Source organism: Giraffa tippelskirchi, chromosome 11 (genome assembly GCF_054371585.1).
Source record: "Giraffa tippelskirchi isolate mGirTip1 chromosome 11, T2T-mGirTip1v1.2.pri, whole genome shotgun sequence".
In the NCBI taxonomy this organism is placed as follows: domain Eukaryota; kingdom Metazoa; phylum Chordata; class Mammalia; order Artiodactyla; family Giraffidae; genus Giraffa; species Giraffa tippelskirchi.
The window spans coordinates 58913257-60066689 of NC_137285.1; the positions used below are offsets into that span (position 1 = coordinate 58913257).

Sequence of the window (1153433 nt, forward strand, 5' to 3'; positions counted from 1 at the left end):
TGTGGGGCTCCCGGGCATGGAAGCCTTTCGTGTCCTCTGTTTCTTTGTAGGATGTAGATTTCATTCAGCCTCCATGGCCTTCCCTGAGTTCCAAGAGCAGGTGGAAACTGTTGCTAATCAGGGACAGGAGGGGCCACAGAGAGGAAGGAGAAGCAGCCAAGAAAGAATAGTGCAGCCTGGCCTAGGATCCTCGTTTTGCCCCAAGGGATACACATAACAATGTCGTTGACCTCTCCTGCAGAACTGAAACCCTCAACAAATGGAAGATGTTAACTACTTGAAGCATTCTTCATTCCAGAGAAAAGGTCATGGCGTAACCTCAAGAACCACAGAAACTCATCAGAAGGCCACCGGAGGCCAGGTTAAAGGAGTGTAGACCCTTGTTCAGGCACTAAGTTGTCTCTGACTCTTTGCGACCCCATGAACTGCAGCACACCAGGGTTCCTCTTCCTTCCTGGACTCAACCTGATCCTTATCAGCAACACTGCCCTTGAACCATCGTTATAAAACTTCTCACTAAATCTCCCCCAGGTTGGGATGTGCAGTTTTTGAGCTGATGCACTTTCTGTGTCCCTCTTTGCCTGGCAAAGCTATAATGCTTTTCTTCTCTCATTCACCCAAAACTCTGCTTCCAAGATTTGATTCAGCCCCAGTGCACAGAGGCTGTATTTCGGCATCATAACTGAAGTTCTACAGTCAGAAGTCTGACTTAGAAAACAAACTGCCAGCTGCTGTGTTTCTGCTCCTTTTCTCTCATCATCACACAACCATATTCTCCATTATTACTGTTGATGATATCTAGAATCTATATTAAATTAAAACATAATGACAGTGAGCAGTTATAATATACAATCAATCATGGAGTCACACAGTTTTGACCTTAGTAATTGCCACATAAAAATAATTTCCTTTTTAGTCCTGTCCTTTCTATCAAATAATTAAGAACTTCATACCTGTTAAATAATAATAGATTCCAGCTATTAGGGCTCTGCTAGCTAAAAATCAATTACCTACATATTGTTTTCCTTATTCTTCAGGTAATAAAACTGAGACTTAGTTTAACTCTGTTTAAAATGTCTTGACCAAAATAATAATAATAAAAAACCCGGCAAATAGTAAAAGGTGATGCCAGGATTAAACTCTTGGTCTGACAAGCACAAAGGAAGTAGCCTCAACCATATCACATGACCATGTAGCATGCAAACCTGCTAAGGAAGCATTTTCAGTCAGTCATTAGAGGAAAAGCTATTTCCCAAAACGAACAATACCAAACTGGTTTATATGGTATTTCTTTCCTTTCTCCATGCATAATTCACAGGATTGTTGACCCACAGGGGCTACACCTGTTACTCCACAGACAGACTATAAATTTTACACTATAAATAATAGATTCTCGTGAATTTACACACCCTGCCAACTTTCCAACAACTAGCTCAGCCAGTTCCTGTGTTAGTTGACACCGGGCAGAATATTTACATGGCAGATTTCTAGAAGCAGTCAAAAGTACTGTGTAGCAATAAAGGGTCATTGAGCTGCTTTAGTGGTTAAACTTTATATTTTTAAAAAAAAATGTCGTCTAGATGCATTCTTAACAACTAATCTTTAAATCACTTGAGTTGCACTTAATCTATGAAGAAGCCATGGGAGAAAGTATTGATATACGTTCTGGTGACTGCAGATGTTGCTGGGGGTGTTTTTTGCACGTGTGTACAAAGCTCCGGAGCAAAGGCAGTTTATCTTCCAAAAATGACATTACACAGCTTTATAAAAATTTGGTCCTTAGCAAGAACTAAGACATCTTTTGTGCTTCATGTTAAGTATTTAAGTAGAGAAATTAATCATGAAGGATATAATGTATTTATTTATAAATGACTGGTTTGCTAAAATAGCTTGTTTTGCACCCAGGAATCACTGTAGTTTCTAAATTTTGTCATGTTTTTGCTGTCTTTGGAGTAAGTTTCAGTGGCTTATCTACACACACATACACAGATACACACACACCAGCATCCTTGATTAGGAAGTAGAGGCTAGTGGCTTGGCTCTTCTGCAATAGAATTTCTTGGCTGATCGCCTCAGGTCCTAGTCTTGGGTGTGCCATGCTTGGAATTCCTTCTCAGAGCAGTTCAATCTTCTTGACCTGGTGCTAGTTGGCATGACTTCTGAGGGAATGTGCCTTACTTGGTGAGACAACTAAAATGAGATAGTCCAAACTTGATATTGTCAGTTACTGAAAATAGCATCAAGGAGAGTCTTTATCCAGAACTCTGCAATTTTTACTTGATGTATCAAAATGACTTCACAGAATTGTGATAAACTTTTCTCTATTACTTTATTAAATAATAGTCACATGCTATGTTTGTATTTTAAAGATTTGTTCCTGAACTTTACATGAATGTATCTACTTACATCAGAAAAACATCAATGGTCTTTCCCACTTAGATCTGCCGATAAAAAAGCCCCATCCAAAATCATCCCTTTCCATTACCCTCTATCTCAACTTCTTTTTTTGTTTCTTCGTAGCATATGCTCATCACTAGTTGTAATTACCTTTATTTGCTTATATCACCTCCACAGAGCATGAACTTTGCCTATTTTATTCACCAGTCGATTAAGAATTCTTAGTGGCAAAGTAAAAGTTCTTGATAAATATTTGTTCAGTGGATGAGTGATGGGATGAACCAAAAGGTATCAATAGCTTAAGTAATCGCCTTTCTTAGTTCTACAAACACTATTTGAGAAGGCAAATGTGAAGCACTCTCTAGAATATTTTAAAGTATTTTAAATATTCAACCAAGCTGAGGATGGTTGCCTTAGGTAGAAGTATTGGGGAAAGGAAGTAAGAGAGTGTGTGTAAGTATGGAAATTACAATTGCTTCAATCTAGCCCACATATAGTAAGTTCAAATTCCATACTGAGTTGGAGACTGATAACCTTAATATCTTTAAAAAATCAGTTTTGCCATCTTCAGATCATACTCTAGAACAAGTGGGCAATAGCAAAATCCTTGATCCAGAAGTTAGCCTCAAGGAATTTGAGTCCAGTCCTCTCATAGAAAACATTTTCAGGTTCCAAGCAGGTCTCAGTTGTCTACATAAATACTAATGTTTGAATCAAAATGGTTTCTGCTGATTGCCAAGTCTATGCTATTGAATTCAGAGTCAATAATTAATTTTAAAAAAATGAAAATAAAGCTACTGAACAAAGTGAACTACACTTATCTTCCGGGGGGCAAATGTGAACTTGTTCATTGTGTAAGTAAATATCCATCTTAAGCATACTTATGCGAAAGGACAATTAGGTTTGTTTCTGTTCTTATTGTTGCTGCATTTTTACAAATATAGATCTATAAATAGATGGAATGATAGGTAGATAGATACATAGTTAATACATAGATCAATAGAGACAAATAAAAAATGCTTGAAAATTACAAATTTATATTAATATTATTTATGCTAAAAACTAGGCACACTGATTTTCCAAGAATCTAAACGTGGCTCAGTGCCTTATGATATATCCTTATGATTGAATATTATTGTAGAGGGAAATCCATTTCCCTCAATCTCCAAACTCCCACTCTTATCTCCACAAAAGACAACTCTCCATCATTTCTACCTTTTTGCTCATAAGGAACCTCTGCCCTCCTCTCTGCGTATTATTCCTCAAGGATAAAGTATTTGCTAAACCTATAGGCAAGAGACTGATCTCAATTGCTGACATTGTCACTGGGGGTGGAATTACTTTACCTTACAAGTGGGGACACAGTATGGGACCTTTATTTCATTTTTTCTCTTTCCTTGGGCTGCCTGCTTTGGAAAACTGAAAGAAAGTTAATGGAATTCTTACCTGGGTCTTTTCCTATGTATACCCAGTTCAGGATCCAGCACCTGCCTTTTAGAATATGTCTTAAAAACTGGTGTGGTAAGTTCTCCCTGTTTATTTGTCGTTTGTAAGGCTGTTGATGTTTGTGGTCTTCTATTTGCCAAATAAATTTTTGAATAGTTTTATTGAATTCCTCAATGACCTAAACAGATATTGAGTTTGCATTAAATTTGTAGAAGAATATAGAAAGGATGGATGGATTGATTGAATTCACATGTCAACTGTCAGGTGCAGTGTGAGTCCTCCGAGCTCTCTACTGTTATTGTTCAGTCATTCAGTTGTCCCCGACTCTTCATGACCCCATGGACTGTAGCCCACCAGGGTCCTCTGTCCATGGGGTTCTCCAGGCATGAACACTGCAGTGGGTTGCCATTCTCTTTTTCCAGGGGATCTTCTCAACCTGGGGATTGAACCTGTCTCCTACTTTGGCAGGCAGATTCTTTACCACTGAGCTACCTAGGAAGCCTCCCAATAGCAAGTATTATCTTCTGTAAAATATAAGGAACTTCTAGCCAGGACACTCAGATGTCTCTCCATTTGTCTTTTATTGAACAATTAAAGCTCCCCTCCCCCCGAGTATTAAATAAGTGTAGTAAACTGGTAGAAATGTAGCAAGGCATGTTTGTTACATTCTTCTTGGAATCCCTTTGTCTTTGGACATAAGGACACTTCTTTTCTCAGGTTTAGCAGGGGTAGCTCTCACATGGAGGATTTCTTGCCTGTTTTAAGAGAGAAGGGTGGAGTAAAGATGAAAGTGCTCTTTCTGCTTCAGCTGTTTTGTCAAACTCCTTCAGCTTAAAAGTATTCAGTATGCTAAGGTGTCATATTTTGTGTTAGCAGGTCCTGTACCTCATCAGATAGAAAAGAAAATTCTCAAAGGTTAACTAAATATAAGCTTGAAGAATTCTATAAGTCAAGGCACTTCCCTGGTGGTCCAGTGGCCAAGACTCTGTGCTCCCAATACAGGAGTCCCTGGTTCAAACCCTGGTCAGGGAAATGTTAGGGGAAGCAAGCTGATTGAAACCTCCCACCCTGGCCAGGCACCATAGTAACCATTTGCATGAGTTGTTTTACAACAGGAGGTCCTGGTAAGGAACACGGAATTAATAAGCTTCCACCAACCGGAAGAGTTCGGGAAAGGTCAAAAGGAGACACCACCTGTCCGACCACTTCCCAGAATCCTTCTCTCTGGCATCCATCTTGGCTGAACAAGGCATGCACCCCCAGGAAGGGCTCTGAGTCAGAATGATTGGCTAAAGACAACCTGCAAGCCATGTGACAGAGCTGTTCTCCTGGGTTCCCTTACCCTACTGCTCTCCACCTGGGTGCCCTTTCCCAATAAAGTTTCTTGCTTTGTCAGCACATGTGTCTTCTGGGACAATTCATTTCTGAGTGTTAGACAAGAACCCAGTTTCGGGCCCTGGAAAGGGTCCCCCTTCCTGCAACAGAACTAGATTCCTCCTGCCACAACTAAAGATCCTGTGTGCTGCAACTAAGACCCACAGAAGAAAACAAATAAGTTCTTTTTTAAAAGAGGAATGGTACAGGTCAGTTCTGAAAGCTTTTTAAAATGAAGAGAAATATAGTAATCTCTGCAAATAATTTCTATTTTGTGGTTCATATCTAATGACTTTTTAAAAAAATCATTTTGTTAGCGTTGTAGCACTAGAAAATCGAATAAAAATGAAGTATTGATAATGACAAAAATTTATTAGTATAATTTAATTGACCTGTAAAATGACTATTTCTAAGGAAAAGAAAGCAATCTATTTCAGACTAATTACAAAGAGTAAATCCCAATGTTTCATGCTTAATTGCTTAATTTAGGACCTAAATTTTATTATGGAAGAATCTTATAGAAAAGTTATTTGATGAGAGAGACACACAGAGAGAGATTTTCCTATTCACTATCTTTCCAAATATTACGTGATAGCTAAGGCTTGCCAATGTAATTCTACTTAATCATTTTTATGAGAATTAAGTTGCCAAACTTTTCATCAAATTTTAACTAAAAATTGGAAAAATACAGACTTTGTGGTCACATTTAATTTAATGTTATATAAAAAAACACAAAGGTTATGTAAAGACTGCATTTACACATGCAAAGCAAATAGAAGAAATGAGACTATTTTCCTGGTAGTCTGTGCTGACATCAAACTTAACCTTGTGATACCTGGAATGAAATGTATTATGACAGAAAGTAGTTAAGAAATTAGCCCAATTTCTCACTTCATTCAGAGTAAATACATATTTGATTTACATTTCAATGAAAATTATTTGTTTTGGTCTTGTGCAACCTTACAGAAGGGAAAAGTTAAATGCATGAAGAGTTAAGGAACCTATTCATTGTTATATTTAGAGAGGATTTGCTGGAAATCACTTATAAATTTCTTCTTCCCTGGTGGTCCATTGGTAAGGCTCCCTGCTTCCACTGCGGGGTACATGAGTTCAATCCCTCGTTAAAGTTCTGCGTGTCATGTCACAGAGTGTAGCCAATGGAAAAAAAAAGGGCCCAAATTTGGATCACAAGTTTTGTTGAGCAACATATTTCTGCAGCTAGATTATTTTTCTCTGTGATTCTAATCTAGGATAATCTGGCAGTTTGTGGCTAAGAGATCTCTTTTGTTGAATAAATGATGTTTTGCTAACCGGCTGCCTTTTTGAGGTAGGAAATGGAATTTTTAATATGAATAACACACTGGGAAGATATGAACAGTCAAAACAGTGTAAAAGGCCTCAATCTAATTCTTATCCTCCTGTCATCCTGGGTGGTTTCCCCAAGAAACAATAATGAAGACTTGCAGAGGGAAACCTCTCCCAGGATGTTTTACTCTTACAATCTACAGTAAATTGTTTTCTTGACAGCTAGCTTAGGGCTCTGCCCCTCCTCTTCTCTGGAATCATACAAAGAATGTATGAGCCTAAGAAGATAAGGCAGTACTTTCCTTTAAAAGATAATGAACACAGAGCCACAAAGGAAACCCAAGGTCACAGATAATGGAAAATACACCATAGACACTTTCATTGCCTTCATATTTTTAATGATGTCTTCATTGTCTTTCACTGAGTTTTTGTTTTGTTTTCTTTTTAGAGTTGCTTATGTTTCCAGCTCTTTGCCACTGGCTTTTAGGCTGGCAGGAGCACTTTCATAAAATATCTTAATGGCCCCCTGCAGGGCTTCTGTAGTGAAGGGTCTGCTAATGTTTCTATTATGACCCTGGTCTCAGAGATCTTTATATCACACTGATCTTAATTTGCATTAGACCTTGGGGAACATGTCACATAGGTCAGTCTTGAGAGCAATATTTTTTTGATACATTTGAAAAAAATTATAGCTTAAACTCCTTAGCAGCTGTGTAGCTCTATAGCACTGAATCTAGTTCCAGTAGCATGTGCTGAGGTTTTACCTGAGTACTTTCCATAAAAGTTAATTGAAATTACCTGAATAAAGCCTCAGGTGATAATTTGAAAATACAGACTAACCTTGTAATTGCCTGGTTCTCCTTTCACCTGCTTCTCTTGTAGATTTGCTGGAATGTCATCTTATAGATGAAGGTAGAAGGACAGAATAATTAAAAACAAATTGTACCTTAGTTTAATAAAGGATCCCAATATAAATACAAGACAAAGCATTTGTTTTGAAATATCAAGGTGACCAAGGGTAGTGAACATTACAGATGCAAATGTCCCTAGGAAAAGAAACTGTGCCAGCATGGTAGTCTTACACTGGACTTGGAATCCAAGGAAATTCGACACTACTTTGAAAAATGTTTGCAATCTATCTCCTTTTTGTAAAGTGTGATCTCCGTATTTCAAAGGCTTTATTTAAATATTGAACTATCAAGAAATGACTAGAGAAATATAAGGAAAAGATCCCAGTAATACTGAATATATAGATTTAAAAAAAATAAAATTTTAAAATAAATTAAAAAAATATTTTGCAATCAATTATTGTAAATCTTATAAGATACTTGGCATTTTAAATTTTAAAAAATATTTAGCATTCAATTATTCTTTGAGTCTTCCCAGCAATATTTTGAATCATGGAAAAAAGTTCCATTTTCTTTCATTTTTTAAATTGCAGATAATTGTTTTACAATGTTGTGTTAGCTTCTGTTCTACAATGAAAAGGATCAGCTATATGTATATATTTATCCCCCCACTCTTGAACTTCCTTTTCACCACCCCCCTCCCACCCCCAGATCATCACAGAGCACTGAACTAAGGAGCAACTCGTACTTTATAAAAGCTTCCCACTAGCTATCTATTTTACATATGGTATTATATATATCCCCTTCATGGGTCACAGCCTTTTTGTGGTGAAGAGCCTTGCATAATTCAATGAAGCTATGAGCTATGCCATGCAGGGCCACCCAAGATGGACTGGTCATAGTGAAGAGTATTGACAAAACACAGTCCACAGGAAGAAGAGATGGCAGCCACCTCCAGTATTCTTGCCACGAGAACCCTATGAACTTTATGAAGGCAAAAACATATGACACTGGTAGATGAGCCCCCCAGATGAGAAGGCGTCCAATATGCTACTGGAGAAAAGCAGAGAGCAATTACTAATAGCTCCAGAAAGAATGAAGAGTCTGGGCCACAGCAGAAACAATGCTCAGCTGTGGATGTGTCTGGTGGTGAAGGTATAGTCCAATGCATAGGAACCTGGAATGTTAGATCCATTTGTTGTTGTTCAGTCACTAAGTCATGTCTGACTCTTTGCAACCCCATGGATTGCAAATTGCCAGACTTCCCTGTCCTTCACTATCTCCCTGAGTTTGCTCAAATTCATGTCCATTGAATTGGTGATGCCATCTGATCATCTCATTCTCTGTCATCCCCTTCTCCTCTTGCCCTCAAAATTTCCCAGCATCATATCTTTTCCAATGAGTTGGCTCTTTGTATTAGGTGGCCAAAGTATAGGAGCGTCAGCTTCAGCATCAGTCCTTCCAATGGATATTCAAAGTTGATTTCCTTTAAGATTTGACTGCTTTGATATCCTTAGGTCCATGAATCAAGGTAAACTGGATGGGGTCAAGCAGGAGATGGTAAGATTGAACATCAACATCCTAGGAATTAGTGAACTAAAATGGATGAGAATGGGTATATTTAATTCAGATGACATTTATATCTACTACTGTGGACAAGAATCCCATAGAAGAAATGGAGTAGCCTTCACAGTCAACAAAAGATTCTGAAATGCAGTACTTGGATGCAGCCTCAAAAATGACAGAATGATCTTGGTTCATTTCCAAGGAAAACCATTCAGCATCACAGTAATCCAAGTCTTTGCCACAACCACTGATGCCAAAGAAGCTGAGGTTGACTGGTTCTATGAAGACCTACAACACCTTCTAGAACTAACCCCCCAAAAAAGATGTCCTTTTCATCATAGGGGATTGGAATGAAAAAGTAGGAAGTCAAGACATACCTGGAGTAACAGGCAAGCTTGGCCTTGGAGTACAAAATGAATCAGGGCAAAGGCTAACAGTCTCGTCAAGAGAATATGCTGGTCCTAGCAAACACTCTCTTCCAGCAACACAAGAGATAACTCTACACAAGGACACAACCAGATGGTGAATACCAAATTCAGATTGATTATATTCTTTCTGTATCCAAAGACAGAGAAGCTCTATTCAGTCAGCAAAAATAAGACCTGGAACTGACTGGCCCAAATCATGGGCTCCTTATTGCAAAATTCAGGCTTAAATTGAACAAAGTGGGGAAAACCACTAGGCCATTCAGATACGACCTAAATCAAATCCCTTATGATTATACAGCAGAGGTGAGAAATAGATTCAAGGGTTTAAATCTGGTAGACAGAGTGCCTGAAGAACTATGGACAGAAGTTCATAACATTGTACAAGAGGCAGTGACCAAAACCATCTCAAAGAAAAAGAAATGCAAGAAGGCAAAGTGGTTGTCTGAGGATGCTTTACAAATAGATAAGAAAAGAAGAGAAGTGACAGGCAAGGGGGAAAGGGAAAGATATATCCAACTGAATACAGAGTTCCAGAGAACAACAAGGAAAGATAAGAAGACCTTCTTAAATAAACAACGCAAAGAAACAGAGGAAAATGATAGAATGAGAAAGGCTAGAGATCTCTTCAAGAAAATTGGGGATACCAAGGGAACATTTCATGGAAGGATGGGCACGATAAAGGAGAGAAGTGTTAAGGACATAACAGAAGCAGAAGAAATTAAGAGGTGACAAGAATACACACAAGAAGGATACGAAAAAGGTCATAATGACCCAGATAAACACGATAGTGTGGTCACTCACCTAGAGCCAGACATCCTGGAATGTGAAGTCAAGTGGGCCTTAGGAAGCATCACTATGAACAAAGCTAGTGGAAGTGGCAGAATTCCAGCTGAGCTATTTCAAATCCTAAAAGATGATGCTGTGAAAGTGCTGCACTCAATATGTCAGCAAAATTGGAAAACTCAGCAGTGGCCACAGGACTGGAAAAGGTCAGTTTTCATTCCAGTCCCGAAAAAAGGCAATGCCAAAGAATGCTCAAACTACCAACAGTTGCACTCATTTCACGTGCTAACAAGGTTATACTCAAAATCCTTCAAGCTATGTTTCACAGTAAACCAAGAACTTCCAGATGTACATGCTGGATTTAGAAAAGGCAAAGGAACCAGAAATCAAATTGCCAACATCTGTTGTATTATAGAGAAAGCAAGAGAATTCCAGAAAAACATCTACTTCTGCTTCATTGACTATGCAAAAGCCTTTGACTGTGTGGATCACAGAAAACTGTGAAAAATTCTTCAAGAGATGGGACTACCAGACCACCTGACCTGCCGCCTGAGAAACTTGTATGCAGATCAGGAAGCAACAGTTAGAACTGGACATGGAACAACAAACTGCTTCAAAATTGGAAAAGGAGTACGCCAGGCTATATATTGTCACCATGCTTACTTAAATTATATGCAGAGTTCAGTTCAGTTCAGTAGCTCAGTCGTGTACGACTTTTTGCGACCTCATGAATCGCAGCACGCCAGGCCTCCCTGTCCATCACCAACTCCCGGAATTTACCCAAACCCACGTCCATCGAGTTGGTGATGCCATCCAACCATCTCATCCTCTGTCGTCCCCTTCTCCTCCTGCCCCCAATCCTTCCCAGCATTAGGGTCTTTTCCAATAAGTCAACGCTTCGCACGAGGTGGCCAAAGTATTGGAGTTACAGCTTCAACATCAGTCCTTCCAATGAACACCGAGGACTGATCTCCTTTAGGATGGACTGGTTGGATCTTCTTGCAGTCCAAGGGACTCTCAAGAGTCTTCTCCAACACCACAGTTCAAAAGCATCAATTCTTCGGCGCTCAGCTTTCTTTATGGTCCAACTCTCACATCCATACATGACCACTGGAGAAACCATAGCCTTGACTAGATGGACCTTTGTTGGCAAAGTATTGTCTCTGCTTTTAAAAATGCTATCTAGGTTGGTCATAACCTTCCTTTCAAGGAGTAAGCGTCTTTCAATTTCATGGCTACAATCACCATCTGCAGTGATTTTGAAGCCCAAAAAAATAAAGTCTGACACTGTTTCCCCATCTATTTGCTATGAAGTGATGGGACCAGATGCCATGATCTTAGTGTTCTGAACGTTGAGCTTTAAGCCAACTTTTTCACTCTCCTCTTTCACTTTCATCAAGAAGCTCTTTAGTTCTTCTTCACTTTCTGCCATAAGGGTGGTGTCATCTGCATATCTGAGGTTATTGATATTTCTCCCAGCAATCTTGATTCCAGCTTGTGCTTCTTCCAGCCCAGCATGTCTCATGATGTACTCTGCATATAAGTTAAATAAGCAGGGTGACAATATACAGCCTTGACGTATGCCTTTTCCTATTTGGAACCAGTCTGTTTTGGTCTTAGAACAAAGCATTATGTGAGGAGTAGAACAATATATGATCTCAGGAAAGGCAATCTCTTTCCTTCCAAATGAATTTGGAAAATATAAGGAAAATTTGAAAAATTAGTACTAATACCAGAAGTCATGGGACAAAATTTGTAGAGTCTACCCACAAAGTTTCATAGAAAACGATGATCTAGAATGTGAAGACTAGAATGTAAATTGAAGACTGAATTATCTTACATAGGCAATAACACACTGTCATCTTTCATTCTTGATATGGAAATCACTCTCTGGTGACTTCGTTATTTGACATTATTACTCTTTTTATATACAGAGCATCTAACAGGATGGGTTCTGAGGAAATGCTCAAATTAGAGTGTAACTATAAGTCTCTGTATGCCTGTAGATGGAAAACCAGGCTAAAATATTGGTTGAGATTTGAGATGAGGTGAGAAAAAAGTTACTAGAGATGCTGATTGTGAATTGAGGTTCAGCAAGTGAGGACCTAATAACATCTTTTCATGGTAATGATCTCACTTCACTCATCAAGTTTAGACACGAAGGGGGAATTCCTTGGTTTGGTGACAATGAAAGGTAAGAATTACCACCAAGACTCCTCCTCTCAAATAATTCTGGGCTTTCTATGTAAGTGAAAACAGTGCAATTGAGTGTGGGATAGCTTTCTTTTAAAAAAAAAAGAAAAAAAAATGTAGAGTTTAAAATCTAATTACTATAAACATATGGAGACCATTTTACAATTTCTTGTAGTGTACTGGATTTTGTTGTAAGGAGAACATGATGTGTAAAGCTCATTCCCCATGTGCAAACAAATAAACTGAGCTCATTTCAGCTTTAAAAAAAAAAAAAAAGTCTCTGTATGCCTGAGATAATCTCTTTTTAGGTTTGTTATATGACACCATCCTAATGGCAGAAAGCAAAGAAGAATGAAAGAGGCTCTTGATGATGGTAAAAGAGGACAGTGAAACAGCTGGCTTAAAGCTCAACACTCAAAACTAAGATCATGGCATCCCATCCATCATTTCGTAGCAAATAGATGGGGGAAAAATGGAAACAGTGACAAGTGTTATTTTCTTGGGCTTCAAAACCACTGTAGACAGTGACTGCAGCCATGAAATTAAAAGACACATGATCCTTGGAAGAAAAGCTATAACAAAACTAGACAGCATACTAAAAAGCAGAGACATCACTTTGCCTAAAAAGTCCATATAGTCAAAGGTATAGTTTTTCCAGTAGTCATGTACAGATGTAAGAGGTGGAGTATAGAGAAAGCTAAGTACCAAAAAATTGATGCTTTAGAACTGTGGTGCTGGAGAAGACTCTTGAGAGTCCCTTGGACTGCAAGGAGATCAAACCAGTCAATCCTAAAAGAAATCAACCCTGGATATTTCATTGGAAAATTGATGCTGAAGCTGAAACTCCAGTACTTTTGGCCACCTGATGCAAAGAGCTGACTCATTAGCAAAGACCCTGATGCTGGGAAAGATTGAAGGCAGGAGGAGAAAGGCACAACAGAAGATAACATGGTTGGATGGCATCACCTACTCAATGGACATGAGTTTGAGCAAGCTCTTGGAGAAAATGAAGGACAGGGAAGCCTGGCGTGCTACAGTCCACAGGTCACAAAGAGTCAGACACTGCTGAGGAACTGAACAACAACAAAGCCTAGTGTGATTATTAATAGCTCATCTTTCACTCTCAAAAACTATCTGTTTTGGATGATAAATTATATGGTTACCTACGAGAGTAGGGAAGGCTTTTCCATAGTTCTTAACCCAATGCCAGGCATCAGAATCACTTCAATCATCTAAGTTCTTTACTCTTTAACACAGTTCAACCCCCGGAGGTTAGGGCTGTTTGTGAAAGAGAGTATGAAACTAAGAATGAATATCAGTTTGTTGGGGGGGGGTGCGGGGCAGGGGGAGTTGTCTGTAGGAGCAGAAGGAGTAGAACCACAGTTGGATTCATCCACTAAATCAAATCTAAAGCATGTACCTTTTAAGCCATTTTTAGAAAAGAAAGATAAATAGTGGGAAGCAAAACATCTAGATGCTGGAAATCAATTTCTAGTGTTGGACCCAGTTACATACTCAAAGCCCCAGATCTGGAGTTGTCTATGCAGCATGTGTTCATGGGGCCCTTTGATTATGATTCCAAAGAAGGTTTTCTGTTAGATTGTTCCTGAGATAACTTACCATATGTTGTGTTAGTTCAATGTAATCAGTTTTGGTCTTAAACTCTTGGATCGAATAGATTAACTCCTGTATACTAGTTGAATTGTTAGACTGAACAATTTGAAATCATTGCTTTCCAACCATTTTGACCTAAAACCTGGATTCCTTCTGGTTTAATCTAATGGAGTCCTAATAAGATAGGAAAAGGGAGATAAGGAGCTTAATTTAGCCTGGTAATGACCCTGAAGTATCACAGAGTGACAGTGAGAGACAGGAGGAAACAGGGAGAATTCACTTAAATATTTTCTTTATTTACTTATTTATTTTTAATTGAAATATAGTTGATTTACAGTGTCAGTTTTCAACAAACAGTACTGGGCACCTGTGTCTTCTACATGTCAAGGAATGGTGCCAGGCATTTGGGGTCACACTGGGACTAAAACATTTACTCTCCCCTCATGGTATGGTCTATGGGGAACATAGGGTTTCCCAGGTGGCACTAGTGGTAAAGAACTTGCCTGCCAATGTAGGAGACATAGAGATGAGGGTTCAATCCCTGGGTCAGGAAGATCCCTGGAGGAGGAAATGGCAACCTACTCCAGTATTCTTGCCTGGAGAATCCCATGGACAGAGGAGCCTGGCAGCTACAGTCCATGTGGTTGCAAAGAGTCAGATAAGACTTAGCTACTAAATCACCACCACCACCACAGGACAAGTCTGTGTGATCTCTGCTTCTTGGATTTTTAGTTTGACAAAAGGGCTGAACCTGTCCGTGGGATTCTCCAAGAATAACAAACTGAGTTCTAGTAATAAGTTCTTTTTTGGCTTCTGGAAAACATTATAAACGGATCTTTATTTAGAGCATCAATAGTGTAATTCTAAAGGGATTTCTCTCCTCCCGCTCATAGAGGCAGAGACAGCAATGGCACCCCACTCCAGTACTCTTGCCTGGAAAATCCCATGGACGGAGGAGCCTGGTAGGCTACAGTCCATGGGGTCGCTAAGAGTCGGACACGACTGAGAGACTTCACTTTCACTTTTCCCTTTCATGCACTGGAGAAGGAAATGGCAACCCACTCCAGTATTCTTGCCTGGAGAATCCTAGGGACGGCGGAGCCTGGTGGGCTGCCGTCTATGGGGTCGCACAGAGTCGGACATGACTGAAGCGACTTAGCAGCAGCCGCAGCAACTCATAGAGGTCAGCAGAACCTGTGTGTGTCTTATCTGCTTTGTGTCTCTGGGCACCAGGCCAGGACATGGCCCAAAGTGTGTTACTAGTGATTGTTTGTGAGTTTAATTTACCTCCATGTGGAAAACAAGTCAATCTTAATTTTCATTATAATCTTGAATTAGCTTTCCATCTCCCTGAAGGAGAGAAAGATGATAAATGGAGTGACAGAAGAGTAATGTGAGAGGAAATAAGATGATTAGGTTTATAATTATTTCAGTCTGGTCTAATAATTACTAAGTGTTTACTAATAGTCCAGACAATTTCCAAGACAGGTAGGTACCTTATTTATCCCATTTGACAGATGAGGAAACTGAGGCACAGAAAGCTTAAGTGATTTGCCTCAAGTCACAATGCTAGAAAGTCGGGATTTGATTCAGGGAATCTAATCACAGAGGGCTTCCCCTGTGGCTCAATGGTAAAGAATCCACCTGCAACGCAAGAGATGCCGGTTTGATCCCTGGGTAGGGAAGATGGCCTGGAGAAGGGCATGGCAACCCACTCCATTATCTTGCCTGCAGAATCCCATGGACAGGGGATCCTGGTGGACTACAGTCCATAAGGTCTCAAAGAGTCAGACGCACCTGAAGTGAGTGAGCACGCACACATGCAATCTAATTGCAGAAACTGCACTCAGCCCAAGACTCAGCTCCCTTCGGAATATTGTTATCAAACTAAGTTGTCAAAGTCACTAAGAGAAAGGGGGAAATTTCCAAACAATATTCACAAATTTTGCAAATGTGTATAATACTGAAAACAAAACAAAAATAGCCTAGGATTTGATGATAGCAACTCTGTTTAAATGCTTTATACTGGAGTTAATCAAGTATAACAAATTTAGTACTATAGTGAACTACATATCAGCTAGCACTTAATATGAGCACAGGAGTGTATTCATTCAACAAATATTGAACAGTAGCTCTGTACAAGGCAACATGCTGGTGATGTGGGCAGGGCACACTGTGGCAATCAAATCACTAACAGACCTGCAGGGCAGGGAGAGCTGAATGAATGGCTGCCTCATAACTGACCAACACAGACTGTGTGATGTGACTTGGGAAAAGGACAGAGTTGTTTGGATAGAGCTTGGGGGACAACTGGCACCAAGAATGCAAGGCAACTGGAAGGGAACCAAGAGGAGCCTGGTTCCACTGGTGCATGCAATGCATGAAACCAAAGCGGATTTACAAGATACTGGCCCTGTGCCTGAAGGCCTTGAATACCAAGATAAGCAAAGAAGGTGTGTATGTTTATGTGCATGTGTGTGTATGAAAGAGAGAAAGAGAGACACCACCTTATATCCTATGCTTTATCCTTCCATTATCCAGTCTTCTATTTATTGTGGTTTAGTTGCTAGGTCGGAGAAGGCAATGGCACCCCCCCACTCCAGTACTCTTGCCTGGAAAATCCCATGGACGGAGGAGCCTGGTAGGCTACAGTCCATGGAGTCGCTAAGAGTCGGATACGACTGAGTGACTTCCCTTTCACTTTTCCCTTTCATGTACTGGAGAAGGAAATGGCAACCCACTCCAGTGTTCTTGCCTGGAGAATCCCAGGGACGGCGAAGCCTGGTGGGCTGCCGTCTATGGGGTCGCACAGAGTCGGACACGACTGAAGCGACTTAGCAGCAGCAGCAACAGCAGCAGTTGCTAGGTCATGTCTGACTCTTGCGACACCATGGGCTGTAGCCTGCCAGGCTCCTCTGTCCATTGGATTTCCCAGGCAGGAATACTGGAGTGGGTCACCATGGTGTGTGTGTAAAGACAAACACAACTGTTTGTGATAGAAAGTACAAAGAATCTGGCATGAGTTGGACCTCAGTATCGAACCAGGCTCCATCTCTCTCTATCTCTGAAATCTCAGGAAAATCATCGATATCTCTGGGTCTAGATTTTTTAGGATGAACTAACCTGCAGAATGATTATGAAAACTGCATAAGTTCCAACCTCAGTGCTTTGATCCATAAATATTAATCAATATATATTATTTATCTAAGAGTATCGACATCATCTTTCAAGCAATGCAAAGCTACTGCAGATTTCTAGGTAAGGGAGAAGCAGAGTTCATACTATATCTTGGTTCTGATTTCTGTAAAGAACAGAATAGAGACTTGGATTTTTTTTTACTTAACTAAAGAATTCATCAGTAGCTAGTGATATATATTATTTAGTGTTCTATTTCTATGCTGCTGCTCAAACTTGAGAAACATAGGCCACTCTCAGCTCACAGTCTATGCATTAGGGTTTAAGAAGATCTGGTTTGATCCATTCCTTCCCCTGGACACAGGGCCAGCTGGACTTCAGAGAGTTTCAGCGGATTGAGGGCTTGCTAAAAAATTTTGCCCTGTTACTCAAGCAGTCTCTTCTACTTGTTTTCCCTGCTGTTTCTTATTAACAAAGATGCCCATAGATACTGTGGGAAATGTTAAGAGTGAAATACCCTCAGGCCACCTTGGTGGAGCCTCACACACAAACACACACATATATTCAGGATGGATGGATGTTCACTATCTATCCTGAATAACACTCTCCAAAATATCTAAGGAAAAAACTAGGGGCAGTCTCATCACTAGGAATTGATTGCAGGTTAGGGGGTCAAAGGAGAAAAAGTGTGGCAGGGATGAAAAATTAGGACATATGACTACTATGGCAGAAGCAGAATTTTCTGTGATGCTGCTATAATTTCCATACACTGAATGCCTACTTTTCTTTTCCCTCCCTATATTTTTACTTCTAAGCAAAGCTTGAAAGATTTACCTCAATGTATTTCTTTCAGAGCTTAATCCTCAGGAGATTTTTGGGAGTATATATTCCTTTTTTTTTTTTTTTTATGGCTTTAAGTTCCTGGAATTTTTCCTTCAGAATTGAGTTGAGTAAGCCACTTATCACTCCATGCTTTTAGCCTGTCCAAGTCAGTCTAAGCACTCTTTTGTGACTGCCCCTTCAACACCCCAACTATCCCTATGTCAGCAGATTTTATACTCTTAATGCATATGCCCTCTTTCAGGTCACTGATGTATAAAGTGAGCAAAACTCTATTCTAATATTTATCCCTGTAGCAGCAGTCCATTAGTTAGCCCTGACCAGTTACCACTCTCAATTACCTTCCATCTTAGTTATTCAAGCTGTCTCTTCCCTTCATTCAAATATCTCATTGCCTCACACCATAATTGCTGACCTTATGAGTCTGTTTTTCTGTACTCTATTATATTAAGAAATGTCTGAAATTTTCAAGAAAGTATCTGTTATTGCTCTTATTCCCCCTAAGACATTATACTCCTTGTTCAAAACATTTTTATCAGTCTTATAATGCATTGCCTCTTTTAGCTAATCAATCTTATCTCTCCATTTTAATTTGCCAATTTTGTATATACTTTTAGTCTCTCCACTCTCATTTCCCTTTTATAAAAATGTACTGATTTTTTATTTTATTGTATCTGATTTGTTATACATAAACTTTGTAATTTAAAATCTAAGCATATATTTTCAATATTTTCAATATTTATTGATTTCTTATTTAAAATGAAAATTAATTTTACATTAATGATACTTGTTTGAATTGGCTAACAGATTATGGAAATTAAACTGCTTCCTGAGAATCAAAACTCATGGACCATTTGAGTGCTTTTATCAGTGAGCTTTTGCCAAAAGTCAATGTATAATTTTATATTTTCAAATTGTTTGAATAGCTAAGAAACATTTTAGAAATTTTATTAGTGACAAGTTTGAAGTGTTAACTTAGTTTTAAAAGATTATACTTCACCGAGTGACTGATCCAAGACTAGAAATTTGTGGTCAATTTTTTTTTTTGAAAATTTGAATATGACCGACTGCCACCAGTTGCAGTTCTCTTAAATCACAGGACCCAGTATCGGCATCTTGAGGATCAAAATAACAGATCTATGCCACAAAATTTGGGGCTTACCAGGTGGCTCAGTGGCAAAAAATCCAATTACAATGCAGGAGATGTGGGTTCAATCCCTGGGTCAGGAATAGCACCTGGAAAAGGAAATGGAAATCCACTCCAAATATTCTTGCTTGGAAAATCCTATGGATAGAGGAGCCAGTCCACAGAGTCACAAGAGTCGGACATGACTTGGCGACTAAGCAACAACATGTCACTAAACTTACTTTTGACCATTAATTACAATTAATAAAAACTCTGCAATGATTGCTTGTATGCATTATATGAGATGATGCTATCATTATCATGTAATTACCACAATGAATTAAATTGAATTTAATCACAATGATTCTTGTTGTAAGGAAATACAAATTGCAGCCACTGCTAGAAGACAATTATATTTAAATTTTAGGTGATAATCAGTGAATGTCTACTGCTGGAAACTCATAATAATATTGAGAGAGGGGTGAGTTTTTAAATTATTATTGGATTTTTAAAAAATAATGAGAATAAGTTAATTCATTTTCAGTGTACAACTGTCATTTTAAAACTTTAGGATTAGATCCCCAGAAAGCCTGAAACCTTGGGCTGCTAGGGATAGTGTGAAAATGGCCTTTCAGTCACTCATTATGCAGGAGACAGTATCTCACGGATAGGCAGGTCCACAATCAGATTTTCCAATGTGGGTGAAAGGGCCTAGCAATGGATTTAAATTAAAACACCAAGAAGAATCTTGAAGAACTGACTGGGATCCCATTCCTGATGAGAGAGGGCTATTAGCCTAAAGACTTACACACCAGGGAAACATAAATCTAGGTCAGGAGTGCTGCTAGTGTTTCTTGCATTGTAGAGCTAACTTCAATGTGATGAAGTCTGTGTACCCTTATAGATTGCTGTTCTTGTTCAGTCACTCAGTCGTGCCTGACACTTTGCTTTTCCATGGACTGCAGGACACCAGGCCTCTCTGTCCTTCACTATCTCCTGGAATTTGCTCAAACTCATGGCCATTGGTAGGTGATGCCATCCAACCATCTCATCCTCTGTTGCCCCCTTCTCCTCCTGCCCTCAATCCTTCCCAGCATTTGAGCCTTTTCCAATGACTCAGATCTTTGTATCAGGTGGACAAAGAATTGGAGCTTCAACTTCAGCCTTAGTCCTTCCAATGAATATTCAGGGTTGATTTCCTTTAGGACTGACTGGTTTGATCTCCTTGTTGTCCAAGGGACTCTCAAGAGTTTTCTTCAAAGCCACAGTTTGAAAGCATCAATTCTTTGGTGCGCAGCCTTCTTTATGGTCCAACTCTCACATCCATACATGACTACTGGAAAAACCATACCTTCGACTATATAGACCTTTGTCGACAAAGTGATGTCTCTGCTCTTTAATATGCTGTCTAGGTTTGTCATAGGTTTTCTTCTAAGAATCAAGTGTCTTTAAATTTCATGGCTGCAGTCACCACCCACAGTGATTTTAGAACCCAAGAAAATAAAATCTGTCACTGTTTTCATTTTTTTCCCCTATCTATTGGCCAGGAAATGATGGGACTGGATGCCACAATCTTATTTTTTTGAACGTTGTGTTTTAAGTCAGCTTTTTCACTCTCCTCTTTCACCTTCATCAGGGGGCTCTTTAGTTCTTTTTTGTTTTCTTCCATAAGGGTGGTGTCATTGCATATCTGAGGTTATTGATATTTCTCCTGGTAGAAAGAGATGGGAATACCAGACCACCTGACCTGCCTCTTGAGAAACATGTATGCAGGTCAGGAAGCAACAGTTAGAACTGGACATGGAACAACAGACTGGTTCCAAATAGAAAAAGGAGTACGTCAAGGCTGTATATTGTCACCCTGCTTATTTAACTTATATGCAGAGTACATCATGAGAAACGCTGGGCTGGAGGAAGCACAAGCTGGAATCAAGATTGCTGGGAGAAATATCAATAACCTCAGATATGCAGATGACACCACCCTTATGGTAGAAAGCGAAGAAGAACTAAAGAGCCTCTTGATGAAAGTGAAAGAGGAGAGTGAAAAAGTTGGTTTAAAGCTCAACGTTCAGAAAACTAAGATCATGGCATCCAGTCCCATCACTTCACAGCGATGGGGAAACAGTGGCTGACTTTATTTTTGGGGTCTCCAAAATCACTGCAGATGGTGATTGCAGCCATGAAATTAAAAGATGCTTGCTCCTTGGATGGAAAGTTATGACCAACCTAGACAGCATATTAAAAAGCAAAGACATTACTTTGTCAACAAAGGTCCGTCTAGTCAAGTCTATGGTTTTTCCAGTGGTCATGTATGGATGTGAGAGTTGGACCATAAAGAAAGCTAAGCACCAAAGAATTGATGCTTTTGAACTGTGGTGTTGGAGAAGACTCTTGAGAGTCCCTTGGACTGCAAGGAGATCCAACCAGTCCATCCTAAAGGAGATCAGTCCTGAGTATTCATTGGAAGGACTGATGCTGAAGCTGAAACTCCAATACTTTGGCTACCTAATGCAAAGAACTGACTCATTTCAAAAGACCCTGATGCTGGGAAAGATTGAAGGCAAGAGGAGAAGGGGATGACAGACGATGAGATGGTTGGATGGCATCACTGACTCGATGGAGATGGGTTTGAGTCAACTGTGGGAGTTGGTGATGGACAGGGAGGCCTGGCGTGCTGCGATTCATGGGGTCGCAAAGAGTCGGATACGACTGAGCAACTGAACTGAACTGGCTGAGAATAAGTTATATATTATTATCTATTCCCACTGACTTCTTTCTGTCAATCCCATTGCTACTTCCTTCAAGACAAACTTGCAAATAGTTTTCCTCCTTTTCAGCAAAGTCATGGAGGTATGGGTGTCTTTGGCATCATATTGAAACCAAAATTATTTGTGACCAGTGAAGACAACTAGCCATTCTCCATGCCATGCCTTAGGAAATATCCTAATCTAGAGCTTCCTACATAGTCCACTTGTTCTTGAACAGTATCCTTAGTAAATCCTAGAGCTAAATAGATACTAAATGGCTAAACTTGATTCTATCTTAACTTGATGGCATATAATCTTTTTCCCCTCAATGGCTGCAAAAGTCTATAACTGCTGAATAATTCATTTGTGCTTGAAATCAGCCATTCTCCATCAGCTACACCCTATTTATTTACCATCTATACCTTTCCCTTCCTTTAGATACCATTCCTAAGACAGAAACTCATAAATATCACAATGATGGATATTTAACAGTGGCTGATTCACCTTTTGATATAAATGTTAATCTATTATATAAATTTGTACATTTTTGATGCTAGAGAATTAAATTTTTCACTATAATAAAATTTTATACTATTCTAATACTCTGTAAATGTGGTATACAATTATAATTAGAATATCAATTGTAATAGAAATGATCTCACTGTAATATTAGCCTTTGTATTAAACAGACCTATGGAATCATAAGCGGTTTCCCTGGTAGCTCAGTAGTAAAGAATCTGTCTGCCAACACAGGAGCCGTGGGTTCTATGCCTGGGTCAGGAAGATGCCCTGAATAAGGAAATGGCAACTCACTCCAATATTTTTGCCTAGGAAACCCCATGGACAGTGGAGCCTGGCAGGCTATAGTCCATGGGGTCGCAAAGAGTTGGATATGACTTAGCAAGCAAGCATGCACACGTAGAATCACAAACCTTATGTCACAGTGCCACTGGAACTAAAGATTTGTTTAAAATCTTTTCTTTTCATTCATTAAACAAATATTGGGAGGACTAGTCCAGTAAGTACTACCGACGGAAATCATTGCTCTAACTTTTCTTAGTCAGTAAAGTTGACCTCACCATATTTTATTTACACCACTCCCCTTTCTCTGTGAGAGTGGAAAATTTCTTATTTCAGGACCAAAAGGGAAAGTTATAATTATTTGACTTATGAGATCTTTGCTTCTAACCCATATGAATACTGGGGATATGGGGAGTATTTATTAATTTTCTTTTTTCTGCCAGTCATTGTGATTAATTCTTTCAAATACTTTTTAAACCTCACTACAAATGTATGAAGCTGGAACTATTAAAAGTTGGTGAAATTGAGCAATAGAGAGAGTATGCCCTCTTTCTTGTAATGTAGCCAATAAACAGTGAGCTGAATTCAAACTCATGACTTCGTAACTCCTAACCCCATGCTTTTAATACAAGAGAAGGTTAAAATTGATCCTCTGCTTATTCTGATTCATTAAGATACAAATGTTCAGTTTAAAAATTTCATAGCCATTTACTAATTTCCCTAATACCTAGAACTATAGAGTCTACAGTTTGTCCTTTTATGATATGCAAATTGAACATATATTAACCCTTTTTCACTATATAGATATTAAAGATAAATGTTCTAAAAAGTTATAAGTTCTATGGAAGCATGAGGATATGAATAGTTTCTCCAATAGCATCCCCTTCCCTAGATGGTCACCACCCAGCCCTCCTAGGCCCTGTTTGTGTTTCAATCTCTCATATTGCTTTGGAAATAGTATGCTTTCAACAAATATTTGTTAAATGAGTGAATTCATATTTCCAGAAGTACCTCAGTTCAGTTCAGTCGCTCAGTCGTGTCCGACTCTCTGCGACCCCATGAATTGCAGCACGCCAGGCCTCTCTGTCCATCACCAACTCCCAGAGTCTACCCAAACCCATGTCCATCGAGTCGGTGATGCCATCCAACCATCTCATCCTCTGTTGTCCCCTTCTCCTCCCGCCCCCAATCCTACCCAGCATTAGAGTCTTTTCCAATGAGTCAACCCTTCGCATGAGGTGGCCAGAGTACTGGAGTTTCAGCTTCAACATCAGACCTTCCAATGAACACCCAGAATTGATCTCTTTTAGGATGGATAGATTGGATCTCCTTGCAGTCCAAGGGACTCTCAAGAGTCTTCTCCAACACCACAGTTCAAAAGCATCAATTCTGCAGCGCTCAGCTTTCTTCACCATCCAACTCTCACATCCATACATGACCACTGGAAAAACCATAGCCTTGACTAGATGGACCTTTGTTGGCAAAGTAATGTCTCTGCTTTTAAATATGCTATCTAGGTTGGCCGTAACCTTCCTTCCAAGGAGTGAGCGTCTTTTAATTTCATGGCTGCAGTCACCATCAGCAGTGATTCTGGAGCCCAAAAAAAATAAAGTCTGACACTGTTTCCACTGTTTCCCCATCTATTTCCCATGGAGTGATGGGACCAGATGCCATGATCTTAGTTTTCTGAACGTTGAGCTTTAAGCCAACTTTTTCACTCTCCTCCTTCACCTTCATCAAGAGGCTCTTTAGTTCTTCTTCACTCTCTGCCATACCTACATGGCTGAAAATATATGGAGGAACAGCAAATATTGATCTTTTTTGAAATTATAACATAATGTGTGCTTTTGTTTGTATTGAGAGCAATTTTTGTTTCTGTTTCTTGTTACATATAATGCATGACAGTTATGTTACTGAAGTGGTCAACCAGACCTGCACTGGGGTCCTATCCTGGACCCTTTATTTTTCCAATCAGATTCAAGCTGTCAAGAGAAACTGAGACTGGAACAGCACCAGCTTTATTCAATGGCCAAAGAATGAAATGGGAAACTAGTTTACGAAACAATTTCTCAAACAAATTCAGGCAGAGACATCAAATATATAGGAGGATCAAGGTAAAAGGGTCTTCCCCAGTGGCTCAGACAGTAGAGTCTGACTGCAATGCAGGAGACTCAGGTTTGAGACCTGGATCAGGAAGATTCCCTGGAGAAGGAAATGACAACCTATTCCAGTATTCTTGCCTGGAGAATTCTATGGACCGAGGAGCCTGGCAGGCTACAGTCATGGGGTTGCAAAGAGTTGGACAAGACTGAGCTTTCCAAGATTTTCACTTTCAAGGTAAAAGGGAAGGAATTGAAAAGAGTGGGAGGAATATTCATGACTTATCTGAGAAAAGGCCTGTAGCTTGAACCCAGAACCCAATGCCACTTTCTTTTCAATCCTTGCATGGGCTTTTCCAGCTGTTGTCATGGCAATTGGCAACTGTCATGGTGTTGATGGGTGTGTCATTTAGCATGCTAATGTATTACAATGAGCATATAATGAGGCTAAAGATCTATTAGGGAATCCCTGGTGGCTCAGCCGTAAAGAATCTGCCTTCAATGCAGGAACCTTGGGTTCAATCCCTGGGTTGGGAGGATCCCCTGGAGAAGGAAATGGCAAAACAGTCCAGTATTCTTGCCTGGGAAATCCCATGCACAGAGGAACTTGGCAGGCTACAGTCCATGGGGTGGCAAGAGATCTATTGAAAGTCAAATCTTCTGCCATCTTGGGTCTCTTAGGTTTTAATCAGTTCTTGTTTTCCTTTCTGCAGCTTCCTCCTGAAACTGGCACAAAAGCACCTGGTTTCCATTTGAGGGAGAGGCAGGGGTGTGAAAGAGCAACAGCTTCGTTAACAGCTATAGAATAGAAAGACAATACTGATATGTTCTGTATAGAATATATATGTATATATGTGTAAAATGGGCTTATGCTGGTACACTATTGTTTAACTTTTTGAATTTTTCATTTGGTGACATGTCAGCTACTGTTCAACTAAGAAAACTTTCCAGGGCTTCCCAAGGGGCTCAGTGGTGAAGAATCCACCTGCCAATGCTGGAGAGAAGGGTTTGATCCCCAGTCCAGGAAGGTCCCACATGCTGTGGAGCAACTAAGACTGTGTGCCACAACCACTGAGCTTGTGCTCTGGAGCACAGGAGCTGCAACTTCTGAGCCCACGTGCTGCAACTACCAAAGTTCAAGTACCCGAGAGCCTGTGCTCTGGGATAGAAACCACTGCAATGAGAAGCCCATCTGGCATGACTCAAGAGAAGCCCCTGCTCGCCACAACCAAAGAAAAGCCCATGCAGTAATGAAGAACCAGCACAGTCAACAATAAATAAATAACATTATTTTTACGAACTTTTTAACCCATGTTGAATATTGTATGACTAATCTGTAAACTTTTCATAGCCTTTTCTTGCTGCAGTTTGCTGGAGAGGAATATGTGACACTAGGTCTAATAGCATAATAAATTTTACTGTTGTGCCAGTAAAATATTCTTGCCTCAGAAATCAACAAGGCAGCTCAAAAGTGAGATTCTTTCTTCACATGTAATATGCACATAGTAGATTTATGCACGGAGAAGGCAATGGCACCCCACTCCAGTATTCTTGCCTGGAAAATCCTAGGGACGGCGGAGCCTGGTTAGCTGCCGTCTATGGGGTCGCACAGAGTCGGACACGACTGAAGCAACTTAGCATAGCATAGCATAGCATAGATTTATGCAAAAATTGTATTGGTAAATAGCCAAACAAAACCAGGTCCCATCATTATGAATGCAGAAAAAACTAAGAAAAATAATTAAACAATCATTTAAAACCCATAAACACGGTGCTCGTGCACATGCGCGTGCGCGCACGCGCACACGCACACACACACACACACACACACACACAGAGAACAGTCTCATTAACTTCAAACCATAAGAAATTAATTACAGATTCACTGCTAATGAACATATGGGCTAAGTGCTGACACTCAACTGGTTTCAGTTGTGATCACAGACGGATGGCGGGGGAACGGCAGGGAGTGGGGGCCAGGAAGCGAGGTTCCTTCTGAACTATGGAGAGCAGTTCCAAAATACTCAGACAGAGAGAAACGGGCTCCAAAATTCATCCCATGCTGAAGAGGAACAGACCTTCTCCCTCACTACCACCTGCCGTCTCTACCTCTAGAGAAGCTGGAAGGTCTGATGGGGAGAGGTTAGAGCAGAGGGGAGAGTCAAGGCAAAGAGGCACTGGCAATAAAGGAGGTGCAGGTCTGAACGCTAAGTTGCTTCAGTCATATCAGACCCTTTGCCCCCCTATATACTGCAGCCCACCAGGCTCCTCTGTCTGTGGGATTCTCCAGGCAAGAATACTGGAGTGGATTGCCATTTCCTCCTCCAGGGGATCTTGCTGACCCAGGGATTGAACCCGCATCTCCTGCATTGGTTGGTGGGTTCTTTAACACTAGTACCCCTTGGGAAGCCCCCCAAAAGAGATACCTACTCCCCTAAAATATATAAAAAGGAAATGAAGAAAAAAAGAAGAGAAGACCATGTCTAAAGAGTGGTAAGTCAGAATTAGACAGCTATCTATTCCAACAGGTCATGAGTTAAACCAGAGAGTAAATCACTCAGTGATTGCAGAGAAGTTAAGATGGTGACACTGTGTCCTTTAGCATTTAAATATGCTGACGATTTGAAACACCATCCTTAGAGAGGCAGATCATGAAGCCATTTGCCTTTTAATACACAGAGTTACAAAGTGGAGCTCAAAAGAAACCACAGTAACAGAATTTGCATGGCTTTATGGTCAGGATTCTTACCTCACTGAAAACAGAAGTCAGCTATGTGGGGCTTTGTCCCCATTAGCAGGATGTAAGAGCAAGTGGTACCGCCTGGAGTTATAAAATGGTGATCGCCACCTCATTCCTGGGGATGAACAAATTTCTCCATTTCTATTCGTGTCCAGAGTCATCAGTTCATTATTCATCACCTGTGATGTGTGCATTATTCATGATTAAGTAGTTACCAATTCACGTTGGTATTTCTTCCTGTTGAATCACTTATTCTTACTCATCTGTGTTTAGATCCATTGAAAATGTCTTAATTTGTCTATGAGATGGGACAATCCTAAACATTCTGTGTCTTTGTGCATTACCTATCTTCTTCCTTAAAATTATTTTAAGAAATTATTCTTCAGATGTTTTAACTTCTTTTGGAGTTAGGTCACTTAAATATTCTTCTTCTTAGTTCTAGGATCAAAACCATCAGTTTGTGTGATCTCCAACTATCCAGTGTAATGTGGATACAAATGAATTCATTTAGCTTCTAGTTAGGAATTTTTCCTTCCTATCTGTAGAAACTGTACCAATATTGAAAAACAAATCAGTTATAAAGTTAGGCAATAATAATAGAGAATATAATTTATCAAAAAATTCTATAATTTTTGCTAGAATTTATTAATACACAAAAGCAAGCCTAGCAAACCATAATCTCTATAATGTAAATGGATAGTAAATGAGACAGCATGATAAATTCCACACTACCCTTTAATGGGCAGTTTGAAGCTTTTGTTTATTTTTCTGGCTGTAGAAAAGAAATCCATCTCTAGCTAATGCACTTCCCCAGTAAATTTCCAGCCCATGAAAGAGTATAATCTACACAGATAACTATTATACTAAATAGATACCTTTTTTATAAATATCAGTGACTAGTTCTGATTGAAAGGGTGTTTAATCATTACTTTGAGGACACTGAGAAATTGTGGTGAGTTGAGAAAGGGCATAGTCTTTAAAGTTAAACTGCTTGAACCTGTCGATCCTTTCTGTAGTTGTAGCTTTAACATCTGAAGAACTTGCCAAGGCCATCAGGGCCTGGTTTTGTTTCTAGGGCCCGGGCCATGCCAGGCCATGAGAGGGATCCTGAAACCTCCAAGGTCGCTGGTGCAGTCTCCCTCTGACCCATTTAAGCATCACTTGCGTGTCTCTCCTCTCTGGACCTTCACATCGCAGCCTGATACTGGGTTCAACTTGCCCTTATTTTTTATGATAAACACTTGGAGAAACTATGACAAATCTATCGACTCTAATATTTTTTTTTTATTGGAGTCTTGTTGATACTCTATGAATAATTTCCATTTGGCTATACTGTGTAGAGTTAATACCTACTAGTAATATGTTAATAAAACTATAAATCCCTAGTGTAATGTAGAATAGCAAGATTTTTTGTGAGCAATGTATATAGAAAAGTAAGTTGTTTTTTTTTTAAGTATTAGGCACATTTCTTTTAGGAACTTAAAATGCTATGAGTTTTTTAAACATTCAATATTTTTAATTGTAAGAAACATTTGTTACTACGGCCAATTATTTCAGGTAATATTCTAATTGGAATATAGATTGTATTACCTCATATACCTCTAGATGGAGAAGGCAATGGCACCCCACTCCAGTACTCTTGCCTGGAAAATCCCATGGACGGAGGAGCCTGGTAGGCTACAGTCCATGGGGTCGCTAGAAGTCGGACACGACTGAGTGACTTCACTTTCACTTTTTCCTTTCATGCACTGGAGAAGGAAATGGCAACCCACTCCAGTATTCTTGCCTGGAGAATCCCAGGGACAGCGGAGCTTGGTGGGCTGCCATCTATGGGGTCGTACAGAGTCGGACACGACTGAAGCGACTTAGCAGCATACCTCTAGATTGCCATGTTCCGTTGGAGGTAAAATTGCACAATAAGTGCTGTCTCTCTTAAGTGTCAAAAATAAAAAAATAAAGTTGAGCTGCTTGCATTCAAATCCCAGCTTCTCCACTTGTCAACTGCATAAACATGTCTGGTGCTGTGTGCTCAGATGTTCAGTTGTGTCCGACTCTGCGACCCCATGGGCTGTAGCCCACCAGACTCCTCTGTCCATGCAGATTCTCCAGGCAAGAACACTAGAGTGGGTGGCCATGCCCTCCTCCAGGGGATCTTCTTAACCCAGGGATCGAACCCATGTCTCCCACATTGATGGCAGATTCTTTACCATCCGAGCCACCAGGGAAGCTCAACCATGTCTTGGTTTCCTTTTATGTAGAATGGGGAATAAATATACCAGTATCTATGATGCTCTATCTACAGGTATGATATAGAGGTATTTCAGATTTTTGAAAGCTCTTGTTACACCATTTGGCTATTATGAAAGACGTACTTTAGTACCTGTTTTTGCTAACTGAAGGAAATCAGAATTGGACTTTAGTTTTTACCAAAAAAAAGTCTTAAATCAAGAACACAGTTCTGTGTTTGTTTCACAAGGAATCTTGATAGGGGCAGCTGACATTCCTTGGCATCACCAAGCTTCCTTCCCAGGAACTACACTCAGCCTCTCAGCATCAAGCTACTAAAACTTTTGAACAGTGTCTGTGAGCATCTGCACTTTACCTTGATTGATTTTTTGTGTATGTCCGCAGAATGGGTCCTAAGATAACTACCTCTTAGCTTGACACTACTTAGGCTTAGGAAAGGTTTCATAGGAACACTCTCATTTTGGAGAGTGAGGGAAATCTGTATCTACAGATGTATCCATTTTGTGATACAAATATTCATGCATGTATTATACATACATGAACAGATATGTACATATACATGTATATTACAGACATAAGACCATCAATACTGCTAAAGATATATATCTATGATGTATTGTATATATATGGACAGATATGTACACATACACATATGCTATAGACATATAAAACCATCAACACTGCAAAAGATTTCAATTACAATTTGGAAAAGCATTAAAAGTATTCTCACCTTATTTGCATATTCATTCACTCATCCATTCAGCACCTATTCCTTTAGTGTCTCTTCAATGCCTTCATGATAAAGTTCAAGCTCATTAGTATTGTCTACAAGTGCCTTCCTGAACTTATCTCTGCCTCTCTCTATAGCTATATTTTCTGCTACTCATTCACATATCTTCTATATTCCAGTCACAAGTTTTGCATGCACTATAATCTTGTCTCCTACTTGAAATCTGGTTTTTCTCTCCTTGCTACCAGGAATATCCTTTCCTGCCCTACTTGGGGAAACTGGAACTCACTTATTCAGAGTAACTTGTCTTGACCCACCTGACCTTTCAGATTGTTAGAGATCCCCCCATCTCACACAAATCTGTACCATCAGCTGTCCAGCTGTATGATAATTGCTTCTTTTCTGATCTCCATGGGGAACTCCCTAACACATCACCTTCGTAGCCAGTTTCTTACACGGTGGCTGGTACATAGTAGCAATTCATAAATGTCTTTTGAGTGAGCAAATGGCAGAACGAATAAGTAAACCACCCCACAAACACTTGGGTCACATGCTGCAGGAATACTCAGGACTTTGTTAACCAAAATACTTTTATGTCTTCCTTTTTTCTAGAGAGTTCTGGAATGGCAGCTTAAAGAGACTATGAAAGCTTTCCTAAATTGAGATTCAGTTTAGCAGCAAAACCACCTAAATTCCAACCAAATCTCAATCTCTAGGTGTATCTAAAGATCTACATGACAACAAAAAATACCAAAAACAGTTGGAGATAACCAAGTATTTTTCTTAGACTTTTTGAGCTCAACTTTTTGTTGTAAATAATGACACCTACACCGTTTGAAATCTCTTCAACTTACTCCAAGGGCAGTGTGACTCAAGAAATTCACCTTTATTTCATCTGCCCGCATGAAACTTGACAGTTTTGAAAAATAATAAAATCTCTTTATGCATCCTTTATCTCACTCATTTCTTTAAAATGGGAGGATCCTGAAATCACCAAACACTGACAACAGGTGTAGCTATCGAGACTAATCTCCTCTGTCCATTCATTGTGAAAACAGTGAATGATACAATCAGGGTGCACATGGTACAACATTAACCTCTGCCTGGTTACTGTGCTGGAGCCTCAGGTCCTACCAGCTTCAGCTTTGAAAACTTCCCAAGGCTCTTTCTATAAATAGAATACACCCAGCTTGCTTTCTTTGACAATTTTTCCAAAAATCTAACTTAAAAAATTGGGATTCTTCAAATAAAGGATCATTGAGCATCATCAGCTTCTCAAAGCCTGATTCTATTGCAAATTACAAATAAAGCCAAGCACAACGAATGTGCTTGAAAAAGACGCTTTGTCGTAAGTCAATAAATACATGAATCTTAAAATAAAAATTATAGCTTCATGCAGGAAATAGAAGATTTTGTTCATGCATTCATATATAATTTTATGTGTAAGATATTTTATATGTATCTATTTAAAGCCAGATGACCAAGTAGCATAAATAATGTATGGATTAAAATTCAATTTGACTTTAAACAATTATGCAATGTTCTGAAATCTTCTGAAGCTGTAGGGAAGTTAAATTTCCATTAGCAAGGCTATTCTACAATATTGCATTGTTCATTAATTGTTGCTTGAAGACTGAGTATGAAGTAATGGAGTCTATGGCACTTACATAATATTTTATATTTGCAAAGTGCTTTGCAATTGTGTGCCAGTTAAATGTTAACTGGCCTTATATCCATTATGAACGAGAATTAAAAAATCCTATATGCAGAAGGACAGATTATTGGAACTTCAAAAATGAGACCAGAAACCTTTTCATTAACTACATATGTCCTGTAAATTATTGACCTGTCTGCATCTTTCATTTTATGAAGAATATTTGAAGTTAAAAGTTTAAAATACAACCAGTCATACCTCAATAATTTTCATCCAGATTTTGGAACAGAAACTGCACTAATTCCAACAGCCACATATTTCTCTCTAATCAATATCCATCCTAAATTGTCAATCTACCCTGAATTTTGGTGCATTTTGGCATGAATATTTCTTTTCTTCAACTCTCTATACTATAGAAAATCTTTATCAGTTAGAAGAAATATAACAAATTTCTCCTATTTTATTGATATTTGTATTTTTTATGTCAAAGTCTTTCAGGCTCCTGCTTATTATTTAAATGTGTTCATCCTTCAATAGTTCTAACCAATATTTTAAAAAGTATATTTTATCTTCTACCTTCATATAATATCTTATAAAAATAAGGTCTTTTCACAAATTGCATTATTTGTTCTTATTAGAGATAATGTTTCTTAAAATCTTACATTAGAATGATTTTTTTATTGGGTTTAGTTTTGCTTTAAATGAAATTAGTAAACTGAAATGAAAGTGAAAGTGAAGGTTGCTCAATTGTGTCTGACTCCTTGCGACCCCATGGACTATAGAGTACATGGAATTCTCCAGGCCAGAATACTGGAGTGGATAGCCAGTCCCTTCTCCAGGGGATCTCCCCAACCCAGGTATAGGGCATGCCAAATTTACCAAGTGGAAGAAACTCTTTAAGAACCAACATAAATCACACCTCAAAACTTCCTAATTCATAGTAGTTATTTGTTGATAAATAACTGTAAATAGAATCTATGCTGAGCAACTATACGCCAATAAAAATTAATTTCAGAAAATCTATGCTGGCATCTGCTTAAACAATAGTGATTCTAAAATGCACATACAGTTCAGTTACATAGTAATGTGCCTGATTCTTTAATCAGACAAACCAGAACGTTCACATCCCTCATCTGCGTCAGGAAGATTGAATAGGATGCACTGGGATCGTTCAAGAGACATGTCACAAGGCCCTGAAATGGGGGTGGGGGTGATGTGGCTGAGAAAGTGCAGGGAAGATAAGGGGGAGGTTGCTGCAGAACTCCCACAGTGAGACGATACACAGTGTAGAAGTAGCAGAGGAGAGGGATAAAGCATTGCAGCAAAAGCAGGCAACAGAGGAAAGATGTGAGCTTAATTTGAGACATTTCAGAATCAGGAAGAAATGTCTGAGGGGGTATATGGAAGAACAGAACTAGACTTGGAGGGAGTGACATGGTGGTGTGGCTGAGGCAGGGCATATGGATTTTGCAGTCATCTGGACAGTCATTTCTGTGGGGTTGGTTTTAAACAGAGATTTGAGTTTGCAGACTCAAGGTGCAAATTCTGCATATTTCTTTCTGCATGCTTTACTAAGCTTAGGTAAAGATAACCTATCAACTATATTATATGATTGTATTTCTAATAGAGAAAGGTTGAAAGAAAGAAAATCAAGTACAGCAGAGCTGTTTTCATTAATCCTTGACTGTCATCACCTGTTATATATGTAACTTAAAACTTTCCACATAAAATATCTCAAACACAATCATTTTTAGCTGTCAAACCCCTCTCTCTGGGGCGGGGTTGGGGGGAGGAGGAAGGAATTTAGGGTTGAGGTTAGCCTCAGAGTCCAGAGTATCCTGGCTCTGGAAGAGTGAGTTTTAAAATTTCTTCTTTTTTCTCATTAAGCCCTATCTATAAGGCTTCATCTGGTGCCTCAGATGATAAAGAATCTGCCTGCCATGAAGGAGCCCCGGTGCAATCCCTGGGTCAGGAAGATTCCCTGGAGACAGAAATGTCAACCCACTCCAATATTCTTGCCTGGAAAATTCCATGGGCAGAGGAGCCTGGCAGGCTACAGTTCATGGAGTCACAAAGAGCCGGACACAACTGAGCAACTAACACCTTCACTTTCCTAAAAAATAAGGTCTTTTTAGATTGTGTGCCTGCTCAGCTGTGCCCAACTTTTTGCAACCCCGTGGACTGTATAGCCTGCCAAGCTCCTCTGTCCATGGAATTTTCAAGGCAAGAATACTGGGATGGGTTGACATTTCCTCTTCCAGGGGATCACCCTACCCAGGGATCGAAGCCACTGCTCTTCTGTCTCCTGCATTGGCAGGCAGATTCCTTACCAACTGCACCACCTGGAAAGTTCCGAGGTCGTTTTAACTACCCATCTAAACCCACTTAAAGAGAAGCATTGTTTTGTTTTATTTTATTATTAGTATTCTCTCTCTCTGCTCCAAGGGTTCTGGCTTAGGTTCACTTCCTAGAGCCTGTTTTAGACTTGGGGTAAAGAAGAAATACAAAAATAAAAAGTTAAAACTCAATACATGATCTACATTTTTGTGACCATAAGACCATAGAACTCCTCCTAATCAGACAAAATTATTGTTTCAACTTCTACTTTTTAACCTTGCAGTCATATCTAGGTACCCCTGATGGTTCAGTGGTAAAGAATCTTCCTGCCTGCCACTGCAGGAGACCTGGGTTCATTTCTCCGGTCCAGAAGATCGTCTAGAGAAGGGAATAGCTACCTCCTCCAGTATTCTTGCTTGAGAAATCCCACAGACAGAGGAGCCTGGCGGGCTACAGTCCATGGGGTCACAAACAGTCTGACACAGCTTAGTGACTAAATGCCACACCAGCCGTATCTAACTATTGCTCATTTGCATTGGATAGTTCATCCTCAGCCAACTATGACAGGTATGATTTAGCTATGATTTCAGGTATGAAATAGCTTTCTGAATATTAATATTTATCAATTTTCCTAAAGTATTTTACGTATTTAAATTACATTTAAACAGAGACTTAAATTTAAAATGTAAAACTCAAGACAAAAAGAAGTTTAACACAGGTAATAAATAAGGTATGCTTAATGTCCATTGGTAGCATACATATTTTTCTAAGTAAAATACTTAGAAATGAGAGTTTCAAAGTAAATAGCTTGATTCTTTTCTGTTAGCAGACAAGTGAAAAAGGTTCCAACTTAATTTGTAGGGATGAACTCTAATGAGAAATGCCAGTCTTAGGTGAAAAATCTGAGAAAACAAAAGTAGTTACTGATACATTTGGGGCAGCCTGACAAATAAGAAATGAATAAATTCACATAAAATTAAAAGATCACTTAAAATTAGATAAAATTGTATCTGAACATTAAAGAGATCCATAGAGGCTATATTCCAAGCCCTAGTAAATAACTAAATATATATGCATTTTTCACTGTAAAATAACTAGTCTCTCTTTGAATGTATTTAGAAAGAAAGTTTATTGGCAGATTTACTAGCAGACTTGTGATATATTTGTCTCACCACTTGGAAGACATTGCTTCCAACCTACAAAGTAATGTTTCTTATTTTTCTAGGATGTGCGAAGTTTCAATATCTGTCTTATAGTTTGTATTTCTAGGTGTGTTCTGTGTTCCATGTATGATCTGTGGAGTCAGGATGAAAATGTAACTCTTGATGTGTGAGCAAGAACTTCTGCATTTCATGCAAGTTATTTATATAATTCACTGAGTCTAAAACAGATAGGATATATTGCCAATTGAAATCTTTACATAAGAAAGAAAATATGTGCAATGTGTAAGATAGTGCTTGAAAGCTGTTACATCTGACACATTTCCATGGCTTCATCAATCAATTGTGGATTCTCTGGTGCAAGAGCTTTCTGTTTTACACTTTCTCAATGAGTACACAGCAATACATAAGGCTTAATATCTTTTTCCTTCTTATAGTTCTCTCATTAAACCAGTTTATTTGAAAACATTTTTTTCCACAGTGAATATGTGAGAGCAGCAACACAGTAATGTTTTCCTCTTTATCCCAAGAATCTACTTAATATCCCAAGCATTCATATGCAAACATTTGTGAGCCAAAGCAAGTGGCTGATTTAACAGGAGTATTTACCAAAGGTTCTACTGGAGAACAAAAAGCCTGGAGGCTGAACCTAACAACCTCTGCCACCAAGCAGAAGTGTCCCCCGTGGATGGTGAGGGGCCCTCACCTGGGACAGTTCTCCAGTAAACCATTTTCCCACTTCATCCAGCATTTAACCCAAATCATTAACTTAAGGGGAAATCCATTGGTGCTGGAGCAAGGGGCCAGGGTTGGGATGAATAAAAAGCACTGAACAGAAAGGCACGTGACAACTATTTCATCAGTGAAAAGAGCCTGTAAATAGTCAGAGGTACCAAGGCCAACCCTTTCATTTGGCCATATTTTCCTTGGCCACTACTATTAATTACAATCCTTTTCTCTGTTCTCTGCCGTTAGATTCCAGTGGGATGGACTGGATGGAACACAGATAGGGATGCCAGGCTAAGTTAGTAAAAGTGCAGGGTGCTCGGTTAAATTTGAATCTCAAATATACAATGTATGTATTTTTTCCATGAATTTTAAGAAACAAAAATAGACTATTTATTATTTGTTGTGTATCTGAAATACAAATTTAGTTGGCCACTCTGTATTTGATGAGGCAACTGTAGATCTGGGGAGAAATCATGGGAGGAAACACGCATAAGAAAAACAAGGGAAGAGGGGGTGCAGGAGAGCCCGGGTCATATTAGAACAGCCTCTCATTAATCCTAATCCTCTGGGGTCCTCTCTCTGTCTCTACTAGAGGCCCATGCTGAGCTTTCCTTGTGAGTTCTCTTCTACTCTCTTAGAAATTTGAAAGCTTGCTTTGAGATAAGAGCCACAAATACATTTTACTACATTTGTTTTCCAGGCTACTTCTTTGTGAGCCTCTGCCTTGTTAAAACCTCCTCCTGAAGACCACACATTTGAATTCTTCATTTGACTCTTGGAAGCGTACAGTTTGTCTCCTAAAAACCTAGAAATAATTGGAGCCAATGAGAATGGAAGCCTCCAAAGCACCTTGGGATCCATGATTTCACATTTCCAAATGCTTTTATAAAAAATCTCAAGGAAATTTTACCTCTCCTCCTAAACCAACACCTCAATTCAACTCTCACCTAAAACTTTCTTGTCACTATCATGTACAATAAACATATTTGGGACAACTCACTCAAGGCAGATGCTATGTACGAGGCAGGACCTTGTGATTCTATGACATTCTAAAACAGGTGGAGGGCAGCCAAACTATAAAACTGGAAAGCTTCAGTCATAGTGGCTGATAAGGTGATGGTGCTAAAAAGAAAAATAAAACGTTGTCTGTCATTTCAGTTCTACAGGGATCAGGTTCTGCATGAGCCATTGCAGTGTGTCCTAAGAGGAATGTAGAATAGAGAAAAATAGGAAACATTCTGTGTTTTGGATATTCTGGTCCCTAGATAATTAAGTTGCATAGCTAAGGGAAATTTTCAACGACTCTGAGTTCTTACATCTTTCCCTACATAGAAAAGCACTAAAATCATTAACTTGAGATAGCTATTCTTTGTGATTAGCTGTAATCTTCAGATGTTCAACTACATGTTTTTTCCCCAGCAAAAAAAAAAAAATTATTTATACATATATATCCTGGTTCTCCCTTCTTCAATGCAGTTTCTCAGAGCTATCTGAAGGCTGTTCCCATCTATAGTCCTCAATAAGTTCCCTGGATAAAATTTAACACATATTTTAAGTGTGCATTTTCCTTTCAGCCAATAGTGCACTCAGGAAGTTTAGTCCAATCCCTAACCCAAGTTTGATCTGTACTGTATTCTCCACGTGTCTGGTTTACTGTCAATCATTACTATGAAATGCAGTGTGCTACCCAGGGGTATCTGAGGTGGAATCCATGGTCATTTGGATCTGGTTGAACCTTTGGAAGCTAGAGGGTTAAGGAGAAGCACTTCACCATTCCTTCAATGAACTCATGCCTTGGCTCTCCCCCATGCATATAGAATGAAGCTCACACAGAGAATGAGCGCATGATGCTGTGATCTCATCCTGTAGAGGGACATTACTTTGCTGGCTCCCACACTTGAAGCAATTTGAATTTCTCAGCAGCCATACATCACCCATTTTGACAGAATTTGCAGGTTTATTCTTTATTCCAAGCCTAATGGATGAAATGAAACTTGGTGAGCTCCCAGAGTTGGACAACCTTCAGGATGCTGAGACAGACCTAATGGAAGAAGAAAGTCCTTGTTTGTGTTCTCCTAAACACAGCACTCCCAGAACCTGTGGTGGGATCCTACTGTTTCAGTGAAAACCCAAGAAAGTGGTAAACCAGCAAGTGGTCTCTATAATGACAAAAGTTCTGAGATTCCAGAAACTTTGGTTCAGCCTTCTTGTTCCTCTGGCCAAAGAAAATGGCATTTAAAGTACGAACAATATCTGACCCTCACCATCTAGCAAAATGACTTGCACATGCAAAGTAGATTCTCAATACAATTGGTTCATGCCTGACTATCTCTAAGAGAAAAGATGCATTATAAACTCACTTCAAATTGTTACGGTTAGGTTTCTTTGTTTTGGGTTTTGTTTTCTACTTGTTTAATTTAAAAATGATCTCAATTTTCTTTGATTAAGATTGTGTTTAGGATTGATAACCCTAAATCTAGTCCTGTTGTACTTGTTTGTTTAGAATAACATCAAATAACAGTTTTTAATGAATGAATCTTCAGATGCATCTATTAAATGTACCATTTCAGGTTCATTCTTTTCTAAACCTGCCTGATATATATGAATTTCTTATGTAAAGTTATAAGCATATTCTATTTCTTAGCAGGCCACAAATAGGATGAAAACATCTCGTATTTGTTTTACACATTATAATTCTGACATTGCTTCTGATGATGATTGATGTGTGAAAATAGATAAAAGTCTTTGACCTAGATAAAACAACTTTTTAAAGGCTGAGTTAGATTTTTAGATCAGATTCTATCTTTCACTTCCTCAAATAAAAATCATATTCAATAGGAAATCTCATAAACATCTGAATGAGGTGAAGACATTGTTTCTCATAACTGAACTTTGCTTTCTTTACTTATTAGTTAATCCCAGCAAGGATGGAGGGCAGGACTGGCGTGGAATTGATGTGTATTGATGTATTATGAAACATTACAGCTGAGCTCTATGGCCCCTGGGTTGAGGTCAAGTGAAGGTGGAAGAGATGACTTCATTCAAGTTCCTGCCAGGAGCTTGATATCCGATGTCGACTGCTGACAATAAGCCAAGTGAATTCACTAACATTTGGACACGGTACAATAAGTTTGGTGCCTCATGTGGCTGCCTAATTGTTCTATACACTCCAGATTAAACTACTTATGAAAGCTGAGGAGCTGTCAGGAGGATTCAAATTTTACTACAAAGGAAAAGAAGTGCTTAGTTTTATTCACAGACAACCTGTTGACCTGACTCAGGTATATGTCTGAATACTAACAAATATAATGGACCCACACACTTCACGTGAAGATAAACTTTAGAGCTAGAGTTCTTTTAGATAAAATGATCAGTTCTGTCCACATAATTTGCTCGTTTATTTGAATGTTGCCTACCCCCTCCCATATCTGAATAAAAGGTCCCCAAGCACAGGAATGGTTGTTTTGTTTACAGCTGTGTGTATTCCTTATATGTAGAAGAATCCAAGGCTCATAAGGGGCACTTAATAAATATTTACTAAATGAATTATAAATGATGAAAATAAGAAACATTGAACTCAGGTTCCTGGGTACCACTAGGTAGAAGAAGGTTAAGAATAAACTGTGAAGAGTTACAGAATGGTATCACCTGTAAGTGGAATATCACCTTCAGAAAAGATCTGATATAAATATGCCAAAATGCCCAGCTCTAAAAACAAACAACAATTTTTAAAAAACCAAAACAGAAAAGAGCCTTCAACCACAGTTAGACAGTTGTGGGATATGATATAATAAATATTGTACTTGTTAGAGTACACACCATGCAATTAAAAATTATAAATGACTTTGGTTCACATAGAGAAACATATAAAAATGTTTTCTTCTTTGTTTTGTCTTTTAGGTTAGTTCTTTTAAAGCTAACTCTTTGCTGTCTTATCAACTAAGTCTATGTCTCATTTTAATCAGAAATGGTTCTAAGAACCACTTTTTGTTACTGTTGCTTAATTCATATTGCATTGAAAGCTATAAACGACAGTTTCAGATTATACAATGCACATAGGAAAAGGTTTAATATTTAATGATATATTTGACTAATTTATTCAAGCCCATCGTGATTTTAGAGAGAGTCCAAATTATTTAGACGAAAACCCTTTATTAAATTGACCAAATAATTCTAATTCTTTATTTTTATAGACTACATCCTTTGCAGATTATAGAAGGTGTCCTGATACATATTATATTCTAGATCTTACTCACTGACAAAAATAGTTTCTGTTTCTTGTACTATAAATTAAAAATTCAAAAGTTGAACTTCCATTGATTTTTCTGAATACATAAATGCCAATGCCAAGCAAACGATAAACAGACAAACCCTTAATCTCACACTTTGACACTGACACCTTTAGAGCTAAATTATTTCATTGGAAACTATTTGGCAGTTGGAGATATTTTTTTTTGTTGATCTCTATCCTAGACTCAACATACTTCAAGCTTCTACTGAATCCACAGCCTCTATAGGAAGTAGTATAACAGAACAATGAATCCCCAAAAGCATTTTTTAGTTTTTATTTTATAATGGAGTATAGTTCAGATGGTAGAGAATCTGCCTTCAAGTCAGGAGATATGGGTTTGATCCCAGGGTCAGGAATATCCCCTGGAAAAGGGAATGGCAGCCCACTCCTATATTCTTACCTAAGAATTCCACGGAGAGAGGAGCCTCGCAGGCTACAGTCCATGGGGTCACAAAGAGTTGGACATGACTGAGCACAGCTACACACAAGCACACATAGTTGATTTATAATTGAGTGTTAGTTGCAAGTCTACAGCAAAGTATTTAGTTATACATGAACATTCTTCTTCAGATTCTTTTCCCATATATGTTATTACAGAGTACTGAGGAGTGTTCTTGAAGAGATTTCACAGTCTAAGAAGCTAGAACATTTTATCACCCATTTCTAAAATCTTTTCCCTAAACTTCCCTTACATCATAAACAAGGTCTGTTGGTCTCCTCTCCATTCACTTATTAGTTCACTTATTACACATAATTATGTGGACGTTGTCCTTGGACAGAACATTCTTCTCTCTACATAAAGTCATATGGCAAGTCTTAATGTAACTCTTTGGAGCTCTGAGGGTCCTGTTTTCCTCCAGTGGGATGATAAGTGAGGAGAAAGAGGTCTCCCAAAAATCATACAGAAAAAGAGTATGAAGATTTTTAGAAGGCTGTCCAACTCAGATGTTATTTGAAATACATAGGGAATTTATAAAAGAAAAAAAAAATCCTATCTAAGGCTTTTCTCTAATGTTTTTGGATAAAACTATTCTTCCCCAAACAGGCTTGGCATACTTTCTCATTCCATGCTTTTGTCCTAAAGTATCCTCTCTCTAGACTGCCCTTGTATCCTCTGCCTTATGGAATAAGGTCCCTCATTGTCCAAAGCTCGGTGCAAAAGGAACCGAACTCTCTCTCCAAAGCTTTCTCTAATTCTTCTGATTCGAGTCATTTCTCCCTCCTCTGGATTTCCTCGGCATCTTTATTTGGAGATCTAATGACCTTTAAACATTTCCAACATATTTAACAGCTTTCTATGTACTTTAGACAATAAACATTTGGAACATTGTGGGTATTATCTATCTTTGTATCCTCCATCTTAGCCAGATGAATGTTTTGTATGCAATAGGCTGTCAATACATGCATGGTGAATACAAACTGAGTACTATCATTCTCTTTTCCAAGGAGGAAAGAGCTAAAAACTTACAGTTTAACAGAGTATCTTTTTTCATATCTAGCCAGTCTGTCTCCTTTATAAAATAAAAGTCTGGAGATTCAGCCTATCTATAACTGAAAAACAGAGAAACAACTGAGAAAAAAAAAAAAAAACACCTGATAATGGCAGCTATAAACCAGCTGTTATATACCTTTTAAGCTCCAGGAATTCAACATAATCTGACTTCCCAGGAATCTCAGAGCTGTTGAATGTGTGATTCCACAATAAAATTCTGAACATCAGCATTGAGGCTGGTTAGTTAACTGATCATTCAGGCTCTACTTCTCTCCATGTTCTGCTTGGCTCTTAGCTAAGAAACAGCCACAAAAAAGCTGAAACTAAAGCTCTGGCCAAAGAAAATAGAGGAAAGGGGAATTTAAAGATGAGATTATCACTTGAAATTATTTGTATCTTCCAATTATAAAGCCATATGACAAGTATCCTAATCAGATCTTTCCCTTAAGTAATCTGAATTTCCCTGAAAGTTCTTATTTTCTTGTTTCTCTGGTCATCTTTATCTGAGCCTGGTATAATTCACCTGTCTAATATACTTCACCAGCCATTACACGGGCTTCCCCAGGTGGAGCGAGCGCTAAAGAACTCGTCTGCCAGTAGGAGGCGTAAGAGATGCTGGTTTGATCCCTAGATTGGGAAGATCCCCTGCAGGAGGGCATGGCAACCCACTCCAGTGTTCTTGCCTGGAGAATCCCAGGGACAGAGGAGCCTGGCGGGCTATGTATGGTCCACAGGGTCGCACAGACTCCGACTTGACTGAAGTGACTTGGCACGCACTGCAGGCAGCCGCTCGATATTGCTCTGCTGCTGCCGCTGCTGCTGAGTCGCTTCAGTCGTGACCGACTCTGTGCGACCCCACAGACGGCAGCCCACCAGGCTCCCCCGTCCCTGGGAGCCTCCAGGCAAGAACACTGGAGTGGGCTGCCATTTCCTTCTCCAAACCATGGAAGCGAAAAGTGAAAGTGAAGTCGCTCAGTCGTGTCCAACTCTTTAGTGACCCCATGGACTGCAGCCCACCAGGCTCCTCCGTCCATGGGATTCTCTAGGCAGGAGTACTGGAGTGGGGTGCCATTGCCTTCTCCGACATATTATGCTAGATAATGTGTTTTAAGGGAAAGTTCCTTCCTTCTTACGGGTTAATAGTCATATCCAGCTCACAATGAGCTAATGTTAAAGCTCAGCTTTGGAATCCAGGTTTTCTGCTTCTTAATTTAGAATTTTGTGTAAGTGAAAGTGTTAGCCACTCGTCATGTCCAACTCTTTGTGACCCCATGGACAGCAGCCCACCAGGCTCCTCTGTCCACGGAATTTTCTAGGCAATGATACTGGAGTGGGTTGCCATGCTGTAAGTGTTAAAAATCCACATACCATTAAATATCAAGCTTCCTTTATAAAACCTGATTCCATTAACAAATAATTCAACCTAAATGGAATTTTTCCAGGAAACATCTATCAGCCAAAGCAAGAGATAGAGTAATAAGACAAATGTAATAAAATTTAAAATAAAGCTAAGGAAAATAGTTTGGCAATTCATCAAAAGGTTGAAAATAGAGTTACCATATGACAATTCTAAGTTAAGTGTTGCTCAGTCTTGTCTGACTCTTTGCTACCACATGAACTGTAGCCTCTCAGGCCCCTCTTTCCATGGACTTCTCCAGGCAAGAATACTGGAGTGGGTAGCCATTCCCTTCTCCAGGGGATCTTCCCAACCCAGGGATTGAACCCTTGGCTCCTGCACTGCAGGTGGATTATTTGCCATCTAAACCACCATGGATTCTCCCAATATATTTGACAGAGAAGAAGACATATTTTCACACAAAAATTTGCTCACAAATGTTCATTGCAGCATTATTTAAATTGCAAAGAAAGTGGGAATAACTCAATGTTCATCAATTGATAGACACATAAAGTACAGTATATCCATACAACTTGATAGTATTCAGCTGTAAAGAGAAATGAAGTATTGATACCTCTCCCAGCATGGATGAATCTTGGAAACACTCTATCAAGAAAGAAGTCACTCACTGAAGATCAATGTTGTGTGGTTGCAATTACATGATGTATCCAGAATTCTACAAATTTAGAAAGCAGTTAGTGCCTGCGTGTGGCTATTGGGGGTGGCATAAACAAGTTCCAGGGAAATGTGGAGTGACTGCTAATAGGGATGCATTTCTTTTGGGAGTGTCAAAAATGTTCGAAAATTGATTGTGGTGAAGGTTGTCCAACTCCATGAATACATTAAAAGCCCTTAAATCACACACTTTAAATAGATAAATTGTATGGCATATAAATTCTTTATCAATAAAGCTATTATATATGTACATAAATATATATTATATATCTATAAAAGATTAGCCTTAGGGGCTTAAAACCCGATTGATTCATTTATCATCACTATTCTTTCATTCGTGTATATTATATTCACTTCCCTAGACTAGCCTTTCCCGACATAGCTACCTCTCTACTTTCCTGTCAATGTCTAGACTGACAATGTCTTCATAGCACTCCTTAATTTTCCTTCAGGGCACAATTCACATTTGTAATCATCTTGCAGTCTTTGTTTTCAAGTTTATTTATATTTAGTTAGAGGATAATTGCTTTACAATATTGCATTAGTTTCTGTCATAGATGAACTGGAATCAGCCATAGGTATACATATGTCCCCTTCCTCTTGAACCTGCCTCCCACCTCCCACCTCATCCCACTCTAGTTGGTCACAGAGCACCGAGTCTGAGCTCCCTGATTCATACAGCACATTCCCACTGGATATCTATTTTGCATATGGTAATGTATACATTTCCATGCTACTCTTTCCATTCCTCCCACCCTCTCCTTCTCCCACTGTGTCCACAAGTCTCTTCTCTATGTCTGCGTCTCCATTGCCACCTGGCAAATAGGTTTATCAGTAACATCTTTCTAGATTCCATATATATGTGTTCATATACAGTGTTTATTTTTCTCTTTCTGACTTACTTCACTCTGTATAATAGACTCTAGGTTCATCCACCTCACTAGAACTGACTCAAATGTATTCTTTTTATGGCTGAGTAATATCCCATTGTGTATACGTACCACAGCTTCTTCATCCATACACCTGTCAATGGCCATCTAGGTTACTTCCATGTCCTAGCTATTGTAAATAGTGCTGTAATGAACATTGGGGTACATGATCGTTTTCAATGATGGTTTATTCAAGTTATATGCCCAGTATGCTCAACATTGCTCATTATTAGAGAAATGCAAATCAAAACTATGATGAAGTATTACCTCACACCAATCAGAATGGCCACTGTCAAAAAACCTACAAATAAATGCTGGAGAGAGTGTGTAGAAAAGGAAATTCTCTTGTACTGTTGGTAGGAATGTAAATTGATACAGCCACTATGGAGAATAGTATGGAGAGTCCTTGAAAAACTAGGAATAAAACTACCATGTGTGTGACTAGTTGTTCAGTTGTGTCTGACTCCTTGTGACCCCATAGACTCTAGCCTGCCAGGCTCCTCTGTCCATGGAATTCTTCAGGCAAGAATACTGGAGTGGATAGCCATTCCTTTTTCCAGGGAGTCTTTCCAACCCAGGGATCGAACCTGGGTCTTCTACATTGCAGGTGGATTCTTTACCATCTGAGACACCAGGGAAGCCAAAAACTACACTGTGACCCAACAATCATGCAGTCTTTATGACTAAGGCATGACGCCTGTTTTGGTTATAGATGGTTTTCAGGAGGACCATGATATTCCTGACGTTACATGCAAAGTTTCTTTGTGTCCATATACATTTTCTGGGAGATTATCTATAGCTGTTATCATAATATTTTAAGGCAGCCAATGAGCCTCCAAATGACCGATATTAGCCTTTGATCATAAAGCCCCCAAATGCTAGTGAAATTTAAAACAGGGACAGTTTTCTTTTTCACTGTCCCCATCTAACCCAACATCAACTCCTATTGATAATAATCCTTAAATATTAACTGAATGTGCCATCACGTCTCTAATTCCATTTCTATTGCTTTGGATATTGCATTTGTAATATACTACCTATACCAATATAATAGCAGACAAACTACTCTTCCCACCACCAGCAGAGAGGTGCTTACAATCTTGCTCAGTAAATTAGTCATTTGTAGATGTTATGCAAATAACCCTGGGTTGACTATCATTTGCATATCTGCAGTTATTAGTTTTACTTTCTTCCTTTTCAGTTAGTACAGGCAAAAGAAGCAATCAGGTTCCTATGAACAAAGACCATGATCAATCATCTCTATACCCAAGTCTGGAATATTTTAGATGTTAACAGTTTTTGTTTAACTGAATGAAACTGTAACCCTAAAATATCAAATATGTGCTTTGCATATGAGAGAGGTTTAATAATGTAGAACAAATACATAGCATATTTCTGTATGCTGTGTATTCATGTATATTCTATGTGTTCATTTTTTAGGCTTTCTTCAAAGCTCTCCTCGGGGGGAAAGTCAAAAGCCTTGAAAACAGCAGGGATTTACTTCTACATATGTTGCTTTAAGAAACTGATGTGTCTTAAAACCAAAGCCAGTTCTCTTAGCACAGAACAACCCCAACATACACACAGTGCAGAGTGGATGAAATTTAATGTAGTGCTGGAAGTAACTACCCTGAAATTGCCATCTTGTTCCATGGAGATTTCTAAATTATTTTAATATTTTATGTAAATTTATAATATCTTGAATTTTAAAAGTAGTTTTAACAAGAATTTTTCCACCATGTAGAATTAGCCCATTGAGTTTATTCCATTTGCTTTTTGTTTAAAATCTTTAATGTATATTTAGTTATGACCTAATAAAGACCTTGTACAACAGAACCATGGACGCTCAGCAGCTGCTCTACCGTGGTGCCACAAGGAGCATGAAGGGCTTATTTTGTTTTTGCTTCAGGTTTCACGTTGACTAATTTCCAGAGTTGTTTAGCTCAGATAGCTAGATTTACTGTGTATCCTTTGGTACGTAATACATTTTCAAGCCAGGAGGTAAATGCTTAGATTTGAAAAAGTGAAACATATTATGTTAACTGAATATGGGAATAAAAAGACATTTTATAACTTTAAGGAGCCAACCAGTGTTAGATGATCAGTGTCCAGTCACTTTGTATTATATAAATATTATGCACAATAAACCATGGTGCAGCTCCAAGTTCCCAAACCACGTTTTGCAACATGAATCCCAATCCACCCATCATCCCTGGAAGTGTGCTCAGAGTGTTTTCCAGATGGAACTTTCCTTCCTGACACCTGGTACTTTCCATTCAACCTTTCACTAGCTATTGGTTTGGAGCAAATCTTTGAGGCTTGATTATATTATCTGTGAAGAGCTTAATGCCTTAACTAGTATCAAATCATGGAGGCTGAAGTAGATCAAGAATTGAGGCTCTTTGAGGTTTCAGGGTTCAGAAATCCAGAATTTATTCAACATTCTCAGGTTTAGTACAATAAAGCTAGTTTCACAAAGATAAAAAAAAAATGGAAAAATTAGTGGAAGGAGCTGGTGACCACTGGGAACTGAACATCTTCCAAACAAAATCTAAAGTCTGTTCCTTTCCCTCCAATGCAACCGCCATTGATTTAGTTGTCCTAAAGTTGCTGGGGGAAAATATCACTAAACTCTGGTTGACATCCCCCCAAAAGATTACCTGGCTTCTCAGCTTGTTCCTGGTAATCACTTGGATGTATTCCACTCATCTGCCATTTTTGACCCTCGATACTCACACAGATCTCTAAATTACTCCTAAGTTTCTCAAAGATAATATTCTCTCCCAGGGGGACTCCCACTATTCACCTGCCATCATCATCAACACATATTTTATGAAAATTCAACCACTTTCACTGTCTTTTCTCAACGCTTGGAGGAAGAGGAAGACAACTTCTTTTCTCATTTCAAAGATTGTAACCACTGCTTAGTTATGAACCTATTTTGATCTGCCTCCTTTAAATATATGCCTTTCTATGGATAAAGATGATGTGGTATATATGTATATATACACATACACAATGGAATACTACTCAACCATGAAAAAGAATGAAATAATGCCACATGTAGCAACATGGATGGACTTAGAGATTATCATACTAAATGAAGTCAGACAGAGAAATGCAAATACCATATAATATCACTTACATGTGGATTCTAAAATAGAACGCAAATGAACTTATTTACAAAACAGAAACAGCGCTGTGTGTGCTAAGTCACTTCAACTGTGTCTAACTCTTTGTGACCCTATGGACTGTAGCCCGCCAGGCTCCTCTGTCCATGGGATTCTCCAGGCAAGAATACTGGAGTGGGTTGCCATTTCCTTCTCCAGGTGATCTTCCTGACCGAGGGGTTGAACCCGGGTCTCCTGCATTGCAGGCGGATTCTTTATTAACAGTCCATGGGGTAGAAAAAAGTAGGACAAGACTGAGCAACTAACACTTTCACTTTCACTTAGTTACTATTCTAGTGTTCTCATCCTCTCTCAGTAGGCTCCTGGGAGGAAGAGTCTATGAAGTGTTCTCTCTGCTTTATTTTGCACTCATGTTCATGACTTACTTTTAAAATTTCACCAGAAGCAATTCGGGTAAGGTCACCAAGAGTCTCGTTTCTTAAAGTCTAGTGGAAATTATCTGTGTTTAATTAACCTCCAATTGTTTTTGAATTTCTGAATATTCGAGCTTGTTTTACACTTCTTTCTCAGGATTCCAGGATATTTCGCATTTCTGGTTTTCTTCCTTTACTTCAACCTCTCATTTTAAGCCTTGTTGTTTGTTACTGTCCCTCCTTCTGATATTTGTGTAGCAAAGGTATCAAACCAGTCAATTCTAAAAGAAGTCAACCCTGAATATTCTTTGGGAGGACTGATGCTGAAATTCAAATACTCTGACCACCCACTTGATGTGAAGAGCTGGCTCACTGGAAAAGACACTGATGCTGGGAAAGATTGAATGCAGGAGGGGAAGCAGGCAACAGAAGCTGAGATGGTTGGATGGCATAAGCAACTCAATGGACTTGAATTTGAGCAAACTCCCTGGGAGATAGTGAAGGAAAGGGGAGCCTGGCGTGCTGTAATCCACAGGATCACAAAGAGTCAGACATGACTTAGCGACTGAACGACAATAATGAACAACCGGACCAGGACCTTGGCTTTTTCTCTCCTCATTTCAGATATGATTCCTTTGGGATGATATTCATTTCCATAATTGACTTGAATTACCCTGAATCAGTATTGCATAGATAGTTTCAAGTCAACATGTACAAAATTCGATGAATCCTTTCTCTCATACATGGACCTATTAAGAGGGAGAGTGTTTAGAATAAGTTAAAAGAAAAGGTCTTTTTTGTACTCCATTATTTAAAACGTAACATAGATAAACAATTTTGAAAAATTGGAAGGGATTTACAAATAAAAGAGCTAAAAATAGCTGCTTTCAGAAATTTGAGTCTACCTAAGCTGATATTGACTATGCCAAAGTCTTTGACTGTGTGGATCACAATAAACTGTGGAAAAATCTGAAAGAGATGAGAATACCAGACCACCTGACCTGCCTCTTGAGAAACCTGTATGCAGGTCAGGAAGCAACAGTTAGAACTGGACATGGAACAACAGACTGGTTCCAAATAGGAAAAGGAGTACGTCAAGGCTGTACATGGTTACCCTGCTTATTTAACTTATATGCAGAGTACATCATGAGAAACGCTGGGCTGGAAGAAACACAAGCTGGAATCAAGATTGCCAGGAGAAATATCAATAATCTCAGATATGCAGATGACACTACCCTTATGGCAGAAAGTGAAGAGGAACTAAAGAGCCTCTTGATGAAAGTGAAAGAGGAGAGTGAAAAAGTTGGCTTAAAGCTCAACATTCAGAGGCGGGGCTAAGATGGCGGAGGAATAGGACGGGGAGACCACTCTCTCCTCCACAAATTTATCGAAAGAACATCTGAACGCTGACCAAACTTCACAAAACTACTTCTGAAGGCTGGCAGAGGACGTCAGGCTTCCACAAAGACAGCGCATTATCTTCAAAAGCAGGTAGGAGAAATTATAAAAGATAAAAAGAGAGACAAAAGAGCTAGGGACGGAGACCCGTCCTGGGGAGGGAGTCGTAAAAGAGGAGGAATTTCCAAGCACCAGGAAACCCTCCCACCGGCGGGTGTGGGGGAAGATTTCTTACCTCGGAGGGCAACGTAACTGGGAGGAAAAAATAAATAAAATCCACAGATTACGTGCCTAAAGCAACTCCCAGCAAAGAACCCCAGACGCTCGCATCATCCGCCACCAGCAAGTGGGGGCTGAACGGAGAGGAGCGGGCGGCACTGCCTAGGGTAAGGACCGGGCCCGAGTGCCCCGAGGGCAATCTGAGGGAGCTAACGTGAGATAGTAACCTAAACTGTGGGACAGCGAGAGAGAGAGAACTATCCCGCGAAAAGCCCAACTCTAAGGCACTGCCGGCCCGCTCACAGAACAAAGGACTGAGCGATACCAGAGGAGAGCTAGCCGGCTGCGGACCGCCCCATCCCCCGCCGGACACAGCGGGCAGGCGGGGCCCGCCAGAGCCGGAAAGGGGAAAACTCGGCTCCAGAGAGGGCACCCCCTACCAAACTGAAAACAGGCTCCCAGTTTTTAAGCAAAGACTGCCTGAGATCCCGGAGGGTCGACAGCCGCCGGGAGGGTCGCAGCCAGAGACCAGCTCCCCAGAACCGACACAAAGCACACCGGAGCCGGGCGCGCCCCTAAACCGAGGCGGGGACCAAGGAGGTGATAAGCTGCACCGCCCCAACAGGGGAGAGCGCGCTCGCCAAACTCCTGGCCGCCGGGGCAGCTCCGACCGGGAACGGCACAAGCCGCGGGCGAAACCGAGTCTGCGCCTTTGTGGAGTAACCGGGAGCCTGAACCTGAGCGGCTTAGACCTGGGAAGTGCACGCAGCTCAGGGCCCGCTCCCCGGCCGAGTAACCTGAAGCCTGAGCAGGGTAGACGGGGAAAGCACACACGCCGTGAACGGGGGCGAACCCAGTGCGGCCGAGACACTGCGAGCTTACCACACACACGCCAGATTTGCAGTGTTCCTTCCTCCCCACAGCTCGATTGAACAAGCGAACCTAAAGAGATCACCTCCACCGCTTTGTTGCAGGGCGGAAATTAGATACTGAAGAGATCTCCAAACAGAAGCCAAATAAACAGAGGGAAGCGCTTTGGAAGGGACAGGCAAACAGATTAAAATCCCTGTAGTTAATACCGACTGCATTGAAAAGGACCTATAGATCTTGAAAAGTATAAGCAGGAATAAGGATCTATCTGAAACTGAGCAGATCCCACACTGCTCACAACAGCTCCAGAGAAAGTCCGGGATATATATATTTTTTTACTATTATTATTATTTTTTTTTTTTATTTTTTTTTTTAATTTAAAAAAAAATTTTTTTTCCTCTTCTTTCCTTTTTCTTCAAGTCCTCTATTACACCTTTAACTTTCATTTTCATAACCCACTATTAACTTGCAAAAAAAAAAAAACCCTATTTTTGAAGCAAACTACATACATATATCTTATACCTTTTGTGTTTTCTTTTTTTAATGTTTTTTTTCCTGTTTTACTTTTTTTTACTGTTTCTTTTTTTACTGTTTTACTGGTTTTTTTTCTTTTTACACTGTTTCCTTTTTTCTTTTTTTTTTATATTGTAAGTTTTATAAGAGTCTAATCTCTACTCTAGATTTTTAATCTTTGTTTTACATATTTGATATCAATTTTGTACATTTAAGAACCCAATCTTTAGGACCCATTTTTACTCAGGAGTGTGATCACTGGCCTGATCACTCTCTCCCCCTATTGATGCTCTTTCTTCTCCCCCAGGGAACCTCTATCTCCCACCCTCCTCCTTCTCTTCTCAACCCAATTCTGTGAATCTCTGAGGGTGTTCTGGGTACCGGAGAACACTTCAGGAACAGGATACTGCCCAGATCTCTCTCTCCCCTCTTGATTCCTCCCTTTCTACTCATGCTCACCTCTATTACCTTCCTCCCCCCTCTCTATGTATCTCTGTGAACCACTCTGAGGGTTCCAAACTGTAGAAAGCACAGAGGGAAATGCTTACTGGCTAGATTGCTCTCTCCACATTTGAATTCCCCTCTTCCCCTCCTGGTCACCCCAAACCCCCCCCACCTCATCTCTCCATGTAACTCAGTGAACCTTTCTGGGTATCCCTCACTGTGGAGAATCTTTTCACCATTAACCTAAAAGTTTTACTATTGAGGCTGTATGGAAGGAGAAGTCTAGAGGCTACTACAAGAATAAGACTGAAAGCCAGGGGAAACATTAATTAATAAGAGACCATCCAATAGCCTCCATATATACACTGAAACCAAGCTCCACCCAAGAGCCAATAAGTTCCAGAGCAAGACATACCACGCAAATTCTCCAGCAACGCAGGAACATAGACCTGAGCATCAATATACAGGCTGCCCAGAGGCACACCAAATCCATAGACATCTCAAAAATTAATACTGGTCACTCCATTGCACTCTAAAGAGCAGAAATCCAGCTCCACCCACCAGAACACCGACACAAGCTCCCCCAACCAGGAAGCCTTGACAAGCCACCTGTCCAACCCCAACCGCAGTGAGAAACCTCCACAATAAAGAGGAACTTCATACTACCAGAATACAGAAGGGCCACGCCTAACACAGCAATCTAAACAAGATGAAAAGGCAGAGATATACTCAGCAAGTAAAGGAAAATGAGAAATGCCCACAAAGCCAAACAAAAGAGGAGGAGATAGGGAATCTATCTGAAAAAGAATTTAGAATAATGATAATAAAAATGATCCAAAATCTTGAAAGCAAAATGGAGTTACAGATAAATAGCCTGGAGACAAAGATTGAGAAGATGCAAGAAATGTTTATCAAGGACTTAGAAGAAATAAAAAGGAATCAATATAGAATGAATAATGAAATAAAGGAGATAAAAGACACTCTGGAGGGAACCAACAGTAGAATAACGGAGGCAGAAGATAGGATAAGTGAGGTAGAAGATAGAATGATGGAAATAAACGAAGCAGAGAGGAAAAAAGAAAAAAGAATCAAAAAAAATGAGGAAAACCTCTGGGACCTCTGGGACAATATGAAACGCCCCAACATTCGAATCATAGGAGTCCCAGAAGAAGAAGATAAAAGGAAAGGCCATGAAAAAATACTCGAGGAGATAATAGTTGAAAATTTCCCTAAAATGAGGAAAGAAATTGTCACAGAAGTCCAAGAAACCCAGAGAGTTCCAAACAGGATAAACCCAAGGCGAAACACCCCAAGACACATATTAATCAAATTAACAAAGATCAAACACAAAGAACAAATATTAAAAGCAGCAAGGGAAAAACAACAAATAACACACAAGGGGATCCCCATAAGGATAACAGCTGATCTTTCAATAGAAACCCTTCAGGCTAGAAGGGAATGGCAGGACATACTTAAAGTAATGAAAGAGAATAATCTACAACCCAGATTACTGTACCCAGCAAGGATCTCATTCAGATATGAAGGAGAATTCAAAAGCTTTACAGACAAGCAAGAGCTGAGGGAATTCAGCACCACCAAACCAGCTCTCCAGCAAATGCTAAAGGATCTTCTCTAAACAGGAAACACAGAAAGGATGTTTCAACACGAACTCAAAACAACAAAGTAAATGGCAACGGGATCATACTTATCAATAATTACCTTAAATGTAAATGGGTTGAATGCCCCAACCAAAAGACAAAGGCTTGCTGAATGGATACAAAAACAAGACCCCTATATATGCTGTCTACAAGAGACCCACCTCAAAACTAGGGACACACACAGGCTGAAAGTGAAGGGATGGAAAAACATATTTCATGCAAACGGAGACCAAAAGAAAGCAGGAGTCGCAATACTCATTTCAGATAAAATAGACTTTAAAATAAAGGATGTGAAAAGGGACAAAGAAGGACACTACATAAAGATCAAAGGTTCAATCCAAGAAGAAGACGTAACAATCATAAATATATATGCACCCAACATAGGAGCACCACAATATATAAGGCAAATACTAACAAGTATGAAAGGGGAAATTAACAATAACACAATAATAGTGGGAGACTTTAATACTCCACTCACGCATATGGATAGATCAACTAAACAGAAAATTAACAAGGAAACACAAACTTTAAATGATACAATAGACAAATTAGATTTAATTGATATTTACAGGACTTTCCACCCCAAAACAATCAATTTTACCTTTTTCTCAAGTGCACATGGAACTTTCTCCAGGATAGATCACATCCTGGGCCATAAATCTAGCCTTGGTAAATTCAAAAAAATTGAAATCATCCCAGCCATCTTCTCTGACCACAATGCAGTAAGATTAGACCTCAATTACAGGAAAAAAACTATTAAAAATTCCAACATATGGAGGCTAAACAACACGCTTCTGAATAACCAACAAATCACAGAAGAAATCAAAAAAGAAATCAAATTATGCATAGAAACGAATGAAAATGAAAACACAACAACCCAAAACCTATGGGACACTGTAAAAGCAATACTAAGGGGAAGGTTCATAGCAATACAGGCGTACCTCAAGAAACAAGAAAAAAATCAAATAAATCAACTAACTCTACACCTAAAGCAACTAGAGAAGGAAGAAATGAAAAACCCCAGGGTCAGTAGAAGGAAAGAAATCTTAAAAATTAGGGCAGAAATAAATGCAAAAGAAACAAAAGAGACCATAGCAAAAATCAACAAAACTAAAAGCTGGTTTTTCGAGAAGATAAACAAAATTGACAAGCCATTAGCCAGACTCATCAAAAAACAACGGGAAAAGAATCAGATCAACAAAATTAGAAATGAAAATGGAGAGATCACAACAGACTCCACAGAAATACAAAGGATCATAAGAGACTACTACCAACAGCTATATGCCAATAAAATGGACAACTTGGAAGAAATGGACAAATTCTTAGAAAAGTATAACTTTCCAAAACTGAACCAGGAAGAAATAGAAGATCTTAACAGACCCATCACAAGCACGGAAATCGAAACTGTAATCAGAAATCTTCCAGCAAACAAAAGCCCAGGACCAGATGGCTTCACAGCGGAATTCTACCAAAAATTTAGAGAAGAGCTAACACCTATCCTACTCAAACTCTTCCAGAAAATTGCAGAAGATGGTAAACTTCCAAACTCATTCTATGAGGCCACCATCACCCTAATTCCAAAACCAGACAAAGATGTCACAAAAAAGGAAAACTACAGGCCAATATCACTGATGAACATAGATGCAAAAATCCTTAATAAAATTCTAGCAAACAGAATCCAACATCATATTAAAAAGATCATACATCATGACCAAGTGGGCTTTATCCCAGGAATGCAAGGTTTTTTTAACATCCGCAAATCAATCAATGTAATACACCACATTAACAAATTGAAAGAAAAAAACCATATGGTTATCTCAATAGATGCAGAAAAAGCCTTTGACAAAATTCAGCATCCATTTATGATAAAAACCCTCCAGAAAGCAGGAATAGAAGGAACATATCTCAACATAATAAAAGCTATATATGACAAACCCACAGCAAACATTATCCTCAATGGTGAAAAATTGAAAGCATTTCCCCTAAAGTCAGGAACAAGGCAAGGATGCCCACTCTCACCACTACTATTCAACATAGTTTTGGAAGTTTTGGCCACAGCATTCAGAGCTGAAAAAGAAATAAAAGGAATACAGATAGGAAAAGAAGAAGTAAAACTCTCACTGTTTGCAGATGACATGATCCTCTACATAGAAAACCCTAAAGACTCTACTAGAAAATTACTAGAGTTGATCAATGAATATAGTAAAGTTGCAGGATATAAAATTAACACACAGAAATCCCTTGCATTCCTATACTCCAATAATGAGAAAACAGAAAGAGAAATTAGGGAAACAATACCATTCACCATTGCAACAAAAAGAATAAAATACTTAGGAATATATCTACCTAAAGAAACAAAAGACTTATATATAGAAAACTATAAAACACTGATGAAAGAAATCAAAGAGGACACAAACAGATGGAGAAATATACCGTGTTCATGGATTGGAAGAATTAATATAGTGAAAATGAGTATACTACCCAAAGCAATCTATAGATTCAATGCAATCCCTATCAAGCTACCAATGGTATTTTTCACAGAACTAGAACAAATCATCTCACAATTTGTATGGAAATATAAGAAACCTCGAATAGCCAAAGCAATCTTGAGGAAGAAGAATGGAACTGGAGGAATCAACCTGCCTGACTTCAGGCTCTACTACAAAGCCACAGTCATCAAGACAGTATGGTACTGGCACAAAGATAGAAATATAGATCAATGGAACAAAATAGAAAGCCCAGAGATAAACCCACGCACATATGGACACCTTATCTTCGACAAAGGAGGCAAGAATATACAATGGAGAAAAGACAATCTCTTTAACAAGTGGTGCTGGGAAAACTGGTCAACCACTTGTAAAAGAATGAAACTAGAACACTTCCTAACACCGTACACAAAAATAAACTCAAAATGGGTTAAAGATCTAAACGTAAGACCAGAAACTATAAAACTCCTAGAGGAAAACATAGGCAAAACACTTTCCGACATAAATCACAGCAGGATCCTCCATGACCCACCTCCCAGAATATTGGAAATAAAAGCAAAAATAAACAAGTGGGACCTAATTAAAATTAAAAGCTTTTGCACAACAAAGGAAACTATAAGCAAGGTGAAAAGACAGCCTTCAGAATGGGAGAAAATAATAGCAAATGAAGCAACAGACAAACAATTAATCTCAAAAATATACAAGCAACTTCTGCAGCTGAATTCCAGAAAAATAAACGACCCAATCAAAAAATGGGCCAAAGAACTAAACAGACATTTCTCCAAAGAAGACATACAGATGGCTAACAAACACATGAAAAGATGCTCAACATCACTCATTATTAGAGAAATGCAAATCAAAACCTCAATGAGGTATCATTTCACACCAGTCAGAATGGCTGCTATCCAAAAGTCTACAAGCAATAAATGCTGGAGAGGGTGTGGAGAAAAGGGAACCCTCTTACACTGTTGGTGGGAATGCAAACTAGTACAGCCACTATGGAGAACAGTGTGGAGATTCCTTAAAAAACTGGGACTAGAACTGCCATATGACCCAGCAATCCCACTGCTGGGCATATACACCGAGGAAACCAGAATTGAAAGAGACACGTGTACCCCAATGTTCATCGCAGCACTGTTTACAATAGCCAGGACATGGAAGCAACCTAGATGTCCATCAGCTGATGAATGGATAAGGAAGCTGTGGTACATATACACAATGGAATATTACTCAGCCATTAAAAAAAATACATTTGAATCGGTTCTACTGAGATGGATGAAACTGGAGCCCATTATACAGAGTGAAGTAAGCCAGAAAGAAAAACAACAATACAGTATACTAATGCATATATATGGAATTTGAAAGATGGTAACGATAACCCTATATGCGAGTCAGAATAAGAGACACAGATGCATGGAACAATTTTATGGACTCTGAGGGAGAAGGTGAGGGTGGGACATTCTGGGAGAATAGCATTGAAACATGTATATTATCGTATGTGAAACAGAACACCATTCCATGTTCGATGCATGAGACAAGGGCTCAGGGCCGGGGCAATGGGATGACCCAGAGGGATGGGATGGGGAGGGAGGTGGGTGGGGGGTCCAGGAAGGGGAACACATGTAAACCCATGGCTGATTCATGTCAATGTATGGCAAAAACTATTACAATATTGTAAAGTAATTAGCCCCCAACTAAAATAAATAAATTTATTAAAAAAAAAAAAAAAAAAGCTCAACATTCAGAAAACTAAGATCATGTCATCTGGTCCCATCACGTCATGGGAAATAGATGGGGAAACAGTGGAAACAGTGTCAGATTTTATTTTGGGGGGCTCCAAAATCACTGCAGATGGTGATTGCAGCCATGAAATTAAAAGACGCTTACTCTTTGGAAGGAAAGTTATGACCAACCTAGACAACATATTAAAAAGCAGAGACATTACTTTGCCAACAAAGGTCCATCTAGTCAAGGCTATGGTTTTTCCAGTGGTCATGTATGGATGTGAGAGTTGGACTTTGAAGAAAGCTGAGTGTCAAAGAATTGATGCTTTTGAACTGTGGTGTTGGGGAAGACTCTTGAGAGTCCCTTGGCCTGCAAGGAGAAGACTCTTGAGAGTCCCTTGGACTGCAAGGAGATCCAACCAGTCCATCCTAAATGAGATCACTCCTGGGTGTTCATTGGAAGGACTGATGCTGAAGCTGAAACTCCAACACTTTGGCCACCTCATGCTAAGTGTCGACTCATTGGGAAAGACCTTGATGCTGGGAAGGATTGGGGGCAGGAGAAGAAGGAGATGAAGAGGATGAGATGGCTGGATGGCATTACCGACTCGATGGACATGAGTTTGAGTAAACTCTGGGGATTGGTGATGGACAGGGAGGCCTGACATGCTGCGATTCATGTGGTCGCAAATAGTCAGACATGACTGAGCGACTGAACTGAAGCTGATATTGAGAGAAACCATGTTATTATCCTCCAATGGGACAATCTTAAAACCACTGTTTCCAGAACACTAGATGGGTGAATCTTTTAGGTTTGATTCAAGGTTGAAATTCTTGGACTCACAAAAATGGGAAGAAAAATATTTTAAGTAGTATGGAGTAGTGAGGGCTTCCCTGGTGGCTTAGACAGTAAAGAATCTGCCTGCCATGCAGGAGACCCTGGTTTGATCCCTGGGTAGGGAAGATCCTCTGCAGGAGGAAACAGCAACCCACTCCAGTATTCTTGCTTGGGAAATCCCATCAAAAAGGGAGTCTGGTGGGCTACTGCCAATGGGGTTGCAAAGAGTTAGACATGGCTGAGTGACCAACATGCACGTGCATGTGAACACACACACGCATGTACGGAGCTGTTGAATTTCCAACCCAGGATCCTGGGAAATATACCATTTCTAGATACAACATACTAGATTCTTGCAGCTGGAATAGGAATAAAGAGGGAAGCACTTGGGTCTCTGGCTCTAGCTTGAAAAAATGCTTCAAATATTATAATCATATATTATCAATGAAAAACAAATATATTTATTTTGCAATTTCAAATAACATTAAATGAATACTTCAGATTTTGTATTTAACAAACTGGGCATGGATTTCAAAAGTTTGAGAAATATCTATCTTTTCTAACATGTAGACACATTTTCAAAAAGGAATCTCATGGTTAAACCAATTTTTATTGCTATACCAATAAATAGGAAATTTTTGAAAATTGGTTTAACCCAAGATTATTTATTTAAAAAGAGAAATATAAGTATTTTTAGTTATTCAATGAAGCAGCATTAATTCCTATTAGAATTTGAGATTGGAAAGCAATCTCATATAGAACTGACTTCCATAATATTATTTGTTAAAACAAAATTCCTTCATAAAGGGATCTTGACAAGAGACTTTCAGGTTCACATGGAACCTGAAAAACCTGTTATAATCCCTGACCTAGAATATTCATGGAGTTCTCATGATGTCATTTCTCAGGAAACTCTGCAATTGTATCTAATCTTCTGTTTTCATACCTGGTGTCCACAGGCGATAGCATATTTTAATAGCATATTTTAATCACAAGATTGTTGTGATTGAAAGTGTTTTACTTTTAAGCAGTACTAACATGACCTTAATTTAGATAATTTTTAAAGCAACTACAATAAAAGTATTCCAACAAGACATTTTGGTGAGCAGATAAGGAAGAAGGTTAAAGTAAAGAACACAAGTGCAGAAAAGTGTAAGCATATATGGAAAATATTTATAATGTATTTTTAATTGGGTTAAAAATTTATAGTGGGCAGCAGTGTAACTCAGATCCTAAATGTTACAATATTATTTCCCAAGATGACTCAATCTGCATTTTTGTTCTTAAAGGTATTGTGCTTGAATTTAATTTTTTTGGCATTGAACCTGCTTTCTTGAAAGCTTCCTTAATCAGCAGGATTTCAAAATAGAATTAATTCTCAATTATCTGTACCAATAAAGAGAATAAGAATAGAAAACAAAAATTATACCTGCAAAAGTAAGTAGCATTATATAAGAAGGAGTTAGTAATTAAAAATGGATTACAGTGAACCTAAATGCAAGAGCTAAAACCATAAAACTTCGAGAAAGAAACATAAGTGTAAATCTTCATGACTTTGAATTAGGCAATGATTTTGTAAATATGATGCCAAAAGAACAGGAAACAAAAGTAAATATAGATTAACTGGACTTTAATCAAAACAAAAAATTTAGGCATCAGAGGACACTATCAACAAGGTGAAAAGACAACTGATAAAATGGGAGAAAACATTTGCAAATCATTTATCTGATAAGAAATTAAGTGCTTGGAATATAAAAAGTACTTGGCATATATAAAGAATTCTTATGATTCAGTTAAAAACAATCCAACTGAAAAATGGGGCAAGTATTTGAATAAACATTTCTCTAAAGATGATATACAAATGGCCAATAAGTACATGAAAATATGCTTAGTATTGTTAGTTATTAGGGCAATGCAAATCAAAACCATAATGAGATACCACTTAACACTTGCTATGATAGCTGTGTATTTTTTACAAAGGAAAAGAGCAAGCATTGGTGAGGATGTGGAGAAATTGGAACTCTCACACATTGCTGGTGGGATTATAAAATGGTGCAACTACAGTGGAAAACAGTTTGACAATTTCTCCAAGAGTTAAGTGTAAATTTACCAGATGACCTAGTAGTTTCACTCCCAGATCTATACCCAAGAGAACCAAAAACATATGTACATGTAAAAATTTGTACACAAATATTCACAGCAGTATTATTTAGGGTAGCCAAAATGTGGAGACGATCCAAATGTCCATCAAATGATGAGTGGATAAACAGAATGTGTTATAGCCATATGATGGAATATGATTCACCCATAAAAGGAATGAAGCTCTGATACATGCTACAATATAGATGAATCTTGAAAACATTATGCTAATGAAAGAAGCCAGTCATGAAAGGCCACATATGGTATGCTTTCATTTATAGAAACTGTCCAGAATTGGCAAATCCACAGAGAAACAAATTAGATTAGAGACTGCCAAGGGATAGTGGGGTATGGGGGAGTGGAATATGTGTGGGGTTTTTTGGGGGTGGTGATGAAAATATTCTGGAATTGGATAGTGGTGATAGTTGTAAAACATTGTGAATATACTAAGAGTCATTGCATGCCTTAAAAAGGTTAAACTGGTGAATTTAGGGTATGTGTTTTATATCAATAAAATTTTTTAAAAGTGATTAGAATATTGTCTTGATTCATCTTTATGAAGGCAAGAAGAAACATACCTTTAAATGGTTATTACTTTGTAATTAGCACTCTGATATTCCTAGTTAGGCCTCTGATAAAATGATTCATTTAAGGCTTTGCCCTCCAGCATACGGGATATAGGTTTGATCTCTGGTCAGAGAGCTAAGATCCCACATGCCTCACAGCCAAAAAAAAAAGAACATAAAACAGAAGTGATATTGTTTAAAAAAAAAAAATTGAATGAAGACATTAAAAACGGTCCACATCAAAAAAAAAATCTTTTTAAAAAGTCATTGTTGATAGATCAAAATGTACTCAAGTCATAAGGACTACTTTCTAGTCAAGAGTTCCATCAGGAAAATAAACACATTTTAGACAGTAGGAGTAGAGAAGGCATTAATATAAAGAACTTCATGAGTTTAAAAAGATTAAATATTGAAAAGACTAGGATGAGGATACAGGAAAGCCATAATGGTGTCTCTAGAATGCCACTGGTTTCTATTGGATCAGGATTTCCCTGGTGGCTCAGACAGTAGAAGAACCTGCCAGCAATGCAGGAGACCTAGGTTAGATCCCTGGGTTGAGAAGGTCCCCTGGAGAAAGGAATAGCAAGCCACTCCAGTATTCTTGCCTGGAGAATTCCATGGACAGAATAGCCTGGTGGACTACAGTCCATGGGGTCGCAAAGAATCAGACATGACTGAGTGACTTTAACTTTCTATTGAATCTGGGAGTTACTTGGGACACCGGGGTCAGGAACTGTGGCAAATTTCAACCACATGTCCCAGTTTTCTGGAGTCCTTGGGCAAGCAATGTCTGGGGGGCTGCTACAAACCTCCTGGTTCCCATGGCCCAAGCTTCTGCCCAGAGCTGAGCATCTTTCTTTAGCAGAATGTAAATTGCAACTAGAATCCTGGCGGCAAGAGAATCTGAGAGATATAGTTTATAACTTGCAGGTCTTGTAAATAGGGAGAAGAAGAAAAAAATAGGGTCATATTGTAATCTCAAAAAAAAAAAAATCTAGAACATTTTCCTAGAGTTAACTGTAGTTAAAATATTTAAATCCTCATAAATGTGATTACTGAATTGTCAGATATTAACCTCAATCAATCTGGATGCTAATTTCTCACAAGAGCTACGGAATTAATGTAACCATTTAAGTCTATTTGGGAGCAAGTTTTCTTTTCACCAGTTCTTTATTCTTTTAAAGGAAATTCCATTTTCCCCATAGCAGTGGACCACCAAGTCATCAAGCAGGTAGATGTTTCTAGAAGAAAAAAACTGAAATGAAAGCTAGATTTCTTTAGCTCATTTCAAGCTTACTATGCAAAGTCTTTATTTTGTTCTGTTCTTTTGTCTTGATGATGATTGCTCTCAGTCTAAATTTTTGGAACAACCTGACTAATCTGAATTATGTAGGAACCTGATATCTGAAAGAAAAACAAATATATATGGAAGAGATAGGGCTTGAGTCAATATTCAAATATAGTAATTGTTAGATCAATTCCCTAAAATGATTTTGATTTGGAAAGATTCACTTCCAGATTAGCTTAAGAGTTACTATTGTCATGATTTTCTTGAGATACATGTTAAATGAAATCAATTAACAACATCTGCTTTACTGATTATGCCAAAGCCTTTGACTGTGTGGATCACAATAAACTGTGGAAAATTCTGAAAGAAATGGGAATACCAGACCATCTGACCTGTCTCTTGAGGAACCTGTATGCAAGTCAGGAAGCAACAGTTAGAACTGGACATGGAACAACAGACTGGTTCCAAATAGGAAAAGGAGTACATCAAGGCTGTACATGGTTACCCTGCTTATTTAACTTATATGCAGAGTACATCATGAGAAACGCTGGGCTGGAAGAAACACAAGCTAGAATCAAGAATGCCGGGAGAAATATCAATAACCTCAGATATGCAGATGACATCACCCTTATGGCAGAAAGTGAAGAAGAACTAAAGAGCCTCTTGATGACAGTGAAAGAGGAGAGTGAAAAAGTTGGCTTAAAGCTCAACATTCAGAAAACTAAGATCATGTCATCTGGTCCCATCACTTCATGGGAAATAGATGGGGAAACAGTGGAAACAGTGTCAGACTTTATTTTTTTGGGCTCCAAAATCACTGCTGATGGTGATTGCAGCCATGAAATTAAAAGATGCTTACTCCTTGGAAGGAAAGTTATGACCAACCTAGACAACATATTAAAAAGCAGAGACATTACTTTACCAACAAAGGTCCGTCTAGTCAAGGCTATGGTTTTTCCAGTAGTCATGTATGGATGTGAGAGTTGGATGGTGAAGAAGGCTGAGCGCCGAAGAATTGATGCTTTTGAACTGTGGTGTTGGAGAAGACTCTTGAGAGTCCCTTGGCCTGCAAGAAGATACAACCAGCCATCCTAAAGGAGATCAGTCCTGAGTGTTCATTGGAAGGATTGATGTTGAAGCTGAAACTCCAATACTTTGGCCACCTCATGCTAAGAGTTGACTCATTGGAAATGACCCTAATGCTGGGAAGGATTGGGGGCAGGAGGAGAAGGGGACGACAGAGGATGAGATGGCTGGATAGCATCACCGACTCGATGGACATGGGTTTGGGTAGACTCCGGGAGTTGGTGATGGATAGGGAGGGCTGGCGTGCTGCAATTCATGGGGTCGCAAAGAGTTGGACATGACTGAGCAACTGAACTGAACTGAAATTAAAAACTAAAAAAATCAATCTCTTCACAACAGATATTGGGAGGCAGAATTATACTATTAATAGATATTAGACAAAATGGGGACTTATTCTTTTAAGTTACAAACTGTAATGATAATATAATTTCTGCATGGGTTCTCTTGACAATTTAACCTAGTTAGAATTGTAGGATTTCCCTTATGTTTGGAATAGAATATTTCTAAATTATGTTGGACAAACTTTTAAAGGATGAGTTGGTTCCAGTTTACTTAGGCTATAAATAATAGAATCAAGAAAACTTATCTGCTTTGAAACATGGATCCTTAAATCAGCATGAGTGCTAGCTAATATTTAGAATTTTATTTTAGTCTCTTTGAAGAACCTAGGATAATATTTTGGCTTTTTTCCTCTACAGAATGACCTCATTGTTGGCTCATAAAAGAGGTGAAATAATGTTAATAATTCATTGAAGCTATTTTAATATAAATTTATTTGAATTGGAAAATATTTCAGGTAGATGAATTTCTTTCACTAAACATTTAAAGAGAAATTTTGTGACATAGAGCATTGTTACTGACGTAGTATTTGTTTTTATCTTATACTCTCAAGACTTGCTACCACAGAGTAAATTTTCAAAAAAAGATCAAAAGAAAAGAACAATTTAAAAAAAATATATCAAGTGAAAGTTACCTCAAAATGAATCATTAATTAATTAGAACATTTCACAAATAATTATCCATCTTGAAAATAAAAGCACTTTAAAGTCTATATCAAAGTTGAAAACTTAGATTATTTATTTAGATTTAGATTAATTATTTATATAATTAAAGAGTGTCTAAAGACTGTCATAGGAATTTCTACAGGGCAAGGATCTGAAACATTTGTTCACTATATTCCAATACTAGGCTAGGATATTCAATAGGAAATGTGTTAACCAATTGTAAAGTATAAATATTGTTAATGGGTGGAGAGTCGATGAAAATATATCACTCAAGATCAAAATGATGTTTCTTATAAAAATTTAAATATCTAGAAAATTATCATATGTCAGCCTTCCAATAAATGATAATCTTGCTTACTTTTACTTTACATTTAACATAACATTTCTTCCTAAAACATAGACTCTGTCTTAATAAGGATTATGGGTTATTACATCTTTGGATAATATGTACTACTTTCTCTTCCATGGCATTTATTATTATTTCTTTATGTGGTCTTTATTATGGGGAGAAACAGCTTAGTGCACAAGCAAAGACACATATAACAAGTGTGAGAAAGAAGGAGAACTTCTGTATCCTCTTTCAGCATGAATGAATCACTAAGATTCGTTATTAGTACCAATTCTTTTCAAAGTTCTCGCTCAAAAGCTCAGAAGCTACTTGAGGATTGTGTGAGGCTCTGCCCTGCTGGTAAGGAATCTCTTCCAGGAAAATTCCTATCTTTTGTCAACCCCTACTGTTAAAAGGAAACAACTTTAAAATGGGAATTCTTGAGAATTTAGTCAAACGCATTCCTGACAATTTAGAAACTGTCATTAAATTTGACTACCTAGCTAGCACACAAACAAAACTAATGTGACAAGACAGGAATAGACAATGGAATTATTAAATATCAATCTGTCTTTTAGAAGATGACTTGGAAATAATGTTTTGTCAGGTTTTAGAGCTAAGTGAAATAAATCTTTTTCTACTTGAAATTGTCACTACTGCCCCTGCATACCTCACGGGACTTTGATGAGACTCAGTCATGAACCAGACTCAAAATTGAGAAAAAGAGCGTGACTCTTCAATTTAGAAAAGAATATAGAGAGAATGGGGGTCACAGAAATATTAGAGAGAAGTTTTAAATAAAAAATTCAACAGTGTCAGTAGCTGCTGAGATGCCAAAGAAAGAAAGAACAAGCTGAAGATGCCCTTTTGATTTGATGACATGAGGACTGCTGATGACGAGAGAAAGAGTGGTTTTCATTGCAACTGAGGATTAACGGAAACCAGATTTTTGAATGAAAGAGTAAGGAAGTGACGAAGGAATGGAGAAAGCAAAAGTCAAAAATGTTTTGTGAATGTTTGACAAATGAGAGGAAGATAGATAGGAACATAATTCTAGCCCCTAAATCCTTTGACTTTTCTCCATTGAGAGCTGGGGTCTATGTCCCATCCCTGTAAGTGTTCATTCTAAGAATGCTTGACAAAAAATATGCTGTGCCAGTTTCTGGAACTGAGCACAATTCTGTGAGAAAACCAAAACCATCCTGTCAGTTGGTATAGTGAGAGATGATATCTTTACTGAGCCCTGCCCAAGTGGCAGATGTGTGAACAAGATAAATGACTATGGTTCAAGCCATTAAGTCTGGGGATGGGTTGTTATGCAGTGATACATAGCAGGTGTTTGTGTTGGAAGTGAAATGCTGCAGTAACAAAGGCCCCTCCTCCCCCAAGACCATTGAGTTTAGAACTGGATGGTTATCAGAAGCTGGGAGGACCTTGAGAAGCCTGTTTGGAGAAGCCTGGAAAGTTCAAGAAGATCAAAAAGCAGTAGTTTCTTAAAGGTTAGTTGTAATATGGAATCTGTAACTATACTGATAACTTTTGTACACCATTACATTAAAATTTACTGATTTGGGAAATTTCCTGGTGGCCTATTGGTTAGAATCCACCTTCCAGTGCAAGGGATGCAGGTTCAATCCCTGGTTGGGGAACTAAGATCTCAAATACCCTAGGGCAACCAAGCTCATGCAGTGTAATTATAGAGCCTGCACATATCACAGCTATTGAGTCTATGTGCCACAACTATGGAGCTGGTGCACTCTGAAGCCTGTACACCACAACGAGAGAGGAGCGCATGAACCACAAGAAAGAGGCCAAGTGCTGCAACTAAGACCCTATGCAGCCAAGAAAATAAATAAATGTTTAAAAAAAAATAAAATTTACTTATTTATCTTTAAAAAAAGAAAAGAAAATTCAAGGAGAATGCTAATGCAAACCTCAAAGGATAAGGAGAATGTTAGTGGAAGTCTTAAGGGCTTCACAATACTGTTGGTGATGTTTTAAAATAAGTAAAATATTGAAAACTAAAAGGAAAAGGATTCTTGTATAGTGGCAGAAATTTGGTAACTGTCATGTGCAGAAATGTGTAAATAGGAACACACTCACTGGATTCAATTACATACTAGCTCAGGGGATTTTCCAGTGTTGATAGTCCAGCCTGGCTGCCTCACATTATTTTTTATAAAAATTAAAGAGGAGAAAGATGAGCTAAAAAGGGAACTGCTAGATTTTGGAGAAAATTTGGAGGAAATATAAATGATTCAGGATATGCTAGTCTCAGAAATAAAAGTGTCTTATTTCAGGGTCATCAGATGACAAAATATTCTCAAATTAAAATATGGCTTCCAAAAAAGGTCAGATCCTTGAAGAGCCGCTAAACCCCTTCATTAAGGTATTATTAAGATTTAAGGCAATGCCTTACAGAAACTTTACAACAGACAAAAAATTTTCTAAAAATGTTAAAGGCATGATTCACAAACCCTCCCTATTGAACAATAGGGCCTCTAAGAATATTAAATATATGGCTCATCAGTAGTGCATGATAGAGCAGGGTTTATCTCAAATACATTTTGGTTTGAATTTTTTTTTCTGGTGGAGTGAGCTGCAGTAATGTTTATAGAAAATCTGGAATGTGAAGCCAAGTGGGCCTTAGGAAGCATCACTATGAACAAAGCTAGTGGAGGTGATAGAATTCCAGTTGAGCTATTTCAAATCCTAAAAGATTATGCTGGGAAAGTGCTGCACTCAATATGACAGCAAATTTGGGAAACTCAGCAGTGGCCACAGGACTGGAAAAGATTAGTTTTCATTCCAATCCCAAAGAAAGGCAATGCCAAAGAAAGCTCAGACTACCACACAATTGCACTTATCTCATACGCTAAGAAAGTATTGCTCAAAATTCTACAACCCAGGCTTCAACAGTATGTGAACCATGAACTTCCAGATATTCAAGGTGGATTTAGAAAAGGCGGAGGAACTGGAGATCAAATTGCTGACATCTGTGATATCATCAAAAAAGCAAGAGAGTTCCAGAAAAACATTTATTTCTGTTTATTGACTCTGCCAAAGCCTTTGACTGTGTGGATCACAAAAAACTCTGGAAAATTCTTCAAGACATGGGAATATCAGACCACCTGACCTGCTTCCTGAGAAATCTGTATGCAGATCAGGAAGCAACAGTTAGAACTGGACATGGAACAACAGACTGGTTCCAAATAGGAAAAGGAGTCCGTCAAGGCTGTATATTGTCACCCTGCTTATTTAACTTATATGCAGAGTACATCATGAGAAATGCTGGGCTGAAAGAAACACAAGCTGGAATCAAGATTGCTGGGGGAAATATCAATAACCTCAGATATGCAGATGACAGCCCCCTTATGGCAGAAAGTGAAGAAGAACTAAAGAGCCTCTTGATGAAAGTGAAAGAGGAGAGAGAAAAAGTTGGCTTAAAGCTCAACATTCAGAAAACTAAGATCATGGTATCCGGTCCCATCATTTCATGGCAAATAAATGGGGAAATAATGGAAACAGTGCCAGACTTTATTTTGGGGGGCTCCAAAATCACTGCAGATGGTGATTGAAGCCATGAAATTAAAAGACGCTTACTCCTTGGAAGGAAAGTTATGACCAACCTAGACAACATATTAAAAAGCAAAGACAGTACTTTGCCAACAAAGGTCTGACTAGTCAAAGCTATGGTTTTTCCATTAGTCATGTATGGATGTGAGAGTTGGACCATAAAGAAAGCTGAGCACCAAAGAATTGATTCTTTTGAACTGTGGTGTTGGAGAAGACTCTTGAGAATCCCTTGGACTGCAAAGAGATCAAACCAGTCAATCTTTAAGGAAACAGCCCTGAATATTCATTGAAAGAACTGATGCTGAAGCTGAAACTCCAATACTTTGGCAAAGAACTGACTCATTTGAATAGACTCTGATGCTGGGAAAGATTGAAGGCGGGAATAGAAGGGGACGAAAGAGGATGAGATGGTTGGATGGCATCGCCGACTCAATGGACATGATTCCTAAGGCCCACTTGACTTTGCATTCCAAGATGTCTGGCTCTAGGTGAGTGATCACACCATCATGATTATCTGGGTTGTGAAGATCTTTTTTGTACAGTTCTTCTGTGTATTCTTGCCATCTCTTCTTAATATCTTCTGCTTCTGTTAGGTCCATACCATTTCTGTCCTTTATTGAGCCCATCTTTGCATGAAATGTTCCCTTGGTATCTCTAATTTTCTTGAAGAGATCTCTAGTCTTTTCCATTTTATTGGTTTCCTCTATTTCTTTGCACTGATCACTGAGGAAGGCTTTCTTATCTCTCCTTGCTATTGTTTGGAACTCTGCATTCACATGTTTATATCTTTCCTTTTCTTCGTTGCTTTTCGCTTCTCTTCTTTTCTCAGCTGTTTGTAAGGCCTCCTCAGACAGCCATTTTACCTTTTTATTAAAAATATTATTTATTGCCTATAATATGTGAGTAATAAATAATAATTTATAAATAAATAAAGATAATTAATTATTAAATTAAATAATAAATATTTATTATTATTAAACAATAGAATGGGAGAGATAAGAAATCTCTTCAAGAAAATTAGAGATTAAATGGAACATTTCATTCAAAGTTGGACTCAATAAAAGATAGGAATGGTATGAACCTAACAGAAGCAGGAGATATTAAGAGGAGGTGGCAAGAATACAGAGAACTATACCAAAAAGATCTTCATGACCCACATAACCATGATGGTGTGATCACTCACCCAGAGCCAGACATCTGGAATGCAAAGTGAAGTGGGCCTTAGGAAACATCACTACGTACAAAGATAGTGGAGGTGATGGAATTTCAGTTGAGCTATTTCAAACCTAAAAGATGATGCTGGGAAAGTGCTGCACTAAATATGCCAGCAAATTTGGAAAACTCAGCAGTGGCCACAGGAGTGGAAAAAGTCAGTTTTCATTCCAATCCCAAGGAAAGGCAATGCCAAAGAATGTTTAGACTACCACACAATTGCACTCATCTCACACACTAGCAAAGTAATGCTCAAAATTCTGCAACCCAGGCTTCAACAGTACATGAATCATGAACTTCCAGATGTCCAAGCTGGATTTAGAAAAGGCAGAGGAACCAGAGATAACATATAATATATATAATATATTATATATAATGTATAATAAACATTAATATTTATTAATTAATATTATTGAATTAATATAATATATATTATAATATGTATAATATTATATATTATATATAATATGTATATTATAAAAAGAATTCCCATGACTCAATAAAAAGACAATATACAGATAGGAAAAGAAGTGAATAAAAGATATTAAAAGACTGTTAAGAGACATTTTCCTTGAAGGGAGACCAGAATGGTCCAGAAGTTGCTCGGTCTCCTTAGTAACCAAGAATTCTACATTAAAAACCACAACAGTGTTTCCTAAAATTTTATCACACCCTTTTGCAATACCAAAAGCTTAAAAAATCTGACATTGAGGAGGAGGAGGAAAAGAAACATTGACTCTAATTTGCTATTTAATAAAAACATAATTTGGTGCCATTTCAAAAACTATGAGGCTTATTTAGTAAAATTAAACATGCCCCTGTTCTCTCACTCACTGTCTGTCCTCCCAAAAGCACATCAAGAGAACATGCATAAGAACCCTATACTAGTTTGAAACTGTAAAAACAGGAACAGCCCAAAAGCCCATCAATAGTAGAATAAATGAATTTTGACATCACTATACCAGGTTAACAAAAGAGGATGAGATGGTTGGACGGGATGACCAACTCAATGGATATGAGTTTGGGCAAACTCTGGGAGATGGTGCAGGACAGGGAAGCCTGGTGTGGTGCAGTCCATGGGGTCCCAAAGAGTTGGACATGACTGAGTGACGAAAAAATGATACCGGGTAACAACTGGTTATGAAATATTGAAATGAACTATTTGTTAATAGTTAATAAAATTATTAATAGTTCATGAAAATATGAACTCTTTTTGAGTAAATTGTATAAAACATACTAATATCTGCAATAATCATGAAGAAATAAATTGATCTATATAATCCAGATAATATTAGTTTATAGAAAAATTCTGCTGTAATCTCTTTAAGAGATGCACACATAAAACAATGAGAATAATTAAACAAAGATATAACACATATATGCTAAATAAATTAATCAGATCAGTTGCTCAGTCATGTTGGAAGCTAACATATAATATAATATATATATAATTATATATATATTGATAATTATGATTATATATATAATTATATAATGATATATGTAACAATATATAAATATATAATATAAAATATATATAATATATATTATACTATAAAATATATGTGTGATTATATTATACTATATAATATAGACAGTTAATATTAATTATATTAATATTAAATATATATTATATGATATACAATTAATATTACTATATTATTAATATATAATATATAATACATAATATAATATAATCATATTAATTGTTATATAATATATTATATATAATTATATATTATATAGTAATACAATATATTATATTATTTGAATATATATTATACAATATATTTTATATAATTAAAATTATATAACTAGTATTTTATAATTAAAATTATATAACTAGTTATATATAACATATATTACATATAATTATATGTTATTGTATTTTATATTATATATTATATAATATTATAATATATTATATATGTATATTCTATATTATTTATTATATTTATAATATATTATATTATTTATTATTTATTACATTTTATATTATATATAATGTATTACAATAATATATTTATCTATAATATATATCATATATATTATTACATATATAATATATATCATATATATTATTACATATATAATATATATCATATATATTATATATCTCTATATTATGTATATAAAATATGCATGTATAATATATTATATATTTGATATATATGATTTATATATTATAATAATATATATGATATATAATATAGATAAATATATTATTGTAATGCATTATATATTATATTTTATAATATTATTATAATATATATTATAAATATATATATTATATGTATAGTATATTACAATTATATTATAATATATAATATAAAATATGATAATTATTTATGTATAATCATAATATATAATGTTATAATATATAAAATATATGATATATGATATATGTGATATATGTAACATATTTATTATGTATAAATATATTATTGTAATGTATTATGTATAATATATAATATGTATAGTATATATTTTTGTATATATTGTATATTTATATATAATATGTTATTGTAATACATTATGTATATAATATATAATATATAATTTATAATGTTTATAATATATAATATATATTATACATATTACAATATAATTATATTATTATATTATTATTATGTTATATTATTATATGATATATAATTATATAATATATATTATATATAATATATATATTGTCTTTTATTGAACCATGGGAATTCTTTATATAATATATATATTACATTTAATATATATATAATATATAAATATAGCCAATTTGTTCCTAGTTTTGTAGGTTTTTCTATTTTTATTAAAATATATAACTATAAATATTATTATATTATCTATTATACATGATTATATATTATGTATATGATAATATAATTATATATTATTATATTTTATATAGATGTTATGTATTATATAGATATCATATATTATATATTAATATATTATATCATATATTAATATATAATATTGTATAATATATAGTATATAATAATATATATATTGTCTTTTTATTGAGTCATGGGAATTCTTTATATAATATATATATCATATATTATATATATATATATATAGCCAATTTGTTCTTAGTAATATAAGTTTATCTTCCAGCTTTTCTTTTTATTTAATTTTCAAATTTTAAATAAAATTTATTTTTACTTGGAGGATAATCAGTTTATAATATTGTGTTGCTTTCTGCTATACCTCAACGTGAGTCAACCATAGGTATGCATATATGTCTCCTCTGTCTTGCATCTCCCTGCCACCTCCCACACCATCCTGCTCCCTTGGTTGTCACAGAGCACTGGATTTGAGGTGCCTGCATCATACCACAAATTCCCACCTGCTCTCCATTGTACATATGATAATGCGTTTGCATATGTTTCCATGGTACTCTTTCAAGTCATACCACCCTTGCCTTCCCACTCTGTGTCCACAAGTCTGTTCTCAATATTTGCTCTTGAAATCGATTCATTAGTACCATCTTTTTAGATTTTACGTATATGTGTTAATATACAATATTTGTTTTTCTATTTCTGACATATTTCTCTCTGTATAATAGGCTCAAGGTACATCCATTCATCAGAACTGACTCAAATGACTTCCTTTTTATGGCTGAGTAATATTCCACTGTACATATGTACCACAGTTTCTTAATCCATTCATTGGTCAGCAGACATCTAGGTTGCTTCCATGTCCTAGATACTGTAAATAGTGTTGAAGTGAACATTGGAGTTCATGTGTCTTTTTCAATTATGGTTTCTTCAGAGTATATGCCCAGTAGAGGGACTGTTGGGTCATGGAATTTTTGGCCATGCCACATAGCATCCAGGATCTCAGTTCCCCAACCAGGGATCAAACCCTCACCCTCTGTATTGGAAGCACAGAGACTTAAACACTGGACTACTAGGGAATTCCCTTCCAAGTTTATTCTTATATTTTTATTCTCATATAGTGTCTTATAATGATCTAAAGTACTTACATTAATGTATTATAATGTTTCTTTTAATATCTTTTGCATTTTGTTTAAGAAATCTTATATCACTCTAAAAATATAAAGAAAGTCTTCTCTATTTTAAGAACTTATATAAATCGGTTTTATATAATGGGCTTCATGGTCTCAGAATTTATTTTTGTATAGTGTAATATAACATGAGAATTCATTTTTCCAATGGGCATAATTAATGTTCTATTACCATTTATTTAGTATTCCAAATCTTCCACATGGATACTCAATTCATCCTTTCATTGAAAGATCTTTACGTCAACTTTATTACAAATTAGATTTCCACAGGTGCATGAATGTCATCCTGGATTTTAATTTTGCTTCATTGCTCAGTTGACTGTGTACTATTATCAAACTGTCTTAATTAATAGAACTCTATGAAATCTTCTTATTTTATAGAGAAAGCCTCAGGCCCAACACTACCTTGTTCAAAAATGCCTTGGTTATTATTGGCCCATTGTCCTTCAATGTATGTTTTGGAAATGTCTCATACAGAATATGGAAAATAATATTGTTGACATTTTTTTTGAAAGCTTAATTAATATATAGAAACTTTGGGTAGAATTTATATATTTCTACATATATGAAAGCCACATGTCTTGATCTATTTAGATAGTCTCTCTTATCTTTTAATAATATTTTCTACAAAAAGCTTACCCTTTTTTGTGTGCTAGTTTTAAAGTATTGCATGTATTTATTGATATTGTAAATGTTACCTTTCTTATTTATGAAATTTCAACTGAGGACTAACATAAATACACAAAATTCACAACCATGTACATAAAACAATGAATTGTGGAATTGAGGACACATCCATTTAACTAACAAACAGATATAAAAATTGAACATTATCAGAACCCTAGAAAATTCATTCAAGATGCATCTCAAAACTTTCCCTTTGTAGAAGTACCACTACCCTCTCTGATTCATACACTTATTTACTTTTTTTTAACTTTAATTCAATAAAAATCATATAATATATGTCTAGTTCCTCTAGCTCCACGTTGTATTTGTGAGATCCATCTACATCAAAATGTAGCATTTAGCTGGTTAGTTTTCGTTGCCATTTGGTAGAACATTGTAGTGATGTTCCACCATTTAATTTTCTATTCTAACACTGATGTGTAGTTTTGGGCTATTAGTAACAGTATGGTTATGAACTTTTTGGTATACATCCTAGTCAACATATGTTTACATTTCTAATTGGTATAGATTTAGATTTATAGATTCGATTTATAATTTTATTTATAATTTTATAATTCTATTCGACCCCACTTAAAACCTAGTAAGTTAGCCTATGACTCTTTACTGGATGCTAGCAGAAAACCAATAACTGAATCGGAGGCAAATACTTTATTTCTCATGACACAGCAAGCAACATCCATGTTACTATGTCTGCGTCACTTTCCTTTCCACCCCAGTAACGCTTGTCCCCAAATCTCATGGGAATGAAGCAGAAGTCCAAGTTGGATGTCTGCACACATGAGTGTATGTTAAGTAGGAGTGGTAAGAGCAAGCATCTTTTTCTTCTAGATCAGTAGCAAGCTTTCAAAACTTGATCATTAAATACAATGTCTGCTCTATGTTATTATCGTGTCTAATATTATTATTGTTAGAAAGTGAAAGTGAAGTGGCTCAGTCATGTCCAACTCTTTGGGACCCCATGGACCGTATGTAGCCTACCAGGCTCCTCAGTCCATGGGATTTTCCTGGGAAGAGTACTGGAGTGGGTTGCCATTTCCTTCTCCAGGGGATCTTGCTGACCCAGGGAGTGAACCCGGGTCTCCTGCATTGCAGGCAGACACTTGACCGTCTGAGCCACCAGGGAAGCCACCATTATTATCATTATTATTGTTATTGAAGCATAATTTAAATATAATATAGATGTTTTCACAAATGTACACAGACCTCAGTAAGTCCCTGTGGTAGACACAATTCCAAGGTCACACCCAAGTTTTCCATTCTCTAGGACACACACCTTCTATTATTCCCTCCCTCTGAGACAGAGTGAGTCCTATGAATATATTAGGATATTGCTCCCTGATTATGTTATATTTCTACAGCCAAAGAGATTTCACAGATATAATTAATGTCCCTTACCAGCTTGCTCCCATCATAAGGGAGATTATCCTGAGACAGCTTTACCTAGTCAGATAACCATAAAAGAAAGAAGCAGCAGCAGTAGACATTCTTGTTCTGGTCCATAAAAAGGTAGTTAGTCATATTGTGAACGGCCTATTGAGGGAGTCAGGAAGCTAGAACCTGAGGCTGACCTTTAGATATTAATGATGATTCCTGGCTGAACGTCGGTGAGACACAGGAACCTTAGTTCTATGGGTGCAAAGAACTGAACTCTTTGAACATCCCAAGAACTTAGAAAAGGGTTTGGGACTTCAGATGAGATGTCAGCTCCAGCTTACATCTTGACTTCAGCCTCCTGTGACCCCGAGTAGAGGGCCCGTGATGCCAAGCCCACACATCTGACTTACAGAAACTGTGAGATAATAGATGGATATTGCTCAAGCCACAAACTTTATGTTAACTTGGTATGCAGCACTAGACAACTACTACATTCCCTTCTGCTGTTTTTCCACGTATTTTTCATATCCTAGAGTGATTTCAATCACTATATCTTAGTCTTATCTTTTCTAGAATTTCATAAAATTGCTATGTATGTATAGTGTATATATATATATATAATATTATGTGTCTTTTTGCTTCATATTTTAGTATATATCAGTAGTTTGTTCTTTCTACTGCTAAATATTTTATTATGTGAATATACTGCAATTTGGTGATTTATTCACCTAATTTTTATGTTTGGATTGTTTTCAGCTTGGGGATAATATGAATAAAGCTGCTATTTTGATCATTCTTGCCCATAAATCTGGATATATGCTTCATTTCTCTGAACTAATTACCTACAGTAAAATTGTTGAGTCATACGGCAGGTGGATGTGTATATGATATTGCCAAACTGTTTTCCAAAGGATTATATTATTTTTCACTCCCACCAGCAAAGTACAATCATGCCAATTCCTCTACATCTTACCAACACTTATTATTGGCAGTCTTTTTAATCGACTCTGGAGTAAGACTACCAGAATTTGACCCCTGGTGTCAAACACTTAGTGTATGACTTTGAACAGGTTATTTTCTGTACCTCAGTCTTCTTTTTTTTTTTTTTAAGTAATTTTTAATTAGAGGATAATTGCTTTACAATATTGCATTAGTTTCTGTCATAAATGAACTGGAATCAACCATAGGTGTACATATGTCCCCTCCCTCTTGAATCTCCCTCCCACCTCCTACCCCATCCCATCCCTCTAGATTGTCACAGAGCACTGGGTTTGAGCTCCCTGTGTCCTATAGCAAGTTTCCACTGGCTGTTTTATATAAGGTGATGTATATGTTTCCATGCTATTCTCTTGGTTCATCCCACCCTTTCCTTTCTTCACTGTGTCCACAAGTCTGTTCTCTAAGTCTGTGTCTCCATTACTGTCCTGCAAATAAGTTCATCAGTATAATGTTTCTAGATTCCATATACATGCATTAATAAACAACTTTTGTTTTTCTCTTTCTGACATACTTCATTCTGTGTCATAGGCTCTAGGTTCATCCACCTCATATTAGAACTGATTCAACTGTGTTCATTTTTATGGCTGAGTAATATTCCATTGTATATATGTACCACAACTTCTTTATCCATTCATCTGTTGTGGACATCTAGGTTGCTCCCATGTCCTGGCTGTTGTAAATAGTACTGCAATGAACATTGGGGTACACGTGTCTTTTTCAATTATGGTTTACTTAGGGCATATGCCCAGTAGTGGGATTGTTGGGTCATATGATATTAGATGTCAAGCTCTAGGTTTCATTCATAGTTTTTATAAGAAATCTCCATACTGCCCTCCATAGTGGCTCTATCAATTTACATTCCTACCAGTAAGGCAAGAGGATTCCCTTTTCTCCACACCCTCTCCAGTATTTATTGTTTGTAGATTTTTTTTGATGATGGCCATTCTAACTGGTATGAGTAATACCTCATTGTAGTTTTGATTTACATTTATCTAATCATGAGTGATGTTGATCATCTTTTCTTGTGTGTATTAGCCATCTGTATGTCTGCTTTGAAGAAATGCCTGTTTAGGTCTTCTATCCATTTTTTAATTGGATGTTTGTTTTTTCTGATGTTGACCTGCATGAGCTGCTTGTATATTTTGGAGATTAATCCTTTGTCAGTTGTTCTGTTTGCTATCATTTTCTCCCATTCTGAGGGAGAATGTATTTTCAACCTTGTTTATAGTTTCCTCTGCTTTGCAAAAGCTTTTAAGTATAACCAGGTCCCATCTGTTTATTTTTGGTTCTATTTCCCTTAGTCTAGGAGGAGGGTCATAGAGAATCTCACTGTGATTTGTGTCAAAGAGGGTTCTGCCTATGTTTTCCTCTAACAGTTGAATAGTTTCTGGTCTGACATTTAGGTCATTAATCCATTTTGAGTTTATTTTTGTGTATGATGTTAAGAAGCATTCTAATTTCATTCTTTTACATGTAGCTGTCCAGTTTTCCCAAACTTGGAATAATGTCAGTATCTGATCCATAATCCAGGAGCACCTGATTCCCTTGGGTTTTGCTGGTGGCTCAGTGGTAAAGAATCTGCCTGGGAGACCCAGGTTTGATCCCTGAGTCAGGAAGATCCCTTGGAGAAGGGAATGGCAAACCATTCCATATTCTTGCATGGAGAATTCCATGGACAGAGGAACCTGGCAGGCTATAGTCCATGCAGTTGCAAAGAGACATGACTGGATGACTAACACACACACACACACACACACACACACACACACACAGAGTCACACAGTAATAAAGAATCCACCGTAATGCAGAAGACACAGGAGACACAGGTTCAGTCTCTGGGTCAGGAAGATCCCCTGGAGCGGGGCATGCAACCCACACCAGTATTCTTGCCTGGAGAATCCCATGGATGGGGGAGCCTGGCAGGCTACAGTCTATAGGGTTGCAAAGAGTTCAACAGTAGTGAAACAAATAAGCATGCACTGATCCACAAAGTTGTTTTAATGACTAAAAGAGTTTATATATGCAACATCCTGAGAATCGCGCTTCACATCTAATATCATATAAATTAAAATTATTGTTATTTATAATTTTGCACTTGTATTCATAATGAAGATTGTTCTATAATTTTCCTTTATTGTACTCACCTTTTAAGAGCTTTGCTGACAATAAATTAGCACTAACATTATGTTCTTATTTTTTCTATTCTCTGGTAAATTTTATAAAAATATTAGAGCTATCTAAATTTTATTTGGTAAAGCTCAGCCATAGAGTTGTGTGAGACCTGTGTTTCATTTTGAGAAGAATTTTAACTCCTGATTCTATTTCTTTAATTGAAAATTCCAATTTTCCATTTCTGTTGGTATAAGATTGATAAATTATATTTTTTCCAGAAATCTATCAATTGTATCTAATTATTCATATTCATTGGTTAATTTTTTCAATGGTCTTTTAAATTTTCATTGCACTTATAAGTGTGAACTCAATTGTTTCCTAATATTTCTTGCTTTTCTTTTTTTAATTTTTTGGTCTTGCCATCATTTTGTCTGTTCTTTCAAACTCAGCTGTTAACTGTGTTGATCTGCCCCACTGTATCTTTATTTTCCTTGCCATTCATTTATGCTTTTATCATTTGTTTTTTCCTATTCTTAGCAGGAATAGGAAATTCTTTTCTTTTTTTAGCTTCTTAATTTTGATGTTTGATTCTTTAATTCTCAGCCTTTCTTTTAAGTGTGTCAGCATTTAAATCTAAATTAACATTCCCTCTATGCACACTTGGAGAAGGAAATGGCAACCCACGCCAGAATTCTTGCCTGGAGAATTCCATGGACAGAGGAACGATGGGGCTGCAAAGAGTTGGGCACAACTGAGTGACTAACACACAATGCACGCTGGGTTGCCCTTGTAGCTCAGCTGGTAAAGAATCCACCTGCAAAACAGGAGACCCTGGTTTGATTGCTGGGTTGGGAAGATCTGATGGGGAAGGGACAGGCTACCCACTCCAGTATTTTGGAGTTTCCCTAATGGCTCAACCAGTAAAGAATCTACCTGCAAGGCATGAGACGTAGGCTCAATCCCTGGGTGGGGAAGATCCCCTGGAGAACAGAATGGCTATCCACCTCAATATTCTGGCCTGGAGATTTCCATGGACTGTATAGTTCATGGGGTCGCAAAGAGTCAGACATGACTGATCGACTTTCACTTCACTGTGCACACTATTAGCTAGCTGCACACCAAAAGGTTTGGTATGAATTGTTTTCATTAAAACTTAATGCTAAATTTTGACCAATTTCCATTATTATTTATTTTTTAATATGTGGTACACATACATTTGTTTTTCTAAATTCCAATGTGACATCTTTTCTCATCATCATTTTTGTTATTGAATTTTAGCAAATGATTTTCTGCATTTTTGAGAATATATGATAAAAAGAAAATAGTATTATGTATCTCTATTTTGACAATAAGGTGAATTTTATAGTTGTTTGTCACATGGTGGAACATTTATTGAAACAGACTTATTACCTAGGTTATGGTTGTTTCCTAAGTATGTTTCTACATATGTTTGAAAAAGTATATTTTTATTTGTGGAATATAGTATTTTATATATGTATTGATTGATTTTGCTAATAAAACTCTTCAAAATCATGATTTTACTGACTCTTTCCTGTCTCCTTGATCTATTAATTATCAAACATTAATTCTTTTATTCACTTGTGAATGTGCGAGTGTTAGTCTCTCAGCCATTTCCAACTCTTTGTGACCCCATGGATTGTAGCCTCTGTCCATGGAATAATTGACCTGTGGTCAATTATAATTTGAATTCAGTAATAAACAATTATTATGGAAATTGTAGCTTTGTAAAATTGAAATTCTGATTTGTAATTTTTTTAACCTGTTTTGAGACTATATCACTATAGTCTCATACAATTGCATCTTTATTGTATTGAACTTATCAATATATGTTAATCTTTTCTGTCATTCATAAACTTTTTATACTTGTTTCTTTTTTCTGTTATTTATAAAACTACATTAGCTTCTTTTGGTTTATCTCTTGTATCTTTTTTATATTTCATCTTCAACAATTGCATATTTCTATTTTGTAGGAGTACTTAACTAAAGAGTCTAATCTGACAGCCTTTGTCCTTAAAAGTTAAGAATTTAGTCCATTTATGTTATTGTTAATCCTTTTCAATGTGTTTATTTTTACCCTGTTATTTTATGCTTTTCATTTTGTTTTTCTGTAACTGAGGAAGATTTTCTTTGAATAATATAATTTTCCTCTTCTCGCTACTATTTATAGACAATAAATCTTTCTAGGCTACTTTTTGAATAATTTCTTCTAACTTCTCACCCAATTTTTTAATTCCCTTTTTAACTGAGTTTAATATATAACTTAACCTATCCATAAGTTTAAAATTATAATTGCTGCTCTTGTGAATAGAAGCTCTTTCTGATTGTTTTTCAAATTTCCTCAAAAAGTTTCATATGCCCTTTTTCTTTGTTTATATACCTAATCTCTTTTATTATTTCAAATTTATTAATGCTATTTAATTTTTTTTCTGTCTTGCAATTTAAAATTATCATGGATATGATGGTACCTTCTTTTATTTTGCTGACTCTTTTATGATTGTTTGTTTGTTTCCATGACTTTTAACTCTGAACTTATGTTCCTTGAAACATTTTGTTTATAAAATTCTTTGAGGCCTAGTCTGAGGTACATTTTCTAGAGAGGAATTGAGTTTGTTTCTGCTTATTCCTAGGAGCACCACTAATCTGGATTCACTTTGCATGAGTTGGCATGAATTTGTGCTATAGACTCACAGGATAGGAGTATTGTGTTGTGATATCTCCAAGGAGAATTTTTCATGTTCTTCTGATAACATAATCAATAGAAGAATGATTCTCATATCCACTTCTGCTAGGTAACCTGTCACTGCCCACATAACCTTTGGGACCTAGGTTTCTGTGAGGGAGGTGTATTAGACCCCACATTAGTGTGAGGCCATAGCCTGCATGTTGGGTTTCTCCCACATGCTGTACCCAATGAAATTAAAACTCAAGGTCACCAGGGTTTGGCAAGCATCATCATCAAAGTGGCACTGACTTACCTCCCAGAGTCCTATCTTTCACTTCATTTTTTGACCTCTGTTGATTCAACCTTTTTTTTTTTCTACCTCTGTTGTGTACTAAAATTTTATATTTAAAAAAATTTTAATTTTTCCCAGATTATTAGTAATTTTCTGCAGTCTGTTTTTTTTTTCAGAGTATCCAGTCTACCTTACTAGTAGAAATAGAAAATAGCTATATCTTTTAATAGTTATAGAATTTGCCCCTTTTCCCTCTCCCACCTACAGTATCTTAAGTTCAGCCCTCAGCTGGGTTCTTACCTAGGTCTTAGTTTCACTCTCTTTCACAGTGTGGTACTGTCAAATTTTCATGGAGTATTTTTTGGGCTTGGTATAAGATCCAAATTCCTTGGAGAAAACAGAGAAGGAATGGTAAATAAGATGTGAGTTAAACTGAAGAGTGTGCTTTTAGAAAACAGAGCCAGTTAAAAACTGGGTTAATCAGTAGTGTATCTTGCAGGATATAAGGCCACAAAGTTATTTCACCTTACTTTTTAGTCTAAAATCATAGATGTCTACTTTGCAATGAAGAAAATAATCAGAGTTCCCAAGTTCATCACTTGTATTTCAAAGCACATAAAATTATTGGCTTAATCTAAAAAGCTCTTTGACAGCAAGTTTCAAGTACTTAAGAATGCATGGAGCTTCTTGGCCATGAACAGAATGAACAGAGACATGGATATATGCTTCAATATGGATGTCTTCCAGAATGAATATTTCTATTGCAGATGGATAATGATATGTTGTCTCTCTTTGTTGTTATTGAGCATTAGAATGTTATTAATACTTTGTTTCTTTTTCTGTTACCTACAAAGTAGAGATGGAGGGAGAGCAGGTTTTTTTCAAAATGAATTTTCACAGCTTATTTTTATTAGAGTCTAAGATATTGTGATTTTTAAATCATGTGATCCATTCCTCCACTCAGTTAATTTAATACTAATTTTAAAGCTGGAAATCTTTAATGACAAAAGAGTTCAAGGAAACACTGAATCAGATAATGCTCTATTTTATTTTTCATTCTCCTGTGCAGTATACAAGGCACACCCTCTGTTTCTCACATACACACACATACACACACTTTATCAGTAAGCCAATGAAAAAGTTCCTGGCACTTTAAGTTCTTGGACAGAAGGGGGAAGTTTTGTTGATAATATATCAATACATCTAATATATTGGCAAAATGTCATTTAGTAAAAATCTTTAGATAGTGAAAAGCAAATTTCATGAAGAATATTACCATGGTTATAAACAGAATGAGAAACACAGCTGTTAAAGTAACAGTGTTGATGTAGATGTTTCAGAGAAACAATATGCAATCAGTAATTCCTTGCCAAAGACCTGGAATTGATAGCACACACTTAGCTATGTAAGCACTAGACTTGAGTCTGATAAAAACTATTTTCAAGGTAAGGGGTGTGCTGAGATGGATAACTGACTTCATAAAACTTAATCCTTTTGGCCTTAGTGTCATCATATCTTTTGCCTGTTCTTCCCTTATAACTGATGTACAGTTAAAACTGGGCCACTCTGTCTCAAAATATCAGGGTCTTGCTGATTTCTTTGTCTTCCTAATAATCATTCCCTGTGCCACAGTAATCAAATGCAACAGAAACCTGACAATTCTGTTCCCTGCAGCCCAGCACTGGCCAACAGAAATATAAGACAAGCCAAAAGTGTAACATAAAATTTTTTCTACCATATTTATAACAAAGGAGAAAAAACAGAGGAAATATTTTAATAATCTATTTTATTTAATCCAATGTCCAAAATAGTATCATTTCAAATACTTTAAAATTATTAATAAGATATTACACACTCTTTTTCTTTTTCAAACTAAGCCTCCAAAGTCCTTTATGTATTTTAGACTTCCTGCACATTTCAATTTGGACTAGCCACATTTCAATATTCAGTATCCAAATGTGACTAGTGGCTACTGCATTGACAGTGTGTGTGAGCTCAGTCGCTTCGGTCGTGTCCGACTCTTTGCAACCCCATGGATTGTAGCCTACCAGGCTGCTCTGTCCACAGAATTCTCCAGACAAGAATACTAGAGTGGGTTGCCATGCCCTCCTCCAGCGGATCTTCTCAACCCAGGGATAAAGCCTGTATCTCCGGCGTTGCAGGCGGATTCTTTACTGCTGAGCTGCCCATACAGTAATAGAAAAAAATTTTTAAAGAAGCACAAAAAACAGGTTTTATGAGCTTGAACTCAGCTATCTTTACTCCACCTCAGAGATAATGGAAGTTTGAGAATACACTTAACTTTCATTTTTAATTCCCTAAGATTGAAATACGCATCTGTTTATTTAACAAATATGTTTTCTTTGTTGACTGCATTTTATGATAGACTTAGTGGTAGCGTTGTAATTGTAAATCATCCCCACTTCTGTGGATCTTACATTATCATAAGAAGGGACTGACAAACAATTATTGAATATATATTTTGTGCCCCCAAATCCTGTAAGTGTTCTTTATTTATTTTCTCTGGCATGTTATCAGGAAGGTACTATCATTCTTTCCAGTTTACAGATGAGAAAATTATAGTCATTTAGCTCCTTGCAATAATGTCCTGTCTCTGTAGTATTGAAATTCCCCAAATGAAGTAACTTATTCCCACCTAGAGAGTCCTAGGGCAGTTGTGTTCAACCTTGACAGCACATTGGAACCAATTGGTAAGCTTCTTAAAATTACTAAAGCCTGAGAACCTCCCTCAGAAATTCTGATTTAGTTGGTTTGGGCTTCAAAAAAAAAAGACCCAAGTGATTCTAATATGCTGCCCAGGTTGTTTAGGGAAATTCAAGGAGATTTAATCCCACAGTCATGGGAAATTGCTGCTAGTGACCAATAATAGTGGTCCATTTCTGATTTTTGCTCAGCACAATAGAATTAAGCCTTGGCTTTGTCATTGATACCAAGTTTCAAAGCTTTTACCCAAGTTCCTTTTGTTAATAACATCTTCTGCTCACCTAAGAGACAACAAATATTTGGCTCTTGCTAAACTTTCTGTTGAGTCTGGAGTCCCTCTCTAAACCCCTACCCCAAGGCAGGACTAAGTGTGCATTTCTAACAATACCCAAAAGTCTCTGATGGTATTATTCCACAAGGTACACTTGGAGATTGCAGAAATTAAAAGACACTTACTCCTTGGAAGGAAAGTTATGACCAACCTAGACAGCATATTGAAAAGCAGAGACATTACTTTACCAACAAAGGTCCATCTAGTCAAGGCTATAGTTTTTCCAGTGGTCATGTATGGATGTGAGAGTTGGACGGTGAAGAAAGCTGAGCGCTGAAGGAAGAATTGATGCTTTTGAACTGTGGTGTTGGAGAAGACTCTTGAGAATCCCTTGGACTGCAAGGAGATCCAACCAGTTCATCCTTAAGGAGATCAGTCCTGGGTGTTCATTGGAAGGACTGATGTTGAAGCTGAAACTCCAATACTTTGGCCACCTGATGAGAAGAGCTGACTCATTGGAAAAGACCCTGATGCTGGGAAAGATTGAGGGCAGGAGGAGAAGGGGACGACAGAGGATGAGATGGTTAGATGGCATCACCGACTCGATGGACATGGGTTTGGGTAGATTCCGGGAGTTGATGATAGACAGGGAGGCCTGGTGTGCTGTGGTTCATGGGGTCGCAAAGAGTCGGACATGACTGCGCGACTGGACTGACTGAACTGACACTTGGAGAACTGCTGCTCTATGGAATGCTGAACTGGATCCTGCAAATTGCTTGTAACTGAATCTGTCTCTTCCCACAAACAGCATGGTACTTGCCCCTCTCTAGTGAACATGCCCACTAATTTCCAGTATCTGCTGTCCTACTCTGTCTTATGTGCTTTGTATTTCTGTATCTAGCTCTGGGATGAGATATACTTATACCCTTACAAGTATAATATAGTCTCAGCTTTGATCAATGATGCCTTTGTAGATTTCCAGACAAACCTGGTTCATCTATGAGTGCTGCATGTGAATCATGTTGAAATCTGAACTTACTGTACTAGAAATTTTGTAATCCTTCACAGAGAACTCAAGGTATGATCCTATGTATTTAGGATGGCATATGATTATAAGAACAGCAGAGAACAAACAGAAATAATTTAGCAAGGGGAGACTGTATCTAAATTACAAAAAGAAAATATGAATTGAGACCTTCTTAGGTCACTTTCATATATACTGCTACAGATTATTATTATGGTACAATATGTATGTTTCATGAAGTAGCTGCTTTAAGTAAATTGAGATCATTATGTCTTCTTAGGATTAACCAGTTTCTATTTTGTCTTACTTGGTCCCCTTTTCATTACAGGTGGCTTTTGATGCTCTATGCTTGATAGTCTCAGTTTGGCCTCTCCCTCTGTATTTTGTGGCCAGCTCATTTAGCAATCATTGCAACCCTTTAATCTTTCATCTTCCTCTATAATATATGTGATAGATATTTACTAAATACTTGAATTCTCAGCTTTCCTTCCCAACAGAGGTGGCATAATTCTGTGAAATAATCCCTATCAGGGAGGTAGAAGCATAAGTCCCTAAGAAGGGCTTTCATTCTCAAACACAAATGCAGAACTTCACAAAAAGAAGACTTTCATCTTTTATTCTTTTGCGTTTGTCTATCCTCCTCCTTCCTGCTGGGACAAAAATACAATGTCTCATAAGTTCAATAGCCATCTTGCAACCAAAAAGAAATAGGAAGTTAGAAGGAGCCCAGGTCTTTGATAAGAACTTTGAACAATCAAACCAGCCCTGAAATGCCTAACACTGAACTTTCTGTTACATGAAAATGATAGTCGGCTATTTTATTCATCCCATTGCTCAGCAAGCTTTTATAACAGCTAAATTCAAACATGCATGATACATATGTTGAACTCAACATACCCTTTAAATTGTTAAACCATTTCTTTAAACAACACCTTGTTGTTACTGAGTCCAAGATCCCTCTGCTCATTGCAGGACAGACCAATGAATCAGAGAACTAGTGTTGAGGCAAGGGATACTTTGTTGGGAAAGCTGGTGACTGAGAAGATGCAGAATAATGTCTCAAAATAACCATCTTATCGGGATCTGCATGCCAGGTTCTTTTATTGAAGAAAGATAGGGTAGAGGTGAGGAAGCAAAGCAAAAAGCCCATTACTCTTGCAAATATCTTCTAGAATGGCAAGCCTTGGGGAGGGGATGTGTTAAATTCTTCCTTCCTGTAGCCATCCACAGGTGATCAGTGCACGCGTGCATGCTAAGTCACTTCAGTCATGTCTGACTCTGTGAGACCCTAAGGACTGTAGCCCACCAGGATCCTCTGTTCATGGAATTTTCCAGGAAAGAATGCTTGAGTGGGTGCCCATGCCCTCCTGCAGAGGATCTTCCCAACCCAGGAGTCAAACCTGTACCTCTTATGTCTCCTGCATTGGCAGGCGGGTTTTTTTTTGTTTTTTGTTTTTTACCAGTAGTGCCACCTAGAAGGCGAATAGGGTCCTGAACAAAGGCACTTGGGTTTAAAATTAGGCAGAAGGGCAAGTTTCCCCGAGACAGACAATTATGTATAAACAGTATTCTTTCAGTGAACAAAAGCAATGGGAAGTAAAGGTGAAGGTAAAAGAAAGATCCAACATGGATTCAGAATTGGCTCTTCCCTGCAACATTGTTACTGGTGGTTTTGAACTCTCACCTGTTGATATCACCGACTATCCCTTGCCACTGGAGTAAAGGGCTACTGGGATATTTGCATGTAGGAGCTGAGGGAAAGCATGTTTTCCTTCCCCTCCACGGTCCCAACAAGTAACATCTGCACCATGAGGAAGTAGCCACGGCAGCTCAGGATACTGGGAGCCTATAGTTTTCTTGCTAGTCATGAGCTGCATTGGCCAACTCAAGTCTTCTCTCTCTCCTCACCCCTGTGCTGTCCTATTTTTGGTGTGTGGAGAAAGGGTCTGCTTCATTTCCAGCAGATCACTAGAGGTGAGTGCTTCATCCAATTGGTCATCTGTGTACATCGATAGAAGCTATTCCTTGACTTCTAAAGTGAAAAAGATGCATGCCCTACTCTATCTCTGGTACAGGAACCAACGTGGTCTAGCTCAGAGTTCTCAGCTTGAGCACTGCCCAATATCCCACTCTGGTCCTTCCAGGGGGCTCTGTGCCAATGTGACAGTCATTTGGAAGAGATCGCCAGAAAGAAAAGAAGACAACACCACTTCATCCCACAGCAATTTGCAAGCCATTTTCTGATAATCCTTTCTAAAGTACTTCTTGAGTCACAAAGGAACAAATACTGCCCCTGGCCACTGAATATGCAGAGACTAGGTCTTTCTAGATCTACCAACATCACAAAAGTAAAGACATGCAGGCATGCATGCGAACTCGGTCATGACTCATTGTTTGTGACCCTATGGATCATAGCCCTCCAGGTTCCTCTGTCCAGGGGATTCTCCAGGCAAGAAAACTGGAGTGGGTTGCCATTTCCTTCTTCAGGGGATCTTCCCAACCCAGGGACCATACCTGGATCTCCTACATTGGCAGGTGGATTATTTACCACTGTGCCACCACGGAAGCCCACAGAAATGCATGTACGCTATGCTAAGTCACTTCAGTAGTGTCTGACTCTGCAACGCCATGGGCTGTAGCCTGTCAGGCTCCTCTGTCCATGGGATTCTCCAGGCAAGTATACTGGAGTGGGTAGCCATTCCCTTCTCCAGGGAATCTTCCAGACACAGGGACAGAACCCATGTCTCTTATGTCTCCTGTATTGGCAGGCCAGTTCTTGACCACTAGCACCCCCTGGGAAGCCCAAAGATTTGCATGGAACCACATAAACTTGCTGGCTAAGTTTTTGTTAACTAAAAAGAACTTAATGTACTAGGGAGGAAAGTGCTGCCTCCAACAGTTTAAACCCTTTTTGTCTCTGTCATAGCGGGTTGTATAGTGTTTTGGGTTGAGATAAGTTGCTCAGAAAGTTGTCAAGATAAAGAACCTTTGCCCAAAGTCTGTTTCTCAGCTGCTTTATGATTAGCAATACAACAGCTAGAGAACCACATCCTGTGGTCTCCTACCTGCTAAACAGCTTCACAACACCAGCTTTTTACATTAAATGAAAAAGGCTATTAAAATGGATTTTAGTTGCTGGTGACTGAGGCTTTTGCAGTCTGACATGCCGAGCAACTCTGAAATATCTGATGACTTATTCTTTTTATAATTTTGTTATGGTATGTTAGCATTCTGAGCTTGAAAACACAAACTTTAGCTTTCATAGTATCCCTTTCTTAACAAAGAGAAATGCATTTCTTCTAAAAGGAAAAAAGTATTACAAAATTACCTAGACACAAATATATTTCAAGTGGTTATCCAGGCCCTATACAAAAACATTCCAATGGAAGCAAATCACTCTTGGTAGCATTCTTTGCATTTTTAATTCCTTGCATTATTCCTGCAACTTCAATGGTTTCATTATTAAGTCAAAATGAAGGTCTTGGCAGCAATGTCCTTTGAATGGTGAACAAAGCAGGTTAATTAGAAGCATTCTAATTTTTCTTATGTTACAAATTGTCATGAGTAAAAGAAATGGATTAGAAGTCTCATAAGGCAAGAAGAAAAATGACATTGTATGCTTCCTGTTGAATAAGCTACTCTAAGAAAAAATATTGTTTATGGAAAGTCTGTAACAATAGTGGGATTTTTTTCTTTTAAAGAACATTGGCCCCTTGCCATCTTTTTCATAAGCGTCTATTCCCTGTGGTGACCACACCATCAGCATTTTATGTAATAATCTATTCTCCCTTCTTTTCCCCTATAGTCATGAACTCCTGTCTTCTAGTTCTTCTTGCGCTGAGTTTGAACAGAAAGAGGATCTTTTTGTGATCACAGTGATCTATAGTTGCCTTTCAATTATCATCGCAGGCATTTTCCATTTCCCATATTCCCTGGGGCACCCTGAGCCAGCTTCTCCCACTGTGCATCACACTCCCAGGATAAATTCCCTGCCATCAGTTGCTGTGTGGGCAGGAAATGCAAACTAATTCTAACCTTAGCTTCACCAAACCATTATTAGAATCTTTAAACTAGAGAAAATAAATCCTACTGTATAGGCAAAAGGCAAGCAAGAACGATATTTGGAGACAATCTGGGGCTATCTGGCATTGGGGCTTATTGTAATCTCTGATTCTCTCCATGAATACCAATCCTTGCAAGCAGAGTCTATAGATTTGCATATTTATTATTCTCAAGCACATGTCAGACAGACAATATTTATCTGGGTCAGTGAGCTCAGTTGGTGTGGAGCTAATAAGGCCAAAAGCATGGACTCTTTCCCCTTAGAAACCAGGAAAATGGACTCAGAGAAAAACCAACCTACTCTACATTCACGAGTTGTATCTCTAAACCTGGCCAGACATCCTGAGAGCGCATGCTGTGGGTATCAAGCAGCATGGGTTAGGAAAAATGTGCGGACTCGGAATGAGTCCAATGTAAGCATTCTAGAGTTGACTCAAAGTTGAGGTCCTTCAGGAAGCAAAGCCGGATGGTGACCAGTTAGGAGGATTGGAATTCATATGCTAGACAAAATAGACACATAGAGGCAGGTCACTAATCCTTTCTATAGAAAACTCTTTGGAAGACAGTGTTATCTCTGCTGATGTGCACATTGTTTGTTCTGAAATACTGATCATGAGTTTTTGATGGCTTCCACTATTTTCAGTGTTCATCTTTTTCATGTGACTCTGCCTCTTGGCCACATAGGAAGACACTGTGCGGAAGTATCATCTACTTTGGAGTCAAAGACCTGACATCACTTGCATCATTTGCATCACTTACTTCTTGCATAGTGCAAAGATACTTGCACTCTCTAAACAGTTTCCTCATATGCAAGAGAGCTGTTGGGAGGATTCAGAAAGATAAGGTATGTAAAGCCATTAACTTGGTGCCTGGGACGTAGTAAACTCTCCACTAATGATGATGTGGGTTATTAGTATATCAGCAGATGGCATTTGAACAGTAAGTGGCATAGGATCAGGTTTATGATAAGAAATCACTAAAAATTAGTTCCCATCCTTCTTACCCAGTTTCTGTTGTTTTTGGTAGGTCTCTCCCTTTCTTCACTGTGTTGCATTTCTTTTATCTTTGTGGGGCAATCTCTCTCCCTGGCCAGAGCCTTCCTGCTCCATGAGTTCACAGAAGACGTACTAAAGGGTCCTGCTGCGACTCTCTCAGGAGTGCTGCATCCTGCGTCTCTTCATCTCCTCAGTGATTGTCTCAAAGTCCTCCTTAGAGCAGCCATCTTTCTGTTTAATATTCTCTAAGGCTTACTCATGGGGCTTCCCTGGTGGCTCAGATGGTAAAGCGTCAGCCTGCAACGCAGAAGACCCGGGTTCGATCCCTGGGTCGGGAAGACCTCCTGGAAAAGGAAATGGTAACCCACTCCAGTACTCTTGCCTGGAAAATACTATGGACAGAGGAGCCTGGTAGGCTACAGTCCATGGGGTGGCAGAGAGTCGAACATGACCGAGTGACTTCACTTCTTCACTTTAAGGCTTAACCATGAGAAGATTTCTTGATGCATCCAAAAAATGTATCTAAGTGATATTATTTAGGAAACCAGGTGTGATGTATTTGGAAGGTATAGGCCACTTCATTTCCAGAAGGTTAAAAAACTTGCCTCTCTAAAGACCATTTCTTTGCCCAAAAGTTGGAGTCTGTTTGGTAGGTGCAAAAGTAATTGTGGTTTAGCATATTGAAATTTGCCATTTGATATTGGAACACATTCTTAAATAAATGTGGTAAAGTTATACATCATTTTAATCCACATTTATTGGTTTATGTTATTTTGGTTAATGACATTACTTGCTGTTTATTTTATATTTGTTTTAGACTATGGAAATGATGTTAGATAAAAAGCAAATTCAAGAGATTTTCTTATTTGAGTTCAAAATGGGTCATAAAGCAGTGGAGACAACTTGGAACATCAACAATGCATTTGGCTCAGGAACTGCTAACTGCTAAATGTAGAGTGCAGTGGTGGTTCAAGAAGTTTTGTAAAGGAGATAAGAGCCTTGAAGATGAGGAGTGTAGTGGCTGGCCATCGGAAGTTGACAGAGACCAATTGAGAGGATCATCGAAGCTGGATCCTCTTACGACTACATGAGAAGTTGCTGAAGAACTCAGTGTTGCCCATTCAATGGTCATTCAGCATTTGAATAAAATTGAAAAGATGGAAAAGGTTGATAAGTAGGTAACTCATGAGCTGACCAAGAATAAAAAAATCGTTTTGAAGTCATCTTCTCTTATTCTGCACAACAACAGCAGTCAATTTCTCAGTCAGATTGTCATGTGAAACAAAGAGTGGGTTTTATACAAATGGCAATGATCAGCTCAAAGGTTGGGCTGAGAAAAAGCTCCAAAGCACGTCCCAAAGCCAAACTTGTACCAAAGAAAGGTGATGATCATTATCTGGTGGTCTGCGGCCTGTCTGGTCCACTAGAGCTTCTTGAATCCCTATGAAATCATTATACTTGAGAAGTATGCTCAACAAATTAGTGAGAAGCATCAAAAATTGCAATGCCTGAAAACAGCATTGGTTAACAGATTGGGCCCAGTTCTTCTCCATGACAAGGCCCGACTTCACTTTGCACAGCCAATGCTTCAAAAGTTGACCGAATTGGGCCACTAAGTTTTGCCTCATCCATCATATTCACCTGACCTCTCACCAGCCAGCTACCACTTCAAGCATCTCAACAACATTTTGAAGGAAAATGCTTCCACAACCAGCAGGAGATAAAAAATGCTTTCCAAAAGTTTGATTCCCAAAGCATAAACAAAAATAAGTTTGTTTATCAGACTTATTTCTCATTGGCAAAAATGTGTTGATTGTAAAGTTTCCTATTTTGATTAATAAAGATGTGTTTGAGCCTACTTATAATGATTTAAAATTCACAGTCCAAAACTGCAATTACATTTGCACCAACCTAATATATTGGCATCATGTTCAACTTACTTGAATTAAGCTTTTTTTCCCCCCCTCTCAATGATACAGAGAGCGAATGTAATCAAAATAAATTGGTAGGCATGAAAGAAATTTATAACAAACCTTAACTCTAGCCTTACATGCTATGGATTCTCAAATTTTAACTTTTGTGTAGGGACTCTAATGTTGGTCCTATATTTCAGTGATAAAAGTGGTAGAAATAACTGCACTTAATTTTTTCATGTACTTCTGAGTGAGTGCTTTAGTCTACCTTATTGCTTACATTGATACTGTGATATAGAGGGTGCCAGAGATCACTTCAACTCTGCCATAAGAAACAGATTCCTTTTTAATATTCAAGAAAGTGCATCTGTGGGAGAAAAAATTCCATCAGAGCGACCATGATTCAAGGAATCTTGCCTGGTTTTCCTTGTTCACAGCCAGCTGGCTCTGAGGCCAGAGCTACCCTCACTCTCTTTGTTCCCCCCTTTTTTCATGATGTGTCATGATCACGTTTGGTGTCTTCTACTATTAAAGTATGATCTCAGTTTGTCCTCAATTGTGACTTATCTACACTTTCTGGACTTTGATGGCCCATGCATAATCTTGTAGATACATTTGACCTACATTTGTGTTTTGTGTTAGTTTTGAAAACTACTGGCAGGAGTCACAAAGAGACAAGATATTGGATGCAAGGATCTCTGTATAGAGGCCCAGTCAAATGAACAAAGACCCATAAATTACGTTCTTCTAAAGCAGAATTCCTGCAGATGTGTATATTTCTTTGAACTCAATTAATACATTATCTAGTTGGGTCTAAAACAGATTATTCCTCCTTCGTTTCTTCATAATGTTGTCCTCCAATGCAAGAACAACTCTTGACGGTTTTTTTCTCAGATACTTTCCAAAGAATCCTTCTGAAAACCGAAAGAGGCCCCTTGGAAGACGACTGTCTTTAGTGTGGGCTGGGAGGCTGATGGTTTGTTTATGACTTGAGAAGCCACACTCCAGTGTTTTCTCAGTACTCCATGCAAAGGGCAGAAGTTAACTCATTCTTTAAACTAACACATATTAAGCACTTACAGATAAACACTCAAAACATAAAGATGAAGAAGACATGGTCCCTGTCCCCCATCTCATAGGGAAAGATAGATAACGTAAATCCTAAAACAAAAAGATTTATTTATGGATAATGGGCATGATTATGATTCATTACCTTATAGGCAATAGATGTGCTTTTCAATACTATTGAAATATTGTAACGTTTGGGAGTAGAGTTAGCAACACAAGTCTCCTATAGCTTCACCATATTTTCTATCCGTATCTATTTCTCCTACCCCCTTTCTGTTTTTAATTTCCTGTCCTTCCCCAAGATCTCAGGACCTCAATCCATCAGTTTCATCTAGTGCCCCTTTGATAAACTGCAGGGCAGTGTTATAAGTTTTGGTCTGTCTGCCAGCCCCCAGATCACTGACTGAATGGGCTAAGATTTAAAATCACTTGGCAAAGCTGTTGGTTGAATCTCCAATAAAATTATGCACTGAAATGTACTTGAATTGAAGACAAGCCTGGAATATTTTTGTCTGTGTTTATTCTTTTTAAAATTTGCTTACTTTTTATTGAAGTGTAGTTGATTTAAGCATGGTGTTAGTTTCAGGTGTACAGAGCTGTACAGAATATATATACATATATATATTCTTTTTCAGATTTGTATATATTATTAAAAAATATTAAGTAGAGTTCCTTGTGCTATATAGTAGGTTATTGTTGGTTATCTATTTTATATACAATAGTGTGCATGTGTTACTCCCAAACTCCTAATTTCTCCTTTCCCCTACTTCCCTTTCCCCTTTGGTAATCATAAATTTGCTTTCAATTGACAGTTTTTATTGATACACCCCCTTGAATCAAGGACTCAAATTTTAAAACCAAATATACCTACAAGGAGGGTCATTTACAGTGTATTCATTACTTCAAATTGCTTTCACTTTTTTTTTTCCCCCAAAACCCATAGGACCCAGAGTATTATGTATATTCTTTAAAAGGGTATATTTTAACCCATTTCAGAATGTAAAGAATCTCAATTAGTCAAACTCAACTCATGAATATTCATAAAGCTTTACATGTCTTTCCTCCCATAGACTACCAGGAACCCACAATTCATTTTCTCTTCCCTTTCTCTTTAGAAAAATGAACTTATGAACAGTAATTACAGTGAACTGAAGTGAAATGTTTAACAGAGCTGACATTTAGGTGCTCATAATTAGATTTGAAAGTAACCATATTACTGAGGTGGGTAGAAGTGATTGTGTCACTTTCTTTTGTTCTAGTGGGCACCATTCCACTGGCAATCATATGTCACCATAGGGAGGTTAAGAAGTCCATAAAGTTTAAAATAGAAGCCAGAAGAAGCCGTGCAGAGGACCATCAATTTTCAAATCATAGACTGAGGGCACTGCAATTTGTGTTGTTTCTGTATAATCTGGGGATTATTCTTTGCCCGTAAACCAACTAAACGTGTTCGTATGTCTACCTATTTTTCCTTTTACTCCCTTTTGTTGCAATTGTATCTGTATTTGCATCTATGTTTTTACTTTTCCTTTAGCCTTAAGAAGAGACTGATTCTTGCTAAGGTGCTAAACAGTGGAAACAGTGAAAGACTTTATTTTGGGGGGCTCCAAAATCACTGCAGATGGTAATTGCAGCCATGAAATAAAAAGACGCTTACCCCTTGGAAGGAAACTTATGAGCAACCTAGACAGCATACATATTAAAAAGCAGAGACATTACTTTGCCGACAAAGGTCCATCTAGTCAAGGCTATGATTTTTCTAGTAGTCACGTATGGATTTGAGAGCTGGACTATCAAGGAAGCTGAGCATCGAAGAATTGATGCTTTTGAACTGTGGTATTGGAGAAGACTCTTGAGAGTCCCTTGGACTGCAAGGAGATCCAACCAGCCCATCCTAAAGGAGATCAGTCCTGGGTGTTCATTGGAAGGATTGATGTTGAAGCTGAAACTCCAATACTTTGGCCACCTGATACGGAGAGTTGACTCATTGAAAAGACCCTGATGCTGGGAAAGATTGAAGGCGGGAGGAGAAGGGGACGACAGAGGATGAGATGGTTGGATGGCATCACCAACTCGATGGACATGAGTTTGGGTGAACTCTGGGAGTTGGTGATGGACAGGGAGGCCTGGCGTGCTGTGGTTCATGGGGTCACAAAGAGTCAGACACAACTGAGTGACTGAACTGAACTGAACTGAAGGTGCTATAATGTAAGGAGTGCTTCTAATCTAATGCGTTCATTCTGTGTACCAGAATCCTAAGAGAAATTTTCAGTTGTCCCATTATTTAAGTACTGATTTGTAAAAATAATAGAATGAATCTTTACTAAATATTAAATCACTGAGAGATAACCTTGGAAGGGCTTCCCCCATGGTTCAGCAGGTAAAGAATCCACCTGCAATGCAGGAGACACAGGAGAGGCTGGTTTGATCCCTGGATCAGGAAGATCCCCTGCAGAAGGGAATGGCAACCCACTCCAGTATTCTTGCCTAAAAAAATCCCATGGACAGAGGAGCCTGGCGGGTTACAGTCCATAGGATCACAAAGAGTCAGACATGACAGAGCGATTAAGCACTTACTTTGTTAAGGTTAAGTTACAAATAAAGCCTGGTTCTAATTTCAGCATCCAACCCGATCCTTTCTTAAACTGGCTACAGTCTTAGAAAATTTGACTAAAGAGATTGACTTTAGCTTCCGTAAGTTTAGATCCTCTTCTTTAATTTTTCTTGCACTGCTTCGCTCCCTCACAAAGACATTAGTTCTATGAGTTGGGGCTTCTATTTTGTTTACTTCTGGACTTCCTGTTCCTGGATGGAGTTAGATGTTATTACTGTGTTCTATCTATTTTATATGATGGTAGTAACTCTGAGTTTTCTGTTCAATTGTCACAGTTTGGCTTTTTTTTTTTTCTATTTTAGCTTTTTCTTTTTTTTAAATGTGGACCATTGTTTTAAAATCTTTATTGAATTTTGTTATAATACTGTTTTTGTTTTTATGTCTTGGTTTTTTGGCTGCAAGGCATATGGGATCTTAGCCCCCCCACCAGAGATCAAACCTTCACCCCCTGCATTGGAAGGTGGAGTTCTTAACCACTGGCCCATCAGGGAAGTCCTATGTGTTTGCTTTTATGTAGCTGACAAATAAATATGTATAAATAAATTAAATACATATAAACACACGTACACTTAGCATTTCATCTTTTCTCTTTTTTTGTACTAGTATTCCATCATTGTGTTTATTCCAACTTTAAGAAGGAATTTTGTTTTGTATAGTAGAAAACATTTTAACTTAAAAATATTTCCCACAACTTAGCAGAAGATAGCATAGGGCAAGATAATTAACCTCTCTAAGCTTAAATTTCCTTACTTGTAAAATTTTTCAATTAGTTGATTATCTTTTATTGAGGTATAGTTGATTTACAAAGTTGTGCTAGTTTCAAATATACAGCAAAGTGATTCAGTTATACATACATATATATCTATGCTTTTCAGATTTTTTTCCCTTATAGGTTATTAAATTATAATGTTTATCTCACAAGTTGTGAGATTTAAAAATGATAATATACATGAAGTGTACAGTACAATGTTTGGCATCTAGTATATGCTCAATAAATATTATCAAAATAATGGAGGTGATCTTATTCTCTCTTTGAGACTGAGGTGCATGGAACAAGACAATTACAAGGTTATGGAATAGCTTGGTGGCAAATGGAGAATGCCTGGCCAGAGTTACTGACTGTGAGATCATGTATGAATGACAAAGCCTAATCAGCCACAGTGTAACTGAATTGCTTGTTTTGGCTTTATTTAACAATCAGTTCTGCACAATTACTATCAATCTAGTCAAAATTAATGGAGCTCCTTCTAGCGAAAGATTATTATGCAAGCTACACCTTTATTATTTAAAATTCTGTAGTGTAGTTTAATGTAGTTTCTAAATCAAAGTGCCTTCCCCCAAATCCAAAATAAAAATATTGGTTTAAAAAAATTGATTGTATTAAAGCAAGCAATGTGTCACTGCATGTCAATACCCTGGTTTCACTGAGTTTTAGGTTTTAAACATTAATTAAGTGTCGCTTAACCCTAAGTTATTTTCTCATGACTACATGGGCATATGGGAAACAGTTCTAGAATTATCTTTTTCCCACACAGTTGCTTCGAAGTTTCAAAACACATTGGTGTCAAGTCTACAATTCTCCAAAAATCCAATGAAAAAATAAGGCTGGAAATCCTCAGTTGCTTGCTTTATGCACTATGAAGTTGTGTCCCACAAGTTCTCTAGGCCCTAGGGAGAAGACCTGGATTCGGAGTCCATATCACCCATGTTACTAGGGGCTGGAGCTCAGTGGTGGCCCCTTCCAACGGGCAAGCCTTTTCAGTTCCCATGGTCTACCCTGTCCCTACTTCTGCCACTTCTGGTGAGCTTCTTTGCCCCTGAGACACTAGCTTTGGAGATTCTACATTTACTTACAAAGAGTGGGACAAAATGACCTTACACAGGAGAGGAAGTGCAATTTATTCAGAGTGAGCTGTTGAGTGAAGAAAAAGGGACATTCATCAAGGCAAGGTGGATGATACAGCAGGTAGACACCTAGATGGAGGAGAAGGAGTGGGGGAGAAATGAACCAAGGACTGTGGTGACTTTAAGAGAAGTTCCAATGCCAGTAGCAGTCATAGGTTTGAGAGATTGATCCTTAGGATATTGTTTCTACATAAATCATGTCCTTGCCATTTGTTAAGGGTGAAATGCAGTAACTGAAGTAGACCAACACCTTATTTTTTTCTATCTGTTGCTTATATCTAGTGCATCTCTATGCCTTATTTTTATCATTTACTTTTGCAATGTTTCTATCAGTTTATTAGTAGCTTTATTTGACAAATATCTGTGTAGCAATTACTGTATATGGCGTACCACTCTAAAAATTTTACAAATGGTAAAAGTGATTCTCAACCAAGGACAACATGTGGAAATAATTTCAATTGTCTTAATTTGAGAGGGGATAGCTTCCCAGGTGGCTCATTGGTAAAAAATCCACCTGAGATGCAAGAGACATGGGTTCAATCCCTGGGTTGGGAAGATCCCCTGGAGGAGGGCATGGCAACCCACTCCAGTATTCTTGCCTGGGAAACCCAGTGGATAGAGTAGCCTGGTAGGCTATGGTACATGGGATTGCAAAAGAGTCTGACACGACTTAGTGACTAAACAACAACAATTATCGCATCATTTAGTGGGTAAAAGACAGAGATGATGCTCAATATTCTGTAATGCACAGGACTGCCCCTCTCCCTGAACTAAAAATTAATCTAGCCAAAAATATCAATAGCATGAGTTTTGAAAAATCCCCTGTTAATTCCTTAACCTTTATAATAACCCTAGAGAGTAGGTACCATTCTTATCCTCATTTTACAGATAAGAAAAATGAAGCACAGAGAGGTTAATGAAATAGCTCAAGGTCACACAGCTGATGAGTGGCAAGGTTGATGTGTAAGACTAAGAGGTCTGTGTCTAAAATCCATGCTCCACCAACACACCAGGCTACCTCTGGGTTGTATGAAAAGTATTTTTACTCTTTTGAAATCTCACCAAGAAAGGCCATATTTCATCTTGTCCCATTTCCCGACCTCAAGACCACAGAGTTAGACAATACTAGCTTTGTTCCTGTTACCCATACCTTCAATGGATGTCTTGTTATTCCACTGGAGTGGATACGTCAGATACAGAGAGTTTCCCCTCCCCTCCTCCTGGTCTCAAGTCACAGAGCATCCTTAACCCTTCAAAAGTGAAGTGAAAAAGTGTTGGTTGCTCAGTCGTGTCCAACTCTTTGCAGCCCTATGGACTGTAGCCCGCCAGCCCCCTCTGTCCATGGGATTCTCCAGGCAAGAATACTGCAGTGGGCAGCCATTCTCTACTCCAAGGGATTTTTCTGAGCCAGGGATCAAACCCAGGTCTCCTGTGTCACAGGCAGATTCTCTCCCATTTGAGCCCCCAGGGAAGCTCTAACCCTGTTCAGGGATATTCTGTCTTGTGGTCTCTTTATCCTCTTCTTCATGACTTCAAGCCTTCTGACTATTTTAGAGCTAAGTTATGTAGGCTTCAGAAGGTGGGTAATGGATAATGAAATTCTAATGACTCTATTTTGCTACAAGTGAGCATCACTGAAGAAGGTGTGAATACACAGTTTGGAAAATTATGACTAAAATTAAAATCAGCTCACTACCTGTTCATTCTATATAATAAGAGTTCTTAGGTCCTTATATTTCTTTTGATACTCATTAAGTATAAATGTGGTATTTAATAATTGCAAAAATGGATGTGAAATTGCATGATAAATCCACCCTTACCTGAAAAAATAAAGTAGAACTGGGTACTCATATTCTCTCTTTGCTGTATTGTGTGTATATTCGCTGATGGAACACAGGATTTCTAAGCAATATGTGAATCCTAGTACATAAAAAGATCTGAAGGAAAATATATCAAAGTGTATGTTTCTGAAAAGCTACTCTTAAGTTTGTAAAACACTTGGCGTCCATCGAACAAAGTGTGGGTGGACAGTCTTGCTGTCAGTAAGTCAGAAATAGTGGGTAATAATTAGAGTTCTCATTTTCCTCAACGATGTTGGTTCAGTATGTATGTTAGGAAATCGTGATACTTGAACTGCCTGGATCTTCAGATGCCATGTCACAGCTGGCCTGTGCCCTGGAGTCACCCAGTGTGACATGCTGAAACTGAATAAAACTCTCTTTTCTTTAAACTTCTCATTTCTGTACAAGTGTCATTACCAACCCGGGCTGTGTACACAGATGCTAAAGGACCAGGGGAATACACAGGGGAGCAGCAAAGGGAAGAAAGGAAGAAAATCAGTGAAGGGAAATTGGTCAAGGCTTGAATCCCCCAGCATCAAAGAAAAAGGGAAGCAGTCAAGAAGAAAAAGAAGTAGGATAGAAGAAAAAATTGGCAAGTGCCCACCAGACTCCTTTGTCCATGGAATTTTCCAGGCAAGAATACTGGAGTGGGTTGCCATTCACTTCTTCTGGGGATCTTCCCAACCCAGGGATCAAACTCCTGTCTCTTACACCTCTCACATTGCAGGAGGATTATTTACCACTGTGCCACAATCCCTCTCAAAGTTTTTGGTCCTTTTTTTTTTTAATCACCTCTCTCTCTCATCTCTTCACAAACGCAGCAGTGATCTGTATCCCACCATAGCGATCACTCCTATGGGGGTGAAACATACTGGTTAAGAGTCAAAACTCTAGACCTGTAGGTAGTCAGTGCCCTTTCCACTTACCTTGCTCATCTATAAAATGAGGAAAACAACAGCAACCACCTTTCAGGATTGGAGGATCAAATGAAAGTCTTTTTTTTAATTAACTTTCATTGGAGTATGGTTGCTTTACAATGCTGTGTTAGCTTCTGCTGTCCAGCAAAATGAATCAGCCATATAATCTCCCCCCTTCTGGACTTTCTTCCCATTCACATCATCAGAGTGCATAAAGCAGAGTGCCTTTTGGTATACAGTAGGTTCTCATTGGTTTTCCATTTTATACATAATATCAATAGTGTATATGTGTTCATCTCAGTCTCTGGATTCCTCCCACCACCTCCCCTTTTCCTCTTGGTAATCCTTAAAGATGGTTACGGTGGTGCCTGGCACACAGTGAGTGTCGGCTGCTGACTCCAGTGTCACTCCTGCCCTTCCACCAACAATGGGGAAGAAGACGCATTCGCCTCCTATTTGCCTCCGTTTGAGGGGGCGTTCTCCTCCATACAGGCACCTCCATAGACTTGTTCCAAGCATCAAGCAGCAGCATGAAGGGAAAAGCTTTATAAGTTCTTTACAAATACAAGGCATTGTTATTATTCGAATTCAGCACACCCCCAAGGAAGAAAAACAACTTTAATGATGTACATTCAACTAAATAATGCAGAATTTAATTAGTTTAAACTGTGAGATTTGGTATGAAAGAGTTTTTAGGTGGGTTGTAGCATTGCTTTTAGAAAATAATTAGTCCATTTTAGGGTATGAAATGAGCTTCTAAGGCCTTCAAAAACGAATGCACTCCTTGAAGAGCCCTTCATAAGACTGGCTGGCATTAGGGCAAAGAGAACTCCTTGTTATACAGACAAATATTCACCCTTCCCATAAACTACCTTGGGTTGTGTAGGAATAGCCAGTCATTGAGTGAATTCGTCTTGTTATTAATTTCCATTTTACTTTTTAAGAAGTTTAAACCTTTCAACATTTTATTTATGTGAAGTGTTTGAGTATTGTCAGTGTACTTTTCCTGTAAAGTTTAAGTTATCTAGACTGGCACAAGAAATTATTTTTTTAAATGTAAATTTGATTCAAATGTTGGTACACTCTAGGTCCATTGTTGGCTTCACAGCTGAACTCTTGAATCTCTTGACAGTTTAAATATTAATGTAGACTTTCAATAGCATCACAGATGTTTTATCCAATACAATCAAAACGGAAATTGATGCCCTTCAAGAAGCTGGCATTTGATAATGTGGACTTTCTGAAGTGCCTGACAGAGGTGCTCCCAAGGGAAAGAGACATCCAAAATATTTGCCATAACTTTTTGTCTGCCACAGAATTTCTTTTTCACTCCTAGAAAAGGTGAGTCTAATTTTATAGAAGTTCCTAGGCACCTGGCTGCTCCTAGATGTAGGCAATTTGGAGATTCATGGGTGGAGCTTGAATTAAGCAGCATTTTTCTTTGAAATAAAATCTTTAGCACTTCAAGAATGATCCACATTCAGAAAATTATGGCCCCCAAGTTTCATCCTGTCATCATGAAAAGTAATCTTGGAAGGGAGTTGTTAAATCAATATTACATTTTTGATAGATATTAAATGACCAGATAGTCTTCAAAGTAAAATATATTATAAAACACAAATGAAAGCTAATTGTTGTCTATGTTTAAAATCAAGTAGCATTGACATATACACACTACCATATATCTATTGACAAATGTACACGAGCTATCTTCAAACAGATAGCTAGTGGGAAGCTGCGGTAACACGGGGAGCTCATCTCGGTGCTCTGTGATGACGGCTAAGTGGGGTCTTGGGTAGTGGGAGGGAGACTCAAGAGGCAAGGGATATAGGTATACTTATAGCTGATTCACGTTGTTGTACAGCAGAAACCAGCACAACACTGTAAAGCAATTATCCTTCACTTATAAATCAAGAAAAAAAATAAAAACAGAATGCACATATATGTATAACTAATCACTGTGCTGTATAGCAAAAGTTAACATACTGCAAATGAACTATACTTAAAGAAAATAAATGTAAAAAATAAAATCACAAGCATTAGGTAACATTCATTAAATTTTACATTCTACATTTTTTAATGAGGGATAAGTAGTGATAGGATAAAACTGAAGAATTTGCATAGACAATTAAATGGATAAAATGTGAAACAGGATAGTGATAAAGAATCAATTTAGAGTAGAAAAGCCAGGAATTATCTAATAATATCAAGTGTGCCATAGCTTATCTTTATACAAAATGATGGATCAAGAAAGTTTTTCAAGAGAGTTTTAAGAATAAATTTGCAGGGTCATGCTCTGGAGTTAGTTGCATCTGGGATTGAATCCTGCTTCTAGTACTTATTGGTGCAACCATGGACAACTAACAACACTCTGTGTTTGCCCTGGAGAAGGTGTATGCCTGCCTTTTAGAATTTAGAGGGAAGAATGCAATATTGTGTTTATGAAAATATCTGGTTAACAGAAAATACATATAGTACATACTTATATGTGAATCTGATCATTTTGTGTGTACGAATGTGTATTTCTGTGGATGTGAATATACATACTTTTCTCCCTACATATATATAAATTGAGACCCTGACTCAAGAATTTACTTTTCAAGGAAGACATACCTCTCAATAGCTTAATAAGATTTAAATCTAAGACAAATATTTTAATGTTGCTTCTAGTTAATGTGATCCTCATAATCCTCAATTCTGAAAACAATCAAGTTGTTCTAATTGATTAAGTCTATATCTGATTAAGTATTATGGTGAGAACATATACATATAACATATGTGTGTGTGTGTGCTTCCCTGGTGGCTCAGCTGGTAAAGAATTCGCCTATAGTACAGGAGACCCCAGTTCGATTCCTGGGTCAGGAAGACACCCTGGAGGAGGGCATGGTAACCCACTCCAGTATTCTTGGGCTTCCCTGGTGGCTGAGATGGTAAAGAATCTGCCTGCAATGTGGGAGACCTGGGTTCAATCCCTGGGTTGGGGAGATCCCCTGGAGGAGGGCATGGCAACCCACTCCAGTATTCTTGCCTGGAGAATTCCCATGGACAGAGGAGCCTGAAGGGCTGCATTGCATGGGGTTGCAAAGAATCAGACATGATTGAGTGACTAAACACAGCACACTATATATATAATTGCTCTTTCTTAACTACACACATATATATGTATATACACACACATACACACACCCACACATATGTATGTGTGTGTGTGTTAGCATTTAAGTGAAATAAACCTCAAAAGAACATGACAGAAAACTGAGGAAGTATTCAAGATGGTAAAACTGGAAGAAAACCAGTTAACTTGGGTAGCAGGTTAAACGTAAGCCCAACAGACAACCTGCTGGGTCTTTCTTTAGTACTGGTGAGTGGGGGAGAAATGTCTACTCCATTCAGAGTGTAAGCCAAACCTTGTAATAGACATCAAAATATTAGCATATCCAAAACTTTATCCATCACTCTAAGTTTTACTTTCCTTTCACCCATTTTTGCTAAGTTTACATGTTTTTCTAGGCAGTAATAATGATCATTAATAATACCTCTTTCTGAAATTCTTCAAACCTTGGAAGAATTTATAAGAATTCCCTTATAAATTGGTAAAAGTGCAAAAGGTAACAGTGTCGCTAATATTAACACAAGCACACACACTTTCTTTTCTTGTGCGCAGGAGAGATATAAATAATGATAAGCTACAATCTTTGATTTGAAGATGTTTATTATGCAGTTTGGGAAAAGGTTGTTTAGAATTAGATTACTTTATGAATGACAGAAAACTCAAAATATAGCACCGTAAACAAGGGTATGTATTTCCTAGCACTGCTGCACAAAATTGTCACAGAGTTCATGACTTAAAAAAAAACAGAATTTTATTCTCTCTCAGTTCTGGAGGCCAGAGGTCCAAAATCAAGATGTTGGCAGGGCCATGCTCCCTCTAGAGGCTCTAATAGAGATTTCTTTCCGACTTCTTCCAACTTCTGGCGGCTTCCAGCCTTCCTTGCAACTGGATCATTCCAGCGTCTGCGCCTGTCTTCACTGCCCTTCCCTTCTGCGTGTCTGAGCCTTCTCTTCCTCTGTCTGTGTGTCTCTCCTCTGTGTCTGCAACGAAAACACTGAAAACTGAATTTAGGGCCCACCCAGGCCATTCAAGATGATCTCATCTGTGATCCTTAACCTAAATATATTTGCAAAGACTATTTCTCCTAATAAGCTTCCATTCACAGGTTACACAGATTAGGATGTGGACATGAGGGCCAGAATTCAAGCCACTACAACTGGATTGAAGTTCATTTCTCTCTTACAAAATCTAGACAGAGAGTCAAAGGCAGATAGGATTCTCCACCATGTCTGGAACCCAGGCTCCTATTATTTGCTTTCCCTGCTTGAAATAGCTGATTTTCTGAAGACCACCTTATAATCCAAGATAGTGGCTCAAGCCACCACATCTGCTGTTGAGCCAGTAGAATAAGAAGTAGGGTTCATGAAAGAGTTTTCCAAGTGAATTGCTGAACTGCTGCCCCTGGGGACCTTATTTTATAAGAACTCTATATTTTAGTACTTGATAAATTACGCTAGCTTTTCTGAAACATATGCATATTAAAGGATATTGAATCTTGCAGAATAGCATTTAATAGAGTCCAGAAGAAGGGGGATCTCTGCAGCTTAGGTGGTCCAGAAAGAGTTGACTCCTGATCACTATAACGATTGGTGAGATTCATCAGTGTGGGAAAAATGCACTTCCAGATGACTTCAAGACTTAATTGATCTGTCTTAACCATAACATTCACCACTTGGATTTTTTTTTTTTTTTAACCACTTGGATTTTTATAAGTACTTGTTACCTGTAACTACATGGACTGCTTATTAGGGACAAAAATACATCATTGTTAGAAGAATCCAAGACTACACTACCTCTTAGGTTCTGCAATGCTGATGGAGTTTAGCTAGGAAAGGAGAACCAGAAAAGACCTAAGATTTACCTAAGAAACAGGGCACAATCCAAGGAACAACAGCAGCAAATGAAAGAGATTTGAAAGGTAAGAAAGAAGGGACAGGGTCAAAATTTTGAGGTGGACAGAAAAGAATCTGGGGCAGCTGTTTTTAGTTTTTAAAAATGCTGTCCACCTCCTGTTGGCACCACATTTGCTGCCGCTTAAAGAGAATTCAGAAGAGACATAATATTACTGAAGGCTTTGGAAGAGCACTGTAAATGCAAGCCTTAAAGCAGGCATGGGGGAAGTATTTGCACCGCTAAGCTGAAAACAACAACAAAAGTCAACAAACACTATGTAGTACAGATCTCCATTATAACCACTCAAGATTATCGTGGTTGTAGATAATTACTTCTACTCAAGGCAGACACCCTTGAGAAGCTGGGCACTGATCTAGCCACAGAAATATTCACTCCCCTAAAGTCACAGAAAGATGGATAAGACACACATACAGCATTAGATATCGGTTGTTTACATGGTATTATCAACAGCCTACTTATATTGCTTTAAAAATATCGTGCACATTTGCAAGTAACCATCAGGAGTACTTTTCCATAAATTATTTTACCCTGTGCTGGAAGGAGCACAGGCAACTCCTTACTGGAGACAGTGGCACTGTTTACTTGCTACACAGCGCCATCTGGTGGCAAATACTACAAATCTCAGACACAGGGTCCCTGGGTTCCAGAGAGACTCCCAAGGTCATACAACATGAGGTATCCACCCAACGGAGAGTGAGTAAGTACACTATCTTTAGGAATACTTGTCAAAGTTGAAGATCAAGTTCTTTGTTTATTATTCTTATTGATATTCCTACTATCTATAGTTAATAGTTTCCCAACAAAAATGAACTGCTTTATGTACAAACTGATTCTGAATAGTAAAATTCTCAATGGACATAACACTGTCATTTACAAAGTTTGATTCTAAAGAGGGTTGTGGATACTACGCCTTCCTCCAAATATAAGATGAAGCTCATGTAGGTAATAGAAATTGCTCAAGTTCAAAAAGTTGGGAAAAATAACGGTGCTGCTGAAGCTCCAGTAAAGAGTCTTACTAATCTATGTGTTGTCTTCAAAATGATCCTGTTTCTTTCTGCTTAAAATGAGGTGAGGCAGTTTCAGTTGAAGCTAGATTGAAACTTTAGCTTCAGCAGGAAGTGGTCTTTTGAATTAGGTGGCACTCGGTGGCTTTCCTGGTGGCTCAGATGATAAAGAATCTTCCTGCAATGCAGAAGACCTGGGTTTAATTCCTGGGTCAGGAAGATCCCCCTGAGAAGGAAATGGCAGCCCCCTCCAGTATTCTTGCCTGGAGAATCCCATGGACAGAGGAGCCTGGTGGGCTACAGCCCACAGCATCGCAAAGAGTTGGACACAGCTGACCGACGAACTCTTTCACTTTCTTATAAAACCATAGTTTCTCTTGGTAGAATCTAGAGGAAGGCTTGGAAACTTTTGTGGAAATGGCAGTGCATTCTTAAAGTCTGGCAATTTTTTTTTTCTTGTTTTCTCCCCAGACCTTGTATTTACTTATATACAATACCATCTCTGTTTTGCTTTGCTGCCCTATCTTGAGATTTACTCTTTATAATTTTTCATCAAAGGCACCACCTACTTCTCCATAGACCTTCGGATAGCCCTTCACTGCTTCCTATTAGATGTATTTCTTTCAGAGTTAATCAAAGGATGATATTTAAGGTGGCATCTCTCCCTGGGCATCTAGATGACTTATGCCATTCATATCAATGAGACCTTTTCAACCCTAATATCTATTCCAGTGAGCTATGGAGTACAGCCTTGAAATTTAATTATGAGGATGTTTCAGAGGCTGATGGACAGCATTACGCATCTTGCTTTAACATCATTAGACAGTCCCAAGTTTCAGTGCTATAAAAGATTAAAGACCAGTCTACTGCATGTCCTACCTGCATTATGATCTGTAGGTATAAGCTTACATTTCTCAGACCCTGTCAGAAGGTTTTTATCTTATGGCTGTGATATTCCACCTTGTGAAAAACGATTCAAATTTAATGCTATTTTTTTAAGAAGCCTATTTAAGTCTTTTGATTTCATCCCAATTCTGGCAGTAAGTATTTTGGTCATTGCTATACAGTTGCTTACATTCTTAGACTTGGGCAAGGAGTTCTGGAACCATCCCAGGAGCAAAACTGAGACTTATTAATGTTGCATTAATCTAAAATAACCTCTTGGGGAAAATGGTAAATGTGCATTTTTATAAAGCCTAATTTTTATTGGTTCATTGAAATCACTAAAAAATTTATTCTAGAATGTATCTCCAAATGCAGAATGTTTTCTTTCCTACAGTTATCAGACCACTGAAAACCTCAAATTTCCTTTTTCCTTTAAGCCATTTATCTTCAGCAGCAATAAAGATTGTGGAATTAGAACTTAGGTAGCAATTTTGGGATGATATATTAGCCCTTCTTCAGCTATGTTTGCTTTAGAGAGCTGATTAATATAAATGTCAGTTTATTTGTAAACTAGGAGTATGTAACACAGAAAAGAAGACAGAGGAAATAACAGATAATGCCATTTCCAGAGCTTCCTTTTAGGTCCTACACGAACTTTAGTTGGGCTAATAAACACTAGAAGTAATATTGCCTAAAATGATAGAAAACACAGAGGCATCCATCTCTTTTCAAGGTTAAGAATTTGCTTATTCTGTTTCAAGAGCTCAGCATATAAATATAGTTTACAAGGAATTTTAAATTGATTAGTAAAACCTATGTATCTTCAACTGTTATATTAAAAAGGAGCCTGTGGTGTTGATCAAGCCCAATAATCACTCTTTAATATCACTGGAGGAGATAGCAGCATGATGAAAAGGATAAGGACAGTATAAATCAACTGAAGAAATTCTGAGCCAAAGACCTTCATTTTTAAAAGGCAGAGATTAAAATCACCAAGCTAATAAGATCTGCTCAGGGACCTAGAAATGTCAGCCAAAAATATGGAAAATGTATCCCCCAAGAGTAAGCTTGACTCAGGTCGGTTTATAAATAATAGTTATCTGCTGAAAACAGACCATTAAGCTTGCTGTTTAACTTAAAAGTTGTATTTTGCTATAATTCTATATACAGAATATCTTATTCATATGTTAATGTTCACATTTTAATGGACAGGAAAAGAAATAAACATTACAAATAGATTTTGCATGAGTCTCCTAGCTGTTCCCTGACATCTGGCATTCATTTCTCTGCTCTCAATAATGTTGCTTTGCAAACATCTTCCCCGACCCAAGACCCTCAAAAGGTCCTCTTTGTCAATAGGTTACCCCCTTCTTACTAAGATATTGATACCTTAGATATTGATACCACCTAAGATGATATCAGTTCCTAAGATATCGATATTATCTATTGCCTGGGCAGCCATTCCCAACAGATTTGAGGTTAGTATATTAGTTATGTTTCTTTCTCCAGGGGCTAGCGCTATTCCTGACAAAAAAACAGGTGCTCAATACAAAGCGTCGATCTTTGTTTAATTCTCATTGTAAACATCTCAGCATAAACATATCTTGAACCCAGATGATCAACCGACATCCCAGCCACTGAAAATCCCCTCCTCTGTGCTTTGGCTTCTACCTGTCTCCTTCTAGGAGGTTCTGATACTTCTCTACTTTTTCCCTTTTCTTTTTTTAAATAAAATACAGTCTGTAAGACATTGTTTTCCAGAAAATATAAACTTTTCTCTCCTTTCCTTCCCTTCCCTTCCTAGGGGATTTACTGTTTTCCCCAATTCTCTGAGTTCTTATTAGGACATTATTTTGTGTCTTTAGTTACATTTTTAACTCACAATCAAAATTCCTAATCAAGGTAATGTTTTTTGAAGAACAGGAGTCATATATGGATTTTGTCACATAGCAGTTACCCAGAGCACTGTGTTAACACACCCAGGTATTCAGTAAATTTGTATTTAAAGAACGCTGGTTCAAAGCTAGTCTAATGATATGATATTGTAATAAAAATGAAGCCCAGTGCCAACAACACAAGTATAAACTATGAACAGAGCCAGTGATAAGTGAAAGTTCAGGCTGAAACATGTAATGCACCAGAATTTGAAAAAATTAATTTTTAAAGATGATTTGAACCATTAAGGTGAAAAAGTTGTGTACAACTCCCACTCATCATTCAAGAGGCAAGGGAAAATGCCACTTTCTCTAGGAAAATTTTCCTTATCCTGTCCCCTTCCCTCCCTAGTCAGTTTTGAAGCAATGACTTTCTGAGATAAATACCCAAAACATAGTATTTTTTTCTCAAGCTTTTTTTTTTTTTTTCTCAACCACAATTGGGTACTTATCATCCCCACTTTGGGACTGAACATAATATATATTGTCTGTTTCTAAACCATAAGGTATATGAGGAAAGGAGATCAAGTTTAATTTATTTTTGAATCACTCTGAATGGTTAGAGTGTGGCTTGCCTACAGAAATGCCTCAGTGTATGCATGCACGCCTACGTGAGTGAATAAGGATCCATGTCATGAATATAGGGGCATTCTCATTGAAATTCTAGAGATTAACAAGAAGCACACTTTTATTTTTCGGGCTATGTAACTTTCTTTTTATATGTATATAATTTTTTTAAATATAGTATAATTGCTTTACAATGTTGTGTTAGATTTTCCTGTGCAATGAAGTGAATCACCCATCTGTATGCATATATCCCTTCTTTCTGAGCCTCCTTCCCACCCACCTCCACCCAATTCCACCTCTTTAGGTCATCACTGAGCTGAGCTCCCTATTGTATGTAGCAGCTTCCCACTAGCTATCTATTTTATACATGGTAGAGAAGCACATTTTTTAATTATAAGGTTTCTGAAGTCAGAATACCTCTTACATTATGTTGATTACTTCTTACATTATTGATACTTCCTGCATTGGGTTACTTCTGGATTGTGTTGGGGAAAAGGCAGTTATTCATCAGTATTCATTGATGAATAATATTCATCTTAGAACAAAGAGCATCTTTGAATTGAGAAACTAGTATACAGGCCCAAACTTCTAAATCCAGGCTAGAGGGTTCAGATGTGTACATGAGAGAATACATGGTTAAACGTGAGAAAAAGACATTTCCATCCCCCCCAGAGAACTATAGAGATTTTCTCCATGCTTGCCTGCCTGGAGTGAAACTAACATTTGCTTTCACTAGATGATATTCTGATCTCTGAAAAACTCCAAGTAACTGTTTAAAGAGTGCTAGCCACCTGTTCCCTGCACTTCCTGCATTATTTTGTTCTCAGATGTGAATCTGTTAGCCTCCCAGTGCCCTAGTCTCACTGGATTCATGTCCACCTTTAGGTGTAGTTGCGCCCCTTAATAATCCCCGTCATTCCTCTGTTTTCATTCATCCTTTGCCTGAAGCTTCTCATTCACAAAAAGGCTAGTTACTTCAGATGTGTATAAAATCATGGGTCCACAACCAAACAACAGTTGACCAGCTTGAAAATTACATCCTTGGGTACAAAGAGGTGCAGGAAAAAACAAGACATACACACCACTAAGTGTACCCAGAATTCCACTTCTAGAAACACATGCCCTGGCACTCGATGTGCTGACAGTGTGAGGTAGCTCAGGCAGGAGGCTGAGCTACCCGCTCGGCAGGGCAGAAAATCATCAAGAATTGAGAACCCTCTCTGATCCCCTCTTGCCTGCTTTGAGATTATCCTTAAGGCTTATAAAAGTGAATAGACATCACATATTGCATTAATTTTGGATAATGGCCAGGGTAGCCACTTAAGTATATATGTTCAGTGAATCTCTGACAGAACAAGAAGACATTATTATTTCTTAGGAATATATGTGGAAAATGCTGTTTATTTTTCCTTTTTCACAGCAGAGCAGTCCTGCATGTGTGTGTTCATGCATCTGAGTAGGGATGAGTAGGCAAATGATCAAGAGCATGTATTCAGTGGAATTGTATTTTGAAATGTAATCATTGCTATGAAAGACTGTAATTGTCTCTACGAGCCTAAAGAGTTAATATTATTTTCCTAGCATCATTTCATGTTACATCCCAAAGAATCAGATTACTCCCAGAAAAATGCCACTTAAACAGGAAAAATAAAAGCAGGCAAGAAAGGGATTGACAAAAAGCAGGCTTTGAATGCATAATGAATGCTTTGCAGCTCATTGATAGACAACCCTTAAAACAAAGCATTGTTGTGTGAAATGTTCTAAAGAAAAGAACTCAAGAGTTTATCAAATGAGTTATTGGAAAAGAATTTTTTTAAAAATCTGCCAGAAAAGTACCAGGCCATTATTGCATCTTATAAATTATTTATTATTCTTAGATATGTCATAAAGTCCAACACAAATAAAGGGAAAATGCTGACAAGACAGAAATATCATTGTGAATATAGAGATAGCTGCCTGAAACCTTGCAAAAAAGTTCTAAGAATTTTTGCCCCCTGCCCACCACATTTTCACCACTTAGATATTTTGTTTTTCTGTATTTTGAGGGTGTCAGCAGTTTCTTTTTCCAACCAGGCCACCCATTCCCATCTTTCTTTGCATGACTAAGCTAACAGGCTATAAACCCTTTTTGCTCTGTATGTGTGTGTGAGAGAGAGACAGCAAGAGAGAAAGAAAATTAACCATGAAAAATTAAGTAAAATATGATGGTGAAGAGAAATCCAATTTTAAAAGCATCTATTCATATGATCACCTAGTTTATATGCATCTCTGCAAGATTCTGCTGGGGACTGCCTTAGCTATTCTGAAGTCTTACTTAATAACACAGTCAAGTTTATTAAGAATGACCTTAGTCTTTCATTCTTATGAAGCAGGCTAATGAAATATCATAGAAATGGTTTCATTTTAACACTGAGAAGATATTGCATATCTGACTGTAAAATATTTTTCTTCTTATTCACTTTTAAGAGTCTTATGAGAATGCCTGGTTTAAAGTAAAAGCAGAAATTTCAAAGTTGCCTGGTCATATAAAGACACACCATCACTCACCTTTTTTGCTTTTTGCCCATTAATCATTTCAGAATCTGGAAGCACATATTTATCTCTCATGGTTTTTCCAGTGAATCACAGGATCCTCCAAGGCACTTCACCAAATGTTTTACAGATTGCTGGGTTCCAAAAATGTTCGTTGATTTGAACAAGTATGCATGTGGAGTGAGGTGCATGGAATCTTTCACCTCCCACTGCTGGGTGCTTAGAAGATTCTAGAACACTGAGAGTCACAGGACTTTATCTGACCTTCTTCACCATGGCAGGTGGTTGGGGGGGTCACAGCTCTATTCTTTTGTATCTGCTGAGAACTCCACTAAATGCTGTGGGTTTTTTCCACTTAACTCCTTGTCATAAGCTCAACACATCTAAGAAGACTACTTGCCTACTGTTCACTTCTAGCCAAGTTGGCTCAGTATTTTCCTACTTTCATGTTCTTAATCTTATATCTCAATTAAATTCACTTTTTTAATTTTTATTTTTAATCAGAGGATAATTACTTTACAATTCTGTGATGGTTTCTGCCATACAGGAACATGAATCAGCCATAGGTACACATATGTCCCCTCCCTCTTGAACCCCACTCCCACCTCCCTCCCCATCCCACCCGTCTAGGTTGTTACACAGTTCCGGCTTTGGGTTGCCACACTACTTACAATAGCTAGGACATGGAAGCAATCTGCTAAGTCACTTCAGTCGTGTCCGACTCTGTGCGACCCCACAGACGGCAGCCCATCAGGCTCCGCCGTCCCTGGGATTCTCCAGGCAAGAATACTGGAGTGGGTTGCCATTTCCTTCTCCAGTGCATGAATGGGAAAAGTGAAAGTGAAGTCGCTCAGTCGTGTCCGACTCTTGGCGACCCCATGGACTGTAGCCTACCAGGCTCCTCCATCCATGGGATTTTCCAGGCAACAGTACCAGAGTGGGGTGCCATTGCCTTCTCCGGAAACAATCTAGATGTCCATTAACAGATGAATGGATAAGGAAGACGTGGTACATATACAATACACAATGGAATATTACTCAGCTATAAAAAGGAACCTATTTGAGTCAGTTCTGATGAGGTGGATGAGCCTAAATGCACTTTTAATACTTACATATTTTTCAGAAACATTCCTATGTACTTTGTAAAGTATTGCTTTTACAATCCTTTTACAATTGCTTTACCTTTACTTTGTAAAGGTATTCAAATGATACCAACTAAACTATAGATGGTCTAACAGAAAAACGTAGAAAAGTTGAAGTATTGTGGTAAAAACTGTCATAACAATTAAGGAATAGTGAAGGAATATCAAAGAACACTGAAATTGTCTGTGAAAGATGTTGAAAGAAAGGGAATTGTTTCAAATTTATACTCTCCTTCTTACCACATCCAAGATCTTATAAAAACTAGATTGGTCACTGATTGGGCCTGAAGATCTCTATGACTTTAACATGAATATGGAGTGGGAACATGGCTGGTGCTGAGGAGGCCTTCCTACTAAGAGACTGGAAGATTCCATATATTTCTCTTCTCAGCTACAGCTTATGCCATTGTAAAGTGAGGACATTGGACTGGTTTATTTAGTTTCTCTACCATTCCTTATAGTCCATGTAGTCAATCTTGGATTCCTGCTTTCTCCAGGGCTCAATAATCAGTCACTTCCCAAGGACTCCTGATATTATCTATCCTCCTATTCTGGCCAGTCTCTTGGTTCAGACCCTCTCCAATGCAAAGTCTCCTTAAACATTTTCCCTACTTTTATCGTTAATGACTAATCCATCTTGTACATTTGGTCTCTTCTAATTATGATTAAATTACATCTGCTCCAGCTCCAGCAACTTCAAAGATGCCCCTTGATCACAGAAGACAGTTCACCCATCTGAGTTCAGAGTCTCATCTGTTTTTCATCTGTTCTTTACTGAGAAGTTAGTTATTAGCAGACTTCCTATCTCTTCTTTCTAATTTATATGTCCAAACATTTCTCATGTCTTGATTCCAAACATAACACCTGCTGATGCAAGGTTAGGCCCCGTTACTTCCCTTAGGTCACTCTACTGCACAGTGAGCTGTATGTGTGTGTTAGTCACTCAGTCGTGTCTGACTCTTTGCGACCCCATGGACTGTAGCCCGCCAGGCCCCTCTGTCTATGGGATTCTCCAGGCAAGAATACTGGAGTGGGTTGCCATGTCCTTCTCCAGGGGATCTTGTCTCTGGCACTGCAGGCAGATTCTTTACCATTTGAGCTACTTGCGAAGCCCCACTGCACAGAGAGCTCCTTCCTTCTAAATCTCTATGGCACTGCTGTTTACACTCTTTTCTTCCTGGCCATTTGTTGCTTCAATATCAATAATGTCATCTCCCAGTTATTAGGTTGGTACCAAAGTAATTGTGGTTTCAGACCATGAATTTTAAATCCTTATAACTAGTCTCCAACACAGCCTTTTAATCAAAATAGGAACCTTTACAATCAACACAATTTTGGCAATGAGAAACAAGTTTGTGTATTCCTGTAGTGTAAAAATTCTGGGCCTTGGGATTCGATGAACTCTTGGAAAGCTTTTTCTGCCTCCTGCTGGTTTTGGAAGTGTTTTCCCTGCAAAAAGTTGTCAAGATGCTTGGTAATCAGGTGAATATGGTGGATGAGGCAAAACTTCTTAGCCCAATTCATTCAACTTTTGAAGCATTGATTATGCATGTGCAGTCAGACATTGTTGTGAAGAATTGGGCCCTTTCTGTTGACCAATACCAGCTGCAGGCATTGCAGTTTCAGTTCATGTCATTGATTTGCTGAGCATACTTCTCAGATGTAATGATTTCACTAGGATTCAGAAAGTTGTAGTGTATCAGATGGGCAGCAGACCACCAAACAGTGACCATGACATTTTTTTGGTGCAAGTTTGGCTTTGGGAAGTGCTTTGGAGCTTCTTCTCAGTCCAAACACTGAACTGGTTGTCCCTGGTTGTTGCATAAAATCCACTTTTCATCGCACGTCAAAATTCAACTGGGAAATGGATCATTTTTGGTGCACAGAATAAGAGAAGACGACATTTCAAAACGATTTTTTTTTCAGTCAGCTCATGAAGCACCCACATATTGAGCTTCTTTGCCTTTCCAATGTTGAATGACCATAGAATGGTAGACATTGAGTACTATGCAACTTCTCATGTAGTTGTAAGAGGATCAGCTTTGATGATCCTCTCAACTGGTCTTTGTCAACTTCCAATGGCTGGCTACCACACTTCAACTTCAAGGCTCTCATCTCCTTTGCAAAACTTCTTGATTCATCACTGCACTGTACGTTTGTTAGCAGTTCCCAGGCCAAATGCACTGCTGATATCGTGAGTTGTCTCTGCTGCTTTAAGGCCCATTTTGAGCTTGAATTTTTAAAAAATCGCTCAAATTGGTGTTTTGTCCAACATCATTTCTATAGTCTAAAATAAATATAAGATAAACAGCAAGTAATGTCATTAACAAAAAGCATAAATTGAGAAAGGCATATTAAAATGAAGCACATTTATTTAAGAATGTATTCCAGAGAAAACAAGATGGCGGAGAAGTAGGTGGACGTGGAGTACATCTCTCTCCACGGATACATCAGGAATACACCTTCAGACAGAGAAATGCACGCAAAACACCTGCTGAGAGCCGACAGGAGGACCTGACCGGTGGAAAAGGATGTATAGAACCACACAAAACTTGGTAGGATGAAGGAACTAGAGGGAAAAACAGGAGTGTAAGCAGGACTGGACCTGCCCTCAGTGGTTGGGGGAACTGAAGCAGGGGTCGATCCCCACAGCGGGGTAACTGTCTGAGTCAGAGGAGAAACATTTAAGGCTGAGAGTGAAACAGCTGATATGTGGCAGCCTAAATGGAATGAGAATCAGACAGTCTTTGCTGCAGCCATACATACCCTGGACAGGAATGCTGGTTCCCTGGAACGCTCAGCGGCTGGGAGCTGGAGTTTAGGGATTGTGGAGCAATCCCAGGGCGAGGGCTGCTGTTGACTGAGAAGAGACGGATCGAGGGACTGTGAGGGAGGAGATCGTGGTGAGAAATGCTGGTGGAGGAAAGCCAGGCAGCCATGCAAGCAAGGCCATACTGCTGAGTCAGGCGTAGGGGGTGGAGCCATCACCGTAGCCTCTCTCTCCCCACACACCAGCATCGGCAACTGAACACTAGAGGCTGGCCCATCAAACGCCTGAGCACTGAACTACAGAGTAGGACCGCACCCAGGGTGCCCCTTTCAGTGCCTGACGTGCCTGTCTCCAGAGTAGGACCCCAGGCAGGGGGGCCCCTCTATGTACCTGACGTGCAGAACAACAGAGAAGGACCCCAGGCAAGGGAGCCTCTAAGTGCCTGAGCGGGCGGAGCTACTAGGAAGACTGGCCAAGAGGCCTTCTGATCGCCAGCTACAAGAGGCTAGAAAAAAGACTCTCATAGGGCTGTAACTCCTGCGGCGGAGGCAGTCCATGTCCCTGCACACTTGATGCTGCCAGGGTCCCCAAAAGCCAAGCAGCTGCGCCACCTTCACGGTCGATTCTCACTGGGGCAGAGCTGCCACAGGCAAAAAATATCTCGCGTCTATGTGCGCAGGGTTGCTTCGGTGGTGTCAGACTATGCGACCCTGTAGACTGCTGCCTGCCAGGCTTCTCTGTCAGGGAATGGGGGGGTTCTCCAGGCAAGAATACTGGAGTGTATTGGCCAATACTGGTCGCCATCCCCTTCTAGAGCACTGTATTTCCTGCTGCCCTAGCCACCAACCTCCCCCCCCCCCCCGAGTGCCTGGTGCTGCCAGAACCCCTGCGATCCAAGCAGCTGCACCACCTCCACACCTGCCCTCACAGGGGCAAACCCAAGTCCTCCAGGGCAGCCTCAGGAGCAAACCCCAGTGGACAACCCACAGGTAGAGGTGGAAATAAAACCACAATTGAAACCCAGGGGCAGTGTGGCTAAGGAAGAAGACCCAAAACCTTCCCACCAGCTGTACAAGTTGCAAATTAAATCCACACAATCAGCTAGGCAAACTCTGTGTCTATGGAATATACAAAAGGCCACTGAGAGTTCCCACAAAAGAAAATGCACTAGTTTTGATAGCTGTGGACATGGGAGGTAAGAACACACAGGAGTAGGACCAGATTAGAATCTGAGCTGCCCCCACAGCAGGTCCAAAGGTCAGCACAATGTTGGAGGGCATCCTAGGGAGATAAGGTGGACTGTGACTCCCAGCGAGGGAAAGGACTCTCACAGCAGTGACTCAAGAAAAACATTTATTATTCATATTTTTTGACTTGTTCTGTTTGGATTTTCTTTTCTTTTTTTCCCTTTCCCCTGCCCCTGTTGTAGTTGTTGATTTCATTGGCACTAAGAAATCCAACCAAGTTTTTGAGCTTTTTTTTCTTTTCTCACTCACATTTCTTATTGTTGTTATAAACCTCTGCCACTATGTTGGGCTTTTGCAGTTCTGTAGAGTTTTGGATTTTTTTTCCTTTTTCCATTTTTTCTTTTCTCATTTTTATAATTTTAAGTTTTAATTTTTTTAAACCTATTATATTTTTATACATTTATTCCTTTGTTTGCCTTTCCTACTGTTCTTTCCCCCTTGCAGTTAATCTTTAATGTATATAAATCTTCTTCATCTACCTCTATTTAATTTTGCATATCTATTTTTCTTTCCTTTCTTCTCAACATATTTGTTAGTTTCGTTTTCATTGCTTTATTCCCACCTTGGCACCTTGCTTTAGTTTTGTTTTCCAGTTTGTGCTTTAGTTAGTTTTGTTTTTAACTGGTAAATATAATTTTTGATTTCCTTTATTCACCAGGTGAATCTACTACATTTTTGTTGGACTGTTTTGACTTTGCTCATGGGTGTATATGCATATATGTATATTCCATTATTTTAATTATTATTTGCCTGACTTTGTAGCTGCCATTTGCCTGGGGTTCATCTTTGGTTTCTCATTTTTTGATATTTGTTTTAATCTCACTTAATGCCATAACAAACAACTTGTGGAGCCTTTGTTCCTGACCAGAGATCAAGCCCTGAGCCTTTGGAGTCAGAGCACTGTATCCAATACCCTAGACTACCAGAGAACTAACCCTAGGGAGTATCAAATAGTGAGAACTCACACAAATGAAACCACTTGAACGCAAGACACGGCATCACCCAACCACCAGTAGCACCCTGTGCAGGATGCCTTGTCTAAACAACAAACAAAACAAAAATACAAACCCAGTCATCAGCAGACAGGCTTACACCTCACTCAGCCCTCTGTTTTTCACTCAGAGGAAAAACAAAGAAAAATTCAGCACAAATACCACCCTACACGAAGCTTATACAAACCACTGGACCAAGCTTAGGAGTGCAGAAACCAGAAGGAAGAAATAATTCAACCTTCTTCAAGGGAAGAGTTCAACTTTCCTTGAAACCTGGGAAAGGGAGACCTCAAACACACTAAGTTAAAAAAAAATAATGAAAAGGCAGAGAAATACTACACAAATGAAGGAACGAACTAGAAACACAGAGGTCCAAATAAATGAAGAGGAAATAGGTAAACTACCTGAAAAAGAATTCAGAATAATGATAGTAAAGATGATCAAAAACCTTGAAAACAAAACGGAGAAAATGCAAAAACCAATTAACAAAGACCTAGAAGAACTAAAGAATAAACATACATAGACAAACAACACAATTACTGAGATTAAAAATATTCTAGAAGGAATCAATAGCAGAAAATCTGAAGCAGAAGAACAAATCTGTTAGCTGGAAGATAAAATGGTGGAAATAACTTCTGTAGAGCAGAACAAAGTAAAATGAATGAAAAGAACTGAGGACAGTCTCAGACACCTCTGGGACAATATCAAATGCACCAACATTCAAATTATAGGGGTCCCAGAAGAAGAAGAGAAAAAGAACGGGTATGAGAAAGTTTTTGAAGAGATTATAGTTGAAAATTTCCCTAACATGGAAAAGGAAATAATCAGTCAAGTCCAAGGGGCACAAAAAGTCCCATACAAAATAAACCCAAAGAAAAACACACCAAGACACATACGAATCAAACTAACAAAGCCTAAACACAAAGAACATTAAAAGCAACAAGGGAAAAGCAACAAATAGCATACAAGGGAAACCCCATACACTTAACAGCTGATCTTTCAGCAGAAACTCTGCAAGCCAGAAGGGAATGGTAGGAAACATTCAAAGAAAGGGAAAAATCCACAATCAAGATTACTGTACCTGGCAAAGATCTCATTCAAAATTGATGGAGAAATAAAAAGCTTTTCAGACAAGCAAAAGTTAAGAGAATTCAGTACCACCAAATCAGCTTTACAACAAATGTTAAAGGGACTTATATAGTCAAGAAATACAACAGAAGAAAAATGATCTACAAAACAACCCCAAACAATTAAAAAATTGGCAATAGGAACATATATATCAATAATTACTTTAAATGTAAACGGATTAAATGCCCCAACCAAAAGACACAGACTGGCTGAATGGATACAAAAACAAGACCCATATATATGCTGTCTACAAGAAACCCACTTCAGACCTAAAGACACATATAGACTGAAAGTGAGAAGATGGAAAATATATTCCATGCAAATGGGAAGTAAAAGAAAGCTGGAGTAGCAGTCCTCATATCAGACAAAATAGACCTTAAAATAAAGAATATTACAAGAGATAAGGAAGGACACTACATAATGATCAAGGGATCAATACAGAGGAAGACATAACAATTGTAAATACCTATGCACCCAACATAGGAGCACATCAATACATAAGACAAGCACTAACAGACATAAAAGGAGAAATTGACAGCAACACAATAATAGTAGGAGACTTTAACAGCCCACTCATACCAATGGACAGATCATCAAAACAGAAAATTAATAATGAAACATAAGTCTTAAATGATATATTAGATGAGATGGATCTCACTGATATCTTCAGGACATTCCACCCAAATGCAGAAGAATACACCTTCTTTTCACATGCATATGGAACATTCTTGAGGGTAGACCACATCTTGGGTCACAAATCAAACCTCAGTATATTTAAGAAAATTGAAAGTGTATCAGGCATCTTTTCTGACCACAATCCTATGAGGCTAGACATCAATTACAAGAAAAAACTGTAAGAAACATAAACATATGGAGATTAAACAACATGTTTCTAAATAACCAACAGTTTACTGAAATCAAAAGGGAAATTGAAAATGTCTAGAAACAAATGACAATTAAAACACGACAACTCAAAACCTATGGAAGGCATCAAAAGCTGCATCTAAGAGAGAAGTTTATAGCAATACAATCCTACATCAAGAAACAAGAAAAACATCGAATAGGCAACCTAACTTTACACCTAAAACATCTGGAAAAAGAAGAACAAAAAAAAAAACCCCAAAATTAGTACAAGGAAGGAAATCATAAAGATCCGAGCAGAAATAAGTGAAAAAGAGATGAAAGAAACAATAGGAAAGATTAATAAAACTAAAAGCTGATTCTTTGAGAAGATAGATAAAATTGACAAATCTTTAGCCAGATTCATCAAGAAAAAAAGAGAGAAGAATCAAATCAGGTTCATCCATCTCAATAGAACTGGAGCCCATTATACAGAGTGAAGTAAGCCAGAAAGAAAAACACCAATACAGTATCCTAATGCATATATATGGAATTTGAAAGATGGCAACGATAACCCTATATGCGAGACAGAATAAGAGACACAGATGCATAGAACAGTCTTACAGACTCTGAGGGAGAAGGTGAGGGTGGGACATTCTGAGAGAATAGCATTGAAACATGTATATTATCATATGTGAAACAGAACACCATTCCAGGTTCAATGCATGAGACAAATGCTCAGGGCTGGGGCAATGGGATGACCCAGAGGGATGGGATGGGGAGGGAGGTGGGAGGGGGGTTCAGGATGGGGAACACATGTAAACCCATGGATGATTCATGTCAATGTATGGCAAAAACCACTACAATATTGCAAAGTAATTAGCCCCCAACTAAAATAAATAAATTTATTAAAAAAAAGAATCAAATCAACAAAATTAGAAATGAAATAGGAGAGGTTGCAGCAGACAATGCAGAAATACAAAAGATAATAAGAAACTATTATGAATAACTATATGGCAATAAAATAGATAATCTGGAAGAAATGGACAGATTCTTAGAAAAGTTCAATCTTCCAAGACTGAACCAAGAAGAAATAGAAATTATGAGCAACCCAATTACAAGCACTGAAATTGAAGCTGTGATCAAAAATCTCCCCAGAAAACAAAAGCCCAGGACCAGATGGCTTCACAGGAGAATTCTATCAAACGTATAAAGAAGAGCTAATGCCTATCATTTGAAAACACTTTCTAAAACATTGCACAAGAAAGAACACTTCCAAATTCATTCTACGAGGCTACTATTACCCTGATACCAAAACCAGACAAAGACAACACAAAAAAAGCAACACACAGGCCAATATTACTGATGAACATAGATGCAAAAATCCTCGACAAAATTTTAGCAAACAGAATTCAGCAACACATCAAAAAGCTCATACACCATGATCAAGTTGGGTTTATTCCAGGGATGCAAAGATTCTTCAATATATGTAAATCAATCTATGTGATACACCATATTAACAAACTGAAAGATAAAAACCACATGATAATTTCAATAGATGCAGAAAAAGCCTTTGACAAAATTCAGTACCCATTTATAATTAAAATTCTTCAAAGAACAGGCATAGAAGGAACCTACCTCAACATAATACAGGCCGTATATGATAAGCCTACAGCAAACATTATTCTCAATGGTGGAAAACTGAAAGCATTCCCCCTAAGATCAGGAATAAGATAAGGGTGTCCACTTTCACCACTATTATTCAACATAGTTCTGGAACTCCAATGCAATCCCAATACAGATTCAATGCAATCCCTATCAAATTACTAATGGCATTTTTCACAGAACTAGAACAAAAATTTCACAATTCATATGGAAACACAAAAGACCCCAAGAAAGAAGAGTGGAGCTGGAGGAATCAATCTTCCTGACTTCAGATTATACTACAAAGCTACAGTCATCAAGACAGTATGGTACTGTAACAAAGACAGAAATATAAACCAGTGGAACAAGATAGAAAGCCCAAAAGTAAACCCATGCACCTATGGGTACCTTAGTTTTGACAAAGGAGGCAAGAATACACAATGGGGCAAGGACAGCCTCTTCAATAAATGGTGCTGGGAAAACTGGACAGCTGGAAGTAAAACAATGAAATTAGAACACTTCCTAACACCATACACAAAGATAAACTCTAAATGGATTAAAGACCTAAATGTAAGACCAGAAACTATAAAACTCTTAGAGGAAAACATAGGCAGAACACTCAATGACATAAATCAAAGCAAGATCCTCTATGACCCACCTCCTAGAGTAACAGAAATAAAAACAAAAGTAAACAAGTGGGACCTAATTAAACTTAAAAGCTTTTGCAGAGCAAATGAAACTATAAGTAAGGTGAAAACACAACCCTCAGAATGGGAGAAAATAATAGCAAATGAAACAACTGACAAAGGAGTAATTTCCAAAATACACAAGCAGCTCATACAGCTCAATACCAGAAAAACAAACAACCCAATCAAAAAGTGGGAAAATGACCTAAACAGACAATTCTCCAAAGAAGACATACACATGGCTATCAAACACATGAAAAGATGCTCAACATCGCTCATTATTAGAGAAATGCAACTCAAAACTACAATGAGATATCACCTCACACCAGTCAGAATGGCCATCATAAAAAAGTCTATAAACAATAAATGCTGGAGAGAGTGTGGAGAAAAGGGAATGCTTTTGCACTGTTGGTGGGAATATAAATTGATACAGTCACTATGGAAGACACTATGGAGATTCCTTAAAAAACTAGGAATAAAACCACCATATGACCCAGCAATCTCACTTCTAGGCATATACCCTGAGGAAACCAAAATTTAAAGAGACACATGTATCCCATTGTTCACTGCAGCACTATTTACAACAGCTAGAACATGGAAGCAACCTAGATGCCCATCGACAGATGAATGGATAAAGAAGTGTGGTACATATACACAATGGACTATTACTCAGCCATAAAAAGGAACACATTTGAGTCAGTTCTAATGAGATTCATGAACCTAGGACCTATTATACAGAGTGAAGTAAGTCAGAAAGAGAAAGATAGATATTGTATTCTAACGCATATATACAGAATCTAGAAAAATGGTACTGAAGTATTTATTTACAGGGAAACAATGGAGAAACAGATAACCATTATCACCTAGAAAATATGTATATTGTCCTTTTTTGTTATAAGAAGTTTAATCTTTTAAAAAATTTTATTTTTTTGAAGTATAGTTGATTTCCAGTGTTGCATTAATATCTGGTATGCAGCCAAAGTGATTCAGTTATACATAACTATCTATCTATATTCTTTTCATATTCTTTTCCATTATGGTTTATCACAGGATATTGAATACAGTTCTCTGTTCTATATAGTAGGACCTTGTTGTCTATCTGTTCTATATAAAATAGTTTGCATCTGCTAACCCCAAACCCTTAACCCAACCTTCCCCATTCCCCTCTCCCTTGGCAACCACAAGTCTGTTCTCTGTCTGGGAGCCTATTTCTGCTTCATAGATAAGTTCATTTGTGTCATATATTAGATTTCACATATAAGTAATATCATATTATATTTGTTTTTCTCTTTCTGACTTACTTCACTTAGTAACTCTAGGTCCACCCATGTTGCTGCAAATGGCTTTATTTCATTCTTTTTTATGGCTGAGGCATATTCCATTGTACATATACCATATCTTTATCCATTCATCTGTTCATGAATATTTAGGTTGGTTCCGTGTCTTGGTTATTGTGAATAATACTGCTATGAATATAAGGGGTGCATGTTTAAGAAATTTACTCTAAACCACAACAGGATATAATACAAGGAAAAATAAAAGTAACCTATATCTGGGTAGAATGCTTATGTATACAAACATATAACTGCTCTTCCAATCAAGAAGAAAATGACCAAAAGTACATAAAAATGGAGGGTACGAGGCATCTGTTGCAAAAAAAAAAAAAAAGGCTTGAGAAAGATATCATACTCATTGAAGTTTCAAGATTTAGTAGAATAACAGCAAGAAAATCTTATTGGCAAAAGATGCTCAGAGGTATATGGCAAGTAATTTCCCCATGTAACAGAGGTGGCCTCATGGGATGCAAGAATAGCTCAGGGATATAGCCCATCAGCTTAATAGCTGAATAGCCCATTAGCACCATCTATTTCGGAGAGCAGAGGATTGGAAGTGAAGGTGAGCTATAGGGCAAAAGGCATTTCTTATGGCAGATGTGGACTGAAAACATTTGAAGGACAGTAAGGGGGAATGCCCAGGGCTACGGGCATTTATACACAGCAGGAAGACTGTGATGGGCTTTTCCTTGAAGCAGCAGGTCTTTTGTTGAAGAGGCAGTTGATGAGCCATGAGCAGCCTCTCCCAGGCCACACTGGTGCCATCGACCATGATGAAAAGATAGTATCAATAAGATTATCTATTGTAAAACAGAAATAGAGACTTAGACATAGAGAACAAACATACAGACACTAATTGGGCAAGAGTAAGGTGGAATGAATTGGGAGACTGAGATTGACATATATACACTACTGATGTTATGTATAAAAATAGATAACTAATGCAAATCAACTGTATAGCACTGGGAACTCTATTCAGTTCTCTACAGTGATTTAAATGGTAAGAAAATCCAAAAAAGAGGGGATATATGTATACGTATAGCTGACTCACCTTGCTGTACAGAAGAAACTAACACAACATTGTAAAGCAACTATACTCCAATAAAAATCAATTTAAAAACAAAGATAATGCTGAGACCACACTCCTCTTTAGGAGACTCTCTGTTACTTATACAAGAAAACATAGAAAGTAAATGACCGATGAGTCACGATTTAAACTCAACACTGTTTGGCTAACAAATGCTAAAATAATAGGTTTAAGAAATAGGAAAGTTGTGTATAACTGACTAAAGGTGTACATCAAATCCATTTTGAGATGTTTGAATAATTATTATACCTGTGATTACTAAAGTGGCAACTTTAATTTTGAAAATAAAATATGTAATACTGTGGGGATTTTAAAAACCATAACTAAAAACTTAGATAATATAAAAATAAAACCAGGATGTGAGAAGATAAATTGTGGTAATGTTTTCATCTTGCATCACAGGAAGCCAATGAATACCACTTTGTTCTTGATATTGATGAAACACTGGAAAATTAAATATTTTTCCAGATAAACTGTGGGTTATAACATACATCAAAACTGAAATTATCAAATGCATCAGGAATGATAATGACAACACTGCATATTAAAACCCATGGAACCTGGCCAAAGCTGAAATTAAAAGCAAATTTACATCATAAAATACTATGATTTAAATAAGAAGGAATGAAGATATGCAATAAACAATAACAAAATAGTTCTAAAGAAAGGAGATATAGAAAGGATTAATGAAAATACAAACAGAAGTGAATGTAAGCAAAAATGGTAAGAATATAAATAAAATAAATTCCCCCTATTATATCACTCAGAATGATCTTAGAGATGTTAATAAAAAATATAGAATTATGTTTGAGATTGCCTGATTTAAAATATTGAATATGTGGCAACCTCAAACTTAATTTTAGAGATTTCTGAGCAGCTCAAAGAAATATGCTTCATATTTCAATATAGCTAAAACTTAAATGAAGTTTTCACCTAATCTTGAGAATACCTGAGATAGTCTCCTGCTAAATAAAGTTCATGAGAGATACATGAACTTCACTTTGGGAGCCCATCCCATGAAAGTGAAAGTGAAAGTCACTCAGCCATCTCCAACTCTTTGCGACCTCATGAACTGTAGCCTACCAGGCTCCCCTGTCCACGGAATTCCCCAGGTCAGAATACTGGAGTGGATAGCCGTTCCCTTCTCTAGGGGATCTTCTCGACCCAGGGATCGAACCCAGGTCTCTGGCATTGCAGGCGGATTCTTTATCATCTGAGTCACCAGGGAAGCCCCTTGGGAGCACATGGGCACAACTAAAAGAGGAGGTTATAATCTTAGAAACAACTGGGGCTGCAGCACAATGAATGATTCTCAAACTTCAAGCTAAAAGACATATTGCCACATGTCTTAAGACATAAGAAAGAAAGAAATAGGCATTTCATTATCAGTTCAGAAAAATCAGCATCAAGAACTATGAAGGAGGGGAAATTTTATTTATTCTACTTTCAGATTCATAACTTTGCCTACCACAATTGCATAGATGCTGACAGAAGATACAAAACCTATGGGTCAGAGACAAAAGACTGTGAATATCATGTCTACAGCAGTTCTTCTTGGACCTCAAGTCCTACCCTAGGTGGGTCATGTGGAGTAGCCCAGGTAGGTGCTGTGCACACTGTGGATTCAAATATGAGGAATCCTGAATAAGGATACAAACCTGTTGTAATGGACTACATGCAAACCTGCCTGACCTTTGTGCCACAGTGAGATGTTATCTTTATTACTCTAGACAGGAAATGCATCTGCCCTCTGCTCTAGAGGGAGTTATCATCTCTGTCTTCCTGGGCTATTTGCTCTGCAACATCCTTGAAAAGATAATCCAGGACAAAGGCTGCCTGTACCTTTGCTCACAGTATATACAGAAGTGAGGGAGACCCATGGAGAACTGTCTCCAAACATAAGTATATGCTCTAAATTATAAGTGTTGACTTATAATTGCTTTGCATCTTACCTGAAAAATGATGTAGCAGGCTACAAAGTAGAAGTCAGCATTTATTTAAAAACATTTACTGATCCTTTCAAGTGACTCAGAAGAGTTCAGCCAGTAAGTCCAAGGGTTGATTATTTGAAATAATTTTTTAAGGAAAAATTATAACTGGACAACCTGTATCAAAAATGTAAATATGCAGAAGATTAGAAATTAAGAAAGGTATAAAACACAGATAAAGAATTCACAAAAAAATATAAGAAAATACTATATTTAGCTAAATTATAACATTGAGGCACCATATGATTTTCTAAGAAAACAAAGATTACCTAAATTTTTGGCATTTAACTCCTTAATATTTATGGAATAAACTTTAATACATGATATGATAGAGACATTGAATTTTTATTTTTAAATAGCAATACTCAAAATTTTTATAAATACTAATATAAATGTATTATAATTATTGATATTTTTCACTATTTTTTAAACCTTTTACTTTGTATTGAATGAATGAATGAGTGTGTGCTCAGTCATGTCCAACTCTGCAATCTCATGAACTATAGCCCTCCAGGCTTCTTTGTCCATGGAATTTTCCAGGCAAGAATACTGGAGTGGGTTGCCATTTCCTACTCCAGGGGATCTTCCCAAGCCAGGGATTGAACCTGTGTCTCTGTGTCTCCTGCATCGCCTGCACTGGCAGGCAGATTCTTTTACCACTGAATCACCTGGAAAGCCCCTTACTTTGTATTGTGTGTTAGTCGCTCAGTCGTGTTTGACTCTTTGCGACCCCATGGATTGTAGCACACCAGGCTCCTCTGTCCATGGGATTCTCCAGGCAAGAATACTAGAGTGGGTTGCCATTCCCTTCTCCATACTTTGTATTGGAGTATAGCCAATTAACAATATTGTGATAGCTTCAGGTGAACAGCAAAGGGGCTCAGACATACATATATAGATATCCATTCTCCCCCAAACTCCCCTCCCATCCAGGCTGCCACAAAATATTGGGTAGATTTCCAATGTGCTATCCAGTAGGTTCGTATTGCTTATCCACTTGAAATATAGCAATGTGTACATGTCTATCCCAAACTCCCTAACTATCCCTTTTTCTATCATTTCTTTTTAGCATAATTTCTTTTCATATTCCACATATAAAGGATGTCACAGTATATTTCTTCTCTGTCTGACTTATTTCACTTAGCATGACATTCTCTAGGTCCATCCATGTTGCTACAAATAGCATTATTTCATTCTTTTTGAGTTGAGTTGAGGAATATTCCATTAAAATATGTTTTTCTAATATGTATTAGTATTAATATTTTAAATATTGTAAAAATATTCTTTTATAAAATATTTCTAATATCTGATATTATAAGCATCACCTACTTATAAAGCTCTTTAACCTATTTATTTGAATAATAAAACCTTAAAATAAATGAAAATAACATAACATGAGAGATAGTAAATGGAGAAGGCAATGGCACCCCACTCCAGTACTCTTGCCTGGAAAATCCCATGGATGGAGGAGCCTGGTAGGCTGCAGTCCATGGGGTCGCGAAGAGTCAGACACGACTGAGCGACTTCCCTTTCACTTTTCACTTTCATGCATTGGAGAAGGAAACGGCAACCCACTCCAGTATTCTTGCCTGGAGAATCCCAGGGACGGGGGAGCCTGGTGGGCTGCCGTCTATGGGTCGCACAGAGTCAGACACGACTGAAGCGACTTAGCAGCAGCAGCACTTTACCTCTAAACATGTTTGTACCTCAGTTTCATCCACTATAAAATACAGATAATAACTGTTCACATCTCTTATTAGGATTAAGTGAGTTAATAAACTTAAAGGATTAAAACAGTGTTTGGGACAAAGCAAATACTTGAAAGTATAAACTATTATTATTGTTTTACTATTTTTTATTTAGCACACCAAAACACAAATAAATGTAGATGAGAAAAAAGGCAACCTATCTGAGAGGCTGAGTATATGGCTTTAATTTATGAGACACTTAGAAGCCTTTTAAGAAAAAACAAAGACCCTAGTGGAAAAAATTCTGAGAGACATAGCAGGTGATACACCTACAGAAAAATGCAACAAAAAATAAAGTATTAAAATATTTAATATGACTAAACAGTGAAAATATAAATGATCAGATTTTTTTTTATCATACTGCAAAGATTAAAATAGGTAGAAAAAAATATGTATGAAAACTCTCAAATACATACCGCTAAAAAAAAAGATAAGCATAGAGGCATATCAACTTCCTGGTGGAAATATGTCAATCTGGATAAAATCCTTAAGCCTTTTAAGAAAATATTCAACTACTCTAAATGTATTCCAATGATAAAATCAAATATGTTTGTGTTACATGTACATGTTCATCAGAATGTTATTTAAACAGGTAAACGTTAAAAACAGCCTAAATGTCCAACAATGAAGCACTGATTACCTATATTATGGCACATCTATGGTAAGCCAGGTGCAAGACTGTGATGAGGGGAAGCTCAGGGCACCTGATTTAAGGAGTCACTCGCTCTCAGGGTTGTGTCAATGCCTATACTGCTCCTGCGGACCTCTGAGAGTGAGAGCTTCCTTAAATTTTGCTACCAAGGTGCTTCTTTTGCCTCAACCTAGGCCAGAATCTAAAGATAGAGGTCATTTAAAATCATGCTATTAAAAACCAATTGATAAATTAGTTCAGATACTTATACATTTCTAATTCAAAATCCAGGCTAAACATAGGTGCAGAAATATTGTACAAGGATAACCATGCTCTAATTCTTGACCTACTAATTATTTTACATCTAACTTCTTGCTTTTTATTTTATTTTATTTTTTTAATATTTTGAACAGTGTTCTCATGATCCTCCTTATATATAATTCTTTCTGTCTTTTGTCCATTATTTATTTTTGTTTGGTTTTTGGAATTGTGACTATTGATCAAAGAGTATGAACATTTTAAGACCCCTGATAAAAAGTGATGATTACTTTCCAGAAAGACTCCCCATCTTTACACCCTTAAGTGGGCAATGCAATTCTCTAAGATCTCCAGACATGTGTCACTTCCTCTACTGAAGCTCAAATATCTGATGAATTTGAATTAATTTTCCAATTCACCAACTATAGAGTCTTCCACAAGGGCAAAGACTTGATCACATTTTGGTTTTTCCTTATGTGCTTTGCATGTGTGGTCCAAGTTAGAATATTACTAGGCATTAATTGATCATTCCTTGGTTCAGTTCAGTTCAGTTCAGTCGCTCAGTCATGTCCAACTCTTTGTGACCTCATGGACTGTAGCACGCCAGGCCTCCCTGTCATCACCAACTCACAAAGCCTACTCAAACTCATGTCCATCATGTCAGTGATGCCATCCAACCATCTGATCCTCTGTCATCTCCTTCTCCTCCTGCCTTCAATCTTTCCCAGCACCAGGGTCTTTTCCAGTGAGTCAGTTCTTTGCATCAGGTGGCCAAAGTATTGGAGTTTCAGCTTCAGCATCAGTACTTCCAATGAGTATTCAGGACTGATTTCCTTTTGGATTGACTGGTTGGATCTCCTTGCAGTCCAAGGGACTCTCAAGAGTCTTCTCCAACACCACAGTTCAAAAGCATCAATTCTGCAGCGCTCAGCTTTCTTTATGGTCCAACTCTCACATCCATACATGACTACTGAAAAAACCATAGCTTTGACTAGATGGACTTTGTTGGCAAAGTAATGTCTCTGCTTTTTAATATGCTGTCTAGGTTGACCATGACTTTTATTTAAAAGAGCAAGCGTCATTAAATTTTATGGTTGCAGTCACCATCTGCTGTGATTTTGGAGCCCAAGAAAATAAAGTCTCTTACTGTTTCCATTATTTCCCCATCTATTTGCCACGAAGTAATCAGACAGCAACTAAGATGCCATGATCTTAGTTTTCTGAATGTTGAGTTTTAAGCCAACTTTCTCACTCTCCTCTTTCACATTCATCAAGAGGCTCTTTAGTTCTTCTTCACTTTCTGCCATAAGGATGGTGTCATCTGCATATCTGAGGTTATTGACATTTCTCCCGGTAATCTTGATTCCAGCTTGTGCTTCACCCAGCCCAGTATTTCTCATGATGTACTCTGCATATAAGTTAAATAAGCAGGGTGACAATATACAGCCTTGACGTACTCCTTTCCCAATTTGGAACCAGTCTATTGTTCCATGTCCATTTCTAATTGTTGCTTCTTGACCTGCATACAGATTTCTCAGGAGGCAGGTCAGGTGGTCTGGTATTCCCGACTCTTTCAGAATTTTCCACAGTTTGCTGCGATCCACACAGTCAAAGATTTTGGCATAGTCAATAAAGCAGAAGTAGATGCTTTTCTGCAACTCTCTTGCTTTTTTGATGATCCCACGGATGTTGGCAATTTGATCTCTGGTTCCTTTGTCTTTTCTAAATCTAGCCTGAACATCTGGAAGTTCATGTTTCATGTACTGTTGAAGCCAGGCTTGGGAATTTTCGGCATAACTTTGCTAGCACGTGAGATGAGTGCAACTGTGCTGTAGTTTGAGCATTCTTTGGCATTGTTTTCTTTGGGATTGGAAGGAAAACTGACCTTTTCCAGTCCTCTGGCCACTGCTGAGTTTTCCAAATTTGCTGGCATATTGAGTGCAGCACTTTCACAGCATCATCTTTTAGGATTTGAAATAGCTCAACTGGAATTCCATCACCTCCACTAGCTTTGTTTGTAGTGATGCTTCCTAAGGCCCACTTGACTTCACATTCCAGGGTGTCTGCCTCTAGGTAAGTGATCACACCATCGTGGTTATCTGGGTCATGAATACCTTTTTTTTTTTTTGTATAGTTCTTCTGAGTATTCTTGCCACCTCTTCTTAGTGTCTTCTGCTTCTGTTAGTTCCATACTGTTTCTGTCCTTTATTTTGCCCATCTTTGCATGAAATGTTCCCTTGGTATCTCTAATTTTCTTGAAAAGATCTCTAGTCTTTCCCATTCTACTATTTTCCTCTATTTCTTTGCATTGATCACTGAGGAAGGCTTTCTTATCTCTCCATGCTATTCTCTGGGACTCTGCATTCAGATGGGTATATCTTTCCTTTTCTCCCTTGCCTTTCGCTTCTGTTCTTTTCACAGCTATTTGTAAGGCCTCTTCAATCATTTTGCCTTTTTGCATTTCTTTTTCTTGGGGATGGTCTTGATCACTCCCTCCTGTCCAATCTCACAAACCTCCATCCATTTTTCTTCAGGCACTCTGTCTATCAGATCTAATTCCTTGAATCTATTTGTCAGTTCTACTGTATAATTGTAAGAAATCATTCCTAAAATGTATTTATTTCTCCCACAACTGCATAGACTTTTTAATCTAATGAGTTCTTTTATTTTTTAATCTCTCTTTCTCTTTTAATCTTCTGATAGCAGTAATATGAATGGAAGCTGGCCAGAAGTCAAGGGAAGACAAAGGGTCCCGCTGACTTTTTAGCAGCTTCTGTCTTTCTGGACCAGTCACAGTGTGGAGGATGCTGAGAAATGGTGAGTTTTGTAGAAGGTCTTTGGGAGAAGGTCTCCTCCCTCCACTGACTGCTGTCCTTGACTCTCATGTCCTGGGATTACAAGCAAAGTTTATTTCACTGCTGATATTGGGAATTTGCTAAACTAAAATTAGAGAAACAGGACATTAAAACTTAGTTGAAGAAGAAGAGAAACGGAATAGTCTTATTTCCCATTGTCAAGGTATATTAGAAAAAGAGGCATCTCTCTGCAATGTTTTCAGGGGAATGGCCTCGTGTCCACGCAGCTATGTGGGTGATCTCAGGCCCTGTCTCCTGAGACCAGGGACCCTCTCTTCCCTTTTTTATTTTCCTCCTCTGTTACTGGGAATTTCCACCTAACTGGTCCCATCAGTAGTTCAAGTCTGTTGTTTAGGGCAGGTGAGAACACAGAATCCATAGTGTAAAAGCCAAGATTTTCTTAGTCACAAGGACATGCCTGGAAACCTGCATGAAGTACCTTGGTCTTCCTGTGCATGATGATTTAGAAGCTGCTGCTGCTGCTGCTAAGTCGCTTCAGTCGTGTCCGACTCTGTGCGACCCCAGAGACGGCCGCCCACCAGGCTCCCCCGTCCCTGGGATTCTCCAGGCAAGAGTACAGGAGTGGGTTGCCATTTCCTTCTCCAATGCATGAAAGTGAAAAGTGAAAGTGAAATCGCTCAGTCGTGTCCGACTCCCAGCGACCCCATGGACTGCAGCCTACCAGGCTCCTCCATCCATGGGATTTTCCAGGCAAGAGGACTGGAGTGGGTTTTAGAAGCAGATGACAATAAACTCTGCAGGAATTGGAAGTGAGGGGCAAAGTGATACACAAAAGGAAAGGCGTCTTATTGGCACCTCAAATTCCTAGAGAATTTGTCTTTAAGCCTTTGCTATTTATTTCTCTGTCCCTTCCTCAACCTCTTTTTCTGTCTCTTATATTTATATTTATGAGTTGATAAGGGAAATTTCAATTAATCCAAGATATCTGCCTGTGCTTTTAAAACAATAGACGGTCACCAACCTTATTCTGAAAGGAACACTAATTTGCAATGAGCCTCACGTTTTACTGATGGACACTGTGAAATATTTTAAAAATCCCGACGTCTATTTGGGCAACTGACCCAGAGATAGCAACTTATGTTCTGCCTCTCAGCTAACATGAAATTATACTTACAGTTATCAGTTTTGAAATTTAAGCTACCAGCTATGAACATGTTAGAACGTTCAACCCTCCTTCAGCAGTTATGATATTGAAAATAATGATGCATATGAAACAGGAACAGATGCCCAGACACAGAGAATAGACTTGTGGTTGCCAAGGGGAGATGGATGTGAGAGAGAAGGATTGGGAGTCTGGGATTAGCAGATGCAAACTATTATATATGGAATGGATAAACCACAGGGTCTTACCGTGTAGCACAGGGAACGATATTCAATAATCTGTGATGAACCATGATGGAAAAGAATATGAAAAAGAATGTACATAAGTGAATCACTTTACTGTACAACAGCAATTAACACAACATTGTAAATCAACTATATTTCAATAAAATAAATTAAACAAAAATAAGTTGGGACTTCTCTGGTGGTCCAGTGGTTAAGACTTTGCCTTCCTATTTGGGGGGTGTGGGTTTGATCCCTGGTCAGGGAACTAAGATCCCACATGCCTCTTGGCCAAAGAAACCAAAACATAAAACAGAAGCAATATTGTCACAAATTCAATAAAGACCTAAAAAATCATAATAGACTTTAAAAATCTGAAAATGACTTCTGATAACAGAAAGAAAAGGAAGCAATCATAAGGGATTTCTCTCTTGGGTTCCTGAACATGTGATGGGCCAGACTTTCTTGGCACCTGCTGTGCCCAGCTGTGGGGACCACAGTCTTGTACATCATCTGCTGTTCCAGGTCCCATTCTGATTCCCATTGACCCAAATGGTAGCAGGGCCAGTGCTCTGAGCATGCATTATGAATGGCATGCCCTGCTCATCCATCATCTGGATTCTGCAGGCCACCTCTATGGGTCAAAAGTAAGCAGCTTGCCACTTGTAGAAAATAAGTGCCCCCATCCCCGTAGAGGCTGGCATTCCCTGGAATTATTTTGTTCAGTGCAGTTATGGGCCTTCCACTTGCCTCATCTTGTCAAATGCAGCTTCCCTTCTTTCCAGCCAGCAAGGAAGTTCTGTAGTTGGAAATCTTCTAATAAACATAACATGCAGCAAGAGAGAAAGAGTCAGAAGTCTTGATTCAGAGTTCTACTTGAGGATGTGAGCACATTTCTGCAATCTGGACCTGCATATTCATCTAATGAATTCAGTTGGAAAATTTGGCTCCCATTGCTACTTCCTAAAAGAGATGGAGTGCCAAGAGGGTGGCAGCTGACAGGGGAGGGACAGAAGGCTGGAGAGTGGGCGAGACTAATTGGTCTTGTCACATACACAGATTAGATTATGTCTGCTGAAAAGTCGGAGGGGGCAGGGGCATCAAATCACTGTTTATACAGAAAAGATATACAGCCAAGTGTCCTAGAACCAGAAGCAGGGGTAGAAGCACAAGAAAAGAGGGGAAACTAAGGGTAAGGCAATTTAAAAAAAGATACAATATTTTGCTTGTCAACTACATAAGGGAATTGAGACCCAGAATAGCAAAATACAATCTGATTAGAATTCCGATAATTTTTGCTAATTCACAAAGGTCAGGTTAGAACTTGACTTTGCTGAACAAGTCAATAGATTTTTAAAAAGAGGGCAAAAATTGCTGGAGTTGTGAGGGGTATTCTTTTAAGAAAGATCAACTTTTCAAGAAATTAGGAGTCAATTTTTAACTGTAAATAGCTAACATGATTAACTGTTTATGATTCTTATCTGTCAAAGAGTAAGGGAACTTAGAATCTCTAATATAAAATTACTGTTGTAATTCAAATTACTGTATGTTCTACAATGTAAAACTGCATTGTTAAGACAGTACTCTGCAAATCAAACTTACAGAGCCCAGGCCTAAGTGACCACTGTGTGCTGGTTAGTGACCAAAGTTCCTAAAATGAAGAAAACCAGTGCCTTTTTTTTTTAACCTATTTTATTTTTTTTAATTTATTTTACTTATTTTATTTATTTTTTACCTTCCTTTTTTTTAACCTTTCTTCTTACCTATTTGTTCTCCTGCTCCATTCCTTCCCTTGTATCTTTCGTTTTTTAATTAATTTATTTTTTACTGGAGTTTAGTTGCTTTACAATTTGTTAGTTTCTGCTGTACAGCAAAGTGAATCAGCTATACGTATACATATACCTGTCTTTCTTCTTTCCCTAAGATATTTGGTCCCCTTCAGCATATTCCAATTCTTTCAATAAGAAAAGCCATGAGGAAGAAGTAGAAAGTGTTGATGTGTGACTAAAAGATTCCCTTAGATTAGTGTAGTTTCTATAACGTAGCTTTTTCCCTAGGCTCTGGAACTCAAAGGAAATACATATTTCCCCCAAGTCTTTATCTGTTGCCTCTGGCCGTGGATGACAGTGAAATTAGCCTTCCTGGGTTTGTCTTAACATTCTACATCGGATATCCCAAACTCCCTCATTATTAAACCCAGCTGTGAGCTAACTAATGGTCGCAAAATAGAGTTTACTCTCTTTCTCACTGTTAAGAAAACATACAGAAGAGCCACAGCTTCCTGTAAATAGCCGAGCCTGTTCTGCAGCGTTAGTAAATAATCTGTGGATTTGTGATGGGAACTTCTGATTTAACACCTGGGCCTATTTGTCATATTGCATGGCATCAGAGAACTTAAAACTTCTCCTCTATTCTTTTTAAAGAAGGTTTCTGAGGGTTTTCTCTGCTCAGTGAATCTTTCCAATTTTTTTTTTCCACTCTCAGTCTCTAGATATTCATTTTCTGTGAAATTGTAATTAGTGATATTCCTAGAAAGAATACTATTGAGTTTTGGATTACACCTCTCACACTCAAGTTCTCCACAGATGTTTCTAGAATGATGAATGCTAAGGTTACACAATGACCGTGAAGGTAAAATAGCACCAATAATTGAATGTTGAGAAATGGCTCACCTGTGAGCTCAAATGGGAACATTTCTTTCTGAAAGGATGTTGGCCAGGAATCTTTAGCAGGGAAGATGCTTACATTTGTTTTTAATGTGAGAGAGTAACTCCAGCTTCTAACCTTACATTTACAGGATCAGAGATGTTAAGGAGAGGATGGGAAAGAGTGTGCAGAGAAAGGTAGGGACGCTCAGGGTGACAGGGAAGGGTCTTTAAATGGCTATACAGCCATGCCAAAAAGCAACAATTACAGGAACCAGATAATTTTGAAATAAAGCAGGTAATTCTGAACTCATAGTTACAGAAAACTCTTGGGCATAATACAATAAAAACTAGTCCTTTGGGGGTTTTTTTTTTGTAAATTATTGGAATTATTTTTTTGCAGACACTGTTGCCAGACACTGTTTGATTTTAAAGGCATCAGAGCTCTCTCAGAGACCTGAGTTCAGGAGAAGTTAGTCTCCCTGTCTTGTGGTCTGGTTGTCTACTAAACTGGGGACAGTACTCTAATCAATTGTTCTGAAAGTCCCAGCTGAGCACAAAGTGGACAGCCCATGACCTGTGTGGTCCCTTGATCTGTAAAACTCCCCTGTGTTCATCCTGGTCATTATTCATATGGACTCATTTGTTTGTACCCCAAAATAACATCTTTAGATTCCACTAGAAAAACAGTTTATGCTTTTTGTATTTACAAACAGTGATGATTGCTGCTAATGCTATTGACCACTTATTACTACGATAGTCCAATATATATCTATCACCTCACTTGATTCTCATAACAATTTTATGAAGGTAGGTATTGTTATTATCTCTATAGTATAGTATGAGAAAACTTACTTTCAAGGGCTGGAAAGTCTCCAGGGTCATAAGACAAGTAAGAGACAGACCAAGATTTGAACCGTCATCATTTTGACTATAAAGTCGTACAACCACCTTGCTAACCTACTATTTTAGTTTGCTTTCAAGGTTATTACATTGCCATTATTTATGTCTAATACACAAAAAGGTAGAAGTTATAAAAATATTGGAATAAAATGAGTTATTCTTTGTTTTACTATTATTCACTTGCAAATTTTTCCCTTCCTGGTTACTTGTTGATGAATAGGTTCTTACCCAGGTAATGAAATCAGATAAGATACCAATAAGGTCATAGGATTTTGCTTTGGTGCTTTACTGTTTGTGCTGGCATTTGTGTTATTCTCCAAGATATTCTGTAAGTATTCTGAGGTCATCCTTCAGAGCTGTATTTTGTACTAAATTCCTACTGTTGTCTGTCTGAAGAAAGGCAACTTTAGTCTTGATAAAACTCATAGCTAGGAGTAGTTGTCAAAGTAACAACTTAAATGGTCGATCTCATGGCCTCTGCATCCTGTTCTTGCGATGACACTGCACTGTATACTTTTTCAACATTGAATTATTTTTGACTTATCCTTTACAAAATGATTTAAGTCAACTCAGAGGAAAGGCACAACAGCAAGCATAATAATATGATGGGAAAAGAATCAGGAAATAAGATCTAAGGAAAAGAGAAGAATGCAGGTAGCCAAATGGCAAGATTAACTTCATTGTACAGTTAAACTATAAGTTTGCCTGTGAACTTCACTGACACCAAAAGGAAGCATGATGAATTGTACTGTTATTATCTCTGGAAAGCATATGGTTTAGGAAATACAATTGATGTTTAGGAAATACAGCTGTATTATGAACTCTTCTTTATGTTCACATTTTTATTACGTCCATTCCTCCCTATTCACTTTTCTAATTTGGGGGTGGGGGTGAGAAAATTGTTAGATAGGACTCCTACTTTTGCAATCCCATATATTGCTGGAATTTCACTGACAGAAGAGTTGTTATAACATAAGTGTTGTTGTAAAAATAAGTGAGTTAAAATATGAAGCTACATAATTCTGATTAATTCTCTTGGACTATCAGTAGTAAAATCCACTAGATAACCGGTTGACAATCATGAAAAAAGAAATAGTTATCTGTATACAGTGCAAATGATATGATGAGTAAAATTTGACAAAACAAAAATATTCGAAGCAATTTATACAATTCTCATCTCTCAAAATCTGACAGTGTTTAGCTCTGTCACTGGTTACATAGGGCGCAAAATAGAACACGGAATGGTGCTGAGAATTCTTGAAGAAGTCTCAAGATCAAAATATTGAAGAAACCTAACATCATGCGTTTTGTTTTCTTTAAAATATTGACCAAATTTTTACTTCCTCTTGAAGCGATAGGCCACAAAATCAAACTGCAAAGATGTTAAAAAAAAATACTTAAGTTCTGAAAATGCAGCTACCTAGAACGAGAGAGCTCATCAGCCACTACAGACAGCACAGCATGTATTTAGAGATGCCACATTTCAGTTGTCTCCTACAATATATTTTTGATCAAAATTTTACTTAACACTGAGTTTTTATCATTCCAGATTATAGTCAGCATTTTTGTAAACTTTGAATCATTAAATAAATCATAGTCTTACTTATCTAGACTCCAACACTCCAACAAAATGATTTCCAGACTTCCTATGCATTATCCTTAATAAGTTTCTATTTATATCCCTTTGTAAAACATTTGAAATTAAAATGTACTTTAATTTGTTTCAGATTTGTATTATGGATATTGTCTACAGAGAAAATACCATCATGTTATGTTAGAGAAGTAAATGACAATAAGAGAAGTCTAGGAAATATCCAGAAAACATTCACCATAGTTCATGGAATCAGATAAATCAGTTAGTTGAAAAAATTTAACTCAGTGATTTTGCTACTCGACAGTTTTGATACACTTATCCCCTAATTTTGGAATAACTGATTTTAAATTTTTTATAATTTTACTTCACATCTACTTCTTTTTAAGAACAATCATGTTTATTCTCTATGAAGCAAATGGAAATGCTACCATTTGTATTGAGAAACGTCTCTCAAGTTCTGAAACTAGTACTTTTTTTTATTCATTATCAGGGATAATGTTCTATATCTGTTCTAAGCAAATATACCAGCAAATTACATGTATTAATACCTTCTGGACAGCATGTGTAGATAATGCAAAAATGATACATCAAGCACCCATACTGGTGACGTGACTTGCATTTTTAGAATCATTTCTTGATCACTAATGAAGAAGGCAAAATGTTAGCTGGAAAAAGAAGATTCTAAAAAAGCGTGAATAATGTTTTCTGATCAGACATGTTACAATGTAGAGGAGGTGCTAGATTTGATCTATGCTGCCCAATCAAATAAAAGGTTGTTGGAAAGAGACTGCTTTCCACTATCTACCAAAACTGGATTCCATTTGCAACTTCATGAAGGCAGGAACAACATCTGTCTTTTTTAGCATGTATCCAAGCATGGGCACAATGCCTGAAAAATAGTAGTTATCCTATCAGTAATATTTATAAAAGAATAAAATTCAGATTTTGAATGGAAGGACATTCCATTACTCTGGAGGATTTTCTCTGCAGAAAATATTCTTCTGTTGAGAGATGGGAGGTCAGGGAATCCCAAGATAACCATGATGATCTATACCTTATGGTTTAGATCATCTAGTTCAAGCTTTTTCTGTAAAGGTCAGATAATAAATATTTTAGGCATTGAAGGCCAGTCTTCCTTACAACTACTCCACTCTGCTGTTATAGTATAAAAACAACCATAGACAATAAACGAAAAAATTGGTATGGCTGGATTTGGCTCATTGGTGGGCCATAGTTTCCCAACTCACGATCTAATTATGTATCACTTTCTACCTACTACCTTTGTTTACCAATACACTTTTTAAAATTTAAACAGTTTTCATATTTTATTTTTGATTGTGGTATACATAACAAAAATTTACCTTTTAAACCATTTTTTAATTCAGCATTTCCAATGCAACTTTTTTAAAGTTTTATTTATTTATTTTAATTGGAGGATAATTACTTTACAATATTGTGATGGTTTTTGCCATACATCAACATGGATCAACCACTGTTAAGTACACAATTCAGCAACATTAAATGCATTAGCATTTGTGTGTAAGGACCATCCTTATTCATTTCCAGAGCCTTTTCATCATCCCATACTGATGTTCTTTACCAGTTAAACAATAATTCCCCATACACATCTCCCTCCAGCCCCAAGTGACCACTGTTTTACTTCTGTCTTTATGAATTTACTATCTGTACTTCACATACATGGACTCAAACAATATTTGCCCTTTTGTATCTAGCTTATTTCACTTAGTATAATATCTTTAAGATTCACCCATTTTGTAGCACACATTAGAATTTAATTTTTTCTGTAAGATTTATTTTTCAGAGAAGTTTTAGGTTCACACCAAACGTGAGAGAAAAGTATAGCAATTTCTTATATACCTCTGACCCTGCACAGGCACAGCCTCCTCCGTTATCAACATCCCCTATTCAGTTCAGTTCAGTTCAGTCGCGCAGTCGTGTCTGACTTTTTGCGACCCCATGAATCACAGCATGCCAGGCCTCCCTGTCCATCACCAACTCCTGGAGTTTACCCAAACTCATATTAGAGGGGTACATTTGTTACAATTGATGAACCTACACTGATACATCATAGTCATCCAAGAGAGAAATAACGATTTCTCTCTTGACCTTACATGTTCTATGGGTTTAACAAAGTTTGGATAATATGTGTCCAATACTTTTACTGCCCTAAAAATCTCCCTACTCTGCCTATTCATCCTTCCCTGTCTCATTCCCTAGTGACCACTGATGCTTTTACTGCATCCTTAATTTTGCCTTTTCCAGAATGTTATAGGGCTTCCCTGGTGGCTCAGAGAGTAAAGCATCTGCCTGCAATGTGGGAGACCTGAGTTCAATTCCTAGGTCAGGAAGATCCCCTGGAGAAGGAAATGGCAACCCACTCCAGTACTCTTGCCTGGAAAATACCATAGGTGGAGGAGTCTGGTGGGCTATAGGCTGTGGGGTTGCAAAGAGTCAGACACAAATGAGTGACTTCACTTTCAGAATGTTATATGGTTGGATTCATAAAATATGTGGCCTTTTCAGACTGGCTTCTTTTATTTAGTAATGAGCATTTAAGATTCCTCCACATCTTTTCATGACTTGATAGCTCACTTCTTTTAGTGCTGAATAATATTCCATTGTCTGAAGATACCAGTTTATTTATCCTTTCACCTACTAAAGGACATTTTGCTTGCTTTCAAGTTCTAGCAATTATAAATAAAGCTGTTACAAACACCTCATCTCACACACTAGTAAAGTAATGCTCAAAATTTTCCAAGTCAGGCTTCAGCAATACATGAACCATGAACTTCCAGATGTTCAAGCTGGTTTTAGAAAAGCAGAGGAACCAGAGATCAAATTGCCAACATCCACTGAATCATCAAAAAAGCAAGAGAGCTCCAGAAAAAAACATTTATTTCTGCTTTATTGACTATGCCACAGCCTTTGACTGCGTGGATCACAATAAACTGTGGAAAATTCTTCAAGAGATGGGAATACCAGACCGCCTGACCTGTCTCTTGAGAAACCTGCCTGCAGGTCAGGAAGCAACAGTTAGAACTGGACATGGAACAAGAGATTGGTTCCAAATAGGAAAAGGAGTACATCAAGGCTGTATATTATCACCCTGCTTACTTAACTTATATGCAGAGTACACCATGAGAAATGCTGGGCTGGAAGAAGCACAAGCTGGAATCCAGATTGCCAGGAGAAATATCAATAACCTCAGATATGCAGATGACACCACCCTTATGGTAGAAAGTGAAGAAGAACTGAAGAGCTTCTTGATGAAAGTGAAAGAGGAGAGTGAAAAAGTTGGCTTAAAGCTCAACATTCAGAAAACTAAGATCATGGCATCCAGTCCCATCACTTCATGGCAAATAGATGGGGAAACAGTGGAAATAGTGTCTGACTTTATTTTTGGGACTCCAAAATCACTGCAGATGGTGATTGCAGCCATGAAATTAAAAGACGCTTACTTCTTGGGAGGAAAGTTATGAGCAACCTAGACAGCATATTAAAAAGCAGAGACATTACTTTGCCAACAATGGTCTGCCTAGTCAAGGCTATGGTTTTTCCAGTAATCATGTATGGATGTGAGAGTTGGACTATAAAGAAAGCTGAGCGCCGAAGAATTGATGCTTTTGAACTGTGGTGTTGGAGAAGACTCTTGAGAGTTCCTTGGACTGCAAGGAGATCCAACCAGTCCCTCCTAAAGGAGATCAGTCCTGAGTGTTCATTGGAAGGGCTGATGTTGAAGCTGAAACGCCAATACTTTGGCTACTTGATGTGAAAAGCTGACTCTTTTGAAAAGATCCTGATGCTAGGAAAAATTGAAGGCAGGAGGAGAAGGGGACAGCAGAGGATGAGATGGTTGGATGGCATCACAGACTCAATGGACATGAGTTTGAGTAAACTCCAAGAGTTGGTGATGGACAGGGAAGCCTGATGTGCTACAGTCTATGGGGTCTCAAAGAGTCGGACACAACAGAGCAGCTGAACTGAACTGATAAATACCTATGTTCAGGGTTTTGTGCAGACATAAGTTTTCAGCTCCTTTGCTGGATCACATGGAAGAGATATGTATAATTTTGTAAGATACTGCTAAACTGTCTTCCAAAATGGCTGTACCATTTTGCATTCCCTTTAGGTATAAGAGGGTTCGCCTTGCTCCACATCCTCACTATTATTTCATGTCTCCAGTGCTTTGGATTTTAGCCATTCTAATAAACATGTAATAGTATCTCACTGTTGTTTTAAGTTTTATTTCCCTGACAACACATGATGTGGATTCTCTTTTCATATGCTTTTTTTTCCATCTGTATGTATTCTTTGGTTAGGTGTCTGTAAAGTTTTGAGTCCATTTTTTAATTGAATTTTTTCTTATTGTTGATGTTTAAGAGTTATTTGCATATTCTGAATATGCAAAGATATATCTTTTGCAAATATGTTCTTTAAATCTGTAGTTCATCTTCCCATTTTCTCGACCCTGGACTTTTCATACAATTTTACATAAACATTCCAAATATGCTTCAAGTGTCCCATGAAAAATTCTGGGGAAACGCACTTTTGGTGAAGGGTAGGACACTATTTCAGAGCCAGCACAGAGAGATCAGTAATAACAAGTGAAAGATCACATATGAAAACAGAAGTCACAAGAGTAAACTCAGGTAGCAGTGTCCAACTGTCACATTTTGCTAATACCAGTTTGAAGATTTTCCTTGGGCATATCAGCACTCTGATGTGATTGCAGGAAAGTTTATTAGGGTTCTTGGGTCTGGTGAAATTGAAAAAGCACATTTTTCCACTGAATGCAGCTATAAAACATAGACAGGATGCATGAGCAGCTATTTGGGAAATCTGAAAAGTAAACAGTAGCAGGCAAATTAGAAAGATCAGAATTCTAAGAGCCACTAAACCACTGATAACTTATTATTTTCTGTCTCTGATATTTCCAAACCCAGTCTCAATGCAGCCTGCAAGATAGAAGTAGGAATTCTTGCAGGCTGATAGAGTTTCAGAAGAAGCTCTCAGATTTTGACTTACAAGATGAGAAAGGGATCTTCTAATGGTCAGAGGGAATGGGATTAAAAAAAAAAAAAAACTCATGTGTTGTTTTCCTTTTACCTTTCCTTCTTCTCCTAGTCCTTAAGTGATCTAGTACCAGTGATGATGACAATGGAAACAACAGCTACAATGATGGTATTTGTGCGTGCATGCTAAGGCACTGCAGTCGTGTCTGACTCTTTGCAACCCCATGGACTGTAACCCACCAGGCTCCTCTGTCCATGGGATTCTCCAGGCAAGAATACTGGTGTGGGTTGCCATGCCCTCCTCTTGGGGATCTTCCCAACCTAGGGATCGAATCCGAGTCTCTTGTGTCTAACCTGCATTGGCAGGCAGGTTCTTTACCACTAGCGCCATCTGGGAAGCCCACAGAGATGGTTTAGGGACACACAGTGGGGGATTTGAAGCTTCCTTGCAAATCAGAAGAGCTGAGGACCTAAGAGTGTGGGGGCAGCGCCTATTGCTTTTCCCCTCTCTTTTTTCCTGCTGCATCTAGACTCAGGAAATGACTACAGTTGCAAGCTGTACATGATCAAACCGGTAAAATAAAGTCCAAGCTTTCTGGCTAAGCTAAAAAGAGGAGTCACAGAGAAACAGAAACATTCCAGGGATGTCAAAGAGAAGGAAGAGTTGGAGAGTAACCAGCAAAAAAAAAAAAAAAAAAAAAAAATTGGTCTATTAACTATTGGGTATACTCCCAGTATGCCCATGTAGAGCTTTGACCGAAAATAGCATTCCATCAACTTTGAGAACTGAACTACAAGATAGATCACTACTCAGAAGTAAGAATGGCCACATGGTGGCACACACATAGTGAAGTGAAAGTGTTAGTCACTCAGTCCTGTCTGACTCTTTTCAATCCCCTGGATTGTAGCCCACCAGCCTCTTCTGTCTTTGGAATTCTCCAGGCAAGAATACTGGAGTGGGTAGCCATGCCCTTCTCCAACCCAGGGATCAAACCCAGGTCTCCTGCATTGCAGGCAGATTCTTTACCATCTGAGCCATCAGGGAAGCCCACATACATAGGGCAAATACAAATAATATTACAAAGGAATTGATGAAGGAAGTGACATTGGGACCATAATTTCCATAAGGCTTGTCAGAACTTGCAATCTGAAAAGTCAGTTCGATTGCCTGCTAAAACAAAAAATAGCAACAGTCTCCAGAGAGTTAAACAAGACCCAGAGAATCCTAGCATGATATTCAAAACGTCCAGGATGCAATCCAAAATTACATGGCATATGAAGAACCAGGAAATGTCAATTTGTGTGAAAAGGCAACAAAGGGATGCCAACACTGAGATGACACAGATGTTTGGGATTATCTAAGAAAGACTTTAAAGCAACTATTTAAAAAATTCTACAGGAAGTAAGGTCAATGACTATTAAAATGAATGGAAAAAGATACATCTCATCAAAGAAATAAAAAATAAATAAATAAAAACCAGGGAATTCTAGAATTGAAAAAAGGTATTTAATGTTTGAAACTTAATGGACAGACTCAATACTGAAAGGAAATAACAAAACAAGAAGTGAACTTGAAGACGAGTAATAAAAATTATCTAATCTGAATGATAAAGTGGGAAATGATTGCAAATTATGACCACGACCTCAAGAATTTGTGGTGCATTGCCAAAAGCTTTAAATTTTGTATCATTAGAAACACAAAAGGAGAGGGAAGACAGCATTATCTGGGAAATATCTGAAGAAATAGCGGCAGAAAACTCCCCAAATTTAGAGAAAGACATACTCTTACAGACTCAAGAAATGCAACCATCCTTAAACAGAATAGACCCAAAGAAATTCCCACACAGATATATCATACTTAAATTCTTCAAAATTAAAACAAAGAAAAAAATCTTGTCTTTTTATAGAAAATATTGCATTATTTATAGGGCAACAATGATCTGAATGATCATATTTCTGATAAGAAAAAAAATGGAATCTGGAAGGAAGTAGAATAGCACTTTCAAAGTGCTGGGAGGAAATAAAACACCTAAAATTCTATATCATGCAAAAATATTATCCATAATTGAAAGTGAAACAGAGACATTAATAGATAAAGGAAAACTGAAAGAATGCAGTGTCAACAGATCTGGTATAAAGGATCTGCTAAAGGAAGTTCAACAGAGTAAAGGAAGTGATATCAGAGGGGAAGTTGGATGGTAAGGAGTAAATTAATCACGATAGAAGGAAAATAGTTTGGTAAGCATAACATGCTGTTCTTCTCTTGAATTTTTTTTAAACATGTTTGATAGCAGAAAGCAAAAACTATAACACTGACTTATATGTTTTTCAGTGTATGCAGAATGTAATACATAAGATATTATATCGTAAGTGGGAGGGGAGCATAGGGCCCTAAATGGCTGTTAAGTTTCTACATTCTACTTGAAGTAATAAACTACTGATTTTAAGTTGACTGAGAAAAGTTAAGCATGCACATTATAATCTCTAGAGCAACCACTAAGATCCTGTACAAAGAAATAGGTTGAAAAAGAAAGTAAAACAGAATACTAGAAATATTCATCAAATAACTTCAAAGAAGCTGGAAATGGAGAAACAGAGGAACAAATAATAGAAGAAATAAATATAAATCTAGTAATAAAATGGTAGACCCAATTCCAAGCATACCAAGAATTTTACCCAACAAAAATGGCCTTAAAATGCTAACTAAAAGAAGTTAGGGTTGCAGTGCTGAAGAAGACTCTCAAGAGTCCCTCGGACAGCAAGCAAATCAAACCAGTCAATCCTAAAGAAAATCAACCCTAAATATTTATTGCAAGGACTGATGCTGAAGTTGAAGCTCCAGTAATACTTTGGCCACCTGATGAGAAGAGCCGACTCATTGGAAAACACCCTGCTGCTAGGAAACACTGAAGTCAAAAGGAGAAGGGGGCAGCAGAAGATAGATGGTTAGATGGTATCACTGACTCAATGGACATGAGTTTGAGCAAACTCTGGGAGATAGTGAAGGACAGGGGAGCCTGGTGTGCTGCAGTGCTTGGGGTCACAAAGAGTCAGACATGACTTAGCAACTAAACAACAACAACAACAAAAAAAGAGATTAGAATTTATTTTTTATTGAAGGATAATTTGCTTTACAGAATTTTGCTGTTTTCTGTCAAACCTCAATGTTAATCAGTCATAGGTATACATATATCCCCTCCCTTTTGAAACTCCCTCCCATCTCTCTCCCCATCCCACCCTCTAGGTTGATACAGAGCCCCTGTTTGAGTTTTCTGAGCCTACAGTAAATTCTCCCTGGCTATCTATTTTACATATGGTAATGTAAGTTTCCATGTTACTCTTTCCATACACCTCACCCTCTCCTCTCCTTGCCCCATGTCCATAAGTTTATTCTCTATGTCTGTTTCTCCATTGTTGCCCTGTAAATAAATTCTTCAGTATCATTTTTCTAGATTCTGTATATATGTGTTAGAATACAGTCTGACTCATTTCACTCTGTATAATAGGTTCTAGGTTCATTTTTTTAAAAAAGGAAGAAAAACATGACCCAACTTTATGCTGCTTATAAAAACTTACTTTAAATATAATTATAGAGATTGATTAAAAGTAAAAGGATATGAAAAGATACACAATACAAGTATAAATGTAAAGGAAGTTGGAATGCCTATACTGATATCAGACAAAATAGACTTCAGAGCAAATAAACTCACCAGACACAAAAAGGAACATTACATAACAGTGAAGTAAATTTACCAAGAACACATAACAATCTTAAATATTTATGTGCCAAAGCACAGCCTCAAAATGCATGAAACAAAAAGGAGAGAACTGAATGGATGAGAAGACAAATTGAGAATTGTAGTTTGAGATTTCAACACTCCTGTCTCAATAATTATTAGAATGAGTAGATGGAAAATTAGCAAGGATACAGAAAAACTGAAAAGCATCATCAACCACTGGATCCATTTGACTTTTACAAAACTGATGATCATACATTTTTTTTTCAAGTTCACTTGGAATATTGACCAAGATAAGCCATGTATCCCAGGGATTAAACAAGTGTTAACAAATACAAAATAATTAAGACCAGATAGAGTATGTTCTCATAATCTGCCTGTAATGCAGAACTGGGTTCTATCCCTGGGTCAAGAAGATCCCCTGGAAGAGGAAATTGTAACCCACTCTAATATTCTTGCCTAGAAAATCCCATGGACAGAGGAGCCTGGTGGGCTACACTCCATGAGGTCACAAAGAGTTGGACACAACTGAGCAACTAACAGTTTCAGTTTTTCAGAGTATGTTCTCTAATCAAAATGGAATTAGATTGGAAATGGATAACAGAAAGCTAACAAAAATTTCAAAAGACTTGAATATCCAGTAAGACATTCCTAAATAATCCATGCTTCAAAGAAGAATTCCCAAGAAAAAAAAGATAATATTTGAACATATCAAAATTTGTGAGAGAGAGAAACTAGTACTCAGCTGTACATTTATAGCATTCAGTGCTTGATTTGAAAAAGAAGGAATGTTTAAAATTAATAACAAACTTCTACTTTAATGAAAAGAGCAAAATAAACTCATATCAAGAAGAAAGAATAAAATAAGAAAGAGAAAAAAATCAAAGAAAAAACAAGAAATTTCTTTGGGAAAAAAAAAAATCAGTTAACTTGATGTACCTCTGCTAAGACTAACAGAGAAAGCACAAAGACCCAAATTACTAATAAGGGTGCAAAGATGTTATATCACCATTGACTGTGAAGACATTAAGAGAAAACTGTAACAAGTCTATATATATAACTTTGAGAACTTATATGAAATTATACAAATTCTTGAAAAACTAACTCCCAAGAATTATCAAGTGGAAATAGATAAGCTGAGTCATTCTAGAACTATTGAAGAAATTAAATTCATATTTTAAAACCTCCCAGAAAGGAAATTTTGGGGCCCAGATGGTCTCCCTGGAGTGTCTGACCAAACATTTAAGGAAAAAGTAAAACCAATTCTGCACAATCTCTAAAATAAAATAGAAGAGGATAGAATACTTCATAACCTATTTATGAAAGCCAGAACCTCCCTGATGAAATTAGATGAAGAATAGCAAGAAAAGAAAATTACAGAAAAATATCCTTCATTAAAATAGATTTAAAATCCTCAACAAATTATAATACAAAATCCAGCCCAGCAATGTATAACACCACACCACAACCTTGTGGGAGATCAGGGCTGTTTCTATATTTAAAAAGTGATTGGTATAATCCATGTTACAGTCTAAGGAGAAAACCAATATGATTATTCATGATTATTAATTATTGAATAAAAAACCTTTGACAAAACTCCATGATAAGAACTCTCAGTGAACTGGGAGTAAATGAGAACTTTTTGCAACTTGATAAAAAACATCTACAAAAAAACCTTTGGCTAATTTCATATTTGGCAAAAGACTGCTTTTCCACTAAGACTGAAAAGAAAAGAATTTCTATTCTCTCTAATGACATTCAGTATTAAACTACAAGTCCTGGTTAGCTCAATAAGAAAAGAAAAAACTTAAAGCCACACAAATAAGGAAAAGAAAGAAAGAAAATTGCCCCTATACTCAGATAATATGATTGCACATGTAGAAAATCCCAAGGAGTAAATTTTTTAAATTTCCTAAAAATAATGTTTTTAGCAAAGTCACAAGCTAGAAGGCAGCACAGAGAACAATTGTATTTCTATATCTAGGCTGCAGTCCATGGGGTCACAAAGAGTCGGACATGACGGAGCGATTGAACTGAACTGATGTAATAAACAGTTTGTTGTTGTTGCTGTTGTTTAGTTGCTCAGTCATGCCCAACTCTTTTTCGACCCTGTAGACTGTAGCCCACCAGGCTCCATGGGCCATGGATTTTCCCAGGCAAGAATACTGGAGTGAGTTGCCATGCCCTCTTTCAAGTGATCGTCCCAACTCAGGGATCGAACTCACATCTCCTGAATTGGCAGGCAGATTCTTTACCACTGAGCCACCGAGGAAGCCCAATAAACAGTTAAAAATCATAATTTAAGAATTAAAACATGAACTCCAACTCCAATAAATGAAATGCCTTAATGTGGGTTTCCCCAGTGGACATCTCACCCTATGTCCACATATCCATTCTCTACATCTGTGTTTCTATTCTTGTGCTGCGAATAGGCTCATTTGTGCTGCCTTTCTAGATTCCATACATGTACAATGCTTGTTTCTCTCTTTCTGATTTACTTCACTCTGTATGACAGACTCTAGGTCTATCCACATCTCTACAAATGACCCAATTCCATTCCCTTTTATGGCTGATTAATGTTCCATTGTATATATATACCACATCTTCTTATCCATTCATCTATCTGTTGATGGACATTTAGGTTGCTTCCATGTCCTATGTTTAGAGTCCTTTTTTTCCATAATGGTTCCAAACTGGACTGGAAGCAACCAAAATGTCCTTCAACAGGTGAAGGTGAATGAATAAACAAGTGGAGGAACATTGAGAATTTACTATTATCAATAAAGAGGAATGAACTCTCAACAAAGGCAACATACATATACATATACATATACATATATATATACATATATATATATATATATATTCCAAAGGAATTATGCTGAGGAAAAGCAGTCTCAAAAGTTTCTATGTAGTGTGATTCTGTTTATATGGCATTCTCAAAAAGACAAACTAGAGTCTTTGAAGAGGTTTGATTTTAGAGGGATAGGATCATGGTATGTTTTAATGCTCAAAATCCTTCAAGCTAGGCTTCAATAGTACGTGAACTGAGGACTTCCAGATGTATAAGCTGGATTTAGAAAAGGCAGAGGAACCAGAGATCAAATTGCCATCATTCATTGGATCATAGAAAAAACAAGGGGATTACAAAAAAAAAAAATCTACTTCTGCTTCATTGACTACACTAAAGCCTTTGACTGTGTGCATCAAAACAAACTGTTGAAAATTCTTAAAGAGTTGGGAACACCTTACTTGCCTTCTGAGAAACCTGTAGGCAGGTCAAGAAGCAATAGTTAAAACTGGACATGGAATAATGGACTGGTTCAAACTTGGAAAAGGCGTACATGAAGGCTATATATTGTCACTCTGCTTATTTAACTTACATGCAAAGTGAAAGTGAAAGTGAAAGTGAAGTCGCTCAGTCGTGTCCGACTCTTCATGACCCCATGGACTGTAGCCTTCCAGGCTCCTCCATCGATGGGATTTTCCTGGCAAGAGTACTGGAGTGGGTTGCCATTTCCTTCTCCAGGAGATCTTCCTGACCCAGGGATTGAACCCAGATCTCCCGCATTGTAGGCAGACGCTTTACCATCTGAGCCACCAGGGAAGTCTATCATGTGAAATGCTGACCTGGATGACTTAAGCTGGAATCAAAATTTCTGGAAGAAATATCAATAACCTCAGATATGCAGATGATACCACTTAATGGCAAAATGTGCAGAAGAACTAAAGAGCCTCTTGATGAGGGTGAAAGAGGAGAATGAAAAAGCTGGCTTAAAACTCAGCATTCAGAAATGAAGATTATGGCATCCAATCCCATCATTTCATGGTAAGTAGATGGGGAAACAAGGGAAACAGAGACAGAATTTATTTTCTTGGGCTCCAAAATCACTGCTGATGGTGATTGCAGCCATGAAATTAAAAGACACTTACTCCTTGGAAGAAAAGTTATGGCCAACCTACACAGCATATTAAAAAGCAGAGACATTACTTTGCCAACAAAGGTCCGTCTAGTCAAAGCTATGGCTTTTCCAGTAGTCATGTATGGATGTGAGAGTTGGACGGTGAAGAAAGCTGAGTGCCGAAGAATTGATGCTTTTGAACTGTGGTGTTGGAGAAGACTCTTGAGAGTTCCTTGGACTGCAAGGGGATCAAACCAGTCAATCCTAAAGGAAATCTACACTGAATATTCATTGGAAGGACCAATGCTGAAGCTGAAACTCCGAGACTTTGGCCACCTGATGTGAAGGGCTGACATACTGGAAAAGTCATTATACTGGGAAAGATTGAAGGCAGGAAGAGAAGGGGTCAGCAGAGGATGAGATGGTTGGATGACATCAACAACTCAATGGACATGAGTTTGAGCAATCTCTGGGGGATAGCAAAGGACAGGGAAGCCTGTCATTCTGCAGTCCATGGGGTCACAAAGAGTACGACACACTTAGCATCTGAACAAAAAAGACAGGTTAACAAGAGAACAACAAACAGAAGTTTATCAACATGTACACAGTGTATGTACACATAGGAACATCCGATGATGAGTAACCAAAGGGGTGCTTAGATCTTGGGTTAATATATCATAATGAGTTAAATAATGGAAAGGGGGCTTTGCATTCTGGGTGGGGTGGGGAAGGCAAGCTGAGGAATGTGTGGGGAAGAAACATGGTCCACAGGGGCCTTCTCTGTTAGTAAGAATTGCTGAGTCCTCCCCTTCCCGCATTAGGAGAAAGAAACATATTTTACAAAGAGAAGTATCCTTTAAAAAAGGAAATCTTGTACCCTGTTTTTAGAGCTTTCCTTGCATCTGCTGGTTCTCAATGGCCTTTAGCTCAAAATAATTTATATGTCAGAGGACTACTTGGGGATGGCATATTCTGCTGGCCTTCAGGGTTGATGTTTTATATGAATGTGTCTGTGTGTGTGTCAGCCACTTGGTCAAGTCCAACTCTTTGTGATCCCATGGATGTTGCTTGCCAGGCTCCTCTGTCCATGGGATCCTCCAGGCAAGAATACTGGAGTGGGTTGCCATTCCCTTCTCCAGGGGATCTTCCCAACCCAGGGATCGAACCCACGTCTCCCACATTGCAGGCAGATTCTTTACCATCTGAGCCACAGAGAAGCCCCACTGTGGTCAAACTGAGAGGACTGTACACTATTAAAGTATATTTTTATTATATTTTAACTTGAGCAATACAACTTTTATAAATACGAAAACTCATTGAGAGAAAGCAAAACATGTGCAAGGAACTTTGACTTAGAAATGCATTCTATATCATCATCTATTAATAATGAGCTATTTCCATCAGGTGAATTCATTTCTAATTCTTCTCAACCCATTAAATGGATACAGTACCTGACACAACTTTCCAGACAGTAGTCATTCTCAATGTTCTATTCTCTCCATTTTTAAGTTCTTAAAAATATTAAAAATGTCAAAGAATTTTTATTTACATGTGTTTATCAGTACTTACAATATTGATAAGTATTGTAATATTATTTACAATAATATTGTAAATACTTATCAGTATTCACATTTAGATATTTAGAAACATTTACAGTATTTAGAAACTAAAACAGAACAAATGCAAGTATTTATTAACTCCTTTTAAAAGAGTAATAACAAACCTATCACATATTAACACAAGTAACATTCTTATAAAAACTATTTTCCAAATAAACAAAATAGTGAGAATAGCAAAGTTGTTTAAAATATTTTCAAATGTCCTAACGTACAGCTTAATGGAAGACAGCTGGATCTTTTATAGTTGTTTCTGGTCACTGGGACCCCTGGATCTCAGACCAGACTTTAAGAACTACTGCTTTATAGACGGAATAGGAGGAATGAGAAATAAATATTTGATATGAAAATTTCCCTATCAATGAATCTGTATGTATTACTAATATGTTTTAAAATGGTGTGTGTTATAGATTCAAAAACACAGTTGAGAGATATATATTTCTCTATACGTGAGAATACAGGAAAATTATTGTCTTAGCCAAAACTAGAATCAACTTCCCTTGATTCCAAATCTTATATTTTTTCATTGTCATTTCCTTCCCAAATCCAACTTCAGTTCAGTTCGTCATTCAGTCATGTCCAACCCCGTGGACTGCAGCATCCCAGGCTTCCCTGTCCATCACCAACTCCCACAGCTTGCTCAAACTCATGTCCATAGAGTCGGTGATGCCATCCAACCATCTCATCCTCTGTCATCCTCTTCTCCTGTCTTCAATTTTTCCCAGCATCACGGTCTTCAAATGAGTCAGTTCTTCGTATCAGGTGGCCAAAGTATTGGAGTTTCAGCTTCAGCATCAGTCCTTCCAATGAATATTTGGGACTGATTTCCTTTAGGATTGACTGGTTGGATCTCCTTGCAGTCCAAGGGACTCTCAAGAGTCTTCTCCAACACCATAGTTCAAAAGCATCAATTCTTTGGCACTCAGCTTTCTTCACCGTCAAACTCTCACATCCATATATGACTATTGGAAAAACCATAGCCTTGACTATACAGATCTTTGTTGGCAAAGTAATGTCTCTGCTTTTTAATATGCTTTCTAGGTTGCTCATAGCTTTTCTTCCAAGAAGCAAGCATCTTTTAATTTCAGGGGTCAACTGGAGAAGGGAATGGCAAACCCCTTCAGTATTCTTGCCTTGAGAACCCCATGAACAGTATGAGAAATGCCTAGCGAGGGACAGTACAAATCCTGCATCTCCCATCCTCCCCACCCCAAATCTGTTGGAAGGTATATTAATTCTTCTGGAACCATTAGATATTTGTAAAGTCTAAAAGTGCTATTCTGACTTATCTTACTTTCTTTCCCATTTTTCCTTCAAATTTTTCCCCTGAATTATATCTTCCCAAATATTGTCTGAATTTTTCTGAATAAGAACATCTGTTCATTCCCAGGTTGGCTATGACCCCAAAGCAGCAATGGCACCAAGCCAATGTCCTCTTCTTGTCAGCATCAAGAAAATTAACATTTTCTGGATTCTGTTCACTTTGAGATCCTCTTCAAACTTGAACTCACAAGAGACCTTGGGAAGAATGAAGTTAAATGAAAACAGTACACCTTCTTGACTTTTTGTTTTGGCATAATTTTCAAACATAAATTTCAAAACATAATTTGAAACATGGGATGTTTCAAACATCATTAAAAAGAATAGATATGTATCTTAAATTATCAAAAAATTTAAAGAAGTTGATATGCCCTGGAGAGCATTTTTATTTTGCATCCTTTATTCAGTAGCACACTGATGTAAGAATTACATCAAAGTGCTACACATCTCTCTCATAGTAGCCCATTTTAACAGTTTTTGCTACATAAGAAACCACTTCAAAATGCACTATTTAGCTTGTGAGTTTGTAGGCCAGCATTTTGAGCTAAACTCGACTGGCTGGTTCTTCTGGGTTCAGCTGCCTTATGTATCTACAGTCAGCTGGGATGACTCACTTCTACAACACACGTTCTTATCTTCTAGGAAGCCAGCCCACATATTCACTGGTCATAGTTTTGCAACAGAGCAGATAATCAAAACTCTCTTGAGACTTGGACTTGAATTTGCACACTGTCACTTCTGCCACATCCTGTTGGCATGGCCACCTCTGATGGAATGGGTAGGAGAGTAGAATTCACCCCTTGATAAGAAGGACCTCCAAGTAACATGCTAAGAGTATGTTTATAGAAAGGAGAATAACATAGCCGGTTTTACACAATCTACTACACCCATTTGAGGAGATCCAGAAAGGTACTCTATGTCAATTTTCAGTTCAAGAAGGAGATTATACAAGTTTGTAAGAAGAAGTAAGAAAATGTATGGGAAAATACCTAAATACACAAAGAGGGATACTTTTGTCTATGGTGACAGGGAGCAGTGGAAAATGCTGAGTACTAAAATTTATAAAGAGCACTTCAGTCTCCACTGTGTAGTTATATAGGGTTTAACTAGGAGTAATGAAGAGTGAAATTAAGAAGAAGAAAACTTGGGCAGAATTCCATGAAAGTTCTCAGAGTAAAGATTATTATTCTATAGAATAATCTTGCAGATAGAGCAATTTATTCTGCATTGCATAAGCATTTGAAAAAAGCTTGTTAGAAATGTACTTTTTCATTCTATAAAGAAGAAACTTGTCTTATACATCACAGGACTGACCAGTTTGTTTGGCATTCTTCCTGTCTTTACTTATCTGCTGATGTCACCAATTTTCAAAGTCTGTCATCATTTTCTGCTCCACGTCCCCCATATTTGGACTAGCTGTATTTGCCTCACGCCTGGTGTGCTGTAACAACGTCACTGGCAGGCACCCTGTCACGTTCACGTCTCTTTCCTGTGCAATACCGAGAATTGAATTCCGAAAGTATCATCTTGGAATTACAGTCTCCTTAAAAATGTTGTGTTTTGTTTAGATGATCATTTTTAGCCAATGAGCAATTTATTTGGCTCTGATCATATGCTAGATGTTAGATTAAAAAGCAGTTTGTTTATATAAAATATTACATTCCAACTGGATAATTTCTTTTTAACCATTTCAAAGAACTTTCTCACCTATTTTTTCATTGAATCTCTGTGAATCAACTAAGCAGATGCTTTCTTCCTTCTATACATGTAGAAACTAGGGTACTATGAACTATGTGGGGGCCACGAAGTGGTTAATTATAGAGTAGTAGAGAAAACAAAAAGATTAAGATTGAAAGCCCTGAGAAAGAGAGAGTAAGTGTATTTGTCACTATTTGGTCTGTTTGAGTTGTCCAGTCCATTAACTACCTCTTTTATTTACCCCTTCCTCAAAAAATACTTACCTTATATAAGGATATAAGGTAATACTTACCTTATATAAGGATATAATACCTTATATAAGGATACTTACCTTATATAAGGATATAAGGTAATACTTACCTTATATCCTCCCATGGAAAATGCACTGTTCCTTCTGCCAGTTCCTTCTGCCAGCTTTTTCCTCTCCTCCAAATGTTCCTCAACACCTACCTCCACCAAGGTATTGCCTCAGAGACTCCTCAATTATAAAATAAAAAGTCTTTACAGTTACAGCTTTCATTTTTAAAAAAAAAAACACCTAGAGATTTGATGGTTCAGTAACAATTTTTATCCTACATCACACAGAACGATCTGGTGTGACTTCAAGAGGCTAAGGGGTTTCCAGGGTCATAGTTAGTAGAAGAGCCAATATTGTGATTGAATCAACCAGGGAGTTTCCTTCTACAAGTCACTGACTCTAATCAGTCATCACAGGTTCTCCTTAGTGCCTGTGAACATTGCAGAACCTTCTATATTCATATGTACCTTTCCAAGGGACGTATTTTTTCCCCAGTTATGAGCTGAATAGTTTCTCCCCATTCCTATGTTGAAGTCCCAACTCTCGGTACCTCAATGTGACCATATTTAGAGATAAGGTCCTTCAAGAGGTGGTTAAGTTAAAATGGGGCCCTTAGGGTGGAGCCCTCATCCAATATGACTGGTGTCCTTATAAGAACACGGCACCAGGGAAGAGCGTGTGAAGTCACAGCAAGAAAGCAGTCATCTTCATGCCACAGAGAGAAATCAAACCTGCCAACGCCTTGATCTTGGACTTCTGACCTCTAGAACGGTGAGGAAATAAATTTCTGTTCTTTAAGCCACCTAGTCAATGGTATTTTGTAACGGCAGCCCAAGCAGACAATTGTTTCTATTGCTGTTGTTCAGTTGCTAAGTCATGTCTGACTCTGAGACCCCATGGACTGCAGCACACCAGGCTTCCCTGTCCTTCACCATCTCCTGGAGTTTGCTCAAACTCATGTCTATCGAGTCAGTGATGCCATCCCACCATCTCATCCTCTGTCACCCCTCTCTCTTGCCCTCAATCTTTCCCAGCATCAGGGCCTTTTCCAATGAGTTGGCTCTTTGCATCAGGTGGCCAAAGTCTTGGAGCTTCAGCGTCAGTCCTTCCAATGAATATTCAGTGTTGATTTCCTTTAGGATTGACTGGTTTGATCTCCTTGCTGTCCAAGAGACCCTCAAGAATCTTTTCCTAGACCACAGTGCGGTCATGCTTCCTATTCATTCAATATTATTATGCTACTCGTCTCAACCCAGACATTTCACAGTTGGAGTGTTTTCCAAGAAATCATAAAGAAAACATATAAGCTTTTGCCATGTTATTTCTCCAAGATAAATCCATCAAATGATCTCTGCGCTAAAACAACTGTTAAGGGTTTCAGGTAGGAAAATGGAAAAAAAAAAAAAGGAAATTTGATAGGAAAGTGTTTTATATTACCACTCTGAAGCTTATGGCTCTCAGGTCATCAAAGATAAAATCTTAGGCATCTCTGCACTATTTAAATACTTATCAGGAGCTAGAAAATTGGTGTGTAGAACATGGCATCTGCTGTGTGACCACAATAACAAAGTGTGTTGCTAAAATAGAATTTGTTCCTTCCTGCCTATGTGTCTTTTCTCTTTCATCCTGGAAGCACACAATTCCACCAGCAGGTTAGTTGCCAAAACTAAAAACAGGCAGAATATGCATGGCAAACGCTAAGCGAGGCTTGGTAAACTCTCTTCGGTTCTCCTTTTCTGGGCCAGTGGCTTTATTGCTGCCTGGTCATATTTGAAGTGCAGGATTGACTTTGTCCCCAGCCTTGGAAGGCCTTGGTCATTCTAGAAGCCTGAGTTTTTGAAATACAGGAAGCCGATGAGACATGGTGCAATGATTCTTACAGTATCAGAGCTCTGGCAAAGGATGAGAGGGGGAATAACTCAAACCAGTGCCATTCACACCTGCTGGATTTTTGGTCAATCAATGTGCCAAATATTTGACAGAATAGTGATGAATGAAAAACGAAAATCTTCAGAAAACACTAAAAGCTGTTTGATTCTTAGATCCACTCAGCACATGGACAAAACATAACTCCATAAATGACAGTCACAGTCTAGAAAATAGACAGTCACAGAGCTACTGGTCCTCAGTAGCACAGAGGATGCAAGTACAGGCACATTAGTTTTTAGGAAACTATGAGATTCTGGGTGTGGCCTAGGCTTCGCCTCTGGTCTTTTGTACTGCTCACTGGTCAGGAGAACTGATTCACTCCAGGGGACTGGATCCCTATGAGTGCTGTTTGGAGCTAACTCCACGAGAACTAGCCAAAATAAATCCTGTACTCCTTTCTCACAACAAACAAATTTCTTGGGTTACAAGAGAAACCAAATGGACCTCTTGACCTAGCAGGAACTAGTCCAGAGACAGTCCTCTTAAAGACTTAGAATCAAATCCCAAATTTCCCCAAGGACCAAACCAGCCTGTTAAGGCTAGTGGGTGGAGGCAGGTTGCAGGTGAAGCATATCCTGGAATTGCCACCAAAGCAGGAAAAAATCTTCAATGTATCAATATCTGTAAATGTACTTTGCTTTGCTCTGCCCCTATGAAGTCCCGGAATGGCTAAACATTTGTGAGCTAAATGCAGTCCTGCTGCCCTTCATGATTATCGTGTGGAAGGTAGCCAGTAAGAGGGCAGGGCACGCCCTCCACCTGAAGTGGAACATTCTTTCTGCTCTCTGCACCTCATCATTATGTAGAAGACTGTGGTAGCCGAGGGAGGATTATGATCTGAAAGGGAGGAAAATATGGAGCTGCCCTCTCTGCCTTAAAGCATCAAACTGCATATAAATAATTCAGAACTTAGATTATTAACTTGTTCATAAAGTTCACTTTTGCTAGGAATTGAGCGTGCCCATATAAATAAAAGAACTTTCTCTCAAAGAGAACTGGAAAACATGGAAAACACAGAGGGCTATTTTCAGATTTATTTTCCGTGAAGAACTTTTAGATCTTTGTAGATATTTTATCTTATAAAAGTAATGTATGCTCCCTATAAAAGAAATTTGAGACAATGCAGAAGGATATAAAGGAGAACATATGATACTCTCCCTACTCTGCTTTTTAATTCTGAATCTAATTCTCTAGGGACTAACTGGTAACCATCTGATGTATAGCCTTATGCAAATGTCCCTGTGGATTTACAAATATATATCCATCCAACTGAATTACTGTAGTTAGATCACATAGTACAGAACATATTATTACCTTTTCATTTAGTAATTGACCATGGACCTTTTCCAAAACAGAATGTGTAGATATACTTCAATATTTTTAACCACTGCATAATACTCTAATATACGCATTGTAATGAAACTTATTTAACTAGTTCCTAAAGATGAAAATGGGTTGCTCCAATTTCCACATTTAACGAACACAAATACCGTGTTTACACATCTAAATAGGCAGTACTTCCTCTTTTCTCTTATAGACTTATTCCTAACATTACAATTTATAGCTGAAAGGGCATTAGCAGTTAAGCTATTGATTTATGTTGACAAATTGTTCCCCAAAATGTTATATTGAGGGAATTCCCTGGTGGTCTGGTGGACAGCACTCTGGGCTGTCACTGCCAAGGACCTGGGTTGGATCCCTGAATGGGGAACTAAGTTCCCACAAGTCTCGCAGTGGATTAAAGAAAAAAGAAAGAAAGGTTAGACTGAACTCATTAACAGTCCAAGCATTATTCCGAGTGCTCAGTTCCTCTACTCTCACCCAAGTTACAATGTACATTTCTTTGCCGTTTTAACTTTTATTTGTCCAGTGAAATTGACTTTATTTTATTTGATGTTGAGTATTTATACCTCTTATTCCATGCATATAACTTTTCCCATTTAAAAAAGTTTTTTATTATATGAATATATAAAAGCTTCTTTTATCTGAAGGACATTAAGCTTATTTAAAGCAGTATGTGTTGTAGAATACATTTTGCTATTAAGATTTAGGGAGTTTCTTGATTCATGTGGAAGTTTTAAATTGGGATGTACTAAAAAAGAATCAGTTTTCTTCTTTATGATTTCTGGATTTTATGCCAAACTTGGGAAATTCTTCCCTAACCCAAGATTATCATGATATTTGATTGCATCTCATCTCAATACTTCTACTGGTTTTTAAAGAACATTTAAACCTATAACTTATCTGGAATTCATTCTGGTGTTAACTTTAAGGCAGAGATCCAGTTGCATCATTATTATTTTTAAGTGGCTATGTTACTATACAAAGCATCAGAGAATGAGAAATCATTTTCCCAGTGGTCTGCAATGCCATCTTCATCACATCGTGAATTCCAATAAAGGTTTTCATCTGTTTGTTGATTATTCTGCACCATTGGATTGTCTGTTCTCTTACTATTACCATACTATTTTAATTAATGTAGCTTTATGAAAAAAATTTACAATCTGACATGAATAGTTCCTTTGGATTATTCTTTCTTTCCAGCATTTCTCATCCAAGTCTTAGATATTTATACTTCTAGATGAAATTCATGAAGTTTTAAAAACGCTATGTTGTGATTCACATTAGGATTTTATTTACTTTAGGGATGAATTTAAAAAGAATTTTTATGCTGACAGTATTGAAACTTACTGTACAAGAACAGGAGTTGTCTCCTGTTTTAAAAGGCATTATTTCTCACACTTGAAGTTTATCGTTTTCTTAAAAGAGGAGCTAAGTATTTTTTTTCTGTATTCCTAGATATTTCTGTTGTTTCTTTATTGGAACAAATGACTAGAATACTTTTATTTAATTATCATTGCTAATTGCCTATTGACACACGTATGGTAATTTTTAACTGGAATTCAACTGAATTTTTACAAGGCAGTTGACAGGAATTCCATGGTGATCCAGTGGTTAGGAGCCTGTGGTGTCACTGCAGGAGGCCCAAATTCAATTCCCCCTGGTCAGGAAGCTAAAAACCCATAAGCCATGTGGTACAGCGCTTCCCCACCCCACCCCACCCCCGCAAAAAAAACTTGCAGTTGATACTCTTTTATTCCTTCCAAGCATGCAGTTATAATATAATCTGCAAATAATATACATCAGTTGAATATAAACTCCAAGAATGCAATCATTCCTTCTTTACATGGTAGTACAGTCATCCCTCAGTATCCACAGATGATTGATCTCAGGACTCCCATGGGTACCAAAACCCACAGATGGTCTTCATATAAAATTGATAGTATTATTTGCACATAACAAACCTGCACCCTCCCATATACGTGTATACTTTAAATCATTACTAGATTACTTATAATACATAATACAATGTAAAAGCTTTACAAATAGTTGTAAATACAATGTAAATGCTATATAGATAATTGTTGGCATGTAGCAAATTCATGTTTTGCTTTGGGAAACTTTCTGCAATTTTTTCCAAATATTTCTGATTGAAGTTTGGCTGAATTTGCAGATGTACAACTCTTGGATATGGAGGACCAACTGTATATCCAAACAGCCTTATTATATGGCCAACATTTAGTGGGCTGTCAATCAGTATTTGTGGAATAAATGGATGAGATAACATTTTCTCCCTTGTGCCAAACTTTCCTGTTTCTTTGCTAGTTTTAAACACCACCAGTAATAATAGGTATCACTTATATTTCTGACTTTAATTGTAATACTTCAAGTGTTTCATTGTTGTTCATCATGACCCTTTTAGTTGGCATCTACATTTTTTTTTTTTAATGTGAAGGAAATTTTTCTCTATTCCTATTTCTCTAAGACTCTTTCTTCTTGAATCAGGAGTGAGTAATGGAACTTTTCAAATGTCATATCAGCATATGTTGAAGCCATCCTTTGCTTTCTTTCTCTTTTAACTCATTAATATGCTGAATATTATTAAAGCATTTTAAAACATTGAATCAGTTTCAATTTCTGGGTTGAATCCCAATTGGCCATGGCTAATTATTCTTTTAATGTACTGCTGGATTCTATTTGCTAATATTTTACTTAGAGTTTACATCAATATTCCCAAGTAAGATGGGTCTTTAGTTTTCTTTTTGGTACAGTTTTTAGATGTCAGCATGATGGGTTTCAGACAGAGACGTAGGAAGTTGACTTTCTTTGTGTTACAAACATTTTAAACAGCAGCCAATCATTTTGGTCTTGGAGCTCTCCTTCTTCTAACTCTGCTAATCTGAAGAAAAAGTCAATTTCAATTCTTTTGGGGGAAATCCTTGCTTTCCCAGGTTTGTGTTATAGTCCAGGAATCTGGCCCTTTCAGGTTTGGCAGAGTTTGGGGTCTTCTGCCTGCCCTCCCACCTCCAGACAAGAGAGCTTTTAAAATGACTATGCCTGTAGATACACTTGGGTACTTGAGAACCTTACCCTTCCTGCTGCTGCTGCTTCTAAGTCGCTTCAGTCATGTTCGACTCTGTGCGACCCCATAGACGGCAGCCCACTAGGCTCCGCCGTCCCTGGGATTCTCCAGGCAAGAACACTGGAGTGGGTTGCCATTTCCTTCTCCAGAGCATGAAAGTGAAAAGTGAAAGTAAAGTCGCTCAGTCGTGTCCGACTCTTCGCGACCCCATGGACTGCAGCCTACCAGGCTCCTCCGTCCATGTGGTTTTCCAGGCAAGAGGACTGGAGTGGGGTGCCACTGCCTTCTCCCTTTCCCTTCCTAGATCATATTAAATTTGAGTTTTATCTGTGGATTCTCCTTTTGGAGTACCACGTGTTTACTTTTATAGCTCTGACTAGTATAAACACATGTTGAATTTTATTAAAGATCTTGATTAAACACTATATTTTGCTATTCCTAAACATTTAAAGAGCTATATACTAGAGAAGACTGTGTCTCATTCAACTTCGGTACATTCATTGCAATAATTTTGAAACACTATTGCTTATCATTTGAGAAGTGCAAGGCAAAATCAGAGTGGAATGGCCAAAAAGATGCTGGTACTATGATGCTTCAAATTCTGATACTGTGACAAGATCTACAGGCACTGTTAAACAGACCAGACTGTTTAAATCTATGTTTTGAGATAAATTCTACTCTATTCTTCCCTGCTAACAGTGCCAGTAGGTGGGGTGGTGCTGGGTTCCAGTATTCTGTGATGCCAGAATATTGAGATGTTATTAAATATCAAAATGCTTTGTTGCTGTAATATCATTACTCTGTTTTTAAAAATGTGAAATCTAGATCATTTCTGCCTTAAAACGATTCAATAGCATTATATACATTTTCAACTAGAACAAAAGTATATTCCTCCAAAAGCATCTTTCAGTGTTTAGAATCTATCCAATGCATCTTATTATTTTTATTCCAAGTACTTATGTTACCAGTGAAGCTGAGAAAATTATACTTATTGTCTATTCATATTTTTTGTGGAGCCAGTTTGCATTTCTTTTACATTTGGAGGATTGAAAAGCCATTTAAAGAAGTTGGGAGAAGCCCATGGAAGAATTAGGGAGGATAGTTGCAGGCAAGGGCTGATAGGAAGTCCCCAGGTCCCGGTTCAAGCCTTTGTCCTGTAGCTTGACCACCCTTGTTCCCCAAGACTGAATTCCTGCTACTCTCATTTTTTCCTAATAGGATTAGGTCTAATATCTAAGTTCTTCCCTTACTATGATTTATTTTTACATTATAGGCATACATCTCTAATCATCCAACTGAATGAGACTCAGGTATACAGGACAAAGAAATTCAGCCCTGAATCCCAAGTTTTTCTTAAAGGGAATAACTTACGAGAACAGAGTATAGAAGACTGTGGCAGTGGTATCTCACTATTTAAAATAAGCATCTAAGGAGTAATACGTTTTGTTCTCATTCTGAAATCACGAAATACTTTGATGGACAAGGTCAAATACTAAGTCTTTGAACTTCTCTTGCTTGCGTTTTCTAAATAGTATATATTAATGGGTAAAATCTTACAGTGATTCCAGTGAGTCTGGGAGCACTTTAGGTGCTAAGATACTGCTGGCAAATGCAAGCACAAGAGGATAGTCAAGGGGCGAAGCATTAATACCAGACAAATATATTTAGCAAGGGAAATATGTAACTCTCCTGCAACTTTGTGCATAAATGATGTGATCTAAATGGAAGATGTGACTGTTATGTGACTTCAATAAATTCTTAAACTTAAAGAGAAGAAAAGGACATTTAAGATACAAGAAAAAGTGTTATCAGAGCCAAGGGCTATGATAGAAAAAAAGACATGTGAAGAAAGAGAGATTAAAATGATTGAATGAGAGGCCACAGGGTCAATGGACTGGAAATCTCACTAGTTTGACGACCGCCTGGTGGGATATTGGAAACAATTATAATTCTAGCTGAATTCTATTTGGAGAAGAATGCAACTGGTGGCCCGTATGTACAATGAAAGAGGATGACTTAACCTGAGTATGAAAGGCAGAAAGATGGAAGAGGAAAGAGTCACATGTAAATGTTAGAGTGTAGGGTAGTGGTTGGAAGTGTCATAGGAGAGCAATAATAGAAGTGATGAGGGAATAAAGTGTGGGTGGGAGAGACCACCCACAAAGGCTGGGTCCTCGGGGCACAGGCAGGTTTAAAGCAGATGAAGAAGGAAGCGCTTGGAGAAACATTTGAATTATGAAGTCAGGTTGATAACTATGGAAGGATAGTTCCAGGAAACACAGAAGAGCCCACTGAGAGCTGGGGGAGAACTGAAGACTTGAACATAAAGCCTTGTGGGCAACAGAGTGGGACGCCTAATATCACAGGTGTCCACTGACAAAATCACAGTTAGGAACGTGGTCAATTTAGTCTCATTGTGAGGGAGGTGGAAACTGCTGGATGCCCGGGAAAAGTGAAAAAAAGTGAAAGTGTTAGTTGCTCAGTCATGTCTGACTTTTTTGTGATACTACGGACTATAGCCCAACAGGCTTCTCTATCCATGGGATTTCCTGGGCAAGAACAATGAAGTGTGCTGTCATTACCTTCTGTAGGGGATCTTCTCAACCCAGGGATCGAACCCAGGTTTCCTGCATTGCAGACAGATTCTTTACTGTTTAAGCCTAGTGGCCTTAGCAATTAAGATGCTCAAGCGTCTGCCATATACAAATCAGTATTCAACATTAGTGACTTATAAGCAACAATCGTGTAGAAGACTAAATGTAATTTCAATTAATTCTATTTTACTTATAATTTACCCATTTGATTTATAATAGGTATTCTGATATCACAGAAATTTACATGGTCTTTGACCTTGATTCCTTCTTACCAGCTCCTAAAACCCTTTGAATTTCTTGACTGATAAGGGTAATAGAATTGTCTGATGTCCTAATGAGGTGGGCCCTTGATGGCTTCAAGATGAGGGCTAATTATCAGAAAGACCAATGCTTGATTAGAAATTTTCAACTTACCATCCCATAGTCTCCAACCTCTGGAGAGGGGAGAGGGGCTGGAAATTGAGTTAATCATCAGGCTAATGATAGAATCGGGCTTCCCTCGTAGCTCAGTTGGTAAAGAATCTGCCTGCAGTGCAGGAGATCCTGGTTTGATTTCTGGGTTGGGAAGATCTGCTGGATCTTCCACTCCACTCCAGTATTCTTGGGCTTCCCTGGTAGCTTGGCTGGTAAAGAATCTGCCTGCAGTGTGAGAGACCTGGGTTCGATCCCTAGGTTGGGAAGATCTTAGCATATTAAAAAGCATATTAAAATCCTAAACAGCATATTAAAAAACAGAGACATTACTTCACCGACAAATGTCCATCTAGTCAAAACTATGGTTTTTCCAGTAGTCATGTATGGATGTAAGAGTTGGACTATAAAGAAAGCTGAGCGCCGAAGAATTGACGCTTTTGAACTGTGGTGTTGGAGAAGACACTCTTGAGAGTCCCTTGGACTGCAAGGAGATCCAACCAGTCAATCCTAAAGGAGATCAGTCCTGAATGTTCATTGGAAGGACTGATGCTGAAGCTGAAGCTACAATACTTTGGCCACCTGATGCGAAGAACTGACTCATTGGAAAAGACCCTGATGCTGGGAAAGATTGAAGGCAGGAGAAGGGGACGACAGAGGATGAGATGCTTGGATGGCATCACTGACTCAATGGACAAGAGAGTAAGCAAGCTCTGGGAGTTGGTGATTGACAGGGAAGCTTGGCATGCTGCAGTCCATGGGGTCGCAAAGAGTCGGACATGACTGAGCGACTGAACTGAACTGAACTGAATGATGGAATCAATCATGCCTACCTAATGAAACCTCCATTAAAAATCCCTCTGCATCAAGGTTTGGAGGACTTTGGGGTGGGTGAATGTATCCATGTGCTCAGAGAGTGACACATTCCAGTTCTATGAGATCCTGGAGACCCCTCTGGACATCACCCTACGTACCTCTTTTCCTGGTTCATTTGTATTCTTTATAATAAACTAGTTAGTGTAAGTAAAGTGTCTTCATGAGTTCTGTAGCCATTTTGACAGATTATTGAACCTGAGCTTGGGGTTGCAGGAACCCCTGGTGGGTGTTGCAGGAACCCCAGTCAGTCAGAAGTACAGGTGGCCCAAACTTCCCATTGGATTTTGAAGTGAGAACAGTCTTATGAGACTGAGCCTTTCAATTATGGGGTCCGCATTAGTTTCAGGTAGTGTCTGAATTGAGTTAAATTGTTGGACATCTAAACAGTGTCAAAAAGTTAGAGAAATCATAGTGGGAAAGCACCATGTATCTAGTGCCAGGAGGAAAGAAAAAAATCTCTCTCAGGTACTGTTTTATTACTAGCCTGAACAATAACAGAACAAAGTAAAATTGAATAGAATACCAATTATAGTGCGATGAACTTTCTGGTTCTCCCTATATTGAAATTCAGCCATTGACTCTATTAATAGTTCCAAGTTAAACAGCAATAATTGTGAGCACAACTAAAACTGGACCTTATGTGTGCCCAGCATTTTCTAAGAAATTGCAATCTTCCTTCCTCTGCTTCATCCCTATAGCTTTGGTTCTATTCCTAAGATTAGAATATAATTATTTTATTTAGCTTATAAATTTCAGGACCACTCTGAGGTCAAGCTTGTTAGATGTTTCTACTGAAATGGATAAAATTCCTAGACTGTGCTGTAATCCCCCAACATACTGTGTGAGGGAGGAGACTCAGGATACACGCCAACCATATAAGCCCCACGTGAAATGAATGTGTCATTGGTTTTTATTGCAATTATGGTGTGAATTTCAACTGATCAACAAAGATAGCTGCTTGAGATCCTGAACATCTTTCTGAGATGAAATTTAAAGTAATGAATCACCCCCTTGGAGTCAAAAAGTACGACAATTCAGAAATTGAAGTACTTCCTCATACAAAATCCTTCTTTGTAAATTACACTGTAAGTTTTCATTGCCATTGCAGTATACATATGCTGTAGAAGTAAATAAGCATCTCATCTTTGTTCTCTCTCAATTCAAATAAATATTCTGAAGCAAATCTTATTCTCAGGTACTTTAATAAAGGGTTCCTGATATATTCATGGGTTATCCTGTGTCCCTGGAAAGTAAAGAGCATGACAGTTTCAGTCTATAATGCTAATGTGAGATAATATTTTCCTCAATAATTTTCCTATGCGGTAAATTTGGACTAAAAGGGGAAAATTTAAACTCAGTATTTTTCAATTGACAATGAATTATGAAATATAACACACAAATGCCAGTGTGAATCTCCTGTGTTCATTAGATGATTTTAGAGAACATTTTAAAAAGTTAAAATTAAATCTGTTGCAATTTTATCCAATCAATGCACTGATAAAAAATTTCCATATGGCAAGTTAATTATATATTTGAAGATAGAAATCTTTAGCATGTATACTTTTAAGTATGAAGACTATTTCTACTCATGTTATCAGCCAATAACATACTGAATTGTCTAAGCATTGGTCAGAATTAGTGGATATATCTCAAAAGAAAAATATTGTGCTCATTAGCAGTGGTTTTACATTGAAGAAAGCTGAAGTGCTGGTATAACTTTCTTAATAAATTATGATATCTCTCCAATTTCTGTCACCTATTTCTCCTCCTCTATTCTCTACTGAATTTCAATCTGTAACATATGCACTTTAAATGGGATGCCAGAGATATGTGAATATGTGAACAGGTGTTGCTGTTAAAATTAGAACAAGAAAATGAAAAAAAATAAAGAGGGATTTATCATATCTCAACTCACATTAGCATAAAAACACAATAAAATTTATTTTTTGTTTGAAGTGGAAGGGTCATATGGAAATTTGACCTATGACTACATCGCTCACATCTATATAAATTAATAGAGTTTAAAACTTTAATGTGTATCTGTAGGCATATATCTTCTCTACGAAAAAAGAAAAGATACTGGTAGTTTGAAAGGTACATACTAAATACACACAAACAAACAAACAAAAAAAACCCAATAACAGCAACAAAAAAAGCTAACACCTAAACACTGCTTAAAATAGTAATTATCTCTCATTAGCAGTTTGTGTTGTATTAGACTAAGAAGTGAGTTAGTTGCTCTGGAGCTCTCTGTAGATACTAACTTACCAAATACAAGGTAATCCACAAAGCATGGAATACACACCCAGGTAATTTTAGAGGGCTATAGAACTCTGAATATAAGAAATAGCAATGCAATCAATGGCAATATAAAACTTTGCAGGTTATAAGAATTTAAAATGAAATACAAATTTAAAATCAAACTAAAATTTTCTTAAAAACACCACAATATAAAACCTTTTTTGTCTTCCTGCATATTGACACATTTTTTTCATATACAATTGTTGTTATTTCTGAGCTTTAAATAAGGTTACACTCATTTAAAAATGTCCTGTGTGAATCCTAGAGGAACTCTATGCTTTTGTTAGTTTTCAGAGAAAATTAATACACTAATTTTAATATACAAAGGGAAACTGTTTAGTTTTTCTCAGAACATCTGATGCAACTGAACAAAAAATAAATATCAGGGTACTAGGGATGGTCCCATCTCAGGGGATGATGGCTGTGTTTCCTTTAATATATAGTACTTCCATCGATACTGGATCTGGCTGCTTTTCAGAAATGCATGGACAATTCAACAAACGTGAATTGGGTTTTCTCGTAGATCTCCCTCAAGCTTGGACCACCTCCAGGCTTCACGCTAAGGTTAATGGAAGTACTATACTCTATCTGACAGCAGACACTCTTGCTCAGTCAAGCTTGCTGAATTTTTGCCTTATGCAAAATGGCAGAAACACGTCCCCCTCCCACCTCCACCTTATTGAATGACTAGTTCAACAGCACTGACTCCTCTTAACCTGTTCCAATCACTCAACAGTCAAGTCTTAGAGCTTTATCAATCATGTTGAAATGTTTTTGTTCAGTACTATTTTAGAACTTTTCCAAAGAGACATTTGTTTTCTTTTTTTGGTGGGGAGAGAGGAAGGGGTGACTGTAGCATGGTGAAGAATAGAAAAGTGTACCTCTATAACTGTATTCCCCTTCTCATCAAGTTTTATGAATATCTTCATGACAAGACAGTGAATGACAGATATTTTCAAAAAGTGGTATTTCCCACCAGATAACCCCAGTTTAGGACAGGATATCCTGGTCTCGCAACTGCCTGACAGAAACTCTTTTTGAATGAAACAGACCATCTGTTTTCCAGGATGGAAACAAAGACATAAAGTATAGTGGGAAGTTACTGGACATTCCTTCAAAGGACGAAGGAAAGCAAAGGAAGCATTTTGGAGCTGCCCTCTGAAGGAGCATGTCGTAACAGATTTAGAAAATGTTCATACAAGCCACAGAGAAATGCTTAGCTAGTGGAAGGGAGAATTCATTTGCTAACCATGAAGATATTTAACATTTAGTTCTGTGGAGCGAAGAGTTTATAGGGGAAATTCTTTCACTTTCCTGCTAGGATAATTCCCTGAGGAGGTTTCTCTTCAACTCTTATCTTTAAACACATCACTGAATCTTGTAATGGTAATGATTTTCATCTCTTTTCTGGAGATTTGTCAACTTTTTTTCAAGTCTGAATGTGTGAATTATTTATTTCCTCAAAACAACTAGGGAAATATTCACAGATACTATTTAACAAGTATTCTTTCATCCTGAATTCATTTAGAAATAATATTTGCTTGGTACCACTGCATATGTAATTATAAACGGGAAAGACATTAAAACACTAAAAATGGCTTATCTACCCTGAGCACAAACATGATGGTATAGTGATTCTCATTAGAAATCTTGGTCTAGTATCAATGTAGTGTGCTTGACACCATTACTAATTGATATCATAAGATCTTTATTTCTTAAGTTAACTATTAGTAACATTTATCAAGTGCCTTCTACATATTCACCACTGTACTAGGCACTGAAGATCAAGAAAAATATCCATAAAATGTGGCATATTGTATAAACTAACTTTGTTAAAGAGCTAAAGAATAAATAACCTTTTGATAAGCAGATATCTAAGTATAGAGTATGTTCCAGAAACTATGGCTAGTTGCTGAAAATTTTAAAGTGAATTGTTCAGTCTCTTAGTCATGTCTGTCTGTTTGTGACCCCATGGACTGCAGCATGCCAGGTTTCCCTGTCCTTCAATATCTCTTGGAGTTTGCTCAAATTCATGTCCATTGAGTCAGTGGTGTCATCCAACCATCTCATCCTCTGTCGCACCCTTCTCCTCCTGCCCTCAATCTTTTCCAGCATCAGGGTCTTTTCCAATGAGTCAGCTCTTCGCATCAGGTGGCCAAAGTATTGGAGCTTCAGCTTCAGCATCAGTCCTTCCAATGAATATTCAGGGTTGATTTCCTGTAGGATTGACTGGTTTGATCTCCTTGCTGTCCAAGGGACTCTCAAGAGACTTCTCTAGCACCACAATTCAAAAGCAGTAATTCTTTAGCACTCAGCCTTCTTTATGGTCCAACTCTCACATCCACGCATGACTAGTGGAGAAACCATCGCTTTGACTATCCGCAGAAGGATGTGCACTTAAAGTGAATAAGAAAGTCAAGAATTCTACCCCCACCCATCATACAGTGTAGTATAAGAGGAAGTCAGTTAAAAATAATTGCATTGAAATATGATAAAGACTGACAGGGAAGTAAAGATTGCTAATAGGAGTAAACAACAGCCCACCAAACCACTTAAGATAAAAGTGAAAACTTCTGGGAAGAAACGTCTATGTTGGTACCTAAAGAATTATTAGCAGTTACAAGGGTTTCCCACCTGGCTCAGTGGTAAGGAATCTTCCTGCCAATACAGGAGACGATGGAGACGAAGGTTCAACCCCTGGGTCGAGAGGATCCCCTGGAGGAGAAAATGGCAACCCACTCCAGTATTCTTGCCTGGAAAATCCAATGGACAGAAGAGCCTTGGAGGCTACAGTACATGGGGTTGCAAAATGTCAGACACGACTAAACACGCACACAAGGTCAAGGCAGAGTGGGGAGGGGAAAGGGAGTTTTACAGGCAGAGAAAACGTGCGGAGATGCTGAATCCCAGTCTTGAGGAGCGGAAGTGATGAGGAATGAGGATCGAGGATCGGGAGAAGCAGGAGTTAGGTTATAAAGCACCTTGATCACTACCTTCATGGGACTGGTCTTCATCTGAAGATCAGTAAGCAACCATTTCAGGTTTTAAGTGCAGGAACAGTTTGTCAAACTTACCCTTGGGAATATTGCAGTGGCTGCACTGGGGGAAATGGATGGAGTAGAAAGCAGGCTTTTGTAACAGTAACTCAGGTAAGAATCATGATGGTCTGCACTAGGGCAGTGAGGGTAGAGGGAAAAAGAGGAATTTAGTAGATATATAGGGACTTCCCTGGTAGTCCAGTGGCTAAAACTCCATGGTCCCAATGCAGGGGGCCTGGGTTTGATTGCTGAACAAGAAATTAGACCCAACAAGCCACAACTAAGACCCAACACAGCCAAATAAATATTAAATAAATATTTTAAAAAGATATTGAGAAAACACCTCAGCAGTTCCAAGTGACTGGTAAATGAGCAAAGGGAGTAAAAGAGACAAGGCTAGAATAACCTTGATTTTTCTGATTTAAGTAACTAGGCTGAAGGTGCCCCTCATACATTCAGGGAATACAGAGGAAGAATCATTTTAAAAGGTGGGAAGGTGGGGGTTGGGGTTTGGATGTGCTGAATTTCAGCTGCATCTGAGCTCTCTAATAGCAAGCAGGCCAATGGCCTAAGCAGCATGAAAGAAGACTGAATTTGAAGAATAAATACAGGAGTCAGTGCTCCCAAACCAGTAAAGTGTGCTATCATAGAAGCCAAGGGAAGAAAGTGCTTCAATAATAGTCATTATTAGAGAGTTTCTAGTCCTCAGCCACAAGCTAGGAGTGGGCAGTGGGTCTATATGCAGAGCAACTCTAGAAGTATCTAGGAAGTAACACCCACCAAAAAATCCATTATCCACTGATATATAGGAAACTAGCGGAATAAATGCACTGGCTCATTAGTGCCTCTTAGTTTTTTTCTACAGAGCTACCCCTGCAGAGGTGGTAGTACCTGGGGGCCCATGGACACATTGGGTAGCCAGGCAAGGGGTGGAGATCTCTGCAGGGGGTCAGGAAGTGGAAAATGGGGATTGTCTTCTGAGTACATAAGGGATAACACTGAAAAATTCTGTGAGACAGAGAACAGGTGACTTGAGGAGGCAGAATTCTTCTCCAGATAGGGAAAGGCTTAAGATTATCTTATTTCTGATATTTGTAGAAATCTAACTATTCTGTCAGATCTTCCCAGGTGGCTCAGATGGTTAAGAAATGCGGGAGACTCGGGTTCAGTCCTTGGGTCAGAAAGATTCCCTGGAGGAGGAAATGGCTACTCACTTCAGTATTCTTGTCTGGGAAATCCCGTGGACAGAGGAGCCTGGCAGACTACAGTCCCTGGGGTCACAGAGAGTGAGACATGACTGAGCAACTAACACAACCATTCTGTAGTCCAAGCTTTTGAGGCCAGGGCTATTTGAGTTTTTAAATTAAAAGTATTTAGAATGCAAGAGTTATGATAAAGAGAAAAAAATATTCAAATTGTACCATAAAAAATTAATTTTAGATGTTTTGAGAAAAATACTGACAGTAACTTAAATTTATCAAAGATTTATAATATCTCTCCTTAAAGATTTTTTGTTTTTGAAGCAATGCATTCTGTAGTCAAGAAAATGAGCTAGTTGGTATTTTCATTTGTCTTAAAGTTTGTTTATTAATATATGTGAGCATAGGTTTCAATATATTACACATATAAACTCTGCTCACATACATGTAAAGATTTTGAATGATTTATTTGACAACATATAAGACATGTGTCCATTTCCACATTGATGGGAAACTACATTATGCTTTCAACCTAGACAAAATAAGAACCTGTCACTGATATAAATCACATACTTTAAAAATTTTTATAAGCCATTTGAAAGATTAACTTGGCATATAAACCTAAATCAGCTTTCACAGATAAACACAAAGATAATAAGAGGTATTTTTACATTTTACTGTAGAACACATGAAAATTTTCTTAAAGTTATCTATTACTCTTAATGCCCTATTTGAAAACATTTATTGAAATAAATCATCAAAATATATACTATATTTTACTTATACAAGTTTAAAATTTTTAAATATCAGAAAAGTTTTCTTAAGCAATGTGACACATATTTTGCTAAATAGATACCCATGTATATGGGTACACACATAAACCCACACACCAGGGCATATACAGTGTTTATACATGTGTTACTCAAGGTAACAAAGAATTCTTATGTGTTTTTCTTGGACAGAGGGATTCAAAACGTTTTGAAGTGATGCTAAAGAATGTGACTCTAATGTACATTTTATATATCTGTGTGTGTGTGCGCGCTTAGTCACATCCAACTCTTTGTGACCCATGGATTGTAGCGCATCAGGATCCTCTGTCCATGGGGATTCTCCAGGCCAGAATACTGGAGTTGACATGCCCTCCTCCAGATGATCTTCCCAACCCAGGGATCAAACCCAGGTCTCTCACATTGCAGGTGAATTCTTTACTGTCTGAGCCACCAGGGAAGCCCAAGGATACTGGAGTGGGTAGCCTATCCCTTTTCCAGCGTATCTTCCCGACCCAGGAATCTAACTGGGGTCTCCTGCATTGCAGGAAAATTATTTACCAGCTGAGCTACCAGGGAAAAGCAAAAGTGAAAGTCGCTCAGTTGTCAGACTCTTTGCGACCCCATGAACTATACAGTCCATGGAATTCTCTAGGCCAGAACACTGGAGTGGGTAGCCTTTCCCTTCTTCAAGGGATCTTCCCAACCCAGGGATCGAAGCCAGGTCTCCCACATTGAGGGCAGATTCTTTACCAGCTGAGCCACAATGGAAGCCCAAGAAAACTGGAGTGGGTAGCCTATCCCTTCTCCAGGGGATCTTCCCAACCCAGGGATAGAAGCCAGGTCATGGAATTCTCTAGGCCAGAACACTGGAGTGGGTAACCTATCCCTTCTCCAGCGGATCTTCCTGACCCAGGAATCGAACTGGGGTCTCCTGCATTGTAGGCAGATTCTTTACCAATTGAGCTATCAGAGAAGCCCAAGCTACCAGGGAAGAGAAGCCATATATATATATACACGTGTATATATGTATATATATGTATATATATATACATATATACACACACACACATATATACATATATGGCCATATGTGGCTATATATGGCTATATATGTATACATACATATATATACAATAAACATGTGCATATATACACATATATATACACATGCATCTATGCATATATATACACATGCTTATTAAATTACTGGCTAGGCTAAACACTTTTTCTTTAGTATATGCCCAGTTACAAAGTCCCTAGAACTCAAGAGTCTACAAACTCTAATTTCACACATTGGAAAATTTTGAATACACAAATTAGAAAATGTATCAATATTATCAATCAAAAGATATTTACTTTATCCATATTAATTAAAAACAATATTGCACATACAAGTGAAACATTTATGGGCTTTTTAAGAATGAAATTTGAAAAGTATCAGGAAAAGACAAAAATGATGATTTTCTACAAGTAGTCTTCTTTTATGTAAAATAAAAACAATGAAATGTGTGAGAAATCTAATTTTGGAAATGGAAAGAATAGAGGAATTTTTAACATCTTATGAAGTTGTAAGAATACAAATTTCTTTAGTTCCTTTGTCAAAGAGCTCCAGGAGGTTTGCTTATGAGAGAACAAAAAAGTGTCAATAAATGTTATTACATATGTTAGCATTATATATTAACAGAAATGGACCTGAGAGGGGATATAGCCACATGTGAAACACGTAAACTTCTTCCATCGTTACCAATAAATATTTTACCATCTGATGCATATTTTATTTAGCATATTTAGAAAAATGATACAGAGCAGTTATATAATTACAAAATAATGCAAAACCCTTTACTATAATCATATGTTAAATCTGGAGGTAATGACTATATATCTCTCAAAAGTAAGTTGTGAAAACAACTTTAAATTTAAAAATTTCCATGCAGTTTTACTAGATTAGTGGGTAGTATGCATATTTTCATGAAAGACTAAAGTTATGAAAATAGTCTGAGATCAATATACAATCTAATTTTTTAAAAAATCTCCATGATTTTCATATGTATACAAAATCAAATCTGAAATCTGTGCATGCATGACTCTTTGGAACCATACCAAAGTTAATGACATTGACATGATATAATACATTGGAAAAATACCAAAACTTTATACAATACTAAGATGCTACTTTTATATAACCATATAATTATAGTAATCTGGAGAGTTGCTAAAAATCACTTAGATGACTTCTGCATGAAAATGTCCTTTTTAAGTGCTCTTGTTCTTGAAATTTACATTGTATTTATCGATTTTTAATGAAAACTGTAAGATTTGTGTCCTACTCAAAAACAATGATCAATAAATAAGTTCTGCCTATATCAATCGGATTATTTAGTTTTGGGGTATTTTTTTGGTTATTGAGTTGCTTGCATTATGTATTTTGGATAATAAGCCCTTAACTGATAATAATTCATAAGGATCTAATGTACACTAAGATGAATATAGAAAATAATACTGTGCAATAACTATATTAGGCAATAAATATCACTACAGTATCAATCATAGTAAGATATATAAATGTATTATTGTAAAATGTTGTACCTTAAACTTACACAATGTTACATGCCAAATTCACTCAATAATAAGTAAACATCATGTGAATTAATTTAGACCACATGTCATGAAACATTTAAAATAGAAGATGTCTTAGAGGTCAACTGAGCTAAACTCCTTATTTTACGTGAAGAGAAAATGAGGCTCAAAGAGGTTAAATAATTTGCCCCAAGTCACTCCATCAGTTAATGGTAGAAATGGGGCTTGAACCCAGCAGACATAACATATTTGTTCATTTACCACCCAACTTATCACACAACACATCCCCCCAAAACGAAGGCTATTTCATGCATTGTCATTAGCAATATGGTACCTTAAAAAATTATTTCATGTGAATAGCTTTTGTTTTCACAAAATTATAAGCTTTTGCTCTACTGACCCTCATAAGGGAATGCAATGCTCATTAATAAGTCTGTTAGGCTTTGATGACTTTGACTGATTGATGTTACTGCTTCAACCTCATCACTGAGTTTTAGTGGGGCCTCCTAACTTGTCTTACAAACTCTGCCCTTGTGTCCCCATGGTCCACACTCTCCTCTGCACCCACAGTGATACCCTTGAACTAGGAGTCAGGCTACATCACTCTTGTGCTCACTATCCTGTCATGGTTCCTGTTTCACTAGGGGTAAAGGGTCAAATGCTCATGATGGTCCCTCCATGATGCTGCCACCATTTGCAGCACACACCTCCAACTCCTCACCTACTGTCATCCCACTCGATTGCTGCCTTCCTCCCCACTGTACACATCCATGACAGCATCTTTCTGCCTTCTGGCCTCTACCCAGAATACTCTCATCAAATGTCTTCAGAAATATTGTCTTAGCATTTTAAAAAATGCTGAATATCACCTTCTAAATAAGGTATATCTGATGACACAAAGATCTACTGCCGTTTCACCCAAATACTATTTAACTAATGATAAAACCTTACAAATAGCTGAGAAAAGAAGAGAAGCTAAAGGCAAAGGAGGAAAGGAAATATATACCCATCTGAGTGCAGAGTTCCAAAGAAGAGCAAGCAGAGATAAGACAGCCTTCCTCAGTAACCAATGCAAAGACATAGAGGAAAATAATAGAATGGGAAAGACTAGAGATCTCTTCAAGAAAATTAGAGATGCCAAAGGAACATTTCATGCAAAGATGGGCACAGTAAAGGACAGAAATGGTCTACAGAAGCAGAAGATATAAAGAGAGGTGGCAAGAATATACAGAAGGGCTATACAAAAAAAGATCTTCATGACCCAGACAACCACGACGGTGTGCTCACTCACCTAAAGTCAGACATCCTGGAATGCAGTCAAGTGGGCCTAAGGAAGCATCACTATGAACAAAGCTAGTGGAGGTGATGGAATTCCAGTTGAGCTATTTCAGATTTTAAACGATGATGCTGTGAAAGTGTTGCACTCAATATGCCAGCAAATTTGGAAAACTCAGCAATGGCCACAGGACTTGAAAAGGTCAGTTTTCATTCCAATCCCAAAGAAAGGCAATGCCAAAGAATGTTCAAACTACTGCACAATTGCACTCATCTCACACGTTAGTAAAGTAATGCTCAAAATTCTCCAAGCCAAGCTTCAACAGTACATGAACGATGAACTTCCAGATATTCAAGCTGGATTTAGAAAAGGCAGAGGAACCAGATATCAAACTGACAACATCTGTTGGATCATCAAAAGAGCAAGAGCATTCCAGAAAAACATCAACTTCTGCTTTATTGACTACGCCAAAGCCTTTGACTGTGTGGATCACAACAAACTGTAGAAAATTCTGAAAGAGATGGGAATACCAGACCACCTGACCTGCCTCCTGAGAAATCTGTATGCAGGTCAAGAAGCAACATCATGAGAAACTCTGGGCTGGATGAAGCAGAAGCCGGAATCAAGATTTCTGGGATAAATATCAATAACCTCAGATATGCAGATGACACCACCCTTATGGCAGAAAGTGAAGAAGAACTAAAGAGCCTCTTGATGAAAGTGAAAGAGGAGAGTGAAGAAGTTGGCTTGAAACTCAGCATTCAAAAAACTAAGATCATGGCATGTGGTCCCATCACTTCATGGCAAACAGATGGGGAAACAATGGAAACAGTGATAAACTTTATTTTGGGGGGCTCCAAAATCTCTGCAGATTGTGACTTCAGCCATGAAATTAAAAGATACTTGCTCCTTGGAAGAAAAGCTATGACCAACTTAGACAGCATATTAAAAAGTAGAGACAAAAGAGACACAGATGTAAAGAACAGACTTTTGGACTCTGTGGGAGAAGGCGAGGGTGGGATGATTTGAGAGAATAGCATTGAAACATGTGTATTACCATATGTGAAATAGATCAGCAGTCCAAGTTCAATGCATGAAACAGGGCACTCAAAGCCAGTGCACTGGGACAACCCTGATGGATGGGATGGGGAGGGAGGTGGGGGGTGGTTCAGGATGGGGGTCACATGTACACCCATGGCCGATTGATGTCAATGCATGGCAAAAACCACCACAATATTGTAAAGTAATTAGCCTCTAATTAAAATAAATAAAAAAAAAAGCAGAGACATTACTTTGCCGACAAAGGTCCATCTAGTCAAAGCTATGGTTTTTCCAGTAGTCATGTATGGATGTTACAGTTGCACGGTGAAGAAAGCTGAGCACCAAAGAACTGATGCTTTTGAACCGTGGTGTTGGAGAAGACTCTTGAGAGTCCCTTGGACTGCAAGGAGATCCAGCCAGTCCATCCTAAAGGAAATCCGTCCTGAATATTCATTGGAAGGACTGATGCTGAAGCTGAAACTCCAGTACTTTGGCCACCTGATGCAAAGAACTGACTCATTATAGGAAAAGACCCTGACGCTGGGAATGTTTGAAGGCAGGAGGAGAAGGGGACTACAGAGGAGAAGATGGATGGATGGCATCACCGACTCGATGGACATGCAATTGAGCAAGCTCTGGGAGTTGGTGATGGACAGGGAAGCTTGGCGTGCTGCAGTCCATGGGGCTGCAAAGAGTCAGACACAACTGAGCGACTGAACTGACTGACTGATAGCATATATTTGGGCTACAGTCCATGGGGTCACAAAGAGTCAGAGATGACCGAGCGACTGAGCACACTCATATAGCATGTACGGGCTTCCCAGGTGATGTTCACTCAGACACACCTGAGCACACACATACCTGCATAGCATGTGTTATACTTTGAATGTTCTAAAATTCACTTTTTTGTAGATTTTTGACTTGACTATCTCCTCCTACTTTACTGTAAGCTCCACAATAATAAAGATCAGTGTCTTTTGTTACTTGTGTATTCCCTGTGCCAAGAACTGTGGGTGGCAAATAGTAGATGCTTAATATGCTATGCTATGCTCAGATGCTGCAGTTGTGTCTGACTCTTTGCGATGCTGTGGACTGTAGCCCGCCAGACTCTTCTGTCCATGGAATTCTGGAGTGGGCTGCCATGCCCTCCTCCAGGGGATCTTCTCAACCCAGGGACTGAACCTGCAACTCTTAAGTTACTCACACTGGCAGGCAGGTTCTTTACCACTAGCAACACCTGGGAAGCCCAATAAACATCTGTTAAATCGAAGTCAAAGAACCACACTTTCCAATAAAGGATTACTCAATTCCTTTACAGCATAGCATGTTTTTAAAACGTCTCAAATATTTGCATTCACATTAATGACTATGACAAAGCTGTCATAATTTCAGATTGGGCAAAGTGCCTATCGAAAAACAATAAATCAGGTGGACTATAAAGATGGACTATAAAGATTTTGCATCTAATTCTGAATTTTACATTTTCAGTATATAACCTTTTCCTGAATATGAGTTAATCATCTTTGAAAGCTATGTTAATACTTTCAGGTGACTAAAGCACTATTTAAAACACAACAGAAAAATGAGAGTTTACAAAGCAGTCAATACAAGTCTACCTTAATCTATTATCTTTGTAACTTAAAAATCATATAAGCCCAGCTTTGTTTTATCATTCAGTAATTCTTATTTTGTTGGCATCTGAAAACCTCATCGCAAGATCTGATCTCTTTTTGTCAGATGGAAACATATTTGACCAAATATATAAGCAGACACATATAGATGGTGATAATAGTCATTTCATCCTAGTTGAATTTTCTTTAGTCTAATTATAAATGCATTTTTTTCTTTCATGTTATTTACTACGATGCCTTCTGATAATTAAGTTCTTCCCATGGGAAGAGATAGTACATTAGGAAATATTTATAGAGTAAAAAGCCTTGCTTTGAAAAATCTACCAATAGCTTTATGTCCTTCCAGCAAGAGTTAATTGTAAGATGAAATTTTCCAAACATTTTCTTTTTTATAAAAATAAAATTTGCTAATTGAAGCAGAGAATCTGTTGAACTTTTGTTATCCCCTGTAGAGAAGCTAAAAATGCATGAGTTAATACACTGTGACTATGGAGCTTAGATACTATTAACAAGGGGAAAAATAAATATGATTCTAGGCCACCAACCACTTTTAGTAACTATATTTCTAGCTATTATTTTCCCTATTGAAAAGGTACATTAGGATTTGATGTGCTTGGCATGCTGTACAGAATGCTAATACTTGCTAATTACAGACTGCTTTCAAAAAAATCAGGTAGATCTACAAATAATGTCCAATTTATCTGCACTTGCAGGAAAGATAATTCAATATTGCTGAGAAAGTAAGTGGCCAGTGGAAGATGCCATGCACCATGACAATTTTATCTTGGCTTTGATTCTCTTTTCATATTTTAAAATCGGAGTAGAGTTGCTTCACAGTGCTGTGTCCTCTGTTGTACAGCGAAGTGAATCAGCCATAAGTATCCATATATCCCCTCCTGCTGGGGCCTCCCTCCCACCCACCTCTCCACATCCCACCCCTCTAGGTGGTCACAGAGCACTGAGTGAGCTCCCTGTGCTACACAGCAGCTTCCCACCTAGCTATCTGCTTTAATCCTGGCGGTGTATCTACATCAACCCCGTCTCCCAACTGATGCTACCTCCTATTCCCTTCCACATGTCCAGCATCCATTCTCTGTCTGTGTCTCTATTCCTTCCCTGAAAATACTAATAGGTTCCTCTGTGCCATTTTTGTAGATTCCACATATATGTGATAATACATGATATTTGTTTTTCTCTTTTTTGACTCACTTCACTCTGCATGACAGTCTCTAGGTCCATCCACGTCTCTACAAACGACCCAATTCTGTTCCTTTTTATGTCTTTTCAATGTATTCCTCTGGCTGAAACTTTTCAACCATCTTTCTCTCAAACTTAGGTTTAAAGAGCTCTTAAAAATTTAAAGTAGGGTCTTTCCTGTGGTCTAGTGGTTAAGAACCCACCTTGCAATGCAGACAAACTAAGATCCCACCTGTTGCATAGCAACTAAGCCTGCACCCTGCAGCTACCGAGCCCATGCACCACAACTAGAGAGTCTGTGCGTTGCAGGCAAAGATCCCGCACACTGAGACCATGAAGATAAATAATTTTTTTTTTAAATGTCTTAGACTATGTCTCCTTGAATACAACCATCTCAGCGGCTATTCACGAGAAATAATAGTAAGCAAGTAAAATTGAATTAGGTGAAACAGTGGGTAGGCAGATGATCATGGCAGGGAGGCAATGCACATACTGGAAAAAGCACTAGGCTTTGGGGGCCAGCTCAATCCCAATTCTAATCCTGCTTTGGGTACTTTAAGTTACAATTGCCTCTTTTCTTGTAATGCAGTAATAATGGCCTAACCCATAAGATTTTTAAGGGAAATGACATAGCTTAAAGCTTCTAGTGTAATTTTTGCACATGTTTAATTTTCAGGGAACAGCAGTAATTGAATGAATTATTTTCTTGAGTTTACTTATGTTTTTATTTTAGATGACTAGATCATCCTAAAATCAATATTCCAGTAGGAAAAGAATATCATACAATTACCCAAAGTCAACTTACTATGGTGTTGACAGAGGTTTATCTTGGTTAAATGAAACAAAACAGTGAATTTCTGTTGAAATTTTTACTACAAAAAGTTTCAAGTGAGGTTTTGCAAGATGTTGCAAGTGCCTTATGGCTAAGAGTGGAAAAATAACCCTGAAATTTTAGCCTCAAGGTAAAGCTGGACTGAGACTGCTAAAGGAAATGGGAGGCAGATGGTGTCACAAGAGGCTTCGTGGGGAGACATTAACAACCCCTGACTCTCCAGGGTGCAAGGGACAATAGACTGATTTTCATACTCACACACACGCTCATGAGGGTTAAAATGTTTGAGAGTCGCAATTACTGAGATACAACCATGGTAAGCAGAAAGTTTTCCTGTTTTTTTTCAGAAGTTGTTTTTATAGCATCACAGAACAAGTAGGACTGACCTAATGCTGTGTGCTGTGTGCAACTGACTTACTGTCCTTTGAAAATTCAGTAGAGTTCTGAGTGAGCTCTGCAAAATTAGATAGCTCCCCTCCTTGTCCCCAAATTGGATATGACAGAAACATTTCATTCTTTTCTTAAGTGTAGAATCATATTTTAGCATGAAACTGAAATGTCAATTCATTGATTTACGGTGAATAATCTCTGTGATGCTTCTGAACTGTGGTGTTGGAGAAGACTCTTGAGAGCCCCTTGGACTGCAAGGAGATCCAGTCAGTCCATCCTAAAGGAGATCAGTCCTGGGTGATCATTGGAAGGACTGATGTTGAAGCTGAAACTCTAATACTTTGGCCACCTCATGCGAAGAGATGACTCATTTGAAAAGACCCAGATGCTGGAAAAGATTGAAGGCAGGAGGAGAAGGGGAAGACAGAGGCTGAGATGGCTGGATGGCATCACCGACTCGATGGACATGGGTTTGGGTGGACTCAGGGAGTTGGTGATGGACAGGGAGGCCTGACGTGCTGCGGTTCATGGGGTTGCAAAGAGTCGGACACGACTAAACGACTGAACTGAATTGAATCTCTGTAATGAAACCAAAGTAGTCAAAGCCTGACATGTAGGTCTACATGGAAGGCAAATAAAAATTAAAAGTTTCCTTTGGAAAGCAGAAATCAGACCAAGAGTCGTTCTGTGGAAATAGATGAGTGGAAATATACCGTTTTAATCCAGTGTTTAACAATAGGTTTCCTTGACTATGCATATTCCCTCCTCCCATTATCCCATGGCTCTGCTCTCAATCCCTAATAAACTCCTCAGAAATGTTTCCTGTAATTGCTGTATCTGCTTGTTCTCTCCCATATTTCCATTCCTTCTTTTTCTTATTTATAGGGGGTATAGTTGCTTCACAACATTGTGCTAGTTCTGCTGTACAGCCAAAGTGAATCAGCCACATGTATACACGAATTCCCCCCTCCCTTCTGGTTTCCTTCCATCTAGGTCACCATAGAAAATGGAGAGTAGAGTTCCCCCTTCTATACAGTAAACCCTCATGTAATCTATTCCATGCATAGCAGTGTGGTGGTGGAGGTTTAGTTCCTAAGTCGTGTCTGAGTCTTACAACCCTATGCACTGTAGCCTTCCAGGCTCCTCTGTCCATGGGATTCTCCAGGCAAGAATACTGGAGTGGGTTGCCATTTCCTTCTCCAAGGGATCTTCCTAACCCAGAAATCGAACCCAGGTCTCCTGCACTGCAGGCAGATTGTTTACCAACTGAGCTATGAGGTAAGCCTGATGCACAGCAGTGTATACATGTCAATTCCAATCTCCCAACTTATCCCACCCCACCCCCTTTGGTGTCCCTATGTTTGTTCTCTATATCTGTGCCTCTGTTTCTGCTTTGCAAATAGGTTCAGCTATACCATTTTTCTATATTCCACATATATGTGTTAATATAAAGTATTTGTTTTTCTCTTTCTGACTTACTTCACTCTGTATGACAGCCTCTATTTCCATCCATGTCTCTACAAATGACCCAATTGTGTTCCTTTTAATGACTGAGTAATATTCCATTGTGCATATGTACCACATCTTCTATATCAATTCCCCTGTAAATGGATATTTAGGCTGCTTCTATGTCCTGACTATCGTAAGAGTGTTGCAGTGAGCATTTGGGTGGATGTGTCTTTTTTAATTATGGTTTTCTCAAGGTATATACCCAGTAGTGGGATTGCTGGGTAATATGGTAGTTCTATTTTTAGTTTTTTAAGGAACTTCCATTCTCTTTTCCACAGTGGCTGTATCAATTTACAGTCCCACCAACAGTGCAAAGGGCCCTGGTGGCTCAGCAGTAAAGTGAAATGTAGGAGAAGTGAGTTTGATTCCTGGGTCAGGATGATCCCCTGGAGAAAGAAATGGTAACCCACTCCAGTATTCTTGCCTGGAAAATCCCATGGACAGAGGAGCCTGGTGAGCTACAGTCCGCAGCACCACAAAAGAGTTGGGCATGATTGAGTGAGTAAACAACACCAACAGTGCAAGGGGGCCCCCTTTCTCCACATCCTCTCCAGCGTGTATTTAGTTGTAGATCGTCTGATGGTGGCCATTCTGTTTGGGGCTTCCCTGATAGCTCAGCTGGTAAAGAATCCGCCAGCAATGCAGGAGACCCCAGTTCGATTCGTGGGTCAGGAAAATCCCCTGGAGAAGGGAAAGGCTACCCAGTTGAGCTATTTCAAATCCTAAAAGATGATGCTGTGAAAGTGCTGCATTCAATATGCCAGCAAATTTGGAAAACTCAGCAGTGGCCACAGGACTGGAAAAGGTCAGTTTTCCTTCCAATCCCAAAGAAAGGCAATGCCAAAGAATGTTCAAACTACTGCACAATTGCACTCATCTCACACGTGAGCAATGTTCAAAATTCTCCAAGTCAGACGTCAACAGTACGTGAACCATGAACTTCCAGATGTTCAAGCTGGATTTAGAAAAGGCAGAGAAAACAGAGATCAAACTGACAACATCTGCTGGATCGTCAAAAAAGCAAGAGAGTTCCAGAAAAACATCTATTTTTGCTTTATTGACTATGCCAAAGCCTTTGACTGTGTGGATCACAACAAACTGTGGAAAATTCTTCAAGAGATGGGAATACAAGACCACCTTACCTGCCTCCTGAGAAATCTGTATGCAGGTCAAGAAACAACAGTTAGAATTGAACATGGAACAACAGACTGGTTCCAAATTGGGAAAGGAGTACCTCAAGGCTGTGTTTTGTCACCCTACTTATTTAACTTACATGCAGAGTACAACATGAGAAATGCCGGCCTGGATGAAGCGGAAGCTGGAATCAAGATTACTGGGAGAAATATTAATAACCTCAGATATACAGATGACACCACCCTTATGGCAGAAAGTGAAGAAGAACTAAAGAGCCTCTTGATGAAAGTGAAAGAGAAGAGTGAAAAAGTTGGCTTAAAGCTCAACATTCAGAAAACTAAGATAATGGCATCTGATCCCATCACTTCATGGCAAATAGATGGGAAAATAATGGAAACAGTTTTGGGGGGCTCCAGAATCATTGCGGATGGTGACTGTATCCATGAAATTAAAAGATGCTTGTTCCTTGGAAGAAAAACTATGACCAACTTAGACAGCATATTTAAAAGCAGAGACATTATTTTACCAACAAAGGTCCATCTAGTCAGAGCTATGGTTTTTCCAGTGATCATGTATGGATATGAGAGTTGGACTATAAAGAAAGCTGAGCACTAAAGAGTTAATGCTTTTGAACTGTGGTGTTGGGGAAGACTCTTGAAAGTCCCTTGGACTGCCAGGAGATCCAAGCAGTCAATCTTAAAGGAAATCAATCCTGAATATTCATTGGAAGGACTGATGCTGAAGCTGATGCTCCAGTACTTTGGCCACCTGATGCAAAGAACTGACTCCCTTGGGAAGACCCTGATGCTGGGAATGATTGAAGGCGGGAGGAGAAGGGAACGACAGAGGATGAGATGGTTGGATGGCATCACCGATGCAATGGACAAGAGTTTGAGTAGGATCCAGGAGTTGGTGATGGACAGGGAAGCCTGGCGTGCTGCAGTCCATGGAGTCGCAAAGAGTCAGACATAACTGAGCAACTGAACTGACTGATTCTATCTGTGTGAGGTGATAGCTCATTGTAGTTTTGATTTGCATTTCTATAATAATTAGTGCTTGAGTGGACTCCAATTAACCTTCCACATGGCCAAATCCAATGGTCATTTCTCAGTCCACACTAACTTGATCTTTGAGCAGTGTAAAACCATGTAAAATATCATTGATGACTTCCTCCTCTTTGAAACATTTCGTCACTTGTTTCCCAGTCATAATTCACCCTGTACCATATTCCCTTGGTTTTCTGACACCACACTGGTTCTTAAAGATTTTTTTTTTAACTTTTATTTTGAAATAACTTTATACTTAGAGAAAAGTTGCAGGAATAGTGCAAAGCACTTCCATAGACCCTTCACCCAGATTCAACTACTGCTAACATTTTGCCACAGTGTATCATTTTCTGTCTCAGTCATTTAACTTTTCCCCTGAACCTTCTAAGAGTAGATTAGAGATGTCAGGCTCCTTGACCCATTCACTGCTCTGTGTATTTCTTCAGAAGTAGGACATAATTTAATATAATTACAGAACAATAATCAAAATTGGAAAATGTTACACTGATATTATATTATCAATATTCTCCATTATTAGAATTAATCGCATTTGACCAATTGTCCCAATAATATCCTTCTTAGGATATTCTTCTTAGGATCCTTCTTACTAAACTTCCTAGGATATTAGAAAAGAATATCCTGTTTCCCTAGTCTGGGATCAAATCCAGAATCATGACTGCTTTTAGCGATTATGGCACCTTTAATCGAAAGTTCCTCAGACTGTATTTGTCTTCCATGACATGGCTTTTGAAAGAATAACAGACAATTATTTTGAAGAATGAGGCTTCCTCATGATTACATTCAAGTTTACATGTTTGGTAGGAGTACAACATTAGTGCATTTTCATCAGGAGGCCCACAATGTTGGTCTGGCTTGTCCCACTACTGGTAACATTATCTTTGATCATTTGGTTACAGTGATGCCCTCTGGGTTTCTCCCTGAAAATTACAACTTTTCCATTTACAATTAACATGTAATTAATGAGGTGATATGTTTGAGGCTCTGTATATATTCTGCTTCCCCTTAACTTACAACTGCTAGTCTAGGCACATGCTGATGATTCTTGCCTTAATTATTATGATCATGGCTTCAAAATGGTGACTTTCTAGCTTCAGCTATATTTGTTGGCATCCTACTCACAGTAAGGCAAAGTTTCCTCACTCCCCCCATTTATTTGGAGAATGACTTTTCATTCAGTATGAAGTCATTGATTCATATTATATTCCATAGTTTGATTCAATGGGTTTATTCAATCTATCGCATTCATCATACTTGTTGATGCTGAAATTGCTCCATTTTTCAGTCCCTTTTGCTTTTTTTCTAATTTGTTGTCCTGCGAACATGGAATAATCGAGGGTTTGCCCACACTTCTGGTTTCTTTTCTATGCACTCATTCTGGGTCATCTCATCCAATCCAGTAGTTTAACTATTGTCTTTATACTGAAGACTCTAAACTTATATTTTTAGTCTACACCTTCCCCATGAACTAGATCTGCATTTCCAGTAGCCTGGTTTACCCTGTGAAGTCGACTACACATCCCAAATTTAAACTACTCTCTATATATACGTACCTCCCCTTCACATATCCCATCCCAATTAAATAAAATTCACCTGAGCCAGTGATCAAGCAAAAATTCTTGGAGTCCTGCTTGACTCCTCTCTTTTTTCTCACACCCCTCATGTAATCTGCCAGCAAGTTCTACAGCTTCCAGTTTCATAAATAATCTGGTATCTGACTGCTTCACATCACTTTCACTGTTACCATGTAAATCCAAGGTTGTTATTCTTCACCTGGATTATTGCAATAGACTTCTACTCCTATTTGCTCTCCAAGATCTACACTCCAATCGCCAACCAGACTGTGTCTTAAAAGCATATATTATATCATGGCATTCTTCTGTTCAAAATCTTCTGATGCTTTCTTATCCTTTTAAACTAAAATTAAAGAATCTAATTATGGCCTGAAAGGTTCGGCATAGTCTGGCTGCTAATATATCTGCCTGACTTCATCTCTAGTCCTCCATTCATTTCATCCTATCTTGACCCCTTGCTCTTCCTCTGGCTTCTTCGGCCTGTTCCTGCCTCAGGACATAATTCTGGGCAGATTTAACTTTTACCTACTCCTGCTCCTGTTTGTGATGGATTGACTTGGGCAGTGATTCTCAACTGGGGGCAGTTTTACTCCCCAAGATTATTTAGCAATGTTTTAAGTCATTTGGTTTTCATGACTGTGGAAGTACTACTGGTATCTATTAGGCAGAAGACAACGATGATGCTGAATGTCCTACAATGCACGAAACAGCTCTCTACAACAAAAACATTATCTGGCCCCATATCCTGAGGTTGAGAAGCACTGATCTAGGGCAAACATGATAATTCAAGAAGCTCAGATATTAATGATAGACAGATTTGAGGTCCATACCCTTTCATCTACTAGCCTCCCTAACTATCAATTATATATCTACAAAATGGGAATAGTAATATATAGCTCACAGAAAGTATTGTTAGGTTTAAATGAGATAGTGTTATATAAACAACACCCACCCTTAGGGTAGATGGTAAAGTTCCATAACTGCTACTCCAATGACCTCTAAATTAAGGTTAGGATTAAAGTAATTAAAAGAAACGGAGCCTTTGGGTCTCACCATTCCCTTTGGATTCTCTTTTTGTTTGGTTTTCATGAAACTCTAAATATCCCGAGAACACTGCTTCACACATGGCCAACACTCTATACATATTCGCTATTGCTATTATTAGTACTGTTGTATTTTTTTACCTCTATGCTGAACAAGTAAGTATTTCTTAGTTGTTGTTGTTGTTTTGTCATGAGAGATATACCCTAGTCTTTCCTCCACCAAAGAAATGCTTCTTCAGTCTAGAGAAATACTGAATTTTGATGGGTGGGATGCATACTCCTTCTTTTACACCACACCATGTCTGCTCTGAAAATTGAGCATCTGTGATCACTTTACACTTTCTCTGATCCTTTCTGTGAACTAGCAGATTGATTTTTAAGCTTATCCTGTTGACATTTTCAGTTCCTAGGAAGTAAGACGTTTGTTTTGCTCTAAGCTTTGTCCCTGTGGATAACTCTACCCTGATGGCACCCATCTTTTCGGGATTTCAACAATCCCCCAAATAAACCCAAGTCCATCTGCTGAAGGACCTAAAAAGAGTCTGAAGTGTGATTAAAGGAAATTGAGGCTTTTGGTCTCACCATCCCCTCTAGCTTTTCTTTCTGTTTGGTTTTCATGAAACATTAAATTTGCCAGGGAGTAAATACTGCTTCCCACAGGTTAATGCACATGTTCTCAGTAACATGAGAAATAAGGGAGGAAGGTGTTGGATGAAGAAAGTTATGCTGGGGAATGTGGGAGGATTAGCTACAGTGAAGGAGAAAAGATATTTCAGCCTAATGGATTTTTAAAAGTTTATGCTTTTGTATGTGGGGAATCACATTTCTATGTAGGAAGACAATTTGGTAGAAATGTAGGCACAGGTTAGGCTCCGGTTTAGGCACTCCTAAATGTCTCCACTGGTTCAGCCCGGACTAACTGCATGCTCTGAGCCCCATTAGTTTCTTCATCTATATTGTGAAGACAATAATATATCCACAGGGTACTTTGAGAATTAAGGTCATCTGCCTGCAAGGACCTGATGCATAGTGAGCACTCAACATTACTAGTATTTTATTTTCCTAACACCCTTCCTTATGTTTCAGTCTCTGACCCGCTTTGGGAAGAGGAATGCCTGATCTGTTTCAACATGGAGGTTTTATCAAAATGTTCTAATCACCTAAAATCTGATTTCTTGAGTTCTTTTTTGCTTGCTGGTTTTTCTTCCTTCTTTTCTCACAGTTCTCTGATATAGAGCAAGATTCAGTTGTTACTTTTTAAACTAATTCTTCTTATACGCAAATATCTTTAAATGTGTCACTCTATGATCTACTCTCGAAACAAGTCTTAAATATTCATTCATGTGTTGGAGTTCAGATAGTGCTACAAGTTCAAGTTGTAAACTACCCTCTCTAGTCAAAGCACACAGAAGTGATAGAATATGTGTGTTTATATGATGTATATAAATATAACAATATATATTAGTTTATATATATATATATATATTAGTCACACTTTGAAAAACAGATCAACATCTAAATGCACAGAAACTCAGAAAAATCAAGGGCTACAGTTCTGCTGGTTTCCAAGACCCCAAATATTCAGGTATAGCTACGAACTGACATTTGAAGGGTAATAGAAGCTGAAGTAGTGTCATTTGCAATGGGAGATTACAAACTTCAGGAGCGTCCTGAGGCGGTAGGTTGTAGAAAGTTGCATAGTGTGTGTAGACTGGAGCTAAGCCTCTACTTAGGTGAGTGACTAGACCTGTGATAGCTCCAAGATCCTTTATATTCTCCTGCCACTATTAGCTCAGATGCTACACTGGATGAAGTGGCAGTCAAGGGAGGCAATCACAAAACCACAAAGTAGGAATGATTTAAAACAAGGAAGAAAAAGAGAAAGAAACAATATGCAATTTGAAACAATTCCTACTAAGAAGAGTCTATATTCTGCAGAGATGGGTAGAAAACTAATATTTTGGAACAAATCAACAAGATCAGTAAAAGACATGGATTTATTAATAAAATTCTTTAAAATGATTGTAAATGAGGTAAAGGGAAAGAGAGCAAACATATTTTTAAAAATATACTATGAAACAAAATCAGGCAGGTATGAATCAAGAATAAATGAATATATAAAAGAACCAGTTGGATACATTTTGCAATGAAAATATGTCAATTTTTTTTAATTCCATGCACAAAATAATACTCTAGAAAGACAATCAAAAAGAGGATTACTGAATTGAAATATAGCTTTGAGGAATTCTTTTAGAACATGGCTTTAAGAGGTAAAGAAAGAAAAAAGTACAACAGAGAAATTAAGAGACATGAAGGGTAGAATGAGGCACCAATAAACTTGGTTTCCCAAGTTGAAAATAGAGGCATTGACAGGAAATGTTTATTCAATATGGTGGAGAATTTCTCACACTTGAAGAAAATTTAAAATGCACATATAAAACCCAGCTAGATAAATGAAAACAAACTACTCCATGGACACACATTCTAGTGACATTTCAGAATACAAAGAAAAAATAAAGAATCTTATAAGTCTTTGGGAAGAATATTAAAAAGTACCTACAAAGGATGACATTGACATGTACAGCAGTGAGCTCACCAGCAAGAATGACAGAAAAGGATGGAATAAAATCTAAGTATTGGAGGAAAATAGCTTGCAATTTCAAATTCTAGATCTAGCCAAATAAAGGATCACTTTAAAGTGTGAGAAGTAAAGATATTGTCAGCTGTTTAAACAAATAAGAGAATTTCTTACCCACAGAACCTTATTGGAAGAATTACTAAAGCACACAATTTAATAAGAATAAAAGTTAACCCAGAAATAAAAATACCACAAACATTAAAATGTGTACCATAAGTTACTATTTTTTAATCAAAATATGTACAAACCTAAAATTCTGAAAGTAAATTGTTCAATGAAGAGTTCACTTGCTAAGTTTTGTTTCTCATTCAAAAGAATAATGAAAACATTAGACTCAGATAGAAAAATATATTTGAGTCTGTATGTTAAGATTTGAAAAGGTAATAAATCAGTAGAGGTGAAAGAGCAAACAAAACAAATTTATCAATCCAACAGAAGGCAGATAAGGAGAAACACAAGCAAAGGAAAAGCATATAAAACAGAAAACACAAAATGTTCACAATAATTCCAAATTCAACAGTCTAAAATGTGAAGTGAGAAATTGTTTAGATGGAAGTTTTAGACAAATGCATTTTTTAAAAATAAAACAAGAGACATTATAAATAAATTGACTATAGAAGCTATTGAAAGAGAAACAGTGTATCTTAAAAAGGTAGAAATAAGGAAACAAAAGAGACAAGAGCTTACAATAACAGGATAGAAAAAACACATAAGCTCAAAAGCAAGAGAATGTTTCTTTAAAAGACTAATAAAATAAATGATCCTCTAGCAAGGCACTGATGTGAGTACTTTACATTGCATTAATTTGTTTAATCCTCACAGGAACCCTGTATGGTAGGTATGATTAAGAGTCAGTACAAAGAAACGTTAACATAGAGAAAAGGAGAACATGGCTATTAATACAACAGAGATTTTACAAATAGCAGTGAGTTCTGAAGACAGTTTTTGCCACTACATTGAAAATTTGTCCATGTCAATTACCCAACGTAACTTAAGAAGAAAAAAAGCTAAATAACTCTGTATCTATTTTAAAAAATGGAACTGGCAGTCTAAAACCATTCCCTCTAAAAAGCTATTAGTAAGCTCAGGCAATTTTATAGAATTATTTTATTAATTTCAAATCTTACAAAAAGTTTTATATAACCCAATTAGGGAGTAGGTTAACAAATTAACGTTAGGAAGTTAATATAATTTTGAAAAATAAGACCTGACAGGGAATTCAAGAAAATCTAAAATTATAGATAATCTCATGTGGTAACATAGATGAGAAAGTCTTAAACATATTTTTCTATAAATCAAATCTAGCAGTGTTAATGTATACCTTGTAGCTAAGGAAGATTTATCACAGGAACTCAAGTGATTCAACAGATTGAAAGCAGGAGAAGGGAACCGCAGAGGATGAGATGGTTGGATGGCATCACTGACTCAGGGCACAAGAGTTTGAGCAAGCTCTGGGGGACGGTGAAGGACAGTGCTGGCGTGCTGCAGTCCATGGGGTCGCAAAGAGTCAGACACAACTTCGCAACTAAACGGCAACAACAAGGGCATTGCTCTGCATTTGGCTTCGGATTAAAGCAACATTGTGGCTGCTCTGATCTTTTATCCAGGCCATGAAGTCTTTCTCCATATCAGTAATAGGGCTGTTTTATTTTCTTATCATTTGTGATTTCTTATTTGTTTTGGTCACTGGAGTAGTACTTTAAATTTCCTTCAAGAACTTTTACTTTGCATCACAACTTGGCTATTTGGTATAAGAGGCCTAGTTTTCAGCCTACCTTAGATTTTGACATGTCTTTCTCACTAAACTTGATTATTTCTAGCTTTCATTTTCAGGTAAAAGACATGCGACTTTTCCTTTAACTTGAACACTTAGAGGCAATTGTAGGATCATTAATTGGCCTAATTTCAATTTTCCTGTGTCTCAGGCAATAGGGAGGCCTCAGAAAAGGGAAAGGGACAGGGGAGCAGCCAGTTGGTGGAGCAGTTAGAACACACACAACGTTGTATCAGTTAAGTTTGTCATCTTATATGGTGCAGCTTGTGGCTCCCCAAAACAATTACACTAGTAACATCGAAGACCCCGATCAAAATTCACCATCACAAGTGTAATAGATGAAAGAGTTTGAAATAGAAGAAGAGTTGTAAGAATGTGAAACTGACCCAAAATGAGCAAACGCTGTTGAAAAGTGGTGTCTATAGACACTTGCTCGATGCAGGGTTGCCACAAACATTCACTTTGTAAGAAATGCAGTGTCTGAGAAGTGAAATAATGTGAGACGTGTCTGTACATACACATGATGAAAAGATTCCCACAGTCAAGCAGGAGATGTATTTGATGTGCTCTCCGGGCCGGCCACATGATGTACGAGACAGCTGTGCCGTTGTTCCTCCCGAGGTTCACCCGATGCGGGGAACTTTCAGGGTTTGAGTTGATGGGGTATGTGGGAAACACAGCAGATTACAGGTTAGATGTGTGTGGAACATGTGGAGGAAATGGAGGCTGAGCAGTCTTGCAAACATACATACAAACATCAAACTTCAGGTGCAATCTAAATGGTCCTGCACGGTGGGTCTATAATTCACACTTGCTTTGACAACATTTTCTCTCTTTTCCCCTTTTACTTTTTCAATCCCTTGTTTGCATGATTATGGGGTCATAGTTTTTTTATGTTTGCTTTGTTTTCATCTCTTTTGATTTTGGGGGTTAAAATCCAAGAGTATTATTAGAATTTAGTCTAGCACTTAGAAACTTTTATTCTAGAAAACATTACATTTCGATTATTTGTAACTTCTCAGAAAGTGAGAATCTTAGGTCTCATTATCTAAAACAAATTCACTTCTTTATCCAAGCCTAGTTTAAGCGTAAAGTAGTTTTAGAATCGTTAGCCCATATCTTGTGTGCTTACACTTTAATTTTGCAACCAACACTTTCTAGTAGCCATGAACTCAAGAAAACAAGGTCTATGTTCAATTAAAAATTAAGAACTAAATTTATTTCTTGAAAAAAATTAGTACTGAAATTTTCCAGTAGTTATTTTAATAAGACTATGTCCAAAGATTGATGACTTAAAATGTACAGATTCAGAATATGCCTTTTTTTATTAGTTTATTTTCTATTTTTTAACTTTACAATATTGTATTTGTTTTGCTATACACTGACATGAATCCACCATGGGTGTACATGTTTTCCCCCTCCAGAATATGCCTTTAAATATAACTCTAAAGTATGACACTGTTTTAATAACTAAAAAGGTTTTTTTGCTTATTTTCAATTTCAAGCTTTCTTTTATTAATCTCCAAGTTAAGTGGTTGTTGTTAATGTACTTACTCTATTAGCAGAGAAAGATAATTACACAAACCATATTATATTAATGTCATCAAATTCTACAAAAGTAAATATAAATTAAGCTAAGACTAATAATAATATGTTTTTTTTTCATATACTTCATGGCATTCAAATAAAGGCTTGGATTTTCATTCTTTGAAAGATGAGAAATCTGATATTTTTGTAAGTGCTTAATTCAGATAGTCACTTAAAAAATTCAACATTGAAAATATAATTTTTGTTTTTTGCAGTAGTAATGTCATTATAAATTTTATTAAGAATGAGATTATGGTAAAAGTGATGTTCTTACAAAATTAAAAATTCTTTGGGGCAGAAATATCCTTGGAGTTAGTTGTAGTACACACAGAATTCATAACTGCATACAAACAAGCTGTAGAATTCTGAACTAGAAACTGCAGTTGCCAAACACCATACACACACACACAATGCATATTCACAGACACACACAAAAACACATACACACACATCTGTAACCAGACTTAGAATAACTTTATCATTGATACAAAGTTCATGGGATGAAGATGTCACTGAAAATAAAGCAATACTTCCACAAAGCAGTGTTCACTTTCTCTTTCTGCTGTCCATTGCAGAAATGTTTTTTCTTTACACTATTTTACAAATAAACATTTTGTGAGTCCTCTGGATTTGGGGCTTATTTTCTTCAGAATCAATATGAAATTTTTAGTAAACATCAATGATGGGGGTTCTCAAAATGCCATTTTTTTTAAGTTTTTATTGCATTGCCATTATTGAAAAACAATACTAGTGAACATGATGACAGGTTTTTATCTATATCTGGTATTTATCCATATAAAAGCAAGAGAGGGAGTGAGCAAATTAAACAATAGTTGCTTAAATAGCATATAAGATTTAATTCTAAAATTCTATAGTTTCACGTTGGAGTATCTTGACTAGCAGGAACACAATGTTACTGGAGTTTTAATATTTAATTGGATAAGTTATGTTATGGAATGCAATGAAATTAACATTGTGTGTAATTTTGTACCATCTAAAGTTAATAAAACATTCAAAAATCATATTGAGAACATACGTAGATGATATATTTTTTTCATGTAAAAATAATAAAGAATGGCTTCTAACTGGAGGCTAAATGTGATTATCTGTTGTTGACCTGAAATAAAATGACTGCCAGATATTTTTCCAACAAAGAAGGATTTATTTGGATGGAATGAGCAGAAAATTGTAACCATATGATTGAGGTCTGCAATCACGGTGAACCACATGCAAGGTCTCACAAGAAAAGAATATCTCTTTAATAGAAAGGGGAAAATGAGTTGAGCGGGCTATCATAAACACAGAGTCCATGGCTTTTCCTTGACTGAGTCCTTGACAGTAAAGAAGAGGAATCTTTTTTCTTCCTCTTGGGCTCTGCTATTGTCATGGGGAGTGAGTACTCCCAGTGTGGTCTCTTGACTCTGAGATTTCTGTTTATTAACTAAGATTTCTGCTCATTAATTTTTTCTACTGTGAAAATATTTGAGTTGAAATATTTATATACATCAATACAAAAATTTTACAATTGAGAATATTCTCCATTTGGCAGAATTTGCTCTGAGTTCTGAGCACATATAAAATGTGTTCTCTCAATTCCAAATAATATAACCTATGGAAAACATTCAATGGAAAGTGTCAGTTTTAAATCTGTTAAACATAAAATGCAGTTTAGAAGATTACTGCAGGCAATTTTATGAAAGAATAAGAATGATACCATATTTGAGAAAAATGCCAATGGCATTTAATTCAAGAGCTATATCTAAGTAATTCACTAAAGTATGTGATTTTAAGATGTGAATTAATACCAAGAACAAATATTCTGCTTATCTTATTTCTAATCAATAAATCAATAATCAAAAAGATAGTTTGGTATGTTACATTAAGGGATATAGATGTACGTTGCTTTCATTTTTTTAAAAAGAATTTCATTTCTGAAGAGTTCAATAGACATTTCACAGATAGACCATTGAAAACAGTTAATAATTTTAGGTATTTTTAGTACCATTCTTTACTCAGAATTATTTTGGTTTGGATGATACATTTCTTTGTAACCTGCTTCTGTCTACACTTTTTCCACCATTTGCTGTAGAATTAGAGTCTGATGCCTTTCATTTCTTGGTAAAAATCTTGCTAGCCTCTTCTGCTTGATTGAGCAGTTTACTTTAAAACTCTCTTAATAAAATGAGCATGACTCAAAAATGTCTGATAGGTTTAGACATAATGGCATAATCCTTGCTCTCAGGGATTTTTTTTTCTCTTTTTCTGGTGAGTTAGAAGTTATGCACATGAAACCCCTGATAGAGACCAATATAAATTGGTGCAAAATAACATTGTCAAGAAGATAAAAAATGGTGCAAGTTCACTCTGGCAGAAGCGTAAAAAGGGACTAAAGGATGACTGAGTTTTCTGGGAAAGGTTTTAAGGTAACTCTAGGACCAGTTGCTAAGAAGATTGGCTAAACTCTGAGTGGACAGGAAGAAAATGAAAGTGCCATGAACTAGGGCAGGAAGATGGTTTTCTTTGGGTGGTCAGTAGATTGGGCAATAAAGTGAAAGTATACTGCAAGCAGCGTAGAATGCAAGGGTGAAGACTGAATTTCATCTGAGGGTTTGGAAATTCATGGATGAGGGACTTGAGTGGGAGATCCGTACACTGTCACATGGATTTGGCAAATGGAATATTAATATCTGAGAAAATTCTGAGACATATTAAGACGTCTAGATCAGAATGGGTAAGGTTCTGGACCAGCAGAATGAATGAGAGTGAAAAAGCAAGGGACAAATTCAAGAAGCATTTTGGAAAAAAGGAGAATTGGTAAAGTATCTTACATAAGAAACTTTAAAAAAAATGTAACTCTTTGGTTCTTTACCTCAAAGACTTTGCATTGGCTACTCCGGAAAGAAGGATCCAACAGGGACTTTTTCTATTCATACAGCACTGAGAATATAGCCAATATTTTATAATAACTTTAAATGAGATATGATCTATAAAAATTTGAATCACTGTTGTACACCTAAACTAATATAATATCATAAATCAACTATACCCCAATAAAAAGGAATACATTTGATAATTCAACATGTAATTATGAACACTCTGTACTGATTTTTTTCTTTTTTATAAGAATTGCGTGAGATTGAATTGATCAGAATTCCTGTACTTGTGAGGTACAATCCACAAGAAGCACTATAGATAATCAATGGCAGTGTGTACATGCTGGATTCACTCAATTATCAATAGTAAAATACAAATTCTGATCAGTCATGCTAGGAAAAACCTGACAACTTTCTATATTCTCTACACAAATATTGCAAGATCATTGATAAATTAAAAAGCAATTAAAGTATGGAGCCAAAAAATGGAGAAAAAACAGAAATATGTCAAATAGTTACTTACTAAAAAATATTATGCTATTTCTGGGGGAAAAAAAACAAACAAACCCTGAAATAATACACTGTATTGATATAATCATCTAGTTATAGATGTATAACTAGGAAGCTCAGTTAATAAAAGTCATAACAAACATCCAAGATAAAATTTCTAGAAAGGAATGTTTCTGTGTTTCAGTTCCTGTCAATGGTGACAGGAATGTTACTAAGATGCTTCTCCAATGGTTTGCAGAAGGTCTAAAGCTCCCAGCATTAGTCACTCAGAGTTGACAGCCCTTGTTAAAATGCCAACAAGGTAATACATGAAGCCATTAGGATCCATTAACACCTTAAACCAATCTAATTGATCAAATTAGCTGACCTATTGTAAAGGGAGAGGTGGAGCAAAGATAGCAGGGGAATGTTTTGTGTGGGAAGAGAATCCCAGGAGTCACCAGGAAGTTACCATCAAGTGGGGTAGGTGTAGCTTCTTCAATGTTGCCTAGTTTGGGCCAGCATTTGTGAATCCTTCTTTCTAGGTTTTTAATATCCACTCATTTTGTCTTCTGGGGAGGTGACACGGACACAGGATAAGAAAGACTGGACTGGGGATCACAAGATCCTCAGCCGATCCCAATTCAGGGACTAAATTGCCAGATGGCTCCATGAACCATCCACTTCAGCTTTTATTTTTGTAAAATGAGGGCGTTACAGACTACACAAATGATGCTTGCTCCAGCTACTCAAGTCTATAAAGTAGTTGTTGTTGTCATTTTAGTTTTTCAGTTGCTTAGTCATGTCTGACTCTTTTGCGACCAAATGGACTGTAACCCGCCAGGCCCCTCTGTCCATGGGATTTCCCAGGCAAGAATACAAGGTGGGTTGTCATGTCTTTATCCAGGGGATCTTCCCTCACATTTTAATTTTTACAGGTTTTTTTTAGTTGATATTTTTCTTTTAGTGTAAAGGAGTTTTAGAAATAAGCTCACACTTTTATCAAGAAAATCACCTATTTGAGATTCTGAAGCATCAATGATGTTTCAAAGAAGACATACAGATGGCTAACAAACACATGAAAGGATGCTCAACATCACTCATTATTAGAGAAATGCAAATCAAAACCACAATGAGGTATCATTTCACACCAGTCAGAATGGCTGCTATCCAAAAGTCTACAAGCAATAAATGCTGGAGAGGGTGTGGAGAAAAGGGAACCCTCTTACACTGTTGGTGGGAATGCAAACTAGTACAGCCACTATGGAGAACAGTGTGGAGATTCCTTAAAAAACTGGGAATAGAACTGCCATATGACCCAGCAATCCCACTGCTGGGCATATACACCGAGGAAACCAGAATTGAAAGAGACGCATGTACCCCAATGTTCATCGCAGCACTGTTTACAATAGCCAGGACATGGAAGCAACCTAGATGTCCATCAGCAGATGAATGGATAAGGATGCTGTGGTACATATACACAATGGAATATTACTCAGCCATTAAAAAAAATACATTTGAATCGGTTCTACTGAGATGGATGAAACTGGAGCCCATTATACAGAGTGAAGTAAGCCAGAAAGAAAAACAACAATACAGTATACTAATGCATATATATGGAATTTGAAAGATGGTAACGATAACCCTATATGCGAGACAGAATAAGAGACACAGATGCATGGAACAATTTTATGGACTCTGAGGGAGAAGGTGAGGGTGGGACATTCTGGGAGAATAGCATTGAAACATGTATATTATCATATGTGAAACAGAACACCATTCCATGTTCGATGCATGAGACAAGGGCTCAGGGCCGGGGCAATGGGATGATCCAGAAGGATGGGATGGGGAGGGAGGTGGGTGGGGAGTCCAGGAAGGGGAACACATGTAAACCCATGGCTGATTCATGTCAATGTATGGCAAAAACTATTACAATATTGTAAAGTAATTAGCCCCCAACTAAAATAAATAAATTTATAAAAAAAAAAAAAAGACATATATCTTTGACTCTTTTTACAGGTAGCTTGGCTTATAATGAAAATCTGTAAGTCCTACATTTATTGCCATAAGGCAACATCAGTTTCTTATAATCATATTTCATTCACTACAATGTTCCAATATATACGTTCCATTAGTCATTTAACTATATGAGAAATTTCACTTCTACTAACCATGACATCATCACTGAAACTGTACCATATTTACAAACGGTTTAGTCTTTATACACATGTTGTCAAAATGCTGAAAGATTAAACTGATAAATCTCTTCCTATTACATCTCTTTCATTTCTGTGGATTATAAACAACTGTCAAGCCTCTGGAGTTTCATGAAATTATCATCCTGCCATCAAAAATACAGTTACTTTTCTGATATCCTTGGCTTTTCTTCTCTACAGAATTACTTATAGCAATATTATTTAGGATATCTAATATGCTTTCAACCAAGATGAAGCTGCAGTTATACACAGAGGAAAAGTGAAACTAGGATTATTTCGGACAATGTGACCTGCCGGCAGAGCTGATATTTGGGATTTATGCCATGGAGTACATCCAAAATCTCCATTTTGAAAAAAAAAAAAATGCACCTTAACTGTTCAATACCTTTATATTGCTAGAGTCTTTATTGGGAAGAATAATTTAGTTAAGACAGAGAGAAGGGAAAGAAGGAAGGAAAGAGAGAAAGGCAGGAAAGGAGAGAGAGAGAAAGCAAAGAAGGAAATGTATGGGTCAGGTTTCTCAGTTGAAGATGACAGGGGAGTATCAGCTGTATTAACCAAAAAGAGACTTATTTTTTTATTGATTTTTAAAATTGTTTGACTGTGGTGGGCCTTTGTTGCTGCCCACGAGCGCTCTCTAGTTGGGGTGAGAGGGGCTCTTCCCTGGCTGCGGGGAGCAGGCTCCGCACTGCAGTGGCCTCTCTCCTTGCAAAGCACAGGTTCCAGGTGCCTGGGCTTCAGTGCTGGCGGCGCAGGGACTCAGGAGTCCTGGCGCACAGGTTTAGTTGCTCTGCAGCATATAGGATCTTCCCAGACCAGGGATCAAACCTGTGTCCCCTGCAAGGCGGATTCTTAACCACTGGACCACCAAGTAAGCCCAAAGAGAGACTTTTTAAGAGATATAGACAACTGAAAAAACTGTTGTGATGTCAGAAAAGAACAGCTTGCAAGAATTCCATGAGTCAGTCTTTTTCATTATATCACCTCAGGAACCGGCTTAACAAGATTAGGAAACTCTGAATCAGAAGGCTGCTGCATCCCTGCGGACCCTGGCCAAGACACTGCCATGAAGTATTCGAGTAGGTTTAATGCCTTGTCCTCACCTTTTATCCCTGTGTAACTCATTTCCTGAGCAAAATTTTGTTTGGAGGAGGCGGAAATTTTGCATTATTATTATGATGGTTAAATTGTTACAATGTGGAAAACTAGTAAAATGTAAAGAGACTTTTAAAAATAACTGGAGGAAACATAAATAGAAGTTCAAAGTAGAATTTGTTTAACAATCCCCAAACTTGAACATTTTAAGCATTTATTCCAGAAAGAAAGTGCAGTCTTGAAATGAATGTACCCAAGTCAGCACATATGCTCAAAACTTTCAGCAAATTTAGAATTTTGTTTCTCCCAGTTTTCTTTTCCTTTTCCCTCAGTTTTTAAATAAAGGCTTTGAAAATAAGGCTTTTTAACCCCTCAATATTCTTGCTATTAAAATAAAAACAATTACTTCTGAGATGGTGAGTCAGTCTTGCTTTAGTAACATTTTATTATCCTTTCTTTTCTTGATTATTTATATAGAAAAGCATTCCTCCATGGCTCTGCAAGCATTCATTTTTGATAGACTGCTTCCAATTGGAAATAGGTGTTTATTTTTAAATATAAAAAGAATGATTCTTATCAACATGTTACTGAAGATTATTTACTTGACATATTTATTTGAATAACAGAACTAAAACAAAAATAAAATGCAAAGTTCTTCAATTTTTAGAAGAAAAGCATACATGTAAGACATAGAAAAATGGTTTCCCTTTATATTAGTGTGAAATGTTTCAAGATTCTTGATGAACTGTACAAAGGATTAGCATCAAAACGCTAGAAAATGAAAAAAGAACTGGATTATTTGAAAACTTTTCCAATAAATTATTTTTGCTGGTACTTTTCTATTGAGGTATACAATTGACTTACAATATTATATTAGTTTTGAGTAAACCACAGAGTGCTTTGACATTTATATACTTTATGAAATAATCACCACAATGAGTCTAGTAACCATCTGTCACTTTACAAAGTTACTGCAGTTTTGTTGACTGTATTCTCCATGCTGTACCCTACAGCCCCATGACTGATTTATTTTATGACTGGAAGTTTCTATTTCTTAATCCCTTTTACCATTTGTCCATTCCTCCACCTCCCTCGCCTCCAGCAACCACCAGTTTGTTCTCTGTATCTACGAGTCTGTTTCTGTTTGGGGTTTATTGTTGTTATTCATTTGTTTTGGTTTTTAGATCCCACATATAAGTGAAGTCATATGGTATTTGCCTTTCTCTGACTTAGCTTTGCTTTTCATAATATCCTCTAGATCTATTCATGTCATTGCAAAAGGCAAGATTTCATTCTTTTTTATGCCTGAGTAATACGGAATATTACTTTATTTATTCACCTATCAATGGAAATTTAGATTGCTTCAGTGTTTTGGTTATTGTGAATAATGCCACAGTACAAATAGGGGTGCATATATATTTTTTTAAATTAGTATTTTCATTTCTTTCGATGCATACCTAGATGTGGAATTGTAGAGACATATAGTAGTTGTATTTTAAATTTTTTGAGGAGCCTCCGTACTGTTTTCCATAGTGGCTACACCAATTTACATTCCCACCAATGGTGTACAAGGGTTCCTTTTTCTCTACATCCTTACCAATTCTTGCTATTTTGATAATATAAAACATTGTCTTTTGATAATAGCCATTCTGATGGGTGTGACTTGATATTTCATAGTGGTTTCAATTTGCATTTCTCTGATAATTCGTTATATTGAGTGATTTTCATGGTCATCTGACTATCTTCCTCAGAAAAATATTTGAGTCCTCTTTGTTCTTCTTTCTCAAGATTCTTTGGCACTTCAAGGTTTTTTGTGGTTCCCAGGTGGTGCAGTGGTAGAGAATATGCCTGCCAATGCAGGAGATGCAGGAGACAAGTGTTCAATCCCTGGGTCAGGAAGATACTCTGGAGAAGGGAATGGCAATCCATTCCAGTACTCTTGCCTGGAGAATCCCATTGACAGAGGGACCTGGGGGGCTATGGTCCTTGGAGTCACAAAAGAGCCAGACATGACTCAACTACTAAGCACATACAAATTTTAAGTTTCTTTGTTTTAGTTATGTAAAAAATGTCATTGGTGTTTTGACAGGATTGCATTGAATCTGTAGGTCTCCTTTAGTAGTATAGACATTTTAACATTTTGAAGTTTTCCAGTTCCTAAGCACAGTATTTATTTCTATTTATTTGTATTATCTGAAATTTTACTTCATCAATATCTTATAGTTTTCAGAGAACAGGTCTTTCACTTCCTCGGTTATTCCTAGGTTTTTTATTCCTTTTGATGTAATTGTAAATGGGATTGTTTTCTTAATTTCACTTTCTGATCGTCTATTAATAGTGTGTAAAAAAGCACCATATTTCTGTAATTAATTCTGTACCATGCAACTTTCCTGAATTCATTGATTAACTCCATTTTTGAGTGTGTGTGTGTGTGACATCTTTATGACTTTCTATATGTAGTAGTATCATGTCATCTGCAAATGGTGACAGGTTTACATATTCCTTTCCAACTTGGATGCCTTTTATCTCTTTATCTGTGTGGCTAGGACTTCCAATGCTATATTAAAAAAAAATAGCAATCAATGTGTGGGCAGAATGGCATCCTTGTCTTATTCCTGACCTTAGAGGAAATGCTTTCTTCTTTTAACTGTTGGGGATGTTGTTGGCTGACTACTACTAGCTTTTTTGGTCCCAGGGTGGAGTCCCAGCTACTTCCTGCCTCTGCAGGAAGCTCTCCAAGATCATGAGTGAGTCTGATCCAGGCACCTTTCAAACTACTGCCTCTTCACTGGCTCTTGAAGCAAGTGAGATTTTGTGTGCATCCTTTAAGAGTAGAGTCTTGGTTTCCTAAAGCCCTCACTCCAGTATTCTTGCCTGGGAAATCCCATGGACAGAGAAGCCTGGCAGGCTACAGTCCATGAGGTTGCAAATTGTCAAACACGATGAACTACTAATACTCTGCTCTCCTGAGCCCAAGCCCCGCTGCCTTTCAAAGCCAGACTTTTAAAGGCTTGTCTCCCGGTGCAGGACCCTGGGAGGGGGAAACTGATGTGGGGCTTAGATCCTTGCCATGTTCCTTGGAGAGGAACTCCTCAGTTATATTATCTCTCCAGCAGTAGGTCTTCATGCTAAGGGTCTGGTCCCAAGTAGACCATGTCTACACCCCTTATACCCATTTCATTGTGGCCCCCTCTTTATAGCTTTAGATGTGGAAAATCTTTTCTACTATTCTTCAGATCATTCTCAGAGATGGCTGCTCTATATTTAGCTGGAATTATAGAGCTATTAGAGAAACTGAGCTCAAGATCTTCCAAAGCTGCCATCTTGATCCAGACTCCTTATAATATTTTAAACTAGAATGATGACCATTCAAGTGAAAGCATTTTAAATTTTTCCTCTTCCCTAAAATAATGAGGAATGCAATTTACTCCCATGTCCCAAAATGGCATATTCTCTTTTTTGATAAAACTAAACTGCATTTCCTAGGATGCCACTGCATTTAGATGGAACCAGGTAACAAATTCTCTCCAATAGAGATAAGTAATATGTTCCAAGCTCAGATTGAAGTAGTTAAAAAGAGGGTATGCTTTCTCCACACTCTCTTTTTTATCTGCTGCCTGGCTGTGAAGATTGCAGGTGAAGCCCTAAAAAATGTCAAAGCTATTAAGATGGAAAAAACCTGAATGTTTAAAAGAATGCATGGAGCAGTATCTGCTGGCTTATATTGAATTATGAAGTGAGCAAAAAAGAAGTTATTATCTTAAGCTAATGGGATTAGGAGGATTGTTTTTCAAAGTTATTAACCTACCAGAATTATATACTTCTCTCAACATAATATGGGCTTCTCTGGTGGCTCAGTGGTACAGAATTTGCCTGCTAAGCAGGAGACTCCAGTTCAATCCCTAGGTCAGGAAGGTCCCCTGGAGGAGCAAATGTCAACCCAGTATTCTTGCCTGGAGAATCCCATGGACAGAGGAATCTCACGGGCTACAGTCCATGGAGTTGCAGAGTCAGACACGACTGAGCATGTACGCATGTGCACACATTCCAAAATTCACTTTTGTGTGAAAGTATGCTGCAAATTCTAAAGCATTTTGCAAATTTAATATATCCTTGTTATTAACAACATTAATAAAAGTTACACAGAATTCAGTATTTGAATTGTGTGTTCTAGAATGGAAGCTGAGAAGAGGAATGAATCAACAAGGAATAATTCCCTTAAATCTGAATTTTCTGAAAGGTAGTCCATGTTTCAGGGTCATAGAAGTTTGGCTTTCAACTATTCTGATAGCTGCATTTATTTAGAAAAATATAGATTTATAAGAAAATGTAAGACATAAGACAAAGATCATTTAAGAGATGTAAGAAACCTAAATCTTGACCTTCTGTTGTTTCTGCTTTCTTTTTCTTAATGCACTTTTATTTAATTTGGCTTAGCTATTTTAAAGATTGTATTACTCTAGTCAGAAGCAGTGTTTTAGAACTCAGCTGGGTCACAGGAACTTTCTCACCACTCCATTCTAATTTGCAGTTTTGCTATAATAAAAGCCCTAAATATATTGCTACTGTCTAGACATTTTATCTGAAACAAGTGTCCTTTGTGGTCTCAGAGGACTTTTCTATTTTATTTCCAGTAAATCAAAGTCTGTGAAGAGCTTCAGTTCTTATTAAGACATACCCTTCACAGTCCAGTAATCGCCAACTGTGGCAAGCCATTGACAGTTCATTTACATATAAGTGATGACTTCCATCAGGTAGTTGGCTCAAAAACACAATGGACATTTAGAGCATATCCTATATTTCTTGTTCTTTGATGAGCACCAAATGCCAATTTTTGTATAGAAATTGACTATTGAAAAGTGAAGGCTCCTTTTCACTGACCTTACACTGTCTTCTAAACTCTGGAGTGACAGGTCAACGAACTTAATGTAGGATCACACCTCTACAAGGTATTTAGGAGCCCTACTCCAGTTTGCTAAAAATCAAGAAGAGTCAAATGTAGAAAATCACACTTTTTTAAAGGAAAAATAAATTTCTTCAGCATCTTGCTCCCAATTGTCATAATCATAGCTTCGTTTTCATATTTTATGTTAATAGGTAGTTGTGATATTGTTTTTGGATTAATTGTTTTCTCCTGTAAATATATTTGTCATTTGAAATAGTGGCGTTCATTACACAGCACTCATTAGGATATCTTATGTTTTAGTTTGTAAGTGCCTTTCATTATATTCTGTCTTTTGCTCTCAGTTTTTTTGGAATACTGGAGGCAGAAATCTAGCCAATTTTTACCTTAATAAAGCTATAAAAAGGAGTAAGCTGATGATCTGTTACCATGCTGGGACTCAACTCATGTGATTATTTAACTGTATATTTTCCAGCTATTTTTCAGTATTGAAGTAAAATGTTTCTCTTTAAAATGAAGCTTTCTCAATTATTAGCAGGGATAATACAGATCATTTAATTTCACAGGGAAGCTAACCTCTCTATTTTAGCTCCAGCAATCATTTCCCCCCATCAGATGTTTTACTGTTAACATTTTCTAATTAGAGTATCAGCATGTGTTTTAGTCCATCTTGGTTCTGGTTTTAGTGGGGCCCTGACTTTGCATGATTCTTGTAATTAGCTTTTCTAAAGATTTCATTCTAGTAATCTCCATATTTACAGCGAACTCCGTTGCATGAAGTAGTCTGAGGGATTTTAAAAAAAAACCCTAAGTGTCTATTACAGAGGTAACAGATTAGGATAAGGACTGAGAAAATGGAACACCTGTCACGTAGTCCCTGCCTCTTTATTTGTACCAAGTCACTGTGCTGTGCATGGACTGTGTTCCCTTTAGGTTCACGTCTTCACTTATTTCTCCAATCTCATTCACAGATGAAAGAAGAGACAGAGGGACAAGGGAAGGAAAGATGGATAGATGGATGGATGATGGATAGATTGATAAATTTAAATTCAAGATTCTTAAGGGACTGGTGTTAGCCACTGTGCTTCAGATCTTTTCCAAATTAAGGCAGGTAACTCAGGAATACTATACGTTAACTCTCAGTTTTTCACTTTCAAGTGAGCAATAAGATAGGGGAAACATAATAACTACACTAATAAAATAATATATTTTAAAGCACACTTAGAGAAATCATTTCCAAAAATGGAAACAAATGTTTAAAAATAAGAATTTTAACTTTTTTTTACAGCATTTATTGGTACTGGAATAAACCAAATTTGAGTCCAATGAAAGGAATACTTGATACTATGTGATTTCAACTCCATTATGATCAAACAGATGTTATTTATAAAAAAGATCCCATGAATGGTTCATCTGAAGACATTTAGTAATTATAGACCGTCTTGTTGAAGTTGTTCTTTGGATATTCAAAGATGCTTGTCGTTTTTTTCCAGTTGATACAGAATTAATCCATGGCCAATGCTAATCTATGTCTTTGGGGAGATAGGTTCAACTCTTAAGGTAACAAAGTTGTTTTGAAAACACTATCTTACGTCTCATGATGAATACCGTTGTCTCATTTTCCTTTCTCTTATAGATGTGGCCACCAGCTTTCCAACAATCCGGATGTTAGCTCTTTTGAGTACTGGATGCCCACTTACTGTCAGACAAAATATATAATTATATTAATGAATTTTAAATTATATAATGAAATGTATCGTGCTTTTGAAATCATCAAATATTATAGGAAATCAGTTATGGCGGTGCTGAAACAGATTTGACTTTGGCACATTTCCTTCAGGTGCATTCATTACATTATATATCATGATATGAGATTCAGCAAGAATTACCATTGAACGAAAAAGCTGAGAGAAAGGATGGCAGAATCTGGATTCCACCAATATACAGCATACATGAAGGAAGTTAGATGCAGCATATGTTTGACCATAAGAACAACACTGAAAACTTTTGCTTTACAGTGAAATCAGTTGTGATACTGATATTCAAATCAATACAAAGCATTCTTTGTAGAGATGGCTTGTACTTGATTCATCTTTATGAATGAAATGAGTTTAAATAAGAAACAAAAGGGGCTACCTTGGTGGTCCAGTAGTTAAGAATATACCTCCCAATGCAGGGGACACGGGTTCCATCCCTGGTCAGGGAACTAAGATTCCACATGCCGTGGGGCAACTAAACCCACACACTGCAACTACTGAGCCCATGGACCTCAATTAGAGAACCCTGAACGCTGCAACAAAGACCCGGTGCAAAGATTTTTCTTTTAGAAAAAGAAATAAAGCCATAGATGTACTGCAGACACCATTACCCACAGGACTAATTTACAGACGTGGTAGTCTGTTTTGCCCTGTAAGAACTATTGTTGTTCTTAAATGAAAACATAAACAACTACCCGAAAGAATATTTAAAGTTATGAGAAGAATACTCATTACTAAAAGAAAATGAACAACGACGTGTTGTTAAACAAAAAGCACAGCATTGCTGTTTTCATGTTTATCTCTGTTGCCATTAGATAAGGAGCAAGGCCTATAATAACAAAGCTAAATTAGACTACAGAGTATTCATGAAACAATTAGTAACAGTAATTTCCATTGCAGGTGTGATCACAGGAAAAGGCCATCACCAGTTGGCTTCCTAATATAGTAGTTGGGCTTCCCTGATGGCTCAGAAGGTAAAGAATACACCTGCAGTGCAGGAGACCTGGGTTCAACCCCTGGGTTGGGAAGATCCCCTGGAGGAGGGCATGGCAACCCACTCCAGTATTCTTGCCTGGAGAATCCCCGTGGACGGAGGAGCCTGGTGGGCTACAGTCCGTGGGGTCACAAAGAGTCAGATACAACTGAGAGACTAAGCACAGCACAGTATAGTAGTTATACAAGACAGGTATGTTAGTTCTAAAGATGAGATCTCAAAATACAATGATTTCCTATGGAAATGTTTTAATAATATGCAATACCAAGCATACATTTCAATAAGCAGAAAATAGCTGAGATACAGGGTTACTCAAAGCAGGTATAATAGAAGAGAAAGTAAATATAATGGTCAAAGCTCTTGTTCTTATACATTTGTGAGTGAATCAAAATTTTTCAACCGGAGAAGCCAGGATATGTGTATTTGTATAGCTGATTCACTTTGCCATGTTTACAATGCTGCTAAAACAACATTGTAAAGCAACTACACTCCAACAGGAGAAGGCAATGGCACCCCACTCCAGTACTCTTGCCTGGAAAATCCCATGGACGGAGGAGCCTGGTAGGCTACAGTCCATGGGGTCGCTAAGAGTCGGACACGACTGAGCGACTTCACTTTCACTTTACCCTCTCATGCACTGGAGAAGGAAATGGCAACCCACTCCAGTATTCTTGCCTGGAGAATCCCAGGGACAGTGGAGCCCGGTGGGCTGCCGTCTATGGGGTCGCACAGAGTCGGACACGACTGAAGCGACTTAGCAGCAGCAGCAGCAACACTCCAATAATTATTTTTTTAGAAAAGAGATATATTTGCAACAATAATGTATTAATATTGACTCATCAGTTATAACAAATATACCATACTAATGCAAGGTGTTAATAACAGGGACCATGAGGAGGGAGTTGCAAGTGAGAAAGTATAAGGGAACACTCTGTACTTTCCACTAATGGTTCCATAAACCTAAAATCCCTCAAACCCATAAAGCCTATTAGTTAAAAATGTGTCTGACAATTCATAAGTATTCAAAATATAGTTGCTGAATTATTTATACTGAAATTATAATATATGTAGGCTTTATAAAGAAATTCCACTAACAATTGCATGAGATAATAAAAAATGTGTATAGATTGGTCTCTGCCCCCAGTTCCTGGCACAAAGCTCCTAAAACACAATTTCCTAAGTGATAGCAGCAGTAGCAGCATTGGGAGCACCTTTGGTTCTAACGAGGTGACTGGGTGGGCTCCTGGAAGGGCACTGGTCACCAGCCGTGATTAGAAGCTTAGAACTTTTAGTCCCACCACCAACACTTCTTCACGGAGAGACAAGGGCTGGAAAGGGAATTAATGGTCCATCACGCCTGTGTGATGTTCTTGCTCGGTGGCTCATAGGGTAAAGAATCTGCTAGCAATGCAGGAGACCTGGGTTCAATCCCTGGGTCAGGGAGATCCACTGGAGAAGGGAATGGCACCCACTCCAGTATTCTTGCCTGGAGAATTCCATGGACAGAGGAGCCTGGCGGATTACAGTCCATGCGCACAGCAAAGTGTCCCACAAGACTGAGCGACTAACACTTTCACACCTATGTGATAAAGCCTCTGTAAAAATCCCAATAGTGTGGGGTTCAGAAAACTTCCAGGCGGATGAAAACATCCTCAGACTGGGAGGGTGATGCCACAAGGACAGAAGTAGGGGGCTCTCCCAGATCTCACCCTCCTGATCTCGCCCACTGGCTGTTCTTTGGTACCTTTTATCTCATCCTTCAATAAACTAGTAAATGTAAGGAAATGTTTCCCTGAGTTCTGTGAGCTGCTTTAGCAAATTAATAAAACCCAAGGAGGGGGTCATGAGAATCTCTGATTTGTAGCCAAGTTGAGCACAAGTTGTGGGTACCTTGACGATCTACTACTTTTTAAAGAAATTTCTTTATTCGGCTGTCCCAGGTATGAGTTGCAGCATGCAAGATCTTCATTGTTGCACATGTGATCTTTAGTTGCAGGATGCAGACTCTTAGGTGTGGCATGCGGGATTTAACACCTTGCCCATAGAATCCAGCCCCTTTGCATTAGCACCAGTGAAGTCCTGATGACTTACTATCGATTGGCATCTAAAATGGGAGACTGTCTCCAGGGATGGAGCCCTGAGCCTAGGGGATCTGACTGGGAGCTGACGCTCTCTCCAGGTAGACTCTACCAGAATTGAATAAGACTGTAGGACACCCAGCTGGTGGCAGAGAATTGCTTGTTGATGTGGGGAAAAAATCCCACACATTGAAATTGTCTACCAGAATCTTAGTTGGTGACCTGAAGTGGGACTGGGAACAGAATCCTAAATTGCATAATTTGTTATTTCATAAATATTTCAATTAAATAAAGGATCATTCATATTAGGGAGGATAAAAATGTTGGTATACATGATATATTTTTAATCATTCAAAGTAAATATTCTTGACCTTCATTTTTCTTATATGGTGAGATAGATTCAGAAAACAATTGTTTTGATTAAAAATACTCAAATCTTGACTAAAATATTAAATGTATTTTAAGCTGTATTGCTGAATTGGCAGAGAAGGAAGAAAATAAAGGCCCATAAAAAAGTAAAATCAGTAACCTTAGTGGATTTTGGGGCTTCCGAGGTGGTGCCAGTAAACCTAGCTAAAGAACCTGCCAATGCAGGTAGACGTAAAAGACTCTAGTTTGATCCCTGGGTTAGGATGATCCCCTGGAGGAGGACACAACAACCCACACCAGTCTTCTTGCCTGGAGAATTTCACGGACAGAGGAGTCTGGTGGGCGAAGAGTTGGACACGATTGAAGTAACTTAGCAAGCACACACAGTGGATATTGTCAAAGTACTAAAGCCAGTTTACTTTTGGTGGTGTTCTGAGGTTTTCTGCTGAGCCCTGGATGTCTGAAAAGGAAATTAAAAGAAGAAATAAAGAAAGCTGAGCACTGAAGAATTGACGTTTTTGAACTGTGGTGTAGAAGAAGATTCTTGAGAGTCTCTTGGACTGCAAGAAGATCAAACCAGTCCATCCTAAAGGAAATCAGTCCTGAATATTCATTGGAAGGACTGATGCTGAAGCTGAAACTCCAATACTTTGGCTACCTGATGCAAAGAACCGATTCATTGGAAAAGACCCTGATGCTGGGGAAGATTGAAGGCAGGAGGAGAAGGGGATGACAGAGAATGAGATGGTTGGGTGGCATCACCAATTTGATGGACATGAGTTTGAGCAATCTCTGGGAGTTGGTGAAGGACAGGGAAGCCTGGAGTGCTACAGTCCAAGGGGTAGCAAAAAGTCAGGCATTACGGAGTGACTGAACTGAACTGGATGTCTGAGCTTCAGCTTTGTGAAGGGAAAAGCATCAAGAGGCAAAGCATAGAGTTCACTCAAAATGGGGAGCCCAGCAGGAGACCACAATGGAAGGCATGGGCCCAGAGGTTACACCATCAGATAATAATACCAAAAATTAAAGAGAGAGAGACAGTGAGGGAGAGAGAGAGAGAGAAAGAGAGGAGGGAAGAAAATGGAAGGGAAGAAAAGAGAAGAGAAAATTTCAAAGAAGGGGAGCAAGGAAACTTTCCCTTTTTCACGAGGCAGGGAAGATGGAGCAGAGCCTCAAAAGTGCCATTGGTTTGATGCCCCAGTTCATGTCACCTGTGTGGTCCAAAATACCTTAAATAAATTTAGAGTCTGCTGGGTCCCAAGGACAAATGAAAAAACTTCTCTAGATGAAAACAACTTCAACCAAGTCCTTTAAACTATGTCATAGAACCTTCAAGCAAATGACTCAAATCTCTGGGCCTGGATTTCCTCATATACAAACAGAGATGGTAATTGTATCTACTCTATAGGATAATAGTGAGAATAAGTGAGATGCCAGAAGGAAAACAGCTGGCCCACAGGAGGTGCTCAGTAATTAGGCCATCCTGATTCTTTTTTTGGCTCTGAAGTCTTCTACAGAGATGTTCACATATTGTATGACAAGAACCCATTTCAGGAACATTTGTAATATTTTTATACCTTCTGGAAATCTCTTTTATTAACACTTAAACTTGGTCTTCAATAAAAGCGCTGATCAATCTTGTCCAAGAAAAATAATATGTCATAGAAACATTTTATAAACCCCTATATACTATAATTCATTTTAAATAGAAAAGCGGGTTACAAAGCAATATCATGTACATCCCAGGTTTCTGTGTTTTGTTTTTTTTTTAAGTTATACACATAGGAAACACATGTATGGTATTAAATACCAAAATATTCACAGTGGATGGAATTATAATTTAGCTTTAGTCTTTTTGCTTATCTATATTTTCAACAGAATATATTATTTATATAAATAACAATATTAGACATTGTCAAGTTTCTAGATTGGAATATGGAGAAGGAAAGGGCAACCCACTCCAGTATTCTTGCCTAGAGAATCCCATGGACAGAGGAGCCTGGTGGGCTGCTGTCCATAGGGTCGCACAGAGTCGGACACGACTGAAGCAACTTAGCATGCATGCATGCATCGAAGAGGGAAATGGCAACCCACTCCAGTGTACTTGACTGGAGAATCCCAGGGATGGAGGAGCCTGGTGGGCTGCTGTCTATGGCGTCACAGAGAGTCAGATAGGACTGAAGCAATTTAGCAGCAGCAGCAGCGGCAGATTGGAATATACGGTAAAAGTCACTTTTATTGTAAATAATGAATAAGTGATCAGAAGTTAGATCTTTGCTGATATTCAATAATTTGAATAAATGACTTCAACTTGAGAAAATAATCCAATAAAAACAGACAACATGCTTAATACTCATTTAATACGCTGTCTTTTCAGAAAACAGAAACTGGATTTTCCCCAAAGGCTCAAAGTAAGCTTTTGCCCTCTGTTATCTTTTAAACCACCTCCATATTTTTATGTTCACAACTCTGTTTTATGATTTTTCATGCCATTTCTCTGACCCTGTCAAGGTTATATATTATTCTACATTATTGGCTGCTTTTGTCAGTGTTTCAAAATGAATGTTTGTAGAGCAACTTGGAAAGAAAACAAACATAGATTTTGTTAAAAAAAAAAATAAAACACACATTTAGGATACTGAGGATCTATTTAGTCCTATTTGTTTGGGTTCATGCTAAGTGTTAGGAGGTGGTGTAAAAGGCATGAGCTGAACCCTTTGTGGGCCTTCATTTCCTAATCCAGAAAGAAAACAAAAAAATTGCTATTATTATGGTATTCATAGACATTTAGTTTAAAAAATGAAAGTATCTACCTAACATAGTATAATGGCCCTGCCTACCAGAAAATTATCATAGTCAATATAAAGCAAAAATAGAGTCTGGGGGTATAATTGCTTTATAACGTTGTGTTTCTGCTGTTCAATGAAGGGAATCAGCCATACACACACACACATCCCCTCCCTCTCGAGCTTCCCTTCCTCCTCCCCACCCCACTCCTGTAGATCCTCATAGAGCAGGAGCTGAGCCCCCTGTGCTATACAGAAGCTTCCCACTAGCTTTCTATTTTACACATATATAGTGTATATATTTCAACGCTGTTCTCGCAATTTATCTCGCCCTCCCCTTTCCCCTACTTTGTTTACAAGCCCATTCTCCATGTCTTAAATGAATAACCGACAAGGGCCTACTGCATAGCACAGGGAACTTGGCTCAATATTATGTAACAACCTAAATGGGCAAAGAATTTGAAACACAATAGATACAGCAACATGTGTAACTGAATCACTCTGCTATACACCTGAAATTATCACAATACTGTTAATCAAACATGTGTGTGTGTTTCAGTCACATCTGATTCTGTGCAATCCTGTGGACTGTAGCCAACAGACTCTCCTGTCCATGAGATTCTCTAGGCAAGAACGCTGGAGTGGGTTGCCATTTCTTCCTCCAGGGTAATCAACCATACTCCAATATAACACAAAAGTTAAAAAAGGGGAACACATGTAAACCCATGGCTGATCCATGTCAATGTATGGCAAAAACTACTACAATAGTGTAAAGTAATTAGCCCCCAACTAAAATAAAAAAATATATATATATAGCCCTGGATGAGAAACAATTAAGGACATAGTTATATTTCATACTTGCATATCAGAGATCCAAATTTGAACCTAGGTTTTGTGCATCTTAGAATTTCAAACAGAAATATATCCAAGAAGATTGGCAGAATAAATTCTCTAGGCATATCTGCAATGAGAGACCAAGATATCTTCCTGGGGAAAAATTCTTAATATGAGAAGAGTGAGCTGAATATTTTCATCTTGGTCCAATAAGACAGTGGCCGTGGCAGGGATGATGGGTGGTTTTACATGCTCTGAGCTGCCTCTTGCTAAGAAGATTTTGCCTTGTGTCCCTGACTCCCTTCTTCCTCACCTTCCCACCACCCCAGGGAGAGTCTGGTTTATAGCCTCGTGAAAGGAAGACGCAAATGAGAGCTATTGTTTGCTACACCATGCTCTCAGAGCACTGAGCGTAAGGGCATCACTGCTCTGAGATTGAGGGAACTGGGGTACAAAAGCCAGGAGCGGGGCTTTTCTCTTCAGCAGGTTGGCTTAGGCCCATGTGGAACCAGCACAGCATGGCCCGGACAGGCAGTGGTGGCCACAGCAGCAGCAGGACACCTCCATCAGGCTTCCTGAGCTTCAGAGTGCCAGCAGCACATGGCACTGCCAGGGGCTGGGGCAGGGACATGGGAGGATTCCATGTTGTGGTCTAGAGTAGAGCGCAAATGAGATATCTTAGGAGAACTGCTAGAAATAACTTCTGTCCTGGGGACTGCTTTCAAAGAGGCCAGAAGCTGGCCTCAAAGCAGGTAGAAAATTCTACATGCCACTATTTGGGGACTATATATATGTATCTGCATGCATGCTGTGTGCTAAGTCGCTTCAGCCGTGTCCAACTCTTTGCAACCCTATGGATTGTAGCCCGCCAGGCTCCTCTGTCCATGGGATTCTCCAGGCAAGAATACTGGAGTGGGTTGCCATGCCCTCCTCATGTATGTATCTACATATACATATATGTGTATGTCATATATACACATATATCTGGCCGTCTGACTGAAGGATGCCTAAGGTCCACTGCATACTTGTGTATATGTAGTTGGATATTGTTTTGAAATATCCAAGTTGGACAGAGGAGCCTGGCAGGTACAGCCCACAGGGTCGCAAAGAGTCAGACACAAATGAGAGACTAGCACACAAGCGCACACCAATGGCTTCCTTGAGGGTGACTAAAAATAATCACCTCATTGCTAATGAGTGTCAATCTTGAAATAGTGAAGAAATTATAAAAACCGACAAATATTCTATTCTTGAGTTTTTAAGTAATCAGCTCTCTCATTAGTTATCTGTAAATAGAAATGGAAAACATATAGCTATTTAATAAACATAGCCATTTTAAAATGAGGTGAATAATTTTGTGACATTCCAGATATGTATTACCCTCAGGCAGAAAAATCCCAGAACAAAAAGCACCACTGCATTTCAAGAAGGAGGTCTTAAGCAATAGCAATATTTTCTAAAGGAGGACTTCTACTTGGAAGAGTATGACTTTGCTCAGAATGTGCAGCATTTGCGGGATTCAAGAAACCGGAATCTGAAGAACTTGCCACATGGAGCCATGCGGTAAGGAAAAATGTGTGATTACATGAGAACGCTTTCCAACTTAGAGACCTGAACTAACAGACTGGTCGGGGAATGAGAGAGGAAATATCCATGAACTCTTGAGAAAGGGCCAGACACCCTACACTCTTGTATCTTGCCCTAGGGGAAGAGAAAATGGGAATCCTCAATGGTAGAAAACATGAATAGGGGTGGGAAAATCTGGGAGTAAAGGGTTTTTTTTGAAGGGGGCAGCAGATCACTTAGGAAATGTCATGGGGCCAATACGGCGCCAGAGCAGTGGTTGTGGGCAGTGCCCAGGTGATGGCTCTGCAGCCTTACAGAACGAATTGCAGCCTGACGTGCTGTGAAGAGAGCTACTGAGATCTGGAGCACCCCAAGGGGACATGGGAATTCTGAGCAGGCTGTCTGACTGAAGGATACCTAAGGTCAGGATAGGGAGCAAACAGAATATATGAACTTCACTGCTGAGGCTGTGGCAGATATGAATACTTGGGGCCAGTGTATGGTTCCTAAGGTCAGGGTGGTGTGATTCACACCACAAGTGGCCAGCAACGAGGAAAGATCACATTGAGGATGTCTCTCAAGATGAAAGCAAATGAGAGAGCAGACTTGTTAAATGGGCTCCTGACACAAAGTAAGAATAAATGATACAATTAGATGGCATAATATAAACAATGAATAGCATAAAAACACAAAAGATAGAAAAAGAGCTTACAGAACATTGACATGAAAGGAATCAATCTGGGAAATATTTTTAATTTTAATCAGACTGATTAATTTTAATCAGTCTGGGAAATATTTAGCAGGGAAATATTTCCCATGTGAAAGACTTGACTCTGCATACTATGCGATCAGGAAATACAGGTTTCACCAAAAGTCATGTCAACTCCCCTGAAAGGGGTGGGGGGAGGGGAAGGAGCTTCCCTATGTAACTTTGGAAAACAATGCTTTGACCAGATTTCTGGAGGCTAAAGACAAAATGCAGATGGACTGACACAGAGGAGAGACACAGACATGATTATAACTATGTGCACAAACAGGGGTTTGGTTTCGTATGTATGTTTCCTAGAACTGTCCCCTGAGAGAGCCTGGAAACAGTGATACCTCAGGAGCAATGAGCACATCCGGTGCCCAGATTTTGGTTTCTAAAGAGTCTTCTCCAATGAAGGGAACCGAGACTCCTGGAAAAATGGTTGGTTCTAGGACTAGGGCAGGTAATACAAGATGAGTCTGCAGAATCTTGTGTGGCCTAAGGAAGCATTAAAAAAACTGGGAGGCTAACCTGAAGATACTCCCAGTGTCTAATGCTGGAACAATCTGAACAATAACAACAGAATAATATAGTTTCAGATTACAACTCATATTAGGAAATAAATATACATAAGTAAATATTGATGAAAATGTCTAGTAATTCTTAACAATTTATGTAGAACTCCCATCTCCAGGCAAAAAGCTTTATTCTTCCCTTCCTCCCCACTCCCTCTCCTCCACCCCCAGTGTCAGCTGGACTTAGTTACATGCTTTCAATAAATAGACTGCAGAAGGTGGATGGGAAGAAAGGTACTAGAGTATTTCTATATATGTCTCCCTATTTCCATAAATAGTGAGTAGAGAAACCTGACAAACAATCCCTTGGCCAGGTGATTAAGGATAACATCACTGGGGATAAGTCATATTGACAACATGTTCCTGCTGATATGATGCGATGAGAAAAGCACGTCACCTCTGTGAAATTCTTTCAAAAAATGTATAATTTCAGCATTTAAAAAAGAATAACAAGAACAAGGATAACAGATTTCATTTTAGTGTACATCTATTCTTTGCCAGGCAATGTGCTGAGTGCTTTACTTATATTATCTTACTTTCTCTTTGTACCAATACCTAATGCTATCATTATTACTATTATATGTAAGTAAGACTCATGTCAATGACATGTTTTATCAGGCTATAAGTAATTCTTGATCCACATATGGATTGCAGAACATCTGATAACAACTCATTGGAAACCATAGTTGTTTAAAAAATTTCAACCCATAAATTATTTTCTTGTTATACATATGTATTGTGAAATGCTTATCACAATCAAGTTAATTAACACACATATATCCTCTCCCAATTAAGCATCCCTCTCACACCCCCATCCCACCCCTCTGAGTCATCACAGAACTCAGCACAGAGCTGAGCTCCCTGCACTATACAATAGCGCCCCACTGGCTATCTATCTTACACACGGTAGTACATACACGGGACTTCCCTGATGGCTCAGTGGTAAAGAATCCACCTGCAATGCAGGAGCCACAGGAGCCGCAGGTTTGATCCCTGGGTGGGGAGGTCCCCCTGGAAGAGGGACTGAAGTGACTTAGCAATTTTTATATCTAACTGAGGTTATTTTTCCTCTGTATTTTTTTTTTTGAGTACTATCTTGCCTGCTTCTACCTTAAATATGTAGTTTCCTAGATTTCCTCTCAGATTTATTTATTTGCTCATTTATTTACTTACTTAGTTACTTAGGTGGTGCTAGTGGTAAAGAATCCACCTGCCAATGCAGGAGATACAAGAGATGCAGTTTCGATCCATTGGTCGGAATGATCCCCTGGAGTACGAAATGGCACCCTGCTCCAGTATTTTTGCCTGGAAAATTCCATGGGCAGGGAAGCCTGGCAGGCTATAGATCATGGGGCTGCAAATAGTTGGACACAACTGAGCACATAGTTAGCTACTTATTTACCTACTTACTTACATATCTATCTATTTATTTAGATGCTTGTTCAGTTTTCTACTTACATATCTATCTACTTATTTAGATGCTTGTTCAGTTTTCTCAATTGACTCTTTTTGTATCTATTGATATTATATGATTTTTCTGCCTAAAAGTGTTGATGTGATAAACTAAGCAAATAAAATTCTTAACTCCTATTACGGTGTCATCCTTCTTTTTGGAACAGAATGTTTAATGGACAGCTAGAACAACTTAGTTGTCTCTAAGTACTCTGTACTCATGACTAAGTACATGTCAAAATGGCAAAGAATGCCAACCTCTTCCACCTTGTCTGAAACTTTTTTGGATCTTTCAGACCCAATTACAAGATATCCACTCTCAGTAAGAGCCTTTCAGCCAGGTTTATATAAAAATGGCCAGGATGGCTTCCATGACCTGGCTTTCATTTTCTGACCAGTGGTTTAGGAGTGAGGCTTTGAACAAAGACATTATAGGTGAAAACACAAGAGCAATTTTAGAGTTTTCAAATGGAAATTCATCATCGTATTTCTTTAAGGGGATGATAGAAAAAGACAAGGTAATATAAGCAGAAGACTTTAGAATCTATATAAAACATATAAGTAAGAAATTCCTCTGAACTGATGTAGATCCTAACAGTCCAAACAAATATGTGAGATGAACACAAGAAGGAGGTCCATCTAAAGAAAACATATTTTGAATCCTAGGAAAAAAATGTATACAAATGCATTTTATCCCATGTTCTCCTTAACTTAGCATATCCCTCGACCTTGGTTTTCTATCTCCTTGTCATCAAATGAAAGTGGTATGGTATTACTACTTACAATAATAATAATAATTATAATAATAATCTACTTAGAAATAAACATGTACATCATTATTAATTTTAGTTTACGTTAGGACAACACCAGAGTGAAGACTCAGACTGCTGATTGTCCTCTGAGAAAAAACAATCACAAGAAAATTAAAATGTTTCAATATATGTGCACACTGGAAAAAAACTCTCAAACCATTTGTGTTATATAATCTATTGAGCCCTAACTGAAATCCAGTCAAACTTAATGGGATTTAGATAGGGACAGACTTTTCAAAGCAGGATGGTCTATATCTCACCAGGAAGTGATTAACATTCCTGTGATATTCTTGTTGTTCAGTTGCTAAGTCCATAGCTTTAACTATACAGACCTTTGTTGGCAAAGTGATGTCTCTGCTTTTTAATATGATGTCTAGATCTGTGACAGCTTTCTTTCCTTGGTGGCTCAGATGGTAAAGAAACTGCCTGCAATGCAGGAGACCGGGTTCAATATCTGGGTCAGGAAGATCCCCTAGAGAAGGGAATGGCTTCCCATTCCAGTATTCTTGCTGGGGAGAATTCCATGGACAGAGGAGCTTGGTGGGCTACAGTCCGTGGGGGACACAAGAGTTGGACATGACTGAGCAACTAACCCAACATTTTTGGCACAAAGCAATTTGGGGAATCAGAAAGACCAGAATTCAGATACTGGCACTACTAACTTAGCATTTCTGTGTTCTTAGGAAAGATGAGTTTGTTTTTCTTTAACTGAAAAATGAAGATAATAACAGTACCTACCTAAAAGGATTAGTACAGGAATTTAATGAGAAAATACATATAAAGTACTTGATTTAGATTTGAATGCACCATAACTTCTTGATAAATTATAGCTGTTATCATTGCCATTCTCTCTCTCTTTTTTTTTTTGGTCATCCTTCACTGAGCTAGAGATTAGTTTATCATCATCTGCCTTAGTATATATTTATTTATTTATTGGGTATATATATATATATATATATATATATATATTTTAAAGTAGTATGCTTGCTATATGAATGTAACTTTCAGATAAGCAAATGACCTCCTCTAATGGATTAGCAAATTGTTTCCTCTAACCTTTTCTAAATAGTCTGTATTTACCATAGATGTGTCTACATTCTGACGTAAAGATCATGAAATGTATAATTTTCCTCCATTCTGATTGGTTTTCAACACACAACACTAGCTCCCCTGCCCACACACATACCCCAGGCTAAATTCTGAGGAATAGAAATTCTTCATTTTGTTCAATCTTCTTTGATCGATCAGATAGATACCTCTCTCTGGTGTACTCTAGAGATCTATCCGTGCTGCCTTAACTTCCTGCCATCTCACCTCTCCCTTCCATTATGAGCAAAACTCTGGAAATATTGAAAGACTCAGGCTGGTAGAGTTCCACTAGTTTCCTTCACCCAGATCTTGAATCTAGACAATGACAATTTCTCAGCAACCATATTTATTAAGGTATTTAATCCCTTTCCATCCTGGATCCACGTCCGTGGAAAGTCTTAGAGCAGGATGTTCATAGGGTAAGTACCCTCACAGTCATACTTTACCACTAGATGGCACTCCCTGTCACATCAAAGTAAATATGGGGCCACTTCCTGGTACCAAAATGCTCAGGCACTTTTTCTGCACCTGAGAAACATCTAATAGTAACAATGACTTTGTCACACTGGAAGCGAATAATAATTTCCAGTGTAAGACCAAGTCTAGGCTAGATACGGATAAGAAAAACCCATTTATCTCCACCAACAAGGACCTTATTTGGTGGGAACCCATCTCCAGTGTGCTGAAGCTACCTGCAGTTTTTCTGTTTCCAAGGGTATCTAGTTCTCCAAACTTCATTGTTCTAGAGGTATATAACATCACCGTTTACCTTTACAGTCTGTGTTGTCACTGTGTGTCAGACTGGTGTGACTAGCAAGAACTCAGATGGGCTTCCAAAATTTTGTGATGAAAATCAAGGTTAGTCAATACATCTTTACCATGCAAAACTCCTACGTAAACACAGTCAGATTGTTCCTGAGTCTGCAAGATTCATTCTACTATTGCTGACAATTCATGGAAATTAATTTTCAAGCTGAATATCCAGCATTTTCCTTTCTCAAAGATGCACAGGAACTGAATAGATAAATTCAAGTGATCCACCTCAGAAACATTTTTGTGGAGCTGAATTCATAGAAAAACCCCAGTTCTAAGCAATCGAGGTCATATTAGCATTTCATGCTTCCAAAGACACCCATCCCTAGAGATTGAGTGACATGTGCTCATCATGACCAAGTCCTTTTTCTCTATTTGATGCTTCTTATGAACTTCTCAAGTATCTTTTAATTATTATAATTATTCTGAATTAAGAAAAATATTATCTTGCTGTGCAGGTTCCACAGCACTGGGCACTTTCTCACATTCTCAGAGGTCCACATTTGTCTGACATGAACATTCTCTGAACAGAAGAATTTTAAACCTTTCAAAAATTAGGTTTCCACTGAGGCTTGGTTAAAACTCATATCCAGTTGAAAACTTTAAAAAGTACTTCTTTAGGCTTCCTTATTATGGTAAATTTAAGTGATGCTGAATAGGTGTGCTTTCTTTCTGGTATTTCGTGTCTTAAGTAGGTCATCCTAAACACAACTGTAATTAGCACAAGTTCAGTTTCCTTGATGTCTTTCTCCTTTATAGCATCCTTTGAAAAACAAAAAAAGTGAAATGTACTCTTGGCTCAATTGCAGAGTAATTTTATTGATTTATTTTTGGCTGCACTGGGTCTTCATTCCTTGTGCGGATTTTCTCTAGGTGCAGCAAGCAAGGGCTACTCCTTGTTGCTGTGTGCGGCTTCTCGCTGAGCTGGCTTCTGGTTGCAGAGCACAGGCTCTGGGCAAGCGGGCTTCCATGCTTGCAGCATCTGGGCTCAGTAGTTGTGGCGTGTGGGCTCTAGGGCGCATGGGCTTCACCGGTTATAGGTCACAGGCTTACTTGCTCCACAGCTTGTGGAATCTTCCTGGACCAGGGATCGAACCCATGTCCCCTGCCTTGGCAGGTGAATTCTGATCCACTGTGCCACCAGGAAAGTCCTCTACAGAGTAATTTTAATGCCGAGTATAGCAATTTGGTTTTAAAATTGTAGATTACCGATCCCACAGTATACCCAGATATAATTCAGGGGTTCATGTGATCCCATTTCTGACATAATCTAAGGTAATGATAAAGAATTCTAATTTTTACTCACCGTAAGAAAATGCCCATATACACACTATTGTATAAAATAGGTAACCCACAAAGACCTATTGTATAGCACAGGGAACTCTGTTCAATATTCTGTAATAACCTAAATGGGAAAAGAATTTGGGAAAGAATAGATATATGTATACATACATAACTGAATCACTTTGCTTAGCAAACCTGAAGCCAACACATTTTAAATCAACTATGTGTTTAATCGCTCAGTCATGTCCGACTGGACAGTAGCCCACCAGGCTCCTCTATCCATGAAACTCTTCAGGCAACAATACTAGAGTGGTTTGCCATGCCCTCTGCTAGGGGATCCTTCCAACCCAGGGATGGAACCCAGGTCTCCCGCATTGCAGGCAGATAGATTCTTTACCATCTGAGCCATCAGGGAAGCCCAATTATAGTCCATTATAAAACAAAAATTAAAAACCCCAAAATAAAAAGAAAATGCCCCAAATGTAACTTCTTAAAAATTATTTAAAAGTAATATTTAGACATCTTTTCAACAGCCACTAATATGGGCTTCCCTGGTAGCTCAGCTGGTAAAGAATCCACCTGCAATGCAGGAAACTCTGGTTTGATTCCTGGGTTGGGAAGATCCCCTGGAGAAGGGAACAGCTATCCACTCCAGCATTCTGGCCTGGAGAATTCTATGGACTTTACAGTCCATGGGGTCACAAAGAGTCGGACACAACTGACCAACTTTCACTTTCAACAGCCACTATTTTTACATATCATCTGAAGCTCGCTTTAAAAATATTAACTCTGTTTCTCTGCTCATCAATGCTCTTCAACATCAGTCCTATGAATCATTTTGGCTACTATCCTAAAAATTTAACCATTCATGGCAGTTGCTAAAAAAATAAATTAAAAAAACTTTTCTCTCTCTTTCTTCCAAACATCAAGAAGTGTCTCCAGTCATCCCTATCTTCTCCTTTTATTCCTGTGCGGTTCATATGCATGTGCTCCTGAAATCTGTCCTTACCCTACATCTCTGCTTCTATAATACATCTAGAATCAAACATAGTAGAAAAAAAATGGTCATATCTCTGGAAAGACAATTTTTTTCTACTATGATTGATTCTGGAGTGAGAATCAATCTATTTCTACCCCCTTGAATTCTAAGGAATAAAATTCCCTGTTGTTCTAGCTTACTAAAGTTATAATGGTTGAATAGATGAGGAAACTCAAGATTGGAGGAGCTAAGTAACTGGTCGTAGTAAGCGGTGAACTAAGAATGAAAAACCAGGTCTCTGCATTACTGCAGAGTTTGAGTCAGCCAGGTAGCACTAAATAGCTGGTTATGAACAACAATTCTGGGCCATGCAACCTGGGTTCAGACCATCACTCTGCTGCTTCCCATCTGTGTAAACTTGAAACAATCTCTCTAGGCTTCAGTTTCCATATTTGCAAAATGTGGAGAATGACTGTATTGCTACCTACAGTTGTGGTGACTAAATGAGTTAATACATTAGCAAAATACACATGGCAAAACTGTTTTAATGATTTATCATTAATTTTTACACTGTATGGGTCAGGAAGATGCTGTAGAGGAGGGCACGGCAACCCACCCCAGTATTCTTGCCTGGAGAAACTCATGGACAGAGGAGCCTGGTGAGCTACACTTTATGGAGTTGCAAAGAGTCGGATAAGACTGAAGTGACTTAGCACATGCACACGCACGTTGCCTTTCAAATTGAAAAATCATTTTTTTTAAATGCAAATTTATTAGTGAAAATAATACAGATTACTAGTCTCCAATTCAAGTTATAAATATGGAGATAACTTGCCTTCTCTAACAAAGGAATAATTCAGTGACTTGACTATTCATGTCAGATACTTTGTTAGTTGAACCCTCAATCAGAGTATGAAATACATAGCAAGTACTTAATGATGATGAGGAGGAGATGATAATAATTGCTAATATTTATTGATATGGGGCAATATGTGCTCACTGGAGGCTGTGACAAGTACTTTAATTATCCCTATTTACAAATGGATGTATGAGGAGGCCTTACAAATAGCTGTGAAAAGAAGGGAAGCGAAAAGCAAAGGAGAAAAGGAAAGATATACCCATTTGAATGCATAATTACAAAGAATAGCAAAGAGAGATAAGAAAGCCTTCCTCAGCGATCAATGCAAAAAACTAGAGGAAAATAATAGAATGAGAAAGACTAGAGATCTCTTCAAGAAAACTAGAGATACCAAGGGAACATTTCATGCAAAGATGGACTCAATAAAGGACAGAAATGGTATGGATCTAACAGAAGCAGAAGATATTAAGAAGAGGTGGCAAGAATACACAGAAGAACTGTACAAAAAAAATCCTCACGACCCAGATAATCACAATGGTGTGATCACTCACCTAGAGCCAGACATCCTGGAATGTGAAGTCAAGTGGGCCTTAGAAAGCATCACTATGAACAAAACTAGTGGAGGTGATTGAATTCCAGTTGAGCTATTTCAAATCCTGAAAGATGATGCAATGAAAGTGCTGCACTCAATATGCCAGCAAATTTGGAAAACTCAGCAGTGTCCACAGGACTGGAAAAGGTCAGTTTTCATTCCAATCCCAAAGAAAGGCAATGCCAAAGAATGCTCAAACTACCACAGAATTGCACTCATCTCACAAGCTAGCAAAGTAATGCTCAAAATTCTCCAAGCCAGGCTTTAGTAATACGTGAACTGTGAACTTCCAGATGTTCTAGCTGGATTTAGAAAAGGCAAAGGAACCAGAGATCAAATTGCCAACATTTGTTTGATCATTGAAAAAGCAAGAGAGTTCCAGAAAAACATCTATTTCTGCTTTATTGAATATACCAAAGCCTTTGACTGTGTGTATCACAATAAAATGTGGAAAATTCTTCAAGAGATGGGAATACCAGACCACCTGTCCTGCCTCTTGAGAAACCTGTATGCAGGTCAGGAGGCAACAGAACTTGACATGGAACAATAGACTGGTTCCAAATAGGAAAAGGAGTACGTCAAGGCTGTATATTGTCACCTTGCTTATTTAACTTATATGCAGAGTACATCATGAGAAGCACTGGGCTGGAATAAGCACAAGCTGGAATCAGGATTGCCGGGAGAAATATCAATAACCACAGATATGCAGATGATACCACCCTTATGGCAAAAAGCAAAGAAGAACTAAAGAGCCTCTTGATGAAAGTGAAAGAGGAGAGTGAAAAAGTTGGCTTAAAGCTCAACATTCAGAAAACTAAGATCATGGCAAATCCCATCACTTCAGGGCAAATAGATGGAGAAACAGTGGAAACAGTGGCTGACTTTGTTTTGGGGGCTCCAAAATCACTGCAGATGGTGATTGCAGCCATGAAATTAAAAGACACTTACTCCTTGGATGGAAAGTTATGACCAACCTAGACAGCATATTAAAAAGCAGAGACATTCCTTTGCCAACAAAGGTCCGTCTAGTCAAGGCTATGGTTTTTCCAGTGGTCATGTATGGATGCAAGAATTGGACTATAAAGAAAGCTGAACCCTGAAGAATTGATGCTTTTGAATTGTGGTGTTGGAGAAGACTCTTGAGAGTCCCTTGGACTGCAAGGAGATCCAACCAGTCCATCCTAAAGGAGATCAGTCCTGGGTGTCCACTGGAAGGACTGATGTTGAAGCTGAAACTCCAATACTTTGGCCACCTCATGAGAAGAGTTGACTCATTTGAAAAGACCCTGATGCTGGGAAGGATTGGGGGCAGGAGGAGAAGTGGACGACAGAGGATGAGATGGTTGGATGGCATCAGCGACTCGATGGACATGAGTTTGAGTAAACTCTGGGAGCTGGTTATGGACAGGGAGGCCTCGCATGCTGCAGTCCATGGGGTTGCAAAGAGTCAGGCATGACTGAGTGACTGAACTGAACTGACAAATGAGGAACCTGATGCTAACAGGTTAAATAATTTTCTCAAGATCAAGAAGGCAGTAAATGCCAAAGCTTGAGTTTCAACCCTCTGGAGTAACTGCAGAGCATACAGAACCTACAGCTGACAATCAAGACATATTTTACTACATTTTCACATAAACGTTTCAATTTTTCATAGTATAGTTGTATTTCTCCACTTTATCCTTTCATCGCCTTTACATTTTGTATAATCTAAAGTTGTACTCTGGTCATAGACTCATAGAATCTGCTAGTGATAATAAGTTTTAGGTACAAAAAAATTATCATTTAGTATAAAATGTTCACTGAGTCTTAGAATAAAAAGAACTCCAGAAGATGTACCTATCAAACCAACGGGCATGAAGATGAATAAACTTTAAATGTAATTTCCCCAAGGACCCTGTAAGGTAGCTCAGTATGGAAATAGAGTGCAGAGAGGTTAGGAGCAAGTCTAAATCTACAGGGACAGTAAGTGTGAATGGGGATTTGCCACAGGTTAGTTTTCCTGAGCTCAAAGTAATTTCCACTAAACTGAGCAAAAAATGAGTATTATTTCTTAAGTTTGTCAGATAGGACTTAAAATTTTTTTTCTTGCAAACAAACCTAACTTTATAAAATCAATCTGTAATCATACTCTCAAAAGCATTCTCTTCAAAATTCCACCATCATTATTCACTGGTTTTGAGAGACAAACTTAGTGGTGTTACACTCTAGAATTTGTATCATTTCGCATCTACTGTATTACTAGTAAAGATTTTACATAGAACATCCATCATATCATATCTAGATAGCACATGAATATTGTGTACCAGTCTAGACTGCTTCAGGCCTGAGACAGTTTATAATGCAATCAGTGTCTTTAAGATATAATAAACAGAATAGGTTTATTCTGTTTATCTTTAGAAGAACTGCAAAAACAAAGACCTTGTGTTAAATCTTCAGAAAGAAAATGTTCACTGGAGGATGTTGTTATGGTAAATTCAATAACTAAATGTAAGATGTTTTTAAAAATAACCTGGATCTTATTTTGTATCAGATACTCTTCAAAGCACTTTATATGTAGTATTTCATTTATTTCTTATTACAACCCTGTGACAGGTACCATTATAATCTCAATTTTATACATGAGGATACTGAGGCACAGACATTTAAATAAATTTCCCATAGTCACAACATTAGTAAATCTTATAACGGGACTTCAAACCCAACCCAAGTAAGTGAGGTGTCTTGAGGCCAGCATACAACAATAGTAAAACCAGTGCAATAATAGCAGTGACTCAGACACTACATAAGTACTTTACATGTGTTTTCTCATTTATTGTTGATACGACCCTATGATATACAACTACTGTAATTCTTATTTTATTGATGAGACAACCACAGTTCACAGAAGTTAAAGAACTTGCACATATCACATAATTAATGAATGGTATGATCAGGATTTGAATCCAGCCAGTCAACAGACTTTGCACTCTGCCTTCTGTCTGAATATTAATTACCTGCATACGTATTTAAATGAGATATATATTTATGCATGTGTGATAAGTCACTTCAGTCGTGTCTCTTTGCGACTGTTTGGAATGTAGCCTGCCAGGTTCTTCTGCCCATGGGACTCTCCAGGAAAGAATATTGGAGTGGGTTGCCATGCCCTCCTTCAGGGACTCTTACCAAACCAGGGATTAAACACTCATCTCTTATGTTTCCTGCATTGGCAGGCAGGTTCTTTACCACTATTGCCACCTGGGAAGCCTGAGATATATATTTATACATTACACAATTATCTTATCCACATTATGATCTTGGAAATAGGAACTTAAATGTAAAATAATTATACAAGCATTTGTGAACATTTTCTATTCTCAGATATTGATTCTGCAGTGGATATTGTGAACTGACTCCTCCCTTCAACCTAGATTTAGAGTAACTGGAAATGCAAAAACTGTATTTCTGAGATGCCCTTGAAACTGATGCTGGATGTCAATTACTTCTATCAACTAGTTACTCTTTCCTAAGATTTGGAAGGTAAATGCGATATGAAAGTTTTTTTCCTACCCCTCTTTTTTTCTTTATGCTAGCAGATAAGAAAGAAAGGCAAGCTTGTTCTGCTTAAGTATTTCAATGACTCTTATCTAAACTCCTAGATGACTTGAAGTATTTGCAACAGCATCAACAATAACATGTTTGTGACTTCACATCCTGATTTCTGGGTCAGCTATTGGGGTGTGTTTTTGCATTCACGGCTCCAGTGGCAGCCATCAAGATGGTAGCTTCTTCCCTAGTGTGTCAGACCTTCATTGATCTGAGAGTCATTCTTCAAAGTCCAAACTAGAAACCACCCCTTCACCACTCGACATTTTTTTAGGTATTAATTTATTGTATCAAATTTATTTATTCTTAACATTTCTAGTGTGCTCTTCATTTCCTGAGCTGGGTCTTGACTGATAAAAGTATTCATTGTTTGAACTGTATTACTGCTGTCTGGTAGAAGTTCTTGGAGCTGATGCCTTTTGGAGACTGTGGAGATGCTGCATCTTGCAATTTTGTCTCTTTGTACATTCTGGTCCACCTTCCTGACCTAGTCCTCCTTTCCTTACTAACCCTCTCCACTCACTACTTCAAAACCATTGATGAAAACCATCTTGTCCATCAAGCCAAACGAATTCTTTGGTTCCAGTTTAGGAATGTTAATATCATTTTGAAAGATAAAGAAAATTCAGAAAATAGAATGTTTTAAGGCATTTAAAATGAAGATGTTCCTAATGAAGGGAAGGAAGATCCCCTGAAGAAGAGAATGGCTACTTACTCCAGTATTCTTACCTGGAGAATCCCATGGACAGAGGAACCTGGTGGGCTATAGTCCATGCGGTCACAGAGTTGGACACAACTGAGTGACTAACACACTTTCACTTTGCCTGTATTCTCTTCTCTGGTATATTTAAATTAGGAAATAGGTCGTGGTCCCTAGTTCCCAGCTCCCTGACACTTTTATCACTGATGCTACATACTTTGCTCCTGCTACCATTGCTGCCTAACCCTGTTTCAAAAAGGAGTATAACTGCCATGTTTGACACATTGCATTTGCCACAAAATAGAAATATTTTCAAGATCTGTGGGTGTATCATTAGTGGTCAAGATCATGCCTCGTTCCTTGCCTCTGCCACAGGTTTGCACAAAACCCTTCATGCAAAAAACCAAGTTTTGAGAACATTTTTTTTAGGATATTTTAAAGGAACAGCCATTATGGAAGTCTCAAATCCATTCAGTTAAAAGGCTCAGTAAGTTCATATCAAACAATAAATATTGGTACCAGAGCACCTTGCTGAATTTGTTCTCAGCTTCAGACTAAAATAAATACCATATATATTTATATGTGATGGTTGTTGAGAAGAATATCAGAAGGGTAAACAACATTTGGGGAAACCAACAGCCATTTGTTTCTTTGTACCTGACCAGAAATATGATCAGCTGGTATTTGTGCTACTACATAGATGGGCGCCTACAGCCCATCTGATACTTCTGCTTTCATCCTCTTCTCTGTGGAAGGGAGGGAAAAGACAGAAAGACCTAAAACTATGCCCAAGTCCCAGAATGCCATGGGCAATCCAGAGAAGTATCCTGACAAAGGAGAAAGTCCTTGTCACCAGGAGCTAAGTTAGCTCCTACCTTTTGGTTTCTGGATGGCAAGGATTTTGTATAAAAAGCAAATATTAAGTAAAATACAATTTCTACTCTCAAATTAGTTTAAACTTAAGTTTGAAAGTTAATCAGGTTAATGCACTTCTGTCGAAATAAGTGGGACTTTTTGCACTCTGATTTCTTTCCAGATCTTTTACAAAACATAAATACAATTTCCCATTTCCATTTTCTTGTGAGAAATTTCCCATCTCCATATTCAGTTGTGTTTTTCCTAAATATTATAATTCATTGATCCTTCCTCGCAGTTTATATTTCTTTAAATTCATATTGGAAGTATGGAATTTCCTTAGCAAAGAGCATTAGATGCTGCAAGATTTATTTTAATTTAAATTTACTATAAATAATCATTTAATGAAACAAACCAATGTCTATTCCATGTTCACTGACAGAGCCAAAGGGGAATATTTGAGTGTTTTGTTTCCAACAATTTATTATGAACATTTTCAAGCATACTAAAAATGAGAATAAACTGTACAATGAAAACCACTTAGATTCTACAATTACTATTTTACTGTACTTTCTTTATCATATGATTTCTTTATCTTCACCTTTCTGTCCTATTTAAGGATTCTATAATCAAATAATAGGAAGAATCAGCTGAAAAACATGGGCATGACTGAATAGAAATCTCCCCACCGTTAACATTTTCAATATTTTGGCTTTGCTTTTTTCCTACCTAAACATTACTACAAACATTTTTTGATGATTGAAATGAACACTGGGATTATGACTCATATCTCAGTTTTCAGCAGGTTTTCCCATGTTTTCCAATAAAGTAGGGTTTGTTGGGTGGTAGAGGAGAAAGGGTTATCACTGAGCATCAGACTAATATATAAAGCTTCTTACATCCCATCACTCTGCCCTCTATTTTTAAATAATGGGATTTTATAAAAAGCTCGAATAAAGGACTCTAAAGCGATAAACTACAGAGAGATACAAGATGCTATTGCCAAAAGCAGATAGCACTCAATTAGTTTTTTAAAAGGCATTCTTATCACATCTCTTCCTAATATTAGCTTTCTCAATAAACAATAGCCTGCTGCAATATTGCCAGGGTGGCCCAGCTGAGATGACAATGTGCAGTGACAGATGATCAGAACCATCCAAAACTGTTGATGTGATTCACAAATGACACCCACTAGCCACTCAGTCTTTAAGATCATTCTGATTCTAACAAGACACCAGATTAATATTTATGTGGTAAGAGAGATAAGAAATGCATTTTTCTGCAATAAAAAAGGAACTAAAAATATTTTGTGGGTCTATTTTCACTTACTTTTATTTAATTGAATCTAATGTGTACATAAAAAGCAATAATCACCAATCTTTCTGCTTTTTAAAAAAGGCTTTAAATATGGTGTGTCTATTCAAGACCTTGGTTAAGATTTTCATATTATGCTTGCTATAAATTAAGAAAAAATAGGTAGGGAAAAATATCTCTACAATTTAACATAATAAGGCCACCATTCACACTAGCTTATGTCAGTTTCTGTTTTTTAAACTTATGAATGAGCACATTAAACTACTGGGCCAAGTTAAAGCTTAGAATAATATTTTATAATCTGTTCTTTATTCCAGAACATAGACATTTTTAAATATAGAAAAAATTCATTATTTTAAATCATCTAACTAAAAGTTACATTTTCATGATATTTGGCACTTTGGCCAATTTGAAAGAATTTGAACATTTGACCTTTTGAAAAGAAATATTTAGATATTAGAACTAAAGTAAGACATATTGAAATCTTTGTAACATAATATTTCAAATTCAAGACATAAAGCAATTGCTGGTTTATATTAAACAAAAACTGCCTTAACATTATCTGTGAGGCTCTGACAGGTCTGGCCCCTTCCTATCTTTCCAGTCTCATCTGGGATAATGTTCACAGGGTTTCTAGGAAGTCAGCTCTATAGTTTTCTCTCACCTTGATGAGCTGCTGTTTCTCAGTCTTTTAAGGATTCTTCCTCCTTCACTCTGACTTGGTATCAAATTCTGTGCCCTGAACGCTCCTCTATATTCACCCTCCTTCTGTCTTTATCCAATACCACACACTTAAATATCATAAATTTATTAATGGCTATCAAATATATGTCTTCAGCTTCAATAGCTCTCTAAGCTTCAGATTTGATGTGAAAAAGGGCCCCCAAATCCACTGCATAGAGGGGCAAAAAATGAACCCTTTCAACAACAATCCTGGATTGAGCAGCGCCAATTTTACACATCTCTTCCCAATTCTGTGTTTAGTGACATTACATTGGTAGCTTGAATGGCCATATTGGGAATATTTAGTCCATGAAAATCAGCAAATGCTACAAATTCCTGACCCCACTCAGAGCTACTTCAGCAGCACACAATGACCTGTAACATCCTGAAGAGGCCCAAGAAAACCAGGGCCAAGGAGACCCTGAGTAATTAACATGCTCTTTTTGCATGTGGGAAAAAAGTTATTGTTTTTGTTAATCCTGAAAATCATTTTAAAAATATATTGCTTCAGTTTCTTTGACGAATTTCTGAACACACAAAGCTCCAAATCCTGATCAGTAGCTAGATTTGGAATAACAAGATTAGAGCAATATGTAAAGTTAGAGGAAACAAATTTAATTAATTTAGGAAAATCTTCCTAATAATTATTATCTAGTATTGGAGCTTATGATACTGACATCTCTAACCCCTTCCCAATCCAGATTATCTGGGAGGTGAGAGTTAACACATACTACCTAATCAGAATTTTTCTTCTAGAATTTGTATGTCAGTTAGCTACTGAAAAGTTGGAAAGTCAGAGGTATATAGTCTGTCTGACATTACTGCTGTGAAGAGGAATGTGTTATAGAACAGAGGAAGTAAGACAGCAATGGGCAGAACAAAGCAAATATGCAAAGAGTAACAGTGGTAAGAGATCTTGTGATTCAGAAAAAAAGAGAGGGTGAGAAGGCGAATTGTTATTCTATAACCCATAAGCCTGAGGCTTCTCAGGTGGCGCTAGTGGTAAAGAACCCACCTGCCAATGCAAGAGACAGACGTAAGAGATGTGGGTTTGATCCCTGGGTTGGGAAGATTCCCTGGAGGAGGGCATGACAACCCACTCCAGTGTTCTTGCCTGGAGAATCCCATGGGCAGAGGAGCCTGGCAGGCCACAGTCCATAGGGTTTCAATGAGTTGGACACGACTGAAGCAAATTAACACATACACACAACACAGCATGGCCCTACTGCTGCAGTTGAGTTCCACGTGCTTCCATTCTGTTCTTAAATAAACATTCTTTTTGCTTAAAAGTTCTTATTAAAAATTGCCATTAAGGCATACTTGAGAAAAAAATAGTATCTCATTTACATCCAGATATTGACATACGGATTGACATATTGCCATCACCACTTAGATGTGTAATAGTCATATCAAAATTCATATATAAACTGAATTCCTGAATTTCCCCCAAAGCTGTCTCATTCACATTTCATATTCCTCCTCAGTTCAGTAAATCCATTTGTTTTTTGTTGTTGTTGGTAGGTGCCCAATACACTACTGGAGATCAGTGGAGAAATAACTCCAGAAAGAATGAAGGGATGGAGCCAAAGCAAAAACAACACCCAGGTGTGGATGGGACTGGTGATAGAAGCAAAATCCGATGCTGTAAAGAGCAATATTGCATAGGAACCTGGAATGTTAGGTCCATGAATCAAGGCAAATTGGAAGGGGTCAAACAGGGGATGACAAGAGTGAACATCGACATTCTAGAAATCAGTGAACTAAGATGGACTAGAATAGGTGAATTTAACTCAGATGACCATTATATCTACTACTGTGGGCAGGAATCCCTTAGAAGAAATAAAGTATGCACCATAGTCAACAAAAGAGTCTGAAATGCAGTACTTGGATGCAATCTCAAAAATGACAGAATGATCTCTGTTCGTTTCCAAGGCAAACCATTCAATATCACGGTAATCCAAGTCTATGCCCCAACCAGTAATGCTGAAGAAGCTGAAGTTGAACAGTTCTATGAAGAGCTACAAGACCTTCTAGAATTAACATCCAAAAAAGGTGTCCTTTTCATTATAGGGGAGTGGAATGCAAAAGTAGGAAGTCAAGAAACACCTGGAATAACAGGCAAATTTGGCCTTGGAGTACAAAACAAAGCAGGGCAAAGTCTAATAGAGTTCTGTCAAGAGAATGCATGGTCATAGCAAACACCTTCTTCCAACAACACAAGAGAAGACTCTACACATGGACATCACCTGATGGTCGACACCGAAATCAGATTGATTATATTCTTTGCAGCCAAAGATGGAGAAGCTCTATACAGTCAGCCAAAACAAGACCAAGAGCTGACTATGACTCAGATCATGAACTCCTTATTCCCAAATTCAGAGTGAAATTGAAGAAAGTGGGGAAAGCCACTAGACCATTCAGGTATGAACTAAATCAAATCCCTTATGACTATACAGTGGAAGTGAGAAATAGATTTAAGGAACTAGATCTGACAAGCAGAGTGCCTGATGAACTATGGATGGAAGTTAGTGACATTGTACAGGAGACAGGAATCAAGACAATCCCCAAGAAAAAGAAATGAAAAAAAGCAAAATGGCTGTCTGAGGAGGCCTTACAAATAGCTGTGAAAAGAAAGGAAGGGAAAAGCAAAGGAGAAAAAGAAAGATATACCCATTTGAATGCAGAGTTCCAAAGAAAAGCAAGGAGAGATAAGAAAGCCTTCCTCAGTGATCAATGCAAAGAAATAGAGGAAAACAACAGAATGGGAAAGACTAGAGATCTCTTCAAGAAAATTAGAGCTCCCAAGAGAACATTTCATGCAAAGATGGGCTCAATAAAGGAGAGCAATGGTATGGACCTAACAGAAGCAGAAGATATTAAGAAGAGGTGGCAAGAATACACAGAAGAACTGTATAAAAAAGATCTTCATGACCCAGGTAATCACGAAGTTGTGATCACTCACCTAGAGCCAGACATCCTGGAATGTGAAGGCTAGTGGGCCTTAGAAAGCATCACTACGAACAAAGCTAGTGGAGGTGATGGAATTCCAGTTGAGCTATTTCAAATCCTGAAAGATGATGCAATGAAAGTGCTGCACTCAATATGCCAGCAAATTTGGAAAACTCAGCAGTGTCCACAGGACTGGAAAAGGTCAGTTTTCATTCCAATCCCAAAGAAAGGCAATGCCAAAGAATGCTCAAACTACCGCACAGTTGCACTCATCTCACACGCTAGTAAAGTAATGCTCAAAATTCTCCAAGCCAGGCTTTAGCAATACATGAACCGTGAATTTCCAGATGTTCAAGCTGGTTTTAGAAAAGGCAGAGGAACCAGAGATCAAACTGCCAACATCCGCTGGATCATCGAAAAAGCAAGAGAGTTCCAGAAAAACATCTATTTCTGCTTTATTGACTATGCCAAAGCCTTTGACTGTGTGGATCACAATAAACTGTGGAAAATTCTTCAAGAGATAGGAATACCAGACTGCCTGACCTGTCTCTTGAGAAACCTGTATGCAGGTCAGGAAGCAACAGTTAGAACTGGACATGGAACAACAGACTGGTTCCAAATAGGAAAAGGAGTACGTCAAGGCTGTATATTGTCACCTTGCTTATTTAACTTATATGCAGAGTACATCATGAGAAACACTGGGCTGGATGAAGCATAAGCTGGAATCAAGATTGCCGGGAGAAATATCAGTAACCTCAGATATGCCGATGACACCACCCTATGGCAGAAAGTGAAGAAGAACTAAAGAGCCTCTTGATGAAAGTGAGAGAGGAGAGTGAAAAACTTGGCTTAAAGCTCAACATTCAGAAAACTAAGATCATGGCATCTGGTCCCATCACTTCAAGGCAAATAGATGGGGAAACAGTGGATGACTTTATTTTTATGGGCTCCAAAATCACTGCTGTTGGTGATTGCACCCATGAAATTAAAAGACGCTTACTCCTTGGAAGCAAGGTTATGACCAACTTAGATAGCATATTGAAGAGATATTACTTTGTCAACAAAGGTCCGTCTAGTCAAGGCTATGGCTTCTCCACTAGTCATGCATGGATGTGAGAGTTGGACTATAAAGAAAGATAAATGCCGAAGAATTGATGCTTTTGAACTGTGGTGTTGGAGAAGACTCTTGAGAGTCCCTTGGACTGCAAGGAGATCCAACCACTCCATCCTAAAGGAGATCAGTCCTGGGTGTTCACTGGAAGGAATGATGTTGAAGCTGAAACTCCAATACTTTGGCCCCCTCATGCGAAGAGCTGACTCATTTGAAAAGATCCTGATGCTAGGAAACATTGAGGGCAGGAGGAGAAGGGGATGACAGAGGATGTGATGGTTGGATGGCATCACCAAATCCATGGACATGGGTTTGGGTGGACTCTGGGAGTTGGTGATGGATAGGGCGGCCTGCCATGCGGCGGTTCATGGGGTCGCAAAGAGTCAGACACGACTAAGTGACTGAACTGAACTGAGGCTAAAATCATTGGACTTTGAGTCCTCTTCTCTGATATAACTATATTCACTCCCATAGCATGTTCTGCTAGCACCATCTTCTGAATATATTCAGAATCTGAGTATTTATTATCATCATCATCTCTGTTGTTACCACCCTCTTCCAAGCTCTTATTCTCTCCTACCTGGTTGATTGCAATAGCTCTTAATAGTCCCTGCCTCAGTCTCTCTCCACCTCCCTGACCTACCTCCAAGTATATTTTCTACCCAGCAGCTAGAGTAAATCATGTCACTCTACTGATCAAAACTCCATTAAGTTCCCCATTTCCCTCAGGCTAAAAGCTAAAAACCTTATAATGACTCCTTCTCTTTAGCTCTGTAAACTCACCCCTAACTAGGCACCTCCTCATTTATTTCTTGCCAACTACACAGTCTCCCCTGCTGTCCAGAAACACACCAGACACTCCTCTCAGGATCTTGGCTGTTTTTTTGCTTCTCAGAATTTCTCCTCGATAATCCCTTTGGCTCAACTCCTCACCACTTTCGGTTATTTGCTCAAAGAGCACCTTCTAAATGCAGATTTTCCTGCTCATTCCATTTAAATTGAAGCACCACCTACCCCTAGGACATCCAACTCACTTCTAACCCCTTTCTGCCATACAGTTTATGAGCATTTATATATATACATACATACATATATATATATATGTATGTATATATATAGTGTATTTTATTCATTTTGTTTATTTTCTATCTCTCTGCACTAGAATATAAACTCTTGGCTGGCAGATTGTTGACTATTTAAGTCACAGCTGCATCCTCATGTGCCTAGAATGATGCCTATCATATAGTAGATGCTCAATAAACCCTTGAATAAATGAATGAATTCAGATAACAAATAAATACTTGTGGGGGTGAGGTTGGAAAAATGGCTGAATTACACAATCTGTTTGCCTCCACTGCCCTGATTCAATGGAATATTGCCAACTCTTTGTTTTGTTCTATTTTGATTCTGCATCTGTGTAGAGTTTGTTTCCAAAATTTTGGGATGTATAGTAATTTAGTCAGGGAAAAAGTTGTTTCCATGGATGCCTGGTAAACTGATTACAATGAAATTGGCAGTGGGTCCTAGTTTTAATATGACACCATGGCATATTATAATTCTAATTTCCACTGTAAAGTTTTTCTAGTGGCAGAATGGGTACTTTCCCAGGTCCTTTTTATTTTTATTTTATTTTTTTTTACAGAACTTAGATAAAAAGCTCATGTTGTATTTGGCATCCGATTGTTCACAGCAATCATCTCAGATAAAAACACAATGTCAGTGAGAAGAAAAGAAAAAAATCTCCTGCAGACTAAAAGGGAATAATCCCTTGTGATACTGTCTCTGGATGCTAATGAACCAACAATAAAGGCCCTATTATGGCATTGTTTTGAATGAAATTGTTCACATTAAGTTTCAGTGATGCAAAGGCAGAATCATCCTGAGGCTTGGATACATCAGTTAGGACAATGACACATACTTGAACTCATCAATATTAACAATGGCTGCTGTATCTAGTTTAGATCAAAATGTAAAAATGGAAACTTGAGTTTTCTTTTTAGTCTTATTTAGACATTTTGATCATATTCTTGTACACGCACAAAAAAGTAAAATTATATTGAGGTATCAGTATCCTGAAATACACACCAACATTTACCATAATGGGACAACAACAGCATTAAAAGTATGCTGAGTCCCCTTGCCTCTCCCCAGGTTGAAATAGTAACACTAAATATTTCTAGAATTTCTTTTGTCCTCAGACTCCAAGATTTTAAAGCCTGGTTAGATTGATAATTGCTTCCATTGCTATATGTAGACACTTTAAACAATGATGTAGGTGATAGAAACTGGAGACAAATGCATTGTCTATATATTTTGACTGACTCATAAATCTAGGAAATTTAGAGGATCTCTAGTCATTAAGTTATGTTTGAAATCATATGTGGATAATGAATATCTCTATGGCCCTCCAAGGATAGTAAAGATTCAAAATTAGACACTAGAATTTTTTACCACATGAATGTGATACTGAGATCAGATGGTCAGCATTTTGGCATATTTAATAAAACACATTTGACACAATTGTGTTTTTTAGTATACAATTAAAGTTATGTCACAAACTTCATAAGTAGTTGATTTTAGAAAGTTTTAAATATTTTGGTATAAAGTTGACTATTAAATCTGAAGAGATGGATCTTTTTGGCTAACTGTCTACTGAAAGAATGGGCTAAGTCCTCCATTATCAATCCTCACATTCTCTGTATAAATTCTGTAGCATGTACATTAGAATTTCTTATGAAGTTAGTTTCTATGAATGTGAAGATCATGTAAGACAGATGATGGAAAGTATGTCTTCTAATGAAATTTGAGACCTTAGAAGAACACTGGAGATCACCTCAGTTCATTTCTTTTTTTTTTTTTTTCATATGAAAAGCTTTGATCCAGTAAGCAAAGTGATATGGAATCAATTAATAGTTATAACTGCATTATGTGACTGAAGGGGATCCACATATGCCATCCCCAAAATACATCCCTTTAGTAAAAGAATTATTTTGAATTGAAGGTAAATGAGAAGCAGCAGATGCAGGAAGAACTCTCTGCTCTTCCACTTTCTGCCTAAAAGCAGCACATACACTTTGTGAAGGTGTTCCTCTTCCCTCTCATTTAACAGGAAGAGGAAAATTACTTTTAATATTGTTAGACAGTTAGAATAGGAAAAAGGAGTCCAGAATGCTGGTGGCTAAAAGACAAAGAGGGGAAAAGCCCATGAAAATGGAACAAAGGAAGGTCTGAGGACCAGAGTAAGAACCTCAGGTAAAACAAGCAGCCCTCCTGGTTAGCCCAATTTACATAGGGCAGACCCAGGAGAGGAGAAAAAAACATATAAAAAGAGGAGCCAGGGACTTCCCTGGTGGCCCAGTGGATAAGACTCTGTGTTCATAATGCAGGGAGCACAGGTTTGAGCCCTGATCAGGGAATTAGATCCCACATGCCACAACTGAGAGCTGGCTTAGCCTAAATAAATAAAGTTTAAAAAAAAAAAAAAAAAAAAGAGGAGCCAAAATTGGGCTGGGGAAATCTCTTCTGTTCCTGTCTTTTGGGTCGACATTCTCTCACACCTGGAGGATGTTTTCCTTTGCTTTCTAAATAAACTGAGCTGTAACACTGGTCCGCTCATGGAAATTGCTGCTAAGTCGCTTCAGTCGTGTCTGACTCTGTGCAACCCCATAGACGGCAGCCCACCAGGCTCCGCCGTCCCTGGGATTCTCCAGGCAAGAATACTGGAGTGGGTTGCCATTTCCTTCTCCAGTGCGTGAAGGGGAAAATGAAAGTGAAGTCACTCAGTCGTGTCCGACTCTTAGCGACCCCATGGACTGTAGCCTACCAGGCTCCTCCGTCCATGGGATTTTCCAGGCAAGAGTACTGGAGTGGGGTGCCACTGCCTTCTCTGTCATGGAAATTACTTGGGGCTGTAACACTGGTCCATCAGAGGAAATTACATGGGGCTATAACACTAGTCTGTCCATTGCTTCAAATTGTTGTTGCAACGAGACAGAACTAAGGACATTACAAACTCCCCGGACAATATCACTGCAGAGTCATAGACTTGAGCCTGCATAACAAACCTTACTAAACAACCCATGTGTTTCACTAGTTTCCCCATATATTCACCTTCCCCAAATTCCCTACATCTAGAAGCCCAGACCCCCTTTCCTTTGTCTAGTTAATTCTTCACAATCTATTTCCCACTTGTTAAAATGGTAGATAAGCCCCAGGTCTAAATGACTCTTTGGGGCTTTTACTTCTTTTTTGTGAACCCCTCCCCACAAACGGCATGTAGAAGTATTAAAACCAATAAAATATGCATGCCTTTTCTCTTGTTGATCTGTCTTTTGTCAGCTTAATTTGCAAGTCTCATTTATAAACTTAAAAGGGTAGAGGAAAAGGTTTTCCTCCCCTACATGATGAACGATTATTTGCCATTTGGTTAAATAGCTAGCATTAAGAATTTACTCAGAAGCAGCTACTTCCATAGTGTGTTTATAATCCAGCTGTGGGTGATTTAGCTTTATTACTTAAAAAACTGTACATCCTACACTATCCACTTCAGAACTCCATCCCTCTGTTTTCTCCTTGTGTTGTAGGAGAGGGGGGAGATGAGGCAAGCAGGCACTACTGCCATTCATTCTAAAAGATCATTCTAGAGAAATAGGAGAGGGAGCCTACTGTTTTAAAGTTGTCGCACTAGCTATATTCCAGGATTTAAGTTTTAAATAGTCTTAATTTGCCTCCTCATTGATACCTTTAACACAACTAAGTGCTTACAAAACATTGGAAACTTGTTAAAAGTGAGTAAGCCATGATACCTATCCTTAAAGGTCTTACACTCAAACATGAGGAGACAGTTAAAACATAAGGTGTAAAATGAAGAGATCATAGGCACCATGACAACAGCCTGTGTCAGAATAACAAACAGTGTGAGAGCAGATAATTGTAACACAGCATGGGTGACAGCCATGAATAGAGAATACGGCCCTCGAGCTCATGAAAAGTTGCTTGTTAAGAGAACAACGCCAACGCAGGGGACACGGGTTTGATCCCTGGGTTGGGAAGATCCCCTGGAGAGGGAAATGGCAATCCACTACAGTATTCTTGCCTGGAAAATCTCATGGACAGAGAAGCCTGGTGGGCCACAGTCCAAGCCTAGGGGTCGCAGAGAGTTGGACACAACTGAACACCAGAGCTCACACGCCACATTTATATTGATGTGTCATTCACAAATCCATCTCAAAGATTTCTAGAAAGCCAAGATATTCCCCCCAGAATACAGGCCCAAATGTCCAACTGACTTGACAAACCCATCAAATTCAACGTGTTTTATACACAACTTAGGATCTTTCCTTACAAACCTGGTCTTCTTCATTATAGAAATCCTACCTGTTCCTCAAGAGAGAAATCTGAGTCCAACTTGACTCCTATTATCAAACCATTCATTGTCAAGTCCTTTCCTATTGATTTTTACCCTCTGAATGCCTTTCAAAGTCCCTGATACTGGGAGAGACTGAGGGAAGAAAGAGAAGAGGGCGTCAGAGGATGTTGATGGCTGGGTGGCATCACCAATGCAATGAACATGAACTTGGGCAAACTCAGGGAGATGATGGGGGACAGGGAGGCCTGGCATGCTGCAGTACACGTGGTCACAGAGAGCTGGGCATAACTGGGCAACTGAACAACAACAACAACCTTTCAAATAAGTTCAAGTTTTTCAATTTTCTCCATCACTACTACTACTTCACCACATCACTACTATAATGATCATCAACCACTTCTACTGTTGCATTGCTTGAGAACTTTTAACCTCAAAGAGGCTCTGTCAAGCCCAGTGAAGTAAAAACAGAGAACTATGGCTTGAAACCACCCTTCCTGTGCTTCAAGTCCCAAGAAACCCATGGTAGGGCATGTGCATTTTTGAGAATAATAAAGATGGGAAGAGGGAGCATGTTTATTAAGCATAAATTTTATGCCAGGCTCATACTCAGCTTTATATATATGTGTTAGCTCTTGTATCTTAATGCTAACACTTTGAATTCTAAAAAAAAAAAGAGACTCAAAGTAGTTCAACATTAAAGGTCTTTTTTTTTTTCCCTAGTAAATGATGCAGCAGGGTTCAAACCCAAGCCTAGGTGACTCTTAATTCCTGAGCTTTTTGCATAACCCAATCTTCCTCCACATGAGTTGTTTGGTTGGGTCTAAAAAGCAAGGAGGCTTAAATGGCATTGTTTTGATGCTTGAATTTGACTCCCTGGAATTGGAAGCTGATTGTGGGAGATGGCATTGGAACAGACCTCCAGATGTTGCAGAGAAATCACCAACAAGCTGAAGTGCAATTGAGAGGCTGACAAATATGAACTAGACAGTGGTTTGGCAGCACCACGTAAAGTTCTCTATTGTGACCTCTCTGGACCATAATGGTTGGTGAACATCCAATTGGAGTTGAGTCAATGCTTAGAGATAAGTATGGGTAATTGGAGTCTATCTAGAATTACCTTCTAAGTTGACTTTGACCTTCCTGGTACTGTGATGTTGGACTGTCTGGACTTCTTACATAGAAACTACCCTGGAACTGCAACCCATTGAGGGGGTTTGTTATATGGATGCTTACTTAGCATTAATGTTATTTGCATAACATTTAAAACAGTATTAATAAAAATTTTCTGTGTGAATCATTAAAAAATAATAAAAAACAACACACTGGCAATATCCTTCCAAGAGACACAGATGTAGAGAACAAATGTATGGACATCAAGGAGGGGAAAGAGGGGTGGGGTGAATTGGGAGATTGGGATTGACATGTACAGACTACTATGTATAAAACAGAAAGCCAATGAGAACCTACTGTATAGCACAGGGAACTCCACTCAGTGCTCTCTGGTGACAAAGAAGGAATACAGTTATACGTGTAGCCGATTCAGTCTTCCGGTACAGCAGAAACTAACACAATATTGTAAAGCAACCATACTCCATTGCAAAAATTTTTAAAAACATATAGGCTTTCCATTGCTTCTAAAGAAAAAATTAATAAGCCTTAAAACATCCTGCATGAATGTGTTGGTTAATGTTCGATCTTGTACAAAACAAGGTGAGAAATGTGTAACTGTGCACTTGTAATTTATTACCCCTGTAAGGATTTGCACTGTGATGTCAACCTCCACCTTGAATAATTGGAAACTCTCAGTTTCCCATATCTCAATGGATACAAGAGGAGGGAAAAGATTGGGGAGAAGATGGTGATTCTACATGGCACACACTTCTTCAAACAAAATTATTGATTATAAATATTTTCAAATACAAAGTGGAAAGAATATACAACAAAAAATGCCATCACCAATTGGTGCCCTAATATAGTAGTTGGGCTCCCCTGATGGCCCAGAAGGTAAAGAATCCACCTACAATGTAGGAGACCTGGGTTCAGTCCCTGGGTTGGGAAGATCCTCTGGAGGACGGCATGGCAACCCACTCCAGTATTCTTGCCTGGAGAATTCCCATGGAAAGAGGAGCCTGGTGGGTTATAGTCGATGGGGTCACAAAGAGTAAGACACAACTAAGCGACTACACTTTCACTATTAAAGATCCTATCTCCAGATACAATCACATTGGGGATTAGGACTTCAACATATGAATTTGGGAGAAACATAATATGATCCAGAACAATCACATTGTTTTGATTACTGTTGTCTTATAATATAGTTTTAAAATCATGAATCTTGCAACTTTAGTGACTTCCCCAGCATTTTTCCATTCTTTATTTCATTAGTCCATCTCTAAATTTTATTTTATTTATGTTTTCCCTTCTTTTACTAGGATAGACAGGTTGTTGATTGGAGAGCATTCTTTTTTTTGTAATACAGGCATTTGCAGCTACAACGTCTCCTATAAACACTACTTTAGTTGCATCCCCTAAGTTTCAGTATGTTGTGTCTTTATTTTCATTCATTTCTAAGTATTTTCTAAAATATCACTGGTGTTTCTTCTTTGATCTAGTGGTTATTTATGCAGTGGTGTTTATTTTCCATATATTATGAATTTCCCAAATTTTCTTAAATACAGTGCAGTCAAATAACATACTTTGTATAAATGTTAACACCTATTAATTTATTGAGTCTTGTTTTATGGCCTAGCATTTTCTCTATCCTGGAGAATGTTCTAAATGTGCTTGAGAAGAATGTGTATTCTGCTGCTGTTGAGTCCTGTGTTCTACAGACATCCATAAAGTCTGATTGGTTTTCAGTCTTCTATGTTTTCTATTTCTTTGTTGACCTTCTGCCTAGTTTTTCTATCCATTATAGAAAGTGGGGAATTGAAGGATCCAACTATTAAATATTATTGTTGAATTTTCTATTTCTCCCTTTAATTCTGTCACTTTTTGCTTCATGCAGTTTAGAGCTCTGTTAGTAGGCAAATAATGTCTTATACATGTTTGGCACATATTCTTGGCAATATCTTATCAGCTAGTAGCTTGTTTTGCTAAAATCAATGACCTTGTATTTCCTATTAGATTCTATTAATATTTCTTGTTGACTTTGACCACTTTCTTCTGAATTAAAAAAAATTAGTGAGATTTTGTTATATATCTAAAATTTATATACTCAAATGAAATAAATTTCATTAGGATTTATAAAACAAGCTAATTTCTGACAAATATGATACCACAGTTCCACTGAGCCTTTCTCTTTCAAAATAGATTCTTTAAAATAATCAAACTAACATGTAAGTATAAAATACCACTATCATATAAATGTTTTAGGAATAAGGCAGTATAATGAATGGTTACAGCTTATCATGTATAAAGATTAATCTGGATAAAATCACGCAAAAATTAAATGTGGTCAACAAGTGACCACAAATAAAGGATAGACTAACTTTAAGAGGAATCCATCCATACCTGATAATTGATGCAAACATGGCTCTAAGAAGACTATGCAAGTGTGTTATATTAAAACATTGGAATTAATATATGGAGACTAGGAGATGCTGGGTAGAAAACTCATATCCCTTACAAACTGAAGAGTCTGTGACCTCCTATTAAAATAATTAGAATGTACATGGGGCAACAATTAATAGGAACATATAAATAGGGAAATAAAAGGCTGAAGACATAGTACAGCTTTATAGGGGTCACTTGTTACGCTCTGTCATCTATAAACAATATCCATAGCTGTGAACAAAAGCCAGGAGACAAGCTTTGAGCTTGCGTAAAATGAAGAATTGGAGTTACTATTTCCACATAATTTTCTATATATTATCTCCATATACAGTTCAACCTCAGTGAAAGAATAGGCTAGACAAAACTCTGCCCATGGGGAAAAGAACCACGTCTGACACAACCCGGACACTGGGCAGGAAAAAAAGAAAAGAAAAAACCCTTCATTGAGAATTTATTACTACAGTTTTCTCATGGGTTTAGGACTAAATTTACATTAACCATATTGTTCCAAAACCTCCAAACTCACAAATTAATTTATTGTTGTTCCATGGTAGGGATGTCCCAGAAACCTGGAAAGAAACCACAACAAACCATTTCTAAGATATTTATAGACTCATAATCCAAAATTTACATAATGGCCCAGAAAATAGGCAGCCATCAGTGAAAGTAGAAGAGCATACGGCAAATTTTGACTGCTGAGAACTTTGAATTTTAAAAATGAAAAAAAAAAGAGGTAAAATTAAAGATTAGATCAAAAAGATGAACAAGTAATAAAATACTATTAAAACATCAAGTGAAGTGGAAAATAACAAAAAGATTTCTAGAGATTGGAAATACAATAACTGAAATTATGAACTTCAATATTGGTTAAACAGCAAAATAGGCAATGTTGAAGAAGGATGAATAAATCAAAAGAAGGGTTGAAAACTTAGCAAGAAGGTAGAGTATATCAAAAACATGAAAGATAAGTTTTGAGATATGAAGAAAAGAATGAGAGTTTCCATTATAAACCTGATGGGAGCTTTATAAGAAACAAGTATAACGGAAAAGATGAAATCTTCTAAAGAATAGTAGGTGAGAATTTTAAGAACATAATGAAATATAGAAATTCAAGATTCTGGAACCTGAAATAAGATAAATAAAAATTTATTTTTTTTAGAAATTAAAAAAATATAGTTTCCACATCTAAACACCTCTTACTCAAGTTGTGTGAATCAAAGACCAAGACAATATTTTAAAAGAATCAAGGGAGGGCAATATACTTACATAAAAATGAGTGCCAATAAAAACGGCAGCAAGAATAGACCAAACTGACATCATTGAAGCACTGAGAAAAAATTACTATAGATGAAGAATTAAATGCCCAGCTTAACTATCATTCATAACCAAAATAGAAATAAAGACAATTTCTGAGAAATAAAAATGAGAATGTTTACCATCAACTAAAACATTTCTAAAGGATATATATCTGGAAAAAGAAGGATCCCAGAAGGAAGTTGAAGATGCAAGAAAAACTGAAGAATAAAGAAACTGGTAAAAACACACAAAAACACTAAACAAATGTTGAATAAATTATTAGTAGGTAGGTGAAGACCTAAAATATACTGAATAATAGTTTCCAAGTCAGGAGGCCCAATCTCAAATGCATTTATCCATTGTCTTTACATAGTCAATGCTGTTCTTGGCAAGTTTTACGCCATTTTTGTTCAGATTGATTTGAATATGAATCTTTTTGCCTGTTTTCTTTTCTCATTGTAAGCTTTTGAATCATTTAAAGTAACTTATTTTGATGGTTGTCTTACTGTAGTTATTTTCATGGTTACTTTGAGGGCTCTTATCTTAAATGTTTAGAAAGTTTTCTTCCATTAATTCTTTGATAATATTCTTCCTTCATTTTTTCTACTTTATTTTTTTAAATTCTAATATTTAAGAGTTGGACCTTACAGATTAATCCTCTAATTTTTCTTACACATTGTTCTCATTTTTCATTTGTTTTTTTGTTATGTACTTCATCCTTTTCTTTTGAGATTTTTCTTTATCTTTCAGGTTCTTTTTTTTTTAATGTTTATTATATTATTGGTTTCTAAGCTATGTTTCATTTCTCTGTTATTTGAGGTTTGCTTAATCTGCATACCTCCCTAAGTTTGCTAAATCACATATTCCTCTGGGGGCTTGACTATTTACTTTATAAAAAGCCCTGCTGGTTCAACTCACTTTCTTTCCTAGCACAACCAGTTGTCTCGGCCTCCCTTGGAGGGAAATCAGGTTTCATGATCTTCAGGCTGAATGCCAAGGTGGGAGTACATATAGTTCTGATGCCTGGGTCCTGCTCAACTAAATTCAATCCCACTACTTGCAAACTAACCTGAAGCTCATAGTACCTGGCTTCTGCAGCAGCAATTACACACTTGGAAGACTTAATATGAAAGATCTAAATAGTTTTTTACATCTAATCTCTTCATCATGACTAAAGACTAATTTGAATATTTTTACCTAGTTGCCCATTAACTTAAGTCAGAGAAAGAGCCTTGTAGCAAATTTTAGAGAATTTGCTTGATTAAACAATTACACTGTCTTGAGCTCCATATCATTACCTCCAAACATTATTTTGCTTTTATTGGCCTATAATTTAACTGACATGGAAAATATCTTGAAAACCCCACCAAATAAAACCTAGCTAAGGGAATAGGAAGAGCACATGTCCACAAATAGGTATCTAAAGCTGTCCCAGTGAAATCTAAGAATTTAAAAGAGGCCAATTCAAATGGGAAAGATGTCGCAAAGCAAAACATATAAACATATCTATAGCTAACATTTGTTTTGATCACACGTTCCTCTGGGAAACACATGGCAACTAGGAAGAAAATCTTATTTTCATTGCCAGCAGTTAAAGGGCTAACCTGCCTTGGAATCCAAAGTATTAGGGGTGTTGCATGTGTTTTAAAACTCAGCAAGTACCACTTTAAACGAATGGTAGAGATTCACTTTTGCAATAATGATAACTATTTCCAGTATAGAAATATCATTTGCTAAATATATATATATAGCTTTCAGGCAAAAAAAAATCAGTATGTGAATAAATAGACCTCAGGTCTAATTAAATGCTGCTCTTTGGAGAATGGTTTACATATGCTTACCTTGGATTTAATGTTTTATTTAAGCATAGTTTGTTTTATATAACAAAGGATGGAAAATATAAAAGCATAAAGGGAAAAGGATCCCAAGGCGTTGTACATTGCTTTTCTTTAGCCACTGGAGAATTGTACAACCCACCTGTCATGGGGTTGTCTGTTTTCTGCCCCAGAATGAGGCAGAAAAGAATGAGGGTGAATCATAAATTATTCTAAATAGCTAATTCGGTTTCCTACCACCATCAGGAGACAGGAAAGTATTTTTGGAATAATAAAGTGCTATGCAAATGCAAGTTTTTATAATTAGTATTAAGACCTGTTCTCTATTCCCAGAAGGTGAAAATGAATAGACATTTTGCATCTAATAAAAATCCTTGTAACCCTGAAAACACTAAGGTTATTCTTTGGATTCTTCTATATAAATAAAACTCACATTTTACTTTTTCTTCATTAGTCTTATTTCTCAGTCTGATTTAGTAATCTTATTTATTGGGCAATTGCCAAACTTACTATGCCATGAATTTAAAGCAAGTAGTAAATTAGCAAAAGCTGGTGTGACTTTTATTAAAATTTTTATATTCTTGAATAAAAGTCAATATCCAGTTCAAGTCAATCATGTATAATAATTACATTTTACTTTTTATCAATACTACTTTTAATTATAATTATTTTTAACATGAAAATACAAAGAATACTACAAGGAACAAAGGAACGCTTGCATTACCAGGTAATCAACTTGATTTAGCATGATCAACTTTTTCTCATAGGTGATGATCTACCACACACCCACAGGCACACATACATAAGTTACCAAATTGTTCAAAAGCTGCAGATGCTACCTAACAATGATACCATTATCCCCAACAAAAACAACAATTTCCTGATCTTATGCAATGTCCAGTCCATGATCAAACTGCCACAATTGCTCCCCAAATGTCGTGCACTATTTATAGATAATTCTTTTAATTAGATTCTGGTTTAGCTCTCCAATTTTTACTGAAAAATAATACATATATTCTTATGAGAAAGGAAGCATGTTGTAGGCAGTTTTGCTCATTTAAAGTTGTAAGACAAGTGATCTTTGTATATCAGTATACGTTGGGCATCTCCATTTCTCTTACCTCATGGGTTACTCTGAATATGAGTGGATACATGTAAAGTGCTTATTAGCACAATGCCTATAAAACCGAAAGCTATCCATAAATGCTAATTGTTGTCCTTTTAGAGAGGTTATATAAGAAGCCTGTATATGGAGAAAAACACCCTGTTGATTTTCAGGAAAGGTACTAAACACACCTATGTGTAAATTGATTCCCAGATATTTATTAATTTGATGAAATAAGATTATAAATTCTGGATTGGCTACCAAAATGCAGTAGTAACACTTTGTTGCATATCTACTAAATTTTAGAGGCTGAAAGACTGTTACTAAACTCTCTACTCTCTACTGCAGCTTGTGATGCCCTGAAATGTTATCACAGTCAATAAGAGTAGGTGAGCATCCCCTACCTTCTCATCCTATAAAGAGGCCAAGCGTCACTGGGACACAGGGAATAGGGTTTTTTGTTTGTTTTTTCCTCCTTCTTCCCTCTTTCTATCTCGAACTCAGACCTATGGTCTAATGGTACATGAGCTCTTTTCAGACCTTAAAACAAGAAGCTTGGAGACAAAGTCTTTCAGGTTAGGGGTAGAAGACTAAAACGTAGAAAAACCCTGAGCTCCCTATGGCACCATGAAACTGCTGCACTCTCTAGATTGTTTTTTGTTGTCGTCGTTTTGTTTGAATTTTTATTTATTTATTTTTCACTGTGCTGAGTCATTGCTGCAAGCAGACTTTCTTAAGTTGCAGTGAGTGGGGGCTACTCTTGTTGCAGAGGACAGGCTCTAGGAGCATGGGCTGTAGAAGGGCTTCAGTAGTTGCAGCAACTGGGGCCAGATTTTACGGCTTGCGGGCTCTTGATCATGGGCTCAGTAGTTGTGGCGCACAGGCCTGGTTGTTCCGTGGCATGGGGAATCTTCCTGGAATAAGGATCTAACCCAGTCCAAAGCATTGGCAGGCAGACTCTTATTCTCTGTGCTACCAGGGAAATCCTTTAGATTGTTATAATGAGAATGATTTTTATTTTTTGGAAAGCCACTTTTTGTCTGATTTCTTCTCTTTTTAACTAAATGCATCCCTAACTGATAGAGACAGAAATCAAAATATTACAAGATTTTTTTCCCTGAAAACAAGATGCTTTTACTTTAAATTCCACTCATGATAATTTGTTGTTGATTATATGAAAGAATATTCAGAAAAAGAATGAGGAGGAATACTAATACTATGAGCCCTTCTGTATATTAAAATACATTTAAAGCAAAATTAGCTAAATTAGTATATCACTAGGTGACAAATATTGATAGATCAAGGGAGGAGTACTAAAGTGTAATAAATATCTCAAACTATAATACTTGATAAATCAGGCATGACCAAATGATGAAGACAGAATTCAATAATGTTTAAGAATTAATAATGTTCAATTTGAAAAAAATGAGACTTGTCCACACATTTTCATGGGTAAAGCTTTAAGATTAACCCTGTGGTGGACCATGTCAGCGAAGGGAACCCAGGGATCCTATTCTGTGTTGGGCCATACAGTTTTCTCTGGCACTTTTCACATACATTAGAAATATTGATCCGGTCCTATCACTTCATGGCAAAGAGATGGGGAAACAGTGGAAACAGTGGATGACTTTGTTTTTATGGGCTCCAAAATCACTGCAGATTGTGATTGCAGCAATGAAATTAAAAGACGCTTACTCCTTGAAAGGAAAGTTATGACCAACCTAGACAGCATATTAAAAAGCAGAGACATTACTTTGCCAACAAAGGTCCATCTAGTCAAGGCTATGGTTTTTCCAGTGGTCATGTATGAATGTGAGAGTTGGACTATAAAGGAAGCTGAGCACAGAAGAATTGATGCCTTTGAACTGTGGTTTTGGAGAAGACTCTTGAGAGTCCCTTGGACTGCAAGAAGATCCAACCAGTCCATCCTAAAGGAGATCAGTCCTGAGTGTTCATTGGAAGGGCTGATGTTGAAGCTGAAACTCCAATACTTTGGCCACCTAATGCGAAGGGCTGACTCATTTGAAAAGACCCTGATGCTGGGAAAGATTGAGGGCAGAAGAAGGGGACGACAGAGGATGAGATGGTTGGATGGCATCACCGACTCAATGGACATGGGTTTGGGTGGACTCTGGGAGTTGGTGATGAACAGGGAGGCCTGGCGTGCTGCAGTCCATGGGGTCGCAAAGAGTCGGACACGACTGAGTGACTGAACTGAACTGAACTGAACACCAACTCCTACAATAGTAGCTGTGGGCTCAGTAAATATACAATGCACAATTGAATACATATCCCTTTAGGTATTCTTGGATGTACAAAATGTATGTTAACAGACAGACCCACTCTCTGAAACCTCACAACCTGAAAAGAGCATATGAGAACTTAACTTCTGAAAAAAATAATATGAGCAGAAAGCTGTGAATATCTTAAGACAAATGAAAAACAGAACATTCTGGAAATTCACAGTATTCAAATGAAATCGGGAAGACAGAGGAAAATAATTATGCTTTTGTCAAATATATGAATAAGTATAATTTTAAAATTCATATATTATTTAGAACAGTGTTTTTATCTTTCAGTGGGTGATGGACCACATTGGGCATCCAATTCTTACCAATAAATACTCCTATGTCCTGAGTTGTTTCAGGTGTATATTCCAACTTAAAGTGACTGATGTTGATTTTTCTTGAGACTTTTTCTAATTTTATTTCCTATCCCCTCCTTCAGTGACTGAAGGTCAGCTCTTACTTATTCTTCTCAGTTTACTTATCTTCATCTCTAATCACTTGGGGGCTAGTAAATTGGATGGCAATGCTGGAAAAATGTCTAAAATAAAGCTAAATGGTTGTAGAATAAGGACCCAGGAAGTTCCTTTTGAACTAATTCACATACATGTGATTGATAACAGTCTCGTACACAATTTCAGGAGATTCAAGGACGCCCCTGAAGTTTGGCCACAAACACTTGGTGAAGAACCCTTGGTCCATATATTTGTAGCTAAGCTTTTACCAGTATTTACACAATAATTAACCTGACTGTGTCCCCATATAGACTAGCAAACAAACTATTTTTAATAAGACAGGAACAATGCTGCAAATCATGATACAATGAATGCATGTTTTAAAATGCAGGTTTAAACATTCCATTTTCAATGGCAACTTTAGAGTAATGAAAGTTTCTAAATAATCACAACACCACTAATGAAAACCACAACCTTTCAAAGATTGTCATAAAAACCTAGCACAAGTTAGAAGATTCTTTTACAAGTGTTGATAGTTTCCAGGATATTGAAAGCATCTTATATATTCAATTTTGATTGAACATTAATTTTATTTTAGTGCAAAACTATAAATGCTCAGCTGGATTATGAAGGAGCTTTATGTCCAGATATATTCAACTTAAAATGTGTCTCAGAAATTAGCACTTGCATGTCTTCAGATCATTTTGGTGGACATTTATTGGTTCTGAAAATGCTTTCAAAGCACATTACCAAGATTAAACTCTAGGCCATCATTGATTCCTTTGTCCATGAAGGCAAAGTGAGGAGAAGCTTGGCTCACAGAGGACTGAGGCAGAACAATGTCACTTACTCATGTTCAGTAAGAAAGGTTTCTTTTTTTCATGAAATACCCATATGAGGATGAGTACACCATAAATAAAATCTAAAAAGTTGTCTAACAATGCTTTAATCAACAGGTAGAACTATGTGGTTATAATATATTTCTTAAATACTTATTAGAAACTTTCTCTATTTGGAAAATCCCAGGTCATACAATTATTTTAAATAATCATGCCTTTGTTAGTATGCTGTAACATAATTTACAAAACATTTTAATAAACATGGTTTTATTTAAACTTCTTAATTTTTGAGTAGTTCCTTTTACTTATAAATGAGGAAACCTACGGTTTTTCAACGGCTTATGCCTTAAATGGCCAAACCAGGAGCTAATAAAGGTCTTTCAACTCTATCTCATGTTATTTCCATGGTTACTTGCATTTCATGATACATAACATGTACTGGTTTTTACATTTTTCATTATAATATAATTTATCATAATCCTCATATCATTCTTCTTTAAAAATTCATCAAAAATACATACAGTATAAGCACTTGTAAGTGAATGGAATATTTTGATCTTAAGCATTTTATTTCTTGAGACTGAATTTAGTTGGTGTTCAAATTTCCTTAAGAGAGATATTTATAGATCAAAACTACCTTTACAGACTGCTGGTTTCTTTCCAAACAAAATTTCTTTTTACTTTTTTTCCCCTCTGGCACAAGTTTCTGCATGTAACAGCAGGAATACAAATTATGTCCAAAGCACTTACGTAGTTGGCAGAAGTATTTTCTCTTCTGCTATAAATTTATCAAACACTTTTCAAAACAGTAAATCCCTGAAAACAAGGGCTGAATTCCAAATACAATCATCACAGTTATGCCATTTACAATGTTGTAGTTAAGAGACTCTTCAATTATCTATTGTAAAGATCCTAAGTTTGAGAGCAATAACCATTTACTATGGGTCTAAACTGGCAGACTAATTTTCAGCTTCAGCAACTCTATTTTTTTTCTTGAAACTTTAGGCCAATTTTTCACTATGGGAAATGCATTGCTAATTAGTGATGAGTTCCTGCATGAGTCTTTTCACTCAGCCTACAAATATGCATGCCTCTCCAGACAGTAGCATCATCATCAAATCGGAGCATAATGGGACAGATGGAGGAGAAAGGAAGAGCTTTCAGGAGTCAGAAGACAAAATTGAGTGCATGCGACATCATTTATAATGTACTCAGCATGCACATTCAATTAGAGGTAAAATATTGATTAGGTAGCTGATGTCACAGATAATACATTATGGAAAAGTAATTAAACATTTTCAATTTTTCATCTTTTAAATATTCACACACTAGAGCCGAATTAAAGATGAGTTAGTTAGGAAGTAAATGGTGCTGATGAAGGAGAGAAATCAGTCAGGTATGGACAACCAAGTGAGCATTTTTTTCCATCAGCAGGGTTCAGCAAGCAGTTATTAAGAGCCCAATATCTGTTGGGCACTCAGTCACACAAAATAGATACAGAAGTGGACACAACGGGTAAGACACAGCTTCTTCCATCAAAGGGCTCTCACATCTTGAGGGCACGGAACAGACACCTGTTCTGTGGATCATCTCACACCACTGCTTCAATTAACTCTGGAGTTACAGCAATCAGTTGAATACACTGAGGCAACTCCAGCTGCCACTGGTTAATAAATGCAAAACACTTATTAATATAGTAGTGCAAATGACCACCATCAAAGCAAGGATTTATTAAGACCTTTCCAGATTCTGAATAGTTGATTTTATCCACTATTTATAAACTGTGCTTGGAAATATTAATCTGATGGGCCCTCAGAGAAGAGTTTCTGAGCTCTTGACTGTTTATCAACTGAAAAGGTGACCTAAGACAGTTTGAATAAACATTGCTAAAAAATACTGAAATACACAGGTCTTGGAGGTGTTATGAAAAGTTTCAGTTTACGAATACAGAGGTAAAGAGAATATAGGAAATGCACAGAGAAAAGGTAGTGCTTATTCCTTGGGGTACAAAATCAAATCCAGGAGCTGGTGAAAGTTCAAGCAAAAAAATTCAACTCAGATGTGGAACAAAAATCAGTACAGTTAAGAAAGATAGATAGGAAAGTGTTTGAAGAGTATAAAAGAAATAAAATAATATAGGTGCCAAGGGTAAGGACAAAAACAGTACTATGGACACAAATATAAGGTTTTTTAGAGTTTATGGGAAAAGATGAATTAACCTGTTAACAGCAACATGTGTTTCTGTAGAGAAAGCTGAGAAATATATTTGAGTGGTACAGACCTCACTCTACATTTTCTGTAGAAGGATATTCTGAATAATCTAACAAATAGACTTTTTTTTTTTTTGCTAATGCTTCCCATAATGAGGAAGCAGTAATTCAGGTAACATATAAAAAAATGTGTTTTGGAATAAAACACATCATTTAGGGATCTCTGTGTGGCAAACTGGCATGTTCAGAAGAGAAAGAATATTAAGTCATAAAAGAAAAGAAAAAGGAGAAGGAAGAACAAGAGGAAGGAGGCGGGGAGGGGGAAGAGACATCAAAAGATAGTCAAAATGATGTCTAAGAGACGTCTTAGAGATGTATAAGACGTCAAAAGATATTGCAGGATTGTATACAGTCACTGCATACTCAGTAAAGTCTTCCTAGCTGTGCTTGACACATTGATCAGTGAAGTAGTTCAAAAGGAACTTCCTGGGTCCTTATTCTACAACCATTTAGCTTTATTTTAGACATTTTTCCAGCATTGCCATCCAATTTACTAGCCCCCAAGTGATTAGAGATGAAGATAAGTAAACTGAGAAGAATAAGTAAGAGCTGACCTTCAGTCACTGAAGGAGGGGATAGGAAATAAAATTAGAAAAAGTCTCAAGAAAAATCAACATCAGTCACTTTAAGTTGGAATATACACCTGAAACAACTCAGGAAAATGATATGCAGGTTAGAAATCACTGTTTACAAACACTAGATTGCTTTAGTCATCCTTTCTTTCAATAGATATCACTTATCTTCAATGTTTCTCAACCCATCTTTTCATTTTCCCCTTAAAAAAACTTTTTAGACATTTAGTTTTTCTGAGCAACCATTCACAATCTTTGCCATGAAAATGTAATACATAAAAATACATAATACATAAAATGTATAAAATACATAAAAATACATAATACATAAAATACATACATAATAAATACATATAAATAAAATACATAAAAATACATAATACATAAAATGTATAAAATACATAAAATACATAAAAATGTAATAGCAGACGAATGGATAAGGAAGCTGTGGTACATAGACACAATGGAATATTACTCAGCCATTAAAAAAAATACATTTGAATCGGTTCTACTGAGATGGATGAAACTGGAGCCCATTATACAGAGTGAAGTAAGCCAGAAAGAAAAACAACAATACAGTATACTAATGCATATATATGGAATTTGAAAGATGGTAACGATAACCCTATATGCGAGACAGAATAAGAGACACAGATGCATAGAACAATTTTATGGACTCTGAGGGAGAAGGTGAGGGTGGGACATTCTGGGAGAATAGCATTGAAACATGTATATTATCATATGTGAAACAGAACACCATTCCATGTTCGATGCATGAGACAAGGGCTCAGGGCCGGGGCAATGGGATGACCCAGAGGGATGGGATGGGGAGGGAGGTGGGTGGGGGGTCCAGGAAGGAACACATGTAAACCCATGGCTGATTCATGTCAATGTATGGCAAAAACTATTACAATATTGTAAAGTAATTAGCCCCCAACTAAAATAAATAAATTTATAAAAAAAAAAAAAAAAAGAAAATGTAATACCTCAAATATACTATTTATACTTTTAAGTACTGTGGACCTTTGGAGGATGTCAAATCATTGTAATAGCTAGGATTTTTTTTCACCCTTAGAGAACCAAGCTTTGCTCCTTTGAATGTAACATCACACCCAGTGAAAATGCATGCTCTAATCTGAGCCAGGCACTGAAGTGGTTGATGGTGAGTAAAACAGATGGTCTCTGACCTTATGGAACTCATTGTTTAGAGATAATTAATATAGGCTCAGTATAGTGATAAATGCTAGGGGATATTTCTGAGTTCATATTAATGGTCATGGAAATAAGAAAAGCCTTCTTTGAGAAAGTGGCATTTGAACTGTGATCTGAAGGATGGAGAGGATGATCTAGGAAAGAAAGGAAGGAAAAACTTCAAGACGGTGATGACAGCATGTACAAAGGTCCTGTGGCAGGAGGGACTATGGCACAAGATTTAAGAAGACCAACATGTGTAGAGCATGCAGAATATCGGAAAGCATAAGGTACAGTGAGGCAGAGAAGGAGGCAAGGGGGTTACAGGTCATACTAGAGACTTTAGTCTCTATTCTAAGAGCAAGGTGAAAAAAATAAATGGTGTTTTAAAAACAGAAAGCGAGTCTGTGACATGATCAGATTCACAATAATCACACCTGCGTACAGAAAAACTGAGTTACGTTCAAGGCATTCCGCTTATGAATGCTTGGAATTATGGAAGGTGTACACATTTTCAATGTTTCCGTTAAAACAACTGTGTTTGTTTTAAAAATGAATGCATCCGTGGTAGATTTTAGTTACTTAAAAAATCAGAATGCACAAAACAGTTAATTCTCAACTATGCCAAGAAAAGCAGGTATTTTTCTGTTTAAAATTGGACTAACTCATTGTGACATATGGAGTAATAAAGAAAATGAATAATGAATGTATGCAACAGATGATTATTCTGTTCAAAGTATGACAAGTAGACTGGTTACAAAATAATTGATGAAGAGTAAATGCTGATGAGATATGCCACCCTAAAAGCTGCAAGAGCTTCGCCTGGACTGATACACTGTGCCATCCGTACTCAAGTAAACAACAGAACTGCTTCTTTGCCTTTGAACACAATTGTTTCCCATCATCTAAGAAATTCCCACTAGAAACCAGGCAATTTTAAGAAATGACTTTAGCAGTCACTCAGTTCCTGCTCTTTGCTACTATAACAACAGGAGGTGAGTCTTAAAGAACTTCATTTAAATTCATTTAGATTTAAGGTTCCATTTAGTTCCAAATACATCTCTGATTACTAGCAGCAGTATATCTGTGCTTGTACAAGTGTGTGTGCAGATAACATTGCTTTTAAAAAATCCTTAAAGGCCTTTTCTACATTTCAATTTTATTTTTTCAGATAATACCAACTCTTGTTCTTTAAGAGGAGCCTGTGCTACCAGTTGATACTCTCAGGCTAACTGGGAAGAACATACTATGATAGAAGGGCAGGGAGGTCTAGAAGTTTGTTTTCATGCCATCCCAGAAAAATCTAACCTTGCTCCAACCTAGCTATCCAACCCTTTGGTCAGATATGCTCACACAACACCACCTTTGACAAAATTCCTTCCTGCAGTTACTTTTATTTTCCAAATGAGGCAGAAAGTGATCAACAACTTTCTGCAACCCTTAGGAAGATGGCATACCTGGTCATCCTGGAAAAGAAGGGTGGGTTCTCACACCAACAGGGGCTCTGAGCCAGTTCCAGGGCCCTCACCCCTATCCAGTGGGTGAGAAGCCAGATCGGAAAACATTTACCAAGAAGATTCACAAAAGATCAGTCAAGACGGGGCCTCTGAGGACATTACAGATGATTCTAGGATGGGTCCAAGGAGGCATTTGTGAATTGAAGCATTGAAAGATCTGGCAAGGGTCAGACCATCATTCATGCCAGTCAACCCCAAGCCCAGAAATTCATGGCTCACACCAGAATGGTCTCCACTCAGACATTCTGGCAGTCTCAACGGCTGCACGCTGAGTCATAGGATGTGGCAAATCGTCCAGCAATTATCATTCTGGCATTTCACAAAGTAAAACTCATGGGGTTGCTTCTGTTCAGTTTTGTGAGGGCCAAGCTGACAACGGGACAGGAGATGGCAGGAAACTATTTTTAAGTTTCTTCACCAAATCCCTTTTTGAAGTCAATTAGAAATTTGTATGTTGGCATAGAGTAGAACTTTTTTTTAATTATGAAAAAACAGGGGTAGTGTGTTAAAGGGCTTATGGTCAGCCCTGAGTGTTGTTTCATAATTCTGGGATCCTGAAAATGGCCCTGTTCTTTCCTGGGGAATGGCCTCCCTCTGCTTATAAAGACCCTCTGCTCTTTTTCTAAAAGATTATGCACCTCTGTAGTGCAGCAGTAACGTAGAGAGGCTATGAAGGCAGTAGCAAGAGTCTTTCATTGGGTTATACCTTCTCTGCAGGCCGGCAGTACCCACACTGCCCCGGAAGCACACCAGTACTGTAAGAGAACCAGTTCTACAGTGAAAGACACCAAAATGCTCACATGTGCACCCTAGCGCTCCTTGAAATCACAGTTTAAGATAGCTTAGTTTATAGTATTACATTTTTTAAAGATTTTTTTGATGTGGACAATTTTTAAAGTCTTTAAAGCATTTGTTGCAATACTGTTTCTATTTTATGTTTTGTTTTTTTGGCCACGAGACATACGGGAGCTTAGTTCCCAGATCAGGGATCGAACCCACACATCCTGCTTTGGAAGGCGAAGTCTCAACCACTGGACCGCCAGGGAGGTCCGCCATAGTACTGTATTTATATAGCATAAAATGGAGCCCTAAATTATTAAAATATGCTTGCCCTCCTGTGGTAAAGTTGTTCTACAAATACATAGGTGGTTGCTAGATACTTTCAAATATAATATTTCCATGTTATATATCAGCACATATTATATTTGTCAATATATAAAAATAAAATTTATGTAATATTTTCCTTTTGTAATTTACAAACAAGTGGTTGGTGATGGGAGATTTATGTTTTCATAGACTGATTCAAGACCTATCATATTAACAGTAGTATTTACATTGTCTACAATTTTTTTTTTAAGGCAAGCACATTGCTTATGTTTTTCTGCCTTAAAAAGAGCTATTTTCAATTACATGTAGGCTAAAATTAGCCAGAGTCAGATTTCTATCTCTGTCTAGTGATATCTGATAAAGGGGAAATTTTGTAGCTGTCACTGAAAGTATTAAGAAAGATATCTTCCAGCTGTCTGGTAGTTTCTATGGAACAAGGACCTATTCCCCAACCTTCAACAGAGTGAAGTTTATTGATTTATTTTACCTCACTAGATTTTACTTTTTATATTGGAACTGTGTATAATATCCTGGTGAACAAATGAGCAAAACTCTCCATTGTTGTTTTTAAACTATGGAGGAAAAAAGAAATAAAGAAAACTTAATTATCTTAGTATGTCTTGAAAAGCTAAGAGGCATCCTCCAAGTTACCATGGATATAAGTATCCTATTTATAATAACAGTCTTCTCAAAGAAACCGAAACTCATTAAAATCGCCAATTACAAAGCAGTACTTCTATTGCAATGTCCTGTTAAATTTATAAAATTATGCATCCTCAATATTTCACTTTCAATAGTGTCTTTAGTAGCAGTTTTTTCATACAATATGTTTTTCAAATGTCATTTTAAAATGATTATATTTTAACGTATTTTAAACAAAATATGGATTCTGTTCATTGCAGTTCTGTTGGATAAAACAATTATTTAACAGTTCAAAATATGTTTGTAGTTTTACACATATTGTGGCCATGAAAAATAGGTTAATAATCTGTCAGTAAAAAAGTCAACTGTAGCTAACATTTTTTGAGTGGTTACCATGTGTCAAGGTTTCTTTCAGGTAATTTGTATGTATTAACTAGTTTGTATTTTGGAATGAAAATTTATTTGGCAGTTTTAGCTGAGGCTGAAGTGAGTAAATCACATTTTGACTCTATAGCAAAAAGGAATCCGTTGTTTAAATATCCCACCCAGAGAAAGAGGAATGAAAGGAATTCCTGAGATGTTTTTCACTAGGTTAGTATGTTTCTAGTTCACCTTAAAATCCATTTTATCATGTTAAAAAAAAATCAATTATGCTTACTAGGAAGTAGAATAATGAAGGTGGCTAAAAATTACCAGGTGTTTTTTTAATCAGGCACTATGAAGAATTGATGCTTTTGAACTGCAGTGCTGGAAAAGACTCTTGAGAGTCCCCTGGACAGCAAAGAGATCCAACCAATCAATCCTACAGAAAATCAACCCAGAATATACATTGGAAGGACTGATGCCGAAGCTGAAGCTCCAAAATTTTGGCCACCTGATACAAAGATCTGACTTATTGGGAAAAAAACCCTGATGCTGGGAAAGATTGAGGACAAGAGAAGAAGGGGGTAACAGAGGATAAGATGGTTAGATGGCATCACTGACTCAATGGACATGAGTTTGAGCAAACTTCAGGAAGTGAAGTCCTTCGATAGTAAGGACAGGGAAGCCTGGTCTGCTGCAGTTCATGGGGCTGCAAAGTGTCTGACACAACTTAGCAACTGAGCAACGACAATGATTTTATGTTACTTAAACACCTTACATTACTCAATCCACATAATACTCTTTGCAGACTTTTTTTTACGGATATAAAAACTGGTGCTGAGCGAAGTAAAGAATTTGTCCCAACATACATACTTGATAGTGATAAAGGCAAGACTGGGTCTGAGTTGATCTATTGTTTTACTCAAGAAACCAAGGTCTCTACTACACTATTTATTTTTATTATTATAAATATAATTAAACTATATAGTCTTATTTTATAGGTAACTTTATACTGTATATACCTTCATATATATCGTATATATAAAATTTAGTTAGATGGCTTCCCAGGTGATCAGTGGTAAAGAATCTGCCTGCAACGCAGGAGACCTGGGTTTGATCCCTGGGTTGGGAAGATCTCCTGGAGAAGGAAATGGCTACCCACTCCAATATTCTTGCCTGGGAAATCCTATGAACAGAGGAATTTTGTGGGCTATCGTCCATGGGGTTGCAAAGAGTTGGACACAACTGAGCTACTAAACAAGAATAACTATATTTTTTGTAAGATCTTTTTTTGAAGTGGACCATTTTTTAAAAGTCTTCATTGAATTTGTTACAATATTGTTCTGCTCTATGGTTTGGTTTTCTGGCCAGGAGGCATGTGGGGTCTTAGCTCCCAGACCAGGTGTCCAACGCATACCCTAGGGAAGCCCTCTATTTGTTATTTGTTTTGTCTTTAGCCTCTCACTCTGCAACCAAACCTAGAGAATAGAATGGGAAAACAATAAAGGTGACCACAGTGGATATGATAGTCTAAAAGTTCTGTCGGGATCCATGGCAAGAAAGAAAACCTAAGCCCAGGTCACCCTAAGCCTAAGAAATTCCTCAAGATTAAAAATAACAGGGCTAGTCATAAATTATCATGTGTTTATTTTTTGACCCTTGAAAATACAGCTGTGGATACCTGGAGCCTTCCCAAAGAGATTGCTTACATTTGCATTCTAACATCTTCCTGGAGTCAGTGAACACTGACTAAATTTACAGCCATATATTGCCTTGCCTTAGTGTTGATTATAAGCAGTAACCTATCTGTAATGCATGCCCACGGTTCTACACGCTCATTCAAAAGTATTTATTGAGCACCTGTGATGTACCAGACGGCCTGCAAGGCACTATAGATGCAAAGATGAATAAGAAATGACTCCCATCTGATGGAGTGCAGAGTAGAATTTGGGAGACGGATACACATAGATTTAAATTATTGTGCTAGGTATTTTCAACATATCTGAAAAAATGGCTACGGGCAGTCAGGGGGCAGTGACTGCAGAACTACTAAGGGTTCATGCCATGGTAGCACTGACTGAGTTAAGGTTTGTCAGGGGGATTTTCTGTACAAGGGAATCTGTGCTGAAGCAGGGTAGGGGGAAAGGTGAAAAGTTAAAAGTGCCCAGAAGGTAAGCAGATAGCAGGTGACCCAGTGGAGAGGGCAATATCAGGGCCAGACTGTGAAGGAGCTTGAATTTTGTTCTCCAACAGAGTGGTCTCTAAAATCATTTACTGTACATCTCTATCAGTATGAATCCCCTGGTATTCATATATAATCTACATATGTGTATATTTATCTATGTGTAGAACTCATATACCTTCTAAAACACACATTAAGGGCAAATCCCAAAAATACTGCGTAAAAAATAAAATCAGATAGAGGTCCTCTGATATTCACCTCCCAACCCTGTAGATACCCCTGTGTCTGCACTCCACTTTAGAAGCAACATTTTTAGGCAATGGACATTTGAAAGAGAATTGAAAACCATCAGTTTTGCTTTTTTTAAATTTATTTTTTATTATTATTTTTTCATTGGAGGAAAATTGCTTTACAATGCTGTGTTGGTTTCTGCTGTGGCATAAAATAGATAGCTGGTGAGAAGCTGCTCTATAACCCAGGGAGCTCAGCCTGGTGCTCTGTGATGACCTAGAGGGCTGGGATGGGAGCGGGGTAAGGGAGGCTTAAGAGTGAGACGATATAAGTGTAATTACGGCTGATTTGCATTGCCATAGGGCAGCTTTGACTTAAAAGAGACTAACTCAGGGAGATGCACGGAGAACGGCTGAAAGAGATGAGTGGAGCCTAGAGCGAAGGAGCAGGGTCGCAGATGGGAACCTAGGTTCAACCTGAAGCAGGAGCAAAGGTAATGACTGCTAAGGTCCTTGCAAGGGATGGTGTGGGGGAGGGGTGAGTGGGATGGTGGGGAGCATGCTGTGGGTCTAGGGACCCGTCTGTCAGGGCTACTCAGAACCATCTACACATAGTTCTTAGGAGAGCTCTTCTGCGTGTTTTATATCAAGACCTCATTAAAGAAAGATAAAGAAATGAAATAGAAATAAAAATACAGAGAACTATATAAACAAAGTTTTAAGAGTTCTTTGTGGGTAATGAATAGGTGAGTACTCATTACATTAGCTGGTGTATTTCTTTATGTTTGGAAAATATTTTAAAATAAAAATAGGTTTACATTGCTTACATGCTTAAATCAACTTCATTAGCTAACAGAATTTTGAAACCGATGATTATTAAACACTACATTCTCCTTACAGAGACAAAGCAGTTTTGCCAAATTCAGTGAAATGTTGACATACGAGAATTTCTTACCTTAAAATGACTAAACATTTCATACATCTGCAGATAGGTGCAAAACTGCTATCAACTCCCCTCTTCTGATACAAAATTAATGAGTATTCAGTGAAGTCATAACAAAGAATTTTCCTCCAGGCACGTTATAAAAACACTTCTGGTTCTGGTATGAATGCAAAGTCTTGTCTGAAATCCAGTGATTTAAAATATGCACATTTGTGAAGCTGATGAATGCCACACAGAGTAATTCTTTTGATGTTTCTCATATTTAAAATCCCTGTCCTACCTTATCAAGTCCTATCTTACAATGAATGTTTTCCTAAGGAGACTTGAAGAACAATTGATGATTAAATTCAGAGCATTTTCATTTCATCCAACTACTTAAGGATATGAAGTCCTAATAAATTCTGAATATCACTAAAGTACTCAATCGATACTACTGTTTCTTTTTCATAAAGGATGATACTGTCCAAAATAGATACCTCGAACTATCTCAGGAGTAAGGGAATTGCTTTCACAAAGATAGCTTTTCTCTGCTATGTAATAATACTGGCATCTGAATTTCAGTCTCTGATTCATGGTACATTCATTTAGTCCCAATACATGGGAAAAACAGTGTTGGAAAGTGAGGTATGAACCTACCTGAAGTGCATCGAGTCACAGATTCATGAAGTAAATAATCACTGATGCACTTAAGAGTCAGTCCATTATGACCCTTATGATAAAAATGTAATACTTCCATTTTATCTTTTCCCTCTCCCCTTTTAAAAGGCCTCATGAGAATAGTCTATATTTGTAGATATTTCTCAATAATAAAAGCAAAAGTAATAATCCAAAGTATTAACAAACTGATGACTTCTCATATCAACAGTCCTATGTAAGAATTTTATTCTCACATTTATGAAATAATAATCTGAGGTTTTAAATGTAAAATTTAACAAAATAGAAAATGCTCCTATAGGACAATAAATCTCATAGGGAAAAAACTGCAAATATCAGAAATATTAAAACAAATCTTTTATTTTGTAGATTTATGGAGAAAATTATTTGCATCAAATCTAATAAAATATATTTTATAACATAGATTCAACTATGTTTTGTTTTATAATTCTTATTTTCCACTTATATTCTATAATATTTGTATCTAGTTGAAAAGAAATTGATTTACACTACTAAAAATGTCAATTATGTTGGAAAAAGAAATGGATACTTCAATCTTCAATTAAAGTGCCATCATGCCACATTTTCATCCTACTTAAAAATGCATTGGAAAAGGACAGCCTTGAACACTTGAAGTTTTGAGGTTACCTAGAAAAATTATATTGCAAGCATTGGTTTGTGAAGAAAGTTCAGTCACCATTTCCTGTTCATCATTCTTTGTAATTGATGATACAACCATATGAAAAAGAGCCTACCATAAACTGACTGTGGCTACCTGGGCAAGATATGATTTCCTTAAAGCTCAGTTTTCTACCCTGCTAGATGGAAAAAGGTCTATCTATCTATGTCTATCTCTGTCTGTCTACCTATCTAATACTTGCCTCAATATTATTGAAAAGATCAGTGACGGTGGTCAGTGAGTTTTATAATTTTTTTTGTGAACCACATAACAACTGCAAATGTTCAGAAGGAAGAGGCAGGGAGTTTGAGGCCTGTCCTTGCTGAATGACTGTTACTCTGTCTTGTGGTTCCTAATTTATTAGAACAGCCAGAATACTTTTCTAAATTTCCCAACTTAACAGCAACGTTCATCCTACAACTATTCACAGATTGCAAATAAGCCAGGAAGAAAAAAAAAGTCAGGGAAAGGATTAATGCTAGCATCTTCCATTCTTGGATGCGTAAGACTTTAATAGTACCTTCTGAAAGGCAGTTTTTCCCAAACTTACCTATTCAAAGAGCTGGGCATTAAGACCGGGGCTGGGGAAAAGCCTGCTAGTCGAGTTAGTTTGAAAGTGAAAGTGTTAGCCAACTCTTTGCAACCCCGTGGACTGTAAATAACCCACCAGGCTCCTCTGTCCATGGGATTCTCCAGGCAAGAATACTGGAGTGGGTTGCCATTCCCTTCTCCAGGGGATCTTCCTGACCCAGGGATTGAACCTGGGTCTTCTACATTGCAGGCAGATTCTTTACCATCTGAGCCACCAAGAAAGCCCCTGGTTAGTTCAGAAGCCTCCTAATCAGCTGGCTGAGTGCTTATGACCCATGAACAGGTGGTTAACACTAGCACAAGAAAAACTTTTCTTCACTCAGGGATGAAAACATAGGAAACACATCAATCTCTCTCTCTCCCTCTCTCTCCCTCCCTCCCTCTCTCTCTCTCCCCGTCTCTCCCTCTCTCTCTCTCTCCCTGTCTCTCCCTCTCTCTCTCCCTCCCCTGCAGCAACCCGGGCTTCCCTCACCCTCATTCACACTTTCCCTGTCTCTCTTTGCCTCTCTCTCCCAATATGGACTTAAAAATACATGCTGCAGAACCAAAGTGATTCTGAAGACTCAAAGGAATAACATATTCCTGGCAAATTATCTACTGCTGTGTTTAAAATATAATTTAGGTCGGAGTCAAGCCCTCATCCATTTAATTAAAAAGTTACTGAGTACCTTGTATGTGCCAAGCATTTTCATAAGGCAGTGTTTCTTAGTTCCTGGCAGGCACCCGAATCACCTGGGGCGGAGGAGGGCCTGAAAAAACAGTGTCTGGGTCCCACCCCAGACTGTATTATTCAGTGCTGCCCAGGTGCTTGTAATGTGCCCACAGGGCTGAGAACCACTCGGCCAGAGGTGGAGGATAAAGCTGTGAACCCATGGACAAGATTCCAGCTGTCCTGGAGACAGAGTTCTCCAGCTGTGAGTTGGGGCATCAGTGGAGAAATAGTAGAATTTTAGATAGTGATAAAAACCATGATGAAAATAGAACAGCTTGTTTTACTAGGAGAGGGACAAGGAATGGGACAAGACGTTTTTGATGGGGTGGTTAGGGAGGAAATGGCAACCCACTCCAGTATTCTTGCCTGGAGAATCCCATGGACGGAGGAGCCTAGCAGGCTACAGTCCATGGGGTCGCAAAGAGTCAGACACGACTGAGTGACTTCACTTTCTTTTTCTTTCTTAGGGACACTTCAACTGAGATCAGAAAGCTCTCCAGGCCATGAGGAGTGTTTGGGATCTTTAAAATTTAATGAGAAGGCATAAGAGATTTTAGGCACGGGAGTGGTGAGATCTGATTTACTTTTTGACTTTGTGTGAAAATAGACTGGAAGGTGAGCAAGGAGAAGATTATTAAGAGATTTAACTGGTCCAGACCAGAAATAATGTGATTTGAACAAGGGTGAAGAAAGTGAAGAGAGCAAGGAATGTTCTGAATGTTGAGAAAATGCTGATAGTTGAGGAAGCTGGGTGGCGAGGTTCACTGGGCTTTTCTGGCTGTATCTGTATATGTTGAAACATGTAAGATAAATGAAGAACTGTTCTACACTTTCGAGGGAGAAGATTTTGACCAGAGACTTCATATGCTTTCCAGCTTCATGAAGGGTATAGACTTTCACAGGTAGATGAGGATTTAAATAATTTTCAAAATCTTTTAGATGGACTTTAACAGAAGGAGTAATGAAGACTAAATTTAAGGATGGAAATGTCATGAATTAGGGTTTTTCCTTATTCAGCTTGGAGCCCAAACTCAGGGGTCCTGTTGAATCCGTGTTGTCAGGACCCAGGCGCAGCCTGATTTGATTCTGTCCTTCGCAGTGCTCCTGCGTTTGTTGCTTTCCCTGTCTCAGGAATCATGTTTCTTGTGCCACGACCTTTAACCCATTACTTAGATGGGGTTTTTTATTGCCAGGTTGATGTCTGCTGAGATCTTTTAGAATTCTCTCTAAAACGTGCATTTCAGTGCTTCTCTCCTTGCAAGTGGGTTTTTATTACCTCATGTCAGATCAGAACTGCAACGCAGTTACATTCCCGTGGAGCTCAGCGATCTGCAGCCAGTTGTTCTGGGGCACTTTGGTTACACTGGAATTGATCTTATCTGAAGATATTTCTGACTGTTGCCTCATTCTGTCAGCTTAAGTCCCCTGGAATCTAATTTAGCAGTTTTCTAGTGTGACTAATAGGGAACATAATTCACTATACATTACAGTGGATACTTTCGATGGATGTGTCATTGTTTCGTACCCAAAACTTGCTAGACTCAAAATCCGTAATCTAATATTCAAAGCTCTACAACGGAGTCATGCCCTCTCCGCTCTACAGGAGAGAGACACACTTGCTGTCCCCTCTATGGTGATTTGCCCTTTGCTAGGCTCTTCCAAGCTACTGGGTGTATATATGTTCAGGTGCCAAGTGCTAGACAAGAATTCCCTCTTTCCTTTTTCACTTTGTTTCTCATTGAAGGCACTTTAAATGTGCAAAAACACAAACTTGAAGATTGTAGGAGTATACGAATAGTGACTTGGGGTTGTAGGATGAGTGAAGGTCATTACCTACATATACTTGAGCCTAGCAAAAGCAGTGATGGGTTCTGTTATCTTCTAGAACTTCTTTATCGGTTAAACTATTTACACAGGTGGATACTGTGATGGGAGTAGTGCTAACTTTTTCCATTTAACATTAGCAGAGGAGCATAGAGAAAGAGATTGGCCATTTTCTTTATGGAGAATTGTGATCGATGCTCTTCTGTGTCTTTTAGACTAATGTTGAATGGCCCAGATCACTCAATTACTCAATCAAGAAAGATGACTAAACTTTCCCAAGCTAACAGTATTTTTCCATCATTCTCTTCATTATCATTTTTCATTCAGACATATGAATATTCTTGAATTCACTGTGATAAAAATCAATACATGTAGATGTGTTTAATTTTATTAACCTATACAGTAAGTGAAATGTCTTATAATTCATTGTGCAATTCATGAAATATATATAAATAGTGACAGATTATTTTGAGGAGATGAATATTCTAAGGACTTAAAAAATTACTTTTTCTTGCTTTCTCTAAATTTTCATAATGCACATATATTATTTTTATAATCAGAAAAATTGATTTAGAAGTTCATGTATATATGTGTAACTTTTATATTCCCTGTCATCACAATTATATATTTTAAAAAGCTGAACATTAGAAAATACAGCAACAAGTTAATGGTAGTTATCTCTTGGGGTCTATTTTATGGGTGATTGTAATCACTCTGTAAATATCTGTTGAGTAAATGAATAAATTTTCTTCTTCATCTTTTCTAAATGTAAGTAGCTTTTGGTAATAAACAAATGGCTTCCCTGGTAGCTCAGACAGTAAAGAATCTGCCTGCAAGGCAGGAGACCCAGGTTTGATCCCTGGGTTGAAAAGATCCCTTGGAGAAGAGAATGCGACCCACTCCAGTATTCTTGCCTTTATAATCCCATGGACAGAGGAGCTTCGTGGGCTACAGTCCATGAGGTTGCAAAGAATCAGACACCACTGAGCGACTAACACTACTACTACTACTACTAGCATCCTTTTTAGGAAAAAAGCAATAAAATGCAACATTGGTCATTGGTGTAAATCCATAAGAACTAATATTGTCCTCCTTCCCCCCAAAAGAATTTACTGACTCTTACCTAAAATTACCAATAAAAAATTATATCTATTTACAATATTAAATAGTTACCATCCAAACAATTATGTGTAAGTGTTGGGCCTTGTTTTTGAATTATTGTTTGAAGCTTTTGTTCTGATTTACAACTTTTACAGGGTATGTGTTGGAGATCCTACAATTTCTTGAAATATTTTGGAACCAAGGGCTGAAAAATCAGAACACTGTGGTTTCATGCCACAACTCAACCACTTTCTAGCTACGCCTCTTAGACATATTGCTTCTTTGTGATTTAGTGGCCTTATGGTAGATATGGCCTACGGGGTTTCTACGAGGATTAAATAAGATTATTTAAACAAGTCATTTTGTACAATCCTTTGCATATAGAAAGCATTCAATATATGTGAAGTGTAATTATTATTATTTTTATTTATTTCCAAATAATACAGTATCTGGAGACAGTTCTAGTTCATTAAACAGATGTTGATTTGTTTTGACTTTAAAGAATTCTGATTAACCTCAGACTTAAAGCCAGAAACCCAAATCATGATACCAGATTATTCTTAAACAGTGAACATATTGAAGAGCACACTGGCTGTGGTCTACAGTGTGGAAAAGCTGTTTTACTACATTATGTAAGCACTTCTTTAAAAAGACAGAAATAATTCTCCTGACTTCTTCCCATACCTGTCACAGTGTATAGTGGTATAGTGATGCTTTGGGAAATAACTAGAGGGAAAAAAATGAGGGATTTCCCTATGGCTCAGATGGTAAGGAATCTGCCTGCAATGCAGGAGACCTAGGTTCAGCCTGGGTCAGGAGGATCCCCTGAGAAGGAAATGGCAACCCACTCCAGTATTCTTGCCTGGAGAATTCCATAGACAGAGGAGCCTGGCAGGTGACAGTCCATAGGGTCACAAAGAGTCAGATACAACTAAGCAACTAACACACACACACACACAGGAAAAAAAAAATGAAAATAACGAGGCAGCAGTATCTATTATAAAATTCATCTCCTTCTCATGTCTTCTATACCTTTCCCTCTTCTGCCTTTAAATTTTATTCTTAAAATGTCAGATAAGAGCACACTAGACAGTCAGGTGGAGGTTAATATACACAATTATGAAAAGCGCAAATGTTTGTTTGATGGTGCCAAACCACCATCAATTTTTTAGCTGAAAGGTCCTGAGAATCTACTGTTGACTCTCAGGAGTCAACTATATTGACTAGAAAGAAATCGACTCAATGTTCAGCCTGCTCCATGATCCTTTTATGTCTCTACCTTGTGACAGGTTCCTGGTATGTAATACCACAGCATGAACTTCAGACTATTTACTCAATGCATGAATATATAAATAGATGAAGTTTTGAACGTTTCTTTTAAATAAGGTGAGTTGAAATCATTCATCTTTCAATAGATATCTGTCAAACTTACTCTGAAAAAAGCAGGCCATATCATCATAAAATGGACAGTACATAATTGCGATGTGCAAGTTTAGAAAGCTATGTCTGGTGGTCATGGTCACTGATTCCTTCCCATTCATGGATAAAAGAATTACAGTTAAAATCATTGGAAGACCTATATTATTTGCAACATGACACAGGAATTAGTTTTCAAAATAAAGTTAACAAATAGCTGTCAATGTAGATGTTTGCATACTAAATAAAATCTGGGAGCGTCTAAATTTTTTAAACTTGATCATTCACTTTTTTCCCACAATATGCAAAGAATTAAAAGCTAAATAATCTTGTTCATTGGTTGATTTTAAGTTTTAAAAAAATGTATATTTATATAGAAATATCTATTCTCAAAATTGTGAAGGCTTTGAAGAGGAAACACAACTGTAGTTTTAGTAGCACATGATTTATATACTTGTTTAAATTGAGGTTAACTTTAAAGACATTTAAAATGTGCTGTGCCCTCTAGGGTAATCTTATTTAACAGGTTAATTTATTCTAATGTTATATAATCAAAATAAAATTCGGGCAAACTATATTTGAACCAAGATTAACATAATGACATACCTTTAACAGAAAGTCTTATCAGCTCCCTACAATTATCATACGTTCTAATTTAACTGACAGTCAAACAATACAGAGGACAATTATAAAAATTCCAAAGTATTGTGAAAACATTTTTACATCATTGTATTGCAGTCTTAGGGAGAAAAGTCATCATTGTCTCCTAGGGATATGAAATGATTTTCAGCTTAAACAAAATCTACACCTAAAAAGGATCAGTTTTTGTTTTACGTGAAGTTTCATGATGAAATACTATTTCCTACACTTTAATATGTGTGGTTGGAAAAGGAAAGGAATTAAGCTTAAAATAGTCATGCAGAGCGACATATGAAGGAGCCAAAAATGCAGAGTCAGAGCTTTCCAAAGAGGTTGGAATCCAACCTGTCCACAGGCAATGTGAGTTTTTGCAGGACCAGACTGCCTTGACTCCAAGGCCTTTCCTCATCTCCGCTCCCAAGATAGAACAAAAGGAGGAGTGAGTATATTTCTTTCAGTTTTTGATTCAGAGAATACTAGAAGGACAAAAGTAGCAGCCAGTTGTAAAGCTTGAGGAAAACAAAGAAGAAAACAAGACTAGTACAAAGGTAGATAGGATGGTACTTATTGGGTTGGCTAAAACGATCCTTGGGGTTTTTCAATAAGATGTTACTTTGTCCAGAAAAATTACTTTTCTGGACAAAGAAAAGAAGCCAGGGTGGTTTGGGAAGCATGTGTGTATGGTGGTGGGGGCGGGGGGTGATGTGCCTGATGCAACTCTGAACTTGAATCATCATCATTGTCACAGTAACAGTCAAGTTCGTGACCTTGAGCAGGTTGTTTAGCCTCTGCACCCTCAGATCCTCAATTCAAATGATACGTTTTTAAAACCTCCTAAACGACTCCTCATAACAATGGAAAGGGAATTGGGCAACATGACACACAGTGTTACTTCCAGGGCTTAATTATTGTCCTTACAAGTGGTGGTGGTGGGTGCGAGCTCAGCGTGTTTGACTCTGAGACTCCGGAGACTGTAGCCCACAAGGCTCCTCTGTCCATGGAATTGTCCAGGCAAGAACACTGGAGTGGGTTGACATTTCCTACTCCAGGGGATCTTCCCCACCCAGGGATCGAAACTACATTGCTGGCATCTTCTGCATCAGCAGGGGGATTCTTTACCTCTAGAGCCACCTAGGATGGCAAAAATATTCTAGTTATAAGTAGTTTTATTCAGTTCAGTTCAGTCGCTCAGTCGTGTCCGACTCTCTGAGACCCCATGAATTGCAGCACACCAGGCCTCTCTGTCCATCACCAACTCCCGGAGTCTACCCAAACCCATGTTCATCGAGTCGGTGATGCCATCCAACCATCTCATCCTATGTCGTCCCCTTCTCCTCCCGCCCCCAATCCTACTCGGCATTAGGGTCTTTTCCAATGAGTCAACCCTTCGCATGAGGTGGCCAAAGTATTGCAGTTTCAGATTCAACATCAGACCTTCCAGTGAACACCCAGGATTGATCTCTTTTAGGATGGATTGATTGGATCTCCTTGCAGTCCAAGGGACTCTCAAGAGTCTTCTCCAACACCACAGTTCAAAAGCATCAGTTCTGCGGCACTCAGCTTTCTTCACAGTCCAACTCTCACATCCATACATGACCACAGGAAAAACCATAGCCTTGACTAGACGGACTTTTGTTGGCAAAGTAATGTCTCTGCTTTTAAATATGCTATCTAGGTTGGCCATAACCTTCCTTCCAAGGAGTAAGCGTCTTTTAATTTCATGGCTGCAGTCACCATCAGCAGTGATTCTGGAGCCCAAAAAAATAAAGTCTGACACTGTTTCCACTGTTTCCCCATCTATTTCCCATGAAGTGATGGGACCAGCCATGATCTTAGTTTTCTGAACATTGAGCTTTAACCCAACTTTTTCACTCTCCTCCTTCACCTTCATCAAGAGGCTCTTTAGTTCTTCACTCTCTGCCATAAGGGTGGAGTCATCTGCATATCTGAGGTTATTGATATTTCTCCCGGCAATCTTGATTCCAGCTTGTGTTTCTTCCAGCCCAGCGTTTCTCATGATGTACTCTGCATAGAAGTTAAATAAGCAGGGTGACAATATACAGCCTTGACGGACTCCTTTTCCTATTTGGAACCAGTCTGTTGTTCCATGTCCAGTTCTAACTGTTGCTTCCTGACCTGCATACAGGTTTCTCAAGAGACAGGTCAGATGGTCTGGTATTCCCATCTCTTTCAGAATTTTCCACAGTTTATTGTGATCCACACAGTCAAAGGCTTTGGCATAGTCAATAAAGCAGAAATAGATGTTTTTCTGGAACTCTCTTGCTTTTTCGATGATTCAGTGGATATTGGCAATTTGATCTCTGGTTCCTCTGCCTTTTCTAAAACCAGCTTGAACATCTGGAAGTTCATAGTTCACGTATTGCTGAAGCCTGGCTTGGAGAATTTTGAGCATTACTTTACTATTGCTGTAAAAAAATATGCCAAGGTAACAAAAATTGCTATATTAAAGAAACTGAGCTCTTAGTAATATTTTCCTGTTTTGTAACTTTAGATTTTCTAAAAATCTTTATGTCCAGATTATACATAAAAATATCATATAGTACACTGAAGTTGATCACTATATAATGAAGTAGTGCACACTTCTTAGTAAACGAGGGTAATGTTTTATTTTTTAGTTATACATACATATATACTCTTTTTCAGATTCTTTTCCATTATAGGTTATTACAAAATATTGAACATAGTTCCCTGTGCTATGCAGTAGGTCTTTGTTATTTATCTATTTTATATATAATAGTGTGTATATGTTAACTCCTACCTCCTAATTTACCCCCTCCCCCCACCCCCTTCGGGCTTCCCTGGTGGCTCAGAGGGTAAAGCGTCTGCCTGCAATGCGGGAGACCTGGGTTCGATCCCTGGGTGGGGAGGATCCCCTGGAGAAGGAAATGGCAACCCACTCCAGTATTCTTGCTTGGAAAACCCCATGGATGGAGAAACCTGGTGGGCTACAGTCCATGGAGTTGCAAAGAGCTGGACACGACTGAGCGCCTTCACTTTCACTTTCCCTTCCCCTACGGTAACTGTAAGTGTGTTTTCTATGTTTGTGAGTCTATTCTGGTTTTGTAAGTAAGTTCATTTGTATCTTTTTTTTTTTTTTTAGATTCCACATATAAATGATGTCACATGATATCTTTCTCTGACCTCAACAAGTGTACTGTTTTTAATTATTGTTATTTTAGAAGGACTGGTCATATGTATCGTGAATGTGAGCATGTCATAACTTTAGAGGCAGCCTCACAGTTCTCAAAAGATATCAGGAGTGTCTGCACTTCAGACACTCACAGGAGCTCAGGCTCCTCTCACGTGAAAAGCCCCCTCTACGCCCTCCTCTCAAGGCTGCTTAGCAGAGCAACTGAGAACTCAGCATGTGCTTGTTTTACACCACTCACCGCTTTATATCTTCTATTGCAGTTACTTATGTATATGGATCATTTCCCCTGCCTAAGTCATAAACACACAAGCGGGAAGATAGTCTATTTACTTTTGAAACGTCCTCAAATTTATCACAGAGTACTGAACACAAGGTACTCAATAAAGATTTGTGGAGGGACTGAATAGGCTCTTATTATCTTGGATTTCTGCCTCCATTCTGGTTAGATTATATTTAATTAATTAAAAATGTTAAATATTAAAGAACAGTGCCATACTATATTACATGCATGTCACATTAATCTCTGAATGAATCCAGAGAGAGTAAACAAAAGGTATTTTGATACGTAAAAGATGAAAAAATGACCCAACTGCTATAGTAATATGTTGCACATACATTTATAAAACAAATAGTTATGCATAAATGCTTACTATGTGATAAAAAATTTTAGTGTGGAAATAAGGAATATGCTCTCAACAGCTAATAGCACTACCAGAGAAAAAAATGAAGGTTCCTGAAAAAATTAAAAATAGAATCAACATCTAGAAATTCCACAGCTTGGTATTTATCTGAGGGAAAAAAAATACAAACTCAAAAATATGGGTATCCCCATATTCACTGCAGTACTATTTGCAATAGCTAAGACATTGAAATACCTATACGCCCATCAATGGACATAGGGATAAAAAATCCCATACAAGAGAATACTGTGTGTATGCTCAGTCATATCTGACTCTTTGTGACCCCATGGACTGTAGCTCACCAGGCTCCTCTGTCCATGGAATTCTCTAGGCAAGAATATTGGAGTGAGTAACCATTCCCTTCTTCAGGGTATCTTTCCAACCCAGGAATCGAACTCAGGTCTCCTGCATTGCAGGCGGATTCTTTACCATCTGAGCCAATATTATTCAGCCATAAAGCAAAGGAAATTTTGCCATTTGCAACAATATGGTTGTACCATGAGGTCATAATACTGAGAGGGAGTGACATAAATCAGACAGAAAATGACAAATATCATAGGATTACATTAATAGGTGGAATAAAACAAATACAAAAAACACTGAATTCATAGATAAAGAGAATAGATTGGTGTTTGCCAGCGGTAGGGAGGTGGGTAAATGGGAGAAGGTAATCAAAGGTACAAACTTCTAGTTATAAAATAAATCATGGGGATTTAATGTAGAGTTTGGCGATTATTGTTAATAATACTATAATATATATTTGACACTTATTAAGAAGGTAGATCTTAAAAGTTCTTGTCACAAGAAAAAGAATTTGTAACTATGTTATCATGATAACTAGATTTATTGTGTCAATATTTTCACAATATATATAATAAAAATATCAAATCATTATATTGTACTCCTGAGACTAATAATATTATATGCCAATTATATCCCAGTAAGAAAAAAATAGTCTTGTGTATAAAGTTGTGCAGAAGAATTCAGTAAAAAAGAACTTAAAGTTAGTTCCAACATCTGGACTCCTTCATGCTCTCCCTGTTGCCTTATACTTTCTTCTATTCTGTATTTAGAAACTGTAACCTATCCTGTAAGAATAAACTGATATATCACCATCTTTATAAAATCACCTCTAACACTGCCAGATACACTCATTCTCTTTTCCTAGGTTCACGTTCTTGTTGCTGTTGTTCAGTTGCTCAGTCGTGTTGGAATTTTGTGACCCCATGGACTGCAGCACACCAGGCTTACCTGTCCTTCACCATCACCAGGAGCTTCCTAAAACTCATGTCCAGTGAGTCAGTGATGTCATCCAACCGTCTCATCCTTTCTCATCCCCTTCTCCTTCTGCCTTCTATCTTTCCCAACATCAGGGTCTTTTCTGATAGAGTCAGCTCTTCACATCAGTTCAGTTCAGTTCAGTCGCTCAGTCGTTTCCGACTCATTTCGACCCCATGAATCGCAGCAAGCCAGGCCTCCCTGTCCATCACCAACTCCCGGAGTTTACCCAAACCCATGTCCATAAAGTCAGTGATGCCATCCAACCATCTCATCCTCTGTCGTCCCCTTCTCGTCCTGCCCCCAATCCTTCCCAGCATTAGGGTCTTTTCCAATGAGACAACTCTTCGAGTGAGGTGGCCAAAATATTGGAGCTTCAGTCAGCGTCAGTCCCTCCAGTGAATATTCAGGACTAATTTCCTTTAGGATTGACTGGTTTGATATTATTGCAGTCCAATGGACTCTTAAGAGTCTTCTCCAACAAAACAGTTCAAAAGCATCAATTTTTCGGCACTCAGCTTTCTTTATGGTCCAACTCTCACATCCATACACGATTACTGGAAAAACCATAACTTTGACTATATGGATCTTTGTTGGCAAAGTAATGTCTCTGCTCTTTAATATGTTGTCTAGATTTGTCATAGATTTTCTTCCAAGGAAATGATAAAATACAAAATGGCAATAGTGAACATCGACATATTAGGAATCAGTGAACTAAAATGGACAGGAATGAGTAAATTTAATTTGGATGATCATTATATCTACTAGTGTGGGAAAGAATCCCTTAGAAGAAATGGAGTGGCCCTCATAGTCAACAAAAGAGCCTGAAATGCATTACTTGGGTGCAATCTAAAAAACGACAGAATGATCTCTGTTTATTTCCAAGGCAAAGCATTCAAAATCATAGTAATCCAAGTCTATGCCCCAACCACTAATGCCAAAAAAGCTGAAGTTGAACAGTTCTATGAAGACCTACAAGACATTCTACAACTAACACCAAAAAAATATGTCCTTTTCACCACATGGGACTGGAATGCAAAAGTAGGGAGTCAAGAGATTCTTGGAGTAACAGGTAAGTTTGGCCTTGGAGTACAAAATGAAGCAGAGCAAAGGCTAACAGAGTTTTGCCAAGAGAATGCACTGGTCACAGCAAACACCCTCTTCCAACAATACAAGAGACAACTCTACATATGGACATCACCAAATGGTCAATATCAAAATCAGATTGATTATATTCTTTGCAGCTGAAGATGGAGAAGCTCTATACAGTCAGCAAAAACAAACATTACTTTACCAATAAAGGTCTGTATAGTCAAAGCTATGGTTTTTCCAGTAGTCTTGTATGGATGTGAATGCTAGACCATAAAGAAAGCTGAGCCCCAAAGAACTGATGCTTTTGAACTGTGGTTTTGGAGAAGACTCTTGAGAGTCCTTTGAACTGCAAGGAGATCAAATCAGTCCATCCTAAAGGAAATCAGTCCTGAATATTCACTGGAGGGACTGATGCTAAAGCTGAAGCTCCAATACTTTGGCCACCTGATATGAAGAGCTGACTCATTGGGAAAGACCCTGAGGCTGGGAAAGATTGAAGGCAGGAGGAGAAGGGGATAACGGAAGATGAGATGGTTGGATGGCATCACCGACTTGATAGACACGAGTTTGAGCAAGCTCCGGGAATTGGTGATGGACAGGGCAGCCTGGCGTGCTGCAGTCCGTGGGGTTGCAAAGAGTCAGACACAACTGAGCAACTGAACTGAACTTCTTCCAAAGAGCAAGAGTCTTTTAGTTTCAGGACTGCAGTCACCATCTGCAGTGATTTTGGAGATCAAGAAAATAAAGTCTGTCTCTGTTTCCATTGTTTCCCCATCTATTTACCATGAAGTGATGCGATCGGATGCCATGATGTTAGTTTTCTGAATGTTGAGTTTTAAGCCAGCTTTTTCACTCTCTTCTTTCACTTTCATCAAGAGGCTGTTTAGTTCCTCTTCACTTACTACCATAAGGGTGGTGTCATCTGCATATTTTAGGTTGTTGATATTTCTCCCTGCAATCTTGATTCCAGCTTATGCTTCATCCAGCCTGGCATTTCACATGATGTACTCTGCATATAAGTTAAATAAGCAGGGTGACAATATATATCCTAGGTTCACAATTATGCTTAATTGCTTCCAGTAAGTCAACTACCATGTACCTTTGTTTCTTTCTGCGCCTATGCTGAGAATAATTTTCCCCACAATATTGCTTCCCTGGTGACTCAGATGGTAAAGAATCTGCCTGCAATGCAGGAGACCCAGGTTCAATCCTTGGGTTGGGAAGATTCCCATGGAGAAGGGAATGGCTAACCACTGCAATATTCTTGCCTGGAGAATTCTATGGACAGAGGAGCCTGGTGGGCTACAGTCCATGGGGTTGCAAAGAGTTGGATGTGATTGAGCAGCTAACACTTTTACTTTCAACAGTTCTACAGCTATGTAACAGGTTAATACTAGAACTTTTTATACCTCTTTAACAAAGTGATTACAGTTCTATAGTCATGCTGATGGCTCAGCAGATAAAGAATCTGCCTGCAATGCAGGAGACACAGGAGATGCGGGTTCAATCCCTGGGTAGGGAAGATACCCTGGAGGAGGAAATGGCAACCCACTTCAGTATTCTTGCTGAAAGAGCCCATGGACAGAGAAATCTGGTGGACTACAGTCCAAAGGGTTGCAATGGAGTGTATAGGACTGAGTGACTAAGCACGCAGGCATGCTGACAAGCAACCCCTAGAACCAATATTAAACCTGTTTTATCAGCCAGTGGAAACTCACCTCAGTAAACACACTTCTGAAAGCCAACCAATCAGTGAGAGGTTCTACTTTTGATAGTTAACCAAAGAACAAAAGTTTCACTCTAGTAATACATTCTCTGAAGGCCAGTCAGTCAGCAACCCAATCTTTCCTGAGCAACCACACTCAATTCTATGTCATTTTACTTCCACAGCTAAAAACTACTAATCACTGACTTGTATGCTCTGTAACAAATTTCCCCAAAACTAGAAGCTTAAAGCAACAGACTCACATAGTGAGTCAGGAATCTGGAGTGGACCTTCTGGGTAGGTCAGGCCAGGGTTTCTCATGAAGTTACAGTCAAGCTATCACTGGAGCTGCAGTCAACATTGCAGAAGTTATAATGGTGCTGGAGGTTTCACCTCCGTGCTACTTTACTCACATAGGCCTCAATTCCTCACTGGCTACAGCACATGGCCTCATGTCATCAGCACATAGACCTCTCAACAGGGCTGCTGGAGTGTCTCCATGATATAGTAGCTAGCTTTCCTGGGTAGCTTATCCAAACAAGAGCAAGGGAGAAGCTACAAAATCTTCTATGATGACCTAGCCTCAGAAGTAACATACCATCACTTTGCTGTATCCTGTTGGCAAGAAATACCAACTCTGATATAATGTATATATTTCCACAAGGGCATGAATACCAAGAGGCACAGATCATTAGGGTCATCTTAGGGGGTGGATACCACTCTTCTCAAAAAACTTTAATAACATCAAGTTTGCTTTGCTCAGAGACTGTTTGACCAGCATGACTATTCCTTACTTAGATGGACAATGAACTCAGCTTTGAGCTTTTATTTCATATATTGAGTATTACTGTCACCCTTTGTCATTTATAGATGTTCTTCCAAGATTTTTTTTGAAGATCCTCATTTGATAGCATTCTGTTTGACTCATGGACCAATAGGGGTGCTCACTGGGACTGACTGAACCAAAATCTGATAACATTTTAGATCTGCTAGAGTGTGAATACTTCTAGGGAAGGGATTCATCCTTAACTGTTTCTCACCTTTGTTGCCAAGCATATCGTAGACACCCAATTAATTCTTGTTAGATAAATAGATGGAGAAGTCAAATAATGAAACCATGATCCTACAATTTTTATTTTACAAACTAAACAGTTAAGTATTGAGTGATAGGTTGTTTTAAATGTGCAACTCACATTTCCTTTAACGTATGGATCTGATGACTTATCTTAATGTCTTCCTCCTCAATGCTTCCAACCTGCTTGGTGAAATTGGGGCTGAGGGAATGGGAAACACATCTCTAATTTTATCACTGAAGTTCACAGAAAAAAATCGAATTCACATCGGACACACCCAGTCCCTTAAATGAGGAAGATCTAATTCATCATTCTAAAGAATTTTTAGTAATTTGACAAAAGCTTTAACCAGATACAATATAGCATTCATTTTTACCTTTCTGTTGGATTATTCTTTTGAGTATACTAAATGTTGAAAATTTTAACCAACTGAACCATATAAAAATGACATTTTTCTTAGCATCAGTTATCACATTCACATCACTTGCCCTTAATGTAGAAAATCAAAGAAACATTAAAAAATACGAATGTAGAGGTTGCTGGAAGTTTATAGCTGGTAAGGGGAGATCCATGGGGATATATCCAATCAATTTTTCAAGTTCAGGTGACTTGAAAAATTTCAAGTGACTACATGATTCTCCTCAAGAAAGAAGATATTCTATAGGTAAATCACAACATTGAACTAACCATAGCACATTTAAAATTATCCAAACAATAATAGACTATTTCCTATACTTGAACAGATAAAAATAATAGAAAGTATATGGAGTGCCTTTCAAATCAGGTTTATTTGGGTTTTCAATTATATAATAACCTTAGAGAATACCTCAAAGAATGGGTTCAACACTCAACTGAGTTTTCACAAGAGCAGTAAATGTCCATATTCTAAATAAGTTAAGCGAAATCAGGACAAGTCAGGGTACAAAATTTAAGAAGGCAAAATAAATTACGTATGTCTAATAGTTACAAGAAAACATGCCATAAAAAGGAGATTAAAAATGATTGTTAGAAATCCAAGTAAATGCTGAGATATGTATTTTAAAAGTCTGAAAAATGAAAAGATATAAGCAGAACACATAGTAGCTAGGATTATATCCACAATAAATCAGATTTATTGGATTATTAAATCTTAGTCTGAGTTCCATCACTTAAAACAAATGGGAAAATGTGGGAAATGTTTAGAGAGAAGTGCCAAAAGACATTACGGATTAGAAGGAGAGCTTCTGAGGAACAATATTTTAAAAGGAATATTTTTTAGGACAAAGAAAGAGTCTTAATCATCCAGGCATAGCATCTATTTTGTGGAGAGTGAAATAGTTACAACTGCAATAAGGGATGTAAGAAAAGAAAGTCTTATGTTGCAACATAGACAATTCTGAGAGAAGATCATCAAAAACCAGACTTGACTGTCAAGGACAGCTGAGTAATTGCCACAGTCTTTAAACGATAGGAAAGATTCTCATTTGGCTAATGTACATTAGATCTTGCCTGAAGGCAGTGGAATAAACTGAAGGACATAAAAAGATATCTTGTCCTCATAATAGGATAACAATAGCGATTTAGCCAGGAAGTCAGGTTCCAGTAGTACTTATAAAACTTAAATAACCATACGTTATCAAGGTAAGTAAAATTTACACCATGAAGGGGTCAAAATGATGTGTGAAAAAGTAGTAGAAATAGAGGTCTTTGCTCATTACTTGGAATCTGAATTAATTAGAAATCTTACATTAATATAACAATATGATTTCAGTTAAGAATGGACCATTGGCTTGAGAAAGTAGCTTAATCATTCATTTGTATTCCCTAAATTATTTCCTTGAAAGACAATGGCTAACCTACCCCTTTCAAGGTATTCCCACTAGAATTCCACAAGCTCTTTAATGTAACCTACGGCTTCCAAGTAGAACATTCACCAAAGTCACAGAAACTTAATGAAGGAGAGGAACAAGTTCAGTATACCTGTGACAGGCCAGAAGGTCAGGTGAGCTCAAGGACAGACAGCTCATAAGGAAAGACAGACAAAGCATGTTAAAAGACTAGCCTTCCAAAATAAGCTTTGTGAAAACAAGTTTGACAAGACATATGCTCCTGAAAAAAATTTAGACTTTTTTTTTTACTTCATTGATGTTGTAAGACTACAAAATTATGATTCAGAAGAAATAATTTGTGCATATTAAGCAATTTGAAATTATGACTTATGCAGCATTCCCGTTACATTCAAGCTACTGTGCTAGGAATTCTGGGATGTAAAATATGAAAATATCAAATATTTTTAGACTATGTGTGACCTTAATATTACATAATTTGTTAGCAGCCCATGCCATTTATAGAGCATTCAGTGACTCTGTTAACTACTCCTCAGTTCTTGCTGATGATACATCTATAAATCTACAGAGTGAAAACGATAAGCAGGAGTGCTACATTGTGGAGTATTAATGTTGAAAAATGTAATAAATCCCCAGAGTTATCTTCCCTAAAATGTTTATAGTCAAGGAGTTACTGAGTTTTAGAAGGCACTTCTATAATAGACTAATCTTTTTCAAGGCAAATGCTGCAAACTCTACTGTCTATCAATTTAATAACAACTGTACTTTAAAAAGATGCAAGGCCCTGGCCACTTACTAAAAGGGAGAAAGAAAGCATAAAACCTCAGAAGATGGAGTCTTCAACTTATAAGGCCACTTGTGTATCTTCTTTCTGTTTGTTTTATTTGGACCCAATGTTCACAAATGGACTCCAAACAATGAACAGAAATCTTTTAGAATGATAGGCTAGCTCTAAACAATGATGCAAATTTTTTAGAATGATAGGCTAATTTTCAAGGGGGGAAATTGCCAAGAGAAAATAAATTGCAATCAAGGTCTTAGTTCATTTCATAGAACCTAAAGCCTCAATTTTCTTTTTCATAATTTTCTTTCATTTCCTCTTCTTTCTCCAGGCTATCTTTTAGAACTGAGCACTTAAATACACCTTTATATGCACAAGCCAAATGAGACTGCATTTAATTTGTGACTCTCTGTAGATATCTCTAACATACTAGTTTTAAAACTTAAAAGAGAATCACCTTTCAAAAAAATTCCCAAAATACCAATTTCACTATTTTAGTTCTTTAAATTTATGTTTTCAACTTTATTTTTATAGCTTCATTGACATGTAAATGAAAAACTACACATACTTAAAGTGTATGATAAATTTTGACCAATGTTTACATCCATGGGTCCATCACCCATAACCACAATCAAGTTAATAAACATTTCTATTATCTATTGTAATCCATCAGGTCTCATTTCATTTCCCACACCCATTCTAGGTAACCACAGATCTGATTCTGTCATGTGCCTAGTTTATTTGCAACTTCTAGACTTTTATATAAACAGAATCATATGCTTGTACTCTTTTCTGTCTGACTTTTTTCAGCATAACTCACTTGAGATTCAGACATGTTGCTTGTTAAATGTATTATACACCATCAATGGGCTTCCCAGGTGATGCTAGAGGTAAAGAACCCGCCTGCCAAGGCAGGAGACCTAAGAGACATGGGCTGGATCCCTGGGTCGACAAGATTCCCAGGAGGAGGCCATGGCAACCCACTCTAGTATTCTTGCCTAGAGAATACCACGGATGGAGGAACCTGGCAAGCTGTGGTGTATAGTGTCACAAAGAGTCAGACACAACTGAAGCGACTCAGCACACGTGCACGCGTATAGCCTTTGAGTCCGGCTTCTTTCACTTAACATGATGCATTTAAAATTCATCCATGTTATTGTATCAATAGCTCATTCCTTTTTATTGCTTGATAGTACTTCATTGTATAAATGTTAACAAATTTTGATTATTCATTCACTAGCTGAAGAACACTTGTGTTGTTCCAGCTCTTGGCGATTATGATTAATCAGCTACATATATTCATTACAGGTTTTCATGTGAACAAATACTTTCATTCCTCTTGCATAATTAACTTTCTGTAGGACAGCTAGGTTTTATGGTTAGAGCATATTAATGTGTAAGAAAGTATCAAAATCTTTAGAAACTGGTTGTACAATTTAGCATTTCCACTAGCAATGTGTGAATGTGCCAGTTATTCCACATTCTTGCCAGATTTGGAATTATCAGATTTTTAAATTTTATTTTAGGCATTCTAATAGATGAGTGGTAGTATGACATTTTGGCTTTTATATGTATTTTCCTATTGATTAATGATTCTGGTCATCTTTTAATGTGCTTATTTGCATCTATATATTTTCTTTGGTTTATTTGGTTTCCCAAAATACAAAGTTAATTCACAGAAGGATAGTCTTTTCAACAAGCAGTGCTGGCACATTTGAATATCAATATGTTAGATACCTTGAGTCATGTATAAAATATAATTCAAAAAATCATACATTGAAATACAAAATTTAAAACAATAAAATTTCTAGAAGAAAATCTTTTGACCAAAGGTCTAACTAATATTTCTTGGATATGACAGTAAAAGCATCAGCCATAATTGTGATAAACTTGACTTTATCAAAATTAAAATCCTCTGCTGTTCAGAAGAAAGGGAAAGAAAAAACAAATCACAGACTGGGAGAAAATATTACAAAGCATATGTATGTTAAAGAGTTTATATTCAGAATATTGAAATGTCTCTCAACAATTAAGAACAATAGCAAAAATATAAATATGTCAAAAAGTTTTAACAAGCACTTCACCAAGAAAGATACAAAAATGACAAATACATGAAAATATGCTGTATATCACTGTCTACTTGTTGTTCAGTTGCTAAGTCGTGCCTGACTCTTTGGGATCCCATGGACTACAGTACACCAGGCTTCCCGGTCCTTCATCATCTCCTGGGGTTTGCTCAAACTCATGTCCATTGAATCAGTGATGCCATCCAGCCATCTCGTCCTCTGTTGCCCCCTTCTCCTCCTGTCTTTAATATTTCCCAGCATCAGGGTCTTTTCCAATGAGTCAGCTCTTCACATCATGCAGCCAAAGTATTGGAGCTTCAGCATCAGTCCTTCCAGTGAATATTCAGGGTTGATTTCCTTTATGATTGGCTGATTTGATCTTGCAGTCCAAAGGAATCTCAAGAGTTTTCTTCAGCACCTCAATTTGAAGACATCAATTCTTTGGTGCTCAGCCTTCTTTATAGTCAAACTCTCACATCCATACATGACTATTGGAAAAACCATAGCTTTGACTATAAGGGCCTTTGATGGCAAAGTGATGTCTTTGCTTTTTAATACACTGTGTAGGTGTGTCATAACCTTCCTTCCAAGGAGCAAGTGTCTTTTAATTTCATGGCTGCAGTCACTGTCTGCAGTGATTTTGGAGCCCAAGAAAATAAAATCTGTCACTGCTGTCACTTTTTGCCTATCTATTTGCCATGAAGTGATGGGACTGGATGCCATGATCTTAGTTTTTTGAATATTGAGTTTTAAACCCATTCCCTTCCATTTTAGTTCACTGTTTCCTAAGATGCCAATGCTCATTCTTGCCATCTCCTGCTTGACCATAGCCAATTTACCTTGATTCATGGGCCAATTAATGTTCCAGGTTCCTATGCAATATTGTTCTTTACAGCATCAGCCTTTACCTTCCCCACCAGACACATCCACAGATGAGCGCTGTTTCCGCTTTGGCCCAGCCATTTCATTGTTTCTGGAGCTATTAGTAATTGCCCTCTGCTCTTCCCCAGTATTGTATTGGACTCCAACCTGGGGGACTTGTCTTCCTAAATGATGAGTGTCATATCCTTTTGCCTTATCATGCTGTTCACGGGACTCTGGTGGCAAGAATACTGGAGTGGTTTGCCACTGCCTCTGCCAATGGACCATGTTTGGTCCGAACTCTCCACTATGACCTGTCCTAGGTAGCCCTGCATGGCATGGCTCATAGTTTCATTGAGCTATGCAAGCCCCTTGGCCATGACATTGAATCATTGTCCCTTAGAGAAATGCAAATTAAAACTACAATGGAATACCAATTCATATCACTTAGAATGGCTAAAATTAAAGTAACTGATTACAGTGAGTAGTGATACAGCTATGGAACAAAAGCCACTCTCATATTTCTACAGATAGGAAATATGAAATGGCATAACCACTTTGGAAATAAGTTTAGACAAGAAATGCAAACATAAGTCTATACACAGCCCTATATATGAATGTGTATAGCAGTTTTCCATGTAGGATCACATTAAAAAAAACAAACAAATATCCATCATCTGGTGAATGGATTAACACAGTATTTCCACTATTCTAATGGAGTCACCAAATTATAAAACAGCCACTTTTTAAACTGCAAGTATAATACTTAAAAACAAAAGGGAATATTCTATAAGGCCAATGTATCATCCCATATCATCTAAATGATGAATAAGAGTTATATAAAGTATAAGTTCCTTCCTTATTTATAAAAAGAAATAATAAGGTTCAGAATCTTACCTATATACTTATATCCTTCTTCCCCATTTACTATGGGTCTCAGCCAAGTTGACCTAAGCCTCAAATTAGTAGACATGTGGGCACCTTGGGGAGGGTAGAGTGTAAATAACATTTCAATTGCATTGTGCTTCTTGATGACATCAGAGTATTTTTCACGGTCTTCTGTAAAAAGAATAAAACACAACATTCTTTTTTAACTTTAGACCTTTTACAAAATTTCATATCCCTTTCTTTTAAGGGATGAAAATTAAAAACTATTGAAACATTTGAATGCTAATGGTTATGCAACATAGTTAGACAGCATAGTTCTCTTTAGCCAAAAATATTTCACCAAAAATCTGGTCTTTCAGATAGATCCTAGCAAAAATTAAGGAGTAAAGGTTTACAGGTAGAATCCTCAAACACTAACAGTCTAAAGCAGTGCTGTTAATAGCTGTGAAAAAAAGTAAGATAACCAACTAACAGCATTCATATTATATATACTATAACATAATCATATTTTTAATTGCCATTAAATAATAATCTGACAAAAATAATGAGTAAATATAGAGTTTCATAAACTAGAACTAATGAATCAATATTCTTAGGCTATGGTCTTTAAGAAAATGTAACATCACCTATACAAATATTTATATAGCACTTACTGTATGCAAGAAACAGCCCCAAGTGCTTTTGAACATTAATACATTTAATTTTCACAGCACACCTGTAAGGTCAATACTGTTATTATCTTCATTTTACATGAGGAATTTGAGCCTCAAAGAAATTAAATAACTTGCCTAAATCTTAGAGTCTGCAACTGACGCAATTAGGATTTGGATTATCTGAGTGGATGCTTTGGCCATACTTTGGCCACCTGATGCAAAGAACTGACCTATTTGAAAAGACCCTGATGCTGGGAAAGATTGAAGACAGGAGGAAAAGGGGATGACAGAAGATGAGATGGTTGGATGGCATCACCGATGTAATGGACATGAGTTTGAGTAAGCTCCAGGAGTTGATGATGGACAGGGAAGCCTGGTGTTCTGCAGTTCATGGTGTCGCAAAGAATCGGTCACAACTGAGCAACTGAACTGAACTGAACTGAGGAGAAGCTCTCATTTTCAAACAAATGTTTGTCAAGTGAATATGACCTGCATTAACTAGCTTTCAAATTGTGGTCTGGAGAAGATGCTTGAGAGTCCCCTGGACTGCAAGGTGATCCAACCAGTCAATCCTAAAGGAAATCAACCCTGAATATTCATTGGAAGGACTGATGCTGAAGCTGAAGCTCCCGTACTTTTGCCACCTGATCCAAAGAGCTGACTAGTTGGAAAAGACCAGGATGCTTAGAAAGATTGAAGGCAGGAGGAGAAGGGCATGGCAGCGGATGAGATGGTCAGAGAGCCATCACTGACTTAATGGACATGAGTTTGAGCAAACTTCAGGAGATAGTGAAGGACAGGAAAGCCTGGTATGCTGCAGTTCATAGGGTCAAAAAGAGCTGGACACAACTTAGAGTTGTGATTAATAAATAATTTGAATTGTGGAGTGAAAATTCACTGGTTACGGCCCTAGGGCCTCCAGTTTGCATTTTCAGTTTTTGGTTGATAAGCCAATGTCCTGAAATTCAATGAGGCCGTCTACTGAGCAATTAATTCAAAGCAATTCTACCTAGAAACATTTCAAAGAAAAGAGAGATACTAATATAAAACTTCACTTATAATCCTGTTACATTTTTTTTCTTTTTTTCCCAACTACCTTCCTTCCTTTTTCCCCCTTCATTTTTTTTTAAATATCATATTTTGTAGTACAGTAAGTACAACATAATGAGTAAATGAATAAGATTTGTCAGTTGATAGTGTGCCAGGTATCCATCTTTTACATGCTAAGTCGCTTCAGCCATGCCCAACTCTTTGCAATCCTATGGATTTTGTATAGGTCCCTCTGTCCATGGGATTCTCCAGTCGAGAATACTGGAGTGGGTTGTCATTTCCTTCTCGAGGGGAAGGACTCTCCAAGAGCTTTCCACAGTTTGTCATGATCCACACAGTCAAAGGCTCTAGTGTAGTTGATGAAACAGAGGTAGATGTTTTTCTGGAATTCCCTTTCTTTCTCTATGATCCAGTAGATGTTGGCAATTTGAACTCTAGTTCCTCTTCCTTTTCTAAAGCCAGCTTGGACATCTGGAAGTTCCTGGTTCACATAATGCTGAAACCTAGCATGCAAAGTTTTAAGCATAACCTTACTAGCATGGGAGATGAACACAATTATCCAATGGTTAATTCTTTAGTACTCTTCTTACCACCCATATTGGGAATTGTGATGAGGATTCATTATAAAACAGGAGTGATAAAAAAAGAAAAACCATCTATTATCACAACTGTTCCCTTTCTAGGATTATTATTAAAAGATATTTTAACACTAAAAATGCATGAGGGACACAATCTCAGTTGTGTTGCACACAAAGTATGTTTTATATTCAATAATGAGAACCTGGAGGTTCTAGGATTTTTGAAAGTGTTAACTTCTTCCTAATGGGCCAGTCCTCAACACAAATTCCAGCAGAGACTCAATATTTGAAAAGGGCTCATATATTAAGTTTAGGATCAATCCTAAGTGTATCAATCCTTTACGACTGACCCTCACTTATTAAACCAGAATAGAAGACCTCATTATGGAAGTCAATTATTAAGAAGTATTTGCAACTATGGGGCTTCCCAGGTAGCTCTGTGGTAAAGAATTCTCCTGCCAGTGCAGGAGATGCAAGGGCCTAGGGTTTGATCTCTGTGTTGGGAATATCCCCTGGAGTAGGAAATGGCAACCTGCTTCAGTATTCTTGTCTGGAGAATCTCATGGACAGAGGAGCCTGGCAAGCTACATCCATGGGATCGCAGAGTTGGACACGACTGAGCACAGTGCACAGTACACTTAAAACTATGGGTAAAAATAGTCTAATCAAATGTGAGTTCAAACTGGTGGTCAAATTATCTATAACCCAGAGTAAATGACCAATTTCTAAATGTTGTACTTTTAATATAAGGCCACTGTTAAAGCACTTTATACTTTTATGTTGCATTCATTTTCTTTTATTTGAATTAGATGAATGTCATACTTTTTTATCATGCTGCTTTTATCTAAGCTTTCTCTATTAATTAGTAAATTTAAGAGAATATCAATTTATCAGTATAAAAAATTACATGTCGTGAACAAGGGAAAGTGAATTTAAAGCATTCCCATTCTGAAATTAATGAAACTCTCCTACATTCAATTTATCTTAAGCTGATATATGAAATCTTAAAGATCACTGATGGAGGAGCAAAACATTAAGGATCAAAGCCGCAGGGCAAAATGGTTAAGAAGGCAGTTAAATAATATGCCCTTGAATGATATAATCAGCAAAAATAAATTCAAGGAACATATATCTCTTGTACTATAATTAAATACCAACATTGTTTTAACTTAAAGGAGAGCAAAAATGTTCATAACAGTTGACTCAGAGTAAATAATCTAAAATAAGGACATGAATTAATTAAAAATTTGTTAAAGTGCAGCAATATTAATTTAAAAAATTTTTAAATATAGTAAGTATTACTACTTTTAAGCCCTCTCATTTCCTGGCAATCATGCATGTTATAAATTTCTCCAGAACATTCTTGCTGTATTATTCAAAGATTAAATGTGGGAACACTGTGTCATTAATACATATACATCTTTATAAATCCAATCAAATTTCTAATACAAAATAGAAAATTAGGGGATTGCAGTCATTTGATTGTTGAATAATCAAAGTAAAGTTATTGCAAAAGGTTTACTTCTTCAGTGGAATAAGTAAACAGAATTCATAAATATGCTACATTTATTTTTATTTCCATGTTGTTAATTTTTAGACTTATAAGCAAATTAAACACATTCACAAGCACTGGATTGTTGTTCAGTCACTCAGTCATGTATGACCCTTTGTGACCCCATGGATGCAGCCCACCAGCCTTCCCTGTCCCCTTCACTGTCTCCTGGAGTTTATTCTAACTCATGTCATTGAGTCAGTGATACCATCCAACCTTCTCATCCTCTATTGCCCCCTTCTCCTGCCCTCAATCTTTCTCAGCATGAGGGTCTTTTCCAATGACTTCACTCTTCGCCTCAGGTGGCCAAAGTATTGGAGCTTCAGCATTAGTCCTTCCAGTGGATATTCAGGGTTGATTTCCATTATGATTGACTAGTTGGATCTCCTTGCAGTCAAAAGGACTCTCAAGAGTGTTCTCCAGCATCATAGTTCGGAAGCATTAATTCTTTGGCACTCAGCCTTCTTTATGGTCCAACTCTCACATCCACACATGACTACTGAAAAACCATAGCTTTGACTATACAGATCTTTGTTGGCAAAATGATGTCTTTGCTTTTTAATACACTGTCTCAGTTTGTCATAGCTTTTCTTCCAAGGAGCATCTTTTAATTTCATGGCTGCAGTCACTATCTGCAGTGATTTTGGAGCTCAAGAAAATAAAGTCTGTGACTGTTTCCATTGTTTCCCCTTCTATTTGCCATGAAGTGATGGGACTAGATGCCGTGGTCTTAGCTTTTTGAAGAAAGTAGGGAAAAGCACTAGACCATTCAGGTATGACATAAATCAAATCCCTTATGATTATACAGTGGAAGTGAAAAACAGATTCAAGGGATTAGATCTGATAGAGTGTTTGAAGAACTATGGACTGAGGTTCACAACATTGTACAGGAGGCAGTGATCAAAACTATCCCCAAGAAAAAGAAATGCAAAAAGGCAAAATGGTTTCCTGAGGAGGTCTTACAAATAGCTGAGAAAAGAGAAGCAAAAGGCAAAGGAGAGAAGGAAAGATATACCCATCTGAATACAGAGTTTCAAAGTGTAGCAAGGAGAGATAAGAAAGCTTTCTTAAGTGAACAAGGCAAAGAAATAGAGGAAAACAATAGAATGGGAAAGACTAGAGAGCTCTTCAAGAAAATTAGAGATACCATGGGAACATTTCATGCAAAGATGGGCACAATAAAGGACAGAAACGGTATGGACCTAACAGAAGCAGAAGTATTGGATAAAGAAACCTAAAAGACCTTCTCCTTTTTCAGTCTTCATGGAAATTTAACAAAAATACAGAACATATTACTGTACATAAATAAGTCATATAGCTACATAAAACACAAATAACTTTGGTTAATACTTCTTATAAAATTATGAGAATTCCTTATGAGGGTCATTTTCTTTTATTCTAAAAGCCTATGTTTAAAAAAGTATGTTAAAACCTAGAGTAAACTGCTTAAGAAAAGCTTAATGATATATCTGCATTTTTAAAAAGCATCTTTGTTTTTAAACAACAAAGATTAAAAGAACTTTACATCTAAAAATCCTAAAATAATAATAGCATGAAAAATCCAAGAGCATAATTAAATAATAACACATAATGAGGAACAAAGATTTAAGCTGGGAATGCAACAGGTCAAATAAGATTTAAACTGTCTCCATAGATATTAAAAGATATTTAATAAGTCTGAAAAAACAATCTCTTCATAAAGACATCTAATAAATAGGAAGAGAAGGATACAACTTAAAATAAGTATCAACATTATATAACAACATTAAAATTAGTGAGAAAATTATAATGTCCATCATTGACATTATAATCTAATGTCATAAATGTTCCAGCTAATGCAAAAGTCAAGAAAAAGATATCTTAAGTTGTATTGTACACAATAAAAGAAGAATTGTAAAAATTTCATGTCATTTTCAGGTGATACAATTGAATACTTATGAAACTCTAGAGAAGATGAAAATTATTATAATTTAGGAGGGCAAAATACAACTACTGATTATAAAATAAGCATATAAAAATTAGGGCTTCTCATATACAAGAAGAATTTGCTAGAATACATACTAGAAAAAGACTAAGATTAAAAAATCTTTAAATCACAAACAAGACAGCTGGAAAGAAAAAATAGCCTAGGTGTGTGTTTGTATGTGAGTGTGTCTGTATGCTGGAAGGAAAGCAAACATTTTCTCATAAATGATTAGAGCTTTATGATTAATTTTAAGTACTCTGTTTTAAAAGTATGCCTTTCATTTTTCGCTGAAGGTCTAAGTCTTGGGATAGCCAGATTAAACCCATTAACATGACTTTACTCTGACAGGCTAAAGACAAATGCCCCTCTCGCCTTAGTTAAAATGCTCTCACTTTGAGAGAAATACAATAGCACAAAAAGTTCTGAAAATCTAAGAGCGCAGTGGCAGTTGTTACTGGGATCACCATACATGACCCAAAAGATATTTCTTTTCTCTTGGTTTGGAAGAGTATCTGATAATGAAAATTACGTCTTCATAAGAAGCATAAAATCACAAATAAGTACTGCTATTCTAAACTTAAATTTAAATTACGCAAGTGTCTTATATTTCTTGCCATGTATTTCCTTCTACTTTTTTTTTAATTTTCCTGTATGTATACATATCTTTAAGGGTTGAGAGAAATTCAACCAATCTTTAGGTTATTTCTCAGTAATATGAGTTTTAAAAGATATACTGAGGGGAAATTTGGAGTTAATCATGCAATTCAATATTGTAAGTATTATTGTCCCAGATTATCTCAACTGCTTAGCAAAAAAATTACAGTAATTGGCAGTTGACTACAAAAGGCTTAGCTCTGTACCTTTACTCAACAATTATGTCAGCCTGCATGCAAAAAATATTCTCAAAAAACCCAGAAAATTTACCTTCCCTTTTATGTGGTTAGGATTTTCTCTAAATTCTAGAGACAAAGCTAATAATATCATGCTATTTCATAAAGCAAAAAATGAACTCCAAATCAAGGAGCATCTTCCCTGATGCATTTTGCAAGTGAATATCAAACACCAAATGGTGTTCACCTGGAAAATTATTTGGTACTAGTTTTTTAAACAATAAATGCTGTCTTTTAGAACTAAACCATTCTCCAGCTTTTTGGAGTTCATTCACCAAACTAATTTAGATTTCTCAATACCAGCCTGAGACCTGTTGACTGATTATAGAAAAGTTAAGATTAATTGTAGTGCGGAGAAGACTCTTTAAAGTTCCTTGGACAGCGAGGAGATCAAACCAGTAAATCCTAAAAGAAATCAACCCTGAATGTTCATTGGAAGGACTGATGCTGAAGCTAAAGCTCCAATACTTTGGCCACCTGATGCAAAGAGCCAACTCATTGGAAAAGATCCTGATGCTGGGAAAGACTGAAGGCAGGAGGAGAAGGGGATGATAGAAGATGAGACAGTTGGATGGCATCACTGACTCAATGGACATGAGTTTGAACAAATTCTGGGAGATCATGAAGGACAGGAAAGCCTGGCATGCTGCAGTTCAAGGGGTCACAAAGAGTCAGACACAGTCTAGAGACTGAACAACAACAGGATTAATCTGAATTCTTTATGGAACAAGGTTGCATACAAGCTAATCATTAAAAGGAAAAATTTACTTATTTAACAAATGTCCAATTTCCCAGCTCAATTTATTTCCTGGTATCATTGGGCTTCCCAGGTGGTGCTAGTGGTAAAGAACCCATCTGCCAATGCAGGAGACATAAGAGACGTGGTTCATTGCCTGGGTTGGGAAGATCCCCTGGAGGAAGGCATGGCAATCCACTTCAGTATTCTTGCCTGGAAAATCCCTATGGTCAGCAGAGGCTGGTGGGCTACAGTCCATAAGGTCGCAAAGTCGGACATGACTGATGCAACTTAGCATGCACACATTAATAGGTAATAATATCCCTGGTTAAAGATAGCATAGTAAAATCAATTTTTTCCCTCCTCTCTCCCATGATATCCCAAAGAAACATTTAATGTATCAAAATACAAATATATTTACATATTTAATGAAACAAAGATTCCCACAACTTTCAATAACTTTGAAGAATATGTGACAGAAACAATAAAATTCAGACCAAATGAGAGAATGCCTAAAGCCGACACAAACTCCCTCAGCTCTGAGACAAAGATACAGATATGTTTGAAAGGAAGAATCATAGTCCTGAAAGACCTCTCCAGGGAGCTTGGAAGGGAGTGACAAGACTTATGTGTGTGGATGACACAAAGGAGAGGCAAAAAAAAGTAAGTGAGAAACCCAGTTCGTACCACACCTCAGAACTGCGGTTGAGGTAGAGGTGAGGGAAGGAAGGTTCCTGTCCGTCTCACGTGCTGACTTCATCCACCTTGTCCCAACGTCCCCAAAAGTCTCCATCACTGCTAGCATCAAATCATTCCAAAACTCCCCTCAGCTCTAATGTTGCTAAATCATCTAAATTTGGTTAGAGATGAAGCTCTCTGTATAATCTATCTTGGGGAACAATTCCTCTAACAATTCCTCTTTAACCAACAATTCCTCTCTAACAATTCCTCTAAACTGAAGAACAAGTTGTCTGCTCCTTTAACCTTTGTATTTTGGGAGCAGACAACTTGTTCTTAAGTTTCAGAGGTCCACAGGTAGAGAGGAATTGATAAGCATAAGATAACAAGTTAACACGTTTCCATTCCAAAGGGAGAAAAAGGAAAGAAAAAAAACACACAAAAAACGGTGTTTTTGAAATCCAGCTGGATAAACTCCATTCGATTCTAGGGCTGGAAATAATCCTCTGGGGTTTGCAGCTCCAGCCTCTGAACCATCTTTCCTTTTTCATGAAGGGTACCATGGGTTTGTAGCTGAATAGTTTGATCAGTCTCTCCTGCCTATAAACATCTGGGTGCCCAGCAGCCTTCTTTCATTCCATACTGTCTCTGTTCCTCTTTAGTGCAAGCTGGCAGTGCTCTCCTGGTATAAAATTCTCAAGAATCTGACAATTCTCTCATGTAGGTTATGGAGACTCACTCCATTAAACAAGAAGCTTCTCCACACATCTTTTCCTGGAAAATCTCATAACCAAGATGACTAAAAGCTTCACATATTTTTTTCTCTTCAGAAAACCTTTGTGTGACTGAACTCTCTTTTTTCATCTTTTTGATGTATTAGCAAAAGATGGTCCAGTTACATTTTCAGCTTTTCCTCGAGAGCATGTTTTCCTGACAGTGAACCTTGTTAATCTGAGTATCTTTAAAAATTGAGATGAATTTAGAATTCCCCAAATCATCTAGTCTTGTTTCTTTTTCTTTCTTTCTTTTTTTTTTTTTTTTTTTTACCAGTTTCCCCCTCAATTTATAAGCAGCAAATACTAACCAGGTTGCACTTTCAACTCTGCTTGGAAATCTCCTCAGCTCAAGGTCATAGTTAAAACATTCTTCTTTCCATATAAGATACAATTCCACTGAACTTTCCACCAGTGTGGAACAAAGATCTCCTTTCTCCTAGTTTCCAATAACATGTTCATTGCCTTCCGAGCCCTCAGTAGCAGCAACTTTAACATTCACATTCTTACTAGTAATAGTCTGTGATTTTGGGAGCCTCCAAAGTGACTTGGGATTTCTCTGTTCTTCATTGCCCTCTGAGTTCTTATTAGCAGAATCATTAGCATTCATAATTCTACTAACAGTCTGTTGAAGGCTTTCCAGCCTTTTCCTATCAAAGTCCTCAGTGTTCTAACCTCCACTTGCCCAATTCTACATTTTCAGACCATCTTTATCAGTTGATGTTCAACTAGAGAAGCAGATCTGCTAAGATATATATATATATATATATATATATAAAAGTTTGGAATCCATGGAATTCTCCAGGCAAGAATACTGGAGTGGGTCACCATTTCCTTCTCCAGTGGATCTTCCCGACCCAGGGATTCAACCCGGGTCTCCTACATTGCAGGCAGATTCTTTTACCACTGGGCCATCAGGGAAGCCCCCTATATATACATATATATCTTGTGTGTGTGTGTGTGTGTGTGTGTGTGTGCGCTCTGCTCAGTCATGTCTGACTCCTTGCAATCCCAGGGAATGTAGCCCATCAGGCTCCTCTGTCCATGGGATTCTCCAGGCAAGAATCCTGGAGTGGGTTGTCATTTCCTCCTCCAGGGGACCTTCCTGACCCAGGGATCGAGCCCACATCTCTTGTGTCTCCTGCATTGGCAAGTGGATTCTTTACTACTGTGCCACCTGGGAAGCCTATATATATATATATATATATATTTAAGAGATTTCTTGTAAAGAAAGTTAAGTCGCTCAGTCGTGTTGACTCTTTGCGACCCCATGGACTGTAGCCTACCAAGCTCCTCCATCCACCAAGAGTACTGGAGTGGGTTGCCATTTCCTTCTCCAGGGGATCTTCCTGACCCAGGGATCAAACCAGCCTCTCCTGTGTCTCCTGCATTGCAGGCAGACGCTTTACCATCTGAGCCACCAGGGAAGCTATTGTAAAGAATTAGCTATATAATTGTGAGGAGTGGTTAGGCAAGTCCTAATCTACCGAGCAGGCCATCAGGAAGGGCAGGCTGAAATTCCTGGGTACAGGATGAAGTTACTATTCACACTCTGCATTTCTACTTCAGAGAAGCCCCAGGTCTTTTGTATTAATAAAGGCTTGTCATCTGATAGTATCAGGTCTGCCCAGATACAGATAATCTACCTTGCTTAAAATCAGCCAATGATGTACTTCATCATATCTATAAAATATCTTTGTAGCAACATCTCAATTAGTGTTTGACTGAATTAGTAGGAAACCTTGAAAGCAGTTTCAAAATCATAAGATATAATTTTAAATTTGGGAAAGGTTTGAAAGAAGTAAAGGGAAGTTTAAATGTGAGAATTTTCTCTTTATACTGGTAATGTGTCATAGAGAATTTTGACCAATTGGCAAAATCTTTAAGTGTTATGTTTAAATTTCCTTTTGTAAAATTAAGGTATAGTTGACATATAACAATATTTTAGTTTCAGGTGTACAACATAGTATTCAATATCTGTATACACTGTAGATTTGGATGCTGGGAAAGACTGAAGGCAGGAGAAGCGGACGTCAGAGGAAGAAATGGTTGCATCACCGACTTGATGAACATGAGTTTGAGCAAGCTCTGGAAGATGAAGGCCAGGGAAGCCTGGCGTGCTGCAGTCCATGGCTCGCAAAGAGTTGGACATAACTGAGTGACTAAACAACAACACACTGTAGAAATGATCATCACAAAAGGTCTAGTTATTCTCCGTCACCATATAAAGTTACAAAAATGTGCAATACAGACTGTTATCCATGCTGTACATTGTATCCCCATGACATTTATTTTACAACTGGAAGCTTGTACCTCCTGATCCCCTTCACCCATTTTTCCCAAACTCTCTCCCTTCTAGCAACCATCATTCTACTGTCTATATTCATACAGAATTGCTTTTGTTGTGTTTTGTTTGTTCATTTGTTTCAGTTGTTAGATTCCACATATATGTATATTCATATTTCTCTGGCTGATTAATTTCACTTAGCATATTTTCATACTCAAGGTCCATCCATGTTATCTCAAATGGCAAAATTTCATTCTAAAATATGGCTGGGTAGTATTTCATTGTGTGTATGTATAGATACATAATCTATCTTCCTTATTCATACATCTATTAGTGGACATTCAGGTTATTTCCATAGTTTGGCTATTATGAATAATGCTGCAGTGAACACAGGGGTGCACATGCAAATCAGTGTTTTCATTTTTCAGATAAATACCCAGAGTGTAATTGTTGGATTACACAGGCCGCCATGCTAAGTCGCTTTAGCTGAGTCCGACTCTGGATCTCCCTGACCCAGGGATTGAACTGTATCTCTTATGTCTCCTGCTTTGGCAGGTGGGGTCTTACAACTAGTGCCACCTGGAAAGCCTGGATTATACGGAAGTTCTATGTTTAGTTTTGTGAGGAACCTCTAAACTGTTTTCCATAGTGGCTGCACCAATTTATATTTTTATCAGTTTCAGTCTGTGTGTGTCCTTACATCTGAAGTGAACCTCTTGTAGACACCATATAGATGGGTGTTATATTTTTATACATTCAAAGTCTATCTTTTGATTGGAGAATTTAGGTCACTTGCATTAAAAGTAATCACAGGCATGTATGTATTACTGCCATTGTAAAATTATTTTTGGCTACTTCGCATTCCTTTCTTCTTCTCTTGCTCTCTTCCCTTTGTGGTTTGACAGTTTTTTTCAGTGCTATATTCAGATTCCATCCCCATCTTTTCTGTATCTACTCTAAGATTTTGTTTTGTGGTTACCTTGCATGCATGCTCAGTCATGCAGTCATGCCCGACTCTTTGCAAATGTATGGACTGTAGCTGTCTAGGCCCCTCTGTCCATGGAATTTTTCAGGCAAGAATATTGGAATGAATGGGTTGCCATTTCCTCCTCCAGGGTATTTGAGGTCCACATATAACAACCTACATATTTAGCAGTCTATTTTAAGTTGATACTAAGTTTGGACACATTTTAAAACTATAATTCTACCCACACAGCATTTTATGTTTTTGATGTCACATTGTACATTTTATTGAAATTATACTTGTGTTTTTTTTACTACTTTTGTCTTTTAACCATCATAGTAGCTTTATGAGTGATTTGTTCAGTAACTTTACTATATATTTACCTTTACCAGTGAGATTTTTATATCCATATGCTTTCTTGTTAGATTAATTAATGCTTTTTCTTTCACCTTAAAGTTCTTTCAACATTTCTTATAAGACTGGTTAGTAGTGGTGAACTTTAACTTTTGCTTGTCTGGAAAACTCCTTTTTTTATATCTGAACAATAACCTTGCCATATAGAGTTTTCTTGGTGGAATTTTTTTTTTTGCTTTTAGCACATTCCTCCCTTCTGTCTTACAGAGTTCTCGCTAAAAAGATTGCTGATAGTCTTACACAGTTTTCCTAGCATGTAACACATTGTTTTTCTCTTGCTGCTTTTAAGATTCTCTCTTTAAGTTTTAATATTTTAATTATGTGCCTTGGTATGAATCTCTTTGAATTCATCTTATTGGGAACTGCCTGGACTTTTTGGATCTGGATGTCCGCTTCCAGGGTAGGAAAGTTTTCAGCTATTATTTCTTCACATAAATTTGTTGTCCCTTTTTCTATGTTTTCTCTTTCTGAGATTCCTATAATGCAATGGTTCTGTTTGATTTTGTCCCATAGGTCCGTTAAACTATCTTCACTTTTTAAATCTTCTTTTTTCTTTTTGCTGCTCTGTTTGGGCAAGTTGCACTGCCCTGTTCTTCAGATTACTGATCCCTTTTTTTGCTTCATCTAATCTGCTCTTAAAACCTTCCAGTGTCTTTTTTCAGTTCAGTTATAGTCATCTTCAGCTCTGTGACTTCTCTTTGGAACTTATATTTTCTAACTCTTTCTAGAAGTTCTTTCTGTGTTCATCCATTCTCTCCCAAGACTAATGAGCATCCTTATGACCATCACTTTCAACTCCTTTTTTCTCATTATCCTTTTTAAAAAAACATTTATTTTATATAGGAGTATAGTTGATTAACAATGTTGTGTTAGTTTCAGGTGTAAAGTAGAGCAATTAAGTTACGCATATACATGTATCTATTACTTTTCAACTTCTTTTCCCATTTAGGTTATTATGGAATATTTAGTAGAGATTCCTGTGCTATATTTGTTGGCTTTCTATTTTAAATATAGCAGTATGTACATATCAATTCCAAACCCAAACTCCCAATCTATCCCTCACCCTCCCTCTTCCCCTCTGGTAACCATAAATTCATTCTCTAAGTTTGTGAGTCTGTTTCTGTTTTGTAAATAAATTCATTTGTGTCAATTTTTTTATATTATCCATATAAGCAATATCATATGATATTTGTCTTTCTTGGCCTGATTTATTTCACTTAATAGGACAAACTCTAGGTCCATCCATGTCGCTGCAAATGGCATTATTTTATTCTTTTTAATTGATGAGTAATATTCCAAAAGCTTTTGCACAGCAAAGGAAATCATAAACAAAGTGAAAAGACAATCCACAGAATGGGAGAAAATATTTACAAATGATGCAACCAACAGAGGATTAGTCTCTGTTAGGGAAATTAAGTGACTAGTCTTGTTTAGGCTTCAGAGATGAAGCAGAGCAGGCCTCTGACCTTGCTTCTAACCTACCTGGACACTACCTTGACTGGGAGGAAATAGGAGGGGCTGGGAGGGGCTGGGAGGGACTGCCTGCTGTGAGTGCAAGACTTGCAGCACCTTAGAGAAGATGGAGGAGAAATCTTGAGATTGCTGAGCCCTTGGAGGGGGCCTGGTCAACCAAGCCCCAGGCTTAACTGCATTCCAAGTTTTGCATACCCCCTTGGCTTTAGCCAGGCCACAGGGAAGTGCCAGGCCAGGGCAAACCAACCTGTTGGCTTTCACAGGGCTTTTGGTAGGGTGGTCCAGGGCCAGGGAAAACCTGCCTGTTGGCTTTGGTGAGGCTGTAGGAGGCACCAGGAAACAGAGGGCCTGCTGGCACCGGCAAAATAAAAGGAGAGTGTAACACATCACTCACCAGAGCCTCTGTCCTTGGAGAGAGTCCCAACAAACCCCTGCCTCTGTGGAGATGCTCTAAGATTAGCAGATTAATCTCTTATGCATATGACCTAGGCACTTTTCAAACTACTGATTTTGCTCTGGGTCCCAGAGCAAGTGAGTCTGTACACTAGTCATTTAATAGCAGAATCTCCATTTCCCATAGCCCTTTTGGTTTCTTGGATGTAAGCCTCATTGGTTTTCAAAGCCAAACATTTGAGGGCTTCTCTCTGATACAGGTCTCCAGGTTTAAGGGCGTGTGATGTGGAGGTCAAATCACTTGATCCACAGGGAGAAGCTTCATATTTGTGAGATCCTTCCTGATTATGGTTTGCTGCACCTGGGGTGTGGAATGAGGGTAGCCTGCATCTCTGCCTCTCCTACCCACCTCATTGTGACTGTGGCCCTTTTATCCTCTATGTGGAAGGAGATTTTCAGCTACTTTTCAAGTATTTTTCAGAGGGAATTGTTTAATATATAGCTGTATATTTGGTGTGTCCATGGGAGAAGGTGAGTTCAGGAACTTCCTACACTGCCATCTTGAATTGTTCCTCCTAAATTTCTTAAGTGAAAGTGTCAGTTGCTCAGTTGTGTCTGACTCTTTGCAATGCCATGGACTGTAGCTCACCAGGCTCCTCTGTCCATGGGATTCTCCAGGCAAGAATAATGAGTGGGGATAATCCCCTTCTCTAGGGGATCTTCTCGACCCAAGGATGTAACCCAGATCTCCCCCACTGCAAGCTGATTTCCTAAAGTGTTCTTTGTGCTGTGCTGTGCTTAGTGGCTCAGTCATGTCCAACTCTGTGTGAACCAATGGACTGTAGCCCACCAGGCTCCTCCATCCATGGGGATTCTCTAGGCAAGAATACTGGAGTGGGTTGCCATGCCCTCCTCCAGGGGGTCTTCCCAACCCAGGGATCAAACCCGTCTCCTGCATTGACAGGTGGATTCTTTACCACCTGAGCCACCAGGGAAGCACAAAGTATTCTTTAAAAAAACCCAAAACATTGCAGGATAATTCCTAATAAAGCTAAATTCCCATTAACTAGCATACATAGTTTTTAGTCAGACATGTTGCTTCCTCTAACAATTTAAAGGTTCGGTTACCAATGAAAAGGGGAACGATCACATGTACATATACATTTATGGTGTCTTCACCCCATTCTCTAAATGAATTAATGGCATTTGGGGAAAAAAACTCTCATGATATACTTTTTACAAATACATAAATATCACTTTTTCTCTCATATATATCATTTTATGCCATTTCCTAAATCTAAGTAAACATTTAACAATCAGGTTATCTTGTAATTGAATTTGGGAGAAAAGTGATGTTTAATGATATATTTCTTATATTTGAGGAGAAGGCAATGGCAACCCACTTCAGTACTCTTGTATTTGAAGTTGGGTAAGCAGCAAATATTCAGTGTTTTATGTATGTTGTTTCTTAGAAATATAAGACAACTTGGGTTGTTTCCCCTTGGGTTTTTCCCAAAAGAGCAAGATTAATTGCTGGAATCAAGATAGGCTTACATAATTTATAAATGTGTATGTGGTCCACTGTGCTGTATTTAATTTCTTTCATGGGATAATAAGCTTAAAGGATAAAGTAAATTAGGGACCTGCTCCTGCTATCTCTCTATTTTAATGGAGCTTTAAAGAAGATTTTATTTAAAAAATTAAATGGAAATTAAAGAAAAACACATTAGCAGGGACGAAGAGCAAATGGATTGGCAGAAATAATAAACAGATTGTTTTTAGTGTTCCATGGCAAATTGACAGCAGATATTAGTTAAATTGATAACAAATATGAGCCTAACATATTGTATCGTCTTGAGGGAAAGGAGGAAATGTTAATTTAATGTAGTTCAGAAAACGCATTGAGATAATCTTCAGAAAGAGTACAAAGTAAAGAAGATAGATGAATATGACTAAATTAAAATTAAGAACTACTGTTTACCGAAAGACCACTTCCCCCTTAATCTCCACTTCCTTTTGGATTGAAATACACTTTATAAGCACAATCTGAAAACATGACATGTAATACACTGTGATTGTATCAGAGTCACAAAGTGCATTTTTTACCTTTTACCTTGAAACACAGTTATGAGATTTTGGTGGCAATCAGCTCCTCCTTACGGAAAATATAACGTGTTCACAGGCCTTTAGGAGCACTTCTGTTCTGCAGTTCAGCGCAGTCTTCTTCCTGGCTTAAAAACCAGCACCCACTAGATATAAGTCACTGAGAGAATGGTAGCTAAGAGGTCAACACGGCTGTCAAAGTAGGGTAATCTCGATTCTTGCAAAAGTTCATGTAAACGTGTGTATGTCTGTTAGTAATGTGTATTTATACAGATGCCTCAGTTCAGTTCAGTTCAGTTGCTCAGCTGTGTCCAACTCTTTGCAATCCCATGGACTGCAGCACACCAGGCTTCTCTGTCCATCATCAACTTCCAGAGCTTTTTCAAACTCATGTCCATCAAGTTGGTGATGTCATCTAACCATCTCATCCTCTGTCGTCCCCTTCTCCTCCTGTCTTGAATCATTCCCAGCATCAGGCTCTTTTCAAATGAGTCAGCTCTTCGCATCAGGTGGCCAAGTATTGGAGTTTCAGCTTCAGCATCAGTCCTTCCAATGAATATTCAAGACTGATTTCCTTTAATATTGACTGGTTTGATCTCCTTGCAGTCCAAGGGACTCTCAAGAGTCTTCTCCAACACCACAAATGCCTCAGTTTCAGACTATTTAACAGAGGACATAGAATATATATAGTTATACCTTTTTATCAATTTTATTTTTTATTGACGTATAGTTGATTTACAATATCATGTTAGTTTCAAAGTGAAAGACAGTGTTAGTCATTCAGTCATGTCTGACTCTTTGAGACACCATGGGCTGTAGCCCACCAGGCTCCTCTGACCATGGAATTCTTCAGGCAAGAATACTGAAGTGGATAGCCATTCCCTTCTCCAGGGGATCTTCCTGATCCAGGGATAGAACCCAGGTCTCCTGCATTGTAGGTAGATTCTTTACTGTCTGAGCCATCAGAGAAGCCCCATGTTAGTTTCAAGTGTCCAGGAAAGTGACTCAGTTATTACAGATTCTTTTCCCTTATAGTTTCCTATGAGTATAGTTTCCTATGCTATAAAGTATGGCCTATGCTTATCTATTTTATATGTAGTAATGTGCACATGTTTTAATCCCATAACTCCTAATTTATCCTTCCCCTATCCTTTATCTTCAGTAACCATAGTTTGTTTTCTATGTCTCTGAGTCTATTTCTATTTTGTAAACAAATTCCATTGCATGGTTTTTTTTTGATTCCACATAAGCAATATCATACGATATTTGTCTTTCTCTGTCTGGCTTACCTCACTTAGTGTGATAATCTCTAGGTCTATACACATTGCTGCAAAAGGCATTATGTCATTCTTTTTAAAGACTGAGAAATATTCATATATATACATATGCATATATATATATACACACACACACACATATATATACCATATCTTATTTATCCATTCATTTGTTGATAGACATTTAGGTTGCTTCCATGTCTTGGCTATTGTAAGTAGTGCTGCAATAAACATTAGGGTCCATGTATCTTTTTGAATGATGGCTTTCTCCAGATATATGCCCAGGAGCGGGATTGATGGATCATATTTGTTGTTGTTCAGTCACTCAGTCATATCAGACTCTTTGCGACCCCATGGACTGCAGCATGCTAGGCTTCCCTGTCCTTCACCATCTCCTTCCCAGAGCTTGCTCAAACTCACGTCCGTCAAGTCTGTGATGTCATCCAACAATTTTGTCCTCTGTCATCCCTTTCTCCTTCTGCCTTTAATCTTTCCTAGCATCAGCTTCTTTTCTAATAAGTCAGCTCTTCGCATCAGTTGCCCAAAGTATTGGAGCTTCAGCATCAGTACTTACAATGAATATTCAGGATTGATTTCCTTTAGGATTGATTTGTTTGCAGTCCAAGGGGCTCTCAAGAGTCTTCTCCAGAACCACAGTTCAATAGCATCAATTCTTCAGTGCTCAGCCTTCTTTATGGTCCAACTCTCACATCAATACATGACTACTGAAAAAACCATAGCTCGGGCTATACGGACCTTTGTCAGCAAAGTAATGTCTCTGCTTTTTATATACACTATCAAACTTTTTCATTTGCACATTTGATATACCAGATATCTAATTTCAAAACTGTGAAAGTGTGTTCGTCACTCAGTCATGTCAAACAATTTGCGACCCCATGGACTTGCAGCTCACTAGGCTTCTTTGTCCACAGAATTCTCCAGGCAAGAATACTGGAGTGGGGAGCCATTTCCTTCTCCAGGGGATCTTCTTGATCCAAGGATAGAACTTGGGTCTCTCTTTATCAACTGAACCACCATTGATAACCAAAATTAATACATCAAACAAGCCAAATGGTGGTTAAAAATATGATTATAATAAAAGAGAATAATATAAATTATACCGCCTAAATTTGGGGTAAAAATGGTAAGTTACAGGGTCCTGATTTAATGGTTCTGTTAACTATTGCCTGTGTTTAGAGTAACTTATTACCATTTGGTAGTGACACAAAAACTTTCATGAGTTCAGAATTTTTAGCTGTATTGTTACTCTCTACAACCCTTCATAACAGGCTAACGCTGATTCTCTGATGATTTATCCTCAAATCTGGAATCTTGATTCAAATATTTAAAGGAAAAATTTATGTTTCAAGTAGCATCAATATGTTTTACTTAGGATATCAGTTGGAACTAAAAAAGGGAATATCTCCTTTTTTTTTTCCCCTAAGAAATACAGCTGCCCATTAATTTGGGCTGTCATATGATCTGTTACTGATATGGTTTTAAAAAATATTTCCCCCATACTCCTATGAGATTTAGATCATTGTTACAAACTAAAGAATATTTTCTATTCTCCATATTATTGGCATGAGTGTGTTTCTCTTGACCATCCAAAATTTTTGACACTTTATCTAACTTCCAGAGAAATAACCAAGGACTAAAAAATGATAAAATTATAAAAATTATTATATTCTGACAAGTAATATTTTGGATAAAATTATTGTTATTGAATTAAAATACTAAAAGTGCCGTTTAAAGACTGCTTTTCTTTATTAGCTGTCATGAGAAATCTCGAATGGGCCATTCCTGCCCTCTTATTTGGTGACTCTTGTAATTCCTGAGATATACTTATGAGAAAGCTGTCTTTATTTTTTTTATTTTTTTTTTATAAATTTATTTATTAGAAAGCTGTCTTTAAAGAGGATTTAATTCTTGTGCAGTTAAACACAATGGATTCTTCATGTCAAGCTGACTGGCCCATGAATCTGTATTGCTAATATGCGCCATTCAAAGGAGCTAGCTGGCTAAATGTAAATAATACTAAACTTTTGTCAATAACAAAGATACGTGTCAAAGATATATTTGCTTATTTAAAAAGTGATTGGATGCAATGTGTCATTTTGCTGCTGCTGCTGCTGCTGCTAAGTCGCTTCAGTCGTGTCCGACTCTGTGCGACCCCATGGACGGCAGCCCACCAGGCTCCGCCGTCCCTGGGATTCTCCAGGCAAGAACACTGGAGTGGGTTGCCATTTCCTTCTCCAGGGCATGAAAGGGAAAAGTGAAAGTGAAGTTGCTCAGTCGTGTCCGACTCTTAGCGACCCCATGGACTGTAGCCTACCAGGCTCCTCCGTCCATGGGATTTTCTAGGCAAGAGTACTGGAGTGGGGTGCGATTGCCTTCTCCGTGTGTCATTTTACTGGACAGCAAATTGCACAAGGCATGGGGGAAAACTTGAGAAATGATTATAGCAAACTGAAATAGAATTTTTTACACAGCACCAAAACCTTAATTTTAATACTCTCTGGAAGTAGCTGAAGACAATAATGGGTCTTACATTATTCTTTATTAACTTCACAGTTACAGATTTCATGTTAAAAATTCAAATTAAAGAGACATACATTCTTCTAAATTATACATATAAATGTATTTCCATGAGGTATTTATTTTAGTAAACATTTCATTAGAGAAATTCAGGGCAAAATACACTGTTTTAAATTCTTTTAAAATAAAGTCAGGATAATGAGCAATAATTCCTTAGAATCAAAATTACGAAGCCTGAGAACGGTTTATATTTTACACTTACTAAGTGAAATTCACATGTTGCCAAAATGTTAAGTCCCCCAACCCAAACATTAATCTATGGCATTAACATAGCAGAAATCAAAGATCATTCATTTATTTATTGAGCAATTATCATATGTTAGACACTGTTAGATATTAGGGATAAAAAGAAAACAAAGTGGCACTTTCCTTCATAGACCTGATGTTCTATTGGAATATGAGAGTGACAATAATAAAGTAAATGAACAAATATTAATACATACAAATTACTACTCATGTAACAAAGGAAAAAGATATATGAAAGAAAATGACATGGTGAGTGGTAGGAGGGATGGAATCACTTCACCTAGGTTTTAAAGAAATTTCTTTATAAAGATCGAAAGTACATTGATATTTGTAGAAATTGAATTATCAAATACCAATAAAGTAAAATGCAAAATGTCTGTCATCCAATAAAAATTATGAGGCATGCAAAGAAACAACCCATACTGAGAAGAAAATCAATCTGTGTAAACAGACTCACAAATAACTTGAATAACAGAAATAATAGTTCCATGAACTGGCAACTCTTTATGTAGCATTTACATTGTATTCATAACTATTCACAAAGGATTTGTAATTTGGGGCTTCCCTTTTGGTTCAGCTTGTAAAGAATCCACCTGCAATGCGGGAGACTTAGGTTCGCTCCCTGGGTTGGGAAGATAGATGCCCTGGAGAAGGGAACGGGCTACCCACTCCGGTATTCTGGCCTGGAGAATCCCATGGACTGTATAGTCCACGGGATCCCAAAGACTCGGACACGACTGAGCTACTTGCACTTTCACTTTTCTTCCAGGTATTAGTAGTAATCTGGAGATGATTGAAAGCCCATAGGAAGATGTGCATTGGCTGTATAGAAATACTACGCCATTTTATGTGAGAAACATGGAGCATCCTCGGATTTTGGTATCTGCAGAGGGCTTTGGAATATCGAAGGCTGACTGTACTCTCCTCTTCAGTTAAGAAGAAAGAAAGGATAAACATTCTCGACACTTCTTTTTAACACGCTTGTGGTTCCAGTTAGTGTCATAAGACCTTAGGGATAAGTAAACGAAAGGCATCCATTTTTAGAAGAAAGCAGTAAAACTGCCTTTATTCATGGGCTACATGTTTGTCTATGTTAAAAGTTCTATAGACTCTACAAGCACTACTGGAACTAGTAAAGGGACTTTAGCCAGCTTGAAGATTACTAGACCAATACAGAAAAATCAGTTCTTTTTTATGTGCATGCACATACAACAAGACATCTGATTTGATATTAAAAACTGTATCATAATATAAAAGCATGTAAAGATAAATTAGATATGTGTAAGACTTGAAACTGAAAGCTATGAACACTGCTGAGAGAAATTAAACAAAATCTAAATAAATGGAGAGATACATCATACTTAGAGATCAGAAAACTCAATATTGTTAAGATGTCAATTCTTCCCAAATTGATCTATTGATTCAATGCAATATCAAAGTCCTAATAGGTTTTTTTTTTTAACAGAAATTGACAAGGTGATTCTAAAATTCATATGGAAATACAAAATATCTAGAATAGCCAAAATAATGTTGGAAAAAGAGAAAGTTGAAAGGTTTATAGCATCCAATTTAAGGCTTATTATAAAGTTACAGCAATCAATACAGTGTGGTATTTACATAAAGATACACATATATGATCAATAGAACAGAGTAGAGAGTCCAGAAATAGACCCGTATATATATGGTCAAGCTGATATTTGACAAAGATACAAATCATTTGGGAAAGACAGTCTTTTCAATAAATGTTAAAACACCAAACTTTAAGACTATTTAAATATGTACTGTTTATTGAATGTCAATTAGGTTTCAACAAACCTGTTTAACTTACATGAAATGCATTATTTTCTATAAAAGTTTAATTTGAGAAAAAATTAGAAACCAAGTTATAAAAGAGAAAGGCTGGTTAGAAAAGCTTGAAATAAACAGGAAATAGGATGCACTGAACTGGAAGTAGAAGACCCAGGTGGCTAAATCATAGATTGTGGGCAGAGATTTGTGATGAGACTGGAAAGACAAGCAAGGCCTAGAAAATATCTAGCCAATCACTGGTTAAACATATAATGGAAGGCCATAATAGGGTTTATTCTGGCTATTGCTATGATTGAATTACATATTTAATAGACCACTCTGATTCCTATGTGCTGAAAAGCAATAGTAGAAGGATAGAGGTTGGCTAAGAGGTTTCTTGCAGGCAGAAGACCCCGGTTCAATTCCTGGGTCAGAAAGATCCCCTGGAGAAGGGACAGACTACCCACTCCAATATTCATGGGCTTCCATGGTGGCTCAGATGGTAAAGAATCTGCCTGCAATGCAAGAGAACCTGGTTCAGTCTCCGGGTTGGGAAAATCCCCTGGAGGAGGGCATGGCAACCCACTCCAGTATTTTGCCTGGAGAATCCCATGAACAGGGGAGCCTGGTGGGCTACAGTCTATGGGGTTGCAAAGGGACAGACACGATGGAGCAACTAAGCACAGCACAGCAAGAGGCTACTTGCAGTAATTCAAGCACCAAACAATGAGTTTTGTAAAAGGGGGGCAGAGATGGACAATCCAAAAATGACTTTTAAGAAAACAATCCCATTTACAATAGCACAAAAAAGAAAAAAATAATTAAAAATAAAGCTAACCAAAGAAATTCAAGATGTGCATACTAAACACTGCAAAAGAAAGAATTTGGATGCCTACCTCCCATCATACACAAAAACCAACTCAAAATGGATCATAGATCTAAATATAAACTAAACAGTAAAACGTCTAGGAGGGAAACATAATAATTCGTAACGTGGATTAGGCAATGGTTTCTGAGAAAACAAAATAAAAAATGAGGAACAAAAGGAAAAAAAGATAAATTGGACTTCAGAAAAATTAAAAACTTTGGCTTCCAAGGACATTATCAAGGAAATGAAAAGACAATCCACAGACTAAGAGGAAATATCTGCAAATCTCATTTGTGATAATGGACTTGTATCTAAAATATGTAAGGAATTCTTACAACGCAATGATAAAAAGACAAATAACCCAATTCTTAAAGTGGGCAAATGATCTGAATAGATTTTTCTCCAAAGAAGATATACAATGAGCCAACAGCAGCACACAGATAGATGCTCACATCATTAGTCATCAGGTAAATCAAAGTTACAGGGAGATACCACTGCATACCTACTAGAATGACAAAAATCAAAAAGACAGACAGAAAGATGTGTCAACAAGGATTATGGGGAAATTAGAAAACTCATACATTATGGGGTTGCAAAGAGTTGGACACGACTGAGCAACTGAACTGAACTGAACTCATACATGATTGATGAGATTGTAAACTGACACAGCCACTTTAGAAAAGAGTTGCTCAAAATGCTAAAGATAGAATTATCATATGATTCAGAAATTTTACTCCTAGGTATTTACCTGTGAGAAATGAAAACATATGTCCATACAAGCACTTGTACATAACTGTTCATCACAGCATTAGTAAGAATAGCCACAAAGAGGAAACAACCTAAATGCCCACCAACTGATTAATGAATAAACAAAATGCTGCTTATCCATACAATGGTAATTTTAAAAAGTATCAAGTACTTACACGTGGGTGAACTTCTAAAACCTATGCTCAGTGAAGAGAGTCACTTACAAAAGACTACATATTGTATGGCTCCATTTTTGCAAAATATCTAATATGTGTGGGTGTGTTAGTCACTCAGTTGTGTCCAACTCTTTGCAACCCCATGGACTATAGCCAGCCAGCTCCTCTGTCCATGGGATTCTCCAGGCAAGAGTACTAGAGTGGGTAGCCATTCCCTCTTGCAGGGGATCTTCCCAACCCAGGGGTCGAACTCTGGTCTCCTGCATTGTAGACAGATTCTTTACTGTCTGAGCCACCAGGAAAGCCCAAAATATCTAATATAGGTACATCCATAAAGGCAGAAAATACTAATAGATTAGTAGTTGCCTAAGGCTTGGGATTGAGGGTAGACAGCAGTCAGATAGGGCATGGGGAGTGACTGCTATGGGTACAAGGTTTCTTTTGGAGATCATTAAAACACTCTGAAATTAGATTATGATGATAGTAGCACAACTCTGTGAATACACTAGAAACCACTGAATTATACACTTTAAAAGGATGAACTTTCTAATATGCAAATTATATTTCATAAAATATTTAATGAAAAGTAGGAAATAGAAAAATTATTTCAGATATAATACACATATTATAGAGCTTCCAGATGGTTCAGTGGTAAAGAATCTGCCTGCCAATACAGGAGATGCAGGAGACCAGGTTCGATTCCTGGGTCAGAAGGATTCCCTGGAGGAGGCAATGGCAATCCACTCCAGTATTCTTACCTGGCAAATCCCATGGACAGAAGAGCCTGGTGGGCTACAGTCTACGGGGTCACAAAGAGTCAGACTTGACTGAGCATGCATGCACACACACATATATTATAAGTAAAAATAAGATCTGGTGATGGATTACATGTGGGGCTGAGAAAGAGAGAGGAACCAAGTATAACTAACTCCTGGCAAAATTATTAACTCATCAGTGAAACTGTCAAGTAGTAAGTAAGATGTCCCAGGCTGTTCTTATAAATATGACCTGGCATTCTCTCTCTCTCTCCATCTCTCTCTATAAATGTGTGTATATATATATACATATATATATATATGTATATATATATATATAAATAAAAATATAAAGTAATATATAATTATATAAATATGTAACATAATTAGGTAATAAATATATAACATATGTATGTAAAATATGTAAATAAAGTAATTGTTCATGAAATTAGCAGTTTATTTAGGCTGAGAGAAGTGTAGTTCCCTTGGTCTGGAATCCTCTTTCCCACTATCTTCAAGTTATAGGGCCCACCTGACCGGAAATAGAGACCATGCTTATCTTGCTCCACTTTATATCTTCAATGCCAAGTTCACGCATGCCTGGGTTTAATGAACTTTTGTTGAATGCCTTAATGAATAAATGACTCTAGTTCTATTAAGTGAAGTGAAATCGCTCAGTCATGTCCGATTCTTTGCGACCCCATGGACTGTAGCCTACCAGGCTTCTCCGTCCATGGGATTTTCCAGGCAAGAGTACCAGAGTGGGTTGCCATTTCCTTCTCCAGGTGATCTTCCTGACCCAGGGATCGAACCCAGGCCTCCCACATGGCAGGCAGACACGTTACTCTCTGAGCCACCAGGGAAGCTCCCCCTAGTTCTATTAAAGCTATCAGTAAAGAAAAGCAAATGACCTTCCCAAGTAGCACAGTGGTAAAGAATCTGCCTGCCAATGCAGGAGACATGGGTTCCATCTCAGGTTTGGGAAGATCCCCTGGCGTAGGAAATGGTAACACACTCCAGCATTCTTGCCTATAAGCCCACCAGTGTAGTAGGCATTACTACACATGAGATCTCATGGATCACAGAGATTTTACGTTTTTGTTGTAAGTCTCATTTAAAGATTTTTTTTTTTAAGGCACAGAGAGGTTATATTTGCCTAATGTTCCACAACTGTAAATGAGATCACTGTGATTGCAAACTCAGATTTGTCTGATTTCAATTCTTTTCCTCATTCCACAATGAAATGAATAGCAATCTTTTTTTTTTCCTTAAAATTGGCAGTTCTTCCGTATCTCACTTGGTTATAACTCGATTTGTGGGAAAACACTGAGAAACATGTTCTGCTCTAGGATTGCACTATAATTAGGACTTGCTGGAAAAGTAGTGCTCTATTTGTCCACAGAGAGATATGCATTGGCCCTGGAAATCTCCTCTTTATCTTGTCTAGCCTCCTGTGAGTTCCTCTAGTCATTAGCATTAGAAAAACAAAGGCAGGTGATATAAATGTGCCCTGTAATAGAAAGGATAAACAGAACAGTGTGTTCTCTTTAAATACACATTTCCAGAACAGGCTTTAGCAAAGTCTCACTCATGCTGGCATCCTTGATTTTTCAAATTTATAATAAATCTGAATTATAGATTTTTGGAGGAAATCCAAAACAAGGCCATGGAAAAATGTTACTTGACAAATGAGAAAAGGCATATCAGAGGTTGGCTGAGTGAAAAAAAGAAAAAAGACAGGAAAGTGTGATCGAAATTGTGCAACAATAAAATGAAAAAGAGATTTGGAAACAGTGTACCATGATGCCAACGCTGTGTTTCAGAGACAGAGTTAGGGATACGTTAAAAATTCTACTTTTTTTAATAAGTTTTCTATTGCAACTGCTTCTTTTTAAAAATGAGGATAAAGGTTTGTATGGATATAAAGAGGAAGAGTGAAAAACCAAAAATGTATTTTGACTTGTTACTTTATTTCCTTTTGCCTGCCTGTCTGAGTTACAATGAGTTCCGGAAGTGTAAATTAAGCAGTGCTATATGCACTTCACCATAGGTGATCCCAGAGAAAAGAGGAGAAGGAATAAAAAAATGGACATGCCATGAAAAAGCATAAACTAGAATAGCGGTAAATGTCACACAAACAACTAACACAAAAGTTAAAATCCACAAGAGAAGACTTACAAAATTTAACTGAGAAAGCAAAAGTGGAAGTTTAGGAAAATGTTTAATTTTGTGCTTGAAAGTACTTAATAAGTCAAGCTCTGTGCTAATCACTTTACTTAAATTATCCTGGCCATCTGAGAAATAATATGATTTCACCACATTAAAATAAGATCAACAAAGTGTGTTATGTTTAGTAAATAATTTTGAATACATGAATAAAACAATTACCAGAAAAATAATGGCAAAACCTCTTATCTAAAATTTATAAATAAATGCATATAAATTTACAAATAATATATATAAATGTATAATACAATATATATCATTAAATATATATACATGTACATTAAAAATATATATATATACACATATATATATGTGTGTGTATATATATATATATCTCTCTCCTGTAAGTAAATTTAGGGGTCAAGATTAATGAAAAGCAATTAAAAAATGAATGAAAATATTGAGAGCATTTAAATTCTAAAGTGTAAGATTATTCTATAATCCTCTTAGTATTTTCTGTTTTATTTTGTTTGTTTGTTTTACTTTTTAAAATTCCATCAGTCCTGCTGTGTTAATTTCATAACATCTAGTTTGAAAAACAGGAAACCAATTTAAGAGTTAAATTTCTTATAGAAAAGATAGATACAAATTATTTTATGCAAGGTTCTTCTTCCTGGTAGCTCAGCTGGTAAAGAATCTACCTGCAATCCAGGAGACCCTGGTTCGTTTCCTGGGTTGGGGGGATCCCCTGGAGAAGGGATAGGCTACCCACTCCAGTATTCTTGGGCTTCCCTCGTGGCTCAACTGGTAAAGAATCTGCTTGCAATTCAGGAGACGTGGGTTCAATCCCTGGGTTGGGACAATTCCCTGGAGAAGGGAACGGCTACACATTCCAGTATTCTGGCCTGGAGAATTCCATGGACTATAAGACTGGACAGGACTGGGCGACTCTCACTTTTCTTCTTAGAGACAAATTAGTTTGGTGTCAAATATTTTCAGTGTTAATTCAGAATCCAATATTCTAGGTACAAAATCTCAAGTAGCAAAAAGGAGAGAAATTTAATAGTTATAGGTGGCAAACAAACAAATCAAACCTCTAAACACTATTTATTTTCCATGATCCTCTACAAAGTACTAGAATTGGGGATTATGCTTTACCACAGATTAAGTGGTTTTATCCTTTTGGTGCCCTAGGCAGCCATCCAGTGTAGTAAATGTCTAACATAAGTCATAACAATAAAGCTAGATAGATAGTGTCTGTTATTGTTATTTTGCTTTCAGCACCACCAGATTATAGTGCAGTGGGAGTGTGAATCCCTGAATGATGCCTTGAAAATGTTCCCATATGTTTCATAGAGTGGTTTCACTACACTGAAAGAAACAAAAAGGTCTAAATAGCACAAGAAGCATGTTACTCCTTATCTTAACATGCCCTAGCATGATCATATAGTCAAGACGAATGTAAAATAATTATTGCTTCTCTGTTTTCAATGGGAACAAACAAGACTTCAGCATGAAAGTAAAACATGCTCTGTGTTAAGGCATTTATCACACTTTCTCCCCCTACAGTCAGATATAGCATTTTTGCTCATTCATCCCTGTCTTGTCAATGATTGGCACTTAGCTACAAAATAAGTGTAGACTATTGGATTAACTGAGAAGAAAACCATGAAGTAATTGCAAAAACAAAGTGAGAAATACTTCCCCATAATCTTTTCTCAAGTAACTTGGTTTCAAGTTTTAGAAATGGGTGGGTACATGCGTAAAATTTTTTTGTTTTTCACTGCATAAAAAATCCACTCTAGAGCTACCAAAACAAATGTTTGAATTAGCTTGAGTAATATAATTATATTGCCTCAGGTTAAAAAAATCTCTGAGATCAAGGATGGAATTCTTCTGGTACCACACAGAGTTTCAGCTAAGAGGATCAATACCAATACACTGAAAAAAATGGGGGAAAAAGAGAGGCAAAGGAAGGAAGGAAGGATCAAATGGCTGACACTATAAATTAACCCAGGTCCACAGAAAGGTGTAATGCTTTTTAATACTCACCACAGCCGTGCAGAATAAAAGGCACTGGAAAAGTCACTGGAAAATATTTCAAATGGAATAAAGGTGTCTGTTTTAAAAAAAATTCAAGTATTGATTTCCAAATTTCCTCCTGGATCCCTTATTATACTACTTTGCAATTTTTCTCTGTTAAATCATTGTCAAAAGATGTCATTAAAGTAAAGTAAAGGAGTATATGGACGGCTACTCTTCATGGTCAGGTGACATCTAAAGACGATTTTTACCATGTTATAATACCAGGAATCATTTCTCCATGATAAGAATTTAAAAATATCCATTATGCTTATGAGCCTCTAGCTTTATTTATATTAGACTAGATTCAGTTCAGTTGCTCAGTAATGTCCGACTCTTTGCGACCCATGGACTGCAGCAAGCCAGGCTTCCATGTCCATCACCAACTCCTGGAGCTTGCTCAAACTCATGTCCATCAAGTCGGTGATGCCATCCAACCATTTCATCCTCTGTTGTCCCCTTCTCTTCCTGCCTTCAATCTTTCCCAGCATCAGGGTCTTTTCTAAGGAGTCAGTTCTTCGCATCAGGTGGCCAAAGTATTGGAGATTCAGCTTCAGCATCAGTCCTTCCAATGAATATTCAGAACAGATTTCCCTTAGGATTGACTGGTTGGATCTCCTTGCAGTCCAAGGGACTCTCAAGGGTCTTCTCCAACACCACAGTTCAAAAGCATCAATTCTTCGGTGCTCAGTTTTCTTTATGGTCCAACTCTCACATCCATACATGACTACTGGAAAAACCATAACCTTGACTAGACAGACCTTTGTCAGCAAAGTAATGTCTCTGCTTTTTAATGTGCTGTCTAGATAAGTGTTGCCAGTGTTAGTCATTTCAGTCGTGTCCGTATGGAGGATAGTGAAAGTCACTCAGTCATGTCTGACTCTTTGCAACCCCATGGACTATATAGTCCATGGAATTCTCCAGGCCAGAATTCTGGAGTGGGTAGCCATTCCCTTCACCAGGGGTCTGGCATGGGTACTGATTCCCTTCTCCAGGGGATCTTCCCAAGCCAGGGATCAAACCCAGGTCTCCTGCATTGCAGGAGGACTTTTTGTTAGCTGAGCCACCATGGAAGCCCATTGGTAACATGGGGCCAATAAAACTAAAGGAATAACTGATGTACATCCATCCTGAGGCTAAATGTGACATTTTGGCTCATTTTCAAGAGAGGAAATTTCCATAGAAATGACTAAATTTATCAAAAGTTGGATTAGTCTCATTAGGGATATGTTGAATCATCCTATACTGTTTAGAAAAAGAAGTGATAAATAACTAAACAGTGAAGAGATTTTGAACAAAACATATGCTCAGAATATAAGTGGTCAAAATGACTGTGACTTGGATAGAAGATAAACGTCAATTTCCTTAGAACTACTTGAAGAAATACCAAATCTAAGCTAGAGGGAAGGTCTAGAAGCCTGAGAACTAAAGCAAATTCTATTCCAAAATGAGTGCAACTGTGTAGTAGTTTGAACATCTTTAGCACTGCCTTTGGGATTGGAATGAAATTCTTTTCCAGTCCTGTGGCCACTGCTGAGTTTTCCAAATTTGCTGGCATATTGAGTGCAGCACTTTCACAGCATCATCTTTCAGGATTTGAAATAGCTCAGCTAGAATTCCATCACCTTCACTAGCTTTGTTCACAGTGACACTTCCTAAGGCCCACTTGACTTCACACTTCAATATGTCTGACACTAGGTTAGTGATCACACCATCATGGTTATGTGGGTCATGAAGATCTTTTTTGTACAGTTCTGTGTATTCTTGCCACCTCTTCTTAATATCTTCCGCTTCTGTTAGGTCCATACCATTTCTGTCCTTTATTGTGCCCATCTTTGCGTGAAATGTTCCCTTGGTATCTCTAATTTTCTTGAAGACATCTCTAGTCTTTCCCATTCTATTGTTTTCCTCTATTTCTTTGCATTGATTACTGAGGAAGTCTTTCTTATCTCTCCTTGCTATTCTTTGGAACACTGCATTCAGATGAGTATATCTTTCCTTTTCTCCTTTGCTTTCAGCTTCTTTTCTTTTCTCAGCATTTGTAAGGCCTTCTCAGACAACCATTTTTCCTTTTTGCATTTCTTTTTCTTGTGGATGGTTTTGATCACCACCTCCTATACCGTGTTATGAACCTATCCGTTGTTTTCAGGCACTCTATCAGACCTAATCCCTTGAATCTATTTGTCACTTCCACTGTATAATCATAAGGGATTTGATTTGTGTCAAACCCAAATGGTCCAGTGGTTTTCGCTACTTTCTTCCATTTAAGTCTGAATTTGGCAATAAGGAGTTCATGATCTGAGCCACAGTCAGCTCCCGGTCTTGTTTTTGCTTACTGTATAAAGCTTCTCCATCTTCACCTGCAAAGAATATAATCAATTTGATTTTGGTATTGACCATCTGATGAGGTCCATATGTAGAGTCTTCTCTTGTGTTGTTGGAAGAGGGTGTTTGCTATGACCAGTGCATTCTCTTAGCAAAGCTCTGTTAGCCTTTGCTCTGCTTCATTTTGTATTCTAAGGCCAAACTTGCCTGTTACTCCAGGAATCTCTTGACTTCCTACTTTTGCATTCCACTCCCCTATGATGAAAAGCACATCTATTTTTGGTGTTAGTTCTAGAAGGTCCTGTAGGTCTTCATAGAACCATTCAACTTCAGCTTCTTTGGCTTTAGTGGTTGGGGCAGAGACTTGGATTACTGTGATAGTGAATGCTTTACCTTGGAAATGAACAGAGATCATTCTGTCATTTTTGAGATTGCACCCAAGTACTGTATTTCAGACTCTTTTGTTGACTATGAGGGCTACTCCACTTCTTCTAAGAAATTCTTGCCCACAGTAGTAGATAAAATGGTCATTTGAATTAAATCCGCCCATTCAGGTCCATTTTAGTTCACTGATTCCTAAAATGTCGATGTTCACTCTTACCATCTCCTGTTTTACCACTTCCAATTTACCTTGATTCATGGACCTAACATTCCAGGTTCCTATGCAATATTGTTCTTTATAGCATTGGACTTTACTTCTACCACCAGAACATCCATAACTGGGTGCTGTTTTCATTTTGGCTCAGCCTCTTCATTCCTTCTGGAGCTATTTCTCAGCTCTTCTTCAGAAGCATATTAGACACCTACTGACCTTGGGGGTTCATCTTCTGTTGTAATATCTTTTTGTCTTTTCATACTGTTCATGAGGTTCTCGAAGCAAGAATACTGAAGTGGTTTGCCATTCCCTTCTTTAGTGGACCACATTTTGTCAGAACTCTCCACCATGACCCATCTGTCTTGGGTGGCCCTACACAGCATGGCTCATAGTTTCACTGAGATAGACAAGCCTGTGATCTGTGTGATCAGTGTGGTGAGTTTTCTGTGATTGTGGTTTTTATTGAGCAGTCAAGATGGTGGAGGAGAAGGATGTGTGCTCATCTCCTCCTGTGAGTGTTCCAGAGTCTCCACCAAAGAAGATATATACACATGTATATGGTTATAAGTGGAATATCACTTTACATAAAAAATAAATAAATAATGTTATATGCAGCAACATGGATGGACCTAGAGATTATTATATTAAGTGAAATAAGTCATGCATGCATGCTAAGTCGCTTCAGACGTGTCCAACTCTGTGCGACCCTATGGACGATAGCCTGCCAGGCTCCTTGGTCCATGGGATTCTCCAGGCAAGAATAGTGGAGTGGGTTTCCATGCCCTCCTCTGAAGTAAGTCATACAAAGACAAATATCATCTGATATTGCTTATATGTGGAATCTAAAAAAAAAAAAAGATTCAAAGGAACTTATTTACAAAATAGAAATAGACTCATACACATAGAAAACAAACTTGGTTACCAAAGGGGAAAGGGGGCATAAATTAATGATTTGGGATTAGCAGATGTAAACTGTTGTTGTAATTTATGTTAAATAGATAAACAACAAGGACCCACTGTATAGCACAGGAAACTATTTTCAATATCTTGTAATAACCAATAAAGGAAAATAATCTGAGAAAGAATAGAACTGAATCACTTTGCTATATACCTGAAACACTGTAATTCAACTAAATAAAGCATTAGTAATTGAGAAAGAGATTCTTCCCACCCCATAAAAATCAAATGCTTTTATAGGATTTATTGCATATATATTATGTGCTTCCCTTCCCTTGTCACTCAGCCGGTAAAGATTTGCCTGCAATGCAGGAGACCTGGGTTCAATTCCTGGGTCGGGAAGATCCCCTGGAGAAGGAAATGGCAACCCACTTCAGTATCCTTGCCTGGAGAATCCCATGGAGAGAGTGGCCTGGGGCTACAGTCTACAGGGTCACAAGAGTCAGACATGACTGAGAGACTAAGCACAGTGCATGCACACACACATGCACGCACACACACACACACATGTGTGTGTATATATATATATATATAACACATACCTCTCTAGATACAGACACACACACACGTACACATATATGTGTATGTATATATATATATATAAAATTTATGTGTGTATACATATATATATATAAAATGTACCTCTCTAGATACAAACACACACACGTGTGTGTGTGTGTGTGTGTGTGTATATATATATATATATATATATACACATAATATACCTCTCTAGATATTTAGTACCTAAAAGGGTTTATGTGCTCAGTTGCAACTGACTCTTTTTGGCTCCATGGACTGTAGCCCACCAGGCTCTTCTGCCCATGGAATCCAGGCAAGAATACCAGAATCGGGTGCTATTTCCTACTCTAGGGTATCTTCCTGTCTCAAGGATCAAACATGCGTCTCTTGCATCACTTGCATTGGCAGACAGATTCTTTACCACTATTGCCACCTGGGAAGCCCAAAGGGTTAATATGTAATATCTACTAAGTCACCTACGAATACTTTGGAGATTGTATCGAGTGATGTTCTATATCTGTGCTACCCAAATGTGCATCATGATTTGGCGGATCCGAACTCGAGCTTGAGGTCATGCATTTCAAACATAAGCCCAAATGACATCAGGTTGCTGATGTCAATGAACATTGAGTGGAAAGGTCCTTGTAGGCTAACTAGACAACACAAGGGAATGGTCTTTTTCAGGGACAGACCAAAATCGGAAGGACACTTCTTCAGAAAATGACTCAGTCAAAATAGTGACAAACAACAGTAGAGAGGGGTAGGCCAGCCGCATCATCTCACTGCGCATGTGTTTCCTGGATCATTATAAACACATGGGGGAGAGAAGTAGTATTAAACAGATGAACATAAATGAAAAACCACTCATCTTTTTCCCATCTCTCAACCGCACCTACCACCTACATACAGCACACTGAAGTTCATCTTCAATAAAGCAATAGCACTATTTCCTACTGTTTGAACTTCTATCTTTTCTTGTTTACCTTACACGTTTCTTTTTCTCCATTCTTCACTTAGATCCCATTAGTTATCATGGAAACAATGATCCTGGTGTGCATGAGGAATAGAGACATTAAGCATTTTCAACTGAGGCAAAATGCCACAAGTTACATACAATTCTCAGAGCTGGCTTTACACCACAGTTGGACAGCAGCAAAATTAAATCAGAAATTAGACTGCTGAATTATTCTAGATTCAACTTTAGAAGGCAGACTGCTAGTCTCTGCAGGAGAACATATGAATCTGAGCTGCAGAGAATGATTAGGCAATGAACAACACACTGGGAGAAAATGGGTTTGTAGGAGGAAGGGATAAATAAAAGTTCTCCATCTCTTTTCTACAAATTTCAAAATACCCCTTTGGTGTGAGCTGTTGGAATTACTGCATTAAACAAAAAAAAATGTTAGAAAGAACTTAGGGAAATAGCATGATTTCCATCACTGAAGGGAAGAGCCTCCGGTTAGGAAATACAGAAACGACAGCCACATTATATAAGAATTCTGTTTATATACACAGGCAAGGTGAAGACTACTAAACTGGAGGTGTCCAGTGAAAATCTAAATCTGATTCATCAAGTCATGAAGACAAACGACAATCAAACAGAACACTTTAAAATGAACTGCCGTAAACAACAGGAGTACAGCTTACTGCTGCTATTAGCCATAATTGGGTTTTGGAAGGAAACAGAAGCTGAATGCAATATAGGTAATTAAAGAACAAGCTTTTGTTAACACTGGCAATCAAGGGGTTGTGATTTTACAGACGTGGAACCTATTATGGTATCCTGAAACTAGTCTATTTTTAAACAGTAGTGTATTTCTCCTTCTTGCAACACTAAAGTATAACTCTGGATAACAGACAGGTCATTTTCTATTCAAACTATTTACTATCCATTTAGGGAAAAGACGAGCATTTTTAGAATCCAGAATTACCATGGAAACCATATTCTTAATCCCTGAGGAATGGGGAACAATTGGTTATGAAATCATGATGGCTAAATTACAAGTCCCTAAATAGTGCATTATTATAACTGCTATCACAGTACTAAGCATATGGATTTTTATTTTACTTCCCTTTAAAATGAACTCATTGTTCTCTTATAAGATACCTATAAGATTTTGACTAGGTAAGTTAAAGCAACTATGGTATTTCAAAATATGATGACTGAGAATCAAAATTAAAATCATAATGAAATAAAAGAATGATTACAATTGTCATGCCAGATGTTCAGCATTTCTGAAGAAATAACACACACTAAGCGTTTAAAATAAGTTCAGGAGTAAAACATGAAAATAACACCAGCAGACCTGATAAGTAGGAATCTTTTTCAAAAGTTTCTAATCACAGTACTTGGAAAGGAGATTTGAATCTCTAAGTAGCTCACCAGATAAGAAATTAGTATAAACTGTGTATTTCTTTCTAGATTCAGCAAAAGGTAAAATTATAAAGTTTGGTGATATTCATCATTTTCCTCTTTTATTGAAGATGTAATATTGCCCCTCAGCTAATTAAAGTGAACTTTCAATGTTAGACTATCCATACCTACCAACCCACAAAAAGGACACTTAACCCTACCTCAGGGTTCGACTTTACACCATATTCTTAATCAGGGCATTGAATTGCTCTCAAATCAGCCCTATTCTGAGATTATAATCTATTGTAATCTAATTTTACTAATTGATTTCCAGACTAGGTCCTCACAAATAAACCACAATCTTCCCCTTAAAATTATTCCAAATCCAGCACCCAGGGGATTCTTCCTATCCCCCTAACTAAATTCTTAACACATATCTTGTGTGCATCCAGTCCCATCTAAGATTAGACCCGATCCTGCTTTGATTTTGTAGAGCTCTCTGGATTAGGTATCCAGCCCCTAAAGCCACTCTCTTGCTAGACAGGTCTGCTTTCCTTGAGTCAACCTCTGACTATTGCCTTCTATGCCTCAGAGAGCATACCTTTCTTACCTACAGCAAACCACTAAGGCTTTCTTGTGCGGACTTAACTTGGCTAATTGTACCTCCAATTATTGTTTTTGTTGGGACCTTTTGAGATTGCCTCGCCTGACACAGGAAATCCTCATCATCTCCGGGTTCTAGTTCTATGTGATCAGTGCTATTAATAAAACTTCCTGGGATAATGGAAATGTTCTATATCTATGTTGCCCCAAATGGTGGTCACAAGGAACTTGTGACTCCTGAGTATTATAATGTGGTTAGTGTGACTAAGGAACTGAATTTTTAATTTTTTAATTAGTTGAACATATTGGATACCTCAGGTCCTCCCCTAAACTCTCAGTTAGTTTACAAACAAAAATCATAATATAAAGTTAGATAGGAATAGTTATGAAGTCTAGATGTAGGGTGTGCATGTAGAGAAAAAGAGAGAAGGAAACCATGTTTTATTATTTTGTTTTTGTCCTTCCTCCATTTTCATTACATCTATAGTATTCACCAATGTATGCAAGGACACAAATCATTAATTTAAGAACTGACAATGTATTCAAGATGATAATGAAGAAAAAGAAGAAATGACATTTAAATGCTAATCTTTGTGTACCGTTTAAGCTATTGGATATAAATGAGGAGAAAACTTCAATGACGAGAAAGACAATTTTATATTTTCATTTTTAAATCAATTACCTAACAGAAAATGGGGCTTAAAAATCACAGTTTGTATAAATAATGCACAAGTTTTATCATTAAAAACATAATGTTTCTATGTATAATGGAATGATATTAGGAGCCAAAGAACAAAATATGTAAGTAAGATCCCGGATGAGTATGAGAAGCTGAGACACTACATTTTAAGTGTGAAATGAAAGTAAAAGTGTTAGTCACTTAGTCATGTCCTATTCTTTGCGAACGCACAGACTATATAGCCTGGCAGGCTTCTCTGTCCATGGAATTCTCCAAACAAGAATACCGGAGTGGGTAGCTATTTCCTTCTCCAGGGGATCTTTCCAACCAAGGGATCGAACCCAGGTCTTCTGCACTGCAGGCAGATTCTTTACTGTCTGAGCCACGAGGAAAGTCCCACATTTTAAGTTTAGAAAACTACAAACTATTGAGGCACAATCTTCCTTGAAGGTGTGTTGAGTCATGCATACTACAGAACCAGTTCTAACTCCCTTAAGACTCACCTCACTGCACAACCACCACCACACTGGGAGAAATAAAGGCACCTCTGAAGGAAGACCACTGTAGGAAAGTCGTCCCTTCTCCTCACCTCCTTGTGGAAACTTTACCAAAGTCAAACGAGAAAGATTCCAAAGAGTTTGTTTTAAATAATGGTGGTCTCTTCAAGAAGGGAAAATTGGCTTTTTGGTTTATAGCTGGCTTTCTATCAGGCATTATACTTACAGACCTGTTCAGTATTATGGAGCAGGGAAAAAGAATATGGGGGGGAATAATAAAAAACTAGAAGATAGAGAATATGAAGGTGGCAAAAGAAGGGCTGCTTTTTCATGTCCCCATTTTCTGCAAGATCAAGGAGCACAGATAGATTGGGAGGGAGGAAGAAGAGAAATGTTTTGCCAAGTTTTGCCTCAGACATTGAAAGAAACATGCAAACACCTCTGAGGAATGTATCAAGACATCAACAACAGAAGATATAGGGCATCCTAGAAAAGGACCATCAGTGCATATGGGGGCTTCTTGGGTATGAGCCCTTCTCCAGGAAGTCTTTGTGAAACTCTCACCACAGATACACAGTCTATATACAATAAATCAGAACAACAGATAACTCCAACTTTGGCACAGGTAGGTAAATAAGGCATGTAAATTATCTTTCCTAACCCACTCTTGCCCCAAATTGGGATATTAATTGCCCAGGAGAAGGTATGGAAGAGTAAAAGTACAAACCAAACATCTTTACCGATTTTCATTATAAGCGATTATAAGCTCACAGGTCAACCTTGTGTGAGAAAGGAGGGGGGCTTACTTTCTAAGATTGTGAATATAAAATTAGTTTTTGAAATACATAAAATATAAATATATTTATAAATATATATGTATATATATTTATGTATATTCACTAAATATAAAATTAGTCTTACCAAATGAAAATGAGGGTGGTTAATTAACTGGGAGTGACAGAAAAGTTCTTGAATTATACATGAGATATAATTAACATAAACATATTTCCAGCTAGAAAGGGGCAGTGGAGGTTGAAACAAGATAACTGGAGGTTGTTATTACAATAAATTATTTCACTTTATTCCCAAATGAGATGACATCCTTATGTAAATCACTACATTGAATCAAAAAAAAATATGTTTGTATAGGTGTGAGTGTATGTGTGTGTATGTGTGTGTGTGTGTTTGCATTATAGAAAATATGTATATAGTTAGCAAGATGAACAAAAAAAACCTAAACTCACAGAAAAAAAAAGTATAGGAATATTTGGGAAAAATGCAAAAGTGTAATACATACGTAATGAAATCTCAGAAGTAAAGAAGAGAAAGAATGAGAAACTCAAAACAATCTTTAAGACTAAATTTCTTTAAGCCCAGCACTAATGACTACACAACAAAACAACTCATCTTGCTCAAGGATATGTTTTTCCTTAAGCTTTGTACTAATAATTATATAAAAATCTTTATATAATTTGATATACAAAAGCTCGCTTAAAACTCAACATTCAAAAAACTAAGATCATGATATCTGGTCCCATTACTTCATGGCAAATAGATAGAGAAACAATGGAAATGGTGACAGAATTTATTTTCTTGGGCTCAAAAATCACTGCAGATGGTGACTGCAGTCATGAAATTAAAAGACGCTTGCTCCTTGGAAGAAAAGTTATGACCAACCTAGACAGTATATTGAAAAGCAGAGACATTACTGTGCCAACAAAGGTCTGTCCAATCAAAGCTATGGTTTTTCCAGTAGTCATGTATGGATCTGAGAGGTGGATTATAAAAAAAGCTGAGTGCCGAATAATTGGTGCTTTTGAACTGTGGTGTTGGAGAAGACTCTTGAGAGTCCCTTGGACTGCAAGGAGATCAAACCAGTCAATTCTAAAGGAAATAAGTCCTGGATATTCATTGGAAGGACTGATGTTGAAGCTGAAACTCCAATACTTTCACTACCTGATGCAAAGAACTGACTCATTGGAAAACAGCCTGATGCTGGAAAAGATTGAAGGCAGGAGAAGGGGACAACAGAGGATGAGATGGTTGGATGGCTTCACAGATTCGATGGACATGCATTTGAGCAAGCTCTAGGAGTTGGTGATGGACAGGGACGCCTGGGATGGTACAGTCCATAGGGTGGCAAAGAGTTGGACATGACTGAGCAACTGAACTGAATGATTATATAACAACAATGTATCTTGCTCCAGGACATGTTTCTCCTTCTTAACAGGAACCTTCTGACTAATTCCATTATCTTAAGATGTATGTTGTAGAGTAGGTCTGGTAAGACATTTCTATTACTAGTTCTAATCCTGTTATCTTAAGACGTATGTGGTGGGGAGTGGGCCTGGTTAAAGTATATAAGGCCTTCATAAGACTAGCTAGTGGGGCACTCTCTCCCCCCTCCTGATGTCTGTGTCAGAAGCTTTCTCTACCCCTTTTTCACTGTAATAAAACTTTTCCCACATGAAGCTCTGAGTGCCTGAAGCCTCATCTCTGGTCATGAATCCGACACCGTTGACTGTAAGCTATCAAAGCTACAGTTATCAAGACAGTATCGTACTGGCACAGAAATATAGACCAATTGAACAAGATAGAAAGCACAGAGATAAACCCACAGACATATGGGCACCTTATCTTTGACAAAGGAGGTAAGAATATACAATGGGGAAAAGATAGTCTCTGTAATAAGTGGTGCTGGGAGAACTGGACAGCTATGTGTAAAAGAAGAAAGTTGGAACACTTCCTAAAACCACACATAAAGATGAACTTAAAATGGACTAAGACCTAAATGTAAGACAAGAAACTATAAAACAGAGGAAAACATAAGCAAAACAGTCTTTGACATAAATCACAGCAAGATCCTATATGACCCACCTCCTAGAATAATGGAAATAAAAACAAAAATTAAAAAAAAATAGGACCTAATTAAACTTAAAAGCTTTTTTCATAGCACAGGAAACTATAAACAAGGTTAAAAGACAACCCTCAGAATGGGAGAAAATAGCAAATGAATAATTGACAAAGAATTAATCTCTAAAATATATAAGCAGCCCATGAAGTTCAATATCAGAAAAACAAACAACCCACTCAAAATGTAGGCAAAAGACCTAAAGAGACACTTCTCCAAAGAAAGAATACAGATGGCTAATAAATACATGAAAAGATGCTCAACATCGCTCATTATTAGAGAAATGAAAATCAAATGTACAATGAGGTATCACCTTACACCAGTGAGAATGGCCAACATCAAAAAATTTACAAACAACAAATGCTGGAGAGGGTGTGGAGAAAAGGGAACGCTCTTGCACTGTTGGTGGGAATATAAATTGATACAGCCACTATGGAGAACAGTATCAAGATTCGTTAAAAAACTAGGAATATAACTACCATATGATCCAACAATTCCACTACTAGGCATATACCTTGAGGAAACCAGCACTGAAAAAGACATACATACCCCAGTGTTCACTGTAGCACTGTTTACAATAGCTAGGACATGGAACCAACCTAGCAGTTCATTGACAGACAGATGGATAAAGAAGTTGTGGTACAAATATATAATGGAATATTATTCAGCCATAAAAAGGGATACATTTGAGTCAGTTCTAGTGAAGCTGATAAACCTAGAGCCTATTGTATAGAGTAAAGTCAGAATGAGAAAAACCAGTATCATATATTAATGCATATACATGGCATCTAGAAAGATGGTACTGATGAACCCATTTGCAGGGCAGCAATAGAGATGCAGACACAGAGAACAGACGTATGGACACCGTGGGGCAAGGAAAGGATGGGACAAATTGAGAGAGCAGCATTGAAACATACACCTTACCATATGCACAATAAATAGCCAGTGGGAATTTGCTGTATGACACAGGGAATTCTAACCTGGTGCTGACAACCTCCTACTCCTGGGATGTGGTGGAAGGTTTCAAGGAGGTTCAAGAGGGAGGGGACATATGTATACCTGTGGCTGATTCACGCTGATGTATAGCAGAAACCAACACAATATTGTAAAGCAATTAACCTCCAATTAAAAAATTAGTTAATTAATTAATCAAAAGAAACGTGAATAACCAGGAGGTAGGTATTGATTGAGCACTTACTTTGTACCATACACTGTGCTGGGAAACTGGGGTATGTAAGGAAGTGAACATGGACATGGCTCTTGACTTCAAAGTGTTTACTGTAGCAGTAGGGGCTAGGAGGAGACATATCAAATCAAATAGAAGACACAGAAAATCAAATAGTCCCACAGATCAAATATCAAACAGAAATGGAGTAGTTAAGATAGAAGGTAAGAGTTGTGATTTTGGGGGGCTATAGTGGCAAAAAAATATTGTGTGTGCTGGGTGGTGTGAGTGGTATGATCAAGTGTTAGAGACCTTTTAAAACGAAATCTTTCACAAGAAGGATTTATCCACAACTGGAGCCTGTGCTCCACAACAAAAAAAGCCACTGTTATGTGAAGCCCGTGGACCACAATGAAGAGTAGCCCCTACTCACCACATGCATTTGGGCAGAAATGAAGACCCAGTGCAACCAAAAACTAAATAAATAATTTTTAAAACAGTAAAGAGAAATTAATTTTTAAAAAGTATGTAGAATCAAAGAAGTGGGACTTTGTTATCAGGGTGGTGAGCTTGAGGACCAATGATGGGAAGTGACTCACCAGAGGTCACATGGCTATTAGCTATGAATCTTTCAGTTTCAAGCAATAGAAGACAGTTTTGATGACCTTATGAAAACGTAGAGGATCAAGTGATGTTGCTCTTGGAATCCATTAAAGAGTTCTAGGTGTTGTATATTGACTTCTCACTAAGGAGGGTGAGAACTGACTGCCACCTTCTTCTCCCTGACCTCTCAATTAACCCAACGGTATAGTTTCCTTTTACTGCACAATTCTATTATCCTCAGAGTTACTAAATACCTTGTTTTTCCAAAAAAAAAGAGAGAAGGACAAGACAAAGAAAAAGAGAGAAGGACAAGACAAAGCGGGATGTCAGAAGCATTTCAATTCCAGATCTTATCCTAAGGGTTCTGGATAGAAAACAGAGTCAAGACTTGAAAACAAAAGCAAACTTCTATCTTCAGGGGAGAAGCACATTTACAGTAAGGCCGGGAGCCAAAGAAACTACATGTAAGAGTAAGGACAACGCAGGATTCAATGACTGGGGAGCAGCAGCTCCAAGGGCACAGTGGAGTAATCTAAGCTATTATGAAGTGAGAGGGAATAATCTAAGCTATTATGAAGGGAAAGAAAAGCAAAATATTATTATTATAAGAGTTAGGGCTTACACTTCGGCTATTGACTGATGAAAAGGTAGCTTAATTCATTTACTTAGCAGTTTAACAAATATTAAGCATCGCCATGGGTTCCAGGGCTGATGAGGCCGTGAGACCTTAAAGTAGCAGCTCCCTCCCTTCAGTGGGAAGCAGTAGATGTTGAATGGTTAACAGCACGGACTCTGGAGCCAGGCTGCATGGGTTTAAATTCTGGCTACAACAGCTATTAGCCATGTGACCTTGGAAAAGATACTTCACATTTCTAAGCTTTGACTGTCACGTCTGTAAGATATAATACACCTCTCTAATACACTTGAGGCTTATATGAATTTGGTCCCCATAACTCATCTAGAATATTTTCTGGAACTTAGTACTATATTCATGTTAGTTATTAGACAACTTTTATTCTTAAGCAACAAAAAAGTGGCAAACAATATCATTCCAGATACCGTGTTGATGTGAAGGGAATAGAGAGAGTCTCGGCCATGCAAAAATCATAGGCAGCTTAAAATGTGGAATGGAAGAGAGCAGGCCTCTGGCTTCTCACCACCTGGCTTCAGATCTGCACTCTACACATTCTAACGTGTGACCTTTCTTAAACTATGTGTCTTTGTTTACTAATCTCTAAATGGTTAGTAACATTCATTTCATGCAGTTATTTTGAGGAATTAGACAAGTAAACACCTGTAAGTTACTTAGAATAGTGCCAGGAATAGAGTTAGTGTGCAAAAGTATTGGCTATTAGTATTATAATTATTTATTTTAGATAGTGTAAGAAGCATGTGAAAAACTTCCACGGCCCCTGCAAAGAACAGAAAGAAAACCGCTGTGACTGGAAGTTAGTGAGCAAGAGTTTGAACAGTCTTTGATATGAGATGGGCAGCAATCTTAGCCATCACAGGACTTGTCTTTCTTATCTGGGTAATGGCAGGTGGGAGATTATAACCACTCGGGAGGATGCTTCCCTGATGGCTCAGCAGGTAAAGAACCCATCTGCAATGCAAAAGATACAGGAGACACAGGCTTGATCCCTAGGTTGAGAAGAACCCCTGAAGGAGGAAATGGCAACTCACTCCAGTATTCTTGCCTGAAAAATCCCATGGATATAAGAGCCTGGTGGGCTACAGTCCAAAGGGTCACAAGCAGTCGGACATGACTGAGCAAGCAAGCACACACACAGAGGATGTAGACCTCACAGACCCCTATATTCTGGCAGCTGGGATCAGTTGGTGGACCTGAATATAGACCTGAAAGGGACACAGGGCTTTCTGACACATGGGTTACAATCTCAGCAGCCTCGGTACCAAGACACAAGGATGTGACAATACATAATTTGCCAGAGAGACAGTCTTCCTATTAAGACACCAAAGCCACAAAGTTCTGGTTCAGTGAGGCATAGAAGGAACATAGCATGTTTGGTTCCTCTAGAGTTCTGCAGCTTTGGACCACCAGGAGACACACTCATGAACAATTTCATGGAGAATACAGCAACAGAAAATAGCATAATGGCCTGAGCCTCCCTCAAGGGATCTGAGGACAAAAAGAGCGCACAAGTTCTCTTATGCATGAGAATCTATGAGTCCTTCTAGGGTCTTCTAGGAATATATGGGGTGAGATTTCCTGATAGGTATAGAATTCCCTGTAATTAGTTCAGGTTATGTTGTTCTGTAGTTGCTCCATCGTTTCTGATTCTTTTGCGACCCCATGGACTGTAGCCTGCCAGGCTCCTCTGTGCATGGGATTTCGAGGCAAGAATACTAGAGCAGATTGTCATTTCCTCCTTCAGGGGACCTTCCTGATCCAGGGATCAAACCTGCATCTCCTGCACTGCAGGCAGATTCTTTACTGCTGAGCCATCAAGGAAGCCCAGTTCAGGTTATAAGTAGGTGAAATTTGAGTATTAACACTAATTTGATTTCATTTGTACCTATAGCTTGATGATGACTGGGGAAGCTTGGAATATATAATGCTTGCTATTTTTCCAAGATTACACCCTGTGTCTCCTAAACTCCTAATAAAATATCCAATTAACAAATAATTGATGATGGTAATAAAGGTGAGTCTTAGTTTCAATAGAATTAAAGGAGGCAAGAATTCCAGATCTTAGAAGTGAAGAATCATTCAGTTTCTCTTTGCCTCAGAATATGAACAAGTGTTGCTGGAGAGAAAATATAGCAGGAATAGAAAACGCTTTAAAGTATAATAGGAACAATTCATATTTGAGTCACTTAATGCCAATAACTGATCATATTGACACTATTAGCTTAAGTATGGGGTAGAAATTCAGTAAGATAAACTACATATTTTTCAAGTGTTCAGCTCAAACGGCCTGGTGTATAGAGGGGAAAACCTTGTTCTAGGAGTAGATGTCCTAGGTCCTGGCTCTGCTACATGACCTAAGTTATGATATTTGGGGCATGTCACAAATTTTAAAATAATAATGGTGATAATAATTATAAACCTCTATCTTTTGGGGGTATTTACAATTTGCCAGTCACTATTCTTTTTTTTTTCTCCTATCACTATTCTAAGGGTTTGACACCTAGCAATGCATGTGATCCTCCTTGAAACATTCACAGGTTACACCCATTTTAAGTGGCATAGTCAAGTTAAGAATTCATGGAATCCCAGAAGGACAAGGGCTCATCTCCTTTTTCAAGAGCACCAAAATCACAACTACCTGTTGAGCAACCATCCACAGAAGGATGCTGGAATCTACGAAGAAAAGATACCCCATGTCCAAAGACAAAGAAGAAGCTGCAGCAAGATGGTAGGAGGGGCACAATCACGATAAGATCAAATCCCATACCCAATGGTGGGTGAACCACAGACTGGAGAACAATACCGCCAAAGAAGTTCTCACATTGTTGTGAAGGTTTGGAATCCCAGGTTTCCTAGCCTGGGGACCCAACAAAGGGACTGGGAATCCCCAGGGAATGTGACCTTGAAGACCAGTAGGATTTGATAGCAAGACTTCCACAGGACTGGGGGAAACAGAGACTCCAGTCTTGGAGGGTACAAACAAAACCTTGCATTCACCAAGACTCAGAGGAAAGGAGCAGTGACTCCACAAGAAACTGAACCAAAACTACCTACTAGTGTCAGAGGGTCTCCTGTGGAGGCATAGGTCGGCAGGGGCTCAACACAGGAATGGGGGTGCTGGCAGCAGCTGTCTGGGAAGGTCCCCTTTGGCATTAACCCTCTTGGAGTTCACCACTAACCTTATCATAGAGTCCATAGACCTGAGGGCTGAGGCACCTCAGGCAAACAACTACCAGGGAGGAGCATAGCCCTACTCATCAGCAGATAATTAGATTAAAGCTTTATTGAGCATGGCCCTGCCCACCAGAGCAAGACCTAGTTTTTCCCACCACCAGTCCCTTCCATCAGGAAACTTATACAAACCACTTAGCCTCCTCCATCATAGGGCAGACAGAAGAAGGAAGAACCACAATCCCACAGGGACAAAAACAAAACCACGTTACAGAAAGTTAATCAGCATGAAAAAGCAGAAAGCTATGTCCCAGATGAAGGGACAAGATAAAATCCCAGAAAAACAACCAAATGAAGTGGAAATAGGCAGCCTTCCAGAGAAAGAATTCAGAATAATGATAGTGAAGGTGATTTATGATTGCAGAAAAAGAATGGAGGCACAGATTGAGAAGAGGCAGAAAGTTTACCAAAGAACTAGAACTAAAGAACAAACAAACAGAGGTGAATAATACACTAGAGGGAATCCACTGCAGAACAGCTGAGGCAGACGCACAGATAGATGACCTGGAGGACAGAATGGTGGAAATCACTGCCACAGAACAGAATATAGAAAAGAGAATGAAAAGAAATGAAGGGAGCCTAAGAGACCTCTGAGACAACATGAAATGCACAAACATTCACATCTTAGGGGTCCCAGAAGAAGAGGAAGAGAGAGAAATGACCTCAGGAAATATTTGAAGAGATAATAGCTGAAAATTTCTGGAACATGGAAAACAAAATAATCAACTAAGTCCAGGAAGCACAGAGAGTCCCAGGCAGGATAAACCCAAGGAGGAACAGACTGAGACACATAGTAATCAAACTGACAAAAAGAGATAAAATATAAAAAGCAACAAGGGAAAAACAAAAATAACATACAAGGGAACTCTCATCAGGCTATCAGCTGATTTCTCAAGAGAAACTCTATAAGTCAGAAGGGAATGGCATGATATATTTAAAATTATGAAAGGGAAGAAGCTACAACAAAGAATACTCTACTCCAGCAAGACTCTCCTTCAGATTTGATGGAGAAATAAAAAGTTTTCCAGATAAGCAAAAGTTAAGAAAATTCAGCATCATCAAATCAGATTTATAACAAATGCTAAAGGAACATCTCTAGGTAGAAAACAATAGAAGGAAAAGCCCTACATATAGAAAATAAACCAAAAACAATTAAGAAAATGGTTATAGGATCATTTGTGTTGTTGTTTAGTCACTCAGTCATGTCTGATTCTTTGCGAACGCATGGAATACAGCATGCCAGGTTTCCCTGTCCTTCACCATCTCCTGGAACTTGCTCAAACTCATGTCCATTGAGTTGATGATGCCATTCAGCCATCTCATCCTCTGTCTTCCCCTCCCCCTGCCTTCAATCTTTCCCAGCATCAGGGTGTTTTCCAATGAGTCAGTTCTTTGCATCAGGTGGCCAAAGTATTGGAGTTTCAGCTTCAGCATCAGTCCTTCCAATGAATATTCAGGACTGATTTCCTTTAGGATGGACTGATTCGATATCCTTGCAGTCCAAGGGAATCTCAAGAGTCTTCTCCAACACCAAAATTCAAAAGCATCAGTTCTTCAGTGCTCAGCCTTCTTTATAGTCCAACTCTCACATCCATACATTACTACTGAAAAAAACCATAGCTTTGTATATATGGACCTTCGTCAGCAAAGTAATGTCTGTGCTTTTTAATATGCTATCTCGGTTTGGCATAGCCTTTCTTTCAAGGAGCAAGTGTCTTTTAATTTCATGACTGCAGTCACTATCTGCAGTGATTTTGGAGCCCAGGAAAATGAAGTCTGTCACTGTTTCCATTGTTTCCGCATCCATTTGCCATGAAGTGATGGGACCAGATGCCATGATCTTAGTTTTTAATGTTGAGTTTTAAGCCAGCTTTTTCACTCTCCTCTTTCACTTTCATCAAGAGGCTCTTTAGTTCCTCTTCACTTTCTCACATAAGGGTGGTGTCATCTGCATATCTGAGGTTGTTGATATTTCTCCCAGCAATCTTGATTCCAGCTTGTGCTTCATCCGTCCCATCATTTCTCATGATGTACTCTGCATAAAAGTTAAATAAGCTGGGTTGCAATATACAGCCTTGATGTATCATTTTTCCAATTTGGAACCAGTCCATTGTTCCATGTCTGGTTCTAATTGTTGCTTCTTGAGCTGCATACAGGTTGCTCAAGAGGCAAGTCAGGTGGTCTGGTATTCCCATCTTTTTAAGAATTTTCCACAGTTTGTTGTGATCCACACAGTCAAAGGCTTTAGCATAGTCAATGAAGCTGAAGTAGATGTTTTTCTGAAATTCTCTTGCTTTTTCTATCATACAGTAGATGTTGGCAATTTGATCTTTGGTTCCTCTGCCGTTTCTAAATCCAGCTTGAACAACTGGAAGTTCTCAGTTCACACACTGTTGAAGCCTAGCTTGGAAAATTTTGAGCATTACTTTGCTAGCATTTGAAATGAGTGCAATTGTGTGTTAGTGTGAACATCTTTGGCACTGTTTTTATTTGGTACTGGAATGACAACTGACCTTTTCTAGTCCTGTGGCCACTGCTGAGCTTTCCAAATTACCTTCAATGTAAATGGATTAAATGCACCAACCAACCAAAAGACATAGACCGGCTGAGCAGATGGAAACATGTACATATATGCACTTCCACTTACCACATCACTCTGCTTGACACCCCCCCCCCCCCCCCCCGCAAACTGTAAGTAACTATTTTGTATTGTTAGGTTAATCATGTTCCCACTATGGCTTGCAATTGTAATTATCTTTTATTTTTAGTCTGGCTATTGATTGTGTAAACTGATAAACATCTTTTACTGTTGTGATTATGTAACTGTTACTCACTTAATACCATTCTATCATGATTGGTCAACAGAAAAACTATAGAATTCTATATCACCAAAACTAACATTTAAGAGAAAAACCTGTAATAACTTTTTAAAATCCAGATGCATATCAGAATTACCTTGCAATTTTTTGAAAAATTCAGATGCCCCGGTATTGCTTTTTTTCTTTCCAGAGCTCCAGATGTGTTTGTAATGAGCAGCCATGTTTAAAAACAACTGGATTATATGGGGATTTTTTTTTACTAGTTTGTTTCACTTTTTCTATTTTATATTCAGTGATCCTATTTCACTTAGTTTATGTTTTCAAATTTCTCCATCTCTTCTTTTTTTTTGATGTTCTTTCTCAAAACTTTATCAAACATAGTAGAAGTTTTAGTATACATATGTATAAATAATACACATAATATATATATATATATATATATATATATTTGGTAAACATATGAATTTTTGCCTAGCTAAAATATTTATGATATGTTGATTCTACTTGTTTGACTTATTATGAATAGAATGCTAAATTTCTAATTTAAAAAATAGATATGCAACAAGCAACAAGGTTTATTGAATAGCATAGGGAACTATAGTCAATATCTTATAGTAACCTATAAAGGAAAATAATTTTAAAAATAATATATGTGTATATGCATAATTGAATCACACACAAAAAATAATTCTACTTTTTGAAATTTAGTAATGTTTATCTTTTTGCTAATTTTTCCAAATGTCCTTTGGACATTAATAACCATGTATGAGAAACAAAATTTTAAATATATTTGTGTAGGATATGATTAATATAAACTAGTTAAATATAAATCTATTACATTTAAATTATTAATGACATCATTCAAGATGCTCCTACTCTCATTTTGTCTGTACTTCATAAAATATTCTCAATGAAATGTTAATATGTCTCACTATGATTATATATTTTTTCCCTTATATTTCTTCTAATTTTTGCTTTATGTATCTTTGCTTCTTTGTTGTTAAGGTGTCTAATGGTTTATGATGTCTATCTTCTTTGTGAATTGTACCTTTTATCTTTAAAAATATTCAGCTTTGTTTCATTTAAAATAAATAAATAATTTTTTTAAAAGGATTAAAAAAACAATAAAATGTGATTAGTTGACCAAGGAATTTAAAAAAACTTAAAAAAGAAAAGAATTCACAGATTCCCATCTTCTTTATCTTCCTTTCCTTTCCTGAATAAGGCAGTCCTAAAGTCACTGGATGAGACTGAGCATGGTAGGCATTCACACCAGGCAGGGAGGGGCCCTAGTCCTCTGGCCTGGCAGAGTGGCAGAGTGAAGGACTGGGCAGAACAAGGAGGGGTGTCCCTGAAGAGGAACAGCGTGGCACAGGGCACTGGATCCCAAGTGGAGTGAGGAAGACAGCCAGATGCAAAGAGTTCCAGATGAAACCCAAGAGATTGTCCCAAAGCTTGAAATCAAATAGTGTGCTGCCATAAAAAGATACTCAACTTCACTAATTATTAGAGAAAAGCAAATCGAAGTTACAATGCTGTACCACCTCACACAAGTCAGAATTTGTTGCTGTTCAGTTAAGTCATCTCTGACTCTTCGCGACCCCATGGACTTCAGTGGCTCAGGCTTCCCTGTGCTTTACTATCTCCTAGAGTTTGCTCAGACTCACATCCACTGAGTCAGTGATGGTGTCCAACTATCTCATCCTCTGTTGCCCCCATCTCCTGTCCTCAATCTTTCCTAGCATCAGGGTCTTTTCCAATGAATCAGCTCATCACATCAGAATGGTCATCATTAAAAAGTCTACAAATGTGTGTACCGCATCTTTATCCATTCATCTGTTGAAGGACATTTAGGTTGTTTCCATGTCTTGACTACTGTAAATAGTGCTACCATAAACACTGTCATGCCTCTATCTTTTTGAATTATAGCTTTGTCCAGATATATGCCTGGGAGTAAGATTTCCAGTCTATTTTTAGTTTTTGGAGGAAACACTATATTGTGTCCCATAGTTGCTATACCAACTTACAATCCCACCAACAGTGCAGGAGGGTTCCTTTTTCTCTAGACCCTCTCCAGCATGTGTTATTTGTAGATTTTAATGATGGACATTCTGACCAGTGTGAGGTGGTACCTCATTGTAGTTCTGATTTGCATTTCTCTAATACTTAGTGTTGCTGAGCACCTTTTCATGTGCTTGTTGGCCATCTGTATGTCTTCTTTAGAGAAATGTCTACTTAGGTTTTCTGCCCATTTTTGATTGAGTTATGTTGTTGTTGAATTGTATGAGTTGTTTGTATATTTTGGAATTTAAGCCCTTGTTGGTCACATCATTTGCAAATATTTTTGCATAGCCCATACATAGGTTGTCTTTTCATTTTGTTTATGGTTTCCTTTGCTCCACAAAACCTTGTTAGTTTGATCAGATCCCACTTGTAGCAACATGGATGGACTTAGAGATTATCAGAATAAGTGAAGTAAATCAGAAAGAAAAAGATAAATACCATATGATATCACTTATAACTGAAATCTAAAATATGACACAAATGAACCTTCTACAAAACAGAAACAGCCTTACAGACATAGAGGATATATAGACTTGTGGTTGCCAGGAATTGGGGAGGGATGGATTGGGCATTTTGAGTTAGCAGATATAAGCCACTTTACAGAATGGATAAACAATGTTCTGCTGTATAGCATGGATAACTATATTCAGTATCGATAATGGAAAAGAACAAAAAAGGTGTATGTATATGTACAATGGAAAATTTTTGCTGTATAGCAGAAATTAACACAACACTGTATATCAACTATACTTTAATAAAAAAAATAGTTTATAAATAACAAATCCTGTTGTTGTTCAGTCACTCAGTCATGTCCAACTCTTCTGCAACTCCATGGACTGTAGCCCACCAGACTTCTCTGTCCCTAGGATTTTCCAGGCAAGAATACTGGAGTGGGTTACCATTTCCTTCTCCAGGGGATCTTCCAGACCCAGAGATCGAACCTGCATCTCCTGCCTTGGCAGAATTCTTTACCACTGAGCCACCAGGGAAGCCCCAACAAATGCTGTAGAGGGTGTGAATAAAAGGGAACTCTCTTATACTGTTGATGGGACTGTAAATTGGTGTGGCCACTATGGAAAAAAGTATGGAAGTTCCTCAGAAAACTAAAGATAGAGTTGCTATATGATCCAGGAATCCTTTCTCTTGGGCATAGATCCAGAGAAAACTCAAACTCAAATAATAATGCACTCCAATGTTCATGAGCTTCCCAGGTGGCACCAGTGGTAAAGAACCTGCCTGCCAGTGCAGGAAATGCTAATAGACTAGGGTTTGATCCCGAGGTTGGGAAGATCCCCTGGAGGAGGACATGGCAACCCACTCCAGTATTCTTCCCTGGAGAGTCTCCATGGATGGAATCTCCATGGACTACAGTCTATGCAGTCACAAAGAGTCAGACAATGTTCATAGCAGTACTCTTTACAAAAACCCAAGATACGGAAACAACCTAAATGTCCATTGACAGAAAAATAGATAAAGAAGATGCAGTACATATATACAATGAAATACCACCCAGTCATAAAAAGAAGTAAATAATGCCATTTGCAGCTACATGGATAGACCTAGAGATTATTGTGCTAAGAGAAGGGAGTCAGAAAGAAATACAAATGCCATATGATATTACCTACATGCAGAATCATGTAACAATTAACATATATGCAAAACAGAAACAGACTCACAGACATAGACAATAGATTTGTGGTTGCCAAGTGGGGCACTTGGTGGGGAAGAGTTGAATTGCAAGTTTGGGATTAGCAGATGCAAACTATTATATATAGAATAGATAAACAAGGTCCTACTATATAGCACAGAGAACTATATTCAATATCCTATAATAAACCATAACAGAAAAGAATATGAGAATCACTTTGCTGTACACCAGAAGAAACTAACACAACATTGTAAATCAAGTATACGTCAATTTTAAAAAATTTTAAACAATAGTGGGCTGCATGTCTGGACCATTTGGAACAATGACTATCACAGAGAGAATAAGATGATACACAGAGAAAAAAGTATGCAGAAATATTAGATAATGTATAAAGGACAAAGAGCAACAAACAGACCTGCAATTTAAGGCAACTGTCAGATATTAAAGGATGGTGTTAATATGATCACTAACATGTAAAAGTCTTCTGTTCAAACAGCACAAGCATAGTTAATATGCCATCTGTAGATTCACACTAATCATGGTTATTTTTAAAATAGTGTTCTTAAAAGATAATTAGAGACATAAATAAATGGGTATAATATATTTTATAGGTTTTCTCCTTCATAGTTTATTTAACACATAAAACTCTTTGTACGATTTTATTGATATTGCTATACTAGTAAGGATTTCAATGTCTGTACTGACATGTGAGAACTATACAGTTACCATGCAATATTTATTGACTCAAAAAAGGCACCCAGAAATAAATATTTTAATTTCACCTTACAAATATTTACCAATAACCCAGTACCATAAGAAATATCCTAGTTTTAAAACGGGCATTTAAAAAAGCAGTTATGCTAAAATTATTAAACTAATTTCAAGATGGTAAAAATGCTCCCCATGAAAACACCATTCAGTTTTCAAAAATATATTTGAGATAGACTAGTAATTGGAACAGAGAAGGCAATGGCCCCCCCACTCCAGTACTCTTGCCTGGAAAATCCCATGGATGGAGGAGCCTGGTAGGCTACAGTCCATGGGGTCGCTAAGAGTCAGACATGACTGAGCGACTTCACTTTCACTTTTCCCTTTCATGCACTGGAGAAGGAAATGGCAACCCACTCCTGTGTTCTTGCCTGGAGAATCCCAGGGACGGCGGAGCCTGGTGGGCTGCCGTCTGTGGGGTCACACAGACTTGGACACGACTGAAGCGACTTAGCAGCAGCAGCAATAATTGGAAACAAACACATTTTTAAACTTCTAAATTTATTTTCATATGCATTTCACTTCAGGTCCAGAACATAAATACATTATGAAAAGTTGTTAATAGAATCTCACCAAATATATTACTGCCACGATAAAAAAACTCCATGCTGCTATTGTTGAGGTTGTCCTTAATATATAGACTCCAGATTGCATTCAAAAGTGTAAAGAGAAATGTGATAAATCTCTTCCTAGGTACTGAAAGGGGGCAAATATGACCCCAAAGGACTTCATTTCATACTTTAATTTACAGTGCTTTATGAATTAAGTATAAACTCTAGAAAAGAAAATAGATGAGGCTGAGTAGGAAGATTAATTTCCAAGAATAGAAAAGGTAATCGCAGGCACTTCATCTCAAAAGGTAACCTCAGCTGATAATGAATGTGGAACCTTGAAAACTTGTGTGGGCTTTCTATAGGACAGTGAAAAGTTGGACTTTTTGATGGCATGAATGGCGATGTAAAAAGCAAAGTGTTAATTTAAAATATTTTTACTAAAACTATAGATCAAAGAAAGTCTAATGATTTATAATGAATGGCTAGGGATCTCATCCAGCTAAAAGACTTCAATGATCTAGCCCTCTCCAAATACATTTGGAATGGAGACCTAATTGGTTGTTCTATTTAGAGTCTGTGCTATTGAAAAAGGCTTTTATCAACATCAAATGGGCATAGTAACATAATTCAACAAGCAAGCAAGTAATGGAATGGAATTAAACAAAGGAAAACATACACCCACAAAGGTGAACTTAGCGTTGGAAGGCTTCAACAGTACTTGTTTTAAAAATTCTGAATTAAAGACAAAATGCCTAACATGGTTTTCCCAGCAAGCATATTATATGCTGGAAGCCAGAATACTGCTTCAATGTATTCTGATTCCTTATTTTGTTACATAATAATATGCTTAAAAAGCAACACATTGTGAGCTTGGGAGTTGTTAGGCATTTATTTACCATGGTGGGTTAATCTCATTCAGTGAGGTATAGAAACTCAATAATGAGTGCTACAGTATATAAGCTAATTGCTAGGATAAAACCAAATGAATAATTACTTAACTCCAGAATGAGGCCTGCGGGAATTTTTCTTTAATAAAGGTTTAATTCACCAGTGATAATGAATGCAATCTCACATACTACTGAATAACACCATTAGCATAATGGCTGTGATACAAAAACTATAATTAGAACTAAACAGAAACGTTAATTACAACCACCAAGGTACTGAATGAAATACTGTTGTTTAAGAAATTGACCTGCTTCGCTGTCATGTTTTATGGGCTCAAGGATATCTCTGTAATTAAATATATATGTATATAAATACATATGCATATATATAAACATAGAATAGGGTTTTTTTATCAGTCTACCAGAAACCTCTTAAGTATAACAAATATATTAATGAGAAATTGCCTAGAATTTAAAATACAAGTTAAATATGAAAATGATTAGAATTTTTGTTTTTTATTTGGTTAAATGCAAACATCAATATTTGTGCTAAAAATTATCCAATATTAGAGAGAGTAGGCATATTCAATTTTACATTTTATTGGTGTTAGGTCTGTGATCACCAGAAAAACAGTTACTTAAAATGAACAGATTAATAAAGTATGAAATATTACTATAATAAGTTGGAAAAATAAATTGCATAGCCCATGAAAAATGTCAAAGATACTAAACTAATGGTTCTAAAGGACTCAGCTGTGATTCTTAAAATTCTTTGAATTCCACTTACTCACTATATAAATATATACATAATATTTAATGACATTCATAATAGGAGATTTATGTATCTAAAAGACATGTGTTGATAAGCATTTTGAAGCCAAGTGTCACACTCTATTAAATATCAAAAACAATAATAATAACCATAATAGCCCACTATTATTGCACAGACACTTTCCATTTATCAAAAAGATAAGCCATGCACTTCAAACTGTTTTATTGCCAACTCTAATGGTATTAAGTTTTCATAATAAAAGATTCTTCCTTTTTAAGATAGAACTTCAAGAGAAAATAAAAACATCCTATGAGTCAAATCAGTAAGACTGGCTTATTATCAATGTATCTCTGGCTACTTCTTATCCTTTTAATCCATTATTCTGTTTTAATAGAATAAATATATTTCCCACTATTTTTCTATGAATCCCTTCCCTCTATTACAATGCATTTTTCAATAGCTGAGGAAACAGTGGCTGACTTTATTTTTTTGGGCTCCAAAATCACTGCAGATGGTGATTGCAGCCATGAAATTAAGAGACGCTCACTCGTTGGAAGGAAAGTTATGACCAAACTAGACAGCATAGTAAAAAGCAGAGACATTACTTTGTCAACAAAGGTCTGTCTAGGCAAGGCTATGGTTTTTCCAGTAGTCATATATGGATGTGAGAGTTGGACTATAAGGAAAGCTGAATGCCAAAGAATTGATGCTTTTGAACTGTGGTGCTGGAGAAGATTCTTGGGAGTTCCTTGGCCTGCGAGGAGATCCAACCAGTCCATCCTAAAGGAGATCAGTCCTGGGTGTTCATTGGAAGGACTGATATTGAAGCTGAAACTCCAATACTTTGGCCACCTCTTGCGAAGAGTTGACTCATTGGAAAAGACCCTGATGCTGGGAAAGATTGAAGGCAGGAGAAGAAGGGGACGACAGAGGATGAGATGGTTGGATGGCATCACTGACTTAATGGACATGAGTTTGGGTAAACTCTGGGAGTTGGTGATGGACAGGGAGGCCTGGCGTCCTGCAGTCCATGGGGAGCAAAGAGTTGGACACGACTAAGCAACTGAACTGAACTGAAGTCATCTTTCACTTACATTCTCTCCTTCAGTTAATACTATACTGTCAGCTCAAGTAGGAAAATCACCCAAGCAGGGAAACAGAAAATTTTCTCTACATTCTTATATTCCATTAGTTAACAACTATTAAGTACCTTAAAGTTTTTATTCTTCTCATCACCATAATAATTCTCTTACTTTTTTCTCATTGAGAAAGGGGACATAGAAAAGAAAATAATTTTCCTACAACAAAAACCTGAATGAGCTTTAATATACCTTGAATTAAAAGAAGTATTTTCAGGCTCATTAAAAGAAGCCACTAGGATTTTTAAAATAATATTGAGTTGGCCGAAAAAAATAAACTTTTTGGCCAATGTAGTACTTTAACATGGACAGTATAATGTTACCATTTTTGGAAAATGTGTCACCAACTAATGATCATAAATGTGGATCTAAGTAGGTCTAGAATTGTCTGTTATCATGTACCAACTCTTCATAATATATACACATATATGGGCTTCCCTGATGGCTCAGCAAGAATCAAAAAATCCTCCTTCAATGCAGGAGACACAGGAGATGAGGGTTTGATCTCCGGGGTCAGAAAGATCCCTAGGAGAAGGAAATGGTAACCCACTCCAGTATTCTTGCCTGGAGAATTCCATGGACAGAAGAGCCTGGTGGGCTACAGTCCATGGCGTCCCAAAGAGTCAGACATGACTGAGCATGTGGCACACATTATATTACACATAATGCATATGTCAAAATTGCCTGTAATCATGTGGGTTAGAGAAAGAGCTCATGGTTCAGACACTAAGCAACACTTTTTCTAAAGGGAGCAAAGGAGGAGGATCCCAATGGCTTGCAGGAATTGGTACCTTTGTCCTTGGGTGATCTCTGCAGTTAGAGAATGCATGCACAGTCTGAGAAAAATTCACCTTACTATGGACCTTGAACCATTCTGCAAACACACAGAAAAATAAATTAATTCAAGTGCTCTTGATGCTGCTAACATTGTCCTTCACTGAGGGAAAAAAAAAAATAGGTGGGTGCAGATAGTGGGGAGGACTATAGAGAAAGAAATTTGGAAATGACACAAAAATCTACATTTTGCCTAGTGCTTCCTGGAGTATACATTTATGAAAAGGAGACATAGTCAAACATCTATTCTGTTGTGTAATAATTAGCAACCCTGGTCCAAGCATGTGGCCCTATTCAGATATAAGGCTTTTCTTCTTCTTTTTTATTTTCTACTTCATAACATATAAAACCTCCTGTCCAAACAGAGCCTGATGCTACACCCACAATAAGATTCAGCCTCCTCTGTAGTTTTAATTAACTCAGGCCCAGCAGTTGTTTTTAACAGCTAACAGTTTGCGTGAGTTACAGTATACACACTGCTGAGACATAAATGCAAAGTAATCACTCTAATAAGTAGATACAAACATTTACAACAATTGCAACAAGTCTCTGCAACAAATAAGGGATATAAAGAAAAACATCCAGCAGCATGCCAGGAAACAACTCTCAATACAACAGCATGAGTATGAATATCATTCAAAGCTCTGATCTTTTGTTGCCTTTAGTAATTTCAATAACCCAAAGTCACTAATGAGCTTGTGCTTTCAAGGCCAAAAAATGAGAACTCTGATTAAGAAACAAAAACAAAATCCAAGACTTTAATTTTCATGTTTGCGCCAAGGACACCAGGAGAGAACTCAAGGCACTTGACTGACTACATCAATTCCACAACAGAAAGAAATTTGAATGCCTCAGTTGAAAACAAACAGAGCAAACCTTCAGCACTCTACTCACAAAAAACAATATGCCCTAAGGTGAAAAGAAGCAAAATGCATATGAAGAGTAGGGAAAATGCCACAGGAGCAAGAAGAGGCTGGAAAAGCAAGCCATGTAAAGCTTGGTAGGTCAGGGTAAGAGGAATGGACATTGTTCTAAGTACAATGAGGATATGAGAAGGTTTTAAACAAGGGAACACCATGATCTTACTCATGTGTCTTGAAGATTACTTGAGCAGCCAGTTTGAGAATAGATTGTATCGAGGTCAAGGATGAAACGAAGGAAACCACCTATGGACTAAGGTAGTGGCTGGTTGTTATTGAGAGATGGGATGATAGATAGAGACAGAAAGAAGACAGATCAAGAGCAGGTATTAGAGAAGTAAGGAAGAGGAAGAGATAAAGAATGAGTCCCGGGGGGGACTCCAGCACAGGGGAGAATGAGGATGCCACTCACAGAGACAGGAGACACAGGGAATGGGAAAAGCCCATACAGAGTGGAAGTTCATAGAGAATTTAGGTCAACGACGTTCATGTTTCTGATCTGTTCAGGTCAGTTCAGTCACTCAGTCGTGTCCAGCTCTGTGTGACCCTGTGGAATGCACCACCCGAGGCCTCCCTGTCCATCACCAACTCCCGGAGCTTACTCAAACTCATGTTCATCGAGTCAGTGATGCCATCCAGCCATCTCATCCTCTGTCATGCCCTTCTCCTCCCATCTTCAATCTTTCCCAGCATCAGGGTCTTTTCCAATGAGTCAGCTCTTCGCATCAGGTGGCCAAAGTATTGGAGCTTCAGATTCAGCATCAGGCCTTCCAATGAACACCCAGGACTGACTTCCTTTAGGATGCACTGGTTGGATCTCCTTGCAGTCCAAGGGACTCTCAAGAATCTTCTCCAACACCACAGTTCAAAAGCATCAATTCTTTGGCACTCAGCTTTTTTTATAGTCAACTCTCTCACATCCATACATGACTACTGGAAAAACCATATCTTTGACTAGATGGACCTTTGTTGGCAAAGTAATGTCTCTGCTTTCTAGTATGCTGTTTGGTAAGTCATAGCTTTCTTCCAAGGAATAAGCATGTTTTAATTTTATGGCTGCAATAACCATCTGCAGTGATTTTGGAGCCCAAAAATATAAAGTCTCTCACTGTTTTCATTGTTTCCCCACCTATTTGCCATGAAGTGATGGGACTGGATGCAATGATCTTAGTTTTCTGAATGTTGAGTTTTAAGCCAACGTTTTCATTCTCCTCTTTTACTTTCATCAAGAGGCTCTTTAGTTCTTCTTCACTTTCTTCCATAAGGGTGATGTCATCTGCATACCTGAGATTGTTATTTCTCCCAGCAATCTTGATTCCAGCTTGTGCTTCATCCAGCCCAGCATTTTGCATGATGTACTCTGCATGTAAGTTAAATAAACAGGGTGACAATATACAGCCTTGATGTATTCCTTTCCCTATTTGGAACCATTCTATTCTTCCATGTCTAGTTCTAACTATTGCTTCTCGATCTGCATCCTTTCTCAGGAGGCAGGTCAGGTGGTCTGGTATTTCCATCTCTTGAAGAATTTTCCACAGTTTGTTGTGATCTACACAGTCAAAGGCTTTGGCGTAGTCCATAAAACAGAAGTAGATGCTTTCCTGGAATTCTCTTGCTTTATCGATGATCCAGTGCATGTTGGCAATTTGATCTCTGGTTCTTCTGCCTTTTCTAAATCCAGCTTGAACATATGGAAGTTCACAGTTCATGTACTATTGAAGCGTGGCTTGGAGAATTTTGACTACTACTTTGCTAGAGTGTGAGATGAGTGCAATTGTGCAGTAGTTTGAACATTCTTTGGCATTGCCTTTCTTTGGGATTGGAATGAAAACTGACCTTTTCCAGTCCTGTGGCCACTGCTGAATTTTCCAAACTTACTGGCATATTGAATGCAGCACTTTCACAGTATCATCTTTCAGGATTTGAAATAGCTCGACTGGAATTCCATCCCCTCCACTAGCTTTGTTCGTCGTGATGTTTCTTAAGGCCTGCTTGACTTCACATTCCAGGATGTCTGGCTCTAGGTGAGTGATCACACCATCATGGTTATCTGGGTCATTAAGGTTTTTTTTTGTACAGTTCTGTGTATTCTTGCCATCTTTTCTTAATATCTTCTGCTTCTTTTGGATCCATAACGTTTCTGTCCTTTATTGTGCCCATTATTGCATGAAATATTCCCTCGGTATCTCTAATTTTCTTGAAGTGATCTCTAGTCTTTCCCATTCTATTGTTTTCCTCTATTTCTTTGCATTGATCACTGAGGAAGGCTTTCATATCTTTCCTCGCTCTTCTTTGGAACTCTGCATTCAGATGGGTATATCTTTCCTTTTCTCCTTTGCCTTTAGCTTCTCTTCTTTTCTCAGCTATTTGTAAGACCTCCTCAGACAACCATTTTGTCTTTTTGCATTTCTTTTTCTTGGGATGGTCTTGATCACTGCACCCTGTACAATGTCATGAACCTCCGTCCATAGTTCTTCAGGCACTCTGTCTATCAGATCTAATCCCTTGAATCTATTTGTCACTTCCGCTGTGGATTATCTACTATAATACAGAGAGACAAATATAAGTAATCATTGGAAAAGAATAGCTAACACACAAAATGTGAGCTAAGGACTAGTCTAAGAGCTTTACTCGTTTAAACCTCACACAGACTCATGTTGTAGGTGAGAAAATTGGAATCCAGAGAATTAAAGTGACAAGTCCAAGGTCATCCAGTGCTAAATACTAGAGGTATAATTTAAAACTTAACCAGTCTGCCTCCAAAGTGCATGTTCTTAACCTTTCATAACATACAATTTTCAAAACACATGTGTGTGCACATGCATACACACACACATTGAAAGTTCTATGGTAAAGGTACAACAGAACAAAGATTGATGCCATCTCTAAGCATCTGGGACTCTGGAAAAGCCACTGAGGAGGGCTGTGCAAAACAACCTTGATGGCTAGGTAGATTTTTGACAGTATGCTTGCTAACACCACAAAAGGCAAAATGATTAGTATAAGTATAAAATGGGTAAGATGAAGACACCTTAGTTAAAGAAACAAAGGAAAGCTTGAAAAATTACTTCTCTGATATAATTTTGTCTTGAGTCATGATTTGTCAAGAACTGTCAACATGAAGCATGTGACTATAATAGGCTGGTAGAGTGGTTTGTTTAATTCATTTCAATAATGGTGAGAATCTGATGGTTCGTTACTTACATAAGCCTTGAGCACTGAGTGTTCTACCATCTCAAGAGGAGGAGATATTTAGCTGCATGAGATTAAGCAAATAAAACAGGTTTCTGATAACCTGGGACCTGGCAGTCCAGGCCCAAATCTATAGACCCCTGTATGGGGAAGAAAAATGATCTCTGAGGAGAGGCCAGCAAGATCTTCTCTGAAGGGAGAGTCAGACTGCAGGGGAGAGTGGTGGGGGTAAGCAAGAAAGAGAGCAGAGAGCAGAGTATTCTCACCCTAAGAATAGCAATACCTAGACCAATCCAACATGGTTCTTATTTATCCTTAGTGGGGTCAGGCATTATGAATGCTAAGAACCTTGCAATTCTATGTAATTTAGGTAGAATAATGATTCCTCGAAGATGTCCATAATTTATCTCCAAAATCAGTAGATATGTTACCTTACGTGGCAAAAAGAGATCTTACAGATGTAAGATAAGGCTTTTTACATTAAGGCTTTTGATATGGGGAAATTATCCTGGATTACCTGGGTGGGCCCAATGTAATCATGGGTTCTTTATAAGAGGGAGGAAGGAAAGTGAGAGTCAGAGGAGGAGATGTAAAGATGAAAGCAGAGAGGAGAGACACAAAGACTTAAAGTTGGCTCTGAAGAAGAGAGAAGGGGTCACCAGCCAAGAACTGCAGGCTGCATGAAGAAGGTAGAAAAGGCAAGAAAATAGATTTTTCCTCTAGAAGCTTCAGAAATGATGTAGCCTCACTGATATCTTGATTTTAGAAATCATGGCCTTCAGAACTGCAAGACAATAAATCTGTCCATCCATTAAAGGGCACTTAGTTTGCTGCCACATCTTGGCTACTGTGAATAATGCTACAGCAAATGTGAAGGTATAGAAGTCTCTTTGAGATATTAATTTCCTTTCCTTCAGACATATACCCAGGAGTGAAACTGCTGGATCTTACAGTAGTTCTACTTTTAATTTTTCAGGACCCTCCATACTGTTTTCCATAGTGGCTACACAAATTTACATTCCCACCAATAGTGTATTAGAGTTTTTTTCTCTCTGTACTTTTGCCAACATTTGTAATCTCTGACCCTTTTGATAATAGCCATTCAGTGGTGTAAAGTGATATCTCATTGCAGTTTTGATTTGCATTTCCCTGATGATTAGTGATGTTGAACACCTTTTCATGTACTTATTAGTCATCTGTATGTCTTTGGGAAAATGTCTATTTGCGTCCTTTATCCATTTATAAATCAGGTTATTTTCTTGCCACTGAATTCTTTGAGTTCTTCATATATTTTGGCTATTAAGCCCTTCTTAAATGTATAGTTCAGAAATACTTTCTTCCATTTGATAGGTTGTCGTTTTGTCAATTGTCCTTTGCTGTGCAAAAGCCTTTTAGTTTGATGCAACCCTTTGTCTGTGTTTGCTTTTGTTGCCTTGTTTTCAGGATCATATCCAAAAAAATAATTGCCCAGACCAATGTCAAGAAACTTTTCCCTTGTGTTTTCTTTTAGAATATTTCAGCTTCAGGTCTTATATTTAAGTCTTTAACCCATTTTGAGTCAATTTTTATATTGGGTTGGCCAAAAATTTGTTTGGGTTTTTCTGCAGCATCTTATGGAAAACACAAATAAGCTTTGGCAAACCCAATATAAGTTCAGTCTCATTCACATGGACATGGAAATTTTCTCAACATTTTTTATTGAAGAGACTATCTTCTCTCCATTATATGTTCTTGACACCTTTGTTGAAAATCCACTGAATGTAAATGTGTGAATTTATTATATTCCTTATATCTCTCCTCTGCTCCATTGATCTATATGTCTATTTGTATGCCAATATCATACTTTTTGATCACTTAGCTTTGTAATGTAGTTTGAAATTAGTTTATGTGATGCCTTCAGGTTTGTTTCTCTTAATCAAGATTGCTTTGGCTATTTAGTGTCTTTTGTGGTTCCATATAAATTTTGGAATTTTTTTCTATTATAGTGAAAAATGTCACTAGAATTTTGCTAGGAATTGCACTGAATCTCTAGGTTTCTTTGGATAGGATGTATATTTTTAACAATACTGATTCTTCCAATTCATGAGCACATAATATCTTTTCATTTCTTTATGTCTTCTTCAATTTCTTTCATCACTGTCTTATAGTTTTCAGTACAGATCTTTCACCTCCTTGATTAAATATTTTCCTAATTATTTTTTGATGCTATTGGAATGGGATTGTTTTCTTAATTTCTTTTTTGGATAGTTCATTGTTCATGTACCAAAATGCAACTGATTTTTGTATACTGATTTTTGCAACCTGCAAGATTACTAAATTCATTCATTAGTTTTAACAGAATTTTGATGAAGACTTTAGGGTTTCCTATATATAAGATTATGTCTTTTGCAAACAGGGACAATTTTACATCTTCTATTCCAATTTGGATGTGTTTGCTTCATCCTGCCTAATTGCTATTACTAGGACTTCCAGTAATACATTGAATAGAAGTGGTGAGAATGGGTATCTTTGTCTTTTTCCTGATCTTAGAGAAAAGACTTCAAATTTTTCACCATAGAACATGATGTTGTGTGGATTTGTCATAGATGGTCTTTATTACCTTTCTTTAATACCTAATTTCTTGAGAGTTTTTATCATTAAAAATATAGAATTTTGTCAAATGTTTTGTCTGCATCTGTTGAAGTGACCTTCAGGTCTCTGCCCACCCTGCTAATGTGCTGTGCTGCACAGACTGATTTGCAGGTGTTGACTGATGTGCTTGGTGTATGATTCCTCTAATGTGCTCTTGAATTCAGTTTTCCAGCATTTTGTTGAGGACTTTTGCATCTATGTTTAGGAAAAAAAATAGATAATTTCCTAGAAAAATACAAAATACCAAGACTGAATCATCAAGCAATGGAATATATGAAGAGACCAATAACAAAGGAGGAGATTGAATCAGTAATCAAAGATCTCCCAACGAATAAAAGCCAAGACAAGATGGCTTCATGGATGAATTCTACAAACCATTTAAAATGAATTAATACCAATCATTCTCAAGTGTTTTCAAAATTGAAGAGGAAGAAACACTTCCAAGTTCATTTTATGAGGCCACCATTGCCCTAAAAACAAACCCATCAGAGTTGGGTATTTAGAGAAGAGCTTTCACAAGTGATAGCTGGCTAGAAATAAAGCTTGGGACTTGACTTATTCCTTTCAAATGAGTGAAGAAAAACACATATTCAACTTTCTCAGTCTCTAAAATATAAATACAATTCTGGCTCCTGAGAAACAGGACAGGGGAAGGTAGAATGTTATAGAGAGAATGGGAAATGTTATTTTAAGTGCTCATCTATCATATATTGCTCTGTAAGTTAAAACTACAGAAACATGTGCATATATCTGCTACTTTTTCTAGAAAAACATCATACAATCTCCATAGCTTTATTTAACTTCTTTAATTTTCACAAGGAGACAATATTTTTTCATCAAAATATTAGGAAAAAAGTAATTTGCCTTAGTAAAGGAGAACACAAACATAGTAACTCTAATTTGGAAAGATACTGAACCTATATTTATTGGCTAATCAAATATATTGTAAAAGTAGAAAGGCACAGCAATATTTAAAATCTAACTGATTACCCTTTGGAGGCAGATGACTAACAGCTTACCTCAGCAAGCAAAAACTGCTACCAGAGACTTAGAAATAGTCCTTATTTAATATCTAAGTAACAGCTGTATACCCCATACACAAGAAATGAAAGCTCTTAAAGGCATGCATGGTTTTTGTTAAAATTTAAACTTTATGTTACAGTAATGTGATACTAATTAAAGTGGTGGCTTGGAAATAAATTCAAGATTATCTACTCCATCATCCATTGTAATGAAAAAAGAAAATGTAGACTGATCAAAACAGTGAACAGAGATTCAGTAGCACTTACTTTGGGATGTAATTTTTATTTGAGCCAGGAGGATTAAAAAAAATGTGGCAGAAATTGCCTTAAAGACTATGTAAGTTCTTCTGTCTGAACCTTCCTTGCTCAACCACTTCTTGAAACTCATTCCATCCTAAGAACAGGCTGCTTTCTTTTCAATTGACCTAGGGCAATAGCCTCAATGTAGCTGACCTTCCAAACCCTCTCTGGGAAAAGGTGGTTTAAATGAACAACCAATTAATAAGCTCTTGCCTTATCCAAACATAGCTGTACTAATGCAATTTCCTTAAGAAATTTTGTTTTAATGACCTTTCTTTTCATTTGAAAGGTAAAGAATCCAAGATAACAATAAAGAATGATTAAATGAGAGAGGTCTCAACTATCAATAAAGGGAGATATCCCTGCAGAGGAAACACATTTCCTCTTGCCCTTGTAGAAGTCTGCATGAATATTTATGACTTAAGCCAGGGAAGTGTCAAATGTAGGCTTGAATCAGTATCTTTTAGATAATATAAACCTTCTGTCTATATTCATCGAGGAAGGAGTAAAAACAATTTTCTGTTAGATACAGTAAATTGAAGCTTAAGATAACTGAGAAGAAATTGAAACATTTAAGTACATAAAAATAGTTCAAATACTCAGGTCCAGATGACTGAATCAGAGATGGCTAAAAGCATCATCAGATATGAATACATACTATCTTGAATTAACATTTAGAAGCCATACAAACTTGAAAAGGAAGAAAAAGACTAAGGTAGGCAAAAGGTGCCTTGTTCCTGTGTTTTAAGGATGAATTTCAAAAACCACAGAAATGTTGACATTAATCTCAAGATAAAATTATGGGACAGGTTTTTGTGCAGATGGCTTGTATATATTTAAGAAAAAAAGGTGAGAAATGAAAGGAGTCCAGCCAGGGTCAGTGTGTGTGTTAGTCACTCAGTCGTGTCCAACTCTTTGCAACCCCATGGACTGTAGCTCACCAGGCTCCTTTGTCCATGGGATTCTCCAGGCAAGAATACTGAAGTGGGTTACCATAAGACAATTCAAATCAAATCAATATTAATTCCTTCTTTTGATACTATTTCTCAGAGGAACCTGGCAGGCTACAGTCCATGGGATCACAAATAGTCTGACATGACTGAAGCGACTGAGCACACAGCACAGCATACCTCTATTAAAAGAGTAGAAGAATATCTCAGACATACACGCCCTGAATTAAAACAAATATTCAACAAAACTACATGATATCATGGGACATGGCATAGAAAGACACAGAACGAGGAAATAACAACCCAGAGTGTTATACTGTTCTAAGCCACTGAGTTTTTTTCCTATGGTGATTCTATTTCATAGTTATCCACATTTAGAAGATAAAAATCTATCTAGATTTATTTTGCATGAGATCCTTGAAGTTCTCTCACTTTCATACTTGGGGCTTCTGCATTGGCTATTACTTCTGTTGGCAATGACTTTCTCCTGTCCTCTCTGGACTGTCCGAAAGAAAAGCCTCCACATTTCCATCAAATCTGTTCGATTAACACTTCCATCCTCTAGCATGCCCTCACAAGGAGGTGCTTAAATATTTTTCGTATTACCTGAGTGACTGAACTAATCTCATTACATTGTTGTTGTTGTTCAGTCACCAAGTCGTGTTTGACTCTCTGCGACTCAATGAACTGCAGGCTTCCCTGTCCTTCACTATCTCCCTGAGTTTGTTTAAACTCATGTCCATAGAGTCAGTGATGCCATCTAACCATCTCATCCTCTGTCGTCCCCATTTCCTACCACCTTCAATCTTTCCCTGGTGGCTCAGACGGTAAAAGCATCTGCCTATAACTCAGGAGACCTGGGTTTGATCCCTGGGTTGGGAAGATCCTCTGGAGAAGGAAATGGCAACCCGCTCCAGTACTCTTGCCGTGAAAATCCCATGGACAGAGGAGCCTGGTAGGCTACAGTCTATGGGGTCGCAGAGTCGGACACGACTGAGCGACCTCACTTTCACTTTTGATCTTTCCCAGCATCAGGGTCCTTTCTAATGAGCTGGCTCTTTGCATCACATGGCCAAAGTACTGGAGCTTAAGCTTCAGCATCAGTCCTTTCAATGAATTTTCAGCATTGATATTATTTAGGATTGACTGATTGGATCTCCTTGCAGCCCAAGGGACCCCTAAGAGTCTTCTCCAGCACCACGGTTCGAAAGCATAAATTCTTCAGCACTCAGTTGTCTTTATGGTCCAACTCTCACATCCATACATGACTACTGGAAAAACCATGGCTTTGACTATACAGACCTTTGTGGGCAAAGTGATGTCTCTGCTTTTTATTATGCTGTCTAGGTTTGTCATAGCTTTTCTTCCAAGGAGCAAGTGTCTTTTAATTTCTTGGCTGCAGTCACCATCCACATTGATTTTGGAGCCCAAGAATATGAAATCCGAGAGTTTCCACTTTTCCCCCATCTATTTGCCATGAAGTGATAGGACTGGATGCCATGATCTTAGTGTTTTGATATTTTGAGTTTTAAGCCAGCTGTTTCACTCTCCTCTTTCACTTTCATGAAGAGGCTCTTTAGTTCTTCTATACTTGCTCCCTAAAGATGGTGTCATCTGCATATATGAGGTTGTTGATATTTCTCCCCACAATCTTGATTCCAGCTTGTGATTCATACAGCATTTAGCATGATGTATTCTGTATGTAAGTTAAATAAGCAGGGTGAAAATATACAGCCTTGACACACTCCTTTCCCAATTTTAAACCAGTCCATTGATTCATGTCCAGTACTACCTGTTGCTTCTTGACCTGCACACAGGTTTCTCAAGAGGCAGGTAAGGTAGTCAGCATTCCGTTCTCTTTAAGAATCTTCTACGGTTTGTCATAATTCACACAGTCAAAGGCTTTAGCATAGTCAATGAAGCAGAAGTAGATGTTTTGGGGAAATTTCCTTGCTTTTTCTATGATCCAGTGGATGTTGGCAATTTAATCTCTGGTTCCTCTACCTTTTCTAAATCCAGTTTGTACATCTGAAGTTCTCAGTTCACTCACTGTTGAAGCTTAGCTTGGAGGATTTTGAGCACTACCTTGCTAGCATGTGCTGCTGCTGCTGCTAAGTCGCTTCAGTTGTGTCTGACTCTGTGCGACCCCATAGACGCAGCCCACCAGGCTCCCCCATCCCTGGGATTCTCCAGGCAAGAGTACTGGAGTGGGGTGCCATTGCCTTCTCTGGCTAGTATGTGAAATGAGTGCAATCGTATGGTCGTTTGAACATTCTTTGGCATTGCCCTTCTTTGGGATAGCAAAGAAAACTGACCTTTTTCAGTCCTGTGGTCACTGCTGAGTTTTTCAAATTTGCTTGGATATTGATGCAACACTTTAACAGCATCATCTTTTAGAATTTGAAATAGGTCAGCTGGAATTCCACCACCTCCACGAGCTTTGTTTTAGTACTGCTTCCTAAGGCCCACTTGACTTCACACTCCAGGATGTCTGGCTCTAGGTAAGTGATCATACCATCGTGGTTGGCCAAGTCACTAAGAACTTCTTTGTACAGTCCTTCTGTGTATTCTCGCCACCTCTTCTTAATCTCTTCCACTTCTGGTGTAGCTCCTTGTCGATTCTGTCCTTTATTGTTCCCAACTTTGAATGAAAGTTCCCTTGGTATCTCTAATTCTCTTGAAGAGATCTGTAGTCTTTCCCATTCTATTGTTTTCCTCTATTTCTTTGCATTGTTCACTTAAGAAGGCTTTCTTATGTCTCCTTGCTATTCTCTGGAACTTTGCATTCAGATGGGTATATCTTTCCCTTTCTCCTCTGCCTTTCACTTCTCTTCCTTTCTCAGCTATATATAAGGCCTCCTCAGACAACCACTTTGCCTTCTTGCATTTCTTTTTCTTGGGGATGGTTTTGGTCACTGCTTCCTGTGCATTAGTATAAACTCCATCAATAGTTCTTCAGGTACTCTATCAGATTTAATCCCTTGAATCTATTCATCACCTCCACTGTATAATCATAAGGGATTTGATTTAGATCATACCTGAATGGCCTAATGCTTTTCCCTACTTTATTCAATTTGAGCCTGAATTTTGCAATAAGGAGCCAATGATCTGTGCCACAGGTCATTTTTTTGCTGACTGTATACAGTTTCTCCATCTTTGGCTGCAAAGAATATAATAAATCTGATTTCAGTATTGACCATCTGGTGATGTCCATGTGCAGAATCATCTCTTGTGTTGTTGGAAGAGAGTGTTTGTTATAAGCAGTGCAGTGTATTGGCAAAACTCTGTTAGTCTTTGCCCTGCTTCATTTTGTACTCTAAGGCTAAACTTTCCTGTTACTCCAGGTATCTCTTGACATTCTACTTTTGCATTCTAGTCCTCTATGATGAAAAGGATGTCATATTTTTATTGATAGTTTATGTTATAAACTATTAATAGCTGTTTACTTGCTTTTCAGCATCTAGACAGTGACTATCTTGAAAAAAGGACATTTATCTAAATTCCTGTTGGTATCCTGTTGGTCTGAAACATAATAAATATTCAGTATTTGATGAATAAAGCCAACTTGCATGATTCTAGAAGTTAATCAGGATGGTGAAAAACTCTTAGAAATTGGAGAAGAAGCTGCAGTTATCTCGCTGTTAAAAAACAGAATTCCTGGTAACATGAATAGTATTTACCCATTCATTACTCCAGATTCCTACTGAAAGTATCAAGCGACTGCAAAAACAAAATAAAAACAGCTGGAAAACCAGGAAATAATGTGAAGGCCCACCAACATGACAACAGTTTTTAGTACAATATACAGTATAGATGGGATATTAAAGATGGGAATTGAGAGATGATGCCCAAATTCTCCTGTTGTAAAAGCTCAGAATCAGCAGGAAGGAAGAAAATCCACGCAGAAACCCACTAACACCACTCAACTTTGAAGAGGAAATACTGGATTCATGGACAAGGCATGACTGATATGGAGCACCCGTTTAGACTCCTGTCTGCCACTAGGAATTCAGTGGCCCTTGGAGACTGCCCTTGAGCTGCACCATCAGCAGGTGAGTGAAGCAGTGGTGGTACTAGGAAGGCTGATGTGGGTATAAGGCTGGGAGCCAATAGAAAAAAAAAACAAATGTCATCTGGAAGCCAGTTCCCAACAGAGCAGATTCATTATGAAGCGGAAAATGCTTTATAAGGAAGTTCCTTTGTTAGTCACAGGCAAAAATCCTTATAATAAAGTTGTTGAGCTTCCTATCATTTTAATTCCCTCTCAGTTCAGTTTAGCCTGTTAGATCACTGGTTAAGTATAGTCCACCAGTCAAAAATAGCAAGATATGATAAAGTATTTTAATGGTACAGTTTAGACAGTGAGAACCCATTAAACTCTTTATGAGCAATTATTATCCATGAATAGCCTTATGGATAATTTTTAAGATGTATAAATAGATAAAGAAATAAATATATGTGAATATATAGAGAGAGACAGACAGGGACTTTTGCCAAAATAACTTACTATTGAAAACAAAAGTCAAATTTGTAAAGGTATAAACTTTGTGATCACAATAAAAATCAAGGAAAAAATGGATTCTGAAACCAGAGATGAAAAATGAAATGATAAAGCAATAGGCTGAAAAAAAGGAAGAAAAAAGATCCCAGTGAGTTAAGAGAAACTGAAAAAATTAACTCACAGAATTGAAATATGCATCAAGAGCAATGTACAGTAAAACCAGCACTATAGAAAATTTGAATTCATCATGTAGAAGACTAAAGGCAGAAAATTTCTGAATAAGCAGAAAGACTCAAAATATTGGTATTCAGTAGACATCTATGTAGTCTTTCCCGGTGGCACTAGTAGTAAAGAACTCATGTGCCAATGCAGGAGACATAAGAGATGCGGGTTTGATCCCTGGTTTCGGAAAATCCCCTGGAGGAGGGCATGGCAACCCATTCCAGTATTTTTGCCTGGACAGAGGAGACTGGCGGGCTACAGTCCATACAGTCACACAGAGTTGGACACAATTGAAGCGACTTAGCACAGAGGCACACAGATGTCTATGTGTTCCTAAAGAATATACTAGGGAAAATCTGAATAAAAATGAATAATTAAATTAAAAATAACTTTCCTGATCTATAGAAATGCTTGAATCTCTAAATATTTAAGGCTTACTAACCCAAAATTAATGCAGAAAAAAACATACATGCTATTTCAATGAAATTTTTAAATTTCAGAGACAAATAAAGACTCACTAACCATCCCAGTTGAAATAGTTTGACGGGAGAAGGGAATCAAAGTGACTTCAGAATTTTTCTACTAAATATTAAATGCTAAAATGAAATGACACAGCATCTGCAGAGTTTTTAGAGAAAATAACTGTAACCCAAGATTTTGATGTGCAGCCAAATTATAGGTCATATGTAAACACAAAAGAAACATTCTCTCAATGCTACAGCTCAGAATCTTGAATATTAGATATTTTTTCTATAAATATTATTTGAAGGCCTACACCAGCCAACCAAGAGGTGAACCACAGGAAAAAAAATAAATAAAAAACTGAAGTAATCACCAAAATATAAAAAAAGAATCTGTATCAGGCTAGAAACACCAAAGTACTATAAAGTATAGACTGGAAGGAACTGAGAGATATGCTTACTTCAAAACACCTACACCATCTAAATTTTAAAATAAACATCAAATTTGAGGAAAATGCACCTGGAATTCTGACAGAAAAAGAGCTATTATTCTTAGTATATAAAAACATAGCCAAATTATCAAGAAAAAAGACAATCACATCAATTAAGCAAATTAGCAAATGACTCAAATGGACCATTTAAAAAGGAAGAAATTCAAATAGTGTATACACCTATGAGAAAAGATTCACTCTTACTAGTAACTGAATAAGACAATTCAAAAGAGTGCAGTGAAATTATTTTTAATCTATCATATTAGAAATAATAAAAAAAGTATGAAACTACCCTAAGATGGCCAGAATGTGAAGAAATGAATATTCTTGTACACAATGGGTAGTAATGCATGAATTGTTAGTCTTTCTGGAGAGACATTTGACAACAAGAGTCAAAACCCTAAAAATGACTCACTCAGTGACCAAACAATTCCACACTAAAATTGTAAAACAAAATGAACACAAAACAGAATGTAAGAATAATATAGAAAAATCATCCATTTATTCATTGAACAAACATTTATTGATTACCTATTGTGTCAGGTCAGGTACTATTCTAACTGGGGCCCTATTCTAATAATTATGTCAATCAAGATTCCTAATCTCATGGAGTTTACACCATAATTAGAGAAAAAGGGGACAATAGGCACATCACTGAAATTTCTGCACATATTACCTAAAAGATATGTAACAAAACAGAAATTCCTAAATTTATAGAACCCAATGACTTAGATATAATTTCAAAATAACCTTTCTTTGACACATCTATTGACAAAGCATTTCTTAAAGACTGGTCATACTGAAAAGGGGAAATTCTATAGCCCCTAGCAAATACTCCTGTGCGTGTGTTAAGTCACTTCAGTCATGTCCGATTCTGTGTAACTCTATGGACTGTTGCCCGCCAGGCTCCTCTGTCCATGGGATTCTCCAGGCAAGAATAGTGGAGTGGATTGCCATGCCCTCCTCCAAGGGGTCTTCCTGGCCCAGGGATCAAACCTGCAACTCTTATGTCTCCTGCATTGGCAGGCAAATTCTTTATCACTACTTCCACCTGGGGATTCCCAATTAATATATTATTACCCAGCTCTGAAAAGTTCTAAAAGTAAGATATCTGTTTCATTTTCTTTAAGCTTTCCAAAACGTGCATGTTGCAAAAATGCAGCTCTATAGTTTTTACCAGATTGTATAATAGTATTTCAACTACTATCACAAAGAACAACATAGAGAAGCAAATACAAATCATCTGAAATCACACCATCCTGCGATAACCACTATAAACATTTTGCTTCTGGCCTTCCTTTCTTTCATCTCTCCCCATTTATATAACAGTCAAAATGTGTACTTAGAGATTATTGTAAAACTATGTCTTCATTGTATATCAACCTGTTTTCTTTTTTTCTTTTCTCTCACCTCTCCATCTTCCATCCTGGAAATCAATATTAATGATTTGGTTGTTATTTTTTTCTACATTCGTATTATCACGCACACATTTTTGTGTAATAGGATGTTAAATGGGATAGTTTTGTACTCAGAGTGGGCTGAAATTCTTTACAGATGATGAATGGTAAGTGTCAAAACACTGTAAACATTTTTAAGAAGAGGTCACTTATTAAAAAGTGAACAAAATTGGGCCTATGAACCTTAGTCACCCCCTCCAACTTGAACCTATGTGTGAATCTTTATACGAATGTTGGCCTGAGAGTGAGCCAGCATTTTCTCTTCCTAATAGAGGAAGGGATGCTATCTTCCCAGGTACCAATCCAAGTGCAAGAGTGGGGAGTGCAAGAGGAGGGCAGCAATCAAATCCTTGGGAAGATTAAAGGAGGCTGCACAAGAAGATTCTGCCATGTTACTTTCTGATTGAATGCTTGTTGACCCAAGGAAACTCATCAGCCCGACCAGTACCACATCTACTTCTATTACAAAAGAATTTTGAGAATATGACATAGTCCTATAAGTTTGGGAGAATGCACCCTAAAAACAGAAGCCCCTAGAATTCCCCTGAGATGGGGAGAAAGGAGAGAAGACTGCAACAGGAGTAAAGTACATTTCCATGGATATGGGGGCAAGAGGGCGAGTTTCCATAAGTCAAGTGATACCATAAATGTAAGTAGACTAAATCTGAAAGGATTTCCCTTTCAGGGTGTCTGGCAGAAGGTAAGAACCCAAAGTATCAATTCCTTGGAAAATAGCTAAGAGAAAATACTCTCCCATGTGGCGCTAGTGGTAAAGAATCCATCTGCCAATGCAAGAGACAAGAGATGTAGGTTTGATCCCTGGGCTGGAAAGATCCCCTAGAGGAGGAAATGGCAACCCACTCCAGTATTCTTGCCTGGAGAATTCCATGGGCAGAGGAGTCTGGTGGGCTACTGTCCATGGGGTTAAAAAGTTGGACACGATTGAGCATACACACATACACACACAGACCAAAAGCATATCACTCAAATTAGGAGAAGGTGGAATATGAAAAGCTGCAGCACCAAGGTGCTTGGGGTAGGGGTGCCACTGGAGAGTCTACAGTGCATTCTCAAGAGCAGATGTCTGTTGTAACAAACAGCATATAAGAGCCAAGAAAGAACTCCAGAGAGCAAAGATTTTGCCTGGTTGCCTCTCATCTCTCCTCCCTGCTCTGACACTAGAAGAATCAGAGGCAGCAAAAAAGTGAGGAAGACAGGCGAGAACAAGACCAAAGAAGAGTGTGAAAGAATAGATGACATCACAGCATCACTACATACGTGCTCCCTTCTCATCTTCCTCACTGTTGCTTTGCAGAAGCAAGAATCCAGCCTGAGCTAGAGGTGAGGGAGAAGATTTAAACTGGTTTAAAGATTGAAGTTGTGGTATTACGTTAGACTGCATTTTTTTATTATCTTAGAAAATGGCTAGAACAGCCAAGAGATCTGGGATCAATATGTAATCCAGGGACAATAAATATCCAAGAAAGTCTGTCTGTCCTTTAGTGGAGAAAAATAAAAGGTATTTCTCTTTTTTTTTGCATTCCTTTGAGATTATCAGAATAAATAAATAATATATAGATATCTTGTGTGAATATATAGGTTGTGTGTATCACTATTAAATTTATAAATGCAATCACATTTTGCATATATTATATATTTTTTCATATATTCCTCTTGTTATTGAATAACACACTCTGGAAAGCCTTCCAAATTTATTTCTAATTCACTCATGGTCATTTGTGAAACCATGATGTTGATGTACCTCAGCTTTTTCATCATTCCTATGTTAGAGATTTTCATTTCATTTGAGTATTTTTTGCTGCTGCTGCTGCTGCTGCTGCTGCTAAGTCACTTCAGTCGTGTCCAACTCTGTGCGACCCCATAGACAGCAGCCCACCAGACTCGGCCATCCCTGGGATTCTCAAGGCAAGAATACTGGAGTGGGTTGCCATTTTTTGCTACGCCCCTGAAATATGCATTTTTACTTTATAATAACTCCTATTTTTATGGAATCATTTTCCAGGAGTCCGCTTGCTAGGAAAATGTATGCATATTATATTCTAATATATTGCCAAAAGGAATTCCACAAAGAATATAACAACATTTCCAGCAGCAATATAGAAGAATGCCATGTTCTTGGAATTCCCACATGGCACCAGATATTACCATTTTTTAGTTTTTAACAACCTAATAAGTGAAAGAGATATCTCATTATTATTTTAATTTACATGTCTCTGACTACCAGTGAGGTTGAGCATGTTTAACTGGTCATCTGAACTAGCTCTTCTAGGAAATTCCTTATACATAATATTATTTGCCTATGTTTCTACTCAGTTACTTGTCTTTTTCATATCAATTTAAAAGACTTTTTGTATAGTATAGAATTTAAATTTATTTCCCAAGTATTATTTGCAAATCAATCAAAACTTAGCCATAAGTTATTTTTCATTCTTTAAAAATAACCTTTTCAAAATAAAGTTTTAAATTTTGGAATAATTTTAGATTTATAGAAAAGTTACAAAGAAAGTACAGAAAGTTCCTGAATTCCCCTCACCTGGTTTCAGTTTCCCCTGCTGTTATCACCTTCCATCATCATGGAATACTTGTCAAATTTAAGAAACCAATATTGGTCTGTTAATACTAACAAAACTTTAGACTTTATTTGCATTTCACTAGTTTTTCCATTAATGTTCTCTTTCTGCTCCTGAAACTAATCTAGGATAACATGTTGCATTTATTTGTTGTCTCCTTCAGATCTCAATCTTTTGTTTTTTTATGACCATCAGAGCTTTGAGCAGTACTGTCAAGTATTTTATAGCATTTCCCTCAATTTGGATCTGTCTGATGATTGTCTCATGATTAAACTAGGGTGAGGAGTGTTTTGCAAATAGTACCATAAAGGTGCTGTTCTCATCACACGTTATCAAGCAGTATCTGGTGCCATGTGACGTCACTGATGACGGTAAGCTTCATCTCTTGAGTACCACAATGTTTGCCACTGTAGTTACCATTTTTCCCTTCCCATCTCTAGTCTTTGGAAGCAAGTCATTAAAGCTATACAGTTTTTTAAAATAATCAAATACTATAGCTTAAGCCCTGACAGTTTTTTTTCTTTTTTGTAATGTAAGTGCCTGATTTAAACTTGATTGACAAGAGATTCACTTTGATGAAGCATCCAATAAGGCTATTTTGAACAAACACATCAGCAACCATCAGTTCAGTTCAGTTCAATGGCTCAGTCCTGTCCGACTCTTTGCGACTCCATGGGCTGCAGCACACCAGGCCTCCCTGTCCATCACCAACTCCTGGAGTTTACTCACACTCATGTCCATCAGGTTGGTGATGCCATCCAACCATCTCATCCTCTATCGTCCCCTTCTCCTCCTGCCTTCAATCTTTCCCAGCTTCAGGGTCTTTTCCAATGAGTCAGTTCTTCGCATCAGGTGGCCAAAGTATTGGAGTTTCAGCTTCAGCATCAGTCCTTCCAATGAATAGTCAGGACTGATTTCCTTTAGGATAGACTGGTTGGATCGCCTTGCAGTCCAAGGGACTCTCAAGAGTCTTCTCCAACACCACAGTTCAAAAGCATCAATTCTTTGGCGCTCAGCTTTCTTTATAGTCGAACTCTCACGTCCATACATGACTACTGGAAAAACAATAGCCTAGAATCTATGGGGTCGCACAGAGTTGGACACGCCTGAAGCGACTTAGCAGCAGCAGCAGCAGACTAGATGGACCTTTGTTGGCAAGGTATTGTCTCTGCTTTTTACTATGCTGTCTAGGTTGGTCATAACTTGCCTTCCAAGGAGTAAGAGTCTTTTAATTTCATGGCTGCAATCACCATCTGCAGTGATTTTGGAGCCCCCAAAAATAATGTCTGTCACTGTTTCCACTTTTTCCCCATCTATTTGCCACGAAGTGATGGGACCAGATGCCATGATCTTAGTTTTTTGAATATTGAGTTTTAAGCCAACTTTTTCACTCTCCTCTTTCACTTTCATCAAGAGGCTCTTTAGTTCTTCTTCACTTTCTGCCTTAAGGGTGGTGTCATCTGCATATCTGAGAGTATTGATATTTCTCCTGGCAATCTTGATTCCAGCTTGTGCTTCATCCAGCCCGGGATTTTGCATGATGTACTCTGCACATAAGTTAAATAAGCAAGGTGACAACATACAGCCTTGATGTACTCCTTTCCCAATTTGGAACCAGTCTGTGTCCCATGTTCATTTCTAACTGTTGCTTCTTGACCTGCATACAGTTTTCTCAGGAGGCAGGGTCAGATGGTCTGGTATTTCCATCTCTTGAAGAATTTTCCACAGTTTGTTGTGATCAACACAGTCAAAGGCTTTGGCATAGCCATACAACTAGACAAAGCAGCCATACAATGACATAAAGAGCGAGGCTACCATCACCACTGAGGCTCCTTTGGTTTAGAGATATTGATTGATTTTGCTATTTAACCATTTGGGCTATTATATTTTTCTTTACTCACACTTTAAATTCTGGCTTGTACGTTTCAGATTCACCAATATTGAGTGACCCCACAAAACTTCAGGCCTGCATCCTCTACCCCAGTAAAAGCTGAACCCCAGACCCACACACACTGTCTCTACCAGCAGTCTCGCTCTGTGGTCCCAGGTGTGCTATATAATCCTCCAGTTCCATAAGTAATAAAGCCTTATTTTTCCAAAGTTTCCTTGTGGTGATGCTGAAAGGCATCTTACAATTATAATAAGAACCACAAGGGCTGGTCTATCCACAAACACTGGTTGTTGATAGGCTGATAGCAGCACAAAACAAAGACATAATTTGCATTAAACCTTCTGGGTTTCCTACCTAGAACATTACCTCAAAGCCCATGGGATAAGCCCAGCCTTTTCAACATGAATCACAAGTCCACAGAGAATGTGACCCTCACTGTCTTCCTTGGTCATATCGGACATGCCTAGTCTTTTTTTCTCTCCCACACATCTGGTTTCACTGAGGTTAATCCCATTCTTCCCTCAGACATCAACTTATATCACATCTTTACAAATATATTTCATGACATTTCCAGTTTGGGTCTGATGACACATCTCTGGGCTCCCAGGGCATGCTGTCCTCCCCTGCCGCAAATATTATTTTGTGCTAGGAGCTTCCCCAGTGGCTCAGATGCAAAAGAATCTGCCGGCAATGTGGAAGACCCAGGTTCAATCCCTAGGCTGGGAAAATCCCCTGGAGGGAATGGCTACCCACTCCAGTATTCTTGCCTGGAGAATCCTATGGACAGAGGAGCCTGCTGGGCTACAGTCCATAGGGGTCACAGAGTTGGATGCAACTGTAGCGACTCAGCAAGCACACATAATCCTCTGTGTCCTGCCCTGGATTATATTTATAGTACAACAGGGCAGCAATAGTATCTTTCCTCTTTCCTTTATGTCTCTAGGGCCTAACATAGTGCCTGATATGAAACAGCTACTCAATAAATACTTGATGATCAATAAATAAATCCTGTTTACAAATACCATGGTCTTGACCATGTGTATGTGTGTGTTAGTCACTCATTTCTGTCCAACCCTATGGACTGTAGCCCACCAGGCTCCTCTGTCCCTGGAATTCTCTACGCAAGAATACTGGAGTGGGTAGGAATCCCCTTCTCCAGGGGATCTTTCCAACCCAGGACTAGAACCTGGGCAGGCAGATTCTGTATTGTCTGAACCACAAGAGAAACCTGGTCTTGATTATGGTGGCTCTCAGTAATAACTATTTACTGCTCTTAATTTTCATTCATTTATCCATGTATGCATTCATTCATTCAACCAATATTCATCACACACTTTCTTTGTGCCAGATACATGCTGGGTGCTAGATGCCTAGTGCACAAGTATACATAACCTCTACTCTTATGACTTTATAATTATACACCACAAGAAATTATACAGTTTTGGGGGATACTGCCCCCATGGTCCACTGGCTAAGACTCTACACTCCCAATGCAGGGGACCCTGGTAGGGAACTAGATCCCACATGCCACAACTAAGAGTTTGCATGCCTGTCTGACTCTTTGCGACCCCGTGGACTACACAGTCCATGCAATTCCCCAGGCCAGAATACTGGAGTGGGTTGCCGTTTCCTTCTCCAGGGGATCTTCCCAACCCGGGAATTGAACCCAAGTCTCCTGCATTGTAGATGGATTCTTTACCAGCTGAGCCACCAGGGAAGCCCTGCAAAGCACAAGTAAGTAGCTATAGGGGTTGGGAAGGTGGGGTGGGACTGAGGGATAGAAATGTGAAAGGAAGGAGGGGAAATGGCTCAGAAGTTGGAGATTTCCACAATATTCTGCAGTGATATTATGCAAAACCTAGACCTGCACATTTTATTAATATTTCAAATGCTAAACTAAGAAATTTGACAATAGAAATGACAGTGGCATTTTAAAACACTTTATTATAGATATTTATTTAGCTTAACTTTAGAGGATTCACACATACGAATTTTAATGGAGTGCTTTTGACCTTTCATATTAGGTTTAATTTATTTCTCTTTTAAATTGTTTGAGTATTTTGATTTGATTCTGTGTTGCCAGTTGAATTATTCTACTATGTCAGAGGTAAAGCTTACAATTATGGAATCCAAGCATACTTCTGACTTATGACCCAGCCACCTTACATTACTGCTGACTGGGTGAACCCCAGACCTCCTAAAATATTAATTGTGTAATTTCTGCTGAGGCCTTTTCTATGTCTCATAAATAGGTTTCAAAAAAACAACAAAAAAAATGAAGTCCCTATGGTCATCCAGTGTTCTGAATAGCTTTTATTTCAGAAAGTTGAAGTGTTTTTGATAAAGATACCCGTACCACGTTCTATGGTAAGAAGTTGCTTGGATTGCTATATGCAAACAATGAGAGGGATTTAATCTAAGTTTGAAATATCTTGTTTAGATTTTTTTTCCAGCTTATAAAATACTTCCAATTTTTGCACTACACAAATAACCCAGCCACATCCTAGGTGTCCTGCTTAATTACAGAGCTGGCGGTGGCGGTGCTTCAGACGCTCAGCTGTGTCCAACTCTTGCAACCACCAGGCTCCTCTGTCCATGGGATTCTCCAGGCAAGAACCCTGGAGTGGGTTGCCATTTCCTTCTCCAGGGGATCTTCCTGACCCAGGTTTCAAACCCAGGTCTCCTGCATTGCTGGAAGTTTCTTAACCAACTGAGCCACCAGAGAAGAGCTAATATTGACAAATGAACTCTGTGAGTATATTATATATAGGCTGTTGTACAAGGAATTTCTTTCGACAATGATAAAGATCAGAAAATCAAACTCACAGCAACCGTAATCAAAGGAACAAGGAATCAACAATGGTCACAAGGTCAGAAGACAATCTATATCTCAAGAAAGAGGGTCATGACTAAGCAGTTTTGTCGTAAGAAGAACGTTTCCTGAAGGGAATCCATCCATGTGTTTTTATCTCATGACCTCAGTCCTGGGAGCAGTGTGCCACTCCGCTCGTTCCTGTCACCAGGGGCTGATAAGGAACAGAGGATCTAGGAGAAACAGAAACCAGCATGCAGGAATCCTCCTGTTAAACATTCCCTGACAGAGCTCCACGATCCCAAACCCAACTGAGTTAGTAGAGAAAATAAATCTATTCTCTTTTTGCCAAAGAGAATCTTTGAAAGATTTCCAATTTCCCATGTTATATTTTGCTTCTAAAGGGTATAGAATAATTTAAAACTTGGACAACATACTTAGGAGAGCAGGCTGAATATTTCTTTGTATAATGAGCCAATTCCTAAAGGTGAATGACTTCCACTGTTAGTGTATTCACTGTTAGCGCCCAAGTCATCCTTAAGTTTTTGTCAATATACCTTTAAGAGCTATTACTCACTCCCTTAAAAAAACACAAATATACAAAACAAATATTCTCTCTGAAAGAATAAGTATAAAATGAAAAGATAGAGAGAGGGGTCACATGTATCCATTTAGTTGTAATAAGTAATGCAAGCTTTCCAAATGGAAGTACTAGAATAATGAAACTAATTTTCCAAAATTATTGTAGTGTATTCAATTATGGATTTTAATTATTTTAGAGAAGAAACTAAGAGTGTTAATGAAAGAGACAGTAGTAAAAATCATGATGGAGTTAGGTTTCATGTTTCTGCATTCTATAAGCTTTATTAGATGATGTTAATCAAATATTTGATGAATACTAAGAGCCTTTTGGGATAGTACAATGAATATTACCATCATAACTCCGAGAACCAGGTTGAAGTATAAACATAGTCAGTTAAGGTAAGTAGAGTTTGCTGCCAAAAGGAACATTGGTTGTTGAAAAGAGGCCTCTGGAGAACTGTTTGGTATCAATTATAAATAATAGTAAAATAAAAATTAAAGCATACTGAACTTATGATGTAAACTATAGGAAATCAAAAATAACAGGACAATCTTCAACTCATAATGAATAAACAGATTCAGGAGGATATAAGAGAATAGAATAGATCAGTATTATGGACTCCATGGGAGAGGGCGAGGGTGGGATGATATGGGAGAATGGCATTGAAGCATGTAAATTATCATATGTGAAACGAATCGCCAGTCCAGGTGCAACACATGATACAGGGTGCTCGGGGCTGGTGCACCAGGATGACCCAGAGGGATGGGATGGGGAGGGAGGTGGAAGCGGGTTCTGGAAGGGGAAAACATGTACATCCATGGTGGATTCATGTCAATGTATGGCAAAACAAATACAATATTGTAAAGTTAAAAAATAGAAAATAAAATAAACTAATTTAAACAAAAAAGAATAGATGCCTTATCATTTTATTTTCTTTCTAATACTTGTTTCATGAGTCACCCAACTACATCTTATACTTTGACCTATAGGGAACTTTTTTAAAAAAAAGAAGAAAATGAAAACAATATAAGAAAACAAAATAAATGTATCAATGTTTCTTAGACTATCTAGGAGTGATAGCTAAAGATACAAAACCCTGGTAGCTACCCCAAATCTAATGAATTAATCGCTAATCTTAGAGTCAGGGATTTATTTCTTAAATAACCTACCCAAGTGATTTTTCGTCACATTAAGTTTGAAGACCCACTGAATTAGACTGTTGAGTGAAAGGACATGCTGAATATTTGACTATTAGGATTCCTGTCTTTTCCTCCAGCATTATATGAATTTATTTTATCTCTCTTAATGAGTGTCACATACTAAAATATTTTGCTTACTTGAAGTTAAATTTCTTTTCTGGAAACATGTCAGGGAATTATCGCTATGAAACAAACAGCAGAGAATATTAGTGGCATATATGGATAAGAACCTATGTGGCTAATTATCAATGATAAACATTTCACTAGCTCAGAGGAGTCAGCTGAACGAAGCTAGGCTTATCTAGCTATTAGCTGCATGTGGCTTGTTCAGCCTCCAGGTCTCTTATTCTCCTTGAACTAGAGGGCTAGTTGCGGCATGTCATTCTCATGCAATGAGACAGACACAAAAAGGCTAGCACACGTCAAGTGTCCTTGGGTGTCACATTCACTGGTATCCAGCTGGCCAAAGCAAACCACCTGGCCAACCCAAAGCCAAAGTGTGAGGAAGCACATTCCATCCATTGTGAGGCTAAAGCTAGTTACATGACCAAGTCCAACATCAGGAATGCAGGAAAGTACGTATACTCCTACCACGGAAGTGGTAGGGAGGAAATGGCTATTTAACAAGCCTAAAAGTCATACTTTACCTTAATAAAATTACAGCAGATCACGGCTAAAGCTTCCCAGGTGGCGCCAGTGGTAAAGAACCCTCCTGCCAATGCAGGAGATGTAAAGAGACGCGAGTTTGATCCCTAGGTCAGGAAAATCCCCTGGAGAAGAAAATGGCAACCCACTCCAGTATTCTTGCCTGGAGAAGTCCTTGGACAGAGGAGCCTGGTGGGCTACAGTACACGGGGTCGCAGAGAGTCAGACACGACTGAAGCAACTTAGCACACACGCCTGCCCAGGTAGATGAGAAAGACCTGAGAAGGAGTTTCACCCTACTCACCAGCACCTACCTAGAATGTCACTCAAGTTTACTCTTTCCAGAAACGTCTCTGCGATATACAGGACTCCTGAAAGAAGCAGTATATTTTGAACAAAATAATACATTTTATGTCTTTTCTTCTAGATAAGAGAACATTTAGGGGAGTCTCTCAGTAACATATTCATAAGTTAAATGGGTCAGATATAGAGTAGCAGCCAAAAAAATTGGAAGGAGAAAGTAACAGATACCAGGACAAAAGAATCAAGGGAAACTGACAACTAATTGGATGATGTGAAACTAGTGGAAAGAATCACAATGAATTTTAGGTTCCAGTGGGTATCACGATGGAAATGACCTACAAGTCCACATTGAAGGTGTGACAAGAGAATTCAGCCAAGAACACGTGGATGCATGAGAGAGAGAGACAGAGAGAGAGACAGAGAGAGATGTGGAAGTCTTGGACATAGAGATGACAATGAAAGGGGCTTCGCCAGCGGTCCAGTGGTTAAGACTTCACCTTCTAATACTGGAGATGCACGTTTGATCCCTGGTTGGGGAGCTAAGATCTCACCTGCCTCCTGGCCAAAAAACCAAAATGTAAAGCAGAAGCAATATTGTAACAAATTCAATAAGGACTTTCAAAATGGTCCACATCAAAAAAAAATCTTTTAAAAATAATTTTAAAAAAGAAATGACAATGAAAGTTGAGAAAGGTGATGAGGTTACCTAAGAAAGCTCTGAGGAAAAGTACAGAACTCACTCTTGGGGAGGGGACGCTCTTGGGGAGTTCCTGAGTTTAGGGAGGAGCTTGAAAAGGAAAGAGAGAGAGAGAACATCTGAATTAAGCTTCCTTGTCCAAGACAAGTCAACTATGCAATAAGCAATAACAGTTCCCATCGTTTGATCTAGAGAAGATAGCAGAGAAATGAGATTAAATCCCTCTACAGCGGTTTCTTGCCAAACAATGAAAAAGACCACTTACCAGGCATTGCTGCTGTTTTGCTACACAGAAAGCATCTGCCTGAATCCAGTAAATAAATATATAAGAGCAATTTGACACTATTTGTAACACAGACAATGCATTATATAAATGTGATTACTTTTCCACTAGTATTTGGTGACCATTTGATTCTGTACCATTTTGGAAAATTGAAATATCAATTCTAATTACTTAACATGCAAAGAGAATGATATTTCCTCTTCCTTGAATCAGACAGTATACCTGAATTTGCTTTCTTAAAATGTGCCATTTCATATATGTGTCTTGTTTTAAAAATGCTGTCATGCTTGATGTCTGTTAAGCAGTATTTAGCAGACTTGGCTGAAACATTCCCACCAAATGGTTCAGTTTAGTTCAGTCGCTCAGTCGTGTCCGACTCTCTGCGACCCCATGAATTGCAGCACGCCAGGCCTCTCTGTCCATCACCAACTCCCGGAGTCTACCCAAACCCATGTTCATCGAGTCGGTGATGCCATCCAACCATCTCATCCTCTGTCGTCCCCTTCTCCTCCCGCCCCCAATCCTACTCAGCATTAGGGTCTTTTCCAATGAGTCAACCCTTCGCATGAGGTGGCCAAAGTATTGGAGCTTCAGCTTCAACATCAGACCTTCCAATGAACACCCAGGATTGATCTCTTTTAGGATGGATTGATTGGATCTCCTTGCAGTCCAAGGGACTCTCAAGAGTCTTCTCCAACACCACAGTTCAAAAGCATCAATTCTGTGGCGCTCAGCTTTCTTCACCGTCCAACTCTCACATCCATACATGACCACTGGAAAAACCATAGCCTTGACTAGACGGACTTTTGTTGGCAAAGTAATGTCTCTGCTTTTAAACATGTTATCTAGGTTGGCCATAACCTTCCTTCCAAGGAGTAAGCGTCTTTTAATTTCATGGCTGCAGTCACCATCAGCAGTGATTCTGGAGCCCAAAAAAGTAAAGTCTGACACTGTTTCCACTGTTTCCCCATCTATTTCCCATGGAGTGATGGGACCAGATGCCATAATCTTAGTTTTCTGAACGTTGAGCTTTAAGCCAACTTTTTCACTCTCCTCCTTCACCTTCATCAAGAGGCTCTTTAGTTCTTCTTCACTTTCTGCCATAAGGGTGGTGTCATCTGCATATCTGAGGTTATTGATATTTCTCCCAGCAATCTTGATTCCAGCTTGTGTTTCTTCCAGCCCAGCGTTTCTCATGATGTACTCTGCATATAAGTTAAATAAGCAGGGTGACAATATACAGCCTTGACGGACTCCTTTTCCTATTTGGAACCAGTCTGTTGTTCCATGTCCAGTTCTAACTGTTGCTTCCTGACCTGCATACAGGTTTCTCAAGAGACAGGTCAGATGGTCTGGTACTCCCATCTCTTTCAGAATTTTCCACAGTTTATTGTGATCCACACAGTCAAAGGCTTTGGCATAGTCAATAAAGCAGAAATAGATGTTTTTCTGGAACTCTCTTGCTTTTTCGATGATCCAGCGGATATTGGCAATTGGATCTCTGGTTCCTCTGCCTTTTCTAAAACCAGCTTGAATATCTGGAAGTTCACGGTTCACGTATTGCTGAAGCCTGGCTTGGAGAATTTTGAGCATTACTTTACTAGCATGTGAGATGAGTGCAATTGTGCGGTAGTTTGAGCATTCTTTGGCATTGCCTTTCTTTGGGATTGGAACGAAAACTGACCTTTTCCAGTCCTGTGGACACTGCTGAGTTTTCCAAATTTGCTGGCATATCGAGTGCAGCACTTTCACAGCATCACCTTTGAGGATTTGAAATAGCTCAACTGGAATTCCATCACCTCCACTAGCTTTGTTCATAGTGATGCTTTCTAAGGCCCACTTGACTTCACATTCCAGGATGTCTGGCTCTAGGTGAGTGATCACACCATCGTGATTATCTGGGTCGTGAAGATCTTTTTTGTACAGTTCTTCTGTGTATTCTTGCCACCTCTTCTTAATATCTTCTGCTTCTGTTAGGCCCATAACATTTCTGTCCTTTATCGAGCCTATCTTTGCATGAAATGTTCCTTTGGTATCTCTAATTTTCTTGAAGAGGTCTCTAGTCTTTCCCAATCTGTTGTTTTCCTCTATTTGTTTGCACTGATCGCTGAGGAAGGCTTTCTTATCTCTCCTTGCTCTTCTTTGGAACTCTGCATTCAGATGAGAATATCTTTTCTTTTCTCCTTTGCTTTTCGCTTCTCTTCTCTTCCCAGCTATCTGTAAGGCCTCCTCAGACAGCCATTTTGCTTTTTTGCATTTCTTTTCCATGGGGATTTTCTTGATCCCTGTCTCTTGTACAATGTCACGAACCTCTGTCCATAGTTCATCAGGCACTCTGTCTATCAGGTCTAGTCCCTTAAATCTATTTGTCACTTTCACTGTATACTCATAAGGGATTTGATCTAGGTCATACCTGAATGGTCTAGTGGTTTTCCCTACTTTCTTCAATTTAAGTCTGAATTTGGCAATAAGCAGTTCATGATCTGAGCCACAGTCTGCTCCTGGTCTTGTTTTTGCTGACTGTATAGAGCTTCTCCATCTTTGGCAAATGGTGAAGCTATGGTAATGAGGGATAACCCTTGGAAAGCCCACAACTATACTCCAGGCACTGTTCAGAATGCTTTCTGTATATTAACCTGTTTGTTCCACACAATATCCCAATAAGCTGAGTTACCTTTATCATCTTCTTTTGTAGGTAAAAAATAAGAGCAAAAGGAGTTTGAGTAGTGAGCTCAGGCTCTCACAGCACACGCAGAACTCAAACCCACACAGTCTAGCTCCAAAGCTCAGCTGACAACATGTCCTTCTCTACTCAAAAGATTCATGGTTTTTCCTATTGTCCCAGTGGCATTATTAATTATATGTCCTCTAATTCTCAAAGTGTCCCATTTAGGATGATAAATTATATGGCTAGCCTACTCAGAGCCCAAACCCTTATCAACTACACAATGCTGCCTCTCTGGCAGAAAGCAAGCAGTGCTGAGGAAGGAAAAAGGGAAAATAAAGAAAGTGCTTCTAAGAGTAGTAGATGGATTAGTTCAAATGTACCATCCCAAAGGGCTATAGAGTACATAAAGTATTCCTCTCCTCACTATAGAAATGTAATGTGAATGCACTAGCTGTCACTAACCTGTCAGCATAAACATAGTTCCATTAGCTTTAGTGTATAAATCCTAGTTGCTCTTAACATCATCTGAATGATTCTAAAACACCATGCTTTCCTGGAAGTCTTCCTCAGCTATATTAGGGTCTCCAGAATATTTACTACATACCTGTAGACACAATGCGCTTATGCTCTCCCACCTTGCATCGTTGGTGGCAGTCTGCCCTACCTACTCTTAATAGAGACATCTTTCCTATCCAATATGCCCCATAAGAACATCACTCTCTCAGGAACCCCAAATTCTCCTGTTGCTCTGTTGGGCCCATCAACTTTCTGCTGGTGGGTACTATGATGAAATGGGGTCCCACGCTGCCCTGAGCTCTGTGATGAAGCAGAGCTAAGGGTAGAATGGCTCCCTAACTCACTGTGGGTTGGGGCTTTTCCTTACTTGGGTCCATAAGAGTCAGCTTTTACCCAAATCTCCTGAGTTCTTCATGAACAGTTCTGTCGGTTCACGGGCATAAATCCTCATTACACAAGGCCTCAAATTCATCTACTAGTTGGAAAATAAGGGAATAGTCTGTCACCTCAGTTTTCCTCTTTGCTATATTTCATTTTTAACTTTTTATTTTATGTTGGAGTATAGTTGATTAAGATTGTTCTGTTAGTTTTGGGTGTAGAGCAAAGTGATCTATTCTTTTCCTAATTTCTTTTCCATTTAGATTGTTACATAGTATTGAGCAGAGTTCCCTGTGCTACACAGTAGGTCCTTGTTGGTTATCCATTTTAAATACGGCAGTGTGTACATGTCAGCCCCAAACTCCCTAACTGTCCCTTCCTCCCACCTTTCCCCATTGATAACCATGAGTTCATTCTCTAATTCTGAGTCTGTTGCATTTTACAAATAAGTTCATTTGTACCATTTCCTTTTAGATTCCACATACAGGTGATATCATATCATACGACGTTTGTCTTTCTCTCCCTGATTCACTTCTTTCAGCATGACAATCGGTAGGTTCATCCATGTTGCTGCAAACCTCTTTACCATATTTCTTAGTATCTTTGTGTTCAAAAGAAGAGGAGAATAAAAAGAAAAAGGAGAACAAGAAAAGGAAGGAAGGAGGAAGGGAGCATGGAAGGAGAGAGAAGGAAAAAAGAAAAAGAATTTTAAAAAACTTTTCCCCTTATTTTTCTCACCATGTAAATAATTACCGCATGAGGTTCACAATTCCCATAAAGAATAGGTCAGTTTCAGTGTCAGAGATAGAAAGAAAAATTTTCCTAATTTTCATAATTGCTTAATTCTATTTAAATATGTGAATCTTTCAAGCTCCCTCAGAAAGAGTCAGAGGTTTTAGGTTAAAATACATTCAATTGAATTGAATTAAACTGCAGAGTCTCTAAGTCAGTTGACCCTTTAGGCAATAATTTGACTGGGTTTTTTCCAAAGATAAGCTATTATTTAACTATCTTTAACAACAACATAAAAGGCTTCACCAGATTAACTAGGTATGACTGACACAAACACCAAATTTCTTTGCCTCCATTCTTCCAATTCTGGAGACAAGATAACAGTTGCTGAATTAATCAATCAGGCTATGTTGGCCCTTTGGACTCTCACCGGCTGCCCTCCTCTCCACTACAGTTCTACTGGTAGGAGTAATTTGTTCTCCAGACTGGATGAGCTTAGAGGGTCTGAGATGCTGGCATTCTGCCAGAGATCAGTACATCTGAGCTCTTCTTGGCTATAAAAAAAATATTGTAGGCTGAGGTTGAGGGTCCTTGGGCAAGAATCAGTTCTGAGAGAGTTGGGACCAAGAGTGATAAGAAACTTGGAAGCGAAGGGCTGCCTATCCTAAAAAGCACATGCTAGTCTCCTTTTCACTGCAAGTGTTACAGGGGAGCGAAGAGGGGAGCCTAGAGCTTCTGAGAGAGCCGCTGCTGTTGAAACCACTTGGGAGCAGACAGGATTCTTTCCAGGCTTTTTGGTACCTCACCAGCTACTGCCAACTTGTTGGTCAGTCCTTAAAAAGCCATACAGTCACAACTTCAGGTTGGTTAGCCCCAGACATCAAGATATAATGAATCATACAAATCAAAGAAAAATTACTTTACTCTCTAGGAACCCAAAAACCAGGCAGAAGAAGGAGAAATAAAACACCAAGACAGATGGCTCCTAATGGAACAGAATTGCTGATGTAAACAGAAAACCACTCAAACAAGATAAGAAAATATAAGTGTTGTTAAAAACACTAAAAATACTTTTTATAACAAGAAAATTTTGTTTGTAACAAAGCAAAATCTATGAGAATTATAGAATAACTAACTAAAATTGACAAAAATTAACAAATTTGATCATTGATAACCAAATCTACCAGATAATCTAATAGACAGAAATAACTACTTTAATGATTCAGTGGGTTAAATGAAAAAGAGGATAATCACTTTTAAAGTCTGATTTAGTAGCTAAGAAGAGTCATGGAATAATTTAAGACATAGGGAGGAGAAAAGACATGACAATAGACCCAATAAGTACAACATGAAAACACAAAATCCAGTTATATCTAATTTACAAAAAACAGAAATTCAAATGTTATAGAGGAATACTGAAAATAAAGTTTTGGACAAATAGATCCCAGGCCAAAAATAAAAAATTTGGACTCATGAAAGTAATTTTAGAGATGGTGACACTTAAGGGTAAACTCATTAAACAGAATAAAGAGCTAGAATAAAATGATGAAAAAACTTTATGGATAAAATATAATAATCATAAATACATACTGGCCAAACAACACAGCAGAATCTATTATAATGTCTTACAGAATAACTAACTAAAGTTGACAAAAATTAACAAATTTGATCATGGATGACCAAATCTACCAGATAATCTAATAGACAGAAGTAACTGACAAAGACATAACAAAATTTTGTGTTAAAAAATAAAACAACTTGGACATAGATTTTGCCCTATATTCAAAAAAAACCTCTTAAAAAGCTTATATTTTACATATCCTCTGATCACAATCCAATTACATCAGAAATTTAAAATATACAGATGAATTAAAATACTTAACTACTTGGAAATTTTAATTCAATCTAGTTATTCTAGTTATTCCATTCCTTCAAATATACCCTAAAGAAATGTATATCTTTATCCACAAATACCCACAAAAAGATTTGCACAAGAATGCTTATAACAGCTTTGTGTATAATAACCTTAAACAGAAGTAAACCAAATTTCTGTCAATGGGAGAATGAATAAATAAATAATGATAAATTCATATAAGGAAATTCCAAACAATTTAAAAAGAACTATACTGCTAACACAGGATATACAAATGTTACACACCCTACAAATGTTAAAAATGATGGAGTGAATGTATTAGTCACTCAGTCGTGTGTTTGTGACCCCATGGACTGTAGCCCACCAGGCTCCTCTGTCCATGGAATTTTCCAGGCAAAAACATTGTTGTAAGAAGCCATTCCCTTCTCCAGGGGATCTTTCCAAACCAGGGGTCAAACCTAGGTCTCCTGCATTGCAGGTGGATTCTTTACCATCTGAGCCACCAGGTACATGCTGTATGATACTATTTATATAAGACCGAACAACAGACACAAATATGTTGATCTATCTGTAGTTACACAAATGTGTAAGTTGCAAAATTCATCTAGCTGTATGCTTAGCATGTGTTCACTTTAAAGTTATTCAAGCTATACCTTATTAAATAAATCTCTAAAATAAAAAAATTGAAATTACCTCTGTTGAGAAAGGAGTGAAAAGGAAACAGCGTTAGAACAATTAGGACATCTAAAGCTATAATTAGATCAAATTTATAGGCTTGTAGTCCTTCATTATTAAGGGAGAACAACAATAAATAAAGGAACTTATACTCATTTTAAAATATCTTTAAAAAATAATAAAAATGTATTAAAGGTAAAAGCTAGTATTAATAAAACAAACCTAAAAGTAATGTTCTAAATCCAAACTTCAGAGCTTCGCAGTGACAACACAGAAACCCTTACAATTTCAAAGACAAAGGTGAGCGGATGTATAAAATATAGTCATTTGTAGAGAAACTATTTTTTTTAATTATTGGCAAACATTTTAAAAATTAGATTGCAATATGCTTATAAATCTAAAATAAATCAATAATTTCCTAAAGCGAATATAAATTACCACCATTAATCCAAAATATGGGAAATTTGAACAAAGTAATTCCTTTAGAGTAGATTGAAATGTGATCAATAATCATTTTTTCAAAAAGGAACCTGGACCAAGTATCCTATACTTAGGTTTTACCTAACCTTTAAAAAAGAAATCATTCCAATATTTTAATTAAACTTTCCATAACCATAGAACATGACCAAAAAAATCTTTATTTTGTAAAACCAACATGATCTTAACCATAAAACCTGATGAAGCTATTCTAAAATATTACAGATCACTCTTATTATGAAAATATCTGAACTATTCTAAATAAAATACTACCAAATAGAAACATCATGATTCCCACTGTTAAAATGTATGGTTATTCTAGAAAAGTCATTACAATGCCAATTAATTTATCAATAAAATATATTGAATCAAAATAATAAAACAGAGAAAGAGGTCAAGATAAATACATTAAAACTACAACTACATTACAGAGCAACTTTTGCTGAAATCAACTTGAGGACTTAGCAGAATAGCTCTTTCACAACCAAGGTTGTAAAGAAAGATCCACTTGAAGTTGGGAAGGAAGGGAGAAGTAATATGGTTAGGGGGAGGGACGGACCAACAGCCCTGGGTGGGGATAATGAAGTGGAGGGGAGTATGACTGGCCAGGAGATCCTCTCTGAGGAACAAAAGGGTTGGGCCACGTGTTAGTCACCCTAACCCTGGGAGAGCACAAATCTATGAAGAACACCTAAATGTCACCGATAAAGAAATGCATGTTAAGTTTAAATCATGTCTCACTCACCATACTGACAATTCAAATAAAAATTATACTCAACCTTTGCTGGTGGGAAGGTTGAGGGGGGGGATTTGAATTTGCTTTTTTGAAAATAATCATTTTTGAAAATTTAAGAAATTTATGTCTGTGTTTTAATAATCTCACTCTTGGAAATCTATCCCATAGAAATAAAAGCACCAATGTAAACTGATGTTTGTAATCGTTCCAAACTATAAACAAAGCAAATTCTGATCAACAGGAAAATCACTAAATAAAGTGGAAGGAAGGAAGGAAAGTCGCTCAGTCGTGTCCGACTCTTTGCGACCCCGTGGACTGTAGCCTGCCAGGCTCCTCCGTCCGTGGGATTCTCCAGGCAAGAACACTGGAGTGGTTTGCCATTTCCTTCTCCAGGGGATCTTCCCGACCCAGGGATCGAACCCAGGTCTCCCGCATTGGAGGCAGACGCTTTAACCTCTGAGCCACCAGGGAAGTCCTAAAATAAAGTGGAGTGGGTATATATTGTGGAATGTTATCAAAGCATTAAGAAGAAAAACAAATATCATATACTAACACACATATATGGAATCTAGAAAAAATAGTACTGATGAACCTATTTGCAGGGACAGAATGGAGATGGAGATGTAGAAAATGGACCTGTGGATGCAGTGGAGGCAGGAAAGGCTAGCACAAATTGAGATATAGCACTGACATATATGCACTATCATGTGTGAAATAGATAACCAGCAGAAGAATGCTGTCTAACAGAGGGAGCCCCGCCTGGCACTCCATCATGACCTAGAGACGTAGAGTGAGCGGAGAGGGAGAGGCTCAAAAGGGAGAGTATATATGTATTTATATATGTTATATATATCTATAATTATAACTGATTTGCATTAATGCATGGCAGAGAACATCACAATATTGTAAAGCAATTATTCTCCAATTAAAAAATTTTTTTTCAAAAACGAGAGTGTTCTCATGATATACTTCTAAGTGAAAAAAAGATTTAGAGAAGGGTATGAAATATGATTCTAGTCTACAAAAGAATAATAATCATAAACATGTACTTTCATGTGCATATATAAGCAAGAAGAGTATAGAAAAAATTTTAATTTTATGATACCATGTTATTTACATCATCAAAGTTTTTTACTGTGAAAAATTTCAGAGTTACACAATGTGAAAAAAATATGGCTTCTCCTCAAGTATTTTGCAGTCTGCTTACACTACAGAAATGAAAATTTGATCTACACAGAATGAAAGCTACTTCTCTGTGTAATCACGAGACACTAATCCAAGTTTAATTTATAAATAAATGATTAATAGTGTAATGACAAAATACTCTAAATAGAAATTTAACAGTTTGATGTTTTTTTGTCAATTTAACATATCTATGAACTCTGGAACTATTCCATGAAAAAATATTTTATGCCAGTATTTGAAATATATAAGCTTCATGTGAAGGATTAACATTCAAAAACACACTCTAAACATACTGGCATATTTTTTTGTTATTTCCTACACATTTTGCTTATTGTGAAATGTTATATTCTATTTTAAGGAAATCATTTATTATAAAAATTTACAAATAATTCTATTATTTTGTCATGCTCCTCACACTCAGTTGCTCAGTCATGTCCAACTCTTTGCAACCCCATACACTGTAGCCCCACAGGCTCCTCTGTCCATAGAATTTTCCAGTCATGAATACTGGAGTGGTTGCCATTTCCTATTCCAGGGGACCTTCCCAACCCAAGGATCAAAGCCACCTCTCTTGTGTCTCCCGCCTTGTCAGGCAGATTCCTTACAACTGCACCACTTAACCTTTCATAAAAGTGCTTACACATATGTTAAGTTATAGGACATTTACAGATGAGTACAGCAAGGGGAATTCTAGTTATCTGCCAAAGTACTTTCCTATCTGACTCCTGGAATTATAATCTCAGCAATAAATAAATTATAACAGTGATACCGAAGTGAGAAGGGAATCACCAGTTCAGTTCAGTTCAGTTGAGTCGCTCAGTCGTGTCCGACTCTTTGTGACCCCATGAATCGTAGCACGCCAGGCCTCCCTGTCCATCACCAACTCTCGGAGTTTACCCAAACCCATGTCCATCGAGTTAGTGATGCCATCCAACCATCTCATCCTCTGTCGTCCCCTTCTCCTCCTGCCCCCATTCCTTCCCAGCATTAGGGTCTTTTCCAATGAGTCAACTCTTAGCATGAGGTGGCCAAAGTATTGGAGTTTCAGCTTCAACATCAGTCCTTCCAATGAACACCCAGGACTGATCTCCTTTAGGATGGACTGGTTGGATCTCCTTGCAGTCCAAGAGACTCTCAAGAGTCTTCTCCAACACCACAGTTCAAAAGCATCAATTCTTCGGCGCTCAGCTTTCTTCATCGTCCAACTCTCACATCCATACATGACCACTGGAAAAACCATCAGCTTACTTTAAATAGATCATGATAATCACTTGCCTCAAGTAGGCAGCCCTAAACTAAGCATGAGTTGGCCGCACCAACCAAAGCATATTTAATAGTTGACCCCTTTCTCCAGAACAGGAAGAAGGAAGAACATGAAGTGACTGACATATATGAACCTGCAGATGTGTTGCTTTATGTAAAATATGCATCCCTCTGTTGTTATGGATTGAATGTTTGTGTCTTTCCCAAATTTCATATGCTGAAGCCCTAAACTCCAATGTTATGATATTAGGGGGAGGACTTCGGGAGGTATTAATAATTAGGCTGAGATGATGGCATGAAGGTGGCGTTTCCATGATGGAATTAATGTCCTTATTTGAAAAGAAACTGACATGAGAGCTAACTCGCACCCCAAGATGAGGGTTCAGTGAGGGGACTGTCACCAAGCATCAAATCTACCAGCACTTTGATTTATGACTTCCAGCCTCTAGAACTGTGAGGAAAAAATATCTGTTGCTTAAATATCCAGTATATGGTAGCCCAAGCTGACAAAGACACTAGGTTTGTTGGTGAAATAAATCTGTATTTTTAATTTCAATGCATTTCTCTGCAGAAACTATTATAAACAATAATTTCTTGAATGTAAGCTGGTAGCTACCAGTTTTTAAAATTCATTACATGCAGCACTAACAGAACCAGTTCCACAGAGGAAACTGCATACTAGTTACCATTCTTATTTTTCTTTTAACAGTAACAATAATGCCTTTAATATTAAACATTTGTCCTGATGACACACTCCATTCCTGTTGACTCATAACAGACACTGGCCTGGTACTGTTTATTAAACTTCCTATGATCACAGTGTTTACAGCAGGTGTCTGATTAACATAACTGGTCACTCAAGCCCCATGGTTGGCCACATAAGAAAGTAGCTTTGCCTGGCAGCAAGGTCAGCTCCTTTATCACCTCATGCATTTGAATCCTAATCAGATGTAATCCTCTTCTAACTTTCCCTTTTGTTGGGTGACTCACACTTGGCTAGCTATGAACGCATGTCCTTAACTTCACCAGATCAGTGCAGAAAACTATTTGAATATGCTTTATTAGATATGGCCTCAGGATATATTACAGCTGTTTTCACCTTAAAAACCTTAAAAACACCATAAAAACTAAATAAATATAACAGGAACAAAATGTCCTTTTGAAACCTGGTAGACAAAGGTGACGCTGGTGTGATTCCAGGAGCCAGACCATCCTCAATCCCTATGAAGTGACACACACAATAGATCTAAAAGAGATGCCCCATGCTTAAAATCGTATCTTTCAACAGACCAAACAGATTACTCCCAGAGAAGAAACTATAATCTGTGTATTACTCTAGGATCGCCACAGACTTGCCTGGAGAAGAGATTTGCAAAGTTCTGAGAGGAGCAGACTTTTCCTGAAGGGTAACTAACAAAGTATGTCAACTAAAGCATCTACTTTCTATCATCTCTAGGACTATATGGATATAGGGTACCTTTTTCATTTTTTCCTAATCCACTAATTTTAGAGGAAATTTGGGAAGACTTTCTTTTCACCTTAGTACTGGCATAGGTCCTGCATCCTGCTGTGGCTGGTGATACCATCTCTCCCCTCCTTTCTGTATACAAGGTTCTAGTCAGTGAACTGGGTCATCACAGTGAACAAGATAGATAAGAATCCTGTCAAGTTGAAATCAACAGCATGTTGGAGGAGACAGACCATAAACAACAAAAAAAAAAAACGTGTGTAATATAATACCAGACAGTGATAAATAGAACAAGAAAAATAAATATTAAACAGATGGAAGCCACTAATACCTGAGAACCTTGTATGCAGGTCAAGAATGTGTAAGTAGAACTGGATGTGGAACAATGGACCGGTTCAAAATGGGGAAAGGAGTACATCAAGGCTGTGTATTGTCGCCCTGCTTATCTAACTTATATACAGAATATATCATGCAAAATGGCAAGCTGGATGAATCACAAGCTGAAATCAAGATTGCAGGGAGAAACATTAACAACCTCAGATATGCAGATGATACCACTTTAATGGAAGAAAGCAAAGAAGAACTAAAGAGCCTCTTGATGAAGGTGAAAAGGAGAGTGGAAAAGCTGGCTTAAAACTCAACATTCAAAAACCTAAGATCACGGCATCTGGTCTCATCACTCCACGGCAAACAGATAGGAAAAAAATGGAAACAGTTAAAGACTATTTTCTTGGGCTCCAAAATCACTGCAGATGGTGACTGCAGCCATGAAATTAAAAGACACTTTCTCCTTGGAAGAAAAGCTATGACCAACTTAGCATATTAAAAAGCAGAGACATTACTTTGCTGACAAAGGTCAGCCTAGTCAAAGCTATAGTTTTTCCAGTAGTCAAGTATGAATGTGAGAGTTGGACCATAAAGAAGGCTGAGTGCTGAAGAATTGATTATTTGAATTGTGGTGTTGGAGAAGACTCTTGAGAGTCCCTTGGACTGCAAGAAGATCAAACCACTCAATCCTAAAGGAAATCAGTCCTGAATATTCATTGGAAGGACTGATGCTGAAGCTGAAGCCCAAGTACTTTGGCCACCTGATGCAAAGAGCCAACATTGGAAAAAGACTCTGATGCTGGAAAGGATTGAGGGCAGGAGGAGAAGGGGGTGACAGAGGATGAGATGGTTGGATGGCATCATCGACTCAATGGACATGAGTTTAAGCAAACTATAGGAGATAGTGAAGGACAGAGAAGCCTAGGGTGGTGTAGTCCATGGGGTTACAAAGAGTCAGACACTACTTAGGGACTGAACAATAACACCAACAAAGAAATGAAGGACAGATGGCAGAGGACAGTGGGAGGAGAGTGGGACATTTCAGAGAAAAAAATCAGAAAAGGCCTTTCTGAGCAAATGATATTTGAGTGGGATGTGAGTTAAAATTCTAGAAGAGTTATCCATGAGGAAAGAAAATTCTAAATAGTAGAAATAGCAAATGCAAGAATTTTCTGTATTCAAAAAAGTAAATGTCATTAGCCTGACTGGAGTAGAGCAAGCCAGAGGGGGTAGGACCTGAGGTCGGAAAGGTAGAAAATATATCGTTTCTTGGATGTTTGGAGTTCATTCTACATGTGATATGAAGGAACTGGAGATTTTTTTAATTTTATTTTTAATTATTTCAGACAAATAGAAAAGAAATCAAGGGGAAAAATGAGCTCTGTATACCCAGCACCCAAATTAGGAAACATTACAAGACTTGAATCTCCTTCACACCTGAACAGCAACAAAAGAAAGTCCTAAGCAAGATAAGTACACTGCAGAGATCCAACATAGTACTTTATACCTATATTTAATAGCACTGTTGTTTAGTCACTAGTCATGTCTGACTCTTTGCAACCCCATGGACTGTAGCCTGCCAGGCTTCTCTGTCCATGGGATTTCCCAGTCAAGAATACTGGAGTGGGTTGCCATTATATTGTGCACTTAAAAATTTGTTAGTAGGACAGATCTCATGGGGATATATTCCTACCACAACATAAAATAAAAAAGGAAATAATTCAAACAATAATTTATAAGATCTTTAGAAAGAAAACCACTGAAAAACATAAAACACATAAATGCAAAATATGTGATGTAAAAATACATAACTATATAATTCTCATACAATTTATAAAACATAAAGTCTTAACCTATTAGCAGAAAAAATTAATATTAAAAAGAAGTCCATGGTCTACAAATTATCTCAACATTAACTGAATTTTTAGTGGAAAGAAAAAATTAATTCTCATCTTTCTATATATAAAAGTAAAAAAATTCAAGAAAGTCCAAAGCAAAAAAAAAAAGAAAGTGGTAAACTCTCCTTGCCATGTATGGCTCATTATAAAACTATACCAGTTTGGGTGTTGGTGTAGGGACATACCAGCTTCCCAGGTGGTGCTAGTGGTAAAAACCTGCCTGCCAAAGCAGGAAATGCAAGACACAGGGGTTCCATCCCTGGGTCAGGAAGATTCCCCTGGAGGAGAGCATGGCAACCCACCCCAGTATTATTGCCTAAAGAATTCCATGGACAGAGGAGCCTGGCGGGCTACGGTCCACAGGGTCACAAAGGGTTAGACACAACTGAAGTGACTTAGCACACACACATATGAGGATATACAGGGATAAAAGAATTAGAAATATTTCTAATAGAAATGAACCCAGAAACAGGTCCAGATTTAAGTGGAAATTTGACATTTGGTAGAAGTAGCATATCATTCCCCTTATCTTTCCCTCTATTTGTTTCTCTCCCAGACCCACAACCTAATGTGGAGCTCAGATTTACCTGTGCCAGAGAGCTCTCCCTTTATGCAGAAACCTCATTATTTCACCAGCAGCTTCCAGAGAAGTTTCATCTGGGCTAAATTCACAGCATATCTGACTATTAGGTTATTAAGATGGAGGTTTTAGTTTCACACTTGATATTTTGAATGCTACATTCTTACTCTGTACCAATGCTACCCTCTCTTCTCTGGAACTGACTGGGTTCCCTGACATGCCTAGACTCCTTACAAAGCTGTTTCTTCTTTGGTGTGAAACAGAAAAACAGAAGTAATCGTTATTCTGAATTTGCTATCTTCCTTTACCATTCATGTCTTTATGATTTTACTACATATACATGTATTCTCAAGCAATATGAAATATAATCTTGAATATCTACAACTTGTCGATATAATAAATTCTGTGTCTCTTTGAAACTTTTTCTTCACTTATAACTTTTCCTTTTATGATTATTTATCTAGTTGATGTATGTAGCATTAGCCCACTACTTAAGTGGTGTTTATTATATATTTCACAGATTCTTTTTATACATCCAAAGTACTTTCATGTGTGCGTGCTAATTCACTTCAGTCATATCCAACTCTGTGACACTATGGACGGTAACCCACCAGGCTCCCTGTCCATGGTACCCAGGCAAGAATACTAGAGTGGGTTGCCATGCCCTTCTCCAGAGGATCTTCCTGACCCAAGTATCAAAGCCATGTCTCCTGCATTGCAAGCAGATTCTTTACCATCTGAGCCACCAGGGAAGCCTAAAGTATTTCATAATATGTCTTAAAAAGAAGAAAGGTATGGGAAGTAAAGAAGAAAATAGACATGGCAAATAGACTCAAGAGTTTGAGGAATTTCTTACAAAAGAGAGCAAAGAAATGGAATGGTAATTAAAGAATGAGGAAACAGTAAGTTACATAGCATCCAGGGAGGGTATTTGTAAGATGGAAAATTTCTTAGCATATTTGTATGCTCTTAAGATACAGTTCACAGAGAGAATAATTGATAGAGGTGAGACAGGAAATAATCTGGAGCAAGAACGTAAAGTGAAAGTGTTAGTTACTCATTCATACCCAACTCTTTGCGACCCTATGGACTGTAGCCCACCAGGCTCCTCTGTCCGTGGAACTCTCCAAGCAAGAATACTGGAGTGGGTAGCCATATCCTTCTCCAGGAGATCTTCCCAACCCAGGAATCAAACTCAGATCTTCAGTGCAGGCAGATTCTTTACCTTCTCAGCCACCAGTGAAGCCTAAGAAAGTAAAGACGGGAGTAAAATCCTTGAGTAAGTCAGAGATAACAGAATACTGTGATCAAGAAAGGATGAAAGGGAAAGTTCATCCATTTGCAAGAGGGATAAAAGCAGGCTCTGAGGCTGAAAATGCTGGAAGCCTGATGGATTGGATGTAGAAAGATAAGACTATCCTTTCTAATTTGTCTGCTTTATCAGTTTCATTAGAGATAAGGTCATGAATAGAAACGAGGAAGATGAGATGTTTAAAGTTTGAGGGCCAAGATCATGTGGAATATTAATCAGGGAGAGGAGAAGTCTGAATTAACTTGAAAAGTGGAATAAAACTGTTTGGCAGTTCTGAGGGTCCACTTGACATTTGTGATCAGAAATTAAAGGTGAAATAAATCAGCATAGTTATATTCTTCTCCAGCCATGCCATGTTTATCTGTATGAACTAGGCAGAAAGTTGGTTCTACCAGATCCAGCCTCTTGGAAAATAAATCTGAGGAGGGTAAGGAGGTTAAAAAAGGATGCATGGGTACCATGAAATGAATCTAAGATGAGTAAGGAGAAAGGTAAAAACAAAAATCTCTGGGGTTATGAACATTGTATAAACAGCCTCTTGATGAGGGTGAAAGAGAAGAGTGAAAATGCTGGCTTAAAACTCAACATTAAAAAAACTAAGATCATGGCATCTGGTTCTATCACTTCATAGGATATAGAAGGGGAAAAACTGGAAACAGATTTTATTTTCTTGGGCTCTGAAATCACTAAGGATGGTGACTGCATCCATGAAATTAAATGCTTGTTCCTTGGAAGGAAAGCTATAACAAACCTAGACAGATTATTAAAGAACAGAGACATCACTTTACGCACAAAGAGCTGCATAGTCAAAGCTGTGGTTTTCCAGTAGCCATGTACAAGGTTGTGAGCCTTGGATGCCAAAGAAGGCTGAGTGCCAAAGATGCTTTTGAATTGTGCTGGAGAAAACTCTTGATAGATCCTTGGGCTTCAAGGAGATCAAACCAGTCAATCTTAAAGGAATTCAACTGAATATTCATTGGAAGGACTAATGCTGAAGCTCCAACCCTTTGGCCACCTGATGCAAAGAGCCGACTCACTGGAAAAGACCCTGATGCTGGGAAAGATTGACAGCAAAAGGAGAACAAGGTGGAAGAGGATGAGATGGTTAGATAGCACCACCTACTCAATGGACATGAATTTGAGCAAACTCTAGGAGATAGTGGAGGACAGAGGAGCCTGCAATCCATGGGTCACAAAGAGTCAAGCACAACTTAGGGACAGAACAACAACAAAAATCAATACTGTAAATATAGGAAAGTTAACAGGTTGAACATCCCCATGGGGATGCAGATATATTGAAAGGATCTAAGAGCCAAAAAGATATCAAGAGGTGATTAGAGAGTAAGAGGCTAAAAAGAAAGATGAAAGATGTTACTGCTGCTGCTGCTACTAAGTCGCTTCAGTCGTGTCAGACTCTGTGCGACCCCACAGACGGCAGCCCACCAGGCTCCCCCGTCCCTGGGATTCTCCAGGCAAGAACACTGGAGTGGGTTGCCATTTCCTTCTCCAAAAGATGTTACTAGGAACAAGAAAACCTAGTTACAACCTAAGAAGTAATTAAATAGCTATCAGAATGCAATCATTAGATATGAAGACTCTAGAAAATGAGAGATCAAGATCATGAAAACTGTTTTCTGCAAGTACCTTCAGAAGACGGAGAACATAAAACCACGGGAGGTAAACAGAAAAAAAAATCTTCAAGCTATTTCAAACGCCACGTCCTGCGAATACATATGAAGGAGATGGTTAAGGTCTGCAGACTAACCATTAGAACATGGTAGTTATAGTAACGGGCCTCTTTGTCTTTTACTCTAACTGGAACATCATGGAGAACCATGGTATCAGGAGTATTCCAAACAATGACTGGTTCTGGGCATCCTCCAAAAATACAAAAGTATGCCATCAGCAAGAGGTATGCAGTAGTTATACTAACAATCATCTCATTCCTGAGAAGCTGCAATACTCCTTATTCTGTACAATAATTAGAACTGTTTTTCCAAGGGCAGATTAAGATGTACCTGCTAGAAATTAGTTAGCTGATATGGGACATTCATGCAACACAAGTGTTCTCATTCTCCATCTGGCTCCAGTTACCCAAGGGTGAGGCTCACCTGCATGGCACAGGCATCTTAGTGCAGGCCCAGCATACCAGTCATAGTTCTATCCTCTCTCTCATCAACAAATTCTTTGGAATTCCAGAAAGCAAAAGTTATAAGGATTATCATTTAATCAATTCAAATTTATTTCTTTTATTTTTCCTTTTTTTTAAAAATATTTATTTATTTTTTTACTTTACAATATTGTATTGGTTTTGCCATACATTGACATGAATCTGCCATGGGTGTACAGGTGTTCCCCTTCCAGAATCCCCCTCCCACCTCCCTCCCCATCCCATCCCTCTGAGTCATCCCGGTGCACCAGCCCTGAGCACCCTGTATCATGCAGCAAACCTGGACTGGTGATTCATTTCACATATGATAATTTACATGCTTCAATGCCATTCTCCCATATTATCCCACCCTCGACCTCTCCCACAGAGTCCATAATACTGTTCTATATATCTGTGTCTCTTTTGCTGTCTCGCATACAGGGTTATTTTATCAAATTACTAAATTTCATATACATGCGTTACTATGCTGTATTGGTGTTTTTCTTTCTGGATTACTTCACTCTGTATAATAGGCTCCAGTTTCATCCACCTCATTAGAACTGATTCAAATGCATTCTTTTTAATGGCTGAGTAGTATTCCATTGTGTATATGTACCACAGCCTTCTTATCCATTCGTCTGCTGATGGACGTCCAGCTTGCTTCCATGTCCTGGCTATTATAAACAGTGCTGCGATGAACATTGGGGTACACATGTCTCTTTCAATTCTGGTCTCCTCGGTGTGTATGCCCAGCAGTGGGATTGCTGGGTCATATGGCAGTTCTATTTCCAGTTTTTTGAGGAATCTCCACACTGTTCTCCATAGTGGCTGTACTAGATTGCATTCCCACCAACAGTGTAAGAGGGTTCCCTTTTCTCCACACCCTCTCCAGCATTTATTGCTTGTAGACTTTTGGATAGCAGCCATTCTGATGGGCGTGAAATGGTACCTCGTTGTGGTTTTGATTTGCATTTCTCTGATAATGAGTGATGTTGAGCATCTTTCCATGTGTTTGTTAGCCATCTGTATGTCTTCTTTGGAGAAATGTCTGTTAAGTTCTTTGGCCCACTTTTTGATTGGGTCGTTTATTTTTCTGGAATTAAGCTGCAGGAGTTGCTTGTATATTTTTGAGATTAATTCTTTGTCTGTTGCTTCGTTTGCTATGATTTTCTCCCATTCTGTAGGCTGTCTTTTCACCTTGCTTATAGTTTCCTTTGTTGTGCAGAAGCTTTTAATTTTAATTAGGTCCCATCTGTTTATTTTTGCTTTTATATCCAATATTTTGAGAGGTGGGTCATAGAGGATCCTGCTGTGGTTTATATCAGAGAGTGTTTTGCCTATGTTTTCCTCTAGGAGTTTTATAGTTTCTGGTCTTACATTTAGATCTTTAATCCATTTTGAGTTTATTTTTGTGTATGGTATTAGAAATTGTTCTAGTTTCATTCTTTTACAAGTGGTTGCCCAGTTTTCCCAGCACCATTTGTTAAAGAGATTGTCTTTTCTGCATTGTATATTCTTGCCTCCTTTGTCAAAGATAAGGTGTCCATAGGTGCGTGGATTTATCTCTGGGCTTTCTATTTTGTTCCATTGATCTATATTTCTGTCTTTGTGCCAGTACCATACTGTCTTGATGACTGTGGCTTTGTAGTAGAGCCTGAAGTCAGGCAGGTTGATTTCTCCAGTTCCATTCTTCTTTCTCAAAATTACTTTGGCTATTTGAAGTTTTCTGTATTTCCATACAAATTGTGAAATTATTTATTTTAGTTCTCTGAAAAATACCGTTGGTAGCTTGATAGGGATTGCACTGAATCTATAGATGGCTTTCGGTAGTATACTCATTTTCACTATATTGATTCTTCCGATCCATGAAGACGGTATATTTCTCCATCTATTTGTGTCCTCTTTGATAATGAAAACACAACAACCCAAAACCTATGGGACACTGTAAAAGCAGTGCTAAGGGGAAGGTTCATATCAATACAGGCTTACCTCAAGAAACAAGAAAAAAGTCAAATAAATAACCTAACTCTACACCTAAAGCAACTAGAAAAGGAAGAAATGAAGAACCCCAGGGTTAGTAGAAGGAAAGAAATCTTAAAAATTAGGGCAGAAATAATTGAAAAAGAAACAAAAGAGACCATAGCAAAAATCAACAAAGCCAAAAGCTGGTTCTTTGAGAAGAAAAATAAAACTGACAAACTATTAGCCAGACTCATCAAGAAACAAAGGGAAAAGAATCGAATCAACAAAATTAGAAATGAAAATGGAGAGATCACAACAGACAACACAGAAATACAAAGGATCATAAGAGACTATTATCAGCAACTATGTGCAAATAAAATGGACAACTTGGAAGAAATGGACAAATTCTTAGAAAGTACAACTTTCCAAAACTGAACCAGGAAGAAATAGAAAATCTTAACAGACCCATCACAAGCACGGAAATTGAAACTGTAATCAGAAATCTTCCAACAAACAAAAGCCCAGGACCAGATGGCTTCACAGATGAATTCCACCAAAAATTTAGAGAAGAGCTAACACCTATCCTACTCAAACTCTTCCAGAAAATTGCAGAGGAAGGTAAACTTCCAAACTCATTCTATGAGGCCACCATCACCCTAATACCAAAACCTGACAAAGATGCCACAAAAAAAGAAAACTATAGGTCAATATCACTGATGAACATAGATGCAAAAATCCTTAACAAAATCCTAGCAAACAGAATCCAACAACATATTAAAAAGATCATACATCATGACCAAGTAGGCTTTATCCCAGGGATGCAAGGATTCTTCAATATCCACAAATCAATCAATGTAATACACCATATTAACAAATCAAAAAATAAAAACCATATGATTATTTCAATAGATACAGAGAAAGCCTTTGACAAAATTCAACATCCATTTATGATAAAAACTCTCCAAAAAGCAGGAATAGAAGGAACATACCTCAACATAATAAAAGCTATATATGACAAACCTACAGCAAACATTATCCTAAATGGTGAAAAATTGAAAGCATTTCCCCAAAAGTCAGGAACAAGACAAGGGTGCCCACTCTCACCACTACTATTCAACATAGTTTTGGAAGTTTTGGCCACAGCAATCAGAGAAGAAAAAGAAATCCAGAATGGAAAAGAAGAAGTAAAACTCTCACTGTTTGCAGATGACATGATCCTCTACATAGAATACCCTAAAGACTCCACCAGAAAATTACTAGAGCTAATCAATGAATATAGTAAAGTTGCAGGACATAAAATCAACACACAGAAATCCCTTGCATTCCTATACACTAACAATGAGAAAACAGAAAGAGAAATGAAGGAAACAATTCCATTCACCATTGCAACGAAAAGAATAAAATACTTAGGAATATATCTACCTAAAGAAACAAAAGACTTATATATAGAAAACTACAAAACACTGGTGAAAGAAATCATAGAGGACTCAAATTTATGTCTTACTTTGAAAGTCCAGGTACATTAACTTCCTTACAATCAAAAGATTTGGAGTTCACTTTACTACTCATTTAAATACATGAATATGTTATGAAACCTTGGCAAAGAGCCATGAGTTTAAGTGATTGTTTAGTATTAAATGCAAAGCTCAATTGCTAGAAAATATGCACAATAAACTGTAGGTGTATAATCAAATTTATGTTTTCTCCGATTGGTACTATGAATAAGAGAAGACTATGGTATCTGCCTTTCTTATAGGCAGTTATTAGTGCTGGTGGGAGTTACTAACTATAATACACATGTCATACAAATGTGCTTATATGTGTGTTCTTATTTTTACCACAAAGGATTATAAGTGTATTCAAGGACATATGTGAAAATCAAGTCCTCTCTATCCAAACCACTAAGCAACATCATCTAAAAGGATGCTTGGTCCTTCATCATACTAAAAAATATATAAGCATTGGGAGATAAAGAATCATTGGCAGAAATACTTCAAAAGAATAGAAACATGAGATATTTACAATAAAATTCCTGGAAAGCTACGCTGTAAAAGAAGCTTGCTCTATAAACATTTTGCATAACAGGCCAACATGACTGTGAATAAGAAAGTAATAATAACACTTCCACACAACAGTATTGGCATGTTGATTTCAACGTGGCAACAGTCACAGAAGGTTAAATTTTGGAAACATAAATACCAAAGTGAAACTCTGATGAGCTTATACCTAAAGAAGTAAATCTTAAGGAAACAATCCTTTAGCATTAACTTTTGGCCTCTAAGCTGCCAAACTCACAGCATTCTGCAAGAAGCTTGGTTTTATGAACCTGAATCATATGCTTTCATTTCAATAATACTTATAACTTAGATCAGCGTGATAGACTTCACATCATAGCAGTATCATGGTGCCTTACTGAGCCGAGCTTAATTCTTTTTGAAAGCCTGATTCAGGAATGCTAGAAAACATTCATTCCTAAAGGAGACTTAAGAAGTAAACAGAACTGTAAAACTTACTTGACTGTAAAGGTCTGAGAACCATTTTAAGTCCTTTCGAACTTTTCACTTCACTGTGGGAAATCACAGTATTCTGGATCAAGTGAAATGCCAGAAAAAAAAAGTTCTTGAATGCCATGTTTATGATGTGGAATAATTACACTAGATCATAAAATTTTGCATTTCATAAGAATTTCTGATGAAATATTTATATTAATGTTTCATTTATCAGAGCCTTGCAGAGCAAAGTTGCTCTCGCCAGGGAATCTATATTCCTGATATTATAGTAATTCAATCATATAAAACAAAGGCTTGTTGGTGGATTTCTGCGTGTTAGGAAGACTGGGTGTGTAATCTTAATAAACAGTGATCTAACAAAAGAAACCTAAAGCCTTGCTCTCGAACAGACTTATGAAAGTAATTATACCTTTATTGAAGATATTCCATTCTCCAACCCCTGCTGTTCCTGTTGTTTCTTAAAGATGGTTATTTTCTACTTAAAGAAAACAGACAGGATTTAGAAGAATAGCTGGTGTTAAGTACTATCACACGATTTAATCAGATTCTCTGTGTAGCTTATAGAACAATAGTACAAATATTTCAACCTAAATAATAAAAGACTCAAAGAAACCCAGAATGGTTAATTAGGGTAACCTAATAATTGGAGTAACAACTCACATGATCGTAGGATAAGAATGAAGGGAAAACGAGTCTTCCAAAGGCGATGACCATTCTCAGGGCATATCATTAGCACAGGATTTCATAGGCTTTGCACAGCCATGGATGAAGTGATAGAAGGCATTAGCAGTGTTAAATAATGTAAGATGAGACAAAATGTCAAGAGCCATCTTTTTAAAAGTTTTAGAGGAGAAAGCAGGAGTAATTTTAGGAGCAGCTGCTTGGATTAGGTAGCTGAAGCAAGGTGATGACAGATGTTTCAGGATTGCTCTCTGCCCCTAGGGTTTGGTCTCTGTCTTATTCAGGGGGTATTTGAGCTCTAGGGAAGAGTGCTTAAACGGCTCCTACTGTCACACAACTGATTCATAACCAAAATCCAATTTGCCTTGTGCATTTGGAAACAACCATTTCCCATAGGCAGATGACAGGTGAATAAGGGACTTAAAACAAGAAGAATCCTATAGGGAAAAGCAACCACAGTCCAACCAGCTCTCAGGGAATGATCTGGCATCTTTTAGCCAGCAGTTTTAGTAACATCGTGCCTTCTCCAGGTACCCACCCAGCAGACACATGTCTCCTCTATTCAGAGTTACCAGCAGCCCTGTAAATTCTAATTTGCTTTGCACACAATCCTTTATGCATTAAACCTTTGTCTTTTATTTTTTTTACCACCTTGTTAACACATCCTACAGTGATTGACTCAAGTCTTAAGTACACTCTATAACTTTCCCTGATTTCCAAACTTTAGCCATAATTAATATCTGTATCATCTTAGCACTTGATATATATGTGAATGTACAAGCATTTACAACACTGTATTTATCTAGTTAAACATGTGCATGTCCTTCCAGTTATTATGGAGACTGAGACCTCTGAACCATATTACATTTCACAGCCCATATTAAGAACTCAAAAGATGTTTGTTATATTGTTATATTTGCAATGATTTTATAAAAAAAAATTCTGGATTGTCTCAACTAAGGAAGGCATCCATATAATATGCTCCAATGTATTTCCTTTCACTTTATGGCTTGTACCTGAAATTATCCATTGAATAAGAGAATGTGCTTTTACTTTTCACATGGCTGAAAGCATTAGAGAGTATCTACTAAAATACCAGGAACAAAAATGGCATCTTGCTACACAAGGGTTATAGACACCACTGACAAAACCTTTATAACTTTGTAGTGCACAGAGTCTGTAGATTCATGAGCTTTTAGCAGTAAACCCATCAGAGCAGGTGGGATAAACATCAAACACTTCTCAAGTTATCCAGTGTTGCATAACAAAATACTTAATCCTGCTAAAAAATGTCACAGCAGTACCATTGCGGGAACTCATTGGTGAGGGGGGGTGATATGAGAAAGTCTCTTCCTGTTGTTCAGTCATCAGCATAGCTGCCAGGCTTTCCAAATAGTGACCACATGCCTAAATCATCTTTATTGCTTCATTTCTGATAATGGCATTTTGTGCTCGGAATTATACTTATTTACCTGCCTCTGCATTTTTTGAGCATTTTGTCCTCTTCTGGTGAACAAACGTAGACCTATATAGGTCATAGGCTCTACTCAACTAGACGATGACAAGGATCTGAAGACTGGACCAATATCAATATGCTCAAAATGAGAATTATTTTCTCCATATAACAAGCCGTCAAAGGAAGTTCAATTGATTTGAAGAGGTGAGAAAAAAATCAACACCCATGGGCATTAACAATGTACATAACACACTTCATAGGAGATACAAGAAATAAATGTGCAGATACTGCAGATTAGTTGATCAGAACACCCCACATGCTATGTCACTACATAGCGCTCAGTTGTTATGTGGTCACAATCTCATAAGAAGAAATTCAAAAGCCAAATAGATTGAAATTGAAGTTTGACGTATGGAGGTTAGAAATAAAACTTAACTCCTTGTGAGAAGCAATGAGCTCATGGCCTGAGATTTGTTCTAGCAACATATAGTGTATTTATTTTTATTATATAAAATTACATTAAAAAGGATTATTTTTATTATATAAAAAGAAGAAGACAGATTTTCCCTGATCTTTACAGTGCACTGAGAGATCTTTGTAAGACCTGGCGACCCTCCAGGCAGTAGCCACATGTCATTCTGAAACAAAACTGCTAGGATTTTTCATTTCGTCTTTTGTTTTTAGTATGTATTTTTTTTAAATGGTTTATGCTAAGAATGTGTTAAATTTCTTTTTTAGAACTTATTTAAAATAAGGTTTTTGTAACGTGTTACCTCTGATACTTCTGCATTCTTTTATCATTAGAATTTCTTTGGCCCTAGAATATTCTTACTATCTATTATCTTTTTAAAATCCTCTTTAATTCCTTTTCTGCATAATCAAAATCTTATTGTTAAAGACCTTGCTCATATGAAAAAATAATAGGGGAAAATCATTATATTATCCCCAGTTTATAAATAAAGTCATATCTTGAAAATATAACAGGGAATCCAGTGTTGTCTGCTTTTAGTGAACAAAACTGTGCCCTAAGGAGCAGGAGGGCCAGGACACAGTTACAATTTGACACCAACTTGGGAGCCTGAAATAATTCACATCCTACCTCAGATCATTGCTTCTTCAGATGCAGAGAACGTCTTAGGGTTTAAGACTTTTCATCTAGGGCTCCACAGTACAAGTGGACTTGTCTTCATTACTGAGGTAATTTTAACTGCTGAAAACAAACTAAAGTTTATTCTCGTGTTGAGAAAATGCTGGAAAATTTTCCAAGTTCAAACTTCTAAAAATTAGGCAGATGTGAGAATATAATATAGAATGAAATGTATTATTTTCTTTAATATATGTCATTCTATTGTTATTAGTTTCACCTGTTGAGATGTAAATGAACATCAAATAAAGGTTCTCATGTCTGCATAGTCTTCAGCTTTCAAGATCGGCCTCTACATTCAGTCTGAAGTTGCTTCATTCTCCCAAAGAAAGATTTTCAGACAAAAATCATATCCTCAGTTACAATTTTTGTTACCATAGTGATGAGAAGGAAAAAAAATGGAAAAAAAAAAAGCTAAAAATACCTGAACACAAAGACAGTTTTGAAACTTTGACCTACTTGGTGTCATACACTGAAAAAGTCAATCAATTGAATTAAGTACTCATGAGTTAGGTGAAATATGCTACTGGATGAAAAAATGTGTAGGTTGCACCTCTAGAGCTATTATCCATAATCAAAGAAGTCAGTATGAATGAAGATGATTGACAATCCAAAATGCATAAAATCAGATTCCCTTACCAGAAGCAAGCAGAAAACACTGGATCCATTTCCCACAAATTTTTGGTTTTCTTTCCATTATTTTAGAATATCTCTATTTTAAATTAATGCTTCTTATGAACTAGAATTGTTTAACTGGATGTAGCAACGTCATTGGACATATATTTTAAATTATGTTAGAGTGGGTTCTTCCATAAAGGAAAGTTTCCCAATTTTAGGCATTATAATAAAAACAGTATGTTTTTAAGTTAATTGTTCTTTTGAAAATTCTAGTTTTAATAAGAAATTTAATACATGAAACATTTACAGAAAACCTACTATATCACAAGGCATTATCTAGTCTGTGAAAGATCAATAAAAGGCAATACTTGCTGTCAAGAACATTTTAATCATCCATCTAACTATGTTTTTGTAATACTGAACTTTTAAATTTTACTCCACATAGTAAAGAGCATTGAACTTGATTTTAAGAAACCAGGGTTAAAGTTCAGCTCTCCTAATGAGCTTTAAAAACTCCCTAAGTCTCAGTTCTCTCATCTGTAAAATGAGCATAAATGAGCATATCTCCTGAAGTACACAGGTCATTATGATAATCAAGAGATGATATGGGTAGAAAGCAATGGATGACATTCAATACAAAAATATCTATAGAAATAAGTCACTCAACAATTAGGTTCAATATTTTAACACCTTAAAAATAAAAAAAATTATGAAAATTAATTTTCATAACTATTTCAGTATACTAAAGAATTGTTTAGGAATAATAATAAAAGACATTTATTAGCACTTAAAATGATCCACAAGTTTTAGATGAATTATTTCATTTAAAAGTCACAACAGCCCAACTATTTTGATAGTATTATCTTGCTTTAAACAAATATTAATAAAATAAAGCATAGCAGAGATAATAACTTGTCCAAAGACATACAGTAATAACCGATGAAGTCAGGAATTAAATCCAGGCAATCTAAAACTAAGCCATGCTTTTTTTTTTTTTTTTTGAATTGAACATTAATTTTAATGTAATGATAACTTCATTAATATTAAAATAACATGAAAGTAAAAATTGAACATAAAACAGCAAGTAGCTCATATTCACAATCTAAAACTAAGCCATGCTTTAAACCTAAGCCTCTATGATACACTCTAGAATAATCAGTGAAGGAAAATACCACTAAGAAATTTAATTTGAAGAAAAACTTATATTTTAAATTACTAACACTAATCAGAGTAAGTTTCTGAAGTCTCTAATTGATTCTACTTTGCTGCATTCAACTTTTTGAATTTTATTATTTATTATAAAGAAAAATGGTAAGAATTTAAATGTACAATAGTAAATGCTTTACAGAATATCTTTATGATAGAGTTACCACGTACTCATAAATAATGTTGTAAGAGATATTTATGGCTTGGGAGTATTGTTAAGCAAAAAATGTAGATTTTGCAACATGTGTGTGCTCAGTTACTAAGTCATGTCAGACTCTTTGTGACCCTATGGACTGTAGCTCACCAGGCTCCAAGGGATTTTCTAGGTAAAAATACTGGCATGGGTTGCCATTTCCTTCTCCAGGGGATCTTCCCAACCCAGGGATCAAACCCATGTCTCCTGCATTGGCAGGCAGATTCTTTACCAATGACCCCAACATGTAGAAAATTCCAATTTTCATAAAAGTGTTCTATGTGAAGGAAAAAAACTGGGAATGATAAACATCAAATGTTAATTGCTCTTTGTTAGTAACTTTATATATTTCTATATTCTCAAATTTTCTATAACAAATGCTCAATGTTTTTGTCAGTGGGAAAAAGTTGCTTAAACATTCAAAGTGACATGGATGCTTCTTCAGTCTGTGAAACAAATTTACCAAGAGCCTAGAAAATTTTTCTGGGTACTAAGAATGCAACAGTGGCAAAACAAAGCCCATACATAGGTAAAGTATTAGGTCATTTTACACTAAGAACTAGCAAAGAGAATTTCAACCCATAATGAAGCTTCAACCTTGACACTCCAACATTAATCATACCTTCCTACTGGCATGTGGGCCCTTCTCCTCTATTAGAAAAAAAGATCTTGAAATATTTTGATTTGTTTGTTCACCTTTTCCTCTCAATTAAATTTTGGGTACCTCATTCATCATCTCTAAACATGGTAGAAAGCCATAGTATTAGGGTGGACATAGAAAGAATGTGGAGAAGAATTTTAAGGAGTTAAGAAAAATTCATTGAGACTTCCCACACTTTGGTGACAATTTCTATCCCCTTACCAGTATAGAGAAAGGAGAAATGTTGCTCCATTTAACTTATTAAATATTCCTATATAATGCATGCTATCCTTTCACTTATTTACTGTTAAGAAAAGAAATGATTTTATTGTGTTGGAGGTAATTTATAATGTTTAAACGTTCACACTTGACTATATTTTTTGTACCAAATATATTCAGGAGAAATCATTGTAGCATCAGTATTTAAAATATGGTGGTTTTAAATGTATTCAGATACAACATACTGTATCAAAAATACATTAAAAGCTTTTTAAAAGCTAAAATCATCTCCTCCACTCCTTTAAAGGTAACTTTTTAAAAATTTATTTATTTTTTATTGAAGGATAATTGCTTTACAGAATTTTGCTGTTTTCTGTCAAACCTCAACATGAATCAGCTATAGGTATACATATATCCCCTCCCTTTTGAAACTCCATCCCGTCTCCCTCCCCATCCCACCCCTCTAGATTGATACTGATTTAACTCTTAACCTGTTATTTAAATCTTCTTTCATATGTATATTAAAATTAGGTTTTAACAATTTTGAAAAAAGGGATTTATAGGACAAATTTAAAGACAGTAAGAGAAGAAAGGTAGGAAAGATCAAGGGAGGAAAATAGGAAAGAAAGAAAGAAGGAAGGAGAAGCCAAAAGAAAAAAAAGAAATGAAAACTACTTACCTCTGTGGACCAGGTCCCAAACCTCATCAATTTGCTGGTGTGTTGGGAAATGACCACAGTCGTTGAAGTACTTAAGGAGTTCACTTCTTTCTAATCCTTGCCAATCTTCTCTTTTAGCAAACATCGTTTCATAGACTACAAAGGAAAAAGATATTAGAAAATATTTTCTTTGTAAATAATATATCAAGTATATTCCCCACCTGCCTGAAAGTATCATTGGGATTTAAAAATACTTTCAGTCCAGTTTTATTCTGATGTCTGGTGAGAAGCTTCCACACTGAGAACAGCACCAGATCGGCCTCCTGGGGGGACGGGGGGGTAGTGGGCATGCTTTCCCCTCCCCAAATCCACAGGAGGGAATCTGGACTTGCTTCCCCACAGAGAACACAGGCATCCTTTGGTTAGGTTTACAGGACAGTCGTCCATAGACTCTGCAGACATCACTGATCAAGCCTCATCATAAGACATATAGTTCAGGGTTTCTGGGGACCTGACTTTTGTTGACGTATTTCATCATTTCTTTTTTTTATTATTATTACTTTTGATTAGATTCCCTAATTTTTTCATCTCTTTTTGACTTCTACCCACATTTTAACTACTTGGTGATTCCACTTTGGACTGTTTATGTTACTGCTGATTTTGCCCTTACGGTGTCTACTTTTTGCTGACTTCATGCACTTCTACTTCCTATTTTAATGTCTTTTGTGACTCCTGGCTCAAGATTTCCCCAAAAACCATTCAGTTGATCCATCCCTCACCTACTTCCCATACTTCGTGTTAGACAGGGTTTAGATAATGCCCAAGAGAACTGACACACATGATTTTTAAGTGTAGTTCTCCATTTTATTTTTTCTTTTCAAAAAGGTGAAATTGAGTCTCCATTCTGAAGTATATGGATTAACCCCACGAAACTGATTGTTAATCAACATTTACAAGATGAAAATGTTTGTGCTCAGTATAGGTTTAGCTCTGAAATATGGGCTCCAAATGACAAAGGGCACCAGAGTGGTTTCTAAGTGAATGCATCATCCTGGCAATCAACAATATGGACTTCAATTTTCAATCCATTCATGTGTCCACTCAGCTGAGGTGGACAGTCATGAGATATCAACAAGGTCAAGAAATGTCTAGTGATTGTAAAGGCAAAGTTCTTCTGTCCTGTCCGTCTCTGCAACCCTATGGACCATAACCCACCAGGCTCCTCTGTCCATGGGATTCTCCAGGCAAGCATACTGGAGTGGGTAGCCATTCCCTTCTCCTGGGGATCTTCCCCACCCAGGGATAGAACCTGCATCTAGCTTAGGTCTCCTGCATGGAGCAGGCAGATTCTTTACCACTAGCACTGCTTGGGAAGCCCAATTGCCTGAATACAAGTAGCTATTCCAGATCCTGAGACACAGCTGAAAATAAACATAAATGTCTATTAAATATCTCTATGACTTTCTTTCTATATACAAACAAGGAAACTGGAGCAGTTGCTATTGTTTTCTCCATTCATATTGCCTTGTTCCTTACAGGTCTGTGCAAACTAACCTGACTTTTTCTAGTGCCAGCATCCAGGTTTCATTGCCTAAGGGCTCCCCCTGCCTGCAGGACTCTACTCTGCCCACCTGTGCAGCGAGTCAGACGTGCCAGGGAATCAAGGCTCCTCTTGGCGTGGCCCTTAATCTCTGACTGGGGGAGTTGGACAGCCCTTGCGGCGAGATGGCTCCGTTGTTCCCTAGAGGAATTAAGCTCTGGTTGCCCACGTGGTCATCCGGGGGAGAATGCACTTACGTTCTTCCTTCATTCTCTTCTCTGTCTTCTCTTCTCATTTCTCCATTCTACTAACAGTATTTCCTGGGATCAACTCCCAGATAAGATTGCAGTACTCCCTCTCACTTTTTAAAGGATTTTTTAAGTGAAAGGAGTCCCAGGAGTTTCTTTTTATTTCATTAATTAATTTGGCTGCACCCAGACTTAGTTGCAGCATGAGATTGTTGATCTATGTTGTGGCATGCAAGATCTTTAGCTGAGGCGTGCGAACTCTCAGTTGCAGCATATGGGATCCAGTTCCCTGATCAGGATGGAACCCATCTCCCCTGCACTGGGACCACATAGTCTTAGCCCCTGGACCAGCAGGGAAGTCCTGCTGTAGCTCCTCAGTGAGCAAAGAGTTTTCTCTTTCTCTGTCTCTCTTGTTTTCTCTTTCTTCCTTCTTCTTTCTGCCTTTTCATATCTCAAACACTTTGCTCCTTCACACTTTTTTCCCTGAAAATCAAGCTGCTGGATGGGGGAAACTGATCAGAGTCCCATGGCTTACACAGAATCTCTCTCTTTTAGCATAATTAATAAAGTTAATGAAAACTATTCTTTCAATAATATTTTTAGCCCTTTTGATAAACTGGTATTTGTTAATAGTGAGTGTGTACTATTGAACAAAACAATCACAGTCCTTGTCTTCATGGAACTTATAGTCCACTGTAAAATAAACACTTATGACTAGCTAAAAGTAACAAAAATGTAGCATCTTTATAAGGCAATAAGTTGCTGATTCTGATTAAATATTATTTAATCACATAATTTTGTTGTTACTGTTTCAAATTTTTTAAAGAAAAGTTACAAAAGGAGTTTTAAATTGAAAACAAAATTGAGAAGGAGGTACAGAAATTTCTCTTAAGTCCTTTATCTCCACTCAAGCATAATTCACCCACCTCTATTATCAATTGTCAATGAATACATCAAGTGGTGCCTCTGTTGCCAAGGATAAACCTACACTGACCTGACACATCATAATCACTAAGGTCAACCTTATGGCTCACTCTTGGTGTTGTGTACATTCTTTGGGTTTGTGTATCCATCATGGCAATAATGTGCCAAATAGTCCCATGGTCCTAAAACTCTGTGCTTGCTAATCCATCCTTCTTCCCACCCCAACCCACCCCTAGCAACCATCGATCTTTTCATTTTCTGCAGTTTTGCCTTTTCCAAAGTATCTGATAGTTGGAATCATATAGTATGTAGCCTTTTCAAATTGGCCTCTTACACTTAATAATATGCAGTCAAATTTACTCCATATCTTTTCATGACTGCTTCATTTCTCCTTAAAATGAAATATTTCATTTTCTGGATGCACCAGTTTATTTACACATTTACTTACTTCTGTAGGTGACAGCTTGGAAGGCTGCTTCCAAGTTTTGGCAATTACAAAAAAGCTGCCATAGATATCCATGTGAAGGTTCTGTGTGGATATAAACCTCTTGTGGCTAAATACCAAGGAGAATGATTGCTGGATTGCATGGTAAAAGCATGTTTAGGGCTTCCCAGGTAGCACTAGTGCTAAAGAACCTGCCTGCCAATGCAGGAGACATAAGAGATGTGAGTTTGATCCCTGGATCAGAAAGGCCCCTGGAGGAGGGCATGGCAACCCACTGCAGTATTCTTGCCTGGAGAATTCCATGGACACAGGAGCCTGGCAGGCTACAGTTCACTTGCAAAGAGTTGGACACGACTGAAGCAATTTAGCACGCACGCACCGAACTGTCTTTCCTAATGACTGTATTGTTTTGATTTTACACCAACAGTGTAAAAGGATACTCCACATTCTTATCAGCATTTTGGTGTTAGTGTTCTGGATTTTGGCCATTCTAATAGATGTGCAGTGGTATCTCTTTGTTGTTTTAATTTTCATTTCCCTGAAGACAAATGATGTGGAGAATCATTCCATGCATTTAATTGTTATCTGTATATCTTCTTTCCTGACGTCTCTGTTGAGACCTTTGGCCCATATTTTAATCAAGTTGTTAACTTTATTGTTGAGTTTTAAGAGCTCATTGTATAGTCGAGATAACAGTTCTTGGTTAGACTTCTTTTTCAAATATTTTCTTTCATTAAATGGCTTGGCTTCCCATTCTCTTGATATTGTTTTTCACAGACACAAGTTTATTTTAATGTAGTCCAGATTATCAATTATTTCTTTAATGAATCAAGTATTTAGTGTTGTCTATAAAAAGGCACCATATCCAAGATCAACTATGTTTTCTCCTATTCCAGGAGTCACATATAGATGTGAGAGTTGGACCATAAAGAAGGTTGAGCACCGAGGAATTGATGCTTTTGAACTGTGGTGCTGGAGAAGACTCTTGAGAGTCCCTTGGACAACAAAGAGATCAAACTAGTCAATCATAAAGGAAATCAACCTTGAATAATCATTGGAAGGGCTGATGCTGAAGCTGAAGCTCCAATACTTTGGCCACTTGATGTGAAGAGCCGACTCATTGGAAAAGACCCTGATGCTAGGAGAGATTGATGGCAGGAGGAGAAGGGGATGACAGAGGATGAGATAGTTGGATGGCATTACTGATTTAATGGACATAAGTTTGAGCAAACTCTGGGAGACTGTGAAGGACAGGGAAGCCTGGTGTGCTGCAGTCCATGGGGTTGCAAAGAGTCGGACACAACTGAGCGACTGAACAACAACAAGGAGGTTTATAGTTTTGCATTCTACACTTATGTCTACGATCCATTATAAGCTAATTTTTGTGAAGTGTATCAAGTCTGAGTTTAGATTTATTTTTCTACATGTAGATGCCCAATTATTCCAGCACCATTTGTTGAAAATACTATCTTTGCCCTATTGTATTGCCTTTGCTCTTTTGTCAAAGACCGGCAATGGCATCCCACTCCAGTACTCTTGCCTGGAAAATCCCATGGATGGAGGAGCCTGGTAGGCTGTAGTCCATGGGGTCGCTAAGAGTCGGACACGACTGAGCGACTTCACTTTCACTTTTCACTTTCATGCATTGGAGAAGGAAATGGCAACCCACTCCAGTGTTCTTGCCTGGAGAATCCCAGGGACGAGCGAGCCTGGTGGGCTGCCGTCTATGGGGTCGCACAGAGTCGGACACGACTGAAGCGACAGCAGCAGCAGCAGCAAAGACCAGTTGACTATATTTATAGGTGTCTGTTTCTAGGTTCTCTATTCTGTTCCATTGATCTGTCTATTCTTTTGCCAATACCACGCTTGAAACTGTAGTTTTATAATAAGTCTTAAAGTTAACTAGAATCAGTCCTACAACTTTGTTCTTCTTCAATATTGTGTTGGCTATTCCGGTCTTTTGACTCTCCATATAAACTTTATTCAATTATTTTTTTGATATCCACAAAACAGCCCTTTGAGATTTTTTTTTTATATATATATATTTATTTTTATTTACTTGTCTTTGATGGGTCTCAGACATTGCATACAGAATCTTTAGTTGCTGCATGTGGGATCTAGTTCCCTGACCAGGGATTGAACCCGGGCACCCTGCATTGAGAGTGCAGAGTCTTAGCCACTGGACTACAAGGGAAGTCCCCCTTTGAGATTTTGAATGTGATTATGTCGAATCTATAGATCACATAAAGAGGAACTGACATCTTTATTATATTGAGTCTACCTATCCATTAACATGGAATATATATCCATCTGTTTAGCTCTTTGCTTATGTTCATTAGAGTCATGTAGTTTTCCTCATAGAGATCTTATATATATTTTGTTTCCTTATACCTAGGTATTTCATGTTGGGGAGCACTAATATAAATGGTGGGTTTCCCAGGTGGCTCAGTAGTAAAGAACCCATTTGCCAATGCAGGAGATGCAGGAGATGAGGGCTCAATCCTTGGGTCAGGAGGAAACCCTGTAGAGGGAAATGGCCACCAATTTCGGGATTTTTCCTGGAAAATCCCATGAACAGAGAAGCCTGGCAGGTGATATTCCAGGGGGCCACAAAGATTTGGACACAGCATGCCCATGTGCAATATAAACAGTAATGTGTTTTTTAATTTCAAAGTTCACTTGCTCATTATACTATAAAGAAAAGCAATTAACTTTTGTACAGTAACTCTGAATCCTGCAACCTTGATATAAATGGCTTATTAGTTTCAGAGAGGTTTGTTAATTCTTTCAGATTTTTTACATAGACCATCATGTGATTTGTAAACAAAGATAGTTTTATTTCTTTCTTCCCAGTCTGTCTGCCCTTATTTCCTTTTCTTGCATTACTGTATTAGCAAGAACTTCCAGAATGATGTTGAGAAGGAGTGTTGAGAGAGGACATCACTGCCTTGTACCTAATCTTAGTGGTAAAATTTTGAGTTATTCACATTAAGTATGATGTTACATGGAGGTTTTTTTGTAGATAGTCTATCAAGATGAGAAAGTTTCTCTTTATTTCCTGTTTATTGATAGGTTTTTTTTTTAATGAATGTCAAATGTTTTTTCTGCATATATTAATATGATCATGTGAATTTTCATTTTTAGCCTATTGATGTGATGGATTATATTCATTGATTTTTAAATATTGAAACAACCTTGCAAACCTGGCATGAGTACCATTTGGTCATGATGTATAATTCTTTTTATACTTTTTGGATATGATCTGTTGCTATTTTATTGAATATTTTCACTTTGATATTCATAAGAGATACTGATTTCTAGTTTCCCTAAAATGTCTTTGCTTAGTTTTGGGACTAGGGTAATGATAGCCACATAGAGTTAGGAAATATTTCCTCTGTTTCTGTACAATGGATAAGATAGTAGAGAACTGCTATCATTTCTCCCTTAATCATCAGGCAGAATTCACCAGTGAACCCATCTGGGCCTTGTGCTTTCTGCTTTTGATGGTTATTAATTTTGGATTTAATTTAATTAATAGATATAGGCCTATTCAGAGTGTCTATTTCTTCTCGTGTGAGTTTACAAGATTTTGCTTTCCAAGGAATTGATTCATTGTACCTAGTTATTGAATTTGTAAGCATACAGTTGTTCACAGTATTTTTTATTGTCCTTCTAATGTCCCTGGAATCTGTAGCAATAGCCCCTTTTCATTTCTGATATTAGTAATTTGTGGCCTCTATTTTTTCTTCTTAGTCAGTCTGGCTGAGGCTTATCAATATTATTGATCTTTTCAAAAGACCAATGTGAGATTCACTGATTTTTCTCTATTGATTTCCTATTTATAATTTCACTGATTTCTGCTCTAATTCTTATTATTTCTTTTCTTCTGCTTATCTTAGATTTAATTTGCTCTTCTTTTTCAAGTTTCTTATAGTGGAAACTTAGACTATTGGTGCTAGTGGTAAAGAATCAGCCTGCCAATGCAGGAGACACAAGAGACATGGGTGCTATCCCTGAGTCAGGAAGATCCACTGGAGGAAGAAATTTCAACCTGCTCAGTATTATTGCCTGGAAAATTCCATGGGCAGAGGACCCTGGCAGGCTACAGTCCATTGGGCCACAAATAGTCGGACACAACTGAGCACACTATTCTTCCTTTCTAATATATGCATTCAATGCTATAAATTTCTCTCTAAGCACTGCTTTTTCTGCATCACACAGATTTTGAGAAGCAATGTTTTCATTTAGTTTAGAATATTTTTACTTTTCCTTTAGATTTCTTCTTTTATCCATGTGTTATTTAGAAATCTGTTGTTTAATCTCCACATATTTGGGGATTTTCCAGGTATCTTTTTGTTGCTGATTTCTTATTCAATTTCACTGTGGTCTGACAGTGGATGTCGTACGGTTTCCATTCACTTATGGCAAAAAGTGAAGAGAACTAAAGAGCCTATTGATGAAAGTGAAAGAGGAGAGTGAAAAAGCTGGCTTAAAACTTAACATTCAAAAAACGAAGATCATGGCATCTGGTCCCATCTCTTTATGCAAAATCGATGGGGAAACAATGGAAACAGTGAGAGACTTTATTTTGGGGGGCTCCAAAATCACTGCAAATGGTGACTGCAGCCATGAAATTAAAAGACGCTTGCTCCTTGGAAGAAAAGATATGACCAACCTAGACAGTATATTAAAAAGCAGTGACAGTACTTTGCCAACAAAGGTCTGTCTAGTCAAATCTATGGTTTTCCCAGTAGTCATGTATGGATGTGAGAGTTGGACCATGAGGAAAGCTGAGCGCCGAATAATTGATGCTTTTGAGCTGTCGTGTTGGAGAAGACTCTTGAGAGTCCCTTGGACTGCAAGGAGATCAAACCAGTAAATTGCAAAGGAAATCAGTCCTGAATGTTCATTGGAAGGACTGATGCCAAAGCTGAAGCTCCAATACTTTGGCCACCTAATGCGAAGAATTGACTCATTGGAAAAGACCCTGAGGCTGGGAAAAATTGAAGGCAGGTGGAGAAGGGGACAACAGAGGATGAGATGGTGGGATGGCATCACCGACTCAATGGTCATGAGTTTGAGCAAGCTCCAGGAGTTGGTTATAGACAGGGAAGCCTGACATGCTGCAGTCCATGGGGTAGCAAAGAATCGGACATGACTGAATGACTGAACTGAACTGGTGAATGTTCCATGTGGCACCTTGAAAAAAAAAAGTTATTTTGATGTTGTTGAATGAAGTAGTTTGGAGATGTTAATTATATCCAGTTGTCTGATGCCATTATTGAGGTCAACTATGTCTTTATTACTATGCTTGCTTTCTCTGTCTATTTCTTATTATGGAGCACTGAAGAGTCTAAATGTGATAGTGAATTCATCTATTTTTTCTTGTAGTTCTGTCAGTTTTGCCTCACATAGTTAGATGCTATGCTGTTAGGCACACACACAATTACGATTGTTAATGTCCTCTTGGAGAATTGACCTTTCTATCATTATGTAATGCCTTTCTTCATCTTTGATAACTTTCCTTAATTTGCAGTCTGCTCTAAAATTAATACAGCTACCCTGGCTTTCTTTTGATTATTGGCATGGTGTGTTTTTCTCCATCCATTTACTTTTAATCTACATATATCATTATATTTAAAGTGGGTTTCTTGTAGGTAACATAACAGATAAGTTGTATTTTTTGATCCACTCTGACAAAGTCTCTCTTTAATTAGTGGATTTAGATAATTTAACATTCAAAGTCATAATTGATATAGTTGAATTCATATCTATTATATCCAATAGGTTTTCTATTTATTGCCCTTGTTCTTCTTTGTTCTTATTTTTATCTTCTGTTTTTTCTCTGCCTTTTGTAGTATTGAGGATTTTATCAGATTTCACTTTATCTCATTTCACAGAATATTGATTTTACTTCTTTTTTTTTTTTACTTTTTTAAAGGGTTGCCCTAGTCCACAATAGTCATTAAACACGTACACAGCTAATCCAAGTCCACTGTCAAACAACACTATCCTACTTCATGGGTATCACAAACATCTTACAATAACAAAATAACCCTAATTTCTTCCTCCCATTCTTTGTATAATTGCCATCATTCACTTCACTTATATATGTATACATAAATTAGCATATAAAATTATACCTAAGCTGTACATGTATATTATGTTGTTAGTATTTTTAAAAAATAACTGTCATCTGTTAAAACACTTTGGAATAAGAAAAATAAATGTTTAATTTTACCTTCTTATTTCTTTTGCAGTGCTCTTGTTTTTGTAGTCTGAGTTTCTGACCTATATTATTTTCCTTCTCTCTAAAAAAAAATTTTTAAATACGTTTTGCAAGGCAGATATGCCAGCAACAAATTCCATCAATTTTTGCTCTTCTGAGAAAGTTCTTCATTTTTTTTAACGTTAATTTTGCAGGGCTTAAAATTCTAGGTTGTTGGTCTGTTTCTCCCAACTATCTCATGCCATTCTTCTTGCTTGAATGGTTTTGGAGAAGTCACATGTAGTCCTTTTTTTTTTTTTCTCCAGAGGCAAGGTATTTTCTCTATCTGACTTCCTTCAGAATTTTTTCCGTATCTTTAACTTTGTAGTTTGGAGATAATATACCTCAGTATAGCTTTCTGGAGCTTATTCTTCTTGGTATTCTCTGCGCTTCTTCTGTGGTTTGGTTTCTGACATTAACTTAGGGAAGTTTTCAGCCATTATTGTTATAAATATTTCCTCAGTTTCTCTTTCTTCTCCCTTTGGTATCCCCATAAGTAACTCCTTTTCTAGTTGCCCCAGAATCCCTACTTTATTTTGTTTTTTATTTAAGCATTTTTTCTCTTTGCTTTTCAGTGCTCAAGGGTTCTAGTGATATAATTTCTAGCACAGGGAAACTCCCCTCAGCCATCTTTCCAAGAAGCCTATCGAAGGTATTTTTCATTTCTGTTACAGTATTTTTTTTTTAATTGTCATCATTTCTTTGGGGTTCTTTCCTGGGATTTCCTTCTCTCTGCCTACATTGGCCATCTTGCATGCTATTTATTTTATTCATAATTAACATATTCATTGTACTTGTTTTAAATCGTCATCTAATAATTCCAACATCCCTGCCATGTCTGGTTCTGATGTTTGCTTTTTCTTTACAAATTGTGTTTTTGCATTTTTGTATAGCTTGAAACTTTTTCTAGATAGCTAGACATGACTAGGGTATTTGGTAAAAGGAATCGCTATAAAAAGGCCGTTGGTAATGTGGTGATAAGGTGTTGGGAGAGGGGAAGTGTTCTAACAATTAGGTCTCAGTCTCTTATTGCGCGTATGTCTCTGGACTGTGAATTTCATGAATGTTTCCCTGTCTTTCTCTTCCCACTTAGTTGGGACAGGATAGTCAGAGTGGATGAGAATTGGGTATTTCCCTTCCACAGCTTAATTAGGCTCTGATAATACCCAACAGGTTAGGTTCTGGTTAGTTTCCCCTGAAGGCAGGCCTTATTAAGAAGAATGGAGTGTTCTGGCATATTTCAAAATAGTTCATTTTTTCATCATTATTCTGGGAACCTGATTGAGCTTGTGTAGGTAAATATCACAGTACTGTGGAGGTCCCTTTATGACTGAATCCTCCTGGAATTTTTAACTCAGTGTTGTCCACATGGAGCCTGCAGCCACTTGTCAATTACAGTTCATTTTTCTTACCCAAGCGCCAATCCCCACATCAGATTCTGCTCACGGGTCTCTGCTCTAGTAGCCTGGGACTGCCTGTATTTGCAAGCCTGTCCCTCCAGTTTGCCCTGTATCCTCCTCTCCTCTATTACAGGTCCAAGAAGAGTTGTTGATGTTTTAGTCTGTTCAGATTTTTTATTTGTTGTTAAGATGGAGTGATGACCTCCAAGCTCCTTACATGCGAAAGCAAAAACCAGAAGTCTTCATTTATTTTTAAATCAAGAAACAAACTGTAATATTCATCCTAATTCTAAGCAATACTAAATATAATAAAAATCAGGATCACTGAAAATTAAAATAGAAATTGGAAAACTTGTCCATTGCATGGAATTTCAACACTAAAAAGCAACATATAATGGATATCTGTTGTTTCGTCTCCTCAGTGTCCATGAACTGCTATTCTGTTATAAAAACATAGTTTTCCTTTGGGGAGCTCCTCCCTCCCTCCAATGAATATAGCCCCTATGCAACTCCCAACCAAATTTCTTTGTCCTACACCAAGGCAAGGTGTTGAAGATATAACTCAAGCTAAACCAACCAGGAGTTTTCTCCCTAGAATTTAAATTTAAAGCTGAAGAATAAAATGTCATAAAGTGATAGCATCTTTTGTATCCCCCCAGAGGCAAATAAGAGATTGCCCCTTATTTTTTGCTCCCTAGATCTCTGGAGCTACTCTGGTTCATGTTCCATCTGAAATCTGATTCTTTAGCTATCTTTCTTTTAAATCTCCTTTTTTTTTTTTTAGCCAAAATGGAATCCTAAAAATTAATCCTCATATGTCACCTTAAAATGCAAATAGCTTGCAACAATAAATATATTGTCTACTTGTGTTTTCTATGGGTAATTATATGTAAATTATATGTAAGTTTTTAATGGTTAAATTAATTCCAAATCTAAAATCAAATCATAAAGGACAGCATCACTCACACTTTTTTCTGTCCATCCATTCCTCCAGCTCTGTAAGGTTTATAATTTGTCTTGTCCTCCAAAGACCAAGTCGATATTTAACACGATGGATTTGTCTGCAGTACATATTTATAACTGTCCTCAAATCTGGTCCATGATACAAAGCCTATAAAATAGCAATATAAACAGTTGAACTCCTTATATATCTCTGTTATTTATACTGAATCTGATTGTGTCCTATTCATTTCATCTATCTCACCCAGTTTCTTAGAGCATTTATTTATGTTTCTAAATAAGGTTAGCAAAGTACATGCATCATAGAGTGGTATAATCTCCCCAAAGTTCAGAGAACATCATTTTGAGTTGCTTTGGCATCACATACTTATGCTTGCCATAAAATAGAAGTTTCAGTAATGAATAATTTCATAGAAGCTTCTTAGGTTGGTGTAGAGATTTCTATAAGATGTAGCCCACTTAGAAAAAAGAAATAAAAGTTTTATTAAGGCATTACTCTGTAATGGATAATTCTATCCACTCTGGGTGCTCAAATCCTTGTATTTTCTTTCTTTCAGAAACTGTTTATTTATGTGCTGTATCTATTTTTCATTGGATTTTTTTCAGGTTTTATCATATGTACATACCTGTTCTATCAGCTTATATTTTATTTGTGACTGTCTTTTTCTATATGCACATTTTCTACATTCTACTCAAATAAACTTTTAAAAAAGTATAAAAATTCATCTATTTCATTTTTTTCTAAATAACCAGTTCCATCTTATTTATCAATTCAATTATTTTTACATTTTATATTTTCTAGCTCATTACTTTCTCTACTTATCTTTATTAATTCCTTTTTTAAGGTTTCTTTTCTCCTTCTTGACTTCTTGAATTAAAAACTTTATTCACTGATTTTCATTATATTTTTAGGAATGTATTTAAGTTCATGAAATTTCTTCTGAGTCTGCTTTCCTTTGATTTGCTTTGCATGCTATTACACAAGTAAAAACCCTAAAGCATAAAATCTTTAGCTTTGCCAAGGTCCTATAGTTAGTAAATTACAGAATTGGTTCTAAATTCAAAACAATGATACTTCACAGTCCACACTTTTAATTATATACTATATTCCTCTTAATTTACTTGAATTTCATACTTTCGCCCATTCTGTAAATTTTTGTTCTCGTTCTTTCCTAGTTTATTTATTATTACACTTATGATCGATTATTCTTGCTCTTGTCATTTATTTTCTGTTCTGTGTGATTCTTTAAAGGTTGTTTTTATTATTTTATTTTTCTTCACCTTTGTTTAGTTTTATGGTTCTTCTCTGGCATTTTTAGATACTATGTTTAAGCCTATATTTCTTAATTTGTCAAAATTTTCAATGAAATAATATTTCTTGATTTACCTGAATAAAAAATAAATTAGCATAATTTCACCACTTTCCTTTTCTCCTTCCACCTGAATTCCATCAGAATCAGGCAGATTCTTAATGTCTGCTAATGTCTTTCAACATTTAATTACATTTTCCAGTGTGTACTTTTAACCTCCCTTTTGTTCAATAAAGCTTTGTCACTTTGTTTGTTATTGTTGCTTTGTTTTGTTTTAAATAATAAATGGGTCACACTTTAGGAGCACTCCCCACCATGTGAATCTTAGTAGAAGGCAGAGCTCATGTCCTTCAGTTTGAAGCCACAAATCAGATGCTCACGACCTAAGCCTCCTCTGTTGCTAGGATGCAGACATGTGACAAAGCCTCATCCATTATCTACACAAGCCATAATGCTTTTAAAAGGGAAACAGTGGGAAATCTATTTGTGTGGAAGAGCAACCTTGGCACAATATCCATTTTCCAAGGGTGGCATTTGTGGAGGGAGTACAGGATTCAGCGGTTGCATCGGAATGTGTGCAGGATTTGACTGCAGTCCAGGGAGCTAGCCTTCATCATTCCTCCATGTTTCTGAGCTTCTTCAGACCTCTGCCCAATATTTTACTCAACACCTTTCTGCTTAAACCTGTCAGTAGGTTCCTCTTGCTGATTAAGAATCAAGCACTGTTTTAATTGCATTCTTAGAATATAAACCAAAAGGTCCCTGCTTAGAGTGCTGCTTAGTTGAATGGTGACATTTGCTAAGGGAGAAGGAAAGTTTGGGCAGTCACCAAACCCAAACTGAGTGCTTTTTCCTCCAAATTTAATAAATACTCTTTTGTGGACACAACCCATCTTATGAAGAAACCCTTCTCAGATCTGAGGCATTTGGAAGGCTACCTAGGAGGTTTTCATGGCTAAGAAGTTGGGTCAGAGAAAATGGCAGTCATCCATCTGTGTGCTTCCTATTATAGCATGCCTCTCTGCCAGCCTTCTGTACAGAAATATTCTTTAGTTATGATGCCATGTCATCTCAGTATGCAAATCGTTCACTGTATTTCTAAATTTTTCTGAAGATAGAATTAGTCAGAAAAATGTACAAATTGATACAACAGCAATATTGAAATAAAAGACAATGCAAATTACTGATTATAATTTTCCAAACCATGTTGACTTAAACTGTAAATGTATCATGCTTATCAAACATCAGGATTAAAAAATTTTTACAAATGAAACTCTGCTTTGTATTTGATATGATCATGTCTTTTGTTTCCAAGTAATTAATTGATTTCTTGTTTGGCTAATTCCACTACTATATGATACTTAGTGGTACTCAATTTCTTTGATTACTAGCAAGAGTAGCCTTTTCTCATGTTTATTAACAGTTTATGTTTATTCTACTGTGAAGCACTAGTTCATGTTTTCTACCCATTTTTGCCTAGGCCTTCATTCCTAGAAGCATTGGGAATCACTGAACTGACCCTCTTTATCACACCGTGTCTGAACTTTCTTGATCTAACATGTTTCAGTTTTCTTCATACTTCTCTAGCTATTGCTTCATTGTTTGTGAAATCCTCACCTCTGGCTTCCCCCTTGAGCACTGGTCTTTCTCACTCTTATCTTTATATGCCTCTATCCTTACTTTATATACTCTCTGGACAATGACATCAATTCCAATGGCTCTAGACAGTATCACTAATAATGATTTTCAAATCTATGGATGAGGGCAGAGTACAGGAGGGCATCCTTGGTTGGGGAGCTGAATAAAATTTTACATCCTCTCATCCCTCCTCCATTGTGTTGAAAATAATTTATTCAAAAACACAAACCATGAATATTCTAGACCTTGTGAATAGATTAGTGAACAGAAAAAATTCCTGATAGAAGGAACGATAATCCAGTGAACAAATATGTATTATATGGTAGTAAGTAGTGTAAAGAACAATAGTGTTTTTAATAGAAAAGGGAATGATCAGAGTAAGTGTTTAGTTTTGTTTTTTAGTAGGGTAGTATTGGGCAGGGTTTTTGATAATGTCACAGGGAGCAGAGACATGAATGAAGTAAGAAAGCCACACAGTCATCTGGAGAAAGAGCTTTCTCAGAGATAAAGTCATAATCATTGCCAGATTGAGCCACTTTAATGTGTGGGAGGGTTTTGTATTCTTCAAGTGTGTTAAGGTAGAAAAAGTTTTAGAACTTCTCATGAATCCCAAATGCTTCCCTATGGCCCAGTCATCTTTCTGAGCTTTAGACTCCTGTACCCAATTGCTTCCCAGACATCTCAAGGATGTTGCACAGGCACTTCAAGCTTAGTGTTGAAAAATGGACTCTACCTCCATTCTTTTCCCTCCACCTCTCCTACTCACTCCTCCTAAGTTCTATATTTCACAACCATCCATCATGTTGCTCAAGACAAAAAGCCTCAGAACCATTATTGACTCCTCCTACTTCCTCATCTCCAAATCCAATCAATTTCAATATCCTATCTACTGTCCATTTCTCCAACCTGACCCCAAGTCAACACCATCATATACTGGATTACTGAATAAACATACTAGTGGTTCTCTCTCTAATTTTGTTATCCTCTTTACTCAATTCATTGTCCAGAGTCAGTAATTTTTCTAAAATAACAAATCTCTTCATGTCACTCACCTCCTCTAAAGTCATCCATTCTGATACACTAAGTATAAACTCCTTAGCATGGTTTTTAAGAACATTGTTAATCTGCTCCTACCTTCATGTCCCTCTATTGCCATTGTCCTCCCAGCCAGCCCCCCAAATATTCTGTCTCACTTAAGGCCACTGAGATTTTCTTTCCCTGGGCCTACAACTCTCTCAACTTCCCAGTCTACACAGACAAAACACAATTACTCTTCATCCTCCAGATCTCAGTTTTGTGGGACTACTCCCATACCAGACAGAGGCCTTTGGGTTAAACGGTCTTTCTAAGTTCTCATTATTAAATACCTGAGACTTCCTCCATTTCTGTCTGGACTATTTGCTCTATGCCCCAGGCAAGAAATCAGATCCAGTAAATAGCAACTATGATCAACTTTTTTAAGTATCCTAGAATATATTAATATAGTTCAACCTGTTTGTGCATACGTGCTTGGTCACTCAGTCATGTCCAGCTCTTTGTGACCCTTTGAACTGTAGCCTACCAGGCCCCTTTCTCTGTGAAATTTTTCAGGCAAGGATATTGGAGTGGGTGGCCAATTTTTCCTCCAGAAGATCCTCCCAACCTAGGGATCTAACCCTTGTCTCCTGGATTGCCTGCACTGCAGATGGATTCTTTACCACTGTACCACCTAGGAAGCGTGGAAATAAATAATGCTGAAAAAATAAAAAAATAAAAAAATAAATAAATAATGCTGATAGTCAAACGCAGCAATCTCTGTATTCTCCTTATGGTTGATATAATAAAATGCCACTTCATCATTTCTAAATAAATCCAAACTGGAGTATTTCACAGAAAATATAGAAATTGCACAGTCTCTTGAGATACCTTAAAGTGACATTCTAGCAGATACTGTCAACAGTCATAAGCTCTGAAGTGCCAGACAAACAATATGACTATGGAAGGTTCCCAGTGGAGAGCTTGCCACAGACCTGACAATTATCCATTGATATGCTGTGTGGCCTCTAGACCAGAAAGTCTATCAAGAATTCCTCCAACAGCAACCCTGCACACAGGCTCAGTCCTGGAACCGGACTATGCATTCATGACAGGCCTGCCACACAAGCATTTCAACAGTGAGCAAAACAACATTAACTATGTCAACAGAACAGCCATCCAACATACAAAGCAGCATACCAATGGTGGAATAAAAAAGAAAATCAATGATCGTAACAAATTTTATAACCAAATGGAAGTCAACAATCTAGTTTATATTTGTTGGGATCCTTGAAAAGGGCTTCTCACTCTTTTCATTTCAAATTTCACCTCCATATAGAAATTAAAATTTTTCTTTGTCAATCTCTCCTTTTCATTATCATCTTGGGCCCATTCCTGCTCTCTAAGTTTTCTAGATCTATTTTTGTCCCAGATGTAATGGATGACGCTACAATTCTCTCCAACATCAGGAACTGCTATAATTGAGTTAAATGATGATATAACTGGGCTTCCCTGGTAACTCAGCTGGTAAAGAATCCGCCTGCAATCTGGGAGATCTGGGTTCAATCCCTGGGTTGGGAAAAGCCTCTGGAGAAGGGAATGGCAATTCACGCCAGTATTCTGGCCTGGAGAATTCCATGTACTGTGTAGTCCATCAGGTCGCAAAGAGTAGGACACGAATTACATTATCATATGTATAATGTCATGCATATGACATGCTATATTTATTTATATATGTTTATATATACATGTTATATATATATATATGAATCTTTAGTGCCCTGACAGGAGAAGGCAATGGCAACCCACTCCAGTACTCTTGCCTGGAAACTCCCATGGATGGAGGAGCCTAGTAGGCTGCAGTCCATGGGGTTGCGAAGAGTCGGACACAACTAAGTGATTTCACTTTCACTTTTCACTTTCATGCACTGGAGAAGGAAATGGCAACCCACTCCTGTGTTCTTGCCTGGAGAATCCCAGGGATGGGGGAGCCTGGTGGGCTGCCGTCTATGGGGTCGCACAGAGTCGGACACAACTGAAGCGACTTAGCAGCAGCAGCAGCAGCAGTGCCCTGACAAACTTCTATAAATATATTTTGTTGTATTAATTCATCCATTCAACAAGTCATTTGTTGAGTACCTGTCACATGCTAAGCACTGTTCTAGGTATTGAACACAGTAGCAAACATGACAGAAAACATAAACAAACATACACAAGCAAGTAAACATATATACATATATGTCATACATATGTTTATACATCTAAAATATGTACATAAACATATACAAACAAGTAAATAAACATGAAAAACAGCAAATAAGTGAACATAGTTAAAATGAGAGAGACTATATGTGTCAAAACAATATGTGGTGTTATAAATAAAAATAGTGTGTACTCCCAAACAGGTCATATAGATTGTAGTGTCCATGACTGACATGTAAACAAAAGGTCAAAATGTAGAATGACTAGCACAATAATGACCAGAAATGGAGAAATCAGCTCTGCTTGATGGACCAGAGAAGGTGTTTCAGTTCAGTTTAGTTCAGTCGCTCAGTTGTGTCTGACTCTTTGCAACCCCATGGACTGCAACATGCCAGGCTTTCCTGTCCATCACCAACTCCCAGAGCTTACTCACATTCATGTCCATTGAGTTGGTGATGCCATCCAACCATCTCATCCTTCTCCTCCCGCCTTCAATCATTTCCAGCATCAGGGTCTTTTCCAATGAGTCAGTTCTTCGCATCAGGTGGCCAAAGTATTGGAATTTCAGCTTCAGCATCAGTCCTTCCAATGAATATTCAGAACTGATTTCCTTTAGGATGGACTGGTTGGATCTCCTTGCAGTCCAAGGGACTCTCAGAGTTCTCCAATGCCACAGTTTCAAAAGCATCAATTCTTAGGCACTCAGGTTTCTTTATAGTCCAACTCTCACATCCATACATGACTACTGAAAAACCATAGTTTTGACTAGACAGACCTTTGTTGGCAAAGTAATGTCTCTGCTTTTTAATATGCTGTTTGTGTTGGTCATAGCTTTTCTTCTAGATGTGGACATTTAAGTTCTTAAAGAAAGAATTGGAGTTTATTAGAAAATTAGGGAGGAAGAGTAATCCAGTCTGAAAGGTCAGCATTAACACATAAGATAATAGTAATCAAACAGGGAATTAAATGATTTGGGCTTTTCTAGAGCACAGGGTATTAATGAGAAAGTGTCATGTGATGAGCCTGGACAGTGGGAAAAAGCCAGACCAGGGAGCTCATGTATGCTGTGTATTAGAGATTTCATCTGATAAGCAATATGGAGCCATCAAAAGACTGTAAGAAGTAGAATAAGGTCATCAGAGTGGAATTTCCTCAACTGCACATGACAGATTAGATGGGAGTAGGTCTACAGGCAGGGAGACCAATTAGGAGACTACTGCAGTTCTCTATGCAAGGGGGTGATGAATAGGAGCTCTGGCAAGAGCCCAGAGAGGAAGAGCCGCATAAGAAATATTAAGAAAGTGGTAACCAATTGAATATGGGGGTGAGAAAGATGAACGAGACTAAGAAAACTCCAGGTATATAGCTTGGAGAATGGGTGTTGGGAGAGTTCACCAAAATAGGTAGTACAGGAAAGGAAGAGCTTTGTGGAATAAGAAAATGAGTTCATTTAAGGCTCTGTGGAGTCTGATTTAACTATGGACCTTGCAAACAAGCAATTAAATGCCTCAATCTGGAGCTAGAGAGACAAGTCTGGAATACGGCTTTAGATTAGATTAGGGAGCAATTAGCCATAAAGTAGGCCAATGAAATAATATGTAGAATAAACATGAGCTTTGGGGTCAGACAAAGGTTTGAATTCTAGCTCAGTCACTTACCAGCAGGGCAACTTTGGTCAAATGACTTAATTTCTCTGAGCATGAGTTTCTTCACATATAAAATGAATATAGCAGCTATTTCACAGAATGAGTGAAAGATTAGCTAGCTATATGAAATGTTTTATTTCAGAGTTTTACATGCTTTATCCTATATAATCATCACAACTACAAATGTGTGTTATATGTATATATTTGCTCAAACTCCAGGAGATAATGAAGGACAGAGAGCTGTTGTGCTACAGTCCATGGGGTCACAAAGAGTCAGACACAACTTAGCGACTGAATGATAAAATGTACACATTAATGCATGTATAAATATACATACAGAGACAGGCAAATGGATTATGTTCTAACAGCATCTCTATGTTCTCGGAGAAATGTATTCAGGATGTATAGTGCAAGGCCATTTGAGAGAGCTCCTCCCAGAAAATCAAGCAATTCAGGCGGGCACTCCTGACCTATTCTTCCATTTCTACTTGGTTTGCTAAATTTCTTAATTGGTAGACTTCAGGTGAGAATATGTTTGGATTTCTCTCAAAGGTTCACCAAAATCCATCCATTCAGATTCTCTTGCATTTGCCCAGCCAAAATAGGTCCTTATGATGTATTTTGAATGTTGGGACTGTTGTTTGTAAAAGCTGCTAGGTGGATATATGTGGTTTCTTTTTAAGGTAAAGGTTTATGCTCTGCAAGAGTACCCAGGAGTAAGAGAAGTGGAAAGTTGCTTTAAACAGAGAATTAGCATATAGCATAGGAGAAACAAAACCAACGTAAAGATGGGTGCTCTGAGCCTTCGGGTAAAAGTAGTCCCAGGACTACTGGGTTAAGGATAAGCCAGGCATTTGTTCACAGTCTCCAGCTTGACACAATCTGCAACTGTCACAAGAGAAGATTATTCATAACAAATTTTTAAACCAAAAGACTTTATTTTGGGAAAATCATAGGTATATTGACCAGGTTACTATTCAAAAGTCTGTTAATTGAATGTAAATGTACACTGATGAATGAATGGATAAAGAAGATATGGTATATACATAATGTATGTGCTCAGTCACTCAGTCATGTCTGACTCTTTTCAGCCCATGGACTATAGCCTGCCAGGCACCTCTGTCCATGGGATTTTTCCAAGCAAGAATACTGGAGTGGGTTGCCATTTATTCCTCCAGGGGATCTTCCCGACCGAGGGATTGAACCCACGTCTCCTGCATCTCTGGCATTGGCAGGCGGACACTTTACTACTGAGCCATGTGGGAAGCCCCATATATATAATGTTTTATATTATATATATAAAGTATATATAATATATATTTATGTTTATATATTATATACTATAATTATATATCATATATTTATATATAATTATATATTTCATATAATTATAATTAATCATATATGTATAATTACCTGAACATACACATAATTATATATATTATGTTTATATAATATATACTATATTATATATATTAAGCATATATAATATATATTATATATAATGAGGCATTAGTGAAAGAAAAAGAATGAAATCTTGCCATTTCTGACAACCTAGTTGATATCAGGATGGAACTGGAGGATATTTTTTTCCTTTTTGTTTTTTTTTGACCTAGAGGATCTTATGCCAAGTGAAATAAGTCAGACAGAGAAAGACAAATACTGCATGATTTCACTAATGAACAAACAGAACAGAAACAAAGTCATATATACAAACAAGTTTTTGCCAGAGGAGAGGGGATCCAAAGGAGAAGAGAAACAGATAACAGAGATTAAGAGGTATAAGCTTACAGTTGTATATTATATGAGTCATGGGTATGAAATGTACAGTACAGGGAATATACTCAATAATTACATGATACCTTTGTATGGTGACAAATGATAACTTGACTTGTTGTGGTGATCAGTTTGAAATGTATAGAAGAATCAAATCCTCTGTTATATAACAGGAATTAATGCAGTGTTATAGGCCAATTACCCCTCAAAAACAAATAAAAAGGCAAATAAACAAACGCATAGTAAAAGACATCAGATTTGTGGTTACCAGAGGCAGGAGGTAGGGGGAGGGGAAATCAGCTGAAGGCAGGGAAAAGGTACAAACTTCCAGTTTTAAGACAAATGAGTACTAGGGGTGTAATGTACACCAGGATAAATATAACCAACACTGCTATATGTTATATATGAAAGATGTTAAGAGAGGAGAACCTAAGAGCTCTCATCATGAGGACATTTTTTTTCTATTTCTTAATTTTGTATCTATAGGAGATGATGAACGTTCTTTAAACTCATCATGGTAAATCATTCTATGATGCATGTAAGTTGAATCATTGTTCTGTATACTTTAAACTAGTACAGTGCTACATGTCAGTTATATCTCAGTAAAACTGGGAGAACAAAGAATTTTTAAACACATTATAATATTCAATATATGCTTTACCTTGGTCATTATTCTTTGGAATCTTTTGCGTTCGAGCCACCCTCTGACAAATGCCTGCACGACGGTGACCATTTTAATTATGTTTTTGGTTACTGAAAACTTTTTTCTTCCCCGGAACACTTGGAAGATCTCTATGTGTGGTCCAATTCTTTTAACTTTATTGTCAATTTTATCACTTTTACTAAGAATGGATTTGGGGCTAAAAATAAAATATAAAATTTCTTATTATAGTTAATAAGAAAAACAAACTTCTAAAAAGTCTTAAATTCAATTTCATAATGAATATAATGAAATATAAAATACACTGTAATTAGCACATAGAATTCATGTATATATGTGTGTGTATATATATATATATATATACGTATATGTGTCTATCATCTGAACATCCCAATAGGGTTCTCCAAAGAAGGTTGAATATGTCAAAATCAATATAACATACATAAATCGACCTTCTGAAGAAATGAAACCTAAAAGAAAGTGAATCTGTCAAAGCTTATCCACAAATATTCAAAAGAGACATACAGTATCTAAGGAACAAAATATTTTCATATGACAAGGCACATTAGTAAAAATAACTTTCCTGTCCCAGAAGCTATTTTAAACTAAAGACTGCTGCAAAATTATTCAGCACTGATACTCTGCTTACCAAACTCCTCTGAAAAGTAATTTTATTTTCCAAATGCTCTCAACTGAGAGGCAGGGTACATATTGATAGAGCCATGGACTACAGGATCACAGAAGTGAGTGATCATACTGGAAAATATGACAAGCCCCGTAACACTGATACAGACAGCCCTTGCAGCTATGATGACCACGTGAGAAGACTGTGTATACAGACGGCCCTTGCAGCTATGATGACCACGTGAGAAGACTACAGACTTTCTGCATGAAAGTCTGTGACCTCGGTAATCTTCTGTCTGCTTTTTTCCCTCGTATATCTTTTGTATTTTTTACATGGCAGTCAGGTTTTTCAAAGTCTTCCAAAGTTCAAAGTGTAGTTTCCTTCCAATTTTTAGCATACAAACACCTTTTTTTCCTCTTAATTGCTTTTGCTTCCGCATCTTTCACAGCTGGAGTTCCAATGAGATAGCCAGGTCATTTCACACACCAGACCTGAGTCTTGCCCTACAAAGTACACTGTGTATAGACTTCTAAATCCCAGACCCAACTTTCTTGATTCCCGGGGTGAATATCATGGGCTGTTTCTACAATTTTCTTCTCTGGATCTGTTTTGATATTTGCATTAAGCTGGTTCTTACAGACTCCTGTTCTAGTTTGCACATGATCATTATTTTTCTTCCCCTGGTGACTAAAATGTTGGAAGTCCGATTTTGATGATTGAATCCAGCCATCTAGTCTCTGTTGGGTGGTAGATGGGAGATAACAGGGGATCTTTTTTCCATTTATTTCTTCTGTTAGTTTGTCTTGAAACTTGTGGTATCTTCTAATATGCCTTGTATTATCAGTATATACCTAAAATCAAGTTTTCCCTGTTGCTCAGCGGTAAAGAATCTACCTGTAATGCAGGAGATGCATTCCTGGGTCAGAAAGATCCCCTGGAGAAGGAAATGGCAACTCACTTCACTATTTTTGCCTGGAGAACCCCATGGACAGAGAAGCCTGGCGGGCTACAGTCCATGGGGTCAAAAAGAATCTGACACAACTTAGTAACTAAACAACTACAACAAAACCTAAAAGCATTTGAGATACTTTTGTCCCCACTAGATTGGAGATCAGCTCCAGATCAGGAAATTCATAACAAGTATTCCTTGGAGATCCTTTTTGACCCTTGGACCTTCCTACACCCAAGTAGCCACTACTGACCAGTGAGATTTGCTCAAGCACAGAAAACTGTCCTCTGGATTTACTTTTGATCTAAAGCTAGAGACACAGAACTGAGGCTAGCATTTCTCTGTGTGTATACAAATAAACATTGTCCTGTCTTTGCAAAAGAAAGGAAGTTAGCCTTGTATGATGTTCATGTAACAGTAGTTCTTTTGTATCTTTGGTTGGTTCTTTCATTATCTCTCTTGAGAAAACTTCCCTAGATTGAGTCAAAAATATAACATGTTGTGCTGGAGAGAAATATTTAAATAGACAAAGCTACCAGAAAAGGCATAGAAAATAAAGCAAAGTTTTCTTTTTGGTTGTTTAAATTAAGATTGATTTTGAATAGCTCATAAAAGAGGGAGCTCTGGCTTCTAAGAGTATTTTTGCTCTGTTACATCAATTTTTATGAATAGGCCTCCATGTACGAGATAAACTGGGAATGAAAATAAAATAGAAATGGTTACTTCTGACTTGTCCAGAGTTTTAAGATCTACTGTGAAATCAAAAGGATTTTGAGTTCATGACTTTTTTTCCTTTTTCTCAGAAGAAATAAGAGAAGTTTTCTAGAAACACATAAATGAGCCAACTTTATGGTCAAACGTATATGTTCTAACAATAATGCGTAAATAAATCTCAAAGGGACATATGCACCTGACCATCAGGTGATGTGAGATGTGTATTGTTAAAGTACCAGCAGTGGTCACTGGAGCTCTGCTATTCTCCTAAGTTGCCTAGAATGGCACAGAATTCTTTGTCACGTACTGAAAATTGTCTGTGATGTGGAAGTGTTAGGGGAAGCACATTGATTGAAACCACCTACCCTGGCCAGGCACCATAGTAACCATTTGCATGAGTTGCTTTATGACAGGAGGTCTTGGTAAGGAACACAGAACTAATAAACCTCCACAAACCGGAAGAGTTCGGGAAAGGTCAAAAGGAGACACCACGTGTCCAACCACCTCCCAGAATCCTTCTCTCTGGCGTCCATCTCAGCTGAACAAGGCGTGCACCCCCAGGAAGGGCTCTGAGTCAGAATGATTGGCTAAGGGCAACCTGGAAACTAATCCCATCACCATAAAACCCGAGACTGCAAGCCATGTGACAGAGCTGTTCTCCTGGGTCCCCTTACCCTACTGCTTTCTACCCGGTGCCCTTTCCCAATAAAATCTCTTGCTTTGTCAGCACATGTATCTCTTCAGACAATTCATTTGCAAGTGTTAGACGAGAGCCCGGTTTCAGGCCCTGGAAGGGGTCCCCCTTCCTGCAACAGAAGAGGGTTCGGGAGACGGAGGGGGAGAATTGAAGTTAGTTATTTTGGTTAAAGGCTATAGTTAGCATGAATGATTAGAATGAGTGATTAAAAGCTATAGTTAACATGAGTGATTAGAATGACATTAATTATAAGAATAAGGAAATGTAAAAATGTTTACAAAATGATGGATTTGTTTTGTCTGCTTTTTAATCAATTGAAAAAGAAAAGGATTTATCTTAGGCCCTAGCCATATGGACTTTGATCAACAACATATCACTAAACAATTGGAATGTTAAAAGAAAGAAAAATTTGAAGCTGAAGAATAATTTATAGAAGACTTGATGGAAAGTGAATTATATTTACAAATAATGGGCTTGAAAAGAAGCTATGAAATATGCCAAATTTTGATGGTAGTTATGTCAATTTTGATAAGCTTAATCCTCAAATAGAGAAATGCTTGTGAATCCTTGACTATGAAATGTTGCATAGGTGGTACACACAAAAAAGTAAAATCAGAATTTGATTTTCTTTCTGTTACACTGAAAAAACTGATTTTTGAATAACAGTCTGCTCCTAATAGGAGAGAGGAAAAATCATTCAGGGCCTTTATTACAGTTTTCTTAGGAAGCAAAAATTCCTTACATCACAAAAAAATATTTCTTATAAATACTTACACATTTTTTCTCTTCTTTGTGATCTACTTCTTACAAAATCTTGTATTCCTAATATTTAACGTGATTTGTGACTATGTTACTTTTTTTTTCACTAAAAGGGCACCTATGACTTTTGTTGATACTTTGCAGCCTCTCAAAATTCTTTGCAATTCAAATTCAAATCCCATATTTAGAAACAAAAGCCTGCTAGTTCCAAACTCAAAATTCTTAAAGATCCAACTGTTTTAAATATGGCCTGAATAACATATTTTTTGGCCATTTAGAACCTGCCTGCTTTGCCTTTCCTATAAAACTATAACCAACATTTACTAGCCAAAGATAAGACAAACTTTGAGGCTATGAAAGACTTCAAGCCACTGCTGCCCATCAGAGTTCACTGACCCAGAGACTCCCCTTCTTGCTGTGAGTGAAATCACCTAGACATGTAAGCTCCCCTGCCTCCACTCCCACAGGAGGTCCCTTACTCTTTTCCCCTTCTGAATGGTGACTCTATGTCATGGTCTCTAGGTCTTCTGCTGTGAGGGACGTCCTCTCTCACAGCTGTCCATGTGAGCCAAATAAAGTGTGTTATGTGCCACTGTCATCCATGACCGTATCTTTTCCTTGATTATTCCCATGATATAATGTCCACAGTTTTACTTAACTCAGCACCACTATATTGAAAGTTGTCCGATTTATCCAAGTCCAAACCATGAAAAGATACTAAAGAAAAATCTCCTTCTTAAGTTAAATATATAACAACTAAAATATTATTAATATAAATATATTAGGAGCATGCTTTGTGGTAAACTGATTGCATTGATGGCTAACTCACGCCCCCTTATGTCCCTGTCTTTTCAATGTGATTTTACAGCCCCACCCATCAGGTGGGGAATCAAGTTACCCACCCAAGAATCTAGGTTAGCCCTGTGAATTGCTTTGCTCAAAAGAATTCAATGGAAATGATGCCAAGCCAGTTCTTAGCATGTGCCCCTAGAGGCCTTACACAGTTCCATTCTCTTGGAGCTCTTCATCTACATGAGAACAAGCCAACAAGCCTCTAAAGAATGAGAGGCCACATGAGAACAGACAAGAGGAACCCATTTGAGTGACCCCAGATGATACCAGCTGAGTGTGGACCAGGTCATCAGAACTGCCTCATGAGAAATGACAGTGGCTGTTTTCAGTTACTACATTCTGTGATGTTATTGTAGCAATGAATCACTGATGCACATACTCATGTTTATACACACACGGTAATACAGTAACTGTCAAGTCGATATTTTTTTAAAATTTCATTTCAGAGGTAAATTATCTCTGTCAAGTAGCAACATTCATGACAAAGATTTTATGGGATGACTTTTTTCAAAAAAAACTTGAGGTTTGCCAGTGTGAATAGTATGTTCCTATTTTAAGATGTGTGCGTGTGTGTGTTAGAGAAATGAAATAGAAGTAGTCTTGTTCAGGCTTCAGAGACGAAGGAGCAAAGCAGGCCCCTTGCCTTGCTTCTGACCTACCTAGACCCTGCCCAGACTGCTGCCCTGGGCGTCAGCCACATCGGTGAGGATTGGAAGAGAAACACAATAGATAGGAAGCAGATCTTGGAATCTGTTAAGTCCCTAGAGGAGGTCTGGCCAACCACTCCCTGGATTTAGCAACATTCCAAGATCTGCAAAACAAAGCAAACCGCATTGTAAAAAAAGTACCATAATAGCAGAGCTGCTGGTTTTTTTGTTTTTGTTTTTTTTTTTGCTCCTAAACTAATAATTGGTTTGTGGCCTGGGGATTATAAGTGGGGCCAAGAAACAGCAGTCTGAAGACTCACCCATGGAGTTGACACTGCCTGGGACCTCTTCCCAATTGCAACTCCCGACTGCTGTCATACAGAACTTCCCAGGGCTAAGTCTGGATGTCTGCAAATCCAGTATGGTGATGTATATACAACTGCCCTCCTCTGCTGTTTCTATTTCTTGTTTTCTTTTAAGATTAGTATATTGAAAGTAGACTAGATAGCTCTCTAATAAATATTTGTATTGTTTATTTGTATATAATGAGTGGCTTATTTTGTTAACAGGAACCTGAGAAGAAAGTGAAAACTTTCGACAAAACAGCATGCTAACTCACTTCAGTCTGACTCTTTGTGACCCCACAGACTGTAATCAGCCAGGCTCCTCTGTCCATGGGATTCTTAAGGCAAGTATACTGGGGTGGGTTTCTGGGCCCTCCTGCAAGGGATCTTCCCAACCCAAGGATCAAACCAGTGTCTGTTACGTCTCCTGCATTGGTAGGTGGGTTCTTTACCACTAGGGCCACCTTTAGTGAAGGTCATTCAGTCGTGTCCGACCCTTTGTGACCCCATGAACTATACAGTCCATGGAATTCTCTAGGCCAGAATACTGGAGTGGGTAGCCTTTCCCTTCTTCCCAACCCAGGATCGAACTCAGGTCTCCCGCATTGTGGGCAGATTCTTTACCAGCTAAGCCGCAAGGGAAGCCCAAGAGTATTGGAGTGGGTAGCCTATCCTTTCTCCAGTGGATCTTCCTGACCCAGGAATTGAACCAGGGTCTCCTGCATTATAGGCAGATTCTTTACCAACTGAGCTATCAATGAAGTGGCCACCTGGGAAGCCCTATTTCAAGGTGATAAGTGACTAAATCCTTATGCAATGAATGTGTATGTCTTCAATAGAGGATTCCATTTCTCTCCACTCTGATATTTCTGTTTATTATATCAAATACACACTAAACATATATTATTCCACTCAGACATAACTTCAACAGGTGGCTTCGACTTTTCTCTCACACTTGCCCAAAGTCGCTAACACAACTTATATGGGACTTATGTCCCCTGAAAGAAACATCAAAAGAATGATAGCCTTACACAGAATATATTTTCTTAATAATTTATAGTAGAAGGAGAAGACTTAGAGTACAGGCTTCTCAATTTATGATATGTATCATATGTATGATACTACAGCGCTCCTCAACGTTTTTTGGCACCAGGGACTGGTTTTATGGCAAACAACTTTTCCACAGACCATGGTAGGGGATGGTTAGGACAAGCAAATTACACTTACTGTGCACTTTATTTCTATTATTATTACATCAGCTCCACTTCAGATCATCAGGCATTAGATCCCAGATGTTGGGAACCCCAGTATAAAACCAAGAGAGTACAAAATTATGTCATGACTTCAGAAAGGTTGGCATTGGCAATCTCCAGTCCTCAATGGTTTGGATAATTTGGGTGACTGACTTCAGGGTTTTTTTTTCTTTCTTTGATTCAGGGGTACTAAAAGACAGGCATACCACATGAACTGACTCTACTACATGAATGTTCAACTTCATGAAAAGTACAAGCATCAGCAGTAAGTAGATGAGATGGGGAAATGCATTATGACTGTCAGATAGATGGAGGCTCAGTAACCACCTCTGAATTAGAGAATCAGTAGGAACTATCCTTTGCTTACTTCTTCAAATGTTAATTTTTAAATTTATTAGCCTTCATAAGGTCTTAAAACAGTTCTGATATGGAGAGAGTTATCATTTTATAGATTTCACAGTTCTGATATAGAAAGAATTATCATTCTACAGATTCTCAGTCACTAAAGAGTATCTGTAAAACTCAAGGGCCAAAAGATATACATTCTAGTTATAAAATAAGTAAGTTCTACAGAAGTAATGTCCAGCACAGTTAGTAAATATAGTTAATAATATCATACTGTATATTTGAAAGTTGTTAAGACAGTAGGTCTTAAAAGTACTCATCACAGGAAAAAAATTGTGACTATATGAGATGATGGACATTAACTAGACTTTCTGTGATCATTTTGCTATAGAAACAAATATCGAATCATGATGTTGTACACATGAGACTCTAATGTGTCATTACACGTCAACTATACCTCAATTTTGAAAATTCTGTTAGAAACTATCTATAAACATAAACATAAGTCATTGGAAACTAGGTATAAAACTAGTTATCACCATAGAAGAAATTACCCTCTTTGTCCCCAAGCCACCTCTTTTGAAAGTCACCCTATAAAGGTTGAGAGAAAGACCAGAGCTGAATAGCTGAATTGTAAATAAACGACCCAATCAAAAAATGGGCCAAAGAACTAAACAGACATTTCTCCAAAGAAGAAATACAGATGGCTAACAAACACATGAAAAGATGCTCAACATCACTCATTATTAGAGAAATGCAAATCAAAACCACAATGAGGTATCATTTCACACCAGTCAGAATGGCTGCTATCCAAAAGTCTACAAGCAATAAATGCTGGAGAGGGTGTGGAGAAAAGGGAACCCTCTTACATTGTTGGTGGGAATGCAAACTAGTACAGCCACTATGGAGAACAGTGTGGAGATTCCTGAAAAAACTGGGAATAGAACTGCCATATGACCCAGCAATCCCACTGCTGGGCATATACACCGAGGAAACCAGAATTGAAAGAGACGCATGTACCCCAATGTTCATCGCAGCACTGTTTACAATAGCCAGGACATGGAAGCAACCTAGATGTCCATCAGCAGACGAATGGATAAGGAAGCTGTGGTACATATACACAATGGAATATTACTCAGCCATTAAAAAAAATACATTTGAATCGGTTCTACTGAGATGGATGAAACTGGAGCCCATTATACAGAGTGAAGTAAGCCAGAAAGAAAAACAACAATACAGTATACTAATGCATATATATGGAATTTGAAAGATGGTAACGATAACCCTATATGCGAGACAGAATAAGAGACACAGATGCATAGAACAATTTTATGGACTCTGAGGGAGAAGGTGAGGGTGGGACGTTCTGGGAGAATAGCATTGAAACATGTATATTATCATAAGCGAAACAGAACACCATTCCATGTTCGATGCATGAGACAAGGGCTCAGGGCCGGGCAATGGGATGACCCAGAGGGATGGGATGGGGAGGGAGGTGGGAGGGGGGTCCAGGAAGGGGAACACATGTAAACCCATGGCTGATTCATGTCAATGTATGGCAAAAACTATTACAATATTGTAAAGTAATTAGCCCCCAACTAAAATAAATAAATTTATAAAAAAAAATAAAATAAAAAAAAAGAAAAAGAAAAAGAAAAAAAAAAAGAAATCTTTCACTTGAGGTTTGTTTGACAAATCTATGATCAAGGTATCAGATCAAAGAGTTTTCAGTGAGAGAAGAAATTAAGCAAGATTACATGTGAGAAAAGATACAATAAGTTAATTAGTAAGTTAATCATGTCTGAATATTAGACACTGAGCTTGGCAAACATTTGAACAGGGAATTTCCTTTCAACTGCTAATGCTTATACGTTAATATATATTAAACACTAAATCAGTTTTAGAGTTTGGTTCAGATATTGCTACTAATTAGTTTTGGCTGATATTGAAGTATTTTGTATGCTCCATTTATAAAAGCACTCTTCGCCCATCTGTTCATGGGTTGAAAGTGATTAAAGGATACTTACTTTGGCTGCTGTAAAAGTCAAATACTTTTTAAGCTGCAAATATGTGGCAAAACCAGTTCAGGTTGCCAAGTTCAGAAATACATCAAAAGAGATTTGTGATGCCTCCCTGCCCCCAATTCCTCTTCCAACCTGCATTATCAAAAAGTAAATATCACCGCTTTCCTGATTAGACTAGCATGCCTGCTTTGTCCAAATGCTTTGCAATTTAGTTATAATTTACACAATTTACTCTGATTTGGATCCTCTGCTACCAAGCTGCGTTGAGGGCTTTCGTTTCCTGTACATGCAGCCTTGAAGCAGAAGCATGTGATGCGTTCGTGCTTTGAATGCTGGATCTGAAAGCAACTTGGCTAACAAGTGAAACAAGTTTCTGGCCTACTTTAATACCCTATATGAGGTCTGTTCAGTTTAAAAACAATGCATTATATTCAGCATGGGTGATAGAGATTTTTAAGAACAGGAAGGTAATACATTTCCATAAATAATATTGTCTCAGTATTATTTAGTACTCCACTGGCAAATCTTCCAAAGGGGTTAGGACTTCATGCTAGCAAAACCTGCTCACTTCAAACATCAGAACAGAATTCCTGGCACTTTTTAAAAAGGTGCAATCCTTCTGAAGTGGAAGATAACATCACTTTAATTGAGGCAAAATTTTTAAATAGTTTAACTACCTGAATGAGACGTGCTTCCTTCTGAGCTCTCCACACTCTTGTGTTCTGATCATTCCTCATGAAGCCAGCCTGCCCTGACACAAGAAAATGAAGAGCCCTCTTTTTTGGTTGTCATTGTTGTTCAGTCGCTAAGTCGTGTCCAACTCTTCACAACCCCATGGGCTGCAGCACATCAGGCTTCCCTGTCCTTCACTATTTCCTGGAGTTTGCTCAAACTCATGTCCATTGAGTCAGTGATGCCATCTCATTCTCTGTCGTCCCCTTCTCCTCTTGCCCTCAATCTTTCCCAGCGTCAGCGTCTTTTCCAATGTCAGCTCTTCGCATCAGGTGGCCAAAGTACTGGAGCTTCAGCTTCCGTATCAGTCATTCCAATGAATATTCAGGGTTGATTTCCTTTCTGGTTTTATCTCCTTGCTGTCCAAAGGAATCTCAAGAGTCTACTCCAGCACTACAGTTCAAAAAAATCAATTTTTCAGTGCTCAGCCTTCTTTATGGTCCAACTCTCACATCTATACATGACTACTGAAAAAAACCATAGCTTTGACTAGATAGACATTTATCAGCAAAGTGATGCCTCTGCTTTTTAATATGCTGTCTAGGTTGGTCATAGCTTTTCTTCCAAGGAGCAAGTGTCTTTTAATTTCATGGCTGTACGCCATCTGCAGTAATTTTGGAGCCCAAGAAAATAGTCACTGTTTCCATTGTTTCCCCATCTATTTGCCATATGGGACCAGATGCCATGATCTTAGTTCTTTAAATGTTGAGTTTTAAGCCACAGCAACCTCTAACTAGATCATATTAAATGGTGGAGGCTGATATTCTATTTAGAGCCTCTGAGGATACTTGTCTTCAACAGTTAATTACCTAAAGTGCTCTAACCAGCACCTATCCAGAAATGCAAATGACACAGTGATCTGGGAGGGTTTCGTCTCCCTACCCCACATCTGATTTTCCTAGGAAGACATTCTCCCAGCCCATCAGGCCATATCTCTGGAAAGATGAGTTTTATTTTTTGCTATTGCTGCTTAGTTTCAATTTTCCAACAGCTCTTTCTCAAAAAAAGAATTTTTTAAATCCAAAATTCAGTTCAAAAAATGCAATTATTCTTTCCTGCATGTATTAACTTTTTGGAGGAGCACTATTTATTATGAATTAAACCAAAATTATCATTTCACATCACAGACTGCCAAAAGGAAAAACTGGATTTGTTCAAATTTAATTCATTCTGCCTATATGGGTGAGATAATCATGACACACTCCCAGGGAATTCTCTCTAATACAAGCATTTAAAACACTGTTTTAATGTACATACATGTTTTTATCTGTAGGGCACTTAAAAAAATTACCCTGGAAGATGTCATAATGACTAGGGTGTTTATGCCAAAGGTGTAATGGGAGTTGATTTTTCTGTAACAGAGTGACCAGAGTTGTCCATTTTTCATGAGCTTATCTATGCAATAGGGAACATAATGAGTTGTCTGGTCCTTCTCTCAAAATATTCATTTATTCCTCTTGGGGTAGCCCTTTGCTCTCAATCCAAACTTAAGTCAGTTATGGAGGAGATCTGAATCTACCCACTGCCATCTGTCTCTCTCCTCTCTGATCAGAAAGAACAATGAAGATCAGTGCCTGTCCACAGATTATTTGTCCCTAGAATCGAGTTTTAGATAATGAAATAAATCCCCAAAACAATTCAGGAGATTTTAAAAACAACTTACGATGTTATACTCGACCTGTTATTCCCAGACACCTATGTCTTTTAGGGACTGTCATTTCCAGGAACTGGGGAGGCGCTCGAGCAAGCACACTCAGAGTGAGGGTCAGAAAGCAGGTCAGATTTTACTGGAAAAGCAGGAAATGTACACAGTCTTCAGAGCAGCCTGGAGAGGGAGGGGACTTGTAATCCCTCTCCCAAGCGCCTGCTTCCCTATTCTCCCTCTGGATCAGTTCTTCCATGAAAAAAGTAATTGAAACTCTGAATTTCCCTGTGAAACAAGACATCCGTTTGTCCTCATGTCACTTTTGTGGGTAAGACGGCTGTGATTTAGAGATGAGAACTTATGTGATCCCCCTCTCATTGTTCTTTTTGCTGTTTCTCGGGTGTTTTCTTTCTGACTCCACACAGGAATGTTACCAATAAAGTCTGCTTCTTTCCCTGCCAGGTTGTCAATGGCGTCAACAAGGTGAAATTACTTTTTATGGCAGTAGACGGAAAAAGTATTCATTGACAAAAGAATGGAGAAGCAGGAGGTCTTGCTCTAAAAGCACCTTCTCCCATAGACAAGGACAAGCTTTTCATAGGAAAACGGGCAAAGGGATAGAATGGGGCAGAGGTCATGTTCACGTAGGTGCATGGAAATGGGTGGTGGTTTCCTGGATCAGGGTCAGTGCCTCTTTTCTGCCCTTTCACGGTCCTTTGGAGTTTGGGTCAGGAGCAGATGGAACCAACATGGTGACCTTGGGCAAGGATTATAGCATCAAAAGGAGGTGATACAGAGTGGTAGAGAGTGGTACTCAGCTGTTTTGGCACCAGGGACCAATCTCACGGAAGATAATTTTTCCACGGACCAGGGGCCTGGGGGAGCGGAGTGGTGGTTTGGGGATGATTCTCATAAGGAGCATGCAACCTAGATGCCTCACGAGCCCAGTTCCAAGTACTGATTTACTCCTGAGAATTGAATGCTGCTACTAATCTGCCAGGAAGGGAAGCACAGGCAGCAATGCAAGTAATGGGGAGCAGCTGTAAATACAGATGATGCTTCGCCCACTGCTCATTGCCTGCTGCGTAGCACGGTTCTTAACAGGCCATGGACTGCTAGTGGTCCATGGCTCAGGGGTAGGAGATTCCTGTTACAGAAAGATCTTTGTCCCAATTTTGAAGTTCAGACAGCTTATACCACTTTCTTGTGGTTAAACTTCTTGTTCATGTCATGTAAACACAGCTAGAAAATATAGGCAGTTTGGTTTTCTGCAAGTTTTCTTAGAAATGAGTTGGGGGTGGCTGTTTTCTTGCTTCCTTGATGAAAGCAGGTGTTCTTGTGTTATTTAATATCAGACTGTATCAGTTATCAATGGGATAGTATGTGAAGAACTGAAGAAAGTAGTAGTGGTGTCAAGAGCCAGAATGTGTACAAAATGAATGTCATACCATTCTGAATTCACTTCCTTTATTTTAATTTAATTTTATGATTATTTTTGTTTTCACTAGATTGCTATACCATGGAATGATTTATAATGTTTCTGAATTTCAGGAGGCTAAATTTCAAGCTTTTCATAAAATCTTTGCAAACAAGGTGGAGAAATACAGGCTGGGTGATCTTGGGTGGTCCAGTGAATAGTGTCATTACTAGCTGAGATGGTGAATATATGACAGAAGACACGGGAAAGGGAATACACAGTAATTTCAGTTTTGAGAGATGGTTATTATGGGATAATACAGTGAAGATATTCAGGAAGGAGTAGAAAGTCTGAGATAGGAATTATAAATGCCTGAAAAGGGAAAAAAACTCATTAAAAGGCAGAGAAAAGATCCAAAATTTTAATTCATGCATTGAACATATATATATTCATTTACTCACTCATTCATTCATTCAGTGTAAGTTGCTCTTTTAACATTGGGGATACACTAATAAATAAAATAGAACTTTCCCTTTCCTCATTAAGTTTATGTTTTAGTAGGAGAGACAGTAATCAGAGTAAACAAGTTAATTATATAGCAATGTATGCTATCATAAAAAATAAGGTGGGGTAAGGTGATTGGGAAGTGCTAGCAGGGGTAGAAATTGCAATGTTAGTGTATGTTTTGCAAATAAGGTCATCTATAAGTGTATGGACACCAAGGGGGTAAAAAGTGAGTGGGATGAAGTGGGAGATTGGGATTGATATGTATATACTATTGATACTATGTATAAAATAAACAACTAAAGAGAACCTAGTATATATCTCAGGAAATCCTACACTCAGTGCTCTGAGGTGACCCAAATGAGAAAGAAATCTAAAAATGAGGCGATATAGGTATCCATGTATGTATGGCTGATCACTTTGCTATACAACAGAAACTAACACTATAAAGCATGAACTAATTATCTCAGGCAAAGGTGATACGGAGCTAAATTCAACGATGAAATGTGATAGCTTTACTTGTAAAGCTCCGTAGTTGGTTAATGTATATGATTGTACAAATAATTCCTCAGACTCATGAGGATGGTTAGGTACATTTCCTGCATCACTGTAGTTACCACATAACAATTCTCTGGGTCATCACACCTCTATACTCTGAATTCCTTGAAAGAGATTACTTTTCCTTGTGTGCCTGGCAATATATAATAGATGAAGGGAAGAAAAAGGGGGTAGAGACAGGAAAGAAAGGAGGGATGGCAAAAGAACAGAATGGGGACATATCAGAATCTAAGAACACTTGAGGGTTTGATTGTTTGGGTTTTAATTTTTCAGAATTGCAGTCAGTATGACTATTTGCCTTAAGAAACTGAATCATAAAGTTGAAAAATGATAGGCCTCATGAATTGATCTAGGGTATTACAGTTTGGTTCCACTGAACACTGTATTCATAAAATTACGTTTGAAATGCTGTATTCTTCCCCAAGCATCTCACTTCAAGAGGGATATTTTCAGTATTGTGAGCACCCATTCCTTTCCTCTGTTTTTATCTCCTTTCCCCTTATGAAACTGCACTTCTTTTTCTCCAATCATGTGACTCCTCTATGATTTGCCTGGTCATGTCATCCAAGCTGGAAGGTCAGCCAGAATATTTCTACATGAAGTGTGACTGTGTCTCCGTGTATGTGTGTGTGTGTGTGTAATAAGAGACTTTTCTTTTTGGTAAGACCAGGAAGTAACTCAATTACAAACAGCTGGAAGCCAGTCATTTTCCTTACCACATGGAGAACAAGTCTGTAGGAAGAGGTTTTAATTGTTCCAAACAGGGACAAGCAGAGATTTAAAATGAATGAAAGGAGAGCATATCCTAAGACATGACTTGAGTCTATTGAATCATCTGAGTCTAAGATGCTAACAGATCCCCACCATACTCTACGCTCTTGGAATTTCCACTTACATGAGAAAACAGCTAATACCATTTTGCTTGAGCTAATTTGAATTAGTATCCTAATAAAGGTATAGATAGATAAAGAGAGAGAGAGAGAATCTAAAAAGAGAAAATTGGTAACTAGAGTGGTTTCAAAAAGACTGACTCAGGAGCAGTGGTTACCACTGCAAGGTAGATAGGTGCCGAGCCTCACACAGAGAACTGTCGAGATCAGAGCCCTACTTAGAATGAAATGGGATTCCATTTGACCGAATCATTACTAGTCCCTGGAGTCTGCAGGAAGAGGCTGTGTAGAAGATTCACCCTTTGGATAGCTTCCATAGGAAATCTCTAAGGTTTCTTAAACTCTGATATTGTATAATTTCCCAAAGACAAAACACACTAAAGGAAACATCACTGGAGAAATACCATCCACTATAAATTTATTTTCAAAAAACACTTAGCCTCTACTGACCCAGAAGAAAGTTGTTCACAGAAGATACTTTGAACAAATATTACAGATACTATGAACTAATATTACATTGCGTGCATGTGTGCTAAGTCACATCAGTCATGTCAGACTCTGAGACCCCATGGACTGATGCCCGCCAGGCTCCTGTGTCCATGGGATTCTCCAGGCAAGAATACCAGAGTGGGTTGCCATGACCTCCTCCAGGGGATCTTTCTGACCCAGGGATCAAACCTATGTCTCTTAAGTCTCCTGCATTAGAAGGTAGGTTCTTTACCACTAGTGCCACTATTAGTAGATAACAAATTTCAGAGGAGATCAAAGGAAAGTCATTAGGTGGTAAACTGTAAAAGTGTTTTGAGATAAAATAGGTGGACTTGACCCATTTCAGGAAAAATGATGATGGACAAGTATAATAATTTTAGAGACATAAAGGAAAAATTTTAATGGCTAAATTTCCAGAGTTTGAAATGTGAATTTCATACTTAGATATGCCAGGAAATGTACAGTATTCTATAATATCAAAAAAAAGGAAATTTAGAATTCATAGCACAATTTTGCCTTTTAGTAACATATTAGTGCATCATATCCAGCAACTACTACCCTTTTAGTTCAAGCATGCTACAAAACAGAAAGGGAAAGTATATAATTATTCCTCATCTACATATTTACGTGAACTATCTGGATTCTTGGGATCCTAAAGAATGAAAAAAAAAGAGAAACTTAAGATTTATAAAATGGTACACTTCATTGATGGCATATGTAAACAATGTTTATATCATCCAGAATTAATAGTAAAAAGGTGGGAAGGCTGATGACCACCTTTTGAACTTCTTACAACTTGAACATTATGAGTCAACAACAGAATGTTTTTCCTCTATGAATTAAAAACTCATCAATTGTTCTATTCGATGCTTAGAAATCAGTCAGTCATTTTCAAAAGCAATTATGTACTTTAGAAATTCACCAAAAGGAAAATTCATCACTAAAGTCAGATGAATAGCTCACTGCAGAAAGACATCAAAAGAGAATAAATGTTTTGTTTATGGAATACAATAGTATATCTAAATGAAGGTGATACTATTTGCAATACAGTTAGAGTAGTCAAGGAAATCCAAGTGGACCTCAAGAAAGATATATGAAGAACACCTTTCTCACAGAAAATAAAAGTACAATGTCACTGTAATACTAGAATAGATTACAATCCTGGTTCACAATTTTTGCTTAGATATTGAAACCAGTTCTATTTGCCAACTGTAGAGGGTTCCCCCAAAGCTTGTGGCTATGGGTAGAAGAATTCCATCATGTTTTTCTTTCCTATAACTAAGAAGAGGGGGAAAAACAAATTCATATTTATTGTAGCCTGGAAGTGATAATATATGTATGATGTATTTTTACCCTTGAAATGCAAAATTACTTTAGAAATTGGACAGTACCCTACTGAAATTGATTGATGATTGATGAATGTAGACTCTAAGGAAAACTCTAGCTGAAAATATATGAGAAATTTCTCTCTAACAAGAAAAAAATTTAAATACGAGCTTAAATGATTCCAACATTTGGATTCTAAGGGCTTCCCAGATAGCTTAGCTGATAAAGAATCTACTCGCAATGCAGGAGACCCCAGTTTGATTCCTGGGTCAGGCAGTTGCCCTGGAAAAGGGATAGGTTACCAATTCCACTATTCTTGGGGTTCCCTGGTGGCTCAGATGGTAAAGAATCTGTCTGCAATGCAGGAAACACTTGGGTTTGATCCCTGGGTTGGGAAGATTCTCCTGGAGGAGGGCATGGCAACCCACTCCAGTATTCTTGCCTGGAGAATCCCCATGGACAGAGGAACCGTGGAATTTCTGATAGAAATGGTAAAGGATTTCAAATAAACAAGAAAATCTTAATAGTATTTCACTTAAATATTTTCAGTGAAATATGTCAGCATATGAAATATTTACAGTTTTATATCATTCACTTGTGTTTGTTGTTGTTCAGTCGCTAAGCCATGTCCAACTTTTTGCCACCCGATGGACTATAGCCCGCCAGGCTCCTCTGTCCATGGGATTTCCCAGGCAAGAATACTGGAGTGGGTTGCCATTTCCTTCTCCAGGGGGTCTTCCTGACCCAGGGATCGAACCTGTGTCTCCTACACTGGCAGGCGGATTCTATACCACTGAGTCACCAGGGAAGCCCATAGTGTTCACTACTTCACTTTATTTTCACGTTGCTTCACTGTTATCTCTCTCTTTTTCTCCAGAAGCACTCTTATACATGCTAATTCATTAGTTTCAGTCTACTTCTCTTAAGTAATCATCAGAAAGGCTGTTAAAATTTAAGATGCAAACAACATGAAAGCAGCATGACTGAGTAAGAGCACTATAAAATGAGGGTTGGAGTCTAGTAACAGTTTTTCTTTCTTTTTTTGTGTCCTTTTGTGACCTTAAAGAAGTCACTTTAATCTTTTTAAATCTTTGTTTTCTCAACTGAAAATTAAAGAAGGATTGAATAAAGTGCTCTCTAAACTTCCCTTCAGCCATCATCCTCTAAAACATTTATGATATCCCTGCAAAAATTAGCTAGATGTCCCTACAAAACTTTGCCAGAGCTCTTTATGTGGCAACAGATGGCAGACGGTACAGGAAAATGTTTCACATTCAGAATAGCTGCTTGGCTTCAAGAAAATAAAGACAATAAGCACTCACCTTTCAGACTGTACAATTTTTATCATTGAAAAACTGGACTAAATTTTAATTTAGCAATACCTATGAGGAGAAGAAAAAGACTTCCCAATCAAACTAACCAGGTCAAGGATATTTATAGGAAAAAGACTTACACAAGAAAATAAGGTAACACTATCAACTGGTTTAAAACATGTACACCCATGGTGGATTCATGTCAATGTATGGCAAAACAAATACAATATTGTAAAGTTAAAAAATAGAAAATAAACTAATTTAATAAAAAAAATGTACATATAGTATTTTTTTCTTTAAAGCTAATCTTTGTGTGAAAAGGCTTGTGATGACAGATTCAATTTAATAGATATGAATTATTCAGATTTTTGATTTGCTCTATGTAACTTTTGGTATGCTGTCTTTTTCAAGAATTTTTCCATTTCATCCTAGTCTTTGAATGTGATAGGCAAGAAGTTGCTCATATAATCTTTTATCTTTTCACTGTCTGCAGAATATATAGTTATTCCACTTTTTTCATTCTTAATATTGCTAATTTGTCTTTTATCTCTTAGTTTTGTTAGGAGTTTACAAATTCTATATTCTTAAAATATAATATTTTCAAAGAACCAACTTTTGATGTTGTTATTTTGGTTTATTGTTTCTGATTTCGATTTCATTGCTTTCTGTTTTTATCTCTATAATGAATGTTACACATGCATCTAAAAAAATGTATACTCTACAGTGGTTGGCTATAGTCATCTATAAATGTCAATTATGTCAAATAAGTTGAAGGTTTGTTAAAATATGCTATATTGTTATTTATTCTTTTCTTTATTTTACTAATTTTCCTATCAATTACTAATAAAGGAATGTAAAAAAATTTCCAGTCATAATTACAGAGTTGTCCATTTTATTCTTCAATCTTGTCAGTTTCTACTTTATCTATTTATGTTGTTCTGTCACTAATTCATCTCTGACTCTTTGTGACCCCATGGACTGCAGCATGCCAGGCTTTCCTGTCCTTCACTATCTCCTGGAGCTTTCTCAAACTCATGTCCATTGAGTCGGTGATACCATCCAACCATCTCATCCTCTGTTGTTCCCTTCTCCTCCTGCCCTCAATCTTTCCCAGAATCAGAGTCTTTTCCTATGAGTCGGCTCTTTGCATCAGGTGGCCAAAGTATTGGAGTTTCAGCTTCAGCATCAGTCCTTCCAGTGAATATTCAGGACTGATCTCCTTTAGGATGGACTGGTTGGATCTCCTGGCAGTCCAAGGGACTCTCAAGAGTCTTCTCCAACATCACAGTTCAAAAGCATCAATTCTTTGGTGCTCAGCTTTCTTTATAGTCCAACTCTCACATCCATACATGACTACTGGAAAAACCATAACTTTGACTAGATGAACCTTTGTTGGCAAAGTAACGTCTCTGCTTTTTAATATGCTCTCTAGGTTGGTCAGACCTTTTTTTTTTCCCAAGGAGCAAGTGTCTTTTAATTTCATGGCTGCAGTCACCATCTGCAGTGATTTTGGAGCCCCAAAAAATAAAGTCTGTCACTGTTTCCTTTCTTTCCCCATGTATTTGCCATGAAGTGATGGGACCAAATGCCATGATCTTCGTTGTCTGAATGTTGAGTTTTAAGCCAGCTTTTTCACTCTCCTCTTTCACTTTCATCAAGAGCTCTTTAGTTTTTCGCTTTCTGCCATAAGGGTGGTGTCACCTGCATATCTGAGGTTATTGATATTTCTCCCAGTAATCTTGATTCCAGCTTGCACTTCATCCAGCCCAGCGTTTCTCATGATGTACTCTACATATAAGTTAAATAAGCAGTGTGACAATATACAGCCTTGACGTACTCCTTTCCCAATTTTGAACCAGTCTGTTGTTCCATGTCCAGTTCTGACTGTTGCTTCTTGACCTGCATACAGATTCCTCAGGAGGCAGGTCAGGTAGTCTGGCATTCCCATCTCTTGAAGAAATTTCCACAGTTTGTTGTGATCCACATAGTCAAAGGCTTTGGGGTAGTCAATAAAGCCGTAGTAGATGTTTTCCTGGAACGCTCTTGCTTTTTCAATGATCCAGCAGATGTTGGCAATTTGATCTCTGGTTCCTCTGCCTTTTCTAAATCCAGCTTGAACATCTGGAATTTCATGGTTCACGTACTGTTGAAGGCTGGCTTGAAGAATTTTGGGCAATATTTCCTGGCGTGTGAGATGAGTGCAATTGTGCAATAGTTTGAACATTCTTTGGCACTGGAAAGAAAACTGACCTTTTCCAGTCCTGTGGCCACTGCTGAGTTTTCCAAATTTGCTGGCATATTGAGTGTATCACTTTGACAGCATCATCTTTTAGGATTTGAAATAGCTCAGCTGGAATTCCATCACATCCACTTGCTTTGTTCATAGTGATGCCAAGGCCGACTTGACTTCGCATTCACGTACTGTTGCAGCCTGGCTTGGATAATTTTGAGCGTCACTTTGCTAGCGCGTGAGATGCAGGCGGATTCTTTACCAGCTGAGCCACAAGGGAAGCCCTCTCCACTCCTTAGGTGCTGGCGTTCTAAGATTTCTTGGAAATCTGAGGTGTTTACTAAGTCCTTGTCATTTGGCAGGACTTGAATTCCAATTTCTGCCCCTCTCCATGATGAAGAGCAACTGAAAATTCTCCCTAGACTTTACATTCCACAAATGTTAGAGGTGTCTGTCTCATTCACCCTGTCCTTAGCATCTAAAATAGCAGGTTCTTAATGTGTGTTGTCAAATTAATAAACTATGAAAGACTGAAAGAAAATTTTCTCAACAAGACAAGATACAAATCTGTTTTTCCTTTTCCTCTGAAAATTGTTCATGAATTCAATTATATTTTCTGAGTATCCACTACATTCCATAGATTGTGCCATGAACTGTAAATTGAAGCATTAATAGAATCAACCATCTCTGCCCTTGCAGAACTTGAAACTTTAGCCAGGTATCATTCTGACATAATTTAGCTTATAGTAGATAGCCATGACTCTTCAATTAAAGGACCTACATTTGAATCCAGCTCCCTCACTGACTAGCTGAATGGCCCTAAGTGAAATATTCAACATATTTACCCATCAGTAACATAGTGAAAATAAAAATACATCATTTTGTATTTTTTGCATCATTACATATATGGGGGACTTCCCTGGTGGCTCAGAGGTTAAAGCGTCTGCCTCCAATGCGGGAGACCTGGGTTCGATCCCTGGGTCGGGAAGATCCCCTGGAGAAGGAAATGGCAAACCACTCCAGTATTCTTGCCTGGAGAATCCCATGGACGGAGGAGCCTGGCAGGCTACAGTCCACGGGGTCGCAAAGAGTCGGACACGACTGAGCGACTTTCCTTTACATATATGGGGGTTATATGCAAGTACCTTGTACAAGATAAACACAGAATGATTGCTATTACTAAATTCATTATGAGACTAGCTTTCAGAAAATATGTAATCTTAAATTGGATATTTATTTATTGGATATTTAAATAATTGCACTGCATTATTTCACAGTCATATTTGGCTTAGATTCACCATATAGTGCAATTCTATAGTGCTTGAACTTTAGATTCAGATGTATTTTGAAATTCAGATTTTGTTTCAAAGTCTAGGAAATTAATATAGCATTTTATGCCATATAACATTGAAGTACAGTCTGTGGCATGTCCTATCATTAAATATATTATTAATTAATACAATTAATGTTCATATGTATCCAACACTGGAATATTCACATGAAGTGGGAAAAGTGTAGACTGTGAGTAGTCATAATCACTTGTTATTTCGGTCAGGTTTTGACACTAAAGTTTTGGCACCATCTTAGGTGACATCGGCTTTCAGTTTCTGGAGCTTTCCAGATTGGGAATTATGAATGAGGGATTATGGACATTGTATAGGCACACCTTAAGAATAATTGAGAGAAGGAATTAAGCAGGATGTCTGGTAAGAGAAAGTAGCCTGAAAAATATATTTGAATAAACATGTATTTACTAGGGGGTTAGATTTCCAAACTGGTTGCTTCTGGCAAACTTTAGTCTCCAAGGTTTACCCTTTTACCATCTGCATCTATGTGGTTTGACACAGAGCTCTGCAGAGGGTGGTACAGAAACAGTATCAGGTGAATTAATAAATGAATGTATTACCAATGCAAAAGAAAGCACCAGCTTGAAACCTCTCCTTTTCAGAAACTTCACTATTAGCTTTCAACAATCCCTTCTTTCCACTTCACTCTCCAATCTATCTCACAAAATCAGTTAGTTTTTCACAAAAGTCTGTCAACAAATTTGCTACCCAGAGAAGCAGAGCAACCTTAAGAATCTCTCATAGAGTGACTGAAGAGCATGCTGCACCATAGTGGATTGTAGTACGTAGTTTCTAATAAACCAAACTACTGAAACATCATGCAGCACTGTTTATAGGGTGCTTTTACCAGCCACTGGAAACTATAGCCTGGTCTACTGAATGAGCAATAGACGCTCAAAAAAAAAAAAAAAGTTTTTTTCCCTTGCTTCAGTCAAATTGAATGGGAACTTTGAAAAAGATATGTTCATACTGTGAGCATTCAACAACCTGCACTTCTTTAAACCAGATACTTAAGTCAGGAAAAAAACCAAAGCAAGCACATTAATTTAAACATTCATGCTATCATATAAAAGGTGTACCTGGGTTGTGGCTTTGATTCTGGCTTTACAGATTGTTGTTCTTTTTTCATAAAGTTTTTCTAGAAGAAAAGAAAGAATTGACACAATTAGGAAAACAACTTCATCGTCAGTAAAACTTTAATTCCATTGATGTTCTATTATATTAATCAAAGGGAGAAAGAACTGTTCCATTATACTAAATATTAAAAGCCTGACTATGCTATATATTAAAAGCCTGAACAATGATACACATACATATGTCTAATGTGCTCATGTTAAGTTGCTTCAGTCATGTCCGACTCTTTGCGACCTTGTGGACTATAGCCCACCATACATTCTGCCTGTAGAATTTCCCTGGCAAGAATACTGCAGTGGGTTGCCATGCCCTCCTCCAGAGGATCTTCTTGACCCAGGGATCGAACCTCCATCTTCTGAGTCTCCTGCATTGCAGGTGGAGTCTTTACCACTGAGCCACTGGGGAAGACCCAATTATGAGCCTAAAAACTTATATAAATAAGCGTACGCAGCAGAATATGATCATAGAACCTCCTCCAGCATCTTTTGGCCCCCAGGAATACAATTCCTACTGATTATTTCAGTGAACAAATATCCATAAAGATCTACTACAGATAAGAATTTATGTACTTAGTTATTTGTCGTCCATCTTATAAAAATATTAAAGTAGCTTCCAAAAATGTAGTATGTATTAAAAAGAAAAAAAAGAATATCAAGTTTAAAGAAAATATGAATAGAAAAATAATGTCAAGTGTTTCTGATTTTGCTTAATGTGTTACACAGATTTGTCTCTCAAATTTCCAGCTATCAAAATATTGTGGCCTAAACTGTGTTCCCGTAAAATTCATATGCTAAAGCCCTAATCCCCAGATGTGATTATATTTGGAGATAAGGCCTTTTAGGAGGTAATTAGGATTAAATGAGATCATAAGGGTGAGGCCCTAATCCAATAGGACTGGTGACCTTATAACAGGAAGAGGGGCCACATGTGTGCACAAAGAAAAGGCCATGTGGGGACACAGCAAGAAGAAGACATCTATAAGTCAAGAAGAGAAGTCTCAGGAAAAACTAACTCTGTCCCAGAACTAAAAGAAAATTAATTTCCACTGTGTGAGCCACTCAGTCTATAGTGTTTTATTATGGCAGGCGTGGCAAACCAAAACACAAAGTAACAAAGAAACCACAATAGTTCTAACACTCACAATGTCTATAAGAGAAGCATACTTATTTTCTGTAATTTTTTTTTCCATTAGATTAACTTTTCCATTAGACTAACTTTGAAGATTAACTTTTCTTCTAAAATTTCTTCCATGAGTACTTTAAAGGAAGCCTGGGATAATGTCATGGTCAGCTTTAAGAGCATCTCTTCAATAATGACACTTAATATGGAGCGCTTAATATGGATCTTTTAGACAATCCTTCAATACCAGTCAACAGTTGAAAGAACAACTCAGAAAGATAATTTTTCAAGACCTCAAAATAACTGGGCCATTCCCTTTCTGGTCGTTAGGTGTGATCCAAAGCTTACACTGATACCTAGAGGCATTGCATACCCAGTTTATAATCTGCTATGACAATTATTTTGCCCAAAATAGCTTTTGAATAGATGACCCTGAATGAGAGGAATTTGAGGCAATCTTGTTAATGAGTGAAGTTTAATGGATTCTGTATTGTTGGCGTTGTCTTCCCTCTCAGACTCTAGAAGAAGTCAGTACCAGGAAGTGTCTCGGCTATGGATGTGTTTCTGATACTACAAGGAAAATACTTATTTTAGTTTTGCTTTTAAAGTTTCAAGTATATATATTTCACCACTGTTTGGCAACTGGAGTCAGAAGAAGTCTCTTCTATAAAACCTCAGGATACATAAAGAATAAATGTAAACATGAAATATGGAAGAAATTTGTATTTGTATTGCAATAGCACTCAGTTTTAAGACACAGACTGATTATTTTAAATATATTAAAGAAATCATAAACCTCTCCTTTGGAGTCAAGCTTCACTCTATCCTATAGTGAGTATTCTTCTGAATGCAGTCTGACTTGTATGTGTAAATTTTTATTTCATGCCATTCATTTTTTTAAGGTTGAAGATTAACTTTTCTTCTATAGTTATGTTAGAATACAATAATAACCTTGAGAAGCACGTTGTATCATCTCTTGACTACTTGTTATTTTTAGAACTCCCTGATCATGTTTTCTATTTCAAAGCAAAAAATCATCCTCAAAAGTAATATTGTACTTTTAAAAATGTATGTGCACATATAGGTGATAATAAAACATGAAATAGGACCTATATTTTAAATATCACCCTCAAGATATTCCTTGACACATATTCATGGCTAGAAAAATACTCATGGCTATCAAATTATTTTTTAACCTATATATTCCATACATTCACACAAAACAAAGTGCTTGGCTTGAAACACACTGTCCTTATAAGATACTACTATTTACACTTGCCAACTTGATTTTTTTAACGGCCTCCTTCTCTGGCCACATGACATACTCTCCATTATGAAGGGTGTCAGATATGAAGGTCATTCAGCAAAGCAGCCTGACAACCATTCTTTTTTTAAAATGGTGGTTGTAAGACACAGACTAAAAGGCAGCTATTCCAACTTCAGGATTTTTTAAATTTATTTATTTGTCTGTCCTGGGTCTTAGTTATGGTATGCAGGATCTTTATTAGTGGCAGGCACATTCTTAGTTGCAGCATGTGGGCTCTAGTTCCCTGACCAGGGATCAAATCTGGGCCCCCCGCACGGGAGTGTGGAGTCTTGGCCACTGGACCACCAGGGAAGTCCCTCAGACAAACAGTCTTGAGGATTTTTCTCACTAAAATGTTCTCTGATTTTTTTTCCAGTCACATCTGTTGTTTCTTTTTCTTCCTACTTAACATAATTAGAACCTGAGGGGTTTGGGGTCCTCTTTCTGCAAAGTCGATAACAGTCCTTTATTTAAGGGTTCTTGGTTTTTTACCTAAGTCTTAGTTTTCTCCATACCTACATATTAAAACTGCAAGTCCATTTTGCCTTGATGTTTCTATTCCATTCTCTCTCAAAAGTTTTCTTCTTACCACAGCTGCCACCTGCTTCTCAAGCCCTCTTCAAGGTCCTAGTCTCTTCATGACAATGCATGTCAAGTGACACATTCTAAATACTCGATTGAAGATGTAAGTCATTTATTAAATACTCATGTCAAATTTCCAATGTTTTTTAACAATCTGTGTGGGTTTATTTCAAACCTTTTTTTCAGACTCCTTTCCCCACATATTTTCTCAAATCTCACAATTTAACTGGCACCAACTTGTGATAATTCACATAATATTATTACATCTCAAACTTCCTTTCAGAAGCAGCTGTCTAATCTACCAATTTCCCCTTCTTTCCAAATCTCATCTGGAATTTATGTTTTCCTTTCGACAATGCTGCTAATTTCTCTCACACTTTAATGATTAAATTTTTGCACTGATTAACCAGAGATCAAATATGGAAAGAAGCCTTTCATTTTGCACCTTCACACTAACCATGTTGCTATATTACTACTATTAGTGTCAAATTCTACAACGTTTGCAGTATAAAGGTAATCTATAATTGGCACATTACACCTCCAATACTTTACCCTAAAATGTAGTTAAAGGGTATTTTCTAAGTAGCAAGAAATTTTCATAGTTTTAAATAGCTTTGTGACCCTACCAGAAGCATACATAAACACACATTTAAGGTAAATGATACGTTTGTTTAAAAATAGGTAACTGTGAACAGAAAGTCACTAATAGCATATACATGCAAAATTACAAATTACACATTAAAATATGTGAAGTAAACTGAAAAGCTTTTTCTGCCAAGCTTGAATATAAACATTCTTGTTTCCCCAGCAGAAGTCAGTCATGTCACCAGCACATCCTGTGAAGTAGCAGTGAGTTGCATTCCTTACACTGCTACTGCTTCTTGATAAGAAATATTTTTAAGAGAAAACTGTCAATAAGTTGCACACATGCAGAACCAGAAGGCACAAAACACATGATTTTGGAATTTTTCACAAGTCGTTTTCTTTACATTGTTGTATTTTAGAGTTTCTAAGAACACACAGAAAGAACAGGAAGGTTTTCAAGCCATAGAAACACCCCCAGGAAGGTGCGATAGGCCTAGGTAACCCCTAGTTTCTCCAGATCTTCCCATGGAGCCATAGAAGCCTCCATTTTGAAGGTGTTCTCAACTGTGGTGTTTCCTTTACTTTTCTTATGAGAAGTCAGGGGAATGCCACAAGGAATGCTGGTCACTTGGTAATAGCCACGGCCTCAGAGAGTCATTCAACTTTCAGATGAGGAAAGACTGAAGAAGGCGGCCCAACACAACATAGGTTGGTCCTTTAATTTCTTTAATCTCCAAGAGAAATCAAGACTCTTTGATATGTAGGACTTTAAGGATATCACAGTAGCAATACAAAGATGGGTAAGAAAGACAGAGAAGTTTACATCCCAATATAAGTCCCTCTGAGGGTTGAAACTTATTCGTAAAAGATATAACAAGGCTGTTATTTCTGGAAGCATGTTAATAGCAACAAATCAGAGAATAATACTATAATACATTCTAAAATTAAAAATCAAAGATATTTTAAATGCATAGCTGAGATGAAGGGAAAGTAATTGAATTCCTCTCTGGTCAAAAACAAGAACAAATGTTGAATTTACTGTTGTATGAGTCCTGAGACCTGTCTCTGCCTTAGGGATTGTGTGGAAATTTTAGACAATCTAGACCCTGGTTTTAATGAGCCCTGTGCCTCCTGAGAAATCTGTATGTAGGTCAAGAAGCAACAGTTAGAACTGGACGTGGAGCAACAGACTGGCTCCAAATCGGGAAAGGAGTACGTCAAGGCTGTATACTGTCACCCTGCTTATTTAACTTATATGCAGAGTACATCATGAGAAATGCTGGGTTGGAGGAAGCACAAGCTGGAAACAAGATTGCCGGGAGAAATATCAATAACCTCAGTTACACAGATGACTCCACCTTTACGGCAGAAAGCAAAGAACTAAAGAGCCTCTTGATAAAGTGAAAGAGGAGAGTGAAAAAGCTGGCTTAAAACTCAACATTCAAAAAGCGAAGATCATGGCATCCGGTCCCATCAGTTCATGGCAAATAGATGGGGAAACAATCAGAACAGTGACAGACTTCATTTTCTTGGGCTCAAAAATCACTGCAGATGGTGACTGCAGCCATGAAATTAAAAGATGCTTACTCCTTGGAAGAAAAAGTATGACAAGCCTAGATAGTGTATTAAAAGGTAGATATATCACTTTGCCAACAAAGGTCAATCTAGTCAAAGCTATGGTTTTTCCAGTAGTCATGTATGGATGTGAGAGTTGGACTTTAAAGAAATCTGAGCGCCGAAGAATTGATGCTTTTGAACTGTGGTGTTGGAGAAGACTCTTGAGAGTCCCTTGGACTGCAAGGAGATGCAGTCAGTCCATCCTAAAGGAAATCAGTCCTGAATATTCATTAGAAGGACTGATGTTGAAGCTGAAACTCCAATACTTTGGCCACCTGATGCGAAGAACTGCCTTATTGGAAAAGACCCTGATGCTGGGAAAGATTGAAGGCGGGAGGAGAAGGGGAAAACAGAGGATGAGATGGTTGGATGGCATCACTGACTCAATGGATATGAGTTTGAGTAAACTCCAGGAGTTGGTGATGGACAGGGAGGCCTGGCATGCTGCAGTCCATGGAGTCACAAAGAGTTGGATATGACTGAGTGACTGAACTGAACCGAACTGAACCGACTCAATGGACATGAGTTTGAGCAAGCTCCCGGAGTTGGTGATGGACAGGGAAGCCTGGTGTGCTGCAGTCCTTGCGGTCGCAGAAGTTGGACATGACTGAGCGACTGAACTGAACTGAACTGTGCCCTCTAGTTGAAAGCACTGGAACCCAGAGCATGAAGAAATGTTAGAGTTGAAAACACCCTGTAAAAGGCTAGGGAGTGGAAGTGCAATATCATTAGCATATAACCAGGATTTTTAAATGTCCATGGAGTGAGAAAGAAAGAAAAAACAGAAAGAGAAGGAGATATCATGAGTCTACTTGTCTGTCATGGCCTTGGCTCTGGGTAAAGAGGGGGCAAAATCCCCTCCTAGGAATTTCTCAGGGCAACACCTCAAGCATAAGGATTTGGTGCCTCACTTCACATTATCTGAAATTCCCTAAACTCTTCCCCCACCCCACACAAACAGGCAGCAAATTTAGAGTAAAGGGGTCCCAGGTTGGTGGTGGTGGTTGTTCTGTCCAGCCGCTGTCATGTCCGAATCTTTGCGACCCCATGCACTGCAGCAAGCCAGGCTTCAGTAGCTGGCAGTTCTCTAAAAATGTACTGGGTAAAAGCAAATATCGATCATAAAGAAGAGTGTAGCTTAAATTAAAGTTTCAAAGAATTTTCATAATAAAATACCAAGAAAAATGAGCTCCCAGTCAGAAAATCATAAAATATAAGAAATTCAGCAATCAAGGTATCAGAAAAAAAAAGAAACTACACATTTAGAAATTTGAGAACTGAAACACCGTAATTAAGGTAAACAGAATACAAAATAAGCATGAGTTTCCTTTTCTATATATTCATGGGTATATTAAAGGACCCCAAATTATCAAAGTTGACCAAGCTAATTTGGAAAATAACAACTAGACATTGTAAAAATGAAACATATGATTGAAATAACTGAGAGCTAAACCAATAGCAAAAGACAAGAATGGATACACAAAAATAGAAAAACTAATCTAAAAATAGAAATCAGGAAGGAAAAAAAAAGACCCAGGATGCAGCAGTGAGAGACAAAGAGATGGCAAATACGAAAAAGAGGGCAAACAAGAATGACAACTGAATGGAAGACAACATATGTGTAACTAGAGTTTCATAAAAAGTTTTAATTAGAGTTTATACAGAAAAAAAAATGGAAGAAAAGTACCATTTAAAGAGATAGTGACAGAGATTTTTTTCCCATACCACAGAAAGATACTGATTTTCATATTTAGGAAGCCAAACAAAAACCAAGCAGAATAAACAGAAAGCCACACTTACACATCGCATAATAAAACAGCAGAACAACAATGAAAAGAAGTCCTTAGAAGCAGAGAACAGAGACACATCACTCACAGAAGAAAGACAACTGGATAAACATCTGATTTTTCAATAGAACAGTGGCAGTCAGAAAACATGGAAATGATAACCTCAATGTTTGGAGACTGTATTATTGAGGATAAAGTAAATATAATATGAACAGACACTTTCTGCCAACTGACCCTTACCTAAAGTGAGTGAAAGTCACTCAGTTGTGTTTGACTCTTTGTGACCCCGTGGACCGTAGCCTGCCAGACTCCTCTGTTCATGGCATTTTCCAGGCCAGAATACCAGAGTGGGTAGCCTTTCCCTTCTCCAGGGAATCTTCTCAACCCAGGGATCAAACCCAGGTCTCCCGCGTTGCAGGCAGATTCTTTATCAGCTGAGCTACCAGGGAAGCCCTTACTAAAGGTACTTCTAAAGAACATAGTTCAAGAAGGAAAACCATCCGATAGGCCTGTGATGCTAGATATAAAAGTGAAAGTGTTAGTTGCCCAGTCGTCTCCGACTCTTTGCGACCCCATGAACTGTAATCCACCAGACTCTTCTCTCCATGGAAATCTCCAGGCGAGAATACTGGAGTGGGTAGCCGTTCCCTTTCCCAGTGGATCTTCCCAGGGATCAAACCTTGGTCTCCTGCATTGAAGACAGATTCTTTACTGCCTGACAGGGCAGGTAAAAAATTGGTAAGCATGTATGTAAACCTAAACAGGTAGGGAAGTATAAAACAATATAACTGTTTCTAAATAATTTGTGAAGTTAAATATAATAAAAACAATAAGAGAGAACTAAACAATAGTAGTTAAGGCAATCTAAGATTTCTGTATGAGGTGGGAAGAGGATAAATATATTTTAAGTTAAAAGTATGTATTAAAATTCATAATTTAACCACTTGAAAAAAAATAAAAACAAGAACATAAATGTCAACTGAGTACAAGGAAAACTAGTACAATGTCAACCTTGTACTAGGGACAGAGGAGCAAGAGGGGAAAACATGCCAATTTACCAAAAAAAAAGGATAAAATGGAAAGACAAATGGAGAACACAAAATAGAAAGGGTGTAAATGCACCTAAATACATTTTTCAAAATACAACTCTACGGTGTTCACAAAGAAGAAATAATAGTGGCCTAGAAATGTATGAAAAAAAATTTCTCAGCCTGATTTGTCATTAGGGAAATGCAAATTAAAATTGCAAAGAAATATTTCACACCTTCCAAATTGGCAAAGGTTAAAATTTTGACATATTAAGTGTTGCCAAGCATATGAAGCAATGCGGATTCTGATAAACTGCTGCTGAAAGTGGGAAACTGTTCACTGTATTGCCTGGTAACAGTGAACATACATACGCCCTCTGACCAGCACAGCCAGTCTACTCCAGGCTGCTTGTGGCTACAGGCAGTAATTATTCAGGTAGTTAATAATCAGTTACTGAGTCCCTATTCCCCAGGCCCTATCCGCCTGCCTCCCAGGCTAAAGGGATCAATATTCTAGCATCTACACAACCCATTCTCAGTGCAACAGGGTGCAGGTTCATATTGATGCTGGAAATTCTTACCATAGAGAAACTCTTGCACCTAACACTTGTTATAAAATGTAGTGGAATTGTTCACAATAGGACATAACCCTTTGAAAAGACAAATATCTCCCAGCAATGGAGAGGATAATTAAATTTCAATTGATTATTCAATGGGATGTTGTGCATCCATGAAAATGAATGAACTACGGGGGCAGAGGTCAACATTTATGAAGATTGACAGTTCTCAAAAATACATTGTTGGACAAAAAGAGAATACATTATAATTTCATACACATAAAGTCAAACACAAGTAAAATTAAGCAAAATACTAATTGGAGATGTGCCTAGATGTGCTAAAATTATAAAGAAAACAGGGGAATAATTAACATAAAATTAAGAAGATTGGTTTCTTCAAGTTATGAAGGGAGTGAAAAGACACAAACAGTTCCGTTTCCTAAGTTTTATAAGTATTTCTTTCAGTTTTATTCTTTAAGATATATATATATAGCTACATATAGATATGTATATGAATAATACATTGTTTCGCACTATTGACACATAAAACATAGAAATTTTTTAAGTGTGATAGAGAAGTTCCCTAAATTTAAGGTGAATGTCAGTCCCCCAAGAAAGAAAAGAATGAAAAGATCTTGGAAACCTATGTGTTTTCCAAGTTTATCAAACCCCGCTAGGAGCATACGTGGTTCCAGATCTCCCCTGTATGTTCTTGGAAATTTCAAAATTCAAGAATGCCAAGCAATGGAACAGCTGCTGCCAGGAATGAGCTATCTTATTCTGAAGTTTTAACTGTATGAACCTACAAATACATATGACTTCCCTGGTGGCTCAGATGGTAAAGAACCTGCCTGCAATGTGGGAGACCAGGGCTCAATCCCTGGGTCGAGAAGATCCCATAGAGAAGAAAATGAAGGCAACCCACTTCAGCATTCTTGCCTGGGAAATCCCAGGCACAGAGGAGCCTGGCAAGCTACATACAATCCATGGGGTCACAAAAGAGCTGCACACAATTTAGTGACTAAACAACAACAAATTGAATGCATGGGGGGCTGTTAAAAGCTGCCCTAGCCACTAACTAAAACTTGGCTAACTACCCTTGTTTGAAGCACTTTTATGGGGAATTACCTAAAAGTATGCTTCTCAAACTTTATGTGTTTATAAATCACTAAGATCTCATTCTTCGAGAGAAAGGATACACTTGGATATATTGGCTTATTGAAATTGTACAGATTACTTTATTGGGGTGAAAGGTCTATTACCTGGCATATTTTCCCAGGCGAATTTTGATATTCACTATTTTTATTTCATTATTTGAAAACGTGTTTCTCATATCTTTGATTGGTTATAATCTTACTCGTCAACATTCACAAGAAAATGCATTCCTATCCTGCCACGACTCTAAATTAAGCAGCGAATAGTTGTTATTCAGGTGGCTAAGTCATGCCTGACTGTCTGCGACCCCATGGAATACATCAAGCCAGATTTCTCTCTCCTTCACTATCTCCCATGGTTTGCTCAAACTCATGTCCATTGAGGTGGTGATGCCCTCCAACGAACTCATCCTCCGCCTCCCCCTTCTCCTCCTGCCCTCAATCTTTCCCAGCATCACAATCTTTTCCAATGAGTCGGCTCTTTGCATCAGGAGACCAAAGTATTGGAGCTTCTGCATCAGTCCTTCCAATGGCTCTTCAGGGTTGATTTCCTTCAGAATTGACTGGTTTGATCTCCTTTCTGTCCAAGGGACTCTCAAGAGTCTTCTCCAGAACCACAGTTCAAAAGCATTAGTTCTTCAGTGCACAGCCTTCTTTATGGTTCAAGGCTCACATTCTTGTACGACTACTGGAAAAACCATAGCTATGACTAGACAGATCTTTGTCGGCAAAGTGATGTCTTGACTTTTTAATAGGTTGTCTAGGTTCGTCATAGCTTTTCTCCCAAGGAGCAGATGTCTTTTAATTTCATAGCTGCAGTTACTGTCCACAGTGATTTTGGAGCCCAAGTAAATAAAATCTGTCACTGCTTCCACATTTTCCCCTTCTATTTGCCATGAAGTGATGGGACTGGATGCCATGATCCTAGTTTTTTGAACGCTGAGTTTTTTTCTATTGTTGAGTTTTAAGTCAGCTTTTTGACTCTCCTCTTTCACTCCCAATAAAGAGGCTTATATATATATATATATATATATATATATATATATATATATACACACACACTATATATATAAAAGGGCTTATATATATATATATATATACACACACACACTATATATAAAAGAGACCTACTGTACAGCACAGGGAACTGTGTTCAATATTCTGTAATAACCTGTAATGGAAAAGAATCTGAAAAAGTGTGTGTGTGTGTGTGTGTGTGTGTGTGTATATAGATACACATATATAATTGAAAAATAAAACAGTACACTTGTACTAAGGAATAAGCACTACTTCATTATATAGTGATCAATCGTATATTGATCACTATATTGATCATATATTATACATCGGTATTTTTATGAATAAACTTAATATGAAGAGGTGGCAAGAAAACTGACCTTTTCTGTGGCCATTGCTGTGTTTTCCAAAGTTTTTGGCATATTGAATGCAGGACTTTAACAGCATCATCTTATTAGGATTTGAAATAGCTCAGCTGGAACTCCATCACTTCCACTAGCTTTATTTGTAGTAATGTTTCCTAAGGCCCACTTGACTTCACACTTGAGGGTATCTGGCTCTAGATGACTGACCACACCATCGTGGTTATTTGGGTCATTAAGATCTTTTTTTGTACAGTTCTTCTGTGTATTCTTGCCACCTCTTCTTAATCTCTTCTGCTTCTGTTAGGTCCTTGCCATTTCTGTCCTTTATTGTGCCCATCTTTGCATCAAATGTTCCTGTAGCATCTCCAATTTCCTTGAAGAGATCTCTAGTCTTTCATACTCTTGTTTTCCTCTATTTCTTTGCATTGTGCACTTAAGAATACATTCTTATCTCTCCTTGCTATTCTCTGGAACCCTACATTCAGTTGGGTACATCCTTCCCTTTCTCTTTTGCCTTTCACTTCTTTTCTCAGCTAGTTGTAAGGCTTCCTCAGACAACTGCTTTGCCTTCTTGCAATCTTTTTCTTTGGGATGGTTTGCATCACCACCTCCTATACAATGTTACAAACCTCCATCCATAGTTCTTCAGGCACTCTGTCTACCAGATCTAGTCCCTGGAATCTATTCATCACCTACACTGTATAATCATAAGGGATTTGATTAAGGTCATACCTGAATGGTCTAGGGGTTTTCCCTCATTTCTTCAAGGTAATCTTGAATTTTGCAATAAGGAGCTGATGATTTGAGCCACAGTCAGGTCCAGGTCTTGTTTTTGCTGACTGTATACAGCTTCTCCATCTTTGGCTGCAAAGAATATAATCAATCTGATTTCAGTATTGACCATCTGGTGATGTCCATGTGTAGAGTCGTCTCTTGTGTTGTTGGAAGAGGGTGTTTGCGATGACCAGTGTGTTCTCTTGCCTTTGCCCTGGTTTCATTTTCATTTCCAAGGCCAAACTTATCTGTTACTCCAGGTATCTCTTGACTTCTACTTTTGCATTTCAATCCCCTCTGATGAAAAGGACATTTTTTGGAGGGGTGAAGGTCTTGTAGGTCTTCATATCTGTACTTCTGGTATTTGTCAGGAAAAATTACATTGAATAGACTGTCACTACTTATCAAAAGTCCACTTAAAAGGTAAAATGTTATGGGGAATTGCCTAAACAGTATTTCTCAAACATTTATATACTTATAAATCACTACTGATCTTATTCATACAATAGATTTTGATTCAGTAGATTTGGGGTGGGTCCTAAAAGCCTACACTTTTAACCAGTTCCCAGATGATAATAATTCTGTTGACCCACGGAGTGGCAAAGGACTAGAGGATATTTCCCCACTCCACAAAACATCCTAAAATTTAACTCTGATTTAAACTAAACCTGCAGAAATTATCTAATTTTAGTTAATCATTTTTTTTTTTCTTTGCATACTTTTGTTTCTGAGGAAGAAGCAGCAGTGGAAATCTATGTGAAAACTGAAAACCAACACTTCTTTGGAAGACAAATTATCAATATATAATAAAAAACAAACAAGAAACAAAACAACTTCACTACAAGGAATTTATTCTAAGGAAATTAAGAATATGCACAAACATTTAACTACAAATATAGTGCACTGAATCCCATTAAAGCACTGTCAATTGCCAAAATAACCAAAAATGAGCTGTGTCCTTAGAGTTACATTCAACAGAATAGTGCTGTCATTGATTTAATGTTACAGAATATATGTTAATCAATAAGAATAGATGTTCAGAATATATTTTTGAATGAAAAAAATAAGATTATAAAGCATTGTTTTTGTAATAAGTGTGGTTGATTTTTTAATTTTTGGCTCATTGGGGTTTCCTTCAAAATATAGGTATTGCAAGCATATTTGTCATTGCAGTTTAGTCTAACATCTCATCAAGCTAAAAGTGTGTAACTGAGGAGGGAATTTTGCACCTAATCCATCTATTGTTTAATGAATACACTTGACTTTTTAGACGTTTTTCTGTTCATTTAAAAAAGCAAATCTAAATCAATGCAGTATTAACAGCCACAGCAAGATCCAAAGCCTGTGGCCATAACCCTGGATACCAGCACTTTCTACTTCCCCTGGCACTTTCTGTGTCTACTTATTATTACTATTGAAGTTTTCATTCATATTCAACATCCATGTCTGGTGCATTTTGTTTGATGAAAACAAGCTGATTAGTGCTGAACCTTTCCTAGTTCATAAATTTATTCCTAAGAACATTAAAAGGAAGTCAAGTAAGACATGTTCAGTAACAGATGTTTGCCTTTTTTGGCTGCCTTTTTACAGTTTGTTCTCTTTCATTACTTTTTAAGAAATTTAGTTAATGTTCCCTTTCCTAGAGAACAAGCATAGCTAGCTTCCCAGGAGGGTTGTGGGGGGCGGGGGGATTCCCCAGGGCAGGCACAGTCTGTTCACTCCCTTAACCTAATAGTTGTTTCAATGTTCTCTGCAGCCAGCTTTTTATTTTTTCATCCAGGTTTTGGTAACAATCACACTCCAGCTTATTTCAGAAAGGATGAATACGTAGACTAGGAGATTATTATAAAACTGGAACTGTGGTGAGCACTGTTATTAAGGCCCAGGGTCCTAGAGTCTCTCAAATACCTTTCCCACAAGAGGATATCTGAGAATAAAGGGTCAGCATGATTGACAGAATTTGATTGAATCCTTTGGCTTCTATGGTAAAGAAAGACTGTGAATTCTGAAACTAAAACGCTAATGGTCTCCTATAATCAAAGAAATGAGAAGTGTAGATCAAGATTCTTCTCTATAAAATTATATCAGTCCCAAAATACAAATGTAAATTATTTCTATTTACCTAACCTTCCATTTTTGAATATTTCTTAGTGTGAGTGGTATTGTGATGTAGTTTAAATTGTGGTACACTGGTAAACCTAAGTAACATTATAATCCAAAGCATGCATTCATCAAGAGTGCTTTCTTTTAAAACATTGTTAGAATAGTTTTAAATATATATGCCGACCAATTTATTGTGACTGGACATCTTAAACTATTGCCAGAGGAATTCTACATGAAGTACCTCCTTTATTTTTCCCCAAAAGTACTTTGACTAAGGCAACAGCAGAAATTTTTATCTAGAAAGAAAAATTCAAAAAAATAAATAATGATCATAAAAATACCTAAGACCATATAAAATATATGATATAAAAATATCAGGTTCAGATAATACTGCTGCAAGGCAATATAACTACTGAAAATGTAGAGTTTTAGCTACAAGTACATACATTAAAATAATAATTATATATATAGGAGTATATCAAAATAAATATCTGTGTCATTCTATCACAAAGATTCAAAATTTCATATTTCATAAGAAAATAAATGTGCATTTCAAAATTACAATGTGAAATTTGAAGATAATGTACAGTATTCAACATCATTACTCCTTGTAACAGGACCATAACAAATAAATTAAAAAATTAGAAAAGAGGAAACTGTTGGAATGTTGTTCAACATGTCAAATCAGTCATGTAGTCAACTCAAGGCTTAAAGTAGTCCCAAGCCTACTACAGGATTTTCAACATATCATTTCATTAGTATCCAAAATGATCTTTTAAATAGAAATTGTAAACTTAATAGTCACAATGATTTATTGTTAATCCTTTGAAATATCAGAAAATCAAATCAGATGACCTTTTTATCAAATGCCGCCCACAAGATGATACTATCATGAACATGAAAATAATTAAAATATCCCTCAAATATGTGGCAGAGGGAAGGAAAACAGCAGAGAGAAGAGATTATGATGGAGGAGGAAAAAAAGAGGAAAGATGTTTTACATATTAAAAGTTAATTGACTACTTTTTATTATGTCATAACATCTTTCAAGTGAATGCCCACAGTCTTCTGACAGCACAATTTGGTAAAGAATCACATAAAAATGTCTAAGTTTCAAAGAAGAATATCCCCTTAGAGTCTTACAGTTTTCTTTCACCAAAATTGTGCAAGAAAATTCTCCAGAGAAAACTGATAAGAAATTTCATTAAAATCCAGTCAACCCATTTCACGGTCAAAATTAATATAAAGATTAATGTTATATTTGACATGTTTTCATTTCTAAAAAATGTTTTTTATAAAACTTATTTTAGTTGGGTTTATGTGATGACTCTATACGTATGTTTAAAAATAGGACAGTGACTCCTGGTTTCTCTCATATAGGACTGTTCTCTTTGGGAGCTGCTTCAGTTGTACAACTCTTTATGACCCTATGGACTGTAGTCCACCAGGCTCCTCTGTCCATGGAGTTTTCTAGGCAAGAATACTGGAGTGGGTTTCCACGCCCTCTTCCAGAGCATCTTCATGACCCAGAGATCGAACCTGCATCTCCTGCATTGCAGGCGGATTCACCACTGAGCCACAAGGGGAAATTCAAAGTGAAGAATCTAAAAGTAAGTTTAAAAATATGACAGTGACTCCTGGTTTCTCTCACACAGGACTTGCTCTCTTTGGGAGGCGGGAGGCCCAAATGCCAAGAGGACTCAGTGTGGTCTTTGAAACACAAAACAGCACCGTGGAATGCAGCCAGTTACTAAACCAAGTTCTATTTGCTTGTATTCCCTTACTTCCTAGCGTCATGGTTAGGCTAATTCTTTTCATCTTTTAAGAAAATAAAGGGATCAAACGATATCCTTTGGAAGGCACTAAGGAAGGCACTTCAGGATGATGGGACTTTTCCTAAATCTTCATTTTCTTGTCACCTTCTCGCTTGAATGTTATGCTTTTACCACACTCAGTTTCTTTTGCTTCCTGAAATGCACCCTGCTCTTCCATCCAGACAACCACAACTGTTCTTTCCCCTCTGCTCCTCCATCCCTGAACCTTGTCACCACCACAGTAAGTGCACAGCCCACACGCCCGGGCATTCCCTTGCTGATCTCCCTCATTCTAGAGTGTCATCAGATGGCAGAGTTCCCATCCGAGAACCTCCTGATCCCAGAGCCACAGTAACAAAATTGTAAATTAGCCACTCACTGAGGAGAATTCTGCCTTGTCATTTGTAAGAGACATGGATGGACCTAGAGACTGTCATAAAGAGTGAAGTGAGTCAAAAAGAGAAAAGCAAATGTTGTCTATTAACACATGTATGTGGAATCTAGAAAAATGGTACAGATGAACCTACTGTCGGGGCAGGAATAGAGAGACACAAAGAGAACAGACCTATTGACACAGTGGGGGGCAGGGCAGTGGGGTGACCTGGGAGACTGTGATTGACATATATATACTCTACCATGTGTAAAATAGAGAGCTAGTGGGAAGCTGCTGTATCGCCCAGGGAGCTCAGCCCCATGGCCTGTGGTGACCCAGAGGGGTGGGATTTGGGGGTGAGGGGTGGTGAGAAGGAGGCTCAAGAGGCAGGGCATATATGTATACATATAGCTGATTCACTTCACTGTACAGCTGAAACTAACAACATTGTAAAGCAACTATACTCCAATAAAAAAATTTCAAGTTCTTCACTCTCCTATGTTTCTCAATATTAACTAGAAATTAACTTCTTATGCAAGTTTTTGTCAATATTTGTTTTTATTCTAGATTTTTTAAGAGCACTATTGATATTAATTTTTCATCTCAGAATTTTGATAAATATCAGGGTTGTTTTCCACACTTACCTTCCTTCAGATTGTGGGTTTCCAGATTGCTTCATACATTATCATAAAGTTAGCAAACTTTGTAAAGAAGAGCTATGAAATGAAATTGCAGCAACAAAGTTGGAGATGATGGTCTCTCCTATATTATTGCAGTGTAATACTACATTTTTATGTTATGCAAGGGATCTTATTGACAGGTGCTCACTTATTTGGATAAATATTATCTTTCAAGATAATTAAGAGTATAAATATCTCAGGACTGCAGACAGCATCTTTAACTTAGTGCAAAGAAGTTTGGGAGCCTATATGCCATTGTTGAAAGTAACTGGAAATTCTGATACAATTCTAATACAATAAATCTGCAGTTGCAGAAATGAAACATTACAGCTAAAGACATATAACATTATTGTATTATCATCTAATTAGAACTAAAAACATATAAGATACAAAATACTTAAAAAAGAAAATAAAAACTTCAGGCTTAAAGGGGATATGTTCTTTTAGCCTAAAGTAAGTGGATCCACATTAACTTTCTTATTTGAGAGAATTAAAATTTTGAGAGGAACTAACCTATACAGAGTGTTTTGAAAGCAAATGTGTTATATTTTTCTCTCCTCCCACAAATTCAAATACAGGATTTTCTGTACCCTGTCATCACTCCTCCTAACAATGTAAGCTTCTTTCTACATTTTCAAATTTTCTAGTTCCTTTTTGTCTTCTGGACCTGATTGAACAAACTCACATCAAGATCACGAAACACTTCACACCCATTAGGATGTATTAGGAAAACATAAAATATAATAAGTGCTGGTGAAAATGTGGAGAAACTACAACACAGGTACATTACTAACGGGAATGTAAAATGGTGTAGCCAATGTACTAAATATAGTATAGTGATTCCTCAAAATATTAAACATAGGGATACAATGCTGCTGCCGCTGCTGCTGCTGCTGCTGCTGCTGCTGCTGCTTAGTCGCTTCAGTTGTGTCCAACTCTATGTGACCCTATGAACTGTAGCCCATCAGGCTCCTCCATCCATGGAATTCTCCAAGCAAAAATACTGGAGTGGTTTGCCATTCCCTCCTTCAAGGGATCTTCCCAACCCAGGGGTCAAACCCCGATCTCCTGTACTGCTGGCAAATTCTTTACCACTGAGCTACCAGGGAAGTCCATATGGTTCAGCAATTCCACTACTGGATATATACCCAAAAGATGCGAAACAAAGGACTCAAACAATATTTGTACATCCATGTTCATAGTGACATTATTTGCAAGATTCAAATGGTAGAAACAACCCAAGTGTCTACCATCAGATGAATGGATAAACAAAATATGGCACATATGTAACAGAATATTATTCAGCCTTTTGAAAAAGGAAATTCTGACACATGATACAACACGGATGAACCTTGAAGACATTATAAGTGAGACAAGCCAATCACAAGAAAGTAGAATATTTGTTGCCAGGAGATGGGGGAAAGGAAGAACAAAGAATTAGTGTTCAATGGGTACAGAGTTTTAGTTTGGAAAGATAAAAATGTTCAGGAAATGGATGGTGGTGATAGTCACACAGTAATGTGGGTATACTTGCGGTATGTACACCTGAAACTGTTAAAATGGTAAATTTTATGTTATGAATAGTTTACCACAGTAAAAACAAAAGGGAAAAAAAGCTTAACTTAGAACTTGGTGTTTAACCCCTTTTAGAATTGTTATTATTTTAACGAATAAATGACAGGTGAAACCTTACTTAAAAAAAAACAAAAAAGTTAGACTTTCGATGGTGAAAATTAAAGGTGCAGTGAGCCGAAGGAAAATAATTTGAAGATTTCAATCTTACTCTCTCTTAATCATTCCCACCCCATGCCCAATATAACAAGTTTGCAAGGGTAAGATAACTGGACTGATGTGACAGGCCTCTTAATGCTCACCCAGCCTCCACTCTAGTCTACCCTAAATTCTTTAGGCAGGTACACATATCCAAAGCACCATCTATCATTCAAAGCCACGGTTTGTAGCCCTTTGCACTCCTAATTTCCCAGTCAGCAAGGAGTGAACATTCCCAATCTTGCATTTGGGAGCTCTACAGTCATGCCTACTCTTGCCAGATTTACTCCCCAAAGTGATATATTTAAATATACTTCCTCACATAGCTAGGAGCCATCTCTAAATTATTAATGTGAAATAGCATAGAACTGGCAGGCATAGAAACAATAGTTCATTTATTCCCCTTTACTGGAAAATAATGAAAACAACCATCTATGGATGATACTTTTGCTAAGGACATGTATGAATTAGAAATCTCATTAGCTGGAAGTAATCATTTTTTCTATATTTAATTAATATATTCTGAAAATAGTATTAATAGATTACAACAAATTTGAGTTTCAGGAAACAATATTCATATAATTTCCTCATCTAAATTCATATAATTTTCCTTAATAACATTCATATTATGTCCTTATCTAAAACAAGGATGTAATGATTGACTTTTAGTGTATTTACTTACAAAAAATTTAGTAGTAGAAGTTAAGTATTACATAATTGAAAAGTTTTGGTTTTCAGGAAAAATAAAAAAACTCAAGATTTTTTAAAACTACTAGGTAACAAGCTATTCAACAGATAAGAAAAATAATTCCTATCAGCTATCTAATGGTGTTATGGACTGAACTGTGTCTCCCCACAATTCATATGAATCCTTAAGCCCCAATGTGACTGTATTTGGAGATACTATCCGTGGAGAGGTAATTAGGTTAAATGAGCTCATAAGGGTAGGGCATTAATCTAATATGACTAGCACGCTTATAAGAAGAGAGAGAGAAACACTAGACACACACACTGGAAAGGCCCTGTGAGGATACAGCAAGAAGGCAGCTCTCTGCAAGTTAAAGAGAGAGAAGCTGCAGGAGAAAACCACCCTGCTGGTACCTTGATCCTGGACTTCCAGCCTTCAGGAGTTTGCAAAATAAATTTCTGTTGTTTAAACCACCTGGTCTGTGGCATTTTGTTATGGCAACCCAAGAACACTAATACAAATGATGAATCAAAAAGAAAAAGAATTAATGATATGAAAAAATGAAAAAAAGGCAAAGAAAGGATGAGACAGACACATTCACATACAAAGCAGAACATACAGGAAGGAGATGTAAGAAACTCAGACACCTATACAGACACTATGGGACACAAGTGTTATTAAATGGCATTTTGCAGTCTTTTAAGGAATCATTGCTAAAGATTTTAGAACATAAGAGTTGCTTTCACTATGTACATAGAGACATCACAGGACTTGCCCTGATGAGCATGTGAACTTCATGTGAAATCTGGATTCCATCTTCAAGTCACGATTCCAATGTCTCAGTTTAGAGAAACCTCACTCATAAACCATCAGTACATGGTCATGACAGTGTGCTTGGATTTTTAAAACTTCTTAGTGCCACACTGCTTACAAACATCTTTATTCTCCTCTGGCCTCCACTGTATTTTTGTGATAATTTAGTTACCATTACAAAAATTGTTGCTATCACATTTGGGGAAAACCACTGTGATGAGCACTTTGGCTATTAGCACTCTTCAAACAAAAACTAATCCACATATTTAGGAGTTAAGGTGATCAGCAAGATTGACACAAAATAACAAAAGCATTACTTCAGAAAAAAAAAAATGAATTTCAACGGGGAATCACTTTAGGAATGAATTATGCTCATAGTAACATCGTACATTTTATATCAAAATTAACTCAATCATTTGCCAGAAAAAAATGGTAATTCAACTCTATTTCAGGTTTTACAGATACTTACACTACAATAATCCTGAAATGCTAATGATGATGCAGAGAAACTAGGCCAACTGGAATCATGAGTCAAACGGGAGAACCTTTTTGACACAGTTCCTCTCCAATCATAGAATGTTCTGCCTGTTGAAAATATCAATGCAGGTTAAAAGAATATTTATTCAGGAAAAATACACAGTGATCATACTCCTTAGTGTTACAAAGATGAAAGTAAATCATCTTTATAGCCCCACTATTCTGTATTAAAATTGCATCTTGTCATCTAATCATAGCAAGATGAAGAAGTGATAGCAATGCATAGAGAGAGGCTTCAATTAATAGGCTTCCTTATACCATAAAGCGCTCGTGTTTTTATCACATACAGTGTGCCCATCAGAAAACTAATAGGTTCATTCATTTGACTCTTCAAGAACATTGACTTCTTTTGTAAGGGAGGCTTAAAGCAAAATCATATTTGTGAATAGCACTCAACAAAAACAAAAGAAAACCTCCTCTCCCTGTTACATAAGCCCTTTAAAAGAGAATTTAGAATTATCTGAAGGCAGAACTTTTGATATTGCGTAGTAAATAAAATTATTGAAAGTATTTAAGGTAAATAGGTTGGAAGAGCAAAAGGTGAACCAGCATATACCCGCATATTTCTTCTGTTTCCTAGTAGTTATTACGCAGGATTTCTGCACACAATTTTTAATACAGAGGCGGAGATTCAAGATTTATTTGTTCACTTATTTCTCAGAAATACAATTTAATCCTGCCATCCAAATGAATCAAACTAACTTTACATTTCCAATTTTCTTTCTAATAGTTCTTCATATACATATACTCTTTACTGAAACTTTCAATTTAAGAGAATCCTCCATGGACCGGTGAGTTCCATATAAATTTAGAGAAAAATCAGAAGTAATGTAGTCTCTCATTTCATTGCTTCAATTTATTTACAGGACCATAAATTAAGAGCCCTATATATGGGGAGGTAAAATAGTAATATAAAATAATAAAATGTGATATTATCTCAGAGACATTCTAATCAGTATACACATACACACACACACACATCCTAGCGCATCTTAATTTTGCATGTATTTCCTCCATTTCAGTCAGTCTCTGCCCTCTATCAAAAAGGAACACTCTCTAGAAGAGGCAACATATAAATGATATTTTCATTCACAACACAATATTAAGAAATGAATTTCTTTAATGGAAGCAATGTCAATAATGAGTAGACCATAGAGAATCTGAAAATATTATCTGAGAAGAGGATAGCAAAGAAAGGCCATACACATCATACTTTACTTGGGAACTTTTATCAATTCAGAGGGACATAAAAGACAGCATAAGAGTTATTGAGATGTGTAAGCCCCCACATTTCTTATGAAGCTTTGTTGACTAATTTGAAGCATTCTTTAATTCATTAGCAGTATTCCTATTCCACCCACTTGCTTCATTGCACTTCGACAGCAAATGTTCTCACTATTTTAGATAACAAAGTGTCTCTTTCCAATCTCCTTTTAAAATGTATAAACTCTTCAGGGGCAAGGACAATATCTTACTTGGAATTGCTCTATGATTCTGGTTCATTAGTAATATGATTAAAGTCACTTATGTAAACACTGATAAACTAGAATTAGCCTCATGAGGTTAAATCTCACAGGGAAAAGAGAATCTTCCTGATTACTGAGGTGCACAGCTAAATATGAAACTCAATGCTGTATGACTTATTTTTCCAAGAGATTCCAGAGCATTTCAAATATTTTACCTTGTCTACTCACAAAACAGATCCATGTAATCGAGAAATCATACATTATTTTCTTCAGTACACAGGTATCACACTGGAAAATATAGCTATAACTTTTCCACTTCAGGAAGCAGTAAAGCCTCCACTAAAATCCTCAAGGTGATCATTCACACACTGATCTATGCTAATGACTCCTTCTAAGAAGCCAGGCACAGAAGGTGACATGCAACAAATTTCAGTTTATTCCACAAAGTCAGTTGAAAGTTATACGCTGATAGTTTGAAGAAGACCAAAGTCATACATCAGACTAAGTCTTCACAAACCCTTCACAGAGCCAATAAGCTTCAAAGGTAATGCCACAGGGAAGTGAAGATTCTGAATTTTAGGGTGTGTGTGTTTGAAAGAGAGACAGCGTAAGAGTAGGCTGTACATTAATATGTGAAAAAAAAATAAATTTTGTCAGCACCATGAGCCAGCAGGATAGAATGAAATACTCTGAAATTAAACAAAAACAAATAGAGGCTAAATGCAATAGCGATATATGCAAAGAAGCCAAAATTGTCCCCTCAAGTTGTGTGTGTGTGCTTTGTCATACAGTGATGTCCAACTCCTTGCAACCCATGGACTGCAGCCTGCCAGGCTCCTCTGTCCATGGGTTCTCCAGGCAAGAATACTGTAGTGAGTTGCCATGCCCTCCTCCAGGAGACATTCCCAACCGAGGGACAGAACCCAGGTCTCCCATGTTGCAGGCAGACTCTTTACTGGCTGAGCTACCAGGGAAGTCCCCCATCAGGCTAACAAGGAACTATTAGCTAAGTGTTAGTTGCTTAGTCGCATCAAACTGTTTGTGACCCCAGTGACTATAGCCCTCCAGGCTCCTCTGTCCATGGAGTTCTCCAGGCAAGAATATTGGAGTGGGTAGTCATTCCCTTCTTTAAGGGATCTTCCCAACTCAGGGATCAAACCCTGATCTCCTGCATTGCAGGCAGATTCTTTACTGTCTGAGCCACCAGGGAAGCCCGTTATTAGCTAAATAGCAGTTAAATCTGAACATTAAAAAAAAAAAACTGTCAAATATCCATACCAATGTCTTCCTGTCCTTACATTTCCTCAATAGTTATTTAGGCCTTTGAAAAATGTTTATACCACTAGTTCATGTTATTTTGTTGATTTCTTCATATCTCATCTCCCTATCTAGACTTGAGAGTCTTTCACTTGGTTTGTATTCTCCATAACACTGATTACAATACTGTGCCCCAAGAATAAGTTCAGTATGCGCTCCTGGGCTGACGTGGAATTGGCTGAAAGGCCCATCAGAAAATTGCTAAGAGTGAAAGGTCCCATCTGATATAAACGTCTGATTCAATGGAAGAGTCTTTAAAAGGAGATTTTTAAAATTCTATTTTTTTTCAGGACCAAGTATTTTTCACCAGATCATCTTCTCTCTCTTGATATTTATCTTGATGTTTATAATGATAATAGATTTCAAATATGTATCAGTTGGGGATAGCTTTTTATTTCATTTCCCACTTTCATTCAAATTCATGTAGTTAACAATAAGCCAATTATTTACACAGGTGAGAGATACTATTAAAATCTAATAAGTATAATTATTTTGGAAATCTAAATTACCTAGATGACTCACAAAAAACATAAGATTGCATCCAGTGATATAACCAAGAGAATGAGGAAATAAAACAGGAAATAGAGAGGAAGGAAGAAAAAATCTCTAGCTAGTTAAAACATTTATCATTTTTTATGATCTTTGCAGTGACAAGCATTTCCTCCACATTGCAAATGGACAGATTTGTCCCAGGGGCTTGCCTGGTGGCTCATTGGTAAAGAATCTGCCTGCAATGCAGTAGACATGAGCTCGATCCCTGGTTTGGGAAGATCCCCTGGAGGAGGTTGTGGCAACCCACTCCAGTATTCTTCCCTAGTGAATTCCATGGACAAAGGAGCCTGGTGGGCTACAGTCCATAGGGTTGCACAGAGTCAGAAATAACTAAGCCACTAAGCAGCAGACTTGTCTAAACTGTCCGAATATCAGTACAAAACCCAAAGACAATAGAGCTTAAACTTTTCAATTATACTGTTTCAGTCAACCAAGAAACGAAATGTCCATAAGAAATAATCAATGCGACTGCCTCCAACAGAGCCAGAGTCCAGATGCAAGGGCGATGTATCTTTATGAGGATGTGACAGAGCCCAAGACACTAGTGGGATCAGTGGTCCTGTGCCCTTAGAGCCTTTTTTATGCCAAACTCGTTCTGTTTCCCTTTTATCAATTCCTTTCTATCAATTAATTCTTTGAGTTAATTGCACATGCAGTTTTAATCTGTAGGTAATTATAATCAATTAATAGTTAGGAGACAGAATTAGCAGTTCTTAGTTTGATTATCTATATAATTAAAAGGGGTGGTAAACTAGAGTTGACAAATAGCATCTTAATCAGTTGAATAATCAAACCCCAGAAGCTTGCTTGGGCAGCTGAATTTCATCTTTTGCATTAGTTCAAATTTTAGAATCAATGACCGAAATGTCCATTTAAATCAATTAATATTGTCAATTTATAGTCAAAAATGAATATATTCTAAAATTACTTAAATTATTTACCTTCTTTTATTTATAATGAACTGCTTCCAAAAGAATTTAGTAAAAATAAAGATCCAACAAACTAACTTATTTATAATCTACTGAATATCCATGGCTCCCAAGTTGTATGTTATAAAACATCTAAGAAACATGACTAATTCCTTTTGTACTAGGTTCTACTTAACAGTTCTATTTAAGTGTGCTGAGAGATAGCAAATATAACATAGCTTTCATCTTTTTTTTTTTTTTGGCTATCTAATGGAAATAGCTGTTTGTAGATACAGAGGAAATAACAAGATGCAAGATAAGCTTCAGGTAATTTAGAAAAATATATGAGAACTTCATTGTGATTAGGATATAATATAATGGAACAGTATCATCACTGTTGCATAATATCTTTCTGAATTATCAAGTATTTGAACAAGATTGGCAGATACTTCCAAATTCACAGTAAATAAAAAATGTTCAAAAAGAATCATGATTTCTGGTTCAATATGGTTTGTTACCTTTGACTAAGGCAGCCCCTTTTATAGTCCAAAATAAAATAGTATAATAAAAAAGACAAAAATTTCAAGGTTACACAAGGTCATTCAACTAGTGTCAGCTGAGAAAAATTTTTTTCATAATTAGGATAATGGAAGGGAATTGAGGAAAGCAATCAGTGATCTTTACATAATAATAAACCCCTAGCCCATCTGAAAGCCATTAGAAAGAGGCTTAAGACCACCTAAAAAAAATGAACAGAACAAACAACCATTTCTCTAAAACGTGGGTGCAGCTATTGAGGACCACTTTCCTCTCCACACCCCATCCATCACAATCCACTTGACACCACAACTGCAAGAAAACAATTAGGAATGAAGTAATCCTGATGTTAGGATTTGATACAGTCCCATTTTAAGGAAAGAACTCTGTGCAGAGGGTGAGACAGGCAGGTCTCAATAACAACGTACAGTGAGGATTGTAATTCTCATGTGCTGAACAGCTAAAAAGAATAAAGGCCAAAGGAGTGGAGTAGGATGGGCCCCACACTGGCAGAGCCAAACTATATTCCAGATGGGTGAGTGGGCACTGACTCCTGCTCATCAAGTGCAGAACTAAAAATGGCGACCAACACACCCAAGTGAGCATGGAGCAGAGCGGAGATAAATCCACCGTGGTCTCCACTTGTAATCACTCACTTCGCATAGATCTGTTTCTCCTTATTCACGGTGGAGTAAACACACCGGGCCTACAACAACCATGGCAATGATAGTTAACATTTCCTGAGGGCCTAGTTTGCTAAACACTTAAGGTATATTGTAGATGTGTGTGCTCAGTCACTCAGTTGTGTCCGACTCTTTGTGACCCCAGGGACTGTAGCCCGCCAAGCTCCTCTTTCCATGGAATTTGTCAGGCAGGAATACTGGAGTGGGTTGCCATTTCCTCCTTCAGGGGATCTTCCTGACCCAGGGATTGAACCCATGTCTCCTACAGCTCCTGCATCGGCAGGAGAGTTCTTTACCACTGGGCCACCTGGGTAGCCCTGAACATACATTACTTGATCTATCCACAAAATTAATCTACAAGCTCAGTGGTGAGTTTATCCCAGCTTAACAGCAAAGAAAATTAATTAAGTCACTTGTCCAAGTTCAGACAATTGCTAAGTGGTTGTGTGAAGCCAGGCCATTCCAAATTTGAAGCCCACGTGGCTGTGATACAAGGGGAAAGTTCCCTGTAGTAGACTGAACAATGGCCCCAAAGATAGCATATCCTTATCCTTAGCTCATATGATTCGAAGGGTTTTACAGGTAACATTAAATTAAGAATCCTAAGAAGGGAAGATTATCCTGGATTATCCAGACAGACTACATGCTAGTATCCTTTCAAGGGGGCTTGGGGGCGGATGTGACTAGAAGGGGAAAGGAAATATGATGACAGAGGCAAGAAACCAGAGTGATCTGAGAAAGAGGTCATGAGCCAGGAAACGCAAGCAGCCTTCAGAAAGGCAAAGAAGCAGATTCTTCCCTAGGGTCCTCAAAGTCTTGATGGAGTCCAGACTCTTGATACCTGGACTTAGTCCAATGCAATTAATTTTGGATTTCTGCTCTCTAGAACTACTGGAGAATAAATTTGTACTGGTTTAAGCTAGCAAGTTTTGGTAAATTGTTAGAGGAGCCATGGAAAACTAATATAGTCTACAATTCAGAAAATCTAGTAAAATATTTCACAAGACTGAGAAGAAAATTTTAGAAAAGTGTTGGCATTCCTACTATATTGTAGCAACCAACCCTTCAAAATAGAGGCCAAAATATGGAGGTGCATGTTATCTTTCTGAATTAGTGTTTTATACACCAATTGGATAAACACCAAGGAGTAGAACTGCTGAGTAATGAGATTGTTCTATTTCTAGTGTTTTGAGGAACTTCTATACTGTTTCCATAGTGGCTGCACCGATTTACATTCCTATCAACAGAGTACAATGGTTCCCTTGTCTCAACAGTCTCACCAACATTGTTATTTGTAGACTTTTTGATGATAGTCATTCTAACAGGTGTGAGGTGATACCTCACTGTGATTTTGATCTGCATATCTCTGATGATTAGCAATGCTGAATATATTTTCATGGGCCTGTTGGCCAACTGCATATCTTCTTTGGAAAAATGCTTATTCATACCCTGTGTCCATTTTTAATCTGGTTCTTTGGGGGTTTTTTGAATATTGATTTGTATCTGTTGTTTATATATCTTAGATATTAACCCCTTACCAGTCATTTGCAAACATTTTCTCCCATTCATTAGGTTGTCTTGTCTTTTTCATTTGTCCATGGTTTCTTTTGCTGTGCAAAAGCTTTTAAGTTTAATTAGGCCCCTTTTTTTAAATTTCACTTTCATTTCCTTTACCTTAGGAGACAGATGCAAAAAAATATTGCTAAGATTTATATCAAAGAATGGTCTGCCTATGTTTTCTTCTAGGAGTTTTATGGTTTCCAGTCTTACATTTAAGTCTTTAATTCATTGAGTTTACTTTTGTATATCATATGAGAGAATATATCTGAAGAAAATTAAAACACTAATTTGAAAAGAAACATGTATCCCAATATTCATAGCAGCATTACTTAACAATAGCATTACTTATAAACACTTGAAATAACCAGGAGCAACCTAAGTGTCCATCAAATATGAATGGATAAAGAAGATGTGGTATACATATACAATTCAATATTACTCATCCATATAAAAGGATGAAATTCTTCCATTTGCAATAATGTGGATGGAACTAGAGAGTATTGTAGTATTATGCTTAGTGGAAATAGTCAGACAGAGAAAGACAAATATGCTATTTTATCACTTACATGTAATACCTGAAAAATAAAACAAATGAATGAATATAGAAAAACAGAAACAGGCTCACAGATACCAAGATTAAACTAGTGGTTACCAGTTGGGAGAGGGAAGTAGGGAGAGGCAGGGTAGGGGTAAAGGAATAAGAGGCACAAACTACTATGTATAAAGTAAACAGGCTACAAAGATGTACTGTACAACACAAAGAATATAGCCAATATTTTACAACAACTTTCAATGTAGTAAGATTTATAAAATATTGAATCACTATGTTGTGCACCTGCAATTAATATACTATTATAAATCAACTAAACTCCAATTAAAAATAGAAGTCAAAAGCAACAAGGATAAATTAAAGACTTAAAAATAATACTCGTAAGGTAAATGAAAATGGAAATAAGTGTTTTTAAAAAGACAAGAAATACAAGGAAACCAAAAATGTAATGGCAGAATTATAATGTACTTCAGACATGAATGTGAATGTGAAGTCGCTCAGTCGTGTCTGACTCTTTGTGACCCCATGGACTGTAGCCTAGATAGTGGGGTGTAAAAGATAGTGCAGAATATCAAATGACTGGATTTGGCAAGCACTTCTAGAATGCAGACGAAAAGTATCCAAAGACAAAAATTATGAGAGAGAAGATTACAGATTAAAGAGGACAAAAGATAAATATACATGAAAGAAATCATATACTTTACCAAAGATGAAAACAGAACAATCAGGAATGAAAAAAATAACACTATTGAATTATAATTTTCTGAGCTGAAAACAAAATTTGCATCTTCTGAGTATTGGGGCTCACTGTGTTTTAGGAAAAGTTAATTAAAAGGGATTTGTATGCAAGTACATTCTGCAAAAGTAAAGGAATAAAGAAAATTTAAATTATAAGATTAAAGAACAATTCATATATATTTAGAAAGAAGAAAAACCTCAAAGTTGCAAACTCAGGCTCTTTCCAGATTTCTTCTGTGAAACAGCAAAAGAACCCATACATAATAGAATACCATCAACAGAATTTCCAGAGAAAAGAAAAGGTGTGAAATAGAAATTTTGTGACAAAATTGTTTTCAACGTATGAAGGTCAGCAAAAAAAAAAAAAATCATTCTCAAATATACCAATGCCCTGAAAAGCTGCTCAGAAAAACACATGTTTTTGTTTAAGTAAATAAACACTTATCTAAAGACCAAGACATAAATCAAAATCAAGGATGAAAGGATTTAGAAATCATGGTGTAAGAGTTCCAGAAGTTTTTCCTGTAATCGGTATTCAATTCTAGAAGGATCATTTGTGGTATGTGGATGCTGTGACTCTGATGTAAAGATTGGTCCTGCCAGGCTTTACCTCATAGTTTCTTTTGCTATTCTACTTTCCCAGGAACCAAATGATTAGTTTCCTAGGATATACACTTGAACTCACTCATAGTTGCAATGAAATGTTCTTTTAAATGGAATCTTGCTCTATAAGCAATAACCAGTGTTGTTCTGTCAGGCACTTACAATGGCTAAACGTTTGGAACATGTACCCAGAGACCCAGTAAACCAGACAAGAATAACACCAACATAATGACTATTTTCAGGTTCACAGAACTTAAATATGACTTTTCTCCTTTTAAAAGTTCAAACTGAATTGCCTGAGTCAGGGCATCACCCTTCACAAAGATCCTCTTTATATCATAGAAACACTCTCTGAGTTTTCTTATGGAGCTCTGCTGTTTAACTAAGGATAAAAATGTACCTGAAAACAGGTTCGAGAAAATACACCAGAATTTAGCAGTGAGTATCTCTGGGTGGTGGAATACTAGAGGACTTTTTTTTTTTTTTCCTGATAGTGGTCTGTATTTTCCAAATTTTCTGAAATTTATTACAACTAATAGTACATTTGGGGAAAAACATATTTTAAATGAAGCCAAAAAAGTTAGGTAAAAATAAGTGAAATTATGTAAAAAGCTATGAACAAAAGCCAAGTATCACAGAACTTTAGGAATGGTTTACCTTTCAGGAGGCAACACACTGAGACTAAACTTTAATTCTTTTTCCCTAACAAGGACATGTTGTATTTATAAAGGAGAAAATACAATTAGTTTGAGCTTCTTTTAACAAAACATGCATACAAAAATAAGTGTTTCCTTTAAATTGCCCTCAATGATCAACACATGTTTTGAGAGCAGGAGCATCACAACATCTTGAGAGTCGAAACTCTTGTTCCCCTCCCAGGAAGTAAAAGAGAATCTGCTATGTCCTACAGCTTTGGAAAACATTGGTCTCAGGTTTAGAACCTAAAGACTCTTGATTAACTAAAGGAGGTGTCAAGGTACCAGGTCTGTCACAAATTCATTCCTGCAAAGCAGGGGCAGCTATCCGAATACGTGATTTGAAAATGCCACTTGGACCAGCAAGTGGGGGCTGAACGGAGAGGAGCGGGCGGCATTGCCTAGGGTAAGGACCGGGCCCGAGTGCCCCGAGGGCAATCTGAGGGAGCTAACGTGAGATAGTAACCTAAACTGTGGGACAGCGAGAGAGAGAGAACTATCCCGCGAAAAGCCCAACTCTAAGGCACTGCCGGCCCGCTCACAGAACAAAGGACTGAGCGATACCAGAGGAGAGCTAGCCGGCTGCAGACCGCCCCATCCCCCGCCGGACACAGCGGGCAGGCGGGGCCCGCCAGAGCCGGAAAGGGGCAAACTCGGCTCCAGAGAGGGCACCCCCTACCAAACTGCAAACAGGCTCCCAGTTTCTAAGCAAAGACTGCCTGAGATCCCGGAGGGTCGACAGCCGCCGGGAGGGTCGCAGCCAGAGACCAGCTCCCCAGAACCGACACAAAGCACACCGGAGCCGGGCGCGCCCGTAAACCGAGGCGGGGACCAGGGAGGTGATAAGCCGCACCGCCCCAACAGGGGAGAGCGCCCTCGCCAAACTCCTGGCCGCCTGGGCAGCTCCGACCGGGAACGGCACAAGCCGCGGGCGAAACCGAGTCTGCGCCTTTGTGGAGTAACCGGGAGCCTGAACCTGAGCGGCTTAGACCTGGGAAGTGCACGCAGCTCAGGGCCCGCTCCCCGGCCGAGTAACCTGAAGCCTGAGCAGGGTAGACGGGGAAAGCACACACGCCGTGAGCGGGGGCGAACCCAGTGCGGCCGAGACACTGCGAGCTTACCACACACACGCCAGAATTGCAGTGTTCCTTCCTCCCCACAGCACGACTGAACAAGCGAACCTAAAGAGATCACCTCCACCGCTTTGTTGCAGGGCGGAAATTAGATACTGAAGAGATCTCCAAACAGAAGCCAAATAAACAGAGGGAAGCGCTTTGGAAGGGACAGGCCAACAGATTAAGATCCCCGTAGTTAATACCGACTGCATTAAAAAGGACCTATAGATCTTGAAAAGTATAAGCAGGAATAAGGATCTATCTAAAACTGAGCAGATCCCACACTGCTCACAACAGCTCCAGAGAAAGTCCGGGATATATATATTTTTTACTATTATTATTATTTTTTTTTTAATTTTTTTTAATTAAAAAAAAATTTTTTTTTCTCTTCTTTCCTTTTTCTTCAAGTCCTCTATTACACCTTTAACTTTCATTTTCATAACCCACTATTAACTTGCAAAAAAAAAAAAAACCCTATTTTTGAAGCAAACTACATACATATATCTTATACCTTTTGTGTTTTTTTTTTTAATGTTTTTTTCCTGTTCTACATTTTTTTACTGTTTCTTTTTTTACTGTTTTACTGTTTTTTTTCTTTTTACACTGTTTCCTTTTTTCTTTTTTTTTTTTTTTTTTAGATTGTAAGTTTTATAAGAGTCTAACCTCTACTCTAGATTTTTTATCTTTGTTTTACATATTTGATATCAACTTTGTACATTTAAGAACCCAATCTTTAGGACTCATTTTTACTCAGGAGTGTGATCACTGACCTGATCACTCTCTCCCCCTATTGATGCTCTTTCTTCTCCCTCAGGGAACCTCTATCTCCCACCCTCCTCCTTCTCTTCTCAACCCAATTCTGTGAATCTCTGAGGTTGTTCTGGGTACCGGAGAACACTTCAGGAACAGGATACTGCCCAGATCTCTCTCTCCCCTCTTGATTCCTCCCTTTCTACTCATGCTCACCTCTATTACCATCCTCCCCCCTCTCTATGTATCTCTGTGAACCACTCTGAGGGTTCCAAACTGTGGAAAGCACAGAGGGAAGTGCTTACTGGCTAGATTGCTCTCTCCACATTTGAATTCCCCTCTTCCCCTCCTGGTCACCTCAACCCACCCCCCCCACCTCATCTCTCCATGTAACTCAGTGAACCTTTCTGGGTATCCCTCACTGTGGAGAATCTTTTCACCATTAACCTAAAAGTTTTATTATTGAGGCTGTATGGAAGGAGAAGTCTTGAGGCTACTGCAAGAATAAGACTGAAAGCCAGGGGAAACATTAATTAATAAGAGACCATCCAATAGCCTCCATAAATTCACTGAAACCAAGCTCCACCCAAGAGACAATAAGTTCCAGAGCAAGACATACCACGCAAATTCTCCAGCAACGCAGGAACATAGACCTGAGCATCAATATACAGGCTGCCCAGAGGCACACCAAATCCATAGACATCTCAAAAATTAATACTGGTCACTCCATTACACTCTAGAGAGCAGAAATCCAGCTCCACCCACCAGAACACCGACACAAGCTCCCCCAACCAGGAAACCTTGACAAGCCACCTGTCCAACCCCAACCGCAGTGAGGAACCTCCACAACAAAGAGGAACTTCATACTACCAGAATACAGAAGGGCCACGCCTAACACAGCAATCTAAACAAGATGAAAAGGCAGAGAAATACTCAGCAAGTAAAGGAAAATGAGAAATGCCCACAAAGCCAAACAAAAGAGGAGGAGATAGGGAATCTATCTGAAAAAGAATTTAGAATAAGGATAATGAAAATGATCCAAAATCTTGAAAGCAAAATGGAGTTACAGATAAATAGCCTGGAGACAAAGATTGAGAAGATGCAAGAAATGTTTATCAAGGACTTAGAAGAAATAAAAAGGAATCAATATAGAATGAATAATGAAATAAAGGAGATAAAAGACACTCTGGAGGGAACCAACAGTAGAATAACGGAGGCAGAAGATAGGATAAGTGAGGTAGAAGATAGAATGATGGAAATAAACGAAGCAGAGAGGAAAAAAGAAAAAAGAATCAAAAGAAATGAGGAAAACCTCCGGGACCTCTGGGACAATATGAAACGCCCCAACATTCGAATCATAGGAGTCCCAGAAGAAGAAGATAAAAGGAAAGGCCATGAAAAAATACTCGAGGAGATAGTAGTTGAGAATTTCCCTAAATTGAGGAAAGAAATAGTCACAGAAGTCCAAGAAACCCAGAGAGTTCCAAACAGGATAAACCCAAGGCGAAACACCCCAAGACACATATTAATCAAATTAACAAAGATCAAACACAAAGAACAAATATTAAAAGCAGCAAGGGAAAAACAACAAATAACACACAAGGGGATCCCCATAAGGATAACAGCTGATCTTTCAATAGAAACCCTTCAGGCTAGAAGGGAATGGCAGGACATACTTAAAGTAATGAAAGAGAATAATCTACAACCCAGATTACTGTACCCAGCAAGGATCTCATTCAGATATGAAGGAGAATTCAAAAGCTTTACAGACAAGCAAGAGCTGAGGGAATTCAGCACCACCAAACCAGCTCTCCAGCAAATGCTAAAGGATCTTCTCTAAACAGGAAACACAGAAAGGATGTTTCAACACGAACTCAAAACAACAAAGTAAATGGCAACGGGATCATACTTATCAATAATTACCTTAAATGTAAATGGGTTGAATGCCCCAACCAAAAGACAAAGGCTTGCTGAATGGATACAAAAACAAGACCCCTATATATGCTGTCTACAAGAGACCCACCTCAAAACTAGAGACACACACAGGCTGAAAGTGAAAGGATGGAAAAACATATTCCATGCAAACGGAGACCAAAAGAAAGCAGGAGTCGCAATACTCATTTCAGATAAAATAGACTTTAAAATAAAGGATGTGAAAAGGGACAAAGAAGGACACTACATAAAGATCAAAGGATCAATTCAAGAAGAAGACGTAACAATCATAAATATATATGCACCCAACATAGGAGCACCACAATATATAAGGCAAATACTAACAAGTATGAAAGGGGAAATTAACAATAACACAATAATAGTGGGAGACTTTAATACTCCACTCACACATATGGATAGATCAACTAAACAGAAAATTAACAAGGAAACACAAACTTTAAATGATACAATAGACAAATTAGATTTAATTGATATTTACAGGAGTTTCCACCCCAAAACAATCAATTTTACCTTTTTCTCAAGTGCACATGGAACTTTCTCCAGGATAGATCACATCCTGGGTCATAAATCTAGCCTTGGTAAATTCAAAAAAATTGAAATCATCCCAGCCATCTTCTCTGACCACAATGCAGTAAGATTAGACCTCAATTACAGGAAAAAAACTATTAAAAGTTCCAACATATGGAGGCTAAACAACACGCTTCTGAATAACCAACAAATCACAGAAGAAATCAAAAAAGAAATAAAATTATGCATAGAAACGAATGAAAATGAAAACACAACAACCCAAAACCTATGGGACACTGTAAAAGCAATACTAAGGGGAAGGTTCATAGCAATACAGGCGTACCTCAAGAAACAAGAAAAAAATCAAATAAATCAACTAACTCTACACCTAAAGCAACTAGAGAAGGAAGAAATGAAAAACCCCAGGGTCAGTAGAAGGAAAGAAATCTTAAAAATTAGGGCAGAAATAAATGCAAAAGAAACAAAAGAGACCATAGCAAAAATCAACAAAACTAAAAGCTGGTTTTTCGAGAAGATAAACAAAATTGATAAGCCATTAGCCAGACTCATCAAGAAACAAAGGGAGAAGAATCAGATCAACAAAATTAGAAATGAAAATGGAGAGATCACAACAGACTCCACAGAAATACAAAGGATCATAAGAGACTACTACCAACAGCTATATGCCAATAAAATGGACAACTTGGAAGAAATGGACAAATTCTTAGAAAAGTATAACTTTCCAAAACTGAACCATGAAGAAATAGAAGATCTTAACAGACCCATCACAAGCACGGAAATCGAAACTGTAATCAGAAATCTTCCAGCAAACAAAAGCCCAGGACCAGACGGCTTCACAGCGGAATTCTACCAAAAATTTAGAGAAGAGCTAACACCTATCCTACTCAAACTCTTCCAGAAAATTGCAGAAGATGGTGAACTTCCAAACTCATTCTATGAGGCCACCATCACCCTAATTCCAAAACCAGACAAAGATGTCACAAAAAAGGAAAACTACAGGCCAATATCACTGATGAACATAGATGCAAAAATCCTTAATAAAATTCTAGCAAACAGAATCCAACATCATATTAAAAAGATCATACATCATGACCAAGTGGGCTTTATCCCAGGAATGCAAGGTTTTTTTAACATCCGCAAATCAATCAATGTAATACACCACATTAACAAATTGAAAGAAAAAAACCATATGGTTATCTCAATAGATGCAGAAAAAGCCTTTGACAAAATTCAGCATCCATTTATGATTAAAACCCTCCAGAAAGCAGGAATAGAAGGAACATATCTCAACATAATAAAAGCCATATATGACAAACCCACAGCAAACATTATCCTCAATGGTGAAAAATTGAAAGCATTTCCCCTAAAGTCAGGAACAAGGCAAGGATGCCCACTTTCACCACTACTATTCAACATAGTTTTGGAAGTTTTGGCCACAGCAATCAGAGCTGAAAAAGAAATAAAAGGAATACAGATAGGAAAAGAAGAAGTAAAACTCTCACTGTTTGCAGATGACATGATCCTCTACATAGAAAACCCTAAAGACTCTACTAGAAAATTACTAGAGTTGATCAATGAATATAGTAAAGTTGCAGGATATAAAATTAACACACAGAAATCCCTTGCATTCCTATACTCCAATATTGAGAAAACAGAAAGAGAAATTAAGGAAACAATACCATTCACCATTGCATCAAAAAGAATAAAATACTTAGGAATATATCTACCTAAAGAAACAAAAGACTTATATATAGAAAACTATAAAACACTGATGAAAGAAATCAAAGAGGACACAAACAGATGGAGAAATATACCGTGTTCATGGATTGGAAGAATTAATATAGTGAAAATGAGTATACTACCCAAAGCAATCTATAGATTCAATGCAATCCCTATCAAGCTACCAATGGTATTTTTCACAGAACTAGAACAAATCATCTCACAATTTGTATGGAAATATAAGAAACCTCGAATAGCCAAAGCAATCTTGAGGAAGAAGAACGGAACTGGAGGAATCAACCTGCCTGACTTCAGGCTCTACTACAAAGCCACAGTCATCAAGACAGTATGGTACTGGCACAAAGATAGAAATATAGATCAATGGAACAAAATAGAAAGCCCAGACATAAACCCACGCACATATGGACACCTTATCTTCGACAAAGGAGGCAAGAATATACAATGGAGAAAAGACAATCTCTTTAACAAGTGGTGCTGGGAAAACTGGTCAACCACTTGTAAAAGAATGAAACTAGAACACTTCCTAACACCGTACACAAAAATAAACTCAAAATGGATTAAAGATCTAAACGTAAGACCAGAAACTATAAAACTCCTAGAGGAAAACATAGGCAAAACACTCTCCGACATAAATCACAGCAGGATCCTCCATGACCCACCTCCCAGAATATTGGAAATAAAAGCAAAAATAAACAAATGGGACCTAATTAAAATTAAAAGCTTTTGCACAACAAAGGAAACTATAAACAAGGTGAAAAGACAGCCTTCAGAATGGGAGAAAATAATAGCAAATGAAGCAACAGACAAACAATTAATCTCAAAAATATACAAGCAACTTCTGCAGCTGAATTCCCGAAAAATAAACGACCCAATCAAAAAATGGGCCAAAGAACTAAACAGACATTTCTCCAAAGAAGACATACAGATGGCTAACAAACACATGAAAAGATGCTCAACATCACTCATTATTAGAGAAATGCAAATCAAAACCACAATGAGGTATCATTTCACACCAGTCAGAATGGCTGCTATCCAAAAGTCTACAAGCAATAAATGCTGGAGAGGGTGTGGAGAAAAGGGAACCCTCTTACACTGTTGGTGGGAATGCAAACTAGTACAGCCACTATGGAGAACAGTGTGGAGATTCCTTAAAAAACTGGGAATAGAACTGCCATATGACCCAGCAATCCCACTGCTGGGCATATACACCGAGGAAACCAGAATTGAAAGAGACGCGTGTACCCCAATGTTCATCGCAGCACTGTTTACAATAGCCAGGACATGGAAGCAACCTAGATGTCCATCAGCAGACGAATGGATAAGGAAGCTGTGGTACATATACACAATGGAATATTACTCAGCCATTAAAAAAAATACATTTGAATCGGTTCTACTGAGATGGATGAAACTGGAGCCCATTATACAGAGTGAAGTAAGCCAGAAAGAAAAACAACAATACAGTATACTAATGCATATATATGGAATTTGAAAGATGGTAACGATAAACCTATAGGCGAGACAGAATAAGAGACACAGCATGGAACAATTTTATGGACTCTGAGGGAGAAGGTGAGGGTGGGACGTTCTGGGAGAATAGCATTGAAACATGTATATTATCATATGTGAAACAGAACACCATTCCATGTTCGATGCATGTGACAAGGGCTCAGGGCCGGGGCAATGGGATGATCCAGAAGGATGGGATGGGGAGGGAGGTGGGTGGGGGGTCCAGGAAGGGGAACACATGTAAACCCATGGCTGATTCATGTCAATGTATGGCAAAAACTATTACAATATTGTAAAGTAATTAGCCCCCAACTAAAATAAATAAATTTATAAAAAAAAATAATAATAAATATAAGTATCCCCAAATGAGTAATAGAAAAAAAAAAAAAAAAGAAAATGCCACTTGTTTTTAAAGGTTTTATTTTGTTTTTAATTTGGACTGCTTTTAAAGTCTTTATTGAATTTGTTACACTATTGCTTCTGATTTTTTATGTTTTGGTTTTCTGGCCATGAGGCATGTAGGATCTTTGCCCCCCAGGGATGGAACTGGCACCCCCTGCATTGGAAGGACAAGTCCCAACCACTGGCCCCCCAGGGAAGTCCCTGAAAATGCCTCTTGATTGCAGTTCACCTGCAATCTTCTCCAAGAAGCAATGTGACAAATACAAGCTCATGTTGGTAGCAGCCTGCAACAGCAGGAGGGCAGGGACTGTGCCCAGTGGTACTGTTCTAGCCTCCACACGACTGAAATGCCTGGTACAGAATATGTGCTAATTGTTTATAACAAACGAATGTTAAAATTAACTGGATACAGTGTGGTTTACAGATGACAATGATGTCATAGGTCTCTAGACAAAAAAATGACAAAGGTCTAGGAGAACACTGCATATTGGGTGATAACTTAATGGGAGTGTTCTTAGTGTCTCTGCCTCCTGCAAATGGAAGCAATGACTAACTAATCTTCCAATCATCTCATACAACTCTAACTTTTTTTAAATAAATTCTTTCAAGTTTATTGTGTACTGCTGTTTGGGCCATATGGATTTTACCTATTTTGGTGTCCACACTCATACCTGTTTGGTGAAAATGAAAATTTGAAGAGACTTCTGGGAAAGTAATTATCGGTAAGAAGAATCTTTAAAAGCTCATATTTTTGATGTAATATTAATTTCTAGGAATCTTTCATAAGGAAATAATCTGGAATGTGCCAAAAGATTTATTAACAAAGATGCTTATTACAGCATTATTTATAACTGTGCAGAAATCAAGTTAGTTTCTGAGTTAGCATAACACTGCTATTCTTAGAAAAATATGCTTGGAAGGTTGAGCCTCAGCTGGCATCTAAGTACTTAGAGGGTAAACAGTTCCCTAGCCCCTGATGTAAACTTCTCCCTGAAAGATAAGGGCATCTCACTATGCCTAAATTGTACAAACAATATGATTTAGGCAGAATATCAGCTTCCTTTCTGAAAGTCTGGAATATTGGTACATGCTAAGCAGATGGGGCCAACGTGAGCATGTCTCAGTAAAAATCTTGGGTGCTGAGTCTCTAATGAGTTTCCCCAATATATAACCCTTCACATGTGTCATGACTCATTGCTGGAGGAATCAAGTACCTCCATGTGATTTCACTGGAAGAGGACTCCTGTGAGCTTGCTCCTGGTTTCCTCTGGACTTCACCCCATGTGCCTTTTCCCTTTGCTGATTTTGCTTTGTATCCTTTCACTACAATAAACCTGAGCTGTTGATAGGACTGTATACTGAGTCCTATGAGTCCTCCTAGCAAATTACTGAGTAGCTTTGGGGTGGTCTCAGGATCCACAACACAATAATCAAATTAGAAATAAGATAAAATTCCAGTAATGGGAGATTGGTCAAGAAAATTATAATATATACATATACTGTATTATGTTTTGATAAAAATTTTGCCTATGAATTTTTTTACATTACACAAAAAATTAAGATATCATATATCAAATATCAAATATCTTTAATTATGAACAAAAATAATCTGTAAGTCAAAGGACTGGACAGAAATATGTCAAACTGCTGAAAGTGGTTTGATCATATTTCTGTCTGTATTTTGTTCTTTTCTTTTGTTCTGAATAGGCTCAATGTGAGGTTCATACCTCACTCATCACCTTTTGAGGAAAGCTATCCTAACTGTGTTTTCCTCATACTCACATGTTATGCATGAGTTAGAATTATTGTGCAAATTCTGGAATGAGAATTAAAAATTCTGGAATGGAATTAGGAAATAAAACTAAGAATCAAATCCCCTAGGAAAGACTGTTAATTTTTTTATATTTGCATCTGTGTTTGATGATCAGCTTGTCAGAACATTGAAGTTCATTAATACATCATTATCTTTACTGAAAGCTCATTAAACCAACACATTCAATGTAAGAAAAAAAGACTCTGGTGACAAAAACCAAAGGATAATCATGGAACAAAATCTTAGCCCTGCTTATGCTTGTATGTTTATTCCAAATGTTTCACTCTATTCTTTTCTACTCTCCTAATCATAGTAGTGAGTGAGATCGTCACTACAAGGTATAGACCATTTATGATTAGTGAAAATTTAAAACCGAACTGCAGGCAGAGAACTGTAGAAAACTATATTAAAACTTTGTGTAAGTACAAAGTGATTTGCAAAGCCCAAGTCTATAAAGCTACAGCAAATATCATACATAAATATAACAAACAAAACTTTGTGAAACAAGCTAACGATGAAGACTTTCCATTGTTATGATTAACATTTGCTGCTGCTACTGCTAAGTCACTTCAGTCGTGTCCGACTCTGTGCGACCCCATAGACGGCAGCCCACCAGGCTCCACCATCCCTAGGATTCCCAAGGCAAGAACACTGGAGTGGGGTGCCATTTCCTTCTCCAGTGCATGAAAGGGAAAAGTGAAAGTGAAGTCGCTCAGTCGTGTCGGACTCTTAGCGACCCCATGGACTGTAGCCTACCAGGCTCCTCCGTCCAGGGGATTGTCCAGGCGAGAGTGCTGGAGTGGGGTGCCATTGCCTTCTCTGGATCAACATTTACAGTCTAGTTTTAAGGATTAGTCAGTTTCAACCTGTCCTATTCAGTCCTTTCAACCATCACCAGAAAAGAAGCAAAGATAAAACACAAATCAAGGTTTCTACTTGTTATGACTACTAAAGTCTAAGTTCTGATAAAAATTCTGAATATTAATATATTAAATGTTATCTATGAAGTTCAGTAGCCATGTGGACCCTGTTTCCATTATTACTAATAAATTAAAATTGACTGTACTAATAAAATATTTCACAGATGCTCTGTCTTCTTACTCCTACACATCCAAATATCAAATTCAACAAAATTTGGTTCTTTCGAGAAACATATTATGTATCATTTTAGCAGCAACTTTAAGAATAATTAACAAAATTATGGACATTTCTTAGTGATTTTACTAACTACTATGCCCATATATGAATTTTTCCTCTAGTTAAAGTGCTCTACTTGCCTTAATCTAATAGAGCATTGAATTCCATCTCCACTCACTTGCTTATGCCATGGTGCCAACTTGTGACAGTTAATTTTAATGTATCAACTTGTCTAGGACACAGTGCCCACATATTTAGTCAAACATAGATGCTTCAGTGAAGGTATTTGTAAATTATTGATATTTAAATCTGCTTTGTGTAAAGCACATTGCTTTCCAAAAGGTGGGTGAATCTCATCCAATCAGTTGAAGGCCTTAAGAAAAAGACTAATCTCCCCTGAGGAAAATTCTGCCAGCAGACTGCCTTCAGACTTGAGACACAATATCAAGTCTTCCATGGTTCTCCAGTCTGGAGCCCACACTACAGATTTTAGGCTTGCTAGTCTCTGCAACTGCGTGAACTAATTCCTTAAAATAAATCTCTCCATATATGAGGAGGAGGGGTGAGAGAAAGATTTATTTTTAAAAGTCACTTATGGAGAAAGAGAAACCTATCTATCTACCTGTCTACCTATCCTCCATTTATCTAGATGTCTATGTAAATATCATATGTTCTATATCATATGATCTATGTAAAGATCAATAGATATCTATATCTGTATCTATATCTATAGAGAGAGATCCTACTGATTCTGTTTTGGAGAAGGAAATGGAAACCCACTCCAGTGTTCTTGCCTGGAGAATCCCAGGTACAGCGGAGCCTGGTGGGCTGCCGTCTATGGGGTCGCACAGAGTCGGACACGACTGAAACGACTTAGCAGCAGCGGCAGCAAGAACACTGGCTACGATCCCTGACCAGTTTTGACCTCCCCAAAGCACATCCAGCTTTCCAGGCCAACTTGTAATTCCATCCTTTTTCTCATCCCTCATAAGAACATATTGGAATTCAAAGGAATGTAGCTGGCATGATCACAAAAATAACCCTGAATCCATTCTAATTATTAAAAAGTTAATTTTCAAAGTTTTGTCTTCTCAGTATTAAGAAAAATATGCCTTACGATCACCTCACCCATATGATATACCAATGTGAACAGTCACGGAGGCTGAAAACCATCTATCTCCATCACTGGGACAGAACATAACTTGTATTGTAGGTTACTTTTTATTTTTTAACTCAGTCACAATATTATAAACTTTTTATAAGACATAGCTGATGTCTCGGAGAAGGCAATGGCACCCCACTCCAGTACTCTTGCCTGGAAAATCCCATGGGCAGAGGAGCCTGGTAGGCTACAGTCCATGGGGTCGCTAAGAGTCGGACGACTGAGCGACTTCCCTTTCACTTTTCACTTTCATGCATTGGAGAAGGAAATGGCAACCCACTCCAGTGTTCTTGCCTGGAGAATCCCAGGGACGGGGGAGCCTGGTGGGCTGCCGTCTATGGGGTCACACAGAGTCGGACACGACTGAAGCGACTTAGCAGCAGCAGCAGCAGCAGCTGATGTCTAAAAGCTTTTTGTATTCATTATATACCTAGCATGCTATCGTGTATAGTCAATTTTTAAAAAATTAAAAAAATTATTCAATTTAATTGCCTTCTTTACTTCTTTGATGGATACTTATACCAAATGTCTTTATCCTTATAAAAAAAATGGAAGCAAAAATAATATAATAATTATATCTCTACTTGAATGTAGTTTTATAAAAATAATATGAAAAAATGTGGAATTTGAACAACTACTGGTAATAATATAATTTTTAGATGAGACCATGATATTTTGGTATGCTTTAAGAAGATACTTTGGATTTTATAATAAAACTGAAAAATATTTGTGGGTGGATGGCAAGGAATTTGCTTCAAGTAATCCAAGCTGAGAAGGAAATTGAGTTGGTGCATGGATCAGACAGTACTGACCATGAGTTCATAATTACTAAAGCCAGGTGATGAGTACATATGGATCTATTATCCTACTCTCTTTATTTTTGTATATATGTAGATTTTCCATAATAAAATGGCTTTTCATCTATTTATTCAAAAATATATAAACTTTCTCAATGCCGAGAAAAGCAGGAAAAGAGAGCAGACAACAGAGCAACGCATAAAGAATGATACTTTTCTGTCTGGCAAAATCTGGTTTAGAAAAGAAGGAATAAAACTGAACAATAAGGTATAAGGAACTCAGCTAAGTAATAAAATCCCCAAGTCCTCATATGGTGACTTTGCTAAAAATATTCTAAACTCCTATGTCAGAAACTCTCTATCTGAGAGAGTTTCTGAGAATCTCTATCTGAATCTCTAAACAGCATCAAAAATTTGTTTATTGTCTATCTTTTCCACTAGAATATAAGCACTACAAGGTCAGTAGTTTTTATCATGTTTACCAGTGTCTCTCCAGCAATGAGGAGAGCACAGAAAGTAGATGCTCAATAAATATTTGTCAATTATTCCTGTATATAAAATATGCTGTTTTCTGATTACCATCATAAGACAATATAGCATTAACTAAAGGTTTTAAACCATTAGCATAAAAATTCACTTCAACGATTCAAGCTTTATCTATGTATGATTCTTTCTGAAAATTATTCATTAGTAATTCACATCTACTTATTATGTTAAAAATAATTTCTATATATACCATCTCATTTTAGCCTTATATCCAATGAGAGATAGAAGAAACAAGGATAATCTTTCCACTTTAGAAAATAAAAAACTGAAGTTCATAACATTGATCTGCTGAGGTTTTAGCTCTGGTTTTTTACTCATGATCATTCTTTCAATTGGAGAACTATCCATATATTTTTTTAATTTAAGATATCTCTAATTAATCAAGCATTTTTACACAATACTATTCATTCTAGTAAGGAATGAAACTGTGTCTAAGAAGAAGTTGGGCCCACGGCCAAAGGATGAAACAGAGAAAATCATACCCATTATGTGAGTTTTAGATTCAATATTAAGGAATATAATTTCAAAATCTTAAAAGATATGCAGAGTTCATTTTTTACTTTAAATAAAGAAAGTCAGAAAAAGTCTTTCCAACTCTAACAATGAGAACAACTCAGACAGTTGATAAAACAATAATTTTTTGAGCTGATTTGAGAGCTGAGGTCACAAGGCAACCTGATGAACTGCAATACGAGGTTGCCAAACTCTAGCAGTGAGAGTCAATACAAATCACCTTGGGCAGAACATGAAGAGATGAAAACAGAAGCAGGCAAGAAGAAAGCAAATGGAATTTTAATAAATCTTTTAAAGGCCAAATGTGGACTTACTTGATACTATAGTTTTCTCAGAAGCCCAGACACCTGGGGCATCTGCATCCACTCCCCTAGTCTTTTCTAAAGGCTTCCACTGACCACTGAGATAGATTGGAATAGGGTAGTGATCTGAGAGAGAGAGCTCTTCTGTGATACAGGCACATAGGACCAGAAGAACCCAAAGAAGCCTGTTTCCAAACCAGACACTGCATGAGTACAAGGTGGTGCCTGGCTGCTGCTGGGGAAGGAGCAGGAAACTTACGAAGTCATTGTAACACTGATAGAAAAGTCAGACAAAGGTATTCGAAGAAAGAAGAATTTTAGCCCAACATCATTAAACATAGATGTAAAAATCTTTAATAAAATATTAGCAAATAAATTCATCAATATATGAAAAGCATAATATATCATGGTCAGTTAGGAGTTGCTCAAGAATATAAAGTTGGTTTTATATGTGAAAATTAATCAGTGAAATTTATCATAGTAATACACTAAGGGAAATCAAATAATAGTTAAGGACATGCATAAAAAACATTTTACAAAATTCAACAATTAGGAATAAAAAAATTGTTCTACAGCCAACTACCAAAAAGGAAACTTCCAAATCCAGACAATAAGAACCTACAAAAAGTGTAGCTAATGTTAAACATGATGGTGAGATATCGAGTGCCTTCTGCTTAAGATTTGAAATAAGACAGGATATCTATAATCAGCATCATGCTAGAATTCCTAACCAGTGCAATAAAACACAAGACAGAGATTTAAAAAAAGACAAACAATTAAACAAAAGAAGTAAAAATACCTTTATTCAGAATGCCATGACTGTGTATGTAGTAAATTCTAAAGAATCAAAAAGAAAACCAGTAGAACTAGTAATGAATTTCAGTACTCTTGCAAAGTACAAAGTCAATTAAAATATCAACTGTATTCTATAGAGTATCACAAACAATTAGAAAAAGGAGTTAAAAATCAGTATCATTTAAAGAGCTTAAAAAATCAAAGCATTAAGGATAAATTTAACCAATAGCATGTAAATATAAATATAAAATGCATATTTTACAAAAAGAAAATATTGATGAGATATGAAAGATTTAAATAAATGAAGTAATACACTATGTTCAGGGATTGAAGACATAATGTTAAGATTGTTGTTCTAAATCCCACAATTGATCTCTAGATTCAAAGCAATGTTAATTAATACCACAGCCATCTTTTCTCCTGTAAATCGAAAACATAACTTAAGATTTACTTTGGAAAAGAAAAGTAATAAGAATAGTAGAAACAATCTTGAAGAGAAAAAATGGGAGGGTATACACCACTTAAGATTTACAATAAAGCTATAAGAATAAGCTAATCAGGTAATGAAACAGAAGAGAGTCCCAAAATAGCTGTATACCAATAAAATCAGTGTTCGACAAAAGTACCAAAGCAATCCAATGGAGGAGGAAATCTCTTCAATAAATGATACTACCATAAACTATACACAAAATTTAATTTGAAATGGATCATAGGGTAAAACATAAAAGCTACAACAACAAAGCTGCTAGAAAAAAAATATAGAAGATCTTCACAATCTTGGGATCAACAAAGATTTTTGAAGAAAAGACAGAAAGCACAAGTCACAAACAGAAAACAATTTTAAAAAACTGGACTTCATCAAAAATAAAATCTTCTGCTCATAAGAAAATGAAGGGAAAAAAAAGAAAACTACATACTGTGAGTAAATATTCATAACACGTGACAAAGGATGTAAATCCCAGAATACATACAGATTCTTGCAGTTCAACAATAAAAAGACAAATCACTCCATTTTTAAAAGACAAGCTGCTTCACAAAAGGAGATCTACACATGTAAAACATGCATATGACAAAGTGTTCAGCATCATTAGTCATCAGGCAGAGGAATGCAAATTGAAGCCCCAATGAGCTATCCCCACTGAAATGACTGAAATGAAAGAGACAGACAAAAACAAATGTTGGAGGAAGTGGAGCAACTGGAAGGCCAATGGAAATGCAAAATGGTATCACGAATTTAGAAAATTATCTTGTTTCTTTGCTAAACATACATCTACTTTGTGATCCATCAATTCTGCATCGAGATATTAACGCAACTAGCCCACAGGCTCCTCTGTCCATGGAATTCTCCTGGCACGCATACTGGAGTGGGTTGCCATTCCCTTCTCTTCAGGTGAATCTTCCTAACCCAGGGATGGAACCCAGGTGGCCTGCATTGTAGGCAGATTCTTTACCATTTGAGGCACCAAGTTCCCATGTATCTTAAAGGTATTTTCTAATTTGAAGTTCATCTTGAGAAGAAATAATTCACAAAACAAATCAGAGTATTTCAAAATCTAAACAGCCAAGTAGTTTTCCTTGGACTAAGCTCCTGTTTTTCTCACTGACAAATGAATTAAATTTAAAAACAATTTTCTAAATGTTGCACTGAGGTGGTTTTCTGTTGAGGAGAATCAGAATTCCTGTGGATATTTAAAACTTATTAGTATAAGATTTTTTTTAACTTTAGATCTTTTATAATATTATTTATTGATTCAAGTATTAATATTCCATTCTAAAAATAGTAATCAAAGTCCAGTACTTCATAATTTATAGCTAACTTCTACATAAACAATCTCATCTGATTTTTATATCCACCAAGAGAAATAGATAAGCAGGGATTTCCCTTGCTCAATATAAGTAAGACAAAACTACATTTTTTTTCTTATTTTACTCTTCTTCTTTATCATACTTGAAAGTCCTATTTGTTTAACTATTTTCCTCTTTGATTTCTTAAATTCTAACCACATTTTCAACTCCATTTAAAGCTTTTCTTCTAGTTAAGATCCTCACTTTTCCTAAATAAATTATCCTTTCTATCCAACTTCTTTTTTATTTTAAGGTCAATCTTGGAATAAAAAAGCAGTTTTTAATAGAGCTAAGAATATAGGAAAAGTTTTTTTAACAGATAGATATCATCTTTCATGTATCCTTCAGAAAATATTTGCTTTCATTTTCATTGATTATTAAGAACCTAACTGGCACAAGAAGAAAAAAGAATTATACTATGAAGAATAATATAAAACAACTATGATTTTACTTAGCCATTTTGCTTATTATTTTCTTCTACAATAATTTACTAATTCTAATGAAAATTATTTTTAAAAGACCCATGGTATTAGAATCACACAAAACATCTATTTTTAATTATGTATTATTTCAGAAACACTAAAAAATGAAAAAAAATTGCCAATACTATTTAAAAAATTCATCTTCTACAGACTAATTGCAGAAAAGCATTTTTATTCACATACAATCAGATGAAATTGTGGCAATTAAGATCATAAAAACAAGAATTCTTTGTAAAAGTGTGTTTTTCTTTCTTGTAATGAATTAAATCCTTTTTTAAATACAATAAGAGAGAATGCATCAGCCATTTAAATATTTTTTCAATATATTTCCAATCCAAATTTTGCCCCAGAGAAATTTAATCCAAAAATTAGAAACCCAGAAAAAAAAAGTTTCAATTTTCTTTATTCCCATGCTTCCCTTATTCCCTGCATTAATATTTCTTAAGTCAGATAAGGTTGCAAAATAAACAATGACAAACATGTAATTTACTTTGGTCATAAATTATTAATTCCAATTTTTAAAACTTATGCCAGAGAAGACTATTTTAGGTATAAAAAAGATATTATAAATCTAGTTGGAAAATTGCCTTTAAAAGCAGGGGGAGGAGAAACTTTAAAAGAATAAGATCTTGCTTTTTGTATTCTAAAAATTCACAGTCACTGTAAGGAAATGAACCAACATTAAGATTTTGGTTGTTTATGGACAAAGTTTAGTTTACGGTGTATATATTCAAGAAGAAATATCCCAAACAGAAAATAAGAGGAAGAAAAATACTTTCAGAAAACACTCTCGCAAATATTTATTTTATGGGACTGATGGTACAAGTAATTACTCTGACATTTAATAAATGGCACTTTGAAGAACTGCTAGGCCTCAGTAAACCTTCAAGTCGAACCACTTTGGCTTTTATTTGTTTTTAAGCGATAGAATTGTAGCATATTTTGCAAGCATAGTTTTAATACCTCATGTTTAAAAGATACATCTGCATGAAATGCTTCAAAGACACATCCCTTATATACACTATATTTCCCAGTGGACACAGCTTAGCACAAACTGATAAAAATGAAGGGCCATAAAATAGGAAATCCATTTTCATACCCATCGGTGTGTAATTGAAAGGAATCTATGAATACTTTCTATAAATTAGTTCCAACTTAAAAGCAATGAAACATTTTACCTTTTGCAAAGCAGTCAGGAATGACAAAAAGTATTCTTTTCCCCCTTTAGCAAAGAAGGGATGTTCTGTGATCTCAACAGTTATTGCCTTCATCTATCTCAACTATAAACCCATCTCATGGACTGCACAGGAAAATTTGGAACTCCTTCAAAATTCAATCATCCAAATATTAATACAACAGAGATTCTCATTGGTTTAAAATACATTTTAGAACACTAGAATATTGTTCCAGGATATTAAATTTGAAGAACGACTGACTTTGGTTTCCCTGTGAGTTAGGACACAGTGATAAATAGTATTCCTCAGACTTAGGGTAGATTCAAAAATGTATTAAAGGATACAAACATGTTTTCTGGTCCATAAAATCTGTATCACCCTCTGCCATATTATTAGAGAAAACATATCGAGTATTTTTCTTAATTAGGAATAATAAATTTGTCAGTTACCTAACAGAACTCACACATAACATAGTACCTTCTCTAGAGGGGTATATGTTAGAAGACATTACTCAATAGGAATTAGTAGCCTATAGATAAGTGCTTGTTTCACTTTTCACTTTCATGCATTGGAGAAGGAAATGGCAACCCACTCCAGTGTTCTTGCCTGGAGAATCCCAGGGACGGGGGAGCCTGGTGGGCTGCCATCTATGGGGTCGCACAGAGTCGGACACGACTGAAGCAACTTAGCAGTAGCAGCAGTACCAGCAGATAAGTGCTTGCCTTTTCTTTTTACTTTCTTTTATAATTACAAGGGCTTTCCAGGTGGCACTAGTGGTAAAGAACCCGCCTGCCAATGCAGGTAGATATTAAAGACATCAGATATTCAATCCCTGCACAAGGAGTATTCTTGTCTGGCGAAGAGACTAGTAGAACTCAGTGAAACTATGAGCCCTGCCATGTAGGGATACTGAAGTCAAATGGGTCATAGTGAAGAGTTCTGACAAACTGTGGTCCACTGGAGGAGGAAATGTCAACCTACTTCAGTATTCTTGCCAAGAGAACCCAATGAACAGTATGAAAAGGCAAAAAGATATGACACCAGAAGATGAGCTCCCCAGGTCAGAAGGTTTCCAAAATGCTACTGGGAAGAGTGGAGGGCAATCACTAACAGTTCCAGAAAGAATGAAACGGCTGGGCCAAAGCAGAAACGGTGCTCGTTTGCAGATGTGTCTGGTGGTGACAGTAAGTCAAAAAAACAATATTGCATAGGAACTTTAAATGTTAGGTCCATGAATCAAGGTAAATTGGATGTAGTCAAGCAGGATATGGCAAAATTGAACATCAGCATCTTACAAATCAATAAACTAAAATGGATCGGAATGGGCCATTTTAATTCAGATGACCCTTATATCTGCTACTGTGGGCAAGAATCCATTAGAAGAAACGGAGTAGCCCTCATAGTCAACAAGAGCCAGGTACAACTTTATAAATGTCAGAATGACCATTTCCAAGGCAAATCATTCAACCAAACAGTAATCCAAGTCTATGCCCCAACCACTAATGCCAAGCAAGCTAAAGTTGACCAGTTCTATTAAGACCTACATACCTTTTAGAAGGAATATCAAAACAAGATGTCCTTTTCATCATAGAGGATTGGAATGCAAAAGTAGGAAGTCAAGAGATACCTGGAAAAATAGGCAAGTTTGGCCTTAGAATACAAAATGAAGCTCGGCAAAGGCTAAGATAATTTTTTTAACAGAAAACACAGGTAAAAGCAAACACCCTTTTCTAACAACCCAAGATGTGACTGTCTATGTGGACATAACCAGATAGTCAATACAAAAATCAGATTATGTTCTTTGCATTCAAAGATGGAAAAGCTCTATACAGTCAGAAAACACAAGACCTAGAGCTGACTGTGGCTCAGATCATAAACTCCTTATTACAAAATTCAGGCTTAACTTGAGGAAAGCAGAGAAAATCACTAGGCCATTCAGGTATCACCTAAATCAAATCCTTTGTGACTATACAGTAGAGGTGACAAATTGATTCAAGAGATTAGACCTGGTAGACAGAGTGCTTGAAGAACTATAGATGGAAGTTCATAACATTGTACAGGAGGCATTGACAAAAACCATTCCAAAGGAAAAGAAATGCAAGAAGGCAAAGTGGTTGTCTGAGGAGGCTTTACAAATTGCTGAGGAAAGAAGAGACGTGACACGCAAGGGAAAAAAGGAAAAATATACTCAACTGAATGCAGAGTTCTAGAGACTAGCTAGGAGAGATAAGAAGATCTTCTTAAATGAACAATGCAATGAAATAAAGGAAAACAATACAATGGGAAAGACTAGAGATATCTTAAAAAACTTGAAGATATCAAGGGAATATTTCATGCAAGGATGGGCAGGATAAAGGATAGAAATGGTATGGACCTAACAGAAGAGAATAAGAAGAGGTGGCAAGAATATACAAAAGAACTATATTTAAAAAAAGATCTTAGTGACATGGATAACCACAATGGTGTATCTCACATAAAGCCAAACATCCTGGAGTGTTCTGAAGCATCGCTATGAACAAAGGTAATGGAGGTGATGGAATGCCAGCTGAGCTATTTCAAATCCTAAAACACAATGTTGTTAAAGTGCCCCCTCAGTACATCAGCAAATTTGGAAGACTCAGCAGTGGCCACAGGACTAGAAAATGTCAGTTTTCATTCCAATCCTAAAGAAAGGCAATGCCAAAGAATGTCCAAACTTCATACAATTGTGCTCATTTCACATGCTAGCAAGGTTATGTTCAAAATCCTTTGAGTTAGGCTTTAGCAGTCTATGAACTGAGAACTTCCAGATGTACAAGCTGGATTTAGAAAAGGCAGAGGAACCAGAGATCAAATTGCCAACATTTGTTGGATCATGTACAAAGCAAAGAAATTCCAGAAAAACATCTACTTCTACTTCGTTGACTATGCTAAAGCCTTTGACTGTGTGGATCACAACAAACCATGGAAAATTCTTTAGCAGATGAGATTACCAGACTACCTTACTTATCTCCTAAGAAATCTATATGTTGTTTAAGAGACAACAGTTATAACTGGACATGGAACAAATGACTGGTTTAAAACTAGGAAAGGAGTATGACTAGGTTGCATTTTATCACCCTGCTTATTTAACTTATATGCAGAGTACATTATGGGAAATGCCCGGCTGGATGAATTACAAACTGCAATCAAGATTGCCAGGAGAAATAGCAACAACCTCAGATATGCAGATGATACCACTCTAATGGCAGAAAGTGAAGAGGAACTAAAGAGCCTCTTGATGAGGGTGAAAGAGGAGAGTGAAAATCCTGGCTTGAAACTCAACATTCAAAAGACTAAGATCACGGCATATGATACTATCACTTCATGGCAAATAGAAGGGGAAAAGTGGAAACAGTGACAGATTTTATTTTCTTGGGCTCCAAAATCACTGTGGATAGTGACTGCAGCCATGAAATTAAAAGATGCTTGCTCTTTGGAAGGAAAGCCATGACTAAACTAGACAGCAAACTAAAAAGCAGAGACATGACTTTGCTGACAAAATCCGTATAGTCAAAGCCATGATTTTTCCAGTAGTCATGTACAGATGTGAGAGTTGGACCATAAAGAAAGCTGAGCACAGAAGAAGCGATGTTTCTGAATTGTGGTGCTGAGAGTCCCTTGGACATCAAGGAGCTCAAACTAGTCAATATTAAAAGAAATCAACCCTGAATATTCTTGGAAGGACTGATGCTGAAGCTCCAATACTTTGTCCACTTGATGCAAAGAGCTGACTCATTGGAAAAGATCCTGATGCTGGGAAAGACTGAAGGCAAAATGAAAAGGGGGAGGCAGAGAACAGTTACATAGCATCACCAACTCAATGAACATGATTTGAGCAAACTCTGAGAGACAGTGGAGGACAGGGGGGTCTAGTGTGCTACAGGCCATGGGGTCACAAAGAGTCGGACATGACTTAGCAACTGAAAAACAACAAATCACATTTTATACATTTAGTATTGATAAAAGAGGGCTTCCCAGGTGGTGCTAATGGTAAAGAACCCGTCTGCCAATGCAGGAGACAGAAGAGACATGGGTTCGATCTTTGGGTCAGGAAGATATCCTAGAGGAAGGAATGGCAACCCACTCCAGTATTCTTGCCTGAAGAATCCCATAGACAGAGGAGCCTGGAGGGCTTACAGTCCATAGGGTCACAAAGAGTCAGACACAACTGAAGTGACTTAGCATGCACACATTGATAAAGGGTAGAAATATATATACATACTCTGTAAACACAAGTCAAAAGAGAGTTGAAAAATCTTTACCTTTTTATATTCTATATTTTAAATGTGTCTCAAATACATTCAGTTCAGTTCAGTCGCTCAGTCATGTCCGACTCTTTGTAACCCTATGAACTGCAGCATATCAGGCCTCCCTGTCCATCACCAACTCCCGGAGTCCACCCAAACCCATGTCCATTGAGTCAGTGATGCCATCCAACCATCTCATTATCTGTCGTCCCCTTCTCCTTCCACCCTCAATCTTTCCCAGCATCAGGGTCTTTTCAAATGAGTCAGCTCTTTGCATCAGGTGGCCAAAGTATTGGAGTTTCAGCTTCAACATCAGTCCTTCCAATGAACACCCAGGACTGATCTCCTTTAGGATGGACTGGTTGGATCTCCTTGCAGTCCAAGGGACTCTCAAGAGTCTTCTTCAACATCACAGTTCAAAAGCATCAAGTCTTTGGCACTCAGCTTTCTTTATAGTCCAACTCTCACATACATTACATACATTACATATTATTACATAATCTCAAATACATTATGTAGTTATTTTTTTCCCCTTATACCCTAAAATTCTTTGACTTTTACCTGGAGTATTTTGTTCATTTTTGCTCAATGTATGTGATAGCAATTATAAGTGAATATAAGTAGTAGTAAGTTTTTACTTGTATTTACCTTCTCATTGCCATTTTCTATTTTACCACATGTTCCTTTCCTTGCTCCTTTTGCCCTCATTTGTGTTAAATACTATATTTAGTGCTATTTTTAACCATCTACCAGTTTAAAAGTCACATAATTATGTTAGTGATTCTAGATAAGAAAAAGTACATACTTAACAAAAACTCTTTAGGACTTCTCCAGTGGTACAGTGTTTGGGACTCTGCTTCCACAACAAGGGCACGGGTTCAATCCCTGGTCAGGGAACTAGGAACCTGGGTGCTGCATGCTGTAGAGCCCAGCCAAACAAACAAACAAAAACTCTTTAGGTTTTTCCCCTGCCATTTACCTTAGATGGGACATTCTCCCTCTGGATGGATCATATGGCTGTTAGATGTCTTCACAGTATTTCCCTAGTATCATTCTTGCCTTCACTTCAAGTATTTGCTGTTTGTCTTTCTGTGTTGAATATTGGATAATTTCTTCTAACCTTACCTATCGTTTTACTGGTTATCTCTTCTGCTGTATCCAGTATGTTACCAAGCATGCTGATATAGTCACTATGCCTTTATTTTCTAGAAGTTCTCTTGTCTTAACTTCAAATTTATGCCACTTTTTATAATTTCCTATTCTCTACAAGTATTTTCATCTTATTTCTTTAAACACAGTAAGTATAATGGTTCTAACATTTGAATCTGATCATTCCAATACATAAATCTGAATGAGCCTGTTACTACTGTCTTTTTTCAGCTGGTTTTGTATGTTTTGTATTGTTTCTTTATGTGCTTAGATAATATGAACCTCTTGACTCTCAATGCTCTTAAAAATTAATTTAAGCTCCTTTCATTCAAGAGGATGTACACTTCTGTCTGCAGCCTGGGGGCATTACCAGTTGGAAATCATCCTAAACTAAGTTCTAATTTGAGGCTCCCTGCTAAGCTAGGCTATGTATACACAAGGTACCAATCCATGTAAGACACTGAAAGTGACCATAACTCCTCAGGGAATTTGTTACTTTTTCACATTTTTTAAAAATTTCTGCATTTGTTGGAAAAGAAATGGGATACATCCTAGATTGCTCTTACCCTGCCTTAATGTGGGGAGGCTCTTTAATAAAAATCTCCAATGTGGACAGGCTATAAACCTTAACTCTGTCCTCCTTACCTGCAAGCTTGCTTTTCCCAAGTGTGCAGTATCACAATGCCTTCAGGGCATAAACAAGTTTCCCACTTTAATATCCTGCTTCTTACTTTGGTCATAGGTGATCAATCAACAATTGACTGGTGGAGTTCTCCATTGTCTTTTTAGTGCTTCACTGAAATTTAGGATAATTTTTAAAGCAATTTATTTTTAATTTTTTTTATTTCAAAATAGATGATTCGTCCAAACAATGTTTCTCTCCGTTAACTGAAATAAATACCTTGGTAGAATCATCACATTATTAAAGCCAGAATTTAACAAATTTTTGTTACTCAAAAACTAAAACAAGATACTGTTGCAGTGTCCACATTTTCTTAGCTACATGATAACACTTTCTTACAGTCTCAAAGGTATTTATCTGTCTGTAAGTAGAGAGCTAAGTAGCACTGGCCTATATTTCTATTTCCTGATATAATAATCATTGGCAGGTCTCCAAACATCTTTTTCCCAGTTTAACAAAGATACAAGACTAAACATAATACTAAAATAAGGAAATCAATATGTCTCAATGGTTCAATATAGCTGCTATAAAAATCACAATGTGTTTTTTAGGAATGCTTTAGAATTGTTTCACAAAAATATTACTTATCTATTAAAAAAAAATAGTGAGTTAGGATAATCAGCTAATCGATTCTCTACCAAAAGATACTACAGCATATGTTACGAGTTAAATTGTGTCTGCCAAAAATATGTTGAAGTCCTAAACTCCAACACCTCAAAATGTCATCTTTTTGGAAATAGGGTCACTACAGATATAATTAGTTAAATTAAGATAATGGCATACTGGAGTAGAAAAAAAACACCATCACTCAGTCATGACTGACTCTTTATGACCCCATTGACTGTAGCACGCCAGGCTCCTCTGTCCATGGGATTCTCCAAGGCAAGAATACTGAAGTGAGTTGCCATTGCCTACTCCAGGGGATCTTCCTGACCCAGGGACTGAACTTGGGTCCCCTGCACTGCAGGCAGATTCTTTACTGTCTAAGCCGCTAGGGAAGCCCAGAATGGGCCTTAACTCCAGTGTGACTCGTGTCTTTATAAGGAGAGGATAAACACCCAGACACGGAAGAAGAGAGCTGTGTGAAGCCAGAAGCAGCAGCGACTGGATCATGCTACCACAGCCAGAGAACGCCTGCAGTATAGCAAGCTGGGACAGAAAGAAAGTGTTGCCCCGCCCAGAGGCTTCAGAGGGAGCATGGCCCTGCCTACACTTTAGGTTTGAACTTCTAGTGTTCAGAACTGGGAGAGAATAAATTCCTGTTGTTTTAAACTACTCAGTCTGTGGTGATTTGTTCTGGCAAATACACCTTATTAAAATGCTATCTTTAATTTTACATCTTATCAGTAACTTTTGAAGAAATTATGACTATCATTTAACATAAAAATTAGGTAATGATAAGAGATTTGTGTTAGACATTAATGTATGAACTATGAATTCTTCAAGGAGGCTTGCTTCTTGGCATTTGCTTTAGTTACTCAAAATATCATGTGTCTTCTCATTTGTAAATTTTGGGGTAAAAATATAGACTTTTCCCCTTCTTATCTTAGAACTAGTCCAAAAATAAGAATAAAAATGAAAAAATCAGAAAAGTAAACTCCTTAGGTGAAATGAGACATCATCCACAACTCAGACGCACAATATACAAGAAAGAGCTTCCAAATATAAATTGAAGTTAAATGAGAGTGGAGGAAGGGAAAGTTAGAGATGCCCATGGTTGCAGATGTCAGACAATGCAGGGAAGAACTCTCTAAAATAGCTCCACTGCCTGAGGAACAAATCTCTTTGGAAAAACAGAACTGAGATTCTGCAACAGCAAAAGCACTATATTTTTACAAGGTCTCAAGAAGTCGAGAAATGAGGCTGACTGAGGCATCACACAAATGAGGTATATTTTCAGGATTCAACCCCCTTGCTGTTAAGGGGTAAGGAGAGAGAGTCAGCAATATGAGCGGTCCTCCAGAATAGAGATAAAATGATTGGGGGGATGTAAAGACTAAAAGAAGTGTTAGTCACTCAGTCATGTCTGACTCTTGGCAACCCCATGGACTGTAGCCTGCCAGGCTCTTCTGTCCATGGAATCTCCAGGCAAGAATACTGGAGCAGGTATCCATTTCTTTCTCCTGGGGATCTTCCTGACCCAGAGATTGAATCTGGGTCTCCTGCATTGGAAGCAGATTCCTTATCATCTGAGCCACTAGGGAAGCTCTTGTGTACAAACAGGGACCTGCGTCATTAAAGATGATTCCCATTAACATGGAACTCTGCTCTGACCACTAAGATATATAAAGCTCCAAGCCTCCTACAACTGGCTGGTCTAGGAACAACTCACCACAAAGTGAGTAATGAAACACAGGAGGACTAGTATAAAAAGAATACAGAAAACACTATAGAAACAAATAAAATGAAAAAGTGCTAAAAAAAAATTATAATGGATGACTACCACAAGAAAAATGTTTCCGGGGGAAAAAAAAGGATGAAAACTAGCACCACAAAATGTAAACATTTTGACCTAACATATCGCCTATGGCCTCTGGAGGGCAAAAAAGGGTAATTGTTTCTATTAAAATAACCCCTGAAGGCACACAAAAGCTGAACAAAGATATGGTCAGACAATAGAAATAACAACTTGAGCTGAAGAAAAAAATAAAATCATTTGCATAAATAAAGACATATGTCCTCAATGGCATTAGCTAAGTGAAATTAGTCAGAGAAAGATAAGTAATGTATGATCTCTCTTATATGTGGAATTTATGTGTACACACACATACATATATACATCATTTATACACACAAATACTAAGCTTATACATACAAAGAACAGACTGATGGCGGCCAGAGGCAGGGGATGGAGGGTGGAAGAAATGGGTGAATGATTTTGCTTTATGTTTGCTCAATTGAATTTTTTTAAAAAAGAGAAATGAAGACTGACAATTGGACAATAAAAACAGGATTGACAAAAGTGCACAACATGAAAATCACACAGTAAAGAAAAAAATTTAATGGAATAAAAGAGAATGATAGACATAGAAAACAGGCAAAGGAAGAAAAAAAGAACAAAATAATAGAACAAAATATATTAAGGACATAGTTTCAGGAACAATTACTAGAATAAAATTAGGATGTTATAAATTGAAGGACATACTTTATGTCAGGAAAAAATTGTCTCAGTTTCATACTCATCAAATCATATCTCAGAAAATTTATTAGAATTCAGAAATTAAAAACTGTCTGAATAGCCAGGCAAACAGAACACTATGACTATAGGGAGCAAAGCCTCAAGGTAAAAGGTAGTGGAAAAATGTCTACAAATACTCAAGAAAAATGAGTGTGACATAAGATTTTTATCCTAGCCTAGATGATACAGTCAATAAATAACATAACTAACTGATTTTTGAGAGGGAAAGAAGTCAGTCAATGTTGTAAGTACTGATATCAACATCATTTATTCAGTTCAGTTCAGTTGTTCAGATGCGTCTGAATCTTTGCGACCCCATGGACTGCAGCAAGCCAGGCCTCTCTGTCCATCATGAACTCCCGGAGTTTACTCAACTCATGTCCATCACGTTGGTGATGCCATCCAACCATCTCATCCTCTGTTGTCCCCTTCTCCTCCTGCCCTCAATCTTTCCCAGCATCAGGGTCTTTTCTAATGAGTCAGTTCTTCGCATCAGGTGTCCAAAGTATTGGAGTTTCAGCTTCAACATCAGTCCTTCTAATGAACATTCAGGACTGATCTCGTTTAGGATGGACTGGTTGGATCTCCTTGCAGTCCAAGGGACTCTCAAGAGTCTTCTCCAACACCACAGTTCAAAAGCATCAATTCTTCGATGCTCAGCTTCCTTTATAGTCCAGCTCTCAAATCCATACATGACCACTGGAAAAACCATAGCCTTGACTAGACGGACCTTTGTTGGCAAAGTAATGTCTCTGCTTTTTAATATGCTATCTAGGTTGGTCATAACTTTCCTTTCAAGGAGTAAGCGTCTTTTAATTTCATGGCTGCATTCACCATCACCAGTGATTTTGGAGCCCAAAAAAATAAAGTCTGTCACTATTTCCACTGTTTCCCCATCTATCTGCCAGAAAGTGATGAGACTGGATGCCAAGATCTTAGTTTTCTGAATGCTGAGTTTTAAGCCAACTTTTTCACTCTCCTCTTTCACTTTCATCAAGAGGCTTTTTAGTTCTTCTTCACTTTCTGACATAAGGGTGGTGTCATCTGCATATCTGAGGTTATTGATATTTCTGCCGGCAATCTTGATTCCAGCTTGTGCTTCATCCAGCCAGTGTTTTTCATAATGTACTCTGCATGTAAGTTAAATAAGCAGGGTGACAATATACAGCCTTGATGTACTCCTTTCCTGATTTGGAACCAGTCTGTTGTTCCATGTCCGGTTCTAACTGTTGCTTCCTGACCTGCATACAGGTTTCTCAAGAGGCAGGTCAGGAAGTCTGATATTCCCACCTCTTTCAGAATTTTCCACATCTTGTGGTGATCCACGCAGTCAAAGGCTTTGGCATAGTCAATAAGGCAGAAATAGATGTTTTTCTGGAACTTTCTTGCTTTTTTGAGAATCCAACAGATGTTGGCAACTTGATCTCTGGTTCTTCTGCCTTTTCTAAATCCAGCTTGAACATCTGGAAGTTCACAGTTCATGTACTGTTGAAGCCTTGCTTGGAGAATTTTGAGCATTACTTTGCTAGCTTGTGAGATGAGTGCAATTGTGCGGTAGTTTGAGCATTCTTTGGCATTGCCTTTCTTTGGGATTGGGATGAAAACTGACCTTTTCCAGTCCTGTGGCCACTGCTGAGTTTTCCAAATTTGCTGGCATACCGAGTGCAGCACTTTCACAGCATCATCTTTTAGGATTTGAAATAGCTCAACTGGAATTCCATCACCTCCAGTAGCTTTGTTCGCAGTGATGCTTCCTAAGGCCCGCTTGACTTTGCATTCCAAAAAGAGAGGGGAGGGAAGACTTGATGCTTTTGAACTGTGATGTTGGAGAAGACTCTTGAGAGTCCCTTGGACTGCAAGGAGATCCAACCAGTCCATCATAAAGGAGATCAGTCCTGGGTGTTCACTGGAAGGACTGATGTTGAAGCTGAAACTCCAATACTTTGGCCACCTCATGCAAAGAGTTGACTCATTGGAAAAGACCCTGATGCTGAGAAGGTTTGAGGGCAGGAGGAGAAGGGGACAACAGAGGATAAGATGGCTGAATGGCATCACCGACTCAATGGACATGAGTTTGAATAAGCTCCGGAAGTTGGTGATGGACAGGGAGGCCTGGCGTGCTGCGGTCCATGGGGTCGCAAAGAGTCGGACACGACTGAGCGACTGAACTGAACTGAACTGAATGGATGTTAATTCAATGACCTTCAGGAGACAAAGAATTTCATATTTTTAAGACAAGATAAGAAAAAAACAGTCATAAAGGAAACACTGGTAATTTTCCATTTCTACTTATCAGAAAACACCGTAAAAGAGCACATAAAGACAAGCCATGAAGCTGGGGAGCTTTTTTCAACACATGAAACTGACAAGGGTACAGTTTACAGCATTTTACAAACAGGTATTTTTTTACAACTTAATAAGAAAAAGTAGTCAACTCAAAAGAAAATTAGAAAAAAAAGCAACAGAACAATATTTTTTAAAGAGGAAATCCACATGTCCAATAAGCATATTTTAAGAATGCTCAATATCATCAAAAATTAGAAAAATACAAACTAAACAATTTTTAAAACTAATCCCAACTAATGGGTGCAAATTAATGCATTTAACAATTTCAAGACCTGAAGAGGTTGTGAACAATGGGAATATTTTTTCTCTGCAAGTGTAAATGTGAATTAGTACCACTCTTTTAATATTGTTCAGTCACTCAGTCATGTCTCTTTTAATATACTTTGGCATTATTGAGCAGTTTAAGGTATATATAATCCATAAATCAGAAAATTCTCTCCTTGATATAAACCCTAGTGCAAGTTTACACATGCACACCAGGAAATATATACATATGGTTCACGACAGTCCTAAAGTGAAAACAACTCAGTGTCCATCAAGAATAACCTAAATACTTCATATATTTCTAAAGAGTATTCTGTACAGCAGTGAAAATAACAAGCAGTATTGTAGCAGCATGGACAAATTTTACAAGCAATGTTGAGCCAAACAGATAAGGCACAGAAAATGCATGCAGTACAATTTAACTTAAATACATTTTAAAAATATGTACAAATAATTCACCGTCACTCTGGATGACAGAACTAGAGAGAAAAGCACAGACACTGTTAACATAAAACTTAAACTAGTGGTTAACTCTCAGGGGTGAACAAGTGTTCTTAGTGGGAAGGGTGAGGGTCAGGGTGATACTAGGTCCTAATGGTGTTCTGTTTTATGAGCTGTTTAGTTGGTGGCTCAGACAGTAAAAGAACCTGCATGCAATGCAGGAGACCTAGGTTTGATCCCTGGGTCAGGAAGATATCCTGTAGAAGAGAATGGCTACCAACTCCATTCTTGCCTGGAGAATTTCAGGGACAGAGGAGCCTGGCAGTCTACAGTCCATGGGGTTGCAAAGAGTTGGACATGACTGAGCAACTAACACTTTTGTTTTCACTTTAGTGCTTACACAGGGTTAACTGTGCAACCCTGTAAAATTCTTCATCACATCATACCAGGTTTTCATTTATTTAGCAGTCTCCCTGTCATGGTGTGGTTTAATTTGCTGTTTAACGTTGTGGTCCTTGAGCATGAGGACATTGGCTGGGCAAGTGCAGACCCACATAGGTGTCCTGACAGCATGCACCCATGGGACCTTCTTTGATCCTGCATGCAGACCCACTCCTGGGCTGGAACCTGGAAGCGGGTGGTCAAGACCCCATCCTGGTAGATGAAGAAGAGAACAGGAGGCGGAACCAATTGGGAACCAAGGCACCAAACTTCCAGTGCCAATTTCATTATCCTATCAGACTACTCACAAACCACAAATTTAAACATAAAATTATTAAGAATTTCACTATGACAACCACAGACCATTAAACCCCCCAAGCACTGATCCCCTTCTGAAGATGGAGTCCTTCATGATGGAAAGGCTGCACACCCATGAAGCCAGCCAGACAACATATATATAATGTTTTCTGTACATTTCTGCCTGTGTGTTACATTGTGCATGCACATTTGTGAGCCCTTCTATTTCCTTCTGCAAGTGCCTGAGCACTGGGTCAGCCCTGAGCAGAAGGGAATTGAGAAGATCTGAAGTGATTGTGCCATTAACGAACACATGTAAACCCATGGCTGACTCATGTCAATGTATGGCAAAAACCACTACAATATTGCAAAGCAATTAGTCTCCAACTAAAATAAATAAATTAAAAAATAAAAAATAAATTGGCTATCAGGCTGAAACTTAGTTACCAAAATTACTCATATATCTAAATGCAGACTTCCGTGTTTAAAGGCTGTTTCATAAATTAAGTATTTATAATTAAGATCACAGGCAATTAATTCCACAGCATCTAAGCAATTGAACGTTTAATTGTCCTTGGCTACACATTCGATGCCAAGAACCTCCTACTCTCTACCTTCCTTCCTTTCCACTCACATGTAACTGAAAAAAACATACTATGTTTGCTGTGATAATTGATACGATCTAATAGAAGTAGATACAAATAGATTACCATCTAATACATGACTTAATTCAGATTTCAGAGAAGAAATGGTGCGGAAGGGAACCAGCAAGGTGCTCTATTTATGTTACCTCAACACTTTCACAATAATTTTGAGAGGCAGATACACATATCTCATTCCTACAAAATGACTCTGAGGTTACAAACAGTATATATCCTAAACAAGGATATCCACGTGGTAAGTGAGTACATACAGAGTTCTATCTTACTACAAACTTGTCCTATGACTTTTCTTTGCTCCCTTTTATTCTTTTTCTAAACATTTACTGTCCATTTACTATGTGCCAAGCATTATCAAAGAAGTGAGTGACCAAGATCTGGTGCAGCCCCAAATCCAAGGCTGTGCCGTCACTATGGTAACATGTGGCCATGCCCACATGAAACACAGCTAATCTGCAGTGAGATGTGTTCTGTGTTAAATACACACCAGAATCCAAAGCTTTAGTGAGAAAAAAAAAAAGCATGTTTAACATGTTAATAATTTTTCATAGTGATTACAAATTGAATGAGAGATTTTATGTATATGCTGTGTGTGTGCTCCTCTGCCCACGGAATTCTCCAGGCAAGAATACTGGAGTGGGTTGCCATTTCCTGCTCCAGGGGATCTTCCCAACCCAGGTATCGAACCCGCATCTCTTGTATCTCTAGCACTGGCAGGCAGATTCTTTACCATGGCATCACTTGATATATGTTTTAGGTTAAATAAAAAGTGTATATAAAATTTTTCATCTGCTTCTCTTTATTTGTTCAATGTGGCTACTACAAAATTTTTAATTCTAAGAATCTCACATTTTACTTCTACTGTAGATCACTGGCCTAAAGATAGTCTCTCAGTCTTACTTCGGGTATACAAATGAATTGCCTACCTGTAATTTTTAAATTGCAAATTAATTTCAAGATTATTTTGAATAAGAAATTTCAGATTTGAATAAACTACACTTCAAGATTAAGTTTGAATAAGAAATCTCTTGTAATTCACTAAGGAATACATCTTCCACCCACCATCAATATTTATCAACTATGTATCCAATCTCTCTTGAAATTTTAAAAACTGGCCTAAAATTAACTAAAGCTTGTTTGTTCTTTTGTTTTTTTTTAAAATCCTGACAGAGTGTACGGGGAACTGAAAAATACCTGGGTTCAAGACACAAGTACTCTTGTAATGCATCAAAAAAGTATTTACACCCCAAAGTATCTTTTATAAATATGCTGAACACTTTCAATATCATAGCATCCATCCTCCAACATGAAAAATTTCTGCTGTTTAGAATTTGGTACATCAAAAATATTTCTCACCTTTTCCTAAAGAAGATGAAGCAAGATATGTTTTCAGACAATAAAACACTTGTGTTTTTATGAAATGTCTATTAACATGAGCAGTGCAGAATCATACAAGACAACTCTCCTTCCTATTATATTTTTACATACTGAAAAAGCAACACAAATCAATTTATAATGGAACATAAAGGCTAATAACCTAAAATTGTATCAGGTACATAACATTATTGATAAACTGATGAAACTGACTGAAAATGTAACTTTTAAAAATATGTACAGTTGTAACAAACACCAAATTTAGACTGTATGGGATCAACTGAAGTAAAATGCTCAAAAAATCATGTAAATTTACATGAGTCTTCAGTTTATAACATTGAATCAGTGAAGTTGCTCAGTCATGTCCGATTCTTTGCGACCCCATGGACTGTAGCCTACCAGCCTCTTCCATCCATGGAATTTTCCAGGCAAGAGTACTGGAGTGGGTTGCCATTTCCTTCTCCAGGGGATCTTCCTGACCCAGGGATCGAACCTGCGTCTCCCACATTGTAGGCAGACGCTTTACCGTCTGAGCCATCAGGGAAGCCAGGGAAGTTTATTACATTATATGTACCACAAAATACCCAATTTATAAGCTCATCTTATATCAAATCATTGTTTTGCCTTGAAATACAGACTTCAGTTCAGTTCAGTCAGTCAGTTGTATCTGACTCTGTGACCCCATGGACTGCAGCACGCCAGGCTTCCCTGTCCATCACCAACTCCCAGACTTTACTCAAACTCATGTCCGTTGAGTTGGTGATGCCATCCAACCATCTCATCCTCTGCGGTCCCCTTTTCCTCCTGTCTTCAATCTTTCCCAGCATCAGGGTCCTTTCAAATGAGTCAGCTCTTCGCATGAGGTGGCCAAAGTATTGGAGTTTCAGCTTCAACATCAGTCCTTCCAATGAACACCCAGGACTGATCTCCTTTATGATGGACTGGTTGGATCTCCTTGCAGACCAAGGGACTCTCAAGAGTCTTCTCCAACACCACAGTACAAAAGCATCAATTCTTCTGCGCTCAGCTTCCTTTACAGTCCAGCTCTCACATGCATACATGATTACTAGAAATACCATATCTTTGACTAGACGGACCTTTGTTGGCAAAGTAATGTCTCTGCTTTTTAATATGCTGTCTAGGTTGGTCATAACTTTCCTTCCAAGGAGTAAGCATCTTTTAATTTCATGGCGGCAGTCACCATCTGCAGTGATTTTGGAGCCCCAAAAAATAAAGTCTGACACTATTTCTCCATCTATTTGCCACGAAGTGATGGTACCGGATGCCATGATCTTAGTTTTCTGAATGTTGAGCTTTAAGCCAACTTTTCCACTCTCCTCTTTCACTTTCACAGGGAGCTATACTCAGTATCTTATAATAACCTATAACGGAAAAGAATCTGAAAAATATATATATATATATTTAGATTGAGGGGCAAGAGGAGAAGGATGAGACAGTTGGACGGCATCACCAAATGAGTGGACGTGAATTTGAGCAAACTCCACGAGATGGTGAAGGACAGAAAAGCCTGGTGTGCTTCAGTCTGTGGGGTCGCAAAGAGTCAGATACGACTGAGCGACTGAACAACAACAACATATATATAATATATATATATGTGTGTGTGTGTGTGTATGTATATGTACTTATAACTGAATCACTTGAAAGTAACACAACATTGTAAATTAACTATACTTTAATTATATAAGTAAGTATACACAAGGCAAGCATCAACTACTTCTCACCCCACCCGCTGTGATGTAGTGGCATTCTGCATAAAACAATCTATTTAGAGATTTTACTATTTTAGATTTTGCTACTTAAAAAAAAAATCTGTCTTCTGCTTCCAAAATGAGTTGAGATGCCTTCCTTCCCTCCCTCCCTCCCTTCAGCTGCCTTCACACAGTGTCAGAAGGCAGGAAAAAAGAACATGTTCTTTTCCTCCGCTGAGACTGAGTGCTATGAACTGAACTGTGTCCCCACAAAACTTGCATGTTGAAACCCTATCCATCAACGGGACAGTATTTGGAGATGGCTCCTTTGGGAGATAATTAGGTTCAGATGAGATCATGGGTGTGGGGTCCTCATAATGGGATTAGTGGCCAGGAAGGGACCGGAGACCTCCTTCTCTTTGAATGTATGGTCTGAGAAAAGGCCAGGTGAAAAAAACAGCTACAAGGCTGCTGCCTGCCAGTAAAGAAGAGCTCTCCCATCAGCACCCAACCACGCTGGCACCTTGATCTCAGGTTTCCAGTGTCCGGAACTGTGGGTAAACATACGTTGTTTAAGCCGTGCAGTCCATAGCATTTTGCTATGGTAACCCAAGCCAACTAGTACACTGACTAAGCCCTAGAGTGGCAGGGAGACAAAGAAGGCTACACATGTGCATGGAAGAGAATTCTCTGACAGTCACCGGGGGAAAAATGAAACGGATTTTTACATCCAATTAATGAAAGGTAACTATCAGACTTAACTAAAATAAATAATGGGCTTCCCTAATAGCTCAGTTGGTAAAGAATCCTAGGTTTTAAAAAGTGCTAAGGGAATACAATTGGAAGGAAACAAACCAAGTTGTTAACGATGGGAAGGGTGGAAGCACTAATGGACAAGTTTTTCTTTCTCCAAATGTTCTTTAATATAACTGATTATATCTATATTTATAACAAAAAGAAATGAAAACTAAAAATTTGCTATTGATCTTAATATGAGTCTAATGGCAAGGGTTTTATCTTAAGCTATCTTCACAGGGGAACAAAAACTGCTTATAAAGCATTTTTTGACATCTCATATGTGTAACATTTTCTATTGGCTATTTTTAAAGGGGGACTGATGTCCTCAAAAAAAATCATTCATTTTCCTGAGAGAAGACTGCATCACACTAATTAGACAATAACATCATATATAATTCCCAGTGGCTCAGTGATAAAGAATCGACCTGCAAGGCCAGAGATACAGGAGACATGAGTTCAACCCATGTCTGGAGATTCCCCGGAAGAGGAAATGGCAACCCAGTCCAGTATTCTTGCCAGGAAAACCCCATGGACAGAGGAGCCTGGTGGGCTGCAGTCCACCGGGTCACAAAGAGTCAGACACGACTTAGCAACTAAATACACACACACATCATATATAACAGAATTTAGAAAGTATTCATTATTAGGAAGAGCCTCAATGAAGGTTTTTCATCAGAGCTGACCAACATGAAAATCAGGAAAATACAGCAATTAATTATGTATTCATGAAATAATAATGCACTATAGAGAAAATTGGTATGGCTAAAAAGTTGGTTTAAATTAAAAATATGAATAAAGTGGACTGACTTTTAGCAAAACTGAGCAAAGAGAAACAGTGAGGAAGGGAAGGAGAGAGAGAGATCACATGTGTGCCTAAATAATTAATACCAAAAATTAGAAAGAGTACATCAGCAAATATGTTATTATGGACAACTTTATGGCAATACTCTTGACAATTCAGACATATCCTTATAGACATAACTTATTAAAACTGAAAGAAGATGAAAATATCTGTTCAGTCTCCATGTACTTCTGATTAAACAAGAACTGTAAAAGTACTGTGTCCAGTGCTATTCTTTTGCATGTCTATATTCACTGTTGTTATTATTATATTTTCCCAAGTTCTTTTTCCTTTTATCAGTTATCAAGTTTTAGCCTATTGTGTAGAAACAGACACACAGAGATATATAGAAAGATATTCCATTCGAGTAGCTTCTCCTTTTATCTTCACTTATTCTTTCATTTAACAAATGTTTATTAATGCCCAGTATGTGCCAGTCACTGTGATAAGTATAGGAATTCTTTAGCTTCCAAGAAGCTATAGTTCTATTAGTATTGATAAATATTTCAGATATTTCAGCAGAACATTTTTTCACAGATAAAATCTTTAGCAAATCTCAAATCATATCATGTAGGGATCTGCCCATTCTGCCAACCCTCTAGTCACAATTTCACAATAATCTATAGCTAGTAACTGGGATTCTCTCAACAAATATTTTAGAAGAAAGGTCTTCCATCTTTTCTTTAGCACTAAACAAACAGTGGTCGAGCCCCTGCATAGTAAGCTCCACACGTACAGAGAAAGAAGATTCACATTTCTAATTTCAGATTCGAGCCATGAGAATTACGGAACCCTTCACTGGACTGATACGCTCCCTACAAAACAGAAAGAGACATGTGATTTACCTGAAGTGGATGGTATTTGAAAACAGAGGCTTTCATCCACCCTTAGGATGATCCTGAATAAACGCTAAAGTAAAGTGATAATTGCTCAGTCGTGTCCGACTCTTTGCAACCCCATGGACTATACAGTCCATGGAATTATCCTGGACAGAATACTGGAGTGGGTAGTGGTTCCCTTCTCCAGAGGATCTTCCCAACCCAAGGATCAAATCCACGTATCCCTCATTGCAGGCAACTTCTTTACCAGCTGAGCCACTAGGAAAGCCCAAGAATGCTGGAGTGGGTAGCCTATCCCTTCTCCAGCGGATCTTCCCGACCCAGGAATCAAAGCCAGGTCTCCAGCATTGTAGGCAGATTCTTTACCAGCTGAACTACCAGGGAAGCCCTGAATAAACCCTAAATGTCACACAATTAGTAGAACTTCCATTATCGAATTTCAAGATCATTATCTACTAAAACCATTTCACCCACTGGATCCTATACCATATGAGGAATTTTCGACAGCATTTACCTCTTCACATACATACTTAATTCTAGACTCAACTGAGACCTACACATTATTCTACTACTCTGAGGCTTCAAATTATCTGATCGAGCCTTAAAAGAATTAAAGCTGTGGACAAATACAATCAAAAATTTTAAACAGGGCTATTATATGTGTTCAAGATTCTGATATTATATTCACAAATATTAATAGTTTGGGTAAACACTAGTTGGATTAACAAAAATGCATTTGATGAACCTCCAGTTGATGCTTAAATTCTTTCTAAAGTAATCCAAACAAATAAAGGCTAGTAAAATTATTGTTGGATAAAGCGAATTTTAAACAAGAGTGACTTGAGAACCTAAGGAGGAGTTTATTCTGCAAATGTCAAAAAATTTATTCCAAAATCAATCAAAGCCCCACTCTACAAGAAAAGTTTTCTCTTAATGACAGCCTGAAGCTCAAGACACGAGTAACAAGTTAAAAAGAGGGAAAACTACAAAATAGCTTTCTTTGAATCAATAGCCCCCAAGTCATCACATAGCTGGCCAAGTTCCAAACAGTTGTTCAGTCACACTTAAGGGACTTTTAGAGGTTCATCTATATTTTCTTTTGAAGAAATATTAATACATATTTTGGTAAACAATAACTCATCTATAGAGAAACATTTAAAATTCTAAGAATACATCCTTATAATTTTCTAAGACCTTCAATATTTACACACATTAAAAAAAATCCAATCTCTAAAGTTCAAATAAAGGAGCTGAACATTAGTTAGTACTAGTTGTTTCTGAAATCTCTTTCTTGTGATACGTTATTTGAAATGAAATATAAAGGAAATGACTGTTCAATACTAGCTGTTTGAGTCTGCTTTTTAAATGAATACAAAATAATGACAACTCACCATGCTGCCACCGCACTTAGGTAGCGAGACTCACCGTGCTCTTTCAGCTGCCCCATGGAAGAGGTGGTCATGGATCGCAAATGCAGGCCAAGGTGGATGACGGGGAAGGCAGAAGAGGAGTCCGGCTTTCTGTTTCCAAAACATGAAGTGAGAGCTTTGAGGGACTGACTAGCCCTTATTCTGTAATACAAACTCTAGAATAACGTTGCAAGATTAGATGCTAACCAGAGAGAAAACCACTTCTCTCCTAACAGAGACCCTGACTATGCTATCCTCGGTGCCCTCACCGCAGAGTGAGGAGCAGACAGCAGGCCCTCTATAAACACTCACTATTGGATACAGACAAAGGAATACCAACTTTTGCTGCCTCTGAGCAAGGATAATATGTAACTTTTGCTTTCTGAAAGAAAAACTCTAATAAAAATCAGAAGACAACACACATCACATCTATTTCTTCCATTTTGCAAAGATTTTAAGTAACATGTTTTCCTATTATGACTTGGAGAGCTTTGACCAAGTCAGCTGAATCAAACAATAGGTTCCATGCAGAAACTTTGGAAAACGGAAGTAAGCAAAAGTGAGGAAACAAAAATTACCCCTGATTCACTACCCTAGTAGTGCGAGTAATAATTGCAGAGCTTTAATTTCTTCCTATGAGTTGAGCACTATTCTAACTCTTTATGTGTCTTACATTTAATACTCAAAACAAGCCTTTGGGTATTTACTGTTATTATACCCATTTTATAACGGAAGAAACTAAAAGACTAGGGGTTAGATAGGCTATACTTCAAATTACTCCAGTTAGAAATGGGTCGAGTCAGGATTTAAACAGAGGCAGTGGGATTTAAGGAACTAAGTAAACACCTTATTACTATCTATCACCAACTCCACTTGTCACAATTAACATGCGTAATATACTCCACACTTATGTTTAGGTGTACATAAATGTACATGAACTTTTTAGCTTATTTCTTATACTTGACAATATACAATAAATGCATTTCCTTGTAAATGTACAAAGATGCACATCATTATTTTGGCCTAGAAATTCTAGACCAATTTGAATCCAATTTGAACAACTGGATTGTTCAAAATCCAATTCAGTTTTAAACTGGAATTGTTAGTTCAAAAATTTTAGAAATGTTACACAAATTTTTAGGATTTTAAAACATTCTGCCCATCAAAAAAGTATGGTCTAAAAGGAAAGTCTGTGACTGTCCTATTTTGAGTTTTATAGTTGGCACAGAGTAGGTGCTCAATAAATAGTAAATCAATGAGTGATTTATAGGATCCATTAGTCTAGCTGTCACTCGTGTGGTTCACGATTATGCAGTTGGCCAAAGAACTGAGATATCCCTTATATGACAAAATCATGTCAATGGAAAATATGAGAGGTTTGAGTATGCAGGCAGCTCTGCCAAACTCCATTTGAAATTCTAGTATTTTATTTACATGCTACCAAGAAAGGAGCCAAGGTACATGGTTGTAGTTTGATTTGCTTCCTTAAAACTAGTCCTGGCTAAATAGTTTTACATAAATATCCAAATTAGAACCATTAATTGCATTTTCAATGATTCTCTATTAATGAAAGATTCTGATAGAAGCAGACTAAAATTCATCCATTAAGCAAAATATTTTATAAACATTAAGATGAAATGCCAGAGTTGTTTAACACAAATGTGAAATGACATGAGGGATTCTATCATTATTTTATAATATCCTCATTCTGTTATTAATTAGAATAACCTAAATACAAATAGTCATGTAACACATAAGAAACTCCCACTGATCACAAAACTAGGGGAAGAAGTTGAGGCTCATTTGCCTAAAATATAGAACGCATTTACAGAAATGCAGTTGTCATACCTTCAAATGTACCAAATAGTATCAAGTAAAAAATTAGCTCTAATAGATAAATGCATAATAAATAAATTTCCTTGATGGAAAATTAATATTTAGTATGCACTCACATTTATCATTGTTGTCGTAAGAGTATTTAATGTATAATTAATCTTTGAAGTTAGGATTCAAAGGTACATTGAAGAACTTGACTTCCTTAAACCTAAATTTGAAAATGCAGAAGTATTCAATTTTGTTTTCCTTTGCAAGTTAAACATAGAGAAATTTGGGAAAATAAAAAAATAGACATTTATAAGACTCTATCATGTTTCTTCATGTATTTTATAAGGAATTTATTTTGCTGGGCAAATATTTTTATGGTCCACCTAAAAATATTATGGTTCATCCTTAAAAGTTAGTGTTTTCTAAGCCATCTTCTGGGGAATTAGAATTATGTATCTTCACATACAACTCCTGTCACAGGACTCTGTTTTGAGCAGAAACTTTTCCAGAGTCTTACAAAGGTTTAGACAATTTTTACCAATTAGTCCTAGTGCCTTCTCTGCATGGTTAACAATCTCCTACCTGATTTCCTGACTGATTCTGTTTTCCTTTCTGTCCTTTATAGCCTCATGGCTCAGTTACTTCTAAGGTTTGTGAAATGAAGCTAGCTGCAGGGGGTAGGAACACATTATCCCCATAAATCAGCTATAAATAAAGACAAGGAAGCCTCCAGTGGATTGATGATACTCAGGGTCTGTGTGTCCCAAGCTGTCACTGAAGTACTTTTAATTTCAAAAGGTGTTGCTGCTGCTGCTGCTGCTAAGTCGCTTCAATCGTGTCCGACTCTATGCGACCCCACAGACGGCAGCCCACCAGGCTCCCCCGTCCCTGGGATTCTCCAGGCAAGAATACTGGGGTGGGTTGCCATTTCTTTCTCCTGTGCATGAAAGGGAAAAGTGAAAGTGAAGTCGCTCAGTCGTGTCGGACTCTTAGCGACCCCATGGACTGCAGCCTACCAGGCTCCTCCGTCCATGGGATTTTCCAGGCAAGAGTACTGGAGTGGGGTGCCATTGCCTTCTCCTCAAAAGGTGTTGACTTTCCTCATTAAGCAGCACATGTTTTCATTAAACATGGAATGTTAGAATGTCAACAGACCTTTATCTTTACCAATTTCAGAAGAAACAATTCTTAAGGAAATACTCAACTCTCTTGAGAAAGACATATTGAAAGATATTAAACGATCAGATTTATTATTAATGAGTGCTCCAAGTGTCCCTAAATTATTCTTCTTCCTTGGATCACAGCTCCATCTAATATACTAAAAATGGTAGCTTTTCAAATTAGTTCCAGTTAGCTTTTCTAGTTTTAAAGGTTACCTGAAATTCTCAACTCTTTGGTTAAATTGCCATATTAACTACTCTTTTATCAGGTAACACTGTCCTAGACTAACCTGGGACTTGGGTTAACTCAAGTAAAGGCAAAAGTTTTTAAATTGGTAAATTTCCTATATAAATCATTTCTTTTCTTTTGTAATTCATATCTTCTCTTACCATGGGTAAAACCAAATCCTCATTATTAAAGCTGTACATATATTTCACTCTTCCAAAATCCCATAGTATTACCTTTTACTTCTGAGCATGAAACTTGTAGTGCTAAGCACACCTTCCAGGTAAGTTTTGGAAGAGCCAAGACATTCCTTACAGCCATAGCTACATTTTCTTAAACTTCTATTACCTAATACCCCACATTTCTGATCATGTTATATAATGAATTAACGTAAAACAAGCCACTGAAATATACTTAACAGAACAGCATTTACATTCTACAAGTATAAATGTTCTTACAAAATGCACTGAAGAGCCTTTAGAATTTCTATCTGTAGCTTCAGGGCCAAAACTTATGTACACAATTGTAACATTATCCCAAAGGTGATGCTGCTATTTAGTGGAATAATTCAGAAAAGTAACTGACCTATCTCCAGACATCTTTGGACAGTAGAAGCAATGCTCAAAATTCCTGCCTTCAAAGTATGTTCTGTAGGATCAGCCTCATCTTCTATTAGAAAACATACTAATTTTAAATTATTATATTAAAAAGGAAAAATTATCTTAACTCTGCTCCATAATGCTGCAGATTAATTATTAAAATTCCAAACTTATGTAATATTACCGTAAAATATGGCATTTTTCTCAAGAAAGCCACAAACTGGATTTGAGCTTATGCACTGTAAAACCCAGATGGTTTGCTTAACTATTCAGACATCCTACAGTTCAGTTCAAAAGTTAATTGAACTGAAAACTAAAATTTTGATAATTGATGTGCTTTGAGGTACTCAAGCAGGATAAATTAGCCTCATGTATGGGGTTTTAAAAGACTTGGGAAACCATGACAATCGGTCAAAAAATACTAGCAAAGGAGAAGAAAAGTGTATGTTGTCTATAGGTTAGCCAATTACACCTTCCTTACCTGGTCTTCACATGGAGCAGTTGTTTTTCTTTCTCCATTTTTTTACTCACTGATTCAATATTAGTCACTATTTTATCCAGTTTAACTTCTTCTTGAATTTGAAAGAAAAAAAAAGCTTTAATTGTATACTATTAGCTTTCAAGGTCTAAGTGCATGTTTTGAATTAAATTGCAAATCACAGATTTTTAATAACAGGTACAATATTTTTCATAAAAATTACTAATAAAAAGATAGCCTAAAAACACATTTGAGTGTCTTTTTTCACCCCATGCTCCTCAGATGTTTTGCAATTACTAAAATTTAGGACTGCAAGTATAGAGTAAATGAACTGCATATATCAGAAAGGAGATCGCTCCCTTTGTAGAGAAATGTCAGCAAGAATACAGCACAAACTGAGAATACGTGAATATGTCTACGAGAATATGTATAAAGTCTCCTTTATACATATTAGCATTATTGTCATCCTTATCTTCATAAGACTTAGCTTTTATAAGAGAGCCTGCTATTTCACAATAATTTAGCAATTATTAGTTAATGTAATAGGAACACTGAGAGCTCCAGAAATCTCCATTTGATAGAAAGACTTAAGTCCACAAAAGGCAAAGGTTCTGCATTAAAAAAAAAAAAAAAAATCAAGTTCTTAGAGTCTAAAAAGAAACTTAAGATACATATTTTAAAACACCTATTACTTTCTATTTTGTTCAGATAATGGGACTAACATAGTGCTACCATATGGGACTAACATGTTTGAAAGAGTGCAACAAAATATTGTCAAATCTAGTAAGGACCTTCTAGTTACTAGTTCAGGTATATTAAAAAGATATTAAAGATACAGAGAACATATGAGATTAAACCGTTTCAGAAATATTTACAAATTTGTTGGTTTGTCAGTTCTATTGAATAAAAGAGCACACTGGACAGCATTATATAATTTAGATTTAAAATGTATAACAAAGACCATAAAAAGTTTGGGGAAATGGAAAACAGAATGCTAATATTTACTATTCATAATATATTAGGGGTGTTGGTTAGCACTCCCTGTGGATTATCTCACACTTAAACCTGAAAACTGGATTTTTGGTAATTTTTGTGATTATTCTCTTTCATACATCAGGAAAGCAGTTTACCCAAGATCTAAGTTTTAAAAGTGCTAAACCAGGGATCAAACCTATTATCCTTGACTGGAAGTTCACCCTTTTTCACTCTGCCCTACTACCCCAGCAGATTTCATGGGGGTGCTTAATTATTGATTATTAACAGCAATTATTATACTAATTATTAGTAATTATTTGTGTTATTATAACAATTATTAATTAGGTTCCTAGTAATGGGAAAAGGATAATCTCTGCCATGCTTACATTGGAGGGTGACTATAGAGCTCAAAAGATACACTTCATATAAAGATACATGGTAAGTAGAGAAATATATTACGGTGAAAAAGAAAGAATTTATAAGTTTGAGTCTTAAAAACAGAACATTTAAAAATATTTGCCATACACCAAGTGTGTTAACTGCTGTGTATGGATTCTCATTTTTTATTCTCATAACCACCCCATAAATTAGTTATATTATTATCTCCATTTTTACAGATGAGGAAACTGAAGCAGAGAAATAGAGATGAACTTTTCTAAGGTTATGCAGCTAGCAGTAGGCAGAGACAATATTCAAACCCAAGCAGGCAATTCCTAGAGCCTGCATTCTTAATAACCATGGTATCCAATGTGTATGTTTTTATTGTACTTATTTAAGGAATATCTACTGAGTGAAAATTGCCATACTAAGTCACAGAGAGGCGAGGTATAGGATACAGTGTTAATAAAACACTGCCATTCTCAGTGGACAACATGACTAACATGAAAATCACTGCAGAAAAGTGAAGGAGAAAAAGGTTGCAGGGAAAGCTCATGAGATGTGCAACCCATAGATCTAGAGAGTGAATTGTACAATGACGCTGAGGGAACTAAGCCTGTGCTACTACAATAATTAACAAAGCAAAAGATATGCCTATTTTGTGAAAAAAATATTAAAAACCTTGGGAATTATCCATTTAATCACTAAAATGAAAGCCTCTGTAGTACCATTAAACTAAATCATGTTAGTTCTGCATCCAAATTAGAAAATAAGTACAATTGGATGGCATCACTGACTCGATGGACATGGGTTTGGGTAAACTCCGGGAGTTGGTGATGGACAGAGAGGCCTGGCGTGCTGCGATTCATGGGGTCGCAAAGAGTCGGACACGACTGAGCGACTGAACTGAACTGATATTGCCTAAAAAAAAAGTATGGAGTTGTCTCACTGTTCACACTGTCAGCTACGCCAATTGTCTCACTGTACCTCACCATTCATTGAACCCAGGGTAGGCAAGGCGAGAGGAGGGACGCTGGAAGAAAACTCAAGGAGCCTTAGAAACTGCAGACATGTTTATTCTCTCCTCACTGGTGTGGTAGCTGTAGCAGCAGACATGCTGTATTCTCTCACAGCTGACCAAGAGAACACAGCCATAACGCAGCCTCAAGGGCTTTTCAGGTGGAGCTTATATATGTTTACAGACCATGGTGCACAAGCGGGTGCACCATGATGCACACGTGCAGTGCTCTAAGTGACTCAGCTGGTACATAACCATGTACTTACAACACGTGGGGCGAGGGCCAGAGGCCACAGGGCAAGAGAGCCTGAGCACTGCCATCTTGAAGAATTTGCTCTTTCCCTACAAGAGCTAAATGAGATTTCTAAAAAGACAACTAAAGCATATGAAAATCCTACACTAGGTAAACCTTTAGATGAGGAACAGGACTTACAGTATGACTCAGGGCAAATTATGACATCTCTGCTGTGCATAATTGCTTCAGTAGTGTCCAGCTTTTTGTAGCCCTATGGACCGTAGCCTGCCAGGCTCCTTTGTCCATAGGATTCTCCAGGCAAGAATATTGGAGTGGGTTGCCATGCCCTCCTCCAGGGGATCTTTCCAACCCAGATATCAAACCCACCTCTTCTGCAGTTCCTGCATTGCAGGCAAATTCTTTACTGCTGAGCCACTGGGGAAGACCATAACTTTTTTGAGTTCATAACTATTCCCTCTATGTAAAATCTGGTCTCTAAACCAATTATATCAACTCTAGAATTTCAGTTCTGAAACATAAATTTTAAATCACTTCTGTAAAACAATTAGTAAGAGATAGGGAGACTAGGAAAAGAAAATGTTGGTAAAGTGATGAGTACTTGAGGTTTCGATAATGAAAGCAAACAAATGAAATATAAGGCATTAGAACTTACAACCAAAGGCTTCTAGTCCTCAACACTATTTACCTTGCTTTCCTCAGAGTTCACCTGAAATCACTCATCCATTCAATTCACTTGTGACTACTTCACTCCCCTCCTTCATGGGCTCATTCTGCTTTGACCACATTTAGCTGTTGTGCATTGGAGAAGGAGATGGCAACCCACTCCTGTGTTCTTGCCTGGAGAATCCCAGGGACGGGGGAGCCTGGTGGGCTGCCATCTATGGGGTCGCACAGAGTCAGACACGACTGAGGTGACTTAGCAGCAGCAGCAGCCCTGTTGTGTATGCCCTACAGCTCTTTCTTTCACTGCCTTCTAACCCTTTACCTGAAGGGTATGGTCACTCCCAAGCTCTATTCATCATGGAAATGTGGATGCCTCACAAAATCTCAGTATCCTGCTCAGACCACTCTCAAGTGCCAAATTTCAATAGCTAAACATGTCTATATGCGTGTCCCAAAGACATTCTAATTGACATGTTCCTCTCATGATTAACGATACCACCATCCATCCAAAAACCCAGAAGTCACCTCTACTGTCGACTCTCCCTCAGCTTCCTAGGAAAATCAATCATCAAATGCCTCCTACTGTTTCCACTCATATTGCCTCAACATAGACTTTGACCATCTCTTCTCTGGGACACTAATAGCTTCCTCATTTGGATTCCTACTCCCAACCATAATACCCTCCAATCCAGCCTCCGTACTTGCCATAAATAAGCTTTGATTTCCAAATAATTGGATTTTAAATTATGATAGTTATTATTTTAAAATTTAATTTCACTGTAATCAGGGAACATTATTTACAAAATTCTAAATTCTTTGAAATGTATTGACTCTTTGACAATGTGTAGTCAGCATGACTAATGCTCCATACTATCTGAAAATGAGTATCCTCTCATTGTTCTTCTGTACTCATCTGATAAATAAAGCTTCTTAACTTAGTTGTTTAAATCAAATACTTTGTAGCCTCACTAATATATGTGTATGCACACAGTTATATAAATATGTGTGTATACATTGTTTTTTGCTGGACAATTTGAAAGTAAGTTACAAACAGTATGACATTTCACCCCAAACACATCATACAGCTCCTAAAAACAACCACATAAACTCAAATCCTATGTTTCCCATATTGCATATGCCATAGTATTTTCTCTGCTTACATACGTGCTAAGTCACTTCAGTCATGTCCAGCTCTGTGCGACCTTATGGACTGTAACCTGCCAGGCTCCTCTATCCATGGGATTCTCCAGGCAAGAATACTAGAGTGTGTTGTTACGTCCTCTCCCCTCCAGGGGATCTTTCCGACCCAGGGATCAAAACCACATCTCTTACATCTCCTATATCAGCTGGTGGACTCTTTATCACTAGTGCCACCTGGGAAGCCCTTAGTATTTTCTCTGAGCTTACTCATATAAAGTACAATAAAAAATAAAAAAAATTAAAGCTCAAGGCCACTAGAGATATGCAGAAACTGCTGGGGTCTCCCCCAGTTACCTCTTTGTTCTTCTGTGTTTTTTTTTCTATTCTAGATTCTCAGACGCTCTATAAAAATGTAGTGAATAAAGGAATACCATTTTGCTGTGTGTGTGTGCGCGCTCAGATGCTCAGTTGTGTCCGACTCTGTAATCTGCCCACGAGGCTCCCCTGTCCACGGGATTTTGCTAGTCATTCACATTTCAAGACTCAACTCAGGGGACACTATCTGGTAGATCTTAATACTGAAACAATTTGCAATATTTCTTGTGCACTTGACCTACCTCCCTCTTATTAGTCTGCAAAATCTGTGACCATGCCCCTAGCCAAAGTGAGATAAGTTATACAGATCAACAAATAAACTGTTTAACACCTCTTATTCAGTTACATAGAATTTTTAATATTACAAGTTTATGTTTGCTAGGGACATTGATTAATTTATTTCCATTTTTTTCAAATATGATACATACTATATACATTCCTCCTTTAACTGATTCCCATTTCTCCCCTGACAGTTATAAAGTTTCCCCCATTCCACAAGACAAAAACAAAAAAATTAAACAAACAAAGCAGGCACTCTAATCCAGGTTGCTAAAAGCAGCCAATCTTAAATAGTTAAACTGGACCAACGTAAGTTACTAGGAACTATCTTTCCAGAATTTAGAGTTTTAATAATTCAGAAATTGGTTACCATAAAAGAGGTGTGTTCCCTACCACAGGCATCTCCTGTAGAGATTGTACAGGAACTTTCCATAGAACATTACATAGGTGATTTTATATCATGAAAATAGTTGGGCTGGAAGAGTGCTAAGTTCTCTTCTATATAGAGACTTAATGATACTATGAAAATGCTTCACAAGGGTAAATCCAGATCCTTTTCATTCAAAAAATGAGATTTTAGACTTATATTGAGTGATTATAAAATACTTTCTCACTTTGCAAGACCTACAATTTAAATTCTATTCAATTTGATATGAAGTAATTATAATAAAATTTAAAACTTAGTTATAAATTTATAGACAGACTCATTAGTCAAGAATGACAGATTGCAATTTACTGACATTTCACATTCTAGTGTGTGGGCTGAGTGGATGTCATATGATTTTCTACTGTTGGAATTTCCAGCACATGTGTGTTATATAGAATGCCAATTCCTCACTAAATAGTGAACTCTTTCATGGTCTCTTGAGGACAGGGATTGTACTTTAATCCATCATCCACTTATTCAGTCATTCAGCAAATACTTACCAAATGCCTATAATGTGACAAGCAGTCTGCTTGGCATCAAGGATGCAATCCATAACCTGGTGATTATGAAAGTTATATTCTAGGAAATTAAATTGATTAAATGATAGTTACATAAATAACTGAATAACCTCAAGTGCAATGCTATAAAAATTTATTTCCATTATCTCATAAATTTAAGACAAGGAATAAAATGCCTCCTTTAGCTTTTGGAATTGGGAGGTTATGGATGGACAACTGAATGAAAATATGGAAATAGAAGCAAGATTTCACTGCTTTGAAGGAATAAAGTTATTGGTGGTAACAAAAGAAGATTCTCTTTTAAAGACATGTGGTTCAAAGAGGAGAAGAGAGACAAAATGTTCACTATAGGGACATAAGTTTCAGAAAGAATGTTTGGGTGTCATTATATTTTAACACACTTAATATAAGAAAGGAGAAGGTGGAGATATAGAAGAAAGCAAATAATATGTAATAGATGAGGTAGGTTTCTGGCAGAGACGAGAAGGAATGGGATAGAATTTAGCCAAGATTTGGAAAAAATAGGCATTTTCTTCTCAAAGAAGAAGGTAGATAAGGTTTTAGGTGGCTATTAATATATTTCCAGTGAGTTCACCATTCAAGATCTTTATTTTCTCTACAAAGTAGGAACTGAGGTCTTTTACTGAGAGAAGGGGAGAGAAGTTTAAGAAGGGTCTCCAGGAGAGTGGCAGATATTTGAATAAATAGCAAGTAGGGCAGGTAAAAGAACTGACCAAGGTAACATAAAAGGTTCTACTATGATTACCACTTAATGCAGTCACCATTACAGCTAACACTTCAAAACAAAGCTTCTCACTTCTGTTCAGTTCCTCTCTGCTTTACAGAAAAATGCTTAAACTGATTGTCAATACATCCTATGGGTACTTCCTCATCCCATTCACTCTTCAGTCCACTGGCAATCCAGCTTGCACAATCACCACTCAGATCAAGGATACAACTTCCATGCAAGCACACACACTGGACACATCAGCAGCACACGGTGACAACGGTGGCTTTTGTGAAGGGATTCTGGGACAACAGGTTTTCCTAGTCTTCATCCTATGAATACCTGGCTGCTGATTTTCAGCCTCCTTTGGTGATTCTCCTCCCACCAGATCTCTAAAAACTGCAGTGCCATGGACTCCGATCATAAGCCCTTTTTTATGGGTTAACTTTTTTTTTAGATGTGGGCCATTTTTAAAGTCTTTATCGAATTTGTTGCAATATTTCTTCCATTTTATATTTTTGGGGTTTTGTGACATGAGGTGTGTGTGATCTTAGCTCCCCAGCCAGGGATTGAACCCGCATCCGCTACAATGGAGGGTAAAGTCCTAACCACTGGACCACCAGGGTAGTCCCTGGGTGAACATCATTTGTTCGTTAGGAGATTTCACCCAAGTCCATAGGTAAATACATCCACTCACCAGTGACGCTAAATCTTTATCCTCTGGGCCATACCTGTCCTCAAAATTTCAGACTCATATACACAATTGTCTTACATATGAAGTTGCATGCTAATAAGTATTTCAAATATAATACTTTTAATAGAGATCTTGATTTTCTCTTCCAAACACTGTTCTTTCTTGTCTTTCCTGTGTCAGTAAATGACATCACACAGCCACCCACTCAAACCAGAAATTCATTACCTATGACTAAAACATACATCAAAGTTGCCAATTCCCCTCCAATTTCACTAAGACCTCAACAATAATGTTGCATACCAAACCAAACCAAAACTCAGTGGATTACAAGTTTAGAAGATTCTTGCTCATGTGTCTTTGACTTGGCCAGAGTATCTCTGCTTCTCCCCCCTCTACATGGGTCACTCTGGAGTCGGGGACAGCTACCTGGGGCATGGTCTTCTCATGGCAGACCAAGGAGTAAAACAGACAAGTTAAGCCACTAAAATATTTAAAACTATTACCTGTGTTATGTCTTCTTACCCTCTATTGGCCAAAGCAAGCATATGGCCAGTCTCAAAGTCAGTGAGCCAGGGAAGACTATTCCAACCCATGATAGGGGACGAAGAGTGGATGTGTCTTGAATAATAACTCAATCTAAGCCAACATCATCATCTGCTTGAACTGAAAAATAGCTTTCTAATCTGTCTCCTGTTTTAGCTCTAGCTTCTGTTTAGTCTACACATACAGTCAACATATCTTTTTAGAGTCTGATAATAACATCTGCCTTAAAAACATTCAGTAATTTTATATCACTCTAAAAACAATCCGTTCCTTGACGTTACCTATAGGGCCGTACAACATCTGATTCTTACACATCTCTTTCATGTGGTTTCACATCACTACCTTATTTTTTCTGCCATTACACTACAGCCACATTGGTTTCCTTTTAGGGCCTTGAATAAGTCAATTCCTGCCGTCTATGGGGTCGCACAGAGTCGGACACGACTAAAGCGACTTAGCAGCAGCAGCAGCCCCTTCTCAGAGCTTTCTCACTGCCTGGATTTCTCTTCATATTGCTGCCAGTGATGTGCGGCAGCTAAGTTGGGTCAGCTTTCAAAAGTCAATTCTTAAATTTCTTAAAGTTTTGCAATCTAGATTTTAAACCTTGGTAGGCTGAAATCACCCACAGTGGGAATATTTACACCATGAAAGTTAGGATGTGTTATGGCAGGCATTTTCCCCAGGGAACCAGTGTAACAGTACACCACTTTCCTTCAGATCTCAGACCAAATATAAGCTCCTCAGAGAACCCTTCATGACAGTTACATCTAAAGCATTGTTGTTGTTGCTGTTCAGTCATGAAGTCATCCAACTCTTTGTTACTTCATGGACTGTAGCACGCCAGTCTCCTCTGTCCTCCATTATCTCCTGGAGTTTGCTCAAATTCATGTCCATTGAGCCAGCAATGCTATCTAACCATCTCATCCACTGCTATCCCCTTCTCCTTTGCCTTCAATTTTTCCCAGCAGCAAGGTCTTTTCCAATGAGTTGGATCTTCCCATCAGGTGAAGTCCAAAGTTTTGGACTTCAGCTTCAGCATCATTATGCCCAATGAATATTCAGGGTTGATTTTCTTTAGGAAATCTAAAGTAAGTCCCCAGTCTATTATATCATTCTGTTTTCTTCACTGTTATCTTCACATTTTGTGATTATCTTGTCTATTTATTGGCTTTTTGCCTAGCTTCTCCCAGAGGACTATAAGGTCTATTTTCACAATTATATCATCAGTGTCGAAAAGAGTAATTGGCATATAACAGATGCCTAGTAAATACTGAATGAATAAATGAATTTTTGTTCTGATATGTTATGAGCTATTTAAAAACAGAATATTTTTATTCCCTTTCTAACTCACACATAGCATTATAAATCATCAGTCCAATACATATCTATTGAATAAATGAAGTAATTAATGTGTTTACTAGGTACACATGTATAAATTTCAGATTTCATGTCAGAAAGTAGAATAAAGACATTTGTGCTAGGCAGGTGGTCTGACTACTTCAGATTTCACTTATATTTTTCTGTGCCACCCTCATGTAGCTATTATTGTCCAGTATAATACCATCAATTAATAAATTGCTATTAACTACCTCCTATCAGCCACGTGGTCTTAAAAGAGAGGTTATAAGAAGACAGGAAAATGTCACTGCCATTTTCTAACAGTTTATATCCTATTAATCTCACAGTAATATTAATTAATCTCACAAATTAATTAATTAATCTCACATTCATTCATTGTTGAACATATACTTCAGTGCCTAGCCAAGCATACATTAGGTACTCAATAAATGCTGAATGAACAAACAGAAGTCAGCCAGGAATCAAGTGCAGAGTTGAGTTAAATGCATGAAAATATGGAATTCCCTACAATGTCAGCAGAATAGTACTGGAAATTAATCTGAGTGTTGTCACCAAAATTTAACTCCACTATAAGACCACCATGTATACAATAGTGTGAAATGTATTTAAAAACATTCTTTAATTTTTTTAAAACAATGAATAGTTAACTGTTTACAGGAATATAAAAATGTAATAGTAACAAAAGGAAGACAAAAATTATACAACTATAATAACCTTTAAGACATTTTACTCAAGTATAATCAATTCAATATCTACTGGTATGAATTATTAAATTAACTGGTATATTTATTTATTTTATATTTCTCCCTCTAGGTGGCTATATTGTATTATTCATGAGAGATAACACAGAGACGTGGTTAAGAAAGCAGATAAACTCAAGGGGATATAAATTTGAATTTTATAATCAGTATGACCCTCAGCAAGTTACATTATGTCACTGAGTTCAGCTTCTTCATTTGTAAAAACGTGTACGATGATCTCTTTAAGAAAACTGGAGATACCAAGGGAGACTTTCATGCAAAGATGGGCACAATAAAGGAAAAAAATGGCAAGGACCTAACAGAAGTAGAAGAGATTAAGGAAAGGTGGCAAGAATACACAGAGGAACTGTACAAAACAGCTCTTAATGACCCAGATAACCACGAGGGTGAGGTCACTCACCTAGAGCCAGACATCCCGGAGAGCGAAGTCAAGGGGGCCTTAGGAAGCATCACCATGAACAAAATAGTGTAGGTGATGGAATTCCAGCTGCGCTATTTCAAATCCTAGAAGATGATGCTGTTAAAGTGCCACACTCAATATGCCAGGAAATTTGTAAAGCTCAGTAGTGGCCACAGGACTGGAAAAGGCCAGTTTTCATTCCAATCCCAAAGAAAGGTAATGCCAAAGAATGTTTAAACTACCACACAATTGCACTCATTTCACATGCCAGCAAGATTATGCTCAAAATCTTTCAAGCTAGGCTTCAGCAGTATGTGAACTGAGAACTTCCAGAGGTACAAGCTGGATTTAGAAAAGCAGAGAAACCAGAGATCAAATTCCCAATATCCGCTGGATCATAAAAAAAAGCAAGGGAATTCCAGAAAAACATCTACTTCTGTTTCACTGACTATGCTAAAGCCTTTGACTGTGTGGATCACAACAAACTGTGGAATATTCTTAATGAGATGGGAATACTAGCCCACAGTACCTGCCTCCTGAGAAACCTGTAGGCAGGACAAGAAACAACAGTTAGAACTGGATATGAAACAACAGACTGGCTCAAAACTGAGAAACGAGTATGTCAAGGCTGTATATTGTCACCCTGTTTATTTAACTTATATGCAGAGTACATTATGAGAAATGCTTGGCTGGATGAGTCACAAACTGGAATCAGGATTGCCAGGAGAAATATCAACAACCTCAGATATGCAGATGATACCATTTTAATGGCAGAAAGCAAAGAGGAACTAAAGAGCATCTTGATGAAGATGAAAGACAAGAGTGGAAAAGCTTAAAACTCAACATTCAAAAATCAGATCATGGCATCTGGTCCTATCACATCATGGCAAATAGATGGGGAAAATGTGGAAACAGTGTGAGATTTCATTTTCTTGGGCTCCAAAATCACTGCAGATGGTGACTGCAGCCATGAAATTAAAAGATGCTTGCTCCTTGGAAGAACAGCTTATACAAATCTAGACAATGTATTAAAAAGCAGAGACATCACTTTGCCAATAAAGGTCCGTGTAGTCAAAGCTATGATTTTTCCAGTAGTCATGTATGGATGTGAGAATTGGAGCATAAATAAGGATGAGTGCCAAAGAATTAATTGATGCTTTTGAAATGTGGTGTTGGAGAAGACTCTTGAGAGTCCCTTGGACAGCAAGAATATCAAACCAGTCAATCCTAAAGGAAATCAACCCTGAATATTCATTGGAAGGGCTTGTGGTAAAGCTGAAGCTTCAATACTTTGCCCAACTGATGAGAAGCAATGACTCATTGGAAAAGACCCTGATGATGGGAAAGACTGAAGGCAAGGGGAGAAGTGAGCAACAGAGGATGAGATGGTTGGATGGCATCACCAACTCAATGGACATGAGTTTGAGCAAACTCAGGGAGATAGTGAAGGACAGGGAAGCCTGCTGTGCTGCAGTTCACGGGGTCACAAAAAGTCAGACATGATTTAGCAACTGGACGACAACAAAAATGTGTATGATGATCATAGATTGCTGTGAAGATTGGGTGAATGATACATGCAAAGTACTTAGCACAACTGGTACATAGTAAGTGCTCAGTAAAATTAGCTAAGTAATGCTTACAATGGTGAGAGTTGTAAGAACATGGCATTGATTACAGTCTATATAGGAGATGGAGCAGACATGTAACATGTTATAAGTACCATAAGATAAAGCACTACCAAATATTATATCAAGCATATAAACTTGCAGTAATAGGACAACATACGGAAAATAAAACACAAAGGCACATTATACTGAATAATTACTCCTATGCCTAAAACATCTCCGTCAAGCATTCATTTCTCTCTCTCCAGTGAAAATACAACAGTACTCACCAAGCCTTTGGTAAGTAGCATACACTATCCCCCTGCACAGAAAAGAATACCAGTGATACCATAGTGAGACAGCTGAATCTCTACTAAGTAAGTATCATGGCCAAAGGCTTAACAAAACTGCCCAAACGAGATGAGTTTATATTGATCATCTTGGTCCACCCTATTCAACAAACAGTCCAAAAAACTAAAAAACAAACAACAAAAATACAAAGATACAGTTATAATTCAATGACTCTCACAAAACAGCTTGATGGAAAGACACTGGTATATAGCCCTAGTCAGTTTATCCCTTGATCTTTCTCTTATACAAAGTTAATACATGTGTCAAGAAACAATCCTCCATGAATATTTTCACATTTTTGCACTGTCAGGGCTTTCTGAGCAACCCATTCTGGCACCTGAGTTAAAGGATGTTCAAACAGCAAACAAGCCATGGAAGTTAAAGACCCAGGAGAGATTCAGAGTCACCTCTGCTGAGATGACTTGTAGCAACAGACTTCGGGAACTTCACTTCTCCTCTTTCCAGAATGGATGTACTTACATTTATAAAGCACTTGTAGAGAAGGGAATGGCAACTCACTCCAGTATTCTTGCCTGGAGAATTCCAAGGAAAGAGGAGCCTGGCGGGCTACAGTCAGGGGCTACAAAGAGTCAGACACGACAGAGTGACTGAGCACACACACACAGAAAGCACTACTCTCTCCTTTTCCCTTCTCCTTCTTTCTCTCTACAGAGGAGGAGAGGCGAATGTGCCCAATACTGTGTGTGTGTGTATGCGTGCGTGTGTGCACACTGTCGTGTCCAACTCTTTATGACCCCATGGACTATAGCCCACCAGGCTCCTCTGTCCATGGAGTTTTCCAGGTAAGAATACTTGAGTGGTTGCCATTTCCTTCTCCAGAGGATCTTTCCAACTCAGGGATCAAACCACGGTCTCTTGCATCTCTTGCTTTGCCAAGCGGGTTATTTAGCAGCTGATCCACCAGAGAAGTCTGTCAAATATCCTACATAAGTGATAAAATTCCTAATCTCAGGATTCCTCTTCTGTGGCACTTCTTCCCATCTACATGAGGCAATGAGGAAACAGAGGTAAGATGCTCTCTGAATATTAAAAGGTCTGTCTCCAATCCAGAAACCTTATAGGGATTACAGATGTGAATGGATAAATATATGGAAAATAGACAGACAGACAGACAGATAAAACAACATAAACAGGGCAGACACACTCCTAGAAACTTATCTCTCCTTCCCATTGAGTCGGATCTAGGAAATCTAGGAGATGTGATAACAACTCCAAAACCCTTTGAACACACCTCCCCAAGGTGAGACATACAAATAAACCACAAGAAGCAAGTCAAGCATAAGGACACGCTAACATAGGACCTGAATCAGATTTTGAGAACTCAGTGAACTCCATCGACCCTGGCTAAAATACTGTCTGAAGAAACTCGGGAAAAGGATAACCATTAGGAGGGGTGTCAGGTGTAAAGACAAACCAACATAAAACTAATGATATGCATGTGTCAGGTGGAAAAACACAAGCACTCCCAGAGAAGCTTAAAGCTTTTATCATAACCATTTAGTAACCTTCCAATCCCAAAGAAAGGCAAGGCCAAAGAATGTTCAAACTACCTCACCATTGCACTCATCTCACACACTAGCAAAGTAATACTCAAAATTTTCCAAGTGACGCTTCAAAAGTACGTGAACCAAGAACTTACAGATATTCAAGCTGGACTTAGAAAAGGCAGAGGAATCACAGATCAAATTCCCAACATCTGTTGGATCATAGACAAAGAAGAGAATTTCAGAAAAACACCTACTTCTGCTTCACGGACTACACTAAAGCCTTTGACTGTGTGGATCACTACACACTGTGGAATATTCTTAAAGAGATGGGAATATCAGACCATTTTACCCACCTCCTGAGAAATCTGTATGCAAGTCAAGAAGCAACAGTTAGAACTGGACATGGAACAACAGACTGGTTCCAAATTGGGAAAGGAGTCCGTCAAGGCTGTACTTTGTCACCCTGCTTATTTAACTTACATGCAGGGTACATCATGCGAAATGCTGGGCTGGATGAAGCACAAACTGGAATCAAGATTCCCGGGAGAAATATCAATAATCTGAGATATGCAGATGACACCACCCTATGGCATAAAGTAAAGAGGAACTGAAGAGCCTCTTGATGAGGGTGAAGGAGGAGAGTGAAAAAGCTGCTTAAAAACTCAACATTCAAAAAACTAAGATCATGGCATCCAGTCCCATCACTTCATGGCAAATAGATGGAGAAACAATGGAAACAGTGAGAGACTTTATTTTTGGGAGGCTCCAAAATCACCGCAGATGGTGACTGCAGCCATGAAATTAAAAGATGCTTGCTCCTTGGAAGAAAAACTATGACCACATAGACAGCATAATAAAAAGCAGAGACATTACTTTGCTGACAGAGGTCCATCTAGTCAAAGCTATGGCTTACCAAGTAGTCATGTATGGATGACTTCCCTGGTGGCTCAGAGGTTAAAGCGTCTGCCCCCAATGCAGGAGACCCGGGTTCGATCCCTGGGTCGGGAAGATCCCCTGGAGAAGGAAATGGCAACCCACTCCAGTATTCTTGCCTGGAGAATCCCATGGACGGAGGAGCCTGGTAGGCTACAGTCCATGGGGTTGCAAAGAGTCGGACACGACTGAGCGACTTCACTCATGTATGGATGTGAGAATTGGACCATGAAGAAAGCTGAGTACTGAAAAACTGATGCCTTTGAACTGTGGTGTTGGAGGAAGGCTGTTGGGAGTCCCTTGGACTGCAACAAGATCAAACCAGTCCATCCTAAAGGAAATCAGTCCTGAATATTCATTGGAAGGACTGATGCTGAAGCTGAAACTTCAATACTTTGGCCACCTGATGCGAAGAACTGACTCATTAGAAAAGACCCTGGTGCTGGGAAAGATTGAAGGCAGGAGGAGAAGGGGGCAATAGAGGATGAGATGGTTGGAGGGCATCACCAACTCGATGGACACGAGTTTGAGCAAGCTCTGGGAGTTGGTGACAGACAGGGAAGCCTGGTGTGCTGCAGTCCATGGGGTCATAAAGAGTCAGACATGACTTGAGCAACTGAACTGAATTGAACTGAATCTTGACATAATGAGGAGGGTATTCATTTGTGATTTTACTCCTCACAGCAGATTCTTGTGGGGTGAGAAGGGAGTAATTCTAGGGCAGGGCTGCTCAACATAGAAGGTGGCAACTTGAACGCATTAGGGACTATTTGCAAATGGAGATATTTTATTTTATTAATTGTTGGTTGTGTTAATCACATTGCATCCTGCAGTAGTGTTGTCGTTTCTCTAGCATGCACACACTGAATTACTGAGCAGCGCTGTGCAATGTGTCTCACACGCTCTGGCACTTCCATTTCATACTTCACAGTTTTAGTGTCACTTTGAGGTTTGAAATGCTTCACAGTTATTTGCTATATGTGGGTGCCAGAAAAAAAGTCAGCCTATATCACTGAAATCACTGAAAAAGATACTGCAAGAATAGAAAATGGTTAGATTCAGATGGGAATTTTTGTGCCACTAACATTCAGAACTTTATCAAGAATCAATTTACTTTTTATCAAAATCTAATTTATGTTTTACAGATGCATGAGGGCATACAATTTTTTTGCTCACCACATACAGTTCTTATGAAGTTAAATATAAATTTTTATTGATGTAGATAAGATTCTATAATTAAAAGGAAACTGAAAACACCATACATCTTTTCTAGCCTACAACTTGTCCATATGCTCCAACATAACAAGCCCAAAAGCCCCCATTCAGTCACCTGATCTAATCCAGTATAAATATTGAGTGAATTTCTATGTATATATCTTGAGGCATGTTTCAGCTTAATGTGTTAGAGTGAATCTATTTAAACAAAGATAGAATAAGTTATATCTGCTGCAAATAAAAATGCATTAAGACTGATCATACACTGAACAATACATTGATGAATATCTCCAAATGTTGACAAACTTTTACCATCAATCTCTGTAAATACCCACTTGATGATCTACTTCTGCCTGTATATTCTTTCTAGGCATGACTTACTTCACACACACCCATGGAAGTTTGGCATTTGATCACCCAAATAATACATGAATTTTTTTATTAAAATAATCTGTCCAGAAGTCACCAAAAAATTAAATAAATACAAAAATAAATAATGATAAGCATGTTTTAAGATGCACAAAAGAGGAAGCTTCCCTCACAAGAGAAGAATCTAGAATGAGCACTTGTCACAAATGAAGCACTAAGTCAAGGTTTATCCTCTTCCTCCCCTTGTCTTTCCAACTGCACAAGATGCCCCCTCAAATTTAAATATCTGGTTTGTTTCATTACAAACAAAAACTGAAAGCCATCAGTAAGCATGAAAAGAAAGCAGAAAAAGAAATAGGCAAATACAGATGGAAATTCAAGCAGTAACATGTTTAGGCGTGCTCTGAACAAGTTTTTAATATCGGAAATGACTTCCCTCTGACCTTTAAAAGAAGTTTTCCCTTGAGGGAAGAGGGAATTTATGCTTACAATGTGGCAATCTGAAAGATTACAGTTAATTGCTAGAAAGTAAGAGAATAACTTTTCCATCAAGGGCTTAACAAACAAAAATGACCAATAATGCTGACGTGTGGCCAGAACTACTAAAAGTTCGAAGGAGCTGCTCTTCAAATATTCCATCAGGAATCTACAGAAATCCTTAAAGTGGGTATGTGGAGAGAGGGCCAACTTCCACAGACTGGGCAGTGGCTGCGGGAAAAGCTGATCAAGACTGAATGCTAGCACAGTCTGGACTGTGTTCTCTACTTAACCCAAACTCTAACTTGACAAGGCCACAATAAAAATGCAAAACCATCCCAACTGATTATACCTCACATTTGCAACTATCTCTTTAAATGCACACATAATTAAATGTTTAGCAACAACAACAAAAGATTTAAAACATACAACTTTTTAATAGGAAGGATAAAAGTAGTCAACTTAGAAAGCAATAATGTTACACTATTTAAAAGTTTTTTATTTAATTTGGCTACCTATAGTAAGTAGCCACTTGTACAATCTGACCCTAGCTTTTTTATAGCCCTAAAGTCCTAAAATTATGCCAAACATAAAATTAACAAAAAGTTGTCAAAATAAATGAACTGTAATTGATGTTAAGGTTAAAAGTAACACTTCCCAGAAGCAGGTTTAAAACCAGGTGGGGGAGGAAGTGGAAGAAATGGACCACAAAATACATGCAAAACTTTATAACTATCACAACTTCTCCCCAAAAGGTAGGCAAGTATTGGTGTAAACATAGGCCAGCACCTTTTACCATGGTCTCCAAAGATATCTATAGGGCTTGAGGTCAATTATGTTCGCATATCCTTTATTTAAAATTAGGAACATGTTGCCCTTTGTGGATCAAAATTTTTGTCAGATGCCAAGGTGTGGCAAAAGCTAGAAAAATTACGGTCTGAGACATCAGTAGAATTAGGGAATAATACCTTATGAAGAATAAGAAGTCACCGTAATCCTGTTATGAAAATAAAAAACCAGAATATTCTTGAGACAAAGAGTAAATGACTACTGTTAAAAGGTAAATTAGACTAACAGTCAACTATAAGTTCACTGAGACTGTTTCAATAAAAATGTGAGACAATTTATAAGAGCCTCAGACAATCTAGAATCCTCTCACTTTTTCACAACACCACACTCACTACTTCCTACGCTAAGAATGCCTTTCTCACGTATAAGCATGAGAGGTATATTTCCAAAAGCCTAATCTTTGTCAAGAATGTGAAAAGCTGGCATAAAAGTCTTTAATTTTCTAACCGTTAATGTCAGTACAAAATTTCTGAGCAGGTGTTCCAATATGTACCATTCTTTATCTATAGATTATATTTATATTGTACTTTACTAACATATGTACATTAAAAAACAAACAAAAATAGAATTAGACTCTGATGATAGAAATGTAAACAAGAGCTTTGAACTATACAATTGGACAACCGTTGGAGTAAGCACTCCTCACTAAGATTAGAGCAGGAGTTGGCAAACCATGCCATTGTTGAGTCACTAAGTCATGCCCGACTCTTTTCGACTCCATGGATTGTAGCCTGCCAGTCTCTTTTGTCCGTGAGATTTTCCAGGCAAGGCTCCTCGAGTGGGTTGCCATTTTCTCCTCCAGGAGATCTTCCCAACCAAGAGACCAAACCCATGTCCTGCATTGCAGGCGGATTCTTGACTGCTCAGCCACTAGGTAAGCCCTGGCAAACCATGGCCAGGGCCAAATTCAGCCTCTCACCTGCTTCTGCAAATAAAATTTTATTGGACACAATCAAGCCCATATGTTTACCTATTATCTATGACTTCTTTCATGTTACAAAAGCAGAGATGAGTACTTGTGACCATATGAGCCACTAAGTCAAGAGTATTTACTATCCGACCCTTTCCAAGAAAAGCTTGTCAACTCTCATGTTAGGATTGATTTCAAAGTACCTGAGAAGGGAGAGTTCTGAAGCTGAGCATCTGAGATAGAAAGAAAGAAAAAGGTGGAAGTGACTAAACTGCTAGGGATGCCAACCAAGTTACACAAAGGCATGGGAGAGGAATCCCCTCCCAGGATAAAGCTATCAGGGAGGGACTGACTACAGCATCACAGAGTATGAAAACAGAACTTAAACATCGGTGAAAACAAAATGTCAGTCAAAAGGTGTAGAGGGACACAGTTATCTTTCTAACTGGTATTTTTTATAACACCTCAATCAGAGGGTAGCTATCTCTCTCCATCCCAGCACAATAGTTGGCACACCTTTTATTATATATGTCAGCACTTGCCATTAACTTCAAAATAGGAGTCAAGGAGACATTTAAGATATCAGTGGACATGATTTAATGTGAAGAATGAATAGCACAGATTACAATTCAGTCTCTCTCTCACTCACACACACACACACACAAACACACACAATTCTAGTACTGGCATTCTCTAGCAAATATCATTATATTCTTTCAGCTATGACAGAGGATTTTCTTAAATATACTACTAAAGATAATCGTTGGAATATAGAGAATTAAGACCTTCAAGTCACCAATATCTCTTCTTTCCCAACTTTTCTTATACTTAAAAGTCAACGCCGAAGATTCTAGCCTTTATTATTCTCCAATATTAGTTTTGATTTTCCCAACTACAGAGGACCTCAATGAACAAAGATGTCTGATAGACTTTTGTATGCCTTGTGTCACTTAGCATGGGCATGTGGTAATACACTCAATAAATAATAATTGATCAGTTTCAGAGAGGTTAGCCACAAGAAATGTTACTAAATATCAAAACAGATTTGCCCATTACTTTTTCTTTCAAAATTATTCTTTTTTAAAAAACTGTTTCAAACCTCGAATAGCCAAAGCAATCTTGAGGAAGAAGAATGGAACTGGAGGAATCAACCTGCCTGACTTCAGGCTCTACTACAAAGCCACAGTCATCAAGACAGTATGGTACTGGCACAAAGATAGAAATATAGATCAATGGAACAAAATAGAAAGCCCAGAGATAAACCCACGCACATATGGACACCTTATCTTCGACAAAGGAGGCAAGAATTTACAATGGAGAAAAGACAATCTCTTTAACAAGTGGTGCTGGGAAAACTGGTCAACCACTTGTAAAAGAATGAAACTAGAACACTTCCTAACACCGTACACAAAAATAAACTCAAAATGGATTAAAGATCTAAACGTAAGACCAGAAACAATAAAACTCCTAGAGGAAAACATAGGCAAAACACTCTCCGACATAAATCACAGCAGGATCCTCCATGACCCACCTCCCAGAATATTGGAAATAAAAGCAAAAATAAACAAATGGGACCTAATTAAAATTAAAAGCTTTTGCACAACAAAGGAAACTATAAACAAGGTGAAAAGACAGCCTTCAGAATGGGAGAAAATAATAGCAAATGAAGCAACAGACAAACAATTAATCTCAAAAATATACAAGCAACTTCTGCAGCTGAATTTCCGAAAAATAAACGACCCAATCAAAAAATGGGCCAAAGAACTAAACAGACATTTCTCCAAAGACATACAGATGGCTAACAAACACATGAAAAGATGCTCAACATCACTCATTATTAGAGAAATGCAAATCAAAACCACAATGAGGTATCATTTCACACCAGTCAGAATGGCTGCTATCCAAAAGTCTACAAGCAATAAATGCTGGAGAGGGTGTGGAGAAAAGGGAATCCTCTTACACTGTTGGTGGGAATGCAAACTAGTACAGCCACTATGGAGAACAGTGTGGAGATTCCTTAAAAATCTGGGAATAGAACTGCCATATGACCCAGCAATCCCACTGCTGGGCATATACACCGAGGAAACCAGAATTGAAAGAGACGCATGTACCCCAATGTTCATCGCAGCACTGTTTACAATAGCCAGGACATGGAAGCAACCTAGATGTCCATCAGCAGACGAATGGATAAAGAAGCTGTGGTACATATACACAATGGAATATTACTCAGCCATTAAAAAAAAATACATTTGAATCGGTTCTACTGAGATGGATGAAACTGGAGCCCATTATACAGAGTGAAGTAAGCCAGAAAGAAAAACAACAATACAGTATACTAATGCATATATATGGAATTTGAAAGATGGTAACGATAACCCTATATGCGAGACAGAATAAGAGACACAGATGCATGGAACAATTTTATGGACTCTGAGGGAGAAGGTGAGGGTGGGACGTTCTGGGAGAATAGCATTGAAACATGTATATTATCAAATGTGAAACAGAACACCATTCCATGTTCGATGCATGTGACAAGGGCTCAGGGCCGGGGCAATGGGATGATCCAGAAGGATGGGATGGGGAGGGAGGTGGGTGGGGGGTCCAGGAAGGGGAACACATGTAAACCCATGGCTGATTCATGTCAATGTATGGCAAAAACTATTACAATATTGTAAAGTAATTAGCCCCCAACTAAAATAAATAAATTTATAAAAAAAACAAAACAAAACAAACAAACAAAAAAACTGTTTCAAGATGAAGTAGAAAGAACACAGGACTAGGAGTTTGGAAATTTGATTCTAGCCACAGGTGGTATAATAGACTAGCTTTACTGAGTTGAGCAAGTCACTGCATCTTCTTTGCTTCTCTTTCAGCATAATGATGGGTGAGAGCATCTGACAACTACACTATTGAGCTCTGAAAGCCTATACAACAAAATCACATTTAAGGATATAGTAAATCTTTTAAAATCATGCTATTCAAATCAGGTTTTATAAATGGCAGCTGGATGGCCTAGTGCAGAGGCAGAAATAGACTGGGGGATGTAGGATGCTCACACAGTGTTGAATCAGAGTGTCTGATGGGTGTGCCTTCTCTAGTCTGTTGTCACCGCTCCTCCCATTGATCACACTGGCGATTTCTCTGTTACCTGCTGATCTGAGAAGGGCATTTAAGTTTGAGGTCCATGACTTAAAGAATTCATAATTCTGTTGCTATTTCAATACCTAGATTTATTATCCTATATTTGAAAAACAGAAATATTCACTATTGGTACTAAACAAAATTTTAGAACACATAGTAAAGCTGCCACCAATATACTTGAATTCTTTTTCTTTTAGAATGCAATTGCCAACTGCAGATGGCACTTGCCATCTACCTCTACCAGGGCTTCCCACATGGCGCTAATGGTAAAGAACCCACCTCCCAGTGCAGGAGATGTAAAAGATGAGGGTTCGATCTTTGGGTTGGGAAGATCCCCTGAAGGAGGACATGGCAACCCACTCCAGTATTCTTGCCTGGAAAATCCCACAGAGGAGCCTGGTGGGCTATAGTCGGTAGAGTCAGACACAACTGAAGTGTCTTAGCACTTACATACACCTCTGCCTCTATAAGGATTAAATCATGAGCCCCTACAGCAGCTGACCTTTGACAGCAGCTGAAAGTTCAGGGTGGAGATCAGGAATGAAGCACTCTGTGCTCCAGGAAAAACTGGCGGAACAAATCCTCAGGATTTTTATCAGACCAATTCTTGCATCGCCTCGTATCTATAATAGAAAAGCACTAAAATCACTGATGGTGACATCTGCTCCTTATGACCAGCAGCAAGCCTCTGCCAAAAGGTGTGCTTTACTACACATAACCCTCCTTCACTAAAGTCATAACCCTGACCTCCCCCTGCCTCTTTGGGGTGGTGTCTCAGAACTGAGATGCTGTCTCCTGGGCTACAGGCCTCACTTTGCCCCAAACAGAGCTTAACTCACAACTCTCACATTGTGCTTTTCCCCCCACTGGACAAAAGGTAGTGCAGTGACAAAAACACTGAATTTTATACACAAAACACCTTGAGTTTAGTCTTCTGTTTAGACCTTTGACCTTGGGTGGCAATTCACTGAGACTCTCTGGACCTCTGCTTCCTTATTCATAAAATGGAGGTAGGGTAGTTAGACTAAACTGTGTCTGATGTACATTTTCTCTCTACAACTCTGCAGTTCTATGATAACAGGCAGTTTGATGGGTTTGACCCTGTTTCCTAAAACTGTGAAAGCTATGGGTCTTTAGAAATAAACAGATCTATCTAAGCTAAAGGTGGGGGGTAGGGAGTGGGTGAGGAAGATGTAGAAAGACACAAGACCAACAGAATCAAAATACAGCAATAGATCAGCAAAGGAGAGTTAATTTCCTGAAATGTACATGGTAGGAAATAAAATAATGGAGAAGCCCTCACCACAACACTGTGCCAACACAACCTGACAATCCTTTAGCAGTAATGCAAAACAGGCTAATGGTAACAACATCAGACTCTGAATTAAAAATGCTGTGTGGTAGTGCTGTTGTACCATTTATTTGTGATTTTCGCTTCTTAAACACAGCCTCAAATTCCTCGTTTCCTCAAAAGAGGGAATAATAATGCTTTGAGACTACAAATTCACATGCATAGAGTTTATGCATGTTACAACAGACACATATGGTTTGGAAGATAATTTGTCTTGAGTTCCTCATGTTGGAGGAGGTAGCCTGCCATGGGTCCTGAGCACCCCTGGCAATCACACTGGGTGCCAAGACTGATGTTCTGGCTGCTCTTCGCTCTTTACCCAGCCTGTTTCCCAGGGTGGTATTCACAGCAGGCAACCTTGAGGACTGAAGTAACACCTCCTCCAGCAAAAGAGCACGTTCATTTTGAAAGCCATAGATTCCCCACACTCACATTTTCAGCCATAACCCAAATCCACGTGCACAGTGTCCACCTGAACCCCACCCCACCCTGCCATGTGGCCCCGGGGAACTTGGGGCAGAGGAAAACTGACTTGGACCTGAAGCTCAGCCTGCATGCTGTGCCATGTACAATGAAGTCCTTGTTTCTGACAGGTCCTGATTCTCTGTCTGCAATCAGACAGCATCCATGAAGCTGTGGCAGGCTAAATGTTTAGCCTGTCAATAGGAGGAAACCCCATACCCTTCACAGGCCCTGTGAACATGCTGAGTAAATGCATGCTCACTGGATGAACGTACCAGCTTCAAAAAATGCACAACATTAGGGTATATGAGATAGCCTAATTTTACATTTGCCAACATAAAGTGAAAGCACATGAGAGTTGTGAGTTAAGCTTTATTTGAGGCAGAATGAGAACTGTCGCCCAGGAGATAGCAGGTCCTCTGAGCTGTCTGAGATGCTGTCTCCAAGGTTACAGTCTTCTTGCATGTGTATTCAGTCACTCAGTCGTGTTCAACTCTTTGCGACCCCATGGACTGTAGTCGCCAGTCTCCTGTGTCCATGGGATTTCCCAGGCAACAATACTGGAGTAAGTTGCCATTTCCTACTCCAGCTATAGTCCTCATTTTGCTCCAAATAAAACTTAACTCACAACTCTCATGGGCTTTCACTTTAAGTTGGCAAATATAAAATCTGAGTATCCATATATACTTCAGGGCTTCCCAGGAGGCGCTAGTGGTAAAGAACCCACTTGCCAATGCAAGAGACACAAGAGATGCAGGGTGGATCCCTGGGTGGGGAGGATCCCCTGGGGGAAGGCATGGCAACCCACTCCAGTATTCTTGCCTGGAGAATACCAAGAGCAGAGGAGCCTGGTGGGCTACAGTCCATGGGGTGGCAAAGCATGGGACACGACTGTAGCGAGTTAGCACACACGCATGCATGAATATATATTTCACTACCTTTTCTTAGTGGCGATCTAAGGTAAGTTCATTACCTAGTCTTAGTAAAATAAAGAGTTCTATGTTTTCATCTAGAACCATGAAGAGAATGTGGTGTTTGCAATCTTCCTGGTTTTCACAACTTGTCATCCGTCAGCTAATTCCCTGCTCTACCACTAGTGACCCATCCCACCCATTGCTCAGCACTGCTGAAGACAAATGCCAGCACCTCGGCCCCTTTCTTCCTTCCTCACACAAAAAATCAGAACTTATCCCCCCATATCCAAAGCTAAGCGCTTACAGCCTCACTTCCAAGGTTCTGATTCTGAGCTAATTCTAGAGCTGCCAAACTAATTATAAAGCTTGTAATTGTGATGTTATCTAGCACCAAACCCCAAAACACACTGTCTTTGTGAAAACTTTATAAATGATATTTCTGTGCCTTAATTGCACTGGAAATTGTTACAGAAAATAGGCAGAGCTGAAAAGACGGTAAAATCGCTTAGGATCAGAGACAGAAACTGGGAGACTGAAGGGCCCCCTCTGCTATATTTCGTCAGAATGTAAATATAACTGCAGGTGCTTAAAAAAAAAGACAAGTATACCAATAAAATCTTACATGCTGAACGCCAGGAAAGCAGTAACACTTCCATTATAAGCCATTTTATGTGATAATTGCCTTTTGAGAAATAGGGGTAGGGATATTATCACCCACAGAAAAGCTTTAATGAAATGCAAATTCCTGATTAGGATCATTTTCAAGTGAGGTAAACAGCTATTTGTAAATGATTATTTCTTTCTTTGTTTTCTCATCAGCTCTTATTTTTCCTCACATTTCATACCATTATTTGTTTTAGGTAAAATATCTCAAACACCTTGACATACTTTTTCACTTTTCATCAGGAGTTGTATTTTTCTCCTGCCTAAAACGAAGTCAACATGAAAAGACAAAGGATCATTGAGAAACCATGATCTGCTGTTTGTCCCCCAGTGGATTTGGCACTCGACCCTGGTAGCTCAGCAGGTAAAGAACCTGCCTGCAATGCAGGAGACCTGGGTTCAATCCCTGGGACAAGAAGATCCTCTGGAGAAGGGAATGGATGGGCAGAGGAGCCTGGCAGACTACTGTCCACGAGGTCACAAAGAGTTGGACACGACTGCAAGACTAACACTTTCACTTACTGTTTATCTACAGAGACTTGCCAATGGTATTAACCACCTCCCAGAACAGGAATCTGACTCATGTGCAGCCACTCATGAAGCTCTAGGCTGTAAAGCTGACCAGCAGAAACCAAGGTGAACTAGAGAACGGAACCTGGCCTCACTCCTAATTAAGACACTTTCTACTGAAAACCCTACTTCCCACTGTATTTGATGCCAACAACATTTGTCACAGTTGTTCCCTAGCAGTTTACTAAGTAGTTAAGGTTTTATTACCTTTTGAAAGTCACATGATACACGAAACTCTAAAACCAGATGACACCCTTGGTCACCAATGTGGCTTGAACACATTCACGTAAAACTATAGCATTAGTTTTCAGATAACCATGAGCAAATGTATCATACTAAGCTTTAGACTCCCTCCCCGTGTCACGATGGAATATGACCTTCAAAGAGGGGAGGGAACACTGTCAACCCACTCATATTCCCAAATAAATTTTCTTTTGCAAACGCACACTGTAACTTCTTTAACTCAATGGACCAACCATCAGCTTTTCTGTATCAACATATATGTTCTCATGAGTCTCTCAGGTCATTAATAATGTGCCTGCTATTTTCTGGTTTACATTATGTTTTCACACAGGAATCTCATTTGGACCTTGTAGCAATATAGTCAGCAGTTAATTTTTATTATCATCATTTAACTGAGGATCCAATGTGTTAAATAATTTGACCAGATCATGAAGCAAGAAAACCAGACTTTGATTTTTCATTTTAGCTTCTATACTTGGATTCCTTCCCAAGCAGATACAGAGAGTTTATTAAGTATGACGTGCTTATTAGACTCCCATTATCTTTCGAGTACAGATCATCATTCTGGACTGTGGTCATCATATGGACACACAGATTCAAGGTCTCATCACCCACCCTCTCCAGCCACAGAAGCTGCCCCTTTAAGCAGCGCAAGTATCCCCTCATGGATGGGGTGTTTATTTCAGGGCTGAAGACATGGGAACTAACCTAGGAAGATGTGAAATTCACTTCAGGTTCAAGAAATAAAACTGGAGGCCAAGCAACACTTGAAAAACATTCCTTTTGCAAAGATGAGAGTGACCTGAATCTTTAGATCTGGATGATTAAAATTTCTGTAGGGGAAAAAACGATTAGAAAAGCCACCAACTCTTGATTTTACGGCGGATGCCATAAAACCTCCTCTAGTATAGTATGCCTGTAAGTAAATAAAGTCAGCTGCAAAAGGCAGATTTGAGGAAACTGGGGTTTCAGATATTGTGATTCTTTTTTTCTTTTAAACAAGGCAAAAGCACTATGTATAAAGTTTTAAAAGTCTTCATTTAAAAGCCAGGCAACTAAATGACTTGGGCAGCATAAACCCAAGGCCTGGGTAACTGTAGTTTGGGATCCTCACATTGTAAACACACAGTGTCGCTGCTAAATTCTATCTACTCACACAACGATTTTATTTTGGAAACTGTCCAGGAACACCAAGAACACATTTATGGTCATTTTGGGCTGTTCATTGTTGGCTCAGCAAAGCAGTCATGCCCTCATCTCTTTTCCAGAAACAGTCCATCCTCGTCACCTTGCTGCTGCCCCTCCCACTCACGGAAACCATCATCTCCTTCCATCATCTCCTGTCAATGAATGTGGTATTGTTCGAAATGAGTCTCTGGGTAGATATGGAGCGGTTACCATTTTCACAATAAAAAGAGAAGAAAGCAACTGCCAAAGTTCATCCAGAAGCTAGCAATCTAACATTTAAACTATCTGTTAACACTAGCTATCTATTCCATGTGTGTGTATGTGTGTGTTCATTTTCTTGAGCTCTCCATATCATAGCACGTTAGGCCCCTCAGATGTCATTTCTTTTCTGGGGAGATTTCTAAAATGCATCATGTCTTTGTGGCTTTGGTCATACAAGAACTCAAAAGCAGAAGCCAGTAGTCGAACACTTCACTGCAGACCCATACAAGCAACCAGGGCTGAATTACGTGGCCGCCACCATTCCCTGGCGTGCTTTTCTTTTTATCCACAGGATGCCTCTGTGAGGACTTACTGAAAAACGACACTGCCACTTGAGACCAGCTTTGGAAGAACCGGAAAATCATTTGATTGCTACAGGATGTAAATTACAAAGGTGTCGTTTTCATTATTACCTAAGAGTGAGGTTGGGCACTTTCAATGTCACCTTTCTTCTGAAAGATCAAAGTTCTTCGTGACAATAGAACAGTCTTCCAAAGCAGCAGGATGAGATGAGTTTTATGTGGCCATCTGAGACACAGAGAAAACTGACTTGCTCAAGGCAGCCAAGAATTAAGGAAAAGATTCAGAACCATTTCCACACAACCAGAGCACTTGGGAGACCCTGAGTCCTCCAAGAAACTCGGACTGCTCCTAATGTCCCTGCGAAAGAAGACGTAGCCCAGCACAGAAGGGGAAGGAGTCTGCAAGCCTTGGTCAGAGTCAGAAAGATCTCAAACCCTGGTTCTGTCATCACCATCCATGCCAGGAGCTGGAAAACTCTCTGAGCCTGAGCTTTCTTTTCTGGGCAACACAACTAAGTCTGCCTCTCTTGCAAGACTTGAGAAGATAATGCATGGCTTAACATAGTGTCTAGTAATTAGTAGATGTTCCACACATTATATTCCTTAGCCCCTCTGTGCTATTCTCCATTAATCAGCTTCCAAGGAAACAACAGTGGAAGCATTTTCAGTTTCTCAAAATCAGTTTGTAGAGATATATAGAGATTGCCAAGCATTCACTGAGAAATTAAAAAGCAAAGGTCATTAAGGGGTCATTTATTAATAGAACTACAACCAAGTATCCAAATCTATTTTTGAATACTACTTAAAGGTCACAACTTAGGGTTTAGTGTAGCTGGAAACCAAAAGCTTCAGTAGAATCTGCCATCGACTCCATCACATTGGAAGTCCTTGTGAGCACCTATTAAACATGTGACAACACTTGATGTGTCTTCATGTCTCTACAGTGACTCCATGAAACACTGTTCTGATCCATCCTAAGTATAGTCAGAGTACTCACTGGACTTCTGGAATAGGTAAAAAAAAAATAAAATGTCTCTAAAAAAAATGTTTTGACTCAATAAGTGAGATGGGATCAAAACCAGATGGATTTGTCAGTGGGCTCATTGCCCTGGTTCTCGGGCTGCTTCAGAGCAGTGCCAGCTCAAAGAGGGAATGATCAATGTCGCACACTCCACACTTCAGGCACTAATAGATCCTTGGCTCCAGATTTCCCGGAGTTCGCAAGGAATGCCAGAACACACATGCTGTGAGAGAAGCATTTTGGAAGCATCCATGCAGGCCAGAGAAATGAATAATTGCCTTGAGCACCAAATAGTTCAGGCAACAGCTGTTTTATACCGGACAGTGATGAGGATCAACCTCTTTCTTCTGCACAGTGACTACCACAAGTCACACACACACACACACACACACACACACACACACACACACGGTCATCTTAAGGTGTAACACTGGCATCAGCATCTTATAACAGAAGTTATATAACAGAAGTATCCCCTTAACATTACATGGACTTTGAAGAACCAACAGGCTTGCTTAAACCTGGTTGGAAATTTACACACACACTTAACACTTACTCCTCACACGCCCTTCACTGCACTAGTCAACAAACGTTTATTGGATATTTTTCAGGCTCTAAATGAGCCTGTCATTCTGCTGTTTAGGTGCTGGGAATACAAATGCAAATAAGACATAGAGGATCCTCGCCTTCTAAAGGCTTATTATCCAGCAGGAAATCCAGATCACTACACAGGTAAACTATCCAATAGATGTTTTTGGAGCTACAAACAGGAGGACCTAATGCTCCTCCAACACGGAACTAAAGACACTTCTGCTTCTGCCTCATCCTGGGAGGCTTCACATCTCATGAGGCTACTGACCAAGCTACTCTTACAATGCCAGCTAAATCAGTACCTCCGTAGCAAGAGCTATGAAGATGGCATTTTTATTTTAAAAATTATTTGACCCTATGGACCTATTATATAGCACAGAGAACTATATTCAATATTTTTCAATAATTTATAAATGAAAAGAATCTGAAAAAGGACATATATATATATATATATATATATAAACATAACTGAATCACTGTGTTATACATCTGCAACTAACACAACATTGTAAATCAACTACACTTCAATTTTAAAAAATTATTTGATCTGAAATATAAATTATCTTTGTATGTTCTGGTACAAATCAACTGATTAGGTCAAGGTGCATATAAGTAGCATCATCAGAGGAAATGAAAGAAGTTTATGAAGACACTGACTGGCCAAGGTTTGCTAATAGTAACATCAGCTAGCAAAATAAAGAATATTAACTTGTTGATAATATGATTGTCTTCCACTGAACTTCTACTAAAAGAAAGAAAATTATAGAAGCTAAAACATATGTTCTTATAAATACAAGAATATTTTTGCTTAACATAACAGGTCTTTCTTTCTTCTGCCTGACACCTGCCCTCACAAAAAGACAATTTATATGGGGTTGTTTGTCCCATGCAGCCCCATATCCCAAACCCCTCTTGTTAATAGACTTTGCTGTGAGATTGGCCTAAATGGCCATAATGGTACCTTATCACCATCACTCTTGTCCTGACTGAGTTTGGGATCATCTAACCCATTCTAGGGCCATCATGTCCTTCTTCCAGAAACCAGAGTGTTAAGAAATGAGTTAAGTGTGTAGACAGAAGTCAAAAGTTCATGTCAACTTGGGACTGAGGTGCCCTTGTTTGTCTGTGTGTAAGATGAGAGGAAACCCATCTGTGAGGAAAAGCAGAGGGAAGCATCCTATCCAGAGAGGTAGATGAGAGACCTCAGTTCCTGGGGGATTTCAGTTCTCATGAGGCCCTGCTGTAGTTTATGCTCTTATTCTTTGCATTTAGCAAGATTTGAAACTTAAAATAGGTTCCCTTTACCGGCTCAGGTCTATCCTGTGCACTGCATAGATGCATAAGGAGAGCTGTAGTGGATGATTTAAAATTGATGTGCAATGACCTACCTTCATCACCTTCCCTCCATTCTGATAGTCAGTTTTTCCTCTGAATTCATTCATAAATAATATTTACTGAATATCTATCAGGCTGAGGTATGAGTTATAAAAAACAAACTACTGTTAGTCCCTAAGGAGCCTTATGTGTTCATGTCCACACCTTAATCTTCTTCATTACCAGCCACTGCTCCTTGAGTCCATTTGAAGCTGCCTACTCTCTAATCATGCGTGCCCAGTCCCTGAGGCACATCTGATTCTTTGTGACCACACAGACTGGAGCCTGATAGTCTCCTTTGTCCATGGGATTTTCCAGGCAAGAATACTGGAGTGGGTTGCCATTTCCTAATCCAGGGAATCTTACCAACCCAGGGATCAGAACCTACATCTCCTGAGTCTTCTGCCTTGCAGGCAGATTCTTTACCACCTGAGCCATTAGGAAAGCCCTGGATGGTCCAATGGTTAAGAATATGCCTTGCAACGCAGGGGACATGGGTTTGATTCTTGGTCAGGGAACGAAGATCCCACGTTCTATGAGGAAATTAACCCCATGTGCTGAAACTCAGACTTGATGCAGCTAAATAAATAAATATTTGGCTTCCCCGACAGCTCAAGCAGTAAAGAATCCACCTGCAAAACAGGAGACAGAGGATACGCAGTTCAATCCCTAGATCAGGAAGTTCACCTGGATGAGGAAATGGCAACCCACTCCAGTATTCTTACCTGGAGAATTCCATGGGCAGAGGAGCCTGGCAGGCAACAGTCCACGGGGTCACACAGAGTCAGATATGGCTGAATAACTGGGCATGCACGCACTCTCTAATCACCTCCTATTTATTCCCCATGACTAACAATTTTTGACCTCTATCAGACCTGCAATTCATTGATATGACCACCTCTTCACTCCCTTGCTACCTTCATATCTTAAACCAGCTTAAATTCCACAGTCAGTCCTTAGGATCACTCTGTTATAGACTCCCAACTCCATTGTCCCTTCTCCTTATTCTGTCATCTTCATTTGATAAAAACACAAAACCCTAGTTGAATCTAAGTTTACACCTATTCTGTGGCTGCTGCTGCTGCTGCTAAGTCGTTTCAGTCGTGTCCGACTCTGTGCGACCCCATAGACGGCAGCCCACCAGGCTCCCCCGTCCCTGGGATTCTCCATGCAAGAACACTGGAGTGGGTTGCCATTTCCTTCTCCAATGCATGAAAGTGAAAAGTGAAAGTGAAGTCGCTCAGTCATGTTTGACTCTTCGAGACCCCATGGACTGTAGCCTACCAGGCTCCTCTGACCATGGGATTTTCCAGGCAAGAGTACTGGAGTGGGGTGCCATTGCCTTCTCTGTATTCTGTGGCATTTATACCCAAAACAACTGATGTGATGGGAGAAACAAAAACACAACTGGTCTAATTTTCCATTCATTAACAAGAACCCAAGTGGACTTGAATGTCATCCAGTATTCACAGAACTGTCTTTAATCCATTCACTCTTCCCTCACTAGTTCACATTTTCTGCTCTCTCTTCAAACTTTCAGGACTTTCCCCTGACCTTACCTAGAGCTGATATCCTTACTTTCTATTTCACTGGGAAAACAAAAGCAATCAAAAGATGCTACCTTCCTGACAGCATCTGTGTCCATATACTCTGTGTGACCTCTCATCACCCACATTCCAATCCCTCTTCTTGCACAAACAGCTCTCACCCACTGGCTTTCTCAAGGACACTGCTCCGGCAATCCTCACTTCTCTTTCCTTTATTAGTGATTTTTCTGCCTTCTCTTGATTGTTCTGATCAGAAATGTCATTTCTCCTATCTTAAAACAAAAGACCTACTCTGTCTTGATCTTACCTCCCCCAGCAGACACCCAACTTCTGTGGCCTCCTCTACAGCTCCTTGAAGTCATTCTTATGCTTGTTGTCTAATTTCTCTCCGCCCGTTCTTTGTAACTGACCTCTCTATTAAAACAGCAGATGTAGAGGTCATTGCTTAGTTCAATGTAAATTTTTCAGTCCTCATCTTACTTGATCTATAAGCATAATTTGACATGGTTGATCAATCACCCTCTCCTCCTAGAAACACTCTTTCACTCAGTTTCCAGAACATCTTGGTGTCCTGTTTTGGGTTTGTCATTTTTTCTTCCCTCACTTAATGATCCTTCCTTAGGCATCTCTGCTTTTCCCCTCATGTCCCTGACTTCTAAATACTCAACAGCTTAGTCCTTGGGCTCCTCTAACTCACTCCCATGGGTTTATCGTATAACCTCTGGACATTAGCTACTATCTATAAACCGAAGTATCACAAAGTGACATCTGAGTCTAGTCCTCTGCCATGAACTCCAAACCCAAATGCCAACTTTCTATTCAATATTTCCACCCAGATATTTAACAGACATCTCAGACAGTAAATGACTGAAACTTCATAAGAATCAAATCTCTTCCCCCATACACTTCCTCATCTTGGTAAATGGTAACTCCATCCTCAGTAACTTAGGGAAAAGCATTTATGTTTGGGATTTAATTTGAAGGTAGAAACTGCAATAGAATTTGCTGATAAACTGATCATTTTTGACTCTCCTTTTTCTTTCCAATAACATGTAATAACCCACTCATCAGTAAATCCTTTAGAACATTCTATCTCCTTTAGAAGATTCTATCTTCACAACAAACCTAAAACCTACATGTTTGCCATCACCCATGTCACCACCTCACTATTTCTATTTTACAACAACACCCTCTAACCGTTCTGCTTCTAGCTTTGCCTCTCCATCAGTGATAGAGTCACATCTTAGGGACTGAAACATGATACTTGTGGGGACATACTAAAGAAAGTATCTATAAAAGCCTACATACAAAATGAGGTATGACAGTCAATACTAGAATTAAAGAAGTGGGATCTTTGTGGTTATGAACACAAATGACAAATTCTAAAAAAACTGGCAAATAACCACATTATAAAATCCAGAAAAATAACAGTGACTTTGCTAAATAACGATCATATTCACTGTATACGTTTTTCTACTTTCTGACTTCATAGTTTTTGGTTACTTCTTCATGCAACAAAAATTTCTTATCTTTCACAAAAAGAATAGAAAGATAATTCAGTCTTTCTCCTACCATGGTTGATCAATTTTCCAAAAAATACTCATAGTTGTGATGCATAAAATATGTAACTTCATTTCCTTTATCCTGTAGACTCTGGGAAAACATCAAGGGATATTAGGGAGAAAAGAGTGTAGAAACTGTAGTTTACAAAAAAGAAAAAAAATCATTCTGGCATTACTTTGTTTAAAGATTAAGTTAGGTTTAGACAAAAGGCAGGGGGAAAAGTTAGGGGAACTCACTAATAACATAGGGTCAAAATGACAAAGACTTTCTATTACTATAAATGGGTTACAGGCTTAAGATTCTTTAGCTGATGTGGCTACCAATGAAAAAAACTCCATTTCAAAATTAGTAAAAAGAGAAGTAAGTAATTTAAGTTAGCCTCCAATGATTTCTTTTATGTAAACATGTATCCATCTCAGAAAAGTATTTCTCAGAAAAGCAACTAATATTCTAATAAGAAATTCAGCCTCAACTGAGGCTTTACTCAATTTACTAGTTAAGATGTGATGATCAGATTTGTGACTGAAAAATGTTAAAGTAATACAAATGTTAGTGATTGGGTTTGACCAACTTCTACAAAGTAGGACAGAAATAATTATGGGTCCCTTGGCTACAATGTATAATAAATTGAGAGGAAGAAAATGTTCCATGGCTTACACTTTTTTTAACGTCCCAGAGTACCCAGCACTGCTAGGAGGAAATTACTGCCACTCAGTAAAAGATTTTATTACCTTAATACCCAGTTCATGACCACTCCTTTTCCAAACCCTCCAAAAGGCAGGTAGACTTCAGATTCTAGGAAAATCTTACAAGTAGCAACACAGTGACCTCTGATGATAGGAATCTGTTTCACAGAGCACAGAGAGATTTACTCTTTCTCTTCATTCAGATGTACAGGAGACATAAGGGTACAGCTAGAAGGAACAGTTCAAAGCTTTGGCTGGTGAGAGTAGAAGGCTTGTAACACCTCAGCCCCTTCCTCACTCTGATTCGTAGGGTCAGGCTGGGCTCAGTCCTTCTGGAGTTTTTCCAGCTTGCCAGCATGGAGCCAGCAAGTAAACTCTCCTGTGTGCTACCAGGTTGAGTTAGAGGACACATCCTACTCTGTGTAGAGGAAAGGAGGGGCAGGTGGCTGCTGGCAGATCTGCCTAGGACTGAGAAGGTGAGCTTAATTCTAGGAGAGCATTAACAAGCTACAGGGCTGCTTATCCAGAGACAGATTCTCTCAACAGCTTTCTTTGTAAGAAAATAAAACACATGTACACCCATGGCGGATTCATGTCAATGTGTGGCAAAACCAATACAATATTGTAAAGTTAAAAAATACATAAATAAATAAATTAAAAAAAAAAAAAAGAAAATAAACATCTGAATCTCCATTTGCCCAATTCTTGCTTCCCAGGTGGCGCTAGTGGTAAAGAACCTGCTTGCCACTGCAGAAGACATAAGAGACGTGGGTTCAATCCTGGGTTGGAAAGATCCCTTGGAGGAGGTCATGGCAACTGACTCCAGTATTCTTGCCTGGAGAATCCCATGGACAGAGGAACCTGGCGGGCTACAGTCCATAGAGTTGCAAAGAGTCGGGCAGGACTGAAGCGATTTAGCACACACACACACACACACACACACACACACAGATGCATCTTTCCATTCAGTTGGTTCTAAACTCAGAAGAGAAAATACAGTGTAAATTATAACCCTGGTTTCCATTCCCACTGCCAGAAGAAAAAAAGAAAGAAAACAAAAACCTACAATACCTCTATTTTTTGAAAGAGAAAAAGGGTAATTCACTGCTACTAACCTGAAAGTTCCATGAGAGTAGGACCCATGACACACAGTGTCGGTTCAAGCAGGACCTTAATAGCGACCCCTCACTCAGGGATGAGGAAATGAGACGACCAGCCCACTGACCACACTTAGGTGCTCATACAGGGGGCGACAATGTACGTGATGTCTAGACTCGAAACCGAGTTTCGGAAGTACACTATACTAGTTACCTATTCCCATCATAACACATTACCCAAAACCTGGTGACTTTAAATGGCAGAGATGTATTCTCTCGCAGTTTTGCAGGCCAGAAGTCCAAAATCAAGGTGTCAGCTGTGCTGCGCACCTTTAGAGGCTCAACAGGTAAATCTAGTCCATGACTCTTCCTGCTTCTGGAGGCTGCCCACAACCCTTGGCTACTGGACATAATATTCTAACCCTGCCTCCGTGGTTATCTCCTCTGTATCTCCTCTCCTGTGTCTGTAATTTCGATCTGGCTTTCTCTCATAAAGATACTTGTGATTGCATTTAGGGCCACTGGAATAATCTAGATAATCTCTTTCACTCAAGATCTTTAACCTAATCACATCTGCAAAGATCTTTTTCCCAAATAAGGTAACACTTATGGGCTTTAGGAATTAGGATCTGATATATTTGGGTGGTTATTATTCAGTCTACTACATACACTTTCAGTGTAATTTTTCCTATAAGGACTAGATAAGGAAGGTGTTTCCAAGAGACTATCACTGAAAACCAACAGGTAACCAAATTAGGTTAAAGAAATAAAAGAAACAAATGAGTGAGAAAGCTGAGATTCTTTTTTAATTTATTTTTTATTGAAGGATAATTGCTTTGCAGAATTTTGCTGTTTTCTGTCAAACCTCAATATGAATTAACCATAAGTATACATATACTTATGTATACCCATCTCCCTCCCCATCCCACCCTCTAGGTTGATACAGAGCCCCTGTTTGAGTTTCCTGAGCCATACAGCATCTATTTTATGTATGGTAATGTAAGTTTCCATGTTACTCTTTCCATACATCGCACCCTGTCCTCCCCTCTCCCCATGTCCATAAGTCTATTCTCCATGTCTCTTTCTCCATTGTTGCCCTGTAAATAAATTCTTCAGTACCATTTTTCTAGATTCCGTATACATGCATTAGAATATGATATTTATCTCTCTCTTTCTGACTCACTTCACTCTGTATATCAACAGGTTCTAGGTTCATCCATCTCATTAAAACTGACTCACATGTGTTATGGCTGAGTAATTGTCCATTGTGTATATGTACCACAACTTTATCCATTCATCTGTTGATGGACATCTAGGTTGCTTCCATGTTCTAGCTATTGTAAATAGAGCTGCAATGAACAATGGGATATATGTGTCTCTTTCAATTTTGGTTTCCTCAGGGTATATGCCTAGGAGTGGGATGCCAGGTCATATGGTGGTTTTATTCCTAGTTTTTTAAGAAATCTCCATACCATCTTTCATAGTGGCTGTATCAATTTACATTCCCACCAACAGTGCAAGAGTGTTCCCTTTTCTCCACACCCTCTCTAGCATTTATTCTTTGTAGACCTTTAGATGATGGCCATTCTGACTGGTGTGAGGTGATATCTCATTGTAATTTTGATTTGCATTTCTCTAATAATGAGCGATATTGAGCATCTTTTCATGTGTTTGCTAGGCATCTGTATGTCTTCCTTGGAGAAATATCTGTTTTGGTCTTTTTCCCACATTTTGAGTGGGTTGTTTGTTTCCCTGGTATTGAGTTGTATGAGCTGCTTGTATATTTTGGAAATTAATCCTCTGTCAGTTGTTTCATTTGTTATTATTTTCTCCCATTCTGAGGGTTGTCTTTTCACCTTGCTTATAGTTTCCTTTGCTGTGCAAAAGCTTTTAAGTTTAATCAGGTCCCACTTGTTTACTTTTGTTTTTATTTCCTTACTCTAAGAGGTGGGTCATAGAGGATCTTGCTTAGATTTATGTCATCGAGTGTTCTGCCTATGTTTTCCTCTAAGAGTTTTATAGTTTTTGGTCTTACATTTAGGTCTTTAATCACTTTTGAGTTTGTCTTTGTGTATGGTGTTAGGAAGTGTTCTAATTTCATTCTTTTACTGTTGCTTTTACTTTTACACGTTGCTGTCCAGTTTTCCCAGTACCATTTATTGAAGAGGCTGTCTTTGCCCCATTGTATATTCTTGCCTTCTTTGTCAAAAATAAAGTACCCATAGGTGCATGGGTTTATTTCTGGGCTTTCTATCTAGTTCTATTGGTCTATATTTCTGTCTTTGTGCCAGTGCCATACTGTCTTGATGACTATAGCTTTGTAGTATAATCTGAAGTCAGGAAAATTGATTCCTCCAGCTCCATTCTTCTTTCTCTGTCGGGACCGGCCAACGAGTCAACGTAGGCACAAACGCGGGATTCCTCGGCTGAGAAATAAGTAGATAGAGACGCAGCGGGGTTGAGAGGATCACTGCAGTCAGTGATGACTGTTTATTTTTATGCACAGATTTTATACCCTTCTACCAGGAAATTCTTATACAATACATTCTTTGCACCAAAGTTCACATAAGGAACATAAAGCAATCAATCAAGATCTTAAAACTTTGTTTCTCAGGACTCAGGTCGTAAAAGCCATTTGTCCTGCGTCAGATGCGCTCCAGGGGCTGCAAGATGTTTCCTTAAGGTTAATGAATAATAAGGGGTGGCGGGACAGAGAGCTATGTCTGGAATTAGACCCTTGAGTCAACAAGGCAGCTCCCAAAGCAGATCCTGTTTGTTCTCAGGCTGCCCCCAACATTTCTCAAGACTGCTTTGGCTATTAGGAGTCTTTAGTGTTTCCATATGAATTGTGAAATTTTTTGTTCTAGTTCTGTGAAAAATGCCATTGGTAATTTGATAGGGATTGCATTGAATCTGTATATTGCATTTGGTAGTATGGTCAGTTTCACAATATTGATTCTTCTTTCCCAGGAAAATGGAATATTTCTCCATCTGTTTATGTCATCTTTGATTTCTTTCATTAGTGTCTTATAATTTTCTGTGTACAGCTCTTTTGTCTCCTTAGGTAAGTTTATTCCCAGACATTTAGTTCTTTTTGTTGCACTGGTGAATGGGGTTGATTCCTTAATTTCTCTTTCTGATTTTTCATTGTTAGTATATAGAAATACAAGTAATTTCTGTGTATTGATTTTGTATCCTACAACTTTGATAAATTCACTGGTTGGCTCTAGTAATTTTCTGATACTATCTTTAGGGTTTTCTATGTACAGTATCATGTCATCTGCAAACAGTGAGAGCTTTACTTCTTTTCCAATCTGGATTCCTTTTATTTCTTTTTCTTCTCTGATTGCTGTAGCTAGGACTTCCAGAACTATGTTGAATAATAGTGGAGAAAATGGGTGCCCTTGTCTTATTCCTGATCTTAGGGGAAATGCATTCAGTTTTTCACCATTGAAAATAATATTTGCTGTAGGCTTACCATATATGGCCTTTACTGTGTTGAGGTAGGTACCTTCCATGCCCATTTTTTAAAGAGTTTTAATCATAAATGATTGCTGAATTTTGTCAAAGACTTTTTCTGCATCTATTGACATTACCGTATGGTTTTTATCTTTCAGTTTGTTAATATGGTGTATCACACTGATTGATTTGCCTATATTGAAGAATACTTGCATCCCTGGAATAAACCCAACTTGATCATGGTGTTTGTGCTTTTTGAAGTGTTGTTGGGTTCTGTTTGCCAAAATTTTGTAGAGGATTTCTGCATCTATGTTCATCAGTGATACTGGCCTTTGTTTTCTTTTTTGTGTTGTCTTTGTCTGGTTTTGGTATCAGAGTGATGGTGGCCTCATAAAATGAGTTTGGAAGTGTTCTTTTCTCTGAAATTTTTTGAAAGAGTTGTAGAAGGATAGTCATTAGCTCTTCTCTAAATGTTTGATAGAATTCTCCTGTGGAGCCATCTGTTACAGGGCTTTTGTTTTTTGAGAGATTTTTGATCACAGCTTCAATTTCAGTGCTTGTAATTGGGTTGTTCATAATTTCTATTTCTTCCTGGTTCAGTCTTGGAAGATTGAACTTTTCTAAGAATCTATCCATTTCTTCCAGGTTATCTATTTTATTGCCATATAGTTGTTCATAATAGTCTCTTACAATCCTTTGTATTTCTGCATTGTCTGGGGTAACCTCTCCTTTTTCATTTCTAATTTTGTTGATTTGATTCTTCTCTCTTTTTTTCTTGATGAGTCTGGCTAAAGATTTGTCCATTTTGTTTATCTTCTCAAAGAACCAGCTTTTAGTTTTATTAATCCTTATTATTGTTTCTTTCATTTCTTTTTCATTTCTGCTCAGATCTTCATGATTTCTTTCCTTCTACTAATTTTGGGGGGTTTTCTGTTCTTCCTTTTCATTTGTTTTAGATGTAAAGTTAGTTTGTCTATTTGATGTTTTTCTTGTTTCTTGAGCTAGGATTGTATTGCTATAAACTTCCCCCTTAGAACTGCTTTCGCTGCATCCCATAGGTTTTGAGTTGTTGTGCTTTCATTGTCATTTGTTTCTAGAAATTTTTTGATTTCCCTTTTGATTTCTTCAGTAACCTGTTGGTTATTTAGAAACATGTTGTTTAACCTCCATGTATTTGTGTTTCTTACAGTTTTATTTCTTATAATTGATATCTAGTCTCATAGCATTTTGGTCAGAGAAGATGCCTGATATGCTTTCAATTTTCTTAAATTTACTGAGGTTTGATTTGTGACCCAAGATGTGGTCTATCCTGGAGAATGTTCCATGTGCACTTGAGAAGAAGGTGAATCCTTCTGCATTTGGATGGAATGTCCTGAAGATATCAATGAGATCCATCTCATCTAATGTATCATTTAAGACTTGTGTTTCTTTATTAATTTTGTTTTGATGACCTGTCCATTGTTGTGAGTGGCATGTTAAAGTCTCCTACTATTATTGTGCTACTGTCAATTTCTCCTTTTATGTCTGTTAGTATTTGTCTTATGTATTGAGGCGCTCCTATGTTGGGTACATAGATATCTACAATTGTTATGTCTTCCTCTTGGATGGATCCCTTGATCATTATGTAGTGTCCTTCCTTTCTCTTGTAATATTCTTTATTTTAAGGTCTATTTTGTCTGATATGAGGATTGCTACTCCAGCTTTCTTTTGCTTCCCATTTTCATGGAATATATTTTTCCATCCTCTCACTTTCAGTGTATATGTGTCTTTAGGTCTGAAGTGGGTTTCTTGTAGACAGTATGTATATGGGTCTTGTTTTTGTATCCATTCAGCCAGTCTGTGTCTTTTGGTTGGAGCATTTAATCTGTTTACATTTAAAGTAATTATTGATAGATATGTTCCTATTGCCATTTTCTTAATTGTTTGGGCTTAATTTTGTAGATCTTTTTTCTTCTCTTGTATTTCTTGACTATATAAGTCCCTTTAACACTTGCTGTAAACCTGGTTTGGTAGTACTGAATTCTCTTAATTTTTGCTTGTATGAAAAGCCTTTGATTTCTCCATCAATTTTGAATGAGATCCTTGCTGGGTACAGTAATCTTGGTTATAGATTTTTCCCTTTCAGTGCTTTAAACATATCCTGCCTTTCCCCTCTGGCCTGCAGAGTTGCAGCTGAAAGATCAGCTGTTAAACGTATGGGGTTTCCCTTGTATGTTACTTGCTGCTTTTCTCTTGCTGCTTTTAATATTCTTTCTTTGTGTTTAGTCTTTGTTAGTTTGATTAGTATGTGTCTTGGCATGTTTCCCCTTGGGTTTATCCTGTAGGGACTCTTTGAGCCTCTTGGACTTGACTGACTATTTCCTTTTCCATGTTGGGGAAATTTTCAGCTATAATCTCTTCAAAAATTTTCTCATACCCTTGCTTTATCTCTTCCTTTTCTGGGACCCCTATAATTTGAATGTTGGTGCATTTGATATTGTCCCAGAGTCTCTTGAGACTGTCCTCAGTTTTCTTCATTCTTTTTACTTTATTCTGCTGTTCAGAAGTTATTTCCACCATTTTATCTTCCAGCTCAATGATTCATTTTTCTGCTTCAGGTATTCTGCTATTGATTCCTTCTAGAGTAATTTTAATTTCAGTGATTGTGTTGCTTGTCTCTGTATGTTTATTCTTTAATTCTTCCAGGTCTTTGTTAAATGATTCTTGCATTTTCTCCATTTTGTTTTCAAGGTTTTTGATCATCTTTACTATCATTATTCTGAATTCTTTTTCAGGTAGTTTGCCTAATTCCTCTTCATTTATTTGGACTTCTGTGTTTCTAGTTTGTTTCTTCATTTGTGTAGCATCTCCCTGCCTTTTCATTATTTTGATTTAACTTATTGTGTTTGTGATCTCTTTTTCCCAGGCTTTAAGGAAAGTTGAATTCTTTCCTTGAAGAAGGTTGAATTCTTTCTTCCTTTTGGTTTCTGCCCTCCTAATGTTGGTCCAGTGGTTTGTGTGAGCTTTGTATAGGGTGAGATTTGTGCTGAGTTTTTGTTTGTTTGTTTGTTTTTCTCTGATGGGCAAGGCTGAGTGAGGTGTAATCCTGTCTGCTGATGACTGGTTTGTATTTTTGTTTTATTTGTTGTTTAGATGAGGCGTCCTGCACAGGTGCTACTAGTGGTTGAGTAACATTGGGTCTTGTATTCAAGTGGTTTCCTTTGTGTGAATTCTCACTATTTGATACTCCCTAGGGTTAGTTCTCTAGAAGTCTAGGGTCTTGGAGTCAGTGCTCTGACTCCAAAGGCTCAGGGCTTGATCTCTGGTCAGAAGTGAAGATTCCATAAGTGGTTTGTTATGACATTAAGTGAGATTAAAACAAATATCTAAAAATGAGAAACCAAAGATGAGCCCCAGACAAATGGCAGCTACAAAATCAGGCAAATAATAATTAAAATAATGGAATATATACATATACATATACACCCGTGAGCAAAGTCAAAACAGTCCAACAAAAATACAGTAGATTGACCTGGTGAACAAAGGAAATCAAAAATTATATTTACCAGTTAAGAACAAAACTAACTAAAGCACAAACTAGAAAACAGAACTAAAGCAAGATGCCAAGTGGGGAACAAGGCCATGGAAACAAAACTAACAAATATGTTGAGAGGAAAGGAAAGAAAGAAAAGAAAGAATAGATATGTAACATTAAATAGAGGTAGATGAAGAAGATTTATATACATTAAAGATTAACTACAAGGGGAAAAGAACAGTAGGAAAGGCAAGCAAAGGAATAAATGTAGAAAAATATAATAGGTTTAAAAAATTAAAATTAAAATTATAAAAAAGACAAAAAAATGGCAGAAGAAAGAAAAAAGAAAAAAAAAAAGGGAAAACTCCACAGAACTGTAAAAGCCCAACTTAGAAGCAGAGGTTTAAACAACAATAAAAAGTGTGACTGAATATACACATATACATATACATATAAGAAAAATCTAACCTCTAACAGTCCAACAAAAATAAAGTACAATAGATTGACCCAGAAAACAAAGGAAACCTAAAATTATATCTACCAGAACAAAAGGAAGAAAAGTAGAAAAATAATATTAGGTTTAAAAACTTAAAAAAGAGAAAAGAACAAAAAAAGGAAAACTCCACCGAACAAAAGCAAAAGTCCAACGTAGAGGCAGAGGTTTATAACAACAATAAGAAATATGACTGAGAAAAAAAAATCTCAAAAGCTTAATTGGATTTCTTAGTGCCAATAAAATTGACAGCTACAATAGAGGGGGGAAAAGGAAATCAAAAAAAGGAAAAAAATCCAAAAGAATCTACAGAACAAGTCAAAAAATAAGAATAATAAATGTTTCTCTTGAGTCACTGCTGTGAGTCCTTTCCCTGCCTGGGAGTCACAGTCCACCTCACCTCCCTAGGATGCGCTCCAACACTGTGCTGATCTCTGGACCTGCTGTGGGGGCAGCTCAGATTCTAATCTGGTCCTACTCCTGTGTGTTCTTGCCTCCCATGTCCACAGCTAATAGAACTAGTGCGTTTTCTTTTGTGGGAGCTCTTGATGGCTTTCCATAGACACAGAGTCTGCCTAGTTATCATGTGGATTTAATCTGCAGTTTAATTGCACAGCTGGTGGGAAGGTTTTGGGTCTTCTTCCTTAGCCACACTGCCCCTGGGTTTCAATTGTGGTTTTATTTCCACCTCTACCTGTGGGTTGTCCACTGGGGTTTGCTCCTGAGGCTGCTCTGGAGGACCTGAGTTTGCCCCTGTGAGGGACAGGTGTGGAGGTGGTGCAGCTGCTTGGGTCGCAGGGATTCTGGCAGCACCAGGTACTCAGGGGGGTTGGCGGCTAGGGCAGCAGGAAATACAGTGCTCTAGAAGGGGATGGCAACCAGTATTGGCCAGTACACTCCTGTATAGTTGCCTGGAGAACACCCCTCCCTGACAGAGAAGCCTGTCAGGCCACAGTCTACAGGTTCACAAAGAGTCAGACACGACCAAAGCAACACCGTGCACATAGACGCAAGACTTTTTTTTTGCCTGTGGCAGCTCTGCCCCAGTGAGAGTTGAGAGTGAAGGTGGTGCAGCTGCTTGGCCTTTGGGGACCCTGGCAGTGCCAAGTGTACAGGGACACGGACTGCCTCCGCCATAGGATTTACGGCCCTATCAGAGTCTTTTTTCGAGCCTCTTGTACCTGGTGATCAGAGGGCCTTTTTAGCCAGTCTTTCTCTGTAGCTCCGCCTGTCAGGCACTTAGAGGCTCCCTTGCCTGGGGTCCTTCTCTGTTGTTCTGCACGTCAGGCACATAGAGGACCCCCCTGCCTGGGGTCCTACTCTGTAGACGGGCACGTCAGGCACTGAAAGGGGCACCCTGGGTGCGGTCCTACTCTGTAGTTCAGTGCTCAGGCGTTTGATGGGCCAGCCTCTAGTGTTCAGTTGCCGATGCTGGTGTGTGGGGAGAGAGAGGCTATGGTGATGGCTCCACCCCCTACGCCTGACTCAGCAGTATGGCCTTGCTTGCATGGCTGCCTGGCTTTCCTCCACCAGCATTTCCCACCACGATCTCCTCCCTCACAGTCCCTCGATCCGTCTCTTCACAGTCAACAGCAGCCCTCGCCCTGGGATTGCTCCACAATGCCTAAACTCCAGCTCCCAGCCACTGCGCCTTCCAGGGGACCCTCGTCTCTGTCCTGGGTATGTATGGCTGCAGCAAGGACTGTCTGATTCTCATTCCATTTAGGCTGCCACAGATCAGCTGTTTCACTCTCAGCCTTAAATGTTTCTCCTCTGGCTCAGACAATTGCCCTGATACGGGGATCAGAGCCCTCCTTCAGTTCCTCTGCCTGCCAAGGTCAGGTCCAGTCCTATTAACACTCCAGTTTTTCCCCCTAGTTCCTTCGTCCTACCGAGTTTTGTGTGGTTCTATATATTCTTTTCCACTGGTCAGGTCCTTCTGTCTGCTCTCAGCTGGTATTCTGCATGCCCTTCTGTGTCTGAAGGTGTATTCCTGATGTATCCGTGGAGAGAGATGTACTCAACATCTACCTACTCTTTCGCCATCTTTACTTTTTGAAAGCAGAGATTTTAATCTAGGTCATTGAACTCCTGTGTCCCATGGAGTCGCTAAACTATGCTGCTTTGTCAAAAGGGAAGAAATCACAAATTTATACAAACTGAAAAATCCAGGTAACATTTGTTTTCAGCAAAGCTTGGATAAGAGGCTCAAACAATGTCATCAGGATGTGATTTCTCTGCATCATTCAGCTCATTCTTCCATATTGACTTTATTCTAGAATTACTTGCTGTGTTCTCAGGTACCTCAAGCTCTTATCATTCATGCTGATTTAAATCCAATCACTCCACCTCTCCCTGTGGCCAGGAGAATCAGTCCTTCTCATTGGCTGTGCCCGAATCACAAGCCAGCTCTGGAGTCAGAGGATGGAGGGACAGCCTTCCCCACTCTGCACAAACTCGTAATGGGAGGGGCATTTCTCCAAAGTCAAATCAGAGTTCTGCTACCAGAGGTCAGTTTAAAGGATGTCAAGAGGCCCAAAACGATGAATGTCTACTGAAGGAGGATTTCACTACAAAGAGGAAACCATTTCTAGGACGCCATGAACTACTTTCATCGTACTGCCTCAGAGAAGCTGGTGTTATTTACTTGTACACAAAACTTTATGTACAATGACCTAGGGAGGACTCCCGGTGTGCTAAATTGCTTCAATTGTGTCCAACTCTTTGCAGCCCATGTACCGTAGCCCACCAGGCTCCTCTGTCCATGAGCTTCTCCAGGCAAGAATACTAGAGTGGGTTGCCATTTCCTTCTCCAGGGGATCTTCCTGACCCAGGGATTGTCTCTTACATCTCCTGTATTGGCAGGTGGGTTCTTTACCACTAGTGCAACCTGGGAAGCTTAGCCTACTGGAAAATAGGTCACTAGCCTCTGAACTCTTCTCTGCCTATGTTCCTTGTCAAATGCAAAACATAGAACAAGTGTACTTAATCAGAAAATTTCTGAAAGTCACTACTCTAGCCTAAGATTTCTGTTCTCCCTAAGCTGTCCTCTGGACTAGTAAGAAAATTAGTAGGAGGCAGATGTTTAGAAGAATGCATTTCTACTGTCTCTAAATCCTTTATAATGTTTTAATAATTCTCATATTAAGATGTTATTAATTTATTAAATGTTATGAACTCTGTGGCTATTTCAATCTGGTAAACCATGTTACTCCAGTGGCATGGAGTCTTCTGTCTTACTTTAAGTCTCCATCCTGCACCTTTCCATTTCAGAGCTCACCAGGTCAGTCCAAAAAGAGAAAAAGCATAAGTTAGAATGGATTGTGATCAAGACATTGGTTGCCCAATTATATAATTATCTTCATTTGCTAATTTTAAGACTTCTGTTGAAGTTCTTTCTTCAATAGCATAGACAAGCAAAAGAAAATTCCTGACAAGAAATGGAAGAAGCATAGATATCTAAGGCAGGAAGAAACTAAGAGAAGCAAAGAAGTACTTACAAAATGCTCTGTATGATGCTCTCTAAACATATTATCTGAATTTATTCCCTCATTTAGAAATTACTGAGCTTGTTCTTATACAGAGAGGAAGACTATTATATTTCAAGTTTCAAATCTTCCAAAATCAAATTATTTTGTAATACCAAATTCAATTTAATTTTCCACTTCATTAAAAAACATCTCTAGTTTCCACGTTTCTTATAAATTGTTATGGAACCTGATCTTCAGTTTCTCCAAATAATTTTGTGGGAACGAGTAAAAAAACCAGTTTTAATGTATTTGTTAATATCCTATGTATACTTAAAATCATCAACATACAAAATAAAAGATTTTATAAACACTGTTGATCAAAATACTGTTTGGTAAGTTGTCACCACTATGGACAAACAAAATAAATGACACTAAGTCACTTTCCCTTATGGTTTCTTCCAGTGCTTTCTAGCCATAGTTATTTTAAAGCACTATTAAAATTTACTATGCCTTCATTTTATATATAAAGGAATAGATTTGTGATCTGAAGACCAAAGAACAAACACACACACACATCTATTCCTTTCCAAGTTGGCTAAGGAACAACCCAGTATTCCCTAAATATACTTGCTTGACATGAATATCATGAAATCTTACTGAGATTAACTAAAATCTGTTTTCAAGTTTAAATGACTCAAATTAGACGTCAGTATTTTTTGTTCCCAAGGGAGTGTGTAAGCAGATGAATATAATGTAATATATGGTAACTATATTTATATTACAAAAACTGACTTTTACATGTGACTTTTAATTATCAAGACCCATAAGTTGCTGGCAGTATGACAACAGAAAGTGGTTAAGCAGTACTATAGAGTATCTATGTGCTCAGAAAGAAGATCATTTCATATTTTTTATTTTGCTCTATCAAGAAAAATACAAGCATGCAGTACATGGAAGCACAGGGAACATATTTACTAAAGATATGTGATATTATAATTGCTGCAGTGTATTTTTAAAGTTGATATCCTTGGATCAAATTCAAAGAATGTGTGGCCTGTCCTCACATAAGATGTTCAGCTTATTGAAGGTAACACAACTGAATTTCTCAGTGTGGCATGAGTGAAAGGCACATAGACGCCACACACAGGATGACTCACTTTTCTTTCTAATCTCACAAACTTTAATCAAGTTCTAGAATTAATGTGACTGATATCTTCAATCATGCATCCATTCACACCGAAGTGAATATTGGGAATGTGTTTAAAAAATAGATCCAAGTTACAGACTTAATATACATTTTTGAGATAAGAACCTGGAGAAATAGATTGCAATTTTAATTCAAATATAAACTCTGAGATCAGCACTTCACAGCTGTATGGTGGGACACATGCAGACTTTCCTAGGAAAATGTCTCTGATTTCACCGTAGCCTGTAATAGAATATCAGGAGGACCAGTGTCCTCCTTCGCTTCTTTCTCACACTCTCCATCCCCCCAAAACCTTGACCTCGTGATGACAACCAGCCAACCCTAAAAGAAATCAACCCTGAATATTCATTGGAAGGACTGATGCTAAAGCTGAACACTTTGGCCACCTGATACGAAGAGCTGACTCAGTGGAAAAAATGCTGATGCTGGGAAAGATTGAGGGCAGGAGGAGAAGGGGGGCAGCAGAGGATGAGATGGTTGGATGGCATCACCGACTCAACTCCGGCAGATAGTGAAGGACAGGGAAGCCTGGCGTGCTGCTGTTCATGGGGTCGCAAAGAACTGGACACGACTGAACAACTGAAAAATAACTAAAAGGACAATCCCCCAAAAGAGACAGACCATCATAAGGAAGGATTACCCACCTTCTATAAGAGATCCTGAGAACTAGTCTTCCTTTGCTCCTCCTGTCTAAGCCTTCCTCCTCCCTGACTGAGCCATGAGTAACATATTTCACACTCTCCTGATCTCCCTCCTAGCTGTTCATTTCCACTTCTTTGCTGGATACTCCTCTTACTGCTCTCTAAATACTGGAAACTGCCAGGACTTAGTCCTTGGATGTTTTTTTTCTCTACCAACATTTACTTCTTAGATGATGTCTCTAAGTTTATGATTATAAATAAAATCTATACCTCTATTGTCCAATGCAGGAGGCACTCATCATCTGTAGCTATTGAATATCTAAAATGTGATTAATCCAATTTCTATAACATACACTGGATTAGGGAGACTTGGGGTAACAAAAAAAAGTAAAATATCTCCTTAATAATTTTTATGTTAACTATTAAATGATCATATGTTGATATATTAGGTTAAATAAATCTATTATTAAAATTAGTTTTACCTGCTTCTTTTTTACTTTTTAATGTGGCCACTAGGAAATTTTCAATTACAACTTTTGTAGCTCTTATTACATTTCTATTGGACATATATCCCCACGTTAATTACTCCAATCTTTCTTATGCACCCACAATTACATAACAGACCACCTATTAGACAGTAGTCTAGAGTACAGTAGTCTAGTCTATTGGACATTTTCATTTATATATGTGCATACTAAGAACCTCAACATAATGTGCCTAAATCTCAACTCAGGGTTTCTGCCTATCCTAAAACTACATCTCTCTCTCCCCATCTCAGAAAATGGCGATTCTTATCTTTCAGTTCATCAGGCCTAAAGCCTAAGAATCACCCTTTCTTTATTTTTCTTTCCCTCACACTCCACCTCTAATCTTTGGGCAAGTACTGACAACTTGCCACCAAAATATTTTTAAGAGATTGTTTTAAGGACATGAGTTCAGGGATCAGGAGTGAAAAGTGAGGGTGAGGGGGAGAAAAAATAGGGAGAACTAATATAAAAATCCTTTTTTGAGTTGACAACCACGACAAGTATCTGGGTGCTTAATTATTTGGGACCTTCTGAGAAGCTTTACAGAACGTAACTGAGACCCTTCTGCCCTGGCAAAGAAAGGAGGAAGTATTTATCCACCGGCCCTCCCCCTCCCTTCCCAGCTCCTCCTGTGTGACAGGTGAGCCCATTCTTGCAGGTGTCTCAAGCCAGGGAGGAGCTGGGGAAGCCTGGGGCAGGAACCTCACCACAGCAGGGGCGGACACAGGAAGTGAGCCCAGAGGAGCTCAAACTGTAGGAACAGGGTTTGCCAGAAATGCTCCAGAGGGCAAACTGTGTGTATCTGGTCCCGACTCCCATGATCAGTGGTGTCAGCAGCTTGAAACTGGCTACGTGAGAGTACCTACACACAGAAATCGGCAAAAGTTGCACGTCGAGCTTCCTCCCTCCTCCCCCACACCAGTTGCTGAGCATTTCCTAGTACATCACTGACAAGGTTCTGCTTTTCTGACAGCTACAGCTGACCTCTCTTCAGCTCCTCATCGGAACTGCAGCCACACCTATTCTTTCTGCACTTTTTTGAAAGCACTTCTGTGCTTCCCTCACTTGGGCCATTGCATATAGGCCCAGAACTCCAAGCAGGAATTACTCCTTGTCTGAGAAATTCTTTCCCATTTCTCATACCTTAGTTCAAATGACATTTCCTCCAGGATGCCTTTGTTGATCCCCAGACCTGGTCCAATTCACGTGTTGTATACTCTCAATCCAAATACAGGTGACAATTTAATTAATATCTGTTTTTCTAGACTACAAGTTCTGTGAGGGAAAAAGTCATGATCATTTTTTCTCACTCACCAACCTTTGTATATTTACTCCATGTCTGAATAAAAGCTTTTTGATCAACAGATACTAAAAGCACTTTGATCACTCTCCCATGAATGAAACTGCAATTGTTTTAAGAATGTTGAAAAAGAGTCCTTATGCTTGAAAATGTAGGGTGTCGTGTTGAGAGCCAAACACAAGAGAGACATTTTTTATGGATGTGCGGCACTTCCAGCTATAATCCATTGAGCCAAATCTCAATCAGATAGCTCCTCCTAACTACAAGGAACATGAGGAGTGAATTTAAGCCAAGTACTCAGGAAGAAACGGATATAGTAGGCATCTAGCCAGTCTCCGCATAGTCTGCCCTTTTGCACATCCAATACCCATTCATTTTTATACCCTGACAGGATACAAAGGAGACAACCCAAAGTTCCACCAAAGCACTGCATCCAGCTCAGAGCCCAGGATCTCTGGCTGTTTGTAATCCTCTCCATCAGGCCCAGATGTGGCTCCTTGTGGTCTAGTAACAATGTGTACCAAATTCATAAATGATTTCCACCTTTCCCCAGAAGCACAAAACATCCAGCAGTGGAGCAATCATTAGGCCAAAGAAAGTGATAGAATCCTGCTGGGGAGGCGCTGAGAAGGCCCCTGAGTAGACAAGGATTCTGTTCTGAGAGGCACTCCCTTGTTCATTTCTTTAGTGCCCCCTGGATCCACTCTGAGAAGTTTTCCTTGCACCTGGGCCACGTATTGCTGTTATTCTCCTTGGAGACTGTATAGCTTTTGTGATCCACTTCCAGATAAAGCCAGGTTATTTTACTCATGAATATTCAATTAAATCAAGGTTAATGGTTTCTTCAGCAATGAAATTCTCTAAAATATTTGGTAGATATGTTAACCTATTTTCTTCCAATTCTGCACACCAATAACCACATTCAAAGCTCCTTTTTTAGACACAGTTTTAAAATCTCCCTTGTATCTTTGCTTCTCTACCTCCTGCTTTAGTCTCCCAACTTAACAGTTAGTGCCTTTGGGTTACCTGCAACAATGGCCTGGTTGGTAAAAACATATCATTAATCTGATTTTAGCTACAATGATAAGTCTTAGTAGGTATTTTCTCAAAACCAAGGACCCAAATACACGGTATCTCTCTATGCTCTCTCATTTCTGCTTGCAAACCAGCCAATAGTCTTCTTAGTTCATCTCTTTTTTATAATAAAAACTTCCCAAAGGCAACCAAAGCCACCAACATATTTTAGTAATGCTGTTTCCTCCCAACTTCTTCACCTAGAGCTACAGAGCTCAGTATGTACACAGTTTAGATTTCAACTTATTACTGGTGGCAGTTTCACCATTACGTAAGAATGCATCTCCAACTCTTTAATTCAATCTGTTTCCATGGTGCCACTTAGTACCACTAAGCCCATGAATCCCACAGTCCTTCTCTGTGTCTGATGTTCCACCTTACTGTTGACCAAATCTAGATAACTCTGCTTCTCAAATATGTCTAAAATCTCTCCTCTCACTCTTCTATCCCCAGTGCCACTAACATAATACAAGTCATCCTTGCTTACGGGAATTCCTGTCTCCTCATTGGTCTCTGTGCCTTCAAAATTCATCCCACCACACCTCTACTGCCACGATCTATTCTCAAATGCAAATGTGATCACTGCAACTGTTCTGCAAAACATCTGGATTACTTTTAGGTTAACTTTCAATGTTCTGCTGGTCTCATCTCTAATTCCCCAAGCCTCATATCAGTTATTTAAAATTATTTTATTTCCCTTAAGTACACTATCATCACTTTCTCAGATACTCATTATGATGTAGATACTTGACTCTCATAGTACCTTTCTTCCTTCTTGAGTTAACACTTATTCATCCTTCAAAATTTATCAGACTTTAAATCTCCTGGGAATCCACCCCTATTACTAAATCTGAATCGGGTATCTTTCCAATTGACTTCAAAACAGTAGAGCTTGTTTTTATTACAGTCGGTGACATTATACTATAATCACATATCTATCTTCCTTCATCCAACTGCACACAAATTACATATATGAATTTGAAATTCTTGAGGGCAAGTAACATCTTTTCTCGCTATATCTCTCCCACAGTAAATAAATGTTGGTTGAACAATGCATGAACCCCACAATGGTTCATGTATAGCTGTGATCGCCAACATCAATCTTCAGTCTTAATCTGGTACTAAGTATCTCCATTTGCAACTTCGCACTGTTTATCTCCCAATGCATGTCTACTGAACAGGTCTACAACTGAATTGGTTATCTTGCCCATTCCTGTCTCCACCTGCCCTAAATCTGCTTCTCCCTCTGAATTCCCTTAATGATACCTGTTGAGTTTTCCCGTCTAGAAACCTAAGTATCTTTCTTCGGGAATTCTTTGGTTAAACAAATTGGTGATAGGCAGGTTAAAAACATTAAACAGATTTATTTCCTGTAGTATTTCTTAGAGCTTTCAATATATTAATCTTCAATATGAATCTCCAAGAAGTAAATGCATTTTTCAAACTTATCTAACCAAAGAACCCTCGTGCCAAGGTGAATCACTCGTGACTAGTGCTCTGAATACTGCACTGAGAAACACTGCAATCAGTCCCTCCCGGACACTTTCTGCTTCACTCCTGCTCTACGCTAGGCCCTGCCATCTCTCACATGGACCATTGCTTTCCTGGGCAGCCTCCTCTCGTCTCTCTCTGCCACCATTCTCTCCACAAGCTCTACTGCCAGCTTTATTTTTCTTGACAGAAAGAAGTAGTCATACCTTACTCCTTCCCCATCTCCCAGCTTTAATATCATCATTGCTCTCAAATACACATGGGTCAATTCCTGGGTCTGCTATTGTAATCGCATCAAAATCTAGTCTCACCCATCTCCGCAACTTCATTTCTTACCAAATCTCTCCTTCCCCAAGACACATCACTTTCTTTTGTCCTTCAGAGCTTTAACAGTGTTCTTCCACTGTTCCAAATGGCCTCTCCTGTTCCCACCTACCTTTAATGAACTTCTCCTTAAAACCTATTTCTAATGAAATCTCGTCTGAGAAATTGTCCTCTGGCATCTGGTTGGGTACTCCTCAGTGTCTCCATACTCACGTGCACCAACTGTATGACAGCAGTTGTCAGAAGGCATATAAGAAATTACCCAAGTATTTGTCCCTGCCACTACTCCCTGAGCCTTTTAAGCTTTGTGTTTCCAACTCCTAACACACTTCCTGGCACAGGGCAGGCACTCTTTGAGTGAAAAAAATTCCAATGAATCAATAACATAGTAAGCAATAACAAAAGAGGGAAATGTAGATGAAGTTATGACAGTTTATAACTAGAAATGTATTTTGAGAGGTCATTTATTCTGGCCGGGAAAACACATCAGTCTCACAAAACAGTATTACGCCGCTTAAATAGATCTCCAGTTTCCGCTTCACCGAATTTCTGATAAAGAAGAAACTTTTACCGCAATAGGTCTTACAGGAAACTCCACACCTGCCCCAAATCCTTTACGGCCTTGGGGTAACATCCTCAGGAAGAGCTCACCTACCCTCACTACCCCGCTCAACAACAGACCCCAGAGCCTTGGGCCTCTGCCTGCTCTAGGCTCTGTGTCTACCGGAAGAAGTGGCCAACCCATTCTGTTCCTCTGCATGCCTCTTTCCATGAGGATGCCTTCTTTTTACCTTCTGGTGGCTCCCAGAGGTTAGCAGCTCTTTCACTCATGCCTCCCTACCTTTCACTGCTAGCCTTTAAAATGTGGGGTTTTGTTTAAATGTAGAAATTTCATTACAAGCACACCATGAGCAAATAATTCTGCCTGATGGCTTGCTGAACTTCTTTGCTCCACCAAAAAACTTACCTTTCACAATTAGATCTATAGGCTCCTTGTGCTTCTTTTTTATATTAAAAATGTGTGGCTCTTTGAAAGCAGTCCATTGTGGAAGCTCCGCAGAAGGTCCACTTCTGGAATGGTCCTTGGGAAAACAAATCCTTTTGTATGCTGCCTGAAGTTCTTGGACCGCATCAAGTGTTTCCTTTTTTTTAATCTCCAAAGGTATGAATTTGCTAGATTTTGGTTTCTGATGTTTATTTCTGAAGACATTTATAAAAGTACCTGGAACTTTATTCTATAAACAAAAATAAATTTAATTAAATTTAACTGTATAAAACTAGGTAACAAATTTGGTAATAAATTAATAAAATTATATCCATTAAATATATTTTACAAAGTACTTTCCTGTATAAGACATTTACTTAAAGCACATGACAATAGTCAGATAAAGTAGATGTTATCTTTCATAGTTTTCTAAAAGCCCTTAACAAGCATAAGTGTTATATTCAACTTAAAATATATATATATATAAAAATTTTAAAATAGTGATGCTTTCCTCAAATGTGATATTTTCTAATACAGCTTTAAAGTCAATTTTAAAATAGAAGTTTTCAAATAGACAAATAAGAATTCACTTTCAATCATCTTTGGAGACTTCAAATGTCAAAAAAATGGTAACACCCTCAAAATTCTCTGTTGAATCAGAAATAACTGCTTATACATGGAGATAGGTTCTCAAGGAAAGCATATTACTAATCAGATATGTATTTTAGATCCTTCCAATCACTTAATTGCTTACTAATTTTGACTACCGTGAGCAATAGAAAATAATATAGTCCCAGGTCTCTGATAGGCAGATATGCAAACAATTATAACTGTTCTAGTCTAGTAATTCTCTAGCCCATAGACAGAGCTATGATTCTTCTCCTCCCTATAAGAAAAGGTCTAGACAAAGCAAACAGATGCCAACTCAAAATGCCAATAAGGGGGTTTCAGTACATTGGTATTACATTTTACCAAGCAACCAAAGGTAGAATATTGTCCTATTATTATTAGATAAAATTCTAAAAGTAGGTGAAGGTTCTAAGGCACAGCTATCTAACTCTGAAGAGTGTAAACTTTTCATCTCACATGCCTACCACTGAAATCCATACAATTTATAAGTATTTCTAATGGCTTAGAGGCAAAAATTAGTAAGCAATGTTAACAATGTTGATTACAAGATTAAAACCACCTATGGTCAGTCTCAGCCTACAGGACGGTTCAAAAGAAGCATGTGTAAAAATTATAACCCTTTATGTCCTGGCTATTTTAAATGGTGCTGCAATGAATACTGGGGATGCATGCGTCTTTTGGAATTATGGTTTTCTTAGGGTATATGCTCTGTAGTGGAGTTGCTGGGTCATATTCAGTTCAGTTCAGTCCAGTTGCTCAGTCATGTCCGACTCTTTGCAACCCCATGAATCGCAGCACACCAGGCCTCCCTGTCCATCACCAACTCCCAGAGTCTACCCAAACCCATGTCCATCGAGTCGATGATGCCATCCAGCCATCTCATCCTCTGTCGTCCCCTTCTCCTCCTGCCCCCAATCCTTCTCAGCACTAGGGTCTTTTCCAAGGAGTCAACTCTTTGCATGAGGTGGCCATATGGTAGCAACCTAAATGTCCATAGACAGATGAATGGATAAAGATGTGATACATATATACAATGGCATATTACTTAGTCATAAAAGGAACAATATTGGGTCATTTATAGAGACCCATGAATGGAACTAGAATTGGTCATACAGAGAAAAGTAAGTCAAAAGAGAAAAACAAATATAATATATTAATGCATAAATGTGTAATCTAGGGAAATGGTACAAATGAACATATTTTCAGGACAGGAATAACACAGAAGTACAGAATGGATAGGTGAACAGAGTAGATGAGGAAGAATAAGTTGGGAAATTAGGACTGATGTATGTACACTGCCATGTATAAAACAGGTAGCTAGTCGGAACGTGCTCTATAGCACAGGGGGTTCAGCATGGTGCTTTGTGGTGACCAAAGGGGGGATGGGATGGGAGAAGCTCAAGAAGGAGGGGATATATGTATACATATAGCTGATTCTCTTTATCATACAGCAGAAACACAATTTTTTAAAAAATATAATCCTCTTCCCCCTCAACAGGAAACATGGAAAAAGTTAAAATCTTTATTTAAAAGTATGGGTTTTTTTTTTTACTTTAAAAAATATTCAAAAGAGAGAATAGTGTGGCACACAGTAAACCATCCTAAGATCTCCTTCTCCCACCTCTCTCCCCAAAGGGCCATCTGTCATAGCAGCCACTGCTCCCCAAAGTTCCCATCTCCTCTCTGGGTGCTCTCCTCCAAAATTTCATCCTGTACCCTTTTCGCCTATCTCTTTGCCACCCCTTTCACTTTCATTCCTTCCCACCAGTCTATGCCATTAAGCAATTACTTATTGAGCCAGGCACAAGGCTCACTGCTAGGGATGCAACATTCAAAAAAGACAGTTACTGCCCTCAAGGAACAACCAGACTGGTACACAGTCCTAATACAAAGTGATGTGGACGAAGATGCAGGTAAGTATGTCACACTGGCGGCGTAGGAGGGACACATCTCACAGTACGGTTTCTAGTTTAGCTTCATCTAACAGTGTTTAAAGAGGGATCTTTACTTGAGATATTTAATCCAGAAACTTTCACTGTAATTCAACAACAGAAAACATTAAAAATTAAATTAAATGTACAAACTGAACATATACATAATTAAATAACCTGTAGAGCTGAAAAATCTTATTTTTAAATGCAATCTGAAATCAATTTTTATAGCTAGTAAGGATTTCATTTTCTCTTCTGTTCAAAATCTATTAGGGTTCATGCAATCATTTGGAACAACTGTAGTAGTATACAACAATTGTTATTAGTCTCCTGAAAAATACGAAGTTAGCTAAATTCAAAACACTAACCTCATTTATGTTCTTATAATGTTGAGTAATGAGAGTTTTTGCTTCTTGAAAAAAATCTTGCTTGGGAATCTCTAATATAGGACCTAAAATAGAAACAGAGAAATGGTTTACTTTTTTTAATGTAGTTAATGTACTTTCTTAACCAAAAACGGCAAAACTATGAAACTGAAATTTGGAAAGTTATGAATCTTACAGGATATTATAAAATGTGAATTATATAAGTGGATGTTATAAGAGAATGCAACAAAAGTTAATGTAATGTTCCTTCAATGTAATATTTTACTTAAATTAGCTTACAATGGTTAGCATGTTAGATTATCCCGAGTCCAGGGAGACCAAAGAAAACACACAGAACTGAAATCTCCTTTAGCTCTGAAAGCTTTTAAATATAGAAGACACAAATGATTTGAATACGAAAATTATTAGTAAGTCTATCCAAATTTCTATACCTGATGACTAATTAATATGACTGTACATGTCTTCAAGAGCATTTACCTTATAACTTGATAACATTATAACTGTAAAATAAAACTCAAAAGTTTAAGTCAATTTAGTAGAAATAGCACTGAAATAAAAAATATATGTACCTACATATCGGTAGCATTATAATGATAACTATTTTCCTAAGATTGTTATTCATTTTACCCAGAGCTATGTATAGAATTCTATAGCATGTACATAAAATACATCATCTTAACTTAATCTTGTCTAAGATTTCCTCCTTATATATTTCCTTTACTGTTAGCTGATTTTGATGTTTATAAGTGTTTCTTGGCTTTCTTCTCTTACCCTGGACACAGCAAAATTTCAATATATTACTTACCAAATCAGCTTTTCAGTCTGGCCAGTAATCTCCCCATTTCTTTAACTATACCTCTTTTAAGCAACCTTAGGATCAACATTTTCTCTCTTCTTTTCACCTACTCAAATTTTAAGCATTTAGAAACTCCATCTTCATGCAGATCAAAACCATAATAAGATACTATCTTAGTCTGTGTGGGCTGGTACAACAAAGTATCAGAGACTGGGTAGCTTGTAAACAACAGAAATGTATTTCTCTCCATTATGGAGGCTGAAAGTCCAAGATCAGGATTGGCAGCATGGTCAGGGAAGGGCCCTCTTCCCGGTCAAAGACATCTACTTTTATCCTTACATGGTGGAAGGGAGTAGGAAGGTCTCCAGGGCCTCTTTTATATAAGCACTCATCATGACCTAACCACCTCCCACCAAATTTCCTTCCTCTAACTAATCAAAACTCCCCTAATACCATCATCACACTGTGCATTAGGATTTCAACATATGAATTTTAGGGGAACACAAATATTGAGACCATAGCAGATACCACCACATGCTCACCAGTATGGCTAAAATTAAAAAGACTGGTAATAGCCAATGTTGATGAGGCAGTGGACCTACTGAAACCTCATGTGTCATCAGTGGAAATACAAAATAGGATAATAGTTTGGAAAAGCTATGGCAATTTCTTATAAAACCTAACATACACCTTCCCTGTGACTAAGCGATCCCACTCCTAGGTATTTTCCAAAGAGAATGAAACATATATTTACAAAAGACTTGTACAAGAATGCTCACAGCAGCTATATTCATAATAGACTCAAATTGGAAACAGCCAGATGGGGATCATCAAGAGAACTGCAGACAAACTGGTATATCATACAATGAAATACTACTAAGCAACAAAAAAGGACCAAACTACTGACATACATCACAACATGAATGAATCTCAAAAACATTATGTTATATAAGCAAAAATATTATGTCAAAAAAGCAAATACTATATGGTTCTATTTAAATAAAGTCTTAGTGGAAATATAGCTAATATATAGGAGAAAAACCAAGAACAGTGATCTTCAAGATTCACTGAGAAGGGACATGAAGGAAATTTCCAGGGAGATGACAATGCTCTATATCTTGATACACAGTAGATTACACAGGTACATTATCATAACTCAGTGAAAATATATTAAGATCTCTGCTTTTCATTGTTGTACATTTTACATTGAAAGAAAACTATTTAGAAATATTGAATTCTGACTAATGCTATGTATGTTGCTTGATGGATAAATATGTGATAAATCAAATAACGGAAAATATGAATGGTGAGTACTGGGCTGTAGGCCTATGGGTATTGATTTAAAACTCTCTCAAGCTTGCTATATGTTTGAAAATTTCATAATGAAACATTGGAGTAAACTCTTTATTCCTTCACAGAATTTCCCCTTGTTTTTCACCATGTATACCTGTGGGCCACTGGCCACTGTTACTTTGGGGCAGTGGTATCCTGAGGGAGACCCAAGCAGTGAATGGGAGGAACGGCTAGACTCTTAACCCCCTTAAACAGTGCTGGGTTAGGAGAGAAAGCATCTACTAAGATGTCCCATCATTGGGATGAGGCTGTCACTCTGCAGTTATTCCATAAAGGGCATCTCCCCTTGCTCCCTATCTTCTGCTCCTTCTTCTCTTACCCATGGAAAGTAGGTAAAGTCATCACCAAATTTGAATCTCCCTGTGCTCCCACATTTGCCACTGTATCTGCTCACATTCAGGGCTGCCTACATATTTCTAAGGACAATGATTGATGGATTTGTTTCTTCTTTGCAAAAGTAGTTGTCAAGACTTCATGCACACACTTGTGAAGAAGTGGACATATTCTTTGAATAGATTGGAACACAAAGTCACATGTAAATCACAAAATGGTTCATATAAATGTTACCATTCAAAGTCATAGGACACACTGTCCTCACATAGAAGAGATAAGAGTTAAGGAATTAAAATTGTCTCTTACACCAAGTTTCAAATGAAATCTATTTTGAAGGGGCTTCTAACCAGACCACTTAGTTCCCAGTGCAAAGGCAGTGATCTGTTCCAAGGTGTGAATCCACAAACTGTCCTCTTTTTTTCCACCTCTCAAGTCAACCTTTCCTCCTTTAATATCCTTCCTCTAACTAATCAAAACTTCCCTACAACTACTTATAACTACAATATTGTCATGCGTCATACATGACAAACAATATTCATTTATTAATATGTAAAATGATTAGGTCATTAGCTTTTGATGAAAATGTTTATTCATAAAAGCCATTGCATTTTCATTCCACATAAGACCTTAGAGATGATCTCATCTTCATTTTCAGGGAAAGCTCTGAGACACAGGGAGGCCAAACGCCTTCTAAAGTCAGTCATGCTGGGAGCCCACAAAGTGCTGGTCTCCAGAACTGCTTGCTGTTTTTTGGTTTTGGGTTTTGTTTTTTTTAACACATCTGCTACTTTTACTAATTATCACACAGTCCTTGTGAGTTCTGGAGACTCCATTGAGGTATGGCTGGTCACCCTAGTGGAGTACTCACATTTCATTGACATTTTCTGCTAAAACTTAGTATATTCAGTTCAGTTCAGTCACTCAGTCATGTCCGACTCTTTGCGACCCCATGAATCGCAGCACACCAGGCCTCTCTGTTCATCACCAACTCCCAGAGTCTACCCAAACCCATGTCCATCGAGTCGGTGATGCCATCCAACCATCTCATCCTCTGTCGTCCCCTTCTCCTCCTGCCCCTAATCCTACCCAGCATTAGGGTCTTTTCCAATGAGTCAAATCTTCGCATGAGGTGGCCAAAGTATTGGAGTTTCAGCTTCAACATCAGTCCTTCCAATGAACACCCAGGATTGATCTCCTTTAGGATGGATTGATTGGATCTCCTTGCAGTCCAAGGGACTCTCAAGAGTCTTCTCCAACACCACAGTTCAAAAGCATTAATTCTGAAGCACTCAGCTTTCTTCACCATCTAACTCTCACATCCATACATGACCACTGGAAAAACCATAGCCTTGACTAGACGGACTTTTGTTGGCAAAGTAATGTCTCTGCTTTTAAATATGCTGTCTAGGTTGGCCATAACCTTCCTTCCAAGGAGTAAGCGTCTTTTAATTTCATGGCTGCAATCACCATCAGCAGTGATTGTGGAGCCCAAAAAAGTAAAGTCAGCCACTGTTTCCACTGTTTCCCCATCTATTTCCCATGAAGTGATGGGACCAGATGCCATGATCTTAGTTTTCTGAACGTTGAGCTTTAAGCCAACTTTTTCACTCTCCTCTTTCACCTTCATCAAGAGGCTCTTTAGTTCTTCTTCACTTTCTGCCATAAGGGTGGTGTCATCCGCATATCTGAGGTTATTGATATTTCTCCTGGCAATCTTGATTCCAGCTTGTGTTTCTTCCAGCCCAGCATTTCTCATGATGTACTCTGCATATAAGTTAAATAAGCAGGGTGACAATATACAGCCTTGCCGTACTTCTTTTCCTATTTGGAACCAGTCTGTTGTTCCATGTCCAGTTCTAACTGTTGCTTCCTGACCTGCATACACGTTCTCAAGAGACAGGTCAGATGGTCTGGTATTCCCATCTCTTTCAGAATTTTCCACAGTTTATTGTGATCCACATGTCAAAGGCTTTGGCATAGTCAATAAAGCAGAAATAGATGTTTTTCTGGAACTCTCTTGCTTTTTCAATGATCCAGCGGATGTTGGCAATTTGATCTCTGGTTCCTCTGCCTTTTCTAAAACCAGCTTGAACATCTGGAAGTTCACGGTTCATGTATTGCTGAAGCCTGGCTTGGAGAATTTTGAGCATTACTTTACTAGCATGTGAGATGAGTGCAATTGTGCGGTAGTTTGAGCATTCTTTGGCATTGCCTTTCTTTGGGATTGGAACGAAAACTGACCTTTTCCAGTCCTGTGGCCACTGCTGAGTTTTCCAAATTTGCTGGCATATTGAGTGCAGCACTTTCACAGCATCATCTTTCAGGATTTGAAACAGCTCAACTGGAATTCCATCACCTCCACTAGTTTTGTTCATAGTAATGCTTTCTAAGGCCCTCTTGACTTCACATTCCAGGATGTCTGGCTCTAGGTGAGTGATCACACCATAGTGATTATCTGGGACTTGAAGATCTTTTTTGTAGTTCTTCTGTGTATTCTTGCCACCTCTTCTTAATATCTTCTGCTTCTGTTAGGTCCATACCATTTCTGTCCTTTATCGAGCCTATCTTTGCATGAAGCGTTCCTTTGGTATCTCTAATTTTCTTGAAGAGATCTCTAGTCTTTCCCAATCTGTTGTTTTCCTCTATTTCTTTGCATTGATCGCTGAGGAAGGCTTTCTTATCCCTCCTTGCTATTCTTTGGAACTCCGCATTCAGATGGGAATATCTTTCCTTTTCTCCTTTGCTTTTCACTTTTCTTCTTTTCCCAACTATCTATAAGGCCTCCTCAGACAGCCATTTTGCTTTTTTGCATTTCTTTTCCGTGGGGATGGTCTTGACTCCTGTCTCCTGTACAATGTCACGAACCTCTGTCCATAGTTCATCAGGCACTCTGTCTATCAGATCTAGTCCCTTAAATCTATTTGTCACTTCTACTGTATACTCATAAGGGATTTGATCTAGGTCATACCTGAATGGACTAGTGGCTTTCCCTACTTTCTTCAATTTAAGTCTGAATTTGGCAATAAGCAGTTCATGATCTGAGCCACAGTCTGCTCCCGGTCTTGTTTTTTGCTGACTATATAGAGCTTCTCCATCTTTGGCTGCAAAGAATATAATCAATCTGATTTCAGTGTTGACCATCTGGTGATGTCCACGTGTAGAGTCTTCTCTTGTGTTGTTGGAATAGGGTGTTTGCTAGGACCAGTGCATTCTCTTGGCAAAACTCTATTAGCCTTTGCCCTGCTTCATTCTGTACTCCAAGACCAAATTTGCCTGTTACACCAGGTGTTTCTTGACTTCCTACTTTTGCATCCCAGTCCCCTATAATAAAAAGGACATCTTTTTTGGGTGTTAGTTCTAGAAGGTCTTGTAGGTCTTCATAGAACCATTCAACTTCACCTTCTTCGGCATTACTGGTTGGGGCATAGACTTGGATTACTGTAGTATTGAATGGTTTGCCTTGGAAACGAACACAGATCATTCTATCGTTTTTGAGATTGCATCCAAGTACTGCCTTTCGGACTCTTTTGTTGACCATGATGGCTACTTCATTTCTTCTAAGGGATTCCTGCCCACAGTAGTAGATAGAATGGTCATCTGAGTTAAATTCACCCATTCCAGTCCATCTTAGTTTGCTGATTCTTAGAATGTCAACGTTCACTCTTGCCATCTCCTGTTTGACCACTTCCAGTTTGCCTTGATTCATGGCCCTAACATTCCAGGTTCCTATGCAATATTGCTCTTTACAGCATCAGACTTTGCGTCTATCACCAGTCACATCCACAGCTGGGTATCGTTTTTGCTTTGGCTCCATCCCATCATTCTTTCTGGAGTTACTTCTCCACTGATCTCTAGTAGCATATTGGGCACTTACTGACCTGGGGAGTCATCTTTCAGTGTCCTATCTTTTTGCCTTTTCATACTGTTCATGGGGTTCTCAAGGCAAGAATACTGAAGTGGTTTGCCATGCCCTTCTCCAGTGGACCACATTCTGTCAGACCCCTCCACCATGACCCATCCGTCTTGGGTGGCCCCACATGGCATGGCTTAGTTTTGTTGAGATAGACAAGGCTGTGGTATATACATCCACCCAAAATTGATATGTTGAAACTTAATGCCCAGTGTGATAGTATTAGGAGGTGGGCCTTTGGATAAGTGATTAGATCATGAGAGTGGAGCCTCATGACTGAGATTAGTGCCCTTATAAAAGAGACTCAGAGAGCTAGATAGCCCCCTTCCACCACATGAGCGTTATGGTGAGAAGACATCCATTAATGAGGAGGCAGGCCTTCACCAAACCTCAGATCTGCTGATGCCATGATCTTGGACTTCCCACCCTCCAGAACCATGAGAAATAAATTTTTATTATTTATAAATCACCCACATTATGATATTTTGTTATGGCATTCTGAAGAGATTAAGACACTTTCATTTCAAGCCAGCAATCATTTTGCTCCTCTTGTAATGTGCTGAGAGAGCCAGTCTGTTTTCCCGTTCATGACTAACATTTAGCCTTCGACAGCGGAGCTTAAATTCCCAAGGCAGCATTTTCTTCCTCGCTGGGCTCCTCGTTGACCTGTGTGTTCAGTATTCACCATCAGAACAAGGCCTGGATTTTCCTAAAGGGGCAGAGGAGGGCAGCCACCACCACATGAGAAAGACTTCACACAGCCCTAGAGATGGTCCCACCGAAGATATGGGCACCTTGACTCCAAATGAGCAGCCCTGGGCCCGCACTGTCATCTAAGGTCCTGAGGCAGCTGTTATGATCTTCTCACATTACTAAAAAGTAGCCTTTGAACCAAAGAATTAAATGTTGAAGGCATCACAAGACAAGTCATATCTCAAAGCCTCAGAAAAGGCAAAGATAGTGTGTTCTTTATTTTTATAATATCCAAGGATAAGTATATGTTCAACAAATGAATCTAAAATTGCAAGAAATTAAACAACTTTGATGTTAAGAATTCATCCAGTTAATAATCTTTGAGGCCTTTATTTCTTTGTTCACAGTAGGATAAGTATGTAAGCATGCAGCTTTTATACGTTCAAGTACGCATTATAACTTCAGTTATTAAAAGGGAGCTGTCAAGGTCTCCTCCCTCTCTGTTAGAAAAAAAGTCTGTCATTAAAGCTCTATTTGCAAATACATATCCACAGCATATAAAATGATTTTTAAGAGCTCTCATTCCTGAGCTGTACTATTTTTCTCTGAATTTCAATTTGTTCATGAACTATATTTTATTGTCCTTAAACCTTTGTTTTCTCATTTATAAAATAGAGATAATAATAATAATACATATTGCAAAGAATTATTTTGAAGATTACATTGGACTGGGTTACAAAGCATTTAGCACAAGGCCTGACACATAATAAACTTTCAAATGTGACCAATTATTATTACTGTAGTTATAGTTGTATCATTTACTATCAATGGGCTAAATTTTACCCAACAGTGTTTATATAATTAATTTCATTAATTAATCCTCATTATTTCAATAGCACAAAGATAAATTTCAACTTTCTAAATTAGTTTGAAAAAATCTGGTTTTATTATATTTCTTTTTATCCAAAAATAATTCATGAATAGGTTTGCAAATAATGAAATCTCTTCATACTTTGGTTTCAAGTTACTAAATCCCCAAAATGCAATAAAAAGCCATTATAAGTAATAATAAATATTTTATGATAAAGTTCATGAAGAGGTTGAAATAGTCATATTAAACTGATCTAAAACATGAGTGTAAATATTAACATCACCATAAAAAAAGAAAATGAATCTCTAATGCCAAGTGATTTCACTAGCCTCAAATATTTTCTTACACTTATTTTATATTTTTTTAAACTCACTTTTCATATATCACCAGTTTAATGCTATTGTGATTAATAGTTCATAGAACTTCTGATTTCTCTCACTGCTTTATAGAATCTGTATAGTTGCTCTAGTTAATCTCTGAAGTGAAGACAAAGGAAGAAGATCTAATTAGGAAACTATGACAGGGAATGTGCCACTGGCCATCTCTTGATTGTAATCATTAAGCAAGTCTTTCCTGCATCCAAAAAGACCTGGGGACTAACAAACGTGTTTCTTATAATCATAACAAAATAACTGCCCTTAATCACAGGATTCCCATTTTTTTCTACAAACAGGCTGCATTCTTCAGAGACTTCACAACAGTTTACTTAAGAAGGTTGCCTGCACAAAGATGTATGGCCATATGGCTAAGGCCCCCCGTGCTTATGTAGTCAGAGTCAGTGTCTGAACGCCTGTGCTTGATTTCACAGGTGTTAAAAAAGCAAGAAGGAAGCAAAGAAAGAAGGGTGAGTGCCAAAGAATTGATGCTTTCTAACTGTGGTGCTGGTGAAGACTCTTGAGAATCTTTCAAGGGACAGCAAGGAGATCAAACCAGTCAATCCTAAAGGGAATCAACCTTGAATATTCATTGGAAGGAATGGTGCTGAAGCTCCAATACTTTGACCACCTGAGGCAAAGAGCTGACTCATTGGAAAAGACCCTGATGCTGGGAAAGACTGAGGGCAGGAGAAGAAGAGGGTGACAGAAGATGAGATGGTTGGATGGCATCACCGACTGAAAAGACATGAGTTTGAGCAAACTCTGGGAGGTGATGAAGGACAGGGAAGCCTGGCATGCTGTAGCCCATGGGGTTGCAAAGACTCAGACACAACTTAGCGACTGAACAAAAACAAAAAAGCACTAACTCACATTCAATGATGGAGAAGGAAATGGCAACCCACTCCAGTATTCTTGCCTGGAGAACCCATGGAGAGAGGAGCCTGGAGGGCTACAGTCTATAGGGTCCCAAAGAGTTTGACATGACTGAAGCAACTTAGCATGCATATTCAATGAGACTCAGTTCAGTATATATTTTCTAAGCATCTACTAAATCCTAGGTGCTGTGTTGGTGCTAAACGCATTGAAATAAATAAGACAACTTAGTATCCCAGCCTTCCAGGGGCTTAGAGCCTAACACCAGAAAAAAATTGAAAATGAGTATCATGACATTTAGTATCATACTGTCACAGAGGCCAACATACCTCACTAACACCTGCTATTGCCAGTTCACTCAAGTATGAATTTTCCTTTAAAGATATAAGGCTTTTCACATTGTATTATTAGAGGTAAGATTTAAAACAGGAAATATCCCAAGAGAAATAACATAATGAATCAAATCCAGACTCAAGCAGCAGTTTTAAAGTTGTGCTTCACCAACTTCACTGCCTTGGGGGTTCCTCTTTACTCAGAGCAGCTTAGACTTTATCTCTTTTACATATCTGAGCTCTTCCTAAGTTTTATTTTGCAGGAATAAATTCCTTGGCTAAAAATAACAAACACACAGCAAACAATTACAAAACAAACAAAGGGTTGGGGGACCAGAGAAATTTAGGAGGAGAGGGAGAGGGAAGCTAGAGCTAACAGCCTTTAACTAGCGCTTGTGCAGAGCTGTAGAAACTAGAAAGTGAAGAAATGCCCTGAGAGACACCGCCAACAAAATAGTTCACATTCAATTCCATGACTTTTAAGTGAAGAAAACAAAATTTATTTCTAATTTCTTTTGAGAAAGAATCTTAAAACCAAGCAAAATCTAAATTTCAAGTGGCATATGGCTTTTCATCACGTAAGATCTACATTCAACAATTTTTTCCACAACCCATACTGCATTAAGACTCAACTTTTCAATTTTAACTTAAAGGCATTCTGTTGTCTCTTATAGATACAAGTTACTCACTTTTCCAATTATATTGTCCTTAAGCAAAGTGTCTCATTCTCTTTGCAACAATAAATGATTAATAACTTTCTTATGTACCTCAGGGAGACTTTACAATTTACCCCTCCCCCCCAAAAAAACCACTACAGTAGTATTTCTCAGACTGGGGTTAGGTTGCTAAGAAGATGTAGGGGAATTCCAAGCTCATAGAAACAAGACTTCAAATCTAATTTAAGAAATTACGGGCATGACCCAAAGACAAAATGAAGCTCAAGAACATTCCTCCTCCACTTCCTGGATCGTCCTCCCTTTCTGCCCTTTCCATCTTGAAAAATGTTCTGTATTATCCAAATAGGAAGAAAGTTAAAGTGATTCACACTGATTTGTAACCCTGGACAGATGTCAGCTGGCCCGTATCATAGACTGCCTGGGGTCACAGGAGCCAAGTGAAGGTAACAGAACAGAAAATCTTAATCATCCCGGCTCTATGTTCAGCACCAAACATTTCTCAATCAGGCCACGTAAGTCTAAACTTAAGATTACTTGAAATGTTGCCAAGTCCGGTGGTGGTTTAGTGGCTAAGTGTCTGACTCTTGAGACTCCATGGACTGTAGCCCACCAGGCTCCTCTGTCCATTGGAATTTTAGGTAAGAATACTGGAATTGGTTGGCATTTCCTTCTCCAGGGATCTTCCCGACCCAGGTATCAAACCCAGGTCTCCTGCACTGCAAGTAGATTCTTTACCAACTGAGCTACCAGGGAAGCCAAATCTAGAGCAGCTCTAAATGAAGTATATTGTGTACCCCATTTCTAATTTAAAATTTTCTAGTAGTCACATTTTCAAAAGTGAAGAGAGATGAAATTAATTTTAATAACATAATAACTGTTATAGGATATTTTAAATAAAACATATACAAACATTATCATTTCAACATTAATCAATATTAAAAATTAACACAATATTTTACATTCTTTTTCTTGTTCTGTCTTTAGAACCCTGTAAATATGTTTCACTTACATACATCTCAATTCAGATGCCAAATTTACATCAGAAATATTTTATCTCTATTTATAAAATGTCCACTTAAAAAAATAGACTCACACGCCCAAGTTGTTCCAAACGTGCTTAAACGTGTTCCAATAACTGAATTATCAGGTTTTATATTGAAAGCAAAATGAATTAAAATTAAATATTCAGTTCCTTACTTTCCCTAGCCACATTTCAAGCAGTAAATAGCCATACATGACTACTGAAGACCACATCAGACAGTATATTCAGTTAAGAGTTGCTCTGCATCTCTCAGAAGTTGGTTATATTTATATAAAGGGAATGAGATGGATTCTTACAGGTTTGCCAATAAAGTTAGCACTCTGAGAGTTCATAACTAATCAAGTTGCTATGCACCGGATGCTGAGTTGTTAGGTAAGTACTGATACTCACTTCCCGCTTTGTTGGGTGCAGCCTCTGCAGCCATGGTGGGCAGCTAGGGGGACCTTCTCTTTTGAAGGTGAGCCTCCAATCCCTAAACACAATGACATCAAGTAACTCAGTGATGATGAATACTTATTTTTAGCTATTTCTTGTATTCATTCATGAACAGGATGAATGAATAAATTTTTTAACACATCACTTCTCTACTCAATACCTTCCCTTCCCAAAGACAATAGTAAAACATCTAGCATTGGGTAGGGCTCTGGATTTTATCAAGTGCTTGTATACATATTTCCTCACTGGTTCCAAGCAACCTCAGAAGAACTCTTGCCCCACTTTCAGCAGAGGTGGCAACTGGAGCTCAGAGAAGTGAAATACCTTGTCAGTGAAAAGTTACTCAGTGGTAGGTATAGAACTCAAAGTCAGATCTTTGGGCCCAAGTTCTTATGCAGCCCCATCTGATTTCTCACAATTTTCCAACTAATATCAAGATAATACTGGGCACATACCTTACACATTCTCGCCTTGAGCTTACACACTTGAGCTGAGGTTTATGCTAGTTTTCCACTCAAAATGTCCTGTTCTCACATCTATGTTTATTTATAGTCTATCCATTCTTAAAGCATAGATTTAAATCCTATCTCCAGCCTCTAACTATCTGTTCCTCCCTTAAACTCGGTAGTTATGTTGTCCATGCCTCTCACTTGAAATGTATCATAGGCTTCTGTGTAAGGAGCTAAAAAGTCAGAGCAATAGATATAAATGAAGTCCATAAATAGATATAAACTAGACTCCTACTGCCTTGCACCAAACTATACTTTATGCCAAAGTTACTCAACCCAAAGTGACAATTGCCTGGAAAGAGGGTAGTGTTGTTGTTTGGTCGGTCATTCGGGTCTGACTCTTTGCAACACCACAGACTGTAGCCCACCAGTCTCCTCTGTCCTGGGATTTCCTAGGCAAGAACACTGAAGTCAGTTGTCATTTACTTCTCCAGGGGATCTTCGCGACCCAAGAATGGAACCCATGTCTCCTGCACTGGCAAGTGGACTCTTTACCACTGAGCCACAGAGTGGGGCCTAGGCATCTATATTTTTTAACATTTCCCAAAAGGTTGAAATGTTCAGTTGGAGGAGTGAACCCTTGCCTTGTTCCTTGAACTTCATGGTTGCAAGCTCAGTGCATCACATTCTGGATGCTCAATAAAGGGCTGATTAATGGGGTGACTGAACTGAGCTATTCTTCCTACATTTGAAATTGTCCTTTCCTTCCAAAGGATTTCCCTGGTGGCTCAGATGGTAAAGAATCTGCCTACAATGCAGGAGAGCCGGGTTCAATCCCTGGATGGGGAAGATCGCCTGGAGAAGGAAATGGCAACCCACTCCAGTATTCCTGTCTGCAAAATCCCATGGACAGAGGAGTCTGGTGGGCTACAGTCCATGAGGTCACAAAGAGTGGGACACAACTGAGCCACTAACACTGTCACTTCACTTCCAGAGGATTATCCAAGATGCATCACCGTTGCCCCACAGCCAGAAAGTCAGTTCCACCAATGCACACTACTTTGTGCTCACATGACTTTATAATTAGAGTAGGAATATTAAAATAGGAAACATTACTAGAAAATAAAAACAGGAATCGTAAATGCTTTATGTAACTCCATGGAGATGCTTGTCGCAAAACTCTAAGTGTAATTGCTCAGGTAGCTGACTAGACCATCAAACTGCAGTGAAATATTCAAAATTTGTTAAATAATAGGGGGGTTATTTGAGTAAATATGTCAACCAGCTTTACCATATGGTAGTCATGACTCTGTAGTCACACGCTCTTAGATAAAAGGAGACAACACTTTTCCTTTGGCTTCTACCCAGAGGGGAAAAACTACCGGAGTTACAGTTTTAAAATGACAAATCTGCCTGAAGCTGAATTCCAGAAAAATAAACGACCCTAATCAAAAAATGGGCCAAAGAACTAAACAGACATTTCTCCAAAGAAGACATACAGATGGCTAACAAACACATGAAAAGATGCTCAACATCACTCATTATTAGAGAAATGCAAATCAAAACCACAATGAGGTACCATTTCAAACCAGTCAGAATGGCCGCTATCCAAAAGTCTACAAGCAATAAATGCTGGAGAGGGTGTGGAGAAAAGGGAACCCTCTTACACTGTTGGTGGGAATGCAAACTAGTACAGCCACTATGGAGAACAGTGTGGAGATTCCTTAAAAAACTGGGAATAGAACTGCCATATGACCCAGCAATCCCACTGCTGGGCATACACACCGAGGAAACCAGAATTGAAAGAGATGCGTGTACCCCAATGTTCATCGCAGCACTGTTTACAATAGCCAGGACATGGAAGCAACCTAGATGTCCATCAGCAGACGAATGGATAAGGAAGCTGTGGTACATATACACAATGGAATATTACTCAGCCATTAAAAAAAATACATTTGAATCGGTTCTATTGAGATGGATGAAACTGGAGCCCATTATACAGAGTGAAGTAAGCCAGAAAGAAAAACACCAATACAGTATACTAATGTATATATATGGAATTTGAAAGATGGTAATGATAACCCTATATGCGAGACAGAATAAGAGACACAGATGCATAGAACAGTCTTATGGACTCTGAGGGAGGAGGTGAGGGTGGGACGTTCTGGGACAACAGCATTGAAACATGTATATTATCATATGTGAAACAGAACACCATTCCAGGTCCGATGCATGAGACAAATGCTCAGGGCTGGGGCAATGGGATGACCCAGAGGGATGGGATGGGAAAGGAGGTGGGAGGGGGGTTCAGGATGGGGAACACATGTAAACCCATGGCTGATTCATGTCAATGTATGGCAAAAACTACTACAATATTGTAAAGTAATTAGCCCCCAACTAAAATAAATAAATTTATTAAAAATCAAAATAATAAAATAAAAATAAAAAGCATAATGAAAAAAAAAGGAAAAAAAATGACAAATCTGGAACATCCAAAAATGATTAATTCTCAAATATTCAGCTTTATATCATGGGCAAAAGCAAAGAATATGTACCTCATTTGCCCAGTTCTACAAATGACTGGGTTAAATTAAAATACTGCACTTCACTTAGCAATAATCAGAACTCATCCTCTGCTCTGGCTTAAGTACTGCCTTCTCTGCATCTAAATATAAGTTGAAAATAAAGGTGTTTCGCACTCCGTCACTTTCTTGTTTTAATCTCCATAAGAATGGACTCTTCTCCGAGGCAGCTGGCTCCTCCACCTTAATTCAGTGTGCCAGCAGTGTCAGCCTGCATTAAATTGGCTGGCAAGCAAGACATCCCACTGTCCTCTTAATGCAGAAAACTAGCCAAGCATCCTAAGGGGTGCTGGCATGGTAATGCCCCCTCAAGAAAAGGTGATGGGGGATGACTCTGAGACAGGAGCTGGGGGCAGAAGAAGGCCCTGGAGGATGGAACTGCTTAAAGATAAGCACACTGACACAGAATATCAGCAGAGAGGTCCCTCTCCACTGCAAGTCCCCAGCAGACAGTTATGAGATGCTGAGTCCAGCCTGATGCATTGACCAATTACAAAGTGCAGATTAAGTGCAAGAGAGTTGTGCAAGGAGCATGTTATCTATTTTGGAAGAAAAGACAAAAGCCTAAGTCAATTTTTTAAGTAAAATGCAAACAACTGTATGTCAGATGTCATAAGAAAGTCTGTGAGCTTTGTGAACTGAGATAAACCCGTGGGTATCAGCAGTTCACATGAAGATGAGATCACTGAAGACTGAGCAAGGAGCCAGGAGAGGCTCCAGAGAGACTTGAGCTGCTCCTGGAAGGGTGGGTGCAGGGCTAACAGTGAAATGGTGAATGACTGGTCTAGCACAAGCCTCAGCCAGTTAGAACTGGCTGCTGATCAGCATCCCCCTGCGGGAATACCAGTCCTGCATGGGTCAGATTGGCCCACTCAGAGGAACAGAGAAGCAGGCGGGTGAGAGACTGAGCAAAAGCAAATGAAAGAAAGTGAGAATGTGTGTGATTTGGGAAACAGCAAGTAGAAGGTGTGCTTGATTTAAGCAAAAGGCTAAATGTTATGCTGCTGAATTGGGAGAGCAGTGCTGACATATATACATTACCATGTGTAAAAACAGATAACTAGTGGGAAGCTGGTATAAAGCACAAGGAGCTCAGCTGGGTGCTCTGTGATGGCCTAGAGGGGTCAGGTGGGGAGGGTGGGAAGGAGGCTTACGAGGGAGGGGATATATGTATACATAGTTGATTCACTTCATTGTACAGCAGAAAGTGACACCACATTGTAAAGCAATTGTACTCCAATAATAAGACAAAATAAATTTTTTTAAAAAATGTTAATGTTATGTTGCAGAAATGGGCAACCAAATTTGTGAAGAGGGTACTGACATAGTTGATGTTGTGGAATTTAACTCCCATAAAGGCAAGGATTTGGTCTTTTTCCCTGCCCTATTCTCAGTGTCTTAATGAGAACCTAGTATGTAGAAGAGTTTCAAAAAATACTTGAAATTTCCCTGACTTACAGAATGGGAAGAAATATTTGCAAACCTGATATCTGGCAAGAGGTTAATATCCAAAATGCATAAAGAATTCATACAACTTTATAAAAAACAAGACAACTAACTCAACTAAAAAATGGGCAAAGGGCCTAAATACACATTTCCCCAAAGAAGATACACAAAAGGCCACCGAGTACATAATAAGATGTGCAACATCACTAGTCATTAGGGAAATGCACATTAAAAGCACTGTGAGATATCACCTTAGAATGGCCATATCAAAAATACTTTATAGATGTGGAGAAAAGGGACCTCTGCAGTTGTTTGGAGGGATTGTAAATTGGAAGAGCCACTGTGGAAAACAGTATGGAGAACCCTCAAAAAATTAAAACTACCATATGGTCTAACAGTTCCACTTCTGGGACTACAGCTAAAGGAAATAAAAACACTAACTCAAAAAGATATTTGCACCCCCATGTTCACAGCAGCACTATTTGTAATAGCCTACACAGGGAAGAAACCTAAGTGTCCATCAATGGATGAACGCATAAAGAAGTTATAAATAGTGAAATTTTATTCAGTCATAAAAACTAAGAAACCATTTGTGACACAGATGAACCTTAAAGGCATTATGCCAAGTGAAACAAGTCAGGCAGAGAAAGAGAAATACCGTATGATTTTATTTACATGTATATGAAATTTTAAACAAAAATTTGCAGAAAAATAGATCAGACTTGTGGTTACCAAATGCTGGGAGCAGTAGGGGGAATGAGACGGGGGATTGAAGGAAGGTGGTAAAAGGTATAAACTTCCAATTATAAGATAAATAAGTACTGGGGCTACAAGGTACAACATAATTATAGCTAACTGTTGTAGCATATGGGCTTCCCAGGTGACTCAGTGGCAAAGAATCTGTCTGCCACTGCAGAAGACGCAGGAGACATGGGTTCGACCCCTGGGTTGGGAAGATACCCTGGAGGAGGAAATGACAACCCACTCCAGTACCATTGCCTGGAAAAACCCATGGACAGAGGAGCTTGGCAGGCTACAGTGCATGGCGGCGCAAATAGTTGTATACAACTGAGTGACTGAGCACACATGTTGTAGAATATATAGGAAAGTTATTACAAGAATAAGCCCTGAGAATTCTCATCACAAGGAGAAATTTTTCCCTTTGTTTCTTTTCTGTTTTTTGAATCTGTAAGAGCAGACAGATGTGAGTGGAACCTATTATGGTCATCATTTCACAGTATATGTGAATGATACCATTATAGTACATGCCTTAAACTTATACAGTTATGTCAATTACTTCTCAATAAAACTGGCAAATAAATAAACAAAAATTTGTGAAATGACAAACATGCTAGACATGTTTGTCTAGCTAGACAGGGATGCCCCACCTTCCCATGTCTCCTTGAGCATATCTGTGATACAACTTAAGGCTCTCCTAAATCAGGTTACAGGGATGCCAAGGGTTTCTAATTCCATTTCTATATAGATATAAGGCAAGCAGAAGGAGCAATGGTATTTCCCTAACTTATCTCCTTAGCTTGTCCTTCCAAAGATAAAGCTTATGACTTTATCGTGATAGCCTATATAATTAAGTATTTTGTTGTTTGATGTTTAGTCACTAAGTTGTGTCCGACTCTTTGCGACCTCATGGACTGTAGCCTACCAGGCTCCTCTGTCCATGGGATTTTCCAGGCAAGAATACTGGAGTGGGTAGGCATGTCCTTCTCCAAGGGACCTTCCCGACCCAGAGATCGAACCCGCATCTCCTGCATTGCAGGAGGACTCTTTACCACTGAGCCACTGGGGAAGACCATAATTAAGTATCCTGGTGGGTGAAAAACTGCCCTATGGTACTCAGTAGGACTTGGGGAAACAGGTTTAGAGATTTATGTGGGTAGTTTCAGCAGCTGATATACGAATGAATGAGAGAAAATCTTCATTTTCTACCCCCAATTTTCTCTCACTGGCCCTTCATCCAAATCCTAGCTGTCAAGCACATGTTGACTCTATGCCCACTTCTCCATATAGAAATTGTCCCTATATCCATCCAGTTGCTTAAGCCATAAAACTTTTGATTCCTCCTGTACTTTTACCTTACATATCCAATCCATCAAGTTTTCTACATTTTAACTTCAAAATATATCTCCCCATCTCCCCCCTCTCCCAGTCACCCTCTGTCAAATATGCTGGCAGCAAACAACAGGAATGAGAAAACAGGAAGGCAAGCTGGCAAAAAAAAAAAAAACAAGAAAAAGGTCTTAACTATTAATAGGTCCGAAGTAACAAGGCCAATATTAGGCACCTACAGTGGGTAAAATGGTATACCAGAGAGTAGGAGAATAAAAAATTCATAATTACTTAAATAAAACTATGAACCAAATTAGTCAGAGGGCCATAAGATGAGTTGGAAAGGAAATACCCTATGAATTCATGATCATGAATATCAGACAAGCTGGGATCCCAGGGACGCGTACAACAGCAGGAAGCATGTGGAGTAACACTCCTTTCCTGGCACAAACCCTTCCTCTGCTTCTCTAATTAACTTGGATTAATATATCTCTCAGAGTCAGGAAGTGGGAAGGAAGAGGACATAACTGACTCATTAGGATCTTACTGCAGCTGACGCAGACATCAGAGTCTTGGGCCACTACAGAGACAGCAAACTTGGATTTCAGTCCTCACTGTTCCTTGGCAGTATGTGACCTCCATCAAACCACTGAACCTCACCGAATCCACCGTCTTGTCCAGAAGTGAAGGATTTAAAATAGACACACCATTTTACATTTGTTCTCTATGTCTGTGTCTCTATGCTTTGTAAATAAGAGTGGCTATACCAAGTTTTTCAGATTTCACATATATGTGTTAATATATGATATTTGTTTTTCTCTTTCTGATTCACTTCACTCTCTATGACAGCCTCTAATGGGGAAAGCGGGGGTGGGGTGAATTGGGAGATTGGGATTGACATATACACACTATTGATACTGAGCCATATCCAATAAGCTATAGAGTTTTTCTGTAATGTTAGGGTTTCAATCTGGAGAATTACAAAGTATAAAATAGATAGGGCTTCCCAGGTGGTGCTAGTGGTAAAGGAACCGTCTGCCAATGCAGGAGACATAAGACTCAGGTTCAATCCCTGGGTTGGGAAGATCCCCTGGAAGAGGGCATGACAATCCATTCCAGTATTCTTGCCTGGAGAATCCCATGGACAGAGGAGCCTGGCGGGCCACCGTCCGTAGGATCACAAAGAGTCAGACGTGACTGAAGCGACTAAGTACACACACATAAAAGAGATGCCTAATGAGAACCTACTGTGTAGCATAGCAGACTCTCTGCTCAGCGCTCTGGGGGGACCTACCTCTGAAGGGAATACAAAAACGAGGAGATATATGTATACGTATAGCTGATTCACTTTGCTATACAGCAGAAACTAACACAAGATTGTAAAGCAACTATACTCTGATAAAGTTTTAAATAAAGTCAAAAAAATAAAATAAAAATAGATACACAATCTTAAAAGACTAGTTTCAACCTACGTTTGAAGGAACTCTTTCTGAAGCCAATGAGGACAACAGAGGAAAGCCTGGCTGTCCTCATGGAAGAGGGTCTCAGAGCCTCTCCAGGTAGAAGCACCTGTCACTGCACCCACCCCAACCCCAACACTCCAGGATTCAAGAAGCCCAGTCAATGATTTCACAGATGTCTTCTGCCTGTAGGATTCAACTGTTTCAGAAACAGACATTATGTTCTACTTCCTTGTGGGCTTGTACCAACACAGACACTAACTAAGAGATCACAAATATCCTGGCTTTACATAAAATATTTCTTTACAAAAGAAAGCTATTAATTTCACTGAAGTTCTCAAGTCATTAAAAAGAAGCTAAACTGAGAAGCCTCTCATATTATAATGTTTTCAAATATCTTTTTCCCTAAAATATAGTAATTGTTTCAACTTTTGCCTCAATGTGTAAAAGAAAACTGGCCCTTCTGAGCCATATCCAATCAACTATGGCGTTTGTCTGTAATCTTAGGGTTTTAATCTAGAAGATTACAAAGTAGGATTTGGCAATACAGGAAAACATACACAGAGTGTTACTGAGCGTCAATACCAGCAGGAGACAACGGGCTGGAGAGGGAGAGAGAAGACAGTGGTTCCATGGTGGTGAAGTGAAGTAACTGCGGGGCGGGGGGTTCTGAAAGGGAAACAACATCCCATGCAGCCACTCCCGGAAAGGACCCATTGGGAGAGCAGCACTGATACACACACACACACACACACACACACACACACACACACACACACACACACACACAATGGGCTTCCCTGGTAACTCAGATGGTAAAGAATCTGCCTGCAGTGCAGGAGACCTGGGTTCGACCCCTGGGTCAGGAAGATCCCCTGGAGAAGAGCATGCCTACCCACTCTAGTATTCTTGCCTGGAGCATTCCTTGGACAGAAGAGGTGGGCTACGGTCCATGGGATCGCAAAGTCAGACATGACTGAGCGACTAACACACACAAATACCCAGGAGGGACAAATTGGGAGAGTAGCACTGATATATACACACTACCATGTGTAAAATAGATAGCTGGTGGGAAGCTTCTGTATAGAACAGGTGCTCAGCTTGGTGCTCTGTGGTGACTTAGGGGGTAGGATGGGACAAGGAGGTTCAAGGGGGAAAGGATATATGTATACATATGGTTGAGTCACATTGTTGTATAGCAGAAACTAACACACATTGTTAAGCAATTATACTCCAATAAAAATAAATTAAAAAAAAATTTTAAATGAGATCAACTACTAGAGGGAACTGAAAGTTTGAATTTTAGTCCCTGTGTCTTCTAAAATCATAAGCACAAGCAAAATATATACAATATATATTTTGCAAATCAATGAAAAAGACAAATCTAACGTGAAAGTAAGCAAGCAATTGTAATAGACTCTTTGCAAATGGAATTTCCTAGTAGGAAATCAGCATGTAAAAAAAAAATGTTTCAAATTCATCAGTCATCAAGGAAACATGAAGTAAAGCTACAACCACCACATACCCAAACAAATAGCTTTAACAAAATGCTAAGGGTTGACAAGAATATATAGAAATATTCATACACTACCTGTCAGAGCATAAATTGGTAATCTTTAGAAAACTATTAGGCAATATCTTCAAAATCTAAATGTGTACCTAAGTGAGACCCAGCCCTCCCACACCCAACAGAAATACTGTTTAATGTATACAGAAAAACACATATAGGAATGATCGTAGCACTACCATGTTGTCACAGCTAAAAACTGGAAGCAACTCAAATGTCCACTGACAATAAACAAACTGCAGCTTTTTCACATGATGGAGTGTTTCATAGCACCAAGAATGAACTGCTATACACAAGATACAACTGATTCTCATGTACATAATCTTGAGAGAAAGAAATCAGCATCAAGAGGACATAGGGGGCTTCCCTGGTGGCTCAGTGGTAAAAAAATCCACCTGCCAGTGTGTAAGACATGGATTGGATCCCTGATCCCAGAAGATACCACATGCTATGGAGCAACTGAGACCACGCACCACAAATATGGAGCCTGTGTTCAAGAGTCCAGGAACCACAACTACTGAAGCCCACACGCCCTAGAGCGCAGGCTGCAACAAGAGAAGCCGCTGCAATGAGGAACCCGCCTATCACAGCTAGAGAGTAGTAGCCTGCAGCTCATCACAACTAGAGAAAAGCCCACACAGCAACGAAGACCCAGTAGAGCCAAAAACAAATAAATAAATACATAACATGGTATTTTTAAAAATTAGACACATGGTATGTTTTCATTAATACAAACTTCAAAAACAGGCACAATTTACTAACAGAAAAACAAGATACTAGTATCTTCCTTTGGAGGAAGACTTGTGTCTGAGGGTGGCACAGGGGGTGAGGGCTCTGGGGTGCTGGAAATGTTCTATTCATCACTGGATGGCAGTCATACAGGTGTGTTCACTTCCTGACTACGCCTTGAGCTGTGCACTTAGGAATAGTGCCCTTCTCTGATTATTTGCTACATATCAATTTAAATTTATTTAACAGTAAAAATTTAATTTTAATTCTTAATTGTTAGTTTTTCAAAATAACCTATTAGAACTGAAAACACTACCTTCGTCATTAGGGGTAGTTTCATATCTCCTCCTTTTACTCTTCCTCAAAAGAAATATGAAGCACAGAGCTTTGCTAAAAGCTAACAATATGCTAGACTATAAGCCCATCAGAGTAGAAACTAGTTTTTTAAATTCCTTTTATGTCTTCCGTAAGACTGAGCACATGGCTAGCCAAGCAACAAGTACCACATAAAAAGCAGCTGATTTGAATTCCTGTAGGGAAGTCCTGAAATATGACACTCTACTTAGTTTTCAGAGTTCTGAGAATTTATTTATAAATGTCACTTCTACTAAAGTTTACGTATAACTTACCATGATCTTCTGCAGTGTGGATAATGGACTTTGCTTGTTTAATCTTATGTACCTAGTTATCTCGATTGAAAGACCATAACTATCCAAATGAGAAAAGAAGTTAATTACTTTACTTTGGCCCAAAATGAGTGCCAGTCTCACACACACACACACACACACACACACACACAGCTATGCCTTCAAAGATAACTGAGGCATGTTGCAACTCTTTTTCTTATGATTTTCACAGATTGAAACAGTGCTGTTATAAAAGTACATTCTCTCAGCTATTAATCACACATGCCTTAAATAGGAGCCATTAACATTTTATAAATAACAATAAAGAGTGAAAACTTGATTCATAAAGCAATTCCTGCTGAGATGCTTGGGACACTATATAAACAGACAACAATGAAAACACCATAAAGTTAATTACCACAAATTAAATAATATAAATTAAGGGCAAAAACTGTTAAACTGCTGCAATGTAATTTTGCTGTGCTCAGAAATACTAATTGATGTTAAAAAGCAAGATCTAGAAATCTGAGAAAAAGCATGAAGTACTGTAAATCCTTGCATACATTTCAGATTTTCTCTTTCTCAAATGACCTTATAAAAAAAACAAGATAAATATTGGACTTCCCTGGTGGTCCAGTGGCTAAGATTCTGAGCTCCTATTGCAGGGGTGTGGATTCCATCCCTGGTCAGTGAACTAAGATTCTGCATGCCTCATGACACAGCAAAAAAAACAACAAAAACAAAAGAAAACAAAAAACTAGCTAATATTAACAGACAATGAAATGGTTTTGGAGAGCTTACATTTAAAGAACAGGTTTCAGTAATACAATTTTTAAACTGAAAACAATTTTACGACTTTTCAACTTACTGTTCAGTCACTCAATAACATCAGACTCTGCAACGCCATGGACTGCAGCATGCCAGGCTTCCCTTTCCTGCACTATCTCCCGGAGTTTGCTCAAATTCATGACCATAGAGTCGATGATACCATCCAACCAGCTCATTTTCTGTTGCCCCCTTCTCCTCCTGCCCTCAATCTTTTCCAGCATCAGGGTCTTTTCCAATGAGTCAGCTGTTCCCATCAGGTGGCCAAAGTATCTGAGCTTCAGCTTCAGCATCAGTCTTTCCAGTGAAAATTCAGGGTAGAATTGCTGTCCAAGGGACTCTCAAGAGTCCTCTCCAGCACCACAGTTCAAAAGCATCAGTTCTTCGGTGCTCAGCCTTCTTTATGGTTCAACTCTCACATCCATACATGACTACTGGAAAAACCATGGCTTTGACTAGATGGATCTTTATTGGCAAAATGATATTTCTGCTTTTTAATATGCTGTCTAGCCTTGTCATACCTTTTCTTCCAAGGAGCAAGCATCTTTTAATTTCATGGTTGCAGTCACCATCTGCAGTGATTCTGGAGCCTAAGAAAATAAAATTTGTCACTGTTTCCATTGTTTCCCCATTAATTTGCCATGAAGTGATGGACCAGATGCCATGATCTTTATTTTTTGAATGTTGACTTTTAAGCCAGCTTTTCCACTCTCCTCTTTCACCTTCATCAAGAGGCTCTTTAGTTCCTCTTCGCTTTCTGCCATAAGGGTGGTTTATCTGCATATCCAAGGTTACTGATATTTTTCCCAGCAATTTTGATTCCAGCTTGTGATTCATCCAGCCCAGCATTTCCCATGATATACTCTGCATATAAGTTAAATAAGCAGGGTGACAATATACAGCCTTGAGCTGCTCCTTTCCCAATTTGGAACCAGTCTGCTGTTCCATGTCAGGTTCTAACTGTTGCTTCTTGACCTGCATACAGGTTTCTCTCAGGAGGCAGGTAAGGTGATCTGGTATTCCCAACTCTTAAAGAATTTTTCATAGTTTGTTATGTTCCACACAGTAGGTGTTTTTTGGAATTCCCTTGCTTTTTCTATGATCCAGAGGATGTTGGCAATTTGATCTCGGATTCCTCTGCCTTTTCTAAATACAGCTTGTACATCTGGAAGTTCTCAGGTCACATAGCCTAGCTTGAAGGATTTTGAGCATTACTTTGTTAACATGTGGTGCAATCATGCGGTAGTTTAAATATTCTTTGGCAATGCCCCTCTTTGGGATTGGAATGAAAACTGACCGTAGTCCTGAGGCCACTGCTGAGTTTTCCAAATTTGCTGACATATTGAGTACAGCACTTTAATAGTACCATCTTTTAGGATCTGAAATAGCTCAGCTGGAATTCCATCACATCCTCTAGCTTTGTTTGTAGTAATGCTTCCTAAGGCCCACTTGACTTCACACTAGGATGTCTGGCTCTAGGTAAGTGACCACACCACCATAGTTATCTGAGTCATTAAGACCTTTTTTGTACAGTTCTTCTGTGTATTCTTGCCACCTCTTCATAATCTCTTCTATTAGGTCCATAGGTTCTATCTCTGTCTTTTATTGTGCCCATATTTGCATGAAATATTCCCTTGCTATCTCTAATTTTCTTGAAGAGATATCTAGTCTTTCCCATTCTATTGTTTTCCTCTATTTCTTTGCACTGATCGCTGAAGAAGGCTTTCTTATCTCTCCTTGCTATTCTTTAGAAATCTGCACTCAGATGGGTGTATCTTTCTCTTCAACTAAACTCCAATAAAGACTTCAAAAAAAAAAAACAAAAAAGAAAGAAAGTGTTTCAAGGTCATGTTGGTCAACATAATGAAATAAGAAATGAGGAATTCCAGGGAATTATAGGCCTCTTGAGTCCTATACATGTATGTAGATTATATTCTATAAAGGATTAAAAGAAAAATAAGAGACAGGAAGTGAGGGTAAGGGAGAAGTAGGTATAGTATTTTGTCTACTACATGGGATAACTTTAGAAACTTGAAGTATCTCTCAAAGAGCCAAAAATGTCCACCATTACCATATCGTTGATGCATACAACATCTAGCAATTATATCCTTCCAGAAATAAACCTCTGAGAGGGATGACACATTGAAAAACAAATATCAAAACATACACCTTTTGCTTACAAATGCCTAATTGAAAGCTTTTCCCTATGGAATGAAATAGGCATAAACAAGGTAGAGATGTACTTGCAGTCATCTTCGAGAACCAGAGATAAAGATAAATATAGAGTGGTAATGGGACTAAAGCTATGGATGCTGTCCAATTCCTCAGGACAGGCAGAAGCAACCTGGAGTTCAGCTCCATTGGGACCGCCAGAACTCAGTGTAAGTCCTGTGTGAGAGAAGGAATCAGGGCCAGGCCACTCAAAACCAACTGAGAAGAGACAAAAAATACAACATCCAACTCTCACTTGGGCAGAAGGGCTTCCCTTGTGGTTCAGCTGGTAAAGAAGCTGCCTGTAGTGCAGAAGACCTGGGTTCAATTGCTGGGTTGGGAAGATCCCCTGGAGAAGGGAAAGGCTACCCACTCCAGTATCCTGGCCTCGAGAATTCCATGGACTGTATAGCCCATGGGGTTACGAAGAGTCAGACATGACTGAGCGACTTTCACACATATACATATATATTCAAGAGAGGCAAAAGATACACACATGCATGTGCATGCGTGCTAAGTTACTTCAGTTGTGTCCAACTCTTTGCGATGCTATGGACTACAGCCCACCAGGCTCCTTTGACCATGGGATTCTCCAGGCAAGAATATTGGAATGGGCTCCGTGCCTTCCTCCAGTGGATCCTCCTGGACCCAGGGGGCAAATCCATGACTCTTACGTTTCCTGCATTGGCAGGCTGGTTCTTTACCACAAGTGCCACCTGGGAAGCCCAAAAGAGACACACATATCTCACCATTAGGACCCAACCACACCAGACACTGGTTTGAGACAGGATTTGAAATGTCAGTATCACAGGATTCCCAAAGGACCAACACAGACCTGGTTCTGGAATGGGAAATAGTAGCAACTATAATACTGTGAATCAAAAAGTATTGAAAGTATAAGTAAATAACATATAAAAATACAATAAAACTTCCTACTTCACATAAGCCTGAAAATTACTATAAAAGATTTTTGAAATTACAAAACACACATCCAAAACTAACATTAGGAAAGACAACCAATAATATCAACAATTGGGATAGTAATTAACTCCACAGAATATAAATGTGAAATAAAAAGGTAAACAATAAAAGAATTTAAAATAAGTGGGTTAAAACTCCACCAAGAGACAGAGGAGAAAATAATATTCCTTTGAAAGACATAAAAATGTGAAACAAAGTAGCCAGATATAAAATAGGGATATATAAAAAAGAAACAATCAGAGCGCTTAATATAAAAATATAGCAACTTCCCTGGTGGTGTAGTGGCTATCCCTAGATCAGGAATATCCCGTGGAATAGGAAATGGCAACCAACTGCAGTCTTCTTGCCTGGAAAATCCAATAGACATGAGAGCTTGGTGGGCTACAGTCCATGGGGTCGTGAAGAGTCAGACACAACTGAACACACATGCACTTTTTAAAAGACTTTCTGTATTTGGTTCCTACAAACTTCCACTGTCCTAGATTTTCTGTTTCCCTCCCCTTACCTCCTCTTCAGTCTCTTTTACTGGACACTCCTCATCTCACTGACCTCAAAATATCAAAATGTCCCAATCAGACCTTGAATCTCTTTTCCATCACAAATACTTACTTTGTCAGTTCATCCAGACTCATGGCTTTATACACCAATCTCTACATTGATGACTCACAAACGTTCAAAGTGGTCCTGTCCCCTCGGCTTTTTCACATGTCCATTTAGATGTCATAAAGGCATGTCTCATTTTATTTATCAAAACTGAGCTCCTAATCTTCCTTGGACAATTTTCCTGAACTCAGCAAATGATAACATCACCCCTCTTCAGTTACTGAGGCCAAACTAGCAAACTTGACTCTTCTCTTTTTGTATATCCCACATCCTATTCATGAACATATCCTTTCAGCAATACTTTAAAATATATTCAGAAATCTGAGGGCTTCCCTGGTGGCTCAGTGTTAAAGAATCCACCTGCCAATGCAGGAGACACAGGTTCGTTCCCTGATCCAGGAGGATCCCACATGCCAAGGAGCAACTAAGCAGGTGAGCCACAGCTTCTGAGCCTGTGCTCTAGAGCCCAGAAGACACAACTGCTGAAGCCTTCGATCCCTAGAGCTCGTGCTCTCTAACAAGAAAAACCACTACAGTGAGAAGCCTGTGCACTGCAACTAGAGAGTAGCTCCCACTCACCACAACTAGAGAAAAGTCTGCACGCATCAAGGAAGACCCAGCACTGCCAAAAACAAATAAAACTTTTTTAAGAAGAAATCTGATAGTTTCACACCACCTGCACTGTGAACACTCTAGGTCAAGCCATCATTGTCTCTCACCTGAATTATTATATTAGCCTGTACTTCTCTAACTGATCTGTTTGATTCTACTCGATATCCTCCATATCTATTCCCTAGCCCATATCCTAGTTTATTGCCACTCCAGCAACCAGAGTTACTCCACTAAACACTAGGGCAGATCATGCCCTCCATTCAAAACCCACTGATGACTTCCAGACTCAGAGTAAGAATGGAAGCTGTTACAATGGCTTACAGAGCCCTACATAATGTTACCCCACTGACTTCATGAAAATAAAGTTTTTCATGAAAATGAGCCCCTTGTTCATTCTCTGCAGATACACTCTCCTCCTTGGGGCTCTGATCGGGCCAGGATGGCCCCCACCTGAAGATATTTGCATTTACTATTTGCTGTTGTGAAATATCCTTCTTTCAAACCTCCACCAAGTGCCAACCACTCATTTTGCAAGGGTATGCCCTCCCTAGCCCCCTCTTTGGTATGTTTTCCTCCTTAGCACTGCTACTGCTATTTAGCAGACTGTGTGTTTTACTTATTTACTATGAATCTCCACAGCAGAGACTACTAGCTGACCCCCAAATGTGTCTTGTCTTCCTCCTGGGCCCATGGGCGAACTAGCTTTCCCAGGCAACCCTGAAGTTAAATGTGAAAAAGTGACTACATTCTAATCATAAGGACCTAGGCCAAAGTGAAGGTGCCACTTCCAGGCCTGGTCCGTGAAAACCTCTCATGCGATCCCCCATGCTTTTCTCCCTCTCTGGCTGCTGTTAATAGAATGTTGGGACCCCAGGACCACATGGAACCACAGGGGGCATGGTCACTGGGACTTCCCTGGTGGTCCAGTGGCTAAGAATCCACATTCTAATGCAGGGGACTCGAGTTTGATCCCTGGTTGGTGAACTAGGATCCCACATGCCTCCAGGCACTGCCGTGCTCTAAGCCTGCATGCTCTAGAGCAGACACACGGCAACAAAGACCCAACGCAGCCAAAGATGTCACAGCCACAAGGAAGAAGAAGCCTGGATCTTGAGAGATGCCTAACTTGCCACAGGAGATAATCTGATAAATAGAAAATAAAACTGCAAGGCACTGAGTCAGTAATAATCAGGGGTTTGATATGACAGTAGCTAACTTGATCTTAGCCAACACATTCACTTGCTGGCTAAAAGATCAACAAGAGCAGGGATTTTTGATTGCTTTATACACTGATGAATCCCCAGTGTCTAGAACACTGCTGCTGCTGCTGCTGCTGCTGCTAAGTCGCTTCAGTCGTATCTGACTCTATGCAACCCCGTAGACTGCAGCCCACCAGGCTCCACCGTCCCTGGGATTCTCCAGGCAAGAATACTGGAGTGGGTTGCCATTTCCCTCTCCAATGCATGCATGCATGCTAAGTTGCTTCAGTCGTGTCCAACTCTGTGAGACCCTATGGACAGCAGCCCTTCAGGCTCCTCTGTCCACAGGATTCTCTAGGCAAGAATACTGGAGTGGGTTGCCATTTCCTTCTCCAGTCTAAAACACTATCAATCAATCAATAAATATTTGAAGAATAATGGGTAAAAACTTAAATTCTCACACAGAGAAAAGAGAGGCCATCTAGAAAAGGATGACAACTATGACAAGACTTCTCAGCAGCAGTGATTATTGATGGAAGACAAATAGTATCTTAAAACAGCTGAGGGAAAATAGCAATAAATATAAAATTCAGAATCGATCTAAACTATCTTGCAAAAGTGAGAACAAAATAAAGACTTCAGAAATACTAAGTCTAAGAAATCTCTCTCTCTCTCACATACACACACACACACACACACACACACACACACAAGATGTTATAGGATAGACTTCAATAAGAAAAAAGTGAATCCAAAAGGAATAAATGGGATGCAAAAAAAGGTAAGCAGAGAAATTTGATAAAGTACATTTATAAATTCAAATAACTATTACATATAAAAACAAAAGTGTAGTTAATATGAATTTTTTTCATGTGGAACTAAAATTTGAAATATAATAAATAGGAAGAGAAGGGAAGACACAGAATGGAACCATTTTCAGGGGACTAAGAGTCCAGTGTCCTGGTTTTGCTTGGGAAAAGAATAAATATACTGAGTAATTTTTTAAGAAAAAAAAGTAGAGACAAATATTTCCATTAACATGTTAAAGCTAACTCTAATAATAGACATATAATGTAATAAATAGACATATAAAGTATAGCTCTCAAACTAACAGAGGAATCATATAGTAACTATTGAAAACATTATCAAGACAAAGAAAGCAAAAGATTAGAAAAAGAAGCAAAAAAGGGGGAACTGTAAGCAGAAACCTAAAATAAAAATGTTACCATATTGTTACCAAAATGTTACCATAAATATAAATTGCCAATGGTACCATAAATATGGGGCTTCCCCAGTGGCTCAGTGGTTAAGAATCTGCCTATGATGCAAAAGACATGAAGGAGGCATGGGTTTGACCCCTGGGTCGGGAAGATTCCCGAGAGAAGGAAGTGGCTACCCACTCCAGTATTCTTGCCTGAGAAATCCCATGGACAGAGGAGCCTGGCAGGCTACAGTCCACAGAGTCACAAAGAGTCAAACATGACTTAGTGACTAAACAACAACAACCATAAATATAAACAGATTACATTCATCTATTAACAGACAATGATTGTCAAATAAGATAATGTAAATAAAACTAAAGTGTCGACTATAAAAGACATATTTAAAAACAAAGAATATAAGAAAGATTGAAAACTCATGAAAAATACTTGCTAGTAAATAAGAATTTAAAAAACTGTTGTAGTACTGGTGAAAGTGAAAGTGAAGTCGCTCAGTCGTGTCTGACTCTTTGCGACCCCATGGACTGTAGCCTACCAGGCTCCTCTTTCCATGGGATTTTCCAGGCAAGAGTACTGGAGTTGGCTGCCATCCTTCTCCAGGAATCTTCCCAACCCAGGGATTGAACCTGGGTCTCCTGCATTGCAGACAGATGCTTTACTGTCTGAGCCACCAGAAAAAAAACAGACACTAGATCAAAAATTATTAATAGTAATAAGAATGAAGAGGTACACTAAATCATGATTAAGGGAACAATACTTCAGGAAGATAGGAAAACCATGAATCTATATATACCTAACAAAACAGCTCCAAACTTTTAAAATTTGTATTGGAGTACAGTTGACTTAGGGCTTCCCTTGTAGTTCAGTTGGTGAAGAATCTGCCTGCAGTGCAGGAGACCCAGGTTTTACCCCTGGGTTGGGAAGATCCCCTGGAGAAGGAAATGGCAACCCACTCCAGTATCCTTGCCTGGAAAATCTTATGGACAGAGGAGCCTGGTGGGCTGCAGTCTATGGGGTTGCAAAGTGTTGGGCATGACTGAGCGACTAACACTTATTTACTTACAGTTGATTTACAATGTTGTGTTACTTTCAAGTGCACAGCAAAGTAAATCAGTTATACATATACAAATATCCACTCTTTTTAAAATTCTTTTCCCATATAGATCATTACAGAGTATTGAGAAGAGTTCTCTGTGCTACACAGTAGATCCTTATTAGTTATTTATGTTATATATAGTAGTGTGCATATGTCAATCTCAATCTCCCAAGTTATCCCTTCTCCCCCTAATAGCTCCAAACATTTAAGTAACAGAATTACAAGAAAGAAACTAATAAAATGACAATTAGACAGGGAGATTTGAACATACCACTATTAGCAACACAGGTCAAGTAAGTAAGAATAGAAATGTAATATTAGATACATGTTTGATCTATTTTGATAATCCAACACAAATAGAGAAAACACATTCTTTAAACAACATATAGGGCACTAAATATTTTTCTGCCACAAGAAATGTCTCAATAAATGTTTGAATAATACAACTGTTCAGTACAGTTCAGTTGCTCAGTTGGGTCCGACTCTTTGCGACCCCATGGACTGCAGCACGCCAGGCCTCCCTGTCTATCACCAATCCCTAGACTTTACTCAAACTCATATCCATTGAGTCGGTGATACCATCCAACCATCTTATCCTCTGTTGTCCCCTTCTCCTCCCGCCTTCAATCTTTCCCAGCATCAGGATCTTTTCAAATGAGTCAGTTATTCACACCAGGTGGCCAAATTATCAGAGTTTCAGCTTCTACATCAGTCCTTCCAATGAATATTAAGGACTGATTTCCTTTAGGATGGACTGGCTGGATGTTCCAGAAGTTCAAGGGACTCTCAAGAGTCTTCTCCAACACCACAGTTCAAAAGCATCAACTCTTCGGCACTCAGCTTTCTTTGTAGTCCAACTCTCACATCCATACATGACTACTGGAAAAACCAGAGCCTTGACTAGACAGACCTTTTGTACAATTGTTACAAGTTAATAATAAAGATTTTAAGTGTATTCCTGAATTATTAAAAGTAGATCAAAATGGAAATCATAAATATTTAGAACAAGAGTAGATAAAAACAACAAATTAGACCTGTGGAATGCAAACCAAGTAGTAACTTTTGTTTCCTTAAATATATTTATTAAACAAAATAAGTATTTATTATAGTTAAATAGTCAACTTTAACAGATACAGAACAAAAAATCATTAAACTCAAAGAAAGAAGAATAAAGAAACTAATAGAGGTATGAGAAGAAAAAAAAACAGAAAACAACTGCAAAAAAATGAAAAAGGGCAGCAGTCCTAAGATGGTGGAGGAATAGGACAAGGAGACCACTTTCTCCCCCACAAATTCATCAAAAGATCATTTGAATGCTGAGCAACTTCCACAAACCAACTTCTGAATGCTGGTGGAGGACACGAGGCACCCAGAAAGGCAGCCCATTCTCTTCGAAAGGAGGTAGCTGCTGCTGCTGCTAAGTCGCTTCAGTCTGGAGGGACAAAATACTTAGGGATGGAGACCCGTCCTGGAGAGGGAGTCATGAAGGAGGAAAAGTTTCCAAACACCAGGAAACCCTCTTACCAGTGGGTCTGTGGGGAGTTTTGGAATCTCAGAGGGCAACATAACCGGGGGGTAGGCGGGGGGCGGGGGGGGGGGAACCACAGATTATGCACCTAACCACAACTCCCAGCAAAGAAGTAGCCTAGATGCCCTCATCTGCCACCAGCAAGCCGGGGCTGAACAAGGAGGCGCAGGCTGCATTGCTTAGGGTAAGGCCTGGGCCTGAATGCCCTGAGGACAATCTGAGGGAGCCAACGTGAGATAGCAACCCTAACTGTGGGAAAGCCAGAGAGAGAGAAGGGGGAAAAAAAAAAGGAGAGAGAGAGAACTTTTCCGGGAAAAGCTCTAACCTAAGGCACTGCCGGGCCCGCTCACAGAACAAAGGATTGAGCAAATACCAGAGGAGAGCTAGCCAGCTGCAGACTGGCCCATCTCCCTGCTGGAGGCAGAGAGGTAGGGGGTGACAGCCATAGCCGGAAAGGGGCAATCTCAGCCCCAGAGACAGCATCCTCTACCAAACTGCGAGCAGGCTCCCACTTGCTAACCAAGTCTTCCTGGGATCCTGGACAGGTGACATTGCCAGGAGGGTTGCAGCCAGAGATCAGCTCCCCAGAGGAGAGACATGGCACACCTGAGATGCCGCTCCCACTGAACACCCAGGAAACTGAGCAGCTGGGACCAGGGAGGTGATAAGATGCACCGCCCACCTGGGGAGAGTGCGCTCGCCAAGCACCTGGTCGCCTGAGCTGTTTGGACCTGGGAGGGGCACAAAACGCAGGCCCAACCGAGTCTGTGCCTTTGTGGAGTACCCGAGAACCTGAACCTGAGCAGCTTAGACCTGGGAAATGCAAGCAACCCAGGGCCTGCTTTAGACAGTTCCCCTGCAGAGCAACCTGGAGCCTGAGCAGTGTAGACCGAGAAAGCACACACACCATGAGCGGGGGCAAACCCAGGGTGGCCCAGACACTGCCCTCCCACAGCACTCCCCACACACGCCAGTGATATTTGTTTGCAGTGTTCTTCCCTCCCCACAGCACAACTGAACAAGTGAGCCTAATTAAGTGACCACCTTCACTCCCTTGTGTCAGGGTGGAAATTAGACACTGAAGAGACTTGCAAACAGAGGAAGCCAAAATAAACAAAGAAGAGGGAACCACTTTGGAAGTGACAGGTGCAACAGATTAAAAACCTGTAGTTAGCGTTGACTAAGCATTGGAAGGGGCCTATAGACCTTGAGAAGAAGTATAAGCGGGAACAAGGAACTATCTAAAACTGAACTGACCCTACACTGCCCTCAACAGCTCCAGAGATATTCCTAGATATATCTTACTATTATCATGTTTTAATTCTTTTAATTTTTTTATTTTTAAGTTTTTATGACTCCTTTAATTTTCATTTTTATAAGCTTCTAGAATCTTGCCAAAAGACCCTATTTTTAAAGCAAATTTCATATATATATATATTTTTTTTTATAATTTCGTGATTTTGTTTTATATTTTTAATATTGTATTTTTGAGAGTCTAATCTCTATTATAGGTTTTTAATCTTTCCTTTTGGTATTTGTTATCAATTTTGTACTTTTAAGAATCTAAGCTTCAGTACCCATTTTTACTTAGGGATGTGATTACTGGCTTGATTGCTCTTTCCCCCTTTGATTCTCCTTTTTCTCCCCCAGGTCACTTCTATCTCCTCCCTCCCTCTTCTCTTCACTACTTAACTCTGTGAATCTCTTTGGGTGTTCCAGGCTGTGGAGAACACTTAGGGAACTGATTACTGGCTAGATTGGTCTCTCTCCTTTTGACTCCCCTTCTTTTGCTCCTAGTCACCTCTATCTCCTTCCTCTCTCTTCTCTTCTCTGTGTAACTCCGTGAACCTCTCTGAGTGTTCAGACTGTGGAGAGTACATAGGGAATTGGTTACTGGCTAGATTGTTCTCGCCCCTTTTGATTTCCCCTCTTCTCCTCCTGGCCACCTGTATCTCCCTCCTCCTTCTTCTCTTCTCCATGTAACTCTGTGAACCTCTCTGGGTGTCCCTCACTGTGGAGAATCTTTTCACCACTAACCTAGATGTTTATCATTGGTGCTGTATGGATGGAGAAGTCTTAAGTCTACCATAAGACTGAAAGCCAGAGGCAGGAGGCTTAAATACAAAACTTGAGAACCCTAGAAAACTCCCGACTTCAGGGAACATTAATTGACAAGAGCTCATCCAAAAGCCTCCATACCTACACTGAAACCAAGCTCTGCCCAAGAGCCAACAAGTTTCAGAGCAAGATATACCAAGCTAATTCTCCAGCAACACAGGAACATAATCTTGAGCATCAAAATACAGGCTGCCAAAAGTCACATCAAATCCACAGACACCAAAAAACTCACTACTGGACACTTCATTGCACTCCAGAGAGAAGAGATCCAGCTCCACCCACCAGAACTGATGCAAGCTTCCCTAACCAGGAAACCTTGACAAGCCACTCATCCAACCCCACCCACAGGGAGGAACCCCCACAATAAAGAGGAACCACAAACTTCCAGCATACAGAAAGGTCACCCCAAACACAGCAATCTAAACAAAATGAAAAGGCAGAGAAATACTCAGCAGGTAAAGGAACATGATAAATGCCCACCAAACCAAACGAAAGAGGAGGAGATAGGGAGTCTACCTGAAAAATAATTCAGAATAATGATAGTAAAGATGATCCCAAATCTTAAAAACAAAATGGGGTTACAGATGAATAGATTGGAGACAAGGATTGAGAAGATGCAAGAAATGTTTAACAAGGACCTAGAAGAAACAAAAAGGAGTCAATCAATAATGAATAATGCAATAAATGAGATCAAAAGCACTCTGGAGGGAATCAACAATAGAATAACTGAGGCAGAAGATAGGATACATTAGGTGAAAGATAGAATGGTGGAAATAAATGAAGCAGACAGGAAAAAAGAAAAAAGAATTAAAAGAAATGAGGGCAACCTCAGAGACCTCTGAGACAATGTTAACCACCCCAACATTCAAATCATAGGAGTCCCAGAAGAAGACAAAAAGAAAGGCCATGAGAAAATACTTGAGGAGATAATAGTTGAAAACTTCCCTAAAATGGGGAAGGAAAGAAACCTAGAGAGTTTCTTTCACCCTAGTCCAAGAAACCCAGAGAGTCCCAAATAAGATAAACCCAAAGCAAAACACCACAAGACACATATTAATCAAATTAATGAAGATCAAAGACAAAGACAAGTATAAAAAAGCAGCAAGGAAAAAGCAACAAATAACACATCCGTGGATTCCCATAAGGATAACAGCTGCTCTTTCAATAGAAACTCTTCAGGCCAGAAGGGGATGGCAGGACATGATTAAAGTGATGAAAGAGAAAAACCTACAACCCAGAATACTATATCCAGCAAGGATCTCATTCAAATATGAAGGAGAAATCAAAAGATTTACAGACAAGCAAAAACTGAGAGAATGCAGCACCACTAACCCAGCTCTTCAACAAATGCTAAAGGATCTTCTCTAGACAGGAAACACAGAAACGGTTTAAAAACTCAAACCCAAAACAACAAAGTAAATGGCAACAGGACCATACTTATCAATAATTACCTTAAATGTAAATGGGTTGAATGCCCCAACCAAAAGACAAAGACTGGCTGAATGGATACAAAAACAAAGCACCTATATATGCTGTCTACAATAGACCCACCTCAAAACAGGGACACATACAGACTGAAAGTGAAGGGCTGGAAAAAGGTATTTCATGCAAATAGAGACCAAAAGAAAGCAAGAGTAGCAATACTCATATCAGAAAAAATAGACATTGAAATAAAGGCCGTGACAAGAGACAAAGGACATGACATAATGATCAAAGGATAAATCCAAGAAGAAGATATAAGAGTAACAATTATAAATATATATGCACCCAACATAGGAGCACCACAATATATAAGACAAATGCTAACAAGTATGAATGGGGAAATTAACAGTAACACAATAATAGTGGGAGACTTTAATAGCCTACTCATACCTATGGATAGATCAACTAGACAGAAAATTAGCAAGGAAACACAAACTTTAAATGATGCAATGGACCAGATAGACCTAATTGATATCTATAGGACATTCCACCCCAAAACAATGAATTTCACCTTTTTCTCAAGTGCACACGGAACCTTCTCCAGGATAGATCACATCCTGGGCCATAAATTTAGCCTTGTTAAATTCCCCAAAACTGAAATCATTTCAAGCATCTTTTCTGATCACAATGTGGTAAGATTAGATGTCAACTACAGGAAAAAAAACTATTAAAAATACAAACTTATGGAGGCTAAACAACACACCCTGAATAACCAACAAATCACAGAAGAAATGAAAAAAGAAATCAAAACATGCATAGAAACGAATGAAAATGAAAACACAACAACCCAAAACCTATGGGATTCAGTAAAAGCAGTGCTAAGGGGAAGGTTCATAGCAATATAAGCTTCCCTAAAGAAATAAGAGAAAAAGCAAATAAATAACCTAACTTTACACCTAAAACCACGAGAAAAAGAAGAAATGAAGAACCCCAGGGTTAGTAGAAGGGAAGAAATCATAAAAATTAGGGCAGAAATAAATGAAAAAGAAACAAAAGAGACCATAGCAAAAATCAACAAAGCTAAAAGCTGGTTCTTTGAGAAGATAAATAAAATAGACAAACCATTAGCCAGACTCATCAAGAAAAAAAGGGAGAAGAATCAAATCAACAAAATTAGAAATGAAAACAGAGAAATCACAATAGACAACACAGAAATACAAACGATCACAAGAGGCTACTATCAGCAACTGTGTGACAATAAAATCGACAATTTGGAAGAAATGGACAATTCTTAGAAAAAAACCTTCCAACACTGAACCAGGAAAAAATAGAAAATCTTAACAGACCATCACAAGCACTGAAATCGAAACTATAATCAAAAATCTTCCAACAAACAAAAGCCCAGGACTAGATGGCTTCACAGCTGAATTCTACCACAAATTTAGTGAAGCACTAACATCTATCCTACTCAAACTCTTCCAGAAAATTGCAGAGGAAGGTAAACTTCCAAACTCATTCTACGAGGCCACCATTACCCTAATACCAAAACCAGACAAAGATGCCACAAAAAAAGAAAACTACAGGCCAATATCACTGATGAACATAGATGAAAAAATCCTTAACAAAATTCTAGCAAACAGAATCCAACAACATCTTAAAAAAGATCATACATCATGACCAAGTGGGCTTTATCCCAGGGATGCAAGGATTCCTCAATATCTGCAAATCAATCAATGTGATACACTACATTAACAACTTGAAAGATAAAAACCATATGATTATCTCAATAGATGAAGAGAAATCCTTTGACAAAATTCAACATCCATTTATGATACAAAACCTCCAGAAACCAGGTATAGAAGAACATACCTCAACATAATAAAAGCCATATATGATAAGCCTACAGCAAACATTATCCTTAACGGTGAAAAATTGAAAGCATTTCCCCTAAAGTCAAGAACAAGACAAGGGTACCCACTCCAACCACTACTATTCAATGTAGTTGTTTTGGAAGTTTTGGCCACAGCAATCAGAGAAGAAAAAGAAATAAAAGGAATCCAGATTGGAAAAGAAGAAGTAAAACTCTCATTGTTTGCAGATGACATAATTCTCTATATAGAAAACCCTAAAGACACCACCAGAAAATTACTAGAGCTAATCAATGAATATAGTAAAGTTGCAGGATATAAAATTAACACACAGAAATCCCTTGCATTCCTATACACTAACAATGAGAAAACAGAAAGAGAAATGAAGGAAACAATTCCATTCACCATTGCAATGAAAAGAATAAAATACTTAGGAATGAATCTACCTAAAGAAACAAAATACCTATATATAGAAAACTATAAAACACTGATGAAAGAAGTCAAAGATGACACAAATAGATGGAGAAATACACCATGTTCATGGATCAGAAGAATCAATATAGTGAAAATGAATATACTACCCAAAGCAATCTATAGATTCAATGCAATCTCTACCAAGCTACCAACAATATTTTCCAGAGAACTAGAACAAAGAATTTCACAATTTGTATGGAAACACAAAAAACCTCAAATAGCCAAAGCAATCTTGAGAAAGAAGAATGGAACTGGACAAATCAACCTGCCTGACTTCAGACTATACTACAAAGCCACAGTCATCAAGACAGTATGGTACTGGCACAAAGACAGAAATATAGATCAATGGAACAAAATAGAAAGCCCAGAGATAAATCCACGCACCTATGGACACCTTATCTTTGACAAAGGAGGCAAGAATATACAATGCAGAAAAGACAATCTCTTTAACAAGTGGTGCTGGGAAAATTGGTCAACCACTTGAAAAAGAATGAAACTAAAACATTTTTTAACACCATACACAAAAATAAACTCAAAATGGATTAAAGATCTAAATGTAAGCCAGAAACTATAAAACTCCTAGAGGAAAACAGGCAAAACACTCTCTGACATAAATCACAGCAGGATCCTCTATGACCCACCTCCCAGAGTAATGGAAATAAAAGCAAAAATAAACAAATGGAGCCTAATTAAACTTAAAAGCTTTTGCACAACGAAGGAAACTATAAGCAAGGTGAAAAGACAGCCCTCAGAATGGGAGAAAATAATAGCAAATGAAGCAACTGAAAAAGGATTAATCTCAAAAATATACAAGCAGCTCATGCAGCTCAATTCCAGAAAACTAAATGACCCAATCAAAAAGTGGGCCAAAGAACTAAACAGACATTTCTCCAAAGAAGACATACAGATGGCTAACAAACACATGGAAAGATGCTCAACATCACTCATTATCAGAGAAATGCAAATCAAAACCACAATGAGGTACCATCTCACACTGGCTAGAATGGCTGCTATCAAAAAGTCTACAAAAAATAAATGCTGGAGAGGGTGTGGAGAAAAGGGAACCCTCTTACACTGTTGGTGGGAATGCAAACTAGTACAATCACTATGGAGAACAGTGTGGAGATTCCTTAAAAAACTGGAAATAGAACTGCCATATGACCCAGCAATCCCACTGCTGGGCATACACACTGAGGAAACCAGAATTGAAAGAGACACGTGCACCCCAATGTTCATCACAGCACTGTTTATAACAGCCAGGACATGGAAGCAACCTAGATGCCCATCAGCAGACAAATGGATAAGGAAGCTGTGGTACATATACACAGTGGAATATTACTCAGCCATTAAAAAGAATACATTCAAATCAGTTCTAATGAGGTGGATGAAACTGGAGCCTATTAAACAGAGTGAAGTAAATCAGAAAGAAAAACACCAATACAGTATATTAACACATATATATAGAATTTAGAAAGATGGTAATGATGACCCTATATGCGAGACAGCAAAAAAGACACAGATGTAAAGAACAGACTTTTGGACTCTGTGGGAGAAGGCAAGGGTGGGATGATTTGAGAGAATAGCACTGAAACATGTATATTATCTTTTGTGAAATGGATCACCAGTCCAGGTTCAGTGCATGAGATGGGGTGCTCAGGGCTAGTGCACTGGGATGACCCAGAGGGATGGGATGGGGAGGGAGGTGGGAGGGGGGTTCAGGATGGGGAACACATGTGCACCCATGGCTGATTCATGTCAATGTATGGCAAAAACCACTACAATATTGTAAAGTAATTAGCCTCCAATTAAAATTAATTAATTACTTTTCAAAAAATGAAAAAGAGATTGTCAATGAAACCAAAAGCAAGTCCTTTGTAAATGCTGACAAAATATACAGGCTTCTAGATGCCACATTGCGCAGAGAGCAAGAGAAAGGAAGGAAGGCAGGCAAATAAGCAATCTTAGGAAAACTTAAGGCTGAAGAAGATGGGGAGAGAAGTCTAGACTTGTCAGAGTGTTGGAAGGTCCCAACAGGCTCAGATAAGGCAAGACAGGGAGGAAGGAGCAGACATCCAAGAGCAGCATGAAGGCACTGAGTCCCACAAAGAAGAGAAATCACAGAGAATGAGGAAAAAGGACACAGAGAGCATGAAATGCACCAAAGGGAGAGACATATGAAGAGCAGCATTAAGATAACCATAGACCAGCTCTTCCAAGTGTGTTTCTAAGGCAAAAGCTAGCATTCCATAAAATAAAGACAATTTAGAATAAAACAACTTTATTAAAAGCTGTTCATTCAGAATTAAAATAATGTAGCAGAAGGCTGGGAGTGAATATAATTGTTCTTTCACACATCTGAATAGCTCATTAACAGAAATCAAGGTATTCATTAAGCAAACATAGCCGATCTTCCTCCAGAGAAGAATCCCTAATCTAACTGCCCACCAAGGTCTGTTTCCTGATTTCATGTGCTCAGGAAACACCTTTTAGGTATGGAACATTTAAATTATATTAAAAAAAAAACTACCAATGAACTCAATGTATTGCATTTACAGAGTTAATTGTATGTAAGTACATGCTGACTAACTTCCCTGGTGGCTCAGATGGTAAAACATCTGCCAACAATGCGGGAGACCCCAGTTCAATCCCTGGGTCGGGAATATCTCCTGGAGAAGGAAATGGCAACCCACTCTAATATTCTTGCCTAGAAAATCCCATGGACAGAGGAGCCTAGTAGGCTACAGTCCATGGGGTCGCAAAGAGTCGGACACGACTGAGCGACTTCACTTCTCTATGTACGTGCCAAAGCCATCAATATTAGCCACCTGATGCAAAGAGTCGACTCACTGGAAAAGACCCTGATACTGGGAAAGACTGAAGGCAAAGGAAAAGGAGACAGAAGAGAATGAGATAGTTAGATAACATCACCGACTCAATGGACATGAATTTGAGCAAACTCTGGGAGATAGTGAAAGACAGAGGTGCCTGGTGAGCTGCAGTCCAGTTCTTCCGCTTTGAGATATCTTTTCCCTGCACAGGGCTCTCAGTCTATGTCCCAAGCCTTTGTATTTTAACAGGGGAAAATACATTAAGATATTGATCATGGGGAGGGGGGTTCAAGAGGGAGGAATATATGTATACAGATAAGTGATTCACTTCTTCGCATAGCAGAAACTAACATAACATTGTAAAGCAATTATACTCCAATAAAAAAGATATTGATCACTTGCCTTTAAGGAATATGTATAAAAAATATATTAGCAGAGAATTTTGTTATGCCTTTGTAAAACAAGCTTTCATAGCATCCTTAAAATCACAAAATATAGAATCACTACTGTTCTGTCAACCCCTTGGCCCAAAAATCCCTATGATATATAGACTAGGATATGAAATTGAATAAGGATATTTACTGCCAAATAAAATATAATTCAGCTCTTTCTTCACACATGACCTTATTTCTCACTCTCAAAAAAAAAAAAAAAACACACAATCTCCTTTAACTATGGATCTATTCATGTTCGTCTTTTGATCAAAGTGTGTCTACAAAATAAATAACCCAAAGCCACAATCCAACTCTAAGTTCCAACATCTCATTTATGCACAATAAGCAAGCTTCTCATTTATTGTTCCCACCAGCACCAAGGTGATTTCCTTCATCTTCAGTTTTGCTAATGTTACATTCTCCACCCAGATATCAACACTTCTATTTCCCAAAGAGCAACTAATCCCAACTTTCCTTAGAGGAACTGACCAGATGCCTCCACCTCCACAGTTTTCTCCTGATCTGCCACATCAGAAGTATTTCTTCTTTCCTACACTCTCTCTCATTTATTACAGTTGTTCTTCTAAATCTTATATTATGATTATTTGTATGTAAATGTTATTTCCCCTACTACACAGTAAGTCTTAAGGATAATATTCCTTTCTGAATTCTCATAATATCCCTCACAGTTCCTTGGAAAATTCTCTCAATGTAAGTATTCAAAAATTATTTGTAAAACAATTAAATGTAGCAACAAGTTACAATGATTATATTAGTAGTACAAAAATCCATTTCCCTAGGAATATATGTACCGTATTTAAAAGCAGACACATTACTTTGTCAACAAAAGTCCGTCTAGTCAAGGCTATGGTTTTTCCAGTGGTCATGTGTGGTTGTGAGAGTTGGACGGTGAAAAAAGCTGAGAGCCGAAGAATTGATGCTTTTGAACTGTGGTGTTGGAGAAGACTCTTGAGAATCCCTTGGACTGCAAGGAGATCCAATCAATCCATCCTAAAAGAGATCAATCCTGGGTGTTCATTGGAAGGTCTGATGTTGAAGCTGAAACTCCAATACTTTGGCCACCTCATGCGAAGCGTTGACTCATTGGAAAAGACCCTAATGCTGGGTAGGATTGGGGGCGGGAGGAGAAGGGGACAACAGAGGATAAGATAGTTGGATGGCATCAACGACTCGATGGACATGGGTTTGGGTAGACTCCGGGAGTTGGTGATGGACAGACAGGCCTGGCGTGCTGCAATTCATGGGGTCGCAAAGAGTCGGACACGACTGAGTGACTGAACTGAACTGAACTGATATGTACCAAAAAAAGGTTTAGTTGCTGACTTCTTGTATAACATAATCTGGGGCCTCAATTTCTCAAATATATACCATTAATTAACAACAGAAAAAAATTTAACATAAAACTTATGAGAAAATAGTCATGTGCCACATAATATGAAAATTAAGAACCTTAGAACTAAAGTGACTTCACTTTCGCTTTTCCCTTTCATGCACTGGAGAAGGAAATGGCAACCCACTCCAGTATTCTTGCCTGGAGAATCCTAGGGACAGCGGAGCCTGGTGAGCTGCCGTCTATGGTGTCGCACAGAGTCGGACATGATTGAAGCGACTTAGCAGCAACTTAGCAGCAGAACTAAAGTAGATGTTATTTATAAGAACTCCCAAGAAGGAGCCTAGCAGCTTAGAGTAAGGAACTAAGGAATTGATCTCCATTAACATGGCTAATTATCATTTGGGGCAATATATGTAGATAATGATATAAATGAAAGTGTGAGAGTCAAATCTCATGAATTTTTAAAAACTGATACTAAATCAAATTTAGGAAGAGCAGACTACAAAATTAATCCATCTAGGAAAATAATAAGTAATTCCAATAGCATTTTTCATTAAAATAGAACAAACAACCCTAAAATTTGTATGGAACCATAAAAGATCCCACATAGCCAAAGGAACTGAGAAAGAAGAACAAAGTTGGAAGCAAAATGCTTCCTGATTTCAACCTATACTACAAATCTGTAGTAATCAAAACAGTATGATACTAGCATAAAAACAGACACATAGATTGATGGAAGAGAATAGATAGCCCAGAATAGAGAGTCCAAGACTGATGTCAAGGAGCCAAGAATACACAGCGTGGAAAGAATAATCTCTTCAGTAAATGGTTCTGGGAAAACTGGGTAGTCATATGCAAGATAATGAAACTGGACCATTATCTTACACCATAGACAAAAATTAACTAAATTTTTAAGGCATCAAAGACTGTATGACCTGAAATCATAAAACTCCCAGAAGAAAGCATAGCTTTCTTGGAAAAGATTTTTTTAGTTTGACTAAGCAAAAGTAACAAATGCAAAAATCAACATGTTGGACTACATCAAACTAAAAAGCTTCTGCATAGCAAAGGAAACCATCACCTAAAAAAAGAGAACCTACCGGATAGTTGCAAATCATACATCTTAATACATAAAGAATGCATACAACTCAATAGCAAAAAAAAAAAAAAAAATCCAAATATAAAATGGACAGAGGATCTGACTAGACATTTTTTACAAAGAAGACATACAGATGGCCAACAAGTACATGAACAGGTGCTCAGCATCACTAATCATCAGGGAGATGTAAATCAAAATCACAATGAGATACCTCACACCTATTAGAATGGCTATTATCAAAAAGCCAATAAATAACAAGTGTTGGCAAGTGTTTGAGGAAAAGAGACCCCTTGTGCACTGTTGGTAGAAAGATAAATTGGTGCAACCACTATATAAAAGAGTATGAAGATTCCTAAAAAAGTTAAAAACAGAACTGCCATATAATCCAGCAAGTCTACTTCTGGGTATTTATCCAAAGGAAATAGAGACACTAACTCAAAATGATATATGTATCTCCAAATTCACTGCAGCATGATTTACAATAGCCAAGATATGGAAACAACCTTAGTGTCCATCAGTGAATGAATGTAAACACAATGGAATATTATTCACCCTAAAAAAAGGAATAAAATCTTGCCATTTGCAACAACATACATGTGCCTTAGGGCATTATGTTATGTGAAATAAGTCAGACAGAGAAAGATAAATACCACGATCTCACTTATACATGTAATCTGAAAAAAAAAAAAATTGAACTCATAGAGAGCAGACTGGAGGTTGTCAGAGGCTGAGGGGTGGAGGCAAGGAGGTGGGTAAAAAGGGTGAAAGAAGTCAAAAGGTACAAACTTTCAGTTATAAAGTAGTCTTGGATTGTAATGTACAGCGTACTGACTATAGTTAATAATACCATACTGTATATTTGAAAATTGTTAAGAAAGTAGATCTTAAAAGTTCTCTTCACAAGAAAAAAAACTTGTAATTATTTATGGTGATCACAACACTTATATGATTTCACAATATATACAAATATTGAATCATTATATACTTTAAACTGCTATAATATTAACATACATCTATTTCTCAATTGTAAAAGGGAAATAATAAAGTTAGATACACTAAGACAATTTTAAGCAAAATACCTAAAAAATTACATTGTGATTAATTTTAAATTGTTTCTGATAGCTTCAACACCATGACAGGAAATGCAGAAATATTTGATTGAAAAGTGGTGAACAGAACAAGATTATGTTTGTGGAACAATCCTTCAACGTGAGCCTCACAAACTTCACTTCAATGCCAAGGTGGCTGGAGGAGGTTTATTTTAAGACAACACCAGGATCCAGTCTGGGGAAAAAAGTTGTCTTCTTTCAGGCTTCACCTCCAATTCACCACATAATTACAGTGTTGTGTTTCACACACAAAAAATAACTGTATCAAATTCTTCATTTTAAAAAGTTATCAAGCATTTTATTTCATCTTCTGTGAGGTAGCACTACAGAGAAATTGACAGTTTTACTCATGGAGTCCTTACAGTAAGGAGACAGAAGCATGAGGATAAAGGCTGCAGTATTTATATATATTATATGTGTGTGTTAGTCACTTAGTTATGTCCAACTCTTTGCGACACTGTAGACTGTAGCCCATAAGGCTCCTCTGTCCATGGAATTCTCCAGGCAAGAATCCTAGAGTGGGTTGCCATTTCCTTCTCCAGGGGAACTTCCTGACCCAGGGATCGAACCCAGGTCTCCTGCACTGCAGGCAGAGTCTTTACCATTTGAGCTACAGGGAAGTATATACATATTATAAAGGTGCCTTGATCCCATACACTCTGTTCATCTAACCCTCTCTATAAGACCATCAATGCCAGTAACAGAATTATGTTTAACTGCATTATTTAATAAGTTTTAGGTACAGTTGCACATGAGGGATTAGAAAAAATAATTTCCAGTTCAGATTAATTTATAAAAAGCCTATTCAGTTATAACTCAGGGATAAGGTTCTCTACAGATCTCTACCAACCCCGAAGAGACAAATCCCCAAATACTTTTTTTATTTAAATCACCTTTCCTAATTACTCCCAGTATGGGTTCCTGGAGATCTTAATCGATTTGCCATGCAGCAATTTTCAGTAGCAGCTTTAATAAAAATATTAAGTTTAAATAAATTGTGTACATGGAGTGTGTGTACAAACACAGAGAGCCTGGTCCATGCTGTGATAACACCATCTGAATAATAAAATAACAAAAGCTTTCAAGTACATTCAGTGAGTGAGGTTTAAAAATAATTAACTACACCCTAATATTGGCCTTTATCCTAAAAATATGGTGGCTTCCCATTTATGCAGAGTCCATCATCATCACTGACATCATAAAGCAGTAATACGGACAATACACGATCCTGCACGTAGAGTACAGCATGATTTATACAACAGCAGGAACAAACAAAATCATTTGCAATCACTGCAGAAAGTCATATTTTTACATGCTGAGTTTGGCTGTACATGAAAATACATGGAAGAGGTGAGATTTTACAAAGCTGGTGAAGGACGAGGAAAAGAGGCTTGAAAAAGCACAAAAGTCAAATGTCTCCTAAAATGGAACATCAGAGAGAATCTCACAAAGATTTGTAAAATAAAAATAACTGGTGGCTGGAGTGGAAGAAGGCTCAAGAGGGAGGGGCTATATGGATAATGATGGCTGATTTGAGTTGCTGTACTGCAGAAAGCAACACAACATTTTAAAAATTAAAAACAAAAAATTAAAGTAATTGGTGTTTGATCTTCATCATGCTAAACCCTTTAAAGCATGATTCTACTGAAGAGTCACACAATACTCTGCCCTTACTACTAATAATCTCAATTTCTTAGAGAAAGACATTGGGGCTTGGAGAGGTCGAATAACTTGTTCAAGGCCAAAAAGCTATAGATGGCAGTGTCAGGGTTCAAACCAGGACCCTCTGATTCAGAATCTCAAGCTTTTAACCAATGGGCATGCTGCTTCTTATTATGTAAGGAATGAAGAGAAACTCCCACAGAAAGACTGGAAGCCTGAAGAGTCAGGAACAATTATCCACCTTTGAAGAATCTGTGCAATGAAGCAAAGGAGCTGAGAACAGAGACAGTACTTAGTGGTGGGGGGGGTGGTAGAGTTGAGAAATATGCCATATTTGCCAGTGGAAAACAATGTATTTCCCTAAAAAAAAAAAAAATCCACATTTACCTTCTGACCACAGTGCTTGATTCCAGCACCTCGGTCGCATTAAATAAGGATGCTGTGATATCCCTCAGTACAGAAACAGGCACCACAGACATCAGAGCTGGATCAAAGCACTACATCCTATGAGTAGTTTCTTTTTTTTACCTTTTTATTTTGTATTGGAGTGAAAGTGTTAGTCGCCCAGTCATATCCAACTCTGTGCGACCCCATGGACTGCAGCATGCCAAGCTTCCCTGTTCTTCACTATCTCCCAGAGTCTGCTCAAACTCATGTCCATTGAGTCAGTGATGCCATCCAACCATCTCATCCTCTGTCACCCACTTCTCCTCCTGCTCTTAATCCTTCCCAGCATCAGGGTCTTTTCCAATGAGTCGGCTCTTCACACTGGGGTGGGTTGCCATTCCCTTCTCCAGGGGATCCTCCTGACCCAGGGATCTAACCCAGGTCTCCTGCATTGCAGGTAGATTCTTTACCATCTGAGCCACCAGGGAAGCCCATTGTATTGGAATATAGCCAATTAACAATATTGTGATAGTATCAGATGCACAGCAGAGTGACTCAGCCATACACATGCATGTATCCACTCTCCCCCAAACCCTGTTCCCATCTAGACTGCCACTTAACATTGAACAGAGTTCCCTGTGCTATAAAGTAGGTCCCTACAAGTGGTTTCCTAACAAAAATAACAAGTCCCAAAACACACTGCTCTTGTCAGCTATGGTTTGGACTATTTACTTAAAATTTTATACTGAAGTTTTTACTACTGTAACCTTAGCTCAAGCTCAGTAGAGACATTGCTTTAACATTCATTTCAAACTGAACATTACAGGAATGATGAAAGAACACAGTAAGAGGGCCACACAGTGACATTTGGGTCTGTCACCAACACAGAAAATGATAAAGAGGAGAACAGTTGATAGCTGCAAAACACAGGGAAAGAAAATAACATTTCCTCTACCTAACCACTTCAAAACCCTTTCAGACATATGAAAAGTACCAAGAAACAGATTTCTCCGTAAGATTTTCTTATGAAATTTAGATTACGATTGAACACTTATGCATTTTATGTTCTGGCAAATGCTGGTGTCAGGGAAACCAAGAGGAGATCAGAATCTTTCTATTAAAGTCTCAGCACTACAGGAAATGCTCTCAAGGAGACCAACAGCAAGGATGGCATTCATTGGTTTGAAGCAGGAGACAGCAGAAACTGACCAAGATAACAGTGTGAGAACAAGAAGAAAGAAAAGGAAGACGAAGGAATTTTGAAAATAGTTAATCACTATTTCTGTGTTTCTATGATTTGCTGAAAAGTCACAGAACATTTACTATTTTGCAACCATTACCCCATAACTGGCAGAATTGTTATGAATAAATCTTAGCTTAACAAAGATGTTTGATGAAAATAGGAAATTCAGTGGGTATCCATAGGAACAGGATGTGGTTCTTAGGTTTGCAAGTCAAGAAACTCACTACATGTAACTTTCAGATTTTTATACTTATGCTACTCTTTCCACATTAATGGGAAAATGATATAGAAGAGATCAATGTTGACCCTAATGATGATAATCACATTTTTGTTACTTTACCTACAGCTAACTTAAATATTTTTGCCTGAAGATATTAGTGAAAACAAATTAGGAACTGTAAAATAATATGTAAGTAATGCACATATTTTGTAAAAAACACAAATTTGTGGTGTGATCTCATGATCCTTAATTTAATCTTCAAATTTTCCTAAAAACATACACATTGCTCATATAATTATTAAAATTATTAAATTTTTAAAAGATGGTATAGGAAGAAGTAAAATCTAATGAAATAATTTTCATTTGCCAAAATCATCTATCACTAAAATGGCAATTTATCTACATCTGACAGTAACTGTCATAAAGATTTTCATGGGGACTGCTTAGTTTAATACTCAAACTGGATGCCACCTTGCCTGAGGCTACCCAGAGATTTGTATTGAAATTCTTATTCTGAAATTCTGAGTTTTTAAAGACCCATGAAATATTGTTACCTTTATTCACTTCAAAATATCTCAATATACTTTTTCTTTTATTGTACTCAGTTATATTTTAGTATGATTTGTTCCTGGTGTCATATTCAGCTCTTGTCATTTCAAAATTACACTAAGTCACTTGTTAAAGAGATAGCTGTAAATAGCAAATTCCACTCATGCTTGGTGTCAATGTCAGTCTTAGAGGATAATATATCCTGAACTTGACCCAAGTTTCAAGAGTGCATCTTGTTTGATAGCTGGAGTCTTCTCTCAACTGATTATGTTGATTAGAGTGAAAGTTTCAGTACTATAACTATACATTTTAGCTTGGATTAGTAAATGGTTTGTTGAGCTGTGTTATCATTGCTGATCATTAGTCTCTGTCATGAAGATGACAAGTTAAACTGGTTTTTTGAAGAACTCAAATCTTTATGTGTAAATGTTCTTATTGAAATAAGAGAATGAATAGGACTATAGGAGGAACTATGTTGTTTAGTCATTAAATCGTGTCTGACTCTTTTGCAACCCCATGGACTGTAGCTTGCCAGACTCCTCTGTCCATGGAATTTACTAGGCAAGAATACTGGAGTGGGTTGCCATTTCCTTCAGGGGATCTTCCCAACCCAGGGATTGAACCTGCGTCTCCCATGTCTCCAGCACTGGCAGGAGAATTCTTAACCTCTGACCACCTAGGAAGCCATAGAGGTACTTAAAAGAGAGAGAGAGACAACATGAAATATATAAGTATATACATATAAGTATATACATAAGTATATAAGTATATACATATAAGTATATATGTACGAAGGAGATTTGTTTTCAAGTTTAGGGTATTTACTCTTTTTAACTTACATTATGGTCTAATTTTAATTACATGAGCCTAGAAAAATCTATATAACATCACTGTGAGTTCTAGTCTCATGTCTCAAGGAAATTAACTCATAGCCCTCATATAAATAATTTTATCACCTAAGTTCCTAGAAGGATAGCTAGATGGGAGGTGACATTCCCTCCCTGGTGGCTCAGATGGTGGATCTGCCCACAGTGCGGAAGGCCTGGGTTCAATCCCTGGACTGGGAAGATCCCCTGGAGGAGGGCATAGCAACCCACTCCAGTATCCTTGCCTGGAGAATCTCCATGGACAGAGGAGCCTGGCAGGGTACAGTCCATGGGGTCGCAGAGGTGAACATGACTCAGCAACTAAATACATTTTGCTTCAAATTAAATTTTTAGTTCACACACACCAAAAAATGTGAAGGGCTAGGTAGGTTGCTTTCAGCAAAGGCAAAATTTCATAATCACTGTGAAGCCTTTTGCAATTTGGAGACTGGATTAACTGCAACACCAAGAGGCAGAATGACCTTATCAACTTCACAGTCTCTGTGATAACAAAAGCAGGATTAGAAATTGAAAAGTTTACTCACTAGATAAATCACTTATAATGAATGAAATGATTTTCTAACCTCTCTGGATTGTTACAGCCATCATAATTTACACCAATAATAAACAACAGTTAATAAGAAAAAAATTCTAAGTAGAGGTATCATATCAAACCTTAAAAAATTTTTAAAATTTTCCCTTTAAAAATTTCTGGAGAAGTATATTTTAAAGTTAAAATAAATTCTTGTTTAGGATCAATTTTCTGAATAGCCCACACACTGCTTAGGAACTTGAATATCTGCTGACAAGAGTTCTAACATGTAGAATCTAGCCTGTGACATTTCTATCTGTAATGGAATTATCCCAATATTTTCTCCACCCCTAATCAGGGTAAGATTACTCAACAACAGGAGCACATAAATAGAGACCAAGGATGATTAAGGAAAACAAGATTTGGCAATTGAATCACATATTTACTGGTGGCTTAAAATATGTGAACCCTCTCTGGTATTACTTGGCAGTAAGAGTTAAGAATGAAACAGCTGACAAACTTGAGCCTTTGGGCATTTTATGTAACTTGTTGACCAAGACAATTCAATTCTTTGCAGCATCTGAGACTAAATTTAGAAAAATATTTATGAATAATTTGAACTATTTAGGGTATATTTAGATCAAGCACTTTAGAAGGACTATTAAAACCTCCACAGATCAGAGAATGAAATATCAAAATTATTCTACATGATAAAGGATTCACTTTTATTTGCACTTAACAATTCATAGATATAAGAAATCTTCATTACCATAAGTATATATACTGCATTAGAACTTACCTAAACAACAGATTAAATACTCTTCTTTGCCAGGTTTTCATTTTGGTTCTTCTCTCATTCTGAACAGCTTTCTTAGGGGAATTCATTTCTACCCATGAATTCAAGAAGTTCCCATGAGCTGGCAGCTCTAAATCATAAAAATGTACAACCAACTGCCTGCCAGACAGGTGGTCCTTCAAGGTGGTCCATCAGGAATCACAAACTAAACTTGACCAGATGAAGTCCATGTACTTTTACATCCAAAATGCGTCCCTTTCTGTATCTCTGCAAAACTACCAACCTCTCAGATGCAGCATTTTAATGGGGCATACATGTGAGAAAGAAGACACAGTCCAGGTCTCTAAAAGGTGCAAAGTGAGATCAGAGACCTACATCACATAAAACCTAGAGCCCAAAAAAATGTGTGGTGCTCAAAAGCTAAAGGAACATAAAGTAAAAAAAACAGACCATGCTATACTGGAAAAGGTCAGTTTTCATTCCAATCCCAAAGAAAGGCAATGCCAAAGAATGCTCAAACTACCACACAATTGTACTCATCTCACACGCTAGCAAAGTAATGCTCAAAATTCTCCAAGCCAGGCTTCAATAGTACGTGAACCGTGAACATCCAGATGTTCAAGCTGGATTTAGAAAAGGCAGAGGAACCAGAGATCAAATTGCCAACATCCACTAGATCATCGAAAAAGCAAGAAAGTTCCAGTAAAACATCTACTTCTGCATTATTGACTATGCCAAAGCCTTTGACTGTGTGGATCACAACAAACTGTGGAAAATTCTTCAAGAGAAGGGAATACCAGACCAACTGACCTGCTTCCTGAGAAATCTATATGCAGGTCAAGAAGCAACAGTTAGAACTGGACATGAAACAACAGACTGGTTCCAAATCAGAAATGTTCCAAATCAAGGCTGTATATTGTCACCCTGCTTATTTATCTTATATACAGAGTATAACATGCAAAATGCCAGGCTGGATGAAGCACAAGCTGGCATCAAGATTGCCAGGAGAAATATCAATAACCTCAGATATGCAGATGACACCACCCTTATGGCAGAAAGCAAACAAGAACTAAAGAGCCTCTTGATGAAAGTGAAAGAGGAGAGTGAAAAAGTTAGCTTAAAACTCAACATTCAGAAAACTAAGATCATGGCATCCAGTCCCATCACTTCATGGAAAATAGATCGGGAAACAATGCAAACAGCGACAGACTTTATTTTCTTGGGCTCCAAAATCACTGCAGAAAAGAAGCTTGCTCCTTGGAGGAAAAGTTATGACCAACCTAGACAGCATATTAAAAAGCAGAGACATTACTTTGCCAACAAAGGTCCATCTAGTCAAAGCTAAGGTTTTTCCAATAGTCATGTATGGATGTGAGAGTTGGACTATAAAGAAAGCTGAGCGCCAAAGAATCGATGCTGTTGAACTGTGGTGTTGGAGAAGACTCTTGAGAGTCCCTTGGACTGCAAAGAGATCAAACAAGTCAATCTTATAGGAAATCAGCCATGAATATTCATTGGAAGGAGTGAGGTTGAAGCTGAAACTCCAATACTTTGGCCACCTGATGTGAAGAACTGACTCACTGGAAAAGACCCTGATGCTGGGAAAGATTGAAGGCAGGAGGAGAAGGGGACGAAAGAGGATGAGACGGTTGTATGGCATCACTGACACAATGGACATGAGCTTGAGTAAGCTCCTGGAGTTGGTGATGGACAGACAGGGAAGCCTGGTGTACTGCAGTCCATGGGATCACAAAGAGTTGGACATGACTAAATGACTGAACTGAACTGACTGATATTAATCAAAAAGACAAAAAAGCTGAAATGGTTATAATAATATTAGATAAACTAGATTTCAGAACAAAGAATATACAAGGGATAGAGTAGATTACTTCATAACTACAAAGTAAGCGCAACCAAGTGTTAGTCGCTCAGTTGTACCCAACTCTTTGTGACCCCATGGACTGCAGCCCACCAGGCTCCTCTGTCCATGAGATTTTCCAGGCAAGGATCCTGGAATGGGTTGCCATTTCCTTCTCCAGGGGATCTTCCCAACCCAGGGATACGAACTCCAGTCTCCTGCACTGCAGGCAGATTCTTTACCAACAGAGCTACAAGAGAAGCCCGGTAATTACAAAGGGTTCAACTCATTTAAGAGGACATAACAATCCTCAATTTTTATGTATCTAATTACATAACTGCAAACTAAACAAAGCAAAAACCTGACAGAATTACAAATTATAGCTGGAGACTTCAACATCTCTTAATAATTGATAGGCAAAGTATGCAGAAAATCTGTAAAGATATAGGCACCTTAAGTAATACTATCAAGCAACTTGAAATAATTGACACTTACAGAATAAAAAAATAGCCAATTAAACCTAAAGTAAGCAAAATAAAAAAATCATAAGGGTAGGGCAGAAATCAACAAAAGAAAAAAAATTTAAATCAATAAATTTAAAAGCTAGTCCTTTAAAAACAAATCAATAAAATTAATAAACCCCTAGCCAAGACTTATGAGAAAAGGAGTGTGAAGATACAAATTGCAAATATCAATTAAGAAAGAGGTGTCATCACTACATATTTTACAGGAAGTAAAATAATAAAGGTGTATTTTCAACAACTTTTTGCCCCAAAATTCACTCAGATAAAATGGTATCCTTGAAAGACACAAACTTGTAAAGGTCACTGAAGAAGAGTTGCCTGTATAGCTCCACATCTATTTTAAAAACTGAATATACAGTTTAAATTTTTCCACAAAGAAAACTCCAGGCCCAGATGGCCTCACTGTTGAATTCTACCAAATATTTAATGAAGATATACCAATTCTACACATGCTCTCCCAGAAAAGTGAAAAGGGCAAAAAGACTGCCCACTCCTTCTATGAGGCAAGCATTAAGACAAAACCAGACAAATGCGTTATAAGGAAAACAAAATAAAACAAACAAATAATATCCCTCATGAACACAGATGCAAAAGCTCTCTATGAAATATTAGGAAATTACATCCAATAATATACAAAAAGGATAATACATAATGACAAAGTGAGGCTTGTCCCAGTAATGCATGATTAGCTTAACAATCATGTATCAGGAAACGTAATTTCCCCATACTAAGAAACAAAAAGAGAAAAAAATTGATCTTTTTAACAAATTCAGAATAATTTTTAAACAAAATCCAACATCTATTCTCAATAATAATAACAATAAATTCTCATCAGGCTATGAGTAGAAGAGAATTTCCTTGACCTAATACAGAGCCTTTATGAAGAATCTATAGAGCGCACCATATTTAATGGCAGAAGACTGAAATTTTTCCCCCAATATCAGGAACAAGGCAAGAAGGTCTGTCTCTCCCTTCTCTCCTGGAGGTTCTTGCCAGTGCAGCAAGGCAAGAAAAGTGAAATGAAAATCATCCAGATTGGAAAAGAAGGATAATTGCCTTTACTGTCTAGTGCTTCCTAGAATATCTCTAATTTAATAATTAAAATTTTTTCTTTATATATATACTTTAAAGATTTTTAAGTCTTTATTGAATTTGTTACAGTATATGTTTCTGCTTTATGTTTTGATTTTTCTGGTTGCCAGGAATGCAGGATCTTAACTCCTCAACCAGGGATTTTATCTGCAAGCCCCTGCGTTGGAAGGCGAAGTCTTAACCACTCAACACCAGGGAAGTCCCTATATATTTTCAATAGTAAAAGAATCCCACAATTCAGTTAAAATTAGAATAATAGTGTATACAACAAATAATTATATATTTCTTAAGACGAACAAATTTTTTTATCAGATGACCCAGGGCTTCCCAGGTGACTCAGTGGTAAGGATCTGCCTGCCAATACAGGAGACACAGGAGATATGGATTTTTCCTGGGTCAGGAAGATCCCCTGGAGGAGGAAATGGCAATCTACTCCAATATTCTTGCCTGGAAAATCCCATGGACAGAGAGGCCTGGAGGGCTGCAGTCCATGGGGTCACAAAGAGTTGGACACGACTCGATGACTATGCAGATGACCCAAGAAAACTGCTAAACACACTGAATATCACTGTGTGCCAAGAACCCTCATGGTAACCACTTTGAAGTGTGCAGTTTTTTTTAATGTCCTACTTACTTATTGTCTTAAAATTATCATTTAAATATCTACCCTGTCAAACACAATGTCTTACTTGCACACGATTCAAGTACAATAAAATGAAGGCAGAAGAACAAAGGCTAAAGACAAAGACTGCCTTAAAACAGTTGTGTCACACTTAAATGTCATACTGTGTCTTAAAATTTCCTCTATTACAAGCTAATTAATTCATTCCCTTGCATTGTGAAAGTTATCTCTTCAAAAGAGTCCACTGTTGAGTGGAATTTCTTTCTCTTTATTTGGGAGACAAGACTTATAGACTAATAAATTTCCTTCATCCTCCTTTACTACTTGGCTGGTTACTTGGTGCAGGTTTGATTGCAATACTTTAAAAATGTGTTATGTTCAGATCTCTTTATAAATTTATAATGGAATTACACTGTCAGTCCTAAATTGTATGTGTGATTTCTAGCATGCAGTATAGATTCATATTCACTCACAAGCAGAATTCTGATGAATAAGAAAGCATAAATTCTCGTGCTTGATAATGGGTTGTTATGACAATAGGTATACTGTTATTACCTTTATTAAAAATCAGTCATGCAAGGGATTTGTCTTATTCTAATAGGGTAACATCAGAGGAATTTAAAAGGAAATAATCATATTTTTTTTTAGTATAATAGGATGACTGACCTAGATCCTTTTTCAATTAGCTAAGTCTTTGTTTGTATCTATTGTTCCAGTTCTATCTTAGCATCTGTTCTGATGAAAGTGGTTGGATGATCAACTATATGGTCACTCTTATCTTTTAGAGAGATTACTCTGAGACCTGAGAAATGTTTGTACCTTTTGATGTAACAATTATTCAAGAAATCTGTTCAAAGGAAATAATCACAGATACAGAAATATACATTTGTATGTAAATATGTCCATTATGGGATTATTCATAGTCACAAATATAAACAACTTAAAGACCAACAATAGAATTGTTGAATAAGTAATGGATCATAAACAAATAGGCTTTCCAGATGGCACTAGTGGTAAAGAATTCACCTGCCAATGCAGGAGACACAAGAGACTAGGGTTCAATCCCTGGGTTGGGAAGCCCTGGAGTAGAAAATGGAGACAACCCACTCCATTATTCTTGCCTGGAGAATTTCATGGGCAGAGAAACCTGGTAGGCTACATTCCATGAGGTTGCAAAGAGTCGGACATGACTGAGCAACTAAGCACAATACATAAATAAATGGGATGTAATGCAGTGCTTAAATGTTTCAGGAAACAGTTAATGACTGAGAAAAATTCAAAATGTAATTTCAACATTAAAAAAATCAAGTACAAAATGTATGTACAGTATAAGCCCCACTCAATTACATATATCTCATATATAAACACATGTATACCATTCAGAAAAAAGTAGAAACATACAAAATGATAAGTGATTATCACTGGATAATGATTATTAGTTTTTCTTCAAATTTTGCCATAGTTTTTAAATTTTCTTTACTAATGTGTCACTTTTATAATCAGCAAAAAATAAACATTACTATGAAAGCACAAAAGAAAGAAGCATCTTTAAAAACAAGTCAACATTGGTTAACAACATAAGTTATTTTCTCTGCCCGACATTCTTTTCAGGTATTACTAAATCAAATAGTAATTCGAAGAGGAAAACTCTCTAAAACTGAACTAGTATATAGTGTGTGCATGCGCTCAGTCACTCATTTGTGTCCAACTCTGCGACCCCAGGGACCAGGCTCCTCTGTCCATGGAATTTTCCAGGTAAGAATACTGGAGTGGGTTGTCATTTTTCCTCCAGGGGACCTTCCCAACCCAGGGATTGAACCTGCATCTCCTGCATTAGCAGGTGGATTCTTTACCACTGAGCCACCTGGGAAGTAGTAGCAACTAAAAATCTTTGCTTGCCATCTAGTTCTAGAAGAATGAAGCAGCCACTGCAGTTGCTGACCTTCAATACTCCTTGAAATGACTTCAGAGTGGAGATCAGGAATGAAGCACTCTGTGCTCTGGGAAAAACTGGCAGAACAGACCTTCAGGGAGTTAGATAATTTTAGGAGAAGATTTTATGAGCCCAATTTCTTGCATCTCCTATCTACGAAAGCACTAAAATCATTAACAGAGACATCTGCTCCTCATGACTAGCAGCAACCTTCTTGTGACTAACAGCAAGCCTCTGTCAAAATCTGTGCATGATTGCATGGATCCCCCTTTCACTAAAATCACATATATACTGACCCACCTTCTTCCTGTTTGGAGCAGTTCTCCAGAGCTACCTGAGGCTGTCTCCCTAGCTATAGTCCTTATTTTGCCCCAAATAAAGCTTAACTCACAACTCTCACATTGTGCTTTTTTTTTCAGTCCACAGTGGTCTTATTTAAATTTAAAATATCCCATTGTCACCTTGAGTATTACACTGTGAGCATTTTAAAATAAACATTTTTTTTAATGGAACATATTTTTTTCTTATATTTAAAGTTATAATTCAATATGTTTATTGTTTTCATAGAGTTGTACATTCTCAAAATTTTGGAACATTTTCATCAGCCCAGAAGAAACTTTATACCCATTATTAGTCATTCCCATTCAGTCCCTCAAAGCACCCCTCCACCAGCCCTAGGCAACCTCTAATGTACTATCTCCATAGATTTACCTGTTCTGGACATTTTATGTAGTGGAATCACAGAAAATGTGATCTTTAGTGACTAGTTTCTTTGACTTTATATAATGCATTTACAGTTCACCCATGTGGTATCAGTACTTGTATAGCTAAATTAATCCTTTTTAAATTGCCAAATAATAATATGGGTGTACCACATGTTGTTTGTCAGTTGATAGATAATTTATTTCTACTTTGTGCTTATTGCAAATAATTCTTCTCTGACTGTTCATTTACAACTTTTTGTGTGAATGTATTTTTTTCACTTTCTTGAGTATATACCTGGAAGTGGAATTTCAGTGTCATATGGCAACTGTAACTGAAAATTGGGCCATCTCTTCCCAACTGACATCACTGTAATGAGTCGTGAAGACAGTCCAGGAAGGTCAACAAAATATGCCACAAATTTTCCTACCAATTGAGAGTGTCAAATTGGTTGGGGATTCATTTGGTTGCTGCAGATCCTTAACTGTTTTCTAGAATTTCCACAAAGCTTTACTCCATATGTTGCTTACTTTTTTCTTTTTCTTTTTTTTTTTTTTTGAGGTTTAGTTTTTTTTTTTTTTTTTATTTTAGTTGGGGGCTAATTACTTTACAATATTGTAATAGTTTTTGCCATACACTGACATGAATCAGCCATGAGTTTACATGTGTTCCCCTTCCTGGACCCCCCACCCACCTCCCTCCCCATCCCAACCACATATTTAAAAGATAACAACTAACATTTTAAAAATCTGACTGTTATATGAAGAAGACTTAAAGATACCCACACTGCTTTCAAAAGAAGTGAAAAGTTAAGCAGACAAAGGTTCTGCATCATCTGATGAACAAACAGCTAATGGACAGAGCTAACTTATGAAGAAATGGGAGCTCTCATCAGGCAGTGAGTTCCCCCTTCCCAACCATTTGAGAACTGCTGTTACTGGCCAAAAGTCTTACATGACAACCACTTAGGAATCTGCTGCTGTTTGTAAAAATACCCTTCTTAATCTGGTTTTGGAGAAACTAGGCATCAGATGAGTACTTAGACTAACTATTCTCTAATGATCCCTCCAAATCCAGCATGGTATATAAGGTTAATGATCCACATTGTTCACATCTAGTTTTACATCAAACTGTAAGATAAAGCTGATGTTCTATCATTTAATAGTCAGTGAGTAATAATTCTCAGCCACTTCACTATTCATCAGCACTCCCACTAGAGGTGGAGGGGTAGAGAGGAATTCATTCAAGTAGGCTGACTCTTGTGCATAGAAAAAGTTGAAATGAGAGACTGCATGCAAGCATTTAATGTGTGCATGTGTGTGTGTGCGCTCAGTCACATCTGACTCTTTGTGGCCCCATGGGCTGTAGCCCACTAAGCTCCTCTGTCCGTGGAATTTTCCAGGCAAGAATACTGGAGTGGGGTGCTACTTCCTGCTCCAGGGGATCTTCCCAACCCAGGGATCGAACCTGCATCTCCTGTACTGCAGGTGGATTCTTCACCGACTGAGCCACCTGGGAAGGCTGGGAAGCCCCACACCATTGCCAAAGTGGTAAATTAGTGTCCTGAGTGTGCTCCCTCAACTCTTTATCCCTATTATCTATTTCCCATGCATTAGGTGCTTTCTGTTTGTTAACTAAACATACAATCAACGATTTAGAATATAATTGTCATCTCAACTTCTCTTAAGTGCCAAATCTGTAACAATAATGATATGACAATACTGAGCTCATCTAGCCTAACTCAAGAGTTCTGATTTTATCACAACTTAATAAACATGTTGCAAATGACAGACGCTTTTATCCTCTGTCCTGCTCTACTATGATTTCTAAAGTGAAAAGTGAAAGTGTTAACCATGACTTCTAAGGTAAATGATAGTCACTCTAAGAGGATGGATCATAAATATCTCTAGGATTCATTATTGTAGATTTCAAGTGACTTCTTCACCCAGAAATTTTATTTACAGAAAATAGACTACAGTGATGAGATAAGACTTTACTTCTAATATTATCATAACTGCAGTAAAAAAAAAAAAAGCCATAACATCAAATTTACCATCCTTACCATTTTTAAGTGTACAGTTCAGTAGTATAAAGTGTATTCTCATTGTTGCAAAACAGATCTCCAGAAATTCTCCATGTTGCAGAACTGAAATCTATACCCTTTAAACAACTCCCTAATACTCCCTCTACCCCCATCCTTTATAAACATTCTATCAATACTCTCTGTTTTTAATATTTTGCTTCTTGGGTTCATTTGCCCAATTTTCTTGTTCTTTTATGTTTGTGAAAACGAGGGAGAACATGCAGATGTTCCACTTCACATCTGTTTTTTGAAAATATCCATCATTATTCAAATATCAGGTTTCCCTGAATGTCATAGAATATATTGTTTTAATGCCACTGAAACTATAAAAGCAATCTGAAGAATAATGAGCATTTTTCTTGTCATACCTAGAAAGTGATTGTTTGAAAAATGTAAGAGGCATTTAAGCAGTTTTTCTCCTTAGTTTTGCTCAAATATAGCAAGAGTATAATTAGCTGGACAATCTGCCTAACTCTGTAAGATATGTTACCTCAACTTACAAACCTGAAGAAGTGATAAGTCTTGCAATAAAATTAAATTCTCTACTTCCTCAAAAAAATTACTTTCAGAAAGATGAAATAAAACACCTCCTATTTTCTCTTTCCCAAGAGGAAAGTATATATATAAACATATATATAAATATATATGAACATATATATTTATATTTATATATGTATATAAAAGCAAGGTTAGAAAGAATTTTCCATTTTTTTTTAATTTAGCAAATTAAGTTGCTACAATAATGAGGAGACATTCATTTTCTCACCATCAACTAATTACTTCCACATTACTGGACAGCTTCATGGGTTTGACTACTTCATTATCACTTAATGATCCTGAAAATAAGCCAACATTTTTCTTGGGTTCTTTTTGCTCAAAAACAAACAAACAAAATCTAAGAAGTTACTTTGGCAATGAAGCAACTCAAGTCTTTCACTTTGGATTATTCCTCCTCTCTAGCAAATATTTAAAAGACAAATGCTTCCTACATTCTACACCTAAACTCAAAGCATCTAAGATATAGATCTCTTGGTTTTACCCATGTTCCTGAAATGAGTAAATGCAAAATCTTCTCTGAAATAAGTATCATGATGTTGCTTCTTCAAAAACAAAGGTCACAAGATATGTTTCGTAATGAAACACTATTTCATGTTTAAATACCTATTTTCAAAATATTCATTAACTCAAGGGTTAAGAGCACTCTAAATAAAAGGCAATGGGCTAGGTGTTATAGATGACATGAAGTTGGATAACTATCTCTGTCCTCAGTCAGTTTACAATCTACCTTGGATGAGAGTATAAAGAGAACATTATATTTTGTGTGACAGATCTATTATTCAAGCTATGACATTTCTGAGAGTGAAAGAGTGGTAGTCTTAAAAATTAAGCCAGGATAACAAGCAAAATAAGTCTGTCCCAGGAAAACTAGGACATTTAGTCCCCCTAACTATGTATACAATGTTTTGCAGTTTAATAAGTGATTTCCAAAAATCTTATTTTTTTTTTCTTAATACAAAACTATGAGGTAAATTACACAATACTATCCCCACTTTTAGATGGGAAAACTAAGGCTCAGAAAAGTGAAATGATTTACCTAAGGACACATAGCTAACAAACGATTGATTCAAGGTTTGAGCAGAAGTTTTCTAATTCCAGGTCTAATGTCTTTCCACCATAACACACTGACTTGTCAATAACTGAAACCACTAGATACATAGCTACCTTCTATAGTCACAACTTGTAGGAAGCACAGTTCTTCTGATTATAAGACCCCTAAAGAAATATAAGAAAACATTTATGAATACAAATTTGACAATATTATCATCATCAAATTTGGTAAAATTTATGTGGATAAATGAAGTCAGATTGATAAAAGGAAACTATATAACATAAAGTTGACTTACCAAAAAGTAAGAACTAAAAAAATTTCAAGTAAAATCAGAATGTAAGGGGATGGCTTCATCACCATTCAGAATTGTCTTGAAAGCAGGAATGAATAAATACTGAATAAGAACAAACTTATGGTTGCCAAGAGGAAGGATGGGGGAAAGGGAGAGTTAGGGGATTTGGGAAGGAGGTATATACACTGCTATATTTAAAATGGATAACCAACAAGATCCTACTGCATAGCACAGGCAACTCTGCTCAATGTTACGTGGCAGCTTGGATGGGAAGGGAGACTGGGGGAGAAAGGAAACATGTATATGTTGGCTGAGTCCTTTTGCTGTCCACCTGAATCTATTACATTGTTAATCAGCTATTCAGTCCAGTTCAGTTCACTCAGTCGTGTCCAACTCTTTGTGATCCCATAAACTGCAGCACACCAGGCCTCCCTGTCCATCACCAACTGCCTGAGTCCACCCAAACCCATGTCTATCGAGTCAGTGATGCCATCCAGCCATCTCATCCTCTGTCGTCCCCTTCTCCTCCTGCCCCCAATCCTTCCCAGCATCAGGGTCTTTTCCAATGAGTCAGCTCTTCGCATCAGGTGGCCAAAGTATTGGAGTTTCAGCTTCAACATCAGTCCTTCCAATGAACACCCAGGACTGATCTCCTTTAGGATGGACTGGTTGGATCTCCTTGCAGTCCAAGGGACTCTCAAGAGTCTTCTCCAACACCACAGTTCAAAAGCATCAATTCTTTGGTGCTCAGCTTTCTTTATGGTCCAACTCTCACATCCATACATGACTACTGGAAAAACCATAGCCTTGACTAGATGGGCCTGTGTTGACAAAGTAATCAGCTATACTCCAATATAAAATAAAAAGTTTTTTAAAATGCACTGGATAAGAAGAGATAAGAACACCTCTTTTGCTAATAAGATTGTACAATAATAGTGATAATGACTAGAATTTTGAAAGATAGCTAGATTCAGGGTAAACATTTTTAAATTGTATAATTTTTCTGTGTTCGTCAATAAGCTCCCCTTCCTATCAAACGCAGGCTCCTCCAGACCACTTCTCATTCTATACATAGACTTCTGTCCTGGTTACTTCAGATATTTACCATCTTGAACAGAATATTTAGCATTCTGAATATCTATGAGTAACAGAATTTACTAAAATCTCCCCTTTGAGGACAAAGGGGGCTTAGTTGCTCATTCATGTCCATCCCTTTGGACTGTGGCCTGCCAGGCTCCTCTGTCTGTGGGATTTCCTAGGCAAGAGTACTGGAGTGGGTTGCCATGCCCTCCTCCAGGGGGTCTTCCTGACCCAGGGATCGAACCCACATCTCCTGTGTCTTCTGCATTGCAGGTGGAGTCTTTATCCCCTGAGTTATTACGGAAGCTCTGGAGGATAAACACACTACCTCTAAGACAAAATTCTACCCCATTCTTCAAGCTACTGGAAACAAATTCTTGGACATTTTTTGGGACATTTTTAAATTTGTATATTTGTCTCTGTAGTTTTCAAGAATTCATAACTACTGACATCCAGTATTAGATAATTTAACTCAGACAAGCAAAAAAAAAAAAATTAAAATGACCATGATAAAAAGACATTCATGTGATTTTTATGGAGACTGTCCAGTTCAATATTAGCTCCCTAATAAATTGATACAATCTGTTTTATATGCCTATCTTTCAGACTTTAAAATCTTTTTCTAAATAAAAGATAGTAGTTCCTACAAAACTCAAAAAGTAGTTGATTCATCAATGAGATTCACATGTCATGCTTTTAAAGACTGCTAGTAACATTAAAGGAAATTTCATTTTATTGCTGTGTTATGATTTGTTCCCTGAGCTCTTTCATCTTTTCTGCCTGTAATAGTTATACGGGACTCTCCTTGTGAGTTTGATGAATGAGCAGCCATATGGAGAAGCCTATAGGGCAAAGAATTGCAGTAACCTCAAGGGCTCCAGGGACTTTAGGCTACCTCTAGGACCTGAGGCCTTATCTAGTGAATAATCAGCAAAAATTGGGCTCTTCAGTTATATAACCACAAGAAAATGGATTCTGCCAACAACCTGAATGAGCTTGAAAGTGAATTCTTCCCCAGTCAAGTCTCCAGTTGAGAAAGCAACCTGGCCAATAGAGTGAATGAAGCTTTCTGAGACCCTGAAATACAAAACAGATTCACGTCATGACAGAATCCTGGCCCACGTAAAGCAAGATGATAATTTGTGTGTTGTTTTCAGCCACTGAATTGGTGATAATTTGTTACACAGCAATAGGAAACTAATAGACTTTCCAGTGGTTTTCCGTCTTAAGAATGAAATCCCAAGTCATTTCGACAATTTGGGCCCTTGCTACTCCCTCTAACCTTAACTTGCTCCATTTTTGTTACTGCACAATGGCCTATAAGTTCATCAAATATGTGAAAACTGCCACTAGCTCAAGGCCCTCAAACATTCTACCTGGAATGCTATTCCCAGATTTCTACTTAGCTCACAGCTCACTTCTTCAGGTATCTATTTAACTGAGTCCCTCTACAGCAGAGGTTGGCACAACACTGTAAATCAACTATACTTCAGTGTTAAAAAAAAAATGGAAAAAACAAATAAATAAAGATTATTTTGCCAGCAACACCTTCCCTAAAAACAAAAGGAATTCCTAACCCAACTCAACAGGCACTGCTAACATCTGACTGCTTTACTTTCTCCACAGCATTCACATTGCATCACCTGATACATACTTATTCATTTATCTGTTTATTGTATTTCTCCCTGCACCAGAATGTAAGTCCAAGGGGGCAATGATTTTGTTTTGTTAACTGTTGTTAACCTCTGTATGGGAAAAATTTGTTGAATAAACAAATGAATATATGGATAGATAAGTTAATGAATAAATCAAAGCAAATCACAAAGATATTGATGAAATTAGAGAGAAGTTAATATACATGAAGAGTAAATAAAATAATTTATAAAGATAAACTTTACCTAACAAGTGGAACAGAAAAAACATTTGGAGCTCTTATAAACAATTTCCCAATTCCACATTATTCAGGTGGGAAAATAATATAATTTTTGTAATCATGTGAATTAAGCTAACTTCATACTTCTTCACAGCAACTTCCAAAAAACAATGGAGCAATAACTAAAATGTTCTAAGGGAAAGAGAGTATGGCCTAAGGATTTTACACTCATTCATCTTTTCCTCTGAGATTCAGGCAACTGACTTTATTAATCTCACAAAATCATAAGAAATATACTTTCCATGATAGCTTTATGAAAAGTGAAATCCTACAGTCAAGAAATAGATGAAATAAGGGATCAAAAATGAAAAAGCAAGGGTGAATAAAGTAAGTGTTGGTAGGCACTGAATCAATTTATATATATCTATTTAAACAACTACAGTTATTTGTTAGAAAATACGATTTGAATGTTTTAAAACCTTAACAAAGAAAAATAACATAACCAACAAAGCTGAAAGATTGGTGGAGATGAAACCATGTACAAGCCCCTGTGTCTTGGTCTTCTGAAGTAAAATGCTGACTCAAGAGTTAATGATTGGGAAATGTGAAGATGCTTCCCAAAAAAACAAAATTAGCTGTTGGGTTGAGGAACTTGTAAGAATTTAGACAATACTTCTGCCTCATAACAGAATCATCAAACTTCCAGTTCCCTGAAAGATATAGATAAAGGCCTGACACATATTCCTAAGTTGTTTTTACAGGAAGCAGACTGCCCTCCAGATGAAAACTGCTGACCACAAGAAGACCCTCAACTGATCAAAATCAAAAGGCTGACGATGCTTGAAACTTCACCTGGATGCCAACCAATCCTAGAATTATCCAGGAGCTGATCACGCCCTGCTCCTCCAGCTCTGCTACACTCTAAAACTCCTCACTACCCCCTGCAGGGTGAGTCACACAGGCTTCAGGGCATTAACCCCCTCTGCCTGGAAAAGAGTAATTATTTCCTCATAATTCACATCAGGGAAGAAATTTATATTATCCCAAAAACAGACACACGAAATTTTTTAATTACCCAAACAACTTAATTTATGCTTCATAATAATTTTCCTAACTTTAAATCTTTGAGGAATTTTTTTAATAAAAATTTTGGTAGATAACCAGAAAGTAAATATTTAGGCTTTGTGGGCCACACACAATCTCTGCTGTGTTGTATTTCTTGCTTATTTTACAACCTTTAACAATGTAAAAACCAACCTTAATCCCCAAACTTCACAAAAACAGGCCAGGGGCTGAATTTGGCCTGTTTACTACAGTTTGTTGACTCCTGCTGCTGCTGCTGCTAAGTCGCTTCAGTAGTGTCCAACTCTGTGTGACCCCATAGACGACAGCCCACCAGGCTCCACCGTCCCTGGGATTCTCCAGGCAAGAACACTGGAGTGGGTTCCTGGCTAATGACAAAGAAACACTGAGCTAAAATTCTGCTGTTCTTTCATTTTTACTCTAGAATTCCTTGATTCTGTTAAATTTAAGTAAATTAACTGTGGTATTTTGTTTTTCAAAATTTTATGATAATGTATAGGCCTTTCACTTTTGGTCAAGACGTACCTAACAGGTATGATCTACAATGTTTGACATCCAATAAAAAATTTTAAAGCATGCAAAGAACCAGGCCAATAAATCATATGATCACCACAATAGAGGCAAAAAACATTTGACAAAATTCAATATGCATTTGAGATTAAAAAAAAAACTCTCAACAAGGTGGGTATACAGGGAATGTACCTCAACATGATAAAGGCCATATATGACAGACCCACAGCTAACAACATACTCAACAGTGAAAAGCTGAACACTTTTCCTTTAGAATCAGAGACAAGACAAGGGTGCCCACTTTCATCAAGTTTATTCAACATAGTACTGGAACTCCTTACCACAGCAATTAGGCAAGGAAAACAAAGGAAAAGAAAGAAAAGGTGTCCATTTCAGAAAGAAAGAAAACTGCCACTATTTGTTGATGACATGATAACCTAAAGCCTCCACCAAAAAAGTGTCAGAACTAACTAATGAATTCAGTAAAGTCACAGGATATGAAATCAATATACAGAAATCTGTGGCATTTCTATGCACTAATAACAAACTACCAGAGAGAGAAATTAAAAAACAACTCCATTTACAGTTGCATCAAAAAGAATAAAATACCAAGGGATAAATTTAACCAAGGAGATGCAAGATCTGTACACTAAAAACTATAAGACACTGATGAAAGGCATTAAAGAAGACACAAATAAATAAAAAGACATTGCATATTTATTGGTTGGAAGCATTAATGTTGTTAAAATGTCCATACCACCCAAAGCAATTTACAGATTCAAGGACTGATGGAAAGACTGGTGTTAAAGCTGAAGCTCCAGTACTTCAGCCACCTGACACAAAGAGCTGACTCATAGGGAAAGACCCTGATGCTGGGAAAGATTGAGGGCAGGAGAAGAAGGGGGCAACAGAGAATGAGACGGTTAGACAGCATCACTGACTCAATGGACATGAATTTGAACAAACTCCAGGAGACAGTGGAGGACAGAGGAAGCTGGTGTGCTGCAATCCGTGGGGTTGCAAAGAGTGGGACATGACTTAGCAACTGAACAACAACTGTTAGAAAACATCAATGGATAAGCCAATATCAGGCCAACATCCACTAAAGAAGAGAATGAGTTTCTGTCCTAATGGAGGGAGTTGAAGATTAATACCAGAGAGAAGACAATTCTAGTTTCCAGAGGGACTACACTTGTCCTAAAAGTATGTAAAGTTTTTTTTTCCCCCTGCTAAATAAAATTGCTACAAAGGACAAGAAAAAAAGACACCTTAAAAGCAGTCAATTAAATGTAGAGAACAATGTGATCAAATTAGTCTTACTATATCATTAAGATTTTATATTCCTTACAAAAGTGCTTTGCATACATTACTTAAATAACTAAAATATGCCTTTCAAAATGTATCTAAAGAATTTTAAATTGTTCTTTAAATATGTTCCTGTAGATAAAATGCAAATCACATCCCCCACGACATCCTTAGGAGTGATTATCCTCTGGCTTCACTTTTTAAACAAGGAAATCAGTAGGCTGATTCAATAAATGTAAAAAATTCTCAGGTGTCTCATATTAAAATTCAGATCCTGTAGACATTTTTAAGATGAATTTTAAGTTGCCAAGCTAGACTTTTTTAAAACAAAACTCCTGAATAACTAATAAGTTTGTGTTAATTACCAATGAAAATATGCACTGTCATATTGTCATTTATCTACCGGAATAAATCAAAATTTACCAATTGAATTTCCCCTAAGGAAATTTTTCAATGTAACCATGCACTGGAGCTGAAGTGAAAAGAGGCAGACGATTCTGGTGGTTTCATATTTTTAGTCTACTTAAGTTTTTCTGCTGGGAACTAAATGAAGGGAACCAAATGAACCCCTTGAGTCTTTCTGTTACACTCTATGTAGTTCAGTGACAAAATTTCCATGCAGTCAGTGGGCTCTTAGTTCTAACCTGGCATATGTCCTCAGTATATTTAGCTGGGCCCATACCCTTAGTATATCTAGTATTAAAATACAAAGGTGACACAACGTATAGTATCTATATTTCTTCATTAAAGAGCTGGCTGTAGTGATAAGCATTTTAGTCAGTAGTCAAAATACTTTCTGGTCATTTATATTTCTCAGGCAAATATCTGCTCAAATTTATCAATCATGTGCTGCAGAAAAAGACAAAAATTCAGATCAAGAAATAAACATCTTAATTACATATGAATCTTGGAAAGTCTTTTTTCACTGAAAAGCAAAACATTCTACTGTAGAAAGCCATTGACTATTTTTAAATACCTCATCAAAACAATAAGGTCCTTTGTATCAATTATCCCTTTGTTACCTTAGATTAACCATACATATAGAGTGTTATTTTAATCATTCATAAAATACATAATTCAGCATCTAATGAAATTTTATTTCACCCTCTATCACTGTTTAATATTCACCATTTACTAATTTTGTATTGCTTGCCTTCCATAAGTGAAAAAAATTGAATCTCTTTCTGTAGAAAATTTCAGAAAGTAAAACCTGAGCTAAACCAAAGGGAATATATAGGCTCATGCAATTAAAAAGTCAAAAGTAAAACCTTTCAGGTATGGTTTGAGGTATGGTTAGAGGCTTGAAAATTTCATCAGGACTCATTTCCTCCTTTTTCATCTCTCAGCCCCGATCTGTGTTGGTTCTCTCCCCAGTGAGGTCCCCATATTCAGTGAAAAGATGGTTTCAACAGTTCTAGGCTGACATGGTCAAAGCTCAGTAAACTCCGGTTGCTTTAATTTTAGCAAAGGTCAGTGGGTAAATTATCACTGGCTCCAAAGGCCTCAGCTTGGGCCACATGGCCACCTGGGAACAAATCACAATATTCTCACTGGTCAGGAGTGGGTTATACCCTCCTTTGGAAATATACCCAAATCACATGGACTGAAAACAGATGACATGCAGTTCTAAGGAACATCAGAGAAATCTTACTAAAAAAATTTTTTTTTAATTTTGATAGCAGAAGCTTTGAAGTTCACTATCCAAGGCTAATAGTTCTTTTATATACAGATCAAACCATGGTCTCTGCAAAAACAATGGGATACTAATATCATTTCATGGGGGACTGTCTGAAATTCATGTGGTAAAATACCCATCAGAGACTAATGAGTCCCCACCTGATAAACCCTGTCAGAAGAAACCAGGCTCCCTAACAAAATATTCTGTGTTAAACATTAATCTGAAGGAGGTAAAAACACATGTATATGCTGCACCAGCCCAATAAGTAGAACTTGCAAGAGATATAAAAGTATCTAGTACAAGCAAGACGGAGAAGGCAATGGCACCCCACTCCAGTCCTCTTGCCTGGAAAATCCCATGGACGGCGGAGCCTGGTAGGCTACAGTCCATGGGGTCGGTAAGAGTCAGACACGACTGAGCAACTTCACTTTCACTTTTCACTTTCATGCATTGGAGAAGGAAATGGCAACCCACTCCAGTGTTCTTGCCTGGAGAATCCCAGGGATGGGGGAGCCTGGTGGACTGCCATCTATGGGGTCGCACAGAGTCGGACACGACTGAGGTGACTTAGCAGCAGCAGCAGTACAAGCAAGAAGTAAAATAAGACAAAGTGAAGTCGCTCAGTTGTATCCAACTCTTTGCAACCCCATGGAGTGTAGCCTACTAAGGCTGCTCCATCCATGGGGCAATAGTACTGGAGTGGACTGCCATTAACGAGTAAACAAAAACAAGCAACTCTTGCTGATTCAACCAGATAATCAGTTTAGGAAGAGGTCTGCTACTATGACGGCTCACTCCTTCATCCTTCTAATTCTTAAATCTGAGACCTCTTATGCCCCCAAATACAAACTCAGTTCTGCATCAAGATTTATAATCCTGAAGAATTTAAGGACCCCAGATCAGGAATTATGTTTTGATTGTTGGCCTCTTCTTGACTTTGTTCCCTGAATTCACCTAATAACTGGATTCTTGCTGCATTCCTCAAAATAAACACCCCAACGGTACTGCAGTTCCAAAGCTTCCCTGTTCCTGAGTTTCTTTTTCTGTATAATCCCAAACTTGATCACCTCCACTTCATTCATTCTTTCTTTCAATAAGATTTTATTGAGCACCCAAGAGTTTCTACACATTGCGCTAGGTGCCATGCATACAGGCATCATCACTGTCCTCATGTTACAACTATTACCTATTCCCAGACTCTCCTGGTCCCATGCTTTCCCCATCCAGGCAGGTAAGAGTGGCTTACCAGTATACCTTCTAACACTTATCATCTCTGAAAGTCAGAAAGTCTTCAAACTCTACCAGTTTTACAACCCCATATAGACTTGAGTTGGTTATCTAATTTCTTAAACCTTAAGTTTCTTCATTTTTAGAGTAGAAATAATAATAATCTAGCCTAACCATACCATAGATTAATTGTAAAGATTAAAACATCATATAGTAGGCAAACATAAATGCCCATTTCCTTCTCATGGCCCACCACCATTCAAATATACAATTATATTTGGGAAAGTGAGCAATGCTTTGAATTAATTAAAGAGTCCTGTTAGTAAAATCACTTAAGTATAACCTCTATTATGGATCAGGTACCATCAAAGGATAAACTTGAATAAAACTTGTTCTCTGATGCAAGAAACCCTATGTGTTAGTGGAATGAATGGCTCATGTAACTCCTGGGGGCAATTAGAAACTGATAATCTGGCCCCTAATTTAAGGAATAAATTAAAGACTAAGTGGGACGGTCACTGAATAATTAAGGATGAAATTCTTCCTAGAACATAGGCTAAAATTGTAATACAATATCAAAAGCAACAGTGAAACAGCACAGCTCAGCAACTATAAATTTCACTAGTGAAACAGCCCAGGGGTCAGGCCACTGTCAAGGAAAAACATACTCACATATGCACTTCCCTCCAAGTATCAATTAAATAGACACCAAATATAGCTCTTACACATTTATGTTAATAAAGTCTACTGATTTGAGGTAAGCGACTCAATCATCCAATTTTAATGGTCTTTATCTTTGAAATTTATCATTTCAATATTAACATAAAGACAAATATTATGAATTTATAATCCTCAATACTCTCTTATATGTTAAATCATTAACTTCATTTTAGAAAGTGTAATAGTTTTCCTAATCAAACATTCAATAATTAAAAAGCAAAGTAATATAAAGTATAAATAATTTTATTCAGGCACTACAAATTCCAATAAGAGGATTAATAATAAGATTTTATGCTTCATATTTCATTACACATAAATAGCTTTTGTAGTAACACTATTTATTGGCCGTACTTCATTGCTGTCTTTGCTGTTTTTCTCCATCTTTCTTTCATTGACTCTAATTATCCTCTTTTTTACCTAGAAAAAAATTTTTAATTGTACACTCTGCAGTCATGCTATTGAATAGCTGAAAATCCTAAACAGTTCATGTACATTGGAAACATAACCATACTTCATATAATGTCCTTATTTTACCCTACAGGGATGTTTAGAGGAACAGCCTACAATAGAACAAGAAATGAAACTCCAGAATCCCATTCAATTACTTGGAAACTGTCAGTACTGTAAACAGTACACATTTAAACTATCACAATGGAATCTCAAATCTTAAATTCAACACAGAAGGTTAAATACCCATAGAAAAATAAGTACAGGTTGTGAACTAAAATTGTTTTAATTCCACATGATGAGAGTGTGTATACAACTGACTTCAAGAACAACTTAACCAGAGAATAAACTGATACAAACAGCATGCCAGCCAAAACTCAGCTTTCTGCCAAAGGTCTTCCCTAAGAGATGAATAACATTTTCTGTAAGTCCATGGAAATTGCAGAACTGGTTTGGTAATGCGATACACTTAGCCACTTTTTATGAATGATTTAACATTTCTGTCCTCTACTGGATAGTATAAGTTGCATTAATCACATCAGAGGGAAGCTCATATTTATTATTCAGTGAAAAGATGAGTAGTATTTAATCCACTTGAGAAAATTTTATCATATGTAAAAATGACAATATGCATTTTAAAACTTACTTTTGATAATATAAGACTAGTTATGCAATTACAGTGAGCTAAATAAAATTAAATACAAAAATTTTAAACAGGAGCACTTTTTGTATTATGTGATGCTAATTACAGAGTATTGTAATTTAAAGAGCCATACTGCAATTTTCATAGAGTTATATACCTTTGGGCCAATTCATCATTGGAAAGTTAAGTAGCCTTGTGAAGGAAGTAGATTTTAATAAATATTTTCTGTTCAGGTCTTCATAAAATGCATCACAGGTGATTTTCAAACAACAGAAAATTCTAATATGTCAGTAGTCTCTACTTTTGACTTCGACCCATCATTGATTGGAGAAGACAATGGCAACCCACTCCAGTACTCTTGCCTGGAAAATCCCATGGACGGAGGAGCCTGGTAGGCTGCAGTCCATGGGGTCGTGAAGAGTCAGACATGACTGAGCGACTTCACTTTCACTTTTCACTTTCATTCATTGGATGGAGAAGGAAATGGCAATCCACTCCAGTGTTCTTGCCTGGAGAATCCCAGGGACAGGGGAGCCTGGTGGGCTGCCGTCTATGGGGTTGCACAGAGTCATACACGACTGACGCGACTTAGCAGCAGCAGCAACATCATTGCTTACCTTCTTCTATTGTTAGTAGTATTCAGTGTATTTAAAAGCAAAAGACATAGTTGGCTGTGGCATTTACTGTTTTCATTTTATTAGATCATGTCCAGAAATTAAACAAGAAAACAATCAAATCATGAAAAATAGAGATCATGCTGTGATATTATAATGAATCAGGCAGTAATGCACCTGAGTGTTCCCCAAAGTTTTCAGGGGCACCCAGGCTTTCAGAAGGTTTCAATTCAGGTCAGTCACTCAGTCGTGTCCGACTCTTTGTGACCCCATGGACTGCAGCACACCAGGCCTCCCTGTCCATCATCAACTCCCGGAGTTTACTCAAACTCATGTCCGTTGAGTCGGTGATGCCATCCAACCATCTCTTCCTCTGTCATGCCCTTCTCCTCCCGCCTTCAATCTTTCCCAGCATCAGGGTCTTTTCAAACGAGTCAGCTCTTCACATCAGATGGCCAAAGTATTGGAGTTTCAGCTTCAACATCAGTCCTTCCAACGAACACCCAGGACTGATCTCCTTTAGGATGGACTGGTTGGATCTCCTTGCAGTCCAAGGGACTTTCAAGAGTCTTCTCCAACACCACAGTTCAAAAGCATCAATTCTTTGGCGCTCAGCTTTCCTTATAGTCCAACTCTCACATCCATACATGACCACTGGAAAAACCATAGCCTTGACTAGACAGACCTTTGCCGGCAAAGTAATATCTCTGTTTTTCAGTATGCTGTCTAGGTTGGTCATATTTTTCTTCCAAGGAGCAAGCGTCTTTTAATTTCACGGCTGCAGTCACCATCTGCAGTGATTTTGGAGCCCAAAAAAATAAAGTCTGTCACTGTTTCCAGAGGGTTTAGACGACGATATAAACGCAGGCTCTACACTGGGGCCCATGCAGCCAAGCACTGGTGCAGTGTGCACATGCAGTGGGCTATCCGGAAAAGATAAATTGTTTGTGCCTTTGACTGGGCACCTGTGACTTGGGAAAATTAAATTTCACCTTCCTTCTTTATGAGGTCAACACAAATCCCTTGATGGAATTTCAGCCTAATTAAGAAGTGTCAAGAGAGCTTTGCATTTCCTTACAAGTTCACATAAACACTCCACCGGTATAAAAAGTAGATAGTTACCCTCTGATTGAAGAAAACTAATGAATCCACAGCATTGATCTCCAAGATCATCAAGAGAAACTCAAATGTGTTTTTCTTTTGTAGTTTTGGGCTATAAAGTGTTCAGGGTCAGAGCTACACAAAGCTTTTTCCGTACCCAACGGGAGTGAGAGGCAAGAGACACGTGTTTGCCTTTTTCACTTCTTACAATCAGGCACGTCTCTCCCCACCAGTTGTCAGTTCTTTCCCTCCACTCCTCCTGGTGCCCCTTTCCTCTAACTTCAGCAGCTTCTAGTTTCACTCCTGTCCTTTCCTGCTTCATAACTATAAAACCAGACAAAACTAAAGGCTATTTAAGTAAAATTCATTCAAAGTATAAATATATATATATATTTTTTTTAAAATATGGACTCAGTAAGTTGGTTTTTAGTTTTTCTACCTTTGCCCAAACACAAATTTGTCACAACAAAACTTTCACAAGCTCTGTTGTAATACTTATGGTTTCATGCTAGTGGGCTTTAAGAATTAGTCATTCAATAGATATTTACTAGGTCTATGAAATATCCAGTTACTGACAGAAGCTATAAGGATAAATGATGGGGAATATCTATAAAACACCTAAACCTACTTTCAATGCCCCTAAAACTTTTTAAAAACAAAAAAACAAGGCAAATGCCTAAATATTTAAATAGCAAAGTAACATTCAAACTACATGCTATTACTGAGGCAAGGTGGCAACCTAAGCACAATTACCTTTCTCCTTTCAAAACACACTGAAATGAACCTCAAAATGTAGAAATGGGAATATAAAAACAAAAAGCAAGTGAGGTAGGACAGCTAGTGGACTGTAAACTCTAAGTGGTCTACAATGTTTAATGGATTTAGAGAAGACAGGACACTGATAGGATTACTGTAGTGACTCTGTGAAGACAGAGCCTGGGAGCAGATAAGGGCTGCACAGAAGATAGGTCTGCTTCACCCAAGAGAGAACTCCAAAAAGGTTCTAACACAAGCTGGAGGCCTAGAAGACAAGTGTAGGTTGTACAACAATACTGAAGGTACTTGAATAAAGGACTGGTCACCGAACAGCTGAACAAATCTCTCCCACTTAACACTTTCAGACAACTGGCAGAAATGCCATGTGACAGAGCCCATTGCCAAGAATTTAAATGATTTTTCTTGGAAGGGCAAGACTCCAATGGACAACACCAGACTGTCAATTATACAGTACATATCTTAAGTTCAGTGCACATGTATTTACCAGTTATCATGCCTACTCAAGTACATACAGTTTAACTCTTTCCTTCGTGGGAAACAGAGGTAAAAAAATAACCACAAAAAGCAGTGCCCACAAGTTATGAGCATCACACTTCCCCAATAACATGCATCACCAGGCATTTGAGAAAAATCAATAGCACAAGAGAAAGTCTAAGAAATATTCCAGCCATATAATAAAAACGGGTGCCTGGGTTGGAGGGCAGTGATTAGATAACAAGATTTTCAGGGAAATTAAAAGTATTAATTATTAAAATTAAAATTCAATGGAAGAACTATAAAATAAAGTCAAAAAATCATAGAGTAAGAAGAAAAAGATAACAAAAAGGTAAGGTAGATATAGATGTAGATATTCCAGCCTTTATTGTTCTTTGGTACAGGGGTCCCCAACTGAGGCTACTGGCCCCAGAGCACTAGCAATCTGTGGCCTGTTAGGAACCGGGCCACACAGCAGGAGGTGAGCAGCAGGTGAGCCAGTGAAGCTTTGGTTGTATCTCCAGCCACTCCCCACCACTCCCCACCACTGAGCTCCACCTCCTGTCAGATCAGTGGCAGCATTAGATTCTCTGAGGAGCATGAGCGCTACTGTGAACTGCGCATGTGAGGGACCTATCTAGGTTGCCTGCTCCTTATGAGAATCATCCCAACATCAGCCCTCATCCCCCAGTCCGTGGAAAAATTGTCTTCCATGAAATCGGTCCCTGGTGCCAAAATGGTTGGGGACCATTGCTTTATATAGTTTTATATACTTTATGTACTTTGTTTATATACAGTGGGCCCCAACCTTTCTGGCACCAGGGACCAATGTCTTGGAAGTCAAAATCTGCAGAGACAAGAAACTCGTAATCAGGAGAATATATATACAGCTGAAGCAAGATATAATGGTTGAAAAGATAAGAGTATTCAGGAAATAAATGGAAACTCTAAAAAAAAAAACTAAAGAAAATCCTAAAACTGAAAAATATAATTATCTGAAATTTTAAAATTCATTGGACAGACTTAAACTCAGATTGCATACTGTAGAAGAAAACAGAACTGAAACTAAAGAGAGGTCAGAATGGCTAAATTTAAACTGGGCATAAATAAGGACAGATGGACAACATTTTAATTATTTAGAACATCACCTTTCATTCCAAAACTTATCTCAATTTGGATTCAATGATACATGATATGGTCATCCTAGCTACAAGATATGAAGCCGTAGCTTCTGACTTTTCAGATTTGATTTTTTTCTAAACTGGTACAAATGAGATCGTTTATTTCCTCACAAGTAATATATCTGTGTAATTACAGGTTATAGGTTATAATATTATAGGTTATTACATTATAAGGTTAAAAGCTCTAAAATGGTAGGTGGTGTCTGGACTCTAACGTGGCTTTCAGTTTTCCATGGGTGTGATTGACCAAAAATATGTTAGCTTGCTTTTCTACTCACATATGCTGTTCTATAAGAAGAACAAGTCTAACAATTCCTAAAATAAGTAGATTATATTTCAAAGGCGTTACAATTTAGAGAAAGATTAAAAAAAAAAACAAACACCTGCTTAAGCTAAAATATTTTCCAAGCCTACCAAGGACACAACTACATTACACTATCCCTGCCATGTAGCAAACCTAAAAAAATATGTATCTGAAAGAAATATTTTTTCAACCAATAGAGTTGCAAAATTGCTTTACTGAATAATTCTGAGACCTCCTCTCTGCTTTTGACAATAGTCTTATAACCCTGATTATTTATTCCCTGAAGTTTAAAATATAAATAGTTTAATTAAATTGCTTTCCTCCAGTTAATGGAAGTTTAATGAATAATGTTTAATTGAATTAAACGTTTGTTTAATTGTTTAAACATTAAGCAATTGTTTAATGAATAAAATATAACAGCACTGTAAGTGTTTTATGGCATTTTATGAATACAGCTTGTCTGTTTTTAAGGTCTATATTTTCTTTCCCATATATTAAGATATATATTACACAAAACATAACACAAATTTAAGACAAAAATACAAAACCATTTCTCCAGAGTGCCCAATACCATTGACTTAAAGGCCTTTCTTATAGAAAAAGAACTGGCCCACAATATTTCAAAGTTGAAAGTTTGTCTTTGCCATTTTCCCACTCCTCTTTCTTCACTCATCTCCTAGCACCTGCGTCTCATCTTCCCAATCCCAAATATCCAGTGACCTCACACTGTCATTTGGATGTCAAAAGTGAGCCCACTCCAATGTCCTCTGCTCAGCCTTAGCTTACACTTAAGAACTCCAGGGAATAAGTTACTTCCCTTTTCTCTCTTCCTGACCCCCATCAAAACTTCCATTAACTAGAGAAAAGCAATTTAACTAAACTAAGCCACATTAGATTGTGAATGATTGATTAACAGACTACTCAACCCTCCCTGGGATATTTTTATTTTAAAAGAGGACACTGTACCACAATGAGGTATCATTTCACACCAGTCAGAATGGCTGCTATCCAAAAGTCTACAAGCAATAAATGCTGGAGAGGGTGTGGAGAAAAGAGAACCCTCTTACACTGTTGGTGGGAATGCAAACCAGAACAGCCACTATGGAGAACAGTGTGGAGATTCCTTAAAAAACTGGGAATAGAACTGCCATATGACCCAGCAATCCCACTGCTGGGCATACACACCGAGAAAACCAGAAATGAAAGAGACGCGTGTACCCCAATGTTCATCGCAGCACTGTTTACAATAGCCAGGACATGGAAGCAACCTAGATGTCCATCAGCAGATGAATGGATAAGGATGCTGTGGTACATATACACAATGGAATATTACTCAGCCATTAAAAAAAATACATTTGAATCGGTTCTATTGAGATGGATGAAACTGCAGCCCATTATACAGAGTGAAATAAGCCAGAAAGAAAAACACCAATACAGTATACTAATGCATATATATGGAATTTGAAAGATGGTAATGATAACCCTATATGCGAGACAGAATAAGAGACACAGATGCATAGAACAGTCTTATGGACTCTGAGGGAGAAGGTGAGGGTGGGATGTTCTGGGAGAATAGCATTGAAACATGTATATTATCATATGTGAAACAGAACACCATTCCATGTTCGATGCATGAGACAAATGCTCAGGGCCGGGGCAATGGGATGACCCAGAGGGATGGGATGGGGAGGGAGGTGGGTGGGGGGTCCAGGAAGGGGAACACATGTAAACCCATGGCTGATTCATGTCAATGTCTGGCAAAAACTATTACAATATTGTAAAGTAATTAGCCCCCAACTAAAATAAATAAATAAATTTATTAAAAAAAAATAAAAGAGGACACTGTAATCTAAGTAAATCTATAATATGCAAAATTTGAAACAGTTTATAAAAGTAGTGAGAAATATACAGGCTTCTCTCAGAGAGATATGTTTTGATACAAAACCTTGTGAGGGTCCTTAAACTATTCCTGTTGTTGGCTACCTATTCGCCCTTAGCTCCTGACTTGGAGAATAAAGCATTGACTGAAATGCCCTTTTCCAGTTGTATAAGTGAACAGCAAAGTACTCTCAGAGGAGAGCATTTGACTTTGAAACAGACTTCAGAAATTGAAGTATGGTTTATTACTCCTTTGGGTGAATTGAGAAATACAAATGCTTCTTTTAACTTGGAGTCAAATTCCCAAGAACCATCCTTAAACAATAGATATCACTATGACAAAGGTAATATCCCCTGTCATGTGGAAAAGACCCTACAGATACTCTTTTTAGACTGATGACACTTTTTTTTAGGGCTTCCCTGGTGGCTCAGTTGGTAAAGAATCTGCCTGCAATGTGGGAGACCTGGGTTCCGTCCCTGGGTTGGGAAGATCCCCTGGAGGAGGGCATGGCAACCCACCACAGTATTCTCGCCTGGAGAATCCCCAAGGACAGAGGAGCCTGGTGGGGTACAATCCATGGGGTTGCAGAGTCAGACATGACTGAGTGACTAAGCACAGCACAGGTTTTTAACTTTTAATTGGAAGATAGGAATGATCCACAGAAGTATATGATACAACCCTGTATTACAAAGATGCAAATGAGAATATTATGATAAGTGCGCCTCTACAAACTTCATGGTAAAATTCAGCCTCTCATCTCATATATCCTGCCTTCCAGATCATACACACACACACACACACATACACACATACACACCCCTCAAGTGACAATAAAAACTCCTATTCCCCAAGTATTATTTATAGTGTTTTCTCTTAAAAGTTAGCTACATTTTATCTAAACATTTTGCAATAATATTGATAATTAAAGTTACTAACGTATCTCTATTGTTTATAAATACGTTAGAAGTAATTATAACATCCTTTTAGCTTCAATTGACAGTGTACTCTTTTCTGTCTTGTCCCAGCTATAAAATGCAAGGAAAAGAATTGTTTACACTTTGCCTCCAGTTTGAGTGATGTAAACTGAAGAAAGATCTTCCACTCTGGCTAGTTATAAATGTCGCCTTCCCCTACAAGGTGATGACACAGACCTCTCCGGTCATGTTAAAAGCCTCTAACATTTTATTGTAACACTTGTAAAAATCAACAACTTGACTCTGGTTATGAAACAAATGCATTAATATCTCAGAGTTGGGGTATCTTTCTGCAGAAATATCAGGTTATACATGGCCCCATGACAAATTTTTTCACTGCATTAAAATACATACTTAGCCTTTGGTCAACCTCTTCACTGCAGTTTACTCTGTCTTAATTTTAAAAATTTACATGGGTGGTTGCATAGACTCCTTCCACACAAGAAAGACATAGTTGCAGTATCCATTTTTCTTTACAGCTCAAAAAATAAATCCTTCAGAGCTAAGTAAACTTTCAACAGTAGACCCTGGTGCACTGTTAGTAGAAGGTCTGCCTTCTGAAAGCTTCCCATTCAAAGGTACATTTTCAATAGGTACATTTAAATATCTTGCCCTATTCACAGCAAGATAGTGTATTGAACAAAAGATTCTAATCTGGTCTTTTTTTAAAAAAAAAAGACATGAACTTAACAAGAACAGAAAGAACAGGAAAGGAAACATGGCAACTAAGTTTTAGAAGATGGAAAGCAGGCACACAAGCAGTAACTGAGCTACCAAAGGCAAGAAAGCTCAACCTTGAGTGGGCAGTGGGAAAAGCCAAGAGGTAACTAGCTCCACTGGAGAAGAAAGTGGCATCCCACTTCAGTATTCTTGCCTGGAAAATTCCATAGACAGAGGAGCCTGGTGGGTTCGAGTCCATGGGGTCGCAAAGAGTCGGACACAACTGGGAGACTAACACCACCACTACCCAACTAGCTATACAACAGGTTCCCCAAAATGCTCTGCAACTGGTAGCATAAGTTCCTCTAAAATGGGAGAAAGGTGGGGGAGGCAGGTGAGAACCTAAAATGAGGACTGGGTAAGAGCTATTTGAGAAGTGGTTAAACACCTACATATCTTCCCCTACTCTCCTGAGTTAAGCCCCTCACCCTGCCCCTGCTTCCATCTCCACCACTCCCGCTGAAGAGTCTGGAAAAGGGGAAAACAGAGGGTCTTTGAGTTCGGAGGATCCCAAGAAACTAAGGACACAGTAACTCTACAAAAAACAAAGGGATTGAGTAACTGCACATATAGGAAGCTAGGTGCTGAGACACCCTCTTTCTACCCCCACATCCCATTTCCTAGTGTCAGAAGACTGGCAGCAAGAACTTGTCCTTCCAGAAAAGGCAGAAGATGTTTCTCTGTGCTTAGCTGCTCAGTCCTGTCCGACTCTTTGCGACCCCATGGACTGTAGCCTGCCAGGCTCCTCTGTCCATGGGGTTCCCCAGGCAAGAATACTGCAGTGGGTTGCCATGCCCTCCTACGGGGTAATCTTCCCAACCCAGGGATCAAACCTACGTCTCCTGCGTTGCAGGTAGTTACTTTATTGTCTGAGCCATCAGGGAAGCCCAAGAATACTAGAGTGGGTAGCCTATCCCTTCTCCAGGGTATCTTCCCAATTCAGGAATCAAACTGGGGTCTCCTGCATTGCAGGCGGATTCTTTACCAGCTGAGCTACCAGGGAAGCCTTTCTCTAGGGAGTTTAAATGCCTAATTTAAATATTCAATGGCCCACCTAGATAACTAACAGTAAAGCTCAAATTTGACACTGCTAAAATGCTCTGAGCTCCCAAGCAGCTTTTTATTTAGGGAAGATAGGCCAAAACCAACTACTTATTTAAAATACAACTTGTAGAACACAGAGATTTATTCAGAGAGGAGAAAACTTTTCTTTAAAACAAGAGCAAGACGTCAAGATACCTCATTTAGGATTACAAGAGACCAAGCTGCCACAAATAAGAACAACCACAAAAAGAACTTTTAGAAACCAAGAAGCATAATAAAAGAAATTTAGAAATCAATATGAGTTAGAAGATAAAATTGGAGATATCTCACAGAAAATAGATCAAAAGGATAATGAGTTTTTTTATAAAAGGGACAGGAAAGATATGAAAGGTAGGTGAACAGTCTAGGAGGTCCACCAATTGTAAAGCAGGATCTCCAGGAAGAAAAAATATAGGAGAGAAAAGTCATCAAACAGTTCAAGAATATTTGTGCAACTCTCTAACCAGATCAACTGAGCTTTGAGGAAGAAGTAGGTACCCATTGGTGCAGTTTCTCTACATGTTCAATTTCAAGTAGAAAATAAATCTAGACAGTACCAGATCCCTAGAGCCAAACAGAAGATTTTTTAATTTAAATTACAATAATACTGTTTAAATCATCTTTTTACTGAGCTGGAGCAAAGGGATAAATCTCTCAATAAGGGATACCTTGAAAGAACTCTTTCACTGATTAGTCATCAATAATGTTCTTCTTTCCTTAGAAAAACAAAGAAACCAGTAGGTGCCAAAATTATTATTCCAGAGTCTTTAGCAAGATTGCCTGTTGAATATTCTCACAACCAGAGGAAGTACAAAATCTGTTCTGACCCATTTAGAACCCAAAGCTTCATTACGAACCTCCCAAGAACTGGAAAGCTGCACTTCATTAGGAACAGGCTGGGATCCAGGGCTTCATGAGGGAGTTGCCTGAATAGCAGGAGGCAGTTGGAAGAAATCTTCTGGATTCCTTTACATTTCTAAAAATAAACAGGAGACTCTCTTGATGAGCTTAAGATACAGAAAATCAAAAAGAGCTTAGGCCCTAGATTCTTTAATATTCATCAAAATAAAACCTGTCCCAAAGTTATAATGATCTTAGTTGCATGATAAAACCTAATTCCTGTACTCTTTTTTTTTATTCTTTTTCAATCTTTTATTATCTAATTATACATTGTTTTAAAATTTTAAAACCAATTCCAAATAAGCAATCAATAATTGAAATGGTTTTCTAGACCATGGCAACCCTGTGATCACGTCCTCCTCTCACATATGCCTGTCTTTGTTAGACACCAGAAGAATTCTAGAATCAGAGTATTTCCTTGTGATATACTTGATGATAATCACTGGTTGTTACTATCACATTACTTCTATCAAGGTGAGCTTTTCTACTCCAGACAAGAAAGAGTACAGGCTCCTTTGTGAAGAACACCAAAATTGATCATAGAAAGCACAAAATGCCTCACAGAAGAAAGTCCCTACTTTTAACATGTAAGATTTAAAAGAATCAATAAAAGTTCACTGAAGGATGAACATTCTTAGATACAGAAAATTATGTTTAAAAACTGCAAGACATTCCAAGAGGAAATACTTAAATGCAAATTTCCATCAGATACTGATCAAGTAATTTCACTCCAAAATGATAATTTATGTTAATATTTCCATATTAGAAATCATGTTGGAAGCCTGTAACGTCCTCTCCTGGAAAACAAATAATTACCTATACTATTTTGAAAACAGCTCTAGAAAATGATGAGCTCTTATCACCAGAATTGTATTCATAAGCTGTTCTGAAAGAACAATCCAGTCCTTGTCAAGCTAATTACCTAGTTATTTTGAGTCTATAGGATAATTACTCAAGATGGAAAAAAGTGACATTTTTACACTTAACCACTCCAAAAGAATAGACTGATAATATTTCTTAGTATGTTTTCAGAACCCTATGACAGCTTTTTTCTTAACAAATCACAAATATCAACAAAGTACACAGAATGATTATCCCAAAAATCACTATCTATTTCTGTTCCATCTCATTAGCAACAGTTAAGAAGAATATCTCTAAATAATTTCTTTGATCTATCATTAGCATTTGACCCAGTGGACAAAGACCATCAATAGTAAAAATGTGTAAAGTTCATATAAATCCTACATATTAGTTGCCATTTTGGAATCTAAATCATATTACTACAGTTAAAATCTGAGGTTTTTCTCATGCATCACTCAACACAAATATTTCAAGAGAGTAAACAAGTTTATGTCCAAGTACATTTTAAGAATCTATATTTGAACAACATGATTTAGCAATAGAGTTGATTTTTTAAAAGAAAGCAACAAAAATAGTGTGCTACTCTCTGAAGAGGGCCTGATTTTACCTTCTCTTTGTAAGAAGGCTCTCAAAGCAGCACTAGTCTCTGCTACAATAGTCATAACAGCTCAACATTAGTGCTCAATATATTTAATTTGGCAACGTTTTTCAACTTACAAATGGCAATTTTTAAGTAGCCCAAGTAAGTAAGTCTAATCAAAGCTATATGTAATATAGTTATAACTCCAGTTGCATGAGGATGCCACACTACCTAAAAATCTAAAATCAGACATTAACCAGGAAGGCTTTAATTGCTTTTTATACACAGTGTGGTACAGTAGTAACCTCCACATTAATTATTTTCCTCTGAGTCCACTTGCTTTTCTTCCTATGAGACATAGAACTCATAGCTAACTGATAACATTCCCCGGTCTGGAAAAACAGCAAACATTGTTGACTACATACCTCAATGTCTTTAGGCAAAAAAACTATAAATTTTATCAAATCCTAAGAAAATTTAGTTATTTGGACATATTCTACGAAAACGAAAATGTGCCTTACAGAATAACTTAGAAGTCTTTTTAAAAAACAGATAATGAATACTACTTAACTCAACTGATACTACTTAAGCACTTACCTTTTTGGCTAAGCTCCAATAAAATGTCAAGAAACAAACTCAGTGTCCCAAAGTTACAATGATCTCAGTTGCTTGATAATATCTAATTCCTATATTCTTCTTTTATTTCTTTTTAATCTTTAATTATCCAATTGTACATTGTTTTAATTTTTAATACCAATTCCAATAAGTAATGAATAATTGAAATAGTTTTCTAGATCATGGCAACCATGAGATCATTTCCTCCTTCTCACATATGCCCATCTTTGTTAGACACCAAAAGAATTCTAGAATCAGAATATTTCCTTGTGATGTACTAGATGATGATCATTGGTTGTTACTATCGCATTACTTTTATTTAGGTGAGTTTTTCTACTCCAGATATGAGTAAGAGCTAAGCTTCTCTGTAAAGAACACCAAAACGAATCACAGAAAACATAAATGTCTCACGGAAGAGTCTCTACTTTTGATATTAAATCTTTAAAAGAATCAATAAAAGTCGAGTGAAGGATGAACATTCTTTACTTCTTAAAATACTTAATGTTATAGTAACAGTATAAAATTACTGTTGTCCATGATGATTAAAACTTCAGTATTTATAAATGCCAAGTATTCAATTACATCAAAAGCTTTGATCATTTTCAATGTTGGATTCCAATGTAACATCAAATGCAAAACTATCAAATGTCCGGTTGCCAGATTTATGATACTGAAATAACATTGCAGTCATTTCTGACTGGTTTAAACTTAAAAGACTTAGCTCAGTTTGACTGAACTTAGTGGTAAATGGACTAAACATTGTGATCTGCACCTTATTTTAATAAACACATGCTATGATGTCTTCAAGATGGATACCTTGACATTGATCATTCTTATCTTTATTGCATCATCAGAGTCAAATAGTGGACCTCAGCCGGGGTGATTTTTGTCCCTCTGGGGACATCTGGCAATGTCTGAAGACATTTTTGGTTGTGACACTGAGGGTGGTGCTACTGGTATCAAGCTACCTACAAAGCACAGGACAGCCCCCTACCCACCATAAGTAAGTGACAGCCCCAAATTACAATATTGTACAGGCTGAGAAATAGTTACAAGGACTAACACTCAAAAATTCATACTAACGTACTATTCCTCAGGTTGCAATAAAGAAGGAGAACTCAGGCTGACAGTTCATAACTGCTTCTATGGTCAATTTAACCCTGGAATTTATTCCACATTTGGGCACTCAGAGCCCATATTCATTAAGTTCTCATTCTAGTCACATCCTTTCATTCATTCAAAAATCTTTTTTATGCCATTTCAGGCCAATGCTGGAAGATTCCTCTGTATAATTAAAATTAAGTACAAGGTTTAATAAAAGCCCTCAGGGTCATATCTGTTTTGAACAAAAACTCAAAGAGAAGCTAAATAGAATACATTTAATCTATCGCTAGTTCTTCAATATATTCCCTTTAAACCATTTAACTTTTACTCCCCAAATGAAGATTGTTCACCTGTAATTTTCATGTTTTTATTACAGTTCTGACAGTTCTTTAAAGTTTCAGCCCTGATCACAAAGAGAGATGCTCTAAAATGCAAATGAGATGTCCTCATCATATTAAAAACTGAATAGTGTCACAGCAGAAATAAACAAAGCTGAAGTTCTGATAGATGCTTTCTATGAAATATGAAATAGCCAAGTAACAAACTTTAAGATATGCCTAAATTTATATGCTTCCAAGCTATTCAGATATAAAGCAAGCACTAACAAATGGGCAACCTTGTCCACTGCAAGGCTAATAAATCAAAACCACCAAGGTAAGTTAACTGCATTTCCAGTGGGTGCAGATTTATCATCAGAGGCCTGATAATCATGCAGCAACTAAAAAAAGCTATGTGTTTTCCATGACCTTGGTCATAAGTCACCAACAACACTGACTTGTAACTTTTCACTGTTATGTCACACTAGGCACACTCTAAAAAAGGTTTCAGGATTTTTGTACTTCCGAATGAGCACACATGTATTCATTTGGTTATATCTTTTTTTTTGCATTAGAACTCAGTATAAAAACCGTGAACATCTGATATATGAAAAATAGGATAGTGGATAAGAAACTAAAGAAAAGCAGCACGTAAATGTCCAGAATTTTTTTGAAAATATAAAGCTAGCTAGAAGCTTGAGGTTGTCTAAATGCAGAAGGCTCCAAAATTTCACCTTTTCAGCAATTACTGTATCTCTTATGTCTGGCAATTCCTTTTCACTGGATTCCCAATACCAAACTGGTAATAAAGTAAACAGGAATGTCATCAAGGTTGAAATGAAGTCAGAGAAGCTTTGAAGCATTCCATTCTGTAAATAGTTTTATTTTGATCTCTACATGTGGAGAAAGGCCCAGCTGCCACAAATGTTTCAAAGAGGGGGAAAGTAGTTAATAGATGCTGATAACTTTCTAGGCTTTTCAAAGATTAACTCAAATATGGCATATCCTTTCAAGAACACAAAACGGACAAAATACGGAATAAATTGTTGCAACAATGGGCAACAAGTCAAGGTATATTTATCAAACTTGGATATTGGCTCCCAAGTTTTGAATGAGAGAGAAGAGAAATGATTAGATTTTTTTAAAATATTTAAATAAAGATTTTTTTTTTGTCTTAGAACAATAGGCCAAGTAGCCAGAAGATAAAATGTTGAGGAAGTGCATCATCTGAAGAATTGCTTAAAATTACAAGCCTGAATTAGAATCTTGATAGGAATCCTTATGGCATGAATAACTTTAGGCTAGCCAGGTAATCACTCAGAGCCTCTGGTTTTTGCTGTTGTTCACTTTGCTTTATTTTGCTTTGCTTTAGTGTTGGTTCTGATTTGTGTTTTAAGGTATAAAACAGAGATTATAAAATATATCCTCCAGAAGGATTATGTGGGCTAATGTATGTAAAAAGCCTGAAATACATATTATGTAAAAAATTAAAAGTGTATGAAAGTATTAACTCTCTGGCAAAGTAGGTTATGGAGTCTCTACGTCAGAAGACAAAGAGCAAAGACGGAGGGTGGGGAGGAGTCAACATACTGGATCCCACACACCTTGCCAGCCCTCACTCTAAAGACAGCCCAGAGATTTTCCGACTGCTAGGGGGTAAGCAAGTCAGTCAGAAAACTCAAGATTCTAACAATAATAGTAGCTAATGTGCCAGACACAACAATCCAATTCAGGTGGTTCTATCCTTTTTTCTTTTAAGCTATTTTCTTTTTAGATTTTTTTTAATGTGGACCATTTTAAAAGTATTTATTGAATTTGTGGCAATATTGCTTCTGGTTTATGTTTCGATTTTTTGGCCACGAGGCATGTGGGATCTTAGGTCCTTGCCCAGGGATCAAACCCACACCCCCTGCACTGGAAGGCCAAGTCTTAACCCTAGACCACCAGGGAAGGCCCTACCATTTTCAATTAGTATTCTACAGCAGCAGGACCCAAAGATCAAAGAAATTAAGGAACCTGCCCAGGTTACAGGTAGCAAATGGGAGGCGGGGACCCTCAAGAAGTACTAGAACCAAAATCAAGCTCAAGAACAGGAAGCCACTAGTATAGAGAGGGTGACATCCATGATGAGTCCTGGATGCTGGCTTCTCACCAAGGTGTCCCTTTTGGGCCTGCAGCTGGGGTTAACTATTCTTCTAGACACAACTATCCTTTAGTACCCTACCTTCCCTCACTGGTACAGGGTCTGGTGCTTAAGCAGGGATTTGGGAGAACAGCAAAGTTTTAGCAAAGAAGCGAAGATGAACAACAGAATTGGGTTTCAGGAGAGTCAAGCTTGAATGAGTGGTATGGTCAAAAAGAAGTATACAACACCAAGACAATATACAAGATTGTTCTCGGTGCTTGCTATACAGTGTCTGGGAGAATGCAAAAGTGAAAACTGAAGAAGCCAATTTTGACAACAGCAGAAAGGGCAAAAACAAGGTCTGGAAACAGCAGGCAAAGACAAAAAGTCAAGAACTAAATATATTCAGGAATGAATCAGAAAACCAGGAGCAAATGCAGAAAGAAAGCAAAAGGGTCCAGACATTTTGCCTTAACAGGAGGATTCAGTGGAGGGGAGTCAAATGAGTGGAGGGGAGTCAACACCCCAGGGGTCACCCTCAACCCCTGGCTGATGGAAGCCCACGGATTCACACTCCAGCCTCCTGTTCTCAGGGCAGATAATCCTGAGAAACACTCTGTGCAGTTCTCAGAGGTTCAGATGGAATAGCGCGCCCACTGCCAATAGCGGCAACCTCATTCAGTTCAGTTCAGTCACTGAGTCATATCCAGCTCTTTGCGACCCCATGGACTGCAGCACACCAGGCTTCCCGGTCCATCACTCACTCCCAGAGCTTGCTCAAACTCATGTCTGTTGAGTTGGTGATGCCATTCAGCCATCTTGTCCTTTATAGTGCCCTTCTCCTCCTGCCTTCAGTCTTCGCCAGAATCAGGGTCTTTTCTAGCTTTTCTTCTCACACACCTTTATATTGGTTTTCTATCCCTACGTCATGCTCCCCACCTTCTCATTCTACAGTATCTCAAGTGAGATAAGAAATTTACATCTGGATGTCCCATGAGCCCATAACTGTGACTGGTAAGGAAAGTTATAAAAGAGACTATTAGTCCTCCCAGATGGCCCTACCCCCTAATATGGTAGCCCGGCAAAAGTCTGAAAACCTCAGCCAAAAAACAAAGGAAACCCCATCATCACCTACCTTGTCCCCGAGGAAGGCACACATCTCTGAGTGACTCAAGATAACTGCAAATAATATCAGAGTCCAGGCCCAATATGGTTAGTGTTTGCACATTGCTAAGCATTGCATTGACCAGAGAATGAAAAAGAGGAAATCATTTTGGTTCTTCTGTAATCCTGCAATTATTGTATCAGTTCAATTCAGTTGCTCAGTCATGTCCGACTCTGCGACCCCATGGACTGCAGCACACCAGGCCTCTCTGTCCATCACCAACTCCCGGAGTTTACTCAAACTCATGTCCATTGAGTCGGTGATGCCATCCACCCATCTCATCCTCTGTCATCCCCATCTCCTCCCGCCTTCAGTCTTTCCCAGCATCAGGGTCTTTTCAAATGAGTCAGTTCTTTGCATCAGGTGGCCAAAGTATTGTATACCACAATAAAATAGAATTTGGAGTTTTATCTCAATAACATAGATCTTTCCTAGAGAAGGAACACCTTCTCAAAATTGGCAAGTCCATGGAGAAGTAATTCTATTGGGACAACCATGAGCAAACCTGGGGTGACAAAAGCTATGTGTGATTGGAGGAGGAATACAGGCCTAGAGCTCTATGGCTCTGATGACCACGGTGGTCCTCAAGACCACTGTGAATGCCATCAGAGTGCAGACCTGATGCCTCTCAGTCTGCAGAGAGTCTAGAGTGATGAGTCAAATCAGAAGGCATTCTTGGCCTTGCCTTACCTTGGCCTCCTGACAAGTGGCCTGGAGAGCCTCTCCATGGAGCAGAATAGGTGCTTAAGTGCTGTTCAACAAAAGCTGCAGAGCTGGCAGCAATAGGAGATGAGCACGTCGTCAGGTCAAGGAAAACTCAACCTCCTTGAAACTGCACAGGCAGAGGACTCCCTGACAGGTCTGAACTATGGCATCTGTGATTCTGGGAGAGAATATTGACATTTCTATGATCTCCTATGTACATTGTGTTTGTTTATACCTACTGCAAAGATATATCATACACAACTTTATAAGTATACTTAAATACAACAAAGCATTTATTATCAAATTTTTAAGCATTTTAAAGCCTTTATTATCAAAGGCTTTATTACATTTGAGGTAATTTATAAAAAAATATTTTTTAAATATCTTTTAAAATTTTTTAAAAGATGCTTGCTCCTTAGAATAAAAGCTATGACAAACCTAGACAGCGTGTTAAAAAGCAGAGACATTACTTTGCCTACAAAGGTCTGTATAGTCAAAGCTATGGTTTTTCCAGTAGTCAAGTACAGGTGTGAGAAAGTGAAAAGTGAAAGTGAAAGTCACTCAGTCGTGTCCGACTCTTTGCGAGCCCATGGCCTATCTACAGTCCATGGAATTCTCCACGCCAGAATACTTGGAGTGGGCAGCCTCTCCCTTCTCCAGGGGATCTTTCCCACCCAAGGATAGAACCTAGGTCTCCCGCATGGCAGGCGGATTTTTTACCAGCTGAGCCACAAGGGAAGCTCACAAAAGTGAGAGATGGACAATAGAAAAGGCTGAGCGCCGAAGAATTGACGCCTTTGAAATGTGGTGCTGGAGAAGACTCTTGAGAGTACCTTGGACAGAAAGGAGATCAAACCAGTCAATCCTAAGGAAATCAACCTGAATATTCATTGGAAGGACTGATGCTGAAGCTGAAGTTCCAATACTTTGGCCACCTGAGGCAAAGAGCTGACTCATTGGAAAAGACCCTGATGCTGGGAAAGATTGAGGGCAGGAAAAGAAGGGGACGACAGAGGATGAGATGGTTGGACGGCATCACCGACTCAATGGACATGAGTTTGAGCAAACTCCAGGAGATGGTAAAGGACAGGGAAGCCTGGTATGCTGCAGTCCATCAGGTTGGACATGATTGAGTGACTGAACAACAAATAAAAAATATATATGGTAGGGACTTTCCTGATGGTTTAGTAGTAAGGACTTCGACTTCCAATGCAGGGGGTGTGGGTTCAATCCCTGGAGGGGTAGCTAAGATCCCACATGCCTCATGGCCAAAAAACCAAAACATAAAACTGAAATAATAGTGTAATAAATTCAATAAAGACTTAAAAATAGTCCACATCAAAAAAAAATGTTTAAAAATACACATATATGGTAAATGACAATAAAGAGAGGAAATCAGGACAGAGGGTAAACTACGAGACAATAATAAAACAGATGGAATATATAAATTACCAGCCAGCCTAATATTTTTAAGGGAGAAAGGGGACATCTGCAAAATTAGGGACAAGCAAATATAAGCACTTACAGAATATTTATATATGTCAGTCACTGTTCTAGGCACTTTTCATAAATATTGTCTCATTTCGTTTTTACCACAACCCTTTCTCCATTTTATAGGTGGGGAGGCAGGACAAATAAAACATAATTTATCCAAAGTCACACACCTTGTAAATAGTGGAGCTAGGATTCAAATCCAGGCAGTGTGGCCCCAAAGTCCACGCTCACATCTACTAACTAATGTTCTGTCCCAAAATGGAAGGAACCAGAACACAAAGAGTGTAAGAGCCTAACATTTTTGAAAACCTTGGGATAATGCTTACAGGAAAATTTCATACTACTAAAAGCAACACTGTAAAGGAGACAAAAACTAAACTAAAACCATGGGGAATAAATGAGGAAGTTGTCACAGACCTATCCTCAAAAAACTGCCAGACCCAGAGCTTTTTATGTTAATTATTTCAGTTTCAAGGAAGATACAATTAAAATATTATCTCAAAAATTTCACAGCATGAAAAAAAAAGAAAAATATGTAAATTTGTTTTCTGAGTCTTGTTTTTGGTATCATAAACTTGGTGCCAAAACCTTATAAAAAGACAGAAGCAGGAAGCAATGGGTCAATTTTGCTTAGAAATATAAATGCAAACCTCCTGTGTAAAATATTAAAAATTTATATCCAGTGGTTACTTAAAAGTAACATCAAAAACATGCAGTCTTTTATACAAAGTGTGCAACAAAGGTTCAACCCTAGGCTATAAATGAAGAGTGCTAAAGAATCTGCCTGACAATACAGAAGATGCAGGAGACGTAGTTTTAATCCCTGGGTCAGAAAGATCCCCTGGAGTAGGAAATGGCAACACATTCAAGCACTCTTGGCTGGCAAATTCCATGGACACAGGAGCCTGGTGGACTATAGTCCGTGGGGTCTCAAAGAGTCAGACACAACTGAGTGACTGAGCATGCACACATACATCTCTTAATGGAAGTCACTACAGTGAGGGGATAAATGAGAGCAGCAACTGAATTATTCCAACAGATTCTGAAAACGCATCTGAAAAATATGAACATCCACATAGTTCATGTGGATGAACCATCCATTTAGTTTTACTAAAACTTTTAGTAAAGTAGGAATAAAAAAAAATTCCTTCAACATGATCAAAATTTTTTCAAATAGACACAAGTATCCTTAATGATGAAACACTAGCCTCATTCTCCTGATCAGTTCAGTTCAGTTCAGTTGCTCAGTCGTGTCCGACTCTTTGCGACCCCATGAACCACAGTACGCCAGGCCTCCCTGTCCATCACCAACTCCCGGAGTCCACTCAAACCCATGTCCATTGAGTCGGTGATGCCATCCAACCATCTCATCCTCTGTCATCCCCTTCTTTTCCTGTCCTCAAGCTTTCCCAGCATCAGGGTCTTTTCCAATGAGTCACCTCTTTGGACTTTTGTTGGCAAAGTAATGTCTCTGCTTTTAAATATGCTATCTAGGTTGGTCATAACTTTCATTCCAAGCAGTAAGCATCTTTTAATTTCATGGCTGCAATCACATTCTGCAGTGATTTTGGAGCCCACAGAAATAAAGTCAGCCACTGTTTCCACTGTTTCTCCATCTATTTGTCATGAAGTGATGAGACTGGATGCCATGATCTTAGTTTTCTGAATGTTGAGCTTTAAGCCAACTTTTTCACTCTCCTCTTTCATTTCATAAAGAGGCTTTTTAGTTCTTCTTCACTTTCTGCCATAAGGGTGGTGTCATCTGCATATCTGAGGTTATTGATATTTCTCCCGGCAATTTTGATTCCAGCTTGTGCTGGACGTTATTAAATCTTTCCTTATTCTACTGTAAACATACATATTGAGAAAGGAGAATAAGAAATTCAGGTACATCTGTAGAGAGTAGGAACTGAGTAGAAGATAAAAAGATACATTTAAATAAATGGAAAATAATGAACTATAAAATAAATATAATTGGGAAAATGATTTTTATTTAGGAAAAAAGAAATTCTACCTCACACCACAACTCACAGAAAAATAAATTCCAAAAGCAATGAAGTTTTATATATAAAAATCTTTTTAACAGATATGTAAACATTAATTTTATAGACCCATAAGCAGGAAACCAATGTGTTTTCATAGAATACTGTCCTTTGCTATTATGGCAAAATATATCAACCTTCTTAGTATTAATTTTTTCATATTTAGCATAATTGATTACTTGCTTCTAAATATATAAAATCAAGGAACACCACTAATACAAAATATTTGATACAACACCTCATAATTTTAGCCTTTCCAAAGTAAAATTACATTTCTTCATAGGTAAGTTTGCTTTTAATGTAACATGAGGGTGACTCAATTTTGGTATCCAACATATGCTGTTGATTGGCTGGTTCATTTTCTACCAATCTAGAAAAATGTCTACTGACACACTATAATATGATGACAGACTATTTACTGGGTAAATAACAATTACAGAAAAGAAAATAAACAGGGGGAAAGTAAAGGATTCTGAAATTGACCAAATCATGAATTTTGTGTAAACTGAAAGACAACAGTTTCTTCTGTTCATAAATGATATTTGGAAACTTCTGCAATTCAATCTCAAATCATGTTCCGGAAGCGCTCTGTCTCAAAATAAGTTTGTTATTTTAGTCTCCACACTCATTGAGTCATTCTCCAAAGAAGCTGCCAAATCATCACCAGCTGGCCACTTGGGAACAAGTCTAGGCTAACAGCAGGTATTTCTTTTTGAATCATTAATAGAGATTAAAAGAATAGAGTTGAACTAATCTAAACCTGTCAAGTTGGAATAAAGGGTTACAATCAAGAGAGTTTGAATTGTGCAGTAAAACTTTCAAACATATCCATTTTCCTCCCTATAAATGCTTACCTCTTTTAAATGTTCTGGATTTTCTGAAATATCAATTGTAGATAAAGTGCCTAGTAATTCTTCTGCTCCCTTATGCCTGGTTCTTTCTTGGTATCATCAGAGAAATCCTTGGAGGCATTAGTGAAACCTGGGTAAAAGCATGCACAGCCGTATAGCTTGTGATACCCACCCCCCACTTGCTTACCAACTTTGCTGGACTCTATCTACAATAGCAACAAAATGTACTGAGTTTCAAGTTAATAAGAAAAAAGTAAATGCATAAGATTGCTAGATTGCTAGTGAGAATATAAACTGGCCTAACCACTCTACGGGAGAAGGCAATGGCAACCCACTCCAGGACTCTTGCCTGGAAAATCCCAAGGACAGAGGAGTCTGGTAGGCTGCAGTCCATGGGGTCCTTAGGAGTTGGACACAACTGAGCGACTTCACTTTCAATTTTCACTTTCATGCATTGGAGAAGGCAATGGCAACCCACTCCAGTGTTCTTGCCTGGAGAATCCCAGGGACGGCGGGGACTGGTGGGCTGCCATCTATGGGGTTGCACAGAGTTGGCCACAACTGAAGCGATCCATGGTGATGCTATTTAATATCTTCATGCCCTTTAATCCAGTAATTTTCCAGAACTATTTATATTCAACTGGGCTTCCCAGGTGGCATTAATGGTAAAGAACCTGCCTGCCAATACAGGAGAAGAGATGCAGGTTCAATCCCTGGGTCAGGAAGATCCCCTGTAGGAGGGCATGGCAACCCAATCCTGTATTCTTGCCTGGAGAATCCCATGGACAGAGAAGCCTGGTGGGCTACAGTCCATAGGGTTGCAAAGAGTGGACACGACTGAAATGACTTCATACATTTACATTCTACTAGGTTCAGCACAACATTATTTAGTCACAATAGGTTCACTCTTTGCTGGATCATTTTTTACTTTGATCAGATGGTACTCTAATCCAGAAACAACAGCGTTAGAGCCATAGACACTAAGCAATGCTTCAGCCTAGCAATCTCCACTGATTCTCAACCAGGGTCCCAGGGGTTCGTCAGAAATGTGGGAGAGTATCTGATGGTCCTATTAGATGGTTAGGGATGCTATATGCCTGCCATCCCTGGATTATTTCCATATAACAAAGAATTGCTGTGCCCAAATCTACCAGTAATACAAACTGGTACTCTGCTCAGATCCCCTCTTCAAGGCCAACGCACCGACCCTCAAGTTGCAAGGAATATTGTTTTGCTTATATTTCACAGCTATGTCCTTCACTGAGCACTGCCTCTGCTGCAGAGAACTATCTTGCCCAAGGTTGTTCTTCCTCCCAGGATGAACCCATAGGTGTTGTCCAGCTGAGAAAAGAAATACACATCTGACTACTTTGCTTCAACTTGGAACAAAGCCTCCATTTCCCTACAGCTTTCTTGAGGACTCGCTGAGAGGCCTCGGTTGCTACCCTAAATGCACGTCAGCTTCTCCCTCAGCCCAATTTTGCTTCCTAAGTTCATCACTGGACTGTCTCCTTGAACACATATACACCAGTAGAACTTCTGCACTCAATTCTCCCTCTCAGAGTCTGTCTCCACAGAACCCGATTTATGACAGTCCTCAATGAGCTCCACTGCCTAGTCTATCCCCTCATCTTCCAGATGAGTGAAGACTCACTCAAGGCACAGGGGTAGCTCGTTCAGCATTCATTGCACATGCTGTGCATTAAAAACCATGAGAAGCTTGAGAAATTGGGAGAGAACTGCATGAAAAAGAAAAAAAAATGTTAAAATATTTACTTTTTTTAAACTTTTAATTTTGTATTGAGACATAGCCAATTATATCAAGATTGCCGGGAGAAATATCAATATCAATAACCTCAGATATGCAGATGACACCACTCTTATGGCAGAAAGTGAAGAGGAACTAAAAAGCCTCTTGATGAAAGTGAAAGAGGAGAGTGAAAAAGTTGGCTTAAAGCTCAACATTCAGAAAACTAACATCATGGCATCTGGTCCCATCACTTCATGGCAAATAGATGGAGAAACAGTGGAAACAGTGTCAGACTTTATTTTGGGGGGCTCCAAAATCACTGTTGATGGTGACTGCAGCCATGAAATTAGAAGACACTTACTTCTTGGAAGGAAAGTTATGACCAACCTAGACAGCATATTAAAAAGCAGAGACATTACTTTGCCAACAAAGGTCCGTCTAGTCAAGGCTGTGGTTTTTCCAGTGGTCATGTATGGATGTGAGAGTTGGACTGTGAAGAAAGCTGAGCGCCAAAGAATTGATGCTTTTGAACTGTGGTGTTGGAGAAGACTCTTGAGTCCCTTGGACTGCAAGGAGATCCAACCAGTCCATCCTAAAGGAGATCAGTCCTGGGTGTTCACTGGAAGGACTGATGTTGAAGCTGAAACTCCAATACTTTGGCCACCTCATGAGAAGAGTTGACTCACTGGAAAAGACCCTGATGCTGGCAAGGATTGGGGGCAGGAGGAGAAGGGGACGACAGAGGATGAGATGGCTGGATGGCCTCACCAACTCGATGGACAGGAGTTTGGGTAAACTCCAGGAGTTGGTGATGGACAGAGAGGCCTGGCATGCTGGGATTCATGGGGTCACAAAGAGTCAGACACAACTGAGCGACTGAACTGAACTGATAGCCAATTAACAATGTTGTGATAGTTTCAGGTGAACAGAGAAGAGACTCAGCCATACATATACATGGATCTATTCTTCCCCTTATTATGGGAAATAATAAGTACCCAAGGAGAAAAAAAGCAGAATGAGAATTTTTAAAAGCATTTAGATTAAACTACATGGGTAATTCTAAATAATGATAGAGACTGAGATTCAATATTCCCAGCTCTTTGCGATCACAGAAATCTAAAGAAGACTTCCAAAATATCTCAGTTAGAGAAGACTACTTAGTCTGGATCCCTTAATTACCATCAGTTTGTCTAAACGATTTAAGATTTAGTATTGATCATCATGATGGAGCCAAAAAGTTATAATGAGACATTTTCCTCCTAAAAGTAAACAGCTGGTATCATGAGGAGGTCATTCATGGAGGTGAGAGTGAATCAACATGAACTGATCGATCAAATCCCCTTCATTTACAACCCTTACTTCTCTTTTCTCAGCAAAGGTTGCCAGTTCTAGACACTGTCCACCAAAGGAGTCTTTCTTAGCTCCAGTTATCTCTTCCAAGGCATATGTCAATATTGGAAGACACATCTCTAACCTGGTCAATTCCTCCACTCTTATTTTAACATAGTTCTTAAGTATGGTATTACAACATGTTTGTTCTGCTCCAAGTGCAGAAATTCCCCCTATTTTTTTCAAGAATCAAGTAGAAAGAAATATAGTGTTGCTGAAATTCCCAATTATGTTGTTAACAACCTCTCCTTTCCACACATAAAAAAGAAAAACAAAATAAACAGATTTTGAAAGATTTTGTTTAATGAAAGCCCATACCTGGAATACAAAATTAAGTTTAAATTACTAAGATTTCTCTTTTTTTGTTTTGCAGATGACACCACACTTATGGCAGAAAGTGAAGAACTAAAGAGCCTCTTGATGAAAGTGAAAGAGGAGAGTGAAAAAGTTGGCGTAAAGCTCAACATTCAGAAAACTAACATCATGGCATCTGGTCCCATCACTTCATGGCAAATAGATGGGGAAACAGTGGAAACAGTGGCTGACTTTATTTGGGGGGTGCTCCAAAATCACTGCTGATGGTGATTGCAGCCATGAAATTAAAAGACGCTTACTCCTTGGAAGGAAGGTTATGACCAACCTAGATAGCATATTTAAAAGCAGAGACATTACTTTGCCAACAAAGGTCCGTCTAGTCAAGGCTATGGTTTTTCCAGTGGTCATGTATGGATGTGAGAGTTGGACGATGAAGAAAGCTGAGTGCCGAAGAATTGATGCTTTTGAACTGTGGTGTTGGAGAAGACTCTTGAGAGTCCCTTGGACTGCAAGGAGATCCAATCAATCCATCCTAAAGGAGATCAGTCCTGGGTGTTCATTGGAAGGACTGATGTTGAAGCTGAAACTCCAATACTTTGGCCACCTCATGCAAAGAGTTGACTCATTGGAAAAGACCCTAATGCTGGGAAGGATTGGGGGCAGGAAGAGAAGGGGACGACAGAGGATGAGATGGTTGGATGGCATCACTAACTCGATGGACATGAGTTTGGGTAAACTCTTGAGAGTTGGTGATGGACAGGGAGGCCTGGCGTGCTGCAATTCATGGGGTCGCAAAGAGTCGGACACGACTAAGCAACTGAATTGGACTGAACTGAACTCTTTTGTTGCATAAAAGAAAAATAATCTTTATCACACTGGAATACTTAATTTTCTCAGAGTCAAAATTAGTTATTTTATAAGTCAAGGAATAAAGCACACTGAATGAATGGAATTATAATCAAAGCCAATATGATCAAGATAATTTTCCCCAAAGCCTCATTTGAAAAGAATTTGACATTTTAATGTGAAAACTCACAGAAGTCCTTTGCGTTTAACTAAGCTCCTCAAAATATTGTGCCAAATACTTAACATTTATTTTAAAACATTTTAAATAGTACTTTTACCATTTACATGTCCAAAAACAATCCTGAAAAGAATGATTTTTCTAACTTACAATAAAAAAAAACTTCTGTTTTTCAAAGTCTGATAGGTTATAATCATAAAATACCAGGTTTCTCTTTATCAGCTTATGATATGAAAAGAATTATGTCCAATAGGTTTGGTCAGGGGGAGTACCAACTAGAATTTACTATTAATAATTTCTTCATTGTCTCGGTCATCTATGTGCAGTACCAGAAGAAGGAGTCAAATATTAGGACTTACTCTTTTTAAGAAGTTGAACAATGATAGGAGTTACTGCCAAATCCCGCTCTGTTATACAAACTCTAGGTTTACATCAAAGATCACCATGGTTTTGTTTCAGTCATACTCTGATTTACTGGCCCCGTCGTCTTCATATTGCATAGGACAATCATATGTTTAACTAAATCTGGGGAAAATAATAAGCATTCCACATTTAGGGGGTGGCAATATGGGCCCCCTCCTGTGCTGAACATGTCCCAGTTTATAGCTAAGTTAACAATTCAAAGGCTAAACTAGAAAAGTCAGGACAGCTTGACTTTGTTGGTTTCCCAGTTGTACAGCTTGCCATCTATTTCACTGAGGTAACAGGGCACCATAACAGGAACAGATTGTTCCATCAGCAGAACAAAAACTGAACTGGAGCAGCTTTCTCCAAAACTGTAACTGTTTTCCAAATGTGCATGCTCTAGTAAGGGCTAAGGTTATTTATTCAAATGCTAATAGAAATTACTGTGGCCACTAGCACTCTAAATTGAATTTAGAAACTGTTCTCTTCTCTCCTGCTAAAAGATCTGGTTATCTCCCTAGATTTTTTCCCTCATTGAACCAAATATCCTTTTGTATCTATGTGAAATAACGATTTGATGTTAATCACTCTGTTTACCTTGGCATCATTCCACAAATACTCATACATTTAGAAAATGAAATTTCCGCCATATCTTTCTAATTATGATTTAGCTCTTCTTTACTGGGTTACTTTTAAGATCAGTTATGATCAAGGTAACAAAAAAACTGGAAAGCCTTAGATCATGGAAATAGCTTTCTAGTAGATACTCTCTGTTAAATCTCTAATCATCCCCAGCTTTGCAATGTCCTTGCAATGAAATCAAAACTACATAGTTTGACTTACAAGCCCTGTACCATCTGCCTTCTGCTCATTTCTGCCAATGCCTCATTTCCCCCTTGAAGTTTAGCTTCAGCTTCAGTAACCTTCTTTCCATTCTGAAAGGCACTATAGTCTTCATGCCTTGAAGTCTGTGCACCCACTTCTTTCTGCCTAAACACTCTTACTAGGATTACTCCCACCCCTTTTGCTTGCCTACCTCCTCATCCTTTCTTTGTCACTCTTTTTGACAAATATATAGGGAATATGTCAATGTTGAATAGAATTAGTGCTGCCATCAAAAAAAGACTTTTCTCTCTCAAAACATCTCCCTTACTAGGGCATTTTTTGTGAAGATTCAAATACAAATTTTAAAAGAACTGACAAAGAATTATGTGCATGTAGTGAACTTACTGAAATTAATAACATGGTTTGTTATGTGATGAGGCCAAGCAGAGAACAGAGCCCCTCGGTAAGAAATGGAGGCCTGAATGGGGAACTCCCTTAGACGCCCTGCTCATCTGCTTCAGTGCTACCAAACAGGGGACCATGGGTTGGTACTTGTCTGTGACTCTGTCACAGGAGGATGAGGAGATAGGAAATTGCACTAGAAAGTAAATTAACACACTGCATCCTTCATTGAGAAAGTCTTGCAGCCAAAAAAAAAGTTAGCTGAACTAAACATATTTAGTGACTTTGTGTAGCTCCGATTATAACACAATTCTGAAAGTCCTAGAAAAAGAATTGAACGTAATAAAAAGGATCATAAAAGCAAGAAGAAGCTTACTACATAAAAATTTTGTGTCTGTCCATTCTTTTTAAGGTCTGGCCTTAAATTGTATCCATATCTGTGTTCTGTTTTCCCTTACCTCTGGGCATACTAGATCTAGCTATGATGTTGACTAAGGAGGAAAATTCAGAAAACATGGGTTAGACATTAACATTATTTTACAGTGAAAGGGTTGCACTAAATCAACAGTTCTCAACTAAAGGTGATTTTGACCCTCACAGAACATTTGGCAATATCAAGAAATTTTGACTATTACAGCTGGGACCTGGGGGGGAGGGAACAGGTGCCACAGATACACCACTGGCCTTTTGTGGGTAGAGGCTATAGGATATTGGTAAACCTCCTACGATGCACAGGACTGCCCACTACACTCCCACAAACAAGGGATTATCCAGCCCAAAATGCCAATAACGCTGATGCTGAGAAACCCTGCACTGGTAATCTCTAAAGTCCCTCTCATCTCTAACATTCTCTGATTCTTTATTTTAATGTTCACAAGAATTGTATACATTTCAGTGATCTAAATGACAAGTGAGCAAAAGTAACTTATGTGGCTAATGTCAATTTCTTCAGGGAAATATATTTAGGCTATAAAAAATAGGGTAACATAATTTCAGTATAAATTCAAAACCTGAAATAGCTTAATGCTCAACAAACTTCCATAACAGTGATAATTTATCTAATTGAATTTTTAAAAATGACAAGAGAAAAAAGCCAGAAACTTCTACCCAAAATGATATATTTTCTCTATCAGCTAATTGTGTAATCCAGTTTTATAGAAAACCAAAGACATTCAAGAAATGGTTAAGTAAGCACCTCTGTCCTGATCTAACATAGAGCCTTAAGCAGGGTTCTATATTCTGAGCTTTTTTTGGCTTTTGTTAGTTTTTACTGGAAAAGAGATGCCACTTGAAGGCTACAACCAAGAATGGCACAGAAATAAGAAGGTTTATTGTATTTCTTGAGGCTTTTAAACTTTCTTACAGTTAAAAAACATACTACCATGAAAATAGTTTTATTCTAACATTCTATTTGAGTACTCTGCAAATTCCTTACCTCTAAATCAAACCACTATTCCTTTTAGGTACATTTTATAGCATACTGCAAATTTTCTTTGTTAAGTTAAAACACTAATTCAAAAAGATATATTTCTTATTGCATATAAAAATTATTTCCTGTTAATTTCTAATGCTTGCTTGCTTAATGATATCATTGTGACTGTAATATTCACCAGGGCTACTATGCTTTGGTGAAAGAAAAGATCCAAAGATTCTCACAAAGGATGTCAGTCATGCCCCTGGAATTACACCCTTCTGTTTGATCTGTTCCAACTTTCTCAGCTGGCACGTGCATACTTGAAAAAATGAAAACCTCAAGCTCCCAGGATGGTCTTTTGTCTTCAGTCCTTTCTGCAGAGAGAAGTGATCTTGTCTCTGCATCTCCCACTATAGTTGTGTCGAGTGGTTCCAAAAGCACTTGTCCCCAAATACTTGGATGTGACTCTTAAGTGTTCTTTCAAGTCATGAGATCTTTTATGTTCATAACCACAAACAAATAGGGTTTTGTAAGCCTTATATAAATATTAATGACTACATGCTAAGCATTAGATGCAAAATGGGCAATCAGGATTTTTATATGAATAAAGATGTAGGATAGTAATGTCAAGCCTGTAGACAAAAACTGCAGACTAGATCTCAAACAGAAATTTGGATGAGTGAAAAGGTAACAAGGAAGCTTCCAAGGGTATCAGGGTTTTAACCCAAATAAAATACACTGAGGGACTTCCCTGGTGGTCCAGTGGCTAAGACGCTGTGCTCCCAACGCAGGGGACCCAGGTTTGATCCCCAGTCAGAACATGTCACAACTAAGAGTTTGCATGCTGCAGTTAAAGATCTCACATACTGCATCTCTGACCTGGTGCAGCCAAATAAATAAGAATAAAATAAATAAGATATTTAAAAAAAGTACTGGTATACTTAAAAAAAACAAGTAATCTTGTTCTGCTGCTAAGTCGCTTCAGTCGTGTCCGACTCTGTGCGACCCCACAGACGGCAGCCCACCAGGCTCCGCCATCCCTGGGATTCTCCAGGCAAGAATACTTGAGTGGGTTGCCATTTCCTTCTCCAGTGCATGAAAGGGAAAAGTGAAAGTGAAGTCGCTCAGTCGTGTCCGACTCTTAGCGACCCCATGGACTGTAGCCTACCAGGCTCCTCCGTCCATGGGATTTTCCAAGCAAGAGTACTGGAGTGGGGTGCCATTGCCTTCTCCATCTTGTTCTGACCTATCAGTAAAATGTAGCATTTAGGAGCAAAGTCTCTGAAGTCCTAGTTCTGCCTATGACATCCATGAGTTAACTTAATCTCTATACATTTTCATTTCCTCATTGGCCAAAAAAAAAAAAAAAAAAAGGATTTTAAACACACTTAATTTCAAGAGTTAGTGTGAGTTTCAAATGAATCTGAGTGTTAATGTGTTTGCCCAGTGCCTAACACAAAGCATGCACCTTAATGTACATTGGCTATTATTCCGAAAAATAATACAGAAATATTCAAAGGTCTAGACCAATGGTTGGCAACTACAGTCTGGCCCACAAGCCAAATCCAGCTAGCCACCTGTTTTTATAAACAATTTTCTTGGGACACAGCCATGCCCCATTCATATCTGCACTGTCTAGGGATATTTTCACCCTTCGATAGCAAAGTTGAGTCCTTGTCACAAAGATCACATGGCCTGCAAAGCCTAAAATAGTTACTATCTAGACCTTTACTATTTCTGAGGATCTGTTACCCCTGGGGGAAAAAAAAAAAAGACAATAAACACGCATCAAGAAGCAGAACACAAGTTCCCTCTGCTTTCACATGCCCAGAGATTTTTTGGAAGTTCTTCCCCTAAAGGGTTTTGATTTGAAAGGGGCAGGGGGAAACAGAACCAGTGAGGAGGTGAGAACAAGCACAGCCTATAGGGATGAAAGGGAAAAAACAAAAGCTTTCTTTCAAATAACTGGGTTCTGGGAACTGAAAGCCACTGTCATGGTTGCTGTCTCTTTTAAAGGGTTAAAATAAGACCATTTTGAAAGCGTTCCTGAGAAACTATATTGAATTGTGATTAGGATCACAAACCCTGGAGTTAGCTCCTTGGGTTCAAATCCTGGTTCTGCCATTAACTAGCTATGTGACCTTAGAAAATTAACTAATCTTTCTGTAGTTAAGGGTTAAGTAAATTAGTAAAAAGCACCTCCTACTTAACATCAATAAACGATTCCTAAAAATTCAATGTTATATACACAAATGCTAACCAGACTGCATTATCTATAAATAAGAGAATCCCTCTGTGTGTGCGTTCCACCTCTGTACATCCCACTCACAACTTAACACACATCTGTATAACCTCTCCATCCTGACTCCACAATTACCCATTAGGTGGAATGCTAATCCTTCTTATGTGTGTGCCAGTCCTGGCAGGGTTCTTTCAGCAGTATGCTGTCCTTCCTAAAAATAAGTAAGAATAATAATAAAACACTAAAGCAGTGAAACTGTGCCCATTTATAAAGTATCATTTTAGGATTTAAATGTTTTAAAAAAATCTCTTGACCAGTAAACATCATTAATGTTAAAAAGAGCTGCTTTGTATGAAGTAACATCTTTTCCATTTCACTGCTTTTCTCGGTTGCTCTGCTACGTCACTCCTTTCTTCAACACGTTCTCAGAGTACCTTTTAGGCAAAACGAGGTAGTGGTTTAGTCGCGAAGTTGTGTCCGACTCTTGCGACCCCATGGACTGTAGCCCGCCAGGCTTCTCTGTCCATGGAATTCTCCAGGCAAGTATACTGGAGTGGGTTGCCATTTCCTTCTCCAAGTCATCTTCCCAACCCAGGGATCAAACCTGGCTCACTTGTACTGCAGGCAGATTCTTTACCAACTGAGCCACTAGACAAAAGGAGACCTCAATACAAAAGGCATTGTGGAATCGACCTTCAGAGCCAGCGCACAAAGAGAGAGGCCAGTGAGGCCCGTCTTCAGGACCAAAGCCTCCAAGATGCCCCACATCTTGGCTTTGCAAGACGTCCACTCGCAATTCTGACTTCCCATCCTTTTGGAATAACTCCAGGCTTTTTCCACACACTGTTTTGTTTTTTACATGTATGCAGTTTGAGGAATGTAAAAATAAACTTTTCCCGTGTAAACACTGCCTAAGAGGTACCTACACGATGTATGAGTATGAAAAACCAAAATACAAGCTCCGAAACCGCCCCTGAACCCTCTTCCAACTCCACCCCACACCTGCAACTCACCTGTCTTCCCGCCTTTATGGTCTCCACACCGGTCTCTGCGCCTGTTTCCGGTCTGACCTTCCGGTCTGACCAAGCCCCGCCCCCAGGACGGCTCCTGCCCTTGCGCCCTCCCCTGCCAGACCCCTCCGCCCTTCAGCCACGTGGGCGGCTTTCCTGCTGCAAGCCACAGAGCGCTGAGCGGTCAGAGCTTCCCGGGACTTAACCCGGGACTCACGGCCCAGGATGGCCAAGATTCCGGAGCTTTACAATGCCTGAGGACACTGCCTCCTGTTTGCCGGAGCTTTGTCAAACCTCGGAATGGTGTTTCTCCAAAGCAAAGCGGGCTTCCGCTGCTTTTGAAAAGGCACAGAGCTTCAGATCTAAATAGTGGCCACTGCCAAACCTCAGATGTAGTAGCTCACCAAGATGATGAACGGAGGTTGGAAGAGGATTCAGAGGTGGCCTGGTTAACGCAAAAGTCTTTGTAGGCCTGCAGCTTCTTCATCTGGTAGCTCTGGACTGCTAGAAAAGGGATGCGAAGAATTTGGTAAGCGCTGGAAATAGGAACCCCAGATCTATGTATCACCTGGATATCAGAGCTCTACCTCTGGGTTCCCCCATTTGGCTGCGCACTGGAGGACAGCTTCACCGCTCTGAACTCCCATGGGCACCGCTTGGGGGCATGCATGAGGAGAGGGCCAAAGAAAATGTTGCAGGAACAGACTACTGCTCTCCAGTTCTGTGATGCTCTGTTCTCTGCCTCACTGACCAACTCCTCAGTGACTGGAGAGTTGGGAGCCCAGGAGAGGCCAGACACCCTTTCTCATTGCACTAGGGACCCCAGGTCCTGCCTCACACACCCCACTTGCTAGGAACACATGCCTGCACGAGCTACATAGAACACTAACTAACCTTTCCTCTATGAGTATGGGTCTTAACTGGGGCTTCCTTCAGGACTAGCTCCTGAAAATTTGAGTTGTTAAAGGTTGAGAATACATGGGTCTTTCCTGGCTAGGACTTCCACTTCCAATGCAGGGGGTACAGGTTCAATCCCTGGTCAAGGCGCTAAGATGGCACATGGCTCCTGGCCAAACAAAACAAAATGTAAAACAGAAACAGTATTATAACAGATTCAAAAAGACTTTTTAAATCTCCACATCAAAAAAAGAAAACTTTGAAAAATAAAAAGTCGGGACTACAGAATTGGATTTGAATATTTAAATAATATGTATAAATATATATTCTGTCAGACCTCTCGAAGCTACCATGATATGTGCCATCTGTTACTGGTCTCGGGTTGACACAGAAGTGAGAGAAATACCTTTCAGAAAATAATGGAGTCAGACCACAGGTGTTGGGGTCTTATGAGACCCTGAGCCTCATCTCCATCAGGAGTAAGTATCACTGCCTCATCACTCCCTGCCACTCTTCCCCAACCATTGACATTGCCCTTCCTATTCTCACATCTATAAACTCAGTCCCAGAACCTGATTCAGTGTTAGCTCTGGGGCGCTTAGGGCTGGGATGTCCAAGGTCTCCCTAAATGCCACGTGCCCACTTCTAGAAGGAAGAAAATAGAAAAGGCTGCGACTTCACCTCACATTCTCCTTTCCTCAATAGTTACCTTTTGCCTTTTTGAGAACATTCCCAGACAGGAAGTAAAAGGTGATATGAAAGAAGAATTTCTTTTCATTTACAAAGAGCATTTTAATGACATATTTATGGTACTTAACATTTCATTTTAGCACAAAATGACTTTTGCTTTTACTATGAGAATTAATGCATAATCAAAATTTTCTTTGTTAACAGCACTCTTAGTAGCCCCGTAATCTTTTTATAGCACCTACAGCTCAAAAGAAATAGGTAATACTTTTGTTTGTTAAGAAATTACTGATGTGCTCAGTCGTGGTCAACTCTTTGCAGTCCCATGGACTGTAGCCCTCCTGGTTCCTCTGTCCATAGAATTTTCCAGGCAAGAATACTGGAGTGGGTTGCCATTTCCTTCTCCAATTAAGTAGTTAGGTCTAATCAACTTAATAGGTATTTATATCCTAAGAAAATACTAGCCTTTGAAAAATAATAAACATGAATAGAAAGAAAATATTTTTATTTTATTCTTAAATAGCAGTTTTAAATATTTTATTCTTAAATAGGATGTGTGAGCTTCAGGGCACATAGGATTCTCCAGTCGTAAAACCAAATGGCACACCACCACCTTCCTTTCCTGATCCATATGGGTTTACTTGTTAAATTCTTTTCTCAAAGGAACCACCAAAAACACAGATCTGCAAAAATATGGCATTATCAAAAGAAATATAACACTGTCTCCTGTTGAAACCGGGAGCCACTCAAGCTAATAGTCTGTGTAATTTCTGGACAGATGACAAGTATCACTACGTTTCCTTGAATGTTGTAATTATCTTGCAGTGACCTTGTGGGGTCATTCCAGTGCTTCAGGACGTTTCATCACCCAGTCTGGGAACCATGGGTTTGAAGTGAAAGTGAAAGTTGTTCAGTCGTGTCCAACTCTTTGCAACCCCATGAACTATATAGTCCATGGAATTCTCCAGGCCAGAATACTGGAGTGGGTAGCCCTTCCCTTCTCCAAGGGATCTTCCAAACCCAGGGATTGAACCCAGATCTCCTGCATTGCAGGTGGATTCTTAACACCTGAGCCACCAGGGAAGCCCAAGAATACTGGAGTGGGTAGCCTACCCCTTCTCCAGCAGATTTTCCCAACCCAGGAATTAAACCAGGGTCTCCTGCATTGCAGGTGGCTTCTTTACCACCTGAGCCACCAGGGAAGCCCTGAGAACCATAGGCTTAAACTCTATCAAATGAGGCATAATAACATGACAGTGTGAACAAATCGATCCAACAGGAGAGTATATGTGTGTAACAGTTCACAGTTACATTTATGTCTACAACTTTGGGTGCCATGTTAATTACAGGAAAAATCCTCACACCTTCACGGTTAGTTGATGCTCTCAGAGTAAAATGTCCATCACATCTTTTATAGATCTAAGATCATTTTACTCCTTCAGATAGGCACATTTTCTAGATCCCAGGTTTCACTTTCTAACTCAATTAAGGAAAAGAATATTAAGGAAAGATATTATTAATTACTAAGTGCAGGATTACTCCTTGCATTTAACTAAAGTGTGGGATTGTTTTGTCATTTGTGCCAATCAATCTGAATTATCAAATTAAAACAATGCTATTATGTCAAAAACTGATTTTAGAATTCTATTGTAGCTTATTTTGAAGAGAACCATGAAAGCAGAAGAGATATATGGACATTTTTATTAATTCTGAATCATATATGTCCCTGATTCATATGCAATTATGTGACTGTCTTATACATAAAAAGGAAACATGATATTTCTTTTAAACTATAACTCAGAGGACATGATGCCATAGCTCTTCATGCTGTCATCATTCACATACTCAGAAAATATACATTGCTCTTGTTCAGAGACACGAAATGCATTTAAATTAAATGCGTTTACATTATGACTGGATCACGTGTAGCAAGTACAAAGCTAAGTCATAAGTAATTCAAAGAGGTGTTAAGTTTCTTGTCTCTGAGTTGATCCAAACAATTGCAGTTGCATTTTAATGAATAGGACGTTACACAACTCCCCTAGAAGGCTTGGATTTCTTCTCAATCCTCCAAGTGATCTTTTGAAGCATTTGCTGGTTGATACTGCAAACAGATTTTATATTTATCATTTCACTTCAGGCTTGAACATGATTATTTTTCTGTTTATTCTCCAGTATGACACTAGCTCACTGGTACTGACTAATTCTTTGAACGAGTGAACAATCCAGTTATGTAATTTCCATTTTTCTTACATGTAAAAAAATGTGACAGGATTTAATTTGTCCTACAGTATGCAGTTATGAAACCTGACATCAGTAGACTCTGTATTTATAAGCATTTTATTGAAGACACTCCGAGGGATGTTTACTAATGTGATTCACTTCACTGTACCTTCTTTTAAGCCCTTTGAAATCTTGTTCTGGGCTCTTATTTCTCCTCCAGAGCTGCATGTTCAGCCTGCCCACCTCGCCCTGGTCAGGAACCCAGGCATCTGCCAGAGACTGTGCTGTAAATGAATGGAAACAGGGATTCAGCCTAACACTATTTAATTTCTAATATTTAAAATCAGAAGTGCAAGGTGAGGGCTCTCCTGGTGGTCCAGTGGTTAAGAATCTACCTGCCAATGCAGAGGACACCAGTTCAATCCCTGGGTCAGGAAGATTCCACATGCAGCAGGGCAACTACCCACAACAAGCCTGCACTCCCAGAGCCCATTCTCTGCAACAAGAGAAACCACCTCGGTGAGGAGTCCATGCACCACAACTAGCAAGTAGCCTCCATTCGCTGCAACTAACTTAGAAAGCCCGCATGTAGCAATGAAGACCCAGCGCAGCCAAAACAACAACAAAGTACAAAGTGAAATTGGAAGATTCCCGAAGAACATCACCTTTCTTAAATAAATTGAAAAAAAAAATCACACAATAACCACCAGAAAATAAGTATTCTGCCTGTAAAATGCTCACCCAGGAGACTTTCTGTAAAGTTCTTAGATCAGTGTCTGGCATATAGTAATTAGCACTTATGTAAGTGTGTGCTATTATCATTATCCTTCATTGTTACTGCTGGTCTGCCTCCCTTCAACGTGTGAAAGGCTGAGATGGCAAGAATTAAGAGGGGTGGAAAATAGCTCAGATTATTTCAAAATAGTATCTCTGCTATATAGATAATGGTGAAAGGAAGATAGGGTGACTCAAGAAATAAAGTTGTTCCCTATATCCCTCCCTCTGAAAACCTCTTCATATTCCTTCTTAAAGATCACTGCCTTTTCTAATAATTATTGTGTGGAGGCTGAGGGAAAGCACAGTGGTTCAGCTGTTGATATACATATGATACTTCTTCAAGGGTGGGATCCAAGAAACAGAGTCACCATGAATACTTTTTTGTATGGCTTTCATACCTAGCCCCCCAGGAACAGTGTGACATGGAAGACAGAGCCATGTCTTACCCTGTTCCTGCCAACACTCTCTCCACTGTCACCCCCATCTAGAATATTCCACTCATTTCCTAAGGTCCTCTTCAGAGTAGGCGTTTCCCTCTGTACTTAGTGGCAGTTCCTTTTCCTGCAGGTGTAATGTCCTTCATATGTCTTCCAGATAAAAGGACACTGGGTAAGACTCGCAAAAATACACAGGCCAACTTCCAGTGTTAGATGCCAGTGGTCCCATCTTCATCCCTTGAATCTCTGCCTCACTGTCTTCTCTCTTTCCCATAGGGTCAGGGGTACTACCCAGCAAATCTGCACTGGGTAAGGGCCTTCTTCTCCAGTTTTGATTTCTATCAACCAAAATCAGGAGCAGAGAATCAACAGTTGGCACTAATCATCTTAGTGACTCACCCTGATGTGTCTTGTCTTGTTTAGAACAGTGTCTTTATGGTAAGTGGTAGTTGGCTTTCCAGTGGCTCAGATGGTAAAGAATCTGCCTGCAAAGCAGGAGACGAGGGTTTGATCCCTGTGTCAGGAAGATCCCCTGGAGAAGGGAACGGCAACCCACTCCAGTATTCTTGCCTGCAGAATCCCATGGACCGAAGAACCTGGTGGGCTACAGTCCGTGAGGTCACAAAGAGTCAGACATGACTGAGCAACTAGCACATAGGTCACCATGGAAAAGTAGTATTCCTCTAATTTACTGGGCAAGCCCAAAATTTCAGTGCTCTTGGTCACCCTCTGAGCAAAACGTGTATATCTGAGCAGCAGTGATTTGCCTGTCTATATCACTATAAGAAACAGTAGTATCTAATACAATGATTCTCAGAACTTTTGGTCTCCTTAAAGTCATTGCATAACCAAAGACTTTTGTTTGTGTGGGTTATATTTATTGATATTTATCATATGAAAAATTAAAACAGAATTTTTTGAAACACAAAAAAGCATAGGCCTACATTCCATTAGCCACCACAGCAATGACATCATCACTGCACACTTACGAAGAAAAGTAACTGGGGGCTTTAGCAGTGTTCTCATACCTAAGAATTTGATACATCCCCTGTCACACAACAAAGGGCTGGTTTGTTTAGAAATCCTCAGGGCTAAATATAAACACTGAATAAGTCACTTTCCATGTATCTCCATTTTCCTTATATATCTTTGGGAATTATGGAGAATTTAGGTTATTTAGAAAATTCTAGTAAGGCTACAAACTGAAATCTTCCTTCATGAGTATATGAAACTTCAATTGAGAAGTTTCAAAGATGTAAATGTGGTGTTCGCATGTCCAATCAGATAAGTTAGTGCACATGTCTGGAATACCTTGTCATATACGTGCATCCTCTACAAGTTGTGCTTTTGTGTACTTTAATGTACAGTACTGTATAGAGTATAGTAGTAGAGTACTTTATTTCAAGCCCAGGATGTCTGGAAGGAAACGTAAAAGCAGCAGTGATGTAGCTGGTACTACTGTACTTTTCAAAGTACTTTACTGTACTTTAAAGATTAAAAATGTTTTCTATCTTTGTGTTTGTTTGTTTTCTATGTATGATTTGTGTTAAAAGTATTATAAACATATTACAATACATTACTATATAGCCAGTTGTGTTAGTTGGGTACCTAGAATAACTTTGTTGGACTTTCAAACAAACTGGACTTAGGAACGCACTCTCAGATGGAACTCATTTGTATATAGGGGACTTGCTGTAATTAATTCCCCAAACTTGAAGGCTATCTATGAAAAGCTCTCCTCATCCAGCTCTACTTCAATTCACTAACATCCATCAAGCCAGTCATGATCTCTCTCAGTCCTCATCCATATTCCATGTGCCAATTCCCCAAAAGAGACACTGACATTGTCTGAAGCTCAGGCCTTCTCCCAATATTTTCAGGGCCTTCAGTAAAAGCATATCTGGACACCTAAGCTCCATGTCTCATTACCCTACTCTTTCTACTCACGGCTTTTTCTTACAGTATTGTTGATGTTGTTCAGTCACCCAGTCATTTCCAACTCTTTGTGACCCCATGGACTGAAGCACGCCAGGCTTCCCCGTCCCTCACCATCTCCCAAACTGTGCCCAAGTTCATGTCCATTGCATCAGGATGCCATCCAGCCATCTCATCCTCTGACACTCTCTTCTCCTTTTGTCCTCGATCTTTCCCAGCATCAGGGTCTTTTCCGATGAGTTGGCTGTTCGCAGCAAATGACCAAAATACTGGAGCTTCGGCATCAGTCCTTCCAACAAGTATTCAGGGCTGATTTCCCTTAATATTGACTGGTTTGACCTCCTTGCTGTCCAGGGGACTTTCAGGAGTCTTCTTGAGCACTACGGTTTGAAGGCATCACTTCTCTGATGCTCTTCCTTCTTTATAGTCCAGCTCCCACAACAGTACATGACCACTGACTGGGAAGACCATAACCTTGACTATACTTTTTTCGGCAGAGTAATGTCTCTGCTTTTCAACACACTGTCTAAGTTTGTCATAGCTCTCCTGCCAAGAAGTCCTTACAGTGTATGGGACACAAACACATCCCTATGCACATCACAACCCACACAGTCAACCTGCAGAGTCTATAAACACTTTTAACCTTTGAGAGCTCAGATTTATTCTAGGATTTTTTGTGGAAGAGAAGAGAATACCATCCTGTCCAACTCTGTATCACATGTTGTCACCTGAGTCCCCAAGCATCTCTGTTTATGCTCCAAATCTCAAAAAAAAGTCTCTCTTGCATCATTCTGAAAATTTCTGAAACTCTCTTCTCTGACTGTAAAGCTCAAACCCAAGGCCATACATTGAAATAGGGGCAAACATCATACTATATGCCCCAATCATTCATTTCAACGCCACATGTCTCATATAAAACAAAATCTGTCTTCATGTGAATGAATGTAAGTAAATATAAAGTTCAAGGAATGAAGTAAATAGAGTCTATGTGCCTTGTTACAAAGGCATGCAGGCATGCTCAGTCATGTTCTACTCTTTGTGATCCAACAGCCAGGCTCCTCTGTCCATGGAATTTTCCAGGCAAGAATACTGGAGAGGGTTTCCCACTCTAGGAGATCTTCCTGATCCAGGGATGGAACCTGCATCTCTTGTGTCTCCTGCATTGGTAGGAGGATTCTTTGCCACTGGCAATTATAGAGTACACTTTGAAGCCTAGTTTTGGAAAAATGAAACCAATGTAATACATAATAACAACAGATCAAAAGCCACTTGTTCAAGTGTTTTAGGCTTGAAAGAGTAAGATGAATGTCCAGATGTGAAGAGACCACTGACCAAACAGCAAAACCTTCAGAAGTACATGCAAAAGCAAGATTAAATATTCAAGAAATTTACCAAGGGAAACATCAACAGAGGTTCCCAGCCTCCAGGATCTAACACCTGATGATCAGTGGTAAAACTGATGTCACAATAGTATAAAGTTCACAATAAACGTAATGTGTTTGAATCATCCCGAAACCATCCTCTTGCTCACCCTGTCTGTGGAAAAATTGTCTTCCACGAAACTGGTCCCTGATGCCAAAAATGTTGGGGACTGCTGAACATTGGTAGGGAAAAAATGTAGAGGGCTTGAAGGAGACTGAGCGAGCCTCAGATTTTGATGTAAATCTGACCTCAGTGAAGGAGAGGAGGAAGAAAAGGAGGAATTACCCTACCTCAGGCCACATCCTCCTGACCTCCCTCCCCATGCTGATAATATTAGAGGAGCCTGACTGATTTATGTTCAGTCTTGTCTCTGTCACTGAATTCTCTCGTATCCTCACCCTGACATTCATTCTCTCCTCTGGAACCTTTGCTCTGGTCACTCTCTTAACTCCTGGGTAGGATATGCAGAAACCCTCCAGAGGAGGACAAACAAGGGTATGTTAAATGCAGTAAAATAGAATGAGATGAATAAATGTGCTTCCATCCACAAAATGATATACAACTTACTAATACCAATTTAAATCACTTTACATGGATCTCTGATTTAGATGATCCAAGACTCCAATCTCCTTCCCTTAATTCCAATAATAAAAATAGTTAATTAGAAGAAAATATAATAAAGTGTTCTAAGTCTCCTTCACACTAGACTAAATGCTCTATAAGGGATGATCACTGATGGCTAGTACATGGGAATCAATAAGGTAATTAAAACTTAGAGTCATTTCATACAATGTGTATCAGGGTAAGAACAATAATCGGCAATGAATCACCAGTTCTGAATCAGAGAAAACCAAATTATAACACTGCTTAATTTTTAGTGCTTTGACCAGGGCCAGAGTCATTTGTGGTGAAATGACAAATAGGTTACAGGAGCTGGTCACCCTTTAACAGGTTGGCAGCTCTAGTTATTAGAAAAGTTGACTCATAGAGAATAGTACATAAATTCCAGAAAAAGTCCTAGACATAAATATTTTGGATCTATTTATTTTATATGAACTTGCAGAGCCCTGTAAAAGAAAATGGGTTAAAATGATCATGAAGAGATGAAAAAAAAAATGAAAAATTCCTTTAAGCTGTACAATTTGCCTATCACCAGAAGTGAACATCAAAAAGATTGCCTCTCTCAACAGGGATGATACAAAATGAAAGAAAGATGAACAAGCCACACATTTTTAAAAGCAAAAAACAAAACAAAATAACACCATCTAAACTGGACTTTAGATGTGGTGAAGTCACTGTTTTACTAAAAAACCAAAGTGAAAGCTTTTGGTTCTGTAAAACAGGCTGTGTGAAAAACAGATGCTCAATGCACTTTGCAGCAGAAAAAAAGATTCTTGTATTTACTCATAAGTCAAGGCACAGATATTTTCTTGTCTGGGTATAGTCAGTGTTTTGTACTACTTCTAATATACTGACTTAAACAATAAGAACTTATTCCTATGACATGTCTATCAACTAAATTTTGACATTTTAAAAAATAGTTTAGTGTTTTGATAAAAAGCCCATTTTTGTGAACCAATTTAAAATTCCTAGAATGTAAGCAGTGAGCCTACTCAGATTCTTATCCTTTCTACCATTGCATTTTACAACCAATTACTTAGGGAAAAAAGTTCAACTATTTTCTTTCCTTTTACTATTTGGTTGGCCAAAAAGTTCATTTGCGTTTTTTCTGTAAGAGGTTATGGAAAAACCCCAATGAACCTTTTGGCCAACTCAACATTTTCATAAGGTTTATTTTTTGTGTGTCCACTTATAAGCCCTTGCATATTATATTTTTTTTCTCTAATATATTTGGTAAAGGTCTTTGTTTCTAGCCAATACATGTTAAACTGATCAAATAGTCACTTGTACTAGTAACAGATTTTGGATACCTAGAAACAACTGTGGAATGTAAATTCTGAATCTGTAGCACCAGGTAGAGGTGAAGCTGCAGATTTTCTCAGCACTCCCTCATCAAGCCTAAGGGATGATTTCTTCAAATAATTACATAACTGGGAAGAGTTGTTAATGAAACTTCAAACGTGTGCCCACATTTCTTAGCCACCTGTTAAGCTGCTGGTTTATTTTCTTCTTCCTGAAAAGATTAAGAATCTCAGTGTCCAATTTGTATGGGTCTCAGATTGTCTAACACTGAAACTATCAAACATAGGAAATAGACCTTGGGAAAATAATTTCCAAAGTAATTAAGCCCAAAGAAATGTTGAATCACCTTTTATCTTCAATAAGATTCCAAAGGCATTACGTTAAAAATAAGAGTTGAATTGCATAGCCACTAAAATGAACAAAATAGGGTCATTGGTAGAGACGTGGATGGACTTAGAGTCTGTCATACTGAGTGACGTAAGTCAGAAAAACAAACATCATATATTAATGCATATACGTGGAATCTAGAATAAAAAATGATACAGATGAACCTATTTTCCAGGCAGGAATAGAGACCAAACATAGAGAATGGACATGTGGACACAGTAGTAAGAGGAGAGTGGAACAAATTGGGAGATAGGGATTGACATATATACACTTTGTTCTTATTTAGTTTCTAAAGTCATGTCCAACTCTTTTGCAACCCCATGGATTGTAGCCTTGCCATGTTCAACTGTCCATGATATTTCCCAGGCAAGAATACTAGAGTGGATTGCCATTTCCTTCTCCAGAAGATCTTCATGACCCAGGGATCGAACCTGCATCTCCTGCATTGCCAGGTGGGTTCTTTACCACTGAGCCACCTGGAAACTCTATATACCCACGACCGGGTGTAAAATAGATAGCTAGTGGGAAGCTGCTGTATAACACAGTGCTATACGGAGGTGACCTGAAGTGGTGGGATGGGGGGTGGAGAGAGGTCCATGAAGAAGGGGATATGTGTACACATATGGCTGATTCGCGGTGTTGTACAGCAGAAACTAAGAAAACATTTTAAAGCAATTATATGCCAATTGAAAAACGAGTAGAATAAAATGTCCAGGCTGTTTCTTTATTATACTCATAACTCCCCTACTTGGGAGATGGGCTTCCCAGGTGACTCAGTGGTAAGAAATCCACCAGCAGTGCAGGAGACGAGAGTTCAACTCCTGAGTCAGGAAGACCTCCTGGAGAAGGAAATAGCAACCCACTCCAGTATTCTTGCCTGGAGAATCCCAGGGACAGGGGAGCCTGGTGGATTACAGTCCATGGGGCCTCAAAAGAGTTTGACACAACTTAGCAACTAAACAACAACACGTGGAAGATACCCTTAGTTCCTAAAGGCAAACTCTTCCTCCATAATCCTACAGCCACTCCAATACTTGCCCAATGACAAGGCCATGAAGACACTTGTTCCTAAAAACCTTCCCAGATAAGTCCTTAAATCTGTAAGTCTCAAGGGAAACCAAAAGTAGCTTCAAAAGATAAAAGTCAGAGGACTCTGAGCTTTAAGACAGCAGAACGAAGACATCAGTGTCTCTGTCTTCCTCTGAAACCTCCTGAAAACAACAAAGAATGAGCAACAGAAATAGACAGGACAAGGCACAGTACATTTGAAGAAGAGTTGCAAGAAAAACTGGACCAGTATACAAAAGGATACTGAGAAGGGACACAGAAAATCTGTGTGGAAAACATTAAAGGAAAGAAACGCGCGTAAATAGAAAGCAAACGAAGAAGGGACACTAGAAAAATTTTCCCACAGAACAGGTGAACATCCTGCCAAGCCACACTTTGTTGTTGAATCACTCAGCTGTGCCCAACTCTTTGTGACCCCATGGACCACAGCACGCCAGGCTTCCCGGTCCTTAGCAAATTCAAACATCATAAATGGCCTCTATCAAATAAGATGCCAAAGCATATAAAAGGACTCAAGATAGAAATAAGAAGGCAAAAGAAGTTTTCTCCTAATGAGCTGAAAAAAATCAGGAAAGAAATAGAAAAGAAAAAAAATCATCATAGAATTTAAAAGTAAGTAAATGAAAACAGTTTGAAAGTGTGAAATTATATATAGTCCAGAAATAGGATTATATGCATGGGTTGTTTATTCTTCAGTAAAGTGGCGTTTAAAATTAGTAGAAGAAAGATAATTCAATGAATGATATTGGTAAAACCGGCTGAGTGTTAGTGTTAGTCATTCAGTCGTGTCTGACTCTGCAGGCTACTCTGTCCATGGAATTCTCCAGGCAAGAATACTAGAGTGGGTTGCCACTCCCTTCTCCAAGGGGTCTTCCTAACCCAGGGATCAAACCTGGGTCTCCTGCATTGCAGGCAGATTCTGCACCATCTGAACCACCAGGGAAGCCCCAAAACTGGCTACCCATCTGGCTATGCTAAAATGTTATAATTGATCAACTGTTGAAAAATAAAAGTAAAGTAAAAATCATAAGTTACCAGAAGGAAATAAATTTCTAAAATTACTTCACAGATGAAGGTAATATACAAACCCATAAACATTATAAACTATGCTTTCAAATTTCAACACGACAAAAATAATTCCCTTCAAGCCATGTCAAACCCAAAGTGACCAATTAGATAAGAAATCTGTAAGTAAATATGGCAACTGGTAGGAGGCATTTCCTTAATATGCAAGCTCTTACTAATCATTAAGAAAAATATCAACAGTCAACAATGAGAAAAAGATAAAAGTCATGAATATGTAGTTATTTAAAAATAAATACAAATATCATTTAAACACATTGAAAGTGTCTAAACTCAATCCAAATTAAAGAAATAAATACAGTGGGATGAATTGGGAGACTAGGATTGACATATATACACTACTATATATAACATAAATAATGAGAACCTACTGCACAGCACGAGGAAGACTTCCTAATGCTCTGTGGTGACCTAAATGGGAAGGAAATCCAAAAAAGAAGGGATATATGTATACATATAGCTGATTCACTTTGCTGTGCAGCAGAAACTAACACAACATGTAAAGCACCTATATCCCATAAAATAAAAATACAGCACTGACAGATTCTTATTCTTTAGTTTGGTACTATTTTTTAAAATATATATATATTTTATTGAAGTACAGTTGACTTACTGTGTTTCAGATGCACAGCAAGGTGACTCAGTTGTACAAGTACACATATATTATTTTTTAAATTATTTTCCATCATAACTTATTACAAGATATTGACTAAAGTTCCCTATGTTATACAGTAAACCTTTGTTGCTTGTTGCATATCTATTTTTTAATTAGAAACCTAGGATTCTATTCATGCTAAGTCGAACAAGTGGTATCAAAATGTCACAATTTTTTAGTTAGACAAAAATTCATAAGTTTTCTAAAATATATATATTATACATTTTTACATATATATGTGTGTACCAAAGCTTTTCTACTACACTTGATAAAGGCTTGAGGAAGAACATTAAAAAAACAAAAGGAAGAGACGGAGAAACTGGAGAACATAAACTAAATGAAATGGGAGCACTGAATATGAAATAGAAAAAGTGAAACAAACTAGATTAAAATGAAAGACCATCATGCAGTCCAGTTGGTTTTAAACATGACTGATCATTAGAAACATATCTGGAGCTCTGGAGGAAAAGAAAAACAATACCTGAGGATTTGTATTTTTCAAAAAATTTCATATGGATTTTAAAAAGTGACTGCAGGTTTTTCTATTAGATCCTAGTTTTGGTTATATAGAGTTCTACTATTTTTCTGTTGACTAATCATGATGCAATGATATTAAGTGAGTAATGGTTCCATAATCACAATAGTAAAAAGATGTTTATCAGTTTTCACAGTCAAGAGCCAAACAAAAAATAAAAGATAATGACAATTGCAAGCCATAATGGGAACATGATTAATTTAACAATACAAAATAATTGCATACAGTTTGGGGTGGCAGGGGCTCAAGCAGAGTGATGTGGTAAGTGAAAGTGCACGCATGCACATGCTTCCATTCATCCTATCAGTCTATCTCTTTTGGTTGATATTTAATCCATTTACAGTTAAGGTAATTATCAATATGCATGATCCTATTACCGTTTTCTTAATTGTTTTGGGTTTATTTTCTGTAGGTCTTTTCTTGCTCTTGTATTTCCTGCCTAGGGAAGTTCCTTTAGTATTTGCTGTAAAGCTGAATTAGTGGTGCTTAACTTGGGTGGTGCTTCTCTTAACTTTTGCTTCTCTGGAAATCTTTTTATTTTTCCATCAAATCTGAAGGAGAGTCTTGCTGGGTAAAGTATTCTTGGTTGTAGGGTCTTCCTTTTCATCACTTTAAATATATCATGCCATTTCCTCTGGCTTATAGAGTTTCTGTTAAGAAATCAGCTGATAGTCTGATGGGAGTTCACTTGTCTGTTATTTGTCATTTTCCCTTGCTGCTTTTAATATTTTATTTCTGTCTTTAATTTTTGTCAGTTTGATTACTTGTGTCTCCGTGTGTTTCTCCTTGGGTTTATCCTGCCTGGGACTCTCTGTGCTTCCTGGACTTGGTTGACGATTTCCTTTCCCATATTCAGCAAGTTTTCAGCTATTATCTCTTCAAATATTTACTCAGGTCCTTTCTCTCTCTCTTCTCCTTCTGGGACCCCTATAATGCGAATGTTGGTGTGTTTAATGCTGTCACAGAGGTCCTTAGGCTGCCTTCATTTCTTTTCATTCTTTTTTCTATATTCTGTTCTGTGGCAGTAATTTCCACCATTCTATCCTCCAGATGATTTATTCATTCTTCTGCCTCAGATATTCTGTAATTGATTCCTTCTAGTGTACTATTCATCTCTGTTTGTTTGTTCTTTAGTTCTTCTAGGTCTTTTGGTAAACATTTCTTATATCTTCTCAATCTTTGCCTCCATTCTTTTCCCAAGACCCTGGATCATCTTCACTATCATTACTTTCAATTATTTTTCTGGAAGGTTGCCTATCTCCACTTCATTTAGTTGTTTTCATGGGCTTTTTTCTTGTCTCTTCACCTGGGACATAACTTTCTGCTTTTTCATCATTATTAACTTTCTGTAATATGGTTTTCGTTTTAGCTGCTGTGAGACTGTGCTTCTTCTTGGTTCTCTCTGCCCTCTGATGCATGAGGCTAAGTGGCTTGTGTAAGCTTCTTGATGGGAGGGCTGGTGGTGGGAAAACTGAGTCTTGCTCTGGTGGCCAGGACCTTGCTCAGTAAAGCTTTAATCTAATTATCTGCTGATGGGTGGGGTTGCACTCCCTCCTTGGTAGTTGTTTGGCCTGAGGTGACCCAGCCCTGCGGTCTACAGGCTCTATGGTAGGGTTAATGGCAAACTCTAAGAGGGTTTTATGCCAACAGGGACCTTCCAGTGCCCCCATTCCTGTGGTGAGCACCTGTTGACCCCCCCACACACACACACACCAAGAGGCCCTCCAACACTAGCAGGTCGTTTTGGTTCAGGCTATGTGGGATCCCTGCTCCCCTCCTCTGGGTCTTGGTGCACGTAAAGTTTTGTTTGCGCCCTCCAATTCTGGAGTCTCTATTTACCCCAGTCCTCTGCAAGTCCTGTAATCAAATCCTGCTGGCCCTCAAGGCCAGATTCTGTGGGGATTCCCAGTCCCTTTGTTGGATCCCTATGCTGGGAAACCTGACATGGAGTTCAGAAACTTCATAACAGTGGGAGAACTTCTTTGGTATTATTGTTCTCCAGTCTGTGGCTCACCCACCCAGAAGGTATAGGATTTGATTTTATCATAATTATGACCCTCCTACTGTCTGGCTACAGCCTCTTTGTCTTTGGATGTGGGGTATCTTCTTTTGGTGGTTTCCAGCATCCTCCTCTTGATGGTTGTTCAACAGCAAGTTGCAAATTTGGTGCTCTCACAGGAGATGAGCACATGTCCTTCTACTCTGCCATCTTGAACCAGAAATTGTTAGTTTGGTACTATGGACAACATGCTATGTCAGCCAGTATGTAGAGAAACAGACAGTCTTACATTATTCTTATGCAGATATAATGAAAATAATTTCTCTGAAGGAAAAACTGAAATCTGTCAAATTTTAAATGAACATCCATTACACCAATCTCACTTCCAGGAATCCATTCTACAATTATGCACACCTAAGTTTGCAAAGATATGAATGAGGGTATTCACTGCAAAATTGTTTATAATTAAAAAAAAAATTGGAAGCAATCTAAATCTCCACCGATTTATAAATATGCATATACAAATTCATATATAAATGATAATATCTATAATACTGTTTTATATATTATCACTTTTCTTAAAAATACATCTTAGAGATTGTTTCCTTTCAGGACACATGTGTAGATCTGATTTATTCATTTTAACAACTACATAAACCATCCTTCCTATTTTTGATACCTTTCTTTCTGCATTTCACAAGCTGTTCCACAGAGCTAGATCCACACTCTCTCCCTCATTAAAAAGAGAAAGAAATAAAGCCCTCATTCACCCTTCATTTCTCTTCATCTGAAGCCCTGTCTCTCAGTTCCCATAAATGGATAAACTTATCAAGAGCATATCACAAGCCATTCTTCAAATCTCTCATCTGTCCCCACTCCCATCCTTCCAACAAAAGAGCTCTACTAAGATTGTCAGGATTGTTCACATCCCTGTGATACAAACGACATTTTTTTCTCCAACAGTGGTCTTGTTTATCATGTTTACCACTCAGCAGGCTCTCCTTGGCTTCTGCGATGAAAGGGTCTCCTATTTTTCCTTCTACTTTTATAACCATTCATTTTCCACCTTCTGTCTGGCCATTAAATCTTAGAGTTGCTCAAGTCTCAGTCTTAGGTCATCTCCTCTCCTCACTCTGCTCTCTCTGTTGGCAGAAATAAACCCAAGGGTGAGACTTCCCTGGCGGTCCAGTGGTTAAGACTCTGCCCCCAATGCAGGGGATATGAGTCGAGCCCCAATCTCTGGTTGGGGAGCTAAGATCTCACATGCCTCCTGGTAAAAATACCAAAACATAAAATAGAAGCAATATTGTAACAAAGTCAATAAAGACTTTTAAAATGGTACACAGTAAGAAAAATCTTCTAAAAATAGGACTCAAGGCATCAATTTATCAAGCCCCCTATATATCCAGCCCTCATCTCTCCTCTAACTTCCAGACTTGCTTATCCAACTGCCTGTTTCACCAGCATCTTTCCTCTACTGTGATCTTTTGGAAGTACCTCAACTTCAGTATGTTCAAAGTTAGCTCAAAAACCCCTCCAAAATCTAGGTTTAATTTCCAATATTCCCTATGTCACTGGACGCTACTTTAACTTGTGTTAGTCACTCAGTCGTATCTGACTCTTTGTGAACTCATGTACTGTAGCCCACCAGGCTCCTCTGTCCAGGGAATTCTCCAGGCAAGAATACTGGAGTGGGTAGCCATTCCTTTCTCCAGGGAATCTTCCCAACCCAGGAATCGAACCTGGTCTCCTGTATTACAGGCAGATTCTTTACCATCTGACCCACAAATGGTAAAAGCTTGGTACCTCAGAACCATCTTGAATACTTTTCTCTCTCCCTGAATCCATCACAAAAGCATGCCTACTTAATCTCTTCAAGCTCTTACAAATATGTCCACTGCTTGTTCATCTCCACCTCAGCCCTAGAATGCCATGGACCCTCATCTTTCACATGGACAACAATAGAAGCCTCCCAAGTGTATCATCCACTCTTCCTAATTCAGTCTCACAATAGCTAGTGATTTGCTCAGTATGAGCACCAAGAATGTCACATCCCTGCCTAGGAACATGACTGGTCCTCATGGAAAAAGAGACAAAAAATGGATCAATGATTAAAGTGCTCCACTATTAGAAGAGGTAAGAGGGAAAATGAAGTCATTTGGGGCTAGAAGTTGATAAAGGTTTAAAGAAACAAGTTTCAGCTGGACCTTGTCAAGTATTGGGTTGGCCAAGAAGTTTGTTCGGGTTTTTCTGTAAGATGTTATGGAAAAAACAGAACAAAAATTTGACCATCTCCGCATGCAGACTCTAGAGTATACAAAGGAAAAGGAAGCCCTTTCCAGATCACGTGAATAGCTATCAAAAAAAAAAAAATCACAGAGGAGACAATGGGCATATCAGGTGAGAAGATCAGCCAGGGTGAACAATAATATTAAACCAGGACGTAGAAGATGAGAGATACTACAAAGCCTAAAAAGAGTTTGCAACACAGAGCACAAGAGAAAAACAGACAAGTATTGTTCAGACAGACTTCAGAACCAGAATTAATCCGCAGGACAGACCATAGTGAAGAGAGTCTCTGTTATTTACATGAGTGTCAGTGGGAATTCTATGTGGTTCTGGTAGACCTGTCCATTTACAACAGGAAAAACTTTTTAAAACCTGAAACTAAGACTAAAGGAGCCATAGTATAGCTCTCCAAGGTAAACAGGAGTAGAAAGAGACATATGCGCTGGAGACCAGAGCAGCAGCAGTAATCCTGAAAGGGAGCAGTGACATCCTGCAGAACAACGGGCTGGTGTTTGGCACGGGGTCGAGGTGTAAGCCCAGACCAGGGAGCAGTGCTGTGACCCAAGGGTCATGAAAGAAGCTTCGAGGGCTGGTCTAGGCGTCCTACATCTTGGGGTCTGGTAGGCAACAAACTTAATTCTTTAAAATCCCAATTTTTTTGAGTTATAATTGACAAAATTATAACATATTTAAAGGGTGATTTAATACACACAATAAGACTTAATTCCATTTCTCAACCACAAAAATGAATGAAATTGGGTCATCTGTAGAGATGTAGATGAACCTAGAGAGTGTCATACAGAGTAAAATAAGACAGAAAGAGAAAACAAATATCATATATTAATGTATATATGTGGAATCCAGGGAAATGGTATTAATGATCTTATCTACAAAGCAGAAATAGAGACACAGACATAGAGAACAAATGTAGGGACAGCAAGCAGGGAGGGAGAAGAAGGGGGCAATATATTGGTAGATTGGGATTGACATATATACACTACTGATACTATGCATTGAATAGATGACTGAAGAGAACCGACTCTACCGCACAGGGAATTCTACTCAATGCTCTGTGGTGACCTACATGGGAAGGATACCCAAAAAAAGAGGGGATATATGTATTTGTTGAAGGAGATGTATCCTTGTATCCAGTATCCTTGCCTGGAAAATCCCATGGGCAGAGGAGACTGGTGGGCTGCAGTTCATGGGGTCACAAAGAGTCAGGCACAACTGAGCAATGAACACACACATATGTACATGTATAGCTGATTCACTTTTCTGTTCAGTAGAAACCAGCACAACACACAACATTCTAAAACAACTGTACTCCAATAAAAATTAATTGTAAGAATTTTTTGAAAACTTTAATTCTAAAAATAACTAATTCTAATTAAAAAAAAAAAAAACTTAATTCAAAACTGACCTGTTTGCTGCACTGGCTGCTGCTTTGTCTGGGGTGATCTGTTAGGGAGCTTGAAAAGTTCAACAATTATGTCCATCATCAGTCTTCTCGCTAAGGATCTGCCTCAACAGATTTGCTAAACAGTGAAAGCACTTCTACCTCTGACATTAGCAATGGTGACATCTCTGCCTAAGTTAGAGAAAATTCTAGATTTTTTTCTGCCCAAGTCTGCTCCTCCCCTGGTCTTCACTCTCTTAGTAAATGACATCACTTTCCACTTGTCAAGCAGGATATGTGTAATATATATGGAAGTCATTTTTGACTGCTCACGACGTCTGTCATCTCACATTAAATCTATTATCAAGGTCTTGTTGGCTCTTTTTTTTTTCACATAGTAAATCTGACCACTTTTCACTACCACTATCCGAGATCCATCATCTCTCACCGTGGTTCCTGAAGTAGTCTGCAAAGATGACAGCTTGCTTAAATCTTGCCCCCTGTGATAGATACTGCTAGTTGTCTGCAATATCCGTTCTGCCATTATTTCTTACTAACGGATCCCTGATTTTGATCAGGGATACAAAATAAGCAACTCAATACACACCTTCTGTGTTTCTCTTGTAGCTAAAGATAGCCATTTGACCCACTTCTAGCCAAAGAGAAATACTCAGAATAATCCCAAGTAGAGCTTCCAAAAGAGCTTTTTGGAAAGAGCAAACTAAAAACTACACTTTGCTCTCCTTCTACTTCCTTCCAGGCTTGATTTAGATGCTGTTTGTAGGTTTTTCTGCTGTTTTCACTAAAAGCATTCTTAATAGATAAAACTCCTTTTCGTTCGAGCTTCCAGATAATAACCAACATGAGCTTTGCAAAGACTAGGTTCCCATCAAACCCAGAAAAAATTTCAAAGGCCTTACAAAGTCTTTATAAAGATAGTCCCTGCCTATCTTCCAGTATTCTTGCCTGGAGAATCCCAGGGACAGAGGAGCCTGGTGGGCTGCCGTCTATGGGGTCACACAGAGTCGGACATGACTGAAGCGACTTAGTAGCAGCAGCAGCAGCTGCTGCCTATCTTTCTAAACTCTTCTTCACTTCTCCTGTTGTTACACTAGCCTTTCTGCCACTAAAACAGTGTATGTGGTTTTGAAGTAAAGGAGATTATTATTAGAGTAGAACCTACACTTCTCTCCTTTAAGTATCCTACATTCATCTACCAAAGGACTAACACATTCTTAGCTCCCTTATTTTTATTTCAACAGTCTTGGCACCAATCTATGCCCTCCTCACCCATATTGGGGAGACCAGAAGTTAGAGAGGACCATTGTGACACCACCTCAACTTCTTTCCCCTGGCTTCCTCCACCTCTACAACCTTCCTCTCCATCTTTATTACAACCTCTGCTGGGTCACCTATTGGGAAGATCCTCAAAAAGCTATCCACCTTGAATGTAAGATGCCTGTGTCTGATTCCTTAATTTCTTTAATAAATAATTTGCTTATTCAGCTTTTCAGCTTCTAATCTTTGGATTTGCCCCCAAGATTATCTAAAATGGCACTCAATTTAGATGAGACAGCTCCTAAATATATGAAGAAATCTCCTCACTGGGCTGCTAAGGCTACTTGTGAAATTTATATCTCTTAGTTGGAATGATTATGCTACTAGATTGTACATTCAATAATCCTATGGGTTTATTAAATATCACTGGGTTCATTGAAATAAAGCTGAGGAACTTTATTATGATAAACTGAGTCTCACAAGCTTTAAAGAACACAGCATAATTCTGGTTAAGAATCTCAATGATTTTGCTTCAAAATAGAATCAAAGCACATGAATCCTAAAAATTAGATTGTTGTTTATTTGCTAAGTTGTGTCTGACTCTTTGCAACCCCAAGGACACCTGTCAGCATCGCCAGGCCCCTCTGTCCATGAATTTCTCAGTCAAAAATACTGGAGTGGGTTACCATTTCCTTCTCCAGGGGCTCTTCCTGACCCATGGATCAAACCCACATCTCCTGTGTCTCCTGCACTGGCAGCCTTTCTTTACCACTGAGTCACCTTGCCTGAGATCAAACTCTTCAGTACTCTTCCCAAATAGTCATTTTGCATACAAAGCTTCTCAAATCCAAGATGAGAGGTGAATTCAATACCACAATGCACTTGACCCATCTCCTACAGTAATAAAAATAAAGCCCAAAGTAAACAAATGGGGCCTAATTAAACTTAAAAGCTTTTGCATAGCAAAGGAAACCATAAAAATGACAAAAAGACAATCCTCAGAATGGGAGAAGATATTTGTAAATGAAGCAACTGAAAAAGGATAAATATCCAAAATATACAAGCAGCTTATGCAGCTCAATATCAAAAAAAAAAAAAGTCTCAATCAAAACGGGCAGAAGACATGCAGACTGCCAACAAACACATGAAAAGAGGCTCAACATCATCAATAACTAGAGAAATGCAAATCAAAAGTACAATGAGGTATCACCTCACACCCATCAGAATGGCCATCATCAAAAAATCTACAAACAATAAATGCTGAAGAGGGTGTGGAGAAAAGGGAGCTCTCATGTACTGCTGGAGGGAATGTAAATTGATACAGCCACTAGGGAGAACAGTATGGAGGTTCCTTTAAAAACTAAAAATAGGACTACCAAGTGACCCAGCAATTACACTCCTGAGCATATACCTGGGGTGGTGGTGGTTTAGTTGCTAAGCCGTGTCCGACTCTTGCGACCCCATGAACTGTAGCCCGCCAGGCTCCTTTGTCCATGGGATTCTCCAGGCAAGAATTCTGAAATGGGTTGCCATTTCCTTCTCCAGGGGATCTTCCCGGAGTAATCAAACCCAGGTCTCCTGCATTGCAGGCAGATTCTTTACCAACTGAGCTACAAGGGAAGCCTTGTGGCTTTCAGGTTTCTTAAAGGAGATGCACCCAGATTTCCGTGGACTGGACTGTAGGTCTTTAATTCTGTACACACACTTCCCACTTAGCCAATTACTGGAACACATGCCTGTTTGGAAGGGGCTTATCCATTCTACAAGGCTGCAATCTCCCCTAGTCCCTATTAACCCAGTCACTGTTTCTGTACACAATATGGTTCCCACCCTAGACCTTCTTCGATCTTAAGTCCATGGACATATGAGTTTTTTCTTCAGGACACACAGCTCCTATGGTGGGTCTCAGAAGACAGCTATCTCTCAGTTTTGCCATGGGACATCCACTAAGTTCAAGGGCCCCAACTCAGGCTACTGCCAAATACTGCTATTTGCAAACCATTTGCCCCAAGTGACTGTGGATCCACAGATAATCTTCACATTTAGGGCATGAGACAGAGAAGGCAATTGCTCCCCACTCCAGTACTCTTGCCTGGAAAATCCCATGGACAGAGGAGCCTGGTAGGCTGCAGTCCATGGGGTCGCTAAGAGTTGGACACGACTGAGTGACTTCACTTTCACTTTTCACTTTCATGCATTGGAGAAGGAAATGGCAACCCACTCCAGTGTTCTTGCCTGGAGAACCCCAGGGATGGGGGAGCCTGGTGGGCTGCCGTCTATGGGGTCGCACAGAGTCGGACACAACTGAAGCGACTTAGCAGCAGCAGCAGGGCATGAGATCCTGGTGCAGGGGCCCTTCAGACTTTTCCAGGAAGCCTCAGGAAGCAATACAAGAAGGCCAGATTTACACTGAGAGCGGTTCGTTGTCCTCCAGCTATTTCCTTTAGGGCACACAAAGTTAAAGAGTAAAGGTAGCTTAAACAATAAGACCTGTGAAGGACAAAAGTGCAATATTCTGCAGCATCACGTGACAGTACAGGAGTCTCTGAGCCTCATCAAGAAGTCCCCCCTCCTCCTGGGAGAAATATATGGCCACATACTCAAAGACCACAAGGCCCTGAGCCAGCATCATTGCCAAGGCTTCGGTCGCCAGTCGTGGGACCGAGGGCAATGCCGTCAGCTACAGTCTCAGGGGGCCTCACAGCCGCCACCGGGCAGTGGGCCAATACCTCTCCTCTCTTATTTCAAAAAAGTTCAGCGCAGCACTATTTACAATAGTGTAAATGTCTGTTAACAGAGGAATAGGTAAAGAAGATGTGGTATATACATACACCAGAATATTATTCAGCCATTAAAAGGAACAAAATTGGGTCATTTGTAGAGATGTGGATGGACCTAGAGACTGTCATACAGAGTGAAAGTGAAAGTCACTCAATTGTGTCTGACTCTTTGTGACCCCATGGACTATACAGTCCATGGAATTCTCTAGGCCAGAATACTGGAATGGGTAGTCTTTTCCTTCTCTAAGGGATCTTCCCAACCGAGGGACTGAACCCAGGACTCCTGCATTGCAGACAGAGTCTTTACCAGCTGAGCCACAAGAGAAGCCCAAGAATACTGGACTGGTTAACCTATCCATTTGCCAGCAGATCTTCCCGACCCAGGAATCAAACCGGAGTCTCCTGCATTGCAGGCAAACTCTTCACCAACTGAGCTATCACGGAAGCCCCTAACAGAGTGAAGTTAAGTCAAAAAAAGAGAAAAACAAATACCATATTATATATATGGAATTCAGAAAAATGGTATAGATGTTCTTATTTGCAAAGCAGAAATAAACACAGACATAGAGGAAAAAAACATATGGATGCCAAGGGAAAAGGGGTGGTGTGGGATAAATTGAAATATTATAACTGAGATATATACACTATTGATACTATGTGTAAAATAGATAACTAATGAGAACATGCTATATCCACAGGCAACTCTACTTAATGCACTGTGATGTCCTAAACAGGAAGGAGACCCAAAAGGGCGGGTATATATATATATATATATATATATTCGATTCTTTTTTCTGTGCAGTAGAAGCTAACACAACATTGTAAAGCAACTATATTCCAAAAATTTAATTTTAAAAAATACCATAAAAAATATAGTCTTATCCATGTCTACGCTTGTAACAATTTTGTACAAGTTCTCCACCATAATTTGGGTGCATCTGCTCTCATTGGTGCAAAACGTGCAATTTAGCAATAACAGGTGAATGCGTTAAGATGGAGCATTATAGAGTCAGTAGCTTCTTATCTGACTTGTGCTTTTGTTAAGGAAGGAGCATGTTTAGTTAATAGTGCTAGTCATTTAGCCTCAAAAAATTTGAAATAATTTCTTCTTTTTACCTGCATTATTGAGTGTAATCTCTCTACAATAAACTCTGTGTATTTAAAGCATAAAATTTGATCAGTTCTGACATATGCATGCATTTATGAATCCAGCACGCAAGTCGGACAATGAACATATCACTACCCAAATTATGTTTATGTCCCTGTATGATCCTTTTCCCTGCACCTCCCCGAAGTGCCCAGGCAGCCACGAGTTTGCTTTTGGTCACTAGAGATTAACATAAGTTTCCTAGAATCTTACCTAAATAAAATTATACATATATACTCTTTTCTCTGAACTTTTTCACAGTATAATTATTTTAAAACTCATTCATGTTATTGCACATATCTATATTTCATTCCTTTTGTTATTTTCTAAAATTTTTCCTTGAGGCATAATGAATATATAACATATTAGTTTCAGGTATGCAACACAATGGGCTTCCGAGGTGGCTCAGTGGTAAAGAACCCACCTGCCAATGCAGGAGCCACAGGAGACACGGGTTCAATCCCTAGGTCGGGAAGATCCCATGGAGAAGGAAATGGCAACCCACTCCAGCACTGTTACCTGGGAAATCCCATGGACAGAGGAACCTGGTGGGCTGCAGTTTGTGGGGTCACAAATAGCTAGACATGGCTGAGTGACTGAGCACCTTGCAACATAATGATTTAACATTTGTATACACTGTGAAATGATCACCACAATAAGTTTAGCTAACATTCATCACCTTATCTAGTTAAACACATTTCTTTCTTGTTATGAGAACTTTTAAGATCTACGCTTGGTAACTTCCAATGTGTGATGTAGTATTATTAACTACAGCCACTATCCTGTACGTTAAATCCCTAGCACTGATTTATTTTACAACTGAAAATGTGTACCTTTGGATCCCCTTCACCCATTTCTCCCACTCTCCACATTTTCCTTTTAATTGATGATATATATTCCACTGTATGTATACACCACAATTTGTTTATCCATATACTTGTTCATGGACATTTGGTTTTTTCCAAATAAAAACATATGTAGCTATTCTTAAAACAATAATCTAAGCCACATGGACACTAGAATGTATCAAATAGAAATGTTTTACACATGAAAAACTCTGATTAATTTCAACTGCCTGATTCATTTTATCATAATAAAATTGAGCTATCATAAATAAAGTTGCTATGAACATTTGTGTGCAAATCCATGAACATATATTTTCATTTGATAAATACTTAGGAGCAGAATGACTCCATGAGTTAGACTTTTATGTTTAACATTTTAAGACAGTAATAAACTTTATTTTCACCATTTTCTATCGCCACAAGCAGTAAATGGAAGCTCTAGTGGCTACGCATCCCACCAATACTTGGGATGGTAAGTCTCTTGTGAATTGTAGCCATTCTGGTGAGTGTATAGTGTGGTCTTAATTTGAATTCTCTAAAAACAAATGATATTGACATGTCATTTTTATGTCAATAGGCCATCCATATATCTTCTATAGTAAACACCTTGACCTACTTTTATGGCATTGATGTCTTCTTATTGATAAGTTGTAAGAATTCTTTCTGTATTCTAGAAACGAAGTCTTCATTGGATATATTTTTACAAATATTTTCTTCTTGTCTGTGGCTTTTATTTACACTTTCATCAACATTTTTTGAGAAGTAAAACTTTTAATTTTGATGATGTCCAGTATATTGAATTTTCACTTCAAAAAAACTTCCTAACAATCAAAGTCACAAGTATCTTCTCTTATGTTTTCTTTTAGATATTTTAGAGTTTCACTTCTTACACCAACTTCAGTTAATGTTATAACATATTGCAGCTAAAGGTCAAATGTTCTTTGTTTTTGGTTGTCTTGTTTGTTTTTACATGGCTATCCAATTGTTCCTTGGTTCGCATACTGTTGAAGCCTAGCTTGGAGAATTTTGAGCATTACTTTACTAGCATGTGAGATGAGTGCAATTGTGCAGTAGTTTGAACATTCTTTGGCACTACCCTTCTTTGGGATTGGAATGAAAACTGTGGCCTGTGGCCACTGCTGAGTTTTCCAAATTTGCTGGCATGTTGAGTGCAACACTTTCACAGCATCATCTTTTAGGATTTGAAATAGCTCAACTGGAATTCCATCACCCCCACTAGCTTTGTTTGAAGTTATGTTTCCTAAGGCCCACTTGATTTCGCACTCCAAGATGCCTGGCTCTAGGTGAGTGATCACACAAGTGGTTATCTGGGTCACAAAAATCTTTTTTGTATAGATCTTTCCCTGGTGGCTCAGACGGTAAAGAATCTGCCTGCAGTGTGGGAGACCTGGGTTCAGTCCCTGGTTTAGGAAGATCCCCTGGAGAAGGGAAAGACTACCAACTCCAGTATTCTGGCAGGAGAATTCCATGGATTGTACAGTCCATGGGGTTGCAAAGAGTCAAACACAACTAAATGACTTTCACTTTCACTTTTTCTGTGCATTCTTGCCACTCTTCTTAGTATCTTCTGCTTCTGTTAGGTCCAGACTGTTTCTGTCCTTTATTGTGCCCATCTTTGCACTATATGTTCCCTTGGTATCTCTAATTTTCTTGAAGAGATCTCTACTCTCTCCCATTCTATTGTTTTCCTCTATTTCTATGCATTGTTCACTAAGGAAGGCTTTCTTAACTCTCCTTGCTCTTCTTTGGAACTCTGAATTTAGATGGTATATCTTTCCTTTTCTCCTTTGCCTTTCTTTTCTCAGCTATTTCTAAGACCTTTTCAGACAACCATTTTGCCTTTTTGCAGAGAAACCAGAGATCAAATTGCCAACATCCATTGGACCATAGAAAAGTAAGAGAATTCCTGAAAAAACACCTCCTTCTGCTTCATTGACTACGCTAAAGCCTTTGACTGTGTGGATCACAACAAACTGTGGAAAATTCTTCAAGAGATGGGTATACCACCTTATCTGCCTCCTGATAAACCTGTATGCTGCTCAAGAAGCAACAGTTAGAACCAGACATGTAACAACTGACTGCTTCCAAATCAGGAAAGAAGTACATCAAGGCTGTATATTGTCACCCTGCTTGTTTAACTTATTTCCAAAGTATATCATGCGAAATGCCGGGTTGGATGAAGCACAAGCTAAAATCAAGATTGCTGGAAGAAATACCATTAACCAGCTTTCCGGTAAGCGGCCTGAGGTGACCCCTAAAAATGGTGCGCTATTCACTTGACGCAGAAAACCCCACAAAATCATGCAAATCAAGAGGTTCAAATCTTCGTGTTCACTTTAAGAACACTCGTGAAACTGTCCAGGCCATAAACGGTATGCAAATCCGAAAAGCCACCAAGTATCTGAAGGATGTCACTTTAAATAATCAGTGTGTGCCATTCTGCCCTTACAATGGTGGAGTTAGTAGGCGTGCACAGGCTAAACAGTGGGGCTGGACACAGGGTCGGTGGCCCAAAAAGTGTGCTGAATTTTTACTACACATGCTCAAAAATGCAGAGAGTAATGCTGAACTTAAGGGCTTAGATGTAGATTCTCTGGTCATTGAGCACATCCAGGTGAACAAAGCTCCCAAGATGCTGCGCAGGACTTACAGAGCTCATGGTCATATCAACCCCTACATGAGCTCTCCCTGCCACATTGAGATGATCCTTACTGAAAAAGAACAGATTGTTCCTAAACCAGAAGAGGAGGTTTCACAGAAGAAAAAGATATCCCAGAGAAACTGAAGAAACAAAAACTTATGGCCTGGGAATAGTGCTGCAAAAAATACATGCAAATAAAAGTGAAAAAAAAAAAAAAGAAATACCATTAACCAGATATGCAGATAACACCACTCTTTTGGCAGAAAACAAAGAATTAAAGAGCCTCTTGATGAAGATGAAAGAGGAGAGTGAAAAAACTGGCTTAAAACTCAACATTCAAAAAATGAAGATCATGGCATCTGGTCTCATCACTTCATGGCAAACTGATGGGGAAACAATGGAAACAGTGACAAATTTTATTTTCTTGGGCTTCAGAATCACTGCAGATGGTGACTGCAGCCATGAAATTAAAAGACACTTGCTCCTTGGAAGAATAGCTATGACCAACACAGACAGCATACTGAAAAAGCAGAGACATTACTTTACCAATAAAGGTCCATCTAGTCAAAGCTGTGGTTTTCTCTAATAGTCACGTATGGATGTGCGAGTTGGACCATAAAGAAGGCTGAGCGCAGAAGAATTGATGCTTTTGAACTGTGGTGTTGACTGTAAGGAGATCCAACCAGTCCATCCTAAAGGAAATCAGTCCTGAATATTCATTGGAAGGACTGATGCTGAAGCTGAAACTCCAATACTTTGGCCATCTGATGTGAAGAACTGATCTATTGGAAAAGAACCTGATGCTGGGAAAGATTGAAGGCAAGAGAAGAAGGGGACGACAGAGGACGAGATGGTTGGATGGCATCACTGACTTAATGGACATGAGTTTCAGAAAGCTCTGGGAGAAGATGAAGGACAAGGAGGCCTGGTGCGCTGCAGTCCTTGGGACAGCAAGGAGTCGGACATGTTGAGCAACTGAACAACAACAACAAATCCAATTGCTCTGGTGTGATTTGTTGAACGGGTGTCCTTTCCCCCATTAAACTGCCTTGAAAACTGGAGAATGGATTGACCATTTATGTGTGGGTCTATTTCTGACAGTCCACTCTACACTAATAATCTGTCTCCATGTGGTAATCACGCTGCCTTGGTTACTGTAGATTTATGATGGGGCTGTCCCTAGTTGGAACTTTTTCAAAGTTGCTTTGGTTGTTCAAGGTAAAATTTCCAAATAAAATTTAAAGTCTGCTTATCAATTTATACAAAAAATTACTAATCAGAATTTTGGATGAGATTCCACTGAATCTATAAATCTGGGGAGAATTGGTATCTTAATAATTTTGAATCATTAGATGCATAAATTCAGCATAATTCTCCATTTGATTTTCCTTTTATTTCTCTCAGGAATGCCTTACAGATTGAGTGTACAGGTCTCCCGCATGTTTGTAAACTGTATCCCTAATGGTTTCATTTTTATCACGTCAGAAATGATAGTTTTTTCTTTTCAATTTCTAAATATTCTTTGCCAGTATACAAAAATATATTTGATTTTTGTTTATTGCTCTTGAATTCTGTATGTTTGCTAAAGGGCTTTCCTAGTAGTTACTGGAAAAAGTTGAATGAAAATACTAAATACTTCTGTAGTACTGGCTGGAAAGTACCAAATCATCAAAGAACAGGTGAGAATGGATATCCTTGCTTGGTTCCTGATCAAAGGGAAAGCACTCAGGTTTTATCAATAAGTATGATATTAACTGTGGTTTTTTAATAGATGTTCTTTATCAAGTCGAGGAAGTTCATTTACATTCCAAGTTCTCTGAGAGTTTTTATCAGGAACAAAGCTCTTAGAGGAAAACATAGGCAGAACACTCCTTGACATACATCACAGCAAGATTCTGTGTGATCCACCTCCTAGAGTAATGGAAATTAAAACAAAAATAACAAATGGGGCCTAATTAAACTTAAAAGCTTTTGCACAGCAAAGGAAACCATAAACAGATTTAAAAGATAACCCTCAGAATAGGAGAAAATAACTGCAAATAAAACTGACAAAGGATTGACCTCCAGAATACATAAGCAACACATTCAGCTCAATATTAGGGAAACAAACAGTCAAATCAAAATATGAACAGAAGACCTAAGCAGACATTTCTGTAAAGAAGACACACAGATGGCTAATAGACACATGAAAAGATGCTCAACATCACTAATTATTAGAGAAATGCAAATCAAAACTACAATGAGGTATCACCTCACAGCAGTCACAATGGCCCTCTTCAAAAAAGCTACAATCAATAAATGCTGGAGAGAGTGTGGAGAAAAGGGAGCCCTCCTTCACTGATAGTGAGAACGCAAACTGAAGCAGCCAGTGTGGAGAAGAGTATGGTGAGGCCTTTAAAAACTACGAATAAATCTACATGTGACCCAGCAACCCCACTACTTGGCATAAACCCTGCGAAACCCGTAATCAAAAAAGACACATGTAACACAGTGTTCATTCATGCACAATGTTAAACATTCAGAAAACTAAGATCACGGCAGCCGGTCCCATCACTTCATGGCAAAAAGATGGGGAAACAATGGAAACAGTGAGAGACTTTATTTTGGGGGGCTCCAAAATCACTTTAGATGGTGATTGCAGCCATGAAATTAAAAGACATTTGCTCCTTGGAAGAATAGCTATGATCAACCTAAACAGCATATTAAAAAGCAGAGACATTACTTTGTCCACAAAGGTCCATCTAGTCAAAGCTATGGTTTTTCCAGTGGTCGTGTATGGATGTGAGAGTTGGACCGTAAAGAAAGCTGAGCGCTGAAGAATTGATGCTTTTAAACTGTGGTGTTGGAGAAGACTCGTGAGAGTCCCTTGGACTGCAAGGAGATCCAACCAGTCAATCCTAAAGGAGATCAGTCTTGAATATTCTTTGGAAGGACTGATGCTGAACCTGAAACTCCAATATTTTGGCTACCTGCTGAGAAGAATTGACTCCTTGGAAAAGACCCTGATGCTAGGAAAGAATGAAGGCAGGAGGAGAAGGGGACAACAGAGGATTGAGATGGTTGGATGGTATCACCAACTCAATGGACATGAGTTTGAGTAAGCTCCAGGAGTTGGTGATGGACAGAGAAGCCTGGTGTGCTGCAGCCCATGGGGCCACAAACAGTCAGACACGACTGAGTGACTGAACTGAAAAAAAAAAAAAAGCCAGTGTTCATAGCAGCACTGTTTACAATACCCAGGATATGAAAGCAATCTAGATGTCCATCAACAGATGAATAGATAAAGAAGATGTGGTACATATATACAATGAAATATTACTCAGCCATTAAAAAAAAAAACAAATTTAAGTCAATTCTAGTGTGATGGATGAACCTAGAACCTGTTATACAGAGTGAAGTAAGTAAGAAAGAGAAAAACAAATACAGTATATAAACATCTATATGGACCCTAGAAAAATGATCTTGATGAACCTCTTTGCAAGGAAGGTATGGAAATGCAGATGTAGAGAATGGACTTGTGGACACAGTGGGGGAGAGAGAGTGGGACAAATGGAGGAAGTAGCATCAACACATACACACTATCAGGTGTGGGATGGATAGCTGGTGAGAGCTTGCTGGGTAGCACAGAGAGCCCAGCCTGGTGCTCCGTGATGACCTGGAGGGATGGGATAGGGAGGGAAGGGAGGCTAGGGAGGGAGGAGATGTATGTATAATTATGGCTGATTTGTTTTGCTGAATGGAAGAAATCAACACAACACTATAAAAATTACTATATATATACATTTTTTAATTTAAAAAAGAAAAAACATGGAGGAGGGGGAGGAAAAGCAGGAGGAAAGAGAATCAACAAAAGCCAATGTCATATACAGAGTCTAAAATATTTACTATGTGGCATTTTGTAGAGAAAGTTTGCCAATTCCTAGTCTAGAGATAATCTTGCTGCCTTCTAGAGGCAATATCCTAATGAATGATAAGAATTGCAAGGTCTTCTATGCTGGCTTCTATAAACACAAACTATTCCTGGCTTAGTTCTTAGGACTTCCCTTGTGGTGCAGCTGGTCAAAAATCTGCCTGCAATATGGGAGACCTGGGTTCGATCCCTGGGTTGGAAAGACCCCCTGGAGAAGGGCATGGCAACCCACTCCAGTATTCTGGCCTGGAGAATTTCACGGACTGTATAGGCCATGGGGTCGCGAAGAGTTGGACGCGACTGAGCGACTCTCACTTTCACTTTCTTTCATTCCTGGCTGTGCTATACGTTCAGGTGGTTTCCCCTGCTTCTTTTGGCTTGTTCTTTCGTCGGGCTTGCATGGTTTTCTCACAGACACATTCTGAGAGCACTCAGCTGAAGGCTCAAGGAAGTCCACTGTCTACTTCTGGAGCTATTTCTCAGTGCAGCTCTCTATATTCCAGCGCTCTCTTTTATAAACATTAGCCTTGTTGGCTTTTTCTGACTCAATTACATCTCAACATAGAGACTGCTGAACTCCTGACGGATCCCCCTTCCCAGAATTTGGAAGCTTGGAAATTCTCTCCAGACTGTGACCTGGGTTCACTGTAGTCTTGTTATGGTTGTTTCCTGTCTCCCAAGGCCACTGTCCTGCACTGCTTCACATCCAATGTCTGACAACTGTTGTTTCATACATTTTTGTCCAGTTACTCCAATCCTGCTACAAATGATGGTTTCTATTGTTCTCTTTCAAATATCCGGTTTTCCTGAAGAATATTCAGAGATTGCAAAACAAGTGTTTAAATAAAATGGATAGTTACTATTTTATTCTTTGTAACTACTAATCTGTGTGCCATTATTTTCTCAGTACTATACAGTCAAAAAACAAATTAATTTGTTGCTGATAGATTGAAACTTTTGCCTATAATCTCCAACTGAAAATTTTCTTTTTGTCTTCATAGAAAAAGAGATCAGATTTATAATTATCAGACACAGGTGTGGGAGACTGAAAGCAGTCAAAAGGTACCATAAACTTCCAGTTACAAGATAACTGTAGAGATGTGATATATGACATGATAAACATAATTTGCACTGCTCTATGCTATACACTAAATTTGTTAAGAAAGTAGGTCCTAAGAGTTCTCACAAAATAATTTTCTATTTCTTTAATTTTATATCTATATGAGATGATGGTTATTCATTAAATTATTAGGACAATCAGTTCATGGTGTATATAAGTCCAATCATGCTGTATTTCTTAAACCTTTACAGTGTTGTATGTCAATTATGATTCAATAAAACTGGTAGATAAATAAAAGTTTGTCAATGTAGCCTCATCATTCTCATTGAACCTTTTTTTAATAAGTAAATGTCATTAAATTTGAACTCAAAAAGAAAGGTATTCTAATAAAATAACTTTAATATATTGATGGTTTTCGAAATTTTTTGGATGAAAAGAAAGTTCTGATGTTAAAAAAAGAAAAAGTTTGAAACCACTGATTAGGCAGAAACAGTCTTAGCTTTATAATGTTAATACCTAAAAGTTTTATAAACACAAAGGAGCAAAGTCCAAATTAGAGTTCAAGAATCACCATCCAGGTGAGAAACACTAAATTCCAACACCGAAAGGGAAAATTACTGTAGCTCATTGTCTTTCAGGTACAAATGTTCTTCTCTTTATAACTGTAGTTTGGATTGAGAAAGTTCTGGCTATTCACTATTTTATCCTATTTAATAATATGAAATGCAAGGCATTCTTTGCCAGTGTTTAGCAAATGTCTGAATATTCTTGATCCTTAGCAGGACGTCATGCATTTGACCTCCTATTCCAACTTTCCATCATTTTTTTTTTTCAAGATAGGATTAGACCACTAAGGACTTAAATCAGTTCAGTTCAGTTGCTCAGTCATGTCCAACTCCTTGTGACCCCATGGGCTGCAGCATGCCAGGCTTTCTTGTCCATCACCAATACCTGGAGCTCACTCAAACTCATGTCATTGAGTCGGTGATGCCATCCAGCCATCTCATCCACTGTCATCCCCTTCTCCTCCTGCCTTCACTCTTTCCCAGCATCAGGGTCTTTTCCAAGGAGTCAGTTCTTCTCAATAGGTGGCCAAAGTATTGGAGTTTCAGCTTCAGCATCAGTCCTTCCAATGAACACCCAGGACTGATCTCCTTTATGATGGACTGGTTAGATCGCCTTGCAGTCCAAGGGACTCTCTAGAGTCTTCTCCAATACCACAGTTCCAAAGCATCAATTCTTTGGCACTCAGCTTTCTTTATAGTCCAACTCTCACATCCATACATGACCACTGAAAAAACCATAGCTTTGATTAGACGGACCTTTGTTGGCAAAATAATGTCTCTGCTTTTTAATATGCTGTCTAGGTTGGTCATAGCTTTTCTTCCAAGGAGCAAGCATCATTTAATTCTCCTATTTCAACTTTTTGGACTAGGAGACGTTGGACCTCCAATTGCAACTTTCCATCTTTTTTTTTTAAGACAGGTTTAGACCACTAAGGACTTAAGTATATTTGGCAAAATTAATATTTGTCCCATACTCTGTGTTGCCTCTCTGTCCACCAACAGTGAAATGAACAGCATAAAATTCCACCCAGAGATTGATTTTTAGGGTCAGTAAATTTGCTATCTCCAGGGAACTTCTGACTACAAAATCATTATCTAATTAAATTAAAAGATGAAAGCTCAAAAGGTTTCCTAATTCAGGCCACAATCAGCCTGGTGATGAAGACAGCAGTAGCAGTCCATTACTATCTCACCAGGAAAAAAATTCCAAGATCCTTGTCTGCTCTGATCAGGTAGCCCTAAAACTCTTATATGTATTATTGTGGGCTTATAATTTGTACTTTTTTATTACGGAAAAGATTTTATTTCTAAAGCATTCATCAAAATGTGAATAATTAAATTTCCATATGAAAAAATCATTTGAAAATAATTGTATTGCCTCGCACAATAGAAAGAATACTTCCTCAGATATGGAACTTCTAAATGCTGCATTTTGAAAAGTTAATTTAGAAATTAAAAATCTAAATCTCTAGCTATGTACATGTACCTCAATTTATATGCACTGTAGTCTCTAAGCATGAAGTACATTTGCAAAGTAGCTCTGTTTATGAATTATTTTTCATCATAAAATCTTATAAAGACACAATATATTGTTCTGATAAAAATTATAAACAGTTTTCATAAGGAAATCCATAAAAGCTTAAATAAATATTCACAAAAGAGAGACTAAATAAATAAATGCTTTTAAAGAGAGGGTTTACAACAAATCACAGAAGAAATCAAAAAAGAAATAAAATTATGCATAGAAACGAATGAAAATGAAAACACAACAACCCAAAACCTATGGGACACTGTAAAAGCAATACTAAGGGGAAGGTTCATAGCAATACAGGCGTACCTCAAGAAACAAGAAAAAAATCAAATAAATCAACTAACTCTACACCTAAAGCAACTAGAGAAGGAAGAAATGAAAAACCCCAGGGTCAGTAGAAGGAAAGAAATCTTAAAAATTAGGGCAGAAATAAATGCAAAAGAAACAAAAGAGACCATAGCAAAAATCAACAAAACTAAAAGCTGGTTTTTCGAGAAGATAAACAAAATTGATAAGCCATTAGCCAGACTCATCAAGAAACAAAGGGAGAAGAATCAGATCAACAAAATTAGAAATGAAAATGGAGAGATCACAACAGATTCCACAGAAATACAAAGGATCATAAGAGACTACTACCAACAGCTATATGCCAATAAAATGGACAACTTGGAAGAAATGGACAAATTCTTAGAAAAGTATAACTTTCCAAAACTGAACCAGGAAGAAATAGAAGATCTTAACAGACCCATCACAAGCACGGAAATCGAAAGTGTAATCAGAAATCTTCCAGCAAACAAAAGCCCAGGACCAGACGGCTTCACAGCGGAATTCTACCAAAAATTTAGAGAAGAGCTAACACCTATCCTGCTCAAACTCTTCCAGAAAATTGCAGAAGATGGTAAACTTCCAAACTCATTCTATGAGGCCACCATCACCCTAATTCCAAAACTAGACAAAGATGTCACAAAAAAGGAAAACTACAGGCCAATATCACTGATGAACATAGATGCAAAAATCCTTAATAAAATTCTAGCAAACAGAATCCAACATCATATTAAAAAGATCATACATCATGACCAAGTGGGCTTTATCCCAGGAATGCAAGGTTTTTTTAACATCCGCAAATCAATCAATGTAATACACCACATTAACAAATTGAAAGAAAAAAACCATATGGTTATCTCAATAGATGCAGAAAAAGCCTTTGACAAAATTCAGCATCCATTTATGATTAAAACCCTCCAGAAAGCAGGAATAGAAGGAACATATCTCAACATAATGAAAGCTATATATGACAAACCCACAGCAAACATTATCCTCAATGGTGAAAAATTGAAAGCATTTCCCCTAAAGTCAGGAACAAGGCAAGGATGCCCACTTTCACCACTACTATTCAACATAGTTTTGGAAGTTTTGGCCACAGCAATCAGAGCTGAAAAAGAAATAAAAGGAATACAGATAGGAAAAGAAGAAGTAAAACTCTCACTGTTTGCAGATGACATGATCCTCTACATAGAAAACCCTAAAGACTCTACTAGAAAATTACTAGAGTTGATCAATGAATATAGTAAAGTTGCAGGATATAAAATTAACACACAGAAATCCCTTGCATTCCTATACTCCAATAATGAGAAAACAGAAAGAGAAATTAAGGAAACAATACCATTCACCATTGCATCAAAAAGAATAAAATACTTAGGAATATATCTACCTAAAGAAACAAAAGACTTATATATAGAAAACTATAAAACACTGATGAAAGAAATCAAAGAGGACACAAACAGATGGAGAAATATACCGTGTTCATGGATTGGAAGAATTAATATAGTGAAAATGAGTATTCTACCCAAAGCAATCTACAGATTCAATGCAATCCCTATCAAGCTACCAATGGTATTTTTCACAGAACTAGAACAAATCATCTCACAATTTGTATGGAAATATAAGAAACCTCGAATAGCCAAAGCAATCTTGAGGAAGAAGAATGGAACTGGAGGAATCAACCTGCCTGACTTCAGACTCTACTACAAAGCCACAGTCATCAAGACAGTATGGTACTGGCACAAAGATAGAAATATAGATCAATGGAACAAAATAGAAAGCCCAGAGATAAACCCACGCACATATGGACACCTTATCTTCGACAAAGGAGGCCAGAATATACAATGGAGAAAAGACAATCTCTTTAACAAGTGGTGCTGGGAAAACTGGTCAACCACTTGTAAAAGAATGAAACTAGAACACTTCCTAACACCGTACACAAAAATAAACTCAAAATGGATTAAAGATCTAAACGTAAGACCAGAAACAATAAAACTCCTAGAGGAAAACATAGGCAAAACACTCTCCGACATAAATCACAGCAGGATCCTCCATGACCCACCTCCCAGAATATTGGAAATAAAAGCAAAAATAAACAAATGGGACCTAATTAAAATTAAAAGCTTTTGCACAACAAAGGAAACTATAAACAAGGTGAAAAGACAGCCTTCAGAATGGGAGAAAATAATAGCAAATGAAGCAACAGACAAACAATTAATCTCAAAAATATACAAGCAACTTCTGCAGCTGAATTCCCGAAAAATAAATGACCCAATCAAAAAATGGGCCAAAGAACTAAACAGACATTTCTCCAAAGAAGACATACAGATGGCTAACAAACACATGAAAAGATGCTCAACATCACTCATTATTAGAGAAATGCAAATCAAAACCACAATGAGGTATCATTTCACACCAGTCAGAATGGCTGCTATCCAAAAGTCTACAAGCAATAAATGCTGGAGAGGGTGTGGAGAAAAGGGAACCCTCTTACACTGTTGGTGGGAATGCAAACTAGTACAGCCACTATGGAGAACAGTGTGGAGATTCCTTAAAAAACTGGGAATAGAACTGCCATATGACCCAGCAATCCCACTGCTGGGCATATACACCGAAGAAACCAGAATTGAAAGAGACGCGTGTACCCCAATGTTCATCGCAGCACTGTTTACAATAGCCAGGACATGGAAGCAACCTAGATGTCCATCAGCAGATGAATGGATAAGGAAGCTGTGGTACATATACACAATGGAATATTACTCAGCCATTAAAAAAAATACATTTGAACCGGTTCTACTGAGATGGATGAAACTGGAGCCCATTATACAGAGTGAAGTAAGCCAGAAAGAAAAACAACAATACAGTATACTAATGCATATATATGGAATCTGAAAGATGGTAACGATAACCCTATATGCGGGACAGAATGAGAGACACAGATGCATGGAACAATTTTATGGACTCTGAGGGAGAAGGTGAGGGTGGGCCGTTCTGGGAGAATGGCATTGAGACATGTGTATTGTCATATGTGAAACAGAGCACCATTCCATGTTCGATGCATGTGACAAGGGCTCGGGGCCGGGGCAGTGGGATGATCCAGAGGGATGGGAGGGGGAGGGAGGTGGGTGGGGGGTTCGGGAAGGGGAACACATGTAAACCCATGGCTGATTCATGTCAATGTATGGCAAAAACTATTACAATATTGTAAAGTAATTAGCCCCCAAGTAAAATAAATAAATTTATAAAAAAAAAAAAAAAAAAAAAAAACACGAAAAAAAAAAAAAAAAAAAAAAAAATAAAGAGAGGGTTTAAAATTACAGTTTATTTAAAAATTAACACATGAGATGAGTTGAATTCTTTGAGGGATTTTCATTTTAAAACTTTTCTTTTCTACTACATTCTGATGAACCAAAGCAATCCAAAGCCAAGAAAATTACAGTACAACTATAAACAATGCAGATTTTTATTACTATAAACTAGAAAAAATTTTTAAATTTTTAATATATATATCAGGATGACACTCATCTTATTTATTGAAAGTTGCCAAACAAATTTCTCTATGGTGTTAGTTCTCTCAAAAGATATCAGCAAAAAAAATATTTTTTTAAAATTAAGCAAAACACATAGCTTAGAACTATTTATGATGTGTCATTTTTGACCCTTAAAAATAAAAGAGAGTATAGAATGATGAATTTGTCAATTGCGCTGAAAGGATCTTGCAAAATAATCCTTTATAGGTTTTATCACCAATAGTACCTGGAACATCTATATTTTCAGGGGAAATTTTCTGAAACACAAACATGAATATGCTACATTTCTGTAGCCCAACAGTTTCTAGCAACCAATTTTGTATGAGAAGTTTCATGTCTCTATGTTTGCTTATTTATGACTTGAAAAGCATATAGCCCAGTTCCAAGTGGAATGGAGGATTTCTAAATGCTTTTGGAACAATTAGCTTGGCAATAATTTTTAACATCTTGGAAAAGAAAAATTACTGATTCTAGCTATCTTCCCAGGATCATTATAATCATAAATAATTCACGAGAAGTGCCCAAATCAGTGTATGTCTAGCAGAAAAGAGATGCTCAACAAATATAATTTCCTCTCCCTTTCCCCCACCCCTGCTCCTTCCCTACCACATGCCAGACAGGAACCCCAGCCAGTGATGGAGCAGGATGGGGGGAAGTCAAGCTACCGGTCTTGTGAGCAGTTCTATTTTTATCTGCCTTACATCTGGGCATCTAGTTAAGAGTTTGTTTGAATAAAGAGTTCTAATTGCACTGCTGGGTGAAAAAGATGATGATCTCTGTCCTTTGGAAGTGAAATTCTGTCCCTAGTTTTCTCTTTCTAGGGTGATCTCTGGTCTTCCTACAAGCTTCAGTTACTCCCTTCACAATGATACCCAGATCTCTGTCTCAAGACCTTCATCTCCATCATCCCCAGGACCCAATCAGCCACAAGAGTATATGAAACCCAAATATCTCTTACTCCTCTCCCTCCACCCAACTCCTATCATCAATGCCTAAGTTCAGATCCAGATTATTTTGTGTGTAAACTAGTGCAAGAGAATAGAATAGAATAGAACAGGAGTTCATTCCATCAGCAATATGTTAGCTGCTTTGGGAGGAGGAATACTGGGAAGCAGTGATCCAGACAAGAGGTGATGAAGACATAGATTAGAGAGTGGTATTGAGAAGGAAAGGGTGAGTGTGAAAGACACCACACAGGAAGATTCAAAAGGTTTTTTGTTTTTTTTTTTAATTTTTAAAAATTTTTGGCCACTTCCTACAGCATGTGGGATCTTAGTTCCCAAAGTGGGGATTGAACCTGTGCCTCTGCATTGTAAGAAGAGAGTGTTAACCACTACACCACCAGGGAAATCCCTCAAGAGATTTAAGTGACTAATCATGAGGAGATGAGAGAGCAAGGAGTCGAAGTAACTCTAAAATTTCCTGGCTAAGTATATAGGAAAATGTCTACTGAGAATAGACTGCAGAAAAAAGTAAAGTCCTTTAAAAAGATGCAGGAAATTGACTTGAAAGTAGGAAAATCAGAGCTTGGCAACATTAAGAATTAAAATAGTGATAAATATTATAAAGTATATATTATATAATTTAGAATTGTGTTAACATTTTAATATAATTTTTATTGATATAATAATTATGTTGATCATTTTAATATTATTTTTCCTACAAAGTAATACAGTGGGGAATGATCAATCAAATGAAACGATGTTGACATTAAAAGACATGACTGCAGACAAATGTTCACTGGATTTGCCAGTGAGGAATCCACACTGGACTCACTCAGAGAAACGAGTGGGGATAGAAGCCAGTCTACGAGGGAAAGACAACACAAGTGAGTAATGCAGACTGCAGGCTGTGGTAGATTTTAAGAAGTATGGCAGAGAAAGGAAGATTGAGAGGAAAATATTAGGATAAGATGGCTGCCAACAGGGACCTTGAGCCATGTCAAGTTTGCAACATTTGCGAAGAGAGCTAGTAGAAAAGAACCGTCCATTTTATAAAGGAGAAAAATTTATCTCCAGTGTTTCCTTTATGAAGAAATCACAAGAGAGTAGATTCCCATATCTTTTTGCCTTTTCATACTATTCATGGGGTTCTCAAGGCAAGAATACTGAAGTGGTTTGCCATTCCCTTCTCCAGTGGACCACGTTTTGCCAGAACTCTCCACCATGACCCGTCCATCTTGGGTGGCCCTACATGGCATGGCTCATAGTTTCATTGAGTTAGACAAGGCTGTGATCCAAGTGATTAGTTTGGTTACTTTTCTGTAATTGTGGTTTCCATTCTGTCTGACCTCTGATGGATAAGGATAAGAGGCTAATGGAAGCTTCTGATGGAAGGGACTGGCTGTGGGGGAGTCTGGGTCTTGCTCTGACGGGAGGGGCCATGCTCAGTAAATCTTTCATCCGATTTTCTGCTGATGGGTGGGGCTGTGTTCCCTCCCTGTAGTTTGGCCTGAGGCCAGACTATGGTAGGGGTAATGGCAATCCTTCAAAACTACTTATGCCAGGACTGTAGTATTCAATGCCCCCAACCCTGCAGCAGGCCACCACCGACCCACGCCTCCACCCAAGACTCCTGGACACTCACGGGCAAGTCTAGGTCAGTCTCTTGTGGGGTCACTGCTCCTTTCTCCTGGGTCCTGGTTCTCATATTGGTTTGTGCCCTCCAAGAGTCTGTTTTCCCAGTCCTGCGGAAGTTCTGTAATCAAATCCCACTGGCCTCCAAAGTCAAATTCCCTGGGGTCCATGGGGTCGCAGATAATCGGACACGACTGAGCAACTGAACTGAACTGAACTGAGGCTCCCAGGTTCAAGAAGATAGGTACAGAAATCTGTGCTGATATGACACAGATCTGATCCCAGCTGCTTGTATCTTTTGAATATCTGATTCTGAGTCACTCACTGGCCAGAAGGGAAAAGGTAGGGTATTACAAAGATATCTGTCATCTTACTAAACAAGGCAAATAATGTCATAGGTCTGCCACCTTTCAAGGTAATTTTTTATTTCATACTTTCGGTTTAACATTTTAACATCTTTTCCCAAAAAATAGGTGCTATAATGATGGTACCTGGTGACACAAAATATTTAGAATAGAGCATCCATCAAATAGGGCTTCCCAGGTATCTCAGTCGTAAAGAATCTGCCTGCTAATGCAGGAGACACGGGTTCAATTCCTGCGTCGGAAAGATTGCCTGGAGTAGGAAATGGCAACCCACTCCAGTAGTCTTGTCTGGGAAATCCCATAGATAGAGGAGCCTGGAGGGCTACAGTCCATGGGGTCGCAAAAGAGTTGGACACAACTAAGTGACTAAACAACAACAACCAACAAAATAATCTGTTAAGTCAAATGTCAGCACAAATTTTAATCACTAACGTAGCCAGATGACAGATAGCATATCTGATAGCCAGCATTTATGAATTTACCTCCTAAAAGAAATCACACACTCAAATTCAGCCGAAGTAAAAATGAAATTAAAATAAAGGATAGTAATTCCCAAAGTATGCAGTTTACTGACGGATCTTCTGCATTTTATAAATAGAGGGTGCTTGAAACCTGTCCTTCAGTTCATAATAAGAGCCTGCCATGAGCTTCTAAAGCAAGTAGGAAAGAGTGGGGGAGTGAATTTGTGTTCTGAAGAGGAGATACTGTATGTTTGGAAAATTCCATTTAACTAACTCAATTGTAACAAATCTCCTTCCCAGAACGCTATCCTAGGAGACTGAAAAGCAGTAATTAGAACAGGTGGGCAGAGAAGGTCAACTAAATGCAGATTGACAGACAGGCCTACAAGAAGAGGCATCCCTTGAACTTCATTATTCCAACAATAATGTCTTTATTTACATACTAAAGCGGATATATTGTGTTCAGTAAAGCTTTTCAATAAGTAGAAACATGCTGCTGAAAGATTGGCACACCACCGCGAAGAACAGCTAATTTAAAGATACAAAAACCAGGGTGATAATTATTTCTATAATCCCACAGAAAACAGTGAAATCGCTTTCTTCATGCATCTTACGAATCACAACCATAGCAACTTAACACATGGGGTCCCATATGGGTGGACTGCCTCACAGGATGCGGCCAGGAACTTGGGAATTTAAGCTCTTACACCAGAACTAGAGAAAAAGTGGACATGGAATAATTTTGTATCAAAGTGAAAACTCAGAAATTCTAAGAGGAAATCTCAAGGAATAATTATAAATACTCTTGCTTCTTGTGATACTGTTCATCGGGTGTTCTTAGAATTGTGTGGCCTGTTCTACATCGCAGCAATGATCAAAGAGCCTCACTAATTAAGAATGGCATTGCAAGGGATTTCCCTGGTAGTCGGGTGGTTAAGACTTCACCTTCCAATGCAGGGGGTGTGTGTTTGATACCTGGTCAGGGAGCGAAGATCCTACCTGCTGTGTGGCCAAGAAACCAAAACATAAAATAGAAGCAATGTTGTAACAAATTCAATAAAGACTTTAAAAATGGTCCACATCAAAAAAAATTCTTTAAAAAAATGGTCATTGCAAGAGTGTGCATGTATGTGTATGTGTTTTAGCTGGGATTTTTTTCTGATTCTGAGGAGAATTTTCAAAAGAAAATTATTTTGTTGCTATAAATAGCCCACTGAAGGAGGCTAACACTAGTTAGGGAAAAGCACCAATTCCAACAATCTTCTTCCAGTTTGTAACACACACCCTGAATATATAAAAAAGCACCGATGAACTACCTGAATCCAAAAATATAGGAATGGATCCTTGTAATTAAGCACGTGCCCTTGATGGGCATTATTTTTCTCATATGTCAGTGAACAGACTGAACTAGATACATTCAAATACTGGCTCTATCACTTAATTTCTAGAACCTTGAACAAAGTACTTAAATTCTCCATGCCTCAGTTTCCTCATCTGTAGAATGAGGGATGATAACAGTGCATACCTCAAGAAATGAATTAGTACATGAAAGCAACTAAAACTACCTGTCTGCAGAAACTGCTCAATAAACATTCTCTATTATCCTCAAGAGAAGACTAAAGTCCTTCCCCAGATCCCTGATCTGTGATCATATGAAAACTGTGCACATGTGCTCTGTGGGCTTCCCTTAAGAACTGAATATCAGAGCCAAAAAGGAAATAATTCTGATGAAATATTGCTTTCAAAGTATTTTGAAGTATTTAATGCCATCATTTTGGAACAAATAAATTAGTGTTCATTGGGTGTTTTTTAATCAGTATCTTCTGACGCACAATTATAGACTCAAATGAACATTAAATGTTATTTTCATTAGAGAAAAAGTAGTCATGAAATGGAGCAGGACCCTGTGGTGCTTGCAGCCTATGTCCTCAGCCTGCCTTTTGTCTGTAGAAAAACTTTAGTTCAAAGAATCAGTTTAATCAGAGAAGTGAGAAAATGCAGAGACAAAGGAAAATAGTCAGAGAAGACCAAATAACAGCAGTCATTAAGCAAAGTCAAAGACCTTTAGTCCCTCCTCAAGGGCTATGGATAATATTCTGAGCCATCCCGTTTGAGCTGCTTTATAGATACTGAAATCCGCACCAGGTGGAAGGTGTTAACTATATGATGACCAAACTGTAGCCACGACATGTGGTAAGTCACTTCATTCACGTCCAAATCTTTGCAACCCTATGGACTGTAACCTGCCAGGCTTCTCTGTCCATGGGGTTCCCCAGGCAAGAATACTGGAGTGGGTTGCCTTGGCTTCCTGTAGGGGATCTTCCAGGCCCAGGGATAGAACTCGCGGCGCCTGCATTGCAGGTGATTCTTTACTGCTGAGCCTCTGGTGAAGCCCTAGCTATGACATAATGTGCCACAGTTCTGAGTACTGGCCTCAAAGTAATGGGAACAAACCAACCCTGGAAGTGAAGACTAACTTTACTGAAAACAACCAAGATGACGCTGCTCAGACTACTACATGACCCATTTCAACATCACTGTCAGAGCTGACTGTGCTGTTTCTGCATAGAGCCCCCTCCCTCCATCTATAAGGGCTCCTACTTTCTGATTGTTGGGGGAGTGGGACAAGTCGGCCTTAGGATAGGAGTTTGCCCTCCCCTCGCCAGGTTGCCAGTCTCCAAAATAAAGCAAAGTTTCCATTCCACCAATCTGGCCTCTTTATTCACTTTAAAGCAGAGAGAAGCCAGATCCCCACTTTGAGTAACAGGCAGAGCCATATTTGGGGTTTGCTTTTCTTCCTGATCATTCCACCTTTTGTGACCTCTATCTTTTTACTGGGTGTCCATAACTGTGGAACCGCCAGAGTGATTTTAAAGAATATAAAATGAGTCAGTTTAGTTCAGTTCATTCACTCAGTCATGTCTGACTCTTTGTGACACCATGGATTGCAGCATGCCAGGCTTCCCTGTCCATCTACAACTCCCAGAGCTTGCTCAAACTCATGTCCATCGAGTTGGTGATGCCATCCTACCATCTCATCCTCTGTCATCCCCTTCTCCTCCTCCCTTCAATCTTTCCCAGCATCAGGGTCTTTTCCAATGAATCGGCTTTTCACATCAGGTGGCCAAAGTATTGGAGCTTCAGCTTTAGCATTAGCCCTTCCAATGAATATTCAGAACTGATTTCCTTTAGGATTGATTGGTTTAATCTCCTTGCAGTGCAAGGGAATCTCAAGAGTCTTTTCCAACACTACAGTTCAAAAGCATCAGTTCTTTAGTGCTCAGACTTCATAAAATGGGTAGGTCTTGCAAATGATTGCTAAAGACAAGGTCTTTATTAAGAATGAACACAGAGGGATTAGGGTAAAGAACCTAGAATCTGAGCCTCTGTTGAAGGGTCTAACCCTTTTAGGAAAAAAAGAAAAACACTTTTTATGCATTTTAAATGCACATCCACACATTCATTTATTGAATAAATATCTAATGGAAATGTTAAGCACTGTTGTAGAAAGCATGGACACATAAAGTAAATACACAGTCCCTTTCCTCAAGGAGCTTATAGTTTCATAGGAAGACAATCGTGTAAACCAACAATTACAGTGCAACAAGAGAAATATTAAAGGTATTAATATAAGGGGTCCCATGGGAGTGTGAAGGAGAGAGGACCGGTGTCTGCCTAGAAAGTGCCAGGCAGAAATTTACAAAGGAAAACAATGCACATTTTTTTCTCAGCCTGAAAATGATCAGAGGGCACCCCAGGCAAAAGGAATGGCATTTGCCCAAACCTGCAGGCATAAAAGAGCCTGTTTGATGTGCTGCAAAAAGACTGATGTTGCCATCAAGGTGTTGAAGTTTGGATGGAGAGTCAGAGCTGAGAGAAAACCAGAGTGGGTGAGAGGAAACAGACTAACCATACCTGGCTACAGAATTCAGACTTTAAATGTATATTGCTGATCCTGTTCGTGACGCCGGTTGTCTTGATGTATCTCACTGTGCACCCTGTTCGCTGAGCCCATGGTAGGCAAGGCGCAAGCAAAGAGGCTGGAATAAAATGCAAGGAGCCATAGGAACTGCAGCCAAGAGAACTACATTCTCTCTTGGCTGACACAGCAGATGTAGCAGCAGACATAACATAACACAATATAACCACACACAACCCTTCAGGGCTTTCCAGGTGAAGCTTATATGTATTTATAGAACAGAAGTAGCCCATGGCCAAGGGAGTACCTCGTGAGGCACATGCACAGTGCCATAAGTGAACTCAGCTGTTACACACAACTGTGCAAGGTTATTGCTTACAGAACGTGGGGCAAGAGGGCATGAGAGCATGGAGCAAAAGAGCCTGGCTGGCGCCATCTTGTTAATCCCCCCACAACAGGTGATACAGAAAGAAGCATTGCAAATGCGACCAATACTGCTGCTGCTGCTGCTAAGTCGCTTCAGTCGTGTCCGACTCTGTGCGACCCCATAGACGGCAGCCCACCAGGCTCCGCCATCCCTGGGATTCTCCAGGCAAGAATACCGGAGTGGGTTGCCATTTCCTTCTCCAGTGCATGAACAGGAAAAGTGAAAGTGAAGTCGCTCAGTCATGTCTGACCCTTAGCGACCCCATGGACTACAGCCTACCAGGCTCCTCCGTCCATGGGATTTTCCAGGCAAGAGTACTGGAGTGGGGTGCCATTGCCTTCTCCGGTGACCAATACTAACTGATCCCAAAATTGGAAAGGTTTCTCTAGCCACAAAATAAAGACCAGTTCAGAGGAGAGGCAGAAGAATCCCAGGCTGGCAATGGTGAGTGCCAAACACAAAGTAGGTGTCATAGTAGACAGAAATGAGGGCTTGCTGGAACACAGATTTAGGGGAATGGATTTACAGAAGTTGATCATTGACTGGATTTAGGCATCAGAAAGAGGCAGGAAATTAGAATAATTGCAAAGCTTATTTCTGTCTTGATTAAAACAGGTGAGAGATGAGGGCAGGAAGAGAAGGTTTATGACTTCAGGTGAGTTCTCTGAAATTTCCAGGTGCAGATGTTGAACGTGGTGGAGTTCAGGAGAGAGATTGGGGTTAAAGATAGAGCTTTGGGTCTGATGAGAACAGAAGAGGTGGGCATGAGTGAGTTTGCTCAGCTAGAGTGTAGAGATGAAAGGAAAGGGGACCAAAAAGGCAGCAGTAGAATTCTCAGGGAGAAGCTGAGTCACGGAGATCAAACAGGAGGAGCAAGTGGTCACCAGTACCAAATGTCCCCACCAGCATGTGAAAAAGCACAGGGAACAAATGTCTATCACATGTCATAACTGAGGCGTCATGAGTCAGTTTGAGGGGAATGGAGAGGAAAAGAGTTGGGTTTTGTGGGCTGAGGATTAAATAGAAACTGAAGCAAGTAGCCTTGAGCTGACTCGGCTTTCTCTGGATGAATGCATGCATCTTATTCCACACACAGTGCACACACCGTCCACTTTCAGTCCATTTGTTAAACCCATGCTAGCTTGAGTAGAGTAAGCTACTCTCTGTGTGGTGCGATGGGAAAGATGCCAAGGACCTCCCTGATGGCACATTGGATAAGAATCTGCCTGCCAAGGCAGTGACATGGGTTCAATTCCTGGTCTGGGAAGATTCCACATGCCAAGGAGCAACTAAACCCATGCACCACAACTACTGAGCCTGCACTCGAGAGCCTAGGCTCCACAACAAGAGGAGCCCCCACAGTGAGAAGCCCACACTCCAACTAGAGAGTCGCCTCCACGCATCACAACTAGAAAAAGCCTGCATTCAGCCACGAAGCCTCATCACAGCCAAAAACCAAATAAATTATTTTCAAAAAATTTTAAATAAAATAAAGATGCCAGGAAGCTCCTTTCTTTTTCCCAGAAGGATCTTTTCACTAATTGACTAATGCCTGAAAAGCTGAAAGAACAGAAAGCCATTCTTTCATACTATAATTAAAAATAAAATTTTATATGTAAATTGCTTCAGGAGATGTAAAACATGGAAAATTCCAAAGTAAGCTGGAAATTACCCTTACCTGACCCTCTTCTGAAAAGGGGTTTGAGAGGGGCAAGCTGCCAGAAAGAATCTGAGAGAGTCCTGAAGAAAGAGACTAAAAAGAGGACCTGAAAGTACTGAAAACAAAATTTTACCAGGTCCAAAATTGTACTTGGTTTTACCCCATCCACATTATCTTAAACACAAAGAGGCAGATCCCTAACTGTTGGGAGAACAATTCTTTCCTTTGGTTATAGAAGGGGGGGATTATCGTCATTAATAATTTCATTGTCTAAACTCAAGAGAGCTTTAAATAAAAAGTCTTCCCTCATTCTCCAACCCACATATTCATTTTCAAATTCTACCTAATAATCTTGACATATTTCATTTGGTTTTATGAGTTTTTTTTTAATATCTCTCTAACATTAGTTAATTTTTTAATTGCCAAGAAGGTTTTTAAAATCTATTATGGGTATTAGGATATGGAACTATTAAGTTTTTATATATATATACATGTATCTGACTGAGATATTTTTGAAGCTTGTCATAAAGTCTTAACTTTGAAAAAGGCTCCACTACTTTCATGAGCTTTCTGCAAAACCACTCATCAGAGCCATTTAGAAAGAAAGATGACATTAAAAGGAGGTAAATTTTCCTCATGTTATACCGTGATTTAGTTGTGCTCTCCCATTAAGTCTAAATCTGTCTTCCAACCAGTGTGAAGTAGGCATGATTTATTTAAGCCTGATGGTAAAGGTCTATTAAAATAGTAACTTGAACATCGTCATTGGAGAAGAGAATGGCAATCCACGCCAATATTCTTGCTTGAAGAATTCCATGAACAGAGGAGCCTGGTAGGCCACAGTCCGTGGAGTCATGCAGAGTCAGACACGACTGAGCAGCTAACACGCACCCACACATAGTCACGGCTAACATGTCACTCACCAAAGAGATCAGGGCAGGGATTCCACAGAAGGCTGTGGGTCTCTCCATGTCAAGGAAATGAACAACCGAAGGGACTAAAGATATCAACCCCTCAGGAACTTCTTTGGGCGTCCAGGGGTTAAGACTTTGCCTTTCAGTGAAGGAGGTGTGGGTTTGACCCCTGGTTGGGGAGCTAGGATCCCACATACCTTGCAGCCAGAACACCAGAACACAAACAGCAGAAGAAATATTGTAACAAATTCAATATAGACTTAAAAAAAGCGATGTCATGTACAGAGAACCTCATTCTCAAGAGGGTCTCAAGGGACCAGGAAGCAGCCTATTGGAAGTGGGGGGCTCCAAGTCTGTGCCTGACACAATCATGAACCATCATCACAGCTCAGCTCTGCATTTAACAAAGGAAATGTTTGCAGTTGGATAAGGAAAACAACAACAACAAAAATCCATGGTGTTTAAATCTTTAAAATAACATACAGCAGTGTTGCTTTACAATACACCTTGCTGATGAATGGATTTAGATATTCTAATGATCAAACTCACGTCCCCTGAGTGTTTTCACTATGACTACATCTACAAACTTTCTCACAGTCCTTTAAAATGTTAGGGCTTTTTAGGTACTTGAATCCAACAATGACTTTAATCAGTCATTCCACTTTTTCTACAGCCATACACCTATTTCATCACGAAATTTCTCAAAGGCAAGTTCTATCCTTATACTATCTACTTCTTGCTCTGTCTTCACTATCCACTTCTTCTCAGTACAAGGACATAAATCAATTCATTGCCTCAACACTCTCCTAAAACTGCTCTAGTTAAAATAACCAGTCATACGCACACACAAAAACAACAGTCCTAAGATATGAATTCTTTACTCCTATTCCTTGGGGGTAATCACCTTTATCAGTTCTACTCTCAGAAATAAGTCCATTAAATTTTATGAAAATAGCTTGTAATAGCAATAGATGTTAATTCTGCTCCATCAGAAGTTAATGAAATGGCTGATACTCAGAGTACTCTCTGATGCTGCCACAAGAGTTAGAACTTTTGGTGGGAAACTGCACAAATGATTTTTTTTCTCCAAGAAAAGCTTTGTCTCAATCAATGAAAAGTTTGAGCCCAGAATCAGAATTGTAGGAGTGAAGGAGCATGATTTTATGGCTCTCTTTCCAGCCAACCTACATAAAATTCTCATCAGATAAAATTCAACTTACCTGCTTTTTTGAATGAGTTTCTGATTAACTTGTTTATTTACAGTAATTAAATAACAGCAGAACATTACATATTTTTGATTCTCTGGTATAAACCTGAAAAGCGTTCTTCTTTGAATCAAATAGCAAATTAACATGTAGAGAAAGAGGACTGGCTTACTTCCTTTTATGTGGAGTGGTATTTTGCTTTTGTTAAGATCCATTACCAATTTCACACATTACATAGTAGGCCAAGCTGGGTTCCAGGTGGAGACCCTGAACATTACTAATGGGCAAGTAAGTCTTGGAGCAAAAAACAGAGCAGAACTCTCCCCTTTCAGAAAAGGGAAACACACCAGAGGCTTCCTCGAGGTGAACCAGAAGTCAAAGAGAGTTAGTCCATTTGTGATTCTGAACAGATAAGAGTTAAGTCAAACAGCAAGCAAAAGGAGTAGTAAAGAAATCAAGCACCCACTACAGAACACTGCAGGAACAAAAGATGGGAAGCTGAAGATCAGAGTGAGAAGCAAAGTTGTTGGAATCCTTGATGCATGAGACAAGTGCTCAGGGCTGGGGCAATGGGATGACCCAGAGGGATGGGATGGGGAGGGAGGTGGGAGGCTGGTTCAGGATGGGGAACATATGTAAACCCATGGCTGATTCATATCAATGTGTGGCAAAAACAACTATAATATTGTAAAGTAATTAGCCTCCAACTAAAATAAATAAATTAATTTAAAAAAATGAAACACAAAGCTCTAGAGGGGAGCTGGGGAAGTCCAACCCGGGAGGACTTCTCCAGTGGTTCAGTGGTTGAGAATCCACCTGCCATTGCAGGGAACATGGGCTCAACCCCTGGTCCAGGAAAATTCCACATGCCACGGAGCGACTAAGCCCTCGCACCACACGCCTGCAGGCGCCTGGAGCCGGGACTACTTAACAAGAGGAGCTGCTGCAGTGAGAAGCTGGCATCACAAGCAGAGCACAGCCCCACTCACGATACCTGGAGAAAGCCCACGGGCAGCAACAGAAGACCCGGCGCAGTCAAAAATAAACAAATAAAGAAGACTCAACAGCTGGGATTCAAGAGTCAAAATTAGACAATGAGAAGATCTCATCTTTTAAGTAGCCTGGAATAATCAAGTATGGCCTCATACACTTTGTGAAGAGCTTGTCTTATATTCACTGTACTAGACAATCCCTGCGCACCTCTGCTTGGCAACTCTGTGGGCTCAGCAGTTAGCAGCCATCTATATTTGTGTGGATTCCCATCAGGACCCATTTCCTTGCCTCCTCAGGGGATGTCAAGGGTATTTTTTTCCCCAAAATAGTACATGAATCCTGAATCACCATCACCAAAGCAATCTTAAGTTTTCTTTTCTCCTGCCAACATCTGTGTTAGCCTGTTGACCAATACAAAAACTAGTAGCCTTGTCTTCATAAGGGATCATTTAGTAGCATTTTGAAAAACCTAGTTGCTGTCTCCCTTTTGAAGGACTAAGATGCAACATTCTGGAAAGAGCAGAGAGAGAAAAGAAGGGTAACAGGGGGACCACTAGCATGCCAGAGGGGAGAAAAGAAGGAAGTCATTTATTTGACTCATTTCCTGGCAGGATTAATTTATAATTCTTGGAAATTTTTGTCAGGAGAGTGGGAGGAAAGATTTCAAGAATTCATAGAATCATTAAAAAGAAGCAGCATGAGGAGGAGGATATCCATTGCTTCTAGTCCAGTGCTTTCATTTCACAGATTTGGAAAAATGAAGAAAAGAGGAGCAGAGACAAGATAGTATCTACTTCCATCCCAGTATTTGCCAATTACTTTATACTTGTCATTTCATTTATCCTTTTTAAAAAAACTATGAAGTAATGATATCTCCGTTTTATGAAGATGAAGACTAAGGCTCAGCAAGGTTAACTACATTTTCTAAGGGTACATAACTAGTAAATGAAAATAAAACAAGATTTAATTCAGATATTCTGGACCCAAAGCTTCTTTCTACAAAGAGGTATTGGAAGGTTAAACGATTGTCCCAGACAATGTAACCAGTTAGCAGCGGGTAGCTGGGTCTCCTGATTCCCTTCCTCCCTGATTCCCAGCCTCTGTTACACTGCAATTTCAATTTTTTTAACGGAAGACAGATGACACTGTGAATTAAATTATCCCATTCATGCAGCGTGCTGTCCATTACGTTCACCTGCCCAAGACTTGTCTTCCCCACCTTTCCTCCAGCCCCTGCTTGGCATCTTTCCCCAATTCATGACTTGACTGACTGGCCACGGACCCTTACTTTACAATTTCCCTTCTCACTTCCTCCCCTCAAAAAATAGCTTTCCTTTCTCTTATTCCCTGAGGACTCAGGGGTCTTTTAAGGAACTGATACATACATGTAAGGAATATGTTAACTGATAATGGCTCCATGCCTTACTGTATTATAACCACCCAGACATTAATCACCTGTCAATATCCAGCTACAATGTAGCAGCTCCAGGGATTCCAGTGCAGGAAATTTCAAAGAAGGAAAGAAGCTTGGGGCTTTTTGTCAACAATTTTAGAGTTAGGCCAGTACCACCTTCCCCTAAATCTGGCTCCAAAAGCAATATGTATCATCAATTAATGTGTATTTCCTGAGCACCTACAATGTGCTCAGTACTATGCTAGGGCTTGGGGGAGATGAAAGGTGAAAATGAAAGATTTCAGACACTGTTTCTCACATTAAGTGGCTTCCATAATAGCGCTCTGGAGGTCAGACAGCTGGCACACAATAACTTCCGAGATACTCACCCCTCCTTGCCTCCCTGGAAGCACCTCAGAGCCAACACCCTTCCCCAATTAAAAGCGGCCTCACTTTCAGCATACATGAACACCTACATACTTTCTTTGGTTAGTGAACATCTTCCTCCCTACAGCTAGATGCAACACCTCTGCCCTCTCCTCAGCCAGTCAATTGCCTGATCCTGTTGGTTCTAGCTCAGCCATGGCTTAGTCAGTTCAGTTGCTCAGTGGTGTCCAACTCTTTGTGATCCCATGGACTGCAGCACGCCAGGTTTCCCTGTCCATCACCAACTTCCAGAGCCTACTCAAACTCATGTCCATCGCGTACGGTGATGCCATCCAAGCATCTTATCCTCTGTCGTCCCCTTCTCCTCCCACCTTCAGTCTTTCTCAGCATCAGGGTCCTTTCCAAGGAGTCAGTTTTTTGCATCAGGTGGCCAAAGTATTGGAATTTCAGCTTCAACATCAGTCCTTCCAATGAACATTCAGGACCTATCTCCTCTAGGATGGACTGGTTGGATCTCCTTGCAATCTAAGGGACTCTCAAGAGTCTTCTCCAACACCACAGTTCAATTCTTCGGCGCTCAGCTTTCTTTATAGTCCAACTCTCACATCCATACATGACTACTGGAAAAACCATAGCCTTGACTAGACGGACCTTTGTTGACAAAGCAAAATGTCTCTGCTTTTTAATATGCTGTCTAGGTTGGTCATGGGCTTCCCTTGTACCTCAGTTGGTAAAGAATCTGCCTGCAGTGCAGGAGACCCGGGTTTGAACCCTGGATTGGGAAGATCCCCTGGAGAAGGAAATGGCAACCCACTCCAGTATCCTTACCTGGAAAATCTCATGGACAGAGGAGCCTGGTGGGTTGCAGTCCATGGGGTCGCAGAGTCATGCATGACTGAGCAACTAACACTTACTTACTTTAGGTTGGTCATAGCTTTTCTTCCAAGGAGCAAGTGTCTTTAATTTTATGTCTGCAGTCACCATCTGCAGTGATTTTGCAGCCCTAAAAAAATAAAATCACTAGACCATTCAGGTATGACCTAAATCAAATCCCTTACAATTACACAGTGGAAGTGAGAAATAGATTCAAGGGATTAGATCTGATAGAGTGTCTGAAGAACTATGGATGGAGGTTCATGACATTGTACAGAAGGTAGTGATCAAGACCATCCCCAAGAAAAAGAAATGCAAAAAGGCATAATGATTGTCTGACAAGGCCTTACAAATAGCTGTGAAAAGAAGAGACGCAAAAGGCAAAGGAGCAAAGGAAAGATATACCCATTTGAATGCAGAGTTCCAAAGACTAGCAAGGAGAGATAAGAAAGCCTTCTTCAGAGATCAGTGCAAAGAAATAGAGGAAAACAATAGAATGGGAAAGACTAGAGATCTCTTCAAGAAAATTAGAGACACCAAGGGAACATTTCATGCAAAGAGGAGCACAATAAAGGACAGAAATGGTATGGACCTAACAGAAGCAGAAGAAATTAAGAAGAGGTGGCAAGAATACACAGAAGAAGTATACAAAAGAGATCTTCATGACCCAGATAACTACAATGGTGTGATCACTCACCTAGAGCCAGATATCCTGGAATGTGAAGTCAAGTGGGCTTTAGAAAGCATCACTATGAATAAAGCTGGTGGAGATGATGGAATTCCAGTTGAGCTATTTCAAATCCTGAAAGATGATGCTGTGAAAGTGCTGCATGCAATATACCAGCAAACTTGGAAAACTCAGCAGTGGCCACAGGACTGGAAAAGGTCAGTTTTCATTCCAATCCCAAAGAAAGGCAATGCCAGAGAATGCTCAAACTACCACACAATTGCACTCATCTCACACGCTAGTAAAGTAATGCTCAAAATTCTCCAAGCCAGGCTTCAGCAATACCTGAACCGTGAACTTTCAGATGTTCAAGCTGGTTTTAGAAAAGGCAGAGGAACCAGAGATTAAATTGCCAACAGCCATGTCTATCATCTCTCTTTTCTCCATGCTGTTATTACATTCATGCTTCTCCACTTGACTATTGCAATGACCTCTTCATCTATAGTTTCTTCCCTCTCAAAGCCATCCTATGTGTTATTGTTGTGCAGTTGCTAAGTCATGTCTGACTCTTTGCCACCCCATGGACTGCAGCACATCCCACTCTCCCCTGTCCTTCACTATCTACCCGAGTTTGTTCAAACTCATGTCAATTGAATCAGTGATGCTATCCTGTGTACACAATGATTTACTTTAATCTTCTTTAAGTACATCTCTGTCCTAGTCAGTCTGTTGAAAACATCAGTGGTTCTCATTTTCAGAAGTCTAAATTCCTTAGCCTGATACTCAAAACCCTTCATAATTTGGCCAGGTCCCACCTTTCCAGTCTTGCCTCTCATTAAACATTCTTTGACAAACTTTGTTGGACTGTATTCATTGAGCCAATTACTATTTCTTGGAAGACTCCTGCTCCCATGCCTCTCTCTGTCCCTTACCCTGGCAAGACTTCCATTCCTCCTCCTTTCTGCCTCCCAAAGAGTATCCATTCCTCCTGGGCTCACTACCAGCTCTGCCATGAAGCAGTCAGAAGTCACTGATCTGTCTCTAAATACTCGTAGGACTTTACCTGATTATCTGAAAAGGTTATTAATCAGCCTCTACCTTGTGTCAGAGTTATCAGCATTTATGTCTCCCTCTTCTACTGGTCTGTAAACTCCATGAAATGCAAGACTAACATTTAATGCAGATGTAGTCAAAGGGCTTTGTGTGGAAAGAAGTTAGATAAACTTTCCATCTGAGAAAGTAAGAGGCAAAAATGAAGAAGAGGTAACCTTTGAATTGAGCCTTAAAGAATGAGGAAAGTATGAAGACAGAAAAGTCCTGCTGATGAGAAGGGGGATTCTTGGAATATGGCTAACTTATATATGGCATTTATGTGGAAAAGACCCTGATGCTGGGAAAGATTGAAGGCAGGAGGAGAAGGGGATGACAGAGGATGAGATGGTTGGAAGGCATCACCGACTTGATAGACATGAGTCTGAGCAAACTCCAGGAGTTAGTGATGGACAGGGAGGCATGGTGTGCTGTAGTCCGTGGGGTTGCGGAGTCAGGTGCAACTGAACGACTGACTGAACTGATGAAGAAAAGAAGGTTTTCCAGTTAGGTTAGAGTTCAGAGTGTCTGGTAAACTGCTATCAGAATATCTTCTAGAACAGATTTTTAACTTGCATAGCTCTTAAGCACAAAACTTGGGCAAGCACCTCAGAGGAAGCTTGACTAGTGATCTATAGACTGAGCAACTAACACAATCTGTACCTCAAAATGATTCTATTATTAAGCCTATAGAGTAGAAGATGAATTTAACTCTTACCTGGTTACATATTTTTCCGTAAGTTGTCTTTGGTTACATTGTGAATACAAAGACTTTTATAAAGTATTTTTATTGCTTTACAATGTTGTGTTAATTTCTGCTGCACATCAAAGTGAATCAGTTATATGTATATACACATATCCCCTCCGTCTTGAGCCTCCCTTCCACCCTGTAAAGTGTTTCTAAATATCTACTGTGCTTTAAAGCCATGTATGTTGCCTCACTGAATTTGTGTTCCTTTCACTATTTCAAAGAAAATGAAAAAAAAAATTTATTATTGCTTGGAAAATTGAGGAAATTTGATTATATCTTCATTCAACAATTATTGATTGCACATTTCCTTTTGGCCAGGCACTTTTTCTAGGCACTGGAAATACAATAATGAACAAAACTGGCAAAAAAAAAAAATCCCAGCCCTCATGGGGTTTACATCCTAGTATAGAGAGACAAGCAATAAACAAAATTAATAAGTAAGGCATACAGTTATTAGAAGACAGTAAGTGCTATGGTGAAAAATAAAATGGTAAAGAGGAAGGGGATGCTGGAGACAGAGTGGAAGTGGAAGGACTAGCAATTTCAGGTAGGATGATCAGGGGTGTCCTCACAGATAAAGCAATATTAGAATAAAAAAATTGGGGAGCACTAAGCAAATGAGTCATGTGATTATCGCAAGGACCCACGTTCTGGACAGAGGGAACAGTCACTATAAAAATCATGAGGTGAGAAAAGGACAAATACCCTATGATATCACTTATATGTGGAATCCGAAAAAAGATACAAAGGAACTGATTTACAAAACAGATACAGACTCACAGACATAGAAAACAACCTTCCAGTTACCAAAGGGGAAGTATGGGAAGGGATAAACTAGCGATCTGGGATTAACAGATACACAGTTCTGCACATAAAATAGATGAACAACAGGGACCTACTGTGTAGTGTGTGAGCTTACTCAGTCCCCCAGTCGTGTCCTACTCTTTGCGATCCTATGGACTTTCACCTGCCCGGCTCCTCTTTCCTCGGAATTTTCCAGGCAAGAATACTGGAGCTGGTTGCTATTTCCTACTCCAGGGGATCTCCCCAACCCAGAATCAAACCATGTCTCTCGAGTCTCCCGCCTCTTCTTTACCACTAGCGCCACCAGGATAGCTTTGAGAACTATATTCAGTTCAGTTCAGTCGCTCAGTCGTGTCCGACTCTTTGCGACCCCATGAATCGCAGCACGCCAGGCCTCCCTGTCCGTCACCATCTCCTGGAGTTTACCCAAACCCATGTCCATCGAGTCGGTGATGCCACCCAACCATCTCATCCTCTGTCGTCCCCTTCTCCTCCTGCCCCCATTCCCTCCCAGCATTAGGGTCTTTTCCAATGAGTCGACTCTTCGCATGAGGTGGCCAAAGTATTGGAGTTTCAGCTTCAACATCAGTCCTTCCAATGAACACCCAGGACTGATCTATATTCAATATCTTATAATAACCAATATTGGAAAAGAATCTGAAAAAGAATAGACATACATGCATATTTATGTAAAACTTTGAATCACTTTGCTGTACACCTGAAACATGGCAAATGAACTATATTTCAATTTAATTAAAAAAAAAAAGTGACTTCCCTGGTGGTCCAGTGGCTAACATTTTGTGGTCCCAGTACAGGGGGCACCAGGTTTGATTCCTGGTCAGGGAACTGGATCCCACATGTCACAACTAACAGCCCACACGCCACAGTGAAGACTGACTATCCCGTGTGACCCAACCAAGACCCAGCACAGCCAAATCAATCGATAAACATTTTGTTAAAAAAAATCCTGGGATGGGAACAGGTAATTGAGAAAGGACGGAGAAGGCAATGGCACCCCACTCCAGTACTCTTGCCTGGAAAATCCCATGGATGGAGGAGCCTGGTAGGCTGCAGTCCATGGGGTCACTAAGAGTCGGACACGACTGAGCAACTTCACTTTCACTTTTCACCTTCACGCACTGGAGAAGGAAATGGCAACCCACTCCAGTATTCTTGCCTGGAGAATCCCAGGGATGGCGGAGCCTGGTGGGCTGCCGTCTATGGGGTCGCACAGAGTCGGACATGACTGACGCGGCTCAGCAGCAGCAGCAGAGAGGTCACTGTGACTGCTGCTGCCACTGAGGATCGGAGGCAGAGGGAGGGAAGCCCCTGGCACGTCACCACAGATAGGGGAATACATGGTCTAGAATGATGGGGTTGGGGTAGGGAAACCGAGGTGTAGTGATATGGAGTGACTCTTCCCAGAAAATAATAGCCAAAGAGAGGAACTGGCCTCACAAAGGAGAAGGGAGGGTATTACATAAAATGAAACTCCTGCCTTCCTCCTGGAAGAGCCATACCAACTGGGGAGCAAGTCGACACCCGTGGAAGGCATTGGCCCATCTCTGCAATGCCTGGAGGCCCACCCCCACACACACACACACTTGTTTCTCCCTGCTGCCTGTTGTGGAAATGACACAAACCTCAATCAAGCAAGGCTTTATCAGAGCGCTAGCATTAACCTGCAATCCTCATGCTTCATCTTTGCTATGGCTGGTTATATTTTCCCTGATAGTTTAATGTTCCCTAAAATTTTTGCAAAGGGACATAATGACAATTTAGGTTGTCAGTTTGTCTGTTTCATATAGTAGAAATTCCTAAAGATGCTGAGGGGGAAGGTATTCCAATAAAAAGCATTATACCTAATCTAGGAAATTAAGGGGCCCTGGAGAGAGCTGTACCTGACCTAAGTATTAATAAAATATATAAAAAACTGTCTAAACAAAACCTTGATCTAACAAATGCCTTTACAAGCAGTTAAACAGCATTCCTCTAGTATGTTCTGATAAACAATTAATCATAAATTTAAACTTCATATTTAATCCCACTGTAAGCATTGAACTCTTACTAAATATTTTAAGATAGAGAACAAAGACCAAATTTTTAAATTCCATTAACAAGTGTTAAAGATAAGCTGCTAAAGCCCATTAAAATATATATGCTTGAATGCCCCTTCATTTCAAAAAGTTGGAAAACAAAAAATGAAAAACTTTGTCTCACTAAAAATAACCATGCCAAACTGCAAATATGTATGAGGAAGTTGTCAGTTAATAAAAGCCCGGAAAATGCTTTTAAAATACGTGAAACCACTATAACAATAATTATCATTCACTTGAAAGCTCTGAGCTTAGCGTGACTTTCTATATTTGTGTGAGCTTTAGGTGATCACTTGATTCTGTCTCATTTCACAGTACAGCAATGTCATATATAATGATGTCATCAACTCAGAAAAAAATGGAGCTGTTGTAACAGGATATCTTAATCCTGCTAAATTAGTGGTTTGTCACTAATTTGCTACAGCACTAATTTTGTCAAAGTACAAACACCTTGTATAGCAATTCACCTGCATTTATTGGGATTAAAATCTAGGCCTTTTCTTCAACAACACTGCCACCTTCTGTTTAGTGTGGGTTTACTTTTATTTCTACGCCTTCAAGAGTCAGGAAATTAACTTTGGAATTGTATATTTTGGGGTTTTGGGGTTTTTTGTTTTGTTTTTTTCTTTGTTATTGAAGTATAGTTTATTGTGTTATGTTTATTATGTATTTAGTTTATTATGAATACAACATTGTATTCATTTCAGATGTACAACAAAGTAATTCTGTGACTGATTAGACATTCTTTATGGTCTCTTCCAATTTTTGGACGATACAAATATTCTATAGATGAGAAAATTGAGGCCTGAAGATATTAAGTCACTTGCTCATTGTCCCACAGCCATTTTGTCCCAATTAAAATCCATAAGATATCGATTCTCTCTGATTCCCTTGCCATCTATGTATCTATTACATCGAGCATAGTGGGGATGTTTTATCAACTGCTTAATAATACTTTTCTCCAAGTATAGAACTTGCTTATTTATGTTTCATAAATTTTGTACAGTAAGAAATATTGTACTTTCAATTCCAAAAGATTTACATTTGCTCAGTGTGTGGCTTCAAGGTAAAAAAAATTACTTTAGGCAAGAAAAGCAGGACTAAAAATTTTTGTTTTACTCGCCTCTATTTTTCTCCTCCTCAGTTATGAAAATTTTATATAAGTGGGGCACAATACCAATGCTAATGGGATGGGTCTAGGAAAAAGAAAAGGACAAGAAATATATCACATAGATTGAGAAGTAATTAAGCAAGAATTGTGTTAAACTTTAAACCTGTAGATATATTTTATAGCAAGCCACTTTAAACTTAGCAGGGTTTTTTTTTTTTAAGTTTTACATCAATTGGAATATCTCATTTAGCTAGGTTGGATGCAAATAAGATAAGCATTTCTGGTTTAAACCCACTTAGTCATTCTAACATATTTTGCTGTGTTGTGCTAAGTCGATTCAGCCGTGTCCGACTCTGTGACTCAATGAAACGTAGCCTGCCAGGCTCCTCTGTCCATGAGATTCTCCAGGCAAGAATACTGGAGTGGGTTGCCATTTCCTCCTCTAAGGGATCTTCCCGATCCAGGGATCAAAACCGCATCTCTTATGTCTCCTGCACTGGCAGGCAGGTTCTTTACCACTAGTGCCACCTGGCAAGCCAGACTCCTCTGTCCATGGGAATTCTCCAGGCAAGAATTCTGGAATGGGTTGCCATTCCCTTCTCCAGGGGATCTTCCAGATCCAGGGATTGAACCTGGGTCTCCCCCATTGCAGGCAGATTGTTTACCATCTCAGCCACCAGGGACCCCTCTCTAACATATTACATATTTGCTAGCATTTTAAGTATTTTTGTGTTCATATATATAATATTTTAAGTATTATATATTCATGAAAAACATTGACCTGTAGGATTTTCCTGTAATAAAATAATGTTGGCCTCATAAAATAAATTTAGCCTCCTCCTCTGTTTTCTGGATGAGTTTGTAAGGTCAGGAATATTTCCTTCCTGTATGTTTTATAGAATTCACCAGTAAAATTATCTGGGCCTAAAGTTTCCTTTAAACCAAGGTTTCTATTTATGAATTCACAATAAAAATGGATATAGGTCTATTTTGATTTTCTATTTTTTTTTCTTCATTTTGGTAATTGGTATCTTTCAGGGATTTGTCCATTTCATTGTATTGATTTTCATAAAGTTGTCCATAAATAACCTCTACTATCTTCTCAAAGGATCTGTAGTGATATCCTCTCTTCCAATCTTAATATTGGTGATTTATTTCATTTTTTCATGATTAGTCAGATCAGAGGTTCATCAATTGCATTAGTTTTTTCAAAGAACCAGCCTTTGATTTTTATCTAATATTTGTCTGATCCTTATCTCACTGATTTCTTCTCTTATTTTCTTCCTTCTGTTTACTTTGTATTGTTCTTTTTCTAACTTCTTACTGTGGACGCAGAGATCACTGAATTTTAGCTACTCTTATTTTCTAAATAACAATTTAAAAATACAAATGTATCTCTAAGCCTTCTTTTAGCTGCATGTCATAAATTTTGATGTATTATATGTCCTTTAACATTTAGTTCTACTTTCTAATTTCCCTTGTTTTTTCTTCTCAGACCCACGTGCTTTTTTAGAACATGTTGTTTCCTTTAAAAGTAGTTCAGAACTGTTTTATAGTCAAGCAAATGATATGTCTTACAGAATTTCTATGTGCACTTGAAAAGAATGCATATTCTGCTATTGTTAAGCTGTGTACTCTATTAATGACAGTTCAAGTTGATTTAGTTCTTGGATCTGCCAACTCAATAGTCAATACATTTACTTTCAAAATTTTGTTTCAGTAATTTTTAGATCACTGAACTCATGAAGGAGTATTACCAAATCAGAGCTGAATATCATTGCGTAAGGCAATTAATCAGTTTGAAAGGTAGTGACCACATGATTTCCTATGGTGCCTCATTGCTCTGAATTTTTATGATTAAGCACAACACTGAAAAATGTAGAATGCTTTATTGAATGGTCACTGGAAACTTGTTCTAAAATAAAATATTAGAAAAAAAACAAGGTAAAACTAAGAATTATTCATACTTTTACAAAGTAAAATAAAATTAAACTGTGCATTGGCCAGCTAATTTAGCCTCAAGGGGTTAATTCTAATTAACCTAGGTTATACGATAACAATTTAAGAGCCTTTGCTCCAAAACCAGTGGATTATTATGATTCTTTACTTCATTTTCCTACAGGCAATTGAGCCTTAACTTCTTTATGCTGTGGTTTCTTGCATATTACACTCCATAGAATCTAGACTGTAAACTTAGGGTTAGAAGTGACTGAACTTCTCTGAGATAGCATAGAAACAGAGCTAAGTATCCTACTGGAGAAAATACCTTCATTTCTGTATCACAGCTATAGTCAACTACTCTCCCCATTCTGCTAGTGAGCAATCATGGCAGGACAAGTTTTAATTAAGGTTAAAAAGCCAAGTGTGATTCATAATAGTAATAATTGCAATGTATTTACTCCTAGAATTTCAATCACATTATAATCAAATTATTGCACACTAATGAGTCATTACTGAATTGAGGTAAGAATATTCCAGATATTCTTCCTGTGCATCACCCCTACTTATATGACTTTATTTCTGAGATCAAGTTTATCATTGTTTGATACATAAAGCACTTTGTAAGCAAGCTTTTACCTCCTGATAAATAATGAGGGACAATTAATAGCAGAGCAATAGAAAATGTATTGGCTCTGACCAGTAACTTAAAGGAAAAAATATATATACAGTAAGGATCCACCAGGTAATATGCAGCCGCTTTTTGCCTTCCGTTATTTCACAGCTGAGAGGGGAAAAACTTGTCTCTAAAAACACCAAGATTTCTCAGTATAGAAATAATTGCTTTCTGTTGGAAATTGTTATGTCCTAATTAATAGAAATGGTTTGGGGTAATTAAAAATTACTGCATAATGACATGGAGGAATTCATCAACTTTCAAACTATTAGAATACAGAAAAATACACTTAACACCAAAACTCCACTGAACATAATTTAATTGTTTTCTGGATGTTGAAGAACTTCAAAATTGTGTGCTCCTCTGTCATTGTTATGAAAGCAGTAACTATTAGATTATTCGTGAAGGAGGAGTTAGAGATTCTAGACTAACTCAGCTGGTCAATCACGGTGCCGGCCATGCCTGCAGCCCATTCAAGTGGAAACGCCCCATTCCTACCGCTTCTTAACAGTGTCAACTCAAGGTAGCTCGGTTTCAAAGTTAGGGTAGTGTCTGCTGATTGGACAGTGATCATTTGCTCCTCAAGAAGCCAATTCACAGTGTAGCCAGCAATCTATCATGTGCTTTGACATGAAAAAATCATCTACTTTAGGAAATTTAAACTTATTTTTTAAAATTATACATCTGTGTACAAATGATCACTTTGGTCCAACACACAGGGCTTCCCAGGTGTCTCAGTGGGTAAAGACCTGCCTGCCAATGCAGGAGACTTAAGAGATATGGGTTCGATCTCTGGGTCGGGAAGATCCCCTGGAGGAGGGCATGGCCACCCACTCCAGTATTCTTGCCTGGAAAACCCTGTGGACAGAGGAGCCTAGCCAGCGACTGTCCGTGAGTTCACCAAGAGTTGGACACGACTGAAGCAACTGAGCAGGCATGCATGCACACACACACACACGCATGCACACACGCATATTTGTCAGAGAAAACCAGGCAAGGTTAATGGGAAAATATAGGGTAAGGAAAATTGTGACAGCCAAAATTACTGGTAAATCAAAATTACGAGTAAGCAGAAGGCAGAAGGTAAAGAAAAGATACACAGAGAGGAGAGGGTGACGAATATAGTAAACAGAGTGAGGAGAATGGAGCAGACATGAAAAGTAACTGAATCACGTTAACAGTAGAACCCTTGACTCAAAATCAATCAACTCCTGTTGTCCAAATCTTTGGAGCTGCCTGGGATTCTAAGCTGACATCGAGTTCTGTTTTTCTCTTGATTTTCGTATCTTCTTGGATCCTCCCTTCACCCCAAATGACTTGATAGAAATTGAGTTTCAAATCTTTTCATCAGATCAGTATATGAGAATAAAAAGATGAAACTCGACTGCTCCCGGGCTTCCCTCATAGCTCAGTTGGTAAAGAATCCGCCTGCAATGCAGGAAATCCTGGTCCTGGGTCGGGAAGATCCGCTGGAGAAGAGATAGGCCACCCACTCCAGTATTCCTGGGCTTCCCTTGTGGCTCAGCTGGCAAAGAATCCGCCTGCAATGCGGGAGACCTGGGTTCGATCCCTGGGTTGGGAAGATCCCCTGGCGAAGGGAAAGGCTACCCACTCCAGTATTCTGGCCTGGAGAATTCCATAGACTGTACAGTCCGTGGGGTCACAGTCGGACACAACTGAGCGACTTTCACTACTGCCCCCATGGCATTCTTAATTGTATTGAATAGGCCTCTGCTGGTAATTTTTCATTGGTCTTTCCCTCATAAAACATTACAACAGTGATAGTAATCATTTTAACTACTATTTTTTGGATTTCATTTTAAGTAGTATGTAGACTCTCTGTGTGTAGCTCTTGGGTGAAGGGCAGGTTTTATCCAGAAATATATAATTTAGATTGAGAATCAAGGCTAAACTTTCCTTGCAGACCAAAGCCAGCTCTACTAAGAAAGGAATTCCTGGTACTATTGTTATAATTGCTTTGAAAAATTCAGGTACTATTGGTCTTAGATGTCCAGGAAAAAATCAATTACATTTGCACAAAGTTTTATGCATAGTTTATGTTAAGATTACATATCCCTAACTCTAATACACAAAATAAAAGTGGATACATCTAATGAAATTGTATACAGGCACAATATCTAGATTATCAAATTTGAGAAATAAATATGATAAACTAAATACAGCAGAAATGCCAAGAGAGGAGAGGAGAGGAGAAAAAGGAAGAGCAGGGGACAAAGGAAATTGTAGGAGGTAAAATTATGATCCAAAGTCTATATACAAATACACTATAGACTCCACAAGGAGCACTGGGCACATTAACTGGACCAAGAGAAAGGCAGGCTGAAAAATGGAAAAGACGGAGACTCCATTCATCCTTTACCCTTGCAGATTTTTTATGAATCAGGCAGTGAAAGTTTAGTTCAATGTTATATTTTGACTATAAAGAGAAATTAAAAGAGCATTTATGGTCAATGTTAAAAATAGAAGTATTTTATTCAGGGAATCTTAATCATATTGCATTGAATCATGTTAATGCACCTATTATTTGCTTATGGTATGTCTGAGAACCTTTATGCTTTCTTTTAATTTTCACTATAACTAGAGGTTCCCATTTGGCTTTGGTTTTCTCAGATTATCCTACTTCTCAAGGATCCATGATGTTTTGTATTCTGTATACACAACAAGGAAAATCACCTCAATGTTATATGTAGCTAGCCGTGACCAGCTGAGATTTGGCTCGAGTGTGTCTTCACCACAGTCCTTTCACACTGGAGTCCAAGGTCCTTCTGCAGGGAGATGTCAACCCCACCTCCATAACCATCATCACTGCCAGATATCAGAATTAGTGCTCATATAAGAAACACTATAAAAAAAAAAGAAATATTATCAATGGATGTTAGACACAGTGATATAATACTGACATTAGGGCCAAATGAGCTTTAACAGAACATAACCACCACCCACTTTATAGTTATTATGGGGAAATGCATTCCATATCCTAGTCAACAACATTAAAATCCAACTTTTTAACTTCCAGAAGGTGCAAGTTGGTTGCAGCCTGCATATGTGCATGTGTGTGTGATACATAAGAAAGACTTCAAGATTTTCCCTGGGAATTTAAGGAGTGTTGGGGTAGGCGGGGGCGGGGGGAAGCTAATGTGCTAATGTTTTTAGCTTCTCTTCACTCAGAAATATTAACACATTTGCTTTGAGAAGTCAAAGATTTGACCACAATTAGTGAAATGCTGTTTTTAAACATGGCCTAGCTGCTGCTGCTGCTAAATCGCTTCAGTCGTGTCCGACTCTGTGCGACCCCAGAGACGGCAGCCCACCAGGCTCCCCTGTCCCTGGGATTCTCCAGGCAAGAACACTGGAGTGGGTTGCCATTTCCTTCTCCAATGCAGGAAAGTGAAAAGTAAAAGTGAAGTTGCTCAGTCATGTCCGACTCTTAGCGACCCCATGGACTGCAGCCTACCAGGCTCCTCTGTCCATGGGATTTTCCAGGCAAGAGTACTGGAGTGGGTGCCATTGCCTTCTCCGACATTGCCTAGAGGTGAGTACAAAAAGAAAAGTGCCAAGGGTTCATGTCATTTTAAATGTTTCAAGTTTTGTGAATCTATTTCAAAGTTTAGATGACAGGGTAAATACATTTTTTAATGGCAAGAGATGAAAAAAACTAGATTCACATTTTGGGAGTCTATTAAATTAAAGTGATTTTTAGCACACTCTGCATTCTCCTTGCTTGAAAGAGAAATAATAATTCACAGACCAGCCCTTTTTTTATTCCTCTGAGAGGCATAAAGAAGTATGACTGAAATGACTTTGAGAGGAGAAAAAGAACCGACAGCCAGCAGGGAGAATGGATCCTGCCGTGAAGAAAGGACTTGGAAGGAAAAAATATATCTTGGGTAAGGAAGTAAAAGTGGAATGGAAAATGGAGAAACAAGATAGAAGAATGGATAGGTCAGGGGAAATCAGAAATACTGCAAAAGTTTTGCCTTCAAAACATATAATATAATGGGCACCATATTGGTCAGAAATACTCTCAAAAAAAAAAGATTACTTTCAGTGACCATAAAATATGTTCATATTTTGAAACTTTATTTTATTAGTCTACTCATTATTTCCAAATCTAGTATCAAAATTATATAAGTTGTCAAATTTATTTATTCTTAACATTGAGTCACATATTCTTAATATTGAAAACTCCAGGTTGCATTTCATTAAGGAAAAATAATTAAATGGGAACACAGTCTGGACTTCTTTAAAAAAACACATTTTCTTCCTTTTTCCAAGGCATTTCAAGAATTCTTTCATGAGCAAATCATCAAGCCTTTCTAAACTTTTTTCTTGAATATTATAGCCAATGCCCAACTGAACATTTGGAAGTTAATTAGCTGCCCTTATCTGATACACAATCTCTTTTTTTTTTTCATGAGGTGATAAACTGAGAAAAAACATATCACAAGTTTCCTAAAATACAACCTTAATGAGTCCTATTTTATGTACTAAAAGGAATCCTAAAACTAAGCCCAACAATGCAGTTCCTCTCACTAATTGTTAAGTAAGTGTATCTGCATTAGAATGGTGTCTTTTTCCCTCAGAACTTTGCAACGCTGATAGCTATTTGCAGTATTAAATGTCATCATACTGCATAAATCTAGAGAGACGTAGCATTGACTTTGGGCCCATACAAATTGTACTTCTGGGAGTGAGTGTGTATCCTTTTCAGGTTAATATAGTATTGTCCTAGCACAATTTTGCTAAGAGATTTTTGTTGCTGTTGCCATGGGTAGGAAGAATGTTATCTAATGCTTTTCCCCTCCACCTATTGCATAATCACATACATTTCTTCTTTTAATCTATTGATGTGATCAATTATACACAATCATTCTTAAGTTACTGTTATAAATCAAACATGAGTTTTTTAATACACTGCTGAATTTGGATTGATACTATAAGGCTATTTGACAGTACATGAAAATCTTGGCAGTATTTACATTTTACACAGTCAGTTTTTCCAGAGACCTATATCATCTACCTGTTTCCAAAAGTAACAGCAATAAAATTTACTACTTATTACTGAAACTGATTCTCAGTCTTTGTCATCCATTTCCCAGTAAAATGCTATGAAAAGGACAAGAGCTCTTCTTCATTTAGTTTAAATCTCAAATCTCCCACTCACTATCTATGAGATTTTGTACAAGTTATCCAGCCCTAGGTCTTACTCATGTCTAATAGGATTAGCCATCTCTCCAATAAAAATATAAATATAGGTACTCTTCCTGATACAGAATATGTACCCAACAAATATTACTTGTTTTATCATGCCATCAACAAACCACAACTTATCTGTTTGGATTATAAAAAATTCCAAAAGCTATGGGGTTCAGGATTTATGTTGTGGCTTAGAATTTAAAACTATACCCCTGGTTAGATATTTGCCATAAATAATATGCATGACATTATATATCTTTATATTTGTGTGTTATAGATTGGTGCATTTTCATCTTCACATGCACAAATAATTCTCTGTAACAAAAATTTAAGTTCATGGATGTTAATATATGTAACAATATCTATTAAAAGAAGTTCATTCATGAAAAATATAATGCTAGGTTCCATGACAAGAGATAAGTTGGGAGAGGTAAGTTCCACCAAACAAACATTCAGAAAACATATAGTCTTATACAAATTATTTCACTAACTTATAAAGCGACATGGTGCTGGTGTCCAACTCTTTTAATGAAGCTAACAATAACCTTGAAATCACAACCAAGATATTTTAAAATAGAAAATTATAGTTTAATATCACTTATGAGTATAGACATAAAATCCTAAACATAATACTGTCAGTTCAAATACAGCAGTGTTTAAAAAAAAGTTTTATTTACTTAAGAATGATTGTGTGACAAAAATATATTTATGTAATTGATCACAGTAATACATTAAAAGAGGAAATTTACCTGATTAACTCAATAGGTAGAAGGGAAAAGCATTAGATAATATTCATCCTACCTATGACAACAGCAATAACAAAAAAGCCTCTTGGCAAAATACTACTAGGAAAACATTTTATTAACATAAAAAGGATATACCCCCAAAACTTAGAGCGACTGTTACACTTACTAACAGGAAGCCTGAGGCATTCTCTTTAAGATAAGGATATCACTATTATTAATCCTACTCAGCCACATCCTGGAAGTCTTAACTAATGCAGCAAAATTAAATAAAACAAAAGATTTCAGAATTGAAAAAGAGTAAGCATAAGTGTCATTGCTTTGAAGATAACATGATTTTTATGCTAGAGAACTCTAAGAGAATCTACAGACAAATTATAATAAGAAAATACAACAGACTTAGGAGGTGAAAAAAGCAATATATAAAGTTTATAGTATTCCCACACACCAGCAACAATTATAAAATGCAGTTTTAAAAAAAACTTCATTTATAACAGTAACAGACATTAAAGATACACAGAAATACCATTTTTAAAGACTTTTTTAAATTTTAAAGTTGGGTTGCATTTATATGGAGAAAACTTTCAAAACATTATTGAAAGGTAGATAAGGATGGCAAAAAATGGAAAGAAAAAATACATGATGTTCATGGATAGAAAGAGTAAAACTATAAAGATTTTTATTTTGTTGAATTTCAAACATTAATTAATGTAATTCCAATCAAAAGTCCAACAGAGATTTTTGTGGAAATCAAAATATTGATCCTAAATTTTACTTAGAATAATAAAATCTAAAACAATTTTGGAAACAAAGAAGAAGCTGGGGTAACTTGACCGAGCAGTAAGAAAGCAATTGTATCACCAAACTCTAAGATGATGGGGTCTTGGCAAAATAACCCAGTGGTAAAGAACAAAGGGCTTCCCCTGTGGCTCAACAGTAAAGAATCCAACTTCAATGCAGGAGACACGGGCAGGAGACACAGGTAGGAGACACGGATTCGATCCCTGGGTTGGGAAGATCCCCCGAAGAAAAAAATGGCAACCTACTCCAATATTCTTGCCTGGGAAAACCCACGCACAGAGGAGCCTGGGGGGCTACTGTCCATGGGGTCACAAAGAGTCGGACATAACTGGGTGACTAAACAACATCAAAGATCAAAAAACACACACACACACAAATATTCAACAAACAATCATGGGACAGATAATTATTTACACATGTGGAAAATAAATCAGGCCACCATATACAGATTGTGGTTTAGAAGACCAAAAAATGAAAAACAAAAGTTTAAAGCATGTATAAGAAGCAGTAACAATCTTCATGTCTGCAGGATAGAAACACTTTCTGAAACAAGGAATCAAAAGTATAAACAGTAAAGAGAATACCTCTACTACTGACTGTATTTAAATAATAAAACTAAAATACAACAAAAGACAACTTGACATGAAAGGACAAGCCACAGACCAGAAGAAAATACAACAAATAAAGCCACCAGCAGACGGAATCTAGAATTTACCAAGAATTCTAAAAAATAAGAAAAAAAAATTCAATAGAAAAATAGCCAAAGGATATAGACAAGTCAAAGAGAAAGTAACAAGATTGACTAATGAATAAATAAAAACATGTTCCTCCTAACCAATAATCTAGAAAAGGCAAGTTAAAACCACAATTCAAGACCATTTTATACTCATCTAGTTTGCAAAAATTTAGAGTCTGACAGTCCCAAGTGCTGACAAAAATATGGACCAATGAACTCTCATAAATAGCTGATGGAGTTATAAATTGGCATGTCCTTTGAGAAAAATTTGACAATATCTAACAAAATTGAAAATAAGCAGACTTTTTCATTTCAGCAGTTTCACTCCCAGATATATGCTCTAGAGAAACTTTTTTTTGTGGGGGGAGGGGGGTAATAGCTACAGAGACCTGTATACAATGTTCTTTATACTCCTATTTATATAAACAAAATGTTGAAAGTAACCCATACACCTATCAACATAAGACTGGGATTGTAAAACTGTTATGTAGTTAAACTGTAATAATATTTCTTAGTAGATTTTTTATGTTTTTCTCTATATTTGCAATATTTCCATTTTTAAAAACAAGCAGAGAGAGAGTAACTATATTTGAAAAACAAAAAAAAGGTACTTCTAGATATTTCAAGTCTATGTGCCAGGCTAGAAAACTGCTAGAAGAAACCATTACACAATAAATTCACAGACACTAAGAAGGCATCAGATTGCATCATCTGTATGGAACAGTTCTCATCAGACTCATCTAATTTTGTAAGATGAAAAAATAAGAGATCTCTTGGATCCAGAGGATGAGATAAATGCAATGTCCCAACCTTAGCATCTTAGCAAGAATTCTAATCCTGTACCATATGGTATTCTCATAAAAAAAAAAGAGAAAGAGAGAGGAAGAAAATTGAAAACAAAAGTGAGGATAGCATAGTCTAGACCTAGACTCATGTCAATAGGATAAAATTACACAGCACACAAGAAGATGGATAACTCTTCCTTCTTAATGATCATTACCAACTTTGAGAGCAAAGTTCAGTTCAGTTGCTCAGTTGTGTCCAACTCTTTGTGACCCCATGAACCACAGCACGCCAGGCCTCCCTATCCATCACCGACTGCCGGAGTCTACCCAAACCCATGTCCAGTGAGTCAGTGATGCAAAACAAGAGGCAAATCTGGGTTCTCATGTCTCTTGGCCTCGGTGGTAAAATAAAGACCACAGGTCTTCAATGTGCAGTTGACATCCATCTTAAGAGGGTTTGAGAATTCTGTCATATGGAGATGCATGTATTAAAAAGTGGTCAACACCAGTCTAATATCCAAGAGAGGACACCAAAAGAGTAGCACATCTGAGCAAAAGAAATTGATATTCTACACGTAAAAGATGAGAGCGAACTGAAGCTCCAACTTGGAAGCACTCTTCATAGTCCTTCACAAGCGAAACAGCTTTGGAAAAGACACTGGTGATTTTCTATGAAGCAATTAATTTGGTGAGAGACACAGGACAGTGCGGGAGGGCTGGGCGTCCAGACAGATCCCTCTCACCAGCAGCCTGTTGAGGCCAGTCCACCCTCAGTGATCCACTGTGTGGGAAACCAGCCAGATGGCCTCATGTGCAGGGACAGAGCCATAGAGAGAAGAAATCCATGTAGAGGTCAGCCTGGACAGCAAATTGACTTCTCAACATCATGTCACTATGATCTAAAAATCAATCACAATGGTGGGATCCAAGAACAGGAATCCTGCCCTGCGCATGAGCCCAGGTAGTCTTCTTTGTTCCATAATGCGTCCACTTCCATCTCCACCACTTAGAAGAAATAGGGGGATAGGAAGATGGACAGGCGTGTGTGCGTGCTAAAAGTCATTTCAGTCATGTCTGACTCTTTGTGACCTGGTGGACTGTGGCCCACCAGGCTCCTCTGTCCATGGGGATTCTCCAGGCAAGAATACTGGAGTGGGTTGCCATGTCCTCCTTCAGGGGATCTTCCCAACCCAGGGATCAAACTGGGGGCTCCTATGTGTCCTGCATTGGCAGGCGGGTTATTTACCACTAGCATCACCTGGGAAGTCCCATAGCAAGTTGTTATTACAGCATGCCTGTCAGAAAAGAAATGCTTCCATTCATGTTAAGAGAGAATTTTAGCTGGCCATGTAGCACCCATGAAAGGCCTTACCCAGAAGGTGGTTCCTGGCTCTTCTTCATTTTAGGAAAAATAAAATAACAGCTTGGATGTACAACATGAGATAATTTAGATCAAAAATGAAAATTAACTTTCTGAAAGAGCAGCTGATAAACTTTAGAAAGGGTCCATAAGAGAAGTTACAGAATTTCCTTTTAAGGAGGAATTCTTTAATAAAATGTATTCCATTCTGCTCTGGATAATCCTCTCAAGCTTCTTTCAGTCCTGAAGGAGTCTTTCTAGAACACCTCCCAGTCCATGAAAAATTACTAAAAATTATTTGAGGAAATATTTTAACAGAAAAAAAGTCATTATAAATTAAGTACTTGGCAAGGTAAACTTTGCATTGTGCAAGGAAGGTGTTTTATCTTAAATTATACACCCACATCCCAGAAGAAAGATCAGCGTTAATGCTTTTAAAACAGCTAATGCCTCACAGAAAAACATATAATTTCAGAAACCATCTGCCCACAGGTCTTATTTTCTTTGTTACTTCTTTCAGTTTTCTAAACTACTTGGTTAATATTTGCATAAAAGCGGGACCTTACTTTCATGAAAGCACAGATATTCAATTGATGTTTATAATATTACACAATTGTTGAAATTACATTGAACAAAAACCACACGTGTAGTGCCGAGGCATTTGCATGCTGAAAGATTGAACATTCCCAGAATAAGTGATACGTGTGGACTCAACATTGTTATTGCTGGTGTTTCTCTATGCCCCCAGTCTGGCCCTCTATCTGATGAATGGACTCAAGCCTTCCCCTCCTAGGGTGGAGTGGCGAAGAGGAAAGAAGGGGGAAGGAAGTGTACATGCAGTATGATGATGCCTGTCTCTGTCTGACTCCAACCTGCTCCCTTAAAGGAACTAGGGCAGGTCACTGCGGCACCTACACGTTCAGCTGCAATGGAAGGGGCTTTCTAGCTGAGACTGGCGTAGAGCATAGAGCATCCTGATGCCATAGACTAAGAATAAATCATATATTAATGCATGTAAGGTACAAATGAATTAGTACCAGGGCAGAAATAGATATGCAGACATAGGGAACAGTCTTGTGGATACAGTGGGGCAGAGAGGGGAGAGGATGGGATGAGCTGAGAAAGTAGCATTGAAACATATATTAATACATTACCACGTATAAAATAGAAAATGAATAGGAGCCTGGTGTATAGGATCTTTCTGTGAAAAAAAAACTAGACTCCAGGCAGTTGTAGGAATTTAGGAGCAAATTGACAATTCCTTCACATCCACCATGACCACCACCCTCGATCCTGGAGAATGAGGTACAGGTCTGCTCAGCTGTCCTTGCGTCACTCAGGACAAAATTCAGATCAAGGAGAAAGAACTCGATCTTGAGTTTGTGCTCAGCCCCGAAGACAGGGGGGCACCTTGAGATGCAGTTTTACTTTATTTTATTTATTTATTTTTTATTGGAGTATAATTGCTGTACAATGTTGTCATAGTTTCTGCTGTACAATATGAATCAGCTATAAGTATACATATATCCCATCCCTCTTGAGCCTTCCTCCCAGCTCCATCCCACCTCTCTGGGTCATCACACAGCACCAAGCTGAGCTCCCTTTGGTATACAGAAACTTCCCACTAGCTATCTATTTTATACATGGTATCTGTTTACACGGCAATGCTACTCTCCCAGTTCATTCCACCCTCCCCTTCCCCCACCATCCGCATGTCTGTTCTCTATGTCTGCAGCCCTATTCCTGCCCTGCAAATAGGTTCATCTGTACCATTTGTCTAAATTTCATATATATGTGTTAATATATGATATTTGTTTTTCTGACCTACTTCACTCTGTATGACAGACCCTAGGTCCATCCTCATCACTACAAATGACCCAATTTTGTTCATTTTTATGGCTCAGTAATATTCCACTCTATATATGTACCACATTTTCTTTATCCATTCCTCTGTTAATGGACATTTAGGCTATTTCCACATCCTGGCTATTGTAAATAGTAAGTAGGGCCACTTTGAATGACAGTCCCATGACACTACGTTCAGCAGGGCAGGGGCCCAGATAAGCTGCTCTGAGAAGTAGGAATGCATGGCAAGCAGACAAAATCAAAGGCAGTGTAGGCATTAACTAGCTGCATCTGGGAGGGAGCTAAGGTGAGGAGGGTTATGAGAAAATGCATCAACTCACTGCAGAGGGCAACAGGTTCAGAGGTAACAGGTTTACTTCTTCCCTCCCAGTGACTTGCTGGCAGTCTAGAACATTCTTCAGTATGCAAAAATATTGCTTGTTGATCATTCTCCTTTCACCTATTTATACTTCAGCTCTCTCCCATACTCCTGCCTGCAATCTCATTTCAGTGATAGATTAAGGGGGACTTCTTGGAGGACCCCATGCTCTTCCTCTAAAACAAATAGACCACTTTAAAGATCACTTCCTCACTAATTCACTCATTCATTCATTCAATAGCAACTGTCTTTGGTTTCAGGAAGCGTCACTTAGAAGTGCAATTGTATGGGCCTCCAGCATCAGCAACTGGAGCAGCTGAATGAGCTGATTTTGCAAACTGAAAAAGGAAGTGAAAGTGTTAGTTGCTCAGTCATGTCCAGCTCTTTGTGACCCCATGGACCGTAGTCCACCAGGCTCTTCTGTTCATGGGATTTTCCAGACAAGAATACTGGAGTGGGTTGCCATTTCCTTCTCCAGGGGAATCTTCCTGACTCGGGGATCGAATCTAGGTCCTCTGCACTGCAGGCAGGTTCTTTACTATCTGAACCACCCAATGTGCACACAAAACCCTTTCTAAAGACTCCATGAAATTAGACAGGGTCATGCAGAACATTCTCAATTTGGAGACAGAGTTTATCAACTGTGGATCCGATCAAACATCACACCCAAAAGGAGCATTCAGAGACATTCTAAACAATAAAACTCTTGAAATTTCTGAAAAAGACAACTCTGGCGATTCATACATGTGTCTATGACACTTCTAAATGGACCCAAAATGAAATGTCTTTATAAAAAGTGTATTATTGGGTCATTGTTTATGTGTAAGTATAGATACCAGCCCTATACAGTCACTGTTTCAAGTAGCACCGACCTCACACAGACCACCCACTTTTATTTTTTCTGGCTCCTGTTTCTCCGTAGGAAGTGAATAGAAACGTGTGTCCATATACACATACACAGGTACTTAGACATTCACCTACATGACACCCAGCATGTTCTTACACCTGAGGTGGAGACCGTTACTTATAAATGATTCAGGGAGTAATAAAGTCCCTTGACCCTTTCTGAGCATAAAGAGCTCAGAAAAAAAGGAAGAAAATCACCCAAGGACTTGGCAAAAAGCTAAAAATAACAAGGGCTAAGAATAACAAGGAAAATTTTAAGGAGGAAAAAAATTTAAGTATGGTTTAAAGAGAATAAAATTTTTCAACACCAGAGGAAAGACGTATTTCTTTCTTAGGTTTTCAAATCTGAGGTCAGTAGCCGAGTAAATATGAAGACATACGATGGCTCCCAGATGGTGTTGGTGGTAAAGAATTCGCCTGCCAGTGCAAGAGATGTAAGAGACACAGGCTCAATCCCTTGTTCAGGAAGATCCCCTGGAGGAGGGCATGACAACCCACTCTAGTATCCCTGCCTGGAGAATCCCATGGACAGAGGAACCTGGGAGCCTACAGTCCATAGTGTCACAAAGAGTTGGACATGACTGAAGCAATTTGCTCGCATGCACATGCCTCAGCTTCTAGCAGCTGAGAAGTCAATGAAATCTGGGTAGACTACCAGCTGGGAGGTCTGCTCTGGAATAGGAATAGAGATAATTTTACTAAAACTTAAATGCTGTCAAATATTTATAATAATCCAAGAAGGCACAAATGGTTAATACGGGGAAACCTGGATTTAATGAAACGATAAGCAGAATTTCTTATCTAGCTCTCAAATATTCCTACTGAATATAAATAGATATCAAATTCAAATGAGATGTTTTAAAAAGTATAACCTGCCACACTGTTCTTTTTTAAGCCTAATCACAGAAAATCTATAGCATAAATGTTTTAAATCCCAAATTCTAATGTATTCAGACATTTAGAGTCACAAAACTTTCAAAATTGTGCCCAAAAGATACCGGCTATTTTCGATTTGAAGAGCTATGAAACACTACTTCCCCCTGCTGCCAGCCCTGGGACCATTACCACCATGGACAAAAATTGTCCAAAATACTAGAGCAGGGAAGTCGGAGGTCAGGTCTCCTTTCTAGGAGGTGATGCTATTGATTAGCTATAGGAAGAACAGGAGGTGTAGGACTTGCTTTAGCCAGGCTATAATTTAGCCCTAATTGAGGAGAGAGCTTTGTGAAACCAGAATGGGCAATGTGTGTTCTTTAATCCACATTAAATACCTCTCTAGATAACATTTTATTTCTCTAGAACTTCTTTTAGTCCTGAAAAAAAAATTTCTGGAGAAGTCTGGTTTTCCGCTCCCTCATGGTGGGTTGAGTTGGACAAATCTAATTAAGAATATGGCTTCCAAGTGTAGGAATTGGCTTTGATTGAATAACATGTAGAAACACTATGTTTCACACAAGTCTATGTTTTCCTGTTTTTCTTTCTTATTTTTTTTTTGCTTTTATCATTTTGTTTTTTCTTTTTTTGTAACTAAATATATGTAACAGAATTTGTCATTTTAATCATTTAAAATGTGTATTTTAATCATTTAAAGTGTGACATGGATAGCCGATCCCTTCTCCAGCAGATCTTCCCAACCCAGGAATCAAACTGGGGTCTCCTGTATTACAGGTGGATTCTTTACCAACTGAGCTATCAGGGAATCCCATATATAACAGAATTTGTTATCTTAATCATTTAAAGAGTGTAACTCAGTGGCATTAGTTACAATATGCAGGTAGTGAAAGTTGCTCAGTAGTGTCCAACTCTGTGACCCCATGGACTATACAGTCCATGGAATTCTCCAGGCCAGAATACTGGAGTGGGTAGCCTTTTCCTTCTCCAAGGGATCGTCCCAACCCAGAATTGAACCCAAGTCTCTGCCATGGCAGGCAGGTTCTTTACCAGCTGAGCCACAAGGGAAGCCCAATATGAAGGTAACTCAGTGGTAAAGAATCTGCCTGCCAATACAGGAGATGCAGGAGACGTGAGTTCCATCCCTGGGTTGGGAAGATCCCCTGGAGTAGGAAATGGCAACCTACTCCAGCATTCTTGCCTGGAAAGTTCCATGAACAGAGGAACCTGACTTGCTACAGTCCATGGGGTTGCAAAAGAGTCAGACAACTTAGTGACTAAACAACAACAATGTTATACAATCATCATATTTGCTTCCAAAACTTTTTCATCATCTAAAAGAGAAACTGCCCCCATTAGACAAGAACTCTCTATTTCCCTTCCCCTCAGCCCCTGGTAATATCTAACCTATTTTCTAGGAATTTTCATAATCTAGATATTTTATAAGTGTAATTGTTCAATATTTGCCCTTTTGTGTCTGGCTTATTTCGTGTGGGATAATGTTTTTAGGATTCATCCATGTTGCAGCACTTATCACCATTCCTTTTATGGTTAAATAATATTCCATTTTATGAATAGATCTCATTTTGTGTGTCCTTTCATCTGTTGATGGATATTTGAGTTGGTTTCCACCTTTGTGGCTATCATAAATAATGCTGCAATAAACATGGCACACAATTATTTGTTTTAGTCACTTTTTTCAATTCCTTTGAATTATACCTAATACGTAGGAGTAGAATATTTGGGTCTTGTGGTGATTCTGTTTAACTTTTTAAGGGACCACCATGCCATTCTCCACTGCGGCTGTACCATTTTGCATTCCTACCAGCAGTTGTCTTCCCTTTTTGAGCAACTTTTTCTTAAGCTTCAAAACAGACAAAAGAGAAGGAAGGAATGAGGAACTTGCTTGTATCACAAGGAGGCAGCCTCTGTCATCTTTCATCTTGTCAACCTGTCCTGCTGACTTGTATAAATAGATTGTAAAATGGTTTTTATTTTAACACTTGGTTTTGTTTTGGGGTTTTTTATTTGCTTGTTTTGTTTTCAATGACACAGGGGTGTGTAATTAAGTGTGTGTGTATTTCTCCTTCTGGTTCACTAGCCCATATTATTTCCATTTTCCATGATCGGGCTGTGGGAAAGCATGACTCTGGCTCAGTAGAAGGCAACACGTCCAAGGCCTATTATTAGTTACCCCACAAGTACACTGGGAGTTGTTCTCTGTTCCCCTGATTACCCAGATCCTTCCACCTCACCAGATTGCGGTTACACTTTCCAGCCTTTTTCCTCCCTGAACAAGTTTTCCCATGTCATTGCCCAGAGCAATTGCAGGCAGTTCTTCCTGCTTCTGGCAGATTGATTGTCTCATTTAGTGGTGTGGTTTTGCTTTGCCTAGAAAAAGAATTTCTTCTGCATTAATCTTTTGTCTAAAAATTTCAAGAATAACTCCACTAAATATACAATTTAATGGGTCCTCAGCATGTGAACTACACATGATTGCAACCCAAAGGATCACAAATGGCATTTTTGAAAACTGCACTCTATTCATCTTTTTGGCCCATTACATGTCCCAAACAGAGGAGTTTCAACTGGTTGATGTATTAAGTTCTCAGATAGCAAGAAACTCACTAGAGGGCACATTCTCAGTGTGCAACCAAAAGGAGACCCTCTTCTCAATTTGCCAACTACTTAAGAGGCAGAGAGGACTCACAGGCAAGGGATCATTATTGAGTGACCAACAGGGCAGGGATAGGAGGAGCTGAGTCATGTACTCTCCTTTGGTACAAAATGGAATGGGTTCCAAAATCTCAGTAATCCATCAAGAAACATAATATTTTAATGCAATATGTTTTAAAAATAGAAATTAATACAAAATATACATGACAAACACTCTATCAAAATTTTAAATAAAGATAGGATTAGTATCACTAATTCTTCCTTTTTTCTCTGGCTCCAAATGGTTCGGCACAGTACTAGAAGCTAGAAAGGTTTTTATTATAACAACAACAACAAAAAGTTGAATCATTGTCACATTTCTGTGGTTCCACTATTCTACTTCCTCGTGTTTCTCTCCCATGTAATAACTCACACAGCACCCTGGGCAAATCTGTGGACCAAGGAAAGCTTATCCTCAGTGGCTTCCATCTGGTTCTTTTCCCCACCCCCACCTCCAGATACTCAGTATGCTCATGCTACGCCCTGACAACTGAGGGCCTTTTCACTTGGGCACCTTAGCTATGCCTCCTGTCCCCCCGGGTAAGACAAACTCTGCATTTCTCCTAGCCTTTGTGCAACCACACAAAACAAAAAGAGTCCATCTCAAATGGAAAAAAAAAAAGTTTGGAATCAAAAAGGCCTAAGATTGTTGAGAGACAAATTAGGGCCATGCATTTTCAGAATAAGATAGTGATCCACCAAACCAAGTCCTTTTATTTTACTAGTAAAGTGAGCTTAAAAATGGCTTGTGCAATGAGTTACACTAGGGCATAGCAAACACTAGAAGCAAGGTCTAGTTGCTTACAAAATTGACAAGTTTCATTTTCACTCCACGGTTTTGATATTTGCAGCAGAACATTAAAAAAAATCAGAAATTGTTGAGATATGAAACTATTCAATTTCTTTCTTAAAGTCTATTGCATAATCACCATCATTAATGACTTCAAACATTTATCCAGGGATGATTTTGTGTCTGGGGTGCTATGCTAAGTCTTGGTCTAGAAAGAGAAAATTCATGTAATCATTTAATAACCAAAAGCAGAGAGCTCATGGAGAGAAGAAATGGGCAAACACAAATGATGAGATTGAGCAAAATAAGCAGTATATAGGTTTCTACAATAAAACTGCTTTTTTTTTTTTTTTTAAGATGCAGCATTTAAGTGGGTTACAAAATTTGCTAGAAAACTTTTTTTAAATATTTCAGTAATCAGAGCATATTCAAAGTTTGACCCAGGAATGCAGATGGATTTTCCAACAAATATGTCCCTTTTGCAAAAAGGGTTTCACAGTATTAGACTTCTTTCTTTTTTAAGAAGCATCTCATTATTCTCCAAAGTGAGACATAAAATATGTTTACATACTTTACATACATCAAAGTCAGATGAGAAACTAACATCAACCATTAGCTACAAAATGTTTGTCACTGCAATTAGTACAATAAACAAGTGGGAGTGGGAGATACTGAGCAGACTCAATCCCATACAGAAAAAAAAATGTATCAAATGCAGCTTATGGATTGGGGAATGAGGAGCAGGCATGATTCTTATTTTTCTGAGTTGTTTGGGGTTTTTTTTCTGAAAATGATTACTCTGAGCCATGCACTTTAATTGACTTTTCTTTCTTACTATGATCTTGGTGATTTTTTCTCTTCATTCAAATGGTTGCCTGTTTTCTGTAAACTGTCAAAAGGCTAAAGATTCTATATTCTTTGATAATCAGTGATCAGAAGTTTCTGTTATTCTATTCAGTCAGTCAGTCAGTCAGTTCAGTCACTCAGTCAAGTCCAACTCTTTGTGACCCCATGGACTGCAGCATGCCAGGCCTCCCTGTCCATCACCAACTCCCAGAGTTCACTCAAACTCATGTCCATTGAGTCAATGATGCCATTCCAACCATCTCATCCTCTGTTGTCCCCTTCTCCTCCTGCCTTCAATCTTTCCCAGCATCAGGGTTTTTCCAATGAGTCAGTTCTTCATATCAGGTGGCCGAAGTATTGGAGTTTCAGCTTCAGCATCAGTCCTTCCAATGAATATTCAGGACTGATTTCCTTTAGGATGGACTGGTTGGATCTCCTTGCAGTCTAAGGGACTCTCAAGAGTCTTCTCCAACACCACAGTTCAAAAGCATCAACTCTTTGGTGCTCAGCTTTCTTTTCAGTCCAACTCTCAAATCCATACATGACTACTGGAAAAACCATAACTTTGACTAGATGGACCTTTGTTGGCAAAGTAATGTCTCTGCTTTTTAATATGCTGTCTAGGTTGGTTATAGCTTTTCTTCCAAGGAGTAAGCGTCTTTTAATTATGCTATTACTATTTTATTATCTGAATAATTCACTTTTTAAAATCTTTAAAATGTTTGGAAGTAAACAACACTTTCTATATTATTGCTCCAAATGGTACTTCTAAATTTAATATGATGATCGTAATAATTGCTAAAGTTGTCTAAAGCAATGTATAATAAACTAATACAAGACAAGATCTGTGGAGGTATGGAAACCAATAAGCAATGTATACATTGAAATTCAGCTCTCCAACTCCACCTCAACATCCTGACACCACCACCAAAAATGGCCAAGACATGCTTTTCCCACTCTGTTGCTTCAATACATTTTCAAAATTCCTAGGAAGACTGCATTTCTGCCTAGAATTCACCCAATGCATTAGAAAGCAATTGACATTGTTGGGCCCTTTGTTTTGCAATTTTATGTAGCATGCATTACTTAAATGCTGCTTTGGCTCTAACCTAGTAGTTTCCTTGGTAGTAATTTTATCTGTGCTTCCTTAAGTTTAAATCTAACATTATAACCGCTTATCCATGTCCGGTTTCCATGTACTTACTGGAAAGAAAAAAACATCAGGTATATGCCATATAATAGGACTGTTCATTACTAAACTGGTATTTCAAGGAACAAGTAGAGAATATTACATACCAGCTTCAAAACATCACATTCAGCTTGAAAATACAGTTTATCATTCAACTTGGCTTTCAAATATTTGATTTTTTCTTTGTGGGCAGGCATTTCCAATCATTATTATTGATATACACTAGGCAGGTGGTAAGGTGGAACTAAACATACTATAACTAAACATACTATAACTACATGCAAAATAGGGCTTTGACACCAGGGTGCCTGAGTTGTTAAAGAAAAACTGCTTCACATTTCATTGCTCGTTTAAAGCAAAAATGTTAAAAGATGGCTCGGTGATTGTTTCTAGGCAATCAGTGTTCTCTAAACTGAACTCCAATAAACAGGAATTGTGAGGTCAGTTGAAGCACATTTTGACTGGACCAAAAGCATTGTACAAAACAAAAATAAAAATGCAGTTTTAGACCATGGTTGACATGCTGATTAATTCTTATTCAGACAAAGTGTTCCTGAAAGTTTCTTTCCAGATACATAGTTCAGAAACTAAATATTGGAATACTTAAATGATCTTTTCTGATAATACTTTTGCATGCTTATATAAAAGGGAGATAAGTATATCAAATAAAAATATGAAAATGTACATAATCCATCCTTGGACATGAAGGATTTTAGTTTTTCAGTCCTCAAATGAAGTATATTGTGACTATATTGGCCTCTTTTCTCACCAAAGTTGAATATTGAATATAGTGGAAGTAATAATAATCTTGGCATTATGATTATCATAATTTTTGATTATGATATCAAATCAAAATAAATAAATATCAAATATCAAAATATCAAATAAAATTTGATTATTATCATAATTGATGATAATTATGATTATCATAACTAGCTTAAGAAAGGAGTAGGGCTTCCCTGATGGCTCAAATGTTAAAGAATCTTCCTGCAATGCAGGAGACCCAGGTTCAATCACTGTGTAGGGAAGATCCCCTGGAAAAGGGAATGGTTACCCACTCTATTCTTGCCTGGATAATTCCATGGACTGAAGAGCCTAGTAGGCTACAGTCCATAGGGTCGCAAAGAGTTGGACACCACCAAGCAAGTAACACTTCACTTCACTTCAAAAAAGGAGTATTTGCTAAATGTGTCTTTTGGGTCCCATACCAAGGAACGTGGTTGGGTCTTGGGAAAACTAGGCCCAGGGACTCAAATCCCAATTGAATGTCCTGGTTGCAGTGGCTACTTTTCTCTGTGCAGCAGTTTCATCTGTCTCTCTCTCTGTCTCTCGTCTCTGTCATCTCTCTCCCACTCTTTTGTTGCTTTTACTCATGTCTTCTGCCTACATACCTGCAGCCATGAACAACTCCCAGCCTTCTCATTTTACAAAATTAGGCTCTTGAAGAGAACCAGTCACCTCTGTCAATTTCCAAAATTCTCAGGGAAGGATTCTGATGCTTTCAGCATGTGTCAGGAGAACAACCTTGAACCAATCAAATATGACAAAGTAAGATCTCATTCAAGTGATATGTAATGAGAAGAGGCAGAAATGATAGAGAATGTTGCACAGAAAAAAACAAAGGAGAAAAAAGGTATCGCTATGCAACATTACTTTGGCCACCTGATGCAAAGAGACAACTCATTGGAAAAGATCTTGATGCTGGGAAAGATTGAAGGCAGGAGGAGAAGGGGATGACAGAGAATGAGATGGTTGGATGGCATCACCAACTCAGTGGACATGAATTTGAGCTAACTCCAGGAAATAGTGAAGGACAGGGAAGCCTGGCATGCTGCAGTCCATGGGGTCACAAAGAAACACAACTTAGCGACTGAACAATAATAACAAGCAACATTACAAACACACACCTACACTCATAAACCTTTAGATAATATCACAAAGGGACCCAAAAGTGCTCAGACGTGTGATGCAAACAAGCATAAGCCAGAGAACTCAAGAAGATTTAACTAGCTTGAAGTCAGTAGAGAAAAACTTTCTGAAGGATGAATGATATGAGTTGTCCTCTGAAACAGGACTTATTTTGTTTTATTGCAAAGAGTCAAAAACTCAAAATGCTGAGCTGTTACAAAGGAAACATTCAAACCACTCAACAAAACTTTGTCAAGGACCTGTGCTGTGCAGTGTGAGGGAGTGTACAAGAAACCAAGGGCAAAAGATGGCCATAAAGGGTTAGGGAATAGTATGATCATTCCTACTAAATTGTGCTTAACTGAACAATGTGCTCAAAGAATGCGAGTGGATTTTTATCAACCTTGAAAGAAGTCCCTAGTAGCATTTTATAGAATATTATGTTAAATTCCGATTCAAACATTTAACCAATTTGAACGAAGGCATTTAAAGTATGCTTACCAAACTTGCCAAGATTACAAATGTGAGAAAATTTAGTAAATCAAAAATACTTCAAAACGCTAAAATATAGATTGAACCGGCATCATAAAATGTAACAGGAATCACAAAAAAACTGCAGCAAGGAGCAAAGTGAAAACTGGTTTGATGCTCACATGAAGCAGATTGGATAAAAGAGAAATCTTGTGGGGTAAAAAAACCCCTATAATCTTCTGTTAATTGAGATGTTGCTAAAAGGCAACCTTCTGATAAGACAATAATGTACCAGATGAAATCTTTAGCAGAATTCGTAGAATTATTGTGTCGAACAAGAATATCCGCAGTGCCACTACTGGATCTGATTTACTACTAGATGATTCTATTCAACTCTGGATTCTGCATTTAAGGGAAGCATTGGCAAACACTTCCAATGAAGGGAACCAGAAACTGGAAGGGTCTGGAAACCATATCATAAAGAATAACTTAAAGCATCTAGAAGGGAGGAAAAAATGGAGCCAAGCAAGAAACGTTTTATGACAGCAAGAACTTAGACTAACTCTGAGTGAGGGTTTCTAGTGAGTAGAATAAGTACCAATGAAAGGAAATTACCAATAGGCAGTGTTGGGTTCACTTGGAGAAAGACATCAGGAACAGTTACTGCTGTCCCACAAAATTGCCTCTTAAAATAGTGAACAGGATAAATATCTGCCAAAGACCTTATCCTTGCAGTGGGGAAGAGGTTGGGCTCAATGACCTAATAATCTTCCAGCATTCTATAGTCCATGCAACTATCTTTCTCTACACATTTACATATAAAGGTGGGAGCAGCTGAATAAAGGAGCTAGCCCATGTCCTTCATCTTCAACATGTTAAGAGCTTAAAAGCTAACATTAGCTTAGGTGAGATATTTGCCACACTTATTTTATTCTAAAAAACTCAAAGTTATCCAGAAAATAGATGTAATAATATCAATTCATGGGCTACTTACTTAGGAGGGGTGAACCTGAGGGAGCCAAATGTACCAGTGTTATAACTCATTTCAGGACAAAGTGAGGACTCCTACCTGCTCTTCTCTGGAGCATCCATGCGCTGATGGTGACAATAGAGGCAGGAGTACCAGCTAGTTCGTTCACTGGCTACATTAACTAAGGCATGTCATTAGTCTGCCTGAAGTCCTGTTTTTCACCATGAAAACAAAGCTATTAATGCAATGCCTCTCAATGATCTTTTGAGGTGTGTGTAGTGATCAAACTAGATAATACATGTGAATTCATAACTGTACCTATTAGCTATTATTTACACATAGGGAAAACAGCATATATTCAATTATGAATTTCTGTAGCTGGGATTTCTTGCAGTGAAACATGTCTAATGTTCCATAAAATCCCTCTTCCGCCTACAAGTTTGCCTGGTTTTACTACACCAAGTTACATTTTAAAGATATAACCGTTCTCTAATTACAATAGTTTCCTATATTGTAAGATTAACTGTTACACTTAAGCGCTGAGTTTAGCATCTGGCCCAACTTTTATGCTTTTTACTCAGACCACACACTGTGGCATCATATGCTTTCACTTTATTCCAGTGTTCCACATAAATTTTACACTTCTTAATTGTCCTTTACAGTAATTCTGTCTTTTTAAAAAATTGTGGCATCAAAGGAAGCACATTGTGGAACCACAGGCCACCACCCAATCAAAATGTCAATTTTTCCTGTGAGTCACCTAACAATTTCATAAAAGATAAAATTCAGTAAAAGATAATAAAATCGCTCAACACCAAAGCTGATATTTCAATATAAATTGTTTATAAAGCAGAAGAGAAGAATTAGATATTGCTGAAACAAAAGGATTTTGCACTTGAAGTATTTTAAGTGATTTTTACATGCACAGTATGTTTTTAAAAGTGTTCTGATCCCACATTTAGTAATAAACTCTATTGGATGTCTGGCAGAAATTCCCTGCCACAACAGTTTACATCGACCATCTGTGTCTCCAAGAAGCTTCCAGATATTCTGCCACCTGATTCACTGTCCCAACTCCTCTCACTTCTATTCACAGGCTTCTTTTCATTTTCATCATATACTGTATCTGCCCTGAGAGGAAGAAAATATTACCAAAACAATATAGTGTTACATATTCCTGAAACCAAACTAAGGTTGAAGAATTTTTAACAACCAGTTTAATCTGAAATGGGTTGATGAAGCTCCAGCTCTTGAGAATGAGGATACATCAGCATCAGAGACATTTACAGAAGGAGGGGTCTTTAAAACTTGTTCAGTCCACTGCCTTCTTTTGCTAGATAAGAAAACAGGCCCAGAGAGTGGGAGGCTGGCCCAAGGCCCCACAGACTGAGGTAGAGGCAGAGAGAAGAACCCAGAGTGTGGCCTGTGCCCTGCTCTACACACCACTCAAATCCAGCCGTTCATCATGGCAAGTAACTCCTCTGCTCCAGATCCAAAGAGCAGCCTCCCACTCACCAATGTGGCTTTGAAGAGTAGACCTATTTAATAGGAAGGAGACATATTCCAAATAGGTAAAGTCCAGCTGCTCTCAAAGACCTCATTTTATTATCAAAAATAGGGTCCAGCTGCTCACAGCTCAAAAACCAATACTCAGAAGACAGGGTTGGTTCAAAGGAAAGTTTACTTTACTCTGGAAACCAGTCACTGGGGGAGAGGGTGGACTCATGCCCAAAAGCCAACTCCCCCCAACAATCAGGGGTGACTGGGTGGAGGAGGGTTGCAGACAGCAGTCGGCCCTCTGTCTTCTTGAAGTCGGTCATGCAGTGGTCCGATCAGCATTATCTTGACTGTTCTCCATACAGTTGGTCTTCAGTTCCAGGGTTACTTTGTTCCTATTGCCTTGAGGCTGGTTCTCAGAATCTGGCCACTCATGTCATGGCTTCCACCTGGAGGGGGTTTCAGCACCTACAAAACAGTGCAAAGGAAGTGGCTCCTTTCAGCCCTTAAGGAAGAGCCAGAGATCCTTGACATTGGTTAATGGCCAAACTATCATTCTTTGGTCCTGTTTGACTGCTTTTCTTTGCTTCTGTATTTTCTCACTTCTCTGATTAAATTTATTCTTTAGCTGAAGTTTTTCTATAGACAAAAGGCGGACAGAGGACATGGTAGGGAAGGACCATAGGGTCCTGCTCCATTTCAATTTCATGAGCCCCCATGGCCCTACCTCTTTTCATTCAGTGTCCCCAGATATTTTTTTAATTGAGATATAATTGACAAATAACATTGTATTAGTTTCAGGTGTACAATACAATGATTTGACAGTTGCATACATTACAAAATGATCACAATAAGTCTAGCTAACATCCATCACCATGCACAGTCACAAATTGTTTCTCTTATGATGAGAGTATTTAAGATCTACTTACTTAACAACTTTCTAATATATGATACAGTATTATTGACTTTAGTCACTATTATGTACATTATGTTCCCCAGAACTTTCATTAATTTCAATGAGACATGCTTTTGGATATCATACTGATTGTAGGTACTCTAATTACCTACAGTAGCTTTAATGGAACTGCAGGATTGACATGGACATGAAGGAAGTGTCTGATCCAACTCTAAAAGTTCTAAAAGAGAGAGTTCTAAGAGAGTTGTAAAAGAATGCTAAGAGAGTTCTAAAAGTCAGCCACATAGCTCCATCCTGACACACAAAGACTTTGCAGCTTCACATCGTTTTCTCACTACTTATTACTCTCTACTCCACTATTCGTTTACCTAAAGGAGTCCTAGCCTATTATATGCCAAACATCTGTGTGGGAAAATAGCAACTCTTTGCAACACTGCTTTTGTAAATAACCATCCCCATGTAGGAGCAGCAGATGAAGTCAATACACAAGTTCACGTCTTATCTGTTACTATCTAGATATTTCCCAGGCTACTCAGTTATCTTAGGCCCTTGGTGCATGCATGCATCCTAAGTTGCTTTAGTTGTGTCTGACTCTTTGTGACCCCATGGACTGCAGCCTGCCTGTCTCCTCCGTCCATGGGATTCTCCAGGCAAGAATACTGGAGTGGGTTGTCATATCCTACTCCAGGGGATCTTCCTGACCCAGGGATTGAAATGGCATTTCTTATGTCACCAGCATCTCTTTTGTCTCCTGCATTGGCACATGGGTTCTTTACCACTACTGCCACCTGGGAAGCCCAGGCTCTTGGGAAACCACAGTTATTTACAGGTTGCTCAAGTCTATCTTAGGACCACATGTATAAGAAGGTAAGTCTACCAATTCTCTATATAATTCACACTGAAGTCTACAGTTCTTCACTTTAAACATCTAAGTAGCATGAGAAGGAGAAAAATAGTAATTGCTAAGAAAAGTAAACTTAACCTCAATCTGCCTATATTCAAAATAAATCCCACCCCATCACTCTAATATTCCATCTGAAGGTATGTGGGGCTTACAGGTTTAAGAGAAGCTGGGTGAAAAAGAAAAAGATGGATTTGGAAATAATCAGTTAGCATCTGCTTCACATAACATGGTAATTAAACATAGTATAAAGCAATTCTAACATTCTGCTGTCTTGAACTTTACAGGTCCCTGGATTTACTGATTAAGATTTAGCCACACTGAGAAATGTGGTAATGGCTGTAACAATTCCAAATTAAATTAATGCAAAGACAGTTAAGAGAATTGGGGAAAGAGCTTGCTAGCTAATGAATAATTTTATAAAGTGTCAAAAGCATCTGACAAGAAAATAGTAATACTAATTAATACCAACTGGCTTCTCAAAAAATATCTAGCAGCCCCTCTCAGGAAATGTGATTACTAGGTCACAGTTCACAGATTCAGTGGCATTTGGAGTAAGTCCTGCATCTCTCAACATTCTGGACTGTGAATAGCCCTCAAATGGAGGAGTGATCTCACTGAGCACAAATCATGCCAGGTCTTCAGTAATTCCCCCATTTTGTACTCTTTGGAAAGATATCACTTCCCAAAAAAGCTGTGGGTTGTAACACATTAATGTCCTGGGAGGAGTGGGGTGGGCTTAGGTTTTTCTGTGTTAAGATGTGAATGTGAGTATATGAGTTTCAGTGTTTAAAGGAAGGCAATCAGAACTTTTCAGTGCAAGTTGATAATCTCGTTCAAAAAATCTTTAATTGCAAAAGCAATACCTATTTGTTACATAGAACTTGGAGATGATAGAAAAGCACAAAGAAAAAAATTAAATCCACAAACAGTCCTCTGGAATGGGCATTATAACAATTGATGGTAAAGTTTACAATATAGATATTGTACCAGGACTATGACGGACTTCTCAGGTGGCATTAGTGGTTAACAGACAATGAAGGAGACATAACAGACTGAGAGAGCTAATTCTTAGGTAGGTTGATAAGGAGTCCAGGGCCCTCAAGAAGGAGAAAGGGCTCCAAGGCCCTCGAGGAGGAGAAAGGGGTCCAGGACTCTCTAGGAGGAGAAAAGGACAAACTTTTTTTCTACATTGCTTTGTCTTAATCACATAAGATGCTTTTTCTTAAACTCTGAGTTGTTAAGACAACAATCTTTAAGACTAACAATCTTTAAGCTCAGAGCTAATGATTACACTGTACAAAAAAGATTTTCACAACCCAGATAATCATGATGGTGTGATCACTCACCTAGAGCCAGACATCCTGGAATGTGAAGTCAAATGGGCCTTAGGAAGCATCACTACGAACAAAGCTAGTGGAGGTGATGGAATTCCAGTTAAGCTATTTCAAATCCTAAAAGATGATGCTGGGAAAGTGCTGCACTCAAAAATATGCCAGCAAATTTGGAAAACTCAGCAGTGGCCACAGGACTGGAAAAGGTCAGTTTTCCTTCCAATCCCAAAGAAAGGCAATGCCAAAGAATGCTCAAACTACCACACAATTGCACTCATCTCACACGCTAGTAAAGTAACGCTCAAAATTCCCCAAGCCAGGCTTCAACAGTACATGAACCATGAACTTCCAGATGTTCAGGCTGGATTTAGAAAAGGCAGAGGAACCAGAGATCAAATTGCCAACATCCATTGGATCATCGAAAAAGCAAGAGAATTCCAGAAAAATATCTACTTCTGCTTTATTGACTATGCCAAAGCCTTTGACTGTGTGGATCACCACAAACTGTGGAAAAGTCTGAAAGAGATGGGAATACCAGACCACCTGACCTGCCTCCTGAGAAATCTGTATGCTGGTCAGGAAGCAACAATTAGAACTGGACATGGAACAACAGACTGGTTCCACATAGGAAAAGGAGTGCATCAGGGCTGTATATTGTCACCTTGCTTATTTAACTTATTTGCAGAGTACATCATGAGAAACACCAGGCTGGATGAAGCACAAGCTGGAATTAAGACTGTTGGGAGAAATATCAATAACCTCAGATATGCATATGATATCACCCTTATGGAAGAAAGCAAAGAAGAACTAAAGAGCCTCTTGATAAAAGTGAAATAGGAGAGTGAAAAAGTTGGCTTAAAGCTCAACATTCAGAAAACTAAGATCATGGCATCCGGTCCCATCATGGCAAATAGATGGGGAAACAGTGGAAACAGTGACAGACTTTATTTTGGGGGGCTCCAAAATCACTGCAGATGGTGACTGCAGCCAAGAAATAAAAGACACTTGCTCCTTGGAAGGAAAGTTATGACCAACCTAGACAGCATATTAAAAAACAGAGACATTACTTTGCCAACGAAGGTCCATCCAGTGAAAGCTATGGTTTTTCCAGTAGTCATGTATGGATGTGAGAGTTGGACTATAAAGAAAGCTGAGCACAGAAAAATTGATGCCTTTGAACTGTGGTGTTGAAGAAGACTCTCAAGAGTCTCTTGGACTGCAAGGAGATCCAACCAGTCCATCCTAAAAGAAATCAGTCCTGAATATTCATTGGAAGGACTGATGTTGAAGCTGAAACTCCAATACTTTGGCCACCTGATGCGAAGAGCTGACTCCTTGGAAAAGACGTTGATGCTGGGAAAGATTGAAGAGGGAGGAGAAGGGGACGACAGAGGATGAGATGGTTGGATGGCATCACCAACTCAATGGACATGAGTTTGAGTCAACTCCGGGAGTTGGTGATGGACAGGGAGGCCTGGCGTGCTGCAGTCCATGGGGTCCCAAAAAGTTGGACACCTGAGCAACTGAACTGACTGAATGATTATACAACAAAACAACTCATCTTGCTCAAGGGTATGATTTTCCTAAAGCTCTCTATAACAATGTATCTTGCTCAAGGACATGTTTCTCCTTCTTAACAAGAACCTTTTGACTAATCTTGTTATCTTAAGATGTATGTTGTGGGAGTGGGTCTAGTAAGACCTTTCTATTGTTAGTAACCAACTGATAAAGAATATAAGGCCTTGATGAGACTAGGAGGGGGGCACTCTCTGTCACCTTTGCAATGTCTATGTCAGAAGCTCTCTCTGTCCTTTTGCACTGTAATAAAACTTCTGCCACACAAAACTCTGAGATATCAAGCCTAGTCCCTGATCCTGAAGCTAAATATTCTTCTTTGGAGATCATGAATCCGACATCTTTCACCATAAGCTATCAAAATGCAGGTCCGATTCCTGGGTTGGGAAGATCCCCAGGAGGGGGGCAAGGTAACCCACTCTAGTATTCTTGCCTAGTGAATCCCATGGTCAGAGGAGGCCGGTAGCCTACAGTCCATACGGTCTCAAAGAGTCAGACGCAACTGAAGCGACTGAGAATGCACACACCCACACCAGGACTATGACAACTGGACTACTGGGAAAAGGGGAAATTTTGGCTAAGCCAGGTATACAATGATGCTCAGGGCAAGAAAAGGGGTTAAAATTTATTTTTAAAGAAAGCAAACCTTTAAGGGTTATCTTGACAAAAATTAGATAGACTACTGCAAGAGAAATTTTCATACTGTGACTGTCACCCTCAACCAGCTCTTGGGGACAGAGACTGCTCACCTTTGTGTCCTGGCACAGCTGGGAGGGAGGGAGGGAAGGAGGGAGGGAGGAAATCCTTGCTCTTCCTCACCCTGCAGGGCTACTCGTGTGAGAAATCGCTTGGTTATACATCAGTGAAGCAGAATGCCTCTCCTTGGGATTTTTCCATTTAAGAGTCATGCTATACACCATTTTTGCTTTCTTGGGTCCGAGCATCTTAACAGACAGCATGTCTCTCCTTAAAGCAGCCCACTGCCCTCCAACCGACCCTCCGTTTCAGACAACAGCTCTCTCTTTGAGGTATTCCCCCGTAATGGAACGCTGAGTCTTCCCTGTAATTGAATGTTGTGTGCATCACACATTCCCTATTTTCAGTCAGGAAAACACAAACCTACTCCAAAGTTAAGAAATATTTGCTCAGCCATGTTTTCTCATGACAGAGTAGCACAAGAGAGAAATAGTAAATGGTGGTTAAGCTCAGTTCAGGGCAACAAATATCGATTCTGTGTTCTGTGCTGGCAACTGTCCTAGTCACGAGCATAAAAAATCAAGACATTCTCCCTGCTCCTGAAAATCTCACAATCTGAAGAGGGGAGAAGGGCACAGAAATGATTTCTGTGCAATCTGTTATGTGTAAATGTCTCTGTTCATGTATGATAAGGAAGGACACTGTGTTAAATACCTCCAATTAACTTTTTCCTATTTCTACAACTTGTTCTTCAGGTTCTTTGACTTAGGAGGTTTTTTTTTTTTTTTACTTTTTTTGCATTTTTGAACTTTTTATTTTATAGTGGAGTAGAGCTGGTTAGCAATGTTGTGATAGTTTCAGGTGGACAGAACAGAGTCTCAGCCTTACATAGACACGTATCCATTCTCCCCCAAACTCCTTTCCCACCCAGGCTGCCACGTTGCACAGAGTTTCTTGTGCTGTACAGTAGATGCTCGCTGGTTATCCATTTTAAAGATAGCAGTGTGTACATGTCCATCCCAAACTCCCTAACTATCCCTCCCCCCACCCCATCCTTCCCTGATGTGGGGAATTTTGGTTTGAAATTAATTTTTATTCATTTAACACTTCTTACATCTAGCAGATATTGTGTTAAGTGCTTTATAGATATTATCTCAATTCTTAACAGCCCTGTGAGATGGACATTACTTCTACATTTTAAAGATGAAGAAACCCAAACAGAGATTTAAGTCACTTGCCCCAATAATAAAATTAGGAAAGTGAAAAGGTTGATATTCAAATAGTAATCTGTCTCCAAAATTTATTATCTCTCCCCAGAAACCTAATACTTGAGAGTATAGCTGCAGTGGATTATGATTATAACTGCAATTACCACTGTCCAAAAAAGTGGCAAGTTTGACTCCAATATCGCAGTCCTCAAACAATATTATTTTTTCAGGATTATGTTCATTTAGGTCCAACAAATGCTCTCATGCATTCCATTTCTAAATGTACACTCATGTTACAAAGGTAGTTAACCTTGGGGACATCAAAATAAATAATTTTAGAAGAAAAGTATGCGTAGTTTCCTTTGATTATATGTTCTCAGTCACTCATTCATGTCCAACTCTTTGCAGCCCCAGGGACTGTAGCCCACTAGGCTCCTCTGTCCATGGGATTTCCCAGGCAAAAATACTGGAGTGGCCTTTGATTATATAATCTCCCTTAATTAATAATTTCCGACAATTTACCATTTCCTTTAAGGAGATCCAACCAGTCCATCCTAAAGGAAATCAGTTCTGAATATTCATTGGAAGGACTGATGCTAAAGCCAAAACTCCAATACTTTGGCCACCTGATGCGAAGATCTGACTTCTTGGAAAAGACCCTGATGCTGAGAAAGATTGAGGGCAGGAGGAGAAGGGGATGACAGAGGATGAGATGGTTGTATGGCATCACCAACTCAATGGACATGAGTTTGGGTGAACTCTGGGAGTTGGCGATGGACAGGGAGGCCTGGCATGCTGCAGTTCATGGGGTCACAAAGAGTCGGACACGACTGAGTGACTGAATTGAACTGATTGAATGACCATTGCCTTTAAGAAGGATTTCCATCCAAAACATGAGTTCTTACATTCAAGGTCCTGTCATAATATCTCCCACCTCCACTGTGGAGTCTGTCTTTATAAACCCCATTTTAAGCTTTCTTCCTCCTTAAATAAAACTATCAGGAATTTCTCATTTATCAGGCACTGCCCAATAAAGACAAAGCTCTAGTATCCAATCATTGGAATTACTGATATCAATATAGGGGGACAGTTTTTTCTGGTGATGTTACAAAATGACAAAAATTATTGTCATCTTCATTCCAACCAACTATATTTAATTAATTTAAGAGGAAAAAATAAGACTCTATTACAATTCAATTTTGTTGTATTCTGTCTCCAGACTAAAGAAGTTTTGCTTCTGTCTCTTAAGATCAAGTTTAATTATACAAATTTTTTAATTTGACTAGAACAACCATGTAACAACCATGTTACAACTACTATGATTTTAATCTGATCTGCAGTTTTCTTTTATTGTAAAAATTTTTTTCAAATGCTATAAATATGCACTGTAGAACACTTGCAATTACAAAGAAGCAAAATTAAAATTAAAACACATGTTCCTACCACCAAGAGATCACTATCCTTGACCTTTCAGTGTATAACCATGTTTCATGTGAGATATTTTTTCTCATAATTTGCTTTTTGAACATTCAGATTTTAAAAATGTGTTTTTTCTCTATTAAATGAAATCTGTTAACCATATTTTATGTTAAGTTTCTGCTAATGAGAAAGTACTCTCTAGCACTTCACAGGCAGTGCTAATGTTAAAGAATCTTTCTGCCAGTGCAGGAGATGCAAGAATACATGGGTTCAATCCTTGGGTTAGGACAATCCCTTGGAGTAGGCAATGGTAACCCACTCCAGTATTCTTGCCTGGACAGAGGAGGTTGGTGCTACAGTGCTTGGAGTTGCAAAGAACTGGATGCAACTGAGCACACTGCTGCTGCTGCTGTTTAGGCATTTTAGTCGTGTCCAAGTCTGTGTAACCCTATGCACTGTAGCCCATCAGACTCCTCTGTCCATGGAAGTCTCCAGCAGTGCTGGAGTGGGTTGCCATGCCCTCCTCCAGGGGATCTTCCCAACCTAGGGATCGAATCCAGGTCCCCTGCATTGTGGGCAGATTCTTTACTACTGAGCCACCAGGGAAGTCCGACTGAGCGTGCACGCGCACGTGCACGCGCACACCCACCCACACCCACACACACACGCTATTGTAAAGAGAATGCCCCAGAGAGGGGACAGATAAGAAGAAAAAGAGTTGACCTTCTAAGGAGACACAAGAGCACTTGAGAGTGAATTTCTGTCTTTTATAGATAATTTCAAGCCATTCACAGTCAGGTTAGCAACACAGCTGGAAGTGGTCGGTTCAGACAGGCTAGAGGGGCAATGTCCAAACTGCTTCTTAGTCAAAATGGAAATGTTTCCCAATACTGAAGAATAGGAAGAAGGCTGGAAAAGGCATGAAAGCAGCAAGTCTAAAGCAGAAAAGGAAACCATTTATTCTCTAGTTCCAGTTTTTAAACAACAATAGAGTCAGATTTTTGCCTTTTTGCCTGGCCTTGTACTAAGCACCTTAAAGTATTAATGCATTTTATACTCACTTAAACCCCATGAGATCAGTACTATTATGTCTTCTTTCACAGATGAGGAAAATGAGGTACAGAAACGTTAAGTGACTTGCCCAAGTTCACAAAGCTAGTCAATAAAGGAGGCAGGAATCATATTTTGGCAACCTGACTCCAGAGCCTAACCTCTGACAACTGCTGTATTTTGCCTCATTCAATCATCAAATTCTCTGAAGGTCAAATAGAGAAATGGGAAGAAGAAAATGCCTGCAGGGAAATAGGCAAAACCAATGGAGCTGTGTTCTCCAAACTAACGGGGCAACTTTGAAATGCAAACCCTACCAACATTTGTTAGGGCGCTTCCTGAACAGACAATAAACAGAGGAGGTGGTTTCAAATGAGTAATCTCACAGATATGTCATCTTTGCAAGCCTGCAACTCTGGAACATAGCCTTGACTCCATCATACAAATCTCCCATGAAGAGCTGATACAAGGACATCTCTGGTAGTCCAGTGGTTAAGAATCTGCCTGCCAATGCAGGGGACACAGGTTCAAGCCCTGGTCCTGGAAGATCCCACATGCCACGGGGCAACTAAGTCCATGTGCCACAACTATGGAACCTGCATGCCTAGAGCCAGAGCTCAGCAACAGGAAAAGCCACAGCAATGAGAAGCCTGCTCATTGCAACTAAAGAGTAGCCTGACTCACTGCAACTAGAGAAAAGCCACACAGCAGCAAGGACCCAGCATGGTCAAAAATTAATTAATTAATTAATTTTTAAGAAAGAGGTGATCCAAAAATAATCTTCCTTATTCAAACTTTATCTATAGTTAAAATGTGTCACCACAAGGTCTGTACTAAGGTACTACATTTTTTAAAAGGAAGGAAGTGGTATGGGGGGGAAATTACACATGAAGCTAAATAATATAGATAAACCAAGATGATATAGATAAACCAGATAAAGATAGCCACAGAACAAATGGAAACTGTGACCAAAACTCTGTATGACATAAAAGGAATGAATCTTAAATAGCTAATAAAGACTTTCATAAAATAAGAACTCAAAGCAAAGACACAAGAGTTTAGAATAACTGGCAAGATACCAGAAAGAGATGAAAGTGACCTGGCAGATCTTAGAAAGAAGTAAAAGAAGAAAATAAATCACCATAGAAAGGAGACTCATTTCGAGACAGTAGAACACTGCTGGAAATAGGAAGGGACACAGAAGAGAGGAATGAGAAAAAAGGAAAAGAAAAGAAAAATGCAAATAAAGAATAGAGAGAAAACGACTAATCATAAACACAAAAGAGATTTTACCAAAGGTGGTTGGTGTCTCTAAATAAGAGAAATAAAGTAAATCTTTACAAAGTTATGTCAAAAAAGCAAAGAATAAATCAAAGAAAATTTAAACCTAAAGATGGAATGATATGACCACCTAAAAAAAAATTGACACACAAAGCTTAACACCTAAACACATCTGAGTAAAATGAGAGGACTGCAAATAGAGAATCATTGAGGCATTGAGGGCAGGAAGGAACAGGCCATCTCTAAGGGGAAAATTCAGGACCAACCCAGACTTCTCCTCAGCAATAGTCGACACAAATACATAATTGGGGAACACCTGAAAATTCTTCAAGAAAGACAAGTGACCCAAAGACTTAATTTCCAACCAAACAAATCTCAAATGTAAAGATAAGACAAAACATTTGGGGGGGGAGGGGTGTTTAAAACCTCAGCGAATCCAGCTCCAGCTCACGGGTGGCTCTGGCTGCAGTCCCTCCATCCCCAGTCACACCGCCTGGACACCCTGGGTGAGGATGAGACTTGTGCTCACATTAGATGCAGGGCTCCCACCAGTGCCACTGGGCACACACAGACTGTACAAGATGCTCCCACACAAGGACATCACGTCAAGACAGGCATAGTAACAGCTTCACCTAGTTTCACAGAGATAGAGAAAGTAAAATGAGAAGACAGAGAAATTTGTTTCAAATGGAAGAACAAGAAAAAAAAAACCTGATAAAACAACTAATGAAATAGAAATAATTTATCAGACAAAGAATTTGAAGCATTAGTGATAAGAATGTTAATTAAATTAGGGAAAAGACTAGATGAACACAGTGAGAATTTCAATAGGAAACTAGAAAATATAAAGAACCGATCAGAACTGAAGAATGCCATAACTGAAATGAAAACATACTAGAAGGAATTAACAGGAGATTAGGTGATATAGAAAAATGCATAAATAAGCTTAAAAGCTTTTGAATAGCAAAGAAAATAATCAACAAATGAAAAGACAACTGATGGAATGGGACAAAATATTTGCAAATGATATGATAAACAAGGGATTAATATCCAAAATATATAAACACCTGATACAACTCAATATCAACCAAATCCATAACCCAACAAAGAAAAATGGACAGAAGACCTAAATAGAGATTTTTTCCAAAGAAGACAAACATATAAACAAGCACATGAAAAGATGCTCAGGATCACTAATTATCAGATAAATGCAAATTAAAATGATGAGATATTACCCCACATCAATCAAGACTACTATCACAAAGTCTACAAACAGCAAATGTTGGGCGGGGTGTGGAGGAAAGGGAACTCCCCTACACTGATAATAGAAGGCAACGTGGTGCAGTCACTAGGGAAAACACTAGGAAAAACAGCTTCCTCAAAAAACTGAAACTAGAACTATTCTATGATCCAGCAAACCCATTCCTGGGCATATATGTGGAAAAAAAAAAAAACTGAAAGCACTAGTTTGAAAATATACCTGCACTAACAGCAGCATTATTTACAATAACCAATGAGTCAGCTGATACCATCATATGGCGAAAGTACTGCAGCTTTCAGTTTCAGCATCAGTCCTTCCAAAGAGTGTTCAAGGTTGATCTGTTAACATTGACTGGTCTGATCTCCTTGCTGTCCAAGGGACTTTCAGGAGTCTTCCCCAGCAGCACAGTTCGAATGCATCAATTCTTTGGTGTTCTGCCTTCTTTACAGTCTAGCTCTCACAACTGTACGTAACCACTGGGAAGACCATAGCCTTGACAATACAGACCTTTGTCAGCAGAGTAATGTCTCTGCTTTTCAATACACTGTGTAGGTTTGTCATAGCTTTCCTGACAAGAAGCAATCATCTTCTGATTTCAAGGTTGCAGTCACCATTTACAGTGATTTTAGAGCCCAAGAAGAGGAAATCTGTCACTACGTCCACCTTTTCCCCTTCTACTGGCAATGCTGCACTCGATATGCCAGTAAATTTGGAAAACTCAGCAGTGGCCACAGGACTGGAAAAGGTCAGTTTTCGTTCCAATCCCAAAGAAGGGCAATGCCAAAGAATGCTCAAACTACTGCACAACTGCACTCATCTCACATGGTAGTAAAGTAATGCTCAAAATTCTCCAAGCCAGGCTTCAGCAATATGTGAACTGTGAACTTCCAGATGTTCAAGCTGGTTTTAGAAAAGGCAGAGGAACCAGAGATCAAATTGCCAATATCTGCTGGATCATCGAAAAAGCAAGAGAGTTCCAGAAAAACATCTATTTCTGCTTTATTGACTATGCCAAAGCCTTTGACTGTGTGGATCACAATAAACTGTGGAAAATTCTGAAAGAGATGGGAATACCAGATCATCTGACCTGTCTCTTGAGAAACCTGTATGCAGGTCAGGAAGAAACAGTTAGAACTGGACATGGAACAAAAGACTGGTTCCAAATAGGAAAAGGAGTACATCAAGGTTGTATATTGTCACTCTGTTTATTTAACTTATATGCAGAGTACATCATGAGAAATGCTGGGCTGGAAGAAACACAAGCTGGAATCAAGATTGCCAGGAGAAATATCAATAACCTCAGATATGCAGATGACACCACCCTTATGGCAGAAAGTGAAGAGGAACTAAAGAGCCTCTTGATGAAAGTGAAAGAGGAGAGTGAAAAAGTTGGCTTAAAGCTTAACGTTCAGAAAACTAAGATCATGGCATCTGGTCCCATCACTTCATGGCAAATAGATGGGGAAACGGTGGAAACAGTGTCAGACTTAATTTTGGGGGGCTCCAAAATCACTGCTGATGGTGATTGCAGCCATGAAATTAAAAGACGCTTACCCCTTGGAAGGAAGGTTATGGCCAACCTAGATAGCATATTTAAAAGCAGAGACATTACTTTGCCAACAAAAGTCCGTCTAGTCAAGGCTATGGTTTTTCCAGTGGTCATGTATGGATGTGAGAGTTGGACGGTGAAGAAAGCTGAGCGCCGAAGAATTGATGCTTTTGAACTGTGGTGTTGGAGAAGACTTTTGAGAGTCCCTTGGACTGCAAGGAGATCCAATCAATCCAACCTAAAGGAGATCAATCCTGGGTGTTCATTGGAAGGTCTGATGTTGAAGCTGAAACTCCAATACTTTGGCCACCTCATGCGAAGAGTTGACTCATTGGAAAAGACCCTGATGCTGGGTAGGATTGGGGGCAGGAGGAGAAGGGGACGACAGAGGATGAGATGGTTGGATGGCATCACCGACTCGATGGACATGGGTTTGGGTGGACTCCGGGAATTGGTGATGGACAGGGAGGCCTGGCGTGCTGCAATTCATAGGGTCGCAAAGAGTCGGACACGACTGAGCAACTGAGCTGAATGGGGCCAGATGCCATTTTAGTTTTTTTAATATTTAGTTTTAAGCTGGCTCTTTCACTCTCCTTCTTCACCCTCACCAAGAGGCTCTTTAGTTCCTCTTTGCTTTCTGCCATTAGAGTGGTATCATCCACTATTTGAGGTCATTGATGTTTCTCCCACCTATCTTGATGCTAGCTTGTAACTCATCCAGACCGGCATTTCTCATGATGTGCTCAGCATACAGGTTAAACAAACGGGGGACAGCAGACAGTCTATTTTGCATTAGACTAGGACTAAATTCCACTACATACATTGGTCAATAATACCAATCGGTAACCCAGCAGAGAAGCTGGCAATGATTATGAACTGTTGGTTTATACAAAAGGAAATACAAACAACTCTAAACATATGAAAAGATGCCCAGTCTTACTTTATAAGAGAAATACAAATTAAAGCTACTGACAGGTAGCATTTTCTACTTAGCAGCTTGACAAAAAATTTAAAACTTTGATAACATAAGCTTTGGTCAAGGTTTCCAGGAAACAGGTAGTTACATATTACTAAGTGCAAATTGATACAACTTAAACCAAAAGAAATTTGACAATATATATCAAAAGTGCTGGGCTTCTCTGGTGGCTCAGACGGTGAAGAATCTGCCTGCAATGCAGGAAACCTGGATTCTATCCCTAAGTTAGGAAGATCTCCTGGAGATTGGAATGGCAACCCACTCCAGTCTTCTTGTCTGGGAAATCCCATGGAAAGAGGAGCCTCGCGGGCTATAGTCCACAGAGTGACAAAGAGTCAGACATGACTGAACAACTAACACACACACACACACACACACACACATCAAAAGTGCCATGGACTCCCCTGGTGGTCTAGTGGTTAAGAATCTGCCTGCCAGTGCAGAGAACTAGGGTTCCAACCCTGGACCAAGAAGATTCCACACGCCATGGAGCAGCTCAGCCCAAACACCACAACCACTGTCCCCTCGCGCTCCAGAGCCCGTGCTCAGCAAGAGAAGCCACTGCAGTGAGAAGCCCGCACACCTCAACCGGAGAGTAACCCCCACTCGCCACAACTAGAGAAAGGCTTCGTGCAGCAATGAAGATCCAGTGCAGCCGGAAATCTAAAGATAAATTGAAAAAATTTTAAAGTGCCAGTACATATAACTTTGACCCAGAAATTCCACTTCCAGAATTATAGCTACGATACACGTGAATGTTTGCCAAATAATATATGTCCAACAATATTCTTCTTTGCCTCTCTTGGGAAGATCGGAAAGGACCTAAATGTTCATCAACAGGAACTGGTTAAATAAAATACACAACATTTATATGCTGGAATCCTATGCAGCTATTAAAAGGAGCTCTCTATGCACTAATATGGAATGAAAAGAGATACCTTTTTTGTGAGGGAAATCATATTTATCGTAATTCCTTCTGTGTTTGAAAAAGTGAAGAATATATAATTATAGTTGCCATATATAATCAAAATCAGAGAGCTCTTTGAAGTGCAGTGTTGTAACAGAACGAGTATTAAACTAATTTGCTAATAATCGAAGCTTGAAATAAAGGGATAGTGTTTATTTCATTGTATGAAAGCAAAAACTACTCTTGGTGTTTTTTTATTTAAAGAAAATCAGTGAAGTCCATGAATGCAACTGCTTTGCCTTGTTCCTGGCCTTTCTCAGAGCTTGTGACAGGACCTGATGCAGAATAGGAGTGTACCAAATATTCACAGAAGAAATTAAAGATTTAAATGGAATTATAATTAAAAGAAACAATGGAAAATGTAATGTTACAATGTGTCATTGAAATTCATGATAAATCACTAAAGTTGGTATTAATCCTAGTTTCTCCTGTTCTGATTTTCATGATTCTAGGGTCTCAGTGCCCTTTTACCAGGCATATTTACTGTATCGTTAGCTCTGGAGAACAGACTGCAAAGTTTACTATTTCTTTGGCCATTTTCATATTGTGGCACTAGCTCTCTTTTCTCACACACACACACACACACACACCTCTCCATTTTACTGTTGTCAGGCTGCTCACTTCTTCTCACACCAGCTGCTCCTCCCACCTGCTCCCCCAAAACACAACGTAAACCCTCCATCTGATGCACAGAAGGGACACCAACGAGGATAAGGATACATTTCCAAAGATGCTTCTCTTCTCTATGGAGGCAGAGGGTGCAAAAGAGCTTTAGGCAGCAGCAGATAATATGATTTCAGTTCAGACACAAAAGTAGAAACACTCTGGCATCACATAGAAAGTAGAGGAAGTTGTGGCCTTAGGGGAGGATTTTTCCTTTAAGCTGATGTTCAAAATCCCAAAGCCTTCCTTAGAATGATGGCATTTATTGAGGGTGACTTCAGTCTCTTCTGAGAAAGCAGTGAGATATCTAAGAATTGTTCCCTTAATTTCAGTGTCATTGCTTCCAACTAGCACTGAGGTTTAATAAGGACACCTTAGGTATGTTTCTCATCACATAAAGTGACTCAAAAAATGTGGGCAATCTGGGGTCCTTGCAGAACATGATGTATGTGTTTTTTTTCTAGAGAAGCCTTCAAAAGTTGCCCATAGTAGATTTTTTTTTTGACCCTCAAACTGGAGTATGAAATTAAAACACCAATTCATCTATTTGTAAAAATCTGCTTAATTAAGATGAGTTACTGATATACAGTTACCCTAGGATCTGCTTCTTGTTTTTCTTTGGTAGGAGTATAGCTTAATTTCATTCAATTAAATTATTTTTATTTTCATTGGAGGCCCTCTGCTATGGGAATTTAAAGCACAAGAGAAGAAGGAAGACTCAGCCACATCACTGACAATGTCAGGAGCCATTGCTAAGAATGGAAGCAGCATAAATTGGGAGAAACCAGGTTAAGTATTATCCTTGCCTGGAGAGTCCCTTGAACAGAGGAGCCTAGCAGGCTACAGTCCATGGGATCGCAAAGAGCTGGACACGACTGAAGCAATTTAGCATGAGCACGGGGTTAAATATTAAGAAGCAAAGGCAAAAGCTGTGGTGGAGAACCAGGTTGACAAAGGACAAATAGAATAATGTCCAGAGCTGAAACCCCGGGCTCAGACAAATCAAAATAACAATATGAAAAGCACTCTATTAAAGAGGCGAAGTGATCATAAGCATAGAGGTGTTTATTCAAGGGCCGCACTGCCAAGTGGAGGAAAAAGAAATTACCATTATTTATCCAAGGCAACTGTCTCCTGTCTTCTTTCATACATGATCCAACAAATATTAATTGATGACATTCTCTGTGCAAAACACTATGCTGAGGGAGTCCTGGAATGAACAAAACAAACATGGTTCTCTAACCTCGTGGAGCTTACATTATGGGGGAGGAGGGTAGCTCAAATAAATAAATCAGTAACCTGATTGAAAAGTAAGCAAATTAAATATTTAAGACGATGCTAGAGCAATGACAGGAACAAGCAGAATGCTGAGAGGCAGAAAAGGAAGAGAGGACCTGTTTTAGAAAGACTGGCCAGGAAAGGCTGCCTGTAGTGACCCTGAGCTGAAGCACAAAGGATGAGAAGGAACCAGCCGTGAGAAAAATGGAGGAACAGGTATCTAGACGAAGAGCCCAGCAGGTGCAAAGACGCAGAGGTGAGAAAAACTCCATCTAGTTAAAGAAAATCCGTGTGACTGCAAACTGGTGCTTCTAGTGTAGCTCCGCTCCCCATCACGGGTTATCCCACAGCTCACAAGCATCTTGAAATCATAGCTGCCTCGAGTATCTAAATTATTCTTTCATTTCCCCTTGAGAAACACTGTCTAAACCATGATCTCAAATCCGGTGACAAATAGGGAGGAAATTTTCTTCAAAAGTTGTTCTTTGTTTTGTTTTAATGATATACTTCAAATACTAAAAGCCCACCAGGAAGTTGTCTAATCAGCGCATATGTATCTGACTGTGTCTCCACAAAGACCCACCCACCTAACTCAGAATCATTGGCCTGTTCACATGGTTACCATGGCACTGCCTTCCTGGAGCTTAGAGCTCACTTAAACCACCTTGCTGGGTTTTGCATATAGGTCTCAGTGGGGAGACATGTCTGTAGGGTACCACAGGCTGAGTCAGAAGGCACGCTAAACCTGATGAGAGAGAAAAAAATTAATCATGTGGTCTACTCCTATCTTGAAGTGGTGGTGCTAATGCTACTATTTAGAAAATAAATTATTTTATGTATGAAAGATGTTTGAATCTTGGTCTACAATTCAGGAACACAAGAAATGTCACATTTCTTTCTTTTCTTCCTATGAACCTAAATAAAATTCAATTTCTGTCCCACCAGGTGGTGGGAAATTCAATTTGAGTCATTGTGGGGTTTCTTTTCCTCCTGCTTGCTGCCACCTCCAACTCAAGGTCATGCAAAGGTCTCCCAGTCTCATTTAGAGAAATCAGAAATGACATTCTTTGATGGCTCTGGAATACCACTACCTAAATTTGTATCTTGGTTCTGCCACTAAGTACTATGTGACATTGGGTAACTTACTTCACCTCTCTGACCATTAATAGAGCTAATGATAGGAAGTAACTCATAAGGTTATTGGACAGTTAGATGTGTTAATACATGCAAGATTCTTAGGATGATGTCTGGCACTTTAGTATGCAGTAAATATTTGACATCATCATCATTATCATTTTTACATGATGTGAAAGTATCTGGAAATTTCCTCCAAAAACTGGCCCATTCTAGTTATCAGAGATGCCCAGTCTCTAAGGATTATCCTCATATCCTGAGGCCCTGTTGCTTCTAACTGGAAGAATCTAAGCCTCTGAAATGTTTTCCCCACCCAGGACACCTTGAATAAGCCAAAGTCCCACTGATGTTTGAGATATTCCCCAGGAATCTCTCTGTCAGCATCTCCCCATCTTTCCTCTTAGGACACTTGAAGGTCTCTCCTCCTTCACAGAACACCCAGCAAAATGCATTCAGTGAGTTTGGTCTCATCAACAAAAACAAAAGTAACCTTCAGAAAATTTTAATCAATTTTTGTGGCTTGTATAAAGGCTGGCTACCTGCTTGCAGAGGATTCAGGGAGATGGAACAATATAGAGAGAATAAATAGGCTTCCATAGTGGCTCGGCTGGTAAAGAACTGCCTGCAATGCAGGAGACCTTGGTTTGATCCCTGAGTATAGCGAGAATAAACATGGATCTTTCTTTTCCTGCCACACTGACTAGGTCATGCTTGCTTAGATGATGCACTCTCCAAAAGGTTGCAAATATGGGGCAGTTGATGGCAGTTTCACAAGTGCAATTCCTTTGCCCTCAGTAATAGCTGATGGCTCAGGCCTTATTCTCATCTGGTGGTAGTCAGGAGAATAGGTCCCAGTGATGCCCCTGGACAGAAAGACAAACAGACAATGAAGAAAGAGCACTCGAGGAGCTTGAGAAGCACCAAACAACTGGACGATGTGGTTTGCAACTTCACTCCAGTGTGGGCGCCATCGGAGTTCGCAGGTTCACCCACATGCAGAACAAATCCTGAAACAACTGCAGTAAAGATAATAATAATGAGATAAGCGGACCAGTAGGGGACAGGAGCACCTGGGAGATTCAGAAGAAGCATGATAACAGGGAGCTTAGGTTGGGGAATCAGCTAAGGGAGAGGAGACGTGAGTCCTGCCAGTGTAGGCAGGACAGTCATCCCTGACCATCTATTTATGTGCAGAGTCGGGGAGGGCAGCCACTCCAGGTGGGAAGCAGAATGAACCACAACACTGAGAGAAAAAAAGGAGACACGAACCTAAAACAATGCCTAGAAACTAAATCACAGATGTAGAGACCAGATGTGTGGATACCATGTGGGAACTAGGGCTGGGATGAATAGAGAGATTGGGGTTGACATATATACACTATTTATACTATGCTTCCCCGGTGGCTCAGATGGTTAAGAATCCATCTGCCAATCAGAAGACGGTTTGATCTCTGGGTCAGAAAGCTCCCCTGGAGAAGCGAATGGCTACCCACGCCAGCATTTTTGCCTGGGGAATTCATGGACAGAGGAGCCTGGTGGGCTGCAGTCTCTGGGGTCACAAAGAGTCAGACATGACCGAGCTACTACCACTTTCACATAAAACAGGTAACTACTGAGAACCTACAGGGAACCGTACTCAGTGCTCTGTGGTGACCTAAATGGAAAGGAAATCGAAAGCCGATTCGCTTTGCTGTGCAGCAGAAACTAACACAACCTTGTAAAGCAACTCGACTCCAATAAAAGTCAATTAAAAATTAAAAAAAGAAACTAGATGAATCCACCTACACCATTGACACTTTGACTTCTGCTATTACATTCTTTTGTCAATATTCAGCTCCAGAGACAGTCTCTCGTCTTCTCGTATGATTACCTCTAGCAATGTCTTCAATAGTGCTGGGAACGCCGCTTTCCAGGTCGACACCTCCCTCACGTGTTTGGGGAAGACAGAGAAGGAAGGACAGAGAGAAGAACGTGGAGCTGTGAAAAAGCAGGATCCCTGCCTGTTTCCATAGCTCCCAGGCACTGGGGTACCATTGTTCTCGGTACTTCTCTGAGCCCGGGCAGAGATCCATACACCTGGAGAGGGAGATGGGGTTGGAGCAGGGGAGCCATCTGTTCTCTCTCCCTTCTTCTCTCCTCCCTGATACTCCGCCGCCAGGCGCCTCTGCGACTGATGACCCACTGAGGGCGTGAGGTGTTGGCAGCGGAAGGACAGAAGTCCACTTCCTCACGAGCCTACGCGTCAGTTGGGACACAAAGGACTGGCTTTTGTTCCAAATGGCAGCTATAGGATGTGCCCTTTAACCTCCGTGGTGGCCTTGGCGCAGGAGTTCATGGACCCTGAGATCATACACACCTACAGGGCGTCAGCTCCTTCTGGATGGAGAATAACTTCTTGCTCAACTAAGGTGACTTCCTAGTAAAGCCCAGCCCACGCTGTTTTTTATAACTGACTTCCAGAGTTTTCAAAATCAACTTTCTTGTCCCTTCCATGCCCACACAGCTGCCAGATGAACCATGCTCGGTGGGATCCACCTACTGCACCCTCACCGTAAGCGCACACACGGCCCCACAGCACACAGCTGTGTGTTGTGTGGAGGAAGTTAGCTTTGCGTCCCATCCCGTGTGAAGGCAGGCAAAGACTCACAGATGCGAGCCCCCCACACACCAAGAAATGCTAAATTATTGGAAGGTGAGGCACAAAGCCTTGTCTCCGTTTCTTACAGCAACAGGGCACCTCACTGGAGCCCAGGAAATATTTCAGCTTTGGGATACACTGAGATGTGGTGCAGAGAGTGTTGGTCAGGCTTCACTATTTGCTCTTTTACCTTGAGGAGGTTACTTAAATGAGTTTTATCGTATATAAAATCAAGATAATAACATAATCCAGGACTTCCGTGGTGGTCCAGCGGATAAGAATCCACCTGCCCAACGTGCGGGACATGAGTTCGATCCCAAGTCCCGGAAGATTCCACACGTCGCTGAGCAATTAAGCCCATGCGCCACAGCTACTGAAGCCTGCATCCTAGACCCCATGTTCCCAACAAGAGAAGCCACTGCGATGAGAAGCCCACACACCACAACCAGGGAAAGACCGCACACAGCAGTGAAGACCCAGTACAGCCGAAAATAGAGTCATCAATTTTTTTAAAAGTTAATAATATAATTTATTTCACAAGGATGGTGTTCAGATTTAATGAAATCATGTATAGTGCTTGCAGCAAAATGCCGAATACAGAGACAAAATGTCTAGCACTCAAAAAATACCAGTTCCCTCTCTTCACTTTCCTTTTGTGTAAAGAGACCACCATCTTTCATTCTTTCTGACTTAGTCTCGTAAAAATCACTCCTTTGAGTTTAGGCAAAGGTGTGATCTGGAGAAGGCAATAATTAGATGCAATTGAGTAATTAGAGGCAATTAATGAGATGCAAAAGGAAGAAAAGAGGGTGGGGGGGTTAATCTTTTCCAGAGAACACATCACCCTAGATTTGGTTTTATTAAATAAATGATTTGTCTACTATTTATCTTCCTAGTGAATTTTGAGGAAGTAGCAACAATTGCCCAGGGACAACGAGGCTTGAGACCTGAACATATATATACTCACAAGCTGAGAAAAGGAGGACGGTCCAGTGGGCTCTAAGCGACAAATATCAAGCCACAAAGGGGAGAATGAAGACATGGTTTTCTGAATTCAGAATTCTGCCTAGAATCAGCCCTGGTAACCTGCATGGAAAACTGAAATAAAATAGTATAGATCACTAACTATATCACAGCAAGTAGGTATTTGAATCCACTCTGCTCAAATATGTCAATAAGAACTTGCAAGCAATACTTCTTGTCTTATGAGAATTAACTATAGTCTCTTTCAATGACAGATTTTCTCTAAGACTAGAGAATTCAATTCAATTCACCCAGCATCTATCATGCCCCTATTATATGCCCTCATACTACAAATCCTTACAGTGACAGGGAATCAATCTTATCTCCACTAAAAGTCAACTCTGAAAGGCCCACTCAAAAAGACCAGACAAGGGTTCAAGAGTAATGTACTGTTCACATAACTTTAGTGATATTTACACAAAAATCACTGGCTGTGTTCCACTTACAGTTGGCTTACTTACAATATGACACACACTTACAGTTGTGTGTCATATTGATAGGGAAATAAGCTCTAGTAACTAACACAGCGAGTTTTTTACATATTATCTTTTCTTGAGGTAACGTTGGTATAGACTATTATATTGGTTTCACGCATACAACATAATAGTTCAATCTTTGTATTCACTATAAAGTGATCACCACAACAAATCTAGTTACCATCTCCCACCTTCCATAATAATTAATCCCCTTTACCCATTCACTCAACACCCTACTCCCTTCCCCTCTGACAACCATCAATCTGTTTTCCACATCTCTGTTGGTTTGGTTTGTTCATTTGTTTTGTTTGTATATTCCACATATAAATGAAATTGTAAGATATTTGTTTCTCTTTGCCTGACATTTCACTTTGTGTAATATCCTCAAGATCCTCAAGTTGTTGAAACAGCAAGATTTCCTTCTTTTTCACAGTTGAGTAATATTATATATATATATAGTGATTTCCATATCTTGGCCTTTGTAAGTAATGCTACAATGAATACCAGGATGCATATATTTTTTCAACTAGTGTTCCTAATGTTTTTCAATTAGTGTTTCATTTTCTTCAGGTTAATACCCAGAAGTGGGAGAGCTGGATCATAAGTTATCCTATCTTTAATTTTTCTGAGAAAACTCCATATTGTTTTCCATAGTAACTGTACCAATTAGCATTCTCACCAACAGTATACAAGGGTTGTCTTTTCTCCACATCCTCTCCAAAACTTGTTATTTCTCATTTTAATAATGTGAATAAAATGTGTTATTTCTCACATTTTAATAATGTGAGAAAAGTATTGTGTACATTTAGTCATCCTAATAGGAGGTGAGGTGATAGCTGATTGTGGTTTTGATTTGCATTTTGATGATTACTAATGCTAAACATCTCCTCGTGTCTGAATGTCTTCTTCAGAAAAATATCTGTTCAGATCTTCTGCCCATTTTTAAATTGAGTCATTTGGTTTCTATGCTATTGAGTTGTTTGAGCTCTTTAAATGCTTTGAATATTAGCCCTTTCTCAGATATACGATTTGAAAATATTTTCTCCCATTCCATCCATTGTCTTTTCATTTTGTTGATGTTTTCTTTTGCTGTGCAAAAGCTTTTTTAATTTGCTGTAGTCCTACTTGTTTATTTTTGCCTTTGCTTTAGAAGTCAGGTTCAAAACTTCAATCCAGGACTAATGTCAAGAAGCTTACTGCCTATGTTTTCTTCTAGGGGTTTTATGGTTTCAGGTCTTACATTCAAGTCTTGAATCCATTTTTAGTTAATTTTTGTGAATGGTATAAAGTGGTCCAGTTTCAGTCTTTTGAATGTAGCTGTCCAGTTTTCCCAAAACCATTTATTGAAGAGACTATTCTTTCTCTACACACTTAGTCTCTTACGCTGCCCAAGGCCAAGAGCATTCTCCAGGTAACTTATCTCTTTAACAGATGATGGCTAATAATGTTGGGATGCTCTAAAGCCCATAATGCACTTCAAAAGAAAAGTCAACACTGTGATAACCTGAGTCTAGCAAACTGAAAAGCTGTGAAAAGGTTTGGAAGCTGAGACTACATAGAGAACCAGAAATGGGCATGAATTGCATGAAAGTCTTGAAGAACAGGTGACCTAAGTAATAACAAATGCAGAGGGAATGCTTGTTGACTCTGAGGGTCTTGGTAGCGGAGCAGAGGAGTAGAGAGAGAGCTAAGTGCTCGTAACCTTTGAAGACACATATCCAAGAAAAAAGTGTCTAGAAACTAATTCACTCCACCAGCCTACCTTGGAATCTTCACATTTTGATATCTTACATCATACTTTGTTGTCATTTTGCCCTGTTACATACTACTCATTTCTTTTTTATATGCTGGAGTCTTAGTCTGTATTAATTTAATCATTTGCATTTGTCTTATAATTTTTGTGTATGCTGCTTCTAAGACAGTGGCTTGCAGATAATAGGCTCTCAGTAAATATGTATGCGTTGATGACTGATTGATATCCAATCACTGGAAGATGAATCATCAATTGCTTACCCTTACTCCTTTGCTAGTTTGAACCCATCCATTTTATGTTCTCACCTGACTGTTGCTCTGAAAGTCATACTGCTAAACTGTACTTCATCACTTTACAGATTTGGTTACATTGGAATCACCTGAGATCCTGCAGCCTGGTTTCCACCCTCAGAGATTCTGATAATCAGGGCATTACCTGGGCATCAGGATTTCTGAAAGCTCCCAAAGTGATTCCTACCTGAGGTTGAAAACCTCAGCTTTACAAGCAGATATGGGACAATAAAGAACCAAGAAGGCTAATAGGGAAAAGAGAGTCTGGAAAGTTGTCTTACCTGTCTAGAAGTCATTTATCACAATATTACATTGGCAAAATTTAGTAAGCAAACATCGATAGAAATGTCTTTGGAGAAATAGAAAAGTATTGTGTAAGTTTAGGTCATCATTATTACCTATTAATACAATGAATTTTGATGTTTTAGATTAAATGAAACATTTTCTATTGTTAAAATATCTAAATATACAGTATCCTGTTTTAGCAGTTGGGCCAGTTTAATAAAGTATATATGAAATTTTCAAGTATGAACTCTTTATGTCTCAATTGTTTCAAGAAATACATATATTATTATTACACCAATTAATTATACCTAATTATATATTATTATATCAATTAATTATACCAAATTTGTATAATTAGCTGGTATAATGTTTATTATTATACCAACTAATTACATCTGCTTATTTAACTTATATGCAGAATACATCATGTAAAATGCCAGGCTGGAATCAAGATTACTGGGAGAAATATCAATAACCTCAGATATGTACCCTTATGAAAGAGATCAAGGAAGAACTAAAGAGCCTCTTGATGAAAGTGAAAGAGCAGAGTGAAAAAGTTGGCTTGAAACTCAACATTCCAAAAACTAAGATCATGGCATCTGGTCCCATCACTTCATGGCAAATAGATGGGGAAACAGTGGAAACAGTGACAGACTTTATTTTGGGGGGCTCCAAAATCACTGCAGATGGTGACTGCAGCCATGAAATTAAAAGATGCTTGCTCCTTGGAAGAAAAGCTATAACCAACCTAGATAGCGTATTAAAAAGCAGAGACATTACTTTGCCAACAAAGGTCCGTCTAGTCGAGGCTATGTTTTTTCCAGTAGTCATGTATGGATGTGAGAGCTGGACCATAAATAAGGCTGAGTGCCTAAGAGTTGATGTTTTTGAACTGTGTTGTTGGAGAAGACGCTTGAGAGTCCCTTGAACTGCAAGGAGATCCAACCAGTCAATCCTAAAGGAAATCAGTCCTAAATATTCACTGGAAGGACTGATGCTGAAGCTGAAGCTCCAATATTTTGGCCACCTGATGGGAAGAACTGACATTAGAAAAGACCTGATGCTGGGAAAGATTGAGGGCAGGAGGAGAAGGGATGACAGAGATGAGATGGTCAGATGGCATCATGGACTCAGTGGACATGAGTTTTATCAAGCTCTGGGATATGGTGAAGGACAGGGAAGCCTGGGGTGCTATAGTCCATGGGGTCACAAAGAGACAGACATGACCAAGCGACTAAACAGCGACAATACCAACTAAGGTAAAATTTCTCTGTGTTATGCTTCAAGCTGAATAACTGTGCTAGGTCAATAATAATAATAACTATCATTTATTGAGGTTAAGTAATAAGCTCTTTACAACCACTGTTTTATTTATATGTAACAAGAATACTGTTTAAAACAGAGAAAATGTTTTAATTTTAGTGAGGTTCAATTTATTAATTTTTCCTTTTATGGGTCATGTTTTGGTGTCAAGTATAAGAGCTCTTTGCCTAATCCTAGGTTCCAAAAACCTTATTCTGTTTTTTTGCAGAAATTTTATAGTTTTATGTTTTACATTTAAGTTCATAATCCATTTTGAATTCATTCCTGTATAAAGTGTGAGGATACACTGCCTTTGGGATTTTCCTTTTTTGTCTACAGATATTCAATTGTTCCAGCACCATTTATCGAAAAAAACTATCACTCTTCCATTGGGTTGCTCTTGCTCCTTTGTCAAAAATTAACCGGTCATATTTGTATGGATCTATTTCTGGGTTAACTATTCTGTTTCACTGACTTACATGAATATATCCACACTATAGTTATAAGCCTGAACATCAAGAAGAATGTTTCCTCCCACTTTATTCTTATTTTGGTCAGTGTGGAACCTTTATCTTTCCATTTGAATTTTAGAATAAGCTTGTTTATGTCTACCAAAAAACCTTGCTCAGATTGATAGGAACAGGGTTAAAAAGTATTTGATTTAGGGAGCATTGACATTTTTACTCAGTTGAGTCTTCCAGTGCATCAATATAGTATGTTTTTCCAAATATTTAGGTCTTCTTTGATTTCTTTCATCAGCAATTTATCATATCCTTCACACCAATCCTGTACATGTTGTGTTAGAGTTATACCTAAATCTTTAAATGTTTTGGTGTAAATGAAACAGTCCTGTGTTTTTTAAATTAATTTATTTTAATTAGAAGATAATTACCTTACAATATTATGATGGTTTTTTGCCATACATCAGCATGAAAACTAAGATCATGGCATCTGATCCTAAACTTCATGGCAAATAGGTGGGGAAACAGTGGAAACAGTGGCTGACTTTATTTTGAGGGGCTCCAAAACCACTGCAGATGATGACTGCAGCCATGAAATTAAAAGACGCTTGCTCCTTGGAAAAAAAGTTATGACCAACCTAGACAGCATATTAAAAAGCAGAGACATTACTTTGCCAACAAAGGTCTGTCTAGTCAAGGCTATGGTTTTTCCTGTAGTCATCTATGGATGTGAGAGTTGGACTGTGAAGAAAGCTGAGTGCCAAAGAATTGATGCTTTTGAACTGTGGTTTTGGAGAAGACTCTTGAGAGTCCCTTGGACTGCAAGGAGATTCATCCAGTCCATCCTAAAGGAAATCAGTCCTGGGTGTTCATTGGAAGGACTGATGTTGAAGCTGAAACTCCAATACTTTGGCGACCTGATGAGAAGAACTGACTCATTTGAAAAGACCCTGATGCTGGGAAAGATTGAAGGCAGGAGGAGAAGGGGACGACAGAGGATGAGATGGTTGGATGGCATCATCGATTCAATGGACATGAGTTTGAATAAACTCTGGGAGTTGGTGATGGACAGGGAGGTCTGGCATGCTGCGGTCCATGGGGTTGCAAAGAGTCAGACATGACTGAGCGACTAAACTGAACATGAATCGGCCACAGACACATTCGTGGTACTGTTTTTTATTCTTGGTTCCCACTTTTTGTTGTCAGTATATAGAAAAGCTATTGATTTTTATGTGCTGATGTTGTATTCTGTGGTCTTACTAAACTCACATATTAGTTCTAGGAGTTTTGGGTCAGTTTTTCTTCGTCTGTCTCAGATCCTGTGGGATTTTCTTCATAGACAATCATGTCATCTGCGAATAAACACAGTTTTATTTCTTCCTTTCTAATCTGTATATATTTTTTCTTTTTCATGCCTTATTTTATTTCACTAACTGGGACTTCAGGTACTATGTTAATAAGAATAGTGAGAGCAGACATCCTTAGCTTGTTTCCTGATCTCGGAGGAAAGCATTTAATCTTTTATCATTAAGTATGATGCTAGCGCTAAGTTTTTTGTTGATGCTTTTTATGAGTTTAAGGAAATTCTGTATTCCTAGTGTACTGCAAGTTTTATTATGAATGACAGTTGAATTTTGCCTAATGTTTTTCTTGTACATTGGTATGCTGCTGCTACTGCTGCCACTGCTAAGTCACTTCAGTCATGTCCGACTCTGTGCGACCCCATAGACGGCAGCCCACCAGGCTCCCCTGTCCCTGGGATTCTCCAGGCAAGAACACTGGAGTGGGTTGCCATTTCCTTCTCCAATCCAAGAAAGTGAAAAGTGAAAGCGAAGTCGCTCAGTCGTGTCCGACTCTTAGCGACCCCATGGACTGTAGCCTACCAGGCTCCTCTGTCCATGGGATTTTCCAGGCAAGTGTACTGGAGTGGGTTGCCATTGCCTTCTCCAGTACATCGGTATAGTCATGTGATTTTCCCTCCTTAGCCAGTTGACATGGTGTTTTACATTGAGCTTCAGATGTTGAACTATCCTGTATACCTGGAATAAATCCCACTTATACGTGATATATTATTCCTTTTATACATTGTTATATTTGATTTGCTAAAATTTTCTTGAGTATATTTATGCTAAAGTTCATGAGACTTAGCCTATCATTTCCTTTTTGAAGACATTTGTCTAGTTTTTCATATCAGGGTAATACTGCCCTCATAAAAATATTTGGGTAGTTGGAACAGGTTCCCTTTTCTTATATTTTCTAGAAGAGATCATGCAAAATTTTTGTTAATTCTTGAATGCTTGATAAGTTTCTCCAATAAAGCCATCTGGACCTGAATATTTAATGTTTAAGAGTTTTTAAATAATAAATTCATTTTCTTTCATTATTAAAAGTCTATTCAGGTTATCTATTTTATCTTAGTTGTGTTTTAGCAAATTGTGGTTTTTTGAGGGATTCATTCAGTTCTTCTAAGTTGTCTAATTATGAGAGTAATATTGTTCATAGTTGTCCCTTATTATACTTTTAATGGCTGAAGGACCTATAAATTATATTCTTTGTCATTAAAGATATTGGTGATTTCTTCTCTATTTTTATCTTACTAAAAGTAAGATAAAAAATAAGATTTCAAAAGTAAGATAAGATTTTAGTCTTACTAGAAGTTTATTAATTTTATTGATTTTTTTCCCCCAAAGAACCAGCTTTTTACTTCATTAATTTTCTCTAATGTTTTCCTATTTTGAATTCCACTGATTTCTGCTACCTAGACATGTGCTATCCATTCTTCTGCTTGTTTGGGATTTATTTTTATGTCATCATTCTAATTTCTTGAGGTAAAAACTTGGATTACTGATTTGAGATCTTTCCTCTTCTCTAATGTAAGTCTGAGTCCTTTCAATCCGGCTTTAGCTGCATCCCACAAATTTTGATACACTATACTTTCACTTTCACTCAGTTTTATGTATTTTTAAATTTCCTTTGAGATTTCCTCTTTGACCCATGGATTATCTAGAAGTGTGTTGTTTCACTTCTAAGTGCTTAGAGATTTTCCTGTTGCCTTTCTGTTAGTGATCTCTAGCTACAGTGTATTATGGTCAGAGAGCACACACTACGTGGTTTCTTTTTAAACAGTTTGATGTTTTATGACTCAGGATAGGATCTGTCTTGGCGAATGTTCCATGGGACTTGAAAAGAATGTATATTCTGCTTTTGTTGAATGGAATGTTCTACAAATGTCTATTAGTTCTTATTGTTTAATGGTGTTGTTCAGTTCTATTTTCTTGATAAGGTCCTATTGAGTAATTCTATCAGTTGTCGAGAGTGAGATGTTGATGTCCCCAATTATAAGCAATCGCACTTTCAACAAGCCTTCCAGGTGATTCAGATGTGCAGTAAGGTTTGAGGACCACTGACTCAGAACAGTTACTCAATAAAGTTAGCTGAGTTGCATAAAACCTTCACTGTTCTATAAACTATAAATTAGAACTTTTTAATGAATTTGATATCGTTTTAAGTGAGTGCAAAAAAATTGTTCAAACTGAGTAAGGTTGAAATACAAGGGAAACTCTCACCCCAACTGTTTTCCTATTCATTAAAATAAGCAGTAAGTTGTACCACAAAGACCCACCACGAGGACAGGTTCACCACAAGCAGCACCACACGTGGGAGAGTGCCCGAGAAACTTTGGGGTTTTAACTAAAGCCCAGTTTTATTTTTAAAGATAAATTTTACACTTAAACAAAGATCCACTTAATGCATTAATTGACTATTTCTGAGACTGGTCAATTTATTAGCATGTGAGTATTTACTGATATCTTCTTATGATCCAAGAACTGTACAAGGTACTAAAAATAAAGCAGAGAACAAGACATAGAGTTCACTACATATACAAATAATCACTTTAATTATAATTGTAATAAATACTAGCAAAAAGAAGGGCAGACTGCTAACACAGCATATAACAGCAGGCCTAGCCTGGTCCAAGGGGATCAGGGAAGTTTTCCTGATTACTTGACAGGTAATCTGAGATTTAAAGGATGAGTTAAATTTAGTCTAATGAAGAGGAAGGAAATGAGGTTAAAAATCAAAAGCTAAAAGAAATAGTTTGGTCTTATGCAGGCAGTAGAAGTAAAGATGCACTAACAAGAAAATTGAGTGTGGTGGTAGGAACCATTTACCTACAGTGGCCCATATGGCAATCACAGCTTCCAGCCAACACAAGTGCATCTCAACAATTCAGTGAGACTGAGGACCTGTGAAATAACAATAGGTGCCTCTTACCAAATCCTTCTATGTTCTGGAACAGTACCAGGAACCTTCTGAACATTCACTCCTATAATTTCTTGGGTCCACATAAACACAGTTTGGTTTCTACTAGAATGAAAGCCATCATGGGGCCATATTGAGAAGGTAAATGGGGAAACAATCAAACTGTGCATTGAGAGATCTTCCTTCATCAACTCCTAGGCATTGGGGAGGATAAGAAAGTAACATTACAGATAGGAAAGAAAATTAGCATTTGTCAAGGGTCTTCCCTAGTGGTCTGGTAGCTAAGACTCTGTGCTCCCATTGCAAGGGGCCTGGGTTCAATCCCTGGTCAGGGAATCAAACATGTCCCATGCCATAACTAAGAGTTCACATGCTGCAACTAAGACCCAGCACTGCCAAATAAACAAACTTTTTAAAAAAAAAATAACATTTGTCAAGGGCTTTCTATGTGCTAAGCACCTTTTCGATTGATAATTTGGGACATGTTATCTGTGTTCATCTCTTCTAATATTCACAATAACTCCAGGAAAGGGGGCCATCATTTTTCTCATCTTAAGGCATAGAAAGCAAGACTCAGAAGTGCAGTAACTTTTTCATGATGAAAGCTACTGACTAGCCAAGCACAGAGCTGAATCCAGGGTCTAGTGATTTATACTTGGGACAGATTCCCTGAGAGCTATGTTCCATCCCAGAGACACTTGTTCCATTTTTAACTCCACTCTCATTGTTTCTTCGCCTTGCCCCCCTATGTCAGACCCTGGATTAACTCTAATCCCACCCACCCTAGTCTCCATAGCTGCCATCTCTGACTCTTCCTCTTATATTCACTGAGACTCCTTCTGTAATACTCAATAACCAAAGCAAGATGTTTGCCCAATGCTTGAAAGGCTACTTTATAAGTATAATGTTGAGAATTTACGATGCAAGCCATATCATTCTAAGAAAGTTCAAATCCATTATTTTACCCTCCTTCCTTTATTACAGTGATGCAGACAGAATCTTAGTACTCAAAGTCTAAAGGAACATTTTTAGCTCTGCTACTGATATTTTACTCTGTTTCAAGATCTTAGTGCTATAGTATTGTTACGATTTTATTTGGATTCTAATATAACCTTAGGGTACCGTGAGATCTGTAAAACATATTTATGCAGCATCAGTAAAAGAACTGAGATGGTTATGAAGAGAACAAAAGAAAACAAAACACCGTAAGATGCTGGGAATCACTGTGGATATTCTATTTCTGTTACCTGCTATGAGACTTATACAGGAACAATTCCCTATAGCACACAGATGACAATTGAAAAGCCAAAGTATAATTTCAGTTGGAAATCAGGTTGTGTGTAGTGGGCCTTTTCCTAATCTAGACAAATAAAATATATATAAACTCCAGAAAACTATGTTTTCCAAGTTCTAGTGTCCATGTGAATAGTGACTTTAGGTTTTAATCAATTGTAAAAACCACAAATGTAATTCATTTAGGTTGTAATAGGAACGATAAAGTAGAATGAGAGTAAAAATATGTGAATATTGTTTTCAAGATAAGCGGTTAAGTTTGATAGAAATAAAAACTGAAAATCTGGGAAGCTCATATATTTTTTTTCATTTCTAGAACAGAGCACCAATCAGCATTAGCTTTTTTAAATTTTTTATTTTGTTTCAATTTTTATTTGATACTGAAGCATAGTTGAATAACTATGTACATTTAAAACAGGTAACCAACAAGGACCTACTGTATGGCACAGGTATTCTGCTCAGTATTCTATAATAACCTAAATGGGGAAAAAACTTGAAAAATAATAGATGTATGTATATGTATAACTGAAGCATTAGCTTTAAATAAGCTGATTTTAAATGTTGTTTTAAACAATGTTTCTGTATTCCTTTTACTCTTTGGATAAACACATACTATAGAAATATCAGCACTAGATTGGCATCACTGCCTAGGCAAGCAGAGGGTCCTAGAGAATCCAAGAAAAAAGACTAGGAAGCCAGCTCTAATTATCCACCCTAGTAGTTTCCTAGCAATACTGAAAGAGCCTAATATTCTTGAGAAGTAAATTATTTGCCTTGCTATATGGTATTTAGCTTTTAATCTCCACATTATACTTAGAGGAGGCTTCCCTGATCTGCCTGCAATGCAAGAGACTCAGGTTCGATCCCTGGCTCGGAAAGATTCCCCGGAGAAGGGAATGGCTACCCACTCCAGTATTCTTGCCTGGAGAATTCCATGGACAGAGGAGCCTGATGGACTACAGTCCATGGGGTCTCAATGAGTTGAACATGACTGAGAACATAGAAATTTTATTGAAGTATAGTTTATTTACAATATTGTGTTTGTTGCAGGTGTACAGCAAAGTGATTCAGTTTACATACATACATACATCTGCATATATATATATGTATATATATATATATATATATGAACATATGTGTGTGTGTATATATATATATTTTTCAGGTTCTTTTCCCTTATAGGTTATTACAAAAGATTGAGTATTGCTTTCTATGCTATACAGGAGGTCCTCGTTGGTTATTTATTTTATATATAGCAGTGTGTATATGCTAATCCCAACCTCCTAATTTATCCCTCACTTCCTTTCTCTTTTGGTAAACATAAGCTTGTTTTCTGTGTCTGAGTTTATTTCTGTTTTGTATATAAGTTCATTTGTATCATGATTTTTAGATTCCACATACAAGCAATATCATGTAGCATTTGTCTTAGTCTGACTTACATCACTTAGTATTGAAATGGAGCAGGACTCTATGGTCCTTGCACCCCATGTCCTCAGGCTGCTTTTTGGCTGTATATAAACTTCAGCCACTCCAGTGTTCTTGCCTGGAGAATCCCATGGACAGAGGAGCCTGGCAGGCTACAGTCCATGGGTTTGCTAAGAGTCGGACATGACTGAGTGACTAACACTTACTTAAACTTTAACCAAAGAATAAGCTTAATCAGAGAAGTGATAAAATGCAGAAACAAAGGCAAACATCAAAGAAGACCAAATAATAATACTTGAGTCTTGAAGCAAAGTCAAGGATCTTAGTCCCTCCTCGAGGGCTATAGATAATATTCTGAGCCATCTCCTCCGATCTGCTTTATAGACATCGAAACCCTCCACCAGGGGGACGATGTTAACTACCTGATGACCAGACTGAAGCCATGACGAAAGCTGCCACAATTCCGAGAACTGGACTCAAAGAAGGACCTCCCTGGTGGTTCAGAGGCGAAGAATCAGCCTGCAATGCAGGAGTTGCAGGAGGCAACAAGTCTAATCCCTGGGTCAGGAAGATCCCCTGGAGGAGGGCATGGCAGCCCACTCCATTATTCTTGCCTGGAGAATCCCATGAACAGAGGCGCCTGGAAAGCTCCAGTCCATAGGATCGCCAAGAGTCAGACACGACTGAAGAGACGGCACACATACCCGCACGGACTCAGAGAAATGGAAACGAACTTCCCCTCACCACTCCCAGATTTCTGGCCTCTGAAATAAAGCAAACTTTCCTTTCCTCCAACCTTGCTGGGTTTTGAGGGGCGAGCAGTCTTTCGCAGCCAAATGCGGCTGTGCTCTCGCGATATCTAGCTTCTAGGGGTTTTCCCAAGCGGAGCCATCGGCCATGACAATGTGCCGGGACGGTTCCAATAAGTCCGCTGCTCCTGGCTAGCTGGCCCCGGGAGGAAGATTTGGGGGGAACATTCCTAGCAGTTGCTGAAACCATCTGTTTCAGGGATCCTCCCCTTGTCCCTCCCGCTCGGCACTGGTTGTCATCTTATGCTTTTCGTCAGTGGAATGGAAAAATGGACCTGGACAAGCTGATGAACTCCAAGACGAAGTAAGTCCGCTCGTGTGCAGCTGGGCAAACTTCTCTTTTGAGCACGAAGTTCTATTTGTGCATTTTGCCAGTTGGTTCTGATGTGTGTTTATCGTGGAGGATCATTTGCGTTGCGGAAGAGTTTACTTGGGACACCATTTCAGTCATCCTCCCAGTGAATTTGTGGCAGTTCTGTCTTCTGGTGTGTGAGTGTGTATTCCATTTGTGTGACTGGTATTCTTGTTGCCTTTTGCAAAATGAGAAATTCAAGTTCAATTTATTAGAAAAATTTTATCTATTGAACCTATGACTAAGAAGAAGATAATTTTTTAACACTGTATGGCAACGGTACTCCTTAAACTCTGGAGGAAATTGATCAAGATGAAACTCTTGAAACTCCAAAACTAGTTCTTTTTGCAAATGCAATTAAGAGAAAGCTAGCTTGATTGAAACACTTCTTTCAGAGAGTATCAAAATATACCTAGGAGAAAACTTGAAGTTAACTTTTATCATGTCCTTAAAATACAAACACAATCCACTTTGCCTGAGTTAATGAATAGAACTTCAAGATAAAAGAAAAAGGAGGAAAAATGTTTTTAAAACTGAAGTCTATAAATTTAATGTATTCCAACTGTTATTTATAGACTAGTAAGTTTTATATTGAAATATTTGATTTTTGATTAAATTTTAAGATGAAAATATGAGATCTCTGGATATATACGTGTGAGATATTGTCATAAATGGGATAAAAACTTTTGGGTGAACATTTTGGAGATAATTATTTTTCAAGGATGTCTACTTTAAAGTAGTTTTTACAGATTTTTGGTAATTTGAAACTTTAGAGTATTGCTAAATTAAGTTAAATGATGAGATTTAATTTAAAAGTTTAAATCATTTTTAAGATAATATACTGGAACTTTGATTGCCAGAGAAGTCTAGGTTCACCTGATTTTGTCTTTTTATGAAAAAAGAAACTAAAGATGTTTGTGTTTATTAAACACACATCTTGCACCACATTAAAGAGAAATTATGCTATGAGAAAAAAATGTGTGTTTTTAGTGGGTATGGAATATGTTCTTAAGTTTGCCAATCAAAACATGCTGATAGAACAGTTCAGTTGCTTGTTTCTTGGTTCTGTTAAGGTCTTTTAAAGGTTAAAAATTATAGTATGCAATTAAAGCTACTACAAATGATAAAGGACGCATTTCAGTGTGTAAACCAAGTAAGATGTGTGTTGTTGACAGGAGAAGGTATAAAGAATGGAAATATTATTGTTGAGGGATAAAAGGAGAAATTTTTGTTGTTTCTGGATGGGAAAAATATGGGACAAATTAATAAAGATAGAGAAAATGATGATAGTTTGTGAAAAAGGAACTTTGAGAAAAGAATTCTGTGTCAAACTGAATAAAATTGGATTGAATTTAACTAGATAAATGAATTTTGTTATTAATAGTAAGCTGGTACACGGCTGGGATTTAGTTTTCTCTCTCTCTGTTAAGAGAACAACATTTTCCTTGTATACTGAGCTGCTTTTGATAACAGATATGTTTCTTTTTCTACCTAACTTTGAGTTTTCCAGAAGGTTCCCTGAGGCACCTCAGAGGGAAATATTGATAAGAACTTTAAAGAATTCTAACGGAAAGCTATTATTTTACTTGTAACCATATTTTTTACACTAGTGTTCAAAGATGGCAAAAACTGTCTAGTGAAGTTATCACAGAGTATAGGTCCTTACGCTGTATACCACTGCAGGCTCTAAGCCTGTTGCTAAAAGCACATGTATAACGTTTGTATGTCAGTTGATTATAATTGATAAAATGTATAGCTTGTAAAGAGCAGCAGAAAGGATACAGCAGTATCCCTGTCAGGGTACTTCCCTCTCAGAAGTACCTCTCTGTACTTGAGAGGAAGAAGAAAGACTGTTTGCAGAACAAAGATATAGGAGGGAAGCAGTAGTGGAAATCAGGTAATTTTTAAGAAAGATAACCTACAAAACTGACCCTAAAAAAATTTTTAAAGAAAAATTAAGTTAGAAGAAGTACAAAACACTATCAAAGATTTACTCACTATCACCCCCTCATCATCACCTGCCACACACACACACACACACACACACACACACACAAACCATTTATAAAAGTACCTTATTCATATTGTTTCATAGAGGAAACCAAATTTTTAAAGGCAAATAATTCCAGTGCTACTTAAAATGCTATATAAACAAAAAGCAATATAAATAAAACATTGCAATAATACCTAATATTGATGAAGATACATTAAAAAATACAAAACACATATTGGCTAATTAAAGTAGCAAACAGAATCTTGAATTATATTAAATAAGTGAGTGAGATTTATTCTAGGAATAAAATACATATAGTTAATCTTTTATGTTTAATTTATATATGTAAAATACCCATTTTATACCCATAAATACCCATTTAAATGCAGAGTTCCAAAGAATAGCAAGGAGAGATAAGAAAGCCTGCCTCAGTGATCAATGCAAAGAAACAGAGGAAAACAATAGAATGGGAAAGACTAGAGATCTCTTCAAGAAAATGAGAGATACCAAGAAAACATTTCATGCAAAGATGGGCACAATAAACGACAGAAATGATATGGACCTAACAGAAGCAGAAGATATTAAGAAGAAGTGGCAAGAATACACAGAAGAACTATACAAAAAAGATCTTCATGACCCAGATAGCCATGATGGCATGATCACTCACCTAGAGCCAGACATCTTGGGGTATGAAGTCGAGTGGGCCTTAGGAAGCATCACTACAAACAAAGCTAGTGGAGGTGATGGAATTCCAGTTGAGCTATTTCAAATCCTAAAAGATGATGCTGGGAAAGTGCTCCACTCAATATACCAGCAAATTTGGAAAACTCAGCAGCGGCCACAGGACTGGAAAAGGTCAGTTTTCCTTCCAATCCCAAAGAAAGGCAATTCCAAAGAATGTTCAAACTACCGCACGATTGCACTCATCTCACACACTAGCAAAGTGATGCTCAAAATTCTCCAAGCCAGGCTTCAACAGTATGTGAACTGTGAGCCTCCAGATGTTCAAGCTGGATTTAGAAAAGGCAGAGGAAGCAGAGATCAAATTGCCAACCTTGGTTGGATCATCGAAAAAGCAAGAGAATTCCAGAATGCCAACACCTTTGACTGTGTGGATCACAACAAACTGTAGAAAATTCTTCAAGAGATGGGAATACCAGACCACCTGACCTGCCTCCTGAGAAATCTGTACACAGGTCAGGAAGCAACAGTTAGAACTGGACATGGAACAACAGATTGGTTCCAAATTGGGAAAGGAAAGGCTGTATATTGTCACGCTGCTTATTTAACTTGTATGCAGAGTACATCATGAGAAACACTGGGCTGGAAGAAGCACAAGCTGGAACCAAGATTGCCAGGAGAAATACCAATAACCTCAGATATGCAGATGACACCACACTTTTGGCAGAAAGCCAAGAAGAACTAAAGAGCTTCTTGATGAAAGTGAAAGAGGAGTGTGAAAAGTTGGCTTAAAACTCAACATTCAGAAAACTAAGATCACAGCATCTGGTCCCATCACTTTATGGGAAATAGATGGGGAAACAGTGGAAACAGTAAGAGACTTTATTTTGGGGGGCTCCAAAATCACTGCAGATGGTGACTGCAGCCATGAAATTAAAAGATGTTTGCTCATTGGAAGAAAAGCTATGACCAACCTAGACAGCATATTAAAAAGCAGAGACACTACTTTGCTGACAAAGGTACGTCTAGTCAAAGCTATGGTTATGGTTTTTCCAGTAGTCATGTATGATGTGAGAGTTGGACTATAAAGAAAGCTGAGCACCAAAGAATTGATGCTTTTGAACTGTGGTGTTGGAGAAGACTCTTGAGAGTCTCCTGGACAGCAAGGAGATCCAACCAGTCCATCCTAAAGGAAATCAGTCCTAAATATTCATTGGAAAGACTGATACAGAAGCTGAAACTCCAATACTTTGGCCACCTGGTGTGAAGAATTAAGTCACTGGAAAAGACCCTGACGCTGGGAAACATTGAAGGTGGGAGGAGAAGGGAACAACAGAGGGTATGATGGTTGGATGGCATCACCGACTCAATGGACATGAGTTTGAGTCAACTTTGGGAGTTGGTGATGGACAGGGAGGCCTGGTGTGCTGCAGTCCATGGGGTCGCAAAGAGTTGGACAAGACTGAGCTGAACTGATAAACATCTAGACATCAACAAGTTGAATAGCCTGGAAGAAATAGGTGAATTTCTGGAAACATACAACCTACCAACTGAATTATAAGAAAAAAAAATTCTGTAGAGACAATAACAAGTAAGGAAATTGAATCAATAATCAAAAATCCATCAACAACAACAAAAAAGCCAAGGACCAGGTGGTTTCACTGGTGAATTCTACCAAACATTTAAAGAATTAATGCCAGTTCTTCTCAAACTCTTCCAAGAAATTGAAAAAGAGGTAATACTCACAAACTTATTTCACAAGGCCAGCATTACACTAATACCAAAGCCAGAATGAGGAAAAGAAGACTTCAAGAAAATCACAGACCAATATCCTTGACAAATATAAAAAACATGCAAAAATTCTCAGCAAAATATTGGCAAGTCAAATTGAGCCATACATTAAGTGAGAAAGTAGGATTTACTATTGGGCTGCAAGGATGGTTCAATATATGCAAATCAATAAATATGATATGCCACATTAATAGAATAAAAGATAAATATTATATAATCATCTCAGTAGATGTAGAAAAAGTATTTAACAAAATACATCCTCTATTCATGACAAAAAAAAAAAAACTTAACAAATTGAGTATAGTAGAAACATATCTCAACATAATAAAGGCTATGTATAACAAGCCCACAGCTACTATCATACTCAGTGATGAGAGATTGAAAGCTTTTCCCCTAAGATCAGGAACAAGACAAGGGTGTCTACTCTCACCTTTCCAGTTCAATATAGAACTGGACATCCTAGCCAGAGCAGTGGGTAAGAAAAAGAAATAAAATACATCAGAATTGGAAAGGAAGAAGTGAAACTCTCTCTCTTTGCAAATGACATAATTTTGTATATAGAAAATCGTAAAAACTCCACCAAAAAAAAGATGTTATATGTAATCAACAAATTCAGTAAAGTTGCAGAATACAAAATTAACATACAAAAATCAGTAGCATTCCTATATAGTAGCAATGAACTATGTGAAAAGGAAATAAAGGAAATGATTCCATTTACAATAGCATCAAAAATAGTAAAATATTTAGAAATAAACTTAACCAAAGAGGTGAAAATCTGCACACTGAAAACTACAAGACTTTGCTGAAAGAAACTGAAAAAGACACAAATGGAAAGATATCCCATGTCCAAGGATTAGAAGAATTAATATTATTAAAATATATATGGAACCACAAAAGACCCTGCGTAACCAAAGAAACCTGAAAGTGAAAAAAGCTAAAGGCATCACATGTCGTGATTTCAAACTACACTACAAAGCTACAGTAGTCAAAACAGTATGGTATTAGCATTTAAGAAGAATATAGACTAATTGAAAAGAATAAAGAGCCCAGAAATAAAATCCACATATACAGTTAACTAATATTTGACAAGAAAGCCAAGCATACTCAATGGGAAAAGTATAGTCCCTTCAATAAATGGTGCTGGGAAAACTGGATAACCACATGCAAAAGAATGAAATTGGACCCCTATCTTATACCTCTCACAAAAACTAACTTAAAATGTATTAAAGACTTAAACATAAGACTTGAAACCAGTCTAGTGATGTTTGATAAGAGAGCCAAAAATACTCAATGGGGTAAATACAGTCCCTTCACACCTCTCACAAAAATTAATTCCACATGGATTAAAGACTTAAATGTAAGTACTGAAACCACAGAACTCTTAGAAAACTTGGTGAAAAACTCCTTGATATTGGTCTCAGCACTGATTGTTTGTATGTAACACCTAAAGCAGAAACAACAAAAGCAAAAACAAACAAGTAGCTGTGAGACAGGCTGGGACTTGGGACCCTTTACTGCAGTGCTGCAATGCTTACACCTAGAGGTGCCTCTTTTCCAGCAACAAAATACAAAGAAACTACAGGGAACTAAAAATAACTATGTGCATGTGCAGCTGGGGCCAATTCAGGACAAAAGAAACAAACAAACCAAAAAAACCCAATTGCGTCTTTTGAAGAGCCTGGTGCAAAGGCTGGGGGTTAGGAGCAAAAGCCGGGTCCTGCACAGGGCCTGCACAGCTCACCACCTAAGGGGTGGGCAAAACACCTAAGCCAGCCCTTGACACAGCCCTGACCCTCATCCCACAGAAGGGTCAGGCTCGCCCCACTCAGGGAGTGGGCAAGCAAGGGACCCTGTTACTTGTTCTTATTCCCGACTGCTGCAGCTGGGGCCCCAATAAAGCTTTGCCTGAATTTCTTTTCTGGCCTCTGATCAATCTCTATTGATTAAGGAGGCCAAGAACCCTAGTTAGTAACAGCTTTATCAAACTAAAAACTTCTGCACAGCAAAATAAATAATCAATAAGATGAAAAGGCAACCTACAAAATGGGAGAAAATATTTGCAAACCACGTATCTATGAAGAGGTTAATATCCAAATATATATAAGGAATTCATACAACTCAATAACAAAAATAAAATAATCCAACTTAAAATGGACAAAAGATCATGAACATATTTTTCCAAAGAAGATATACAGATGGCCAACCAGTATATGAAGATATTCAGTATCATTAATCAACAGAAAAATGCAAATCAAAACCATGGTGAAATGTCACCTTGTATCTGTTAGAATGGCTACTATCAAAAAGATAAGAGATAACAACTGCTGGCAAGGTTAGAGAGAAAAGGAGACCCTTGTACACTGTTGGTGGAATTGTAAATTGTTACAGTCATTATAGAAATCAGTATGAAGTTTACTCAAAAATTAACAATAGAACTGCCATATGATCCAAAAGTCCCACTTCTGAGTGTATATCCAAAGGAAGTGAAACAAGATCTTGAAGAGATGCATGCACTCCTATGCCGGTCGCAGCATTATTTACAACAGCCAGGCTATGGAAACATCCCTAAGCATCTGCTGATGGATAAATGGATAAAGAAAATGTGGTATGTACACACCCATACACAGGATTTATGGCTGAATACTGCTATTCAGCCATAAAAAAAATAAAATAAAATCCTTCTATTTGCAACAACATTGGACAGACCTCGAGGGTATTATGCTAAGTGAAATAAGTCAGACAAAGAAAGACAAACACTGTGTAATCTTGCTTATAAGTGGAATCTAGAGAAACCAAAGTTACAGAAACAGATCAAATTGGTTGTTGACAGAGACAGCTAAGAACGGGGCTAAGGGGAAGGCAGGGGCTGGGAGAAATGGGTATAGATGATGAAAAGGTATAAATTTCTAGATACAAGTTAAATAAGTTCTATGGATCTAATGGTGATTGTTGTCAATAATACTGTATTATATTCTCTTCTATTGAAGTATAGTTGATTTACAACTTGTGCCAATAAATGTAAGAATTTAGATAAGATGGACACATTTTTCGAATGATACAGACTACCTGAGCTCATTGGTGTAGATTATTTCACTGATTAATTTGTGTGAAAAAGTTAAGAAAGAAATAATACCAATCCTATACAAACTCTTCCAGAAAACAGAGGAATGCAGAGTCAGTAGATAGAAAGCTTGCCTCCAGCTTCCCAGTGTATCAGAAAGCGGATCTCTTATACACTTACAAAAGCACAGGTCTGCTGAGAATAAACGCAGATTAAGTGAAAAGAAAGAGTAAAAACTATTTGCAAATATCCTCCACCAACTTGGCCTTATTCAGTTTGAAACCATCACTTCCAAACATCTTCTTCAGTGTACCTTTTGGTAAACCATACCAGGGTGACCGACCATCCCAGTTCGCCCCAGACTTCCCCAGCTGTGGCATGAAAGTCCTGCATTCTGGGGAACCCCTCAATCAGAGAAACATCAGAATGATGGCCACCCTCTCTGACCCTGAATTTCATTGCTCTGTAAACGCAAACCTTACTTTAAACCTCAAAAAAATTTCTGCTTCTTTCAGTTGACTCCCACAAATTCCAAATAAAAAGAGAATTTAATCATAAAGAAGAAAATATCAACATAAGGGTATCATTCTTTTCCTTATTTTACAAACTCCCACCCCTCCTGTTTTCAAGTACTAAACGTGAATTAATTTTAAAAAACATTCAGCGGCAAAAAAATAAAACCTATATGGGCTATTCTTGCACTTCAAACTTAGAATCCAAAGAATTGTTTTTCTGTGACTTTAAGAATTTTATTTTAACAATAGGCATCAGGAAGACAGTATTTCCAGTCTTAAGAGACTGATAAGGTTCATTACACTCAGTCCCAAAGGTATGACTGTATTTACCCCTTATTTCCACCAGATGGCAGGCATGAGCGCTATTTCTGTGGTTCTGCCTAAGACTCTGAATTGAGTTAGAGTTTTCTGAGTTCAGAGTCATAAATTAGAAATGTCCTTAGAGTGACCTATGGATGTAAATTACCAGAATTTATCATCTGCTGTTACATATGTGGGATCTTTCCTGATGTCCTGCCTTAGAGAGTCATTTATTATGTGTGTTCAAAAGGAATTTTTCCTTTGAGGCCCCACAATGTGGTCACTGCAGTGGAAAGCCTGTTTCCCATGCTTAATGACATACCACTCTCTGAGCAAAGGACAAAGATGAAGAACACTTGGAGAGATATAAGAGGGAGCAGGAGGCAGGGGCTGCATAATACATTCCATGTCTCAATATCTGTTCTAATCTCTGAAATGAAGAAATTGAAAGGTACAAAAACACAGCGTCTTAAGAACTTCCAATCTTTCCTGACTTTCTAATTCATCAACTTTGAGTAACACCAATCTTTATCTGTTCTTGAAACAAATTTATAAGTTCACTTCTTCCCCTTTGACATATTATGGAGCTGTACGTGGGGCACAATTTATTCACGCTACACTGAGATATACAAAGAAAATATAGCTTCTTTATTTTTTCTATTATCTAGGCCACCAACCCTCACCCTCCTTATGGGTAAAGCAAAACTTTAAACTTGCTTAAAATTAATACCCAGTCACTTCTCATTATGCAGCCTATTTTCTGTTTGCAATAGTTCTTCTCAGATAAAAGTCAGTCTTTCCGAATGTTTCCCCTCACTGCCCTCCCTCTTCCTCCCCAAGGTGGCATCTTGTGATCCCATAAAGAAAATTCCATCCTTCTGGAGACACTGGGGTGTCCCTAGGTCCTTACTGGCCTTGGAAGTGAGGGTGTATTTTATGCACCAGGTCAGATTTACTGTGCTGAAGTCAATTCTCTGAGTTCCCTCAGGACCAGACAGCCCTCTCTGCTGATTTAGCAGCGTCAGCCCCAGCCCTTTTCTCAGTTAAACATGCTTCCTGAGGTGGGGCTTTGATTCCCAAGCCAAACGGCCCACTGGGCGGCCTTTAGTTTCAAGATAAGCTACCCCCCCCCCACCAATGCCCTACTGCAGCAACATTCCTGACAAAGTCACCGGCCTTTCTCACAGATCATCCCGGCCATCTGGATGCCGTCCACCCTGCGTGGGAAGTAAGCGGTTTCCAAGATGCAAAGTCAGGCTTCTCCACCCAGCTAAGCTGCTCCCTGGACATCACCTAAGCTGTAGCTGCTCTTGGGATGCCAAATGGGAAAGAAGCCAAGGACCTTCTGCATTTGGCTTCAGCCTCCATAGTACAGGAGCTTCACTGCTGGCTCAGATGGTAAAGAATCTGCCCGCAATGTGGGAAACCTGGGTTTGATCCCTGGTTTGGGAAGATCCTCTGGAGAAGGGAATGGCAACCCACTCCAGTATTCTTGCCTAGGAAATCCTATGGTCAGAGGAGCTTAGGGGGCTACAGTCCATAGGGTCGCAAAGAGTTGGACACCACTGAGTGACAAACACTTTCCACCCCATAGTACAGTGGACACACAAACACACACACACACACACACACACACACACACACACACACACACATTTTGGGATTTTGTGGGCTGTGGTCGGGAGGCAGGAAGGCCGGGGCAGATCCTGGATGTCTGATCGATCGCCTGCCTGGCTCGTCCCTCTCGCCTCTCCTTGTCATTGTTACCCAGCCTCCAGGTGTGCGGGGACAGGCTCACTCTCCGTTTTCTGCCCTGCCTGGGACTTGCCAGCGTCCTTTTAAGTTCTGAGGGCTATGAAGCCTTGCTGCTCAGCTGCTGCTGCTGCTGCTGCTAAGTCGCTTCAGTCATGTCCGACTCTGTGCGACCTCAGAGATGGCAGCTCAGCAGCAGTGTCTAATCATGACTTGAGGACTACTTTCTCCTACTGGACCTCACTCTTAAGTTAGGTCTTTGGAACATAGAAATCCCATCTCTCTGTCTAAAATGCCTTACATCGGGGACCTTTGAGATGTTAATTCTTTGTTCTCTCTCATGTCATTTTTTCCTTCCCTGGGGAAATAGCTTCATGCTGCTGCTGCTGCTGCTAAGTCTCTTCAGTCGTGTCCGACTCTGTGCGACCCCATAGACGGCAGCCCACCAGGCTCTGCCGTCCCTGGGATTCTCCAGGCAAGAGCACTGGAGTGGGTTGCCATTTCCTTCTCCAATGCATGAAAGGGAAAAGTGAAAGTGAAGTCGCTCAGTCGTGTTCGACTCTTAGCGACCCCATGGACTGCAGCCTACCAGGCTCCTCCGTCCATGGGATTTTCCAGGCAAGAGTACTGGAGTGAGGTGCCATTGCCTTCTCTGAAATAGCTTCATAGTTCAGTGTATTCTCTGGGTTGAAGTTAAAGGAAATAAGGTTTAAGGGACAAATTAATGTAAATTATTTTCAGATTGAAAGTATTATCACTGTGATAAGGGCTAAGAACTCCAGGTGTAAAGTGTTTGAAACAGGACTTGGCACATACAGATATTATTATATATAATATTATATAATCATAAAATTATATATTAATAATACTATCATTATATAATTATTACATTATTATGTGATATATTATTTTATATGTTATTATTTGATTATATTATTATCAATATTATTACTGGATGCCAAGTAAAAGCAGTCCTGCACAGCAGAAAACAAAGTAAATTGTCATGTTGGGAATAATTATTAGAAAAACTTACTAGTAAGACACAAAATAGCTTTTTAATTTTAAAAATGTTAAAAATATAGAATGTGGTGGGGGGAGGGGTTAAGCATGAAATCAGAATACACTTTCCATTTGGGTTTGTGAAGAGTTGGTGGGCCACTTCAGCTCTGAAACATGTTAATTCCTATTTTTCATATTTTTATTTGGATCAGATGGCTAATGTTGTAAACTTCATAATGATACCAACACATGTCCTAGCTTCTCTCAGATCAGCATAAACAGTCATTGCTTCATCACATCAGAAAATAAGGAACAACATGAGACATAAAGGATATTAAAGTGGCACCACTGGCAGCTGAAACAGCTGTTCTAAAAGAAAAGTACTGACAGAAAACCACTGACTCGTCATGGTGGAGCCTGTTTTGGTGGAAAAGACAAAGGAAACCTATGCTGTCAGTGACAGTAAATAGAAAGTTGCTTCAGCAATAAGTTTTATGATCAGAACATTCAAGTTGAAATGTACATGTTATTCCTGTTCTCTCTCAATGTGACAGCTGCCAGCCCTGGTCCATTAAGCAGACAGGCCCGTGTGCGAATCTGCTGGGTGAGGCAGTATTAACCTCTTTGACACTGATTGTATTAACTAGTGGCTCCTGTTTCTTCAGTTAACGTAGATTTGGTGTTAATATTTCCAGCCTTCCAAGGGACATGATTATGGGTGCCTCCTAACCTTTGAGAATAATTACATTGTTTGCTGCAAAGCACCTAATATTTTAGAAATCAATAAGACAATCTGAGTACATAAGATTAAAGTAAAAAAGCAATAGGAAAAGAAGGAAAAAGAGTTTCCAGCCATTTTGATATTTTGAAGGTTCTGTCATCTTAAAATAACAGAACCATTTGTGGGGGCCTACTTTTTCAAGGTTTGGATTTCATAAAAGCCCTCCTAGTTTAATTGTTATGACATCTTTAGTCATCACTTCATCAACCTGAATCCCTCACAGGACTTCTTGGAGCCACAAAGAAAACAAAACAGATACCAATGCCAGTGGCCAGTAATTCAGCAGCAGCAGGCCTCTCCCAGAAGCACGGCCAGGGCCCCAGGGAAGGCGAGATGCATAAGGAATGCTATTCCCTGTTGTCTGTGACTGCAGAAGACGATTCTGGTTGGACTGACAGCTTCCTGTGTCCTACTGTTCCTTCAAAGTGCTTTTCAAGGCTCCACAGTGCCCAGAGGTTCTCTTGCAATGCCTCGGCGGCCACTGTGAGGATGTAGGTGAACGAGGTTTATATGTCTGACTCCTGGTTACTCTGAGGAAAGCGCTCTTCTGTTTGGAAAATAGTTCCAAGCCATTATCTTAAGCCCTGTTGTATAATCACAGTAGAGGGAAGGGAAACCAAACAGCTAGCTGTCTCACAGTCTTTACCATCCTCCAAGCTGGTGTGAACCAAAAGCTTATGTTTTGAACCTTTAAAAGATACTATTTTTCAGTTCCTCAGTCATGTCCAACTCTTTGCAACCCCATGGACTGCAGCATGCCAGGCCTCCCTGTCCCTCATCATCTCTCAGAGTTTGCCGAAGCTCATATCCATTGAATCAATAATGCCGTCCAACCCGCTGATCCTCTGCCACCCTCTTCTCCTTCAGCCCTCAATCTTTCTCAGCATCAGGGTCTTTTCCAGTGAGTCAGCTCTTCGCATCAGGTGGCCAAAGTATTGGAGCTTCAGCTTCAGCATCAGTCCTCCTAATGAGTATTCAGGGTTGATTTAAAAGATAACTGAGCTGTAAAAACAACCATCACAGAGTGCACAGAAATGTCTTAATAAGCATATTTTTCAAATAAAACTAATACCTAGAATATAAGAGATACGTACAAAGTGCTTTCTGTCTCCTGGGCATATTTGAATAACTGGGAAACTAAAAAAAAAAAGAAACTAGGTTCCCAACTGAAATCAATCTGGAAAGGAGTCCAGGAATTAGCAAGTTTTAAGTTTCTCAGATGGTTCTAATATACAGTGGAGATTGAAACCACGGTACTACAAATATACAGAGAAAGGTATATTCACTCAGAGAACGAAAGAACGAATATGCCTCTTAGTGAGTCCTGCAGCTTCCAGACACCCAGAGGACCCCCAAGCACCTGCTCCACCTGAATGCCACTGAGGGGGCAGCTGTTACTCCCCAAAGTTCACGGGAGCAGCTCCCATCCCTGTATCTCTGTCTGAGCACATTACCTTTTGCTTTGTCACAGTACTTCCAAAACTTGTCAGCTTTAGACTCACCAGATAGACTCATTAAAACTAAAGATTCCAGGCTCTTCTCCTCCAGACTCCAATTCTAGAGAGTCCGTGCTGCAGCCTGGGGAGCTGTACGTTCAAAACACCCAGGGGGGACTTTCCTGGCAGTCCAGTGGTTAAGACTCTGAACTTCCAGTGCAGGGAATGTGGGTTCGATCCCTAGGGAGCTAAGATCCAAAATGCTGCAGGGCCGGGTCAAGAAATTTAAAAATTCTAAAAACAAAAAATACCCCAGGTGATGCTTAAGATTTGGCAGGCTGGGAACCCTGCTCTGGGATCTAAATGCTAACATGGCCTCTTATGCCGGTCTTCCAATTTCACCCATTGTCGACCCATCACACACCTCATTTCTAGATCAGTCTTCCCACATCCTATATCCCTTATGCCATTCTAAGTGGCATATGCATATTCTGTATGTGTTCATCTTATCAGAGCCTGACTACACATCCTTAGGTTTTTTCATTAATTAATTAGCCTAAATACTAACAGACTTCAATTTCATTGACTCCCTCTGGGAATGCAGGATGTGGGACTGGGAATAGGGGACGTCAGTCTGGTCTTAAAATCCCAGAACATGGAGGTTGGAAAGTCCAAAAAACAATGACCCAACAATGATGATAAAGGGATGGAGCCGTATCTGGAAGTCAAGCAGACAGGCCAGCAGGCCAGCCCAGGGCCGGCTAGCGTACCTGCCGGAAAGAAGGGGTGACAGCGATGAGTGAGGAGAGGCACCGACGCCTGCGCACACTTGCTGCTGACGGCTTCACATGCGTTAACCGTCGGATCCACGTAGTATGTGAGGGATGTGCTGCTGAGGTCCTGAGGTCCATAGGAGGAGACATCGCAAGTATTTAGATTCCGTAACCTGCCCAATGACACGCAAGTAATACAGACCCAGGAAGCAGGCGGAGACCAGGCAGCCTTTGCCCCCCTGAGGAGTACTGTCTCCCACTTACAGAGAACAAACCAGCTGACAGGTTCAGTTCCCTCCACCTCTTGTCCCTGCTTCCAGAGGAGTGAACGTGTGACCCACAAAACTCCGAAGCCTAGGCTGGAGGCTGATGTTTCAGGGAGGCACCCCATGTTCCTCTATTGTCTCTTGTAGTAAGAGGTTCAAGAAAAAACGATAATGAAAACCAAAACCAAAACAAACATGGATGTTTCTACTTCTCTGAGGGGTGTGAAAGGAATCTTTTAAGAAATAGACTATAACATAAGGTACAGTGGAGAACAGATGAACCGGAAGCTGAACACACCAAGATGTGCCTGACAGTGGGCTGTGGGATCTGGATTGAGTACTCCCCTCTCTGAAGTGTGATACTTTGTCTTAAACGTAAGGATGGTATTACCAAAAATGGGGGTCAAGAAGGAATAACCATGGGCCAGATCTAGCCCCCTTGGACTATTGTTTAAGGATTCTTTGCAGATAAGAATAATTTTTATGTTTTTTGGAGTTGTAAAAAAGAGAACATAAAAGAGAGAGAGAGAAAGGAATAAGATTCAGCCATGATCCTGTGTGGCCTGCCAAACCTAAAATATTTACTGTCTGGCCCTTTAAAGAAAAAATTTGCTAACCCCTGACCTAAAACTAAGATGGTACCATCTGCCCAGCTATCATAAACAACAAAGCCAAGATGAGTTGCAGATCTGTATTTTAAAGTAGGCTCTCTCACTAGCTAATTGACTATCTCCCAAGCAGCCTCTCAGCACTGAAGTTCAAATTTGTGCTTCAGCAAAATTTCAAATGACTACAGGGTCACTAACAAATGAGACAGATGTCAAAGACTCATTCTTCAAGAGGCAAAGATCTGTTCCGTGTTGAAACTACCTAAATGATTGCTATGCATGGGGTCTAATAGAGGTCTTAAAACAGGAGAGGAGACAGGACTTGGAATGCATTATCCTTCAAAATGTCACACAGAAGCATAAACAAATAAAATAGGTAAACCTTGGTGGTAGGGTCTGCGATGAGATGAGCTGAACCCTCACTTGACCTGCTCCGGCAGAGCTGCTCTAAGAGCTCCTTGAAGGCCTGTTCAGCAACCACTGATGGAGAGGAAAAGGATACACTAGCATCTGAAGGGGCTTCAGAGAATTCCCACCTCCCCAGCACTTTTAACGGAGAAGGCAATGGCACCCCGCTCCAGTACTCTTGCCTGGAAAATCCCATGGATGGAGGAGCCTGGTGGGCTGCAGTCCGTGGGGTCGCTGTAAGTCGCACATGACTGAGCGACTTCACTTTCACTTTTCACTTTCATGCATTGGGGAAGGAAATGGCAACCCACTCCAGTATTCTTGCCTGGAGAATCCCAGGGATGGCGGAGCCTGGTGGGCTGCCGTCTATGGGGTCGCACAGAGTCCGACACGACTGAAGCAACTTAACAGCAGCAGCAGCACTTTTAAAGATTTTGTCAAGTCCCATTCCCTCTTTAATCCAGTTTTCTCAGTTTTAAAAAGGTGATCTACATATCTTCTAGAATTGTTTTTGACTAGTGTTGATGTATATAATGAATATATAACCAAAAAGAATATTCTTCATATACATATCATAGAATTGTGTATATAATTTGGGACTTCCCTGGCAGACCAGTGGTTAAGACTTCACCTTCCAATACAGGGGATGTGAGTTCAATCCCTTGTCAGGGAGCTAAGATTCTACATGCCTTGCAGCCAAAAAAGCAAAAATATGAAATAGAAGCAATATTGTAACAAATTCAATAAGGACTTTAAAAACGATCCACATTAAAAAAAAATTTCATAAAAAGATAATTATGTATGTAATTTAATTTTGTTCAAATTTTGAAATATATATAAATTATATAACATTGGTACATATATTATGGTGTCATTAATTAATAAGCATTCAAAATATGTATAGCTTTTATAATACATATTTCAAAATTTGAACAAAATAGAATTAGCTGGCAGTAAACATGGCACAGGCTTTCCTGGTGGCTTAGACGGTAAAGAATCTGCCTGGAATGCAGGAGACCTGGGTTGGAAAGATCCCCTGGAGAAGGGAATAGCAAGCCACTCCAGTACTCCTGCCTGGAGAATTCCATGGACAGAGGAGCCTGGCAGGCTGCAATCCACGATGTCGCAGAGTCAGACACGACTGAACGACTAACACTACCTAAACGTGGCACGAAGTACGGCAGAAATGGGATTAAAGAGCTAACTACACTGTGAAAGTCTGGAAATGCCCCTCATTGCTGCACTTAGAGGAAGGCAAGTGTATCAGCCAGAACTTGGAACCTGGCGCTCTTCACTGCCGACCCCACCCATCCTCTCCTTGTTTCTGGTTAAGGGGCTCAGAGCAGCCGCGGGGAAACCTGGCTTCCATCCAAGGGGAGGGGGGAGAAAACAAAAACAAGTCTACTGGACAACAGAAAGGAGAGTGGGTCTGACAGACTTATTCCTGTCTGCATTTCCCGTTACTGCTTCCCAAGGCCGGCTCTCAAAAGCAAGACGTTGACCCGGGAGAATAGCGTCAAGAGTGGGGCAGCCCTCTCTGAGAAAGATCTGCCTCTCTCTCTTCATTTCTTGAATTTTTTTTTTTTTAAATTCTGGAGCCAAAGCAAGCTCCAGGTGTCCTTTGTATCCAGCACTAACATGTAATATTCTCTTTCCTCTGTTTTCATAAGGCTTTAGAAAGGAAGAGGGAGGGTTATCCGAGTCCTCAGGAGGGGGAAAGGGAACCTGGAGGCGGTCCCAGAGGGAAGGAGAAAGCCGTGTAATGTTTGCAGAACAAACAGAAATAACGACAAACTAACACTTTCGAAAAACTAGAGCCATTCTCATTCATGTGTCTGTTTGAAAATGTATGTTTTCTAAGCACATGTAAGTGATACCCCAAAGACAGATTCAGGAGGCTGGAGATAGACGTTCACATAAGTGCAGACTCAAGAAAAGGATAAAATGATTCCACAGGGGCAGAATGGTGAACTAATGTGTATTACATGTCAAAGTGTCTGCCAATTGGGTATGTTCTTATAAAGAATTAATGTTTCACTCACATTCAATACAGTTGACTTGCTCCAGTTGAAATGGACCCAGATAGCTATTTATTATCTGAATGGCTTTAACACAATATTCTCTGCCCTGCAGCTGAAGTTATTGAGTCTAACATGTGGTATTCATTAGTCAGAATCCTAGAGTGTAATTGTCTAGATTTTAGGCATAAAGCTTGGCAATAAAATTTTGCATTTAAAAAAATAAAATTTGTTTGAAATCGCCAGGGTTCTGCATCTAATTCCCTTCCAGGTTCTTCCTCCTCCTCCTTCTCTTAAGCAGTTCCTCATTCTACCCTCTTATTTGGGAATTGTTATTATACAGGGAGAAAACAATGCTAACAATCAGTAAAAATAATCTATAAAATCTTTTCCATATAGTTTGAGTTTTAAAGTCCATTTTTATTTATTTGTTATTTTCAGTGATGAATCATAATGTCAAGGGCCTAAGCAAAACCTAGCAATATTTTTGAAAGTAAGGTCTAGGGGACAGTTTCCTTTTTCCCTAAGTACCTCACTTCCAAAACAGGCAAGTTTTGGATTCTCAACTTTTTCATGATAAATAAAATACTTAAGGTAAATTATAATTAAATATGTTGCTTAAAACTTTACTACCACCAGTCCCAAATCATGATATACTTCTATATACTATATATATTTCTTTTTTAAAATTTAGGATTTTTTAAATTCCTACTGAAGTGATAGATATTATTCTTTTTTTTTTTAGCCATGCCACGCAACTTGCAGGATCCTAGTTCCCTGACCATGGATTGAACCCATGCCTCCTGCAATGGAAGTATGGGGTCCTAACCACTGGACTGCCAGGGAATTCCCAAAACATATACAGACTTAAAAAGTGAAGTTGTTGTTTAGTTGATAAGTTGTGTCCAACTCATTTGCAACCCCATGGACTGTAGTCCACCAGTCTCTTCTGTCCAGGGGATTTCCCAGGCAAGAACACTGGAGTGTGTTGTCATTGCCTTCTGCAGGGGATCTTCCTGGCCCAGAGATCAAATCTGTGTCTCCTGCACTGGCAGGCAGCTTCCTTATCACTAAGCCACCAGGAAAGCCCCCAAAGTGAGATACTACATACAAGAGAATGAAGTTGGACTCTTACCTTGCAGCACAAACAGAAGTAACTCAAAATGCATCTAAAGACCTAAATGCAAGACTTAAAATGTGAGAATTCTTAGAAGAAACCACAGCGGGGAGTCTTTACAACACTGGATTTGCTATTGATCTTTTTTTTTTCAATATGACACCAAAAGGAAAAAATAGATCGAATAAACTACATCAAAATTAAAAGCTCTGTGCATCAGAGAACACAATCAACAAAGTAAAAAGGCAACCCGTGGGAATGGAAGAAAATATTTGTAAGTGATATATCTGATAAGGGGTTAATATCCAGAATATAAAAGGAACTCCTACATCTCAATGATAGCAACAAAATAGCCTGATTACAAATAAGCAAAGGACTTGAATGTACATTTCTCCAAAGATGATTTACAAATTGCCAACACGTGTAAGAAAAAATGTTCAATATCACTAAGTCACTTGTTGTTGTTGTTGTTCAGTTGCTCGGGCGTGTCTGACTCTTTGCAACCCCATGGACTGCAGCATGCTAGGCTTCCCTGTCCTTCACCATCCTCCGGACCATGCTCAGACTCATGTCCATTGAGTCGGTGATGCCATCCAACCGTCACATCCTCTGTTGTCCCCTTCTCCTCCTGCCTTCAATCTTTCCCAGAATCATGGTCTTTTCTAATGAGTCGGCTCTTCGCCTCAGGTGGCCAAAGTATTGGAGTTTCAGCTTCAGCATCAATCCTTCTAATGAATATTCAGGATTGATTTCCTTTAGGATGGACCGGTTGGATCTCCTCGCAGTCCAAGAGACTCTCAAAAGTCTTCTCCAACACCACAGTTCAAAAGCATCAATTCTTTGGTGCTCAGCCTTCTTTATGGTCCAGCTCTCACATCCATACATGACTACTGGAAAAACCATAGCTTTGACCTTTGTTGTCAAAGTAATGTCTCTGCTTTTTAATATACTATCTAGGTTGTTCATAGCTTTTCTTCCAAGGAGCAAGTGTCTTTTAATTTCATGACTGCAGTCACCATCTGCAGTGATTTTGGAGCTCAAGAAGATAAAATCTGTCACTGTTTTCATTGTTTCCCCATCTATTTTCATGAAGTGATGGGACTAGATGCCATGATCTTCAGGAAATGCAAATCAAAACCACGATGTATCACTTCATACCCATTGGAATGGCTACTATTTAAAACAAAAAAAAATTAGAAATCTTATAAAGATGTGAAGCAATCAGAACTCTTGTCATGCACTGTCAGTGGGATTATGAAATGATACAACCACCATGGAAAATAGTGTGATAATTCCTCAAAAAGTTAAAAATAGAATTACCATGTGATCCAGTAATTCCACTTCTGGGTATACATTCAAAGGAACTGAAAGTAGGGACTCAAAGATATTTACACGTTTATGTTCACAGTAACATTATTCACAATAACCAAGAATTAGAAGCAACCCAAATGTCTCAAATATCCAAACAATGGATGAATGGATAAACCAAATGCGGTATATTCATACAATGGAATATTATTCAACCTAAAAAAGAAAGGAAATTCTGGCACATGCTACAACATGGATGAAACACTGACATTATGCTAAGTGAAATAAATCAGACACAAAAGGGCAAATTTTGTGTGATTCCACTTATGTGAAGTATCTAGAGTAGTTAGATTCATAGAGGCAGAAAGTAAAATTGTGCTTGTCATAGCAGAGATTAGAGCAGAATGGGGAACTGTTGTTTAATGTGCATAGAGTTTCAGTCTGGGAAGATGAAAAAGTTCTGGAGATGGATACCAGTGATATTTGCATAACAATGTGAATGTACTTAATGCCACTGAATTTACACTCAAAAATGGCTGAAATAGCAAACTGTACACATCTGAACACATATACATGCGTGCTCAGTCGCTCAGTCGTGTCCGACTCTTTGCAACCCCATGGACTGTAGCCCACCAGGCTCCTCTGCCCATGGAATTTTCCAGGCAAGAATACTGGAGTGAGTTTCCATTTCCTACTCCAGAGGATCTTCCCGACCCAGGGATCGAACCCGAGTCTCCTGCACTGGAGGGCGGGTTCCTCACCACTGCACCACCAAATACCCACATACGTATACTTCCTCTCATCCCTGTCATCTTTTTAAAATAGATAGCATTTTTTTACTAAATTAATATTTTATCATGAATATGTGAATGTTGTTCTGATGAGGCCTTATCGTATACGATGATTACACTCCCTTGTATGTACAGCCTTTTATTTTTCCTAGAATTAATCCTTACCTCAGAATTTTGATTGGGGGAGGGTGTTGGGAAGGTTCGTTTTCTATGTAATTTTTTAATCTATGTAATTCTTTTCTATATCATTCTTCTCTAAAATTCTCCAGCAAAGCTGTAAAATTCCTTTCAACATAATAAAAACGTTAAGCAATCTGTCAGTTTCTTTTTTTCCCCTGGAGATACTTGTCCCAGAACGCACCGTCCCCCACTCCAGTCTGGATTTGTCATCTCAGCCTGCTGTGCGGCTGTCATGTTAGGACATGTATTCGCTGTCACCCTAGGAGTTCCTTTCACCCTCAGCGTCCTCTGTTGTTGGTCCTCTTTCCCAGATCACACAACAATCTTTTTCTCGAATCATTTCCTTCTTTCAGTGGGACACATTTCCAGAAGCTCTCCAAGGAGGTATACATCGGAGGTTAGTTTTTTTAACTTGCTTATAGGGAAAAAAAAAAAAAACTTTTTGTAACCCTCCTTGGAAAAAAAATAAGTTAGTGACTTGAATTCACTAACGGAAATAACTTTTATTCAGAATGTTGAAGCTGCTTCTCACTGTTCCCCATATTTAAGAGCTGCTGTTGACAAAGCCAATGCCATTCTGAATCTTGATCTTGATTTTTTTCTTTCTAGACATTTTGAGGATCTTCTCTTCACCCAAAATTCCAAAATGATGTACTTTAAGTCTCTTTCCCATTAATGTATTCAGTACTTAGTAGGTGATTTCAATCTAGAACTTCCTCATTCAGTTTTGGGAAATTTTATTTTTTATTTATTTTTAAAAAATTTTCTCACCTCAAATTTTTTACTTCCCTTTTTTGAGATTACTATCAATCAAATATTAGACCACTGGATTCAGTCCTTTAGTTTTCTTATCTTAGTCTCTTTGCTGAGTTGATGGTACACGCTCCTTTGGTTAGGTTATAGTTGGTAGCTCAGCTGGTATAGAATCCACCTGCAGTGCAGGAGACCCTGGTTTTATTCCTGGGTCGGAAAGATCTGCTGGAGAAGGGATAGGCTACCCACTCCAGTATTCTTGGGCTTCCCTAGTGGCTCAGCTGGTAAAGTATCTGCCTGCAATGTGGGAAACCTGAGTTCGACCCCTGGGTTGGGAAGATCCCCTGGAGAAGGGAAAGGCTACCCAATCCAATATTGTGGCCTGGAGAATTCCATGGACTGTATAGTCATGGGGTTGCAAAGAGTCGGACACAACTGAGCGACTTTCACTTTCACTTCTTCATCTGGCAAAGTGGAGTCACTCCCATGACTACATAATCTTAGTAAACTGGAGTGAGAGGTTATCCTCCTGACTTGATGAAGCAAGCAGGCATATTGAAAAAGCCCATGGAGCAAGAAAGAGCAAGTAATATCTAAGATCTGCAGATGGCCTCTGGGACCTGAAGGCAACTGGTAGCCAGGGGGAAGGGGAGGGAAGGTGGGGCACAGGAAAATTTAGCAGCAAGAAAATGAATTCTGCCAACAACCTAACTGTGCTTCAAATTGGATCTTTCTCCATTTGGGCTTCTCATGAGACCATAGTCCCATCTGAAACCTGTGTCATAGCCTTGAGTGACTCTAAAGCAGAGAACATTACTAAACCATGCCTGAATTCCTAACACAGAAAAGCTGTACGATGAAAGTGTGTGCTGTGTAGCACGCTAGATGTGGTAATTTGTCATGCAGCAATTAAAGACAAATACACTGATGATTTCCAACTTTATTTTCCAACTTTTCATTGAATGTTTAAAATGTCTATCATATATTTATTTTCTAATTGTTTTGTTCTTTGAATTCATTTAAAATATCAGTAGTAGGGACCTCCTGGTTGTCCAGTAGCTAAGACACCACACTTACATTTTAGATTGTGTGTGTTTGATCCCTGGTCTGGAAACTAAGATCCTGAGTGCTGCGCCATGCATCCAAAAGATAGGGGGGCAAAAAAGGAAAAAAATGTCAATAGTATCCAGTTCTCTTTATGAGAGGAGGTGAGTAATACTATGAGTACTTCTTTAGTATAGATCACAAAAGTAGCCATACCCTTTCCCATACCCTTTGTAATATGACGTTGTAACCCCTCCCATGAAAATGTAGTCGTTTCCCCAACTCTGAGCTGGTCTCTGACTTGCCTTGGCCACTAGAGTATGGGAGAATTACTCGTGTACATGTTAGAGCCTCAGCACCAAGAGGCTCTCTTGCTTCTCTTGCTCTTGAGACCCTGCTTCTGCTAATGAATAAGCCTGTTGGAGGATGAGAAACCACATAGACTGGAGCTGAGTCAGCATAACTATTCCACTTGAGATCCTGCTTCTGCTAATGAATAAGCCTGTTGGAGGTTGAGAGGTCACACAGACCAGACCAGAGTCAGATTAACCGCACCAGCCAAAGCCCCAGAGACGTGAGCGGGCCCAGCCATCATCAGTGGAGCTGTGGACCCACAAGCAAGATGCACAGCAAGGCATCCTACAGCCAGCCCGCTGGTGACCAGAATACCGTGAGCTAGTAAACAAATGTTGCTGGTTTCAAGATACTACGCTACAGAGTAGTTTGTTATACAGCAATTTCCAAACGATATGTAATTCTTTCCACAGGTTTATAATGAATCCTTTTTGCTTGCTTGTTTCAGCCCTACCCTCACCTTTCTTCAGAGCTATTTGTGGCCTCCAGTGTCTGGGGATCTATGGGGTAGTCTTTTTCCTTCTCATTGACTTCTGTCTCTGCATTCCATTAGGTTTCAACTTCCTCCACTTTGCTAGGTCAGCTTCAGAGTTTGCTCTTTCAAGTTGTCATTGTCAGTTCTTATTTGGCATCATGTCCTCTCCCATCCTTTTTGGCCTTATTTATTCCTTTACTTCCATCACAGTGGGATTTCAGGAAAGAGTGGAGATAAACTTCTGTATTCATATGTATTACTATATTCATAAATTAAATACAACCCTCAGTTGCAAAAGCAAGATGTATTTCTGTCTCCAAGTTTCATTTTTATTAAACAACAACAGGTATTCATTCTGCTGTACTTGTCTCTCTTTTCTTCATGATTTATTTCTGATCTAGATGTCCACAGCAACTCCCTTTACCCCTTCCCTTCCAGGACTCTCTATTCACCTTTTCCTGCTATGCTTGTCACCACTTATCAGGTTTTCTTAACCAGGGTTCCAACAGAATCTTTGGATTCTGTGATAATGTTGCTAGAATTTCTGTGAGAAACATGAATGAAAAACATATACCTTGATTTTTTTAATTTTTCAGGTCATGCCATTCTAACAGGCATAGTGATGGACAATGACCAGTTCAGTTCAGTTCAGTCACTCAGTCGTGTCCAACTCTTTGCGACCCCATGGACTGCAGCTCCCCAGGCCTCCCTGTCCATCACCAACTCCCAGAGTTTACTCAAACTCACATCCATTGAGTCGGACAATGACCAAGAAGCCCGTTAAAATTTGTTTGGAAGTTTTTCTGCCCCAGTTTTCTGCCCCAGGTGGCAGTGTAGTGTAGGGCCATTTTGTTTGATAAGCATCTCTCTTGGTTTTTGATGTGAAATACAGGGGACCATTGATGACTGTTGAACACAAAATCGCACAGAGTGGGGGACAGTAGATTATCGATGTCAGCCTTTCTCTTCCAAATTATAGCCCCCCAATCACCACTTACACATACCAAGTGACCTGGCTGTGGGGGCGGGGGGGACTCTACTAGCACAACAAAAATTCAGAAGGAAATTTTCACTCTAAAGAAGGGATTTTTATGCACCATGACTCAGCTTCTCCTCTGTCACTTTGCTGTGGTAAATCTTGCATGGATTATGCATCTTAGAGGTGAAGTATATTGAATGTTTTCATAGTCTTTCAAAAGTCTTTGCCTAGACTTTTAAGCAAACTGAATAATAGCCCTTAAAGATGTCTACATCCTAATCCCTGAAATCTGTTAAAGCCTTGCCTTATACAGCAAAAGGGATTTAGCAGATAGATCAAATTTAGGGTCTTAAATAGGATAATCTTAACAGGGAGGCCATCCTAGATTATCCAGGTAGGCCCAATGTAATCACTAAGGACTTTATAAGAGGGAGGCATTAGAATCGGAGAGAAAGACTTGAGATGCTAACTTTGAAGAGGGAGAAAGGAGCCCTTGATGAAGGAATGCAGAGCCTCTAGAAGCTGGAAAAGACCAGGAAATGGATTTTCCTCAGAAACCTCCAGAAGGAACATAGCCCTGCTGACCCATGTGGAACTTCTGGTCTCCAGAATAGTAGGGTAATAAACTTATGTTGCTTTAAGCCACCAAGTTTGCAGTCATTTGTTACAGCAGCAAGAAACTAATTATGTAAATTAGGAAATGAATACGTAGGACTAATTGGATAAGGTTAAAACACAGGCTCATACAGGTAATTTTTTTTAACATAACGGAAAAGCTGAATTTCTTCTACCTACAGTTACTGATTTGCTTTTGAGGATTATGTATACTTGGCTTCCCAGATGGTGCTAGTGGTAAAGAACCTGCCTACCAATGCAAGAGACACAAGAGATGTGGGTTTGATCCCTGGGTTGGGAAGATCCCCTGGAGAAGGAAATGGCAACCCACTCCAGTATTCTTGCCTGGAAAATTCCATGGACAGAGAAGCCTGGCAGGCTCCATGGGGTCACAAAGAATCGGACATGACTAAGTAACTGAGCATACACACACATATATACTTGGTGGAGAGGAAAAACCAAACAAAAAAAGAGGCTAATAGGCTGGCCAAAACAGATCCATAGGAAAATAGCATCCTTTATTCAAAAGATCATTGGCAACTATTCTTGGATTATCCTGTCTACAAATTACTGACCCTGCTAGCTTACCACGAGCTACAGTTATAGTAATTTTATGCAGATGGCCCCTGAGACCTGAAGGTTATTTCAAGGGTTCATCTGAGTAAAAAGATTGAGAAAGGCTCTACTTCCTGTTTACTTGCTGATCAGTGTAGCCTGCAGCTGCTGACCCACTCTGAAAGCTCCACGCCCCTGCGCTTGGCCATGCCAGGTCCTGAGCTCTGCCTCTCTTCCTAGAGCAGGTGCCCCGGTTCTCTTAGGAGAACACAGTTGTCCATTCTGAGGCTGCAGTCTCAGTGCTCTGCTCCAGGAGTTGACAACTATAACCCACAAGCCAAATCTATCTACTGTGTCTTTTCATAAAGAGGTTTTATTGGAACACAGCCATGCTCACTGGTTTCTAAGTTGTCCATAGCTGTGTTCAGTTTACACCTTCACAGGTGAGCAGTTGTGATAGAGATCTTATGGCCTGCAAAGTCTGTAATATTTACTAACTGATATCTGAAGGGATAAGTTTGTCAGCCTCTGCTCTATGCTTCCACGCAAGAGGAGGATTTTGACCCTCCTTTCATTGGAACAGACCCTTCCTGTTTGGATTCAGAGCTGACAACTGTTCCTCCTTTTGTGCTCTTTACCTGCTATATAACAGAGATACCTGCTACATAAAAGTGTCACATATGATTACTTAACCCATGCTAACATTGGGATATTATGTTTGGGATATTAGTTCAAAATAGCCAGCAGATTACAAAACAAGTGTCATATAGAGAAATACCGTCCTACCAGAGAAAACGGACATTTCAAGTTGAATATATATGTGTAAAGAAACATCAACTTTATTTTTATGATAGATTGAGTTAATTGATTTGTGGAACTTCTGACCAAATATTTTCAGAGATATTCAAGCTCAAACTGTCCTCTCCATATTCTTGATAACTTCAGTAAGAATTGTGCTCACAAAGCTGATTCCTGTAGCACATACCTGTGTATGTTTTTTCATAATTGGGGCAGTTTTGTAATAAATCATTTTTAAATCTATATAAAGTGCCATTGAATAAGACAAAAAAATTTCTAAATCTTCTATTCTCTAAGAAAAGTCTGAATATCGGAATTTTTTCATTCTAGTCAGCCTTATTTATAGAATGCCCCAAATTTGCAATTTTAAATGGGAATTTAAAAGTTCTCCATTATTTGAACATTTTTAAAATATCTAATTAATTCTGCAGCATAAAGATCTGTTCAAGCATCTAATCCAGATTCTCAGAATGCAAATGATCTGAGCATATTTCTCTGCCTGGCAGAAGGTGGCACTAGAGTTATGCTTGCAAGACCACTGCTAAATGTCTAGAGTGTTTAATTAGCCAGCTTTCAAACAGCTCGCTAGAATGGGAACCGTGATATATACAAATCAACTCGTAGATTTCAAATATATTTATCAGAATCAAGACTATGTCAATCAAACTTCCAGAATCCTCCTCCAAAACCTTCAAACAAGTACAGCAAAGTATTCATTTTACAAATATTTGTTAAGTCCCCACTATGCACAAGATACCCTCTATATATGTATGTGTGTGTGTGTGTGTATGTGTGTATGTGTGTATGTACCTATGTATATGTGATACTCAGTATATACACATTAAAGTGTATCTTTTAATGGAAGAGATAGACATTAAGTAAGCTGTGGACAATTACCTACTTAATGACAACTGTCATGAGTATTATAAAGCAGATGCACAGGACGCTATGACAGGATATTAAAAGAGAACCTGGCTGAGTTGTAGGAACAGGGTAAGAGGTCTTCCTTGAGTCCTCCTTCCTGAAAGTGCTCGTTCTTCATTCATAAAATATCATTCTTTCTAGACCCTATTTCTCCTTCTACTCTTAAATACCACTCAGGAATTAAGTACATTATTAAAGTTCTGTCCCATTTTCCATTAGCTCATCTAGCACTAGGTAATTTCCCTTGGGTTTGCAATGCTAGTTTTTTTCTTGTGTGTGTGTTTTTTTTTGAACATTCAATAGAGACGTAGTTCCCACCTGGGGCAGGACCACCCTCATGGGCAATTTAGAAACTTGTGGAGGTGTTTGTGTGAGTTTCACAATGATTTGGAGGGGTTCCTGGTATTAACGAGTGAGGGCCAGGAATCCCAGGCAGCCTGCCAGGTGTGGGGCTGTCCTGCTCATGGAAGACTTACTCCTCATTCTTCATGACCCTCCAAGGCCTCGCTGGTCATTCATGCACATGAACTGCCTGCTTATGTTGTACATGTAAACACAAAGTGTTCTGCATAGTTTTCATGTACAAATTTTCCAGGACTGTAAATGGAAGACTGTACTGTGTTTAGTTTGAAACCTTACCAAAAGTTCCTAACCATTTTATAAAAGTCCGTTCACTGGTGGCAGCACCACAGCTAATATTGGAGTTGTTTATATGACACATTAGGAGTATTCTGTTTCTAGAGCTGAGATGTTCATAAAGGTTTAACAGAAGGGTGTAAGCATCTGCTCACCTCACAATGTCTTCTAGCAATTACATGTGGAAATACACATTTTTTCATTCAAAATTACTTTCCTTGAATGTCTCCTTTATATTAAGGCCAGGGAAATTTTTTTTATTATGTGTGTAGGGAGGTTATATTAAATGTGAATTTCATTTCAGGGTTGTAAAGAAGACTTTACACGATAATTTGTTTTTAAAAGACGGCATTGGCTCCGATGGGGAATAAAACCACTGCAGCTGGACCTAATAGTTTGGAAACAAGGAGATGGCCAGACCTCCCTCTACATACTGTCTCTGTGTCTGTGGGCAAGTTTCTAAATGCCTATTTCAGTGTTTTCATCTATGTAATGGGACACCGAGAGAACCCGCTCAACAGTAGTGCTGTTGTTTCTATGAGGATTAACTGAGATAATGCTCAGAAAATGTGCACCAACCACACCATAAAAACTCATTAAATGTTATTTAATGATTTTAGTAGTTGAAGTGGCAATGGATAATGCCTTAGGGATTATTTTCCTAGTCGGGTGAAGCATACTTGTATCCATCCTCTGAATGTTAAACTCCATATTATGATTGAGTATGTTTGGTATGTGCACTTTAAAAAGAAAGTGTTTGATTATTGTTTTAGACTCTAATCCTTTTGGATTAAAGCCATCTGGCTTCCACACTGAGTCCAGCTACACACTGTTCCAGCATCTTCAGTTCACATCCCCGCTACATCATCCTATAACCAGAGAGAATAAGAAAATGTGGTTAGTGACCAAAACTGACCAATATGAGTCAAGATCTTGTATTTGATGAGGAAATATCCTGGTTCCACTTCCTCTAATAAACCCAAGACCACATTTATCAGAACCAAGTAGGTCATTGTCCAAATGAAAATTACTGTCTCCTAAATCAGGTTCACGACCCATATAACCATGATGGTGTGATCACTTACCTAGAGCTAGACATCCTGGAATGTGAAGTCAAATGGGCCTTAGGAAGCATCACTACAAACAAAGCTAGTGAAAGTGATGAAATTCCAGTTGAGCTGTTTTAAATCCTAAAAGACGATGCCGTGAAAGTGCTGCACTCAATATGCCAGAAAATTTGGAAAACTCAGCAGTGGCCACAGGACTGGAAAAGGTCAGTTTTCATTCCAATCCCCAAAAAGGGCAATGCCAAAGAATGTTCAAACTACCACACGATTGCACTCATCTCACACACTAGCAAAGTAATGTTCAAAATTCTCCAAGCCAGGCTTCAACAGTATTTGAACTGTGAACTTGCAGATGTTCAAGCTGGATTTAGAAAAGGCAGAGGAACCACAGATAAAATTGCCAACATCCATTGGATCATCAAAAAAGCAAGAGAGCTCCAGAAAAACATATATTTCTGCTTTATTGACTATGTCAAAGCCTTTGACTGTGTGGGTCACAACAAGCTGTGGAAAATTCTTCAAGAGATGGGAATACCAGACCATCTGACTTGATTCCTGAGAAATCTGTATGCAGGTCAAGAAGCAACAGATAGAACTGGACGTGGAACAACAGACTGGTTCCAGATTGGAAAGGGAGTACGTCAAGGCTGTATACTGTCAACCTGCTTATTTAACTTATATGCAGAGCACATCATCCAAAACGCCAGGCAGGATGAAGCACAAGCTAGAATCAAGATTGTAGGGAGAAATATCAATAAGAAAGCTGAGCACCGAAGAATTGATGCTTTTGAACTCTGTTGTTGGAGAAGACTCTTGAGAGTCCCTTGGACTGCAAGGAGATCCAACCAGTCCATCCTAAAAGAAATCAGTCCTGAATATTCATTGGAAGGACTGATGCTGAAGCTGAAACTCCAATACTTTGGCCAACTGATGCGAAGAACTGAGTTACTGGAAAAGACCCTAATGCTGGGAAAGATTGAAGGGCGGAGAAGGGGACGACAGAGGATGAGATGGTTGGATGGCATCCCCAACTCGATGGACATTAGTTTGAGCAAGCTCTGGGTGTTGGTGGTGGACAGGGAAGCCTGGCATGCTGCAGTCCATGGGGTCGCAAAGAGCTGGACATGACTGAGTGACTGAACTGAACTGAACTGAAAGCAGGTTGAGAAAAAGATTGATATTATCTCTGAGTAAACTATTAGTCTTCTTTATGACTCTGAATAATTCATTTATTCAACAAATGTTTATTTGACTCTTACTTTGAAGAAAGAAATGTGCTGGGAGCTGGAGTGAATAAGGAACTATAGAGTTATAAGTTAGTATTCACACTGATTTCTTTCAACAAGTATGGATTAGCATGACAGGCCCTGGGCCAGGACTAGGGATAAGCAGATGAGTAAGAAACGGTCTGTGCTACAAAATTGGAAGCCATATGAAAGAAACCAGCAGAATTTGAAATGTAAGGTATCTTATTTTATCTCAGAAAATTTTTAAGATGGAAAGTAAACTAATTAGTAGCCCCCCATGACCAGAGTACTCTATGGCACTACAGTGTCACATACACTAAAACTGGTTTTCGTTTCATTCTGGTTCCCGGCATATGAGACAGGTATTGTACTCATCCTTGTTGTGATGGCTCATGAGGAAGTCAACGTAGTGAAAATCTGTAACTTTTCCAAATTAGTGATAACTTTTCCAAAGACCTGGGTTTTATTGACACAAGTACTGTGCATTCTTATGTTTAGTCTAAAAATGATACAAATGAATATATTTACAAAACAGAAATAGTATCACAGATATAGAAAACAAACTGATGGTTACCAAAGGGAATAATGGGGTGGGGAAGAGATAAATTTGGAGTTTGGAATTAATATCTACACATTACTATATATAAAATAAGGAAACAACAAGGACCTACTCTATAGCACAGGGAGCTATGCTCAAAATCTTACAATAATGGAAAAGAATCTGAAAAAGTATATATACATATATATATATGCGCGCACATGGGCTTCCCAGGTGGTGCTAGTGGTAAAGAACCTGCCTGCCAATGCAGGAGACACAGGAGACTCTAATTCAATCCCCGGGTCAGGGAGATCCCCTGGAGGAGGGCATGGCAACCCCACTCCAGTATTCTTGCCTGGAGAATCCCATGGACAGAGGAGCCTGGTGGGCTACAGTCCATAGCATCGCAAAGGGACAGACAAGATTGAAATGACTTAGCATGCACACATACATATGTATAACTGAACCACTTTGCTGTACACTTGAAACTAAGACATTGTAAATTAACTATACTCAATTTTTAAAATTATACTCTTCCTTTATAAAAATGCTCCATAGCAGGTATCATTATTGTTCATATTCCATAATGTGGAAGCAGAGGATAAGGGAGGCTGAAGTCAGTGTTGCAGTTTCATACAACTATTTGAAGAACCAGTACTCTGCCCAGGACGACTGCTTGCCAGGCCAGTGCTCCCCACTATCTGTGTTACCTCCTATCCCAGTTGATAAGTAGAAGAATTGGAAGGAGGACCCCAGCCTGCCTGACATCAGACTCTGTGCTCTTTCTACCAGACACAATTCCTCTAGCTCTGGTCCACGTCTGGTGGCCATGGAGGAACTGCCCTCCAGGACCATTTGAACCCTTCATGAAATGAGATCCAAAAGGAACTACATGGATGGAATACAATGGAACAGTCTGAGGCAGACCGAAGCTCCTGCCAAGAACTTATCTTTTTTTAAAGGATACAAGAGCTTCAGAAATAAGAGGACCTCAAGGACTGGTATTCTGGAGAAGTTAGAGCCTCTCAGAGCTGAGCTGAAGGCCTGAGCTGGGTTTGTTTCTCCCCCTGAGGACATTTACTAATTCTGGATGGAATATGCGGTTTGGACTATGTGCAGGCACTGCCATGGGCAGAGAAAATGGCAAACTGTAGGCAGGGGCTCAAGGGTTGGAATGACAAAAATTGGAGAATTCCGGAGCCTCAGATATACAGAGTTTAACCATCCAAGACTTTACTAAATTCTGAAATTTCATGAGGCAAGAACTTACAAACCTCTATCTAAAATCTCCTATAAGCAGAGCCCACTTTCCCGGTGTCTCTCTTGGTGCCGAGGAAACAAAGACTTGCCCAACTCTGAATTAGAGCCCCAGAGGGCCATTTCCCAGGAAAAGGGACAATGGAGGGGGATGGAATCTTGCTGTCTTCGTAAGCTGGGCTGCCACAACGGAACACCAGAGACTAGCTGAGTTGAACAACAGAAGTTTATGTCTCACGGGTCAAGAGATGGGGAAAGTCAAGATCAAAGGTGACGACTGAATCATTTTTAGATGAGGGCTCTCTCAGCTGCCTTCTAGCATGTTCTCACATGAAGGACAAAGAGAAAGGTCTCTCTCTTCCTCTTCTTATAAGGCCACAGTCCTCTGGGATTAGGGTCCTACCCTTAAGACCTTGCATGCATGCTAATCGCTTCAGTCATGTCCAACTCCGTGTGACCCCAGGGATTGTAGCCCACCAAGCTCCTCTGTCCATGGGATTCTCCAGGCAAGGATACTGGAGTAGGTTGCCGTTTCCCACTCCAGGGAATCTTCCCCGCCCAGGGATCAAACCCACATCTCTTCTGTCTCCTGCATTGGCAGGCAGGTTCTTTACCACTAGCGCCACCTGGGAAGCACCAAAGTGGAAGTGTTAGTCACTCGGTTATTGAACCTTAATTACCTCTTAAACACCCTGTCTCCAACTGTTGTCACATTGGGGATTAAGCCTTCAACATATGAATATCGGGATGACAATTCAGCCTACAGCACTTACCAAAAAGGAATCTGGCCTCAACATATCTGAATGTGGTAAAGTAAATTAAACAGAATTTCCTAACAGTATTATGCTAAAGGTTGCAGCCTATGATTTATATAAATATAGACTCTGTGTGAAATATCTACAAAACAATATTGAATGCATTTTTTTTCCTCTTTGTTGAACCTATTACCTCAAACTATAGCTGTCTGAAAATAAAACCTAGGCAGTGAGGAGTGATAAACTTTCATAACAATTGATTCTATATTATCACATTCTTTTCAATGCTGACGCATTATACAGGGTGGTTAATTAGCTCTTCCTGCAGAACTAGGTGTTGGCTCAATATGAGATTTCTGGGATTATCATTTGTGATATAATTTACTGATTTACTGAAAATAGTTTATTCAGAGTATGAGTCCCTTTCATCAGACAACTCTTTGAGGTTTTATTCCTTCATTTGTTCTTAGAAAAATGTGTCAATGCCTTAATATTGTAAGCAAAAGCATAAAGCAAAAGCAAGGACTCTTAGCTGATTCTCAAGTTGTGCTGAAGTCAAGGGTGTTTCTTCCTAATTTGGAGTCAGCCAAGTTCAGACTCCAGACACAGGGAAAATGCAGAACAGGACTATCAGTCTTCTTTGTTCAAAACAGATGACTCTGTAAGTATTTGCCTAGTTAAAAATAACAGCATTCTTTCCCCAAGTCATCAGCTGGACAGTCTAGCCTGCTCATATTTTTTTAACCCAGTCAGGGGAATTGAGGTCAAAAGGCTATGTACTCAGAATTAAGTTTTTTTCATCATAGATTATACTTAAAAATTTGTCTACTGTTGATATTTTTCTTTAATGATTTTCCTACTTCTCATTGTGAAAAATGTAATGAATTTACCTTTAGTTGCCATTGAACTGCTTCTCTCTCACCAATTTTTCATGTTGTTAACAGAAAAGTCAATTAGTTTTTACCAAATTGTTATTTAATTTTCTCTAGGAAGTTTCTAGTAATTCCAATAACAACAGTCTTGCTTGAATAATTCCATCTCTTGATGGCTATGTATCAATTGAACAGCGCTGATAGTTTCTTTCTATTGTTTCATTTGTGTAATTTCCATCCCCAAATGGATATATCCTTTTATTTGATTCAGAAAGAAACTTGTCATATTCTCTCTCACTTTTCTTTTTTTTTTCACTTTCTCATACCTACTCAGGAGAAGGCAATGGCACCCCACTCCGGTACTCTTGCCTGGAAAATCCCATGGACGGAGGAGCCTGGTAGGCTGCAGTCCATGGGGTCACTAAGAGTCAGAAATGACTGAGTGACTTCACTTTCACTTTTCACTTTCATGCATTGGAGAAGGAAATGGCAATCCACTCCAGTGTTCTTGCCTGGAGAATCCCAGGGACAGGGGAGCCTGGTGGGCTGCTGTCTATGGGGTCGCACAGAGTTGGACACGACTGAAGCGACTTAGCAGGAGCAGCAGCAGCATACCTACTCGTTATTTCATCTTGAGAATTTTATGCAAGAGTTGGTGTTCAGTAGCTAATTTGTGTCCGATTCTTTGCGACCCCATGGACTGCAGCGCACCAGGCTTTCTTGTCCTTCACTATCTCCCAGAGTTTGCTCAAATTCATGTCCATTGAGTCAGTGATACTATCTAACAATATATTTGGAATTTTAGGATACCGTTTCAGTGTAATGTCCCAGATTGTTCTATCTCCCCCCCATTAATCTATGCTCTGCCCTGCCCCCAGTACAAAGAAAGAAACCATCCAGAGCAAAATAAAGTTATATGAACTTGTAAAGTAAATGTCAAAGCTCTCTCTTTTAAAATGCAAGTGTAATTTATTGCTATTATAAAAAAGTGACAGTGAAAGAGTAGTTGATAGCATGAATTTGGCTATTGGAGCAAGTGAGCCTTGAGGAATAGTTATATTCCAGCTGAGAAGATTTCAGAGCCTTCAGGAAGCCTGCATGTGTTTTTTATTTTAATAATTCATTAGCTACTCTGGGTTAATCAAATGTTGAGCTATCCAGTGCTGCTTTTCAGATCTTCTGGAAAGAAAACGCTATGTTGTTGTACAATCCATGCCCCCTATGGGGTTCCTATCACTTCTCATCTTAATGCCCAGGAGAAGGGATACGAAACCCAGCACCGGATGATATATGTCAATGTGGTTCCTGGTCCCATTGATAAAGATCACGCAGTTGGCACTGAGTATTGCTGACTGTGACCTCAGCAGTTTTGCTCAGTATGGGTCCTGGCTACCTGAGATCATCTTTCTCCGCTGAGGGTTTCACAGTAACCAGCAAAAAAGCAATGGAAGGCTGTAAACTCGGTCAAAGACACAAGGAGCCGCAGGGTGCTTTGAGGGTCACTGAAGGGCAAGTATGCTTTGTGCCCCATTTTTCCCCCTCCCCCGTGATCACTGGTGGTGACCTGAGGCTGCTTCCTCTAATGGTTCCCCATAGGGGGATTTTTTTCATCGAGTTCATGCCCTTGACCTTCAGATCAGGCAATGAAATTAGAATGTTCAAGAGCAGCAAAGCTAGGAAAGTTTATGCTTCTCTAAATAGCCACGACATGGCATCCAGGGTGTGATTTCTAAGCTAATATTGCTAATATAGAATGTTTAAATTATCTCATTCACGCCACAAATTTTTAATTAGGACATAGAGGTGCAATGACCCTCCATCCAGGCAAGAACACAGTCAGCCTTTTCAAATTTCAGTAGAATGTGAAGCTTGCCTTGTGCATCTTCCTTCAAACAATAACATGTGGTGTTTGCATTCTGGGATTTTTGCCAGAATTTAACTTGAACAGGCTGCTCTGCAGCTTCTGTCAAAAAGCAACAGAGAGAGGCAATATTTAAGGAAGATAGTTTATCCAGCCATCTTGTTAGGTATTCTAAACTATCTTCTTTATCCAAATAATCTCCAGAAAGTTATTTACTTCAACTGCATAGACTTTGACCCTTGAAGAACTATCTTCACTGAATTTTCTATTTGTTATTATACACTTGGTAATTATGAAAGGTTGGCTTAAGAAATACCCACCTGAAAAACATTTTCAGCAACCTGATATGAAGAAAAGAAAAACTAGAAGGTTTTAGAAGTTAAGAGTTAGGGGACATTGCTTTGAGGCTTGCTAGTACCTCCATACTAGATGGGTGATATCTCAAAATCTCAGTTTTCTCGTATTAATAAGGGACATACATTAATCATTAAAGTACCTCTATGGTAACATAGAGGTCTGACACAAGAGTAGATGCTTAAATATGAATTGAATCTGTATCTTGTATGAAAAGTGTTGCTATTATGTTGTTCATAGCCCTCCAAATAAGAAACCACTACTAAGAAAACATTCATTCTTTTAGGAAACCATCCCAGTGGCTCTAGTGGTAAAGAACCCACCTGACAGTGCAAGAAATGTGATGAGATGTGATTCAGTCCCTGGGTTGGGAAGATCCCTTGCAGGAGGGCGCAATAACTGACTCTAGTATTCTTGCCTAGAGAATTCCATGGACAGAGAAGCCTGGTGGGCTGCAGCCCATAAGGTCACAAGGAGTCAGACATAACTAAAGTGACTTAGCACACATGCTGATACTTTTTAAGCTGACCTGTCTTTATACTTAGAAATGTCTCTTAGTAGTAGGCTTCCCTGGTGGCTCAGATGGTAAAGACTCTCCTGCAATGCAAGATCCCTGGGTCAGGAAGATCCCCTGGAGAAGGAAATGGCAACCTACTCCAGTAATCTTGCCTGGAGAATCCCAGGGACAGAGGAGCCTGGCAAGCTACAGTCCATGGTGTTGCAAAGAATCGGGCATGACTGAGCAACTATCACTCACTCATACTTCATTTTAAAAGATAAAGCAAAGAATCCAATCTATGGCTTTTTTTTTTTTTTTCAATCTATGGCTTTTTAGACTTGGCTAACAGAAAGGGTATAGCTACATTTAATGCCTAAAAATGATATTTATCTAAGTGTTTTTTATTGTTCCATGTGGTCATCTTCGTTTTCTATTTCCTAATCACCCTATTATAGTTTTGAAGGCTCAGGAAATATTCAGCTAGATTTTCACTTGATTTTGTCAGTTCCCTGTGTTTTTCCTCACGTGATTCTTTATACCTGCAAACACTAATCCACCACCAGTCTCAAAAAATGATCATAATTAGTACTGGATTCCTGGGGCCAGAACAAGGGACCATAACCAGGTGGTCTAAAACAACATAAATGGGATCTTCCCTGGTGGTCGAGTGGTTCCTGTGCTTTCTCTCCTGAAGGCCTAAGTTAGAGGCCTACAGCGCCCCCCAGCCCCCCGCCCCAGGGAACTACGATCCCACAAGCGGCTTTGCATAGCCAAAGAAAAACCAATAACAATAATAATAATAATAAAACAAGAGAAATGTATTCTCTCATAGTTCTGGAAGCAGGACATCCAAGATCAAGGGGCCAGCAAGGTCTTGCTCCTCTGGGTAGAGTCCCTCCCCACCTTCTCCCAGCATCTGATGATGCCTGGCAATCCTTGGCATCCTAGAGCTGGTAGCTGCATCACTCCCCCCTCTGCCTCTGTCATCACATGGTGTTTTTACTCATCTTGTAAGGCCACTAGCCATGAGGGATTAGGGCCACCTTACTGACCTTATCTTAACCTGATGCCATCTACAAAGACCCTATTTCCAAACTAGGTCATGCTAACAGGTATCAAGAGTTCAGATTTCAATAAAAGTTTCTGTGAGGACACAGTCCAACTCAGAGCAACTTCCTGCTTCTCAAAAAAAGTAAAAAAAAAAAACCCTGATATAATATTTCTAAAATATGTGCACGATTATCCATCATGACTCCAAGCCTTCTATACTTCCCTGCAGTATCAGAAGTCCTCTCCTCCTTTTCACCTGAATTCTGGGTCCCCTCTTCTTCCCTCCTTCACCAATTAGCCCCTCTCCCAGTCACTCTCTCAGAAACTCACTTCTCCTCTAGCATTTCTTTGCTTTATTCTGCAAATATATCCAAGCTTTCCCATCTATTAAAAAATCTTTATTTTGAATCCTTTTGCCATGTTGAGTCTGCTTTCGCCATGACTGTTACACTCCTTCCCTTTGGGATCCGAGTTTATGGAAAACTTATCAAACCTATAAAACTCACCCTCTCTGCATTCCTACCACATGCGCTCATTTCACAGGGAATTGCTGAGTGCAAAGGCGCTGTCTGTCCCTGGCACTGGGGTCGCAGCTGTGAGCCAGATAAATGTAGCCCCTGATTTCATGAAGAGAAAACAGACACCAAGTAATACCTACTCTTCTCCGTAAAGGAGAGGATCCAGGGCTGTGAGAGCATGATAAGGGAGGCCAGATGAGACTGAGGAAGTGGGGTGTTCCCTGAAGAAGGAGCATAACTTAATAAAGAGAGAATTCAGAAGAATTAACTACACAATGGGGGAAGAAGCAGGCTGGGGGCAGAGGTGGGGAGCAGGCGGGGAGGGGAGAGTCCAGCCTAACGGATGAGTGGATGTGAAGATGGTAAGGGAGAAAGAAATGGGGTGTTTTTCAAGAAACTAGAAGAGGGCCAGTGTGACTTTAGAGACACAGGGGAAAATGGTACAAAACTATGTTGATGGAACACACAATGGATGAATCATGAGGATCTTTGGGCCTGTTGAGAATTTGAAATTTACTTTTAGGAAAGTGAGGTAGGGGGAGGATATAGATAGGGGTGTGATCTGACAGATTTTTTTTTAAAAGGATCAGTCTGGCTATGGGTGCAGCATAAATTGGAAGAAACAGGACAGATAGGAAAGAACAGTTCAGACGTCATTATAGGAGTTCAGCTGAGAGACTTTTGACTCTGGGGTGAAGAATCAAGACACGTCCTGGCTGAACCCCAGGTTTCCAGGTAAACAGCTGGAGAGATGGCAGTGTCATCACTGAAAGAGAAAACACTGCTTTCATCAGGAAAACGAGTTCCTGGTGGCTTAGAGGGTAAAGCATCTGCCCACAATGCAGGAGACCCGGGTTCGATCCCTGGGTCAGGAAGATCCCCTGGAGAAGGAAATGGCAACCCATTCCAGTACTCTTGCTTGGAAAATCCAATGGATGGAGGAGCCTGGTAGGCTACAGTCCAAGGGTCACAAAGAGTCATACACAACTGAGCGACTTCACTTTCCAATTAGAACATGTTGACTTTGAGGTACCCATGAGACTTCCAAGTTGAAATAATAAGTAGACAATCCTCAACGTTAGTACAATGGCCAATAATGAACCCGTTGCTGAGTGTAGTGAGTCCATTTCACTATTCAGCTCATTGGACTGCTCTGAAGCATTTGAAGCTGTAGGTCATTCCTTCCTTGAAGCAAGAGATCTTCATCTTTGATTTCTACTAGAACCCTGTCCTGCTTTTTTCCTTCTCTGGCTTATCTACCTCTGTCTAACTTTAAAATATTTGAGATTTTCAGAGCTATTGCCTCTCCCTTATCTCTTCTGATTTACATTCTCTCTAGGCCAACTATCTCTCCATTCTGCCCTTGTAAGAGTTTCAAAGAGGATCTTGAATTAATAAATTCCAAATCTGTATCACCAGCCCCAACTTCCCTCAAGATATATGTCTGAGCTTCCTCCACCTATATTTTCCACAAGTAGTTCAGAGTCAATAAGCCTAACTCAAATTATTGTCTACCCTCGATCTCACTAGATCATTTCTTCTCCCAAATATTCTTCTAAGTCCTTACAATTCCACCCAGGGAACTCCTCACCCATTCCTCCACAGACGTACCTGTCACATGGACTATGGCAACCATGGTCTAACTTGAAGACCAGCAAACATTTTCTTTTTATTTTTGCCAAAGTATAGTTGATTTACAATGTTTTAGATGTAGAGCAAAGTGATTCAGTCTTATATATATACATACACACATTCTTTTCCAGATTCTTTTCCATTATAGGTTATTGTTGTTGTTCAGTCTCCCAGTCATGTCCAACTCTTTGAGACCCCATGGACACACCAGGCCTCCCTGTCCTTCACCACCTCCCAGAGTTTGCCCAAGTTCATATTCATTGCATCGGTGATGCCGTCCAGCCATCTCATCCTCTGACGCCCTCTTCTCCTTCTGCCCTCAATCTTTCCCAGCATCGGGGACTTTTCCAATGAGTTGTCTGTTCACATCAGATGACTAAGATCCTGGAGCTTCAGTTTCAGCATCAGTCCTTCCAGTGAACATTCAGGGATGATTTCCCGTAAGATTGACTAGTTTAATCTCCTTGCTGCCCAAGGGACTTTCAGGAGTCTTCTCCAACACCATCAGTTCTTTGGTGCTCTGCCTTCTTTACGGTCTAGCTCTTACAACTGCACATGACCACTGGGAAGCCTTGACTATACGAACCTTTGTTGGCATGGTAATGTCTCTGTTTTTCAATATGCTGTCTAGGTTTGTCATCGCTTTCCTGACAAGAAGCAATCATCTTCTGATTTCATAACTGCAGCCACCATCTGCAGTGATTTTGGAGCCCAAGAAGAGGAAATGTCACTACTTCCACCTTTGCCCCTTCTATTTGCCATGAAGTAATGAGGCTGGATGCCTTGATCTTAGTTTGGTTTAATATTTAGTCTTAAGCCAGCTCTTTCACCCTCCTCCTTCACCCTCATCAAGAGGCTCTTTAGTTCCTCTTCGCTTTCTGCCATTAGAGTGGTATCACTTGCATATCTGAGGTTGTTGATGTTTCTCTGCCTATCTTGATTCCATCCAGGCCAGCATTTCTCAAAATGCACTCAGCATATAGATTAAACAAGCAGGATGACAGCAGACAGCCCTATCATATTCCTTTCTCAATCCTGAACCAATCAGTTGTTCCAAACAGGGTTCTAAGTGTTGCTTCTTGACCTGCATACAGGTTTCTCAGGAGATAGTAAGATGGTCTGGTATTCCCAACTCTCTAAGAGCTTTCCACAGTTTGTCATGATCCACGCAGTCAAAGGCTTTAGTGTAGTCGATGAAACGGACATAGATGTTTCTCTGGAATTCCCTTGCTTTCCCTATAATCCAGTGAATGTTGGCAATTTGATCTCTAGTTCCTCTTCCTTTTCTAAACCCAGTTTGGACATCTGGAAGTTCTTGGTTCCCATAATGCTGAAGCCTAGCATCCAAGATTTTAAGCATAATCTTACTAGTATAGGAGATGAGTGGAATTGTCCAGTTGTTAGCACAATCTTTGGTATTACCCTTCTTGGGAACTGGGATGAGGACTGACCTTTTCCAGTCCTGTGGCCACTGCTGAGTTTTCCAGATTTGCTGATATAGTAAATGCAAAACCTTGATGGTATCCTCCTTTAGGGATTTGAATAGTTCTGCTGGAATTTCATTGCATCCTCCAGCTTTATTAGCAGCAGTGCTACCTAAGGCTCACTTGACTTCACACTCCAGAATGTCTGGCTCTGGGTGACTAACCACACCATCGTAGTAATCTGGTTCATTAAGATCTTTTTTAATACAGCTCTACCATGTATTCTTTCCACCTCTTCTTGATCTCTTCAGCATCTACTCAGTCTCTACCATTTTTATCCTTTCTTGTGCCCATCTTTGGTCACAATGCTCCCTTGATGTTCCCAGTTTTCCTGAAGAGCTTTCTAGTCTTTCCCCTTTTGTTGTTTCCTTCTATTATTAAGCACTGTTCATTGAAGAAAGCCTTCTTGTGTCTCTGAGCTGTTCTTTGAAAGTGAAAGTGAAAGTGAAGTTGCTCGGTCGAGTCCAACTCTGTGGCCCCATGAACTGGAGCCCACCAGGCTCCAGTCCATGGAATGTTCCAGGCAAGAGTACTGGAGTGGGTTGCCATTTCCTTCTTCAGGGGATCTTTCTGACCCAGGCATTGAACCTGGGTCTCCAGCATTTCGGGCAGACACTTTTACTGTCTGAGCCACCAGGGAAGCCCCTGGTGGCTTCAAAACTCTGCGCTTAATTGGGTGTACATTTCCCTCTCTCCCTTGCTTTTCACTTCTCTTCATTCTTCCGCTATTTGTAACGTCGCCTCAGATAACCACTTTGCCTTCCGGCTTTTCTTTTTCTTTGGGATGGCTTGTTCATCACCTCTTGTACAATATTACCCACCTCGGTCCATAGTTCTTCAGACACGATGTTAACTAGATCTAGTTCCTTGAATGTATTCATTACCTCTACTGCTAATTCATTCGGGATTTGATTCAAGTCATACCTGGCTAACCTAGTGTTTTTCCTGGTTTTCTTTAGTTTAAGTCTGAATTTTGCTATGAGAAGCTGGTGATCTGAGCCACAGCCAGCTCCAGGTCTTGCTTTTGCTGACAATCTATAGCTTCTCCATCTTCGGCTACAAAGAATGTAATCGATTTGATTTCAGTATTGACCATTTGGTGATATCCATGTGGAAAGTCTTTTCTTGTGTTGTTGAAAAGGGGTGTTTACTATGACTAGTGCATTCTCTTGGCAAAATTAAGTTAGCCTTTGTCCAGCTTGATTTTGTTCTCCACGGTTTGCCTGTTACTCCAGGTATATCTTGACTTCCTACTTTTTCATCCCAATCCCTGATGATGAATAGAACTTCTCTTTTAGGTGCTAGTTCTAAGAGGTCTTCATAGAACTCATCAGCTTCTTCAGCATCAGTGGTCGGGGCATCGACTCGGGTTACTGTGATGCTGATGGCTTGCCTTGGAATCGAGATCACTCTGTCACTTTTGAGGTTGCACCCAGGTACTGCATTTTGGACTCTTCTGTTGATTATGAGGGCTACTCCATTCCTTCTATGGGATTCCTGCCCACAGTAGCAGATATAATGGTCATCTGAATTAATTTCACCCATTCCCATCCATTTCAGTTCACTGATTCCTAGGATGTCAGTGTTTACTCTTATCATCTCTTGCTTGACCACATCCAATTTTCCTAGATTCGTGGACCTAACATTCCATGTTAGGCCCCTATCTTATATGTTATTACAAGGTATTAGTTACACTTCTTTGTGCTATACAGTAGATCCTTGTTGTTTATCTATTTCATATATAGTATTTGTCCCTTCCCGCCTTTCTTCTTTGGTAACCATTAGTTTGTTTTGTCTGTCTGAGTCTATTTTTGTTTTGTAAATAAGTTTATTTGCATTTTTTTTTTTTTAGATTCTACATATAAATGACACCATGTAATATTTGTCTTTCTCTGACTTACTTCACTTCATATGATAATCTCCAGGTCCATCCCTGTCACTGCAAATGGCATTATTTCATTTTTTATGGTTGAATAATATTATACATATATTCATATTATATTATATTTGTATTATTTACATATATATATACATACACCACATCTTCTTTATCCACTCTCTTCTGATGAACATTTAGCTTGCTTCCACTCTGGGCTCCTATAAATATTGTTGCTATGGACATTCGCTGCATGTATCTTTTCAAATTATAAGTTTTCATCTTTTCTGGATATATGCCCAAGAGTGGGATTTCTGAATCATATGGTAACTCTATTTTTAGTTTTTTAAGGAACCGAGCAAATATTATCTGCAAAGGGCGAGAGAGCAAACATTTTAGGCTTTGCAAGCTATGTGGCTCCTGTGACTACCACTCAACTCCACTGTTACCGTCCAGAAGCAGCAATGGACAATATGTAAATAAATGGACTTGGCTGTGAGCCAGTAAGACTTAAGAATTTGAATTTGTTTTTTTTCTAAGGAAAAAAGATGTCTTCAGAATCACACTGACTGATAATATCACAAATGGCCCCTGTAATTGTCCCTAAAAAATTATTTTAAAAATAGAATGTATATCACTAATCATCAGGGAAATGCAAATAGAAACCACAATGGGCTATCACCTCACTCCTGTCAGAGTGGCTATCACCAAAAAGACAAGAAATAACTAGTGTTAGAGAGGACGTGGTGAAAAAGGAACCATCATGCACTAACCATGGGAATGTGAATTAGTACAGCCACTCTGGAAAACAGTAGGAAGATTCCTCGAAAATTAAAAATGGAATTAGCACACAAACCAGCAATTCCTCTCTTGGGTACTAGTCCAAAGAAAGTCCAAATACTAATTAGAAAAGATACATTCACCTTTATGTTCATTGCTGAATTACTTACACTAGCCAAGATATGGAAGCAACCGAAGTCTGTCAACAAATGAATGGATAAAGATGTGGCATACATACATAGATATATGTGTGTATATAAAAAGGAATGAAATCTTACCCTGTGCAACAGTACAGATGCACCTAGAGGGTATTATGCTAAGCCAGACAGAGCAAGACAAATTGTGTGTGATTTCACTTATATGTGGAATCTAAAAAGGCCAAACCTATGAGTAGACATAGAGTCAAAGATACAGAGAATAAAAAGGTGGTTACCAGAGGGGAGGGGCCTGGAAGGGAAGAGGGAAACAAGTGAGGGAGATCAAAAGGTACAGACTTCTAGTTGCAAAATAAATGAGTCACAGGTATGAAACATACAGTGTGAGGCTGCTGCTGCTGCTGCTAAGTCGCTTCAGTCGTGTCCGACTCTGTGCGACCCCATAGACGACAGCCCACCAGGCTCCGCCGTCCCTGGGATTCTCCAGGCAAGAGCACTGGAGTGGGTTGCCATTTCCTTCTCCAGTGCATGAAAGTGAAAAGTGAAAGTGAAGTCGCTCAGTTGTGTCCGACTCTTAGCGACCCCATGGGCTGCAGCCCACCAGGCTCCTCCGTCCATGGGATTTTCCAGGCAAGAGTACTGGAGTGGGGTGCCATTGCCTTCTCCGACAGTGTGAGGAGTATAGTCGATAATTATGTTTGTGGCGACAGATGGTAACTAGACTTATCATGACGATCATTTTGAAGTGCGTAGAAATACCAAATCACTATGTTATGTAACCGGAACTAACATAGTGTTTTAGGTCAATTATACTTCAAAAACAAACAGACTCATAAAAAAAGAGACCAGATTTGCGGTTACCAGAGGTGGGGTGGAGGGAAGGTTGGATGAAGGCAGTCAGTAAGTACAACCTTCCAGTTACAAGATAAATAAGTACTAGAGATACAATGTACAACATGATAAATAAAATTAACCCTGCCATATGTTTTGAAGTGTGGTGCCAGAGAAGACTCTTAAGAGTCCCTTGGACAGCAAGGAGATCAGACCAGTCAATCCTAAAGGAAATCAACCCTAAATATTCATTGGAGGGACTGATGCTGAAGCTGAAGCTCCCATATGTTGGCCACCTGGTGTGAAGAGCCAACTCATCAGAAAAGACCCTGATGCTGAGAAAGATTGAGGGCAGGGAGGAGAAGGGGTTGACAGCGGATGAGATGGTTAATAGCATCACTGACTCAGTGGACATGAATTTGAGCAAAGTCCAGGAGATAGTGAAAGACAGAGGAGCCTGACATGCTGCGGTCCATGAGGTTGCAGAGAGTCAGATACTACTTAGTGACTGAACAACAACAAATGTTTTATATATACGCATATGTGTATATACACATATATATGAGTAAAATCCTGAATTCTTATCACAAGAAAAAAAATTTTAATTCTGTATCAATATGGTATGATGAATGTTCCCTAAACTTATTGTGATCATCATGTCATGATGTATAAGTTGAATCATTATGCTGTACATTTTAACCTTATATAAACCATTAAACCCAGGACCAATTGGGGATCAGAGCTGGGGTGCAATTCTTAAGAGTAAAAAAGATCTTGCTAAATTTCTATATCCCATTCAATTATAGCTCAATAAAACTGGATAAAAAAAATAGAATGTATGGAAAGGGAAAAGATCCAGGGCTATTATTTTCTTTTTTTTTTTTTTTTATAAATTTATTTATTTTAGTTGGGGGCTAATTACTTTACAATATTGTAATAGTTTTTGCCATACATTGACATGAATCAGCCATGGGTTTACATGTGTTCCCCTTCCTGGACCCCCCACCCACCACCCTCCCCATCCCATCCTTCTGGATCATCCCATTGCCCCGGCCCTGTATTATTTTCAGTTTTCAATTATTTGTAGTAAAAAGCTTGTTGTTTTTTTTTTTCCATAAGAAGAGCTTTCCCTTGATGCACATATGCAGTTCCTACTGGCCTTTTATAGCAGACGTGTGCCTGCACTGGAGGTGATTTTTTCCATATTAGTTCACGTATCATTAAGTACTCGTCTTTTTCCCCCACATAATAATATAAAAGCCATTCTTAGCTCTCAGACAGTACCAAAACAGGTGGCAGGCAGGTTTGGCCCGTAGGTCTTGGTTTATCTTGGTTCCCTTGTCAAAATGGCCTCTCTGCCTCCACATGGCAGCCAGAGACGACTCTAAACACAAATCTGAACCTATGTAAGTCCGCTTTCTCAAAAGTTTCTGATGTCGCCTTTGCTCTAACTAGACTGAAATACAAGGCTCTTCCACCAGGTGGCCCCAAACTTATTTTCTAAACTCACTTCTTACAACCGTTCCCCCCCACACAATGTTACCATGCTCCCTCCAGACAGACTAACCCGCCGGCTGTCCCCAAGCCTCGGATGCTCTCACTCCTCTCTGCCCTTACATCCGCTCCAAGTTAGCCTAAGGCCACTTGACCATGCCCAGCTCCTAGGTGCTCCTTGGTAGACAACGGCAGCCCCAGAAAACATTCCAAGTAGGGCCACTACTCTCCCACAGCTCAGCCACTTAGTTATAACGAAAGCAAGTCTCTGATCAGATTCTTTCACAACTTTTATTAGTAAGCCGGCATAAAACAGAGAAATCGTGTGTTTAACTTGAACTGCACTGAAGTTTGAGATCTTTGTCTACATTATCTTACTTGAAAGTTTCCCTGAGGCAATGAAATAATCCTGGTAGCCAGATTCAACTATCCACTCAGATTCTGGCAACCAAGAATCAGGGAATAAGCCATTAAACCCAGGACCAATTGGCGATCAGAGCCGGGGTACAATCTTAAGAGTAAAAAAATCTTGCTAAATTTCTATATTCTATTCATGTCAAGTAGGAATGTCTCCAAAGTATACTCATCAGTCCACATTCACTGAATGCCAGTAATCTGACCACAGAAGGAACATTTCTAATATCCTTTATGTTAAATAAGTAGCCATTAATTTTATATATAGTAACTGAATAACTATATATATATGTGTATATAGTTATATATATAGTTACATATATATAGGTATGCATAGTATATGTATACATACATATAAATATGTATGTATAGTGTATGTATAGTGAATATGTAACTATATAATATATATTATAATATGTAACAATATGTATAATCCCATATATATGGGATTATTGTGTTACTATATATAAAATTAGTGGCTACTTATTTAGCATAAAGGATATTATATGTCTCCTGTAGTGATGATCAGGGATAAAAAATATTAAAGCCTTGCAGTAGCTTCCTCTAGAGTCCAGTCTCATGATTACATGGCAGTATACACACCCTGGGTGTGTATGTAATTCAAACTACATTAACTGAGGACTCCTTAAAGTGTAGCTTTAACTAATAAATGTGACACACATAAAAACAAATGACATTTCCTCTTCCTGGAATATTCTTTTTTCTTTGCCTATAGAAAGCCTATTCATCCTTTACAACTCGGTTAAAAGATTGCCTGTTATTGTAATTCCCACCAACATACAGGCATTCCCTGTGGTGGTGTTAGTTTAATCATTTGGTAGATGAGGAAACTGAGGTTTGGGTGGCTAAGTGGTCAGCCCAGGTTAGGATACAGAGCCAGGGTTCAAGCCCAGGACAATCGTGCTGAATCCTGTGGGTAAACATGTGGGGACATGGTGGAAAAAATGACCTAATAAGTTAAATCTAACCCTACCTTAAGAATCTGTGCTGTCTTTTGTGTGACCATGTGCTTGAAGATGATAGGTGGTTTAGTCGCTAACTTATGTCTGACCTTTGTGACTCCATGGACTGTAGCCGGCCGGGCTCCTTTGTCCATAGGATTTTCCAAGCAAGCATACTGGAGTGGGTTGCTGCTTCCTTCTCCAGGGGATCTTCAGTCATGTCTGACCCGGGACTGAATCCGGGTCCCCTGCACTCCAGGCAGATTCTTTACTGACTGAGCTACCAGGGAAGCCCCAAAGATGATTGAACTGGGATTAAAGAAAATAGAGAATGCTGAGAAACAAACGTATTGAATTACCTGGCTCAGAGATGTGATTTTATTGCACAGGTTTGAGATGAACTAGCACTGTTTTATGTTTGTTTGGGGTTTTTTTGGTCAGGTATATACCAAAGCCCAATAAAGTCCTTTCTCTGCAATAATCAAGATACCTGGGTCTCTTACCACCTAAAATAAATGCATTTATGATGTATACCAAGTAGCCTAGCATGTAAAGTATGTGTGTCCAGTTGCTCAGTCACGCCTGACTCTTTGTGACCCCATGGACTGTAGCCCGCCAGGCTCCCTTTTCCATGGAATTTCCAAGGCAAGGATACCGGACTGAGTTGCCATTTCCTTCTCCAGGGTAGCATGTAATGGGTGTCTGATAAATATGGAATAATGAGCTACATGACTTAGCATTCATTTCACAGTCTAACTCAATTCCAGGCTCCCAGACATAGGTTCTATCTAATACTCTCACGGAAACAATTTCTTTGATATACGTCTTCTCATATGGCTAAGGTAATGTGAAGATCTCCTTTTAGAATTCACTTTGTTTATTATTGAGCCCTCAAAGACACTGAGGAACAATGTAATTTTCCCACACAAGGCATCTTTTAGGAGCAGATAACTCATACACATGGTTATTTAAATTCCTCAGACACACCCAGTGTAAGACAGAGACAGTGTGAGAAACTCACAAACATCTATTTAGTCAGCTAAGAAAGATGACTCAAGGCAGCTATAAAATGTCAGTCTTTCCAGCCAGGATGGTAAAGCATAATCCAACTTCCCCTGTGGCAGAAGAAGCAGGGCATTGGTATTTAAAGTCAGTCTTTCCAGCTCACAGACACGTCCAGGGACATATGAACTCAACAAAAGACACCAGAGCTCCTTACGCAGTGGCTTCTTTAAGGATTTGGTATTATCCTTGTAAGAGGCTCACCATAGAGGCATTTGATCAATACTACATAAAAGACATGATATAGAGGTGGTTGTAGAACTTCTTGACCCTGCTGATAGCAGCAGTGACTTCCTTGTTGGCCTTGTGGTCTACAGATGACCCAGGTTTTAATCTGTAAGCACTTGAGACTTCAATGTCCTCCCACACTTCGTGTCTTAGCACTGCCCTAACTCACCTGGAGGGCAGAGTAATAGGAAACAGCTTATGTTCATCATATTGTATCATCTTTGACTCACTCAGAAACCAGTAGTAACTTGAGATGAGGGATGATGCCGTCCTACCAGAAGTTTAATAACATAGAGGGTCTTTGTTGAGTATGTGACAAAGTGCCACCTTTTGGAGGGGAAGGGGACAAACGTTAGAAACTAAATAATTCTAGGTATTTGAAAAATTTTATTTTATTTTTTTGAGAAAGGGTCTTATGGGATTTTCGTGTCCATTCTTGAGTAGGAAGAAGGCATTTTTACAGTTGCCTGAGAGGCATATTCCCTTTCATCTCTTTACTGAAAGGAAAACTTTCTGAGTTCATCTTCAGATGATATTCACCCTTGTTTATTTCACAAACAAAATTAGAATTAATTATTAGAATTCTTGAATCTGAAATCTGATTTTAAAACACACACCTAGAATATCCCAGGTACAACAGAAATTTCTGGTATTTGACTCCAAAATCGCCTTGTTGAATAATTTGTTTAGCTTCAGTGGCCTTGTTGATAAGCTATAAAGGTTAGGTTTGTGAAGGCCTCTACCTCAGGGAGTACAAATGACAAAATTTGTTGAGAGCAGCCTCTACTTAGGGGCACTTCTTAAGTGCCTTATTCAAATGATCTTAGTTCCTGTGACTTTGGTATAGCATAATTAATACAGCTCCCCAGGCTTGTGAAACTGGATGGGAAACATATGCCCATATGTTGAGGATCTTATCTTGACATGATACTGAACTTTTCTGTACTTCAGTTTCTCCCTATATAAAAATGGAGGTAATAATAGCACTACCACCCTGTAACATGCTTAGAACAATTCCTGGCACATAGTAAGTGCTCAATAAACAATGGTTATTAAATTTTTTCTGACCTTCAAGTGAGGTGAGGGAATGGTTCACCAAAAGTGATCTTACTGGATCCCTCTACTTCTTTTTTAAATTTCCCATTCCTGTGCAATATACTGACATCTTCATGTCATTTAAGAAATTCTCAAAACTAGGATGCACTAGAAGATGATGCAGTTTACAAAATGAAACAATGATATCCTAACCAGTTCAGTCATTGGACTGACTGATGGTATTGAAAAGCCATGTCTCCACTTATCTCAGGAGGTTATTTTGACAGCTCTGTTCTACAGTTTAAGTGAAGCAGGAGTGGGGATGGACTGTGGTGTACCTTGAAATTTGCACATGCAGAGATTGCCAAGGGCAGAGTATATTTCTGTTATTAGTTCTCTATTGGTTTACTTCTGGGGGAAAATGGAAATTTCTAGGCTATCAAACACAGAAAATAAGCCAATTAAGATCAAAATCTTCAATATGCTCCATAGATAGCCCTTCACATTTTTCAAAAGTAATGCATATTTAGTGTGGAATTTAAACTTTTTTTCTATTTCAAAAGGAAAATAAAATTATCTTGATTCAATCACACAGAGATAATCACTATTAATATATTGATATGTATAGTTCCAGTCTTTCATACCCCACCATGTGTACATACAAATATAAGTAACATTTGGATTATTCACGACATCCCATTTGAAAATATGCTCTTTCTACTTAACACATCAGTGTTTTCCCATTCAAAGAGAGTGTCATAAAAGGAAAAATCTTCTGGGAAAGAAATAAGTGGAGATCCTGGCAAACAGGCCATAGGTGTGGGGACCTTCTCACAGGACCGGAAGGAACAGTCAGAGGAAGGCAGGACACTGTCCAGGATGAACAGAGATATGGACTAGGATGGCAAGATATACAGAGTCAGATATCAGGAAATATTCCAAGGACCAATAGCTGAAACTGGAATACAAGGTAGAGATTGGCAAATTGGAATAAAGAAAAAACACACGGAATACAGTTATTAGGCTTGGGACTGGTGGCTCGATTGCCCTGATGCTTAGACATTCCTGAGGTGGGCAAGCAGGTCAGACTGACAGATTCCACCTGCAGTACTGGGTCGACTTTGGGATGGAGGCATTTGGGAGAAGAATTTGCTAGTTCTTCCTACAGAGGAAAAAGGAACGATTTTGATATATGCTTAGAGATCTCTATTATCCTTAACAAAGTCAGGCCATGACAACAGCATCTTGCTGACCTCTAGATTACAGTTACAGTGGCAAGAACTTGAAACCAAAGGTTCAAAGGCAGCCCTCAACTCCCAATCACTCAGCCTTTCCTAAGATACTATGTGCTTCTAATCCCTTGTATTAAATCCCTTTCTGTTGACTTCCAGTCTCCACTTTGACGTGTAAAGAGCTTGGAAGCTGTCACTCTGTGCTCACAACAAGAATAAACTGAAAACCAACAACGCTTCGTAGATCCACCAGAGAATAAAATCGTGGGGCAAATTGTTGCCTCCAAAACTAGAAAAGCAAGCAATACAGAGAATTAGAGCTTACTAGGACCAGAAGCCCACACAGGAGTGACTATGAAGCCCACCATGAGCTGGAGCTCATGTTAGTCAGAACACTGCAGCTGTGATTGAGGAATTGCTGGAGGCTCAGCATAGACTCATCTGAGAGTTAGAAGGCCCCAGGAGGCCCAGGCTTGAGGGAAGTGACTCCCACACTTTCATAAGCTTTACCTCCAGGTAACGCTTTCTTACTGTGAAAATCGGAGAAGAATCTGCTAGTTCTTCCCACAGAGGGAGAAGTAATCATTTTGAAATATGCCTAGAGTTCTCCATTACCCTAACAAAGTCTGCCCTCAAAAGGAATTGTTTTAGGCCCTTCCCTGTCAGTCCAGTGGTTTAGATGCCACAGTCCCATGACAGGAGGCACAGGTTCAATCCCTGTTGAGGGAACTAAGATCCCATATGCTGCACAGCCAAAAAGTCATAATAATAATAATTAAATTACTACTTGTTTCACAAGATAATAATGGACTGGGGTTTTCCCAAACCCTAACCTGGGGAGGGGGATGCCTCCTCCAGCTCCCTTTACCCGTCCTGTCTCACTTAAGGCAAAGGAGGAGAGACTGAGAAGCACACTTGAAGGTCACAGGCCAAGGGCGCAGGCTCACTCTAAGGCAGACCTGATCCCAGGACAGTAGGATGCTTCCCTCCCTCTGCACCTCACCAACACCCATGAGACACCCATGAAAAACATGGGAGATGACAACTGAAAGAGCTGTAAGCCTCAGACCCTGTTTAAGGAATCAGGAGGAAAACCTAAAGCCAGTAGGACAGACAAAAGCAAGGACTAGGGGAAATTTCAGCCTCTGGCAATATAATAACTACAGGAAATGGTAAATCCAACTTTACTTTTAGTCAAATTAACATAAAAGCTCACACTAAAGGCCTATAATGTATATGTATATCAAAGCACCATGATGTACATTTTAAATATTTTATAATTTTATTTGTCCATTGTACCTCAATAAAACTCAAAATTATTTTGAGATTCTATTTAACTCATTTCTTTTTACCCAATGCATCACCATGTTCAGCTTTAAAAAAAAAAAAATTGCAAGCCATGACAAAATAAAATACAGCCTAAAGAGACAAAGCAAGCATTAGAACCAGGCTCAGATACGGCAGAAATTTTGAATTATCAGACCAGTAATTTTAAATAGTCATGATTAATAATGCTAAGGATTTTAATGAAAAAAGTAAACAAGTACAAAAACAGATGGGTAATATAAACAGAGATGGAAACTCTAGGAAAGAATCTAAAAGAAATTCTAGAAATAAAAAAATATCAAAACAGAAATAAAAAGTGCCTTAATGGGTTCATCAATAGACTGAACATGGCCAAGGAAAAATTAGCAAGCTTTAAGAAATGTCAATAGAAACTTCTAAAACTGAATCCAAAAAGAAAAAAGAATGAAAAAGACAAAACAGAATATCTAAGAATCATGGAACAACTGCAAAAGATATGCATAATAGGAATAACAAAAGGAGAGGAAAGAGAAAAAGATAGAGAAGAAATTGTTGAAGTTAATGGCTGAGACTTTTCCAAAATTAATGACAGACACACAACTGCAGATCCAGAAACCTCATTAAAAATGAGCAGGATAAATATCAAAAAATCTTCACCTTGTATCTCATAGTTAAAATGCAGAAAAATCAAAACCCCTTCTATTTGAAACCACCAAAGTCATTTGTTTCCTTTACTGAACACTAGCTGTGTGACATTCTTACTAAACCTCCTAAGCCTCTGTCTCTTATATAAAGTGAGGTAATAATATCTAAGAGCTGTTATGAAAATTAAATTCGATGTTGCAGCTAAAGCACTTAACATGTTGATAGATCTATCTATTTATCCTAAGTATGTGATAGTTATAATCATCATTATTACAGATGATAAGGCACTAGCTCAGGAAGTCTTCATTTTTCTGTTGGCAAAAACCTGGTTCTGGCCTGAGCCAAGCCTCATGAGGATCTACATGACCCCAGGTGTGAGGGTGAACAGTTGCCTGGGCAGAAAGCCAGACAGAGCATTCTATTAACCTCCTTAATTCTCAGGAACATGCTCTTATGCTTACCTCTCCAGGATGCTTGCTGCTTCTTTGCCAACTCCCTGCACCATATGGCCCAATCCTATGCCACATGGCTTCCATTCTTCCTGATTCATAATATCACAAGTTCCTTTAACTGTATTGAAGGATCTTAGGTTAGGTTATTTATTTGATTTTTCTCTTGTTTCTTGAGGTAAGCTTGTATTACTATGAACCTTCCTCTTAGCACTGCTTTTACTGAATCCCATAGGTTTTGGGTTGTTGTGTTTTCATTTTCATTTGTTTCTATGCATATTTTGATTTCTTTTTGATTTCTTCCATGATCTGTTGGTTATTCAGAATCATGTTTTTAGCCTCCATATGTTTGTATTTTTAATAGTTTTTTTTCCCTACAGTTGTCATCTAATTTTACTGCATTATGATCAAAAAAGATGCTTGAAATGATTTCAGTTTTTTTGAATTTACCAAGGCTAGACTTATGGCCCAGGATGTGATCTATCCTGGAGAATGTTCCAAGTGCATTTGAGAAAAAGGTGAAATTGATTGTTTTGGGGGTGAAATGCCCTATAGATATCAATTAGGTCTAACTGGTCCATTGTATCATTTAAAGCTTGTGTTTCCTTGCTAATTTTCTGTTTGGTTGATTTATCCATAGGTATGAGTGGGGCATTAAAGTCTCCCACTATTATTGTGTTACTGTTAATTTTCCCTTTCATACTTGTTAGCATCTGCCTTACATATTGAGGTGCTCCTATGATGCATGCATATATATTTATAATTGTTATATCTTCTTCTTGGATGATCTTTTGATCATTATGTAGTGTCCTTCTTATTCTCTTTTTAGTCTTTATTTCAAAGTTTATTTTACCTGATATGAGTATTGCTACTTCTGCTTTCTTTTGTTCTCCATTTGTATGAAATATCTTTTTCCAGCCCTTCACTTTCAGTCTGTATGTGTCCCTTGTTTTGAGGTGGCTCTCTTGTAGACAGCATATATCGGGGTCTTGATTTTGTATCCACTCAGCCAGCTGTTTTTATTTTAGAGGAAAGAAAATGGCTTCTAGAGAAGAAACACATCACAGTTTCCAGTGACAATGCTTGAACCCAAATAGCTGACTCCTGGATCTTTCCTCGTACGTCTTCCTTCAGCCCTGTCCTTCCACCAGCTCCAATTCCCAACTCACTTGTCCAAGTTCATTTGTAAAGCCATGTGGAGATAGCTCAGCAGTTCCCTGGTCTCTCATGAGACCATTACTTTCCCTGCTGCCAGTGTTTGTCAGATGTTCCCAAGCAGAGCAGAAGGGCATCAGAGTGGGATTCTTCCTGTATCAGCCTGATCATCTTGAGGGGTTGGGGCCCAAAGAGAAAATCTCCAATGTAGATTTAAAATTAAATGGCCCTGGAAAATTGCCCTATGATTTTTGGAGTCTTAAGTCAGAACTATTTCAAAAGCAGGAAGGGTATGATTTTGGCCAAGATGAGGTAAATCCATGTATCTTTCCCACTGATTAAACTTAAAGCTCTGGACAAGATACAAAAAGAAACTACTTAAAGACTTTAAAAAAGTAAATAACAGCAGAACCAATTATTAGATTGGAAAAGAACTAATCCCAGTGCACAATAAAACAATAAGAGCAAATTTTTCAAGGCATTCTACATCCATCTCATGTTGACTTTCTCTAACCCAGTGTTAGATTCTAATATAAAGTGTTTTTGAAATGGACTTGAGACCCATAAGTGAGGCAATGAATCAGTTTAGTCAATCAAGTGAGTATTGATCAGCATCACTTAAATAGAACAGAATACATCAGCAAATTTTGCAAAATTTTAGTTTGGAAAGCCACTGCACTGACTGGTAGAACAGAAAAGGGATGTTCAACTACACATGCATGGTAGGACATCCGTCATGCTGGGGGCTCCACGGAAGAGTCCCACAGGAAGAAGGCAGGTTTCTCTCTCACCTAATGAATGATGGCTCCAGAGAAACACAGAGATTACATAAAATACTAAGAGTCAGGTTTGCAATTTGAAATTTTCTTGTGGATGGAATAGACAGTTTCCTCAAATCCGTTTATGTCTCATCCAAACATGTAAACTTCCTGGAGTCTTGATAGAAATCACAAATATAACAGCAATAGTTTTCAAGTCTCCCTACTTTCACTAATAAGTAGTTCCAGTTTTCGACCAACTCTCGATTGTATAAACTGCCCAACTCCATTCTGAAAAAGAAAGATGTTAGCTTTTCAAAGTTAGAAACCAAAATCAAGACAAGCCATTTGGGAACTCTCTCCATGTATAGTGCGTGCATGCTAAGTCACTTTAGTCATGTCCAACTCTTTGCGACCCCATGGACTGTAGCCCAGAAGGCTCCTCTGTCCATGGGATTTTCCAGCCAAGAATATTGAAGTGGGTTGCCATTTCCTCCTCCAGGGGATCTTCCCAACCCAGGGATCAAACCCATGTCTCTTGAATATCCTGCATTGGCAGGTGGATTCTTTACCACTAGCACCTCTTGGGAAGCCCCCTCCATGTATAGAGTTGTGTGCAGTTTAACAAACATTTATCAAGGGCCAACTCTACAAGTTACCATGGAGGACAAAGATAAAATGAATATGATAAATTTCCTATTAAAAACCATGTAGCTAAATTTCTCTGGGGAAAAAAGGGGGGGGCGGTTATGCATGATTTCAATTCAAGTCAGTTAAGAAAGACTTACTTTGACTTTAAATATTTTCATGTTTATATGTAGATGAAGCTCAATGCAAAATTTAAGTGGGGAAAACTCCTAGAACTAAGTAGAATAATCCTACTTAATAAACATGTATACAAACCAAAACACTTGCTCAGTGTTACATTTAGAATTTTATTCATCAAAACATGCAGTGTTTTCACCTGGTGATGTACAGGGTGCATTCATTTTTGCTCACTTCAAATAGCCCAGGGGTTCAAGTAGGCTTCCCTGGCGGCTCAGATGGTAAAGAATTTGCCCACAATGCAGGAGAACTGAGTTAGACCCCTGGGTAGGGAAGTCCCCTGGAGGAGGAAATGGCAACCCACTCCAGTGTTCTTGCCTGGAGAATCCCCATGGACAGAGCCTGATGGGCGACAGTACATGAGGTCACAGTCAGACATGATTGAGCAGCTAACACTTTCACTTTCCAGTAGAAAAACACTTGCAGATTTCACTATCTCGGGCATTTCGCTTTCTCATAAAGTGTAGTAGCCCATGGAGGCCACGCCGGCTTGCACCCTCAGAAGTTCCATGTGAGAGACTTGAACCGCCATCTTTTGGCTTAATGAAAAAACTACCCTGAATGACCAAAACAATATAAGATAAACTCGTGTCACTTAATATCCCTGAGTAGTGACTCAGCTAAAAGTGAAAAGAAGAAACACGCTACTCACTGCTTTAAGGGCGATAGGCATTAATTAATTACAGGAATTTGTTGAATTACAGGAATTTGATATTTCTACCTCAGGCTACCTGAAATTAACCCCAACCCCACTGGTTACTAGTCTCATTATTCCTTGGCAGTACTGAACTCCTTTATGTCTTAATTCCAAATTCACAAGGTCTTGTTATGAAGAGTACCTAAGATAACCTATGTAAAGCTCTTAGCACAGGGCTTAACACACTTGAAGAGTTTATGAAGGTTACCCTTCAGTATAATTATTGGTAATGCTATTCCGTTTCCTGAAAGTTTTTGCTAGCTAGATACGATCTGGTTGCCTGAGGTAATCCCATGCTGTCAAAATATCTATATATATAATGTGGGGGAGGGGGAAACAGCCTACGTTTTAAACTTTTTTTTAATGTTGGTTTTGTCATTTCTTTTGCTTAAACCCAGTGCTCAGGATGGCCTAACTTTAGAAGCAAATGAACTTAACATTTATTTTCATCACAATTAGAATGATTTGTTCTGCCCTTTCTGTAGGCAGAAACTTAAATCCAAATGAGATCCTGAAGTGGAAAATAACATTCACAAGTAAGTACTGTCACAGCTTGTGCCAGATGCTACTGTTAGTTTTTAGTGCATTAATTTCAGCATCATTGTATCCTAATACTAGTTGACACTACAAAGATTCAAGTGTATCAAATCTTGTTTCCTTCTCACTTCTAGTCCCTCCTTGCACCATTTGTTCGGTTCCAGGACCCACTCCCTGTTACCAGCAGGTTTATGAATTTATCTGCCTGCCTGTCTACACCCAAGACTAAACTCTCTTCTTAGACAGAAAGTGATTAGATGGCCTTCTGCTCAGTATCAGATTTCAATTTCCTCACCAGAAAAGTGGACATAGTAATAGTGTCTTCTTAGCACAGAGTCTTGAAGAATTTTCCACAGTTTGTTGTGATCGACACAGTCAAAGGCTTTGGCATAGTCAAAGGCTCCGGGAGTTGGTGATGGACAGGGAAGCCTGGCGTGCTGCAGTCCATGGGGTCGCAAAGAGTCAGACATGACTGAGGGACTAAACTGAGAATAGATTCTAGGGCTTCCCAGGTGGCGCTAGTGGCAAAGAACTCGCCTGCCAATGCAGGAGACATGAGTAGTGGATTTGATCCCTGGTTTGGGAAGATCCCCTGGAGGAGGGCATGGCAACCCACTCCAGTATTCCTGCCTGGAGAATCCCAAGGACAAAGCAGCCTGGTGGGCTTACAGTCTATCGGGTCACACAGAGCCAGACGTGACTGAAGCAACTTAGCCTGCAGGCACAGCACAGAGTCTAGCCCACAAGAAAGAGTTTAATAGTAATTTGTTGTTTGGTCACTAAGTTGTATCTGACTCTGTGGTCCCGTGGACCGTAGCCTGCCAGGTTCCTCTGTCCATGGGATTTCCCAGGCTAGAATATTGGAGTGGGTTGCCGTTTCCTTCTTCATTAATAGGAATTATTATTAGCTATCATGAGTTTTGTTATTATTATTTTTAACAAGCTCCATCTTGATATTTTATGTTTTTTCTAAAAGACTATAATTAGACTCTGGCTTCTTATTTTCCCTTCTGGGGTTTCTGAAATCACCCAATTAGGCAGCTGTCCACTAAGCCTAAGCTTACAACTTGGCCCAAATTAGTCCTTAGAGGGCTGAGACAAAGTCTTTTCTTTTTTATTCACTACAGAAGCTAGCACAAATGTTAATGAAGATTTTAAAATCTTCATCCAAAGTCACAGAATAATTTTTAAGAAGTTGCTTTTTTCTTTTCTTATGTATATTTTTAAAAATCATGATCAAATAGTGTAGATTCTCCACAGGGAAAATAAAAGAGAGAGAAAGCATGAAAATCAGAGTCAGTTAAAGAAGAAATGTAAAAGCTTTTGGCCCTAGATTAAGGATGTATGTAAGGAGAAAAAAATCCTTAAACCAAGAAGGTTCCCAGGGTAATAATTTCCTTTGTGCTCAGTGACTCTGAAAGCACTGTAATTGTTACTTGGGAACAGTTCAGGACTTTAAGGTTTGTTTTGGAAATGTATAACAGATACAAACCAACAATTGATGCTTCCAAGTTCAAATGAAAGAAATTTTTGAAACCTTACCAATATTTACTAAAAATCTATGATATTGAGAAAATATTTGCTTTAATAATGCAGCTGCCCACTTAGAGTGTATAAGAAAGCCAAAATGTTTTTAAGTTAAGAGGTCCTTCTGCCAAAACCATTTAGAATCACAAACCTAGACTAATAGATTTTGAGGCCAGACCCTACTATTCTATGGCCACAAACACTTGGAACCCATGTCACACAAGGGGAAAACAGTAGACCGTCCACAGTAAAGTTCAGCTCTTTGTGTTTCCCACCATAGCTTCCTGCTGGCAGGCACTATGTTATTCTGCCACTGTAGGGAGACCCAGCAGATTTGCAAAGTCACACAAATCAACCGTTTCCTTGCCAAGCATAAGGGTTAAGACATTAGGCCTCAGTGTATATCCTGGCTCAGGTATTTACTAGACCTGTGGCTTTAGATGACTTACCTCTCAGCATATTTCACATATTTATTCATTAATTCAGTAAAAGTTTTTGAACACCTATGATGTGCCAGGCACTATGTTAACATGGAGGGTACAATCAACGGTGTGTATAAACAAGCATTGTATTTGAGGCAGACCCCATAGGTGGGCTAACCAGTGCCCACTGTCAACTCTCCCCACTGCTTCTGTGCCACCTTGAGTTGCATGGCCAAACTTAACTTCCTTGAGCCATTTCTGTCATCGGTAAAATAGCTGGGTTGCTCTATATTTCCTCTATGATCTGATCTGGTTCCACGATTATATCTGCCTGAACTCTGGGTGTTATTAGTCAAGTTTCTACCTTGTGCAAGCGCTAAACACAGCTGGGCTAGAGAGGGAAGATAAAACATGCTAGCAGGTGAGGGCCATGAAACCTATGAGAGATATCAGCTGTTGCCTTCGTAGCATGTCCATGGCAGAACCACAAGTGGTCTTGGCCCCAAATATCTCCCCTACCAAGGCATCCATGAGTGGTGGGGCCCAGAACCTAGGAGATTACGGCATGTTCTTCCCAACACCCAGCAATCATATACGAGTTAAAAAAAAAAAAAAGGTTAAAACAAATATCAAGGGCCAAAAGAGATCACAACAGAGTGAGATGTCATCTGTCCTAAGGAAGGAAGAAGGGCAGGTCCATATAATTTGCCTGGTAATGAACTGCACATAATACTTACAGCATGTTTGTGGTAAAGAAAATTTGCTACTGAAGGAGTAGATTTTGCTATTTGACTGTGGTTGTTTTGTATAGGTTTGGTTATCCTCTTGTATTCTCTAAGCCTAGGTTACACCTGGGTGGTAGACCAGTTCTCTCTTTTTTTTTAAAAAAAAAGAAATTTGTGTATTTATTTGACTGTGCCACATTTTAGTCGCAGCATGTGGGGTGTTTAGTTGCAGCATGCAAACTCTTAGTTGTAGCATGTAGGATCTATTTTCCAGACCAGGGATCGAACCCAGGCCCCCTGCACCGAGAATGCAAAGTCTTAGTCTCTGGCCCACCAGGGAACTCCATGTCCAGTTCCCTCTTGAAGGGCGCTGGAACTCCTGCTGTCATACAGGGCAGAAGACAGACCCTGAAGAGGACTCAGGGACCAGAGACGAGGCCTCAAGAGGCAAGAAGGATTTGCTGTCTTGTTTTCCTTTTCTTGACCTATACTTTGATGAGTAAACATAGCTAAAAAGTCCTTATAGTAGAGGGAATTAAGAAAGTCTTTGAAATGGGATTTAGAAAGGAGGTTGTGCAGGCAGAATTGGAGCTAGTGGAAAAGGATCCATAATTTGGTCACATTATCCAAATTCGTATTGCTCTGGTTTTAGTTTCCTTTTTATTATTCCCTAGCTTTGGGGTAAATTTATACTTAACTGTTTAGCCTCTTTTCTACCAAAGGGTATGATAAGAAGATAAAGACGTGAAGAGAAGGCTTATTTCTCATTTAGGGTTTTATCAGAAGAACAAAACAACTAGAAGGTATATAATCATAAGGGATTTGTTAAAGGGATTTGGCCATAGGTAATTATAGGATCTGCTTAAACAGTCTGGGTGAAGCTGTTGGCTCTGCATCTGGTGCTGGATCCTAAAGTAATCAGGGCAGGAAGTTAGGTAAGGAAGATGGATGTGAATCAGAGAGAATAAAAACAAACCAGAATACACAGAGACAAACCAGAGCCTATATTTCTCTTCCTGCCTCTAAACCTGCCACGTTGCTGATGCAGTGTCCTGCAGGAGAAGCTGGTGCCCTTCATCACAGATCTAAATACAAACATGGTTCAAGAGTCAGAGAAGCTGCAGGAAGACCTGAAGGGATCTGAAGGGGCTGCAGGCTGGGCTGCACACCCAGCCAACAAAAATGAGCCAGAAGATAAACAGTCTCGCACACAAGTGACAACACCTGGTGCCTCTAGATTGACTTTCCAGACATGAAGAGAATATGGCTGCTTCTTCACCTTCGAAATCTCATGAAAATTGTCTTTTGTGGCCTCTTAACTCAAACATGTGCAAGGAAGAGGTTTCTGGGAAATGTAATTCTAGCTTAGGTAGCCTGACAAAATACAAATCCACCAAAATTCTTATTTCCACACTTGTACCTGATTATTAAATAAGGGAGAAGTTCTAAGGCCCTCATGGTGGAAAAAGTAATCATCTAGTGATTCAAAGAGTACAGTCCAAGAGCTAGGGCAGCATGATCTAGCTGTCCCTACTGTACTAGAAATTCCACTTACAGTGCCAACTCACTAACTTGTAGTATAGAAAGGAGTCTATTCTTATACAAGTGCATGAATCACAGGTATTCTTCAGTATGAGCTAATAGAACCATCTCCTTAAATTTTCTTCTTCCCTCTTCTACATCCCGCTTCACTGCCCATATGCCTGTGAACTTCTGGGTCTGGGACTTCCTTCCCAGTTCACTACACCCAAAGGAACGCTCTTACTCCACCAACCTAACCATTTCACATTCCTACCAATTTTGAAACTATATCTCATGTTTATGACAAAAGAGATATTTTCAATAGATAAGAATGCTAAAATTAAGGATTAATGGACTTTTGCTTCTGGTTAGAATGTAGAAAGTTTCAAATCATTACCCTCCACCAAACAAGAACAAGCTAAAAAAATGAAAGTAAATTATAGTAAAAACTACTGAAAGGTAGTGTATGATTTGACACAAGATGAAAGTATCAAATCATAGCTGAAACAGTCAAAAAGCTGAGTAATGAACCTAAATGAACTAAAGGAAACTTACATAAATTAAATTCCAACAAGGAACTCTTTTTAAGAGAGGAAAGACACATGCCTGCTTTTATCCCTGGCGGAACAATGGCCTGTGGAATAAATCTGCCATTGACAAGGGTATGGAAAAACCAGCCCTACTTTTAACATGTGTGGGATGATCTGTGTGGCTGGGCCATATAGCAGAGAAAGATCACAAGATGCTCACTGATTTGCATATCCCAAGACATACCAACAAGAAAATACTGATTATTTGCTCTAAACATTTGAACCAAAAGTAAATTGAACTACTGAAAGCTCCTACAAGTCTAGAAATGCATCAACTACAGGTTAGATTGACTTTCTCTTTCTACACCTCCTTCCTCAACCCAGCAGCTCAAGGAAAGAACATATACTTTGCTATGGATAAAATGTTACTTACTTCCACCTCTACTATTTTTTACTCATGTTGGTCATGAGTAAAAATATTTCAAGCTATGCAGAGGAGTAAAATGTAACCTAAATTCAACAGTAGAAACTCACCCAGAGATAATGTGATTTTGAAATTTACACAAAGTACTTTAAAATAACTGTGATAAGTTTGTTAAGAATATATGGAAAAGGTTAAAAATATGATACATGTGTGGAATTTCACTAAAGAAATAAAAACTACAAAGAAAAAATGATTAAGTCAACAAATTAAAACTACAAAATCAAAAATGAATTCATTCCATGAGATTAACAGAAGACTAGACAACTCATAAGGAAGTAAAACTGAAGATAAATGACTAGAAATTATTCAATCTGAAACAAAAAAAAGGGACAATGACAAAAAATGAACAGAGCACCTGAAACCTATAGAACAACATTAAATAGTCTAACATATAAAGGAAATCAACCCTGAATATTCATTGGAAGGCCTGAAGCTGAAGCTCCAATACTTTAGTCACCTGATGCAAAGAGAGGACTCATTGAAAAAGACCCTGATGCTGGAAAAGATTGAAGGCGGGAGGAGAAGGGGATGACGGAGGACAAGATGGTTGGATGACATCACTGACTCAATGGACATGAGTTTGAGCAAGCTCTGGGAGATGTTGAAGGAAGGGAAGCCTGGTGTGCTGCAGTCCGTGGGGTAGCAAAGAGTCGGACACAACTGAGCAACTGAACAACAACAAATATGAACTTAAAGTTACAGAAGAGGAGGAAATGAGAAAACGGGGTAAAAGAAAGACATGAGGAGAAAATATTTGATAAATTTCTAAAGTTGATGAGAGACTTTAAGCCCCCTATTCAAGAAATTCAGCAAACTCCAAGCAGAATAAACACAAAGAAAAAATCTAGGTGTGTCATAATCAAAGTGCTGAACACCAAAGATGAAGAATCATACAAGCAAACAAATAAAAGAGATGTAACACACTGAGGGGACTAATATTGAAAATGAATCTGACATCTCATCAGGGTTGAAAGCTAAAAGACAATAAAAGAACATGTCAACCTAGAATTCTATACCCAGTAAAAATATTTTTCACACTAAAGATAAACATATTAATATATTTGGACAGACAAAGCTGAGATAATTTCTTTCCAGCAGATGTGTGCTATAAAAACTATGAAAAGAAGTTCTTTAAGCTGACAGGAGATGATGACAGATGAAAGCCCAGAACTACAGAAAGGAGAGATGAGCACTAGAAAAAAGATAAATATGTGAGAAAAATAATTTTAATTTTTTTGAAAAGATGATTGTTTAAACCAAAAGTATTGGCAATATATTATGTGTGTATGGAGAAAAAAATATGGCAATAAGGGCATATGTGTGGGAAAGGGGTAACTAGAATTGTACTGTTATATGTTACCTAAATCTTTATGAAGTAATGTATTATTCTTTGAACGTACATTGTGATTACACATAGATGCCTATCATAAACTCTGTAAAGCCACAGTTATTAAGACACAGTGCTATTGTCATAGAATAGACAAATACCTTAATGGAATAGAATGATAAAGCATCCAAAAATAGAGCCACATACAAATGGTCAACTGATTTTCAAAAAAGGTGTCTGTGAAACTCAGTGGAAAAGGAGCATCCTCACAAAGAACTGGAACAATCCAGATATACATATGGGGAAAAAATTGAACCTACACCCCTACTTCATTCTATGTTTAAAAAATTAACCAAAGGTGAATTATAGATTTAAATACAAAACTCAGAACCATAATGTTTCTAGAAAAAAAATAGGAGAGTGATGTCATTCCTAAGATTTCCTAGGATACCAGGAACATTAACCATAAAAGAAAAAATTATAACTTGGACTTCATAAAAGTTGAAAGTTACTGCTCATCAGAAGACACTATTAAGCAAATGAATAGGACAGATACAATCTGTGAGGTCATATCCACAATGTAACAAAGAACTTGTATTCAGAATTATAGAGAATTCCTACAAATCAATAAGAAAATACAAACAGCTCAAAAATAACAAAGCATTTAAATAATGCTTCAAAAGGAAGAGTAATGACAAGCAAGCAAATGCAATTACTCAATATCACTAGTCGTCAGGGAAATACAAATTAAAACCACAGTTTCATACCTACTAAATGGTTGATATCAGAAAGACCAGTGTTGAATTACTATTAAGGATGTGAACAACCATTTTGGAAAATTGACAATTTCTTCTACCTATATGTAAACCTATCCTATAACCAAATAATTTCACTCGTAGGTGTTTACTCAAGAGAATCTATAACTATGTCCACAGGAATAAAAATACTTATTACTAGAGAATTAATAGGAACCTTATTCTTAGTAGTTGAAAACTTGAAATAGGGGCTTCCCTGGTGGTCTAGTGGTTAAGAATCTGCCTTGCAATGCAGAGGATGTGGGTTTGATCCCTGGTCAGGGAACTAAGATCCTGCATGCCACAGAGCAATTAAACCTACATGCCATAATTACTGAGCCTGAATGCTCCAGAGCCCACAGGTCACAACTAGAGAGAGCCCATGTGCCTCAACAAAAGATCCCACAGATGCAACTAAGATCTCAAGTGCTGCAACTAAGATACGATGCAGCCCAATTAATTAATTAATTAATTATTTTTTAAAAGAACTGTTTGTCACGAAATTAAATCTTTTTCACAAAAAAAACTTGAAATAATTAAAGTATCCATCAACAGGGAATGGAATACTATACAGGAATAAAAAGGAACAAACTATGGATAAATCAACAACACAGATGCATTTCATAAACATAAAATTAAGTGAATGAAGCCAGACATGAAAGAATGTATATTATTCCATGCTTTCAGTTATAAGGAGCACAAGGCCCATGGTAATTAACACATCTGTGGTAATAGAAATCAGACATGGTTGCCTGGAGCAGAAAGGATTGACTGGAAATGACAATAGATCATATTCTGGGGTGATGGAAATATATTCTAGATCTTAACTTGGGTTGTGTTACATGGGTGTGTGCAGTTTTCAAAATTCATCAAACCATACACTTAGTATCGGTGCATTTTATTTTATTTTTAAAGAACAGATTTTTTTTCCCCCTTTTAAAAAAAAATTCTGGCTTTGCTGGTCATTGTTGTGGTGCACAGTCTCTTCGTTGTGGCACGTGGGCTTTCCCTAGCTGCAGCACAGGCTTTAGTCGCCCTACGGCATGTGGGATCTGAATTTCCAGACCAGGGACTGAGCCCACATCCCCTGCATGGAAGAATCCCCTGCAGATTCTTAACCACTGGACCACCAGGAAAGTCCCTATCTGTGCATTTTATTGTGTAAGTTATCTCAACAAAAAATGTAGAAATTTAAAAATACATATTGAAACTATAAGGAGTAGCTGCAATAACTTTACCACTGATCATTCTAACCCACCTGTACAATAGTAAGCAAGCATTCAGCTCTGAGTTTCCCCAAAACTGAGACAATGTCTGTATTTTACCTGAGAGAAAAAGTTTTTGACACGTAAAGGCTTGTTGGCTTCTCCAGTGGTTCAGTGGTAAAGAATCCACCTGCTCTTCAGGAGATACGCAGGAGATGTGGGTTCGATCCCTGGGTGGAGAAGATACCCTGGAGAAGGAAATGGCAACCCGCTCCAGTATTCTTGCCTGGAGAATCCCATGGACAGAAGAGCTTTCCTCCAATCTATTCCTGTAACTTACAATAGGAGATATTAAAAAACAAATATGACGATGACTTCCTACTGTGTGTGTGCATGTTTAGTCACTCAGTCATGTCCAACTCTTTGCGACCCCACAGACTGTAACTCACCAGGCTCCTCTGTCCATGGGACTTCCCAGGCAAGTATACTGGAGTGGGAAGCCATTCCCTTCTCCAGGGGGTCTTCCCAACCCAGGGATCGAACCCTAGTCTCTAGTCTCCTGCATTGCAGGCAATTCTATTGATTACAAATCAAATATAAACTTTGTTGTAGTGTGGCATATAAGATATTATATAACTTCATTCTATTTACCTCCTTAGTCTCATTTGCTTCTACTCCTTGCTTCGTAGCTTAAAGTCTTGTAATATGCAATTGTTAAAGTTTCCTTGCACACTCTGTGTTGTGTAAAATCCCCATGCCTTGCTCATACTCTTCCCTGTGCTCAAAACTGCCTTTTCAACCTATCTTATGTTCGGTATCTTACTCATCCTTTTCAGACTTAGCTCAGGTGCCATCACTTTCCCACTGTACCTAGTATAGACTTGCTGCTGCTGCTGCTGAGTCGCTTCAGTCGTGTCCGACTCTGTGTGACCCCATAGACGGCAGCCCACCAGGCTCCCCCGTCCCTGGGATTCTCCAGGCAAGAATACTGGAGTGGGTTGCCATTTCCTTCTCCAATGCATGAAAGGGAAAAGTGAAAGTGAAATCGCTCAGTCGTGTCTGACTCCTAGCGACCCCATGGACTGTAGCCTACCAGGCTCTTCCGTCCATGGGATTTTCCAGGCAAGAGTACTGGAGTGGGGTGCCATTGCCATCTCCGAGTATAAACTTAGCCTTAAGCTATTTTAAGTTCTTCAGCAAATATGTATTGAGCATCTACTATGCACCAAGCACTGTCTTAACCCTTGGATTACATCAGTTAACTTATCAAACCACCTTAACATCAGATAATTAAATTTGTCAATTTGCTTTGCCCAGCTAAATTCCATGAAGCCAAGCCATGGTTTTTCAAGTTTGTGCCCACAGCGCCAAGCACTGTGCTGGGCACATAATAACTGTTCACCAAATGATGGAACAGGACATACGATGGCTATGTGTTGATCAGTAGAAATGGGAAAGACTGATTCTCAAGAACTGTCTGTGAAGCCCCGGCCGCAGGGGCGGCCCCTCAGCCATGGGGAGCAGCAGTGGAGCTCCCAGGGCCTCGGGGGAGGACCAGACTTCACTGACTACACAATTTTGCCTAGATCTGCCCCTGTGTGAAGCAGCCAGGAATAATTTCAAGACCACATACATGCTGAGCTCTGAGTGGTGGCGGATCTCTGCTGACATCCCACTGAGGGTGTTTGATTGCTGCCCTGTATCCCAAACCAGATGTCTTTGGATGGCAATCTACTTTCTCTCACCCTGGGGTGGCCAGAGGGGAAGTTGGATTAGAGGTAGGTGGGCAATAAGGTGAAGGTTTAAAAAATTATATGCTATAACTGATTCCCTAAGATGATATATGAGGTGTGATTATAAAGTAATGAGAGATATTTTCATATGTGACTTGTCTTATGTGTTAATCACACCTCATATATGGAATGTGTGTCATTTTATACAATGTTTGAAAATTACCACAACCTAGGGTATTTGGCAGGAAATGTTAAATTGTTATTGAGTGCTCTTTTGCTAGGAAATTGTACCCTGGTTTCTCCTCAGAGAATGTACGTAATTATAAGACTCTGAAGAGTCTTTTCCTTTGAGAATATATAGTTCTAGGCATGTCACTTAAGAGAAGAGAAAAACACTGTATTCATAAAGTTGTGATCATTTAAGCACTTCTCAGCCCTGTAAAGATTGTTGTAAACTACCTGGCAATGATGATAAAAATGAAACTTTTGTGAATATATAATAGACACATATGTGGAATTAAAGAGAAAAGTTATTAATTAAAATTATGGAAGTGATAATAGTAAAGGATTCCAATACTAAACAACTGTCATACTTCTTTCAAGCGTTAGCTTTTATTATCTAAAGGTCTTCTAATGGAATTTAGGTGGGTATTTGACAGACATGAAAACACTAATATTGAAGCATATAGACAGCATTTTAAAAAGCAGAGACATTACTTTGCCAACAAAGGTCTGTCTAGTCAAAGCTATGGTTTTTCCACTACTCATGTATGGATTTGAGAGTTGAACTATAAAGAAAGCTGAGCGCTGAAGAATTGATGCTTTTGAACTGTGGTGTTAGAGAGTCCCTTGGAGAGCAAGGAGATCCAACCAGTTCATCCTAAAACAAATCAGTCCTGAATATTCATTGGAAGGACTGATGCTGAAGCTGAAACTTCAATACTTTGGCCACCTGATTTGAAGAACTGACATTTGAAAAGACCCTGATGCTGGGAAGGATTGAGGGTGGGAGGAGAAGGGGACAAGAGAGGATGAGATGGTTGGATGGCATCATTGACTCAATGGATGTGAGTTTGAGCCAGCTCTGGGGGTTGGTGATGGACAGGGAAGACTGGTGTGCTGCAGTCCATGGGGTCACAAAGTGTTGGACATGACTGAGCGACTGAACTGAATAGTTGATTCACAGTGTTGTGTTAATTTCAAGTGTATGGTAGACTTAGTTATGTGTATTCAGACTTTATATATATATATACATTATACATTCTTTTTCATATTCTTTTTCATTATAGGTTATTATAAGATATTGAATATGGACTTTTAAAAATAGTTCTTGCTGTAGCTAAAAGAATACTTATAACTGACTTCACAGGAGAATAACCATATTTTAAGAACCTAAGATTTGAAGTTAAAGATGTCAAATGCAAAAAAAAAAAAAAAAGAAAGAGAAGAAAAGTAGCCAATTATGAGATTGATCATAACTGGATTCTGTCTTTGTGGAACTAAATCCGTGATTATCAATATTAGATCTTGATGGAGACAAATATGGCCAATCCAACGTAAGAAGTAAAAACGTCAGCAGAAGCCAAAGTTGCACGCAGCAGATTATAAAAAGGGAAATTTAAAGAGCCATTTTATCTGGAGTGTGTAACTTTCAAAATGACTTAGAGCAGTAGTTCTCAAACTTTATGGCTCATAGAAATCACCAGGAATGCAAATTTCTCATTAGTAGTAGGACAGGAATCTGCATTTTATTCTGATGTAGGGGGTCTTCTGATCATGTTTTTAAAGTAGCACATAGAAAGTAGGAATTCTTATATAATTGAGATTTTTCATTATGACTTTCCTACATAATTTAATATGGCTTCCCAGGTGGCACAGTAGTAAAGAATCTGCCTGCCAAGCAGGAGACGCAAGAGACACAGATTTGATCCCTGGGTCAGGAAGATCCCCTGGAGAAGGAAGTGGCAACCACTCCAATATTCTTGCCCAGAAAATCCCATGGACAGAGGACCCTGGTGGGCTACAGCCCACAGGGTCTCAGAGTCAGATATGACTGAGCGGGGTTGCAAAGAGTCAAATACAACCAAGCAACTGAGCATATAATTTGATAGTGATAAGACTCAGATTTTAAAAATTTAGTAAAACTTACACTTGGGAAATAAATTCATTTAAAAAAATTTCCCCTAAGTTTAATTATGTGAGGGGTCTGTATCCTTAGGGTATCTAAGAAAACGCAATGAGAAGTTGATTTTCTCTAGACTATGATTAATGACTTGAAAATCAAAAAGAAATAGGAGAAATAACATAATATAAAATTTAAGGTTCAATTTTCAAAGTTAGGAGTTATCATTCAAGATAGATCAGTGTTGCTAGAGGGTGATGATGTGATGTGGAAACCAGGTTGGAGGCATTCATATTCTCATGCGTCTAATTTGAGTATGCAAATACAGACTTCTCGCTGAGAAGCCCTTTTGCAAATTTTGCCCAGAATTGCAAATGAGAGCTCAGAATGTACTACTCCCACAGCCTCCAAAGGGTCCCAAGCTGAGCGGATCCCATCTGCCCGGGGATTCTACCACTTGTAAAAGCAGCAGCTGCCGCTTCTCTGGTGTATGTTGGTGTGAAACTCCCAAGTGAAATAAAAGATTGACATCTGGGCTTAATTTCACTTCAATAGAAACTTTATCATGGCTATGCTTGTCATGATTCCAAGAGGGATTTTTAAAATAATTAATGAGAAAGATACATTTCTCAAAACTCCCAGTTGAGTTCTCACACATGTTTTATTACAAAGATGTCTGTCACAGAAAAACAGGATCATATTACTTACACTAATATAAAAGGAGGTTGATAAATAAGGTACTGAGCAACTGTATCTTATTTGCTTCAAATATAGAGAAAAAAGTTAAATTTTTATTCCAGCTTATTTGTGATAGTTCCACATAGTTGGAGCTGTGCAAGCAAGGTTTTAAAATCATTGGAAATGTATTTATGAAAATGACACAAGGGAGATGGCTTCCTTTCCAGGGCCATTAATAGTGAGGGGAAGGGAGGAACACAAGTCAAATTATATTGTTGCTATGATACAAGGACATACAGATCAGAGAAGGGGCAAAAAGGAGAGTGGACCATCTTACCTGGAAAAGACTGAAAAATCTCCCTAGAAAGGTGAGCTGAGACATCTAAAAAAAATGTTTAGACCAGGAGGATAAGTGTACCGTGTAGGATGTCCTGGGACCCTCATGGGGATTTGAGGAACACCAGCAGTTTGATGGGGTACAAGGTGGAACAGATAAATGTCAAAACTAGAGAGGCAGGCAGGAAGAGGGACGGCGGTCAGGAGCTCTGTCTCCATGGGAGTTACATCAGAACTGCGAGGGTAGGTCTCCTGCATCAGGACCTTTTCATAGATCCATAAATGATGATTATATGTGTTGCCAAGATTGATTGATAACTACAGTTCCAATGCATTCTCGTCAATGTTAACGTACATGTTGTATGTGAATATTCCACATTTTAATGGGGGGCTTAATGTTACATATATAAAATACTGAAACTTGAACATTTCTTTAATTTACTGCTGCAAATAAATAATATATTATTTTCACTGTAGTTAGGATAACTTGTGTGGAAGGGAATTGAGAAAGGAGATGGAGGTCCAGGCAGGAGGCTATTCCAGTAATTCTGGTAATAAGCATGAAGCCAGGCAATATCCTAGGGGATAAATAAGAGGAATGGAAATAAGACTAGCAAAGAGACCTAAGGGACAAGACTTGATCACAGATGCAGGTGTAGGAGGAGAATTCAAGGGTGGCTCTGAGGTCTCTGGTCTGGATGGCCTATGGACAAATTTAGCATGAATATCCCCACTTGAAATATTCAGATTTTACCAATTCCATCCAAACCAGCAGGAATACCACTTTTTCCATGTGTTCCCTGCTATTCCTGATAACAATCTTTCTTCTGACCATCCTTAGAAACTTACCTGTATTTCTCTGTGGTGCTTATCATTTCTAATCATTTGCTGACATAATGCATATATGAGTCTGTTCAGTATGGAAAGTCAGTCCTTTCCAACCATATGCAAGACCTTATAGTTCTGCACAGTGAATAAATGATATTATGCCTACTATGTCTCCTAGAAGTTTCTACCTTGAGATGCAGCTCCAAAGCCAGTGTTTTGTTTTGTTAAATTAAGTTATTTATTAGAATCCTGTGGACTCTACTTAGGAACAAGTTCAGGGAAACTTGATGGTCCATGATCATGGGCCTGGACAAGGAGTCCCATTTTTTCTCTCAGAAATTATCAAGCCATAGACAACAGGAACTGATTTTTTTTTTTTTTTTCCTGCCCTGAGCAGCCTGTGGGATCTTAGTTCCCTGACCAGGAATTGAACCTGGGCCCTCAGCAGTGAAAGTGCTGAGTCCTAACCACTGGACTTCCAGGAAATTCCCCAAAGCCAGTATTCTTAACCCTATAGGGGTATCATGGGCCCTGTTGGCACTCTAGAGGCAAACTGATCAAGCTAGGGATCTCTTTCAGAATGATATTTTTTAATGCAAAAAGATAAAATACACAGATTTACAAGAGAAACCAATCACACTGAGACGTAGCTGTCAAAACAGCTTTGAAAAACAAATGTGTAATATAATACTATGTGGTTTTATTAGTGTATTAAGTTCAAAAATACATTAAAATATAAACAAATTAAGAATACATTTATCTGTAAACACTTATCAGTGGGAAGTCTGTTGTAGCTAGATTGAATAAGAACATTAATCTCTGGAGAGGTCTTTGAAAAAGCTATAGGCATGTCTTGTTGTATAAACAACTTATGTCAATTTTTTGTTATTGTTACAGACATTGAGACTGCTGATTTGTAAATGTAAATCCTTGTGAATGGATTAAAGCTTTTATAGCTACTTTACAAGACAAGAATAGTTTCTGTTGAGGAACACCTGAACTCTCCAAGGTTTTTTGAATTAAACTCCAACTGGAGTCTTTTTTTTTTTTTTTTAACCTAAGACTGATGAATTCCCCTTTGGCTAGCTCATCATCTTAATATACTTTATAGCAAAAAGAAAAAAGAGTAAGAGTTCATGGTTCAATTTTGATGTCATCAATATAAAATAACTGGTAGAACTTTCTGAACTGTTTCCAGATGTTTGCAAATTTGTCTTCTGAAAGAAATTGACAGAGACTTTTGCATCTCATCTTCCTGAGGTAAAGCATCCACTCCAGCACTGACAGCAAGATTTCCAAGAGTATACATTAAGGTGACAAGAGAATTAATGCACTCTGTTCAAAAGGCCTTGCTGCCTTACAGAGAGTTAAGAATTCTTATTTAAACTGTCTAGTTTTGCAAACATTTAAGAACTAACTCTTCATATTGATCAACAAACAATTGTAGGTAGCTAATCTTGTAAAGCAGAATAACTGTCTGGGATACGGGTCTAGGACTACATTATTTGTTTGATGAAAGTATAAAGTTGATGAATAGCTGGCGAGCAACACTGCACAGTATCTCTAAACATGAAGACTGCGGTCCATGTGATCTTTCTAATTCAGAAATAACGATGAATATGGGTGATATTTTGCAAATCTGCAATAGCTATAGATGTGAAAATATCTGTAGATTTTCTCGATAATGAAGTAACAGGAGAAACAACACCACTGTGGTTTGTCATCTACATTCATAATTGAAGGGTAATTAGAATTAGATATATGAAGGGCATATTTTTTTCCTCTCCAAGTTCATAGACTCCCTCAAATTCTGATTTCAATCCATAGAACTCCTGTTCTAAAGGTTAACCTGAGATTTCAAGTTTACTTCTGAAATTCCAAAGGAAAAATAGCAAATGTAAACCTTCAAAGTTCAGTTCAGTTCAGTCGCTCAGTCATGTCCAACTCTTTGCAACCTCACGGACTGCAGCACACCAGGCCTCCCTGTCCATCACCAACTCCCAGAGCTTACTGAAACTCATGTCCATTGAGTCAGTGATGCCATCCAACCATCTCATCCTCTGTCGTCCCCTTCTCCTCCCATCTTCAATCACTCCCAGCATCAGGGTCTTTTCTAAGGAGTCAGTTATTTTCATCAGGTTGCCAAAGTATTGAAGTTTCAGCTTCAGCATCAGTCCTTCCAGTGAATATTCAGGTCTGATTTCCTTTAGGATGGACTGGTTGGATCTCCTTGCAGTCCAAGGGACTCTCAAGAGTCTTCTCCAACACCACAATTCAAAAACATCAATTCTTCAGCGCTCAGCTTTCTTTATAGTCCAACTCTCACATCCATACATGACTATTGGAAAAACCATAGCTTTGACTAGACGGACCTTTGTTGGAAAAGTCATGTCTCTGCTTTTTACTATGCTGTCTAGTTTGGTCATAGCTTCTCTTCTAAGGAGCAGGCGTCTTTTAATTTCATGGCTGCAATCATCATCTGCAGTGATTTTGGAGCCCTAAAAAATAAAGTCTGTCACTGTTTCCATTGCTTCCCCATCTATTTGCCATGAAGTGATGGGACCAGATACCACGATCTTTGTTTTCTGAATGTTGAGTTTTAAGCCAACTTTTGCACTCTCCTCATAAAATCTCATTGTTCAAAACACCTTTGGTGGGGGAGCTGGAGGAAGTATATCAATAATTACACCAGAACAAAAGTCTCCAAACAAGATTGTCCTGTTGTTGTGCAGTTGCTAAGTTGTGTTGACTCTTTGCCACCCCGTGGACCACAGCCCACCAGGCTTCTCTGTCCTTCAGTCTCTCCCAGAATTTGCTCAAATTCATGTCCATCGAGTCAGTGATGCCATCCAACCATCTCATGCTCTGCCACCCCCTACTCCTCCTGCCCTCAATCTTTCCCAGTATCAGTGTCTTTTCCAATGAGTCGGCTCTTGGCATCAAGTGGCCAAAGTATTGGAGCATCAGGCAAACCAAAATATTTGGCTATGCTACCCAAAGTAGAAAGGAGATTAGCATGGAAAATACATATTGCAGAAATCAAAAGTGGCTTTATTTTTACAGAGATTCAATTCTCCCCTTTTACAAAGAATCACAGAATCTGAGGGAATTAGTGATTTCAATCCATTAATAGGTTAAACTTTTTGCTTATATCTTACCAGATATAATAAGCCATAGCCATCAATAACATAATTTACTTGTGTATGTGAAGATGATCTAAACAAAGTTTTCTGACATGATGCAAAATTTGCCTTGGTCTAACACCCACTCTCTACTAAAAATTTATCCTAGTTTGGAAAAATTATCTTAACATGCAAGTCTAAATTATTATTTAAAGTATATAAAAGATGATCTTTTTAGTCAATTACTGTGTCATTGCCTGTTATAATCCATGAGCTTATGATACTTATAGGCTTCCCTGGTGGCTCAGATGATAAAGAATTTGCCTGCAATGGAGCAGACCTGGGTTTGATCCCTGGGTGGGGGAAGATCCCCTGGAGAAGGGAATGGCAACCCCCACCAGTATTCTTGCCTGGAGAATTCCAAGGACAGAGGAGCCTGGTGGGCTACAGTCCATGGGGTCACAAAGAGTCTGACATGACTTAGTGACTAACACTTTCTCTTTCACTATGGTACTTTATGAGCTCCTTGTATAATACAAGAAAAAGAGAATTGACATCAACATGGTTGACCATTTGCCTGTCACTTGGTACTAAAGGGCTTGAGTGAGCAAAGTTATTGGAGATTCTGAACTTGACGTTTTCCCTGCAAGCTCACCAGGCTGTAGAGTCCTAGTGACCTAGAGACACAGATGCAGGGGAGAGTTTGCAATCTCTGCAAGTCTTCCCAAGAGTCAAAGGAAGATATTTTTTCAGAGAAAAATCTCAAAAGTGGAAGTCACAGGTTTTTCTTTGTAGAGGCACAAAATTGAACGAAGGAGAGAAACTGGAATGAAAATGAGAAAGCACTCCTTTTTGGAGGTCTATATATACCAGGTATTTAAGATATCACCTCATTTAGTAGTAAGCCTGTAAAAGTACCGTTATTCCTGTTTTAAGGTTGAGGAATTTATTAACAGAAGAAATAATTAACTTTTTGGAGGTCACAAAGCTAGGAAGTGCCAGAGTTAAGTTTTGAATGTTAAACTTGATCTTTCAGTCCAGAGCACTCTCTGCTCCTCACTGATACCTCAGCTCAGTTTGAGAGATCAAGGGCACCACCATAACTGTGATCCCTTCTTGCCCCTGGAATGTTATGTCTACTTTCTTCTGAATCCAAGATCTAAGGATGGTCGGGAGAGGGGTAGGAAGGCCTGAGTCCCTGGGAGAAGAAGCTCAGGTCCTTTGGGGGTTTGGGTCAGGAAGGTGTTTCTTAGAAAAATAATGTTGTTATTAAAGTTAAGTCTCTTCTGTTGCAGATGTTGTTGGGCTATAAGAACAAGAAGTATTTTTCAAATCTCAAGGAAGATTTTTCACAGCCCAGTGCAATTGTCACTATCACATAACACACTCGTTGGGCTTTCAACCAAGTCAATTATGACTTGTATTCATCATAATGCCGATACAGATTCATTGCAACATGTGTGGAAAACATGGCTTGAAATATTGTTTCATCAATCTTTTTCCCTGTCTATTGTCCATCCCATAATTTTAGGCCTGAGCTATGTAACTGGAGCTGTTTCTGATTAGCAAAATTAGCCTCCACTCCCCTTCGTGTTAACATGTAACGCACTTGAAGATAAGACTGATTGCCCTCTTTGAGTAAAGGGCTTTCAACAGAAATCAGAGTTAATTGAAAAAGTTTCCCTTGAGATATAAAATACAAGGGGGGAAAACCCAGAAACAATAATGAAAAATTATCAGAAATTTGAAATTTTATCTTGAAAGGCAGCTTAAATTTAAGGGCAATTGTATTCATAGTTGTATTCATCTACTATATTTTTCTGTCAAGATACTCCACAAATGTAAATAAGATTATGAAATTTTAAAAAATGAAGATGAGACTTCATCCATTCTTTCATTCATTCAATGATTTTTTTTTAGCACCAACAGTTTTTCACACATCAACAATGTGTTAGGCATTGAAAATACACAAGTGAGCAAAGCAGACACAGTACCTGCCCTCATGGACTAGTAAGAAATGCAAAACTGTTTTAAAAGTACTCAGAGGATTAAAGAATCCACAGTTCTCTGACAGTCGAAGACTATGCAGACAGTCAGGGTGTGCAAAAAGAGCAAGAAATTTTAAGTCAAAAGACTCAAGTTCTTCCCTCAATTCTACCACTATCTCCAAGAACACATTACTTAAAACTCTTTGATAGAAATAATAGAAACCAGCTCATATCATTTTAGGCAAAAACCAGTTTATTATAAACATATGTAGCATGAGTGATATTTCTGAACATGTAAATATTACCAGTTTTTCTCAAAACTTCTATTTCCTCTCTACCCACTCCCAAATTTCCAAGTTTTTGTGATGAGTAATAAAGATAAGGAGAGGAAAGAACAGGAGGGGGAGGAAGAGAGTGAGAACAATGAGACATAAATTCACACATGCTGAAATGTTACAGAGTTTTTTGTTTGTTATGTGAGTAGTTTCAAAATAGGCCTGAGGAGCCAGGAATCAGGCAAAAGTTTTTTTTTTTAAAAGATGTTCTTATAAAAAACATTGTAAATTGTCGACAAGAGACCCAAGACAAGATAGGAATTCAAATTATCTTTTTGCATTCTATTTCATGATTCTTGCCAACACTGGATCAAGCAGGAGTCCTACTTCCACCAGAGTTCTGTTCCATGAGTTCTCTACTTCACTCAAGCATTCTATTCCAATAAAAAGACAAGTGTCTTCTCTAGTCTATTGAAGTTCTGCTCCAAGCTCTATCTCAGATGCAAGTCTATCTTGGGGACCTGAGGCAGATTAACAGCCTGAATCAGAACCCACAAAAGTTCTCCTGCATCCCTTCACCCCTCTCCCCTTACTTTAACCCTCCTCGTCCTGCTTCACTATTTATGATAGAAGCACTGCACCCTAGATCCCCAAGGGACAAACAACTTGATTTTTGGTCACCCTTCCAAACTGTCTTAGAAGGATGTATGACTGAGCCAGTTTGAGTCAGATATCCACTCCTGATCCAAACACTATGGGAAGGGCTTTTACTTCTGTGAGTCTTCCAATCTCTAGAACAAGTTGCTGGTTTCGTCCCCTCTGTATTTTTATTTGCTTGGCTATAAGATGAAAATAATTTTAATTCTCCAGTTTTAGCACAAATTGCCATATTTTTTTTTAATTTAAATCTTTTATTTATTTTTAAAGACTTTTTTAAAAATGTGGACCATTTTTAAAGCCATATTGAATTTGTTACAATACCACTTCTATTGTTTTATGTTCTGGTTTTTTGGCCATGAGGTATGTGGAATCTTAGCTCCCCAACCAGGGATTGAGCCTGCATCCCCTGCATTGGAAGGCAAGTTTTAAACACTGGACTGCCAGGGAAGTCCTACTGATTACTGTGATTTTTAAACGAGCAAATATAAAGTGACCTAGTAACTGTAAAATTATCTTTAAATAGAACTTTAAAGTTATTATTTATATTAAAATATTTGAAAGCAATGTGTATAATCACAAGTAATACTGTACTGATGCCAGTTCTGCACCTATTCTCAAGCAATCCTTTTGACTTAAGAGTAAATGTGTCTGCTTCCTTGTTCAGATGACAGGATCCCCACTCGATGTGTGTGCATGCATATTCAGTCACTCAGTCGTATCCGACTCTTTGCAACCCCATGGACTGTAGCCCGCGAGGCTCCTCTGTCCATGGAATTCTCCAGGCAAGAATACTGGAGTGGGCTGCCATTTCCTTCTCCAGGGGATCTTCCCCACCCAGGAATCAAACCAGCAGTACTGACTACTCTTTTGGGATCACAGCCCCTCAGAGGCAGTAGTAGGAGCTAGGGAACCTCTTCCACTAAAACACTCCCACATTCCTAAATGCAACATTTTGTGTATGATTTCAAGTGCTCCATAAGCCTGCTAAAACCCTATCTCTAGCTAAAGATGCAGGGAGCACCCTCAGAGGCTTAGTAACCTGCTTCTCCCCTCTCCACTGACACGAAAAGTCACCTTCAATAGACTTCACTGTCACAGCTGAATAAGAGCAGGATTTCATCAGAGGGAGAGAGGGGGAAAAAAAACAACTACATCCTCTCGAAAGGTTACAAACTCCACTTTTATCTCTCCAAAGACCATTTCCTTTTCAATTTATCAAACAGCAAGCATTCCCCCTTGTGTCATTATGGAATAAGAATTAATGCATTACTGTTTCTGTCCTGTTTATTTTCTTTAGTAGAAATTTTTAATTCTTGAGGTTATCATGAATTAAATAAAATGTTATCAGGTTCTACTATAAGACAACAAAATTCTGAAAATAAATCGTATATAACATTTATAATCAGATATAGATATAGGCAAATGAGAGGTCAACATGTCCACTCAATTTGCATTTAAATATGATGAATTTCTAGTCACTTTTGGCCTCACTATGTCTGGACAGTATTCTAATTAAACTCAAAACTTGATTATTTATTCTACTAATTGTTTGACCCACTAATAAGGTAAGTGGGTAAATCTGATGAGCATAAACATGCAACCTAGATAATCCACTTTTTATAAGTAGATATTCAGCTTGAGGTATGTGGAAATTATCACATCTACCAAGAGAGCTGAAGATATTTCAATAGGTAAGGACAAACTGTCAAGTCATATTTACTGTTGATCATCATACACCGTCTAATATACTTAATCAGGTGGACATTTACCTAAGTCATGTGGAACTCTCACCAGCGTCTAGAGTCTCCCAGTGAAGGTATAAATTGGGATGACTCCTGAAGTGAATTAATCTGGATAAGGCTTTTGAGCTCTTTAAGTGCCCTCTTGCATTCCTTTGCTAAATGGTGCCCAAGTTTGCTTTCATTAAACCTGAATTAAAAACCTAGTTATGGCGTTCACCAGCTACCCGACCTTGAGCAGGTGACTTGGCTTCTCTGCACTAAAATTTTCATAGCCATAGAGTGGGGATGACTCGAGGGGTTATTGTGAGGACAAGATAAGGAAATGTACCCCACACAATGCATGACACATAGCAACTATGAAATAAGTGGTAAATTGGTAGCACTAGCAAGTTTACAAAAATAGTGGCTGAATTTGCCAATTGTCCTTCCATCCTGTAGACATTACCCACATTCTAAAGACATGCACGGGTAAACTCTAGTCTTATAAAATTAAAAAATTAATATTACAATTAAAAAGCAGGAACAATGCAGAAAAAGCGTTATTTTTTATTTGACATGCACATTGTCCCAGCTTATCTTATGACCCAGAAGCTGATTTTATCATTCAAATTTGATTTTTTCTATATATTTTACTAATTTATTATAGTTTTAAGTAATTTATCTTTCTGTACCTAATCCAAATAGACTTAAAAATCCATATTCAAATTACCATGATACCTGTCACTTGCCTGTAAACTTTTTAAATGAACACTAAATACTTATTTTTTGTACTTAAGAAACTAAACATAGTAAATACTTGCTGGCATTTTTAACTATTACTTTAGTCTACCTGGGATCTGAACCCCCATGTGATTTTTTGTGAGAAGCACCACTCACTCCAGAAGTCTAAAAAGGCCAGATTGCTTCTTTCCCAGCCTCCCTTGCAGCTAGGAGATGGACCCATAAGGTAGGTCAACCCACTACCCCATCACAGATTTTGAATAGGCATGCCTGACATAAGGAGGGAGGGGAGGGCAGCAGAGAATCTATATGGCTAAATCTATTCAGCCTCCAAGAGTGGCGTGGGCAGGGGGGACATCCAGCACTTGACAGCAAAGGTTACGGTGCCCCTGACAGACTGATTCCATGACATGACTGTTTCTGTGGTCCCATGTGCTGCCTCCCTCACTCTGCCTATTATCCAAGCCTGACTTCCCACCCATCCACAGCACCCTTAGACACTGACTGCCTTCCTGCATTTCCTTTTCTGTGTCCTATTCTAGGGGATCTTCCTGACCCAGGGATTGAACCCGGGTCTCCTGCTTTGCAGGTGGTTTCTTTACCACTGAGCCACCTGGGAAGCCCTTGCATCTCCTTTTCTGCTTAAGTCATCCATTGCTATTGCTCAGACCCAAGAACACTGACTGTTATACTAAATCTAAATTCAGAAACAAAAACTCAAATGGCATTTCATAAGAGGTATCTTGAATAACTCTGGAACTTTTTCCAAAGAATACATCAGAGTGTCTAATAACTACTTAGTGAATCATTTGACTTAAAAACAAGCAAACAAAACAGCTATTGACCTCATGTCTATCTCTGACCCACCACCATTTCTCTTCAATTCTGTGTTAATTAGGAATGGATTTGGTTAACACAAGAGGGGGAAAGATAATGATTTAGACATGCAAGTATTTCTTCTCTCACATTAAAGATGTGCAAAAGTAGACAATCCATTGAGTCATCAGAGACCAGACTCTATCACTTTTCCCACTACATTGGATTTGGATGTCACACTCTCAATTACTTCATGGTTCAGGATGGCTGCTCTTGAGGTGTAAGTCATCACAGCCTACATTCCAGGCAGCAAGAGAAAGGCAGAGTGGTGCTCCTCCCAGGTGAACTGCTTCCTTTTTTTATTGTAATTTTTAAAATTTATTTTTGCTTGGAAGATGACTGCTTTACAACGTTGTGTTGGTTTCTGCTATAGAACAATATGAATCAGCTGAATTTCTTCCTTTTAAGACTCTTGCCTAGAAATACTTCCATCCACAGCTACCAGGGAGGCTGGAAAATGAAGTCTTTATTCCAGGTAGCAAAGATGAGGTAAAGAGGTGCTGCTTCTAGAGTAAAAGGGGAAGATGAGTGTGAAAGAGGTAGATAGTGTCTCGGCCACACCTCGACAGCAAAACTTGTTCCCCAAGTAAAAGTAGTTTATAGTCATGCCCCTGCCACTGTCTGTCCCTCAGGATGCTCCCTCTTCTGCCACTCTGAAACTGTTCTCGTCAAAGTCACCGACTTCCAAATTGCCACAGCTCATGAAATGTTCCCATCTTTTCATTTTCTAACTTCTGAACAGCATGTGGCACCATTTCCCACTTTCTCCTCTTGGTCTCCACCACCCATTAACTTTTCCTGGTGTCCCTACTCCTTCAGTGGCTAGTTCTTCTCAACCTTCTTTGCTGGCTCCTTCCCCCGGCCCTCTTCTTTGACAGCACACTCCCTCCAGGACAGTGTACACAATCCCAAGCTTTAAATACTGTCTCTATTCTGATGCCCTAAAACTGTATCCCTGCCCTGATCTCCCCTCTGAGTTCCATAATTATTTTGATCTACTCCACATCCACACGATGCATATCACTTTTGGCATGTCCAGCATGGCACTCCTATTTCTAAAAAAAAATAGTGACTGCTTCTCAGATTCTGTAAATGAATAACCATCTACATGCTGTGCTGTGCTTAGTCACTCAGTTGTATCCAACTCACTGTGACCCCATGGACTGTAGCCCGCCAGGCTCCTCTGTCCATGGGATTCTCCAGGCAAGAATACTGGAGTGGGTTGCCATGCCCTCCTCCAGGGGTTCCTCCCAATCCAGGGATCGAACCCAGGTCTCCCGCATTGCAGGCAGATTCTTTACCATCTGAGCCACCAGGGAAGTGCAAGAATACTGGAGAGGGTAGTCTATCCCTTCTACAGGGGATCTTCCTGACCCAGGAATTGAACTGGGGTCTCCTGCACTGCAGGTGGGTTCTTTACCAGCTGAGCTCCCCGGGAAGCCTCAATCATCTACATGGAATTGCTCAAACTGAAATACCACTCACTAGTCCCTGATTCTGGGCCTTCGTTTACACCCACACATTGAGTTCATAAATAGAGGGCTGCTAGCACCACTTCTAAGACATGTTCTAAACCTGTCCACTTCTCTCCAGCTCCCTTGCTGCCCCCACAGTGCAAAGTTCAGAACCAGCATCATTTCTCATGCAGACTGCAGAACTAGATACCTAACTGATTTACCTGCTTTCATACTCCCTCATCCCACTGTTTAAAATATAAGACAACTGAAAAGCCCTTTAATAGTTCCACTTTTACTAAGGATCAAATCAAATGGCCCATGAGGCTCTTTGCGGTGTGGACCCTGCCTGCTTGTGTGTCCTCAGCTCATCCTTCCCTCTCCCTCTCCAGCAACACTTTGCCCACACTGGGCCTCCTTCTCTCCCTTCCACACATCAGCTTCATTTTTGTTTCAGACCTTCTGCATTTGCTGTTCCCTCTGTCTGTAGCATTATTCCCTCTGAGATCATCTGGTCGGACCCATTAGCCATTTAGGTATGCAGACGCCACCAGCTCAGACATCCCTCACCTCCTCATCTAATAACGGTGGGTGTGCTCCCTCACCCAGCTGGTCCTCTTTCACTGTGTGCTTTTTTTAAAAGTGGGGTATGGTCGCTTTACACTATTGTTCGTTTCTGCTGAACAATGAAGGAAATCAGCTATATGTATACATATATGCCTTTCCTCTTGAGTCTCCCTCCCACCCACACCCCTTCTCCCCTGTCTGGGTCATCACAGAGCACCGAGCTGAGCTCCCTGGGCTTTATTCTGCAGCTCCCCACTAGCTAGCTATTCGACACATCGTAGTGTATACAGGTCAATCCCACTCTCCCACTTCGAGGAGGTATCTTTTAGAAAGTGACTTTTAAGCTGGTATTACAAATAGTTCATCCAAAGAAGAGGGTAGAGAAGAGCATCCCAAGCAGAAGGAAGAGCACAAGCAAAGACCCTGAGAGAGGCCCAAGTTTAACCTAAGGACAGGTCAGTGTAGTGCGGAGTGACAGAGGCATGCAGGGCTAGGTCTGAGTGTCAAGGCTGGAACCACACTGTATAGGGCTTTATAGACTATGGTAAGGGCTCTGATCATTCTAAGAGTAATGAGAAGCCGTTACTGAATCTTAAAATAGTTCAGGGAGTAGATGCAATGAAAATTAGGAAGCAAGGTAGCTTCACTGGATTCTGGGTTAGAACTATCTGCCACATAGAAAGTGATACAACCCAATCCCTTTTTCTTTTGCTTTACATCATACTTCAAGCTAATTGCCATAAAATAGACAATGATCCAAAGGTCTTAGCGCCATCAGATCTGCAATTTAAGGGAAATAATATCATTGGACTGCTTTAATTTGACCTCCCTCTATTGAATTCAGACTGGAACCTGGTCTTTTGAGATTTGGATATAATTATTTCAAGTCACCCAACCCACATGATCCAGTCCCCTTCCAAGGTTATTGCAGATTCGGAGGGACTTCAGTTTGCCTGGTTACTGTGGCACAGGGAGTTATTCCAGACACATCTTGTACTCTTCCTGCTGGACCCTAGACTCAGGCTTACCTCGCTTCCTTTCTTGCTTCTTTCCTCCCTTCCTCCCTCTCTTCTTCCCCACACCCTCTTCTCCTCTGCCTCCTCCTCTTCTCCTTTTTAAAAACATTTTATTGACATCTAGTTGATTTACAATGTTAATTCTTCTATAATTCAATGTTAATTTCTTCTATACAGCACAATATATGCATTCTTTTTAATCTTCTTTTCCATATGGTTTATCACAGGATATTGAATATAATTCTCTGTAGTGTACAGTAGGGCCCTGTTGTTTATCCATTTTATATATAATGTCTCCCCTCCTCCTTTTCTTCTCATTGTCTTTCTCTCTTGCTTTCTCGCTCTTACTCTCCTAAAAGCCGTGAGTTCATCCTGACACCTCCAGTTAATTTCAACCCAACACTGCAGGGCTTCTTCTTGTTTCTCTCTTTCCCTGTTTGCTCCTCCCTCTTCTTACCATGAAAGCTTTGACTCCTGTCCTCCTCAATATACTGACCGATTTGCTCATGCCAGGAATACACTGACAATTGTTCCAGAAGTGCTAAACCATACCACTGAGAAAACACACATTCCGTACTGTGTTGAATAGACACTGCAGTTCAGAATGCTTAAGTGATTTGCTCGAGAGGCTGGAAAGCAGCGGAGCCAAGATTGTCCTTCTGTTCTTCTCATGCCTTCTTCCATGTCCTTCCCACCTTTTCTGTTTCTTTAAGACATGAAACAAAATAATGACTCTAAATATTTTATCTCTACTTATAATTCAGCAGCCACACACTTTTCAAACAGTCCTTAAGGTGTCAGAAACATTAGGTAGTATAGATGCTGCCAGTTTTGACTAGAGTTTTTTTAGTTTTTTCTATAATATTCATGAGGCAAACATTGAAACACAGAAGCAACTTTAAAAATAACACAATTTTTAATGCATATTTTTTGAAAAATTAGCCAATGAGATCAGTGAGTTAATTCTAATTAGATGGAAACAGATTTTTGTGAGTTTATTTTGACTCCTGTGAGTTTTTTCTACAGTTTCCACCCACTCACACCCCAGAGAAGTGAGATAAGCAGAAAGATGAAAATTACCCCCTTTCTTAGATGGGTGGGGTATTTCTCTGCTAGAGAATCACAGGGTTAAGAATTTAACATTTGATGAAATAATGCTACTTTCAGCAACATGGATGGACCTAGAGATGATCAGACTAAGCGAAGTAAGTCAGAGAAAGACAAATATCATATATCACTTATATATGGAATCTAAAAAATGATACAAACGGACTTATTTACCAAACAGAAACAGACCCACAGACGAAGAAAAAGAATCCACCTGCAGTGCAGGAGACCTGGGTTCAATCCCTGGGTTGGGAAGATCCCCTGCAAAAGAGAAAGGCTACCCACTGCAGTATTCTAGCCTGGACAATTCCATGGACTGTATAGTCCATGGGGTTGCAAAGAGCAGACACGACTGAGCGACTTTCACTTCACTTCACTTCATGTATTCATAGCACAGGGAACTATATTCAACATCAAAGACCCTGACGCTGGGAAAGATTGAGGGCAGGAGGAGAAGGGGACAACAGAGGATGAGATGGTTGGATGGCATCACTGACTCGATGGACATGAGTTTGAGCAAACTCCAGGAGACAGTGAAGGACAGGAAAGCCTGGCATGCTGCAGTCCATGGGTTGCAACGAGTTGGACACAATTAGTAACTGAACTGAAATGAATAACCTATAATGAAAAAGAATCGGAAAAAGAAATATATATATATGTATAACTGAATCACTTTGTAATACAACAGATTCTAACACAACATTGTAAATCAATTGTATTTCCATTAAAAAAGATTTGAGGTTGTACATAAATTTTTTTTTATATAATTTCAGGTTGCAATCACTGAAGTCACCTTTGTGGGGCTGCTAGAAAGGATATTGATGGCAGAGTCCATATATCACTAGTCAGGCTTAGGTCTCAGAGTATAAACAGACTAACTGAAAATAGCAGGAGTTTTTGTTTTCCCTTGAGCAATAATACCTAGGTAAGAAGCATTGTAATTAGAACGTATACAATAATTACAGATGTGCTGAAAAAGCATGGGTGATATGCTCCTCGAAATCTATTATTTCATGGTCTTTGAAGCAACCATTATGATACCAAGATGTTGAAGCTGTAATTAGAAGATAAGTCGTACCAACACATTTCTGCAAAACAAAGTGAAAAATCTTACCCTTTTCTTCTTTGGGGGAAGGAATAAGAAGATTTTACCCAAAGTGTTAAACATTAAGAAGTGTTGAGAATAAATAGGAAAAGCAACTCTATCCATCTCACTCTGTGGGTCCCTGGAGGGCAGTTCTGCTGACTTTCTCTTCTTGGGACAGCCGGAAGCCACCCAGAAAAAGATGCATCAGAGTATGAGATTAAACAGAAGTTAATGTGCTGCCACTGATTACTGCTTTGAAAGAAAGCCACTGTCCTTGAGGCCTTATTTGTAAAAGGGATTTTTAAGTGGACTCTCAAGGAATAGTTTTTGTCCCCAAAACCTGTAGGAAAAAAAAACAACAGAATACTATGGTCTGCTGTGGGTGGTGAGATGTAATGATGCTGGTGGAACATTACTGTGTCCAGGGACATTGGGACATGCTTTGGGGCCAGAGTGTCAACCCCTCACTGGCTCCATCCTATCTTTGTGTGCCACAAGGCTACTGTTTTGCAGTAGTAGCTGCTCAATGAATAATGCACAAATCTGTCACATGAATCACATACTCCACAGAGCAATGAGATTAGGTTCAGGGAGTGATTCGAGAGTCAGGGGTGGGGGTAGAGAGAAAGCACAAATTACTGGGTCCATTTTTAAGTTGGAGAAGTCAGGGGAGAACCTGTGTTTTGCTTACATAAATGTAATCTTCACAACTACCTGGTGACCATCAATTTCCCCATTTGGCACACAGGGAAATAAAACTTGTTGATATGGCTTGGCAAGTGTCATGCTTCTGATGCTAGAATGGAACCCATTTACTTGTTATACTCAAATCCTTACTCCACATCATACTGGGAATAAAATTTGTTTCTGGCCAATGGCAATCAGGGCTTCCCTGATAGTTCAGTTCGTAAACAATCCACCTGTAATGCAGGAGACACCAGTTCTATTCCTGGGTCAGGAAGATCTGCTGGAGAAGGAATAGGCTACCCATTCCAGTGTTCTTGGGTATCCGCCTGTAATGTGGGCGACCTGGGTTGGATCCCTGGGTTGGGAAGATCCCCTGAAGAAGGGAAAGGCAACCCACTCCAGTATTCTGGTCTGGAAAATTCCATGGACTGTGTAGTCCATGGGGTCCCCAAGAGTCGGACATGACTGAGCGACTTTCACTTTCAATGGCAATCAGGTGATCATCAACAGATAGAGAAACACTCCTCTTACCAAGGAATGAAAACGTTGCATTTTTCCTAGGCTAGGCTGACAGAAGCACTGTATATCTGACTATTCATGTTCCATGCATGAGCACAAACAAGTGTGTTAGGCCCAGGCTATGCACACCCCCAAGTCTACCCCCTCCTTGCTCCATGAGGAGCCCCAGCCACTGCCTCTCATGTTCTGTCTCCCAGAGCTCTTCCAGAGGCTGCTTGAGGGAGAGTCAGGCTGGGACACAGTCTACATTAAGCCCATAATGGCAGACCTACAGCAGCCCTGGTACCCAGGCCTCATCTGCCAGGATGCACAGAAGTTCTGCCTCTGGTAAAATATCCCAGTTGTGTAATCCGCCTTCCCAGTGGGGTCGTGTAATTCTGCTAGTATGTGTTAGAAGAGGAAGTCAAACTGATTCATTCAAAGCAAATTTATTATAAGGGTCTGCTTTTTTCTTCTAGGCATTGTTTTAGAACCTGGGGGATCTATGGTGAACCAGTTCTCAAGAAGCTCATATTTTCTTGGGAAAAGTCAGGTTATCTGACTTGGGGCCTGTGCTTTTAGTCTCTGCAGCACATTGCCAATTCCAATAACCCACCTAATATTACATGTATTTCTTAAAAAATTTTTTTAATTTTATATTGGATTATACTTAATTTACAACATTGTGTTAGTTTCAAGTGAACGGCAAAGTGATTCACCAAGAATACTGGAGCAGGTTGCCATGCCTTCCTCCAGGGGATCTTCCTGACTCAAGGATCAAACCTGCGTCTCTTATCTCCTGCATTGGCAGGTGGGTTCTTTACCACTAGCGCCACCTGGGAAACTAGTCTTATACATATACATATACGTATATAAGTTCGTTGTCAAATTCCTTTCCCATATAGGTTATCACAGAACGCTGAGTCCAGTTCTTTGCGCTCTACAGTAGGTCCTTGTGCGCTTGTGTGTGCTCACTCACTCGGTCGTGTCCGACTCTCTGCGAACCTATGAACTGTAGCCCACCTGGCTCTGCTGTCCATGGACTTTTCAAGGCAAGAATACTGGAGTGGGTTGCCATTCCCTTCTCCAGGGGAACTTCTCAACCCAGGGGTTGAACCCACATCTCCTGCATCTAACGCACTGGCAGGTGGATTCTTACCACTCTGCCACCTGGGAAGCCCACAATAGGTCCTTGTTGGTTATCTATTTTAAATACAATAGTGTGTATTTTTCCATCCCAGACTCCCAGTTTATCCCTCCCAGTCACCTATCCCCTTTGGTAACTATACGTTTGTTTCCTGTGAGTCTGTTTCTGTTTTGTAAGTAAGTTCATTTGTATCATTTTTTTTTTTTAAGATTCTGCATATAAGCAATCTCATATATTTGTCTTTGACTTACTTCTGTATCTTCTAATTCTCATTGCAATATTTTGTAAGAAAGGAGAAAGGAAATGCATAGGTATCAGTATATTAATAACAAAAACATCCCCAAATGCTGAAACTCCGAGTTCTTCTATTATCCCTAAATAATATTAGAGGGTGTGTTGGGTGTGATTCAGTGCGGGAAACAGAAACCACTTTTCATACTTCAAACAAAAAAGGGTCTAACACGTGAAATTAGGGGCTGATAAAATGCTTGGAAGAGTTTGCTCTCTAGAAATCAATCGCAGAACAATTCCTTAGAACTGACTCACTGGAAACTAGTCCTCTGAGACTACCATTTGAACAGTTGAGTTCAAGAACATACAGTCATAACTGTAGTGATGAAATTAGGAAGTGGAAATGAAGAAGCTGAACATAACATTCAGCTTCCTTTCCACAGCAACTCCTCTGAATACATAGAAAGCTAGATAATGAAATTGGTAACATCACTAGCAGAAAACTTCACATCCCATGACCTTGTTTGCCAATGGAATAAGGCAAAAGTCAAGAAAATGGCCTCTACTTCACGTCTGCCTCCCAAATCTCATGCAAGTTGGAGGAAACTACCTTAGGAAATGAAATTTTCAGCATTCCAAACCCTACCATAGAGGAAAACATACTAGAAGGATGATCAAATAAAAATTGAATTAGCCAGCCCACCATGCCCACCACACAGAAGGGAACACTGAGTTTACCATGTTGAATGATCACTATGGGATTACCAGGTGAGTCACATCTCCAACCTAGTGCCTAGTACAACATCCTACACCTATTAGATGCTCATCAAAAATTTAATAAGTAAAAGAATGAGTCAATGAATAAATGCACTGTGGATGTCTCAAAAATGAACTGTAATGGTGGCTTTTTTCTTTTAATCTCCTTTTAAAAAATTATTCCTAAATGATGTAGTTGTGGTTGTTTGTTCACTTATTTCAAATACAAACTAAAATATTCTTAACTGTCTCCTTTCCCTTTTGTGTCTGTCTAAGCAACTTTTAGAAAGCCCAGGAAGTAAAGTTTTAAAAATAAAAGAAATCTAGATTCTTTTTTCTCCTTCCTTTTGTTGGATAATGAGTTTCCCTTTCAAACTTTTGTGGTTATTATTGCTAAACGTTTCCTCCAAGGAGAAGTCTTCCTATTTGGTTTATTTTTAGAAAGTCAAAAGAGAACTTCTAGGCACTGGCTCTTTATTTAGGCCAGGATAGCAGCAAGTTTGAGTAGATTATAAGAATATAGCCCTGCAGTTGGGCAACCTCTGATTCTCTTTGTTCCACACGAAACAGCATTTTTCAAGACGACTTTTCATTCTCTTTCCCTATACCATATAGACAATCAAACCCGTTTACCCCTAACAAAAAGTCACCCAGATATCTCCTTGCTTAAATCAGAACTAATTAGGATTGGCACTAAGCTGTACAAACTGTTATCACCGAATGTTGGGACCAGAAGAAATTTTAAGAGTCACACTGTGCAACCCTCTCACTTGTAGTGAACCTCTTGCTTGTAGGTGAGCAAACTGACTCTCAGTGAGGTTGAAGATTATCCTGTGTACCAGCCTCTTCTCCTTACTTTGGTAACATTCTCTCACATACATTTGTCCATCTAGTAAATAGTCAGTGTATTTGACACACAAAGCGCTGTGGGAGGACTTGAATGGAGATGCTGGGATGTTTCCAGCCACACAGCCCAAGACTACATCGAATGAGCCACACTCAAACCCAACCACGTGGGACAGTGATCCACCTCACAAAGTGACATGCATTTTCATGATTGCTCATCCCTTACCTGGGATTTCCCCCACAAGACCCAACCTCTCCCTCTCTTCATGTCAAAATCCTACATATTCTTCAAAGCCCAGGTCAACTGTTAGTTTCTACTATGGTCTGACCGTCTGTGTCCCCTCAAAATTCATCTCTTGAAACCTTGATGCCCAATGTGAGAGTATCAGTAGCTGGGACATTTGGAAGGTGGTTAGATCATGAGGATGGAGCCCTTATGAATATGATTAAAAAGTGACCCTACAAAACTCCCTAGCTCCTTCTGTAAGGATCCAAAGAGAAGTCTGCAGCCTTGAAGAGTGGCCTCACCTGACCGTGCTGGCACCCTGATCTCAGACTTCCAGCCTCCAGAACTGTAAGCAATACATTTCTGTTGTTTCATAAGTGACCCAGTCTGTGGGGTTTTGATACAGCGGCCAGACAATTACCAAACTAAGACCTTCTCAAATCCTGCAATCACAATTGATTACTACTTTTTATGAATTTCCAAGAGGTTTCTTTTGCTTTTCTATTATGTCTTGGTTGTCTTCTGGTGGGTAGATGTTATGTAGATGGATTTATACCATTTTGTTATGGTTCCAGCACTATGTTGAACTAAGACAACATGGAAGTCCACTAGCTATAAGCCCTTAGGAACACTGGATTAAGAAATAACATGACAGGAAAAGTTTTTAAAGTTAATTTTTAACTGAAAGAAAGGGAACACTCAAGCTGCCAGAAACACAAAGGGAACTGAAAGCTAGAGTAAGAAATACCAGAACTGAGGGTGCAGCAACTTTGACAAGCTGATGGAAACAGTGGTATTGATTTGGTAAGTCCAGGGTTTCAATGGGGTTTCCCTGGTGGTTTCAGATGGTAAAGAATCCTCCTGCAATGCAGGAAACCCAAGTTCAATCCCTGGGTTGGGAAGATCCCCTGGAGCAGGAAATGGCAAGCCACTCCAGTATTCTTGCCTGGAGAATCCCATGGACAGAGGAGACTGGTAGGCTACAGTCCATGGGGTTGCAGAGAGTTGGATGTGATTGAGCATACACACACACACATACACACACACAGTGATACTGCAGGAAACCTTAAGCCTAGAAATTGTCATGGTCCTGGGCCGGTGTTGCCTCCAGGACACCAGAAGGATGTTACTATTAAACTCTGCTACCCACGCAGCATGGGACAAGCACAGACAAAACCAAGCCTCACTGCAGTGAGCTCATAATAAAAATCCATGTATAATGTATAAGAAATAACCAGGGATATAAAAAACAGGAGGTTTTTTAATCTCAAAATTTAGTATCCACGTGTTTAAAATTTTGAAAATCTGAAAGGCATTGAAAAAAATAAACAAATGGCTTGTGGGCATGCTAAGTCGCCTGTTGCATCTGACTCTGTGTGACCCCATGGACTGTAGCCCACTGGGCTTCTCTCTCCCTGGAATTCTCCAGGAAAGAATACTAGAGTGGGCTGCCATGCCCTCCTCCAGAAGGAGGACATCTTCCCAACCCAGGGATTGAACCCACGTCTCATTCTCCTGCATTGGCAGGTAGGTTCTTTACCACTAGTGCCATCTATTAAGCCCCAAACAAATGGCAATTCACTACAAAAGAAAAGGCAAAAATTTAAAACAACAAATTAGAACATCTGGAACCAAGTCCCCTTAAAACTGAGATCCCTTACTGAGGTAATGATTTATCTCTCTATCCAAATCTTCATTCTCTTTTTGTCACCTCTGAACTCAGTCCTGGGTGAACTGAACACCAGAATCAGATGACTAAGATTGATGTTGTTGATAACACTGTTAGTATTCTAAAATTGTTAGATATCACCATCAAACATACAAGCTCAGCTTGTTTCTCCAGGGCAAGATGAGATAACAGATCTCTGAGTGACAGATCACCTGGACAAAAAAATTGTAAACCAGAGATACCCTAACTCCCAAAACTATGATTAAGATATGTCACAAGACAATGATTAGCCCTAGTTTCTTTGTTCTTCCCCTTTAAAAATACCCCCTAACTCAAAGACCGAGTTGGAGTGGATCTGAGGCTTGTCTACCCCTCCCTTGCTTGGCAATAAATCCTTTGTTTGTTGCAAACTCCCACTGTCAGAATTTGGCTTTCTGAGCCGCAGACACAGAATCCTTGCTTGGTTACACACCTAGATGAGTGGTCATTTAAATTTACCACTGGACAAATGGTCTGAGCAGCAGATTAGAGTCAGCTGAAGAAGGGATTAGTAAACTTGAAGATAGATTTGAACACATTTTCCTCACTGTAGGACAGATTAAGAAATAGAAAATATGAAAAGGCACAGAGAAAAAAAGGTAAAGGTCCCACTTAACATCTAATAGGAATTCCAGAAGGAGAGGACAGGATATGGGAGATAAAATATTTGGAGACATAATGGCTAGTTGACTATATCAATAACCTCAGATATGCAGATGACACCATCCTTATGGCAGAAAGTGAAGAAGAACTAAAGAGCCTCTTGATGAAAGTGAAAGAGGAGAGTGAAAAAGCTGGCTTAAAGCTCAACATTCCAAAAACTAAGATCATGGCATCTGGTCCCACCACTTCATGGCAAACAGATGAGGAAACAGTGGAAACAGTGACTGACTTTATTTTTTGGGGCTCCAAAATCACTGCAGATGGTGACTGCAGACATGAAATTAAAAGACACTTACTCCTTGGAAGGAAAGTTATGACTAACCTAGACAGCATATTAAAAAACAGAGATACTACTTTGCGAACAAATGTCGTCTCGTCAAGGCTATCGTTTTTCCAGTGGTCATGTATGGATGTGAGAGTTGGACTATAAAGAAAGCTGAGTGCCAAAGAATTGATGCTTTTGAACTGTGGTGTTGGAGAAGACTCTTGAGAGTCCCTGGACTGCAAGGAGATCAGTCCTGGGTGTTCATTGGAAGGACTGTTGTTGGAAGCTGAAACTCCAATACTTTGGCCACCTGATGGGAAGAACTGACTCCTCAGGAAAGACCTTGATGTTGGGAAAGATTGAAGGCAGGAGGAGAAGGGGATGACAGAGGATGAGATGGTTGGATGGCATCACCGACTCAATGGACATGAGTTTGGGTAAACTCCAGGAGTTGGTGATGGACAGGGAGGCCTGGTGTGATGCAGTCCATGGGGTCACGAAGAGTCTGACATGACTGAGCCACTGAACCGAATTGAACTGAATGGCTAATTGATACAATCAGTTGATGAAAGATATATATTTCCTCTTTTACTGGATAACTGCTTTGGGGCACAAACTAATTATTCATATTTATATTCTTAGAGCATTGTAAAAAAAAAAAAATGTTAGCTGCTCAGTCGTGTCCAACTCTTTGCAACTCCATGGACTGTAGCCTGCCAGGCTCCTCTAGTCCATAGAATTCTCATAAAGCATTGCAAGAACTCTTTATAGATTTAATTAGTATAATGCAAGTTACAGATATCAATAAAGGAAAAATATTAAAGTAAGATGTGAGAGAAATACAAAGGAAGTTCTATTGATGAAGAATTTATAGCAAGAAATTGCTTACATCTGGGATTATTAAATAGAATTCATGGAAGAAGGAAAGGAGTACCATTTGACAGGTAGAAAGGAGGGGTTGGCCATTCCCAACAAACAGGATGATCTAACAAAGGCACAGTGGTATTGGTTTGGTAAGGCACAGAGTGGGAAGAGGCAAAAAGCATTCAAGAAAAGGCAAGTAGTCCATTCTGGTAAATCAAGGACTAGTTGTGGGAGAGCAAGAAAATAGAGCCAGATGATAATAGGCCTTGAATGTCAGGTTAAATATTTAGGACTACTTGAGGAAGAAAAAATACTTCAAGTAACTCGCTGATGGAGGTGTTTCAACAATGGGGTGACAAGATCAGAACCGTTGTTTAGGATGATTGATCCAACCAATAATTACACACAATATGAACTAAAGGGAAGACATAGGAGCCAGGAAAATCAATTGATTTTTGTGTCACAAAGGACGCTGGCTAGTGACAGAAAATGCAACTCTACCTGACTGGAGCAAATAAGTTTTATTAGATCATGTAACCAAAATGTGCAGGGTAGATCTGGTCAGGTGTGTCTTTACTCAGTGCTCCATAATAAAGAGTTGAGGGACTTCCCTGGTGGTCCAGGGGTTAAGACTCTGGGCTTCCACTGCTCGGGCAGTGGGTTTGCTCCCTGGTTGGAGAACTAAGATCCCACATTCCACGCAACATAGCTAAGAAATTTAAAAAAAAAAATTTAATTAATAAAAAAAGAATGTGGACTCTGTCCTTGGATACTGGGAAGTAGCCTATAATTCATTGGAATTTCCTAAGTAATAGGAATATTTTTGTCATTCATAATGGACACTGATAGTTTATGCTAATGATGTGACTCACATTGGGTCCCTAGTTTATACCAAGATGATGACTCATGAGGGGTAGGGAACTGAGCCAGGTGATATCAGCCTGGTCTCCACAGAGGGGAGAGGGCCTGGAGATTGACTTTAAATGTATGACTAATGGTTCCATCAATCATACCTACATAGAGAAATTCTAGTAAAACAGAGCACAACGAAGCTCGAGAAAGCATCCCTAGCTAACAATATTCTGTACATATTGTTACACATCGATGTGTCCTGACTCTGCAGAAACAGGATTCAGAAGCTTTGCACTTGAGACCCTCCTAGACCCCTCCCCCTCTTCTTTTGGCTGGACCCAATCTGCATCCTTTTGGCTACAACAAGACTATCACTGTAAGTATAGTGCTTTCCTGAGTTCTACGGCTCATTCCAGTGAATTACGAAAACTGAGGAGGTATTGTGTCCCCTGTAGCCAGTTAATCAGAAGAGTGGGTGGCCTGGGAGCTCTGGAGCTCGCTGCTGCTGATGGAAGTAAAGGCAGCTTTATGCAGGACTATGCTCTCAACTTGTGAAGGCTGGCTGAATTCTGGGCCATTAGTGTCAGAAGTCACTGCATCCAGCAGTGCAAAGACCCTGAGGTGGGATCACGCTTGGCATGCTTGAGAAACAGCAGAGGGGTCCAGGTGGCTAAGGTGAGTGGTGGTTAAAGTGATATATATATGAGTCTGATTGATAGCCAGTCAGCTCACAAAAGCACTGGAGAGCTTTTAAAAGAAACCAGTGTCAGGGGTTTATCCTAGGTAGATCCAATCAGTTTCTCCTGGGGGTGGGCACAGGCATCTGTAAGCTTTATAACTTTTTCAGGTGATATAGGTCTGATGTAGGCCCTTGGCCATAATGTAAGGACATTAGATATTGTCCTGAGTGTAAGGGGAAGTTGATGATGCTTATTGAGCAGAGTGACACAATCTGTCTTAAGGTTTTAAAGGACTCACTCTGGTTGCTGTATGAAGAATACTCTGTAGTGGGACACACTAGAGGCAGGAGGTCGGGTGAGAGATGAAGATGGCTTAGAATAGGATACTTCTGTAACTGCCAGGGAGGAATGATTCCATCTGTGATGAATTTTGAAGGAAAGCAATTTGCTTATGAATTAGATGTGGGGTTTGAGAGAAAGAAGTCATGGATGAGCACATGATTTTTTGTTTTTGTCTTCTTTTGGGCCTAAGCAACAGAGTAAAAGGTAGTGCTAATCACTAGGGCCAAGAGAATGTGGTCAGCTGGCCAGGACTGACTCACATGCGCATCCCTAAAGCAAGAGTGAAGTCAGTCTTGTCTGAAACACATATACTGAGAGCATAAGTATTCCACCAGAGTGAAAAATCAGGGCATGCCATCAGAGGCAGCGGGAAGAGATGCTGGGTGAGCCAAGAACAACAGCTCATTAGAGGTCTGTTGATTATATTCTGGAGGACACATAGTGAGTAAAATACACTTCAAGAAAAAAAAAAAAAGCTCCTCCCTTTCCCTTCCCAAATGACTCAGTCCTAAGGCAGTTAGGTGACCAAGAGGGTAGTCACGGTGGACCAGAGCAGGGTGTCTGACCCCAAGCAGGGCTAGGAAGGTATTCCGATCAGGAGGCAGCAGTGGCAGCCAGGCATCGTTGCTGGACTCTGGGAGGGGTGAGAAAGTCAGCACATAGGACTGGCCTGCGGGGAGTGTCAGAGCCTAATCAGGATGAGGAGGCTCTGCCCGGGAGGATCACCCAGTGTGGAACATCCAAGTAGGATAAGGAAAGCGCCCATGCATGACGTGCCCCAACACAGGGTACTGGGGTCTGAGCCGGGTGAGGAGGACTTCTGTGTGGAAAGGGGGCTTCAGCGTGAACTGATAGTTTTCAAGATACTGTGTGTATACATATATTTCCTAGTTCTGTCCCCTAAGGACCCCAAGAGCAGATGAAACCCAGTGACAAGAAGCACACCTATTACCCCAATCTTGGTTCCTAATTAGCATTATTTATCAAGTTCAGTTCAGTTCAGTCACTGAGTCATGTCTGACCCTTTGCGACCCCATGGACTGCAGCACACCAGGCCTCCCTGTCCATCACAAACTCCCAGAGTTTACTGAAACTCATGTCCATTGAGTCAGTGATGCCATCCAACCATCTCATTCTCTGTCATCTGTCCCCTTCTCCTCCCGCCTTCAATCTTTCCCAGCATCAGGGTCTTTTCAAATGAGTCAATTCTTCGCATCAGGTGGCCAAAGTATTGGAGTTTCGGCTTCAGCATCAGTAAAGGAAGAAAAATAACTGATTCCACAGCTAGGGCACAGAAAGCACCACACAAGTCCAAAACTTACAACCAAAAGTAAGTACTAGAAAATGATGGGGACAGCAAAAGGGCATAGACGTAAGCTTGAGTGCATTGACCAAACTGGGGATAATTTAAGCATTAACATAAATAATGATAGTAATTGACTAAAATATGATACCATGAGTCAAAAGTGATAAGTAAATAGATTGAAAGCTTGAGGAATATAATGATGGTCACATAAGTTACAAAGTCTTCTTTGTAAAGTCTTCTGACAATACTAGCTAATTACAGGAAATACAGTGAAATACCTACTAATTACAAGGGGAAAAAAGAATAAACTTACATTGAAGAAGCCTGATAGGTATCACTTGATTAAGTGATCAAAGGGAACATCATTGGTAATGAGACAAACTGAAATTGACCCCCCCCCTCGTACGACACAAAAGTCACAGCTTCATTACTCTGATATTCCTGCCAAAGATACATAACTTAAATCTAATCCTGAAGAAGAATCAGACAAACCCAACTGAGGGACTCCTCAAAATCACTGGCTGGTAATCTTCAAAAGGGCATTTCTCATGGCTCAGTGTTAAAAATCTGCCTGCCAATGCAGAAGACGTGGGTTCGATCCCTGGGTTAGGAAGATCCCCCACAGAAGGAAATGGCAACCCATTCCAGTATTCTTGCCTGGGAAATCCGATGGACAGAGGAGCCTGGCAGACTACAGTCCACGGGGTCACAAAGAGTCAGGCGTGACTCAGCGATTAAACAGCATGCTCAGTTGCTAGGTCATGTCTGACCCCTCCTCCAGGCTTCTCTGCCATTTCCTTCTCTGGGGGCTCTTCCTGACCCAGCGATTGAACCCTCACCTCCTGCATTGACAGGAAGATTCTTTACCACTGAGCCCCCTGGGAAGCTCCTCTAAACAACACAATCTTCAAAAGTGTCAATCAAGGTCATGGAGGTCAAGGAAAGACTGAGGAACCATTCCAGTTGAAACAGACTAAAGAAACAAGACGGAGAAGCACATAGTAACTCTGAATTGGATTCTTTCACTTAAAGTGACATTATTAGGGCATCTGGAAAATTTGAATGGGTTCTGAGGATTAGGTGGTAGCAATGTATCAATGTTAAATTCCTGACTTTGATACTTGCATCATCCTGCTGTGTAGGAGAATGTTTTTATTTTCAAAAAAATACAAGGTAAATTATCTAGGGATGATGAGACATCATGTTGGCAACTTAATCTCAAATGATTCAGGAAGAAACTGCTTTGTACTGAACTTGCACTTTTTTTCTGTCAGTCTGAGGTTTGTAATTAAAAAACAACAACAACAGACAAACCAAAAAAAGAAGAACAGAAAACTTGAGGTACAGATTGTTTGGTATGTCAAGAGTCTTTCCAGCCCTATGGACTGTAGCCCACCAGGCTCCTGTGTCCATGGGATTCTCCAGGTACGAATACTGGAGTGGGTAGCCATTCCCTTCTCAAGAGGATCTTCCCAACCCAGGGGTTGAACCCTGGCCTCCCACATTGCAGGCAGATTCTTTACCATCTGACCCACCAGGGAAGCCCCATAACTAATAGTTCAGTCGTGTCTGACTCTTTGCGACCCCATGGACTGCAGCAGGCCAGGCCTCCCTGTCCATCACCAACTCCCAGAGTTTACCCAAACTCATCTCCATTGAGTCGGTGATACCATCCAACCATCTCATCCTCTGTCGTCCCCTTTTCCTCCTGCCTTCAATCTTTCCCAGCATCTGGGTCTTTTCAAATGAGTCAGTTCTTCGCATCAGGTGGCCAAAGTATTGGGAGTTTCAGCTTCAACATCAGTCCTTCCAATGAACATTCAGGACTGATTTCCTTTAGGATGGACTGATTGGATCTCCTTGCAGTCCAAGGGACTCTCCAGAGTCTTCTCCAATGCCACAGTTTAAAAGTATAAATTCTTCGGTGCTCGGCTTTCTTTATACTCCAACTCTCACATCCATAGATGACTACTGGAAAAACCATAGCCTTGACTAGACGGACTTTTTTTGGCAAAGTAATGTCTCTGCTTTTTAATATGCTGTCTAGGTTGGTCATAACTTTTCTTCCAAGGAGTAAGTGTCTTTTAATTTCATGGCTGCAGTCACCATCTGCAGTGATTTTGGAGCCCAGAAAAATAAAGTCAGCCACTGTTTCCACTGTTTCCCCATCTGTTTGCCATGAATAACTAATAGAGGAAAACATAATTTTAGAGCTGACTGATACCATTTAGTATGTGACCCAATCCAGAATTTTTAAATCATTCATTTGCTCCAAATAATTATTAGTAATTCTTTAAGGCTTTCTTAAATTATTGTAACAGATTTTTCTGATATTGAATGTGGATGTATTTCTTTAAAAGTATTTTTAATTAATATATGTACATTTTTTAGACACAATGCTATTACATACATAACAGACTATAGTATAGTGTAAATATAACTTTCATATGCACTGGAAAAACAAATTTGTGTGACTCATTGTGATATTTGCTTTATTCCAGTGGTCTGGAATCAAACTGGAAATATCTCTGAGGTATGTCTGTACTATTGTAGTAATAATAATAAACAGTAATTATAACTAATCATAATACTGAAAGAAATGTAATTTTACATTGTTACCAAACTATTAAAAGTTAACATATCAGTTACATTAAAATATATACATTATTGGGCAATCATATGCATATACCTCTTCACCTTAAATGTTTTATATATACATTATATATATATGCATATATAAAACATATACACATACACCTACACATACAAACAAGTAAACAACACAGATACACATGCATATATAACAAATAATTTGTATGACCAGTAAATCATGATCAATAGCAGTTACTTCAGATAGGACTCTGGAAAGTATCAAGAAAAAGCTATTTTTCTAAACTAAATGCATAGCCAAGTGAGTATAGATTTACTAAAAGGGACTGATCAAGTCTGAACAGTATCATTATTTCTGTATATAAGATAAATATATTGTTTTAATATTCAAATATTTCAAATATGTGTATGAGGTGTAAAACATTTGTCCTAAAATAACCAGCTAATTTCCATTACAAACCTACCATAGATATAAAGATCATTAATTTTTAACCATAAACTCCTAAAGAGACCTCCTTGTGATTAATTAATTTTGAAAGCTTGAAATGAACATCTTCTAGAGTTAGCATACCCTGGAGTCAATTTCTATTTCTGCTGCTTAATCTCTCCTATTTTCTCATCTGTAATCTGTTTCTTTAACTAGGTCATAACTGCTTATCAATCATTATGAAAGCTTTATTATCCTTTAAGTACTTGTGACCATCATTATTTTAATTTCATATATAGAATGACAGGAACACAGTTTGTCATATTCAAGTATTAATATAAACATGAAAGGTGCTACTGAGAGGAGGAAACCACTATCATGATTGATTTTAAAACAAACACAATAATTCTTTTGAATTTTAAATGAAGGAAAAAGCCTACATTCAAAGAGTAAATTTTATATTGGGTTTGAGAAATTTGATTCTTCAGAAACAAAGTGAGAATACTATAGTTCTTTTCCATGGTCTTCCACTTTTGCTATTACTAAATATCAAATAATTAAATAATTGTTGGAAATCACTGACTGGATCTCCATTCCCTTATCTGAAAGTAGGGAGACTAGTAAGTGCCTAGACTTTTTTCCTAGGGAGATTTAAGACAAAAGGTTCAAATTTCTAAAAAGAGTTACTTTATAATTTTAATGTTTCCATTATTTTCACTTTAACAGTTATTGCAGATGGTGGTGGTTTAGTTCCTAAGTTATGTCTGACTCTTTGTGACCCCATGAACCGTAGCCCACCAGGCTCCTCTGTCCATGGGATTCTTCAAGCAAGAATACTGGAGTGGGTTACCATTTCCTTCTCCAGGGGCTCTTCCCCATCCAGGGATAGAACCTGGGTCTCCTGCACTGCAAGCAGTTTCTTTATTGACTGAAAAATGACAAAATAACTGAGTATAATTTGAATACAGAGAATTTACATGAAAATTGGGAATCTTTGACTAGACACTTTGTGGAAGTGAAATGGACCAGTAGAACTATTAGAAGAACTATTAAACCACAGTTTTCTTATAAGGAAAAAAAAAAACCCACACATTTGTGTTCTATAAACATTTAAAGCATGCATATCTGAATTTTTCTTCCACTCATCTGATATTTTCATTAAAAAATCAAACTTGAAATTTTTGAAAGACGTAACCAATTTTCTAAACCCGAAAGGGTAGTTTTAATCATCCTCTCATCTATATTTGCAAAGTCATTTTATTTGTGAAGTGCTACAAGCTGCAAAGGACAATAAAGCTCTCAAGGGGAAACAAAAAATGAGAGAACAGTTTGAGTCTTTTTTCCAGTCGTGGTGCAGGTTATACGGTGGGGTTGCAGAGTCTCTTTCTGAACCCCTGGGCATTATCCACTTTCTTATTAAAGTGTGACAGAAAGCACTAAATTTATAATCATTAAAGATTATTAAATAAAAAATAATGCTCTTTCAAAAATTCAAGTTCATAGTCACCCAGCCTTTTCACTGAAAATAGTTGTTTCATCACTTTTGCTTCTGGAAGAAATGCTTGGCACATAGTGAACAGAAATGAAAACATGAGACAGCAGAAAGTCTCAGCACAGTGCAGTCTAAAAGGTTTGCAAGCACCCTTTATGTAATAAATAATGGAGTGGCTGGAAAACTGCCTCTGAAAGCAGAAGGTTCTGGCCAAAAGTGAAGACTAGCCAATGCATTTGAGAAGTGAAGTCATGTGAAGCAAACCTAGGAGATGTTCAAGGCGAGTTTCTTACGTAAAGCTTCATACAGAAGTATGGAATAAATAAATCTCATTTAAACAAATTATGCCAAATAAAAATTGGTATCGTATTTCTTAATCAGTGTGGAAATAGGAGCAGGGGGCAGGAGTTACCACTTGGCTAAAGGCAGCTCTAAAATTCTATTGCTCATATGCGAAATCTGAAGAGAAGTGTAGAGAACAAAGAACAATCACCTTTCCTTCCAGCCTGGTTGAATTTTTCTGCCCCAAGTGGTTTTCAGATGATCTGTCTTGGATAGCATCAAGAAAAGTTTCACGTGCCCTGGGTACTTTGTGATTTAAAAATATTATATATCAAGAGCAGAAAGGAATTCTTTCTAACCCTGCAAAAAATAAATGCAGAAGAGATTTTGGATTGAAATTCTTGGATCCTCTGTAGCATAGAGATGAAGGGTTTTTTTTTTTTTTTTTTTGATGTAAAACAACAAGAATTTATTCTCTCTTCTCTCGTGGTCCTAGAGGCCAGAAGTCCAAGAACAGAGTGTTATGAGGCCATGTCCCCCTGAGGTTCTATGAGGGGACCCTTCCTGCCTCTCCCAGCTCTGATGGTGGCTGACAGTGCTTGGCTGTGGCCACATGTCCCTGCCATCTCTTGGTGGGGATCTACCTTTACATGACCTTCTCCTTGCGTGTCTGTATCTCTTCTTAAAAGGGCATCTTATGTGAGATTCAAGGCCCACCCTACTCCAGTATGACCTCATCTCAACTACTTACACCTGCAGATGCCTTATTTCCAAATAAGGTCGCCTTCTTTTTCATTTGTTTTTGTTTTGTTTTCAACCGGGGTATAGTTGCTTTACAATGTGGTGTTAGTTTCTGGTGTACAACAAAGTGAGTCAGCTATACGTATGCATATACCCTCCTCCCGGAGGAACCATTTTTAAGTACTCTGCACAACAATTTTTATTCAGATAAATGTTTGACTAAGAGGGGTTCCCTGATAGCTCAGTTGGTAAAGAATCCGCCTGCAATGCAGGAGACCCCAGTTCAATTCCTGGGTCAGGAAGATCCATTAGAGAAGGGATAGGCTACCCACTCCAGTATTCTTGGGCTTCCCTTGTAGCTCAGTCGGTAAAGAATCTGCCTGCAATGTGGGTAGACCGGGGTTTGATCCCTGGGTTGGGAAGATCCCCTGGAGGAGGGAAAGGCTACCGACTCCAGTATTCTGTCCTGGAGAATTCCATGGACTGTATAGTCCATGGGGTCACAAAGAGTGGGACATGACTGAGCGACTTTCACTTTCACTTGGAAGGTTGAATGATTAGTAAATCAGATAGTGTTTCTTTGTTAGAAAAAAAGGGGGGCATCTCAGTAAAGAAAGGATATATCTTACTCTGCAAATCCTGCAGCCCCTTGAAAAGGGAGTATTTGCTTTATAAATTTTAAATCACAAAGTAAATTAATTAATAGTTGTCTACCTAGTACCCCCAAATTTTGTTTGCAGTAGAATTATATTGCTGAAACGAATTTTTCCCACCCCAATAAATCTTTAAATTTGGGCCAGCTGGGTCTTGATATAAGCCATATTCATTAAGCAAATATCTTATGAAAAGTGATTGCATCTTAATTCTTCTATGAAGATCAGGGATAAAATTCTTCAAACAGATTAACGTAAAAAGCAGGCACAAAAAAGCAGGCACAGACTTTTTACATTAGGAAACAGCTTTGGAAATATTAATACTTCTCTTCTCCCCCCAACCCTTTTGAAAAGCCATCATCTTTGTCAACTTAGGGATAGACCCTTAGGGAATAATGTTAAACTACTGGCATATTACATCATTGTACTCACTGTTTAAGAAGGGTGAGATCTTTCATTAGGAACCCTTGAGTGAGAACACGTGTTTATATCCTAAAGCTTGACTGACTGAACCTGTGCTGCCAGCCTGCATGATGACCCCAGTGAGCTCCTGGTAGTCACAGCCCCGCATAGTCTTCTCCCACATTAAACAGGGCTGACCTTTGTAACATCATTTCATTGCACAAATGACCATGTATTATTTCCAAGCCTACATCATGAAAGGCATCTGGCTTCCACCAAAATGCAGTTCTTGGGTGCAATCTCAAAAACGACAGAATGATCTCTGTTCATTTCCAAGGCAAAGCATTCAATATCACGGTAATCCAAGTCTGTGCTTATGCTGAAGAAGCTGAAGTTGAATGGTTCTGGAAGACCTACAAGACCTTCTAGAACTAACACCCCAAAAAGAGGTCCTTTTCATTATAGGGGACTGGAGTGCAAAAGTAGGAAGTCAAGAGATACCTGGAGTAACAGGCAAATTTGGCCTTGGAGTACAGAATGAAGCAGGGCAAAGGATAAGAGAGCTTTCCCAAGAGAACACACTGGTCATAGCAAACACCCTCTTCCAACAACACAAGAGAAGATTCTATACATGGACATCACCAGATGATCAATACTGAAATCAGATTGATTATATTCTTTGCAGCCAAAGATGGAGAAGCTCTCAATAGTTAGCAAAATCAAGACTAGGGACTGACTGTGGCTCAGATCACGAACTCCTTGTTGCAAAAAGAGAATGAAGAAAGTAGGGAAAACCATTAGACCATCCAGGTATGACCTAAATCAAATCCCTTACGATTATAAAGTGGGAGTGACAAATAGATTCAAGGGGTTAGATCTGATAGAATGCCTGAAGAACTATGGACAGAGGCTCATGACATTGTACAGGAGGCAGTGATCAATACCATCCCCAAGAAAAAGAAATGCAAAAAGGCAAAATGGTTGTCTGAGGAGGCCTTACAAAAAGCTGAGAAAAGAAAAGAAGCTAAAGGCAAAGGAGAAAAGGTAAGATATACCCATCTGAATTCAGAGTTTCAAAGAATAGCAAGGAGAGATAAGAAAGCCTTCCTCATTGATCAAAGAAATAGAGGAAAACAATAGAAAGGGAAAGACTAGAGATCTCTTCAAGAAAATGAGAGATACCAAGGGAACATTTCATGCAAAGATGGGCACAATAAAGGACAGATGGTATGGATCTAACAGAAGCAGAAGATATTAAGAGGTGGCAAGAATACACAGAAAAATTATACAAAAAAGATCTTCATGACCCAGATAATCACAATGGTGTGATCACTCACCTCGAGCCAGATATCCTGGAATGTGAAGTCAAGTGGGCCTTAGGAAGCACAACTACAAACAGAGCTAGTGGAGGTGATGGAACCCAGCTGAGATATTTCAAATTCTACAAGATGATGCTGTGAAAGTGTTGTACTCAATATACCAGCAAATTTGGAAAACTCAGCAGTGGCTACAGGACTGGAAAAGGTCAGTTTTCATTCCAATCCCAAAGAAGGGCAATGCCAAAGAATGTTCAAACTACTGCACAAATGCACTCATCTCACACACTAGCAAAGTAATGCTCAAAATTCTCTAAGCCAGGCTTCAACAGTATGTGAACCATGAACTTTCAGATGTTCAAGCTGGATTTAGAAAAGGCAGAGGAACCAGAGATCAAATTGCCAACATCTGTTGGATTATTGAAAAAGCAAGAGAGTTCCAGAAAAATATCTATTTCTTCTTTATTGACTATGCCAAAGCCTTTGACTGTGTGGATCACAACAAACTGTGGAAAATTCTTCAAGATATGGGAATACCAGACCACCTTACCTGCTTCCTGAGAAATCTGTATGCAGGTCAAAAAGCAACAGATAGAACTGGACATGGAACAACAGACTGGTTCCAAATTGGGAAAGGAGTACGTCAAGGCTGTATATTGTCACCCTGCTTATTTAACTTACATGCCGAATATATCATGCGAAATGCCAAGCTGGATGAAGCACAAGCTGAAATCAAGATTGCTGGGAGAAATATCAATAACCTCAGATATGCAGATGACACGACCCTTATGGCAGAAAGTGAAGAAGAACTAAAGAACCTCTTGATGAAAGTGAAAGAGGAGAGTGGAAAAAGTTGGCTTAAAACTCAACATTGAGAAAACTAAGATCATGGAAACAGTGGAAACAGTGACAAACTTTATTGCCTTGGGCTCCAAAATTATTGCAGATGGTGACTACAGCCATGAAATTAAAAGATGCTTGCTCCTTGGAAGAAAAGCTATAACCAACCTAGACAGTATATTAAAAAAACAGAGACATTACTTTGTCAACAAAGGTCCACCTAGTCAAAGCTATGGTTTTTCCAGTAGTCATGTATGGATGTGAGAGTTGGACTATAAAGAAAGCTGAGCGCCAAAGAATTTATTGCTTTTGAACTGTGGTGGTGGAGAAGACTCTTGGGAGTCCCTTGGACTGCAAGGAAATCCAACCAGTCCATCCTAAAGGAAATCAGTCCTGAATATTCATTGGAAGGACTGATGCTGAAGCTGAAGCTCCAATACTTTGGCCACCTAACGTGAAGAACTGACTCCTTAGAAAAGACCCTGATGCTGGGAAAGATCGAAGGCAAGAGGAGGTGGGGATGACAGAGGATGAGATGGTTGGATGGCATCACTGATTTGATGGATGTGAGTTTGAGAAAGCTCTGAGAGTTGGTGATGGACAGGGAGGCCTGGTGTGCTGCAGTCCATGGGGTCGCAAAGAGTGGGACACAAATGAGTGACTGAACTGAATAACAAATGAACCACCCATTTTAAACCATTTACATAGTTGAAAGGCTCTGCAGTTACTACTACTTAAGGAGGACATATCTGAAGAAATTTGGCATTTAGGTCCTTGTTTCTCAAAGTGTTGTACCAAGACTAGCAGTACTGGCATTATCTGGGGCTTCCCAGGTAGCTCAGTGGTAAAGAATCTGCCTGCTAATGCAGGAGATGCACGTTCGATCCCTGGGTTAGGAAGATCCCCTGGAGAAGGAAATGGCAACCCACTCCAGTATTCTTGCCTGGAGAATTCCATGGACAGAAGAGCTGTCTGACACAACAGGGCAACTGTGCACGCAGGAGCACACGTGCACGGAAACTTATCAGAAATACAGAATCTCAAATTTCACCAAAGACCTGCTGACTCAGAATCAACACTTTATGAGATTTCCCGCACTACATGTAAGTACATCAAAGTTTGAGAATCAACACTGATCTGTTTGAATCTTAATGTTACATCCTATTGTTGGAAACCCTGGCTGTACCTTATATGTACTTATAAAAACTACTGTTTGAGAAGCCCAACTCCAGAAATTCTGATTTAATTGGCTTGGGTTGAGGTCTATTATGGCCGTGGACCTAATTTCACAATCTCCCCATTGGAAAACTACATTGAAGTAGTTGTCAGTGCAGCATGCCAGTACTGGTTCTAGAAGTCAGGTATGCCCACATGTGTCCCTGAGCCTGTCCTGGGGGAACTATGGGGCCCTGAGCAAGAAGGAAGCTTCTGGGGCACTGCATGCCAGTTCAACTTCACAGCTACTGAGAAACTCCATCATATTTTCTGCCTTTTCTTATTCATGCTCTTTCAGGACTTAATTCATTCCAAGAAAAGTATCCATGTTCTAACCTTAAGGTGGTTTGGATTTGCTATCTAGGGCCACTCAGAGAACCAGGTGCTGAATAACCTAAGGCCTCAGGGTAATTTACCCACCTATCAGATTAGCACCAAATTTCTTTTAGTTTCATCTTTTCCTAATGGTGAATTGGAAGTAACTAATATTTCTCTCAAGCCTTTGGAGAATATGCATTTACTGTTGACCAGGCGCTACTAAATTAAGATTTCCAGTATGACAGGCGCGTACAAATAACAGACCTATTACTTAACAAGAAGCTCAAATTGATAATAAGTATTACTTAGATGCAGGTGGTGGGGTGCGGGGACTGTCTGTTTACTAATGCGTCCTCAGTGACAGAGACAATGCGTGGAACGTTGCATGCTTTAATAAATGTTTGCTAATTAAATTCCTCAAGAAACAATAACGTCTGACATTTCACTCATTCAAAGTTACCGAACGTATCGTGTTAGCGAACCTGGAACAGAAAGTGTTTTATCAAAGGATTTTTAAATCTCCAGATTTCCTTTGAAAAATAAATCGTGTGCCCCAATCCAATGCCATGTTTCAGGTGCCCTAGTTTGACCTCGGCTCCTCATTTGGAGGCTGGCTAAGGGATGTGATCCCTGCCCTTGAATCTCCTTCCTTTGTAGTTTTTTTGACCTGCGCGGTTCCGTTTCCCAGGCGGAGGAGCGCGCGCCGCGGCTGCGCCCATCAGCGCGCGGCGCGGGGTTGTGGCTGTCAGGCGGGCGGGGCCGCCTAGGACCCGGGAGGATCCGCTCCTCTCGCGCCGCAGAGCCTCCGCGCCCCCACGTGCGGCCCCCTCCCTCTCCTGCTCGCCCACCTCCCTCCCTCTGGGGTTTGGGATTCCTTGGGGAGCAGGAAGCCCCCTGCTGCCTTGCAGCGGGCCGGGCAGGCGGAGTGGTCGGGCCCGGGGGCGGATGCTCGAGGGTGGGCTGGGCCAGCCGGCTGCGGGGGAGGCGCGCTGCGTTGTTTCCCGCTAGGGTCGGACTCTGCGCGGGACGAGCCTCCGCGCGGTGCTCTCGGGCGGGGCCTGGGGGCGAGCGAGGCGGCGGCGCTGCATCCCGGGCCTCGGGCCGGGCGCGCGGGCGGGCGGGGGCCGGGCCGCCGCCCCCGCGGCGCCTCCCCTCCCTCCCTCCCCCTGGCTCCCGGGAGCGGCGGGCGGAGGAGCTTTGTGTGCGCCCGCGGGCCGGGGGCGAGCCTCGGGCGGCCCAACTTGACATCGGCCGGCGGACTCCGGGGCGGGAGTGGTGAGGCGTGAGCGGGTGGAGGAGGTGCCTGGGGGGGCGTGGGGCTCCCGGGCGGCGGGAGGGACCGAGCGAAGCGCGCCGGACAATGAGCTGGGCAGCTCGGCGCTGCGGCCACTTTTAGGGGGCGCGGGCCTCCGCGGCTCCACCTGCGCGGAGAGGCGGGATGTCCAGGCCAGGTGTCCCGGCGCGCTAAGGCTCTCTCGCAGCCCTACGTTCCCGAGCCGGTTCTCGCCTTGACCCCGGGCTACCTGGAGCCTCCAGCTGGGACGTGCTTGGCCGGGCGCCCCCCCGGAGCAGCCGCGATGGCCAGCACCAGGAGTATCGAGCTGGAGCACTTTGAGGAACGGGACAAAAGGCCGCGGCCGGGGTCGCGGAGAGGGGCGCCCAGCTCCTCCGGGGGCAGCAGCAGCTCGGGCCCCAAAGGGAACGGGCTCATCCCCAGCCCGGCGCACAGTGCCCACTGCAGCTTCTACCGCACGCGGACGCTGCAGGCCCTGAGCTCGGAGAAGAAGGCCAAGAAGGCGCGCTTCTACCGGAATGGGGACCGCTACTTCAAGGGCCTGGTGTTTGCCATCTCCAGCGACCGCTTCCGGTCCTTCGATGCGCTGCTCATGGAGCTCACCCGCTCCCTGTCGGACAACGTGAACCTGCCCCAGGGCGTCCGCACCATCTACACCATCGACGGCAGCCGGAAGGTCACCAGCCTGGACGAGCTGCTGGAAGGTAGGCGGGGAGGGCCCGGCGCGGCAGGTGCGGCCTCGCGGCGACAGGTGCACCCGCTGGGGGAGGCTGCGGCGGGGGCGGAGGGGGCGGTGATGCTAGGCGGCCGCGGGGCCTGTGTGGTTCGCTCTGCTGTTCCGCAGGTTCTGTGTGGGGGGCGAGATTTCACACACACTCTGGCCTTCCTAGGAGATAAGTGTTTTTTTTTTTTAAAAAGTGAGAAATCCTAACGGGCTTTGTGACATCTCTCAAGATGGGTGAACTTATTTTTGATATTTGCTCTTTTGAAGTGCTCGATCATTGTGGAAGTGGCTCTCCCGTGAGGATCTGCGGAACCCTCTATCTCATAAGCTGTCTGTCCCTCCCTCTGTGGAGCTCAGTACGGGCACCTGTGGTGTTTCGGCTTTCAGGACCCTGTAGTACTGGGTCTGCTCAGAAGCTGTGGTTGTGAAACGCCCCAGGTTGCCTTTCCTGCTTTACCTTGCAGCAGAAGTTTCATGAGGTCAGGAGAGGGGATGGGAGACTGAGGTTCTCAACCTTGGTTGCATCTTGGATCACTGGGGACTTTAAGAAGTAAGGGTGCCTGGGCCCCCTTCCCACGTATTTGGATGTAAATTGGTTTGGGGTGTGGTCTGACCATCTGGAGTTTTAAAAGCTCCTCAGGTGATTTAAATGTGCGACTGAGGTTGAGAAGGGCTGGGATAAGGGTTTTCCACGATTGGTTGGTAATGAGGTGATTCAAGGTTAATCTCTCCTAGTTAGGGAGATAGAGGCCACAGAATCAGCAATTGAGGCCTGTTACAAATTGGGCCTATAGTGTCAACCATGCTGGACTCAAAGACTGTTTGGCCTTATGTTGGGTCATCCTTGAATTCCTGCAGTATTTAGGCTTCTTTTGCTTCAGGGAGAGAAATCATTACTAGCAGTTAAGAACCTATATCCAGAATTAAACACGACCCATAAAGTTCAGAACCCAAATATGTGCTGACTGTGTCTATATACAGCCTGCTCTCATGAATCTTTTTTGTAACTTAATTTTTAAAATTTTGGCTGTGCTCTGCGGCATGTGGGATCTTAGTTCCCCGACCAGGAATCGAACCCACACCCCCTGCAAGAAGGGAAAAATCTTAAACAGACCTCCAGGGAACGCCCCTCATGCATCTTAATACAAATAGCACATACAGTTATGGTAGTCATACCTATATTGGCTTGGCAGGAGAAGTAAACTGAACTTGGAGCCAAATGTTTTTCTTATATTAACTCATCATGTTATTATGCTCTGAAGGCACTATGTCCATTTTATGCATGAAGAAACTTAAGCAACATGCCTTGTCATGCAGGACATGCGGTATATGTCCGTTCACCTGCAATTCCCTTTTAAAATTTCTATTGGAGGATAATTGCTTTACAATATTGTGGTGGTTTCTGCCATACATCAACATCAGTCAACCACAAGTACACATGTGTCCCCTCCCTTTTGAACCCCCCTCCTGTCTCCTACCCCATCCCACCCCTCTAGGTTGTCAGAGAATCAACAGATGTGGCCACACTGTGGAGTCCTTAAAGTGGTTGGGTTTCTGTTTAGTCACTGTTATGGAAAGTTTTCCCTGCCCTAGGCTAGATGAGGACTCAGCCAAAACGTTGTCTTTTCTCTGTGTGTGTGTGTGTGTGTGTGTGTGTGTGTTTGTGACTTCACAGATTCTCCTGAACATTGGAGTGTTTTGGTTTTAAAGGCTACCTGAGGTGAGGGCAACCAGCAGAATATTAAAATGAAGATACATTGTTAAAGGGGTTTTATTGCTTTAATCCTGTTGCAAACTTAAAAGTAACATTTGCCCAGATACTTCAAAACTGAGTAACACATTTTCTGATTGACCCAAGGCTAGGCTAGTGGCCCCGTGGAAGGATGGAGGCAATGCCTTTTGCTTAATATTCATTACTCACATGCCCTTGGAAAACTGTGCCTAGTGTGGTCTGAGAAGGGACAGTAGTTTTAATATCATTCTCTGAAATAATTTTAACAGTGTTAGCTGCATGAAATGAATGTAATCCAAAGATGAATATCATCTAGGGGAGATAGATGGTCAGCGTTTCCATTATGCATGAGAGCACATATTGTGTACTGAGTTTGTCATTGCTCTAGTGGTACATGGTCCACTGAGTCTAATTCTCAAACTGCAAATTGGAGGTTGATAAATATCCTTCTAATCGTTTGTTCACTGATTTCTGTAGGGGAGGGAACCATAAGTATACAGAGTCCAAATTATACCACAATATGAAAAGTGATAGAACACAAATATTTGCAACAGAACTGTTTCCCTAGTATAGCCAATTGCTCACGTGTTTCAAATGTAATAAAATTATATTTTTTTAAATGTAGTAAAATCACTGCAAATGAAGAAAATTTAAGCACTTCTTTTGTCATAGTGGCATTCTCTTTGACAATAGATCTTTGAGTCTTTAATTTCCCACAAAATGAGTGGAGTACCCTGTTTCAAGGCAGTTTTTAAGAAAGACCCATCGATGCTTAATACCAGCCATTCAGTAATTTAAATAGTTTCAACGTTTAGTTTAAATTGTGTGCTCACATGTTCAGCTTTATCATGCAGAAGGACTAATCAGCTATCTGTGGAGTTACTTGCATCAGTATCACCCATGTTGTCAAAACTGACTATTTCATCTTAGTTCATTTTTAATAAAGATTTTCTGTTAGTATGTTTTTACACCATTATGTTTAGCTGTTCTCTCCTTTGCCTCTTCCATTCCATGAAATTTGTAGTTTAGGAGATACTGTTTTTCCTAAAATGTTTTTTTTTCTAAAATATTTGCAGTGAAGAATAGAAAATGATGACTCAAGATAGCTGGGCATGAATGCTCATTCAGCGCCTCAATCTCACTGAACTCAGATGACAAAAGAAATTTGCATGGCCCAGATTTTTTCTTCTGCCCTTGAGAGCCTCTGGAGACTAAAAACTGTTCAGGTATAGGCTGGTCCTCCTGCACTGCGCTAACCAGCAGGCACCTTAAAAGTGAAAGTCACTCAGTCGTGTCTGACTCTTTGCGACCCCATGGACTATACAGTCCATGGAATTCTCTAGGCCAGAATACTGGACTGGGTAGCCTTTTCCTTCTCCACGGGATCTTCCCAAGCCAGGGATCAAACCCACGTCTCCCACATTGTGGGCGGATTCTTTACCGACTGAGCCACAAGGGAAGCCCAAGAATATTGGAGTGGGTAGCCTATCCCTTCTCTAGCAGATCTTCCCAACCCAGGAATTGAACTGGGGTCTCCTGCATTGCAGGCAGATTCTTTACCAACTGAACTATTAGGGAAGCCCAGCCTAATGGTTTAACTCCCCTTGCTGCATTAATTTCAACGAGTTGGTGCTGTGCATCCCTATAATCCTATTTAGTCCATGTAACTGGATAGGGACCTTCTCTCAAAGGACTAAGTCATAGCAGTCAATATTGGGAAACACAGTTTGAACTGTCTGAAGCCATGAGCTAGCCAACCATGTCACAGCTCTGATAAATAACCGAGGATGTCCAGCTTACACATTCCTAGGTTCTCAGAACTCGTGGTCTCGGTGTTGTTTCTTGAGTGTTCTCTTTTTCAGAGCTTGAGCTGTAATTATTTTGATGTTCCAAAGACAGATGCCCAAGGACAGTGGCAAGAATGCATGACCAAGTTGATGTCCCTAGGTTCTGCTGACTGTGGATTTGAAAAAAATTCACCTCCATTCACGGCCTCAGTGTCCTGTTAAATGAAAGGTTGGCAGATCCCCTAAGTTAGATCCCGTCTGGTCTAAAATACATACCTTTCCCCTGCTTAGGTGGTTATTTATTGTGTGATGGTCTGGGGTGCCTTCTCTTACCCAGAAACTATCTTTCAGAGAATTGACAAGGCAACAAATGCTTACACTACAAGGAGTGGGTATGTGGCTCTGATAAACTGTTTGCAAGGTGCCTAAATAGTTGCTGCCTATGTCTGCCTCTTTCATTACAAAGTAATGTGTCACTTTATATCATTTATACCTTTTCCCCCTCAGTCAACAAATGAATAAGCTTCTTCCATTAAGCAGTCTTAAGTTAGCTTGAATTTGAGAAAAATTAAGTTCTAAAAGAAATCAAGCATTTGAAACTTCTGAGGTTTTCCTACTGCACCTAGTTTATTGAATCTCTGGTTATTTAGTCTCCTTGGTTATTCAATCTCCTTGAAGGTGTTGGATCAAAATATAGTGACAGTTACTTTTGAGTAAAAATGAGTCTCCCATAAGAACTCCCATTATAAGTTTTATACCCCTTGAAAGGTAGACTTTTATACTAATATTAGAACCTGAGCTCTTGGAACTTGTTGTAGTGCAAGCAACATAAACCCACAAGATACAAGATATTTGTGTGTGTGCGTGCTTGCTCAGTCATGTCCCACTCTGTGACTCCATGAACCATAGCCCTCCAGGGTCCTCTGACCATGGGATTTTCCAGGCGAGAATATTGGAATGTTACCAGGGGATAATCCCAACCCAGGGATCAAACCTGTGTCCCTTGCATCTCCTGCATTGGCAGGCACATTTTTTACCACTGAGCCACCTGAGAATCCCCTGTAAGAATTTTGCACATAGTGAAAAGCAGTGCACATTTATATGCAGCAAGTATGATGACTGGACATAATAGTTAACATTGGATCTTCACTCTGCAAAACCTTCTCTACCTGGGAGACTCGTATCTCCTTCAAGACTCTTCAAATATCATCTTTCTGTGAACTTTCTTTCCAGATCTCAGGGTCATTGGTCTCAAAGTGTTGTTGATTGAGAGGATAGTTGTTGTTTTTCAAGGTGTTGGGGGTGCAGTTTTTTCCCTCATGGTGCTCACGTTCTAGAGGGGGCTTCACCAGTGGTTCAGTGGTAAAGAATCCACCTGCCAGTTTGGGAGACATGGGTTCATCCCTGGTCCAGAAAGATCCCATATGCTGAGCCAGACCAACTGAGCCCATGTGCCAAGAGAAGCTACTGCAATAAATAGCCCAGAAAATGACTTTCCCTCTAAGTCTCTTGATTGTCTAGAGAGAATTCAAAGTATGAATTAAGCTTGAATAAGGTTGTTCCTGTATATTTGTGAAAATGTGTGTTTTGGAAAATTGGATTGTATTTCCGATGAATCAGAGATGGCCTGCTGACTCATCATGGTGAAGACAATGTACTCTTCTGCAGTACTTGCTTCTATAAATCTGATTTTTTTCCTTTATCTCATTTCCTCAAAACAGAGGAACTCAGGTCTGCTATAATGCAGCTTCATAGGAAGCTCTTTCCAGGGGCAAAGGGAAGAGAAATTTTCATTTGAAGCATAAAGAATTCTAGAATGAATTCTAAGATGAAAGGAAATATTTGGGAGAACATGTATGAGATGAGGTTCTGACACAGTGATATGCTGGTAGTTAAGATCACTGTTTCATGAGGTTTTAAGCTATGGAAATGGATGTTTTCATGGCCCTGTGATATAAAGTAAAGGGAACTAGAATCCTTGAGCAGTGATTGTCACACTGCTTTCTTCAACATAGACAGGCCAGGGAGTTTCTGTGTGTCTGTACTGCCTGGCTAGGTCTCTTTCTTCTCATCCCCACCAGCCTCTGCTCCTACTGCTTCTGTTTTTTTATCTCTTCTATTGATAAAGTAAACCATTACCCTACGGATGAGGGATCCTTTTCTTAAGATAACTATGATTTTTTAGATGTTTTACATGCAATCATTGTGTGAGATGCAGGTATTGTGTGAGATGTTTTATGTGTTTTTATTTCACCCTTGTTATCCTCGTGGCATATGGCTGCATTGTCTTCCCCATTTTGCAGCTAGGGAGGTTGAAATCAGAGGACAGAGAAATTATCCCCTTGCACCAGTCAGAAGAGGTGGAGCTGGAATCTGGGTTCTTCCTCCTTGGCCTTTGAACGTCTGTATTCTTTAACTGCTGTGTTCTACCACCGTTAGGTGGGGGCCCTTCTGACCCCTGAAGTTTACATAGGTTATGTATCAGCAATCTAGAGCTGCATCACTGCTGCAGCCAGACCTGCTAGGCATTTGTATTTGGAAAAAAAAGAGTACAGTAATTTATCAGTCACTGTAGATGTAGAGACAGTTTTAGGATGTTTTGCATATAGATCCTAAACTGAGCCATATATTGACCTGTCCACCTGCACAGTTAGGTCTGTGCATCCAGATTCTGCAGGCTGCCTCACCTGGCTTCAGTGTCCTCATCTGCAAAATGAAGAAGGTTAGGTCATTGCTAAGAAGCCTTCCTGTTTAAAGCTCAGTGATCTTGAGAAATGCTTCTGGAAGTGGGAAAGAGAAATGATCTGTCTGCCTCCACGTCTCTCTTTAAAAATTGGCCAGGTTTTGTGTTTGAATGTGGTTACCCAGGTTCAGATGGAGTTCTTAGAATCTCAGTAACCTATAGGAGGTTCTTCTCCTAGAATGTTCTCAGGAAAGAGGAAATTACAAACCCACTGGGGATTGGGACCATGGTCATCTTATTCATTCCTTTGTCCTATCAGTAAATACTTCTGGCATGTGATGTTTGATTTATTTTACCTTTGTGCCATTTAGAAGATAATTTTGATAGGGGGAATAAGTGGGTATTGGTGTTGAAAAAAATCTGAGTTAAGACAACCAGCTGAACAGTTGGCTAGATTTGCAGAGGTCAACTTAGTTCATGTCACCGGCAAATATTCCTTGTCTCTTGTCTCAGTTTTGAAATGAGATTTTATTCAAGGAAAAAGGATGCAATATATTTATATATTAACAACTTGTCAATTTCACTAGTGTCTGAGATGCCTGACTTGATTTTTCTCTCTGGAAATCTTTCATAATCAAATTCTTATACCTTTATTTTGAATGTGTGTGTTAAATCCCAAGACTATTCTAAGCCCCAGAGTCGGACACGACTGAAGCGACTTAGCAGCAGCAGCATTCTAAGCCCCCTACTATTTTCAGCATCTGCTTTCAGTTAGTTCTCTGACATAGCAAAGACTTAGTTTTGTTCATCTTTTCATATTCTTATTTTAAGTATTATTTTTAGAAAATTTATTTCATATATAGTTTAGATATGATGTGCATTGTACTATAGTTTTAAAATTCTATGTGTTGGCTCTGTTAGCCCTGATGGCTCAGATGCTAAAGAATCTGCCTGCAATGCAGGAGACCTGGGTTCAATCCCTGAGTCAGGAAGATCCCCTGGAGAAGGAAATGACAACCTACTCCAGTATTCTTGCTTGGAGAATTCCATGGGCAGAGGAGCCTAGTGGGTTACAGTCCATGGAGTTGTAAAGAGTCAGACATGACTGAACAACTAATGGTTTTCATTCTTTTATTCAGTAGAACATGCAATAATTTCCATTCTAATTCAGGCGATTTTTTCCTGTTTGCCGTATCTCCTGAAGCCTAAACCACTAGACTGGCCGTATGGTAATCTGTCAGAAGCTACTACCTTTGAGACTGAAGGAATGGGAAATTATTGATTTGTGAGATCAACTTTGGTTCTTTTGATTATAGTATAACATTTACTAACATTTCAACATAACTAAAATAATCTACAATTGTGACCTACTATGTTTTTTGATTATGCTGCTGCTGCTGCTGCTAAGTCGCTTCAGTCATGTCCGACTCTGTGCGACCCCATAGACGGCAGCCCACCAGGCTCCACCATCCCTGGGATTTTCCAGACAGGAGTACTGGAGTGGGTTGCCATTGCCTTCTCTGGTGTTTTGTTTATACATTGGTCAAATTACAGTCACTAGCAACCAAAATATATCACAATGGAAGTTTGAAAATTCTCATTGATTTGTTTCTTCCTTCACTGTATATGGCAACCCACTCCAGTGTTCTTGCCTGGAGAATCCCAGGGACGGGGGCGCCTGGTGGGTGGCCGTCTATGGGGTCGCACAGAGTTGGACACAAATGAAGCGACTTAGCAGCAGCAGCAGTCACTGTATATATGTTTTACAAATTTCAGATTACTTTGTTAATTTTTTGTTGTTGTGTAGTCACTGAGTTGCTCTTTACAGCATCGGGCTTTGCTTCTATGACCAGTCACATCCACTGTTGCATAGAAACCTGAAATGAATCAAGGTCCATGCATTAAGGCAAATTGGAAGTGGTCAAACAGGAGATGGCAAGAGTGAACATCGACATTTTAGGAATCAGCAAACTAAAATGGACTGGAATGGGTGAATTTAACTCAGATGACTATTATATCTACTACTGTGGGCAATAATCCCTTAGAAGAAATGGAGTAGCCATCATAGTCAACAAAAGGTCTGAAATGCAGTATTTGAGTGCACTCTCAAAAACGATAGAATGATCTCTGTTCATTTCCAAGGCAAACCATTCAATATCGCTATCAGTATCAGTATCAATATCACTATCACTATCAATATCAACATCAGTAATCCAAGTCTATGCCCTGACCAGTAATGCTGAAGAAGCTAAAGTTGAACAGTTCTATGAAGACCTAGAAGACCTTCTAGAACTAAAACCCAAAAAAGATGTCCTTTTCATTATAGGGGACTGGAATGCAAAAGTAGGAAGTCAAGAAACACCTGGAGTAACAGGCAAATTTGGCCTTAGAGTACAGAATGAAGCAGGGCAAAGGCTAATAGAGTTTTTCCAGGGAACACACTGGTCATAGCAAACACCCTCTTCCAACGACACAAGAGAAGATTCCACACATGGACATCACCAGATGGTCAGTACTGAAGTTAGATTGATTATATTCTTTGCAGCCAAAGATGGAGAAGCTCTATACAGTCAGCAAAAGCAAGACCAGAAGCTGACTGTGGCTCAGATCATGAACTGCTTATTGCCAAATTCAAACTTAAATTGAAGAAGGTAGGGAAAACCACTAGACCATTCAGGTATGACCTAAATCGAATCCCTTACGATGATACAGTGGAAGTGACAAATAGATTCAAGGAATTAGATCTGATAGAGTGCCTGAAGAACTATGGATGGAGGTTCATGACATTGTACAGGAGACAGGGATCAAGACCATCCCCAAGAAAAAGAAATGCAAAAAAGCAAAATGGCTGTCTGAGGAGGCCTTACAAATAGCTGTGAAAAGAAGAGAAGTGAAAAGAAAAGGAGAAAAGGAAAGATATACCCGTTTGAATGCAGAGTTCCAAAGACTAGCAAGGAGAGATAAAGCCTTCCTCAGCGATCAGTGCAAAGAAATAGAGGAAAACAATAGAATGGGAAAGACTAGAGATCCCTTCAAGAAAATTAGAAATACCAAGGGAACATTTCATGCAACGATGGGTAAAATAAAGGACAGAAATGATATGGACCTAACAGAAGCAAAAGATATTAAGAAGAGGTGGCAAGAGTACACAGAAGAACTATACAAAGAAGATCTTCACAACTCAGAAAGTCATGATGGTGTGATCACTCACCTAGAACCAGACATCCTGGAATGCGAAGTCAAGTGGGCCTTTGGAAGCATAATTACCAACAAAGCTAGAGGAGGTGATGGAATTCCAGTTGAGCTATTTCAAATCCTAAGAGGTGATGCTGTGAAAGTGCTGCACTCAATAGACCAGAAAATTTGGAAAACTCAGCAGTGGCCACAGGACTGGAAAAGGTCAGTTTTCATTCCAATCCCAAAGAAAGGCATTGCCAAAGAATGCTCAAACTACTGCACAATTGCACTCATCTCACATGCTAGTAAAGTAATGCTCAAGATTTTCCAAGCCAGGCTTCAACAGTACATGAACTATGAAATTCCAGATGTTCAAGCTGGTTTTAGAAAAGGCAGAGGAACCAGAGACCAAATTGCCAACATCCATTGGATTATCGAAAAAGCAGGAGAGTTCCCGAAAAATATCTATTTCTGCTTTATTGACTATGCCAAAGCTTTTGACTGTGTGGATCACCACAAACTGGAAAATTCTGAAAGAGATGGGAATATCAGACCACCTGACCTGCCTCTTGAGAAATGTATATGCAGGTCAGGAAGCAACAGTTAGAACTGGACATGGATCAACAGACTGGTTCCAAATTGGGAAAGGAGTATGTCAAAGCTGTATATTGGCACCTTGCTTATTTTAACTTATATGCAGAGTACCTCATGAGAAAGGCTGGGCTGGATGACACACAAGCTGGAATCAGGGTTTCCGGGAGAAATATCAGTAACCTCAGATATGCAGATGACACCACCCTTATGGCAGAAAGTGAAGAAGAACTAAAGAGCCTCTTGATGAAAGTGAAAGAGGAGAGTGAAAAAGTTGGTTTAAGGCTCAACATTCAGAAAATTAAGATCATGGCATCCAGTCCCATCACTTCATGGCAAATATATTGGGAAACAGTGGCTGACTTTATTTTTTGGGGTTCTAAAATCACTGCAGATGGTGATTGCAGCCATGAAATTAAAAGATGCTTACTCCTTGGAAGGAAAGTTATGACCAACCTAGACAGCATATTAAAAAATAGAGACATTACTTTGCCAACATAGGTCCGTCTAGTCAAGGCTATGGTCTTTCCAGTGGTCATGTATGGATGTGAGAGTTGGACTATAAAGAAAGCTGAGCACCGAAGAATTGATGTTTTTGAACTGTGGTGTTGGAGAAGAGCCTTGAGATTCCCTTGGACTGCAAGGAGATCCAGCCAGTCCATCGTATAGGAAATCAGTCCTGGGCGTTCATTGGAAGGACTGATGCTGAAGCTGAAACTCCAATCTTTTGGCCACCTGATGTGAAGAACTGACTCATTTGAGAAGACCCTGATGCTGGGAAACATTGAGGGCAGGAGGAGAAGGGGACGACAGAGGATGAGATGGTTGGATGGCATCACTGACTCAATGGACATGTGTTTGAGTCAACTCCGGGAGTTGATGATGGACAGGGAGGCCTGGCATGCTGCAGTCCACGGGGTCGCAAAGAGTCCGACACGACTAAGCAACTGAACTGAACTGAGTCACTGAGTTGTGTTTGATTCTTCTGTGACCCCGTGAACTGTGGCCCACCAGGCTCCTCTGTCCGTGGGATTTCCCAGGCAAGAATACTAGAACGGGTTGCTATTTCTTTCTCCAGGGGAACTTCCTGACACAGGGATTGAGCTGGTGTCTCCTGCATTGCAGGGAGATTCTTTAGGACTGAGCCAGGGGGGGCTGCCCTTGTTAATTTCCGTGTAATCACAGTGTAATTATTTCTGAAAGACAGTGATGGGTTCTCTCTTCCCCAGTCTCCTTGCTCATTATCTGTTTCTTTACTTAGCAGTATTTTTATCTCATCTGTTAAGAAATCAGGAAAAGAAAAAGAGAGTTACAGAAACTTACTACTGGTTACATTCTTCATCAAGCCTTGGAGAAAGAAACCACTGGAGAAATAGTCTGATGTAAATTCATCTCTTCTTAGTTTAGTGATTAAGGCCAATAGCTAGAAAGTTTCACATAAACCTTCTTTATGAAACCCTTAGCAGAGTTCTAGCATGCTGTGGCTCTTTGGTTAATGGGAGTGCTCCTCAGCATCTCAAACAAAAATGTGTGTCCTTGTAACTTCCCCCTGTAATTCTAGAGCCACCATTTGGAGCCATAAGACTTCAGATGGGGCTAAATGGCAGCCCTTCACACATCTTAAGACAGTGGTCATGCTTTCCTCTGCCGTTTCCACTTTCTGCCCATCCCCAAAATATAACCACTTTTTTTTTTTTGACAAACATCTGGTTTCTTTATATTTTAACCACTTGACTGAATCTTTTTGAGCTGTTCTCACTATCTCTTGCTTAAAATTGGAGCCAAGTCTTTCTCTAAGATTAGCAGTAAAGTTTAAAGGTGGACTGGGGAAACTCTGTCAAGGAAAGTTTACCTCTATTCAGAAGATGAGCCAATTTGAAGGACTGACCCTATGTCCATTATGCCCCAGTTTACTTACAGATATTGTTAGATGGGCAAAATTTTTTTTATAATTTATTTTTTGGCTGCATGGGTCTTAGTTGTAGCATACAGACTTCTCTTTAGTTGTGACACATGGACTCAGTAGTTGTGGTACACGAGCTTAGCTATCCCACGGCATGTGGGATCTTAATTCCCTAACCAGGGATTGAACCCATGTCCCCTGCATTGGAAGGTGGATTCTTAACCACTGGGACTCCAGGGAAGTCTCCTAGATGGGCACATTTTGGTTTGAAGATCTCTTTCTCAGTATCCTTAAAATTGCAGCATTTCTCAAACTTCTTGCAGTGTTGGGATAATTCAAATTGAAAAACAATGTAAAAACCTAGCAGCCAAGTTGCAGAAACCCAGCACTGCCTTAGCTATTTTAAACACACTGTCACTTAAATATATATTAAGGTTGATGTACCTGTGCATATAGGTCGTAGACACCAGTACGACTAGACAAACACATTGACAACCTAAAAGCCAACAAAACTGTATAATCAATAAAAATGCAAAATAGTCATGTAAAGCTCCAGAGACTATTTGCTCAAACTAAGGGGTAATTCCCAGTGTGATCATGGTGCTGAACACTGATCAGCCTTGGTGTGCTGAGTCTCAGAATGCCGTGTGACGAGTCAGTTTTGCACACTACTGAACCTTCATTCTCACGGGGTAAAACTGTGTCTTCTGGCCTTAACTCTCTCTGTGTATGTCTTGTACGTACAGTAGGTCCTCTTCTCCCTCTTTACCTCCCAGCAGAATTACCCGACACGATGCCAGGAGAGTGGAGGCTGTGGGCACAGAGTGGCCTGGCTGCACTTGATTTAGAAATAGACATTCAGATGTCCCAGACAGGACGATGTAAGCATTTTAAGTCTTATTGTCAAATTAAGTCCAGAACTGGGAGTTCCCTGGTGGCCTAGTTGTTAGGGTTCTGGGCTTTTACTGCCATGGCCTGGGTTCAGTCCCTGGTCATTGAATTGAGATTAAGTAAGCCATGTAGCTCAGCCAAGATAAATAAGTACAGAATTAAAATTGCCATGATGGATGCTTGTGGATTGTGGGGTATGGGTGGCTCAGGTTTGAGGAGCAAGAAGACAGATAATGGATCTGATCTGTGGGTTCCATCCTACCAGGAGATGATTGTTGTTGTTGTTGAGTTGCCAAGTTATGTCTGACTGTTTGTGAAGATTAGACTTTTTTCTTTATTTCCCAGCTCTAAGGCTTTTTGGTGAGTAGCATTTTTGTTTTTGCTTTTACATGATTTCTTTGGTCTTACGTTAACTTCTCCCAAATTTCAATGCTGAAGCATGGAGTTTTGGACATACTTCCTCCTAGATATTCTGATGTTCGGTGTAGCTTTTCCACCCCTTCCTCAGTGGAGGGTATCACAGGCTGTACCCCTGGATGTTACTTTAGGAGGTTGTCTTCAGCCACTTGCCTTCAGATGTGCTGAAGGAGCGCTGGTCTTGGAGGTGAAAGATCTCATTTTGTGTCCTCAGCCCTGTCCTGCAGGAAAGACTGTTCTATTCATTTTGTGAAGGTGGCAGCAATGGTCCAGCATCCAGTGAGAGCTTTGTGTCACTCTTCCGGTTCCCAGAAGTTTAAATTCTGGGTGTTGTACGGTTTGGGTAGAAAACCCAATTAAGCTGTTTGCTGTGACAGGGTAGCAAGTCAGTCTTTGTTTTCCTTACTCTGTATTTTTCTTAACCAGCTGGGTGTGGGAACTTATCTTTGGTGTGCTTTAGATGGAGATATTCACATTATTTCTGAGGAGGGCATGGTAATCCACTCCAGTATTCTTGCCTGGAGAATCCATATGGACAGAGGAGCCTAGAGGGCTACGGTCCATGGGGTCACAAAGAGTAAGACACGACTGAGCAACTAAACAGAGATCAGCATGCACTTTATTACCCACCCAGTAGGACAGTCTCACAAATGTACTTGATTAAGGACATCAAATCATCTTATAGATGCAACATACCCAAGTTTATTTTTCTTGGTTACATTCCTTTAGATTTATGTTTTTTCCTCAAGTTTGGAAGTTGGGAAAGCATTTAGGCTTCCAGGATTTTTTGGTGATATTGGACCTAAAGTGTCAGCCAGAGTTTTTTTTCTTTCCTCTTCTTTGTTACCATATTTAAATCTGTTGGGGAGGGGGAGGTTTTCTTTAAGCTTGATGAGTCCTTGCACTTTAGACTTGTAAACAAGTTTTCTTTTTCATCATGAAGTTCATTGCTTGCTTCTACTCCCAGAGTTAGGTATAGTCTCATTGTCCAAGTTTTGTGTATCTGAGTTTCTGCCATGAATGTCAAATAGTTTGTAAATATAGCTAATTAATGCTGTTAGACAGTTAAGGTAAATATTTTAACAGAGGTGGGTAGGAGACTTTCATAGTAACCGATAGGGCTAAAACATAGTGTTGTGGAACTTCCAACTGTGTGAATCTACATTTAGCTATTTACAATTTCTAACAGTAAGTGGCTCAGTGGTAAAGAATCTTCTTGCCAATGCAGGAGACATGGGTTTGATCCTTGGATCGGGAAGATCCCCTGGAGAAGGAACTGGCAACCCACTCCAGTATTCTTGCCTGGGAAATCCCTTGGCAGAGGAGCCTGGTGGGCCACAGGCCATGGGGTTGCAAAGGAATCAGACACAACTTAGCAACTAAACAACAGACAACAGTAAGTTGATGTTTTAAATGTTGAGGAGTTACTGTGGTTTAGCTATTAAAATATGTTTCATGTGTAATTCACACAAAAACACGTATGCACACATGTTCCATTGATTGAAAGACACATTACATTTATTGGGGGCCTCCCTGATGGTTCAAACGGTGAAGAATCTGCCTGCAATGCAGGAGACCCAGGTTTGATCCCTGGGTTGGGAAGATCCCCTGGAGAAGGAAATGGCAACCTGCTCCAGTATTCTTGCCTGGAGAATCCCATGGACGGAAGAGCCTGGTGGGCTATAGTCCATAGGGTCACAAAGAGTCAGACATTTTCTGAGCAACTAGCACTTTCACTTACATTTATTGGACTAAAAGCATGTCATGATCTGAAATGAAAAATCTTTTGGTAGGTACTAGACATCCCTCGCAGCCTGCTCGTTTTCCTCTGTGCCTTAGGTTGCCCTCTGACGGGCTCTCGTGACCTGAGAGTGTCTCGGACCACACGTGACGTCCTTCAGGAGCCTGGCCTGAGCCTTTCACGGTCATTCCGTGTCCGCACCTACACTGTGCAAATGTTTAACCTAGAAGCAGTGCCAATCCAAACCGTGAGATGTGCAGGTTTGCTCTGGAAATAGGCGTCTTCACCATGACTTCGACGAACGTGTTCTGGGCGCCTCCTGTACCTCAGTGCTGGGCTCGGTGTGCGGAACGTGAGGAAGGGAGTGTCGGGGCTGTCAGGAGGCTTCCAGTCTGGGCAGTGGTTTGTAACCAGATTGTGTTCAAAGTCTACTGTGAAATAGGAAGCCTTTCTCACATGCTCTGGTCACACGTTCCACTGTTTCTGGTTCAGATGAACTGTGGTGAGGCCTGGGCATCTGGGTTCTACAGTAAAACCATCACACACACAAGAAATTCTCCCCTAAGGACCAGCAGAAGAGACAGAGAATAAATGATTATGCACATTATTAGCACAATGTAGGCTCAGGATATGGCAGATACCCCGAAGAGTGACATAATTTTTAAAATTTTGAAACTTGTCTATAGAAAATTCATAAAATGTACATGTATAGCCCAGTGAGTTATTATGAAGTGAACTCCTTTTTGACTCCTATCAGGAAAGAGAGACCCGGGAGTTCCTTGGCTGTCCAGTGATTAGGACTCTGCGCTCTCGCTGCCAGGGCCCCGGTTCAACCCCTCGTTAGGAAACTAAGACCCTACAAGGTGCATGGCGTGAAAAGAAAAAGCAATAGGATGTTGCCAGCATCTGAGAAGCGCTGCCTGTGTCCCTTCCTAGCTGTTACTCTTCCCAAGTTATAGTAGTCCGACTCCTGCTTTTCTTTGTGCTTTTACCACTGCTGCTGCTGCTGCTGCTAAGTCGCTTCAGCTGTGTCTGACTCTGTGCGACCCCACCAGGCTCCGCCGTCCCTGGGATTCTCCAGGCAAGAACACTGAAGTGGGTTGCCATTTCCTTCTCCAATGCATGAAAGTGAAAGTGAAGTGCTCAGTCGTGTCCAACTCTTCGCGACCCCATCGACTGCAGCCTACCAGGCTCCTCCGTCCATGGGGTTTTCCAGGCAAGAGTACTGGAGTGGGTTGCCATTACCTTCTCTGGCATCCCTAATCAGTAGAGTTCAATTTTATTTGTTTCGAGTTTAAAGAAATTAAATCCTACTGCATTCTATTCTTTTTTCGTCTTTTGCTCACTATTTGTAAAATTCATCCAAATTGTTGTATGTAGCTTGCTTGTTCATTTCATCTCTGCATAGTAGTACATTATATGATCACACCACTGTCCTCTTGCAGGACACGTGGGTTGATTGTCATCTTTGACTACTGAGCAACACTTCTGTAAACACGTATGTGTGTGTGTGTAAACTCTGGTGCCAATATACACCAGTTTCTTTTTTTTTTAATTAATTTATTTTAATTGGAGGCTAATTACTTTACAATATTGTGGTGGTTTTTGCCATACATTGACATGAATCCGTCATGGGTGTACATGTGTTCCCTATCCTGAACTCCCCTCCCACCTCCCTCCCCATCCCATCCCTCTTAGTCATCCCAGTGCACCAGCCCTGAGCACCCTGTCTCATGCATCGAACATGGACCGGCGATCCGCTTCACATATGATAATACACACATTTCAGCGCTACTCTCTCAAATCATCCCACCCTCACCTCCCACAGAGTCCAAAAGACTGTTCTTTACATCTGTGTCTCCTTTGCTGTCTTGCATATAAGGTCATTGTTACCATCTTTTCTAAATTCCATATATATGCGTTAATATCCTGTATTGGTGTTTTTCTTTCTGACTTACTTCACTCTGTATAATAGGCTCCAGTTTCATCCACCTCATTAGAACTGATTCAAATGCATTCTTTTTAATGGCTGCCGTATACACCAGTTTCTTCAGGGTATTTTCCTGGGGTGGAGACCTGTATGATGTGTACATTGTCAGCTTACCTATCACTAGCTAATGCCCACCTGTTTTTCCTCAGTGATTGAACCAGTTTAAAGTACATGGAAGTTCCAACAATATATCAAAATTCCTTTTGCTTTACCTCTTTGCCAGGGGTGATGAATCTTGACTGGTCAGTGAAAACAAGGTAAGGAGAGAGGAAGAGGAAGGCTGTTTCAAGCATCAGAGTGAGAATGAGAATACGAGGGTGTGGTGAGTTTGGAAGGAAAGTGCATCATGCATCCTGGTGTGACGCTACCTTAGGAGCCTGTGTGGAAGTGGCAGGAGGTGAATGGAAGCGTGTGCTACGCTGGGGAGTTGGGCCTTTATTCTAATGGCAGCAGTGCAGGCAAAAGACATCAGATCTACATTCTTAAAAACTTGCTGTGACAGGTCTGTGGAGGGTGAGGTGGTGAGGCCTGCCACTTAACTCCTCTAATCCGGGGAGGAATGAGAGAGGGCAGGGTTGCAGGGGATGGGCTCCAGGGATGCTTAGGCCACGGTCAACAGTTTTTCCAGTTCTGCTGAATGTGGGCAAAGAGAGAAGAGGCAGGAGTCTGGGTCTTTGCCTGGGTGACTGTGTAAGTGGTGTTTCATTAGGTTGGTGAATTCCAGAAGTGAAGCGTTTGAGGTTGAGTGGCAATGCTGAGGAGTGAAGTTAGCTTCAGATGTGCTGTTCGAGATGACCGTACTTATCTGGCAGAGATGGTTTGTATGTGGCTTGAACTCGAGAAGGCTGGACTGGAGATGTCCTCAGCGTCCAGTTGGTTGTTGAAGCCATTTGCGGGTGGATGCAGCTGCTCACAGGGTCTGAGGAGGATGGGGTGGATGGAGGGTGGGAAGGGAATTCTGAAAAACAGACCAAGGAGGAGCACCAAAGAAGTGAGGTAAGCTGGAAGAAATTAGATCATGGAAGCTGAGGGAGAAAAGGATTTGCAGGAGACAACTCATGACTGGTGTCCAGCGCCCTCAGAAGACATCAAGTGACATTACAGTATGTGCTTTGCATGTGGCAGGAGAGAAATGCTTGGCGTCAGGGTGTGTCAGCCAGGGGAGCGCAGGAAGCAGAGGTGATGCTGCAGGGGCTTACGAGCAAAATGTAGGTGAGAAAGTGGGACAACCAGATGAGTCCTGTCTAGCTGGGCACTGTGTGTGTTGGTGCTCAGTCACGCCCAACTCTTTGAGACCCCATGGACTGTAGCCCACCAGGCTCCTCTGTCCATGGGATTTCCCAGACAAGAACGCTGGAGTGGGTCACCATTTCCTTCTCCAAGGGATCTTCCTAACCCAGGGATCGAACCCAGGTCTCCTGGATTGCAGGCAGATTCTTTACCGTCTGAGCCACCATGAAGTGAATGGAAACCAAAGTGCAGCAGGTAGGAATGAAGAGGGGGAGGATTTGTGTGTGGTAAGGTCGGAGGCACTTGTGTATAATCCTGAGTGAACAAAGAAGAATGTGCCTGACCTGAAACCGCAGCACGAGGGGCAGGAAGGACCCAAATGTCGGGCAAGGGACTTAACATTGAATGGGAGGAGAGTGCCCTTGTCACTGAGAAGGTGAGAGAATTGGCACAGACTGGAGCATGTCTGTTCAGAGAAGAATCGGGGAAGTTCCTAGCTTTTAATAGCCTCTTGCCTCCTAAAGAGGAGGCAGTTCATTTGGTTAAGTAAGGATGAAAGTTAATGCTTAACAGGTACCCAGGTTACCTTACACAGCTGTTGACAGTCGCTCTGTCAGCCTGCTCCGTGTGAAGTTATAGGGAGCATCTCTGAACAGATGTCAATGGTAAGAAGCCATAGCCACGCCTCTGGAGAGGGGCAGAAGAAGTCGGAAATCTTTCTATTCCGCCCTGGGCTTGAAAACAGTTACAGTGATGTGTAACCACTTTCTGCTTCTATCCATCCTTCTACATGGAAAACGAACCCTTACAAAAAAAAGGTTCATTGAGGTATGCTGCTGCTAAGTCGCTTCAGTCGTGTCCGACTCTGTGAGACCCCATAGACGGCAGACCACGAGGCTCCGCCGTCCCTGGGATTCTCCAGGCTGGAGTGGGTTGCCATTTCCTTCTCCAGTGCATGAAAGGGAAAAGTGAAAGTGAAGTTGCTCAGTTGTGTCCGACTCTTAGCGACCCATGGACTGTAGCCTACCAGGCTCCTCCGTCCATGGGATTTTCCAGGCAAGAGTACTGGAGTGGGGTGCCACTGCCTTCTCCATTGAGGTATAGTCGACTAACAGTATTAGTTTCAGGTAGTTTCAGGCATATAGCATAGTGATCTAATACTTTTACAGATTACACACCACACAATATTATAAAATGTTGGTTATATTCCTTGTGGTGTATCTCACAGTCCTGGGACTGACTTATATTCTCACTGGTGGTTTGTAACTGTTAATCCTCTTCACCTATTTGGCCACTTTCCCAGCTCCTCTCCCCTCTGATGACCACTAGTTTGTTCTCTGTATACAAATCCTCTTCTATATAGTATTCTGCTGATCATAATTTATAACATGATTTCCCACCAGGGTATTGTGGTCAAAGAACTGTTATTAGAGACAGAATATAAATATGTCTGAGTGTGTGTACATATCTCAGTTCTCTTCAGCTAAAGACCACCAAGAACATCTCCAGAATTGAGCAAGTTGAGTTTACCACTCACTGCAGCCAGCAGGAGTGGACAGGACAGGACACCTCAGGGCAGCTCGGGTGGAGGCGTGAAAGCTGTCCTAGGAAGTGGGCTTTGGGTGGATAATTTCAGGGAGGTTCTAAGGAAGCAGGACTCATCCTGTATTGGGTGTTGTCAGAAGAAGGACAATTCTGTGACTCAGTACCTTACTAAGTGTTATAGTGAGGGCAGACTAGACTGAGGGAAAAGCTAGAGTTGGTGAAGAAGTGGCTCATTGAGTGACCTTGTTTTCTGTCACTGTGTCACCTCAGAGTGGCTGCATTTGACACATATTCTGTGAGGTGATACCCACGGAGGAACACAGGTCAGACCGTCTCAGACCAGACCCTGAGATCTAGCTGCTGTGAATGTCAGATCAATTCTGAACTTCAGGGATGGCTTTATTTTTGATATATCCATGTATGATATTTATGTATATACATAACACATTTTATTAGCTTTAATTTTAAATGAGATGTTTATTCCTTGTTTTGGTGAGTGCATAATGTGTATTGGTAAAAGTTTAAAAAATTCTCTGACAAGTTAGGGGAACAAGGTCGTGAGGAAAGAAGCACCTGGTTTGCAGCCGCCATTTCTTCCGCCTTCAGTCTCTGCATCTTTCGCAGAGCTTCCAACAGCACTGTGCTGGGATGGAGCATCCAGAGGTTCGGAGCCGCTATGAGGAGGGTCCAGGGAAGAATATACCACTTTCAGTGGAAAGCAAGTGGAGGTTACTAGCTTTGATGACTTGGTTCTTTGGGTTTGGATTTGCTATACCTTTCTTAATAGTAAGACAGCAACCGCTTAAAAAATAATCAATGCAACAGATAGGAGGAGGAGCATATTAAGAGGTGGAATCTCTTAAAAGGATCAAACCCTTGAACTCAGCATCCTAGATATGTTTGTAAATAAACGTATGGCATAAATCCTTAATGTCTCTTCTCTGGAATATGAAAGTGAAACTGAAGTTGCTCAGTTGTGTCCAACTGTTTGCAATCCTGTGGTATGCAGCCTGCCAGGCTCCTCCATCCATGGGATTTTCCAGGCAAAAATACTGGAGTGGGTTGCCATTTCCTTCTCCAGGGGATCTTCCCAACCCAGGGATTGACCTGGGTCTCCCGCATTGCGGGCAGACTCTTTACTGTCTGAGCCACCAGGGATGATAATTGAGCATGTGCTTATTACATTTTATTTGGGTAATATTGCATTATTACTGTCTTAATTAAACGTGTGATTTAAAAGAAAAAAAATTCTCTCACAATGTAGCATTTTATCCATATACCAAGGTTCGTTACTTTAGGATATACTTTTTCAGCTGTGTCATTAGCATAACATGCATTGCCATTTGGAGAACTTTTCTCTCTGGAGAATGTGTAGGAAACAGATTCGTTCACTGACCCGGGAGGGAAGTAGGTGGGATGAGGGCAGAGAGGAGGGATATTTTTAGAAATATTTAGAAGGTTAATACAACATTGTACATCAGTGGTGCTCCAATAAACTCCTTTTCTTAGTATTTATTTATTTTGGTTGTGAGGAGTCTTGGTTGCTGTGCACAGGCTTTCTCTGGTTGTGAAGAGTGGGGGCTCCTCTCTAGCTGTGATGCATGGCTTCTCATTGCGGTGGCTTCTCCTGTTGCAGAGCACGGGCTCTAAGGCACGCGGGCTCCACAGTTGTGGCCCTTGGGCTCCAGAGTGCTGGCTCAGCAGTTGTGGTGCATGGACTTAGTTGCCGTGTGGCATATGGGATCTTGCCGGACTAGGGATCGAACCGCTGTCCCTTGCATTGCAGATTCTTAACCACTGGAGCACCAGGGAAGTCCAAAATCTTTTTTTAAGATAGAAATATTTAGAAGATAAAGCAGATGGAACTTGATATCAGAATATAGTTTGTAGGAAAAACCATAAGGGTGAGGGATGAGGCCTAGGTTTCTGGCAGAGGAGTTGAATAGGAAGTGATGTTTCTCACCAGGATGGGGAAAAAGGGAGAAGTGACACATTGGCAGGGGGGTAACAAATTTTAAACAGAAATCCCCACAGAAGCATAAATCTGGTTGTTGGAAGACTGATTGCTTCTATTCAATCTTGTAGTTGCCTGGTGTCTAACAAAGAATAAGGTTTTATTGTTTAATAGCAGGAACTATAACTGCCTTGGGAGCCAAAATGTTAAGTGCTTTTGTCCACATATTCTCTCCCTGTAGGCAGATCTGTGTAAGTGACAGAACTGTAGTCAGGAGATTGTTTGATGGAGGGGAACCCGGAGAAGCTGGTTTAGGCATCTTAGTGGCTACTTTGTCAAGGTGTGACATCTGTATATAGGGATTTCTGTGTCCAGGATACAGAAACTCGGGGCTGACCTCAAAATCATGTCTTGAAACTTTGTGCTGAAATGTTGAGTGCCAAGGATGCCAAGGTGGGTTTGCTGTCGTAGGGGCGCCTGTCATGTGAGCAGGCACTCCATGTGAATTGTGAGGAGGAAGTCTGGGCTTAACAGAAGGGTGCTCTATGAACAGTTGAGTCTGCCAGGGCTGCAGAACAGGGTGAGGCTCTGTTCAGCAGGCATTAGTCAGGCCAGGTTCAGAACTTTACATATTTATTATAGAACTGATCCACAGTTTTTTAATAGAAACATTATGAAGAGAGGAAGGAAGGAAAAATTTATCTGTAACTACACACAAAATTGAGAGACAGGCTTTCTTTACCTGTTTTCATTCTGGCATTCTGAACTCGTGTAAAGAGGCAAAAGGAAAATTTAAAAGGCAGCTTCCTGGTTGACATGTCAGCTTTGCAGGGGCTAGTTTGGTCAAGGTGATCTGATGTATTAACTTTGCGCTTGTTTTGCCATTGTCATTTCTCCTTATGTTTGGAAAGACTCTCCCCCAGCTGATTTCTCTGGCCTTAAAAGAGAACAATCACTTTTTCTTGCTGAGATTCCTTCTTTTATCTTCCAACTTAATATTTTGGATCAAACATGCAATTAAACTTTATCATAGGTAAAAATAGTAAGCTTTTCAATGTGAGAATGGTTTTCTCTATAAAATTAAAGCATATTGTTAGCCCCCAACTAAAATAAATAAATTTATAAAAAAAAATTAAAGCAGTATTATAATGATTTATTTTAGCTCATTAGTATATGTATGTCATGTATAGTTCCATTTTACTAAATTTACACTTACTTTTGAATTACATGCCATTTTCCCACATTGTGAAAAATGATAAACCTACAGAGATGGAAAATCTCTAAATGGTGATGGTTGGGCTCGATTTCAGAGTATCGGTGAAGAAGTAGCATTGAAGCCTGAGACTGGTTCCCTAACTTTTCGTGGGCAGTGGCCCAGTTAGACCTTTCAACAGAAAACGCTGCTTCTCTTTTCAGATCCTTTTGTGTCTCATCTGTTACTGAATTGGTCACATACCTTTGGGAATCTTTGAATCTTTGAGTTCTCCATTAATTAAGACTTCAAAACATTCTGATCATAGTTAAAAATAGTATTTGCATTAATAGGTTTTCCTCAAGAATTCCCCTCTACTATTTTGGTTATTTTGTTTTTAGCACTTAAGGCTTGTACCATCTATTTAAAATGAGGCCATTATATTACATATGTGGAAAAAAAGTGAATTCTTTTTGAGTTAGAAGATACTTTAGAGGAAATCTTAGCATGTGATCCTTTTATCTTTTATACCAGAAAGTTGAGACTAAAAGAATTGGGTGACTTCTGAGTTTCCTGAGAGAAAAATTGTGGTTTTTTTCAATATATAGTTTTGGAACTTAAAATTAATGAACATTTGGATCAGTTAACCAATTGAAAAATAATATAGTTGTTATATTTTACTTGGTAAAAATTAAGCCGAAGGCTACATGAGTAATGAACACATCATTTTAACTAATAATCCTTCCTCATTTAAGGAGACATTGAAAAGGCTATGTATCTAAACTAATTATTTTACATTCATTTTTCCATTAAGAAAAAAAATTCTTGTGGTATATTTCTTTGAGCTGACAAAACTCTTGCTTCATTTTTGTAGTTTCATTAATTGATTAAATGATCATATAACTGAATATAATTTAGTCAGCTCTGTGAATTTTGTAGAAATTTTTCTTTGAGGGCTGAAATACATAATTGGGAACAGAAGGAAAACAGTTTTACTTCTTTATGTAAATATATTATCTTGTGATACAGTTATTTCTTCCAGAAGGAGACATTAAAATTAGTTAATGGACTTTTGTAAGCAAGGAGTACCTTAGAATTCACCTGGTTCAACAACTTCCCTTTACAGACAGTGATGCTGAGAAGCAAAGTGCAGGAAATCCCCCGGCGGTCCAGTGGTTAGGACTCTGCACTTTCAGTGCTGAGGGCGTGGGTTTGATCCCCGATCAGGGAACTAAGCTCTCACAAGCCGCTCTATGCAGGGTGACATGTGACCAGAAAAAAACTCAGATCTTCAGTTGCTTTGTCCAGTGCGTTTCACTCACTCACACATTATGAATAGCATCACACAGGATGCTATTCAGAAGAAAGGGGTGTGGGGAGAATGCTGAAGCCGTTAAGTTGAAGAGTCACTCAGTGGACTTACAGCATCTGTGCTTCATAGAAAATGGCTTCTACGGTGGGAATAATTACATTGATAAACCTGATTTTTTTCTTTTTAGGTGAGAGTTACGTGTGTGCATCAAATGAACCGTTTCGTAAAGTTGACTACACCAAAAACGTTAATCCGAACTGGTCTGTGAACATCAAGGGCGGGACCCCACGAGCCTCGGCTGCTCCCTCCTCAGTGAAGAGTGAAGTAAAGGAAAGTAAAGATTTCATCAAGCCCAAATTAGTGACTGTGATTCGAAGTGGAGTGAAGCCTAGAAAAGCTGTGCGGATCCTTCTGAATAAGAAGACTGCTCACTCCTTCGAACAGGTCTTGACAGATATCACCGAAGCCATTAAGCTGGATTCGGGAGTGGTGAAGAGGCTGTGCACGCTGGACGGGAAGCAGGTAGGGTGTCTCTAGCCCCGCATGCTCTAGCTTGCTTTTAAACCCTCTCTGTACCACGACTGAGCGAATTCACTTTCACTTTTCACTTTCATGCATTGGAGAAGGAAATGGCAACCCACTCCAGTGTTCTTGCCTGGAGAATATCCCAGGGGCGGGGAAGCCTGGTGGGCTGCTGTCTATGGGGTCGCACAGAGTCGGCCACGACTGAAGTGACGCAGCAGCAGCAGCAGCTGTACCACGGGAGTTACATAGTTAACAATATGAATGTCATAGTTCACTAGAAATGATTCTCATAGTTGTGAGGAGCGTCTGTGTGTTGGTCTTGATCATGAAAAATGTAAGCAAGCGGCTTCCTTTTCTGTTTACCCAAGTATCTCAAAAGAGATGTAGAGAAATCTGTCATAAACTTTTTGAAGTATAGTGTTACTGTTTAGCAAAGTGATTCAGTTGTACATATATATGTGTACAGATTCTTTTTTAAATATTCTTTTCCATTATGGTTTAATCATAAGGTATTAAATAGAATTCTCTGTGCTATGCAGTAGGACCTTTATGTTTATCCATTCTGTGTATAAAAGCTTCCATCTGCTGGCCCCAGCCTCCCACTCTGTGCCTCCCCCAGCACAGTGCCCCGTTGGCAACCACTAGTCTGTTCTCTGTGCCCATGATTCTGTTTCTCTTTCACAGGTAGGTTCATTTGTGTCATATTTTAGATTCCACAAAAAAGTGATATCATCTGGTATTTGTCTTTATTGTTCTGACTTCACTTTAGTATGATAATCTCTAATTGCATCCATGTTGCTGCAAATGGCATTATTTCCTTCTTTTTATGGCTCAGTAATATTCCATTGTGTATATGTAGCACATCTTTATCCATTTATCTGCTGATGGGCATTTAGGCTGTTTCCATGTCTTGGCTGTTGTGAATAGCGCTGCTATGAACATAGGGAGTGCATGTATCTCTTTGAATCATAGTTTTCTCTGGATATATGCCCAGGAGTGGGATTGCTGGACCATATGATAATTCTGTTTTTAGTTTTCTGAGGAACCTCCATACTGTTTTCCATGGTAGTTGTACCAACCTAGAGGGAAATGTGAATTTCTGAGGGAAGAATGTAAGTTGAAAAGGCTGCTACATGAAGTGAAATATTCTCTATTTAAGAATAAAAACATCTATTGACCAGTAGAGTCATTATGAGTTTGGGTAAATCACAGAAATAAAAGTAAAAGGTATTTAATGCTTTTAGGAAAGTCTTTCCTGACTACTTATGTATAATATAGAAAATGCGTTTCAAAGAATGTACTTTCATAGGAATGTCCATGTGAGTTTCATAGGGAACAGTGGAGGTAATTAAGCAGCATTTCTGAAAAATCTACACAAATTACACAGGAATATCCAGGCCAAATGATAGTAACAATATACCAGGGAACCTAATATGCTAAAAAAAGTTGAATAGATTGCAAGAATGCATGAATAGCAGATACACAAATATTGAGTTTCACAACAATCAGATTATCATTTCTAAAAAGAAACATGAGACTTGCAAAGTTTATTTTTTCCTGATTTCAGTAGTTAAGTTGTTTAGATTTACATTGTATTAAACATTTTAGTTTCCAGCATTCAGTTTGTTACTTCATTCCATTTTATTTCTTCCCTCTAACATACTTAATTTATTTTGAAGTGTTTGGCTTGCATAGTGCCGAGAATGAGTAATAAAAAAACACTGGAGCAATGTCTTCTGTAAAAACACAATTAGTTTCCAATTTTCTGAGACCAGATCTACTTACTGGGTTGTTTATGTTTATGTTTATGTTTATGTTTATGTTTATGGTTGTTTATGTGTATCGTAAACATAAAATTGTATACAGTAGATTCTGAAAGTTCTAGTACATGATAGTGAGTTTACAATGACTTTATTGATTAAAATTAATAGTGAGAAGGCATAACATTTCATAGCAGCCTGTCCCAAAATAGGTTCACAGTATGAATGGAAATAGGCACTGTACATTTTAAGTTAGTAGCACAACACAAAACACCTCAAGATTCATCTTGCAAGTAAGTAAAAAAAAATAATTAGACCACAGGACAGAAAGGATGTTTGGTAAATCAAATAGCCGATTGTTGGTGGACACATAGAAGACAAGAAGTGGGAAGACAGATGTTTAAGATACCTAACAAAAGGAAAAATGAAAATCAAAGGTGCAGCAAATTAGAAAACATACATAGAGTATAAACTGGAATTCAGTAAAGATTTTAAAGGCAGAAACTGATTTGGAAATCTCCAAATGAATGTTGTTCAGGGAAAATGTAAATAAACTAGAGAAGTTGAACATCTAACTGAAATAGAAATCACTGAAATTTTAGTATTCAGAAAATTATCTTTGAAAAGACTCCAGGTAGAAATATTTATATGTAAAAATGTTAAGTAAAGCACAAGCAATGCAAATCACCAACATATTAAAGACTATTGTTATGAGTAGACTTGTGACAGAAATTAAAGGATGGCTTACTGTTAAGAAACCCTTTCATACATGAGATCTAGAGGAAAAAGCATAGTAGTACACACAGTCCCCCAAAAAATGTCACAAAGGCATTGACAAAGTGCAAATCTATATTCTGTTAAAGATTTAGTGTAAAATGGGGGATGAGTTCTTTAATACACTAAATAAAAATTCTTACCTGAAACAAAAGCCCATGTCAGTTCAGTTCAGTCACTCAGTCGTGTCCGACTCTTTGCGACTCCATGGACTGCAGCACACCAGGCCTCCTCCCTGTCCATCACCAACTCCCGGAGCTTACTCAAACTCATGTCCATTGAGCCGGTGATGCCATCCAACCATCTTGTCCTCTGTTGTCCCCTTCTCCTCTCGCCTTCAATCTTTCCCGGCATCAGGGTCTTTTCAAATGAGTCTGTTCTTTGTATCAGGTGGCCAGAGAAGTGGAGTTTCAGCTTCAACATCAGTCCTTCCAAAGAATATTCAGGACTGATCTCCTTTAGGATGGACTGGTTGGATCTCCTTGCAGTCCAAGGGACTCTCAAGAGTCTTCTCCAAAACCACAGTTCAAAAGCATCAGTTCTTTGGTGCTCAGCTTTCTTTATAGTCCAACTCTCACATCCATACATGACTACTGGAAAAATCATAGCCTTGACTAGACGGACCTTTGTTGGCAAAGTAATGTCTCTGCTTTTTAATATGCTGTCTAGGTGGGTCACAACTTTTCTTGCAAGGAGTAGGCGTCTTTTTACTGACCACATTTTGTCAGAACTCTCCACCGTGACCCGTCTGTCTTAGGTGGTCCTACACGGCATGGCTCAGTTTCATTGAATTAGACAAGGCTGTGGTCCATGTGATTAGATTGGTTAGTTTTCTGTGATTGTAGTTTTCAGTCTGTCTGCCTTCTGATGGAGAAGGATAAGAGGGTTATGAAAGCTTCCTGATGGGGTAGACTGACTGAGGGGGATATTGGGTCTTGTTCTGATGGGCAGGGCCATGCTCAGTAAATCTTTAATCTAATTTTCTGTTGATTGGTGGAGCTGTGTTCCCTCCCTGCTATTTACCTGGGGCCAAACTATGGTGGAGCCCAAAAAATCAAGTCTGCCACTGTTTCCGCTGTTTCTCCATCTATTTGCCATGAAGTGATGGGACCAGATGCCATGATCTTTGTTTTCTGAATGTTGAGCTTTAAGCCAATTTTTTTACTCTCCTCTTTCACTTTCACCAAGAGGCTCTTTAGTTCTTCACTTTCTGCCATAAGGGTGGTGTCATCCGCATATCTGAGGTTATTGATATTTCTCCCGGCAATCTTGATTCCAGCTTGTGTTTCTTCCAGCCCAGCGTTTCTCATGATGTACTCTGCATATAAGTTAAATAAGCAGGGTGACAGTATACAGCCTTGACGTACTCCTTTTCCTATTTGGAACCAGTCTGTTGTTCCATGTCCAGTTCTAACTGTTGCTTCCTGACCTGCATACAGGTTTCTCAAGAGTCAGGTAAGGTGGTCTGGTATTCCCATCTCTTTAAGAATTTTCCAGAGTCTGTTGTGATCCACATAGTCAAAGGCTTTGGCATAGTCAATAAAGCAGAAGTAGATGTTTTTCTGGAACTCTCTTGCTTTTTTGATGATCCAGCAGATGTTGGCAATTTGATCTCTGGTTCCTCTGCCTTTTCTAAAACCAGCTTGAACATTTGGAAGTTCACAGTTCACGTATTGTTAAAGCGTGGCTTGGAGAATTTTGAGCATTACTTTACTAGCGTGTGAGATGAGTGCAATTGTGGAGTAGTTTGAGCATTCTTTGGCATTTCCTTTCTTAGGGATTGGAATGAAAACTGACTTTTTCCAGTCCTGTAGCCACTGCTGAGTTTTCCAAATTTGCTGGCTTATTGAGTTCAGCACTTTCACAGCATCATCTTTTAGGATTTGAAATAGCTCAACTGCAGATGGTGACTGCAGCCATGAAATAAAAAGGCACTTACTCTTTGGAAGAAAAGTTATGACCAACTTAGACAGCATATTAAAAAGCCGAGACATTGCCAACAAAGGCCCATCTAGTCAAAGCTATGGTTTTTCCAGCAGTCATGTATGGATGTGAGAGTTGGACTACAAAGAAAGCTGAGCACTGAAGAATTGATGCTTTTGAACTGTGGTGCTGGAGAAGACTCTTGAGAGTCCCTTGGACTTCAAAGAGATCCAACCAGTCCATCCTAAAGGAAATCAGTCCTGAATGTTCATTGGAAGGACTGATGTTGAAGCTGAAACTCCAATACTTTGGGCACCTGATGCGAAGAACAAACTCATTTGAAAAGACCCTGATGCTGGGAAAGATTGAAGGCGAGAGGAGAAGGGGACGATGGAGGATGAGGTGGTTGGATGGCATCACCGACTCAATGGACATGAGTTTGAGTAATCTCCGGGAGTTGGTGATGGACAGGGAGGCCTGGCGTGCTGCAGTCCATGGAGTCGCAAAGAGTCGGACACGACTGAGCGACTGAATTGAACTGAACTGAAACTATGGTGGAGGTAATGAAGATAGTGGTGACCTCCCTCAAAAGATCCCATGCATGTACTGCTACAGTCTGTGCCCCCAACCCTGCCACAGGCCACCACCGATCCACGCCTTTGCCAGAGATTTCCTGGAGACCCACAGGCAAGTCTCCTGTGGGGTCACTGTTCCTTTCTCCTGGGTCCTGGTGCACAAGGTTCTGTTGTGCCCTCCAAGAGTCTGTTTCCCAGTCCTATGTAAGTTCTGGCAGCTCTATGGTGGGGTTAATGGTGACCTCCTCCAGGAGGACTTGTGCCATACCCACACCCGGAACCCCTGTCCCTGCGGCAGACCACTGCCGACCTGTACCTCCATAGGAGGCGCTTAAACACGGTTCTGTCTCAGTCTCTGTGGGGTTCCTGGGTCCTGGTGTGCACAAGGTTTGCTTGAGCCCTCTGAGCGTCTCTGGCAGGAACAGGGTTTGATTCTGAACGTGAATTTGCCCCTCCTACTGTCTTGCTGGGGCTCCTCCTTTGCCCTTGGATGTGGGGTATCTCCTCTCAGCTTCTCCAGTGCCTACCGTCTTACTGGAGTTTCTCTGACCTTGGACGTGGGGTATCTCCACACGGCTGGTCCAGTGAAGCGCAGCAGCCGCTCCAGACCTTGGATGTGGGGTATCTCAAAAGCCCATGTATTGGTAAACAGATGAGTTACAGGAAGTGTTTCTATGACAATCAGGTACAAGATAAAGATGCCTGATAGTGCCTGGTACTATCAGGCTGATTTTTGTTGTTCAGTCTCTCAGTCGTGTCCCGACTCTCTGCGACCCCACGGACTGTAGCACACCAGGCATCCCTGTTCTTCACCAGCTCCTGGAGCTTGCTCACACGCATGTCCACTGAGTCAGTGATGCCATCCAACCATCTCATCCTCTGTCGTCCCCTTCTCCTCCCACCTTCAATCTTGCCCAGCATCAGTGTCTTTTCTAATGAGTCAGTTCTTCGCATCAGCTGGCCAAAGTGTTGGAGCTTCAGCATCAGTCCTTCCCAAGAATATTCAGGATTAATTTCCTTTAGGATTGACTGGTTTGATCTTCTTGCAGTCCAAGGGACTCTCAAAAGTCTTATCCAGCACTACAGGTTAAAAGCATCAGTTCTTTGGCACTCAGCCTTCTTTATGGTTCAACTCTCATCAGCTCTCCTAATTTTTACGTGTTGTTTAATTGCAGTTTCCTTCAGTATGGAAAGGAGATTGTTTTGGAGTCAGGAGAGCGATACCTGACCACGTGGTTTTAAAAGTTAATCTAGGAAACTTTTAGAAACTATTTGGAAAAATAAGCCAGAAAATATTGGAAATAATGATTCATTGGCTGTCCTGCTCCCAGACATCAAATCCACATCCTCATAACCATACCAAAAGTAAGCTGCAGGTGTCTTAAACATACAGATGTCAAAATGAGGCAGAAGAACAAAAGGATAATGTGTCACTAGTTGGAATGGGAAAGGATTTTCTAAGTGTGAAAGTAGTGGAAAAATTAATTACGAAGGAAAGATTGATTGGTTAGGCATAACAGTTTAAAATTTCTAGATGTCAGGCAAGGGTTATGTTCATTTATATTGAGTCATTGTGGTTTAATATGAAAAAACTAACATTACAATGGAAAAGTGGATAAAGGGCCAGACAGACAATTTGAGAAGATAAGATTATAAATTGTAAGAATAAAAAAGTTCAGTGTCACTAAAAAAAAATGTAAATTAAGGCAATGAGATATTATTATTAATATTTAAAGTTGATAGGTTTTTTTAAAAAAGAAAATGTTATTGTTTAATGTGCAGTGTATTGGCATTTCCAAAGAGCGGAAGTGTACTCCATCTCATTATCTTTATGGAAAGCAATTTTTTTGTATAACTTCAAAATGTTTTTACTATTTGAACTAGTAAATTAACTTCTAGGAATTTATCCTAAATAACCAAAGATACAAACATAATTGGGTGTAAAAATTTTCATGCTAGCGGTCAGATCAAAAGATTGGAAATAATTTAAAATCTCTAAAGTAAAAAGCAGTCAAATGGTATTACCATAAGATTTATGTGTAGTGGGTATGAAAATTGTGGTGGAATATTTAAAGACAAAAGAAAATGTTAAGTGGAAAAAGCAAGGAAAAAACACTGTAGTATGTTTTCAATTTTGTGTTAAGTAAGAAAAATAGAGGAAGAATTTTTTTTATTGAATTCAGAAGGCAACAAAATTATAGTTACCATCAGAAATCCAGTATTTGCTGTTTTGATTTCTACTACTTTCTTGTGTCTGCTTAGAAGCAGAAACTCAAGCACTGAGAAAGAAAATAAGACTGATTTCAATCAGATCATAGAAATTAAAACATTGAGTTAATCATTGAAATTTTGGCATGTGGTTATAGAATGTTACATGTATCATTTTTGTCACCGTTCATGTCTTAAAAAGATTAAGACATTATTTCCCATGTGCAAAGAAAAGAGATTTTTAAATTTTGAAATAAGATGTTGATTTGGAAAAATTATAGATTTCATTTTTGATAGACACAGCTTTGGATATTATATTTTCAGATTACCAGGTACCCTTAAAAGCTGTAGTTTTCTGGGCACGGATTCAACATTTGTACTGTAGGTGGACTTACTATTTAAAACATCAAGTCTGTCTTTTGGTTGGTTTATAAGTATGAAGAGATTACATCTTGCTTTGAAATAGCCTGAGATTTGTCTTGTGCTTAAGATTAATGCAAACCTTTAAGTGGGCAGTGTTCATTTTGATTTTTTTTTTCCATAAAATGAATTTTTCAAAACTATCTGCTCTCTAAAAACTCTCAAAAAAAAAGAACGGCTTTGCTTAGGTGATGAGAAAGGAACTAAGATGTGTTCATGAATTGTCTCTGCACAAAATTTTAGACTATCTGCCTTGACTTTAATGTTCTTTTTCCTGGTTACTTCCTACTCATATTTTGTTCTCACTTTAATTAGTCTGATCTTTGACGCAAGGATAGAGGTTAAACAATTTGTAGGCAATTAATCAGTTCATCATGAACAGTCTAGTGATCCCATTCTGGCACTTGTGCTGGAGTTTTAAAGGGCCCTGGTTATCTTTTACGGCTTGAAAGCTTTCTGGATGGAAGAGACACTGGTGTATTGTGTGCCTGTAAGCATTTATGTTGTGAAAACCATGTCTGTGAAGTCCTTTCCTCTGAACCGGTGATCCCATCTTACTAGTAGTATTATCTCCATTTACAAGGTCTGACTTGGTTAGTCTGATGTATTTTATGTCTCTTTACAAAATCGCTTAAGATAAAATCACATTTTAGGATTTCGTCCATGAGAATTCTTGGGTTTTCTTTAGCATTAAGCTGTAGTGCTCAGCTGCGTACACTTTTGCCTTTAGAGGACTTTGCAATGTCTGTGAGTTGTGCTTTGATGGTCTTGACTGGCATTTAATGGATAGGTGCCAGAGGAAACTGCTGACCCTCCTGCAATGCACAGGACAGCCACAGAATAATTCTTTGGGATCCAAAATGTCAATAATGCTGAGATTCAGAAATCTGGGTGTAAAGTAAGTGAAATGCTTCTAAGGGAAATGATATTTATTAAAACATCAACTTTGTTATCACTTAGGCCACATGCTCTAAGTTCTGTTTATTTCAGACCTTGTAGATGTTCTCATAACCTTTCTGTCCACTTTTTATCTAATTGAGGCAGGTGGGCTTGAATGTCATGGTCTGTAGTCTTTATTCTCCTGGAATTCAGACTGTTGATCTCCATTGTGTGAGGCTGACATACTGTTGGGTAGTATAGTTTCACACAGAATTAAATAAAGATGTCCTGAGCCATTTTACCCGTATTTAAAGAGAAGCCTAAGACATCAGGATTTAATTTTGTAAAATCTCAAGTATTTACTACTTAAAAGTGATGTCATAATTATCAATTTTTAAAAAATATACAACCTTAGTTGTTTGTAGATGGGATGACTAGAAAAAAGCATTTGTATAAATAGAAATCATCACTATTCCCCTAAGTAGTTTCTTTTTTAACTTGAAATTAATTTAGATTAAATGCTTGACTTTTATTTTTGTTCTTAAAAACAAAATCTTCTTGAACTTTTAAATTGTTTAGGAAGAGAAGGTTTACTTTTTAAGTTTTCTGAAAATCAGAGTGCCTCTCTTAGAATAAACTGCAGCAAGGGAGAGTTGTTTTTTAAAAATGTCTTTATTCTGTTAAGGGACTGAAAGGTCCAAATATAGCTTTTGTCCACATGTGTAAAAAATTCTAGCTTTTAGCTTTCACAGAAACAGCAGTTTTAACGTAAAAGAAACATACTTAGTGGAACTTTGGAACAAGTTGATTCTTGTCATGGGCAGAGGCAAAACAGACTCAGAAATTGCTAGCAGTTGACGCTTTGGGGGTAAAATGCTTCCAGACTTTGGGGCCAGTGCCAGCCTCAGGATGCCCATGTGCCACGGGGCCTCCATGGGGAACGGTGGCAACCCCTTGGAGGGCATCCATCTTATCAGCCATCTCAGAATTTATGAAGGTTTCCATCCTCACTTTTTAAAAAGTTTATTTCATGGGTACTGTACTATGAATAATACTTCTTTTGTATCTTTTCTTTTTCCAGCATCACATTTTTCTAGTGAAGATTCATTTCTTTGTAATGACCCGACCATATTTATTTAAAGCAATCTCTTCTCTAAAATTGCTGCAGAAAAATCAAATGGTTGAATATAAATGTTTTCCGTAATTCATTTAGTCCTGATAGTTTTTTCCCTTGAGGTTGATGAGGACAGTTCGGTTTTGATTCTCACACTGCTCTCAGTGCCCGCGTTTCCATTTGTAGATACTAGAAATCCAGACAACAGCGTTTTGTCCTCCTAGATAAATTCACACCTCTGAAGTATGAATAGCTAATCTATCTCAAGTCATGGGAAATTTATCCCAATCAGGAATCAATAGACTGTGAGTAACAAGTGGGTTTTTTCAGTACAGCTGGGCTCCAGGTATAGAGAGGGAAAGAACGTTCGTTTGTTTTTCGATCCTTCGTCTAAGCAGAAATATCTCTTACTTTAAGAAGGAGGGGAAAGCTTAATCTTTGTTTTTTATTTAACGAATCCCGGTTTTCAAAGAGTGATCTGAAAGGTGGGAAGAAAGAAGGGGGCATTCAGATATCCCTCTTCAAAGTTTGTGGTTTGCTATTCTGATATCCATGGTATAGGCAGTTTCCCCTGACCTTCAATAAGACTTTCTCCCTTTTATGGGAAACCGTAGGAAAACACTGAAATTTGCTTAGTAATGACTGCAGTTGCAAATTAGGAGAAGAGACACTTAAAAACAATTTTAGTTCTCAGTGAATTATGCAATGTAAAGTGTAGGTGAAATAAAAATGACATCACTGAAAAGTCTTGTTTCCTTATTTATTCCTTTGATGTCCAAGTTAGAGTAATGCATAGAACATAAAGATTGTGTTAAATTAGTTTTACTTTTGTTATAAATGTATTTTTTAGTGATTATAATAATTATTAAAATATATACTTTGTCACATATGTATTGTGCAGCGCTTAGAATAATAGCTTAATTAGCTAATAGATATAGCTAGTTGCTTACAGTGTCAGGCATTACGTTATTCTTTGCATTACTCTTTTCCACTAGTCCGCACAGCGGCCTTGAGAGTTAGGTATTGTAGTTTCTACTTAGCACTGGGCAAGCTGAAGTAAAGAGAAATCAAGTAACTTGCTTAGAATCATGCTGCAGGTGGCAGAACTGGGGTTCATACCCAGAGAGTGTGGTCCTGGATTCCGTACTTCTCACAGCTACACTGTACGCCCTCTGTGGTCAGGCTTTGGGAAGGGCTTCAGTGATATTATTAATAATAATGAGGGACAGGACAAATAACTCATAAGTTAAGCAGCTTATGTCAAAAAATTTTTTTTAGGTTTTAGCATTATGCAATTTTACCTGGGGTTTCTCTGCTGCTGCTAAGTCGCTTCAGTCGTGTCCGACTCTGTGCGACCCCATAGATGGCAGCCCACCAGGCTCCGCCGTCCCTGGGATTCTGCAGGCAAGAATACTGGAGTGGGTTGCCATTGCCTTCTCCAGGGGTTTCTCTAAAATCTGTGTAATATTAGGTGGTGTGGTTAAATTATATTTTGAGTCAGTCAGTTCACTTGCTCAATCGTGTCCAACTCTTTGCAACCCCATGGACTGCAGCATGTCAGGCTTCCCTGTCCACCACCAACTCCTAGAGCTTGCTCAAACTCATATCCATCGGGTTGGTGATGCCATCTTATCATCTCATCCTCTGTTGTCCCTTTCTCCTGCCTTCAATCTTTCCCAGCATCAGTGTCTTTTCCAGTGAGTCAGTTCTTCGCATCAGGTGGCCAAAGTATTGGAGTTTCAGCTTTTCAGCATCAGTCCTTCCAATGAATATTCAGAACTGATTTTCTTTAGAATTGACTGGTTTGATCTCCTTGCAGTCCAAGGGACTCTCAAGAGTCTTCTCCAGCACCACAGTTCAAAATCATCAATTCTTTGGTGCTCAGCTTTCTTTGTAGTCCAACTCTCACATCCATACATGAATACTGGAAAAACCATAGCTTTGACTAGACAGACCTTTGTCGGCAAAGAAATATCTCTGCTTTTTAATATGCTATCTAGATTTGTCATAGCTTTTCTTTCAAGGAGCAAGCACCTTTTTAATTTCATGGCTGCAGTCACCATCTGCAGTAATTTTGGAGCCGAAGAAAATAAAGTCTGTCACTGTTTCCATTGTTATATTTTGAGTAGGATCTGAAAAATGAAAAAAATAGATGAAGGAGTGATCATATGCTTGACAAAAAGATGCCTCAGGGTTATTTTATAAATAAAAAAAAATGACATTGCAGAAATTTAGAAAATACAGGAAAAGGTAAATGTACAATCTTTCCACTTTAGCACTTTGTTGTCACAATCAAGTGTTTCTATCAATATTTTCATTTACACACATTTTGTTTAAGAGAAAACTACTCAGGTAAAATTAGTATATTTCTACTGGAAAATGCAAAAAAATCAGGGAAATGCAAAGAAGTATGAAAGGCTTTTTCCATGTCTTCCCTGCTTCCCCAGTTTCACCCTGCTTCTTAAAAGGAACCATCTAATAGCAGTTTTGTTAATGCAATTTATTTTTATTTTTACTTTTCATGGTACAGAAAGGCTTTAATATAAATTTACACATAGCATATTGCATCTAGTGATTAGGAACACAGTGATAATTTTCAGACATAAAAACAATAAACAACTCAATTTATTGAGTACTTACTGTACTATACTTGATACATATGTTATCTCTTTAATTCTCACAAAAATCATTGAGGTGGATACTATTTTATTACATTTCTATCCCTGTAAAGCAGAGACATTACTTTGCTGACAAAGGTCCATATAGTCAAACTATGGTTTTTACAGTAGTCATGTATGGATGTGAGAGTTAGACCATAAAGAAAGCTGAGCACTGAAGAATTGATGCTTTTGAACTGTGGTGTTGGAGAAGATTCCTGAGAGTCCCTTGGACTGCCAGGAGATCCAACCAGTCCATCCTAAAGGAAATCAGTCCTGAGTACACATTAGAAGGACTGATGCTGAAGCTGAAACTCCAATGCTTGGGCTCCCTGATGCGAAGAAGTGAGTCATTTGAAAAGACCCTGATGCTGGGAAAGATTGAAGGCAGGAGGAGAAGGGGACAACAAGGATGAGTTGATTGGATGGCATCATTGACTCAATGGACATGAGTTTGAGCAAGCTCTGGGAGTTGGTAATGGACAGGGAAGCCTGGCGTGCTGCAGTCCATGGTGTTGCAAAGAGTTGGGCACGATTGAGCAACAGAACTAAACTGAATGGATGAGAACTGTCTCAAAGAGGTGATGTAACTTAACCAGGGTTGCAAAGCTCATTTAATTGCATATGTACACACAGTGTTTATATAACATGATTTTTACATGTAATCACGTATCCTGCTTTTCTCCTTTGTTAATCATACTCTTCCATGTTATATAATTGTCATATTGCATACTTAATTACTGAACGTAATGGTCAGTTGGCTCAATAGACTGTCATTTCTCTAACCTATTGTTAGCCATTTGGGTTTCCAGCTTCTGGGTTTTTTTTTTTTTTTTTTTTTTTGATCCTCTTGCTACGTATAGATTTTAACATCGTTAGATCAATTCCTTCCTTTAGGATGCATTCCTAGAGGCATATTCCTAGAAGAGATTTTTAGGAATTTTGGGGATACCAGAGATACAGTCAAAGGTGTCGACACCAAGTTGTCTAGTTGGCAACACTCCTGGTATGTGCCCAAGTGTTTCTGAAGCTAAGAGAGACTCGAGTGGATTAGGTAGGATAGCCAGGCGGAGTGGTCATACTTGATTTCTTGCATGAAAAAATGTACTTTGTGCAAAATACCTGTTGTGTAAATCGAAGCCTATATGCATTCCTCTTACCACCTTTGCTGCTTGCTGTTCTCGAGAGTAGTTTAAGGAGAAAAACCAGTTGACCTGTGTTTATCAGTGTGTTCAAGGCAAGTGCCAACCAACCAGTGTTGAAGATGTTAAACTTATTGGTAGGGAGAAACTCTTTATTTTTTTAACAAGTAGCCCACATTTTGGTACTATGTCACCTTAATCTTGAACTAAAAACCTATCATTTCAGTTTGTTTTTTTTAAATAACTTTTGCCTAGATGCTAAAAGTCCCATGTATATATTTCTGTTATGTAGTGAAGTCAGGTAACTTTTAGCTTTATGATACTTTGACTCAGAATTGAGTCAAAGATATTACTTGGAATAGTTACTTTGTCAAGTTTATTGCTTTTAGTCATAGCTAACTCTTGGATTTGTTTTGTTGTTTTTGTATGCTATCATGAGTGTCTGCTGATCACAATTTCTACCAATATATATAATATATAATAGTACTTTACAAGTTTTACTAGCTTTTATGAAAAGGTTGTTTATTCATCATGCCTATGATAATAGCAAGGACAGGTGCAAAGTCAGCATGGTGATTTAGAATTTACAATAGAGATAGGAAATTAGGGTAGCTTTCTAATTTTATAGATGAGAAATCTTTCAGAGTTCATAATAGCTTTTGAGGACATGATGAAATCTGTGGTATTTCTCTTCCGAGTAAAGCCTGACTCAAAATTTTATGTATGATCAGCTTGTTTGCAGTTTAAGAAACTCTTCTTTGGCCTGTTTTACTAATCCCTTTAGTTGGGGGAACTGTTTATTTTCAACCTTAAAATCATTGATTTTCCTAGAAAGCAAAAGTTAAGCTTAACCATGGTCATCCACATTCTTAGAGTGCTGTCTCATAGAAGAGGAATTCAGTTCAGTTCAGTCGCTCAGTCGTATCCGACTCTTTGCGACCCCATGAATCGCAGCACGCCAGGCCTCTCTGTCCATCACCAACTCCCGGAGTCTACCCAAACCCATGTCCATTGAGTCGGTGATGCTATCCAACCATCTCATCCTCTGTTGTCCCCTTCTCCCGCCCCCAATCCTACCCAGCATTAGGGTCTTTTCCAATGAGTCAACCCTTCGCATGAGGTGGCCAAAGTATTGGAGTTTCAGCTTCAACATCAGACCTTCCAATGAACACCCAGGATTGATCTCTTTTAGGATGGATTGATTGGATCTCCTTGCAGTCCAAGGGACTCTCAAGAGTCTTCTCCAACACCACAATTCAAAAGCATCAATTCTTCAGCGCTCAGCTTTCTTCACCGTCCAACTCTCACATCCATACATGACCACTGGAAAAACCATAGCCTTGACTAGATGGACTTTTGTTGGCAAAGTAATGTCTCTGCTTTTAAATATGCTATCTAGGTTGGCCATAACCTTCCTTCCAAGGAGTAAGCGTCTTTTAATTTCATGGCTGCAGTCACCATCAGCAGTGATTCTGGAGCCCAAAAAAATAAAGTCTGACACTGTTTCCACTGTTTCCCCATCTATTTGCCATGAAGTGATGAGACCAGATGCCATGATCGTAGTTTTCTGAACGTTGAGCCTTAAGCCAACTTTTTCACTCTCCTCTTTCACCTTCATCAAGAGGCTCTTTAGTTCTTCTTCACTTTCTGCCATAAGGGTGGTGTCATCCGCATATCTGAGGTTATTGATATTTCTCCCGGCAATCTTGATTCCAGCTTGTGTTTCTTCCAGCCCAGCATTTCTCATGATGTACTCTGCATATAAGTTAAATAAGCAGGGTGACAATATACAGCCTTGCGGTACTTCTTTTCCTATTTGGAACCAGTCTGTTGTTCCATGTCCAGTTGTAACTGTTGCTTCCTGACCTGCATACAGGTTTCTCAAGAGACAGGTCAGATGGTCTGGTATTCCCATCTCTTTCAGAATTTTCCACAGTTGATTGTGATCCACACAGTCAAAGGCTTTGGCATAGTCAATAAAGCAGAAATAGATGTTTTTCTGGAACTCTCTTGCTTTTTCAATGATCCAGCGGATATTGGCAATTTGATCTCTGGTTCCTCTGCCTTTTCTAAAACCAGCTTGAACATCTGGAAGTTCACGGTTCACGTATTGCTGAAGCCTGGCTTGGAGAATTTTGAGCATTACTTTACTAGCATGTGAGATGAGTGCAATTGTGCGGTAGTTTGAGCATTCTTTGGCATTGCCTTTCTTTGGGATTGGAACGAAAATTGACCTCTTCCAGTCCTGTAGCCACTGCTGAGTTTTCCAAATTTGCTGGCATATCGAGTGCAGCACTTTCACAGCCTCACCTTTGAGGATTTGAAATAGCTCAACTGGAATTCCATCACCTCCACTAGCTTTGTTCGTAGTGATGCTTTCTAAGGCCCACTTGACTTCACATTCCAGGATGTCTGGCTCTAGGTGAGTGATCACACCATCGTGATTATCTGGGTCGTGAAGATCTTTTCTGTACAATTCTTCTGTGTATTCTTGCCACCTCTTCTTAATATCTTCTGCTTCTGTTAGGTCCATACCATTTCTGTCCTTTATCGAGCTTATCTTTGCATGAAATGTTCCTTTGGTATCTCTAATCTTCTTGAAGAGATCTCTAGTCTTTCCCAATCTGTTGTTTTCCTCTATTTGTTTGCACTGATCACTGAGGAAGGCTTTCTTATCTCTCCTTGCTATTCTTTGGAACTCTGCATTCAGATGGGAATATCTTTCCTTTTCTCCTTTGCTTTTCGCTTCTCTTCTCTTCCCAGCTATCTGTAAGGCCTCCTCAGACAGCCATTTTGTTTTTTTGCATTTCTTTTCCATGGGGATTTTCTTGATCCCTGTCTCCTGTACAATGTCACAAACCTCTGTCCATAGTTCATCAGGTCTAGTCCCTTAAATCTATTTGTCACTTCCACTGTATACTCATAAGGGATTTGATCTAGTTCATACCTGAATGGACTAGTGGTTTTCCCTACTTTCTTCAATTTCAGTCTGAATTTGGCAATAAGCAGTTCATGATCTGAGCCACAGTCTGCTCCCGGTCTTGTTTTTGCTGACTGTATAGAGCTTCTCCATCTTTTGCTGCAAAGAATATAATCAATCTGATTTTGGTGTTGACCATGTGGTGATATCCACATTTAGAGTCTTCTCTTGTGTTGTTGGAATAGGGTGTTTGCTATGACCAGTGCGTTCTCGTGGCAAAACTCTATTAGCCTTTGCCCTGCTTCATTCTGTACTCCAAGGCCAAACTTGCCTGTTACGCCAGGTGTTTCTTGACTTTCTACTTTTGCATTCCAGTCCTCTATAATGAAAAGGACATCTTTTTTGGGTGTTAATTCTAGAAGGTCTTGTACGTCTTCATAGAACCGTTCAACTTCAGTTTCTTCGACATTACTGGTCGGGGCATGGAATTAATTGGATCTAAACTAAATATTACTTTATGAAGAAAAATAGTGCCAGAGTCTGTATTTGCTTTTTTAGTAATGCTGTGCAATCTCCTTGATTTAAAAAATTAACCTCTTGCCTTTTGCTTAAGTCAGGAGATGCACTACACTTCAAACAGTAAGACTAGCTTTCTTGAATATTTGGTGTGTGTGTATTTTTAGAACTTTTAATTGTAGTCTAATGCAGCTGCCAGACTCCCAGCAAAGTGTTGGAAAGCCGATAGTCATTAGAGGTTCGCCTCCACAGAAGTTTAATTCTCTGGGCCTGAGGATTGTTAGAAATGAAGTAACACATACCCAGAAGGAGCATTCTGCTTTGCCATATGCATTTCAGGCTTTAAGATCTGAAATAGTCAAGTTTTATTTTAAAGTTTCTTTTTTTGTTTTGTAATGGTGTATGGCAAGCTTCTCTAAATGTGAGCGTAAAGACGCTTGATTATATTTTTAAATATTGCTCTTTGTTTGCCCACATGGTAAGTCATTAAATGCCATTTTCAGTGTGAGTTGTGGAAGATATCTAAATATTATATCTATGTATTGGTACTCATTAAAAGTGACATCAGTTACATTGTTGTGTTTCTGAATGATTAAGTTTATTAAGCACCTAGTGTTTAGTATCACTTACATGTTTTTAGTGGTAAAATATTATGGCTACAAATGCTATTGTGAAAATGCAAATTAAAAGGACAGTATTTTTAATGAAATGCAAAAGTTGTATAAATGGAAACTTGTGAAAGCCTAGTTATGTAATCCACATGTTAATGTTTTATGTGTCTTTTCACTTAATACAGTCCAGATTTTTTCATGCAGATAAAATGTATAACTCTTCTAGAAGGTTTTAAAGTGATTTTTCATTTCTAGAGCATTCCTGCCTAGGCAGCATTAGTTCATCAAGGTCTTAATCACTTCTTGAACTTCTAGGAGTTAAGAGAGTTGACATCAGTGTGATTTATGCCCTTAAGGAGCAGATTATATGCACTGGAATCAGAAAATACAAATTGAAATTTGATTTAAATATATTCATTTCCTATGATGGGCTTCCTTGGTGGCTCAAATGGTAAAGAATCTGCCTGCTATGCAGGAAACCTGGGTTCAATCCCTGGGTCAGGAAGACCCCCTGGAGAAGGAAATGGGAACCCTCATTCCAGTATTCTTGTCTGGAAAATTCCACAGATCGAGGAGCCTCACGGGCTACAGTCCATGGAGTCGCAAAGAGTCGAACATGGCTGAGCACACACATGCATACAGGGATTCAGTGACTTTCTGACTCAATGGTCTTGACTGAGGGATAATTTTGCCGCAGAGGGGAACACGTGGAAATTTCTGCAGACATTTTTGGATGTTGTAACTGGAGTGGGAGGAGTTGGGGAGTGTGCGCTCCTCGTGTGTAATGGGCAGAGGCCAGCAATGCTGGTGTATGCCTCCCAGCACACAGGACATCCCTTCACCACAAAGAATTATCTGGTTGAAAGCATCAGTAGTGCTGAGACTGAGGAACCATTGCCTACTTTAATGGATGTAAAGAAGAAAGAGGTGGAGTATTGAGGGAAAGGCAGATGGTTTTGGAATGGCCAACATAATGGATGTAAGTAGATACATATGGTTGAGTGTAGGTTTTGAAACTAAAAAGTTAGTCAAGTGAAGGTTATGCTCAGGATGCACTGCATTTCCAGAGATGTGAACCTCATCCATGACAGATTGTCACTGAAGAACGGTAAGAGGATTGGGCTTGCATTTTATATACAGTGTTTACTCTGGCAAGTGTAAAATGAGTTCACAAAGATGACTATTCCTAAAGGATTGAATGTCCCCAGAAGCTGTCTCAGATAATATTATTTCAAAGATGTAATATATTTTATAGTTTCCAAAGTGCTTATGGGAGTTGGTTCCTAAACCCTATTCCATGTAGGAAGCAGACATTCCTAAAGAAATTTAAATAGTTTCAGAGGGTAAAGATTTGGTTTCAGCAGGAAATGAGAAAGAATGGGTCAGAGTCATGGAGTCTCTTTAAGTCAATGGACAGAAAGCATCACTTGGTTGGAGATAATCCAAAATCCACATAGTGACTGGAAGTAAGTAATATTTTATCAATATTAGTGTTCAAAAAAGAGCATTAATTTTCCCTGTGCTTTTTATCTTGCCACATTATTTGAGATGTTTGTGGCAGGATGGATATGGGGATTGTTACTGGGAAGTAGTTCTGCCTTTCCACCTGATGTGAAGAACTGACTCACTGGAAAAGACCCTGATGCTGGGAAAGGTTGAAGGCAGGAGGAGAAGGGGAGACAGAGGATGAGATGGTTGGATGGCATCCCTGACTCAGTGGACATGAGTTTGAGCAGGCTCCAGGAGATGGTGAAGGACAGGGAAGCCTGGCATGCTGCACTCCATGGGGTCACAAAGAGTTGGACATGACTGAGTGATTGAACAACAACTGCCTTTCCTCATGTACTGCTGGCCCTGTGGGTGCTTTTTCTCCTCCTTTCACAACACACACCTGACAAGATCAGGTGATGTATGACCAGGAGGCAAATTTATGTTTGGGAGAACCTGTTACTGCAGTGTGGAAAGTACTGCAATATTCTGTCCCCAATAACACATTGGTGAATGACTTAAAAGATAATCACTATGACAACTAGGAAACATGAATACAAAAGCTCTTCTTGGTAGCAAAAGAAAAGGTACTTTCCCTTAAAATTATTAGCAGGGCATAGAAGGTGAATGGTTCAGTCTTCATGAACCAGATCATGATAGATCTATTAGAATACTTCAAAAGCTTTGATAGCTTTAAAAAATGTGAAGACTCCTATGCTTTGGCTAATAAGATGTGAATTCAGAAATATATTGATGAAAGCCAGTTGTTGAACTATTTCTGCTTTATCTTCCTAAAATCAAAGATGATTTTCTTTCTTCCTAAAGTCAAAATTGTCTTCTTTACTCATGGACGTAGAAATTGCTTTGAAGAAGAGCCTGATCTCCATGAAATGATTTGACTTTTCATGCAGTTGTACTTGCAGTTTTCATGCTGATTTATTTAGGCTGGTTTGATGACACGCAGTGTTGTATTGTTTATGCTGTACAGTGATTCTTGGTTAATGGCTTCCTCAAACGATGTTTAGAACAATTTAGGCAATGATATGGAGGAATGAGAGAGCGGGATTAAGTCCATGGACTTTTCTCCTGGAAGCTTTTTTTTCTTACAAATATATAGATATCTATAAATTTTATGTACATTTAAAAGTCTGTATGAAGTTTCGTTAGTTAGCAAACATCCAGTCTACCTAATGAACCTGGAATACTGAGGCTCAGTAGTACTCAGTATGTATTCACTTCAAACTTCTGAATGCCCAACTCATTCAGACGAGGTGAGGTCTCTGTTCTTGAAGGGCTTATACTCTAGATGATGAGGAAATATAAAACACATAATGTAATTAGACAGTGACAAAGGCCGGATAGATAGGGCTCTTCAGCTAAAGAATAGGTGTGTGAACTGGAGGAGTTGGGAAGAGTTCATGAAGAAGTAAGGATTCCATGGTAGCTCAGCTAGTAAAGAATCTGCCTGCAATGCGGGAGACCTGGGTTCAATCCCTGGGTCAGGAAAATCCCCTGGAGAAGGGAAAGGCTACCCACTTCAGTATTCTGGCCTGGAGAATTCCATGGAATGTATAGTCCATGCAGTCACAAAGAGTTGGACATGACTGAAAGAAATAGGATGTAAATTGTATTATGGATGGGGAGGCTGATCTAGAAAGACTGTTCCCACCTAACTCCCCAACCCCACCAGATACACACACACACAACAACAGTAAGGGAAAAGAAAGCATAAAAATGAGTGGCAGTGCTAAGGGAAATGAGAATAATGTCAGGTCATAGTGGGAAAGGAGTTTGAGAAATTGGAGGGAGGAGTGGACTTAAGTTCAAAGAAAGAGCAGTGTGGAGAGGGACTGTCAGCTTTTGATGAAACAGCAATGTATTAAAGATGTGCTTTGGAGGGACTTCCCAGGTGGTCCATGGTTAAGACTTCGCCTTCCATTGCAGAGGGTACAGGTTCGATCCCTGGTGAGGAAGCTAAGATCCCACAAACCTCAAGGACAAAAAAGAAAAAAGAAAAAAAAAAACCCCATGAAATGGAAGCATATTGTAACAAATTCAATAAAGAATTTAAAAAATTTTATTAAAAAAAAAATCTCCTTTGGGGTCAGCCTGCCACTGCAGTGATTTTGGAATGGAAGGAGGGGGACTGTACAGCCCATCAGAAGAGCTTCTCTGCAAACCGGGTTTGGTCCAGAGTGCCATGGCAGAAGTGGGACAGAGGAAACGATGGGAAGCAGAGAACCCAGGCTGAATGGGTGTGAAAAGAGTACGCTGGTGTCCTTCATACGATCACTGAGCCGCAGAGCTGGCTGCAGGCCTGCCACAGAAACCCTTCAAAGTCCTGGCTTCCTAAGGGGCCACCAAAGTTGGACCAAACAGAAATATCAGGGACCCAAAGTATAGCTTCTGCAGTAAGTTGGTCATTTTATTGAAGGGACATGGAAGCTCATTATTATGTTTGAGGTAGAAAAAAGCCTAGTACATTTCCATCCAGGAATAAATTAAAGCAATTTATTTTTTTAAATACCCACTTCATTTTATGTTAGCCGCTTCCCTGGTGGCTCAGACAGTAAAGCATTTATCTGCAATGCAGGAGACCTGGGTTCTATCCCTGGGTTGGGAAGATCCCTTGGAGAAGGAAATGGCAGCCCACTCGAGTACTTCTGCCTGGAAAATCCCATGGACGAAGGAGCCTGATGGGCTACAATCCATGGGGTTGCAAAGAGTTGGACACAGCTGAGCGACTTCCTTTGACTTTCAGTGAGATAGCAATAACAGTTTTGTTTAATGTCGTATCACAAATTGCTTATGTGGGAGTATTGTGTTTTTTCCAGTAGATGTTCTTTGTGTGAAGAAAACAAACTGTTGTTTTTTACCTAAGTAAAATTTAAGCCTAGTTTATGGAGCAAATATCCTTATTTTGCTGTTAACCTGACAACGTGAGGAAGAGCTGCTTTGTGACTGGAGCAGACTTTTCAAATGTGTAAGAGCCCATGAGACTGTTCTGTGAGAAAATAGCTGAGGTCCCCATATCGGGGTCTCTTAGCTGACCCTACAACCATCCTCAGTTACCAGAGGGGCTGGGTGCTGTAGTCGCTGTTGTTGTTAGGAGCCTTTTTACTAGAGGTGGAAACGCTGTAAGAATCCTGGGGAGCCATCCTCAGACCGTGCCACCATTAACTTGGTAACATTAATTTGTTTCCTATGTCTGTGAATCTGTTTTGTAAACAGATTTGTAAATTAATGTTTTGCATCGTTTTATATTGTGCATGTAAGTGGCGTCTTTTGCTGTCTCACTGACTTTACTTAGTGTGATGATCTCTAGATCCATCCATTTTATTGCACGTGGCATTATTTCACTCTTTTTTTGTATATTTTTAATTGATTGCTTTACAATATTGGTTTGGTATCTGTCATATGTTAACACGACTTAGTCATCCATTGTGTGTATGTGTGTATATCACACCTTCTTTATCCATTCATCTGTTAATGAACATTTAGGTTGCTTTTATGTCTTGGCTATTGTAAATAGTGCTGCCATGAACACTGAGGTGTGTGAATTGCAGTTTTCACCTCTTCCAGATATATCCCCAGGAGTGGGATTGCTAGATCTTATGGTGACTGTATTTTTATTTTTATTTTTGTAAGGAACCTCCATACTGTCTTTCACAGTGGCTTTGCTACTGCTGCCACTGCTAAGTTGCTTCAGTCGTGTCCGACTCTGTGCGACCCCATAGATGGCAGCCCACCAGGCTCCTCCGTCCCTGGGATTCTCCAGGCAAGAGCACTGGAGTGGGTTGCCATTTCCTTCTCCAGTGCATGAAAGGGAAAAGTGAAAGTGAAGTCGCTCAGTCGTGTCCAACTCTTAGCGACCCCATGGACTGTAGCCTACCAGGCTCCTCCGTCCATGGGATTTTCCAGGCAAGAGTACTGGAGTGGGGTGCCATTGCCTTCTCCGACAGTGGCTTTACCAATTTGCATTTCCATAAGCAGTATATGAAGGTTCCTTTTTCTCCACACCCTCTCTACCATTTATTATTTGTAGACTTTTTAATGATGGCCATTCTGACTGGTGTAAGGTGTTACATCCTTGTAGTTTTGATTCACATTTCTCTAATAATAGTGATAATGAACATGTTTTCATATGCCTTTTGACTGTCTGCATTTCTTCCTTGAAGAAATGTCTGTTTAGGTCTTCTGTCCATTTTTTGAGTTTTTTTTTTCATATTAAGCTGTATGCACTGTTAATACATTTTGCAAATTAAGCCCTTATTGTTTGCATCATCTGCAAATATTTTCTCCCATTCCATAGTTTGACTTTTAATTTTGTTTATGATTTCCTTTGCTGCTCAAAAGCTTTTAAGTTTTATTAGGTCTCATTTGCTTACTTTTGTTTTTATTTCCATTACTGTAGCAGGTAGATTCAAAAAAGTACTGCTGTGATTCATGTCAAAAAGTATTCTGTGTTTTCCTCTAAGAGTTTTATAGTATTTGGTCTTAAATTTAGGCTTTTAATCCATTTTTAGGCTTATTTTTATATGTGGTACTAGAGAATTCAAATTTCATTCTTTTACATGACGCCATCCAGTTTTCACAGCACCCCTTACTGAAGAGATTGTCTTTTCTCAATTGTATATTCTTGCCTCCTTTGTCATAGATTAATTGACCATAAATGCATGGGTTTATTTCTGGGCTTTCTATGTAGTTCCGTTGATGTATGTATCTGTTTTTGTGCCAGTACCATACTGCTTTGATTACTGTTGCTTTGTAGTATAGTGTGAAGTCAGAGAGCCTGATTCCTCCAGCTCTGTTCTTCTTTCTAAGCATAGTTTTGCTATGCATGGTCTTTTGTGTTTCCATGCAAATGAAAACATTTTTTGTTCTAATTCTGTGAAAAATGCCGTTGGTAGCTTAATAGGGATTGCATTGAATCTGTAGATTGGTTGGGTAGTATGGTCATACTAGCAATATTGATTTTTTTCCAATTCAATAGCACAATTTAATTTCTTTCATCAGCATCCTATAGTTTTCAGAGTACTGGTCTTTTGCCTCCTTAGGTAGGTTTATCCTAAATATTTTATTCTTTTTGATACAGTGTTAAATGGGATTGTTTCCTTAATTTCTCTTTCTGGTACTTAACTGTTAGTATAGAAATGCAGCAGATTTCTGTATGTTAATTTTGTACCCAGCAATGTTATAGAATTAATCAATGAGCTCTAGTAATGTTCTGGAAGTGACTTTAGGATTTTCTATGTATAACATCATGTCTTCTGGAAACAGTGACAGTTTTACTTCTTACTTTACAGTTTACATTCTTTTTATTTCTCTTTCTGATTTCTGTGGCTTGGGCTTCCAAATTATGTTGAATAAAAGTGGTGACAGTGGGCATCCTTGTCTTGTTCCTGATCTTCAAAGAAATGCTTTCAGTTTTTTACTACTGAGTTTGTTAGCTATGGGTTTGTCATATATGGTCTTGACTGTGTTGAAGTATGTATGCCTGTTTTCTGTTGAGTTTTTAGTTTTTATCATAAATTGATATTGGATTTTATCAAAAGCTTTTTCTGCATCTATTGAGATGATCTACTGAGATGATTACTCTTGAATTTGTTAGTGTGTCACATTGATTTGTGGATGTTGAAAAATCCTTGCATTCCTGAGATAAATCTCACTTGATCATTGTGTGTAATCCTTTTAATATATTATTGGAGTTTAGTAGCTAGTATTTTGTTGAGTATTTTTGCATTTGTGTTCATCTGTGATGAACACAAATTGGCCTATAATTTAATTTTCTTTTCTTGTAATATCTTGTTTTGATATTAGGGTGATGATGGCCTCAGAATGAGGTTGGAAATGTTCCTTTGTCTGCAATTTTGGAATAGTTTCAGAAGGATGGGTGTTAATTCTTCTCTAAATGTTTGGTAGAATTCACCTGTGAAGCCATCTGGACCTTGACTTTTGCTTGGTGGGAGTTTCTCAATTAATGAATCAGTTTCAGTACTGGTAACTGGTATGTTCATATTTTCTATTTCTTCCTGGTTCAGTCTTGGGAGATTGTACCTTTCTAAGAATTTATTCATTTCTTCTAGATTGTCCATTTTGTTGACATTTCAGTTCAGTTCAGTTACTCAGTCACATCCTACTCTTTGCGACCCCATCAACTGCAGCACGCCAGGCTTACCTGTCCATCACCAACTCCTGGAGTTTGCTCAAACTCATGTCCATCTAGTCTGTAATGCTATCCAACCAGCTCATCCTCTGTTGTCCCCTTCTCTTCCTGCTTTCAATCTTTCCCAGCATCAGGGTCTTTTCCAGTGAGTCACTTCTTTGTATCCAGTGGCCAAAGTATTGGAGTTTCAGCTTCAACATCAGTCCTTCCAATGAATATTCAGGACTGATTTCCTTTAGGATTGACTAGTTTGATCTCCTTGCTGTCCAAGGGACTCTCAAGAGTCTTCTCCAACACCACAGTTCAAAAGCATCAATTCTTCGGCTCTAAACTTTCTTTATAGTCCAACTCTCACATCCATACATGACCACTGGAAAAACCATAGCTTTGACTAGACAGACGTTTGTCGGCAAAGAAATGTCTCTGTTTTTTAATATGCTGTCTAGGTTGGTTATAGCTTTTCTTCCAAGTAGCAAGTGTCTTTTAATTTCATGACTGCAGTCACCATCTGCAGTGATTTTGGAGCCCAAGAAAATAAAGTCTCTCACTGTTTCCATTGTTTCCCCATCTATTTGCCATGCAGTGATGGGACTGAATGCCATGGTCTTAGTTTTTTGAATGTTGAGTTTTAAGCCAACTTTTTCACTCTCCTCTTTCACTTTCATCAAGAGGCTCTTTAGTTCACACATAGTTGCTTGGAATAGTCTCTTAATGATCCTTTGTATTTCTGTGGTGTCTGTTGTAACTTCTTTTTCATTTCTGATTTTGTTGATTTGGACCCTCTCCCTTTTTTCTTAATGAATGTGGCTAATGGGTTATCAATTTTATCTTTTCAGAGAACCAGATTTTAGTTTCATTGATCTTTTCTGTTGTTTATAGTCTGTATTTCGTTTGTTTCTGCTCTTTTTTCTTTTCTTCTAATAACTTTGGGCTTCCCAGGTGGCACTAGTGGTAAATAACTCGCCTGCCAATGCAGGAGACATAAGAGGTGTGGGTTCAGTCCCTGGGTTGGAAAGATCCCCTGGAGGAGGGCATGGAAGACCATTCCAGTATTCTTGCCTGGAGAATCCCATGGAAAGAGGAGCCTTGTGGGCTACAGTCCTTAGGGTTGGAAAGAGTTGCTTGTGACTGAAGCCATTTAGCACACTAACTTTGGGTTTTGTTTATTCTTTCTCTAATTGCTTTAGATATAAGATTAGGTTGCTTATGTGAGAATTTTCATGTTTCCTGAGGTTAGCTTGTATCGCCAAAAACTTTTCTCTTAGAAATGCTTTTGCTGCATCCCATATGTTTCAGATCTGCATATTTTCACTTTTCTCTACATATGTTTTTAACTTCCTCTTTGAGTTCTGTAGTGATTCCTTGGTTGTTTAGTAGCATATTGTTTATAGTCTCCTTGTGTTTCTGTTTTGTGCAGTGTTTTTAGTTGATTTCTAGCCTCATAGTGTTATAGTTGGAAAAGATGCTTGATACAATTTCAGTTTTCTTAAATTTACCAAGGTTTGCTTAGTGGCCTAGCATGTAGTCTATCTTGGAGAATGTTCCATATGCACTTGAAAAGAATGTGTATTCTGCTGCTTTCAGATGGAATGCTCTATAAATATCAATCAAGACCATCTGTTCTAATGTGTCACTTAAGAACTGTGTTTTCTCATTGATTTTCTGGGGATAACGTGGCCATTGTTGTTGAGTGGGGTATTGAATTCCTCTGCTATTTTTTTAATGTGATTTCTCCTTTTATGTCCATTAACATTTACCTTAAATATTGAGGTTCTCCTGTGTTGGGTGCATATATATTTACAGTTGTTACATCTTGGATTGATTCTTTTTTCATTATATTGTGTCCTTTGTCTCTTGTAACAGTCTTTATTTTAAAGCTGATTTTGTCCTATGTAAGTTTCACTACTCTGACTTCCTTTGATTTATATTTGCATGGAACAACTTTTTTAATCCCCTCCCTTTCGGTTTGTATGTTTCTCTAGATCTGATGGTAGTCTCTTGTGGGCAACATATATACAGGTTCTGTTTTTGTATCCAATAGCCAATCTATATTTTTTGATTGGAGCAATTAATCTGTTTACATTTAAGGTAATTATCAATATGTATGTTCCTGTTGCCATTTTATTAATTATCTGGATTTGCTTTTGTAGGTCTTTTTCCCCCTTCTTTTGTTTTCTTGTAATTTGATGACTATCTTTAGTGTTATGTTTAGATTTCTTTTTTCTTGTGTGTGTATCTATTATAGATTTTTAGTTTGCAGTTACCATGAGGCTTTTGTATAGCAGTCTGTTTATGTATGTGCTTGTTTTAAATTGCTTATCTCTTAATTTCAAATGTATTTTAGATACCTTGCATTTGTACTCTCCTTCCCTCATGATTACTGGTTTTGATATCATATTGTACATCTAATTGTTTTGTGTATCCTTTAACTGCTTATTGTGGATACAGATGAATTTACTACTTTTGCCTTTTAACCAACCTACAAGCTTTGTGTGTGGAGATTTCTTACCTTTATTGTATGTTTGCTTTACCAGTGAGCTTTTCCATTTCATAATTTTATTGTTTCTAATTGTGGTCTTTTCTGCCTAGAGAAGTTTTGCTAGCATTTGTTGTAAAGTTGGTTTGATGGTGCTGAGTTCCTTTAGCTTTTGCATGTCTGTAAAGCTTTTGATTTCTTCATCAAATAGAATGACAGTCTTGTTGGATACAATATTCTTGGTTGTAGTTTCTTTTTCTCTTTCATCACTTTAAGTATATTATGCCACCCTCTTCTGGCCTGCAGAGTTGCTGCTGAAAAATCAGCTGATAGGCTTATGGAAATTTTGTTGCATGTTATTTGTTGCCTTTCCCTTGTTGCTTTTAATATTCTCTTTTTATCTTCAATTTTTATCATTTTGATTAGTGTTTCTTGGTGTGCTCCTCTGTGGGTAATCTATTATGGGACTCTACGCTTCCTGGACTTGGGTGACTGTTTACTTTCCCAGGTTAGGGAAGTTTTCAGGTATTCTCGTCAAACATTTTCTCAGCCCCACCTCCACTCCTCTTTCTGGGATTCCTATAATCCCTTAGCATGCTTGATATTGTTCCAGAGGTTTCTTAAACTGTCCTCATTTCTTTTCATTCTTTTTTCTATTCAACAGCAGTGATTTCCACACTACTGTATCTTCCAGCTCACTGATATGTTCTTCTGCCTCATTTAGTCTACTGTTGATTCCCTCTAGTTTATTTTTCATTTCAGTTATTGTATTCTTCAATTCTCTTTGGTCACTCTTTATATTTTCTAATACTTTGTTAAAAACTGCTAATGTCTTGCTGTGTGCTTTCATTCTCCTGCTGAATTCTTTGATCATCTTTATGATCATTACTCTGAACTTTTTCTCAGATTTTCCATCTCCATGTCACTTAAAACCCTGTCTTCTGGGGTTTTGTTTTGTTCCTTCAGCTGAAACATATTCCCCTGTTTGCTCATTGTGTCTAAATTGCTGTTTGTACTTTTGTGTGTGTGGTAGGCTAGTTATGTTTCTCAACCTTGGAGAAGGGGACCTCTGTAGAAGATGTCTATCCCAACAGTGCACTTCCCTGGTGTCACCCAAGGCCTAGAGGCCAGCTGATCCCAGGGTAGTCTCTGGCCTGCACTTGTGAAGCTGGTGTACAGGCTTGCTTCTGGTGTCTGCCACCCAGTGGGTGAGGCTCGTGTAGAGGTTTGGGCAGGCTTTGTAACTGGAGGGACCAATGCCTGCCCACTGGTGGGTGAAACTGGGTCTAGGCCCTCTGGTGGGCAGGGCTGTGTTTAGGGGCGTGTCTAGGGGCCACTGTGGGCTCAGGGAATCTTTAGGCAGCCTCTCTGCTGATGGGTGTCCCTGGCTAGTTTGTCGTTTGGCCTGAGGTGTCCCAGCAGGGGAGCCTACAGGCTGTTGGGTGGCACCAGGTCTTGGTGCCAAGATGTCAGCCTCTAGGAGAGCTCACAGATGACTGTTTCCTGATGTTTATCACCAGTGTCCGTATCCCCAGGGAGAGCCAGAGTCTACTCCTCCCTCCCCCTACCTCTCCCCAGGAGACACTCCAAGACTAGCAGGTAAGTCTGGCCCAGGCTCCTATCAAATTACTGCTTTGCCTTTGCTCCCTGTCCGTGTGAGATTTTGCATGTGCCCTTTAAGAGTGAAGTCTCTATGTTTCCCAATACTGTGGAGCTCCTCTCATCAAGCCCCACTGACCTTCAGAACCAAACGCTCTAGGGGCTCCTCGTCCTAGTGCTGGGCCACTGGGCTGGGGGGCCTGATGTGGTGCTCAGAACTCTCGTTCCTGTGGGAGACTCTCTGTAATAGAATTCTTCTCTGGTGTGTGGGTTGCCCACCCAGGGAGTGTGGGATTTGATTATATCATACACCCATCCCTCCTGGATTTCCCTGTGGCTCAAACATTGAAGAATCTGCCTGCAATGCACGGGACCTGGGTTCAATCCCTGGGTCAGGAAGATCCTCTGGAGAAGGGAATCGCAACCCACTCCAATATTCTTGCCTGGAAAACCCCATGGACAGAGGAACCTGTCCATGGCTGCAGTCCATGGAGTTGCAAAGAGTCGGACATGACTGAGTGACTAACACTTTTATCCCTCCTACCTATCTTGTCGTGGTTCTTTTGTGGTTAGTTGTAGATCATTGCTACTAGGCTCCAGTCTTCTTCATCAGTGATTGTTTCTGTGGTGAGCTGTGATGTTGGTGTGCTCTTGAGAGCAGGTGAACTTGTTGTTGTTCAGTCACCCATTTGTGTCCAACTCTCTGTGACCCCATGGACTGCAGCACGCCAGGCTTCCCTGTCCTTCATCATCTGAAATTTGCCCAAGTTCATGTCCATTGCATGGATGATGCCATCCAGCCATCTCATCCTCTGACGCCCTCTTTTTCTTCTGCCCTCAATCTTTCCCAGCATCAGGGACTTTTCCGGTGAGTTGGCTGTTCACATCAGATGACCGAAATACTAGAGCTTCAGCTTCAGCATCAGTCCTTCCATGAGTATTCAGAGTTGATGTCCCTTAAGATTGACTCATTTGATCTCCTTGCTGTCGAAGGGACTTTCAGGAGTCTTCTCCAGCACCACAGTTTGAAGGCATCAATTCTTTGGCATTCTGCCTTCTTTATGGTCCAGCTCTCACACTGTTCATGACTACTGGGAAGACCATAGCCTTCACTATACAGACCTCTGTTGGGATGGTAATGTCTCTGGTTTTCAACGCACTGTGTAGGTTTGTAATAGCTTTCCTGCCGAGAAGCAATCATCTTCTGATTTCATGGCAGCAGTCACCATCCACAGTGCTTTTAGAGCCCAAGAAGAGGAAATTTGTCACTGCCTCTACCTTTGCCCCTTCCATTTGCCATGAAGTAATGGGGCTGGATGCCATGATCTTAGTTTTTTCATACTTAGTTTTAAGCCAGCTTTTTCACCCTCATCAAGAAGCTCTTTAGTTCCTCTTCATTTTCTGCCATTAGATTGGTATCATCTGCACATCTGAGGTTGTTGATATTTCTCTCACCTATCTCGTTTCTAGCTTGTAACTCATCCAGCCTGGAATTTCTCATGATGTGCTCAGCATATAGGTTAAACAAACAGGGTGAAAGCAGACAGCCAAGGTGAGCTTAGCATCCTTCTATTCTGTCATCTAACAGAAGCAGAAGATATTAAGAAGAGGTAGTAAGAATACACAGAAGAACTATACAAAAAAAATCTTCACGACCCAGATAACCACAATGGTGTGACCACTCAGCCAGAGCCAGAGATCCTGGAGTCCAAAGTCAAGTGGGCCTTTGGAAGCAGCACTATGAATAAAGCTAGTGAAGGTGATGGAATTCCAGTTGAGCTATTGCAAATCCTAAAAGATGATGCTGTTAAAAGTACTGCACTCAATATGCCAGCAAATTTAGAAAACACAGCAATGGCCACAGGACTGGAAAAGGTCAGTTTTCATTCCAATCCCAATGAAGGGTAGTGCCAAAGAATGTTCAAACTACCGCACAATTGCACTCATCTCACACACTAGTAAAGTAATGCTCAAAATTCTCCAAGTGAGGCTTCAACAGTACACAAACCGAGAACTTCCAGTTGTTCAAGCTGGTTTTAGAAAAGGCAGAGGAACCAGAGATCAAATTGCCCGCATCCATTGGATCATCAAAAAAACAAGAGAGTTCCAGAAAAACATCTACTTCTGCTTTATTGACTATGCCAAAGCCTTTGACTATGTGGATCACAATAAACTGTGGAAAATTCTGAAAGAGATGGGAATACCAGACCACCTTACCTGTCTCTTGAGAAACCTGTATGCAGGTCAGGAAGCAACAGTTAGAACTGGACAAGAAACAACAGACTGGTTCCAAATAGGAGAAGGAGTACATCAAGGCTGTACATGGTTACCCTGCTTATTTAACTTCTATGCAAAGTACATCATGGGAAATGCTGGGCTGGATTAAGCACAAGCTGGAATCAGGATTGTCAGGAGAAATATCAATAACCTCAGCTATGCAGATGAAACCACCCTTATGGCAGAAAGCAAAGAAGATCTAAAGAGCCTCTTGATGAGAGTGAAAGAGGAGAGTGAAAACCTGGCTTAAAACTCAACATTCAGAAAACTAAGATCATGGCATCTGGTCCCATCACTTCATGGCAAATAGATGGGGAAACAGTGGAAACAGTGACAAACTTTATTTTCTTGGGCTCCAAAATCACTGCAGATGCTGATGGCAGCCATGAAATTAAAAGATGCTTGCTCCTTGGAAAAAAATCTATGATCAACCTAGGCAGCATATTAAAAAGCAGAGACATCACTTTGCCAGCAAAGGTCCATTGTCAAAGCTATGGTTTTTCCAGTAGTCATGTATGGATATGAGAGTTGGACCATAAAGAAAGCTGAAGCACCAAAGAACTGATGCTTTTGAATTGTAGTGTTGGAGAAGACTCTTGGGAGTCCCTTGGACTGCAAGGAGATCAAACCAGTCAATTCTAAAGAAAATCAGTCCGGAATATTCACTGGAACGACTGATGTGAAGCTCCATTGCTTTGGCCACCTGATGCGAAGAACTGACTCCTTAGAAAAGACCCTGATGCTGGGCAAGATTGAAGGCAGGAGGAGAAGGGGACAACAGAGGATGAAATGGTTGGATGGCATCACCAACTCAAAAGATGTGAGTGAGCAAGCTCTGGGAGTTGGTGATGGACAGGGATGCCTGGTGTGCTGCAGTCCATGGAGTTACAAAGAGTCGGACGCGACTGAGCAGTTGAACTGATTCTGCCATCTTGGCACCTCTCACCATCCTTGTTGCCTCCTGAGTGTTCTGTTCCTTCTCTGGGTGACACGTGCTGTCCCTCCTGTTGAGTAGGAAGCCTGGGAGCAAGACCAGCTACATCATTTGTAGGGCCCAGTGCAAAATGAAAATGCAGGACTCCTTGTGGAGATAAATGTGGGGATAAGCTGTGGCATCCTTACTTTCTCTCAGGATCTTGTGAGACTTAGAAGGACTCCTTGCCTTCCACCAAACTGGAGAACTCAGGGCTGGCTGCTGCTCGCACACCCTCCCACGTCCTGCCTGCGCTTCAGTGTCAGGGAGAACGGGGCTCCCTCCGCCCCTCCTCATTCAGCTAGATTTTGTTAACAGTAACGTTGTTCAGAGAGGATTGGTTGATTTCTTCAGACATTCATTGCTAGGCGGTGGGTTCCAAAACACAAGAGAGCCTCATTGTTTATGGTAGTTATGTTCTATAAAGTTGCCACAGACACTGAATTAGCAGATATTGATGTGTTTCTCTTGGGTAACAAAGTCAGGTTCCTGTGAACTCACGGTCACAACTTTCATCAACCAGTCAATACACAATCTTGTTTTAAGTGTGTTCGGTTCAAGGATGCTTATATATTTAACATATAGTGTTCATCCATTTAGGATGATGCACTCAGGACCAACAACGCTGTAACTCAAGGCCACATGCATTGTGTCTAACATGTGTATTTTCTCTGCGAAGGCACATGACTACCTTCTTGAACTGGGAACATTAAGTAGCACTTCGCTCTACATTTGGGGACCGTTTTGAGAGAGAAAAATAGCAAACCCCCAAATACAAAAACGATGGCACTAAATAGATCATGAGAAGTATGTGAGCAGGAACCAGACAACAGAAGGTCACTTTGTTCAAACTCAGTTGGGAATTGTTGGGTGACTCAAATTTTTTTGTCACTGTGCTCATGTCAGCGAATGACTGCAGAAGTGCCATGAGTGTTGATTTAGGGCCAAAAATACATTTTAGAAAGTAGGCAAATTTGCAATTGTAGGATCTGCAGCGGAGGACCAAGTGATGAATGTCAGCTGTTTTATCATAGTGAGCTGACTTGTAATGCAAAACTCTGTATCAACATGGCAAAAGGTGGTTTCTGTTTGGTTTTTTTTTTGAAGGCTGGTATAAGATGTAATACATTCATATGACAAACCAAAGCAGTGTTTTTTAAAATTTGAGAGAGCTGATTCAGAAGATAGAAAAAGTTGTTTTATGTCAGACATTTTCAAATTAAACCTGAAATACATTTACTTCTCTCTGATAAGAGAATGTGAAGGTGTTGTGGGTTTGATAACCCACCATGCTTATAACAATCATTGAGTGTCAGCTAATTACAATGTGTAAAAATAAAATATCCACCTAATGGTAGGTTACATTAGTTTCAGTTCATGAGTCATCTTGTGTAAACAAAAGATGTAACAAAATGAGGAGATGAAAAAAGTTGAGATAGCACAGAGTGTATAAGGGCTGTTATTACTCCCTTAAAGACACTAGCAGGCTCCAAAATATTGTCCAGTCTCTTTAATGATTGCACGATTAAAGGAATTCCTTTGGAAAGCCGACTTCAGTGTTTGTGATACAATATTAAAATTCAGGAAACGAGATTGCACATTTTGAAAGCATTCTCCTCTGAATGATACTTTTGTGTTCAAAATATTGTGAGACGTTCCTATGGTAGGGACTATTTTGTGAAATAAACAGATAAAGCAGTCCTTGATGTGTTGACAAGATAACTGAAATGTCTTGGAAGGTTTCAGTCACTCATAGATGCAGTGTGTGTCTGTTTGTGTTTATGTGTATGTAGCAAGGGCTCATGGTATGTGTCAATGTTTTTTGGTTTTGTTTTTTGCATGTTTCTTGGCTTTGTTTTTAGATCTCTGGGGAAGTCTGGCGGGTTACAGTGTATGGGGTCACAAAGAGTCAGACACGACTGAGTGACTAATAAGTTGTCTTTTCACTTTTAAGCCTATCATGTACAGTGATGATATAATATTTAAGTGCCTGGGTAGCATCAATAATTGCTTTCTTGTTGCAAAGGTTTTGAAATATCCAAACATTTTTTGTTTTTCTGTCTTCTCAAAATCCATCAGTTTTCTGAAGCCTGGTGAGTTGTGGGGTTACAGTTTGAGTTTGTGGTTGCTCTTCACAGTAGTCCCTGAATCATGTGCCTCTCTCCTGGCAGCCTTCCATTTCACTCAGGAGGCCAGACTAGCAATGGCCTCACTCTCTCTTTTGATACTATTTTGGTCTTTAAATGAGTTCATCTTCTAAATAACTGTTTACTGACTTGCCTTAGCCAGATGATAATGTTAGACCATTGACAAAATCCCAATTTCATTCATTATATAATGAAATAGTTACTTAGAATGCTTTTAAACAATTTATAAACTAAATTTTAGAAGACTGGTTTTCTAAATTATTATTTTCCCCTATTCTCTGGGCAGTGGTTTCAAAAAAGTCAAAATCCACTGTGCCTCACCCCCTCTTCACAGACATACACATACCATATATATATATGTATATGTACTCACACACACATTATATATACATATATATGTGCATGTGTGTGTATATCTGTATTACAGAGTTCTAGGTTGTATTTGGGAAAGGCACTATTCTTAGAGACTCAAAGTGCATATTAGCATATCAGAAGCTTTGAAAAATCCTACAGTGGCAAAACCTGTTAGTACAGGAATCCCCAGCTCTGCGGCCATGGCCTGGTAATGGTCCATGGCATGTTATAAGCCAGGCCGAAAAGCAGGAGGTGAGTGGCAGAGAGCGAGTGAAGCTTCATCTGTATTTACAGCTGCTCCCCATCACTTGCATTACCAGCTGAGCTCCCCCTCCTGTCAGATCAGTGGCGGCATAATAAATATAATACACTTGAATCATCTTGAAATCTTCCCCCGCTCCCTCACCCCTCCTGGTCTGTGGAAAAATTGCCTTCTGTGAAACTGGGCCCTGGTGTTGTGTTAGAACATTTCCCAAAGTATTTGATCATAGACCCCTTCATTGCAGAATACCCTGTTAGTATCCCCTTGAGCTCATGTTCTGTAAAATGCTGCCCTGAAGAGAAACAGGCATTTAAATGTTATTACTTACTCAAATATAGTGAGTGTCTACTATGGGCCAACCACCAAGCTAAGTAGAAGGCATATAATTGGTGACTAATGGTTTTTACCGCCTTCACGGGGAGAGCAGTGAATGCGACAGAACACAATGTGAGAGGTGACAAGTACCTGATAGTCAGTACAGGTGCTGCTGTGAAAGACGGTGAAGGGTGGGGACCTAACCCATCCTCAGCAGGAAGTGGTCTTTCATTCACTTTGCAAAAATGAGTGTCTGAATGGGTTGAATGAGGGCTACAGCTGTGAATAAGAAAGGCCTCTGCTGGCGTGAAGTTTAAATTCCATCATGGCAAGGCAGAAAACAAGTCACTTAGCATTTTTGATAGTAAAAAGTTCCATGAAGAAAATGGAGGTTTGAGATAGCTGCCATGTAAATGCAAGGGAGCTGGAAGGGGGGAAGCAGCTGTGAGGGTTCTGGTGAGGTGGGAACCACGGACTTCATAAAGGCATCATGAATGTACAGAGCCTTGTGGGTTTTATTCAGCTGCATCCATTGCCCAGGTGAGGAACAGAGTATTTAAAAGTTGGGTTGACACGAATTTGGGATTTCTCAGTCATGGGGAATGAGAGGATGATCAAGTCATGGTAGTAGATCATGGAGGCTGAGCTGAATGGGGAAGGAGACCTGTATCAGGAGCAAGGAGGGTAGTAAAGGGTTCAGATCCCAGAGATCAATCAGTTCAGGTCAGTCGCTCAGTCATGTCCAACTCTTTGCGACCCCATGGACTGCGCACACCAGGCCTCCCTGTCCATCAGCAACTCCTGGAGCTTGCTCAAACTCATGTCCATTGAGTCAGTGATGCCATCCAACCATCTCATCCTCTGTCGTCCCCTTCTCTTCCTGCCTTCAATCTTTCCCAGCATCAGGGTCTCTTCCAGTGAGTCAGTTCTTCACATCAGGTGGCCAAAGTACTGGAGCTTCAGCATCAGTTCTTACAGTGAATATTCAGGACTGATTTCCTTTAGGATTGACTGGTTGGATCTCCTTGCAGTCCAACGGACTCTCAAGAGTCTTCTCCAACACCACAGTTCAAAAGCAGAGATCAACATATGGGTGTATTAGGACTGAAAGAGATAGAAAAATGGAAAGTTTGTGATCAAGGGGTTGTTTTAAAGATTCAGAAGTGGGGATCCCCAGAATGATGAGGTCCGGAATGTAGCAGTGAGCCACAATGACTGAGGACCTGTGGTGTTACTGGCCCTACTGGAGCTGAGGAGGTTGTCCTGACCATCAGCATGGGCTGTGATACCACTAAGGATAATAGAAGGGATCCTTGGTACGGAGCGACCATGAACCAAGTTCTCAAGCCTTTAAGGAAAGAGGGGGACTGTCAGAACTGGAAAATACAAAGTATTTTACATATTTTGATAAATTATTTAATTATATAAATTACTTTGATAAAGTATTGATAAATTAGATGGTGTGAGACTCTGAGGAAGAGGGGATTTCTTTACATTCAGGGTCGAGAAGTGGTTGGAAGCATCACTGTGAACATGTAAGCAGGTTCTTCTTACCTGCAATGTGGGAGAGAGTCTCCAGGTGCCTGGAGCGTGGTTTCACCAATAATCTGGGTTCTGAAGAGGCTGTGACTTTTCAGTGTAGTTGGTAACTGGCCGAAAGTAAAGTTCAAACCATGTCTTCTGGCGCTCTCTGCAGAGTCTTTCATCCTAGTTGCAGAGATGTAGAGGCTACAAAATAAAAGATAATGATAAATTCATAAGCAGCCAAATAAATATTTTTTTGATGAATGCTATTGGTAGTCTATCTACTGTGTAAAGTTCTATACATAATGGACCAAGCTTATGGGTTTTCATTTTTGAAAATCAAATTTGAAAATTTCTGGAAACCATTTTTGAGCTGTGGACATCCAATATTTGAAAAATGATGTGATTCACAAAGTGACTGCTCCCAGATCTCCATGTGTGACCTGGTTTTCCTCCCCACCCCAGGTCCCTTATCCCTACCACATCCCTTCTTTCCCTTCCATCCTGCCTTTTCCCGACAGTGGCTAAAGTATTCATTGGAAACCTCAGCTAGCCTGCATCTCATCCCTGGAGACCTCTGAGAGGTCATTGCTTCAAGTGCATTTTCCTTGGAGCCTTAGCGAAAGGTACTGGTGCTGGAATGGTTTGTTTTAGAGATGAAGAACGGGAGCTTTGGGGGCTCCCCTGGCAGTCCAGTGGTTAGGACTCTGCGCTTTCACTGCCAAGGTGAAGTTTCCGTCCCTAGACAAGATCCTACAAGCTATGTGGCGTGGCCAAATAATAGTAACAATAATAAGAGCTTTTCATTTGCACAGAAGCTGATTCCTGGGTCCACCTTTTCTATTAATGGGATAACCTTCATCAAGTAACCTCATTGGTCTTTAAAAAATTTGAGTAAAGTAAGATTCATGCTAAAGCACTTAGCACAGGGCTGATACGTGGTACTTGACGAATGAAATGTCATGGCTCTTATCAACATCTCCAGAGGTCCTTGCAGGAAGTAGTAGTATTAGGGGCTGGTGGGGAGGAGGCTCTGGAATCTATTGTCTCAACAGGGACATCCTTACTTTTGATGTGCTTCTCTGTGCACATGATCTGAGTCACTGTCTCCCAGGGACCGTGAAGCCCTGCCTAAAAGTGAAAGGCCAAATCTGGCCTGTGAGTAAGCTGGCCCTCCATCTTTTGGGACTGTCAGTTAGGGGTCCTGAATCATGACCGTCCATCAGAATGACCTGTGGAGCTTTAAAAAAAAAAAAAATAGGCCCCACGCTCCAGGAGATTCTTGTTTATAGACCTGGGGTAAGGCCTGCACAAATGCATTTTAAATGTGCAAAAACAGGTATATGAACTGATAGAAGATAGGACTAATAATCAAAACTTTCCAGAGCTGTCAGGATTAAGTAAAATTGCCTTGTCCATAACAACAATTCACAGAATTATGTCAGTGATCTCTTGTTGCATAATGGATCACCCTGAATTCAGTTACATTCAGAAATCAGCGCAACACGCATTGCTCTGTCACCCGTTCAGTGCTGGCTGCATAGCTCTGCTGGTGCCCGCTGCGCTGTGAGGTGGAGTGGGGTGGGCCCGGCTGGGGCAGCTTTCTTCCCCAGGTCTCTCATGCTCCTGCCAGCGGCGGATCTGCCCAGGCCTTCTCAGCGTCTGTCAGAAGCACACGGGAGCAAGTGGAAATGTGCCTGGCCTCCTGAAGCCTAGACTCAGAACGCTACTTCTGCCTCATTCTGTTGGCCAAAGAGGATCGCATGCAACGAGCCCTTGTGTCAAGGGGTGGTGAGATGTATGCAGAGGACTGGGTGCAGGGAGGGGTTAGGAGTGGGGGACAGCAGTGAGGTCTGTCACAGAAGCCAGAGACATGTCTTAACTAGTGAAAGTGAGATGACTGCAGATGGAAAAAAAAATGTTGATGAAGCATCTACTCTGTCAGGCACAGCGGTAAAATGCCAAGAAAAAGTGACCAGAAGCTGCCCGTAATAAGGGATTAGTAATACACATTATTAGTTCCTCTAGGAGTGAAATAGACTTAGAGGGTGTGTAGGATTTAGGGGACTTGCCTTGCTTTATAACTTTTTCCTCCCCATAGGAAAAATCACACAGGATTTAAATGAGTTTGGGAAAATTACTCATAAAATGTAACCCGCCTGTATTTTCCTTATTTCCTTTCCATAACAAAATGTGTTGTGAAAATATTATTGAACCCCCAAACCACATCCTTTTTCAGCTGCTGTCTAATTGTAACCTTGCATATCAAGGGGAGCTCTGTGGGAAGCATTAGGTATTGGGTTTTTTTTTTTCTTGGTTGTGTGCTCAGGCTTCTCCAGTTGCGGGGCTTGGGCTCAGTTGCCCCACGGCATGTGGGATCTTGTTTCCCTGACCGAGGATCAGACCCGCATCCTCTGCATTGCAAGGCAGATTCTTAACCGCTGGACTACCAGGGAGGTCCTTACACACTGGATTTTAAGATAAAGAAATTTGCTACTTCATCTGATGCTTTCATTATAGATGTGTGCATGAAATTTTTATCTCTGCCTATTCTTCATTTGCAATGAGAAGTTACTTCACAAGTTACTTATTGAGATTAGATGTAATAAAATATGAGAGTAGCTTCAAAGTTGGATATCATAAACCAGTAATAAATGGAAGACGTTTCTCCTAAGAACAGAGAGGGTAAACTGTTGGGCTTCATGGCCAGATACCTGGGTATGATTTCTGGCTTTGTCACACTGGCTGTGAAATGTTGGGCAAGGTAGGTTAACTCCCTTGCCTCAGTTCCTCCTTGTTTAAAAGGCAGTGAGCGTCCTATCTGGGCTTCCCTGGTGGCTCAGCTGGTAAGGAATCCACCTGCCAATACAGGAAACCTGGGTTTGATCCCTGGGTGGGGAAGATTCCTGGAGATGGAAATGGCAACCTGCTTCAGTATTCTTGCCTAGAAAATTCCATGGACAGAGGAGCCTGGCAGGCTACAGTCCATGGGGTTGCAAAGAATTGGACACGACTAAGCAACTGAACATGCACACACGCAGCAGTCCTGTGTACACGCACACACGCACACGCAGCGGTCCTGTGTACACGTACACACGCACACGCAGCGGTCCTGTGTACACGCACACACGCACACGCAGCGGTCCTGTGTACACGCACACACGCACACGCAGCGGTCCTGTGTACACGCACACGCGCACACGCAGCGGTCCTGTGTACACGCACACGCGCACACGCAGCGGTCCTGTGTACACGTACACGCGCACACGCAGCGGTCCTGTGTACACGCACACGCGCACACGCAGCGGTCCTGTGTACACGTACACGCGCACACGCAGCGGTCCTGTGTACACGCGCACACGTGCAGTGGTCCTGTGTACACGCACACACGCACACACGCACACGCAGCGGTCCTGTGTACACGTACACGCACACACGCAGCGGTCCTGTGTACACGCGCACACGTGCAGTGGTCCTGTGTACACGCACACACACAGCAGTCCTGTGTACTCTCTAAGGTGGCATGAGGACTCAGTGAGGCGTATTCTTGTAAACCTTGTCCTGGGCACAGTGCCTGGCCTACTGTAACTATCAATAAAGGTTACTTTTTTGCCACAATAAATGAAATATAAACAAAGTTACTATTTGGCAAATTATGCTCAGTGATAGCCAGAACAAGTCTAAGACTTGTGAACTTAGAAAGCTGAGCAGGAAAGTTTGAAGGATTGTATCTGCTTTCGAATTTTTCAGGTCTCAGTTATTTAAAGGTGAGAATTATTTTGCAAAAAGAAACATTTACTGGGGACCTGCCATGTGTACAGTAATGTGTCATCCCTAGCAAAGAACTTAAGATATGGTCTCCATCTTCGAGAAGCTCGCAAGCTGTTGGGGAAAAGCACAATTATAAATCTGAAGTGATGCCAGCGTGAAGTGATACAGTGCAGACTAGGTGCGTGAAGGAGTGTGCATCCAGGCTGCTGGGTGGGTGCCAGGGAAACACTATCTGTGGTTTCAGATGGCACTCGGTGGTTAGCATAGCGTGGTTATGTACTTATACAGGGGCACAGGGTTAAACTGTGGTCTCACAGGTGTCTGGAGCTGAAATGAGAATCCACAGAGGGAGAAGGGGAGTTTTGTAGTTGATGCTGGTGTTTCTGAAGTCTCTGAAAGGGTGCCTTCTTTCCAAGAGATTGCAGAAAAAAGCTAAGTCATCTCATGCAGAGGCTCTCCTTACAGAGCGAATGGGTCATGTATCATTAACAATGAAGTGTGGTGTTGGCCCTTGCTGGGAGAAGCAGAAACCAGCTTGTTCAGGCTACAGTGCCTCTGCAGTGCCAAACCTAATGCCGTTTTTGAGCCAAGAATATAGTTCGGGATATTGGAGCATTATTGTCTTTTCAGTCTGTGTTTTTAAAAAGTATGATTTCAATGTTTATATGAGGTTAGTCTTGTTTGTCTGTTTCTTATCCAACTGATGTGGTTTGTTGTACATTTTGGCAAATATAACAAGCAAAATATACCTCTGGAATATCACTGCTTAGTTCCCACTTAGCCTTATATAGTCTATAAAGGTGGCGTTGGTCTTTATCTCAGTATGGCTTAAAAGTGAAGCTTTAATAAACCATTGTATGTAATAGAATCAAAGACTCTTAGTAAGTCAAGGAGGGGAATGTAGCATATAATTTTCCCTTTGCAAAAACAAGAAACAGATTTCTTTCATAAAGGACATTAAAATGACTCAAATTCTAAAATGAAATAGGTGATGATTTGTTAGTTTACCTTCTCTATTTGTTATTGATATTTTGCAGTGCTTATGTCTTAGAATTTAAGCTCTAATAGAAGAAATTAGATACCTTTGTTCTCTTTGGGTGTGTGGGGCTGTGGAGGAAATATGTAATAGGCTTCCCCAAGCAAGAATATAGGCCCTTCTAGACCCCGTGGGTCTCCAGAACTTGAGGGGGCTGCGGCAGTGACAGCAGAGGAGTCTATATGTTGACGTCTCTAGTGGTGATGCTGTGTGGCCGGCAGGAGAAAGTGCCAGAATCACTCATGAAGACAATTCTTGGGAGAAAGGACTTTTTCACAAAAGACTTTACAGTATGCATGAAATAAATTCTGCCCTGTGCTCAAATGTCGCAGAGAAGTCAATGCGCTGATAAGAAATGTACTATATTCTGCTTATTCCTCCTATTCTTACGCAGTTTGCTTTTCACAGGAGTGAAATTTTGTGATGGTGCTGCTATTTTATTTTTATTTTTTTAAATGTTTCTTGTGATAGTCCATGTATTCTTTTAGATCTTAAGACAGTAAGTACTGTTGTTGTTGTTGTTTAGTTGCTAAGTCGTGTACAGCTCTTGTGACCCCATGGACTGTAACTACCAGGCCCCTCTGTCCATGGAATTCTGCAGGCAAGAATACTGGAGTGGATTACCATTTCCTTCTCCAGGAGATCTTCCCAACCCAGGGATAGAACTCACACCTCCTGCGTTGTCAGGTCCGTCCTTTACCACTGTGCCACCAGGGAAGCCCAGTGAGTACTGTGAAGAAGTTATGTTGATGATAACAGTGAAGTGATGAGAACTAGGTAAATAAAATAAGAGTAGCAGATTATAACTAGCATTATCATATTTGTGTATCTAATGCTTTTCCAAGCTTTTGTTGAATGTGTAGAAAACCTGGGATGAGAAACTTTTTAATGTTCAGATTTTTTTTTTTTTTTTTTTAATGTTTACTGGCAAAACTCTCTCCCTAGTTAGGGGAGTGAATGGTACTTCATTTTAACTCATTCTCTTCTTTCACACATACATACTCAGCTAGGCAGGTATGACATTTATGAATTTGAAGCCATACGACCAACTGCGTGTGGCTTTGAATGTTCTGGTTCTTTTTGGGTGGCAGAAGTCTGCATGGCATTTTCTTAGCCTATGAGTTTTAATTCCATAATATTTCTTAGTTCTTAACACAAGGCCATATTTCATTAAATTCTCAGAAAATTAATCTCGTAAAGGTTGTAGGATGATTCATGCTAGCCTTCCTTTCCCAGATCATGACTCATTTTCAGAGTTGTGTTTGAAAAGCTATGTAAGGTAAGGTGAAATATTTAGAGTTTGGCACTTGGCTATTTCCCCGACTACTCACGTGGTCTCTGCCAGCAGTGAGTGTGATGACAAGGTTAGGTTTTATTTCTCAGGTGTTCCTGTTGGTGTTTCATTTTGCGGATCTGAACAGGGGGTTAGAAGGGAGTGCTGAAACAGAGGGATAAGCCCTTAAGATTTTGGTTCCTGCAAGATGGAAACCAGTCAAGGACATCTGGCTCATAGAGCTTTGTCAGCTTCTCAGTATCTGGCTCTTACCTGTTTATTGGCATCTTTACTACAAGACCAGTTTCCCAGGATTCATTTTCTATCTTCACAGAGCTCTCATTGGAAATATACAAACAAGTCATAGCAAAAAGTAGAAGTTGAAACGTATTGGGGATTAGAGAGTAATAAACTTGAGGTACACATTCATTTCTTGGCAGAAAGATGTGAAGGAAAATGTGTCTTCAGAGCAAATGAGAACTACTCTACAAAGTTTTGAAAGATGCCTTTGAAATTTCTTTGTTTGTGTGGTTTGTTAACTCTTCCTCAGGAGAGGAGCGTGATTTCATGCCCTGAAGTTAGGGTCATTGTGATGAACCGTGCAGCAGTAATTAGAACACAATTGGCCTGAACCCTGGTTTGAAGTTTGATGCGTGACATGTTAAATGCATCAGTTCTCTTTTAGGAAAGATTTCTGTAACAATGAAATCAGCCTGTGTTATGTTAAATTATGTTGGTATCTTTCTTTTAGAGAGAGGATTGTGAAATGTCTGATTTTTTTTCCCCCATTACTCAGGAAAAAGGTTTATATGTCATGAATCAAATAATTATTTAGTGTAGTTTCCACTTAATTCCCTGCATTGCCAATTATTCTTCTGTGAATCTTTCTTTCATCACTCCCTTCTGACTTCCTCTTTAGATCTGCAGTCAGTTTTCAGAAGCACATCTGTCATCATCTTGTATATAATTAGCACAGTGTCTTAGGTGATATCATCTGAATTACCCAGCAGGGGTATTGATTGAGTAATTTGAGATGTCATCATTGACCCCAGATCTTCCTTCTCTGAATGGTAATAGTAGATAATGGTTTCTAAGCCATTGCACCCTTTCTGTTTAGTAGAATGTAGGGTTAAAAAAAGGAGGGAGAGGAGAAGGGAAGAGAGTCTTTCTGGATGTTTTTAGTTTCTTTTGTTTCCTATATGTATTACTTAACATGCTCACCTACAGCATTTGTTTCCCTCACTTAAGTTTCAAATTAGAGTCAGTTACCTCTGGTATTTGTTGACATCAGAATCGACCTCAAGCATTTTATTTATGGAATCTGTACTGGAGTTAACAATGAGCCAAACTCCAGGAAAAATCATATATTAAATCAAGTATTTGAGTTCAAGAATTTATACTCAGCAGACACAAAAGTGCCCAAGATGCAGCTCATCACTTTAGTGAACTTGTGGTTGAATAGTCAAAGTAAGTATAAAGAAGCAGATTCAATGAGAAAAACAAAAGCCCTCAATTCTGTGTAAGGTTTTTCATAAGAGTCTTGGAAAGAATGTTCCAGACAGTGAGATAAGATGTTTTAAAGGGATGCTGACTCAGATTCTCCCTGTGTCTTTGGAGTTGCCTTTGACTGTCTCTGCATCACCAAGTACTACCCCCATCCCTGGGAAGGCAAGTTGTCGGCGGTTATGGGAGTAAAGCATGGAGTCTCAGAGCCAGGTTGGGATCTTGAATTGTTTACTTGGTTTTTCTGAACCTGTGTCCTCACTTGTAAAAGGGGATGATAATGCAGACTTCCTTGGAGAAATACCTTAACAGATGTTGAAGAAATGTTAGCTCTTACTACTTTTACATTTTTTCCTTTGAAGGTCAGAACTGAAGAAGTGAAAGTCGCTCAGTCATGTCTGAGTCTTGGCGACCACAGGGGAATTCTCCAGGCCAGAATCCTGGAGTGGGTAGCCTTTTCCTTCTCCAGGGGATCTTCCCAACCCAGAGATTGAACCCAGGTCTCCCGCATTGCAGGCAGATTCTTTACCAGCTGAGCCACAAGGGAAGCCCTTTAAAGCCCAAGTGTTGGCACAAATACTTTGTTGTCATTCACTTTTGCCAATTGAGACTGACTGGTGTTGTAGGAAATAATTTTTCTTGATAAAATACTTACTGAATACCTACCATGTGGCAGAAACTACACTGGTTGGTTTAGATACTTTATTTCACCTAATTATCATGATAGATGTAAAGAGGTAGGTAGCCTTAGCTCAGTTTTATTGATAGCAAAGTAACAATCTCTTTGAACATGGGTTTCCCTAAAGTCACTCCACTTTGGTATATAGTTGGAGCTGAAATACCAACTCCTGATCTTTTTGACTCTAAAAACTCATGTTTCTTCTCCAATATCTTACAGAAATAGATATGAAATGACTCTCAAAAATGCAGAGTACCAAAGCTTCCTATCAAAAGGGGATTTTCTGTTGAAAACGCATAGAGTATCTAAGTTTCTCAGGCCCTGATCCTAAAGAGCTTGTATGACTTCACAGACAAAATCATTCAAATATTGATTGGAAATAAAATTTTGAGCAAAAAAAGATTCCTACTTCTTAGCCTCCTATTCATCTTCAAATGGTGGACGTCACTAATGTCAAGACCTGAGACCCATTTTGAGATTAAAAATGGTGAAATACCTAACCCAGTGAAATCATTTGCTTACGATAAGATTACAGGAAAAAAGCAGGTCGTGTTTTAGTCTTACCTCCTCCCCACCAGGTACAGTCCAAGGACTAGCATCAGCATCCCTCAGAAGTTTTCAAAGATGCAGACTTTCAGATTCAACGTTAGCTCTCTTGCATCTAACTCTGCATTTTCCCAGCCTCCAACTGATTTGTATGCACAGACTCACTGAAGAAAGCAATGCAGGAGAAAACTCGCTACACCTTACCTGGACAATTGTACTGATTATTAATATTGGGAGAGAATACAAAAACATAGTTTATTTCCTAAGGTGAATTTATGAACTAGTTGGCCAGTCCTGTGGTACAGTTGTAGAAAGCTAGCATTCCTCTGAGACCCGGGTTGCTGGAGTCAGACTGCCTGCGTCGGGTCCCAACTCTCTTACTGAGTCAATGTGTGAGCTCGGGTGAATACATCACAGAGGGCTGTACTGTGTTCAGATACCTTCTCTCATAGTCAGTGATCAGCATAGTACCTGCTGCGTAGCGAGTCTTCCTTCGTGAACTGGTCATTTACTATTGAAGAATTCTTAGATATGTGTAAGAGTTCTTTAAGTTGATTAAAGTTCAGACAGTTAGAATGTGGCATGATTTGATGTGTTTGGGAAGGAAGATGAGTTATATAGTGAAAATAAGGTTTAAAAGGTTTGCATTCTGGATCTGGCTGTACCACCACCCAGTTTCGTGGCTTTGGGCAAATTACTTAAGGCTTAGCTGCCATGTCTGTAAAATGGCTTGCCTCCCTGATGTAGTTTTCTAAGGGCCAGTTGAAATCATAAATGTAAAAGCACATTGTACACCATAAAACAGCAAAGAACTGATACTTCGAAGGCCCTTTTTGAATAGAGATCTTGAGCTAAGTTACCTACTTAAAGCTGTCAAAGACCAGACCCAAGCAACTACTTTCATACTGCTGCTGTGATAAATTGGAATAAAATGGTAAGAAACATAAGCATCAAAAATAAATTGTACAACTGCTGCATCCCCTGTGTTTGGTGCTTGTTGGTTCCTGACTCTGACCTAGTCATAATGCAGATTATACTCTTGTTATTCAACCCCATTATGTACAGTTGTATTGTGAAAACTGGGCTGCAGAGGAAACACCTGTACTTCATAGAAAGTTGCCTGCCTCTGGAGCTGACGCTGGCCAAACATGGGGTTGGATGCACAATCCACTGTATATGCAGTGGCATTTCCAGTGTGCGGAGAGCATTGCTGGTACATTTTCCTTCTTTCTAGCCATGATATTTTCATTTCATGAGTTACAGTAAATAGATTAAGTGAAATACCAGTCTGGGCAATATTTATCGGTAGAGTGTTGAAAAAATATTTTGTTAAATAATGAACAGAGTAGATGTTGAAATAAGGGTTGCCCTGGAAAGTGAACTGATCATGTTAAACAGTTGCTCACAATAGGAACTGCAGTAGAAATCCTCTTGTTTTAATGTAATTGATCTAGTAGTATTTGGTGGATCAAAAGTCTTAGATCATAAAAATTACATATTCTTTTTATAGTAGATTTTAACTTAAAACAATAAATACACTCTGATTCACCAGATACTCGATGTCAAGGCCTTTGCTTGGATGGTAATCAGCTAAAGAAATGTCTACCTTCTCTCTCTCTCTCTCGTGTAAACCACATCTACAGTGTTGAGTCTATAATTGCTAGTCTCAGTTCTTAAAGATGGAGTGAGACATTGGATACCTGTGAGTCAATCTGAGGGAAAAATCCATTTAAATTTTTATCAGATTTCACCCCCCAAATTTAAGATGTCTTGAGAACATTTAATTCAGTAGTAATTTATTTGAATAACCTATCTTTATGGAGCATTTCCAAATCATTCAAATTAATTTCCGTTGAGAAACTTGATTTTAATATTCATATTTCTACAATTTATATGATGATTAAATTGCAGTTTTAGCCAGCTCAAGTAGCATAAACAGTTTTGGTAAGAAGCAGAACTGACTTTTAATAAGTATAGTATATATTAAACCCAGCTGTTAGAAGCCCATAAGTTTCAGGTACCTGGAGGTAGCCTTGAGTGTGTCATTCAGCCAGAATGTTTCACAGAGGAAATGGAGAGCGTGGTGGAGAGACAGCCAGTTTTTATGGTAATATTCATTTTGACCACTGGCTCTAAGATGCCTGGCATGAAGTGAAGTGTTTTATTTTTTGGAAGTTTTTTTTTTTCTCCTTCTTCCTACCGTTTTGTGAGGACTAACTTAAGGTCATTTGGCAAACATGTGCTGTTTCACAATGCATTATTAATAGCTTCTTTTCTCATGGGACAAGAAGCAAGAATGTATTTTTCTTTGCTACTGTGAATGTCTCTCACTCCAGTCTTTGGGATTGTGTTTAATACAGAAAATCTGCAGTGGTTCTGAACTTGAGGGGAGGAAGTCTTAGCGCGTTGATTGGGGATAGAAATGAGGTAGTCCTGTGACTTTTAAAATACTATGGAAATGTGCATCCAGTTGTTGTAAAACCAAGAGGACCCAGTCCTAATGTAAGCAAAACTTCACGTGTTTAACTTGCTTGTGTTTTTAAGTGAATGTTTTTGCTTTTTTGTTCAAAGGATATTTTGACAAAGAGCATGGTTGAAGTACATGAAGGTTAATCATATTATGCTGACTTCTCAAAAAAATTTTTTTTTTTGCTTCTGTGAATTCATTTAATGGGAAGTTCAACTGAATGTGTTTGAGATAAAAATTTTTTAAAAGTGAGAACAGTATATATTGCGTTAAGTCATGCATAGTCTGTTTCTCATTTCAGAAAGATCAGTGCTCTTTCTTTCACTATCTTTAGGATGAAAAGGATGTGCTGTGCCTTGTCTGACAGAGCACTGAAACTGGAGACAGCAGCCTAGATTTCACACCTTCACCTGGGTGATGTCTGGTGAAAGTGTTGGTCACTCAGTCCTGTCCGACTCCCCGTGGACTGTAGCCCGCCAGGCTCCTCTGTCCATGGGATTCTCCAGGCTAGAATACTGGAGTGGGTAGCCATTCCCCTTCTCCAGGGGATCTTCCCCACCCAGGGATGCAACCCCAGTCTCTTAAGTCTCCTGCATTGACAGGTGGGTTCTTTACCACTGAAGCCACCTGGGAAGCCCATTTCTGGGGCCGGCACCCAATGTAAAGAATTTGCAGAGGACTGAATGATTTGGAGGTCTGGGAGGCACTCTGGCCAGCATATCTGAGCCCATGGAAGATTTGAGGTCTTCAGGCCGGATATTGGGATGGGCACATGTAACTCTGCAGGACCCGGAAAGGAATAAACCGGAGAGAAGACATGCTAGCTCCTCGCCCGAGGACCCTGGCACGTTTCTGCAGATAAGGACCACTGAGTCCATTACTCTGGAAGTTTGGGGATATAGCGTTTTGAATGTTTTATTCCTCAAGAAGCTTGAAATGGAAAATGTGTCTCTAGGTAAAACCTAAGATGCTCCAGTGAAGGTTTCTCCATAATTATTGATGAGATATTTTAAAATGTGGCTCTGCGTAAAATTTTAGATAATCAAATGACGTGCTTGGCATAATATTACTGTTGTTATTGTAATACCAGCTCACTCAACTGACATATTTTAGGTCAATTTAAATCACGTACCAAGTTTAATGAAGTGTAGAAATCATTTTTTATATATATATGTATATGTGTATACACACACACATTTAACATATACATCGATTATCTGTATATATATATATATATATATATATATATATATATATAACATATACAAAAGGAGAGAAAAACCTGAGAAAACTGTGACCATAGCAACAAGATTTGGATCCTATGAGTCGTCTTCAGGATCTCAGATTTTGGTAAATAACAACTGAGTGGGAAATGCATACATAATTTGAAAGCACCTGTGTGACATAACTGATTTTTGGTTTTATTTGGTTTTTCACTCTATGTGCACATCAGAAAAAGTGAAAAGCCGGTAACTGGTTCAAAACAATGAATTCTCTATACGGTGCCCTTAGAGTAGCTGCTTGGTGACTTAATATTAAAAAATGATCATAACTAATGGTTATGGTCTAACTAACTAATATTATTATCCATAACTAATGGATCATAACTAATGATCATAACGTAAGGCCAAAAATATGCTTCACCAGTGCTCAAAGATTAATTTAAAAAATAAAACCCAACTCTTCTATTTAAAAAGAAAAACTCTTGTTTATATATTTTAAACAGTGCTTTCAATGATACATTTCCTGGTCGCTCAGACAACAAAGAATCTGCCTGCAATGCAGGAGACCTAGGTTCCATCCCTGGGTCAGGAGGATTCCCTGGAGAAGGAAATGGCAACCCACTCCAGTATTCTTGCCTGGGAAACCCCATGGACAGAGGAGCCTGGTGGGCTGCAGTTTATGGGGGTGGCAAAGAGTCGGACAAGACTGAGGGACAAACACTTTCACACACTTTCAACGGATCAGACTTCCAGAGCAACTTTGAGGCCAGTATTATCCATTTGTTAATGAGAGGAACCCTGTAAAAGCTTGGTAAATGTTTTAAGATATTAAACAATGTACTGTGAGAACAAAGGAATGACTCATTCTGACTGAGAGGCTCTTCCCTCTCAAAGGTTGGAACATTTAAATAGGGCTTTTGATGAATGAGTGAAGGAGTAAGTGTGAGCAAAGGCATCGAGGTGTGAAAGTCCACGGGCCACTTGGCAACCATGGAAGAGCCCATCATCGCTGTGTGTGCGTCTCTTTTTCAGGTGGCCCTGGCAGCTTCGGGGCTCTTCTGACACAGCCCAGGTTCCCTTCCATCCCTCCAGCAAGCGTCTCTGAAGGAACTCCTGACACAATAGCGTGATTTCAGAGTCAGACTCTACTTGGAGACGCAGTGCTGTCAGGTGCTCTGGGTTGAGTGGAGAGAGATGGTTCGATGAGGGAAACGTGTGTTCTGTTATTAGAGGAGCTGGGATGTGGGAGCTGGGCTGAGTTTGCAGCACGGGCTTGGCTCAGAGGTCTGCGTGTCTTCAGCATGCCCAGTCATTCACCGTCACTCTTTCTCTCCCATTGCTAGAGGACACTTACCAGAGTCCTTTAGTTACATTTTCCCCCCTACCAGAGGAGAGTCTCCTTGAAATCAAGGATTCACTTACTCATGTCAGTAGTATTAACACCCCTTTTGTACCAAGAATCTTGCTCTGTGCTAGGGATGCAAAAACAAGTAAGTTTGGACCCTGTTCTCTTAGGGTGCTTTCCATGGAGTAGGGACTTAGGTCAGAAAGGCCATTTAAATACTCAGGCTTTACATCAGGACTCTTCATTTCTGTTAAAAAGATTAAAATTTCAGATTCAAGTTGAATTTTTAGGTGGAAAGATGGTGTGCACTTTATTTCCTTGCTTTTTTTAGAAACAAGCTTTCATGTTATTACCAAGTACATTTTAAACACATCAAGGAAGCTAATCAACTAACTATAGAAGCCTCTGCTAGATAAGTTTGCAGAAACAGAAGTGGGGTAATGGGTTTTTATTTTTTGATTTCTGTCTTTGTCATGTTAGAAAGCAATAAACAACACATGTGAATACACATTCTCATTTAAGTTATAATAGCGCTGTTACCAAACCATACTCGGACTTGCGTGCCCTTGAGCAGTAAAGCCAAACTACTGCCCTTCGCTGGTGATGAAAGGGCAGCATTTATTGCAGGAGCCAAGCAAGGACTCCAGGGCTGCTAGTGCTTAAAAGATGCAAAGTTCCCCAAAGCTTGCAGAGAAAGGTTTTTAAAGACAGGGTGAACGAGGAGGGTTGTGAGGTGTGCAGTCAGCTCGCGGACATTCGTCCAGTTTGTTGGTGGTGAGATAATCAGGAGTCAGCATCATCAACCTTCTGGTTCCAACCAGTCTGGGGTCTCTGTGCTTACGGGCGGTACATAGTTACCTTCTCCCGCCTGGTGGGGGTCTCAGGATCTGCAGAACAGCTCAAAGGACGTGGCTCAGAATACCGTCTATAGCTCCTGAGGAGGAGCTGAAGGTCCTTGACTTTGGTTAATGGCTACATGTGTGTTCAGTCATGTCCAGCTGTTTGCACCCTATGGACTAGCCTCCTCTGTCCATGGAATTTTCCAGCCAAGAATACTGGAGTGGGTTGCCATTTCCTCCTGCAGGAGATGTTCCCGACCCAGGGATCGAACCCGTGTCTCTTGTGTCTCCTGCATTGGCAGACAGATTCTTTACTATTAGTGCCACCTGGGAAGCCCCTGTTTAATGGATAAACTATTATTGTCTTACTCAACTGTTTTCCTTTCTTCTACATTTTCTCTCTTCTCTGATTACATTTACTCTCTGGAAGGTCTAAGAGGCTAAAGTTTTTCTATAGACAAGAGGTAGGTGGAGAACTTGGTGGAAGGGGGACCACAGTCTGTTCTGGGAAGGTGCCATAAGGCCCTCCTCTGTTACAGCTCATGAAGATGACTCAAGAGAAAGTTAATCCAGAAGGCTGAACTCACCTCCATCATGAGTATACAGTATACATTATGCATAACTTTTCTATGGATCAAGGCCTTTATTTTCGGGCTCTATACCAGCTGAAGTGTATAATTCATAGTAACTTTGCATGCGTGCCAAGTTGCTTCAGTCGTGTCCTAGTCTTTGCCACTCTATGGACCATAGCCCGCTAGGCTCCTCTGTCCAGGGGATTCTCCAGGCCATAGTCCTGGAGTGGGTTTCCATGCCCTCCTCCAGGGGCTCTTCTTGACCCAGGGATCTAATCCCTGTGTCTTCTGTCTTCTGCCTTGGCAGGCAGGTTCTTTACCACTAGTGCCACCTGGAGAGTAATTCATATTAACTTGAGGATTGGGAATATATTTTTCAAGAGACTCAGTCTTTATGTACAGCAAAGCATTACTTCATGAGAAAAAGACAGTGGCTGCACTGAATTTGAGAAGTGAATAACTGTAGCACGTCTGAAAATATGTCGGATGGTGACCATGATGGCATGGGCCATGAGGATGTCCCTCTGGAGGTCAGGAATGGCAGGGGCACTGAGTGTTTCCTGACAGTAAGTTCTGAGAAAGGCTTCCAGGCCCCAGGGGAAGACTCTTGAGAACTTGGTGGCAATAAGCAGTGCTGGGCGTTGACCGTTAGGTTGGGTTGAGTTTTTAGCCTAGGGAAAGAGGGCAGAGTAAAGACTGTGCACATGGGTGGCTAGAGGTGCATTCAGGGGGGATGGCAGCCCTGAAGGAAGTCATCTGCACAGAGTACAGAGCAGGAAGAACGAAGGGGGCCTAGGACTGCGCCTTCCAGAATTTCCACCATAACGGAGGGAGGAGGGCAGATGGAGGAAGGGCCTGGGAGGCTGAGGAAGACAGATGGGTGTGGAGTGAAAAGCCAAGGGGTAAACAGGTCTTTCAGGAAGGTGGTAAACGGACAGGTGCTGGCAAGAGGTCTTCCTGAGGTGAGAACCGAAGATTTAGCTGCATGGAGGTTGCTGGTGATCTGGAGGCGTCTGTGAGGCGTGGGGGCAGAACCCACGCTCGAGTGCCTTTAGATGTGGGGATGTGAAGATGGTGGTGAAGATGGTCTGCCAAGAATGTTGGCTGGGGAGGGGAGGGAAAAAATGCGGAAGATTAAGTGGGGTTTGCAGAAACTTTGCTTTTGAGGTGGGAGAGATTTGAGAAACAAGCAAATGCTCTTGCAGATTATCCTGTAAAGAAGTGAAAAAGGATACGGTCCTGAGAAGACTGGAGGAGATGGGTCTTAGATCACCATGGGGAGGAACACGGCCCTGTTGTAACTGGAAGGAAAGTATAAAGGAATAGGCATATGCATCGATTCTGGGGATTTATTGTTTTCCAGTGTGGTTGTATCAGTCCCAGTCTTGAAAACTGCAGTGGTAGATACATTTCTGTATTAGCCACTTCAGTGTTTCTTCACTTTTCTTTTTTGTTATTACCCTCTAGGGAAAAATTCTTAAGTAATTAAATATATGAATTTATTAATTCATTCAAGATCTTTTAATTTAATTGTATGAGATAATCAGTAAGGAATGCAAGTTTGTCAGGTAGGGTTGAATTTTGGAGGGCCACAAGCTGAAGCCATGTAACTTGGTTTGAGACTTGAATCCACAGATTGGGACATGTACCCATGGTCTTTTAACTGAGATTACACCTGGTTTTAGGACTTAATTAAGCTCAAATTCTTTATATCTCATTGCAGAAAGAATTCACTGAGAGACAAAGTGATAGTAAGAAGTGGATTCATTTAAGAGAAATGTACTCTACAGGCTTCCCAGGTGCACAGGGTAAAGAACCTTCTTGCCAATGTGGGAGATGCGGGTCCAATCGCTGGGTGGGGAAGATCCCCTGGAGGAGAAAATGGCAATCTGCTGCAGTATTCTTGCCTGGAAAATTCCATGCCCAGAAGAGCCTGGTGGGCTATAGTCCATGGGGTTGCAACGAACGACTGCGCAGGCACACGTGCACACACTCCGCAGTGTGGGCCGTCTTGGAAGATGAGAGCGGCGCCGGGGTATGGGGCGGTCAGCTTTTATAGGCATGAGTCATTTCATAGGCTACTGAGTGGGAGGGGTATTGGGGGAAGGGGTGGGGATTTTCAGGAATTGGGCTACAGCCCACTTTTTGATTTTTGCGGTCAGCGTTGGAACTGTCATGGCACCTGTGCTTTTGTGTTTTAGTTGCTGGCATGTTACACAGAGCATGTGAGGCTCAATGTCTAGTGGAAGTCGGCGCGTCCACCATCTTGGACCTGTTTGGTTCTAATCAGTTTAGTCTTGTCCTCAAGCTGCCATTCTTTTCAAGGTTGTGCCCTGTCCTGCTTCCTCCTATTTCGGCACCACATCAGAAGAGCTACCATTCTCGTCGAAAACTGGGCAGGACTCTGCCGGGCCCTCCCAGGAACAAAAGCCTTTCTGAATCCCCATTTTTTTTATTTGTAGGCCTCCCGTGAGTTCCAAAAGGCAGATTCAAACAATTTTTAATTAGGAAAGTGAGGCAATGCAGCTAGAAAGAAAATGCAGTCAAACAGTGGTGTAGCCATGAGTTCTAGCTCCTCCTCAGTGAATACATATAACAATGTATCTTTGCCTTCTTCCTAAAAACTAAGGCCCCCACCTAGGTGGAGGATGGTAACTTCAGGCTGACTGCATACAATTCCCGGAGCACAGCCTGGTTAACCTCACTGCTAACCAATCATAAGAAAGGCACGCACCCTGCAGCCCTCCCCAACAAATTTGACTTTAAAAACTCTTCGCTGAAAACCATCTGGGATCCTGGGCTTTGAGTGTGAGTTGCCTGTTCTCCTTGCTCAGCCCCTGCAGTAAACACTTCTCTGCTCCCTACTCCGACATTTCGACTTGTTTGGCCCTATGTACATCCGGCTCATGTACTTGGGGGCGCCACACATCCTTGATGTAAGCTAGTGTGAGGGTGGCTGGTGCGGCGATTCCAGGCTGCTCAGGTGAGCACTGGGCTGTGAGAGAGGCCCCCTCTGTGCAAATCCCATCAGCTCACCCGCCTGTGAACATGTACGATCCACACATCAGCTTGATGGCGTTTCGTCTGCCCCTGGGTGTCCTCTGAGGTGGCTTCTCTGCCTGTATGCCACTCTTAGGGATTTAGCACTCATCTTTTGTCACCTTGGGACCTGGCAATGTCATCTAGAAGGCCTGGGCCAGCGGCTGTGCGCACTTCTGGCCTGTGTGCCCTGCCTGGCGTTTGAGGGAGGGGTGTTGGGACTAGGAGTGCTGGGCTTCTGCATGTGCAGACAAAGCCGTGACACCTGCCAGTCCCCCTGAACAGGGCTTTCACAGTGTGCTATTGTCGGGGACCGCGATTCATCACCACAAAGTGTGTTTCTTTGTCCTGTGATTGTTTGAAGCTGGCTATTTTCTAAGAAACAGCAGACCGGAAAGGCTCTTGAGAACCAAGCAGGAATTACCCTTTAAAAGAAGCATCTGTTTGTAAGGGAAAATCTCCATTTGTAAGGGTGTCTCCTTCACTGTACCAGGAAGAGGTTGTTGTTTAGTTGCTGAGTCCCTTCTGACTCTTTGTGACCCCATGCACTGTAGCCCGCCAGGCTCCTCTGTCCATGGAATTCAACAGGCAAGAATACTGGAGTGAGTTGCCATTTCCTTCTCCAGGGGATCTTTCCAACCCAGCAATTGAACCCATGTCTCCTGCATTGGCAGGCGAATTCCTTACCACTGAACCACCAGGGAAGTCCAGCCAGGATGAGGAAGATGACCAAATCTCTAGAAACTGTTAACAGCATAGAAGGTGATGACTTCAGTCTGCACACCAAATTTGTTTACTGTCCTTCTCCTGGTAACCTTCCATAACTGGCTTTCCCCACCGTCAACATCCTTTTTTTTTTTTTTTTTTTTTTGGTTTATAGTTGAGGATGCTATTTAAGGTGAGAGCTTCAGCCGATTTCTGTAAGTTACTCGGTTTTACTGGGTCTTTCCCATGTATACATGTTATTAAACGTTTGTTGGACTTTCTCTTATTCGTCTGTTTCATATTGATTTAATTCTTATACCAGCCAGAAGAACTTAGAAGACTAGAGGAAAAAGTTTCTGCCCCCTGACACAGTAGTATACTAAATTGAAATCTTTGTTGAAGAAAGGGAGCCTTTTTCTACTTTGTACAAGGGTAAATTGATAGCGACAGTGAAAGTGATACAATTAGGAAAGTGTTTTAGAAGAATAATCTTGGAGGCAAAAAGACATTTGAATTCAATAAGGATTAGGACATGAGGACAGGAGGTGGCTGAGAGAGAGCAACATCTTTCTTCATTTCCTCTTTAGAAAGAGTAGGAATCCCTGTGCATGGGGTTTAAGAACAAGAGCAGCATATAAAACAATGGTCCAGCATATAAAAGATTTCCTTTTTCTTTCATCCTCTTGTTTGCAAGCCTTCCCTGAATGCCCTTCATTGTAGCAGAAGGGGTGCTTTGAGAGTAGTATTTTCTTTCTCTGATAATCATACGCTAATTATTTTGCAGCTTTTGAAACTATTTGCATTCAGTATGCTGGCACTGTGTTGATGTGGAGGTCTTGAGGATGACTTGAATTTTATCCACATATCTAAGGATTCTTGATGACCCTGGGCAGTTAAAAACCCGAAACTCAAAGAGGTTAAATAACTTACCCACCTTCTACAGGGGTATTGTTAAGGCTGAGGAACTGGCAGTATTAAATAGCTAATGGACTTGTTTTGTTTCACAGTGGATTTGGGATAGAGCCTAATACTGGTGTTCCTTGATGTATTCAAGACTCCAGAGGGTGCTGATTAGGCAGACTGTCCCATCCAACCAGAATGTTTGCTCCCTCTGGATTCCCTTCTGTGAGCAGGAAAGGGAAGAGAAACATTTGTGCTATTTGGTCATAGGTACAAGGACACTTATAAATCCTCTACTGCAGGCTCTTTATTTTATTGGTGAGATAATTAAGCTCCAGAAAGGCTGAGACTTGACTGCAATAACAAAGCTATTTGGTGGCAAGACTCCTGTCTCCAAATTCATTGATTTTTTTCAATCATATCCACTCTTTGAAGTTTAAAAAACTAACATGCAAAAACTCACTGAGCTAGCTAAAACTATTTGCATTAAAAGGAAATGAGAAAGAAGAGGGAAGCAATATTTAGATAAAACATTTGATTGCTTTATAGAAACTTTAAATTATATAGATTGTGAACAGGGGCTATAAAAATCAGAGGCTGAGGATGTAGAGAACTTAGTTTAAGGGTAGTTGGGGAAGCTTCCCTTTTGTGATGTAAATCAGTTCAGAACTGCCTGAATGCGGGCTATCTTAACTCATGCGGGTCTTGTAAAACAGTAATAAATGTGCTTTCTATTTGCAGTTTCAGCTAACCTCTATAAATTAGAAAAATTAATGGATACTGGTGAATCTGAAGCCTGGAGAGCCACTTGATAGGTCTTCCCTCAAGAGCCAGAGATCAGTCTGCTTGTGGGTTCACAGGGTAATTGATCTAGGATGTGCATTACAAAGAAGCAAAATACAAATTTTTCAGTTCCCAGAGGCCTAAGAGCTTTTCCACTTCTTTAGATTCTATCAGATAATTTATAAGACGTGCAGCTGATAAAAGACATGTAACACCCCATCATTCAGTACAGTAACTCACTAAAGCTCTCTGGAATCAGTTTGGTTTTCTAATATATTAACAGTTTGTGAGGAAAGGAAGGAAACCACATCACAGCCATTTAAAAGTGTGCACAGATGCGCCCCAAATCCACAGACAGGGGTTGCCATTGGTAAGTATTTTATGCCATGGACAGGTTACGAAGTGCCAGGAAAATGGGAGGTGAGAGATCACAATTTGTGAAATTGTGACGTTAGAACTGAATTGCCCAGGGAACTTAAATTAAAAAGAAAATAATAAGATATCGTGTCTGCTGCCTTACCACTGTACGTGGAGACTCCTTCAAGTTAGGGTCCTGTGAATTACAGAGGCTGATGGGATGATTCTTCTAGGGAGAGTCGTAAACTTGTTTCCTACTGTGACTTTCTTCATGTCCTCACTTCCTGTTCATTGGTTGTGATTTATTTTTTTAATACACTAAAGGTAGAATTATTAGGAACAGAGGAGTAAATCTAGATGGCATTTTTTTTTTTTTAAAGTGGATTTTAGGGCTAATATAAATCTATTAAATAGTATTATCCTCTATGTACATTTGTGTGGCCTCCCTCCTAAAAGTTTCAGGCTTATATTCGAAAAGATCAGAATGTTAATTTTAGTTACCATGATAAATAGCGAGGTATTTTCAGGTATTTTAATGAATATGATTTCAAATCAAATGTACATTTTAATAATGTTCTCTGAACTTTTTTCCCCCCGAAGGCTATTATTTCACAGGCTTTCCAGTAGGATACTCTCAATCCTACTGGAAGTAGTTACAATGTTGTTTCATGGCTCAGTTGTGTCCAACTCTTTGTGGTCCCATGCACTGTAGCCCACCAGGCTCCTCTGTCCATGGGATTCTCCAGGCAAGAATACTGGAGTGGGTTGCCATTTCCTTCTCCAGGGGATCTTCCCAACCCAGGGATCGAACTTGGGTATCCTGCGTGGGCCACCAGGGAAGCCCAGTTACAACAGAGAAGGCAGTAACTCAGACTCAGGTTCAGAAAAATCTTTTGACACCTTCATTCTATATCCTGATCTCATCATTCAGCTGAATATTTATTATGACCATAGAATTGTCTATTAGGTAGTACTACTGAGAATGAGCTACATCTGTGACATATCTCCCTTTCTTCCAAAATTGGCAAAATAACAATTTTTTAATCATTCTCCAGGACAGTCACATCTTCAGAGGGAGGTGATGAAACCAGACATTTAAATTACTGGTCTTTCCCTCTTTCATTCAATAACAGATCCTATGTTAGTTCAGAGCCCAGGACCTAAGCCACCTCCTGCCCCCTGGTTGTGTGACTTAGTTTCTGAGCCCCTTTCCTTACCGACATAATGAGGGTAATTATAGTGCTTGCCCTGCGAGAATTAAATAAGAGAACATTCAGGAAGTGTTCTCTCTGGCTTCACAGAGTGAAGTGAAGTGAAAGTTCAGTTCAAAGTAAGAACTCAGCAAATGTTAGTTATTGTTGAGTACTTACTATGTGAAAAGAAAAAGTTGCATAGACAAGCTCAAGAAGATGATGTTTGAGGCACACTCGGATATAACTTATTTAATTTGTAAGAGATTTTTCTGTTAAAATACCCTGGCTTGCATTCCCATTTGAACCTCATAATAATAATTTCTAAAATGCCCATGATTAAGATGAATGCCCATAATTAAGTTCTCATCAGTCTTAGGAGGCCGCTGCTGCTGCTAAGTCGCTTCAGTTGTGTCCGACTCTTTGTGACCCCATAGACTGCAGCCCACCAGGCTCCGCCGTCCCTGGGATTTTCCAGGCAAGAACACTGGAGTGGGGTGCCATTTCCTTCTCCATAGGAAGCTGGCTATTTTATTTTTAATTCTTTTCAGCTTTCCGTGGTTAAGTATAGTACCACACCATTAAGCCACCTTTCCAGTTCTCTGTCATATCCATTTTATTTCTGATATTACTGTACAGTTTTTATGCAAGCAATGAAAAGGTAAATTTTGGTTTTACCCTGGAAATTAGGGTATAATGTCTACTTTCTAAGATAATGGCTCTTAACTCCACATGCATATTAAGATCACCTCGTGGAGAATTTGAATGCTACTGATGAAATACAGATGCCTGACCCCTCATCCTAGACGTCTGATTAAATGGTCTGGGGCTGGAACCCACAACATCAACGTGTGAAAAATATACAGCTCCCGTGGAAACCACTGCTCTAAGGAATATGTTCCTACATTAGTGCGCACACCTTCCCCACTCCACTCTCCTCCCCTAAATTAAAAATGTATAATTCGTTAGCAAATAGTAACAATTCTAGATATTCTGTAGATTTGTGGCTATTAAAGACACATTCGAAACAGTGAGAGACTATTTTAGGGGGCTCCAAAATCACTGCAGATGGTGACTGCAGCCATGATATTAAAAGAAGCTCCTTGGAAGAAAAGCTGTGACCAACCTAAACAGCATATTAAAAAGCAGAGACATTACTTTGTCAACAAAGGTCCGTCTAGTCAAGGCCATGATTTTTCCAGTGGTCATGTATGGATGTGAGAGTTGGACCATAAAGAAAGCTGGGCACTGAAGAATTGATGCTTTTGAACTGTGGTGTTGGAGAAGACTCTTGAGAGTCCCTTGGACTGCAAGGAGATCCAACCAGTCCATCCTAAAGGAAGTCAGTCCTGAATATTCATTGGAAGGACTGATGTTGAAGCTGAAACTCCAATACTTTGGCCACCTGATGCGAAGAACTGAGTCACTGAAAAACACCCTGATGCTGGGAAAGACTGAAGGCAGGAGGAGAAGGGGATGACAGAGGATGAGATGGTTGGATGGCAGCACCGACTTGATGGACATGAGTTTGAGAAAGCTCCAGGAGTTGGTGATGGACAGGGAGGCCTGGCGCGCTGTGGCCCCTGGGGTCACAAAGAGTCGGACACGGCTGAGCAACTGAAGTAGACTGAAAGACACATTAATAAGTGTGTATACTATTTAAAGTATTTGAAATATAATGTGTAGATTAACCATATGTGTCTCTTCAGGTAGTAAAGATTTATTTTTTGTTTATTTTTTTAGTAATGATTTATTTTGAGCTGCAATAATATTATATAGAGGAAACAAAAGTCCCCTTGGTTCTTGTCTTCTGACTCTACTGTTCTTTTGACCACACTGATTTATGAAAACACTTGTTGTGGTTTACAGGAGTAATTTCTGATTTTGTAGACATGAAATGGGTTCAGTTGAGGAAACCAGAATTGAAAGAGACGCGTGTACCCCAATGTTCATCGCAGCACTGTTTACAATAGCCAGGACATGGAAGCAACCTAGATGTCCATCAGCAGACGAATGGATAAGGAAGCTGTGGTACATATACACAATGGAATATTACTCAGCCATTAAAAAAAATACATTTGAATCGGTTCTACTGAGATGGATGAAACTGGAGCCCATTATACAGAGTGAAGTAAGCCAGAAAGAAAAACAACAATACAGTATACTAATGCATATATATGGAATTTGAAAGATGGTAACGATAACCCTATATGCGAGACAGAATAAGAGACACAGATGCATGGAACAATTTTTATGGACTCTGAGGGAGAAGGTGAGGGTGGGACGTTCTGGGAGAATAGCATTGAAACATGTGTATTATCATATGTGAAACAGAACACCATTTCATGTTCGATGCATGTGACAAGGGCTCAGGGCCGGGGCAATGGGATGATCCAGAAGGATGGGATGGGGAGGGAGGTGGGTGGGGTGTCCAGGAAGGGGAAACACATGTAAACCCATGGCTGATTCATGTCAATGTATGGCAAAAACTATTACAATATTGTAAAGTAATTAGCCCCCAACTAAAATAAATAAATTTATAAAAAAAAAAAAAAGAAAGAAATGGGTTCAGTCATCCAAGACAAGTTTATTCATAACCTTTAGCGAAGGTCCCTTGAGGACATGACATGAATATTCCTTCTGTCGTTAATGGTGAAACATACCATTAGGGAAGGAACTTCCTTTTTTAAAGACCCTTAACAACTGGACTCGGGAGTTTTATAATTGAGTGACAGTGGTCACTGAACTGTGAGTGTTCAATCCTGTGATTTCTTCTGATCTTTGTCTGCCTTTGGGTGTATTAGCGCTATTTCTATTCTATATGTCTAGCAGCTGTTAGAAATAGCTCAGATGTTTGCTGAAATTAGATGGTAATTTTATATTCAATGCTGCTGATTGGATTACTCAGAGTGGAGGTTTGCTTTTTTTGTTTAATTTGTCTTCCAACATAACGTTGGTTAGATTGGGGAATTGCTCTGATTTCTAAAAATTGATTTTTAAATGTGCAGCATGTTACCGCAGTTGTTGCCATAAACAGCTGCAAACTGTGTATTAGCTTGAACACATGGTAAACATTTTCTGGCTGGAATCATGAATGTTGCTTGGAGGAGAGAATTTATTTCAGAGAGAACATAAATTGACCTGTAAAAAAACCAGTGGGAACCTTGAACGTTGAGATGCTATAGTCCTGAGTCTCTTGTTTAGAATCAGTATAGAGCTAACCTGAATCCTTCAGTTACATTCCGGTGTTATCTACATTGATTTTAGTTGACTCACTTGATGTCCGAGTCTGGATTCTAATCACTGTGGAGAGTTTGTTTATTTGTCTGCACCCAGTCTTGGTTGCAGCGCTCGGAATCTCTGATCTTCATCGTGGCTTGTGGATTCCTTAGGTGCGGCATGTGGGATCCAGCTCCCTGACCAGGGATGGAACCCAGGTCCCCTGCATTGGGAGCGCAGAGTCTGAGTCTTAGCCACTGCACCACCAGGGAAGCCCCTGCCGAGAGTTCAGAGGCTAAGGCCAACACAGTATTGGTTTAAAAACCTCACCAAAGTTCCACTTGTTCCTAGCATTGACTGCTGATGAAAAATTAATCTAAAAAAGAAGTAATAAAATGTCATTTGAGTCAAATTTGAGGATTATAACCCAGGACTGGCATGTCAGAAAGCTCTGAGAACTGTTTTGTCTTAGACAAAACAGTCAAGGCACAGTTAAGTTTTTTGAAACAAAGGGCTGTACTTTAAATGATTTATTATCATGGGCAGTTTACATAAACCAGAGCTAAGCATCAGTGTGGCGGGTCATGTGACCCCTTACAAGATCCTGATGGAATGCTATCATTTAAGAAGTGTTTTATTTAGTTCGTTATTTTTGGCTGCACTGGGTCTAGTTGCAGTGGGTGGGGACCACTCTCGAGCCACTGTGCCCAGGCTTCTCAGCACAGGGCATGGCTGCAGTGGCTCCTCTGGGTGCGGAGCATGGGCTCTAGGCGCTGGACTCAGCAGTTGTGGCTCCGGGGCTTAGTTGCTCTGTGTCACGTGGAATCTTCCTGGACCAAGCATGGAACCTGTGTTGGCAGGTGGACTCTTAACCACCAGACCACCAGGGAAGCCCGGAATGTTATCTTTTAAGGGGTCCTCTTGTGATGCTGGTCCTCTTGTTGCTCTTTATGGTTAAGCAAGTACTTCCACTGATTGGGCAAGTTTGGTCAACGCGTGATGCAGATACACAATGCACAGTGAGGGGAGATGGGGAGGCCAGGGGGTAGAGAAAAGTTTTTTATGTTTGATGCTGAAAGCTCAGCTTTCATGTTGAATATGGATGTTGAATCAAATCTCAAAGACAGAGTTTTGGGTGAAGTAGAAAAGAAAGGCTTTATTGCTTTGCCAGGCAGAGGGACTGCAGTGTGCTAATGCCCTCAAATGTGTCCCAACTCGAAGAAGATAGTCAGAAGTTTATAGTAATTGTTCAGAGGGGACATGATCAGCTCCTGGACATCTTTTGATGGGCTGGTGGTGAGATTAAGTAGGAGTCCGCATCGTCAACTTCAGGTCGCACTGCTCTGGCGTCCCCCGTGCTGGTGGGCAGCATACTGTCATTAATCAACTTCTCCCACTTGGAGGGGGTTTTGGTATCTGCAAACTAGTTCAAAGGTGATGTTATGTGTATCCCTTAGGGAGAAACAGGACTTTGCCTCAAGGCTGCTCTTGACTGTCTGTTTCTCCCTAGTTTTACATCCCCTCCCTTCCCTAATTAACAACTGCTTGAATCTGCAGTTAAATCAACAAGTTCTTGAAGTGGAACTCAGGGAAGATCATGGAGGATGAATGAAGCCTACCAGACCACCTGACCTGGCTCCTGAGAAATCTGTATGCAGATCAAAAACCAACAGTTAGAACTGGAGATGAAACAGCAGACTGGTTCCCAATAGGAAAGGGAGTGTGTCAAGGCTGTAAATTGTCACCTTGCTTATTTAACTTCTATGCAGAGTACATCATGCAAAATGGCAGGCTGGATGAAGCACAAACTGGAATCAAGACTGCCGGGAGAAATATCAACAACCTCAGATAGGCAGAAGACACCACCCTTATGGCAGAAAGCAAAGAAGAACTAAAGACCCTCTTGATGAAATGAAAGAGGAGAGTGAAAAGTTGGCTTAAAACTCAACATTCAGAAAAATAAGACCATGGCATCCATGGTCCATCACTTCATGGCAAATAGATGGGGAAACAATGGAAATAGTGACAGGCTTTATTTTTTTGGCTCCAGAATCACTGCAGATGGTGATTGAAGCAATGAAATTAAAAGATACTTGCTCCTTGGAAGAAAAGCTATGACCAACCTAGACAGCATGTTAAAAAGCAGAGACATTGCTTTGCCAACAAAGATCTGTCTAGTCAAGGCTATGGTTTTTCCAGAGGTCATGTATGGATGTGAGAGTTGGACTATACAGAAAGCTGAGCACCAAAAAATTGATGCTTTTGAACTTTGGTGTTGGAGAAGACTCTTGAGAGTCCCTTGGACTGCAAGGAGATCAAACCAGTCCATCCTAAAGGAGATCAGTCCTGAATATTCACTGTAAGAACTGATGCTGGAGCTCCCATACTTTAGCCACCTGATGCAAAGAACTGAGTCACTGGAAAAGACCCTGATGCTGGGAAAGATTGAAGGCGGGAGGAGAAGGGGACAACAGAGGATGAGATGGTTGGATGGCATCACTGACTCAATGGACATGAGTTTGAGCAAGCTCTGGGAGTTGGTGATGGACAGGGAAGCCTAGTGTGCTGCAATCCATGGGGTCGCAAAGAGTCGCACACAACTGAGTGACTGAACTGAATGAAGCCTGTCTCCTTGAATCCATGAAATAGGGACACAGAAAAGCTTTGTGCCCAGGGCCCCCACAGTGCCCTGCTCCATTAATGGTTCCTGCTAGTCACAAGGGTCAGATTGCTCAGTTAATGATTTTAGTGCTTTTCTTTGCAAGATGCAAGAATCTGGGTTCATGAAATGTTTGTTTTCTTGCACTATCTCCTACTGTCTAAGGGGCCTGGTTTTCCAAAGTGCAGAGTTTCTTATCTCACTTTTCATACTGGATTCCTTACATGGTATATGTCAGTCAGTGACTGCAGTGGCTAACGACTTGGTCCTTGTTCAGCTGGACAGTGGGCAACATTCTTTGTTTTACACAAGCCTTTTCAGTTGCTTGTGTAATGGAGAAGAGTGTTTTCCCTGGTGTCTTATCTCTGAAGGGGTGAAGTTCTGGGTGCTGACTTCTGTGATGAGTAAACATTTTCCTATTTTCTTTGTGTGACAAATGATTAACTAAAATGCAAATGTTAGTGCATATTTTATCTGAGTTTGTAATTAGAGCACAGCTCCAGGCTGTGATTAAAAGTCCTCTCTGCGCCTGCAGTCTTTGTGTGCTGGTAGGGAGAGGTGGGCTCTCACTGGGCTGATTGCTGGTCCTTTTCTGATTAGGAGACAACCCTCAAAAAACAGTGCTTCTGGCTGTTTTCAGATCCCTCTGAATGGCAGGGAGCCTTGCCTCCTTTTCAGAATTCTTCCTTGTTGCAGGGATAAATGGTGGGCGTGACACTGCCTAATGATGACTGTGATCATGTAAAATAGCCTCTGATTAAAGAGCAGCTCAGGCGGCCTGCCTGGGTGCATTATTCTTTTGGGAGACACATTATCGGGGTGGGGTTGAGGGAATTCTCTTCTATATTCAGGAGATAAATTGCTCTCATCAGAGGACCATCAGTGAGTTAAAAGTGATTTAAAATGTGCTTTTCTCATTTCAGGGAAAAATGTCAAAAAATTATCTATTTCAACTAGAAAGAGGAAAGAGAAAGGAACATCCCAGAAGCCTGGCCTCAGACCTACAGACGTAGTAGCTCTTTGGGCCTTTGCACGAGTTACATCCTCAGCTTAGGAAGGGCAGGTGTTCTTTGTGGTTACAGGAGTGACTCTGAAAGGCTCTTGTCGTGTTTTGAATATTCGTGGACAGTTTCCTATAAAGTTGCAGAAGAAAACAGTCTGTATCTGCTTGTGAACTTGCACCAATCTGCTAGTTATTTGTCAGCTAAGTGATACTACAGACTTCAGGTTAAGACCCAACAGAATTTGTTTTGAGACCTAGATCTAATCATTGATCTAGAGTGAAACTGTACACCTCTGAGTGGACTTGAACTAGGTCTCTAACCTGGCCAAAACCCAGACTGGGATTTGAACCCATGGTCTGTTAATTAGAATCACTCACCTGGTGTCTAGACTTATTGAGGCTTAGGTTCTTTGTGTCTCAGCACAGAAAGAATTCAGTGAGAGAGAAAGTGATAGGTAAGAAGTGGATTTATTTAGAGAGAGACACTCTCCATAGACATGATGTAGGCCATCTTAGAAGGTTAGAGGCCCTAAAATATGGTGTGGTTAGTTTTTTAATGGGCTGAGTTAATTTCATAGGCTAATGACTAAGGGGATTATTCCAACTATTTTGGGGATTTCCAGGAATTGAGCCACCACCCACTTTTTGACCTTTATGGTGGCCTTTGGAACTGTCACTGTGCCTAGAGTTGTGTCATTTAGCTTGCTGATGTGTTAAGATGAACATTCACGGAAGCTCAAGGGCTAATGGAAGCCAGCTTATCTGCCATCTTGGACCTTTTGGTTCTAATCAGTTTGTGGTGTCCTCAGGCTATGCCATTCTTTTCAAGTTTGTGCCCTGTCCCCACCCCTCCTATTTCAAACACTAAAAAGGCATTGTATCTTGTGGTTTTCCTATCCCCTCCAAAAAAAAAGGAAGGGACAGTACCATGTGTAGAACTATCATTAGATTATTAGTTGACCATGACAGGAACCGAGGTCTCCACTTCTGTTTGTGCAGCAGCTATTGCAATCTGAATGTTGCAATAGCCTCCTATTAGTACTCCTAGGTGGATACTTTGCAGTGACACTTAGTGTAGTATATGCTCTTCACATAACCAGTCAATGCTCTTGAAATGACTGACCTATAGTTCTCACTGATGAACTCTAGATTTTAGCTTGTTGTGACTATTAAGCTGTTTACCAGTTTCTCAGTGATGTTGCTTTTGAAGGTCAAAGATAGGTGACTTGTGTGATATGGAGATGTGATGCTTAATAGAACAGGAAGGTCCCATGACTGTCCCCAGGCTCAGGAAGAGCCTGTTCTGCCATTGCTCCACATAAGAAGCAAGAGGGCCCACCCAAGCGAATCACTGTGCTGGTCGGATTTCACACATCTTCTTTGTTCTTAGCTTCTTGGCTTAGGCAGGCAGACTGGTGTTCCCTGTAGCCCTCTTACCCAGGCCCCTCCCCGAGCTGTTCTAAATGAAGAGTGGTCATTCACATCCAGGAGTGCTATCAGATTGGAGAAATTTCTTATCTGACACGAGAACCTCGCCTCTGGAAATTTGTTAAAATATTTCCAATATAAAAATTAATTTCTGAACATCCTCACACTGGACTGAACTGGTAAAGTTGTCAGATTCAGAAAGGAAAAAAATATGTTCAGGAGACATTTATACTAAAAAATGATTTATTGCTTATCTGAAATTTACTTTTTTCAATTTTTAAAAAAAATTTTTATTGGAATATAAAGTTGATTTACAATGTTCTGTTTTAGGTGTACAGTAAAGTGAATCAGTTATATGTATATATAAAGTGAAAGTGTTAGCTGCTCAGGCATGTCCGGTTCTTTATGACCCCATGGACTGTCCTGTCCATGGAATTTTCTAGGCAAGAATACTGGAGTGAGTAGGCATTCCATCCTCCAGGGGATCTTCCCAACCCAGGGGTTGAACCTGGGTCTCCTGCAGGTTCTTTATCGTCTGGGCCACCAGGGGAGCCCATTTATACATATATCCACTCTTTTTAAGATTCTTTTCCCATTTAGGTCATTACAGAGTATTGGATAGTGTTCCCTGTGCTGTACAGTACGTACTTATTAGTTACCTGTTTTGCATAAAGTAGTGTGTGTATGTCAATCCCACAGTCTCCCAGTTTATCTCTCCTCCCACCCCTGCTTATCTGAAATTTAAATTTAACTTGATGTCCTGAATTTTATCAGGCAATCATAGATGCAGGTAATGTTAAATAGAAAAAAGAAATTAAAGGAATTTCCTTGAGTGGGGAAAGGGAGGTATCACTAAAAACATTTTTGGACCACTGTTAACTGTGAGAAAAATTGACCTCAGTCCAGTTTACAAGAAACTAGAATTTTTCAAAGTTAGGCTAGAGACAATGAGAAGAGGGAAATGGATGGAAATACACAAGCAGTAATAGTGGGAGTTATAGAAGACAAAGGTGTCCCTGTGATATTGGGATGTGAAACATAATCTATTACAGGGGAAAGGTTCTTTATAGATTGCCTAGTCTGATTTCTTCATTTCTCCTAGAAGGAAATTGGAAGTGAAATATTTAGAGGCTAAGTTACCTAACCACATGTTCAGCGTCATTTGGAGGCAGAACCAAGAACAGAACCTTGGTCTCGGACCCTTCCTTTCTAAAGACCTGTACGTTAAGACTTTGACACACTGTAAGTTTAGAGTCGGGCCACATAAAATCAAGTACTTTTGATGATGGAGACATCTGAAGAGGGCTTTCTTGTGTGAGAAGATTTATTATCAAAATTGAAGCAGCACTTATCAAAATCCATCTTCGTTTCAGTAACTGCCCTCTCCCTCTTACAGTGGCCAGATTCACAACATCCTCAATACATACTCCTAACTTTTCTGGACTCCTAAAGGGAGCGTCCCAGTTGACTAACCTATAAACTTAGGGAGTATGGGTTACATGATCTCAGTGGGAACTTCTAAGTCTGGGACTCAGTAATCTGTATTGTCTTTATCTCTGTTTAGAAGTTTAGAGTCCTGTTGATAGAAGACATACTCATACAATGTGCTCAGTCGTGTCTGACTCTTTGTGGCCCCATGGACGGTAGCCCACCAGGCTCCTCTGCGCATGGAACTCTCCAGGCAAGAATACTGGAGTGGGGTTCCATTTCCTCCTCCTGGGCATCTTCCCAACCCAGGGATCGAACCCGAGTCTCTGGCATTTCCTTCATTGCCAGGTGGACTCTTTACTACCAGTGCCACCTGGGAAGCCCACTCTAGGTCATTATAAAATTGGTCAAAAATTAATGTTAGTTAATTAAGTTAAATTAACTAAAATTCAATATGTTTGTGCCTAAGGAAGGAGATAGCAGTATTAACTGGAGTGAATTCTCCAGAAGAATAGGAGTTAAACTTAACCTTGAAAGGGCGGAGAGTGTGCAGACTAGGTTCAGGGGTGAGGTATAGAGGTAGGAAAAGCATGAACAAGACGCAGAAATAAAAAATGATCATAGAATGTTCTAGAAGTTTCAACATTGGTTATAGCATAAAATGTGTGTTTGGAAATTGTGTCAAATACTAATGCTGCACCCTCTGCTGTCCTCTTCCGTCTCACCCCTAGTCTTTTACAACCTAACTGAGCCACCCTGGCTCGTCAGCTCTGTTTATTCTGCCTGGTCTGGTCTGTTCACCTTCTCTCTAAGGAGGCTTTTCCAGAGTCCTCTAGGCCACTCCCTCATCTGGCAGGACAGAAGATAGATCAGCACAGGAGTCCCTCTTACGCCATGTCCAGAATGTGGCTCAATAATGTTGTTAAAAGGGTTAGACATGACTTGGCAGCTGAACAGCAGTCGTATTTCCTGCTTACAGAAACCGCATGCATCCCTCGCCCTGAGTTGTTGCTCCTCCAGGATCAGGCATTGCGCCTTATGTGCAGTTAGTGTCCAAGAACGTCATTTGTTCCAAGCTGTTTGCTGTTCTGCATGCTTGACTTAACAGATGATAGGAAAGAAGTGTAAATGTTCTTTGATGAAAGAGACCTTCCTTCCCTTTGTGCTTAATGCAGTGCCAGGAACACATAGCTAACCTCAACAGACACATGTGTGGAAACATGTACGTGTGTGATGAAAGGAATCTACAGCTCATAGACTCCAAACCCCCAGCTTTATGGGTGAGAGAACTGACAACTGGAGTGGTTAGTAACTTTCTCAAGATTACCAAACAAAATTCTAGGCATTATTATCTGAGTCTCCTCACTCTAGGAGGTGCTTTTTTTTTTTCTTTTAAGAGATGCCTTGCTCTTTCTCATCTTTGCCTGGCAGTATATAAGAACAATTATAGCTGGACTCAAGGTTGGATTGTACATCTCTCTGTGGCATGCCCATCTCTCTCACTGTCCATCTCTCCTTTTCCTATTACTAGGACTAAAGTGCAGAGAACACCTAGGAGTCAGGGAACCTGGTTTCTTTCTAACTCTGCCCCTGCATTTGTGCCTTTGAGGATTCACTTATTTTCTCTAAGTTTCTGTTTCCATGTCTGTAACATGGCATGGGCATGGAGTTTAGCACCACATCAACACTCTGGCCCTTCTAGTTACTCTCAGTAATTCAGCCATAGTTCTGAATTTTGTTGACTTTTGGGGGGGTTCAAGAATGTTCCATTCTTCTTTTACTTCCCTCTTATAAAGTTTTTCCACAGAATTTGCCAAAAGTAATGGCTCAGACAGTAAAGAATCTACCTGAAATGCAGGAGACCCAGGTTTGATTCCTGTGCCAGGAAGATCCCCTGGAGAAGGGAATGGCTACCCACCCTAGGATTCTTACCTGGGAAATCCCTTAGACAGAAGAACCTAGAGGGCTACAGCCTGTGGGGCTGTAGAGTCAGACATGACTGAGCAACTTAGCAGAGAGAGAGAGCAGAAAAGTGTAAGCATGTGTGGGAGTGAGGGGAGGGGAAAGGTGGGTCAGGGATGGATCCGAGCTCCGGTGCGAGACTGGCTGGTGGCTCCTGCCCTGCTGCCCATCCTTCCCCAGGTGGCTCAGGATGCAGAAACCAGCCAACTCAGCAGGATGACTGTGGACTTCAGGATGTTACAAACCTTCTCATTGTGGGTGTCCCAGCTTTAGTTCTTATGTGGATAGTGCATTTGGTATCTACATCCATGAAGCATAAAAACAAAATAGCAAAAAGACAGGCTCTTGTAGGGTGTCACTGGTGATGGAACAGTGGGACGCCTTCCTGAGGCAGTGCGAGGAAAGCACGGCGCCCTTGGGGAGGGAGAGAAGCGTGTGTACCCTCTTCACCTCTTTTTAAGTGCTGAGCCTCCCCAGAAGGATGTGTGTTTTTTCTAGAAGGAAAAGCCTGCGCTTTTGACAGCAGAACTGAAGTAGAGAAATTGAGCTTGACCTGCTTCCTTAGCAGTGCAAGCCTTGCATTGTCCTCTCAGGCGTTATGAAAATCCTTGAACTGGGAAACTGACAGCTGCAATCAGACACTTGCATTGAGGGAAACATCATGAATTTTAATAGGAGTGCTGCTCCTGCATGAGGTTGGGAGAGCAGAGAGCATCTAGCCAATTCAAACAAAGGGAGCAGGAGGGGGGTTATTATACCCACAGCTCACGGCAGTGATGAGAGCAAAATTCAAATTATGTATCCCACACGATGGTGATGAGTTACCAGGGAAGGACTACAAAATTCATGTGAAGTGGAAAGGGTTGTGCATCTTCCATGACTATTAATCCCACTGTACTAAAGGCAGAGAAGGCGGGGACAACAAAACCTGACCTGTTAGCGGGAGCGGTGCTCCACACGGCCCATCTGCAGTGCCCGGAAGTGAGCTAGGGGATCCCGGCACCACCACCCGGATGGCAGCACTTGCCTCCAGGGCATACCGCAGCTGGGCAGGGCACACGCGCACGTCCACAGAGCGGGTTTCAGCACGTCCTTCCTGCAGCCCTCTTTTCTGTGCAGAGCACTTCCCCTCCTGAGTCACCACCAGCATCCTGTTTGTCCTGGGATGGAATCCGGTCCCAGTGTCAGGTCTTTTTGTCACACGGTTGCGTCTTGCTATTAAAATTCCCAAAGTGGTCTCCTGAGGAGTGACCAGTGCGGTTGTTGTTATTTTCACTCGCTCAGTCATGTCTGACTCTTTGTGACCCCATGAACTGCGCCACGCCAGGCTTCCCTGTCCATCACCAACTCCTGGAGTCCACCCAAACCCATGTCCATTGATTTGGTGATGCCATCCAACCATCTCATCCTCTGTCATCCCCTTCTCCGCCTGCCCTCAATCTTTCCCAGCATCAGGGTTTTTTCCAGTGAGTCAGCTCTATGCATCAGGTGGAGCTTCAGCTTCAGCATCAGTCCTTCCAATGAATATTCAGGGTTGATTTCCTTTAGGATTGACCAATAAAGAGAACATGTAAAAAGAATGCTTCTCTTTTTAGAACATGGTCCTGTCTATCTGTTTATGACAGCTCCTGCCGAGCCACACCCAGACCAGTTGCATTTGTCAGAAGCTCAACTGTTTCAGAGAGTAAATGCATTGTGAGCCTCTTTGTTTCTGTTATATGACCGTGCTTCATTTCAGAAGGGAGACCTGAGTCTTTATCAGAAAAGGAATGTGATCACTTTCTGTGTAGATCTTGAAATAATTTTTTATAGTGAAGATGGCACTTAAAAAAATACATGACAAGCTTTGTTAATCAGGTTCCTCTGTTGGTGAGATTATTTAGCCTGGGAATAGTTCAGCCAAAGATGGTGCCCTGAGAGGGTGCTGGCTGCCACTCTGCTTATTGGGGAAGTGCTGAAGAAAACCTCCACACACTGCACAGAAGCAGCAACTGCCATTCCAAAATGGGATATTAAAGATGGAGCTAATTTCTTGGTCTGTGAGCAGGTTCTCCTCCTGTAGTAGACAGGGAATAAGATGAGTAAGGTCATCCCTTAGTTTCCTCGCTGGGTCAGTGGGTTCCAGGACCTGCTTTGGATATCAAAATGCACTGATGTTCGGTCCCCATGAAGGGCCTCCACATCCATGGTTCCACATCCTTGGATTCACCCAACCACGGACCATGTAGCAGTTCGGTAGTATTTAATGAAAAAAAAAAATCCACCTGTGAGTGGATCTGTGCAGTTCACACTCCTGTTCTTCAGACGTCAGCTGTGTTACTACAGTGTAGAACTGGAACTCAAGTCAGAGCAAGGCAGGACACCTGAGAAATGGAGATGAGGAATGGAGCTACCCTTTACTGACCTGACTGTGAAGGGGGACTCATCCTCAGCCCCTGCCAGGGCTTGGCACTTGCCTAGAGGCACTGGGGCTGACTTTGTGGGCTGTTTGGCCCAGACCTCATATTTCTGAAGGTCTCATGTTGAGTCTTTAAAAATATCACTGAATGAGTTTATATAGTTGTGCAAATTTGTGCAAAGTCTCTTTAGTCATGTCCGATTCTTTGTGACCCTATGGACTGTAGCCCACCAGGCTCCTTTATCTGTGGGATTCTCCAGGCAAGAATACTGGAGTGGGTTGCAATTTCCTTCTCCAGGAATATGCAGTTGTAGTTTTGGGTGTATTTAAATCATTTGCTGTTGCGTGTAGAATATGTCATGATTACCTTAATCCGTTTCTGCATTTGTGTTTTAGTAAGTGGAAGTGTTCCTCCCTCCTCAGCCCCTTCCCTGGTTTCTGAACACACTTTTCCTGCCCACAGCACTACAGATATTAGGGTGTCCTAGGGGTCCATTTGAGGCTGGGGTCTTCTCCGGGTCCCATTTATTTTTGTCCTGACTGTAAGTTGGGAGTGTTCCCATCAAGTCATTTAAGTTGCTAGATCTTAACCAGCTATGGTGGAAGAGAATAGATAGGTGGGTGGGGTTTACTGTGATAACATTACTTCCATCTGGGACCCTGCTGGTGGTCAGATCCTTGCTACTGTGTGGTCATGCCACCGTTCCGCTCATGCCTGTTTCCTAAGTCCTCGGGTGGTCCATGGCCATCCCTGCCATGGAGTAGTCAAACCTACCCCCCTGTGAGTCTGAGGCTGCTGAATCTGGAGTGCCTGCCTCTGCACCATGCATCCACCCACTCACAGGATGAACAGTCCCTGTGCGTACTCAGGTGCGGTGCTGGTGCTCTGGGTACAGTGTGGAGAGACAGACACACGCTCCAGCTGCCAGATGTTTTCCCCATCCTCGCTGCTCCAAGCTCATGCCGACCTCCCTAAGTCCCCATCTGGACATTCCATCTGTCCTCAGCCACCTGCTTAGGTTTCCAAGGTACCTTGCCACACCACAAGAGAGTAGGGGTAACTTCTGTTCATATGGAGGAGAAACACGGTACCAAGACCAAGGCGTCTTCCTGGAGAGAGGCTGAGAGGCCTTAAAGCTATGGTGAGGCAGGGTATTCTTTAAGTCATTCAGGTGCCATATGGGTTGGAAGATGGCCAAGAAGGAAGGAGGCTCTTCTTTTCAGGCTAAATAGCAGCCTTGTTGTTGGGAAGGGAATAATCAGTCCCAGCTGGAGCAGAGAGCCCACGTTGCCTTTGCTTTTCCATTCAAATCTAATCTCATGACATGAGTTTCTGACATGAGTAGCATTTTGCCCAGACTTGTGGCCCCAGGGAGGGGATGGTTATTTAAGACAGCTGGCTCCTCATGCAAGGCATATAACTTTATGATAAATGCTTACAGACAACTTCCCTTACTCGCTGGTCCCAGTCCCAGTTTAATTGACACCCCTGGAGACTTGGGGGGGAAAAAAAATAGATGTTTCTTTGAAAAAATATCGTGTCTCTAGATGCAAGAAAAAGATAAGAAATTCTACAGGCTTACAGCTCATCGGTATTTCCCAGCTTACAGAATTCTTCAGGGAGGGATTCCTTTTATGCATTCTCTGTGAAACAGAAGTTTCCTGTGTCTTTAAAACCTGTCTGGTGTTATAGTGTACAATAAATCCGACGTATGATTTTGCTTTTTTCTTCCTTTGCTTTGTTTTTCAAAAAGAACTGTTCCTATGAATTAGTGATGTTAAGTCATTTTCCAGGTATTTTTCTCTGAAAGCTTAGATATAGTTCTGTCATGAATAATTTTAAGTTTTAGTAATTAAACAATTCTTTTTTCCAGAGTTTATTCTCCTTTGGGTCAAAAAAACCGTGTTCTTGGAATAATAGTTTTGCCCAAATCTCTGGACCTAAATGTCAAACATTTGCTGCACATTCCTTTCTCATAATTGGAGATGAAGTCTGTGGGCAAAAAAGGAATTGATTGACACATCTTTGCTTCCATCTGAGAACTTACTTGGTCACCCTAATGGTTATAATATACAAACTAAAATGAATAGTCTGAGAAAACAGTCATTTATCTGAGAGATTCTGAGTTTTGAGACTATGTAGAATTTATCTTTGCAATCAAAAGTAATGTTAAGTGGTACATGATGATCAAGGTTTTAAAAGCAAAACTTTAGAAATGGCTCAATGAGCTAAAAAAAAAAAAAAAAAGAATTAATACAAAAAAACTAAGACCTGGCTAGATTTTAAGATCAATACCAACTGAAAAAAGCAAATTGCAGGATGATGTATTTGGTATGCTATAACTTACATAAAATTTTTACAACATACTAAACAAATTCCTGGTTGTCTGTAATATTGCTACAAGGTGTAAAAACGTGGCTTGGAAGGACGTAGGCTGAATATATCATGGTGTTTTTGGCGGGTGGTGGAGAAGAAAGGCAGGCAAGAGGGAGGGGGAATGGGGCTTGGGACCAGGAACAAGAGAGATTTTAACTTAGGTTTTATTTCCAAATATTAAAGGAATCTGAGGCCAATACTACCAAATAACATTTGCTAACTCTGGGTGGGGGGCTGGGCATTATCTGCAGTGCTCTTTGGTCCTAAAATATATTAAATTACCTTAAAATGAAACAACAGCAAAAATATTTTTCTGCCTTCATTCTAAAGTTTCAAACCAGTGGGAATAGACTTGCACAGTCAACAGATACATGTCTTCTGTGGGGGTTTTGTATTTTTGACAAACTGATGAATCTTGACTGCTGGTATCTTTACTGCTTTAAGTCCTCCAAAACTAAGGACCCCTTCTAACAACAGTGCAAATCCGTTATGTATATGTTAGTGTAACAAGTTCTGGCTGTGTTTCAGGGACAGGTGCCTTTTAAATAGGAAAATCTAATTGTGGTCTTTGCCTCCGCCAGTATCACTTTCATTTTAAAAGTGTTGCCATAAATAATTCAAACGGATGGCATGCTTTCCACTTCTAAATAGCCACAGGCATGTAACTTGCTCAGAGGATTTCTTTGGCTGTAAAAGTGAGACCTGCGTCTGGTAAGAAGACTGTGCTGGAAAAAATATTCTCATTGCTTTTCATGTAGGATTGATGTTACTTTAAAAATGGAAATTTTGATTCCTTGTCATGGTGAAATAAATGCAGCCATAGAAACCAAAATCTTAAGGTTTCTGTGGCACAGAACTGCCCACTTATTTTGGATTTAAATCTAGCCTACTCACCAGGCTGAACCACAGCTTAAAACAGGAACTATATGAAGGGAACTTTGTCATTAGGCAGTGTAAAATTTGGGCACTAAAGCTTCTTCCAGTGAAAGCTTACTCTTGTTTCCAAAATCTGAATTCTTCCAAAGGTGAAATGCAGCGAATCAGAAGTGAGCAGTGCTGAAGGAGTAGGTGGGGTGGTCCTCTTGATACAAGGAATGGAGATTCAGAGCATGATGGTGTTGACTAAAGAAAAGATGCATAACTTGAGAGTTGTGAGTTAAGTTTTATTTGGGGCAAAGTGAGGACTGCAGCCTGGGAGGAAGTACCTCAGATAGCTCTGAGAGACTGCTTCCAAGAGGTGGTGGGAGAAAGGTCACTAGATAAAGTTTTGGTGAAGGCAGAGTTCAATACCATTAAGCACTCATTTTACAAAAGGTTTCCTGCTAGTCAGGAGGATCTCATGTCACCATGAAGGAACTTAGCACTTTTCTAGATATGAGGAGATGCAAGGACTAAGATCATAAAATCTGTTCCTAAAAACATCCAACTGTCTAAAGACCTGTCCCACCAGATTCCCTGGAGCTCAGAGCGCCCCACTCCACCTGAACTCGCTTAGGCGGTGTTGAAGATCAACAGCTGCAGGAGGCACAGGGTTCAGTCTCTGCAGAGACAGATGGCAAAGGCCCCTGCTATGCAGTCATTGGCAATGCAATTGGTAAGTGCCAACTTGTAGTTGACAACAGCAAGGGAGGAGAAGAGGAATTAAGATGCAGAAGCATAAACAACAGACATGATTCTTTTTTAAAGATAGAGATGGTTTTCCTACAAACCTAAATAGCCCTACTACCTGAGAACATGCAGTGGTATTTGTTCTGGTAGTGCTAGATGGTTGATGTTTTCCAGAATAAGTGTTGAATTAACTGACCAAGTTTTTCCATATGCTGTTCTCTAATGGTTCTCTTAGTCTTGATTCCCAGGGTCTTTACTACCTGGATGTGCTTACCATATGCTAAACTATATGCAGAGGATGAATTTCCAGAAAGTGTTGCAGAGTTTACCTTTATGTTAAAATCTTAAAGGTCACAATATTTATTAATACATATTATACTCTAAGAATCTCCAGTCTGGAAGCAAATGGAGTCCTGAAAAACCGTATGATTCCAACTTGTGCTTGTAATTTGTGTTTAGTAAGACTTAGCCAATTTGTTTGAAGATATAAGTTTCAGAATATATTTAGTATTCCCGGAAGTATAGGTGGTTGGCCTGAACTTGTCCTGACCTTATGGCATTACTTAGAAGTTGATCCTTGGGGTGGGGGTGGGGAATCCTAGATATATGCTTATATGTTTGCCTTTCATTTTCTTCATAGAAGTATGACATAGAAAACTGGCCTGATAATTTGGGTTTTAGACAAGTATATAAAAACTGCAAAGAAGTTGAAGAATCTTATACTTTAAGATTTTATCTCAATAAAGTCTTTTATGTTGTTTTCATAGATTATAAATCACACTGTTGGCTTCCCTGGTAGCTCAGTTGGTAAAGAACCCACCTGCAATGCAGGAGACCCCAGTTCAATTCCTGGCTCAGGAAGATCCCCTGGAGAAGGGATAGGCTACCCACTCCAGTATTCTTGGGCGTCCCTGGTGGCTCAGCTGTTAAAGAATCCACCTGCAATGAGGGAGACCTGGGTTCGATCCCTGGGTTGGGAAGATCATTCTGGCCTGGAGAATTCCATGAACTGCATAGTCCATGGGGTCACAAAGAGTCAGACACAACTGAGCGACTTTCACTTTCTGCTTTATGGAAACAGTGTGGTCAGGTACAAAGGATGCATTCCAAGTCAGATAGGCAGAGTTCACATCCTGTAACAGCAAAGAGTCAATTTTGACTCTTCCATGCTAGATCTGTTTCTGTGACTTTAACCCTTGTTTTTTTTTTTGCCACTTTTGTTACTGTAACCATACATAATGGCCTGCCTCAGAGAATCCTGCCCCTCTGCCTGACTGTTAAGCTAAAGTGTCTTTGTTCAAAACCCTGTCTACCTGTGCTGCTGCTAAGTCACCTCAGTCGTGTCCGACTCTGTGCGACCCCATAGATGGCAGCCCACCAGGCTCCCCCGTCCCTGGGATTCTCCAGGCAAGAACACTGGAGTGGGTTGTCTACCTGTAGGTGGCAGGAAGAAATTGAAATTGACACATCCACCTGCCTGAGGCTTGCCATGCTCAGAGATATTTGCAAGATTAATGGCCTTTTTTACTTTGCTTCCTTGCCCCCACCCCAATCTCTGATCCATAAAAGAACTTGGCATCCAGACCCCAACAAGATGGTTATTTTGACACGTTAGTCTGCATCTTCTTGGTCAGCTGGCTTTCCAGATATTCGTATTCTTTGCCTCAACACCTGGTCTCTCGGATTCATTAGCCTCTCATGCAGCGAGCGGAGTGAGCTTGGATTCAGTAACAATGTCAGCTCCTCCCTCACTGGCTGTGTGACCTTGATCAAGTTCCTTAACCTTTTTGAGACTTTCTTTCTGTGTAAAATAGGAAAAATCGTGCCCACTTGACAGGGTTGTTCTGGGGGTTCAATGCAATTGATGTGTAAATTAGATTCGGGGCGTACAGTGTGTAGGTATGTATGCTCTGCTTCTTCTCTTTCTGTTGGAAACAGAAAATTTTAGATTAGAAAATTGCGGCCTTAATTTTGATTCTCAGTTGCCTCTTTTGTAACACTGACAATACTATTTTTTTTTGTTTGTTTATGCCTGAGTCCTGGGGAACATTGACTCAAAGTTCTAGTCACATCTGCTGGAAAACATTTAGCTCCCTCTTCAGAATCAGAGGGAAACTCGTGATGGTTGGCCTAATAGATTTCCTCTGACTGCTTCACCTGAATTCTAAAATTTTGCTCCAGCCTCTCTCCCTTGATAGAAAGCTCTGGAGTAGGTTTGAAACTTTTTGTCTTGTAGGAATTAAGACTGAGTCCCTCAGTGGAGGCAGTCAGAGGGTCAGCTTAGAAATCACCTCCTTTATAGAAAGAGTGATCTCTCCTCCCAGAATACAATCAGTAGCTAAATATCTGTGAATTTTTCAAGGTCTTTTCATCCTATTGATAGAAGTACTTCCTGAAGCCAAATCTTAGGCCTCAAGATTCTCTAATTAGTCTCAATTGGTGAATCATCATTATTATGAGGAGGCCACAGTGGGAAAAGGAAGGTTAGTCCAGTATTTTTAAATGAAAGCAAAGTAAATATAGGGAGCTCTCTGCAGATGAAGCTGAGAAGCCCTTTACTGTTAGTACTGTCATCTTTTAGCTTCAGTTCTGTGTCCATGGCAACCACAGGGTTGATGTGTGCCTGGCTGAATGGTTTTACAGGAAGCTGAAAAACATTGCTATTCTAAGTAGCTTTCTTTTTTGCTGTAGAAAGGAGTCTCTCCCTGACTGTAGACCAGCCAGCATTTACTGGGAACAAAGCTGACTATTTATGCTGATAGTATTCTGGGTAGGGAGGAAACAAATAGGGAGAATCCCAGCCCCTGGCTACTGACCTGTGAGTTTATTTTTCTGGTTGTTGTTTCTAGCATTTTGGAAGAACCAGATGACTTAATTCAGATGTGATTTTCCTGTTCATTTTAAGCAGGACTTATATTTCAGAGGTAGAATTGGGTTTAAAAAAAAAGAGTAGTGGTGGTGTGTGTCTGAGATAATGTTAGTTATGATGTAGTCAATCTTCTGAATTTAAAGCTTTGAAGTATCTATGAGTGCAGTTTATTAAAAAAAAAAAAAATGTGTCCCCTGCTAGCAATAGAAACAGGAAGATACTGCTTCAGCCAGTTATTAGGCTTATCCTTTATTATATATTAGAATTGTCATTTGGGTTTTTTTACATCTTAAAGTTAACATTTTTATTTGTTCACATAATAGAAAAATTACATGAGGTAGAATACCCCTTGAGAGTTCACCATTGCAGTTCTCTCTGGCAATTTATTACCATTTCTTAGGAAAAAACAAAAGCAAGTGTATTGATACAATTCCATTAAAAGCCTGTATAATAATTTTAGTTTCAAATGTAAGCCATTTACTGGGCTTTCTTTCTGGAGCTCCTTCAAACCCTCCTTATAAGTAAGCTAGACAGAAAAAAAAAGTTTCTGCCTAACTACTCCTCAGTAGAGGGCACCTTTCAAAGCTGAACCCTGATGGTGAAAGCATTTGATGTCAACAGGAGCTGTGGACTTTTGTTCTCTCTCTTTCTCTCTTTCATATATACCCAGACACAGTTAAAATGAAAGAAAATCCATAAATTCCATCTTGTAGTTTTTTACTTCTGATATCCATCATGCCCTTATTTCTTTGATAAAGTATGATACTTGTTCCAAAAAGTAGACATTTCAGAAGTTCTAAGATTTGACCCTGACTCTGTTTAGGTGAGTTGATGTTTGTTAGTTTTAACTAGGCTCTCACTGAGATCCAGGATGATTCTTTTGCATTTTTATCAGGTCTTGGAGATTTTCAATAAAATAGGCTTGGAAAATAGCTCAAGAGAACTTGCTTAATAGAACCCCGAGTCTTTGAATGGCACCAAATGGCAGGTTTAATTGCAAATTGCTTGCCTTTGGATCTCCTCTACCAAATGGTTGCAGTAGTAGAGTTCATGAGCAGTTTTTGAAGACATTTAATTCCTGAAAGAGTTTATGTGATCTAAGATGAGTATTCCAAGGTGTCTAGAGCCAAAATTTGATTACCAGATATTTGCTGAATACCTCCTATAAGGAGCTAAGGGTTTGATTGGTGTGGTCAAAGAGTTTATAGATTAACTTGATATGACCCATGGACTGTATACCACTAGGCTCCTCTGTCCATGAAATTCTCCAGACAAGCGTACTGGAGTGCGTTGCCATTTCCTTCTCCAGAGGATCTTCCCGACCCAGGGCTCGAACGCAGGTCTCCCGCACTGCTGGCAGACTCTTTACTGACTGAGCCACCAGGAAAGCCCCCAGAGAAAACTACCATTAATAAATCTGGGAACAAATACTACCTTGCGTGATAATGAGTTGATAGGAACCCATAGAATGAGTGTGAGATGGAGCCTCTAGGAGGGGCTTCCTGGAAGAAAAAGGAGTGAGGGCATTTCATTAATTCAACAGAAATTCATGGAACACATGCTCCATGTGCTGAGCTGGAAATCTCTTGATAGTAATGACTAAGACAGTGAGCCCGCATGTGTGGAACTCGCATGCTGGTGAGAGGTTCAGACACAAAACCAGGCTAATGCCTCACTATTAACATCTATATTGAGAAAGTTAGAGGGTATGAAGGCAACACCTGGATTTGGAGGGCATGAAGATTTCATTGACGTTCTCTTTGAGGACATGTGACGCTGAAGCTTGAACAGAAGGAAATCCCAAATGGACATAGCTATTTACCCACTTATAATAGTGTTCCTTTTTTTTCTTCTCTCAGAGAAATGCACTCAACTTTTCTAAAAGCACTGTCCTAAAATATAAATAAGCTTTTCTTAGAAACTATAATATTTAGACTATACTACTTTGTAGTAGGAAGTGATCTTAGAGAAATTCAGCCTGTTTTACCATCAGCTCCTTTGTGACTCTGGAGAGGGTAGGAAATACAAGATTTCCAGAGTGCTAGGGGGTCAGGAATCAGAGACCTTGAGTTCAGAACGTGAGTGTCCGGGGACGATGACATCTCTGTGTCCTCCACCTGTTTTCTTTGGAGGAAATGGTTTATTATGCTCCTAATACATGCAGAGTATTTTTATCAGACCTCACACCTTTATGTCTCCTTCTGTGTCCTCTAACAGAGTCCAAATAGGGAAAGAAGAGGGGGGAAAAAGTGGTTGTTGCAATTTATTAAGTACTAGCACTGAAATTATGGCTGCCACCTCTTCACCCTGACCTCATTAATCTGTCTACTGAAGTATAGAAAAATTACTGTTTTTAAATGGCCCACATTCATTTGGAAGACTCAGATACGCTCCTGCAGATACATTATTTCTCAGCTGGATGTTTCCCTATTAGATCCTGCTCATGGCTTTAATTTTGTACCTTAGCAGAAATACTACTTTACCTTCATCTGTATAGCTTGCTTTCATAAGCCACAGAGCATCTATTATTCGTGAGGAGCTTTTTGCATGGAAAAAAGAATTTAGAAGCAAACTGTAAGAGGTCTTTCAAACGGATATGCTTTTCCTCATCCTTGTTAAGAATGACTTTGAGACATTATTCAAGGTATTGATAGGTTTTGTTTCTGAGTCAGATTTAGTGACATGGCCCATAACCCGATGTTAAATGCCAGTTTTAAAAATATATGATAAAAGGAACAAACAGACCACTGGAGTTGAAGAACAAGAAATATGTTTAAAAAACCATAAGATAATTATCTAAGTGTCTAAACAAAAGAAATACTCGGACTATTTTACAGAATGCGGTTTTTCATCAAGCTGTTGCTTCTCTGCACTGCTTTATTCCTGCTGTAGCCAGGGTGTTCTTCTGTTACAGCCTTCTCTTAATGTAATGCTTTGAGTGATACTTACTCCTTCTCTTGTTCATCTCCACCATTAGACTGTGTGCTTCTTGTCTTTTGTTTATGCTTGGCATCCAGTAGGCATATGATTCATGTTAGAATGAATGTACTGTAGTAAATTAATGTGAGAGTTGTTTTAACTTACAACATTACCCTGGGCATTTTGTCTGATATTTTATTTTGAAAAGTATCGACTGACTTTGGGGTACTACAGAGAGCAATTAAATATGTGGTCCGACGTGCTTGTGAAATTTAAGCATGGCCAAGTAATGACTGTATTACATGGGGACCTACTATTCACAAATATAATTTTGGCATACAATTAGATTGATATGCTTGGAGTTCTATCTTTATATACATTATCTAAAAACATTGACATTTATAGGTATAGCTTATGTACATAAGCCAATGCTTATTACATTTAAGTCAAATCTTTCTTGTTTGTGATTATTCTAGGTAGAAACATTTTTTAATATGTGCATATAAACATTTATGCATATCTTACATGTCACATGTATACTATGTATGGTTTATTTTATATGACATGAATCGCATTTTTTTATGCAATCTCTGGGAGCTTAAGAGATCTTAAATTTGGGGGACACTGATTATTCACAAGTGAAGGGTATCAGTGGAAAGTTTCCAAGGCATCAGTGATTTTTTTTTTCTGGGAATATATCTGTTTTATTGAACTTGTAGGAAAGCATGTATTTTTTTGTTTTATTTATACTTAGGGAAAAGATTATCCATTAAGTTAAATTTTAAGGAATACTGGAGGCCATGGATTAATGAACATGAAGAAATAACATATACTAGCTCCTTTCACATATTATCACATTTTGTCCTTAAAGATGAAACTGGTTTCTTGCCCATTTTATAGACAGAGAAACTGAGCCTCAGAAGTTAAGCATCTTTTCTACCCGCATAAGAGGGAGGAGGCAGTCACACTCAGCCATGGTCCTCTGCTTCCAGCGAAAGCTTACACTGAGCCTGCGCCCGGGCTGGGCTGACACCTGTATTTTAAATGATGCCACAAGTGTAGAAGCAGAACTGAAGTCTGTTCATTCTCCTGTGCATGCTCGTTTTGGTCCACCTTTAATCATACTTGTCAGCTTGCACCTCTGCCTGCTGGTGTCTGTTTGTACTGTTTTAAGTTTGCACTTTAGTTAAGCACAGTAACGACTGTGTAACAGTCCACATCCGTGTTGTGAAAAATATGAACAGAGATTTGTATTTTATTTGTATTTTACATCAGCAACAGAGGGAGGGAAGGTCCCACTCATTCCTTATGTACTCATTATCCGTGGGGTCTAGGTTTCCGTATCACCTGTGTTCCTAGCAGTTCTCTTCTAGTGACTGATCAGGTGCAGCTCCATGAAATGGTAACAGTTCCAGCTTAAAAAGACTTTGATTTTTCTAAAACACTATATAGGTTGGATAGCTGCTTTCTGGTTTTGGAACCAAGCATGTCTGTTATGCAGGCTGTGGGACGCTGAGTGGATCCCTAATTCTGTCTGCAGGCCTGTCATATTTCCCTCCCCATTCATCCTCCCCACAATCACAGACTGTAATTTCACACCTTTTTTTCCTCCTCAACTCTGCTGTCCTTCCTCCCTCCTCCTGCCCCCTGCCTCACTTTGAGCTGATGACTTTGCTTCAGTTTTCTCAGTGAAGCAGGAAGCACACTCACCCCTACCCCACCACTACAAGTCCCCACCTAGCAGGTTCCATCTGGTCCTTCCCTTGATTGTGGAAGGCTGACCGTAGTCACATGCAGGCCGAACCCTTCCACCTGCCCGCCGATTCCCTCCCCTCTCACAAAGGGAGGCAGCTCTGGCAGTTCCCTGCCTTGCACCCCCATTTTTGTCCCACTAGATCAGTTCAGTAGCACAGTAACTTGTGTTATTTCTCTCACCTTGAAAATGAGTTCTCTTAACCACGGACTCATTTCTTCCTTCTGCCACCTGCCCATCCCCTCTGCTCCACTTTTGCAGTCGAAATTCTTTGAAAAAGTTGTCTGCATTCTCTGTCTCCTGTTCTTTTCCTGTCCTCTGCAAGTGGTCGTTCAGTCGTGTCTGACTCTTTGCCACCCCATGGACTATATATAGCCTGGCAGGCTCCTCCATCCATGGGGTTTGCCAGGCAAGAATACTAGAGTGGGTTGCCATTTCCTTCTCCAGGGGATCTTCCTGACTCAGGGGTCAAACCCAGGTCTCCTGCACTGGCAAGCGGATTCTTTACTGTCTGATCCATCCTCTGTTAAAGGTGCTGCAATTAGACTTGCTCTTCAACCGCTTCACCAAAGCTACTTCTGATATTTAGGATCCCAGTGATCTCTGTGTTGCTGAATTCCACGGTCACTTCTCAGTCTTCATCTGACAGTTTGTTTGGTGTCCAGCAGACTACAAACACTCGCTTCTCTCCCTCCCTCATTGACATGTCTTCTTCGCTGGTTCTGTTGTGGCCACACGTTCTGGGAAACAAACTCACTCAGAAGGGCAATGCAGGTAGTGGAGTACAGTTTATTATACTGCTGGGCCCAAGGCAGAGTCTTCTCTTAGCCAAGGACCCCGACCAGCATTTGTGAAAATCTTTTATATCCCATGTGTATGTGTCCGAACTCACCACCCCAAATTCCTTGAGACTTACATAAACAAAGGAAGGGTAAATACAATCACAATAATCCCATCATTCATGTGTTATGTGTTCAAACAGTTAAACAATTGGCCGATAATCAATAAGCCCAAGGTTACACTCCGATGGGAACAGAGAAATTTATGGCCCATCCCTAAACAGGGGTGATTAGTGTATGTTTTGTCTTAGGCGATGAGTAACCTGGATATGATCTTCAAGGTTCCCCTGTCTGGAGGGGGTCTTATCCTTCTGTTGTCATTTCCATAGGCACTAAGCACAGAGTTTAGAGTCCATTGGAGAGGTGGCCGAGCATGGACAGGCCTAAGATGGAGTCCAGGCCCTAGGAATTCCCTCTTCAGTTCTGCTGCTTCACCCTGACCCTGTAAAGTTGTGTTTCAGAGCTCAGGCTTTAGACCACTTCCCTGTGTGCCCTGCCATAATTGATCTCAGGATTTTAAATACCGTTCAAGTCGGAGAAAGCAATGGCACCCACTCCAGTACTCTTGCCTGGAAAATCCCATGGACGGAGGGGCCTGGTGGGCTGCAGTCCAGGGGGTCGCTAAGAGTCGGATGCAACTGAGCGGCTTCACTTTCCCTTTTCACTTTCATGCATTGGAGAAGGAACTGGCAACCCACTCCAGTGTTCTTGCCTGGAAGACTCCCAGGGACGGGGGAGCCTGGTGGGCTGCCGTCCATGGGGTTGCACAGAGTCGGACACGACTGAAGCGACTTAGCAGCAGCAGCAAGTGCTGGTGAGTTGCAAATATGTATCTCCAGGCCAGATCTCTCCCATGAAATTCAGATTTATGTCTAACTTTCCACCCAACAACCTCCACTGTTTAATAGGCATTTCCCAGTTCATGTTCCCAATCTGAATTTGTGAGCATCCTTTCTACCACTAACCTTGTCCTTGACCTTGTACTCTTCCGTTAGAGTTAATGGCAAGCCTATCCTTCTAGAGGCTCGAGCCCCAGACCGTGAGCCGTCATAGTCTTCTCTCTTGTCTCCGGTCCCAGTATCCAAGGGGCGGTGAGACCCTTTCTCATTCCACTCACTCCTGCCGCAGGCCCCTCTCACTGCCTGACTAGCAACAGCCTCCGCGGCTGTCTGTCCTTGCCCTTTGACAGTTAGTCTGAACACAGTGTGATCCTGTTTCAAGGCATGTCAGGCAGTGCTCTGCTTGGAAGCCTCCAGTGGTTTCGCATCCCACCCAGAGGGAAGCCAGTCCCGACCAGCCCCGCCCTGCCTGCCCGCCTCCCTCACCCTGGAGACCTTGGCTCCTGCAGCGTCTCCCTCTCACGTGCCCTGTGAGTGTTCCTTGTGAACACGCCAAGGCTTGTGCATATTCTTTTCCCTCTCCTGGAACGCTCCCCCACCCCACCTCATTCTAGACGTTCATGCGGCTTCTCTCCCACCTCTCTCAATATTGTGTTCAAATGTCGCCTTGCACGGAAGCTGTTTATTGCCGCCCCCGCGCCCTGAGTTCATCATTCCCATGCCTTGCTGTCTTTCTCTGTAGCGCTTAACGTCTTTTGACATTGCGTACATTTACTTGCAAATATTTTTTTAAAATTTGTTGTTGGAGTACGATTTGTTTCCAGTGTTGTGTCTCTGCTGTAGGACAAGGTGAATCAGCTATATGTGTACATTGTATCCCCTCCCCGTTGGACCTCCCTCCCCGACCCATCCCACCCTCTAGGTCATCATGGAGCAGAGCTGAGTCCCCTGTGCAATACAGCAGCTTCCCACTAGCTGTCTATTTTACACATGATAGTGCATATATGTGGAACCTAGAAAAAGTGTGCAGATGGACTTCTGTGTTCTTATCATGCATCAGCTCACACTTGCTTCCTGAGGGCAAGGCTTTCGGTCGGCACCCCCTCCCCTTATGTTTCTGTAACACCTAGTGTGGCGCCTAGCACGTAAGTTCTCAGTACAAATTCGTTGAATGAATGGTAACAGGAGTTGTTTAACATTTTATGAGGTAGGTCAGCATGCTCAGTATACCTTAATAAAATAGAATTAGTCAAAATGCATGCTTGTTCATCTCAGTTTTATCATTTATATGACACCTATCATTTTTTGAGAGGTAGTGGTAACTTATTTTAGGTAAATCTGAACCTAATTGCTAATTTATATGGTTTGCTTAACTGTTTAACCAAATGTGTATTTAATGCCTAGAACCTGAATTACAAGAGTGCAAACATCTTATGCAAACCATGTTTGGAAATCCAAACAAATATTGACAGGTGAAATCATTAAACAATTGATTAGGAAGAATTAAATAGGACTGCTCAGGGCGGGGGAATAAACTACCTTTTTGATATATTTTATTCCCTAGACTTCTTAAATACCTTTATTCCGCATAATAGACAACTTAATTATTTGACATTTATTCTACTCAAATGCCAACTAATTTAGTATCCGATGAAATGTTTCCTTGTAAAATTAATTTACTTTTCAAACAGATATTCACACAGGTATATTTTAGAAAATTCAGTTGTCATATTTTGTAAATTGATTACAAAAGCTAGTGAAATGTTCTTTAAAAAAAATGGATTAAACTTTGGTAGATGTTTATTTGGCCAAGAAAGTAAAACTCTATTCAGTTCCATTTAAGAGCCATTTATTAATTATATGTGTGTAAAAAACAAAACAGTGGGAGATGTGAGAGACCTTGCTGTTGTTCAGTCGCTGAGTCGCGTCTGACTCTTGAGAACCCTGTGGGCTGCAGCCTGCCAGGGTCCTCTGTCCACTGTCTCCCAGAGTTTGCTCAAATTCACGTCCACTGAGTCAGCAGTGCTGCCCAACCATCTCATCCTCTGCTGCACTCTTCTTTTTTCGCCTGCAGTCTTTCCAGCCTCAGGGTCTTTTCCAGTGAGTCAGCTCTTCACATCAGGTGCCCAAAGTATTGGTGCGTCAGCATCAGTCCTTCCAATGAATATTCAGGGCTGATTTCCTTTAGGAGACATAAATAACTATAAAATAAGGTAGAATGTGATAAGAACTATAAAAGTATATACATGAACTCTGGGATTCCAGGTGAGGGGCTGCACCATAGAGTCAAGTTTAAAACAGAGATGTAGACATGGAGGACCCGTGTCAAATCCCTGTGCTTCTGTTCATGACCTGTGTGTGAGCAAGTTGCTCAGTGTAGAATGGTTTTTTTTTTTTTTTCATTTGTAAATGAGGAGTGATGGTAGTATCAACCTGATGGTTATTGTAGGGGTTAGTGAGATAACACGTATATGATGCAGAGAGACAATTCTGAGAGGTTAAGCGATGCCTAAGCTCTGTAAGCCCTAAACATAAGTGATGGTGTGGAGGTGGCAGTAGAGATGGCACCTATGACACCACTCACCCCAGAGAAGTTATTCTGTAACTCAATTCCAATAGGAACAAGCCACACGGTTCATTTAAGAGACATGTGTGGAGCATCCACCGAGGCCAGAACTCTCGTAGACCTTAGGGACCAATGAATAGGAAATATCACTGCCTCCCTGGAGGTCACGGCACCAAAGGGTGGTCAGAAAGGTTACTTCAGGCAGAGAAACAGCGTGGGGGAAAGTGTACTGATGAGAGCCAGCACTGAAGCAGAAATTACCCAAATGTCCATTAACGGGTGGATGGATAAACAAAATGTGGTGGATCCATACAACCAAATGTTACTCACCTGTAGAAAGGAATGGAGTAATAATATGTACTACAACATGGTGAACCTTAAAAACGTGCTCAGTGACAGAAGATACTTGCAAAATGCTACATAGTGTGTGACTTAATTTAGATAAAATATCCAGAATAGGCAAATCCATACAGACAGAAAGCAGATTATAGGTTCTTAGGAGTGAGGAGATGCAGACCTGGGGAGTCAATGATAATGGGCCCTGGGGGAGGATTCTTTTTAGATCATGACAGTGTTCTCACATTGTGGTGATGATTACAGAACTCTGAATACACTAAAAATCATTGGACTGTATGCTTTAACTGAGTGAATTGTATGGGTTGTGAATTATGTTTCAATAAAGCTGTTTAACAAAAAAGAATCACTGGACTATACGGGTAGTGAACCTTAAGTCCTACCCTTAAGTCATCTTGGTGTGGCTAAGGAGCGTGTATGCAGAGTCAAGGGTCGAAGGCTCAGGCAGGGCCTGTCTTGTGTGCCCTGTGAAGGATCATCATCTTGTCAGGGAAGGAGGTAGTGAGCCCTGTTAAGTAGTGTGGGTATTGCGGGAAAGAGAGTGGGGCACTAGAGAATCGTCACATCCCAGGTCCCATCTGAGTCCCTGAGCTGGTTGCCAAGTGTGGGTTCCTGGCTTCACAAAGGAAAGAATTCAATAGCAAGCCATAGTAAAGTGAAAGAAGGTTTATTCAGGAAAGAAACATACTCCACAGAGTATGGGTCATCTCATAAGGCAAGTTAGTTCCCAGGGTATGCTGCTGCTGCTAAGTCGCTTCAGTCGTGTCCGACTCTGTGCGACCCCATAGACGGCAGCCCACCAGGCTCCCCCATCCCTGGGATTCTCCAGGCAAGAATACTGGAGTGGGTTGCCATTTCCTTCTCCAGTGCGTGAAAGGGAAAAGTGAAAGTGAAGTCGCTCAGTCGTGTCCGACTCTTAGCGACCCCATGGACTGTAGCCTACCAGGCTCCTCCGTCCATGGGATTTTCCAGGCAAGAGTATTGGAGTGGGGTGCCATTGCCTTCTCCATCCCAGGGTATAGGGGTTGTCAGTTTTTATAGAAGTAGGTAAGTTCGTAGGCTAATGAGTAGGAGGAGTATTCTAGCTCTTTTAGGGGAAGACGTGGGGTTTTCCAGGAATGTGGCCACCGCCCACCTTTTGACCTTTATGATCAGCCTTGGAACTGTCACGGCACCTGTGGGTGTGCCCTTTAGCTTGCTGATGTGTTATAATGAGTGTATAATGAGGCTCAGCTTCTAGTGGAAGCTGACTCATGCACTTCTTGGATCTATTTGATTCTAATCAGTTTATGTTGTGTCCTCAGGCTATGACATTCTTTTAAAGGTTGTGCCTCGCCCCTTTCCTGTCTCATGGGCACCCCTGTACCATAGCTCAATAAGTAAAGAATCTGCCTGCAAGGCAGGAGACCTGGGTTTGATTCCTGGGTTGGGAAGATTCCCTTGGAGAAGGAAATGGCAACCCAGTCCGGTATTCTTGCCTGGAGAGTCCCATGAACAGAGGAGTCTGGCGGGCTACAGTCTATAGGGTTACAAGAGTTGGACACGACTTAGTGACTAACCCACCATACCGTAAGAGACTGCATATACCAACACGGTCTTCAGCTATTTCCACATCTGTGAGAACAGTCATGCCTAGAGCTAGGGGAGCAGTGAAGACTGGAATTGGAAAACCTGATGCTAGACAATGGCAGGTGCCCAGGCAAGAAAAAGTGAGAGCTGAACCAAGGGGTGGGAAGGGAAACACTCGAGAGCCATGTAGGAAGGAAAAATGATGTGAGGGGTTGGTGATGAAGGGAGGAAAGGATGAGTCCCGGGATTCTAGCATGGACAAAGGATACATGCAGTCACCAGCTGAGGTGAAGAGAAGCAGGTTTTACATGAAAGGTGAAGAATGTTATTTTTCTATTATGAATGGCATGTTTGTGTCTCCCCAAAATTCATATATAAGAACCCTAATCCCCACTATTGATGCTGAAAGCTTGGTGAAGTGGATGCCGAAAGCTGAGCCTCTGTGCACCAGTGCCAAATTGAATCTCAGAGACAGAGTTTTAGGTAAAGTAGAAAAGAATAGCTTTATTGGAGAAGGCAATGGCACCCCACTCCAGTACTCTTGCCTGGAAAATCCCATGGATGGAGGAGCCTGGTAGGCTGCAGTCCACGGTGTCACTAAGAGTCAGACACGACTGAGTGACTTCACTTTCACTTTTCACTTTCATGCATTGGAGAAGGAAATGGCAACCCACTCCAGTGTTCTTGCCTGGAGAATCCTGGGGATGGAGGAGCCTGGTGGGCTGCCGTCTATGGGGTCGCACAGAGTCGGACACGACTGAAGCAACTTAGCAGCAGTAGCAGGCAAAGGGGGCCACAGCAGGCTCCTGCCCTGAAAAACTATGAATCTTCACCCAGGATGATTTGATGGGGAGTTTTATAGCAAGGGTGGGTTGGCTGATTAGGGTGTGTGCAGGGCCTCAGTTCAGTTCAGTCGCTCAGTCCTGTCCAAATCTTTCCGAACCCATGCCATGCTTCCCTGTCCATCACCAACTCCTGGAGCTTGTTCAAACTCATCCAACGCATCTCATCCTCTGTTGCCCCCTTCTCCTACCTAAAATCTTTCCCAGCATCAGGGTCTTTTCTAAGGAGTCAGTTCTTCGCATCAGTTGGCCAAAGTATTGGAGCTTCAGCTTCAGCATCAGTCCTTCCAATGAATATTCCAGTTCTGATTTCCTTTAGGACTGACTGGTTTGATCTCCCTGCTGTGCAGGGGGCTCTCAAGCATCTTCTCCAGCACCACAGTTTGAAAGCATCAGTTCTTCAGTGCTCAGCCTTCTTTATGGTCCAACTCTCACATCCATACATGACTACTGGAAAAACCATAGCTTTGACTAGATGGACCTTTGTCGGCAAAGTAATGTCTCTGCTTTTTAATATGCTGTCTAGTTGGTCATAGCTTTTCTTCCACGGAGCAAGTGTCTTTCAATTTCATGGTTGCATTCACCATCTGCAGTGATTTTGGAGCCCAAGAAAATAAAGTTTGTCAACTGTTTCCACTTTTTCCTCCATCTGTTTGCCATAAAGTCATGGGACCAGATGCCATGATCTTAGTTTTCTCAATGTTGAGTAAGTTGCTGATAAAGTTCCAGGTAGTCAAAGCTGTGGTTTTTCCAGTAGTCATGTATGGATGTGAGAGTTGGATTGTGAAGAAGGCTGAGTGCTGAAGAATTGATACTTTCAAACTGTGGTGCTGGAGAAGACTCTTAAGAGTCCCTTGCACAGCAGGGTGATACAACCAGTCAGTCCTAAAGGAAATAAACCCTGAATATTTTTGGAAGGACTGATGCTGAAGCTGAAGCTCCAGTACTTTGGCCACCTGATGCAAAGAACTGACTTATTTGAAAAGACCCTGATGCTGGGAAAGACTGAAGGCAGATGGAGAAGGGGGTGACAGAGGATTAGATGGTTGGATGGCATCACTGACCCGATAGACATGAGTTTGAGCACACTCCAGGAGATAGTGAAGGACAGGGAACCCTGGTGTGCTGCAGTCCATGGGGTCCCAAAGTGTCGGACACGACTGAGGACTGAACAACAGCAGTCGCCCTGATGAGCCTCTCTGGTAACTTCCTCTTGGCCTCAGGTGACTTTTTGGCTGTTCCTTCCTTGATTAGCAGCTGTTCGAATCTGCCCTTTGAAACTCAGGGGAAGCTCATGGAGGCTGCATTCTGTTCCCTGCAAACAAGAAAACGGGAGACAGAAAGTCTTCCGTGTCCAGGCGCCCTACAAGATTCTGCTTGGTTTCAGTGTGAGGCTGTTAGGAGGTGGGGCCCTTTGGGGGATCAGTAGGGTTGGATGAAGTCATCAGGGAGGAGCCCCAGTGGAAGGATCAGCACCCTTATGAGGAGAGACAGGAGGCAGCTGCTTCTTCCTCTGTCGTCCCTGTGCTCCACCATGTGAGGAAGCCGGCCAGAGGGTTCTCAGCAGAACCCCACCTTGCGGGCACCCTCATTTCAGACGTCCAGCCTTCAGAACTGTGAGAATAAGTTTCTGTCATTGAAGCTGCCTTATCTGTGGTAATTTCTTACCAAACTGAGTAAAGCACTGCTACCTGGGCTGATTTCAGTGAGGTACAGAAGACGCATCTTGCTTGATGGAAATTGGAGTGACTGGATCCGTGTGCATGCCTGTTCCACTTACCGTGTCTAGTCCACTGTCTTCTCTCTCGAGCATTTTTTTTGTTTAACTCGGCAGTGAAAGAGAATTTTTTTCAAATAAAAAGCCAAGTAGTGATCAGAAAGACAAGGGATTCTTGAGATTGCACAACTTTTCCAAGTACTAGAAACTGTATTAAACTTTATTACTTGTTAAAAACTTTTTATTATTATTGGCAGAGGAGTACTTTTTGAAAAAGAAATCATATTCATCCCATTAGAAAACAGGTGAGAGTGAAGCCTGTCTGCTTCCAAAATCCTAGAATATGGTTCTTCTTGTCACCACTTGAATGAACAGAGAAATGTGCTGCCTGGGCCGGGGCGGGGGAGGGTTGAGTTTTATGGAATCTGAAACTTATACTGTGTGGGGGAGGGGTGAAAAAAAGAATATGAAGTTAAGACTGTTTAAGTACAGGGCCTTGGAAGGGCCCTCATTAGCTTTATGACAAGTCTTCCTCTGATTCCAGTGGTGGTGGCAGAGATGAGTATTAACACGTTGTACTTACGTGCCTGGCTCTCATTCTGAGAGGTTTTCGTATATCAATCCTCATGACAACCTAAGGCACACGGTGCCAGAGATACAGAGGGGTCACACTCAAGATGACATGCTGGGATGTGGAGCTGCGAGGAGAGAGGAAGTGTAGACGGGTAAACTGGGAACAGAGACCTCCATCAGCCCCAGCTTTGCCACCTGTTAACGGGAACCCTGGAATATATCCCTGAGCTCCTGTGGATGCCTTTCACTTCGCCTGTGAAACGGGAATATAGGTGCCAGCTATAAGCCCCTCATTTTGTTGTTCTGAGGTCAGGAGACAGTGTGTGAAAGTGCTTTGTGAAGAGTAAAATGCTTGGAAATAGTTTTTCATTCTGACTCACTATTATATGTGAGGCTTGAAAATATATTTAAATTTTGTTGACTTTTATTACACTTCTAATGTTTCTAATTTACTTCTTGGACATGATTTTTTTTTTTTTAGGTTACTTGTCTGCAAGACTTTTTTGGTGATGATGATGTTTTTATTGCATGTGGACCTGAAAAATTCCGTTATGCCCAAGATGACTTTGTCCTGGATCACAGTGGTAAGGCAATTCAGTGACCATCTTTGTAACCTTGAAGTGGAGGTTTAGGTTTGTCATTTGGTGCATGTTAAGTGGTCTGGTTGTCGAAGAAAGAATTAATAAAGAGTTAATTTAATTAGATCATCATCTACTCTCACTCTTAGAGTTAATTTCTTTGAATTAATAAAAGTGGAAAATACAATGAGGTAGTTACCTACTTGCAAAAACCAAAAAACCCTAATTCCAAGTAGTTAAATATTTTTTGGGTTTTTTGCAAATTGGTTTCTTCTCTTTTTTACTGCATTCTTACACTTTCAAAATTGATTCCTACATTCTTCCAGAATGGTGCCTTGGCTAGGCCACCTTAAAATATGGATAGTACTGAACCTGAAAATAGTTATTATACATTTCTCATGTCCATAAAGAGATATGTAAAAGAATAATAATTTGTTAGTAGTGATTATCTCAGATTTCTTTGCTCTGTTTCCATCCTTTAAAAAAATAACATGAATTGTTATATATGCAGAAAAAATAAAGCTGTTTTCATTGATAGGATAAGAAAATCCCTTTCTCTTAATTTTAGCCAAAAAATGGAGTTTTCAACTGCTTAGCAATAACCTCAGTGATTTCAGATGTTATTGATTCTGGGAATATTGCTCTACTCTGTTATCTGAAATTTAAACGGATTACAGTATTAGTGATTATTAGCTGATAGTGAAGTCAACTTCATCATTAAATGAGATACAATCATATAGACATAATGTTTCATAGAGAAGAGAGATGTTAGAGGTTTCAATCCCACGCTTTAATTTCATGAATGAGGAAAGCTGGCTTTTCAAAAATTAGACTAGTGATAAACCCCTCCCAGTTGTAGTGACTCGACAGTCCAGAATTAGAGAAACATATTACCAAATAAATATGGTGACCCATAAACTTTTTAAAATTCCAGATGATACATGCTCTGGTGTCAGACTTCCTTGTGTAATTCTTTCCTGTTATATATACTATGTCAGTTTTCTAGGGCTGACTTCTCTACTGAGTGCTTGGGGCTCATTTATCTACTCTTCTTGGTTTTCCACTTTGTTTTTTTCCCACAGGTGCCAAATTTCTTGAGGAAGTTTCTGTAGCATCTTATATCTAGCCCTGCTTTAGATCAGTAATGCCACCAGAAAGACCTTAAAGAATTAGCGATATTATCTATGTTAATACTCTCACCTGTTCTTTTGGGTTTATTGAAAAATGTGAATTTACACATCATCTCTATTTTACATCTTTTTTGACTGTAGCTTAATTTCATTTCATAATATTTCTTTGTCAATGTTTATCATTTTGAAAGTTGAGACATTGAAACTCAGTGTATTTCAGGTTGTAAAGTTAAGTTGGGTGGCAACAACAGCAATTAAACGTTTATTGAGCACTTACTATGTGTATACTAGGCATTGTACTCAGTGCTTTATACGTATGTTGTTAATTTACCTACAATATTTGAATCATTCATAGTTTTTTGTTGTTTTGGTTACCAATGAACTCCCATAATTAAAGATAGGTGAAAGTTACTGATTTCTTCCCTCCTGATCTCTAATTACTTAACCTTCTGCAAACTGGGGATAATAATAGGGGCTTTTTCATAAGATTTTGTATAAATTTTGCATAAATGAATTAATATGTGTAAAAGAGTTGGAAGGGTGCCCATTACATAGTATGTGCTGTTAATGTTGTTGTTAATGTTATTATTATATCATCACCATTAGATCATAAAATTTTACTATGAAAACAAGTCTCAGACCTAATTCTGCCACAAGTGCATTTATAAGGAGTGATGTCAAAAACTCAGCCTCTGTGCACTGGTGCTGAATCAAATCTCAGAGACATAGTTTTGGGTGAAATAGGAAAGAACAGTTTTATTGCTTTACCAGGCAGAGGGGCACACACTGGGCTCCTGCCTCTCAAAACTGTGTTTCCCAACCCTGGAGAATCCAGTGAGGGGTTTTACAGCAGTTGTTCAAGGGTGAGGTGTGTGCAGAGCCTGCACGCCTTTGACCTGTTCTCCGGTGGTCTTCTGATGAGTTTATCTGGTTCCTAAAAGTGGTCTTCTCTGGAATGAGGATTGCTGATCTCTCCCATTTACTGGGGGTTTGTTCTGTAAAGAGCTCAGAGACGCTGTTACGTGCATCCCTTGAGGCAGAGCCAGGACCCTGCCCCGAATCTGCACTGCTGTTTCTCGGCTGCCCCTCCACTGCGTCTTCCTTACCTTCCTTTCCTGACTAGCAAGTGTTGGAACCTGCCCTTTGGAACTCAGGGAAGGTCATGGAGGCTGGTGTCTGTTCCCTATAAGAAATGGGGGACAGGGAAAGGCTTCCATGCCCAGGAGCTTCCACAGGGTCCTGCTTGGGTTCAGGAGGCAAAGATTAAAAAACAAACAAACAAAATCTGCTTAACTGGTAATCTTGATGAGTCCCAACTCTGTCCTTTTATACTTCTGACAACATCTTGCATTAAAAATCATTCAAAATTCATAGAATTTAGCTGCTGCTGCTAAGTCGCTTCAGTCGTGTCCGACTCTGTGTGACCCCATAGACGGCAGCCCACCGGGCTCCCCCGTCCCTGGGATTCTCCAGGCAAGAACACTGGAGTGGGTTGCCATTTCCTTCTCCGATGCATGAAAGTGAAAAGTGAAAGTGAAGTCGCTCAGTCATGTCTGACTCTTCGCGACCCCATGGACCGCAACCCACCAGGCTCCTCCGTCCATGGGATTTTCCAGGCAAGAGTACTGGAGTGGGCTGCCATTGCCTTCTCCGAGAATTTAGCTAACCTAGTCTTAAGGCAAAATCCTGTCTTAATGAGCTGGGTGCAGGGCTTGCTCAGATTCCTAAACCTTGAGGTGGTTCTGGTTATTAGCTCTCAAGGGTCACACATCCTGCCCATGAAAGTGTGGCATTGCCTTTAGGAAGGTTCTAACTAATCCATACACCACTCCTTTCAACACTGGAATACTTTCTAACATCTATAATGCTCGTTAATTAAACTGCCTGCTACAGCCCCCTTGGAGTAAGGTTTTGATTAGAGTCTTTCAGATGCTATCTAGCCTCCCCTGGTGTGTATTTTGCTGATTAGTGTATTTCACTTGTTAATTTATTGTCCCTGGGGGTATAGATTAAAACCAACCCGTATTTTAATCTTTCTGCATAAATTGAAGTATTTTAATGTGAATTTGACAATATGTTATATAATTTAATCCTTATAACAAGCCTGTTAAGCAGATTTAGTCTCATCCCAATTTCATAGGGAGAGAAAACTGAGACTTAGACCTCAGCTAAGTGCGCCAGTTAGCAAAGTTGCACCCATGATTCATCCCAAATCTGCATGACTCCAAAATCCAGATTCTTAATTATTTGAATTGGAAGTGATTATTTTAGCTGTGTAATTAGTTCTGGTACTCTATGTGCTGATTTGTGCTTCCCTGGTAGCTCAGCTGGTAAAGAATCTGCCTGCAATGCAGCAGGGAGACCTGAGTTCAATCCCTGGGTTGGGAAGACCTCCTGGAGAAGGGAAAGGCTACCCACTCCAGTGTTCTGCCCTGGAGAATTCCATGGACTGTATAGTCCATGGGGTTGCAAAGAGTTGGACATGACTGAGCCGCTTTCAGTTTCACATGCTGATTTATTTGGCAATTTATGGAAAGAAGAAAGCTCTTGTTTAAAGCTAGTTCCTTCATTTTTGATGCTTTGTACTTCAGGCAGATGGAAAATAAGACAGTAAGGGGTTCAGAAATTAGAATCCTATATCCTTTCAAATTAAGATTATCTGAGTTGGAGAGAACTCTTTATTATAGCCTTTGCCTATCAATGATGTTGATCAATAATAATAAGTTGCACATGTGGAGATTAGGCTGTGTGTGTGTGTGTGTGTGTGTGTGTATGTGAATTGAGTTTTCTTGATTGAGCACTTACTATATATGGATTTCTGTATTAAGAACTCCATCTGGAACAATGAGGTGCATGGCAAAGTCTGAAGCCTAATTTAAGAAAATCTCAGGTGTGCTTTTGGGATGGATGCTCTGTATATAAAAGCCATTTAACAGTAATAAGATGATCAGGTAATGGTTCTAGGCACTAAACTACTGGAGTGTGATCTTTCTTTGGTTAGAATTAAAACTAGATCTCTTTAAAGCACTTTCCTTTCTTTCTAGAGTGCCGCGTCTTGAAGTCTTCTTATTCTCGCTCCTCAGCTGTTAAATATTCTGGATCCAAGAGCCCTGGGCCTTCTCGACGCAGCAAATCACCAGCTTCAGGTAGTTACGGGGAAGGAAGTGGGTAGTCACAAATGGAACAGAGCATTCTTCGGTTTTCTTTAATATGAGTTAATAGTCTTGCCCATCCTTGTATGCAGCCGGGTTCCAACATAACGTATAGACGGCATGATTTTTAGATCCAAAATTTTAAGTCTGTCTTTCCAAGTTATAATAAGTGTCCTAAGATAACTTGTTTTGTTCTGACACATTTTCTCAAGAGCAATCTTATCTAGATTCTTTTCCTGGTGTTTACATAGAAGTGTTTTACGTTTTGACCACTGTATCTGCATTTTAAATTTTTGCTGTATGATTGTGGATATTTTCTTCTCTTATTGGTTTAAAGCATAAGCCAACACACCCACCTAGCAAAACTATTTCCTTGATTAGGTTCCACAGGCTTTTCCTTCATTAAGCAATTTAATCGTAGCAACAATTATTGTTGGAAGTAATACTGCTTATTTCAGAGTCAGACTTACCTCTACATTTCTTTCAGATCCTAAACCTATAGATTTGTCATAATTTTGACAGCTTTTGACATTTTTAAAATATTAAAATATCCCCCAAATCTTGATATTTTGATGCTATAAGGCTCGTTTATAGTATGCTAATATTGTTTCCCATTAAGGAAAGGGTTGTGAAAAAGCATGATTTTACATGTGAGGAATCTAGAACATGTGAAAGTAATATGAATCGAAACTGTCTGAAGCATCAACCTATTTATAAAAGACTGAGTTTGGGGGGTTTCTACTGCTTCGCCTTCAGCAGCGACCCCGCTTTCTTTAGGTGGGGTGGTTTGCCCTTCTTTCTGGGCACGTTTAGACCTGCCGAGTAACTGCTCTCCTTCTCCTCCTTTGGTGACACTGAATGTGTACAGTAAAGAGGGGTGGCCACTGCTCCAGTGCCTACGCTACAGCCAGATCCCCAGGTGAGCCAGGAGAACTATGGCTTCGTCGCTCCGCTGGCTTCTTTGTTTTTGTCTTTTGCCACCTTTTCCGTTTCTTTTTGCTCCATTTCCATGACCGTATCTGGCTTGTACCTGTGGACATCTGTGCTGTAGCAAGTGCTTCATGCGTCGGCCCCCTTGCTTGTTCGAGAGCCAGGCATCTTCCGGAGACAGCCCCATGTGCAGTCTCGGTGCCGTCACAGCACACGGTGACCGAGGAGGCGCAGTGCTTCAAGGGCTCTGTCTTCTAGTTAATTTTGGAAAATAATCTGTTACCGAAAAAGGCTAAGGGTTGTCGGTAATACGAGAATGGCCAGAGAAGCAGTTATACTCTCCTTCCCTTCTTTCTCACTCTGGGGTTAATAGGCCCAGTATTCTCTCTCTCAAAATATTGGCAATACGAATATTTTTAGCTGAAAGCATCTCTCTGATGTTAAGCTTATTTCAGATCATATTTTGCTTTCTGTAAAATATTGGGTTGGCCCCAAAATTTGTTTTTTAAGATCAAATGGAAAAATCCAAATGAACTTTGGGGCCAATCCAATATTTCAAATGCTGGGAAAGCTAATATAACATGAAATTTGCATGAACCACTGGGTTTATTATAGAGTAGATGTAGATTTTTGTCAGATTCTTAGCTTTTGTTTTAGTGATAGGTTTACAGATGCTTATCATATAACTAAAATAACTAAATAAAAGTGGAGAGTGGTTCAAAGATCACATATTATGATAACTCTAATTTTGGCTATCCAAGGTCTAAAGAGGGAAATTAATTAAAAACATGTTTCATAGCCATACTTGTCTTGAGGACCAACTGCTTCACAGAATAGTCTAATAAATATATAAATCTTCTTAACTAGAATTTGAGATGCTTAAATAAAGTGATTCAAGAAAATCTTAACATTTCACTACCTCAGATTTTCAACTGAGTCCATATTTGGATTTGGGTTAATAAAGTTTATCTTAAACTTACAAGTAAAAGTTGTGAGATGTAAACCACATCTCAGTGGTTAAATGACTTCTTTAAAAGAGATTAATTCAAAAAAAAAATAAATAAAAGATTAATTCAAAAGCATGTTCAATACATATGATATAGTTATAAAAATCAGAGAGTTTTGTATTATTAAAAGCCACAGAACCCAGATGAATAACTTGCTTTTACAGGCTACTTTTGCTGTAGTGTACCCATTACCATTTAGAACATTCCATGGGACTCACTGGAATTTCAAACAGAGCAATAACTTTGTAAACATAATCTTGTGCTTTTTCATTCTTTGGACAGAAGTGCTCCCATTATTGAAGTCTTCTGATTGACTAAATACCTCCATAAAACTCAAATTTATCAAGATAGCTAAATAGTATGTAATAAGTACATAGACATTAATCCAGATAACACAGTGGGTAAAGGGAAAGTGAAAGTTTCACAGTCATGTCCCACTCTTTGTGACCCCATGGACTATACAGTCCATGGAATTCTCCAGGCCAGAATACTGGAGTGGGTAGCCTTTCCCTTCTCCAGGGGATCTTCCCAACCCCAGGGTTGAACCCAGGTCTCCTGCATTGCAGGCAGATTCTTTACCAGCTGAGTCACAGGGAGGCACAAGAATGCTGGAGTAGGTAGCCTGTCCCTTCTCCAGGGGATCTTCCTGACCCAGGAATCAAACTGGGGTCTCCTGCACTGCAGGTGGATTCTTTACCAACTGAGCTATAATAGTCACCATAATTTGAATATTAAAAATTCTCACTTAAGGTTTCTAGCTTGTGACTCTTTGTCCACCCAGATAAAAAGTGTTCAGAGCAAGCGAACAAGAAAGCCTCAAGTCAATTTCTTACCTTACAGTTGAGGGAAGGGTGGATAAAAGCCTTATTTGGGGGAAAGAAAATCCAGGGTATACTGAAGGAGAGGGAGCATCACAGAGATGCTGGGCGTTGTCCACCTTCTGTTGGGGGCAGCAGTGTCAGGGGAGAGAGCCCAAGGTAACTGTCCCAGCTTCCAGTTACCTTCCCAGAAATGGAGAAATGTGCAAAAAAAAAAAAAAAAAAGGACATTAAGAACTTCTCACTAGACGGCATTTTTTTTGAGCCTTTTAAATACTATCGGAAACTTAGAGGGTTGTCTATGGCTTAGTGTCTCTAGGATGGGAGTTATTTAAGGGCAAGTATGAACACGTATATGCTGATAGCAGTTCAATCCCTGCCAGTGAGTTTTGTTAAGAAATTATCTTCAGGCAGGAGGTGTGTTTTTAGGGACATTGGTTGGCCACAGGGATTACCCTTTGCAGGAACCAATTTTTCTTCTTTAGTCCCTTTTCCATCACTGCTGCAAGGAAATCTTTGATTGCAAAGTGGTTTCTGAAGATCAGTGAAAGGTAACAGTGCTGGGTGAGGAGGACCTGAACAGGTAGTTGTGTTGAATGAAGAAGGAAAGGAGCCAGACTCAGTATCAGCTCCTAGCAAGCTCACTAGTTGATTGCTCGTAAATATCTCTTTTCTATGTGAATTCCTACCACCTGTTCCCTTTAAAGAGAATTTTTAAAAGAAACAGCATTGTATGGCTAAAACTATTACAATATTGTAAAGTAATTAGCCCCCAACTAAAATAAATAAATTTATAAAAATAAAAATAAAAAAAAAATAAAGGATAAAAGAAACAGCATTAATTGAAGTGTAACTTTATTGAAAAATAAGCAGGACTGTTGAATACTCTAAGAAGTTTCTAATTGATTGTACAGTTACTTGTGTTGTACTTGTGCTATAAATACCCACAAACGTTTGTTGAGAAAATCTAGATAACTGATAATGATTTATGAACGAGTGGTTTTAAACTAGGAAGTTAAAGTTTGGTAATTGAAAAATAACTGTCAAATTTTTGCATCTTTGCTGAATTTTTACAGTGAGCCATCCAGTAAACAAACATGAATGATTCATCTGATCACAAATATCATGCTTATTGATCCAGAATTCTGCTCCCTTTCAAGGACTGGTGCTCAGCTTTTTGAGGTCACCTTTTCAGGAGTTTTGCATTTTGCTTTTTATACTTATTAGCATCATTTAAAATAACAGTTGTCTGCTCCCTTGTGTTAAAAAGATTTTTTAAAAAGGAAGTGGACATTGCTTGTCTTTCCATAGAGACGAATGGCAGTTTTCATCTACTTGGGACAAAAGCATTGAAAATTAATGATAAAAGGGGTTAAAATAGCCCCCTAGAAAAGGAAAAAGAAATTACCAGTACCAGATGTTAACTAATAGCTTTGTGAAATTACAACAGAAGTGGATCCTATTGGTATAATTAGGAATAAGCCTGAGTCATCCTGAGATGTGTGACTAGCACTGTATAGTTAGTGTAAAATCTGCAAGCTAACCCTCTCTTGGCAGCTGCCACCGACATACTTTTCTTCACCTAGTCTCTAAACTGAGCTTTCAACCTAGGAAGTGTACGCAAGTTGAGAGGAGGGTGTCAGAAAAACCCACCAAGATTTGCTAAATAATGGGGAAATTAAGCTAAGAAGACAAGAAAATAGAAGGAATTAGAAATAACTAGTCCAGATAAAAAGAAATTGGAAGAGACCAGTAATTTTCTTTTTCCATTAAGAATATCCTTAGGAAATGTGTTAAAATTATTGTGGAGCTGATCTGGGAGAGACAGAGAAGTGCCTCCGTGATTCGGGTTGTGTGGACAGGTTATAGGACAGCCTGCCGAGTAAACAGTTACAAATATGACAGCCATGTATTTCTCTACCCTTGCTGGCATGCAGGATTTATGGACAAGTTCTCCTTCACATCTCTAACTCCATAACGTTTTATATATTTTTTTATGTTACCGCTGGAAAGCTATTATTGAAAATCTAGTTTCACTGCTTATTTGTCTGATACTTTGTCTGTAGTGCAGTAAGACATGTTATTTTTGCTTTTTGCTGATTTGCCATCTGCTTTGAGCTTTCAGTGAATTGAAGCTCCGTTGCAGCTGTGTTGGGCATGTGCTTAGTGTTTTGCCCAGTCTGGTGGCTCTGGGTTCTGATGACCTCTGTCTCCTTTGTTGTCTCACGGTCAGTTAATGGAACTCCCAGCAGCCAGCTTTCCACTCCTAAATCGACGAAATCCTCCAGCTCCTCTCCAACCAGCCCAGGAAGTTTCAGAGGATTAAAGGTATGAAATAGGATATGTGCCATATTTGTGTGATTCTGTTATGTTGCATAATTTAGTAGTTAATTTGTTCAGGGACTTGGGTGCAGTAACAAATCAAAAAAGAAGGAGGTTAGGATTTGGAGCTGGGAAGACTTGACTTTGAATCCTGTATCCTTTTTTTATCTCATAATTTGGGTCAATTTACCTAACTCTTCTGAGCTAAAGAGTTCCCATCTCTTAAATGGGAATATAAAATTGTGGTTAGGGTTGAACATGATGTGGTTTTCTATCAATAAACAGTAGTTTTCCTACTATAATCAGAATAATCTGCAATGGCAAAGCCTTGGAGATTGATTCTTTTTAGAAATCTCATTTAAAAGTCATGATTTTAATATTATTACCATAATTCGACTATGTAAAAGTCTAAAATAGAGTGCAATTCTAGCATAATACTTATATACAGAAGTTAGTAACACAAGAAAAATATGTTCATTTTGGTGAAGAACTTAGAAATAAGTCTTAGGTTTTGATTGTGTTGTCCTGAAAATATGAACAGTTATTTAACATGATTAAGCAATTGGTTTAATATGCATTTTATCTAGTAGAGAAGAAGAAGAATGATGAGTGAAACCAACTTTGCAGAATTTCAACAAGTTTAATTTGACTTAGTAGCTCTCAGTAGTTTAAATTTATGAGTAAATTTGCCTGATACAATAGCAGTACTTTTTTTTAATTGAAGGATAATTGCTTTATAGAATTTTGTTGTTTTCTGTCAAACCTCAACATGCATCAGCCGTAGGTGAACCTATGTCCCCTCCCTCCTGAACCTCCCTCCCACCTCCCTCCCCACCCCACCCATCTAGATTGATACAGAGCCCCTGTTTGAGTTCCCTGAGTCATACAGCAAATTCCTGTGGGCCATCTATTTTACATATGGTAATGTAAGTTTCCATGTTACTCTCTCCATACATTTCACCCTCTCCTTCCCCCACTCCCCAACCCTGTGTTCCTGAGTCTGTTCTCTATGTCTTTTTCTCCATTGATGACCTGCAAATAAATTAATCAGTACCATCTTTCTGGATTCCTTATATATACATTAGTATATGATATTTGTCTTTCTCTTTCTGACTTATTCTTGGAGTGTTTAGTTAACATTGGAAGTATCTTCGTGACAAATACAGTCTCTAAAGTTGGTAGCCCAAACGTTTCAGGTATCATCCAAGTGGGAAATGTTCTTTCCCTTAAGGGTGGTGAAAAACATTTTCACTGGTAAAGTGAAAGATAAAAGGCCCATTGGGCCGTGTGAGTTCGGGGTGGGAACCTGCTGGGCTGGCAGGGCAGTAGGTCTGTGGGTTCTCCTTGCCTGCAGGGCTGTGTTCTCCATCTGACACTCAGGTCTGCTTGTCCTGTCCTGAGAACGTTGTGTCTACCTCCAGAGTGAACTTGCTATATTCTTGTCTAAGTGCCTGACATCAGTAACAGAAATTTCCACTGGAAAAGGACAGATCATCTGGTTTCATGCCTACTTGTTTATGTATGTTGGCAGAATTTGGAGGGACCAGTAGTCAGTTTGGGGTTTGGAGCACAGAGCTCTAGGTAACCTCTAAATGCTGGAAGTTCCTGATCTTTATCAAAAGACCTGGCCATTTTCTGAAGTGCTAAATTAGCTTAGGTCAGTGCCTAACATGATTTCAATGGAGTTCTTAAATGTCAGCTCCAAAAGAAAAGCTGTATCAATTAAAAATCACTAATGTAATTATTTTCAGCTTTTCTTTCCCAACTTCTTTTCCTCAGAATAGATTGGAGGTGCCCCGTGTTTTAATCCAGGTAACTTGCAAGAAAATTGAAATAAAAATCAAGTCGATTTACCTTGTTTCCAGTTTCCATTGTTTTCTCCTTTATTAAAACAAAAGCAAGCGATTCCTAGTGCTGGTGATTGGCAACCTAGGCGGACCCAAACGAAGCTTTCCAGTGGTCCACCTACAAGGCTCACTTGCAGTTCTCCCCCGGCTGTTGCTGGAGGCAGGACTGCTGTGATCCTGGGCCTCTGACTGTATGTGGCCATCCCGAAAGGTACCTTAGACCATGCTCACTTGGGTCGTGGTCGTTTTCCCTTTTTTTATTATCCGTTGGTGATGTGGGCTCTTGTCTTTCTTCCTAGTCTGTCTTCTGCTTTTAGCCCACAATTGTTCTTTCCTGTGGATGCCACTAGGTCAATTGATGCTGCTCTGCTCCGATACAGACTCATGCTTTTACACATGTGCACATACTTGGAGGAGATCCCTCACTGATGCGGGAATCTGAGGTGAAGAGTTGGGTTTCTTTTTTAATAGTACAGTTGAACTTTAAAAAATTATTTATTTTTGGCTCTATCAGGTTTTAGTTGCAGCACTGAGAATCTTCACTGTGGCACGTGTGTGCCTGCTAAGTCGCTTCAGTCGTGTCTGACTCTTTGCAACCCTATGGACTGTAGCCCACTAGGCTCCTCTGTCCCTGGAATTTTCCAGGCAAGAGAATACTGGAGTGGGTTGCCATGACTTCCTCCAGGGGATCTTCCTGTTCCAGGGATCAGACTCGAATCTCTTGTGTCTCCTGCATTGGCAGGCAAGTTCTTTATCACTAGTGCCACCTGGGAAACCCCTCTGTGGCACACAGGCTCTCTAATTGTGATGTACAGGTGGGCTTAGCTGCCCTGAAGCAGGTGGGATCTTAGTTTCCTGACTGGGGATCAAACCCACATGCCCTGCATTACAAGGCAGATTCTCAACCACTGGGCCACCAGGCAAGTCCTCCAGTGGGATTTTTAAGACATGCTAACAAGGTTTAATAAGATTGCAGAGACATTAGATAAAATCATTCCCAACTACAGTAGATATATTTTAGTATTTAGAGTAACCTCAGAATTTAGCACACACAGTTCCATGGTAAGTGCTCACGGATTATTTACTGATGCAAAAAGAGATGAAGAGAGTTACAGGAAACGCTGATTCCTGGTCAAGGTTGAGTAAAATAAAGGGTAACAGTCCTTTTATGACCTCCCACCCCTTCCTTTCTCCTCCAGCTCCTCTGGGCTTTCTTTTGATCATCTGTAAGATAAGAACATTTGACTTTAGATGACTCCTATAGTGCTAAGATTGTAGTTCTTTTAAGTTGCCCAAAAACCTGTCCAGGAAGCTGGGGAATCCATTTCTCTTCCTCTCACTCAAGCTGATATAGAATCACTGAATCTTACATTAAATATTCGAAGCTAAACAAGTCTCTGCTACACCCATCAGCTGTTTGGGCATAAAGCTAAATTTCTGTAGCCCCTGCCTGTTCCCAGGGGTCATACTTTGTGGGCATTCATTTTATCGCAGATTCCCCACAGTCGTGCTGTGTATTGTCCTTGGGATGAAAACTTGCCTTTGAAATACTGCAGCTTAGTCGTGCTCCTTACTGTACAAAATACGCTCATTTTGATGTCACTGTAAAGCTCTAGTCAGCATCTGTCCATGTTTGCATTATTTTCCTCTATTAAGTGACATTACACATGGAGAATTACAGATAATTATCATGTGTTAGTGCTAGGCTTTTTCCTTCCCCTTCATTTAAAATAGCTCATTAGGATCCATTAAGAGAGGAGGTCTGACAACGGAGGGCTGTTCTTCACGGGCAGCAACTCTTTACCACCATTTATCCTACTTAGATGCTTTTATGGCTTTGTGGGTAGTCTTTTTCCAGAGAATTGACAAAAGCACGCAAACCAGGCCAGGACAGCATACGCAGGAGTTGACACTCCTGTCAGTTCCCCCAGGACACAGCTTTGGGTGCATGGCCTCCTCCCCGCCCCTCCCCCCATTGTGGTTTTACTTAATAGGGGACCTAGCGAAGTTAAGGCAAAGGTAAGCAGAATTTGATGTTCTGTCACAACCCCCCATCCCACCCCCGCATTGTGGCAGTTCCTGGGAACCATTCTGATGTTTGGATGGAGTCACTAAAATAATTGAAAATGAAAAATAGCGACATTGTGATGTTTAATCTCCGACTCCAGGGCGGCAGTGGTGTTTTTATTTGCTCCTCGAAAAACACGGGAATTCAGAAGCGGCTCCCCCCCCCCCCCCCCACAAATGCCCTGATTGTTTCCTGGGTAGTACTCATGTGAGGAAGACAGCTCCGCTCCATTCAGATGTGTTCACAGAAAGCCAGGCTCTCTAAGGGGCTGGACCAAAGGCAGCAGAGGAGGCAAAGCTTTCCTCAAATTGCGTTTTTTGCAAGGTGTGGACGTTAAGACATAGGGTGGCGACCAAGTCATTAAGGTTCTTTAAACCTAAAACTGAAAGATGTTAGGACAACTGAGAGTTACTTGGTCCTCAGTTATAACTTGCTGGTTTTGCGGAAACCGTAAGTGACCCCAGATATTTTAGTTCGCCTTCATCTTACAGATTGAGAATCTGACAGAGAAGTCCCAGTGGCCAGTTGGGATCTCTGGCCCTCTCGAGTGCTTGATCTCTAATCTTTGACTTTCCCCATTCCCCGTGGGTCTGCTTCCATGACCCCAGCGCAGGCGCCCCTTGGAAAGCTGTGCTGCATAGGTCGTTTAGGAGGGGGAGTGCCTGTGTTTAGATGCTCTGAATAAAAATGGGTTGTGAGAGTGGGGAAGGAACAGGGAGAGGGGAGGGTTGAGAAAAGGGATCCTGGGATGGGGGAGAGGCTGGGTGAAGGGAGGAGGAAGGTAGAGGAGAACGCCTGTTGCCAGGTCTTCCTGGGAGACTTGGCGGAAGAGATTGCTCTTCTTATCTAATGATGATTCTTTTCAAGGGAAGTGGTTACACCCTGTGACCAGCAGTTCTGCCTGACCCCCTAAGGTTTAGTGGAATGATGCAATAGGTTAGGGTTACTGGTTTCCTTTGGAAGCCAGCAGTGGAGCTGAGTGTGGTTGAGATTGGCACAGGTTGGAAACAGATGTGGTCCTGGCCCAGCAAGCATGGGGTCCCGGACATGGGATGATGTTCCTCGGTGGTCCTGTGACCACAGGTGGTGAGCACTGGGGCATGACTGGGAATTGAAAGTAGATCATACACATGACCCCTCCTAGCCCCCGAGGACACAGTGAGAAAGCAGGGCTGGTCTGCTGGATGCTTGGAACTTTGTCCTCAGACCAGAAATTCATAAAGGAGGCTGCTAGGGCTACTGGGCAGGTCCCCGTGGGCAATGTTCCACAGAACCTAGACCCTCGGGCTGAGAAGTTGGCCTTGATTTTGTATTGATTTGGGGAATCTGGCTTTTCTAAACACAGGGCCACTCTTGTTGACAGTCGTGTGGGGAGGAGACATTTTTGCAGCCAGAAACGGGTCACCTCCACAGCCTCAGGCTGCCCACCTCAGGCATATGGGGAGTCAGGCTGTACTAGGCCTGTGTCAGGAGGGCACATGCCTCCTCAGGACTCTTGTTTATTTTCCTTTTGTTCTCAATGTTGTTTAGTCGCTAAGTTGTGTTCTCCTTAGTAAAATTTTCTGTGAAAGTCCAATGTGTCCCGGTTGAGAGGCCCCCTTAAGCCAGAGGGTGAAGGCAGAGACAGCGCCCCCTAGCATGCAGTTACATAGGATGAGCGGCTCTGAGAAGGGTGAGCCCCGAGGCCCCTGGTCTGAGATGGACACAAGATGGTGATGTGGTTCGGTGTGGGAGCTCAGAAACTGGGCTGCCTGGGTTTCATCTTGGCTTGGCCACTCACTAGCTGTGTGGCCTTGCACAAGTCACATCACCCTTGTCTGTGAAAGATGGGATTTCTGGGACCTGCTGCACAGGGTTGAGGTTAACTGATTAAATATAAAGAAAGCACTTAGAATAACTTTGTTATTCTATTATGCTATTGTTTTTCTTTTATATTCTGTTGTTCCATTTGTATTATCAGAAGCATCGGGGTGTCCAGGTTCAGTTTTCACATGAGAGAAGTTTCACTTAGGAAAAAAAAAATCAATCTGCAATGAGGTAAGAAGAAGGAAAGAGAAAATGAGAGAAGTCAGACTTCTCTGCTGTATTATTACCTTCTCTGCTTTCCTGTTGTGACTGTCCCTCCCAGCTCGACCTTTTGTCTCTGTTTTCCTGCCTCTGTTTTCTCTTAAAATTTTTTAATGAGTTTATTTTTGGCTGCATTGTGGCATGTGGGTTCTCTCTAGTTGTGGCACGCATGCTTAGTTGCCCCTAGGCCTGTGGGATCTCAGTTCCCCGCGCAAGGATCAAACCCACATCCCTTGCATTGGAAGGTGGATTCTTAACCACTGGACCACCAGGGAAGTCCCTTCCTGCTCTCTCTACATAGTTCAATCCTATTAGTAATCTATAGGTAATATTGTTAGTAACAAGCTATCCCCAAATTTAGCAGCTTAAAGCAACAATAAAAAATTATTTTTCCCCCACAGTTCTTGTGGGTGAGGAATTCAGAGACAACTTAACTGGGTTAAGATCTTAGATGGGGTTGTAGATGTGCACCAGGGCTGCAATTGCCCGAAGCTTGACTGGGAGCAGAGGCTCCCCTCCCAAGGGGACCTGCTCACTTGGAGGCAAGTTGTGCCAGCTCTTGGCAGGAGGCCTCAGTTCCTCACTGGGTGGATGCCTCCATAGGTTGGCTCCAGTATCCTCAGAATGTTGCAGCTGCGTTTCCTGAGAGTGAGTGATCGGAAAGAGAGTGCTGGGCAGAAGTTCCCCTTTCTGTGACCTAGCCTCGGATGTCAGGGGCAGCATCATTTCCATCAGAGCTTAGGAAGTGCACATGTCAGTCCAGGTGAGTGTGGGAAGGGACTCCACACGGGCATGAACATAGGCAGCACGGGGACTGTCCTGGAGACTGGCTCCCACACCCCTGCTCTCTGCTTTTGTCTCGCCCAGAGCTTCTCTCCCAGGCTGTCTCTGCTTCCTCAGTAGCTTTCTGTCCAGTCTCCCTTTTGAGGACCACGAGCCTTTCTCCCCATAAATCTCACTGCTCTGTTCTCCCTGCAGGCCTTTTATTCTGTAGACCCATCACTCCCTGCCCATTTTTTTCTCTCCCCTTCAAATCCCAGAGCCCCGCCACTGCTGACATTTTCTTCTCTTAATCCCCGTCTTCCGGATCCTCCATTTTCTCCTTGACCTCAGCCTGTGATCTCCTGTTTCCTCTGCCCAGGTTCCTCGGAGTCCCTTCGATCTAGCCGATAACCTTCCCTTCAGGAATATTTACTGTGTTTAAATCACAGCGTTTTCTTCAGGACAGATAGGCAATAAAGAGTACTAAATGTGTCATCAGCTGCCAGATGGATGAAGAAAGCATTTCCCTGAAATTTAATTCATCATCCACGTCCCAGTTTAAGACTTTCAAGGCTGTAGTAATTCAAGGCTTCAGAGTGAGGGGCACATCTGTGGACACTGAGGGATGAAATGGCTCACGTTTTGATGCTGACACGTATGCCCAGGGGCTGTCTACTGTAGCATTCTTGTTGGTTGAAAGAAGAAAGGGAAAAAAGGACGTTGGAGCATTATCCAACATCTTGAGATTATAAACTGTCTGATGTGCTGGTATTTTATCTGATGATGTCTCCTGGGTCTACTGGCGATGAAAGATTTTCCAGATTTGTGAAGTGTGATGAAAGGGCTGGTAGTATCTCATACTGATTGGCAGAGCTAAAATGTAACTCTTTGACCTTCTGAACTCAAAAACTTCTTTGCGAAGCTGTGAAATGTAAATCCACAGTAGCTTCTGACCTTGGAGAGGCTTTTGGCTTTTCCCTGGAGCTTAGGCTTTCTTTAGTATTTAAAAACTAGTTAATGGTCTTTAGTACCTCAGGAATGGTGAGTGGTCACTTAATCTCTGCATGTAATGATTTTGTTGACAGAGAAGCAAAAGAGGGTCTAAGCAGTTTTGAAGATTTTGGTGCCCTAAAGAAATCAATCATCATGATGACTCGCAGATTCTGTTTGAGGACATTGATTTGTACATTGTAGTCGATCAGCAGAAAAGAGGCATTTGGTGCATAAATGGCTCAGCTGGGTGGAAGCCCACTTTTACAGGGGTGGAGGGAGAGTTTGCCAGGCAAATCAGTGTGTAAGGTAGGATCAATTGTATAAACTTTATTTGAATATAAACAGCATATGTGTTTATCTCAAACACCCTCTTATTCATAGAAGTGGGTCATTAGACAGTCTTCTCGGTCATGCATCAGATAATTGGGTGGTGTTACTACTTAGAGGTTGTGGCATTGAGCTGTCCGGTGCCAGTGAAAAACAGGAGTAGCCTATGTTGTTGACACTGAAAGTAACAGTCACCTCTCCCACCACCCAGGCACCCTGGAAATCGGTGGTACATCACACTGTAAGTATGCTGACATGTTTAGCAGGTAGGCGTGGCCATACCACTTGTTGCTCAAAATCCAGTAAGCCAACACTGCTTGAAAGGCTCACTCGATAGGGATGTGATGAGATTCTTTGCTTGTTTTGACAAACCATGTCATCAGCTGAGGTGGTAGCGATACTCAGAGGAACAGAAGGCCAAAGTCGGCAGGTTCCACACAGGCCCTTTTGTTACCAGGACCAAGTTCATACTGCTCCCCACAGGATAGGCCAGTAAATTGAGAGAGGAGTTGTTGAGGCAAGGAATAGTGACTTTATTCATAAAGCCAGAAGACTGAGAAGATGGTGGACTAGTGTCCCAAAGAACCATCTCACCCAAGTTAGGATTCGGGCTTCTTTTATACTAAAAAGGGAGGGGACATGGTTGGTTATTGCAAACTTCTTGGTCCCTGAATCCTTTGTTCTTGCAGCTGTAGGTGTAGGTCAGGTCACAGTGTTCCTTTAAACCTTCAAGACAACTGTTATTCTCTTTTCTGCAACTTTCTATCTTTATATGAATGGAGAAATGTTACATCTTTAAAGATCAGAGCCTTGATGATGGGCTGTCCTGTATATTTCAAGCTATAGGCAACATTCTTTTAGTTAGTAACTTGTAGCAAAAGCAATAGAATACAAAGGTTAAAGTAAAAGAAACAGCCATTATGGAGTCAGGTTTGTTCTTCCCTATTACACTTGCATAGACTTAAGCTGGCCACTGTCTCAAACCATGTATGTGCGCAGACAGTGGGGTTCTGTAAACTGCTGTTCTCCACTATTAACCAGTCAGAAGTCTCAAGTACCACTGATTTTACCAAATGAAACCAAGTCTAAGGTATGGCTATAGGTAAGAATATTTTGTATGTTATGAATCCCTAGGTGCTGATTCAGATTAATTGTTCTCATATCTCATTACTAATACTGAAGGATTTCAGAGTACATTATTACAAATCCAGTATAAAAGTGATAAAGCTTCTGTTTTGTTTTTTTTTTAACAATTTTATTTACTTATTTTTGACTGTGCTGGGTCTTCGCTGCTGCATGGACTTTTCTCTAGTTGCATTGCAGCGAGCAGGGGCTACTGTCTAGTTGTGGTGCTTGGGCTTCTCATTGCAGTGGCTTCTCGTTGCAGAGCACGGGCTCCAGGGTACAGTGGTTCCATGGGCTCAGCAGTGGCGGTTCCTGGGCTCTAGAGCACAGGCTCAATAGTTGTGGCTCATGGGCTTAGCTGCTCTGAGACACACGGGATGCTACCAGACCAGGGATCGAACCTGTGTCTCCTGCATTGGCAGGCAGATTCTTTGCCACTGAGCCACCAGGGAAGCCCCAAGCTTCTGTTTTTAAAAGGACGCCTGATTTGCACTGGTTTCCCTTCTAATTAATGGAACTGATGTTTCTGATAGTTTTTAAAAACACCACAGAAAATGATCATGGAAGCAAATCTATTTATCAGTACAAGTAATAATGTAGCATACTGATTTTTTAAAAAAAAAATGTTTCAGTACATTTCAGAGGTCATCGTTTAAAGAAAAACTTTTTCTTAAGACCTCTTTATATGAGGAAAGGCTGTGTATTTATTTATCGACTTATATATTATTTGACTATAGGAAGGTGATTATACTTATGTAACCTGAAAGCATGTTCTAAATATACCACAATGAATATTTTGATCAGTGAATTGTATTGGGTGCAAGACTTCATGAGCAATTCGAAGTTATAATGTGAGGCTAGTCAAAGAGCTCCTGGGCTCAGCAGCCTGACCTGAGTTTAGATCCTGAATTTACATTTGCTGTGCCATTTGGGCAAGTTATATGACCTCTCTGAGCTTTGGTTTCTTCACAGATCAATGGAGATGAAATAATACCTGATTCATAAGATATAAAAGTATTCATTTTAGGACTTGGCTCAAAGTAGGCGTTCAATAAATTGTAATAAGTTTCTTTCCTTTACTTACAAAGAGAAAATTGTCCTTGGGCTGTGGATGACTCACAGGTTACTGGATGAGTGACAGAAGTTAAGGTAGCTGAACGATCAGTTATAATTACTGCAAGACACTTCCTCTATGGAGGTTCTCAACCTTAGCTACACATTAGATCTTCAGTGGAGCTTAAAAATATATTGATACCTGGGCCCTACCTGCAAGGATTCTTTAATCTGTGGCGCAGCCTGGCAATAGAATGTTTCAGACCTTCCCTGGGAATTCTAATATACAGCCAAGGACAGAGAACTGCTGCTTTATAACATCATACCCTGGGGTTTATTCTGTTCTAGTGTTTAAAAGTGTAAGAGTTATGTTAGAGGAAAAGCTTTCCTAAGAAAGCTCTTGTGGACCAGGGATTTATTTGCCTGTGGCCAAACTTGGCCCATCGCCTGTTTTTCTCAATAAAGTTTTATTGGAACGCAGCCACGCTCCTTCGTTTCTATTTGGCCTCTGGCTGGTTTCACACTGCAGCAGCCGACTTAAGTAGTCGTGACAAAGACCACGTGACCCACAAAGGCTAAAATATTACTCTCTGACCCTCTACAGAAGATGACCCCTGCAGCAGGCCACTTAAAATCACAGTGCCAATTTTCCAAGATGCATTCAAGAAAGTCAACTCTCTATACAAGTATATCTGCTAGATTCTGTTCAAATGCTTCTTTTTATGACAACCACAATGAAGTAGGGACCAGCACTGATAGAACTATTTTTGCTGCTTTTTTCCCCCCTGAGAATTGTGTGTTTATGAACAAAACTTCACAATTTTAGTATAGCATTTAACATTTCTCTTTAAATTTTAAATTTCATAGAAACAGTAATAATCTACTTGTAAAAGAAATTTAATGTAGGACACTGACTTCTTTGCTAAAAATGTGGGAAGCTGGCGTGTCATCGGATGTTCTCGGTCTGCCAGAAATGCTCTTTTAAATGGTGCTAGCAGTTGAGAGCACTTTATAGATTTTTTTTTGCTCGGTTTTCAAGTCTTTTTTTTAATTTTTTTAAGTTCTTAGCAGAAGTGGATTCTGGGGCAGTTTCCTTCCTTCTTTACTCATAAAACTGGGGCTGCTGCTGCCAGAGAGAAGGCCAGTGGTGGTGGAGGTCACAGAAGATGCACCCGCAGGGTCTTCAGTGTTTCCATCACTTCCCTTCTTCACCCTCTGTGACCTCATCAGGAAATAAGCCCCCTCTTCTCCCCACCTCTAACATCAGTGCATCTTTAAAAAAAAAATATTTATTTATGGGCTGTGCTGGGTCTTTGCTGCTGTGCACAGGCTTTCTTTAATTGGAGCGAGCAGGGGCTACTCTCTGCTTGTGGAGGGCAGACTCCGCGTTGCGGTGGCTTCTCTTACAGATCGCTGGCTCCATAGTTGTGGTGCACAGGCTGAGTTCCTCCAAGGCATGTGGGATCTTCCTGGACCAGGGTTTGAACCAGTGTTGCCCGCACTCACAGACAGATTCTTAACCACTGGACCACCAGAGAAGTGTATTGCATCTTTTTGAACCAGTTAGTAATTATGGAAAATATCTTGAAAGAGTCCAGATGCTCCCTACCATCCATTTGCACTTTATTGAGGAGCGTCTCGTTCACATGCAGCATCCAGGCACCATCTTCATGCTATCTCAGCATCCTGGCTGCTGATGGAAGCATGAAGCGCATTAGCATTCTAAGAGATTTTAATAAAAACATTTAGTTGGACAATAGAAATGGGACAGGTTTAATCAGGAATGCTGTATTTTATTCTCTCCTTGCTTCAATAAGAGAATAGTTCTCTTGCCAGGGACAGGAAAATCCATACATTCTGCCTGGTAAGCGGAGGGGATTTTGTAGTCCTTGCTTTTGCCCTTGTGTTTTCCTTCCTCTTTGTCTGCATGTCTCTCGGGGCACCAGGAGTGCCTTATATGTAACAGTAGTCACCTCACGTTTGCCAGGGATCTGTCCAGAGATCTTGGTGAGTACTCAGCTTTTCTTGGATTCTCGGAGCACCAGGGTTCATTGCTGGGAGGTCAGACGAACTTAGAGGGTAGAGAGTGACTCACGTGAGCCAAGGGCAGACTCATGCTGTAGTGAAACAGCTCCCTCCCCTGGGTTACAGACCTTCAGAAAGAACCACCCTCTGGAACAGTGAGGTTTCCAGGCCTCTTCATTAGACTGTAAACTTCCAGGCTCTAAAGACCGTGGCCCTAATCTTTGCATCCTCCATAAATCCAGCACGGTTGTTGCTGATGGAGCGAAGGAAAACCGTCCCTGCATCTAATCATGTGCTGTTTGTTGAGCAGTGTTATAATGTAATGATTCCCTCACTTTTTGTATGCGTTTTCATTTTCTTCATGAAAGCTTTTTTTTAATTTCCAAATAAAGGAACATGTTTGGACAGGTAATCAGATATGTCACTTCTGTTAGCTCTCTTATTATTTTTTAAAGGCTGGAGGTTTAGCTCTTTGAAAAAAAGTATCATTCTGTTGGAGAGTTTTGCAAAACGCTCTTCTTGCCATCAGGCTTAGGTAAGAAAGCTGCACTTCCTGGTGATTTAGCAAAACCTTTGTCAGATACACGTGGGAACAGCCTTTTGCGTTGTCCTGCGCCCTCACGCAGTCCTGAGCCGCCTCGCAGGCCAGCTTCAGCCTCGTCCTCTTTTTGGTCACTATGCCGTCAGCTTCCACCACCTGCTCTGTCTCCTGGTGTCTTTTCTTGCCCCTTGCCACCTCTGCATCCCAACGCAAAGCAAGTTTGTAATCGCTGGGAATCCGGAGAGGTGTGAATGAGAATTTAATCAAAAGAAACATTGAGAATGTTACTGTGGTTGACGGGAATTCAGTCAGTACTCCAGGGAGTCACCCATCCATGTGAACATGTACAAGGAGGTAAAGAGGCCTGTGTTTTTTGCCTCTTTCTTGGACTTCTCTCTTAGAGAGCCCTTGAGTCACGCAGAGCACATCAGTTTGTGATGAACTAACGTACTCACGTAGCTCAGGGAAGGGACCTGTGAGAAGAGCGTCCCCACTTCCAGGAGAGCTAAGCAGCCAGGACGAGAGGAGAGTGGGGACAAAGGCAGGCAGCAGTGGAGGTGGGGTCTGCACCCCGCACACTCCCCTAGGCTCTCAGTGCTAGGAAGGGAGTGCTTCCTGCCCAGTGCCCAGGCCAGACCCAGCCTGCTGTGCCCCGAGGGTGTGGGGTGGCCCCTTTCTTGGTTGTGAAGTATAGACATGCAGGTCAGCCAGGCCACTGTCCACCGCTGCTCCCCTGAACATTGACAGTCCACCCCCCATCCCTGTAACCTAGAGGTGAGCTGAGATCAAAAGCCATCTTTCTGTTTACCTTTTGAGATCTGAAACTTCCCCCCAAATGACTTTCTTCTAATCTTTATTCTGTTAAGAATCTGTTGTTGTTCAGTTGCTCAGGCATATCTCACTCTTTGCTATCTCTTGGACTGCAGCACGCCAGGCTTCCCTGTCCATCACCAATTCCAGGAGCTTGCTCAAACTCATGTCCATTGAGTCAGTGATGCCATCCAACCATCTTGTCCTCTGTCTTCAATCTTTCCTCCCACCTTCAATCTTTCCCAGCATCAGGGTCTTTTCCAATGAGCCAGTTCTTGGCATCGAGTGGCAAAAGTATTGGATCTTTAGCTTCAGCATCAGTCCTTCCAATGAATATTCAGGGTTGCCTGGCTCTAGGTGAGTGATCATACCATCATGGTTATCTGGGTCATTAAGGTCTTTTTTGTATAGTACTTCTGTGTATTCTTGCCACCTCTTCTTAATATCTTCTTCTTCTGTTAGGTCCATACTGTTTCTGTCCTTTATTGTGCCCATCTTTGCATGAAATGTTCCCTTAGTATCTCTAATTTTCTTGGAGAGATCTCTAGTCTTTCCCATTCTATTGTTTTCCTCTATTTCTTTCTATTGATCACATAGGAAGGCTTTCTTGTCTCTCCTTGCTGTTCTTTGGAACTCTGCATTCAGATGGGAATATCTTTCCTTTTCTCCTTTGCCTTTTGTTTCTCTTCTTTTCTCAGCTATTTGTCAGGTCTCCTCAGACAACCATTTTGCATTTTTGCATTTGTTTTTCTTGGGGATGGTCTTGATCACTGCCTCCTGTACAATGTGACGAACCTCTGTCCATAGTTCTTCAGGCACTCTGTCTATCAGATCTAATCCCTTGAATTTATTCGCCATTTCCACTGTATTATCGTAAAGGATTTGATTTAGGTCATACCTGAATGGTCTAGTGGTTTTCCCTACCTTTTTCAGTTTATGTCTGAATTTTGCAATAAGGAGTTCTTGATCTGAGCCACAGTCAGCTCCCGATCTTATTTTTGCTGACTGTATAGAACTTCTCCGTCTTCGGCTGCAAAGAATATAATGAATCTGATTTTGATATTGACGATCTGGTGATGTCCATGTGTAGAGTCTTCTCTCGTGTTGTTGGAAGAGGGTGTTTGCTATAACCAGTGTGTTCTCTTAGCAAAACTCTGTTAGCTTTTGCCCTGCTTCATTTTGTACTCCAAGGCCAAACTTGCCTGTTACTCCAGGTATCTCTACACTTCCTACTTTTACATTCCAGTCCCCTGTGATAAAAAGGACATCTTTTTTTGGTGTTAGTTCTAGAAGTTCTTATAGGTCATCATAGAACCATTCAGCTTCACCTTCTTTGGCATTAGTAGTTGGGCATAGACTTGGATTACTGTGATACTGAATGGTTTGCCTTGGAAATGAACAGAGACCACGCTGTCATTTTTGAGATTACATCCAAGTACTGCATTTCGGACTCTTTTGTTGACTATGAAGCTACTCCATTTCTTCTAAGGGATTCTTGCCCACAGTAGAAGATGTAATGGTCATCTGAATTAAATTCGCCCATTCCGGTCTGTTTCAGTTCACTGATTTCTGAAATGGTGATGTTCACTCTTGCCATCTCCTGTTTGACCACTTCCCATTTACCATGGACCTGATATTCCAGGTTCCAATGCAATATTGTTCTTTACAGCATCGGACTTGACTTTCACCACCAGTCACATCCACAAATGGGCGTTGTTTCGGCTTTGGCTCAGCCTCTTCATCCCTCTTGGAACTTTTTCTCTGCTCTTCTCCAGGAGCATACTGGGCACCTAACCACCTGAGGAGTTCATCTTTCAGTGTCATATCTTTTTTGCATTTTCGTACTGTTCATTAAGGATCCAGTTGATATGAATTTAATTTGGATTCTTATTTCCTTGAGTGACAATTTTCAATCTAGGAAGTGTTGGATTAGAAGAGAAAGCTGGCTTGGAGTGAATTATATAGAAACGTCTCTTGTAGCCATTGTACACTCAGCAATTCAGAAGCGTTTCTCATACACTCATTTCCAGGCCCTATGTTAGGCGTGTTGAAGAAAAACACTAATGACTTAATATTGAGTTAGTGCTACATGTCATTGGCTGCACTAAATGATTTACATTGCTACTGTTGTTACTCAGTCATTTCAGTCATGTCTGACTCTTTGCAGCCCCATGGACTATAGCCCTCCAGGCCCCTCTGTCCATGGGATTCTCCAGGCAAGAATCCTGGAGTGGGTTGCCATGCCCTCCTCCAGGGGATCTTCCCAACCCAGGGATCAAACCCAGGTTTCTTATGTCTCCTGCATTGTCAGGTGGGCTGAAGACTTAAGGGTTGTTCTGTTGGTTACGAAGACCCAATGAGGTTCTGGGATCCTGGGGTTGGAATCAGCAATCTCCTTTGGAAAAGCTGCTCTGGCAATAATCGTGGTGTGGGGAGACTGACTGAGGCGGCCTCTGGTGGAGTTGTCCAGAAGCTGAGGACGGCCAGGACTGGAGCGGTGGCTGTATCAGTGAATGCTGCAGAGAATGTGGTGGTTTTCTTTTCAGCTTCCCTTCATGCCCCCTTCTGGGGCTTGGTTTTTAAATTCTAACTTTTAAACATTCTAGCATAAATTCCTGCTGAATTTGGAATTGCCTTCAGTTTTAGCAGAGGAAGAAAAAACAGGACACAAGCAAAAAAGCTAAATTTTGAAAAACTTTGTCCACCAATGACCTGCATTATGAGGAAAGAGTGATTGAATTCTGAGGAGCCAGGTGTTCGTCAGGTCAAGGGTGGCCAGAAAGGGACACGCAGGCACACCCACACTTCTGCATGACTACTCACCTGTCAGAGAGCAGGGCACACACACACAGGAAAGGTGTGCTGATTCCTCAGGGCAGGGCTTGTTTGCTGTGTCTCAGCGCTGGTTTTCAGTGGCCTTGGGTTTCCTAACAAGACCTACCACTCCTGGTTTTACCATCCACACAGGTTTATGTGAAATCTGAGGAAACAGCTCAGTTTTTATATGCCTGTCATTGTTGAGGCTTGTATTTTATCCTCAAAGCACTTCTGGATGATCCTGTTTGAAGGAATGTTATGTAAGTATTGGGTTTTCCTGGATTGAACAAAACTCAGAATCTTTGAGGTTTCCTGCTTTACCCAGAGTGAATTTCAAGTCTCCAGATTGTGGGCCGTGGGTGGATGGGTCCCTGCCCTGGACCTATGCCATCTGTGCTTTCATTTAGCAAGTGTGAATTAAGTGGTGTGTTCACCAGCCCTGCGGTGCACACAGGGAACGCAGGGATGAAGAAAGCACGACTGTGATGGGGCAGAAGCTCCCAGGACAGTCTGGGCATAGCAACGAGCGTGGAAACGTCTCAGCACCAAAACACGCCAGAGTTGCTTGTTAGTGTTTGGTAAGTCCTTTGACCATGTAAACTCCTAAAAGGAATACTTTTTTTTTTTTTTTAAGAGAAGAAAGAAAGTTAAAGAAGAAAGAGAAAAGATTGGGTTGGGAAGTGTAATAGCCCTTGGAAATTATGAAAAAAAAATTCCATAAGCCTACAGAATAATAAACAATAGATAAAATAGTAGTAAATAATGGTACATATTTTGTCATTTGAGGCATTTGAACTGTGGTGTTGGAGAAGACTCTTGAGAGTCCCTTGGACTGCAAGGAGATCAAACCAGTCAATTTTAAAGGAAAAGGAAATCAATCCTGAATATTCATTAGAAGAACTGATGCTGAAGCTGAAGTTCCACTACTTTGGCCACCTGATGCGAAGAGCTGACTCTTTAGAAAAGACCCTGATGCTGTGAAAGATTGAGGGCAGGAGAAGGAGAGGATGACAGAGGACTAGATGATTAGATGGCATCACTGACTTAATGGACATGAGTTTGAGCAAGCTCCAGGAGATGGTGAAGGACAGGGAAGCCTGGTGTGCTGCAGTTCATGGGGTCACAAAGAGTTGCACACGACTGAACAATAACAACAGTGATAAACGTATGTACCATAGGCATAGTCAGTTCACCTATGTGTGCTCAGTCGCTTCAGTTTTGTCTGATTCTTGTGACCCTGTGCACTGTAGACTGTCAGGCGCCTCTTCATGAGATTCTTCAGGCAAGAATACTGAACTGGGGTGCCATTTCCTACTCCAGGGGATTTTCCCCACCCAGACATAGAATCCATGTCTGCCGGCATTTCTTGCATAGCAGATGTAATCTTTACCTACTGAGCCACCTGGGAAGCCCTTTTCAGTTTCAGTTCAGTTCAGTCGCTCAGTCATGTCTGACTCTTTGCGACCCCATGGACTGCAGCACGCCAGGCTTCCCTGTCCATCACCATCTCCTGGAGCTTGCTCAAACTCATGTCCATTGAGTCGGTGAGGCCATCTAACCATCTAGTCCTCTGTCATCCTCTCCTCCTCCCGCCTTCAATTTTTCCCAGCATCAGGGTCTTTTCAAAAGAGTCAGCTCTTTGCATCAGGTGGCCAAAGTAGTGGAGTTTCAGCTTCAACATCAGTCCTTGCAATGAATATTCAGGACTGATCTCCTTTAGGATGGACTGGTTTGATCTCCTTGCAGTCCAAGGGACTCTCAAGAGTCTTCTCCAACACCACAGTTCAAAAGCATCAATTCTTCAGCACTCAGCTTTCTTTATAGTCCAACTCTCACATCCATACATGACTACTGGAAAAACCATAGCCTTGACTAGACGGACCTTTGTTGGCAAAGTAATGTCTCTGCTTTTTAATATACTGTCTAGGTTGGTCATAACTTTCCTTCCAAGGAGTAAGCGTCTTTTAATTTCATGGCTGCGGTCACCATCTGCAGTGATTTTGGAGCCCCCAAAAATAAAGTCTGCCCCTGTTTCCAGTGTTTCGCCATCTATTTGCCATGAAGTGATGGGACCAGATGCCCTGATCTTAGTTTTCTGAACGTTGAGCTTTAAGCCAACTTTTTCACTCTCCTCTTTCACTTTCATGAGGAGGCTCTTGAGTTCTTCACTTTCTCCCATAAGGGTAGTGTCATCTGCCTATCTGAATTATTGATATTTCTCCCAGCAATCTTGATTCCAGCTTGTGCTTCCTCCAGCCCAGCATTTCTCATGATGTACTCTCCATATAAGTTAAATAAGCCGGGTGACAATATACAGCCTTGACGTACTCCTTTTCCTATTTGGAGCCAGTCTTGTTGCATGTCCAGTTCTAACTGTTACTTCCTGACCTGCATACCGATTTCTCAGGAGGCAGGTCAGGTGGTCTGGTATTCCCATCTCTTGAAGAATTTTCCAGAGTTTGTTGTAAGACATATAGTCAAAGGCTTTGGCATAGTCAATAAAGCTGAAATAGATGTTTTTCTGGAACTCTCTTGCTTTTTCAATGATCCAGCAGATGTTAGCAATTTGATCTCTGGTTCCTCTGCCTTTTCAGTTTACTGAAGAGTTTAGAGATATTTGCGTGTTAGACTGGGGACTTCAGCGTTTTGTTAAGTGGGAACCTATCATTTAGTTTTATCTTTTATTTCCCTCTAGTTCCTAGTTAAAAAAAAAAGTCCTTGCAATGCTCCAGAAGAATTCCTGCTGTCTTAGGGTGGTAAAGGATTTGGTTGGGCCAGGGCTGCTGTCTGGGTACTGAGCCCTCTGGAGGGTGTTGTGCTGTGGGTGACTACCTTGTTCATCGGTGATGCCGTGAAAGTCTTCTTTTCTTTACTACACTGAGATCAAAAGTAACACAGTATCAAAGAAGAGGAGCACAGTGTTGGTTTTCATGATACTAATTGAAAGTACTGTGTCTAGGGTAGAACTATACTAATGGGACTGTGTATAGGAAGACGGGTGAGATGAGAAGCAAGGGGATGCTTCTTCTATTTCTGTATGAGTCTATGTGGATACTTATCCACGTAGTTGATAAGCTGAATAAAAACGAGCACTGTCCTTTTGCAGCAGGTTTCTGCGCATGGCCGATCTGCTTCCAATGTCAACGGAGGGCCTGAAATTGATCGTTGCATGAGTCCTGAAGGTAATTCTCAATATGTTTACTTTTTTGTAAAGGAAGCCATCCATGTGAACTTGGTGGACCCACACGCCCACTTGTGCTATATGGCGATCTCGCTAAACAGCAGTGAGATCATGACACCAGTGAACGTACTCAGCCTTAGTTGTCAGGGGTCACATCAGTGTTAGTTAAGCGATCCCAATTTCAAATTTTAGTTCTGGGTTTCCATTATTTTCCCTTAGTGGCAATCTGCCTACAGTTCCTAAATGGAGATGTCCGTTTTTCTTAGATAATGTAAGTAGGCTTCTTTCTTTGATATCTGCTGTGTATAGTCCACTTGGGGATGCATTGTGAAAAGTGGTCACTCTTAACCACTTCCTCCTCCTGCCCCTCCCCCCATCTTTTTGAGATAACTTTGAGCTAGAAATTTGCATTAACTTAACTTAATTCATGACTGGCCAGAATTTTCTTTACTAGAAAATCTTGAGAAAAAAAATCTAAGATTAAATCCCCACCATCAACCCCTTCCCCTTTCTCCAGAATGGACAAAAATTTTAGAGTTTTAGTTAGACTTCCCTATTACCCAAAGTTAATCACTTATTTTCAGCTGATATTTCAGGAATTTCTTCAGTTCAGTCACTCAGTAGTGTCCAACTCTTTGCAACCTCATGGACTGCAGTATGCCAGGCTTCCCTGTCCGTCACGAACTCCTGAAGCTTACTCAAACTCAAGTCCGTTGAGTTGATGATGCCATCCAACCATCTCATCCTCTGTCGTCTCCTTCTCTCGCCTTCAATCTTTCCCAGCATCAGGGTCTTTTCAAATGAGTCAGTTATTTTCATCAGGTGGCCAAAGTATTGGAGTTTCAGCTTCAGCATCAGTCCTTCCTTCCAGTGAATATTCAGGACTGATTTCCTTTAGGATTGATTGGTTGGATCTCCTTGCAGTCCAAGGGACTCTCAAGAGTCTTCTTGATTTTGTTGGTTTCTGATTCCAGGCAACAAGGCTAAAAGGAAATTGGTGATTCAGGTGTTTTATTAAGAAAATATGCTCAGAGGATTTTCTTTAGTTTTACTATAGATATAGAAGCGCATTTAGATTTATTATTTTACAAATACGTAAAAATCAAGGTGAAATGTGATGTGTTCATTAGAGTATGCATTTATCTTTTTTTGCAGGTGTGAATGGAAACAGGTGCTCTGAATCGTCGACTCTTCTTGAGAAATACAAAATTGGGAAAGTAATTGGAGACGGCAATTTTGCAGTCGTCAAAGAGTGCATGGACAGGTGAGGGAAGATAATCGTTTGTTCACTGATGCATACATTTCTGCCTTAGAATTTATTCTTATCTGAATGAACAAAAGGCCTTCTCAAAGACTCTACCCTAGGGACTAGTGGTTTTGCACGCTCACAAGCAACTTGACTGTAACCTGCCAGGCTTCTCTGTCCCTGGGATCTCCAGGCAAGAATACTGGAGTGGGTTGCCATGCCCTTCTCTAGGGGAGCTTCCTGACCTAGTGATCAAACCTGCATCTCCCTCATTGCAGGCAGATTCTTTACTGTCTGAGCCACCAGAGAAGCCTTTCCCCATAATATAAACCAAACATTGCCTCAGATTTCTAATGAGCCTTTAGAAGTCATATTTTAGATGCCTGTTGCTTGGGCAACAATCTGTGTACCAGAGCTAAGTAAAGGAGCTTAGAAGACAAGGAGCTGCTTTCTGCACCATATAACGAGCAGTAAACCTCCACCAAAGATGTAGCAAAACAGAAAAACTGCAGTTTCCAGAACTTTCTAGAAAACTCACCTCCCGCCCACCCCCCACAACAAAAATTACCAGTTAGAACAGCTAGAAAAACAGCCTGTAAGTATAAAAACTCTAATCTGAATCTTTTCCAGTTTTAATATTGTTTACCATTTGAGAAATCAAGACCTTAAAATAAGGCTGGAAAAGCAGAAATATTATTTTAATATGTGCAAAAGTTGGCTGATTCTGATCTTAAAGTCAGAACTCATGTATCCTGAACTACTGATAATATGAAATTAAATATTAAATGAGGGGGTTACTGCAGGAATTAAATGAATTAATACAACTATAGCATTGAGAACAAAGCCTGGCATAGGTAAGTGTTGTAGGAGATTTTATTTTTTTTAATGAATCGTATTCTTTCCCATTTTTCTCTGGCTCATGGATGAGACCTGATAACATCTCTCAAAGTAGAAAGCATATACTCTATACGCGTATATACGAACATGACTGAGTGACTAACACACTATATATACATGCATCCATGCATGCTAAGTTGCTTCATTTGTGTCCAACTCTTTGCAGTCCTCTTTGCAGACTGTAGCCTGCCAGGCTCCTCTGTCCCTAGATTCTCCAGACAAGAATACTGGAGTGTGTTGCCATGCCCTCCTCTTCCCACCCAGGGATTGAACCCACATCTCTTACGTCTCCTGCATTGGAAGATGGGTTCTTTACCGCTATATATACCATATACTAATTTAAATAAAAGTTATTTTTCCAAGGTAGGTCATCAGTGTGTACTATGACCACCTGGCAAATGTAGCTTGTGATTGAGAGAACTAATGTATTCCAAGAATACCACAGTGTTCTTTCTTGGACTGTTCTCCTGAATTCTGAAAGATGTATTTTTGGCACATTCAGCTTAAGTGACGTTAAAGGTGATTAAAGGTTAAATAACATCATCCAGGTTCTTGTGTCCAAGGATATGATGTCTCTCACTCACTTCTCTTACTTCATACTTTATCACTGGAGAAGGAAATGGCAACCCACTCCAGTGTTCTTGCCTGGAGAATCCCATGGACAGAGGAGCCTGGTGGGCCGTGGTCCATGGGGTCACAGAGAGTCGGACACGACTGAAGTGACTAAGCATGCACGCATGCACGTACCAGACTGGGGTGTTGAGAGGTGTGGGTGAAATGGCACCAGATCTTCACTGGAGTTTTGACTGAAATGGATGGTGAAAGTCTAGGGACTTTTCAGTTTTGAATTGTGACCTGATGGACTAATGGACTCAAGTAAAGACACTGATAAAATAAAATTTTCTGTGACTTTGATTCATTTTTCTAAGTTTTATTCTGTATCCTAAGAGAGCTATTTTTGAGACTTAAGTGTGGAAAAATATCTTTCATCTAGCTCTGATGCAACAGAATTTAACTATTTTCAGTATGTGAGTTACTTAATAATATTGTAATGATTGATATTTATAAAAGGAGATTGACAGTGTGGCTTTGTGGGTTTTTAGAAAACCTTTTTTTGGGTATTTTTCTCCCAGACCCCACTCAGCATCCTCTCTGGTATATAGAGGAGGAAGCCAGTCTTTCTTTCCAGAGTCTGCTGTAGAGGAAATCAGTAAGGATGGTGTCTTTGATGTATGTCTTTAAATGGCTTTCCTCTGTTTATTCATAGGTCAACCGGAAAGGAATTTGCCCTGAAGATTATAGACAAAGCCAAATGTTGTGGAAAGGTACAGTGCATATAACTATTTTATAAAAGAAATGGAAAACACTTAGAGCTGTTTACTGTGGTGAAGGAGTTTAAGTGGTGATTTGATAAACTCACAACAGGGATTAACTGCTGGTAGTATTCGGGGAAACCTTATCAAGCTTTTTTCCCTGCCATTTTTCTGAAACCTTAATCCTAAAACAGTCACTTGATTTGATCTTTGTCCTAACCATCGAAAAATGTAAGTTCTCTTCTCTGGGAGATGCCTATTTTAGAACCTAGCAACACAAAAAAAGTTGTGTCAAGAACAGTGAGGGGTCTGAGACTTGACCCTACTTTCAGACTAACAAATTAGCCTTCTAGCTTTATAGATGTGGCAGAAGACACAGCATTCCTGGGTCAGAGACCAAAAAGCAGTTACTCGTGGCATAGCAGGTAGCAGGAGCTCCATGCTTGCATTGGTTTCTCTTAACTCCCAAGGCCCAGAGTGGGTTTGTGTTGCAGTGGAGGATCCCCAAGCTTAGGAAACCCCCAGGCTTAGGAGGGAGCCACTAGTATCCTCGCCAAGCTCTGCCTCAGAGGAGGAGACTGTTACCATGGTCAGGAAATGGACCTGCCCTCCCGGCCAGGGCAGACACCGTCTTTGTGTTCCAAGCATGTTTGCTGTGCAGACATCCTTGGAAAGACAGTTGTTACAAGAGCTGATGCAGGATGCGCACACACCATGGATTGTCTCTCCAAGTGGGTGAACTTCTTTCTCTGTCCCACTCTCAAGATGCACCTGGGGAAAAAAAAATCAAATGATGGAATGCTGCTAGATTTCTGGTATTTTAGCTATGTTTGAAAAGATAAATATTCTCTAATAATGATGACAAAGACCTTTTTAGATTCCTTTGGTAGGTAGCCTAGCATTTAAGGGAGCAGGCTCTGGAACTCATGGTCCAGCTCTGAGCTCCTGGCACTGGAAATGTGGCCAATCTGAACTGAAATGTCTGCTAAGTGTAAAACACACAACAGATGGTGAAGACATAATACTAAAAGAAGAATGTAAGATACTTCATATCTTTTGTATTTGATTATGTGTTGAAATGGTAATATCTTGAATATTTGGGGTTAAATAAGTCATAAAATTTTACCTGCTTTTTATATTTTTTAGCATGGCTACTAGAAAATTTAGATTTCCATGTGTGGATCACATTGCTGTTGAACAGTACCCCTCTAGACAGATTGTATTAAGTTTAATCCTGTGTCTTCTTGTTGTGTGACCTTGGAAAAATTAGTTAGCCCCTCTGTGCCTCTGTTTCTTCCTAATAACTAATAAAATGCAGTTAATAATATTTAAGATATAAGTTATTGTGAATTAATTAAGGCATGTAAGATATGTAGAAAAGTACCAGTATATAGTAAAAGTTTAACACATGTTAGCTGTTAATATTATTAATAGGCCAGAGGGATTCAGAGCTTACAACTAGGAGGACTTGATATGACAGTACTGGTTTTATATTTATGAAACTCATAAAACCATTCTTCATCAGACATTTGCAAAATTGTGTATTTTTAACAGAAAACCTAAAATAATTATGGTAAAATTTCTCAGAGCCCCAGAATGTGAATCCAGTAGGCAAATTTGTCATATACTTTTCTTTTCACTACATTGTGACAGCTAATGAAGCAGTGTCTGTGCAAAATGCTCCCCTTTCTTTGAATAAGGTTTTTCTAAATTTAATTTTCCTCAAATAATTCTGTGTGTTTTTACCTATTGTGCTGACGATCTGATTACATTTTCAACCGCTGAGCCTTTCTCCGTATGGAAGTGGGTGTTGCTCTTTGTATCTGATATAGTGTGATTTAAGCAGAATGTGTCGTAATTTGGGGAGCCAGGTTCTAAACAATTGCATTAAAGTATTTCTTCATAAAAAGTTTAAAGATAATTATGATGGAAAGAATACTGTTTACCTGATTAAAATTTAAGCAGCAGTCTCAGTAGTTGAAAAAAAGATCTTCGTGCAAAAAAATACAGTCTGATACACCAAGTGTTAAGGCAAATGAATAGGTCACTTCAAACATTTGGGTGAAGAAAAAATAAATTGAGGTATTGTTATTGAATTTCATTGTATTTTTATAATTCATGGTCATATAGTTAGTTTTCATCCTTCTATTTTGCTTACTTGAACAGTTATTTCCACACTGTATGAAATTATAATTTCAAAACTTAAAAAAAAATGGGTAGTTGATTACAATATTGTGTTGGTTTCAGGTGTACAGCAAAGTGACTCAGTTACTTCTTTTCAGATAATATCAGTATTTCATTATGGGTCATTATAGGATGTATAGTAAATCCTTGTTGCATGTCTGTTTTATGTATAGTAGTTTGTATCTGTTCATCTTATACTTGTTTTCAATAAGTACATCTTTCCACTGAATTTTATACTTCGGAAAAAATGGTATAGAGAATTTTTTTTTTAAACAAAATCTTAGGGCAGGTATTAAGACACTCTCCTGGGGCATTATTCATTACCTCTGCTTTGTGAGATGTACACAGAAAAGTAATAATGTTGAAAACAATATCAGCCATTTATCAAAATGTAATGTCTACCCAAAACATATTATCTATCCATTTATCAAAATGTATTATCTATCAAGGCTTGGACATTAGGAATTTTGCACATTATCTTTAATGACTTGTAAAACAGATGTATTGGTTTTACAGATAAATAAACAGAGACACAGATGAGATGGTTTCCCAGAAGTCACACAGAGGCAGAGCAGTGATCGGATCTTTGGGTCAGTCCCTCATGCTCCTGCTCCAAGTTCAATTTCTGCCTTTGCTCCTGTAATAAGAGCCTGAGGAAAAATTCTTAACCTCTGACTTTCTATTTGCTTTTTCTGTAATGTGTATGAGTGTCATTAGATTAATTCACTGTTTATCAACATCTGCTGTTTGTGTGAGATACTGTGCTAGGAATAAGGTGATTTAACATACAAATTAATACCAGTTCTGTAAGGAGCGTTTGGGGAGTTCAGGGAAGCAGATGCTCAGTGGCCACGCCTTAGAGCAAGAAGCACGGGTGCCGACCTTGAGCAGTGGGGCAGCGGCAGACTGCAGTCCGTGGAGTCACAGACGAGACTGAAGGACTGCGCATGCGCGCACGCGCGCGGGGCTGGACTAGGCGGGGATGACAGCAGAGCCTTGGAGGCGGTCAGCACAGCCTGGGCGGGGGCCCAGGACGTGGAAAGCATGTTGGGTCCTCCAAGTTGGAGGCTTTCTTAAATTGAAGCATAGTTCATTTATAATGCTGTGTTTCTGGTTTACGGCAAAAAGATTCGATTATACATAGATTTTTTAAATTATAGGTTATTACAAGATGGTGAATATAGTTCCCTGTGCCATACAGTAGGGCCTGGTTGTAGTAGGGGTATACTCGTTTGTATCCGTTAATACCAAACTACTAATTTGTCCCTTCCCCACCCCCTTCCCCTTTTGGTAACCATAGTTTGTTTTCTATGTCTGTGAGTCTGTTTCTGTTTCGTAGATAAGTTCATTTGTGTCATATTTTAGATTCACATACAAGTGATTTGGGGCTTCCCTGGTGGCCACCTGCAATGCAGGAGACCCGAGTTTGATCCCTGGGTCAGGAAGATCCCCCGGAGGAGGAAATGGCAACCCACTCCAGTATTTGATATCGTATGGTATAATATTTGTCTTTGTCCGACTTATGTCCCTTAGTATGATAACCTCTAGGACCACCCATGTTGCTGAAGATGGTGTTATTCCGTTCTTTTTATGGCTGAGTAATATTCCATTGTATATATGTACCACATTTCCTTTGTCTGTTTATCTGCTGATGGACATTTAGGTGGCCTTCATATCCTGACTATTGTAAATAGAGCTGCAATGAACACTGGGGGCGTGTATCTTTTTGAATTGGAGTTTTCTCCTGGCATATGCCCAGGAGTGGGATTCCAGGATAATATGGTGACTCTACTTTCAGTTTTTTTAAGGAACCTCCATACTGTTCTCTGTAGTGGTTGCAACAATTTCTATTCCCACCAACAGTATCTGAAGGTTCCCTTTTCTCTACACCCTTCTCCAGAATTTATTATTTATAGACTTTTTAATGATGGCCATTCTGACCAGTGTGAAGTGATATCTGATTGTAGTTTTGATTTACATTTCTCTGACAATTAGCAGTGTTAAGCATATTTTCATGTACCTATTGGCCATCTGTAAGTTTTCTTCAGAGAAATGTCTTTTTAGGTCTTCTGCCCATTTTTTGATTTGGTTGTTTGTTGTTTTGAGTTGCATGAGTTGTTTATATATTTTGGAAATTAAGCCCTTGTTGGTTGCATTGTTTGCAGATATTTTCTCCCAGTCTGTAAGTTGTCTTTTTATTTTGTTTATGGTTTCCTTTGCTGTATGAAAGCTTGTAAGTTTAGTTAGTTTATTTTTGCTTTTATTTCTATTGCTTTGGGAGACTGACCTAATGTCAGAATGTTTCACCTGTGTCCTCTCCTCAGAGTTTTATGGTGTCCTATTTTGTATTTAAGTCTTTAAGCCATTTTGAGTTTTTTTGTGTGTGTATGGTGTGAGGGAGTGTTCTGACCTCATTGATTTACATACCAAGTAGGAGATTTTTGCAAGATCTACCTTGGGGCCAGATATATGGAGGCTTTTGAGAAGGCTATGATGTTGATAAATTCAAGAATTCTTCTATGCCTAATATTCTAAATGATAATCATTCTAAATATTTACTGAATTCCCACAGTATACGAAGCCTGGCGCTTTTTGTTGTGTGCTTAGAAGTGGCCCTTCCCTCATTGTCTCCCCAGAGCTCTGCATTCATTATCTACATGTTATGGGTCCTGGCAGGACAAAAATCTAAATGTATGCTATATTAGCTTCCTAAGGCTGACTTACAACATTTTTCTCAGTGTTTTGGGGGCTGAAGTCTGAAATCCACTTGCCCTCTGCCGGCTGTGGGGGAAAGTCTGTTCCTTGACTCTGAGTAGCTTCTGGTAGCTGACAGTATTCCTTGGCTTGGAGGAACACATCAATCCAAACTCTGCCTCCATCTTCACATCTCCCTCTTTTCTTTGTGTTTATTTTTCTTCTGACTGAAATTTCCCTCTGCCTCTGTCTCGTAAAGACACTTGTAATGGCACCCAGAAAATCTACAGTTTTTTCTTTGTTGCAGTGGCTTTAATCATATCTCCAGGGACCATTTTTTCCCCCTCAAGTACAGTAGTATTTACAAGTTCTGGGCATTAAGACCTGATAACTTTGTGTGGCCATTATTCAACCAGCCACACTCATCACATATAACTATTGAACATCTCATCTCTCTCACTGTATTATCCTCAGCAGTACTCACCCCACAATATAGATACCGGCTGTAAAACTTTTAACAGTGAGCAGTGTGTGATGTGTTTACTCAAGAATGAACTACGCTGGTTGCTGGAGAGCAATGTAAACAAAGGCCTCCAAGACAGCAGGGTGAGAACTGTGACTGGAGTGAGCGCAGGAGGCTATGAGGACAAATTTGAGGGTTTCGTAACCCAGCTGTGGTTGAGCAGGGGAGGCTACCTGGAGGAGGTGAGATCTCCCATGGTTCTGAGGAATGAGTAGGAGTTCACCAAGAAGTGGGGAAAGAAAGTTCCAGACAAAACTGCCTTTGCAGATGCCTGGAGGCCTAGAAAAAAGATTGGCAAAAGGGATAAAGAGGGAATGGATGTACTCTGAGGCTACTGAGAAGGCAGACCTGGCGGGGATGGGTGACTGATGAGCTGGGCAGGAGGATGCGGGAGGGAGGGTCAGGGTAGAATGCCCTTCTGCTCCGGGCACCCAGGTTCATTCAATGAGACAAAGGACACAGGCGGGAAAGACTGGACACAAGATGAATCGTTTGGTTTGGGAGCTTTGTTTATTCCCCAAATCCATTTGTCTCTGGCTCTGTCTGTCTCTCTTTTAGATGTTAAAAACCACCCTGGCCAAGGATAAGGCTGTATCCTTTGCCAAGTTGGCAGTTTTCTTTGTCATTTATTCTCACACACAAAACCATGGCATACTGCCAGGAAATGATTCATATGTAAATTATTTGGAGTTAGAATCATGAATCACTTAACATAAATAATGGTGGGTGGTTGAATAATGTAAGTTCAGTATAGTTTGAGACAAAAGTGATGTTCATCTTGTATTTAGAAATACTTTTCTGGAAAATATAACCTAGAGAGCATCTTTATATATTAGAAACAATGGTTACACATGGGCGGTATAAGAAGTAGGAAGATAGCATTTGTAAAGATTTTTGTGCACTGTTCCATTTTGCTTCTGAGGATGGTTTACTTTAAAAAGTGGATTGTTCCTTCAAAGACATTTTTACAGGCATAGTCAGGGGTTGGGAAACAAATAGCTCCCACATCCCGACAAAAACCTTCAGTATGTGCACAGAATACTAGGCATTGTCAAGTAGCATACAGCAAGCCAAGATAATAAATAGTGGTGGAAAAAAATGTTGTTGGAATATCCACTTAATATTTGAAACGTAACACGGCCGGAGGCCCAGGGCTAAGTTGCACAGTGCGTCCCAGAAGAGTCTGTGCTGTGCCTCTGCATGAAGAAGATGACTTTGGAGAGGTGCAGGCTCCCTGCGTGCTGGACTCTTTATTTTAACTCCAGTCTGAGAGCATTCTTGGGCTACTGGTGATGTGAATTATTTTATATATGTCCCTGGAAATTAGCATCACATGCAGAGCCCCTGAATAGAGGTACATTTACAGACTCCCCCCAATCTCGGGCGACGGACAGGAGGGAGGAGAGCTGACGTGATAGATCCATTTAGCTTAAAAATCAAACGCCTGTTTTACTACCGTGTCGACTTGGTGTCACACAGAGTGAAATAAACTCATTCGGTTGCCTTTACCTGTTCACAAAGGTACAGCCGCCTCTGCTGTTACTGTGATTAAGGACCCGGTTGGTGCAGATGAGCCAAAGGCTTCTAAAGAAGTGTATGAACATGGACAGTTTTTTGAGTCTTTGTCCCTGTGGCCACAAGGAGTTGGCTGCCCAGCTGCTTGCCTTGGGAGGGAACAGGGCTCTGTGGCTGCCTGGTGACGCTGCCGCTCTGCAGGTCAGCGCTGTGGGGCTGCAGCCAGGGAGGCAGCCCTGGGGCCTCTCCCCCGTGGTCGGTTAGGGTCTGCGAACTGCCATTCTCCCCGTGTGCTGAGTCCAGAACCAGCTACGTCTTCCCAGCCCTGCTCATTATTAGGCATAGACGCTCTGCTTTGTACGAAGCCTAGTGTGGTCCTGGAGACTACCTCTAGTTCCAGCCTTTCAAGGAATCAGTTTCAGCTTGACAGCTGTCATTTTCATTTTGAAAGATTCCTAAAGATGTGGGCTTGGAGGTCAGGAATCGAGGTTTGCATCCCCCCGCCCCAAAGCACTGTTCTAAGAATAAGTGTGGAGATGTTGCTCTGTACCCTGTACAGTGACAGGAAGGGACTCGTTTCCTAGGGATGGTGGTTCTTTTCTTTCCCCTGTGTGCGTGCTCAGTCACTCAGTCATGCCCAACTCTCTTCGACCCCGTGGACTGTAACCCGCCAGGCTCCTCTGTCCACTAGATTTCCTAGGCAAGAGTATTGGAGTGGGTTGCCATGCCCTCCTCCAAAGGATCTTCCCGACCCAGAGATTGAACACACATCTCCTGAGGCTCCTGCATTGCAGGCAGATTCTTTACCACTAAGCCACCAGGGCAGCCCCTTTCTTTCCCCTACTTCTGTTTAATGTTTGCACTGTCCCTTGCCAACATTTGGACAAACACGGTGCATTCAACACTCAAAAAACACCACGCACCATGTACAGGAGACTGCAACAGACTTTTGTCTGGATATTATTTATTTGCTCGTTATAATTTATGCTTCCATCTATTGTCCAGAAATATTTGAGATTGCTTTGAGTAAAAATACACATATACATGGAGGCATGGAGATAAGAGAGGAACCATAAATGGTGTACTGAACTAGAGATAAGATAATGATCTTACTGCTGCAGTGGGACATTCAGTTTAGTTCTGAGATTCATGAGAGCAGAGGAGGCAAAAAGGGTGGTAGGAGGGGCGCACACACATTACGGATATATATGCACGCTTGTGTATTTAGGTAGCAAATGATAGCTCTTATAAGGTAAACTTAAAGGAAGAAAACTATTCGAAAACCTAAAGTGTATAATAGGGCAATTAGCAGTCTTACAGAACATTCCCTAAATAATTCATTATTACAGTTAACGAGGATCAACAAATGTGACATTATTGAGAGATTTTAACGTCTCATAAAAGAGCAGTCGTTGTTCATGATTCATGGGCTGGCATTCTAAGAATAATTCCTTAATGCCGTGAGTAAACATTTTGCTATGGTGCTGATCCCAACCACATTGCTCACCAGGACTGAAAATCAGGTGGTGTTTTCAGAGAAGTGATTAGAGTTGAAATGAGGATAGTGGTCCCCGTGGTACTATATGTTTCCTGACTTCTGAAATACAAGATAAGGAACATCTATCTGGTGAGTGGTTTCATACCCAAATGCAGAGGAAGAAAGTTTCTTTTTCACAAGTTTCAACACAAAATTCAAATTCATGTTGGTAAAGAGCTTAAAACCTAAAAATGTTTATAAGGCTGGAAGTTGTATTCCATAAGTATGCCAGATTTCGTTACATGCTGTCTTCATTTCTGAGTGTATACTGAGAGGGAAAAGTGATTCCAGCTGAATTACAAAGCACAGTGTGGCAAAACCAAGCTTTCACAGCATCATGAGCTCTTAAAGTGTTGGAAGAAACGAAGAAGAGGCAGGAGGGAGTGTGTCTTATAGTCCAGACGGCACACCGGGCCCTGCGAGGGATGTTTTGGAAGATGTCTTTCCGTTAGCCTCAGGGCGCTGTCCCACTGGCTTGTCTACTCCCCAGGGTGTGGTTTGTCTCTGCTCCTGCAGGCTCAGAGCTGCAGCCTGTGTTGTCCTCTGGAACGCAGGAACAGAGCCTGTTCAGTTGTGTCTGAGCCACCCCTCTAAACCCTTGTCCCCAGGAGCATCTGATTGAGAATGAAGTGTCGATCCTGCGCAGAGTGAAACATCCGAACATCATCATGCTGATTGAGGAGATGGAGACCGCCACCGAGCTCTTCCTGGTGATGGAACTGGTCAAGGTATGAGACGGAGCGATCACAGAGAGTCCGTTAGCGCTGGGTCCCAAGACTTAGCAGTATTCTCAGAGACACTCGCTGGAAATGCATGTTGCTGCCTTGAAACTTTCATTATTTATGAAATGGATCTTTATTCATTTGAGCGGCACTTGTGTCATTTTTTTTTCTCATCTCCTTCAGGCTGATGAGCTTTGTTTGTCCCCTTCATAGTCCTGCCACTGTTGATTTTTTTCAATTAAACTTTTTTTTTTATTTTGTATTGGAGTATACCTGATTAACAATGTTATGATAGTTTCAGGTGGACAGCAAAGGGACTCAGCCGTATGTATGCATGTATCCATTCTCCTCCAAACCCCCGTCCCAGCCAGGCTGCCATGTAACATTGAGCAGAGTTCCCTGTGCTGGACAGTAGGTCCCTGTTGCTTCTGCATTTTAAATATGGCAGTGTGCACATGTCCATCCCAAGCTCCCTAACTATCCCTTCCTCCCATCCTTCCCCCTTGGTAACCATAAATTCGTTCTCTAAGTCTGTGCGTCTGTTTCTGCCGCTGTTGATGTTTTGATGTGTTCTTTTATGTGTTCTCTAGGGTGGAGATCTCTTTGATGCAATTACCTCTTCAACCAAGTACACGGAGAGGGATGGGAGCGCCATGGTGTACAACCTGGCTAACGCCCTCAGGTACCTCCACGCCCTCAGCATCGTGCACCGGGACATCAAGCCCGAGAACCTCTTGGTACGTCATCTCTGCCTCTTCTGTTCCAACTCAGGCCTCTCTCCCTTTAACGTGACGGGAATCACATGCAGACAATCTTGTGCAAACTGTGACATTTTAAAATCTATACCAACCCTGCAGATAAGGGGCCAAGAGAATTATAAATCTAGAAAATCAAGTCCGTGACCATAAAGTGTTAGTGGGTTTCTTGAACTGATCTGCACTTCCGCATTTACTGTTTACCAGACATTAGAAAGCATATTTTCTTTCTTCTTTTTTTGAAAAGTTCTTTATTTGTTGATTTATTTGTGGCTGTGCTGGGTCTTTGCTGCTGTGTGGGCTTTTCTCCAGTTGTGGTGCGGGGGCTTCTCATTGCAGTGGCTTCTCTTACTGTGGAGCGTGGACTCTAGGGCAGGCAGCCTCAGTAGTTGCAGAACATGGGCTCTGGAGCACAGGTTCAGTAGTGGTGGCATAGCAGCTTAGCTGCTCCGCGACATGTGGGATCTTCCGAGACCAGGGATCAAACCTGTGTCTCCTGCGTTGGCAGGCACATTCTCTACCTGTGAGCCACAAGGGAAGCCCAGAAAACCCAATTTCATTTATGTTTTAATAGATGGTACTAACTGGAGAAAGACAAACAGGAAATTACTTTATGAGGCAAAAAATTCTGGTGAATAAATTGGTGACAGAATTAGAGGCTCATAGGAGACAGAAGTGGAAGGGTTCATTTATGTGCAGGACAGGACTTTGAAAATATAACATAGTCTGTTCATCTCAGCTTTACAGGTGTGGAAATTGAGCCCCAGGGATGCTGCCTTTTCTTGTTTGGAAGCTCCTTTGTCCTGTTGTTCTACAAAAGAGAGTCTTACTTTGTTACGGTGCTCAGCTTCACAGTCTGGTCCCAGTTCACCTTTCCAGCTTCTTGTCCCGGTCCCTCCTTCCCTACCCATCTGGCCAGCATGACACTCACCTTAAAGCCAGATTTAACTCACTGCATGGTGGCCCTGATCACTAAAGGTAGCTTGCTGACTGGGGACAGTCCTCATGTCTACACTGTAGAGAAATTTAAGAGAAGGCAATTTGGGAGTGCTCCATACACAGATCCACCAGTACACATAAGATACTTGGTTTCTCTGTTCCCACCTTTCAGGGCTAAGTATCACCATCATCATCCTTACTTTCTGGCAGGTGAGATTATCTGCGTCTCCTGTATCATGTTCATCCAAACACAGGTTTCCCCAGGCCCCAGAGTTGATGAGGACCAGACTTTTATCAGCAGCGTTAAACCTCATTGTTGATGTCCAAACTGGTCATCATAAAGTGATACAGTGTGCTCACTTGGTAAAGAGTCCACCTGCCAGTCCAGGAGACCTGGGTTTGATCCCTGGATCAAGAAGATCCCTGGGGAAGGAAACAGCAACCCACTCCAGTATTCTCGCCTGGAACATTCCATGGACAGAAGAGTCTGGTGGGCTATATTCCTTGGAGTAGCAAGAGTTGGACACAACTTAGCGACTAAACCGCCACCATACTGGTCTCGTTTGCAGCATCCTGTCCCCCAGCAAACAGGTTCATCTCATAAGATACTGAACAAGGCATGTCTTCTTGACATCACCCCAGCCTCCCGGAGCAGAGGCAGTCAGTCCTGGCCACCTCTGGTTTCTGCTGCACTTACCATGGTTCTGTGATTTTATCATTTATTTATCTGTCGTTTTCTCTAGGTCAGTTCAGTCACTCAGTCATGTCCGACTCTTTGCACCCCCATGGACTGTAGCACGCCAGGCCTCCCTGTCCATCACCAACTCCCGGAACTTACTCAAACTCATGTCCATCGAGTCAGTGATGCCATCCAACCATCTCATCCTCTGTCGTCCCCTTCTCCTCCTGCCTTCAATCTTTCCCAGCATCCAGGTCTTTTCCAGTGAGTCAGTTCTTCTCATCAGGTGGCCAAAGTATTGGAGTTTCAGCTTCAGCATCAGTCCTCCCAATGAATATTCAGGATTGATTTCCTTTAGGATAGACTGGATGGATCTCCTTGCAGTCGAAGGGACTCTCAGGAGTCTTCTCCAACACCACAGTTCAAAAGCAGCAATTCTTTGGCACTCAGCTTTCTTTATAGTCCAATTCTCACATCCATACATGACTACTGGAAAAACCATAGCTTTGACAAGATGGACCTTTGCTGGCAAAGTAATGTCTCTGCTTTTTAATATGCTGTCTAGGTTGGTCATAACTTTTCTTCCAAGGAGCAAGAGTCTTTTAAGAGTCTTTAAGAGTCTTTCATGGCTGCAGTCACCATCTGCAGTGATTTTAGAGCCCCAAGAAGGTGATGGGACTGGATGCCATGATCTTAGTTTTCTGAATGTTGAGCTTTACGCCAACTTTTTCACTCTCCTCTTTCATCAAGAGGCTCTTTAGTTCTTCTTCACTTTCTGCCATAGGGTGGTATCATCTGAATATCTGCAATCTTGATTCCAGCTTGTGCTTCCTCCAGCCCAGCATTTCTCATGATGTACTCTACATATAAGTTAAATAAGCAGGGTGACAATATACAGCCTTGACGTACTCCTTTCCCAATTTGGAGCCAGTCTGTTGTTCCATGTCCAGTTCTAACTGTTGCTTCTTGACCTGCATACAGATTTCTCAAGAGGCAAGTCAGGTGGTCTGATATTCCCATCTCTTTAAGAATTTTCCAGAGTTTGTTGTGATCCACACAGTCAAAGGCTTTGCCATAGTCAATAAAGCCAAAATAGATGTTTTTCTGGAACTCTTTTGCTTTTTCAATGATCCAGCAGATGTGGGCAATTTGATCTCTGGTTCCTCTGCCTTTCTAAAACCAGCTTGAACATCTGGAAGTCCGTGGTTCACATACTGTTGAAGCCTGGCTTAGAGAATTATGAGCATTACTTAACTAGCCTGTGAGATGAGTGCAATTGTGCGGTAGTTTGAGCATTCTTTGGCATTGCCTTTCTTTGGGATTGGAATGAAAACTGACCTTTTCCAGTCCTGTAGCCACTGCTGAGTTTTCCAAATTTGCTGACATATTGAGTGCGGCACTTTCACAGCATCATCTTTTCGGATTTGAAATAGCTCAAGTGGAATTCCATCACCCCCACTAGCTTTGTTCGTAGTGATGCTTCCTAAGGCCTAGTTGACTTCACATTCCAGGATGTCTGGCTCTAGGTGAGTGATCACACCGTCGTGGTTATCTGGGTCATGAAGATCTTTTTTTGTACAGTTCTTCTGTGTATTCTTGCCACCTCTTCTGAATATCTTCTGCTTCTGTTAGGTCCATACCATTTCTGCCTTTATTGTGCCCATCTTTGCATGAAATGTTCCCTTGGTATCTCCAATTTTCTTGGCGAGATCTCTAGCCGTTCCCATTCTCTAGGTAGTAAGCACCAGTGGAGCAAGGTTTGTGGTTCAGTTGCCTTTTGTATCCTGGGTGCTGAATGAGCACACAGTGGGTGAAAAGCAAATGGCTGGTGACTGGCCACTGATGGTCACTTAGCTCACCTGAAGCTAACACTCACACACAGGTCTTTACACCCTGCGTCCTGCGTGCAACACACCAGTAATTATTGAACAGAGTGTGCTTTGATGGGTAGGCTTTGGCGCCCTTCTTGGAGCCTCCTGATCCACAGTTCTGTTTCCCCTTTTGATAGTGCCATTTGATCATTTTTCAGCGTCCACTTAAAAGTGTGTGACGTTTGTTTTCTTACCGTCTTCTGCCTTGAGGGAATGTGTTTTCTTTTTGTTAGGAAAATAAATACCCCTGGCGTGTAAAGCAAGATGTATCATGGGACTTGGTGTTCTGAACTCTGAGCAGGAGTGGAGACAGTGGTGACGCAGGCCTCCTGCCCGTGAGGACCTGGTGTCCTGCTCCTACACCAAGAGGCTGGCTGCGTGTCCGCGTTTCCCCCCCAACTCCTCCGCCGCTGGCTGAATTTGGCCCCGAGATCCCCGAGCAGAGGTGACAGGGCTCCCCCGGGTGTTCCCGAGGACACCCTGCTCTCCACGCCCATCTCGCCGCGGCAGCCGCAGATGCCGAGGGTCTCTGAGAGCTCGGGCGCCGCAGGGCCCGAGACGCAGCGGTGACCGTGGTGCCTGCCCGCGCAGCCGCTCTGCCTGCTGCGGCCACACCCATGGGGGGTCTGCAGGGGCCGGGAAGCCTTTCCGCAGACTCGAGGGTGTACCTTCCAGCTCACTGATTCCACTCCTCCCCACCACCCCCACATCTCCCCGTTTCCACTCACACTTCCTTACCGTGTGTCCAGTCTCAGGACCCCGTCCCTCACCCTTTGCTCTCGTTACCCATCCAGGGAAGAGACTGTGACGGGGACTGCCGTCTCCAGCCTGCCGTGTCTCGGAAGGAGCCCGGAGTCAGGGCCTCGTCTGCCTCCCCTGCCCCGGCCGGGTGTTCACCCCGCCCCAAGCCCTGCCCTGGCCTCGCTCTGCTGCCCAAAGGGCAGGAGGAGGAGGATGAACCTGAATAAGGTGCCTGAGGCTCCTGTGTGATGGGCGAGGCCCGTGGGGTCGGGCCACGGAGACTCTTCGCCGCGCGTGTCTCAGTAAGAGACGTGTCTGCCACGGCAGACCCTGGAGACAGTCAGCACGCGGGTGTCAGCCCGGGATGAGAAAGTGCCATCGCGGCGCTAGAAGCCAGTCCACAGAGTGACTGCCAGCCCCTCGCTACTCTGAGAGAATCCCGTCTCTAAGCACCAGAGCATTCAGACGTCTCATTTGCATCCCCTCGCCTGGCAGCTGTGTCGTAATTTAAACCCCTGCCAGCAGAGATGTATGGGTCACCGTGTCAGGGAGCACAGGGGTGGCCATTACTGCCTTGAGTTACAGCCTGGTGGTGCCCGGTCAGAGTTAGCTATGAGAGACCAGTGATAAATTCCGCCTTTCCAGGGGTTCTGGGGACAGGGGAGAGGAGAGGGCTAGTTTCTCATATTTGAGGTCCTTCTAAATCACGGTGCTGACGTTTTATTTAGAGAACTTGCGGCATGCAGTGCGTATGTGGGATGCGCATTCCTTCCATTTTTCAGTTTTGCATTCTGAGAGCAGCTTGTGGCGGGGCCTCTCAGCTGCTGGCGGAGCATTTGAGCACAGCTCTGCTGAGCCAGCGTTCCCACGGGGGTGCTGGCTTACAGCCCACCCGGAGTCGGTACCCCCTGTAGCCTTTCAGACGCAGGAGAGCGCGTGGGATGGTATGGACTTGTTTGGAATCCCACATGGCCACCCGCTCAAAACTTGATTTTTCTGTGCCTTGGTTTCCTCATCTATAAAATGGAATAACAGCTCCCTTCCTAGTTGCCCAGCAGGGTGACTACAGAAGTGTGATGAGATGGCGTTTGGGAGACGGTGGGAATCTTCCAGGCCTGCGAGGATGGGCATTACTGAGGAGAACTGAACTCTGCCAGAACAAGGCCTTGCAGTCACTGTGCATTTATCACCTCTTTCTTAAGATCGGTCTCCTAAAGCAAAGCCGTGTGTGTGTGCAGTGTCAGTTTCTTAAAAGAGTGTCATAAGTGTGTGTGTGTGTGTGTACGTGTAGATTTATAGATGTATATATATATTTTTTCCTGCTTTAAAGACAATCTCCAGCTAAGACCTGAAATTTACTTACATTCTTTTTCACATATTTGCCTCTGTGTCTAGCATGAGGAGAGATGAATCAGATAAAATATTATTAGTTCAGGCTTGTCTGCCCTATTTGACACCTCCCTTTTGATGTTTAGCCAGAGTACCGCTTGCTCAAACATTATTCGGTGGTTATAGACTCTTCAGTCCCTTTCTATTTATGCTCCTGCATCTGACTCTGAATTCCTTGTAGGGGACATGAAAAATGGGACTTCTGGGACCTCTGAGTATCCAACAACAGTTCTTAAATACCCCTAGGCATCCCTAAATTGAACATCTAAAATAAACATGATTTAAAAAAAAAATGTACCTAATGAGTATATTGTAAAGTTGTAAAAACAAAATGACATTAACAAAACTTTTTTTTACTCTCATGATACATTTAGAATTATAATGTTCTTATCACTGCAGTTGCTTAGGGAATTTCTAAAGTCTGGGTTGCAATAAATGCATCATAAATTCTAACTATAATTCAGATTGTTCTCGTTAATGTTTACATTAAATGTAATGGATGGAAAGTCGTCCTAAGACTAAGCATGACTAAGAACCTGGTTTCTGCTGCTTTAGGCTGAATCCTTAGTAGCTTTGAATATGCTTCTGCTGAGCTGTGGGCTGACTCAGAGTGATAAATATCTGTGAGGGCCCCCAAATCCTCACCGTCAGTCCTGTGAAACTGGAAAGTCATAAAGATGCTTGCTGAGCATGCTCTTTATTACATCAACATGGAAGCAGTTATTAAAATACTGAGGTGAAAACTATTCCTCTTCAACTGCTGAGAAGTTGAGTTCACAATCGAGAAAGGTATTTCAGGGTCACCCTTAAAATGTGCCTATTAAGATGGGGGTCATTGGCATTAGGAAGGCCTGAGTTCTTGATGTTTTTTTTATTGAGGAGTTTATAAATCACTCCCCATCAGTAAGTATCAGACTAATGGACGATGTCATTAATGTGCTTATCTTGAAAAAATGTCATTTGCTAAATGTTTCTCTTCCTTTAGTAAGTAGTGATTTAGATGAAAATCTGGTTCAGTTCATGTGGGATACAAGGAAACACAAACAAATATGTTTAAAATGTAAAAGCAGAGGAAAGATATGACATAAGTACATGTTAGGTTTTTGCAGTTATTTCAAAATTCAGTGTTTTCAGAATGGACATCTAAGAGGCAAATAGCTTATTAAAACTCATATGGTCAGGTCTCAGATTATATCCCTATATACACTTGTTTGCTTCTAAAACCACCCATTTAAAATAACTTACAGACTTTTATCCCATAAAGAAAGTCTGCTTATATATAAAATTAATTTTTCTGAATTATAGAACCACCATGTGTTCATTGTAAACATTCTGGAAACTTCTGAGAAGTATAAAGAAAAAAAGTACAGTAACCTATAATGCTGCCACCTAGAGTAAACTTAACATTTTAGGGTATTGCTATATATATATATATATATTTGTAATTTTGAATATTCCTTTTTCTTTAATACATTGAATATTTCCCATAGGATTACTATTTACTTGGATTACTATTTACTTGAATTGTGCTTATTAGTGACTGTATCATATCACTGTAGGGATTTGCTGTGATTTATTAAATCATTAACCTGTTGGCCACTTATGTTGCTTCTAGTTTTTAAAAAACAGAAGATGAATTCTGAGGTTGGCATTCTTGGGTATAACCTTTGGATCCATCCCTGTTCCCTTACAGCAGGTTCTTAGAAGTAAATTTACAGATCACAGGTTATTGAGGACATTAAGAAATTTACATAGGACTGCCATACTTTCTAGAAAAGTTGCTTCGATGTCAGCAAACACATCACATCCTCACCAGCATTGTTAAGCCTTCTCCAAGATGATGATCCACCTGATCTAATCAGCCAGTCCTTCCAGGAAGGAAGGAACATTCACCCAGTCCTGATCTGAGCTTCATCTCATTTCACCCTCACACCAACTCTGTGAGCCAGGGACCCGTTGTTGTCCCATTTCACAGATGACGGAACATGCCCAGGGTGAGTGAGGGGGTGAGTGAGGGGCTTTCAGGGGTCAGGTCACCAGACAAATGGGTGGAGTGTTTCATCATGCAGGCTTGGGCTGTCTCATCCCAAAGGTCCTTTTCTTTCTAGATTTCCAAAGTTCTCCTCTAGGTTGTATCACTGTTTATACTCCTCATTGTCTAGAGAGCAAGTCCTAATTGTATCTTCTAAACTAAACATATGAGCTGGAGAGTACCTAGTACTTTAGTGGACAACCTCTAATGAACTCCATTTCTGAGGCTCTCAAGTACCAACCCCCACCCCCACCCCAACACACACACAGTGAGCACACAGCGGAGGTCAGCGTCCTGCCCTGAGGCTCGGGGGCCTCTCAAGCGAACCGGGTAAGCAGCCCACCTCCACCCCTCAGCATGCACACATGTTCATTCTACTCCTAGCTAAGGGACTTTTTGCAAATGTAGGAAATTTTTTTTTCACATTTCACACAATCAAAATCACATGCAACATCTCTAAAAAGAAAAATTAGAGCTTTAAAAAGCAAGAGAGGGAAATTCCTCGATAGTCCAGTGGTTGAGACTCCGGGGTTCTAATGCAGGGGCTGCAGGTTCGATCCCTGGTCGGGGAACTAAGATGCCACATGGCCAAAAAATCAGAACACAAGCTAAAAAGCAGCAGAGATTAGCCATGGCATTAATATCAGAAGGAGAGGTTTCTTATGATTTGTTGGGAAATGTATGTGTGTCATTTCAGCCCAATTCCAGAGGCTCCTCGCCTTGCAATCACTGAGGGAAAAACTCTTCTGATCATTCACTGCTTTCTGTTCCAGGTGTGCGAATATCCTGATGGGACCAAGTCTCTGAAACTGGGAGACTTCGGGCTGGCCACTGTGGTGGAAGGCCCGTTGTACACTGTCTGTGGCACCCCGACTTACGTGGCCCCCGAAATCATTGCTGAAACCGGGTATGCCTCCTGGGGGGTTGGGTTGGTGCTTGAACTCTGGGAACAGGTATATTCGCCACAGCTGCTGTGGATTCACGTGCCTCCCGGGAGCATGGAGGGCGGGAGAGACTGATCCCTGCACCGTGACTTTGATCCCAGGAACTCCAGTTTGCGCTTGTACTTCCAAGAGCCCTGGGCCTAGTCTTCTGTCCCAAGGCCAGTCTTGGAATCCAGATAGTGGTGAGGTTGGGAGGAGAGCAGACACCTTTGTCCCAAGGGTAGTTCATTCATCTGCATGCAATGAGTGGTTTGGTACTGAAAGGCCTTTTCCCCTAACAAACAAAGGCAAGCACTCCAGCCCTGTGGAGGGTTCGTGGGAGTAGCGTCCTGTCTCCTCCCACCTGCTCTGTTTCCCCAGCTATGGCCTGAAGGTGGACATCTGGGCGGCTGGCGTGATCACATACATACTGCTGTGTGGATTCCCACCCTTCCGAAGGTCAGTGGCTCTTCAGGTGACCATATTTGAACTGTAAACTCTCTCCCTTTGATCGGGAAGCAGACATTCTACTCCTGGCAATTAGTACCAGAAACAGGTCAGTAAAAATGTCAGTAAAAAATTGTATAAACATACCTTTCGGTTTTTAATCTTAATTTACAACCTATTAATGTATATTCTGCGTCTGCGCTTCTGATGTGCAGCCCAGGCCTTTGCTTTGTGCCTGGTCCCCTGGGTTTCCCACGGTCATTCTTCCATAAAACTCGCCCCGTAGCCCAGTGTCTATGATTTCCATTCCCAGTCTTTTTCAAGAGGAGTGTGATTTAAAGATCCTCGCCAAGCAATCTGATCCTCCCAGGTGTAAGACTTTTTCTAGTTCTTAAGGGTTGTCTCTTCTACCTAATTTGACAGCTGTTTTTTTAACAACTCACTTTGCAGAGCATTTGACCTGGTTCTTGTAGACACAGGGAGCTCTTTCTTTTTCAATTACTTTTGTCCATTCACATACTATTGAGTTAGGAGCGTTACAAATACTTGTGGCATTAACAGGCCTGGGACGAGCAGATCGACCCTTGATGACCATGCTCTCACCTGCTCGGAGGACAGATGCCTGCACACGGGGTCAGGGTGCATGATGGGGACCCCCCCCAGCGGTGTATGAACGGGGGGCAGGCGGGGATTCCTCGTAGTGTCTCTCTTTACCAGTGCCATCTCCCTCGGAAGCACATGAACACTTTGAAGCCGATGTTGATCTCATGATGCACGTTTGATTATTTTCTTCTGACTTTTCTTGAATGCTGTTTTCCTTTTAGTCTTTTCTTATGGTCATTTTACAACTAAATGGGCCAGGCATCGTTCTAAGTTCTGGGAATCGAGCAGGAAACAAAACTTATTCTGTACGGCCCTCGTGCTTACAGTGTGTATTCAGTGAGTGAAAAGCAGATTTATTTCTTCCCTCTCTCTCTCCACGTTTTATTATAAAAGCTTTTTAGTATAGAAGCTGTATTATGAAAGCTTTTTATTATAGAAGCTTTATTATAAAAGCTTTTTATTATAAAAGCTTTCAAACATACAGAAAAGTACAAAGATACAACGTTTATCTTTTTTTTAAACGATCTATTTTTTAACACCGGGTCTTGGTTGTGGCATGCGGGATCTAGTTCCCCGACCAGAGATTAAACCTGGGCCCCTGTATTAGGAGCGTGGAGTCTTAGCCACTGGACCACCAGGGAAGTCCCTAATGATCAATTTTTAGTTGAGTTGAATGGTTGGTTTTGTTTTGTTGTGTTGCTTGCATTAAATACAGGAATAACACAGATGTCAGCCTCTACTTTTGAGAGGCTTGTTGGTTTGAAAACACAGCAGGAGAATATTGATCAGGCAGAATAACTGAACATGAGTTCATGCCAAGTTGAGGGCAGGCTCAGCTGAGGACTGGAAATCACGGAAGGTTTCATGAGAGATGCGACATTTGAGTGGGACCTTGTGTCCTGGCGTGGCTTGGGTTGCTGTAGGTCGAGGCTCTTTCCGTCTGGCCATCCATCAGCATCATGGTTTTCCATCAAGGTCATTGCCAAGGTGGGTTATTCAGACTGAAGGGTAGGACATATCTGTTCGTTGTTACTGAATAATAAATTTGTTCTAAAAGTAGGGGTATGAAGCATTCTGAGCCATTCTCTTGCCCTGGGCTGGCTTAGTGGGAGCCCGAGGTCCAGTATAGCTCACTCACATGCCTGGAGTCGGCTCAGTGTCAGCTGGGACCACAGATTTGACTTAGCCACGTGCCCTCCAGCATCAGAGAGCATGGGCTTCACATGATGGTGTGACCGCTTCCTCAGAGCAGCCAGAGAGAGCAAGTTCCCTGCCCGAGTACCTTCCCGATGTCTGCTTGCTTCACATTTCTTGATTAATGTCCCACTGATCAAATGAAATCAAATAGCTAAGCCTGGGGTAAATGTGGGAGAAGTTTGTGTCCATAGAAGGGGGGCAGTAATTTGTGGCTGTTTTTACAGTCACATGGTGCCCCAGCTGGTTCCAGTGATGACTCGCTTTGGGAACCGGTCAAGTGCAGAGCATGGTGGGGTTTGAAATAGCAGGTAACCCAAGGGCCAGGGGCTTCCCTGGTGACTCGGTAAAGAATCTGCCTGCCAAGGCAGGAGATGTGGATTCTATCCCTGGGTCAGGAATAGCCACTGGAGAAGGAAATGGCAACCCATTCCAGTGTTCTTGCCTGGAGAATCCCATGGACAGAGGAGCCTGCCGGGCTACAGTCCATGGCATCGCAAAGAGTCAGACACGACTGAGCGACCAGCAACAACAAATCTAAGGGCCATTGACAGCAGAGTCTCCCTCCTTGGTTGACCCAAGTTGCGAGCAGGTGGGAACAGGTGTGGAGGAGCAGCTGTAGAGGAATGTGTGCTCACAACTCCCTCTAGTGTTCCCACTTGCCAGTGCAGCCTAGAAGTTTGTTTCTTTGACTTCCCTTTTACTGTGCAACAAAAGAGTGACTCAGATTAACAATATGTATCTACTGTGACTTGTTACCTTGTTCTCTCTGGGATCTTCAGATCAGTCTGGCTAATCAAAAGCAGCAAAAGTACATTCTGAAAGCTGCTGCCTTAGAGGTTGTATTCAGAAGCTGGTCCTATAACTCTAGATGGCTCACCTCTGAAAATGTTTTCCCTCTCTCATATCATGTTGTGATGAAAGAAAATTTATTATGTTACATCTTAGTTGTGGAAGCATCTTCATAGCATACAGAGACTTTCTGGATAGATTTTGTAACCTACTCTAATGTAAAATATTTACATATTTTGTATTTCATATATATCAAACTATGGAAATGGTCCTTTAAATAATGATAAATGACTATGGATTAAGATTAAGCAAATCTGCATAAATTTGCTTCTAAAGTAAAAGTCTTTCAACAGCTATCTCAAAATATTTTCATTGTTTTCTAAAAAAGATTAATTGAACCCAAAGCTTTTTAATTAAAATTGTTCCTTGGAATTGACAGTTGAAGCTTCTTTAACTCTGGCATCTCCCATTCTTCTTTCAGGATTTTCGGGCATTAGTCCTAGGCTGACATGTAATACTTCATTGTTACTGAGAAGAATTTTGCTTTTCCAGGATTTAGGTATTGCCTAAGGAAGTCTGTTCTTAGGGCCACTGATAACAAATAATATTTGCCTGACTATACTGAGATATTTGATGTTTCTCTTAAACACACACCCACACCCCCTTTAAATGAAATGTTTTGCACATCATTTGTGAAATAGCTTACACCATTTTTCAGGTTACCTCGTCTGACCTTTAACACCTCAGCACTGGAAAGAGTGTGTGCACAGAGTCTTTGGCTGTTTTCAGAGTTTTTCTTTCTGGGCACTTCCAGACTTATAGCACTATACTGTCTGAGAATTAAAAAGTGCTTGAAGCATCTCAGCCAGACTGTAGCGTATAAATGTGTTAATCCATCCAGGGGAGATTTAATCAGAGGGACTTTTATTCTGTGACGACTGAGAAGGGTGACTTCTTGGCAGGTCTGCTCGGGCGAGGGCCACCTGGAACCCCAGGGCCCTCGCGGTTCACGGCACGGGTCCTCCGGGGGCCCCTCTTAATTGCCCAGATCCTGGGGCTGTGTTTTGACTCAGGCTATTTTGCCAAGAACCTAAATCCTGCAGACACACACCCAAAGTTTTAGCTGTTTGTTAACCAAATAAAGACCCGTGTGTGTTAACAGAAGCTGTTTGAGATTCCCGAAGAAGTCCAAGAGGGAGATGCATGCCGTCACAGAGAGGAATGGCTAAAGAGAGTGATTCTGGAAATGGGTGGCTTGCTATATCTTCCTCTAACATTGTCTCCTGGGGTCCTGTGATGTTCTGAAAGTTTCTGTAAAATCCCATTGTGTTTTTAGGCACATTCTTTATTCATTTTTAAGGAGAGATGAGCTGAATTAAATCAGTAGAGAGGTAACAGTGAAAAGGAAAGAACATTTAGACACCTAGAAAGAAACAGTCTGTGTTCACTCGAAGAACATCAGTTTCTCGGGGAGCAGGGCTTGGGGGCATTGTTCGCCTTGCCTGCTGACCTGGCCTGACCTGGGTTGCTCTGAGTGCTGCATGACATCACGAAGCCGCAGTGTTGATTCCGCTGAGCTTGGTTTGATGTAATGAAGGTTCACAGAGCTCACAGACTCTGCTCTTTTTCCTAGAACAGGAATGACGCAGCCACCTCATCACACAGCCCCAGAGCCTGTCTCTGGACACTGGCCTGAATTATCTGTTTCTAGGGATGCCACACTCACCACTGCAGACCCTGGAGGACTGGTAGTGTGACCAGGCTCCTGTGCAGGAGGCTGGGTGGGGTCCCACATGAGCACCCTGCGCAGTGCGTGGGGCTGAGGCAGTCTGTGGGGAGCTCCAGGAGAAACGCTGCATCCTTGCCAAGTGATCAGGGCTTCCCTGTTAGCTCAGTTGGTATAGAATCCATCTGCAGTGCGGGAGACCTGGGTTCAATTCCTGGGTTGGGAAGATCCCCTGGAGAAGGAAAAGGCTACCCACTCTAGTATTGGGCTTCCCTGGTAGCTCAGATGGTAAAGCATCTTCCTGCAATGCGGGAGACCTGGGTTCGATCCCTGGGTCTGGAAGATCCCCTGGAGAAGGAACTGGCAACCCACTCCAGTATTCTTGCCTGGAAAATCCCATGGATGGAGGAACCTGGTGGGCTATGGTCAATGGGATCGTAAAGAGTTGGACACAACTGAGCGACTAACATTTACTTAACACTTATTTGCCAAGTGAGACTGAACTTCCACTCCTGGATTTTGATCTTGACTCCAGCCGCCCATCCTAAGTTTTCTTCTAGGCTTTGCCTAGAGAGCCAGTGACTTGCTTTTCACTCTGGACATTGATGTGTCCACCAAGGGAAGGGGCCATGTGGCTGTGGAGATGCAGTTTTCTGGGAGGTAAGGGATGTCCAATTTCCTGAATTTTTCGCAGCAGGATTTCCGCATTTCCCTGGCACTGTCCATCAAAAATCAAGTTGTCTTTTATTCTTTAGACACTAGCTGTGTGCAGGTGCCCCTGTGAGAGAGGCAGGCAGGGAGGGATGCCCACCTCGGGGGCCTCCACCCCTGCAGTTCCAGTGGACGTCCTCAGATGATGGGCTTTTTCTCTCAAACTGAGCTTCAGTGAAAGTCAGGTTTCAGTGGGGAGCGTGTTCCGCTGTGAATGTTCATCCAGATTCTGAACTCCTTATAACGTTCCCATGTGTTGGCTGCTTCGCTGCTCTTTGGCTGTTTTGTTGGGAAAGTAGAAAGGGGAAGGACAAAGGAGATCTGACTCGGGTTTGCTGCTTTTCCCCACTTACTATTATGCCATGAATGATTGAGGGCAGATGCTGAGCTTCGTTTTTTTGAAATGAGGACTTATATTTTTTGTGGCTTCCATTTTTTTCTTGAGTCTTTGTTTTTTGTGGAAAAATACATGTGACATAAAATCTATCCCTTTAACCATTTGTAAGTGTACAATGTCAAGTGTTAAGTGGTATTAAGTACATTTAAACCATTGTGTAACCGTCAGCACCACCCATCTCCAGAATATCTTCCCACGCTGAAACCCAGTGCCCGCCAAACAGAGTTCTTGCCTCACTGCTCCTCTCTCTCTGCCCTGCTCCTCCTCTCTGCACCATCTCCCCTCTCTCCCTTCTCTCTGATTCCCAGGCCCATGGAGATGTTCTCTGGGAGAGTGTGTCGTCCCAAACGCAGTTGAGACGCACAGCCAAGCTGTGAAATGCCCACACCAGAGACGCTGGACTCCTCTGTCCCCCGCTCCCCGTGAGCATTTTATCACAAAGCCGAGTGGTGACGCTGCCTCTTCTGTTTCTCTGTCCCTGACTCAGTGAGAACAACCTCCAGGAAGATCTCTTCGACCAGATCTTGGCTGGGAAGCTGGAGTTCCCAGCCCCCTACTGGGACAACATCACAGACTCAGCCAAGGTATCCATCCTGGCCTGGCTCTGGGGGCGGCGGCGGGTCGTGGGGTCCTTGCCTGTCACGGGGGCTGTTGCCACTCGTGTTGGTCTGTCTGGACGTGTGGCTCATCCCACAGTGCGGTGCCTGAAACACTTCGCTGGACTCTGAAAGCTGGCCTGGCTGTCTTCCCAGTGTGCTGAGGCCACCTTCTTAGGGCTTATAGACGCTTCTTTAAGCCCTAAACTTGTGTCCCTTCGTTTGCTCGAGAACTGCGTCATAGACCCCCTCTGCCTGCAGGAGTGGCCCCGTGAGGCCGGTGGCATTGCCAGAAGGAACGGTCCTGCAGCCTTGTGCTGCGGATGATGGCCGTGCCCAGAGCTCTTAGGAGGGAACGCCGTGCTTTGCGTAGACTCGGGTGAGACCTCTCCTCCCGGTGCTGCTGACGTGGCGGCCGTACCTGCCTGCCTGCCTTGGAGGCCTGGGGAGGTGGAGGTGTGATTGCTTTTGTGTCCAAATACCGAGCAGCTGTGTTGGCTGTTCTCTCACGTACTCGGTGCAAACTCAAGATTTCTGTGTTTATTGTTAGTCAGCCCACTTTTGTCCCCTCTGTCCTCTCCGTTCTTTCTTCCCAGGAATTAATCAGTCAGATGCTTCAGGTCAATGTTGAAGCGAGGTGCACAGCAGGACAGATCCTGAGTCACCCCTGGGTGTCCGTAAGTACCCACGTCCCCAGGGAACCGACATTTTTGTGTCCTGTGGGCCACAGCGGGCCTCCTCGCCCGGGCTGTGGTGCAGACCGAGTTCTGGGTCCAAGTTCTGTGGTGGATTGAGCGTCCTCTTCCGTAAGGAGCAAGCAGCATGCAGCCTGCTCTCTAGGAGGACGCAGCTGGCACCAGGCTCCCTCTGTGAGTGACCTGGCTCATCACGGTTGCTGCAGGCCGCAGCTGCCTCACCTGTGAGGTGAGCGGATTGGCCAGGATGCTCTCCGAAGACCTTTTTCTGTCATCCTGGGGTTTGAGAGGCTTCAGCACTTGCCCAGAGATGAGCCTGTGTCAGAGCCTGATCTCTGCCTTCCTGGCACGTGGTCCGGGGAGCGCGCCTGCTCGCTCCCGGTGGGGCGGGCGGGAGCCGGCGGAGGATGTGTGATGTTCGGGGATTCCCTCCGAGTGCGGGCAGTGCCTCGGGCCCGGGGGAAACAACCAGGGGAGTCTGGGTCCCCCTCAGTCCTGGGAGCCTGGGGGCAGTGGCATTAACTCAGGGGCTTTTGCTGACTTCGGGGGCTCCCTCTGCACCTCTGCCACCCAGGTTCTGTCCCCCACATTCTGACAACTCCATTCAGACTCTCTGTTAAGTAACTTAGTTCTTGGACCAAGTAGCTGAGATGCCACATTTTTTTACTGAGTGATAAAGACCAGACACTACCTGCATTCTTGATTAAAATGATAATATTGATGTTTCCATGGGCAGGATGTGTACTAAATTAGGTGGCATTTATGCTGTGCAGGAAGGTCTCTGAGCCCTGCAGAAGGTCCTTCTGCCCTCTCCTCAGCCCACTCCAGACCTCAGGAGGGAGGTGCATGGTCGAGGGTCTTTCTGGGGGGTGGAGGACCGCCAAATAGCAGTCAGTATTTTCAATTACTTGACTTACATTGTTCCCCTGATCTCATGGCTCAGACGGCCCATTAGGAGGAGATGGCGGGAGTGATGGATGGAGTGTGACTGTTGAGGAAGAGTCAACGTGGACCTGAGACTCAAAATTGGTGTCTTTGATTCTTTTCTGTAGGATGACGCCTCCCAGGAGAATAATATGCAAGCTGAAGTAACAGGTAAACTCAAACAGCACTTTAATAATGCGCTCCCCAAACAGAACAGCACGACCACCGGGGTCTCCGTTATCATGGTAAGTAGAGCAGATGGTCCGCCCTTGGGCAGCCGCAGGCCCGGCCTGACTGCTCCGCTGATAGGGAACCCGGTAGAGTCAGTGGCCCAGTGCTCCCCTCTCGGGGCCCTAGGTGTCTCCTGGGCCCCTCCGTCCACGGCAAGAATGGCCTGGCATGTGAAGGGCACCGTGTGGCCGGCTCCCAGTCCATGGGCCCTGGGATCAGAGGTTGTGCAGGTTCCAGCCAGGCCAGCCTGCAGGGCCCAGGCCAGGGTCCCCTCCTCTTCTCCTGGGCTCAGTGGGCCCTGGGCTGCGGTGTCTGTCCCAGCTCTGCTTCCCCGGCAGAGAGGGCTCCCCAGCCAGGCGGGACTCGCAGCCAAAGGCCACGACTCCCTGACCACTCAGGCCTTCACAAATAGATTATTTGAGCTCTGAATGATTCTTTGGGACTGGGGATAAGAAACAGCTAGAGTTAAGCAAATTTTCATTTTTTAAAAATCAGTATTTTGTGATTTTTAAAAGTTCTCAGAAGAATGAAAAAAAAAATTGGATTTTTCAGAGTTGGTAAAATTTTCTGAGAAGTTAGTAACACTGATCCCCATATTCTGTCAGATATTCCTTCTAAAATGTTTTTGAGGCAGCTTACCTAAATCCATAAACACAGCAAATGGAAAACAGCATTAAAGTACGTGAAGTAACATGAAAGTAGGTCAGGGAGGGGGAGAAGATGGCAGAAAAGATAAAAGTGAGTCAGAAGTGTGGTTAGCACCTCCCACCAGCTCTCCAGACCCTGGTCCTCGCTCCTGTGAGCTGTGAAGCTGGCCCCTGTGGCCCCCACTGCTCATAGGATTGGGGAGCAGCAGGGGGCTGCCTTCCTGGGGAGAGGCAGGCTTTCTCTGGAGGTGGGGACCCAGGAGCCGGACAGCGGGTAATGGGCCTTCCCCCGCCCCACCCATCACTCTGGCCTCGGGACAGACCCTCCCCCTCTGGAAAGGCTGCTTTCCTACCCGATGGGAGGAAAACAGTCGCTTGTTCTCCCAGCACCTCCGATCCTTCCCTCGGAGGACTGGGTGCAGGTGGGAGCCAGGGGGAAGCCCGCTGCTCTGTCCCTGGCTGGGGGGACCGCTCTCTGTCCTGGGGACCCCTCTCCTCCTCCCCTGCCAGGCTGCTCTCCCTGCTCCAGCCCACGGGCCAGGCTGCAGGACCCCGGGGGCTCTGGGCCAAACGAGCGGGAAGGCCCCTTGAGCTGTGGTTTCCCCAGGATCTCAGCAGTGTCCCGCCAGAAGCCTGAGACAGTCAGAGTTGTCACAGAGACCTCTTCTCGCAGCTGAGAGCCTGCAAGAGGAGCTGTGCTGCCTGAGCCCACAGCAGGAGAACCTTCTCAGTGGGTCACCGCCGCCTGGAATAGGGTCACAGCCCTGCCGCCAGCCATGCTGGGAGGCAGCTCCTGGGGAAATCTAGAAAAGCCTGAAACATCAAAAATTGCCACATTCACCATGTAATAAAACACCTTAAGAGTTAGCACACTTTAATAACCACACGCGAATTCAGCTTCCTAGTCTCCTAGAGGAAGAAGCTTTATAGGATTCGCCCAGAGCTCAGGAGAGCTTCCCCCTCATTCCCTGGGTCACCTGACAACTCACGGCCCAGATGTGGGCCCACCAAGGTTCTGGAATGATCGGCCCTTTTGCCTTTCGGCCCAGTACAGGCTCTGTTCTGGATGAGGACAGTCCAGGCCCTCTCAGAACCTACGTCTTGTGGTTTACAAATGGCGTTTTTCCATTTGCTGATGAAGTTCAATCATTCAGTGTCAAACTCCTGACCTTTAACAGGATGTTTGCGTGAATGAACACTGCTTTATTATTTGTGAGTCGAGCAGTGATTGTGAGCGTTGTGTGTTCACGTGTGTATTAAGTGTCTTGTTGGGCATGTTGGCGGGGCTCCATCTCACCCCCTGTTCCCTACATAACTCTGCAGCTCCTTAGCTCTGGGGAGGTGCTGGCTGACCCATGAGGTCCAAAACCCATGGGGGAATCAGGAACACTTGTCTCAGGAGGGACCAGTTCTCCATGGCCAGAAAGCCAGCCTGGGAATCGGGCTTGTCCCACGCAGGCCTCCATGGGGAGGGGAGACATCCTCGCCCACAGAGGCCTGGCCCGGTCATGGTTGTGTCGGGGCAGCTTGCGGTGCTTCCGAGTCATCAGTCATCCCCGCCCCCTCCCCCTTCACCATTGCCGTGTGTCTGTGTCCTGCCCTTGGGAACAGGTTCAAATGTTTTCTTAAAAATCACTGTTCACAGACAGCTCTTCCTGGTATGTATATGTTCTTTCTCTGGGGCATGTGCGGCTCAGGTGGTTTCCTCCTGATACAATAGCAGTGGAAACAGGGTACCCGTGTCCTGCGGCGGGACCCTTCAGTTGGGATTTGTTGTCTTAGAACCCCCACAATTGGAGCCTGGGGCTCCGGTGAGAAAACGGTAGGACAGGAATGGTAAATAACGGTGAGAAAGTAAAGCTGATGCTGTTGTCTGCGTTTTGTTTGACAGTTTGACATGACAGTTTGAGAGGCACTTCAGAGTTTCACTGTGTCCCCCGCTGAGACTCTGGGGACCCCGGAGCAGCGTTCTGGTATTCACCGTGCTGAGCTTCTTCAGAGCGGCCTCTGACGCTCAGCCCCTCTTCTCTGCATGCTTCTCTCAGACTCGGACAGCAGTGTCCAGCTCTCAGCTTCTCGTGGGTGCCTACTGACACCCATTTTGGCCAAACACGCCCATGAAAACTTTACTTAAAACTCTTCAGCTTGCTTCCCAGACCAAAAGCTGGTGAGGGCACGGGAGGACGACCCCAGCCATTCTCCTGCTGAAGGGTGTCTTGCACTGAGGTGCAAATGCATATCTTTTAGTGGATGACAGCGTAAGATGGGAGCCTTTGGGAAGGCTTTGGCTCTTTCTCCAAGTACATCTGCAAGGAGGCACTGTCCTCGGTAAGACAGTGTACAGTCAGCTAGGCTTGAGGTAGGAGAAGGCTAGAGTACAGGGTTTTGGTTGAAGTTGGGCCTGTGGTTTCAGATTGCACCTGCATTGGCCCTGACTTGTCCCGAGAGGCTTACGGAAGGACCCTGCACCTGCAGAGCGGGCTCAGGGCCTCGCCCAGAAGAGGCCATCTTATGGTGGAAAAGGGGATTAATGATAAGAAACCCCTTGTGGCTGCATTCTGTAGCCTCGGAGCTGACTCGAGAAAGTATGGATTCAAGAGGAGTGCTTCCTCCCTCAGGGGACTGTGCTCCTTTCAGGGGCACGTGGGGAAGGATTGGGGCTTGAGTTAGACAAAACTGTTTGGACTGTGTTGCTTCTGTTGAAAGTAAGTCCAGTTTCTGTCCCCGCTTCTCTCCTCCCTCCTCGCGCCTCTCCCGCTGCCTGCATTGCTCCCCTCTGGCTTAGGTCCAAGGCCATGGTATGTACTAACCGCACCGCTCTGCTGCCTCCCGCAGCACACGTTCATGGTCTCGTCGGGAAGAGAAGAGGAGAAATAACCCTGGGGATGTTGGTGTCTTCCGCCCAGGGGAGGCTTTTGGGTGGAGAACACCGGAAGAAGCCTCTCTGCGCTTTCCGCGTTTTCCCTGGGGGGGTGGCCTGGCCTCTGCTCACCCTCGGTGCTCCGCTCCGAAGCGTGTTAAGGCGCAGGGCTGAGTCTCTGACTTGGCTTTTCCCGTTACCTCTTCTCCGGGAAACAGAAATTGCCCTTGGCAATCGCTGAGTGTTCAGGAAGGGCCTGTGGAGAACACCTGTCTTCCAGTCTGCACCAAGGGCCCCGCAGGCAGCTGCCCAAGGCCTAGGAAGCCCCCGTTTGTTCATATTTTCTCCAGGCACTTTTTTCCCCTCCTGGAGTCCTGGAAGAATCGATGGTTCCTTTCCCCGTCAAGGTGGTTAGAGGACAAGAAAAGGACTTCTGGTCCACATGCCTTTCAGCTAAAGGTGCTGAGAACTGAAGAGCCCCGCTTTTGGAAAACCCAGAGAGAGGGCGCCTGGCCTGGCCTCCCTGGCCGAGCGGCAGTCATACCCGGTCAGAGGAGGAGGCAGGCAGGCCAGGTCCCAGCTCCCGGCTAGGGCCAGAGAGCAAGGGGACATCTGTACCCCTGGAGCAGGGGAAAGTGAGCGGTTAGTCACTCAGTCATTTCCTACTCTTCGTGATCCCATGGACTGTAGCCCACTAGGCTCCTCTGTCCATGGAATTCTCCAGGCAATAACACTGGAGTGGGTTGCCATTCCCTTCCCCTGGGGGATCTTCCCAACCCAGGGATTGAACCCTGGTCTCTTGCATTACAGGCAGACTTTTTTTTTTTTTTTTTTTATCGTCTGAGCCACCAGAGGGAGCAGGTCACAACCCTTGGGGGTGTGAAGACACCCCACAGGAAGAGAAGGCCAGGGAGGAGATCTGGGGGGTGGAAAGATGTGTGGTGTTACACCCTACACTCCCAGGCTTTTCAGATTACCGGCAGCCAGTGTGGCGGTGGTTTCGGGGCGGGCGAGGGGGAGGTATTATGGATGACATGACTTGACCTTTCCAATCTCCCGATGGGGAATCTTTTTTAGAGAAGTTAGCAGTCCGGTGCCTTGCTTTCCCGTGCGGTTTGCTTCTTGTCTAGGACGCTTCTGGGCTCAGATCCCCCAGGCTCCGGCCGGGGCAGTGGGAGCAGAGGCCGCGGTGAGGGATGGAGGGACTGCTGGGCTGGCCGGGGGCGCCGTCGGGCCCCCGCGTTACTTCTCCTCTCCTGCTCCCGCCCTGCATGCTCGGCGCGCCCTGCTCGCTCGCGGTGCTGGGCGCAGGCGGCGGGCTAACGTGTCTCCCGTCTCCTGCTCTCTCCCCAGAACACGGCTCTAGATAAGGAGGGCCAGATCTTCGGCAGCAAGCTTGGCGCCGACGGCGGCCGGCCCGGCCTGGAGCCCGCCACCCCGGCGCCCCCCGCGCCCCCGGAGCCGCCCCCGCACCCCGGCCCTCCTGCCCCCGCCCCGTGCAGCGAGCGGGCGGGGACCTGGCGCCGCCACCGCGACTGAGCGCCCGGCGCGCCCGCTGCCCAGCGCATCTCCGCACACCGCCCGGGCCCGGGGCGCGCCTCCGGGGCCTGGAGGGGCCTGTAAGCCTCGGCTTCGGGGACGGTCCTCGGAGCGGCTTCTTGACATTTTCCGTCTTTTCAGTTCAGTGGACAGTGGACGGCATCGCCAGGAGACTGTGCAACTTCTATCCGGAATCCAGCGCATTTTTATAGAAACGCTCTGGATGAACCAAGATGTCTATTTAAGTAAACTCGGAGGGCTCCTTTTTTTCTCTCTCTTACAAACAGCTCAGAACTGTATCTGTCCCTTTGTGGGCACCCTTCCTCTGCTGCCGGGGGTCGGGGGCTGGCTTCCTGGAAGTCCTGGTCCCCCAGTGGACACCCTGGTCCCAGCGCTCAGCCCATTTCGGGGTCTCCCAGGTGCCGGGCACGGGGCTCACGTAAGAGGACACTGGGTCTGGACTTGGGCACAGGCCCCAGGAAAGGCCGCTGCTTCCTCCACGTCTCTTCCCACGTCTGTATCGGAAGATGCCCGGGGCGTTGTCCTTGGGGCTTTTTGAGGAGAGGCGTGTGCATGTATGTCGCGGGCAGGGCTTCCTTCTCCCGGTCCGACTGCGGGCAGGGCAGGACCGACGTGAGCCCCTCGGAGCCCCCGTCTCCCTGCTCCATCTGCTCCTCATCGGCGGCGGGACAGCCCCAAGAAGCGCGGGCACGGTCGGGACTGGGCAGGAAGGTGCCTGCAGACGTCCTCTGTTACTAACCTTCTGGAAGGCTGCTGGCAGTTTTTCCTTTTTTCCACCTCCCTGCTGTTTTTAATGATTGTACATACTCAGTGTATTTGTCTTCCCTGCTCATCTTCTAAATGGGTGAGCCTGTAGTTCCTTCTCACTGTTAGACTTTTGCCCCCTACAAGTGTATCCAATAAACTCTTCCTTCCTGAGAAGCAGTAGTCAGGGTGGGCAGAGGTTCTGTGTGGCTGTTTGCGTCGCAGTGTGTGGTCAAAGCGACACCCCCCAGGGCCAGATTCTGGAAGGTACCAGTGTTGGCTTTTGTGTTGGGGACATGACTGGGGGGAGAGGTGCTTGGGAAGAACACGTGGAGGTGCCCCTGGACCCAGGTATATTTGATTACAGGTGCAAAAGCACGCAGCAAAGGCTCCCAAGCCAACAGGGACCATCAGTGTACAGCACAGGACTCTAGGGGGGCCAGGGACGGGAAGGTCAGGCTTTCTAGGAAACGGGGAGTCACGGCTGCCATTCTTGTTTCTCTGTGTCTGTCTCTCTGACAGACTGTGCCATCTCTCGTCTCTGCTTTTTTCAGTGTATTTTGGCACTTGATTTCTGTTCTCTGATGACAGCTACTTGCTTGGGCTTAGCCTGGAACTGCTCTGTCCCCAGCTTCTCAAGTCCATATAGCTCCACGGCTTGAACTCATCTCTTTTGGCTCTGGATCTCTTCGTTCACATTGCCGTGTGATGATTTCTCCCTGGGCTGAGCCAAACCAGAGGCGGGTGACAGAAAGCAGACGGGCCTCCCGAGTGTACCACGCCAGGGGATGCAGGCTTCAGGAGGAGGGTGGTGATGGGCAGGTCCAGAACATTCTGTCGCTTTCCTCACTAGTTAAAGAGCAACATTTTTTTTTTTTTTACAGCTTCTAATAGAAAAATGTTAATGAAAGTGAAGAGGGACTTCCCAGGTGGTAAAGACTCTGCCTGTCAGTGCAGGAGACACAGGTTGGATCCTTGGGTTGGGAAGATCGCCTGGAGTTGGAAATGGCAATCCACTCCAGTATTCTTGCCTGAAAAATCCCATGGACAGAAGAGCCTGCTGTGCCACAGTCCATGGAGCTGCAGAGAGTCAGACACGAGCGGGTGAGCATGCAGTGGAAGCAAAGAGCTAATGTAACAGGAGAAAAATGAAAATGGAAGAATGATGGGGTGACCCCATTGCTTGAACTGCGAGGTTCAAAGACATTTGCCAAAGACTTAAAATAAGTGGCCAGGGCAGTGCCAGTCACAGGTGACAGGACGAACCCCTCTGTCCAGCACGTGCTCCCACTCTCTGTGCCACACTCGATGGCCTAGGGACAGGAGTTGCCCAAGTCCAGGGTGGGGGTATGGCCTCGCAGTGACTGAGCAGCTCTTCAGTACATACCTTCATCCCACAAACACCCAGAGTGGTGAGTGGTGGTCAAGGAACGAGCCTAGAAGTTAGGTGACACACCAGGGTCACAGACCTGGCAGGAGACAGAGCCACGATATGGTAAGTGAGGCCCGGGTACCAGCGGCCAAGGAAAGGCTCTGCCAGCACGAGCAGGTTGTTCCTTTGCCCACACATTCAGCAGACATTTATTTCTTGTGCTGGTCTCAGGATCCAGACTAAATGCAGGTACCCAACTACCGGGTTCCTCCACTCCTGCCCAGTGAGAGAGGCATGGGCTTGGGTTCTCTTCATTCCCTTATTCCATCAGGGGCATCCTGGCTACAGAAGGGAAAGCAAGGGAAGCAGGGACCTGCTGACGTCACGAGGGGCGCCTGCGGGGCTCAGCCACGGGTAAGCCTGAGTCTGCCTCTCTTCCTGAGTCAGGAAGATTCCCCTGGAGGAGGGAATGGCAACTCACTCCAGTCTTCTTGCCTGGAAAATTCCATGGACAGAGGAGGCTGGCAGGCTACAGTCCATGGGGTTGCAAAGAGACAGGCCCGAGCAATTAACAATTTCACTTTGTTCAGAAAGGTTGCCACGAGATGAAAGTATATGGACTATATGGATTGTAAGCATTTGGCATCACTCCCCCCAGAATACGGGCATGAATAAGATTGTGAAATGTGAATCAGGAGACAGTGAGGACAGACCCAAACAGATGAACCATACTAGAAGAGAGTGCCGGGTAGTGATGCTGTCTTGGATGAGGACCTCCAAAGCAGTTTGCCATCCAGTGGAAATACAATGTAAGCCACATAATTTATCTGATACCACATTAAAAAAAAAAAAAGGTAAAAAGGAACAGGTGAAACTAATTTTATAGCATAGTTTATTTAGCCAAATATATCTCAATATATACTTCCCTGGTGGCTCAGACGGTAAAGCATCTGCCTACAATGCGGGAGACCCAGGTTCAGTCCTTGGGTGGGGAAGATCCTCTGGAGAAGGAAATGGCACCCCACTCCAGGGCTCTTGCCTGGAAAATCCCATGGACAGAGGAGCCTGGTAGGCTACAGTCCATGGAGTTGCAAAGAGTCGGACACGACTATTTCAACATGTAATCAACATGAAATCAGTGGGATGTGTTCCCTTATTTCTTTGTACTGAGTCTTGAAGCCTGGTGTGTCCTGGCACTTCCTGGCTGGACCACACACATTTCAAGCGTTTCACAGCCTCGTGCCCCTCCAGCCGCCACGCTGGGCAGTGCAGCTCTGCAGAAAGGCCATGGCACTCAGTTTTCTTGTTTAGTTTTGCATACGGTGTGAGTAACAATGAAGAAAGACTCCTGATTCACTGTTTTACATTTTTTTTTTTATTGGAGTATCGTTCCTTTACAACGTTGTTAAGTTTCTGCTGTACGACGAGATGAATCGGCCGTTAAGGAGACACACGTCCCCTCCCCCTGGAGCCTCCCTCCCACCCCTGACCCATCCCGCCCCCGGGTGGTCACAGAGCGCTGCGCTGAGCCCCCTGTGCGGCATAGCCGCTCCCCGCCAGCTGGCAGTGCCTACATGGTAGTGCTGCTCTACCCAATCATCCCCACCCCCCCTTCCTCCTGACAGCGCCCATTCTCTGCATCTGCGTCTCTGTTTCTGTCCTGCAGATGGGTTAGTTTGTACCATTTTTCTAGATTCCATATATATGCCTTAATATAGATTTGCTTTTCTCTTTCTGACTTACTTCACTTTGTATGACTCTCTAGGTCCACCACATCACTACAGTTACTCAATTTTATTACTTTTTATGGCTGAGTAATAATCCATTGTATATAAGTACCACATCTTCATCTGTTTATCTGTTCTAGGTTGCTTCCCTGTTCTCACTATTGTGAATAGTGCTGCAGTGAATATTGGGGTACATGCATCTTTTTGAATTATGGTTTTCTCAGGATTAATGCCCAGTGGTGGGATTGCTGGTTCTGTTTTTAGTTTTTTAAGGGACCTCCATACTGTTCTCCATAGTGGCTATATCAATCTACATTCTTACCAACTGTGCAAGAGGGTTCCCTTTTTTTCCACACCCTCTCGAGCATTTTTTGTTTATAGATTTTTTGATGATGGCCATTCTGACTGGTGTGAAGTGATACCTCCCTGTAGTTTTGATTTGCATTTCTCTAGCAATTAGTGATATTGACTATTTTTTCCATGTGTTCCTTGACCATCTATATGTACTCTTTGGAGAAATTTCTATTTAGGTCTTCTGCCCATTTTTTGATTGGGTTGTGTGTGTGTGTGTGTGTTTTAATGTTGAGGTGCTTGTATATTTAGCGGGTTAACTTTGTCAGTTACTTCATTTGCAAATATTTTCTCCCATTATGAGGGTTTTCTTTTTGTCTTGTTTATGGTCCTTTGCTGTGTAAAAGTTCTTAGGTTAAATTAGGTCTCATTTGTTTATTTTTGTTTTTATTTTCATTACTCTAGGAGGTGAGTCAAAAAGGATCTTGCTGCAATTTATGTCGAAGAGTGTTCTGCCCATGTTTTCCTGTAGGAGTTTTTATAGTGTGTGGCCTTACATTTAGGTCGTTAATCCATTTTGAGTTTATTTTTGTGTATGGTGTTAGGAAGTGTCCTAATTTCATTCTCTTCCATGGAGCTGTCCTGTTTTCCCAGCACCACTTATTGACGAGGCTGTCCTTTCTCCACCGTATATTCTTGCCTCCTTTGTCCCAGATAAGGTGCCCATAGGTGTGGGGGCTTATTCGCTGTTTTAAATGGGATGGATTGATTTCAGGTGACCTTGGCAGGTGAGAGCACTGATCCAAACCTGAGGCGTGAAATCGGAGCATGCAGTCCTGTAGAGGCAGCGGCCAAAGCCTTGGCGTTCACTGTTGCACGGAAAAAACGTGGGAGGGGAGGAGTACCCTGAGCGCCAAGTCATTAGGCGCCAAGAGAACTGTGTTGGTGTCCGCATAACCGTAGGCCGCGTCCTGAGAAGCCTGTGCAGATCTCAGGCAGGGCTCCGGGCTGGCGGTGTGGTGCAGAGGAAGCAACCAATGCCGCAAAGAAGGCAGCCTGGGCAGCGGAGGTTTAAAGCCCTGGCAGCCGAGGACTGGTGGGATGGCGGCCAGGTGGCGGCTACGACGAGCCAGAGGGCCCTCTGCGCGCTGTGTTCCTTCACCGAGAGCTGCTTTGTGCCAAGGGGTGCAGACATCTGTGGGGTGCTTGGGGTGCGGCCCGGGGTCAGTGGGTTGGAGGCATGGAGGGTCAGCTATGAGCGCAGTGTTGCAGGAGCAGGCCAGTAAAATAGTTTGCTGCTTTCTCGGGGCCACCATCTAGTTCTAGGAAATGCCTAGGTGCTAAGTGATAACAGAAGCTCGCAGTTTACAGAATACCTCAGCCTGTGCTGTTTGAGCCACATCACAGCCCTGAGAGAGACACTCACTTCGCTATTCAACAGATGAGGAGACTCGGATGGGTTCCCAGGGCCCAGAACTGGGATAGGCCTCCCCTGGCCCTGGGGCAGGTGTCCTGTGTCTGCTCTGCCCCTCCAGGCGGTCAGGGATGCTTAAGGGGGAGCGTCTGTATCCTGAGGAGGAGGTGGGACGGGCTGGGGGAGACCCAGGAGACCCCTTCCTGATCTTAGGCAGCTAAGATCCCCTGGAGGAGGGCACAGCAACCCACTCCAGTATTCTTTCCTGGAGAACCCCCATGGACAGAGGAGCCTGGCGGGCTGCAGTCCATGGGGTTGCAGAGTCAGACCCAAGTGAAGCGACTGAGCACGCAAGAAGCGATCAGGCCACAGGGCGTGTGGTCTGTTAGATGAGGGAAGACGGTTTCTCCGGAGGGAGGCTGATGTGTGCAGCTCTGGTGAGTCCCGGCCAGCGGATTTCAGGGGGCTGTTTCATAAAACCCACAGCCTTGGACTCAGTGGGGATACGTTGCCATCATCGGGCAGCTGAGGGGAAGAAAAGGGTATTTGGTATAGACACCACACAGAAGCCTCCTTCACTTTGGGCAGAGCTGGCAGCGTGGCCTTGGTGCAGTCAGGAAGGTTTCAGCCTGAGTCTGTTGCGTGTGAGGCTGGGCACCTGCCCGAGGTCAAGGCTGGGGAGCATCTCAGCTGACCCAAGTCTGAAGCTGCAGTGCAGCCAGCTGGTTTGGCGAGGAAACACACTCCTGGACTTTTGACAGGAAAAGATCTCACTGCATGCTTCTGACACCTGATGGCTGAGGTCCTGGAATTCAGAGGAACGCTTGTAGGCAGCCTGCGCCCCTTGCCTGCGGGTCAGCCCAGCCTGTTCATGAGAGAGAACAATGGGATGCCCCGATTGAGCAGTCTGCGTTGCCGGCTCTGAGCGGCAGGGCAGGGAGTCGTGTCGCAGCCTCGGGCTTTTATATAGTAATTATGTGATTGGGGTACCCAGGACTCTACTTTTCAGGTCTATTGAAAAGAAAGATCCAAAAGATGTTGCCCCCACTCATCTGAGAGGAAACAGAAGAGACAGAATTTTGGTTTTGATTTGCTATTTTATGGTCTTTTCCACCTTCCTTGATTCTCCTTTGCAGTGACAAGTTGCGATGTCTACAGAATTAACGCCATTTATGTTACAAAAAAGAGGCAGCAAGGCTGGTCACTCTCCTAGTTGAGGCAGAACACTCTTCCTTCCCTCTGGGACGGGGCAGGAATAGCCAGGTGGAGGCCCTGGTGTATTTGGTGGTGCGCGTGGTGTGTGCAGATACCAACGTTCACGTGCTCCTCCTGTGTGTGGTTGTGAATGTGCTCTGGCCTAATGTGATGTCACGTGGTGACATGATGGCGTGAGGCTGGCTGCTCCTCTGTGACCCAGTGACAGCAGAGACTGGCAGTGCTTGTCCATCAAGCTCAGCATAGGACCCTCCCCACAGCGTACAGACAGGGTGCTGTGGAAGAAACCTGGGGGGCAGGGGGGTGCAGGAAGGAGACCCAAACGGGGTCCGAGTTCTTAGTCCTATCTGGGAAAGACATATCAAAGGTCCCTAGGGAAACTCTCCTGTCACAGTCCTGTCCGGGTGGATCTAAAATGTGTGACATTTATTTTTAAAAAATATTTATTCATTTATTCGACTGGGCTGGGTCTTAGTTTCGGCATGTGGGATCTAGTTCCCTGACTGGGGATTGAACTGGGCTCCCAGCATTGGAAGCGTGGAATTTTAACCACTAGGCCACCAGGGAAGCCATTTAAATTCAATTATATTTATGGAAAAGGGTGCAAAGTGGACGTGCTGTCTGGCTGCGGCCAGATTCCCTGACCATCTGCCAACTTGACCCCTGCGACCTCTGCCATCTCACTGGCCCTCTGACAGCAGAGGGGGTGCGGGGGGTGGACACACGGCCCCGGGTGTGGGCAGGCCCCTGGCAGGGCTCCGTCCTCCCTGCCGAATGGGCGTGGGCAGCCTGGGCAGGAAACGCCCAACCTCGGGTCGTGTGCTGGGCTTCCCGTGGTTCCCAGGGAGGGGGCTGTCCCGCATGCCAACAAGCAGAACTGAAGGGTGGGGGTATTTCGAGGCAGGATATTCCTTTTCCATGGACTGACTGACTGGGACGTGTATTTATGGGTGTTGGGTCCACTGTGGGAACAAGGTTCTCCTGAGTGTGGTGTTTACCACCTCGGATCAGTGTGCCCATCAGGCTGGTGTTTTCTCTGCTCCAAGCCTCATGCTTTCTCCTGGAGGTGAGGGCTACTTCCTAAGTTACAGAGCCTCAAGGACTTAATGGACAATGTCTCAGTCAGAATCCACAGCGTCGGTGAGAAAACCATACTCTTCCAAGGCCTACGTTCATATACCACGCTCTCTGCTGTGTGGGTTCCCGGCTGCTGTAGGTCATCCAGGTTCAGCCCAAAGCACCTCAGTTTTGACCTTTTTTCATAAATGGTTCACATTTATTTGAAATAATTTTTAAAAAGTTATTGGAGTATAGCTGCTTTACAATATCGTGTTAGTTTCTGCTGTACAGCAAACTGTATCAACTATATGTTTACATACATCCCCTTTTTGGATTTCTTCCCCACTTAGGTCACCGCAGAGCACTGAGTTCCCTGTGCTGCACAGCAGGTTCTCCTCAGTTATCTGTTTTGCACACAGTATAAGGTAGTTTATATGTACGTAGTTGATCTACATCGATCCCAATCTCCTAGTTCATCCCATCCCCCTCTTCCTCCCTTGGCGTCCACGTGTTCCCTCTGTGTCACTATTTCTGCTTCGTGTATGAGATCATCTACCAGTTTTTCAGATTCCACATGAATGTGTTAATATACACTATTTGTTTTTCTCTTTCTGACTTCATTCTGTGTAACAGTCTCTAGTCTACCCACATCTCTACAAATGACCCAATTTTGCTCCTTTTTATGACTAATATTCCATTGTATGTACTTTCCACATCATCTTTATCCACTCTTCTGTTGATGGACATAGATGCACTTTTTTTCAAGGAGTGAAAATTAGGTAAATAAGTGAATGTTGAGTAAATCCTAACATACTGTACTAAACAGATTCTGTTGCTAAGAAGCCCTGTGTTGATGCCAGCTGAGTTTGTTTTATGAGTGCGTGCAGTTGACCCTCCACAGCTGTAAGCTCTACATCTATGGTCAGTGGCAGCTGTGGGTGCAGGGAGCAGCTGAGGTAGTGTGTTGATGCCAGTGTTAAATATTATGTTTCAGTGGATTCTCCATAGTTGTAAGTTTTAAAACAAGAGAGGCAGTGGAGGCACTGATTGTCTTCTTAGGCACCAAAAGGAAGCTGCTTCATGAACTTGGCTTCAGGCTTGTTAACACGAGCTGAAGTATCAGATGCCTGGTATGTGACTTAGAGATTCCTATTCCTTCTACCACTTTGCATGAAGCTCCCAAAGTGTGACAGCACAGGTTGATACCATGAGGATATTCACTGAGCAGTAACTCACGTATGTCTTTGATTTGGAGATGTACTTCCCCTCTCCCACATTTTACCATCTATTGTTTGGTTAGTGGTTTGTAAAACAACTGTAACTGTGGATGTTAGATGGAACAGCATATAAAATTCTTTGGTTTTTTTTGTTAGATAAAGGTCTAGTGTTCTCATTTAGTTAAGAGGGAGCTCTCCGGCCAGAGAGAGGCCCATTTTTCCTGTTTTCATTCAAGAGAATTTCCCTCCTATTGGTTATTTAAAAGCTGAATGAACCAAAGTTTAACCTTTTCTTTGAGAATAACTATATTATCATTGTTTCAAAATTTGAAGTGGAATTGCTAGAAGCGGATACAGTTCTAGGTACCTAGTATAAGCATGTTGTGCTGGGAAAAACAGGGTTTGGTTTAAATTCTGGCTTAGTGTTAATCCTTAGCTGTCTAGATCCAAGCCAAGTGTATTAGTATCACTAAAGCTTTAATTTTCTCAACTATAAGCATAGTGGTTATGATTACATGGACTAAAGTACTTGTTCTAGAAGAAAAGGAGTAAAAATATTTCCAACAGTTCAATTACAAATACATTTTTTCTGTCCAACTGAGTTGCTCCATCCCTAATTTTTACTTTTAGAAAAGAGCTGAATGTGCAGGAAAAAAGGTGCACATGTGCCCAGTTGCTTCAGTCGTGTCCAACTCTGTGACCCATGGGCTCTAGCCCACTAGGCTCATCTGTCCACGGGATTCTCCAGGCAAGAATGTCAGTTTCAACTCAGAGTTCACAACTTACAAAGAATTTATTTATGCAATACAGACCTTTTCTCAGATATTTTTCACAGAATTCCACACAGCAATCGACTAGAAAAGTAGAATTCTACAACACCAAAATAACATTTTCGTAGTACAAATTGCTCATCAAAAGGAAGGAGAAGATTGTTTTTAATAACAAATAGAAGGTAAAACAAGGGTTGCTTCACACAGCACCCAGTAGCCGCTGCTCTTACACCTGGGGTGGGGGAGCCCCAACAGGGCTCGGCCTCAGTATGTGGGCACAGTCAACCCTTGGGGTGAGCTTTGGTACTTACTTACATTTACTTTAAAAGAAAAACAAGGTGCTGAGCCGAAGAACATTTCCATCATTTCGTTCTGGTGTGCTACGAGGACAGATGAGGAAAACACTGCAAATATTTCACACTTGCTAGAACAGTAGCTCCTTTAAGATGACCACACAATAAAGTAAGCCTCCCCCAAACCATAATTTTCTAGGTCTAAAACATGCTTGAAAGATAATATTGATAGAAATAACTCATTGAGATGTTTCAAATTACATTTACCATAATTTAAACATGACTATTTAAATCCCAGAAATTTCCGTGCTGAAGAAGCACAGTTGTTTGGAAAAATACAGAACCCAAAGTACAGCATAAAATTCCCACGTCCCAGGATTATAACCCATTTCCTTATTGTTAAAATCATACAGTCTCAAGATTACAGATAAATGGGAAGTGTTTTTTCATATATAACTAGGATAAGTGGGTTTACTCAGTCCACTGTGTATTTCTGTAATTGGTGAAAATAGACTTCTCATTATGACTAAAAATATAGATTTTTTAAAACTACAGAACCCAGCAGCCAGTTTTCTGCTTTGCTATTCCCCCCAAAAAAGTCAAGCAAAGTCTACAAAAATAGCAATTAACTTTAAAAAATATTTTGCTTCTTTGAGCACATTGAAGTTACATTCAGATGTGATAGCTGCTCGGGGCGCGTCCTGTGCTGAGGCTGGGGCACGGCTGAGCCCGGCTGTCGCCATCAGTAGCGGGTTTGGTACTCGTGGTGCCAGCGGTTAAAGTCGTTGTAGAACAGAACTATGCTTCCCGAGGCCATGCCGGCAATGATGCATCTGGGAGGGCACGGAGAGGAGGCGGCGGTTACAAACCCAGGGGTCCCCGGGGCTCTGTTACTGCAGAAAGGCCGGCCTCCCCGAATCCACATGGTAAACACGGCAGATGGCAGCCAAACCTACAGTCTGCGAGATCTGGCCTGCCTCTGTCACTCTGCAAGGGTCCAAGCCACAGCCTGCCTTTATAGTGAAAGTACAGCCAGTATGTGCAGGAGGCGTCACAAAAACCTGAACAGACTAGTCATTTCTGAGGCAGGGAGGTTGGGCAAGGGAATTTCGTATATTAGGTATCAGAATGAAAATAATGACAATCTCAAAGCAACTGCCGGTGGAGGAAGAAGCACACGGTCAATCACAGAGGTATCTGCCATGTACAAAGTGAAACAAGACTAAGAACTCAGTGTTGACCACAATTTAGGCTGCGCTCTGCGGGACACCGCACTGCGTCCATCTTGCTGAGGAGCGCCCCTCGCCGACATGCGCACTCTGTGCAGGAGCTGGTGGCACAGGCAAGAGATGGAGCAACAGGACAGGCAGGTCAGAGGCGCCTCTCTGGGAGGCAGACGCCTATTTGTTATCGTAGACCCTTCTCTGTCTAAGCTTCTCTGTCTCAGGTTTGGTTAGGACAGTCCTTAGAGGTCATCCTTAGTAGTGCCTCATATCAAAGTTAGGGACTAAAATCCGTCACAACAAAAAAAACCCAACTAAACACAAAAGGCAGCAATGAGGATATGAGGGACAAACAAGCACAGAGACATGTAGAAAGCAAATAATACAATGGCAAGAGGCTTTCCCTGTCAGTAATTACTTTACGTGTAAGGTGATTAAATTCTCCAATCAGAAGGCAGAGAGACTGGCAAAATGAATAAAGACACGATCAAACTCGATGCAGTGTACCAGAGACTCACTGATCTAAAGACAAACAGGTTGAAAGGATGGAAAAAGATATTCTATGCAAATAATAATGAAAAGGGAGCTACAGTGGCTATACTAATATCAGACAAAATGGGTTTTAAGTAAAGTTATAAGAGACAAGGATACTATATAGCAATGATAAAAGGGGTCACTTCATCAAGAGTATACAGCAATTACAAACTGAACAAATAGCACAGTCAGGATGTATGGAACCAACACTGACAGAACTGAAGAGAAAGACAGTTCTACAATAACAGTTGGAAACTTCAATAATGGGTGGAACAACCAGAAAGAAGGAAATAAGTAATATTCAACAGTATCTGAACAATACTAAAAGCCTAAGACATATATAAACAGTCACCCAACACAGTATGCACACGGACATTCTCCAAGATAAGCCACATGTTAGAGCACAAAACACTTTAAATACACTTTAAGAAGACTGAAATCGTACAAGGTATTTTTCCTAATCACAACAGAATTAAACTAGACTTCAAAAACAAGGAAAATTCATAAGTTTGACCTGATAGGTCAAAGGAAAAGTCTCTAGGGAAATTAGAAAATACCAAGAGAAATGAAAACAAAACAACGAGCCCAAACGTACAGGATGCAGCGGAGCCAGCGCTAAAAGGGGAGTGTATGGCTGTGAACACAGATACTCTCAAAGAAGAAAGATCTCAATCAGGAACCTAATTCTACACCTTAAAGAACAAGAAAAAGGTGCGAAGTAAACCCAAAGCTAAGAGCAGGAATGAAATAGTAAAAATCAGAATGGGAATAGAAGATAGAGAAATCAACACAGTCAAGTTGGTTCTCTGAAAAGGTAAACAAAATCGACAAACCTTTAGACTGAGAAAAAAGACTCATTACTAAAAATCATAAAAGTGGAGATATTACTGCCAATTATATAGAAATAGAAGGGTTATCGGAGTACTATGAACATCTATATGCCAACAAACAGTATAATCTAGATGAAATGGAAAAATTCTTAGAAACACACATTACTCCACAATTTGATCATGAAGAGAAACTGAACAGACACAGCTAGGAATGAGACCGAGTCAGTAATTACAGCCCTCTCGTTACTGAGAGCTTCACCAGAGATGTCTACCACACATTTAAAAAAGAATCACCACCAAACACTTTAAAAAACTAAAGAGAACACTTTCTAAGTCATTCAATAAGGCCAACACACCCTGATATCGAAACAGACACTACAAGAAATAAAATTACAGACTACTATCCCTATGATTACTTATATAAAAATCTTTAACAAATACTAACAAACCAAATTCAGTAGCATATTATGAAGATTATACACCATGAAGAAAGTGGGATTTATTCTTGGAATATAAGGATTGCTTCAATTTTTGTTTGATATACAAAAATCAATTGTAATATATCACATCAATAGAATTAAAAACAAAAAACCCCATGTGAGAAAAGGCATTTGACAAAATCCAACATCCTTTCATGATTAAAAAAAAAAAATCAAACTAAGACCAGATGGAAAGTAACAACACAATAAAGGGCATTTATGAAAAATTTCCAGCTAACATCATATTCAGTGGTGAAGACTGAAAGTTTTTCCCCTCTTACTGGGAATAAGACAAGGATACCTGCTTTCACCACTTCTTTTTTTTTTTTAATCTATTTTTTTACTTTACAATATTGTATTGGTATAGTATGAAAAGCCTCAGCCAAAGCAATTAGGCAAGGAAAAGAAATAAAGCATCTAAATCTCAAGGGTGTCCAAACAGCCAAAACAATCTCAAAAAAGCACAACAGAACTGGATATCTCACACTTTCTGATTTCAAAACTTACAATAAGAATTGAAAGAGACACATGTACCCCAATGTTCATTGCAGCACTCGTTACAATTGCCAGGACATGGAAGCAACCTAGATGTCCACTGGCAGATGACTGGATAAGAAAGCTGTGGTACATATACACAATGGAATATTACTCAGCCATTAAAAAGAATGCATTTAATGAGTGGATGAAACTGGAGCCTATTATACAGAGTGAAGTAAGTCAGAAAGAAAAACACCAATACAGTATACTAACGGATATATATGGAATTTAGAAAGATGGTAATGATGACCCTATATGCGAGACAGCAAGAGAGACAGATGTAAAGAACAGTCTTTTGGACTCTGTGTGAGAAGGCGAGGGTGGGATGATTTGAGAGGGTAGCGTTGAAACGTGTATTTTATCATATATGAAACGGATTGCCAGTCCAGGTTCGATGCATGAGACAGTGTGCCCAGGGCTGGTGCACTGGGATGACCCTGGGGGATGGGATGGGGAGGGAGGTGGGAGAGGAGTTCAGGATGGGGAACACATGTGCACCCGTGGATGATTCATGTAGATGTTTAGCAAAAACCACTACAATATTGTAAAGTAATTAGCCTCCAATTAAAATAAATAAATAAATAAAACTTACTATAAAGGTGTAATAATCAAAACAGTGTGGTATTGGCTTAGAGACAGACATGCAGACCAACAGAATAGAGACCAGAAAAAAAACTCTCACATATAGGGACAGTCTTTTCAACAAATAGTGCTGGGAAAACTGATACTCACATGCAAAAGAATGAAGTACCACCATCTTATATAAACAAACATTAATTAAAAATGCATCAAAAAGTAGATATGAGTTAAAACTACAACACTCTTAGGAAAAAATACAGAGGAAAAGCTTCAAGACATTGAATTTTGCAATGATCTTGGATATAACACTGAAAGCAAAGGCCATAACAGAAAAAATAAATTAGACTTCATCAAAATTAAAGGATTTTGCATATCAAAGGACACTATGAGATGAAATGATGAAAAAGTTTTGGAAATTGATAATGGTGATAGTTGTACAACAATGTGAATATCCTTGATGTCACTGAATTATGCAGCACCAAAAATAGTTTAAGTAGTAAATTCTATGTATACTTTATCACAATAAAGATGTTAAAAACGAAAATGAGAGACTACATTAAGAAGAAATAAGATGTCAGATAAAGACTATCTCCCCAAAATGAAGGTTTTAGGAAATAAGCCAGATTTCTCAATGGAATCATTATGAACAGACGGCATGTCACAAGAAATTTTGTTTAAGAAAAAAGGTACTTTAAAAGTATAGAAACTTTACAGCAATATAACTGGAGCCTTTGTTACTTAAACCCTGTCTAAACCTAGAGAAGATAGCCTCTGCCCACAATTGGCAATGTCATCAAATAAAAACATGCTTTTTAAAAAGTATCTTGGAAATTCCAATATTCGTTGGCTTCTTCAATTTCATAGGTGACCTGCACAGCCCAGCCCATCTACATAAATCCCTGGACAGTTTTTACCGCCACCAGTATAGCCCCCATTCCAGTGTTACCTCTGGTCGTAAGACAGGGCCATGGCCCGGATCCCGGCATCGCAGCCTGGATAGGCAAACAGCTGCTTGAGATCGGACACCTGCCAGACCACGACCACACCGTTGTCTCCTCCAGTGAGAAGGTACTGCCCATCACGGCTCAGCTGGATGGCCTGGTGAGACACAGCAGCGTTCAGCAGAGTTGGGGCTCTAGGAAAGCCTGCCTGGCCCAGCCTGCACGTCTAATTAATTCGACATGAAGCCAGCTACTGTGGCGTAGGGAGAAGGGAGGGAGTGTGTGTGTTCCTGAGTAGTTTTCAGGAAATCATGAGTCACAGAACACTTCTGCCGTTTTTCAAAAATCATACGGGCAAAGGTAGGCAATGCTTTTTCTTTTTTTTTTTAATTTGTGCTTTTTAAGGATGAGGTGCCAGACTCTTCCAACTCTACAAATACTAATTAAATGGTGTGTGTTGTGAACGGAGACCTGGGCTCTGAAATAAGGAGCTTCCTGGCACCTCTGCATTCACTGTGGACCCGCCAAGCTACCAAAGCTGGGCAGATGGTGCTAGCTGACATCATACCCCCTGTGATAAAATCACTGCCGCCCTGAGGGCCCGGCCCCACGGGAGACCACCTACAGTTCAAGTACCCTTGCTAGGCCTGCTGGATTGTTACAGCGGTTGGGACGACAACTTGGTAAGGAAACTTGGCAAACAACTCCCAGGGTAAACCCAGCTGCAGCATTTTCTTCTTGCTTCAGGACTGACTGCTTCCTGCCAGTGCTAAACTCGAAGGGCAGACATGTCATTTGCTCTGTAATCCTGCAAAACCCACCGAAGGCAGGTCACTGCCTGTTTTTCTATGACTTTTTACATTTTTTTCATGGTTAGAAAAAAATTAAATATTTCATGACATATGAAAATGATATGAATTCTAAATTTCAGTGTCCGTAAGTAAGGGCTGTTAGGACAAGGCCACACCCATTCATTTCTGGCTACTTTTTTTTTTTTTTTTTTACGGAGAAAGTGTGCCTGCTCCTGACAGAAAAGGTCACTCCCTATTCCAAGAGCAGATCCCACGGCCCCTTCCTCTCCTCTGGCTCCCTGCACTGCAAACCTTCTTCTCCCGGCTCATTAAGACACACACTTCCTTTCTTCAGCTGGAGGGCATTGGGGGTTCTAAAAGCTACTGCAAATACCTGTAATCTTATGTCCATCTGGACACAGTGAATGTGGGAATCCAGATGGCAAGCCAGAAAGAAAATATCTACCTTCTGAAAAATATATTTACACTGTTCTGCACTCCGAGTTTTAGGATAGTTGCCTTAAGTCTTCAAGCTACCCTTTTACAACAAAAAAAATTTTTAATCACAGAAAAGTAAGGACTGTTTCATAGCCATTCAATTCACATTAAAGTAAATGCAAACTTTTAGAGATCTCTTAAATACAGCTTATTTTCAAGAACACAAAAATATAGCTAAGAAATCAGAACCCATGGACAGAAGATAGTTACATATAAGAAGTGTTCTCTAAATTTTAGCCATACAAATAATAAGATTTTTCAATGTAAGTAAAACCCAATATCATTTCCCCCATTCATTTTACAAACAGCACTCTCCAGGGAGTTATCTTGGAAATGAAGACTACTACAAATAATTATTTGCTACACGTATAAAATTCAGCTGATGAAAATCCATTGACCTTGTGGCTGTGGTTCACTTGAGTTTTATACTTGAGGCTTTTTACTGGGTAAGTGCTATATTAAAACATAAATTAAAACCATTAATCTTTAATTCTTTGTCCTAGAGTAAAAATTCCCTAATCCTAGTTCTGTGTTGAAATAAATAAAACCTGGACTTTCAGGACTATACTTTTATCCACATCTCAAACATTCTAATAAACCAGATGCCCGCCAAAGTTTAAAAAATATTTCGTTGGCCTTTCTCATGAGGCCCTTGTCAAGTTTCCCCAGCGATAAGAGCCAGGGGAGCATTTCCTGAACAGCACCCCATCTCCCCCCGCCCCTCCCTACAAATGGAGTTCTTAATTCTCCTGAGTGGCCAGGCTGGGCTGAGACTCGAGATGTTAGGAGGGCCCTGGAAACATGTGAACATCAGTCTCTGGACTCCTGAGAGCGTGGACAACACTGGGGCTGCACTGGTTTCCAGGAGGACCAGCAGGCCACAGCCGTCTGCTGGCAACAATCACATCTGAAGACACAGCTTCCTCAGGAAAAGAAAATACATGAGTTCCTATGGGTGAAATGGTGGTGAGCCTTTGTTTAGGAGAACGTAACTCTGCTGCTCCGTACAGGCTGCCCACTTAAATTTAAGCTCTTCATTAAGACATCTAAACACTGCCTGGTTGCTGCGCTCAGATATGCTAACCAAACGCCACGGCACAATCTGGCATCTAAATAAAAACAGGTGGGAGGCCTTGATGAGGGCCGAGTTCCTGTAGGCCGCCTGCCTACAGGGTTCTTGCTATTTCAAAGAAACTTCATTTCTGGTCTGAGCTAATGACTAATTTGTTTCCGCGGTCTCCTTCCCTTAGACAGGCTCCGACTGCAGGACGGAGGTGGAGAGTTTCTGTGAGGTCTCTTACTCCCAGCCTGTGGTGGCCTTCCCTCCTTCCCAAGGCAGTCAGCTGTGAAAGTGTGGGTCTCTGGAGCTGGGCATGGGCGGTGTTCATTTTAGGCAAGCTCACTTTAATCACACAGTTGCCACTTACAAGTTAGCATGATAAAGTACAGGCGTGCTGGGGAAAAGGCGATGGATTGTTTAAGCCTAAAATCCAGTGGGAAATATTACAGAGGAAAAAACACAACGGCCACAGGGCAGAGAGGAAAAGCGTGTGTGTGCAAACAGAAAGCCTCAAACTGCTGCCTGGAGGAACGTCCCAGAACCTTTGGTACTGACTGAAAGGCCACAGAAATTGTTTTAGCCAGCTAGGGATTTCAAATTACTTTACAGATTTATTAGTGTAGCTGACAATATAATCGCAACTCAAAGTGACAGATTATCAACATTATTATCGTAAAGAAAAGAGGAAAGGAAAACCCTCTGATGTGTACTTGGTTTAAATGAAGGGAGGGAAAAATAAAAGCCGAGTGTGAGCATCTGTGTGTGCAGGGCGGGCAAAATGCACCGGAGAAAATTCCCAGAGAGGAGAGCAAAGAGGAAAACCATTTACTGAATTAACAAGCCGTCCTGGAGGATTCCCTGTGCTCCAGTGGTTAAGACCCCACCCTTTCACTGCTGAGGGCAGAGGTTCGATGCCTGGTTGGGGGAACTAAGATTCCACAAGTTGCCTAGGGCAGCCAAAAACTAAAAAAAAAAAAAAAAAAAATTTTAAATAAAGACAATCCATGGAAAAAAGAAAAATAAATCATCCTAGGATACAGAAGCAGGAAGTGCCTTCGGTCTGATCGGTGCCATCTATATTTAGGGTCTCTGTTTCTTAATGGGCTTCCCTGGCGGCTAAGATGGTAAAGAACCCGCCTGCCATGTGGGAGGCCAGGGTTTGATCCCTGGGTCAGGAAGATCCCCTGGAGAAGGAAATCCACTCCAGTATTCTTGCCTGGAGAATCCCACGGACAGAGGAGTCTGGTGGGCTTCAGTCTAAGGGGCTGCAAAGAGTCGGACACGACTGAGTGACTACCACTCTCTCTTACTCCTTAGTACTTCCTGAATCCCAATATTTACAGGAGAAAAGAGATCAGACTAGATGCGGGAAAAGTGGGAGAATGTATGTCACCTAAGTCGCCCCACGTCAGGAGTAACCATGAGTACAGTGGCCAGAACTAACTTATACCACACTCAGGGGGCTGAGGCCTCTGCGACCTTCTTCCCACCCCCAACACATCCCGGGTCCCTTCACTGTAGGCAGTTCACATGCCCCTCCAACCTTATCTCAGGAAATACAAAGGATAAGGTAAAATGAAACTTAACCTGCACCAAGAAGTCTGGAGGTGTGAAAAGAAGGACCTTGAAAACACAGCCTCTCCAAGAGCAGTCCTTATTCTTCTCTTCACCCTCTAATACTCATGGAGCCCTATCCTGAAAATGAAGGAAGACCCGGGAGGGTCCACCAGTGCCGTCTCTTGTATACTGAAAGTGAAAAATCGTTTGTCGGACTCACATCATAATTTGAAGCACAACTTCCTTAACTTGGTGTGTTTGGGTCTTGTTAACCACACAGAAGTCAAGTCTGCAATTAGATGCTAATCCTAAATCATCGTAATCCCTACCACTCCCACCATCAGCCTGTTCAAGGGTAGCGGGAGCCAGTTTTAGGGTGCTCTTAAGGCATTATTTTAGCTTTGATACTCAGGAAACAGCACTGTGCAGTTAACATTCTTAGGTTAAAAGCAAAAACAAAAAAATAATGAGCAGTGCCACTGACAGCCACCCAGGATGGCTTCCCAGGACCTCAGAATACCGCTTCTGCTGAAGACTCCTCCCAGCTTCACTGCGTGACCGGCACTGCAGGCTGGGCACACGGTTGGCACGGCTGGGACAGGCTGGGCTCTGGGAAGCAGACACCCCCATCCAAGGGCTACTGGATGATTCTCTCTTGGGTGAAAAAGAGGCCCTTGGTGACTAAACACAGAGGCTTCTTTGGTGAACTTTCCACCTCCTCAGTCACCTATATACTCCGAGGTAAAAGCACAGATACTGAGATGTCTGTAAGGTATACTTACCCTTATGTTATCATCTGTTTCCATGGTGGCCTGGAGTTTTCCGTTCACACTAAACGTACAGAAGGAGCCATTCTCATAGAATATAACACAATGGCCCTCTCTTGACGCCTGAATGAGTTTTGGTTTCAGGCAGTTTTCCGGACCCTCCAAAGTCCTTAACAAGTCTCCATTCATGGAATGTATGAGACATGGTCCCTCTGAGAAAACAGAAACAAAAAGCAAAATGAAGTTTTTTAATAAGAACAGACAAATGTGATCTGAATCTTGAGCCCAGATCAAACAGGATGACAGTACCATATCACAATTGTAGAAATACTGAAAAAGATATCAGTTATTTTGTAAAACTGGCATGCCAGCCAGATGTCACCTTCCACATGGGAGAAAACAGTCATACATGTTCAATTTCACATCTCAAGAAACAGGAAATTACTTGTGAAATTCATTATGCCCAGAGATGATAAAAAAAAAAACTGGAGGAATTCAGAAAGGAACACGACAAATTTCAAATCCTAGAAGAGTTTCCAGGAAGGCTGGGCCTCAGTTACACATGGGCTGCCATGAGGCACAAGATGACCTTCTGTGACCCTCCCTGCATCTCACAAGGGCCTGGAGGGGGGTTGGGGGGGGTGAAAGAAGGTGAAGTAAGGAAGGTGAAGAAACTGCTGAGCAGCCCACACACAGCAGGGCTGCTTCATCTTTACTCAGGGCCTGCTGCGTGCAGAGCAAAGGCGGAGCAGGCAACCAAAACTGCCCGTGTGATGAGCAGGTTCTAAGAAATGTCTCGTTGGATAAAAGAGGTAACTAGGCTATATGCCCCACTTTTCTCCAGGCTAAATTACTCCCAGCTACATGGACTCATTACCCATCCCTATGTGACTACTAAAGCATGCCTCTCAGCTTTCTCTTGGCCACTCAGGGAGTTGGTACGTTTTCAGCATCTTCACCATAAATACATAAGGCAGCGTTTTCGCTCTGCACAGTTCCGGCAAGTGTGGATTTCAGCTGTCACTCTAAATGACCCCAGCCTCAGTTCAGGTTTCAGTTACCACAGTAACTGCATAAGGTACACACTTCATAACCAGCTCTCGGCCCACAAATGACTACAAATAACAGGCCCACTTCTCTCCAAGTCTGTTAGTGAGTGGTCACTGCATGTCCGTGACTCAGCTTACCCACAGACAGCAGACCCTGTAGTTGTGTTGCTATACGACATTTTACAAAAAACGGATGCTCAAAAGAGGATAGTGGCCAACAAAGATGAATCTGCCACAAGGAAATGAGAAGTGACAAAGCTGGAAGTGAAATTTGAAGCAAACCTAAATGGATTGAGAGAGGACAGAGCTGACTGTGGGGTGCTGACGTCACTTAGAGGCTGTGGATTCGCAGCCCGAGGGAGTGAGTGAAGGTGGCCTCAGGGACGTAAGTTAGGAAAGTGGCTTATTAAACACAGGGATATCCTGGGAGCGGGGCCAGCAAAAACCTTCACGTTAAAGGAAACTGAGGAGATGCTTCATGCCATTGAAAGCAGAGAACATAAAAGGTTGGAACGGATCCAAACTGAGGAAGGGGTCTGACAACTGGTCAAGGCATCGAGAAGATTCTTGCCCCTTATCTTACATTACATGGCGAGGAGTGGGCAAGCACTTTCAAAGTACTCGTATTTTTCACAAAGAAATAAAATACTTTCATTCTCAATGTTTCTAATGTTTTAAATTACAGTGTACTAACTAAATGCTTTACTTGTTTTTATGCCCATATATATGTGTATATATGTATGTATATGTGCTCAGTCGTGTCCAACTCGTTGCAACCCCATGGACTGTAGCTCATCAGGCTCCTCTGTCCATGGGATTCTCCAGGCAAGAATACTGGAGTGAGTTGCCATTCTCATCTCCAGGGAAACTTTCCTGACCCAGGGATCAAACTTGTGTCTCCCGCATTGCAGGCAGATTCTTTACCACTGAGTCACTGGGGAAGCCTGTGTAAGTGTATGTGTATGTATGAAACTGAACAAGAGAGTTTTAAATGTTTTGATAAAAATTTTAAAAGCCATGGAACAATCATAAAATTTCCAATTGATTATTAATCATAATATTTCCCATTAAAATGACTGATTTTTAGTATCTTTGCATGAAACCATGAAAGATGTCCAGTTTGGATCACATACAGTCCAAGAACTCATGTTAGCTCAGGATAAATAAAATCACTGGGTATAAAAAGCAGTTATAGAATTCTTGTTATCATTATTATTGTTTCATTGTTTTGACCAACGAAGTTTTAAATACCAATATTTAGCTAATACGTCTTGTTAGTTAGACAAAGTATTATAGTTCAAGGCACAGGTAAGGTGACTGAAAAACTCTATGCCTCCCCATTAGATCAGCCTAAAAGGGATGTGATCACATTTTGTATGTTCAGAACTAAGTTCAGGGCAGTGGGACAGAGAGATGAATAGACTATTACAACTGAATGAAAGTGAACTGGAAAAAGCTCTGTTCCTGGTCAGATGCTGATCTGTCATGGGTGCTCTTGGAAAGCATGCTTAACATCTTTGGCCAGAATGTATGACGATACCAGGAGGGCAGACCCTCAGGCAAACCAGCTGAAGTATTTTTCCAGTCCATTCTCAATGCCATCCTCGTTCAGAGATTCGGAAGGTAAGACAGACTGGGTCAGGAATTTCCGTTCAGGTGTGAGATGGAACCCAGCCCAGTCAGAATGGAGAATAAACAAGTACACAAAGATACTCTTGTTCTCGCCTCACTCTTCAGAGCAACGCTGTGAAACAGGACTTTCTGCAGTGATGGAAAAGTTCCCTTTCTGGGCTGTCCAATACCAGAGTCACTAGTCATCGGTGAATCCTGAGCCCCTGCACTGTGGTTAGTGCCACCAGGGAATTGAACTGTAAATTTTATTTCATTTCAGTTAATGTGAACAGTCATGGGCCTGCCATGTGGCTAACAGCTCCTGTTACAGACAGCACAGCTTTAGAAAAAAAGGCACCAAGTTCATCTTTGGTAACCTGCTATGAGAAGACACCAAAAAATGCACTCATTTTTTGAAGGTCCCACAGGTTTACCTTTAGAGCCACTTAACACGAGGCCAAGCTCAGCGCAGACAGAAGCACAAGTGATCTCGTAGTCATGACCTGTCAAAATGGCCCGGGGAGTGGTGGTCTCACCTTTTGGGGGAAGAAAAGATAAAAAGAACAAATTCAAGTTCATGTGAGGGATGACCTCCCTCTACTCAGGTTAAATCACCAATAATTTGTTCCTAATACCCATGATGCCTAAATCTTTAATTTACAGCTTTGGAAAGAAACATGTGTGTCAGCTGCTCAGTCATGTCCAACTCTTTTGCGATCCCATGGACTGTAGCCCACCAGGTTCCTCTGTGCATGAGGATTCTCCAGGCAAGCATGCTGGTGTGGGTTGCCATGCCCTCCTCCAGGGGATCTTCCTGATCTAAGGACTTAATCCAGGTCTCCTGCATTTGCAGGCAGGTTCTTTACTGTCTGAGCCACCAGGGACTTTGACCCCAAATCCTATTTTTAGGTGATGAACTGGACTATATGCTACTCTATCCTTTGAGAAGCACAGGTTGCTAAATTTCTAAGCTTTACATGATGTTCAAGCAATGATAGTTTAAAATGGAATAAATAAAACAAAAATCTGCATTATGAACTGCCTCAGATACTTTTGCAAATATAAATATGAGCCCTCTGAGTGGATGATTTGTGGATGGACAATAATAAAAGTATGGAATGTGGTGGCTTCCTCTCCCCGCCCCCTCAGCCAGCTCTCCCCATCCTGGGCCACTGAGACCCTTGTCTTGGTGACGACAGTCTGAACTGCATTCATGGTGTCTCGGAAGCAGCTCAGCTCAGTTCAGTTGTGTATGACTCTTTACAACCCCGTGATCCGCAGCATGCCAGGCCTCCCTGTCCTTCATCATCTCAAACTCATGTCCGTTGAGTCAGTGATGCCATCCAACCATCTCATCCTCTGTCGTCCCCTTCTCCTCCTGCTTTCAATCCTTCCCAGCATCAGGGTCTTTTCAAATGAGTCAGTTCTTCCCATCAGGTGGCTAAAGGATTGGAGTTTCAGCTTCAACATCAGTCTTTCCAATGAATATTCAGGATTGATTTCCTTTAGGATTGACTGGTTTGCTCTCCTTGCAGTCCAAGGAACTCAAGAGTCTTCTCCAACACCACAGTCCAAAAACATCAATTCTTTGGCACTCAGCTTTCTTTATAGTCCAACTCTCACATCCATACATGACCACTGGAAAAACCATACCTTTGACTAGATGGACCTTTGTCAGCAAAGCAATGTCTGTGCTTTTTAATATGCTGTCTAGGTTGGTCATAGCTTTTCTTCCAAGGAGCAAATATCTTTTAATTTCATGGCTGCAGTCACCATCTGCAATGATTTTGGAGCCCAAGAAAATAAAGTCTGTCACTGTTTCCATTGTTTCCCCATTTATTTGCCATGAAGTGATGGGACCGGATGCCATGACCTTAGTTTTCTGAATGTTGAGCTTTAAGCCAACTTTTTCACTCTCCTCTTTCATTCATCTTCATCAAGAGGCTCTTTAGTTCCTCTTCACTTTCTGCCATAAGGGTGGTGTCATCAGCATATCTGAGGTTATTGATTTTTCTCCCGGCAATCTTGATTCTAGCTTGTGCTTCATCCAGCCCAACATTTCCCATGATGTACTCTGCATGTAAGTTAAATAAGCAGGGTGACAATATACAGCCTTGACGAATTCCTTTCCTGATTTGGAGCCAGTCTGTTGTTCCATGTCCAGTTCTAACTGTTGCTTCTTGACCTGCATACAGGTTTTTCAAGAGGCAGGTAAGGTGGTCTGGCATTCTCATCTCTTTCAGAATTTTCCACAGTTTGTTGTGATCCACACAGTCAAAGGCTTTGGCATAGTCAATAATGCAGATGTTTTTCTGGGATTCTCTTGCTTTTTCAATGATCCAACAGACATAGGTAATTTGATCTCTCTAGTTCCTCTGCCTTTTCTAAATCCAGCTTGAACATCTGGAAGTTCCTGGTTCATGTACTGTTGAAGCCTAGCTTGGAGAATTTTGAGCATTACTTTGCTAGCGTGTGAGATGAGTGTAATTGTGTGGTAGTTTGAGCTTTCTTTGGCATTGCCTTTCTTTGGCACTGGGATGAAAACTGACCTTTTCTAGTCCTATGGCCACTGCTGAGTCTTCCAAATTTGCTGGCATACTGAGTGCAGCACTTTCACAGCATCATTTAGGATCTGAAATAGCTCAACTGGAATTCTATCACCTCCGCTAGCTTTGTTCATAGTGATGCTTCCTAAGGCCCACTTGACTTTGCACTCTAGGATATCTGGCTCTAGTTGAGTGATCACACCACTGTGTTATGACCAAATGCTGCTGGTCAAAAAATTAACTAGTGGTTTTTATGATGGTCAATGTGTTCTCTGAAATGTCATGCAAATTTATGTACATGCCTGTGTTTTCGGGGGTGGGAAGAAGGAAAAGAGGTTTTCTTGACAGCACATTGACCCAAATCAGGAGAGCACCTCTACTTTGAAGACAGTCTGGTCTCTGTGCTCTGGGCCCCTCTGCCCCAAGAGCCTGCAGTTATTTCACGTCTATCTGGCCATCTTATGTAATTAATGCAGTGAATTTACTGACCGCATGATGCATGGTTAAGTCCCCACTGTGTCTTTCCTGGCTTTTGGTGACTCTAGGTGCTTCTGAGTGAGACATGAGTGAAGAGGTATCATGTCAAACTCTGCACCACACTGGCTATGCTCCGTGCAGATACAGGAACTGGCTTGCATGCCTGGTGACTGACCAAGGGAGCCCTCAAATGAAATACTAAAAGGTCAGGGGTAAGTGCAACAAGGGTTTGGTTTCTTTGACTCAGTTTTAAAACTTTTGGGGGGAGAGAATGGGCTTCCCAGGTGGCACTACTGGTAAAGAGCCCGCTTCCCAATGTAGTACATATAAGAGACATGGGTTTGATTCCTGGGTTGGGAATATCCCCTGGAGGAGGGCATGGCAACTCACTCCAGTATTCTTGCCTGGAGAACTCCATGGACAGAGTGGCCTGGCGGGCTACAGTCTATAGGGTTGCAAAGAGTCGGACATGACTGAAGTGACTTAGCATGCACCATGCATGCATGGGAAGAGAAATCCACCTTAATACAAAGTTAACTTCAGATTTTCCAAACCAGAAAGCATTTGTTACACAAGCAGCTATTTTTTTCCCTTTAAAAGCATATAAATTTGTTAAGAAAAGAAGCAAATAATGCAAACCTGTCCAAACTACTTAACCTTCTGCTGGAGGTAAGTTGCCACTAAAAATAGAAATAATTTTTAAAAGTTACCAATACTTTAGCCCTGATTTTTTGTTTCTTCCCCTTTCTCAAGATGCTCTATATTCCACAAAAATACCATATGATGTTATATTTTTGAAATTAATGTCTAATTATATCTATTGGCAACTTTCTTACAATCAAGAATTAAAATCATTAAGATCTAAGGAATATATTTTCATTGTGATTGTCCCTTTCTGTTTTCATAATGTACCATTTTCTGGGATGCTGTCACTTAAGCATGCCAATGCTAACTTTTTTATTTGTTTGTTTTCTAGATCTAAGAGTATTTTCTTAGAGACATGGAGAGGAAATGAGAAGATTGCTATCAATTAGATTTCTTTCTTTAATGTGAAAGAGTTGAAATACTGAGAATTTTCTAAGACTGTAAAGTTAGAGTTTAGGAAGCCTCATGATTTACCCCATAAAGTGAATTAAGATATAAGCATTCCTTTTTGTAAACTCATAATTAAGGTTTTTGTAACTATACTTTACTGACAAATACTAGTTTCTAATAATCCACACCGCACTGATCATTTTTCCCTCCACACATCAGAACACACAGGCACATACTGTGTCATTTCAAAACTGAAAGAGATTTTTCTTTTCCTTGGGCTTGATCTCTAAAGAAGGCCTGTTCAATGCTAGGACTTCAGCTTCAAAGTTTGGCAAAATGTTTCCTAACCCAGGAAGCAGATTAGACAGCTCAGGAAATACAGGGGGGAGAAAGAGGAAAAGGAGAGAAAAAGAAAAGAAAAACAACAAATTGAAAGCATAAGGGTAAACTTATGATCATTGGGTTCTACCTAGGTAACTGGTTTCACTAGATTTTTTCCAGTAAAAAAAAAAAAAAAGCCCCTGCTACTGAACTTTCCCCCACTTCAGGAAATGCACATTAACAACCTCAAAAAGTCCACGTACAACAATATAAGAAGAGAGATCATTTCCTCTAAGAAAAGCTATTTCCAGTCTTGTTTAAAGACTAAACTTCGTATTACCCTTTACCGTATGGGGTGAAGATCGGATATTCTTTACATTTTCTCATTAAAAAATATGCTCAAAATAAATACTTGGATTTTTGTAAGTTTCTATAAACCGAATGTTTTACATATTACAATTTCACTGTAGCAAACAGAATTATACAATGTGAGATTTAAGTCCAACAGGTCCAACGTGGTAAGTTCAACAGATGTTTTGGGAACCCCTTGGACTGAAATTACGAAGGGCAGACGTGATGATGGGGGAAGGGAAATGCAGGCTTCATAGTGGCTCACAGAACCTACTTATTTCTCTGTGGTTACGTTATCCTGCAATATGGCAATAACATTCACATATCGATAACATACATACACATGTCTATGTATGTGTGTTTGGAAAGCCTAGAAAGGAAATCTGGGAACCATATCAGACTTCGTGCAGCACTCAGCTAGATCTGCCCCTCCCACTACCTGTCAACACACCGAGTTAGGACCTAGCGGGGAAAATCAGCTCAAATAAGACAACACTGGCCACATATCACCTTTTCAAGACTCCAAAGCTACGGCCATCACTCATCGAAGTCCCTAAACTGAATATAGAGCAGGGGGAAAATGTCTTCTGAAAAACATCAGGTTAATTCTTTGGTAAAAATTTACAGTAGTTAGTGGATACAAAAGTCTTCACTTTTGCTTTCTGAGATAGTAGGATCTACCAAAAGCCATAAAGCAGAACAGATTCCCTTAAGAATCTTTTAAAGTCTAACTGCTTGAAAAATCGTCATGGCTTTCAATAAAGCTGAAGAGAAAAATTTATCTTGCTGCTAGTTTAAGGGGCTACACTTCAAACTCTTCTTAAAGAAAAAGAGAAAGAGAAAGAGGATAGACTTCTTGGACTGCTTTGAAAAGCTTGAGCAATTACTTCAAAGGAAAGGGTGTCTTTGTCTGGAGAGCAGGTTTATGACTACTGATGCAAATCCTAACCAAAGGCTGAAAAGGACACTCCGTGCATCTTTATGAATGGCCTTAAAGGAAGATGAACAAGTCAAAGGAGATTAAGGACAGTCCAAATCCTGCCACAAATACCAGGACACATCAGTTTTTACAGATGTGCTTTTCTCAGTATGTAACAGGGAATATCACTTACTAACTTACAGACGCCATTATAACAACCCAAGTTTCATTTAAGCAGCACAAGATCTCCATAATACCCATTAAGCATTTATATTGGATCTATGTTTTAAAATATTAGGTGAAATGTTTTACACCATTAGGCAGAATAACAAATGCTGCTATTAAATGTGTTTCTTTGGTGTTCTCATAACACTCAGTGTATTTCTTCATCAAATGGATTCTGAACCACTTAAAGTTATACCTGAAAGAAGAGATGGAGGAAACAGTAATTTCTCTGGTATCCTGTTCATAAATATCCAATGAGAAAAATATTTTGAAAGATCTGTATCCATTAAGGCAAAGAGAATTAATAAGCCAGGTAAAAACAGCCCTGACACCTATTTCTGGCAAACTTTGACTTGCATTTTTAAAAATGAATAAAGTTCTTGGTATTTTGGGCATCATCTCCTCAATCTTAATGAAAATTTAATTATTTTCAAAAGGCACTGCAAAGTTCTCATTAGCAGTTTAAGTACTTTGTTACCAGCAGAGAGAATCTGCTTCATTCATTTACCATTTCCATACCATCTACCATGAAATGAAGAGCAGGTCAACACTTCTTTAGTTTTAGTTTTATAGAAGTAAAATTAGCGCCTTCAATTAAAACTTAAGTTTTACTTCTCCTGGGACAGAGGTTAGTTAACATTTTCCATTTGTTTATTCATTCATTCCTTTAACTCCTTCACTTTAACATAACACTTACTGAGTATGTATTATGTGAATGCACTGTGAAAACAAGAAAGGCAATAAAATATGACCTTGTATTTGTAAATGATTTGATTTTAAATGGTCACTGGATAAGGTTTTGTTGACCCTACTATAAGCCTGCTAATTATAAATATCTATTATTGGAAAGATCAAAAAGCTGCACTTTAGTCCAAACTATTTATTATAACTTAATTTTTATACAAAATAAATATTTACCATCAACTAATAAGGTTTCTAAATAAAAACAACCAATATAATTTTCCAGGTTAGCAAAATCTAATACCCATCTGACCTCTTAAGAGACATAAAACAAAATATGAAACCTGGCTTTAAAAAAAAATCACTTCAATAGAGTATTCATTTTGAAAGAAAATGTAAATTTGTTTAAGGACCTAAATATATAATTATTACATATCTATAGGTTTAAGAAAATCTAAGTATTATATATACTAGCCATTTCCTAAAGCTGGATATTTCTGTTTTGCACATCTTTTATTCCATTTTAATTACAATTGATTACTACAAAGCATTCATCAACGAAAAAATTCATATGAAAATTGAAGACTAAGGTTTCTCATGTGGCTCACCATAATGGTAAATCAGGAGAGGAAATGGTTTTTGTGAAGCAGAAATGAGGTTAGTTGTTAAATGTTTCTTAAATCTTTCCATTAACTTTCTAATTTTTCAACTGGAATGATAACACTACATTTTAATTATACCAAGAGAAATTATTTAAGACTTCGTCTATTTATACCATCTCTACCAACCTTTCCTTCTCTTTTCCTTTCATTATGGATTTTTTTCATTGTGAAACATGTTGATTTTGTATATTACAGAAAACAAATCATGGCTGCATTTAGAATATGACAACCAACAATAAAATTTGGTAGCTTCCTCTTGTAAATATTATTAGAATTATTAATCTAAGACAGTATAATGTTGGTTTAAAACTCAATAATACTAAGTTCTTGATTTATAACCTTTCTCCCTTCTATGATTATGTATTATATATACATGTTTATATGAACTTATGTAAACAAAAGTTTATGACAACGGAATCATCTTTTCAGACTACATTAAAAAGTGCAATTGTGTGAGTATATACCTACAACTGTATACATAAAGTATAACCCTAACATGTGTAATAGTATTTAAAAAGTACAAAATCTTATCATGACATATACTTTCGTAAGAACTCAATACTAACTAGAGATTGCTAGAGGTAATAAAATTATCTTCTGCAAATACTAAGAGTGCTTTAGCGACAAAGTTGCACCAAATTTTCCACAGTTGATGATCCAATGAAATGAAATTTAAAATGCTGTCCAGTTTAGTGGCTAAGAATGGTGCCTCTGGCCTAGAGTGCCTGGGTTTGAATCCAGGCTCTAGTTTGCTAGCTATGCTTCCCTTCCCTTGGGTTTTGAAGCTCATAGGTCTTACTAGAACTATGAAAACTCAAATTCATGTCCATTGAGTTGGCGATGCTGTCCAACCATCTCATCCTCTGTCGCTCCCTTCTCCTCCTGCCCTTAACCTTTCCCAGCATCAGGGTCTTTTCTAAGGAGTCAGTTCTTCGCATCAGGTGGCCAAAGTATTGGAGCTTCAGCTTCAGCATCAGTCTTTCCAATGAATATTCCAGGTTGATTTCCTTTCGGATTGACTAGTTTGATCTCCTTGCTGTCCAAGGGACTCTCATGAGTCTTCTCTAGCACCCCAATTCGAAAGCATCAGTTCTTCGGCAATCAGCCTTCTTTTATGGTCCAACTCTCACATCTGTACATGACAACTGGAAAAACCATAGCTTTGACTATATGGATCTTTGTTGTCAAAGTGATGTCTCTGCTTTTTAATATGCTGTCTAGGCATAGAAAAAAGTCTGGAGTGATAACTAGTAAATGTAAGCAATCTCCTCCTGCCCTCAATCTAGTAAGTTCTAATAGTTCTAGAAAGATCTAGAAAGTAGAGGCATACTAATATTCTCTCTGTGCCTCATCTATAAAACAAGGGTAACAACTGGCCTGGGCTGCCCAGGTGGCTCAGTGGTAAAGAATATGCCTGCCAATGAAGGAGATGCAAGAGATGTGGATTCGATCCCTGAGTTGGGAAGATCCTCTGGAGAAGGAATCCCCACTCCAGTATTCTTACTTGGAGAATCTCATGGACAGAGGAACCTGATGGGCTACAGACTGAGGCTGCAAAGAGTCCAACACGACTGCACATATGTGCGCGCGCGCGCACACACACACACACACACACACACAAAATACCAGGACTACCATGAGGATTAATGAGCTACCATGTAAAGTGCTGAAGATGTGCCTAGCGTGTAGGGAGCACTCAATAAACACCAGCTAGCAGAAGTAGAATGATGCATATTTTCACCCTCTGTTGCACACATTTTTTGTAGCAAAAGTATAATATCTGATCCTGTGACATATAAATGCCAATTAGAAATAGTTCTTTTACTATTTTTCCTGTCAGGGAGGAAAATATACCTTCATTTCTAGAAAGTAGACCATGATTTCTCCCATTCCTCTTTTTCTTAGATTTTCCAACCTTCTCTGACAATCCATTTAATTCTGATATAGCCAGAGCATGGAGCTGAGAGCAGGAAGGGAAGGTACATTACAATAACTAGGTATTTTCCTACCCAGTAAAATATATTTATTGTCTCTGATTATCAAAATAATATATGCTCATTATAAAGCATTCATATAATTTAGTAAATTATGAAGAAGAAAATGAAAAAATGCCTCTAAGTTGCACTACATAAAATGACCGTTGCTTACATTTACCAGTTATTATTTCAGACTGTTTTCTAGCCTAGACAGCATATTAAAAAACAGAGACATCACTTTGCCAACAAAGGTCCATAGAGTCAAAGCTATGGTTTTTCCAGTAGTCATGTACGGATGTGAGAGTTGGACCATAAAGAAGACTGAGCGCCGAAGAATTGCTGCTTTTCAACTATGGTGTTGGAGAAGACTCTTGTGAGTCCCTCGGAAGGCAAGGAGATCAAACCAGTCAATCCGAAAGGAAATCAACCCTGAATATTCATTGGAAGGACTGATGCTGAAACTGAAGCTCTAATACTCTGGCCACCTGATGCGAAGAACTGACTCCTTAGAAAAGACCCTGATGCTGGGAAAGGTTGAAGGCAGGAGGAGAAGCAGGTGACAGAGATGAGCTGGTTGGATGGCATCACTGACTCAATGGACATGAGTTTGAGCAGACTCTGGGAGATAGTGAAGGACAGGGAAGCCTGGCATGCTTAAGTCCATGGCATCATGAAGAGCTGCATACGACTGTGCAACTGAACAACAGCAATACACAGTATACAAAGTATACACTTACTGACACAAATACTTAAAATATATCTTATTGTACGTGCAGTTTGGTGATCTCTTACACTTATCAACTCAGAGAGCATATCCTTTCATGCCAATATCACAATTCATAATACATTAATGGCTATACAGTCTTGCATCGTGTGCACATATCAAACTTTACTTGTGTACTTCTTTTATCCTAGTTTTTTGAGACTTTCCACTTGCCAGTTCCCCACAGACAGGCTTGTCTTTGGCTCTGATTCTTTGATAGCTTCTGTAGTTGCATATGTGTGTCTGGAAACACTGACATGATAAAATTCTGCCTCCAAAAAGAATGTAGATACTTAGAAAAGTTGTTGAAATCTTATCCATATTTGTTGATGTTTAATATTATGATTTTTATAAATAAGAAAATGAAAATGGATAACTATTTTTATCTATCTATCCTAAATATCCAAGTCACATAAAATTCTTTGTAATTTGTCCTCCTTAACATTTTTAACATTTGTTAAAGATACATAAGTAAGGCATTGGTGAAAAGTATAGAGGATTTTCACATCTTTAGCAATTTGAAACACCTGGATTTGACACCAAAAGCAAGACACCAAAAGCAAAAAATAAACAACTGAGATTATATTAAGCTAAAAACCTCTGGACAGCAAAGGAAACCATTAACCAAATGAAAAGGCAACAGATGGAATGGGAGAAAACATTTACAGATCATAATGCCTGAAAAAGGGTTAATATCCAAAACACATAAAGAATTCACATAACTCAATATCAAGAGAACAATCTAATTTAAAAATGGACAGAGGATCTGAATAGGCTTTTTTTTTTTTTTACAAAGAATACATACAGATGGCTAAGTACAGAAAAAGGTAACTCAACACCACTTATCACCAGGGAAATGCAAACCACAATGAGATACCCTCACATCTGCTAGACGGGCTTTACAAAAAGGACAAGAAACAACAAGCTCTGGCAAGAAGGTGGAGAAAGGGGGGTCCCTGTGCACTGCTGGTAGGAATGTAACTTGGTACAAACACTATAGAAAACAGAATGCAGGTTCCTCAAAAAATTAAACTATAACTACCATGTGATCCAGCAAGTTCACGTCTAGGTATAAATGAAAACACTAATTTGAGAAGATATCTGCACCCCATGTTCACTGCAACATTATTCACAGTAGCCAAGACATGGAAACAGCCTAAGTATCCACTGATGGATGAATGGATAGATGAAATGCTACACACACACAGTGGAATATTAGTCATAAAAAATAAGTAAAGCCTGCCATTTGTGGCAATATGGATAGACTTTAAGGACATTATGGTAAGTAAAATAAGTCAGACAAAGACAAATACTTTATGATCTCATTTATGTGTAGAATTAAAAAAAAACAAACACTAACTTCAAAGATACAGAGAATAGACTACCAGAGGTGGTTGCCAAATGTGGAGAGTGGGCAAAATGGGCAACAGTGGTCTAAAGGTACAAACTCACTTATACAGTGAGTAAGTCTTGGGAATTTAATTTAGAGTATGGTGAATATAGTTAATAATCATGTTCAGTCACTCAGTCATGTCCAACTCTTTTTGACCCAATGGACTGTAGCCTGCCAGGCTCTTGTGTCTATGGGATTTTTCAGGCAAGAATACTAGAGTAGATTGCCATTTCCTCCTCCAGGGGATCTTCTCGACCCAGGGATGGAACTCACATCTCCTCTGACTCCTGCATTGGCAGGCGGCTTCTTTTCCACTGAGCCACCTGGGCAGCCCATTTAATAATACTGTATTGTATATTTGAAAGTTGCTGAGAGAGTGGATCTTAAAAGTTCTCACATCGGAAAAAAACAGTGTAACTGTGTGGTGATGGATGTTATTTAGACACTGTGGTGATCCTTTGCAATTATACAAATACCAAATCATGATGTTGTACATCTGAAATGCATAGAATGTTAGATGTCAACTATATCTCAATTAAAGAAAAAAGAAACTTCCTGACCCTGCTCACCCTAAGGAAATATAAAGCATTCTCTCAGTTGTAGAAAGTTATAAGCTATGAGAATAAAAGCTAAAAAGCTCAAGAGTCATGAAGACCTGAGCCATGAGATGCAGAAAGATTTCTAAGGATTTTTTTCCTCTCTAATTTGCTGTATGACTCAGGGAACTCAAACCAGGGTTCTGTAACAACACAGAGGGAGTGGGAAGGGGTGGGAGGTAGGAGGGAGGTTCAAGAGGGAGGGGACATATGTGTATCTATGGCTGATTCATGTCGATGTACGGCAGAAACTAATACAATATTGTAAAGCAATTATCCTTCAATTAAAAATAAATAAATTTAATAATAAATAAAAGCAACAAAACAAAAACCACTTCAAATCCAAAACACAAAGTTTGACCAAACCCATTTGAATGTGAAATAAATTATTTTTGAAAACAGGGCAACTGTAAAAGAAATCATCAGGGACATTTACTACCTAATTTCATATAAAAGTGGGTCTCTGTTCATGAATTCTCAGGACTATCTAAAGCACGATGTAAGGTACATATGCACAAAGATATCATATAATTTCTCTAAAGAAGCAAACTCTTTGAAAGTCAATCTAATATGTTGTTCCAGGAGGTCTTCATTAACCATATCCTTAGTAGTTCTACAATAATATTGATCCCCCATACAACATTCTAAAAGCAGAAGACTCCTGATTTTAGGCTTAAAAAAAGAAGAGAGGGGAGGAAGTAGCTTGAAATTTCAGAGTACATTCAGTCTCACTTAAATGAAAGAAGACACGTTTACAGTTTCCTTTGAGAGCCTACACTTCATTGACTATAGAGAATTTGTAGCTTCTAACTAATGGGTAATTCCTGCCATTGTTTGAAATTAAATTTCCTATCTGAGCATAAAGTATTAGACAATTTTCTTTGGTGTCGCACTATTAAAGTGTTCATATGAAGATACCCAGTTCCAATTTGAGGGGATAAATCATCTGTTCTTCTGTTCTCATATTTATATGGCAAGAACCCATGGGTTGAATGGTATAGTCATTTTTTTCTGCAACTAAACAAGGTAAATAAATGTGATATATTGGCACATCACCCCACCACTCTGCATATGGTGCACATTAAGGCTGTATTCATTTGCCATATGAATATAATTCCTTTTACCACATCTACTATTAGTTACAAGCAGTAAATACAGAGTTGTTTTGCTGGAATGGGAGGGCCTGCATTACATCATGGGGCACCAAACATCCTGGCCCTTCTGGAGAATTTCATAGACATAGTTTTAATGTCACCTGAACTTGAACACTGCCAACATATTGCTTCAAACCATGCTTGATGAATTCTTCAAGGAAAAACGGAAAATACAGGGCAATCTTAGTGTTAGTGCAATAGCGCAAACCATAAGGAATGTTCTTGATGAGGTATATATGGAAGAAGCCATGTTCTTGACAAAGAATCAGATTGAGTCATATCCCAGATATAAAAAAAAGCTGTTTCAAACACTGCTTTCATAGTAGCCGTGAACATAAGCAAACTAAAGTTAAAATATCATCCAAACAATTTCCTCCAACTGTAGCTTACTGAAGACCTGTGATTAATAAGATAAGAGTTCTTCTCATGACAAACTGTGATGCTTTGTTTCACTAGGTATATATTGTGCTTACTTTTTCCTTAAACAAAATATTGATTGTAACAGTCCAAATCCAGGTTAGTGCAGGGCAAAAGAAGAGAATGTCATTTCTTCTACAAACTCATACAGTTCAACACAGATGTACACATCTTGGCATTTGTGAACCATAAATTCTACACCACAGGCAATTAAAAACAAAGTACACCTGTTTTAACAAGTACTGATTTTCAGAGCTAGCAAGTCCCCCAATGTGTCCAGCAGATGGCGCTCTAGGACGCCTACTTCTTGTATCACATCCACCTATATTCTGGCAAGACAAAGAATAAGGATTTATCGGTAGCTTCAGTAAAGCATAGTAGGCTTTATTATAAAAAGAACATAATTCCTAAATATGCACGCAAAAATATACATATGCATAAGCACACGTGCACAGAGACAACCGGTAAATAAGTCACACCTGGACATATTGTGATACCACTTTTCTTAAAGACTTGATGAGTAGTCTATGTGTATCAGTGGTATTTATGGTTACATGGCAAGATCATTCTAAATTCATTAAAAAAAAATTTAGAATGCCTTAAAGTTAGAATTCATTTTTAATTATGGCAAGGATGTCTCATTAGGGTGATACTAGTAAAATTAACAACAGTAGGATTTACGGTAATGACTTAAGTGATTGATGAGAGTGTAACAAAATGAAGTTTTCGACAGAGAAAAAGCAGGGCAGCCATGGCATACAGTACTTTAAAAAACAGCTCTGTGGTCTGTTAGTGCTAGCCTTATGGTTAATAAAACCTTCTTTCTAATTAATGGTGCTGAAATATTCTTAACAGAATCTTGTTATGAAAAAAACTTTTTTTTTTCAGCAGACGCCATTCCTATAAAGGAGAAAGCTGATATAGATTAGCATGTCTGATTGCAAAGAAGAAAAAAAAAATGCCACCTTTCAATCAAATCAAAAACAGAATGTGAGAATGGAAAACTACTTTACTGAAATACTATGCACACCATCTATGCAACACCTCCTAGTCAGTGACTGTTTGTTTCTAAAGCTATTCAACTGTGACTTTCAAAAAATAATTACTCAGATACCTAAAAATGCTTAATAAGCACTTACGTTTAGATACTTAATGAGTATTTGATTTTAAGTTTATGATCTAATACAATACAAAAATAGTGAATAACTCTTTTGTGAATTTTCATTTTGATTACAAGATCATTTTAAAGTTTAAGGTATTTAAATGTCAATTGAATGCATCAGGGAACATTTTCTTCAAAATTTGGAAGTGTACAGTCTGGATAGCATTATTGCGAAGGGAAAATGAGTATTCCAGGAAAGCATTTTGGTGGACAAAATCCAGTTTTGAACACAAAGGGTACGAGGGCAAAGAGAGATATGCTTTCATGCAGAAAACGTCTTTCTTTGAAATGTTCTTGGTTAATTTTATTTAAAAGATCCACAACTAAATGGAATCCTATCTTAATTTTTCTTCTCATTAAGAAAACTGCATTCCACAGGAGATAACTATCACAAAACAATAGAGTCAAAAATGGAAAACTATCTGTCATACAGGAAAACAAGGCTTTTGCTATATAACAGAGTCAGATTTCATACAACATGTGCATCCTTTTAAAAGCCTCATGTTATACTATACACAGGTTTTATCCAGTTTGAATCAGTATGATTTTGCCTGAGCAATGTGGTTATTAACACTGGATAACATGATTAAAAAAAAAAACTAATAAAGCTATCAACTTTACATACAGCACTAACATTAGATTTGTAGGTAATGCCATAGGCTTATGACACTAGCAAGTAAAATTACTAGCTTATTCTTATGATTCTTGAAATAAATAAGTTATATCCTTGGGTGAGACCTATGAAATGCAGGAAAGGCAATAGTCTAGTTTTTTAAAAAAAATTACCCATTTTCTTTCCAAGCAAGACAAAAGCCTAAATTCAAAACTTTAAGTTGAGGCACTGTATGTATTTACAGACCATGTCAGAGTTACGTATATAAAAGCCTAGCTATTTCTTAAACGTCAATTACATTTCATCCAAGAGATACAACATAGAAGTAAGCATAATCTAAAATTCTTCATCTGAAAATCTGTGACTTCAGCGGCTGCACTGTGGAGCCATCAGTGAGCCACAGGCTTAAAAAATCTGAACCAGCTTGCGTGAGTGCTGCAAACAGTTCACACGTGGTACAAATGTCTTTGTTTTTGTTTGTCATTTTCTTTTGAAAAGCTTACGCTGGCTTATTCTCTTTTCCATTCTAATGTGTGGAAATTCTCATTATATGAAAAAGTGTCTCTTTGTCTTTTTCCTAGATTCATCCTTCAAAGTTAAAGCAAAATTCATTTGGGACATCAGATATTATAAAAGGACCCAAAAGGATGAGCTTCACTGTGAGAAAGGTAATTTAATTTATCAAGAGTCATTACAATTTTCTAAAATTTTTATTAGATGTGCTGTTAAGTTATTCTTTTATTTTTTTTCCTTTCATTACCAGCATTACTAGGAGTTAATGTCCACCATAGTGCAGACAATGAGGGGGTATAGATGAAGTGCTTTATGAAAAATATAACATTATAATATATACTCTAATACCAGCAAGATGGTGTTCGTGTGGTGATTTATTTGCTCTGAAGCATTCTGTGCTTCTGATAACACCTTAAGTCAGTTACTATCGTTGCTTTCATTTTACAGACAAGACAGCGCAGCAAAGCATAGAACTTAGCTTTGTCTTACTCTAAACGCCAGGATCTGGTCAGTCCTACTTGATTCATTTTTATAATGTCATGCACATAAAAAATCATCTTTAGGTTGATTTACAAGGTATTTAAATATATATATTTATCCCTTCTAGAAAAGCTGAATATTTCTAAAATACACTTCTTTTCAAATACATTTAAATTTCTGAAATATAACAACAATTACACATTAAGTGTAGCGAGAAAGCCTTTAGCTACTTTTCAAACTAACCATTAGTAATGACATAGAGAACATGGTTAGGTCAAGGAAGTAAAAAAAAAAAGAACAAAATTTTTTTTTTCATTTGGATTGCTGTATGTGCATGAAACATCACACACTATTTTAAAGCAAAGTTCTTCCTAAATATTTTCACATAAATAACAAAATGGTATGCTTATTGTCCATGCCAGATCTGGGTTTGTCTGAGACAGTTTAGTGAATCTCAATAACTGAGTTTATAAAAACAGGGGACAAGGAAATTGAAAGTAGTCGCTCATCTTAAAAGGCCAGGAAGGAGGAAGGAACCGAGTATAAGGCTCCATGAAGAAAAGAACATGAAGTGCTTCTCAAAAGAATGTGAAGAACAAAATGCCCTGAAATTTACAAATTTAAAATTATTACTTTAATTACATATAAAACAGAGATGTTGTGTAAATATGTGAAATACACACATGTACACACTAACCTCCCTATATAGGCACACACACTAAAGTCTGCTCTGACTACTATTACCCATAGCATCAAAGCCTTAAAGTTACTCTTCACATTTAATTTGTGTAGGGAATTATCCACGTTTTGATTAAAATAAGAAATACATATTAGAGGTTCATAAAATAAAAACTTTGATTCACCATCACACCAAACATAACACATACAAAGCAGAAACAGTGTCGGTAAAAATACTTTGCATATACTTCTTTTAAAACTGTACTGGCTCTTGAGTAAATTTTTTTAAAAAGGTTTCACTTTCATACAAATAATATACATTTAATAAGCACAGCTTTAATAAGTCAATTCAAAATATGATGGACTTAATCAGGCTGTTTTATAATTTGGGACTGAGTGACAGAAGTAAGTACCATAGTATTCAGGTAATAAAAGCAACAACGTGATCCTTCCTTAGCCAAATAAATTACAACTTGCTTTAAATTAAGAAACTGTAAATATTTAAGAGCAGTTAAAATGCTCTACCTATGAAATAAAAAATATAATGCTATTCTTGCAGGCTCTCTTCAGTGTTGTCATAATCATTTTAATTAAATTCTCATTTTTCAGGTGGTCCCTTTAATTGTTTTTTTCCTACTTCTTAATGTGTTTTCCTAAAGCCATTTCTTTTCTGCAGCTGGGTGCGATTGGTTTTAATGGTAGCTGCCTCCTTTTTTGCCTTCTGTGAATTACAGTTTTAAATGGTTACACATTTTTTGTTTTACTGCCTTCAGCATAGTTTCATAAAGATGTTTAAGGCTGTTGGTGAACATTCTCATTTCCCATTTGAGAAACCAACAGCCAATTTGAATATTCCATATTGGCCTTTTATGACCTGTTTTATCTTTTAATATGTAAATGAAAGCATATTTTTTCTAAAGACTGGTTTGTTTCCATGAAATTATAATTTTTTTTTGCTCTTTAAAATAGGAATTCGATCAACAATATGTGATTGCTCTTTTACATTATATCTTATTGTTTGTGAATTAAACTCTTCTATTTGGTGACAGCCATTTCCAATGAAGAACTAGCATTTTCAGCTAAAAATAACCAAACACATGAAAATGAGATTTCATCCTTGAATTTCAATTATCATTGGTCACAAAATGTTAATAACAAGGTTATCTAGAGCTTTCTTAAATTATAACTAAGAAATGAAAATTACTTGATATTTCAGTTTCACTTTCACCATGATGAAATAGGTAAAACTTCACTGCAAAATGTTATTATACATCACTTGTAAAAGTTTACTCATAAATTGTACTTACTGCCCGGGTTATCTCCAATACCACTGCTTTTTCCATTCCAGTACCAGAGCAGAAGGGTTGCATCACGTGACCCTGACAGAATGTAGCAATTTCCCCCTATATATGACTCCGAACGAGTGAGGCAAGTGACGACATCCCAATGGCCAAACACCACTTGGATCAATTTTCCTGAAATACAAAACAAGTTTCTTTTAAACTGCTATTTAAAACAAGTGAAAAAATTTCCAGTGATTGTTTAACTTTTAGGAAGATAATGAAGTTGTATTAACTCATATTCTGATAATTCAGATTTTATGATAAAATTTGATCTGGTTCAGCCTAAAAGTTTTCTTTGAATAATTAACGACAACAAAAAGAATCAACAGAACAGTGATAGTAACATTTTTGAAAGACATATGTTAAAACTATTTCAACTAATAATATTATTATACATAGCTCCTAGGAATTAGAAATGAATTATGTCTACTGATTAAAGCAGACTCAAGAGAACCCTTATTTGGAACCATTTCAACAATTTATTAAGTTACTCTAAATGATTCAAAACAAAGCAAAACTTAGTTGCCTTTCTGTAAGTACTCTATCATTCAGACTTCACTAATACAAACCTATCTCTGAATCAGTAAAGGCAATTGATTTCTTTTTCTCTTCTCTGAAATGATCTACACAAAGACAGTATAAACAACATCCAAGAGTTTCTGTTTTTCAAATCAAGATTACATGAGCTAAATTTTGATAAAAGGACTAATATATTGTGACTGCAATTTGAACTAGTGATTCTTTCTTTAATTGTCTGAGTGAGGAGAATTCCTGAGGAGAAGGGAAATTAAGATGACAGTTTACCAGTTATGACTGGGGAGGGGGGGACCCAGGAAACTCACCGTATATCTAGGATGCCAAGCACAGAATGAACTGCTCACATAACAGTGTCAGAGAAAAAGTAAAGGTCCCACCTTTAGGATTTTCTGTTTAATCAGATACGGTGTTTGTAATTCATACAAACTTGTCTGAAGAATTAAATAGCTATAGCAGCTCTTCTACTCTACCCCGACCAGTTTCTAGCTAATGTTTCTCTCAGAAATGTCTACAGAATCTACAAGTTAATGTCATAGAATGTCCACCTTTAATACTCAGCATGAATGCTTTTCTTTTTTCAAATAAGCATTTCGGTAGAGTCATAAAAAATACAATTCAGATGTTCAAGATAAAAACCATTAAGCTGGAAAAAAATTAGTATGCCTAAAAAGTTTATATGTTTAACTTGGAAAGATCATAGCCTATCAAAAGCTTAAGGCCTCAACTATTGGTATCTATATGTACTTAATTTTTCAAGATAATAAATATAACTAAAAGTATATTTCCACTAATTTTTTTACATCATTGATTTAAATAAACCCAAAGCATATTATAAAGTCTGCAAATTTAGAAATAAAATACTGCTTCATCCACATCAGATGGGAAGTCAAATGCAGTGTTTTCCCTTGTACATAGTGTTCTAATAGTAACTTAAGACCAGATTCATATCATTCTCAAACTGCAAAATTGATATAGTACACTTTTGTCTCCTATGGAAAAAGACTTTAGTCAAAGCAGGTATTTTAACTAATAAATGTTAAAAATGTTCGCTTCTGAATTTCTCCAACCTTTCAAATTAACACCAGAACATTTCATTTTAAAAATCAACTTTATCAATAAAGAACATGATAAGAACTCAAGACTTTCTAGAATTAAAAAATTGAAAAGAAAAAGAAAATTAAATATTAAAAATATAATAATTTTTTATCATTTCCAATTTATATGAAGGACAAAGTAGAGAGGTTTAGTGGTAAAATGGTTGGAGTTAGATTAGAGGGAAGACCTAAGTAAGGATGAGACAAGAGGTAGCTGAATGCACTCTTACTACAAATTAGGAAGTGGCAGACGCTCAGTCGTGTCAGACTCTGTACCCATGGACTGCAGCCCACCGGGCTAACCTGTGCACGGGATTCTCCACACAAGAACAGTGGAGTGGGCAGCCATTCCCTTCTCCAGGGGATCTTCCTGACCCAGGGATCATACCTGTGTCTTCTGCATTCCAGGCAGATTTTTTACCGTCTGAGCCATCAGGGAAGAAGTACTAATTAGAAAAGTGAAAGCTAAATCATGAGTTTTAACTACCAAAAATACCGAACACTCCATAAAGTGATTATGTTTTTGATCACCGAGTATGTACAGTGACTTCTGCCTCAGTCTATACTAAGTGCTGAGAGCATGTCAACTATACGGGTGATTTAAATAGGTTATTTAGAGTAGACTTATTTAAGATTTGACAACCATAAATTCAGTGGGCTGTAGAAGTGAAGATGAGCATAGTAATACATCTAGGTATGTGAGGTCTGTGGCATAAACAGAAAACCCAAATGCTCCACACGTAGACCAGGAGGCCTGCTTGGTAACCTGCTCCGTTTCCAGCTAGTGAGGACAAAGCAGAAAGTTTTAGCTGTAAAAGTGGGATGGATTAAAAAGACTGCCAGAATTTCTCAGGACACACAATAATTTGTTATTTCTCATTAATTAAGTCGTCATTCTGTGTCTACAATGTCAGCGTTAGGAAAATGTATATTCAGACTGTGGTTTCTTTTTTAATTAAAATTTCCCAATGTTTTAAATTTTGCCCCTAAAAGTTATCACAATTATTTTTCATTCAACAAACATTTACTGAGCATTTACCAAGTGCAGAGCATTAGATTTTCTTACTTGTATACAGTGGTAAAGAGAAACGGTTCCTGCCCTCATTAAACAAACAGAAACAGACACGTAACTATGACTGGTGTTAACTACTAGAAAAGAGAGGAGAGAGGAGCAGTGAGGAAGACAGGAGAGAACAAACTTGGACTGGGCATCAGGGAAGACTGAGATGAGGGGGTGACAGTTAAGTATTTACATCTAAAGAGTTTCATCTTTTAATACAAATTAACTTCATTCTCCACAATGTATACTTTGGGCTCAACTCTGGAAAACATTATTTTTTTTCCAGTTTGCTTTTTCCTGTCTGGCAGCGTTCCTCAGCAATATTTGTTATTGCTACGAGGTGGAGGTTCACTCCTCCTAAATAAATCACAGCATATAAATACCTGCTGTTCTTTTTGGTAAATTATTTTCTGATAATCTCATAAGTGTTCCTCAAGCTTTATTTTTTGTTTCCTTTAATACCAGTCCACCTCTCCACACACTAATATCAAATATTACCACAAGCACTAGAATATCCTTTTTTTGACAGAACAAATTTTCTAGTTAATGTTTTATTTGACAGCTGTGCTACAAATAAAAAAAAAAAAAAATTCAAGCTCAGGACTCTGCACCACTGAATCTAAAATGTGGCCTGAAAATAATTCCCACTGCCGAGGGAAGGTTTTATTGTTGCCTCTGCTGCTCTGGTTGTGTCTTGAAAACATGATTTATGTTTAAAGAATTTCCTGCTACAACCGTGTTTCTCTCTACCCCCGCCTCCCCACCCCGCCAAATCTAATAAGAGAAGGATTTTTTTTTTTGGCTTACGTGCCAAAATATAATTGAATTCAACACTTGTGATGGCTCTGCCATTATATATTATTGATCATACAATTTTTCTGCTAAACTTAGGAGAAAACATTTAATATTCCCATCATCATGAAGACACTAACACATTTAAAATTTAAATAATTTTAAATAAAATTTGCATCAGTTTGTATACAAGATATTAAGAAAGGTATTAGAATTATCATATGAGATTTTTTTCAAAACTTTTCTGGAAAGTACGAGTATTTTTGGTAAACGTGCTCAGTCCCACTGAAATGAAGTTCAAAATGAGACTACTTTCTTATGAAAGTGTTTTATATATACATGCACTTGTGCACATTTTAAAAAACAATAAAGTAGAAGGCTTTTGGAAAGGGAAGAAGGAATGCCATCTAGTTTATTAAGTCTAAAGTAACATGGGAGACATTCTAGGAACCTAGATTTTAAATGGGTAACACTTGTATGAGATAAAATGGTATAATCACAAAGATGCTACATCCGCGGTCAGAAGACCTCCGATGCCCAGGTCTAGCACCATTACCTACGCAAATTTCAGCAAGTTACTTAACTTATTCAAACCTTGGTTTCATCATCGAAAAAATGGGCCTAAGGACACCCGTTTGATCTCCTAAGATTACTGTGAGGCAGACACAATATCATGTATGAGAAAGAAGATATTTTATAAATTCTAGAGAACTGTGTGACTATAAAAATTATTTTATTGTGAGTATTATATAAAAGTGAGGTTAGCTTTGGTGGTGGTGGTTTAGTTGCTAAGTCGTGTCCGACTCTTGCAACCCCATGGACTGTAGCCTGCCAGGACGTGGGATTCTCTAGGCAAGAATACTGGACTGGGTTGCCATTTCCTTCTCCAGGGGATCTTCCTGACTCAGGGATCAAACCCGGGTCTCTTGCATTGCAGGCAGATTCTTTACCAGCTGAGCTACAAGGGAAGCCTCAAGGTTAGCTTTTACTTTACAAAGGTTAAAATAAAAGGTTAAAGAGGTTAGCTTTAATTTACAAATATCAATATTCAATGTCTTTAAGATGATATGAAATGTCAACAAACTCAAAAAGGCTGAAATGTCGAAACCAAAGATTGACATAATATATGATCCCGTTTTAGGACATTCCAGAAAAGGCACAATTATAGAGATGAAGAGTATATCAGCAATTCTGAAGAGGCTGAGGTGAGAGAAGGAACTGACTATGAAGGGGCAACCCGAGGGGTTTCTGGGGATTTTCTGCTGTTCTGCATCTTAACTGTGGGGTGATTACATAACTGTATACAATGCCCTGAGACTGCTGCTGCTAAGTCGCTTCAGTCGTGTCCGACTCTGTGCGACCCCATGGACTGCAGCCTACCAGGCTCCTCTGTCCATGGGATTTTCCAGGCAAGACTACTGGAGTGGGGTGCCATCGCCTTCTCCGGCCCTGAGACTAATGGAACTAAAAACCAAAAAAAGGAATTTTACTGTACGTAAATTGAAAGATAATTTTCAATGTATAAAAAACAATATGAATCTAAAAGAATGTTTAAGAAAACCTTGTGACGGGATGTAACAATTTTAATCTGAAAGTTTGTGGAGAAGGGAGCATAGTTTGAGGTCAAAAAACACTAATGTTGTCGTTAGCATAATAGTGAAAGAAAAGGTTAAAATTTAAACTTGAATATTAAGCTAGAGAAAATTTATTATAATGATAAATAATTTTAGGAAAACTTGGCAATCTCTAATGCATTTTTAAAGAATTTCAGAGAAGTTTTAGGTTCAACACTAATTAACGTCATAGACCTAAACATCTAGTAAAAGCCCAAGTAATCAGAAAGACTTGAATGATGTTTTCTTTCTGAACCTACCTCCAGAATAAAGAAGTGAATTATAAAAATATGAGGTCATTGATTCCCTGAAACAAAAATTATACGAGATCATGTCTAAAAACAACTTCTAGGGTTTATTCTATACACAGCACATATTCAGCTATTTTTCCCTACTCCCTCATTGCTAGGTTATAATACAATCATTAAAATGTAGCTAGGACCAACTCCCTGAATACCCGAGTTAAGTTTTTAATATACTTACAAAGGTAGGAGTATGGCCTCATACATTGTATAGAGATTACTACCATGACTGAAAGAGGATTTGCTGTAAAACAGTTAATTAATCAGAAATTTCAATTTAAAAAATTTCCTATCCCCAGAACATTTAATCAATATAATTATTTGTAGATCCTTGTTTTAGTTGAACTATCTATTCTAATGCATTACTATCTAATTTTAATTATTTTAAATATACAACTACATATTCAGTATAAGTTTATGTCATCCTCTAATAGTTTCTAAAATACTTTAAAGAGACTCCATTAAATTTTTCAATGTTCACAATTGCCTATATGCAAAAATATATAACCATTGATTGGACTGGATATCCTGTAATAATAGTGGTTTGAGTTTGGTTCGACCCTTAGGGAGCTGCGTGCAAATGAATGAGTCAGCTCCTTTTCTTCACGATGGTGCAGTTTTCAGCAAGATTCAGTGGAGCTGGGTGGAGGCAAGACAGCCACTCGCAGGAAACACACTTAGAATTTCCAGGGGAAAAAAAAAACCTTCGAATAATATTCAAGTGGGGAAGTACACCTCTAAGTATATGCACTTGCCATATGATTATGCATGGACATGTACATATGGTATTTACACTCCAGGATATGCTTTCAAAATAAATCATTCACTTGTAAGTATGAAGCTTGGGAGACAAACCTACCAAGACTTGCCCCTTTAAAAACATTCTGGTTAACTTATTAATGGATTATAGAGTAGATTATTACTTGAAGGGGAAAAATGTATTTTACACATTTTAGAATTCTGTAACTTTTAGAGGGGAGATGAAAAAGCCTTTTAAGCTTCTTACTGCCACTTGTTGCAAACTTGAGTTCACTGATAAAGAAATGATGAAGTTACCTGTGTCCGTAGAATAGACGCGGAAACTCTTATCCCAGAAGCCACAGAGGAGGATGTAGCGGTTGTCCGACGTGATGACAAAACACTGGGAATGGACTTGAATGCTCTGGTCTAAGAGGTCAGTGATTTGCCTCCTGTGCATTCCTGTATTGCTGGCTATGAGAACAGAGGGGAAAAAAAGCCTATAAACCCACATGCGCAAAGAAATCCCGTAATTTGTCATGCTAGGGGCTGGGGCCAAGGGAGGAGAGACAACACATTCCAGGATAAGAACATTTGATCTTTAATTTTAAATATAATAATATTTGAAAAACCACAGGAAAACACAATCCAATTGTTGGAAGAATGAGGGTAGCCAACTTCAACAGCTCGGTAAGAAATTCTGCCTAGAGGAAAGAAACAATAATACACTACAATTTTAAAACACGTAGTGTACAATTCTCAGAACATGCTATCTAGCTCTTGGGCAGGACCAAACTAGATTAGAATCTCCAGATTGCATCACAGTTAGGTTTGTGTTTCTGACAATCTCATTACATCTATTGTCATGAGAATGGATTCGTGTTGTGACAATCTATTACCTCTAACTTTTTGTCACAAGGAAGAGATATTAGAATTTAAATGTCATATATTTGAAATATTGGAGCATCTTGTACTAGTTTGACTGTAACAGGTCTTTAATTTGACCAGATGTGAACTCCCATTTTCCCTGTTCACAGCCGCACTTGTATGCAAGGAAAGGGTAGGATGACTATTTATTAAGGATACTTGGAATTGAAAAAGTCAAAGCACAGCACACTGCAACTTTCTTGCTACTTCTGTAAACAACAAAACAAGATGGTCCGGTATGTTTTCAGAGTGCTGCAGAGCACCCGAGATGGAGTCTGTCACAAGGCACCAGGTTGGACACAGCACGACATCCCACGCATGTGAAGAGTAACAATCCTCTAGAAACACACTATCAGCCATGTCATTATCAGCAAAGGAATTTTCACAGAGGTGCCTTCTTTGGCATTATGAAGCCAACTAAATAGAAAGCTCTGCTGTTCGTGACCTAGGAGTTATTTCATTATCAACTGCCAACACAAATTATAGTTCTTATACTGCTAAAAAAAAAAACTTGATCATACCAGAAATCAGAACAAAATGAATGTCTACATCTAATTATTATGTTCTTTGCATCATAGCTTTCAGTTTTTATTGGAAAAAAATACTATAGATGCATTATTGATAAAAATTAAAAATAGAAATATATCTATGTTATATTCATTGCATGTAATAAGTTAAGATACCAATTCAATAGAAGGCTCAGAAAGTAATATAGAAGAAAAAAAGTGTTCAAAATACTTTCCAGTCCTCTGCTGGGATACAGAGGGATAAAATATCCCTTGCCCTCATGGCATACGGAACATAGCAAACGTATTCATGTGAAATACTGCAAAATTCTGCTAGTGTCTGACTGTACAACCTACCTATGTAAGATTATTAGATAACTGTTTGATAATAGGCTTCATATACTTTGGGGAGATTAATGGCCTAGAAAGTGATAGCAGTAGTAAAAAGGGTAGGCCTCTAGTCAGGAATCTCTTTCCCCCTCCTTCCACACAAAGGGAAGTTCCTGGCAGGTAAAAAAGCTTTTGTGTATCATAGTGTATCATGGAGAGGCATTAGCCTCTCACTGCAGTGAACCTGTGTGATACAATTAAATCTTTTAATTTCCAGAAACCTAGCAATTTAAAACAAGATATATGGTATTTTCTATACTGGTTACTACAGTTCTTCATTCCACATGAAAATTATAAAAATATCGTATTTTTGTGTTTATATGACTTTCACTATATGATATATAAACTTTCACTGGTCTTTTTGGCATTATTTCCTGGGAGGGCCTAATTTGACAGACCTGGGGATATATAGAATTTTGAACTGAATGACTACAAACAAGTCATGGGTAAAGCCTGACGTCCCTTCAGCATTCAGATGAACTATTTTCCAAGTAAGTGATTACTTATAATTTAACACTGCAACCCCTAATCCATCTGTCCATCCATCCATCCATTTAGTCTATATAACCTACCCTACAACTGCCTTTTCTTTATCTCACTGTTTTCTCTAGTAAACCTCATGAGATTCAGTACTGAAAGTATTTTTATTTGAAGAAAATTAGGTATATTTGTCTAGATAAGCATTCTACAAACTGGAGCATGTATACCCTTGAGGGGTTGGTGGTATAAGACTTCCCAAGGGATACACAGGCACAGATGGTTGTAAGGGAATCGATTTCTGGTTCCACAACTTTCATGAGTTCTGTAGCTTGAAACAGATCTGCCTGACAACTCTCCTGTGAGTTTTCCTTTCTTACCTCCCTTTTTGCTCGCTCTTCTTCTTCCACTAGATAGAATCTTACTATGGTGCTTCACTCCAGGGTACAAAAATCTCGAGAGCCAAATAAAGAGACAATTCAAACTACTGATGTGACGCTAGGAAGTGAATGCCTAGGTATCACATCATTCTGCAGGGCAGGTGGTTTCCAATTCATTGCTTTCAATAAATGGAAGGGGGATATGATCACGCTGTCAATTGATAGATCATTAAAAATAAGTTTCAGTGATAGATTGTTAAAATGATTATTTAATGATAGACCATAAAAGTAATCCTCAATAATATATCACTCTATGAATTTTGTCACATAACTCAGACAGAGTTTGAAGATTTGAATGACACTGTTAAAACAAAACTCTCTCCGTTCCCATCTATCTTCTCACGCGAGTAACACTCCTGAGAGCGTCCATCTATAAAAAACAAAAAATTAGAACTGTTGACAAATTCTGTCTCTTTCAGCAACAAATAATGTTTATCCATGAATACATGAACTACTTAGGGAGACACTCCCATTCATTAAAGCTGTATCTCCTATTTTCAATAAATATGTGTTTTGTATGTTAAATAGTATTTACTAAAATTTATGTATTAATATTTTTAATAACTCAATGAGGATTAATTTTTTTAAGCTGGGCCTTATGGTCACAGGGAATCTCAGCATTTATATTTACACACATATTTTTATTGCTGAAAACTGTTTAATGGGGTAATCAATTTTCTACAGTTAAAATAGTGTAGGGAAAGCAGAATGAAATTACAAATTCAAGATGTGAAAAACGTTCAAATGGTAAAAATTTCTTCCAATGAATTTTTTAAAAACAGAAAAGGTTGACTATCAAGTGACTTTGATATTTAGTGTCTGCTGGATGTATTTAAATTTTTACACACTATGCCAAAAATCATAACCTTTGCAACTATTTAAACTTGTGATGGTATCACATTTACATTTTTTAGATGTCAACTTAAAAATGTGTGAGAAGATACGTGGTTAAACAATTACTTCAGGAGATACGGGAACAGTCTGATGACCAATGGTCAGCAGGGAAGACTGGCCTGAAGGCTGCATCTGGCTTGTGCCTGGGTTTGCATATGACGTTTTATCGGAGCACAGCAAGGCTCGCTTGTTTATGTATCATCTGGGGCTGCTTCTGCTATAACAGCAGAGTTAAGTAGTTGCGTCTGAGACCTTACAGCCCGCAAAACCTAAAATATTGACTATCTCGCCCTTTCCCCCATGCCTTCTCTATAGGGTTACCATTTCTGAATTCACTTAGACTTTGTACTATGTGATATTCATCATTAAGTTTTAAGACAAACAATGATTCTGTAGAAATCAGGCTCTAAGTGGCACAAAAAATGGGTTTTATTATTTTCCTGACTCTTAGAACTTTACCCAAGTGGGCATTTAATTTTTTTAAAAAATATATGGCAAATCATATCTACTCAAAGCAAAACAAGATTTAGGAACCAGGGTACTGGTTATCTTTCATATAGACACTTAATTCTTAGATTTCTGCTTGTATTTGGGAAAATGATAAAAGATGGTCTTGAGCTTAAGGTTATTTTAGTTCATCTTGATAATTCATCTGCAAATGGTGGCCATTTAACTCTCCACTGAAACAATGGTGTTAGAGACCAAAAAAAAAAAAGAACACTTTGAATTTTAAAATAATCCACTTATTCTTATGTTTTATCTAAAAACTTTAAGATACTTTAAAATACTAACAAATTCATTTGTGCTGGGGAAATATGACAGAATTACAAGGCAAACACAAACATCCATGCTAGTACATCCCTTACAGCTGGGAGATTAGGTTTTTTACTCTAAAAGTTATTGAACAGCATCTTCAATACCAAGGGTGTACCATTTTTAGTGGAGTCACAGTTGAAATCCCCACTATAGGGTGGAAAATGCTAAACTAGAGATTTCAACTAACCTACTCAAAAAGCACGGCAGCAATTAAATATTGTAAGTCGTCTGCCGCAGATGTTCATTTCATCCCAATGGCTCTTTCTGGCTTCCTTTTTCTTTTTTTTTTCTCCCTGAACAAATTTAA

General features: G+C 39.2%; 3 protein-coding genes, 1 long non-coding RNA gene and 1 other non-coding gene across 54 annotated transcripts in view; 2 read left to right on the forward strand and 3 right to left on the reverse strand.

Annotated features, from left to right (window-relative positions):
• Positions 1 to 105174: 105174 nt before the first annotated feature.
• Positions 105175 to 694295, reverse strand: IQCM (IQ motif containing M). Of its 33 annotated transcripts, XM_081544018.1 has the most exons (19): positions 691308 to 691497; positions 689864 to 689978; positions 686292 to 686391; positions 679949 to 680114; positions 675115 to 675241; positions 670710 to 670902; positions 663210 to 663328; positions 591758 to 591839; positions 580093 to 580175; positions 577146 to 577413; positions 522979 to 523069; positions 518705 to 518799; positions 469756 to 469871; positions 449100 to 449158; positions 426362 to 426560; positions 416121 to 416265; positions 404351 to 404485; positions 289876 to 290037; positions 209616 to 209951 (listed from the first exon to the last, which is right to left on the reverse strand). In XM_081544018.1, the coding sequence occupies exons 8-19, from the start codon at positions 591789 to 591791 to the stop codon at positions 209848 to 209850; spliced, it is 1491 nt and encodes a 496-aa protein (XP_081400144.1). In that variant the 5' UTR covers positions 591792 to 591839; positions 663210 to 663328; positions 670710 to 670902; positions 675115 to 675241; positions 679949 to 680114; positions 686292 to 686391; positions 689864 to 689978; positions 691308 to 691497; the 3' UTR covers positions 209616 to 209847. The 33 variants fall into 33 exon arrangements, 25 of the variants coding, with proteins under 25 accessions (XP_081400154.1, XP_081400153.1, XP_081400144.1 ...); XR_014069346.1 differs by lacking the exons at positions 209616 to 209951; positions 663210 to 663328; positions 670710 to 670902; positions 675115 to 675241; positions 679949 to 680114 and adding exons at positions 105175 to 105572; positions 128251 to 128403; XR_014069348.1 differs by lacking the exons at positions 209616 to 209951; positions 663210 to 663328; positions 679949 to 680114; ... (1 more) ...; positions 689864 to 689978; positions 691308 to 691497 and adding exons at positions 105175 to 105572; positions 128251 to 128403; positions 685891 to 685929 and having other exon boundaries at positions 522979 to 523066.
• Positions 694296 to 807878: 113583 nt separating this feature from the next.
• Positions 807879 to 828200, forward strand: LOC145526967 (uncharacterized). Its single transcript, XR_014069360.1, has 2 exons — positions 807879 to 808117; positions 826293 to 828200. It is a non-coding gene; the product is annotated as an uncharacterized LOC145526967 (long non-coding RNA).
• Positions 828201 to 880294: 52094 nt separating this feature from the next.
• TRNAE-UUC (transfer RNA glutamic acid (anticodon UUC)) lies at positions 880295 to 880367 on the reverse strand. Its single transcript has one exon. It is a non-coding gene; the product is annotated as a tRNA-Glu (tRNA).
• A 36508-nt stretch (positions 880368 to 916875) lies between these two features.
• Positions 916876 to 1102604, forward strand: DCLK2 (doublecortin like kinase 2). 7 transcript variants are annotated; one of them, XR_014069343.1, is made up of 17 exons: positions 916876 to 917861; positions 942214 to 942548; positions 1037263 to 1037365; positions 1041534 to 1041635; positions 1046630 to 1046724; positions 1066260 to 1066335; positions 1067490 to 1067598; positions 1069745 to 1069802; positions 1078852 to 1078971; positions 1079556 to 1079702; positions 1088145 to 1088278; positions 1088676 to 1088753; positions 1094652 to 1094748; positions 1095357 to 1095437; positions 1096508 to 1096624; positions 1099149 to 1099230; positions 1101471 to 1102604. XR_014069343.1 is itself a non-coding variant. In XM_081544009.1 (17 exons), exons 1-17 carry the CDS (start codon positions 917441 to 917443, stop codon positions 1101654 to 1101656), a joined length of 2310 nt encoding a protein of 769 aa, XP_081400135.1. In that variant the 5' UTR covers positions 917081 to 917440; the 3' UTR covers positions 1101657 to 1102604. The 7 variants fall into 7 exon arrangements, 6 of the variants coding, with proteins under 6 accessions (XP_081400137.1, XP_081400138.1, XP_081400135.1 ...); XM_081544009.1 differs by lacking the exon at positions 1099149 to 1099230 and adding an exon at positions 1042510 to 1042560 and having other exon boundaries at positions 917081 to 917861; XM_081544010.1 differs by lacking the exon at positions 1099149 to 1099230 and adding an exon at positions 1042510 to 1042560 and having other exon boundaries at positions 917081 to 917861; positions 1066263 to 1066335.
• An 8886-nt stretch (positions 1102605 to 1111490) lies between these two features.
• LRBA (LPS responsive beige-like anchor protein) overlaps positions 1111491 to 1153433 on the reverse strand; it is an 803036-nt gene continuing 761093 nt past the window's right edge. For 9 of the 12 annotated variants that reach the window (XM_081543940.1, XM_081543938.1, XM_081543939.1 and 6 more), the window contains 6 exons: positions 1148995 to 1149150; positions 1142505 to 1142672; positions 1124670 to 1124771; positions 1121591 to 1121787; positions 1116908 to 1117059; positions 1111491 to 1112612 (listed from right to left, as the gene is read on the reverse strand). In XM_081543940.1, the coding sequence (XP_081400066.1) occupies positions 1112522 to 1112612; positions 1116908 to 1117059; positions 1121591 to 1121787; positions 1124670 to 1124771; positions 1142505 to 1142672; positions 1148995 to 1149150 (866 nt within the window). In that variant the 3' untranslated portion in view covers positions 1111491 to 1112521. Of the gene's footprint in view, positions 1112613 to 1116907; positions 1117060 to 1121590; positions 1121788 to 1124669; positions 1124772 to 1142504; positions 1142673 to 1148994; positions 1149151 to 1151607; positions 1151787 to 1153433 lie in introns of those variants that run through there. The other 3 variants (XM_081543943.1, XM_081543942.1, XM_081543941.1) reach the window with 2 other exon arrangements.

What these genes read in the sequence shown, in the direction of transcription:
- IQCM (XM_081544017.1), bottom strand. Translation starts at nt 591,791, where the DNA reads ATGGCTGCAGAGGCTGCACCCAACAAAGCGGGAA. An exon ending in ATTATAAGAACATAAATGAG is followed by an intron (nt 577,414 to 580,092) that starts GTTAGTGTTTTG and finishes TTTTGTTTATAG; the next exon opens with AATAAAGTTCCAGGTACTTT. An exon ending in GGGGCAGCTGAAAGAGCACG is followed by an intron (nt 469,872 to 518,704) that starts GTGAGTCTCGCT and finishes TATTTTCAACAG; the next exon opens with GCAGAACATTCTATGATTGG.
- DCLK2 (XM_081544009.1), top strand. Translation starts at nt 917,441, where the DNA reads ATGGCCAGCACCAGGAGTATCGAGCTGGAGCACTTTGAGGAACGGGAC. An exon ending in CTTTGTCCTGGATCACAGTG is followed by an intron (nt 1,037,366 to 1,041,533) that starts GTAAGGCAATTC and finishes CTTTCTTTCTAG; the next exon opens with AGTGCCGCGTCTTGAAGTCT. An exon ending in GGATTCCCACCCTTCCGAAG is followed by an intron (nt 1,088,754 to 1,094,651) that starts GTCAGTGGCTCT and finishes TCCCTGACTCAG; the next exon opens with TGAGAACAACCTCCAGGAAG.